This window comes from Apodemus sylvaticus, chromosome 1 (assembly GCF_947179515.1).
Source record: "Apodemus sylvaticus chromosome 1, mApoSyl1.1, whole genome shotgun sequence".
NCBI classification, from domain to species: domain Eukaryota; kingdom Metazoa; phylum Chordata; class Mammalia; order Rodentia; family Muridae; genus Apodemus; species Apodemus sylvaticus.
In genome coordinates, this window is record NC_067472.1 from 70,082,513 (window position 1) to 71,226,749 (window position 1,144,237).

Sequence of the window (1,144,237 nt, forward strand, 5' to 3'; positions counted from 1 at the left end):
CATCACTTGAGAAAATGTCTCCAGAGACTGGCCTGTGGGAAAGCCTGTGGTGTATTTTCTTGGTTGGTAATTGGTGTGGCAGGGGCCACCCCGTTTGTGGATGGTACCTGCTCTGGGCAAGTGATCCTGTGTTTTATAAGAAAGCAGGCTGAACAACCAGTGGGGAGCAATCCAGGAGGCAGAATTTCACTATGATTCTCACTTCAGTTCCTGCCACCAGGTTCGTGCCTTGACGTCCTCTGGCTTCCCTTGGATGACAAATTTATCAAGTGTAAAATAATATAACCCCCTGCTCCTGTGCAAGTTGCTTTTGGTTGTGATATTTATTACAGAAAAAAATTAATCAAAACATAAAATATTGATATTTTCCCCAAACAAATAAAAATTGCACCTAACAAAGATAATTGGTTATGTTATGTATATAGCTATCCTGGACCATGTAAGATCCGTAGGCTGTGGGTTGAGCATGTTGTAGATAAGTTCAACACTATGTCCATTCTATGTTCACATCTAGGTTGGAGAAATAGGAGATCCATTTTCTATGGATTTCCTGGGAAAACAAAGTTTCCCAAATAGTCAAGGCCTGACTGATTGGCACATCAGGTACAGCACTCCTCTCCTCTGTGTGATTTGACATTCCACAGGAAGCAGGTCTGAGTTCTACAGGAAGCTGCTGTGGCCTGGATGCTGAACATCTCTGAAGGAGTATGTGCTAGAGGCATGGTCTCCATACTGGTGTTCTCAGGAGGTCCTTTGGTCATTGAGGGACCGTGGTCCAGGAGACTTAAAAGCCCCTGCCTCTTCCTCTCTATTTCTTGAATCATGAGGTGAATACTTTTCTTCATCACACATTCTTGTCAAGGTACATCACTAGTCACAGAGGCTCAAAGCCATGGGCCACCTACTCTTGAAATGAACCTTCAGAACTTTGAGCTCAAATCATTCTACCATTTTTATAGGTTCAACAATGTGCTTCAGGCATATCACTATAAGGACAGAAACGTCAATAAAATAAAATTGAAATAAAATATTTCATTTTATGAAATAGGAAAATATTTCAAAGAAATATGAAAATGAAATAAGTTGAAAATGAAAATGAAATAAAATTACTTTTCAAGCCACAGCTTAGCAACGGTGAAATCCTGGCTACCAAGTCTTCACACTCAGGAAAAGGACACAGACTAGTCTTGCAAACTAGCTAGTGTGTGGTCTTTACATTTTTTTTTTTACTTCTTTTTATTAACTTTATTCTTACTGTTGTATGTGTGTAGCTGTGTGCATTTGTGTACATATTCACAGAGGGCAGAAGAGGGGGCTAGATCCCCTGACGCTGAAGCTACAAGCAGCCAAAGGCCACCTGCTGTGGCTGCTGAGAACCAAACTTGGGTCCTCTGGAGGAGCAGCTGGTGCTCTTAACCACGAACCCATCTCTCCAGCACCTTATTTTTATTTATTTATTCTGGAATTGTATTTGCCCTTGTTGCATGCATGTAGTGTATTTTGGATATTTTCACCCCTTTATCCCTCTCCTCCTCCTCCTACCCCTGATAACCCTCCCTTTTTCTAAACAAATCTTTCTTAACTTTCTTTCTTCTTTCATGTCTTTGGGATTTTTACTTGTTTGTTTGTTTGTTTGTTTGTTTGTTTGTTTGTCTACAATTCACTGGGTTTAACCAGGGTTGCTTGCATAGGCCTGGGTAAATGGAAACTACTTCCTGGAGCATGGATAACTTACCAGTGGCCACAAAACTGAAGACAATGATTCGTCCTCCTGCAGCAACCATTAACTACCAGTCACTTGTCGAGGCCGGGGAGCTCAGGGCTCCTCCATCATCCATGACTGGGTGTCGACGGGCCCATCTTGCTCAGGTCTTGATTTCCATTGTGAAATGGCCACATCACATCTTGGACTCAGGGGTTCGTTGTGTTCCTCCTCCATATCCTCAGTTCATGCATTGCTCTCTGCTCCTTTTCTTTACTGGCCTCTGAGCCTTGATGTGGGGTGAGGGGTTGATACAAATTCCTGCAAATTCTTGTAAGATGGCATATTCAATGGTCATTTGCTCTCAGTGCTTTAATGAGTTAATGCTTCTGTTATTCATCACCCACTACAAGTGGGATTTTCCCCAGACTAACAGCTAGAGCTGCACTGGCATGGGTATGACTAATATTTAGAAGACGCTTTGGCACAATTCCCATTTAATAACACAACAGTAGCATGTCTTTGCCCAGGTCTATGACCTCCCCAGCCATGGGCTTTAGGATGGTAATTCTGATGGCAGAGGGTGGGGCTGCAGAGAAGTGAACATTAATCTTAGCCCATCTGAATCCACCTTACTTCAGTTCCATCCCCAGCACATTATTATAGCCAGACGGGCCCTTGGGGGACACATAGCCACCTTTTAGACATGAAAGATGGCCAGAATATCAGTTTTCAACCAACATGACTACAGTGGGCCACCTTGAGTCTTTCATATCAATTTGGATTAAAAGAATTTTTGATAGTGGCAGACTTTTTTATTTCCACTGCTTATCAAGCAACTTGTAAGTAAACACCGAAGCTACCTTTCAGAGGAATGGCATCGAGGAAGTGTTATTTTTAATATTTTCATTTTTATTACATTTTTTCTCCCTCCCAGTTTTATGAGAATGATAAAACTTGATCAGATTGCTAACCTGATCAGACTTCCCACTGTAAACCTGAAGGAGATTTAAGTCTGATATTATGATTATTTGTACTTAGGCATTGGAAGCCAGTGGGGTGCACACAGGGAAGGAATCTGTCTGATCAATGCAGGATTCAAGGTTGTGCTGTAGCTTCTAATATGTCTGCTGATATCCAGTACTTCAGAGGCTAGGCTCAGGTCCATTCAAGGCCACTTGCAGTCTCCATGCTGATGTGCATCATACAAGTAGAGCAGGACCTTTCTGCTACCATATGTTGGTTCATCATTCATCTGAAATGGGAGCATCAATTCTATGGGCAGAATAGTTGCACCTGTTAAAAATTGACCAGGACCATATGAAAATGGGGGAAAAGTAACAGTGTTAGAGAGACAGCAGTGAGTAAGAGTGCCTGCTGTATAAACACGAGGACTTGAGATCAAAGCCTCAGCACCCACATGAAAAAACAGCTGTGCTGTGGGGAGTGAAGGCAGTAGGATGGGTGGGACTTGCTGGCTACCAGCTTAGTCATGGTTCAGTGAGACTCATACACCACACACATTACCCCTCCCACTCTTCCACAGACGGCAGTTGAACAGTCTTCTCCAAGAAGGCTTTCTTTCACTGACCACAGGCTTCCTAGTATTGGACCTGGCATTGAGTTGATGATCAGTTATGGGAGCATACAAGATAGTGATAGGCCTGGAGAGGGCACAACAATACTTCAGGCATGCCTTGGTAAGGAAAGAGAGAGTGAGAAAAGTCGGTTCAAGACAAGCTCTAGGAAACATCTTCTGGACTGCAGGGATGATGCTGTAGGCTGGGGTTGCAGATACAAGCTCAGGTTCTTCACACAAGAAGCTATGAGCTATTATGGTCTCAGATACATACCCAGCTCAATGCCCGGTGCTGGGACATCATGCTGCCAGCAGGTGCACTTGTCAAGAAAGGAGCCACACTCCCTTGGTTGAGTCTCACTGAAGAAAGAAAGGTTACCCAGAGGAAACATGGTGGAGGTGATCAGTCAGGATGCTTGAATGTCCTTCATAAAAGTGAGAAGACATTGTCTCCTCATGACCTTTAAATGAATGTAACCCCAGCTTAATTAGCCATAGGCTGCTGTCCATGGTGCTATAATGTTTGTTCAATTCCATCTTAAAACACAGTGATCAAGTGTATGTCCTTCTCTTCTCTTCCTTAGTGAATACAGAGTTTCTCCATGGTGGATCTTTATGGTTAAGCCATTCATGCTGGTGAGGTTTGTTTGTTTGTTTGTTTTTGTCAGCTTGACATTGTTATGATTATAAAAAGAGAAAGAGGTTAGAGAATATGGTATACAGTGGTGCGGGGGAAGGGGTGCCCAGCAGGCCCATGCCGAGGCATCCCTTCCCCTGAGGGACCAGACACACACCAGCATAGTATAGAATAGAGTTTATTCAGGGCATGGGATGGGAGTTAAGGGGGGTAGTGGAGGCAGAGAAAGGCAGAGAGAGGGAGAGAGTAGAGAAGCAGAGGCCAGCATGACCATGTGGAGAGAGGAGGGAGGGGAAGAGAGCCCAAGAGGGCAAGAGAGAAACTGAAAGTGAGAGAGGTGAGACAGGTAAGAGGAGCAAGAGGTAAGAGAGAGAGGAGGGGGTGAGTAGCCCCCTTTTTAGTAGGCCAGGCCTACTGAGCTATTGCAAGGTAATGGTGGAGAGGGACATACCTGGCTGTTGCCAGGTAGTTGTGGGGTGGAGCCTAGACAGAACCCTAACAGACACAAGCTAGGATCATCTAGGAAAAGTGGACCTCCATTGAGAAAATGCTTCCATCCAATTGGCAAGTCTGTGGGGCATTCTCTTAACTGGTGATTGATGTGGGAGGGTCCTGCCACTGTGCTTAGTGCCACTTCTGGGACAGTGGTCTTGGGTTGCACAAGAAAGTGGGATAAGCAAGCTGTTGGAGAGTAAGCCAGGATAAAGGCTTACCCAAGGTGTCTGCTTCAATTCCTGCCTCCAGGTTTCTACCTTGAGCTCCTTTCCTGACTCGCCTTCAGGATGGACTACAACTGAAGCTGGAATAACCCCCTTTGCTCCTCACATTGCTTTTAGTCATGATATTTATCACAGCAACAGAAAACAAACTAAAACACCATATAATTCACTAAAGAAATGAATATATTACACAAGGCAAATGTTTAAAGATTCATGTTCATTTTTCCAGAGTTACATTACTAGTTAATAAAACATTTGGCTGCTGGCTTTGTGCATTTCCCATGAGGATGTGCTAACCATTTTCTCCTGCTGCTGTCAACTCTGGTACTAGTTGGGGACAGGACAAACCTAAGAGTCAGCCTGCCAGTCTCTAGACCGGGGTGCAGACAGACATCAGTGGAAGCCAACAAGCTTCAGGGCTGGTTAAGATTTCAACTGTCCTGAGTACTCACCACTTCCTTCCCAGATGTTCTTTAAAGAGAAGCTCTTGTTGGCAGTGGTCTATGAATTCTGCCTGGAGGAAAAGGTAGAGGCTGCAGGTAGTAAAGGGCACAGTCCTGCGTCAGGCAGCTGAAATTGAGTTCCAGTTTTGCTGCCTTCTCGTTGTGAGATTTCACTGCCTGCCTTCTGACACAGTTTCTCCATCTTCAAAAGAGAATAATAATATCTCACTATTTTCAAGATTGTTGGGAGAATGGTGTGTATTTAAGATGAGAACACAGATTAGATAAATGTCAGCTATTTGAAAATTGAACTTCAAAGAAAAGCCAAACCATTTATAAAATCTCAGAGGCACACATGTGACCCAGACCCTAAGATTCAGGGCTGGGCAGCCGTGGAAAACCAATCTTGACTTAGAAAAATATAATTTCTCTTTTGAAATCTTTTTCATTTTTAAAATAAAACTTTATTGTGTGTGTGTGTGTGTGTATACATGTGCGTGTGCGTGTGCGTGTGTGTGTGTGTGTGTGTGTGTGTGTGTGTGTGTGTGTATGCATGTGCATGTGTGTGTGTGTGTACCTCATGTGCTCCTTCTGCCTGTTGGGCCAGAAGAGGGTATTGGATGCTCAGGAGCTGAAGTTATAGACTGTAGTTACCTGATATAGGTGCTGGGAACTAAAGTTAGTTTCTCTGGAAGAGCAGGAAGCATTCAACCGCTGAGCCACCTCTCCAGCCCATTTCAGAAGATTTAAAAATACTTCTTTGCCTTGCACAAAATGCTGGAACCATAATACTCAAAAGCATGGGCTCTGTCACTAGTTCTTAATGACCAAAACACAGACAGAAATGGTTGCCTCCTAATCCACAGACATGTGGTCAATGGAGAGCAGAGTCCAGAGATCCAGAGTTTCCATGTGCCTTTGGCCATAACTAGAGGTTCAACATGACTTCTTTTGGTTTTTCAGTTATACTGTCACGGTGAGAAACAGATTTAATCCTACAACTCTGATATATATGTAATAGCTCCTTTAAGGGAAATAATGAGAAAGGTTCCGAAGCTGAGTGAAGATAGAGTAGGCAATAGTCTGGTGATTGATTATTCATGTCTGCACAGGAGTAAACATGGGCACGAAGGTGCAATGCATTTGAATAGAGTTATGTCTCAAAAAAGTCTTTCTAGCTCTAAGATGTTTGGAATTTTAAGTTGCTTTAAGCCACTACAATGCCTGCTATAACCTTTAGTTGGGAACAATTATTTGAACACATTCAACATAGTTTTTAGGTTTTAGGCCAGGCCTCAATGCTTCTTTTTCTCTGCTTTATTATGGGATTTCGACTAAAATAATGAGCCTGTCCTCATCCTCATCTGGACTTCTGACAGCAACCCTAATGCTTTTAGGGACACTTAATTCTTCCTCTGCTGTCTTTCACTCATGTGTACCACTCTTAAGACTTTCTTCTTGATACTTAATTTCTTTATTACTCCTTCTCTACTAACCCCTACTGCCCAAAGATAGCTTCACCTTTAACACTTTCAATTTATTTATTTAGTTATTGTTGGTGTGTAATATATTACCCATGTTCCATCACTTTTCCACTTTATTTCTTGAAACGGGGTCATTCCATGAACCTAGAGCTCTCTGTTCTGGCTAGGCTGGCTGGGCAGCAAACTCCCATGATCTACTTGTCTTGGCCCCACAATGTTCAGATGGCTGGCTATGCCTGGCTCTGTGTGGATGCTGAGGATTTGAACTCAGGTCCTCTTGCTCGCTGAGGAATCTCTCATCCCTAGCTTCACCTTCTGATTTCTAGAAAAGGCAGAGATTAGTATGAGGATCCCTGCACTCTCTCAAGGGGGAACCAGCAGCCATTCTTAGCACCTTTTCCCTGTAATCGAGAAGGAGGAGGTGGCTTCTCCTCTTCCAGGCCATGCCTTTGCTGTGCTCTCAGGACTTTCTTCTTGTCTCCCGTTGTCCCTTTGTCCTTGCATCTCAGCATGATCTTACAAACACCAAGCAAAACTGAAGACTGACTTTGACCTTCTCCTCCTCCCCTTCTCCTCCACCCTCTAATCCCATCACCACCACCCACCACCCCTCACCCCTGCATCTGTGGAAGCTGCCTGGTTCTCCCTAGGTGTCTACGGAGAGATGGGCAGCCAAGAGAAGGTACCACGGAGGAGTGGCTGAGGGTGTCCATCATTCCTCAGAGCATCTGTGACTGTCCTTCGCGCTTCCCATCTGTGCTGAGGATCCTCCTGTTCTCTTCATTTTTCACTTGGCTTTGGGGATCGTCTCTATCAGTCTGTTTTATGAGTCTCTTCTTATGAATTTTCTTCCTTATTTAAAGCTGTTTTTCTCTTCCTTCCCCCACACTCTCTTTCTCCTTTCTCTCTCTCCTTCCTTGTTTTGGAATAGTTCTATGAATAGTCCAAGTTGGCTTCAAGGTCAGCCTCCTCCTTTCTCAGCCTCCTCAGTGTGGGGATTACAAGTATGTTACTGCGTGCCCAGCATCTACATAGTCTAGAATTTTATGGCTCTGGGGCTCAGAGGTTAAGAGCAGTTGCTGCTTTTACTGAGGACCTGAGTTTCTAGCACCTATATGGAGGCTCACAACTGTCCGTAATTCCCACTTCAGGAGATCCAACACCTCTTCTGACTTCTGTAGGCACTGTATACATGTGGTATAAACACGTATACACTGGAAAAAAACTCCCCTCTCCCCCCCAAAAAACATCCTTCAAAACTCACACATTAAAAAAATTAATTTTTTTTTACAAAAATAAACTGTATCAATCCTTCTCCTTTTTAGGTGATTTGCTAGATAGATAAAAATGGGCTCAAATTGCCTGTGCTATAAATATACTCATTTCATTTACTTCTTTAAGCTTTTTTTTTTCATTCGTCGGGAACTATTATGTCTTCCTGATAGTCAACTATTTTTTTAAATCACCATTGATCTCTTTCTTTGCCATATTAACATGTCTATATTAAATTATATTTTAAAGTTAATATTGCTATAGCTTTCCAAATGCTTGAAATGTGCCTGCTAGATCTTTTTATGTGCCTTTCGATTTTCTTTGGAGTTTTATTCCGTGCATATTTCTTCTTGGCAGCCTACTAGATGAAAAATACATTCATCCGATCCACTGGCTTTGAAAAAAGTGTGTACACTTATGTTTATTGTCGTGACTACGGTGCGCTTGCACGTCTCTCTCCTTCTTACTCTGGGGTCACTCTTAACTCTCCGCCCCTCTCCTCTTCTATATCCCAACAGGTCAGAGATCGGCAATTCTATTCTGATAACATTTGGTAACCTCTGTTAAACATCTTAGTCTTTGGGGGCCAAAGGACAAAAGCAGCGGTGTCTTGTGATGCGCATTTGGCAGCAGAGAGACAAATTTCCACAGCAGATTTTGCCTTGTATATTTTTGTTGTTAATCATATTAAAATTGTAACATGAAATGGCTCGGAATGGTGGTATACCCTTGTAATCTCAGCACTTGAGAGAATGAGGCTGGAGACATGCCACAGGTTCAAGGCCAGCTTGGGCTAGGCAATGAGAGACCATTTTACAAAAGAAATAATAACTAATCATACATAATTATAAAAACAGAACCAAGGACAAGAAGTTTATCATCTGAAATTGATTTGTTCTCTCCATGCCATTTCTGGCCACAATTCTTTGATTCCTGAGCCCATACTTGGCTTAATCAGTAAATGGCCTTTGCTAACAAGAGAAACTCTTGGAAACATTGTTGGTGGTAGCCTTAGTTTCAGTTTTGTGCTCTTGTGAAGACAGTCTGTTGTGCTGAGACAGTACGTTAATTTGTTTTTCCCCATCATGGATCCCATGAGGCATAAGCAACCGTGTCTTAAAATATATGAGAGAGAGCAATGAACCGAATATGGAAAAGAACATTTTATACACACCTGGGAGTTTCACAGAAAGCCACTATTCTACAGTTAACATACACTAACGAAAGAAGATCGCAAATTACAGATTTGACGTCTGTGTTTTCTTCTCTTTAACATGTAGGATTTATTTGGGTCAAGAAAAAACAGATAGGACACATCTATGCAATTGACCCTGATGATGCCAGGATATGGGTGACCACATTCTGCTCCCTCAGCTTGCAATGTGTAGCTACAGAAAAGTCACATGGTCCAGCTCTTCAACTCTGTCCGTTGAACGCAGAGGCAATCATATGTCAACAGTTGAGCAAGCCAACTCTCAGTAAAACTGCATTTATAGACACTGAAATTTTAATTTTATGTCATGAAATGATCTTCTTCATTTGAATTTCTTCAGCTGGCATGCAACATGAGAATAACCTTTAATTCATGGACCATACACGGAGCAGGCAAAATAACCTTAAGGTATCTCCTGATGAATATTTTTGTTTGTTTCCTCCATTCTGTTGGAAAGTACAGATTGTATTTATGTAGTGGTCTTGTTTAAATTTTAAAATCCTGTTTACTGAGGTAGACTTAATTTTTAAAGGACTAATTGTTTTACAAGTATGAATGCTTTGCCGGTATATATACATGTGAACCTCTTGTGTGTCTGGTGCCGATGGAGGTCAGAAGAGAGCAATGGTATTCGTTCTTCCAATGCTGGGAAATATCCTCTACAACAGCAATAAATACTCCTAACTGCTGAGCCATCTCTCCATCCTCTAAATTAAAGTTATAGAACACAAAACAAAGGTATTTATATTTATATTTCAATTCACTCTTACTGGATTGTTCTGTGTCTGCTCAACTATGAGGCATTTATATTCCCATCTCATGGGTCTGGCCTTTGTAAGAGTTGGTACAATCGACTAAACTTTCCTTGGTGAAGTTTTAGTAGGTCCAAGCATACAGCATTTCCTGACCACTTCTAGTTTTTATGTAAAAAGGTAATGTAGACATTGGGGGATGGGGGCAATGGACTTTGGGTCAGACAAAGGAGGCTTTAAATTTTTGTTCCCTTGTCCTCAGGCAAGTCACTAAGTTTTATGAACCATAGGTTTGTCATTTCTAAGGCTGAGTTGGCAACACTTATCCATTCCTATTGTGCATGGCTATCACAAAGCCACTGCTCATTGTAGACAGTACATGGGGTTTGCTATCACTCTGACTTCACACAGTACTGAGCGGTGCTTGGCAGTGATGTTATCTAGGTGCCTGGTACAAGAGCCCTGTTCTAAACCATGCCCCTGAACAGGTAGGAAGGCTCTAGGGGAGCTCACCCAGTCTTTCTCATGAGAGCATCTATAAGGTATGTGATGCACTTGACTTCCCACTGAATATCCAACCACTGAAAATCCCAACCCTTCTTATAAGGCCACAGACTCATGACTGGCCTGGTGGCTGCAGAGTAGGATGGGACAATTCATCAAAGACTCATTATTCAGGGATGTGGTGAGCCAGTCTCACTGTGGACGCACCATTAGGCTGTCAGAAAGGCATTGCGTTTGCTGTGTGGCTCAGCCCTCATGAAATCAGATCTCAAGAGTGAGCTCCCTCCCAACGGGTCGGAAAGTGGAAGCACCCATATTACTTGTTACCTGAAATTCTATGGCTCTTTCCTGGTATAAATCTCATTCCTATGTTCTTCTGGAGATAAAGGTACACATACTGTCTTATGTGCTAACAGACTCACATTTGGAGCCCAGCGATTGCAAGGCCCTGTAAGGAAGAGTAATTCCATCTTGTTAGGAAAATTTAGCACTGGTACAAGTTCTTTCTCATGACGTTTACATTTTGCTCATGTACAAAACACATTATCCAGGGCACTAGAGAAAAAAAATAAAGCAAGATGACAAAAAGAAAAGCCAAAATTTATTTCTAGAGAATTATGTAATCAACAACTCTTTAACAGTTTTTCTTTTGAGATTTCTTTCTTTTGTGTTAAATTGTTAAACAAGTCAAATAGGTTGGTTTTTTTTTTAATTTTTCTCCAGCTAAAATATGCAACTCACAATATACATTCTTTTCATTCTAGACTTTAAAAGTAAGAAATCAGATAAAACAATGTATACCAAAGAAAGAGACAGCTAAGTGTGTGGTTTTCAGGACTCCTGAAACTAAAACCTCTCATTAAAGTATTCATTCTACTGACTCCGGAATCCATCTTCCTCTGTGACCTGCCCGTAGGCTCCTTGTTGTAAAGTGGTCTCAGCCTGGGCAGATGAGTTTCAGTCAAAGGTCCAGGTTGCTTGGCTCAGCTGTTGACACTAATAGGTGCCCCAGGCAGCTCCCAGCCACTGGGGCGTGCAGGAGTGAGGGTCTGGGTGTGGGTGATGGATTGGGGGACCATTAAAGGCTTGGGGACAAGCACTTCCAGAGGGCATAGAATTGAACTTTCATGCATACATCCCCTTTTGTCTCCCAGCCTGAAATGGAGCTAAGGCTCTGCTAAAGAGCCCAGCAGTGGGACGCAGTAGTGTCTTCAAGTCCTTGCTGCCTACTTGGAAGCTAAGGCTGGTCCTGTCTTCTTGGATAAGGAGAGTGGGATCAGAAGCATGGAATAGAGGGGGAGGTGGCCTGGAAAATGCTTCAAGGGAAGGTATGCATGCCCTGTCAGTCACTAAGGTGAGAGCACAGAGGTGATACCCTATACACTCCATGCCAAGACAGACATCCTCATGCTGGCCAATGAGAGCAGCTTCCTGCAAGGCAGTGGGCGTAGCCTGGTGATGCTGCTTAGCATGCTGGGACTCAAGGGGTCCTCAGTATTTCAGCAAGCCCTAGAAAGCTCAGATCCGGTCCCCATAGATGACAGGTCTCCCAACAAGAAAACAGGTCTTCAGTTAAACTCAGCACATGCTGCTGTGGAGAGGGAAACAGAGCAGACCCACCCCAGCCAGGCTGCACATGCCTGTACCTGAGGTTAGGGAGAGGGAGCAGAGTGGGGAACACAGGTAGGTACAGTTAGTTGGTACGATGCAGCAGTGTGGTATTTGGGCTTGTGTATTTAAAATAATCGTTTTGGAGCCAAATAACTTCCATTCAGCTTGTGCTGTGGCTGCTCTTCATCTTTATCCTAACCATGGTGGAGGCGGGGAGCTCTTGTAGGGCAACAACCAACACATACCATTTTCTGCTGGACTGGCAAAGATAGATTCTTAGTTGGTCCTCCTTAGTTGGCTGAATCGCATTTTAATATGCTCTGTGGTACTCAATTTCTGCTATATTCTACAACTTGTCTATGATTTCCACCCACCTTGGTCCAGTCCTGATGCGAGGATGACCTTCTCAGAGTGTTATTTGAAGACATCATGGGTAGATGCTGTAATGAGTGAATTTTCCCTTGAGGATTCTGGTGCTCTATGGTGTGTGTGTGTGTGTGTGTGTGTGTGTGTGTGTGTGTGCATGCTTTGATGGTTTGTGTGCCAGGAGTCCTTTGTAATCCTCAATGAATGAGTCTCTGCACATTACCTAGTTTTTTAACTTGAGTTATCTACTTGGGGGAAAGTCTCCAGATTCCATCTTACTGAGAAGTTCTGCTACTAACTGTGTTGCTGGGTCCATAAGTGACAGATGACACCAACTTCAGGGGACATGCTTTAAGCAATGAAAGATTAGCCTGGCAGTAGTGGTGCATACCTTTAATCCCAGCACTTGGGAGGCAGAGGGAGGCAGATCTCTCTCTGTGAGTTTGAGATCAACCTGGCCACCCTAGTCTACAGAGTGAATTCCAGGTCACCCAGGATTACTCAGAATAACCTTCTAGAAAGAAAGAATGAAAGAAAGAAAGAAAGAAAGAAAGAAAGAAAGAAAGGGGGAGAAAGGAAGGAAGGAAGAAGGAAGAAGGAGGGAAGGAAGGAAGGAAGAGTGAAAGAACTGGGCAAGGTGCCTGTAATCCCAGCATTCAGGCAGCCTGGGCTTGCTCCTCTCTCTCTCTCTCTCTCTCTCTCTCTCTCTCTCTCTCTCTCTCTCTCTCTCTCTCTCTCTCTCCCACACACATGCGCGGGCACACACACACACACACACACACACACACACACACACACATTAATTCAGGATATTTTGGAAAGTGGTAGGCAAACCCCTTCAAAAAAGGATGGAAGGAAGGAAGGAAGACCCACGTCAGAAGTATATGGTCATTACAGATACACTCCATGTTTGTTCGATGTGTGAAATGAGAACTCATGTCTTGAAGTGAAGAGCTCACACTTTCACAAGTTCATTGAAGGAACATTGGGGTTCCTTGGGAATATCCTTTCAGAATAGGAATTCTTCCTCACTCAGTGACCAATCCATATCCAGGGAGACTAAGGCTCATGCTATTAGTATGCTCTTTGGCTTTTAAAACCTCAAGATTCTTATGACTCAGTTGGTAATGGTCAGAATTCTGAATAACCCACTGTGTGGGCATTTTGGATTGGCGTTTCCATCTGAAGTGTAGAACTTGTTTCTGTATTTGAAATGGTTCAGCTGTACTTAGCTGTCCTCAGATGAGGAGCTGGGTGTCCAGTGGGACTCCATCATTGCTTCTGACATCTTGTGCTGTGGGCTCACAGTTACCTTAATAATTTGGCATTTTCTGTAAGTTTCACCATTTCAAAGGCAGAAAAGAGAGGGAACGGGGCCAAGGGGAAGGGGGCAGGAGAAACTGGAGCATAAGTACCACGATGGGGTCTTTAGCGACATGCTCTTTGCCTTGCCAATAACACCCTGGTCTATCCACGTGCAGCTTTAGAGAGAAGGTCAAGCTCACCCAGCCTGCTTTATGTGGTTTCTGGTTTGCTTTCATAGTCTTCGCTCTAGGAAAGCAGGCCTTTGTGATGCTGGAGGTGGCTGCATCAGCACCTGTGAATGCCTCCCCTCCAAATATCCACCCGGACACATGGACTGTCTTCCAGAAAGGGTGGATTCTGTTTGGCTTTTGACACTATCACTTTCCAAATATCCTATATTACTCTCTCTCTCTGCCCCCCTCTCTGACACACACACACATACACACACACACACACACACACACACAGAGGGGGGGGGATCTGATGTAGCCCAGTCTTGCCTTAAGCTCACTATGTAGCTAAGGCTGGCCTTGAAACTTGATTTTTCTGTCTCTGACTCTTAAGTGCTAGAATTACATTCATTTGCAACCACACCCTACTGGAATATTTTTAATTTTTTTCTCATACAGAGCTTATCTGTTTGATATACCATTACTTATTAGTGCTATATAGCTTTGAATCGCCAAACCATCTTTAAGTACACCAAACTGACTTTTAGGCAAACAAAATTTTGAAAAAAGATTTTTTTCTTTTTCAATTTTAATAGAAAATCCAGCATCAGAGGGGAAAAAAAAACCCCACAACTATCCATGAATCAGCTACCACACAGCCATGACACCAGGATGGTCTCCAACTTTGTGGAAGCCCTGACACAAGCTACACTGTATTTCTTGTTGCTAGTTATTTTTTTCTTTCCAATTTTCTTGCAAAGATAGAGTAAAAAGTGGGATGCTTTTAGTGTGTTATTCTACTAATATAGATCCAAAAATCCAAAACTCTTTTTATTTATATTCTAGATAATTCATATTTTCCTGAATTTTAAAAATTGCATTACATTTAGAGAGAGTGTGTATAGGTTGACTGTAAGCTTGGTTACGTAACACCAAGGACACCCAGCTGCCAGGAGGGGGGTAACATGCAGGTCACCCTCCTCCTGGCAGCCACTAAGATACCACAACATACCAGGCAGGAACGCACCCAGCACCCAGGAGTCAGGGCTCCTGCTCCCCATTCCCTCTCCATCCAGAACACTGTAGTTCAGAGGACCGGACCCTGGCTCTCCCAGCAGGCAGATGTGACATAAGCCAAGGTAAGCCTGCCATGTTGGTGCAGGTGGGACTGGGCTCACTAGAGGGTGGGACTCATCTGGCTTAAGAGTTCACTCTCTGCTCTCTTCCAGGGAAAGTGTTCCTCCTCTCTGTGCTGGCATGGTATGTGTCCATGTCCAGTGTCCATGTCCCCAGAGAATGCCAGATGACACAAAGACTCATGACAGCCAGCTGGGACCTCCAGGAGCTCCAGAAAGCACAGAGGTCCAAATGATTTTGAGTTCCTTGCCAGTCACTGTGACTATAAACAGGCCTGGGAAGACTGGAGAGTTAAATTCGCAAGGAAGTTCTCAAGATTCTGCCTGAGAGCAGCCACAGTAAGGGAGGAGGCTGGAGTAGAGAGAAACCAAAAACAGGTGTGGTCACCATTCTGCCTCAGGTGAGCTTTCGTGAGGGAAGGCAGTGATGGTGATGGTGGTGGTGGTGGTGGTGATGGTGGGGGTAGTGGTCAAGAAAGGCAAAACCCAAAGCTGTCCAGGGATTCCTAGGTGACAGCCACTCTGTGGTCTGGGGACAGTGAGGTTCTGTAACAGGGGCACTAATAATGCTAGGCCCACAGTGACAGGGGAGGGAGCTGGTGTCCCCGGGGCCCTCTTTCTGTTTCTTTGCTGAAACAGCTCTTCCCAACCTCCCAGTTCTGGAAAGTTCTTCTTTCTATGCAGCCTAAGCCCAAGAGCCCCGGACTCCCCTCAGCATGCACTCTCAGGAGGGCAAAGGCAGTCACCTGTCCTCATCTGGGGTCGCTGCAACCCTACCCCGCCCCCTAGCTGCTCTGAAACAGGTGTGCCAGAGATGGGAGCCAATCACAGAAGGGCGCTCTGCAACCCAGCTTCCTCCCGCCTCTCACCCAGATGCAAGACATCCCTCTGGAAACTGGAGAGCCCCAGGCTTCTCTAGGCACCCATCACCCCTCTTCGAAGGCTCTTGGGGGCACTCTGTCAGAGATCCCGGAGCTGGATATATAGGCAGAGTCCTTGAAACAGCCTAAGAAGAGGGTCTATTCCCCCTGGTTGATGCACCCGCCTCAGCCAGTCCACACAGGTGCTCCGCCACTTCCCATGCAGCACCTGTGGGGCTCTCAAGAGGGATTGATTTAGGGTGTGAGCTCAACGTCAGAACAGAGCGCCTGGCCAGTCTCCAGCCTTCCTTCAAACTTCAGTCCCCTCCCGGCTGTAGATGAGGTGCCCCACCCTAAAGCCCCCAGCAGCCCCTGTCTGATGGCCAGGGGCAAAGCCGGGAGCGGTGTTAGGAATCTGAGGACTGTGGGCAATCGCGGTTGATGACCTTCGAAAAGAAAAGTCCTGGGCCAGACCATCAGGGAGAGTGCCAAAGCCTCCGGACAGGGCTCCCACGGCCATGGAGAAGCCAGAGAGGCAAGAGGTGGCGGCCTCAGGTGTAGGTGGGGATGGTGAGGTCTGCGGGTCCTGGGAAGCAGAGCCACCAGACTCCAGTGCAGATCCCTCTGGGCCGCTGGCTCCTGGCACAGCCGCCTCACTAGTCTCTCCTCTCCGTCTTCTCTTCCTTCGGAAGTTCCCATTGTCAAACATCTTCTCACAGTTTGGGTCCAGCGTCCAATAATTGCCTTTTCCTGCAGAGGACGGCAGTTAGTTCAGAATGCCCTGTATTGATTCCATTGGTCCCTACAAAGGGTCCTGAGTCTTCCTCCTCCCCCTCCCTTTCCTCCTCCCCCTCCTCTCCCCCGTTTCCTCCCCCTGCTCCCCCCTCCTCCTCCTCTTCCCCCCTCCTCCTCCTCTTCTTCCCAAGCCTTGAGGGTTCACTTTGTGTCGGGAATAGGCCTCCACAGTCAGAATGCAAGAATTTGGGTGCACCAGAAAGATACAGCCATGAACCCTTAAGGGAATACACAAGCACATCAAGTTGTAGGCTGGCGAGACTGCCCAAGAGAATCTGAATTATGTGGGCTCCGCCAGCGGAGCAGAGCTAACCACATCTGGCCTCTGTGTAGGGTCCAACGCTTTCCAGAGGTACATCACTCCTTACCCTGCCCAGATTTTTTTTAAAAAAAAAAAAAGGTAGGCTCTATTTCTTTCATTTTTACAGGAAGGTGTATCTAGGCCCAGAGATCTTAAACTCCCAAGGCCACTCACTCAGTTGACTAGCTTTCTAAGTAGGTTTCAAGCAGATGAACAGAGAGCCCTGAGTTCATAGGACTGGTAGCTAAGACCTGAGAACTCTACAGCCATCTAGGCAAAGGTCCTTGCCTAAAAAAACGTCTCTCCTCCCCATATCACCCACCCCACCAGAGCTGTCATTTGCATCAATGGGTTCCCTCAGGGTTGCTTCCACCCCAGCCGCCCCACCAGCTGTGTGAATCCAGGATACTGGACAGGGCACATGTGCTGTTTACCTGGGTCGTTCTCATCTCGGGGCACCTTCTTGAAGCAATCATTGAGCGATAGGTTGTGGCGGATGGAGTTCTGCCAGCCTGCCTTGCTGCGCTTGTAGAAGGGGAAGTTGCCGGCCACATACTGGTAGATCTGACTGAGCGTCAACCTGCGCAGTGGCGCGCTTTGGATGGCCATGGCGATGAGTGCTGAGTAGGAGTAGGGTGGCCTTACCAGCCTCAGCAGCTCCTGCTGTCCGGACAGGCTCAGCCACGCGAGATCGGCGCCCGCCAGACTGCTTGAAGCACTGAGGAGCGAACCCGGGACGGGGAGAGCCGCTGCAGCATAGGATGGAGCGGGAGCCGGTCCTGGTCCCGTCGCGTAGGGCGCCGGGCTGAGCGCAGCTGAGTTCAACCACAGGCGCCTACCAGAGCCCAGATCCGCTCGGCCATAGCTCGGAGGATGCGCGATGCCTCGGGTCAGGCCATGCGGGACCGAGCAGGAGCCCAGGCCGTCGCAGAACCCAGCCATGTTTAGCTCTCCTCCAGCCTGGGCCGGTGCAGGTGGCTCTGTGCAGAAGCTCATGGGCGCTCCATTCACTCAGCGAAGCTGCCCTCACTCTCCTGGCCTGTGTCCTTTAAATGCCATTGGGGAGGAGGGAGCCCTGGGTGAGATTATCCAAGGTGGTGAGTCTCCTCCCTTGTCACCTTGGAGGAGTGAAGTCCATGTCCCCGCCCTCGGGTCAGTTTTCAGCCCCGCCCTGGAACAGCCAGACAAGCAGTCCTGGAGCTCTCCCAGGGTACTTAGGTCTCTCTGGGTCATGGCCTGTAGTGGTCCTGAGGATGAGGACTCAACATTTTCTCAGATCCCAGCTCCTAAGGCTAGGCCAGGGAGCTCTGCCCTCTGCGTTGGCCCTTTTGCACATCTCAAACCCCAAAATGAGAGCAATTGTCTAGTGAGGTCCTTGGATGTTATCTCAAGAAAGAGGTGTTATCTCTTGTATTTCCCTAAACAGCACCCAGTGCCACCAGCCTTTCTGTTGAGATATTTCCAAGATGTGCTCAAAATTATAAAAATGTTCTTTGTGGGTTTAAAGAGCATTAGTAACCACCTTTTGAGAGGAGTTTCTGTTCACTAGCAAATGTGCTGGTGTTCCTCACAGTGCCAGCAAAGGGGTACCCACTCCCTTCCTTAACTGGTCACTGGTTTGCGACCTTTTCTCCACCTGCTGGAATCTTGCTGTAGAGGAGAAAGCATCTTCTAACAGCCCAAGCATCACAAGACGGAGTACTCTGCCTCAGCCATATGATCCCCGAGACAGTCCACTAGGAGAGTCACAACCGGACCGTGGGGTCGTATGAATCTGTCTTCAAGAATTCACCTGCCTTCTCCAGCTTCTCTGTTGTGAGGTGTCTGTCAGGAGCATGGGTGTTCCTTAAGGAGGTTTTGATGACCCAAGGTGTTAAATGGAGTAGACATTTGCTTCACACTGTGATGTGAGAGAGAAGTTTTATTTTATCTACAGTTAGCTATAATATTGGTAAAAAGCTTCCGTCATCCAGACAACATGTCACCGGCATAAGGACAGGTAAATAAACCAATGGAATGGAACGGAGAGCTGAGCTCACCCGTGTGTCTACAGCCAGCTGACTTTCCACAAAGAATCTAAGAGGGCACATCAGCAAAAAGGCCACGTTTCCAATACAGTGCTAGGAAAAACTCACACCTACTTGCAGAAGGAAGCTCGACTCTCATCTGTCCAAAGTTGACTTTAAAATGATAGACGGTTAAAACGTGGGCCCTGGAACAATGAAACTATTGATGAAAACACAAAATCCTCCAGAAAAGCCCACCCTTCTTAAAAAAAAAACCCACAATCCTTAAAACAGGAAACAAAAGCAAAGAAAGGCAAATAGGACTATGTTTAACTGAAAAGCTTCTGCACAACGCTGTCATGAGCTACTGAACAGGAGAGAGCGTTTGTGAGCTGTGTATCTGAAAGGGGGGGGGTGATAAACATCTAGAATAGACAAGGAACTCCAAACTCAATGGCAAGTGATAATAAATCAGTCCAAAACAGCCAATAAACTCAAATACCTAAATCCTTCCTTCAAAAGATAGCATACAAATAGATCAATGTCTGTCTACCAAAAGACATCCAACATTATCGGCCACCAGAGTGATGCAATCAAAACAACACAAAGAGATAGCAGCAAATGAAAGGAAGAATAGTTGTCATCAGAAAGGTAAAAGATAACCAGTGTGGTGAGGAAGTAGATAACAGTGAGCCCTTGAACACTCTTGGCAAAATATATATTAATGCAACTCCTGTGAAGAACAGTCTTGGGGATCCACAGACTTAAAAAAAAAAGTAGAACTGTCTATGGTCCAGCCATCTTCCCACTATGCATTTATAGGAAGCAAAGTCAGAGCACTGAAGAGTTGCCACCACACCCACAACAGCCAAGAATCAAAACCAGTGCAAGTGTCCAACCACAAATAAGATGTGGTGTGTATACACAATGGAACACTCCACAGGCGTAAAAGAAGGAACTCATGTCATTTATGACAACAAGGATGGACTGGAGGTCAAGTTAAATGAAATGAGCAGAGCACGGAAAGACAAGTACTGCATGATGTCACTTGTGTGTAGGATACAGAAGTCTTGGCCTCATAGAAATTGAGAGACACCTGGGGCTTAACAAGAGGCTGAGAGTCTAGCGCAGAAACTAAAGCACAGGGCGATGGGTTAAGAAGTTTTGGGTGCTAGGGTTCAGTACCCAAGGTGATCACGGATAGCGGTTGTGTACTGTCTACTTGCAGGAGTAGAAGAAGGGATTTGGGATGTTTTTATCATGAAGAAGAGGAATAGGAGGAGGGGGAAGAAGAAAGAAGAAAAGGAGGAGGAGCGATGAGTACTTGAGGAACTACATGGGTGTATCCCCGTATTTAAACATCCCATGATTCCTTGTAGTATATACAATTTTGGCTTTGTACGTTAGTTAAAAATAAAATTAAAATCATTCCCAGAGGGAACACACACAGTTCTGAGAGTCAATCTAATAGTGAATTTTAAAAGTGTGTTGAGTCGTCTCATGCAACGCAAATGGCTAAAGGACAGCCAGTCTCTTTGCAGGGTCTCATCTTTGCAGTTTCTTTCCATTGGGGCTTTAACTCTTGGAACACTGTGGGCTCTGGGACCTCCAAGATCAAGTGAACCTTCCTGTAATTTTCCTGCAAAAATCATTACAATTTGTGCTGTATTTCTATCCTCTTTCTCTGATGCCCAAGCCTGCTGCCTGTCTTCACAGTAATAGCTTTCTGAGCTTTCAGCAGGCTGGACCCCAAAATGACTTTCAGTGGATGGAGCACAGTTATTTTTGGGAAAATGTTTTAACACCTGAATCATCTTTGAGGAACCCTGATGAGAATTTTTTGAAGAGAAAAATATGTCTAAGAGGAAAACTAACAGGGCTGAGATCATGCCCTGCTGAGTCTCAGGGAAGGACATCCCTGGACCCTTTTCCAATCTCTGACCCTTTCGAAATGCTCATTACTTACCTTGTGGACACTACCTACCTACCAGACATCCCCCACCAAACAAGCCTACCTATAGGTGTGTCCTCACCTGCAGCTACACCCACACCTGTAGCTGCATCTACACCTGCATCTGCACCCACACCTGCATCTGCACCCACACCTGCAGATGCACTCACACCTGTAGCTGCACCACACCTGCAGATGTACTCACACCTGCAGATGCACCCATACCTGTTGCTGCACCTATTCTTGCAGCTGCACCCACACCTGCAGTTGCACCCACACCTGTTGCTGCCATTACCTCTGCTTTTACCAGCCGAGCTTCTCCTGTGGGCAGCAGTGCTGTGCAGCATAGAGACCCTGAGGTGTGGGTCCCACTTAGGCTTCTTCCCACTTAGGCTTCTCAGCCATTAGGGATTCAGTATGAGGAACTCAATCACTGGAGGCATCCTTGCGGAAGGGGTGTCTTGTTTTGTCTTTGTTTCCTGTTCACCATGAGGTGAAGAATCTCTTCCTCCCTCTTTGCTCTTACCACCATTATGTATGACATTGTGAGCCTGAGCTTGTGGAGTCAAACAAAGATGGGTTGAAGCCCCTGAAACTGTGAATCAAGATACAGCTTTCCTTTTCTAAGTTGTTCTCTTAGGTATTGAGGATACAAAAGTAATATGCCCAGCTAACCACTTGACTATTCATACATGTTAAACTCTAATCCAAATATCATATCATCTATTCCAAATATCATCCATCTATCTATCTATCTATCTATCTATCTATCTATCTATCTATCTATCTATCTATCTTTCTATCTATCTATCTATCTATCTATCTATCTATCTATCTATCTATCTATCTCTCGATCTACCTACCTATCTATCTTTTATCTATAACTAGGGACTGAGCTCAGGACCTCTCATGTGCTAGGCAGGCACTCTGGCCTTACCACATACATTCTTGATATAAAACTGAAGAATGATTTTGTCTCTGGTATGCTTTTTCTCAGTGCTCTTTTACTAGGGAAACATTGGCCAGGATTTAAGTATAGCTCATTTAGCTAATTTCAAGACTTGTTTTGTTTTTGTGTATTTTAACCTTTATTCTAAAAATAAAAAATTCCGAACATAAAATTAAAACTCAAAAATACTGCTAATTATTTTTTTGTTTTATTCTGTAGCAATCAGTGCCCATCAGAAACAAAACAAACAAAATGACCTTGTTCTATATATCCCCAACCTTACCATCACAGCTAGCAAATTAACAGCAATCCCTGAGTGTTACAGAAAGCAGCAAATATTTAAATTTCTCATATTATCCCTACATTAATTTTTAACCTTTGTGTTTTCAGATCAGAATCCAGTGTGTACATGACTTTGTATAAACTGCTCCAGATTTTGATCTGTGCCTTAAGTTCTAGATCAGTCCCTGCCTCCCACTCCCAGTATTTTATATACATGCATATAAATTCTGGGTTGAGTGCTGGAGTGAGTGTGGAGAGGGGCCCACATCTGAGCCTGCCTGGTGCTCCTTCTTCTCTTACTACTCCAGCATCCCACAAATGCTGGAAGTCAGGGCCAACAAAACTGATCTGAGAGGCGGCAGGAAAGCTGCTAATGTTTGTCACACAGAAAAGCACAGGCCGCAGCTTAAGAGTCTGGGAACCTAGTGTGAGAGGCTCCTTTCACAGTGGCCACAGCCACAGCACATTTTTTTTTTTAAGATTTTTTTTAAATTTAAATAGTTTTATTTTGGTAGTTTGACTGCACATATGTCTGTTCGAGAGGGTGTCGGATCTCCTGGAACGGGAGTTAAAGACAGTTCAGAGCTGCCATGTAGGTGCTGGGACTTGAACCCAGGACTTCTGGTAGAGCAGGCAGTGCTCTTGACTGCTGAGCCATCTCTCCAGCCAACACAGCACACGTCATAAACCATAAGGGGGAGGGATGTGTTTCAGACTGCTTTGGGGCTGGTTGCTATGTATCAACTTTTCTTAAATTAAGGAAAACTGTTGACTGATTTTCTGTAATTAAATCTTACTAATTTACATTGACAAGGGCACGAAGCTTGCATTTCATATCTCAGTTGTGGCGAGAAACTAGTGTTCTGGGGAAAATTAGGATGATGTAGGTTCAATTAAGGAGTCACGGTCAGTGGGTCTTTGGTGTACCTAACCTGTGGTCTTTTCATCTTTCTGACCAGCTCTGAAGCTCTGTTAAATGGTTTTAGCCATCATGCCGAGGAGGAACGAGGAGTGGTGAAGCTGGACCACAGTCCCTAACATGGAGCGTGGTCATGGAATTGAAGGGTGACAGCAGATGGGCCCCAAGATGGTGCATGCACTTGTTCCATTCCAGTCCACAGGAAGTCTTCTCTTATGAGCTGCTGCCGACTTGGTATTCGAGCGGCAGTCTCCATCTGAATCAGCCACCCCACTGGGAGTTACAACGTGGAAATTTTAATTCTGTCATTTCTTCAACATCCATTAACTGACAAGTATCTAAAAAAAATCAGCAAAGCAAATATGACAATTATCTCCACACTTTGTCATCAGCTGGAGTCTCTCGACTCGTCTGAACGACAACTCCTAAATGATAGTCACATGACTTTTTCCTTATTGAATAGTTTTATTATCATTTCTTTTGAGGCAGGAACTTTTTCAGCAGCCCAGGCTGGCTTCACACTTACTATATAGCCCAGGCCGGTTTTGAATTTGGCAATCTTCCTGCATCTACTTCTGAGCTCGGGGATGACAGCATGGAATCACCTGGCATTATTTTCCAAGCCTTTGATGACGATGACGATGATGACAATGATGGTGAATTGGACAGGGTTTCATTTTATGGTATTGGCTGTCCTGGAATTTTGCTATGGAGAAGATACTGGACTAGAACTAATAGAGATTCAATTGCATACCATACCCAATCAACTGACCAATTCTTAAGAGCAATGCACTCACAAAAGTCACTTAATTCATTGCTAATTTCATATTATTGGCTCTATCTCTCTCCTTTCATTATTACTGTTATTAGTTTTACATATGTAATGTTTCAATACATCATAATTAAATGATTCCTATATCATTCAAAAGCAGTCCTGTGTCCTCTCATGGGGGCTTTGCCAGCTGTGAGTACACCCTCAGTTTCTGGCACAAGCTATCCCAGCCTTACTGTACGCGTCCCTCACCCAGACTGCCTGATCAGCCAGGTTCTGGCTCTTTTTCCACTGAGGCATTAATACAGAACCAAACTATAGAGGTGGGTAGAGGGCTTGTCTTCCTTGGAAGAAGTAACAAATACCTTTAGACCTTTCCACAGGCAGAGCTGAGAAATTCATCTTAAAAAAAAAAGAGAACTCTGAAGTTAATATCTTTTGATTTAAATCAAATGCTTAGATTTTTTTAAAGCAACTTTTACTCTACAGTTGAAGCTAGATATATTGGCTACTAATAAGGCCATTATAATTCCCACTTGTTTTATTAGATAAGCAGATTAGTGTAGACAGGATGCTAAATGAGGCTTAGGGATCTGTAGACACACACACACACACACACACACACACAACTATACCCGAATAGCCATACATTGCTGAAACCACGCTCAGAGCTCGTAGCTTCTTTTGTGGGTGCATCTATTTCTCTGCATGACCAACCACAGCTCTGGCTCATGGTTAGGTTCACCTTATTTTTTTAAATTCTATTTATGCTCAAAGCCTTGAATTTGCTGAGAAGTTAGACTATGTGGTAATATATTCTGTATATCCATAAAGATAATTCACCTTTATAGATTTTCCTTTCCTGTAGATATTTACTAATTAGATATGAGGGAATTACTTAGATGTTTAGAGCTGTGATAAGCCTAGGAATCAGCAAAGGACACTGACAGGTAACAAAGGTCTTGTATCTTTGCAGGTGGCGAGCTGTCCTAAAGTCTGAGTAGACTGGAAATAGGCAACAGTGGGCAAAAGAGACAGTTCACTCAGTGGAATCTGGGTTGTGTTAACTACTGCCTATGTGATCTGGGATGAGTTAATTTGACCTCTCAGTTTCTTCCTCTTTAGATTGGCAAAATGAGTCAGCCCCCAGCCCTCAGCCTCATCCCTAGGATCAATGAAGCAATTTGTATGAATTTGATTCCTGGAGCTGGACAGGGGGCCATTGTTACAATGCAATTAAGCATGAGCTTTCAAAAGTTACACCGAATGAGAAACCAAGTCCTAGTACTGGAAAGAGTGAGGCTGTTTTCTTTACCCTCCAGGTCTAGTCCAGGGGGGCCCTTATTTCCTCCAGGGAGCCTCCTGCCTGTGATTGTGTGGTTGTGGCGCCATCTAGTGGTAAATAACAGTCTGCTTAAATAACTAGAAGCGGTGATTGGTCTAACTTTGTGCCTTCCTTATAAAAGGTGCATGCAGAATACATAGACATCAATAAAGATATCTTTGAATGAAATTTATCTTAAAGACATAACCTTCCTTCTCTGAACTTAGTTAATAAAAAGTAAAGAATCCCCACAAAACAAGCTTGTTCGTTAACATATCTTCAGTATTTTTTCTTAAAATTTGAATATTATTTTTTGTGACATGCATGTTGATATTTTTAACACAGTGTAGCACAGCAGTTAATCACAGGCCTCGATGTGGGCCAGTTCATACCAGCACTGTTGGGACAGCAGGTCCCATCCATGCTTCTTAGCAGGGTTGGTAGGGCTGGCAGTCACGGTGTCGTGCATTCCGCACTTCTGCTGATTCTACTTGGAGTTGCCCTGAGGACCCCAGAGACACTCCTGAAGGTAGGAGCTGTGGCTGTGTCCAGAGAGCAGGGGACATCTAGAAGTTCTGGCACTGGCACATTATTTTTTGTGCACCATTTAGGCATGTACCTTAGATATGTGCATCTCCAATCTCTCTAAACACACACACACACACACACACACACACACACACACACACACACACATTTGCTGGCATAACAGCTGTGTGTCACCTTCCCCAGGCAATAAGGGTTTTCTACAGCACTGGGAATGAAACACCAGGCCTTTCTCACTCAAGGCAAATGCTCTGCCACTGAGCCATCCCTTCACCCTTGAACCTTCCGGGGCTTTAGTGTTCCTTAGATAACATTTACCTCACCTTGTGTCGGAAGCATAAATGTGTTCTGGGAATCTTCTGTAACCTATTTTGCAAGGGTATGAAAGGTTTTCTTCTGTGAAAGACACTTCTTTGAGAAGTTTGTGTAAATACTACTCAATCTAGTTTTTGTAAAAGTGAAACATTCTAAAGATTTGTTTTTATGTGTCTGTGTGGGCCATGGGCATGCACAGGAGCTTGAGAAAGCCAGAGGCATCAGGTTTCCTAGAGATGGAGGTCCAGGTGGCTATAAGCTGCTGGATGTGATGCTGAGAGCCAAACCTTAGTCCTCTGCACAAGAAAGAAGTGCTCTTAAACACCGAGTCATCTCAATCACCCAAACAAACAAAAAATCGACTTTGCTCTTCTCACCAGAAGTCTGATGAAACTCTGCCCTTGTCTGCTTGTGTTTTTCTCTGCAGACACTGGTGTGGTCGGTCAGTCACGTGGATGAGATCTGGGAACAGGACCAGCATGCTACAAGGGTCCTGGGCATGCTGGCTCTAGCAGAGGCATGTAGCCTTAGCAGTGCCTAATGCCACCATCATCCTCTGCCTTCAGCTCTTACTATAATTTTCTAAGTTAATGTCTGTCAAACACTCCTGCTCATGACCCCTGAAGCAGTCTGTCTTCCTAATGGAACACCAACTGATGTGCTCTGGAACTAAGTAGGTGTGAGCTCTGGGTTAGTTCACTGATACTGTCTTGATGGACCTCAAGGTCAGACCCTAAATCATCACTAAGGACAGGAGAGCACAACACACATTTCCACATATGCTTGGAAAACCTGAACACCTGTTGTGGTGGCTGCTTCCAGTGAGGTTTCCCACAATCACTTCTTTAACTGGAGACCAGAGGAAGAGAAGCCACTGTATCCAGACCTTCTACCCTGGTCCCGTCCAACAGTGAGTCTAAGCATTCATTCTAGGCCTCTGAGTTGAGTGGTTAGCCACCTTGTTCTGTTATCTAACCAGAGGAAAGGTCTGTGGGGGGACATTTGGGTCACTTGAGTGTGTGTACCCTTCTCTCAGAGGATAGTGTGTAGTACAATGTATAATACCCAGATATCAAGTGTCCCTGAGTAAAGACTGAATTGACTTAATCTTTTTTTGTGGTTTAAGAGAGAACCTGTCTGGTTCTTCTGCACACATTATCAGGGATGTGGGGGAAATGGATTATCTGGCCTCAGGGAACCACAGGACAGCACCTCCCATGTACTTACCGGCCCAGATGGAGACTGTGGGGAGTCCTCAAAGCATCTGTCTATGATGGACAGACCCCTCTGCAAAGCCACGGGTAGCTTGATTGCCAAGTCACTTTAACTGATGGTCCCCTAGCCCTGGACACAATGCGAGTGCTTCTACCCAGAAACCTGAACTCTCACTTGGCTGGTGAATCCCTGCTATCAGGACTCTTCTTCTAAGCAATCCATCACTCCAGAGGAAAAAAAGGATCAAGACAAATCCATCAAGTCAATCAAATCAATCAAGTCAAAGCAAGATAGTTTTACATTTCTTCTAAGAACTTTCCTGGGGCCCAGAATCTGCCTGGAGGGAATCCTGACTTTATGTCCCAGGCACATTCTTCTGAGACCAAAGGTGATCTAATTTCTAATTGCAAAGGACTTTTGAGCTGCTGGGAACTAACAACCCAAATAGCTTTGAACCCTGGCTGCTTTACCTTCCAAAGAAGAGAGTGAGGTTCCTGTAATTTGACCCCAGCTTCTGAAAGGGCATTCAGGATGCAGCCTGGGTTCTCAGAGAGAAGGTCACTGGCTTAACCTTTGCTTACAGGGAGGTGGTTATGCCTTACTGGGCTCTTTACAAAACCAGGGCTTTCTGGGGCAAAGTCAACAGCCTTGTCATGCTTCCCATACACCGACGGATTAAAAAGCTGTCACAACCCGGACTGGATCCTCCCGGCTTAGATCTCTATCAGAGGCAAAACTGAACAGTTCACACATGGCCAGGTTTAGGGCACCATCCAGCTGTGTGCTGGGCAGCACAGCAGCCCTGCAGCTGAGCAGCTCCCACCGCTGTCTCTCTCTGTCACACAGGCACTATATCAGAAACATTTGTTTTAACATTTTTTATAGAGTTTATTCATAGCATGTTAAAAAGAGGAATGCATAAATCTCATATAATTCTTTTAAGTACAGGGTTCCTTTTTATTAAATACAATAATAGAACTTTAAGAACATGTTTTACAATAATTTTTCTGGTGACTAAATGTGGGTGGAATTGTTAGAAGATAATGCCACCAGAACCTCTTTTTTTTTTTTTTTTAATATTTAAAGACACAGCCAAGGCTATACTAATTACTTCAAAGACTAGTCATAGTGACTAGAATGATTAAAAATCCATCTATAATACTTCTTTATTAGTTCTCTTTGTTACATTTATCTTGAGGGGTGGGACATAGGTGTGGGGAGTTGTGTGTGAAGCTTAGAGGACAGCTTTCATGAATCAGTTCTCTCTTTCAACCGTATGAGACCCTGGGATGAAACTCAGATATTCGGACTCGGTGGCAACCTCTACCAGCTGAGTCTTCTCACCAGCCTAATATTTCTTGGTGTGATAGACTACTGCTGTCTTCTCATGTACTGAAGTTATTGGAGGGTAATTTAAGTGGAGTTGGTACACACTAACCCCCACTTGAAATTCTTAAATAAGAAGTTGATAACTTCCTGAACTTTGGTAATTTTTACCACCTTACTGTGAAACCCTTCTCTCCAGTAAGCCATCCTACTTTAATGTCTATGTAATTTGTTTGGTTGTTTACCTGCTGAATTTAAATATGGATGCCTGCCTGCTCTGTGGAGTAGTTTTCCATTGCAGATTGATTTACATACTGTTGATCTCCTTTTTTAGAGACTGTTCGTTTTTTTTTTTAAAGAATAAAAGATCTCACTTCGTTGATATGTTTCAGTTTTTCCCTGAAGGTTCAGAGAGGACGAGGAAGCGGTACCATCTATGTTAATGTATACATTAAAGATGAGTATTTGCGTCTAATTTTAGGCCCATCAACCTTGACAGCTCCTTTTTAATCACCAGGTTTTGAACAGATATGTAAAATGGGAATGAGAAGTAAAGGGCTTATGATCGAGAAGTCAGAGAGAGGGGCACGGGTTGTTAATTCCTTCACGATGCTGATTCCAGAAATCTACACTTGTCCCAAAAGTGGAAAATGGAAACCAGACCAAGCAAACCCAGTGAACAGCATGCATTTGTTAACTGTCCAGTCCGAGAAGCTGAGGACGTCTCCCACACAGAAATCCCTGGACTCGCCTGTTGATTCTGAGGAAATCGGGGGTCCCACCCTGAGTTTCTTATTCTCGTTAATAAAAGAATTCACGAATGGACCCAAACAGAAGTTTACACGGGTAAAAACAAAACAATCAAACAAGCAGCCACAATAGAGTAGGCATGCTGTCACTCTCAGCAGCTGCCGGAGGAGGAAAGGGGGGAGGGAAGGGAAAAGCCACTGTTTGAATTATCAGCATGGAGGTGCACCTCGTGGCTGCAGATAGCCACATTTTGGGGATGAGGGCTGGGTAAAGAAGTTCAAAAGTACTAGAAAAGCAAACTTGGACTCTGGTCAGCATGCGAAAGAGATAGAAAAAAGGAAAGAAAAATGATGCACATTTTTGAGTCTTCACACAGGGATGTTCTGGCAGACGCAGCTGAACCTGTGGTTGGCTAGGCTCCTAGAGGGTGGGCTGTGGGTGGGGTAGGTTGTGGGTGGGGTGGGCTGTGGGTGGGGTGGGGTCGTGGGAGTTCTGGGAAGGCATAGTATAGTATCTTATTAAAGGACTAATTATTCCATCCATTTCTTTGACATGGCTTGAGGTGAACATACCTTCTTAGGTGCTGACCCTGTTTAGCTGGAATGTTAGGTGTCTACCCAGGCCAGAGGTTCTATTCTCTTTACCAGGAGTTTATCTTTAATGGGCTTTCACTGCTACTCTAGCACTGTGACTCTGGTGTTTGCCCTCCTTTGGTGCTGGGGAACTGACGACTGATAAATAAATGGAGCCATTTAATATCTTCCTCTACAACTCTTGGCTGGTGAAACAGGCCTTCTCTTTGTTTATTTAAAGATTGCTACACATTTAAATAACGTGCATGTCTGCTGTTGCTCTCATTTGCAGGTCAAAGTCAGCCATGTGCTTTGGAGGACATCCTAAGTGGGAAATGAGAACTCAGTGGGACTCCGTCCCACGGTCATGGAGAACACTGAAGGGAAAACGGCAGCCTCTAGCCAGGTAAGCTGTATATTTTATCTTCTGGATTGAGCGGGACACTGGGTGGCTGGATGGTATCCAACAGCATCGTATTAAATCACAGCCTCCCTGAGCTCCTGACACTGAGGCTTGGGCACCACAATTCATCTGTCTTCCTAGCTAGTAAACCACGGTGTGATCAATTCCTCTGCAAAGGATGGCCATAAAAATTTTCAACGGTAACTGCAGAATTCTCATTTCATGAACCATCACGAGGAGGCGTCTGATGATCAATGTTTAAGCACAGGCAAGAATTAAAATACATAGCGTAGGATTGTCGCAGAGGTGGGGTCCAGGGCTGGAGGCCAGCAGACCGGCAGCAGGGGTGACTGGGTTGCTGATGGCCTTGGCCAGTTTAATCATGTGGTTTCCAAGAAGTGACTTTAGGCTTCACTGAGGGCTTCTTCCCCTCCCTTCTACCCATCCCACCCGGCTGGACTTTGTTCTGCGAAAACATCACACTTACACACACACCTGCGTGTTTCTCTGATGGAATTTTCTGGCAATCAGTCATGATCTCACCAGGCGGAAAGAATCATGCCCCTCCCCGCCCCCATCCAAGGGTCAGAGTAGTCCAGGCTTGAGGGGTCTTTAGGGGCAGCTGTCCAGGTAGACGCTGTAACAGCTCCTGGTTCGTAGGGAAAGCTGTTTTCTATGAAAATAGAAGACGGTTAGGCATGGAATAGCAGGAAGTCTGGAAGGCCCTTTAAGTTCTTGGGTGGTTGACAGACAAGAACCATAATGAGAATTAAGAGCTCGATATTGTACCGTTCCGGGGCTGGGGACACAAACTCCACACACACTCACTAGTTTTCCTTTATGTCTTGTGAGTGACATCTGTAACAGGAAGGCACAGAACAGCAGAAGCTGAGCGCTCTGACTTCTAAGGGAATCTTGGATACTGCCTCTTGCAGAACCTCATCCCACCTCCCCGAGGGAGTTTCATCAAGCCTGAACTGGGAGGGTGCGCATGCGTAATGAGTACCTGTTCACGCCCTTCTATTTGCAGGCATCTGCCTTCAGAGTTGCAACTTGTTGAAGGGTCATCCTGACAGCCTGGAGACTGCATACACACTTCTCACTGGTCACCCGGAACTCATGTCTTTTCTGTCTCTCTCCTTCTCTCTTTGCCTTAGATTGCTACATTTCTCACCATGTCTGTTACCGGACCCCTGGGAGTGACACTTTCTTTACAGGATATGATCCCATAGCTTATCTACCCTTTATTCAACCTGGAGCCCTCAGAAGCTTTGACATTGCATTCTATTATTTTTTAATGTTTATTACATTTTTTTCTGGCTTTCTGTGTGCATGCATGTGTGGTGTACCTTTGAGTGTGTGTGTGACTGGTATTCTTCTCTGAGTGTTCATGAGTGTATATGTATGTGGTGAATGTGTGTATGTGTATGTGCATGTGTGTATGTGTACGTGTGTGTGTGTGTGTGTGTGTGTGTGAGAGAGAGAGAGAGATGTGGCAAATGAGTGTGTGTGGTATATGTGCATACACTTGTGTATATGTGTTTGGGGGGCATTTATACAAATGGGCTCCAGAGAAGGACATCAGTTATTCTACTTTATGTTGCCCTGCCTTACCTTGGGGTGCGGTGGGTGGGTGGGATCTCTCATTAAACCTGGAGCTAGACTGGGCTGGCAACCAGCAAGCCCCACCCTTCTCCTGGCTTCATCTCTACCTATCCCAGCATGGGATAAATACAACAAAATAAAATATGAAATACCATTTTAATATTCTATTTGGTAAAACAATGCATGTATCTATTTGTAAACACCAGCTTAAAGATGTAAACACATATGCATATATTTGCATATTCATAAGCATATACATATGCATTGATTTATACATTTTGCATTTTGTATGACATTTTATTTTTAGTTGCATAGAGTATCTCAAACATCTGTCCCTTTTCACTAGGATTGGCTTACTACCTTCTGTTTGCTTATGACGAAAATCCAATTCATTTTCTTTTGAGGCTAAAATTGAAAGCAAATAAAAAATATTAAATTTCAACTGGTAAAATTGGCTCCTATCCACCATAGATTAAATATATACTTGATTTTTAATTCCTTACTTTACTTCTATGGCTTAACAAAGTATATTTCATTTAAAAATAAAACATCTGTGAAAGTTTATAACTGAGTTTCAGTGTTTCTAACTGAGCTGGATTTTCATATTCTGATTGTATTATCTTAGTGTTTTCCCTGTTGCTGTGAATAAAATGCTCAGATAAAAGGAACTTAATGGAGAAAGTTTCTTTTTCTGGCTTACCATTCCAGGTGCACGTCCACCATAAAAGAGAAGCTACAGTAGCAGGAACTTAGATGGCTGGTCACATGCCACCTGCAGTCTTGAGGCAGCGTGACCAATGCTTGCTCAGTTCAGCTTTCCCAGGATGCCCTGCTCAGGGAGCGGTCGTGCTCACAGGTGGGATGGCTCAGTGGGCAGATGTGCTGTCATGCAAGCCTGGTGCTGTGAGAGGAATCTGGAAGCCTGGCAAAGGCAGAAGAGGAGGAGAGCCTCTCCAAAGCCGTCCTCTAACGTGCTGGACCACACGCCACCCCACATCACCCATACAAGTTATAGAAATGATCTGCCCAAGTGAACTAAGATGATCAATGCAATCCCCAAAGGCCCTTCCAGAGGCCATCTCCCACAGGCCTCAGAGTCTGTCAAACTGACAGTCCACACTAACCATTACAACCGGCTCTTGCAGTTACTGCACCAGTAAGCAAATAGCTTCTGTGGAGGGACTCGAAGCCCCTCTCCCTTCCCTCAGAGCACACACGTCTCAGCAGCGCACATGCCTGTGTGTGTGTGTGTGTGTGTGTGTGTGTGTGTGTGTGTGAACAATCTAGTTCCTAGCACATTTTAGTATGATTTGCAGGCTGGTGGGACATTTGTCATTTACATAGCAAATTTATGGTTGTAAATGATCTTCTCTTGAATTTTGGTACCGAACACTTATTATATATAATTAAACATTTTCTAGGTCAGTTTATTTTGTATTGCAATTGTTTCATTATACTTAAAATATGAATTTGAAAATGTGATTGGAGGTAGAGGGTGGAGATTGAGCACCCCATAAAAGTGCTCATCTATCTAAAAATACCCTCCCACCCCCCCCCCCCACACACACACATACACACGACAGGTGGCTCTGAGGCCCATGGCATGAGGAAAGGTGGGAATAGGAAGTTGGTGAGTTGATCTCTTTGGCAGACCTCTCTTCCAACATATTTGCATTACAATTCAAAACAGTAACAAACTTAGAGTCATGAAGTAGCAATGAAATGATTTTATGGTTGGGGGGGGTCACCACAACTTTAGGAACCATATTAAAGGCTCTCAACATTAGGAAGGTTGAGAGCCACTACAGTGTAGGCTTCCGTATGAACAGGAGCAGCAATGTAGCCATAGCCCCCCTTTGTGTAATAAATAAAAAATAGGGAGAGAATAGTCACAGGAGACTGCTAACTCCTTTGTGAAGTGGCACGCAAAAGGCTGGTCGAAAAGAACTTATACCAAGACACACATCAGACCAAGAGAATTTATTAACATATACTTAAGAGAGCAGAATGAGATCCTGGAGAGAAGACTGCATAGCTGAGAGGAGGGCAAGGGGTGGGGGCGGGGCTTAACAGCAGCAAAGAGAAGGTTCTGGGTCTTACTGTGAGACTCCTGGGTGGACTCATATTAGACTAGACAGGAGACATCTTTATCTGGTTGAGTAATAAACTTTACAGTGTCAATTGCTTTTCATAAAACTGGCTATTTGTGTAAGTCGCCATGGGTCAACTGGGGTCGGGCTCTGGATGGTTAGATCTGATCACTGAAGTGTGAGGATTTAGCTTTTATTCTTGGCCTTTTGTCTGTAAGTTAATCTCATACATTTAAAATAATTGCTCCCTGGGTTGAGTCCCAGCAGGCACCAGCGTGTTAAAGCCCCAATCCTGAAGGCACTTTGGTGCCAGCAATCAGAGCAGCGCCGCTGATGGGAGCATCAGGTTAGCACAAGGGTCAGACTCAAGGGTGATTTATAATGAATCGGATACACACGTCAACTAAACAGCAGAAAGAAGGCTGTTTGCCAAAACACATAACAACATTTTAGACGGGCTTTAGGGGAAGAGAGTATGAGGGTACGTCATAATTCTCAATAGAGTAAGATAGGAAGCAGAATAAAACGGAGAAAAAAAATCTGCCCCGCAAAGAACAGCAAAGCAATCTTCCCTGAATGTATCCCTAGTCTGAGAATCTTCAGTTCAGTGCCGAACTCATAAAAGAAAACCGAGTTTTTATTATTTACACAGTTAAAATTTTATGTAAGAAAAAAAAATTCAAAGTCAAGTCAAAGGCAATAGGCACACCTGTAAGAAATGTCTGTGACCCAAAACTGCAAGATAAAAACCCAACTTCCTTTATCTCTGAAACCTCAGAAAGTAAAAGGAAAGACAAACACCTGATAGGAAAGACAAACAGCCGGCAGGAAAGCAAGTAGCAGGAAGGACTGGGGCTTTCCTGGCACAAAAAGCATACTAATTAATCTAAGAAAACCTTATGCATAATTAAAGAAATGCAAATAAATATAAAGGCAGACCATTTTCCTATTTTCCCTGATAGTTAAAAATTAAACAATACCCTAATAATCTATGAAATCCGAAATCGTTCCGGCTGGTTGTCAGAAACCAGGGCAGTTTTTGGAACGCTGCATTCTGTTATCTTAAGGGTTTAAAAAATCATGAGCTTGTTCCAGATAAATCCATCCATTCAAAAGAGATACAGAGGTGGCAGGGAAGGCGGCCCCCTGGTTAACATCGTAGGCTGCTGCTCTTCTAGGGAACTGGAGCTCATTTGAGTCCCAGCACCTTCCTGGCAGCTGGCAACCAGCTGTAACTCAGTTCCAGGAAAGCTGACTCCCTCTTCTGGCTTCTGTGGGCACTGCTGCATATACAGGGTACACAGATCTACATGCAGGCCAAACATCTACATACCAAAGAAAAATAAAAACAAAAATAAGTTTTAAAAGAGATGCACAGATTATCTGTCTATCATCTACCTAATGATGAAGACTAAACCCAAGACCTCACATAAGAGGTCTACGATTGAGTTATATTTTCAGAATCTACAAAAATGTCTTAAACAACTGTAGGAATATACTAGTAATTGTCTGAAAGATGCAGAGTATAGAGGCAGTAGAGGAAACCTGGTGAGGATTGTGTTCAGGCAGGTCTTTGCTTGGAGACACTGATAGATGATACTGTGGGTGAACTGGCGACACAGCCGCTCTCTACAGACTCACTGTCTGTCACAGTCATGTCAAAGTAGCTGAAGAGTGAGAACGGGAAGGTGTCCTAAAAAGGGGCTGCCTGGGAGTGACCTGAAATCTGAATAGGGACACTTTTCACTCCTGGCTTATCTTTGAAATGTACAAAGAGGAAAAGATCGAGGAGACCTGGAAGAAAAGATCGAGGAGACCTGGAAGAAACATACAGAAAGAAGCGATGGATGGATGGACGGACGGAGGGACGGAGGGAAGGAGGGAGGGAGGGATGAACAGAGGGAGGAACAGAGACATTAGCTTCTGGTTACCCAGGGAAGTCAGCCTGCATGATGAGATATGCAGTCTTTAAAAAAAAAAAGAAAGAAAAGAAAAAGGAAAAGAATCCAGAGTTTCTATAACAGGTCACCCACATGGCTTGGCACACAACAAGGAACTGACAAAGGATGGCAAAGAGAAAACTACAGTGTGGAGTGAGGAGGAAGGACACTAAACACTGACTTTTGTAAATGACCCAGATATTAGTGCGGAAGGAGTTCAGGCCATTGACATAAGCACGCTCCGGGATACAAAGGACGATGTAGGGTTGTGAATAACTGGTGGGGATCCGATGGGACAGATGGAACCGAAGGCAAGGGGGTGTCGACAAAGAGATCACTCTAGAGGCAAAATAATCTATAAAGTCAATGCTTATAGGATGGATTGAGAAGCAGAAATACACTTAATAAAGGTGAGAAGTTATACAAGCTATAATGATGATGATGATGATGATGATGATGATAATGATAATAATAATAATAATAATAATAATAATAATAATAATAATAAAAGGACCATTCGTGAAAATGTGAGAATCCTTTGTGGTCTTTGCAATGATATCAAGTAGATTATCATTGCAAAGAAGAAAGAGAATGGAGGGAAGCAGAGAATAAATGCTGGAATTTTCTAACACCGATGTCCTCCCTCCTTCCTTTCCTCCCTCCTTCCCTCCCTCCTTCTCTCCCTCCTTCTTTCACTCCCTCCCTCCTTCCTTCTATCCCTCCCTCCTTTCCTTCTTGTATTCCTCCTTCCCTCCCTTCTTTCCTTTCCTCCCTTCCTCCTTTCCTTCACTCCCTTCCCCTTCACTCCCCCTCTCTCTTCCTCACTGTCTGTCTTCCTTTGCTGCCAGGATCTCACTATGTAGTTTAGGCTGGTCTGGAACTTGCTATACATAATCTTCCCACCCCAGCCTCTGAAATGCTGCTGTCTTATGTGTAGCAGCACCCATGATAAAATCTTAAACTTATCAGTGAATGTCCAGAAGCACACATACTAAAAATGACACAGGTATGTGACTAGTGGATTTGAGAAAACTTAAGAGAAAGGGAAGACCTCAAACACACCCAGAGAATAAAAATGGGTGATACACAGCGAGCCAGCATACCACTGACAGGGCTGTTCACCACTTTCAACAGGAATAAAAGGTAACAGGATGGTGTTCTCAAAGCATCAAAAGAAAACATTCCAACACAAAATGCTACACTTGTGAAAATATTGTTAAGAGACAGAGAGAGAACAGAATCAAAGCATTTTCAAATGTGTGAAACACAAAGACCTTTTCATCCACAGAATTGCAATGAACAAATGTGAGAGGAATTTTCACAGAATGCTTGGAAACCCCACCCCAAAATTATAGGAGGGAACAGAGGACTGGGCATGTTGGTGCAAACCTGTTACCCCAACCTGTTACCCTAGGACTTAAGACAGTGAGCTGCAGGCCAGCCTGGCCTATATAGTGTTCTCAAACCACTAAAATAGAACACACATAAAGTATAAGAAATCGATAGTGCTTATATGTGCAGATTTCCGTTATGTGCACATTTTCCCTTTTCTTTGTTTCCACCAGGTTAGCATAGGTGACAGCTGTGCTTAAGCATTGTAAGAACTCCCAGACTTTTCTAAAGCAGTGTTAGCATTTTGTTATTAATATTCCATCATCATCCTCAACATATGTTATTGTTGTTTTAGTCTTGTCATCTAGTAGAGGATGAGTTGGTCTTGATGTACCTTTCCCTGAGGACTGACATCAGATCCTTCCCTCATGTCCTTCGGCCATTTGTACATCTTCTTGGGAGAACTTTGCTCAACTTCGTAGCTGGCTTATATGCCTTTTTTATTGAGTTGTCAGGGCATTCATTATGTGTTTTGCATACTTAATGTTCTCCTGGGGGAAGAATCAGCTAGATAATGGGGAGCTGTAATGCTATGTGGGTATTGTCTGTCTAAAAAGATATGCACTGCTTTGTGGTGTGTGTCCCTGTACAAAACAGCATAAAACCTGTAAAATTTTGAACTTGGTGGTTGCGATTTGCACAGTGATCATCTGGGATTCTGTCAGTATCCAAGCTCTTGTCTGTCAAGTACACCTACCCTACAAAGCCCCAGAACTCTTTTTACAGCGTCTTCTGCCTGGGAACAACCAGTAGGGGGCAGTAACAGCAGCCTAGAAAACCAGAAGAGACAGGACACAGGATTCTGTTTCTAGGAGAGTTGGCCTCCTTATGTCCCCACAGGGTTGTCTGGGCCACCAGCTTAGCAGTGACCTTCTAGTTCAGGTCCTAGCTCCATTGTGACCCTCCTTCAAGTTTTCAAATCCCAGTAATTCTCTTTATTTCCTCATGACCCCCAAACTCTATATCTTGGTTTTTGCTCTTTTTCTTTCTATAGTAGAAAGACAATAATTCCTAAAGTTAAAAATCTTCTGTTAAGTAACTAGAGTCAATCTCTCTCGACAACAGGCCTTCTGGATAGCAGGGTGGCTTCTGTTTTCATCTTAATCACCCATCTACTTCCCACAGTTTAGAAAAAGAGACAGTCGCCTTCCTCAGGCACCAATCCCAAGGCAGGATGCTGAGAATCAGCAGAGACGGTGTCTCATCAGAGTGTGTGACATCTCAGGATTCACCAAGGACTTCTGTCCAGAGGGCGGCTGAGGGCTGGTTTCTCAGCTGGGTGGTTAGATCAGCCGTCTCCCAGTTCATGGGCCATTTTGGTGCCTCTTCTGGGGTTCATCTAATCTCCGTTGCAGTTGGACTAAGGAATTAAATACTGAAGAATGGCTTCTGGCTCTGCCGGCATCATGTCACCTCATGTCCCTCTTTGCTTGACTATTGCAGCCATCCAGCCCTTGACTGGCCCTATATAAAGTTTTTTTGCTAAACTGAAGCTCCAATCACTCCAATTCCCTTTACAAGACTCCACGTGTTTTCATGTGTGCATGCGCACAGGCACGGTGCTCCACACACAGAGGCTAGAGGTAGACATCAGGTCTCTTCACTTTGTACCTTATTGAGACAACTCTCCATGAACCAAGAGTTCATTGCTTCAGCTGAACTGGCTTGCCACCCAAACCCTGGAGATTCACCTACTTTCAGCCCCTGTGCAGGAGTTGGACATGCACTACCATGCCCAGCTTTTTCCCATGGATGCCAGGATCCAAATTCAGCTCCTTATGACTGCACAGCAAGCACGCTACCCACTGCGTTATCTCCCTGGATCATCTCGAGACTTTTAACTGCTTCTCTAAATGCGAACTCAGCCACATCCACTGTGTCACCCTGGCGGGCACTAGTCACCTTGGTAATGTCCACAGCTGCTGCTTCTGTTCCTTGCAGGTTCTAGTTGTGACGGCAGAGTGCCAACTATTTAGAAACCCTTTGAGTCCTCTACCTGGAAAAGTCACTTTTCAGAGCACTCTCCCTTCAAGTCTCCTCCTATTCACATACATTCTTCAGGCTTCAGTTCGACAGTCAGTCTTCAACTGACATCCCTGACCACTGCCTCCAATACAGTCTTCTCTTTCTAGAATTCCTGTACCTTCTTCCATAAACTTTATTGCGACCTGTAACTTTGTTTTCATTTGTCTGGTTATTGGACACAGCTTTCTTGGGAACACTCTATACTCCCAGCTAAGTTGGAGAACAGATGTGCCCTGCTTTCTACATAATTTCCAAGTAGTATGGGCCAGTGGAGATACACCAAAGCAAAAAGGGAAGGAGAGACAGCCCTCAGGACTCAGAGACTCTGGCCCAGACTCAGTGGCCACGGGGCAGCTGCAGCACCAGCAGGGGGCGTGGTGTGGACTGAGTGAGTAATGTCTCCCATGGCTCGTGCATGTGAACATTTGGACCCCAGTGGTATGGGTTTGGGGAGGTTATGGGACCTTGAAGAAGTAGAGCCTTTCTGGGGGTGGGCTTTGAGGGTTTACAGTCTCAACTCACTTCTAGTTCTTTCTCTCTTCTTCCCACATATGGTGGATGTGAGGTCTCTCAGCTGCCCGCTGCTGTTGCCACGTCTTCTCTGTCATTATGGACACCTAAGCATGTGGAACCATAAGTCAAAACAAACTCTCTCTTAAGGTGCCTTTGGATGTGCTTTATATTGAGAAATATATTTATATTTATATTTATATATCTGTTGCTTTATATTACACAGCAACAGAAAAGTAACTAATTCAGGTGAGTCTCTAGGCCTCGTCTGGATAGCTGTATGTGCAGTTCATATACTCCGTCCCTTTTGGGGATCTTGTCTAGGCCTGTTGTTTCTGCTGCCTTTGCTTCACCAAGACTTCAGCTTTGAGCCGCAGCCTTGATAAGTCCTTCCCAATATTAGAGGCAATCAACTTATTTCTGATTACCTCTATCTGCCATGAATAATTATTACTGTTATTATTAGGTCTAAAACAAAACAAGTAAGCAGCCATCTTAGAAGGTCTCTCACATTATAGCACACACACACACACACACACACACACACACAGACCCTCAAGGTGCTGCTGACATTGAGTTAACAATGGAGTTTGCTATACGTTATTACTTTCAGAACCAGAGAGAGAAGGAGGAAGAGGAGCAGGAAGAGGGAGGGAGGGAAGAGAGAGAGAGAGAGAGAAAGAGGCCCTCTAGAGAGATTTAAAGTGTTGGAAGTTAACCATGAGAGCTCTGATCCCTCAAATGTCAGTGTCCACTAGGCACTTTCTCTATAGTTCCTCACATGATGTGCTTAACAATGGCTGATAGATGGGGACCCAACAGAGAGCAAGAACGTGATGGCTCTGGGGTGCTCTGAAAGTCAGAGGTTGAAATTAAAAGGCAAGCCCAGTCCTGAACCTGCTTTCTCTATCTTGCTGTTGGTCTTGAGGTACATTTGTCTATTCATTAACATCGTAGAAACGCAATGTGATGGTTGATGGTAAAGTGGACGTGATCTAAATCACCTAGGAGACACACCTCTGGGCATGCGTGTGAGGGAGTTCCCAGGTTAGATTTATTGTGTTGGAAGAGCTATCCTAAGTACAGGCAGGGCTATGCTATAGGCTGAGGTTCTAGATTGAATAAAAAGCAGGAAGCAAGCTAAGCTATAGGCAGCGTGCACTTCTCTCTGCTTCCTCATTGCTGATGCAACATGCCCAGCTGCCTCACACCCCCGATGCCACCTCCTCCCTGCAGAGATGGACGCCTGAAACTGGGAGCCAGAGTAAGCTCTTCCCTCCTTAAATTGCTTTAGTCAGGTGTTTCTGTCACTGATAATATATATATATATATATATATATATATATATATATATATATATATATATGTATATATACCCTTTACAAAAAAACAAGCATGGACCAACAAGACAGCTCAGTGGACAAAGGCCATTGCTGCCAAGGTTGATGACCTAAGTTTGATCTCTAGGACCTGTATATGGTAGGAGAGAACTGACCTCTATAATTGCTCTGTGACACATGCATGTACACACACACACACACACACACACACACATACACACACACACACACACACACACACACACACACACGCACACATCTCTATCTCTATATCTAATCTATACCTATCTATATCTATATCTTATCTATGTCTATATCATACCTATATCTACATCTATATCTATCTTATCTATACTTATCTATATCTATATCTATATCTATCATCTATAACTATCTATCTATCTATCTATCTATCTATCTATCTATCTACTATCTATCTATCTATGTAAAACACAACTGGATGACTCAGTAAAGTCATGTAACTACAGTCCACCACATGGGCTGCTCCCGATAGAAAACCAGCACCTGTGTGGTAGAAGCAAGAGTCCAGTTCTTTCCCAGGAAACCCTCCCACAGGACTCTCACATTTGGTGAGAAAGCAGCAGTTCGATTCTCCTGGCCCTCCTGGAGTGGTTTGAATAAGAATGGACCCCAAAGGCTTATACAGTCAAATGTTTTGCCACCAGGGAGTGGTGCTATTAGAATTACAAGGATTGGTAGATTTGGCCTTGTTGGAGGTGGTGTGTCATTGGGATGGGGTAACCTTCAATGTTTCAAAAGTCCATGCTAAGCCCAGAGTTTCTCTCTCTGCATATGGATCCGGATGTAGAATTCTCAGGTCCTTCTTCAGCACTATGCTTGTTGGATACCATCATGCTTCCTACCATGGTGATAGTGAACTAACCCTCTGAAACTGTGAGCAAGAGTCCAAGTAAGTGCTTTCTTTTGTAAGAGTTGCCTTGGTTGTGGTGTCTCTTCACAGCAATAGAACAGCAACTAAAACACCTCCTGAAGTAGAGTCCAATTATATAACATTAAAAATCCTTTTATGCCGGGCGATTGTGGCACATGCTTTTAATCCCAGCACTTGGGAGGCAGAGGCAGGCAGATTTCTGAGTTTGAGGCCAGCCTGGTCTACAGAGTGAGTCCCAGGACAGCCAGGACTACACAGAGAAACACTGTCTCAAAAAACAAAACAAAACCAAAAAAATCCTTTTAGGCCACGCAGTAGTGGTGCACTCCTTTGATCCCAGCACTTGGGAGGCAGAGGCAGGCAGATTTCTGAGTTCAAGGACAGCCTGGTCTACAGAGGAACTTCCAGGACAGCCAGGGTTACACAGAGAAATCCTGTCTCAGAATACATAAATAAATAAATAAATAAATAAATAAATAAATAAATAAATAAATAGAAAAGAAAAAAATCCTTTTAGATTTTGCATTTTATAATCTCCTTCAGGAAAGTTATTTGAAGTGAAGAGCAGGTGTCCCCTAAGCTCAGATCAAAAGGTGGAATCTTTATATTTGGAGAAGTACATCTAGTGTGAGCAATCAGGGAGATGCCCACAAACTCCAGCATCAGGGAAGGCAGAGGACCGGTCAGATTCAAACATGTTGTTAGGAAAACAGCCCTAGAGTCAGAGTGGCTGCAGAGATGATATAGCCAACCTGCCTTTGTCTCGACCTAAGCGCACACCTCTCAGCTCTTCTGCCAGGGGGCATCCCATCCTCATTTACATCAGGAGGCAATGGGTTAGAGATGCAGGGGCAGTGAGGCTCCTGGGTTCTGTTTCACAGGCTCACATCCTGTGTTCAGTGACTCAACCTCTTCTTTCTCCTCAACACTAAGGGCCTGCCATAGTTGTTCTTTTATGATGGGACTAACGTGTCATGTTAGACATTTGCACCATTTGGGAGAAGCTATTCTGTGCTTTTTCTCCCTGAAGCAACTATGAATTTCTTACCCTCCAGACCCAGAATTTGTTGAAGGCAGATATATAAGCAGAGCAGAGCTGGCAGATCTGAGGAAGGAAAAGGACAAGAAATCACTGTAACCCAAAATGTAGATGATAACTTCAGTAGAAAGAAGTTATACTATGAGCATTTCTATTTGCAGTGCAACTGTAGCATAGTTGTTATCTCCACCCTCCCCCTGACAAGGAAAAAAATATCTTTGGAAAAAAGACTGATCTAATATATTGCAGAAACTGAAGCCACTATTTTAAAACTCTCTCTCTCTCTCTTTTTTTTTTTTTTACTTAAAAACAATTGTCTTGTCTACTGTTACTCAGAGTGATTCTCGGAAAGAGATAAATAAATTAAATAGTTTGCTTCTTTATTTGTATTTTGATGACCAGTACTAATCTGGGTGGAGAATCAAAATGTCCAAAGCTCCTCTCATTAGCTTTTTGGTAGAGAAATAACCCTGATCACCATTGAGTGCGATGGGTTTTACTGGATGCATTTCCCCATTCACTCATTTTCAAGTCCTTGTCAGAACTGTGGAATACAGTCCTTCAGAGTGGACAAGAGCTAGACAATGAGCAAATAAGTTAGTTTGAAAGAAAGGGCTACTATGCTGTGGACGTTGAAGTTAAGCCTTTTTGCTTACCGTTTTCTCCACACTGTATAACTGGGAGGAAGCCCCAAGATGGATTGTCGTCTTGGGCATGTTTTGAAGGAATAAAGAGCCAAGGACATTACCTGCCAGAAATGTTTTTACACGAGGCAGAACATATTTGTGAAGCTTCCTTCCTGGCAGCAATCCCCCCTGCATCACTTTTGTAAGAGCTGTGACTCCTTCTATCTCCCTGCCTTTCCTAGTACCCTGGTTGATTACCAGAGCTGCGGGTGGTGATTGATTGTCCTCTGGGGATTGGCCATCCTAGTGAGAGACTGCAATGCCAGATGCAGGGATCTGCACGCAAGGGTGTCTCGTGCCCCTTGTGTCACACTACCTTGGACCCGAGCACAGAAGATAGATTCCAAGAGGAAGAATGAAGCTTAATTTTCAAGCCCACTGACTTTCTGGCCTCTTTATAAGATCTGCCAGTCTGCAGAAGATCTCCTTGACAGGCGAGGGAAATTCTGTGCACCTGGAGCCTGCTGTGTGGTATTGGTGTTGAGGTTCAGGGAAGGATCTCAATTGTCACCATGGGCAGTGTTTGTCACTGTCAGCTAGGGCCAGCTCTCAATACTGGTAAGATTTCAGCAAATACCAAAAATAGGAGGGGGGTGGTGGTGGTAGAATTGCAACTTCAAAGAATTTAAACTTTAGCAGGTGTGAGGGGAGGATGGTGAGTTAGTCACCAGCTGTGACCTATGACCTAATACTTGACAACTTAAGGCAAGCAACCTAAAGAAGCAAGGGTTTGATCTGTCTCACAGTTTAAAGGTCATAGAGGGAAAGCACAGTGGCACAAACTTGAGGTGGCTCAGCTGTGTCACACCCGCAGTCAGGAAACAGAGAGAGAAAGGAATGCCGGTGCCTAGCTCTATTTCTCCTTGGTTATTTTTTCTTTAGTCCAGGAACCTATGGGATGGTGTCCCCAAATTCAGGATGATCTGTCTCTCTGGAAACACCCTCACAGACTCAGCCATAGGTGTGTCTCCTAGGGGATTGCACGTCCAGTCAAGTGGATGGTGACAGCTAACTATCACACTTGCCTCCTTTGTCTTTAAGTCAGAAAGTTGTCAGAAGGCAACACAGAGCATTGCTCTTTTTGTTTCTTCAGCTAATGGGGTTTGGGATGTTGCCCACATCCCAATCCCCTCTGAGGAGATTCCGTGCCAATTGCATAGAGTGTGCAGGTGACTTGGGGCCACGAAAGCATTCCGAAAATGTAGTACTGCTCTCACACGATGATACCAGAGAGCACTAGACAAGCTTAGGACCCTTGCTGGATGAGAGTTGCCTTGGTGAAGAAGAGGAAATGAGTGGATTTGGAGAGACCTGGTTAGGTGCCATTCTAGCTCATGGAAATCTTAGTCACTTATGTAACTCAGTCCTTGATGACTTTCCAGACAAGATATTTTCTGCCAAAATTCTTCCAATAACGTGGTGCTGTGTTTTAGTCAAGTCTTCAACAGAGGAAGAGGTGTTTCTTTATGTACTTGATATACAGAGTTGGATTTCATCAGTTGGAGCAAGATGGGGCTGTTTCTTCAGGCAGTAAAATTCAATCTACCCATAGATGTTGTTCAATTTAATAAGACATTTAAAAATCATTGCTTTTAACCAAGCAGTGGTGGCACACACCTTTAATCCCAGCACTTCAGAGGCAGAGAAAAGCAGATCTCTGTGAGCTCAAGATCAGACTGGTCTACAGAGTGAGCTCCAGGACAGCCAAGGCCATGCAGAAAAAACAAAATGTTTGGAAAAATAAAACAAAAAATTGCTATCATAATTATTAAAAAGACAAGGTCTCTGTCTATAATACAGACTGGCTTTGAAATCACAGTCATGTAACCTCTGATACCTGAGGATTGGAATTACAGGTATGTGTGTGCCCATATGCCCTTTAATATGGTTTTGTTTATTTGTTCATTTATGGATGTGATACTAAAGAAGGAACGAGACAAGTGCTCTACTGAAAGCTATAATCCTAGCTTCCATGGGATAGTAAAATAAAATGACTTGATGAGGTGTTTTATATATATCAAACAAGCTTTCTTTCTACCCCTATTAAACATCTTATTGCCTATTACCTGGGAATATGACCATATTTGGAAATAGGGCTATTTATAGTAGATGTGATTAGTTGGGACAAATCCATATTGCAGTAATGTGGGCGCCTTATCTCTTTGTCTAAATGAACATGAAGATGAACTTGAAGAAAGCCTGTAGGCCAAGGGGAGAGGCCCAGCACAGTGACTTCCTTCAGAATGGGCCATCCCTGCTTGCATCCTGACCTTGGACTTCCAGGCTATACAACGGTAAGACCATGAGTCACCATTGTTTAGAGATTGACTTGTGGCTGCCTTGGCAGATTAGTACAGGAATAGGATTGGAAAGGCCAATTCAGGGCCGTAGCAAGAATTGGAATGTCATATTTAGTATGAACCAGAAGAAAGAAGTAGGATCATCGGGTAGAAAAGGGACCTGAGGGTGTTATATTTCTGAATGCCGCTACTATGGAGGGAAGGGAGACTGAAAAGGAGACAGTCCCATGGGTGGCGCAGGGGAGGAAGGTCCTGCATAGACAGCAAGACAGGAACCTTGTTATTGACGGACTTGAATATACAGGAGGCAAGGCAGCAAAGCCCACTCACTTGAGATAGGGTCTCACACTGAATCTATGACTATGCTGGTTGTCAGCAAACCCTGGCTACCCACCTGTCTCTACAACACCATCCCCAGCAAAAGCAAAGTCTCAGAGATGGGTTTTTGAGGCCTGAATCTCATCAATAAGAAGGAGTTGCTGGGGCTTCATTATAGAAATCTTGGTGTGTGTGTGTGTGTGTGTGTGTGTGTGTGTGTGAGTGAGTGGGGGGTGGGCACCCACCTGTATGCAAACTTCTGAGTCCATTATAAGTTTGGAGCAGGTCCTCCAGGCAAAGCAGGAAGTATCTATCCCACTGCTGAACAGCTTTAGACTTAAACCGAGGCTACCGCATGTGGATAAAAGCACTGAGTAGGGAGAACGTGGCAGCGGACGAGCGCAGTGTCTCCCTAGAATGTGTCCCTGAAGGGGAATTCTGGGAAGTGAGATTAGTGGGCGCAGCCCGTGTACGTTCTTAGGCTTCTTCACGTGTTGTCACAAATGACTCTCCCCGAGGATTGTGCCAATTCATTATGCCACACGGTCGCGCTGTGTAAGTGGATCTTTTCCTATTAGATTTTAAAATCTATTTGCGTTTCCTGCTCTGAACTGTCTTCAGTTTCCTGGGTTAAATCTTGCTTCATCAAGATGAATTAGTCTTAGCGTGCATGGCTTAATTTCCTTTATCGGAGTGGTACATGGCTCACTTCTTGTAATTTAAGCCATAACCACTTCAACATCACAGTCTCATGGCCGCCACCACTTGTTCCCTGAAGAGCCGAGACAGTCTGAGGCAGGTGGAGAGCCGAGCTCGGAGGCGATGGGGCCTGTGTCTCTTCCCTGGCTCTGGGTTATCCAATGGCTCAGTGTGACTAGGAGCCTGGGGCTAGGCTGGCTACACTGGGACCTGTGATATCTGTTGTAAGCAGAGAAGAAAAAAGGAGTAGAAACTGAGGCAGCCAAGAAAAAGAAGCCGGGTTAAAAGGTTGAAGCTTCCCTGATGGGTGTGTCTTCCCTGATGCTGTGCTTCTGTTCAAATAGTGCGCCCCCTCCAGGCCAACTGGAGCACGACCAGGTCATTCCAGGAGTCCATGCTCACACTTTAGCTGAGATTACCACCGGTCTTAGTCTGTACTGATATAACAAAATACCCAAGACAGGGTAAGTTATATAAATACCAGAAATATATTTCCTATAGCTCAGGAGGCTAGAAGTCCAATTTCAGGGCTGCAGACTGGATCCTGGATGAAGCCTGCTTTAGTGATGGTGGCTTGCTGGAAGGAGTAGGAAGGGTGGAGGAAAGGGCATGGCCAGTGCCCACGAGCCTCCTTACTAGGTTACTAATCTATCCAAGGGAATGGATGGCTCATGACTTATTCATATCTAAAGGCCTTACTTCTTAATACCTATGTGAATTTTATTGGGACTTATGCATTCAAACCACAGCACCAGTCTAAAGCCCTATCTTTCCTGTCACCTGTCCTGGACCATTTTCCTAAGAATGCAGCACGCAGCCTACATGCCCTGTGAATCCCAGCCTGGCCCACTGGGTCTGCCCATGTTTAGAAGGCTCTGATCCACATATTCGTGGTGGAGGATGCCGAGGCTTGGATGGAGAGATACACGCAGACCAGCCTCATCCAAGGGAGCGTGGGAACTTTTGGATTAACAAGCTGGCCTCCTTTGTTTTTTTTTTGTTTTTTTTTTTTTTATTATTCGATATAATTTATTTACATTTCAAATGATTTCCCCTTTTCTAGCCCCCCCACTCCCCGAAAGTCCCGCAAGCCCCCTTCTCTTCCCCTGTCCTCCCACCCACCCCTTCCCACTTCCCCGTTCTGGTTTTGCTGAATACTGTTTCACTGAGTCTTTCCAGAACCAGGGGCCACTCCTCCTTTCTTCTTGTACCTCATTTGATGTGTGGATTATGTTTTGGGTATTCCAGTTTTCTAGGTTAATATCCACTTATTAGTGAGTGCATACCATGATTCACCTTTTGAGTCTGGGTTACCTCACTTAGTATGATATTCTCTAGCTCCATCCATTTGCCTAAGAATTTCATGAATTCATTGTTTCTAATGGCTGAATAGTACTCCATTGTGTAGATATACCACATTTTTTGCATCCACTCTTCTGTTGAGGGATACCTGGGTTCTTTCCAGCATCTGGCAATTACAAATAGGGCTGCTATGAACATAGTAGAACATGTATCCTTATTACATGGTGGGGAGTCTTCTGGGTATATGCCCAGGAGTGGTATAGCAGGATCTTCTGGAAGTAAGGTGCCCAGTTTTCGGAGGAACCGCCAGACTGATTTCCAGAGTGGTTGTACCAATTTGCAACCCCACCAGCAGTGGAGGAGTGTTCCTCTTTCTCCACACCCTCTCCAACACCTGCTGTCTCCTGAATTTTTAATCTTAGCCATTCTGACTGGTGTAAGATGAAATCTTAGGGTTGTTTTGATTTGCATTTCCCTAATGACTAATGAAGTTGAGCATTTTTTAAGATGCTTCTCCACCATCCGAAGTTCTTCAGGTGAGAATTCTTTGTTTAACTCTGTACCCCATTTTTTAATAGGGTTGTTTGGTTTTCTGGAGTCTAACTTCTTGAGTTCTTTATATATATTGGATATTAGCCCTCTATCTGATGTAGGATTGGTGAAGATCTTTTCCCAATTTGTTGGTTGCCGATTTGTCCTCTTGATGGTGTCCTTTGCCTTACAGAAACTTTGTAATTTTATGAGGTCCCATTTGTCAATTCTTGCTCTTAGAGCATACGCTATTGGTGTTCTGTTCAGAAACTTTCTCCCTGTACCGATGTCCTCAAGGGTCTTCCCCAGTTTTTTTTCTATTAGCTTCAGAGTGTCTGGCTTTATGTGGAGGTCCTTGATCCATTTGGATTTGAGCTTAGTACAAGGAGACAAGGATGGATCAATTCGCATTCTTCTGCATGCTGACCTCCAGTTGAACCAGCACCATTTGTTGAAAAGGCTATCTTTTTTCCATTGGATGTTTTCAGCCTCTTTGTCGAGGATCAAGTGGCCATAGGTGTGTGGGTTCATTTCTGGATCTTCAATCCTGTTCCATTGATCCTCCTGTCTGTCACTGTACCAATACCATGCAGTTTTTAACACTATTGCTCTGTAGTATTGCTTGAGGTCAGGGATACTGATTCCCCCAGATTTCCTTTTGTTGCTGAGAATAGTTTTAGCTATCCTGGGTTTTTTGTTGTTCCAGATGAATTTGATAATTGCTCTTTCTAGCTCTGTGAAGAATTGAGTTGGGATTTTGATGGGTATTGCATTGAATCTGTATAGTGCTTTAGGCAAAATGGCCATTTTAACTATATTGATTCTGCCGATCCATGAGCATGGGAGGTTTTCCCATTTTTTGAGGTCTTCTTCCATTTCCTTCTTCAGAGTCTTGAAGTTCTTGTCATACAGATCTTTCACATGTTTGGTAAGAGTCACCCCAAGATACTTTATACTGTTTGTGGCTATTGTGAAGGGGGTCATTTCCCTAATTTCTTTCTCAGCCTGCTTATCCTTTGAGTATAGGAAGGCCACTGATTTGCTTGAGTTGACTTTATAACCTGCCACTTTGCTGAAGTTGTTTATCAGCTGTAGGAGCTCTCTAGTGGAGTTCTTTGGGTCACTTAGGTAGACGATCATGTCGTCTGCAAATAATGATAGTTTGACTTCTTCCTTTCCAATTTGTATCCCTTTGACCTCCTTATGTTGTCGAATTGCCCGAGCTAGTACCTCAAGTACAATATTGAAAAGATAAGGAGAAAGGGGGCAGCCTTGTCTGGTCCCTGATTTCAGTGGGATTGCTTCAAGTTTCTCTCCATTTAGTTTGATGCTGGCTACCGGTTTGCTGTATATTGCTTTTACTATGTTTAGGTATGGGCCTTGAATTCCTGTTCTCTCCAAGACTTTAAGCATGAAGGGATGCTGAATTTTGTCAAATGCTTTTTCAGCATCCAATGAAATGACCATGTGGTTTTGTTCTTTGAGTTTGTTTATGTAGTGGATTGTATTGATGGATTTCCGTATATTGAACCAACCCTGCATTCCTGGGATAAAGCCTACTTGATCATGGTGGATGATCGTTTTGATGTGTTCTTGGATTCGGTTGGCAAGAATTTTATTGAGTATTTTTGCATCGATGTTCATAAGGGAAATTGGTCTGAAGTTCTCTTTCTTTGTTGGATCTTTGTGTGGCTTTGGTATCAGCGTAATTGTGGCTTCGTAGAAGGAATTGGGTAGTGTTCCTTCTGTTTCTATTTTGTGGAATAGTTTGAAGAGTATTGGTGTTAACTCTTCTTTGAAGGTCTGGTAGAATTCTGCACTGAAGCCATCTGGTCCCGTGCTTTTTTTGGTTGGAAGACTTTCTATGACTCCTTCTATTTCTTTAGGCATTATGGGACTGTTTAGATGGTCTAGTTGGTCCTGATTTAATTTTGGTATTTGGTATCTGTCAAGGAAATTGTCCATTTCCTCCAGATTCTCCAGTTGTGTTGAGTATAGGCTCTTGTAGTAGGATCTGATGATTTTTTGGATTTCCTCAGTTTCCGTTGTTATATCTCCCTTTTCATTTCTAAGTTTGTTAATTTGGATACTTTCTCTGTGCCCTTTGGTCATTCTGGCTAAGGGTTTATCTATCTTGTTGATTTTCTCAAAGAACCAGCTCCTGGTATTGTTGATTTTTTGTATGGTTCTCTTTGTTTCTACTTGATTGATTTCGGCCCTGAGTTTGATGATTTCCTGCCTTCTACTCCTCCTGGGCGAAATAGCTTCTTTTTGTTCCAGGGCTTTCAGGTGTGTCATTAAGCTGGTAATGTATGCTCTCTCCATTTTCTTTTTGGAGGCACTCAGGGCTATGAGTTTTCCTCTTAGCACTGCTTTCAATGTGTCCCATAGATTTGGGTATGTTGTGTTTTCATTTTCATTGTGTTCTAAAAAGTCTTTAATTTCTTTCTTTATTTCTTCCTTGACCAAGGTATCATTGAGTAGAGTATTGTTCAGTTTCCACGTGTATGTGGGCTTTCTGTTGTTTCTGTTGCTATTGAAGACCACTTTTACTCCATAGTGATCAGATAGGAGGCATGGGATTAGTTCGATCTTCTTATATTTGTTGAGGTCTGTCTTGTGACCAATTATATGGTCGATTTTGGAGAAGGTACCATGAGGTGCTGAGAAAAAGGTATATTCTTTTGTTTTAGGATAGAATGTTCTATATATATCTGTTAAATCTAATTGGTCCAAAGCTTCAATTAGTTTCATTGTGTCCCTGTTTAGTTTCTGTTTTCCTGATCGGTCCATTGAGGAAAGTGCAGTGTTGAAGTCACCCACAATTATTGTGTTAGGTGCAATGTGTGCTTTTAGTTTTAATAAAGTTTCTTTTACAAAAGAGGGTGCCCTTACATTTGGGGCATAGATGTTCAGGATTGTCAGTTCTTCTTTTTGTATTTTTCCTTTGACCAGCAAGAAGTGTCCCTCAGGGTCTCTTTTGATGACTTTGGGTTGAAAGTCAATTTTATCTGATATTAAAATGGCTACTCCAGCTTGTTTCCTGAGACCATTTGCTTGTAAAATTGTCTTCCAGCCTTTTACTCTAAGGTAGTGTTTGTCTTTGACCCTGAGGTGTGTTTCCTGTAAGCAGCAAAATGTAGGGTCCTGTTTACGTATCCATTCAGTTAGTCTGTGTCTTTTTATTGGGGCATTAAGTCCATTGATGTTAAGAGATATTAAGGAATAGTGATTGTTACTTCCTATCATTTTTGACGTTATTTTTTAAATTTGAATGCTTAACTTCTTTTGGGTTTGATGAAAGGTTACTATCTTGCTTTTTCCAGGGTGAAGTTTCCCTCCTTGTATTGGTGTTGTCCTCCTATTATCCTTTTTAGGGCCGGGTTTGTGGATAGATATTGGGTAAACTTGGTTTTGTCATGAAATATCTTAGTTTCTCCATCTATGGTGATTGAGAGTTTTGCTGGATATAGTAGTTTTGGTTGGCATTTGTGTTCTCTTAGAGTCTGCATGAGATCTGCCCAGGACCTTCTAGCCTTCATAGTCTCAGGTGAAAAGTCTGCTGTGATTCTGATAGGTCTTCCTTTATATGTTACTTGGCCTTTTTCTCTTACTGCCTTTAGTATTCTTTCTTTGTTTAGAACATTTGGTGTTTTGATTATTATGTGACGGGAAGTATTTCTGTTCTGGTCCAGTCTGTTTGGAGTTCTGTAGGCTTCTTGTATATTCATGGGCATCTCTCTCTTTAGGTTAGGGAAGTTTTCTTCCATAATTTTATTGAAGATATTTGCTGGCCCTTTAAGTTGTAAATCTTCACTCTCCTCTATGCCTATAATCCTTAGGTTTGGTCTTCTCATTGTGTCCTGGATTTCCTGGATATTTTGGGTTACAAGCTTTTTGCATTTTGCATTTTCTTTAACTGTTGAGTCCATGGTTTCAATGGAATCTTCAGCATCTGAGATTCTTTCTTCTATCTCTTGTATTCTGTTGTTGATATTTGTATCTCTGTCCCCTGATTTCTTCCCAAGGCTTTCTATCTCCAAAGTTGTCTCCCTTTGAGTTTTCTTAGTTGTTTCTACTTCTGATTTTAGATCCTGGATGGTTTTGCTTAGCTCCTTCACTTGCATGTTTGTGTTTTCCTGTAATTCTTTAAGAGATTTTTGTGTTTTCTCTTTCATGAGCTCAGCCTGTTGACCAAAGTTCTCCTGTATTTCTTTAAGAGATTTTTGTGTTTCGTCTTTCATGACCTCAGCCTGTTGAGCAAAGTTCTCCTGTATTTCTTTAAGTGTTTTTTGCATTTCCTCCTTGTTGGCTTTTGTATTCTCCTGGATTTCTTTCAATGATTTTTGTGTTTCCCTTGCAAGGGCTTCTACCTTTTGATCCATTGTCTCCTGAATTTCTTTATGTATGACCTTCATGTGTTCCTGTACCAGCATCATGACCAGTGATTTTAAATCCAAATCTTGTTTTACTGGTGTGATGGGGTATCCAGGACATGTTGGTAGAGGAGAATTGGGTTCAGATGTTGCCATATTGCCTTGATTTCTGTTAGTGACGTTCCTGCGTTTGCCTTTTGCCATCTAGATCTCACTGGTGTTAGTTTATCTTGTCAGTGCTGGACTCACCAGTGCAAGCTGCCCCTTCCCAGTTGGCCTCTGGTGCACAGCTTACCTCCTGCACTGCTTGTAGACAGTGTGCTGCTGCCCAGGCTGTTCAGATCCCAAAGCAGGCACCCGAAGGCTCCCGCTGGGGCCCGCTGGATTCACTGGAGCACACTGACTTCTCCCAGCTGGCCGCCCGGAAGCCCAGCTAGCCACTTGCAGGCCTTGGAGATGTAATGCTGCCGCCCAGACTGATCTGGATCCGGAAGCGGAGAGAGTAGAGCTAAGGGCTTCTGCCTGAGGCCTTGCCCCAGATTGTGTCTGTGGAGCAGATGGAGCCCGTGTGCACTCCCAGGGAGTGCCGACGGTGTATGCTACTGTGACCTCCCCTGAGTTCCGCTCACTCCGCTGGGCAGCCGATCTGCCAACCGGGCTATCGCACACAAGGTTAGCCTGGCCGCCCAGTCCCTGAGTCCAGGCAAAAGCCTGGGAGGCCAAGGTCCGAGCAAAGTTCCCCTATGGCTTTGACTGTTAATTGGGTTTGCCAGGTGACTAGGATGGCGGGCGTGTGCGCCCGCGCTCCCTGAAAGCGCCGGGAGAGTCTGCTTTGCTAACAATCACCTGGGCGGGTTGACTCACAGATGGCCCACCAAGCCGCCCAGTTCTTGGGGTCAGTCCTGTGCCTTTTGGGGCCTGGACCCCCGCTTTGTTAGCCTTAGGCTATGCCTGTTACAGGTCTGCCCGCCTGAGCTCTCTGTCGTCCTGCAGGCAAAATGGCGGCAGCGCGCTCGCAGGCCTGGGCAAAAAACCTCCTGGTTGGGTTGGCACCCCGATGGCCCCCCGACCCGCCCAGGGCCTGGGTGCAGGCCAACGCCCGTCGGGCTCAGACCACCGCGGTGTTGGCCTCGGATTATGTTTGTGTACCTCAGTCTGTCCGATTCCTGGAGTACGGAACCAAGATGGATCCTCCTCTCCTGACTGGTGGGAGGCCGAGTTCTGAAGTGGCCTCCGTGCAGGAGAGGCGCCGCACAACTGCAGCTGCTTGCTGTCCGGCTGGTCAGCGAAGGTCAGTGGTCGTGGGCGCAGGGCCTAACTGGTCCCTGTGACGCCTTGGTTCCACTGCTGATGGCCCTTCAGCTGGAGCAGCCACTGCTGCCGCTGCTGCCGCCGCCGCCGCCGCCCCAGAATCGCTGGCCTCCTTTGTAACTCAACCACTTGCATTAGGCTTCCTTCGCAGCAGATCTAATTCATTGCCAAACAATGACAAATGCCACTGCCCTTGTGACTGTTGCCCTGAGGAGCTCAATCCTGCCAAAGAGCAATCACATCCACCAAGAACAATTAGTAGAGCAGACTTTTATACTTACCTTGATGCGTCTATTATTCTTTAGAAAGTACAGTTACTATGATGTAAATGCTACATTCTAATTAGTTTTTATGGGTGTAGTCATCCAATTAGCAGCGTTTCTACAGAGCCTGATGAGGCAAGCTCAGTTACGAGGAGGTGCGCATGCGCAGACAGGAGGCAAGGGATGATGGATGGTCCCACACATGTGGCGAATAAAACATTTGACAAGCAATCTTCTGTTTTTAATAACATGAAACATTGCGAGGAAAAAGGGACAGGGAAGGAAATAAATCTATTTTTATAGATCTGGGGAAGCAATGGAATCGTTATGAGAAGAACAAGTATGCCTCCAATGAGATTATAATTATAGGTGATTTCAATTATTCCAAATAATTGAAAATCTCTAAGGTATTCTGCACCGTAAGTCCCCTAAGAAACAGACACACAGAAGAGGTCTTGCCTGGTTTTTGGCCAAAGAGTATCCCAGAGCAAGATTCCATAGTCCTCTCTGCTTACCAAGATAGAATCTTATTAGAATTATCCAAGACACCAAGGTCAAACCAAGCTAGAGATTTATTACAAAGATGACAGAATATTTAATGCACAGCCAGAATCCTTCTCTGTTGCTAAGAAAGTGGCTTCCGTTGTGCGATGCCTGTTGGCTGACTTTAGATTCTGTGGAAGCCTTCCAGCTGCCTTCAGAGGTGCCCAAGAGCTTCCTGGAACCCTGCTTCTGTAAGTGGGGCCATCCTTTGAGTAGTACATTAATGGTGTGCCCTGTAAGATTGTCACACTAATATATCACTAAGGGAACAACTTGCTTTGGTGCTGGATGGCTTGATGAAGCAGGGAAGAGCCGATTACGCAGAAGTAGCCTGGCCCTGGCTCTGATGCCCTGTGCTGACCCCGGAGTGGAGGGAGGGAAACATTGTGGTCTCCATTATTTAAGGCACAAATAGAGCTCTTTACTCTCAAGGTTCCTTGTAGATCATTACAGAACACAAAGTATATTCTGATTGCCAGGTGATACAAGAACAAAGCTTATAAATTCTGTATCTAGAACAGTCCTTAAAAGTCAAGGTCTGGCTTGGGTAGTAGTGCACACCTGTAATCCTAGCAACCAGGAGGCTGAGCCCTGACACCCTTGAGTTCCAGGCCAGCACAGTTGGACTCTATCTTAAAAAAATAAGAAGAGTAATTAAACATATAAAATAAAATAAAAATCCAGGATCTTGGTAAAGCCATACTGAATATTTAGAAGCAATGTTTCCTTCCAGAGGTGCATGGCTCAACCAGGGGCAACAGTTGTTTCTCTTTGATTCCACATAAAAGCGTTAATCTTGGTAGCTCTTATACTCATTTTCAAAGGGGAGCTAGGTTGAGTGTGTGTGTGTGTGGTGTAGTGTGTATGTATGTGTGGTGTGTGTGTGGTGTGTGTGTGTGAGAGAGAGAGAAATGATGATGATGATGATGATGATGGTGGTGGTGGTGGTGATGATGATGATGATGATGATGTGTGCATCCACAGGAAGAATGGTGGACAGTGCTGGGTATTATTTCTCAGGTATCCACTTTTGTTTTAGGATGGGATCTCTCACTGACCTGGAACTCTCCAAGCAGGCCTGGTTTCTCCAGTGCTGGGATTGCAGGTAAACACTAGTGCTCCTTTTAAATATAGGTGCTGGGGACCATACTCAGGTCCTCATATGTGCACGGCAAACACACTTCACTAACTGGGCCTGTGCTCTTCCTGGGAGCTGTCAAATGAACCAACTTAGGGTGACTCAGAACTTTCTGCTTGCTCTGGGCTCCAGGCAGAGAGCCCCCTCAGTTCAGAAATGGTGACACATTACTTAGTATCATTAAACTAACTTGTAATGTTACCTTTTGACACCCATATTGGATGTTGCTATGTAGCTTTAATTTTAAAACTATTTCAGCTATATATATATATATATATAATGAAATATATTCAATAAATTGTCTTACACAATTTGAATCACCACAGGAGTGATTGATGACATCGCCATTAAACTGATCAATGTCATCTTACTAGAGTATTTTAAATTTTACAAAGAGTAGTCATTTCATTACGTAATTCCAATAGCTCTTTTCACACCAACTCATGGCATAAATTGGGTGTGTATCATATCATCCTTTTACGGAAAAGGACCTTGGCACGGGAGGGGCTGAGGGCTTTGTCCAAGCCTCTTAGGCCCAGGCCAGGAGAAGATACATAGTTGTGTGGTGATGAGTCACCTCTTTTCGCTACCATGGGCCTGCTATCCACCCCAGGAATCATTCCAGGATTCTCTAAATAATGGTTGAGGGACAAGATCCCAGGAAAACCAGCAGCAGCTTGTGAAGTGCTGTTATGTGTACAGGTGTTTAGCTGGAGTTATTTATTATAGTCACAACAGACTTTTTTGTTTGTTTGTTTTGGTTTTGGTTTTTTCGAGACAGCGTTCCTCTGTATAGCCCTGGCTGTCCTGGAACTTACTCTGTAGACCAGGCTGGCCTCGAACTCAGAAATTTACCTGCCTCTGCCTCTGCCTCCCAGAGTTCTGGGATTACAGGCGTGCGCCACCACCGCCCAGCTCACAACAGACATTTCTGAAGTCTGTTTTGAAAGGGAAGAGGGTACCTGGAAGCCACCTGAATAGTCATATGCTGCCGAACCCCTCAGCACTGTGGGACACGGGCTGACTTAAAGCCACACTCTTTCTAACTGTATAAGCTACCGCTCTGGGTCACCCCTTTAAAAGATTTATTTATTTTTATTTTATGCGTATAACTGTTTTATATGCATGTATATCTGTACACCACAGTCAAGCAGGGTCTGAGGAGCTCAGAAGTAAGAATTGGATCACCTGGAACTGGAGTTATAGATGGTTGTAAACCATCATCTGGGTGCTGGGAACTGAACATAGGTTCTTCAATAAGAACAGCCAGTGTTGAGTCTTCTCTCCAGCCCCTGGGCCAGCCCTTCAAGATAGATACCACGCCCCAATCTACAATCTCTTAAGTACTGAGGAAGCATATGCATTAGTCAAGTCCCATTTCTCCTATTAATATGGCGCTCTCAATCAGATCCCAGCTAAGAAATATATTGTTTGGCTTTCAAGCATAACTGACCACTGTGTCTGAAAGCAGGGATTCAGGAGGGACAATCAGGCACAAGGTCCAGCCTGCCAGATAGCTTCTCTGTCCAGTTGGGGACCACTTTATGGTGATATTACATAGTAATATTCTGGGGGTCAGGGGTAGGGAGGAATCTCACTATCATGGGTGGTAATTGCTATGCATGCTGGCACAAGCTGGCATGAGCTAGCACGGGCTGCATACTACCTGAGTGTGCCAGAGAATGAAGTTCCATGCAGGATCAAGCCCACAGAATCCAGGCAAGGGAGAATACCCATAATCTCTTAACATACCTCAAAGTACATCCGTGCAAGGGCTGTCTAGGTGTGAAAGATCCGAGCATTCTTTTCCTGTCAATGGCAGAAGACATAATGGCAGCAGCTTGTCAAGCTTCAGGAATTTGTAAGAACAAATGGTGATTACTTAACTAAACACAATTTGGGTTTGTGCTGGGAATTAATGACTTTGTGTCTTCTGTGTGCACTAGAAACCAGCACCTGCCCAGCTCTGAGGAGGTACAGACTGCTCTTGGCAAAGTAGACTGGGATTCTATGGCCACATCATATTGAAGTCACATCTGCAAAAACAGACCTGAGAACTCACCAAACATGCCAGCCTGAGGCAGGGTGCAACACCCTCACTTGGACTCCATAAAGAGGAGGGCACTCAACCCTCACTGACCGGACTGCCTACTGTGTGTTGTCAAAGAACCAGCAGTCAGACAACTCCCAGTTGTCCCCAGAGCTTCAGCTCAGCACGGTTGCCAATGCTAGAGGTAGCACACTTGAACTCCCGCCCATCTGCCCCCTGCTGCATTTGTTCATTGGGACCTCACCCTGTACCTTGCCTGTGTGCGCTATGCCTCAAGTCCACAGCTCTGTGCCTCTGCAGTTCAGTGAGACTCTAGGTCCCGAGGCTCAGCTCTGTGCCTCCAGCAGCTGTCCAGCTGGGTAGGTCAATATCTCATTCCACCCCCTGCAGTGACTCTCTTAACACTGACATCAACTCTCTGCCTCCAGTGCTGCTTCTGAAAACTCTGCAGCCCCTTTAACCCTTTGTAGCCAGCCATCCTGTAACGTACATAAATGCCTATGGATGTAATTGCTGTGTAACGTGTAATGTGTGAACTGAGAGTATTTGTAGTTAAGATTGTAATGAAAGAATCCATGCTTGCCGAAAGACAGATAGCAAAGGAAATTGGGACACTCGCAGCCAACGGAAGCCATATAACTTGTGAACTGATTGTTACTCAGTAAATTCTGACAGTGTAGAAAACCATGTGTGTTCCTGGCACCAGTGTAATCATGGGGTTAGGGACTGAACCCAGGGTGTTATGTGTTCTCTGCGTTGAATGCTCTACTACAGATACATCTCCAGCCTCATGACTTGTCTTCAATTCTCATTGCATCTAACATGAGACACGTCTCATTCGGTTGGAATACTATGGCCTTCCTAGTTATATTCCTTCCAAAATCCATGTGCTCACAGCTGCCAGTGAGATATTATTAAGATGCTGGGCCAATAGGATGTTATAGAGTCATGAAGGCAGAGCTCTAGTTCTAATGAGATCTAATGAGATCAACACCTTTATCAAAAGGCTTCATCCACAAGGAATGGGCCAAACAGCTGGAAGCAGCCATCAGCAGACTCCAGTGCTGACACCTTGGTCCTGGACTACCCTGTCTCTAGAGCTTTGAAGAAATAAATACTCCTTTTACATATTATCTTGTCTTAACATTTTGCTACAGAGGTACAGATGAACTAAAGTAATGGCTAACCAGTTGACAGAACATCATTTTATTTTTTTGAGAGGAAAATATTTACTTTCCCTGCTGAACTACCAGCAGCTACCATCCTTGTGTTGGGCATGCAAGCACGCCATGCAGTGCTGTCTCTCCGGACTCTCTTCATGACTGAAGAGACGACCAGCACGACCCTCAGAATGCCGTGAGAGGGTTTGCATCCCTGTTATGTCAAAAGGACTACATTTTATTTTTATTTATTTATTTATTTGTTCCATATGTATGTGGATGAAAGCAATCCAGCCCAAAATGTTTTTTCTCTGGGGAAGATTTCAAAAATATGAATCCAATTTCTTTCTTGTATTTAGAGTTGCTTGTATCTTCACTCTTTGTGAGTTTTAATATATTTTAAAAACAAAATTAGCATATTTCATAAAACCCACTAAATTGTCAGCTTTCGAGTATTTATAACATCCTCCTATTATCACGTAAATGTGTTTGGCATCTTCAGTGACATCCTTTTCAATCCTGATATTGAAAAATGAAGTTTTCTCTCTTTTGACCTTGATTAATTCATTTTATTAATCTTTTTAAAATCCAGCCCTTGGCTGTGTCGATGATCCCCGTTTGTATTTGATCTCCATTTCATTGATTTATGTCTTAATCTCCTTCTCACCCACTTCACGTGGGCTTAGCCTACTGTAGTTTGCCTAGCTCCTTAAGAAGACCGGCTCTGTGCCTGGCCTTTCATGCTTGCCTTCTCCATCTTGTGAATTTATAGTCTCAGCTTCCCCACTCAGTAGTTTCAGTGTCATCCTTCCTCTTCCAGTCTGTCTTGGTTTTAGTGTAAATAAGTCAAAATATATTGTTCATTACTCTGATAACTTTCCCATGTGTTTCTGGGGTCAGATTCTGAGGTCAGTTGGGTCAAAGTGTTAAGGTTTTCAGATCTTTAGGCTATGCCCTCAGCCACAAATAGGCTTGTATCCTCATGCTTGCTTTAGTGTCTGTCTGTCTATCTGTCTGTCTGTTCAGGGTGCTCTGGATACAACCCTGGGTCTTGAACATGCTGGGCAAGTGCTCTACCACTGAGTTCCATCCTTGACCCCTGTGTCACTTCATATGAGAACGCTAATATATAATTTGATCTTAAGACCTTATTTCATGCTATACCCATGAGGCCTGTGTCTCCCAATACAGTCAGTCACTTGGAGCGTGTCAATGTTGTTCGGTTTTTCTGTTTGACTGTTGTGTTTTCTGTGCTGCTCTAAGAAGCCTGACATCAGCAGGATTCTGTCCTCCTTACAAATAATTAGATCTTTATAGTTTAACAATCTCTGACTGTTTTTCTTCATCCTTACAGCCTAGTTCCTTTCTTATGTCTGTCTCAGAATTAATCATTCTGGGTGTGCTCTCGCAGGTATTGGGCGGGGAGCTACTACCATTGCACAAGTCTTCTCTTTCTAACGGTTTAACGGGGTTTAATTATAGATTACTGTTTTCTTTCATTATTTCATTTCCAACTGCCAGGATCCAGTGACATCTGTGTTGCTCCTCCTTATCTGTGTGCTAACCAGTCTTCTTGTAGGCATTTCTATTCATCCCTTTTTTTTCTTTATATCTCATTTTCCCTTTGGATTTTCTACTTGTATTTTCCTATATGACCCTGTTAAATTTTAGCCATTGTACCCTTAGGCATTATGTCTTTCTTTCTTTCTTTCTTTCTTTCTTTCTTTCTTTCTTTCTTTCTTTCTTTCTTTCTTTCTTTCTTTCTTTTTTTTCTTTTTTTTTTTCAGACAGGGTACACAGTGCAGTCCAGGAGGAACCAGAGCTTTCTGGCCTTCAACTTCTGGTAATCCCTGTGCCTCAGCCTCCCAAGTGTTGGGATTACCAGAGTAAGCCACCACACTTGACCACTACTAGTTATTTCTGTTATGACATTTCTCTTTTAATTGTTTTGGGATTTCTAAATGCAGCCATCTTAATTTAATAAATTTAATAAATAAAACAATGCATCCATTGTTTTACTTACTTAGTTCAATCATTGTTTTATTTATCCTTTAATTAGAAAACTGAATTTAGGGTTTTTTTTTTTGCTTGTTTTTCTGTTTGTTTGTTCCCAAATACTTTTTAAATTATATTTAATTTAGCTCAGGATCTTTCTTTTATCTTTTTAAAGATTAGTTTCATGTGTGTGTGTGTGTGTGTGTGTGTGTACACATGTGTGAATGCGGGTACCTTTGGAGGACAAGAGATGGCTTGGAGCTAACCTTATAGTGATTGTGAGCAACCTAGTGTGGGTTCTGGGAATGGAACTCTGGTCCTCTGAAAGAGCAGTAATTGCTCTAACGCTGAGCCATTTCTCCATCCTCTAGCACTTTTTCTTATATCTTTTCTGCTTTATGGTTATTTGGGGCAGGTAGAAGCTTGTAAGCTCTAACCTTGGGGCTGTGCTTATCTCATGGGGATTAAGTGAATGAAGATTCTCCACACTCCTCCCCTTCATGTACATGGATGGTGGCTTGGGATGACCTATCAAAGCATGTTCTTCTTATGCATGGTACAGACTTTCCTGTGGATGGGCTGAGGGTGTGTAGCTTCCTACTTTTGTTTAGCCTTACAGACCCCTGTATTTCTCCCTTCCTATCTTCAGCTCTTCTGGCCCCTTTGTATCTCATTGTCTTTCTCCAGGTTAGGCATGGTCTTCAGTTTTTTCCCTCTAGCCATGACCCTTGTCTACAAGGAGCCTTTGTCACCCTCCTCACAGTTGACTTCCTGTTTCCTATCCCTGTCCCTTTTGTTCCTTCCAGAGCCTTCCAGTGCGTCCTTCAAGGGAAGGTTGATGGGAGAGAGCTAAACAATAGGTCAGTGGGGACTTGACATTTAGTCTTCATGATAACACAGACTGTTCAGCATCCTTTGCCTGGGGATTAGTGAGTCTGTTTTCTCTTTCTGTTGTGTGGTGAAGTTTGTGTAGGGTACAAAGAGAATTGCCTTTAAGGTATTTATCCTCCTCCTCCCCCTCCTCTTCCTCCTCTTCCTCTTCCTCTTCCTCTTCCTCCTCCTCCTCCTCCCCCTCATTTCTGGGAACTTTCTTCCTTGTGGTTTTCCTCTACACACATTTCCAAGTCAGCTTTTGTCTGTTCACACAGCCAAAAAGGAGTTGAGTCTATAGATTGAGAAAAGATGCAAGAACAAAATCTGATTTGTGTGAAACTGAAGACACTTGACAGTAAGATCCAAAACATGTTTAATAAACCTTTATGAAGAAACCCCTTCTCAATTCCTAATAAAACCAGACTGTCAGACAGTGTCATAACTGCATGCTTAGTTAAAATTTCTATGGGATTTGAAGTTTTGAACAAAAGGTAAATCCTCTATGTTGTAATTTACCAAAATTTCAATAATATATTCAAAAACATTGTGTTCATTATGCTTTTCAGAGCTATATACAGTGATGAAAACAGAAAGGACTGAACAAGGCTGAGGCTGGATAATCCTCAGTCTTAACCTTGATGGGAACCACTCAGGGTTCCATGCTCATAAATAATTTCTTAACAGTGATTAGAAATGAGTTTATATGATAAAATTACATTTTGTAATGAGTCTCCCCATTATGCAGATAATAAAGACAACTGGGATAGACTCGGAGAAAATGCTGAAGTTTATTAAAGAAATAAATTATGAATCCAACTGATGTAAAATAATAAGTGTAAAGCATATTATTTATGTACTCAAGTAATTATTCTCCTATTTTCTTCTAATATCCCATTGTTATTAGAAATTTTATACCCTATTAATCTCCCCTGCCTTCTTCCCACAGTATAACATTTGATTTAAGCACACACATATTCCCCCACCCCTCCCATGCACAGGCATTTGCACACAAGCAAGACCCTCCCAAGGAGAGATACTGACATTGACAGAGCATGGGAGAACACTGGTGTTGACAGAGATAGACACATTTCTAAAAGTGTGATAGGCCATTTACTAGCTCTATGCTAAACATGTAAATTCGGAAATATGGCTCAGTGGTTAAAAGCATTGCCTGCTCTTACGGAGGATCTGGATTCAGGTCCCAACACTCACGTGGCAGCTCACAACAGGCTGTAACTTCAGTTCCAGTGAACCTGGGATGCATATATAGCTGCAGGCAAAGCACTCATACACATTAAATGAGTAAGTAAGTAAATAAATAAGTAAATAAATCTTTAAAAGGACTATACTATGTGATTTTTTTTAAAATGCATGAATTGGGAAAACTTAACTTGGAGGAAGTTCTTGTGCACATGAAATAGACAACTAGAAGTTGGTGTGACTTTTTTTTTTGTAGAAGTCTTTGAGCTTGGAAAAAATATAAAAGGATTTTGAACAACAGCTGGCAGCCTGCAGGTTTCTGCAGGTTTCTAGCCACAGAGAAGTCTTGACTAGACATGTCTTCCTCTTGGAACTTTGTAATCCCCCAAGAAATGCATGATTTCAATTAGTTTGATGCCACCCGAGGAAGAAGGTTTAACTTATTGATTGAGAGGTACAGTCAGTGAAGAACATTTATTCTGTACCCAGGAATGACCAGGGATAGGCTATAGGATCAGTGTGCCTGATGTTAAATCATACTTTCTCTTAAATGGAAATATGCAAACAAGGGGGCAGAAAGAATATGTGGAGCAGATGCCATATCTGTAATGTTTTAGAGTTTTAAAAAATATTTTACTTATGTTTGTGTGTCTGAGTATTTTCTGTGTTTATGTACATGTACCCCCTGCATTCAGCACTCAGAGAGGGTAAAAGAGAGTATTAATTTCCTGGGCATTTGGTTATAAGTGATTGTGAACCAGCACATGGCTGTTGGGAACTGAATCCAGGTCCTCTATAAGAAAGGCAGAAGCTCTTATCTGTTGACCTATGTCGTCAGTCTGTTTTATGTTTTTAAAAGCTCATTTTTTGGGTCGGGGAGACAGCTCAGTTGGTGAAGTAAATAAATAAGTGTTTACTATGTGAGCATGAGGACCTGAGACTGGCTTCTCAGCACTGGCATTGTGCCACTATAGCCCCAGCTTGGGTGGAGGACAAAGACAGGAGCGTCCTTGCTTTCAACATCCTAGCATGCAAAGTTCAGTTTTCTCAGTCTAGCTGAATCAGAGAGCTTGAGGTTCAATGAAACCCTGCCTTAAAATTGTCAGTGGGAGAACAATGAAGAAAGGCAACTGAAGTCATCCACATGCACATGTGTCCATGTAAATATGACACATATGTACACACTCACACATATGTGTCCATGTGCATATGACATATATGTATACATTCATATACATGTACACATACACATTTATGTGCATTCTCAAATGAAGCATCTGAACCTTTTGACATGCAGAATAGGGGTTCCTACCCATGTCTGATCACTTGGGACCTGCAATTAAAGCAGTTTACTAAGAACACTTAGCCAGTCTTTCAGAATAGTTTGTTTATGAGGTGTCCTGGACAGGATCATGCATTGATTGTTTGGTCCTCTAACTGGTGGCACTATTTGGGGGAGGTGATGGAAACTTTTGGAGGTAGGGTTCAGTTGGAGACAGCTGGATGATATAGCCTTTGAAAGGTATATTTGTTACTTTTCTGTTGGTGAGATGAAACACCATGACTAAAGCAATTTATAGAAGAAAGAGTTTATTTTGGCATATGGTCTCAGAGGGAGAGTCCATGACAGCGACAGCATGGCAGTAGGTGTCAGGCATAGCAGCAGGAGCAGGAAGTTCAGAGCCCACATCTCGAACAGGCAACATGAAGCAGACAGAGCAAGTACAAATGTCAGGGGTCTTTAAGCTCTAAAATCCCTGCTCCAGTGACACACTTGCTCCAACATGGTCCCATCTCCTGAACCTTCCCAAACAGTGCCACTAACTGGGAACCATTGTTCAAAAACCTGAGTCTGTGGGGTATATTCTCATTCAAACATCCACAAAGGGTGTCTTGTCAATGGCTCTTTTCAAGCACGCTTCTCCCCCTTTTTGCCCACTGTCTCCCTCTCTGTGACAGTCAGTCTCCTCTCAGGCCCGTGGCAGCAGAACCAGCCTGGCGCAAACTGAAACGTTCAGCTAACACACAACCAAATTGCTTCTCTCAGATATTTGCCACAAGGACGAAAGTCTGACAAACGCTTTCGGTCTCCCTCGCCCATCTCTCAGCTCACTCTTTTGACTTCAGTAGTTGCAAACCCACACAACATTGTCTATTTAAAATGTGCTTAGGAAGCCAGAAATGAAGTCTTACCACCACAGAAAGCTTTACTGACTCAGTCTAGATGCCCTATACTTCATAGACAGATTTGGGAAACAGATCAAGAGAAGAAATTAGGGAGTGAAGAAATGGAACCAGCGATTGATACCCAGCAGTGGACAAGACTCTTCATCTTTGCACAAATTCAGCAGTGCTGGTGAGAGTTCTCTCCATTTTCTGATGCAATTCAGATCTGGATGCTCCATCAAAGAAGCAAAGGTCCTTGAAATTCCTAGCCTCTGAGATGATGCCGGAGCATTTTTCAGTCAACAGAGACTGCGATTACCAAGGAAGGCTGAAATCACTGAAAGCATTTCTTTCCAAACTATTTTCTGGACCGAATTTCACCTCTGCACATAAATCTTGATCAGATCAATATGAGCCCGGTGCTCACACTTTCTGACACCTTCATCTAAATCAATTTTTTTTCTGCTATGGGGAAAATATCTATCTTTAAAACAGAAGTGAAGTGTATTTTCTTGAGTCAAAATAGTGCACATAGAAAGCCATATTATTTTTTTGTCATGTGTAATAGACACTTATTATTTTACCCAGAAGAGTCAGATTTGATTCCTCCCAAGGAAGGGTCAGTGATAATAAGAACTTTATGAATCTCAAATCCCTAGTCAGGTTTTGTCAAGTAAGGTCAATGCTTACAGATCTGCTCTGAAACCCACCTCTTGTGGGCATGTGTGTATAGACACACAGACACATGGACACACATAAAACAAACATGCATGTACACATGAACATATATGCACAGACACATGTGTGCACACACATACACATGCACCCATATCTGCATGTATACAAACATATGAATGCATGCACACACATGCATATACATGCACACACACAAATGTATACATGTAAATGCACACATATGCACATGTACACAGATTACATCCAGGAGAATTAAAAGATTTTTAGAGCATATGACAGATTCAGTAGTCCTCGTACATTTTTACACTGACTTTTAAACCTTTATTGGGCTCTAACTCCAGTACTTCAGATACAACATTCAGACAGGGAGAGTTATTTGATATTACTCTTTTTATGCAATCCTGGGAGCTGTGCACTCGAAGTTAACACCCAGTTTCTGGATTCATAGCTTACTGGTAGGAATATATTTCAGGCAGATATTTGATGCCTACCATAAGCATTGATTGATTGGAATCCACTTGCTGAATTTTGGGAAACGGCAGTGAGGGTCAGAAATGTTAGCTATATTGTGATGGAAGGGGTGATTAATATTTCTAAACATGTCCCTCTCCAATTCTTCATAATCATCTGATGTCTAAGTTTGTAAGTAGGTAAACCATATTTTCTCTGCTGGTCCAAGAGGGAAGCTGACCCTGGTGCAGAAACATAAGTCACCCAATGCATGTATGCTACCCACGTCACTAGACCTGGAGTTGCTGTTTGATACGCATCAAGTGTACATGTTTTCCATGGTAAAACTTTCAATTTATACACAGGTCATAAAATGACTCCCCCAGAATTCTCACTGGCTACTCAAGTTAAAAACAAATCATTGAAATTTTGGAGTTCTGGTAAAAATTCCTTCTAATCAAGAAAACTCATCTCCTGGGGTCTGGCCCTTGGCACTCTGGTATAAAAAAAAAAAAAAAGAGGCTGAACCAACTAGGGAAGCTAAGTGGGAAGGAGTATACCATGCTGTCCTTTTGTCTAGTAATAACCTCCTCTACAACTTAATGAGAACATGTGTGCTTAATTTCAATGAAATATGGCACTGGGTTGGTTTGTTTCTGTCTTTGATGGAACTCACTCTCCTCTTTGGCCTCCTTTCCACGTGATCGTAAGTCCACTGAGATAACACTAACTTTATAATTTTTGTGTTTGATGTAAACTTGGTTTCTGTCTCTGCACTCCTCAGCTTAGGACTTCAAACTTCCATTTGGCATGTGTGTGTGTGTGTGTGTGTGTGTGTGTGTGTGTGTGTGTGTGTGAGAGAGAGAGAGAGAGAGAGAGAGAGAGAGAGAGAGAGAGAGAGTTTTTATACTTCTAGAATTCATCATCTAGCAAAAGAGAGCTGAATTCCAAGTATAAATCTATCTTCTCAAGACCCAGAGACTTGCCTTTAGGTTCCCTAAGAACATTCTAAATTTCCAGTTTCAGACCACTAATGTGCCGCCCCTAGTTGTGCATGTTAACAGGGCCATCAGGACTCCATAGCCTGTGGATGGGCTATACCCTAGGCACTAGCCTCCTAGTTTTTTGATTTGTTTACCCTGAATATTAATAATAGTAGTTATTAGAAAAAGAGTCAACTCTCTAATATTTTAAGGTTTTTTTATTATTTGTGTGAAAAAAACGAAAACAGGTATAACCCTTAAATTTTTAGATGTTCTACATGTTTACATCTTGAAATCAAACACTTTTCACACAAGTATTCTTCTTGTATCTAATGGGATCTGTTGGGATCTGGTACTGTAGTGACTTGAGAGCTACCACCATCCATTTAGGGACTACGCAAAGTAAAACTAGATGGTGGCCCATACCTGCATTCCTAGCAGTTGCCAGGCTGAGATGGGAGAATTGGAAGTCGGTGGCCATCTTGGACTACTAGATAGTTCAAGGTCAATCTGAGCTATAGAGTCAGACCTCGCCTCGAGTAAATAAACATGCCGCTGACATTCTAGTGATACGGCCTGAAAGAAGCACAAAACCATTCTAGAATCATTACAAATGCCCTTTTTCTACAACAGAAACCTGTGTTCTCACTTCTGCAGACAGTTTTCTCCAAGGGTCATTTATTCTGTTATTGAGAGCACAAGTCAGCCTTTCTGTCTCCACCATTTGAAACAATTTTCAAATCATTGTGATTGTAAGACTCTATGCTGGTTGAGGCTATTTTATTTTTATTAGATATTTGCTTTATTTACATCTCAAATGTTATCCCCTTTCCACATTTCCCCTCCAAAAACCCCCTATCCCATCCTCCTTCCCCTTGCTCACTAACCCACCCACTCCTGCTTCCCTGTCCTGGCATTACTCTACCCTGGGGCAATGGGCCTTCACAGGTCTGAGGATCTCATTTCCCATTGATGTCTGACAAGGAAAGCTATCCTTTGCTACCCATGTGGCTGGAGCCATGGTTCCCTCCATGTTACTCTTTGGTTGTTGGTTAAGTCCCTGGAAGCTCTGGGGGTACTGGTTGGTTCATATTGTTGTTCCTCCTATGGGGCTGCAAACCCCTTCTAATACACAATAGATCCATACAGACTTAATGTAAAACACATTTTAATTAGTAACTCTTGAATTCATATAAACTTTCATCAAGGAACTATCTTTTAGTAAAATGGGTGAGTATTTCTGCAATTGTGCCTATGTGTGACTATTGATGGATATGCTAAGGTAAAAGGTAAAATGTGGTACAGTTCATTCAAAAACATAGTCATGTGCTAAGATAGCTTGTAAGCATGAGCAAGGAGGAGTTCCAGGGCCATATAATTGGACCAGTTTTTAGTTTTTAGAAGTTCCTTGGTTTTGTTTGTTTTGCTTGTGTGTGTGTGTGTGTGTGTGTGCGCGCGCGCGCGCACACACGCGCATGCACACACACATGTGGTATTGCTCACAGAGTCTCCCATATCAATCATCAATCAAGAAAATGCCTCATAGAAATGCCTTCATGCCAATCTGATGGAGACATTTTCTCAATTGAGGTTCCTTTTTTCCCAGATGACTCCAGCTCATGTCAATTCACAAAGAACTAACCAGTGGACATTTTTACTTCACCTTTTGAGAACTGTCTGTTTATTTCATTAGTTCATTTATAGACTAGGTCATTTGATTTCCTTGTATTTGGTTTTTAAGATTATCTATCTATCTATCTATCTATCTATCTATCTATCTATCTATCTATCTATCTATCTATGTCTGATGCATAGATAGCCACACTTTCTTTCTCTATTAGTCTTTTTTTTTCCTTTATCGTGCAGAAGGTTTTTGATTTCATGAAATTCTGTCAGCTGCCATTATTTCCTGAGCAGCTATGATCCTTGCCTGTGCCCATGTCTTGAAGTTTCCTGCTCTTTCCTCTCACTGCTCCAGAGTTTCAGATCCCCGTTCCCTCAGGAGTTGATTTTTGTACAGGGTGAAAATAGAGATGTCACTTCATCCTCTGCATGTGAACATCCGGTTTCCCACTTACTGCAGAAAGCTGCTTTGCTCCGATGCTCATTTTTTGGCATCTTTTGTCAAGAATCAGGCTGTTGTAGCTCCTGGGATTCACCTCTGGATCCTCTATTCTGTCCAGTTGATATCTGTGTCCATTTCCATGACTGCGCGGTATTTACTTTTTAAAAGGATCTTTCCCTTGTGATCGGCAGTCTCCATGGGACCCTTTCCAAATACTTATCTCACTCTCTTTACAAAGCAGGAGCAATGTGGGGTCTTCATGGTCACTGTCACCTCCCCTTCACTGCAGGTCATTTTACACCTGTTTATCGTTTCTCTTCCTCCACATTATCCCAGGTCTCTTCATATAGACTCCACCAAGTCCAGATGGGAAACATTTGGGAAAAACTGTGCCCAGCACTAGCATGGTCATGTTTGCACAGGCCACATGGAGATATTCTCTTGCCATCCCCAAACAATCTAGCACAACAGTGTGCACATATTTACATTGCATTAGCTGCTGTGAATCATCTAGAGATGGTTTGAAGTGTACAAGCGATGGTAAGTTGGTTACAATAGTATGCTACTTTATATATGAGATGGGCACATCCAAGGATTTTTAAGTCCTGAAACCAATCCACACAAGCCCAGACAGTAAGGGCAGTTTTTAATTCTGAGGTCCAAGTGGATCTCAATAGAAGGTTTGGGCCAGCATTTGTGCTTCCTTTCCTCTTTTTTTTTTTTTGCTTTCTTTTTTCTTCCTCTCCCTCCCTTCTGCCCTCCTCCTTTTGCCTTTCCCTTCCTTCTTCTCTCCTTCCCTTTTCTCCCCTCCTCTCTTCTTCCCTTCCTCCTTGTCTTCTTTGTTTCTTACAGCCTAGGATCATATGGATCATATGCACCTTGGGCAAGAACTCTACCTCTGAGTGCTACCATTGGACCTAATTTCTAAAAGCTTCTATTCTTAGCTCAAGGGTCACCTCACTGAGAACAACACTGACTATTCCTCCCAATTACAGCTCAGTGCTGACCTTCCACCACTCCAGACTCACCTTTTTTTTTCTACCTCTTCTATAAAAATAGCAGTTAGTATCTTAATACATTTCAATTTATTTGTATATTACAGTAACAGTTCATTTTAGGCTCTACAAATCCAGGAGACTTTGAATTTGGGGGGTTGCTGACATACCCTACAGTACTGAAAACTTAGACATTCAATAAATATTTGCTGATTGACCAAATAAACCGTGAATGGTGCTGCCCATCCTTTCGCTACTGAAAGCAGTGTTGACTTCCAATAAGCACATTAGGATTTTGAATTAGGCTTGAAGCACAATCAATGCAGGAGGCTTCACCCGAATTCCTAACTTGTCGTAAGAATAAAAGTTTAAAGAGAAACTCTGCCAATACTATTTTATGACTATTTTCTACAGGAATGGACAGAGACATAGCACAAGCTGCTGGCTTCTTTCCCAGCCCACAACTGAAAATGCTGAGGGAGGAAGAAGGCATCATACGGCTGTAGAGACAGCAGTTGAGATAACGAGTAGCTGCAGGTAGGCAAGTGTTTGTGTGGCTTGGCTTCAGGAGAAAATAGCAGCCTAGAACATACATTAGTGGGCCTTACTTTCTCTCTCTCTCTCTCTCTCTCTCTCTCTCTCTCTCTCTCTCTCTCTCTCTCTCACACACACACACACACACACACACAGAGGTCAGAGGTTGATGTTGGGCATCTTCCTCAATTGCTCACCATCTGTGATGGTTTGTATATGTTCAGCCCAGGGAGTGGCATTATTAGAAGGTGTGGCTCTGTTGGAGTAGGAGTGGCCCTGTTGGAGTAGGTGTGTGTGGGCTTTAAGACCTTCATCCTAGCTGCCTTGGAGCCAGTATTCTGCTAGCTGCCTTCAGATGAAGATGTAGAACTCTCAGTTCTTCCTGTATCATGCCTACCTCGATTCTGCCATGCTCACACCTTGATGATAATGGACTGAACCTCTGAATTTTAAGCCAGCTTCAACTGAATGTTGTCCTTATAAGAATTGCCTTGGTCATGGTTTCTATTTACAGAAGTAAAACCCTAAGACACCATCCTATATGTTGACGATAGCCAGCTTGTTTCAGAGATCCCCATCTTTGTCTCCTGAAGGCTGGAATAGGAAGCCATACCCATCCAGCATTTATGGGGTTCCTGGGGATGTGAACTTCAGTCCTCAGGCTTCTGTTGCAAGCTCTGAGCTGTCTTCTCACTTGCCCTGTTTCTTGGGGTTTCACCATACAGCTTTTGCTAGCTTTAAGCTTCTGACTGCTTAACTGCACAAGTTTCCCTTTGCAGTGCTGGCCTTGGCTGGGTAATGTCTGTGTGACAGGAGTGTGGAAACCCTCCTGTGACAGGCAGGGGCCATTCTAGAGGCCTCTTGAGGGTTGAGTGTTAATGAGAAAGAGAATGTTTCTCTAAGAAAAGTGGCAGCAGGTGAATGTTGCTTTGGGAAGTGAGTGCTCATGACCCATCCAATGGCCAGCAAATGGGGCTGACAGTCTGGGTCATGCCTCCATGGGTTCCCTTCCTGGAGAACCCTCCCCTTTTTTAGTCCACCTAGAAAAGGCAAGCTATGACCTTGGCCCCATTATTCTATAATAAAATTGACTTTCTAAGAAGGCAACATTTCCAGGGGAGGAAATTGTCTCCGTAAGAACCAGGGGATATAAACTAGCTGGCTGCTGATCAGAAAACAATACCCAATGTAAAAGGAATGGGGAGAGACAAGATATGGGGAAAGAAAGACAGCGCACAGTACCCTGGACCAATGAGAAGAAACAGGATAAATTGAGAAAGGGTGAGGGAGACAGAGTCTCAGAGAGGAAGCCCTGTGCTTCCTGCTGAATGCTTAAGCTTTAAAGCAAATGGCAGAGCAGAGGAACAAAGCAGAGAGTAGGCGCAGCCAAATTCACATCAGAAATTCAGATGGGGAAACTCCTCAAAGGCAGCAACAAGGGATAAAATGACGAAATGTGTAATAAGAAGCTGGGTCATAAAGGATGATGTGTGTGCACGGGTCAGAGCAGAGGGGGCACAAGAGCGTACACAGGCAAAGGTGGTGTGTGTTCCAAAACCAGAAAACACAGTGAACATGCCAGAGCAGAGGGACATGAAAGAACACATACAGGCAAAGGTAGTGTGTACTCCAAAACTAGAAAACGCATTTGAAAAGTTTAAAAAAAGAAGGAATTTTCAAGAAGCTAAAATATATATAAGTATATGATTATAAAATCTTATTAAGATCCTAACTATATGACTAAGAGAAAAAAAGCCCACCACCTGTAATTTAACTCAAAGACAAAGAAGGCCATTCACTCCTGAGGTAATCGTGCACTAAGAGCAGATTGGCAATTAGAACATGATTCACAGGTAGCAGAGCTCTGGGTCCATTGTGGAGGCTACGCCAGCCAGTGCAGACAGAAGGCTCAGAAATCTCCTTTCTCAAACATATCTGAAAACCCCAAAGGAGGATACACTCCACGAGGGGACTCAACAGTGACAACAACTAACTTGAGCAAAGGTGAATTACCAGGTAGACAAATCACTTGATACAAATTAGTAGAGTTCTACAAACCAAGAAGCACCAAGGAAATCTGGGACAGAGGAAGGGAGGACAAGGAGAGTACTGAAATCTTTCTGAAAAAAATGCAAGACCAAAACTCCAAAAACACTTCAGCTGAGTTGAGTTTTGATTTTAGAACAACTAATATACATACACAATTGCCTATTTGTTTTCAGAATCATCCACCCAAAATAATGTCTTCCTGCCTTTAATCCAAGTCTAATTTTTTAAAAAGTTCTTTTAAAAAATTAGTTCTTTGAGAATTTTGTAGTCTGTTTTGGTCATATTCATCCCTTCCCCCAACTCCTCCCAAATATACTCCCCTCCACCCACTCCAATTTATATCTCTTTCTTTTTTTCACTCATCAAGTCCTAGTCTAACCTTGTCAAGAAGCATCTCAGGAGTAGGTCAAGGGTTTGACACTTGCTGATGCTGTACCTGTGGCCTTCTCTTCCTGGGCTGCTTCACCATGTGCTAGTGTGAAGTAACTGAGGCTGAGAAGAATGGACAGGCTGTGCAGCCAGCCTCCTTGGCCTTACTTTTCTTTCTTTCTTTTGTTCTTTCTTTCTTTCTTTCTTTCTTTCTTTCTTTCTTTCTTTCTTTCTTTCTTTCTTTCTTTCTTTCTTTCTTTCTTTCTTTCTTTCTTTCTTTCTTTCTTTCTTTCTTCCTTCCTTCCTTCCTTCCTTCCTTCCTTCCTTCCTTCCTTCCTTCCTTTCTTTCTCTCTCTCTCTTTCTTTCTCTCTCTCTCTTTCTTTCTTCTCTCTCTCTCTTTCTCTCTCTCTCCCTTCCTTCCTTTCTATTTTTTTTTTAAACAGGGTCTCACTGTGTAGCTCTGGCTGTTCTGGGTGGAACTGACTATGTAGACCATGGTGTTAATCATATATGAACTAAGATTTCTAGGAATTTTTGAGTTTTCTCCCTGATTTCTTCAATGAACCACTGAAGAATCAGTCATTCAAGAATAAATTCTTCAGTCCCTGTGTATTGGTTTAGTTTCTGTACTTTCTCTTGCTATTGATTTTTAGTTTATTTCATTATGATCTAATAAGATAAAATAAATTATTTTTATTTGTATTTGTTAAGACTTGATTTACGGCCTACAATATGATCCATTTTAGAGGAAGTTCCAAAATCGGCAGAGAAGAATGTATATTTTATACCTGCTTATATTGAGAACATTAATGAAAATTCTGTAGATGTCTGTTGTTTGTATAATTTAATGTAGTGGTAGATACAGTTTAATGCCTAAATTTACTCTTTAATTATTTTACTATTATTGTACACATTACAGTGTATGTATACATGCGTGTATGTGTGTGTGTGTGCATGCACATGTGCACATGCACATATAGATGTGCACTTGCCCATGTTTCTCTTTTCAAAGCACATTTCACATTTTAGAGATAGGTACTGTCAACTCTTCTGCTGGTGTGTTAAAATACCTTGGCAAAAGCAACTCAAACAATAAAGGGTTTTTCTCAGCCCCATAGTTCATTGGTCTACCATCTTGGCAGGGAAATCAAGGTAGCAAGGGCTTGGAGCAGCTGGCTGCAGGATGCCCTTCACGTGGTTGTCCCAGCAAAACACCATCTAACCGACTTTCCAAAGAACCCTTAAGTTTCCACTTCAGATGCATGCCACCGCTCATGTGGGTCCCGGGGATCAAACTCAAGTCATCAGGCTTGGTAGCAACAAGTGCCTTTACTCACGGAGCCATCTTACTGGCCCAAAATGTCCTTTCAAAGGAAATCTTCAGGACTACACAAAGGAAAGACCAACTACTATAACAGCAATAATATCAAGCCAAACCAGCCGCAGAAACACACCAAGATGATTGAAGCCTAGCACAATTCCACCGATGAACAAGGAAAGGGAAGTGGTAATGCTAGCAAGGCTGGGAAGCTAAAACTGAATGAATTTTGCATTTAAGCTTCACTGTTTAGTTATGTAAAAATTCCGATAAATAGCATCTTGTCAAAATTTAAAGCTGACAGCTGACTATAAATTATATTTTATCTAGTAAATTCTGGACCTGCTTATTTTGTATTTTTGTAAATGACACATGGTGCCAATTATTTTTAGCAAAATCAGCACAGCAAAGATTGTGTAAGGACACATTGGATAGCTAGTCACAATCATGGGCATTCGTGTCAAGAGCATCACTGTGTGAGGGCATATTGGATTGTTAGTCAGATCCATAGACGTTCGTGTCAAGAGCATCATTGTATAAGGGCACATCCAGTTGTTAGTCACGAATTGTGGGTGTTTGTATCAAGAGTGTGAAATCTTAGCCTCCAATTTCAGAGCCTTGGATGGGCAGAGCATAGGGGAATATCCCTCCAGGGATCCAGCACTCAAATCAAGGTGCCCAGTACGGGGGCAACTCTAGCCCCTGGTTCCTGCAAAAGAATTTGCAGGCTGTTATCATTGTTTCTGGTGTCCAAATCCCCAACCTCATAATTCAAACACATTCTATGAAAGCACTCACGAATGGAAGAGATATAAACACAGGATTATTTAAAGCTCTTTAAATGGGTCCTGAACTACAGTCCTGTAAACATTTAATGCTGGGCACTGTTCAGTGGGCAGTAAAGAAGATGTCCTGGGAAGTGGGGCATTTTCTGACAGAATGAGCATCCCCTTACCCTGAAGAAAGGTTCTGTAAAATAAGTGCCTCTAAGTATGCAGCACACAGATCATGTACCTGGCCCCCTTCTTCTTATTTGACATTGTGTCCCTCAAAGTTCTGAAGTATTACAGTGCGAGATGAAGTTTTGGATTTCTGCAATCTCTCTCTCTCTCTCTCTCTCTCTCTCTCTCTCTCTCTCTCTCTCCTCCCTCTCTTCCTCCCTCCTTCCTTCCTTCCCCATCTTACTCTCCCTCCCTTTCTTCTATCATAAACATTCCTAAATATACTATATAAATTTTAATTTTTTAAAATTTACTTTTATTTTATGTTTATGTGTGTTTTCTCCATGTATGCATGTGAACTAACTGCATGTCTGATGCCTGTGGAGGGCAGAAGAGGTCAGTGGATACCCCGAAATTGAAATTATAGATGGTTGTAAGATGCTCTCATGTGGATGCTGGGAATCAAATTTGGGTCCTCTTGAAGAACAGTCAGTGCAAAACCACTGAGCAATCTCTCTAGGCTAGCTATATATACTTTAAGCATAAGCAACTAAAGTAGTTAAATAACAAATAGTCAACCAACTATAAGACTCTAAGATAGGAGCCTTCGAAATCCATCCAACATTCAAACTGATTTTAGTTTTTCTAAGTTGTAAATAACACCTCATTGTTTGTCTGTATGAATACAACTCTTCTTCATGTTCCCATCAATATTTGGAATTGCTACCTTGAGCTAAATTCCAAGGCAAAATTATTAAATCAAAGACTGTGAACAGGTTAGAATCTTGATGCATTGCCAAACTGATTCCAAAGGCAGTGACCCTTGTACACCATTACCCACCATGTGTGATCTGTGCACAGCACCTCTCTCAGCAGCAGAGTAAAATTAAAATGCCCTCTTATTTTAATGAGGCCATTCATTTTGTACCTGTTTTTTTATTGAAAAAGGAAGTAAAAACATTTTATGATAAAATTAAAGATTTACATGGAAAATATCTCAGATAAACACGTTAAAATTGGCAATTTTCATGGAAAATTAAAGAGAGTAAAGTGGTAGACATGTAAAACATTGTTAAATTAATTGAAATGTGGAATAGAAACATTTTATGATAGAATTGAAGATTTACGTGGAAAATATTTCTGATAAAATTGTAGAAAAATATAGAAAAACATGTTAGAATTGAAGATTATCATGGAAATTTTTTATAGATATAATGGTAGGCATAAAACTATTCCTAGGTTGGTTGAAGGTGGAATTATAAACATTTTCAGATAAAATTGAGGATTTACATGGAAAATATTTCTGGTAAATTTCAAGAAATATTTAGACAAAGACATTAAAATTGATTATTTCATGGAAAATTTTACATACAAAATGGTAGATATAAAATCTCTAACTTAATTGAATGTGGAATTAGAAACATTTGTGATAAAATCAAAGATTTACATTGAAAACATTTCTGATAAAATAGAGGAAGTATATAGAAAGACATTAAAATTGAAGATTATTATGAAAAACAATGCAGATAAAATAGTAGACATAAAAACATTACTAAATTAATTAAAAGGGGGAATTACAAACATTTTCTGATAAAATTTAAGAGTTACATAAGAAATATTTTGTTGGTCTATGTCTTTTTATTGGGGAGTTGAGACCATTGTTGTTAAGAGATATTAAGGAATAGTGATTGTTTCTTCCTGTTATTTTTGATGTTATTTCTATGTTTATGTGGGTATCTTCTTTTAGATTTGTTGGAAGAAGATTATGTTCTTGCTTTTTCTAGGGTGTAGTTTCCCTCCTTGTGTTGGCATTTTCCATCAATTATCCTTTGTAGGGCTGGATTTGTGGACAGATATTGTATAAATTTGGTTTTATCATGGAATATCTTGGTTTCTCCATCTATGCTGATTGAGAGTTTTGCTGGGTATAGTAGCCTGGGCTGGCATTTGTGTTCTCTTAGGGTTTGTATGAGGTCTGTCTGCCCAGGATCTTCAAACTTTCGTCTCCGATGAGAAGTCTGGTGTGATTCTGATAGGTCTGCCTTTATAAGTGACTTGCCCTTTTTCCCTTACTGCTTTTAATATTCTTTGTTTAGTGAATTTGGTGTTTTGATTATTATGTGCCGGAAGGACTTTCTGTTCTGGTCCAGTCTGTTTGGAGTTCTGAAGGCTTCTTGTATGTTCATGGGCATCTCTTTCTCTAGGTTAGGGAAGGTTTCTTCTACAGTTTTGTTGAAGATATTTACTGGGCCTTTAAGATGTAAATCCTTGCTCTTGCCTATACCTATAATCCTTAGGTTTGGTCTTCTCATTGCATCCTGGAGTTCCTGGATATTTTGGGTTACCAGCTTTATGCATTTTGCATTTTCTTTGACTGTTGAGTCAATGTTTTCTATGATATCTTCAGCACCTGAGGTTCTTTCTTCTATCTCTTGTATTCTGTTGTTGATGCTTGCATCTATGACTCCTGAATTCTTTCCAAGGTTTTCTATCTCTAGAGATGTCTCACTTTGTGATTTCTTTATTGTTTCTACTTCCACTTTTAGATCCTGGATGATTTTGTTCAGTTCCTCCACTTGATTGTTTGTGTTTTCCTGTAATTTTTAAAGGGATTTTTGTGTTTCTTCTTTAAGGGCTTCTGCCTGTTGACCCATGATCTCCTGTATTTCTTTAAGGGATTTTTGTTTCCTCTTTAAGGACGTTTACCTGTTGACCAATGTTCTCTTATATTTCTTTAAGGGAGTTATTTAAGTCTTTCTTGAAGCCCTCTATCAGCATCATGAGATACGATTTTAAATCCAATTCTTGCTTTTCCGGTGTGTTGGGGTATCTGGGACTTGCTGTGGTAGGAGAACTGGGTTCTGATGTTGCCATGTGGCCTTGGTTTCTGTTGGTAGGGTTCTTGTTCTTGCCTTTAGTTGGTATTGATATTGGTATTGGTATCTCTGGCTGGAGTTTGTTCCTCCTGTGGGCCTATGAGCCTGTGTTCTTACTCTTCTGAGCTCAAAAATGAAAGTAATGCTGGGAGATCTCTCTCTTCTGGTGGGCTATACACAGAAGGCTGTGGAATCTCCTGGCTCCCTGGTGCAAATGGTGGCAAGAGGACTTCTGTCCCAGCTGCTCCACTGATCGTATGCCCTATGTGATCCTAGGTGGTCCACTGCATAGAGAAGGTGAAGATCTCACCTCTGCACTCAGAAGTGAAAGAGATGCTGGGAGATCACTCTCTCCTGGTGGGCTATGCACAGAAGGCTATAGGGTTTCCTGACTCCCTGGTGCAAATGGCAGCGGGAAGACTCTTTGTACCTGTTCTTATTCATTGCCTGCCGGAGATGGTGATAAGGACTCACAGTTCTTCTTGAGGGAGTTACAGGAAGTCTCTGAAGTTCAGAACATTTCATCTGACATTCATCTGCTCTTCTCCCTGAAACCGCCTGTCAAGTCCCACCCCCCAGTTCCAAGTGAGAGGCCTGACTTAGGTTCCTTCTCAAGGCTGTCTTTGCTTCAAAGTTGTTAGAAGAAATGAGAACGGAGAAAAGTTACTGACTCCTATGGAAAAAGAGAAAACATTGGGGTAGGCTGGAGAGTTGTTTCAGAGGTCCAGAATACTTGCTACTCTTGCAGAAGACTCTAGGTTTAGTGCCTAACACCAACATGGTAGTTCACAACCAGTTGTAAACTCAGTTTCAGAGGATCTGATGTCTTCTTCTGGCCTCTACAGGTTCTAGGTAGGTATGTGATGCATATACATTTTCAGGCACTCATAAATACATATTAAAATCTAAAAAAAAGGACATAGTTCTCCACAGTAAAGCTACCTCGCCACATGAAGCTCACCCAAGAGCAGAAAAGCCCTGTTTGAGTGTAACCTCATATAGGCACAAGTAGAAAAAGCCTGCTTCTCTTTTTCAGTCCCATGGCCCTAGAGGAGAGCTTGCTTTTTTTCCCTAGACTTTGCCACAGTCTACCTGACCAAAGAAGGTGAGTGAAGTGTCTCATAACTGTGGGAGAACGTGGTGCTGGTCAGGCTAAATTTACTGATATAAATTCAATTCAGTTCCACCAAACAGAGATTCCATACACAATGATGATGTTCAAGGAGGTAAAAAGGCTTATTTCTGTGGTTGAATGGCTAATGTATGGAACAGAAGATGAGCCCTGTTCAAGTTTATTACAGGAGAAGAAGCAAAAGACTCGGGAAGTGAGTTTGTCATGTACACTGGGAAATTCTAGGGGATACACCTTTTGAATAAGAAGCATGAAGAAGATGGGCATTTTCAAAGAGATCTGTGATTTCTCTTCAGAAAGAGAGAAATCCCTTTGTATATATGGAGAGTTTGGCTCTTGGGTGGTAGGAGTGGATCCCATAGATTGCGACCAGAATAAATAGCAGACCTAAAGGTATTATGGGAGTTCTCTGGTCTGCACAGACCACTAGTGTCATCAATGGCTTGTGGTGTCTCTGAGAGTGAAGTAGGAGTACACCACAGTCTTACTTCCTCTTCTATAAAGCAGAAATGGCCTCAGTCAAGTGAAAATCTGGCCTAAATCACTCAAAGTCAGCTTCCTTCATAATCCCAAGACTTGAGCTAGAGGATACCCATAAACTTTGGATGAAGAGGAGACAAGGTCTCCTTGAGATGAGACCATAACCTGTGGATGAAGAGGATGCTGTGTCCTCTTTACATGGGACGCATAACTCTTAAATGAAGAGGATCTTGTATCTCATTCAGGAGATCCATAACTCTTGAGTAAAGAAGAGTTTGGGTCCTCTCAAGAGGGGACCAATCACTGTTGCCAAATAGTTACTGTGATCATCTTCATCCCAGACTCTTTAAAAGGATCTGCAGAATTCCACAAAGACAGTTGTACAGTGATGAGCTGGAAGTAGAGACATTCTGGGGCTTGCTAGAAAAGGGCAACATGCAATATGATGAAAATCCACTAGAGTAGGGCTATGGATGTCAGGTCCATCTAGCAGGCCAGAGGGTCTTCAAACAGTCCTGTATCTGTTTCTACAGATCAATAGGAATGCATCACCATCCAATAGGAATGGGCACACCCTACTGTGTCAGGATCCCCATGCCATGCCATGGTCTTTGGAGTCATCGATAGGCTCTGGGCAATCACAGGTCAATTTCTTAACTTCTTTATACCACAAGCTTCTCATCTGTAAGAGGATGTAGTCATCATGACCATCCCACAGGTGCTGTGAGGAACTGATGAAGTCAGATATGTATAACTGTCTGTTTAGCATAAACCACAACACACACACACACACACACACACACAGAGGGAGAGAGAGAGAGAGAGAGAGAGAGAGAGAGAGAGAGAGAGAGAGAGAGAGAGAGAGAGAGAGGGAGGAAACAAATCCTAGTAAGTTTATTCATAAATATTTTGGCGTGCATAACAATTAATGTTGTCAACTTGATAGAATCTAGAATCACCTGAGGGTTGGGTGCCTGGAGGTACCACAGGGAACACATTGGATAGCTAGTCACAATCATGGGCATTCATGTCAAGAGCATCATTGTGTGAGGGCATATTGGATTTTTAGTCAGATCCAATATGTGACTGTGTTACATGTGTTAACTGAAGGGAGAAGACCTGTCCATTTTGGGTGGGATCACTTCCAGGGCTGGGGTCTTGCACTGTTTAAATGGAGAAAGGGGACTGTGCAGTGGCAAGCATCCATTTCTCTCTGCTTCCCGATTGTAGACATTATATGGCCAGCTTCTCCAAGCTCCTGTCACCTTGAATCCCCGCTGTAATGATGGACTGCTGAGCTATGAGATGGAATAAACCCTTTCTCATTGAGTTTGTTTTATTCCAGAGAATTTTGTCACACTAACAAAAGAGTGACTAAGACAGTACCTATGTCTAAAAGATGACATATGTTTAACAAACCTTAAAAACTACATCCATAATAGCAAATATCTAGTTTGAATTTCTACATTGTTAACAATATTTTAATTAAAATATTTCCATTATATTTTATGAATATGTGCTTTAGCTGTGAACCATGTGTGTGCACCTTCAAAGGTCAGAAGAGGGTGTCTGATCTTCTGGGACAGGCGTTACAGACAGTCAGTCATGAGACACTAGTGTGGGTATTGGGAGCCAAACTTAGATGCTTTGGAAAAGCAGCGAGTGCTGTTAACTACTGAACCATCTTTCATGCCACATACTTAAAGTTTTGTTTAAATCAAGATTAATGGGAGCTGAAGAGATGGCTCAGTAGGTGAAGTACTTACTACACAGGCATGAGGACCAGAGTTTGGATCCCCAGTGGTCACATAAAAAGGTGACAAACACATGCAGTAACCCCATTGCCCAGGGCACAGTGGGAAGCCAGTCCTAGAGCTTCCCTGAGCAGCCAGCCTGGCTGAAAAAGCAAGCCCTAGCTTGCTGAGAGACTGAGAGAGAGAACTTTTCTCAAGAATAAGTTGGAGAACATTAAACAAAGATACCCAGTGGCAGCTTCTGGCCTATACACATGTATACATAGTACATGCACATACCATACATATGTGCACACACATATATTATATACATGTATGCACATACACATGTGTCATACACATATGTCAGTACACAACAATCAACAGATCAGTTCTCTTTTAATTCTCATTTATCTATTAATAATGTATTTGTCCATCTGTCTGTATCTATTTCTTTTTTAGTTTTTCTTGGGCAAATGCCCATTTCTCAGACTACAATGTTATACAATAAGTATATGATCAACTTCGAAAGAAACTGCCTAGAAATCTCCCAAATTGTCTGTACTATTTCATATTCCCACAAGCAATGTTCTGGAAGCTCCTGGCTGTCAGTCATTTATCTGAGGAGTGTGCCCTGGAGTGGCCTCCCCTGTGACCACATCAGCTGGGCATCATTTCAACTGCTTCTTTAGTGAAACATATGCTCAGAGCATTTTTATTTTATTTGAGCTGTATGTCCTTCATAGTTACACATAATGTATATGATAACACATATATGCCACGGGGTCCTCTCCTTGCCCTTGCCTCTAGTATCCAATGCATAGCTCCTCCATAGGATTCCTTGCTACTTTCTTGCACACATCTTTTGGATGTTAACATTTAAAACTTTTTACAGATGACAATTTATAGAATCTTTTCCCTTTGTAATTCTAAGGATATTTTTGTTCGCTTGTTTTTCTTTTCTTTTTGTCCAATTTTATATCCACCGATCAAGCCAGGCACATCTCCTCATTCATTCCTATTTCTCATCAACACTCTGCAGATTCTAACATACAGACTTGTACTTGTTTTTGTTTAATTTGACTGCTAAATCATTTGATACTGTGCTGGTTAGTTTCTTGTCAACATGACACAAGCTAAGGTCATTTGAGAGGAGGGAGCCACAGTTGAAAAAAATTCCTCCAGGAGATGAGGCTGCAGGCAAGCCTGAAGGGCATTTTCTTAATTAGTGATTGATGGGGAAGAGTCCAGCCTGTTGTGGGCAGGGCCATCGTGGGCTGGTGGTCCTGGGTTCTGTAAGAAAGCAGGCTGAGCAAGCCAGTAAGCAGCACTTTCCATGGCCTCTGCGTCAGCTCCTGCCTTCAGGTTCCTTTAATAGACTATGACTTGGGCTATGTAAGTCCAGTACACCCTTTCCATGGTGATGCTGCTTTTTTCTGTTACAGTATTTCATTACAAAAGGACCCTCTCTCTGATTCAGTCATGCTGGTTTCTCTTTACTGGAGATAAGTATTTTGTCTTTGAAACCTATTTAACTAGTGATTTATCGTAAAATCAGTTGGAAGAATACATTCTCACTGCACTGTTACTTATTTAATACACAGCTGGATTTACATGATGTCATGTGTTTCTAACTTCAGGGTTTGCTTCTATTGATTTTGGCCTAGCATTTCATCTGGCCTCAAAAACAACCCCAAACCACATGGGTTCAAAGGCGTCTTACTTCTTGGTTTCCATCATCTCCCATTAAGCGGTGGTTTTATTAGCTTTTACTTTATCATCCTCAAAGATTTTCTTTTTGTCATTACAATTTTTTCAGCTCCTTTTATAAATCTAATATGAAACACATCACTCTGAATCTCTCTTCAATCACAGATCCTGAGATTGCTTTATATAACTACTTAGGTGACTTTCCCACACTTGTGCATGGCTGTATAGTATTCCCTTTGTAGGTGCACTGTGATTTTTTTTGAAGGTCACCTGAGTCATCTCAGGTCTGTCTGTCATTATTACAAATCAGCCCATGATTGGTAACTTTAATGTATGTTGTCTCATACCCACAGACATAATTCTTCAAGGTAAACTCCCACAAAAGGGATTGCTGGCACAAAGGTAAATATGTATCTGATTTTATGTATATATAAAATCAGATATATATAGGATATATATATATATAGGATATATATGCTATCATATATATGATATGATATATATATATACATACACATACATACATATATACATACACACACACACACACACACACACACACATATATATATATATATATATATATATATATATATATATATATATATATATATGATATTGCCTAATGCCCTTGTTAACGGGCTTTCTACAACTTCACTCCTTTAGAACTTGTGGATAGACCTAGAATATTCCCCTAGACTGCTGTAGTTTTTTAGTACACAGAATAAAGCTCACTTGCTGATAGATTCCAGTCAGTATGTGAGTGTCCTAGAGCATGTGTGCTGCTTTAACAAAATACCCAAGGCTGGGTCGTTTATAAGTAGTAGATTTAGGTCTCATGGCTCTGGAGAATGGGGATGCTGAGTGCCATGGGGTTGCTGCTCCAAGACAAGGTCTTTTCTCCACACCTCCTCCAGAGGGAAGGAAGGCAGCCTTTCTGATAGGCCAGAGAATACAGACTCTCCCTTTGAGCCCTTTTACAAGGGTGTAAAGTCCTTCAAACACTGGAGAAAGGCCCAAGTCTTACCCCTGCTTCAGCTTGAGTTTTAGAAGAAATACCATTGTTTGACTACAGATAGCAGGCAGGTAAATCCCACCCTCCTCAAACATTCAAAGTATTTGCCTCTTTTTAAAACAAGCATTCTCACAATACCCCTTAAATATTTGATATTTTCAACCTCCGGACAACAAAACACAATAAGCTAGCTGCTGAGCAGACCAGGTGAGGGCACTTCATCCCTTCAGTGTGAATATGCAAGAAAAGCTCAATTACAAAAAAATTAATACTGCTGAAATTCAATGGTACTATTGCTAACTTTATATACAGTTCTCTCTTAATTATAGTTCAAAGTCAAATGCAAACACTGAATGCACTGAACACTGAAACCCCTGTGATGGTTAGTTTTGATTGTTGGTGACAGAGTCTGGAATCACCTAGAAAGAGAACGTCAATGAACGATTAATTGTCAAGGTCAGGTTCACTTGGGACAATGCCTTTGAAAAGCCTTCTTCTTCTTCTTCTTCCTCTTCCTCTTCTTCTTCTTCTTCTTCTTCTTCTTCTTCTTCTTCTTCTTCTTCTTCTTCTTCTTCTTCTTCTTCTTCTTCTTCTTCTTTTTCTTCTTCTTCAAGATGTATTTATTCTATACTGTGTGTTTGAGTGTTTACCTGCATGTTGGTGTGGGTACCACATGTACACTGCCAGAAGAGGGTGTCAGAGTCCCTGGAACAGAAATTACAGATAATTAGGAGCTGCAGGAAACTAAACTTAAAGTCTTCTGAAAGAGTAGTAAGTAAGCCCTTAACTGCTGAGTCATCTTTCCTCCATTGTGGGATTCTCTTAATTGGATTAGTTGAAATGGAAATAAGATCCTGGATATGGCTTGAACTATCTCATAGGAAGGGTCCTGGACAAAATAAAAAGGAAAAAAGCAAGCTAAACATATAGATATACTCTCTCTGCCTATTCTTGGCTATGAATATAACTAGTGGTTTCATGTTCCCACTGCTGTGATGTTCCAGCAAGGACTGGTAGTAACTTGGAATGGTGAGCTAACATAAAGCCTTCCTCCCCATTTTGCTTTAGTTGGAGTGTCAATCACAGCAACAGGGAAGCAGACTAAGACATCCTATAAACATTTGCTGAAGGATACCATGCCTTTTACTTTTCAACTATATCTGACATGTAATTATGGTTACATGCTAGTTAATTATTACTGTAATTACTTATCACTTTAGCTGCACATTGCCGTGTTAATAAAAATTAAGTGATAAGATGTGACATGCCAACTTGTTTTATTTTAAAAATTAATACACGAGTTAATTTCTTCAGATCTGTGTCATTTGAACTTAACAAGAGTTGTCTTTCTATTCTGTAAGATGCAATTTGCAATTTGTATTTTGTGGTGATTTTAAAAACACTGCTAACATTGAGATAAAGAGATATCTGAGAGATTAAAAGAACTTACTCTGGCAGGGGGTGTGTTGCATGCCTTTAATCCCAGCACTCTAGGTAGAGGCAGGCAGATCTGTGTGAGTTCAATGCCAGCCTGGTCTACCGAGCTAGCTCCAGGACAGTACAGTTCCCAGCACTCACACAGTGGTTCAAAACTGTCTGTAACTCCAGCTCCAGGGATTGCAATGCTCCCTTCTGGCTTCTGAGGACACTTCATGCACACAGTGCACATACATACATGCAGACAAACACTGATGCTCAAAATAAAACAGTATTATTAATGCATAATTTAGAATAGAATTGTGATATGTTGAAGGTTAGCTCTTCATTACTTCAGATGATGGTAGTGTTTCAAACTGTGCTTGTTAAAGATTAATTACCTAAGATGAGTTTTCACTGGAGAGAGAATCAGCACCAGTGAGAGGACCAGCACAGTTACAGGAAGATATGTAAGGGTAGGGGCCCTGGGACAACACTGTAAGGAGAGTGATTCGCTGTGATGTGACTGAATGCTGTGGAATCCCAAGGACCTCTTGCCAACCATCCCAAACTGGGAAGGGTCAAAGATGCATTACAGAGCATGGAGGGAAGCTGACACTACCCAGAAGTGTGCCGCCCCCCCCCCCCCGAAAAAAACTAGGAACAATACATTCTATTACTCTAAACAATAATTTGAGTGGCTGGTTTGATGGCTTAGTGGGTAGAGACACTCAGCAGTAATATTGATTATCAATTTTCTGGGTCCACATGGCAGAAGGAGAGAACCCAAGTCCACAGGCCATCTTCTGACATCCACGTGTGTCATGGCATGTATACATGTAGCACGGAAACAATTAGTAATGTACTAAAAGCCTGGATAAACAGGCTGACCCAGTTGAGGCTCTTTGTTGTGACAGCCCAAGGAAACAAACACATATGTAAAATACCCTATTTATTTAAATACTAACCCATGAAGCAAGTTATTTATGACGGGAAGTAAACCTGAGCTGGCGGAGTTATATGAGTTATATGACAGTGAGGGTTGACTTTGCTGTTCAGGCTGAGTGGGGGGCTACATCCATAAAATTTAATGAGCTTAATCAGCAGCTCGAATCTTAGATTATAGATACTTTACACAAGGGGAAGGAAATGTAATGTTTTATCTGAAATGTTATCCTGCAAAGGCATATTAATGAGTTTTAATTTTCCCTGTCTTCCGGGTATATCTTGCTAAGTAAGCTTCCTCCCAGCAAAGGAATGGAAGGGAGTTCGATAGTGACTAGGTATATTACTGCATATTTTGGCTGTATTCTCCAAGTCTTCAGAAAGTAGCCAATCCTTTTGCAAATGTTTTGTTTCTTTGTTTCTTTGTTTTAGACAAAACTGAGAAAACCTAAAGCATGTCATAAATCATTTGTTATTGAAAGTATATTTTATGATGATCCACTGTGATTTGTGGTGTATAACTGATAAGTTATCACTCACATTTTGGCATCTGTTTAGGATCAGTATCTACTCATAGGACTTCTCCTTGGTGCCCCTGAACATGAAGACTTGAGATGGTTTCTGTTACATTCTGGTTCCAAGCCACTCACACATGAAGCAATTGATAAAGTGGCCACAATCTCATCAGGAGACACTCTTCAAACAAAACCATGTCTTTCCCTTTAATAATTATTTGTATCAAATTTGAACCTGAGTTTTAGCATGCACAAATTTTTCGAAATTTAGGCACGAAAGCTGCTTGTGATTGTACATGGGGATAAAAGAGAATGCTGGAACCCACGGTTTCGGAGAATCAATAGCACCAGAACATTTCAATTTGAATATTCTTTCACTGTGAGGCGTGAAATGAGCAACCGTTTCCTATTCGTAAGAGCAAATTTGGATAAAAAGAGAAAAGCAACAGCAAGTCAGAACAGAGAGAAAAGTGAGATGGTTCTACACTTAGAGTCAAGCTATGGAAGGATTTCCAAACGAATGATGGTCTTCCAAGGCCACCCCAGTGTTTTGGTCCTTTGAGAGACATGTAGACGGAGAAGACATTTTTAATGCTACTTCCTGTAGTGCTTGAGGAGTTATTTTCTTTCCAAATATGAAAACAGTTTTATAAATTAGAAAGCAGCTTGAAAGGTACAAAGAAGGTAACTGTCTTTCAAAGTCCTTGCAGGAGCTTCGATGTGTCACTCGACCATTGTTCCTAGCTGTCCTGGCCAGCTGGCTTGGCCACACGCCCGTGTCCATTGTTTCAGGATTGACTAATTGAGCCCATTCTTACACAGTTATTGAGTTAGAAAATGTATTGCTTTCCCCAAATGGCCTTTATTTTAGTCATTGGACAGTTTTGCTTTTGTCTAGAATTCTCTCAGTTTGGAGTGGGTTTTCTGTTTTGTTTCAGATCCGTCCTCCATAATTCTAACCCTCCCAATAACAAGAAGGGTTTTCCTCTTTGTGATTGGGAATGGCAAGCCGTGAGACAATGTGGGCTGGGTTTCTTCAGCGGTGTTGGTGGGAGTGTGGGAGAACTCTGGATATCTGGATATCTGACTAGAGGTTCATACTAGCTGCTCAAACCATTATGTATGGTCAGCAGGAAGGGAACAGACCTGAGGTTAGAAACGTATCTAATGAGGGAAACACAATGCATGGAAAGGAACTCTAGTTAAAGGCAAGTGTACTGGGAGAAACAGTCAAATCCAAGTATTTGTAAATGAGAAATACCTGCCATATTTCAAAGGAAATTATAGCAAAAACCATCACAGTTCTTTTCCTTTGGGGCAGGGCTTTGCTATGTAGCCCAACCTGTCCTCAAACTCTCAGTCTTCCTTATTCTGGTCTCTGGAGTGCTGAGGTTATGGGGAATGCCACTGAACCTGTGTATTAGTCAGGGTTCCCTAGAGTCACAGAACTTATGGGCAGTCTCTATATAGTAAGGGAATTTGTTGATGACTTACAGTCTATAGTCTAACTCCCTAACAATGGTCAGCAGCAGCTATGGATGGAAGTCCAAGGATCTAGCTGTTGCTCAGTCCCACAAGGCAAGCAGGTGAAGAAGAGAGTCTTCCTTCTTCCAATGTCTTCATGTAGGTCTCCAGCAGAAGGTGTGGCCTAGATTAAAGGTGTGTGCCACCATACTAAGTTTGGAAATTGCTTTGTCCCAGATGACCTTGAACTCAAAGATCTCCCTGTCTTAATCTTCAGGGATTCACAGCCACTATGCCTCAAGATTTCCAAGCCAAGATCCAGGTCAGAAACTTGTATCTCCCAGCCTCCAGACTAGGATCACAGGTGAGCCTTCCAATTCTGGAATATAGTTCATTCTAGATATAGTCAAGTAGACAATCAGGAATAGCCACTACAACCTAGCTTAGACTTTTGAAGAGACCATCTGTGTTTTTGAAAAGTTCTAAAATCATCAATATAGACAAGGTGTTGCCAAGAAAGACAGAAACCTCAGTTGACCCCAGACTCCTTTAAAAAGTCACAGTTCAAGAGAGAGAGAGAGAGAGAGAGTATAACCTCTCATGGCTTCTCAAGGGAAAGGGTGTCTGGGGGATAAGGCCTGATGTTATACCCAGTCAAATTCTGACCATGTGTAAATGATGCCATTGGATACCCCAGGACTAAGGGAGTCTTAGGGCCCTATAGAGATGCTTAGCCAGGAAAACACTTTCTGTCTTTCTGTGGAAGCATGAGGAACTAAGTTCAGACTCCCAACACCCATGGAAAGGCTGGGAGTGGAGGTAAAGGCCTGTAATCTCAGTGCTGGGGCGTGGTGGGGCAGAGAAAAGAGTATGCTTAGACCCTACTGGCCAGACAGTGATAGGTAAATGGGTTCCCAACAGCTTCGGGGAGAATCTACCTCAGTGCTTCTTGGCCTTCCTGATGCTGCCACCCTTTAATTCAGTTCCTCATAGTGTAGAACCTCCAATCATAAAATTATTTTTGTTGTTACTTCACAACTAATTTTGCTGTTGTGAATTGTAATATAAATATGTGATATCCAGGATATCTGGTACATGGCCCCAGTGAAATGGTCATAGGGTTTTGACTCACAGCTTGAGAATGACTGCCCTATTTCAGAAAAGTGGAAAGTGAGCCTCTAGCTTCCACAGCACATGCACACACATGTTCATGTGTGTGCACAACTCTCTACCCCCCCCCCCCCCGCCCCCAGAGATCTCCACATGTTCTCAGAGAGCTGTGATTTCACTGAATGCTCCTAGTCAGAAGGTTGTTACAGTGTGTAGGGGAAGTTAACTACACATGAACGCTGGCCCTCTAGGCACATGTGGGATGATGGTCTTCAGCAGATTGCAAACACAGGCAGATGTTCTTGAAGCCAGAGAGCTCAAAAGTTCCTATGTTGATTAACAATAATGATCTCAAGCCAAGTATATGCTAAATTCTTCATATAACTGGGAAAATAAAGAAAGGGAAGAAATAAACTCCTTTTTGAGTTTATAATTAAAAATGTGCAAGTTTTAGAACATTTCAGGGCATATGCCAGTAGGACTAAAAAGTAGCAGACAAAGAAAAACTAACCAACACACAGAAGAAGAAAGAAAAGCAAACAGACACAAAGTGAGCAAGAGCAAAGCGAACTTACGGCCAAGGCGGAAGAGCGAGATCCTAGAACATTACCAGAGCTCCATGAGCCCTCGAGTGTTTCCGGAAGCTGGGTTTGGTAGGAGTGAGGACTCCTGAGTCCTGTGCTGGCTGCAAAGAGGAAATATCTTCAAGAGTGTTACAAGTACTTCAAATACTTCAAGAGTGTTGTAGCTCTGATTCTGAGGTCTGTCTGAGACCTTGTAACGTGCATCTCCAAGCTTTGGGATTTCACCTAAGAAAATTTGCTGCATGCTGCCTGAAGGCGCACAACCCCTAAACAACCACAACAGAGTTGCTAAAAATCTAGGATGGGAAAATATGTATGCCATTAAAGGGAGAGGTGGCTATATTGATCTAGAATAGTGTGGAAATCATTAAGTAGGGGAAGGGGCAACTTAATATTGACAAATAGTGTTACTCACGAGGAAAAAATTATAAAACATATTAATGTAAATGAAAGTATGTTAAAGAAATTCCTGATTATTTTGTTAAGCATTCCTCACTTTTTTTCCTCCCTTCTTCCTCTAATTATCTTTCTTTGTACATAATTTAGAAAAGCTTAATAAATGCTAGGATATAACATGATTGAGTATACTCGATAAAGTCTTAGAAGTAAAAAAAAAAAATCAAAGCTTCCTTCATCATTTGCCATTAAAAGAGAAATGACTAGAAAGATGACCTGTGTCAGCACCTCCTGGGTTTCTGTACAGTAGCCAGGAGTTAGGGCATCTGGGCTATGTTTATTTTTCCTAACCCTCCTTCAATAGACTTTTCAGATAAACAATATTATTATAATTGATTAAGAAACATAATTGTGTATGGGTACTTCAAAATCTGCTCAAGAAGGCTATAAATAAGGTTAAGAACTCCAAGCTGGCAGAGCTGGCTGGCCCAGGTTTTTAAGCTACTGTAGCTCATCCTTCTGTTTGTTCAACCTATAGTTCTTCAGTGTGTGTAACAGCTTGCAGTAGTTCTAGATGCCCAGAGTCTATGGAAACAGAGCTGACCTGGATTGGCAAAGTAGCTCACACAAGACAGTGGGGAAGACGGCAGTGTGTGTGTGTGTGTGTGTGTGTGTGTGTGTGTGTGTGTGTAGCCAGCATGCAACACTGGAGGAGCATCTTGCAAGGGCAGCCTGTGTGGAAGCCTCTGAGTAGGTTTCTCCAGTAACCTCACTGGGTGTTTGTGGCAAGAGGGAAGAAGACATCCCGGACTAAAGATGGAACAAAGCTTGAGAGGACCCAAAACTATATTAACTTGCTTGAATTTTATTTCAAGCAATTAAGGGGGATCTCAGAGAATATTGATCAAGAGTTTAACACAATCTAATTTACGCCTTGGACTGCTGCCTAGACCAGTGGCTGGAAGGAGGAAGGAAGGACAGCTGGGGATCCTCTAGTGTAGTGGGGTGGTGGCTGCAAGGGGCTTCGGCAGGAGAGTGGAGGGGCTTGATGGCCTCCAGGCTGAGTGTGGGAAAGGGAACAATGCAAGGAGGGAGCTGTCGACTCAGTGTGATGTGGGAAGCTCTTTGCTGTCTGCTCTGTGACATTAGATGAAGGGGGGTGGTGTGGTTTTCTGAGCTGAGCCCCATTATTTAGCTTTTTAAGATACCAGAAAAAAGCAAATAAGATGACAAAGATCAGGATGGCATGGATGGCTCTTTGAAAAAAGAATTTTCTTGATTTGTGTGTACGTTATCTGTGTGTAGATTCATATGTGTATGTTGAGTGTTCTCGTGTTCACATACACGGGCAAGTTGTTGTGAGCCAACTGATGTGGGTGCTAAGAACCAAACTCAGATCCTCTGCCTGAGCAGCAAGCACTCCTAACCACTGAGCCACCTCTCCAACCCATTTGAGGACTCTTAAAATGGGCCCCCATTTCTTCCTCTTCTTCTGCTCCCTCACTCCCTCATTGTAGATTTGGTTGAATGTTTGTATTATAGGTTTCCCAAATCACACTTGTAAGAAGCTAAGAGTCCCTATCCCCAGCTGATTCTGATGGGTAAATGAAGTTTCTGTTGGCCAATGGCTGGGCAGGAAGATAGAGGAGGGACTTTAGGAGTCACTGGCAAGGGGACTAAGGAAGGGAAAGAATCATGTGCCTAGGAAGCAGAAAGATCAGGCCTAAATAGTACAGGACGGAGAGACAACTAACACATAGGAGTAGGGAATCGTGGCCCAGGATGGCAATAATTCAGGAATATTGGAGGGAGAGTATGCTAGCAGCATGGAGGTTTGGGGGTAGCCTCACCACTGAGCTACTTAGAGCATATTAAACATGAGGCTGCATGTGTGTGCCTTTCATTGTAGAATCCACAACATGGTAGCAAGGAACTCACTGCCACAGGGTTAATCTACTACAACACTCCCTCCCTCTGCCTCTCCCTCCCTTCATCTATCTCTCCCCACCTGCCTCCCTCCATTCTTCTCTTCCTTCTATTTTTCTTTTGCTTTTCAGTTTCCTTTCATTGTTTTGGGATAGTCTCACACTGTAGCCCAGGCTGGCCTCAGACTCATAGTCTCCTTCTGAGAGCTGGGATAACAGGACCATGTCTCCAGGCTTGGATCTTACAATGAGTTTTACTTAATGGAAGAAGTCAGTCCAAGACAGCTAATAGTGTGGCTTAGATTATATAGGCTAGTGCATAAACGGGAAAAGACAGCAATAATAAAAAGGATCAGTGACTTAGTAAGGAGATGGAACAGGATGTGAATGAAAATGAGCCAGGTTTTTTGTTTTTGTTTTGGGGCTATTCCTGATTGTCAACTTGACTAGAGCAGGAATGAACTACAGTCCAGAATTGGAAGACTCACCTGTGATCCTGATCTGGAGGCTGGGAGATACGTGTTTCTGACCTGGATCTTGACTTGGAGATCTTGAAGCACAGTGGCTGTAAATCCCAGAAGATTAAGACCTCTGAGTTCAAGGTCATCTGGGACAAAGCAAGTCCCATATCCAGGCATGGTGGTACATACCTTTAATCTGGACCACACCTTCTGCTGGAGACCTACATAAGGATATTGGAAGAAGGAAGACTCTCTTCTTTGCCTACTTGCCTTGTGGGACTGAGCAACTGCTAGATCCTTGGACTTCCATTCACTACTGCTGCTGACCATTGTTGGGAGTTGGACTATAGACTGTGAGTCACCAACAAATTCCCCTACTATATAAAGACTACCCATAAGTTCTGTGACTCTAGAGAACCCTGACTAATACAGGGTTTTTGGTTGTTGTTAGTGGTGGTGGTGGTGGTGGTGGTGGTGTGTGTGTGTGTGTGTGTTGCTTTTTTGTTTTTGGCAGTGGTGCTGTTACATGGCCTTTGTCATGACATAATGTGCTTGTCCATAGAATTTTATAGCACAATGTATGAGCTTTTACAAATCACCCGTGAGGCAATCAGGAGCGCCTAGGACACAATGCAGAATGCATCCATAGCTCTTAACTCTTGGAAACACGTGACCAGGATCACTGAAGGGGCCTAGGAGAAGTGCTGACTCAGGAGGTTCTGAAATGAACAGTCATTCACATAGCTAGGAAGGAACTGGCCTAGGTACCTGTCAACAGATAAATGGGGAAAAATATATGCACGAGGGAATTTTATTCATTTGTAAAGAAAAAATGAAACCACAATATTTGAAGGGAAGTAGATGATATGCAGGTTCTAGTTTTTATTTTTTATGTGTATGGAAGAGGGGGCATATAGGTCATAAAACTAGAAAGCAAACCATGAAGAAGGAAACAGAGGGAAGAGGAGACTAGAATACACCTGTGATAAAAGGAGAAAGGGGTGTTAGGAACAAGGAAGAGATAAGCAGGAAGGAGCCAGGGGTCTGAGGTAGTAGTGATAGGAGAGGAGGCCCAGTAACAAGGCGCATATGAAACTCTCCAGCAAAAGCTGTCACTTTGTGTGGTATTAAAAAAAGCAAATAATATGCCTTTAAAGCCTAACTGAGGGCCAGGGAGGTGGTACAGGGACCAGGAGCACACATTGCTTTGGCAGAGGACCAGAGTTCACCACTTTGGGTGGCTCACAACTACTCGTAACTCCACTCCAATCATCCATCCTTGTCAGGACCCCGAAGGCATCTGCACCTAACATGTGAACCCCTGATCCTGCCCCATGCCTACTGTACTGGCTGGTTTTGTGTGTCAACTTGACACCGGCTGGAGTTATCACAGAGAAAGGAGTTTTAGTTGGGGAAGTGCCTCCATGAGATCCAACTGTGAGGCATTTTCTCAATTAGTGATCAAGTGGGAGGGCCCCTTGTGGGTGGTGCCATCCCTGGGCTGGTATTCTTGGGTTCTATAAGAGAGCAGGCTGAGCAAGCCAGGGGAAGCAAACCAGTAAGAAACATCCCTCCATGGTATCTCCATCAGCTCCTGCTTCCTGACCTGCTTGAGTTCCAGTTCTCACTTCCTTTGGTGATGAACAGCAATGCAGAACTGTAAGCTGAATAAAGCCTTTACTCCCCATCTTGCTTCTTGGTCATGATGTTTGTGCAGGAATAGAAACCCTGACTAAGACACCTGCCCATAATTAAAAATAAATATTAAAGAAAAAGACTGTCAAATGAAATTGTGGTGAAGCCTGCACTGGAGTCCAGACTGGAGCTTTCCTAGGAAGGCCGGATAGACAGACAGACAGCCTCTGCTGGAAGGAAGGACAGTCTTAGAGCGACTATCTATGGAGACCCAGGACTCCTGGCTTAATGCTTTGCACTCATTTGTCCTTCTCTGGTGCCACCTAACCAATGCCTCTTTTGTTGTTGCTTAATCTTCAAGTTTGGTTTGGGTCTTTTTTTCTGTCCTTCTGTTTCCCCCTAGGTTCTTCTATTCCCATCAAGTACATGTTCTCTTCATCTTTTGAGTGGTTAGAGCTTGTTTTTAATAGACCCTAGCATCTGGGTTTGCTGATTCCTTCATCTCCGGTCTTTCCTTCTTGCTTGCCATCCATTGAGATTTATTTTTAGTTTATGGATTGCCTTTCCTCTCGCCCTCGAATGTGTGTCGATGCTTGCTTAGATGCCAGTTGTTAAGAAGTTTGCATTATTGGAGGCTGTTTTGTTGTATTCCTTTTAAGTCTATTTGGGCATCATTTTAGGGTTGCTGTTAATTTGCATGGAGCTAATTTGATCTGTTTGCAGCTAGCTTTAAATAGCAGCATTTAGGAAGCAGAATAATTCTAAGAGTATACAAACTTAATAACTAAGATTGAAGCTAGCGGAATTAAACAGGAGAAGGACTAAGAGAAGGGGTAGAAAGCCATATACATTTGCAGCTGGAAAACTCAGCAGCCCTCTCTCAACACTCAATGGAATGAGTTAATCAATAGTAGAGTATGGGAAACTTGAAAACACTGTCAAACCAACTTAGCATAACTAATAATCATAGAGCATGGGACTCCACACTGGAAAGCAGGGAAGGCCAAAGAGCTTGTCCAGTCTTAAACATTAAAATAAAGGAAATGAGCATGAGTAATCAGTGGGGAGGAAATAATAAATACAAGGACAGAGATCAATAACAGGGAACATACGACACTTGCTTAGGAAGTTCAGTTAGGGTCTACTCTGAGCTTGGAAAAATGAGGCACAGAGTACCATTGCCAGAAGTGAGAGACATACCACGAGCCATTTTACTCCAAAAAAACTTAACTTAGGTAGAGTGGGAGGAGTCTTTAAAGATATGAAACTTTATCAGGAATCCTAGATGTCCAGGCCACACCTTGTAGCTCCACGGTGGCATCTACTCAGCATTAAAGAGTGGAAATCACAGTTACCCTCCTATCCAAACAAGAAAGGCCAGGGTGGTGACCATTTTTCCTCAGAAGTACACAAACATTCTGTCTGGTTACTTTTCTGTTGCTGTGATTAACATTGTTACCAAAAGCAACCCCAGGGAGAGAAGGGATTTCATCATCAAAGAAAGCCGGGGCAGGAGTTCAAGGCTGGAGCTTCAAGCAGAAACCACAGAAGAACGCTGCTTCCTGGCTTCCTCCTGGACTGCGCAGCAAGCCTTCTTATATATCTCAGGGCCTCCTGCCTAGGGAAGGCAACACCTACGGTGGACCAGACCTTTTACATCAATTAACAATCAATAGAATTCCCTACAAACATGCCCACAGGTCAGTCTGATGGAGGCAGCTCTTCAGTTGATGCTCCCTTTTCCCAGTCAAACTGACAACCCAGATTAGATTAGCCATCAGACATAATGAAAGTTCAAATTGAATGCAGCATCATACTAAAATAATAACACCTCATTTTAAAGATGGGTTTATCTTTAAATTTTAAAATGTGTATAATATTCAAGTTTTAATGAAACAATATTTAGCAGATTAAACACACACACACACACCATTTCAAAGGTGATGTGTGATTTAGAAAAAAGTGTGATTTTCTTCGTAGAACATCCTAAACTTAAATACACCCTGCTATAACTGATTAGATTAGCAAGTTCTGGGTCAGTGTACAAAAGCAACTGCATTTTCTTGTGTTAGCACTGTGTAATTAGAGTTTTAAGTTTTAAATAAAATCTCATTTACAATAATATAAATAGAATAAGAAATGCTCAAGGGTGAATATGACAAAATACAGAACACTCATATGGTGTTGGTCCCATTTCTATTGCTGTGAGAAAATACCTGACAAAAACAACTTAAGGGGTGGGGGTGGGGGGATTAGGTGGGGAAAAGCTTTGCTTTGGCTTTCAGTTCCAGAGACTCAGTCTGTTGTGGCCAGAAGGCCTTGCAACCTGCTGGGCAGGTGTGGCAGTAGGAACAGGAAGCTGGCAGAACACATTACATCTGTTTTCAGTAATCAATCGGAAAGAGAACAGAAAATGGGAAGTGCTATAAAACCTCAAAGACCATTTCCTCCAGCAAGGCTCTGCCTCCTAAAGACTCAGCAACCTTCCCAAGCAGCAGCACCAGCCAGGCAACTGTTCAAATACAAGGACCTGTGAGAGACATTTCATGTTTAAACTACACCTCACACCCGGAAACTCTCTCACGGCTCAAGGAAGGTAAATCAGGGCTGCGTGTGCACGAGGTGCCCCATGCTCATGGATAGGGACACTGTTCTTAATATCCCTTCAATTGAGCTGGACATAACAGTGCAATGTGTTACCAACTGAAACGTAAGAAGGATCTTAAGGCAAACTGAGCGAGTGGATGCCAAGAATATCCAAACAGGGATTATCCCAAAAGCTGTCGCCTGTTCTCCGGATTAAGTTCTACTAGCTGAGTCCTTGTCTGGCCTCAGTGGAAGAGGAAGTGCCTACCTAGCCTTGCAGAGACTTGAAGTGCCAGAGTGGGTGGATACACAAGGGGGCCACGCCCAATCAGAGGAGAAGGATAGGGGAAAGGGGGAGGACTGTGGGAGAGGCTGGGGCGGCAGTGAGATGAATATAAAGTAAATAAGTAAAATATAAAAAATTAAAGAATATCCAAAACAGACTTCATAAAATGAACAAATTTGAAAGACGTTCCATTTCTAATATCAATTGTTTTGAAACTACAGTGACTAAGTGTTGGTTCCGAGATCTGCGAGGACGTCATATAGGCAACAATTAGAGCTATAGGCATGTTGCCAAGGCAACAGCCACCATATACCCAGAATTCAATGGCCCACCTTTACCTGTAATTTACATCATTACCTGTATATAACTGGGTAGCATTTCTCCCCCCCCTCATTCTTTCCTTCTTTCTTCCCGCTCGCTACCCCGTTCCCATCTTAAATAAAGTCCCACGTGGAACTGTTTGGCCTGGTGTATCTCATTGTGGCCCACGTCTCCACTGCATCCCGCGTGGGGCGGGCAGACAGGTGACCTGTGCTGCGGTGTAGGCAGACGGACCTGCGTAGAAAAACCAACACTAAGATTGTATGGTATTGTGCAAATTTGGTTTTATCATGGAATATCTTGGTTTCTCCATCTATGATGATTGAGAGTTTGCTGGGTATAGTAGCCTGGGCTGCCATTTGTGTTCTCTTAGGGTCTGTATGAGGTCTGCCCAGGATCTCCCCAATAAAAAGACATAGACTAACAAAGTATTTCTCATGTAAATCTTCAATTTTAAAAGAAAATGTTTGCAATTCCCCTTTTAATTAATTTAGTAATTTCTTTTATGTCTACCATTTTATATGCATTATTTTTCATGAAAATCTTCAATTTTAATATGTTTTTCTATATACTTCCTCTATTTTACCAGAAATGTTTTCGATGTAAATCTTTAATTTTATCACAAATGTTTCTAATTCCACCTTCAATTAATTTGGAAAGAGTTTTTATATAACCATCCTTTATGTAAAATTTTCCATGAAATAGTCAAAAAAAAAAAAAGATTGTATGATATTGAGAGCATACCAGAGGACACACTAACCAGAGGCGCAGAAGAGAGAGCTTAAAAAAATAAAGACTTAATTTGCAAAGACAATCAATAGTGGAAAGTCTAACATCCTGAACACATGCTGTTAGAATATTTGCATAGTACTCAGAAGAGGGTGTTCTAGGCTTGAGTGCCTTAATATAAAATATTTTAAAGAATTTTTAACTTTTGCCTTGGCAATAAGTGCATAAGATACAAAAAAGAACCTACTCTTTAAAAAAGAAATCATTACTCTGGACTTCACTGAAATTGAAATGACTTGCTTTCCAAAGCACATTTTAAGAAGATAAAAGGGCAAGCTGTAGATTTGGAGGAAATCTTTACAAGTTGATAAAAAAAAATTCTAAACAAATATGCACAAACATTTGGACATTAGCAAAAAAGATATCTAATGGGCGGGTTAGAACAGGAAATGACCCCAACACCATTAGTTACTTGGGAATGCAAGCTATAGCCAGATGCAGTGAGAGCACAAATAGACAACTATTTGAAGTTGCCTAAATAGACAACTTCAGAGCCTGAAGACACAGAAGTGTTTGAGAGAGTGAGATGCACCTGGAAAGCAATGCTTTGCTCAAAGGGTATGAAGTAGTGCAAAGACTCTAGAAAAAAAAAGTTTGATTCTTTTAAAAATAAGCTAAGCCACCCTTAGGCTTGTGTTTAATGAGAAATGAAAACAAAAGATTCCCTAGGCTGTTGGTGGGAAAGCTGGGACAGAGTTCACCATCACAGAGCCAAAACTCAGTTGTCTGAAGATAACAAAACTGACCTGAAAATAAAGCCCCTAAACATTTTATTGCAAATCCATTCAAGAACGAATAATAAACATATCGCCTAGGAAATATTAGACTTCTTTGGACATTAATTCTAATATTAAATGGGTAGGAAGTGCCAACACACTTTAATGCGAGAGTCAGTATTTTGTGAAAAATGAAATTTACTTGTTTTCAAGTAAACTTACTTTATCAGGCTGATATGCAGAAGGTGACTTTAATAATGAGGATATATTTTAATTAGCCTATCAATTCTGCATGTAAATGAATGCATGAAAACACTTTGTTCTCCTGAGTAGCTTAAGCATCCCCTGTCTAATCTTATTTACATTCTTAATTTGCTTTGCAAATTTTTCATTACCCAGATAAAATTCAAGTGGTCACAAACTGAGACTAGGAATACCTGAATTAATGAGGCCTTCCCATATCTCTCTTCTGGACCATGTACTTCAAAGCTTCTTAAAGAGCATAGTTGGTTCAGTGTTCCCCTGGCTCCTGACAGGCTCTCCAGTTTTCACATGCTGTATCTCTTTGCCAGGTTACCAATGGCTTCTTCAGCAGAAAACATCATTTGACTGTTTTCTCTTGGGTTATTTTCCATCATGCCCATGTCTTTCTCGGCTGTCTCAATGACAGGAGCCTTTTGAATCTCCCCAACCTTAATTGCAGATCGCTAACCCACCCTGGAATGTTCTGGAAGTCTCCTCTACCCTTCAACGATTTCCTGTTTTGGATCTTCTATAATTCTGTCTTTATTGGCTTTACAATTTATCCTCTTGGAGGGCCCGAGAGCAGGATGTAAACTTAACACTAGTCCAATGGTTACATAAATAAAAATTGTAGGTTTTACCCACATTGAGAAAACCTCTTTGAGACAGAGGCCATAGAATGAAAATCACAGCCAATCAAAATTTAGTTCTGTGAGGTTGTGTCTCCTAAGAGCATGACTGCCTAAATATGAACTGAACAAGGACATCAAGAGATATACTAAAGCAAACAGGAGAAAGGCCAGGAGCCTACACCCTAGACCAAGAGCTACGGGCAACTAAGGATCGCTGAGAATGGGAGAAAGAGTCTTGCCCAGGGAAGAGCACATCAATTGGTTATCTCATACCAAATGATCAGCCCTGAAAATACACAAACAAGCAACACTATACAGTCTTAGCAGGTTATACTTATTAAGTATGTATATATACATACATATTGACCAAAATAAGCTATGAAGCAAGGAAAGCAATATGGGAGGTTTTGGAAAGATGAAAGAAGAAAATAGTATTGTGTAATTATATTCTGAATTTCAAAAAATAAAATAATTTTGTTTAAAGTTGCATCCAGTAACTAACAAATTCCTTCAACATTATTTTTGTCAGGTTAATAGAATATACCATGTAAAACACATCCTGAATTTCACAGAGTTTTTGTTGGGCATACTGAAAAACCACTGGAAGTATTTTGCTCACATTCTGGAACCTGGTTCCTTCCTTCTTTAAAATGACTCAGTGCCAACTCCCTGCCATCACTAACAGGCAGTGCAACACAGTTCCACAGTCAGTGTATTTTCTCTAGGCACAAGCTCCATATTCACTAAAGAGTCTACCATCACAGCCTGGTCTGTTGCTGATTGTACCCCGGTTCAGAGGCAGCCATTTTGTCCCCCACAGACCAACAAATCTCTGTTGCTTGATGTGATTTTTGTAGCATTCTTTGGCCCCTGGTAGCTGAGATATACTTTCACTGTGAAAAACAACCAAAGAAACAAACACAACAACAACCAAAAACCAACAACAAAAGAAACTTTTAGTTTTTACTTTACCCAGTGGAGCAAAACTAAACAAAACAAAACAAAACAAACAAACAAAAAAAGCAAAAACAAACATTGACTATAATGTTAAATGGTGAAAAGGCTAGGCAAACCTTTTGTGTCTTATTGGGTTTTGTTGTTGTAATAAACTCTATAACCAAAGGCAACTTAAGGAAAAAATTTGTTTGGCTTACAGGTTACAGTCTGTTGTTGACAGAAGCCAAGTCATAGACTCAAGGTAGGTACCTCTAATAGTAGACTGTTCCAGACTGTCTTGGAACAGGGATGAAGGTTTCCCAGTAGGTAGAGACATTGGAGGCTCCATGGTGCAGCAGAAGCAGCAAGCCTTTGAAGGGTAGGCAGGGTTTTGATGACTCAGGAAGGAAGTGGGACAACAGAGACTCAGCCATGAGATGTCTTCAGGGAAGGGGAGAGGACAGGGAGATGCAACTATAGGTAGGAAAGAGACTTTATTTCTGTAACCAGTCATGTAGAGAACCCCCAGACACAGGCTCAGAAGACCACAGTCCTCCCCAAGGCAGGGCTTCTCTATGTTATCGGTATGCCCAGCCTTCCCATCAGCAAAGGCTGATCTGAACATCCTCACTGGAGGTTCTCACACTGAAAAGGTGTGCACTGACTTTTGAGAGGAGACCTGTGGTAGCTGTACAACACTCTTAGAGTACTTGACAAAGCAATAGCTACAAAATGAAAGAGCTACACATCTTCACACATTTGGGGGCAGAACATACTGGCGCTTAGACATCAGATCTGGAGAAAGAATATAAAGATGCTTAGACTTCCAATCTAGGAGGAGAAAATAGAGGTAGATGTTCAGATGTAGAATCTAAGGAGAAACTGTACAGATGTTCAGCTGTCAGACCTGGGAAGGTTGTATATTTGTGGTATTTTTTCCTTATTCTTGGTTTTAATGAATGTATCTCAGGTTCTAGTTTAGGATGATTTTGATAGATAGTTTATGTCACCTTAAGACATCTGTGATCCTATCACTTAAGAGACTTGGGCAGAAGGACTGTATTTAAAACTAGCTTGGGCTACATAGCAAAAACCTATCTAAAACAGAAGAACCCCAAATTCAGTTTGCTTCTATGCCTATGCAATTATTAAGAATATTTCAGAGTCAAAACAAAGAGAAGTACAATGAACACTTGTTCCCAGCATCAATAATCTCTAATTTGACATAGTTTGCTTCAATATTTAGTTTTTAAAGCTCAATCTGGTATTTTTGCCATTTGTTTATTCTTTTATTTTACTTTTTATTTTTTAAAGATTTATTTATTTGTTTTATGTAAGTACACTGTTACTGTCTTCAGACACACCAGAAGATGGTGTCAGATTCCATTACAGATGGTTGTGAGCCACCATGTGGTTGCTGGGAATTGAACTCAGGATTTCTGGAAGAGCAGTCAGTACTCTTACCTGCTGAGCCATCTCTCCAGCCCTTGATTTTATTTTGTATTAGCATAGATCAGTTCTACTTCCTAAGTTTGTGAGTCCTCACATTAACAACTGTGAATAAAAAAAAAATCAAGCCATAGACAAATTGGTATCTGTGACCACTAATTTAAGGATTCTGGGTCCAGGGCTATAGCCCTAACAGCAAAGATTCCTAACCATCATCCTGAGCGATCAAAGCTCAGACAAGATACTAAAGCCTTGGTTTCTGCATACTATAAGCCCAGCCTGTCATCTCAACCATTCCCAGGATGGTGGGGAAGGTCAAGTGAGAGAATCCACAGGTAAAACACATAAGGTGGGGGCTGCAGAGATGGAGGGTCCTGAATTGCCACGATTTCTGTGCTATTGCTATGATGAATTTTAAGCTCCCTTTTTTCTGAGTGCTGCTCCCCTTTCTGCTCAGCATCCACCATCAGCATTTGAGAAGCAGAACATCCACCCCGCGGCTCTGTTGACTCCAAACTCTCCAATGAGGTCTGAATTATGACTCCTCCACTCACCGCATGGAAAATGTTCTCTCTCTGTGTTCTGCAGATCTATTGTAATGACCCCTCAAATTACAGCAGGAAGCAGGGTGTCGATTGTTAATATTTAGATCAGGTGTCTAGGACCTCAGTGGTGTGATCATTTGCTTTAAATTTTTTAAGATATGCAAATGTGGTGTGAAGGCGCTGCGGTGTCTCCCACCCCTGCTGTCAGCACCCTGTCTCGTCAGAATTTATTGTTTTTAAACATATGAAACATTTTACAGGGTGACTGTAAGTCATCGTAAACATGGCATGATTGATGCGCACATGGCCAGGATGCCTCAAGAATCATCTGTTGCCCAGAACATTCTGGTCCTCTTGCTATTCTTACAAAATGGCTTAACTTTGTCCAGGGTATAACAGGGCTCTGCATTTGAAACAGGACGTTTCATAGCATCCAGGCAAACATTCGGCATTAAGTGTGTGGGTTTCATGTTTGTGAATGTGATTACACACACACACCTGAGACAGTAAACAAAAGAAATTAAGTGTGATTTAGTTCAGGCAAGGTAATATAACAGAGAAGGTACAATTGCAGTTTTGAAGACAATCCAATACAACTAGAGATTGAAACTACTTCCGATCAGCTCCATATAGTTTCCAGCCCACAGTTAAATTTCTAATTATCTTTTAAAAGTCACTTTGTTTTTATATTACTTTTATGATTGCAGGAGAAATTGGGAAGCTAGGACAAAGAAATTCCACACCCCTCACCTCCAGGTCCTCCAGTGATTCATAACCTAGAGGGATGACATGTTTGGTGTCAAGATTAACAGTGATGATCAGCAGCTGAAATCTGTATTCTACTCTTAGGTCCTTCGAATTCACCTACATCCTTTTCCTGTTCCAAGAGCCTGTTATGAGTCCCACATTAGATTTGTGTTTTTCTATATGTTTCTGGGATGTGTTGGTTTCTCGGATTTGCTTTTGATGACCTTGACAGTGTCAAAGTCTCTACATCTTATTGATTTCCTTTGCCAACCTTTACACTCTTTACATTTTGTTGTTGCTGTTGCTTCTGTTGTTGTGTAACAGGCCCCCAGACCTTAGTAGATTCCCAGACTTCAGAACAACTGATTCCATAATGGAAGTACCATTCAGGCCGTAAAACACAGCATGTAAATAGCACTGCCTGTCAAAACAAAAACAAAGACCTAATCCATCAAAGTCCATAGTTCTGGGGGAGTTTGTAAATGTACTAACTTTCCTTTTTGGTTTCTACAGTTATTCTTCTGGCTAACCAGTCTTGTGAACTGAAGCATGTGTTTTTTTGTGCTTAAATGCTCACTCTGAGAAAGGCTGTGGCTACCCTGGAATCCTACTACCCAGTGTAGTGGCCAGCCAGCTAATAAAGACCTCTTGTTGGCTAAAACCCATGTCTGAGCAGTGTTCTTGGGTGGATAGCCCATAACATTTTCTTATTTTGTTTTGTTGAGACAGGATCTTGCTATATAGTTGGCTGGCCTGGAACACAAGGAACTTGGATCTGAACTTCCCAAGCTCTGAGACTACCAGTGTACACCATGCCTTCCCAGTCCTAAGCCCTTCTGAGAAAACTGGACGCCCCAGTGTCCTGAGACACTTTAGATGGCCTTTGCAGAGATGTGTATTCTGATATCACAGCGGTGGTGATTGGTTAGTAGTTCCATTTTTACAAATGTGCTTGTGTTGACTTATAGATTGGGGCATTTCTATACAAAATTGCTTTCTAGTGATTAGATATATTGAGATGTGTTTTATAACCCCAATTTTAATTTAACTTAAAATTAAAGTTCAATGCAGTTATAAACATAATCTGTTTAGACTGTATCAATCTGGTAGCTATTATGCAATAGGGGCACAATTAGCATCTCCCTCCCTGTATTCACGTTCCCCTTGGCCTGTAAAAACAAACCACCCAAAATCTATAGGAGAAGTTCTTAGATGGGTAAGAGTATAGAGCACACCTCATCTTCCTGTTTTGTTGCTTCCAGGTCACTAAGTCTCAGACCTCTAAGCCAATAGCAGAGCCTCTTGCCCTTGGATGGAGCTCTCGGGCCTTTACAGTCCAGTGACCTCCTTCTGTCTATTGTTTAAAATTATTTACTGAGCAGTTTCTCTGTTACAAGTTCTTTGTGAATGGGTCAAACACTTGTCTCTGTCTTCACGGATAAAGCTTGGCAAAGAGAGAGGCTCAGAGTAAATCAATCAGTAAAGATTTAGTATGAGATAACTGTTCTGTGAGCTGGGAGAGTCCCGTGATTTTTCTGTGATTCCATTTTCATCCCTGTGTTAGCGCACCACAACTGTTACAAATGCCTGACAGGCTCAAAGGAAGAAGAGGAAAAACTCATTTTCGCTCGTGGTTTTGGAGGTCACCGTGTGTCGTCTGCTCTGCTCTGCCTACAGCTCTGAGGCCTGTGGCTGGGGTGAACTATCTTGATATGAAAGAACATGAAGCTGAGGAAAATTTTGCCCCATCTCTTAGTGGAGAACAACATGAGAGAGTGAGAGGGTCAGTATCAAATGGCTCCCCCAAGGGCATGCACTAGTGAACCAACAGCATTCTGCTGGACCGTATGCAGAGTGCCCGACAAACTCCCAATAAAGACCAAGTCTTACCACATGGGACTTGGGGACATTCAAGATCAAAACTGTGTGTCTTCTCTGCTATTCCTCTGGTTCTCAGCTATTACCCACAAGTCATTCCACTCAACTCCCCACCACTGACTCATCTCAGCTTTTCTGGCCATGGCCAACCCCTTCAGACAGTTAGAAAGATCCATTTAACTCAGTTAACCTATCTCAGCTTTGGCTGCATCACGTATGTGGAGCAGGCTGTGCTGCCTGCTGTGGGAAGACATGAGGAGATACTGCAGAGGAAAGCAGTTGAGGTCAGGAATGGACTCTTTCCAAAGACAGAAAAAGACAAGGAAGTTGATAGAGATCCAGTGAGTTATAAGACAATTCATAGTGGCTTAAGATGTGCACATTGGGAATCCTTGAGCTGGCACAAAGCAGGAAAGATGTGAAAAATAGTAGAAGACACATGATTGGTCTGAGTGTCTTGCATCTTAAGATTAAGGCTATACAAGTGCATAAGATATCAGGGATTTTGAAATTCCATTTCGTTATGACTGAGGGATCAATTACTCAAGCTAAATCGACAGTCCTAAGCCTATATGCCTCCACCCCGCAAAGGTGCTCTGAAATGCTTGGAGCAAAGCTGAGAGCAACAGAAGGAAAATGAGGCAAATTCACAGCTGTGAGAAATCCGGGCACTCACTTCTAGTAATTGTCAAGCAAATGGGAAATTTGATCTTTATTTGAATATTGATGGAGCCATGTCAGCTTTCTTTCAGTGTAAAAATATCTTTTACCATTTGAATACTTTGTTTGTTTTTAGACTGGGCTTCCAGTAGCTCAGGCTGATATTGAACTCCCTATGTAGCAAAGGATGAACTGGAATTCCTGATCTTTCTGCCTCCACTTTCTGAGTGCTAGACGTTCTAAACCTGGGCCTCCACTCCCAGCCCAACCTATTGCTTTTTAGCCACTGTGAGTCTTTATCCTCATATTGGATTCCTTGTAGGCAGCACCTGCTTGAGTACATTATAAACCAAACTGGTAAATTTTAAAGAGGCAACATGAACAAAACCCTTGTCCTTTTAAGGTACACAGACTGTAAGTGCAAATAAGCCATATTTTAAGATACAAAATGTCTGAAAACATTTAAAGGGATTTGGTTAGTTACTAATAGGTTACCTGGATGTGATGGAATTAAATTAAAAATGTATCACATACGGCAGACTCCAAATGTTTGTCAACAGATAACTCATAGGCCAAGGAATAAATAAAAAGGAAATAAACTATTTTTAACAGAACAAAACCACGCTAATGTCTGAAAATACAACGCAGTGCAATTTTTGAGATGCAACAGAATGCAAAGCCTAAAGGGAAATGTATAGCTCTGGATTCCTATTTTGAAAAAAAGAGGAAAGATCAGAAATGTACAATTCTGAGCTTCTATCTTAGGAAAAAACTTAAAAGTCGGATAAGTCAGATCCAAAGTAAGGAGGAAGAAGTAAGAACTATCAGAGCAGACATGCGTGAAACACAAAGCAGGGCATCTCACATTAAAAAACAAATCAATGAAGCAAAAGCTGGATCTTGGAGGAGATCAATGCCATTGAAAAGCCTCCAGTCAGGCCAGGGTAGCTAACAAAATGAACCCAATCAGAAGCAACTGATAACAGGACTGAGATACATGACATGACAGTGAGCCACAGATACATCTGTGATAATCGGGGACGACTGTGAGCTGTTTGATGCCAGGAAATCCAACAACTTGGGTGAGACAGAGGTCTCCTGAAATATGGAAACTAACAAAGGTCACTCAAAAAGGAATCAAACGTGTGGTCTTAATTGTTCACTGGCCCTACACATGCACAGACCAAAACATAGAGAATAGTGTACTTAAGATATGTAGAATTCAGGGCAACTAAATAACACTTCAGTGGAAGCATTTCAAAGTCTAGGTTGAGGGAGTTAGTCAGCACCTGTAACCCCAGTGCTTTTGGGGACAGAATCAGGAGGATTGCTCTTAGTTTGAGGCCAGCCCGCTCTGCACAGTGAGTTCCAGGCCATTCAGGGATATGAAGGAAGTCTGTTTCAAAAAACGAAAAAAATCTGTGTATTAAATCCCGTCTCATTAAAACCAGCAATGGCCCCTTTCAAGTTCCCTGGCTCCCTCTATACTGTAGAGTCTATAGGGGCTCCAGAGCTGAAACTCTGACACTAGATTCTTCATGAATGAGAACATGAGGCTGTTGTCTTCCTGGTCTGGGTGACTTCATTCAGAATATTTGCTAGTTCTACTCATTGGCCAACAAATTTCATGTTTTCTTTACAGGTGAATAGTATTTCATTGTGTAAATATAGTACACCTTCATATTTGTCTGTCTGTTGATGAACATTTGGACTGTCTCTATTTCCTGGCTATTGTGAGGACAATGGTATCTCTGTAATAGGATATAGATGACTTTGGGATGCCTTAAGGGCAGGACAGCTACATGATGTGATACGGCTCTTCCTAGTTTTCTGAGGATTCTCCACAGTGATTTCCACAGTGGCTACATCAGTCTGTTCTCCCACCAGCAGCAAATGAGGAGTGAACCTCCACGTCTGCTTCGGCACTTCTTATTTGGTTTCTCTATTATTTTTATTATTTCTTTCACTTTTTGAGATTAGAACAGCAGTTCTCAACCTTTTTAATGCTGTGAACCTTTAGTACAGTCCCTCCTTTGTGGTGAGCTCCCAACCATAAAATTATTTTTACTTCTACTTCATAAATATTTTTCTGTGTTTTAAATACTAACATAAATATCTGTGTCTTCTGATGGTGTTAGGTGACCCCTGTGAAAGGGTCACTTGATCCCCAAAGGGTTTGAGACTCACAGGTGGAGAACCACTAGATTAGAATATAATTACATCATTCCCCCTTCCCTTTCCTCTCTTTAAACTTCAAACCATCCCACATACCCCTCCTTGCTCTTTTTCAAACTCATGGCCTCTTTTTCATTACTTGCTGTTTTATACATGTATGTGTACATAAGTATATTCCTAAATTCAACCTGCTCAGTCCGTATAGTGTTACTTGTATGTGTGCTTTCAGGGCTGACCCTTTGATATTGGATAACACATTGGTGTTGTCTTCCATGAGGATGACTCTTTCTCCCACTTTCCGCATTCCTTAGTTGCCTGTAGTTCTTTGTGTAGAGTTGAGGCCTCCTGAGCTTTCCCACTCACTTTGGCTTGCCTACTGTTATTGTCTTTGTTCAGCTAACGTTTAGGCAGACTTTGGTGAGATGTTATGAGTGTAGGTTTTGATATTACTAGGAGATGTGACCTCACAGCCAGCCCCTCCCCCAGGTGCTCTGCCCTTATGTTCTTTCTGGCCCCTTTTCTACAATGTTCCCTAAGCCTTAGGTCTGGGAGTGTTTTATAGATGTACCCATCAAAACTGGGCTCTACAACTCAAATTCTGATTGGTTATGGTTTCCTGTAGAGATCTTTGTTTGTTGCAAAGAGACATTTCCTTAATGAGGGATGAGGACTACACTAATCTCTGGTTATAAGGAACAAATATTTTGAATACAGTTAGGGATTATGCTGGTTTAGTAAAACAGTGGTAGTAGGTTCCTGCCCAAGACTCATGACTTCACTAGCACTAGATAGCTGGCTAGGTTTCCAGTTTCCCTCTTGTTGAGAGGATCTTAAGTCCAATTGGGCAACTGTTGGTTGGTACCAAGGTATGCATTCCACTGTACATCCTGAGGGTTATAGTACCATTCAGGTCACTGCTGTGGTTCAAAGAAGTCATAGCTGTGTAGGACTGTGGGTTGCTTCCCTCCTTGGGAAGTTTGCATGGCACCTCCTGGTTCTATGAAGTTAGTCCTCAGAGAGGCAGCTTTCAGGCCAGTTATAGCTCAGAGGCCTCTGAAGCACATGGTAATCTTCAGCATTATGAACTTACCTTTCCCATATGGGAACAATCAAGGATAATAGCAATGACTTGGAATGTTTTTAGAGTCTCTTGGCTAGCCCTGACCAACAACTCAAAAGAGAGCTTTTTGTGCTTGGTGTTGGGGTTTTCGTTTGATTGTGTTTGGCTTTTAGAGGAAACATTATCAGCTCAACTGAGAGATTTTTATTAAAAACATATTTATTTTACTTCTGATCACAGCCCCCCTCTCCTGCCGGTCTACCACTCCTGCTGTTCCCCCTTCCCTTCTTCTCAGAAAAGAGGAAGCCCCATGGGTACCAACCACCTGGCACATCAAATCACAGCAGAACTAAATGCATCCTCTCCCACTGCAGCCAGACAAGGCAGCCCAGCTAGGGGAAAGAGATCCAGTGACAGACAACAGAGTCAGAGACTTACCCGCCCCCCCATCCCACTCCAATTGTTAGAGGAAGATATTTATATGCAGATTTATGTGCTTTCTTGATGACAGCCATTTTGACTGTGGCAAGATGAAATCTCAAAGTTGTTTCAATTTTCATTTTCCTGATAGACAAGTATATTATAGCGTTTTCAAAAATATTTTTTAGCCATTTATATTTCTTCCTCTGAGCTCTCTATTTAGTTCCATGACCTATTTTCTTTTTAGTTGGATTATTTGTTTTCTTGGTGTTTAAAGTTTTGAGTTCTTTGTGTATTTTAGACACACACCCTCTGCAAGATGTATCACTGGCAAAGATTAGTCTCCTATCCTGTAGGTTGCCTCTTCATCAAATTAACACATTCCTTTGTTGTAGAGCCGGTTTTAAATGTTGAGGTTGATCTAGTTGATTAGTGCTTTTATTTTCTGCATGATGAAAGATCGGACTCAGAAAGTCTTAACTGAAACTGATAGCCTAAAGTGTATTTTTTATTTCTTCCTCCAGAATTTCAGGTCTAACATTGACATCTTTGATCCACCTAGATATTGCTCTTGTGCAGGGTAAGACATAAGGATGTAGTTTCAATATTCTACACATAGCTATCTGGCTTCTCCACTAGCATTTGTTGAAGATACTGTCTTTTCTACAATAAGTATTTTTGACCTATTAAAAATCAGAAGGCTATGGGACTGTAGGCATATATCTGAGTTCTGAATTCTATTCCATTGATCACATGTTTATTTTTGTGCCAGTACCATATTGATTTTTACCACTATGGCTTTGTAGTGTAACTATAACTTAACCTCAGGAATGGTGATGCCTCCCCGAGTTTTTATTCTTTGGGATTTGTTTTGGCTACCTGGGTTCTTTTGTGTTTAAATATGAATTTGAATATTTTTTTTCTATTTCTGAGCTGAGTTGAAATTTTGATCAAGACTATCAAATATGTAGACTGATTTTATTAGGATGGCCATTTTCTCCCTTACTGATTTATGTACATGGGAAATCTGTTTCAACTTGCACTTTTTGGTGTATTAAATTTTTCATTGTATAGGTTTTTCATCTTTTAGGCTGCATGGGATTCTCTCCATGGTTTCTCTCTCAATCCGTTGTTGGAAGAGCCTTAATTTAGGTATGTTAGTTTTGTAACTGATACTTTTCTGAAAGTGTTTATTAGTTCTTATTCTCCTGGTGGCATTTTTAGTATCTCTAGTATATAGATAACCTATGTTATCTTCAAATAGGGAAAATTGGACTTCTTCCTTTCCTATTTGTATCCCTTTTATTTCCTTCTCTTGTCTTGTGCTAGCTAGCAACCCAAACACTATACTGAATGGGAGGGGCAACATTGGACACTCTTTTATTGTTCTGCATCTTATGAGAAAGCTTCAGGAGCTTTTCTTCATTAATGGTGATGATGCCTATTGGTTTGTCATGCATAGTATTTATTTTGTTGATAGATGTTCCCTCCACCCTTAGTCTCTCCAGGGTCTTTATTATGAAGCATTGTTGGATTTTTGTCAAAGGCATTTTCTGCACTGATGATCCTTTGGATGCGTTATTAAATTTGGCTTGTAAGCATTCTCACAACTATTCAAAGTGTAGAAATGAGTGTCTGTGGAGAGCTCAGTCCTAAATAGGACATCATATTCTTTATCCTCAAGATGCTGGGAACATGGTGAAGATTGGGTGAAAGATTTTAAGAGTCAGAGGCTGATGGGGACAGAGGCAAAAAACGGCCTCTGTAGACATGGTAGAACCTTTGCACTCACAAACTCCAGCAGCTGCAGTTGCCTGCACAAGACCAAAGGAATCAACACTCCAGCATGGGTGGACAATAGCCCATGAGTACCTAGGCCTAGCTGAGGAGGAATTGACAGGTGATGGCTGCTAGGGGAAAGAAAGTCTGTTCTCTTTAGGGGCCTAGGTGCTGCTCCAACAGATGGTTCCACACTCATGTACCCATAGGCCACACTGGACTCAATTGTTTATAAGAAAATGAAAGAGGACATGAAATTAGAGGGGATGGTGGGACTCAGAAGGGATTTGAAAGGGCTGATGGGAGGTATGTACAAAATCCATTACAGTCATGTCTGAAACTTTCAAAGAATAAAGAAACATATTAAATTTAAAACATTACATCTGTATTTACAGTCAGTGATTTTCATCCAGGGGAGCTCTTCTTTGTAGGGACCATGGGAAGAGATCCCAGGGCGACAATGTCTTACTGATTCATGGGTAGGTGCTACCAGGTCAGTGGTGTCCTATTGATGTATGGGTAGGCACGATCAAATAGAGGTGAACTGTAAGAAGCAGAGCCTAGTGTGAAATTTGGATGATGCCACCTTCATAGACTGCCCTTGCTATTTTATGGAATACTGGAAGGAGTGTTGCTGTCAGCTGTTCTTATTGAGTTTGCTGAAACTCAACAGTGAAACAGTCTGGGTGTTTGGGCTTTTACTCTGCTTCTTACCCATTGCTCATTGTAGATCTATTTAAGTCTTTTATATCCCCTTGATTTAACTTTGGTAGATCCTCCATGTCTAGGAATCATCTGTTACTTCTAGATTTTCCACTTTTTTTTAATATGAGTTGTCAAAATATTTCCCACTGATTTTTGGATGTGAAAAGAGTCTTTGGCTGCGATATTAAAATTGACTGTGCAATTATGTCTGTCAGAGCTCTGGCTGGATGGATAGTGATCTGTTGGTACAGATACAGGAGATTGGTGTCCTTAGAAAGACCCACCAAGTAGGCTTCACCTCACTCCTGAAGTGCCACTGCATTAAGCTGTTGAAGTGTAGTTTAGCTGTTGAGTCCTGAGTAGTAAGCATCAGGCACTAGGACCATAGCTTATATTTCAGCCACTCCTTGAGTTTCTCCAGCAGCATCATGCCACCAAGCCATTAGCAGTGGGGCTTCTTTGTGCTACTGCTAGCAAGTGTATGCTTGTGGGCAGCCTCAGTGGACAGCTGATTGGGTAGCAGCGAGGTACTGGTGGCTATGCTGGCAGTTTAGTGTCAGCTACCAAGAGAAACAGCTGTCAAAACAAACCTGAAAGTTAATGATTTCCATACTTCTTTCTTAAGGCATGTTTTCTGATGACTTGCCCAAAGGCAAGGTTTATTCCAAAGCTTAGAACATGGTTGTCACAAAACCACAGAGATTCCTGCTCTTATGTAATTCCAATGATTTGCAGAGCCATGTTAAACATTTCAAGGAAAATGAACAGAAGAAGATTTGGGGAGGTTCCTGGAACCGGATGGCTCAGTTGAGGGAACAAGGATGTTTTCAGAGCCTTTTGGTGTGTCTATGGTGGGAGGCCCAGGAGACATGGCCGCTGCACCTCACTCAGAATGTGTGTTCCCCAGAAGGCTCTCAAACTGGGGAGATGCTTACTGTAACTGGACAAGATGTACCACTTGGTGTTCAGTCAGTTTGACACAACTGTCTAGTTATGCTCCAATCTCCCCCCACTTTAAGCAGTATTGAGTGGATTCAAATGTTTTTCATATTCTTTCTGTCTTTCTTTTCTAGGGCAGATTTGCTCATGAAAGCTGAGTAGGGATTCATTTAGTTTGGTTAGATCGGGCATGTGATGTGCAGGAGCTTTTGTGCATAAGCCAGTTTCAAACACAAAGTGAGTCCGTGCCCCAGTTTCTCAGTCTTGCATACACAGTAGAATCTATCTCAAAAAAAAAAAAATAATAAAGTGAAGAAAAGAAACTTGTATGTTGTTTCTCTATCTGTGAAAACATGATCAGAATATGAAACCAAAATATGTCGGAAGGTATGATACATTTTTTTTCTGAACTCTGTGAGGTTTATGTATAACTTATCATATGTGATTTTTTTATTTTACCATTTTAGGTGATAACTTAAACTGTTATAATATATAACTATTGATATGTTTTTGATCCTGTATTCTCTCTCTTTTTTTTTTCAAGAAGCTAGTATATTGCAACCTGCTGTGTGTTGTGTGGATGTCTACAAGAGAGGACCTCAAAGCTGAGATCACATAGGGATAACAGGGAGAGGGAGATGCTTGCTAGCCGAGTGTGTAGGTGCACGCCAGCCATTTGCATGTGTGAAATGTTACATGAAAGCCTTTTCATGTGTGTATTTACTACATGCAAACAAAATCAAGTTTAGAGGCAACCTATTCAGGACAATAAAGAAGCGACAAGTGTCCCAGCAGTGACTAGTGAGGCTGGGGCTAATGAGGGCCTCAAAGCAGAAGCACATAGAGGCCCCACCTCACCACTCATCAAGAGGAGGTGCTCCCATTCCGGAGGAATCAACACCAGGGATAAAAGCAAAGGAAGTACCTGTGCCACTTGTGCTTTGAGCCTGGGAAAGTGCCATGCACCTTGAGTGTCAGGGATGAAGTCCGACTGAGGGGTAGGGACCCTCCTCTGACCCAGGGCCATCCCTTGGATGGGTTAGGCAGCCTTTGCTTCTGATTCTCAGAATAGCTGTAATTTGAGAGAAGGGAAGGGGTTGGTAAGGGAGATGAGGGGAAGAAGAAACTGAGATGTCAGACAGCTGCTGAGAGAGATGTGTGTCCACAGTTCTGTGGGTCCCACATATAATCAAAGGCCTTTCTCTCCACAAACTCTGAGCCCAAGAGTCAGAGAGAATAAGGAAATAGAATTACCTTTGCAAATTTGCATTGTAAATGAGGGGGGGAAACAAAGCATCTCTTGAAAGAAAGGTTATCATCACATAAGAAGCTGTGTGAGGCTGAGGGCAGCAGTAGCAATACAGAGAGCCAGGTACAGTGCATTTTTAAGTCTATCTATCCTTACAGGGTGGAGGAGCAGTGGGAAACTTTCCAGTAACTGGATTCAAGTATGCAGTATGCAGTATACACTGTTATATGTGCACATGACAGCACGTATGTACGTACTTGTTTGCAATGCAGAGTCTATGCATGTTTTTTAAAGACCAAAGGGAAGGGCTGGAGTGACAGCTCAGTGGATAAAAAGCACTTAATGTACAGGCCTGATAACTTGAGTGTGGATCCCCAGATCACAAGATTCAAGAGTCATATAGAAAGTATGAATGAAGAGAACAAGGTGGTCAGAGTGTGGACTGCCTGGCAGAGGGGCTGTGCTTTTGTGTCTCAGCAGGAGAAGCAAGAGAAACAAGATGACTACAGTGACAGTACCAGGCAGCTCCAGTACAGGACTCCATAATAAACTGCACTAACAATGGTCTAGAATATTAGAATAGTATGAGTGGAGACATTAGTGTAGTATGTGTTATGTGCACACAAGGCACATAAGTGGTATGCAAGTAGTAGAGTATGTATCATCCACATATAGTATAATATAGGATAGATGTATGTAATGTGTATGTACATCACCGGGCAGAGTAGAACCCTATGGTATAGTCCACAGTAGGTGTGCACAGCATAGTGTGTAAAATATGCACATAATATAATATGGATAGATACATATATGGCATGCTGCATGTAGCAGATATACATAGCATGGTACATGGTAGATGTGTATATACCCACAACACAACATGTAGTAGATGCATACAGGATTATATGTAACACTGACATGTATATCCATATAACATTCCAACATGTATTAGATATACATAGTATGGTGCACAGTAGATGTGTATAAGATGGTATGTAGTGTGTATTTATAGCATATCATGTAGCAAATCATGTACAACTATAGGATAGTTGTAATATATGCATATATATAGCATAGCATGTGGCACATGTGACTATTATAGTACACAGCCTATTCACACAGCAGAGCATATACTATACATGATGCTGTATACAGACCATGGCCATAGTACAGTGTGTAGGTTATATACATAGTGTAATGCATTCTAGAAGCACAGAGTACAATATATAGCATGCAGTATAAAGAGCACAGCATGCATTATAAATAGCACAGTATGCAGTAGCACTGTTATATGTGCACATGACAGCACATATGTACGTACCGGTTTGCAATGCAGAGTCTATGCATGTTTTTAAAAAGACCAAAGGGAAGGGCTGGGGTGACAGCTCAGTGGATAAAAGCACTTAATGTACAGGGCGGACAACTTAAGTGTGGATCTCCAGAATCCATGTAAAAACTGGGCACAATAGCACAAGTGCCTGTGATCTCAGCACACCCCAACAGGGAGGTGGGAGGTAGAGATGGGACATTCTCCAGAAGCTGGTGGGCCAGGTAGTTTGGTCTCCTCCTTAGCTCACCTGTCAACCTGACATAGCCCAGAGTTATTGGAGGAAGTCTCAATAAATGAATTTCACTGATCAAATTGGCCTTTCGGCTTATCTGTGTAGGCATTATACTAAGTAACTCTAATTAAGGTAAGAGGGCCAAACCCACTGTGGGTAGTGCCATCCCTAGGCAAGCAGGCCTGAGCTGTGTATGAAAAGTAGCTGACAATTTTCTGAGGAACCACCAGACTGATTTTCAGACTGGTTGTACCAGTTTGCAATCCCACCAGCAGTGGAGCAGTGTTCCTCTTTCTCCACATCCTCGCCAACACCTGCTGTCTCCTGAGTTTTTGATCTTAGCCATTCTGACTGGTGTGAGGTGAAATCTCAGGGTTGTTTTGATTTGCATTTCTCTAATGACTAATGATGTTGAACATTTCTTAAGATGCTTCTCAGCCATCCGAAGTTCTTCAGGTGAAAATTCTTTGTTTAGCTCTATACCTCATTTTTAATAGGGTTATTTGGTTTTCTCGGGTCTAACTTCTTGAGTTTTTTATATATATTAGATATTAGATGTCTGTCAGATGTAGGGTTGGTGAAGATCCTGGGCATATACCCAGAGGATTCCCCGGCATGCAATAAGGACACATGCTACACTATGTTCATAGCCGCCTTATTTATAATAGCCAGAAGCTGGAAAGAACACGGATGTCCCTCAGTGGAGGAATGGATACAGAAAATGTGGCATATTTACACAATGGAATACTACTCAGCAATTAAAAACAATGAATTCATAAAATTCATAGGCAAATGGTTGGAACTGGAAAATATCATACTAAGTGAAGTAACTCATTCACAAAAGAACACACATGGAATACAGTCACTGATAAGTGGATATTAGCCCAGAAGCTCTGAATACCCAAGACACAATTCACATATCAAATAATTCCCAAGAAGAAGGAAGGAGAGGGCCCTGGTCCTGGAAAGGCTTGATGCAGCATTGTAGGGGATTGCCAGGGCAGAGGAGTGGGAGGGGGTTGATTGGGGAATTGGTGGAGGGAAGAGGGCTTATGGGACTTAGGGGGAGGGGGAAACTGGGAAAGGGAAAATCATTTGGAATGTAAACAAAGAATATAGAAGTAGCTGACAGATAGCAAACAGTACTCCATGGTCTCTGCTCTAGGTTTGTTACAGACCGTGGGTCTGCTTAGGGATATCCAGGGTCCTCTGGTCCAGGAAGGCACAGGTCCGGCTGAGATGACAGACAGAATAAACCACGCACACACAGAGGCGGTTTGAACTGAATGTATTTTGGAGCCATAAGGCCAGGATTTTTATACAGGAAGAGTTGGTATTACCATTTCAAAAGATGTAGCCAATGGGGCAGGCACAATTATTATAGCCATTTGGTACAAGGAAATGCAACATCAGTCAGGAACAAAGTTTCTCAAGTAACAGATACAGAAGATCAATTTACAGATGCCATCAAACTTCCTGATTAGAATACAGAGTCACTCATAGTTTACAGCAAACCTTCAAAGAGTTTGAAGTTTCTTATACCACCTGGGTCTTAACAAGTTTTTGTGAGAAATCCTTATCTAACATTTAGCCTTTTACCTTGTAAAACAAAAAAACTTCCTGACTAAATTAATGCTTTCAGTACCGGAGTGCCCGAGCCATCCTCATATACATACGCACAGCCATAAAAACCTGCATGTAGTTGGAAGGTAGTAATTATGTAAACAACTATGAGGCAAGGCACTGAAATTCTAAAACGGGGGTTGGCGGTCAGTGAGTCGACTTCAAAGACCGGATTATCAGCAAGGCCTTAGGAATCCCGGTGGAGAGAGAAAAGGAGGAAGTCAGGGCAAACTGCTACTTGGGAACTAAGGGCTCATTTTAAATAGCCAGAAAGTAAGAGAGTACAGTGATTGCCAGTGAGATTATCAGCTTCCACAGCTTCCAGAGAGTTCCGTTCTTCCCAGGAGGCATTTCTTTTCTGCCTCTGTCTGTAAAATATCATTTTTACAGACATCACTGGGCCACCGTGGCATAGGTTCCTGCTTTGAGTTTGTGCCTTGGCTTCTCTTGGTGTCAGACTGCAACTGTAAAGTGAAACAAACCCTATCCTCCTTAAGTTGACTCCATGGCATTTCTCACAGCAACAGGAACCAGAGCAACAGGATATAAACCAGAGCAACAGGATTGTATGACATGGGAGAAGCCCTGTTTCTAACAAGATGAAAAAGGGATAGACTTACACCCAAAGGTTATCTTCTCCCTTCCATGTGTGCCCTAGCACACACGTTCTTTTACATACACACACACACACACACACACACACACACACACACACACACACACACGAATGAGTGCATACACGTATTCACGCACACCAGAAAGGCAAAAAGAAAAAGAATTTAGAAGATGAAAGGGAAAGGAGAAATGACAGACAGCTCATGACAGATGACTAATGTTTCCAATTTGCAGGGAGAGGGCTCAGAAAGTCTGATCATGAACTCCACTGCACTGTTAAGTCAAGCGGAACGCCTTGGTGGCACACCACTCAATTATCCCAACTGCAATCGTCATGGTTGACCCTGTCAGTGACTTCTGAGACACTGGATGTTATTGTGGCTCTAAATATGGGTTCTGTACTTTCAGCCTCCACACAACCAGCTATCCACTCTAATTGTCCTCATTTCTGTTTCTCTAAGTCCCTACACTTTTATCATATTCTGATTTTGTAATATAAACTTTAAAGCTGCTGTAACATTTAGAGAGATTGAACCCCAACTGATTTTATACTTACATTTATTTTTCTGTAGTAGATCACTTATAGTTTGAGTTCATTTATCATGTTATTTTTTAAAAATGTGTAAAAAGAATTATCCTTTTTAAAATTAATTTTTTTAATTTTTGAGATTATAATTTACATCTTCTCCTTTCTCTTTCCTCCCTCCAAGTCCTCCTTCCATGCTCGCTTTCAAATTCATGGCCTCAGTTTACAGTATGTGTTGTTACATACATATACACATATATTCCTAAATATAACTTACTGAGTCTATACAACATTACTTGCATAACTGTCCTTTTTCTAGAGAGCCCTCCGATCTTTGTTTCCATGGTCTTGGCTCATATCCTGGCAGGTTGCAGAGTGGAACAGCCAACATTAGCACACACTCCATCTGTGCCCATACAGACCTCTGAAATGGAGAGCCCTAGCTTTTCTTCCTAGTTCAGCAGTTCCTATGAGGTGAATCTCAAGGCTCTGAGTCTTTCTCTGGTCTCTTCCATGAAGAGCACTGCTGAAGCAAGGCTCCGTGTGGTATAGTGTCAGGAGCAGTCTCGTTCTAATAGTATGTACAATTGTCTTCTTGCACTAAACCTACTGCAAAGTCCTTGGGGTCCAATGGAGAACATCTTAGGGTCACACGGCCTGCTATCTTCATTTATACCTGTCTTCATCCATACTCTGAGAGACTTCCTTATCCTTTGATTGGTCTGCAACAGCCCTTCACTCTGCAAGGCAGAAAGGTGGAAAAAATATAAGGACAAGCACCCGCAGCATCACTGCTGTTCCCATCATGACTCAGGAGCAACCAGGAGCCACCTCTGTCTTACTCTGCCTCTGAAGTAGTGTACAGACTCCGCCCTCCATTGTCTTCTTTTCTGCAGCTTCAACTCTAACTTTTTCCTCTGACAAAACTCACTTGCCAGCTCTTCTCTTGAGCTGAAGACATAGCTTGATCTTCCTCACCTCAAGTCCTGCCTCCCCAGTTATCCCAAACACCTTTGCCTCCTCCTCATCTCCTTCTACCTGTCCACCAGGGTGAAGGTAAAGTCACTCAAGCACTTTACCTTTCACTGAGCCTTCATACTCCTGTAGGAAAGCTTGCCTTTAGAGGTCTCTGGCTCTTCTTCCCAGAACCTTTCCCACTGTAGTTATGTGGTGTTAGAACATGGTCAAAAGAAAGACCCATGGTAAATAATACCTTGAGGAACTGTGAGAGAGACTCCAGGAAAAATGATAGAGGGCCTTTTATTTCAGGTGTATTTTGTTCCCTGGATTGTTCTTAGATATGATTTCATGCCTCCTGTGACTGATGATCATTTTTTACATTCCATTTATAAGATATGTTTATTATTTTTGTTGGATGTCAGAATGTAACTATAAACCCCAATCTGGTGGAAGGATACTCTGGGTGTTGTCCTCAGGGTGCCCTGAATGTGGATATGGCCTCTGCCCTGCTCCTGTGCTTTCCTAGATATAACCTATAGCACATGCCAGGCAACAGTGCTTCAATTACCTTGTCCCGAAAAAGTTCTATGTTAATACTTAGTATGTGCTTACTGCTTACTAGAGTTTATTTACATGTTTTTCAGATCTTGTTTTTCTGAACTCAAACAGCCATCCTTAGATCATTGCTTTCTTTGTTACATTCATATATAGAAGTATGCTGAAACTGAAGTCAGATTATCTACAGCGTTATATTGTAGTCTGCCCTGTTCTTTCAGGTCCTCAGATCCCAGGTCCAGCAGACAAATTCCGCATAGGTTGATGAAAGCTGACAACATGGTACATTTCTCTGTACCTAGTTAATGCTTTGCTTTGCCAACCTGATGGTTGTAAGACCCCACAAAAAAGAGGGTGCCCCAGTACCCCACACCCCGGAAGGCGACACCCAAATCACTCGCGAGAAACGGTCTCGATGCAATAGCATGAGGATTTCTTTATTTCCAGAATTCTAGGTTCCATAGCTGTGCACCACGCAGGGTTAGAGGACTATGGGCCCCAAGTGCCGAATTGAGACAGCTTTTGTAAGTGTACGACAGAGCCCGCGAATCACAAACCAATCATTTCTTAGCATGGAGAGGCCGCGAAATTCGAGCCAATTGATTTGTACCACTCCATAGTTTTTAGGCCAATCAGTTTAAATTATCGGAGCCTGCGCTCAGTGGACCAATTAGTTTCCTATAATGTCTACAGCTGCTCGAACTCCTGCTTAGGGGTAATGGCGTAAGTTTACAGAAGATAAGCTTAGCCCATTTCCAGTTACCCTATGGGGCCAGGATCACCTATTCAAGGCCTTTCTGCTAGGTCTAAACAAAGGGCAGGCTCTGGAATGTGACCTTTTACCTAGTTTCTAACAAAGCGAGATAGTATTTTAAACTCCTGATTTCTTGGGGTCATTAGAGTTAGGCTGTATTATTTTCCATCCTTTCAATGGTAGGAACTGCAAACTTCTCTTCCTTTAACTGTGACCTTCTGTATAGACATTGATGGAGAAAAGTCTTAGAGTGTGTTCCACTTGGTGAGATGAAGTCCATCAATGTATCCTACTGATATAAAGATTTTTATTTTTATTTTTTTAAATTCACTAAATGCGGTATCCTAAGACAACCTTCTACCCAGGTCCAAGGTGAAACCCTTCAGGGTGTTCTGGCAGCGGATTCCATGGTATTCTTCAGTTCTCACATTTCCAGAACCAGAGCTCCCTGTCAGATATTCCACGCCACAGATGTGGTCATTTTAGCACTTAGAGTAAGCCCTGGAGAGTTGCTCCCTCCACCCATCCAGCCTTCCATGGATATTCATGTTGGTAAGTGGGGGCCTTGGTTTATAAATAGACAGAACCAGTGGGTGGCCCTGGGTTAGAAGTAAACTCCTAAAAGAAACAGAAATGGGTTCTATTTGTGCATATAAATATTGATGTTATAGCTTGTGGTAAAGAGAGATCCAAATAGTTTAAACAAAAAGCAGGCTGTCTTGGTGGTTCCCATGTAAAGAACAGATGAAACGACCAGACCAAGTATGTAGCCAAAACTGTCTTCTCCTGACCTCTTGTGGTTTCTTCCCTTGTGCTGCTCCGAGAGTTGGAAGCATAGACTCAAGGAACACTTGGTATATTCTTGTAGCCACTAGTCACCAAGCTGCTCAGTCAGTCAACAGGCTCTCCAGTGCAGGATTGAGGATTAAAAGGAAAAAAGGCAATTAGACAATATTGTAGCATGACTCCAGTCAATTCTGAGACTGAAGGCAGGTTTAATTTTTTCCAGTCCACTTTTATACCATTTTAATTACATGCAATAGTAGTACAATGAGGAACAAGCAATAAACACAGATAGTCAAGGCAATAAGCAAAGTCCCGAGATTACAGTTGTTTCCAAGGGAGGGTCAGAATGACCAAAATACCTGAACCCATCTCCAAGCCCAAATTCTTGCCTGAAGCCTACTTCTTTTGTTCCACCCTAAGATTAAAATTCCAGCCTTAACATACTTCCTTATTATAGCCTAAAGTTAGATTCTTGCTTGAACTTACTTGCTTGTCCTTGGCCAATGTCATACTCCTGTCAGGTGGCATGGCACCCTAATAAGGCTCTCTACACACTAGATTCTCTCTGCCACTGTCTATATATAACTTCTCATGATATACCCTGAGTGACCAGACATGAGCTCAGCACTGAGCCTTCAGTTTGTTGGCATTTTAGGACTGGCCATGCCGGGGTCCCATGGTCACCTTGTGATGAAGCAGAAAGGAATCAGGTTGAGTGGGTGAGGGCCAGTTAGGAAAGTCATCAGTAGGAGATTGTGCTCAAAGCATATCAGGCCTCGGACGACGGAGAAATGTCACTTTGTGTTTAAGCCCATAGCTAGATAGTGTCTGCTGGACGCAGCACAGGTGCCATCTGGAGCTGCAGTAGAAGCTACTGATTAAGGTACATCTGTGAAATGCCCTCAGAGCTCCACCAGATGACACTTATTAGCATTTAGTGTGACTTTGGTTTTCTCCCATTCCAACCCAAGGAAAAACCTCCAGCTTCTTTCTTGAACACACCAAGAAGCAAAAAGTCTGTTAGTGCAGTCTGCCAATACAGACTGCAAATGGCTTCTCTTCCTTTCCAGAAGCTTGCCCACCCATGGGTCACATTGCTTGAGAGGTGCGTTTCCTTCCCTGGAACTGTCTCTCTGAAACTTTCACAGGTCTCAGGACCTGACAATTTCCTTCTCTGCAGCTGTGACATGGAAACTAGTGATCACTGTACTGGTGAGTCCAACCAGGGAAGGTCCTGCAAGGGCTCTGCCTATTCCTTCCAAATGGAACAATCTCTGTCTTTGTCTCTCTCTGTCTCTCTGTTTCTCTCTCTCTCCCTCCTTCCCTCCCTCCCTCTCCATAATTAGAAACTTGATTTTTTATATGTAGAAAATAATTACCTTATTTTTGAGAGTTTCATGTATGTCTATAATATACTATAATCATATTCACCCCACCATCCTCCTTGTGCTCCCTTTCCCACTTTTACCATTTCTCTGCTTAGTTTAACCAGGGTTGCTGGCATGGGCCTGGAGGCGAGGAATGCAAACAATATAACAGTGGCTACACCACTACAGAAAATGACACTTCCTCCCATGACAATCCTTAACTGCCTATGGCTTCTCAAGGGAGGGCCCGGGCCTCATGAACCAATCCCTGATACATGATATTGAAGGACCCACTCTTGTGTAAATCTTGTGTAACCAAGGCTGCTGCATATTTGTACAGGTGACAGCCATTGTCATGCCTTTCAAATGTGAAGAGCCTTCTCGTGACTCGATTTCAAATTGAATGACATAGTGTTGAACTTGAACTCTTTCTGGTATGCTTTTCTCTCTTTTTGAAAATGTATTATATTAGAATTAAAAATGTTTATCCTTAAGGGAACAGGGAGATTCCTCTGACTATTGGGGAAACACATGGTGTGTGGGATGATTTACAATCATACCTTCCTTCATTCAAAGGTTCTCTACTGAAGATACATCATTATGCAACATGGTCACACCTACCTGCCTGAGTCAATTGCCCACAGAAGTTGCCATCATCATTTGAGTACAATGTTCACTGTGGTCTTGAACCAGCTGATTACTCTCAGGGATCACAGTAGCCCCTAAGTCAAATGTCAGCATCTTCACTGGACAAGTGAGAACACTGTGCATGATGGAAGAAACATACCTTAACCCGCATCTGTTAGCCATGAAGGGGCCCAGAACCAGAACCCATATGCCCCTGAAAGATGATCTAAAGAGGAAGAGCTTCAGTTAGCATTTGGTTTTAACTCTTTTCTTTTTAACAGTTACCTGCACTCTTCAAAGTCTCAGCCTTTGGTTTTCATTAGCAGCGGTGTAGGTTCTTCATCTAGGGGCAAAAAGGCCCTGAGGAAAATCTTGTATGCATCTAACTCTGAAAGAAACACTGGGAAAATTACTCCAGCCTCTGATTCTGGCTTCAGTGTGGACCCATAGTGGAGCCAGGTCTAAGCCAATCTAGAGCTCATTTGACTGCAGATTTTGTTTTGCGGCACAGCAGAGAATTCCCTGAGCTTATAGAAACGTGGATCAAATCATCTCAATTTCCAACTCTTGTGGTTGAAAACCAACACACACACACACACACACACACACACACACACACATCACACATATGCTCATCTGCACAATACTCATACACTCACATACATCCATGTACACATGTGTGTGTGTATATATATATATATATATATATATATATATATATATACAGTGATATCTCCTTTTTAGCTACTGATCTTTCTTTCTTTCTTTCTTTCTTTCTTTCTTTCTTTCTTTTTTTTTGGTTATTTTGAGACAGGGTTTCTCTGTGTAGCCCTAGCTGTCCTGGAACTCACTCTGTAGACCAGGCTGGCCTCAAACGCAGAAATCTGCCTGCCTCTGTCTCCCAAGTGCTGGGATTACAGGCATGCGCCACCACCGCCCAGCTGCTATTGATATTTCTGAAAATATAACCAATACAGTGTGATTGATCTTCACTTACTGAAGTCCTCTTCAGTATGAGGACATGATGAAGCGAAAGCTTTGACCTGGTAAGAATTATTAATGAAGTATGGTGAGCAGGTACATTGGAAACACCTCTATTGACTTAGCAATGATGAAAAAGAAATGAATTGATGTTGGACCTATTAGTCTCTATTAAGAAAGACTCATGGAGCCTTACAAATACAGAGATGGATGCTCACAGCCAACCATTGGACTGGGATCATGGTACCCAATGGAGGAGTTAGAGAAAGGACTAAAGGAGCTGAAGGGATTTGCAACCTCATAGGAAGAACAACAATATCAACCAGCCAGACCCACCAGAATTCCCAGGGACTAAGCCACCAACCATGTGTACTAAGGGGTACACATGGCTCCAGCTACATTTGTAGTAGAGGACTGCCTTGTCAGGCATCAATGGGAGGAGAGGTCCTTGGTCCTATGAAGGCTCCATAGATGCCCCAGCATAGGGGAATCGAGGGCAGGGAGGTGGGGGTGGAGTGGGTGGAGGAACACCCTCATAGAAGCAGGGCGAGAGAGGATGGGATAGGTGGTTTTCTGGGATGAGGGTATATAAAAAATATACCCAATAAAAATAAAAAATAAAAGTCATATTTTAATCCATTTTAATTTAATTTAATTTAATCCATTTTAATCTTGTAATATCTCCCTCACGTAATTGTCACAGAGCAGCAACAGTGGTGCTTCTCTGGGAAACCGCTCTGCGGTGGCATCTCCCTTTTAATCTGGAATAATATTTTTTAAATTCCAAGGTATGTAAAGTGAGCCAACTCTATGTGGCTAAGGAGACTGAGCAGTGTGCATTTTGGGGCCTGTTGGAAAATTGGAAAATATTTCTTCTCTTAAAAAGCTGTGCTTTTAAAGTACATCTACATGGGAAATGACCCTGGCTCCCAGCATTCAGTTCTCTTAATAGATGGTCTATGACAGTTAATCATGCCTGTCAACTAGATGTCACCAGAATCAACAAGAAAGCAAGGAAGACATTTCTCTACATGTGGCTATGAGTATATTACCAGAGACATTTGCCAGAGGAGGGAAGATTCAACTGAGTGTGAGCAGTACCAACTAGGCTAGTGCTAGGGCCCAGATAGCTGGAAAGAACCCAGATGTCCCTCAACGGAGGAATGGATACAGAAAATTTACACAATGGAATACTACTCAGCTATTAAGAACAACGAATTCATGAAATTCTTAGGCAAATTGGGGGAAATGGAAAATATCATCCTAAGTGAGGCAACCCAGTCACAAAAGAACATACCTGGTATGCAATCACTGCTAAGTGGATATTAGCCCAGAAGCTTGGAATACCCGAGACACAATTCACATATCAAATGATATCCAAGAAGAAGGAAGAACAAAATAAAGATACTCTTGTCCTTCTTAGAAGGGGGAAAATATCCACAGAAGGAGATACAGAGACAAAATGTGGAGCAGAGTCTGAGAGAAAGACCATCCAGAGACTACCCCACCTAATGATCCATCCCACATACAGTAACAAAACCGAGACACTATTATCGATGCCCACAAATACTTTCTGTCCAGAGCTATCACCTGGGAGGCTCTGCCAGTGCATGACAAATACAGAGGGGGACACTCTTAGCCAGCCCTTGAACTGAGCTCAGGGTCCCCAATGGGAAAGCTAGAAAAAAGACCCAAGGAGCTGAAGGGGTTTGTAGCACCACAGGAGGAACAACGATATGAACCACCTAGTACTCCCAGAGCTCCCAGGGACAAAACCATCAGCTAGATAGTACACATGGTGTTACCCATGGCTCCAGACGCATATGCAGCAGAGGATGGCCTTGTTGGACATCACAGGGAGGAGAGGCTCTTGGTCCTGGAAAGGCTTGATGCAGCAGTGTAGAGAAATACCAGGACAGTGAAGCAGGAGGGGGTTGATTGGGGAGCTGGGGGAGGGGAGATAGTTTATGGGATTTTTTTGGGGGGGGGAACCAGGAAAGGGGAAAACATTTTAAATGTAAAGAACATATCTAATAAAAAATAATAATAAAAGAAGAAGCAAGCTGAGTATGAAGACATATCTCTCTGCTGCCTGACTGTGGGTACAATATGACCAGATACCTCAAGATCCTCTGCTGTACCTTCCCTGCTGTGATGTACTGTACTCTCCATGGGCCAAAACAAACCCTTCAGTGCACAAGTGGTTTCTGTCATGGAATCTTTTAAGAGCAACAGAAAAGTAAGAGCCAAGTATTCCTAGTCTCGTTCCATTAACATGTTGGCCCAGATAGTTCTTTGCTGCTTGAGGCTCTCTTGTGTGACTGGATGCTTGTGAGCAGCTATAGCCTCTGCCCCTAGACATCAATAGCATTCCTATTCCCAGGTTCTTATGACCAGAGATGTCTGCATTGCCCAATGCCCCACCTCAGGGAGGGAGCCTACACACAATTGGGAATCACTGGTACCATCAAGTACTCCTTCCCTCCAGGTGATCCTCAACTTTTGGCCAAGGAATAGTCCTAATATTGAGAGAGAAGTTTTTACTTCCAGAGCCTAAGGAAACATACAGTTGTGATTTTTAAAAAATGTTTGTTATAAAGGTTCTGAAAATGTTAAAAGGTTCTGAAAATTCTAATAATCTAGTGGCATCCAACACGGGGTATTTTGCACAGGGTAGAGCCTTTCTGCAAAGTTCTTCAGGCTCCTTCCACATTCTATGATTAAATAAACCATTCTCAATGCCAGACACATTCTTTTAGGAGAATATCTTCCAGTTCTGGGAATTGAACTTAGGACCTCACACATTAGAGGGGAGTACTCTACCACTTAACTATAGTGCCAGAGCATGGGAAGACTGCTTGCCAGGGGACTAGGATATTTCCCACTGTCCTCAGTGAAGTCATTCTCTTCCCAAGGAGGAAGGAAAAAAAAAACAAAGCTGCCTTTGTGTTTTCAGTCCAATTCTCTTCATACTCTCATAAAATTTTAACCTTGCAAAGTTTGCTTAGACCTGGCTCCAAAAGTTTCCACTGAAGGAGCAGGGAGAATTATAAATCTCAGAGACGTGCAGAAAGTCTGGGACCTGCTCACACATCCCTCATCTGTGTCCTGTGAGCCTCACTGTAGGCAGTGGGTAAAGGGCAGGTAAGTACCGACGCCTGGAGCTATCCCCAGCAGCTCTCAGACGGAATTTGCCACATGCAGATAGGATGCTAGATGCTTCATCAAACTAATAAGGCTAAGGAAGAAATGGCATCTGCTTCAAGATGAATCCAAATCCAGCATGCTTTCCTCTGAAAATTCACAAAGATTAGAAAACAAACCTTTGCTAGCACTTTTGAAGAAGATAAAACAAGAGCCTGTGAAGACAAAACAAAACTTGCTTGTTATAGCTAGTTGTGTGAAGACAAGATATATGATCATAAAACAAAACAACAAACAAACAATCACAATCAAATCTATAGAACCCTGGAGAATATGTTCCTAGAAACAGGCTAGGACAGGAACACTTTTAAGCTTAGCTCCTCTGATGGCCAATGAGCAAATGCTTCAAGATATGTGCCGTTTAATTAGTTACTTATATAGAAACACCCCCATTTTTTTCTGACCACAGATTCTCCAAAGCATCTTAGGAACCAGTTTTTCATCCCCATGTGGTCACTTGGAATTAATTTTGTTGTGCTGTGAAAAATTCCACTTTGCTTCTTGTATATATCACTTGTCCATCCACCTGTTTGCCCTTCAGCTCCATCCACCCATTTGGCCATTCACCCATCTCTCCATCCATCATTTCATTTGTCTATCCACTCATGCCTCTGTAATTCTATCATCCTAACCTCTACCCATCTATCACCACCTAGCCATCCATCATCTACCCAACATTCCATGTATCTATCCATCTACCCATTTATTACCAAGCATCTATCATTCCATCATTATGTCCATCCACCAATCATCTATTTATTCATTCACTCGTCCATCATCTCATTATTCCATCCATAACCCTTTCATCTATCCATTCACCTGTCTGTCATGTCATCCTCCATCTATCCATCTGCCCACTCATTAATCCATGTATTGACCAGGAATTAGCTGAGTGGCTTTGTTATGTTCTGGGATTTCTATGTCAGTTGCTATGAGAGGTTTTAAGATTAAGACATAAAATAAGCAATGTACTCAATATACTCTGCATACATCTTTGTTGATTTATCAGAATGTATCACATTAATATGTACAAATATTATGTATCAGATTCTGAAATGCTGCTCTGGATAGTCTCAGGACACTCAAACGTCTCAGAGGCACTCTGAGAACCCCACAGGTTGGGACTGCATGTTCTTTGTATAGGAAGTACTGGCTGTTCCACACTGACATTCATTGAAGACCAAGGGATGGATCAGATCAGGGTGCCGATTTGTGGATAAACCATCCAACAAATAAGTTTCTAGTGGTGCTAAGTTCCTAGTTAGTCAGTCACAGTGTCATGGGATATTTTAAGTTCTTCTGAGACAGATGGGCAGTACACAAACTTCTCTGATGAGTCCTTTAGTTTTCTATTGAGAACTGAGTTTGCTGAGCTCTTTGCTGATTGGCATGGCCCAGTAACCCCTTGATGCATGCAAATTTGGGATGAGCTGCTGGCACATGGACAGTGGTTACGATGGTACCCAGCAGATGGCTTGCTGGTTGCTAGAAATAGACAGTGTTCGGAGTTCTTGCTGCTCATCTGTGGTCTTGCCACACTGGATTCTGGAGGGCAGGAGCTGGCTCCTGGTCGCTAAATTTACTCTGCCTGTTCAGAGCTCTGATGGTGCTTCCCAGGTGCCATGCAGGGTGACATAGGGCTGTCAAGACCATGTTTTCTCCCAGGGCTTATAGATAACATTCCTTTAGAATTTGACACCAGGCTCTTTCACACAGGTGACTTCATTCTGTGAGAATAGAGGACAGATAATAGAGACAGTGGGGTGCCTCTCCAACAGAGTCTCTCCAAAATCCTGTTTTCTTAGCCCGATCCCTGATCTTTATTTCACCCCTTGACATCACCCCCTGTAAAAAGGGAAGTGTGCCTTCCATCCCCAATTCCAGAGCTTGTACTTGAATGTGGAGCCATCTGCCTCAAATCACCCTGAACCCATCAGACTCTTGGCTCACTGAACACTTCCTGTGAACATGGAATCATTTCCTATTAACTGTGTGCATTTTCCTATTGTGTGTGTCCATATGTGTATGGTGTATATGGGTGCATATGTGCGAAGCTGAGCAGGAATGAGTGTATGCAAAGGTCACAGGTCGGCCTTGGATGCAATTCCTTAGGCTCTATTCACTTTGGGTCTTGTCATAGGGCTTCTCACTGTCCTGGAACTTGCCATTTCAGTTAGGCTGGCCACTGAGTCCTGGGGAGCCTCCTGTCCCCATCACTCCTTTCCTGTGATCATAAACGCATGCTGGGAATCAAACTCAGATCCTCATGTTTGCCTAGCAAGTATTTTACAGAGTGAGCCATCTATCTAGGCCCCAATTCAATATATTTTCTGTTGGAAAGAAGTAGAAGGGAAGCTCAGGGTCTCATGTGGAGCTAAAAGTTAACGTTTCAGAACAATGATATCCCTACCCAGTGAGCTACCATTGCATCAGGATGCTCCAACCACTTCGCTTTGTTGAAGTTCTGTTCTAGGCACATTTTATCTATTAACCATGTGACTTAGCTCAAGGAAGGACTGGAAATCAGAGTCCTTGGGATTCCCACCCCACTTCAAGGAACATTTTAGGGCAGCTTCTCGAGAGTCTATTTTCTTTTGTGATTTTTATGTAACTGCCATTGGAAGTTTATCACAAGGGACTTAAAAATGTGTTCTCACTGTAAAATCTTGAGCCAGAAGCCATTTTTTTTAAAAGTGAATTTCTCACTTGGGTCAGTGTTTGATGATAGAAAATAAAATGGGCCTACACAAGTCTGTTTAGCTTCCTGCCATTGTATTGGCTCAACATTCTGTTTATCAAAAAAGCATCCTTGTCTTGTTCCAACTGCAATGAATTCTCCTGACAGAAAGGATGGAGAGGTTCGTTCCTCATCTTCTCTGGAAAGGGAGGAGAAGTTTTAAAGTTATGTTTTCATTTGGGAACCTAAACCATGTTGTTCTTATGAGAGATGTTTGAAAGCTGATCTGTAAATAAATGAAAACACAGCAAGTAATGAAGTTGTTTGGAGCCGCCAATGAGATCACTGAGCCTCAAGTCAGACATGCCTTTGAACATGGCAGCAGAAGGTATTTTAAGAACTAAATCAGCAGTAGCAACAGTTGATCTTGGCCACGTGGAAATACTTAGCAAGTCATTTCAGGGATAAATGTTATAATTGGGAAAATGCAAACAAATATATTTTATTGTCTGTTATATACAAAAGCAGGGTTACCCAAACCAAGATCACAAAGGTAGGTTTGCAAACAAACCTGCAGTCTTCAAAGAGAATCCAAGGATGTTATAAAATCTTGAACAGTGGTTTTTTTTTAAAAGTAGAAACAATGAGTATAATAAACAATACAAATGGTGAAAATAAAGTTTAACTCAAAGTTACTGGGCTTGTCATTTGAGGGTCATCTCAGAAATGACCTTCACAGTGACACTCACATAAAGGAGAAGATGGTGATGTTCTATAATGGCACTATGATTGATTCTGGCATGGAACAAATGTAAATAGACTTGCTGGTCAATGTACTTTTCTTAAATGATAAGAGAAGAACATATTTTATTCTGGTTAAAAGTCAAATGGCTGATTTGACTCAGAATGTTACTTGCAGTCAGTTGATCTCAAAGATGCTAATGACATAGCCATTATATGAATATGTGTTTGCAATGTTTATGATGATGGTGGCTATAAACACAAATTATGCTGCAAAGTGCTTGATGGTTAGATAATGACACAAAAATCTCTAACCACAAGTGTTTTAGTGACTGCAGGGCAGGCTGGCTATGGAGCAAATACATTGGATGCACCTAGGAAGCTAACATTTTTTTTTTCTTTTTTTAAAAAAATATTTTTATTTTCTTTTTTTTTTTCTCTCTTTTTTTTTTATCTTATTTTTTTTTATTTGATATAATTTATTTACATTTCAAATGATTTCCCCTTTTCTAGCCCCCCCCACTCCCCGAAAGTCCCGTAAGCCCCCTTCTCTTCCCCTGTCCTCCCTCCCACCCCTTCCCAGTTCCCCGTTCTGGTTTTGCCAAATACTGTTTCACTGAGTCTTTCCAGAACCAGGGACCACTCCTGCTTTCTTCTTGTATCTCATTTGATGTGTGGATTATGTTTTGGGTATTCCAGTTTTCTAGGTTAATAACCACTTATTAGTGAGTGCATACCATGATTCACCTTTTGAGTCTGGGTTACCTCACTTAGTATGATGTTCTCTAGCTCCATCCATTTGCCTAAGAATTTCATGAATTCATTGTTTCTAATGGCTGAATAGTACTCCATTGTGTAGATATACCACATTTTTTGTATCCACTCTTCTGTTGAGGGATACCTGGGTTCTTTCCAGCATCTGGCAATTATAAATAGGGCTGCTATGAACATAGTAGAGCATGTATCCTTATTACATGGTGGGGAATCCTCTGGGTATATGCCCAGGAGTGGTATAGCAGGATCTTCTGGAAGTGAGGTGCCCAGTTTTCGGAGGAACCGCCAGACTGCTTTCCAGAGTGGTTGTACCAATTTGCAACCCCACCAGCAGTGGAGGAGTGTTCCTCTTTCTCCGCACCCTCTCCAACACCTGCTGTCTCCTGAATTTTTAATCTTAGCCATTCTGACTGGTGTAAGATGAAATCTTAGGGTTGTTTTGATTTGCATTTCCCTAATGACTAATGAAGTTGAGCATTTTTTAAGATGCTTCTCCGCCATCCGAAGTTCTTCAGGTGAGAATTCTTTGTTTAACTCTGTACCCCATTTTTTAATAGGGTTGTTCGGTTTTCTGGAGTCTAACTTCTTGAGTTCTTTATATATATTGGATATTAGCCCTCTATCTGATGTAGGATTGGTGAAGATCTTTTCCCAATTTGTTGGTTGCCGATCTGTCCTCTTGATGGTGTCCTTTGCCTTACAGAAACTCTGTAACCTTATTAGGTCCCATTTGTCAATTCTTGCTCTTAGAGCATACGCTATTGGTGTTCTGTTCAGAAACTTTCTCCCTGTACCGATGTCCTCAAGGGTCTTCCCCAGTTTCTTTTCTATTAGCTTCAGAGTGTCTGGCTTTATGTGGAGGTCCTTGATCCATTTGGATTTGAGCTTAGTACAAGGAGACAAGGATGGATCAATTCGCATTCTTCTGCATGCTGACCTCCAGTTGAACCAGCACCATTTGTTGAAAAGGCTATCTTTTTTCCATTGGATGTTTTCAGCCTCTTTGTCGAGGATCAAGTGGCCATAGGTGTGTGGGTTCATTTCTGGATCTTCAATCCTGTTCCATTGATCCTCCTGCCTGTCACTGTACCAATACCATGCAGTTTTTAACACTATTGCTCTGTAGTATTGCTTGAGGTCAGGGATACTGATTCCCCCAGATTTTCTTTTGTTGCTGAGAATAGTTTTAGCTATCCTGGGTTTTTTGTTGTTCCAGATGAATTTGATAATTGCTCTTTCTAACTCTGTGAAGAATTGAGTTGGGATTTTGATGGGTATTGCATTGAATCTGTATAGTGCTTTAGGCAAAATGGCCATTTTAACTATATTGATTCTACCGATCCATGAGCATGGGAGGTTTTCCCATTTTTTGAGGTCTTCTTCCATTTCCTTCTTCAGAGTCTTGAAGTTCTTGCCATACAGATCTTTCGCATGTTTGGTAAGAGTCACCCCAAGATACTTTATACTGTTTGTGGCTATTGTGAAGGGGGTCATTTCCCTAATTTCTTTCTCAGCCTGCTTATCCTTTGAGTATAGGAAGGCCACTGATTTGCTTGAGTTGATTTTGTAACCTGCCACTTTGCTGAAGTTGTTTATCAGCTGTAGGAGCTCTCTAGTGGAGTTCTTTGGGTCACTTAGGTAGACGATCATGTCGTCTGCAAATAATGATAGTTTGACTTCCTCCTTTCCAATTTGTATCCCTTTGACCTCCTTATGTTGTCGAATTGCCCGAGCTAGTACCTCAAGTACAATATTGAAAAGATAAGGAGAAAGGGGGCAGCCTTGTCTGGTCCCTGATTTCAGTGGGATTGCTTCAAGTTTCTCTCCGTTTAGTTTGATGCTGGCTACCGGTTTGCTGTATATTGCTTTTACTATGTTTAGGTATGGGCCTTGAATTCCTGTTCTCTCCAAGACTTTAAGCATGAAAGGATGCTGAATTTTGTCAAATGCTTTTTCAGCATCCAATGAAATGACCATGTGGTTTTGTTCTTTGAGTTTGTTTATGTAGTGGATTGTATTGATGGATTTCCGTATATTGAACCAACCCTGCATTCCCGGGATAAAGCCTACTTGATCATGGTGGATGATCGTTTTGATGTGTTCTTGGATTCGGTTGGCAAGAATTTTATTGAGTATTTTTGCATCGATGTTCATAAGGGAAATTGGTCTGAAGTTCTCTTTCTTTGTTGGATCTTTGTGTGGCTTTGGTATCAGCGTAATTGTGGCTTCGTAGAAGGAATTGGGTAGTGTTCCTTCTGTTTCTATTTTGTGGAATAGTTTGAAGAGTATTGGTGTTAACTCTTCTTTGAAGGTCTGGTAGAATTCTGCACTGAAACCATCTGGTCCTGTGCTTTTTTTGGTTGGAAGACTTTCTATGACTCCTTCTATTTCTTTAGGCTTTATGGGACTGTTTAGATGGTCTAGTTGGTCCTGATTTAATTTTGGTATTTGGTATCTGTCAAGGAAATTGTCCATTTCCTCCAGATTCTCCAGTTGTGTTGAGTACAGGCTCTTGTAGTAGGATCTGATGATTTTTTGGATTTCCTCAGTTTCCGTTGTTATGTCTCCCTTTTCATTTCTAAGTTTGTTAATTTGGATACTTTCTCTGTGCCCTTTGGTCAGTCTGGCTAAGGGTTTATCTATCTTGTTGATTTTCTCAAAGAACCAGCTCCTAGTTTTGTTGATTTTTTGTATGGTTCTCTTTGTTTCTACTTGATTGATTTCGGCCCTGAGTTTGATGATTTCCTGCCTTCTACTCCTCCTGGGTGAAATAGCTTCTTTTTGTTCTAGGGCTTTCAGGTGTGTCATTAAGTTGGTAATGTATGCTCTCTCCATTTTCTTTTTGGAGGCACTCAGGGCTATGAGTTTTCCTCTTAGCACTGCTTTCATTGTGTCCCATAGATTTGGGTATGTTGTGTTTTCATTTTCATTGTGTTCTAAAAAGTCTTTAATTTCTTTCTTTATTTCTTCCTTGACCAAGGTGTCATTGAGTAGAGTATTGTTCAATTTCCACGTGTATGTGGGTTTTCTGTTGTTTCTGTTGCTATTGAAGACCACTTTTATTCCATAGTGATCAGATAGGAGGAATGGGATTAGTTCTATCTTTTTATATTTGTTGAGGTCTGTCTTGTGACCAATTATATGGTCGATTTTGGAGAAGGTACCATGAGGTGCTGAAAAAAAGGTATATTCTTTTGTTTTAGGATAGAATGTTCTATATATATCAGTTAAATCTAATTGGTCCAAAGCTTCAATTAGTTTCATTGTGTCCTTGTTTAGTTTCTGTTTTCCTGATCGGTCCATTGAGGAAAGTGCAGTGTTGAAGTCACCCACAATTATTGTGTTAGGTGCAATGTGTGCTTTGAGTTTTAATAAAGTTTCTTTTATGAAAGAGGGTGCCCTTGCATTTGGAGCATAGATGTTCAGGATTGAGAGTTCTTCTTGTTGTATTTTTCCTTTGACCAGCAAGAAGTGTCCCTCAGAGTCTCTTTTGATGACTTTGGGTTGAAAGTCAATTTTATCTGATATTAAAATGGCTACTCCAGCTTGTTTCCTGAGACCATTTGCTTGTAAAATTGTCTTCCAGCCTTTTACTCTAAGGTAGTGTTTGTCTTTGACCCTGAGGTGTGTTTCCTGTAAGCAGCAAAATGTAGGGTCCTGTTTACGTATCCAGTCAGTTAGTCTGTGTCTTTTTATTGGGGCATTGAGTCCATTGATGTTAAGAGATATTAAGGAATAGTGATTGTTACTTCCTATCATTTTTGACGTTATTTTTTAAATTTGATTGCTTAACTTCTTTTGGGTTTGATGAAAGGTTACTATCTTGCTTTTTTCAGGGTGGAGTTTCCCTCCTTGTATTGGTGTTGTCCTCCTATTATCCTTTTTAGGGCTGGGTTTGTGGATAGATATTGGGTGAACTTGGTTTTGTCGTGAAATATCTTAGTTTCTCCATCTATGGTGATTGAGAGTTTTGCTGGATATAGTAGTTTTGGTTGGCATTTGTGTTCTCTTAGAGTCTGCATGAGATCTGCCCAGGACCTTCTAGCCTTCATAGTCTCAGGTGAAAAGTCTGCTGTGATTCTGATAGGTCTTCCTTTATGTGTTACTTGGCCTTTTTCTCTTACTGCCTTTAGTATTCTTTCTTTGTTTAGAACATTTGGTGTTTTGATTATTATGTGACGGGAAGTATTTCTGTTCTGGTCCAGTCTGTTTGGAGTTCTGTAGGCTTCTTGTATATTCATGGGCATCTCTCTCTTTAGGTTAGGGAAGTTTTCTTCCATAATTTTATTGAAGATATTTGCTGGCCCTTTAAGTTGTAAATCTTCACTCTCATCTATGCCTATAATCCTTAGGTTTGGTCTTCTCATTGTGTCCTGGATTTCCTGGATATTTTGGGTTACAAGCTTTTTGCATTTTGCATTTTCTTTAACTGTTGAGTCCATGGTTTCTATGGAATCTTCAGCATCTGAGATTCTTTCTTCTATCTCTTGTATTCTGTTGTTGATATTTGCATCTCTGTCCCCTGATTTCTTCCCAAGGCTTTCTATCTCCAAAGTTGTCTCCCTTTGAGTTTTCTTAGTTGTTTCTACTTCTGATTTTAGATCCTGGATGGTTTTGCTTAGCTCCTTCCCTTGCATGTTTGTGTTTTCCTGTAATTCTTTAAGAGATTTTTGTGTTTCCTCTTTCATGAGCTCAGCCTGTTGACCAAAGTTCTCCTGTATTTCTTTAAGGGATTTTTGTGTTTCGTCTTTCATGACCTCAGCCTGTTGAGCAAAGTTCTCCTGTATTTCTTTAAGTGTTTTTTGCATTTCCTCCTTGTTGGCTTTTGTATTCTCCTGGATTTCTTTCAATGATTTTTGTGTTTCCCTTGCAAGGGCTTCTAACTTTTGATCCATTTTCTCCTGAATGTCCTTCATGTGTTCCTTTACCAGCATCATGACCAGTGATTTTAAATCCAAATCTTGTTTTACTGGTGTGATGGGGTATCCAGGACTTGCTGGTAGAGGAGAATTTGGTTCAGATGTTGCCATATTGCCTTGATTTCTGTTAGTGACGTTCCTGCGTTTGCCTTTTGCCATCTAGCTCTCACTGGTGTTACTTGGTCTTGTCAGTGCTGGACTCACCAGTGCAAGCTGCCCCTTCCCAGTTGGCCTCTGGTGCACAGCTTACACTCTGCACTGCCTATAAACAGGGTGCTGTTGTCCAGGCTGTTCAGATCCCGAAGCAGGCACCTGAAGGCTCCCGCTGGGGCCCGCAGGATTTATTGGAGCACACCGACTTCTCCCAGCTGGCCGCCCGGAAGCCCCCACTAGCCTCTTGAGGGACCTGGAGATGTGGCGGCCACCCAGGCTGATCTGAAGCGGAGAGAGTTGAGCTGGGGGCTTCTGCCTGAGGCCTTGCCCCAGATTGTGCCTGTGGACCAGGTGGAACCCGTGTGCACCCCCAGGGAGCTCCGAAGGTGAATGTTGCTGTGACCTCCCCTGTGCTCCGCTCACTCCGCTGGGCAGCCGATTTCCCCAACCGGGCTGGCGCACACTAGGTTAGCCTTGTCGCCCGGGCCCTGAGTCCAGGCAAACGCCTGGGAGGCCAAGGTCCGAGCAAAGTTCCCCTAGGGCTATGTCTGTTATTTGGGTCCGCCAGGTGACCCGGATGGCGGGCGTGCGCGTCCGCGCTCCCCGAAAGCACCGGGAGAGTCTGTTGTGCTAATAACCTCCTGGGCGGGTTGACACACAGATGGCCCACCAAGCCGCCCAGTTCTTGGGGTCAGTCCTGTGCCTTTTGGGGCCTAGACCCCCGTTTTGTTAGCCTCAGGCTAAGCTTGTTAGCAGTCTCTGCCCTCCCGAGCACTCTGGCTCCTGTAGGCAAAATGGCTGCGCGTGCACCGGCCGGGGCAAAAAAAAAAAAAAACTCCTGGCTGGGTTGGCGCCCCGATGGCCACTCGAACAGCCCAGGGCCTGGGTGCAGGCCAACGCCCGTCTGGCTCAGACCCCTGCGGTGTTGGGCCTAGGATTATGTTTGTGTACCTCAGTCTGACCGATCTCTGGAGCCCGGGATCAAGATGGCGGTGAGTCTCTCCTGACTGGCGGGCAGCCGAGTTCTGAAGTGGCTTCCGTGCAGCGAAAGGCTCCGCAGAACCGCAGTTGCTTGCCGCCCGGCTGGTCAGCGAAGGTCAGTGGTCGTGGGCGCAGGGCCTAACTGGACCCTGTGTCGCCTTGGTTCCACCGCTGATGGCCCTTCAGCTGGAGCAGCCACTGCTCGGAAGCTAACATTTTGACAGTCAATAGTTCAGCTTGGGCTCCTGAGAGACATCTGGGGAGGAAGGTATCTGTAGGAAGTTTATTAGGAAATGACCCCAAGAAGCCCTGGCAGAGGAATGGTACTAGGTGAGAAGGTCACAGAAAGTAGTGCCTGGCAGAGACTCACAGTGTGACTTTGGACCATAGATATACACAAGTCACATTTCAGTTATTTCTGTTAGTTTAATGAGAAAGGAAATTTTTACACTATTGGTTTTGAGTTGACAGTGAGGCATGCATTTTCTTGGGTGGTTCCCTTTTCTTTATGTGAAGAGGCAGGGCTCTTCAGCAGCCTCCCAACAAAGGGTCATAAATGCTTCCATGTAGGATTCAGAGCTGGCAGGCATGCTGAACCCACTGAATAATTGGTGTACCAAACACGCCTTGCCATGGAGACCTGTTTTCCATTCATTTTCTCTCAAATGGAACATTGCTTACATTCTAGGCATGAGGATCCCAGCTGAGGTGTATGCACACTTCCAGGCTCCCTTGCAGCTAGAAGTGCCAGGCCCTTTCATACCTCTTCCTGGCCCACTCTTTCAAGAGAGTCATATAGTGACAGGAGCTGACAAGAAGGAACAGTGAGGTCTATAACAAGGTTAGTGGGTTTCTAAGACCGAAAGTTAGGCACACATGTGGTACCTGGTTCCTGGGAAGACTTCAGCAGTCCAGATGGCTGAGCTCTAGTCCTCCTGAAAGTCGATTCAAGCTAAGATACTGTTGTGTGTGTGTGTGTGTGTGTGTGTGTGTGTGTGTGTGTGTGTTATCTCCTTCTGGAAGTATTCATAAACAATGCTGCAGTGAGCAGAGATGGTAAATTGACATGCATAATAAACTAGATGATGACTTTTATTTCTTTTAGCTAAATATACAAGTAATGAGAAGTGACCTTGAATGTGTGTCCTGCTCCATAGATATCAGCTGACATGGTAAAGAGGATCTCATCAGGGTTTTCTAATTTGTGGTTAGATTGTTGTTTTTCTTCAAGGAGGAAAAATAATAGGCAAATTTGGATAAGGGGAATGAATTCATTGTTCATCCAAACGATAAAGAATGTCTCCCAGATTTGGTTTATTTTAACAGATGTTGAACAGGCTTAATCAACAATCGCAAGGCAAAATGGAATATGTTTATTGCAGATGACAAGATTGTCGAAATGAAGATGAGCTTGGGAATTGGATGAAGACAATTGATCATGAGAACAATTAATCACTAGAGACTTTTGGCTCATTTACATGGGATAAGATTTAATGTATCTGAGGGAAACGGAGCACATCATCCATTCTCTTTTCCCACTAAGAAATCATCCTGATGACAATGAGAAGGGCTGGCTGGGTGCTCTCCTGTGTTTCTCAGAGTCCTCAGCACCCCGCCTTATCACAATGTGGTCATCGACCTAACCCCAACTCCACATCAGGCTCTGAGTTCCATAAGAGTCAGTGGCATCTCTCCAGATTTCTGGCTTAGCTCTTTCTTTGGGTATATAATGGGTTTGTATGCATTATAGATTGTACAAACATACAAAGCATGAGAGGCCCTTCAATCAGCCTCTTGCACAGATGTGTAAACACCCGTTTGAGAGGTTCACTATAGAGCTATCCACAGTGGGCACTGATAGGGTGCTGGGGTACTCCAGTCATCCTTCAGCAGTGGTACAGTGAGAACTCTGATGCCAGCCACACATCCTGAGATGGTGAACTCCAAGTCATGGAAGAGAAAGGACCTCCAGCCCCACCTAGAACCCCATAGATGGCCCCTTCAAGTTCAATCCTGGTTTTAGAAATCTATGGATTCTTTGCATCAGCCTCTTATCTGCTGAACAGCTAAGTAGGAGACACCATGGACTCTCACTGCTCTTCACACTATTTTCTGTTTGTCATTTTTGTTTTTGCCTTTGTTTTTGTTTTCAATTCATGGTCTTTCTGTGTAGCTCTGGCTATCCCAGAATCTGCTCTGTAGACCAGGCTGACCTTAAACTCAGAGATCCTGCCTCTGCCTCCCTAGTGCTGGGATTAAGGGAGTATGTCACCATGCCTTTAATTTAAAGTAATTTAAAGTAGTACTTTAATTTAATTTAAAGTAACTTAAAACACTTAAAAATACCTCATGGTATATTTTTAATATTTACTTATTTATTTTATGTATGTGAGTACACTGTGGCTCTCTTTGGATACACAAGAAGAGGGTATCGGATCCCATTACAGATGGTTGTGCACTACCATGTGGGAATTGAACTCAGGGCCTCTGGAAGAGCAGTTAGTACTCTTAACTAGCTCTCTCTAGCCCTACTTCATGGAATTTTTAAACTATTGTTTTCATGTGAAATTTCTGGGAGAAAACAAAAACAACTGAAAAAAATCAGAGATTTAATATGTTCCCTGTGGTAGGAGGAAGGAACTAGTATCCCTATAGGCAAAGGTAAAAACACCCCCCTGGAAACCAGATTCATGGAGATCATACACCTGTGATCTCAACCATGCAGGAGAGTGAGGTAGAAGGGATCATGAGTTTGAGACCAGCCTGGGCTACATAACAAGACCCTGTCTCAATAAACACAACCAAAAGGCTTTAAGAACAGTATAAAATCTACTTCAGAATCTAATAGCTCTTTGGAACACTTTTTATATATTTTTTCTTTTAATCAATAAAAGCCTGAAGAGCAGCATAAATATTTTTGAAAGAACAAGAACAATGTAAAGGTTTATTAATTTTTGTTGTATAACATTAAATTTTAGGGACTGAAAGATTGGCAATTAAATGCCCTTTTAATTCAAACTCTCACTAACAAAGGATGTCTTGCAAGAGTTTCAGTTTTGCACTTCACCAGAAATACATGGGTGACAAATAATGAAAACAGGAAGCAATGCCATTGAGCATCAGGCAAATGTCAATCAAAATTATGGTAAGGTCCAGGGCACATCGTAGAATGCTCAAGGAACCAGATGGTATGAAATGTTGGCAATCAAATAGGGACTGGCTAGCTGCTGGGAATGTAAATGAATATAACTACTTTGAAAAGTGATGTGGTGGTCTTTCATACAATCAAACATACATGTAGTATCATACCCAGAGAGTGCAATCTTATATATTTACCTAAAATAAATGAAGTGTGCAGAAGGCACACAAATGTTTGCAGTAGCTTTTCTTGTTGTCTTTGAAATTTAGGAAGAACTCACATGTCTCTGAGCTTGCACATGGACAGATTGTGCCACCTCTGTAAAATGAAATGCTGTTCAGTAATATAAAGACAAACTGACCCAAGTATACTACAGCATGGATCATTCTAACAGTCTAAACCTGCTTATCAAACCTTCTAGGCTCAGACATGTTGGCATCCAGTTTAATTCCAGCACTTGGGAAGCAGAAGAAGACAGGTATTTGAGGCCAGCCTGGTCTTCATAGAGAACTGCAGAAAATCCAGGGTTACACAGTGAGACCCTGTTTCAAATAATAGCAACAACAACAAAGCAAACTTTAGGAATACAAAACACAGGTCCCTCAGAGATAGGTTCATTAGTTACAGTTTTTGACTCCTGTGACCAAGTCCCAACAAGGAGACCTGTGATGCAGAGTCCATTTTGGCTTCATGTTTGAGGGTAAACATAGTCTCTGTGGGGAAGGTATGGTGTGGGGAGCAGCCCTCCACTGTGCTGACAGGAACACGAGGCTGCTTGCTCACATGGAGGTAGACCAGGAGCCCAGGACAAGACAGGAAGTAAGGTCAGGCTAGAAGCCTTGCTGTCCACCCCACAGCAATGAGATTTCTTTCAGGTAGACCCTACATTCTTATGATCCCATAGCCTCTGTGCTACACTAGCTGGGAGTCAAGTTTTCAGATACATGAGCCTATGGGGTATGTTTTATGTCCAAACCCTAACTGCAGGGAAGGGGTCTGACTAGCAAGCATGGAGGAATCAGGAAGGAAGCCCTCTGGTATCTTAAAGATGCATTCCTGTGTGAAATGCATAGCACCTTAACCTGAATGGATGCTATGCAGTGAAAATTATCTCTCAATAAACGTATGTGGGTGGGCAGAATGAGATGCAATGTGCAATCAGCTCCTGAGCACATCAGTAAGCACAGAAATAATCAGCGTTTTAAAAACCAGCAGCTATGATGGTATTATTGGGAGAGGTAGAGAAGATCAGGTGAACTAGAGGATTATTTGTTGCACTGTTCTAACTTTCTTGGGCATGATGAAGGTCTGAAGGGCAGTGAGAGAATGTGCTTTCTTTGAACACACTGACTGAGCAAGCAAAACATCATGGTGGTCCGAGCTACTTTTCCAAGATTCAAATTGTTTAGAGAAAAGGTAAAGTAAGTGTGTGCATTGCATGTGTGGAGAGAGAGCGTGTGTGCATGTGTTTGTGTGTGCACATGTGTGTGTATGTGTGTATGTATGTATGTATGTATGTATGTATATCTATGTGTGTGAGAGTATGTTTATGAGTGCATATGTATGTTTACACATGTGTGCATGTGTGAATGTGCATGTGTGTGTGAATGTGTATGCTGTGCATGTAAGAACATGGGTTTGTGCTTTTTTAAAGCTCATGTGCAAAGAGAGAGTAGGGAAACAGAAAGAGAGAGAGAGAGAGAGAGAGAGAGAGAGAGAGAGAGAACTTAGTGACTAAAAGCTAAATGCTCATACTATACTTTTGATCTTCTATAGATTTGAAATTTTTCAAATAAAAAAATTGGCAGAAAAATATGTTAATCCTTCTTTAACCAACAGTGGCCAGCAGCAAGGAGCCTTATCTTAATCAAATGATCATAGGTGGATGCAGAGATGTAGGAGAAAAGTAGACTTAACATCCAGAAGTTCACAAGATGCCAGGACAGGAAAGTGGGAGTGGGTGGGTTGGTGAGTGGGGGGGGGGAAGGAGGATGGGATAGGGGTTTTTGGAGAGGAAGCAAGGAAAGGAGATAACATTTGAAATATAAATAAAGCAAATATCTAATAGAAAAATACAAAGATTAATAAAGTGTCCATCCACACACAGCGCCTGACAGAGAGTAGAATTTGCTACAATTTTGCCAAACAAGTGGGTGTTTGCCTTAAAGAATCATGAATAAATAAATAATAGTATATAAATATAACAGAATATTATGCTGACTTTAAATATGTTTTGCTAAATATTTAATAACACAGGGAATGCCTATGCCATGCTGAATGAAAAATTCAGAATGCAAAGTCTGTATAGATGAAGTTATTCTTTTAAAACCATTTTTAAAGCATGGAGAGAGAAGCTGGAAGAAAATGAACTAAAAAATGTTAAAAGGGGCTCTCTCTTGTGACAGGATTTTTTTCCTTATTTGTTTTTGCCCTACTTTCCAATGCTCTACGCTGAATGTATACTTTTCTTTCATTTTCTCAGCATCTGAAGTAATGTACTTGAGTTTAGCCATGCAAAACACTGGGATGGAAACAAATGCACCTTGAAGACTGTCTTGTGGCAGGTCTGCCCAGAGGAGGTGTGACAGTGGGACTGAGGCCATAGAGACACCGGCAATCCAAATATTGATGGAAAACCTGACTCAGGCTTGCTGTTTATTATGATGAGACATCCAGATTTAAACTGAGTTGTTCTCTTCTCTCTGCTGGTAGCATGTTCTGGCTGTGTGCTGCTCACAATACAACATTGTGTTGTCTCTATAGAGTTTTCTTGACACCACTTTGGCTGTAGTCACACAGTCTCTATGTGTCCCATAGAGAGCCAACTCTGTGCTGTCAGGACAGCAGGCCTGTGAGGTGGCTTGCTCACATCTGGGTGGGATATGGAAACAGAGACTAGACAGGAGGCAGGGTCTGGCTAGCAATCTCAAGACCTAATCCACAGAGACTGACTTCCTTCATGTAGGATAGTCTCCTCTGAAGCATCTCTACCCTGGGACCTGAGACTGCCTCCAGACTGTATGGGTAATGCCCACACAGCTGTCAGAGTCTGGTTTCTAAGTTGTGTGGTTGGACGGGGATAAGCAGGAACCAGCAGGAAACAAGAAGCAGAAAGGTCAAGTGGAAAATGTGTGAAATCACAGAACTGTTGGTCAAAATCTTTCTGAATCCTAGTCTCTGCAGATCAAGCCTGGATGAGGACTGGAAACCTTGGGGTTATTAAGGTTTAATAACAGCCCCTTGCACAACTCTGTTTATTTCATTCTCTGGAGAGAAGGGAGGGATGTGTAGGGTCCAGGCTGGGACTACACTGAGAGGAGAGCGCTGCCCTGGAATTAGATTTTCAGGCTTCCAGTTGGGAAACAGAGACCCTGGGAGGGTGAAGAGAAAGCCACATACATCCAATATAGGGAAATCAAACTGTTGTGCGTATTTTCTTGGGGACATTCCTATGGACGAGGACTTGGTCCCTATAGTTGAAAAGCTACGAGGTCAGCTCATGTCCAGTTGAACTTAGAGGTCAAGCTCCTGCTCTGGGTCTAGAATCACCCAGAAGAGAGTTAGGACCATGTGGAGTAGATGCTGGGGAAGGCTGATATTCAGGGTTTTGTATTACTGAGGCAGCAGTGGGATGTGGTGTTCAAAGGTGGGCAGAGAAAGCAGCCCAACATGAATTTTTCAAGCAAATTGATTTGAGAATACTGCAAACCTTATGCACTTGCTGCGTTTCTCATTGCTATGATAAATACCCAACAAAAATAGTAGAAAGATGGAAGGAAGGAAGGAAGGAAGGAAGGAAGGAAGGAAGGAAGGAAGGAAGGAAAGAAGGGAGGAAGGAAGAGAGGGAGGAAGGGAGGAAGAAAGGGAGGGAGGAAGGGAGGAAGGAAGAGAGGGAGGAAGGGAGGGAGGAAGGGAGGGAGGAAGGGAAGAAGGAAGGAAGGAAGGGAGCAAGGAAGGGAGGAAGGAAGGAAGGGAGGAAGGGAGGGAGGAAGGAAGGGAGGGAGGAAGGAAGGGAGGGAGGAAGGAAGGGAGGAAGGAAGGGAGGAAGGAAGGGAGGGAGGAAGGGAGGGAGGAAGGAAGGGAGGGAGGAAGGAAGGGAGGAAGGAAGGGAGGAAGGAAGGGAGGAAGGAAGGGAGGAAGGAAGGGAGGGAGGAAGGGAGGGAGGAAGGGAGGGAGGGAGGGAGGGGGGAGGGAGAAAGGGAGGAAGGAAGGGAGGAAGGGAGGGAGGAAGGGAAGGAGGAAGGGAGGAAGGAAGGGAGAAAGGAAGGAAGGAAGGAAGGGAGGGAGGAAGGAAGGAAGGGAGGGAGGGAGGAAGGAAGGAAGGGAGGGAGGAAGGAAGGGAGGGAGGGAGGGAGGGAGGAAGGGAGGGAGGGAGCGAGGGAGGAAGGAAGGAAGGAAGGAAGGGGCAGGCTTACTTTAAACTCAAGGGTATAGTTCACCATGACAGAGAAACCATGGTGGTGTCTGCCTGTAAGTGGAGAACAAACTCACACTCAAGTTGCTTTCTTCTTTTTATTCACTCTAGAACCCAAACCTGTGGAGTGGCCCCTCCTCCATTTAGGATGGGGTTTCCTGCCTCAATTAACCAAATCTAGAATCTCCCTAACAGACATGTCAAGAGATTTTTGTCTTCTAGGTGATTCTAGATCCTGGCCAAGGGAAGAACTAATATTAACCATCATACTTTATTTTGCTTTTTGAACAAACAGTTCTGAATGGACATTTTTGAATAAAAATCAACTTTGTGACCAAGGACCACCTGAAGGCCTGTGGGAAACTCTTACCCATCTAAATGTTTGCTTGCCTCTCATCTTAACATTAATTTCACTGTACTATTCCGCTGCTCACAGTGCCCTGACCTGGACACGTGCCCTTGAATAATGCAGTCACATTGAGTAAATACTTTCATGTCTTCAGATTCAAGTATTAAGTGTAAAGAGCTCTACAAAACCATGTGGTTAATAAATGATAGTACAGCTTAATATCAGCACTTAGAAACCTGGGAGACTTTCATCTTCATATTCTAAATACTTAATGATTCTTTCCTCCCCTCCTTATTAAAGCCATTTAGAGAAATGAATCTTTTTCTTCAAGAAACTCCTAACATTCTCCTCATTAGTTGGAGGGAAAGAGATTCCAGTACATCTTTCTCTCTCCACTACTCCCTTGGCTCTGTGCTTACTTGAAGCAAGTAGAATTGAGTTTAGTGTAAAAGATCAAATTGTGTCACAGTGGCATAAGGCTGTGGCATCATCACAGGTCTCTACACTGAGGTTTTTCTGTGGTGAGACCAATGGTGGCATGATTTTATGTGTACATCCATACAAATGTATGTGGGTAAACTTTGGACACAGGAAGAGCTGACTCTTTCAGATGTCAGCCCAACTCCTTTCTGTGGTAAGAGGGGAAATTTGGGGTTCATAAATGGCTTTGTCAGGACCCCTTGCTCTTTGCTGTACCCAATGGTATTGGGAGAACAGGACTCATGAGTTTGGACAACTGCTTGCTTTCCGAAGCTTAACAGAGTACACCTGTACCAACACCTCTCCAGCCTTCTGATGGGCCTCATGAGAAACAGCTTCTACAAATGTCAAAGATCACCCAGCCTTCCCCTCTTCAGGTCTCACTGCTGAGGCAAGCTGAGGTAGAAAAGACCCAGGGGCAAGAAGCTTTAAGTGTTCCCAATCTCCTGGCTCCCATTTCTTATGGAAAGGGACAGCAGAGTAATTTTAGAGGCACCTATCCCTTGTTGCTTTTGAAATGGCTGGACCACCCATCGCTGGCCTCCTGCTGAACAACAAGGCCAGTCAGAAGCCCTTCCCAGGATCAGGAGCCCAGCCATAGGGTCTACAATCCAGCCCAATTTAATGAAACCGATTTCACTAAAGGACTCAGCAGTCAAGAGTCTTGGATTCTATCTCCTCAGTTCGCCCTCTGCAGTCAGTCCCCAAATCGGCAGTTGCAGCTTCCCCTCCACACATTCCCTGCCTGGGGACATAACTCCACCCTTAGCTCTGCTCTGGACATTTGTTTGAGGTAGACCCATAGTGGGACAGTCTATGGACACCTCTTGACTTAACTCTCTCCCAAAACAGCATTACCAGCTGGGAACCGACGGTCCAGACAGATGAGTCTGTGAGGGAGATTTCATATTCAAACCAGAATCCGGATGGAGACTCAAGGTGATCGACACTAGTTCTGCTCTGAGTGCCATGTTTGAAGGCAGGCAAGTGTTGAGACCATGCTTCTCGTTAACAAAATCTGACCAGTGACTTCACTGGCTGCCTGAGATGTAGTTGCTTTGATTTTTTTCCTTAGTTCTCTTCTGTGGCTTTTGCATCTTTAACAGTTCAAGTTCAAGAAACCTTAGGTTGCTTAAAGATACCCTGAGTCATAGCAGGTCTTTGGGGACATTGGTACATGAGGTAAAGCTGAATGGGACACAGAGGAACTGATGGAGCCTCTCACCCTGCACTGGAGCATCATGGAACTCCTACTTAATGCTAGCTGTGATTGTCCTTAAGCCAGGTGTGTGGTTAATCTTAACTGTCAACCTGATGGAAACAAATCTCCAGACAGGTCTGTGAGGAATGTTCTAGATTAGATTAACTGAGGTGGGCAGGCCCACCCTGAGTGTTGGAGGCAACAATGCCACGCGCCAGAATCCTGGCCTGAATTAGACAGAGAAAATGAGCAGAGTACCAGGTTCATCTCTCTCTGTGCATGTGACTGCCCTGCGACCAGCTGCCTCATGCTCCTGCTATGTGCCTTCCCTGCCGCAGACTCTCTCAAACTGTGAGCCCAAACAGACCCTACTTTCCTTAATTCACCTTTATCAGCAATTTTGTTACAGCAAGAAGAAAAGTAACTAAAAATAACTAATGCACTGGCCTTTTTTTTTTTCCCCAAATGGACAGGAAATAAATGTCCCATCAACTCAGTGAACCGGCCTGTGTGATGTAATGGACTGAAGTGAGAATCACCCATTTTCACAGGAAACTATCAGTGTCTCCATGGACACTGTCCATGTCAGAAATGGCCAACATAGGTCTCCCTCTGGTCATTCCTTCACCCTCTAGAGGACAGGGATGACGAGGCGCTATGGATGTTTATGGAAGGAGAAAAGTTATCTTTCATAGAATTTATGGGTCTCCTGTTAAGTGAAGGCAAAATAACTTGCTTATTTTAACCAATAAAAATCTAGTAGAAGCCATTTATTAACCAGCTGGTGGCACTGCTTTCTTTAAGAAAAGATGGGGTGAGATTATACTGGTCCTTTGTCAGGCACATAGAGAACAGACTTATAGTTTCTTCTCACCAATGTGCATAAAACCCACCAATATTTGGTGTGTGTAGCAGAGTCCTAAGAAGAAACAGAATTTTACACAGTCCTTAAGCATCGGATAGTAGGGAGTTACACACATTATGCAGTTCAAAATGTAAGTGTTTGGTGTTCTTTTTTTCTTGTAACTGAGCCCTTGGTTAAGGTCAGTGTGATCACCAACAAGACAGTTAATTGTGTGGCACTGCTCTGCATGGGTTGTGATGCCTTGAGCTGTTTGCACAGGCCAACCGTTCTCCTCTCCTGTGGACTGTTGGAGATGAGAGAGAGTGTGGAACTCAGCTTTCTTCTCTAAAATTATCCGGTAAGTTCCTGCCTGCCTCCCTCCCTCACTGCAGAAAAGGAAGTCTGCCTGCAAAGAAGGGATTCCTACGTCAGACCCGCAGAGTGCCCCGCGTTTTATTTCTGTAACACAGTCACGTGACCATATCCTTGCCAACATCCCAATTCCATTATGTCAAAAAGAATTGCCAATCAGGTGTGGGAATAATGTTGTCCTCCCACTGAAAGACACCCAAAATACCCACAACCTTGACCTCTCCATCTGGGTACACCACTTCTTTCTTCTCCAAGAGACTGAACCCTCTCGCCCGACACTCCGGCTGGCACCATCTGTACCTTCCTCATCTGGGACTGGATTAGAAGTCCACAGATATACTCAAAGCTAGTGCTTGTGCCCAGCAGACCCTCTGACTCCTGAGCACAGCAGAAAACACTGGGGGTGGGCACAAAACAACTTTCTAGTCTGTATTTCCTCTCCTCCTTTGGATCCATGCCTTCTTATTCTCCTGGGACAAGCAGATCTTTCTGTGTTCAGAGTTTTATTTACAAGGGAATGCAGATCTAATTAGCAGCGTGTTTAGGGTGATCTTTACTAATTTGAATCACCAAGCTCTCTTACTCCAGCAGCCCCAGAGAAGCTAAACCCTCCACACCCATGTGCACAGAGAATGGGGGGGTCATCTGCCAAGAGTTGTACAGCCAATTACAGGAAGATGAATCTGGCAGCCTTGGACATGGAGTTTCCAGCCCATGAAAATCATTATTTGAGAATGAAAAGTGCTCTTCTGATTTAATCAAATAAGAATGCAAAGTCTGCCCCGAGGATAGGGAGGCACAGCCAAGAGAAGTGGGTCTTGAACACTTTCCTATTGGATGATTACTCCGATATTCTCATGAGCTAACCTCATAGGAGCTTGTAATGATGACTAACTAAGCCTAATGCATGTAGCAAAAGCTGCCGCCAGGGCTTTATGACAAGGCCATCTGAGGGATCAGAGAATCCCAAATCCTATAGTATTCATGCAATGGGCCACCAGAGGAGAAAATGCTTCCAATATCCTTGAGTGGATCTTGGCCAATGGCCACCCAGGCTCATGAGTGTCAGTGGACTGGTACTGGAAGATATTAGTGTCTGGACTGTGGAGGGTGGGTCTTAGCTTCAAATCTTGAAGTAGCAGGTCAGGGACTATAGGGGACAGAGTAGTTGCTTTCAAATGCTCAAAGGGTGACTACATCGAAGAAGTAAGTCCAATTTACTGGATAGCCCTATTCCAATTACTCAAACTGCCCCTAATATGCCAAGAACTTTTAGGATACAGCTGGAGAATAATTTCGTTCAACCCTCCTATGTCCCTGCTGGATGACCTCCTCAGGCCTCCTGTCTCACCCACTCTTTCTTCATCTTATCCTGATCCTGTTAGAATGTGTAATGAGTTCCAGTGAACCTTGTCATCACTGGAATCAGTCTTCATTTTTAAGAAGAGCAGAGCCAGCGGCTACCAGCTAGAGACAAGGCAATTCCAGATAATATATTAGAACCGCAATAACATGGCTTCAGATAATACTTTCAAGAAACTTTGGAAAATAGGTTTCAATTCACATCTTTTAGGCAAGGGAAATTGCAATTTAGAGGCATGGAGTAAATTGTCTAAATGAATGTAAAATTTAAAACCACAGCCTGGGGCTCATATCTCTCCTCAACCCCCAGCTGCTCTGGTTTCCCATGTGCCCTGTTAGTAAGGAAAGATGTTAGTACCTGCCATGGAGAACCAAGGAGACAGGACAGGAAGAAACAAGAACTTCTCATTTAAAGCCCCTGCCCAGATCCCCAGTGCTATGAGTCACAGCTAAGGTTACTCTGCATTCATTCTTGGGCTGTCTTCCTAATCCCATGTCTCTGTCACATCCTGGAGATGCCCCTCCCCCACTCCACCCCAGGCAGTTGCAGATTTCCCCTCATTCTCATGGCCATCTGACCATCTCTCCAGTCTCTCCCCACACCTGATTCCGAGCTCCCCCATCAACTCTCCTCCCCATCACTTCTCCCTCCCAGTTTCCTCCCTCCATCTGCCTCTTCTAACTATTTTTCCCCCTTCTAAGTGAGATTTAAGCATCCTTGCTTGTGCCTTCCTTCTTGTTTAGCTTCTTTGGGTCTTTGGAGTGCAGCATGGGTATCTTGTATTTTGTGTCTAATATCCACTTACCAGTGAGTCTATACCAGGCATGTCCTTTTGGGTCTGGGTTACCTCACTCAGGATGATTTTCTCAAGTTCCATCCATTTGCCTACAAAGTTCATCATATCTTGGTTTTTATCACTGGATAGTATTGCATTGTGTAGCTATACCACATTTTATTTCTTTATTTTATTTTCTTCAGTTGAGAGGCATCTAGGTTGTTTCCAGTTTCTAGCTGTTGTGTTTTATAAAATGAAGAGGAGAGAAGGAATATGTTTGGTGGATGTGTAGTCAGATGTGGGGGGAAAGGGTACCTCTGTGGGCCCATGCTGAAGCACCCCTTCTCCCTGAGGGACCAGCCACAGGACTATAGTATATGATAGAGGTTATTTAGGACATAGGGAGGGGAGTTGAGGGAATATATATAGAGAGAAAGTAGAGGAGTACAGGCCAGCCATGAGCACATGGAGAGAGAGGGGGAGGGGAATGGGGAGAGAAGGGGAGCAGGAGCAAGAGAACAGAACAGGAGGGGAGGGGAGAGAGAGAGAGAGAGAGAGAGAGAGAGAGAGAGAGAGAGAGAGAGAGAGAGAAGAGGTGACAAGCAGCCCCTTTTATAGTGAGTGAGGCACACATGGCTGTTGCCAGGTAACTGTGGGGTGGAGTCTAGACAAAATGCCAACACTAGCTATTACCAATGAAGCTGCTATGAGCATAATTGAGCAAGTGTCTTTTAGGGGGATGGTGGAGCATCTTTTGGGTATATGCCCAGGAGAGGTATTAAACATGGAGAGGCCACCTCCTGTAGCCAGTCAAGAACCTCAGTGAATTGATAGGGACACTAACCCACTCACAATATTTTCAATCCAAAATATATCCTGTCTACAAGAAATGCAGAGACAGGGGATGGAGCAGACTGAGGGAATGGCCAACCAATAACTCACCCAACCTGAGACCCATCCCATTGGCAAGCACCAATCCCTGACACTATTAATAATACTCTGTTATGCTTGCAGACAGGAGTCTAGCATAGTTATTCTTTAAGTGTCTTCACCCAGCAGCTGGCTCAGACAGATACAGACACCCACAGACAAACAATGGATGGAATTTGGGGAATTCTTATAGAATTGTAGAGGTAAGGATTGAGGGTCCCAAAGAGGATAGGAACTCCACAGGAAGACCAACAGAGTCAACTAACCTGAATCCTTGGGGTTCTCAGGGACTGAACCACCAACCAAAGAGCATACACTGGCTGGACCTAGGCCTCCATACACATATGTAGCAGATGTGCAGCTTGGTCTTCATGTGGGTCCTAAACAACTGGAGTGGTGGCTATCCCAAAGCCTGTCTTTGGGCTATGTTCTTCTATCTGGCTTGCTTTGTCTGGCCTCAGTTGGAAAAGGATTTGTCTAGCCCCTCAGAAGACTTGGTATGCCAGGGTGGGGGGATAACCAGAGGGAGCCCACCCTCTCAGAGAAGGGGGTGGGGGAATAGATTTGAGAGGGGGTGGCCTGGAATGAGGAGCAGTGAGTGGGGGTAAAGTAAACAAAGAAAATCATCCCGTGCAAACAAAACAAAACAAATCAAAAAACAAACATTTTGAAATTCATCATTTTAATATACAGGTTTTAAATTTCAAAGAATTATGATAAAACTATTAAAATCTTGCTTTGCATTAAAATGAATAAATAAATACACACATAAATAAAGTCCCTACCCACTGAGGTCCAAGGGCATAGAATTTAATGTCATTTGCTTCTGCGGGGTCCACACGGCAGCCTGGGAAGCTCCTTCCTGGCATAGCAGCCAAACCTACAGGTGTCTAAGGCTTGAGACCATCAAAGGAATATCTTCTAAAGTATGTTCTAAATAGCTATAAAATTCTCCTTTAATCTGCATTGTAAATTCTACAAACACCCGGAGACCTCCCAAGAGTACCAGCGATGTGTGAACAGCTGCTGTGGTGATAACTGACTGGCCTTACACAGGTCTGCTGCAGCGCAGCCTGAACTGGAAGAACTTCTTTTGGCTTGCCGATGTCTGATTACGGAGAGTCTAAGAACAGGGCCAAATCTTAGGACCAACCTTGTGAAGACTGAGGTGGGATGCACACCTCTGCGGGCTCATGTCCAGAGTCCCGACCGTGGAGGAGTCAGAGCACGTGTGGATACAGTGAGGCCTGTGTGCCCAGGAAACAGTGTTGTTGCCTCCCTGTACCTCCATTCCTTGCCTTTTCTTGCCTCCCTCCCTCCCTTTCTTGCCTTCTTTTCTCTGTTTCTCCTTCCTTCTCTGTCTCCTTCCTTTCTCGACTCTCCTCAAGCCTCCCTCCCTTTCTCTCCAAAAATAAACTTATATTTCATCTTAATTTTTCTGTTTGGGGTATTTTGTAGTCCAGTAGCTGTTTATTGTTTATGCATTGTGATTTTGTTACAGCATTCACAGCCTCTCTCCCTTTCTGCCTCCCTCCCTCCATCTCTTATTCCCCCTCCCTCCTTCCCTCCCTTCCTCTACTCTCCCTCTCTCATTTCTTTCCTTTCTTCTTTTAATTAATTAATTAATTTATTTATTTCATGTATGTGGATACACTGTCGATGTCTTCAGACACATCAGAAGAGGGCAATGGATGCCCATTGTAGATGGTTGTGAGCAAGACAAACTCATGTTCCATCTTGCTTTTTCTGTTTGGGGCATTTTGTAGTTAAGTAGCTGTTTTTTATTTGTGCATTGTGATTATGTTAAAGTATTCACAGGCAACATACATCATAAGCTAAGATTCTTTTTCTTTTTATGCAATAATAGACCTTTTCCCTGGAGTTAGCATCGTTTCCTTTGTGACTCACCAGACTTCCTTGTGTGATTATCATTAATCTGAGCACAGACCCTACTTAGTGTCCTAATGTCTTCCCACACACATCAGGGATTCTCCCTCCAGTATCTTCCTAGGCTCTGCTCATCTAGCTGTCTTCTATCACCTGGTACTCCATGCTGCATTGCTCTTTTTTGATTCAGGCTTTACTTGGAGGCAGACAACATCTATCCTGAGAAAAAGGCCTAAGAATCACATCTCTCAGCCTATGCTTATGGGAAAATATCCTTCACTCTTATAGACTGTTGATGGGTTGGCTGTGTATAGACTTCCCTACAGGAAACCATTTTCTTTGGAACTATAAAGCTCTTCAACAGCTTTCAGATAACCATTGTGTTATTGAGAAGACTGAAGCCTGGTTCTAGATCTTCTGTTTGATCTTTGATTTCTCCCCTAGAAACTTGTAGCAATTTTTCCCTTAAAAGTTTTGAAATTTCATGACATTTGAATGGAGTTGATGATGCTATTTGCTGATTGGTTTCAACTATCAACTTCACACAGCCTATAATCACCTGGGGGAAATCTTAATAGGGAATTTTATAGATCAGGATGGAAGACTGGCTTGATTATGTTAAGACCTAGACTACTGTGGGCAGACTCATTCTCTATAATCACAGACAACTAAAAGCTAACTTCTTATAAGGAAGGTATTGAATAAATAAAAGAGGGGAAAAAAGAAGGAAGGAAGGAGGAATAGAGGAAGGGATAGAGGAGATGAAGGAAGAAGAAGAAAGGGAGAGAAGAGACAGCCTATAACAGTCTAGGAGGAGTCTTAATGGGAATTGACTAAGCATGTTGGTCTGTGGTTATATCTGTGGGAGATTATCTCAATTATGTTAATTGATATAGGAAGACCTAGCCCATTATGGGCAGTTCTATTCTCATTGAGCTTTGAACAACAAAGAACGAAGAAAGCTTGTAAACACGTAGGGGACATAGGTGCCTTCATTTCTCTCTGCCATCGACTCTAGATGCCACACAGCCAGCTATCTCAAGCTCTTGCCACTACGACTTTCCTGCATTAATGGATTGTAATCTGGAATTGTGGGTTAAAAACCAACTTTCCAATCCTTTAAGTTTTTGTTTTTTATTTTTGTTTTTAGTTTTTTTTAGTCAACATATTTCATCACAGTAACGTAAGTGAAACTAGAAGAGCTCATTTCGGACTACCGAGCTGCTCCTGCGTGAACCCTTTTGAACTAGCAATTTGTGTGCTTCCATTAATGGTGCTTTTCTTTCACTGTTTCATTGGTGATTTCTTCCTGTCCTTTTTCTATAAGGGGAACTACCTTAGTTCTCTTTGTTTATGCTTTCACTTTTTCTATGGTTTTGGTTTTCTTGAGTCCAGCCATAATCTAAACATATTACATGATTGTTGCTCCTAAAAGGTTTTTTTCTCTGTACCATCCAGTTCTTATTTCATGCTTTCATTATGCTGGTTTATCTATGTGAATGTTGCCAGTGGCTTCCTGCTCTGTGGCTTAGAAGATTGCTCTCATCTTTCCACACAGTTCTATTTACTTCATTTTTCCTCCTTCTACTAAGTGCCGTTATTTGTCTTCTGTGCTAGAGACTGTCTTCAGATGGCTCCTAATATTTTTTGCTCTAATTCTGTTGAGCAGGAGGCTCAGCAGAGCAGGGTGGGTGATTTAACACATGTATGGAAGCTGTTCTTACAAGCTATACTACTGAATGAACTGGTGACCATGTCGACTAGGGATTCTCTGGCATTGGTATGTTTGGACTTCACCAAATAGCTAAGGTAAGAATTTCCTGCTTCTTGACTGGTGGAGGTGAATTCCCAGCCTACTAGATACTGGGTGAAAGCACAGCATCCCAGACACCAGGTAACATACCCTTGCCCTAAAGTGCTCAGCCAAATGCCCCCTGTATTCATCCATGCCTGGTTCTTTGGTCTGAATCCATTATGCACCAAGAGTAGGTCTTGTATCACACAAGAAGCACAGGGAAGAGGTGGTCATCTAAAATGGGACAGGGATTCTGGGTCTGATTGTTTCTTAAATAGACTCCTAAAATTTCTCTTTATTTTGGTCCTCTCAGCTGAAGTTTTTTCTAGAAGCGTCTAATGCCATTAAATGCAAGGCATTTTTGAGGGCTGTGGGATATACACCTTACTAATATTATAGAGCTAAGTTTTCTAGAAACTGTTCCGTCACTGGACCCTTTTATATCTTTGCCAAGCTCAAAATGCTCTTGCTGCTTCTTCTCTCATTCTGTGTGTCATTCTCTTTATGAGTTTTGAGCTTCTTTTGAACACTTTTTCAGGGTGGTTTCTTGAACTTGTAAATATAAATATGATCCATCTTATTCCTTGAAGTGGGGGAAGATGGTTTTGTCAATCAGTGTCATCAGAATAGCACCCTCTGCCTCTAATATCTTGAGTTAATGTTTAAATCCACATGCTTTCATCCCATTTTACATGATTAAGTATTCTCTTATACCACCTTTAAACATGCGAGGGGGTCACTCATGCTTTCATTAGGAACCTTCTTAACTTTCAGGTTGTTGGTTCATGCAGTTTTGGTCTATTCAGGTTCTTCAGAAATTTTGTCTCTACCCATTCCTAATTAGTTCTTAAAGGATAAAACAAAACATAAGCAAAATACTATATTCATTTTGTCAGTACTAGTGTTTTCAAGTTATTATTAACATGCTGGAACTGTACTGGAAATTCAAGAATGCTCTGGGCACAGGAAACTGACACCCTGCTTCAGAGGAAATAAAATTATAGTGGTCACTCCCTAGACTGACACTTGAAATTGGCATGTCCTGTGTTCTCCTGGTTGGCTACATCTCCAATATATTTGCAGTCACTTTGAATTTTCTTATGAAGTTCTTCAGCGTGCCAATCTCATTAACATGTAAGGTAATTTGCACATGCTAAAGAGTTGTTTGGGATGCCATTATTGGGAGGGAGTAGATCTTGGCTCCGTCAAGTTGTGATGAAGCACTGCTGGCTTTTCTGTGACATCAGCAACACATTATACATAGCTTGGACATTCCTCTTCACAGGCTGGCCTTCCTTCTGAGTTCCAATGGTATATAGTAGGAGAAATGTCTCATATCCTTTATAAGGTTTGGCCACAGTTTTCAAATTTAAATGTTTTCTCAAATAGATGTGTCTGAAGTTGAAGACTGCAATGTTAAAACATTTATGTATTTCTATAAGCCAAGTATTAAACAAAGTTATTTTAAGGACACAAAATAAAAAGAAGTGTATCACCTATTAAATAAATCATTTACAATTGGTGTACTTTTGCACTGGGCTCAGAAGCTGGCTTGAAATGTGTGCCTAGCAACATAAAATGTTGCCTAGAGGATCATATGGAAACTTAGGACTAAGAATGAACTTGTCAAGGCTCTGGATATATTTGGCTATGAAGCTACTAAAAGATTTTTCTCAGCCCAGGATTAAATGAGCCTGCTGTCGTTCATGTTAGAATCAGGTGAAGACCTGATCCCTCAGGCTGGTGGCACTGAACTCTCTTCTCCCGAAAAAGAAGGATAGAATATTTGTGCCAAGGAGAAGGATCTCAGAAGCATTGTGAAGACAACATTGTTACCCCCCCTCTCAGATCACTTGTTGTGCTGGCTAGTCTTATGTCAAGGTGACACAAGAAGAGAAATTCAATTGAGAGAATGCTTACATAAAATCCAGCTCTATGATCTTAGTGATCCATAGGGGAGGGCCCAGCCCATTGTGAGAGGTGCCATTCCTGGGCTGGTGGTCTTGGCTTCTCTAAGACAGCAGGCTGAGCAATCCATGGGGAACAGGCCAGTAAGCAGCACCTGTCCGTGGCTTCTGCATCAGTCCCTGCCTCCAGCTTCCTGTCTTACTTGAGTCCTGGCTTCCTTTGATTATGAACCGTGATATGAAAGCATGAGGTGAATAAGTCATTGCCTCTTGTCTTAGTCAGGGTTTCTATTTCTGTACAAACATCATGACCAAGAAGCAAGTTGTGGAGGAAAGGGTTTATTGAGCTTACATTTCCACATTGCTGTTCATCACCCAAGGAAGGCAGGTCTGGAACTCAAGTAGGTCAGGAAGCAGGAGCGGATGCAGAGGCCATAGAGGGATGTTCCTTACTGGCTTGCTTTCTCTGCCTTTCTCAGCTTGCTTTCTTATAGAACTCTAGACTACCAGTCCAGGCAAGGCACCACCCACAAGGGGCCCTCCTCCCTTGATCACTAATTGAAAAAATGCCTTACAGCTGGATCTCATGGAGGCATTTCCTCACCTGAAGCTCCTTTCTCTGTGGTAACTCCAGCCTGTGTCAAGGTGAAACAGCTTGTACACCAGGAAACAGCTTGGAAAACCAGCCAGTACACCTCTCCAATTTGCTTTTGGTCATGGGATTTCATTGCAGCAATAGTAACCCCAAGACACTCATCCTCTCTAAAGAATTGAAAGTCTGTAACTAGACATACAAGGGATCAAGTTGGAAGGACTAATCTGGTCTACAAGACATCAAAGCAGGGAGTTGCCTTAATGTCTTCTTACTAATTCCTCCTGGCGTTTCATTGCTTTGTAGACTCTGAAAGCCTCAGAGGAAGCCTGTCCCCATAGGAAAGGCCATGGACATGGTACCTTAGGAGACTTTCACAGAGTAATCTTCTCTGTATGGCTGCATCCTCAGGTTGGCATCATAGCTGCTAACTAAAAGGTGGTTCAGACACACACAAGGCTCATATAGGAGGCTTGTCATATCAATCACTATGTTGGTAGGAGCAGGTTTTGGGAGACGTCAAGTGTCAGGTCAGCTAGGATTCCCCTCCCCCATCCCACCACTGGCAGTGTTCTCACTTAGTAGAAGCTCAGAAGTTGAGCTCGCTTCCTTGTGAGCAGCTGCAGTGGAACTGAGCACACAGTACCCTCTGCCTGTTATGTGAGGGGTGCTCATTCAGAAAGGAGAAAGAGTGCAATACTGAGGGAAAATGGTTGTGTATTCTTCATACAGAAAGCCTCCATGGACCTGAGCCCTCATCTAGGGGTCTTGGAGGCCCAGTTATGCTCAGAACTCTATCTCTGTGGCAAATCTTTTATCCATGAACTTCTGTTGGTTTGTTCTTGCGACCTGTCACCAAAGGAGTCTCAAGTTTTCCTCCCACCCACCCAACAAATGCCAAGGGCTGTTCTGGACTAGCTGTGTGTGTTCCCTGTGGTTCGTTCTCTAGGAGCAGAAAGGAGCATAGCTGTTCTATCCTTTGGGGCATCACTTGTTTCTCAAAGCTCATGCCAAGTGGTGTTTCGTTTAGAGTGGAGAAGGAAAAGAGTGAGTCTTCTGAATGAGACTCACAGAGAATATCTGTCTGAGAAACACTGACTAGTGTCCCCTCTGATGAGTAGTCAAGCTTCTGGGGAACTTCCTCTTGGTCCCCTTACAGGCTCCTTATTGAGCATGGTGACACTGAGATGCCATGCATCTTCGCTGTTGCTTCACAGCTTTTGTAGCTCACACACTATTTCTGTGTGTCTCCTACCTACGAAAGGTAGCTATACAAAGACTGGATGTCAAAGACTCCTTTGTCTTAGGTGCAGGGACACATAGTAAAAGAGGCATTCAGCAGATTCTCGCCCACTAATCAATGCCTGCATGTCTTTCTTCATCAAGGGTCTGGTTACCATGTCTTAAGTCACCAAGTATTCCTGATGCTCATTTATTTGGAAGATGAGGGCTAACTTCGTGACCACATTCAAGGAGGATTTTATTAATGGCTTCTCCAGCTTTTGTCCCTAAGACTGTCTTAGTTACAGTTTCCATTGCTAAGAAGAGATCCTATCACCATGGTAACTCTTATAAAGGACAACATTTAATTGGGGCTGGCTTACAGGTTCAGAAGTTCAGTCCATTATCACCATGGCAAGAAAGCATGACAGTGTGCAGGTAGACATGGTGCTGGAGAAGGAGCTGAGAGTTCTGGCATCTTGATTGGAAGACTGCCAGGAGAAGATGGCTCTCACTTGGCTAGGAGGAGGGTCTGAAAGCACACCCTTACAGTGACACACTTCTTCCAATAAAGCTACTCCTACTCCAATTCCAACAAGGCCACACCGCCTAATCGTGTTACTCCCTGGGCCAAGCATATTCAAACCACCACAAAGCCAATTCCCAACGGTGTGCTATATGCTGAGATTTCTGTGTATAAGCTTCTGCAAACTCGAGTGCCATCCTAAAATTAAATGTGGGGAAGGAAGCCTGCATGCATAACTCAAGCAGGAGAGTATAGATGGAAATAAACAGATGTCCCACACAGTCCCTCCACAGTGAAAATTCTAGAATACTTGCATTTTTTAAAATGTAGACAGTTTAATCTTACATTTGCCTCTTATTCTTTTGGCAGCAAACTAGTTTACTATAGAGAAGAGTAAAAAAGAGAATGGAGTAGATACTTTAAATGTATTTGTGAGATTTTAGCATATTTTCCCACCATCTGTGTGAGCCTGTTTCGCCAGGTAGGAAGCTGTTCTTTCATCTCATTAAGCCAAAAATATATTTTGAAGGTACTATCATGACCAAGAAGCAAGTTGGGGAGGAAAGGGTTTATTCCATGTATTAGAAGTATTTTCTTAGCAAATATACATGAGTGGGGGATATTCTAAAAGCAAATGATTTTCTGAGTCAGAAAGGTCTTATGCATACATGTATAAACTTCTACAATATGCATTATACAGTGTATTATATATTGTGTAACGTGTGTTCTAGAGAATTGCATATGGTTACACATTATATATTATACCCAACCATTACAAGGGCTATTAATTGACAATATAGTAACAAAAGAAACATCAGATTTAGGTGTTCAGAGAAATATAAGTAGTAAGAAGCCTTTAACTGTCCAGGGTTGATACAGTAATGAATTCCACTTGGGTCAGGAAGCATTAGGGTGCCATAAGAAGCTGAAAGAGAAAACATCCTGAAGGCTGTACTCAGCAAATAAAGCCAACTTTAAGTCAGTTGGGATTACAGATAACAATGAACTGTACCCACCTGACCCTCTGCTGATTTCATCGTGCAGTATTTGTGGAGTAGGCCCAGTCATTCAGCCCTGGTTATACAAGATTCAGTGTTCACATAAAGATCCTCTCTCTTGTTCAGTTTTATCATGGATCTTGTGTGGAATGCTGGTAGCTTGTCTCTATATCACAGGTAGAAACAGACAAGGTCACAGACTGTAGCTATCAATATATTAGATTGTCTGTAGCCATAGGATGATCAGTAGAGAGTCAAGTTACTTTGGATGACTCTGATAATGTCAGTGCCAGAAGTACTACTGCTGTGCTGAGAACAATCCTAAACGTTCTACAGTCATTGTTAAATGTCACTTTTATGCCCTGGACTGAGTGTTTTATGTGCATCAACTCATTTAGTCTATAAACCCTGCAGAATAACCATTACTATTCATAGTTATTGTTTGAACTGGGGAGATGGGTTAGTGGCTAAAGCACTTGTCAGCCAGGCAGCAATCATAAGGACTAGAGGTCAGATTCCCAGAACTTGCTTAGATGTTGGGTGGGTATGGTGGCTCTCATATACTTCTAGCACTTTCAAGAGAAAACAAAGGATCCCCAGAGGAAGCCAGAGGAGCTCTGGGTTCAAGTGAAAAGACCCTGCTTCAATTAATAAGGTGGAGTAATCAAGGAAGACCTCCAATATTAGCCTCATGCCTTCAAATGCACACACCACATACACAGGCACAAGAAAAAATAAGTTGTTTTTATATTTTGCAAAATAAATAATTCAGTCGTGGAGAGAGGATTTCCTCAAAGCTACAAAGTGGTAAATGATGAGCTACTGTTACTGGTGGGCGCAGAGCATCAGAACCGAGAAACTGTCAGACCGAATCTAAATGAAATTCAACATGTTACAAATTGATCTGATGCCCCCAAGCTCCTCCCACTTGATACATGCTGCATCTTCTGAAATAAAAACCATACAGGAACAGAAGGTGGTGCATTTAAATGCCCCAAATATTACTGAAAAAGAAAGAGAGAGAGAAGGAAAGAGAAGATTTTAAGAATTGTTAACAAGAGGATAAGAGCCATGGAATGCTGGCCTTTTGTCAGATCTATATAGAGTTTGAAATTTCTGGGATCTTGGACATATTTTCCATGGCAAGTTCATACATAATTCTCTTGAAACACAGTATGAGAACATTATCTACAAATCAGAAAATGAGACTGTGCTTATCTTGAGAGCCCATTGAATACTAATTAATAATTAGTTGTGTGTCCTGCCTTGTTTCTGTGGGGCTCAGTTAAATTACAGACGGCTTTCTACCTGTACCACGGAATTACAAAGATTAGTTTCAATATGGGTGGGTGTCTTAGTCAGGGTTTCTATTCTTGCAGAAACATGACCAAGAAGACAGGTCGGGAGGAAAGGGTTTATTCAGCTTACACTTCTACATTGCTGTTTATCATCCAAGGATGTCAGGACTGGAACTCAAGTAGGTCAGGAAGCAGGAACTGATGCAGAGGCCACGGGGTGGGGGTGGGGGTGGGGGAATGTTACTGGCTTGCTTCCCCGGACTTCCTCAGTTTGCTTTCTTATAGAACCCAAGACCCAAGAACCCAACCCAAGTCCAGGGATGGCACCACCCACAATGGGTCCTCCCCCCTTGATCACTAATTGAAAAAATGTCTTACAGCTGGATATCATGGAGGCATTCCCTCACCTGAAACTCCTTCCTCTGTGATAACTCCAGCTTGTGTCTAGTTCACACTCAAAACCTGCCAGTAGAGTGGGAAAGCTCTTTACTATCTTTACTCAAATGGGAGTGATTTTTTCTTTTGGATTATAACCACAAAGTAAAACAAGTTGAAGACTCTCATCCAATACCTGCCACCTGCCTCCCATCTCCTGGGGATGGTGCCTTCTTCTTGCTCTCTAGCAGGGATATTAAAGCAATGACACATGGCCTTGATTCCCGCTCTCTGCTCCAGACCGCTGGCAGGCAGGTCCTCTGCGCATACAGGAGATGGAGTGTGCTCTGGAGGCTTTTCACAGTCATTCTTGACCTGGGAATATATTAGTATTCCCTCCAATTCAGGAAAAGGATGACTTCTCCCACCTATGAAGAGGGCAGCTTAATTGTAATTTTGCCCACTGAAGGCTTTATGTAATGCTTCTAATGAAACAACACCCTGAGGCAGCTCTCTGAGCAAAGAAAAACACTATGGTTGAGACAGTACAGAATCTGAAAGGAGAGACCAGGCTATGGGAGGAAGAGCCAGCGTGTGACTTTGGTAGAAACAAAGAACCAGAAGGCTCTTTCAAAGGCAGTAGACCTGGGGGAACCCTCCTTTGCCAGCTGCAGAGTGCTCTGCTCAAAGCTGCTCAAGTTAAAAAGATAAAAACCCAGGGGTCACATTAAGAAATAGGCAAGAGATGAGACTTCTTGGATGCAGGGCTACAGGACTATAACCCATGTCTTCAGGGACTGCTATCTCCCTGTATTCCTGTTTTGCTTCCTATTTTCTAAACATTCCCCCATCTGTCATAGAAAAATGGATGCCTTTATCTTCACAGCTCTAACATATTGGAGGAAAAAAAAATCCTTCTTTCTGACAGGTTCAGAAAAAGCTTCACATCTTCATCCTTACACCCATGTCTATGAGGAAGACGTAGCAGGCTAATAAGTCACAGTAAGGTGACAGAAGTCCTTGGAGCCAGACTCTCCAGCATTTCTTCCCTGTTCAACACTGTAGGATTTCTCTGAAGCTTTTCTTATCCTGGATAGCTATGCTATCCTGACTGTCCACGTTGCCCAAACAGTCACTTCTAACCCCTACAAAACAGACCAGCAGGAGCTATTCACTGAACTTCCCCTGGCAAAGGCATCAACATCATGTCTTGCTTGACAAGAGACTCAAAGGTGGGCAGGGGAGTGAGGCTGCATCAGAGAAGATGGGGAGCTTCAGTAGCACTCTGGATGGAGAGCATCCGCGTGGAAGATTCAGGAGTGGACTGGCATGGGGTGATTGGAACGGCATTTAGCTTTCTCTGGGTTGGAAGTGGGGCAATGCTGCCAACTATTAACCATGTCCTTGTTTTGAGCCAATATCCACTGTGATTGTCTTTCCTTGTGCTGGTTGATTCGGTAATGAAGGTCTGTGTGGCTAGGTACAGCCTGTCACCTAATTCTACATTCGGCCTCCCAGTGAGCTTTAATTAATCTATGATTTCTACAGAATGTAGGGTTTTTCCCTTTGGGACTCAGCCATGCTGGCACCATATTAGGTTAGAATATTAGGTCTCCTTGGGGCAATTTATTTGAGATAATACTCACTTTGCATGTTTATCATCAACAACCATGATCTGCCTCCAGTTCCCCACCAATGTCATTTATAATTGTGTGAGACACCCATTTCTTTTAGTCATCGCTGATCCAAGCTGTCACTGATGCCCCAGTGTGTAATGCCTCTTATTTTATTTTTCCTTCCTCTGATCTTACTGTGATGTCACTTTGGCTTGCATTTTTACAGGAAACTGAGGCTGGGAAGATCTGCAAACCTGCCTATGGCTTGTTGAATGAATGCCATTTGAGCTTGGGTGTGCCTGACTGCAAAGTCAGTGCTTTGAACTGAAGAATTGTGAGGTTCCTGTGACACACATGCTAACTGTCGTAGCACACCCCATGAGAGCCTGGGACAGAACTCTTGCACTAGCTTGAGCTGCACATCTCACTCCAAGACTATAAAAGAGCCATAACCCATAATTCTTTTATATACCTGGAGGGTTTCCATCATGGTGGCAGGAAGCAAGACTCCAGCTAATGTCATTTCTTGGCAGTGACCATAATTCACTCTGATAATTACTGAACTGTTTGCCCAAGGATGTGCGAAGTTGCACTATGGACAGGAACACAGAGCTCCTGGCTCTCTATAAGCTGGCCTCTCTAGGAGCTCATAGCCATGCAGGTGCATAGGACACTGCTCTGTAACATCTGATTTTTGAGTTCAGGCTGAGTCCAGTCATTTTCCACTTGCTCTAGTGGTCGCTCCTCAGGGGATACATTTTGTTCTGGGTAATGCATTCTGGATCTCCTAGCACATCTTTGTCTTCCACAGTGCCCCCAGTCTTTTCCATTCTTTTTCTATTCTTTACTCTGTCTCTACTTTCCCTACCTGAAGCTAGCTTTTCCTCACGGCCCATGCAAATAAAAGTATGTTGAACCTTGCGGGAACACTGCCATTTTCCCAGAGTCCAACAGTCAGTAGAACAGGGGAGTTGGGAATGGGAGGAAGGGAGGGAGATAGGAGAGGGAAGAAGTCAGGAACTCCTCTGTCATTCCAAGTGTCCCCAGTCAGCCAGTCAGCCAGTCAGCCAGTCAGCCAGTCAGCCAGTCAGCCAGTCAGCCAGTCAGCCAGTCAGCCAGTCAGCCAGTCAGCCAGTCAGCCAGGGCTATACAGTGAGACCCTATCTAAAAACAAACGAACAAAACCTCCCACCAGCTTGACTACTCTGCAGACATAACAGGGAAGCAGGCATGGAGGGAAGGGAGTCTAAGTCACTGGGTGTCCTTCCTGCAGTGAATAACTGCAGTTGCTAAAACTGACTATAGGGTTATTTTATGTCTCACATGTATAAAGTCACCAAGACCAAAAGACACATATCTGTTAGAAACTCTCCAGTCCTCTGTACCACTCAGAGGGAAAGCATGAGTCTTACAAAACCCTTTAGAGACCCACTTACCCATCTGGTCTCTGTGTACCTTCTGTGCTCTGATCTCTCCTGGAGGCACCTTCCCTAGCAACTGTACTAAGATTGCTCTCTTGCTCCTATCCCACAATCCTCCATTTGTCAGCCCCGCTGCTTCTTTTTACCATCATCTAAGATGTTATTTACATCCACACAATTGAAAATAATCAAATACATGGATGCTAGCTGTATATATGTATTATTGCATGTTTGCAGTTGTATATTTCTACACACATATATGTACATGTTAAGTAACACCTACTAGTCTATTAAATTAGCTTCCATACCAATAAGGCTAGGTACATAAAAAAAAAAAAAACCAATTTACCAGAAAGATTCCTGGTAGGAATGATCCAGGAGTTTTGATTTATTTTCTCAACTTCTGCATTCCCAGTGTCTGGATCACTGTGTCTGAGTTTAGTACAAGCTCAGCAAATATTTTTGAGCAAATGAACTGATCTGTAAAAGAGAAACATCCTGATAAGATAAGTGATACCAGGTCTGGCTTGTGCTGGAGGAACTTGGAGTTAGAAGAGTTCTAGAAGCTGGGTGATGTGGTTAAACCAAGAAAGTGTGGCTGTGGGCTTCGAGGGCAGCCTGCGGGGTCACGGGTTCTTGGCTCTTCTGCCTCCCTTGTCAACTTTGTGTCTAACTCCTCCACACCAGTATCCTCTCTCACCAGACACATATGGCTCCTGCTGGTTTTGCTAACATTTGATCCATTAAAATTTTCCAGTAGAACATGAAACTCATTCCTGTTCAAGTGAGTCAGAGGGGAATAAATGACAAATTATTCATTTTGTGGGGTGTTTATATTCTAAAGGGCTTCCTGAGCCTCCAGCTGGCCAAGCACAATGCTGGCCTCTACCAACGCCCTTGGTGATGAAGGTGTGGAGGGTCACAGGTACCTTCTCATCTCCATCCCTTCGCGCCAGACTACTCCCTGGTGTATGCAGCTTCTAGAGTAAGGATCAGTGATCAAAAACAGCTAACAGTGGTAGGCTCACCCCCAAGGTTTAAGTGACATTTCTCAGCCACCTCTCTGGTAACTCAAAACATTATTTTGTCTGAAATACATTATTACAGAAATCTGGGCAAGAAGTGCCTATATTTTCTTCCGAAAGAGAACCTCCCTGTCTGCCCACGTGCAATCCCCTCTGATCCTTCAGTGGTGAACACTTTTTCATAGTTTACCCCCTCCCCAAGGCTTAAAGATTTTACATTCAGAAACGAGAAGGGAAATTTTCCAATTATGTTTTTGGTGTTTTCTTATTCCAATAAATCTATATAAATGCAAATAATAGAGAACTGGGAAGACTGCTTACAAGCTCAGCCTTTCTTTTCTCACATACAAGGAGTCTCATCCTCAGCGATAGTCTCATCCTCTGCTTCTTGCCATAAAGCTGTAAATACCAGCCATGAGGTTATCTCATTAGCTTTCCCATCAATAATTCTGGGAAGACACGAAACACCCAGTTCCCTGATACACTCCAGCCAGGCTTTCCACATTTTACTGGAAACGTTTCCCATGGTGACCATCAGGCCTCTGTGTGCTGTGGCGCCTATGACCATCACCCGGTCAGATCCCTGGCTGTGTCCAGATGTTCAGAGAGTAGAGCTGACACTGACCAAGGGCTTAGATTTCTAAAGCTGTCCCCTCAGACTCAGTGTCAGAAAACAAAGGGCAAAGGGTGGTCAGTCCTGGACACACCAAGACTTCTTTCTGCCATCTGTATCCACTGGCATGAAACCAGGGGACAGCAATTGTCTCCCTTAAAAATAAAAAGCTGTATCCACTTTGAAGGTGTTGATTATTGTTTCAGAAATCTTTTAAAAATCTCAATGGTTTTAGCCCTTTCAGATTCCCAGGAACCCAATAAAAATGACAAATAGGGAAGATAGTGCCAATGACACACTGAGTTCTCACATGCCCCAGGCTAATGTCTCCTTTCAACACCTTCAGGGAAGCTTCTGCCTCCATCCCAGGTATCCTGAGAACAGAAATGGTGGCTCAAGAGCTTGGCTGGAGTCATTCTTCACATAGCTGCTGGCTGGAGGAAGGCTGGGGGAGACCATGGACACCATTGTGGCTGAGTCTGAGAGAGCTCCAGAGTCATGGACAGTGAGGGGGCAGCTGGGTGACTGATCATGCATTTGTTAGCTCTGTGTTTCCTCTCACTATGCATTGCTCTTCCTTTTCCTGGGGATAATCACAGGTCATAACCATAGCAAGACCCTAAGATGTGCCTTTGACACTAGACAGCCCTCACTTCAACTGCCTGTGTATGTGTGTGTGTGTGTGTGTGTGTGTGTGTGTGTGTGTGTATGTATGTGTGTGTGTTGGGGGTGTTTGTGCATATGTATGTGTGTATGCATGTGCATGTGTATGTGTGTGATATATGTGTAGCAGATGTGGTGTATATGTGGGTGTGTTGGTTTGAATAAAAATGGTCCCAAAAGTCCACAGGGAGTGGTGCTATTAGAGGTATGACCTTGGAGTAGGTGTGACTTTTTTGGAGGAGGTATGTGACTACAGGGTGGGCTCAAGTCAGAAGAAGCACAAGTTAAATCTCTTCCTTCTACCTGTGGATCAAGATACAGAACTCTCAGCTCCTTCTGAACCATGTCTGCCTGCAGGCTGCCATGCTTCTCATCATAATGATAATGAACTAAACTTCCAAAACTGTAAGTCAGTCCCAATGAAATGTTTTTCTAAATGAATTGCTGAGGTCATGGCATCTCATCACAGCAATAAAAATAATGAAGACTGTGGGTATGTGTGTGATGTATATATGTTTGTGGTATGTATGTCTGTGTGTGTGGTATGTGTGAGATGTGCATATGTATGTGGTATGTGTGCAGTGTGTACATGCATATGGGGTCTGTGTGTGCATAAAATGTTTGATGTGTATGTGGTATATATGTTTGTGTATAAGGTCTGTCAGCCTATGTGTTAGTGTTTGTATCTATGTATGTATTTGGGAAGACAGAAATAAGGAGAGGGAGGTGACCTAAGACAGTGTGTAGATTTTTCTAAGAATGTTTCAAAATCTGGGCTAGAATGATGATAACTTACTGTTCTGGCAGAAAACCAGATGTTGCTTCTTAGAATCCACATCAGCTCACAAAGGTCTATAATTCCAGATCCAAGAGATCTGATGTTCTTTCTGGCCTCTGAAATCACCCTCAGTCATATACACATACCCACAGACAGACACAGACATTTATACATACACAAAAATAAATCTAACAAATGAATGTTTCAAGTTATCAGAGGCACCATCTGTCCTCTGAAATAATGTGTGATATGTAATAAACAAAACCACAGATCAGAAGGTGAAGATGTCCTTTTCCATCTAAGGAACCAGGAAGAGCACACCCAATGTCATAGCAGTATCTCCTCGGACTCAGTGTCTCCTCCCTGAGTCTGCCTTGGCATAGCCATTAGACAAAAGACCCTGTACGGCTGGCTTTATGGAGTGGACCAACCATGGTTGCCTGCCTCTAAATGGTACACATAGGTGAAAGTCCAGATTTTAAGCACTGGAGTGGGGAGGTCATTGAGTGATGCAAAGCCATGGGGGTGGGGCACAGATAGGCATGCGAAGCCAAAGTCATGATACCATCAGGTCTTTAAGAAGGACATGACTGCTGGAAGGAGGTAGGGAACACTTGGCTTCAGTGTACACAGCAGCACAGGAGACCTTCCACGATTGGATGTCTCCTCTGGGCTTCCTGGAAGTGTCTCCTTGAGGTTCCTAGAACCTTAAAGCCCCTTTAGCAGGTGTACACATTGCTAATTTACTTCATTCTGAACTATCTCCTGTGTATCTGGACAACAAGAGTAAAGTGAACACACACAAGCGACAAAGCCCCAAGATTTTGCAACAGGCAAGAGAAAGCACTAGAAGGCCTTGCAAAGCCAGGTGTTTCCAGGCAAATTCTTAGAACCTTCTTCATGTCTGGAGTCTGACTCGTCTAGAGTCTGCTTACCATGAGCTCCAAATCCTCAAGTCTGGTGACCAAGGACAGTGTCCTTCTTTGACTTTTAAGGACTTTTAAAGATACTGCCGCCAGCACCACCTAAATCCTACACTGTCCCCCCCCCCCTTTTTTTTAATAGTACCAATGTCAAGGGTGTCAATGTAAGAATGCTGGGCCTGACCTGGCAGGAAGAGGGGACTTGTACAGACGGTAGGGTACAAGCACCAGTAAGCCATCTGGTATCACCATTGTGATTGGCAGTGTTTCATGGTTTAAGATTTTAAAAGTCAAGACAAAACAAAATTTCCAAGGCAAAACAATCAGCCATAGTTAAGTATATTTGGAATTGGAAAACGGAGAGGGAGAAACAGACTCAGAGGGCGCTGGTGAGCCCTTGCTGCAGGTACCAACTAACTGCAGCACCGTTCGTCTTCTTGCTGGAATTTCATGAGACTCTTTTACAAACAGAAACAGCACAGCTGAGTCATTGGAGGAAATCACACTTTAAAGGAGGAATAGCATCTACCTGCCACTGCCCTTGGTGGTACAGCACAGGAAGATGGCAGGAGAAGAATCACAGTAAAAAACGCCCACGCAGTGTGACCAATGCAAGATCAAAGCCAGTGAATCCCTTCATAGTCAGGGAAGTTTCTAGCTAAGCACAGAAATCGTTTTTCACTCACAGACAGAAGTTTGAGACAGGTTTGCATTTTTCCCCCCAAAACTTAATTTACTCTGAGTCAGTTAGGAAAAGGGGGCTATCTGAGGATGAGGAGGGAAGGAACATCTCATGGTAAGATACAACCATTTTTAGCACATTGGTCACACTCTACATAGCTTGAGATTAATTCCCAGAGTCCTTTGCACACTTATTCATTGCTTTGCTCTTCGAAATGAAGTTTTTTTCACCCCTGAGCCGACTCCGTTGCGAAAGGACCTTTTCATCGACGTCTTCTCCAAAATTGGCTTTAGAAAAGCTAGCCCGTCGCTCCCCTCCAGCCTGGCTGGGCAGCTGCTCAGCAAGATGAGAAAGTAATCAGGCTTCCCAGGCACCTGGTGATTTAGATGAGGAGAGAGGGGGAGGATACAGCTTCTGGGTTAAAAGTTTATTTCTACAGCAATGATTTTCAAAAAATCTTAAGGCCATACACTCCCTCTGTCTCATCTTCTTAATGGGGAGAAACACCTCTGAAACACAATATCTACTTAGCGTAGGGTTGGTTACCACTGGCTTCTCCACGTTTTATTCCACTGATCAGCATTTACATTGTATATTCTGGACAGGTGATCATGTCGTTGTTATTTTACAAGAAATATTTCAAGTTTCTGATTAGTCCTGGGGATGCTAAAATTCACCTAGGGGTTAGGGATGTGGCTCAGTTGGTAGGGTACTGGCTAGGATACCTAAAGCCCTTGGTTCAACCCCCAGCAACACATGAACTGAATAGGTAGCACATACTAAAGAGCTCAGCCCTTGGAAGGTAGAGGCAGGAGAATAAGAAATGTAAGGTCATCTTCGGCAACATAGTGGTCTTTAGGCCAGCCTTGGCTGCGTGACACCATGTCTCAAAAGTTTCTCTTGCCCTAAGTATGCAAGGACATGCCATAAGGAGACTGCTGCTAAGCTAGTTTAAAAAATGAAATTAACTAAAAGAAATTCACCCAGGCAAAACCCACTCGGGGTGACCAGGGTTACAACTCTGGGTTTGTAAGAGACACTGAACTTCCTTCTGTGGCTGCCCACCAAGGTTTCCAGAAAGTGGTGTCATTCATTGTGAGACCCTGCCTGTGTCAGCTTTGGCTGTGATTCCTAGTTAGCATCATTGTTCAAAGCCTGGATAGCACATCACAGTACTGGAGCGCTAAGTGCTGAAAGAAATGGATCCCAACCCCCAGAGCTCAAACGGGGCCAAAGGAACCTGCAGTTCAGTCCCACACCGTGTAGATGACGAAGCCAAGCACCAGAGCCAAGGCCTCGCTCTGATCACAGCTGGTAAGTCCTAGAGGCAGCCTTGATCCAGGACTCCGGTGGGAGCTGCTGACACTTGCCAGGTTTCAAAAAACTCTCGCATGGTTTCAAAAGAAGTCTCATAACTGGCGTCATGCCAACCAAATCCTGTCCTTGACAAAGCAGAGACCTTGATAAATAAAACCCTCTCTGAGTGACGCACTCTCCATGACTCCTGATATTTTATTTTATCCTGCAAAGGAAAGAACTGTGTGAAGCTAACACTCCCGACTCCCAAGCTCTAGGTGAGGAGACCACATGCCTGCAGATGATGCTTTTCACCAGGGTCTGACTCTAGGCCCTGGTTTCTCAGCTCCAGTAGAATAAGAGGTTACGCATATAACTAAAAATGAAGAGACATGGCATGAAGCAAGACTTACACCTCTTGCCTTTGGTGTAGGAGACAAGTTTGCCTTGACTCATCCATTTGGGGGTTGGGATAAAGCTTATAAAGCACCAGATTCTCTGGAACTCTTTGCCCTGGCTGGGTGGGTGACTGCTCTTGCTCTCAGAGCACCCAAGCAAATCTTGCCAATGTCCCTGGGGGGGAAAGATGTGCATTCTGTGTGTCTCTCTGTCTCTCCGTTTCTCTTATTGTCTTTGTGTCTCTGTTACTGTCTGTGTCTGTCTGCCTCCGTCTCTCTCTCTCTCTCTCTCTCTCTCTCTCTCTCTGTGTGTGTGTGTGTGTGTGTTGTTTTCTGTTTGATCTGGGAATAGTCAAAGATGGTTTCATGGTTTCATAAATATTGGTTATGGTAAAAAATAAACAATTGCAAGGTCTGAGTTTGATTCTACTCTGTTTTCCCCTGTGTTAGCATGATAGACAACTGCTGCACATTTTCAATCTCTAGCCAGCATGACCTATGCAGCATTGCAGAAAGGAAGCAACTGACTTTCCAGAAACACTCATAAGGCCATCTCTATGAAACCAGAAAGGTGCCAGCCAGTTCCTGTTACAAGACCCTTAAGTCATCCCTAAAGAGAACTTGGTGTACTTGGCTCATCTGGAGGCAGCTGCGCCAACTCATCATGAGGATACCACTGTGCACCTGCCCAGCTAATGGGCTTCATGAATCTCTGAACAAAATGATGAAATCCTCTGTGATTAGACAGCACCATCGCTCACCCTGAACAGTCGGGTTGCCATGAACACCATTCATGGCATTACCTGCCAGTAACAGGAACAGCATTCTCATGAGCAAAGCTAGAAATAGGTGAACGCAGTGAAAGAAGAGACAGAGCCTTGTGGCTCAGGAGGTCTCCACATACTTCAGAAGAAAGAATTCTTAATTTAAAAACAGCAGCAGACAAGTGCCTCTTGTTTGAAAGTGTAGAGAGCAAACCTTTAGGGACAAACAATAGAAAGCAATCAGGAAGACACTTGAGAGAATATACCCATTTATGGATCATGAGTCAGACACTTGATCAATGTCGTGACTTAAAGGATCAATGAGAAAATTAGTGTTGAGCGCTCATAGGAGGGAAAGGCAGGAGAGAAGCTATTTTAAGTAAACAGGAAGTAGAAAATGACAGATGCAGAGATCAATGACAAGACTGATTATATAAATAAGTGGGACACAGTGCTTGAAGGAATTCCTGTGACCGCGCTTTATCTTAAAACTAGTCCTCAAATTGCAGTAATTACATTGGGACAGGTTAAAGTTTACTGAAGTAAAGTTAAAGGTTACAGTGTCAGCAATGGCCAAAGATAATTTTGTAAAGATCATGACATAAAAACAAGGACAGATGGCATAGAAGGAATATAAATACCCCCAAAGAAAGGCAATCATTTTTTCTGAATATCTTGAGCAGCTCTGGAAATATAGTTAGGACCTCCACCAACACTCTTGAATAAATACATGAGTAAATATTTTAGGCAATATTTTATTGGAATCTAATATGTTTCCTACATTCTTCATCTGGAAAAAGTCCACATTTTTGTAAAATTAAGAACTTTCTGCTTCTGAAAAAATGACCACTGTGCAGGGTTTTTTTTGTTTGTTTTTTGGGTTTTTTTGGTACAATTTTGATGTAAAAGATCTACTATGATAAAGAGTGGGTGTGTGGAATAAATAAATTGTCTCTGGTCAAAATATGAACATTTTATATTGAACCATCCATTTCCTTGTGTAGGATACAACCCTTAAATAATTTACGATAAATTAGTATATTCCAGAATTACCTACTGTCACATACAAATTTCAGTCTTACTTTCTTCTAAAGTCTGACTTTCCTCTAAAGATAAAGTAAATTACCTCTTCTGTTACACATTTCTCGAGATTCTTTTGCATTTGGGCCCTCCACCATCCTGATCATCTAGCTGACCATCAGAAATAGCAGTGCCCCCCTTACCTTGGAAGAGAGGACAGGATAACACCAAAGCATGTGCACCATGGACAGCGACAGAGCTAAGAGGAGGTTGAGTTTTAAAGAGCTGTAGAGAAGAAAAGACAGAACCTTGGATGGAGTCTCACACGGCAAATATAAGATTTAAGCACATACAAAAAATTCAACATTTCTCTTGGCAGAAATGTGCAGTACTTTACCCCATCATTTTGGATTTTCCAAGATCTGCGCAGATGGGTTTTTATTGCCAATCCCTCACGCTTGCTGTCTGAGCCTTCTTGGGTGGCCCTTTTATATCAGAAAAGTTCAGAAGTAAAAATGTCATTGAGATCCATCCTGTGTGACTGGTTGGCCTGGCTGTGGCCTTTTGTTCTTGTTAAGTAAGAAAAGGACACTAACGTGTAAGCTGTCACCGAGTTTTCGGGGGTTGACTTCCCTCAAAGCTTGTCATTAAAGATGCCCTTCAAAGGCTTAGCCCTCCATGCAGCTTCCCCGTGACACGCGTGGCCAGGGGCCTCAAAAGGAACTGAAAGTAATGTTCTTAGCTGGGAGTTTAAACACTTAGGAAGGATGACAGTATTCTTTGAATGTCAGAGACTAATACAAGTGAAATCACTGAAGGATCCAAAGGTGATCACAGAAATGATGCAGCATGATCAAGCCTCTGTATTCAATCTCCATCCTTCAGGACTACAACAGCCAAAGCAAACAAAATAAAACAAAACAAAACAAAAAACCCAAACAAACAAACAAACAAAACAAATAGCAATCTGTTGTCACTGGTCCCTGAGTCAAGGAATGATCCTGTGTCTGTCCCTTTCTAAAAACACTCTCCAAGTCCTGTGTCCAGAGTTTGCGTGTGCCTACATTCAGCAGTTCCTCTTCAGGGGACAGAGCCTACCTAGCACGGGGCCATGGTGTTAAGATGGTTTGGGGGTGTTGAGCAGGGACAGATATTGCTGAGGGCTACAATGGAGGAAAACACCAAAGGGGATGTTGCTGCTATTGCTGCTATTTCTGAAGTAGTGCCAATGCTTTTCTTCTTTCTTTCTTTCTTTCTTTCTTTCTTTCTTTCTTTCTTTCTTTCTTTCTTTCTTTCTTTCTTGCTTTCTTTCTTGCTTTCTTTCTTGCTTGCTTTCTTTCTTGCTTTCTTTCTTGCTTTTTTTTTGTTTTTGTTTTTGTTTTTTTGAGACAGGGTTTCTCTGTATAGCTCTGGCTGTCCTGGAACTCACTCTGTAGACCAGGCTGGCCTCGAACTCAGAAATCTGCCTGCCTCTGCCTCCCAGAGTGCTGGGATTACAGGCGTGTGACACCACCGCCCGGCTAATGCTTTTCAATACTATCAAAAAACATTGTTTTGTGATGACTCAGTTGCCAAAGTGCTTGCCGTGCAAGCATGAGGACCAAGGTTCAGATTCCTAGCAACCACACAAAAGACAGGTGCAGTGGTACACACTTGGGACTCCAGTGCTGGTGAACTGGTGACAAGCCGAACCCTGGAACTCACCGGCCAGCCAATCTAGTCAATGGACAATAAGAGACAATGTCTCAAACATAAGATAGAAAGTAACTGTGATACATCATCCTCTGACTTACACACATACACACACACACCTGAAGAAAATCCTCACCTTTTGGAGGGCAAAGATACCCTGGTATCTGGTACATGTCTACTTGTCACAACTACATTCCTTTCTCTTGGGAAATGTTTCTCTATATGACTTTCAGGCAACTGTCAATCATATTGTCCTAGTCTGCCTACCATGAGGACAAGGAGGTGACCCAGCTCCTGAGAGAACTCAGATCATAGGGCTAATGTCAAACTGGAATCCTGGGACAGGTATTCCAAACACTTTGTTGAGAGTTCTTTTGAGGACATCATGTCGACACTGGGAGACAAAGTAGGCACAAGGAATTGAAGGTTGCTCCTTAAGACCAGCTAATGTGCACACACACACACACACACACACACACACACAGAGAGAGAGAGAGAGAGAGAGAGAGAGAGAGAGAGAGACAGAGAGACAGAGAGACAGAGAGACAGAGAGACAGAGACAGAGACAGAGAGACAGGAGAGAATAAGGAAGAAAGAGGTCCTATCTAGAAGCAACATTGTTAACTGATGAGCAACAGACTACTAGATTTGGGAAGTGCTTGCTGATAGACTCAGCTATGCTTGGGACTTGGTGCTCTTTACATGTAGTAAAGGTAGTAGCAGAAGGAGGGCAGGAGAAGTGTGGTTGAGGATCATTTAAATGCCACATCACTTCCCTTCTTCTTGGACTTGGTAGGAGAGTAGATGTTTCTTCTAAAGAGGATCTAAACAGAGGTCTCCTGATTGACACGATCAGACATAGTGGAGTCTATAAACAAAGGCACAACTCAATGCCACAACCCGTGGACCTGTCTCTGAAATGGCTCAGCTCTTGCACACTTCCAGATGGTCCCTGACCATCAAAAGAGATGACAGATGACCCTTTTCTGGATCATCTGCCCAAGACAAAAGGAGAGAGCTGGAGCTACAGGAACATCAGAGATTCTAAACCAAAGCAACTCAGCTGACTGCAGTGTGCTAACCTCCCATGGTCCACTCTGGTAACACAAAATCCCTTCGTGAATGTTTTTGTACCTGATCTTAAATCTATACACATGACCAAAACACAAGTATGATAAATAAATAAATGTAAAGGGGAAAATTTATAAAAAAGAAACAACATTAAATGAATCTCCCAGACATTAGATTAAGAAGACAAGGGAGAAAGGTTGCAGTGCTGAGCCCACACAGACATGACAGAAATTCTAGAAAAGAAAGCAGAAGGAATGAGGAAGCAAAGTACCATAGATAAATATCCAAGAATATTTCCCCAATATTTACAGGTGAAAAGGTGCCATCATTGCCTAGCAGAATAAATAAAACAGCCCATCCCAATGTGTAACCCCTTAAATTTCAGCAGACTGGGTTCAATTAGCATCTAGATTATCTACAAAGACTCAATTCACAAATACTTTTGAACTTCTCAAAAATCACACAGAGAATTTAGGAGATAGTGAAACAATGCTTTTGAAATTCTGGAAGAACTTTGAAATGTTATTTCTAATTTAGAATTAAAATCCCCTCTGGAAAGAGACTCCTTATCAGGAATTCACTGATCATCTTGTAAAAACCCACACCAGAGTCTCTGCTCAGAGGACCCAGGCTCCAGCTGTGGCTACCACATAAGGGTTTTTATATACAAGAAAAATAAATGAATTAAATCTGTTTTAAAAAAAAAAGAATTAAAATCCAATGATTCACAAATAGCCAGAATTTATTCCTCTCCATTAACTCTAAGACTATGATAAATATTTTTGTGGGGCAGTAGACTGTGCCAGGAAACTTGGTAAGGTTGAGTGGGTTTAGAAATTCCAGTACCCACCTGAGGATGGTAGGTGTTTCACTTGGTCCTGACCAGATTCCTGGCCTAGAATACATGGCTGCGACTCCCCACATAAAGAACATGACCACTGGACTTGTATCACAGAACACAAAGTTCTCTATGCTATAAGGTACCTAAATGGTCCCTGAGGGTTTAGACAATAAGTTTCCCTCCCTGGACTTTCCTTCCTGCAAAAGGTATTTAATCTCTGGTCCACCCTGAGGAAGTTGTATGCATCTATTCTCTACAACGAACAACCAATAAGCAGTTTGGAACCAAGGACTGTCTCTCTCATTAAGAACCTCCATGGGTGGGAGGACAGGGGGAGAGAAGGGGACTTATGGGACTTTCAGGGAGTGGGGGGCTAGAAAAGGGGAAATCATTTGAAATGTAAATAAAAAATATATCGAATAAAAAAAAAAAACCTCCATGGGACCGGGAGGTTGGGGGGAGACTTCATCATACAGAGTCTTCTGCAGAAGGGCCCTCTATGCTCCTGGATATTCTCTCGCTTCCTGAGCTAAACTGGAGTTTCCCATGACCCTACCCTCACACCCACCCCTGGCCTCATTGCAGGCCCATGAGCCCCCTTCATTCCTGACTCCAAGAGGTTTTTCAGCAGGGACTGGATGCCCCGGAGCTCAGGAACCCCTGGCTCTTTGGCCTCAGCCTGTGGCATGTCTCCTCTGGGCTGAGGTTATCCTTGAGTGCATTCTCCCACCCCTTGAGCAGTGAGTGTATCAGCACTTCTGGCAAACCCATCACCCGATAGCTGCATGGGGTAAAATGCAGTCTAACATCTCCCATTTTGTCTCACTGAGCAGAGTTCACACACTCCTGCAGTGAGACTGAATGCAGACTCACGTGTATATACAATCATAAAACCCTTTCTCAGAAAGTTACTTCTGGGTATGTTCCACCAAAGGGCAATGAAGAAAAGATGAGGGAGCCAGCCACAAGAGGAACATGGAAGATGAAGGAAATTCACAGATGACAACTGAGAACAGTCCCCAGTTCTGCCACCAGACCTGCAGGACCACATGGGTATTGGGGTGGGATAGAAGGCTCTACAGGAGACTTCTGTGAGAAGATAAAAGCTGGAGAATGACTAAATGCCTTGTAAAGAGAGTTGAAGCATTGGAGAATTGGAGATTGAGTTAGTGATGAGTCCATAGACCACTAAGTGAGAAGAGAGGGGGTTACTCCAGGGAAAATGATGATAGTTTGAAGAAAAATAGTAAGCTAGCTACTTTCCAGAGCTGGAGGACATTGTACGGTGATTACAATGATTTGGTTACCAACGGGGGTTTTGAACCCAAAAGAAACTCAACTGTACAGAAAGTTATTTCTAGCATGAACACAAGTCTATAGTAAAGTGGATCGCCTAATCCCTATAAAAAGGGAACTCAAGATATAATCTTGAAAAAAAAATGAAAATTCAAACCACACTATGTTATTTAGAGATAAATACAAAGATAATCAGCTTAAAGTAGTTGAAAGTGATGGCTCCGTAGGAGGAAACTGAACAGGAATAGGTTTTATCATAAAGTGCTTCCTAGGATATTTGACTCCTTCAGAAGAATATACTGTTAGCTGTGATGAAAGTAAAGGTTTGCAATTTTACAATGTTATGGACTAGTTATATCTGAGGATGGCAGAGGTCATCTTTACTGCTGCATAGAAAAAAGATTTCCTGAGGTAATTGAAAAGAAAAAAATACCAGAAATTCACACCAAGGAATGAAAAGGGAGAGAAAAATAATAAAGGATGGATAGACAGAGGAGGAAGGGAGGGAGGGAAGAAGAGAGAGAAATCAGGATATAGGTGTGGAGAAATGAGGAGAAAGATAGGTTTGATGGGGACAGATGTGGGACAACAAAAGAAGTAATTGGAGATATATAGAGATAGAAACACAGGAATCAATTAAAAGAAATGAAGAAGAAAAAAGGTGGAGAGATGCAAAAAGAAGAGGGAAACAGAGCAAGGTTGGCAGGTCAGTTGATGGAGAGAGATGGAACATGATATTGTACAATTCTTAAGCTTAAATGCTTGAAACTCACTTTCCTTTGATATTACATTTATGTAAAGCAATTCTCTTCTTAATACAAATTAGACATTTTACATAAAAACATTTGACTAACACACAGAAGGCTCAGTACATAAGAATAACAGTCAACGTTTTGTACCGAGTGCTTGCTGAAGGAGGTTGAATGCAGCTTGGCTGATCTATGTGGCTCTGGTTACTATGCCTTCATAGCAACTGTGGGAAGGCATGGTTAACAGTCCCCTGTCTTCTGCAACTCAGTCTCAGAGATGTTAAACGACTTGCCCAAGGTCATCTAGTCAATGGAGGAGAGACCAGCACTCACTCCATTTTTGTAGAATTTCACAGGCTATCTGCTCATCCATGCATGGATGTTGACCATGGTTGGACTAGCCAGTACTTATGAAAGTCAAGCCACAACATACATTACCCAGCACACATGCACACTGAAGTTGGATTATCTCAGTATTTGAAATGAGATGTGTTCATTCCCAATGAAAATGTTCAGATGTCATCTTACCCCAATTCAATACAGTTGTCCGTTCTCTACATCTGCTGTCTGTATCACTTCTTGTTCCCCTACTTGCCTGGGTCACGCTGGTTCTGTAATTCTAGAATCTTCCCCCTACCTCTCCACATTCCTCTTCCTCCATCTTTTTCCTCAGAGATTACACAAGACATTGTCCAAGGCAATTCATGCTTCAACTTGGATAGTGCCATCTTGATTCTCTGCCATATATCATCTTGCATGACTTTGAAATGGTGTTCCCCCTTTCCCCTAAGCATCTTGCCTTATTCCAGAGATTTTCCTCCGAGGAACTCTCATACATTCAAGGATATTATTAGGTCCCTTATGGGTGTATTTATAATAATAATAAAGTTCTACTACTCGGAATAATAAAGCCTTACTTGGTATAACCAACCAGGCATCTCTTAACGTCAGTTGTCAGTTGAACTTGACTTTCAAGGGAATTTGAGATCAGCTTGTTCTCCACAGGCCATTGTGATAATTGGGGCCTAACATGCTTCCTTTGTCCTTCACAGAAGAACTTAGACAAATTGTTCTTAGATAGTCATCTGCGAACTGCCATTTTGGTCTAAAGGTAGATGATATTAACTTCCCATTCTCCCCCCTCCTTTCTTTCCCATCTTTCTCATTCCCTCTCTTCATTCTCTACCTTACCCTCTCTTGTTTGCTTCCTTCCTTTCTTCCTTCCTTCCTGCATAGCCAATCCACTTGCCTCTATCTCTCAAGCACTAGTATTGCAAGTATATAACACCATACCTGATAATATGTGATGCTGGAACAAAACATAGGATGCATACTAAGTACTCTTCTAATTGAGTCAAATCCCCAATTTAGGACAATGATAATGTAATAATAATAAAATAGTCAAGATGTAGCTGATGATTAGTCACATTTCTTAGCTCTTTGATGTGTCTGGTCAGTATTGGTTTGCTTCAGCATCTCTGTGGTAAGCAACTAAGAGAAAACAATCTGAGAGAGGAAGTTTCTTTTGACTCAAAGTCTCATAGGCCTTAGTTAGTGGCTGGATCCATTATTTCTGGGCCTGTTGAGAGGCAGAACATCATGGTAGGAGGCTGTGTTGGAATAGAGTTGTTCAACTCATAAGATCCAGGAAGCAGAGTCCATAGGTGGGCTTCCCAGACCTTGAATCTTTTGAAACTACCCACTAGTTATTGTATTTATGTCCATGTAAACCATGACCTGGTGAGAGAATCCAAGGTTATCATGAGACTTAGAGATGTCCCAAGATCCATGATCTCTCTCTCTCTCTCTCTCTCCTAAGAACAAAGCTCCTAGCCTGCGCATGTGCTTGTAACCAAATCAAGGTTGCTCATCCTAGACAGCTGTTACCTCAAGCCTTTGTGATATCTTTTCCTGCTGCCTGTCCCCATGACTATTGTTTATTCCCATTTGGACACTAGTGTGTAATGCTCATAGGGAAGAGGGCTGATGGGGGTGGGTCTGGCACATGTTTTGTTGGCAGATTCTTAGGCACATCCATTCCCTCCCTCCTGTCTGGTATACCCATGCACAGAGTACCTCCTACTTCTCAGCCATGGCATTAGCCATATGACTTGTTTCAGCCAATGGATCTTAGACATTAGGCAGTCTAGCAGGTAATTATTAAAAAACAATCTACCCTAATACTGGCTTCTCTCCAGCCAACGTGGTCTCCCTGCCCTCATGGCTATCCCCACAGGGCAGTCCACCCAACTTCCCACTAACATTCTCAGTCATTCTTCTTCTGCAGCTATTCTGCCTTGACTTGCTCGAAACCCTGAGCCCCATATAAAGAAAACTCCAGAGGCTTGTAATTTATCAGTCAGATTTATAACAGTAAATTCTCAACCCACAAAACGCCCACACAAAGAACTCAAAACTCAACTGATACTGATACAAGCTGCCCACTTAGATTGGACAAACTGCCCTTATATTATTCTATGCTCTTCTATGATATCTATAGCTACCTGTGGCTATTTCAGGCCATGTGGATCTGGTTCGTCTTCCTCTTTTATAGGTTCCATCTTGTCTCCTCATCTCCATCTCTTTCTCTGTCCCTCTGTCTCTCTCTACCCTTCTCTAAAACTCTCAGGCCACCTTCCTTTTCCACTGCCCAATCACAGGCTCTAGCCTTATCTTTCACTTGTCCTCACGTGCTTACAGATAGCAATCTATAAGGCAAAGACATGGGACATGCTTGTTCTTTGGTGTGTGAGAAGAAACAGCCCTTGTGGCATGTAGAATCCTGGAGGGAGAGTCAGTCATGGTACAAAGGTCTTCCAGCCAGTCTAGCTGACATATGCCACTAAACTGGCCAACTGGCTAGGACTTTGTGACCCAGAACTTTGAGGTGTTTTGGTATACAAACAAATAAGTGGATGGCTCTCCAGTCAACATTCACTTGAGGAGAAAGCTGCACAAGGCTTTACCTACAGCTCCTTCTTGAACTCAGCCTAAAATTCCTCCTGACATAGTGGCCATACTCTAAACCCAAAAGACAACCTTTGTGTGGTTACCAACACAACATCCCTAGAAAGAGGGAACCTTAACTGAGGAAGTGCTTCTGTCAGATTGTCCTGTGGATATGTCTGTGGGATATTTTCTTATTTGATTGATAGTTGATGCCGGAAAGCCCAGTCTACCATGGGTGGTGCCATCCTTAGTCAGGTGGTCCTGGGTTATGAAATAAAGACAGCTGATTTTGAGACTAGGAACAAGCCAGTATGCAGTGCACCTCTTAGGGCTATGTTTTAGTTCCCGCCTTAAGGTTCCCACTTGATTTCCTGCCCCAGCTTTCCTCAAACCCTCTCCTCCCCTCCCATTTGGTCAGTGACCAAAAGTAGCAGAAAGCAAAGCAGGACATCTGTCACTGTGATTCATCCATGAGTCTCTCTACAGTGGTAACTGAGCAGAGAATGATGAATTATACACAGGCCCAGACATAATAATATAATAAGCATGTTAAATGAGTCATTCGAGGTGTGGATCTAATAATTCTTCCTTTCCGCCCTTAAAGGTATTCCAGGTGCCTGGATCCCACAGTGGGATGTCTGGGACTGTCAGGAAGGGTGCCACGGACACCAAGACTATGGTCAACACCAAAAGTGAAAGTTAACTGTGTTTGAGACACTCCGCTTGCCATTTCTTCCCTGAAAAAGGTATTTTTGTGTTCATCTGCTGTGCTCTGGGCCCTGTGCTAGAAGCTGTGACTTGGAATTGATTATGACACCCTCAGTCCCGTCGTCCTGTCCTCAGGATATTCCCAGATCAGATTCAAAAGCAAGATTTGCTTTCTGATTCCAAGCTTATTAAAAACATGTTGCCACTGGACAGCTGTGGAGAGATGGCTGAGCTAGAGCTCCTAATATGCTCATGGCTTTGAGTTCTAGGCCAGGACTTTGAGCCCAGCACCTGAGCACCCCAGGACCCCAGAACGCTCCTACTGCCCAATTTCCTTTGAATGAGAAGTCTTTTATTCCTCAGTCTTGGCTGAGAATCACAAGTCCGAATTCAGCTGCAGAGTGCCCTGAGCTGTAAGATTTTCCTTTTAGCAGCTGTGTGTGGAAAGGACAGAAAGAATGTTGAACCCTGATTGCATATAAATGTCAATTGCTCATCCAAGAGGAGGGAGAGAAGGGGAGCGGAGTCAGAAGCACAGGTCCCTTGGGTCTCTGGATGATGGGTTCCAGAGTGTGGTGTGTCGGGCAGACAGAGAAGGTGCCATGTGCCAAGAATGCTGTCTATACAGAAAGCAAAGGTTAGTGCCAGCTCAGCCCTGGAACTCACCAGCCTGCACATTGAAAGAGCACTGCCCTGTCTGTCACAGCAGAATTGTCTGAAAGTCACAAGAGGCCTTTGCAGAAGTTTCTTCCCAATATTAAAGACAAAGCAGAGGAAAAGATCAAATGCTTTTTGACTTTTGCTTCTCATTGGTCGGGCCTGGAATGTTCAGACATGTCTGCCTCTCTCATCAGAAGTTTTAGGACATCAGTTTAGAAATACTGTGGATGGAAGCCACTGAGGTCGATAGCCTTTTTAATCCCAAGGACTTTGTGTCAAAGCACCAAGAAATCTCCTCCAGGACCAAGTTAGACTTTGAAAAATGTTTAAATTGTTCCTTGTTAAAAATTTAAAAACAAAACCCAGGAAAGGTTAACTGTTTTTCCAGTTTAAGGCTTGGATGCTTTTTGTTTGCTTGTTTGTTGTTTGGTTTGGTTTGGTTTGGTTTTGGTTTTAGGGTTTTTTCCCCTCAATGGATCTCAGTGGCTCTAATTACAATATACATCAGACTTCACATCTTTCTGTATATATGGAAAAATCAATTTTATCTTACTGCTCCTTAACTCATATAAATGTTATATTCTCCAAAAGTGTGATTAAAACACAGGATGTGTTTGGGTACACTTTGTGCTTTATGCAACAAGGCTTGGGGAAAGCTGAGATGGATTTATTGAAGTCAGTCATTGCACTGGCCCATGGCTGATCCTCAAGACGTTGCTGTGATCCTGAAGAGCTCTCAGTCAGCATCAGTGTTCTATGGAGACAGGACCCAGGAGAGAGTGAGGCATGTCATGGCAGAAATAAAAAGTGAAAACCACCCACTCTCACTGTGTGTTTTATATGATGGTTCTACATCCTCAGAAATATTGAAGTCTAGACATGGACAGCTTTCTCTCTCCCTCTCTCTCCCTCTCTCCCTCTCTCTCCCTCCCTCTCTCTCTCTCTCTCTCTCTGTGCCTCTCTCTCTGTCTCTCTCTCTGTCTCTCTGTGTGTGTGTCTCTGTGTGTGTCTGTCTCTCTGTCTCTCTGTGTATGTGTGTCTGTCTGTGTGCCTGTATCTATGTCTGTCTCTTTGTCTCTGTCTTGTCTCTCTCTGTCTCTTTGTCTCTGTCTTGTCTCTCTGTTTCTCGGTCTGTCTGTTTCTCTCTATATATCTGTGTGTGTGTGTGTGTCTGTGTCTCTCTGTCTCTGTCTCTCTGTCTCTCCGTCTCTCTGTCTTTGTCTCTCTGTGTATATGTGTGTATATGTATGTCTGTGTCTCTGTGTCTGTCTCTCTGTCTCTCTCTCTCTGTGTATGTATGTGCATATGTGTGTGTCTGTCTGTGTCTGAGTCTGTCTTTTGTATCTCTCTCTTTATCTCTGTCTTTCTCTGTCTCTTTGTCTCTCTGTCTTTCTCGGTCTCTCTGTCTCTCTTTCTCTCTCTCTCTCTGTGTATGTGTGTATGTGTGTGTGTGTAAGCCAGATTTCACCTCTGATGTCCTACCTCAGGAATTGTCCATCTTTTTATATACACAAATGTATTCTCTTTTCCTTTCCTTTTTTAAAAATTAATTTTCTTCTTTGTGTATGTTTTTTTTTTATTTTTAATTTTTTTTTCGAGACAGGGTTTCTCTGTGTAGCTCCGGTTGTGCAACTCACTATGTAGACCATGCTGGCCTCAAACACAGAAATCTACCTGCCTCTGCTTCCCAAGTGCTGGGATTAAAGGCATGCGCCACCACCACCTGGCCTTTGGGTATGTTTTTCCTTCCTGTGTGTCCCACTTGCATGCAGTTCCCATAGAGGCCAGAAGAGGTCGTCAGAGTCCATTGAATTAGCTTTACAGTGGTTGTAAGCCAATACTGAGTGCTGGGAACTGAATCCCACTTCTTTAGAAGATCAGCTGGTCCTTTTAAGTGCTGAGCCATCTCTCCAGCTCCAGCAGTGTTTATCTTATCTGTTGAAACAGGGTCTTTCATTAATCTGGAGCTCAAGGATTGGACCAAGATAACTGGCCGTGAGATCCAGATATCTACTGGTCTCTCCCTCTCAAATACTAGGATTGCAAATGTGTACCACCAAGTTTGAGCTTTCTAATATGGGTTCTTGGGGCCAAACTCAGGTTCTCATTCTTGGGCAGCAAGATTTGTACCAACCAAGCCATCTCTTCCACTCCATGGGCTGGCATTGATTGTGAAAGCTGCTTGTGTATTTTAAGCTTTTAAGCAGTGTTCCTGGCTGATTAGATGACAAACCAGCAATGACAAATATAAACCTTTCCAGAAATGCCGAAATGTCCCCTGGGAGAAGCAGGTATGAAATCCACACCCTGCCTTTCCCAGTCCAGAACCATATCTTGGACATAAGAGACCAATAGTCTAGACAGACATGTATTTTACAGGTGTGCCTTACTGCCTGACTACCTTCCTTCCTTCCTTCCTTCCTTCCTTCCTTCCTTCCTTCCTTCCTTCCTTCCTTCCTTCCTTCCTTCCTTCCTTCCTTCCTTCCTTCCTTCCCTCCCTCCCTTCTTCCTTCCTTCCCTCTCTCCCTCCGTCCTTCCTTCCCTCCTTCCTTCCTTTCTTCTTTCCTTCCTTCCCTCCTTTCCTCCTTCCTTTCCTTTCTTCCTTAATACAAGTTCTTGCTCTGTAGCCCTGGCTGACCTGGAGCCTGTTATATAGACTAAGCTTGAGCACAGAGAGATTTACCTTGAGTGTTGGGACTGCTTCTCTATCTTGATTATTCATAAAATGCAGTGGGATTTTTGTTCATCTTGACTCAGTCTCACTGATACTTGTTTATACTTACTTATTTGTGGAATATATTGTGAGATAATACAGAAAGCTGCATCACATGATAAATGGCTTATATGCTGATTAAATAATTAGTGATAAAATATGCTATTAGATGTTCTTAGAGGCATATCTTCTTAGTTAGAAGCTGCATATGCTCCTGTGTTTAACCCCTGGTACTCTGCATTACCTTCTAAGAAGGCATATGCTCTGTAAGGTGAGGTTTCAGTGTGAGACAGGATGTTTCACAGTGTCCTGTTTTGGGAGCCTCACTGAGCAATGAAGAAGACTCCTTAAACAGCTAGATAACAGCATCTGGATCTTTATGGATAAGCAAGTAGACTTTGAAAGGACTCACTGTGGGAAGAGAAGACCCTTGCTCTGCTAACGATGGGACACTCTCTTAAAAGGATTTTCTAGAATATTCTGGAATATTTTAGAATATTCTATAATAGCAGCTGGAAGTTCCATTTATGCATTGATTTGTCAACAAATCAGCAGGAGTCCACTGTATTCTGAGGACTGAGGCACCAAGCAGATCCTACAAAGGGTGAGATGCAGGAGATAAGGAATTCGGAGGTCAGGATGGCATGAATGGGGCAGTACCTACCAGAACTCTGCCTTCATAGTAAGGGGGGATCTGAGACCCAGGGTATTTGAAATCCCCACAAGAGCCTCCATCCTGCTACTTTTAGTGCCATTTGAGAGTTACAACAGGTTCCCATCTTACAGGGACAGTGTACCAGGGCAGGGTATCTGAGCGTCATCATTCTGCCATCACAGCAGAGGATGCACCTCATCAGAGTTGTAGGTTTTTAAAAAGTGGCCAGAAGCAGAGGAAATGGGTAGCTTAGTAAGTGGGCAGAGAGGGTCCTCAGTGTGCTGATCCATCTGAGAAGAGGGGCCCCAGGGCCAGGCTGCTGCGGCAGAGGTAGAGGCAGGCAGATGAGCACATTCACAGATTTGGCTGTGTGGGCGTGATGAGATGATTAGAAAGGGTTGACTTTTTCATCAGCTCACTGTGGTTACTCAAAAATATGCCATCTTCAAAATGCTGCCTCCACACCTGGCCTTTGTAACCCTCCCCATGTTATCTTTTCTCTCCTCCAGGTCCTCCAGGGACTCTTAACTGAATTGGGTCTCGTGACTGCCATTCTTCACACCCACCTATGCGCTGACCACCTCCTCAGTGGCCCATCTCTGTCTTGGCCACATCTTCATCTCTCGTGTCTGTTCTGACAACCTCAACACGCATCTCAGCTCTGACCACCTTCTTACCACCCCTACCTCAGTTCTGACTCCTCTTAACTCTCACCTCAGCCAGGACAACCTTTTAACCCCATCTTTGTCCAGATCACCTCCTCACTTCTCATTTCCTCTATGACTACCCCTTCACCCCTCATCTCTACCCTGACCATCTCCACACCCCTACCTCTGCTCTGACCACATCCTTAGCACCCACTGCTGTTCTCTCTACCCAAACCTCTATCTGCTCTGAGCACCTCCTCAACACCTACCATTTTCTGAGGCCCCTCTTCCTTGATCACTCAGCATAGGTATCCCCTGCTTCACTGGAAAACCTAGGTATTCCAGATTAGATGGCCATGCCCTAAGCAGATAGGGTTGTAGAGTAGAAAACACACCAGCCCCTACTACTTGGGGTTGGAGGCAGCTTGCTTGTGATCATACATTAACCAAGTCCTTCTTCTCCTATTCAATCTCTTTGTGACCTCTGTCATGTAGTCTAAATCCCCAATCTCTTACCTTTGTCACATATTTAAGCCTGCTTATTAAAATGTTCAAGAGTGGATACTGGCTGTGTCTGGAAGGGCTGCAGCCTCATCCTTTGGACTCCAGATGTGCTATGTTGCCCACCTGATGCCACAGTGGTAATAAATCTTGTACCTGAAGGACAATTGGGTTCAACAGTTTTTTTTAACTCTTCTTTCTCCATCCTCAAAACATCTACAATCATAATTATTCCTGAAAGAGCCTCTGTCTCTCCATCCAGCACAACTGTTAAGATTGCCCCTGAATTGGTTTTGGGTGAAGCCACATCGCTCCTTTACTGAACTTCCCTCCAGTATCATAATAGGAAAGTGATCAACCTCTTAGAAAAATGTCATGGCTACAGATCTTCTTCCCTGGGTCATACACTAACTGGGCCCAACCTACCCAGACGAAGAGTGGCTATTGTCACATAAGCTACACAGTAACTCAGCTTGCTTCTCTACCATACAAGACTTCCTTTCCTTGAAAACCCCGAAAGACTTTTTTTTCTCTAGGTGGTTAGCTGGGACCATTTCCAACTCCCAGCATGCTGCTGTTTGTGTTAACAAGCGTCTGGCCTACATGATGACTCAGATCAGAGCTAGTCTCCAGCCTCCCCTTCTCTTCCTCTCTTAGAAGGTTACAAGTGACTGATTCCTGCCTCTGGGAAACTGACATTGAATAAACATCTAAAGAGGTGCTTTGGGTACCAGGAGAGCATCTTGGGGGTGAACTTCTAGATGATCAGAGCATCCTGTGCCCAGCACGTAGATCCAGGAGGAACCATGTGCTTGATGGAAGGGCATCTCACTACAGATAGGGAAGTGGGGTGGGATGAGCACAACCAGCATGGACAAGGGAAGATGCTGAGCCCATGACTGGGGCTATGGTGGGGGCACAAGGGAAATCTAGTGGAGGTGAGAAAGGCAAAGCTTGAGCAATGGAAAGGGTTCTCCAGAAAGTTCCTGTCTACCTATCAGAGGAGCTGCAAGGTGACAGAAGCAAAGAGAACAACCTGTATAACATTGCCTCCTGAGCAGCTAAGTGCTCAAGGGTGTGAACCCAGAGGCACAGCTGGACCCCAGCACTCATGTCCAAGGTCACTCTCCAGGTGCCCAACCGGGACCCCAAACAGTTGTACACAAGAAAGGCAAGAGCTTACTGAGATCACTGCCAGCTCCTATGGCTCAGACCTATCTTCCTCCCTGCTTCCACCTGAGCCCCAGGGCCATCTTTTAAGCATGGTCACACACTGAGTAGGTGGTAGGGTAGAGAATAGTCCCTAGGAGGCCTCTAAGGTCCAACCAGCCCCTATAGCCTCACAGGCACAGCTGAAAGACTTTGAGGGAAACAAGCCTCAGGACTGCCAAGAGGGAAGCCAGGCACTGAGATCCACCCTTCCATGGAGGCAGCCTCCCTGCTGGTTTTAGTAACACCCGTGCATCCCATCTCCTGTCAGGGATGTGTCCTTGCCTTTGGCTCTCCCTTCACAATTTTCCCTTGTCCATATATTTTACTATCTAAATTTTATTAGGGCTGTGGTTATTTTCGAGCTATGTACCCATTTAGACGTTATAATCTTTTATTGGGGTTGTATTCATGGATAAATAAATCCCAGGCACTTGAAACTTTATCTACTGGAAGCTTTTGCTTTGGCCTCCAAAAAAAATCCTGATCTCCAGCTAAAATAATCATGTCATTATCCCTGAAAGATAGAGCTTTCCGAGTGTTTCAGACCCTGAGCAGGTGACAATAGATGCCTACATAACTCACACTCTTATTATGCTGTGGAATTGTTAAGTGCTTTTGTATTAGTTGATTTATACTACTGAAGCTATCATAAAACTTAAGTATATTTAGATTTCCTCTAAGAAGGAACACTTCTAGGGCTGGAGGGTTGGCTCTGCACCTAAGAGCACTTACTGCTCTTCCAGGGAGTGACCAAGCTCAGTTCCTGACACCAATCATGAGCAGCTCACAACCACCTGCAACTCCAGCTCCAAGGGATCAGATACCTTTCTCTGACCTTCACAGGCTTGTGCTCTCTCTCCCTCCCTCTCTCTCTCTCTCTCTCTCTCTCTCTCTCTCTCTCTCTCACACACACACACACACACACACACACACACACCCCACCACCACCACCACCACCACCACCACCACCACCACCACCACTACCACCACTAACGCTAACATTACTGATCAATTTCAAATATGAAACTGATGCTAAACATTGTTTGGTCATGGGATATGTTATATTGTGTATATATATGTGAGTATTCAGAAAGGCCAGAAGTGTCTTTCTCTATATCTCTTCCCACCCCTAGTTTTGAGACAGGGTCTCTCACTATACCCGAATCTCACTGATTTGGCTAGACTGACTGGCTGGTGAGCTTTGGGGATGTACTTGACTCTTCCTTACCACCAAGCACAACATTTGACCAGTAAGCATCTGAAATGCAGGATAGATGCTGGCCAGGAGGAAAAGTTTCAAACCTGCTAGGTTGTGGGTGCAGATGAGGAAGATTTGGGGATCAGGAATGCCATGCCAGGAAATCCCAATCAGCTGTATACAGAGCCAATGCTTGGGAGCATCCCACTCAGAACTGCAAGAACAGAGTGGAAGCCACAAGTTACTTGTGTCTATTCTTGTCCTTTCCTTTGGCTAGCTGAGGTTCTGTGGTGCCAGATCCACCCAGTTCTCTTCCAGGAGTGGACGGAGTTCTGTGACAGTTGTAGCCAGCTTTTGTCTTTCTGTTATGAGACCAAGAGGACCTAAAAAGATAACTCAGTGGACAGAGTGATTGTTGTACAAGCATGAGTACATAAGTTCAATCCCCAGCACTCATGTCTAAAGCTTTTAATGGCATCTCAGTTGCTGGCGGGTCCCCTTGCTAAGCAGCCCTATTGAATCAAGGGTGTTTGTTAAGTGATGATTCTAGCCTTGCCTGTTTCTCTGCTGCCTCCCACTTCATCTCAGAGGCATCTGGGCAACATGGTGTTTCCAAGGAACTGGCTGGGGTCCCTTGGCTCTCTAGGATAGTAATTATGGGTAGGTAAAGAGAGACTCTTCCAGACCTTCGCTACCCAATCCCTAGGAGCCAGGCTGGTGGATGAGGATAGTGGAAAGCTCTTCCAGGCTTCAGAAGCCAGAGACTGTAGGGACTATAGGCCCTTGAGCTGGATGCTTAGTGCGATGAGATGAGCTGCTAACACTTGGCAATTGCTCTGACTTTAAGCATCTAGGATTATTACCCTTCAGCAGCAGGTTCCAAGGAGGGTCCCACTATGGGCTGATGTTTTCTTGAGCGGAGATGCCCACTGTAGACCTAGCACTGGCCTATTCTATCCTTGTTCTGACAACCCCATTCTGCATTGTTTGCCCTGTACTTTGTGAGTAGGCCTCCTTCCCTTTGCTCTGGCTGTCTCAGCGAGAGCAGTGGCCTCTCCTCTCAGCTGCTTTCTATCCTGTGGTGATTTGAATGATTTGCTCCACACCCATAGACAGGATCGTGTGTTTAAATACTAGTCCCCAGCTCCCAGAACTATTTGGGAAGGATTAAAAAGTGTGGCTTTCGTGGAGAAGATGTGTCCCTGGGGGCAGACTTAAGATTGCAAAAGGCTCTATTCTCAGAATGTTCTTTCTTTCTCCAGTTCTTACTTGTGGATCAAGGTATCAACCGTCAGCTGCCATGCCTTTGCTCTTCTAGCCTGGACTCTAATCGCCTTGGAACTGTAAACCAATCAAATGCTTCTTTTTTAAAAAGTTGCCTTGGTCATGGTGCTTTGTCATAGAAATTTAGAAGTAACTAAGACATATCTCTTTCTCTGGAAGCAGCAGGAAGGCTGCCGGGGACTTGGGGGTATTGGCTGAGGCCCTTTCTGGACACAGAAACAATAAGATATACTTCCTGTTCTCTGGTTCTCCACTCTCCTATGCAAAGTTAATGAAGAGGTTCTTCAGGGACTGAGCAGGAATGAACAATCCATGGTTTTGTGCCCTTTCTTTCTATCTAGGAATTTTCTGCTGACAAACTGCCTTACCTCCTGGCCTCATGGTGGGCAGAGGGAGGGAAGAGGAGGGACTTAAAGAGCTCACCGGTAACTCCTTTTTCCCCTAGAAACTAGAAACTTGATTCTCTTCCTTATTTGAGCTGGTTTGTGTTTGTCAACTTGATACAAGCTAGACTCACCTGGAAAGAAGAAATGTCATTTGAGTAATATTCTCTCTTTCTCTCTCTCTCTCTCTCTCTCTCTCTCTCTCTCTCTCTCTCTCTCTCTCTCTCTCTCTCTCTCTCTCTCTCAGACTGGCCTGTAAGCAAGTCTGTAAGGCAGTTTCTCAATTGATATAGGAAACCTGGCTCTTTGTTGGAAGTGCCACCCCCTGACTGGTGGTCTCGAGTTCTGTAAGAAAGCCGACAAAGAAAGCCATTGGAGGCAAGGCAGTAAGCAGTATTTCTCATGCTTCAGTTTCTGCCTTGAGTTCCTGCCCTGACTTCTCTCAGTGATGGACTGTGCCATTACAGTTGTAAACTGAATAGGCCTTTCCTTTCCCAGATTTCCTTTGGTCATTGTGGTTTTTGAAGTATTAGAAAGCAAACCAGGACATTATCCAAGTTGCTAGACAAGCCTCGTATTTTTTCTCTTCTGAGATATAGTGTGTGTATGTGTGTGTGTGTGTGTCTGTGTGTGTGTGTCTGTGTGTGTGTGTGCATATGCCTGTGTTTGATAGGGTTCCCACAGTTGTCAGAAGAGAGAATCAGATCTCCTGGAACTGGAGTTACAGACAGCTGTGAGTCATCTGATATTAATACTAGACACCAAACCCCAGTACTCTGCAAGAGCAGAAAAGTGTTCCAAACCACTGAACATCTCTCCAGCCCTAACTGCCTCTTAGGAGACATTCATACTCCTCCTAGTAGGAATGACAAAGTAATAAAATGTAACACCAAAGGACCTTCCATTTGGGTTCTCTTCCTTGGACAATCTCAAGTGTCTATGCTAGCTATCCTGGACTAAACATTCATTGGCATCTATAATCTGATTGTAGAGCTCTGTGTCCAGAAAGAAGGGATGGGGTAACTTCATTCACTGAAGCCAGGGGAGCTTGGCTCAATTTTATAAACTGTCTTTCTATATAGCTGTGACACACTGACCAGGTGAAGGGGAAAAATATAATCTGGCTCTTCACTGTTGGAAATGATAGAGTGGGATCCTATCCAAGGTCAAGTTGACTTCAAAGAGTCAAAACGGAAAAGGACCCCAGTGGTCCAAGGAGATTTGATGGAGAACTCTTTATCCTAGCTTCTGTTAGCTCCCCATTCAGCACACATATTCTACAAACACTGCACAGTCCAGCAGAGGTCTCAGATCTCAGCAGGACCTGCTTGCCAGAGATTTGCTTGGAGGTCAGTCATGAGGCCTCTGTTTGCTTTTAAGCTTTCCTGGGAGGGACTTGAGTGAATTCTTTGCTCCAGCAAAGGTCTGTAAGCCCCTGTGTCAGACTTCTGCAGCCTTCTAGATTACAACAGGGCAAAGCTTGCAGGCAGCATCTTACTGAAAGTCATGGCTTTTTCCCAGGAAGGCTCAGCCAGTCTACAATAGGATTGAAGACTAGATCATGAAAGTCACCAAGCTGGACTTTGCCAGTGAAAGAAGCTAGAAACAGAGAAGTCCCATTGAGAGGGTGCCCACTGCCTACCTGCCCAGGAGCTCAACCTGGGTGCAACCACCCCTGCAAAGGACTCACATGTGTTCAGAAAGTGCCTTCCAGATCCCCAGACCCACTTCCTCCTCCCAACTTGTTCTAATTCCTGAAAGCTAATTGATGCTATGGTCTCATTCATGGTTGCCTCTGCTTCCTTACTGAAAATTTAGATTTCAAAGAGCTGCCTCAAAGACAGGTGTAATGGAGACCTTCTCATCCTGGCTACATGAATACAAGAAAGTTTCTGGAGAAGGGCATCAGAGACAGGGGCCTGGTTGCCTGCTCAAGACAAAATTCTGAGTTTTTTTTAACGTTTCAATTTTTTTCTTTAAAAGGACTTGTGTACAGGGGTTTAAATGCTGTATAGACAAAAAAAAACTAAAACTGTTCTAGAACCAACTTATTCATCATCATCTTTATCATCTTTATCTTCCTCTTCTCCCTCCTCTTCCTCATCCTCTTCATCCTCCTCCTCATTTTCCTCTTCCTTCTTTTTCTTGCTCGTTTCAGCCTTGACCACCCTCTTTTTCACTGCATCAGGTTTTCCTTTAGCTCTGTAGGCAGCAGTATCCTTCTCATACTTCTCCTTCACTTGGCAGCCTTCTTCTCCTAGGGCTGCTTGTCATCCACTGCAGTGTTGTTCCACATCTCTCCTAGTTTCTTTGCAACATCACCAATGGATAAGCCAAGATGCTCGTCTTTGAATTTGGGGCAGTGCTCAGAACAGAACAAGAAGAAGGCTGAAGGAGGCCTCTTGGGTGCATTGGGGTCCTTGAACTTCTTTTTGGTCTCCCCTTTGGGGGATGTAGATTTTCATTTCTCTTTCATGAAAATCCTTGTCAGCCTTTGCCATATCTTCAAATTTCCCCTTTTCTTTAGGAGACATGGTCTTCCACCTCACTGAGCACTTCTTGGAGAATTCTGAGAAGTTGACAGAAGCATCTGGGTGCTTCTTCTTGTGCTTCTACAGGCAGGTTTGCATGAAGAATGCATATGAGGACATTTTGCCTCTTTGCTTCTTAGGATCTCCTTTGCCCATGTTTAGTTGATTTTCCTCTGTGAAGCACAGAGTCCAGAGTTGCCCAGTGCCCGTCTGGCTCTAGCTTGCCCCAGCGCAGTCTCTATGGAGCTCAATGTATTGCCCAGGGCAGAATTCTTAGTCTGCCTTCTCTGTTCCCATACCACCTGTTCCAGGCTGCCTAGTGTGGCAGCCACCAATTGGGAAGACCAGTGTGTGCCCCAGTCCTGTCTTTGAATAGCACAGATAGCCTGCTCTGCAAGGCTTTGAGAATCAGAGCACCTGCAGGGAGATCAACCCCTTCCTTCATTCCTGTTCATAGGGACACTTTGGGATGAAGGCAGGGCCTTCAGGCTGGAGTGTGGCATCAGGGGAGGTGCTACCTCTAAGTGGTGGCAGAGTGAGAATAGAGAAACTGTAAGTGCCAGGCAACATGGTGACAGTTGCAAAGGCCACTCAGAAAGGTAGCGTTTGAGAGAGAGGCCATCATTTAGAGAAAGATGCCTATTAAAAATGAAGCTCCACTTCATGCAGAATAAGCAGCTTCCTTTGGCTTCTCTGCCAAACTTGTGGAAAATGCAGAATTTCTCCATGGCCACAGAATGAGCTGTCAATACTACTGGGAGAAAGTGAGGGTGCACTGGTATAAAGTCTCTAGTCCTTGACATTGAGCTCATATTGCTACAAGCATCTTTTTCTGAGCATCCCCCAGGGAGGATGTCCATGCTCAGCATTCTGCCACCAACACCTACAATGGCAGGGGCTGTCACCCGTACTCTACAGGCAAGCATCTGAGCTTCCACATAAGAGAAGTTTCTGGTGTGCAAAGCAAGGGCCAGGCTAATTTGGAAGCATTCTGTTGAAAGCTCTCAGAAGGAAAGGAGAAGCTGAAAGCCATGTCTGGGGCTGCAGATCCAGTGATCTTTTGAGCACAAACCCCGAATGTCTAAGAAGATGGTAGGGAAATTCCCAGAAAAGACAGTTGAACTGTCTTAGCTGAGGAATGAGAACTTATGTGGGCTCTGGGTTGAGTTGGAATCACCCCATCAGAAACATCAGGAAAGGAGCCAGCTGCAAAGTCCCCTCAGATCACAGCTACTTCAGGAACCCAAAAATAGCGAACAGTGAGCAGCACTGGCTAGCCTTGGCTAGTGCTTGCCTTGGGGATTGCTCAAGAGTGGGACTGTGAAAACACCTCCCTGTGACCCAGTTCCTCACCTCCAAAGTGGAACTAGTAAGAGATACCAGCGTTGCCTTTTAAGCTTACAGGGGGATTCACAGATGAGCAGCTTCTGCTGTTTCTATACCAGGGTCTTAAAAAAAATATCCAAGATCCAGGACTGGCAACATAATTTGCAAAGTCCAGTACAGAGAAGCATGAGGACTCTTGTTCAATAGTCATTATTACCAACTCCCAGACATGAATAATGGTTCATACCTGAAATCCCAGCACTGGGTAGGCAGAGGCAGGAAAAGCCAGTGGTAGATGAACAGAGGCAGGAGAATCCTGACAACCAAATCTATATAGTGAGGTTTTAGACTAGCCTGAGCTACATGTGTCTCAAAAAATGCAGACAGTAAAAGCAGAGATGTACATTCAAGTATAGATCCCTTTCAAGAACTGCTTGCCTTGGGACTTTATGCATCCCATGTCCCCAGAAACAGCCCTGCCAGGATCACCCAATAGCCAAGCCAGGCTTCATCCAGACACTAGACAGTTTCCTTGGGAACCTGAGCCTTTCTGTTTCTACAGCAATGACACTTCCCTGTGAGACTTGTAGTCTCATTCTAAAGAACACTAGGTCTGGCTTTTCGCAGGACCAGGTGACTAAGTCACACAGAAGATGTAGCTGGAAGTTATCCTATTCCTTGGTCTTTGGAAGGAGAAGGGATATGGGTAGGAGCCGGATGGCTCTGTGAGCAGGGTCAGCTAGACGGCCTAGAAGATCTCAGACACGGAGATCTAGGGGTGGAAAATCTTGTAGGTGCAGGAAGGGTAGCAAGTGATAGGAAGAGAGCCAGGTGGAACAAAGGAGCCTAGCTCCTTGCCATTTTGAGGTGACATGCTTTATTAAGAAATGACTGGCAAGAGAAAGCCACACTGCGGTAAATGTCAGCAGGAGCCCAGTGCCGATGCCTGTCATTGTCCGTGAAAAGGTTCCTCTCAGACAAGGCAGCCAGCACAGACAGAGTCCTGGCTTGAGTGATAGCCTGGCTGGCTCTGAGCTCCTGGCTGGGTGTCTGTGCAGGAACAGACTCCTGCCTAAGAATATTATATTGCTCCAAGCAAGAGCTTCCCCCAACTCCACACCATGCACCAAATCCACGACCTCTGCCTGGCTTCTCACCGTCTCCTGGCCCTACTCCCTAGGCTGCATTTGTCCGGACAGGGATTTGAGATGCTGATGAGTAAGAGCAAAATCCAGCTCTTCTTCTTTTCTGGAACAACGTTCCAGGTACCCAAGAATCAACAATGTCAGGGGCTTGTGAGCTCCAGCTCAGTCCTACTTCCCTGGCTCAGCTCTACGGTGGGTCAGTTGTCAGCACAGCAACACCAGAATGTGTCAGCTTGTGACCAATGGGATTTGCATTGAGCTCCTGTACTGTAATGGGCTTCATAGCCTATGGTGGCTGAGCCCTGCTATAATCCTGCTTTTTGACATTTCATGGTACCTGTGTGTGTGTGTGTGTGTGTGTGTGTGTGTGTGTGTTGAGTGTGAGGCAGAGGTCAAGGTCAGATGTTTCCCCTGTAGTTTCCCATCTTAACTTTTGAGCTAGGGTCTGTTATTGACATAGTTTTATGTCAACTTTATACAAGCTAAAGTCATTTGAGAGGAGGGAACCTCAATTTAAAAAAAAGAATAAACAAAACCACCTGTGTCTGTTAAGATTGAGCTGTGGGCAAGCCTATAAGGTATTTTCTTAGTGATTGACAAAGGAAGGCCCAGCCTGTTGTGGGTGGTGACACCCTTCAGCTGATGGTCCTGGGTTCTATAAGTAAGCAGGCTGACAAAGCTAAGAGGAGCAAGTCAGTGAGCAGCATTCCTCCATTGCCTCTGCATCAGCTCCTGCTTCTAGGTTCCTGCCCTGTCTGAGTCCTTGCCATGACATCCAATGATATATAAGCATAAGGCAAATAAACTTTTTCCTTCCCAACTTGTTTTTTGGTCATAGTGTTTCATCACAGCAATAGAAACTCTAGCTAAGACAGTCATTGAGTTCACTGCTCTGGCTAGCCTGGCTTACTGGTAAGTGCCTCAGATGTACGTGCCCCCCCCCTCAGGTACTACTGTAACAGGCAGGAGCTGCTATGTCTGACGTTTACCTGTACACTGAGAATCCAGATTCAGAGCCTCATACTTCCATTGTGAGCTTTTTACTCAGTGAATCGTTTCTCCAGCTCTCTCATAACCTCCTTTCTCTGAGCAGAAAGAGAAAAGCAAGTCAAGAGACATCTCAACAGTAGTGTTGCATACCTGTTTAAATCTAAAGACAAATAGACTCTATCACTCTGATTCTGAAGGAAATTAGAACCTTGTCGTTGGGTTCCAATTTCCACCTGCAACGTGCTGCCTAGAGATGTAAGACCCCCCCCCCCAAAAAAAAACAACTCTAGAATTTTCTGGAACTCACGGCCTACTATGTGTCCTCCTGCTTGAGCTACTTCTTCCATGCTGCTGGTCTCACCTGAGACCTCTAGCGTATCTCCATCCATAACAGCAGAGACATGCTATTGGGTTTGTGACAGGAACACCCCCAAATCTTCCCTGTCAATGATTATCAGTGTGGGAGTCTACTCCCAACATCTTCAGAACTGTGTGAAACCAGAACCATGGCTTGTCTAGCTGCATATTCCCAAACAGTGCTGGGTCCATGATAAAAGACACGGGAAACACTCCAAAGACTTGTTAAACTTTTCACTCACTCACTCACTCACTCACTCACTCACTCACTCACTCATTCTTAAATTTACTCCTCAGTCATGAATAATTCTTCACGACAAACACTAGCCCACTGTCCTAGTTTGTTGTAGTTTGGTGGCCATGATAAACACTACAACCAATGGCAGCCTGGGGAGGAAAAGGCTTATTTCTTCTTACAGTTTATAGTCTGGAAGTCAGGACAGAAACCTGGAGGCAGGAGCTGAAGTAGAGATCATGGAAGAACACTTCTTACTGGCTTGCTCCTCATGACCTACTTAGCTTCCTTTTTAAAACTACCCAGGACCACTTGTCCAGAGGTGGCACCACCCATGGTGGACTGGGCCCTCACCCTGTCAATCATTAATCTAGAAGAGGCTTCATTGATTTGTCTACAGGCCATTATGATGGAGGTATTTTCTCCATAAATTACCTCTTCCCAGATCACCTTAGCTTGTATCAAGTTGATAAAAGTTAGTGAGCACATCCACAAATACTTTTTTAACCAAGCATTTTATCTGACTAAACCATACTTCCACATTTAGGAAAATCAGAAATAGTACTCCTTTGAATGTGTGTTTCACAGAGGAACAAGGTTGCTGAGAACCAGGGCTGTGAACTTGGTAGGGACAAAACTGTCTGGTGCTATTAGACTGAAGTTGAGGCATGGCTGGAAGCCACCAGAGTGATTTTATTTTTTGATTTTTTTTTGATTTTTCAAATAACTGGACTCTGAGTACTATTCTCAATTGTGGGAGCAATCAGAGACGCCATGGAAGCAGGAGCAGAGTCCAAAGGTGATGATTTTGAAGGGAATGGGGCTTTCTAAACCAAATTGGTTGACAGCTATATTAAAAATCACATTGTCAGGGCTGGAGAGATGACTCAGTGGTTAAGAGCACTGACTGTTCTTCTAGAGGTTCTGAGTTCAATTCCCAGCAACCACATGGTGGCTCACAACAATCTGCAATGGGATCCAATGTCCTCTTTTGATGTGTTTGAAGGTAGTTACTATATATATATATATATATATATATATATATATATATATATATATATATGAAGTTAGTTATACTATATATACATATTATATAATATTATATAATTATATACAATATATGATAATTATATAATATATTATATATAATTATTTTTAAAAATTCATTAAAAAATCACATTTTCCTCTCTCTGTAATCGGATCTCATGAAATCTAGATGTTCATACATACAGTTCTTTAATAACATGATGCAAGCAGGCATGAAGGCACACACCTATAATTCCAACAGTTGGAAAGCAAAAATAGGAGAATAACCTCCTCATGAGTTTGAAGCTAGCTTATGCTACGTAATAAGTTCTAAGCAAACTCTGAGGCCCGAGACATTGACAACTTTTGATTTTCTCTAATGCAGAGGAAATCATACACACACACACACACACACACACACACACTGCAGAGTGGCACAGGGGTTTTCCCTCCTAATCTGGATTCTTGGGAGAAGGAGCCACTTCTGTGGGTGTGTCATGCAGATGTCCTGGGTCCAGCACAACTAAGCAAGAATATTCTGACTCACATCACTGTGACTCTTGACATTCTCAACTATATTTTCTGGTTGGAGAACTAACTTGTGATTTGGAGAGCTGCCGTAGTGTCCCTTCTAATAGTACTGCACAGTTCAAGGTCAGTTTTACTCTTTTAAAGCCTCTTCTATGCAGTTTGGCTTCCTGCAGTATTTCCTACCTGATGGTCTCAATCACAGTTGGCTTGCTGTCCACGAAGATCAGTTAGCTTCCAGTTCCTTGGTCCCTATATCATAGTCTATGTCGCTAATAGAATTTGCTTAAACTTACTATGTAGTATAGGCTGGCTTCAAACTCATGATGAAGCTATTCTCCTCCACAAAACAATGATGAACTCAAATGTAGCTTGTAATGGTTAATTTGTAGACTTGCCACAACCTATAATCACTTGGGAAAGAAATTTCAATGACAAATTATCCTCAACATCTTGGCCTTAATTGATGTGTGGAGAGCCAGCCCACTGTGGGCAGCTCCATCCCCTAAGTATGCATTTTGAACTGTGTAAGAGTAGAGAAATGGGGTTGGAAAAGCGAGTAAGCATGCATGCTTAGTAAGAGAAATGAAACTGGAGAGCTGCTCAGAAGGTTAGCAGGTACCATCATGAATCGTATTGGGCTTTCTGCTGCTGGAACTGATTCCCTGCCAAAGACTGCATGAAACACAGGTGATCAGGAAAACAGGCAGGGATGGGTTCATCGTCTCAGCAGACCCCATTGCTAGCAAAGGAAGCCCGCTGCTGCATTGTCTCTGAGAATTTCTTCTTCTGCATAAGGAGAGAGGTCTCTAACCCAGAGAGAACCTAGGCACAGGTTTACTTGCTCATCTAAAGAAAGAACTTTTCTTATTTCTACAAGGTTTTTGAAATTTCTTTCCTCCTTTCTACATCCCAAGGAGCTTCCAATCCATAGTTAGGTCTTGGCATTGTGTTGCTGAATCAGAATGAGTTGGGATAGGAACTTAGGAAGCTGTAGGAAGGGGATGTGGGGAATGTGTTTGCAGTCCAGAGCCTGTGAAAAAAATACACAGAGGAGGGGACTTTGAGGGAAGTTGCCCCACATTACACATGCTACTCTCAGACACAGAATGTTTGGATTAATTTGAGATTACTTGCTTGGGACTGAGCTGCCATTAGACCCTCTGAGATTTAGCTTTCTGAATTTTGGCTTCAACAGAGCCCCACTTCAAACCTCCAATGTCCTTGCCTCTCTGACCCTTCACTTCCAAGCTCCATCTGTCTTCACATCCTGCGGTCATTGTCTCCATCCTGGCCTCACTGTTTTCCCTGGCACTTGATTCAGATGCTCTTCCTGCTGCATGTGCACAACAACAGTCTTCTCACAACTGCCTCTGCTGCTGTGTCAGGCCTCCTCCGTCCACCTGCTCAACACCTGCCAGGGACCTTGCAGAAGCCCTCGTCTCATCTGACCATTTGATGGTTTAGGTCTGTGTAGGCACCTTATCACCCTGATTCATAAGGAAAAATTTCCATTTAGAGACACATTAAGGCACATACCTCTAATCCCAGAATTGGGCAGATAAAGATAAGAGGTTCGTAAGTTGAAGTCCAGCCTGGGCTACATAGGAAGAGCATGTAAGGGAAAAGAAAAGAGAGGAATAGAGAGGCTTGAGGTAAGGAGACAGGAAGGGGAGGGACGGAGGGAGGGAGGAAGAGAGAAGGGAGAGAGAGGGAGGAGAGAGAGAGACAGAGAGAGACAGAGACACAGACAGAGATTCTAACTCTGGCGACAAAGGCCTCCTTGGCACTCGAGTTTTGCAGCCCTTTCCCACTCTGCCTGCTTGCCAGGTATGATTGTGTAGATCCTTTCTAATCCTGAGTGAGAACTAAGCTTTTCTCTGTTGGAAAAGGGAGATTTCTTTTGTTCCCAAGACACCATGGAGTCTGAATTGCCTTCTTCCTATAGCTGTCTTCTTCCAGCATGTCCCCAAAGTGGACCTGTGTCCCCATTCCTCCATCTGTACTGTATCTAGATTACAGGACACATCCTATAGTGTATCCTGTAATGCAGGTACCAAGAGTCCCAGTCATGCATTGGAAACCCAGGCTTCCCTTCCTCCTTCATCTCTCAAGCTCTTTGGCATATCCACTAGAATATCTCTAAGAAACCTTAATCTAACATGTTCAAAACAGCTTTGGTCTTCTGCACACTTCCCTGTTTCCAACTGTCAATAAACCTCAAGTGGAAACCTAAAAGTTTCTATTCCCCAGCCCCATGAGTCACTAAGATCTGAGCATATAACTGCAGAAGACAACTCACTGTTCGTTCACTCAGCAGAAACTGGAGTTCAAGTCTTTTACCTCTGACCTTGACCCCAATGTGTCTGTAACTGGAATCCCTGCTTTCCTATGGGCCTTCTCCATCTACCTGTTTGAACCCCCAATGAACCACAAATTAGATGAGGCTCTTCCCCTCAGTGACCCTTACATCAGATCTCAGTTCATGGCTGCATCCCCAGTGTCCTGGTTGATCTAATCTCTGCTGTCTCTTTCTTTGTTCCCTCCTGCCTCTGAGCCCTCACACATGATGGGCCTTTTGCCAAAACATCTTCCCCTCTCTTGTTTGTTGCGGCAACCCCTTAGTATCCTATAGAAAAGCACAGACTCTAGTTTCCTGTAAGCTTCTTTTTTTTTTCCATTCAATATATTTTTTATTTACATTTCAAATGATTTCCCCTTTTCTGGCTTCCTACTCCCCAAAAGTCCCATAAGCCCTCTTCCCTCCCCCTATTCCCCCATCTACCCCTTCCCACTTCCCTGTTCTGGTATTGCCCTATACTGCTGCACTGAGTCTTTCCATAACCAGGGGCCACTCCTCTGTTCTTCTTGGACATCATTTGATGTGTGGATTCTGTTTTGGGTATTCCAATTTTCTAGGCTAATATCCACTTATTAGTGAGTGCATACCGTGATTGATCTTTTGAGACTGGGTTATCTCACTTAGTATGATGTTCTCCAGCTCCATCCATTTGTCTAAGAATTTCATGAATTTATTGTTTCTAATGGCTGAATAGTACTCCATTGTGTGAATATACCACATTTTTTGTATCCATTCTTCTGTTGAGGGATACCTGGGTTCTTTCCAGCTTCTGGCTATTATAAATAGGGCTGCTATGAACATAGTGGAGCACGTATCCTTATTACTTGCTGGGGAATCCTCTGGATATATGCCCAGGAGTGGTATAGCAGGGTCCTCTGGAAGTGTCATTCCCAGTTTTCTGAGGAACCTCCAGACTGATTTCCAGAGTGGTTGCACCATCTTGCAATCCCACCAGCATTGGAGGAGTGTTCTTCTTTCTCTACATCCTCACCAACACCTGCTGTCTCCTGAGTTTTTAACCTTAGCCATTCTGACTGGTGTGAGGTGAAATCTCATGGTTGTTTTGATTTGCATTTCCCTAATGATTAATGATGTTGAACATTTCTTAAGATGTTTCTCAGCCATCTGAATTTCTTCAGGTGAAAATTCTTTGTTTAGCTCTGTACCCCATTTTTTTACATAGTAAAGCAATATGTTTTTTCATTGATATAAATTATATCCAGCTGCCTCTACATACTTCTCATATCTATAATGGTAGAAATCAAATCTTTCCTATAGTCTCCAGTCTCCCCATAACTACCATATGGTTATTGTGTTCTTGTTAAACACATGTACATGAACACCATTTCAACTTCCCGAACTTGTGTGTCTTTATCAGGGCAGGACAGGATATAGTGACAGAACAATCCCATCGAGACAATAAAGCATACCCAGGCAACCATCCACTTGGCCTTCTTGGGTAAGAGGGCCTCTTGCCTGTTTTTGTTGTTCCTTCTTTCCTTTCTTTTATTCCAACTCTGGTTTTAGGGATGAGGGACATGGCTCAGTAAAGTTTTCACCTTGAAAGTGTGAAGATCTGAGTTAAGGTTCCCAGAACTTATATAAAAAGTCAGAAGCCATGGGATTTGAGAAAGAGCAGTCACAGGATGAACCACAAGGTCCATTGGGCTAGCAGAAGGGACTGAAGAGACCCTCATTTTGTCACTGCTGCCTGGAGTATTCAGAGCACTGTACCTTGAGGGTTCTGGATGTTGCAGGAGAATGATCAAACAGCTTATGTCTGAGCTCCAGGAAACCTGGTTAGCACCACACTGTGGATGGCCCTGACTTTTTTGAAGCTGACAGTTTGAATCTGTTGTCATGAATTCCTTCTTTCTCTGGATGTCTCTGCTCTAAAATCTATTACAATTAACTATGTCACAAGTTGCAGTTCTTTTCTGCTCCTATATGTTTCAGCTTTTATTTAATGTTGCCTCCTCATATTTTATAGCCACAATCACCATGCCAGACTGGACTTGCTAACATAGCTCATTGGAAGTGACTCTCATACCTGGATGATAAGTGGAGAACCTGACCATCTGTTGGCAGAGAAAGCCAGTATGATTTTCCTCATCGTTGTGTCTGCCCCTTGTACTTTGTGCTGCAGACGGCACCATCTGCTTCCAAAATCCACTAATATGCAGAGGAACTATGGGGTGATAACCTTCCTGGCCCAGATTCAGTTTCCATATCTCTGACCAACCCCTGTGCTCCCCATCCCATCTGCAAGTGACACTTGAGCTAAAAGGCTGGCAGCCCCCAAAGCTTGGCCAGGATGGCCGCAACTTCCTCCCACAGCAAGAACACATCCCTCATCCAACAAAAGCCACAGGTCCATGGAGAAGAGGGGTGGGAAAGGGACCCTGAACCCAACAAATATGAAGACATTTTTGTTGCCTGGGAAACGACTACCTTTGTGTCCTGGGATCAGCTCAGGCATACTCTAAGAGATTTCCTCTCTATGCTACTCACATTTGCCAGTGTGAAGCATTATCAGGAAAGCCTTGACATTAATAAAATGAGGATATGAATCTGCTAAATCTGATTAAGCCTTTTTAACGTTAACTGTGCCTTTCTGACATTCACAGCAACCCTGAAAGCGCTAAGCACAAGTTCAACGAATTTCATCAGTTAGCACAGGCCTCTCTTCCCCTGTGATTTGTGGGGTAGGGGGGTGGGGGCAGAATTAAACCATCTGGTGTATATTTAGGACCAGGATGAACTCTGTGAAGTGAAACATCTGGTCAGCAGCCAGGCCAAGAGAAAGCTTGGAGAGAATTAAGCTCCATCCGTTCATTTAGCCAAATCGCCTGCAAAGGACAGTTAAATGTGGGCGGGTCATTTGGAAGGAGAGTTTCCTTGCTGACATTCCTACAGTAGCTGATTCATCCTCCAACATAACAGGGTTTAGAACCAGGGATTGCCCTTTCCACTTAACCTACAGTCACAGTTACCACTGTCAGCATCCCATTTCACGTTTGATTCCAAATAGGTAATAAAAACTCTATTAGTGAGAACATACATTTTCAGTAGTTCATTCCCCAGATTGCTAAGTACTGATATGCCTGTCCAATTTAGAAATGCTGTCCTAGAAAACACAAGAATTGGATCTCAGTTATCTGCAAGTGTCTTGGACTCTAATAGGACAGGTTTTGCCTTGTGAAGGGCAGACTCAAAGGAAGCGGTGCGATGAGAGATGCTCGGTAGAAAAGCACTAACCACCGTAACTGGTCAGCTCCTTTGGGGATTTGTTCTTCACTGAAGAGGGGGCGGAAATCATGCAAGGGGACTTTCTAAGGGCTTTAGTATATAGAACAAGACATTTCAATGCTACTTACTACTATTTGGTGAGCGATGCTCTGTGAAGACCCTACTACAATGGGCAAAGTTCTTATTACACAAACATGAAGATCTGAGCTTGACTCCATAACATTGATACAAATGTCAATCATAGTGGCATATAGGAGGAGGAAGACAGGTGACTCCAGAGGTTGGGTGGCTAGCCAGCCTAGTGGAAATCATAAGATCCAGGTTCAGCAAGAGACCTTTGTGTCCTGGGAAATGTCCTTATGTCTCAAAAATAAGGTGGAAAACACTAGAAGAAAACACCCAACATTGACTTCTGGTTGTATGGCATACACACATGCATGCATGTGCTCACATGTACATACATGCACACATGCACACACATACACACAGACACAGACACACACATACACACACACTAACCACACACACAACAGACCCTACTATCCACCAAACATTGTGTAGAGTGTTAGAGTTACAAAGCAGTCTATGTTCTGGATTTGGGCTTCAAAGCTGGCTCAACATTCAGTGGTTTGACACAGTACAAAGTGACAACAGAGTGGTGGAAAGGTCACTCTTACACCACTCAGGGTAATTGCAGGTGTCACTAATAGTGTCATCCCAGTTTTTAACTGGAATATAGCCCTGGAGATTTTATCCACATAGTCTCCCATGCAGGCATAATAGACAATGATAACTGACATACCCAAGGACACACATGTGCCATTCTTGGGGTGGAATCTCAATGTTCTAATGAGAAAAAGAAACTTCCATAAATAAATACCTACTGAGATTCCAATAGCCAGATGGCTCGCCTCTGCTGAACCAAGACAGAAGTGGCTGTGATGGCCGATATCCATGAGAGCAAAATATCTGAATACAGAAGATTTATTGTGGTTACTCCAGGCAAACTCTGCTCTTCTGGTGCTGTGCTGATGACAATTGGGGTGGCTCTCATACCGTATGAGGCAGGGCTGCCGGGGTTATACCATTCAATGAACTTGCCTGGTTGGGAGGGAGTATTTGAACTGACTTCCAGCATTCCAGACTTAGATGTTCTATGTTCCTCAGACAGGAACTGGACCCACAGAGGAGCGAGAAGATGGATGCTTTGAGCAAATAAAACATATATGGTCTTGTGACGGAAGAAGCTTATGCTTTGTAGGGACCAGAAGGCCGTATCAGGCTAGAATGAAAAGCAACTAAATCCTGGAGATGACCCACATGGCCTTTGGAAAAGGCAACAGATCATTCATTGATAAACATGGGGTGCTTACCCTAGTTTAAGATAGCAAACAAAGATAGAAACACATTCTTCCCTCACAGAATTCAGGGTCCATGAGAAGAAAGACCCATCGGGCCAGCGTGAGTCACCAGGCAATAATGTTTATGAGTCCCTTTGTCAGCCCCCTTTTGCTGCAGTGAGGAACTCCCATGGACATATGGGTTGAAAATGAGTTGGAAATGTGAGACAGCTATCCTGGAGGTGAGGAGTGTAAAATGAGGCCTATGGGGCTAAAGTTCAGTGGAATGAAGGGTTAAGTTTTTCTGCAGACCAGAGGAGCCTGGATACCTGCTCTGTCCAGCTTACAGAGGTGCTGAAACCCTTAGACTCCCCCCACATCCCATTGTCACATCTCACCAGACACTGCTTTTATTGTCAACTCTCCTTTTCTGAATTTTGTCTCCAATTCCTTTTGATAGTGGATTCCTGGGTAATCAAGATGACCTGACTATCTCAGAGTATTTAAACCTGAAGATCTTTTTCTGTCACCTAGGGTAACTTCATTGGTTCCAAGGATTCTGATGTGGCATGTGTGTGTGTGTGTGTGTGTGTGTGTGTGTGTGTGTGTGTATTAAGCTTACAGAAATAAATGTCTGCTTTTGCTTTGGAATTTGTTGTCTTCTTGCCTTGCTTTCCTTGAAAGGTGTCATGAGAACTCTCTCCACGAGCCCTGGCTCCCTCCAGAGTGGCTAGGAAGAGATAAGAGAGACTGGATTGATGCTGATCTTAAGAGTCATGCTGCTGCTAGAGCCAGCTCTTAAGAGAGAAGAGACTGATTTGAATTCCAAAAGCCTTCATCTGGAAAAATCAAAGACTGAAATCTGAAAGATGAGGCCATAGAGTTAATCCACATAGAATAGATTAGAAAGAGGACTCAGGCTGTGCCTGTCCAGAAGGTGATACAGCTTTGCTGGATGGTCACAGTACAAAGACCAGAGGGGACCAGTATAAAGCAAAGAGTATGGATCCCCAAGGGTTCTACAGACCAGATCCAATGCCAAAGTCAAAACTAGAGATCAAGGGCAAGCAATGGAGCTGCAGGTCCCTGGAAGGCTGGGAAGCTGTCATCAGCTCACTCTCCCTGGGCTCCCAGGACTTCTAACTTTTCCAGACCCTTGTCCTCTAGCTTCTGGGTCTCTGTGTACTCCTGTAAAGCAAAAAGCATCTGAGAGGGTATTGCTTCTCTCAAGATGGGTGCAGATAAACCTGAAAAAGAACCAGAGGCTCAAAGTCTAGGAGTAAAATGAGAAACCAGGTCGCAGAAGCACAGGGTTATGTGCCTCTGCCATATCCAAGGACGCTGTGAAGGTCAAACACAATCCCAGCTGGGCCCCAGATCTGATACCAAGTGACACATAGGTCTTCCTTCTACCCTATATGGTGTCTACACTGCAGCCTAAAGGGTTTGAGACAAGGAGAAGAGAGACTTTCAGGACTGCCTAATCATAGCTCAGTTTGGACCACACTTAGGACAGGAAACAGCCAAGAGCATCTTCATTGGGATTTGGGTGCAAGGACTCTGGTGACTGGCTCACCATGTTTCAAACTGGAATAGTCCCCACTTGTTTTTTAATGGAATCGATCCTCTAACAATTCCAATTGTCTTGAATGATACCCTATATTCTAATTTTCTCTGACTGTCTTCTGAAGGTGTTGATTAATTTTTCCCTTATTGGTGAGCTGCCAAACTTTTAAAATGATGCTTCTTAAATACATATGTTTTATAACCTTACAGATATGAAATGATAATAAAGATTTATCTTCATCTGGGAATTATGTTGCTTCTTTCATTGTCTTATAAGAGCTCATCATAGCTCACCAAGAAGACAGCCAGTTATTTTGTCATATCCATTTTGAAGATGATGATGCTAGTCAAATTCCAATTCCTAGTAACCCTGGTGATGTCCTGTACCCTACAAATTACATAGCTTGGAACTCAAAATGTGTAGGGCTAACCTTACCAACTCCATTTCACAGGTAAGGAAGTGATGCTCCAAAAGGGCAAACATATTTCCAAGTTGCTACAGCTGCCAGGGAGACTTCAAAGAGAGAGTACCACAGCTCTTGGGCTCTCCCATTGTGTCGCAAGCCCTGTACTAACTAGAGGGCCTTTGCTGCTGAGTTTGGTCTCACCGAATTAGAGAGTACATAATAGTTTCTCTTATGTGGTTTTAGGGGTAAGTTTATTGTAGATTCATAAGTATGTGCTTAAGAGGAAGAAGAGGGAACCAAGCCATTCACATTAGACATGGAAGACATGGCTTAGATATAGAGGAATAAATAGTAAGGAAGTCCAGCATACCAGAAGATACATGCTTAGGTTTAGCCAACATCTGAAGGAAGAAGAGGAGAAAAAGGGAAAATTATACATTTCTCTGTACAAGTCACTGGAAGACAAGCAGACCCAACCAAGCCTCATGGAGACATTGGGAATTCTGGAAAGGAAAAGTACATGATCTCATTAAAGAACTAATTCTTTCTTCTAACTTCGGAATGCTTAAGCTCCTCAATGAGTCTCTTGGTTTGACTGGAGTGAGGAGTGGGTATCTAGGGTGGGAATGAAGATTCACATAATCACACACTGTCCTAGAAGACAGCCAAGATGGATTTACGTTGTTTGATGCTTCCAATTTACATCTTGTTAAAATATGATGTGAAAACGAAAAAAAAACCTTCAAAAACAAGCAGTTAAGTGAATCGAAGTTTGCAAGGAAAGAGATAAATGACTCAGGGAAAGATAGAGCAAAAACAAGATAACATAATATATATATTTAGGATCAGACTTTCTAATTTACTGCAATCTGTGATTCTCCAGATCTGACTACATTGGCTATAATTATTTCTGTCTAAATAATTCTGCAGACTTGCAGCATAACTCAGGATCACAAATAAGAATCAGCTCTGCTGTGCTCACAACACAGCAATGATTATGTTCGTGAGTCGGTAAAGCTCTTTACAGCTTGGTACAAAGTAATTATGGCTTTCTTCCCCCGTTGGTGTGAAGCATATTAACCTGTGGAAGTTACAAACCAGAAAGGATAAGAAAAGTCTATGATTCTGGTGGGAAATACTAACACTGGTCTGGAAATTCTGAGCTGAGTGAATTAGGAGGTGTTGGGAGGTCTCCCTGGTAGAGCTCCCAGGTCATTGATAAGGTCATAGCCTTCATGGAAAGATACTAAATCAGACATACTCATGATCAGTAGAGGTAGAAATACACACTTTATAGAGGACATGCACACCTGTGCCTTGGAAGCCCGCCCCAATTGATAACTGTGATTCTAGCCTTTTGCCTTCATGCTGCAAATTTCCTCTCTGTATAGATCATCATCATTTACTGATTAGAGATTGTGGAAGCAGTAGGGTTTGAGTGGAGTTGCAAGGAAGGGCCTAGCAGGTTTCTGCTGCATTGTGACTCTTTGTTTCATAAGCTAGATAATGACTTCAGGGTAGTTACCCTAAACTCCCTATTTTTTATTCATGTAAAATAATTTATATTTTCTTTTTATTTTCAAAAATAAAACTTGCAATCCTAGGTCCATCCAATAAGAGACAGAAAGAACAACTGCACAAGTTCAAAACAGGGATGAAACTGGCTAAGATACTAAACAGCAAAGTACTCCAGCCTCATGTGTGGAGAGTCTCCCTAGCCACCAGCCTCTTGGTATCACTATGGGACAAAGCAGAAGAAAGTCCCAAGAACAGGGGGCCTTTGAGCAGTGAGCTGGCCTCCCCTGAGGTTCATATCATGCCAAGCAGTGGAAAGTTGGGAAATCTGTGATTGATGCTACCTGTGAAAGGCTCCTAGGCTCTGTGAAGTCTTAGAGCTGCCTCTCTGAAGGCCTGTCAGGGAGGAGCTGCAGGGTGAGAATGCTGTGAGAACCACAGCTAAGACTGAGCAGGAAAGTAGACTCTGAAATGATAAAAGAAAAAGTGAGACAAAATTGCAACAGCAACAACAACAACAACCATAAGTCAAGGAGCCACATTTTGGATACCATATGAAACCAACAGAAGAAGGAATAGTATGCAGCCAGAAAAACTGCGTCTGAAACAAGCCTCCCTTGGATGTCTGGAAAACAACTTCTATGGTAAAAATCTTATGGAACAGAATAGTATCCTGAAAGATAAAGAAAGTACTCTATAAGCCATTGTAGAAAAATAGATTAAAACAGGTGAAAAAAATTAAGAATATAAAACCAGACACAAAATAGCAATGTAAATCAAAATTAGAAAGACCCAGAATAAGTTGATAGGACTTAATAAACACTTAACCAAAAAACTTAATATAACTTAAAAATGCAGATGAAATAAAAGAATGTAAGAGTAAATAAGCAAATTGTTTGAATAAAAATAGGTCTTAGATAAAAAAAGAATGAAGCCTATTAAACGTAATTCAGGACATTGAAAAAGGCACCACACAGGTAACCTTAAGGAAGAGAGGTACAGGGAAAGAAAAATACAAAATAAATATGACAGACTCCAACACAGGATACTCCTTTGAGAAGAGAAAAACATATGTAAGTTTACTGAAAAAAAGCACTCTTTACCCAAGAATAATGACATAGAACAAAAAAATAAATTTTGTTTCACTTAAGTTCCTACAGTTATTAAAAGAAACATATTTTAGCTATATAGGCAAGAAGAAAATGTGATTTAAAAATAAAATGAAATTAGATTATTATAAAATGATTTTTTCCAGCACTGTAGAAAATCAAATAACATCTTTCAGATATTTAGAGGAAAAACAGTCAGGGCCTGTGGCACCTGCCTGAAGTACCAGCACTCCAAATACAGAATTAAGAAGTTCAACACAGATTGGAGGTCAGCTTGGGCTGTGTTTCATGCTCCTGTCTCAGCCTTGTTCCTGTTCCTATGATAAAATGTCCTAATAAGGTTTAGTCAGCTCACAATTCCAGGTTACAGTTGATTGCTCTGGGAAGCCAAGGCAGTTAAAATGACAGGTCACATCACTCAAAGCAGGGAGTCATGAATCAGCACATGCCTTCTAGTGCTCAACTCTTTCTCTACTCTATGCAATCCAGGATCCCCTGCCTAGGGAATGACACCACCCACAGTGGTTTGGTCTTTCCCTTAATCAAGACAACCACCCCCAAGGCATGCCCACAAGCCAATCTGATGTAGACAGTCCCACATTGAGACTTTCTTTCCAGGCGATTCTCTTTCCAGGTGATTCTTAATTGTATCAAGTTAGCAATTAATGCTAACAATCACAGAGACTGCCTTAAAAAAAGGTAGAAGAAATAAAGAGGAAGGAAAATGAAAGAAGGAAGGAAGTAAGGAATGGATCTGAGGCAAGACTTTATAAAGCAACATGATCCATAAGTATAAAATGGACAAGTTACCCATGGAGAAGATGCCAGGAGTATTGCTCACAGATCTTTCTGAGAAGTTGGGCAGAAAACAACAACAACAACAACAACAACAACAACAACAAAACCCTAGATACTGAACATGGCCAGAGAGTTCTTCATGGGTATGAGCATTAACTATATTAACCTATAATATGAGAAATAAGAAAGAGCAGAGAGGGAGAGAGTCTCCATTATACACGAGCACCACTGAGAGTGTATGCAGAAGAAGGAACTGGAATGTAGTCAATAGTCCTTTTCCTAACTGGTGACAAGACCAGATATACTGTCATTAGAAATGAGATGGAAGTGGAACTAATGAGATGAAAGAGAGGATTCATGCTCTTATTTCATCATCTCTGGTACCTGAGAACCAAGATCTTAATGTAAAAGGAAGGCTGTTCAGGAGTACTATAACACTAGTCATAGGCCTGGAGCCAAGACTCTGGGAATAACAGCAAGAGCTTCTACATTATTCTATGTGTATTTGAAGAAAGTGAAGAAACATACACATATGCATAAATATACACATTCATATACATATGCACACATATGCATAAATATGTATACATCAAGCCATGTACTCATATACATTCATATACAGGTATACACATCTACCCATAAACATACAAGCATACACATACAAATAGAGTCTTGCATATAGGTAGGTAGACAGATAGATAGATAGATAGATAGATAGATAGATAGATAGATAGACACAACACATTTCAACTCTGCCCACTATAGCTATAAAAACCTACTAGTAAAAATAAAACTACGATTATGGTCTCAAAATAGCATTTTCTAGTAAAGAAACCAGGGTTTAAAATAGACTAAATTCCATGACTAGACCAAATATGTGGAATATTACATAGCCCAGAATAGCAGAAAGCTGGTGGGGCTACTTTCTGTAGCCAAACACAGAACAACTAAAATAAGCTTCAATAAGAATGAGAATTACGGGCTGGAGAGATGGCTCAGAGGTTAAGAGCACTGACTGCTCTTCCAGAGGTCCTGAGTTCAATTCCCAGCAACCACATGGTGGCTCACAACCATCTGCAATGGGATCTGATGCCCTCTTCTGGTGTGTCTGAAGACAACTACAGTGTACTCATATACATAAGATAAATAAATGAATCTTTAAAAAAATAAGAATTACAATGGGAGTTGAGATGGCTCAGCAGTTAAGAGTGCTGGCTTCTCTTGCATAAAACTTGTATTCAGCTCACAGCATCCAGGTTTGGGCATCTCCTAATCATCTGTCACCCCAACTCCAGGAGATCCAACATCTCTTTCTGAACTCCATGATCAATCCACACACATGTGCCTACACACACACGTGGTTCAAACTCTAAAACTGATGTTAAACCTATTACTTCATAATGAGTTTTTAAACTATGACTTGCCACTGAACATGACAGAAACATTTTGTTATCCTAGAAAGTAAGAAACAGAGAGAGATGAATCAAACAGTTCTTTGTTTCTTGTAAGAGCCATACCAGAAAATAAGTACTTATCATGTAAGGAAAGTATGGCTTCCTTTCCCAAGGACTCCATGCAAATGAAGTGACTGTATCAGGACTCACCATCCTGTAGCCCCTGGATTATTGATTGGATCTGGGTATAAAAACCATGATGGCTGCTGGAATTTGAGAAGGGTGTAAATCAGATCTTCTGCAGTCCTGATAAAAGCACACAGCCAGCAACCTTGGCAACGGGTCCAGACTGAGTCAGATTCAGCTGCCAAGTTCTGGGGATGCAGAAAAATAGGCACAGGCCAAGCTGCCATCACCACCATCATCAGTATTCTAATTACCACCATCATCACAATATCAGCAGCAGTAGCAATATCACACAAGGTCCATCCTATGGGATGACATAACTCAAATGCCCTAAGTTCTTCTGTGTGCAAGTTATAAGGAAAAGAAAGGGACATCATATGACCTTCCTACAGTGTACAGAGTCTAACGATGAAGACACTGTTGGAGTTGGTAAGAAACTTTGTAAAGAACTCCATGCTTTCCCAGGAGTCAGAGAAGAAAAGGGATATAAAAAAATGACATCAAAGAAATGCTGAGAGAGAGAGAGACAGAGACAGAGACAGAGACAAACAGAGAGACAGAGGTGGAGGTGGAGATAGAGACAGAGATGGAGACAGAAAGAGACAGAGAGATGGAAGGACAAAGGGAGAGAGACAGAGACAGAGGGAGGGAGGGAAGAAGGGAGAGAAGAGAGGGAGGACGGGAGGAAAATGTCAGTTATACAAAACGTAAAACATAATTAGAATCAAACTTCTGTCTCTAGATAGGCATGTGGCACACACTTCAAGACTCCCAGGACAGGGCTCATAAAAGTCGGGCCTCTGGGAGTGACTTTTAGAGCAAGGAGGTTTGTGACAGGAATGGGGAAGATGGAGATGCTCAGAAGGATCTGGCCACTTCCTGTTCTTGACTGAGCTGATGCTTGGAAGATGATGAACTTTAAAATGATTCCTTAAGCTCATCATCAGACGGATGGGTAGATGGCAAAAGAATGCTTGGCGCAGGCTAACGGGCCCGAGTGAAAGCCACACACCTCCCACCCTGCTTAGCTGCTCCATGCGGGCAGGTTTCTCAGCTCTGCTGAGCCTTCCTTTTTCCATCATCAAGATGGAGTCCAATTTGCCGTGTTGTGGTTTAAAAAAAATACTTCCTATCTCCATATTTTTTGTCAAGATGGAATAAAATGTGATAGCGTCAGTAAGTCTCTCCAAGCTTCGCTGACGAGCCGGAAACTAGACCTGGGAATGATCTTTGAATGTGAATTGGGTTCTTCGCTTTACTTTGCAAAAGGAGGTCTGGGTGCTCCCATTGGTGAGCATCACCCCTAATGGTGATTCTAGAAGAGAAATGAGAATGACTCTTGCCATCCAGGTGTGGTGGCCCACATCTTTAATCCCAGAACTCTGGAGACAGAGGCAGGTGGAGCTGTGAAAGTTGTAGGCAGGCCTGGTCTATCTAAGCAAGTTCTGGGCCATCTGGGGTTACATAGTAAGACTCTGTGTCAAAATCAAAACCACAACCAATAAATGACAGTCGTCATTCTCAGTGATTATAGCAACTGAGAAGGTAGGCATGGGCACACAGTAAAATATTGTGACTTTATAGAGAACTAGCTGTGGTCATCACCCTCTGGCACCTGAGAAATGTGGTCTGCCCACACGTCTGCAGTAGAAAAACTCACTGCAATACAATGGATTGCTCTAGACTGTGCAACTCAAAATAGAGTGGTTAGGAACAAAAGCAAACATGATGGGAAAACCTTGTTGAGTGACCCTTGTTGTGTTCGGGTAGCAGTGTGAGGTCAGGTGTGCATCTGAAAGCACAAGAAGCAGCATTTACCATGGAGAAGAGAGACCCAGAAGTTCAGGAGGAGAGCTGAAAGCAGAAGTCAGTCCCAGGCGGGACTGCCCAGCAATTCACACAAAAGAGACCCTGGGAAAAGAAATGCTGCAGGAATTTGCAGCCCCAATAAGACCATATAGAAAATACACAACTCAGTTATTATAATCATAAGCTATGTGCCTAGAATGGGCAGAGATAGCACTGTACTGACTTATTCCCCAGCTATGAGACCCTTTGCTACTTGCAGTTTCTCCCAGCCAAGTGGTTCTGTTCCATCTTGGCTTCCTCCTCCTCGCCCATCCTCTCTTCTTCCTTTTCTCCTCCTCTTTCTCTTCAAAAACTCTTGTCCCACCATTCCCTTCCACTGCCCAATCATAGGCTCTAGCCTTTATTGACAAGTTAGAATGGGGAGAAGGTTTGCTGTGAGATCACCTGAATACTTGATCAAGGCAACCCCTCTTGAGGAAGCAGAATTAACATCAGAATACAAACATCATCAGCACAACCCACAACAAGCAATGATGGGAAAGACTAGCTCAGCACGATGTGCCTGCTGGCTGCATTGACAGTCCAAGTCTCCCAGCCCCAAGCATGCACTGATGGCCCTATGGCCTCACACATACCCCGCCTCTAGTCCTACATCTCCCTGGAGCTTGCTTTGGTCTTCAGAAGGGTGTACTCCCATTGAATTCCCTTAGCAAGGAAGAGCTGGGTCCACAGAATGTTGGGTCCCTTTATGGTCTTTTTCATGGGCACTCTGTCTCTTAATTTTTCAACAGGCTTCTGTGTGGGCATGGAAAATCTCCATCTAACTGACTGTAACCCCCCCCCCTTTAGACTAGGATGCAAGTATTACAAGGGCTAAAAGTTAATTTTAGGGCTACACTAATTGAGGTTCAAATTCTGTCTCTAGCTCTTGGCTAGTTAGAGGGCCTTGCATTAATTCCTAAGTTGTTTTGTCAGTTCCCTTTCTGTTGAGAAACAATTCTGCCGCCTACCACACAGTTGTGGTAGGAAGAAGGTATTAGCACACTAGACTCATGGTGAGGGCTCTTAGTGGTTGCTATTATTTATCTATTTTTCTAATATAGTGAAGTCCAAATTAGAGGTCACAACCTCCCACATTTCTCAAGTATTTACCAAAGTATCACTAGGAAAGCTTTATCCCTGTGTACTAACCCTAAGAGAAAAAATGCTTTCAGTCTAATACTTCCTGTGCAATATTCACATTGACTCCAGAGCAGCCATTCTCAACCTGTGGGTTATGACCCCTTGGGGGTTGAATGACCCTTGCACAGAGGTCACCTAAGACCACCAGAAATATTAGATGTTGATATTACAATTTATAACAGTAACAATTATAGTTATGAAGTAGCAAAGGGAATGATTTTATGGTTGGAGGTCACCACAACACTAGGAACTGTATTAAAGGGTCATAGCGTTAGGCACGTTGAGAACTACTACTTTAAAGCTTCTAGTTCAATGCTTTCTGGGAGGAAATATTTATGTCTTAAATCTGAGATAAATAGTTGAGAGATATGAACAGCTTGAATCTGAACTGTCCTCAGGTTTGTGTTTTCAACACATGATCCTCAGCTTTTGCTTCAGCTCAGGAAGCTGTGAAACCCTGAGAAGTTAGGGTCTACCAGGAGGAAGTGGATCACTGGAAATGAGCATCTGAACAGGATCTCTGCTTCACAGTCCGTCCTGTTGTCAACAGCTTCCTCCATATTCTCCTAAAGCCTTGAACTGAGCTGCCTTAGCGCGCTTCCCTGAGGGGGTGGACTAAATCCCTCCATAGCTGTGAGTCAAAATACATTTTTTCCTCTCTAAAGTTGTCCCTGACAGGTATCGTGGTCAGTGACATGACTAATTCTTCAAATATGCTAACAGGTAAAAAGTTATTTAAAAGAACCCGAGCATAAATTGAGTCTTTAAAAATATATAAAATGCAGATTAGCATAAATAATGTTAGAGAAAGATAACTAAAAATAACATTGAGTTGTCGTTTACTATCTACTATTGTATGGGGTGGTATGACTCATATACTTTGTTAGAAAGCTTGCTGATGAATAATAGGTCCTTGTATATTTCTGGTAGGCCACAACCAAGATTCATTAGAAAAACAATCATGACTAAAGCAGTCAATTCTAAAAGGCTACCTTGAAGGCAAACCTCTGCCACTATACAAACACATGTGCCCATGTCATAAACAATGCCCTCTTTGGTAACAACAGACTAATGGAGTCGATCCCAGTGCTATTAAACACAGCTAGTTGAGTAGATTGTGTAAGCCTGTGCAGAAGCCTCCTTAGCCAATGTATTAGGGACTGACACAAAAAAAGCATATCCTAGGCAGCACCAAGATGGGCATTCCCCTGTACCCCAAGATAAATATAAACCTACACAATATAATAATACCTCTGTACTTCAAACCAGAAGAGTGGATTTGATAGGCTAATCTAGACAAATCTGGGCCAGGGCCAACTAGGATTTCCTGGTCTTTCTTAGAAAACATGAGCATGTACAACATGAGAAAACAGGTAGTGACCAGCAAGATTCAGCCCTTCAAGGGTGGCACCATTCCCTAGACAGGGGATCCCGAACTTAGTACAAACAGCAAGCATGCATCTATTTATCCCTCAGCTCTTGACTGTAGATGTGATGTGACCAGTTGTCTCAAGATCTTACTTCTTTGACAGACTATCATCTGGAGCTGCACAGTGAAATAAACACCCTTCATACCAAGTTGTCTTTTTGTCAGGATATTTTATCAAAGACAATAACTTTATCTGTCCAACAGGACCTGGTGGGCAAAATGGCACTTAAACACAATGCTGGCTGTATTCATTGCAGGCTGCATGCCCACAACCATCATATCTGCACAGGAATATCCATAGTAACTCACTTTTAAAAATCTCATCTTTGAATACTGAAAGGGTGATGAGGTGAGGCCACATCAGTATCCATAACCTATTCAATGCCCAGATAATACTTTTTAAATATCATTCTTCCTAAAATGGGGTTACAGGTTTCTTTTTTAAAAAGATGAGCAGTAAACTTGGAACATCATGTTCCATCATGAAGCACAAAAATCCGAGGACAAATAGGACTCCGTCAAAGTGATTCAGAAGACCCCTGGAGTCCACCCACTTTAAGCTTAATGTCAGATAAGAGTCACTTCTAGGACAAACAAAGGCTCAGAAGCCCATGGTGACTAAAAGGAGTTGGGAATAAGAAAAGCATCCCAGTGTTGGGGTGGATTCACGCCACCTCCTCCCTCTGAGAACTGGGGACTATGCCGCTTGTGAGCAACAGCAGCTCTCTTTAGTCATCTAGGTTTTTCAGAAATACCAAGTAATTAGTGTGGAGATGGGGATCGATTTATAGAATCAACTCTATAATTCTCAATGAATTCACAGACACAAGCAAGGAAAGATACACGATGCTAAAACAAAAGTGATACATTGGGACTATTGGAAGGCTAACTTCTCATAAGGGGAGCCAGGCTTTATAAGGAGGGGCATGATGTCACCTCTTAATCAAGTGACCAGACTTAACATTAACGAGGAGAGGGACTCAGTGCCTTGGGTTTACACAGGGCCACCGCACTGTGAAGTGTCTCTGCTGGAAATGTTAAGTCAGAGTCTACCCAGTTGTAGACTTAGCTACTAATTTAAAGTATACTTAGAGATGAAGGCATGTATCAGACAATGTGACAGGAAATATTCATATAAATCTAGAACATTATAGAACTTGCTGGTTTTCCAAGCAGATTAGCAGTGCAAACATGAGGCACCCACTGGAAAGTCCAGGCATTCAGGGAGACTGTGGCTTCTTTTCATCCTCTTAGTAATTATGCAATAATGGTGGGTGTTGAGTCAGCCACAGTCTCTAATGTTGAGGTTCCTTGTGCCTGGGTGAACAACTGCTCAGGTCAAGTCAGTACAGGGACCACAAGGCAGCAAGCCCACCATCTTGCCTGTCCCCATGTCTATCATCTGGCCATGTCTTCAACTTATCAGCTGGCTGTGTCCCTGATCCAGTATCCATCCCTCTTACAATCTGTCCTATCTGTCCATGTTCTTGTCCCTGCCCCATCAATCTAACCCTGCCCCCTCCCTACCATCTGTTCCTATATCATTTTATTATCTGTCCCATTCCATCATCTGTCCGTGAGTCCATCTTATCATCCATCCCTGTCCCATTCATCACCTGTGAGTGCTCCTCAGTACTCCCTTGCAGAAACAGGGAAGGAAACAGGGAAGAAGGTGAGTTTGGCCTTCCAAGATCTCTCCATCATTCTGTTTCAACTTTTGCTTCCCTGAAACACATGAAGGGAAGATGCAGAGGGAGCACCTCTGACTACCAAGTGCCTCCTCCCACATCCCATTAAGAGAACAAAGACTACTCTAGTGGCCACAATTTAAATATTCATCTCTAAATGGACTTTTTGTGTTTGTTATGGCAAAGCATTTCAAAGGACTGACATTATACATTTTCAGCATGTTAAAAATTCAAACCATACAAAAGCATTCACTGAAAGAAATCTTCAGGCACAGTTACAAGGTGCTAGAGGACGCCATTGTTCATGGTTTCTCTGAATGCTTTTTCATAGTGTCTGTGTCCATGCTGGAAGAAAAAAACACACCCAGGCTTATCTATTCCTCATGCAAATGGTAGCACAACCTACAGCTTAAAATCCCTGACTTTGGTTTAAAATTTTCTCCTTTTTTTCTCTGTATGTGGCATGTATATGTGTGAATGTATGTTTATAGGTGCATTTATGTATGGGTGCATGTGTGCACACATGTGGGTGGCATACATGTGTGCTATGTATATGTATGTATTTGAAAGTGCATGTGTATGTTTATATGTGTGTGTAGGTTTACATGTATATGTGCCAGAGGTAAATATAGGGAATCCTTCTGAATTATTCTCCACCTTACACACTGAAGCAAGCTCTCTCACTTGAAAACAGTGGTTCATCAAGACTAACTTGATCCAGGAACCCCCATCTCCATCTCTCAACTGTGAGGGTTGGTATTACAGGCAGGCTATCAGATCTACCCAGAATTTGCAGTTACATAGGTTTTTGAACTCTAGTCACTAATTGTATGACAAGTGCTTTACCCACTGAGCATTTTCCCAGCCCATAAAACCCACTTTCTACTGGGAACTATCACAAACCTTTGGTTAGAGACCAAAGGATACATAACATAAAAACGTGCTTCAAGAATTTAATAAAGCATCCATGTAAACCCATCCACACTCAGAGATAGAACTTGAACAGCAGCTAGAAACCCTTGCCTCAGGATGACAACTATTGAAAGGTTAATCTTTTGTGGTGACTACTTTCTTATTTGTTCTTATAACTATATGGCACAAGAATAAATCTCTAACATTGCAATTTACCCTGGTCAGTGTTTGAACCCATTTACACACAGACAAGTGTGATATCTAGTTATATGACTTCATCTCCCCCTCATTCACTCAGGTTATTGCTTATGGTTAAAATTTGTTTGTTTAATTTGGTGCATAGGTGCATTGGTTGTCAGACTACATAAAAATCATTTATCCCTTTGGGCCCTTTAGACTTTCTCTGGGTCTTGGTTTTTACAGAAAGTGTCACCATGAGCATTTGGTTAGTCACATTGTGTATGTGCTCATGGCCCTGGGGGAATCTTCACATGGGTGTTGTGGGCTCATTGACAGCCATGAAGCTGAGATGCTTCCTTGGTGCCTCTACCAGGTCACCTTGCCTCTGGCAGTGTCCAAGAGACCCTGTTGCCTCCCGTTCTTGTCAGCATTTGGTATTATTCATTTCAGCTCTTCTGCTGATTATTAGTGTTGCTAATTTAAATTTCCATGATTAAAACTTTCACATATGTCATTGGTCACTATACCTTCCAGTCTTGTAAATTGCCAGGTCACATTTGGGTTTTAGCTGTTGTCTGCAGAAATGTCTGCTTTTTTGTATCGATTTATGAAAGTTTTAAAAAATATTTTAAGTGTTCCTCTTTGTTAGTCTTACAAGCTGCAGATAGTTTATTACCATTTCATTTAATGTATTGTATTTTAAATGTGTTGTGTCTGGACATACAGGGCAACATCTGTTTTTGAAAGAACTCATATCACTATTCTATAAATTAAAAACAAACTTTTCGTGATGTATTAGAAATTGATTTAAAGTGAACAACTTAGCATCATTTAGTGTATTCACAGTATTTCATGGACAATCTCCTCTGATTTGAGAGCACTCATTCACACTCATTGGCCTTCAGTAATTGACTTTCTCCCCTTAGTTTAATGTTTTGAAGCATTATCCATAGTGCAGTGTGCATGCAAACTTCATGTCTCTCAACAGTGGACTGATATCCCAGTATACAGAGATACTATGTTCACACACTCTGGTCAATAGACACTTCACCCAATGACCAAACAGCTGAAATTGGCATGATTGATAGATAGGCTGACATGACAGTTTGTGTTCTAAATGAGCTACCATCTGAAGAGAAAACTCACAGGTGAGATGCATTCTGAAATCTGCTCCTTCTTGTCAGCTGCCATCTGCTGTCTTTCAGGGCAATGGCACACAATGGCAACTGGGGAAGGCACAGACCAAATTGTGCCTCTCCAAATTCATATATTGAAATCCTAATGGTAATGCCTTATTATGTGATGATATTGGAGATGGAATCTTTATGGAGTAGTTGAGACAAAACAAGGTCTTATGGTCAGTCCTTAATTCACAAGGACTCACATGTTTATAAAGGAGATTAAGATAGAGATAACACATGACCATGTGAGGTCTTGGGACAGAAGATGGCCATATGGAAACCAAGAGGAGAGACAAAGAAGAAACCTAACTTAGGCATACCTTCATCTTAGACTTTGAGTCTCCAGAAGAGTGAGCTAACCATTTTATATATATATAATTTTCTATATTCTTTGTTTACATTCCAAATGATTTCCCCTTTCCCAGTTCCCCCCTCCCCATATGTCCCATAAGCCTTCTTTTCTCTACCCATTCTCCAATCACCTCCCTCCTTTTTCTCTGTCCTGGTAATCCCCTACAATGCTAGATCAAGCCTTTCCAGGATCAGGACCCTCTCCTGGCTTCTTCATGGGAGTCATTTGTTATGCTAATTGTGCCTTGGGTATTCAGGGCTTCTGGGCTAATTAATATCCACTTATCAGAGATTGCATTCCTTGTGTATTCTTTTGTGATTGGGTTACCTCACTTAGGATGATATTTTCTAGTTCCAACCATTTGCCTAAAAATTTCATGAATTCGTTGTTTTTAATTGCTGAGTAATATTCCATTGTGTAAATATACCACATTTTCTGTATCCATTCCTCCACTGAAGGACATCTGGGTTCTTTCCAGCTTCTAGCTATTATAAATAATGCTGCTATGAACATAATGGAGCATGTGTCCTTATTGCATGCTGGAGAATTCTTTGGGAATATGCTCAGGAGAGGTATAGCAGGGTCCTCTGGAAGTGTCATGTCCAGTTTTCTGAGGAACTGCCAGACTGATTTCCAGACTGGTTGTACCCTCTTGCAATCCCACCAGCAGTGGAGCAGTGTTTCTCCACATCCTCGCCAACACCCACTGTCTCCCGAGTTTTTAACCTTAGCCATTCTGACTGGTGTGAGGTGAAATCTCATGGTTGTTTTGATTTGCATTTCCCTAATGACTAATGATGTTGAGCGTTTCTTAAGGTGCTTCTCAGACATCCAAATTTCCTCAGGTGAAAATTCTTTGTTTAGATGTGTACCCCATTTTTAATAGGGTTATTTGGTTCCCTGGGGTCTAACTTCTTGAGTTCGTTGTATATATTGGATATTCGCCCTCTATCCATTTTTTTAAAGATGTATTTATTTATTTTGAGTACATCGCTGTCTTTAGACATACCAGAAGAGGGCATCAGATTCCATTACAGATAGATGTGAACCCCAGTATGGTTGCTGAGAATTGAACACGGGACCTATGGAAAAGCAGTCAGTGATCTTAACCACTGAGCCATCTCTCCAGCCTGAGCTAATCGGTGGGCTGCGGGCATGCATTGCTAGTTAAAAATATGTACCGCTCTTGCAGAGTATCCTAGACATGTTTCAAGACTTGCATTCTTTAATTAGCAGGAGAAGCTTCTGGTGAAGAAGCATAAAAATGGTGCCTTGTCATTTGCCCCTGTTTATCAAAGATGGGTGACTGAGGGGAGTCCTTGCCTTTTACGTTCTTCCTGAGTTTCCACTTCTTTTAATTTCTGTAAGCCCAGGAAACCAGGCTATCCCATCTAATGTTGTGTATACTTGATCATAGAGTCAACATTTACTGTCCTTTCAGACTTTTTTTTTTCATTTTCGGGGTTTTCATAATCATGGGAGTTCAAATACCCTCAATATTCTTGACTTAAATGGCTTGGCTTTTATTTCCTTTGTCTGACACATATATAATTTGTTCTGTAAGTTTCATCGTCTCTGGTTTTTGTTGTGTGCTGGCATTTCGTGCTGTCATCAGTCCGTGCTTCTCAGGAGACAGTTTTCTTCTGCTATATCTTTGATATGCTTTCATATCTACTCAGGCTTCTCCCAGAGGGCACCAACTTTCCCATTTGTATCTCTCTTGTCTGCATTCCATGTATAGCATATGCCCAATAATCTTTTAACTCATTTCCATTTATTTCTTTGCTTTTCTCTTTTGTGTCTCCCATTGCAATTTTAATAACATTGATCTGCTTAGTGATTTAAATCTGACATTTATCCATTCAATGGCTTGATTTTTTTCCCTAGCCTCTTTCCTCAGTGTTCTAGCTTGCATTGCCTAATCTTATATACTTTTGTGTGCTTATTTCAGCATAAAAATACTGTCTTGTGAGTAGTTCAGTTAGAAACCATGTTTGTTAATCCACCGTGAGGACCAGAGTTTGTATCTTCTAAACCCACATAAAGTATAGGCAAGAAGAAGGGTCACTTACAATCTCAGAACTCAGGAGGTAGACATAGGAGATCCCTGCAACAATCTGGCTGGCTCAGAGCACCCAAATCAGTCAACTCCTGGGTCTCAATAAATGAAGTGTAGAGCTATGAAGACACCAAACATCAACTGCAGACCCCCCATGTGCATGTGCACCTGCACACATGTGAACATGCATACATGTATGCATTCCACACATATATACAAAGACACAGACCAGACACACACCAAAAGAGACACAAAGAAATACTACCTTTTCTTCATCTGGTACTATACATTGTCTACAAATATTTGCTGTGTTAGGACTCAGTTCTTTGGTAATGTGTTTTACCCCATACTTCATATAATATATTTCCTTTATCATTTTATTTTGCAGGTTTACTATTGAGTCCTATTCAGATTCCTTTCTCATTGTACCTTATCTTGAATATGGTCCTTTTAAAGCTAGGCATTGCCCAAAATACAGCACAGTGGGTGGGCCAGCAGTGTTGAGCTAGGGACTGAATGCTGTGAGAGCTAGGCAATCATCCCTATAGATGTGTCTCTGCTTTGGGCAGGCAGGAGGTATGCCTTGCTCACAAAGAGACCCAGCACGTAAAGGTCCTTCTGGTATGAACTTGATGTTCAGATCTTGTCTTCTGACTGTGATCACCAGCTGCCAGGCTCATCCTCACCAACTACCTCTCTTCCACCCTGGCACTCACTCAATAGACTTATTGCAAAGATGCTGTGTATGCATAGGCCTCAGGCACCTTAAAGGACATGCTGCAATGTCATGACACACTCAAGGACAGTCTACCAAAGCCTATTATTTCATAGAATATTCTTGCTGCATCATTTGACACCGAAGAACTGGGTTCACTACCTAGCATCTGCAGAGTCCATGCCCTCTTGGCATCCACACTGTACTCTCCCACTGCTAAACTAGCAAGCACACAGGTGTGCATCTTTCCTAAGTATGCATTCTGGCAAAGAGGAAGCCCTGTCTTCGGAAAAACCTACTTTTTCTTCAGTAAGCCAAGGCAACTCATGCTGAAACCTGGCTGGGGGTTCTTAATTAGCAGGTAAGGGCTTCATGTGCAGAAGCATAAAAATGGCACCTGGACATTTGCCTCTGTTTCTCAAGGATACGTGGCTGAGCAGGAGTCCCAGTAGTTTATGCTCTTCCTGAGTTTCCACTTCTTTTAATTTCTTTAAGCCCAGGAAACCAGGTCATCTCATCTACCCATGCAGTCACTGGAATCACCAGAGACCTGATGAGAGCCAGCTCTAGTGATGACATGTGTGTTTTTTAACCTCCCCAATGGTAATTGGGGAACTTCCTTGACACATAGCATAATGACTGGAAATGATGGGTGTGGTAAATGATTGCATTTCAGAGTCATCATCAGGAGTGCTTAGCATCAAGATCTGCTTCCAACTGATAGCCAACAGGGTGTCAGGAAGTCAGTGAGAGTTAGATGCTGGGTCAGACTAGCAAACTGCAGTGAAATTGATGCAGTGTGAAATCAAAATACAGCTACCAACAAGAATTAAAAAGTATGACTCCAGTAAGCAAAAAGGATGGTGGAGAAACATATCAAGTCAGAGTTCAGAGCTCAGAAACCACATTCACAGACAGAAATAGAATAAACAAAAGCCGTGGCTGTCTTGTGCAGCTATGAGTTTCTTATCCCAATGCAAAACAGTTTCACAAGAGTTAAGGGATGATTACAGAAGGCTATACAAGAGATCAAATAACTACAAGAAATATGAAGACTTGTCTATCTTCCACAGGAATGAGCTTTAGGCTCTGAATCCAAAGGAGACCATCTTCCGATCCATGGCATTGGCCTTGGTCATGCAACTTGCTTTGACTAATATGGTGCCAATCGATAGAACATGAACAAAGGCTTTGTTTGTGCTAGTGCAGTTGGCTTGACCTTTTTCACTGTGATTGCTAACTATCCTCCATGTATCTGGGGGAATATAATGTGAGGAAAAAAAGATCAGAAGCCAGTCCATTAACAGGAACTATGATCAGCCCAACCTGAATTATGGGACCACCCATTGCAGTCCCATCTTGATGGGTGGAACACCCCAGTATTTATTTCCAAGGATTTTCATGAGCAAATGCAAATACAACTAAAGATTCTGATATCCAGTCAAATGTGCTCTCAATTTTGCAAAGGTCTTCATAAACATTCAAACCCTTAATTTTTACAAAAGTTTAGATTCTTTAGTGAGTTCTATCCTCATTTATTGTCTTTAGGATTTTCTTTTTTATTAAATATATTATTTATTTACATTTCAAATGTTGTCCCCTTTCCTGTTCCCCCACCCCATGAAAAGCCCCAAACTAATCCTCCCTTTTCCTGTTTACCAATCCATCCATTCCTGCGTCCCTGTCCTGACATTCTCCTATACTGGGGCATCTAGCCTTCTCAGGACCAAGAGCCTCTCCTCCCCTTGATGTCCAAGAAGGCCATCCTCTGCTGCATATGCATCTGGAGCCATGGGTCCCTTCCTGTGTACTCTTTGGTTGATGGTTTAGTCCCTGGGAGCTCTGGGAGTACTGGGTAGCTCATATTGTTGTTCCTCCTATGGCACTGCAAACCCCTTCAGCTCCTTGGGCCCTTTCTCTAGCTCCTCCACTGGGGACCCTATGTTCAGTTCAATGGTTAGCTGAGAGTGTCCCCCTCTGTATTTGTCATGCACTGACATAGCTTCCAGGTGACAGCTATATCAGGCTCCGGTCAGCAAGAACTTGTTGGCATCAACAATAGTGTCTGGGTTTTTTAAATGTATATGGGATGGATCCCCAGGTGGGACAGTCTCTAGATGGTCTTTCCCTCAGTCTCTGCTCCACACTTTGTCTCTGTACCTCCTCCTGTGGGTATGTTGTTCCCCCTTCTAAGAAGGCCTAGACTATCCATACTTTGTTCTTCCTACTTCTTGAGCTTCATTTGGTCTGTGAATTGTATCTTGGGTATTCCAAGCTTCTGGGCTAATATCCACTTATCAGTGAGTGCATACCATGTGTGTTCTTTTGGGATAGGGTTACTTCACTCAGGATGATATTTTCTAGTACCATCCATTTGCCTAAGAATTTCATGAATTCATGGTTTTTAATAGCTGAATAGTATTCCATTATATAAATGTACCACATTTTCTGTATCCATTCCTCTGTTGAGGGACATCTGGGTTCTTTCCAGCTTCTGGCTATAATAACTAAGGCTGCTATGAACACAGTGGAGCATGTGTCCTTATTACATGCTGGAGAATCCTCTGGTTATATGGCTAGGAGTGATAAAGCAGGGTTCTCCGGTAGTATTATGCTCAATTTTCTGAGGAACTACCAAACTGATTTTTCATAGTGGTTGTACCAGCTTGCAATCCCACCAGCAGTGGAAGAGTGTTCTTCTTTCTCCACATCCTCGCCAGCATCTGCTGTCTCCTGAGTTTTTGATCTTAGCCATTCTGACTGGTGTGAGGTGAAATCTCAGGGTTGTTTTGATTTGCATTTCCCTGATGATTAACGATGTTGAACATTTCTTTAGGTGCTTCTCAGCCATTTGATATTCCTCAGGTGAAAATTCTTTGTTTAGCTCTGCACCCCATTTTTTAATAGGGTTATTTGGTTTTCTGGAGTCTAACTTCTTAAGTTCTTTGTTTATATTAGATATCATCCCTCTGTCAGATGTAGGGTTGGTAATGATCTTTTCCCAAATTGTTGGTTACTGTTTTGTCCTATTGACAGTGTCCTTTGCCTTACAGAAACTTTGTAATTTTATGAGGTTTTATTTGTCAATTCTTTTATTTTTTTTGTTTTGTTTTTTGTTTTTTGGATTTTGGTTTTTTCAAGACGGGGTTTCTCTGTATAGCCCTGGCTGTCCTGGAACTCACTCTGTAGACCAGGATGGCCTCAAACCCAGAAATCGGCCTGCCTCTGCCTCCCAGAGTGCTGGGATTACAAGCGTGCGCCACCACCGCCCAGCTATTATTTGTCAATTCTTGATCTTAGAGTATAAGCTATTGGTGTTCTGTTCAGAAAAATTTCCCCTGTGCCCATGTGCCCCACTTTCTTTTCGATTAGTTTCAGTGTGTCTGGTTTTATGTGGATGTCCTTGATCTATTTGGACTTGAGCTTTGTACAAGGAGATAAGAATGGGTCGATTTGCATTCTTCTGCATGCTAACTGCCAGTTGAACCAGCACCATTTGTTGAAAAGGTTATCTTTTTTTTCCCCACTGGATGGTTTTAGCTCCATTGTCAAAGATCAAGTGACCATAGGTGTGTGGGTTCACTTCTGGGTCTTCAATTCTATTCCATTTATCTATCTGCCTGTCACTATACAAATACTATGCAGTTTTTAGCACTATTGCTCTGTAGTACTGCTTGAGGTCTGGGATACTGATTCCCTCAGTTCTTTTATTGTTGAGAATAGTTTTTGCTATTGTGGGTTTTTTGTTATTCCAGATGAATTTGAGAATTGCTCTTTCTAACTGTATGAAGAATTGAGTTAGAATTTTGATGGTGATTGCATCGAATCTGTATATTGTTTTTGGCAAGATGGCCAATTTTACTATATTAATCCTGCCAATCCACGAGAATGGGAGATCTTTCCATCTTCTGAGGTTGTCTTCGATTTCTTTCTTCAGAGACTTGAAGTTCTTGTCATACAGATCTTTCACTTGTTTGGTTAGAGTCACACCAAGATACTTTATATTGTTTGTGACTATTGTGAAGGTGTCATATCCCTAATTTCTTTCTCAGCCTGTTTATCCTTTAAGTATAGGAAGGCTACTGATTTGTTTGAGTTAATTTTATATCCGGCCTCTTTGTTGAAGTTGTAGGAGTTCTCTGGTGGAGTTTTTTGGATTGCTTAAGTATACTATCATATCATCTGCAAATAGTGTTGATTAGACTTCTTCCTTTCTAATTTGTATCTCGTTGACCTCCTTTTATTGTCTAATTGCTCTAGCTAGAACATAAAGTACTATATTGAATAGATATGGAGATAGAGGGCAGCCCTGTCTAGTCCCTGATTTTAGTGTGATTGCTTCAAGTTTCTCTCCATTTAGTTTGATGTTGGCTACTGGTTTGCTGTATATTGCTTTTACTATGTTTAGGTATGGGCCTTGAATTCCTGTTCTTTCCACGACTTTTAACATGAAAGGATGCTGAATTTTGTCAAATGTATTTTTTAGCATCTAAGAAAATGACCATGTATTTTTTTTTTCTTTGAGTTTGTTTATGTAGTGAATTACATTGATGGAGTTCTGTATTTTTAACCATCCCTGCATCCCTGAGATGAAGTCTACTTGATTTTGGTGAATGTTCATTTTGATGTGGTCTTGGATTCAGTTGGCAAGAATTTTATTGAGTATTTTTGCATCGATATTCATAAGGGAAACTGATCTGAAGTTCTCTTTCTTTATTGGATCTTTGTATGGTTTGGGTATGAGCATAATTGTGGCTTCATGGAACGAGTTGGGTAGTGTTCCGTCTATTACTATTTTGTGGAATAGTTTGAAGAGTATTGGTCTTAGATCTTCTTTGAAGGTCTGATATAATTCTGCACTAAAACCATCTGGTCCTGTGCTGTTTTGGGTTAGAAGACTTTCAATGACTGCTTCTATTTCTTTAGGGGTTATGGGACTATTTAGATGGTCTATCTGATCCTGATTTAACTTTGGTATTTGGTATCTGTCTAGAAAATTGTCCATTTCATCCAGATTTTCCACTTGTGTTGAGTATTGACTTTTGTAGTAGGACATGATGATTTTTTGAATTTCCTCAGTTTCTGTTATATCTCCCTTTTCATTTCTGATTTTGTCAATTTGGATACTGTTTCTGTGCTCTCTGATTAGTCTGGCTAAGGGTTTATCTGTCTTGTTGATTTTTCTCAAAGAACAAACAGCTCCTGGTTTTGTTGATTCTTTGTATAGTTCCGTTTGTTTCTACTTCGTTTATTTCAGCCCTGAGTTTATTTCCTGTTGCCTACTCCTCTTGAGTATATTTGCTTCTTTCTGTTTTAGAGCTTTCCAGTGTACTGTTAAGCTGCTAGTGTATGCTCTCTCCAGTTTCTTTTTGGAGGCACTCAGAGCTATGAGTTTTCCTCTTAGCACTGCTTTCACTGTGTCCCATAAGTCTGGATGTGTTGTTCCTTCATTTTCATTAAATTCTAAAAAGTCTTTGGTTTCCTTTCTTATTTCTTCTTTGACCAATGTATCATTGAGTAGAGTCTTGTTCAGCCTCCATGTGTGTGTGTGAGCTTTCTGTTGTTTTTATTGCTATTGAAGCCTTAATCCATAGTGATCTGATAGGAGGCATGGGATTATTTCAATCTTCTTATATCTGTTGAGGTCTGTTTGTGAACAATTATATGGCCAATTGGTATATTCTTTTGATTTAGGATGAAATGTTCTATAGATATCTATTAAATCCATCTGGTCCATAACTTTTATTAGTTTCACTGTGTCTCTCTTTAGTCCGTGTATCCCTGATCTGTCCATTGATGAGAGTGAAGTCACCCACAATTATTGCATGAGGTGCAATGTGTTCTTTGAGTTTTAGTAAAGTTTCTTTCATAAATGTGGGTGCCCTTGAATTTGGAGTGTTGATGTTCAGAATTGAGAGTTCTTCCTGGTAGATTTTTCCTTTGATGAGTATGAAGTGTCCTTTCCTGTCTTTTGACTTTTGGTTGAAATTCAATTTTATCTGATATTAGAATAGCTATTCCAAGGACGACAGAGAGCTCTGGCGGGCAGACCTGTAACAGGCATAGCCTGAGGCTAACAAAGCGGGGGTCTAGGCCCCAAAAGGCACAGGACTGACCCCAAGGACTGGGCGGCTTGGTGGGCCATCTGTGAGTCAACCTGCCCAGGGGATTGTTAGCACAGCAGACTCTCCTGGCGCTTTCAGGGAGCGCGGGCGCACACGCCCGCCATCCTAGTCACCTGGCGGACCCAATTAACAGTCATAGCCCTAGGGGAACTTTGCTTGGACCTTGGCCTCCCAGGCTTTTGCCTGGACTCAGGGACTGGGCGGCCAGGCTAACCTTGTGTGCGACAGCCCGGTTGGCGGATCGGCTGTCCAGCGGAGTGAGCGGAACACAGGGGAGATCACAGCAGCATACACCATCGGCACTCCCTGGGGGTGCACATGGGCTCCATCTGGTCCACAGACACAATCTGGGGCAAGGCCTCAGGCTGAAGCCCTCAGCTCTACTCCCTCCGCTTCCGGATCCAGATCAGCCTGGGCGGCAGCACCACATCTCCAAGTCCTGCAAGTGGCTAGCTGGGCTTCCGGGAGGCCAGCTGGGAGAAGTCAGTGTGCTCCAGTGAATCCAGCGGGCCCCAGCGGGAGCCTTCGGGTGCCTGCTTTGGGATCTGAACAGCCTGGGCAGCAGCACACTGTCTACAAGCAGTGCAGGAGGTAAGCTGTGCACCAGAGGCCAACTGGGAAGGGGCAACTTGCACTGGTGAGTCCAGCACTGACAAGACAAACAAACACCAGTGAGAACTAGATGGCAAAAGGCAAACGCAGGAACGTCACTAACAGAAATCAAGGCAATATGGCAACATCTGAACCCAATTCTCCTCTACCAACATGTCCTGGATAGCCCATCACACCAGTAAAACAAGATTTGGATTTAAAATCACTGGTCATGATGCTGGTACAGGAACACAGGAGAAAATGGATCAAAAGTTAGAATCCCTTGCAAGGGAAACACAAAAATCATTGAAAGAAATCCAGGAGAATACAAAAGCCAACAAGGAGGAAATGCAAAAAACACTTAAAGAAATACAGGAGAACTTTGGTCAACAGGCTGAGGTCATGAAAGACGAAACACAAAAATCTCTTAAAGAAATACAGGAGAACTTTGGTCAACAGGCTGAGGTCATGAAAAAGGAAACACAAAAATCTCTTAAAGAATTACAGGAAAACACAAACATGCAAGTGAAGGAGCTAAGCAAAACCATCCAGGATCTAAAATCAGAAGTAGAAACAACTAAGAAAACTCAAAGGGAGACAACTTTGGAGATAGAAAGCATTGGGAAGAAATCGGGGGACAGAGATGCAAATATCAACAACAGAATACAAGAGATAGAAGAAAGAATCTCAGATGCTGAAGATTCCATAGAAACCATGGACTCAACAGTTAAAGAAAATGCAAAATACAAAAAGCTTGTAACCCAAAATATCCAGGAAATCCAGGACACAATGAGAAGACCAAACCTAAGGATTATAGGCATAGATGAGAGTGAAGATTTACAATTTAAAGGGCCAGCAAATATCTTCAATAAAATTATGGAAGAAAACTTCCCTAACCTAAAGAGAGAGATGCCCATGAATATACAAGAAGCCTACAGAACTCCAAACAGACTGGACCAGAACAGAAATACTTCCCGTCACATAATAATCAAAACACCAAATGTTCTAAACAAAGAAAGAATACTAAAGGCAGTAAGAGAAAAAGGCCAAGTAACATATAAAGAAAGACCTATCAGAATCACAGCAGACTTTTCACCTGAGACTATGAAGGCTAGAAGGTCCTGGGCAGATCTCATGCAGACTCTAAGAGAACACAAATGCCAACCAAAACTACTATATCCAGCAAAACTCTCAATCACCATAGATGGAGAAACTAAGATATTTCATGACAAAACCAAGTTTACCCAATATCTATCCACAAACCTGGCCCTAAAAAGGATAATAGGAGGACAACACCAATACAAGGAGGGAAACTTCACCCTGGAAAAAGCAAGATAGTAACCTTTCATCAAACCCAAAAGAAGTTAAGCATTCAAATTTAAAAAATAACGTCAAAAATGATAGGAAGTAACAATCACTATTCCTTAATATCTCTTAACATCAATGGACTTAATGCCCCAATAAAAAGACACAGACTAACTGACTGGATACGTAAACAGGACCCTACATTTTGCTGCTTACAGGAAACACACCTCAGGGTCAAAGACAAACACTACCTTAGAGTAAAAGGCTGGAAGACAATTTTACAAGCAAACGGTCTCAGGAAACAAGCTGGAGTAGCCATTTTAATATCAGATAAAATTGACTTTCAACCCAAAGTCACCAAAAGGGACCCTGAGGGACACTTCTTGCTGGTCAAAGGAAAAATACAAAAAGAAGAACTGTCAATCCTGAACATCTATGCCCCAAATGCAAGGGCACCCTCTTTTGTAAAAGAAACTTTATTAAAACTAAAAGCACACATTGCACCTAACACAATAATTGTGGGTGACTTCAACACTGCACTTTCCTCAATGGACCGATCAGGAAAACAGAAACTAAACAGGGACACAATGAAACTAATTGAAGCTTTGGACCAATTAGATTTAACAGATATATATATATAGAGAGCATTCTATCCTAAAACAAAAGAATATACCTTTTTCTCAGCACCTCATGGTACCTTCTCCAAAATCGACCATATAATTGGTCACAAGACAGACCTCAACAAATATAAGAAGATAGAACTAATCCCATGCCTCCTATCTGATCACTATGGAGTAAAAGTGGTCTTCAATAGCAACAGAAACAACAGAAAACCCACATACACGTGGAAACTGAACAATACTCTACTCAATGATACCTTGGTCAAGGAAGAAATAAAGAAAGAAATTAAAGACTTTTTAGAACATAATGAAAATGAAAACACAACATACCCAAATCTATGGGACACAATGAAAGCAGTGCTAAGAGGAAAACTCATAGCCCTGAGTGCCTCCAAAAAGAAAATGGAGAGAGCATACATTACCAGCTTAATGACACACCTGAAAGCCCTAGAACAAAAAGAAGCCATTTCGCCCAGGAGGAGTAGAAGGCAGGAAATCATCAAACTCAGGGCCGAAATCAATCAAGTAGAAACAAAGAGAACCATACAAAAAATCAACAAAACCAGGAGCTGGTTCTTTGAGAAAATCAACAAGATAGATAAACTCTTAGCCAGACTGACCAAAGGGCACAGAGAAAGTATCCAAATTAACAAACTTAGAAATGAAAAGGGAGATATAACAACGGAAACTGAGGAAATCCAAAAAATCATCAGATCCTACTACAAGAGCCTGTACTCAACACAACTGGAGAATCTGGAGGAAATGGACAATTTCCTTGACAGATACCAAATACCAAAATTAAATCAGGACCAACTAGACCATCTAAACAGTCCCATAATGCCTAAAGAAATAGAAGGAGTCCTAGAAAGTCTTCCAACCAAAAAAAGCACAGGACCAGATGGCTTCAGTGCAGAATTCTATCAGACCTTCAAAGAAGAGTTAACACCAATACTCTTCAAACTATTCCACAAAATAGAAACAGAAGGAACACTACCCAATTCCTTCTACGAAGCCACAATTACGCTGATACCAAAGCCACACAAAGATCCAACAAAGAAAGAGAACTTCAGACCAATTTCCCTTATGAACATCGATGCAAAAATACTCAATAAAATTCTTTCCAACTGAATCCAAGAACACATCAAAACGATCATCCACCATGATCAAGTAGGCTTTATCCCGGGAATGCAGGGTTGGTTCAATATACGGAAATCTATCAATACAATCCACTACATAAACAAACTCAAAGAACAAAACCACATGGTCATTTCATTGGATGCTGAAAAAGCATTTGACAAAATTCAGCATCCCTTCATGCTTAAAGTCTTGGAGAGAACAGGAATTCAAGGCCAATACCTAAACATAGTAAAAGCAATATACAGCAAACCGGTAGCCATCATCAAACTAAATGGAGAGAAACTTGAACCAATCCCACTGAAATCAGGGACCAGACAAGGCTGCCCCCTTTCTCCTTATCTTTTCAATATTGTACTTGAGGTACTAGCTCGGGCAATTCGACAACATAAGGAGGTCAAAGGGATACAAATTGGAAAGGAAGAAGTCAAACTATCATTATTTGCAGACGACATGATCGTCTACCTAAGTGACCCAAAGAACTCCACTAGAGAGCTCCTACAGCTGATAAACAACTTCAGCAAAGTGGCAGGTTATAAAATCAACTCCAGCAAATCAGTGGCCTTCCTATACTCAAAGGATAAGCAGGCTGAGAAAGAAATTAGGGAAATGACCCCCTTCACAATAGCCACAAACAGTATAAAGTATCTTGGGGTGACTCTTACCAAACATGTGAAAGATCTATATGACAAGAACTTCAAGACTCTGAAGAAGGAAATGGAAGAAGACCTCAAAAAATGGGAAAACCTCCCATGCTCATGGATCGGTAGAATCAATATAGTTAAAATGGCCATTTTGCCTAAAGCACTATACAGATTCAATGCAATACCCATCAAAATCCCAACTCAATTCTTCACAGAGTTAGAAAGAGCAATTATCAAATTCATCTGGAACAACAAAAAACCCAGGATAGCTAAAACTATTCTCAGCAACAAAAGAAAATCTGGGGGAATCAGTATCCCTGACCTCAAGCAATACTACAGAGCAATAGTGTTAAAAACTGCATGGTATTGGTACAGTGACAGGCAGGAGGATCAATGGAACAGGATTGAAGATCCAGAAATGAACCCACACACCTATGGCCACTTGATCCTCGACAAAGAGGCTGAAAACATCCAATGGAAAAAAGATAGCCTTTTCAACAAATGGTGCTGGTTCAACTGGAGGTCAGCATGCAGAAGAATGCGAATTGATCCATCCTTGTCTCCTTGTACTAAGCTCAAATCCAAATGGATCAAGGACCTCCACATAAAGCCAGACACTCTGAAGCTAATAGAAAAGAAACTGGGGAAGACCCTTGAGGACATCGGTACAGGGAGAAAGTTTCTGAACAGAACACCAATAGCGTATGCTCTAAGAGCAAGAATTGACAAATGGGACCTCATAAAATTACAAAGTTTCTGTAAGGCAAAGGACACCATCAAGAGGACAAATCGGCAACCAACAAATTGGGAAAAGATCTTCACCAATCCTACATCAGATAGAGGGCTAATATCCAATATATATAAAGAACTCAAGAAGTTAGACTCCAGAAAACCAAACAACCCTATTAAAAAATGGGGTACAGAGTTAAACAAAGAATTCTCACCTGAAGAACTTCGGATGGCGGAGAAGCATCTTAAAAAATGCTCAACTTCATTAGTCATTAGGGAAATGCAAATCAAAACAACCCTGAGATTTCATCTTACACCAGTCAGAATGGCTAAGATTAAAAATTCAGGAGACAGCAGGTGTTGGAGAGGGTGTGGAGAAAGAGGAACACTCCTCCACTGCTGGTGGGGTTGCAAATTGGTACAACCACTCTGGAAATCAGTCTGGTGGTTCCTCCGAAAACTGGGCACCTCACTTCCAGAAGATCCTGCTATACCACTCCTGGGCATATACCCAGAAGACTCCCTACCATGTAATAAGGATACATGTTCTACTATGTTCATAGCAGCCCTATTTATAATTGCCAGATGCTGGAAAGAACCCAGGTATCCCTCAACAGAAGAGTGGATGCAAAAAATGTGGTATATCTACACAATGGAGTACTATTCAGCCATTAGAAACAATGAATTCATGAAATTCTTAGGCAAATGGATGGAGCTAGAGAATATCATACTAAGTGAGGTGACCCAGACTCAAAAGGTGAATCATGATATGCACTCACTATTTAGTGGATATTAACCTAGAAAACTTGAATACCCAAAACATAATCCACACATCAAATGAGGTACAAGAATAAAGGAGGAGTGGCCCCTGGTTCTGGAAAGACTCAGTGAAACAGTACTCAGCAAAACCAGAACGGGGAAGTGGGAAGGGGTGGGTGGGAGGACAGGGGAAGAGAAGGGGGCTTACGGGACTTTCGGGGAGTGGGGGGGCTAGAAAAGGGGAAGTCATTTGAAGTGTAAATAAATTATATCGAATAAAAAAAAAAGAAAAAAAAGAATAGCTATTCCAGGTTGTTTCCTGAGACCATTTGCTTGGAAAATTGTTTTCCAGCCTTTTACTTTAAGGTAGTGTCTGTCTTTGTCCCTCAGGTGTGTTTCCTGTATGCAGCAAAATGATGAGTCCTTTTTATGTATCCAGTCTGCTAGTCTATGTCTTTTTATTAGGGAATTGAGTCCATTGATGTTAAGAGATATTAAGGAATAGTGATTGTTGCTTCGTGGTGTTTTTCAATGTTTATATATATATATGTTTACCATGTGCCCACAGGATATAGGCAGAAGCCTGGTGAGGCTGCCAGATACCCTAGAACTAGAGGCCCTGAAGAACTGAAACTGGTTCTGAGATGCTACATGAGTTCTGGGAGTTGAACCTAGGAAGAGCCCTTGGGAAGAGCAGCCAGTGCTCTTAATGACTGAGCAATCTCTTCAGCCTGCTTATTTTAAATGAGCACTTCACTCCTCAGTCCAGACAAGTTCACACCTCACTGTAGAGAGTTCTGTCACTGCAGAGTATGGCTATACTCTTTTTTGTTTTGCTTTCTTGTTTTAAAGGCTCCTTTTAGGAGCGTTTCTCTTCTGTGGCCTTTCCCGACTCAGAGTAGGATGGCCCTGGCTCAGGCCCATGGCCCCATGTTCAAGTGTGCTCATCCATCCTGCTCAGAGATCAGATGTGTTGTGCTGCCAGCTGTAAGCCCTTAGAGGGAGGGGAAGGAACTTCTTGATCTTTTCCTTATTTGTGTGTGTGTGTGTGTGTTAGAGATTTGATTTGTTGTTGATTACATTTTGTTTTCCTTTTTACAAAACTTCACAAATATTTACTCTATCTGTGTGTGTGTGTGTGGTTTGTGTGTTTTTGTGGGTGTTTGTGTGTTCATAATCATTCACACTATGGTGTACCTATGATGGAGGTCGGAGGACAACTTGCAGAGTCGGTTCTCATCTTCTACCATGTGAGTCTCATGGATCAAACTCAGATAGTCAGGCTTGTTGGCGGTTGTCATCCATCACTAGCAGATTCATCTCACCTGCCTGCACTGCTTTGTTTTAGGAGACAGGGTCTTTTTGTGTCCCAGGCTACCCTGGCATGCATTAGAGAGCTGATGATGATCCTGAGCTCCTGACTCTCCTGCAGCATCTCCCAAATGCTGGGGTGACAGCTATGCACTTATCCTCTGCATCTCCAGCGATCACCAAAATCTCACAACACAGTACTGGCATGGATTGGGGGATTTCTGATAGGCATGAGCTTCATGTCTTCACATCCTTTCAGACGTTAGTCTGCTAGCATATAGACACCGCACTTCACGTGCAAACTCAGCTCTCCCATGCCACTCGCCAGTTGATTCTCCTGATCCCACAAACAGAGGACTTGGGTGGCCAGTCCCTCCACATAAATCTCTCTGTGAAGTCCTCCCTTTCTTACCTCTTGTCCCATCTCTCCACTCACTGGTTTGTTATGGGGTCCACCTAGATCCAACACAACTTAAGCACCAACCAGGTCACTTCAGATGACAAAATGTATGGTAATCAAGGTGCTACTGATTAATGGGGACTGAAGAATAGATTTTGGAGCTGAATTGCAAAAGTGTGTGTGCGCGCACACGCGCGCACACACACACACACACACACCCCCCAAGCCAGAACATTACAGAGCTCTTAAGGTTAAAGACCACAAATGTCTGTGCCAAATTACAGTTTTTTCCCACCAATCAGGATGTAGGGATAGAAGACTTCCTTGGGAATATGTCTTTGTGGCACACTCATCCTATCACCATTGGTTGAGTTATTCAACTATGGGGAGACAATTTGCCTAGCACTCATTTCTCAACTTACCAACCAGATGGCAGTTACTCAGGGAGGTCTTGGAAGGTTAAACTTTATTGGCCCCATACTCAAAATGGAAGTTCTATTCAAAATGGCTTCAGTTTGGATCCTTTATACAGTTTTTCATCATAGACCATTGTTCCTTCTTAGAGACCCTAGGATTTACGTCCTTCTCTGTCAACTTGTCCTGCAAGCTGGCAGTCATGTGTCAGTCACAGTTGTCAACATTTTACCATGTAACTCCTTTGCCAGTCCTTACATCTGCACACCTTGCCTGGCCACTGTGCCCCAGGGCCACTTCATCTGGTGGCACAGCAGAGATCCCCACCTTCATTCTTATTCATGTCTCATCCTTTCCACTCATCTCAAGCCACATAACTTTGTTAATTACCTTATGGTCACTGACACCTCTCTCCATAACAGTAATCATCTATGGGAAGCTTTGGCTTGTCTCCATGGGCTCCCAAGCTACTGAGGCCTTTATTCTGATGTTGATACTGTAGCAAATCAGGCAAGAGCCATCCATTCTGCTGCTTCCAGTGTATCCTACACCTTGCAGCACAGTGTAGATTAGGCCAAACTGCTCAAACATACTTAGCTGGTTTTACTTTTCTTTTTTTTCTGTTTTTTTTTATTTATTCAATATATTTTTATTTACATTTCAAATGATTTCCCCTTTTCTGGCTTCCCACTCCCTAAAAGTCCCATAAGCCCTCTTCCCTCCCCCTATTCCCCCATCCACCCCTTCCCACTTCCCTGTTCTGGTATTCTCCTATACTGCTTGCTGCACTGAGTCTTTCCAGAACCAGGGACTACTCCTCTAAGTGAGGCAACCCAGTCTCAAAAGATCAATCATGGTCTGCACTCACTGATAAGTGGATATTAGCCTAGAAACGTGGAATACCCAAGACATAATCCACATATTAAATGATGTCCAAGAGGAATGGTTTTACTTTTCTCTCGCAGGCAGATACCTGACCTGTCAGTGAGCTGGCATATCAGCCCTAAGCTGGGTAATAGAGTTAACAGGAAGAATATAAATGCCTGCTTCAGAGGCAACAGTGTGACCCAAATCACTTTCCTGGCCTAAGAGGATGCTGGTGTTTAGTGGTACCCAAAGAAAGTGCGATAGTCTTTACTGTCAGTTTGATGGGTTTTAGAGTCAGTAGACCCAGAGGTGTGTCTATGAGAATATTTCCAAAGAAGTTTAACTGGGTGGGGGGAGGTAACATGAGAGTGGGTGTCATCAACCATGTGTCAGAGTCCTGGACTGAATCAAAAATAGAAAGCAACTGGAGCTTGAGCATTCTTCTCTATGTGTTTTGACGTAGGTTGCAGGAATATAACGTGGTTACAATGTGACCAGCTGCCTCACGCTCTTGCTAGGATGCCTTCTCCACCACAGTGGACTATACTGTCAAACCATGAGCCAAAATGAGCTCTTCCTCCTTTTAAGCTGCTTTGAAAGATGTTTGCTCCTAGTGACATCATGAGCAACTAATATCAGAATGCCTCTCAGCTCTGCCTTAACTTTTTTTGAAAGATTTGGGTTTTTTTTTTTTACATGTCTATGTGAGTGCCTATGTGTATGTATATGCACTTGGTGTTCTCTGAGGTCAGATGAGGACATTGGATACCCTAGAACTGGAATTCCACGTGGTTGTGAGCTACACAATATAGTTGCTTGAAACCAAACCCAGGTCCTCTGTAAGCATAAAAAAATGTTTTTAAATGCTGAGACATCCCTCCAAGCTGATCTGCCCTAATGTTTGTTCTTCCTCACCCACAGAATCATTGTAGGACAACCCCTGACACCTCTACTCTTCCTGACAATTCCTTCTGCCTCAGTTGTCATAAAATTATATCCCAGGAGAATTGAGATAAGTCTCTTTCCATCATTGCAGATATTTGCACTGGTTCTTGAGAAGCAAACATTAGAAAGGCTGGGGTCTTTGTCATGTCCAACTACACCCTTACTGCTAACAGTAGCTCTGACCTCATGGGGTGCATGCAGGGGTGATATAAGGATATCCCTTCCCAATTCCATCCATACTAGCAAGCAAACAAAGGACCTCATCTCTGGAAACTTTCATATTTATTCAGGTTCAGGAGGCATTGCAGGAGTGATAGCTCGGGTCTGACCAAACTGGCTCCCTATATGGACCATGATAGCCCAGGCCTACAGGAGAGCAACTGTGATTCTTGAAATTTTCACTGTAAGGCCTCAGATTCTGGACTTCACAGTTTGCAATAACTGGTAGTCTGGAGGCTACGACCTCTTCCATCAGGCAATATTAATTTTCAAGAGGCAAAGATCACTGTAGTCGAAAAGGACAAAATCCAGGGATGGTTCTCTCATAGGAGGTATCACATCTTGTGATGGTAAAATCACTCTCAGGGTCTCAAAACAACTCCCAGCGCCCTCAGGTTCAGAGAAAGAGGCAGAGACAGACACAGACTGGACCTAAATTGCATGAGCTGGTTATGGGCTCTTATGAGGGAGTCATGTCTAACCTGATCCAAAGATAGAGTCCAAGAATAAATTTAGCCGAGCACCTTCCTTCATAGCATCCTGAAAAACAATTAAATGCAAGAACTAGAATGAGTAGCAAGGGGACATTGCTGTCAGTAGGGCAGGGTGTATAGAGAGCTGATTCAGGTCCTTGAGTTTTAAGTAGGTTGAGTGTGGTAGTGACAGTGCATATGAAATAGTTATTTTGACTCTTTGGTGGCCCCTTCACAGACTTTTCCTTGTGCCAGGTTCCTGTGAAGTAAAGGAACATTGAAAGAGAAATATATAAGGAAAATATATAAGTGAAAACAGCTTGGAAAATGTATGAGGGAAGGGATACTGGACCAAGGGTTTTATCCTTACCTGAAGCAGACATCACTCATCTGAGGAGGAGCCAAGCTGATGCTGCCTGGGTTGAGGAAAAGACTGGCAGGACAAAAACCAACCAAACAAGCTAAAACCAGGATTCAAACTATACCCAATGGTCCTCACCCACTGTGTCATGCAGAAAGAGGGTCTCAAGAAGATGTTGGGAGTTAGAGGTGCAGGCAGGTGTGAGGACAATGAAGCGGGCCTGAAAGAGAGCAGCCTGGGAGTGATTTGGGTGCAGGAAAGAAGTGAATGATCTGCAAGAGTAAAGCGGGGACTGGTATCCAATAGAGACACGAGACTCCCCAGGAACAAGGACCTTGACACAAACACCAGCCACAGGTCCTTCATAGACAAGCCACAGGGTCCTCCAAAGACCAGCCACAGTGTTCTCCATAGACCAACCAGAGGGTCCTCCAAAAACAGGTCACAGGGCCCTCCAAAGGGTAGTGCACTCCAGTACAGAGAAGGGATCCAGCACTGTTCTGTGATATGGAGTATGTGGTATCACGTATGGATCAAAACCCTTATAACTGTGCACTAGACGTAGACACAAGAGACATTCCTTAAAGAATCCTTCTTTCTGCTCTGTGTTCTCCTGTGAGTTGAAAGCTGCTCTAGGAAGTCTAGACTCTGAAGAAGACTAGACAATAAAAGCATCCTTAATGTTGGTGAGGATGTGGAGAAAGAAGAACACTCCTCCACTGCTGGTGGGGTTGCAAATTGGTGCAACCACTCTGGAAATCAGTCTGGCGGTTCCTCAGAAAACTGGACACGTCACTTCTGAAAGATCCTGCTATACCACTCCTGGGCATATACCCAGAGGATTCCCCAGCATATAATAAGGATATATGCGCCACTATGTTCATAGCGCCCTATTTATAATTGCCAGAAGCTGGAAAGAACCCAGGTATCCCTCAACAGAAGAATGGATGCAAAAAATGTGGTATATATCTACAATGGAGTACTGTTCCGCCATTAGAAACAATGAATTCATGAAATTCTTAGGCAAATGGATGGAGCTGGAGAACATCATACTAAGTGAGGTAACCCAGTATCAAAAGATCAATCATGGTATGCACTCACTAATAAGTGGATATTAGCCTGGAAAACTGGAATACCCAAAACATAATCCACACATCAAATGAGGTACAAGAAGAACGGAGGAGTGGCCCCTGGTTCTGGAAAGACTCAGTGTAGCAGTATAAGGCAAAACCAGAATGGGGAAGTGGGAAGGGGTGGATAGGAGAACAGAGAGGGAAGGAAGAGGGCTTATGGGACTTTCGGGAAGTGGGGGGCCAGAAAAGGGGAAATCATTTCAAATGTAAATAAAAAATATATTGAAAAAAAAGCATCCTTAAAAGAACTATGAGAGTGTCTGGAGAGATGGTTCAACAGTTAATAGCACTGGTTGCTCTTCCAGACGACCTGGGTTCAATTCTCAGCACCCAGATGGTGGTTCACAACCATGTGTAACTTCAGTTTTGGGGGATCTGGTGTCCTCTTCTGGCCTCAGTAGACACTGGTACGCATATGGTGCATAGAAATTACATGCAGGTAAAACATCTAGAGGCATAGAAGTTTTAAAAATGCTTTGGAAGAACCAAGAGCAGCCACCTGATTTCTCACATGGCTCTGACAAGGCTGCACGAGAACATAGGGGTGCCCCTAAGTTGTCAGTGCACTTCCCAGATTAGCTTATAATTCACCTCAGTCTTGTATTTAGATGGATGTGCTCAACTGAGGGAATTTAGTTTTAGATTCTAGCATCCTCTCAGTGAGATTTGGCATTGTGTTTTCCAGTTTGATGTCACCGTGTTTACCCAACATCAGTGTCTTATGGCTGGATACACAGCAGGGGGGGGCTCACAAAACAACAACAGCAGTCTCTCATCTGCCAAAGGATGTGGACTCCCCGACAACGCAGGTGGACATCTTCTTGTCTGGTGTCTTGTAGGAACTACACCTTGTTACTGCACTTTTCATCTGGAATCATAAACTATACTAAATAGGGCCAATGAGATAGCTCAGCAGGTAAGAGGCTCTTCCTGTGTGTCTTAGATGATTAAGATTATTATTGCTGTGATAAGCACCATGACCAAAAGCAACTTGGGGAGGAATGGTTTAATTTGCTTACTCTTCCCTATCACAGTTCATCAAATGCAACCAGAGCAAGAACTCAAACTGGGGAGGAACCTGCAGGCAGGAGCTGATGCAGAAACTGCTTATTAGCTTGCTCCTCGTGGCTTGCTCAGTTTGATTTCTTATACACCTACCCAGGCAGGAATGGCTCCACCCACAGTGGGTTGGGCCCTCCCACATCAATCACTAATTAAGAAAATGTCCCACAGACTTTCCCACAGGGTAATCTGATAGGGACAATTTCTTAATTGATGGTCTCTGTTGTTATATGTCTGTAGCTTGTGTCAAGTTGACATAAAGCTAGCCCACACTTGCTCGTTTAGAGTTACACCAAGAGAGTTTATATTATTTGTGGCTATTGTGAAGGGTGTTGTGGCTCTAAATTTCTCTCTCATTGATTCATTGTTTGGATAAAGGAGGGCCCTGATACTTTGTAGTTAATTTTGTATCCAGACACTTTTCTGAATGTATTTATCATCTATAGGGATTCTCTGCTAGAATTTTTTGGGATCACTTATGTATACTGTCATATCATCTGTGAATAGTGATACTTTGACTTCTTCTTTTCCAGTTTGTATCCCTTCATCTCCTTTAGTTGTCTTATTGCTCTAGCTAGAACTTGAAGTACTATGTTGAATAGATATGGCGAGAGTAGGCAGCCTTGTCTTGTTCCTGATTTTAGTGGAACTGCTTTAAGTTTCTTTGGATTTAATTTGATGTTGGTTGTTATCTTGCTGTATAGTGCCTTTATTATGTTTAGGTACGCACCTTGTATTCATGATCTCTCCAAGACTTTTAGCTTGAAGGGGTGTTAGAGTTTGTCAAAGGCCAAATATTAGGAGGAAGAGTCTTGTGGAAGACTGAGGGATAAGATTGAGGGAGCTAGAGAGGTTAAGGACACCACAAGAAGACTTACTTGTGGGACTCAACTAACCTGGGCCCATGGGGGCTCACAGAGACTGAACCACCAACAAAAGAGCATGGAGGGGCTGGACCTGGGCCCCCTACATATTTGCAGCTTGGTCTTCATGTGGGTCCCCTAACAAATGGAGCACAGGCTGTTTCTGACTCTGTTACCTGACTTTGGATCCCCTTCTCCTAGCTGGACTGCCTTGTCGTGCCTCAATGAGAGAGGATGCACCTAGTCTTGCTGCAACTTGATGTGTCAAGACTGTGCTAGGTGGGTTGGTACACGTAGGGGAACTTCTCCTTCTCTGGGAGGAAGGAAAGAGGAAATGGAGAGAGGGGTTTGTGAAGGTGAGACTGGGAGGAGAAAAGGGAGGGGGTTTCAACTGGGATGTAAAGGGAAGAAAGAAAGAAGAAGAAAGAAAGAAAGAAAGAAAGAAAGAAAGAAAGAAAGAAAGAAAGAAAGAAAGAAAGAAAGAAAGAAAGAAGGAAGGAAGGAAGGAAGGAAGGAAGGAAGGAAGGAAGGAAGGAAGGAAAGGAAAGAAAGAAAGAAAGAAAGAAAGAAAGAAAGAAAGAAAGAAAGAAAGAAAGAAAGAAAGAAAGAGAGGGAGGAAGGAAGGAAGGAAGGAAGGAAGAAAGAAAGAAGGAAAGAAAGAAAGAAAGAAAGAAAGAAGGAAAGAAAGAAAGAAAGAAAGAAAGGGCTAGCTTGCATATCATGCAAAGCTAATGACCTCAGTGAGTTCCATGCCCAAAATCCTCATGCAAAGCCAGATGCATTGGCACACACATAATCCCAACACTCCTATGATTAAATAAGAGGTGGAGACAAAGAATAGCTTAGATGTTCACAAGCTAGGCACCTTGGAGTACAGTGCAGAGCAGAAATAAGAAATAGCCTGGTTGTGACAAGGTGAGAGGATAGAATCTACTTCCTAGAGTTGTTCTCTGACCTGACCTCCACTCGTGCATGCACACACCTTCTCTCTCTCTCTCTCTCTCTCTCTCTCTCTCTCTCTCTCTCTCTCTCTCACACACACACACACACACACACACACACACACCATATACGCACATGGATAATAATGAAGACAGACAAACAACATCTAGCATCATTTCCAAAGTTCTGTATCCCACTCACAAATTCACAGACGACCAAGTACAACCCTTATCTGAAAATAAAACTCCTATCTTGCGTGGTTAGCAATTTTCTGCCAGTGATTATACTAAGCTGGTGCTGGGGGGCGCATTTCTAGGAATGATTAACAGAGTGGAGAAGACCCTTCTCCAGAGTGGGTTCCAGTCCCAGCTCAGATGTAAAGAAACACCAGGAAAAAGGAGCGTACTCAATTGTCTGCCCTTGCTTCTTGATGTTCTGTTTATCTGTTGCTGCTGCCACAGGCATCTTTTCCCAACATCAGACTCCTTGACCTTCTGGTAGGAAGTGTCCAAGAATATCCCAGGCCTTCAGCACTGGATTAGGATGGCTAAGAAATCCAGCCTCGAGAAAGAAATTAGGGAAATGACCCCCTTCACAATAGCCTCAAACAGTATAAAGTATCTTGGGGTGACTCTTACCAAACATGTGAAAGATCTGTATGACAAGAACTTCAAGACTCTGAAGAAGGAAATGGAAGAAGACCTCAAAAAATGGGAAAACCTCCCATGCTCATGGATCGGTAGAATCAATATAGTTAAAATGGCCATTTTGCCTAAAGCACTATACAGATTCAATGCAATACCCATCAAAATCCCAACTCAATTCTTCACAGAGTTAGAAAGAGCAATTATCAAATTCATCTGGAACAACAAAAAACCCAGGATAGCTAAAACTATTCTCAGCAACAAAAGAAAATCTGGGGGAATCAGTATCCCTGACCTCAAGCAATACTACAGAGCAATAGTGTTTAAAACTGCATGGTATTGGTACAGTGACAGACAGGAGGATCAATGGAACAGGATTGAAGATCCAGAAATGAACCCACACACTTATGGCCACTTGATCCTCGACAAAGAGGCTGAAAACATCCAATGGAAAAAAGATAGCCTTTTCAACAAATGGTGCTGGTTCAACTGGAGGTCAGCATGCAGAAGAATGCGAATTGATCCATCCTTGTCTCCTTGTACTAAGCTCAAATCCAAATGGATCAAGGACCTCCACATAAAGCCAGACACTCTGAAGCTAATAGAAAAGAAACTGGGGAAGACCCTTGAGGACATCGGTACAGGGAGAAAGTTTCTGAACAGAACACCAATAGCGTATGCTCTAAGAGCAAGAATTGACAAATGGGACCTCATAAGGTTACAGAGTTTCTGTAAGGCAAAGGACACCATCAAGAGGACAGATCGGCAACCAACAAATTGGGAAAAGATCTTCACCAATCCTACATCAGATAGAGGGCTAATATCCAATATATATAAAGAACTCAAGAAGTTAGACTCCAGAAAACTGAACAACCCTATTAAAAAATGGGGTACAGAGTTAAACAAAGAATTCTCACCTGAAGAACTTCGGATGGCGGAGAAGCATCTTAAAAAATGCTCAACTTCATTAGTCATTAGGGAAATGCAAATCAAAACAACCCTAAGATTTCATCTTACACCAGTCAGAATGGCTAAGATTAAAAATTCAGGAGACAGCAGGTGTTGGAGAGGGTGCGGAGAAAGAGGAACACTCCTCCACTGCTGGTGGGGTTGCAAATTGGTACAACCACTCTGGAAAGCAGTCTGGCGGTTCCTCCGAAAACTGGGCACCTCACTTCCAGAAGATCCTGCTATACCACTCCTGGGCATATACCCAGAGGATTCCCCACCATGTAATAAGGATACATGCTCTACTATGTTCATAGCAGCCCTATTTATAATTGCCAGATGCTGGAAAGAACCCAGGTATCCCTCAACAGAAGAGTGGATACAAAAAATGTGGTATATCTACACAATGGAGTACTATTCAGCCATTAGAAACAATGAATTCATGAAATTCTTAGGCAAATGGATGGAGCTAGAGAACATCATACTAAGTGAGGTAACCCAGACTCAAAAGGTGAATCATGGTATGCACTCACTAATAAGTGGTTATTAACCTAGAAAGCTGGAATACCCAAAACATAATCCACACATCAAATGAGATACAAGAAGAAAGCAGGAGTGGTCCCTGGTTCTGGAAAGACTCAGTGAAACAGTATTTGGCAAAACCAGAACGGGGAACTGGGAAGGGGTGGGAGGGAGGACAGGGGAAGAGAAGGGGGCTTACGGGACTTTCGGGGAGTGGGGGGGGGGCTAGAAAAGGGGAAATCATTTGAAATGTAAATAAATTATATCGAATAAAAAAAAAAGAAAATAAAAAAAAATTACAAAGTTTCTGTAAGGCAAAGGACACCATCAAGAGGACAAATCGGCAACCAACAAATTGGGAAAGGATCTTCACCAATCCTACATCAGATAGAGGGCTAATATCCAATATATATAAAGAACTCAAGAAGTTAGACTCCAGAAAACCAAACAACCCTATTAAAAAATGGGGTACAGAGTTAAACAAAGAATTCTCACCTGAAGAACTTCGGATGGCGGAGAAGCATCTTAAAAAATGCTCAACTCCATTAGTCATTAGGGAAATGCAAATCAAAACAACCCTAAGATTTCATCTTACACCAGTCAGAATGGCTAAGATTAAAAATTCAGGAGACAGCAGGTGTTGGAGAGGGTGTGGAGAAAGAGGAACACTCCTCCACTGCTGGTGGGGTTGCAAATTGGTACAACCACTCTGGAAAGCAGTCTGGCGGTTCCTCCGAAAACTGGGCACCTCACTTCCAGAAGATCCTGCTATACCACTCCTGGGCATATACCCAGAAGACTCCCCACCATGTAATAAGGATACATGTTCTACTATGTTCATAGCAGCCCTATTTATAATTGCCAGATGCTGGAAAGAACCCAGGTATCCCTCAACAGAAGAGTGGATGCAAAAAATGTGGTATATCTACACAATGGAGTACTATTCAGCCATTAGAAACAACGAATTCATGAAATTCTTAGGCAAATGGATGGAGCTAGAGAATATCATACTCAGTGAGGTAACCCAGACTCAAAAGGTGAATCATGGTATGCACTCACTAATAAGTGGATATTAACCTAGTAAACTGGAATACCCAAAACATAATCCACACATCAAATGAGGTACAAGAAGAAAGGAGGAGTGGCCCCTGGTTCTGGAAAGACTCAGTGAAACAGTATTCAGCAAAACCAGAACGGGGAAGTGGGAAGGGGTGGATGGGAGGACAGGGGAAGAGAAGGGGGCTTACGGGACTTTCGGGGAGTGGGGGGGCTAGAAAAGGGGAAATCATTTGAAATGTAAATAAATTATATCGAATAAAAAAAATTAAAAAAAAATAGAAAAAAAAAAAAGAAATCCAGCCTCATGTTGAGCTGCTGCTACAAGGCCCTCTGCCTATCTAGCATATATAGACAGCCATTGTTGTATGATGTAGCCTGTATCCTGTAAGCCAATCTGATAAACCCCTTTTATTACATATATTTGTTTTATCCTGTCCACTCCTCTAGAACACTGTGACTAATGCACAGCTCATCCTTCTGATCCACCCTCAGTCTCTGCCTTCTGGCTCAGCAGATGCCCTCAGTGCTGAGTCTAGCAACAACATGGAAGTACAGGCTCTGGAGGCCTGGGTTCCAGCTGTCACTCTCCTTCCCCTGTGCGCATGTCTGTTTGCCCTCTCTGGGCCTCCTTCATGATTCTGGGTCAAGGATGCATCTGTGCACCCAGCTGGGAAATAGCAACCCCAAGCCTAGGTTTTCCAATGATAATGGTGTTACACTGTGTTCCTCTACCTGAGACACACCAGTGAGGAGGAGGCTGCTGTTATTTTCTCTCTTTCAAAAGTTAGGGGAAAAAAAGAGTTGCTTCATTTTTTTTCCCTGTGAAATGTTGAAAATCACAAGGGAAAAATTAAAACCTGGGAAGCAAAATCCCATTGCAATTCACCTAGAGGTGTATTTTGAACTACTCTGTACAGTTACTTATTACCTACAACTAGCAGGGGGTGGGGAGAAGCCAGCATCTCCAGGTGAGAGAGAGGGACCTTTCAGAACAGAAGCAGTGCAGGCTTCCTTGGGATTCCCAGAGGCAATCCTCGTTTTGGACTAACTCTGAGTTTGCAGAGGCTGTAAGGAGGTCGGGGCTCGGGGAAGGATGAATTGCAGCCTTACAGGTGGGACACACCTGGGTGATGCACAGGTGGGATGCTCGTGAGACTTCTAGAAATAGAAAAAAGGAATGTCACCTCCATGCTCCATCTGATCTGACTGGGAGGACGAGAACGTGGCCTGGAATTTAAATGATGGTCGCTCTAACACTCTGCAGCAAACATCATGTGAATGTGCAGGATGCCAGGACCTGAGGATCAGACATGGTTCCACCCACAAGGAATCCATGCCTAATGGCCAGATGCGGTGGACCATGTGACAGAAAAGGTGGGAATATTACTGTAATTTATTACATGAAGAGGTTAGCGAGAAATGCATATGGTCATCTGTAAGGGAGCCAGGAAACAGATGCTAAAATCACATATCCGTTTCTGATACAAAATTTGAGTAGCCAGAGACTAGAAATACACTTGCTAAAATTAAGAGAATCCATTAGAAACATCTAACAAGCATCACACTTGGTAATAGATCATTTGACATACCCATTAAAGTCAGATTGGCCAGCTGCCAAAAGGAGGCAGGAATTGGCACCATAGGCACATGTTTCTTTGTAGACTGGCTTTGGAATCTTTGTGTCTACCTCCTGAACATGAGCTGGCCTTGACATTAGAATGCAGAGAAAGTAATATGCCACTCCAAACCAATGTCACTGAAGACGCCACAGTCTCTGTTGTTGCCAGCTGAAGCACGGTGTGAACAGTAGCCCAGACAGGCTACTGGAGGCCAGGCCACACAGCACAGACCGCACTGAGGCTGGTACCTAGCATAGCGCATGTGCTGGGGGCCCCTTCAGACATTTTGCCTCAATCAGACTGCAGATGGCTGCAACTATTTGAGGGACACTCTTGAGGGAAGCTGTGCAGCTCAGATGAAGCCTTGCCCTCATTTCTGATCTACAGAAGGGTGAATGGACACAGACACCTACTGTTCTGTGTTTTGGGTATTTGTTAGGTATTATGATGGTTAGCTTTAAATGTCAACTCGACACAATCTAGATTCTAGGTCCTAGAACAGTGTGGGGAAAAATCTGTATGATGAATTGTCTACATAGGGTTGGTCTGTGGGGCACTGTTTTAATTAATTGATGTGGAAAGTCCCAGCCCACTGTGAGTGGCACCATTCCCTATGTAAGAGTTTAAAAACTGTGTGAATGTGAAGAAATCAGGCTAAGCACACCCAAGCAGGTAAACTTGCATGCATTTATTTCTCTCTGCTCTGGGTTGGGTGTGCTTCAAACTTCAGCCATTATGACTTCCCTACTAATGTGGATTGAACCTGAAACTGTGGGGTAAAATAAATCACAACAGAAATTAGACTTATATATATATATAAGTCTATACATACATACATACACACACACACACACACACACACACACACACACACACACACATATATATATATATATATATGATGGCTATGGCTATTTCTGGTTGTCAATTTGACTATATCTGGAATGAATTACAATCCAGAATTGGAAGGCTCACCTGTGATCCAGATCTTGAGGCTGGGAGATAGAAGTTTCTGACCTGGATCTTGGCATGGAGATCTTGAAGCATAGTGGCTATGAATCCCAGGAGTCTAAGGCAAAGAGACCTCTGAGTTCAAGGTAATCCTGGGACAAAACAACTCCCATATCCAGGTGTGGTGATAGACACCTTTAATCTGGGCCACACCTTCTGCTGGAGACCTACACGCAGACACTGGAAGAAGGAAGATTCCTTCTTCATCATCAGCTTGCATTTATTTGCCAGCACATCTGTTGGAATCTACTTGCCTTGTGGTACTGAGCAACTACTAGATCCTTGGACTTCCCATTCACAGTTGACCATTGTTGGGGAGTTGGACTACAGACTGTAAGTCATCAACAAATTCATTTACAATATGGAGACTATCCATAAGTTCTGTGACTCTAGAGAACCATGACTAATACATAAACACACAGATCTCTCTCTCTCTCTCTCTCTCTCTCTCTCTCTCTGTGTGTGTGTGTGTGTGTGTGTGTGTGTGTGTGTGTGTGTGTAAGGCTTGTTGGAAATGTCACTCAAACTATACTCAAACTACACTCAAACTGAAGGAGTGTGGCTCCTTCAGAGGAACCCAGCAGTAGGAGCTGGTGTGCAGCCAACCTTGCTCTTGCACTTTCAGATGCTGTCTTCTCTCCAAGTGACATGAACTGTGCTCATCTTCCCAAACCTCACCCTTTTATAATAAACCTATCCTATTGGACTGCTGCCTGATTTAATGACCTCAGTTTAGCTCGATGACCTTTATAGCGCCTGTCTCCAAATAAGGTCACTTTCTGAAGCACAGGGCATCGGGACATATGAATGTTAGAGCTTGCCATCCCAGTGCACCAACAGATGACTCATGGCTCACACGTTTGGCAACAGGGATAATTGCAGTTATTGATCTTTGCTCTGAAGGCAATATAATATAACAAGGCAAGAAAAGAAGCTGATGCTTGATGTTGGGAAGGCAACAACACTAAGCATATCATTACTGGGAGATCTCCTTATTGTCTACGAGGAACTCGAGAACTTAAGGGAAGCACTACTGTAACTCCTTTTAATATAATTCCTTATAGCAGAGACTAAGAGAACAGTCAACCAATAACCAGCCCAACTTGAGACCCATCCCATGGGGAAGCACCAATCCCTAACACTAATAATGCTCTGTTGTGCTTGAAGACAGGCATCTAGCATGACTACTCTCTGAGAGGCTCCACCCAACAGCTGTCAGATACTCAGCTGAACAGTAGATGGAGCTTGAGGATTCTTATGGGATAGGGTGGTTCCTGGAGGGGGGAACCAGGAAAGGGTTATAACATTTGAAATGTAAATAAAGAAAACATCCAAAAAACAACAAAATAAAAAGAGTAGGAGGAAGGATCGCAGCCCCGAAGGGAATATGAACTCCACAGGAAGACCAACAGAATCAACTCACTTGGACCCTTGGAGATCTCAGAGACTGATCCCACCAACCAAAGAACATACATGGGCTGGACCTAGGCACCCCCCCCCCCCGCACATATGCAGCAAATGTGCAGCTTGGTGGTTATGTGGGTTCTGAACAACTTGAGTGGTGTGTGTGTGTGTGGAGGGAATGGCTATCCCAAAAGCTGTTGTCTGTATGTGAGATATTTTCTAGCTGGGCTGCCTTGTTTGGCTTCAGTGGGAGAGGATGAGTCTAGCCTCACAGAGATTTGACATGCCAGGGTGGGGGGGGGAGGTATCCAGGAGGGCCTTACCCTCTCAGAGGAGAAGGGGATGGGGAGGGGGAAAGGATTGTGGGAGGGGTTACTGGAAAGGGGCAGTGAGTAGGATGAAAGTGAGTAAGTAAAATAAAAAATTAATTAATTTAAAAAAGGTAATTCCTTAGGATTCTGCATGTATTAATATGCTTTTCAAAGATCCTTTTATTATGTCATAAATAACACATAATTTTCAAAGTTACAATCACAAGAGGCATATATCAGTGTTCATATCAACTTTATTAACAACACAATGCTATGTATTTAAACTTTAACATGAGAATAATAGTTGAGTGTGGTGCTATATGTTTATCCTGCCAGTGTGTCAGGAGTTCAAGGGCAGTCCTGGCTATAGAGCAAGTTTGAAGTCAACCTGGGATGCACAAAATCCTGTCTGAGAAAAAAAAAGAAAGAAAAGAAAAAATAGAAATGGCACAAATAGCAATCAGCTGCAGAATGACTGATGAGCGTGGTGGGCCCAGTGCTGATGACATTTCTCCATGGATGCAAGGTGAGTACGGAGATTCGTATATAAATATGTATTCATCAGGGACAGGAGCTCATCAGACTAACGCTTAAAATGGAGATGGGTACATTCATCTTGTTGCATATAAATTACACTTGAGGGAATAGCTTTCCACGATTTATTTTTATTGTTTTTGATTGTGTGTGTGTGTTGGGGGGATGGGTACGTGAGTGCAGATATCTGCAGAAACCACGAGAGTATTGGGTTGGAACTGGAATTACATGTAAGCCTCTTGGTGTGGGTGCTAGGAACTGAACTCTGGTCCTTTGAAAAAGTAGTATGTACCTTTAACCACTGAGCTGTCCTTCCAGTCCTAGAAGTAGAATTTTGAAGTTTTGAATTTTATTAAAAGGATGAACCTCTTACATAAAAAGGAAGACATTGACATGGCCAAAGAAACATTAAAAGAACATTGTTACAAACTTACTGTGAAAATACTTTAGTTAACATAACAGAAGGAAGCAAGAGTCATAAGTGACACAGATCAAAAAGTTCAAATGTTAGATTATGAATACTATTTCACACGATTGTATAGCAAAGGACACCCTGAGGGTGGGGGATGGGTTTGCGTTGTAGAGCACTCACCGAAGATTCAACACCCTAGTCAGGAACAAAATAGGCAGCAATAGTCCAAACTTCACAATCTATCTGTGGAACAGAAACACCATTCTCTGGTTGAAGTGGGAGAAGAAAATCCCTGGAACTCTCGGAGTTTAGAATGCTCCCAACCTAAGCAGGCAGGGATGATGACTTCACGCAGATGTCCAGGCTGCTGGGAAGGCAGAGGGATGGGCAGAAAAGCCCTTGAGCACAACCAACACTGCAGCCACAGCAGGAAGGATGGGCGAGGAACGTCTTTACCTTTACCCTGATCACTCTACAACTCGAGCTTAGCAGGAAATGCAATGTAATTCTGTCCTGTCCACTCCTAGCTCCATCTCCCCTAAGGGACGGGAAGAAGGAGCCCAAGGGTGAGCTATGCTCACTGTCCTCAGGTCCTTGGACAGAAGGATCTCAGAAGCCCTCTTCTCCCTAGATAGCTACCGAGGATTGAAAAGAGCTGCCACTTGTGCACTGAAGCATCAAGGCTTGCTGTGTTAATTAGAAATTAAAACTGAGAATACCCTAGAATGTTGGCGTTAAAAAAAAAAAGACAGAGCTAAAATCATGATGTGTTAACTAACATAAGAAAACTGGCTTAAGAAAAGGTAGCTGGATTGTTTGCTATATTGAAAAAAGTTTTGACATTAAGACTGCTCAAAAGAGGTACTAGCTCGGGCAATTCGACAACATAAGGAGGTCAAAGGGATACAAATTGGAAAGGAGGAAGTCAAACTATCATTATTTGCAGACGACATGATAGTCTACCTAAGTGACCCAAAAAACTCCACTAGAGAGCTCCTACAGCTGATAAACAATTTCAGCAAAGTGGCAGGTTATAAAATCAACTCAAGCAAATCAGTGGCCTTCCTATACTCAAAGGATAAGCAGGCTGAGAAAGAAATTAGGGAAATGACCCCCTTCACAATAGCCACAAACAGTATAAAGTATCTTGGGGTGACTCTTACCAAACATGTGAAAGATCTGTATGACAAGAACTTCAAGACTCTGAAGAAGGAAATGGAAGAAGACCTCAAAAAATGGGAAAACCTCCCATGCTCGTGGATCGGTAGAATCAATATAGTTAAAATGGCCATTTTACCAAAAGCAATATACAGATTCAATGCAATATCCATCAAAATCCCAACTCAATTCTTCACAGAGTTAGAAAGAGCAATTATCAAATTCATCTGGAACAACAAAAAACCCAGGATAGCTAAAACTATTCTCAGCAACAAAAGAAAATCTGGGGGAATCAGTATCCCTGACCTCAAGCAATACTACAGAGCAATAGTGTTAAAAACTGCATGGTATTGGTACAGTGACAGGCAGGAGGATCCATGGAACAGGATTGAAGATCCAGAAATGAACCCACACACCTATGGCCACTTGATCCTCGACAAAGAGGCTGAAAACATCCAATGGAAAAAAGATAGCCTTTTCAACAAATGGTGCTGGTTCAACTGGAGGGCAGCCTGCAGAAGAATGCGAATTGATCCATCCTTGTCTCCTTGTACTAAGCTCAAATCCAAATGGATCAAGGACCTCCACATAAAGCCAGACACTCTGAAGCTAATAGAAAAGAAACTGGGGAAGACCCTTGAGGACATCGGTACAGGGAGAAAGTTTCTGAACAGAACACCAATAGCGTATGCTCTAAGAGCAAGAATTGACAATTGGGACCTCATAAGGTTACAGAGTTTCTGTAAGGCAAAGGACACCATCAAGAGGACAGATCGGCAACCAACAAATTGGGAAAAGATCTTCACCAATCCTACATCAGATAGAGGGCTAATATCCAATATATATAAAGAACTCAAGAAGTTAGACTCCAGAAAACCAAACAACCCTATTAAAAAATGGGGTACAGAGTTAAACAAAGAATTCTCACCTGAAGAACTTCGGATGGCGGAGAAGCATCTTAAAAAATGCTCAACTCCATTAGTCATTAGGGAAATGCAAATCAAAACAACCCTAAGATTTCATCTTACACCAGTCAGAATGGCTAAGATTAAAAATTCAGGAGACAGCAGGTGTTGGAGAGGGTGTGGTGAAAGAGGAACACTCCTCCACTGCTGGTGGGGTTGCAAATTGGTACAACCACTCTGGAAATCAGTTTGGCGGTTCCTCCGAAAACTGGGCACCTCACTTCCAGAAGATCCTGCTATACCACTCCTGGGCATATACCCAGAGGATTCCCCACCATGTAATAAGGATACATGCTCTACTATGTTCATAGCAGCCCTATTTATAATTGCCAGATGCTGGAAAGAACCCAGGTATCCCTCAACGGAAGAGTGGATGCAAAAAATGTGGTATATCTACACAATGGAGTACTATTCAGCCATTAGAAACAATGAATTCATGAAATTCTTAGGCAAATGGATGGAGCTAGAGAACATCATACTAAGTGAGGTAACCCAGACTCAAAAGGTGAATCATGGTATGCACTCACTAATAAGTGGTTATTAACCTAGAAAACTGGAATACCCAAAACATAATCCACACATCAAATGAGATACAAGAAGAAAGGAGGAGTGGTCCCTGGTTCTGGAAAGACTCAGTGAAACAGTATTCGGCAAAACCAGAACGGGGAAGTGGGAAGGGGTGGGAGGGAGGACAGGGGAAGAGAAGGGGGCTTATGGGACTTTCGGAGAGTGGGGGGGGGCTAGAAAAGGGGAAATCACTTGAAATGTAAATAAATTATATCGAATAAAAAAAATTAAAAAAAAAAGACTGCTCAAAAGAATATCAGGGGCTCTTGGGGGCCACACTTCTGCACATACCCTGAAATGCTACCCCAAGGAAGTGCTCAGATTGGCCAGAAAGGCTTAATCATAGGTGCTAATCTCAAGACACACACATGTGCAAAAAAAAAAAAAAAAAAAAAAAAAAAAAAAAAAAAAAAAAGAAAGAAAGAAAGAAAAAGAAAGAAAAAGAAAAAGAAAAAAAGAAAAAGAAAAAAAGGAAAGAAACACTCCAAATTTCTGGCTTGACAGCAGACATTGGATTCTCAGAGCTATTCTGCTGAGGTCCGTCGCTTTGGTTTAAGTACAGAAAGGAAATCAGGCCTTCTACATACACATGGGTCAGTGGAGAAAAGGCAAGTTTTTCTTACCTCACTTTCAGATAGCTATAGACATTCTCCTTCTACATCTTATCAAATGTCAGAGGCCACGGGTCACTAAAATTTTATTCACTGTGGAGGGGCTGGAGAGATGTCCCAGCAGTTAAAAGCACTGACTGCGCTTTCAGAGGATCTCCGTTAGTTCCCAGCACCCATACTGACCAGCTCATAACTTGAGATCTAAGGGACCTAGTACCCTCTTCTATCCTGAAGGCACTGCACACATACACACATACTCAAACACAGATACACACATACACTTAATTCAAAATGAAAAATAAATCTTAAAGTAGAAAAATAAAAGTACTTCAAGCTATATATAGATATAGATATAGATATAGATATAGATATAGATATAGATATAGATATAGATATAGATATAGATATACACATATACATATACTTCTGATGCATGGTTAACAAATCTCAGTAGGTCATAGATTGCTAAAATGTATTCATGATGGAATCAAAAGCCCCACCCCACCAAGGATCTTGTACCCAACTTGGGCTCTAATTCTCTAAAGTCATCTTGGACTTCGATATGTTGCCACATGGTATCTTACAGTGGTTATCAAGAAAATGTTAGGTCTCTAAGTTATGCAGAGCTTGCATCTGTTGCCACATTTCCTCATGCATGATTAGAAAATTCTCTTTGTTAAGTTCTCAACCATTCTCGAGAGGAAGGCACCTACGTACTGGGAGCTGTCAGGCTCAGGGCGGCTGCTACAAGTGGCCCAAAATTCCAATTTTCACTTGAAAGCTTGAATTTTATCACCGGCAAAAATAGACTGTCAGTTGCTCTCCTTGAAGTGACAGGCTTGCATCGTTCATTTTTGAGAAAATGTCTAGCAAATACCCAAGTCTGAAGAGCCGCGGTGTGTCTGTCAGTCACTCTTTGAAATAAAAATGGTGTTCCAAGGAAGGAGAAGTTCATTCAGCTCAAAACAGAAGCAACCGCATGCAAGTGCTTCTAGGGAGAGAGCATAGAATGTGTGGGTGGCAGAAACACTTGACGCACACTAGCCCTGTCTCCGGGTAGCAGAGCATTAAAAGACAGGCATACTAGGGCCAAGGCTCTGGCTTCATGCATACATGTGTATATGTGTGTGTGTGTGTGTGTGTGTGTGTGTGTGTGTGTGTTCCTGTGTATAAAGGTGCATGCTTGTGTGGAAACCAGAGGTAAATCATGTGTGTGTGACATTCCTCAGATATTGTTCACCTTGTTTCTTGATAGTTTATCACTGTCCTAGAACTCATCAAATAGTCTGGGCTGGCTAGCCAAAGAGCCCCATAGATACACCTGTCACCCCCCTCAGCACTGGGATTACAGATACTCAACATCACACCCCAGCCTTTTTTATATCTGTTCTGGGGATAGACGCCAAGGTTGACAAGCATGTTAGCCCCAGTGCTAACACCCCAGTCTTCTGAAACTGGCTTTCAGCATCAGATTGAACTAACTAGGATTGTCTTCTCTCCTCAGAGACCCTCATCCTCAGAGGCACAGGGGCCCAAGTCATATAGAAGGTAGTTGTGTCCCTGGGTATTGGATCTATGCTCTGGATTCCCCAGATGATACCAAGAGCTAAGGAATGCCCTCAGAGGGCAAGGAGAGCACAGCAGATGAGGTCGGATGCCAGAGGTATGGGCACTACTGAAGATGCCGAGAAGGACTCAGGCAGTGGGGAGGGCTGAGGCTCTGGGAGTCAGTAGTCTCAATGTGTGACTGCAGGGGCTAGAAAGGAGCTATGCAGCGTGTCTCAGCAAAGCTAAGTCCAGACAGACCAGTCCCTGAGAATGAGGTTGGCATCAGGGTGGGCAAAGGGATGTGTCACTGGAAATTTGAGGGAGCCATTGATAATTCTCAGCTACAAGTTGCATGGCAGGAAAATTGATCTGGCAGCTCAGTTGTGTAGAGAGATATAAAAGGACTAGAAATACAAGCAAAGGAAATAAATGGGAAAATTAATTTATTTGGAAGAAAAGAATAAATTCTCATAGCAAAGAAGACTCTTGAAGTTATCTCAATGACATTGTGTGTCTCGGGGACATGATCCTAGTACGTGTCCTCTCTGAGACCAGTGAGGGCTATCACATAAAGAGCCACTAATCCGAAAGGATTCGCTCGCTCATTCAGCCAACTTATTTCTGTGAAGCACCTGCCATGTTCTAAGTAGGTGGGGTGTGTGTGTGTGTGTGTGTGTGTGTGTGTGTGTGAAATGTATGCATGATTGAGTTCACGAGACCAGAGAAAACATCAAGAGTCCTACTCTGTCACTCCCCATTTTATTCCCTTGAGACAGGGTCTCTCCATGAACCTGGAACTAGGTTTACTGCCAGCAAGCAAGGCTATCCTCCTGTCTCAGTATCTCACCACTCAGAAGTTACAGAAACACACAGGATCATGCCAGCTTTTTATGGGAGGGGAATAGTCTGGAGATTTGGGCTCAGATCTACGTGTTTATGTGGCAAGCACTGTTACCCATGTATCCATCTCCTGACTCCACCCCAGGTGATATCTCAGACAAATCTTAATTGTCACATGAAAGTGACCTGAGAAAATGCTAGCTGCTGAACAGGAGACCGAAGCGTGTAGTCATGAGCTCTGAGAAGCTTCAGTGGGTGTGACATTTCGTCTTGGAACAGAGAGTCACCTCTGCGGAGTTATTTCACCAAGAAGCTCCTGCCGGAAGTGTAGGATCCACAGCTTATGATTCAGCCTGAGCAAGTGCAGAAAGGACAACTGGCAGCAGGCACTGACTCGGGGTGGGGGTGGGGACATTGCAATGTGGGGAAAGACAGTGGAGTCTGGCCATGTAGCTTCAGGGAGCCCTTGGCCTTACAGCAGAGCCCTTGGTCACTGGAGCTGATTCTAGGCACTGGGGGTGGGGGTGAGGGAGGGTTGTCACAGTGAATTTCTGAAGTGCATGGAGCATCTTAGCCTTTGAGCACGAAACAGTACCCAAGACAGCCCCTGTGGAAAAAAAGGACAGCCAGACTGAGCCTGAAGCCCCAGCCACCAAGGCAGAGAGAAAGAGAGACACCAACCACCCCAAGTGGCTCTGAGGAAGAAAGCACAGGGCAGACACATGACTGTTTGGCCACATGCAAGCCCTCTGCCCATGGAAGCATCTAGTCACTCATGGACACCCCACTTGACTCCCAAGCTATGCACAGGGCACCTAGCTTAGGTAAAGACTAATGAGAACAATTCCTATTTTTTGAACAGAGATTGATCTGCATATCTGACTCCTCCTCTAAACTGCTATATTGCCCCCAGGGGAAGGTGATGCTTAAGACAGAGGGTTGCCAGAGCTTTAGGGGTCACTGGGAAAGACAGTGGAGTCTGCTGATGCAAATTCAAGAGAGCCCTTGGCCTTACAGCTGAGCCCTTGGCCACTGGAGCTGATTCTAGGAGCCCGGAGTGGGTGTGGGTGTCGGGGTGTCACGGTGAATCTCTAAAGTACATGGAGCCTCTTAGCTTTTGAGCACGAAATAGTTTTAAGGCCTCTCTATGAAGGTGTGATCCTGCATTGAGATGGCCTGCTGCCTTCGCATGTCTCCTAAACAATTGATTTGGAAATCCAGGGCCAAGTCACTAATGTTAAACAGTGCTTCTCCATGTCACCCCCAGGTCAAAGCTGTCGTGACTCTGCATTCAGAGTTGTTTTACAAATCGACAGATCTGGGAAACATCTCAGACAAAAGTGGGGCTTCTGCTCAGAAGGTGTGAGGCTTGTCAAAACTAAGTCCCCTAAGAGCCCAGGGGACAACTTTGGAAAGACTAGAATGCACACAGGGTTAGACTGTGTCTAGATCTTAGAATGTTTAAGTCTGGAGAGTTCTGTGTTTCTCTACATCTAAGGAGGACACAGCCAAATGGGAAACCTACAGAGGGGCCAGAGAGGAGAGGGGGGAGGAGAGCCTGGCTAGAATTGGGGGTACCCATGTGAAAGATTTTGTCATACCAAACCAGAAGAGGGGCATGGCACGTTCTCTTTGCAGCTCCCCCAAACAGAGGAGGAACCCAGAGAACCAGAAAATCCCCTCACTGAGATCCCCCTTCCTAGGTGAATCTAGATTGTGTCATGTGGAGAAGTAAAACTAACCATCACACACCTAAAATATTTACACGGAGGACAGTTCTTCACTTCAAGTTCTAGAAAATGAGCTGTGGTGAGGGTACAGGAACCACCTGACTCTGAGGGAGTGTGTGATGGTTGGAGGTGATTCATGGGGCACGATTAGCACACCTATGTCACATCATGTGTCAGTGTCAGTCATAAGTACTGATGAGGAGAAAGTCAGGATCCACACCCAGGGAGCTGCAGCTATGGGGGTGGGGAAATATGTAGGAAGGCGCCTCAGAAGAGCTGATGTCTGAGGATAAATATCAAGGATAACTTGCCATTAATTAAAGAATTGGTTGCAGGAATTGGGAATACTGTCCTGGGGCCAGAAGCTAATGGAAGCCCGGTGATTTGAAACAATCTCAACATAGCTGGAGGGATAGCCTTGGGAGAAGATGCTGGACTGGGCACAGTGATATGGGTCTTTAATCCCAGCACTTGGGATGCAGAGGCAGGTGGATTAGTTAGTTCAAGGCTAACCTGGTCTATGAAGTGAGACTCTGACTCTAGAAAAGCAGAAGGGAGAAGGGGAGTGGGTGGGGAGGGAGATAGGAGGGAAGATATATATTGGGTAACCATTCTGTGGCAGAGGAGTAAAATCATGGGAGGTCTGTCCTATGGCCAGCAGGAATTCAGAAAGGTTGAGGGTCATTGAAGTATATCAATCAGACTTATATTTCAGAAATGTTCTGATTGCTCAGGGAGAGACATTGGAGGGCAGGGGTAGAGGTAAGGGACCTGTGAGAAGCCACAAAGATCAGCTGGGAGGCAGATAAAGGCTGCTGCATTGAGGACCAAGACCTGAGGGTTACTGTGTCAGAAGAGCCTAAGTAGATGGAGGAAAGGGGGTGTTGAAAACAAGGCCCCGTTTCCTGTCGGAGGCAAATGGCTGCTGGTGTGTTGCTCTCTAGAATAAAGGACAGAGATGATCAGGATGGGCAAGGTCAAATCAGGAGAGAAAGAGTAGTAGGCGGGTGGGACCACCATGCTATGGGCAGGAAGCAGAGGCTATACCACCAAGGTAGCAGAAGGCAGGGCAGTTAAAGCTATGGTGATGGTGTAGGAGGGAGTAAGAAGGTATCTGGGGCTGCTAGAAGATGGGGATGGGATGACAGCTGCACTTCAGTGCCTAGAGACACCAACTGTAACCCTCACCCTGACCACTATTGCACTTCCGATTCCCTCTTTCTGTGTCCTGATGTGACAATGAGATATGATCAGCAGTTCTCTTCTCTAGCTATCTGCCACCATGCTTCCCACCACTACTGACTTCACCCTTTAGAACCACAATAACCTTTCTTCTTTATGTTGCTTCTGGTCATGGTGTTTCATCACAGCAGCGGTACCTAAGAATCCAGGTCAGGACAAAACCCACCCGAGCTAACCATGGAGCAGGATGACCTTGAGAACCTGAATCCTGCAGCCCCTACTCCACAGCTGTATCCATTAGCTGAAGGTCATGATGGGCGTTACTCTGCCCATCATGTAACTGTAACATTATGTGGGATGAAGTTTGTCATGCTGCAGTCAAGGACTGGTGTATCAGAGTACACAATGCATGTCAACTGCTTCTCCCATTTCTGCAGAGGTTTCTGAAAACATTTGCCTGTCTCCTCCATTGACAAAGAAAAATTTAAACCTATAAATTCAAAGGAAAGAGCTAAGAGAGCTGAGGTGGGGACTATCCTTCTTTATAAGACATAACTGTGTACCTCTTATGACTTGTTTTGATCTCCAGTCTGCCTAACAGTGAAGCCTATGTCCACACTAATGGGAGAGAAAGCGCTTCAATGAATAGCACTTCACTGGTACACAAAACACAAATGGAATGGGCCTTTAGGTTAGTGAATCCTTGCTTGGGTATTTGTTTTAATTAGTTCAAATACTAGCTACCTGAATCAGAGAAAAAAAAAACCACTCTTGTTTGTGAGGAAGAAGAGGAGGAAAAGGGGGAGGAGAGGGAGAGAGGAAGAGGAAAAAGAGGAAGAAGATGATAAGGAGGAGGAAGAGTTTTGTCTACTAGCTAACAACTGAAGAGGACATTCTATTTTTATCCCAGAATCTTTAAGCCATTCTAGTTTGACAGGAATTATTTTATCATCAACAGATTTCTCGCTGATTTATGAACCATTTTAACCTCTTTGTGCTGTACTGAGAATGTTTTCTGGTAAGGAGTTGGAAGAGATCATGCAAAGCAGTTTGGTTTGTGGCAGCTTTCCCTGGAAAGTTCCTTGGAGGACACAGCTCTCCACCAAACTTCCCCAGAACCATCCCTTCGCTCTGTGGATGGCAGCAGATTTAGGACATTTGTAAGTCATCTTTATAATACAATAAACAGAATGAGGGCCGTGAGTGCATCCATGCCTACTGACCTATGAAAGTGAGAGAGATGCCGAAAGGAAGACAGACGAATAACATTTTCTTCATGGAAGTGTGTTTTCTTAAGTAGTTTGTATTCTGGCATGGGTCAAACAACCCCAAATTATTAGCTGTTGTACTTTTCTTAACCCAAATTCACCTCTGACATTCCACAGAGGGCAGAGCTGCACTGATTAGAAACTGCCAGAAAGCAAAGTGTCAGTGTATCAACTGCAGATTGTACTGTGACAGGGACTTGTAATCCTTTCCAGAGAGTTCTAAAACTCAAGGAAAGGGTTTTACTCCCTGATAGCACTTTCCTTGCACAGTGAGGTGAGTAGAAACCTTTTCTTTCATGCGTAAATGTCACCACTCCATGTGAGCCTAGAGGGCTTATAATGAAAATCATTTAGCCAAAACCCAGCCCCTTCTCCCCACAGAGTTAAAGATCTCCATTCAAAGTCTCAAGCAATGATTAAATACCTTCTGTACACCATACCTCTGATCTTCTCTTTTCAGGACAAAGTTAAACCAGTTGAGGATATGTAGATCCAACAATGTGTCTGCAGCTTTTCTGTGTTTGATCTACATGCAGACAGACCCTAGCGAATGGAAACAAATTTTTCATTTAAAAGAGTCCTTAACATTCCTGAGCAGCATAAAGAGGAACACGATGCAATCTAAGTCTCAGATTATCAAAATGTACAAAGAATTGTGCTCATGCAATATTCAAAGAAAAAGTAGGCATTCTCTCATAATAGTATCATGCATTTTGTTGCAAGGGGTACATGGAAACTGTAGATCTTGATCCATTTCCCTGTGAACCTAAAACTGCTCAAAGAGAGAGAGAGAGAGAGAGAGAGAGAGAGAGAGAGAGAGAGAGAGAGAGAGAGAGAGAGAAGCCCTGTTGTCTTGTATACAATGTGTAAACAATCTGGACAATGGAAGATTTTAAGTCCATCATATCATGGCCCTTGAAACAACTCTTCTCATCAGTGGCAAGAAGGCAAGGCTGTCTGGGAAAGATAGGACGTGTCAGGGTCACCTCTGCCTATCAGACTGAAAACAAGGGTGGCAGAATGTAGCTCGGAAGGGCAAGGGTAGGAATGCTCTGTGTCACAGAACTGGGGCAGTTCTGAACCCTAACACAACAAAACATTAGATAATTCAAGAATTTTCTCTACAGAACACAACCTGAGCAAAGAAACTGCCAACCCATCTGACGTTACAGCCAGTGACCTGGAGGTCTGTTCTTCCACATTTACCTATAACTATTGGATGTTGAGTGCAGGGGCTTAGCCCTGGGCAGGCAAAGGGACAGGAGCCTAGCCAGTCTGTGGATGTGGATGGCACTCCAATCACAGTAATGGCAGTGACTGTCACCAGGACTCAGAGATGATTTGGGGCAATTATTTCCTGTGCTGAAGGTTGGGAAGACTTTATAGAGATGAGGTCTGATTTCATCTTTGAAAGGAGCCGAGAGCCCAGAAACATCATGGAAAAGGATAGGTGGCTGCAATCCTACACATATGACATTTATAGTTGTGTATGTTTATGTCAAATCATACACAATAAATAAGTATATATGCATATAAGTAATATCTATTACTTAGAAATATTCATGGGTCAGACAAAAGTTTAAAACAGTCTTAGAATGTTTGGGTCAGCTATTCAGACCACAAAGTGATGAGATTACAAATGCCCGATAATAAAAATTCAACCAGGAAATTAAAATGTTTCCACACCACAGATAACATCTGAGACAAGGGAAACCCAGATGCCAATTACAGAATGATTGTGTGGAAACTTGAAACATGAAGCCCATTCAGTCCAACTCACACTCCTGTCTGTTCATAATTAGTAAATAAAACATCTCAGCAATATGCATGAGTTAGGAATATGTTTACTCATCACTAAAAAAACGTAGGAAGTTTGGAGGGTGGTGAGTGAGCACCCTGGGGAGGCCATGGTAACTAAATGATGATACAATACTTGAACTAGAAAGTCTGAAAAACAAGAGCTCAAAACCTTGATGAATCCAATCAAGTAATGTCTCCACTAAGAACACTCAAAGCCAGGTGAGGGGGTACACACTTATATTCCCAGTTTTCATGAGGTTAAGGCAGAGGAACTCTGTGAGTTCAAGGCCAGCCAGAGTTAACAGTTCAAGACTTTGCCTTGAGTCAAAAACAAACAAAAGAGAACAATAGAGGCAGAGCAGCAACAAAACAACACAGCCAGTGGAACAGAACTTTCTAGAAAACCTAAGCAAGAAAGAGGATGGACAATGGAGCCCTATCCCAGGCTGATCAAGAACAAACACCGGGAGACAGTCATTTTAATGAATGGTGTAAAGGATTCCATTATGAGACTTTAAAGTGTGAATGAAATCAGTGGTTCTTCAGGAAAATATGCACACATCAAAATCATCTCAGAAAGAAGTGGGAGGTTTCAGTAAGTCAAAATAATTATTGCATCTACCAAGCCTCAAGCCCAAATGATCCAGGGGGATAATTTAAATTTGTAAAGAGTCTATTTCCAAAGTTCAACAGGAAAGCCTGACTGTTCCAAACAGGCTCCATGAGTTCTGCCTACACCCCAAGTTTCTGTTTAATTTTAACTATTCGTGATCAGAGGAGAACCATATCCCTACTTATTTTTTCCAGAGTAATAGAATTGCTATATTCATCACTACAGAGGGAGTCTTGCTCCTGTTGAATATCCTTAAATAATTACCACTCTTTAGGACACAAGGCCTGCTGGCAGGGCCTGGGGGAGGAGTGGGATCTCAGAAAGGACTGGTGGGCAGTCCTGCCTAAGAGCTCACCCAGGACTGTAGCTCCGTTCCCTGGTGACTTCTTCTCAGAGTCCTTGGCAGAACTCCCTTCATGCCTGGCTGCTGGCCGCAGGTCTTTACCATGTAAGCTTCCCACAGAATGTCGCCTGAGTCCCTTCATGACACGTGGCAGGTGTCTTCTCTCCAGATGAAGAAACTGAAAGAGAAGCCAGGGGTAGTGGCAGTGGTTTGATGACCTAGGCAGAGCAGCACACACACACACACACACACACACACACACACACACACACACACCATTCATTAAAGGGCAATCACTTATCCCATTCAAGGGGCAATAAAAAAGAGCCTACCTGTTAAAGGAAGGTCTAGCAAAGATTCCTGGATATATTTTAATCTATTTTAATTCTTCTTTGAAAATTTCATACATGTATAAAATGTATTAATCATTCCCCATTCCAGCTCCTTCACCATGCCCCTCCCAACTTCTTTATATCCTAATTATTTTACCACTCCCTCCCCACAGTCCAATTAGTGCCGCCCGTGTGTGCATGCGTGCAGAGCCATCCACTAGAGCACAGGCAGCTACCATTCCTAAAGAACACCAAGGCTGACTTTCCCTCTCCCAGCAACCCTCAACGGCAAGTAGCCTCTTCTTGGGGATGGGGCATTTGATGTCTGTTCCCTACCCCTGCTGGAAGTATGACTGGTTTGATTAGTGCCAGCAGCCACACCCTCTGTGAGTTCCTGAGTCCAGTAGCCTTGTCATGGCTAAGGGACATCCTTCGATAGCAGTCCTCCCTAACCTAAGTATTCATTCTGCCCCCCTTTCACACAATGAAGTGTGATATAGAGGTCCCATTTGTGGGTCCCATTTGTGGCTGAGCATGCCATCGCCACTTAGTCTTTGCATTTTGATCAAATGTGAGTCTTTGTATTAACCATTGTCCACTGTAAAAATAAATCTGATGAGGACAGGATGATGACGAAGACAATGATGAATTCATGGATCTAGTTACGAGCCTCCACTAGCCTGTCAATCTGCCAGTTGACGGAAAATTACCTACCTTTTTCCCACATGCAAAACATATTCACATTCACCCTGCTCCTCCATCTGTTCCTTACAGCATCAGTAAATGATCCAGGCTGTTTTCCTACAAGTTGGGTCCCCAGGGAAGGAGGCTCCTTGGATATAAAGTTCAGCTCTTCTCAAATCCCCTTTCTCTCGACAAATAGACCTATGTGCCGACACATGCACAACGTAATAGGAGGAGCAGACCTAAAACGATTCCTATCATACTCTTACTCAAAAGAAACAGTTTCCATGTTCAATTCATCCAGGCAAGCTGTGGCTTTCTTGTGTGGTACTTGGTGTGATAATATGCAGTCTGCTTCCTGACTGGTGGTGGAACTTGGAGGACTTCAAAGCCTCTCTCCCTTTTCCTATTGTTTCTGTCCTCTTCAGTTCATGCTAGTGATATTTAGCATGCATTTCTTTTTAAATGTTTGTGGGTCTTCTACAGTCTTGTTGGAGATTGGGTTCATTAGATTAAAGTCACAGTCACCATGCTTTAAAGGATATTTGGGTTTCTGCTAGAGAGACGCCTCCCTTAAGTTTCTTGGGAGTCCTGTTATTATATTCTCTCTCTCTCTCTCTCTCTCTCTCTCTCTCTCTCTCTCTCTCTCTCTCTCTCTCTCTCTCAGCATTATTCTGTCTTTTTCATAGATAATCAAAGGACTGACTCTGCTCCAATAGGCATGTCCTCCCCTGCCCATCCTCTAAGGCTTCAATCAGGCAGCTTTATTGGCACGACCCTCTGAAAGCTAGTGTAGTGTGGACTCTGAACTAACCAACGATGCTCTCACTGACAGATGCTAGCCAGGTCTCAGCACTGTGTGTTCTTCCCTGGAGAACTGGTCTATTAATATGGTCTGAGGACACAGCTTGTTGCCTTCCCAAGAGCTCTGTGTTCATGCTGAGCAGAGAGTGCACTTAATGATCCAGCGAGAGTCTCAGGAGGCTGTGCAGGAAGGGAGATCAGAGACTAGTGAACCCTGGGACGTCTCTCTGCCTCTGTGTGGCTCAGTGTGAATCAGGTGCAGTATCCCTGAGCTGTTGAGGAGTGCTTTTCTGTCTATATGGGGTGGCTTTCACTGCAGCTTCTGAGGCTCTCCTGGAGGCCTATCTCCAGAAGGCTTGCCACGTGGATAGAGATGGAGCAGATGGGCTCTACAGAATTCCTGCGAAATCATTGGAAGATACAGCTCTGACAGTGGTAGGGTTCACAGACACTGGTTGTCACTGACCAGAATAGCTATCCTCTTAAATGCCAGGACTAGACCCTCCATGACTATTCAGCCTGCTGTGGCCTAGCAAGGCTCTCTCAGTAAACACAGTCCAGGGTGGACAAAGGAGAAGGACTAGAGGTTGGACCACAACTTGGTTTATGAAATGAAAGGCCTTGGATCATGAAGGCCAGAGTGTGGCCATGGTTGTGGGCAGCATGTATAAAAGAAGAGATTGCTTGCTAAAACCCACATTGTCTGTCTAGTCAGGGCAAATCTCAACATAGACACACTTTCTGAGAGCCTTGATATCTTACTATGAGAAATTCGGCTGGAGGAGGACTTAGATCATTCCAAAGTTGTTAGACTCATGTAAGAGCCATATGTTAAGGTTTGATTGAGATAGTCTTACCGTGTAGTCACAGGTGCCCTTGGACTCACTATATATGCCTTAAACATAGTATCTTCCTGCCTCAGCCTCACAAATATTGGGATAATATGCATGCACCTCCATGTCTGACTGGTTTGGGGCTGATAACTTTTTTTTAGGGTGATATTGCTTGCATCTGGAATCAACAAAGAAGAAAGCTTCTTCTCTGAGGGTATTTCCAGGAAGGATTGATCAAGGGGAGAAGACCCTCTCTCAGAAGCAGGATTACCTATCACCTTCACTTCATGCTGGTAAGTGTGTGTCTTTCCCAGTGCCATTTTTCACAGCCATCAGAACACAGCCCCCTCAGGTTTCCTGTGTGGACTGAAGACCAGCAGCTCTCCACAAATCCTTCAAGCCTTCAGTATCAGACTAAAATGCTGAGGCATTGAGCTGCATGGATACCTGAGTAGCTATTGGGTTGCTGGCTTGTCTATGAGCAAATGACCATGGCTGGACTTCTTGGCCCCATTGTGTAAGCCAATTTAAAAAAAAACAACCTCTTTTTGTAGTATCTATTTATTCTACCTCTTTTGTCTTTCTGAAGTGTCCTAACAACAGTCTTACTGTTGTTGTTGCTGATGACAATGGTCTCTGCTGATTTTTTTCCCCATCATAATTTAGTGTAACAGATTATCCATTCAAACCACTTGATGGCTAGTTTTCTGCTGTTGTTCAGAGAATGAACATCTCCTCTGTGATCTTCACTCACACAGAGTGAGGGGAGGTGTGTGTGGAGAGTAGGTTGCTGCACATTTCAGAGGCATTCTCTAAGTTCTGTTGGCCACTCCCCAGGCCATTTTGTGAGACATCTCTGGAGGAGCAGTGCTTGGGGCTGTGGTTTACATCACCATGCATCCATATCAAGTTGCTTATGATTTTGAATAGCCATTGAGGACCTCTCTGTCTTATGTAAAACATGAGCTCCATTGAGGGTGTGTCAGTAGGGTAGTCTCAGCGAGCACTTAGTGAGCTCAGACTAAGACTCAGTCATGGCTAAGAAGGTCCCGTGACTCTCTAGGGCTTCAATAGTTTGGTGTTTCACTCCTGTGCAGGGAAGCTGTCTGGATACCCTTGGGGAACTCACTGACACGTTCAGAGCTCTCCAAGTAAGTGGGTAATCATAGAATTTCAGAGCTCTTAGACATCCGTGTCGCATCTCAGCTAATAGCAGCCCTACCCCTGACATCTTGCAAAGACAGGCTCTTCCCTTGCATCCAAGCCTTTCCCTGAAGAGAGCATACCCACCCACACAAGACTGAAGGCAACCAGTCACTTCCAATTACACTGCCCCATCACCTAACAGTCTTTGTCAGGTGGGGAGAAGAGCAGTGGTGGCAAGGCTGGTCTACAGAGAAAATTGTTTCTTTTGTGTGACTGTGACCTGGAGAATAAGGAGCCATTCCCAGGAAGACACATAATGATGGGTTAGCAAGCGCTGTCAGAGCTTAGCCACAGCTGCCAATGCCCTTGAGGGAGGCTGCCATTCTTCCGTCAACCTCCTAGCAGCTTCTATCTACGAGAAAGCTGTTCTCCTGCTTGAGGACCCTCCCTCCTGACAATGGTGAGGGCCAGCCTGAGCTAGGGACTCTGCCTCAAAATGAAAAGGAAAAGGGAGATATGAGGAAAGAAGAGGGGAGGAAGAGGAGCAAGAGCGGGAGGAGGAAGGGGTGAAGGAGGAGGAGGAAAAAGAGGAGGAGGAGGAAAATATGACAGACAGGAAGGAAGAAACCAAACTTATTAGCATATCCAAAGTCAAATATTTGCATGTACTAGGTAAGTGACAAAGCTAGAATTCTGATGAGTTCCAGGTCCCAGAGATGAAGCCATGGCCACTGTGCCACAGGGAAGGACTTCTCTGCTTACTGTCCTCCTAGAGAAAGAAGCATATGTTGAACAAATGAGCAAGGGCAGGTCCAGCCACGTGATAGATGTTGAGGGGACTTAGTGAGACTGTATATGCTCTGTGCACTATGAGAAGCCTGCCATCAGCTTGCAAAAGCCACATGGCACTCAGCTTTCCAGGACTTGCACCTTCCCATAAAGTGAGAAGGGAATATGTTGTTCCTCTTACATTCCCATGACAGTTATGAGAATCCGAGATAATTGATGTGTTAAGTATTTTGGAAAGTATAGGGATACATGATAAAAATAAATATTCTATTTTAGACTCAATAATAACTTGCCAGCATTATGACGTTCTTGGCTCACTGCTAAGTGCCTGCAGGAAGCTGAGGAGATTGATTTAAGGTTTGGTTAGGATTTTTTTTTTTACCTTTCATTTTCCCCATACCCTGCATTCAAGACTGCATCTCTTCTACCACCAAAGAAATCTGTCAGCAGGAACAAGCGTGGGATGGCGAGAATTAGCCTTTCCAGAGAGAAGCAGGCCTGGGCCCTTGGTGGGCACTGGGCTGGGGCTTGCCTTCCTCCTCTGCTTCTTCTCCAACTCTGCACAGCAGACAGCAGGCTACACAGGAGATGTGAATTAGGTGAGGGCTGTGAACTAGGTGTTCCCTTTTCTCCTTCACTCTCTCCCTTTCCCTCCCTTCTCTCTTCTTTCCTTTTTGTCTAACCCCCACCTTCTCCGCTTCCTTACATTTCTGCCAATCCTAGTTTCTCCTCAGTGGACTGGTTTGTGATAATGGGTTCTCAAAGATACTTGTCATAAGATACACCAGCACTCTCTTTAGAAAACTAGTGATCTTGTTGCTACAGGTACCTACCTGCACTGGAGCGACTTCCAAGTCTCTGTTACCCCTTCTATACCTGCCCGAACTGGGGACCAGATCATGTGTGGGTCAGTTCTTACAACATGATTGACTGCACAGTGCTTTTATGAAAACTACTTCCTCTCATTCCCCAAATACTTTAGGGCGGACATGGGTGGTGGGGGTGGAAGCTGTGGTTATGATGATGATGGTCTCAGTGTTGGTGATGGTGATAGTTGTAGTCAGGATGGTGGAGATGATGGTGGAGGTGGTGAGGGTGATGATGGTAGTGATTGTGAATACAGCAATGGTGGTAGTGATGAGGATGGTAGTAGTGGTGACCGTGGTGAGGATGGTGAGGATAATTGTGCTTGGGGTAGAGGTGGTAATACTGATGACAAAGGGAAGGTTGATGATGGGGGTAGTGACAGTGTTGGAGGTTAGGGTGAGGATAGAGGTGACAGTGGTAATGTAATGATAGTAATGATGGTGGTGATAATGGTGATGACTGTAGAGGTGGCGGTGGTGATGATGGTGATGGTGGAGTTAGTGGTGGTGATGAAGATGGGGGTGGTGGTAACAGTGGTAATGTTGTGGACAGACAGCAACATTTTTTCCTTCTTCTAATTGCTTCTTCCTGAACAACCCACCCATCCTTCTCCTCTCAAAGGGCAACTAGAGCTGAAGTACCTGCCATCCACCACCACAACCATAACAATGACTATCTAGCCCTGGGTTGTAGGTAGATATGGATACCTTATCCCAGCAGGCCAAAGTAGATCTATCCAGAGTCCCTACAGACAGTAGGAGGCTATCTCTGCTGACCCTCCTAGCTTTACTCAGAGCACATGCAGCTGATAATATTGATCTTTCTTAATACAAATGTTAGAGGATGTTCTCAGTATATCAGTCACGTTCCCTGACCCACCTATGGCTTCATCACAGTGGAGGGGCTAAAAGTACCCTATCTGGTATTCAAGCCATCTTTGAGGCTGCAAAGTTTTGCCTAAGCTGGTGTGATGGAAAGTTAACAAGCAGGGACAGACTTTAACCACTGGGACAAGAGTCTAGATGTCTCAGGCTTACTGCATGTAATCAGTAAGATGTGCTTAGGACTAGAGGATAAAGATAAGGACATTATTGGTCATGGAAAATGAAGGTGACCTTAGGTGTGGACAGTTGGGACACCTGAACTGTGTATGCTAAAGCTATAGTGTATTGAGACAGATTCTTCCTGCATTAAAGTTGCCCCTACCCATCTGAAAGAACCATGTAGGCTCCCTCTACAATCACATGGCCCTGGGAGGTGACACCATTTCTCCAGCAGAAGTAGAAGAATTTGTGGACAGTCTCAAGTGTGTTGCCACCAAGTAGAGGGGAAGGAGAAGGGAACTTCTGGCTGACAGGAAGGTATTAGGAAAGCAAGCGAAGTGGGAGATACCAAGCCCCTTCTTTCCTTCTTATGCCTTGATATCCAGCTCCCTCCCTGTACGGGCACCACTGTGGTAACTGCTAAGCTCTCTGGCTGGGCTCTCCCAAGACTTATTCTGTGGGCTTTCATCTGTGCAGCCTGGAGCCTGAGACCTGAGCTCAGGTCTAGAATAGGAAGCCCATGGCAGGGTGGAAGGACAGGTGGAGACCCAAGTTAACCATTCAGAACCGAAAAGTGTTGTCCAGGAAGCAGATGGAATGCCAGTCTAGCTTCTGCAGAGAGTCTCTGCTGTGTCATGGGAATTCTAAAAAGGCTGTTCCTTGCCTTCTCCTCAATTCATGAGGTTTCTGGAAGTCTGTTGGCTTTGAGTCCTTTTTAAGAATCTAAATGTTTATTTTTTTGAATTCTCTTTTCTCAAAGACACGCCTCTTATCAGATTAGTTAAGGACAGACAAGCTGCTATCAGATGAAGTAAAGTCCTCCAGAGGCCTTTGCCCCTCCTCTAGCCAAGGTGGGGCAGCCTTATTGACCTACTAGAAGAAAGCTGCCTACAGGTGGCCAGAACTTTCCAAACCCACATGCAATGTGCTCATTTATAGGCAACTTGTAAAAGGACTGATATTCTACTTATTGGTAGGCTCAGTACTAGGGGCAATTAGTAGCCACATGATGTGGCAATGCACTGCAGCGGGGAACCTAGGATCAATGATTTTCTTTGGCACAGTGCTTGCTGTGCCAGGGTGAGGTCATGAGTTCCATCCCCCAGAACCCAAGGGAAAAACAAAAAGCTAAGTGTGGTGGACAGACCTGTAACTCCAGCATTGGGGAGGTGCAGACAAGCAGCTTCTCGGGGTTTGTTGACTAGGGCATCTAACTGAAACCACAAGCTTGAGGTTCAGTGAAAGACCATGTCTCAAAGAAATAAGATAGAAAGCAATAGACAAGGGCAACAAACCAACAAACAGGTCTTTCTTGAATATACGCACACACCCGAATGCACACACAGAAATTGCTGCAGCCTGTGGGATTGCTTCACTGTCCCTGTAATGAGAAGGAAGATGGCAGCCTGGCATCCAACCTGTTGATGGTTGCTTCAGAGTGAGTCGTGCAGAACACACGTAGAAACCCTGAGAACCTTAAGGGAAACAAAAGACCTGCCTATTCAACCATCCATTTCTAAGCCATCAGGAGTTCCAAAGATGCCTTCAAACAGAAAGCTGGCTGTGTGAGCTTGGTAAATTGCATGGCCATTCTGTGCCCTGAGGATGCAAATACTGTGATGAATGAAGAAAACTGAAGTTGAGATCACTGCCTCAATCCTAAGAGTCTTTCCTTAGAGAAAATTCTGGAATCAGTTTTCCACCTTTTTTTTTTTTAACACCATGAGCCTCGTCTAGCTGCGGACTGATTACATCTCCTTTCACCTCTGATGACAGGAAACAGTGGAAAGTGGACATGCCTGAGAAAGGGCCTTTGCCTGAATCAGGGATTTTAAATTCAGTCTCTGTTGCCACATGTTCTACTCTGAGCTGTGGAGACCAAGGCCTGGATTCAGGGCTCTCTGATCATTTCTGTGCAGATCTGCCACAGCCAAGATGTTCCAGGCACTTGGAGGCCACGCTGGACCACCAGACTTTGCATTCTCCTCTCCCCATCGCTCCCTCAAGGGAGTCTGAATCCAAGGCTACAAAAGCTGTGATCGCAACTCTTTCTGCAGACCGGACTCCTGGGCTGCCAAATGAGCACTTTGCAAGCCATCAAACCCAAAGACACTGGGCAGTCTTTACTCCAGTGCTAAAATAATAAGATGGTCCTATTGAAAACCACTCATTTCACTAACGTTTCTGAAAATCAGTGGGTGGGGAAGGGGGGTGTCTGCCGTAGCTTTGCCATTATAATTGCTTTGCTTTTATGAAGTTTGCTTTTCATGTGAAAAAGCCTTCACCAGTCAGTGAAAGCCTGCAGATGTTGTCTGTATACCCTGCCGAGAAACCAAAAATATGCAGGTGCTTAAAAATAACCCTGCCTTTTGCAGGTAGCTCCTTATTCACTATTAAGTGTCCTCCTCTCCAACAAGAGTGTGCATAATGCTAAATTAACTGTTAACAAGTATTTTTAAATAGCTTAATTTATGCTAATTCAAAAATATTCCGTTCCCAAACTGATTATTTTTGCTTCCCAAATTTCCCCACCTTTCCTTTAGCGGCCAGAGTCTGGGTGCTGTGAGCCAGCAGCTTCCTGGGTGGCTTTCTGGATTCTGGTGGTTTCTGTGAATGTTTTCCATTAGGACCACTGCATATCTGCTCCCTTTGGAAGCCAAGGGTGACAATGAATTTGTGCATTTCTATTGGGCTGTGGAAACACACTGTTGGAGCTGCTGTGGACAGAAGGACTGCTGTCAGGGTGGTGGAGGCAAGGTTTGCAATAATGGTCAGGGCATCTCTGGATATTTGCAGGAGACTTCTCTTTTTTGCTCCACACAACCCATGCCCAGCAGGAACATCTCCAATCCTAATGGCAGGGATGAAACCCCAAAGCCAACTTGCACCTCTCAGGGTTTTTGAGCTTCTTTTGAGGTGTGGCTGCTGAGCTCATCTAGTGGTAGTGGTGATGCCGAAGAGCTCATGGTCCAGCCTTCCATTTCCTTGTTATCAGCAGGACAGGAGACTGAACAAGGCCAGGCCTAGCAAGGTCCCTGGAACTATTTGATAAGAGCAGAGACTTTGCAGGTAAGAGAGGAATCAGTGATGGCTTTTCATCTGTGTTTCCAAAGATGCCGAACCTAAGAACCATGGTAAGGAAACTTGTTTGTGGACATGGTTAGACTTTCTCAGAGAAGTTGTTGAATATCACATCAATTTTCCTGAGGGAAAAAGTATTTGCAGCCTTCAGGCGTGATGCTCTGTGGTGGGACAGATGCATCACTCTCCCAGAATCCTTTGACATGAGATGTCTGCTATGTGAAGCACTAGCTTTCTTGCTATAGTGTGGCTTTTCTTCAAATGAAGATAGTCTTGTACATAGCCTCAGTGTCAACATTGAAGCCAAGAATTCAATGTTGATTATGTTGGCTTGGCTCCTTTTCATTTCCCTGTGACCAAATACCTAACAAGAAGCAAGAGGAGATAGAAGAAAAAGAGGGAAGAAAATGAGAAAGAATTGGGGGAGGAAAGAAAGAAGGGAGAGAGGAGGAATGAGGAATAAAGAGTAGAGAGGAAGGAGAGATGAAAGGAGAGTGGAAAGGAAAGGGGAGGGGAGAGAGAATGAGAGGGGGAGGGGAGTATAAGGAAGGAGTGGGGGAGAGAAGAGAGAGAAGATAAGCAAGGGGGAGGTGAAGAAAGGAGAGAAAGGAGAAGGATAGAGAGGAAGAGTGGAGGGAGAAAAATAGGGAAAAGGAGAGAGAAGAGAGAGGGAAGAGAAGTGAAAGGACAAAGAAAAGATGGAAATGGGGAGAAGGGAGGGAAAGGCAAGAGGAAGGGAGGGAGGGAGAGAGGGAAGGAGGGAGGGAGAAGCCAACACAGACAGACAAACCAACAGACAGGCAGACAGAGAGGGACAGAGAAACATACAGAGAGACACACACAAACAGACATACACAGAGATAGAGACAGAGAAACAGAGACCCAGAGAGAGACACACACAGAGACAAAGAGAGGAAGAGACAGAGAGACAGACACACAGAGACAGGAAGACACAGAGAGACACACACACATACACACTGAGGCAGAGAGAAAGGCAGACAGAGAGAAACAAGAAATTGCTCATACCTCTGTGAGTTTAAACTTGCGATGGGCAACTGACTACAAAATCAGGCCAAGGATGATTGGTTTTAGGGCTGGAATTCTCTTTTTCTCCAGAAAACTGTTTTCCTCTTAAGGCCTTAGACTAATTCGCTGAGACCCACACACACTATCCGGGGACTCCCCTTTAGTAAAGTCAGGCAATTACGGCTGTTCAGACCTACAGACGCCTTCCTGGAAACACCCACACTAATGGTGAGAAAGGGATAAGACTCCCTCCTAGGAGCATAGTGAAGCATGTCTGCAATCTCAGCACCCAGGAGGCTGAGGCAGGAGGTTTGTCTTGAGTTCCCAGGCCCTGTATCAACAAACAAGTCAAAACAACAACAACAAAAAAACCAAACTCAATGAAACCCAAGCAAACAAGAAAGACTATATCACACCTTTAATGTCCAGGATTTAAAAAAGAAATTTAGTTAATTTGTCAAAATGAGCTTCATCCAGAGCCACTTTCACCCCCTTTCAGGACTTAAAGCAAGTAGTGGGGTTGGCAGATTGTGTAGGGGAGACATCACCAGAGTTGGCCAAGTTTAGGACACAGGGTAAAGGATTAGCGAGTCCCAGCTCTTCTGAGCACCCCCAACAAGACAGGAGGTGTTTAAATAGTTCTAAAAGTCCTGTTGAGAAGACAGAAGGAAAGTTACCAAACAGACTAAAAAGGAAACTAAAGCAATTAAATATAGAACTAAAAAGAAAAGGCTTGAAAGGCATTAAACCCACAAAGGCTTCCATGAACACGACCCGTGAAGCCCAGAGCCAGAGAGGAATCCAGAGCAGAGGATAATACAATCTGTAAAGAATTAAAGAGATCAAATCTTTACATGAAAGAATAATCTTAAAATTGATTTTTAAATAATTTCTTTAGATACTAGGAGGCAATCTTCAGGCACCAAGGGTGGTTTTTAAATAGGGGGAAAAGATTTTTCCATTTATAGGATAAAGCTTATATACTACCCACTTTGAATAAAGATGTGGGGAAACTACATATTAAATTGGGTAGTTAAAAGCAAAGGTGGATTTTTAATAGGCCAGAGAGCATTCCAAAGGGCCAAGGAAATAAAACCAAAAGTTAAGTAACTCTGTGAGAGCTAAATTTGGCCTTGAACTTCCTAACGATCAAAGAAAGGAAAAAAAAAAAAAAAAAAAACAACACAAAACACAAGAGAGTACCCCGATCTAGGTTTAAAGTTGGCATTCACAATGATGCACCCCAGAGGGTGGAAACTGAATCTTAAGCAGACAAAAAAAGGCTTCTTAATAGAAAAGCATAGATAATCATAAATTATACAAACAATATACGTGATGGCTATTAACTGTCACCGCGACAGGATCTTGAGCTGCCTAAGAGACAACATTCTGGGCACGGCTATAAGGTGTTTTCTAGACTGGGTGGATAGAAATGGGAGGGTCCACTCTGAGTGTGGACAGCCATGACCGAGTGACCGAGATGGGAACAGTGAACACCAGCATTATCTCTGCGCCTTTGGACTGCAGATGTAATGTAACAGCTGTTTCATTCTCTGCCACACCTGCTGTACTATGACTGACTGAACTTTCAAGTGGTGAACTAAAATATACCCTTTGTTCTTAAATACCTCATGTCAGGTGTTTGGTCACAGTGAGAAAGTAACTAACAGCACATTTGAAGGAACCTTTTACCATGGGAAATGGTTAGGAGAAAAATAAGGTATTGAAAAGGTTCTTCAAAAAGTGACTACTTTATCTCAGCACTAGTGACACAGAGGCAGGTGAATCTGAGTTTGAGGCCTGCCTGGTTTACAGAGTGAGTTCCAGGACAGTCAAGACTGTGACGTAGAGAAACCCTGTCTCTAAACAAACAAACAAACAAACAAAAAAAAAAAAAAACCAAGCAAAAAGGTGACTATGAAGATGTTGGGAACCCTGTTCCAGAAGACAGTACCTGTGGGTCTCCATTCCATCTCAGTGCTGAGGTGCCATGACATCACTGAGGCAGGGGGAGGAGCGGGAAGGCTAGGTTACATCCCGTTGTCCCCACCATGGGGTGCTTGGCCTGTGTTGTGCTGCAGTGGGTCCTGCCACCAGACAAAGGACCTGCCGCTGTGTCCACAGGCAAATCTTCCAAGCAGCCTCTTTCTGTAAGTTTGGGAGCCAGGAAACCAGGAGCATAGCAGGAAATTTCTTCTTGATTAGGGCTTTGGTCTACAAGGGGAGCCCTGTGGTTTGCGTTTGGAATGTTCCAGATATGCCAACATATTAAAGGCTTTGTCTATAGCCTTTGGTACCTTGGGGATGTGGTAACTGAGTTGGGCTCAATTGAGATGTACTCCAATTGCTAGAAGGATTTGGCTTTTCTTTTCCTGTTCTTTTCGTGTGTGTGTGTGTGTGTGTGTGTGTGTGTATGTGTGTGTATGTGTGTGCGTGTGTGTGTGTGTGTGTGTGCGCGTGCGTATGTGCTAGGTCTAGCCCATGTATGTTCTCTGGTTGGTGGTTCAGTCTCTGGAGAGTTTTCAAAGGAAACACTGGGCTCTGGACCTCCCCTTTCTCTTCCTCCTTGGCATCCAGCTGTGAGGTAAAGGGGCCTCCTTCCTTCACTCCCGCCACAATGTATAGGCCCAAGTTGTCACAGCTAATTGATTGTAGCCTGAAATCTCAACTGCAGGCCTAAGCAGACCTTCCTCGAAGTTAGGTTCACTTACTTCAGGCATTCTCACAGGAACAGAAGGCTGACACAGGGAGAAAACTGCGAAACTGCACAGGGTTGAGATACCCCCTTGTCGTGAATATATCAGTATATTAAGAAAGTTCTGTGACAAAGTGGCTGTTTCTCTTCCCTCTTCCCTCCCTTGCTTCTGCTCCTTCCTCCCCTCCCTTCATTCCTTGGTAACCTTGCTATGTTCTCCAAGTGTTTCCCAGCAGGTGTGTGTGTGTGTGTGTGTGTGTGGCCCTGGAAGGTGTTGTGGTATGAATGAGCATGCCCCTATAGGCTCAGGTATTTGAACACTTGGCTTCTAGTTGGTGGCACTATTTGGGAGGGCTTAGGAGGTGTTTGTCACTGGAGGCAGGCTTTGAGAGCTCAAAGCCTTGTGATGCTTTCAGTTTACGGTCTCTGCTTCATGCCTGAGATTGAAGGTGAGAGCTCTCAGCTTCTAGTTCTAGCTGCCATGTCTGCCACTTGCAAGAGAACCTAAGGAGTTTTCTGATGGTGGAGAGCAACTGAATAGAAAGGGAAGGGCAAGATCACGGCAAGACCAGGGCAAGACCCCATGCACCCAACTACACTTCCCACTTAGGAAAAATTACCTCATATAAACTGCTTCAATCATCATGTTTTGACACAGTAACAGAAAAGTAACTAATATAAAGGTATGTGTGCATGGGTGTGGTGTGTGTGTGAACATGTATGTGGTATCTATGTGTATGTCTATGTGTGTGTGGTACATATGTGTGTGCATGTGTGTAGTGCATATATGTATGTGTGCATGTGTGTGTGCATATGTGAGTGTGCATGTTGTGGTACGTGTGTGTGTGTGTGTGCATGCATGTGTGCATATGTGAGTGTGTATATGTGTGGTGCATGTGTGTGGAGCATGTATATGTGTATGCGAATGAGTCTCATAGTTGTTGGTGGCTACATGCATGGATAGTGCAATGACATCACCATTCTCCCACTCTCAAATGACCCACAGCCAGTAGTTGGACTCTTGACATTCTCTCATTTCGGTGTGCCAAAGTCATTTGTTTCTGGACTGTGGATCTGACATACAGGCTAGAGGATGAACATTTATCTTGGTGACAAAAAAGCAGGTTCATAGAGAAAAGCTTCCACCTTGACAAGTCTACTGAGGCCTGGATGTTTACCAGTGCACACTCGTGCTTTTGTGAGTGTGCGTGTGCACATGTGTGCACATACATACATGGAAGTGTACTGCTCATGAGCTTGTGGGGAGCTCAAAAGGCTTCAAGTATCCTGCCCTGTCATTTTCTTCCTTATTTGATTTGAGTTGAACCTAGACCTGGACAGCAGTCAACTGTCCCCAGTGGTCCTCTTGTCTCTGCCCTCCATGGTACCTGAGTTACAGGGACACACAGCTGAACACATATTTTTTAAAGTGGGTGCTGGAGATTCATGTGTGTGTGGCAAGAGCTCTTACCAGTACACTGAGGCATCTCTACAATCCCCCAAACAGTTATATTAAACTTTGAAGTTGTTATGAGTTGTAATGCGACAGCTACAACACATGGCAAAGATGCCCCTGGGGCACCTTGGCTTCTGTAGAGGGCTCCTCCAGGCTGGTGAGGGCAGACACATGAGAACTTTCTTGTGGACTGGGCATGTCTTCAAAGGAGGGAGATGAGAGCTCTTCACAGGAGGACCCATTGTCATCTAGTATCTAGTGTGGTAAGTCCTAGCGAAGGCTCGCTAGCATCCAGGCTTCTCGAGCCAAATCACACACCTCAGGACAAAGTCCTCTCTCAAATTAGCAGCAATGAAGGCAGGAGAGAAAGAGGCCTCAGCAATGCCCAGGCAGAGAAGAGGCCCCACTGAGAAGCAGCTGGGAGAACCCAGGTCCTGCGTGGGACTAAAGTGCAGGAGTGTGTGGCTCTGATGTGGCCTGTGAGGACATGTTCACACTCAAGTGGATGTGGGTATTTTCTACCTGCGCTCCCAATCAAGAGCAATGAAGTGGGATGATTCAGAATTATAAGTATCAGCATATATATTTAGAAGGTACTTTGGCAGCATGGACATTTAGCAAAATAACAATAGCAGGTTTTATGCTCCGGCCTGTGACCTCCCAGCCATAGCTTTTGGACCAGGAACTATTTATGCTTATCCTCCATAGGCCTGGGCTGCTCTTAACCTTGGTCAGAGAAGCTTCGTTTCTGCAGTGGACAGCAGCCACTTTGGAGACATATAACTGATCAAATTGCTAAGAATAAAAGGCGGAGAGCTCAGCTATAAGCTAATCTACATTAACTTCCCAGCCTCCAAAGGAAGGCTCAGGGAAAACCACAGAGGGAGAAGCACAAGTAGGAGGATGCAGGCTGGTGCTCTGAAACGCTATCTTCCAGGGCTGACATAGCTATGCGGTCATGAGTTCACAGCAGCTGTGGTTTTCCCGCACAAGTTCAAGCAACTTAAAATCCAGGCATGGATGGTTAAGATGAGCTTCAGGAGCCACCCCGTACTGAGGAGCTATTGGCAGTGGACCACCACACACACACACACACACACACACACACACACACACACACACACACATATACATATACATATATATATATATATATATATATATTAGAGGGGGGGGATGTGGCCACTGCTAGGTTTCCTATGCTCCAATGAATGGCCTCAAACTCACGCACACGTCAGTAGACTTAGTTTGTTATTTAAAAAAAAAAAAAGAGGAAAAAAAATGTGAAGTTGAGCTTGGACCTGTGGGGAGGGAATACATAAAGGAGTTGGGTGGGGGACATGAGGGGTCGATATGGCTATGTTTCACTGTGTACAGGCATGAAATGCTTAAAAAGAAAAAAAGAGTTGGTGAAGATCTTTTCCCAATTTGTTGGTTGCCGATTTGTCCTTTTGATGGTGTCCTTTGCCTTACAGAAACTTTGTAATTTTATGAGGTCCCATTTGTCAATTCTTGATCTTAGAGCATATGCTATTGGTGGTCTGTTCAGAAACTTTCCCCCTGTACTGATGTCCTCAAGGGTCTTCCCCAGTTTCTTTTCTATTAGCTTCAGAGTGTCTGGCTTTATGTGGAGGTCCTTGATCCGTTTGGAGTTGAGCTTAGTACAAGGAGATAAGGATGGATCAATTCCCATTCTTCTGCATGCTGACCTCCAGTTGAACCAGCACCATTTGTTGAAAAGACTATCTTTTTTTCCATTGGATGTTTTCAGCCCCTTTGTCGAGGATCAAGTGGCCATAAGTGTGTGGGTTCATTTCTGGATCTTCAATCCTATTCCATTGATCCACCTGTCACTGTATCAATACCATGCAGTTTTTAACATTATTGCTCTGTAGTATGGCTTGAGGTCAGGGATAATGATTCCCCCAGAATTTCTTTTTTTGTTGAGAATAGTTTTAGCTATTCTGGGTTTTTTGTTATTCCAGATTAATTTGAGAATTGTTCTTTCTAACTCTATGAAGAATTGAGTTGGGATTTTGATGTGTATCACGTTGAATCTGTATATTGCTTTTGGCAAAATGGCCATTTTAACTATATTAATCCTGCCAATCCATGAGCATGGGAGGTTTTTCCATTTTTTTGAGGTCTTCTTCCATTTCCTTCTTCATAGTCTTGAAGTTCTTGTCATACAGATCTTTCACATGTTTGGTAAGAGTCACCCCAAGGTACTTTATACTGTTTGAGGCTATTGTGAAGGGGGTCATTTCCCTAATTTCTTTCTCAGCCTGCTTATCCTTTGAGTATAGGAAGGCTACTGATTTGCTTGAGTTGATTTTATAACCTGCCACTTTGCTGAAGTTGTTTATCAGCTGTAGGAGGTCTCTAGTGGAGTTTTTTTGGGTCACTTAGGTAGACTATCATATCATCTGCAAATAATGATAGTTGGACTTCTTCCTTTCCAATTTGTATCCCTTTGACCTCCTTATGTTGTCTAATTGCCCGAGCTAGTACCACAAGTACAATATTGAAAAGATAAGGAGAAAGGGGGCAGCTCTGTCTAGTCCCTGATTTTAGTGGGATTGCTTCAAGTTTCTCTCCATTTAGTTTGATGCTGTATATTGCTTTTACTATGTTTAGGTATGGGCCTTGAATTGTTCCTGTTCTTTCCAAGACTTTAAAAAAAAAAGAAAGAAAAAACTTTTCAAACATTAAAGAATATGTCTAGGGTCTGAGGAGACGGTGCAATTAGAGAAGTATTTGCCACAGACTTGAACTTAGCCCTAGAACCCATATTAAGAAAAGCTGGGGGCAGTGATGTGCACTTGTAATTCCAGTTATGGGGAGGTAGGGACAGGTGGATCACAGAGGCTTGCTGACTGCCAGTGTAGCTTAATTCTTACCTGGTTACTGCATAGCTTTTCAGGGGAGTTGTCTAGCTCTAGGGTTGAGGTTCATGAGAGACCCTTCCTCAAAACACAAGGCGAAGAGCAACTGAGCAAGGAACATGGAAGTTAGTTCTGACCCCTATGTTCATGCACAGACATGTGCACCCATGCACACAAGTGCATGAGTACACACATGCATGCATGTATGCACTTGCACGCACAGGCACACATGGTTATGTCTGAGGAAGATGGATAGGAACATATATAAGTATGTGTTTTTTCTTAAGAGAGTAGCATCTATATTTTGTGTTGAATGGTTAAAAGAGGCCAGGCCCCAGGAGTTCTTTTTAAATAACATTTATTTTTTCATTTGTCAGTGATTAACTTTGAACTCTCCTAGAACAAACAGTATCATGATCAGAGTGAATAAAAAAATATAGATGATCAAATAAAATACAAGGTTATACAAAGTTAGTTTTTTAAACAAAAGAATCATTGTCCACCAACATTTTCAGGACTTTGGAAATCTGGAAAACAATTTTGTGGGATTTAGAAAACAAATCATTTCCAGCAGTTAAACATGAAGAGGACACATTGGAGATCATTTTCAGAGTCCTGCTGGAGTAAGCTAGGGTGACAGACATTCACTGGAGCTCTGAGAACCACCGTATATACAAATATTCTATACACACAGAGAAGCCACCCAATTAAAACCACCTCTGGTGGTATATGGGCTCATATTTTAAAAAGAGTGAAAATTCACCTTCCTATGCTCATATTAATTTTCCATTTGATCCAGTATCCATAACGGTGTCTCTACTCCATATATTAATATCTCTTTAGTAACCGAGAGATATCCCTATTTTAAATTATGCCAAAGAAATCAAGATCTTCTCTGAAGGGGTACACTTAGCTGCTTGATGTCGGCTGAAGTGGCACTCCACCCTACGAGTCACACTGCAGATACAGCAAGGACAGGGTTGAGCAGTCAGCCCTTGGGGATGAGCTGGAATCTGGGCTGAAGAGGAGCCTTACAAGGTTACTGCATAGCTTCTCACAGGAGTAGGGGTAGGGAGCTGGACTCATCCCTCCCGCTTGGCTAACTCACATCGGACAAGCTCTCTGCAAATGAATATAAATTGCTTGGCACAAAAGGAAAGAGTTTCGGGGCAAGACTGAGGCTATCTGGAAGGCTGACACGCTCTGAGCCCCCAACTTCACAATAAACCAATGCAGACTATGTATGACCTGGCTCCATTCCCATTGTGCTCTGAGACACTTCAGGCCTCTGGTCCCATGGCTAGGATGGACCCCTTTCCAAGAAAAGCCAATCACACTAAGGTGAAGCATCCCAGGGCCCGGAGGAGGTAATCGGCAGGCAGATGTAGAAGAGAAGCAGGAGGATAACCTTCTCCCAGGATTCACTGCACGATCCCAGAGTCCACCGAGGTCTGCTTTCGGGTCGTCTTCGGAGGGGGAGGAGGTGGTGTTTTGCTGGGCAGTGGAGGTGGCTGTTGCTAGGAGACAGGAGTATGAAGAAACCATCACATTACTGGTGTCCTCACTGAGAAGCACCTGTTCCTTTGCTGGAATCTTACTCGTCATAACAGTGGGATGTCTGTCTGAATACTTAGGATAAGAACTGCCCCCCTCCTTGTGACCTGGCTCCACCCTGCCTGGCTTGGAGCCAGCCTGTCAGCCACTCAACCCTGGGCTGCCCTGCAACCATGTGGCTTTCTGGCATCTGAATCTATGTGCATGGTGAGTGCTCCCCTGAGAAACATCACTGTTTGTGGTTTAAGATCCAGGTGTCATCGCCCTAGCAATGGATCTGTGTCCAAAGGACAGGCTCTCTAGGGTATAATGGGAGATTCTCCCTTGCCTTCTGAACTGACAACTCATGTCGGTCAGCAAGATTTCTCTGGAAAGTAACATTCTATAACTTGTGGGTCACACATGGCTCTCACCGACGCTGGGAAGCAGCCCAAACATGGACCAACAGCAGCTGTGGCTATAACTGTGGGTGAAGGAGACTCTATTAACAGAAGGAAGAGACTAGCGGGATTGGTCCATAGGCAGCAAAGTGCCTTGGGTTCTGGGTATTGCTTCATTGAAAATGCCTCCTCCCTTGCAGACTCATGTGTTTGAACACCTTGACCCTAGCCAGTGCACTGCTATGGGAGGATTCTTAGCAGGCATCATGAAGATTAGAAAAATAACTAATGGAATATATCCTCCAAAACAGGAAACAAACACATGGCTGTGAAGCCTCCGAAAGCCATGGAGCTCTGCCTGCTGGGTGTGAATGACTCAGGGGGCCATTGCCCTACTGCTCTAGGGACCCTTGTGACCACCACAGACACTGAAAAGAGATGCCCAGGCACCTAAGGACAAGCTGAATGAGAAGATGCAAAAACTGGTGGAGTGGGTACGGGGGGTGGAGGGGGGTGGGCAGTCACCACAGGTGGAGTGGGTACAGGGGGAGGGCAGTCACCACAGGTGGAGTGGGTAGGGGAGGGAGGGGGGCAGTCACCACAGGCAGAGATCTCAAGGAATGTTCAAGAGCCAACATGTGATGGAAGGGCCAGAGTCACAGTCTCTCAGCAAGAGTCTGGGGGTGGGGTGGGGCTGAACGTGAGTGAATTCTCAAAGGCAGAATCATGACATAGGGGCCTCTCACTCACTGCTCTGGTGTTCTCTTGGTTCACAGGCAGGTAAATAGACATTGCCCTAGTGCTAAAATATAGAAGGAGGTCATTGGTAACACTAGCCATTTTACAGGGGAAAGTAGTGGTCTCGGGAGTTGGCTCAGTTTTGAAGTTCTTGTCCTGCAAGCATAAGGACTTTAATGTAGATCCCCAGACCCACGTAAAAACCTGGGCACAACAGCACATGCCTCTCATCCCTGCCTGAGAGACCGGAGGATTCCTGGGTGTTGCTGGCCAGCTACTCTAGCCCACTCAGCAAAATCCAGGTTTACTGGAGATCTTTCTCAAATAAAAGTAAAATGGAGAGCTATCAAGAAAAGATACCAGATGTTAAATCTCCGGCTCCCATGTGCAGATACACAAGTGTTCATATGTACCTCTATACACACACACACACACACACACACACACCAAGAAAAAGTGAAGAGTACATTTGTTAGTCTCTTTTAAGGTTGGTGTGAACTGTGAAAAGTAACACTGATTTGACGGCGTGAGAGCATCCATTGTAGGTGTGTCTATAGGTGAAATCTATGGTGACAGTGACCTGCAACAGAGGGTACCTGCAGGCAGGACCAACACAGTCTGAAGAAAACACAGTGTTAGATGCCAGAGGCATCCTTAATACCAAGCAGGAGGATGTTGGGTTTATCACCATTAAGTAAAATGATGGCTCACATGGCTGGTCATATGAGCCATTCTGAGATGAACAGTTTAAAACGGTAACAACTAGAGATAGAGTCACTGACAAGCCTGAGGCGGATCGATGAGAGTGACGGGAGGCTATCGATCACCTCCCACAGCAGATGAACGATCATTATCCAAAAACGGCTCTCAGGGCCTGTGCAGAGGGACGCACCTGAGAAGATGCCTTAACTAATTACTACACACTAACCACTGGCCTGTCATCCAAACTTGAGCTCAGGCTGCAAATTAAACCAGAAACAAATTGCAAAGAGAGTTGGGTAATTAATCTAATTGAATTTGCACCCGCTTTATAAACCGAGGCGCAGCCGAGGGCATGTCGGTCCTTCACTTAATCACAAGCGGCACTTACAACTTAGGATGCTGGATCTGTCACCCCTGCATGGATTCGTGACAGAAACGGGCTTGATCATACTTCCAAAGTTCAGAGTTTTCAGATTATAGGAGGACCTGGGGGATATTTCTGCTTTTCAAATAAAATATGGATATAATAAACTAAATGGGCTTCTACACCTTAAGGAAGCAGAAGTCCCCCTGCCCCAGGCTCTCTGGGTTTCCTTTTGTACTGGAGAAGTCAAGTTTACATTCTAGTAGCTGCCTGAGCCCTCTAGCCTAATAGAACACCCCCTTCTCCAGGGACAGCTCCCCACAGATATCTCTAGGGAGACCTTTTCCTACATAAATGATACTTTGACTTTAAAAGAGCCACCTGTCCCTTGCATGTCAGTGAAAAAGCCCTATAGTGAGTTTAGTTTTCTTTAAAGAACAATCAGACACACAGTTAACACACAATCTCTTCCCTCACTACTTTCTTTTTGCATGTGCACAGCTTGTCTGCATGCAAATACATGCTATTGTGAATGTTTGTGTGTGAGCATGTGTGTGGCATCCAGAGGTCAACATTAGACACCCTCCTCAGTCCCTCTCATCTTTTACTAAACCTTAGCTCACCAATTTGGCCAGCATGGCTGGCCAGTGAGCTTCAGGGACCTTCATGACCTCCTGCCAGCATGCCTGGCACTTCTACATGGGTACTGGCGGACTGGACTCAGTCCTAGTCCTTGCATGCCAAGCATTTCATACTGAGCATCACCCCAGCCCTCCCTTAATGTTCTCACAGGGAAGAAAAGAGGTTTGTGGAGCACCTAGTAAAATGTCTCCCCAAGAAAGCAAAAGAAAAGGCATGACAAATTTATTTTTATTATGACTGAAGAAAAAAACAAAACAAAACAAACAAACAAACAAACAAAAGACCAATCCCTGTGTCTTGTGGTAGCCACCAACAAATCTCACACCATCAGGGCTCTCGGGGGCTCTGGTGGCCATGTCATTACATCATGGACTTTGAGCATCAAAAAGCATGGCCAGCTGTATAGACATGGACTTGTGTGCTTTACTCTTTAGCCCGAGGTGATTTAACTTCATAAGGGTATGAATAGATGTGTTGTGGGAATGGGGACTTTGGAGTGGACATTACTGCTGTGACTGCATAAACGACACTTGTGCCTCCTTCCTGAGCTTGCCTTCCCTATTCACTTTTAAGCATCACAGGAGGATGGGCCAGGGCCACAGCCTCCAAGCAAGGCATGACAGCTGTGAGGCAGCTGTGAGGACCCAGTGCAGTGTGGCATTCAGGACCCTCTCTACCATTTGCATTAGCAGGCAGGCCTGAGGCTGCTCAGCAGGGAACACATTAGATGTGATTAATGACTTTACAACAGTGTCTGGTGGGGACCAGCCTGGGGACCAGTGCTAAAGAGGGGTTCATGTTGGCTTTGCCCAGAGAAACTACAGGGACAAAATGGGGGCAAACAAAGGAGGCTTCCCCCATGAGGCTCAACAACACATCTCTTCAGCACAGTTTTAGAACCAAGGCTGCTGGGAGTATCAACAGCTCAAATAACAAGACATCCATCAAGACAACTTGGGAGAAAAGGCAGCACTGTTGGGGAGGTGGGGTTGCCTGCAGCTAGGGCTAAGATGCAGAATCACGGAGCATGCACACCTCAGTCCTCTCTCCTCACCTCTCCACTCATGGGCCCAAAATAACACGCCCTCCTACCCCCAGGACTTGGAAGGCTGCAGGGCAGAAACTAAAGTCCCATGGTTTTAGATCCCACTTACCCGTTGTGGGGGAGGAGGAGGTGGAGATGTGGGTGAGACCATCAAATCTTGGTTTTCCATCAGATTTCCATAATCTGCCATGTTGCCTTTGAGGGGCAGAGGGGGCGGCACCTCGGCCACATCCATCCCCATCATGCCGTTCGGCTCCAGACCTGGAAAATGGTGAAATGGTTACAAAGGGATCAAAAAGTCTCCCACTCCACAGAAACACTTGTCAAAAGAACATAGTACAAGGCAAAGAGGAGTAGAGATTACAAACACTGGGATTCTTTCCTGGTGGAAGGTTCTAGAAAGGAAACAGAGTACCAGAACTTGAAGCAATGCATCAACTCACTGTGTAAATAGTAAATACTACTGTCCGTGAGCCTTCTTCTCCTTGGTGGCATCCATATAGTTGGTGTGACAAGGGCTGTGGACAACTGCCAGTTAGAAAGTCTGGCAGGCTTTATGGTAAGTCTGTCGCAGTTGCTACTGAGAGAGCTCACTGGGTAAAGTCTGGTGATGGGGCACCCAGCCAGCTCACCAGGGCAAGCCCATGATTGTAGGATAGGAAGGGGCTGGCAGCTGCCTTCCAGAACCAAAGGGATATGCCAGGGGTTGTTAAAGCAGACAGAACTGGCTGTTTATAAACAGAGGGGAGGTCACAAAGGTCAGCTAACTTCATCAGCTTTTGCTGATGCTCTTGGAAAAAATATTTTATTTTAAACCAAAGAGAGAAAAATGGACACATTTACTGATGGGTATGGTTTTGGAGTTTTTAAAGTAGTTAGTTGTCTGGTAATAGGGAAATGGCAGGGTAGTCCAGTGGTGGGTGTAGAAGCCTTGGTGTAGAGCTGGGAGAGCAGTGGTCCTCAGGAGTGGCACTTGGGTACCGTGTCATCGCGGTAAAGCAGATGTGATATAATACTTGTCAGTTAATCCTCCTGCCGTGTGTGAGCCCGTGGTGGTTACAGGCTGATAGTGCGGTGCCATCTCTCATCCCTGGTAGACATTTCTATGCAGTAAGTAATGACTCTCTCACTGTTCCTCGCACTAGGCACAGAGCTCCAAGGCCGCTGAACACATTGGTACCCTGTGGCTCTCAGGACTCCTTTCGGAGGCAGGTGCTCTGCTCCTGGGTTGGGTCCTGTACTTTGTATTTGCTGAGCTCTGGCACTGAGGATGGGTTTCTGCATGAGATGTTTGAAGTCCAGATTTCCCACCTCAACTGAAGTGACTTATTCAGATGGCACATGCCCCCCTAACTTGCAGTCTGCTCCTGGGGAAAGGGTCCTGGACAAAGGGCCACAGCCGGGAGGACATGACAGAGTAACACCTTGCCTTCCACTTACTGGGCTGAATGCTGAAGCTGAGCTTGGCTCTCGGTGTGACTGGAGGGGGCGTCTGCTGGGAGGACGGTGACGCTGGAGACACAGAGAAGCGCCTTTCATTTCCAATGACATTGATCACCTGGCTCTTAGGTCTTTGGGGTCGCAGAGGACTTATCTATGTTGCAGGACAGAAAGAACAAAGTTGAGGTCTCTATGGGCTAGTTGTGTCATCTACAAATTCCTGTGCTGAAGCCTGGTACCCCACATGCCCATCTGGGTGTAGGGGATTTGCAAAGACTGAAGCTAAGAAGATGGAAGCATGGATCCAACAAGACCTGATAAACTAAGGAAGTTTGATCAGCATGCACACAGGGAGAATGTTATAGGGAGACAAAAAGCAGAGGTGGGGTACCACAAGTCAAAGGACACCAAAGATAGCTAATCAATCAAGACGCCAGGGGAAGTGTGGAGCTCAATCTCTCACCACCTTAGCAGTGGGTAACCCCATCTACACTGTGATCTTGGACTTGTAGCTTCTAGAAGTGGTAGGGACAACTTTCCGTTGTCTGAGTTGCTCACGGAGAGTACAGTGCCTTGTTCTGGCAGCCTGCCCCCACTAACACAGAACTTCACAGGAATCTTCAACCCAGTATTTGGGAGTAGCCTAGCCTGGAACTTGCTATGTACCTAAGGATGACCTTGAACTCCTGATCTTCATTATCTCCATATCCTGAATGCTGGAGTTACAAGCGTGCACCACCACATGGGGTTTCTGAGTTGTTGGGGCCCCAACCCAAGGCCTCATGCATGCTAGGCAAGCACTCTACCCATGGAGCTATGGCCCTAGTCCTTTGACCACAATGTGAAAGGGGAGGGGTGCAGCTGTGAGCTATCTGTGTAGCCAGTGAGAGCAGCCAAGGGTGCTCCCAAAGGATCAAGAATGAAATCTGGAGCCTCTGCAGTGCAGGTGTCCCTTTCCCCTTTCTTTAGTTTCTTCTCTGAGCTGTTACTTCCAACAGAAATTCCTTTTCTCTCCTCTTCCTGCTCCCTTTGGACTTTGGGGTGCACTTGACTTTTTTCCACCCAAGCCCTTTCCCCTGTTTGTAACATCAGTAAATTTAATTTGTATATTTCTTACAGCTTGCTCTCTGATCTTACACATAAGGGAACAACTGCAATTACAAAATATTCTGAGGTAAGAATATTGAGAAACGTTATTAACTTGGCGGAAGAGCAGAAGAGGCTGTCTCCCAGAGGGCCCGGCCTTGGCGTTTCACCTTAATCCTGGGGCAGAGTGTGTGGACTGAGGTAGATTTGCAGGGGTGGCAATGGCAAGAACCAGGGAGTCATTTTATCTACCATAGAAGAGACCCACAGAGCCAGCTCAGACTGGAAGCCAGAAGCAGAAGCAGAAGCAAGGCCTTGGGCAAGGAAGAGGCCCTCTGATACATGGGCAGCACACAGCCTCAGCGTACAGAGCAACAGCATTCTGTGCAGGTGATGTGGGTGGGTGCCATGCCCAAGTACTAGCCTTTCTCTGGGGAAATGGAGAGTCCCCAGAGCCTTGCTGGGTGGGGTCAGGACTGGCTCCAAGCCTGGCTCTCTCAGGAAGATGTGCACAGACAGGAGCTGGTGAAAGAGACTGAGACTGTCAGGAGCTTCTCTCACTTCCAAGCTCCTAACACCAAAGCTTCAGGAAGATTTCCTGGGGAAATGCAAATGAAAGCCTGGAGGTCCATCTTGGAGAGGCTCAGCTAAAGGTCAGGAAATTGTTACTGATGCAAATCAGGAAGGAAGCTGAGCCCAGCCCAAATGGAAGGAGGGAAACCTTGCAGAAGCTGGAGAGACCAGTTTACCTCTATTGAGGGCTGGGAACATTAGCAGCATCAGAGTCCTGGGAACACTAGGGGGTGCTAGAGTCATCATGGACCATGCAGTTGCTTTCCAGTATGACTCCTGCCCAGGGGACCACACCAACACCTGTGCCTGGAGGAGGCCTCGGCTTGCATAGATGCATTATGGTCACACCGCACCTGACCAGTGGATAGGACTCTGCTGTAGCAGCCCTGGTCATTCTGAACCCCAGGCATCTACTGATGGCAAAGTCAAGGCTCTGATCTTGTGTAGTTCCTGAGACCTGAGAGGCCCCCATCTGGTGTTGCACCTGGCCCTGCCATCAGCAGGTGCTGTCTCAGAGACATGGTCATCATTGGGAAGGACAGAAGCTGTCCTGTGGTGACGCAGTTCTGTCCTTGGATCTGTCCTTGGACAGTTCCACTGTGGTCCTTTCTGATACTTGGCTCTATGTTTCTTAGGCTCAGTTTCAATATCTTAAAAACAGAGCTTAAATAAAAATGTCTGAAGGACTGCAAATTGCCTGATTCTGAGTAAATATGTCAAAGAAGGAAGCTGAGCCAGCTAGTTAGGATGCTGTGTGCCCTGAGGAGAGAGAGATCTTGGCTTGTGAGGGTGTCTGGAAGGCTGGCTTTCTGAAACAGTGGGCAGAAAACGCAGAGTGGTTAATCCTTCCATGTATAGCCTGAGGTCCAGAACCCAAGCATTTAATGCCAGCCTTGACCAGTGCTTCCTGGGACCGTTGCCCTTGGCCACCGGCGTCTGCACAGAGCCACCAGAGCCCAGCTCCAGTGAGAGCGCACGTCTACAAGCATGAGCTGCAACGGGCTTCTTGAGCCGTGCCATGACTCGGGACACCTACATTTTCCTTCTACCTTGAGCGGAGCAGGCAGCGGGATATATGACAGCTGTTGGTGCTGTGCCCTTCTCTCCGACATGTTTTAGCATGGCTTATAAAGAAGCGTGCCTCTGATGGAGGGAGGCATTTGTATGGGTGGGTCTGGGAAGAGGGGGAGGGGACTGTGATCAAGATGTAAAGTGAATTTAAAAAAAAAAAAGCGTACTTCTATCAGAATTTTGGCGAAACTGCCCCTAATCACAGCCAAAATAAAGCTGCTGTCCAAGACGTAATGTCTGGCCACTAACCATAGTACTATCTATGTGTAGGGGAAGTGGCTCTGAGATTATGCCACTCTGGACACTGATATAAAACTGTCTGTCTGTCATCTGTATGTCTGTCTATCTGAAACATCTACCATTTCTACATGCAGACCCTAAACACTGTGATGTGTCTGTCTGTCATCTGTCTGTCTGTCTATCTGTCTGAAACATCTACCTCATTTCTACATGCAGACCCTAAGCACTGTAGTGTGCTTCTAGGATGCCTGGGCTCCAGACTAGTTGTGTGATGAAAGCATGCTTACATTTACTTTATTAATTTGCATATGCATGCATGCCTGTGTTTGTGTGTATCCACATATCATGGCATATGTGTGGAGATCACAGGGCAACTTGTGGGAGTCAATTCTCCTCTACCATGCAGATGCAAGGGATCAAACTTAGAGCATCAAAAATGGAGTCACCTCACCAGTCAGAAGTTGAGCAGATTATAAAGCTCAGGCAGTGACTGAGACTTAAGGATGCTAGTCAGGAAGGGGCAGAGAAGACATTTGCTATCCACGAGTGAGTACGGCTTGTGAAAGCAGTTTGCTTCTGTTCTCTGAGGTGCTAGGACATGAGGGCACCAAGTCCAACAGAGCTATAAGGAGCCTAGACACATGAGGTCCCTGCAGGGGACTGACCTATCCGGCCCCTCTGAAAGAGGATAAAGGCCAAGACAGCATGCACCCTGAGAGAAAAGACAGCGCAGCTCTGTCTCTGACTGTTGTTGGGTTATTTGAGGTCAGAGATGAGAAGACCTTGGGCTTTTAAGTTGCTATATTTTGCAAAAATTCAATAAAATCCAACTGACAGCCCTCTTGGTTAGACGCAGAGCCTAGGTGGGTCCCAGGCACCCCTGCAGAGCTCCTCCGATCTCCAGTTAAATTACCGTTTCAGAAAGGATCACAGCCTCAGACTGCTGCAGGGAGCTGTCAGCGGGCTTGAATTCCTTATCAAATATCTCTTGGTGTTTGCTGTTCCTTTTCTCCTTCTTCTTGTCCTTCTTCTCTTTATCTGGATCGTCCTTGTCTAGCTTGTCCTGGGACCTGGAGTGCATCTTCTTCGGTAGCAGAGGCTCTAGAGCAAATCTAAAAGAAATAGTTATCTAAATCCATGTCTTAACAGGACAGCTACTGCTCTTTACCTAAGCAGAGATATGAAAGTCAGGCACCATGCACCAGGCTATCTGGTAACCACGGACTTCTATAAGGAGAGGAATGACTCAAAGAGAGAGAGGCAGCAGGGGTTCTTTGGATGTCTGGTGACCCATCAGGAATGATGTCTGTATCCTAACAAAGCACCAGGCTGGAGAGGTGGCTCCTTTGGTTAAATGCTTGCTATATAAACACAGGGGCCTGAGCCTGAACCTCAGAACTGACATGGAAAGGCCAAATGTGGCAGCATGTGCTTGCTTCTTCTAGGTTTTCTGGCCAGCAAAGTTAGCTAAATTAGTGAGCTAACAGCCAACAAGAGACCTTGTCTAAAAAAACCATCAAGGTAGCTAGACCCATAGCAGTAACACTTGCCTCATGTATACATACTGTACTTGGACATAAGCACACAATCAGGATGCATGCGTGGACAAACCAACACCCATGAATGCACATGTGATATCTACTGAAGATAAAGACCACAGCTTGCTAGAATTGTGTCATATACACATGTCACTTCTCCTAGTCTAACAGAGTTGTGTGATGGGATTCGTTGACAAGGTGTACATGCAATTTAAACTGTAATGGTGTTGAATCTGAGCATTGATTACCAATGGCCATTAACATCACCGAGGGAGAAAATCAGCTCTGATGTGCCCCTGAAGGGAAGGCCCTATAGTCACCTAAAGGTTAGCTGGCCCCAAATCAAACCTGAATTACACCAGACCTCTAGATTCAACTGCCAATATGCTGATAATAGGGAGGACAGACACATCAGACAGCATCCACACTGTACGGCACAAAATCAATACGATCCACTCAGTGCAGACACGGAAAGGTAAACAATCTGGATTTTTCAACAAATTACAAGGACCATGACAGTTTTTACAAAGTGGATTGCGAGACTTAAGGAGATAATTCCAGCCAAGGGTAAGGTGAGGACTTCATTCAGTTTAGCTTCAAACAAACTTTAAAAGATGTGCAGTAGTGCCAGGGAGATGGTGTGGTGTATACACCTCTCATGCAGCTTTGAGGACCTGAGATCTTTGATCTGCTCAAATCCACAGCACCAAAGTGGGGATGATTGTGATACTGCCCTTCTGTAATCCTAGCACCCCAATAGGGAGATGGGATCAGCTAGGCTGCTACACATAGTGGTGAACATCAAAAAAGAAACCCTGTCTCAAACAAGGCAGAAGGTGAACACAAACAGGGGAGGTGCTCCTCTGACTGCTACATGCCTGCAATGGCATGTGCATGCCCATATTCATGCATGTAAACACATACAGACACACACATGTATACACATGTATATATACATATACACACTAAAGATAAAAATAATAAAATAAAAACATGCATATAAAATGAGAATTTGATACCAATGTCATAGTGATTAGAAATTCATACCATTATCTTATTGATGTTATCTTATGTGGTGTTAAGGTATATAGCTATGTTTTCTAAAGGGGAGTTCTCATCATTTAGAAACTCACATGGAGGTATCAACAGGTAACAAGATATGCTTAAGACTTGTTACAGAGTAGAGAAGAAGTGGGGACTGGGGAATACAGGTGGAAGTCAAATGGGAAGGTAGCTCATAATGTGAAGGTTGGCTGCTGGGAAATGACATCCCATGATACTATTTAGTTCACAGCCGGCACCCCTATAATAAAAGTATTAAAAATGTCAGATGACGTACACATCAACTCTTGTCTTTGATCATGAAGGTTTGGCAGTCTGAATGAGAACTAGCCCTCACAGGCTCATATATTTAAATACTTGGTCCCCAGTAGGTGGTGCTGTTTGCAGAAGCTATGGAATCTTTTGGAGGGAGCATGCCACTGGGGCAGGCTTTGGTGGTTCAAAGCCTTGATCCACTTACTAGTCTCTGCTCTGTCTGTCTCTGTTTCTCCCTCTTCTTCCACCTCCCCTCTGCTTCGTGAGTGCAATGTGATTGGCCTCTTGCTGCTGCTCTCATGCCTTTCCTGCCTGTTGTCATGCCTTCCTGTCCATGATGACCTCTATCCTTCCAGAACTGTGAGCTAACCTAATCCTACCTTCCTTTACTTTTTTGTCAGGGTATTTTATCATAGCAAGAGAAAAGTAACTAAAGGCATTCTGATCTATCCATCCATCTGCCTGTCTATCTATCTATCTATCTATCTATCTATCTATCTATCTATCTATCTATCTACTATAATCAATATTTATATACCATCTATTTATATAATATACTTAAATATTTGTATATATTTATTTATATATTTGTATCAAATCAACATCATAACTCATGAAGCATTACATCTAAAATATTAGAAGCAACAGTAAAAAAAAATGTCATCACTTTAGTCCATGTTTTTCTGAACTTGAGACAATTTAGATAGACAAAAGGTAAATGTATGGTCCCCTTTGGACCCTAAGAGAAGAACTCTGCAGTCTGGGTGAATATTCAAGGAATTCAAGAGAGACAGGTATATTTCTTTGCCATAGGAGGGAATCACTGTAGTCAGGGTGGACTTTATTCTGCACGTAACCTGTGTCATTTGAGATTAAGCCTCATTTTATCGGTATTAGTCAGACAGCAAGGCATGGCAACCCAAGAATGAACACAACTCTGGGCTCTAATAGAGATACTTTCCAGTTAAAGGTTGAACAAACGCCTCCTGGGTGAGCTGACTGTAATACACCACTCCATCTAAAACCTCTCCATCAATTTCCACCTAACCCCTGCATTCTCAGGAATATAGAACCCTTTTCCTAACTAGCCTGGGGATTCTCTTGAAGGAAAGATGCATTAAATTTCTTTAGCTATCTTGTTCTAAGTGACAGGCACAGATGATTTAAACACCTGGAAATGGAGAATTTCCATATGTGGTTGGCCTAAATACCAGACGCTGATAAAAATTACTGTGAAGGAAAGAACATGGGTAGACTTTGCAGTTCTCTAATTGCTGGCAAGAACAAGCACTTAGAACTAAGGGGTCCCTGATATTCTCTGGTAGACTGTGTCTGTATACAAGGACCAGGAGCCTTCAGGTTTGATAGTGACGAACTATCAGTGTCAACAGAAAGGGCTAGGAGAAGCACACCGCTGTGCAAAACTAAAGGCTTACAGGTTCTTCTCTGATGTGTAAACTGTATGTGAAATTTTCTTCTTTTTGCAGAAGAAGAAATTCTACATGGTTTGTCACTTAAAAACAACCGGAAAATACAAGTATCTGGGTTGGTATTTGCAACTGTCTGAGCTGATGTGCAAACCACACTGAGGGCTCATAAATTAGCTTGTAAACTAGCAGGCTCATGCCCGCTTTTAGTTTTTATGTGGGGCTCTCCAAGATGGCCTTGGAGGGCATTATGTGTGTTAGAATGGGTAAACTCAGTGCCAAAAAGTATAGTGGCTATTTCTGGGGGTCTGCAGGAGGAAGGGGTACAAGATTTAATGGTGTGAGGTTCAGTTTGTATGACAAAAGAGTTCTGGGAGGGTTATAGCAGTGTGAATGTATGAATACTTATATACTTAACGGTGCTTTTCTTTATTTTTTTTTTATCATGTATTTATCTGGTGTGTGTGTGTGTATGTGTGTGTGTGTGTGTGTAGATGACAACTTGCTAGAATTAGTTCTCTCTTTGCACAAATGGGTCTCTGGGATCAGACTTCGCAGCAAGTACCTTGACCTGCTAAGACACCTGCCTACTCTTAAAGGGGTTTTAATGGTGCAACTAACTATAATTTAAAAATTGGGGGAAAAGAGTGTGATTTTTATTCTGTAGGGTAGCTAAATAAAGTAGAAGAAATGAAGTTTTCCTCAAAAGTATTTAACGTAAACAGAATTTCTCTTTAAAAAGTAATAAATCTGGGATTGGAGAGATGGCTCAGCAGTGAAGAGTGTGCACTCTTCTTGCAGAGGACCTGGGTGTGTATTGTTTTGGGGGTGGGGATCAATTCCAACACTCCCATGGTGCCTTAGCCATTGGCTAACTCTAGTTTCAGGGGATCTGATACCCTCTTCTGGCCTCTCTGGGTACCAGGCATGCATGTGGTGGAGATATATATGTATATACATATATATACATATGTATATAAACACTTGTATATATAAAATATAAACTAATCTTTTCAAAAAGTAACAATAAATGGTTTAAAAGAAATAAACAATTCTGTGCTCTCTCTTACACACACACACACACACACACACACACACAGGAGTTACCCAGTTATATAAGCCTGGCTCTGGCAGTTAACATGATGGGGATCATAGAGGAATTGAGACATTGAGACACACTGAGAATTAAATGCTCACCAGAGTTTTAAGGTTTGGCAGACACCTTTCTGGCAATGCTACTCAGAGCAAGGAGTTTCACAGTAACCACATAATCGGGTTCCAACGTGTCTTGGGACTCTTAGTTTTCAAAATAGCATGTCCAGGGGTGCTGAGCAGTTCCAGGGTACAGGTGGCACCCCATGAGGTGCCCAGCCTTCCCTACCTGGATTCCCAGCTGCTGAACCCACTCACCCATCAGAGCCTGGCCTGGAAGGGGTGCTGTCAGAGGAGAAGGAAGAGACGGAAGCCACTGACAGGGGCCGGGAGGATGACGGCATGGTGAAGGACCGCACCATGGACCGTGGGCGGCTGCCTCTCCTGTCATCCAAGCCTGAGGGCTGAGAGAAGAAGACAATATGTTAAGGCCCAGGCCACTGTGGTCAGATCCCTGTGCTGAAGGAGCCTCAGCAATGTGGGCTCAAGACCGCATGGGACTTTATAAACCATTTCTTTTCTTGTTCCGAGCTGAGGGGGAGAATGACATTTCAGCATCCTCTAAGACCCTAATCGACTGATAAGAATACCAGAAAGAACCTTCTTGGCCTTTTTATTTTAAATATAAATTTCCTTCCCCAGACAAACAACCTATGCTTTAGTGCTGTTACTTACCAGGAAGTTTAATGCACAGTGTGTCTAGAATGTGACTAAAAATGTGTAAGATGTTTGTAATGACCTTTGTCCAGCTGCACATTAACACCTGAGTCAGATGCTGTATTAGCTCATAGCCCTCACTACAGAGGCCGCCTCCCCCTACACTAGAGTTGGATCTTCTTGGTTGAGCGAGGGTGATGGGAGAAAGGCCTGGGCCAGGCTGTGGGTCTCTCCTTTCCACAGAGGCCCAGTGACACATTCCAAGAACATAGTCACTAGAGGGAATTTTCTAGTCTCTCCATGATAATTTGCTGTACATTACCAATATACAAACAAATAAACAAACGAGCAAAAAACCCAATGCGCATTGGATAAAGCATGTGTCTACATCTAATTATCCAGGAAATACTAGTGTACCTGAGCCCGAAGCCAGATGTTGGCACATCTGGACCACAGCTGCTTCATAAACCCTTTCCTTGGGCTGACAGAAATCACATGTCTGATTGTTACTCCCCTTGTGTTGCATCAGGCTCCCCACCGCACCCTAGGATGCTGCTGGCATGTCATACTGCTAATCACCTACAGGACAGCTGGTTTGTATTATAGTCATAGCCCGTGGAGGTAGCAAGGTATTGATTAAAAATGATGCAGAAAGGAGCAAGGCTGTCTGCTAATAAAACTTTATTTGCAAAACAGGCAAGTGAGTCCTGGTACCGTGGAGGCCACTGGCTCAAACATTTGGGGTTTACCAGCTCAGAGTCTTGAACTTAGCACAAATGATGGTGCCAGAGGGTATCTCCATGGATGTTCACTATAATTAATCAGCCATGAGGAGGAAGTTATCAGGGGTAGGGTGACTAGTAGATCCTCCCCATGTGCCAAATGTTTTCTACAGGACATCTGGAGACTTAGTATCTACACCACACATTCTTCCCATTCTTTCTGAAGTACTGCTGGTATGTACAATGATACCTTGATTTGTAAGGTTTCCCCTCTACCTTGAGCTAGTCCCAGGGATGTGGCTATTTGTCCTTGATATTCCCATTGACTCAGGGTAGAGTTCTACCTAGGTCCATTCTGACTGCTCATCACCACCCAAGCCCCATCCTACCCACCTGAGATGCCAGTAACTCTCTGGTATCTCTCAGGGCAATGGGCCTTCAGCCTTTAACTCACTTTATGTTTTAAATGAGACCTGGTCATGCCTTTGGCCTTCTTGGATGCATACTGTTTTTCGCCATTCTTCTACAGGGCTAGAGGTGAAGGATGAGTTGCAGATGGCGATTGCATCTCCAAAGAACCTATCTAGCTGGGGAGAGACTGTCTTCCTGACACTACTGCAAGCAGCTCAAGCTTGACTCTGTCACTGTCCTTTAGGCATACTGGTTGGGGAAGAAAGGAAGACAAAAAAAAAAATCAGGCTCTGCTGACTTCTGTAACTTGGGGGAATGTTGCTGTGTGTTTTATCACCACCTGGGCAGGGGAAGGAGAAGCCAAGGAGACAGTGCCAAGCCAAGAGCTGGGAAGAAACTTGACCTATTTGGTACGTGGGTAGAGTCGTCTTGGCACTCTAAGGCCCATTCCTGAGAATATCCAGTTTGTGGGTTTCTATGCCTGTGGTTCAGTGACCTTCCCAGAAGATATGGGTGCACATGTACAGAAGGAGACCACTGGGGGCCATAGGATACAAAGGTCAGACCAAGTCGCCCTCAGACTTCAAGAGGATCATCCACCTACTGTTAACCAGCAAGGGCTGGTACCTAACCAATGTGCACATGCACTGGGATAAACAAGAGAAGGTCATGGGAAGGATCTGGCTAACAAGGGACAGGAGTCCTTTTGGAGATTTGTATTTACAGGGACTCAAAAAGGAGAGCTGTGGGCTCTTCTGGACCATTAGTTTTATTTCTTTACTGAGTAGAGGCTGAGAAATCTAGAACTAAGAGGACATTCATTTGTTCCATCTGAACCAACTAGAATCTCATGCAAGACCAACAGGTAGCTCAAGGCCACACTAACAGGAGTGCCTTGCTATCTGCCTGTTCTAGCCTGAGGGCCAAAAAGATTAGGAGTAGAGTGCACCAACTGTGTGATCATGTGTAAAACAAGGAACCACTGTGAACTTCTTTTAAGACATGCAGAGATCAGTTTTCCCACTATGGGCTCTTTGTGAGGCTTCACAATGACTGCATATGAGGGTTATAAGGTTTGGTATAATGCTAGTGGCAGCTACCTTTGTCCTTGTCTTGCTGCCATGGTATCTGGACAGAAAATTTATTTTGGTTTTCAAAGTTAGAATGACTCTCAGGCCCCACCCTGTAGCAACAAATTTTGCATCTTTTCTTCCTGGCTGAAGTATGCTTTTCAACCATGACCATGAATGTTGACTATACAATGAGTCATGGTCAGGTGACTGGATGGAGGTGAGTTCATGAGGAATGGAGAAAGGCAAGTGTATTTTGTCCTTCAGCTGTGGACTGGAAACTCAGGCAGTATGTTGCCCTGAAGGCAGCCAGATTTGAAGCCATGAGAAGCAGTGCAGGTGCAGGGGCCTGGTCTAAGTCTCCCTCCAGGTAAAGAGGCCCAGGCTGGGCTGGAGATGCCATCAGAGCCAGTGGGGTAGATAGATGACTGGATGCTGCAGCTGATGGGTATAGCACTGAAGTACTGGGCTGTGGGATAGAGGACATGCCACCAGGACCTACTAGGGGCCACCAGAAGAGACAGGCTTGGAGCTCCAACCAGCACAAGGTCAGAATGGTGGTGTGGTTCAGGTGAGGAGAGGGGTGGAAAAAAGAGCAGAGCTAAGAAAGTCTCTCTGTCCCTCATCTGACTTTAGGAAGAGGATAGGAGGGACAGGAAACAGATTAAAAAGGTTTCCTATATGTGGAGGAGAAAGCAGATGCCCTCGCATGCTGTGGGAAACAAAGGCAGAGGCCAGTGCTTGGTGGTGTTTCCATTCTGGTGTTCTCTGGGAGTCTGCTCATTGTACATCCAGGAAGCAGTGTCTCCTTGGATCTCCAGAATCAACAATATAGGTGGCACAGAGGAGCCAGCTGGAGAGTCCCTTGTATTACACAGCCAGGGGTGTCTAGTGCTTCCCTTACTGGAGTCTAGGCTGACTTAGAAACATTGACAAAATGGTTTATGTCCTTTCTGTGATTTTTAATTGTTATTATTATTTTAAAACCTATCCCTTTGGAAAGAGGATGATATGATATTGCTTTTTCAAAGTATTCTGAGATGCTTGTAGGTTTCCAAAGTAGGTAAGACAAGACAGGTGCCTTCCAGTCTGCCTTTATGACCACATCCCTCACAGAGTGACAAACTGCAGCCTGAACCACTGCCTACCTAGAAAGGATGGCTACAGAGCCTCATTCTGGACCCCAGGATGGAGTAGGACTCATAAAGGTTGCTCCCTGCATCATAGTACCCATGGGTACAAATGTTCCCTGAATTCTGTCTCCAGATAATGCTCAGAAAGCCCTACTGGGTGGGATGTCTGGTTGTCCCCAAGCATGATGTATGGAAAAGATGATACAGAAATTGCTTGCCTTTAGCTAATGATGGGTACCAAGGTACAAGAGAAACATGTCTGAAAAGACACCCTTCATCTTTACATGTTCCCTGTGTCCCCCCACCCCATCCCTACACAGCACTGCCACCTTCCTGTCCTCACTTTCTATTTTGACCTGTCCCCTAAAGCAAGGTTTCTCAGTCATATTTCAGAGGAGGGATGTAAAAATAGACAGGCAAGAGCAATAGGTTTCTTTAATTGTGGAAGAGTCAATAAATAGTTGATAAAAATAGGAAGCAGTGAACTTAGTTAAAAACTTGGAGCCTGCACAAGAACTTAATTCTTAGAAAGCTTCAAAACAGCATGGAATTTCCCAAGAGCTGCCTTCTGACACACCCACAAACCTTTTGCCACTCAACCCTGATGGTGAAAAGCTGCAGGCACCAAGCTATCAATAGCACTGCTGGAGGACTCTGCCTTGCAGAAGGGTACTCTAAAGCAGCAGGTGGGGGGGGGGGGGCATCCTGTATCCTATACAGACCAGAGTCCAGAATCATTTCCTTCTGTCAGGCTCACATCCTGCTGGGTCTGTGACAAAGCACTGACTGATGGGACTGGAGATGCTGGGTCCACCATGAGCATGCTCAGTTGGGGCTTGTCTATAAGAGTACATCTGTAGTGCTTTTTGCATTGATGAGAATCAAAGATGCCCATCTGTCATGCTTCTGACCCCAGGCCCAGTCCAGGAATTTTTCAGGAACACATCACCAGAGCCATTTAGTCCCATGTTGTGAGCACAGCCTACTGCCCCTGAGTGGTTCTTCTTGCCTTTCCAACATCAGCCTTTGGTGCTCTTCTGTTAACTGTATGCCTTTGCCTGCATTGGCCTCTGGCCTGCCACTCAAATCCCTGCTTGCCTCCCAGCCTGGATCATTTCTACCATTTCTACCTTCTTTAGTGGCTAAGCTTTTATTTAGCAACAAATTAGATCATCAGTAACCCACCTCTTCTTCCTTCTGGGCCATGGTGTGTGTGTGTGTGTGTGTGTGTGTGTGTGTGTATTCTGATGAGTAAACATGCATGTGGAAGTCAAAAGACAACCTCAGGTATATTTCTCTTGGGTGCTATCTACATTGTATTATGAGACAGGATCTCCCACCTTGCCTAGATCTCTCTGAAAAGGCAGCACTTTGCTGGCCAGTGAGTTCCAGGGATCTGCCTACCAAACATTGGGATTACATGTGTGTGCCATCATGCCTGGTTTTATTTTATTTTACATGACATTATAGGGATTGAACTTTGGTCCTCATGCTTTCAAGAAAAACCCACTACTAATAAAGCCATCCTCTCCCTGAGCCCACTGGTCACAGTTCTCAGGTTTCAACATTGAGCTAGGCACTGACTCTCTCATCATGAGTATCCACTGCCCCAGTGTTACACAGCTCTCTATATATGGCATGTCTAGGGACATGACCTCTGTAACCCAACTGAGGCCTAAGGACCTCTGTGAAATTTCTCCATGACCTTGAGTGACTAGAAGTTAGCCATATTCCCTGGTAGGTTGACCAACAGGGAGAAGGGCCATGGCTAGGTAATAAAGGTGGCAAACTTCTAAGACTGGTTTATTCTTCATCCACTTTACCTGAGACAAAAGCCTAGTAGTTTAAAACAAAGGACTTTCTCTACCATCAACAGCAACTCTGTCCCCCATAGGGCGACTCAACAAGTTCAAGGCCTGATCAGGACACAACAGTTGTGGAGCAATCGGCCATTCTGTCCTTTCTTCAAATTGACCAACCCTAAACTAAAGAAAGAATACTCCAGAGAGAGATGTAAAAAAATTCCAGCTCTCAAGAAGAAATTAGGTTTCTGGATGCCTGAGTTCCCTGTCTGCTTCACAGAGGGTCTTTCTCTCTGTGTGTCTGCTGTATGTGTGTATCCTCATGCACAATAAAGGCCTTTCTTCAACTGTGAATACCTGTTTGAGGTATTCCAAGATTTCTCCACTGCTACCTGTCAAACCCTAGATCCCCTCATTCCTTTTAATTCTTTATCTCTATCAAGAGCCCTGGACTGTATTAAGCTACATAGCATCCTACTCAGAGAAGATAAATGAGGTACTTGAAAATTAACAAATCTCATAAAGTGAGCTTGCTAAGGAGGCTGGGCCCCCTAAAAGCCCATTTCCTAGCAGGCAACACAGAGGCCTCAGCCCCTCCACTCCAATCGGACACTCTTCTGTGGACTGCCCACTTACCATGGTCCTGACACCATATTGCTTTTCCACTTTTTCCTTCAGCTGCTTGAAGCAGGCTTCCATGCGCTCGTGAAATGGCCTCAGTGCCTCTGTCACTTTGTCTCCGTGAATCCTGATCCCTTCCGCCAAAAATGGAATCTGAAAAACACAGGGTGATGTTCCTGATTTGGGAGGGGAACAGGTTTAGCCAGGAGCAGTACACAGCAGGGGGGCAGCAAGGCAGGCAAGCTGGTTGCACCTGCTTTTGTTCCTAAATCAAAGTGACTGATTAAACTCATCAGCAGGCAGGCTACCCACCACCCCCAGAGATGGAAATGTTTAAACAAGAATCACTTGGGGCTCGAGGGGATGGAGCGCCCCATGTGTAATGTTACTTGTAGGAGTGGGAGGTGTCTTGTTACCCAATCAGTCCCAGAACAGACTCAATACCAGTGTTTTCTCAATGGAGTTTGGGGACAGTTGTGCTTCGAATGTGTTCACATATATCTTGTTCTGGTAACAAAAGGTCATGCCAGGGCTCATTATCAGCTGAGGATATATTTATAGGCAATGGAGTAGCCTACCCAAAACATGACAATCCAGTTATAGGCCATCTATAGTCCTGATGGATATTCTTATGTAGAAAGGAAAACTAAATTTGTTCTCCCTTAAAACCAAAAATAATCACTTCTCTGACGACACCACTGTCACAAGATATCCATGCCAACACTTCACTTCCAACAGTAGAAGTGATGCTGACCTTTAAAACCATCACATGAGACATTTTCATTTTCTCAGTGGCAGAGACCCTGGGAGTGATTGTGGCTAGGGGGGTGACTACGGAAACAGGCTCCATTCTGTCCCTGGCCTCTGCTTCTCCCCTAGGACACAGACTAGAAGTTAGTCAGTCTTCAATGCAATCAAGCTAAGAGGCTTCCTCTTAATAATTTATAATTAAATAAAAATACTGATTAAAAACATATTTTCCTAATAGGATAGAATACCAATCTGAACCAGCATATTTATTAGGGAGAGGAATAATAAGTACACAATTGAATTTCATGTGAACAAACTCAAGGAATCTTAGCTAGATGAATCCACTCATGAGCTGTATCTGCTTCCATTTATAGCACACAGCTGCTTCTTCTCTTGTACTCCAGGAAAGGAGGGGCACACAAACACCCCCGTATTCAAAATACCCAGCCTGCTCAGGAGGCAGGGACACAAAAGTTAGTTTTGCTGACAGTTGGGCTGAAACCCAAGGCACAGGCTACTTGTTATCCATTTCTGTCCTGTTATCACATAAGACCTGTGTGCAGGTGAGTTTCTTCTAAACAGACAAGGCGTTTTCATATCTCACATGAATTCCTCATGCGGATGGCGGCTTCTCCAGGGCTTTCTCCCATGCACTCAGGACCAGCCTAAGAAATGTTCACTGTTAGTGTTTTATTGCTTTCTGTGTTCTGACTGGGAGCAGGAGGGTTGAAGGGGGCGATGACAAGGGTCCACTGGGACAACTTTGGGTGGCATGGTAAATATGTCTGTGGAAGACGGGAGGCAAACACGTGTGGGAAGGCTGTCTCCAGGTGACACCAAAGTCATTCTTAATGTTAAAAGCTGTTCTGATTTAAAATGACTGTTTCAAATGTGCAAAATTCAATCCAATCACCCTGGGCTTTGTGGTGGCGGTGGTGGTAAGGGTTGGAGTGATAAGGTTATTCTTTGTACCAAAGAGGCTACTTGGTGGATGAGAGTGAGAACTGAGATCCTTGTTTGCACTGCGACTGCTGGAACCCGGGGTTTGGCAGGTGTCGCACAAGGTGAGATAATTTGCCACTCACTCTCAGTCGTCCCTGACACTGAGCAGATAAAGCCTTCTCATAGAATAGGACTTGGCCTCTGCTTTTACGACTATTTGGATCTGAGCTGCAGCTGTGGTTCTAAATGGAAGGAAATAAAATGCTATTCTGAGGAGCTTAGTTCAATGTATGAGGTGCATAATATACAAAGAAAGACCAGAGACCTAGGGCCTGAATGATCTTTGGAGGCCTTTTTGTTCCATATGTTCAAAATATCTTTGGCAGGCAGAATCCTAGCCCTATTCAGGATTGCCACAATTGCGACAGGACCCGGAAACTGTGCCCCACAGCTTGAGTCACTATGGGTACACTTCGGAACCTGTTATTTCTAAAGAGCCCCAGACTCTGGAAAGAAAGAGGTTTTCCCAGCCACACCTCCAGTTGTTCTAAGTGAACCTTCAGCATCATGCTGTGTGGGCCCTGCACAGGCCCAAGCCTTGCCAGCAGCAGGGAACATTTGACAGCTTTGTTCATTCTCAGAGGGCACCAGACCCTGTAGGAAGGCCAGTGCCTGTTGTCAGCTGGGGATGATGAGTGAAATTGCTCTCTCATCTCTGGACATTTAAAAGAAAATAAGTACAGCACATATCAGTTTAATAGGAGAAGGCGTAGGCTCATCTTTGGACACTCTGCAGGGATGTTTGAGGAAAGATAGAGCTGAGCCTTTGGGGAAGTAGCTTTGACTGGGTATCAAAGTCTGCAGGCTCCAGCAGCCTGCATCATGCCTATCTTCCCAGCTGTTGAGGGTCAGGCCATCACTAGTCAGAATCATGAAGAGGAGCTAAGGAGTAGGCCAGGGCCTGCCAGCCAATCTCACAGGAACTATAGGTACTGGAGACATGCCTGTCTATGGCCATATACCTGTGATGTAACTTAGGAAGCAGGCCCTGGGACTCCTCCCAAGAGGAACCCTGGATAGACTTTCTGAAAAAAAAAAAAAAACTGAATAAACTAAGGAGCAAAATGAGAACAAGGCTAGCTGTAAAGCTCTCATTTTTTTAATGAACATACAACTCAATTACTGATACGAAGCTATCAAAACACTTGCAAATGAGAGCAAAATCACAGGTAATGGTCTGAATATGTATTTTTTTCCCTTTGCTCTTTGATTTAATGAAGTTGCTAGAAAACAGACTTTCTTTCAACTTTCCCATGAGCTGTTTTAAAATTCATCTTTTAATATAGTTATTAGGGGCGATGACATGGTGCTGGCATAAAGTCTCTCTCTGGGGAACAAATTATTTTCCTCTCTATGACTTGAAACTCGTAAAATCCAATTTGCTGTAAAAGCTTACAGGGGGAAAAATCAATAGAACTTCTGCAGACCAAACTAGTTTTTGTGTTACAGCATTCTGGGGTATTTTGAGTTCTATGCCCCCTTCATTTCTAGGGACTCAAATGGAATCATCCAAAATTTAAACTCTTTCCCACTTTTTCCTTTCTTTTTTTTCTTTTTTATAAAAGTCCCAGGGAAACTGGAGATGTGACTTACATTCTGTGTGAAGCCACCATACTGGACAATATTGTCTCTCCCTTTTTGTTCAGAGGGATCTTATGTCACAAAACAATTGCAGGGTAATCAGATTTCAAGAGATTTGTGGCAAAAATCAGAATATCTTTTGTTCATGTAATTCTCTTAAAATGTAAATATAATAAAGCTGCACATGCATGAAAGTGGCCATGATATGAAAAACGAGAACCTAAATAACAACAAGTCTTGGTGAAGATTCAGACACTGGAATCTTGGATTCTAATCTTGGTGTATAAGATGATTCAATCACTGGAGATAAGTTTGGTAACAGCTAAAAACCCCAGACCTAGAATTTTATACAATACAGAAAGAAGATCCAGCAATCAGCATATGCAGAGGACAGGAAGCAAGGGGATGACAGGCATCTGTGAACTTGTGTTCATTTCACTGTTAGTCAGACCAGCCTCAAAGTGACATAATCCAAATCCTCCCAACGGATGTATGGATAAATTGTAGCATTGCCACACAGCAGAATATTCTTTGGCCTCACAAAAAGATATTCTAACAAAAGCTACAACATGGATGAACCTTAAAGCCATATGTCGAGTGAAATAAGACATTCCAAAGAACCAATCATATACAGTTCTACTCATGAGAATTGCTTCAGAGTCATTAGGTTCAGCCAGACTGAAAGCAGAAGAGCAGATGCTGGAACCTGAGGGAAGACAGGACTTGAGGGGCACAATTAGAATTGGGGTGCATGTGTGTATGTGTGTGCATGCACATGTGTGTTTGTGTGTGTGTGTGTGTGCATGTATGTGTGCATGTGTCAGAGTTGTGAAAATCTAGTCATCTAGATGCAAATTTAGAAGACTTCCAACTTGGCTATAAGCAGTAACTCAGTCCCACACTAGTGGTCTCATTGGCTAATGTGCTGATAACAGAGATGTCACCAGTAAGAGATTCTTTTAGGAGTCAGTACAGAATGTAGGAAAAGTCTCGTAGCAAGAGCATCTCTGCTGAGCCTAGATATCCTTAGGCCCACTCAAGAGTCTAGGGCCAGGCTTAGCCGTGCATGCAGCATAGGCCCCTGCTCAACCCTTTCACACGTTGGCTACAGATTGGGCATATTCCTAACTGAAGTACAGGATGGCCTACTCCCAGCTTTTGCAGTCTGGCTAATGGGGAATATCCTGATGTCAGCACATCCTTGCTGCCTATGTGAGGAAACCTCTAGCAAGTTGCTCCAGTGGTAGAACAATTATAGATGGTGTAAGTACAGAACACCCAGCTTAGGGGTTCTGGGAAGCACAGACACCAGAGGAACACAAGGGGCCCTCTGCAGCTCCCTACTCTTGAAGTAGATAGCCAAGAAGGGCTCAGCCTAGAAGCAAGAATGGAACCAATACAACATTCAGAACCACAGCTGGGCAAACACAAACAAGGACACTCATCCTTTGGATCTGGAGCTCCCTCCACACAGCAGAAGTGGTGGGCAGGCTGCAGCTACCCTGTGGATCTCTCTCTCTCTCTCTCTCTCTCTCTCTCTCTCTCTCTCTCTCTCTCTCTCTCTCTCTGTCTCTCTCTCTCTCCCCCCTTCCTCCGCCACCCCCCCCCACCATAGAGGCTGAGGCATGAGCTTTTGTAGCCTGAGTCTACCTCATATGACATTAATTCCAGCTAGACAAAGGTTTCCCAACAGATCTTGTTCATTTGCAATACAGAATTTTGTGGGTGTGTGACTTTATCCTTGTGAGTGTGTTGACCCAGAAGCTACTATGCTGGTAGGAATGTATGTGGATGGGCCCTGGATACCCATCTTCCTTTCCCAGACATACAAACCTGCCAGGCTATCAGGTCCTTAAGCTTCTCGATCTGACCATGGGCCTCAGGATGTTCCTGCAGGTATCTGTCTGTGAAGAAAGCCTGTGGAGACAGGGAGAACTTTTTAGCATGTATGATTGTCCATCATAGCACTGTGTGTAGGAGCCTTGGGAAGAGAACCACACACAACCCAGCCCCACAGCCCTCCTATGGCACTCCTTGGAGGCCTATGGTTGGACCCTCCCCAGAGCTTGAGGTCAAATACAGCATGTGAAGCCCACAGGTTTCCAGGAATCTAGAAAGGCCACAGAGGACCTAGGGGGCTTAGTCCCTACTGAGCAGCAGTGGCTATGGCCCTCCCAGCTGTACCAATGCCTGGAAGTTTGTTCACCTTTGTAGCTGAATTCTTCTGTTCTATTGATTCTAGCCAGACAAAGATTTGTCTGGAAGGCACAGACATTGGGAAGGCACTAACTTGTCTTACAGGATCACTGGCAGCTCACCAGGAGAGCCCTTTTGGTCTCAGGTTTAGATTTGTGTCAACAAGCTTCTTTTGTGTAGGGCCAACAGACACATGATTTTGGTCTTGAGCCACACAGACATAGTGGCTCAAAATACTAATGCTACATTAGGAAAACTGTCCTGGATAAGACATAAATAAATGCATACAGCCCTAGCATTTGCAAAAATAGGCAGTACACTATGGTGAGCAGAACTGGCTTAGCCTGTACCATATGATCTTCAATTTCTACCCATCCCCACAGAGCTACTATTAAGGGAGGCCAGAGACTCTCTACTGCACCTATGCTCTCTCGGGTAAACATCTGGACTCCTGCTTGTCTCCAGAATGGAATATGTAGACCCTTAATAACCCCAGAGTGCTGGAAAGTGAAGGTGACTCTCCAGCATAACTTCTGGGTCCCAGGAATGGAATTTGTGAATGCTTAGGCTGTCCCAGGTGTGTCACGTGCCTTCTCATAATTGGCAAAGCCACCCATGACAGCGGGATCCACAATGCCATTCAGGAGCATGGACAGGGGGTTGATAGGCAGGCCCGGGTCGTCCAGGTGCTGCTGGACCATGCTGCTGATCTTGTCATTGGTCAGCTGCATCGTCTCAATGGCGTTTTCCAGTGGACTGATCTCGACCTGTAAGGAAAAGAACATGGTGGGCATCGCCCTGCTACTGTAGAGTGCCCAGGTAAGGCAGCCTCCCTGGCTTCCTGTACGCTTTCCTTCTAACACATGGTTTCACTAAAAATACAGGTATTTGGGCTTATGAAATTTTAGCCATTTTGTGCATGTTAATGCAGATTTGAAGACTCTCTGCCAGATTGTAGCCTGGCTACCCTAATGGTCTCATGGTCTAATGGATAACTGCCTTCCTTCTACCTTGGTTGCTTTGGGAAACAGAATAGAGGTCTCAGATCCTGAAGACTCTGGGAGCAAAGGAGTTGGGGGCTCCATCTTGACTGTGGTGGGGTGGAGAAATCTGGTAGAGCAGTGACATGTGTTCATAGAAGGGCCCAGAGTTCTCATTGGCATAGGCAAAAAAGATCGGTGGACATACAGAAGGGAAAAGTCAATTTGGCAAGCCTAGCCAAGTCCTTAAGCCAAATCACCAGGTGTTTCAGGGACTCACTCTTAATTGAATGGCAGGAGCCATCGCCTGATGTGGGATCCAGCCCAGTGAAGGCACACGAACAAAAGCATATTTTAATTAGATTTTTTTTTTTCTTGAGACAGAATATCATGTAGCCCAGGTTGGTTTCAGATTCAACATACAGCTCAAGGTAACACTGGGGGCTTGGGATCCTCCCGTGTGCTAGGATTATAGGTGTGCACTGCCACACTCAGTTTATGTTGCAGATAAAAGCCAACATGTACACAAGACAAGCATTCTGCCAAGTGTGGCTACCACATCCCATCCTTTCAGGGGATTGTTTTATGTGGCAACTGTCATATATCTGATGTTTCAGTCCTGGCAATAATCCTATGGTGGAGCTCTGTGTTTCATTAGTGAAGTCATCTTGTAACTCCCCACAAATGTGAGTTTCATGTAAATAAAACTGCCCCATGGTGTTAGAGATGGCTTAATGGTTAAGAGAACAGGCTGCTCTTCCAGAAGACTTGGGTTTGAGTCTGGGTATCCCCATGGTGGCTCACAAACCATTCGTGTAACTCCTAACTCACAACGCCCTCTCTTCTGGCTTCAGCAGGCATTGCATATACATGGTGTACCTTGGCTATAGATGACAGTAAAATACCCTTTCATAAACAAAGCCAAACAACAAAATAACACTGTTCCATAGCAAGACAAAGCTTGGTTAATACAATGGGAATTGTGTCTTTAAAAATATGTCCCAGGAGGAATCCATTCTTACTTGAAAGGGTAAATTCTATTTGTTATTTATCATGAGATGACAACCAAAGTGCCAGGCAGAGTCTTGGTGCAAAGTTCACGGAGCAGCACAGCTCTGGCTGAGATTGCTAATGTGTGAGAAGAAATGGGTTTCCTGTTAGCTAGCCCTGAGGGTGGCCACACAGCTTTGGAAAGAAGATGCTGATGGAGACAGGGAGCCATTGATGCTCTGAGGTTCACACAGGGTGGTGACATGTGCTGAAGGGTTTGTAGCATGCAACAGGCCATAGCAATCACAACATTCTTGAGGACACGGGGGGGGGGGGGGCGGGGGGAGGTGTCAAATGCAATAGGAGAGGGAGACAGGTATCTCCTTCTAGGTTGTATTCTTACCATGAAGACAGATTTGACTTCAAACCACCTTAAAATTCCTGGCAGTTTATAGGCCGTAGTATAGATGGTTCTCTCGATCCACATATTCTGTAAGAAAAGCCCATGCAATACACGTCAGGAGGGTAGCACCAGTAGGAGGGGGCTCTGTTCTGCTGGATATCTGTGTGCCCCATCATGTGGGTCCTCTAGCAGGACAAGATTGTCCTGTGATTACAAAGGACAGGTGTGTGCTAGGGGAACCTCAAGAGTCAAGTTCTTCTTGACAGCTATAGTACACTATCAAAGTACCCCATTTCTTACCTAGCAAGCAGGCCTCTTTGCTGTTTGGCAAGGAAATGTAGTGGGTGGTCAGGGGTTGCACAAATACCTCAGAATGGGAGGGGTTCCCTCTTAAGTGAGTGTGTTTGGGGGAGGGATCCAAGTGCATTTTACACTAGCCTTACCTAAGATTCAAATTAGCCTTCCCTAGAGTTCAAAAGAAACTCAAAGACACACATGCATCAAGGACAAGGTTTCCTGAAACTGACCTCTTGTGCTTCAATAAAATCGCTACAATTACATTTAGTGGCCTTTATTCAAGGCTTCTCTCCCAGTGTTATGCCTTTTCCCCATGTATATTTTGTTTGTTTGTTTTGAAACAGGTCTCATGGAGTCCCCACTGGCCCAAACTTGGAAGTTAGCTGAGGATGAACCTGGACTTGTGATCCTTAGTGCTGGGATTACAGATGTACACCACAATATTCACTTAGCTTTTGCAGCACTGGGTCTCAGACCTAGCTCTTCCTGCATTCTAGGTAAGTATCCTACCATCAAGATACAACCTCAGCCCTACCTATATTCTAAATAAAAGTCGTTTCCAAACTGTAGTCTTCATAATGCTGCTGTACCTAATGTCCTGCAGGAAATGCTTTCAACCCAATGAGACTCATTCTGTCTGGCTCTTTAATGGCTGGTCCCTCAGCTCTAGCAGACAGGCAAATAACCCTCCAGACTGCCGCCTTCGCAGACCTAGCTAGTCATGGGATGACAACTATAGAAAGCTGGCCTGGCTTTGAGAATATCTGAGGTACCAGGCAAAGCAAGGAGACCACAGGAGCTTTCTGGTCACAGGCAGATCTTTATTTCCCAGCCCAGGTTCTTCTGCTTGTGTTCCTGGGGACTTACCAGAGAAAAAGGTAGCCTTTCAGAGTCTATCCACTGCCTGCTCCGTGGCCATACACTTGTGAATATCCTATACTGATGCCTAGTTCCTTACTCAGGCCCCCACCTTGGCGTCTCCTCCTAAAGTTTCATCCCCTCCTAAAGTTTCATACCCCCCCACCCCCCCCACCCCTGGCCAGGCTTGTAGATGCTGAGCACAGCTCTTGGCTTCATCGAGAAGCTTTCCTAGCCTTGCCCTTGGGGTCAGAAGCCCTATAGAAGGGGCCAGGGTCAAGCTTGTCACTACAGAAGAACACTTTGCTCTAGTCTGGAAGCCTGAACCTTTGTCAGGCTACGGAGGGCTAAATCCAGTGGCTTCTGAATGTTCCATCTAAGTGTGAAGACCCAAATGGGGCCATCAGAGGATTTTGGGGCCATCTAGAAGCAGCACAAGATCTGAGGCTTAGCGCAGCTCAAAATGTCAGGTGTCTCAGTTATTCTTAGCTCTGCTGCCGGCTCGCTGAGCACCCTTCAGCAGTCTGCTTGGCCTCCATGTGTCTATTCCGTACATAAGAATATCCATACTGCAAGATGAGGTACGGGTAATGGGGGGAAGTCAATAAATCCCCGGGCGCCTGACATTGCAAAAAGAATGACATGATTATTGTGAGAAAAATACTCAGAAAACTGTTAATCTACTCTTAGTGTGTGTGCCCAGGTTGTCTGTGCCTAGGCTCTGACCCTAGTCAGTGCTCTAAGGGCCAGTCATCAAAGGCCTGGGATGTTGGTACTGGCCAAGGAACACAACCTTTGTCTCGAAACCATGAGTCAACTCACTCCAAAGTCCTGCCATCACACAAGGACACTTGTCTCTGGGCCAGAGGGGATGTCATTAAGGTGACTCCCAGCAGGTGTTGCGGAAACTCAGAGTCCTTCTTGCCAAAGTAACCCTGACAGCAAGCTTCAAACTATGCTTTGGGTCAGGTGTGGGTGTTAATTCGCCTTTGGCCTCCTATACCCCAAAGGCCTCTAGACAAGAAATGAGGCTATGGCTGGTCTTTGCTGTTACTAAGGGGCTAAAGTCTCCTTGGAATATGGGTCTGAAGAGGGATTCTACAAGGAGGAGTGACAGTCAGGAGTCTTAGCATCTCAAACTACTGGTTTGTCTGATGCCTTTATAATGGACTCCATTACATCAGCTCATTTCTACAGATTCTGTGTGTGTGTGTGTGTGTGTGTGTGGTGTGTGGTATGTGTGTGGTGTGTGGTGTGTGTGTGTGGTGTGGTATGGTGTGTGTATGTGTGTGTGTGGTGTGGTGTGGTGTGTGGTGTGTGTGTGTGTGGTGTAGTGTGGTGTGTGGTGTGTGTGTGTGTGTGTGTATGTGTGTGTGTTACTATTTCCAGAGTCAATGTGGTGGCTGAAAACTAAAGAAATACCTGGCAGTGTCTAGAATTCTGACTGGTTGTCATGACCAGGGAGATGATACTGGGTTCAGGTTGGAGAAGCATGTTGTGGCCCCACAGATCACCCAGTCCAGAATGGCAGCGAGAATCCTGCTGCAGTGTGATGAGTTACAGGGAGGTCTAGTGCTGGCCTCACCTGACTGCCATTGTCACCAAGGCCAAATTAGCCTCTGAAGTTCTGAGCACTGAGATGAGTGTTAGAGGATTAGATTAGGGGTTGTCCCCTCATGATTGCACAGAGCCTAATAAATAAATCCTAGTTTGAGTCTCATTCATTTGAAGCTAGGTGGGGTTAAGACTAATTATTATTATTTTACATTCAGTAGAAGGATATACCCAACACCCTAATGCCATTGGTCCATTATTTCATGTCTCAGCTATCTCAGTGATAAGCTCTGTGAGATGTTACTAGCTTTTCTGGAATGTAATGCTTAGGATGTCTGCCTGAAGTCTACAGAAACATTCAACACCGTCCATGGTGGCCTGTGGTGATGTGTTCTGCTCTTCTATGGCTGGAAGAATAGGTGAGGATCTGGGCCATTGTCATGGTAGTTATAGATGGTGGTGTTGTTTTTGAATTACCGCAAATTCATTGTCTGGGTTTTTCTCCCCTTTCCGGATGGGCCGTGAATATTCGAATCGCTGTACCTCATTCACCCTGTAAAAACTATAGAGACAGAAAAAGCATTAGACTTTTAACCTGAAAGCAGCCGAATTGATGTTAGACTGGGGGGGGGGGGGTCCTTTCCAGAACACAGTACTGCATCTCTGGAAGTGTCCCCAAATTTGACCCCAAGCCTTGGCTCCTCCCTCAGCAGCTCCTGGAGGGACACTGCAGGTAGAAAACCTGACTGGAGCCTTTGCCTCCTCTCTGTCTCGACAAGCCCTCAGGGGAGAAGAGATGCTGAATAAGGTGGACTGGCCACAGGCTTGGCAAGGTGAAGTGAAGGGGAGAAAAGGCTTGTAGATTCCATGTGCATTGTTTTTAAAAAACAATAATGTGTGGGTTTAGTGATATAAATATATATGTGAATTAGTGATATATGTAATATATAATAAATAATAAAACTACATACTCACCATATGCTTGTATGTATGTATGTATGTATGTATGTATGTATGTATGTATGTATATAGAGATGTTTTGAGATAGTTTCATTATGCAGCCCTGGACGGCTTGTACCTTGCTATATAGACAAGGCTGGCTTTGAACACACAAAGATCCACCTGCCTCTGCCCCAGTTAGCTTATCTAGAGAAACTGACAATATGGATCTTTTAAAAAAGAAAGGTGTCATGCACTCTAGTTTCAGATTTTTGAGATACAGATTTAGCTGAGTGGTACACAGGACCACAAACAACCTGTTGTTTATCTGTCTGCCTTAGTGGGTAGGGGGTAGCCCATGCTTGTGAAGGGTGTGTGTGTGTGTGTGTGTGTGAGAGAGAGAGAGAGAGAGAGAGAGAGAGAGAGAGAGAGAGCGAGCTAATTCTCTCCCCATGAGAGAATATACACAGAGCCAGCCACGTGAGGGGCCCTGGGATTCTCTCTTTGCCTGCTGCTACTTTCTGTGAACACACTAGAAAGGCAGGCCTAGTCTGTTTCCATGACTTCCAAGGCAGCCGTGCTGAAAGGCTAAAGGGTCCACGGAACTCCAGGATGTGGAACAAATACACCAGAGGAGGAGCAGGCCTCAAAGAGGCTGCAGTTCCCAGAAGCACAGAGATCAAAGAGATGACTCACCACAGCGAAGGGCCTGCAGGGAGCTGACTCCACAGCGCCCCCTCAGAGTCCGCTGCAGCTCAGCAAGGGTGTGTGGGCTCAGTCCCACTGGGATATGTGCAGTTTAGATGCCCCTGCATGGCCGGGTCTGTGTGGTCATTAGTGGGGGGTGCATGTAGGTCAAAGGACAGCCCTTGGCATGGTCTTTCAGGCACCTTCCACTCTCTGTTTGAGACAAGGTCTCTCAATAGCTTGGAACTTTGCCAAGTAGCTCTGCTTGTTGACCAATGAGTTCACAGGGATTCTGCAGTCTTAGCTTTCTGCTTTGCCATTGCTGGTTAAAGCATAAAGCATTCTACCTGGTGGCTTCTGTTTGTTTTTGTTTGTTTGTTTGTTTGTTTGTTTTTAATATGGGTACTAGGGGTAAAACTGAGGCCCAAATGCTTGCTAAGAAAGTGCTTTACCAAAGGAATTATCCCTCTAATCCCAGGGCAAAAGAGTTTTGTTTTGTACCTTAATGAGGAGCAAATACTCCAATCTCTGCTTCCATATCATAAAAGGCAATGGGTCTTTATCTCCACAGGATAGGGGTAGGGCTGGGTTTGAACACTGCTGGGCATTCTATCCTGATCTGTGGTCTCTAAGGAGACCCAAGGCCTACTTCCTTCTGGTTTTCATCTTTGCAGACCCCGGGAAAGGAACCCTGAGCACCACTCTAATAACTTTCTTTCGCTTTTGTGGGTGCCAGAAATCATTAGATTTCCTTGTGGATGGAAGAGGAGAGAAGAAACATTTAGCATATTCGTCAAAGGTTAAAGTCTACACTTAAAAAGGTAGACTTATTAGCAAGAGACCCATCAGTACCTTGCAACCTCTTATTGGTAAGAATATTAGCATGGTTACCTTACAATCTGTTCAGACACTGGCCGGTGAAATTTAGGAGGCAAATCTAGCTTGGGCTTCACAGTGAAGCACTGGATGTCTGAGGAAAGAGGGTTAAGGACCAGTTGGCAGCATACATGTCAACCAAGAGAAGCCCTGCTCCCTGCATGCACCAGCACACCCATGTCCCCATGAATGGCCCTCCTGCTGCCTTAAAGGATACACTGGCCAGGAGAAGTCTTAATGTCATCACCGGGTGGAGACGTCGTCTTCATTTTCTCAGCATTTGGAAACTGAGTTAACAGCCGAGCTTCAAAATCTTCCCGACGCTCATATTCTTTTCCACGGTAAATAAAGACTTTCCCCTGCAGACAGTGACCTTTGTTAAATAATGCCACAGGTGGGGAACTGAGCAAAGCTCACGCAGAGTGCTGGTCTTCAAATGTGGTTGACAGTCTTGTTTGTTTGTTGTTTGGTTTGGACAGTTTCGTTTCTTTTTAAGCCACTGAATTTAAGAACAACCAGCAACTATACTCTCTAATCAAGAGCACCAAAAATCATATAGCTGAACACTCACTGTGAGCTTTATTCTTATCAAGAAGGACCCATTACAGACCTGTGAAGGTGGTCAGCAAGATGGCGTAGTAGGGAAAGGTACTTTTTTGTAAGCCAAGCCGGGCAAGCCTAGTTCAGTCCCTGGGACCCACATGATGCAAGAAGAAGTGACTCTCACAAGTTGTCTTCCGGCCTCCATATGCACACCATGGCACATGAACACACACACACACACTTGCCACTATAGGGCTTGTTCATCCTCCTTCTCCTCCATATATATATATATATATATTGGAGACAGAGTCTCTATTATGTAGCTCTGTCTGTCCCGGAACTCACTGTGTAAACCAGGCTGACCTCTTGCCTTTGCCTCCTGAATGCTGGGGTTAAAGGCGTGTGCCAACACACCTATTAGCCTCTACTTTCATTTTGAAGGAAGTAATAGGATTCTAACTAGGGGAGCCTTTCATGCTCCACTATAGATAACCACCTACCTATCTCTCTCAATAACATCCCAGAAGTTTCTATCCCGTTGTCTGTCTTGCTTTTATTTTGTTAATTCATTGCTCTTTGTCAAAACAAAAACAAAAACAAAACAAAACAAAACAGCATCAACTCTGGTCATATAGTTGGAATGTATTCTCTTGTGAAAATCCATATGTATGTGTAAAATTAATTCATTTCTTTAAGTTTCTCTCCTGCGAATTGAGTCCTGTGTTACTTGGCTACCAGACACAGGAAAGAGTTGGCATGAGAACCCAGTGGCCAATGGCAGCTGCCTCCTCCTTGTAGCCCTAATTAAGTAAATCATCATGCCTCTGCCAAAAAGAATACAGCTCTGCGTGGGACTAAGAGGAGGTCCTTAGAGCCTGACCTGGGTATCACATGGAGATCAGCAGAAATGGAGGAAAGGGACCCTGGCCAAATAGGAAGACCCTGAGCTCCAGGCCTCCTTGAAGCCTGGAAGTGAGTGGAAGGTAGGACTTCCTTCTGGCAGCATGAGCTCTGTAGGATCCTTACTCACAACGACAAGGTGTACACAGCTCTTAGGACTGGCTTTGTCGATTCCAATCTAGATTTCACTGGAAGCTGTTAGCACAGGCCAGACCAGGGAGCTCTACTATGTGCATAGGTGAATAGGCACTCCCCTAACACCAGCCTTATCCTCTCTGTGGGTTTGAGCAGTCACACCACATACATTTGGAAGGAAGGGTCCTGAGATATATTAACAGATCTCTTCAAGGACCAGAGAGTTCTGTGTGCCAGCTCAGTCACAAACAGGTGTCAGTGGCTACAATGTGACACCACTGCTGTCATTTGAAGACTATCTCCTCTTAAACTGCCTAGTCCTTTCCTGTGTCTCTGCTATCTACTGGGAGGCCTGTCTGCATCAGCTAGTGAGGCTAGGTGAAGCCCTGCCTTATCAGTAGCTGCCCATGGACAGATAGGGTTGGTGGTAGCGAGAAGGAGGAAGATAGAGTGAGAGGAGCAAGAGAGGGGCTGAGGTAACAGCATTTGCCACACATTCTTAGATCTGTGTTGACTCAGCCATGAGTAAAAACTTGTCTAATCAGCACGTTCTCACAGAGATAAGGGGAGACACCTGCCCTTGCTGTGGCTTGAAGGACCCCACCACCCTTCTATCCTTTAAACACTGAAATACAGTCATCAGTGTAATGGCTGTTGGGTAGTTGTGCATGTTGGGAATGGACTAGCTCTGCTAAGGTCTCTAAATTTTCTTCTCCTACCATACCCGACCTCATCAGACACAGAATTGTCTTGTCTTGGGCTTCCAAGCCTCTAGATCTAGGAGCAATCCATTTTTGTTGTTTATGAATCACCCAGTCTGAAGTGTTTTTTGTAACAATCCAAACCAACCCGAAAGATCCCCTTTTCAAGTCCTGATGTTTTCTGCAGTTTAACAAATGACTAAGGAAGTAACAGTTTAAGGATTAGATTTTTCTCCCCCGCTTTGTGCTTAGGTATGGCTTGAAGCATCATTACGGAAGGAAAAAAATGCCCTATTTTTTTCTGGAAGAAAAATGTCAAGCAGAAAGCAAAGTAATATGTAGTCTTAATTAGAAATATAAATACAGAGTCTGGGCCTCCTGTGAGGCTCTAGGAAGCCAAACATTTCAGGAATGCAGCGAGATTTACTAGAGAGCAGACCACTCAGAAAGTAGCATGCATTTATTAAGCTTTACCCTCGAAGAAGGCACAATAATAAAAACACATAAAGGCTTTAATAGAAAAACAGTATAGATGAAAAACACTAATAATATTTTCCAGAAATGTCCATTACTTTGGATTCTGCGGTAGTCCATCCAAACATGAAAATGGGGGAAATGTGCATAGAGTCAGAGATATTTATTCCTTGTGAGAATGATAAATATTAATAAGAATGCAAAAAAGCAATGAGCTCAATTTATGGAGAGAAACAGCGCCAAGGGAACGGGCAGAGCGCTCAGCGTCTGCTCTCTCGGCAGCTTGGATTCCGCCCACTTTTTGGTAACTGGTAATGTCATTGTCAGACTGACCCCTGCCAGGTGATCTGTGAAGCGTAATGGATATATTGCTACAGAGTTATTCAGGTGTGTCGGGAAAGTCAGCTCAATATTAATCAAGCACTTTAAACTCTTTAGTCTTACTTTATATTTTGTCCTTTGATGGTGGAAGTGACCCAGGACGGTCCCTGGGGCCTGTAGTAGCCAGGGCTTCAGACTGTATTGCACTGTGCCTCCCGGGGGCACTCCATCTCATGCTCAGTCAGGCTGCTGCCTTGCTGTTGGGACTTGATAGCTATAGCCATGGTTGGTGGCCCTGTATCACGCCTGGGGACCGGATCCTAACCCGCCATGAGCATGAGTGTGTCAAGCCCAAGGATGAGTTCTCTTTTCCTTGAGACACAAAAATGTGGGGTACACACAAAGGCACTAAAGTTTTAATAAAAATGTGCACGCATCCCTCAGAGTGTTTATGGAGCTGTGAGGAGCCATGAGTATTGGTAACATCCTGTACTTTGTTTGAGACAGGGTCCCGTTGTTGTTTACTACTATATACACACCAGATTAGCTGCCCTATGAGCGTGCACAGGGTCTCCTGTACCCACATCCTATCTTTTGGTAGGAGTGCTGGCTTTGTGGATATGTGCCATTGAGTCTGGCTTTAAATAGGTTCTGGGGATTTGAACTCAGGTCCTTGCACTTGCAGCAAGTGCTTGGCCTACTGAGCCATCTCTCCAGTTTGCTATGTATATTTCGACACAACTAAACACACATACAAATCTCTGAGAAAAGTTCTTTCAGGGAAAAAAAAATCACTCAAAATCTCTATATGTAACCAGAGTCCTAATGTAATTAGATATTTTTGGTCCCTCTCTTGTGCCCCAGAGTCAACATCTGACTTTGCTCTGTAAATCACAAAGACCAGAGGGGTCTCTCTGTTGAGCAAGTGATGCTGGTTTAGAACAAGAAGAATCAAACTTACCCGAAGGAATGAAGGGAATCCTTGTCCATAGTAGCCAACAGCAAAATAGTCTGGCTTCGGTCTTATCACCTTGACGATGTTCTCATAAAATTGAGCCTGCTTTTTCTGGAATGAAAAATGAAAACTCATCTCAGGGTCCCATAGAGCATTGGAGCACCCACCCTTCTGGATTCTTCTTGGGGGCCTGATGCCTATACTTGGCTGAATTTCAATTTTGACATTATTTTTCATGCTGCTCAGCAAGGTAGACCTAAACAAGCCACACTTGGTCGCTGGTTGTCTTTTGAGTGTATTTTCAATAATCCATGGAAATGATTTCCCCATGCCTTCAATGTTTTTTTTTTTTTTTTTTTTTGGGATACAGAGCAGATACTGGGAGAATTTGAAGGACAGGATTATTCTGTCCTAAATTATAGGCAAATACTCTGTCATAAACGTGGCCTGCTGTGCACAAAAAAAAAAAATTGTCTGAGAAGGCAGCAAGTAAAAACTTAGAGGATGTCATGGCTAGAAGGGTTCTGGCCACAACCTGTCCACCTCCTCTTGAGCACTTTAAGCTAGCTGAAGCTCTGGCTGCCAAGACTCATGGCCTTAGCATGTAAGCACCTGATGTGCATCACTAATGCCAGGTTTAAGTCCTTGGCCTACTTGAGAATAAAGAATGAATTTTCACAGGCTGGCGACAGCCAGCAGATAAAGGACAGCCATTTCCCAAGACAATAAAAGAAGGGACAGGTCAAAGCCAAGAGAACATGTGAAGTGGATCTCAACATGAAAACTGAATGGGAAATCTAAGTCAGATCCCAAACCCAAACCTAGGCAAGGACTGACCAGCAGTTCACTGAGCTGCTCATAGTCAAACATCTCCGTTTCGTACTGCTCCGCAAGCTCCTTGCCCAGGGCGATGGCCTCCTCCCACATCTGTGAGAGACACAGAGAGAAAGAAAGAGATCCGAGCATGAGTCATGCATCAAGCCAAAGAGGAAAATCATTATTTACAACGGAACATCCAAAATGCTCGAGATGAACGCACACGCTGGGGAATCATGCAGGAAATATACAAGTATTTTCTAGAGGCTCCAGCTTTTGGCTCCGGACTTGCAGCCCTGACTAAACTGCTCACACCGAGGCTCATCCATCACACCACCTCTTCCCCCAGCAGGCACAGTAGTCTGCTGGTCCAGCATTACTTCTCCTCACTCTCCTGCTGCCAGTAATGGCCGCCAAGGACCATCTGTCAGGGCAGCCTTGGAGCCAGGGACAAGACACCACAGGGTGAAGACGCAGAGCTGGGAACATCTACGATGTGGCTACTTCCCAAATGTTCTCACTGCATAGCCATCAGGTTCCAGGGTGCACACTGCCAGAGACGCCAACTCAAAGCTTTGGAATGCTGGCTTTTTCTTGCTTTTTTGCAGATGCAAGTTCTGCCAGTTTTTGAAAAGGGGATTTTCCTATGGCGAGTATGCTTCTTCTGGTGAAGATGCTTCTCCGAGTAGCTTACTTTTAAAAACACGGATAAACTTTTACTTATTTTATTTTACTTATTGATTTTGTACACACATACACACACACACACACACACGCACGCACACACGCGCATGTACACGCACACGTGCACGCACACGCACGCACGCACGCGATTGCCAGTGTCCTCTGAGGTGAGAGGCGATGGAGTTATAGGCTGTGGTCATGTGTCCAGTGTGGTGCTGGGAACCAAACTTGGGATCCTGCAAGAACAGAACACACTCTTGGATGAGCCCTCACTCCAGCTTCATCATCATCATCATCATCATCATCATCATCATCATCATCATTAGCAGCAGCAACAACAACAACAACAACAACAGCATTTTTTAGCGAGGCTAAACTTTTGAACAAAGTAGTTTGATGCTAGGCCTGGCTCCCCCTTGGGAAAGATGGGTTGCCAGAGAATCATGGGTCTTTTGACGGTATAAGCTCCCCTAAGATCCCAGTTGCTGCCCACTCTCCTTCTTTGGGCTTCAGTGACCCAGAACTTTCTTCAATAATATTAAAACTGGAATATGGTTGTCTTCTCTCCTCAGACTGTATTCCCCCAAGAGCAAGGGCCAGCTGTCACTTATATGAAACCTGAGGACATTGCTACTTGTTCCTCAAGGCTCAGTACACAGAACTGAAGGTTGACAAGGAAACTAAAGTTCAGAAAGAGTTCTTAACAAACTGGAATCAGAGCCTCCTATCTCTCTGTATTTCCACAGTGCTATCATTCCCAGGAGATCACAGCACCAATCGTCAAGGGAGTTACTCACTCCTGCCTGCTATTAGCTGCAAAAAGATGAGGACTCCTGTCCCTAGAGATGTTGCAGTTGCGGCTGCCATCACATGTGCATCTGTAGATGGCAGAGAGGAGAGAGGCTGTGTCTATGCTCAGTTTTGACCTGTGAACGTCTGAATGATTAGCAGCCTATCACTCGCTGAGACAAGCACCCGGAGACTCCCATTAGCCTGGTACCAGAAGGCCCAGATGGGCTTCCAGAATGGAATAGTCTGTCTCAGACTAGAAGAACTCCTGCCTAGGCCTTCAGACCCTCAGTGGGAGTGAATCTGAGACAGATGACCTTCACAAGGGGCCACTAGGGCAGACCGGGCAAGGTCCAAACCTGAGGTGGCCACCAGACTGGCACCATAGGGCCCATACAGGGAACTACTCTGAGATGACCCCTGCCTGACACCATAATGCATGAGCAGAGCAGAGCAGAGCACCCCTGAGACTACTTCTGACATGACCTAGGTACTCAGAGACCCCAGGAGCCACTACGACGAGCAAGTAGGTAGTGGAGGAATGGAAGAGGAAGAGCAGCAGAAGGAGGCGGGCACAATGAAGAGACCTGGAACTGGAGACTCAAGGGTAGTGAGGAACGGCCTGATGTGAGTAGCCAGTGATGCCGCCTGGGGCTGTGTGTGTGTGTGTGTGTGTATGTGTGTGTGTGGCTTGTAGTTCCACTGGGGGCCATGTCTGAGTTCATGGCCATGCAGTAGCAGGGGTCTGTAACCAAAGGCCAAGCAGATGTCCTTGGTCTAGATTACCACCTCGGGACATGTTGATGTCTGAGGGCTATGTAGCACTGGCCCCAGCCCCCTCACCTAGGTATCCTGGGAAATCTGTCCCTACCACTGATATCTCATGTGGCATGAATGAAGAAGAGACACCCTCCTCCCTCTTGACCCTCACTGTCTATGGCAGGTGGGAAAATAGGCCCTGGGGTAATGATGGGAGCTGGTGAAAGGGCCCTAGCCCTCACCAGCTGCACATCCACACCTTGCCTGGGCAGCACAGTAGAGCTGACCCTTGGAGGGGAGGAGTTGTGCTGGTTCCAAGGGCTTGAGTGTGGGAGGGCTGGCCCCAGCACTTGTCTGCCTTGTGGTGACATGGGCAAGGAAGAGAGGAAGAGATGACCCCCAGGTGGGAGAGTTGGCCCAGATGGGGTCATGAGAGCAGACCCTGAACCTCATTTGGGCAGCACCGTAGAACTGACCTTGATGGTGGGGGCACTGGTGACCTTCTACAAGGGTGTGAGGATGAGAGAGATGGCCCCTCGACTTGTCTGTCTTGGGACAGAGTAGATAAGGGAGACGCACCCGCCTTCACTCTTGCCCCTTGCCACCTACCATGTGGGACAGCTGACCCTGGGGTCATGAGATCAGGAGACCTGTCCCTGTCTCTCACCTGCTGCAACATTCGGGAGAGCAGGCCCTGTGCCTTGCCTGGTACAGAAGAGCTGACCCTGGATGTGGGGGTTGCAGGTGAGCCATCCCAGAGGGCATGCGCACAGGAGAGCCTGCTCTGTCTCTTGTTTTCAGGTCGGTGACACCTTCGTCCCCTTTCTCATCCTGTACCATTTATGACAGGCAGGAGAGCTGCCCTCAGGGTCATGAGAATGGGAGAACTGGTCATGTCCCTCACCAGATACAAATGCTCAGCAGAGCAGGCCCTGTACCTCACCTGGGCAGCAGGGTAGAGCTGACTCTGGTTGCAGGAGGTTGCTGGTGAGCTGACCCTAAGGGCATGAGAGCAGGAGAGCCAGTGTCACCAGCTCAGATAACTCTTGGGCCCAGATCCGGGGCTTTGAATTGGCCCATCCCAACGTCTACCCTAATAGTGAACTGGCATAAAACATGGAGGGGCAAGTCCTACAGATCCAAAACTACAGAATCTCCAGGACACAGGCAACCACAGGACATCTGAGAAGAGCCCCAGGGAGCTTCCAGTACTGATACAGTAGCAGAAGCCAGAGGCCTCAGACGGCCAACAAGTCATGGCAACAAACACTTGCAAGCAAAGAAGTGTGGACAAAAGGGTGTACTGTGGGACACTCTGTGGCATACTACAGCTTCCACAATAAGCTTTTTTCCCCTCTGTTGGAGGGAAGGTTTCAAGGAGGGTGGGTAGGAGGGGAAGGAGGGACAAATGGGATTGGGGCCATGATGTGAAATTCACTAAGAACCAATAACATTTTTTTTTTTTAAAGATGAAGACTTGCTGGGGCAATGTCTCCCTGACAAGGGTTTTAGGTTAGTGTTTCTCAAACAGACCCTTTTGGGGATCCCATATTATATATTATATCATAATTCATGACAGTAGCAAAATTAGTTATGAAGTAGCAATAAAATAGCATTGTGGTGGTAGTGGTGGTGAGGTTTGTCAGCACAACATGAGAATTACAGGGTTGCAGCATCAGGAAGGATGAGAAGCACGGACATAGACAATCACAATGGAAGTGAAATCAACATATATCTGACCAACAGGATATGCAGCCACCCGTGCTTCCCAGGTGGCTCTCTGCCACCACCTGGCAGGGAGTGCCATGTCTGGGCTGCAGACAGGGGAGCTGGGGCCAGAGGGGGAAGGAGCTTGCCCCAGCTGACAGGGCAGAGACACAGTAGATTTGCATTTTTACTCTTGAAGGTCATATGCCAGCACTTCCAGGGCTGTCAGTTGGCACACCCTTGGCACAGAGCTTTCTGCCTGCTAGGATGGCCCTGCCACAGGGGTTGATTATCATTGATTCCCTAAACTAACTGAAGGGCACCCCTATAATTATCCCCACCAGAGACAGTCTCTTCATACCTGCTACTTTATAAACTATTCCACTTTCCCCATTGTGGGTATTTTGAGACAGGGTCTCATATAGTACCAAGCTAGTCTCTAGTTCACTATATTGAAGAGGATGATTTTGAACTCCTTCAAAATCTTCTGCCTCCACTTCTCAAGTTCTGGGATGTTGGGAGTGTGCCGTTATGTCCAACACCACTCTGCATTCTTGATGAGGAAAAAAAAAAGTGACTCTGAATTAATGATTGCATTTTTAATACTCTGAAGAGCAAAGTAAAAGCAAGTTCCTTGTGGGCTTCAGACATAGGAAGACTGGCCTGAAGAGAAGTCTAGAAGGAGACAGGGACCCTGGGTCAAGGGGTCACTTTACATCTTCTCTTTGGTCTGATGTTCTCTCACATTCTCTGTGTATCCACATCTGCCTCTCTAGTACACCTTTCATGTCCTCTTCCAGAGCCTGAGCTTGCATTCCCAGAACACTCTCCCTTGTAATGTTTCTTTTAGGCACCAGTGACCTATGCCTCCCTTAGTATATTTCCACTTCAAAGGCAACATTCCTTCTCCTTGTAGGTCTCCTTTAGCGGATTGTCCTTTAGTTTCTGTAAGCTAACATACCTTCTCTTAGCTGCTCATTCCCGAGCAAAAGCTTAATCTGTCTTGATCCTAAATGACAGATGAGGCACTTTAGATACGTAGCCAAGTAATTGTTTTTAAAAGAAATATAGGTCTCGAGTAAATATCTTTTCTTGCTCACCCTGAGGTCTCACGGTTGTGTTTTCTATCAGATTTTCTATAAATACATAAGCCATACCCCCCATGCCCCTCCACTTCTGTTAAAGGATTCCACACTGGGCAGATTTTCATCTATTTTTAATTGGACCAGGGCTCTACAGGGAGTGTGGGCAGTTCATACTTCCAACAGGAATGCTGAGGAAAATATTTCAGCACCACGGAGGAAGCAGATTCAATATGATCTAGATTTAGATTGTCTCAGCGAAAGAATCGCTTTGACCTTTGGTGACTGAACCCGGGCTCAGTTCCATTCTTACAAGAGCTACAGGCTTAGCAGGCTGGAACAGCCCCAAATGAAAATGCCTGGATTCGCAGACAACTTTATTTCGATCCGAGGTCTTTAATCCAGTTTTTAGCATCTGGGGAATTGTTGGCTATCATCTGCGGGGGCACGTTTGGCCTCTGTCCTCTTGCCCACAGGATAGGTTCTTCCCCTTTCCTGAGAAGGTAATCTTTACTGTCTTCCTGGTTTTGGGAGCTCCCCGTTTCTTCAAGCTCTGCACACAGAAAACTTTCTTTTCTAATAAAACACCTTTCTCAGTGGCAGTCGAGAAGGCTAGGGAGATGGATCCTCGGGAAAAGTGGGTGGAAGCCACAGAACCAGGCAACCTGTGTTTGATTCCCAGAACACACACAGAAAGCAGAAAATGTTACAAATGGGATGTGGGCAACAGCTCAGTAGCCAAGTGTTACTGGGTGTACAAGCAGGAAGAGCTGAGTTCAAATCCCCAGCTGTCAAGCAGAAAAAAGAAAAGCCTGCCATAGGAAGATAAATGGGGTTTGCTGACTGCTTATCTAGCTCTAAGTTCCATGGGAGATCTTCTCTCATGGGAGAAAAGCAAGAGCAAAACATCATACATGTGCGAGGACACACACACACACACACACACACACACGCTGGCAGAGAATATGCCAGGCACTGATTTCTCACTGGCAGACATGACATGGATTACAGGGATGGAGACACTCCAGGGTGGCATGGCAGCAGCAGATGAAGAGGGAGATGTCATTAGAGGTGAAAGGTCATTCATCCTCAGCATGGCTGACTCACCAGGACTCCCATGGGCAACTCTGGTTTAGTGCACATACTGGCTGTGAACAGCTCCCTAGCAAAGGTATTTTATATGAAGCCTGACTTTCGGCCATTTTTCTACTGCTCATCCATTTTCCCTGGCAGTTATTGGGAAGAGTCACACTCAATTACCTCCTGAATTTCCAGAGTCCCACACAGCTTTCTGGTGTTTAATGGATGAGGATCAATGTTATGGAAGAGGGCACATCTATGCTTGAGGTCCCTCTGCACCAGAGGGACCAAGTAGCCCTGGACCGGCAGGAGGCCTTCACACTCAGTGAACATCCTTCTGGTCCCCAAATCTGAACAAGGGACCACTTACACCTGTGAGGTAGGTCTTCCTATGTCCACCTGTGTGACATGCTCAAGGGAAGCTTCCTTATTTAGCCATTCTTTGAGAACTCTGACACTGGCCATGAATCCCTTGAGGTCAACTCTGCCTATGTTTGTGTACATCAGGGTGCAGAGCAGACCATAGTACACAGTAGGTTTGTTAGTGGGGAAATTTCTCTATCATCCTACAGACGAAATTATGACAGTATTGCCCCTGGCTCAAATGCTCTGACAAAAGTTAATTCCTTCTAATAGTGTCAAATCCCAAACAACCTAAGAGACCTGAATTCCCACAGATTCCATCTGATGAGATAGACTCTGGCTCACCCCGTGAGTTTGCAAAGCCTGAAAATGAACTTATGACAGGGTTCCATAAGGCCTACCCACAGCCTTCTAAAAGGGAATGTCGCAGGATGTGAAAATGTCACCCAACTTAGAAACAAAACCCAACCATCTCACACATACACACAAAAAGGAAACACACTTCCAAACTCCTATTTGCAGCTCACAGATGATGTAGACTCTGTGTGTTTTGGTTTTTTTACGCCCAAGTTTGGCACAAGGCAAAGTGTGAACTTCATCAATGGGATCTTATTCAAAAGAAGGAAAAATCCAATTAAAAATAGTTGCAGCGCTCCACATATTGACTTGGCCATGAATTATACATCGTCTTTGTTAATGGCCGGCAGGGTCTGGGCTTGAGAGATTGAGAGCCGTAGACACCTGGATAGGACAGGCATCCATACTGTAAATTCTCCCAATGGCGTGGCTGCTATTTTCAACTCTCATCCTTCACAGAGAAGCCTGGTAATTTTCAGTGAAGTACTTGGATTAAGGGCTTTATTGAAAATTACTAGGCCTCAGCCAAACACAATAAGACAGACAATTTGGAGCAGCTTCAGAAAAGAATGCTCGCTTCCCAGAGAAAGCCGAAGAGAGGCTTTTGCAGGGAGAGGCCCAGGTGGGGGTAAAAACGGAATGGGAAGGGAGTCAGCAGTAATTGTTGGGCTGTGGAAGGAAGAAATGTTGGAGAATGAAAACGAAAGTGAATGGAAATGACATTTTGTGGAGAGAAAGGAAAAGATTAAGATGCCAACCTTTAGGCTGAAAGTCATTCAAAACGTTAAGGAAGGGAAGAAAAGCAAAAATAGAAGAAAGCTTTTGTACAGGAGAAACACAGAAAATGAAGAGGTCACACTTTACAGGTAAATGCGCCCAATACAAAGGGCAAAAACTCCTGTTGGCCTTGCTGGTGTCAGGGTACAAGGTAGAGATGGAGGCTTTCTTAGAATTCCATTCCAGCCTCAGTCCAGGCCCTTCCTGGCACACAGGATGCAGCTGTGGCCCTGAGAATGGGACCTTCCTCTCAGCACGCCAGCAACACTGTTACAAGTCACGCTGCCTGGAATGCTGTTGGCCTGACTTTCCCCAGTTTACCTACCACCCAAAGTCCCAACAGTGCAGCAACTCAAGGGTTTATTTCACCATGTCCATATAGTAAGCAACAAGTGAAGATTCCCTTAAGAGCAAGGGAAACCAGACCAAAGGTGCCGAGCTGTCTCCAGAGCTCTGCCCAAAACAAGGTTTGTTGAGACTGCGGTTTCATTTCTATCTTATCACACTTTTAAAAATAATTTAAATGTTTTCCTATGGCTTGTATCTACTCACAGATACATACAAGTGAATAAATGTAATAAAAAATTAAAAGTGCATTTCTAAGTGCAAGATCAAACTTGCTTGAGGTTTAAGTGGTTATATGCATGCCTGCACACACACTCAAGACATGGGCCTGGTCATGAGTGCTGTTGGCAAATCTCATCTGTGTCAGGGCTATCTGTTTGTTTGCTCACCCACTCAAAAAACTGCTGGCCCGATTCAGACTGAAGGTAGCTGCTTTTATCAGACAAACTGGACCCTGTATAGTAATGGCCAGCCCTTCTCTTGCAAGGACCCATCTTTGCCCCATTAGCAACCTCTACTGTGAGTGAATGCGGTGCTGGGAGCAACACTGGAATCAAGATAGTACAAGACTCAGGACCAAGTATGCTAACAGCATGTGTGGCTAGGATATTCTTGGGGGGACTGATGGGGCTTCTGATGAGGTGTTACATGTGGGGAAGAAGAGTGATGCTTTTGAGGGTTCAGAGGCAGGATCAAGAAGCAAGATGATACAGTTGTCTGAGGAACTTCATGGAGTAGCTAAGTGATGGCAGCATCTTTGAGCCCAAGGTGTTTGCTGCTCCACCAATGGCCAGAGGGGCGGGCCCTTGGTTGCAACCCCCCCCAAAACAAACAAACAAACAAACAAACAAATAAAAACAACTGACTGTGTTGACACTCTCATGTACTGGGGTGTGGATCAGGGGAACAAGGACAACTGTCCTCTTTGCTCAGTTTTTCAGTAAATCTAAAGTACTCTAAAAACACACAAGTTTAGGGGTAGTGACATGGCTCTGTAGCTGGAGATCTTTGCCTTCTCTTATGGACAGGAGTTTGATCTTGGAACCCACATGGTAGTAGGACAAAACTCTTCCTACAAGTTGCCCTCTGACCTCCACAAGTTGATGGTCTATACACCAGACTGATCTGTGGGCATGTCTGTGAGGGATTGCTTTCATTGACGTGAGAGGCCCCATCTTAAACATGCCAGGCCAGATAAAAGTTCATGGAGGAAAGAAAGCTTTGCTCTTCTGTTACACTGATCTTCATTCTCATTGGTGAACTCAGCTACCCCCTTGCTCCTGCTGCTGATTCCTTCCGTGATATTAGAATCCGCCTTTCTGGGTTGCCTGTGTGGATTGAAGATGGGTGTTTCTTCAGGTGTTCAGCCTTGTTTGCGGAGCTGGGCTCTCAGTCTGTCTGGTATGAGAATGCCATTGCTGAAGCCATATATCCTGAAGCCAATCTACCGAGGCCCCAACTAGTAGTATACATTCACTCTATTGGTTCTGTTTGTCTAGAGCAGTGGTTCTCAACCTGTGGGCTGTGACCCCTCTGGGGGCCGTATACCAGATATTTACATTACAATCAATAACAGTAGCAAAATTTCAGTTATGAAGTAGCAATGGAATACTTTTATGGTTGGGGTCAGCACATCATGAAAGGGTTACAGCATTTGGACTGTTGAGAAGCACTAGTGTAGAGGGCCCTGACTAATACAGTCCCCCACTGGCTCATGTAGCCTTCAGCTGTTGGCACTGCTTTGGAAAGCTGATGAATCTTCTTTTTTGTTTTGTTTTTTTTTTTGTTTGTTTGTTTGTTTTTCAATTTTCATCATTTTATTTGGTGTTACTTCTTTTTTTTTTTTAATTGGATATTTTATTTATTTCAAATGTTATCTCCTTTCCCGGTTTCCCTTCTGCAAAACCCCTATCTCATCCTGTCCCCAACCCCCCGCCTCTATGAGGGTGCTCCCCCACCCACCTACCCACTCCCACCTCACTGCTCTAGCATCAAGCATCACTGCTCTAGCATCACTGGGGCATTGAGCCTTCACAGGATCAAGGGGCTCCCCTCCCACTGATGCCAGATAAGGCCTCTTCAGTTCCTCCAGTCCTTCCCCTAACTCCTCCATTGGGGTCCCTGTGTCAGTCTGATGGTTGGCTGTGAGCATCCGCATCTGCATTGGTCAGGATCTAGTAGAGCCTCTCGGGAAATAGCTGTATGAGGCTCCTGCCAAATTGATGAATCTTTATAGTGCTTGAGAAAGTTAATCACTGTGGTGAGCCTTGAGGCTTGATAGCTCAGCCCCACTTCCTGTCTTCCCTCTGCTTCCTGACTATGGGTGTAGTAGATGTAGAATGACCAGCCACCTTATGCTGCTGCTGTGCCTTTCCTGCCGTGTTGGACTGGCTCCCTTCCCTTGTTGCTGATTTCTCAGGCTACTATTCAGAGGAGGGAGCAAAATAACTAGACCAGTGTTCCAAGGCAGAATCAAGTAGAACATTGGTTCTCTGATTACTATGTAGTCTGACTTGTAGCACAGACTTATTTCCTAAATGAAACTGAGTCAAAATCTTGAATATCGTGTCAAATTGTCTGCATCTACTGAGATACATCCCCACCCTGTGACCACATAGGACACTGGGACCCATTGTGCAACACATTTCCTATGCAGATCTGCCTTCCAGGATCACTCAAATGGAAGAATGATAATCAGTCACAGAGAAGCCAGGATGAACACCACAGTCAAGTTCTGCTAGATAGCCGTTCCTTTATCTCAACTGTGAGGAGCCACACCATTAGATGTGTGGTACTTTTCTTAGAACATATGCACCACTTTGGAGAAGTGAAGATGAACAGTTCTAGGATGGGCAAGATGGCTCAGTGGGTGAAGTGCTTGCTGAGCAAACATGAAGACTTGTGGTTGGACCCCTGACACCTTCATAAAAATGTTAGGTGTAGTACTGTGCATCTATAACTCCAGTACTGGACAGGCAGAGACAGGGAGAGACCAGGGGCCAATCAGTGAGCTTCAGGTCATAGAGACACCCCATCTCAAAGTGGACAGTAATAGAGGATAATACTGGGGACTTCTACATGGGTCCAGATGAGTACATGTGTGTGTGTGTGTGTGTGTGTGTGTGTGTGTGCGCACGCGTGTGCACACACACACACACACACTCAGAGAGAGAGAGAGAGAGAGAGAGAGAGAGAGAGAGAAAGAAAGAGAGAGAGAGAGAGAGAGAGAGAGAGATTGATTAACTGCTTTATGTGCTGAGAACAAAATTATCTAGAACTCACCCTGATCAAGTGCTGTGGTGCATGATGGCAGTAGGTTCCCCTCATGCTGTCCTGTCCTCCTAGTCACTTGCCTAGCCCCGGAGGGTCTGTCTGGCCATGTGGTTTGCCTCAGTAGAAGACAAGAACAGAAGCAGTTCAGGGAAGCTGCTCTTTCCTATTTGTTCCTGGGCTGCATCTACCTGAGCAGATGCTCAGCTTTCCTGGGCCTTGTTCAGGGAGATGGCCACTAGTCTGAGCAGAAGTGGACCAAAAGTGTTGTTTGGAACTCTGGAGAGAGTTCCAGGTCAAAACTCCAGAATATGCTGGCACATCCCAGGCTGTATAAAAGATAATGGCTTCTTAGAACACATCCTGCTTGCTGATATGAAGACGAACCCTTTGCTGCCAGCTCATTCCACAGGCACTGTTTGCCCTATGCTCTGGAGTTCTCTCCAGCACCTGGGATGTAGACTCGTGTAGATGGTTCCTTTGTAACATTCTGGTGGAAATGTCATTGGCACTCTGAAATGGCTTTCCAATCTTCTTGTTTTATCAATACAACTAGAATGGCAGCTGGGAACACAGCCCTCTCAAGCTCACTCTGACTCAAGGTCAGCCAATGGATCACGTCACCATGGTCTTCTTTCTTTTTCCACAACATAGGGACATCTGAGGACAGGCCTTCTACTGGCTTTCCTTTTTTGGTCTATACTATTTTGTCACATGGATTCTCTCTCTCTCTCCCTCTCCCTCTCCCCCACCTCTCTCTCTCTTAAGGCAGGCTTTCCAAACTCAGTACTCTTGACACTGACATTCTGGGCTGGATGCTCTCTGGGCTGGGGACACCCTATGCATTATGGGAAACTCAGCTCCGCGTGCTCAGACTCAGCCATGAGATTTCTAGTGATACTGGTTCTCACTCATGATAGCTAGATGTCCTTGCAGATTAAAGTTGGATACATTCTAAACTGACTGCATTCATTTTTGCCTCTTCATGTGATTCTTTTTTAAGCTGAACTATTGTATGGGAAAAGTCAATAGGTTATCTTTCATTAAAAACAAAACAAAATGAAACAAACAAACAAACAAACAAACAAAACCCCTCAATGTCTTCTGTCTTGTTCGTACTGAAAACGAGCCACTCTCATGGCAGGAAGTGCTGATAAATGCTGAGCATTCATTTAATTGGCCATCTAACGAGCCCCACTCAGAGAGCATGCAGCAAGCTGCAGGCTCTGTTCTGAGCATTAGGCATGCTGGGAGAAGAACAGGTGAAGCCTCTGTTTCTAGTGCTCACAGCCTCTTGGGCAAGTTACTACTAAAGCATGTATGTAAACTTCTTGTAGCAAATTAAGACTCCAAAGAAAGTGTATGGCTCAGGGGAGAGGAAGAGGTGACATTAGGCTGAGATGGAGAAGAAAGAGCTGGGGGGTGGGAAGCCTAGATAGTTTTTAGGCAGAACAAGACTGGTTTATTCTAGACTCCAACAAGCATGGCAGAAACAGAGTAAGGTAGAGGGGAAAGAGAGGGAGACACAGCCAGAGAAAGTGCAGGGTCTAAGACCCTTCGGAGCTGTGCTGCTCATGGAGCGCCTGAGTCTGGCTGCCCACGGAGACCACACATGCTTCTCAGGCTTGGTGGACTCTTGCTTTCCTTAGGTTTCTGGCCTGGAATAGGCTTCACAGCACCCTGTTATCGGTCCCCAGCATACTACAAAGCTACAGAAGCAAAGGTGAAAGCCTCACTTCTTAACATCCTGCTAGTGTACTACAGGGTCAAGAAGAATCTACCTTCTAAGTGGCCTGGGTAGAGAGTTTGGACTTCTCCCCAAGTTAAGAATGACAGGTGGCATAGGCCTGTCATCCTAGCTGCCAAGAATGCTGAGGAAGAAGGATCACAAGTTCAAAGTCAGCCTGGGAAACTGCTTGTTGTTTTGAAATGATCAGGTAAACAGAAGGAATAGGAAGCAAAGCACTTGCTTAGCATGTGTGAGGCTTAGGTTCAATTCTCAGCAACACACACATACACAATGCAGAAAAGAAGACATAGAATGACTTCAGATACAGAGAGATTCCTGAGCTTGTGTTCCCAGAGGAGTCTACTAAATGGTCACTTTTAATAGAGTCTGGTTCCTTGAATAACACCCAAGGGGGAAGGTCATTCTGTACAACACAGGCTGCTGTGGGTAGAAATGCATTTCCAGAAAGACACGTGCAGTCTTAGGCCTTGGTATTTGTGAGTGAGAGCTTCGTGTGGAAATAGGCATTTTAGACATAGTTCAGTTCTATGGAGCAGGGTGGGGCGCCCTGACTGGCCAGTGCCTGGTGTCCTCATAGGAGACGGAATATAGACACAGACATACAGTAAGCACAGGGAAGACCCAGACAACTGGGTGATGGATTCTCAAAGAAGCAAGTACCAATGACTGGCCACCATGCCTGCCATAAACCACGTGCATAGAACATGTGATCCTGGAAGGCCTGCAGAGAGATCATGGGCTCCACTACACTTCATCCCAGACTAAGAGCTCCAGCATTGAAAGGTAATGTGTCCATTTTTGAAAGACTTCTGGACCAACAGCCACAGGAAGAAATAAGACACCAGCTCCTTTTGGGATTCTGCTGGGGTGACACAGAATAGCTTTGACATGACTAAAAAATTCAATGGAACACCAGAAGGAGCTTGGAAATCACCTTGGTTTTATGGATTTCTTAAGCCAGAGTGGCTAGATTTTATAGTTACTACACATCTAATCACAAGGACAGTAACGAAATATAAGAGGGTTGATTAAAATGATGGCAGTTTTCCCTTAGTAAAAGTCAACTGAGTATATCATTTTGCTTAAGCCAATTAATCTACAAACTGCCAAGGTAAAACAAAGCCTGTCTCAACACAGGGTTAATTTTTCAGTGACAACAGGAAAATGGTAGATGCCAAAGTCATATACCAGCTCCAAGCACACAGACATGCCCAAGTCACTCTTCCAGACCTGGTTCCTCAAGTAAGAGCTATCAAAACAGTCAGATGTCTTCAGGCCCTGCTATCCATAGAGTGCCTAAAAGAGCTATTGATTTTTAGAAAAAAACTAAAAAGGTTTCTTATAAGTACAAGCTGGAGGAACATACATAAAATACTTCTGTACGCAATATGTAATACATGTCTGGTTCTGCAGATACCATGGGTGAAGAATTGTGCTTTTAGTGCTACGGGGAAATGCATGAGAGAGACCAAGGGACAGTGTGTATCTTACCTTGCCTTTGTCAAAGTAGTGGATGATTTCTTGGTAGAGCTGCTCTTTCAGCTGTCCCTGTGTTGTCGCCTGGAACCCGTCCCGCTGAGTGAGGTGAGCTGCACACACGTCCTCTGACCACTGTGGAAAAAACAAGGAATAAATAATACCGAGGCAGGGGCATGTCCAATAAGTTTGCAAATAGCTTCCTGGCAGCTAGGGTATACTATAAGCAAGTGATTGTTAACCGTTCTCAGTGGGTAATGAGAGCTCTCTCTCCTTGGTCAGAAGTCACTCAAAACCTTAACTGACAATGTATATGGATCACAGGTCATTCAGAGGGGAACTTCATAGTCTATCCTTATGGAAGAAGAGGTATCTCTGCACTGGCAGCTGTAGGCCCACTGCCCAGTACAGGTTCTGTCAGTATTTGTGGAAATGCTGGCCAATTTTGGTGTGAACTGAAGAGGTAGCAGAGTAGAAGCTAAGGACATTTGACAGGCAAAGCATGTGAAACTCCTCAGTATTAACTTAACAAACCATTGTTGGTATAGGCTTCAGTAACAATGAATTGATGTTTCTTGTGGTCTTTCCATGTGCCTATGGGTCAAGATGTGTCAGGAGATTCACCCACGGGAGCTCTGAGCCACCCATCACACAAATGCATCATGGGATATAATATCCCTGAAAAAGATCCCATAGGCTTCTAATAGTGTGAGGTGTGATTTTTGCGTGGGGTGGCCTGGGAGGTTCAGGGTACAGCAGGAATGAGCCCAGGTGGACCTGTGAGGTGTAATGACCCTCTGTTACAGCAGGACAGGGAGAGTCTTACAAAGAAGCAATTGACTTCCAGGCCATTATTTCCCAAACAAAAGCAGGTGAGAGCATGAGATATCCCAATGAACTCTGTGAGACAGTTAAACCACAGGACCAGCTATTATAACAAGGACATTTGTTAGGGACATGACAGACAAAGGGATCAGGGCAAGGAGTGGGGGACTTTGTGGTCTAGGACATAGAACAAAGGGCCAAATGGACTGGTGTGGAGAAGTGGGGAGTTAGGTTCCACTGAAGGTAGTGACATGCCATCGGATGCTTGCTCCCAGGCACACATCCTTGGGCTACCTCAACCTGAACTCTGTCAGCCTGAAGACTCCCTATTCCCAGGCCTGTTGGGTTGGAGCATAGACTTTTATATGGTCCACAAGATGCTCAAATTAAAGATGGCCTTGCAGATCCCATCTGCAGGCAAAACTGAGAAGCTCCACAGCCTGAGTCTGGGTAACACAATTGGCAGTTGTGCAAGCAGACTTGTTGATGCAAATGTCGTACTTGGGTGACTGACATGCAAGGACCAAAAGGTTAAGGCTTATTGCACTGTTTCAGATCATAAAAGGTCCATACTGAACCTGGATAGGGAAGTTCCCTGCACTTCCCATGGCAAGTCTACAGACGAATAAATTCACTGCTAAAATTAAACACTCATGCTATTAATCAGTCTTATTTTTGATGAAAAATAGTAAAAAAGAAGATGGCATTTAAGAACCTTTTTAGTTCATAGATATATGAATACATACAAAACCATTTTGTTTACTGAGTTGATTGACCAGCACGAATTCATATTGATAATAATATCAAACATATTTAGGAAAAAATCACAAAATGTAACAGTAAAAGAAATATGGAGGCAGATTATGTTTCATTTACCATTTAATTGGAAAATTTGGAGCCCAGTGGAAGAGATAATACAATTGAGCCTATTGATCTAGGCTGTGTAACAGACTATCACAGTCTGTGACAAACCCATCTGTCCTCAATATATCCAAAGATTAAGCAAATGGTATGCTTACACACACACACACACACACACACACACACACACTTTACACTCATAAGTTTATGTTCTGAGAGTGTGAGCAGTGTGCCAAGTCGTTTTAATTTCCCTGGTGTGAATAACAAGATCTTCACATTTTACAAAAATACCCTGTTCCTGACATTTGGATTTCTAATAAATACAGACATCGGACTTTACAAAGGAAATTGCTGCTTCCAGGGGCATGTCCTGAAATTTCTATCTTCAAAGATGATACTCCTTGGGAAAGCTTCAGGTGTCTGAAGACAGGAGGGGTTCTTAGGCATCCAACTTCCAGGATTGTGGACGGGGAGCAAATGTAAGCCAGCTCGTTGCCTTCTGTCTGCCAGGACCCTGCTTATTTCAGGCAAAGGCAAATACTGCAGAGCTGTGCGTGCGTGCGTGCGTGTGTGCGTGTGTGTGTGTGTGTGTGTGTGTGTGTGTACTGAGATAGAAGGAGTTTGTCTGGGGTTTAACTCTGGAACACCATCTTCTTTGACTCCTGTGATTCAACACACATCTAACACACATTTTAATGTAATTTTTTTTTTCTTGTGGGCTTATCTCTCACTCTACTTTTGCTGTTTGGGATGTTATCCTAGATTTGGAAACAAGAGTCATTGACTAAACACTCTAATGGTTCTTGTTTATGTCATGCAGAATTTTCTGATTTTTTTTTTTAAAACAAGGGTGCCATGAGAAACATAATCAAAGATTGGCTAAGATTCTAAAATATAAAACTTGAAGTTGCACAGAAGTTTCTCCATCTCTTCACCTGTCTATCCATATCCACGACCTATTCATGCATCTTCACAGCCTTCATTCATCTATCCATCCATCCATCCACCCATCTATCCATCCATCCATCCATCCATCCATCCATCCATCCATCCATCCATCCACCCATCCATCCATCCATCCATCCATCCATCCATCCATCCATCCATCCCCACTAATCATCCATCATCCAACATCCACCCATCCATGCCTCTATCCCTCTCTCTGCCCTCGCTCTCCTTCCTACATCCGTCTATTTACTCACTAATCTACCCATCCATCTGCCCACCCACTGGTTTAGTTATTTTTAAGGATCTACTTTGTTGTGGACTTGAACAGCGGAGAGAACACAACCCATCAGCACAAGCAGAAGGCCAACATCTTTGAGTAAGCTGGGGAGTAAAGGAATCATTCGGAGTTGAAAGTTCTCATGCTGTTGTTCATTAGCAACATGCTTTAGAGACTCAGCCACTCAACACTGAAACTCTCAGCATGGCCTGCTCTGCAGAAAAGTCTGGATCTGCTTCCTCCCTCTTCGAGGAGGAGGAGGAGGAGGAGGACTTATCCTTCCTCTCGACTGCTCTACCAGGGTCATTCCTAATTATCCATGCTCTCTATCCATACTCAGGCCTGTTGGCATGAGTGAGGCACTGCACACCCTCTGACTCACAGCCGCTTCACAGTCCACCAAAGGCTTGCAAACTTGACACCTTGTTAGATCTGCATTCAGCTAGGCTGAGTCTGCAACCAGAGCACGTGGATATTTTTGCTTCTATCACTGACTGCAGCTAATATCCATAAAATCATAGGCCAGTGGTTTACTAAAATTTGTCATGGAAAAGTAAAATCTGAAATAAACTCAGAATTTATAAGAAGAGCCACATAGATGTGTACGGTGATTTTTATTACCTTTAGAAGCTTCGCGTGCAGAAGCAAGGTGTAGGCTGCCTCTGTGTAGTTGTCACACTCTTTGTGCAGGTCGCAGAGTTTATACAAGTACCTGGTGATGAAATAGGACTACATTCTTAAGGGCTCACAAGGTAATTTGTGTTGAGGACTGTAGGTGCTAAATTTGGCATTCAACAGTAACTCACGGCTATACTTGCTTTTTACTATGTTCATAATTTATAATACCTTGAAAACTGTTGGTGTAGAAATCACAAAAAGAACTGATAAAAATAAATGTAATAATAATAATATATATGCATACATATATAAATAAAAGTACATGTTGGCATACATATATCCAAATATATAATTTTAAGTCATCTTTGTAGGAAAAAATCTAGATAATATATAAAGGTAAGAATTTCATTGTAGGGTTCCTTATTTCTTTCATCTTTTCCAGTTACATTCCTCAAACATTTGAAATGAGATTAGACAATCTAGATTGTGCATTTCTCTCGAGTCAAAATGCATATACACAGAAATCCATAAAGATCTAAATCCACAAGCCAAAAAAAAAAAAAAAAAGCAGCGATGACAGCAGACTTGATCAAAAGGAAGTCTGTGCTGTAGGAAGAAAGGGATGCTCTTTACTCTACAACCAGACGCATTTTGGATCAAAGAGGCTGGTTGTTTCCTAAGTTTATTATATTCATATGGCATGTTTTAAAAGAAAAAGTAAAAAAAGAAGAAGAAATCCAAAACCGTGCAAGTACTCTCTTATGTAGCTATCACACAGTTAAACTTTCAGTCACACAGGTGACAAGCCAACTTCATTCATTAAAGTGGTTTGTCACCTTGCTAATTAGGGGCCACATAACCTGAAAAGTGACTGAGAAATATAGTGCGTCACTCTAATCAAGTGCTTTGATCATCCAAAATGCTGAGGCTCAAACCTAGGTCTTTCCTAAGCTAGGTAAGTGCTCCACCAGTGGGCTATGTCACTGGTGTATCTTGAAAGCAAATAAAGTCCAGCAGGGCACACAAAACAGTTTTTCATTTTTGTGAGAGAAAGACATAGGCATGTGAGAATAGGTTACTAGTTAGATAAGAATGGACTGCAAGATTATACTGTCTACATCTGGAAAATTTATCACCATATTTCTCATTTGATCACATGAGTTACTAAGGGGCCAATATGTACAGAGAGGGTGCTGGCCAGCTTGGCACATACATATGTTATAGACATGTAACATGATTATAATTCATACACAGGGTACTGGTCAGCTCAGCACATTACATATCTTATATACATCCCACAGTGATTGCAAGGCACACACAGGGTGCAGAGTTAGTTTGGCCCATACATACCTTATATATATCACACAGTGATTATAATGCATACACAGGGTGCTGGCCAGTGTGGCACACACAGAGGATATAAGCCAATAAGGTACACACCCAATTTATATACATCTCAGAGATCACAACGCACACACAGACATACACATACCTTATATACATTTCTTCTCTTTCAATTTCTTTGTAGAAATTCTGAAAAATTAAACCATTGCATTGTTTTTTTTTTAAAAAAAGAACCTGACTCCATTGTACAACACAATACAAAGAACAACAAAGCAAAAGTAAAAATTGAAACAACTCATCATTGCAAATCCATAGTTCATTTATGGTTGGCACATTCAGTGGACCTAGTGTTTGTAGAGTAGATCTCTCAATTCATCTGAGCTCTGAGTATTTAACACTAGTCCTGACTTTTGCTTTTGTAAGGATCACATCTCAATTTACACACTTAAGGACTAAACCTGTATCAGTCATTTGAAAGTCATCCATCGTCAGCAAGAACAAGGTTCTGACTAAAAACAGTCTCTCAATCACTTTAGCCAGTCTCATTTGAATAAGCAGTCCACTATTGGGAGGAAGGCTAGGCATCATCAATATGACTTCAGCATGCTGGGACCAGCCTGTGTGAGAGGTGGAGAAGCATGGGGACATTCTTGTCCTCACATGTCCCAAACCACTGACCATGAGTATTTACAGGCAAAGACACATTAGTTACATAACATTGCCACACTGAGTATTGCACAAGGGGCCATTGTCACTGCTGTGGAAGCAGAACCCCATCTCCATGGACCAATAATGTTTTCTGCAGAGAATCCATTGTGTTAGCGAGAGACTCTCTAAACTACAATATAAGAAAAATGGATGTTCATTTAAAAAAAGAAGGAAGAAAGGAAGGAGAGAAGAAAATCTGAAAGAAGGAAACCTCTTGTGCAAAAACTCTGGTGGAGAAAAGTTAGTTTGTGATTTCCAGTAAGTGGGCTATTTCTACACATAACTTCAAAATATCATCTGACTCAACATTTTTACCAAAATCCCACTTCTGGTGAGCATGGCTGTACACAAAAGTATGTACAGTATGGCAGCACGGGGAGGCTGAGGCAGAAGGATCATGAGTTTGGGCCAGCATGGGCTATATAGAGACTCTGAAACCAGTCTGAGTGACACCATGAGACCCTGCTTCACTGTTTCCTCCTAGTGACATTTCTTCTTCCTGTAGACTACTATCTATACCTTAGGTCATGCATAGGACACTACAGAGGCACAGGAGTCTACTCACAAGGGTCTGTAGGATGGAAGCATGGGAGTTACTTCATTTTCTATATCAGTTTTTTTTGTTTTTGTTTTTCTTGAGAACTTCATACTTCCATACAATGAAACAGGATCATATCCAATGACCCCCTTGAACTCTCCCCAGAATGTTCCTCTCTTAACTTCATGTCTTCTTATCATTTTTGGAGATAACCCATTAAATCTAATTAATGCTATCACATATGCATGGGAGAAGGGCCATCTGCTGGAGGACAGGAATTCAACTAGGATCCACATACTCATTCTTTTTCTTTTAAACCTTTTTTTTTTTTTTTTAATTTTTAAGAATGATTCTCCCTCCAGCAAGAGTTACCATCTGCCAATAACTCCTTGTAAGGGATGGGGTCTAGAGAGCACCTCATCATGAAATTTAGCATCTCAGAATGATGTTTAAACTCTACCATGCCGCAGGGAACTGGCTAACATCAGCACTGTAAAGGCATACACCCAGTGACTCTTCAATCTCAGAGATCAAAAAGGCCAGTCTCTCTGAAAGAAAGACTATCTGGAGAGCAAGCAGGGTTCTGTATTGAAGAACCCATTTTACCCCCAGCTGCACCTGACATTTGAACGAGCTCTGGTTCCTATGAGGCCAGCAGTAACGAGGGCATTTCCAGCTACAGTTGGAGACTTGACAGAAGATTCAACGCAAGGAAAGCCCTTCCTTTCCACCTCTCACTATGATGTCCCAGGAGCCTCTCTTGTGCCCATGGTTTTAATTCCAGCTCACATCCTCAAACTCTTTACTGACTGAACTATCACCTCAGTCCTACAGTTATTTGAAATGCCTGGGCCAATATCTGTGAAACCCCTGTCGTGTCCATGTCTGGCTCCGTGGCTTCTCTGCCCCTCAAAGTGTGCTCTGCTTTGAGGATGGCTATTTTATGCCGAGCGGACGGTGATGTCCAGCCAGGGTTTCTGCTATCCTGGATTTCAGCTCCAGCAGCTGTGACTGTGTGCATCTTCTTGCCTGCACAGCTGAAGGAGAACTTGTAGTCTAAGACGCTGGATGTTAGGAGAACTGTTTGTCTTTTTAGTTTATTCACTTTTTTCCCTTGCTGTTAAAGGAGAGATTGATTTCAAAACTCTTTCCACAACTGACAGACATCATAGGTTCCCATGTTTATGGAAGGGAAAACTTGCTACCAGAATGTTTGTCATCAGCCTGAACAGCTTGTCCAGACAGCAGACAGGGGCTGTGCTGTACCAGAACTTTTAGGAGATGTTTCTCATGGCAGCCAGACACTACATTGATGCTAAGAGAAGAAGAGAGTAAAATGACCATTTCTGTTCGTTTTTCTTATTCAAATATCTCAGATTTTTCTTCCTTCATTTGTTTTTTTTTATTATCTATTTATATGAATCTATATATGCCTGTGGCCATATATGATTGCCCGTAGAGGCCAGAAGAGGGCACTGATTCCCCTAGTGCTGGAGTTACAGGAAGATCAGAGATGTCTGATATGGGTGCTGAGAACTGAACTCAGATCCTTTGCAAGAGCAATACTCACTTTTAACCATTAAATATTTCTCCAGCTCCTTCTGATTTTTCTTAATGTATGCATGATTGTATGAGTATGGGGTATGTGTGAGTGTGTGGTCTGTATGAGTGTGTGTGAGCGTGTATACATGACTACATGTGTGAATGCGTGGTGTGTGTGAGTTAGTGTGAATAAATGTGTGAGTTAGTGTGAATAAATGTATGGTGTGTGTGAATTATTGTGTATAAATGTGTGGTGTGTATAAGTTAGTGTGTATGAGTGTGTGGTGTGTATGTGAGAATGTGTTTGTCTGTGATTTTGTGTGTGTGTGTGTGTGTGTGTGTGCACCCATGAATGTGTTCAGAGGCCAGAGGAGAATGTCAGGTTTGCTGTTCTCTATCCCATTGAGACAGTACCTCTCACTGAACCTGTAACTATGTTGATGGTCAGTAAGCTCCAGAGATCCTCCTGTCTCTGTCCCTCACAGAGCTACAGTTATAGGCACATATGCCACTCTGCCTGAGTTTTTGTTGATACTAGGATACAAACTCAGGGTCTGATGCTTACTCAGCAAGTGACATTTCTCACTGGGCCATCTCTCCAACCACTTTGGTAACTCTATAAAGAATGAATGCTATATCACATTCCTCCCAACACAAAAGTCCATTCTGATGACTTCAAAGTACTTGCAAGTCACCAAATGGCAGATATGGAAGTGACAGCCAAGTACTTACATGCTACTCAATGACTGGGTCATGGCCTGAAATCACAAGGCCGGTGACTGGGAAGAATAGCGAAGGAAGTTAGGCATGGTAGGAATAGAATTGCCTTGCATTTCTGGCTAGAGACAGTGATGGGAAGCAGAGGATAGCCCTTCCTGGCCAGGAGTCAGCCATTATGGTTCCTTATGGGAGCAATAGTGCATGAAAATGCAGAGAGCCCTGAAGCCAGATTGAGAAGTATATTCACATAGAGAGGCTTGAGGTTGGCTAGTCCAGCCACTCCTTGAACTTAAGCTTGTGTGTCATCAAGCTTCCTAAAAGTGCACTGGTCCTCCTGCTCTTCCTGGATTCACCTTAAGAAGGAAGTGCACCAGGAATGGTGTCCACAGACCTAACAGCATCATAGTCACAGTAGGATTATGTAGGGTCAAGTATATTTCATCTCACCACCCTTCATCTGTGCTGTCCTGCACTAGTGTCCTGTGGTGCTCTCACAAATGACCATAAATTGGGTGGCTTCAAACAACACAAAGACATCCTCATAGTCATAAAGTTCTAAAGTCAAGGTATCTGTTCGGGCCTCATGCATTCTCTGTGAAGCCTCTAGGGGAGACTCCTTCCTTGACCCTTCTAGCTTCTAGAGATTCCTGGAGTTCTGTGGATGCTATATTCTTCACTCTAATTGTTGTCCCTTTTCACCTGGCTTCTCTTCTATGTCTATGTCTGCTTTCCTTTTTGGGGGTGGTGCATTGAGACAAAGGTCTTATGCAGCCCACACTGGTCTCAAATATGCTATATAGCTGAGGCTGGCCTTGAAGTCTCATGATCTTCATGCCTCCATTCTCTAAGTACACTGCCACACCCAGCTTCTTCTTTTCCCTTGTATAAGAACTCTTCTGAAGAGACTTAACTCTCATCCACTTAGGTATCCCAGGTTGATTTCATCTCAAGCTTGAGTGTTTATGTGTGTGCACTCACATGTATGTGTGTAAACATGCATGTGTGAGTATAAGTAAAAGGATGAGCTAAGCTGTCAGTCATTCCTCTGCTTGTTTTCTGTTTTGTTGTTGTTGTTGTTGTTTTTGGAGATTGAGTCTCTCATTGACCTGGAGCTTCCCATGTGGGAGATGCCTGCTGCTCACTGAGACCCAGGAATACAACTTTCCCACTATCTTTGCTTCACCAGTGCTGGGATTATGAGCCATCACGCTTGGGTTATTTTTATGTATGTTTTACAGGATTGAACTCAGGTCTTCAGGTTAGTAAGGCAAGCACTTTACCAACTGAGCTATCTGGGTCTCCTCCGAAGAGATGCCTTTTTCCAAAAAGGGCCATATTCTCAGGACGAAGGATAAATATATCTTTTGGATGCTACCATTCAGGACAGTCACTATAGTACATGACTCTGATTTAATAGAGGTAGAGTCTTTGTATCTGGAATTCACAAGGTGCAACCTTGGTTATAAGACTTGCTACCCTCAGCTGCAGTAGAAACATTGTGAAACATTTAGAAGGGAGCCAAGCTCTCGCCTGGCTGAGAGCAGATATGCAAGTTAATTCTTTGTCCTTCCTTTCCAGCACCAGAGAGGATCTCCTCCCCCCCCCATGCCCCCTCCCTGGGCAGGGGATGATGCTGGGCTGCAGAGTGTTGGAGTGTTATAAGGCCAGCTGTCCTCTGGGCTCCTGAATGCCCTGGCTCCATTTGCATGCAGCATGCTGTGAAGATAGAAGGTTTAATTAAGTTTTCACTCACCAGCACGTTGACTGTGCAGCTCATACGATTGTCTTTGTTTTCGTCATGCATGATGGTCCTGTAGTCCAGGAGCCTCTCCATCAACCGCACCACGAGCTTCACAAAAGTTTCTCCTGTCTTGGCGAGGTATTTATGCTTCCTGCAGTGCTCCAGGAGGCTGAAAAAATAATTACATACACCTTGTTAATCACACTCCAAGAAAGAAACTTGAGGCATGGTTTAAAATATTTCCCATTATTAACACATTTTAATTATTTCTGGGCTACAAAGTTCATTGTAGTCTAATTACAAGTCTCTCCGTCTCTCTCCTGACATAAATCCCACCGTGAATCAACACTTACATTTTATCAAATAACACTTTGTACTGCTCGTCTCCTCTGCCTCCTTCCACTTCATGATCCAGTTTAGTGATGATCTCATTTTCAAACTATAATTAAACAGAGGAAGTGTAAATAATTAGCATGGCAGATACTCCATTTGATGATGTGTGTCTCAGTCACATTGACATCTTTGGGGTCACTGTTGGGTGGCTACCCTCTGCCTTTGAAACATGATTTCATTTCAGAGATGCTGTCCCAGGCATCCAATGACTCAGCCTCAGAGAGAATCTTTGCTTCCTTTCCCGATTAATGGAGCCAGAATGCATGTATTCCAGTAGCAGGAATAAGGGCTACAGAAGAAAAGTCAAGCCAATTGTAGGAGACAGAATCAAAACATAATGGAAAGAGGTACCCAACTTTATCCCCTCAGACAAGCAATAGGTGGAATAGCGTGTCGATTCCTGGGAAGGAGTAGGTGGCATTTCATTTTCTAGGTTAGTCTTCTGGGCAATCCAAAAACATCCACGGGACCACTTCACTGTTACTCCGTGATAGATCTCCACTTCAAACAAGATTATTGGAAGCAAAGCAGAAGAGTCCAGAAGCAGAGATTAGCAGTCACCTTTAGATGGTCCATCGCCAGGCTCATCCTATATACTCCCTAGAGCTGGACATTGTGAGCATTAGAGTTAATTGATTATATCTAAAAAAAAAAAAAAAAAAAAAAAAAAAAAAAAAAAAAAAAAACCCTCTAAATTCCAGGGAGTGAAAAATTCCCAGCATGTTTCTAGGGATGACTGGACTGGAAATAAACACGTTCATAATAACAAGCATGTCTCCCTATTTCCTTCCCTGATAGCCAGATGACACCCAGGTCAAAGAGAATCCTGAGGCTACCAAACCTGAGGTGTTGGTAGGCAGGAGGGGCTAGGAGGGCATGGGTTCTTATAAAGATGGAGACATCTCCATTGGAAGTGAGTGAGAGGGAAATGGGCAACTGAACTCAAAGTCTCAACTACTTGTGAATCATGAATGCTTGTCATCCCCACAATCTTTGATGTCCCAGTCTGTTTTCCCCTGAAAGATGAGAGTGCCTTGAAATGCTATCTAGGGGCTAATTGCAAGAAAATCTCCCTTGTGTTAGAGTCCAAAGTGAATGGCCCCACTTGAAGGAGTCCTTTCTGTAAAGAAGGGAGTCTTTGTGAGCTAGTAGCAAAAGGTGGTCATTTCACAGAGAACATATTTTCCTTGAGACACCATGTTGAAAAAGGAAAAAAGCCAAGTCAATATCTTCCTTCAATGGAACCATCTCTGTTTCTAAAAGCCTTGAACTTCTTAAGCCTGACCATCAAAAAGTAGTATTTATCTGGGAGGAGAGTATGAGAGGGTCGAAAAGACTGAGAAGATCATAAAGGCCAAGGTTGCTGGGAGGCTGCCAAGTCCTTAGTGCTGAGCAAGAAGCACCCCCCCCACCCTAATTTATGTTTGTGCAGCCGGATGAAAGTGAGGCTCTGCGTACTGCATCATAATAGGGACAGGAGAGCCTGTGCCAGCTCAGAGGCTCTTCCATGGGCACTGCTTTCTGCTTCTTCAAAACCTAGCATTAGCTGCCACTGCCACAGTAGCACTTCCCATGCCCCATGTCAGTGTCCTGTGTCTGGTGTTGTGGCTCAACCATGTCACCATTGGCTGGACAAGTCCCAGAGAGCCAGTTGTTTCGGTACCAACCAGCCCATTCTTTGCTGACATCCTGCGCTCTGTCTACTTGAGGATCAAAAACTTGCATCCCTAGGTATAGATCACTAGTAAAGGGCTTGCCTGACGTACAAGAAACCATCCTCAGCACTCTATAAAATCTGATATAGTGACACCTATCTGTAATCCCAAAACTTGGGAGGTAGAGGCAGGAAGATCAGAAGTTCTTCCTCAGTTATATACTGACTTGAGATACTACTTTCATACACATGACAGTCACCAAACAAATTTGTCATACAACAACTTAATTCAGACATCACACTCAAATGTGTGTGTAAGAGGAGAGCATAACTGGGAAGGTATAGAGAGTCAGAGAAGCAAGACTTCTAACACTGGCAACCATACACAGAAACATTTTATGAAAATAACAGGCTTCCGTGTGTAAACTTAGCTGTCACAAAAAGGAGATGAGCACGCCCAGGCTCCTTCAATATGCTGCCTATGGAACTTGACTAAGGAATTTAATGTTTTCCAAAGAGTGGCTGAATCGTAGGCACATCACAGCAGTTGCTTCTCCACTTACCAACCTCCGGGCTGAGGTTGAACATTTGTACAAACACCTGGCGACTCTGTTGTGTATCAGCGAGGTCTACACCAGCAGGGCTCTTCAGCTAGCCTTTCGTTTCTGTGCCTTCATTCATTCTTTTTCAACGTAACATACGAGGATCAATATGTTAGTGTACTGTGACTTGTTATCATAATCAGAATCAAATGGTCCCATCCTAATAAACTGGGGGCAGTTCATTTGCTGATAGAGCAGGGCTGGTTTTTTTTTAAAGGCTGTGTGTACTGTGTTCCTTGTCAGCCTGCAGTGGTAACAGGCAGCAGGGCTCTGTGTCTAGGATGAAATTAGAGTGTGTTTATTGTGCTGCTCAAATGGTGGTGGAGGCTCGCTGACGGAATAAGCAGAATCATTACATTTTCTTCTTTTTTTCTGAATCACAAATATTGCTACAAAAACATCCACAGGGTATCCAACTTAAAATATGGAATAGAGCATCTCAAGTCTCTGATATCAGCATACCCCTGAGAATATTAAATGTAAGAGATCATCAAGTGAAGGCATTCGGAAGGGTTCTTTTCAACTGGCTGTGATGGACTGTCCTTATCGGCATTGATGCTGTGAATTCAATTAACTAAGAAAAACGCTACTGCTTCACAGCCTTACTGGCCAAGTTAGCTATGGGCTACTGAATACTATTTCAGAAACTACAAAGTGGGCATCTCAGCCAGGGAAAATCTTAAAGCCTATGATAATTCATTTGAAATCTATAATTTTGGGTTAGGTTTACTGCTATTAAAAATCATGGGTGTATGTCGTGCCTCTACTCACTGAGCCATCTTACCAGCCTTCCTGCTGGGAAGATGTAATGTAATGTATCCAGGATTGTTTATCACAGAGATCTGAATGTAAATAATATAAACAAAGGCTAAGAGCTTTTCACAATCTGGTTGAAATTTGTGAACCTATGAGTGTAGCCTGTTGCATCTAGTAGCAAAAGAGTTTCCTGGTGAATATTTCTCTTTGCCCAAAGTGCTTGACTTTCTCCTACTGTTCTCATGAGAAAAAGTTCAGAAGACACAACAAGGTAGGAACTTGGTGCTTGGCGACTCCCTGGTTTCAGAGAGCACCAAGGAATCACCTCTTTTTGTCTCCTCTGCCTCCACATGGAGCTGACTGGGCTGCTGGAGCCCTATAACCTTACTCACGGGATTTACCAGAGGCCTTTAGAAACAGGAAGATGGTTGGCTGAGTCTATATGGAAAATATGTCCATGAAGAAGCCTCAGCAGACAGACACAAGCCAGTACTTTATTAAAAGCCTCTGTCTCCCTGCTCTCCTGATGAGATTCTTCAATCTGTCACTTGGCCTTTAATCCCCGTGCTCAGACACACTAATATTTTTATGTAGATTACATTTATCTTCCCTAACCACTTCGTAAACTTAATTATATACTTAATTAATCTCTAGAATTTCATCCCATATTAAAAAAAAATCATATTCCTCCTGTCTATCAAGTAGGCAGCTCCCTGACCTTGAAGCTTCTGTGACCTGTTCAAGAGTTGAGAGATCCCAACACTGTGCCCTCAGAGCAGGGAGGCTCAGCTGCTGACTGTCTGAGATACCTTGTAGACCCTCACAACTCAGCCTGAAGAGGATAATCTGGCTGAGCACAATCACAGTGAACTCTGAGAAAATGGCCTCAGAGAGAGTCAAGTTTGATTTAGATGAAGGAGAAAGACTATGGGAGGTTCAGTATGTCTTTGCTGGAAGGTTAATCACAACTTTTGGAGTCAAAGGTATTGGCTGTCAAGATCTTACAGACCACCTTTGGGAATGAATTCAATGAAATCAAATCTATTCCCCATGCCATGGTTACTCTGGAAGCATTGAAAGCAATATGATTATGTTTTCTTTTGAAATAAAGAACACAAATAAACAAGTCAACAAATACAACTGCCAAATGAATTGGAGAATAAACAAGATAAAATTTCCACCAGACTTACATTCATATTAGACTACAAATTGTATTGGCTTTTTTTTTTTTAAAAACCAAGTGGCAGACGCTTCCAATATTGTTCCACCAAGTTGAATCATTTGGGTTGTTCAACTGTTTGTTTAAGGTAAGCGGCAGGGGTGGCAGGGGGAGATTATTCAAACTTAAACTCAGGATGACACCAAGATGATTCACATATATTGTTACTATTAAAAGGAAGTGTCTGGAGGTTGCGGAGCGGTTTACTGAGTCTCACAAAGATGACATGAAACAACCCCATGATTGAGAACATGATTTCACCTTTTCCACTGCATTTTTTTTTAAAATCAGTAGTATGCAGCCTGCAAGGCCATTTGGTTACACTTCTCAGCTGTGAGCTCTGCATGTCCAAAACCATAACAAATGGAATTCTTCAAATATATGTCAGGACAGAAGTTAAAGTATGGAGTTATTTTTTCCTTTCATTTTTATGTTTTGGAAGTTAAGTGCAGTGTGAGCATGCGATCGTGATGGCTGTGCCTCTCTCTGGAAGGCTCTCAGTCAGAAAGCGGAAAAGTCAGGTTAATGCTGAGAGATGGTTCATCCTCTCTTTACTGAGGCCAGTGTGTGGAGGTGGGTGACAATGGAGCAAGAAGACCTGGAGGTCTCCTCACGTCTCCCGTACTACTGTAGGATAAGGTGGAAGGAGGATTCAGGCAGACCATGAAAACCAGGGTGAGTTGAGGTAATGTGTACAGAGCCATAATGGGGCAGTCATGCACGTGGTCAGAGTTTGACTTTGGTCAAGGACAATCCCTGGCTTCAGGCAGGAATCTGCCATTAGGACATAATAGGGAAGTAGGTTAAAGCAGGAACTTTTATCCTTGGGTGGAGCACTAAGAGTGTACTGGACTATGGTCAAGGTTAACTTCTCCCAGATAGCCAGGATCCAGCTCCACCTAGGGTGGAGTGCTGGAAGGTTAAGTTCCTTGTTTCTCTAGGTCTAGGAATTCCTGAATTAAGCAGGTGACCCACCCAGCTGCCAGAGCAGTCAAGATGAAGACCTCCAAGAGAAGCTAGACAACTTCCACCGGAACTCAGCCCTGAGTCTGGGGGGAAGGGTTTGCCCAAACTGTTAAAAGGTCGGGCGCCATTAAAGTTTCCGGCTTTGATCAGTGAAATATTGTCTTAGCCCTCATTCCTTTCGTCCCTCTCCCATTCGTCCCTTAGCTTCTGTTCCAGCATACCAGTCCGTAATAGTAGCTGGCAGCTATGGAATTCAACAGTAAAGTGCTATAATGGTGGGGAACAGGGACTTCCTGGAGGGGAAACCCACAGAACAGGGGGTAGGAGAGAATGACTTAGGTGGATGGGTGAGACACCAGATCATGAGAGGGTCTTAGAAAGGACTGAGAAGATCAAAAAGCCACGGTTTTTGTAACAGTCAGAGACAAAACAGGGGCAGAAGAAAAGAAATGGATTTCTGTTGAGGGGAGACTCTTGTAGAGAGGTGTGATGGTTCCTATATGAGTGACCCTATTAGGAGGTGTGACCTTGTTGGAGTAGGAGTGTCACTGTGGGTATGGGCTTAAGACCCTCACCCTAGTTGCCTGCAAGTCAGTCTTCTACTAGCAGCCTTCAGATGAAGATGTAGAACTCTCATCTCCTCCTGTACCATATCTGCCTGGATGCTGCCATGTTTCTGCCTTGATGACAATGGACTGAACCTCTGAGCCTGTAAGCCAGCCCCAATTAAATGTTGTCTTTTATAAAACTTGCATTGGTCATGGTGTCTGTTCACATCAGTGAAACCCTAACTAAGACAAGAGGGCAAAGAAAGTCCCTCTGTCAATGGCAGCTGCTACAGGGTCAGGAGGGATCAACCCAGGGACATATGGAAGCCTCTCAGCTGAGACTCTCACATGTGGTCTTGTCTCTGCTACTTGGAGCATCCACAACCAAGGAGGAAAAGGACGAGCTCCTAAGACAGTGTGAGGCAGGGGTAGTGGAGATTTGGGGAGGGGAGAGAGAAATCTGCCCACCATGATGTCTTCCCCCTAAAGAAGGAAGGGCTCCTGGCCCAGAAGAACATACACATCTATAGCCAGGAAGGATTTCTGAAAGGCTGCCTCTTATTTCATATACTTCTGCCTTGTCCCAGACCCTTCATGTTGGATCACAGATCCACCTGTTTGCGCCCAGTCCCTGTACAACTTAGCTAGTAGGCGACGTTTACTACCATCAGAGACCCTGAGACCACATACCTTCCTGTTATTATTTCACCTTTCCTAGACTGTTTTTTGAGCCAGTGTCTCATGTATTTGATAGGCAGCTGAGAATGACCTTGAAATTTTGATCCTTCTGCCTTTACCTCCAAAAGATTATACATGTACCACCAAGCTATGTTTATTCAGTGATTGGGAATCAAATCCATGGCTTTGTGCATGCCAGGTAAAGACTCTACCAACTGAGCCACATCCCTGGGCCCTGTAGACTTTCATGGTTCTGGTGAGATCTGTCCAGAACTGAAGAAATCAAGATGACTCAATTCAAGAAAGGATGTCATAGGCTCCAGGAGGCTGTGGTTATTGAATGGGTAACTCTATACTATCATACCATACCACCACAGGAGGCCAGCCAATGGAAGGACCTTGGAGAGGCTGGACAGGGTAAGTGCACAGTAGTTTCTGAAGTTTTCTGCACTCTCAGGAACTGCATTGAAAAGAACATGCTAATAAAACATTACCATTGTGGCTGGGGGGTGCAAGGGTAACAACTCCAGGCAACTCTGGGAAAACCAATTTGCAGCACGTGTTTCTAAAACACCAGTCATGGTTAGATACCACTTAATTTTGAGTAAAATGGAGGTTTCCCCATGAACCCAAGAGGTTACCTCCAAACTCCAATTACAAGTGATCAAAATAACCTGGCCATAATGCATATTTTGGGAACATCAACATAGCAACTTCTCTGCTGTGGAAGCACAATCTTTGGAAGATGCTGTGTCCTGTGACCAAAGCACGAAAGCTGCCGAAAAACAAAAAGCCCTAATGCCTTCCCCTCACTCCATTAGGTTTGTGCATCTGCTATAAAAGTGGAGGCAATTTAAGCCCTCACTGATGTGACTAATCAGGTTAGATAATTGCATTTGTGGCGGATTAGTTAAACGGCAGCCAACCGTCCCCATCCCAGCAGCTCCTGGATGGAGAGGCAGGCTGAGCCAGCTGTGTCCTGGTGGCTAAGCATGCGCCCAGCCAGGATGTAGCTGTAGAGGTTGCCAATAAGGAATAGAGATCGTGGCTTCTGATTTAAGAGAACAAACTGACAAGGACTTGCCAGAGTGAAAGCAGGAAAGGGCTAGAAGGGCAGAGGAAGTCAACGGATAAGTGCTGTGGTCCAGGAGAGCCTTGGTGTGGCAGAGCAGGGAGAAGGATGGAGGTTGGAGGAGTTGAGAAAGGGCAAGGTGAGGCTTCTCAAATGACTGTGCTCAGGAGGCAGAGAAGGCAAGCAAAAGCCACTGTAACTACCTTATACAAGAAAACCAAGTGGACAGGATACCAGCAGAAAAATGGGTGATGGGAAGGTTTGGACAGTACATCGTCCTGGGAAGCAGAAGTAGTTGATTTTTTTTTTCCAACCCCCTGAGACAGACTGCCACCAAAGAGACCTGCTATAGCTGGCTTCTCTATTGTCCCATGTGACAGAAGCTTGGTCTCCAGGAAACCTTTAGTGCAGGAGGTGTCTAGGCTGAGTAGACCAATAGGTGCACTTCTGAGGGAGAGCGCGTGGTCTCAGCTCTCCCTGGTCCTGAGATGAGCTGTTTTACTGCACTACTTCTCCAGTCCTGCTGTGATGGGCTGCCTTACCAAAGACCCCACACAGGGACAGCTGGTATCCAGTGAAACTCAAAGAGGGAGCCAAAACAAACCCTTTCTCTTTATAAATAGATTATCTGGGGTATTTGTTCTGGTGAGGAGGGAATGCTGGTAATCACAAGATTGCTTCTACAAGCTTTACGGTTTTTGGTTTTTTGTCTTTTGATTTGCTTCACTTAGAGAGTTGTCAATGCATGCAACCCAGTGTGTCTCCACACAAATGGAAAACAGCCAGTGAGATTTAAGCAAAGTGCTGGATGAAACCATGCTTAGTCCAACATCAGCTCTTTTGTGGATCTGCTTGTTCATAGCTGTGCTTTTATTTGCCTATATCCAAGTAAGGTGTGCTTTAAGTCAGTGAAATGCTTATAGAACATGAGCTGGGATCTGGGGAGCCTCGCTTCTTTGTTGGGTGACTCAGGAATTTTAGCTCTGTGCAAAAACAAAGGACAGAGTCTGAATGCCCAAAAGGAGTGTTTACACTGGTGCTTGCTTCTACGGTTCTCAGTGACTTTATATCATTTTCCATCAAACCCGGGGGAGATCAGAACATTTGAAGCACTTCTTTAGAATGTTACTGTAAGATATTTAGAAACCTCTATAATACAGCAACCGGGTACAAAGACACACAGGAGAGAGGGGAATTGCAGAACCACCCCCGTTCATCTTCATTTCACCTACCCTTGACCTTTACTTTGACCCAAAAACTACGTATAAAAATGAGAAATGATATAAATGGTTTTCAAGGCATATGATTTTAGTTTTCTGGGCTTGTGACATTTATCTATATAAATACCTTTTCTCCATTTATCTGAGTTTTTAAATTTAATAGCAGTTTTCACAAGTCTTTCTTTGTGCTTGATTCATATGAAATTCAAAAGTGTGATGAATTTTATGCCTGGGAAAAAAGTATATTAGATTATAATTTATAGTTTCAGCAAGCCTGGAGTGACACTGGAACCAGGCTTTTGAGGCAGCAGCAGTGGAGGCAGGTCAAAGCTTATAGTAATAATATCAAACAATTTGGCAATAATGTCAAATGGTACAAAAGCATTTTGATTCTAAAATTGCATTTCTGAGTATGTATACTGAGGAAACATTCAATACGAATTCAAGCTATGTGAATGAGCAGGCACACAGTACACTTATTGGTTGGTAGTGGAAACTAAGCAGCCTAGGGCAAAAAAAAAGGAGTCAATGTGCTTCCTGAAGTGTTATATCCCCGTTAAAATAAGATTTAAAATTACATGCACACACAATATGTGTGTGCATGTGCTTGTGCTTGTGTGTATGTGTGTGTGTGTGTGTGTGTGTGTGTGTGCGCGTGAGTGCAGAGCCCATCTGCAGAAGCCAAAGGATGATGAGTGTCCTATTCTCAGTCTCCACCTTATTCCCCAAGACAGAATATCACACTGAATGCGAAACTCACCTTTTTGGCTAGGTTGGCCAGCTGGCAAGCCAACCCACACACTTTTATGGTCCTATGACCTATATGCCCTATGACTATGCCCCAGCACTGGTATGCATGCCTATGCTAGGCTTTTTTTTTTTTTTAACATGGATGCTGGTGATTCAAATTTGGATCTTCATGTTTGCACAGCAGATACTTTAAACCCATCAAGCTCCCTTTCCAGCCTCAAGGGACTTTAATCTAGGATTTGATGTAAAGTCCCTATAAAAACCAGAAGGAGACAGCTAGAAACCAGCCATCCCCTTCCCAACAAGGAAGATAGAAGACAACAAAGGAGATAGATTCTTCACTAAGGATGGTCACAGCATTTACTCTGAGCTGTGGAGAACTGTTTTGTGTGTGTGTCACCGTTAGCTCTGGAATCATCCGTGTCTTCCCATTTTTTTTTTGTTTGTTTCGTCTGTCCCACTGGTCTTCACACTCTTTACACATTACCCCCTTACCATTTGGAAGCTCCGGGTGGAGTGGAATTCACACTGCATCATGTCGAAGAAGATGGGAAGAGTGGCTTTTCGAAGTTCTGTCTCGGGAATCAATGTCATTTCCAATATTGGGCCAACCATTTCTGGGATGAATTTTATCTTGTGTTGACCTTTCAATCAAGAAATGCAACATCTATTATTTTAAAAAGAAGGGGTGGAATTTTCAAAAGGGGTTTGAGCACGCAGAACACAGCAACACAGGCCCTGGGAGTTTGGATGGAGTTTCTATGGTTGTGAACGCAATCTTCCTTATAAGGATTTTGAGTGCTTTAATTCATGTGGAGACTGAGGGATGAGGAGACGGTTGGTTCAGTAGATAGTACATTCGCCATGTAAGGATGTGGACTGGAGCTCAGAACCCCAGCATCCATGTAAAAGCTGGGCAGGCGTGGCAGTGCTGAGGAGCCGCAGTGCATGAGAGGCAGAGACTGGGGCAGTCTGAGAGCTAGGCTAGCCTACACAGTAAGCTCTGAACTCAGTGAGAGACCCCGCCTCAGGAAATAAAGTAGAGGGTATGAAGAGATGACACTTAAAGTGAACCTCTCATCTCCACACACATATGCACATTACACCAATATACACCCATAAGGGAGAAAATGTGGATAGAATTCAAGAGTTCAATCATGAGCAAGCAATGAGACACTATCCTCTACGTGAATTTCTGGTCAGCAAGATGACACAGTAGGTAAAGGTATCTGCCACCAAGCTCCAAGTATGACCCTGGAACCCACATAAAGGTAGGAAGAGAAAACAAACCCTATAGGGCTATCCTCTTCTGTCCACACACATGCCATGGCATGTGCCCCCTCCCCAAATCATACATGTGCATACAGTAATAATAAAAAGCAATATTTAAAAACTTGCCACCTGTGGGCATGACTCCTTCAGTGTACTTCTTGATACTATGTACTATTATATTTATTGTTGTTCTTTTAGAGAGGCTGTTTGGATACTTATTTTGAGAAGAGATCTCCTTATATATTGACTAGATAAGGTGGTTTCACAAGAAGTCAGTTGTAGCACATGAATGAAAGACATGATCATCTGCTACTCAGACAGAGCAGGGGATTGGGGATGGGATAGCCCCATCTGACATGCATGGGAGCTGAGACAGGGAGAGTGCAGGTCTCATAAGTTCCCTGTCTCTAAGGTGGCATGGAGAGGTTTGGTCTATTTGACACCTCTGTGATTTTTGAATGCCTGTAGTCAAAGCACACAGAGCACCCACTGGATCATGGGACTGCAGAAAGAGCAGGGTCTACTACCTTGGGCTGCTGTGTGATAGGCATGCATTTATATAAAGAACAGCTTTGTTGGGCTCAGGAGGTAATGGGCCTGCCTTGCAAGCCTGGAGACCTGGGTTTGATCCTCTGATAATAAAAAGCAAAGATGAGGTGGGACACATTGGTACTCCCTGCACTGGGGAGGTGGTTTCCTAGGCCTCAGCGGCTAGCCGAGCCTACCAAGCCTATTTGGTGAGACTGTCCCATCTCTGAATTCACGATACTTGGGGAATGGCATAGGTGAGTGTATCTGGGGCTTGATGAGAGCCATGGAAGGTAAGGGGAGAGAGCAGTGGCAAGACCTAGCTCATGTGCTGATGTGCAGAAGTGAGGCTTCCATGAACCTTTCTACACAGAGGCAGGCAGGCAGGCTGTGATGGGTAATCTCTGTTGTCATCTAACAACATGTAGAATCAACTACAAACTCAAGCAGCTGGGCATACCGGTGATGGATTTTTCTTGATTGGATTATTGGAGGTAGGAAGATCCAGCCTATATCTGGGCTACACCTAAGAGTGGCAGCCTGTATGCAAAGGGAGGAAGCTTTTGCTTTTGCCTGCCTGCCTTCACTCTTGCTGGCAAGTTCATCTCTGCTGGTATTAGAATCTGCTTCTCTGGGATTCCAACGTAGACTGAAAACCAGTAGGTCTCTAGGTCTTCCCTGGGATACCAGCACACCTTATGGGACTGTTTAGACACCTAGTTTCATAGAATGAACAATTATGGGATTCTTGGCCTTTATGTCATGAGATAGCTATTGTGGGACTACCTGGACCACAGCCTGTAAGCCATTCTAACACACACACACACACACACACACACACACACTTGCTGACTGATACACCAGACTCCTGAGAGGACATGCTGAGGCAGGGGTGGTGCTCCTGGGCGGCAGTCTTTCATTCTTCATTGCAGAATGCTCACTTTCTCTTCAAGCCACCATATTCTAACTAGCACTGCCTCTTCAGCAGGGTGCATGAGAAATGATACACCTGAGTGAATTATTTGTGACATTTTCTTATTAACACTAGCAGCTGATCTGGAGTTAATTAATCTTATTAATACTTGGACACAATCAGGAAACACAATACAGAATCTGGTTTTCTTTATAGCCCAACAAATGCAGATTTCTGTCAAGAGAGTCATTACGTGAATGTGTCTATTATAAATAACTATGCATAAGGAAGTGGAGCGTTCTCATAAGCCAAAAGATGTTTTTAATGGAGTGGACACAGGTACAGAAATGTAATCTCTGATAAGGAACCTGAATTTAATTAGAATCCGAATTTTCAACTTTTGCTAAATGGTATCTTGTCTGAAGCGACAATGGTGTGATTCTGCCCATTTGCCTTAACACTTCTGAGAGGCGTGCAAGCGCTGCAAAGTGGTCCCCTGAAAATGCCATTATATTCAATTTCTCAGGTGACATTTTCCTTGTATTATGCCTAAAAGATGTCAGAGCCAATGCTTCAGAAAGCAGGAGATCGTGACAGCAAGTTGTTCATCAACTGTAATTTCAGTGTCATAAAGTTCTGTCTGTCACTCGTGGCTTTGATTGTTCCAAGCTGGGAGAAACACACAAAGCAGAGCAAACAGCTGCCCGGGCGGCCATTGGAGAACTAAGCTACAAGAAAATAAGAGCTGCGTCTCCAGGGGCCGCCACCCTTTCCTTTGGTACAGAAAACCCATCTGGCTGGAGTAGCCCGAGACCTTTGTGTTGTGATATCCCTGGGGCGGAACTGTCACAAGTCCACAGTCCCTGAGCTCGTAAGTTGGGCAGGGCTGTCGGATGCTCGTATTAATTTAATTATTTTTGGACATCCATATTTTGGGTTTCCCCCTGACACACGTCTGGCTGACGTCTAACGATGGACCTGGCTGTGGGTCAATGAGGGTCAAGGAGATGCCCGCAGTTTTCTTTTCCTTTGGAGAGAAAGGAAGAACAAGATGACAGTGGTGGTTTGAATGAAAAATGTTCCCATAGGTCGGGTTTTTGAACACTTGGTCCTGAGTCAGCGGCTGTGTTTGGGAAGGTTATGGAACCTTCAGGGGGTGTGGCCTTGGTGGAGGAAGTACGTCACTGGGGGTGGGCTTTTGAGAGTTTCTAGTCTTGCTCCACCTCCAGTTTTCTTTCTCTGCTTCCAGGGTGTAGATGGGAACATAATCCCTCAGCTTCCTGCTCAGCAGCCCGCCGCCCTGCCTCCTCTTCCATTTTGCTCTCTCTCTGTCTCTGTCTCTGTCTCTGTCTCTGTCTCTCTCTCTCTCTCTCTCTCTCTCTCTCTCTCTCTCTGGAACCTTAAGGTGAAATAGATCCTTTCTTCTGTAAGTTGCCTTTTTTTAGTTATTGTGCTCTATCATATCAACAGAAAAGTAATTGAGTCTCAAACAATCATGGCACAAAGCAAAGAGTTTATCTTAGGTCCCCTAGTTGTATTCTCTACCCCTTCTAAGACTGCCTATTCTAGTGACAGCACTCAGTCACTATGATGTTCAGGAATCCAACCATCGAACAGGGTCTTACTGTAGGAAAATTGTGCATACACAAGGACCACAGAACAGAGAACCTCCCATCACCTCCAGCTAGGGTCGATGGTGCAGTATCTGGGTTTAACAAAAAGCAGTCAGTTAGCACATTCCCAAAAATACAGTGAAGGGGACCCTCACACAGAAAACTGGGCATGACACTTCCTGAGGACCCTGCTATACCACTCCTGGGCATATACCCAGAGGAGTCTTCAGCATGCAATAATGACACATGCTCCACTATGTTCATAGCAGCCCTATTTGTAGCAGCCAGAAGCTGGAAAGAACCCAGGTGTCCCTCAATGGAGGAATGAATACAAAAAATGTGGTATATTTACAGAATGGAGTACTATTCAGCCATTAGAAACAATGAATTCATGAAATTCTTAGACAAATGGATGGAGCTGGAGAACATCATACTAAGTGAGGTACCACAGTCTCAAAAGATCAATCATGGTATGCACTAACTGATAAGTGGATGTTAGCCTAGAAACTTTGAGTACCCAAGACATAATCCACATATTAAATGATGTCCAAAAAGAATGGAGGAGTGGCCCCTGGTTCTGGAAAGACTCAGTGCAACAGTATAGGGGAATACGAGAACAGGGAAGTGGGAAGGGGTAGATGGAGGAACAGGGGGAGGGAAGAGGGCTTATGGGACTTGCGGGGAGTGGGGACCCAGAAAAGGAGAAATCATTTGAAATGTAAATAAAAAATATATCAATAAAGAAAAAAATTTAAAAAAAGAATATAAATGAAAAAAATTAGCCCAAGCCAAACAAGGCCAAAGAAAGGTTTCACTGTGAGCATTTTTGTTTCAGCCAGAGTAAATCAAAGAGCATGGAGCTGGATGTAATAAACAAGGGTAGATGATGGAACCAGGAGAGAGGGAGCCGAGGTGGCCCTGTAGGCTGCCTCCAAGCTGTGCTCATAAATAACTGGAGAGTTCGGTAAATGAATACCCGTTTTCCACTTCTCTTTTGAAAGAGTACGCTTTTGATTTTCTCTTTGACCTGCTGGGATCTGCAAAGAAAAGGGTTTGTTGCCCTGTCCCACCCAGCAGGCCTGGGTCTGCATTTGTAACCACACTGAGCAAGGAGACTGGGATCTGTGCCCTGGGGTTGCTGGGCACCTCTGTGTGAGACACCCCTCCCTCCCTGAAGACCGCAAACAGCACCGGTGGAGTGACAGGTGACTAATTCTAAGGTGAGGAACACATCTGATCCGACTTCTATTTTTATTTTCTTGGCAGAACTGGATACATGTGCCTGCCAACATATTCCCAAACCTGAGCCCACTGGAAAAAAAAAAAAAAGAAAACAGGAAAAGAGGTTGTGTATATCCTGGGAAATCATGACGGGCTGCTGTGAGTTTGGAGAGCAGCAGCCTGCAGCCACTGGCAGGCAGACCTGAACCCTGAAGACCTACAGTAGGAAGGGTCCAGCATGGCCAAGATCATGGCTTCCGTTTGATCTCCTGCCTGTTCTCATGCCAAAATTGATGTTCAGGGCTGAGAAGCAGGCTTTGAAACACTCGGGTGTTAGTTGTGTGTTCACATTAGTGAGGGGGCAGGGTTCCCCTCAGTTACCTTCCTTCTCCGTATCCTGACTGGAAAGTCTCTATTGCAGGTGCTCATCTTACTTAGAGAACAATGACAGGCACGTCAGGAGAGTTCACCACTCTGGGATGGAACAGTAGAGTCTGAGCACACACCAGAGACTGCGGGCTCCCGAGGAGGCACTGTGGAGAGCCTCACTCTTCCTGAAGCCCATCTCTCCTCCCTTCCTGGGGGGTCCTGGCAAATGGCATGGAAAGAGATGGGACCAGGTTCAAGGTCAACCCTTGGAGCTTTAGAGATGTCACTGACTATACTTAAACATGACATGAAATTTGGTTGCTAGAGGAGGAAGAGACACCTTCAGGGATACAGCAACGGGCAAGGTGCATACACGTCTATACATAACAACCCTCCCTCACGCTTCAGGAAGAGCCTTAATAAAACTCACTGGGTAACCCTGAAAAGAAGAAAGGGCATGAAAGTTGGGGCGGAAGGAGGCAGAAGTGGGTTAGCAGAAGTAAGAGGGAACAAGGGGAGGTGAATAGTTCAGAAATCAAATACATGTATAAAACAACAAACCCAAATGATAAAATTATTATATAATTAAAATAGCATGATAAAATTAAAAAAAGAAGTATAAAGATCAGGGTCAGCATAAAAAATATAAACCATGGTCATTGCAAAAACAAAACAAAACAAAAACAAAAACAAAAACAAAAAACAAAGCCAAAAACCAAAAACAAAACAAAAACCAACCCAAAACCAAAAAAATTAAAACACAAATATTGGAAAGGCAAGGAGACTCATTAATCCATCAGTTAGGATAATCTCTGGATTATCTCTGGATAGTACCTGGGGCCACAGATCAGTTCTTTCAGTTCCAAGCAGTGACCCTGCCACTCTGTAGTGGCCGCAGTGAGAGGCTGGGGATGCCAGGGACAGCGGCCACTGTGTATCAGGGGAGAAGCAGGCATCTCATCACACACTGATGCTGCAGTGCCCTGCTTGGTGAGTTCGCATCGCTTTTTCTTTCTTTTTTTTTTTTTTTGGAGTACTGCAGCAGACTGAGTCCAGGGCCTCATGCACGGAAGCCTATGCCCAGAGGAGCCAGTGGGTCAGTGCAGCCTGGCAAGTGGAACGGAACTAATGTCATCTCCTTTGTGCATGCTGGGTCTCGAGAGGAACTGGAGACCCTTTCATTCAGTAGAGAACCATGGTGTCTCTGTAAGCTGTCCATGTTGAGGTCATTTAGCTGCTTATTACTCTCTTTCTCATAGGTAATACATTGTTTCCTGTCTGGCATTAGTCTGGCCATCAGGCTATCTAGGTCAAGTGACAAATGTGTCTTTTAGCATGTGATTTTGACAAGTGAGACAAAAAACTTAGTTAAGATTATCCATGGATGCCCCCTTCCTTGTTCCAACAGACTCAGACTCTAACTACTGACCTCATCCTCGGAACCTGACATAGATTAGGCGTTTGGATTGGAAGTCTTCTGACAAATTCTGCCTAACCTCCATAATATATAAACTGGACTGCTGAGTGAGGGAAACAGAGAAGGAACTTGTCACATGACAAGAGGTTTTAGAGGCAGGGCAGTGGAGGAAGAAAACTCAGTGTGACTTAGCAAACTACCGACTCCAACCCTGGCTTCCTATGAAAAGCCAGAGTTGGCAGAAGTCAGGAAGGGCAGGAGTATTCCTCTGGGGTCCATGTTACAGAGATCAGCAGACTGGAATGCCCAAGAACCAGGACTTACCGAGGTCCTCTATATACAGTATGAAATCCTATAGTGTCCCTCAAGGGTCCTCAGTCTGCTCTAATTATAACACCTAAGATGCATGGGACGGTGCCGGTTCTGCTTGCACTGGGTGGCTACAGCACACACATTTTCCCTGACAGCTCTGCACTTCCACCAGGGAACTCTACCCTGCAGCTCTATGCCCAGGAGCAGAGCTGGGGCCTCAAGTGAAATGTTTATGCTCTCAGTATTGCCTATGGAGTAACGTCACCTATAGAATAATAGCACCTATAGAATAATAGCACCTATGGAGCAATAACACCTATAGAGTGATATCATATATAGAGTAGTATCACCCATAGAGCACTAGACTGATCCCTGTGCATGGTCCAGTGACCAACTCTTCCACGGTCCAGCACACTTGATACAAAGATAGCAATAGGACCTAGTATCACAACCAGGCTCCCAATAGGAACATTAAAGACAGAAGTTCTAGATGCTTACTAATTTCTTTAAGAACTTATCTATGTGGAAAAATGTGTCTTGTTGGTTTTAAAAAAAATGATTTCATCACAATTATTTTTTTATTTTTTATTTTTTTGTTTTATGCCCACAGGTATTTTGCCTGTATGTGTATCTGTGTACCACATGCATATAGTGTCTGAAGAGGACAGGAGAGGGTGCTGGGTTCCAAGGATTGGAATTTCAGATAGTTGTAGACCATCTTGTGGGTGTTGGGAATCAAAGTAAGGTCCTTTGGAAGATTAGCCAATGTTCCTAACCATTGAGCTAACTCTCCAGGTCCCATTTATTCCTGTGTGTGTGTGTGTGTGTGTGTGACCAGAGACAGAGGAAAGCTTAGCAGGGGTTGATTCTCTCTTTCAACCATGTGAATCTCAGGATCAAGCTCAGGTCATCAGGCTTGGTGGCAAGTTCCCTTAGCTACAGAGTCATCCTGCTGGCTCTTGGTTAAGATTTTAATAGTGAGTTTTTAAATAGAGGATTTCTTACTGCTAATGATGAAACATAGTGGAAACATTGTGTAAATGAATTGATTCCTGAATAAAGTTGTATTTGTTTGTTAATCATCATTAAACAGAGTTCTAAGGGCTTTGATCATGGCAGCACACAATGTTACCGCCACCTGGTGGTAGGGTAAGCAACTGCAGGTTTTGGGTGGGTGAATAAACCTGTTAGAAGATAGATTCTGCTCAACTGAACACATGATGGATGGCAAATGTCAATCTGGTAAATGACTGGGAGCAGATACAGATGGAAGTGGAGCAGTACTTAGGAGCAATGGCAGTCCAAGCTATTTGCCAGCCTGATGCCAGAGGGCACTTTCTAGATTTCCTTATTTGCCGTTGCTTTTTTCTTCTAATCTGTTTTCCTTACTGAAAAAGGAACTGTGGAAGGAGCAGGGATTGATATCCTGGTAACAGAAACAATTGAGGTCTTTGAGATATACCAAAGTGGCTGAGGAGATGTCTCAGTTGTTGAAGTACCTGCCATGTAACCAGGAGCACTGAGTTCAAAGCCAGAACCCATATAAAACAAAGGAGAGTGGGGTCTCATACTTGTCACCGCTGGGGAGGCAGAGACAAGTGAATCCCTAGGGCCTGATGAGCCAGCCAGCTAGTCAACTTGGCAAGTTACAGATTAATGGGATCCTGCTCTAAAAATCATTGGGAAGACCCTAACACACACACACACACACACACACACACACACACACAGACACACACACACACACACACACACAGATACACACAGACACACAGACAGACACACACACACCAGACCAACACTGAAAAATGGGGCTGATGTCACAGCACAGAGAGAACTCAAGGTGCTCACCCAGCCCCCAAGATGATATCTAGCTACTCACCCAGGTTGTACCACATATCTCTGATTTCAAAGCCAATTTGCCTCCTCATGTCTCCATATCTAGAAAGAAGGAGAAAAGCAATGTCAGTTTATAGAGCGTCTGGAACTCAAACTCTGGGCTTCCATCATGGACTTAGATGAAGGCTGTGTCAGAGTTTCAACTGCATCTGCCACCAGCAGGAATTCCAGGAGAGTTCCAGGTGGGAAGGGGACTCAACCCAGATGCCAGAGCATCCCGGGGGAGCATGAAGAAGCTGTGAAGAACAGCCAGTCTTGTGGCCCTGGGCCTCAGGGAGTCTGTCTTCCATGCACGCTGCTGTTGGTGCATACAGGCACCCAAGAGCATTCTACTGCAGAGCAGGGGTTTCCCCCAGGAAAATAAAACCCTAGAGTTGAGGAAGGCAGCTTCCAAATTTTCCCCATTCTTCTATATCATTTTAAATGTAAGCAAAAGCTTAATACCCAAATATGTCAACAAACATTCTACCAGTTTTTGTTTATCTGGGAAAATAAATGCTAATTTTCCTCCCGGTGGGCGAAGAGAGGAGGTGCGCGTTTCATGAGTAAACAGAATTTGATGCTTCAGAAGATAAACCTTTATTAGCTTGTGAGCAATTTAACTTTTTCTTTTAGCGCCTAAGGAAAAAGCTGATTATATTAAAAATAATAATTTGCGAAATTATCATCCAGCATCGCAGCCGAGCAGCTGCGCCATCAAGCTTCTCCTGTCTTCCTCGTGGCAGCCGAGGCGCCAAGGAAAGCCGATCACAGATGATGGTGTCCTGGCTCTTCAGGCAAGCAGCCCTGGCTGCTAAATCAACAACCCCCAGCTGGCTGCCACCTTATTAAAGTCTCTTGCACCTAAGCACCTGTCTGTCACTCACAGCAGGAAGGTTACAGCGGCATGTTCATCTCAACCAGAGAAAATAGATAATCCAAGCTACATGCATGCTTTCTCTATGTGGGATCTGGCATGAACATATACATAGGCATATATACATATGTGTGTACATGTGTTCCTTTCCATACATATGTATGTGTGTTTATATATATATATGTGTGTGTGTGTGTGTGTATGCAAGTATATACAAACTCTTCTTCATATTATATACAGATATAAAGAAAATAGAAAGGGGGATACAAGGAGGGGATGAGGTCTAAAGGGAGGGAAAATGAGAGTGGATAATGGAAGATGTAACCTAAAATAGAAAGGGGACTGAACTGGGGGTAAGAAAGGAATGAAAGGAGGGTCTTATGTGTATATAATGTCATGAGGAGACCCATTACTTTGTATGCTAACATATATGTGTGTATGTATACATGTATGTATGAATATATACATGCATGGATATGTTGAATGCCATGGAGTGTAGAACATCCAGGTGTAGGTGGAGAAACAGAACCGGGAAGTCAGCTAGCTACTTCCTCTCAGGACAAGCTGGGACTTACAGACCCTGCCCAGCAAGCCAGTGAAAGCTGACTCAGGTAGTCTCCGTAAATCAGGGGATCTCGGCCAGCTGCAGATTCGCTGCCAAGGCCACAGGGATGGGAGGCATGTTCCAGGCAGTGAAGACATGACAGCAGCTCACAGGTATGAGGTCATGAATAACATGGAGGGGACACTCTTCCAGGATTGACTCCCCCTTCGAATTGCTTAAGGGTTCCGAGACCTGAACAAATTAAGATGTGCATTATTTTGAGATTTCTCAGCAGCCAAAGCCACCTGGACCTGGGCAAGATGGAGTTGGCAGCATGGAAACCTGGTAACTTGGCATCTTCTGGCATTTATCGGGGGAGAGGAATCAGAGTCAGACCTAGCTCTGACATTGAGGCTAATGGACGAGTCACTTTCACCTACAAGGCCACAGGCAAGACTGGGAGACACCACATTGTGGCAGGAGGCTGCAGAATACAAACACGCTCAGTTCTCTGTCCCCTATGATGTGTGTTCATACCCCCAATCCACCAATGAAGCCAGTGGCATCAAAAACACAGTATCATTAACTCTGGCTTTGAACATCTTGCATCCAAGCTACAGGAAGGATCCCTCCTTAAAACACAGGAATACCTAACAGTTGGCTTCATGAATGTCTCTGTTCCTTTGCCCTTGACTCAAGGTCTTTGCTCTTTCTCTCAGGTCTTCTACTGATTACAGTTCTAATAGTGTAAAGGAAGCCATGGGACTCATTTTGCCAGCAGCAGGTTTAACATTTGAAACTCTGGGCAGTGACCTGCCTTTCTCCAGCTGCTATGGAAATTAGGAGTGCTCTTGCTTCTGGCCAGCACCGTGCCTCTCCCTTGCTGAAGGAGGGTGAGGACCATGGGTTTCCACTCTCACTTCTACTTTTTCAGTTCAGGTGATGATTGGACACGACAGTACTTGAGAACCAGGGCATTGGCAGTGATCAGAGGGGGTGATTCTTGTGAGAGCCAGGTCTACAGCACTAGGAGACGAAAATACTGTTTAACAGCTGAATAAGCTAGGTGCCTGGAAACCAAGACAAGAAGGAGGGAGAGACAAGGTGGAGGGAAGGGTTGGAGTTCCCTGGCGGCAGCTTGGCTTGATCCTTCCTTTGCATTTAATAGGAAGGCAGATCTGATGAATCTGTACAAGCTTCCTAGTAATTCCCAAGCAGAGTAGCAGCTGTCACCAGACCTCAGGAGGGTTTGCAGAGAACACTTCTACCTTCTTCCCTTAAAAGAAAAATATGAGGATAATTGAGAGTGTCTGGCTGAAGCTCATTTCCCGGAGACAGACCTCAGAGCCAGGGGCAGTCCTAGAGATCACAGTTGAGTGGCTCTCTCACAACACAGAGTCAGGGATCTGGCCCAGGCCTGGAGGGGAAAAGCTGGATGACTTGACTTAGGTTACAGGGCCAAGAGAAGAGAGTTCAGGTCCTTAGATCACCAGCCCACATTGTTCCCTGCACTGCGCCCACTCCTGGGACGACTGTTGTATCTTCTTCCAAAATGCTTCCGTCTCATATCATAGTCACCCTTGCAACGAGGAACCCAGAACTCACAGTGCTAAGTAGATGGGCCCAGCTCTGCTGTCATAAGGACCCATAACTGGACTGACCTCATCCTGTGTGTCCACCCACCAAGTGAACATAGGAAAGGACTTCGAAGGGAGCCTTTTCCGAGTCTGGGAAGTCCTATGCGCCTACATTCAGTCCCAATGGCGGTACTTGAATTCCTGCATCTTTAACCTAAGATGAGGAAATGGCATCTACCATTCAGCCTCATAAGGGATAAGGGCCAAACAGAACCCAAATTTAAGCACAGCTGGGTGACTACTTGACCCTATTTCTTTCACAGTATAGGGAAACAAATCTTGATGCTTACCTTGAGGCTGTTCTGAATGTTGAGAGCAAGGTAGCATCCACTCTATCTCAGCCAGCACTCTAAGGAGGAGGTGCTTAATTTAAAGGGCTTGCCTTAAACACAGCATCTTACTCATGATGGCAAGGGCCATTAGACTGATTCATTTAGCCATCACTAATAGAGAACTCCAACAAGACCCACAGGACTCAGGAGACAGACATCATGACAGGTGAGATAGACTTCAATCCCATAATCATACAGAGTATCTGCATATTATATACATTTGATGCCTGTCTATGTGACCTCACTTGGAAATGGGATCTGTACAATGTAACCTAGTTGTGATGAAGCCACACTGGAGTGGAGTGAGGCCTAAATGCAAGGAGTGATGTCTCCATAAGGAGGGCATATCAAGAGTCACAGATATACAGGAAGACTTAAAAAGAACCTAATCTAGAGAAAAGCAGAGAATGGGAAACACAGGTTAGGGCATGCTGAGGTCTGGGATGGCTACTGAAAGTTCACAGAACAGCCCCAGCAGAGAGATCTACACTATCACCATCCTGACTTCAAACTCATGGTGTCCATAACTACCAGACAAGAGATTGTAACTTCCTTTGTGCCCACTGTTAAGGCAGGTAAACTAAGTGAGTATAATCCGTTTATTTAATATGGTCCATGAAACAATGAGAATCTACAATTTGGAAAATGCTTTCCCATGGATAGAATAAAATAAGAATACTAAGATTGAGATTGGAGGGGGCTCTGGCATGTTGATGTGCCCATGTAAGTCTAAACCAGACAAGGAAACAGGCTGAAGAGGCAGAGCAAACCTAGAATGAAGTGCCACAGGGCAAGGAGAGAGAGCTGTGATTTGCACACTCGTGTCCCCAAAGGTCCATGTCTTGCAATTTTGGTCTCTAAGGTAATAGGACAGAGAGATGATAGACATTAAGAGATCTAGTACATGTGGTTCTATCTGAGAATACTACTCTCAGGAATGGGTAAATGTCTTTCAAAAGATTGGGTTGGTTCTTTCAAGATTGGGTTAGGCCTTGAGGGAGTGAGTCAGCTCTCTTGGGAATGAGACAGATCACAGAGGACAGAGTTAGGTCTCCAAGAATAGATTAGTGATGGGGAGAGTACATACTTATAAAGCAAGTCTGCCTGTTTCTCTCTCTCATGAACACTTCCTCTCTGTACTCCTTGCTTTCCCTCCATGCTTCACTATCATGTTGTTATACAGCAAAAGACTCTCAGCAGAAGCTGAGAAAATGCTAGCCTCATGACCTTGAAATCTCTTGCCTCCAAGATGATAAGTCAATGACAGCCTCTTTAAAAACCACTCAAACTCTGGGTTTTACAAACAACTCAAACTCTGGGTTCATAGCCATGACCCAGGCCAAGAAACAGTGTTGAAGGACTTGGGGAGAGCAACCCAGCGCACTAAATGCTGATTTAGGGCCTAGTGACTTGGTCAGAGTGCCAAAGGGTGCACAGTAAGGCAAGAAAAAAGAAAGAAAAGATAATCAAGAAACAAGCGGGAAGCTCTCTCTTTAGGTTAGGGAAGTTTTCTTCCATAATTTTATTGAAGATATTTGCTGGCCCTTTAAGTTGTAAATCTTCACTCTCATCTATGCCTATAATCCTTAGGTTTGGTCTTCTCATTGTGTCCTGGATTTCCTGGATATTTTGGGTTACAAGCTTTTTGCATTTTGCATTTTCTTTAACTGTTGAGTCCATGGTTTCTATGGAATCTTCAGCATCTGAGATTCTTTCTTCTATCTCTTGTATTTTGTTGTTGATATTTGCATCTCTGTCCCCTGATTTCTTCCCAAGGCTTTCTATCTCCAAAGTTGTCTCCCTTTGAGTTTTCTTAGTTGTTTCTACTTCTGATTTTAGATCCTGGATGGTTTTGCTTAGCTCCTTCACTTGCTTGTTTGTGCTTTCCTGTAATTCTTTAAGAGATTTTTGTGTTTCCTCTTTCATGACCTCAGCCTGTTGACCAAAGTTCTCCTGTATTTCTTTAAGAGATTTTTGTGTTTCCTCTTTCATGACCTCAGCCTGGAAACCAATCCTACATCAGATAGAGGGCTAATATCCAATATATATAAAGAACTCAAGAAGTTAGACTCCAGAAAACCAAACAACCCTATTAAAAAATGGGGTACAGAGTTAAACAAAGAATTCTCACCTGAAGAACTTCGGATGGCGGAGAAGCATCTTAAAAAATGCTCAACTTCATTAGTCATTAGGGAAATGCAAATCAAAACAACCCTAAGATTTCATCTTACACCAGTCAGAATGGCTAAGATTAAAAATTCAGGAGACAGCAGGTGTTGGAGAGGGTGTGGAGAAAGAGGAACACTCCTCCACTGCTGGTGGGGTTGCAAATTGGTACAACCACTCTGGAAATCAGTCTGGCGGTTCCTCCGAAAACTGGGCACCTCACTTCCAGAAGATCCTGCTATACCACTCCTGGGCATATACCCAGAAGACTCCCCACCATGTAATAAGGATACATGTTCTACTATGTTCATAGCAGCCCTATTTATAATTGCCAGATGCTGGAAAGAACCCAGGTATCCCTCAAAAGAAGAGTGGATGCAAAAAATGTGGTATATCTACACAATGGAGTACTATTCAGCCATTAGAAACAATGAATTCATGAAATTCTTAGGCAAATGGATGGAGCTAGAGAATATCATACTAAGTGAGGTGACCCAGACTCAAAAGGTGAATCATGGTATGCACTCACTAATAAGTGGATATTAACCTAGAAAACTGGAAGACCCAAAACATAATCCACACATCAAATGAGGTACAAGAAGAAAGGAGGAGTGGCCCCTGGTTCTGGAAAGACTCAGTGAAACAGTATTCAGCAAAACCAGAACGGGGAAGTGGGAAGGGGTGGGTGGGAGGACAGGGGAAGAGAAGGGGGCTTATGGGACTTTCAGGGAGTGGGGGGGCTAGAAAAGGGAAATCATTTGAAATGTAAATAAATTATATCGAATTAAAAAAAAAGAAGAAGAAGAAGAAAGGAGGAATGGCCCCTTGTTCTGGAAAGACTCAGTGAAGCAGTATTTGGCAAAACCAAAACGGGGAAGTGGGAAGGGGTGGGTGGGAGGACAGGGGGAGAGAAGGGGGCTTACGGGACTTTCGGGGAGTGGGGGGCTAGAAAAGGGGAAATCATTTGAAATGTAAATAAAAATATAAAAAAAAAGAAAAAAAAAGAAACAAGCTCATGGGTAGGATGAAGCATTTGTCTTAATGGGAAACAAAACAAAACAAAACAAAACAACAGCAACAACAACAAACAAATACAATAGGTAGAAGGGGATGAGGCCATTGGGAATGAACTCTGTTAGAAACAGGGCTGATGTGAGAACTCTGCCTACATTAAAGCTTTATTATGCTCCCTAGAGCAATGCCTCACCAATATATCTAATTAGCTTTGCCAACATGAAGGTGGCACAGGGCTACTGCTTATGAAGTTTGCCTCCCTAGGTCCCTTTCTAATCCTTAAAGTGAATTTACTTGGAACGATTTGAATCTTTTGGAAAAAACATAATTAGCATGAGGATTGAATTGATCGTGCTCCTCAATACAGAATCCTGCTTTCTGATTAGGTCACATTGTAAAACGGGACTTGTCACATCTCATTTATTTCTTCTTAGCTTCCTTCAAAGTCCCAGTTTGGAATCTCAGAAGCCAGTGTCTGATGAAATGGGAGTATGTTTGCTTATGTGATGTTTTTGGTCCAGCTGCAAAACATGTCCCCTTAGAAGGTTATAGAGTCCACAGGGGAAAAAGCAATGGGCTAGTAAAAGAGCTGGCCCTGCTCATTCAACATCTCCTCTCTCTGTGGTGATGCCACTCAAAGAGGGAATCTCTTGCAAATACTTTGAAAAACTCTATGCTTAGCAGTACACACCTTTAATCCCAGTACTTTGGGAGCCAGAGGGAGGCTGGATCTCAGTGCCTTTGAGGATAGCCTGGGCCATGTAGAGAGATCTGTTCCCCCAATCCCTCCACCCGAACAAAACCAAAGCCAACCAAACAAAACCATGCAAAGGCAATTACGGATCTTTTCTCTCCCAGAACGAAGTTGGGTCCTGAGCATGGTGCTCCCTTGTGGTCATGTGAGAGAGTAATGCTGTCCAAATGGCTATGAATTTAGAGTTAAATCTTCTGCATTTTATGCATATTTCCTGAACACCAATGATGGAAAACACTTGGGGAGCGTGGATGATAGTCCAAAGCAGCGTTCTCCAGATGTCTGTGCGGCTACTTGAGGCAGATGGCAGCATTTTCTTATTAGGAACCTTGAGTTCTTGAGGTTCTTAACTTTTTATTTTACAGACAAATCTTTTTTATTTGGGGGTTGATATGCTCAGTTCTTGGCAATGGTGTAGCTTGTTTTGTGTGTGTGTGTGTGTGTGTGCGTGTATGCGTATGTATGTGTGGCACCCAAGTACTTAGGACATGAGCAATCAGGTGTTCTGATTCCAGAAATTTCTACTTTTCTAAGCCATGGTGAGGCAGACCAGGCAGGAAAAGAGAAGACAGACGTTGTCCATTCAGATGTGCCCTACAGAGGCTGACAGGCCACACGTGGACAGGCCTGAAGGTATGAGTGGGCAGACCTGACTCTACCTCAGACCCAAGGTTTTCTCTTAGATGTAGTTAGCCCTATGCATCATGCCCCAAGTGTATAAGAGTAGCTATTACCTCAGACCACTGGGATTAACTCCATACCATCTCCTTTCAGGAGAAGTCCTCTGAGCCTTGCCAACCCCTGCCACTCCTTTATGCTTCCAAGTCGTGCAGCTCTTTGCTAAAAGATTGGGATGTGCCCTGTGGAGTACAATGCCAGTCAAATGGGCAGGCATCTCAACTGCCAACTCCCCCTTGTCTGAAGTCCACACTTCTGGTAACCTCCACTCCCTAGGCTGTGCCTTGCAGGCCAACTGCTTCCAAAGCTCTGGCGGTAACCTGCTCTTCTCCTGATTCCATCCACTGCTTCAGCTTAGCTTTCTCCTAGACAATGAATGGCTTCACCTTGGGATCCACTTCTCCTTCTCCAGCAACAGGACCACACTTGCCTGAGCACAGAAGAGGCCTTGTCTTGTTCTATTAGACAATCCAAAAGGATCTAGGCATTCAATGTACCCAGTAAATTAAGAGTTTGGGAAGGGTACCCTGAGATACTTATTAAGCCATTTACTATTTAAGAATAATGTTTACAAATACACTATGAAATGTCTAGGGTCTATAAAGAGGCACAACTATCATGAATGCTGGTGACAAGCTGCATGAAGCTGATGTCTCTTAGGCTTTAGGTCATGTTGGGTTTATCATAGACAGGGGCCCTTGATGGCCAGTCCCTACCACATGGAGTCTGTGGCCTAGGGAGACCCAAATATAGCACAGAGTTTACAGAGTTTGCAATATGGTCAGGCTTTTCACCTGAGAAATCCTTAAGAAAACACAGAAGAACAGCTCAAGTCTCTTGTTACTGTGTCTAAGAGAGACACGAAAGCCTGATCCAGAGTCCCCATGGGCTCCGGAAAGGGAGACACCAATGACTGTGTTTAATTTCCTTTGGCTCTGTAGCCTTTGAAACTATAGAGAAAGAAGGGAAGCAAAGATTTTCTCTGGAGAACAGGGTCCTTCATGATTAAAGCAATCGCTGATGTTGCTCTAGCTTGGACTATAGGCATAGGAGCAAGAGGAAACCCCAGCACAGAGCTACCACCCAGTCTCCACAGCACTTAGCATCAAAGCCTCCAGAAGCTGCACCTAATTTAAAAGCATCTTTTCTCCTGTAGGCATCCATCACTAAGGGCAGGAAGTATAGGTGCTTCCAAGTAACTGTCAGCCACCCCCCCAGGTCTGGATTCCCTGAGTCTCACTGCAGTATGCATAGCCCACACTGACGGCTGAACAGAGCACGTGTAACAAATGGTGAGAGTGTGTACTTCAAGAAGCTGAGGTGGCCTAGGGGAGCCACAATGAGAGCTGTTAGGGTGCTCTGTTTTTAAAGTAATGGTTTCTACCACATGGGGAGCAACAACAGGACTTCCTCCCTTCTCACAAGCCCTGTGAATGCTCGAAGGGAGAAACTTTGTGTAGTGTCAGTCTCTAGTACGTGTAGCCGGCAGAAGTCTCTCCTTGGCACAGGGGGGCATGGTAAGCAATTAAAGTCCAAGAAGGTTCCAAAGTGGGGCAGTGTGCCAGTAGTCACAGGTGGGGCTGCTTTGCCCTCGCTGCGCTTGGTCTGGCAGGTACATCTGTCACTTCTAAACAATAGTCACTGTCTACATTCATGGCTCTTGGGGACAGCCAAAGAGGATCTGGTCAGGTGCAAGAGGACTTGCAGATAGGCTGTCTCTGAAAGTCAAGTTCTCCTTGGACAGAGTTGTCCGGGCTGGAATCTGCCAGCAAGAGATAGATAAGGCGGCTCAGGATGAGCCCGCTGTGCTTTCTTTGTCCTACTCATATGGATGGATGGTATCCATATGGCGTCCATGGCTCAACATGGACTAGAGGACGTACTGAATGAAGAAGAGTCTTGCTTTTTAATGATTATATGTGAAATATGCACATGCACATGTAAACATATGCACACATATAAGCACATGCATGCATATACATGTACACATGTATGCACAGTATTTAGAAGGATGCTGTCATGTGAACTAAGCTCAGTATTATATGCACAAACACATCTTACACTCCAGGGATCAAGTGCTTTCAATTTCCCAGTTAGGGAGATAGAAACTGCTGGGCTATGAGAGGCCGCTGCCATATTCCAAGACTCCCTCTGCCTCCTCTAACCTCAGCAACTCAGAGGGACCAGGCTAAGCCTTGACGGTCAGAATGCTACAGAGGCATTATAAATATGACAATCCAGCAATATGGGCACCATTTCAGAATCTCCTGAGGAGTCTCTATTGAAAGGGCACCTGAAGCAGTTTGACATTAGTGGAGCTTAGGCAGAGGTGAGGAGCAAAGACCTCAGAATACCTGAGCAACCATTGTTTTCCCCTCTGATCAGAGATCAGAGGGATTGGACCTCACATTCCATGTGCTTTGAGGAAAGGTTTCTTGTTTGCTGCTATGTGATAAGCCCGAAAGCATCTGGGGACTGTCCTGTTTTTCTTTCTCATCACACCATAGGAATTCTAGGGATTTGAACTCTGATATGTGTAGGCTTGAGCAGCAAGCACTTGACCCACTGAGCCATCTTCTCTGCCCATGGTCTTCTTTCTTGCCCTGGGAACAGGACCATTCAGGATATGGCGCCATAGAGCTGCCCAAGAATCTTGGCCTTCATGAAGCTTCTTTGCTGACACACAAGCTGATCCAGTTCACTCAGACCTCCTACCCAGAGGAAGACAGAGGACTTCTGTGCCAAGAGGGAAACCATGGCTAGCTCTGGTTCACCAGCCAGGACAGTCCTAGCAGTGCCCATGAGGTTGGCAGGACCTCTCTTTTCATAGAAGCAGAACTGGAAAACTAAGCAATAAAGTAAGTCATAGTGCAGTGACATGAGAAGAGTGCTCAGCAGAAGTCATTATCTCCAGCAACTCAAACGCTGCTCAGCGCTAACCATCTCCAATCACGCTGACTTTGAACCTGCCAGGACGAATCCTGCAATTTTAGATCTTGATTCATGGGTTACAAAGGCAACACCGGATTTGTGATTTGAAACCACCCTTTCATTACACCGTGATTACATCTCAATTTGTACCCAGTTGGCTTAGAGGAGACGTGGAAATTAGGGTAATAAGCAGAAGGCTCCTGCCCGCAGTGGCAGGGCTGGGGAGGACTTACTTGTTAAGGATTTTGGCTCTCTTAGCACTTGAAAAATTCTCCAGTTGCAGGGACTCTTGAGTGAGGAAAGCCACGGCTAGGTGAAAGTAGTTGTTCCAAAGCTGAAAACAAAAAGACAGGAGATGCTGAACTGTGGAACAGCTTAACGTCAGGTCTCAGAAGAGTTTTGGGCCATTATCATCCTGAAAAGCTTAAAAATCCACAGCACTGCAAGGTATCCCTCATGGTGTGATTGATGGGCGAGCATGAGGCTCCATTCATAAGGGCAACTCCGCTGACTTCTGCCTGGGCTTCAGTTGCTTCTTGGGGTTGTTAGCAGTATCTACTGGTAGGCTTCGTGGAAGGGATGAAGGATTATTACCCACAGAAGTGCTGGCTAAAGGTATGGTGGTGCTGACCAGGTAATGAGCACTCCACAGTTTCAGCTCTAACCAGCAGCAAGAGATGGAGCCCCTCTCTGAGGAACAGTATACACTTGCATAATTTACGACTTTTTACAATACCAAAATTATGCATACACCAGACAATTAGGGAAAACATGTAAAAGGATCAAACCTTCATTCCAAGGATTTATGGGCTATATGTGGTTTGAAGGATGATCTTTAGAAGACATTGTAGATGCTTTTTTTTCTCCTCATTTACATACCAGGGATGATATTCAAATGTAATAGCTACAAAGAGTCACAGAAGGATAAGACATTCACATTACCAACTCTGAGTTTAATGACCTGTAAAAGGTGGGAATTTAAGAGTATCCTCAGAATAAGAGTGTGTGTGTGTCCCTTTTTATCTGGTTTTTCCTAGGAAATGGCATTGTCTACAGGGCTTCTGACCACCACAGAACTAACAAAGGATGCAACGGCCACCAATATTAGGATGCTCACAGCTACAATAGGATTGAAACTGAGCAGATGTCCCTGACCTCGGGAGAGCTTCATTACTGGCCACAAAACACATTTTTCTTTGGCATTTTCTGCAATCAAAAGGGGTGGCTCCACTACATGAGATACCAGTTGCTCTTTTTCATTTACTTTTGAAAGGAGCATTTCCCTCGTGTGTCCTTCTTGATCCTGCAGCAAACACAGGACAACGCTACACATGTTCTGCATGTTCTGAGTATTCTGAGGATCACAGAACCACGGCTGGCTGGAAAAGTGGACTGGGAGGGAAGGAGAGAGGACAGGTAAACACAGACTGGAACCGATACCGACATACAGCTGGTACCTGTTTTAGCTTTCTTTTTATTTTCTGACACAAGGCTTCTTATAGACTAGGATGACTTTGCCTGGTCATGTAGCTAAGGTGAACTGTAATTCCTAACACTTCTGTTTAACCTCCAAAGTGCTGGGATTATAGGTAGGTAGGTATGTACCACCACGCCTGCCTACCAAGAGCCCTGCTTTTTTGTTTTTTTTTTTGAGGCAGGGTTTCTCTGTGTAGCCCTGGCTGTCCTGGAACTTACTCTGTAGGTCAGGCTGGCCTCTAACTCAGAAATCCACCTGCCTTTGCCTCCCAAGTGCTGTTGGGATTAAAGGCATGTGCCACCACTGCCCGGCCCTAGAACTTTTAAAAGTCATAATACAATAACCACAAATCTAATCCAATCCAATCCTTTCCTTCTTCCCCCCTCCTCCCTCCCTCCTTCCTTCCCTCCCTCCCTTCTTCCACCCCCCCTCTGTATTTCTTTCTTTTTGTGTTTGAATCCAGGGCTTATGCGTGATAGGCAAGCATACCCTTGCTAAGCCAGATACCAGCTTCTTTTAATTTTAGTTTTAAGAAAGGAGCTTGCTGAATTACCTGTGCTAGCCTTCAACTTGCTATGCAGCCAAGGTAGGACCAGAACTCAAAATCCTTCTTCTGCCCCAGCTTTCTGAAGTGGCACAATAGGCATGTCCCATCATGAGAGACAGTGTTTCTTTTGACATTTGTTTTCTCATGACAGGTTATGACTTTGCAGTTCAGACCAGCCTAAAACCTGGGATCCTTCCATTTTAGCTGCCTGAGAACTGGGGTTACAGGTGTGCACCACCACACCAGGCTGAAAGCTTTTCTAATGATGACATCACCGACTCCTCATTCCTTCTATTTACTTATGGGGCCAGGACTGAACTTTATTGTGGTTTGGGCCACACACAGCACTTGTGCCTGGGCCTAGCTCTGAAATCTGGAGAGCACAGAGCCTTCAAGGTGTTCAGTCTCAGGGTGAGAACTCAGGCAGCAGTCATAATAGTTCATGAGTAGCAGGGCACATTGAGAATGCCTTCAGTGGGAAGATGGGTCCCTCCTAGCAATAGCCACATTCAGGACAGACAGGAATCCAGCCAGCCAGCCAGCCACATGGCAGACTGGAGTTCAGTGAAAGCTAGAGCAAGAAGACAAGCATGGGGTGGAAGAAAGACAGGCTACAAACTACTCCCTCAGAGGCCGTCACATTTCCGAGTTCACCAGTCCAACAAGTCCAGTTAACAGCCAAGCAACATGATTTTCAACAGAGACACTCAACTGGCGGATTTTAAAGTATGTGTGCAAGAAGTAAGGCACAAACACAGCAAGGGCGATTCTTTGCAGATCATTCACTGGGAGGGAGGTGTGGGTTCTACCACCTGGCTATAGAGCTGAAGCAAGGAAGTCCCTGTGGTAGCAACACACGTAAGAAACTCTATACACATGTAGGTTTGTAATCTGGCCATTGGTAGTACATCGAGTCACCAGAGACAGAGGAAGCCAGTCATGAACTCAAAGTAAAGGTAGACCCTGATCCTAACACTAGCTATAGAAATCTAAGGTAGATTAAATAACTGAAAAGTTAAAGAAAAAAAAAAAGGAATCATTAAGCTGCACTCTATAGGTAATTGCTGATATTAACTTCATTGTAGATCATCTACCACACTAAGGCAATTAGGGATTTGCTATGCAAAACCTAAGACCATATGATCACATGAGAAATGTCAGGTTTGACTATAGGAAAAGTTAAATATTTTTTAAATAATAAAAATAAAATCATGAATAGGATATAATAAGAGTCCCAACTAATTAAAAACACCAAGAGCCAATGAAAGCAACAGAAATGCCCAAGCAGTACATAGCAAAACTGTCCCCAGCTGATAAATAACTGGTCATTCAAAAATGTAGTGGCCAGAAAAGGGTTCATATAAACAAGAGTCCTCAATTCTCAGGAAAGCCAGCACAAAGCTGCTTTGTTCAAAAGAGGCTAGTGAGGATGTCCTGGATAGCTCAGTGGGTCATAAGACAAAACACAAGACAGAAGCGTGAGAAGGGCATTTGTAATTTGGAAGGGAGGTTGTCAAGGGTGGGAGGGAGCTTGGGGAAGAGGGGGCTGGTGGGTGAAACTGAAGAGAATGTAATTCAGACATATATGAAAATCTCAAAGGAGAAAATTGAAAATGTTTATAAACACACACACACACACATTTATGTGGCTGGTGGGGGTGCTGCTGCTGGGGCATTTTTAGGAAGGCATTGTGACACTGTCCATCAAGCTTAAACGCTCAGACTGTTTTGTTTGCAATCAGCCTTTTCTAGGGGGTGCACGCACTGACATCCATGGAAACTCATGGAAGCCTGGCTCAGGGCTGTGAGAAGCAGAAGGCGCTGGGCTATCTTGCAGGGGCAGCAGATACGTTCATGCTGTGGAGTATGACAGGCCTGTAAAACACTCGGCATGAACCACCACGTGTTAAAAGGAAGATGAATTCACGCACGGGCCGGCATAAATGCGTCTGGTGTCAGGAAGAGTGCAGAGCGCTTAGTTACAAGTGACTCCTGCAGAGAGAGGATGGGAGTTGCACAGAGAAGAGGAAACATTTCCCAACCACTCATTTATGGCATGCGACTCTGTTTATGACACATGAAAACAAGTGCAGAAAAACAATAAAAAGTTAAATACAACAACAAAAAAATATTCTAAAAGTAAGATTGCTACGGATGGGGATGTGGCTCCATTGGTAGAAGGCCTAAATAGCAAGCACAAGGATTCAGGGGACCCCTCCACACATACTTAGGCAAGGCATATACAGAAGCGGTATTTATGATACAGGAGGACTCACTGTGGACAATAGAGAGGGAACAAAGCCAGGAGAGAATATAATGGGAAGAGAGTTTCAGAAGCAATTAGCTCAGTGAAGCACACCCGATTCTCCCTTACTGAACCCTTCATCCTGTCTTAGGATGATCTGAGAGGAGGCTGGCAGCCAGGCATAGTGGCACTCGGTGGCTTGCTTGCTGCTCCCTGCCAGGAGAGTCGCTCCTTGCCACTCTGATTCAGTACTTTCTCTTGGAAACGACACTATCTCCTAACTTGCTAAATGGAGCAAATACACTAGAAGCATCATTTCTCACTCCTTGGGTTCCATCTCTACACCTCCGATCAGAGGCCGATTAGGATCCCAGGATTAGAGATACAGGTGACTGATGTCAGGCAGTCATTTGTTTTAACAAGATTCTCCCACAAAGGTGCTGTCTCCTTCTCCTTTTACCTGCAGCTCAAAGTTGGCTTGATCCAGAAATTTCTTGTTCAGCATATCTGCATACTGATTAATCGCCCGCAGGAAGACTCTGAAAGACCAAGAGAAAATGGCATAATTACACACTTAGGCTTTGGCACCTTTGCAGGTTTGGCATTTCAATTAGGTAGGATTCCAGACTGTGGAGAAGACAAAGTCTCTAAGTCCTGCATGAAGTTGGGAGGTTTTGCCAGTGAAAAGCACTCAGCGTTATATGCAGATGTTCTCCAAATTAATCAAGAAAATTAGCACATGCAGAATGAAAGAAACAGACCAAAATAACAGCCCCTAAAAGTAACATTTAAAAATGTACCACAAAAATACCCTGCTTTCCAAAAAGAAGGAAGAAAAGGTATAAATACAAATCCTTTCCCGAAGTTACAATGTCTTCGTGCGTCATAATCAAGTCCTTTAGTTGGATCCGAAGGCACTCTGGGTGTGTAAGCTATTAGGCTCAGCGTGGTTTGGTACAATGTTACTGTACTTGGATGTACTGCCATTATTGGTACCATCTGTCCTTTATCTAATTTCAATCACTGTTCACTTAATAAAAGAAAATTAAAAAGGCTTTGGTAGATAAGAAAGTGAACTGGCAAGAATTTTAGAGGAATTGTGATTCGTTGATTCACTAATATGTATAATCGTTGTATGTGTGTGTGTGTGTGTGTGTGAGAGAGAGAGAGAGAGTAAAGTGGACATGGGGAGGCCAGATGAGGACATCAGATATCTGATCTATCACTCTCTGCCTTAGTCCCTTCAAACAGGGAGTACATCTTTGATTGAGCCTGGGGCTAGGATAGCAGCCAGCAATGCCTAGTCATCCCCTGCAGCCTCTGACCACTGAGTCCTTGGATAACAGGTGTGCACGGCCACCCCAAGTTTTGCACATGGGTGAAAGAGATTTGAACTCAGGTGTAAACACGTGTACAGCAAGGCTGGGTCCCACTGAGCCACCTCCTCAGCCCTGACAATGTGCAATTTTAGCATTTCTCAACACCCTGACTTCTACTTTTCCATGATGAAGTGTGCAATTTGGGCTGTCAGGGAGGACTCTGGAGGACTGTCTTTCCCCAGCTTGTTCACTCAGTAGACTTGCTTTATAACCCTTGAATGTGTTGACAACAGTAAAGCATAGTCCAGCTACTTCTTTGTAAATGGCATTCTCCCTTCCCACAAAGCAAAGATGCAGGAGGAATTAGCATCAGGTCACAGATAATAAACTTAATTACCTCTCCTCATTTAGACAGCAGGAAGCAGCTACAATGTGAGGGAAATCTGGGTTACTTGAGATGCCTGTTCTCTGACAGCACTATCTCTTTAAACTAAGTGTGCTTACAGAAGCTCCCTAGGTCCAACCACCCCAGAGTCACTAAAGACTAGTGATGTTAGGAGTGAGGGGAGGAAGAAAAGGACTCTCCACCTGGGGCTTTAAGAGGCCTCTGGCAGAGCCGTTCCCACAGCACTTGAGGCCACTTACTTTTGTCACTCTATAAATCCAGTGCAGCAGGCATCAGAAAGCCAAGCAACAGGGATATAGAACCCACATAGTTGTGCCACATGGTGGAGTTTGCTATCTCAGTCACAGGAGAAACAGACAGATATCTGTATTCTTCCCTGGAGACAAGAAGATATAACCAGATAGGAAGAATGGGTGTTTTTAAGTGTCTTTTAATGGAGGACCTTGGGGGTCACTGTCCTGTCCATTAGGCAAGACTGGGCAGCAATATCCATTGGCTAGATTTAGCAAATCTAGGATGCCCAGTTACATTTGATATATAGCTCTGGGTGCTGAACTCTGTAATTGACTTATCACTGCTTCTTTAAAGCTGAATGCAGGGTGTTTGGACATCCTGACAGATTACCAAATGGAGCACAACAGGGACATGCCTTGTGTCTGGAGGAAACATGGCAACCCTGGCTAGGCTCTAGTCTAGGATTGGGCCTGTCGTGTCAGGGTTACCCCTCAGGTATACAGAACAGATCAAAAGAACATGATCTTCTATAGCTGAGTCTTGAGCTTTGGAGGCGACATGCTGCAGGAACGGACACCAGAGATCTGCCTCAAGCCTCAAGGGAACACAGCTTCCTTCTCAGAGGAAAGGGCTTGCAAGAATTCCAAAGACACCAAGCTTATGTAGCCACAATAAACTTTTCATGTCTACTTTTTCCCCTTCATCTTTTGTGGACATTCCTGAGAGTACCCTGCTGCCCTTAAGAGCTGAAAGTTGCAGTCCCCAGCCCTTGATGGCAATAATGACGGGTTTATCTCAACATGGATTATTATTACAGGGTAATTATTTTGCCTCTAGATAACACACAAACAGATGCAATATGCTACTTCTAATTAAGCTCTGGAACATTTTCAGCTAGTTAAATAAACATATTTCTCAAAATGCCCTTCCACCCCTTTAAAGAAAAAGAAACCATGTCAGACTGAAACAATATGAAAGCTGAACAAAAACTTTTTTTAATGAACTGTCAGCTGAGAAAGAGCAGTGCTGAGAGATAGATTCTATAATTTAGAATCCCTATAAATTTTTTAAAAAGCCAGGACAAAACTCCAAATAACACAGAATGCAAGACCCATGAAGAAAACTAGGGGAACCACTACAGCCAAAGTTGTAAACAAGAACAAATGGAACATGGGCTCAGGGCGGGAGAGGAGGGCGACTTACACAGGCCCATCAGGGACACGTGGAAATAATATCTCACAGCCATGGGATGAAAAAGCTGCAAAGCCCAAGTCTTCCTGAAATAAATCAATTAGCTAACTAGGCAAAAGGAAACATAAGCAGTGGCTATTTTGTCAGAATGACCTATTAGGCACTGTAATCCTACGCTGTTTATCATAAGTCTCAAACTAGGGAGCATAAATGAAGAAAATCAGATTAGAAGCTTTTGCACAGCACTTGCTTTTGGTCATAGAGGTCTGTGAAGAGGATCCTAAGTCATGTGAATAGATCGATTCTGATTCTTGATGCCTTATCAAACTATATAGAATAAACGCTTTCCTCCCAGTGGGCCCTACATAGCAAGATCTCAGTTGGTTTTGAAAAGAAGTGACCATAGGAAAGGCAGATAGGTGGGTATATAGATAGGCTCATCTTTACACACTGGTGAGTCTGTCTCTGCTCCACACTGTTGGAGTGGGCTTAGGGGAAAGAAAAAAGAAAAAAGGAAAAGAAACATTCCTCTCTCTAACAATGGATACATGGTAGGAATGCAAATACACGGTTTTTATCTTCTTGTGGTGGTTGGTTAGGTGATTGGTAGACAAATAGAAAGGTGGAAAGGTGTATGAATGGGTGGATAAATGGGTGAATGAGTAGGTGGCTGTGTGAGTGAATGGTAAATGAGTAGGTGATGGATAGTGAGGGCATGGATGGATAAATGAGTGGATCAGCAGTGGGGTGGATGGATGGATGGATGGATGGATGGATGGATGGATGGATGAATGGATGGATGGATGGAAGGGCGGGCAGGCAGATAAGTAGGTGAGTGGATGATGGGTAGGTAAGTAGTAATTGAGTAGGTAGGTGGGTGGATGGAAAAATGGTGGGTGGATAGGTTGGTAGATGGCAAATAAAGGAGTAAGGTGGCCCAGAGAGCAAACTAACTCCCATCAGAGGCTCAGGTATTTGGGGGTTTTCTATCTGTCTTTGGAGCCCCTGGTTTCTAAGTGGACTCTCTGTGGCAGGGTTTAAGTATGTTCAGGTTTTTTTACCCAGGTTTCTGATATGGTTTGTCAGTAGCATTGCTCTTTTTCCTCTTCTTGGTCTACAGAGTTCATTCCATTACTCTCCTTATCTCTCATTCTTGATGGAAAGAACCTTGCCTTTTTACATCAAGAACCTCCAAGGCATCTATCCCAGCAGACTCCCTTGTTGATGTGTACATTCTGAAAGACTCTGTTCCACGAAAACCACATGTTTACAAGGACGGTAGTAGATACCTTTAAGCCAAGGTGAACATTGGGAAGTCTTACCAACCAAAGCAAAATACTCTTTCCCTCAGTTTGCTCTAGGACACCTCAGGAGAGGCCAGGTACAATTTTAGATTATCAGAAAAGCTTGCCAGGAAGAAAAGAAGGTTCAAAGTGGTGGTGGGAGGGAGGGAGAGCAGGTATTCTATTCATGCAGAAGAGTTAAAGGCTCAGTAGATGAATACCATCAATCATTAGGCAAATGGATCAAGCTCTGTCTTGTTCAGAGCCTGAGATATCAGGTGGCAACCTCCAAACACCTAGCTAATGATATAAAAGTTCAAATGTGTTCATGGATGCTCTCCCAAATGGTTCCAATGATTAAGAAAAGGGTAAGCCTGCATTTAACAGAGCCTTTTCAGTCATTTTTAATCTATGGAAGGATTTATTTATAATCTAAAACTTTAGAAGATAAAAACCCTGCAAAGAGATAAATAATACAGAGAGAATCAGAGGCAAATCACGTCAACCTAAAAAGATTAAAAAAAAAAAAAAAAGTCATCAGGTTGAGAGCCTGCAAGTTTTATTTCCAAAAGCCCCGTGGAAAGAAAGTAATCTCTGGGTACATGACAACCTAGTTATGTGTCCATGAAGTCAGGGTAGCATACTCAAACTTATCATAACATAATCTGTACGCATTGCATGTGCATGTACATAGTATGTGTGTGGAGGTCTGAAGAGGTAGGGTGTCTGTCCTCAAGTGCTTTCAACCTTTTCTTTGAGAGAGAGACTCTCATTGACTGAAATTTCACCATGTATGCTAGGCTAGCTGGCCCATGAGCGACCAGGTATCTGCCTGTCTCTACTTCTGGGATTACACACATGGGTGCTACACACAGTGCTTCTTGTATGGGTTTTGGGAACCCATATGCAGGTGGATACACTTATGACAGAGGGATATATTGACGGAGCCACCTCCCTAAAATTTTTTGTTTAAATTGTAGCAATGGAAAAAAAGATAATTCATCCCCAAGCTAATGTAATTCAACTAATAAAACAACACAGGATGTTTCTCTGACAACCTTTTCTATAAGAGTCAGTGGCTTTCAAGTAGATTCAATGCTCAACTCAAGTCTGTCAGTCTCAACTAAGTTTAATTGTAGATGACACATTTACACATTTGTCTAGTTAAAGTCTTAATCTAATTGTATCTATATATCTGTCAATCAATGGCTTCCTCTGCATATAAACATTTGGTTATGCACCAAGCACTTCAACATCACAAAGGCATGATAAGGATGTAAGGTGACAGATACATTAATAAGGATGATTTAACCACTTCACAAGATGTACATGTGCCACCAGAACATACTACATCTTGTGAATATGTAAAACAACTGCCAATTACAATTAAGTTATAAAGAAACTATGACATCAACAGAAGAAGCAATTCAAGCCTCTGAGCAGTTCATGAGAACACTGAGCTGAGGTATTACCGAGTTCTTTGAAACCTGTCAATCTACATGACTTACCTAGTTCAAGATTTTGAAAAAGAAGAAGAGACATCACTACATGTCCCATAGTCATCAAATGCTGTCATCTTTATGCATTCTATGATGGATGGTTAAACCTAGTTTCCAACTTGGTTGTCTCTGGAATCTACTGAGACTCAATTTTGGGTTGGTCTGTAAAGGTTAAAGGTTAAAGAAGAGTTAACTGAAGGTGAAGACTAACCCCAGACTGGGTGGCACCTTCCAGAGGCAGCCCATATACAAAGGGGTCTTAGGACAAAATGATGCTTCTGCCATCCTTTACTGACTTAGGAGGCCAGCTTCTAAAGTGTTCTGATATGGACTGAAGACCAGCAGTTCTCTAGGCATTCTCCAGGCCTTCAGCATCAGACTGGGACCACAGAGGCCTTTAGCCTCATGGACTAAATAACTACAGGATTCTCAACTTCTCCAGTGGGTAGAAGATAGCCAATGTTGAATTAACCAGGCCATATTATCTAAGTCAACCTAATAAATCCCCTTTGTAATATATTCACTCCTTTGGTTCTGTTCTTCTAGAGAACCCCGAGGAATAGGAAACACTACAAAATCTTAAGTTGCATTTGTTAAAAGGAAGTTGTGCCCATGATTTTTTTCTATGCTCTGCATGTTTTGGTAGATATACCTAAGAGAAGGGTGTGGTAGTTTGAATAAGTTTGGCCCCATAGAGTCATATGTCCCTTAGATTCAACGCTCAGCCATAGGAAATGGCACTATTAGGCAGTGTGGCCTAATTAGAGTAGGTGTAGTCTTATTAGAGTATATGGCCTTGTTGGAGGAAGTGCAACAATGTATAGGCAGGCTTTGAGGTCTCCTATGGCCAAGCTCCACCCAGTATGGAAAGAGAGCCTCCTCCTAATTGCCTGTGGTGGATAGTCCCCTCCTGGTTGCCTTCTGATCAAGACTGTGGAATTCTCAGCTCCTTCTCTAGAACTATGTCTGCTTGCAGGTTGCCATGCTTCCCTCCATGATGATAATGAACTAAACCTCTGAAACTGAAGCTAGCCCCAATTAAATGTTGTCCTTTATAAGAGTTGCCTTGGTCATGGTGTCTCTTCACAGCAGGTAAACCCTAACTAAGACAAGGTTTGCTGAGTTCTGAGCTTCTGAGTAACATGAAGTTTATGGGGAGCTTTCCAATGCTCTGGGCTTTTTGCCCCAGTGCCTATCATGACCTTGGACCAAAATTGTCAGGGCCGGGAGATGCTTCTGCTTCTGCATCTGGGTGGCAGGAGACCACCCAGAAAGGCTGCCTGCTGGGATATGGCAGGTGACATATAGAGTCCTAAAAGTAACACAGCCCAACTCAGCTAAGGAGGGTAGTTAACAAGTGGAAAGTCATCCAAAGCCAGTTTAAGTCCTTCAAGGACAGGCTCTAAAATGACTGTGTTTTACATCCCCAATGTCTCCATCTTCTGTTACCCAGTGGTGCTGCTGCTAAAGCTCAAGATGAGATGCCTCATCACTAAGGAGGCAAAAATATGGAGAACTGTGCAAAGCCTCCAGGGAAATGCAAAGCCAGTTCCCAAACTGTGAAGCTGAGGGTTTTTCCTAATTTCTTCCCTAAACTCACTTTAACTTACATAATTAGATTGCACGGTTCAATATGAGGGCATTTAAACAGTTCTGGCACCAAAACAAGTTGCTTTGGGGGAAGGGGGAACTGCATCTTTTACTAAAATGTTTTGCCCAAAGTGGGTAGAAAAAAAAAGAAAGAAAGAAAGAAACAAATTAGAAGTGACAGATCCCATCCCAGCAGGACAATGAGTCAAGTACAGGAGCTGGAAATGCGCCTTCAAAGGATTTCTGCAGAATTCAGGAATGCTGGGAAAAAAGAGGCAAGCTAAGGAGAAGTAGCAAGGGAGAGGCAAGGCAAGCCACTCCAATTAAATGAGAAGGGGGTGGGTAATGAATGCTTTATTTCAGCAAATCGGTTTGGCTGTCCAGTCCCCAGCTTGGCAGAACAGCTTTCCTATCAAATTAGAGAGCAATGAGGGTCAGTGGCTTCCTGTTGTGTAACCTCTACTAGGAAATGGAAAAATCATATGCACATGAGGTGACTTCTAAGGGGGAACCCCAGGGCTGGACATGTGAGAACTGCAGAGAAACCAAAAGCCTGTCGATCCAACATTGCCTCAGCAACACTGTAGGAAGACCAATGTCACTAGAGAGTCAGTTCAATAGAGATTATGATTGACCATGAGGTGGGGTTGAATAAAGTTTGGTCGTGGACAATGGAGTTAAAATAGATTCCAAGGACTCTAACCCAGGGAAGGGTCACATGTAGCTGGGAGCTCCCAAATCTCGAGACTTCATCATCTGCACAGGTCTTGCTACAGTTTCCCAAGATTTTCTCATTTCTTTTTCAAATCAATAAAGACTTAAACATCCATCAGGCTCTTAACTAAAATCCTAATTTCCTTCTGGATTTTTGTTTTGTTTTGTTTTGTTTTCCTGCTGGCCAGTGCTGGCAGAAGGTAGAGCTTGAGTTGCAGACAGGAATACAGAGAATGTTCTAGAAGGGCCTGCCCAGGATCTAGGTTGTGTGGTCCTGACCACAAGGTCTCCAGCTGAGATGGCTGGGCATTCATCCTCTAATTCTTGCTAAAGAAGCAGGGCAGGATTCACGCCCTACCCCACTTCCACTTAACCAGTCTTCCCACTCAAAGAATGCTTAGGGCTGAAGGGGCTGCTCCAGGTGGCTGCATCCTGCCTGGAGACCTCATGTTTCCTCTCAACTGCTAATCCCTCTTCTTCCTGCTGCTCTGCTGTTCCAGTTAACCTCTCTGTTATAGGAACTGCTGTTGTTCCTTCATACAAACCACACTATGTAATGAGTTCAAGAATTATGGGGTATAGATTATCCAATACTTTACACACAAGCAAACCAAGGCCCTGTCTGGATTGAGTTCCTGTGACCTCACACTGCTTTCCTCAGGAACCAGAACAGGGTAGCCAGCATGGCCCAAGTCAATTCCTGCCCTTTTTCTCCTTTCACATTATAGTAAGGATAGCTTCCATCAGAAACCTAAGCAGACAGCACAACGTGAGCACAGGCTCTCATAATTATACTCTGACGATGGCTGTTTCATCTACTCCTCTATGCCTTAACTCTCTCACATTATTTTTTACATTTTAGGGCAGTTTTAGGTCCTCAGCAAAAAATGGATAAAAAGTGATACCTCTCTCCTAGACATGCCCAGCCTCCTCCAGTAATCTCCTTAGCTGAGTGGGATACATTTTCAACCATCTACGAACCTTCATCAACGTCTGAATACCAGTTATTGTCCGAAGTCTGTGGTTTACATTCCTGTTGACTCCTCATGGTGTATGGTCTGTAGTTCACAAATATATGGCAGATATTCTCTATTACAGAATAATAAAAGGTGTGCTTACTGCACCACGATATTCTGTGAACCACCTAACCGATTTCTCCCCTTTCATCCCTGGCAGTGACCAGTCTCATCACAGGTCAAGGGTGCAGTCCATCATGGTGGGGAAGTCAGCGCAACAGGAGTCTGAGGCAGCTGGTTCCATCACATCCATAGTCAGCAATCAAAAGTGATGAATGCATGCTGCTGAGCTTTTCCTTTCTACTTAAACAGTCCAGGACTTCAGCCAGGGGATGGTGATACCCACAGTGGACAGATCTTCCCACCTTAATGCAGTACAGATAACAAGATGATCCACACCCACTTCTAGGCATGCCCAGAAGTGCAAGTTCCAAGTGATACTAGATTCTATCAATTTGACAATTAACACTAATCACTAGTCTGGGTGTATGTGTGTGTTCACTCTTTTAAAAACAATCCAATATAAATAACATAAGTTTGATCATCCTAGCAATTTTAAGGCATACATTTCATCAGTGCTGGACACACAAACATCTAAGCCATCCTCACCGTCTATCTGCAGAGTTTCTTACAGGCGAGAAGCTTTGGCCCTAAAATGGTGACTCCCCACTGTCTCCCTGTCTCTCATAACAGCCTTTGCACTGTCTATGACTCGGATAACTCTCAGTTCCAAACATGAGTGGAATCATAAAGCATTTATCTTCCAATGAGTGATTTGCTTCACAAGCAAAATGCCCTCAAGGTTTATCTTTGTGGCTGTGGGTGTCACAATTCCTTCTTCTTAAAGCCGAATAATACCTTATTGTTAAAGTCACAGGGTTTGTTCACTGACCTGCCAGTTGGACATGAGTTGTTTTCAGCTTTTTGGCTAGTATAAGTATAGTCATGCAGCTCAGTGTATAAATATCTGATTTTGATGCCTTTGGGTGTCCACGTGGAAATGCACTAGCGTCAGTAGTGATGATAGCATTACAGGCTTTTAAGGAACCACGGATGCAATTTTACATGGTGGGTGTACCGTTTTATGTCTCTAGCAAGAGTACATAAGGGTTCTAAATTCTCTAAGTCCTCATCAAGGCATGCTATTTTCTCTTTTGGAATTCTGATAGTAGCTATCTTAAGGTACCACCTGTGAAGTGGCATAAAGTCTCATTAGAACACAGCCATACCTACTCATTAGGAGATGATACATGGCTGTATGCCCACTACGAAGAGAAGCTATACAGTGGGTGTGGGTGGGGTGGGATGGAAAGATGCTTGTCAAGGAATGCATAATAATTCAGATCGAAGGAATAGATTTCAAGAGATCTCTGTACAGCAGGTGCCTATGGATAAATGTGCTCTTGAAACACTGTGAAGAACATGGCTGTTAAATGCCTGGCCACAAAAATGGCACCAGTGTGGGTTAACTCATGTTAATCAGCTATATAGCCATTGCAGACCCCATAGACATTCCAAAACAACAGTGCTACACAGGATAAAAACAAGGATTATTACTCATCAAATACATAAAAGTTTTAATAAGGCCACAAGCTACCTCTCTCTCTCCAACCTCCTTCTCCTCACTGTCCTGTGCCTCCTATCCCTGCCCAGATGACACATGGCAACTTCACAGTAAGTGTTGGATTAGTGGGAGACAGAGCAGTGTGGCAAAGGTGATCCAGCAAACCCTGGGAAGGGGGACAGTCTCTAATTATGGTAGAGGCAGGGAATAGAGCACATGGCTAGACTCTAAGAATCATTCATGGTAAGGAAGAAAAGGGTCCTAGTTGCCCCACAGAGTCTGTCTACCAACATCCCAGTGCATGCCTCACTCCATTCTCGGACTGCTTCTGGGGTCCCTCTCACCTCTCAACTGGAATGGTTCAAGGATGGAGATGTTAGATGATGGGAGGTGGGAGATGATCTGGCCGGAGGCAGAGAAAAAAGCGGGGTGGGGGGGGCAGTCATCTTTCAGACGTAGGTATAAGCATACAGATCTCGATAGGGTGTGTATCAGCCTCGCCCACACTGGAGTCTTTTCTGATTTCCAGTTATACAAGAAGGATGGGAGGATCGCAACAGAGAGCTAGGAATTTCTGCTCAGAGATGAAATGTGTTAGGAATAAACGGCAATGTTGACAGCACAACACTGCAGATGTAATTAATACTCCCAAACTGTACACCTGTAAATGGGAGAAAGGTGAATTTTATATTTATATAAATATATATATATATATGTATATATATATATATATTTCATATATATATATGAAAGACATGAGAGGGAAAGGGAAAAGGAAACAGCATTTTCTAGAAACTGCAGCAGTGGGAGTCATGATTTTCCTCCACCATCATTGTGACTTAGTTCCATGCTTTAGAAAACAACAATAACAAAAAAAAAAAACCCAACAAACTAAACTAAAGCAAACCAACAAGCCTGGGAATACAAATGTGTGCCTTATACTCTGCAAGCCCCCAGGCTGTTTGGTTCCAGGAGTTTGAGGGGCATTGATAAATAGGCATAAACAAAGACAAAACCCAGAAACCTAACAAGGATAACAACCACAAACCCAGAGCCTTGGGCCCTAGGGTGCCTGTCACATAGCTTGGGAGAAGGGTCAGCCACGTGCCTAGAGAAGCCTTCTCACCAAGCAAGCAGCAGGGGATCCTGTACAGAATAAAGTCTAGTACAGATGAATGCACCTTGTGAGGACCTTCCCCCGCCCCAGGGTGAGCTGTAAAGTCCAAGGCAGAAATCCTTGAGAGAAGCTAGAGAACAAAGAAAGCATGTTTCACGTCAGCTTATGCTTGGATGGACCAGCTCTGGCTAGTACTTGTCCTGGTACATCTGCAAGACTTGCTTAAAGGCACTTTAATCATTTAGCAAACTAATGTAACTTGCTCCAGGCTTCACTGCCAAGGGCTAAAAACTGGGACAAGATTCTTTGGCCACTCCAGGGGCCTAGGTGCCTGAGAGTGTTCTGTGAGCAGCTACCTGGCACTTGGCATTTTCTATATTTCCCTCATTCGCACTGAAGTGTGTCTAATTCTACTCACTGCCAGTTTAGATTCCTATGAACAGGTTCCCTGCTGGGTCTCTGTGTGAGAGGAACAGGAAGGATATAGGAGGTAGGAGAGAAAGCGGGGGTGGGGTGGGGGAGACTTTCACACTCCATAGTACGATAAAGACATATCTGTACTCCATATTGCAGAAAGGAATTGAAGGCTATGTTATTAATAGCTTAGCGCTTATATTCCAAATTCTCCCCATCCTACCCCAGCTCAGATGGCTTGGAGGAGGACGAGGTCAACATCAGCCTACCCTAACTAGCTTCCAGCATCCAAGAACGGCCAGATTTCAGATATTTAGAGAATGAGGGAATGGTGATAACCAGAAGCCTAGACACCTCAGGTCTTTGCAAAGTGGCTGACCACCTATATGACTTCTCTTGTTAGCCTAACAAAAAATGTTCGACAAAGCAACTTGAAGATGGAAGGGTTGACTTGGGCTTACACGTTGAGGATAAGATACAGTCTGTCAGAGCGTGGAGGTCACAGAGACAAGAGTTTGAGGTGGATGGTCACATTACACCCAGAGTCAGAGAGAGACAGAGACAGAGACACACACACACACACACACACAGAGAGAGAGAGAGAGAGAGAGAGAGAGAGAGAGAGAGAGAGAGAGAGAGAGAGATATGCAGGTGCTCAGCTCTCTTTCTTCTTTTTCTCCAGTCCAGGATTCCCAAACATGAAATGGTGCCCAGTATATTTAAGGTAAATCTTCCAACCTCAATGAACTCAATCTGGAAACACTCTCAAAGACACAACCAAAGGTCTGTTTCCATGGTGATTTTTTTTTCCAATCCAGTCTAGTTGACGATGGAGAGTAGCCATCTTGTCACCTGACTCTGGAGTGACTGACCTTTGCTCTTTACTCTTTTCCCATGCAGTCGGCTGCAGAAGAGGAGTTGTTCACAGTTCATCGGGTGTTAACTCACTGCCTCCCCAGAGCCCTAGCCCTTGGAAAACAGTGCCTGTGAAGATCCTCTTCCTGGACACTCACTGGCCTTTGAGTATGAACCCTGGTGTGTGAGCTGTCATTTGTAGCCTGTGCAGCCCTGGTCAAGTTCATTAGCATCTTTGAACTCCAGTTTCCTTGTTGAGGTCTGGGGCACAGGGGAAAAGGCTTCTAAGGAAGCTGCGTGGAAGAACTGCTTAATGGCTAGTAGAGCCAGCTGGGACTGTGGTCGGGACACAAGGGGTGAAGGCCTCTGTAACCTTCTTTGTCAAGACATCTGTGAAAGAGTTCAGTGAGCAAAGGAGAATTAAGGTTAATGTTCATGGGGTCTCAGTCTGTTGTAATGCCCCCTCCATGAGCCCACAGAAGCTGGAACCCTGGTGTGTAGTAAAATCCCCTTCATCACCATACAGAAGCTGGAGCCCATGAGGTGTGTGTGTAGTAAAGTCCCCTCCATCATCCTATAGAAGCTGGAGCCCTTGGTCTGTAGTAAATCCTCTACTATCATCCTACAGCAGCTGGAGCCCTCAGGCTTTATTTTGAGAGTAACCAGAAGAAACTTTGAAGCCAGAGTGATTGCACGGACTCTGGAATTGACATCAGGATGTTTCCTTTAACCACTTCTTCACCTTAGTTTTGGAGAATTCGGGTCTCTCACTGAACCCAGAGCTTACTATGTCAGGTAGTATGGCTCATGACTGGGCTCCTGGGATCCACGTGTCTCTGAGTCCATGCTTGGCTTTTTTGTAGGTGCTGGGGATTCAAACTCAAGTCCTCACGTTTGTGCAGCAGACAGTTCTCTCACTGAGCCATCTCCCCAGCTCCCAACATCTGCTAATTAGTGGTTTTAATTGTGTCTCCCCTTTCAATTAGATCATCACAGGCATATTGGGATGCATCATCTATGGTTCTACCTATACTCAGGGATGGTGAGTGGGAACTGCCCCAGGGCAAGGTTCCTTATGGTCATGCTGGAACTCTGCTGACCATGGTAGACTTGCTCATTTTATTTTATTTTTCCTGGTCACATGGAGCAACAGAGCGCAAAGCCAAATGTGTTGTACAGGTCCTGCTGGAATTGTCTTTCAGCCTTGAACTTGTACAGAGAGAGGTTCTCCTTTGGTGGCCCCAATGCTTGACATGAGTGTGAGAGATAGTGGAGGAGAGGCCAGGAAGACAAAGCACTAAATACTAATGTGTATCAGGCTCGAGAGAAGGGACTGGCCCTTCCAGAAGCCATCCTCTGAGTGACATGTCTTATTACCAAGCATAACCTTAGTCTGAGCCTGTGAGGTCATCTCATTCCAAGTTCATTTGCTGGCAGGACTTGGTATAGCAGCCTAGACCAGGAGAGCTCAGGCACTGAATTATAATTTTCTTCCCTTTGCAGTCCAGAAAAAAGAAAAGAAAAAGCACTAAAAAAGTTGCTTGTATTTACATAATTGCTCAGAGTCCCAAGAGGAAGGCCAGGCTTTCTTCTTTCAGAGCTTAGTATAAGCTCACACACTAAGTAGTTGGGTTCAGGGACCCTGTGCCATGTGCCATGTTACATCCCAAAGCTGACAGAAAGCTAGATAGAATCATGTCTCTGAGGTCCCCATACTACAGCCCACCATCTTATGTAAACAAAATTTTACTAGCATAGAATAAACCCATGCAGAACTGAAAATGTGGCCTATCATTTGAGACAGAGTCTTATCTGAGCTTAGGCTGGTTTGAAACTTTCTATGTAGCAGAAGATGACCTTGAACCTGAGTGCTGGGATTAGAGGTACATACTGAAGTGTGTCTCTAGTTAGAGGCTTTATGCATGTTCAACAACTGAACTACAACATTTTAACAAATTCATTTAATAAGTCCAAGGAGAGAAGACATAGCTATTGACCCCAAGCCTGAGATAAGCTTCTGATACTTACCCAAGTAACCTCATGAATCCATCTCTACTACAGATGAAAATCTGCTATTATTTTATTATTAAGACCCCCTGAACCTGCTTCTTCTATCCCAGAACAGTCTCCTCTATCCTTGCAACAGAGCTACCAAGTGACCTTGACCTTTTGACTCACAAATGCCCAATCCAAAGATTTGGAAAATGTATCCAAGTCTTGCTTAGGGCTAAAAGTAATGTCAGTGTGACAGTAAGATGAACAGCCCAAGTGGCAACCCCAAGTGTCTTCATGAACCAGTGAGGTATAAATGTCCTGACCATAGTCCTCTAGCTTCCTTGTCTATCAAATGTGTCCCAGGTAGCAACAAAAAGTGAGATACAAGTATATACAGTACCTAACACAATGCACCATGCACACACCCCAAGCTCTAAGTGTGAGGAAGTGGGTGAATTTCTTGCTCCCAAACAATTCAACAGAAAGAGCTAGTTTAGAGCCATGTCATATACAGTCAGTTGGCCAATGACCTTCAACTAGAAACGTACATTCTAAAATGAGTGGCCTGGGCAAGCGCTTTGGTTTTGTTTCCTTGAATAAAAGCTGAAATCCAAGCATGATGCTAGAATTTATTTTATAAAGTTTGAACTTTCACATGATCATAACTGATTATAAAAACAGTCATCCTTATTGATATCTGTGTTACGTAAAATATATGGACAGTCACAGATGTTTTGGGAATTCTCCACTTCTGTGGGAATAGGCTAGGAGGATCTACAGAGCTCAGTATCTAGAGATGGTACCCAAAGCCTCATCATATACTCTAGTATCAAGCCATGGATCTGGAGGACTCAGCTGGCCTGATGACGACCATTGCATCTGGCATAATTTCTCACCTCCCTGGAATGCTTTTCTTTATAAGGCACAATGGAAGAGCAGCTATCATGATAGAAGGGACTTTGGGACACTGCATAAGAACAAACATATGTGGCTGACTTTGGTCAGAGACCATCCTTCATGTCTGGTAGCTAAGTAATGAGGACCTAGCTCAGTAGCACCAGTTCTGGAGATGGGCAGCTCAAGGCTAGGGAGATGGCTTGGCAAGTGAAGTGTTTGTTGTGCAGTGTAAGGGCTAGAGTTCAGATCTCAGCACCTTTTCAAAAGCTGGGTGGGTTGGGTAGACTATCTGAAATCTCAGTATGGAGAGGCAGAGATGGCATCTCAGGAGCAACCTAATTAGTGAGATGAGCTAAACTGGGAATTGAACAAGAGACCCTGCCTTAATATATAAGGCCAAGAGTGATCAAGGAAGACACCCAACATAAACCTCAAGCATCCAGATGCACATATACACATGTGCACCTACATACTCAAACATGCATACACAGAGAGAGAGGGGAAGGGAGGGAAAAAGGGAGGGAAGGAGGGAGAGAGAGAGGGAAAGAGCCTTAATATATAAGGCCAAGAGTGATCAAGGAAGACACCCAACATAAACCTCAAGCACCCAGATGCACATATACACATGTGTACCTACATATTCAAACATGCATACACAGAGAAAGAGGGGAAGGGAGGGAAAGAGGGAGGGAAGAAGGGAGAGAGAGAGGGAAAGAGGGGGGAGGGAAGAGAGAGAGAGAGAGAGAGAGAGAGAGAGAGAGAGAAAGAGAGAGAGAGCTCACAGTATTTTAGCAGATACTACCTATCTGACTTGGCTCTTTGTTAATATGACAACATATAACTGAGAGAAACTAAAAGGAATATTTATTATGGGCCCCAACACAAAAGCATACTGGCAAGACAGGCACAACATGGTAGAAGAGAAAAGCTGTTCATCCCACAGCAGCCAGGAAGCAGAGAGAAATCTGGGAAAGGACCAAGTGCAAGATGGACCCTTCAAAGGCACCTCCAACGTGCCCTACTTTCTTCACACAGGCTACACCTCCTCATAGCTCAGAGCTGTAAATGCATCAAAGAGTTAGTTCCTGGATGAAGCCAGTGGCAGTACTTGTCAATTAGTGTCACAACTTGAGCATCAAATCTACTTTGCACAAGCCTTTTTTGGTGGACACATTTTACCCAAACTTTGGCAATGACCAGTTTTAGGTCCAACAATGAGGCCTCTCCCACATTGACATTACTTGGGTCTGCACAATGGGCTTAGAATGCTGCCCGAGATGACCCTGACCTGCCTTGGAAACTGAGTGGGACCACTCAGAGGCAGTGCCCTCATTCTGTCCTATAGGAAATCCACCTTCCAGGTGTCTCTGAGTTCTGATATTGGCAAACTACTTTAATGACTGGCTGATTACTGTGAAGATGGGACAGGGAGGTGACAGTGAAGCTCATTCGTGTTCCTCAGGAGACATGGCTGGCGCTTGGTTGTCAACTGAATTTGCAGTGGCTGATTTCTGCTCAGCCTATCTCTCTGTCATTTGAAGCTCAGGGGTGGAAGGCACCTCAGACAGATTTTCTTTCCACAAGGGGCTCCCATGAGACAGTCGTTTCTTCATCCCGAGACAACTGACAGCTGTCAGCTAAGCTATGGAGAGTGCACAGCTCCTACCTCTCAAGATCAATGGCTCGAGAAAACAGCCTCTGCTCACACCTCACCCTGAAGTGACTGCACCCAATTCTGAGGCTCGGTGGCTTAGTGCACGGCTGGCGTTGGCACCATCCACCAGTAGGACAAATGCTGGACACATGCTTAGTTGCTGAGATAGACCTGGGACAGGGGCAGGCTCTGTTCTGGAGTAGAGGAAACAGTGCTGCCGGCCATCCTGCCATGCCACCTGCTAAGCCCAGAGTTCACACACTCTCCCATTAACTCTTTCATTATCAGCGGAAGGAGGAAAGCAAAGGACCACTACCCGTTTGCGCAACTCAGCTAGTAAGTAGCAAAAGCTAGCCCTGCCTCCGATCTCCCACATCTGTACTTCATGAATCACTGCACACAGTTATGAAAGGGGTGCTGACCTCCTGGCCCTGCCCCCTTCCCAGGGACTCAGACTCAATCGGTTGCCTGATGGCATCACACCAGTGCCTTGTGGAGAACTCGGGCACTTAAACAACATAGCCGCAAAACCATAATTAATCAGTTAATTAATTACAGACAGGGTTTCTTGTATCCTTGGTTATCCTCAAACTCGTGAAGTCAATGGTGACCTTAAGCTTCTGATCTTCCTGCCTGCACTCCTGGAGTGCTAGGATTACAGGTGTACCCACTACTCCTGGTTTATATGGCCCTGGGGATAGAATGTGAGGGCTTCTTGCATGCTGGGCAAGCACTCTACCGACATTTCCAGCAACCCCCCTTCTCCATGCAGTATAATTTAAATGCCTTGCGTTTGCTTCAATACACTTAGCTGGAAGGAAATTTGAGCATTTTGATCAAGTACCGGAAGTACCCGTGGGAGGGACAGCCCACACAGTCCCAGGTGGCTAGATGGAAGCCATGGAAGAGAGAAAGATGCTGAGACAATGACATCTTTAAACTCACTTGGCAGAGAGACCGTGGGAAGACAGCATCCCCAGTCACTCCGGTATAAATGCGTGTGTCTCCCAAATTCGGGGAGTGAGATCTATATAGCATTAGGAAGTGTGGTGTTGGGAGGTGATCAGAAGATTGAGGGCTGAGTACCCAGGACTGGGATTGGGGGCCTGGTAAAAGTGCCTAAGAAACCTTTCTCTTAACCCTTGCTGTACTAAAAACTTGTCAAGGTGTTACCTATGAATGAGGAAGCCAGTATCAACAGAGGGGAATCTACCTCAACTTGACTTTGGATTTTCCAGTGTTTAGATATATGAGAAATGAACTTCTGTCAGTTTTAACCCTCCAGCCTTTGGAGTTTTGTTACAGCAGTCCAAATAGGTCAGGGCTGATTTTCCTAGGCACTGTGAGCATGCAACCATGAGAGCTGAGTCGGCCAATCCCAACCTGTGCTGCCTAGGCTATGGGGCTCAAGGACAGCTCCAGCTGCTTCTATCCTTTGTTCTGAATCCCAAGATCAGCAAGCAAGAGGAGGATGGCAGTATCAGAGTTGGAAGGTTTAGGTGAAGAAGGATGACTTTCAACTCATGAGAAATGATTGTGAAGGTCATCAAATCAACAGACTATTCAACAGGGTCCCTGGAATTGAATGTAAGGTGACTGCATGGCGTCTGCAGCACCCAGAGCTGGAAATACAGTCTGGACCAACTACAGGGTAGGGAACTCATGTATACTCTAAGGGTGATAGCTTTGTGCTCATCACATCTTGCCCCAGAAAGTGACTGGTCAGAGGACCAAAGAGAAGGAAGTACTGAGCCGGGTTGGAAGGTTCCCTTTGAAGGGACAAGTTACACCTGTTGTATCTTCTTGGATTAAGTCATTCCATTGCCAGAATGGTGAACAGGATCAAAACTGTACAGTCACAAAGAATGTAATGGCACTTTCACATCTGGGCAAAGGGAACCTCAACAAAAATGCTAGGACAAGCCAGAAAAGTAAGCTGAAGCCACAGTAGGCACAGTATTCCTGGTCTGTGCCAAAGTACTATGGGCCACTTAGCATGGAGTCCTCTGCTCCTCCAGGGTGAGAAACCAGGCAGCAGAGAAAAGAAAACCATCACGGCTTCTGCACAGTGAGAACGGCTGCATCGAAAGAAAATATTTAGAGAATATGCTAATAATTTCTACAATCAAATTCATGCAAATAAGACCTAATGTAATAGTATAGTGTGTTATACTGTATTGTTTTTTTTTTTTTTTAAATAAGCTTAATGCTTCTAGACTAAAATGGCCTGGGAACTAGGATGCACATATTTTGGGGATATTTGTATTCTGCTTGCTGCATTAAATGAGAAGTTACTGGGGATTAAAACTCCACTATGAGTCCCAAGTACCAATATGGAGGCTCCCACAGCCACATGTGTGCCTTCCTTCCTATCACTACATCTATTGCTATCCTTCTGTGGTTCGTGCCTGATCTTCTGGAAGGCCCTAGCTTCTTTCCTGTTTCTGTGATAAAATGCCCTGACCAAAGCAACTTATGGGAGATAGGGTTTATTTGGTTCACAGTTCTAGGTTACAGTCCTTCATTGTGAGGAAGCCAAGGTAGCAGAGACGTGGGAGTTAGTCATACAACATTCCTTGTCAAGAATAGAGGGCAACAAATTAATGCATGCTGGCGTGTGCACAACCCACTCTTAAGGATACAGTCCAGAACCAAAATCTAGGGAATGATGGCATGGACTTTCAAGCTCCATTTGCTGCTATCCATTAAGACAACTGAGACAGCCTCCCATAGACACACTCATAGGCCAACCTAATCCAGACAGTTCCTCATGGAGGCTCCCTTCCCCACAGTGTGTCAGGGTGACAAAACTAACCATTATGACTGGCTTTCACATGGGAGTCATTTCTGGAACTCCACAGTAGATTTATACCAGATCATAGCCTGAGAATAACGTGTTTGTTATCCAGATGCATTTTCTCTATTGAAGAGTTCAGTCCCTAGATCAACAGACTTGCTCTATGAAGAAGCAGAGCATAAAGAGATTAAGTCTCCCAGGCCATATGGTCTCTGTTGCCACTACTCAGCTACTGTGCAAAAGTGGCCGCAGTGAACACATAGATGAGGGGACAGCGTGCCAAACCAGCTTTATTCATGAACACAGAAGCTTTAATTTCATCTAATTTTCTGGTGCTGTAAAATATTCTTATTTTGACTCCCCATCCCCACCAACTTTTAGATACACAGTAGTGAAGGAATTTGGCTAACTTACCTGCTCTCAGTTCAACAGTTTGTTTGTAATCTATTTTAATATGGAAGAATGTAGTATATGTAGTAGGTGTGTGTAGGTACCTGTGGAGGCCATAAGAGGACATTGGTACCCTAGAACAAGAGTCCCATGTGGTTACCTGACCGGGTACTGGAAATCAAACCTCGGTCCTCTGAAAGAGCAGCAAATGCTCTTAACCACTGAGCCATATCTCCAGCCACTTATTCTTAATGAGAAGTCATGTGTGTGCCAGCCTCTGTTGGCCTCTTATTCTCTTCATCATCTTATTCATCCTTCAGAAAGGAGATCAGACATCTGGTGTGTACTAGAATCTGTGTTGGTCAGGAAAGAATGAAAGGCTAACTTCAGGGAAAGGAGGGGGGAAGCAAACTACAAAAAATGAGGCAATAGGAGGGGCCACTCAGGACACACCGGAACTGCACTGCATTACAATGTCCTGCATTCGGCCTCAGGGACCCCAGAAGTCAGGGAGGTCAGAGTCAGGTGAAGAATGGGAGGAATGTTGGAACTTGGAAATCAAACTGATCTGCCTGTAAATGAATCCTTGTGAATGGATGCAGGGAACAGAAGAGAGGTAGCTAGAAGAGGAGGGAAAGGGGCACAACATAGAGCCTGTGAGGACACAAACATTTCTTCTGGATAGAGCGAGGAAGTATTTTTTGGAAGAGAATGAGAGAGAGAGAGAAAGAGAGAGAGAGAGAGAGACAGAGACAGAGACACAGACACAGAGAGAGGTACAGAGACAGACAGAGAGACAGACAGGAGACAGAGGCAGAGAAAGACACAGAAAGAATAGGTGGAAGGAAGGGAGATAGAGATAGAGATATGGGTGAGGGGCATGCGCAGTGAGAGGCACAGACCAAGAACCAGAGTAATGTGGGGTCATGGGGTCAGGAGAGAGGGTGGGGAATAAAGGCAGAGTCTAGGACTGGTGACATGATTACTGGTTCTTATTGACTGGGCATTCCTGGCTTGATTAGAACAGATGTTAATAGTGGAATGGGGTAGTTGGAGATCTTGTACAAAGGGAAGGAAGCAGAAACCTGGACTAAAGCAGCTCTGGAAAGTCTTCTCTGAAGAGGAAATGCAGGTTCTGGGCCATGCTCTGAGGGGAGGTCAAGACTACATCTGAAAGATGGGTTTGTATGAATTTTAAAGACAGTGGAAGGGAAGGGGCAATCTACAGGAGGTGGCACCAGCAGAATCAGAGCCCAGGATGGTAGTTCTGGTAGACTGGACCTGGGGCTGGCCTGCTTTAGTACACAGTAGATATTTATGGAACAAATAAACACCCAAATGAATGATGTCTTGGCTAGGTTTTAAACTCGGAATTGTTCCCTTCCCATTGCCCTTGTTCCCATGGCCTCTTCCTCTCTGGCTTACAACCCCCACTTCGCTTACCCAGCTCTGACCTCATTCCCAGTTGGTTAACTATCCCAGTCTACACTGTCTGATTTGATGCTATCAAACCTGACATGTTGCTAGCCATGTGGCTGTGCATGAGGGAGCCCCGGGCGCCTATTCCACTTACACAACAGCTCTTCCCTGACATCAGCTCCTGTGTACTGGCTAGACTGTGCTTCCCAGCCTGCCCCTGCAAAGGCTCACTTTAACCTTTAAACCATAGCACATCTGCCTCTGCTCTCCCTGCAGTTGCATGTCCTTTCTCTCCTTCTGACCCTCTCTCCATTGCCTACTATCTTCCTCTGTCTCTCTACCCAACTCAAGTGTCAACCTGACATCTTCTGAAGACAGGAGGAGGTCATACAGAAAACCAGCATCCTCAAAGCTCTGCCCCTTACATGGCTTCTAGAAAGAAGAAAGTCGGGGAGTAGGAGGAATGGGATGATTACTATTTACTGTCAACATGACTGACAGGTAATATCGAGGTCTTTGATGAGATGCACCGCTGGGTGTGTCTGTGGTCCTTCCTCAGAGAAGAGTATCTGAGGAAACGAGACCTTCCCTGAATGCTGACATCATGGGGTGTTGGCCTGAAGAAAAGGAAAAGGGAGAAAGGAATGCTGAGTACCAGCAATGCCAATCTCTGCTTCCTGGTCTGTCAAGGTATGAGCAAGGAGCCCCAGGCTCCCACCACCACAGGCTCCTCACCTTGAAAGAATCCCAGAATACACTGGGCCTTCCATCTAGGCTTCAGGGAGCCGGAGGAAGTGATTAAAGCTCTCGTGGTTATTGGAGAAGTTGGGGTGCTGGAAGTCCAGGGCCAACTATATTTGATTGATCTCCAGCTGCTCTCTTGAGATGTTTGTGAATCTCCTTGGCATGTGATTTAACATTTCTGAGACTATGGTGGCAAACCCTTTGGAACATACAGATCACCAGAGTCCACCAGCCCTAAGGCTAAGAAGGCCTCAGGTGTGAATAAGCCTTTATCTCAGATTTCTCTGCTTCTTTTGGGAAAAGACACTCGTGATATTTCTGTCAATATATCTGAAAACTCATCTAGATTTTTTTTATTAAATTTTTCTGTTGCTATAAAAAGTCATGAAACTATTAACATATTAGAGCATGGAATCTGGGGTAACCTAAATCTGTGTTCCTGGGATGGGAGTGCTCACATTCATCCCAGGACAAATCATCTTTTTTTTTTTAAAGATGAGTGTTGTTTTCTTTTCCTGACAGATCATACATACCCTCAAACCAGAAGTCAGAACAAACATGCTCCTGCTTAGGATGAGAAATTGACTAACGCAGGGTGAGTGAGGCACTGTGAGCATGGCCTAGTATTAAGAAAATCCTCAGGGCTGAAGTCACAGTGCAGACAAACATGTGGAAACGTGCTCTGTCTTGTTCACTCTTGTTACATGACAAGCCCTGTCGACAAATCTCACTCACTGTAAAATGTAACTCATATGGCGTCATCTCACGGGTTGGCTTAAGATCAAACTTGATCCAGAACAAGGGGGCATGGCTAGCATCTGAGTCCATCAAGCTGTGAGTGAGCAACACCAAGGTCAGCCAAGAGCAGGCACTGAACAAAGACCAGCCCATCTGCTGCCAAGCCCCTGGTAGATGCAATTAGCAAAGCGAAGCTGCTGGGACCCAGCCTTCTGCTCGACTCTGCTCTAGACACGGAGTCCAAAACCCAAGACCTGACTATGATGTTGGGGCAGCAGGCAGTGGTTTCTTGTTCTCTTTTCAAAAGTCTTGCTTTTATTATTATTTTTTTAAATTGTGTGTATTTGTGTGTGGTGGGTGGGTGGATATGTGCACGAGTGTAGGTGTCCGTGGAAGCCAGAAGAGGGGGAGTAATCCCCCCCCCAGCTTGAGTTACAGGGGGTTTATGTGCTGTCCAATGTGGAGGCTGGGAACCACACCGTGTCTACGGTAAGAGCAGCTAGTGTCCTTAACCACTGCACTATCATTTCAGCCTTGAGGATTTCCTTGTTCTGATGAACATCATATTACCAATATAATAGGCACATCTTTCTCATTACTGGGCCTTTTTACCACACAAATAAAGCCACAGTGACTGTGAACATTGACTCAGCTATTAAGAGGAGGTAACTAGGTGATCAGGGCTAATCACCATGTGCCTTCTTAAGGCGAAGAGACTTATTACTCACAAACACATGGGAATGTGCTCTAGGAAGGGCCCTTCCTGCCGAACACAGGCACGTTAAGCTTCTTAATTGAAAATATAATCTGTATTGTGGAGATTAAAATATATTGGATTCATTTTGGCTCTATTCTTCCCCATTGTCCCACATACATTTTCTTTATGCTACACAATCAAATTAGTTCCCCTGCTACGGAAATTATTTCCACACAATAAATCAATTTTATAGTGAAGCTATGACTGAATGTCCTATTTAAAGGAAAAGCAACCCGGGGAATGGAGGCAATTTTCTAACTGATGTGATCAGTACACTACCTCCTGCCTTTGGCGATCTTAGTAGCTCTTTTCTTCCCCAGTGCCGTTCTTGAAGAAGGCTTTAGTTTTATGCAACAGAGAAGACAGGTAGGTGGCTGCCTGCTTGTCAGAGTGCCAGAACAAGCCTCTGAGCAATCCCACTTAGACTGGCTTCACAATGTCAGCCCCCGGTCTAGGGAAGACCCTATCCCTAGCCCTCTGCAGAAGTATTCCCAGGCCCCTATGTGAGATAGATGCTTCACACCTGAGATGCTTTACTTACCTGCAAGACAATAGTCCTAGATGTTATATGACCGATCTGTATGTCTGTGAAATCATCTGTCTGAACCTCCACCCATGTAGGAGGCACTCTCCATGAAGAGAGAGGTTTGGTCAGTCTTGTTAGTATTGAAATCAGGGCCTGACACTCATGTCCATGAATAGTGAAAATGCCTTATAAAATGCTGTGATATTACCGCAGCCAAGAGAGCATCATTTTTGCCACAGAGACAAAACTATTCATCAGAGGTTGCCTTAGGGGCTGGACCTATGAACTGGAAGGATGAGTGCCACCCACTAACTCTTCCATTTTTTCCATGCACTGGCAATTGCCTTGTCTGCTTCTTCTAGATGTCACCTGGTTCTTGTACCTGACAATTCCTCAGCTCCTACCATTGTCATCTCTAGCTCCCTGTCCTATGTTCCCATAGAACTATGTGCCTCTACTTCAGAGGACCCAGGTCGCATTGCTATTTCACCATTATTGTTTGCTTGTTTGAACAATGTCCAGGGTGTCCCCTCCCCAAAGACTCTCAGCTATGTGAGAGGCTCCATATCTACTTTTGTGGGTGTTTGCTTAACTGGTACTTAGCCTGCGTCCTGGCCCTTAGGAGGCATTCCACACCTATCTGAGCTGGGAAAGATGGAATGAAGGTGGTAATGAGATAAAGCAGCTCATTAATCACCTTCCATGTGTGGTGATGGGCATACACCCGTGAGTGTGGGCATGTGCCACTGTGCATGTGTGGAGGTCAGAGAACAACTGTGGGTGTCAGTCTTCCCCTATCCTATCTGAGATAGGGTCTCCTGGGGATTCTTCAGTCTCAACTTTCACCAGTCCCACCATAGATGCACTGGGATTACATGCAAGCTCCCACACCCACTATTACCCAGAATCATAAGTCCTCGTGCTTGCACTGAGCCATCTGACTAGCTTAACATTTGTCATGATGCTATAGATGTCAATGCTGCTAATGCTGTAGAACCTGCAAGTCAGAGTTCACTGCATCCTTAGCACTTGTCTACTTTGAGAAGAAGAGAAGGGGAGTGGCTAATGAGCATAGGATAGCCCTAAGAAAGGCTGCTCTCAGCATTAATGATTCTACTTCCCTTCAATGCAAGGATTTATGACTCTTAGCCATGACTTCCCTATCCTTGAATATAGAGGAATCAGAGCCTCTGGGTGCAAATTTTACTAGTATTGGCTGATTTTGTCTAGATGCAAGATGGTAGCTATTGTTTAAACATCTGGAGGGGGTCAGGTTTTGCTAAGAACTTAGGTGTTCTCAGTAATGTACAGGGCAGTTGCCTCTAGCAGCCTGTGAATGGCATTCCCAGAACACACAAGAGTATATAAGCTTGAAAGACATAATGTGCTAATAATCCAACTGAGCTGGTTTTAACACATAGGCTAAACGGATGTGCAAGAAACTGCTACAGATTTGCATTAGGGAATCAGCTGTTCTATATGACTAGTGAGTTAATGTGAATTTGAATCCTGAGCTTTTTGCTTCAAATGCAGTATATTCTCCTGAGTCACAGTGAGCTCTGTGATTAGGAGCAGACTCTGCATGAGGCTTAAGACACCTACATTCCAGGCTGGAGGTATGAGGTTCATATGTGGCAAACACATGAAAATTATAAAAAGCTGTATGTCTGTAACAAGCCAATTCTGCACAGTACTAACACTTAGCAAAATCATTGTCACAATGTTTCAGGAAAAGGTTGTCTTGGAGCATGCCCTTGTCTCTTGATCCAAACTCTGATGCATGGAAATGACCCCCAAGAATGGATTGGCTTTAACTTGGACTTTCTGAATATGACAAAACCTGCCATTCCACCCATGCCCACAGGCTTAAACAAAAATACACACTTAATGAGGTCATGGTATTAATACTGAAATGCCTAAAATACATGGTGTGAGCCTAGGAAAAAAACTGTCAGCAAAGTCTCAAAATAACTTTACTAAGGTCTGTCAAGTTTTGGGAAATAATCCAAGAAAATGATACAAGAATGTATACAGTCGAGTCAGATCATTCTAACTTGCACAAGCCCAGGGGACGAGGTTTGGGGTGAAACAGTTCATTGTTTGGAAGGAGTCTAAGTTCCATGTTGACATTATTCTTGGTCTTGGGGAAATTAGGGTTTCTATTGCTATGAAGAAACATCATGACCAAAATGCAAGTTGGGGAGGAAAGGGTTTATTTGGCTTACACTTCCATATCACTGATCATCATCAAAGGAAGTCAGGACAAGAACTCTAGCAGGACAGGTACCTGGAGGCAGGAGCTGATGCAGAGGTCATGGAGGGGTGCTTGCTTACTGGCTTGTCTGCATGGCTTGTTCAGCCTACTTATAGAATGCACAACCGCCAGCCCAGGGATGGCTCCACCCACAATGGCCTAAGAAAATGCCCTACAGCTGGATCTTATGGGGGCATCTGCTCAACTGAAGTTCTCTTCTTTCAGAAACCTCTGGTTTGTGTGTCACGGTGACATTAAGACCAGCAAGCACATCTGTGAAGGGCAATTATTTATTAACAAGTCTGGCCACATGCAGGATATAAGTATTCTGGGACCTGTGGGGCCAGGGCTTGAGCTGTGAGAGGCCTGCTGGTGTTCTCAGACCCCTATCTGTGGATTGACCCATCTGTTTGATGATATGTAGCTCTGCAGTCAGGCCTCACATTAACCCCACTTTTGTTCTGAGTACAACCATATAACTTTCCAAAGTCACTCAGGCTGTCCACAAAAAGATGCCACAAATATAAAATCTCAAGCAGGATGCCTTTAAACAGAACAATGGAAGAAAAACCAAACAAGTAAAGCTGCTTTTTTAATGCTCTGTTTAAAGGAGCTTGGAGGAGAAGTCAGGCGATGCAGTACCCCTTTCCAACTCTCTCCACATGGTTCTTGCCTTCTAGAGCAAACTCTCACACCAGTACCATAGAGCTTTACAACTGCATGAAAAGCCTATCAGCCTCCTTACTGACAGAAGTTAAGTGGCAGGGGCTGGGGGAGAGAATTTGGTTAGTGGTGCACAGGTGGAACCATGGAGTAGTAAGTTAGAGAGCTGACGCACAGTTTGAGGGCAGGAGCTAATCATGGTTTCTGTTAGAAATTTTAGAAATGCTTATCACTTACAATAAGATATGCAATGGAGTATCTATTCTTATTTTTGCTGTAGTAACCACTTTGTTTAAGGGTTATCAAAACATTGGGTGCGGATCTTATACACACTGCTAGTGTTAGAAACTACATCATCACCCCTTTATGTTGATCAGTTGCTGTGAATGCTTGGTACCTTGTGACAAGAGCCAAGAACTTTATCTCCTAGGTAAAGGCATAGCATACGGACTGGAGACACGTTTTCTGAGCGCACACATCTCTCACAGTGTGTTTGTTCACAATGCTGGTGAGCTCTGGCCATCGAACACCTAGCCCCTTGCTAGTCCTAGGAGGGCTCTAGGGCAGAGTGCACCTGGATGCAAACAGAAAAGCTCCTTTTCCACAGCCACTTTTGGGCAATCTAGGAGAGACTCTGAATACCGGCCTCCCTTGAATGGATGTCCTGGCAATGGAAACAAGTCTGGCATCGAATCATGGAGATTTTGTCATGCTGCAAGTGTTGTTTTTCTAACAGAGAAAAGCCTGATCTGCAGACTTATGCATGGCTCCAAGTCTGACCGTCCTTACAAAATAAAACACACTGTTGAAATTTAGCAGCACCTGGAAGGAATTTGGAGGTGGACACCAAAATCTAGGGCACTGTGGCATTGAAAAGAAGAAGCAGAGCCCTGAAGTAGGATATCATGTGTGTGGCTCTGTGACGTTCTCTGCCACCTTCTGACTGTAGAGTCCCTGCCAGCAAGAAGGACCTTACCAGGTGCAGTGGACTGACCTTCAATTTCCCAGCCATCGGAACTATATGCCAAACAAACCTCAGACTCCCTACCTTGTAATGTCAGTTACACCTGGGAACAGGTAACACCACCATACACTCCATGTCCCTTGCAGGCAACAAGCACATGGAACAGAACAGCACTGGAGCAAGCATGCGTACAAGGGGACTGAGCTGCTATAGACCTCCTCCTAGCCACAAGGTTCTCATCTCTCTCAGAAATCAGCAAGCACAGCTAGTCTGCAGCTCAGCCAGAACCCACCTCAGGAACTGCTCTCCCCGTTATCCATTTTCCCCTTTCACTTATGGTGGAGAAAGAATAGTCCATCACCTTCATCCCCACAATCCTGCCCAATGCTAAATATTCCCACTCCAAAAGAAAGCATTCACATGGCTGCCCTTTCTTGTTTTTAGGATTCACTAAAAATAGATACCATTAGGGTAACTTGGTTCTCTGGGGGACTGTCATGTCATGAGCAAACTTATCAGCCCAAGTATGAAAACAGGTGCACACAGGCCTTCGGAGTTAAGAGAAACATTTCATTTCAATATTCATAGGAAGGAAAAGTCCCTTTCTCTGAAGGGTACAGAGCTCCCAAAACCACCACATAAAAATCTACTTCATATAAAACCACAGAAGAGAACAAGTCAGTGATTAGATTGGAGAAGGCTAGTTGAAAAACATCACACACAGTCCTGTATTAAACACAAATAGTGTAGATGTAGTGAGTACGTGAGAGCCAGCCAAGGGCATTGGGGTGACTACAGTGCTGGATTGAGGCTTCTGTCTTGCAGGAACTTAGGCAGACAACCCTAAGCTTATTTCAAAGGGAACCAGAAAGGAAAGTATGGGAAAGGAGCCTTGTAGGTATCTTCTGGGGGCAATGGAATATGGCAAGGTTAGACCATGGTGTGTGGTGATAGAGATTGCTGCCTATTCCTCAAGACTCCTCCCTTCCAGGCTAGGAAGATGGCTCAGTTGGTAACGTGCTTGACATATGTGTGAGGAACTGGGTTTAATTCCCAGAACATATGTGAAAAAGCATGGCATGGTAGATACTTGCAATGCTAGCATGGGGGAAGTAGAGCCAGGGAGATCTAGGCTAGCTAGCCAGCAAGCCTAGCTCAAACCGCAAGTTTCAGGACAGTGAGAGAGGATCTCAAAAGCAAGGTAAATGCATCTTAGGAATTATAACTATGGACAACCTCTTAACTACATGCAAGCATACACACAGGTGCACGAGTACTGTCCTTCCCATGCTCACAGGTGCACAAGCACTGCCCTTCCATACACACAGGTGCATGAGCACTGACCCTCCCCATGCTCACAGGGGCATGAGCACTGACCCTCTCCATGCACACAGATGCATGAGCCCTGACCTCCCCATACACACTGGTGCATGAGCCCTGACCCTCCCCATGCCACACAGGTGCATGAGCCCTGGTCTCCCCAGACACACAGGTGCATGAGCCCTGACCTCCCCAGACACACAGGCGCATGAGCACTGACCTCCCCAGACACATAGGCACATGAGCACTGACCTCCCCAGACACACAGGTGCATGAGCCCTGACCTCCCCATACACACAGGTGCATGAGCACTGCCCCTCCCCATACAAACAGGTGCATGAGCACTGACCCTCCCCATGCCACACAGGTGCATGAGCACTGACCCCCCCCATACACACAGGTGCATGAGCACTGCCCCTCCCGATGCACACAGGTGCATGAGCACTGACCCTCCCATACACACAGGTGCATGAGCACTGCCCCTCCCCATGCACACAGGTGCATGAGCACTGCCCCTCCCCATGCACACAGGTGCATGAGCACTGACTCGCCCATACACACAGGTGCATGAGCACTGCCCCTCCCCATGCACACAGGTGAACAAGCACTGCCACATCCCACCAAAAGTTCTTCTCTTCTAAAGATGGAGAAGGGTATGGTAAGCAAGTCTACAAAAATAACAGAAAGCAAGATATCAGCTTATTGATTCAAGGAACAACGATTTCACTTGACAAAATCCTTGGTAATAACAGATACAGAATTGGAAATAACAGTGATTTTCATGTCATTCTTATACACAATGTCCCAAAACCCAGTGCTAGGAGGCAGCGAGTAGACCCACGGTAGCGATCTCATGCACACCTTCTATTCTGCCAGTGGGAACCAGGGCCTGCCTTTGGGCTGCAAAGCTACTGAACATATACTGTCCTGTTGGGTGACAGGGAATGGAATATAGCTGCACTGCCTCAGTGCTGAGCTCCAGGGGCCAGGACTGCATGCCCATACTGTCACATGGGAAAGGGAGAAGGGGGACTAGGGAGTGAGGACTGTGGTGCTGGGATCTGGACTCTGATCCTCATGATGGAATAGCAACTCTTCTTAACCCTTTAGCTACCTCTTCAGCCCTCAGAACAGCAGGTATTTTAATGAGAATAAATGACACCTCGTGACCATTGGAGTGGCTAATGTGTATGGAGTGGCTGTAGAAAACATTGGGAATAGGAACACTGACAAAGTCACAGAGAAATTGGGAACCTTGTGCTGCCCAGGCTGTGAAACTGCAGCTGCTGTGGAAAACACAAGAATGGGTTCTTAAAAACTCAAAAATAGAACTGCTGTGTGATTGAGAGTCTCCACTTCCGGTTTTATTATACATGAGAAATTACCAGAAGCGACATCTAAGAGTTCCATACAGTCACGCTCAGAGCAGGGCTGCTCACAAAACCCAAAAGATAGGGGCAACCGTAGGCCTATGCAGTGGATGCACGGGGAACCACAGCGTGACAACACACACAGTGGAATATTATTCAGCCTTCAAAAGCAGGAAGGGCTGGCACAAAGTACAACACAGATGGACCGTGAGGTCGTTATAGCAAGTCAAACGAGCTGGGAACAGTGTGATTCCACAAATGTGTGGGATAGAAGGATCAAACAAGAAGGAAGAAGAAAGGTGGAAAGGGACAGGGTCAAGTGTTCAAGCATGAGTTGAAAGGCTCTGGCACACCCCACCCCACCCCCCCACACACAGAAGTTATTCAACAATTGAACACCATTAAACTACGTTTGGCATTATTAAGATGGTAAAAATTGTTTTGCATATTTTATTACAACAAATTATTAAAAAGAAATTAGCTAGCCTGTCTGCGGTACACGAGCACCATAAATGGCACCCATTCTGTCAGCAGTACTAGCATGCGGGCCAGTAAGTCCGTTTTTACTGGGCATCCTCGCGCCTCTCCCCAGTAAAGAAGAGAGCAGGTGATGGCCTCTTTTTTCACTGTACACCGGGGGAGCCTCCGCCACTCTACACATCAGGGGCACTGAGCAAAGGTGCAATAAGACAGGCTGAGCTCCAGAGGGAGGCTGAAGAACCAGGGGGTTGGGGGCTGTAAAGGGCGAGTGTGAGTTCGAAGGACAAGGCTTAAAGAGTGCTGTCTTAGCCACTGTTCTATTGCTGTGAAGAGACATCATGGACAAGGCAACTCTTATGAAAGTAAGCTTTTAACTGGCGGCTTCCTACAGTTTCAGACTTAGTCCATTACAATCACAGTGCGGAGAAGGGAGGCGTGCATGGCGCTGGAACAGGATCTGAGAGCTCAAAGGAAATCCATGCGCTCAGAGAGACACTGGGTCTGACATGGGCTTTGGAACCGTCGAGCCCCTCCCTTCTTCCGATCCTTGTCAAATAGTGCTACTCCCTAATATGTGACCTATAGGGGCCATTTTTTTTTTACCCCAAATCACCACAGCATCATTTACAGCATCAGTAACATGAAGCCTAAACTCCTAAGGTGGGCCTCCTTTCTCCCCACAGAGCAGAAGGCACAACTTAGTTTTCTGGACAGAGGGGCACCTTTCTGAGTTCAAATCCCATTGTTGCCTCAGCAGCTATTGTAAATAGCAAGTAGTATCCAGAAACGATGACTAGGTGAGTTTATAGGTCTCACAACCATCTGCAAGGGTGGATGGAACCTTCCTTTTCAAACAGCCCTGGAACAGTTACACTGAAAACATAAAAACAGTCTCAGGTTCCTTGTGGACCACTGGACTGGAACTTGAATTCTGATAAGACCCCTAGGGACCAGAGCACAGGATGAGATCTGAGTAACATGGGGTAGTGAGCTTCACAGCCCTTTCTTACGGACTACCACATTCAAATATCTTTGCATTCCAAGGACAAAAGTTATTGATACAGGACATGGCCCAAGCCAGACTGGAGGTCAAACCTGCCAGTACCAGGTGCATTTAGAACCCATTTCCCTGCTGTGGGTTTGGATGGTTTAACTTTTCCCACTCCGTTTCCCTCAATGCCATCTAATAAGACATAACAAAAGATAAATCAGCCTCCTAGTTTGGGACATTAAGAGATTGTAGCAATGTGTTCTAGCAGGCCACTGGAGTTTATTTCCTAGTATTTCATGACAACTGGGGCATTAAATGGTCTTAAATCACTGGGCTGTCCCTCGCCTGCTCTGTGGCCACTCCTGTGGCTTTGGAAATCCAATACGAGAAATTATTCTTCATGGCAGAACCACATAGCTGCAAGCAAAGCAATTTAGAGAGTACTTCCACGAGGTCGGTTTCTACATCCGCTGCCTCTGTTACAAATTACTCCCTCGCTTTGACAACGCTCACGAAATATGCGGTTTAAGTAATACAAATGGGTTATCAAATTTTCATGATGTAAATAGTCAAAAAGTTGTTTCCTATCAATACATCCATAATCAGGCAGCAATGAAGCCCGACTATTTACCCTGTGCCTGGTTATTCTAGCTACTTTGGTACGTATCTACAGAGGGAGAATTTTACACTCACTGCTTCTTCTCCAGAGTAATCTGCTTAATGCTGGGCAGGCTGCCTCACACCCTCCTTATATTAGGAAGGGAAAATGGTATGCTGTGGGATACAACAGGCAACTGGCTCCCATCCAGGGAAAACCCCAAGTTTAATTACAATTGTCACTAGGGTCTTAATAAAAAATGTGCATGATGTGGTATTTCCATAACCTTAGGGGATTTACCTGGCTAGAAGAGGATTTTTTTTTTTAATGTTCTGACTCATCTCTTTGATTAAAATCATTTTTTACTGATATGAAAGTCATTGGATATGGCCAGAGAGACTCAGTCATGGCTGTGCACCTGGGGGGAAAGGGAGACAATTTTAAATTGAGAGTGGGCTCAGCATCCCAGGTTACTGCCACCCATGGGGAGGAAGGAGAAGGAGGAGGCAGTGGCTAACTGCCCAGCACACAAAGCATGAAAGCTTGACCTGGTACCTTCATACTCAGGAGGGCTACAGGAGAGGGAGAGACTACAAGGTTGTCTTACTGACAGAGGACGGCAAGTACCTCGCTGCATGTCCATAGCATACAGTCAGTAGAAGGGACTAAGACATTCCACATGAGTTTCTGCTACTCCTCACTGCAGCACCACTGAAACAGAACAAGCTGGTCCCCAGAATGTGCGCTGGAAATCTGTTCAACTATAGTCTCAAAAGGTGCCAGACTGACACATAAGAGACATTTACCAAGATGGCCCAAGTTCTACCCCACCCTTGACAGACTCTTTCTTCCAAGTTGGGGTCAACTCCAAGGAAACTAGGAGACAGAAGAAGCAGGGCCCTACAGAGAAGAGGCACTCCCTGAAGAAAAGACCCAGGTAGCAAGAGACAAATGTGCCCTGGGAGTCACAGCACAAGGGCCAGGAGCTCTGCTGAGGACAGGACTCACCCCCACCTAGAAGGCTGCCAGCAGAAGCAAGGCCCTTTAGGGGAGGACATTCCATGAGGGTAGCACAGGTGCTGGCCATCTGCTTCTGTGTCAGGACAGGGAGGTTCCTGATAAGCTACCTACCTCCTTGCATTTCAGAAAGGTGCACATATAACCTGCTGACAGTAATGTTTCCTTCTGAGTGGGGGCACTATTGGACAGGCTGGTGGGTAGAATATGAGCATTTTCTTTAGGGGCATGGTGTCCAGTTTTAGGGATCAGACTGAAAACACAATCTCAAGCTGACAGGGAAGAGAGGCTGGCACTTTGGAGAAAGTACAGGTGCTGAAGATAATAGCAAAACAAGAGAGCACAGTGTCTCCTGTTACAAGGCTGCAGCAAAGCAGAGACAAAACTGGCCAAATGTGAGAGCCAAAGGATTTTCATCTGGTCTTCATAGCATGGCAAAGGGGTCAATGCAGAAGACTTACATATCCAAGCAAATTGATGAACAGCTTGGAAAAGACAGAATCTCACCAATCTGATTAGCACAGCTCGAGAGAAACTGCGGAAGTTCTCTGTGCCCACTTTTGAAGTAATATACTGAAGATATCAAATTAGCATTACCAAAAGGAAAACATCGCCTTATAAATGAATCTTCTTTTAATCCTAAAACAATTCCCCAGCTAGTCTCGGTGCTTGTGTTTTCAATTATGGTTAATCTAACGGCAACACTTTGCACATAATACATGTAAATATTTTTCTTAATTCTCATCCAGAGAGAGATTTTCTCTTAAGAAAGCCAGACTTTCAGATTTCCATTTTCACAACCCTGTCACTTCATCTGGGGTTTAGTCTCATAACAGCTGAATATCTATCATGTAGCATAAAGTTAAAAGCCCCCCAAGCACATATCCAGGTTTCCCATAATACAATCAGTACAAACAAAACACATTTCCCTAAGAAGTTCCTAGGACCACACTAAAGTCTGAAAGCTGATTGAATGTTGGCCTGGGGACAAACTTCTGTGTGACAAAACAAAGTTATCATCATCGTGAGAAGAAAGATACTTCTGGGAAGTGGTTCTCTAGGTGCCACCAACAGCTCCTCAGAGGAAAAAAAGACAAGTCCCACTTTGACAGATAGGTCTTTTTAAAAAAAGATTTTTTGAATACTGTGCGCGCGCGCTCGCACACTCATGCAAAAGAGTGGGTGCAAGCCCCTACAGAGGCCATTCAATCCCTGAATTTGGGTCTTCTGTACAAGCAGCATGCACTGTTAACTGCTAAGCACTCTTTCTAGCCCTTCCACAGGCATTTTAGAACTGGCGGCAAGATGGACATTAAGTCTTGGGTCATACACCACAAAACACCAAAAGCCTATCTGGACAACATCAGTGCATCAGGAAGTGTGTGCCTAAGAAGTGGTATGTTTTTTATTGAAAATATATTTTTCATACAGCATACTTTGATCATGTTTTCCCTATTTTTTCTCCCAGATCCCCCCCCACCTCCCACCGATCCAACTCCACCTCTCTCTCTCTCCTCTCTCTCTATCTAACAAACAGGCAAATAAAAAACAAACAAACCCAGAATAAAACAAAGCAAGCAGAGAAAAAGAAAAAGAAAACAAAGAGAAAAAACCCACAAAAATCACATACATATGTGTGCACAGGAGTGAACAAATACCCAAAGCATTCTGAGACAAAATGTCTCTAAAGATACTGTTGAGCTTGGTTTTGTGTTGGGAACCTACTGTCAGGATTAGGGCCTCCTCAAGTGTGGTTTATATATCCAGGGAGACTCCACTGGAGAAAACTAATTTTTAATCTGCAAGTGTCATCAGTTAGAGAATAGCTTCTGGGTTAGGGATGGGATCTCTTGTCCACTTCCTTTCTTTGCACAGGGACCCCATCTGGCTTGACCCTGCACGTGCTGCCACAGTCTCTGGATTCATCTATGCGCCTGTGGAATTTGATAGAGACCTCCCACCCAGGATGGAGTATTCCAAATTCTCTCACTCTCTGAACATTGCCCAGATGTGGGTCTCTGTATCATTTCTGGTCTCCTGTAGGAGGAAGCCTCTCTGATGCTGGCTGAGCAAGTCACTGATCTGATTCCTGGCCTGTGTGGACATAGACACAGTATTTCTGATTACTTACTATGACTGTTCTCCCAACAAAGACCTAAGAGAAGCAACTTAAAGGAGAACTTATTTTGAGACACAGTTGAGAAGACTCAAATCCATCCTGGTGGGAAAGGCATGACAGAATATGCATGTGCTTGTGACACAGTACCAGGAACGAATCAGGGAACTTGGGCCTGAGCAAAGGACTACAAATCTTTAGGCCAATCCTCTAGTGACTTGTTTCCTAAAACTAGTTTTACCTTCTAAAGGTTCCATACCCTTCCAAGATAACACTGCCTGCTAGGCAGGGTCCAAATATTTAAACATGAGCTTATGAGAACACTTCACACTTAAACCATATTATCTAAGGTTGTCATGTCCATCTTCCAATTCAAAATCAAATATCTGGAGCTGGAGACGTAGTTGGTAGAATGCTTGCTTAGCATGCATGAATCACTAGGTTTGATCCCCAATACTACAGACTGGGTGTGGTCATGCATACCTATAATTCCAGTACTCAAGAGATAGAGGCAGGAGGGTCAGAAGGCATCCGCTGCTATACATGGAGACCCCATGTGACAATAATAACAACACATGGTGTGTGTGTATGTGTGTATATCTATGTGTGTCTGTGTGTATGTGCACATACATACTAACTACATAAAACTATCAGCCTTCAACTACCCTGTTTACATAGTGAGCACAATCCTAAATCCAAACAACTTGGTCTACCCAGGACAACAAAGTCAAAGTCCTTAAAGAAGAAACCAATAAGTTTCAACATTGATACAGAAGTATCAAAGCTGATCACACTTGAGATTGCCTTGCATAGTTTTCTGTTTATAAACAAACTGTCAGTCAAGCACACTTCTGTTCTTGAGGATGCTTTTGACAACTTGGATATGATCTCTGTTTGCCGTATCTACTTGAGGACACAGCTTGTCTGTCATACTGTTCCTAGAATCCCATCCCATTGTCCCTTGAGGCCCAGCATGGTTTGCTGGCAGTCATGTGCAGGAGGAATCTTTTTAAATGATTTAGAGGAGAATGAGTTGTCCCTGATTTAACCCAAGCCCTGTGGTACATTAGTAACACACTGACCCCAGACCACCTCAGAGCCTCGGGAGACCGAGATTCTAGTGTATCTATTCACCAGAGCACAAATACCAACCAAGGTCAAAAGATTTCACCCAAACCTACTTTCAGCTATTCTCCATGATCCTATGTTGATGTTGGAATACAATTGGAAACAATGTACCCATTGGAGGATGGAAAGTGGAAGAATTATCTTTCTCAAATTGGGTTGTAAGTAGAATCTCAGCAATACTCACATGGAATTGACTGACTCCACACTTTAAAAGTTATTAGGTAGAAGCAAGTTCAAACAGGTCTGTGTTTATCAAAACCCAACAAAGACAAAATGCATAAGAGGTATATTATACCTGCTTGCTCAGCTACCTTCTGCCCTTAGCCACATAGTGTAAACAAACAAACAAACAGCAGCAAAAACAACAACAAAAACTCTTGGAAAAGACTTTAAAATATATTGAAAGTCATGAGCATATAAGAAACTCCAGGAACGGGGCTGACATTTTTTGATTTGGTATGGCTAGTGAAGATAGAAAAATATAGCAGAATTTTGCATGTCACACAGGGAGAAATTACTGGCCACTAAACTCATCTGTAGTGACAGAGAGCTGAATAACTGGTGGCCTTGGGAAGTCCTCCTAGAAGAGCGTATCTGTCAGTGCTGGCAGAGGTTTCTCTCTATCTCTGCCTCTGCTTTCTACTACCCTGCAGCCCAGGATGAGCCCTTGTGAGTGACAGAAATGGAACCCTAGTGTTTCCTACAGCTACATACAGGCCATCCCCACAACTAAGGGCCTTTCTGTTTTCAAAGGCAGTTTTGTCCTTTATTCTGGGGTGAGGAGCTTGAAACCCTCAGTGGATGCCAAGAACACTGAGAAACCTGAACTTGATACCATGTTTTCCCCATGAACTCAACACGATTAAGTTTAATTTGAACGTTAGGTACAACTCGAGCTCAACAATAACTTCTAATAAAATAGAACAACTGTAACAACTGGTTACAGAAACAGTTATTTGAAACTATAAATTGTTTCTGGAATTTTCCACTTACTACCTTTGGCCCATGGTTGACCATAGGTCACAGAATGTAGCTACGTAACATCAGAAGTCTTGAGCTTAACCCAAAGCAGTAAAACAAACAAAAGAGAAATGGTTGGAGTAACTACTGTGTTCTCATCCTAGCAGCTGAGAACCCTCTTAGGAATAAACCAGAGGAGCTGCTCGGCCAACTATCCCCAGTGGGCCAGAATGGATTCTTTCAGCGGACCAAACTCTACTGTGCTCTGCACACAGCCACATGCACACATCCTCATATGTCTTAAAACATTAAAGCCATATGCATTTTCTCTCTCACACTCCAGTACACATTTACAAATACATTTGAGTCAGTGCTGAACCCAGGTGATGTTTATTAACTGTAAGTAACAAGACTAAGTCTAGATTCTGATAAGGAATGTCTCCTTGACTTCAGTACAGTCAAGCTTCTCTGGAGACTTGGTCTTTCTCAGGTCTCCATCTGGTCCCTAACTGTCCACCTCACATAGAGAGAATTCTTTCCTTGTGTCTGTTCAATCTTCCTATCCTCATCTTGACCATCTGTGCCCCTTTCAATAAGAATCAGTGATTTTAGTTTGCAGGAATTACCTAACCCTTGCCATCTCATTAGTAATTTATCATCCTTCACACCTCCCTACCCAACCTTGCCTGCTCATTGGCCACAAATCTCCACCGTTCATAGGAGAACCTGATCTCACCCTTCTTGCAAACATTTCAACAAGGAGAACCCAATCTCACCCTTCTTGCAAACATTTCAACACCTGTGGCAGTTGAAATCATCCTATATTTTGGTGAGAATTTTAATACCACAAAGATATTCCAAGGAGTGACAAGCTCAGAGCCTATTGCAGTTTCTCTCAAAGTCCCATGCCTACCTATTTATCGTAGAGACATCCATACCGCAAATTGTTCTGAAGAGGCTCACTTGGAAATGGTTCTTTTTCTACCAGTTTTAAGAATGCACACTCTCATGCACACACCTGTGCACAGGCACAAGCCCCTGCCTATACACATACTTCAGACTCAAGTTAGAAAAACCTGTATCAATGGAGGGAATTGTGCACCCTAAACTGAAAACACTAACCACGAAGCTGTCAACTGAAGTAATACATTCAGAAAACTAAGTTGTCCCAAATGTTCTTTCAGTGTTTGGTTTCCAATACCCAATCCCTGAGCTCTTTCTTAAACTCCAGATCCATCACCAAAGAATGATGGATTCCTTTAGAGAAAAGTATCTTTTCTGTACTCAAATTGCATTTAAGTACAGATAGGAGGCCCAGCATTTACCTGGAGGTAAGTAAACAAACGTAACTGAGAGGTATAAGCTAGCCCCAGACCGCATCCAGCAGCTCCTCTCTTAGAGCCCTATAAGCAGCTCTTGTTTTTTAGCTCAGTACATGGCATGGAGAGGCAGACACCTTGCAATTCAAATGTATGATATCACAGTATTGCCAAATGATGGCCAGATCCCTGTAGCCACCTATGATTCAAATTCCACAAGGGTAGTCTAAATAGTCCATGACCATGCAGTCTCCAAAAGTTCTTACTCTACACTGATAAAGACAGCAAAGTGAAGTTGGTTTGCAGACAGCCTGTATTTGTCCATGAACAGAACCACCCCTAGTCTATGTTCATTAAAGTTAGTTTTGGCCTCATTTGTTATATCAAGTAAACATTTGGGATCCTTCTGCTAGGGTGGACACATATGGCTAGATGGCTAGCAGCTCAAACAATACAAGCAAAGTTTACTATTTTGAATTCCCGAAAAACAGAGGCGGTATGGAAAGCAGGTGTGGAGAAGGCTAATCATCAGCACTGGTATACAGTCTGTACTTTGGACTTTGCACCCAAGAAGCACTGTAAGTGGGGTCTGATGCCAGCTCAGAAGTAGACTCTAGTCTCCCACTCACATGAGACAAAGCCTCAAAGTCCCAGTCCTTCCCTTTGTAGGCTTTGGTGGCTTTCATGAAGATCAAGTGGCACAGATGTCAACCCCACTTCCTGGGAGTGCTATGACTTGGACCTCTTTCAAACAGCTTTCAGAACTGAAAAGCCTGAAAGGTCAGGAGACCAGGTAGCTGTGATGGATCAAAGAGAGAGGACGTGCCTAGTCCTCATATCCCCTGGCCTTGCCTGCTACACAGCAGCAGTGGGACCTCATCTAATTACTTGGGGAGGGGATGGGGGACACAGGAGACAGATGATGACAACTCATCATGTTGTTGGGCTCTAGGGGTTAGGATTTCATCTCCTCTTCCTCCTCCTCCTCCTCCTCCTCCTCCTCTTCCCCCTCCTCCTCTTCCTCCTTCTCCTCCTCTTCTTCCTCCTCCTCCTCTTCTTCTTTGAGTGGTACATCATCCCACAGTTGATGGACTACTTGCACACACCTCCCCAACCACCCCAGGATCTTAAGAGTTACATTATAGAATCAAACTTTTTGCTACACTAGGTGCCTTCCACAACCCAAATATAGGAACGTTCAGCAAAATGTGATCAACTGCTTTTTAATAGGGATGATCCCCTAACTGTGGGCCCTGGACTTTATAAGGCCAGACAAGTTTGCTAGCTGTTTCTTTGGAAATGAATCACAGAGAATTTTTACATATCTTCATAGGAAGCTCAACAAGACCCAGACAGAGCATCAGCAGCCTCCGGGCTCCGCAGGAGTGGACAGCAATCTAAGTTGGGAGAGGATTTACAGCCCAGTTGGGACAAGAGGAATGCCCGGGAAAATGATTTCCCGTTGACAATGGTCAAAGCAATAGCTTGGCTGGCTCAAGGAGATCTGAAGGATAGCCCAGTAAATTTAGAAAGAAAAGAAAGCTCACTAATAACTGAACCATGAGAGGTAATTTAAGGAAAAGATTTCATTTCAGTTAATGAATGATTTATGGAAAATGCAAACAAATGCAGCGCTCTGCTGTAGCTACAGTTGCATTTCAAAACAGGGGACTCACCATCTCATTAATCACAGATTCAAACTGATCCCCCCACCCGCCAAAGGGACTTGACTGCAAAGCATTTCAATGGTTAACCTGAAAATCAGGTCACTCATAACCAAAGAGGTGTTTGTTCATTGTTTGGGAGTTTAGGAGCCAAGGTCACAGAATACACTAGAAGAAGGTATGCATGAGCAAACTCTCAAATTATAGTGCTCATAACCAAGAACTGAGCTGATCTTCATAATAGTTTTTAAATTCACGTTGATTCATGCTTAATGGATTATTTTCCCTACAGATGGGTTATTACACATGGTGGGAATAATTGCTTTTCCAGTATAATGTTTGGTGGGATTAATTAAGTCCTGTTTGTTTCCTCTCAAGATAATACAAGCAAAACCTGGAAGTGAGTAATATTCCAAGGAGGAAGCAGAGGAGAAGGCATTGCTGGAGGCAGCAGAAGGTGGGATTGCCTGCTTTGGCTCCAGCCTGCCTGCGTCATGCACAGTAGTCGGAGGGATGCTATGGCTCAGTTCTTGAGAAGCCTCCCTTCTCCTCCTCTCTCACTGAATGGATTTCTGCTGCAAGGGCTTCTCAAGTTAATGCCAGGAGGACTTGGTTTATGCTTGCAGTGTTCTGAAATGCTCACACAGAGCTTGCAGAGAAACAAAATTTATTACTGTCCCATGGGCAAAGGGACATAGGGTGACTGGGAGAAGCTCTGGGTGCCTGAGGTGTTACCACTGGTTGGTTAATTCTGAAGACTTGATGAGAACTTCCATATTCCTTCCCCAGTGTCACTATCAAAGCCCTAAGCTGTTTCTCCTTTCCCTTTGACCGCAGCTCAACCTTAACATCTCTTACCACACATCTCACCTCTGGAGCTAGAGTTCCTTACTCTGCTGACCCATCCACTGTCTCCCAGCCAGCAGCCAGATCTTCTGATGCTGCTTTCTCTGAGTTACAGGTGTCCTTCCAGTTCCCCACTGCTCAGAGGGGATGCAAACCAGCCAAACCCCCAATTGAATTCCTGACTCAAGGTCACACGGTGCAGTCAAGGATATCTGGTCTGGTTTTTGTTGTAGAGACAACCACACGGACCCACTCCTAGCCACTGATGAGCTCATCAGAGCACACAGAAGCTGTTCTCCTTCCTCATGCTCTAGAGACTCAGTTCTACAAGCTCTTCCATCATCCAGAAGAGCCTCCCTTTCTCCAGGCATGTCACCCAAGGATCTCCGCTGCTGGCCTTCAAGCTTTGCCCTAGAACTAGTTAGATACAGAGTTAGCCTTTCTCTGGGCCAGGCATTTAAAAATGTAGCACTAAATTGGGCAAAGGAGTCAGTGCCTTTCCCAGAGGCTCTGGACTTAGACTATGTCCCTCATCATTCAAGATGGAGTCTTCACATCTGGCCAAGCATCTTGACCTTGACTTAACAAGAGAACAACAGATATGACTGGGAATAATCTGTCTTGCAAATCAGACCAGTGTCTGTATCCACTCACTGGGCAGTGGCAAGCAAGACAGAGGCCTAGGCCTGAGGACCCCCCGGAAGAGCAGGGGTAGCTTCATTCTGCATGGAAGAACTGGCCTCACATACCATAGTCAGCTGTTCTTTGTTCTGCCCTGGTGCATAATGGTGACACGTCCTTCATGTGTATGTGCTTCTACTACCATATGATGGTGTAAACCAAGGCAAATGTAGTTTCTAAAAGGGAAGAGGTCAAGAGAATCATGAAGAAAATACAACACCTACTCCTTTATCACATTAAGAAAAGAAGATCCCAAAGAAATTAAGAAACTGTCCCCAAAGCATGTATTTGGCTGTAAGAAAGTCACCACCTGTTCCCCTAAAAAAGTCCCGGTGTTATATCACCCAGTTTTATTTAAAATCCTAATGATCAGCATCCAAGGGAAGAGATGTAAATATTTATCACAATTCTGACTTTAGCTTCTTCATGTTGTCAACACTTTAGTTACACATCTAACAGTTTTTTTTCCCCTAAGAACAGAAGGAGCTATGTGTACTACGGAGATCCAGTCCTGTACTAAGCATGAAGTGGGAATCCTGGCCCTGAGCTAGCAGGTAACTGCGGCCTGTGCTCTAGGCCTTCTCTTCCTAGACCCGAGCCCTTCCCATTGTGGGTCTTTTTCTTCCAGTCCCCACAACCCATCATCCCTCTGAGAGCAGACTGAAGAAGACACGCTGTATCACAACAAGGTAGAGGGGCATGGCATAGCATGTTTCCGTCAAGGGCCCATGTCTACGTAAAGGACAAGCCATTGTCATTATGTTCCCAGAGAAAGACTAGGAACCCATCCAGGTTGGGTATAGCAAGAGAAGATGGTAGTGCCACATGGAACCTGGGGTGGCCTTTTAGTGTCCAGTGATAGCTGTTTTCCTTCACAGGTCCAAAGAGGTTTAGGGAGGGACATAGCCAACTTCAGTGAACTCAAGGTGAAGATAGGCACTGGCTTCTTATCTACTGGTCTCCTATGCAGCGAAGGGTCAGTAATTCCTGTTTGTCACAAGCTTCATGAAAAGTTTAAGAGCCTCCAAAAGAGAATTCTGTATCATCAAAGGCCTGGTACTTAGGCTGTCATTGTCTTCATGCCATGCACTCAAGGAATCTGTCTCCTGTTCCCAGCCCACACATCCCTCTCCAATATTCTTGGACCTCACAGACCCCTCTCTGTCTTGCTGGGGTTGGGGGCAGCAGGTCTGGTAGCTTTCCAGCATTGTTATTGGAGGCTTACACATTACAAATTGAACCTGTCAAGAGGGGGGCTTCTCATCTCTGTTTTTAATATCCTTAACAACTCAAAGGCAGAAAACTGGTGGCCAGGAGACAGGGCATGAAATCTGTCTGCCGATATCAACTCTCAGCAGGTCAAGTGTCACTTCACATCACTAGCAGCTCTGCCTGGAGAAAGGGGAAACTTAAAGCCCGTGGCTTCAGGAAAGCTGCATGAATGACTTTATTTCGTTGTAAATAAATGTGATCAATAGCACTGCCAACAAGATGGCTTGCTGCACCTTTAATCAATCAACAGGAATGCAAAGTTTACAATGATGCACACAGCCACACTCCCAAGAACAAGCAGGTCAGAGAACTATAGCACACCTGCGATTCACTAGCCACCAACTATCCTTTCTTCTCAGCCTGCCTCTAATGCTTTAGGACTGTGCTTGATGCTGTCCTGGGGCATGTTGCCCTAAAGGCCCCATGGCAAACACCAGGGTTCCATTTCCATGTTAAAAACACATAAAAGGCCATGTTCATTGTTCCATAGTGCTGTGCCTAGTGAAGTTGACAGGAGAGCTTTGTAGCAGCAGCAGCCAGTGGACTCAGTGCCCTGCCTAAGACGCCAACATCTTGGGCCTAGGCAAAATGCTAAGCTCTCTTTCCTGGCCTTTGCCTAATGGGGTGGATAGTATCCACCTCCTGCTGAAGAGTATACACAGAATTCTCCAGCAACCATTCCACAGAGGATTGTAACAGTACTCAAACAACAAAGCAGTGAGTGGAATGGTCATACTGAGAAGCAGACATAATAAAAACTGTCCCACATCTGAGTGGTCTAAAAGAAGTGCTATCACCAGCACCCGTGACGCAGCTTAACCCACAGCGAGCTCTCTCTATGCTCTTCATTTTTGTTTGTTCTGTTTTGTTTTGAACCAGAATCTCATGTAGTCCAGGCTGGCCCCTAACTCACTACTACATAGCTGAAGATACTTTGAGTTTCTGATGCTCTGCCCCTACATCTGTCTTCTGAGCAAAACAGCTGGCATCTTCAGCAGATCAGCTATGCCTTTGTGCAGGAGATTCTCAGTTGTGCTTGCTCATTCCTGGTTTTCAGAGAGAGAAGGATGGGAGGAGGGTCATGTGAGATTCCAGCTGTTCCTCTGAGCCACTAGCACACAATTCTGCCCTAATTATATATGACCTCAGGGTGTTACGACATGTTAAAGTATATGGAACAAAGTTAACCAAGGAGTAACTCCATCCAACCTCTGTGGGGAAGCCATCATGCATGCTAGGAGGTGAGATGCTGTGGTCCTGCTGCCTAGGGTTCAGCCATACTCTGTAAATAGCCACTTATCCATGCTCGGAGTGAGCCTCATAAATTTTCTGGTCCCCCAGGATAAATTCTGGAAAACTGTGAACTTTAGTGGAGTTGTACTTCAGTTTGTTAGGGGTACATTAGAAAGAAGAGCTAAGCACTTTTTTCTTTTCTTTCTTGGGGAGACAGAGGTAGGTAGACTCTAGATGATGAGGATGGTCCTCCAGATTTAATCTTTAAAATTTTATTTATTTATTTTATTTATGTTCCTATCACAGTTTAAGCATTTTTTTTTAAAAGTTCCCCAAGGGAAAGGATTCTCAAAACAGCCTACCTTCCTAGCACTGGGATCACAGGGATACATTGCCAGGGCAAGTTTTAAGCTAAGGACTGAACCTAGAACTTTGTGCATGTGAGGCAAGCATTGTACCAACTGAGCTACATACTCACCCCTCCTAAAGATGCTTTGGATGCATAGATTGTCCAAGCCTGTGAGGTTTTTTTGTCAAACCAGGGCTTTTGACTCCAAAGTAATGCCTAACTTGGCACTGCCCTGTAGGTTGGGTACACTTTTTGCAATAGTTGGAGAAATCTTTTCATTTCTCTAGGACTTCCTCTGGCACACTGAGCTTGCCTGAGTGATATTAATAGGCCACTTTTTCATGTAACCTTGTCTGTCATCAGAAAGGCTGTCTATCCATGAGCAAAGGTACTACTACTCTGAGCCGAACACATCTACCATCTCAAGAGTACAGCTTACTCCCAACAATGAGAATCTAACCAGAGGAGAAGCAAACACAGAGGAGTGTGGGTCAGTGCTACATGCTGGAAGACTTGAACTGTCCCTGCCTCCATGGTTACCATGGAGAACACAATGGCTCAGAAATGGAGGACACAACGGCTCAGGAATGGAGGACACAAGAGCTCAGGACTGTAGACCAGGCTTTACCGACAGACACAGGCTTCTGACCTATGGGGAATTTAGACTTGCCTCCAAGATTTCTATATTTCCAACTGAGAAGCCGGTGTGACAACCTTGAGGCTGAAGACTGGGTGTCACATTCTCTCTCTTCCATGAAGAAGAAAGGGGTCACCAAGAAGGAAGGCTATAAAGTTGGTGAGCACCAACTGCCAACATTTAAGTCCCTAATTCTGACTGTTCCCTAATGATCATACAGCAGGTGCCCTTGCCTATACCTATGTCTAGCAATTCCACATTGAGCCCATGTGCTTCAGAGGAGAGAGGGCAGATGATGTCTTCTCCATCTCACCCTGTAAGAGACCAAGGGGGAACTTCCCTCACCTGGGCACTGAACAGTGTTAAGCATTGCAAAAGCATTGTTTAAATGTTTAAAAATCTATTAAAATCACTGCTAGTATTAATGACAAGCCTTTTGTTATTATCGTTGGTTTTTTTTTAAGTTTATTGTAAATACTTTATGACAACCATTTTCCTGGAAAAAAGCCAAGATATGGGGATGGAACAAACCAACACTCCCTAATTAGCAACCTTGGATTCTTGAGCCACTGGATGTTTAAGTTGCCTTAAGCAACAGCACTGGCAGCCACATAGTCAGCCAGTCTACTCTCAATGCCCATACCAGGCTTCTTAAATGCGCCATGATGCCTCCAGAAAACTATGCAAAAGACTGCAGCCGTCTGCCTTGGCTCCTGTACTCGGAGCCTGAGCCAGGACTGTTTGAACAGTTTGTACCAGGCTTTGTGCAATCAATCACAGCCTGGATGGATCATTTCCACCTTGGTCAGAGTAGAAGTACATCTCCTGGTGGAAAGATAGTAATTCTTGTGGCAAGGCTGTGACTGGTCCACGGCACAAGCCTTAATAACTGTGATTGGTCCAAAATAAATAGCTGTGATTGGTCAAATAGGGATTGGTCCAAATATTCTTGTTTGGTCTTTATTAGCAGACCCTCAGCTCACTCAGAGTTGACTGAGGGACACTTCCCTATGCTGCCCACTCTGATACAGCAATATCAGGTTCAGTGAAGACTTCTCTTGAATTACCTTTCTTTATCTCCTTCCACACTGAGCTGAAAACAGGATGAAGATAGTGGCAGAAGCACCTTCAGCCACATTGGCAATGGAGTTAGCTGGCAGATGAACCAACCAGTGTCCTGGGCAAGGGCAACTGTACCTGGCTGCAGCCTCCTCCATCAGATTCAATGAAAGCCTACCACAGGAAGTTACAGGCACTCTGCTGCCTGCTCAACTGCTGAACACATGACTGCCTCAGGTGACCCTGCATGTGCCTTTTCAGGTGGCAGCTAAATCCTACCAGCCCCACTGAGGTGTCTCTCTAAAGGGGTGGTTTGATGGTATGGGTGCCACTTGTACCAGATATCACTGGCCCAGAGCAGTGTACCCCAGCAGTTTAACAGCTGAGCAGTTCAACAAATAGGACATGGCCCAGTCTGATGTCAGCATCCCTGCAACCTATACTGCTTCTGATCCCCTGTCCTAGGCTTCCAAACAGCCTAGCTTATATTTCCTAGAACCTAAGCTCCCTACTTTAAAAGCTGTGCAACTCTTGAACAGCTAAAGTGCTCCCCTGTCTTGGGGGCAGCTTCAGTGGCTGGTGCTCAGGTTCTGGTTCCTGAACTCTGGGACCTACCTCAGTGCATGGAGCCTGCGACCGCTGCTTGACAACAGAGGAAGCAGTGAGGCAGAGGTTAGAAAGCAGCCCTCACATATGCAGAGCTAGGCCCTGCCAACCGGGAGCAAATAAAGGCCTAGAGCCATACTTCATGGGTTCCTGCCCTGGAAGCCATGCCCTACGTGGAGAGAATGCCTATCCTGAGTGATCATGGTTAAGCTGATGCTAGTTTTCTTGGAGCATGCTTACCTGAAAAAGGCAGGTACCCTGCACTGTTCAGGCAGCAGTTGCAGAGTTGGAGATCATCACAGGAGGGCGGGGAGCAGATAAAAGCCTATATGGTTTGAATATGCTTGGCCCATGGGAAGTGGCACTATGAAGAGATGTGGCCTTGTTGGAATAGGTGTGGCTTTGTTAGAGGAAGATGTCACTGTGTGGGCAGGCTTTGAGGTCTCCTAGTGCTCAAGGTCTGCCCAGTACAGGAAGGAGGCCCCTCCTGGCTGCCTGCTGAAGACATGCTCCTCCTGGCTGCCTTCAGATCATGATGTGGAACTCTTACCCCTTTCATTACCATGTTTACCTGGATGCTGCTATGATTCTCACCATGGCGATAATGGACTGAACCTCTGAAACTGTAAGACAGCCCCAATGAAATATTTTCCTTTATCAGAGTTACCTTGGTCATGTTGTCCCTTCACAGTAATGAAACCCTAGCTAAGACAGGGCCAAAGAAGGAAATCACTAGAAGGGTTCTAGAGCTCTATGAAGTCTTCAGAGGCAAGAATCTAAGACCTGAGAGTCCAGATATCCTAAGTCTATGCAGAAACTGAAACTCTAGAGCAGCAGTTATCAACTTTCCTAATGCCGAGACAGTTTGTCATGTTGTGGTGACCTCCAACCATAAAATTATTTCATTATGACTTCATAAGTGTAACTTTGCTACTGTTATGAATTATGATGTAAATATCTGATATGCAGGAATCAGATAAATGACCCTGGATGGGGGGTCTCCGACCACAGGTTTGGAAGAACTCTGCTGGAGGGTGCTGGTTTCCACTGTTCTCCCTGTCTACAGCCCTCCTCACTGCTGTCAGACACAGAGAGGTGAAGGTTCTTCAGGATCAGTGTTTTCTTGCCTACCCATGATTTTTATCAAAACAGAACTAAAGAGGCCTCAGCTAGTGGACCTAAGCCATCCTGACACAGAAGCCCTGGGGGTCTGGCATGCTAAAGGGAAAACAGTGAGGGAAGGGAAGAGCCAGGTATAGCCCGAATCACCAAAAAAACCTCTCTAACTGCAAGTGCTGGGGTCGCAGATCTCTACCTTGACATGGAGTCCTGGGTATTGATGCTAGAGAAATGAAAACTTTTCTTCTCTCATAGAAACTATCCACAAATACTCATAACACCAATATCTATAAAGAATGACCTTCAGTTGTCATAAACATCATTATTCCACATTAAGGACTATTACTCAATAACACCAAAAAGAGATTGAGTTGTTATATCCACCTTAGATGGATTTCAGATGAAGTATGAGAGGTGGGAAAAAAAAGTGCCAGTCTTGAAAGGTGACCAACTGTGCAATCCCATCTACTTTCTAGTGTAATAATGAAAAAATTACAGCCCTGGGGATGAGACGGTGGTTGTTAGAAATGCAGCAAGGTGAGGAGGGAGGAGGGAGGAGGGAGGAGGGGGATGGGATATGGTCCTGAACACAAAATGAGAACTCTATTCCTTGGTGGGGATTCCAGTTATGAAAGATGTTAGCTCTGGAGGGGACTGAGCAAAGAGCTTATGGAGTCATCTATGTTATTTCTTACAGTTGTATGGAACTGTACAACTAGCTCTAAAAACATAACAAATTCTTTTTCTACCCAAAACACCTGTCACGTCTTTGAGAATTACAGAAAATGCTGTTTTATCTCAGATAGATATACAAAACATAAAACCACAGGAAACTAGAAAGAAGGGTAGGTTTGATGCAAAGTAAGGCAGCGGCCTCATCTTTTTAATGAATCCATTGCTTTAAATAGGATCTCAATCATCTATTTGGCAATCAAGACATGACGATAAGCCATGAGTCCTCATAAAATCAGACCTACAGAACAGAGCAACTATGAACCAAGTGTATATTACTGAGAGAGTGAGAGACCAAGCAGAGAAGTTTAGTGTTTGATTAGTGAAAATAACCAAATGAGAATTCTACAACTACAATGAATGAGCTTACTAGCAGATCACAGAACAGGAAAAAGAAAGTTGAAACTCAAGTATATATCCCATAGATAAACACAAAGACAGAAAAAGAATGTTAAATAATAGTAAAGAAAAGGAAAGGCTAGGGAGAAGACATAAAACACATACTATGTATGTATGAGGACTTGAGTTTGAACCCCCAGAACTTTTGTAAAGTATGTCTGTAACCCAAGAACTCTAAGGGAGGATGAGAGAGAAACAGGAGAATCCTTCTAAGCTCATGGGTCTAGTATACACAGTGATAAACGAGAGACGGTTTCAAACAAATTGGAAGGTGAAGACAAAGGTTGTTGTCTGACCTTCATATACACGTCATGGTACTTAGAACGGCATGAGATAGGATGTCAAGGTATACAGGAGTCTCAGAAGAAGAAAACATTTAGTGATATAAAGCAATAACAGAGAAACTAAGGGTTCTTCCAAGTCTGAACAGTAGTAGCATAGGAACAAACACACGAATGGTCATTACAGCAAGCTATGAAAAACCAGCTCATTTATAAAAGTATATGTTGGCATGCTACTGAAAACTTTAATGTACTTAGATATTTCTGGTGAAAAGCTTAACTGGATAATTACCCCGCAGAATGGCAAATCAACTTGTCCCATTCAGCCAATCTATTGCAAAGAACCTACCATAAAAAAACACACTGGAAACCCGTGACAAGATCAATACACACAGCTATTAGATCAAGTCTAATAGACTTTACATAGACTTTGACTAGAAAAGTCAGAGAGAAAATACTAGAAGCCTGAATGGGACACAGCAAGCATATCCAACTGCCACCAGAAGAGAGGAAAGGCCAAAGTGAAAGAGCAGAGTGTGGTTGCAGACCCAACTCCAGAGAGCTCATTCACATGACAGAGGAAACAGAGAAGCACTGCCAATAGGTGGCTCCTGAGGGCTCACTGGCCAGCCAGTCCAGCCCAAGCAGTGAGTTTCCTGGTCACGGAGACACCTTGTCTTAAACATAATAAGGTGGAGCAGATGTAATGCTCTGACCTCTGAATGTGTACACATGGATACATTCATCCACACACTCATGTACATGCAGCCCAGCTCTACCGGGCCCCCAAGCACCAATAACATTCAGTCATCTAACCAGAATAAAAATGGAGTTGAGAGTATGTGCACTACTTACATTAAAATTCAGCAATGATGTATACATAAAGAGCAAACTAAAAACAATGCTTTCCTGTGAGGGGAAAAAAAAAAAAGGAGGCAGAGATGAAAGTCTGCAAACACCTGTTTACTGACTCTGACCCTCATAACAAAAATGCTGAAGACAGAATCATTAAAAACCAAAAGCAATATGAAATCATTCTAAATGTCAATGTGATGACTTTCACTCACAGAGGAATTGTCTTGTGTGTCTGAATAGCATGGGTCTGCTGGCAGGATACAACTTACAAAACAGATATGGCAAAAGATGATTTGCCTGTCATCTAGAAATGGTCCTATAAGTCTGCACCTAAGACATGTCTATTTTATACAATTTCATGTACTCTTCTCTATAAAAAACATTGTGTATAACACACATAATCTATAGCATATCCCAGGGACTGTGTGACACATACCACATATAAGACTCAACTCTGAGAAGCATACCATATGTAAATTCTAGTGGCCATGAAAAACATACTGTATGTAATATCCTGAAGATTGTGAGAAGCATAAACACCACAAAACTGCATATAAGAAACACAAGGTAAGACCCTGACAACTGTGAGACCCACATTACATATTGTTCCCTCGTGCAATGCTTGTAGCCTGTTTAGACTCTAAGTAGACCTAAGTAGAGAGAGTCTTCATACACTGATATTTTTTTTGGGGGGGGGGACACCAGCACAGTGTGGTGTGAAAACTCTTTTGTTTATGAACTATAACTGAAATATTTGTGAATGGAAAGAGCAACATCTGAATGTTCTTCAAAACCGTGATGAGAAAGGAAGATGGGAGAACAACTCCAAGCAGCTTAGTCCCTCTCAAGAGGAGCTAAGGTGAACAGAAGGTTCTAGAAGGAGGTCTTATCCCACTCTACCATTCTACATGCATGAGCGCTCCCTTAGTACAATGTCAGCAGAAACACAAAAATCCCCCCAAGTACCATGATAAGTTTTTGAGAGAAAATATGGATTCTAAATCTGAACTCAAACCAAGAATCTTCCCAGATCACAAATAAAGACAGAATTTAAAATCATATGCTCCTGCTATTTTCAAGCAGAATGTAATGATGGCAGATGGGCAGTGAGGGCCACACCAAGGCTCTTTACCTCCTTTACCCGAGGAGGGCATAAGATACAGGCTAGAAGTCATCTGTGAGAGCGTGGGGAAGGTGGGTGTATGGCACTGGGCATAGTGGGGGGACCCAGTCTCATAGGAGGCCTGCACACAGCACAACTCCATGAGCTAGTAAGAGGGAAACACATGCCTTAGTTTCTGAAAGATGGTTCAGAATAGCAAGGAGGCCAGCCTAGGCTCACGAGAGGTTCCTGGTCTGATCAGCTCATTGATCAGATCAGTGTACTCAGGCCAGTTCACAGAGCTAGGATGCTGGTCTTTTGGGTATAAAGCCTTCACAGTCACTCAAGAGCATCCCTAGTTCCCAATGCCCTTCTTTCTTGTTCCCAGCAACATTATCAAGACCCTCAGTGTCTGGTGGACAGTTGGACTTCAAGTGCTTACTCTAGTATGAAGAGGCCAATGCCTACAGCTTCCATCTTACATATCCAGCTATCTGCTAAGGGGACAGGGCCACTGTAGTGGAAACAAGAGCTCCACTTGTGAGTCTGTGTGGGGGAAAACATGGGGTGAAACCGTAATGTTCTATGGGAAGCCAGAAGCTGTGGTCCTTGGATTCCATCTTCTGCATTATCCATAGTAAGAGTGAACACTTGATGAGACTACGAACAGGACACATTGCTGATGAAACACAGTGCTCTAAACTGAGCTGTGCTCATATGATGCTTGAACAGAAATCCAGGCAGAATTTGAAATGAAATGCTTTCCACAGATTCCTCAAAATTATATCTTCTTTGGTTTAAAAAAAAGATGAGGTTTACTTATTAAGGAAAAGCCCAGAAGGCATTTAAATACCATAAAGCCAGAGCAATGTGGTCCTAACTTGGGAGTAAGAGGTTAGTTGCAACCCCCAGATTTCCTCTAATGTTGTTTCAAAAAATTGAATTTAGAGAGGTAAGGTAGTAACATGGGGATTTTTAAAAGTCAATGTGATATACCTAGCACCAAATATTAAATTCCAGGAAAAACTAAAAATTAAAATTTACCAAAATAAAATGAAATAGGAAAAGCCCAAACTGGATGGTAAATGTGAGGAGGCAGGATGACAACATGGTGACAGCATGCAGAAAAAGATGTAGATGTGTGTAAAATGTTATACATAAAACATCAGACACGTTTTTCAGAAAGCCTTATCAGTGAGATTGCAAAGAGTGACACACACCCACACATACATACACACATATACACAGATACACACAGATAAATCCACATATGCATACACATATACATATAAACATATACACATACACACACATATAAGCCCCCACACATATACACATATACTTCCACATATCTACACATATATACATATACACATACATACATGTACATCCACACATCCACACACATCTACACATATACTATACATACACACACAAACAATAAGATACACCCATGGAAATGCAAAGGTTAACATGGACATCATATCTATTGGTAAGTTGCTTAAGAACAAGGTTCAAAGCTAGAGTGAAGGCTCAGTGATTAAGAGGACTAGGTGCTCTTGCAGAGGACCCAGGTTCAGTTCCCAGTATTCACGTGGTGTCTGACAACCATCCATAACTTCAGTTCCAGGGGGTCCAATATCCACCTCTTACCTCTGCAGACATCAGACACATGTGGTGCACAGATACAACACAGCACTCACATCTATACAAAATAAAAATAAATCTTTTTTGAAGGAAAAAAAGATTAAAATCCAATAAATACAGAGGTCCAAAGCAGGAGTTACAAGGAAAATGAGTAAGAATTGTCTTATCCTGCAAACAATGGAAGAAATACTAATTTAATCAAAATAAGAGAACTTTTATCATTGCATTAAATGAACTTTTCTTGCTTAAGATAATACTGGATTCTGGCATGGGTACAGTAAGTGGGTAAAGTCCTTTTGGAAAGGAATCTGACAGTGTGTATCGAGCCCTAGTAATCCCACTTCTGGGAATGAATCCTAGGAAACAATCCAAAATATAGAAAAAGTACGCACGGATGCGCTCACTACAACGTTATCTGCACCAGATGCAACTTGAGAGCAATTAAATGCACACGCAGAGAGGATGGGCTGGCAAATGGTCCAACCCTTGGACTGACTCCTGGGTAGCTGAGGGTGGGGTGCAGGGAGCAGGAATCCAAGATTCCGTAGAGAGGATGACAAATGATTGGTGCAGGGGAAGTGAAAAGTACAGTGTGCTGACGTTACCCTGTGGTGGTTAGAAAGTAAAACCCACAGGGACATCGAAGTACAGGAAACTACAAGAGCTGCCTGCAGCCCTGAAGGACCCCACACACTGTCCTCACCTGGACCCACTGAAAGCAAACAGCCTCTAGTGTCCCTCTACTTCATGAGGGGTCTTCTAGAATTTTCTCTGACCTTCCTTGTGAGCAACCAGATCAAGACTGCAAAGCAGAGCTAGCCCCATTTAGCAGCTCTGTGGGACACTAAATCACCACCGTGGCAGAGGCAGACAAGATGCCATCAGTCCCATATAACTACAGAGCAGGGTCCTGGCAGCCCAACCCAGGGAGGAAAGTGAAGGTTCCCTAAAGCTGAGGAACCGAATGTAGGCTGTGCTGCGGGAGACACTGGCAGCTGGTCTTTAGGCCTCTTTGTGGAGTTAAGCAAAGGATATCAAGTCCCAACTTAGACCCAGAAACACATACATTGTCAACAGGTCCCCAAGAATATTCTGCCTATCTGACCTGTGCTAAATCCTTGGGACAAAGAACCCCTAGCAAGAAGGCTCTAGAAGCAGTACATTTGCTTGTTCTTATAGGCTGGAGGAGAAAAGACTGAAAGAGTTGGACATGCCCATGAGTTACCCTATTTGTTGTCCCTGGGCAGTACCCCTCCATCACAGACTTAGCTTCTCTTTCCTAAAATCATATCTGCTGCTAAGAAGTGAGGGCTGGCTGTAGCCAGAACAGACCTAGCTCTCAGGAAGAAGCGGTAAAGAGACTGGGGTGGACTGATTGCTAGTGTCTACTGAAGAAGCAAAGAAATAAGTGAGCATGAGAGAGAGCAATAGAAAAGAGGGAGGGAAGGAATGAATGAAGAACAGGAAGAGCAGGGAGGAAAACAATGGCTTCCTCCTAGGACCTCCTTGTGGGCTCACAGCACTTTCAAAGAAATCCTTGCAGCAGGATTCTGGCCACAGTTCCTTCCAAGATGAGCTGTCTGCCAGCATCAATACTCTAAAGACTATTCTGCTCCATTGGGCCAGGTTCTGATGACTTGCAAAACTTTGAAGCAACTTGCCCTGTATCAGGCTCACAGTAAGGATTTTTTGTGAAGGAGTAAGCCAACCAACCTGGGCCTGTGGCCTCTTCCATAAAGAAGAGCAGCAGGACAATGGCCCAGGCAGTTGCCCAAAGGGCCATGGATGAACTGCAGGCACAGAAACCCTGCCAGGGATCCTCAGACCCTCTGTGTAGAAGGACAGGATGTTCCTGGTAAGTCTTGTAACTACTAAAGCAATGGAGTCTTCCTTGCTTCACTGTGGTCCAAGCTGAAATCTGGTGAGGTTTAATAGGTGTGAGAAAGCCTAGAATTGATTAAGCTAATACGGGGTTAACTCATTTTCACAGAGAAAGACATCTCAACTTTTCTGGGGCAGGAGTATGAGTAAAAGAGACTGACTTCTGTCAGAGTGGGTGAGGTTTAATTTGTTGCAAAAGAAGAGGGTGGATCAGTTCACCCATAAACCTTGACCAAAGCTCCCCTCTGGGAATCCGGGAGGAGTTTCAGTACTAGAATATAGGAGAGAGAAGAAGTGTCTATGGTTTATCTACCACAAGTTCTTCAGTGGCAGGGTTGAACACCTACTGAGTGTCAGGCTCCTCCTATTTTCAGAGTAACAAGATAAGCCATGCCTGCCTTGGTGAGCAGAAAGATGGCCAAAGCTGTCCTCCTCATCCCTCATGATGCTATGTGAGACCACGGCAGCAGGAAGAATTAGGGATGCCAATCAGCCAACAGTATGAGGGGCATTTTTTTCCTGGATTACATATGTGTTTCCAGAGAGGAATTATGGAAGCAGGAGTCAGAGTGAGTGAGAGAAAGACTTTACATATCTTTCTGGTCTTGAAGATTGAAGAGGCCATGAGCCAAAACAACAAAATAAAACAAAATACCCCAACAAAACAACAACAACAACAAACCAGACAGCTTGTGGATACCGGAGACACAACAGAAGAGATTCTCCCAACAGCCTTCTGGAACAAATGCCACTCAAGAAAATCGAACTTTGCTCATGAGGCCCTTTTGGACTTTCACTAATCAGACTGTAGAGAATACATGTGTGCAATTCCAAGTAAGTCACTAAGATCGGATCCTCTGTGATATGAGACTGGCCCACTAGCTCCCTTTTACAGGAAATGTCATTTCCCAGTCAATATGGAAACCATACGTTGTGAGCTGGTGACTCAGCTCTCCTGAGACATCATCCCATTACTCCTCACTCCTCTCCAGGATCTCATCGTGCTAAGTCCTACACTCTCTCCTGTTCTGGGCTAACAACTGATTATCTAGCAGAGCTGGCCCATATCTCTGGTTGCTTGCATGTTCTGTTCCTTTCAGATATGGGAACTGTCCTATCTACTTGCATCTATAAACCACACCCATGAAGCTAGCATGCAGTCAAGTGGTAGAGGATTTTTCTAGCAAGCCCAGGACCCTGGGGTTGATCATTAATATCACACAGACACACAGACACAGACATACACAGACAGACAGACAGACAGACAGACAGACACACACACACACACACACAGACACACACACACACACAGACACAGACACACAGACACACACACACACTTACTTCTTCTGAAGCCCAGATCCTAGAACAACTCCTACACCTTTTCTGAACCTTTTGGGAAGCCTCCAATTTCCAGGCATCCCTTCCTGGAACAGTGTATCAGGCTTGGGTACTTACATAGCTTTCCTGAAACAGAACTTCTTCCAGGAAGTTAGAGGCAAAGGAGGAAGGGATATGGAGGAGCGATAAGAAGGGTAGGGTGTGGGAGTGGGCATGGTGGCTTACTCAAGGAACAGCCAACCACCATGAGAATTGTAATGCATTCTTTAAACCAGTCCCAAAGTCACAGACCTGCAACTGGGGTAGGTCCAGGGGAATCTCATGAGGCTGAGTCAGCACATCTTTCTCTAAACAAATATCTTTGCTATTCCAATGTGTTCTAGGAGCACCCTGTCAGGTATGCAGCCCAGCTCATGACACGTAGGAGAGCTCTCATGTTTTATGCTGACCTATGACAACCACAGGTTCTCAGGGATACTTCCTCAGCGATACCTGTGCAGGAGTGGGTCATGGGATGGAAAGGAGCTCAGAAAGTAATGGATGGAAAAGTTCTGCCAGGATATCCTACGCCTGCTCAGTACCTGTAGCCATAGGTAGCACAGCCTCCTGGCCAACAGGGAGAATTTCTTCCTCGGCACTCTGGAATAAGTTTTTATATGTTCCTCTAGGAAAATTAAAAAACAAAAAAATCCATTTATAAATTCCCACTGCAAAGAGTATCTTCATGTTGGGGCTTTCTAATGATACTGCGTGGGAATGCATACTAAACTCAGGATCATTTTCTTAACAAGCCACAAAACTACTCAAGACCATGACAATTTGCTATGCCATGGCTCAACAAGCTAATCCCTCTTTCTCCCTAACTTCTTACCAATTACAACTTTGGCAGCGCATTTTAGGGCTGCCGAGCTTTGTGGATTTGCTTCTTGGAGGACATTAAATAAATCCACTTTTCAATTTAAAAATAAAATTACATCAGGGGCAAAGCCCTGGAGCCTTTATTTCTAGCCACACTGAAAATATAGAGGACCAAGCCCCCTTTCCCCAAATCAAATAAAGAGCCAAGGCAGTTATTGAGAACAAATACTTGCTAAATGGAAATATATTAAATGTGGCCTTACTGTAAATTCCAAAGGAGTAGCTGGCTAAACTAAACAGTGTTGGCCATTGCTAACTTAAGAAGGAAACATGGACCCGGGCTGAGACATTGCCTTTGCACTTTGTAGAAATGGAAGAGCTGAAAATGTTCTCTCTCTCTCTCTCTCTCTCTCTCTCTCTCTCTCTCTCTCTCTCTCTTTCTCTGTGTGTGTGTGTGTGTGTACCTCTATGTGGAGGCCAGAGGACAACTTGAGTTGTCATCCTCAAAAATGCAGTCTATCATCTGCAAGTGAGGGGTTGCCATTGGCCTATCCAGCAAACAGGCTTAACTGGCTGGCTGCAAGTTCCAAGGTTCCATCTGAATTCAGAACAACTAGTACTTCAATTATGAGCTTACACTGGGCATTTTTACATCGGTTCTGGGGATGGAACCTACTTTATCAACTGAGCTATCTCTCCAGCCTGTGAAATACTCTTGATTAACTCCCCACTTTAGAGTAACATAATAGAAGGGAGATAGGAGAGGGAGAGCCCTCTCTACAGTTCTAGAGCAGCTCTGGGCAGATGGTAGACATATTAGAAGGGCAGTGCTGCACATCCCCAGTGCACACCTGGTCCTACCTGCACACAATCCTCAAGCAGTCACAGACAGAAGATCTACCTGATTTCACTGCTGCTAAACTTGTCTAGAGGAAACTGAGCGCCTACGAGAGCAACTAACTGATCTCCCACTTCAACCCCAGCAGCTCAGGGAGGGGTGAATTCCCATAATTCTCTGTTCAGTTTTCCAAGAGTCCAGCGTTGTCTCAATGCAAGGTGACGAGGACAGAGGAGCTGGCTGCATGAAACATGAAGTGGTTTTGTCTGACTTGAAAAGAAACCCTTACAGGAAAATAAAAGATATTCACTACCAGCACACTTTACTCAAAGAACAAAAGAACAAAGGCTCCTCTCTTTTAAAAAAAAGTATATGAAACAAATTTCCAAAACCACAGAAATTTTCTTGAAAAAAAAAAGTGTGTGGTATTTGATTCAATGTTAAGGTCAGAAATGTTAATGTAAGAAAGTGTTAAGGTCACTTTCTTACAACTCTGCTATAAGGAGATATTGGGGGAGAGCCACTGCTGTGGGCGAATGAGAAATGAGGAAGAGAAGCAAATATTGCCTTTGCGTGCGATAATCCTTTATAAATTGCTGGGCACGTCCATTGTTCCTGAACCATGAGCAGGAGGAGGGCTGCAGCACCTTCTCACCACTGCAGTCTGGCAGGGGATGGTCGGGAAGTCCAGGCTGGGAGCCTGCCTGCTATGCCCCATGCAAAGTGCATTGAGCAAGGTGATGGGCACACAGGGATGGGCAGCAGTGAGCACCAACAGATTTCTCTGAATCTCAGCTATATATGCACGCCCAGACATTTGTTTGGCAGGCAGGCAGGAGTGTGTACGGCAGTGCAGAGCAGGAGACACGATGCTTGCCTATATGATTACATGGCCTGATGACCTCAGGTCTTGACCTTTCCTCCTCCTGACACAAAATTATGGCAAAGAAATTATAAAGGAGTAGGGGCGGGGTGTGAACATTGAGTGGGGATTTTTAAAAAGAGGGAGCATGTGCTCTGGAGCCAGGCAAACACAGCTCCAGTCTCACTGATTAGCCAGAGATCTTGCTGTGCTCAGAAAAGATTATCAAGGTCAGCACCATCACCCCTGAAATAAAGACCATACAACCTGGTCTCGGTGCCTACTGGGAGGATTTTAAATAAATAGTGCAAGGTGTGAGGTCCAGACTAAAAGCTCAATAAATGCTAAATGCTTTGTTATGAATTTCATGATCTTTGATGACAGCTTATGTAAAAGTCACATAGAAGTCTAATCATGTTCTCAATACCACAAATGTGATTTATTATGAAAAAAAACTTGCATTTAGATTCATACCTGTACATGGAAAATTACCAATCGCAAAGCAGGAAGAGAGTCAAGTCACCATGTATTTCCTGGGAACCTGGCACATTCAGGGCACCTCTATCAGCTACAGCGGGGCACAGTAACTCCAAGAAACTATGTGAACTAGCGAGTCTTCAGGCTGCTCAATGCCTGATCACTATCATTGATCCTATTTGCCATTTAGGAAATACTCCACATGGTAAACAATGCTCAGAGCATCCTGGACTTTGCCAAAATCAGCGGTTACACTGGGACCAGAAAGAGCCCATCCTGTGGAAGAACAACAAAATATTTTGACCCCTCTACCCAGTCTCCTCTCCCGCTAAGCAGGAAAGTACTTTGCCTTGTCAGCGGGCACTCAGGATCAGTGCCCTGGGATTAGGGAAGGCTAGAAACCTGTGTAGTTACGTTGGCCTTCTCCTTGAGTTTCTGAATTTAGTTACCCAGTGCTCCTTCACCCTTGCTTAATTCCCTCAGACCAGGCAGGAGATGTCGGGTGGAAACAGACAGCTGTACTTCCAGTCCACTGAATTCAACCCTTGTTTGCTGCCTTGACAATATTTTCCTAAAACTTTAAAAATATTTCCAGATTTATTCCTATTGTTATGTGTATACATATGTGTCTGTCTGGGGATGCATCAAGATAAACAAAGATGCTCTCAGAGGCTAGAGGAATCAGATCCATTGCCTGGTGCTGAATCATAGATGGCTGCAAGCCACCCCAAGTGAATGCTGGGAACACAGGTCTTTTGCAACAGCAGCTCTTACTGCTGACCCATTTCTCTAACTGCATTTTCTTGGACCTGAGAGGAAAAAAACAAACACTTTGCTCTTATTTCCTGAGGCCCTAGAAGCATGGCTATCACCTTTCAAGGGTTCTTGAGTAACTGCAGACCCAGCAGCTGGAGAACTACAGAGGCTTACTCAGTTAAACATATGATGATTTACTTAGGTAAGGCAAACCCACGCCATTGAGGAGTACTGACATGCAAACTTGTTCACACTCAGCACTGACCAATGAGGTGCTGTCCTGGTGTCATTTCTGTTACAGTGACAAAACAATCTGGAAAAAAGCCACTTAGAGGAAGAAGGGTTTATTTGATTTACAATGCCAAGTTACAGTTGATCGTTGGGGCTAAATCATGGCAGAAACTTGTACCTACACACACACACACACACACACACACACACACACACACACACACACACACACACACACACACGAGCAGAGAGAAATGAACACATGCATGCTCATTTGTTTGTGCTGAGCTCAATTTCTCTATTACACAGTGCAGATCCACCTGCCTAAGGAATGGGATTGCCCACAGTGGGCTGGTTCCCACATCAATTAACCTTAATCGAGATAAACACACAAGGTAAGTACACAGGCCAATCCATGCACAGAACCCCTCAAGACTCTCTCCCAGGTGATTATAGGTTGTGTCTAGTTGGCAATTAAAGTTAAGACTCATAAATAATAATTTTATTTTAATGGGCACTTTCTTTTAATCTATATGATAATGAAACCATAGGGTTCAGCTAACTAGCCCCGAGTGACAAGAATATGAAACTCTACAGGTGAAACAAAGCATGCAGGCATTATATATGCATAGGTTCCTATCTAATGGATACAATTAAGTCTCTTATCATAAATTAGTTATTTACAAAAATATTGTGTAAGACACAAATAAGGAACTGGTAAAAGTCAGCACAGGGTACAAAGTCCTTTGTCAGTTGATTTCAGTTCTCATTTGACTTCTAAGGAATAAAAGTTGGCTTGTTGCGGGTACCCAGTTCCAGGAAGGCACTGTGAACTGTGCACCAGGACAACTGCACTAATAACCCAGCAAGGAGTGAGGGTCATAATAAAGTCTGCCTGATGTGTATGTGTCACTATTATTTACAATGCTGGGGATTGAATATAGTCTCATGCATACTAGGGAAGACTCTACCACTCAGCTATGTCCTAAGCTCTGTATACATCATAGTTTTTAAAGCACAACCATCTTAGCAACTTTCTGCTTAACAACTGGGACTAAATAGGATTGTATTGGATGATATAATTGCACAATATTGTAATTGCAGAAAGTGCATTAAAGGCTAATGCTCCAAAGCTATCCAGGACTGTGATCTTCTTCTGAAAAGGAAATTAAGTGTGTGCCTAGTGAGTTGGCCCCCACCACCCAGATGCAACTAAGACCAAAGTCTCTTAGTCACAGCTGCTACAGCTGGCACTATCAGTGTATGAACAAGATCAGTACAGTGCACCTACTCTACTGGATTCCCTACACTGTGTACACTAGCCTGCTGCTTGCTAGCTCCAGGGATGTATACCTTATGTCTCTGAAGAACTAGCAAGGTGAAGTCAGCTGCAGGGAGTGGTCTGTAAGATTCACCATTATGTGAGTCCTACATTCCCTCTCTGTACTCTGCAGTAAGAAAGTGGAAATGCAATGGCCTCCACTGAGGAGTGATCAAGTTTCACTTTGCTGCCTCTAAGACTTTTCAGCCCAGATAAAGAAGGTCTGAGAAGACATGTCTACCATCTACCTCTAAATAAAATGGACCAGGGACTGAGAGTTTCCAGTCACCTACTTCAAGTACACCATAGCTATGTCATAGGATGTCCATGAGCCACCACACATCCGGACTCACTTCTAAGTCATTTGTGAGGACTAGAAGAATCGAATTCAAGAAAAGAAACAGGAGTCTGTGGCAGTGGAGGGGCAGCAGGGCAGCTGGTCTGGAAAGACACCTGAACATTATGAAACTGGCTTTGAGGGTAGAAAAACTACCAACAGGATGTTTAAAGGAGCCCTACTCTTTAAAAGAGACATACCAAGAGAAGCAAGAGGGGCTTCGGACACAAGTCACCTCTTTGGGGAACTCTGGTTCCTGCATTCCCTCTCAGCCCCAGGACCAGGCTGCCATGCCACCTGCAGAGGAGGAGCCTAAGAGGGCTATTTTGAGAGACCGGTGGGGTTTGATGGTTAATAGGGTTTGTTGAAGCTTAAAAGACAAAAATCCATCTAGAAATGTTCACAGGAGGGTGATTTAGTAGCAGTTATTTAAAGTGATATATCTCTTTAGACTCCTGAACTCATCAGTCTCTCCCAGACTTTATGTAACACAACATGCATCTCAGGGCCACACACATGGAGCCATCCTCAGTGAGGGACACGTGGTAAATGCCCTAGGTAGAGTTAACATGGGTACTATACACATGTAGATAGATCCAATCCAACCCACTACTTCCTTGACCCCTCACTGCTATTGTCCAAACTTTAGTCTTGAGAAATATAAGGCATATAAAGATATCCCTACATCCATGTACAAGTTGACTCTGTCTCCCCAAGTGTCTCAGTAAATAAACTCTCTTCCATCTGTTGCTGCAGCCATCCCAACTTCCATCCAATCCACCTTGACATGGCCTTTTACTTCCTCCATCAGTGTATTCTCAATTGCAGTCCACTGATCCACCACCAAAGAAATAAGAAATACAGAAAAACCACCATAATATCCCAGATCCCTAAGAATACCCTTTCTATGAACTTAAGCACCATAAAAACACAGAGGGCTGCCCAAGGCCAATGCACACACATGCTAACAGCATGGGGATGGACACGGTTGACATCAGCAGTGACCTCTACAGTGGCCACTTCCTTAGGCCACTTCTCTATTAACGGGCCCATCTTCTTTTAGGAGCTCAACATTGTCTTCTCTCTGCTGGTTTTCCTCCTGCTTTGGCTCCCCCTCCTAGTTCCCCATGCTCTGTGGACCTTTACATCTGTTCAGCCACATGGACTTCCGTCTACCTCTACTCCCTGTCTTTAGCTACATTGTTTTTTCTCCTGGGCATCTTGGTGGCATCAGGGCATTGTTAATGGCGCCCTAAATGGTAATGTCTAACTTGGGTGCTCAGGCCTACTTGAGCTAACTGAGCTCTTCTACTAGTTATCCCCCAACAGTCTACAGCAGACCATGCATTCCTGATTGAAAAGCCAAGGATGAACACAATCCTGCTTGTAGCCCTCCACAGCACACTTTACACTCATTTCTCAGTCCTTATTTCTCTTCATAATTAGTATAAACATAGTATAATTCCTCTCAGTAGGAGGGGGAGAGTGGGTGAGGGGAGACACTGAGCATGATGGGAAAGAGTGCTTGTGAACACTCCCACTCAGTTATTTTGCTTTCCCAGCACATCAAAAGAGTTGCCAATCACCCTTGGCTAACCTTGACAACAGGATGCCTTTTCACCTGTACCATTTTTACTCCTTATAGCCAGGTCTTAGCTCCATTTGGTGCTACCTGGAAAATACTTCAAATGCCCCACTTTTTCCTCTCTAGAATAACCACTTCATTCCGAGACAAAATCATCTATGGTCTGGATTATTCCAGAGGATCCCAGTCAGCTTTCCAGGCTGAATCCCTGTCCATGCTCCTTGCTGTGATGCCCAGTCTCTAGGGAGCCTAACTTTGATACCACTTTCGTGTTCTAAAGCCTGGATTTCAAAATGAATCCAGGAACTACCTATACTGAGACGACCCTTCTCTGCCCTGGGTGGCTACCTCCAGCCCCTGCACCCATCAGTCACTGTCTCCTGTAGACATATGTGCAGATATGTTTTCTTTAGGCCGGGAGACCAGCCCAAATCCATCCTGTAGGCAGAACACCAGTGAGACATAGGGCAATCCTGTTCACTATGGTTTTTGGGCAGGTTTCAATACACTTCCCAATACTAGGAAGGTGCAATAGACTGTGACTTATAAGCAAACTACATTTAATTTTAAAAGCAGCTCATAAAGGGTGAACATTATATTCCCTGAACCTGTCTAATGCCATAGGTTTAATATCAAAGATAAAGACACTTACCCACTTTTCCATTTGCTCCCTGTACTCTTCCTCCAAATCACCTGCAGGCTGGTAGCTGATTCAAACCTCTTCCTCCCAGTGATGACTAACTTTAGTGATTCAGTAAAGATCAGTCTGAAGAAGTAAAGCAGATCCCTGATCCCTTAGTCCCAGGAACGCTAGGGAGAGTCGCTAGGAGCCAGCTGCAGGGTGGCAAGGACTGTGCTTGGGGGCTTTTAGAGGAAGAGTCAAAACTGCCACCCACCACTGCTGGTAGCCTGGTCTTCTTCTTTAGGGCAAAGGGGATTCCGATCAAAGGTATAAAGGCCAAAGGACCTTATGTAAGGCAAACCAAAAGGAAAAGGTACTTACAGTTCAGCCCCCACTGAAGGAACCTTCGCCTACAAAACACTCTATCATCTTTTGAAGCCCCACGGCCCTCTCCAACGCATCAGAAGCGTGGCGTTGAAGGTGAGAATGTTACCAAATGCTTTTTTGTGAACACAGAGAATCAGGGGTCCAGGGAGGCTATGAGCTTCATGATGGAGAAGTGAAGGGCTCTCTGACTGACCTTTACCTGTACACTCCAGTGAGCAGCTGCTGTAGCCATCAAGGTAACCATTTCTGTGTAGGTACAGAAGTCATGGCAACAGCAGCCACGAGTTAGACAAACTAGGAGCACAAGTCCCTTTCCTGTGAAAAACACTGAGGCAAGTGGGCCAGACACAGAGAGGCCTCCTTCCCCTCGTGGGGACGGTGAGTATTTATTTATCCATGCAAACAAGAACTACAAGCACTAGCCAGCTGTCCCCAAGTGCCTGTGCGTCCCCAGCATGGAGCTGGTTTCCCTGGATGTACAGTACGGGCAGAGCTTGCAGCCACACTGCTCATAAACAGGAAGGGAAGAAGAGCCTGCAGTGTGGGCTTTTGTTTTGGACCATTAGAATCCACTGAACTGAAAAGATCAAGCTGTCAGAGTTCATTTTCTTCCTAAATCAACTAAACTGTAGAATAACACAAAATATTTCACTTTACAACATAATTTGTATCTTCAATTTACTCGCAGCTCTGGGAATTTGACAGGTACAATATTAAGTAAAAACCCTTCTTTGATGCCTTATTGGAAAGGTTAACCATGAAGCAACCAGCTCTAGCAGCCAGCAGCTCCCTGCAGCTCCCAGGCCTGCAGCAGCGGTGATGATCTGAGCCAGGTTTACAGACTGAGATCTGCAAGAAGGTGCCTCAGGTAAACTTGGGACAACTTTCAGCTAAGGAAATTCATTTATTACTAGATTGTCAGGGGCGTAAGAAGGAGTCCTTGCTCCTTGCATACTGGTATCTACAATAATTTCTTTGTGGACCCAAACATAAGAGAGCACGCATACGTCGTTCCTGTAGAAGATCTGCCACAGAGGGTTTCATGGACTTATCAGTTGACTTCTTGATCTTTCCCATGAGGAATGCCACTGGGTTGGCAGAATGCTTGTTGAGTTCAAGCCTCAGCACAGTGTGAAGAGTTGTGCTGCTCCATGTCAATAAACCCAGCACTTGGAAGGTAGAGGAGGGAGGCTCGGAAGTTCAAGGTCATCCTCAGCCACATGAGAAGGATTTCTACTGACACTCATTACTTTAGATTGGCAGTCATATAAGCACTGTTGAGTGCCTACTGTGTGGTAGATAAGGCACCCCTCAGCCTCAGAGACTGTTGGAGAGATTTAAAATATCTAGATACAGTATTCCCACAGTCATGCTGAGAGTTTCATATAAAGCCCAGTGAATACCATGTAAAAGAGGCCCATGTGGAGCAAGACGTTGCCTTCCTTGTTCACACTTTGATCCTCTGAAGGAATTGTAGGGGGCATGGTTACAATTCCTTCACAGATTTGGGATGTATCCTACATTTAAATTTTGAGAACTTGAGGACAAGGATCAGGTTGGATTGAAGATGGAGATGACATATTATTCAGCCTTATTTTTAACCTTGTGACCAGCAGGCAGACAACTATGGACTTTTACACTTAGTACTTAAGTCAAACTCAATGTAAGAACAGTGTGTCTTGGAGACACTGCATTGGAGAAATGTGAAGCCTCACTATCTGGACAGCTACCAGAGGTGACTCTAGTCAGTGTCTTTCTGCAAGTCTTCAAGACAAAATTTAAATGTCAACCAACAGAAACATTATGATGAGAGAAAGCACTGCAGTTACTGAGCTGAGAAAAGTATCTGTAGCCCATACATACATACATACACACACACACACACACACACACACACACACACACGCTTCTACAAGGTTCTTTGCGCGTATGTGTGTGTGTGTGTGTGTGTGAGAGAGAGAGAGAGAGAGAGAGAGAGAGAGTGAGAAAGAGAGAGAGAGAGAATATAAAGAACTGTTAGCACAGAAGGAAGGAAGAAAAAGAGGGAAAGAGAGACAGACAGAGACAGAGACAAACAGAGAAAAGGGAGGACAGGAATAAAGGTTCTGCAGAGTGATAATACTATCACCAAAACTAAGCATCATCTATAACACTACCTCAATCGCACAATAGTGACTCCTGTTTCCAGTCCTCAGTAAAGACCCATCTATGCCTTTCACTACTTCAGTGGATCTTCCTAAGGAGCACTGAAGGCAGGAGGAGTCTTAGCCCACCATTCTCAGCCTAGGAGCAAGACTGGCTCTAGCCTGCTCTGCTGTATACATTTCTGGTAACCAGTTTAGCCTGCAACATCTCAGAGCTTCATTTGAAGCCAGAGTGCAGCCATCCTTAGAGCCTGTAGCTCTGACATGCTACAGTGCTGAGACAATTCCACAATTCCACAGACTATGTTTGGGAACAATGGGCAATTGCATAAGACAATAAGCTTCCCAATCAATCCCAGCCAACCACATATAACTACCTCAATGAAGAGAGCTGTACTGGCTAGTTTTGTGTGTCAATTTGACACAGGCTGGAGTTATCACAGAGAAAGGAGTTTCAGTTGGGGAAGTGCCTCCATGAGATCCAGCTGTGGGGCATTTTCTCAATTAGTGATCAAGGGGGGAGGGCCCCTTGTGGGTGGTGCCATCCCTGGGCTGGTATTCTTGGGTTCTATAAGAGAGCAGGCTGAGCAAGCTAGGGGAAGCAAGCCAGTAAGAAACATCCCTCCATGGCCTCTGCATCAGCTCCTGCTTCCTGACCTGCTTGAGTTCCAGTCCTGACTTCCTTTAGTAATGAACTGCAAAGTGGAAGTATAAGTTCAATAGACCCTTTCCTCCCCAACTTGCTTCTTGGACATGATGTTTGTGCAGGAATAGAAACCCTGACTAAGACAAGAGCCAACATCACTGGCTGACTTAATTACAAATCAAATACGTTCGCAAATTTAATATACTTAAATGTCATATGAAATGAGTGTGTTTATGGGAAAAAAGAGTTTCTTTCTTCATAATGCACCTTTGATGAATGAAAGAAGTATTTTTCCATTTCCATGGAAGCGTTCATGTTTCTAATGATCAATAGCTGTGGCCAATTTCTTGGATATAGAGGAACAAAGACATATTACTTTACATTCAGAAATATGGCCAAGGTAATAGCTGCTGTGGTGGCCACCTGTCAGAAGCCATCTAGGAAAAACTATGGCAAGCAAGTGAGTTTTCTGGACATGGTCCACTTCAAAATAATAAGACACAAGGCAGATGATTTGTCTCTTGACAAAACAATGTTAACTTAGGTTTTGCATGGCTGTGACGGGTACGCTCTGAGATGCAGGGTCCTCAGAGACTTTATCCCAGGATTCCTTCTCACTGTAGATGTGCCTTTCCTGCCACTATTACATAGCCTATTGACTCCTGGGCATTAGCTCACCATACTGGGCAGAATCAATATGAAGATGTACTTTCATGGAATAATACAGTTTCAATGAATTGATGGTTTCATAATTCTGGATAATAATATTTTAGAATTCCTAAACCGAAACAAGTAATCTCAAAACCTTTATAGAATAAAAGCCACAAATAGAGCTCTGTAAACCTTCATGTGCCATGGGATAATTGCACTAGGAAAAGAAAACAGGCTTAGAGCAACTTACAATAGATGAAAACAACCCTTTCAGGTTAGCAATGAGGCCACTATCTGGTAACTAAAGGTCATAAACTGGAAATGGGCAATTTATTGTAGGTGCAAGGACAGAAAGTAAGTGATGAACTAGATTTTCTATATAAGACTTCAAAATAATAAGACACAAGGCAGATGATTTGTCTCTTGTCAAAACAATGTTAACTTATGACATAAAGATTATTGCTTTAAACTTAAAATGAACTTAAAGAGCTAGAAAGCAGATAATGACTGTTTAGTCAAGTACTAGTCTCAATGGAAAGACATGTAAACAATTCTGCTGTAATTCCTTAAGTTTTATTGACCTGTGACATGAACTACTGTCTTAAGCTTACTATGAACTTATAGAATGTAAACATGCTTTAAAAACCATCTGATCGATTATGCCAGGAAAGTATAAAATTTAAGAACAACAATAAAGTGGTGCTGTAGCTCTGTTCTGCTTCATCCAGTTATGTCTGTGGACCTGACTTTCTTCCTTTTCTTTTCTTTTTCTGCTTTTTCTTTTCTCTTTGGCTCACAAAGACTTAAGGAACGCCTGAGCATCTAACAAGGTCAGGGAGAAGCCTGAGTCAAAGTGTGAAGATCCCGAGTGACTAAGTTTCTTTTCTAATTTCACTGATCAGCAGGAGTTCATTGCCAGAAGCAATCAGCTGTTGGTCCCTGAATGGTAACAGAGAGTTAAAGCTCAGAGGTCATCAGCTTCTGGTCAGCGTATCTGTCCCACCTCACTACCTGACTATTGTTCCAATTCTTAATAAAGAAGTTACAGCCTAGGGTAAATTTACCAGACTCATCAAAGCTGACCAGGGGAGGAGTGTGGACTGGCATGGTGCTGGAGTTTTTCCTGTTTGTTGCTGTGACAGAGCACTGGGCCAAAAGCAACTAAGGGGAGGAAAGGGTTTATTTCAGCTCACACAGCTGAATAGCACTCTATCTTTGAGGGAAGTCAAGGCAGGAACTAGAGGCACGATCTGAAAGAGAAACCAAGGAAGAACACTGCTTGCCAGAGCTTACTCTGGTTCATGTTGAGCCATCTTTCTTACGCAGTCCAGCCCCAGTTGCATAGAGATGGTTCCACCCAGAGTGGCTGTCTCCTACATTAAACCTCAGTCAAGTTCTTCATTTTTTTTTATTTAAATAATCTTTATTGAAGAAATGTATACAGTATACTTTGGTCATATTTTCCCTTCCCACAATTTCTCCTAGATCCTTTTCATCTAAGCTGTGTTTCTCTTGCCAGAATAGAACACCATGAACAAGACTACTTATAAAAGCCATTATTTATTCTATGAGGTGTGTCAGGAATATCCCCGAGTTACAATCAGTAGATGCCAGAAACCCTCTATCCCTAAATACAGCAGCCAAAGTATATATGGACACGCCCCCCTGTCCTCTAGGGGAAAAAAAAATCTCTATTTACCTAGCCACCGAAAGGATACCTGAGGCATTGCCAGGTCACCCAACAAGTTTGTTGCTTTGGTTCCCTTCAAGTATTTTGTTGGTTTGTTTTGTTCATCTGCTTCAGAGGGCGTTCCATTATAGAATCCACACTGTGTCTCATCCACTCCATAATCCAAACTGAACTGACCTGAAACTTTTTTCTTCCTCCTTCTGCTATAATCAATGTTTCCTCACCTGGTCTTCCTTCATTCTCACCCAGTGGAGGCCTTTAAACTGTATAGATTTTTCTATGTCCAAAGACTGTAATGAATGAGAATTTAAGACAGGTCTAACCTGGGAGGTTGGGGTGGTGGTTGAGGTGGTAGTATGGTAACAGATGACTGTGAAGAAGTATTTTCCCTTCAGTTTGTTTGGCTCCTAGAGAGGCTCCACACACTGGACAGAGGACACTTGGATTCTGCCCTTATGAAGTACAGTGCATCCTCCACTGCCGAGGGCCAAGGGGACAGAGATAAAGTCACCGGCAGTTCACAACATGGTGCAGAGGTGTGCACAGCATTCTCAGCATTCTCCAGCAGATGCTGCCTTTTCAAACTCCCTCTGAAGTGAGTGTCCCTAAGTAAGAGTCCCGAGAGCCCTTCATCACTGGGAGCTCTTGAAGAACGGTTTGATTTCTCATCTCGGAATTAAATAAAGAGGCAATTCGAATCAACCTCACTGGTAGAAAATATCTATGCTACGTGCAATAAATTAGTTATAAACAACCAGGTAAAATCAGAAAATGGCTTGTTTCAATTACGCAAAGAGCAAAATAATTAAAAATAGTCAAAAGAGCATAATAAGGAGGAAGAGAACTTCCAGAGGTAGAGCGAGTGGCTTGGCAGTTCCCACAACTTGGCAAAGCTGGCTTTGCTATACTGTCCATACCACACACAGGTCCAAAAGCTTTTGAGGGAGAGGAGTTCATGCCCTTGTCCTCTACTTCCACAAGCTTCTGAGGATAAAGGAAAAGGGATATGAAGTCTGCGGGATTGCTGGTGCATTCTGAACATAGCCATCTGAGCCTCATTCCTGGGCCCAAAGCTACCTGTCTGAAAACCCCAGCACACCAAGATGGCCAATCTCAAAGGAACAAACACCCTGTGACTTTACTAGGCAAATGAGCTAGAAAACTAGGGACTCCTAGAGGACAGCTTGTAGTCTCAGATGGGGCACATTTCAGAGCCCAGACCATTAGAAAGAACCTAGGTTCAGACTCAGAGTATGAGCCAAGGTCAAAGGAGGCACACTGACCTCAGGGAACCTTCCTTCCAGAGTGTTTGCAACTGAGTTTCATTGTATGCTGCCATGGTGCACACACAAGTGACAAAAGGAAAAAGTAATTCATAAGTGAGCTTTAAACTACTGTTAAGCTACCAGGAACACAAAGGGTGGAAACCTGGTCAATAAGAGAAAGAAAGAAGAGAGGAAGAAAGAAAGAAAGAAAGAAAAGAAAGAAAGAAAGAAAGAAAGAAAGAAAGAAAGAAAGAAAGAAAGAAAGAAGGAAGGAAGGAAGGAAGTGAGGAAGGAAAGAAAGAAAGAAAGAAAGAAAGAAAGAAAGAAAGAAAGAAAGAAAGAAAGAAAGAAAGAAAGAAAGAAAGGAAGGAAGGAAGGAAGGAAGGAAGAAAGAAAGAATAACAAGATAACTGGACCATGAAATTCAAAGAAAGAAGAAAGAAGTCAAGTCAGAAGCCCAGGGTTGCTGGATCCTGGAATGCTGCATAGTCAGGCTCTTGATATGTACAACATTTGCCAGCTGGGTCCACCAGACTCTCCCATCTCCCTCAGGCTGGGCTCCATTGAGCAGGTACCTCTATCGCCACCCCCCACCTTCCTAAGCCCTCAGCACAGTAAGACTAACTAACAAACAGAGTTCCTCTACAGCAAGGAAACCAGTAGGGAGCTACCTCACAGCTGGCTCTACAAATGTCCTTCCTGAGCACTGACATGTACTCTAGAAAAATCCAGTATTGCTAAAGTGGAACCCCTTCCTAAGGCTTAGGGCACATGCCTGACTAACACTGGCAGAAATATCAACAATGCCATGCTATCTGGATGCCAACACAGCTGGTGGATTTTACCCAGGAGCTGGAAAATATGTGATATTTAAAACAAGAGAAATTGCTACATGGAAAAGCAGGCATGGGCATCTTAACTCACGAGATGTGGTTTTGTATTGTGCACATTCAGTTGCTAAAGACCTAAGTGCTATATTCACACACGGAGAATACACCATGGAAAAATGCTGTCTGCATCAGTAGAGAAAGATGGAGGATGACGAGGGGTTAGAAGAGGAGGAAGAAGAGGAGGAGGAGGAGGCCAAATAAAATGGCTGGGCTGTAGTCATCCAGGGATAAGGAGAGGGGTGTGCTATCTTTAGGAGCAGTCTGCGAACATATCCTGATCAATCACCAAGAGGCCATGATGGAAAAAAAACATGATAGAGCTGGAGAGACCGATCAGATGCTAAGAAAACTGGTTGTTCTTCCAGAGAACCAGGTTCAATTCCCAACTCCCACATGGCAGCTCACAACTGTCTGTAAATCTGACAACCTCATACAGACAAATGAGCAGGCAAAGTGCCAATGCATATAAAATAAAAATAAATAATAAAAAAATAAAGCCAGGTGGTGGTTGTACATGCCTTTAGTCCCAGCAATTGGGAAGCAGAGGCAGGCAGTTCTCTGTGAGTTCAAGGCCAGCCTTGTCTATAGAATGAGTTCCAGGAAAGCCAGAGCTACATACACAGAGAATTCCTATCTTGAAAAACAAACAAACAAACAAACAAACAAACAAACAAACTAAATGTCATACTCCACAACTCACACATATACATGAAATAAACAACATATTCTTACAAACTGTAAATAGAGGTGAAATTCTAGAGTATGAAATTACAAATGCCAAGATTACATAGTTCCCGATACAAGGGAGCTAATAATCTATTTTGCTACCTGACCTCTGGTGCTCAAATGTTCAACCACTAAACAGAAAGGAATGAAGCAGGCCAGCAAAATCCACACAGGGGGGGAGGGGCAGGGAGATAGTTCAGTCAATAAAGAGTTTGCCTTACTAGCTTAAAGTCCTGAGTTCTAATTCTCACAACTCAAAAAAGAAGAGGCAGATGTGATAGCACGTAACTGTGATCCCAGCCCTGGGGAGACAGGGACAGGCAGATGTCTGCAGTTTGCTGATCTAAGGGTTGAGTTTCAGGCCAGTAAGAGATCCTGTCTCAAAGATCGATGGGAATGGCACATGAGAAAGGACACTTAGGGTGTCCCTTGGTCTCTACAGGCATCTGTATACACATAGACAAGCATACACAACCAAAAAAGTTTCACTACATTTGTTAATCTCGCTTCCCAACAACTCTAGTCATAGCCAAGTCTTATTAGGGCCCCTGCACTGACTGGTAAGAGGTGTCTATTTGTTTCTGTGGGAGGCATCATTAGTTCTCAGCAGCTGTTTTCCCTCTGCCACTTTCCTGCTCAACATCTCACAGGGAAAGACCCTCATGATGAATAACAACGACTGTTTCCTTGTCCACCATCCTTTGAGATTTTGGCAATCACTGGGCCTTCCTCCAGGCCTTACTTTCCAGTGCACTTCCATTGCTGACTACTAGAAAGTTCCAAGCCTACTCAATAATTTTATATCCATGGATTTTTCAAAAGCACTCTTTCCAAGTGTGCATGATATGTACCATGATTTATAATCAGTCTCCTCTATGGGCTAAGCCCCAACTCAGCCCATAAGAAACCAGCCAGACTCAAACACAAGATGCATACTCACATGAAGGCATACTTGAAACCATTGAGAATTACAGCTGTCAACAGTGATGGTTTTGAACAGGACAGACTGTTGAGTTTGCTTAGTTTCCTTCTGAGAGAGGAGGGCCTGCTCCTAGCAAGGCCCATGGGGGAATTTCAGCAGGAGTGGTTAAAGATTCAAAAATTCTGTCACCATGTGCCAACCACTGGCAAATGCAGAAACAGTTCTGTACCTTCTGTGTAGTCGGTACGAACAGGAAACTGGATTCTACAAAGCTGTAAAGCCATCCCATTACTTCCCTTTTCCTCACCAGATGCACGAAGTAGAAATGTGTCTCACAAGCCAAATGTGAGCAGACCATAGCATTTCTCTGAGGTGAGGGAGAATTAAGTCCCTCAGGCAGACCTCTTACCAGGATCCATGCATGGCAAATCCTAGTGTGTGTAATGGGTACACAAACCCAGTGCCCCTGGGGTGAACGAGTCCAAGCCCACGACCAGAGGAGACATGGCAAGTGCTCACATTTCCAGCAGCAGCTAACACAGCCATGACTTCATGATAGAGTGTGCAGCTGTGGGGTGTGCCACAAACACTAAAAGCAACAATAAAGAAAAGACAGCCATGTGAGAGCTAGGATAGCCAAAAAGCTTAGCTGCTGAATGGAAAGGCACCAAGGGGCTTCCAAGGAAACAGCACCCATGAAGCTTGGGGTAGACTAGGAAGCACTCTGGAAGCCAGCACACAGATACAATCTGATTGCATCTGAGCTGTGATTATCTTAAATGTCATCTTGCCACCTGGCACTATCATACTCAAGCTCAGGGCCATAACGTCAGGCCATTGCTAGCCTGTTACTGTCGTAACATGGCAACCATGCAGTGGCTGTCCTTGGGCTCTTCGTGCAGTCCCAACATTCTTGATTTGCAAGCTTGCTGCACCACATCAAATGGGTGCTGTCTTTAATTCTATTTTACGAGCCCTGAACATCAAGGAGCAGTTTGTTCACAGAAGAAGTCAAACGAGCACAGGGATATTTAAGAGACCAGAGAGGCTGATTTGGTCGATTTCTAAGCTGTGGGTGGTAAAACTGCATGTCCAGCTGTGCCATTAAAACTTAAATACAGACTCAGGAAGCTTCTTGGAATCACAGTTGAGTGTACTGTACAGAGGGAAGGAAGGCTGGAGTAAGCTACAAGGAGAGTGACATGAGAAAAGCTGGCAATGGGGGACATAATCACCACAGACAGACAGACAAACAGACCCACCCACCCACATACATACATATATGCACACACAACAAAGGCAGTCAGGAAATCATATAGAAAACATGTGTGACCTTTAACCTGGTCTGTCAATGGGATGGGAGTGACTGACCTCTTCCTCTCAGGTCATCTTCCTCAAAGCAGAAGTTTTGAGCATACCAAGTCAAAACTGAAGATGTCTTCATGTTGAAGTTGACAATACAGTGGACACTCGATGCTGTCTACCCTTCCCACTGTAGCCCATCACATGGCTGGGCCAACAGGGAACATCCAGTGAGTAGGAGGAGGTTGATATTGTTTAGTCAGTCCACAGCTCTGGGGACCACAGATCATAAGATACTTCCTTGCTGTACAAAAAGCAGCATGGTCCCAAAGAGTTTCGGTGTCTCTAGATTTGCAGTGCGGTGTGGATGGAACTGCTGGCCACAGTGACTCATTTAGTCCTGGGGCAGCTGAGGCTCCCTCCAAGGGAGGTTTGGAAGGAGGGGGTGTTTGATGGAGTAGCAAGAAGAAGTAATACAAGGATGACTTGAAAACTAAAAAGAACCTGTTGATCTTTAAAGCATCACAAAAATAAATATGTGAGTATATTTTATGCTCTCTCCAACAGATTGGTGAACCCTGGAAGGGAGACTCAACTACAGGGCACCAATTATATCTGAGCTTTGTTAGAGAAGTCACCACTCAGGGTATGGAATGCACAACCTGAGCACTGACTGACTGGCACATGGATGCCCTTCTGGAGAGAGCAGAAGCCAAGTCCACCCTTGGGATCATGACAAGGAGTCCACACCTACTATTCCTACCCAACAACAGTGTTCAGGGGTCTATTTTAAACATTGTTGCTTCACTATCCCTAAGTCAGTACAATGCTTTGTGTACATGGTTCTAAGATAGTGGGGATTTATTTCAGATACTGATATTGATTCGTTTTGTTCTGTTGGATGAAAAATAGACCCATTAAAAGCACTGTGTACTGTTCCAGAAGAATTTGGAATTTCCAATCACAAAAATCAATCCTAAGGGCAAAAAAGGAATAGTAGACTGTTGGGTTGGATTTGACTTCCACATTAGGGTGGGGATGTCAAGAGCCAGGCAGAGGGCTAGGTGGCATGGTAGGTGAAAGGATGGAAGCAGAGAATAAGACCACTGTTTTAACCAGTCAGGGGTGACTGCAACAGCCCTCAGCCTGATGGCCAGGACTCACCTCCTCATCCTGCCCCACCAAGAGAGACCTTGGTCATAGCATTCCCTCAGTGGAACCTTGTCAGAGGTCAGCTGAAAATCCAGCCATAGGAGGAACACAAGGCCCCAGCACTGTCTCTACTGTTATAAGAGGAGCAGAACTCAGGAAAGGTCCTTGCTGACACAGATTACTCCCCAGGTGGTCAAAAGGGCAAAGCCACCTAGGCAGGTGTGGTACTCTTAAAACCTGTTGTTCTAGTGATTAGAAGCTGGGGACAGGAGGATCAGGAGTACAAGGCTAGATTTAAGTACATTGTCAGTTTTGAGGGCAGTCTGAAATACATGGGACTCTAATGAAAACACACCCAAACCAAAAAAAAAAAAAAAAATGTCAAAGCCACAACTAATATTGCAAGTAGAAACACAGACCTATCAGAAGGGCTAAAGTACACCCAGGCCCCATTTATAGCCAAACTGACTTCACAAACAACCTTAATCCACTGCCACCATTGAATCCTTCTTGTCTCAGGTTATATCAGTAGCAGCTAAGGGCAGCCCAGGTTCTTCTGCTCCAGGACATACAGCCTGACCTAGTGGCAGAGTCACATGCTGGCATAAGGACACTTCCATGGTCTATATGCCCACAGTTCCATATAACCATGGGCACCATAGAAGGCATAAAGTACCTCAGCAGACACTTGAGAACCCAGCCATAGCACTGCTGCCACCAGATGCAATGGAGGCAGGATGCAGGATGCAGGATGCAGGATGCAGGATGCAGGATGCAGGATGCAGGCTAAACTTACTTGTTCTGCATCGTGTTCATTATCACCCAGTCGAAGGGGTAGACGTTCTTTCCAATGAGGTTCTTAAACATGATGAATGTCTCCATCAGAAAATCCTGCAATGAGACAACACAGCAGTGAGGCAGCCCACCAGGAGCAGGGTGAGCCCTCTCCCTGATGATAAGATTATAAAAGATCTCATTATTTTTAGCTGAAGGAAAACATTCTAGAAGCAAATGAAGATGTATTTCTTTGGTGCTATATAGTGCTACTGTCTGTTTACCTGGGCACCTCCTGCTTGAGATAGCTTTTTCAAGGATAGATGTTGAAATTGTCCCTGGGAATATCTCTATGGCAGTTAAAAAAAGATCCCCAAGGGTTATAAATATACATTTGTGCCTCTTATGCTTACAGGAAAGCATGGATTTTATAAACCTATCAGGTAGGCTGTGGTATTCTCTCATGTTTATCCTAAATCTATTTTTCACTATATCAAAACTCCCAGAGATTGGTATATTGTGATCCCTACCCTTTCTTTCTGTAGTTTAGAGTTTGCCTTGACCCTCTGCATACACACAGCATGCGGCTGACCACGTGAGTAAGGAGAATTTTTGCCTAATCACTCCATAGTTAAGCCATTCAGGGATGCCGCTGGAATCTCATGATCTTCATGTGGAGCGCTCCGATCAACACAGGGCAGCAGGATTCAAGGGGTTGCCTGCTGTTTTATGCCAGTTACACAGAGGCAAGGAAGCCTCTGGACTAGGCAAGCTGGTAAGCTTGGACCAACTCCCTGGCTGGAATTAAAAGTAATTCCTATTTGTGAGGACAAGTTAGTTTTGCTCTGTGCTGATAACCTGAGCCCTGGCAAGTTCTTCTAGGAAGCCCCCACGTCTGCTCAGGACCCAGGTTGAGAAGAAGAAAGGCAACAGGGAATTGGTTTAGAAAAAACTAGAGTTGGCCAAAATAAGTGGACCATTCTCATAGTGGAACCTATTGAATCATAATGAAGTGTTAGGTAAGAAGGGCCACAGAATTTAAGCAGCCAAGAAAGCAATTCCATAGTGGGAAATGCTCAAAAAGCATCACTTGCAAAGAAACCCAGGTTAAGCTTGAAGACAATCATCAGATGATAGGCAAGGTTCACATTCTTTTGGGACCTACTCTAGGTTCATGGTCCTGAAGAAACACTCTGACCAAAAGCAATGTAGGGGAGGAATGGATTTATCTCAATACAACTCAATTATTTGACTTAACTTCCTATTTCATCAAGAGTTCGGAACATCTTCGGATGGCTAGGTTGCATGCTTTGCGAGCTGCATCTCTGCTTGCGTGGAATTGCTAGATTTCCTGTCCATACCTCATGTAAGCCTAATAACTGAGAGGCAGGGATGGGTTTACATGCTTAGTAGAGAAGCCATCTTTTCCCAGTGTCTTTCCTTTCCTTTCTATGATTCACAGGCCAGCACTTAATTAGTATTGCTCAGTTGCTATATGATGGAACTTGGCTAATCAAACAGAATGCAGTCTGCAGTGGGAGCTGACCTCCTGTGAGGCTTACTTGTAGGGCTGATTAACTCAGTCGTCAGGGTGGTCCAGCAGAGTTGATGAAGCTTACAAAGAGCTCCACCAAAGCCTTGAGTTCCGGAGTAATGAAAGAGAGCTTCATCATTCACCCTACATCCAATCCTCTTGCAATTTGCATTTGAATATTCACAGGGTGTCCAATGGAGTGGTCAGCTCTAACAAAAGCTGCAGGTGTGTTCTGGAGGCAAACAACAGCGTCTATCTCTAACCCCATTAATTTGATGAAAAAGTCACCTTCAGCTGCAGGGCCCACACAATAAGGGCAGATACTGCTCTCAGGATCCAAATTTGGTTCCAGTTCCCTGCACCTATGTTGGCCAGCTCTCAACTGCCTGTGTGAGCTCACAACTTTTGCTCCAAAAGATTCAATGCCCTCGTAGGGCTTCTGTGGACCATTCTGACATGCTCTAACACACACACACACACACACACACACACACACACACACACATGCACGCACGCACACGCACACCCCAATTTCACAGATTCACAGATGGAAAAAAGACACCAAAGTGGAAAGAAGCAAACAGAGTTACACTAAAGCTCAGTGTGGTGGTCCTTGACTACAATTCCAGCACTCAGCAGACTCAGGAGAATCACAGTGAGTTTAAGGCTAAGCTAGGCTACAAGCAAACTATACAGAGCAATCTGGATAAGACTCTGAGTCTGGGGGTGGTACAAATATAGGGGATACAGAACTCATTATAAGTGACAGCTGTGTGTGACTCCATAATGAACTCAGAATAAAGTTCACCCAAAACATAACAGCTCTGAAAACAAAGAGGCAACAAAGGATGCAAGGCTGCTAGCATGGCCCAAGAGTTCCTGGCTGGTATATTCCTCAGTGGCACTTGAGTGCCTCCCACAGGAAACTCCTGCCTAGCATAGGATCAGAAACCCCTCCTTTCACCTGCAACCCCTTTCCCTCCACCATCACCCACTTTGCCAGAGAAGCTGCTTCACCCCACGCCCCTGAGCTCAGATAAGGGACCCCTGAAAAGACTAACTATGAGGCATTCGAGTTTGTTCTGATTTCCATGACCTTCCACAATGCTGATAAATAAAAAAAAAAATCACCCGGAAAGAAATCTGCATCCTTAGCCTGATAGTCCAGTGTAGCTTTCCTGAGGCTGCATTACCAAGGGAGTGGACCAGAAACAGCAGGGGCAGGTGTGTGGGGCCGGGCCTCCTCTTCCCACCTAGGATGCTTGCTCCCTGGAAACTAGGCAACACTTCTGCTGATGGTGTCCCATGGACAGCAATACCTTGAAGACCTTGAGAGTCTCAACAGCAGAATGTGTCTGAAGCAGGCACATCCATGCCGCTGGCATTTTTGCTTCCTCTATACCCACTAGCATTCTTCCTCGCCACTTTCTATATCCAATGCACCAGTCTGGTACATTCCAGAACAGGAACAGACAAGATAAGGTGCTATGAAGGGGAGAGGCCTAATTCCATCTATGGAGACCCTGACAGGTGTCAGAAAGAGGCTCCTACAAGGTAATTACCAGATCAGCAAGGGGGTGGGGAAGAATTCTGGGATACATGGTCTTGTCTGACAGCAGATCAGGCCTGGAGCAGTCCACAAGGATTACCCAAGAACCAGGTAGCACGGGAGAAGTTTGGCAGTACTGAGTCAGTATGTACCATTCTCTCTCCTAGTCTTTAACACACCCCTCCACTCAGCACTGCCGCCACCTGCTCTGTCCCTCACATCTCTGATATTCATCCAATACATATTTGCCATGGTGTAATGGCACAAATTTCCCAGGAACCTTGGACCTTAGGTTCCTGAGTGTCAGTACTCTTGCTATCTACATAATGAGTCTTATACATGAGTTTATCTTAAGGAGGTATCAGGGTGGGGCTGGTCTCCAGACAGACTAGAAGATGAGAGGCTAGAACTTCCAACCCTACATATTCCAACTAGGGGGAAATTATGCCAAAAGAACTCACAGACAAGACTGGAGGGGACTGGGCTACTGATAATCTTCTGGGGAGAATGCAAATGGTCTGAATGTCCACCCCTGCCCACTCTGTCCTGTGTAGCTCTTTCCATTGCTTTTCCTAGAGTTGTATCCTTTATAATAAACAGGACAGAATATGCAAGCTTCTCCCAGGGGGCTGTGAGCTAGATGGGCAAATTATGGACCTCAAGGCCAGGGTTAAAGGAACTCTTTAATAGCTGCTTGGTCAAAAGTATGGGGGCCTGGAATTACAGCTGGATCTGGGTGAGCCCTATCATCTGTGGAATCCATGACTACATCCAGGTTGACAGTAGAGTTGAAGGGCAGGACTTTCAGCTGGTGTCAGAGAACTGGCTCATGGGGGTCTCAGTGCGATGAATAAGTATAGGCTCTTCCAGAGTGGCCCAGTGGAGGTTTGTGACACATGGTAAAAAACAGTGTCTGGGAGCAGGGAGGCTTTGGGGCAAGCTTCCTGCTTCTACTCCTGATGCTGAGACTTAGACCCAGGGCAACACCCAGCACTAGGCAGAAGCAAGACAGGTTCTCTGCAGTGCTCTCTGTCTTGAGGAAGCAGCTTGTGTGTCCTGGGAGGGAGGCTTGAGTGTCACCAGTCTGGTCTTCTCTCCTAGATCAGTCTTTCCCCTGGTTGAGATTCTCTAGCTACCCTGGGGACAAAGGACCATTTGGAAGGTGACAGCAGTAGCCCTGTGGAGTTATTGGAGTGATAATGACTGTGAATCTATGTGAGAGTGATTAACCCAGTGGCAGCAATTGGGGGAGGTGGAAGTGGGGGGAGCTGGGGGGGGGTTGGGTAGGGTGGAGCTGAATCTGAGAATCCAGAGCTGTGCTTGTTAGAAGCAAGCAAGACTTGGGAAAATGGTTTTGGGCCATTTTCATATTGGAATACTAATTAACTTCCAATTATTTCACAGGAAATGATCTTTTCATTTTCGTGGTAATTGGGAGAGTAGAAAAATAAAATACTCTCCGCATACAGGGAGTGGGTAGGAACATATTTTCATGAAGGTTTTGATGAACTAACAACAATAAAAAAAACCTTGCCGTGGGAATTTGAGACATACAAATAACAAATGGCATTTTATAATAGAAATCAAATTGTATGCAAATAATTGATTTCTCTGGATGCCTGTGTCTAAGAGGAAAAAGAAAACCAATCCCCTTGGGAAATTCGGCCCACAACATGGAGCTGATTACTTGATTCTCTGTTCTGAGGAAGGAGAAGGTATATTCCAAGCCAACAAGGCACTGCCATCCTGTAGCACCTTGAGTGAGAAATGCCCCCCATCATCTTAGTTATTTGATGGTCTGACCTCTGGCTGGTAGCACTGCTTGGTGGGTTTGGGTGGTACAGCCTTGTTGGAGGAAGTGTGTCATTAGGGACTGCTCGGGCCCACTTCCAGTTTCCTCTGGTTCATGCTTGCTGTTAAAGATGTGATTTCTCTGTTCCCTGTTGCCATACCTACCAGTGACTGCCACGCCTCCCCTGCACCAGGAAAGACTCCTGTCCCTCTGAAACTATAAGCCAGAGTAAAGTCTCCCTCCCTTAAGTCAACTTTGTTCATGGTGTTTTATAACAGTGTCAGAAAAGTAACTCAGACACATCCTTGGAAGTCATGTTGTCTAGCTGTGTTTCATCCCATGCTGTAGCTAAATTCATGAGACATGTTAATACCATGTGTACTGTTTGAGAACATATGTGTTCTGATAATGTACCAATTGTTATGGTGGGATTCCTTTTTCAGTATAAGTAGTTATTCTTATCCTGAAAACTATCATTCATCCAAGAATATCATCTGTGTAGTCAGTCACTCAATGTAATACTATTATTTTCACTGACTAAAGCAAGCCATAGACAGACACTGAAGATTTAATGATGAAATTAAATATTATGAATATTCAATCAAATTTCACTATGCTATGGTTTCAAACTAATCTTAGGACATTGTGTGGTATTAATTTATTTGGCTATGATGCAGAAGAATGCGAATTGATCCATCCTTGTCTCCTTGTACTAAGCTCAAATCCAAATGGATCAAGGACCTCCACATAAAGCCAGACACTCTGAAGCTAATAGAAAAGAAAGTGGGGAAGACCCTTGAGAACATTGGTACAGGGAGAAAATTTCTGAACAGAACACCAATAGCTTATGCTCTAAGATCAAGAATTGACAAATGGGACCTCATAAAATTACAAAGTTTCTGTAAGGCAAAGGACACCATCAAAAGGACAAATCGGCAACCAACAAATTGGGAAAAGATCTTCACCAATCCTACATCAGATAGAGGGCTAATATCCAATATATATAAAGAACTCAAGAAGTTAGACTCCAGAAAACCAAACAACCCTATTAAAAAATGGGGTACAGAGTTAAACAAAGAATTCTCACCTGAAGAACTTCGGATGGCGGAGAAGCATCTTAAAAAATGCTCAACTTCATTAGTCATTAGGGAAATGCAAATCAAAACAACCCTGAGATTTCACCTTACACCAGTCAGAATGGCTAAGATTAAAAATTCAGGAGACAGCAGGTGTTGGCAAGGGTGTGGAGAAAGAGGAACACTCCTCCACTGCTGGTGGGGTTGGAAATTGGTACAACCACTCTGGAAATCAGTCTGGCGGTTCCTCCGAAAACTGGGCACCTCACTTTCAGAAGACCCTGCTATACCACTCCTGGGCATATACCCAGAAGATTTCCCAGCTTGTAATAAGGATACATGTTCCACTATGTTCATAGCAGCCCTATTTATAATTGCCAGAAGCTGGAAAGAACCCAGGTATCCCTCAACAGAAGAGTGGATGCAAAAAATGTGGTATATCTACACAATGGAGTACTATTCAGCCATTAGAAACAATGAATTCATGAAATTCTTAGGCAAATGGATGGAGCTAGAAAACATCATACTAAGTGAGGTAACCCAGACTCAAAAGGTGACTCATGGTATGCACTCACTAATAAGTGGATATTAACCTAGAAAACTGGAATACCCCAAACATAATCCATACATCAAATGAGGTACAAGAAGAAAGGAGGAGTGGCCCCTTGTTCTGGAAAGATTCAGTGAAGCAGTATAGGGCAAAACCAGAACGGGGAAGTGGGAAGGGGTGGGTGGGAGGACAGGGGGAGAGAAGGGGGCTTATGGGACTTTCGGGGAGTGGGGGGCTAGAAAAGGGGAAATCATTTGAAATGTAAATAAAAATATATCGAATAAAAAATTAAAAAAAAATTTATTTGGCTATGTCCCTACTGTAAACTTCTTGATATTCAAAGAAAACAAAAACACTTGGACAAATAAAATTGAACATTGTATACCCTTTTTTTTCTTTCTTTGAATATATTCTTTATTTACATTTTTTATTGGATATTTTCTTCATTTACATTTCAAATGTTATCTCCTCTCCTGGTCCCCACCTCAAAACCCTCTATCCCATCCCTCCTGTGGTAATAACCTGTGCTTTTTATTTTCTTTTCTATATTCTTTGTTTACATTCCAAATGATTCCCCTTTCCTAGTTCCCCCTCCCCATAAATACCATAAGCCCCCTTCCCTCCGCCCCATTCCCCAATCACCCCCTCCCATTTCTCTGTCTTGGTACTCCCCTACAATGCTGGATCAAGCCTTTCCAGGACCAGGGCCTTCTCCTTCCTTCTTGGGACTCATTTGACATGTTAATTGTGTCTTGAGTATTCAAAGCTTCTGGGCTAATATCCACTTATCAGTGACTGCATTCTATGTGTGTTCTTTTGAGGGTGTTTCCCCACCCACCTGGGTACTCCTGCCTCCCTATCCTAGTACTCCCTTACACTGGGGGCATTAAGCCTTCATAGGACCAAGGACCTCTCCTCCCATTGATGCCTAACAAGGCCTTCCTCTGCCAAATATGTGGCTGAAGGAAGCCATGGGTCCCTCCATGTGTACTCTTTGGTTGGTAGTTCAGTTCCTGGGAGCTCTGGGGGGTTGGGGTGGGGGTCTGGTTGGTTGATATTGCTGTTCTTCCTATGGGGTTGAAAACCCCTTCAGCTCCTTCAGTCCTTTCTCTAACTCCTCTGTTGGGGACCATGTGCTCAGTCCAACAGTTGGCTGTGAGCATCTGCCTTTGTATTTGTCAGGATCTGGCAGAGGCTCTCAGGAGACATCCATATCAGAGCTGAGCAATAAGAGTTAAAGACTGGATAGCAAACTCATGGTTCTGAGTTAGTTAAAAGTGTATTTTAAAGATATTTCAAATTGGTGATAGATGAGAATAGTTAAGGGGCTACAGTTAAATGTACTCTAGATAGATAGATTGTCTTCAAAACCATCAGAAGCCCAAAATTCTTTTTTTAGCTATGTTCCCCATTTTTTAATAGGATTAATGGTCCTCTGGAGTCTAACTTCTTAAGTTCTTTGTATATACTGGATATTAGCCCTCTATTGGATATGGAATTGGTAAAGATCTTTTCCCAATCTGTTGGTTGCCATTTTGTCCTATTGACAGTATTCTTTGCCTTACAGAAGGTTTGCAATTTTATGAGGTCCCATTTGTCAATTCTTGATATTAGAGCATAAGCTACTGGTGTTCTGTTCAAGAACTTTTTCCCTGTGCTCATATGTTCGAGGCTTTCCCCCCACTTTCTCTTTTATTAGTTTCAGTGTATCTGATTTTATGTGGATGTCCTTGATCCAATTGGACTTGAGCTTTGTACAAGGAGATAAGAGTGGATTGATTTGCATTCTTCTTTATGCTGACCACCAGTTGAACCAGCACCACTTGTTGAAAATGCTATCTTTTTTCCACTGGATAGTTTTAGCTCCTTTGTTAAAGATCAAGTGGCCATAGGTATGTGGGTTCATTTCTGGGTTTTCAATTCTATTCCATTGATCTACCTGCTTGTCTCTGTACCAATATCATAGAGTTTTTATCACTATTGCTGTAATATAGCTTGATGTCAGGAATAGTGATTCCGAGAGAAGTTCTTTTATTGGTGAGAGTAGTTTTCGAGACCCTGGATATTTTGTTATTCCAAATGAATTTGCAAATTGCTCTTTCTAAGTCTATGAAGAATTGATTTGGAATTTTGATTGGGATTGCATTGGATCTGTAGATTACTTTCAGCAAATGGCCATTTTTACTATATTAATCCTGCCAATCCATGAGCATAAGAGATCTTTTTATCTTCTGAGATCTTCTTTGTTCTTCAGAGACTTGAAATTCTCATCCTACAGATTTTTTTACTTGCTTGGTTAGAATCATACCAGGGTATTATATATTACTTGTGACTATTGTAAAGGGTGTTGTTTCTCTTTTTTCATTCTCTGCATGTTTATCCTTTGAGAAGAGGAAGGCTACTGATTTGATTTTTATACCCTTTTACTTATGGAAAACTGCTATGATTTCAATGTATAGATTTATTTTGTTCTTAGAAATGATCTGTCTATATTTATCCATAATTTATCTATGGAACCTATATTCTTCTCTATAATTATATCTATCAAATCAACCTAGCTAGCTGTCAATGTCCATCATCTATTATTATCAATAAATATATCTATCATCTATTATCTATCAAGTAATCATCTATCATTTACCAATCTATCTTCTATCAATCCATCATTTATCTACCTATAAGGAAATTTGTTATAATTTTGAGGTATAAATTCATTTTGCCCTTAAGGATTCATTTACCTATCATCTACATATGTATGAGCTGTCAGTGTATCTATCTATTGTCTGTTTATCTATTGCATATCCACCTTCCTACTATAGCCACACATAAGAAAACCTGGTCTTTCATGTAGCTCTTTGAAAAAAATCATAAAAAAAAATCCATTGTTTCCCTCCTTTAGTAAGGTTGAGGCCAACTGCAATAGGCCTTGCTCTGGAAATACTATTCAAGCTAGCTGTGCCACACAGGAACCTACGAGCATTCAATAGGATCAATGGGTCCTTAAAAGTGGAATCCAAAAATTCACATTAGCTTCTCACTAGAAAGCCTGCCAGCAGGTTTGGTGCAGCTTTGCAAAGGATGTTCGCCATATGGCAGTGTAATTTCAGGCCATTAGGGAGGTAGCTCCTAAGCAATAAATTTCCTTATTACACTCCCCAATTAAGTTGCATCATAGTTTGTGTGAGGAGAACTAAGGAGTTATTAGGAGATATGCTGATGAGGGTCTATGATTAGCACTAATTAATAGCAGAAGATAGCTTCAGGTCCAGGAGGGTAGCTCCCAAGCTACTGTTATAGAAAGTCAACCAAGAAATGACAGGAGCTAATGACTGTGGGCACATGATTGTTAGTGACCCAGTAGCAAGGGAAAGGCTGCTGTGACCAGAACAGATGGGATTTCTCTAGGCTCAGACCTAAGTTGTTCTCTAGGTCAGGCTAGTCCAAAGCATCCACATAGAGCCGTGAGTAGTTTCTGATACCAAATAGAGAGTTTCTTATGCAGAAATCTATTTTGAATGGAAATACAGATGTCACCGCCTACTTCCACTGTTGGCCTTGTGACAGGATGGAAAAGACACTCACCACGACATCTGTCCTCATTTTCCCAAAGGTCTTTATCAGGTGTGCATAATGGTAGTCTTCCATCTGCCGTAAAATGGCTGTCATGCAAGCCACAAAGTTCCCCTGTAGGTGGATTGGAAGGTAGAATTAGATAGAGAAGGGGTAATCTTCATGGAAATAACTGACATTAACTATGGAGCTAGCTCATCAACCATCAGGGAAAGGCCTGGTATCTAGGCAGAAGTCCCAATTCTGCTACATGGTGCTCAAGGCCAACCAGAAAGGGCCTGGATTACTTCTGACCTCAGAAATTGTTTGTTTGTTTTAAGGGACACAGTACATTGTTTTCTTCTCTAGCTATATTAAATACATCTTGACAAAAGGTTTTCCAAAAAAAGAAAAAAAAAGGAAAAAAAGAAACCAAGCTTTAAATGTTTTTTCTTTAATTAAGTTCACAAAAATTAACGACAAGAATGAAATCCCAATCACTTATGTAACATTCTTAGAATTCAGTTGTCTTTATTATCAGGCAGATGTGTGCACAGCCCCACTTCTTGGGCTGTGGCAAAAAGAGAGGCATTTTATTTCTCAAAATCTGCCCATGTCTTCCTTGGCCAGTTCAGAGGCAATCACTATAGACCAATCCCCACTGTGAGTTCTGCTTCTTAGGAAGAGCTGGGGGAGAAAGGCAATCTCAGTGCAATGTCCAGTGGGAAGGATGGGAATTCTTCATATGGAGCTGGGTAGAAAGGAAACAGAGGAAGAAAACAAACCAACAAGATGATGGAGAGGGTAAGGAAACAAAACAACTGGCCAAGGAGTTGGGACAGTGTGCAGGGCTAAGCAGTCTTGTTGCTAGAAATACAATTTTTTACTGGCAGACTGGGGAGCTAACATCATAGAGCCTTTTTTGCTTTTAAATATGTACCCGTAAGTTAACAACATTTGAAGCCACATGCAACATAGACAAACTTCCATTACATTGTATGAGTCTAGTAGAATAATAAGAGGGACATAGTTTGAGACACATTTCTATTTTTCCTTTAGTAAATGAGCTCCCAAATTTCTTTTCAGTAATTCCACTTTTTCCAACAATATATTTGAATGCCTAAATGTCTTTTATATTAATTTGGAACATGCACTCCTCAGTGAATATTAGACTCCAATACATTTTCTATCTGTAATATACACACAGGCTTCCAAATGAGTCCTCGAAGGACACATTTTGCAAATTGAACAAATACAATAATGATGATATGGTGTCTTCCATTTGCCCAGAAATGTAAATTATTTGTGAATAATGATAATTGTTGAGATTTAGATTCCAAGTTGGTGGTGTTCTGGGAAAGAGCAGAATAATGCTTGTTTTGCATGGGAAGGATATTTATTTATGAATGAGAACTTTTGAAAGACATAACTATTTGGCACCCGAGTGGGCTCCAGGGAAGCTGCCTGTGCACTTCATCTTCTCCCTGGGAGACGATGCCATGTCTTGTCAGGTGGCCCACTGGCCAAGCTCTGAAGCCCGGCTTTCATTCACTCACTGGGTGGCTTGTTGATTGTTCCATTTCTTAGGCGGTGGATGTGAGATTCAGAAACTGGACCCTCAAAGGAGTGGGTGGTAAAGCCAGGTATGAAGCCAGCCCTCCAGGGTGGGAATGCACATACTTGGTTGCTGACAACCAACTTGAGTTAAAGATTCACCAAGTTCCATTCTTGTAGTTACCAGAAAAAGCAGGTAGAGGAGAGGGAAGGACTTCTATAATAACATGTCTCAAATTCTGCTTGGATGCAGCTGTCTGGAACCTGTTATCTATTCCTTGAGAAGAGGGGCTTTCTGGGAAAAAAAATGGATGCAGATGCACCTAGCCCATGCTTAGAAGAATGGAGCCATTGAGTCAGTGATTTAGATTCAGAAGTGTGACATTAACATGCCCCTCCTCCCATGAAAGGTCAAGCTGCTAGAAGAAAGGAAAGAAAGACCACTGCAGGGGCTTGGGAAGATCCAAGACTCTGTTCAAATCCACATCCATAAGAAGAGGCAGCATGCCTGGGTCAGGCCAGTGGGCAGAGGAGATGACACAGACTCATTCACCAAAGACTGATTGCCAGGTAATGCTGAAGGTCCACACTAAGCAAAGAAAATGGTGGGGAGAGAGGCCAAAACCCAAGAATACAGTGGTATCCTTAAAGTGAGTGTCAGAAAGATGTAAATGGCCAGCCTGGAGTCTTCTATCTGAATGAGAACATCTTCAGGAATGCAGCCAAACAGCCCCTTATTTAATGACACTGGGGGCTCATTAAAGCAGATCATGCAGGGGCAGAGAGAGGGCCACCACCACCATGGGTTAGAGTGTTGTCTGGCAGCCTGTGTGCCCCCTTTACTTAACCTAAGGAAATGGGCCAAAAGCAATTTGTACCACTCAACCACTCCTTTCTTAAAAGAAGCAAGTTTCACGAGCTCAGCACTACTGTAAGTTGGATGGGACAACACTAGCTCAGGGGAAACCTATGTGGTACAATTTACAGACGTATCCACTCTTTCTTCCATGCCCTTGGGGAAATGGAGCCCCACCCTTGGGATACTAATACATGTACTGGGCAAGTATTGCTCACACCAGGGAGCTGCAAATTCCACCAGGACCCAGTGTAACCTAGGATATGTATTTGTCTGCAAGAATGGATGAAGTGGTTTTTGTGAAAATAATATTTGAAATCCGCTGTATTCCAGGCACAAAACTAGAAAGAACTTTTGGGGGAGAAAGACTTCTAATTCAACAGCCTCAAGAAAATTATACCACTTTTTGGTTTGATTATTTTAAATGCATTTTAGGAGTCATCTGAGACTTTTATTTTTAAACAGTGGGTAGGCTGGCAGTAAGCCATTGCACAGACCTGCTCCTTGGAACTTAAGTTTGGGGAGTGGGTTGCAGCTCTAGCCACAGGCTAAAAATAATTAAGGAAATAAAAAGAAGAGATATTCCTATGACTTCAAAGCAATGCAGGGTAAGGGCAGAGAAGTCAACTGTACTTAAAAACCAGGACATCAACTGCCTCATAAACAAAAAAAATGTGAACCTCATTAGTAATCAAGAAGAAAATGATTCAGCATTATCTGCTGCCAGAAGCGCAAGGCAGGATTTAAGTGCTGAGTGGTAGTGGTGGAGAGGACGAGGGCTCTTACACACGGCCCGTGTGAGCGTAAATTGCTATAACCTTTTTAAAAAGCAATTTGGCGAGAGGTTTGAAAAGTCTTGGAAAGAAAATACTCATCTTCTCAGTAATTCTCCTTCTAACAACCCACCTGAAAAGGTAATTCATGAGAGGAAATTTTACGTCCAACAGTGTCCATTGCATTTCTGAAAAATATCTAAGCATTCAAAGCAAGAAATTGGGTAAGTTATATATTTTGTAGGGTTGAAAGATAAATGCAGAATGCCACTTCCATTTTGAATCTCAGGTAAACAACAAGAGAAACACTGCAAGCACTGTCTTGGAAGTATTCCGAGGGCCTCAGAGAGGCCAGGAGGAACAGTGTTCACCTACAGTCCATGTGCAGTGAACTGTCTTGTGGGTGTCTGTTAATTCAAGCTGTCAAATCTCAGTGTCAGGCAGAACTATTGTACAATCCCTAGATATCAACTTCAGAACCATGAAGTGCTTTAGTAATGCAAGGAAAAGAGTTGAGGATCAAAAATAGAGCTATTTTGTAAGCACAAATTCACAATAAAAGGAATCTGTAGGACAAGATGAAAGAAAGAAAGAACAAAAGAAGAAAGAAAACAAAAGAAGAAAGAAAGAAAGAAAGAAAGAAAGAAAGAAAGAAAGAAAGAAAGAAAGAAAGAAAGGCCTAGAAGAAAAGGATTCCAGGCTATCTGGAAGGAATGACATGGCAAGCACATGTTATTTTTATAAGCAGCATGTATTAGGTCTCTCAAAGGTGGTCTTGAAAGATGGAGATGTCACCCATGAGGAAGGAAAGATGTCTTCTGTGAGGAGGAGCAACCTCTCTTCTGAGTACTCTATTTCCTACCTTCTTATCTTCACATCTCTCAAGAAAGACAGAGTAACATCTCTGCGAAGACAGAGCAACACCTTACATCACTTCCTGACCCTGTGATCTGCCACTCCACATACACCTTACAACTCCTTGAACTGGCTTCAGTGGCCAGTTTTAAACCCCTCTGTGACCTGGATGGTGCATGGAGGGGTGGGCCACACAGACAGGATGGAGAAGTGGGCACAGGAAGACAGAAGGCAGGAGAACCATGGGCCAGGTAAGTCCGAGAGCAAGTCAAAACCAAAGACAGGGGAACTAAAGATAGGTAGGAGGGAAGACAGGCAGAACCAAGAACCTGTAGACAGGAGCCTAGTAGAGCAGCAGGGGATAGTGTGCACCAGGTAAATTCAACATAAGATGCTGCTGCAGTGTAGAACAGTGTGGGGGTGGGGTGGCATGGAGGTGGTAGAAAGAAGGTACTGCAGAAACAAAGCCAGTCTTGCCACAGTGGCTCTGTCAGCTGTGTCCATGAAAAGATTAAAGTTTGGGAACAAGTACATGGATTAGAAGAAAAACCCCGAATCAAATTTGTCCCTGATTTGGGGGAGCTGGGAAGGTAGAAGACAAATAGTTGCAGCCGCAGGACTGGTGAACAGTTTGGTGATTCTGTCAGCTGGGTGTGAGCTGACTCATCTGTCCTAAAGCTCACACTTCACACGTGCGGAGCCTCTGCTATCTGGGATGTGTGGCAGACAAGCGGAAACATGAACACTTGGCTCAGTTCCAAAAGCTCCATGAGGTGTCGGAGTAGCTCCAGCTCCCGGAAGCTCCTGGAAAGCAGTGAACGCACATCCGGAATTCATGGCAGGTGCACGGAGGGTCAACGCTGAGGGGCAAAGACAGGCTAGTGCAGGTGACCTGACATCCAGGCTACTTGATGACACCTAGCAGGGGTCTTGGAAAACAATGAAATGCATTCTCCAAGACAGTGACTTGAGAAATGAAATCCCATTTAGATACTTACATCTCATTGGATACCGAGAACGGCCACGTGTCAAACAAAGTAAAAAAAAAAAAAAAAAAAAAAGGCAGCAATCAGCAGTGGCATTCTAAACACCTGTTGTGAGGCAACTCTGGGAAAGAATGGCAGGCCAGGTGGGAGGATGGATGAACCAGGGGACTCATGAGGACTGACATTTTGAGGAAGAGTCAAACAGAAGAATCAATAAGCAAGCAGCAATGTGAGAACAGAATGCAGGAAAGGGATGCATGTGCCTGGGAGTCATGCTCTCCTTTGAGAAGTGAAAGGCAATGCAAAATAAGTCCATATGGGTAAGGTCTGGGTACTGATGCACTAAGGAAATATGGTACACAAAGGTTTTCTGGGTCTGAGATGAAAAGCCAGAAGTGACATACTTCTATGCCCTGGTTTCTACCAAGAAATTACAAAGTAAGAGATGAGAAAGTTAAGAATACAAAGAAAATCTCAAGATGTCAAAGCCTCCCTAGAGTCTTTATGGCAATGATGGTTGACAAAAGACACATGGGGGGAAATACACAGAAAACATTCAAAGCCGGGTCTGTCTCTGGTTCCTCTCACAATGCTGACAGTAAGGAGCATGTCCCAAAAGCAGAACCCAGCCAGGTGTGGTAGCACACGCCTTGACTCCCAGCACTTGAGAAGCAAAGACAGATTATCCAGGTTGGACTGGTTCACAGGTGAGTTCCAGAACAGCGAGGGCTACGTAGAGAATGTCCCTGTCTCAAAGAATATCAACAACTCGGAGTCACAGGGACCAAGGTATTGAGGTACAATGAAGGACAAGAGAATTCTGGAAACTGGAAAGAGAACAAGCAGTGGTGGCCAGCAGATATGGAGGCAGGAAGATGGTGAAGATCTAGCAACAAGCCCACTGACTTCTCCACATTCCAACAAAATGCAGAAACCGGGGGTACCAGGAACTCAGAAACTAAGGCATGAGTTAGAAGGCCCCATGAAAGGAAATCTTGTCAGAAGAAGAAGGAAGGGGGCATGCGTGTGCACATACAGGCACAAAAATGGGAGGGATAAATTCAATAACATGATGTCTTTATTCAACATATGCTTAATTTTTGCTCATTTAATTTCCAAAATATCATAATTTCCTTATTTTATGAGGAACCAAAGGGAAGACTATAAAAAGGCACAAAATAAAACTGAACGCAGCATGGCTGATAAACTACATTAATGCCATCTATTAGGGGTTTTAAACTACTAGCAACAAAATTAAATATTAAATTTAAATAGTGTGCTTGGTTGAATTCATAAAGTATTGGTATCTCATTTCATTCCAGACACACCAAGGAAGGAAATCTAATTTTAAAAACAAAATCAATTTCAATTTTACAGAGGCCATAATTATGGAAAGATGTTTAAAGGACACATGCCAAAGGGGAATATTTGGCTATAAACTTACCTATAACAATTATTTGCTACTTATTGAATGTAATAATTTAAACCCCTGCTCACATTTGTTATAGATAATAAAGGATTAAAAAGTACAAAAATTATATGTTGTAGAGTGTGGTGATTTGAGTGAGAAATGTCCCTCACACGCTCATGTATTTGAGCATGTAGTCCCCAGCAAGTAGTGCCACTAGGGACAGTTATGGAACTAGTAGGAAGTGGAGTGTCCCAAGAGGATGCATGTAACTAGGGGTGGGCTTTGAGTTTATGACCTCACCCCACTTCCAGTTTATCCCCTCTGCTTCCTTCGTGTAGACCGAGATGATCTCTCATGGCGTCTCCCTCTGGCACTGTAAGCCCAAACAGTCTCTTTCTTCCATAATTTGCTTTTGTTCACAGTGTTTTATCACAGCAATAAAAAGCAAGTGATACACAGCGCAATGAAGATTATATACTATGTATGCAACTTCTTAATAAAGTTCATTTGATGTCAACACTAGAAAGATAGTAAAGCAGAGATTTTATATCTTATTTTTATAAACTCAATAAATCAGGCAATATTAGAGCCTTAGAGAGCTCAGGATTTCCCAAGTCTTATGACATGATAGACAGAATCAGTGAACAGGAAGTAACAGAAATGAGAGGAACAGAGCCTCAGCCACCCTGCTAGCTAATTGGGGAGTCAATGTCCACATAGTTCTACAACTGATTTCTGTCTATAAAGGACTCGATTGCCATCATGGGTATACAGTAAATTGGAAACAGGCAAAACATATGCATAGATCATAAAAATATTGTCTTTGGTTTTACTCACATTGGCTGAATAATACAGGAAGAGAAGGATATCACATACTAAGTTAAAAAAAAATTAAGGGCCAGCAGGACTGATCAGAAGGCAAAGGCACAAGGTGCAAAGCTTGACTACCTGAGTGTGACTCACAGGGCGTGGGAAAGGACTGATGACCATAAGTCATCCTCTCACTCATTCAAACACACATGTGCGTACACACACACACACACACACACACACACACACACACACACACAGAGAGAGAGAGAGAGAGAGAGAGAGAGAGAGAGAGAGAGAGAGTCAAATAAATAGTATTTCTTTAAAAATGCATAAATGGCCTTCCAGTCAATGTCAGTGCAGGAGCTGATCCTGTGACACAGCTCTCCATACCCAAATTCCAACCAGAGAGACCTGGTCTTCCAAGAGTGTGGATATGCCTGTAAGCACTGGTAACACCACCACTTCTCCTCTGAGGGACCTGCCCAGAGACCTCAGGACCCAGGAACTGAGGAACAGCCTAGGACAGGATCCGTCCAGTTTCTGTCTGGGCCCAGAGCCCACAGCACTCCAAAGACAAATACCATCAGGAAAGAGCTGGTCTCCCAGGAGTCCCTACATACCTGTGAGCACAGTTAAGACCACCACTCTGTTCAAATTCCTCACCCTAAAAGAACCTGCCCAGAGCCAACAGGACACTGGAACCAAGGAACAGCTGGGGACAGAATCTTTCCAGTTTCTGTCTGTACCCTAGGGCTGACCCTGGAAAATCTGGATGAAATGTACAATTCTCTAGACAGATACCAAACACCTAAGTTAAATAAAGATCACATAAACCATCTGAACAGTCCCATAACTCCTAAAGAAATAGAAGCACTCATTAAGAGTCTCCCAACCAAAAAAAGTCCAGGGTTTAGTGCAGAATTCTATCAGACCTCTAAAGAAGACCTAATACTAATGCTCTTCAAACTATTCCACAAAATAGAAATAGAAGGAACACTACCCAATTCATTCTATGAAGCCATAGTTACACTGTGTATTCTCCCTTGGAGATGGAACAGTTTCTGTTTAATCAGGAACCTGTCACAATTTCCTTTCATAAAGGACTTCATAAGAGAATTTTTTCTACTTCTATCACGTTTAATGTTTCAAATGGTTTCTAAAAACTGGTTGAGTGCATATTACTTTTAGTTTCAGAAAATATCATGTATATTTAAGAGGCATTTAACTATTATAAGTTATTTTGATGACTTAAAAATGTCAATACTGAGTTGTATATTTTAAAATAAATTTTATTAGCTTAATAAAATGCATAAATCAATAGCTAGATATGATTGGTTCAAACCTTTAATCACAGCACGTGGGATGCTGAAGCAAAAGGACTATGAGCTGAACACCATCCTGGGCTATGGGTCAGCATGGGGGACTGATCAAAACCAGAAGGAAAAATGAAGGAGTCACCAGGAGTTTTGTTAAGAATGTTCTCACTGTCACACATGGACACACTCAGAGAAGGGAACATAACCAGACAAGGCAATTCTTTTTAGATAAAAACCAAAGCAACCTCCACTTCCCTGTTGTTGTTGTTGTTGTTGTTGTTGTTGTTGTTGTTGTTTTACTTTTGTTTTTGTACCATGATCCAAATAGGGTAAGAATACACACTGGCATGGAAAGTTCACTTAGTTTTTATCTTAACTCAAGTGGTAACTCAGATTCAACCCTGGTGGAAGTTTAACCTCTCAACTGGATGTGATCAGTTGAATAAGAGTAAAAGCAATTAAGCAAAGGGGAAAGGATCGGCTACTTAGAGTCATCAAGTTCCAAGAATGTAGAGCAGCCTTTCTATAAGGCTAGCATTTTTTACTGGGTGGGAAAGAGAAAAGATTTGTGTAAAAGTTTCATCAAAGGTTGGGGAGATTTGTGGGATTGGTCCTTAGTAGTGGGTAGATGTTTTGAAGTTTGATATTTTACATAATAGAATGCAGATGTCATAGGGCAATGCTTATGGAATTCTTATTAATACATCATTATGCAGACACAGATGCAAGTGACTCTGTGTGCAAATATTATACAGCAGATCAGTCAATAGCTTGTCTGACCGAAGCCATGTAATATAGCATGTAATATAGACCAAAACAAAACAAAACAAAAAACCTCTCAGTATTTATTTTAAAAATCTCCAGTGTGGTGGACTGTGACTGCGGGGATCCAAGAACAATGTGTGTGGGCAGCAAGTATTTAAAAGATAACATAAAAAGCAGACACACACTATAGGCTCCACATTCCCATCTGCCACCTCACTCTTTGCTGAGCTCCAAGGAACTCCAGCTCTCTGAGATCCTGAGGCCAGAACTTTGCTGTGTTGTGTGGTAAGCAAAGGGAAGAGGGAAGACTGCAGGACAAGTTCATGACAGCAGAGCAGACGCAAGTGCAATTCTGAATAATCACTCAGTTACTGTGCAGTGTAGACAGCACTGAGACCCTAGAGGAAGCAGGCCAAGCAGTACAAAGGGCTGCTGCCTAAGACAGTCACACACTAAGCCTCAGTGACACTCCAAATGCCTGTCTCCCTATACCTATCCAACTGTGGCACATCTGTACAATGAAACACAAGTCAGCAGTAAAAAGAAAGAAAGAAAACTAATGACAACAAACAGGTGAACTGAAAACACTATGCTCAGTCACAGGTGGCAGACTTGAAGGCTGACGGTCTGTGTGTCTTTCTTCAGAAGGGAACGGGAGGAGACAGACAAACACAGTAAGGGAGATTTTTAGAGGGGGGTGAGAAATATGGTATATCGGGTATTTAGTCACTGAAGTATACATATTATTTGAAGTTTAGAAATTACATTGGTAGACTGTATATAAGGGACTGGGAGAGAAGTAGAGAAAAAAGGAGGGGGAGGAAGAGACATTGATCTCCAATTCTCTATGAGCTATGGCAATATTCATTCCTTGAACCTATATCCATACACAGAAACAGACTAGTCTTAATCAATACCTTATATATTAGAGCTCCAGTGGACGGTTGCTCTCCATTGACAGTCTTAACTTGAGGCTTGTTTTACACACATTTCTCCAGTTTCTCTGCTAATTTACCTTTTTTTGTAAAAGAAGAAAGGAAAGGGAAGAGAAGGGAGGGGAGGGGAGGGGAGGGAAAGGGAAAGGCAGGGAATAGAAGGGAAAGGAAGGGAAGGAAAAGGAAGGGAAGCAAAAGGAAGACAGACAGATGGGCAGACAGGAAGGGAGAGGAAGGAAAGACAGACAGACAGACAAAGAAACAAACACAAAAAGAAGGAAGGAGGAACCACAGTAGTATGTCTAACTCCAATTAAAAAAAATAGTTTTTTTTGCATCTGCATGTACTCATTGTGTAGGTGCAACTATATGTGTCGTGCACGCACGCGCGCGCGCGTGTGTATGTGTGTGTGTGTGTGTGTCTGTGTGTCTGTGTGTCTGTGGAGGCTAGAGGTTGACATCTGATATCTCACTAGATGTCTAAACATCTATCCATCTATCTATCTATCTATCTATCTATCTATCTATCTATCTATCTATCTATCTTATATTTATTTATATTGAGGCTAGATGTCTGTTTATCTATCTTTCATCTATCTTCTAAATATTTATTTATATTGGTGGAGGATCTCTATATTATCTGTCTGTCTATTTATCTATCTCCTATATATTTATTTACTTATATTGAGACTGAATCTCTCCTTGAAGCAGAGCTTCCAAGTTCTAATGTAGCTAGCTTGCTACAGAGATCTTGGCTTCACTCTCCTGTGCTGGGATTACAGCCAGGTACTCATGAACCCACTAAGTTTCTACTTGGGTCCTGGAGATTTTAACCCAGGTTCTCCTGAGTTAACCCCTAAGCCTTTTCTCCAACCACCCCAAGCCAATATCATCTTGTAAACAAACTCCAGAACCACATATTTTAGTTTGAAACAAGATCCATTTGGATTCAAATTGAACTTCCAACAAATTGTTACACGAATTGAGGAGGCTTACAGAACAGGTCTTTCATTTAAGCACACAAACCATACTGTCCCAGACATTTTTATACCATTGGAGAGAGTATTTCATGGATGCTATTGTAGATATCTTTAAAAGATCTTGCTATTTTCATATGTAAAGAGTAAAGTGAGGTTTTGTTTGTTTGTTTGTTTTGTTTTTTAATAAGTTTTTATTCTTTCTATATATCTGGGAAAACTACTCTGGCATATTGTATATTGGCATATTTTATGATGTGACTTAATGGAATTCACTTGTGACTTTAAAGGTTTTTGTTTTTGCTCTGGAGCGAGTTTCTAGATGCATCAAGGTGTTGACTGTAAACACTTTGTGTTGTCCTTCCTCATCTCAGTCTGTTTCTAGCCTTGTTCCAGGCCTGCACCTGTCAGGACAACTTCAAGCTCACAGAAGCAGGGGCTTGTGTTCCCAGTGATTCTATTTGCTTATAATTTCTAAGATTTATTTTATTTGTGATTGTGTACAAATGTGTGTCGTGTGTGAGTATGTGTCTGTTATGGCTAGAGAAGGGTGCTGGAGCCTCCTGTGCTGGAGTCACAGACAGTCTTGAGGCCCATGATGTGGGTGCTGGGAACTGAACTCAGGTCCTCTGAAAGAGTGCTGTGTATTCCTAATCACAGAGCCATCTTCCCAGCACCTCAGTGATATTAATGGTCATGCCTCTCGGGCTAATTTTTAACTACTACTCTGAATAGTAGTTTAGGGAAGAACTAATTTATCATGTTAAGCAAGTATTTATCAACTAGGGACCAGCCATAATTAAACACCACAAGCCAAGCAAGTAGGGCCATGGATATTACTATAAAATAAGAGTAACTAATTAACAATCAAAGTGTGCATCAAGACATACAGTCATTCCAGAACAATGGTGCACACCTGGATCTCTGGCATTCCAGAAGTTGAGGAAGGAAAATGTCTAGTTCAAGGCCATGCCTTGGCTACACAGCTAGACCATGTCTCAAAAACCAGATGAAACACTGTGTAAAGATGCTTCTGAGTTCCCACTAAGAAAGTAAAGATAAAACCAAAAAGACAGGATTGTATAAAGTCAAAAACCTAGGAGATGGGAATTCATTTAACCACATTCTGCCTGCAGTGTCCAGGCCCTGCCATGAAAACCTCATACTCTTCTCAGAAGGGTCAGATGTGGGTGGGGGTAGAAGGGGTCGGAGTGTGGGGTGTGGGGTAGGAAGCTTACTGGCAGCTGAATCTAAGCATCACTTTAACTTGTCAGGGCTGCCATGAATCAGTATCATAAGAGAGGACCATCTGGTACCTGCAGTCGGTCACACCATGTGCTTGCTGAGTAAAGTCTCTAGATGGCTCATGTTCTATTTTATGTAGAAAGCGCTTTCAGATGTCAAGATATGGAGGAAAATTCTCCAGGGTATATATGTTAGCCACAGCCTTACTATCTGTATAGCTCCTTCATTTTGATTAAATAAGGACAGTTCTTAAAATGAAAGAAATTTGGTTCCTATAACCACTTTGACTTATTTTTCTAGCGTCTTGCCCTCCTCACCCATGTGGGTAAATCAGAGCATTCCAGCTCCAAGCACCTACTACAAACTACCCATCAACTGCAATGGCAAAGAACCTCTTCCACTCCTGTGAAACCTGTAAAAGGGGACCCTGACTCTGGTGCATGGTCCTGCATCCTCCTCAGAGGACCGGCACTGCTGTCTGTCTGTCTGTGGTACTAATAACGTCTAATAAATCTCCTAAAAGACAACGAGCTTCAGTGACATCCTTGAAGCCTCTTGGTATCAGTCAAAATACACAGTCATGGCAGTAGTGGTCCATAATCACTATTCATATTTCCAATTTCCACCTTATTAGTTCTTAACAAGAAGATATCAGAAGAACACATGGCACTCATCAAACTTCATAGCAGCTCCTGCTAACTGTCACATGACCAGGGTTGATCATGATGCTGACCATCATAATTTTAATTATAAAATAAAAACAATGCTTTATTGAAATTATTCTCCCTGAACAAAATCCCTGTATTTTATAAATATTTTTAGTTATAAAAGCTAGACACTTAGAGCATTTCTCCCACACATAAAACGATGAAATTCTCATAATAATAAGAATGCAAAACATTGATATCCCCTCCCAGGAATCCCAGACTTCAACTACCAGTTACACAGACAGATGTAAACTAGAAGTCACTTTGGACCAGATGCTCGGTGGAGTTTTTTTTTAAATTATTATTATTCCTTATTAATTGTGTTCAGACAAGACCTTAACTGCACGCAGTAGAAGGTAAACCCCAAAGCGTCCCAATAATGACTAATTTTAATTACTTTCCAGAATCTCTACTCGTTTGCAAAACTGACTATGTTTTTCACAAGCTAATTATCTAGCTACATAGTTAAGAGTTTGCAAAATGGAATATTTACCGTCCCTGTCTACCAAGAAGCTACACGATAATGGGATGAAACCCACTTGCATTGCATTTCAATGGGCTGCTTCAGTGTCCAGAAGAAGCAAAACCCAGACATCTAGAGTGATCAGAGAGAAACACAGTTATTAGGTGGTAATTCTTTAAAGAGATTACATATCCTAAACACTGCCCAGGGAGAATCTTTGTTATTTAGGTGAAATGATTATTGTAAGTCAAAAGAAAATAGGGCCTGGGAGATAGCTTAGTTGGTAAAGTGCTTGCTGAGGGCCCGAGTTTAATCCTTTTAACCCACCTTAAAAAAAAACAAAAAAACAAAACAAAACAAAACAAAACAAGACCCACAAACCAGGCATGATGGCACATTGACAGGAGGATCTTTGTGTCTTGCTGGTCAGCCAGACTTGCCAAACTGATGAATATCAGGGAAAGAGAAAAGACCCTGTCTCAAAACTTGGATTTAGAATGCCTGAAGACACCCAAGATTAACTAACCTTTATATGAAACCATGAGCACACACACACACACACACACACACACACACATACACATGTGCACCCCCACCCCACAGTCCAGGTTGTGTTAATTTGGACCCAGATATATGAAGTTCCCCAGGAGTTGTTCCAGCCCTCTCTGTTGCCTCCCCAACTCAACCTCCTTCTGGTCATTATTCCAATTGTCCTTACCACCTGCACTCTTTAGGATCCTGCTATCTATGTCTCTGTAGCAGGCTGATGATGCCCAAGATACAATCAGGCTAACCTCTCCACTGCCTGCAGAACTAGGTGCTAAAACCTCTTTTGCAAAAACTTTACCTATTGCCTTCCCACTCAAAGTGGGAGATATGTCTGGTCCCAGCAACTTGACTATCTCCCCACCCCTAATCTGATCTCCATGCAGGGGTCACTCCCATGCAAGTTATACAACTTGTTATCTAGTACACCACCTTACAAGGATGTTTCCGTTTCCAGGACAGGCACCTGTCTTTTGTTTACAGACTGCACAAGAGGGCCCAGAACACAGTCATTGCTAAGGAGAACATTCTCCATGCCTAGGGAATATGCCCTGTTCTCACTATTCTAAATGTACCTACAGAAAGGAAGAAGGCCTGGTGTGCATCTCTAGAATGGAATGACTCATAGCAAGGAACAAGCCTGTCAACGAGTGGAAGGAATACAGCTTCATGTCTAGGCCCTTTAGAGGTCTTAAGCCTGTAGCTGAATGGAATGGTCTAAGTCCTGCACTGAAAGACTTTTCACCATGAATTTAAGATAGACATTCTCAGCCACTACTTTACTGAATACACGTTCTCAAAATATCTCCCAGAAGGGAGTATGAGGAAGATGTTTAAATATTAGAAAACCATTTTGAATTTGCCCTACCCTGTCTCTAAAACACCTCTGTCCCCTGACGTAAACTTCCACTCTGCCCTGAGCAACACTACCTGAAAACATGGAAACATAATATTTGTGAGTGATTAATCAGCAGGAACAATGCAATATACCACACAACAAACTACTAAACCAAGTAAATTTTAACTAAGATAAGGCAGATCCAAACACTGAAGACAGAAACACTCCTGGAAGGTATCATACAAGGCACAGATACAGTGAATTAAATACCATGCTTAAAGCCCAAAAGTATTAATCTTGTCAAAATGTCCACACAAACCAAAGTAAACTGCAGGCTCAGTACAAGCCCATGAAGTCACAGAAATTAAAAAAAAAAAACAAAACAAAAACAAAAAAATAGCCTCAGAAAAAGAAAAACAAACAGCAATGAAAAACCAAGCATTTGTAGGAAACCACAAAGGATCTTGAACTGCCAATAAAATCTTCAACAAAAAGAGCAAAATTAAAAGCAACATACTACCCAATTTCAAAATATGAAGTAAAGCTACAGTAATCAAAACAGCATGGCACAGGCACAAAATCAGGCACATTTCCCAAGGAATAGACTCTGGAAGAGAATTCAAGTGACCTTTTCTGTTTGTTTTTGAGATTGTAATCTAATTATATTTCTCTCTTCTGTTTCCTCCCTCTAAACTCTCCCATATAGCTCCACACATTCCTTCAAATGTACAGCCTCTTTTTTTCATGAATTGTTATTGTATCCATATATGTATTTTTATTTACATTTATATTCCTAAATGCAATGAGTCCATGTTACTTGTACGTATGCTGTCAAGGTTGACTAGTTGGCCCTGAACAAACAACTGCTGTACTCTCCCACTCCTAGCTTTCCTCAGTTGCCTGTAGTTCCTTATATAGGGTTGAGACCTGTGGGCTTTTCACCATCCCGTTCAGCAAGCAACTTTTGACCAAGATGGCTAAAAGGCAAAGGTGCTGTCTATTTAACAATGATGTTGAGGGAATAGGAGACTCATAGGTAGAGAAATTAAATTAGTCAACTCAAAGTATATTAAAAACCCTAGCTGGCTGTATGGCACATGTGTGACATATGATCAAAAGAACTCAAAGGAGAAGCAGGAGGATCACTGTAAGTACTGGGTCACTCCAGGCTACATAGAGATAGAGTCCCTGCCTCAAAAATCCAAATTTTTTTCATTTGTATATGTGTGTATATGTGTATATGGAATATGACATATGTATTATGTATAATAATTATGTATAATATATACACATAAAATGTGTGCCTGTGTGTGTGTGTGTGTGTGTGTGCATGCACGTGTGCATATATACTATACTGAAAGATTATACAGAATGGCTATGGGCAGTGAATCCAAGTAAAAACAAACAAATAGAATTGCATTAAACTAACAGGCTGCACAGCAAAATGAACCGTTTCCATAATGAAACCATTTGTTAAGCAAGAAATGTTTGGAGGCATCATTTGGATGTTACTATCCAAAATGTGTAAGAAACTCAAAAGCAAAAATAACAAACAAAACAAAACACCCCTCCTGAACGGATTATATATTGGTAAAGGGTGTGAGCAGACATTTAAGCAGACATGTAGGGGTATGAAAAGATGTTCTGCTCACCAATAAATGAGACAATGCAAATCAAAGCAGAGAAAGACGGGTTTGGTTGGATTATTGGTTCAAGGAGAGAAGAGAAGGAACTCAGGCTAAAGGGAGGAGAGAGAAACCTGGCACACCAGTGGGGAGAATACAAATTAGTACAGCCATTATGGATAACTGTGTATTCTTAAAAAATGAAGCCCATGGGACAAAGAGTTCACTATTAGGTGCTTACTAAAAGGAGACAAGATTAACATATGCCTGGCTGACTCACCTGGGACCTCTCAGAATACCTGTTGCTGCCTTCAGTTTTGTTTTCGAAGTACTAGGACTGCCATGCCACCAGGCCTGGCTTTACCCATGACCTAGAGACCCTTACTCACTGTTCACGCACTGAGCCCTTACTTCAACCCTCCACCTTATTTTTTGAAACAGGGTCTTTCACTGAACTTGGAACCTATTGAGCAGCTAACATGGCTGGAAGATAAGCTCCAAGGATTCACCTGTTTCTCTAAGCTCCTCCCATTGGCTGCTATAGCCTACTATTATGTGGATGCTGGGATACAAAGCTGGGCCTTCAGACTCATTAGGCAGGCATGTTGCTCATTGATTGCAAGTTTGTATAGCTTTGCACAGATTAAAAATGTCTGGTCAGTCTCACTGCAGTCAAGTCTAGCCCAACAGGTTGGAAAGTTCTCCAGTGCTCCAGAAGCAGAAATAGTGGGTTGTTTTGATACTGACTATGCAATGTTTGGGCCATCATCCAGTGTGGCCAGATGTTGCTGAGAGAGGCTACTAGAAACTGCTTCAAAACAAAGGCAAGAAGACTGTAATGGCTAAACTTAATCTTCACTGTTATCTTGGGTTTGGAAACACTTAGAAGCAACACATCAGGCGTAACTGTGAGGATGTCTCTAGAGAGGTTTAATGGAAGACAAAAGACCAACCCTAAATGTAGGTAGCACCTTCTTACAGGCTGGGGTCCCAGACTGAATAAAAAGAAGACAAAGAACGGAGTGAGCACCAGAGTTTGTTTATCTCTGATTCCTGACTGCGAATACAATGTGAAAAACTGCACAGGCTCCTGCACTGACTTCCCTGCCAGTATGAACTATAACCTTAACCCATGAGCCAACATAACCCCTGTCTTTCTGAAGGTATTTTCATCTTGGGGTAAAAAGAAACACAGTGAGAGGGATAGAGCTTTAGACCAGCTGTCTTCCATCTTGCCAGTATCTTCTGCCAGGCCAGAGAGAGCTTGGGACACAGAGAGGCTTTGTAATAGAGACACAGGGTACAGTAGTATACAGATACATTGTGTGGAGATGGTGTGGCCAAACAATGCCAGACCTAGTCACTACAATCCCCATCGATGCCAGTGTCACAGGAGCCCCCAGAGGTAGCGCACCTAGATTTTTATTTTTTGCTCTATGGTGAATCAGAAGAGAAGACATGCAGGACAGATGCTCTGGAGCAAGCATGCCAAAAACCAAGTGAGGATTGGCTGGAGTGGGTACCATATACAAATATGCCCTCCAGAATAAGACCCAATGCTGCAGGGTAGGCTAAATGAACCACATGTGGACTTTACCTTAAACTGGGCTCTCAGCACCATTCCCACATGCATTTATACCCAGCATGTTCCTTGGCACTCACTGCAGGCTAAGTCCTGTGCTGAGGTATGGAAATGCACAACATGGTTCTCGCTTCTGCATCTAATGAGAAATGTCCTTTAAAGGTGTGGTGGGGGCATAATGGGGAGAGCTGTGAGCTATGAGGGCGCATGATGAGTACCTCTCAAGGTGTGGAAGGGGAGAAGGTCAGTCTCACAGAAGTGCTGTTGTAGAATCACAATGCCAAGAGCCTGATAGCTGGTACTCAGCAGTGCTGAAAGAGGTCAGGATGCACTGTGTAGAAAGTGACACAACAGCAGAGAAGGGGTCCTTGGCTCTGAGTGTCCAAAGACATGAAACCATACTAAGCAGGACTGGGTTGGGAAAAGCACTATTCTATTTTATTTTCTGACCTCCATGTCTGAATTCCACAGCATTCAGTGTGAGGGGAAAGAGCAACACCAAGCAAACTTCAGCATCTTGGGATGAGCACAGGCTACACAGTAACGGCAGCGATCTTAGAGGTAAGCACAAGGTCTTCACCTGGCAGTTAGCATAGAACAGGATAGATAGAAAGGATGTGATCAGCTTTTCCTAAGTTGTACTTCCAACAGTTGGAACTCAAAAGACTTTTACAAATTATCTCTAAGCAACCCTTAACCCCTTGTACAGTTTGATGGTTCGCGCAGCCTGATGCTCAGCAGGACTTAGAACCCCTTTTCGTGTCTGAGAGAACTTTGACTGATGACAAGAGGGTACCCTAAATACAGGCCCCAACCATTAGGCTGTGTCTCCAGCAAGCTTCCTGCGGCCTGTCCCTCCCTGGCAGGATGCACAGTGCGCAGTCACCTCACTCTTCTGGCATCTGGTCTCCCTCGCCTCGGTGACCACATAGCCACAGATCAGGAGCTAAAACAAACCATTCTCTCCTTGAGTTGCCTTGGTCTGGTATTTTGTCGCTGAAAAGCAATTGGTACCTATGGATGTCACCCAGTTTGATATGATGATCATGGGACATTTGAGAACTGCAATCTTAGTCAGGAAGACTGGGCAATGGGGACACACCAAGACGTGTAGGGTTCTTCTTGGTGCTTAAAGGAGGGTAGCAAGCTTTTGGGAAAAATGTCAGATCTTTCGGGTGAGGGGCCGTGCAAAGACAAAGTTCCTGTACCTGCTTTTGTTGGGGAGCCTTGCGGACACCCTCCTCTGCCAGCAGCCTTGATGGGCAAGCGGGGCAAGCTCCGGCTCCTACTTAACAAACTGAACTGCTCATTTTCTTTCTTTACTAGTAAAGTGCACGATTACGAAAAGCTATCAGAACACAGTGATTGCAATTACACTGGACCCACAAAACAAGCTCCCAATCCTGCTCCCTTTCGCATGGATAATTTTCTATATTTTAGACCTGTAGGGAATATAATGTTCTAAACTTCCTAGCTCAGATTTCAAGTATAAAAAGTGTTAATTTGGTAGAAAATGTGATGTTTGGGACATACAAAAACTTTGCTAAGAAAGAGTCAAAGCAGGTTGTAACCGTACCCATGGGAGGCAGAGGAAGGAGAATCAGGATTTAACACCAGCCTTGACTACAAAATAAGTTCAGACCCAACCTGGCTTATATTAGACCACATATTAAGGAAAACAACAGACAACATAAAGAATGTAAAGGTACAACAGGGATTCCTACCTGATATCCATTTATAGTTCTATGGATAAGCACAGTGTCATTTTCCTTCTCTTCTAAGAACTCAATAACGTATTCCTACTCTCGATTCCTGCTGCACATTGCTCCTGGCATTGCTCCTGCAGTTATGTATATTTAAACACCCATATTTCTAAACAGCCTTTCATTACCTTAAGTGACATGGCTTCAAGTCACCCCTGGATATAATTAAAGCAGCATCTTTTTCTTGCTAAGAAATAGCTCAGTGGAAAACCCTCTTTATACACAAACAAAAAGTAAATAAACAGACTTTTAAAGAGCCATGCCCAGGTTAGCCCCAAACACAGCTACAAACACAAGTCCAAGATACGATGAGTATCTAACTTAAATTGGTTATTTGTATTGTTATTAGTATTGGACTGAATACTAGAAATCAGCCTGCAAGGAAACACCGCAAACAGTGCCAGGTCAGCCCACTGTCACTGAGCAGAGAGGCTCCGCAACACATGGTCATCCTTTCAGCTGGATGACAAGACTCACATTGCCAGAGAAGACAGCCTGGGTCACTTCTACTTAACGAGAAGTGAGAACAGTGAAGAGAGCAGCCAGTGTCATTTAAAATGCTGGATGTTTACAGACTCATTTGTTGAGAAGTGCCTCACGTACCCGGGCTGGCTTAGAGTTTGCTACACAGCCAAAGCTGGCTTTGAATGTCTCATCCTCATGCCTTAAACTCTCAATGTTGGGATTATGGGTATGTACCATAACACTCTGGGGGTTTTCTCGGTTGTTTGTTTGTTTGTTTGTTTGTTTTGTTTTAAAGGCACTTCTGAAAGAAGAAGGCAGGTACAAAAGCTCATGCCTCTAATAGAAGCCCTTGGGAGGAAGAGCTAGGAGATTACCACAAGTTCAAGAAACACAGAGTAAGATCCAGGTCAGCCTCAGGATGGAGTGGGCCCTGACTCAATAAATAAAAAAATCAAGCAAACAGAAGCCATGTTCTTTCACAGGTAAGCATCACTGTGGAAGCAGACAATGCTCATGGGGCTCAGACCCAATGCTACCCTCTTCCCATTGGATATCCTTGCCCACGAAGGGTAGGAGTCTTCTACTTGATGAAGAGAGATTAAAAATACATCACAAGATTGGAATTACTAAGCTCAAGAAAAACTCAAGTCAAGCATTACCCTATTATTAAGTTAAAAGATAATTTTAATGATACTAATTGATTTTTAACTTTCTAAACAATAAGCACACACAATTTACCACTTAATTTGCTTTTGTATACATTTCTGAACTACTTTCTTTCCACATATCCTTGAAAGATGCTAATGTGTGTGGCTCTAAATTTTACAGATCATTAAATTATATAATCAAAAATTTTTACAAACGTGAGATTCTCAGCAGTGACTTCTAAGCTGTGACCAGTGTACCTCAGAATGCTGACAGGAGGGAGAAGGGAGGGGAGGCGCATGGGAGCCAGCACTGTCACTTTTCATCTTTTCTATGAGACTATGTCCTATCATCATTTCTTTTGCTGTGAAAAACACGATGACAAAAATTGACACGGGGAGGAAAGGGTTTATTTGGCCTTACAATCCTGAGTGGCCATCTATCATTTCGGGGAAGTTAAGGCAGGATCTCAAGCAGCTTGTCCTATCACGTCTACAGGGAAGAGCAAACATTTCTCTAATCATTTGTTTTCCCATAGTCTCCTCATCTTACACTGTTCAGAACCTCCAGCCTAGGGAATGGTACTGCCAACAATGGGCTGAATCTTCCCACATCAATTAATCATCAAGATAATTGTCTTAGTTTGGGGTTTATTGCTGTGAAGAGATGCCATGACCAAGGTAACTCTTATAAAAGAAAACATGCCATTGGGGCGGCATTACAGTTTCAGAGGTTTAGTTGCTTATCGCTGTGGGAAGCATGGTAGCATCCAGGCAGACATGGTGCTGGGATGGAGCTGAGAGGTCTACATCTTGATCCAAAGGCAACAGAGGAGTCTGTTCCACAGTGGGCAGAGCTTGAGCATAGGAGACCGCAAAGCCTGCCACCACTGTGAGTCGCTTCCTCTACCAAGGCCACACCTACTCTACCAAGGCCACACTTACTCTAACAAGGCCAGACATTTTAATAGTGCCCCTCCCCATGGGCCAAACATTCAAACACAAAAGACTGTGAGGGCCATGCCTTTTCAAACCACCACAATAATAACCCACAAGCATTGTACTCATGTTAGCCTAGTATAGTCAATTCTTCACTAAGACTCTCCTATACGATTCTAGATTGTCTCAAGTTGAGAGTCAAAACCAACCATCAAAGCCTACAAAATTCTTCTGAGAGCAGCAGAATTGTATTGCGTGTGGTAGTAGACACCTGTAATCCCCGTACCATAAAGGTAGAAGTAGGGCACAATGAGTTGGAGGTTAGCTTGGGTTATATGCCAGACCTTGTTTCAAAGACAGGCTAGGGCTTGAGGGAAGATGGAGGCAGGGGAGGAGAAAGACTTAGGAGGAGAGATAATACTGAGGGAAGGAGGAGAAAGTATATATAACAAAACTATAAAATTAATCTCTCAAGGAAATATTTGTTTATGATGAGAGGTTGACATCATTAGTAGCATCCTCTAAAAGCCCAGATACAATAAAGAAGCCGACACTTGAGGAGATGTTTAGATCTCAGAAAGCACGTAAAGCAGTACTGCAGCTTCTCCAGACTTCTCAGATGGTAAATAGTGATGGCCTGTGGGGTGGCCTTCAGAAAGAGGAAAGGACAACAGGAAGAGGGTGACCAGGGGGTCAATTGTATGATTACCTTTTATGCCTGTGTTCATGTCAAAGTGCACATGTAGGTAGGTGTAGTGGTGCATGAGAGTGCATAGTTCAAAGGTCAACCTTAGATGGCATTCGTCAGGTATCCTCCAACTTCTTTTGTGAAATGGGATCTTTTAATGTCATGAAATTTGCCAAGTCAGCTAGGCTGGCTGGCCAGGGAACTCTGAGGAGCGCCCTAGCTTTACCTTTCCAGTGATGGATTTTAGGTATATACAGCCACACCTGGCCTTAAAAAAAACCCACAACAACAACAACAACAACAACAACAACACCGTAAGGGAGGAGGTTCTGGAGACACAAGTCAGGCAGAACTTTACAGACTGGGCTACCCCCAACCCCTAACTCCTCTTTTCTTTATTAATTACAGAGTCGCAGGGATTTCATTACTAAGTCACTAAGATGCGTATGCGGACTGCAGAGAGCACAGCACCAGGGTGGAGGCCGGGTACCAGCCTGGTGGAGTCAGTTTTCTCCCGCCACCTTTCATTGGGTACTGGGGATCAAAAAAGACTACAAGCCTAAGTCAGCAGGCCCTTTAGCTCCGAGCCTTATTCTCCCTGTCCTGTCCACTCAAATATTTTACTAGAAAATTCTCTCAATCAAAGAAAGCCAGTACGACTCAAAGTTTTTATAGCTCATGAAAATGGTTTCCATGAGGTGATATTTTCTCAAATCAATGTCACCGGTGTTTAAGGAGACTATTTTTTAAATATGAATTGGATCTTTTGAGCATGCAAAGACTGCCAGTGTGTTAGCATTTCATGTCTAAAGCATTACTTGGCTTTATTTCCACAGGGTTCTCAGAACAGAGAAGAAACTGTTGAATGAACTCAAACTTTAATAACCAGGGAACACTTTAAAGCTATGCCTTTGCCGTCTGAGGTTTGGGGAGGAAGAAGAGGCATATCCAGGCACTCAGAGTTTGGTAGCACATCCCAGCACTGTCTCCCCACCCCCGCCAACACACACACACACACACACACAGTAGGTTTCTTGTCACACTGGTTTCCAGCAGAACAGTATATTATCAGTCCGTGAGAATTAGAACCACACACAGAAGCACTAATGACATAAAGCCCTGTGTGAAGCAGCTTAAAGCACTTATGCTGGACAGTTTTAAAGAGGCAACGGGCAGAAAACCAATTAAAAAGCCGGTTTTCATCTGCTAAACAGCCCTTCAAGGATAGCTGGGAAGGAAGGTGTTGTTCGCAAGTGGCTCCTTGGCATTGAAGTTGGCTGACCCCGCTGAGATGCCCTGAGATGCCTGACATATCAGGAGGCATTTGGGAAGCCCCTGTTCTTAACTGGCCATGCCCTCTCTTCCTCATCTTCTCTGCTAGAAGACAGATTCAGTGAAGACAGGGGGCAAGCTGTAGATGATAGACCTCACCAGCAGCACTTCGAATATGGGGACATGTGGACAAGTGACTCCTATTTCCATCCTGCACAGCCTACACCCGAGGGACGGCTGGTGTCCACCTGTCATCGAAGGAATGCCAATCAGAGGTATGGTTTGACAGATAGCTGGATCCAAGATCGGCTGTTCATGCCAACACTGAGGTTGAAAGTACTGCATACAGTTAGCTACCACCAGCCCACTGCGCTCCTGGTGACCCGAGCCCCTTCTTAACAAATAAAGGTATTCCTCCTTGAAAATTCTGCTCACGATGCCTGATTGCAGCCATTTCTAGAAGAGCTCTTTCATCTGACAACTCAAGTCTTCCATGAACACTTCTGTCTGAAGACAGTTAGGAACATGGGGTTCTGAGGCCAGTCCCTTGCAGCCGTGAGAAAGAACATTTAAGAAATTAATGAGCCAGAAGCCATCACCAGTTGAAGCCTTCTTTAGCATACAACCCAGTCTGAGTATGCACAGTGCATTTGCAGCCTAGACAGAAGGAATGGGACTGTGGAGTGTCACCAGGAGGGAAGGGCTTGAACTCAGACACACTCACAGAGTGCAAGGTCATGGCTGCTAACTGAGACCCCTAATGGCTTCAAGTCAATCAACACAATGCTTACAAACAGAACAAATAAAAACACTAGCGATGTAAGTAGGTATTTAAGATTTTTTTTTTTGTCTTTCTGATTTATAAATGCCATTTCCCCTTTAGGTTTGCAACACACAGTGTAAATTAAATTTTTCAGCTTCCCCCATCCACTCTCTCAAGCAGGCAGATTAAAGAGCCGCTTTTAAAATGCTTTTGACTCAGCTGCACTGGTAGTGAGAGTCTATCACCCCAGGAAATAAACCCAGAGGACTTTGTCGGGGAGGGAGATCTGGATTCATTCAACCCTACTTACGCCTAGCAGTATAATGCTATCTCACAATCATATCTTTAAAGAGTTTAAAAATGAAGAGTACACTTTTAGCTGATAGAACTTATAATTGAAAACAGATGCTTGGAAGATAAAGTGATAGTGTGAGGACACGCTCCTGTCACAACGCAGGACCTCAGGCATGGGCCTCAGCTGAGAAACAGAGCAGCATTCTGCACAGGAAGTCAAGATTTGCTTCCATGAGGAGGCCGCTCATGACCACCTGTAACTCCAGATCATGGGATCTGTCGCCCTCTTCTGGCCTCCAGTGGTACCTGCACTCACACTCACAAACCTATTTGGACACAAATAGGTAGACATAATTTAAAACAAAATAAATCTTTAAGTAAGGTAGAGAGGAAGGGTGACAAGAGGAGTCAAGGGATGCCTCCAGACAACAATGAGATGCTTCACACTCTAACTCTAGCACTTGGGGGCAAGCAAAGGCAAGAGGATGTGAGGCTTGACGCTCAGCCTGGGTATGTCAAACATGGTCTCAGCACCCGCAGCACAGAAACAGGGTGCTGCGAGAGCCGGTGAACAGAGAGACAAAGGGAAGAAAGACTTGGGATCATAAACAAGGCTCACAGAGTGAAGGGGGAAAACACAAGGGTGAAGATACTCTACTAACCAGGGCTTGGGAGCTGCGCACCAGTCTGACACTGAGAGGTTAACAACGCTAGGGGCATGACTCAATCCAAGTACCCACTAATCTGTGTGATTCTCAGGGCATCTCAGCAGGTTCATCCAACCTCAGGGCCAAGGAGCCACCTGCGAACACTTTCTTCCCCAGCTATCCTTGAAGGGCTGTTTAGCAGATGAAAACCGGCTTTCTAATTGGTTTTCTGCCCGTTGCCTCTTTGAAACTGTCCAGCATAAGTGCTTTAAGTTGCTTCACACGGGGCTTTATGTCATTAGTGGTTCTGTGTGTGGTTCTAATCCTCACGGACTGATAATATACTGCTCTGCTGGAAGCCAGTGTGACAAGAAACCTACTGTGTGATTCTCTTTCTTCACAGTTGTTCCTGTTTTAAGTTATTGAGCTAGTTCTCGCTGTACAGCCCTGAATAGTCTGATATTTTGGATATATATCTATATCTATATCTATATCTATCTATATATATATATATATATATATATATATATATCCTCATCAGGCCTTGAACTCACTGCAATCCTCCTGGCTCAGCTTCCCAAGTGCTAAGATTACAAGCATGCTCCATTTTTAGAGAGAACACAGGAGACAACCAGTCATGATATCAACCAGGAAACTTTGATGAGTCTCAAAAAGAAGTAATCAATTGTGGTAGAATGTATTCTAAGTGAACATGGGGGGGGGAATATTTTAAGCCAATCAATAGAGAGCCCAATAAAACTGAACTCTACAAAACCAAGCAGACAAGACCAGAGGGTAGAATCCCAAACCCTATGGCCCACATTTCCTTGAACCAAATGCTTATGTTTATGGGATTGTCTCCTCTCAATTTATGAAATGGTGTTGGCTTCACCTATCTTTGCTTTTTGTTGGGTTCTTTAAACCAAGGTGCAAGAAGGAGGAGACACCAATGACAATGCTCAATGGAACGTGATTGTTTCTTTTCTTTACTGATGATGTCAGTGACAAACATGTTCTTCTCTCTGGCCACCACTGAGAAGGAAGAAGTCCCAAAAAGGCCATGGAGTATGAGAGCGCTGACGCCTATGTGTAGCAGCTGGTGACTGGGAGAAGGGGCCCCTGTCAGGGAGAAGAAGAGTTAAGGGGAGAATAAAAATAGAAGGAACAACTGGATATGAGGAGGCACTAAAGGGAGACTGGGAGAGCACAGGGTTGGGGTTGGGGTTGAGCTTAGGCATTGCATTCTAGACTGTAGCGGGTAACACGGAAAGAACAGGAAGAGAGTGTGAACAGGAAAGCATGGAAACAGAAGAGGATGCAGCCTGGTTCTGGGCAGAAGTAGAGGAAGCAGTGGAATTTATCTCCACCTCTACTGCAAGGATGGCAGAGGGGAGCCGCAGAAACAGGTGTGCTCTTGGGGTGCCCAGGAAGGGGGACAGTAACAGGGAGTGAGTGTATCCATAAGATCAAATTTCATAGATGGTCCTGTGCTAAGCATCACTTAGATGGTATTCCACAACGAATAAAAGTAATAAGACAAAACGGCCCTGAGTCAGCCTGAAGAATGGGGTCCAGTGCCCGGAGTCCATATGGTGGGGGAAGAGAACTAAGTCCTGAAATATGTCCTTTGGCGATCAAAAATAATAAATACAAATATAAATAAAATAAAGGCACCACAGTCCTATTCTGAGAGAATCTGTCCCCTGCAATGTGACCTAAGCAGGCAGAACTGCTGTGCAAACTTCTGCACCTCTGGCGATCTGCCCTTGCCTTGCAGCAGGGTGAAGAGGCTGGGTTTTGGCCCAATGATATCAATGTCTGTCAGAGCTGGCAGACTCCACACTGCACTGGAATATTGTGACTACCTCAAAAAGAAAGTACAAACAGCTTCCTATATAGACTACAATTTTTCTAAATTGGTGATTTGACTTAAGGCTTCAAAACTTCTTGTACCTTGAAAAGTCCTAGGAAAAGTCAGTACCTTTGAAAGCAAAGAGGAAAGGCACTTTTGATTATATCCTGTTCCAGGGTCAGTCGGCTCAGGTGCTTTATAATGGTTCTTCTATAGAAACTCAACATCTGTTCAGGAACTTTCCCCCAATAGCTTATGCTCTAAGATCAAGAATTGACAAATGGGACCTCATAAAATTACAAAGTTTCTGTAAAGCAAAGGACACCATCAAAAGGACAAATCAGCAACCAACAAATTGGGAAAAGATCTTCACCAACCCTAGGGCTAATATCCAATATATACAAAGAACTCAAGAAGTTAGACCCCAGAAAACCAAATAACCCTATTAAAAAATGGGGTACAGAGTTAAACAAAGAATTCTCACCTGAAGAACTTCGGATGGTGGAGAAACATCTTAAAAAATGCTCAACTTCACTGGTCATCAGGGAAATGCAAATCAAAACAACCCTGAGATTTTACCTTACACCAGTCAGAATGGCTAAGGTTAAAAACTCAGGAGACAGCAGATGTTGGCGAGGATGTGGAGAAAGAGGAACACTCCTCCACTGCTGGTGGAGTTGCAAATTAGTACAACCACTCTGGAAATCAGTCTGGCAGTTCCTCAGAAAACTGGGCATGTCACTTCCGAAAGATCCTGCTATACCACTCCTGGGCATATACCCAGAGGATTCCCCAGCATATAATAAGGATATATGCTCCACTATGTTCATAGCAGCCCTATTTATAATAGCCAGAAGCTGGAAAGAACCCAGGTATCCCTCAACAGAAGAATGGATGCAAAAAAGGTGGCATATATACACAATGGAGTACTATTCAGCCATTAGAAACAATGAATTCATGAAATTCTTAGGCAAATGGATGGAGCTGGAGAACATCATACTAAGTGAGGTAACCCAGTCTCAAAAGATCATTCATGGTATGCACTCACTAATAAGTGGATATTAGCCTGGAAAACTGGAATACCCAAAACATAATCCACACATCAAATGAGGTACAAGAAGAACGGAGGAGTGGCCCCTGGTTCTGGAAAGACTCAGTGTAGCACTATAAGACAAAACCAGAACAGGGAAGTGGGAAGGGATGGGTGGGAGAACAGAGGGAGGGAAGGGGGCTTATGTGATTTTCGGGGAGTAGGGGACCAGAAAAGGGGAAATCATTTGAAATGTAAATAAAAAATATATCAAATAAAATTAAAAAAAAAAAGAAAGAAAAGAAACTCAACATCTGCCCTCATGTGGGAAGGGTGCTTCTTTGGTTCAGTCTCTGGGTGATGGGTAGGAGCCTTAGCACACAGCCTTCTGGGAAGTTCCCAGTCTTCTCTTCTAGTACCACAAGTTCCCTCTGAAGACCTTCCTAGGCAGGTCTTCCTTCCTGGAGCTGGCAAAATTTCTAGAAACATGCAGGAATCTCTCTCTTCATCCAGTGAGTGTGTACAGCATGCACACCGAGGCTGTGCTCAAGAGTGTGTTTATGTCTCCTCCCACTGAATCACAAGCTTCACTTCTGCGCGATGCCGGCAGGCAAGCTCCCTTATGGCTGTGTCCTACCTGGAGCAGTTCAGCATCTTTGGAAATCATGAAACCTTCCCAAATGACTCTTCTCTCTCTCTCTCTCTCTCTCTCTCTCTCTCTCTCTCTCTCTCTCTCTCTCTCTCTCTCTCTCTTTCTCTTCTTTCTTTCTTTCTTTCTTTCTTTCTTTTTCTTTTCTTTTTTTAAAGATATATTTATTTATTTGAGTACACTGTAGCTGTCTTCAGACACACCAGAAGAGGATATCAGATCCCACTGTAGATGGTTATGAGCCACCATGTGGTTGCTGGGAATTGAACTGATGGACCTCTGGAAGAGCAGAGATCTGCTGAAGCATCTCTCCAGCCCCCAAACAGGACTCTCAACACTCACAGGCTTTGCTTTCCCTGTGGTCTCTAATAAAACCAAGATACAGCAGACGGTATAGCTTCTAGCAAACAATTTCAATTCATAAATTTCACAGCCAGCCCCTCCTTTCACCCTGGAGTGTCAAGGATTCTATCGCTCCAAATCCCAGTGAATAAACCCAGCTAGGGAAGCGAAGATGTATTTCCTGGGGGAGTGACAACCCCATCAGTTCATTTTAGGCAGAAGCAGTGACCAGATGGCAGAGGCAGACTTGACCAGAGGGACACTCTGATACTCAGTGCCAATCAAAGAGGCCTTTGGGTCAAAGGTGCAGCGGGAAAGAAGAAAGGAGGCAACCTGACTCGTACTGGGCATTTTGATGTTTTCTACTATCCGCTTCTGGGTTCCATGTCTATTTGTCTCTGATACAGAGACGGGAGGGTATGGCTATTCTGGAATCCATCTCCCATCCGGGTGCAAACAAGCTCATTCCTCTTCTTCCTTTCACCTTCATTTAAATTATCAGGGAATTTGAACATTTGGGGAACCAAGTGTTAAGTGTTACGTCTTTAAGTGGGATTCAGGGACAAAAAGTAGCCATCGTTCACAAGGCATTATCTAGGGCATCTTGTTGGTGTCAAGGACTGAAAAACAAGGCAGACTTATGTATGAGTCTTATCTGTGACTTACGTGAGAGTGCTTATCTGCTCATAGAGGCTCAGGACACGCAGGGCTAGAGGCCAGCTCTGGATTCTGTTGTAAATCATCATGGTTATGTGCACTGGGTCTCTGCAGGACCTGGATGCTGTTTGCTTGTGGCACACACAGCACACTGTTCTGCACTCGGGAGTACAGCCAGTGTGGACAATGGGCAGGGATGTATATGGCTCTGTTTGCCCTGCATCGACAGGAATGCCCAGTCAGGTGTCACAGGGTAGGGGGAGAAAGATAAGCCTCCTAGCAGGAGTGCCTTCTAGAACTTTGCAAGTTGTCCTCCAGGGATCCACATGTCATGGCAGCCTGCTTATGCTGACATGGCTGGGGTGTCTTACGCAGGCTTCAGTAAGACACACTCAGGGGGCCTTGTGGAAGAGACAAAGAGGAAATGGGAAAAGTGAGGAAGCCTTCTTAGATGTGGTGCAGCAGTGGTCAGCGTGCCCCCAAGAAATTTGAAAATGGGGGACAGAATAAGATGACAGAGTGTGGATAAGGGCTTGCAATTGTGATTGCAAACCTGGAAGTTAAAAATCTCTATCCATCAACAAATAAAAAACAAAAACAAAAAACCCAAAAAAACCACAAAAACAACAACAAAAACCCGGCAGCACCATCCCTAGGCAGACAGGCTTTGACTATATAAACTTATAAGCAATGTTCTCATGTTTTCTACTTCAGTTCCTGCCCTGCATATGCTCAATGACAAGTTGTGACCCAAAAGCATAAGGTGAGATAAACCCTCTCCTCTCCTCTCCTCTCCTCTCCTAAGTTGCTTTTGATCATGGTTTCTCACAGCAGCAGAATAGTAAACTAGAATAGAATGCATGTCCTTTTGGGTGAGGAGGAGCAGGGTCCCAGGCTAGACCTCACATTACCACCATTCTAGTGCCATCACACAGAAACTGTATGCATACAATGAAAAACATAACACCATAAAATGCTGGATCAGGACAAGTGAAGGGTAGGTAGTCTAAAAGGAATCTAGCTGGTCAATTCTTAGCCTGTTATTCCTGCATAGACCAGACTCCTGAGCCTCTGAAGGGCTGAGACTGTCCTAGTCTGGGGAAATCATTAACCTTGAGGAGAGCCTAGCCCTGAGGTTTCATACTGGAATTACTAGGAGCTGGTGGATGAAAGACCCCACCAACATGGCTCTTACTGCAAGCACCAAACAATGTCCAGATGTCCGTTACTGAAGAAATGATAAATCCTTCATGATCCATCCCACAATTGGCATTTCATTTGCTAAAGAGAATGAACAATCTGTAGCTGTACTATCAACAAGCATAGGCCCACATGTGGTCACTGAAAAAATGTCAGCTCACAGAAAGGGTAAAAATACCACAAAATAATTTACTCATAACTATGTATACTACAAATAAAAGGAAGTCAAGACATAGTGAACTGCAGGTCTGGAGAGACACAGAGCAGACACACAGCAGACACACAGCAGAAAGATGGAGAGGGGCACAGTTGAGAGAGCAGAGTAGTACCCAGGGACCCAGACGTGCCACTTGGGACTGTCTCAATAATTCCCAAGCCATAAATACATTCTCTATGCTCATTTTCTTGTGTGTGTGGTCTACTTTGATTAACAAATAAGAAAATTAGAAATGATGCATATGAACAGGAATCATCAGTTGGAATAAGGAACAAGTCTCTATACAAGGAAAGCTCATGACCCCTCCCCCACACGATGAGCATAATTGTCAAAAAAGCAGCTGTCCCCAAAGCCTGTTCTCCAGAACACCAACCATGCTGTGTGTGCCAGCCCATGTCCCATCACTGTGAGAAAACACTGGTGAGAGCTAGGTGTGGTAGCACACACCTACAATCCTCACACTTGGGAGGCAGAGGCAGAGGCAGAGGCAGGAGCATCAGGAGCTGGAGGCCAGGCTGGGCTCCAGAAGTTCACATAACCAGCAGAAAGAAAGGTGCTGGAAGACCTGGAATTACAACACTGTGTGTGAACCTGAAAGGTGGGGTGAGGTGGGTGGTGAGGGTGGGGTCGGAGCAGGGGACAGAAGTGGTTTGATGCTCTATATCTACTTGCTATGATATGCTTACTCATTAAAAGAGTAGGCATTAATGGATGGAGCTGGAGAACATCATACTAAGTGAGGTAACCCAGTCTCAAAAGATCAATCATGGTATGCACTCACTAATAAGGGGATATTAGCCTAGAAAACTGGAATACCCAAAACATAATCCACACATCAAATGAGGTACAAGAACGGAGGAGTGGACCCTTGTTCTGGAAAGACACAGTGTAGCAGTATAGGGCAAAACCAGAACAGGGAAGTGGGAAGAGGTGGATGGGAGAACAGGGGGAGAGAAGGGGGCTTATGTGACTTTCGGGGAGTGGGGAGCCAGAAAAGGGGAAGTCATTTGAAATGTAAATAAATATATCGAATAAAAAAAAAAGAAAAAAAAAAGAAAAAAAAAGAGTAGGCATTACTGCTCAATATTTTAATTAGGGAGGAATTTTCTTTTCATGTGAAAAGAAGCGAATTTAAGAAGTAGGGGACCGTCACTGTGAGAGGCAGAAAGTCAGCATGTAAGGAAAAGGAATACTGCACATCCTTTGTGGCTAGGCAAAGGGAATGGGGATGAAATACTGCCCACCAAACAAGCCAACTCAGTCCTTAAGAAAAGGCCTCTGTGGTAGAAGAGCAGAAGTGTGAATTTGGCAAATTCATCCTTCACTGGAGAACAGTCTGATGATGGATGTAGAACGTTCCCAAAGAAGACAACTGCTTCTCAGCTGCTAGGAGCTGAGGAAGGGCAGAGGAGACTGGAAACATGGCTGGTGCTGCTGAGGGAAGGAGTGAGGAACCAGAGGGAGAAGCCTGGTCCTCCAGAGTAACCAGCTGCTTGCAGGACCAAAGGCTGCTCCGCTTTCTTTCTTTCTTTCTTTCTTTCTTTCTTTCTTTCTTTCTTTCTTTCTTTCTTTCTTTCTTTCTTTCTTTCTTTCTTTCTTTCTCTCTCTCTCTCTCTCTCTCTCTCTCTCTCTCTCTCTCTCTCTCTCTCTCTCTCTTTCTTTCTTTCTTTCTTTTTTTTTGAATTGTTCAAATTTATTGTTATAGAGAAAAAAATGGGCACATTACAAGAATATAAACCTGTGGCAAAGGGCAAATGACAGAAGTCTTTATTATGAGATAAACAGAAGAAAGGTATAGAGAATCCCCTCCAGACCTTCTCAGGGACTGATGATTCTCTAAACAATGCACAGAAATAGTAATTTAAAAATCTATCACATAAAGCTAAGGTTTACTGCAGAGAGCAGTCACACAGAAAAACTGATGGGAAGGAAGAACAAAACTCCAGTTCGTGGGCTCAAGAGCAGGTTCCCATGTTGTTCTGAGATATGTTATACCAGAGCATACCAAGATATTGCTCATATATAAATATCAAGCATTTATATTGCAATTTGGTCACACAAATTCGTAGCTCCCACAGGTCTGATCTCAGCTGTTTACATTTTTTTTCTCCAGCAAAGTAAAAGCATGCATTGACAAAACCATATCTTGTCAGAATAAACTTTCACTGTCAGACCAGTCTGCATTACCAAGGACCTGGGCACACAAAATAATTGGCCATCCAGAATTGCTAAACTGTTTTTTTTTTCTTTCTCCATTTACTTGGGTAGAAAAACTTATAAAAATATGACTGAAGTGAAAATCCAGATTTAAAGAAATTAGTTAAAACAGCAAGTTACTACATCTTCTAATATCGAGGGCGTGTCTACCAGTACTCTGGTGGTGCACGCCTTTAATCCCAGCACTTGGGAGGCAGAGGCAGGTGGATTTCTGAGTTAGAGGCCATCCTGGTCTACAGAGTGAGTTCCGGGACAGGGCTACACAGAGAAACCCTGTCTCAAAAAAACCAAATCAAAAACAAAAAGCTGCTCCACTTTCAAAATCAGTAGGAATTCTATCTCAGGACTGTATGGTAACCCAAGCACTTGGAGTGCAGACTACTATGTGAAAAACAGAGGCAACTGCATTGTCGCAGGGTAGATTGGTATCAGTTTGTTTCTAAAAACATTTTTTTTTTAAAAAAAAGATTGAGGGTGACATGATTCTTGAAGTAATTTAACCCTTTACATTACTCCTGAAGGACGCCTCATGGACAGCTCATGGACAGAATGGGTAGGCCAGAACTGAAGACTTTCACTTCCTCAGGATATTTCTTTCAGAGTCTTTGAAAAAATAAACAGAAACACAAATTTGTACAAGTGCTTGCACTAGCTAGTTTTAAAAACTAAGTGGGATTAAACTGGCTTCAGAAACCATAATGACAGAAACTAGTTTTGAGCAGTATGGAAATACAGATGCTTTTCAATGCTTACAGTGTGGTTATCACAAATGAGCATAAACTGGAATATATTTCATACATGTAGACTGGCAGCTCCCAGTTTAGCCATAGAGTGCAGAGTGTGGTATCCGTGGCTTCCCTGGGGAGTCAGGGGCTGACTGAAAATGGGACTTGTTACAAGAAAAGACTGTGTTAGATATGTTTATACCTTGGGCAATGTTCAAAATTCAAATTTGAGTTCTACGTTCTACTAAATTGGGTATGACTTTCCCAACATGGGGAGAGCAAGGGCTCATTAGGCTAAGCATCACAATAGGTGAACAGGTACCAGTGCCTCTACCAGGTACACCCCTTTTAGGTGGAAATAAAATTGGGTTAGTCAAAGTGAACTTAATTGTACTTACGGATTCAAATGGCAGAAGTGACACTGTATGGAGCAAGAGCCCCTGGACAGTGTGTCAGGACAGACAGCTCATTTGGTACAGACACGAATAGGTTTCCCATACAGAGAACAGAAGACAGGGTGAGAAAAGGGTGGAGTGGGGGTCTGCAGGCCCTTGGTCTCAGCAAGTACTCAAGGGAGGGTGCAGGTTCTCATCCATGGACATATGGATAGCAGGAAGGCCCACCCCAGGGACAGATGGACAGCGAGAAGGCCCACCCCAGGGACAGATGGACAGCGGGAAGGCCCACCCCAGGGACAGATGGACAGCGGGAAGGCCCACCCCAGGGGCAGATGGACAGCGGGAAGGCCCACCCCAGTGACAGATGGACAGCGGGAAGGCCCACCCCAGGGAAAGATGGGCAGCGGGAAGGCCCACCCCAGGGGCAGATGGACAGCGGGAAGGCCTACCCCAGGGAAAGATGGGCAGCGGGAAGGCCCACCCCAGGGGCAGATGGACAGCGGGAAGGCCCACCCCAGGGGCAGATGGGCAGCGGGAAGGCCCACCTCAGTGACAGATGGACAGCGGGAAGGCCCACCCCAGGGACAGATGGACAGCGGGAAGGCCCACCCCAGGGGCAGATGGACAGCGGGAAGGCCCACCCCAGAGGCAGATGGACAGCGGGAAGGCCCACCCCAGGGACAGATGGACAGCGGGAAGGCCCACCCCAGGGACAGATGGACAGCGGGAAGGCCCACCCCAGGGGCAGATGGACAGCGGGAAGGCCCACCCCAGGGACAGATGGACAGCGGGAAGGCCCACCCCAGGGGCAGATGGACAGCTGGAAGGCCCACCCCAGGGACAGATGGACAGCGGGAAGGCCCACCCCAGGGGCAGATGGACAGCGGGAAGGCCCACCCCAGGGACAGATGGACAGCGGGAAGGCCCACCCCAGGGGCAGATGGACAGCGGGAAGGCCCACCCCAGGGACAGATGGACAGCGGGAAGGCCCACCCCAGGGGCAGATGGACAGCGGGAAGGCCCACCCCAGGGACAGATGGGCAGCGGGAAGGCCCACCCCAGGGAAAGATGGACAGCGGGAAGGCCCAGCCCAGGGACAGATGGGCAGCGGGAAGGCCCACCCCAGGGACAGATGGGCAGCGGGAAGGCCCACCCCAGGGACAGATGGACAGCGCGAAGGCCCACCCCAGGGACAGATGGACAGCGGGAAGGCCCAGCCCAGGGACAGATGGGCAGCGGGAAGGCCCACCCCAGGGACAGATGGGCAGCGGGAAGGCCCACCCCAGGGACAGATGGACAGCGGAAAGGCCCACCCCAGGGGCAGATGGACAGCGGGAAGGCCCACCCCAGGGGCAGATGGGCAGCGGGAAGGCCCACCCCAGGGACAGATGGACAGCGGGAAGGCCCACCCCAGGGGCAGATGGACAGCGGAAAGGCCCACCCCAGGGGCAGATGGACAGCGGGAAGGCCCACCCCAGGGACAGATGGACAGCGGGAAGGCCCACCCCAGGGACAGATGGACAGTGGGAAGGCCCACCCAACTACCTTTCCTCTTCACCAAATAAGCCCATTCCTGATGGCATGGTTTTAAAAGAAAATTATGGAACCAGGATTTTTCTTATTTCGCCAATTATCTAATCCATAATTTCTACTACAGAAAAATCAATGCCCTCAAAATCAAATACGATAAAGGCTGTTAAATGTCAGAGGCAAAACTGACGAGAATTAAAAGCATAGAGACTGTCTTGGGAGAACCCAGAGCTCAGAGGGAGAGAGTTAGTCCAGAACCCCCAATTCTCACACTTGGTGACACTGTCTGTCAACTCAGAAAACAGGGTGCCTAGCAGGACTATCAAGGTCAGTTCTGCCAGGAAGGAGAATTCTCTCCGGATGCCTGAGTGCATCAACCCGAAGCCCTAGAACTTTCACTTGGGAAGCACTCAGGTGAATGCCAGGTAAATAGATACACAAAACATAGAAACACCATCTACCTAGCAAGATACACTGGCTCTCCTGCCCTCCCCACAGTCTAGAGCCTTCCCAGCCCAACTGGGGCCTTAAAGGTTAGACATCTGTCCATTGCCGTGCTTTTGGAGGTCTGCCTTTCCAGCTAATCCTTGCACATCAGCAATACTCTAATGCACACTTACTACAAAGAGGATACATCTCCTGTGAAGAGTCCTAGATAAAATAAAACAAAGAAAGGCCCGGCAGGATGGGTCAGCGCCCGGGTACAAGCACCTGCCGCCATGCCTGACAATCTGAGTTCAATCACCAGATTCCATTTGGTGGAAGGAGAGACCCAGCTCCCATAAGTTGTCCTTTGACCTCCATATACAGGCGGTGGCTCTTGCAGGTCCCCTCCTCCATAAGTGTAATAAAAGCAAACAATGGATTTAAAGAAAATAAGACAAAATGGATGAGAGAATATTCTTAAGTCATTAGGTCACTTGTCACATATTCCAAGAACAGTATCCTAAAGCTTTAATTGTAGTAGTGTAAAAAAAAAAATTACTAAGGCCTAGATAGGGAATTTGTATTAGGCAGGAAACTTCTAGAGGCTATAGGATCTTGGAAGGTAGGGAGAAGATCAGAAAGGGAGAGAGGAAAAGAGGGGAAGAGAGAAGAAGAGGAGGGGAAGACGAACTTTCAAAGCCACATTACTGTAAGGTCGACTAGCCAAAGAACCAGTCAGGAAACAACTGACAGTTTGGCCTGGCCTCAGTACACACCACAACCATGGTGGATGGCAACCTGGAAGCAGTTTAGATGCAGAGGAAAGGTCAGACAGGAGAATTGAAAATCCATGAACCAGAAGCTACAGGAGAAAGACACGACCCTGCCCCCGACTCCCTGCAGACAGACAGACCCTGGCTGTCTGGGAGCTAGCTCCTGCCTTTCACAGAGAAGGCCCTTCTGACTCCATCACCATCAAATCGCAAGCAGTACCACATTTCCACAAGAAATTCTCAGCCGCCATTCCCTTTACAGCCCCTTAACGTCTCATGTCACGTCCTCGGCTCTCCAAGGCTTCAGTGGGAGTCATTTGCAGAGCCAAGCAGGGGCCGTTCTTTCCAAGCTGAGCACTGGGGCCACCTTCCGTGGCACAAATGATGCCTACAGCTGGAGCTGATGGCAGCTGAGTGAGGTCTTTACAGTAGTTTCCATAGGTAATGGGGCAATAACCGCCAAATTTAAGACGACATAAAAAATTTCATTCTCTCAGCAAGGAAACCAAGAACCCGAGAGAAGAAACCTTTTTCTTTTCCATTTTTTTTTTTTTTTCTGATTTGGAAAAAAAAAAAAAAAGACAGACAGAGAGACTGGCAGTGAATCATAATGGTGCAGACTGGTGATAAGGAGAGATTTATAACTGATTATAGGGACACCACATTGAGGATGGGGTTTCCCTAGCCAGGACTCAGCATCCTTGGAGGGTCAGACTTACAGGGACTGCAGACTGTGGCAGGCCTGCTAAGGTGTCAAGGAGGCTCTTAGCTGAATTTGCCAGTCCAAAGGGCCTAGACATCTGGGGTTGGGGGGTAGGAAGGGTGGGAGAGGTAGGGGGGAGTGGGGGGTTGGGGGTGCCCCTGGGAGGCAGCATGCACATACCTCTGAACTGTCCCTAAGCATCCTTGGGACACTTGAGTTCTTCCTATATATTCAACGGCTCCCTTGTGGGAAACCATTAATTTTACACCATTTTTGATGGAGCTTTTGTTGATGCCAGTCATTTTTTTGTTGTTATTACTGCTGTTGTTTCTCACTTTTATATGCCTTATCTGCTTTCCCAATACATCTTCTTAAGGTTTGAGGGAGGCAAAGGGATTTGGTGATCTTCCTGCCCTTTAAGCACACATCCCCCAGGTAGTGCCATGACACCCTGGCTTAGCATTTGATTCTGACAGTTAAGGAAAGATGGACCTTCAACCTCAAGCACGTGTCATGGAAACCACCAGGCAAGGACAAGTGCGTATTCCACACTGTCCAACACCTGCCCTTAAGTTACTCCACCCAGCCCAATCCTCTGTTCAGCCTTCATTCCTGAAAAAGATTGCCCACTGTACAACCCCAGAGTTTGCTCTCTTTCAGGAAAATCCAATTTAGGTCCCAAGTGACCCTTACTTTTCACTCTAAAACACCTAAAGCAAGCTCAGTCTCTAGCTTGTATGAGTGAAGCATTCAGAATCATCCTGGAAATCTCTCTCTAGGACCATGACACCACCACTCAAAGCGACCACTCATGGGCTGAAGGAAAGGACAATGGGGAAAGGGTGGTCCTGAGAATCCAAATGGATTTCAGACAAGATAAATGGCACCTGGGTTAGACACGCATGGGAAAGTTCAGTATAGGGAAGTCCTCAAGGTCAGGTAAACAGAAAGATGTCACAGAAGACAGCCTGTGCTGGCAACCCATTGGTACTTACAGAGCTTGTGGAGAGTGAACTGATTTTAATGAATGGTGATGTTAAATAAAATTAATGATAGCAACTCAGAAATGCCACCACATGAATTAAGTTTATCTTATATCCCTAGGGGACACTACAAAGCACCAATAAATGACAGGGTGTGGACAAATTCCAAAGTGGGGTGGAAACACTCAGAGATGCCTGGGGAATTTCACAGAGCACCATGTCACATTTGGGGCATGTTTTAAACATAAATGATGGAGGGTTGGGCAGATTTCTCAGTGGGTAAAAGGCACTTGCCACATAACTGCAAGGATCTGAATTTTAATCTACAGAGCCCATGTTAAATATAGGCACTGCGACCTATAACTCCAATCTTTGATGGGGAAGATAGAAAAGAGAGAGAGAGAAGCATCCACAGAAGTCCAGGTGGCTGCTATCCTAGTAGGCATAGCAATAAAAAACCAGGAGAACCTGTCTTAAACAAGGCAGAAGGTCAAAACAGACACACCCAAGGCTCTGATCTCTACAACCCAATTGTGGCTTAGGCACATCTATACACACACACACACACACACACACACACACATATACACACACACACACACACACACATACACATACACACACACACATCACACAAAATGATGCAGGGATAGGGTATCTCAGATTCTTGGAATAAAAATCTATAGAATTAAACATAACCTTAAAATGTACATTTGATTGATTATTAATTCTTACTCTAGTGAAAAAATACGAAGCTTATGCTTAAGAATTTTTCATATGGCTACAAGAAACAATTATAGAAACTTAACTATTTATCTCAATTGTTTGGAAACTATCAAAACAAAAAAATCCATATATCATATCCGTCGTCATAACAGCTCTTATATTAAAAGCCTACAGCAAAGACGGTACATTTGGCTGTGTGAAACATTTAAATAAATCAGCTGAAGATGAAAAGCCAATGTTGAGAGTGTTGTCTAGAGTTCTGGAGGAGCAGACAGCTTCAGCATACACACCTTAAAGAAGATGGCTGTGCTCCGTCCCAGAGAGGCACTCTGCAGAAAACTCTGGTTCTCACTGAAAAAGGCACCAGGGACTGGAGAGATGGCTCTGTAGGTAAGAGATCTTACTTCTCACGAAGGCCTGAAGCAGGTGCCACATTCCTTGCAGCTGGAGTTACAGGTGGTTATAAACCTCCTAGTGTAGGTGCTGGGACCCAAACCTGGGTCCTCTGCAAGAGCATCAAGCACTCTTAACCATGACCATAGCTCCAGCCCCACAAATTATCTTTCATTGGAATTCAAACACAATTCACTCTTTAACACACTATTCTTTTGAGACAGAATCTTCTTATGTAGCCCTGGCTATCCTGGAGCTCGCTATGTAAACCAGGGTGGCTCAGAACTCTCAGAGATCATCCACCTGTCTCCTGAGTTTTGTGATTGAAACCCCGCCCCCATTTTTTTGTTTTGTTTTTAAAAGGTGTTTTCTATACCTGTTCTGCTTCATCAGCAGAGACCGGTTTTCATAACAAAATGTTATGGCCCATAAAGTCTTAAGATATTTTAATTAACTTTTTAAAGGAAAGTTTGCAACATCTTTTTTTAAACAAAGGATTCTTTTGAGCAACGCTTCGATAATGTTCACATTCATCTCAAAATATATGAGAAACATCCAATTATTAGGTATGCTCAAGAATGCACGATGCCCTGTTTCCTGGATGGGGGGAGGCACAGTATTTTTAAGTCTTCTCAAAGTGCAGAGTTCATCTGGTCGATCTGAACACCAAACATAGACAGCTCTACCCACGCTTTGACAGTCTACAAAGCAAATTGCTTTATCTAATATTGCTGTAGACAGTTCTGAACCCTTCCTGCTCCTGGGAGGGGTGTTTCTGAAAGATTCTTGACTTCATCTTGTGCATTGACCCACCTGCACCTGCCCTTGCTTCTCCAATGGGCAGGTAACTCTTAACCTAGTTTTCCAACTAAGGAGAATAAAAGTGCGGATGTCATCGATTCCCAGAAGTATGGTGTGCAAAGGCACAGTAGCCTCTGTATAAGAAAGCACAAGGAAGACTGCGAGGTAAGGTCCAGACCTTGAGTATAATGGAGTGGAGGAGTAATGCCTCCCAAACTTGCCTGAGAAGAGCACCTTAGATCCCCAACCTGTCATTTATCTAAAAGGCAGCACCATGTCCTTTAGATACCACACACTAACAAGCTCCAGCTTTGCAAAACATTGGAAAGAGGCACGGACAAGGAATCTTCCTTGTGTTAAGCAACTTGTTCTTGAGTCTCTGGGCCCTATTAACAGTTCCTGGCTCAGGATACTGCTGGAGACAAGGCTCTCTCCAGACGTCTGGAGGAGGAAGAGCACTTCCTCTAGAAGTCATGTGTTTTATCAGGTGTGCCTAGCATTTCACACAGGAAAACCATGTTTCCATTACAAAGCTCATAAAACTATACAACATCTCATTATCACCATTCTCATCCCCATATCACCATCATCCCACCATCCCCACCATCCCCATCCCCATCATTATTTTTAGAAATCTCACAACATTTAAAGCACATTTTCAATTTTGTGTGGAGTAGTATCCGTGGCTAAAAGCTGATACTCAGCACTCAAGTTAGACACATCTGGTCAACCTCTGACACTTACTCTATCAGATGAAGCACCGAGCCAACACAGCACAGCAAAGTTCAGCCCTAATCTGCTCACCCACTGTTCTTATTAGCTGTACTCAACAATATCAAACTGAATCTAAGTAATTTGCCTACAGCAAAGGCAGGGGGCATGGAAGGCACAAGCTTGAACCCTGGAGCTTAACTAAAAGCAAGTGGTGCCTCGCTCTTCTCTCCATGCAGGAGTTAGCAGAAGAGAAAGTTCCAGAACCCAAAACTCTTCATTAACACCCAGAGACCAAAAAAGAAAAGAGGCAGTATCATGAACTTGCAAGTGAGGAGGTTGCTTTTTCACTATATTCACAGTGTGAATGAGTCAGAAGTCTAATTTTAAGGGATTTGGAAGCGTCACCAACAATTTCATGTGATAATATTTACTCCACTGAGAAGAAGAAAAGGTGTCACTGAAATTAATTACTTTGTTTTTATACTTGAGTGCAGGGAACAAAATAAATCTCAATAAATTTATCTTTTACTAGAACTTCAGAGCCTAACACCATAGCCCAAGATATCTAATAAAGAGGTGGGGTTTTAGTCTCCTTTTGCTCGTCATTTCTGTCTCATCATGTAAGCAGATAATCTATATGCAATTGAGTGGAGAGGACTGAGCTCAGTACTGCCCAGGTTTCTTCATTAACAAACAAGAAAAGATGAAGGGAGCCCCCAGTGGTCACTGAGGACAATGTCCATTTCAGTCCCAAACTGGACTCCTGCCTTGTATTTACAAACTGCTTAACTTTACGGAATCATTTTCAGGTAGTCAATACAGTCTAAAACAAAATCCTGGGATTCACAATGAAAACACACTCAGAATGAATCTGGATTTCCTGCTATCTTTACACTGAGCAAAAGCTGTACACACACACACACAGACAGACACACACAGACACACATACACATACACAAACACACACAGACACACACACACACAGACACACATACACACACACTCCTATAGACATGAATATATCATACCCTGTAAAGCACAGTGACTTTCAAATACTGAGCCAATGGGTGCCAAGAAGAAAAGGCCTCCATCACCAAGGAGGAGATGCCAAGATCTCATGACTCTTCCTCACTTTAAGATCTTCGCAACCTTGGAGGACCCCATTGATGTTTCCTTGCAGCAAGGGGCTGTGACAGCTGCAACACAGGGGTTCAGAATCATGTTCCAACTATGTGCACTGCACTTGGAATTACCAACACAAGCTATTTACAAATGAAGAATTGTAGGCAGCATTTACACCTTCCCATGCTATTCTTTAAATCCTGGGAGTAAAATTGCACATAAAATACATCCATAGAAATGTTTGAGTGTTACTTTAGCTTAAAGGCACAGTGGAACTAGCAGAAGGGCGCCAAGAAGTAAGGTCTAAAGACACATGCTCCTTGGAGTGTAGCATGCCCACAGTATGTTACACTCCATAACTGAATGAATGAACTGTTCATACTGAATGAAGAGATCCTTGGCCTGCAGTACAGTGCATTAGATGAACAACCTGCTCAGCTAATCCCCACGAATCTGCAGTATGAAAGAAAAACATATTAGTAGTAAAACTGCAACTGAAAATCTGTATGTGGACTTAGAGGTCACCAAGTATAAACAGATATTTACAAAGACATTCATACTGTTCCAATGTGGACTTGGGCACTTAAAAACGAAAGCCATGTCTTCCCACTCTCAGAATCCGCACTCCCCAGTAAACATAACATTCAAAGTCAGGTAATCAATGCCTAGACCCAAATTAGCAAAATAATTTATTATACCGAGTATAAAAATGTCAAGGGTGGGTAATTAGAATTATATGCACAGCAAGCTACTGGGGGAAGAGGAACAGGAGAAACAGGAGGAGGAGGAGGAGCAGGAGGAGCAGGAGGAGCAGGAGGAGCAGGAGGAGCAGGAGGAGGAGGAATAGGAGGAGAAGCAGGAAGAAGGGGAGGGGAAGGAGGAGAAAGTGCTGTCCAAATTAGCTGGGGCTCAGGAATGAAAGCAGGCAGGGATTTTGTATTATCAGTAAAGGCCACAGTAATATAACTTTATTACTCATGGCATAAAAATATTTGAAGAAGAGCTCTGTGGTATATACAGCACATGTATGTTGTGATAGATCATTTTAATAACTGTCATTTGATGAAGACAATGTGTGATAATGTCACTGAAATCACATGGTTGAAGCAGAGTGCTACCCAATACAAAAGCATCCTGCTCTGTCTCTGTTTCCATGCCTGGTCTCTCTTGGAAGTTCCAATGACAGTTGAGAGGAGGATGTTTAGCTAAGGAAGTGAAAGAAAACTTGGCCAGAGGCTTACCAGCTTGCAGCAGGGAGCTCAGCAGAGCCAAAGGACCTGACTGGGGTCAGAGTGTGTCCCTTCAGGCTGCCCCCAGAGCATTACAATTAGCTCAAGACAAAGGCTTCTTGTATCAGTTAGGACACACAAGAACCATGAAGGGGATTACAGTGGATAGAGACAATCCTCACTCATGCAGGAATGCTCAGCCCAAGCCAAGACACACTAACTTACTATACACACACACACACACACACACATATATTCTACAGCAATGTCAAGGGCAGATAAAAATAAGAAACAGAGCAAAGCAGTAAGCAGTCTGGCAGCGTGCAGGACCCGTATGTGAGTCTAGGTTCCAGCGAGTCCTAGCCGTGTGACCTTGGAGAAACTGCTTTTTTTTTTTTTTTTTCTGATTAACATCTGTGGAAAGTTAGTCCCAATATATTTCCCAGCCTTCCCATGAAGACAAAAGCAGACACTACACAAAGTGCCGGAGCACAACACTCTTGCATGCACATCACAAGAGTGGAGCATCACATGCATCTAGTGTGAAGAGCCTCAGCTACAGGAGACTTTCACTGTTTTCTCTCCTTCCTCCTACCCCGTCCTGCATGCCTAGGAAGGCTAGGGACATACAAGGACAAACCAGGAAACTCCTATGCCAGATGTAGCAAGACAAGTGCCACCCTGCCCTACTCTGACTTCAGGCCTCTCTGCAATGCCCAGAGCTGCCACCCAGCCTCTGTCCAAGGACAGACTTCAGACAGAAGAGCAGAGGACAGTGTTACACAGAGTGGACTGGAAGACATGCCCTGAAATTTGAGAGCAATTTTTATCCCTTTCTGACCCAGTTCTGGTTAAAGGTGTCATCTTTGGCCTGGGCAGATGAGCTGCTTTACAAAGGCTGAGCTGCGGCAGCTCAGAGAGGTAGCAGCAAACACTGAGAATGGCTCTGGAGCCCGCTACCTCTGTAGCAAAAGGCTTACTCCTTGGATTAGACATGGATGCTGAGAAACGGGGTTGCTACCATAGCCCGGGCTGAACAGAGTGAAGCCAGCCAACTGGCTAAAGCAGGCTTGCTTCCTCGGTGAGTTCTGGAGTGGGAGAAAAAGGGTGGCCAACCTAGAAAAGGAAGGCTGGGATTGTTGTTGTTGTTGTTGTTGTTTTGAGGCAGGGTCTCACTCTGGGGGCCCTGCATGCCTTGAACTCCCGCCTCAGCCTCCAGAGAGCCAGGATTACAGTCATGATCCACTGTGCCCAGCTGCTTGTGGGTTTGATGAGAGCCTAGCACGTGTGTGTCTGGGAGAGTGCCAGGAGGACGTGCCCACTCCATCCTTCCTCGCCGAGCACAGCTGCTGCAGTTGTTAAAGGGAGACTAGAACCACCAGCATCCTCTTTAAAAGGGAAAACATCTCATTTCCTTAAGTTCTATTTGTAGTGTTTGGTTTAGAAAACCTGGGATTTTCACCGGTCCTCTAGATGCTCAGTTTCTCCCAATCTAATCTGATTAGCGGCCTATAAACCATCTCCGGTCTCTCATCTTGGAAGGGAAATAACTAGGGAGAGGAGCATCAGAGGGTGGACAAGCAGCTCTCCTCCAAGAGGGTAAGATCCAGTGACCAGGACAGTAGGCAATTATGGGTAGGGAACTTGGCACAGATGGAGATGAAGCAAGATACAAGTCCAGGAGGCAGAAGGTAGATGGCAAATGGAATGTCTGAAGAGGGTGTCTCCCTGGTCTCCTGGGCTAAGGGGAGGCCTGGCTGTGGTACATTTTGAGCATCGTGTTGGTCTTGTTCTTGAAGAGAAAGCAGAGTTTGCATGTGTTACTGCTCCCACAAGAGGAGCTCATCAACGCAAGCTCCCTCTCCTGCACTGTGGGTTGACCATGTCTGCAGCTGCTGCCTCTGAACTGGAGGAGGGAAACTGCTCACCACAGACAGTCCCACCTCGAGTCACTTGAGAACATTAAAGTAGGAGGTGGGAAAACCGTTCCCAAGTGTGCTGTGTCACAGGGGCATCTGAGAGTCAGGAGGGCCAGGCTTCTGCAGCAGCTTCCCTCGGAACGTTCTCACCTGCAGCCAAGTGAGCAGGGAGTCTGCAGAACCATTCATTGCCTTTTCCCTTGGGTTTGGGCTTCAGTGATGAAAGCTCATCTCTGACAATAAGCCCCTTCATTTAGAGAGAAGTATTAAAAGGCACAGTGAGGATGCAGTGACAACACAGACAGACAAAATGCAAGGAGATGACCAGACACCTAGTTCCAATGGATGTATAAGGAGGCCCGAAGGCTGTGTGTAATTAACCTCCAACAGTAGCTGCTAGCTTCATACCAAACACCACAAACATCTTCCTTGGATTCCCTGTGAAGGAGTCCAGTGATGCATACTCTCTTTTAATGTATGTATGTATGCATACATGAATGTATGTATTGAAAAAAAATGTATGGGCAGTATGCCTGCATGTAAGTCTTGAACACTGTATGCATGCAGTGCACTCAGAGGCCAGAAGAGGGCATCATTGTCTCTGGGCCTGGAGTTACAGACAATGTGAGGCTTGAGAGAGATGGGAATCAAAGACTGGTCCTTTGTTGAGAGCAGCCAACGCTCTTAACCACTGAGCATCTCTCCAGCAAATTAGTGGTATACACTTTCGTTCTGCATGATGTTCCTGAAAGTCTTCTGGCCTCAGAAGGTAATAATTTGATGGTGGCTGTTTCTAGATAATCCTCCATACTTTGGTAAGACCAAGAAATTTTTACCCATTTGTATCTTAGTAGATATGTAGGTTACTTTCAGTTTGGAATTTAAAACTGCTCAGAAAATTCTGGAACACACACACACACTGGAGTTTACCATATTATTGGTTTTGTTTTGTTTTTGAGACAGGGTCTTTGGTAGTGCAGGCTTGCTTCCAACTTGCTATATAACCAAGGATGACCTTGAACCTGTAATCTTTCTGTATCCACCTCTTGAGGACTGAGTTTGCATGTTTATACCACAGGTCTGCCTTCAGCAGGCTGAAGTTGGAACCCAGGGCTGTGCACGGAAGACTAGTACTCTAATAACCCAGCTACATCTTCTGACCAATTCACTGGTTTGGAATTTCAGGATATGCATAGTTCCAGGAAGTCAAAGGAGCAGACTCTGTGTGGGTTAGGCAGCATGAATTTCTGTGTAGTTTTATTCTCTGGCTGCCTCTGCCTGTGGGAAATCTCTTTAAAATGGCTATTTTCTCCTTTGCAAGACTACCTTTTGTAGCGAAATTCTGAAGCAAAATCTAAGAAACCAATTTATACCTAATTGATTCCTAAAATGAGTCTACTTTCTTTTTTCTGGGGAAGCTGAACATAAGGACTCATTATAAACTCTTAATATATACATCTGTTCTGTCCACGCAGAAACAATGATGCAAAGAGCATCTGTGGGCAGCAAGAAGGCCAGAACTCCTCCCCCCACATACACACAGCCGCTGACACGAGGCTTGCTTGAAGGTTCTGAGCATGCTGGTGCTCACAGACTAGCCATCCCTAGTCAAGTGAGACACTCTCATCAATATCTCAATTAGTGATGGCAGACTTAGTGATGCAATAGGTAAATGCATTCATACGTTTTTATAACAGCAGGAGGTACAGCAATGGCTTGTTTATTACTGCCACAGAATTCATGAGAAAAGCAACTTAATGAGGAAGGATTGTTTGGGTGTGGCCTAGAGGTACTAGTTCATCATGGTGGGAAAGGTAGGGTGGCATGCTGCTCCTAGGTAGTAGGAGCAACATGGCAGTACATGTTCTCAGCTGGGACTTCTGGTATGGGATGAGATGTGGAATCCAACTAGAAACCTCAAGGACTAACCCTATACCCTGACCCTTGCAACCTACTGCCTCCAGATAAGTTCCACTTTCCAAAGCTCCCACAATTTCTTTAAACATCATCCTCAGCTGGGGCCTATGTGAGCCTGTGCAGAGGCATCTTACACCCAGAGCAGGGTAACAGTAGACCTAGCAACAGCTGAAGTTACTGAGCAGCTAAAGAACTCAGAGCAAGCGTGGCTCAGCTAGAACATCGTCTAACCTGCCGGCCATCACATGCCATCCTTTCCTCCTCTAGGCAGGGGATCGTCACTGACACTATCCCTAGAGACATCTAACCAGCTCATAGTGCCGCTTGTGGCTGAGCTCTGACCTCCTCTGCATACCATACTGTTTATCTGATTTATACCCATGGACCCCAAACCCAAACTTTCCATTGTCAATGGTGCCATTGCCACATTGCCTGGCACATTTGCAGTGACATAGTTAAGAAATAGGAAAGGGGGGGGGGGGTTAACCTTAAGGATTTTCAATAAGGTAAGACTTACAGAAAGTTTTCTGGACAGAATTCCCAAAGATGTAAGAGCACATCTGGGGAAAGGGGGCAGCGGGAGGCACGTCAGGCATGAACCGTTGTCCTCTGCTGTTCAATCCTACAGGTCCACCCTACACAGCTCCTCTGGCTTCTATCTGGGTAGCAGAGTCTATTCACACATGTGGACTGTCCTAGTAAGAGGTACTATTGCTGTGATGAACTGCCATGAGCAAAGGCAACTTGGAGAGGAAAGGGTTTATTTCACTCACAGTTCCAAATCACTGCTCAGCCTGGAAAGCTGTGAGGGCACCAACCTATGCAGGACAGGAGCCTGGAGGCAGGAGCTGATACAGACAGAGGCCAGAGAGGGCGCTCCTTACTGGCTTGCTCCTCATGGCTTACTCAACCTGCTTTCTTACAGAACCCAGGACCACCAGCCCAGGGATGGCACCACCCACGATGGCCTGGGCCCTCCCCCATCAATTGCTAATTAAGAAAATGTCTTTCAGCTGGATCTTATGGGGGCATTTTCTCAATTGAGATTCCTTCCTTTCAGGTAACTCCCATTCATACCAAGTTGACATAAAAGCAGCCAGCACACAGGCCCTTTCCCCAGCCGGATCCCAGCAGCCTCCTGGGCCACAGACATAAATGGGCTATCAATCAGAATTGGGAGAATATGGGTCCTAAGGGGCATTAGAATGAGAGGGATAGAGTCTAGATTCCCCAGGCTTGGCATTCCCTCTGTAACCACCAGGCCAAGCCAGATATCAGGAAGGGCCCTGAGCCTGCAGCTGGATGGGTGCTCACAACATCAGATACTCCAGTGGAGCTGGGGTAAGCACCCATCTGTAAGCTCAGAGTCCTCCCTGATATGTGGCTGGGCCTGATGGTACATCTAGAGAAATCTTTTATCTAGGAGCATGGGCGTGTATCCCAAGGGCTACTGAGAGACATGAAAAGGGAAGATATTTTAGAATGTCCTCCTTCTGGAACATGTGGGCAAATCACCTTACATAGACAATACAGTAGCTTACAGAAAGACCTTTGAAAGAGCTGAAACTGTATATAAAACAGAGAGCTGGGCTCTATCAGCCCACTGTATGAGGATAGAGCAATGGAGTGGCCTGGGATACTAAGATGGGATACAGGGATAATTGGACACATAGGAACAAACCAGTCCAGCAAGGTATGCCTGGAGGTGTGGGGGTGATTAAGAGCATTTCTCCTCTGAATTCCCAATTCACTGGTCAAAGCTTACCACCATGTTAACAGTTGGGGCTACTTTCCAGTATGTCCTAGGTAGGGCTGAGAGACTTGTAGCCAGGAATACTAGTCCCAATGTCAGGGAAAACCCTGAAGCTGCAGTAGAGAGCTCACAACACTCTGGTAGAGTTTGGGATATGTACTGGGAATTGTCCTCTGTTCATGCTAAAGAAATCTCTTTCCCGAGTGTACTTAACTCCGATCAAAACGAACACAATCTCCCATTGCCTCTCTAGGAGGGGGATGAGGGGCAGAGGGACTAGGAGGTCCGGATGAGTGACGTGTCCACAAATTATCTGGATGCAACAGAGCTGATAGGCAGGCAGGCAGGCAGGCAGGCGCTCTCTACTTTGTCCCTAGGCCAATAAATAGGTCTGTGTTTCAGCCCTTATTTGAGGGACAGACTCCTGGCTGATTACATACATAAAAATGCAAACGAGAAAATCCTCATCCCCAGTCTCTCCAAAGACACATCTGCAGGTGAGGGGGCAGACGCCTTGCCCTGATGTCCACTCCCATTTAGGATATTAACTACCCAGCAGGGGTAGTTTGGTTGACACCACAGAAAGCCATCAAGCAGGGTTCCCTATAGACAGCCCCACTCCCGAAGAAGAGATCAAGAGGGTCCCCGCGCCCGCCTGGGTGGCTCCTGGGTAGACTCAACAAGTTCCAGGGACCTCGCAGCGCCGCCTGCAGCTCAGAAACCCTAGGATGTGGCTGAGGAGCTCCGCGCACAGGCAGCAGCCAGCGGTTGCTTCCAGCACCTCCTCCTTCTCCTCCTCCTCCTCTTGCCCACGATCAGGCTCTGGCTAGAGGGGCTCCTTCACGCGCCCGGCCCCCGCCCCACGCACGCGGCCTGGCCCGCCCCCGCCCCACCCCCGCCCCACGGGCCCCGGGGCTCCGCCCGCCTTAGTGGTAGGCGAGCGCACAGGCGACTGGCGCGCAGCTCCGGGTGCCCTCTCTACAGTCCTCTGGCCGCTCGGCTCCATAGAGTAGCCGGGACCTGGATCCTCGGCCAGGACTCTCCTCCCGCTCCCTTCCCGTCTCCGCCCCCTCCTCCCGGCACCGGCTCCCGGATCTCGCTGAAGACAATTGCAGTAAATGAGGACATCTGAGGAGCACAGAGCCGGGTGGCTGTGGCTGGCTCCGCCGCGCCGCGATCGGGCGAGCGCGCGGGCGTCCCCGGAGCCGGCCGAGCCACTGCCTCCCCGTGCGCGTCGCTGAGCAGGAGCCGAAGGGACTCGAGCTGCGGCGCGGGGGCCGGGCGGGCCGGGCGGGCCGGGCCCGTAGCAGTGGAGGGGGCGGGCGGCGGGCACGCAGCTGGCCAAGTCCCCGGAGCCGAGCCTCCTTCAGCGCGAGCCCGGCGATCCTTGCCGTGGATGCTCTGCCCCGAGTGCTCCGTGCCTTGCCAGGGTCCGCTGCAAGACATGCCCGAGCCAGGCGCTGCACCGACCTCCACTTATCAGTAAGCAGCCAAAGGTAAGAGGAACCCAGCATGTCCTCCTCCTGCACCCCAAGCCCTCTGTACTTGACCGCTGGCAGATGGGCGCAGACCCTGGCTCTTGCGCACGCACTAGCCCCTAAACTGGCTTCGCCTGCGTCCAGGACAGCGGGTGTTGCCCAGTGTAGACCCGGTGGCGGGCAGCGACAGGGATGGGGGGCGAGGTTACGCAACTGCATCTGGCAGGACCTAGTCGCCCAGGGGCATCTGGCAACTTTGGCTATAGTCTTGGAGGAGCGGGAATGTGATGTCTATTCTAGACAAACGCCACAGCCTTGTGAGCACAGGACATCCTTGGCCAGGCAGAACTGGGCGGGAGGGGGGGGGGGGCTCTGGGGACGACCATCTCCCTGGAACGTTCGAGGTTTTGAAAGTATTATCCAAACTAAAGCGAACTGCCAAGTACAGTACAGCTGATTAACTTCAGGGACATGGGGGGGTGGGGTGGGGAATAAGTCTGAGCAAGGGGCCCTGCTGCCTTGCCATTGAGCAAAGACCGAAGCAGGAGAGAAGGCAAAAATGCCCACGTGAAATGCTGGTCTCCTCTCTTGGTTATTGGTATAGGCACCTTCTTTGAGCTGGGGTCTGCACCCGCTGAGCTTCTGGGTGCACATGCCTGACCTGCACAAGCGTGGGAAACCAACCAATGCTGCAGATCCTAGGGAGCTAGCGAGGGCATGGAAGAGGAGCGAACCCGGGCCAGCCCCAAGCAGGGGCAGAGACTAGAGCCCAAAGTCAAGAGCAAGACTCTGCATCTTGCTTGTTCATGCTCAGAGTTCCGGGCTGGCATCTCTGCTGCTTGAAAAAGAAAGAGTCTCTCCCTGTGACCTCAACATTCTACTACCCTGAAAATATGCCACAAGGAGATGGAGCCAGTGATAAAGCGATGCCAGAAGTGGGGGAGGAGAGGCACCCCTGGAGTAAATAAGGAAGGAAAATGGGTGCCTTTTACTCTCTGCAGATCAGGGCTCGGGTCTCTTCCCCTCTCTTGGTGCAGGCCTGGGGCTGGGGGACTGGCTGCCCTGCTGGACTCAGGAGCTAGATAGAAGAGGCAGGAGAAGCAGTTTAATTTGACCTTGTCTGCTTGGGTGCTGAAATTCTGCCTAAGCATCCCGAGGTGAAACTGGCAAGAGTGGGAAGGAACTTTGGGCAAGCCCAGCCTTGGCTGAGAACCTACAGGATCATTTCAGAGCGCCAAGGCAAGGGGTAGTGCAGGGTTGAGGTCAGTAGCTTGAAGGTTTTTCCTCTTAGAAAATGACTGGGAGGGGGGGACTTTTTCACAGCCCGATCAGGGCTTGATCAAGGTTACAGGGCTAGGGACCTGATTAAAAAATACCATTCAGATCATAAAAGCTGCATCACCCCACACACAAGTAGTTCATTAATAAGGATACTGCCTTAGGAAGCTGACGGTAAAGGCTGAACAGACAGTAATCATTGCACTCCGCAGAGGCGGAACAGGCTGGGTTTTACTATTCATGGCGTGCTATTTCTTACACTCACATCCTGTTGAATGTTACTTTTCAAAGTTCATATTTATCTTTGCAATTTTTTTTTTGCAAGCACGATTAGGAAACGTGCACAAAACAGCTCAAAGAGGAAAAAAAATGGAAGTCTTGCCGTCTGCCTCCTTCCCAGATATTAATTTACTGTCCGCATTTACTGTCTAGAGAGAGGGTACTGCGCTCCAGGATGGGTTTATCAGCGTTGAATTTGGTAGGGAAGAAGCCTAGTATAGCCTAGCAGGACTTGGCATCAATTATGTGAGCTATGGAGTTTTGTTTTCTTCATTAAATTCTTTTTCTTAAAAAAGGTGGTGCTTCAATTTAATTTTTATTAATCTGATGCAAAGACCTCTCTTTAAAGACAGGATGTCCTTGAGAAGCAAAGCATGTCTTAAAATGACAACAGTTGCTGTGACTTTCTATTTTATTATCGTGATTAAGACACTGGGGCTTTGAAATAAATCAGGTCCATTATTCCATTGAGAAACATAACTAGTGGTTAAGAAGCAGGCTAATAAGGCAAGCGCTAGAATGCTCCACATGAGCCTTCAGGAGGCTCAATGAAAATCCAGTCATCCTGTTACCTCAGTTTACCATAGAGAGAGTGCCTCTGCTGTCAGTTATTGTGCCCCATGAAGAGGCAAAATGACTTTTACTTTCCTTTTATAGATAAAAATTTAAGAACTACATAAATAACAGAAAGGCCTATGCAAGACAGGCACACATCTCCAAGGACCAAAGCCATCCACAGGGGAGTTCACAGAAAATACAGAAACCAGGCTATCCCGTGAGAGGCTAGGTACTTATCCATATTTGTATCCTCCAGTTTGCTCCACTGCATGGCTGCCTCACTGAGAGAGACAGCTATTGGACTCCCTTGTAGAAGGAGAGTACTTGTGTTGATCGGGCTACTTCTCAGGGAATAAGGTTCAGAAATGATTGGAGGCATAGGGCCATGAGGCAGTTCTCAGGACAGGTCTTGCTGCAGAAGGGCAGTAATGGAGTCGCCAAAGGCCTTAATTCTAACATTCTAGCCCAACCCACCAGACACCCAAGCTGATGCACAGCAGAGAAGCTGTTAACAAATCATCTGGGGCATCATACCAGTTATACAGAATGGAGGTATCTCACATCCTCCAGGGAATGAAAGGCCATAGGACTCCCAGACACAAGAAGGACTGTTTTCCACAGCTCCTTTGGAAACTCAACAGCTGCGTTCATGGCCCTGAACCCTTTGTAACTCCAGAGAACTGCGTTCTCCAACCCAAAATTAGCTGACATAATTTATGATGTGGAATCTTCATATTTGATTTTAATATTTCATGGCATTATGGAGTGGCTTCAATATTTTAAAGCAAAATTTAATATGATTGGTATGACATGACAACACACCTATCTCCATGAAGTGCCAAGATGTCTGGAGAAGCCTTTATCCAAAGTTAAATTAATCTATCTTTATGTTAATACAGTTAAATATCATGACCTTTAATCAGTTCACTTAAAGTATTTATCTTATGCCTTGTGGACAGAATACAAATTTGAATGACTTACAGATTTGTATGGCTCTAGCAAATTCACATAAACAAGTTGTTTGAATGATGTTGAATACTAGGGCATAGAGGGTGTAGGTTTGAACCTCTCAACCATGTCTGGGGATGTAACTGTTTCAGTCCCTGAAGGTAGAAGGCAGGGAGGTATCTCCAGGCAACCATGATCCTAGCCTCAGATTAAGAAACAGCAGAACTTCAGAGACATCTCCTTGTGGTCCTCAGTCACCTGGATCCTAAGTCATCAGTATGAGGAACAAGATATAAACAACATAAGGAAAACAACATAAAGATATTCAGCTTGAACTGGAGACTCAGTTCCAGCTAGGAATGGGAGAAAAATGAACTTGAATATAGAGAAAGTAGAATTAGGAGACAAAGAGTTGTGTTTCCAAATCACTCTGTAAACCTCTTGAAGATTATTCCGCTTCAAAGGGATTTGGGAAGAATTCTCTCTGCAGTAATCATTTGGATATTGCTTTTGCAGAGTATGGAGCTAATAGTTTAAAGCACTGCATATTCATAGATCTATCCAGTGGCCACATCATCCTGGGATTAGGAGGACTGAGAGAGAAACAACGAGAGAGAAACTCATCCACAGAGTGGGCATTCACAGAAATTCCACAATTTTAACCATTGAAGAAACAACAAAAGACAGTGATATTAACAGTAAGTCAGAAGGCTCCTTAAAGTTTACATTGGAATTACTATGGAAAATTCCAGTTCGATCTTTGACAATCTAGCCTAGGGCAAAAAATGAAAGCAGCAAACTTCGGACTAGGAGGGGTGGGAGAGAAAGCCTAGAAATGCGGAACACATCACAAACAGCTTTGCAAATGAAGGTTGATTTCTCTCCACTTCAGTAACCCCAAGAAGCAACAGGGCAGGCTGATGCTGTGGCCTTTCTATCAGCTGCAGAGTAAAGGAAACTCTTTGAGGACTAGCAGACCCATTGCGACTTCTGTGTTTCTAGTCTATGTCATCAAGTAACAGGGTTTCCATATACATTGTTCTTGGGGACTGTCCTAAAATGCTCAACTGTCCCTTTTTAAAATCTCTTCCACCCGTTTTCAGCAGTTAGATTTTAGACAGCTCACAGAATCGGCAGTTTGCTTCCTGAGATCTGCTTATTTTTCTAATGTTTTTAGCAATTTTGGAAATTGGCTGGAACTATAAAGACCAGACTCTTAGAAAGGGGTGGACATAGGCAAGGTAGATAGAAAAGCAGATGGCAGACAGGACCAAGGAGGAGGAGATTTTCAAGGCTGGAGCAAAGGTGTACAAGGAAATTGGGTCCAGCAAACAGAGAAAAGGTAACCAGGATGTGGCAAACATGTCTCCATTCGCTTGAGAAAATTAGGGTGGGAGGCTGCAGCGTGACACCTTGACTGCTGACTTCAAGGGTCAGGGTGTGAGAGGATGCTGGGCCCAGCATGTAGACACCTAGGGCTCTAGCCAAGTGATGTTGCACGGAGAAGAAGAGACATCAAGAATGTCAGGCAAGAATGAGAAGTGACATTTGGCAAAGGTTTGGGTTTCAGCATCACAGGTTGAAGCCATTTTGAGAAAGAACCAGAAGGGCAAGGTGGGCCTCATGGGATGCTTGCAACAAGAGTGTATGTTATGAGAAGATGAAGTGTTGATATAGAGACAGAAGCCAGAGAAAAGGAACCAGAGCCCAGCTGAGAAGGTAAGATAGGTGAGAATTGACTAGGGCAAATGGTGGCTGGTAGCACTGAGGCTGGATAAAGAGGCAGGCGGCTATGACAGAAATCTTCAACAGTGGAATCCTTGCGACATGGCACCTGGTGGAGGACAGATTGGCATTCGACCCAGGGGGGGCGAGTGGTTCTAACAGAAACATAAGGTTGGGAGCCAGCACGGGGAAACATGATAATTACCTAGAATATGAGTCTGAGTCTGAGCTGGAGATACTACTTGAAAGGAGAAGAAGGGTTGTTTGTTTGCTTGTTTGTTTGTTTTAAGTCAGTTCTTCTAACCAAAAGCATCAAGAATGCTTTCAAAGAGGGAAGAAAGGAGGGGATGGACTTGGTGACTCACTACTCAAAAGAGATCCTCCTTAAAGGAAGAAACACTGTACTTACTATCAAGTAACAGGTGCTCAATGAATATTTAATGAGGCCATTAACAGTAATCCTAGTCAGTAACTTTGCTGGAAATCCAGGGAATCCTGGCTGGAAGCAACTCTTCTAGCCTTTTTTTTTTTTTTTTTTTTTTTTTTAAATCACACAACATCATGATAAAAAGGTGATAAAAGGAAAGACAATTGGTCCTATGCCTTGTTTAGAAAAGAAAGAAACAGAGAGCTAAGGGGCTGGGTTTCCTCAGCCCAGGTCACAATCAGGAGAGTCTTTGTTAAAATATTCACTTGGGTAGAGACTGAGTTTTTAAAGGAAGAATGCCTTTGAACTGACTAACCTTGAGAAACAAACCAGGGGAAGAGAGAGCACAACTCCCTGCCTTTATGTAGAAGAAAGCTCCCACACCCAAGAGCTGACTTTTCAAGTCCATGGGACTTTTTATTAGCGTTCTACCAACTTGGAGAGTTCACCTGGCCAGGCTGAGATACCCAGTATCTATCTGCCTCTGTACCTGGAACCTCACATTTCAGTTTGACATTGTGACACCAACTTCCTTGTTCTCTGTCCCAGACCCATGGATTTATCACTGTGGTTTTAAAAGTCTGTAGAAGGTACTCCAGATAGATTCCCTTCCTCTCTCCCCTATCTTCTGCAACACAAATGGCTACATTCCACTGATGATGGACTGGAGATTCCCACAGCTAGAACCCTATATCCAGGATTCAGTGCCCAAAGAGATGCTGGCATGCTGGGGATGAAAGCATGGAGAGTTGGAAACTTCGAGGCTACCAGCTTCTTACTTTAAGCCCTTGCTTCCATTTCACTTCAGGAAGTCAGGGTTAAGACTTCTCCCAGCCAGCTGTCATATGTGGCTGTTTGAATAGTGGTTGTTGGTTCTATGACTTCACTACAATAATTTGTGCCTTCATTTAACTCATTTTAGTTCTGGTATTTGCATGCCCCCTCACATGTATTACATTAACTCTCCTCTGAGTGCATCTCCACTTACTGTGTCTATTAGAATCACTGATGTGGCAAATTTATCCAGGGTTATGCAGAGTGATGACATCGCCAGTCTGTGCAAATATGACCCAGTCTTACTTAGCAGGGTTGACACCTCATGTGGTGTGATCAAGTGCTAACACAGACACACACATTAAATAATAAATAAAAAATTAAAAAAAGAAGTAGAAGAAATGAAGGCACTGGGGAAGAAAAATAACAAAAGGCCCAAGCTAGTGGCATATCTTCATAACTGCACTATCAGAATGATCTGAGAAAGCCAAGAACTGTGGTGCCCTGAGAATTTTCAGGCAAGTGGATCTCTGTTAGGTTCAAGACCAGCCTAGTCAATCAAAACAAATTCCAGGACAGCCAAAGCTATATAATGAGTTCTTGCCTCAAAAACAAAAAAGCAAAACAAAATCCAACTTATATATAATGGTCAGAAGAGTTTAAAAATACATAATATCTCCCAGTCTCCACCCTCTAGACATTTATTTACCAGGCTAGGTGGGAGGTGAATATATGGTCTCATATTTCTTTTCTAACACTTCCCTCCTAACCTACAGTGTGCCATTGCCGAGAGCAAGCCCAGGCTTCAGCCCTCAAGGAAAAGACATACTTTTATCCTTCTGTGGGGGAGGACAGTCTTCATCAGGTTTTTCTCCCATGCCAAGCCAGACAACTTCCTTTAAAGACACACACACACACATCCACCTCATCAATACTCAGGTCTCTTTCAAAGTTTCAAGAAAGGCAACAGGGAAGGATCAGGGTCCCTGAAGGACTTGGTGAGATCTGTATTTCTCCTGCGTTCCTGCATCTGCAGGGAGACCTCCCTCACAGACTCCTGCTACCATCAGTCCTGCTCACTCCTGCCATGTGCTCAGGGGCCACACAATCTTCCTCTATTGTTCTCTCTCTTCTTGCCATGATCTTTGTAAAATACCATGGAGGTCTGAAATGAAGGCAAACTCAGAACCATCACTTTGGTCTGTCCATTAGATGGACACTTGAGCTGTCTGTATGTGGAGAGCTGTATACCCCAGTTGCCTGCCTGGCCTTGGTTCTATTCTGGAATCAAGTGTCAAATTCCATTCTGGGTGGAGAAAGGATTGAAGCAACTCTAATCAGCTGACAAAAACCTGACAGTGGGCCTCAAGGCTACCCATGCCTCCCTCAAATGCAAAGCAAACAAGATATATATCATAGTTCAACCACCCATCATTAAGGAGTGCTCCTTCCTGTCAGTATGTCCCTGTCTCTGTCCACCAGTGTGTCTTTCCACCCCTTACTCTTTGTCCTTCTTTATAGCCTGCCATCCCCACATTCATCTTAGTATATAATAGCAAAGGGAAATGATAGAGTCCTAAGGACCCACGGTACTTAGTGAGTAAAAACATACATCCATGGGTCACATTCAGGGTATGGAATATGAATGTGATTTTATTGAGACCTTGATGTGTCTCTGGGTACCAAGGTCTACTGTTGCATTTTGGGCCCTACAATGTTGCTCCCCCTCAAAGGCCAGCAGTATCTCCTCTATAGCTGGTTAATGCACAGGATTATGAAAGATGCTATGCTCTGAAATTTGTATTTGAGTTGGAGCCATTGAGATGTGGGAATTAAATTCTTAATTTATTTGGTAACTACTACATCATAGTAATCATTGGGGGAAAATATACTGTTAGCAAGTCAAATGTCTGCAAGCAATATGTCATCAAGTCCCTGTTCTGCATCACAATTATACACAAAACTTGCCCCATTAGTAGGTCATCTCCTTATTCTTGTGAGTATGCACGCCATCTCTTTCTCTTGCATCAGTGGGGGCGGATGGATGTTGCATAACTCCAGGTAGTGGTTTCTTCAAACTTAATGAAAACCTGTTCTTTCTCTTATTCTTGCCCAACCTTTATTATACAGCCAAGATTCCCCTGGGAATGCAGACAGAATCCTTGGAAATCACTAATATTGCACACTCATCCTACAGCTCCTTGACTAGATCATAGAGAGGGCCTCTGCTCCAGAGATGATGTATATGTATATTCAAATCAATCAGCAAGTACTGAAGGATGGCAGGGCACAGGGCAGGGACATCAGACATCCTTTACTGGGGCTTTGCCCAGAAACTTAAGTTTAGGAGAAAGCACACTAGGCTGCTTCCTGCATGCTCTCAAGTGCAATTGCCCACAAACCCATGAACACTCTCAGCAACTAGCCCCTAGTACCACCACACTGCTAAGGATTATGTCTCACTGTTTTACAAGTACCAAGCACCCTGCAGGGTACCTGGTTACCTTGGGCATGCGGATAGCTGAGATTGCCAGAAGGAAGACACGATCTGTGCCATCTAAAAGCAGTGAACCTTGAGTGGTAGATGTGGCACAGCCCTGGAATGTGAGCAAAGGGAAGGAAAGGTGTGCAGTAAGGAGGACCACAGTGCGTTCTCAGGATGGTGTAGGAATGTTAGAATTTCAGTGTTGGGGATTCTTGACAAGATGTAAGAGGAACAGGGTAGGAAATAGTAAAGAAGGCTTTAAAGAAAACAAGACTTGCTGCTCGACTGGACTTTGCTGAGAGAGAGGCAGGTTTCCTTAGAGCCCCCAAGGGCAGAGATGGGAAGCTAAAATGGAAGGTAGGCTTTGGGAAAGGCTCAAAGACTAAGATGAGGAGGGGAACTGTATGGAAAGGAAGTCAACTGGAGAAGCAATAACAAAGAAACATAGATATCAGTAGGAGGTAATTTTTCGATAGGCAGCATTGAGTTGAGGCGATCATACTGTTAGCAGTAGAGATTGCCGGAAGATGGTACAGCAATCCAAGTGGGAGGTGGGGCTTTGGACCTCTGCAAGCTAGGTGCAGAGGCTGCCTCTGAGACCCGTTGTCTTAGTGCAAGTGCAGCTGAAGCAAGCATGGCAGGTGAATTTCTAGGTTGAAGATGGAGCACACTTAACCTCCTGTCAAGAAGCACTACAGGGCCTGCCCAGGGCTGCAGAGACACTGCTAAGGTTGATGCGCACAAGGACAACATACCTTCAATGTGGAAGACAGAGTGTGAGAGGAATGCCTACAGTCTCATGTTGGAAAGTAGCGCCTGGACTTTAATGTGAATAAAAAAGATGAAGTTAATGGTCACTGCTGGTCAAGAAAGGAAATGAAGATCTGGCTAACCTGTATAGACTAGAAGAAATAGTTACACCAGGATTCATGGCAGATGAGATTTGTTTTAATGAAAAAAGAAACAAAAACAAACAAACAAAAAAAACAACCTATAACAACTATTGAGGTGGCACAGTCTAAAAGGTATTCTCTACTTCCAATTTCTCTATTCTTTCTTCCCAACTGCCAGACACTCTACTTTCCTTTTCTATTTGTTTGTTTGTTTGTTTGTTTGAGAGAGGATTTCTCTTTGCAACCTAAGCTATCTGAGAATGCAAGAGATCTGCCTGCCTCTGACTCCCCAGGGACACCATGCCCAGCTTGCACCCATATTCTTAACACTGAAACTTTGTCCTTTGCAGACCTGCAATGTATACCTGTCAGTCAGTCTGGTCAGAGTAGTCCTTTAGTTTTCCATATTCCAAGCAATTAGCTGTGTATACTTTCCCTGCCTAACTTAAAATGTGTGTGTGTGTGTGTGTGTGTGTGTGTGTGTGTGTGTGTGTGTATGCACATACATGTGTGTTTCTAGGATCAGCTATACTATAAGTAAAAGCAAACATCCAAATGTGTGCATGTTAATGCAAGAGGTCATCCTCAGGCCCAACCACTTTGTTTTCTGAGATGTGGTTTCTAACGGGCCTGGAGCTCATCTATTAGGATAGGCAGTCCCTGTGCCCACTTGTCTCCACTTCCCCAGTGCTGGGATTAGAAACCCACACACCACTTCTGGGTTTTTACATTTGTTGTAAGGATCAAACTCAGGCCCTTGAAAGCACTTCACCAGCTGAGCCATCTTCCCAGCCCTTAAGTCTTGTTTAAACTGACAAAACAATCTCCAGGGCAGTGAGTAATTCCTGAGGTCACCCTTCAGTGCCATCAGCTTCAGAGGAAGGAAGAAGGCTCCCCTGCTTTATATTGTGAATTCTGCCAGATTAAAGCAACCCCTATCATTTGTAGCCTATAAGCCAGAAGGCCTTCAGAATTCAAATCAGGATATCTCTCCACATTAGACCTTGGTCAACAAAGACTATGAGGGCTGGCTAGGTCTCACATATACTACTAGCTCTGTATAGCCAATGGGCCATCCACACACAATCCTGGGGCAGGACATTTTCTCTGCATTCAGCAATCAGCTTATAAATAGAAGCCGATTATAAGAAGCACTCATGGCTCTTTCTTCTTGGCTTAGCTGCCACTGCTGTGAACCCAGACCTATTCAACACCCTGTCCAAACCAAGGAGAATACAGACGTGGAGAGGTGGAGATCCTTTTGAGGCTAAGAGAGAGAGGCCTGTGTGGACTTCAGAAAGACAGATTGTATCTCCAATTCTAAATGACTTCTCTTGTATGCAATGGTTACTTCTGCAAGGAAGTCCTGCCCTGCATGTCCCTGTGTGCTATCCTGAGGTGATAGTGAAATGGAGTGGGGAATCTTCTGCTCACAGGAGGCACTTTGAAGCAAAGGAAGGAAAAGTCTGTATTCCGGTTTAAAGTTCAGATAAATCATGAGTGGAAACATGTTAAATGAGTTAAAATTTAACCAGTAATCACTGGGTAGAGCACATGTGTGTAGACACAGAACATGGAAGATATGAGTTGTGATGCCCTTGCACCTGTGGGTTGTATTTTAGGTGTGGCAGTACTTGTCTGTAAATCAAGCCCTGTTTAAGGTGAGGTAGGCAGATCTTGGTCTGGCTGGCCAGCCAATCCAGACTCAGTGAGAAACACTGTCTAGGAAAAAGTAAGAGAGAAGAAAAACTTAGAAAACATCTGAACATCAACCTTTGCCCTCCACACAGGCCCATGGGATGATACCACACACACACACACACACACACACACACACACACACACACACACCATCTTCAAAAAAGTTTGGATTCAATACAATTAAAGGCAATGGACTCTCCAAGTCCATCCCAGTACACATGTACATATTTTTATAAGAAGAAACCCATAAGATCTAAGAACGAGAGGCCACCTCTTTACTGTTGCACTAGCTTTTACAATCCAGCCTCTGAGGAGCTCCAGGAGGCTATCTGATGAGCTCTTCACTACCTGGAACCGACACAGGGAAAGGAGGCTACCTGCTGTAGCAGTGAACCTTGCCCATGAGCAGCATTCAGAACAACCACCTGACATCTCAACTTCTCTCTGACTGGCATGCCCATGGGGGAGGTGTGGAGATAGGAAGAAGGGTTCCTTTTCCAAAGCTTATTGAACTTGGGTTGCAGAGTCAGAACCTGGTCTACCTAACTCTTAGGCCACTTTATTGACAAGCTGGCTGTTGCAAATGCAGTGGGAGCAGAGTGGGGTGGGGTGGGGTGTTGTCTGTTGATCAACATAATACCCCATTTGGAGAAGGCAGGGTTCCCAGCTGATTTTTCACAAACATCACACAATTCTGCTGATACCTTAATACTAACTCAGATTCTGTTTGGATCATGGGTAAGCAAAGCATTCTTCAGTAGAATGCCAGTGAAGAGGAAAGCTTCTTCTAAAGAGTGGGGGAAGTGGAGAAGTGGAGAAGCTGTTCTTCATCATGTCTCTCAATCTCCCTAACGCTGTGACTCTTTAATACAGTTCCTCATGTAGCGATGAGCCCTAAACATAAAATTATTTTCGTGGCCACTTCATAACTCTGATTTTGCTACTGTGATGAATAATATTTTCTCATAGTCTTAGGTGGCCCCTGTGACCTCAAAAGAGGTTGTGACCCACAGGTTGAAAACCACTGTTCTCACCAAAGCCAAGTGTTTATGCCTAGATGAAGCACAGAACTCATGACTTTCTGCCCACTCACTATGAACAGAACAGTGTCTAAGCATGCCAGCAAGGGTCCATACGGTTGGTGATGACATTTCACAAGGCTTTTACTTGGTGAGCTATGTATTCCAATGACACAGATAAGAGCAGATCAGAGCCCCACTTCAGACAGGTTTTATTCTGCTCAAAGTCTGCCTTCTATCAAAAGCAAAAACAAACCCTACACCCCAATGCTAAACAAGAAAGCCATCAGTGCATAATGGCCCAAGTTACCTTTCAACCTTCTATTCAATAAGAGAGGCAGCAAATGTATTTAGCTGGTGTATGGCTTGCCTTATATGCCCAACACACTGGAATCAATTCCCAGCATCACATGAACTAGGCAAAATGGCTTATACCTATAATCCCAGCACCAGAGAAAGGATTCAAGGTTACCCTAAGATACATATGGCAAATTCAAAGCCAGCTTAGGAAGGGAGGGAGGGAGGGAAGGAGGGACAGAGAGACACACAGAGAGAAAGACAGAGTGGGGAGGCGAGAGAGAACCAAAAGAACAGAAGCTGGATGTGTCTTCCCTGATTTCCTCCCACCAGCCAGGTTGCTGTCCCTGACATAGGCTCCTTATTTACCGTGCACCCTGGAAAGGCATCTGAATGTACTTAGAGTCATCCCTTTTCACTCAAAGCTGTGGCCTCTGAAGAGGGAACGACGACGGTCTGGGAACAAAGCCTCTCCGTGTGTTACATTAAACCAGCCCATGCTGGCCAGCATCTATACAGCGATCTCTGCCTCAAGGGAAGAGAGGTTCAGGACTGTAAACCGGGTTTCCACATTAAAGCTTTCCCTGCACAGAGTGAGAGAGATCCTACCTCCCTTCCCCACTGGGAAGATCCATGTTGAAGAACAGCTTCCCCCTTTTCTCCACTCCTAGGAGCCTAATGCACAGGCGTTCCCAAAGCATATGGAATAAAATGTTGACCCAATTAATCTTGAACTGCAGCCAGCATCTCTGGCTCCAAGGTGCCTCAACTGCAGGAGAGCCACTGGGAAGCCAGCACTGTCCTGTAGTTCCTCTCTACGCTCATGGGATGGCTTGCTGGCGTTTAGGTTATGCACAGTGATGGAAGACCCCAAGGCAGGTTAATTTCCACGCAGTCCCACCTGTCAGAGGACCAGTCAAGGCACACATACCATATTACAGGGACACCTATGAATCCTGGGAAGTATGAGACATTTGGTGATGGCAGAATAGAAGCAAGTCTTTCCCATCAGCTGATGAAACCCCAGACTTCCTGGAGACTCTAATCCCAGAGTTCAGGGCAAATCAATTTGATTATAAATTCAAACCGGTGGCAATATTCTTCTTCACAGTAATAAATACTGGCATGGTCTGTTAATTCTCTCAAGCTGTGTGAGCATGTGTGTACATACAAGTATTTATGTGGTGGGTATACACTTGGACATACAAGTATACACACACAGTATTTATTATAATTATTATTATAAATTCAGCTCTCTATCAGCGTAATCAAAGAAGACCTTTGGGGACTGCTGGTGCCCTAACTTGATCCTTTCCGGGAGTTTCTCTGAGAGGGTTTACGCTTACAAAGGCCTGCTGACAGAATGCTTAAGTAGAACAGTATGGTGTCAGCATTGTGTCCTTCTCCACTATCAACTTCAAATCACCATGGGAAAGACACTCTCCCTAAAGGCAATGTTTTAGTATAATAGCAACCACTTTGCTTTGTTTCTACCCAGCAAAACTTGAGAGGCCATTTTCTTTCCCTTAACATTAGTTCCTGTTTTGCGGAGATATTAAACCGTCCTTATAATTATTATTTTAATGGTCACAGTGAGTGAGCATACACCATCATTTACTTGACTGTTTACCTATTGTTAGGATGTTCATAACTTCCCTTTCTTACTCCTTCTAATTGAACTGAACATTTTTTTAAAAATCTATGCTATTAATTTAAAACAGTACAGAGATGGATGACACAGCATTGCTAATCTAAAGCTACAGGGTTTATATATTTACAACTCATATTTGATTATGAAATTTAATTTGGGAGAGTAATTAAGACATTTGTATTCTACACAGCTCCCCAGCATCTAGATCTACCCGTGCCAGGCAGGCCAAACCATGGCCTGCCACTTACCATAGCATTTCCCCATGAAATCCAATATAAATGATGGACTTCTACTGCTCTCCAGATAAGAGATTCCCCCAAAGGAGCAAAACCTCTACCTCTGTGGGGTAACTTACCCAATGAAGCCACTTTATAAACACTATTCAAGTCTCACAGTCAAACTTCAGAGCAACCCTTAGTTTGTATACCACTGACAGGCATGCTCCAGGACCTCTGAAGGTCTTCCATGGCCCACACCTAATACAGAATACTGGAATAGCAGGAGAGCGACTGATCCATGTTTCAGATGTCCTATGTTTTATTATTGTTATTGTTGTTGTTGTTGTTGTTGTTGTTATTAAGAAAAGGCCTTAGTATCACCAGCTAGCCGGGAACTTGTTAAATAGACCCGGCTGGTCTTAAACTTGCAGTGATCCTCCTGCCCCTGGCTCCTGCATGCTGGAGTTACAGGGACATGCTGCTGTGCCTGGCTGAGCTGATACTTTTTGAAGTCCATGGTTCCAAATGACAGATATTTCTGCTTAGGGTAGTTCTTAGGTGACTATTATTCAAAGGGACTCAGGGTGCTGTATCCTTCAGAATCTCAACATATAGTCCCAGCTTAGCAAGGGAGCATTGCCAGCAGGCAGGGGTATCCTGAGGGTCAAATGAGAAGATGGGAGGGAAAGGCACAGGCACAGGCCAGCATTTGTTAGCACAAAGAATTGTACGCATGTGGTCTAGACTCTGGAGAGGTGCTCAGCAGTTAAGCGTAGGTACTGATGTTGCGGATGACCCAAGCTTGAGTCTCAGCCTGTATGACAGGCAGCTCCCAAAGTCCTCTTAACTCCTGTCCCAGGGGGTTCCAATGCCTCTAACCTTTTTGTCTACCTTTTTTGTACACATACATGTAAACCAAAGAGACAATATAAATTAAATCTTCAAACCTGCCCAGCAGGCACAAGGCTCTAGGGTCAACCCCCAGGACTGTCCTTTAAAAGAAAAGGACTTAATAGTTAACAATGGTTTTCACTACTAAGGGAATTGTGTTTTACATACTTAGCAACTCTGTAAAGCAGGAAGAGCCAAGAATTTTGTTTTTTACTATTTTGCTTTTACTACCAGCAATTAATTCCTCTGATTTGTTTTATGAGTCTGATGGTCGGGTCTAGTACTCAGCAAACCAGTGGAGTGATGTAAGAAAATTATTTCAGTTCAGTTCCTGGCAAATCTTGATGATGAATAGTGAGGCAGGACAAACCTACTCAGACACACATTTTTCAGGACTGGCAGGGAAAAGGCTGAAAAATTACTAGTAAATTGCTTTTTTGTAAAAATGCTCTCTCTTTCAAATTTCCCCTAGTCTGAAGGTCTCCTTCAGAATGATGGCACAATACATTCTGACACACCTAGATGGCAACAGAGCCAAAGAACAGACGCAGAAAACAATGAGGGTTAGGATTTAACTTTCTTATTAAGGCCCCAGTTTCCAATGCTCTTGCCCACATCAACTTCTTTTGAGTATGTGCCTTTTACCCATTGGGATAAGTGTCCCTGAGAGATAGCTATTATCTCTGCAGGCAGGCTTGCCCTGCCCCACCCTCTAGGCATAATCCCCTCCTCCAATATATGAGCTTTGAAATTAATGTTATCATGTCTCTGGTCCATTCTATTCCTAGTCCTCCTCTCTAAAACTGTCCAGAAGGCTGAGTTTCAGATTACAGAGGCCCGCAGATATCCCCAGCACCTTCTTGAAAACCTTGATTCTGAGGACATAACTCTGGTACAGTGTTATAGAAGCCTTGGAAATTCATGGTTGGAAAGACTAATGCAGGGTTGTCGTGGTGGCGAAGCTCACATGGTAACATTGCTAGTTGTCACACCAGGAGGAAGACATGTTTCTCTTCTGTTCGGGAGAAGCCAGGGCTGCTGCTGGCTGAGGCTGCTGAGAGTTCCGGCATTAGCAAGGCATCTTCCTGATGGAACCCTAAAGCAGCCACTGAGTAACCCTGGTCTATAGAATCAGAGGCTGCAGAGATGATTTTAGGGAATCTCCAGACATAGCTACCCATTAGTTTTTAGCATTATTATGAAGAACTGGTCATTGGATTTTCCCCTGAGTCTTCTGTGCTGTAAACATCTGTGTGGTCTTGTAAGGTAGCAAAGATCAGTGTAGCAGAGGTGTAACCCACTCCAGAAAAGGGATAAGTCATGTAATACCCCTAAGGCATGGGCGTGGGTTCTCTCTCTACCTCTCCCTACTCAAGCCAGTATGCCTACTAGCCTGGAGCACTGCCTAAGGATTAATGTCAGGAGAGGAACTGGACCTTGATGTTGGATATGTAGGTCTCTTGGAAACAGTGTAAACTCAGAGTTTGGTGGGACAGGATCTCCCTGGGCTTTTTCACGTGCTGTGTGAGCTTGAACAGGTGGCACACCATACCTATGTGCCATGGGAATGTTGACACTGGAAGGAGAATTAAAAAATCCATTGCAGGCTAGGGCTGGTGGTGCACACCTTTAATCCCAGCACTGGGGAGGCAGAGGCAGGCAGATCTCTGAGTTCAAGGCCAGCCTGGTGTGTGTGTGTGTGTGTGTGTGTGTGTGTGTGTGATGTAAAAGGATCTTTAAAAAAAAATCCATCACATATTCCTGTCCTCATCTGCATTTGCCATTCTGCAAATATCTCCACTGCGCATCCCAAGAGTCTCCTCCGGGTCTCTGGGCTAGGTTCTTGCCTACACCACCACCACCATCACCATCACTACCTGGGCAGCGCCTCTGTGTCATCCAGAGCTTGAGTTCTGTTGATCCAGAGCTGGATAACCAGTTTTTACAGACCTTGGCTCATCTCTGTGACTTTGCCTCCCTGAATACTTGGGCTCTAACACCAGAACCTCCCATATACCCAAATCCATCAAGTGGACAACTTTATCCTCAACTGTCAGGAGTCTGACTGGCAAAAGCTACTTCACAAACAGCATGTTCAGCTCTGTCTTCTGTTTGCTTTTGCTTTGCCAAACCCAGAACTGAACCCATGCCTTCATATATACTATGAAAACGCTCTATCACAATGCTTTATTTTGAAACAAAGGTCCTTAAGCTGTCCTGGCTGCCCTTGAACTCACTTGGTAACCAACTGAGTCTTGAACTTGTGATCTTCCTGCCTCAGCTTCCTACATAGCTGGAATCAGAAGTTTGCACTGCCAGGACCAACTTCCCTGTATCCTCTTGCTTCAAGTGCAGCTCCCAAGAAAGTTCTTCCGTGTGCATTAAGCAGCTGCGAATCTGCTTATCTAATAAAGGGAAGGCACTTACCCTCCTGGTATTCCCCAGAGAATCATTGGCCACCTGCATCTCTTTAGCTGCATTTAATAGCTCAGCCCAAGATGAATCTTCATGATTAACAAAAAGCCTCCTGATTTTATTTTCTTTCAGCTTTTAAATGCTAGAACAAATACCATTGTTGTCCTTTTTTTTTCTTCCAGGGGTTGTGATCAAAACACAAAATTTGATTCTAGAATGAATAATTTATTTTAAAGTAATTTCCAAATATCATTCTCCATGAAATCATAGAAAAGCTATGGTATTGCTGTTTTTGTAGACTCACGGAAACCCACGGTATGTTCATGACTGATGTTTCTGGAAGCCATACCCCCCACTATGACTTATCGCCAGAGATATCCCTGTGCAGGAGTATGGTTGGCTCCCCATAGAGTCCATGTTGACTGACCCTAGCTCCTGCCTGCAAGGCCATCATCCCTCTTTGTATGTCTGTATGCTTAGGACTTAGAATATTCATTAAGTCTTTAAAACTGTTAAACTGTTGGATTCCAGTAATAGATTAATCAATCACGTTATCCTCCAAAAAAAAAAAGTAGTAAAATCTTAACCTAAATAAGTTGCATTTGGTAAACCATCTGCCTACGGAGCAGAGACACACACATGTGAAAAGATAATTTGCAAATCTAACACGGCAGAGTCGTTGGGCTGCTTGATGAATATAGTAAAACAGGTTTGTCTAATGGGGAAACAAGCATTACTATCAAACGAAAACCGAGTGTATCCCACATGGAAAAAGTAAGCAGGCTTTAATAATGGAGAAGCATCTCATGCTGTGCCTGCCAGCAACTCCCCGCCTGCCTGATTTTCCTTAACATAAAGGCCGACCTCACCTGTTTAAAAATAATTAGGAAGCCGGGCAGCTGTGATTTGGCTGGAAGTCCATTCGGCCTTGTTTGCATGTGTGCTTCTGACCCACTGATGCCTCTGTTGCTGTCTCTGCATGCAGGCACCATGGTCAGCAAGGACTCCGGCAGATGCATACTCACGACACCAGAGCAGGAAGTGGAGCCCGCCGCCTGCCTGGCCCTGGAGATGAGATACGCCCTGGACCCTAACCGGCAGATCAAAAAGCGAAACAAAGCTCTGCAGGTGCGCTTTAAGGATATCTGCGAGGCCCAGAATGAGCAGAGAGACACACAGTTGTCCTCAGGACCTCTGGGGGAGAAACGAGAGGCCAAGGCTGTGTCCTGCAGGGTGGCATATCGTAAGTATATGACAGTGCCTGCACGCCGATCCATTCCCAATGTCACCAAGAGCACCGGCGTGCAGACCTCACCAGACCTTCGCAAGTGTTACCAGACATTCCCGCTGGACCGCAAGAAAGGCAGTCTAAAAGGCCTGCCAGCTGCAGATGCCTTCAAAAGCCAGAACAATGGGTTTCTAGCAGATTCAAAAGAGAAGAGTGAAGCAGGGCCCATGGAGGACCCTCGGCCTTGCAGTGCAGGAAGGATTCACAAGACCACAGCATTGGTTTTCCATTCCAACGAGCACGTGAATGCACTGGAGCAGCCTTCGGGGGTCAACTGTGCGGAGCTCTGCAAGACTCCAGATGTGCTTGGCTACCCCGAGGCTCTTTTGCAGAACTCTCCCGCTCCCTCTGAGGAGCCTGGCCACCGGTTGCAGGGGAGACCGAAGCTTGACAGGGGCACTCTGGACTCGGAGGAACCCACTCCACTCACCCATGGAAGGGTGTTTAAAACAGAGGTTGCCACTGTGTATCCGCCTGCCATCAGTACCAGGGCCCCTGAGCCCAGCTTGTCAAACTCTGCTGCTGCCAGCCAATGGTCTCTCTGCCCTGCAGATGAAGAGCAGAGGCGAGCCGCCCATCTCAATGGGCTGCAGGCATCCACAGGCTCTGCGGTGGCCTGCTCAACCCCAGTGCAGTGCCTGTCCCCAGAATGTAGCGAACAGCAGCCCCTGCAGAACCAGCCTAGCCCCACAGCTGGGGTAGGGGATGAAGAACGCCAACAAATTGTGCCTCACACGGAGGTGGTAGACCTCAAAGCCCAGCTGCAGGTGATGGAGAACTTAATCAGCTCTAGCCAGGAGACCATCAAAGTGCTGCTGGGAGTTATTCAGGAGCTGGAGAAAGGGGAAGCCCATCGGGAAGGGTATGTATGTCCCCTGTGTCTTCCTCCCTGCGGGCTCACCACTTGCAGGCCCGCCATCAGCAGCCCCGATGTCCTGTCCCTAAGGAATCTAATGCCAGTGGTCAGGGCTGCAGTCTAAAGAGCTAGGGAGTTACAAGGGTCACAGGTGTGTCAAAGGCCAGGCTTCCTGGCACACTCGCCCCTGACATTCATTTGTTGGTTATTATTTACCCAGCTGGCCTTGGGTTTCAATCTCTCCCTGTCTATTCAGGGAGTTGATGGGTCTCCCTTGTGATCTTTTCAGATTGATATTTCTAGTCTTGATGAATTGTAATGTTCATGCTGGTTTAAAATATATAAATAAGAGGGCACTTGCCTCTTAGGAGTCCCATTATAGAAGAGAGCATTAGAACAAATCAGACAGCATTGGGAAAAGGAAATGCTAGCGACTGATAAATGATGTCACTGGGATGGGCATGCTAGACCATAGAAGGTCTCATGTAATAGACAGTCTTTGGTTTTCATTTTTTCTGGGAGCACACAGAGGCAGAGCCCCTCTGTAGATAAGCTCTATCTGTAGGTGATTAGGAGGCAGACACCCACACCCATGAGTTGTTCTGGGTGTCCATTTGGATTACAACACAGACCCAAAGGTGACAAGGGCTTGTTGGACTTGACCAGTTGCTGATTGCCTAAGCTAGAAAACCACATCTCTCCCAGCTCTTACTGTAGGCAAGGCCAACAGAGCTGGTTCTGTGCATCTTCAAACAGTGCGCATAGTGCACCAACCTTTTCTGTTTGGCCAAGCCTTCTCTTTTACAGCCCTTTGGAACATCTGACCTACCCTATGTTCTGGAGGCTGGATGGGAGGCTGTGTTTTCTTGTCTATGTAGCTGATCCCCATTATTCTATGGGTGAAGTGAGCTATGAGTGGTGTGACAAACGGAAACCAAGTAATACATTGTCACTGCAGCAGAAGTCACTGGGCTCAGAGGATTGTTGTGGTTGAATTAGACAGCATTTGCTTAATGCAAGCAGGGGAGAAGAAACAGCCTCTGTCTTCCAGGGCAGGGGGTAAAGCCAATGCATTGGTTTCAATAGCAAGACACAGAGGTCAACAGGAACCAATCCTGGACTTTGATAAAGCTTGTAATAACTGCAGCCGGACAGTAACATAAAAGGATGTCACCAACACCAGGTGGAAGATGCTGAACTGGATAATGTCTGCCAGTCTCTAGTGTTGGTTTCATTAATTAATGGCTTTGCATAGGAGGAAGAGGGTCTGAGGAACACTTAGGGCCCCATATATGAATTCAGTGTTATAAATGCAATGCCATGTGCTGAGCATGAAGGCTGCTACTCAACACTGCTCTGGAAACCCTGGGGATTCTATATTGAGAGGAGTGGCTGATAACCACCTGTACCTAATGAAACTCAAGTTAATTACAGTTAGTTACACTTGGTCATTCATTACCCTAGTTACATTGACCAGGATTTAAGAGCTTGGTAGTGTCAGTCAGAAGACAGAGAAAAAAAGTCTCCTATCACAGAAAGCCTTCCACTCCTGTATCCCAAAGCTTGCACAGAGCCATCTTATGACTTGATACCTTAAATCCTTAAACCAAGAACTGTGGTTCCGTCCCACACCTTTAAAACCTCTACTTTATCCATACATCCATACAGTACAAGCTCAGGTTCTCAATGCAGGTCCACAGTGTGGTAGCTTTTCATATCAGGTTTTAGAACACTCATTCTTATTCACCTCAGAGAGCTGATTGGTAAACGTAACAGGGAATCAAAAATCAAGAAGTTTCAAAATCCAAGGTTATTTTGATGGTGGCTATTCCCACTCCAGAACCAAAATCATTAATTTAACTAATACTCAAATTTTCCTCTTCCCTTGTCCATGTGGGAATATCACAGAGGGAAGCAGCCTCTAGGGGACAAAGCAGAAGCTGTCAGATGGAGGTTACAAGGCATCTCCAGAGGTTGAAGGGCCATCCATAGCCAGTTCCACACTGCGACACCTATAACAGCTCTGGGGAAGGGCAGTATCTGCCCATTTCCCTGGTGTAAACATCGCCTTGCCAGGCAATTGCATCAGCTCCCAAATCCTGAAAGTAAACATGCCTATTCCTCTGATCCCCCAAGCCAACCCCTGAATGATGCTCCTGTGGTCCTGAGGGAAGGAGAAAAAGTTCTCAGGATTTCAGGATTTATGTACCTCATGGAGGCTAGGAATGCTTGTGTTGGTTGGATCCCAAATTAAACCAACAGGAAGTATATTCTACTCTATGCTGATTAGCTTTTAATGCATGAAAAGATTATATTTTATTTCTTTTCCTCTGTGCGTATTTGGGGCACAAAGGACAGCCTGCGGCAATCGCTTCTCCCCTCTACATAGCTCAAGGAGACGGAACTCACTGTTGGTGGCAGGTGCCTTTACCCACCAAACCATCTTGCCATTCATATATGTATCATTACATAGTCACTTTCTGTGAAATGACAAATAATTAAAGAACCCATTAAGCTAAAATACCCAAAGTTGTCCCTAGGAAATAATCTCAAACCAATGGCTCATTGATTGTGAAAGATGCTTATAAAGTAGTGAGCTAGTGTCAAGGCTCCTACTTGCCTATCATGCCCAGTAAAGCATAAAGTGGTTCTGGTTAAGAAGTCACTGGTATTAAGAAGGATCTCCTAATGGAGGTACGCCCACTGGAGCCATGACTGCATCTATATGACATATCTTACATCCATATTCCCATAAAGTTTTCTGGGACAGAAATGAGCCATTGAGAGTCATGGGCCTTCTCTTATGATGTCTGGACAGTGCAAGAGGAAAGCAATGATCTTTGAGCTTGACCAGCAGTCTTTATATATAGTGGACTGTACTTAATGTATAATATCTTTGATGGGGTTTTTCATTATCTAGTGGCTCTTTCTCTATGGAGTCGTGTGTGCATCACCAGACAGTTGCCTTGAGTCTCTCCCAAGCTGTTCTTCCTATGAGACCCTCCCATTTATCTCATTTGCTTGTTCATATGCCTGAAAGGCTTGAGCAGAGAAAGGTCTCTTCATAGGCAACTCAGCTTCAATTGGGTCTTCATCAAGTAGGAGTTACAGAGGCTTAAGTAAGGTTTGTGAGAAGCCCCTGCCTATAAGAGTGCACAGTAGGGGAAGAGAAGGGGGCTTGCGGGACTTTCGGGGAGTGGGGGGGCTAGAAAAGGGGAAATTATTTGAAATGTAAATAAATTATATCGAATAATAAAAAAAATCAAAAAAAAAAAAAGAGTGCACAGTAGGGACAGGATAAAAGGATAGGACCTACAGACAGCATTTGAAAGGATGCCTTCTGTAAGGAAATGGTTGTGCAAAGATTTCCTCACAATCATGCTTTTTAGTTCCCCCATAAAACATTTGGGCAATTCACGCAAATCACTCTGCTTTATGCAGCCCAGGCGGCATTTGCTCACCCGGCTGGCATGAATGCCAAGAATTACCCTGCCTATTTCAGTGTTCTCAGTATTATTCTGGTCTCTTCTCAGGAAGTGCTAGGTCACACAGGCTACCTGCATGACTGATGCTTTTGTTAAAGGTTGAGAACAGGGCAAGCGGGATATGGAATTAAAAACCCAACCAGTTCTTGAAACAGTGGAAATTCCCTGTAGCCACTCTGGGCTTCCTGAGTTATACAGTCAGTGACTAGCACCCTGAAGGGCCTCACTGCCCAGGGAATGGCAGCACCAGCAGCACCCTGTGGGGAGACAGCTCTTCCTGCCTCTAAGCTAACCCATCCGGGACACTCTAAAGCATTGGTTTGAGCCTTCCTAATGTTTCGGCCCTTAATACAGTTCCTCACATTGTGGTGATCACCAACCATAAAACTGTTTTCATTGCTACCTTATTACTATAATTTTGCTTGCTGTTATGAATTCTAATGTAAATATCTGGTATGCAGAATATTTAACATGCAACCCCAGTGAAAGGGTCATTTAACACCCTCCCCCAAGGGGTCACGACCGACAGGTTGAGGACCACTTGATCCAAAAAATTAATATATTCACTCCTCACAGCCCAACAATGCCTTCCAAGTCAGAGAGGACCAGAAACCCATGGGAGAAACTATATTCAAAGATGCTGAATCTACTGCAAGGCCAAGACCAGCCATTCCCCAGACTGCAGCTTCTTCACTGACAGATTTCTCCAAGCATCTCTCTTCAGGCTTAGGAAGTGAGGGGCACCTAAGGCATGCCAGGTCTTGAAACACAGATAATAATAGAAATAATAAGTAGAAATAATAATAGAAAAGCAGACATGAAGCACAGAACCTCTATGTCTATACTGAGTCAGAAAACATGTGAGACCACAATTTAAAAGAAGGCTTAAGTTAAGGTGTCTGACAGCTTGAGGAAAGATTATAAGTTCTAATTCCTAGGCAGGGGAACAGATCCCAGTCAGTGGAGTATCCTTCAGCCATGTGTCAGGTGACTTCTTGGTGGTCTGAGACCCAGTTCTTCCTATTTGGGTCACATGCTGGTTTAACTAACTATTTAAAAATTAAACATACACACAATCATACATAAATCCACTCAAGGGAATGCCTCCAAGTTCAAGGCCTTGGTGAGGGCAGCATTACCATGCTTTCAAGACTTGGGAGATTAAATATAGAGTTAACACACCTCGTACAGTGAGTGACCTGTATTAATGTTTCCTCAAATTTATTTATTCTGTTAACTTAAAAAACAAATGGAAGTAGCAATCATATAAGAAAGAGTCTTGTGCAGACAAATGGGTGAGAGGTGGGCACTCCCAGCCTAGGGCCTGTGTCACTGGAGGACTTCAGAATCCCTCCCCATGGAACAAGGCCAGAAATTGTTGGGAGGTTCGGGGGCAGATTATGAGCTTTGGGATCCATACCCAGATGATTCTCATTCTGTCTTTATCCTAAGAGCAGCCACGAGCAATCCAAATATGTACAGTCATGGTTATATTGCGACAAACATTTACACAGAGAGAGTTAGACCCGGAGACCACAGGGTTGAGGATTAGATGGATAGGTGTTGGGACGACATCAGCTCAGTTGGCATGCGAAAATTTGGATACAGACAAGTTTGTGTGTGATTACCATACAGGAGACGTGTAGTGCATTCACATACTCAGAGGGCTTCTACTAAGCGTACCCTCAGTGCTGGATGCCAGGTTAGGCAGTGAGCAGACTGAATTCAGCCCAGCCTCTGAGGAGTACATTATTGGCTACATTCAATTTGTTTACAATATGCTTTACTTTCCTCCAGCATGTATGACCCTCACCTGATCCTTGACTTAGAAATTGTGTGTGTGTGTGTGTGTGTAACACAAAATTGTAAATTATATGGCAGCATCCTTGTAGCTGTAAGAAAAGTGTCCCACCTTTATGGGAATAAAAGGCTATTTTTTTTCATTAATATGTTTATGCCAGATGGACAGAACTGGATACAGGCTTTTTCTCATGACCTCTATTGACAGAACACTCATAACCAGGCATTGCAGAACCCGTGAGAAGATGAGAAACCTCCCAGAATTGTCTCTGATTACCCAGGCCCAAAGGGAATAAATGCTGTGTCACAATAACAGAAAAAAATGGAAGGGGGCCAGTTTACTTGTTCGAGTTACAGAACAAGAGGATGGCAGGGGATTAGTATACCCTATGGGATCTATACACCCTGGTGGCAGCAGTGGCAGAGACCTGATGGATCATAAGGCTTTTCCATTGAATCTAAGTTCCTGACTCCCAGGTCCTCCTGGAGTTCAGGCAAAGCCGGGTCCAGTCAGGTGATCCCATCCTACCTACTGCCTCTTAGATGAAGAGGTGTTACTGCCAGAACAAACCCACACTACATTAAGATCAAGGTCTTGAACCTGTTTAGCTGGGAAAGGTCCCAAACAGAGAGGCAAGAAGGTGAAGGAGACCGTGTTTGTGACCATGATCCTAAGAGCTACTCTTGTGGATTCTGCAAGTCTGAACAGTGTCCTCCTCAGCTCTGGCAAGATGTTCCATAGGCAAGAGAAGCGACAAACCAGAGGCAGAAAGTTCCTTAATTCTGCCAAATGTTCTCCTGTCTCTTTGCGTACTCTATTTGCAGGGGATGGAAATGTCAGTACTTCTTTTTCTAATGTTCTTGATGAATCTGTCGTGGTGGCTCTCTGTAAAGTTATTGTAACCCAAAACATTTTAAAGCAGTATAGCCAGCCGAGAGAGGTTGATATCCGTTGCCCTTACCCCACCCACTCAGGAAATAGGCTTCAGCAAGACAGCAAGGCAGGATGAGCACGGCTCTGCAGTCAGCAGGTCCTGAGCAGATACCCACACACTGGCATGGCCTCCTCTTGCTAATCAGCACAGCAGAGTCTCCAACTTGCTGGACCTCTGACTCTGCCCCTGTAACCTAGACCTGTAAATGCCTTGCAGGCTGCATACCTGCCTGCCCAGGGGACTTGGAAGACAGGTGTGATCGTACACACCTATAATCTCAGCACTTTGGAGGCTGACAGGGAAGGATAGTGAATCAGGTCCCTTCTATGCTACAAAGGAAGGGTTTCTAAATCCCCATACCCAGAGGTTGTGTACCTGCAGCCACTGCTTTCCTGAAAAGTTAAGTTTCTCTGTCAAATAACTGCAGGAGTAACCCACCAGGTCAGGGTGTGTAGGCTAGAACATGTAGAGTGTCTCCTCTGGCTTTGATCCATGGGCTAGATTATTCTGGAGGATGAAGAGAGCCTGAAGATTACAGATTCAAGGCACTGTGCTCTAAGCTTTGCTTCTGGGAGAATCGCTGCACTCATTCAGAGTCACCGAGAGTTGAGATGAGTCAGGGAACTTGGACTTGTTTCCAGATCGTCCAGCTTTGGCTTTCTGACATACATTTTTCTGTCTGGAAGAAGGCTCCTTTCTGCCCTAAGAACATGTTCTGCAGAAACATCTAGAAGTACTACAACTTCAGCAGCCATCTTAAAATACTCATAAAAAGTTACTGAGGGAAGGCCCTGCGTACTGATCTGCAGACACAGAGAATAATCCATCCTTCCCTTCCCTCCTCCTGCCACTTCCCCAGTGCCTTTGCTCTCCCAGGCTGCTGCAGGTGAGGGTGACATTCTCTCAGAAGAATTTAGAAAAAGTTATTGTCTTCTATTACAGTACAAAGCTTTTATTGATTTGTGATGAAGTAGTCACATTCCCACATTCAAGTGTATTTCTTAGTTTTGCGACTTTTGAGGTGAAAGTGTCTGTGGGGGCCTCCCCAGTATGCACTTTCATCTAACTCACAGGGTCACAGGAGCCACCTTTAACACTCACATTTAGATAGCTTTGTAAATACTAGTTTGAAGTTCTTGGAAGTGATAAGTTCTTCCCTTCTTAATATAAAAAAATACAGCTAAATATATTTGTAAGTGTATAAAACACATTTGTCATTCTTGCTCTGGGCTTCGTGTAGGTATCATATATACCTGAAAATGGAATTTAAATAATCTTCCTGAGCAGAATGCCAAAATAGCTTTCAAATATCTCCCCAGCCTTTCAAGTTGGCCAGTGAATAGAAACCTCACCACTGAGCCACTAGGCAGTTCTGAAATCCCGTTTGCAGATAAAATGAGCAATTCAAGGCATGACATGAACATTTATGAAATTTATGGATTTGTGTTCCAGAATTCAGATTTAAAAAAAAAAAAAGGAAGAAATGTGAGTTCTGGTTTTCAAATACTTTTTCAAACCTCATGCAATTTCTGCCAAGCAATGCAAAAATGCTCTCCACTCTGCTTTCCACACTGGGTCTGAGGCAACGTCCCATGGGAGGGAGGGCGCCCAGGTGGAGGCCCTCTGAGCTTGGCACACCAGACACAGCTACGTGGAGCAACCTACAATACACACAGTATTTCTGAGCCTTCTCCGAGCAATCTGAGGTAAATGATCTCCAGCAGAGAGATGAGGCTTGGGTGTGCTTCAAAGGTTCTCCAAGGTCAGAGAGAGGGAGTGTCTGAGGTCACAGGTAGGTTGTAGAGACTTTACAGTTCCCTGAAACTGGGGACACAGGAGGTCTGCACATGGAAGAAGGAAAGCAGGCATTTCTCAGGCTACTGCAGCTCTAGGTCATGCTATGATTGGAGGGGCTGCAGAAACTCTGCTCTTGTCTCCCTCTGCCCCTGGCTCACACAAAATGAAATTCAATCTCTGGGGAAAGGACACTTCCAGAGCCAGATGCAGCACAGACCACCATCTCCCATACAGCATATATTCTTAAGGATTCATCTTGACCAAGAGCAATTCCCTTGGTGTGATCACTGCAGAAAAATCAAGATCATTTATCTCTTAAGTCCGGGGACCTGGGAAACAGCACAAAGCTGCCACTGCCTGAGGAAAAGAGCTCATCAGATGAGGGCTCATGGAGTTCCTACCCACCAGCCAGGCTCGCACATCCTCAAACTGATTCAAATTAGAGCAATGTGTGAACAATAAATCAAAACAAACTTTTCAGTGCAATAGAAAAAACAACAACAAACAGAAGCAGGTTGAACAATAAGACAGAAGGCTCTAATACAATATAAAGTAAACACTGAATGTTTTCCAAAGCCCAGAGGGCTCATTGTGGAGCTTGGCTGGCCTGGAACATTTTCTATAGACCAAGCAGACAGAGCCACCTCCCTTTGCCTCTCAAGTGCTATCATTAAAGCTGTGTGCACCTTCATTTTGGCTGGAGGAAAATCTTTTAGATCAACATCTCGTGAGTTATACAATATATTGTATTCCCAGATGAGTCTCAAAATGGGCAGTAAGGATTTTCTACAAATCATCTTACCAAAATATAAAAATTTGTTAAAAAGTCTTGTTTTTTAATATATATATATTAAAAACATAATGCCTTGCCTACATATCTGTGTTCAAGAGGAATGCCGTACATATCATGGCAAGAAAAGCATGTCAGATCCCTTGGAACTGGACTTACAGATGGTCGTGAGCTGCCATGTAGCTGCTGAGAATCGAACTCAGGTCCATGCAAATGCATTGAGTATTCTTAATCACTGAGCCATCTCTCCGGCCTCAGATAGTTAGATTTTAATCTTCAGCAAGGAGAGTTCAGGTACATTTGTTTCTCAAACAAATGCAAGATCAGCTTTGAAAGAGCACCCAAGCTTCAAGGAGCAAAAAGCCTCAGTTAAAACTGTTAACTAAGCTAATCTAAATACATCAAAAGAATCTATAAATAAAAGATAAAAGCCCTTGTGGGTATTTATCATCAAGAACTGCAAATGCACAGTCACATTTTCAAACTGAAACCTCTACTATTACAACATGCTTGACTGACAGGGCTCAAGTGGAGAGAAATGGCAGCCAGAAGGGAAAGTCCTTAGTACCATAAACTCACATCCTAATTTTTATTCCCTTTGTGTAGCTGGTACCACCAAAAAAAAATTCATTTTCATTAATTTTCAATAAACTATAGCTTAAGCATTAGCTCTCCTTTTGGAACACAAATTAATCAAGCCTGCCTCTGCTCAGCCCTAAAAAGCCATCTTTCTTATTATTAATAGATATTTCTAGTGCCTTCTGGGGCAAGTGGCTTGTTTGTATCATTATTGTCATTATTTCACAACTGGGTATCTCCTCAATTGCATAAGTACATTAAAGAAAATGCAAGCCACGTACATTTATAAGTTCGAAGTCCACAAAGAACCTGGTCAGAATGAGAGGGTCACCACATTTGGGGAGATGGTAAGCTAGTAACAGTTTGTTTGCCCACACTGTCTACAGAAAACCATGGAGTTCATGACAGTGATTCTCATGGAAGGGGTGCTTTTACCCAGATTGCTTATGTGCTAAATGACTGACCTTTCCCAGGCGTGTGAGGAGGGCAGCTTAGGGTGCAAGTGCTGAGCCATTTATCTTCGTAACTGGGTGTGAGGAGCAAAAAATGATTGACCTTGTTCCCCACTTGACTAGAAAGCTTTGAAAGGAGATAATGCTAACAGCCCTTAGACAGGCATCCCTTTCCCAGCTGGAACATCACCAAATTGGTCAGTCTATTACCCTTTCCTGGAGCGGAAGGGTATTTTGTGCCTAGACCCCAAAAGAATATATATACACATTCTCCATTTGTTCATTCATCCAGTCGTGTTCAAAACATACCTCTTGGTCATCCACCATACTACTGACATATGCTACGCACAGCAAGTTGACCAGATCCTTGCCTCCATTCTGGAGCAATCAGATAAGACAAACTGGCATGGAGGGAATCTTCCATGAGGAATGGTGTGGTAAAGTTAAACATGGGGGAAGGAAGCAGATGTTAGCTTTTTATTAGGAAAAGGATGGACAGAGTCTATATCCAAGTTCTTCTGGACAGAGGAGGGCACGTGCTAGACATTGCTTGGACAAAGAAAGGATGGAAGCCACCAGGTTGATACTGAATGTTTGGAGGCCCTGGCAGAGAAAGCTAGTGGGGGGCAGACAAGAGGCCAGCAAAGGGCTCCACCAAGCAGCTCCAGGGTGGTCCTCCAGAGCGCTGCGAAGGCACCAGACAGGCAACAGATAGATACCAACTGTCACCCCACTTCCAAATCATCAAGGGGGGAGGAGGAGAATGAGTACCTCAAATTGTTTCACCAATAGTGGAGATGACTCAGATGTTTCTAGTCTCAGTGTTCACTCTTTAACAACCTACTTTGATTAGAGACCGAGGCCCAGCAGGGACCACACTGAGGTAAAGACTGACTCAGCTGAGAGGCAGCTACTGGGGAACAGAACTCAATCGGACCATTAACTAAGAAGGCCTACCCTACTCTAGATTAATCAATAGGTGTCTGTGGAGTTGCTCATGAAAACCAATATTCTTTTTAAGAAGCTTAAAACAATGGGCAAAGTGCTCATTGTACAAGCATGAAGACATGAGTTCAAATTCCCAGCAGACACAGCTGGCACTGGCGTGCATGTGTAACACCAGTGCTGAAGTTAAGAGAAAGAGGAAATCCCTCCCTAGCCAGCCATTGAGCTACAGATTCAGTGAGGGACCCTGTCTCAAAATATAAGGTTGGTAGTGGTGGAAGAAGACACCTTGGGTGTTAACTCTATTTGCCACACATGGACATATATACCACCCCAAGTGCTATACACACACACACACACACACCCCACAAGCTTTAATAAGATGCTCCCTAAATCTTGGCATATAATAGCTTACATCTATGTAGGCTTCAATGCTTACAACAGATGTAGATGTTTCTGTGGATATATTGGGAAAGTCTAAATTCACTTTAGCAACGGAAGAGCTGATATATAAACTAGGTACACTTCCAGTACGTGATCTGGCAAATTCCTAGTGAGGTTTCAAATGCAGAAACATGCTGGGTCTGCTTCTGGGGAAGCTTCAGGACTCGTAAGGTTCCCATACAACATCCAACTCTGACTACTTTTGAAATTTAATTTCTTGCCAGTAGCAGAGTATGGTGTGCCTCTAATTAATGTCACTTTGAGACTGTTATGTGGAAAAGCCCATTAAGATGCTGACACAAACGATGGCTTAGCTATCAAGAAGGGACAGCTGGGCAGGAATGCAAAAGAAAAAGAAAAAAAAATTGGCACCAGGTGAAAAGAAAAAAGAGAGATCAAAATTAAGAGGATAAATTAGATAAGAACATAAATTATCACAGAGAACAGAGATGGTATTGCATCTTTGCAAGAAATGCCATCTCTTGCTGAGGGTCATACCCACAGGACTAGGACACAGCCTTTGTGTTGATTCAGTGTGACAGTTCCAACACTCTGTGTAACTAGTGTTTTGAAAAGACACACATGGAGGGTCACTACCAAAGTTAGCATCATGCCAAATGCTTTTGGTCAGTACTAGAAATGTGACCTTGTTGAAAATTAATACACCATTTAAAAGACAGTGAATAAGCTACAAGGCCACTTGCTGTGTCTTGGACTGTAGAATTTTAGAAGGACCCACAGCATACAGGCAATGAAAGATCTGCCCGAGTGCTGTAGCCAAACCAGGCTTAAATCAAAACCTGATGTAGCCACCAAGGCAGGTGAGCCAGGGAGTTTTAGGCTGGGAACTTAAGATCTCTGCTTTCTCTACATTTCCTTTCTCTTTTATTCTGATCTGCTTGTTTTTATTTTACATGTATGGGTGTTTTGTCTGCCTGTATGCAAGTGCTCTATGTAAAGTTCCTGGTGCCTGTGGAGGTCCAATAGGGTGTTGGATCCCCAGGGATTGGAGCTGGATGGTTGTAAGATACAGTATGGGTGCTAGAAACGGAACCTGGGTCCTCTCCAAAAACATTAAGTGTTCATAATGTCTGAACTATTTCTTCAGCTCTCCTCTTCCTCCCGGTTCTCTTTCTTATCCCTACCTTTTTCCTACTCACCCTGCCTACACCCCCACCTCTACTTCTCTGAACAGTTGAACTACATCTCCCATTCCTTTTGAACGCCCAGACTTTGGTAGAACCTCCCCTGACCCTCCCCCCACCCCCCCACCCATCAACGATCTTCTCCTGCCCTGGTAGCTGGAGTTCTAATCATTCTACCGTGTTTGACCAGAATAATCCCTCACAATGCATTAGAGGTTGTTGTCACATGTGCAAGGCCATGTGTTTGATTCTCAGTACTATGAAAGCAAAAAGGTCTTACAGGGCAAAGTGCGTAAGCAGTAGGCATCATTGTGACTACTGGAACAACAGAACTCAGTCAAAAGACAACTTCTGTTGACACCTGAAAGCCAGCTTCCCCTTCCCAGACATTTTTCTAGAAGATCTTAGAACACTGCTCCTCACAAAAGCACAGGTGACCTCATGCTGGACGTCCCCTCTGCGCCTCCTCCCTCCTGCCCATCTTCTATGTACTCCTCCTCTTTCCTGTCCTCTTCTATTCCTCTCTGTCCCTCCTTTCTTCCCTCTTCTTCTTCTTCTTCCCTTTTCTTCCTCCTCCTTCTCTCCACCCCTTTGTTCTTCAACCCCCCCTTTTCCATCTTCTCTGCCCCTCCTTCACATTTTTATCCAGACTCCTCTCCTCCACCCCCACCTCAGTTTTTATTCCTTCTGATCTTCTACCCAAACAAACAGTGCTTGGCTTTTGCTTTATCTTGTTTTTACTCAAGAACTATGTGTCCTGTCTGTTTCCGATCCTTCAGGCTGTCAGAGAGAGCAAGCAGTTTGGGTGGGGATTAAAGGGAGCTCCCGGCACCCTTCCCTGATACCCCTTCCACCTTCGCACCACCTAGTTTTCTCTGCTAACTTTCTGAGATGCAGGGAGTCTCTCCCTCCCATCCCCTGGCCTACGGTATCTCTGGAGCCCAGGACAGCACCTTGGTGTATCTCAGCTGAGGTTGGCAATCATCCTTCTTCCTTCAGCATCACCATGGGGTGCTATAAAAACCACTGCAGCAGCTCAGCTGTGTCTTCCTTCTTTGTTTCTTTCATAATGTAGCTCCAGTAAAAGGAAACACTGGAGAACCCCACACAGGAACTGTTACCAATGCCTTTCCACTAATATACACGTGTACATATGAAAGGGGATACACTTGTAGAAAAACACACATTTATATTTTACTAACAACAACTGAAAAACTGGAGCAAATTACTATCAAAGCATTCAGTGCTGGCTGGCCACTACGGTGAGATGTCCAGCTGATTCTCTGGACAGGGACACCCTGAGATGCTGGCTGTACTCTATAAACCACACTCACTGTGCTGTTTTAATTGATGTAAAATCTTGATGAGAAATAAGGTTTCATATCAGGGCAGAAATGGCCACATAACTGGTCTCCACCAGATGTCCCCTATGGACTGAGCTTGTCTAAATTCTGTTTACCTAGAACACTAAGGCCTTGTCCAGATGCCACTGAACTCAATCATGTCTAGTTACCCGGACCTTTCCAAAAAGACCATTCTAACACAAAGACATATCTAAAGAGCATCATCAAGGATAAAGGAGTTCTGGGTGGCTGGTTGGGATTCTGAGTTAGACTGGTATGCTTGAGCCAGGGGAGAAAGGTACACAGGTCTGGGAGTGTGGACCAGCCATCAAAGTGCAAGCACGGGGGGGGGGGGGGGGGGGGGGGGGTGTCAGTCACCTGAAGCCATGCGAAAAGCAGGGTGAATCTGCATGCTCTTAGAATCCCAGTAATCGTGACATGGAAAGTTAGAACAGACAGATCCCTGGGAGCTCACAAATGGCCTAGCCTACTTGTTCCAGGCAAACAAGAGATCCTGTTCTAAACAAACAGAGAAAGGTGCCTGAGGCTTGGAACTCAGAGATATTCAGGATGCAGGCATGCTTACTTCTGCCCAGATAACATGCACACACTCATGAATGGAGATGGCAAATCAGTGGACAGATGGGCTTTAGACTGTTACCTAAAGGACTGCCCTCCAGCCTGGCTGCTGTCCTTGGTGCTAGCGCTTATTTTCTCAAGTCTAATAACATTTATTGTTAAGACTAAAAGCTTACAGGGCACTACAGTGCGACAGTTACCCTATCTTTACATAGAACAAATATGTTTGCCACTGGAGTCCAGAGGGTTCAACTTGTGTGACTAGAACTATTCAGAATCTACCCTTGCGTTTCCTTACGGCACTCACTTATGACTATATAAGCCAGAGTCATTATCTGAACAATACAATGGGACCAGGTATTGAATCGAGAATGAACTTACAACCCAGCATGAAGTGTGAATTCCTGAATTCAGTCAGTAAGAAAACATTACGAGGTCAGCACCTTCTCAGACTCCCTGGTTTGTTTTTAGGCACCTTCAGTGCTTACATCTGTGAACTTCTGATTCACCAGAGATCTGTGACTTATTGCCCCTGACTTACTGCTCTTGCTGTAGTAGTCTGAGGTTTGCACTGCTCTTCTGGGTTACAACAGTTGACAGAGTGACAAATCTTCCACCTCCTGATTTTATAGAAAGGGTTCCAAGGGGAGAGGGGAAAAGCAAGGACAGTACTGATTGGCACTTGGTGTTGCTGCCCTCAAGTGAGTCAGTCTGTTATGTCTGTATTTGCAGAACAGACCCAATTCACATATTCCCAGTTATTAATGAGACCTTAATATGATCAGTGAAGCCAAATCCTAGAGCTTGGAAGGCCCAAGATCAATTAGTACTGAGCACAATTAGTAGAGAGTACTGTGCTGAGAACACTCCCGGAGAATACTCCTTTGATGGATAAAGTTTCAGTAGGGAAAATGATTGACAAGAGCTGATGGCAGGAACCCTGGGGTAAGTTAGCCACACAGCAAAGGTCAGCATTTTACATTTTACCACAAGCTAATCCCTCTCTGACTTGTTTGATTCTTTTAAATGACAACCACAGAAAGGATATTAAAGAAACTGTTGGAAACATTCAGAAGGGTTTCTCCAAGAGAGGTCCTGGTAGGTAATGAAGTCCTGAATGTAAGTCTCACATAGGAAAAGCTGATGGAAAATACCACTAGAAAAATAAAAAACAGAAATGTGACTGGCCACTATTGGAAGACCATCCAACCCTCCCTGGGGAACTCTACCTCTCCTGAGCACTTCACAATCACCAACCATCATCACAAACAGCTTCTGAATAGCGACAGCCATGCCTGATTCAGTAGGTTCTTGCTAACTGGTTGGGATGGAAGTGTGTGCTTTTTACAAGCCATTAGAATAGTCAGCTTAGGAGACCTTAGGAAAGGACAGTTTCTTGCTAAAGCCTCCCACCATCCTGGCAGAGGGTCCTCTTGTGACTCTCTGGTGCCTGAAGCCTTTGTCTTGTCATTTTTGGATTCACTGACTATCCCAAGCTGCCCATTACATGTAGTGAAAAACACAGGTCCGTGGATAGAAGCAAGGCAACACAGAGCATCAGAAGCCTGGGGTGTAAGAATAATGAGATCCTGTTCCTGGAGTGTGGCTGGATTCTGTTCCATAAAATGAGAAGAGAATAATTAATTGGAAGACTCCAGGCACTGATACAAGTGAGACTCTTAAGGCTTGGAGGTGACTGGGCAAAGATGAGGAATGACCCTGATGGGGTATGGTAGAGGTTGTAGTGAGGTCTATAGCAGGAAGGTTCTAGGAGCTTGAAGAATACCAGTGATAGTCCCCAGAGAGTGGTTGGGGACCACAGGAGCCTTCTTTAAGAACCTAGAGTTTGGATGTAACTAGCACAAAAATGTGACTATCACTGGTAGGTATACTACTACTTGTCTGTTGCTCATACCCATTAGGATAGCAGCACTTCTGAGAAACCCAGCCTAGCAGATTGACAGGACAACAGAATGGGCAGACATTGTTAGGATGTCACAGCATAGATGTGGGCTCAAGTCCAGCTTCTCACTGTATGGGGGCTATGGTCAAGAACAAGGCGAGGGCCAAGGTCATGTGAGGAACTGAAAAGAGAGGGACTCTGCATACTGAAGAGGTTGGAGAGGGGCTCTGTGTCTACCCAAGAGGATGGAAGGATCTATGTGCCTACCCAAGGATCTCTGGCTAGGATGGAACAAGGAGACAGGAGTATCCTTGGGGTTTGCCACTTGGGAGAAAGAGCTAAGTACAAGAAACTGTCATCCATTAGGAAGAGCTGAGGGAGCACATGAGGCCCAGGTGGGAAGGCCAGATAAGGGTGTCCAAAGGTGCCTAGTATAGCAGACTGATAACCTGGAACATAGATTGTGAATCTAACTCTCTTTCAGTGAAACTCATCACAGGAAATGTTTGGTAACACTTTGGAGCAAAATATGGTCACTTGATTAACAAATAAACTACACCAAACTCAAATAAACTAACTGAACTCAAAGTCATGCCTGTATTTACAGAGCCCACAGAGACAGTGTCAGCACGGGAGCGGCCAATGCTTCTGTCAAATGTTTACAGAGCACAAAATATAAATGAGGAAACAAATGTTATTTTCAATTTGAAACTCACAATGCATACACACACAGTGTACACAGCAAAAAAAAAAAAAAAAAGGTGACACAAACAGAGGGAGTTGGTGTTGACACAGCCACTGTACACATGGTTACCTTGCTGGGAGATGCTATCTATGCAAATCTGCCCCAGAGAAACCATTCCAGATGGCAACGCATCCCTCACCATCAACCAGAGTCAGCTGTTCATGTTTGACCCCTGGTGCAAATGAAGAATTTAGAATAAAGAATACACATGTCTTATAATGAGTAGAAAATCCAAGTAAGGTAGTTGGGAGAGAGCATAAAGCACCACACAAATTGATTTGGGAGGTGGAATGGTTCAAGATATGTATGCTAGGTAGCCCTGACCTGGTTAAGAAAGTGAAAAGCCTCCCAGCAAAGCAACGCAAGTTTCAATGCAATACTACAAAAAACACAATTAACTACTTTATTATGAGAGAATCAGAATGCACCCTGCCTCTCACACACATATCCCTACCCCTCAAAAACCTGCTTGGTCTCCACAGTGAGCTGAGATCTGCCATGTTCTGTCTTTAGAGAGTCATTACTTGCAGACAACACAACCAGGGAGTGCATCAGAAATCTTGACAATGGGAGAGATATAGTCAAAGACAACAGCAGCTGTTTTCTCTACAGATCCACAGAGGCAATAGCCTAGGATTGATATTCCAAAAGGCAAACCCAAGGAAATTATATGCATATTAATTTATGTATTAGAACACAATATTTATGGTCAGAATAAACCCTTTGGAGACATATATAATTTAATCAAATTACATATAGTATTCTTTGGATACTTCCTCAAGCATTGAACAATGTAACCTGGGCATGCTAGACAAATGTAGGATGGGGATAGGATTTGACTCAGAGGCCATGCATGTCAACTCCTGCTCTAGGAGGACAGGAAGGAGGTTATAAAACCAGGCAGTTGTCAATGTTTAAATCCATGGTTTTCTCTTGAAGATTTCTTTAAATGCAGTAAACATAAAGTTTCTTTGAAACATTCCGCTCCTCATGCTTATAACGCAATCAGATTACACACTTCATCCAAGAGCGTATGTTCACATTCTAAATTTAATTTCAGTGACATCTTGGCTGTAGACGTGTACTGGCTGGTACCATAAAGGCAGACACAGAAGCAGAGTGGTAAACACATAGGCAGGCGTCAGTTCCTATGATCACAAGCATCTCATATTGGGATGGCGTCTGAATCGAAGCTTCTGTTCTGTGAGGCCAGCAACCGACCCCCCCCCCCCCCAGCCACCGATTGTAACGCTCTCCTGTTCTTATCTTGTAGGCTTTCATATCGGACGGGGCAAGACACAGCTAATTGTGACACGTGCAGGAACAGTGCATGTATTATCTATAGGTATGTTAACATTCTCTTCCCACTTTGTTATTCTGAGTGACAAATGCTGTTTACCCACAATTGCAATTGCAAGAATCATTGGGGGCCATGCTGGGAAGATTTCATCAGACAAAAAAAAAACAAAAAAACCTTCTTTGACCATAATCCATAATTCTAGGCTATGTCTAAACAGCCATCCTTCTGCCCAACCCCCAACCCTCAACCCCAGGTATACAACCCCAGGATGAAAGAGAGAGTGAACACGTTTATCTTGTAAATGCACCTTTGTGGTCTCAGGAACAAGTATCATTTTGATGGCTTGCTCCCTTGGAATCTATAGTCTTGAGCACAGAACTGCGCTCTGGCAAAACAATAAAACATAAGCCCTTCGGATGGTATAGATCAAAGGCCTGAGTCCACACTGGTTGGGAATGGTCCAGTTCTGTCACACAGCATGTTCGGGTATTTTCAGGGAACTTACAAGGTCCATGGTCCTGAGACACGATCCCCTCTCAGGAAACTACAACTGTTTGCCATGTGGTTTTAGCTATAATTTAAATGTTGTAATAATTGACCCCAACCAGAATAGATCAGAATTCTTTCAATAGGCAAAAGTTACATTTAGGCCTTTGACAGTAATTTAAGATTTTAAGGCATGGTCAAAACTTTGAGAAATTCTATCTTTTGGTTTGTTTTCTAATTGGGGGTGGGGTTTGAAATTTTTACAAACCGTGGCCACAGTGACAGGTGTTATGATTTAGTTCATTTTAAACATGAAAACTGAAGTCAAGGGCCAAGAGGGATCTCATGCCTGGGCTGGTGTGAACTGTGTTGCAGTGGTGAGTGTAGATATCTAGGAGATTAACTGATGTCATTTCTAATAGTGTAGCCCTTATGGTGGCAATTCTGGTTTCCTGAGGGCACCTAGAAGGTAGGGTTATTCATACCCATGTGTGTGATCACGCACATTCCCATCAGCAGCATCTCCATAGCAGTGTGATCTCCCACATTTCCACCAAGAGCATAGTGGTTATGGTTAAACACATCCTTTTCCTATATCCTGGTCAACATTTACCAATAGTGTTGAATTTATGAACTGAGGCAACATCTCATTGTGGTTTTGATTTGTATCTCCTGATGGTTAGCATTTTTTCTTATACCCAATGGTTATCTGTGCATTTTCTTTTCAGAAAAAATGTTTCAGAAGGATGTAAAATTATCAAAAGACAGTTAGTAGTAACTTAGTAGTTAAATATGCCTAAAAATCTAGAGGGAATCCTCCTTGCTCCCCTGGTTTTTTTGTTTGTTTGTTTGTTTGTTTGTTTGTTTTTAAAGGAACAAAACGTCACTAGCACTGCATCAAAAGGGCAAACCTGGTCAGTGTAGGAAGGCTTCAGGCCACTTGGGCTCATACCCATCAGTTTCGTGCTGACAAGCAACCTAGATACCCAAGGTGAACATCCCAGATAGGGCCTGGGTTCTTTAAAAGTGGAGCTGGGTCTCATGGAAAATTTGTCAGGGAGCTAGCAGAAGAAACCACAGCTAGACTCTGAATGACCCCAATGATTCTGACTCCCACAGGATGATGAGGAGAATCTGAAGGGATACATTGCTCACAGCTAGGTGAGCATGGCGGGCCTCTGATGGGTAGGAAGACACCAGGGGCGCTGCCAATGTCCTGTAATGCACAGAAAAGCCCACGAGAATAAAATCACAGGGTCCAAAGCATCAATAGAGGTGGGGTTGAGAAAGCCACCATGTTGAAAACATCCTACACTGGGGTTTTGTAAGAAACATAAGTTAAAGGCACGAGCAACAGGGAAGGAGCCAGGAAGCCCCCAGCAACCCCAGCCAGGGCATGAAGTTCTTGCTTGTTCTTGGTTGCTGTCCTCGTTAAGGTAAAAAACATCCAGGCACCACACAAAGGCTTTCCTATCTAGAACTCCTAGTTCCAACTCAGAGGGAGCATCTTTCTGATGAGCGCGCTGAGTAGGAAGTTGACACCACATCCACAGTGTGGATAAGAGCTTTGAATCAACAGTGAGGGGCTTTAGCCAGGACATCCCATTTTTAACTAAAGACATGAATACAATTAGAGCCTGCAAGTATATTAGGCAATTCCTCCCTGGGCTTTAGCACACTTCCAGGGCCAGAGTTCATCCAGTCGCCTAATGTGAGAAGTCTGAAATGGAAAAGATTTCTAGAGAAAGTTCATGGGGTGAGCATGTTCAGACTAAAACTACTTAACATTTTGTGGGTGACTGAGAAAAGAATTTATTAGGACACTGTCCAAGGTAACTGAAAATAATTTAAATAAATTTAGCTCTAAATCCAGAGTTAACTTATATAAAAAGTGGTATTAAAGGTGATTTTCATGAGTTGGAGAAGGATAAGAATTTGTCTTTGGGGGCAATTAGCCTAGAGTATTGAATTGGCTCAACCAGCATTCTGCAGGAATTCAAATACATTAACCAAAGGTTTCTCATGCAAAAAAAAAAAAAAAAAAAAAAAAAAAACCACCAGTATCAAGACATTAGAAGAAGATGCCAGTATCTGAGGAACACACATATAGGAGAAAGACAGATGATCCCCCATCTCCCACTGCGTAAAGCAGTAGGTTCTAGTCTATTCCCAGAGACCTTTGCATTAACAACAGGATTTGGTGGGGTGCATTTTCACAAACAGGATAGAGAAGAGGCTTTTTATTGCCTCACAGGCAGACTCCATCAGACCCTGAACCAGTGCCAAAGCATTAGCAGAGGATGGGGTGGGAGGAAAAGTGGAGTTTCCCCTCTCTCTTCCAGAAAAGTAGTTGAAAATTATTCCATTCAGAGCATTATGAAACAAAAACACATTTCAACTCCAAAGATGTGTTGCACACAGAAGCTACTTTGGCTTAGTAAGCAAGTTGTAGAACATTCTGCATGTTAACTCCACGCCAGCTAGAGCTTCCTCCATTCCTTAAATCCTTCTTTCAATGAGTCTTGTAGTGCGTGCTCAATAAGATGTCCTACCCAGTAGAACTCACAAAGCTCATCCAACTCTCACCTTGATGTTCCTGTCATTCTTTGTTTGGTTGGGTTTTGAGACAGGGTCTCACTTTATAGCCCTGGCTGTCCTAGAACTCGTGATGTACCAGGCTGACCTTGAATTAACAGGGATCCACAGGCTTCTGCTCCCTAAGTGCTGCAATTAAGGGTGTATGCCACTACACCCAGCTCCTGTTATCCTTTCCTAGAGATAAAACACAACAGTTACTCTCACAATGTCTGAAATGCCATGAGAGTTTCTTGAGGTTCATAGGAAGAGACGCTAAAGACAAGAAAAATGTAGCCAATTTTGTTAACTGAAAACCCTCTGGGGGAAAACTACAGCAACTCTTATCTACCTGGCATAAGTATGTCATTTCAATTTAAAATATAAACATTGAAATCTCACACCTATATGATTTAAGGTATGGTCAGTCTTTTGCCGTAAGGCCTGAGCATTTCCTCTAAGTGTAGATATCTCCAAAATGAGTTTCAGGTTATCTTCTTGGAGACATGGCTGATTTTCTGTATTGCACACGGAGCCATGCCACAGGACTAAACCAGACTACAGAGCAGCCTGGCTGTCCGCAGGAGCTGCCCCTACTCTTTTTGTGCATTTTATGTGACAGTTCCCCTCTTTCCAAAGACAAGAATAACTTCCTGGATTTTTGCAATATTCAAAGCACATCATATCAATGATGAATATAAAGGGCATAAACAAGTCCAAGAACAAATAACATATTTTTTTTTGGCAAGCAGATAGTTTCAGAGCAAAGAAAGGTCTGAATCAAAAAGAAAGAGAAGGAAGCCTGTTCGTCCATTCCATAGCAGTGGCCTTGGGTAGGTATTGGCAACATCACCCAAGGAAGAAAAATGATGGTTAGCGAGGTACAGCAGCTCAGGGTCCCATCTGAATACCAAAACCTGATACACATGGGAGATAGAAATGACTGTCTCTATGACAACAGTCCGAGCAAAGGGGAAAAGCTTAACTCAAGGTCAGAGTCTTTGCAATCTCTGATTTTTGCACCAAAGAGAAGGGACCGTATTCTTGAATTGAGGACCTATGTCCCTCTAGGTCATGATTTCAGCCTCCCCCTACTAGGAGCATGTCTGAGATTGGGAAAGATTAAAGCAGGTTCCAAATTGGGAGATTTTTAAAATGCCACATGTCTGTGGTTATCTCAGCAGCTGAAGTACACAGGGGGCCATGAAAGCTGCCAATGTCCCCAAATTGCAATTTGTCATACCTGCTTGTTGGCAGACAGAGAGCCCTATAGGACAATGAACTTGACCCCATCTGTCTGAAAACCCAGCTGCCTTCTCCACAAAGCAGAAAAACCCCTGTGCTTCTAGTAGCAGTTGGCTTAGGGAGGCAGGAAGGGCATTGTGTTCAAGACCAAGCTACCTACTTTTGGATCAGATCTGGCCTTGTAATACACGTGTGCCTTTGTCATGAATAGAAAGTACATACTTCACTATGAAATAAGATTTTGCCATGGAAATATACAGGACTTGAGAAAAATACCAAAAGGACAAAAGGTCTTGAAGCATTTTCAGGAAATAAAGGCTTCAGGGGAAAGTAGCACCAGGCAAAGATTGGAAGCATTGCTATGTCAAAGCCAGCCTCTCAGATCAGCATGGCCTGGGGTTCAGGGCTTGTGGTCCCTTTCCTGTGGGCTGGTATTCATTCGCCTTTTAAGTCCTGCAGAATTACGAAGGATCCCTTCCGACTCTGAAATCCAAGAAGCTGGCTATTTACAAATACAAAACAAGAGCCTGGGGACTCAGACAGGGCCTGTGTGTGTGTGAGGGGGGGTGGGGGGGGATATGTGGACATGTAAAGCACCCCTCCCCATCAGAAATCCTGTCCCCACATTGGCAAGTGCATGTGCAGTGCCGCCTACAAGGCTGCTCCCGTTGCTCTCTAGCTCACTGCAACGCCAAGCACCAGAAGGTTCCATCTCTTCACACTTGACATGATCACATTTTCCCCTAAGATGACACCCCTTTGATTGTGATCTGGACCAATTGAGATATTCAAATGAAGGGGAGGTTCTGCATGAAGAAAGATTAAAAGAGGTGAGAGTTGGACGTTCCTTTAAGTAAAACTTTTCTGCCGTATCATCCCTACTTCCTGTCAAAATATGCTTTAATTAGTTTAGAAATGTTTTAAGGATAAATGGCAAAGGCTTTGTCTGCAGCCTATCCCCGCAATGCTGCTGTCAGACTAATCTGATGTCACCTCCAGTGATTCACCTTGTGCTCAGACGGTTTCAAAGGGAACAATGAAAGAGACCATAAGCAAATCCACCCCTTCCCTCTTTTACTGAACTGGTTAATTCATAAAATAATAGTGCAATAACAGAGCAAGGGAAGGGGGTGAATTCTAATGTGTATCTTTTAATGAAAATAACAGTGACCCAGGCTTGATTCAAAGGCTTTGGGGGATACCACCGAGATGTAAGAGATAGTGATAACGTTGACAGAGATTAAGTAAGGAGTACTGTTTCCAGACAGGAAGTTCTTGAGCAGGATTAGGACAGACTTCAGGAAGAACTGCCTACTCCTACTTTATTTTTATAGTATCAAGGCCACCACCATAAAAGTGGCCTGAAGTGACACCAGTAATTACTCACTGTGGCAGTAAGTGGGTGGGGTACCAGGAGGAAGGAAAAGCCCCAGTCTGCCCAGCCCACACCAGGGGTGGGGAGAACTTGTAAGTTGTCCTGTAAGGTGTCACAGTCTCATCATCTGACACAGAGCAGGTATGGGAGAGACAGGATGCCTTGGAGGGATGCCAGACAATGGGGACTAGGGGTGCGAAGGTGGCTTAGCTATGTTTTCTAGCGCTCCCTCTGCTGGAGAGTTAGAAACTGGCAGGTACCAGAGCATCTCTAATAAAGATGGCTCCACGGGAGCAACTGAGGCCTTTGCAGTACATGGGTCTCAAGCAGGAAACGTCTTAAGGATACATGTTCTTACCCCAAATGATGGCCAGATTTTAGGAAAGATGAAGGGAACACATTCAAATGATTAGACAGAGAAAGGGATACAAAGAGACCATGACTGCCCTTTCTTATATCATTCCTGATTAATTTACCACACACCATTGAGCACACAAAATATATGGTTGGAAAGCCCTGGGGATACATGCGGAAGGAGGATTCTTCAGTGGTGCCCAGTGTTGTGCAGAAAGGAGCTGGTCAGGGTGAGGAAGCAGAGCACAGCATAGCTAATGAAGTCTTATAGTAGAGAGGTAAATGCATTTGTATGCGGAGCCAATGCCAGTCTGAGGCTATCTCCAGAGCCACATGGAGCTGCCCATGTCACCCGACGATTATCTCTTAGTGGAAATACCCTTTCCAGTACCACTTCAATTACTCCTTTTGTGCATATTGAGTTCTTTAGCAGTCTGAGCCGAGATGGGGGAAAATGTGTCTTCCATCTAGCGTACATAGCTGTATTCTAATGCTCACTGTTTAAGTGGGGACAGGGGACTGGGCTGGGACAGAACGGAACCCTTAGACAATACCTCACACGATGTTATTCCAGCATAAAGGAACTATTTTTTAATAAAATAAATTAAGTCAGGGGAAAAGAATAGCTTTGACAGGCCTCAAAATGCTTCTTGAAAATTCCCAAAGTTAATAATCCAATTTCTCTCAGTATTCTTTTAGAATCTAAAAATACACTATCTCTTTCCCCCCAGAATATAAGAATTTTTCAATCCTTCAGAAACAGCGTGCCTCCCTTCTGTAGACACTGTGAAGCCAACAATGACACTCAGAGTCAAAGTTGCCCATGTCCCCACATCTTGTTGGCAAAGCAATGATTTGTATTTTATTCAGGACAGAAGACCCCAAAGCAGCCACGGCCCTGGCCTTTGGTTAAGGGGAAAAAGTTAGAGAACCTTTTTCTGAAGTCCAAATTAGCATCAAGGAAAGAAGTCTGTCAATTTCATAAGAAAACAAATACCCTGCAGTTTTAGGTGAATATGGGGATTTTCTAGAGCTTAAATACAGGTTCAGATTTGCCCCAAATTCCTGAGTTGGGCCACAAAAGAGTCTCTGGGAAGATTTCAGTGATTGCTGAGTACAGGGGTCCCCAGGCCCTCCCAACAGCCTCTTCCTTTGGCCAGGGCCAAAGGAACAGAGCCTGCCAGGGACTCAGAAGCAGGCTATTCACTCCCAGAAGTATCCAGGAAGCAGTCTCTGTCTAGACACAGGAGCAAAGAAGCATCCAAAATGACAAGGGCAGGTGAGGAGCGGATTATGATCATAACCAATTCCTGCGACCTGGGGGATGGGGCACACCAGAATAGATTTCAAATAGGAGGAAAGTCCTGCATTCTCTGGAATGCACTGCAATTGCACCCCAAAGAGAGAAAGCTGTGCTTGTCACTGAGGCTAGAATGGCAATATGTAACTGGCTACATTTAATAAAGGGTTGACCACCTTCTAATTACAAGTCATGATCTTGGCATGTTCTATGAGACTTGCTAAACTCATATGACAATCTCATAGTCAGCTGGCCACATTCCTGCCTGCCTGGGGGAAGTGATAACAGGCAGAGCTTATCAAAATGTCTAAAGTTTACTTCTGCTGCGCTGGGTCAGGGCAGGGCTCCCTCAGGGCTGTGTGCCTGGCCTGGCCTGGCCTTTCACTTGGGCACTCCCATGAGACCTGGTGTGGAAGGTAAGGTGGACAGGCTGGGGCCTCAGCAAGGCAAATCCCAAAGGTCAGGGAAAAGTTAAAGGGTATATTCTGAAAGATCACTCTTTAACCAGCTTTAGATACAATGCATTTTATACTCATAATGCCTTTGTCATAGCAAATATCTTTATAGTCTCAGTAACTGAATATTACTGGATAGGCAACTATGTCTGGTGTTTTTAAATCTTATAGAACTGCTATAAACAGATATAAAATACATGAAATAGTGCTGATGGATAGCAGATTTATATCTAAAAATTAAAAAGCTAGTAATTATAAATCATTATTACTTGATTGGAGTGAGATCCATATCCTCATATAGGTCAAGATATATTTTATAGAGATGGAAGATAAAAATATAGCCATATACTATGTATAATTATATAATATACAATAAACAGAATTCTACAAATTGAACACACATTAAATGTAAAACAACACAGGCTGGGTTGTGCAGCTCTGTGAGTTTGGAAGGGAGGAGATTCCATTCAGTTCAGTTTATTGTGACTCAGTAAATAAAGAGGGTGTGCTCTGAGAGGCCAGCACCGGCTGCCTACCACAGTGAAAGATGGAGTCAATGTGGCGTGTGTGTACCTCAGTGGATTCTCAGATAGACATGGAGAGCACTTGGCCAGACCGTGGCATGCCAGGGTGTTGTGTATGACCTGTGAGTAGGTAGACTTCACTCTTCTAGAAAACTCATGGAAGGAAAGGAAGACAAGCCACCATGCAGGATGTGGTGAAGGCGTTTACCATGTTGGCCTTGGACACTTTGGAGGTGGCAAGAACAAGACCCAGCTATTTCAAGGCCAAGGGGAAAATGACAAGGTTCTGCAATGGGCTGGTAGAATATGTGGATACTGGGGAGGGGAACAGTGTAAGAGCCACTGGATTAGCCGTCGGGGAGGAAGGAAAAATCTGTGTGTATCTAGGAATATAGACAAGGTGTAGAGTGCCCCTTAGATGCTCTATGGGGAAATGTTGAGAGGAAAACGATGGCTACTTTGGATTTTATATCTTCTGCTTGGAGAAGATGTAGATAAACAGAGTAGAGAGAAAGACAAGTAGTTGCCTAGATTCCTCTAGCACACAAGAGAGCACAGCCTGGGACAGTCCCTACTACCAGCTTTCTCTGGACAATGCTTGTGTTTTCCCATACAGAACATGTCCATACAGTAGTTGCCTGTACCTCACTAGGAGCTATACTCCTATACATTACTTATCATATCCAAAGACTCAGGGTAAGAGCTCCCCACGCTCCCAGTGCATTGGCTCTTGGGAATTGTCCACTGAGTGGAAGACTCTCAATCACCACTTCACAGCCAAGGGAATTCAGGTCCCCAAGGTGAAATGATGTATCCACAGTGGCACAGCAAGATGTGTAGAGTCACAGCACCAGGGACTCTGTGATCTAACTCAAAGAGAATTAAAAGCAGAGGGTAGGGATCTGAGCCTCACTGGGCCACAGGGCATTGACAAAGAGGAGGAATGAAATATTTGGAGTCTTCTACTTCAGAAAACAAGCAAGAGCTTCAGAAAACAAGCAAGAGGGACCACACTTACCTGCTTTTAGATCTTTCGTGCTTTAAAATGAGAAGCAGAGAAACGCATCACCTGAGGCATTCATTTAAGCTGAGATATAGGCATCAATTGGCAGAACCTAAGTTTTGCAAGAGGTTCAAATGAGAGAAAAGAGGCACCAAAATATTTTTCTGCTGCCTCCCTTAAAGTGGCCAGGAGAAGCATTAATAAGAAACTTAGTATCTTTCACAGGAAGGAAACCGAAGCTTGGATGTGGGCTGAGAGAACTGTCTGAGATTTAGATGAGGGCAATTTTACTTCTTTAGAAATATACACACTATGCTGAAGAGACGGCTCAGATGATAAAATGTTTACCTTGCAAGCATGGGAACAAAACTGAGCCTAATCTGAGAACACACAAAAATCACAGGCATCCTGCAAAGACTTAAAATCCCAGTGCTGAGAACATAAGTAAATTCTTGGAGCTAGCAGGCCAGCCAGCCTGACTTACTTGGAAAGTTCCACACCAGCAAGAGATTGTTTAAAAAATAAAACAACAACAACAACAACAACAAAACCAAATGCACCAAATAACAACAACAACAAAAGTCATATGGCACATGAGAAATAGTATGTTAATCTCAAGTTTCTACATACACATGCAGACATGTACAGGAACATGTGTATGTATGCATCAACACATGCACATATACTAGAAATATACACAACAATAATTTGTATAAACTCTCATAACTAAAACTTATCTTTAAGACAAAATGATTAAAGAAATGGAATGACTTTGCATCCTTTAATCATGAATTCCCGGGAGCCAAAGAAGAGTGTAGCCAAGGCTTTGCAACACTTGCAAACAGGGCTTCTGCCCACTGGGCATCCCTCCTGGGAGGCATAGTTTTAGATTTCTAGAAAGAGAATGGAGGTGCGAGCAAGGAAAGGAAAGCTTCAGAGGAGTTCAGTAATGCCCTGCACAATAGCTATTGACACAGTGTCCCTGGATCTTTCTCTTCCACTCAGTGCAAGGTACATCCTATTATCTGATGCCAGGGCCCACTTATCCAAAAAACACTGGCCGGTTCCCAGTCCAAATGCTAAATGCTCCAAACTAAATGCAAAGCAAAGAAGTAACTCAAAGATAGAAGGTGAGGATCTGTAGTCAAGTTGCAGAAATTGTGTGTAACTGGAATAGTGGGGAGTTGAATGTGGTATTCCATGTCATGAGCCAGAGAAAATACCCCAGGTGAGCAAAGGGATGGCGACAGGAAGCAGGCAAGGAAAACAGATGATGATCACTGTTCATAGAAGCAGATGAGGGGTCATCATCCCAGAGTTAAGATAAAGACCAAAGCCTGGGCTACTGGCCATCTGCCAGGCAGGCCTCCCTAAACTCTACATGGTCAACTGGCAGTCCTCAGAGATGGAGGACTGGAGACGGAACAGCTGTACAGCTCTGCAGTATCCAGGACCTCAGTTCCTAGTGCAGGCCATTTGGCCATGAAGATCAAAGAAACCTTTCTTCTATGTGAGGCAGAGATAACCAGATTCTTCTTAACCTTGTAATGCTGCACTGTGCACTCAGCCATCTACTTCCGACCCCAAATAACCCAGAGAGCACTTGGACAGGAAGAAACTGCGAACAGACAGCAATGGGCAAAAAAATTACACATTTTTGCTACTGAACAGCCAGAGTTCACCTATTCACAGTGCCGCATGCATATCATCCCCAGACAGATACACTGGAACCTGGATGACACAGAGCAGGCAGTGAGGAGATGCAGGGCTCACAGTCCCTGTGTCATTAAACCCCACAGCAGGGTTGTCCCAGCAGGAACTCCCAGGCTTGGTGGCCATCTTCTACCATGCCTCTGTATCCAGGATAAGCACAAACAGGACTGTGCTCAACAGATAAAGTCGAGTCATTTCGTTAACAAGAACTCAGATTAGATTACTCTGTGATTACATGGTTCCGCGGTGTGATAAATTGGTTAATGACAGGATTCCCAATGTAGTTGCTTAATGGGAATTCGATAATTACAGGTGCCCAGGATTAGATGGTAGTCTAGCAAGTGCTAGCCATATGCTCTGTTGTAACAACTGGAAAGCTACCTGGGATGGCCAAAATGGCCTTGACATGGAGGAAGTGTTTCAGTATTATCTTAGCTAAATGTCACAGCTCACAGATTCCTGAAAGGCTCTTGTTGCTGAAGCTTCCAGACTGAGAATTCTCTAATGCTTTTTTTTTAATCAGCACCAGACTCAATTATGAAATCTGCAGTCAACACATAACAGTAAGAACAAAGTAATATTGGAACGATTCACTAACAGTGAAATAGTCTTTTACAGACTTGTATGTCTGAGAATGTGTTCTTTCTAGAATTTGATAAAACAGCAATTATCATTCCTTGAACTGGAGTCAATGTAAGCTCACTGATGATGCTAGAATTAACTCAGCCCTGCTCCCCAGACTCCTGCACCAAGACACGATCTCCTGCTTTCTCAGGGACCACAGCCCAGACAGGCTGGGATGTCACAGGTTCAGAATGTCCTAAGGTTTGCACATTGCACAGCTGTCCATAGGAAGGGCCTTGCCTCCATTGCCACACATTCTAGATAGGTGACACCTGAGCTTCAATTCTACTTCATGGAACTAAAATCTGTCTCAATGAAGATTTCATCAGATTCCTGAAAGTTGTCTTCTGACTTCCACACATGTTGTGCCATCCACACACATGCATGTGTACATGTGTGCATGCACATGTACACAAAGATACACACACTGTTCTTAAACACAGATGAAGAAAATAAGGCTTCTTACAGAAAAAACAAGAAGAGCATTAACTTTTCTTGAAATTAAAAAAAAAAACAAAAAAACAAAAAAACAACCTCAGTGACATTACTGCCTTTTACAATAAAAAAATGGTGCATGGAATTTAGAAATCAGAGTAGTCCACTTAATAGAGCTTGAATTTATTTTTGAGAATCCAGATTAATACGGCTTTGCTGTTTTGTGTTTCTAAAATGTCAGAATTTGGCTGGGATTAATGGTTCTCTAAATGGATAGGATTTTGTGCTTATAGATGGTTCACGGCTAGTCCCTCCGGCTACAGAATGTTATGAACATTCACTTAAGTCTACTGACGTTTAGTCTGGGGTCTGGACAAAGTGACAGGACAGAGTGGAAGACTCCAGAGCCCTACTTCAAACCACATGATCTAAAAAGCAGGTGATGGGAAGAGAAGCTCTCCAGTACCACACCATCACAGAAAAACAGTAGGCTAGGAGCCCATTCTAGCAGACCATCATCTTTCCCAAAGACAAAAATAACAACTCCAGTACACTGACAGCATTCCTCCCTGCATCTTCCTAAGTATCAGTGTATATTTTGAAACACATCTCCAATCTTATCTTTCTAACACAAGCATCCTTGCACACTTCTGCTCCCAGGGTATAATTACAATCTTGTATTGTTTTCACCAAACGTTATCTATGCTGCTTCCTAGGAAGCTGTGTTTGATAATAACAAAAACCTTTCAGTAGTGCTGAAGTGATAAACACAGGAGTCCTCCCCAGGGTCCTCTCCTAGCTGTAGTCCATAAGAATGTTTCAGACAAGAACAACTTTGCAAGAAGGCACGCCAAAGTCAGGCATTCGTGGTAGTGTCTGCCGACAGGCTTCTCTAACTGGAGGTGGTTGCATGGGAACACACAGCTTGATGCACTGCCAGCGTGTGTGTTATGTGTGTGCAAGTCACACACGGTTATGACTTCTGCCTCTTCCCTTGTTTGCCGGCTAGCTAATTTGCATGATGTCTATGTTGACAATTCAGGATGAGTAGCATGTTCAATCTGACTTTCACATTTTCTGTGGCAACAGATACATAATGGACTTAGATTTAAATTCTTTGTGTGAGGTGTATGTATATGATCTTGTGGTCATGTGCACACATCTGTGTATGTGGCAGCCAGAAGTCGAGTCATGCCTCTATAGCTCTTAATTTTATTTTAAATTTCATTTTTATTCATAACTTGATAATTCTGAATAATGCATTTTATCATATTCATCCCCCTACTCTAACTCCTCCCACGTCTACTTTCTCAACTCACACCCCCCCCCCACAACACATCAAGACCAATTGGTGCTGCCCATTTATTCTTGGATGTGTGGACTACCTCCCAAGGCTCAGGGGTCACTGAGAGTGTGGCCTCATGAAGAGTATTAAGAGCCAGAGGCAGTGAATACAAAGAAACATCTTCTGTGCTCAATAGGGCAGCTGCACATATGAACTCACAGCCATTTAGACAATATGTACAATCCTTGTGTAAACTTAAGCCACATAAAATCCCAGCATGAGCAAGAGATGTGGGTACAAAATCCTTCCCCTAACTGATGAGATATAGGCAAATGTCAGCTGCCAGGAGAGGGAGAATCAGCCCCTATTTAATCAGCATCTTCCTTTGTGAGGCAGGGCTTCCTCTCTGAACCTAGACTTCATTGCTTGACAGGCTGGCTGGCCAATGAGGTCCCGGGAACTGCCTGGACTCTGCCCAGCACCCAGCACTGGAGTTATAGACATACACCAGTACACATGGCACTCAAGCGAGAGTTGACAGTGGACCTCACATCTTCATGCTTGCAGGGCAAGCCCTTTCTTCACCGAGGCTCGCCTGAGAAAGTAGCCTACTTTTCCAAAGAAAAATGAGTCAGTCTGGAATAGATCACAGTGCTTGATAGTAAAAATATTATGGCTACCTGTTTATTATTAAACAGTGCAGTTACAGTATAAATCAACTCTGAATGAACACAGCCCTGATAGGAAGTCACAGTATCTCTTTGGGCAACGCGCTAATGCTGTGTTCTATCTTTCTAGTGTGGAGCTGGATTTCAAGCAACAAGAAGACAAACTGCAGCCTGTGCTGAGAAAACTGCACCCTGTCGAGGAAACTCAGGTCATCCCTTCGCCTTACACTCAGGAGACTCACTCCTCCACGCCCAAGCAAAAATCCAAAACTGAGTCCAAAAAGCATGGAAGGTGGAAACTCTGGTTTCTTTAAGACTCGTGGGCTCGGGAAGACCCGGACCGTCTTTTAAACCCACTGGGATTTAAGTGAGTCCTTTTCCAAATCGGACAGGATCAAGGGAACTGCGGTGCCAACGCGTGCTCCCTGCTTCTCGCCCTGCGTACCAAAAAGGCCTTCGCACCAACAGATAATCAGCAGCAAGGGAGTGACTGTCACCCCTTGCCAGCTGTCCTTTGCAGTTCACTGGTATGGGGTATAAAGTCTGACATAAAACTTACATAGTCAAAGATAAGGAAAAACTCTAACCCCAGACAGCACCCTCTTACCTAAGAATGAGTATCGAGATTGCCAATGTTCCATACGGCAGGCTTTGTAGACAGTGGAACTTCTCATTATTTTTGGCTCTTTATTATTATTATTTTTAAAATGAGAAGAGAAAGCAAGCCTTGTGCTGGCAAAGGACTTCATTTTTACCTTTCATTATGAAATAAGCAGGGGCGAGTGCAGTTTTCAGCACATTCAAATCCGGAGAAAGCACAATTTTTTTCAAGTGGTCGGAGACCATGAATAATCTCGAAAAATGTGACTCTATGTATATCTGCCTTTGTGTGCTGTAGCGCTAAGCCAAGTGACCACATCTCAGTGTCAAATTGACACCACAGATTTAGAACCCTCTTCATCTCCAGATGGACGACATGTTTACTGTTCATTTTCCAAATGGCCAACAGCCAGGAACCACTCCCACCCCAACCCCAAGTCATGATATGCCTTCAATCATTGCAAGCTGGCAGGGTCAGAGCTCCTGGACACTAAGCTTTCTTAGATCTTGTTTTTATTCTTTGGGTACCCAAAGGCCAAATGATGAATCTGGCAAGAATTGGAAAACAGACAGAGATACACAATGGGTAATATAGTTACCTATAAATCACGGGTGCCTGGGCTGCTGCGGCAGAAAGCATTGGTTCTTTCTTTCTTTTTTTCCCCCCCTTTTTTTGTAGCTCAATCCCCAGAGATGCTCTTTATCCCTGAGTGAGCGCAGCCAGGTATTTTATACAGTTCTTTATGCTTTGTCACTACTATGTGAGATCTGACCATCACAGACAGAGACAGTGTGTTTCCCTTAGCTGCTACCAATGGCCAGACTTACCATTACCTACATTTAACCTATCAGTAAATTGTATTAAATGGCATACTTAGGGGAAAGCTGTGAATCAAAAGGTTTGAGGCATTTTTTAAAAATCTGCCGTATAATCAAGAGTTCTCTCTTGATAACACATGACAACATAAACCTCCACACCCTTGTTTTTTGCTCATCTCTTTGCACCTTTACAAGTATCTTTTTTATAGAAACCAAAATCCTCCTGTGCACTAGTGACATCGCTCAGTGTTCTGCTTCTCATGTAGGAAGTAGGGGTCTTCTTTTGGTTTTTATTCCTTTTTGTATAACTAACTTAATGTTTCGAATAGTTTGTGAGTATACCAGAAAAATCTAGTCTTCAGTGTCAGTCCAGCACGTCCAGCTGGAGCTGATGCTGATGGCAGCCTGGCAGATCACACTGCAATCCTGGTGCAGCTCAGTTTTGGGGGAGGGTCATGACCTTCTTTTAATGGGTAGGAGCTAAGGTATACCACATGCTTTTCCTCTGGACTGAAGAGTTTCATTTAGTTGTAAACATTTGAGTTATACAACAAGCTTTAAAAGAAAAAAAAAAGCTAAAAGAATATTTTGTATGAATACTCTTTGGGGACTACTCAAACTACACTAGAGGTATGCTTAATTTAAAATCCAAGGGCATGTGTATGCGTGCATGCACGCACAAGACACACACATGCAAAACACACTTGTACACACACACACACACACACACATGCACAAAAACACATGCCTATATGGAAGTATTCTACAAGAATACAAATCGGAAGAAGAGCAGTAAACAGGTCTGTTGTTGGAGAAGAGCCCTGACCAAGGTGATCCTGTACCTTGAAGGAAGTGCAATTGTTTCATGCATACTAAACTTTAAACACATGTTTCATGTTTTTATACTGTTTTTTAACTGATGTTATAAAATGTTCACAACCAGTTTTCTCTTCCTGTGTCTGAAGAATCCCATGTTGTCAATGAGTGAAAGGAAGGGGTCGGCAGACTTCTGTCCAGTGCTGGACATCTGTCTAGATGCGAGCATATGTGACTACCTGTGATGGCAATGTTTCCAACCAGTCTAGGCCCCCAAATAAAAGGATTGAACATGTGAGAGCCAGAAATGAAACTCTGAAGATAAACCAACTTCTCCTCAAAAGAAAAAGCATCTCCCAAAACTGAAAACAAAGTATATTGTCAAGCTCATTTCATAGCTGAATCACAATTTGCCAATGACAGAGGATGACCCTTCTCCTGGGAAGATTGAACTCAAAAGTTTCATACAAAACTAAGTAAAAAGTTCAGTGTCCCCTCCTATGTAGATGTACACATGGCATTATGTATAGAGAGTAAATTATTATACTTGTCATTAAATCTTTATTAATTTTTAAATAAAAAAACAAAGGTAATGTTTTGTGTGACTACCCAATTTCTTTCTCTGCCTCTTTATGTTGGGGGGTGGGTGGAATCTAAGAAAATAATAATGGATAGATACTTGGCTAGAAGGCACTCTGGTAGGATTCAAAAAGATGAGACTATCATGTGTACTCAGTGGTCTCTCTATGCCCACCCCTGACCCAGATTAAAGTTTGGCTGTTGCTTGGCCTAGAAGTAAGCAAGGAGAATCAACCTAGGGCCATGAACCTCAGCACATCATCTGGTAGCCGCTTGCTAGTGTGTACCTCCCCACAGACTGGTGGGCTGATTTTATAGGCTGTTTTTATCTGACACAGTTACTACCAGTGGAGGTACCTTCATGGGTGTCGTGTTAGCTCAAGACCAGAGCTACAGCTTCCCTCACCCACATCTCTTACCTTAAAAAAAAGAAGAAGAAGAAGAAGAAGAAGAAGAAGAAGAAGAAGAAGAAGAAGAAGAAGAAGAAGAAGAAGAAGAAGAAGAAAAATAAATGACCTTTCATACCTTTGGCCTCAGATAAGTATGAAGCCAATTCATGTATCAGAAGACAAATAGCTATATAACACAAATAACAAAAATGACATCCAGTTTTGAGAATTAATGTAAACTAATCAAGCCATAATGGGTAGCATGCGTTATGGAAGGTCACAGGACATGGGAAAGCTACTCATTAGTTTTTTACACCTTAGTAATTTTAATATAACGTACTTGCACAATCTGGTAAGAGTATGCAAGAATTTTACCTAGACAATGACACAATTTTTATTTCCTTTGCTATAAGCAAAGGAGTGAGCAACCTTGGTGGGGCTTAAAAACAAAACCCCAGGACCTAGCAATACAAAAACAGCAAGCAGGATCACCCCGACAGCACCAAATATACATGAACTTGTAAAGTCATTACTCGCACTATGCATACAGTAGAATGAATTTCTGAAGGCCACCAATTTAGTGGTCCAGCCAGAGTGACGCTTGGATTCAAAAGTCAAGTTTCTTCCATTTGAAATATCTATAATGCCTTGTTTCTAGAAATGAAGATTTGATTTTCTTACAGTAAGAAATTTTAAAAGCACATTGATACTTTAACTTCAAGAAAACACCAATTTCAACACCAAAGCTCATGGAGAGGAATGTAACATAAGAGTGATAAAACTATGTTGAGACTTAGTGAAATGGCATTCCTCTCCGAGGTAACATTTATAAGTAGTACCTTCCTCTCCTGCGGAAGCATCACAGGCTTCATAGATAACCTCGGATGCTGCCCGTGAATCCCTTGCCAAGACAGCCACTCCCCTGTCAAACACTGCACTTATCCATGCCCTACAAGTACTGAACTCTGCCCATGGCAGAGTCGGGTGAGGCATCGACTCTCAAGGTCACAGATGTTCAGATGTTCAGAACAGGACAATCCAGACAGCCTTTCCCCATCCATGTGCACTCTCCAGGGAACTCTTTCCTTAGGCGAGGCTCACATCTCTGCCTGAGTTGGTAATTTTCAGTCTTCTCGTGTGTACCCAGGCCAAGGAAAACTCTTTAGACATTGTCCTCACCCAATTACGTTTTTAAAGGACTCATTATCAGAATGGAAGTCTAATCATTTGAAAGAAGCAACCGACTAATGTAGCAGGAATGAATCATTGTTCTCTGGCTTATCCCAGGGAAGATGTATGTAGGTAGCTCCAGGTCACACCAAACCACTCATCTGGCCATCTCTGCACAGAATCACTGTCCCTGCATAATATCACACATCATGGGTAGGAATGCTCTAATTCTGGGAGTCTAGACAGGCTTCCAAGAGGAAGAGACAAATACAGTGAATGTAAAGTCAGACACAGTGTAAAACTGAATATGCCACTCAAGAGTCTCTCATGGTGAGTTCTACCCCTGCCAACTGTTTCATGTGGCAGTGGCCAGAGATGAGTAAGGGCAGTCCATTCTTCATACCAGCTTTCTTGATACTTAAGGGTTTGTCTTAAAGATCTTCTAAGTGGAACAGAGATTAAAAAGTCACTTTAATATAATGGTAAGGTGATAGCATAGCCTGGTCTCAGGATTTATACATTCTCCATTCTACAGCTGCCAAGTGGAGAAACCTTGTTTATATTTTATTAGTTAACTTACAGATTGATCTTAATGATGGCATTTAGGATCAAGAAATATTTTCTCGTGTATGAAATGCATTCCCGTGGTCACTTCAAATACAATTTACTTAAATAAATGGCACATGACGGAGTGCAAAGCAGCACTTATATAACAGCATTGCAGATGTGGATGAAAGAGGCCGCATACTGTCTGTGGCAGCTGGACCACTTCTGTGTGAGCTTGCCTGCTCCTAACTCAGTACAAACCAGGCAGAGACCGAATACCTAAGAAATCCACACCCAGAGGAAAGAGCAAACCCATTCCCAGTGCTAATTTTGACGATGTCACAGAATAAGTTTTTTAATAAAACATATCTACTCAGAATGTTTTGTGAAATAATTTCCATTTTAAAAAATTCATTTTGAGCAATCACTTATACCTTTCCAGCTGAATCATAGTCATACAATTTCCGCTACAGTTATGCAAAATGAGTAGCCCAAGAAGATGAGAACTTCTGGGGCACAATAGAATGGTACCGCTTGCGCACAACAGGTCTGTTAACCATTTTTTGCTGATTCCACCCTAGACGACCCACTGATGAGGCTTTTGTCCCCCTTGTCAGGGATGCTTTTGTGAAGATCCCCGCTAATCTAAATTCACAGAGCAACAGGGTAGCATTAAGTTAATGCATGCATCCACAGCTGATGCACACTGCAACGCCAAGGTGACACATACTGAGAAGTGCTGTGGTCTCACTGCTCTGCAAACAGCAGAGAGGGGACATGGGGATGGCAGATGACTGACAGACACATTTGTCAACAATTCACATCTTAAATGGCCGCTATATCTCAACACTGTCATCGCTTATTAAATAATTACAGCTCATTCACATTTCCGTTTGTGATTTCTTCCATGACAGCTTGGTTTTATAGAGCAAATTAAAAAAAAAAAAGTCTTTGATTCTTTTTTGTAAATATCTCAGATGTTCAGAACTGGGAGAAGTTGACTTAAGATCTCAATCCCCCCTTTGACTTCTGGAGACTTCTACTAAAGTCAGGAATATGGGAAATGGGCCTGAATATGAGAATTTCCCACACTTACCCACTCCCAGATAGTGTCTTGCACCTCGGATATCTACTTCATGTGGATGTGGTACAAGTGGGAAGGCCTAGTGGAGGCCCTTACTTCACCTTAAGAACATTAAAGAGTTCATTTCAAGGGGACTGCTATGTGGTCCTTAGAACACAAGGGCTTCTCCAAGCTTGTACACTAACCCATCACAAAACTCAGCATCAACCCAACATCTGGATTTTTGCCTGCAGAAGACTGTAGCATTTGTCTTATGGAAATGAAGCAAGGTAGGGATAGAAGAGGGCTTATTTTGCAAGGCTGCTGCCTACATGTAGGGCAGAAACCAGACAGGCGCTTTTCATACACTGATACTAGCTGACATGGGCCACAGCAATCAGCACTCCACCTTGGTCTCACAGCAGAGGTTAAGACAAGCTGGCACTAGAACCAGGAACCGCAAACATACAGGATTCCAATGTTCTGTACTTCTTTAGGCAGTGGGAGTGGGATGGAAGGAGCCACAAACAAGAATCTTCCAAGACATTTTAGCAAGTGCCCAGCTCAAGCAGCCAATAACAACTTGCTGTGGTTGTCATTAGGACTCAGGGAAAACCTTCCAAAGAGTCCTGAACCCCATACTCTAAGAGACACTCACCACATCTTCCATTTATCAAGCTTTGTGTACTCTACACAATCACCCACATCCCAAATGACATGTGTGAACTTGTATAAGCATCCTCTCTGCCCTCCTCACCCAGGTTTAGCTGGTAGTCAGAGTCCATGCACCAAGAGATTACAGCTCTAAGATAAAGAGTCACTCACTGCAAGAATGAAGCTCAGTTAGTGTCCAACTAGCCAGAAGGAGAAATGGCTATATATCCTTAACTAAAGGTAGGACCATGTTCTCTAAACAGAAGCAGAACTGTTGTTCCCTTAACCAGACAAAACAGTACTGTATCCCTATCCAGAAACAGAAAAAAGGCTCCCTCTCAAACGAGATGCTGACCCTCCACCTTAGACAGAAGCAAGGCTACTTTATCAGGCACCTTGGATTTAGCCTACCCGCCAGTCGGACCCTATCTAGATGTTGAAGCTTCAGCAAGACCTGAAAACCCCTGAGCACTGCAATGTCAGCAGCAGCCTTCAATCTAACTTATTCCAAGAAGGGCTACAGCGCAGAACAGCATGATGCTTGCTTTGGCTGCAAGCCACACTCCATCCATCCTACTGGGAAGCACTTTCCTAATTCCCATACAAGTGTATACAAAGTGCACCAGAGCCTGACTGCAGGGGAGCCCCCAGGTGCACTGGAGCCTACCCCCAATCTTGTTTATGGGGTTTAGTCTTCACTGACTGGTAACACACATTGATGTTTCCAGTTCCTGAGAAAGTCACAGTAAGAGAACATCAAGAATGCAATGCTGGAAAAGTCAACTAAAATGACAACCAGTTCACATGGAAGCCTGTTATTTTCTAATTCATACTGATGATAGCCCAAACTTAAATGATATATCCCTAGTCAAGGCAAATCTAAGCATGGCATGGGCTGCAAGTCAGAGACAAGTGCACAATTGCATTAGACATAAATACACCCAGTCTGCCTTCTGGGCTATGGTCCCCCTTCTGAGCTACCAGCTACTTCACCCACATGATGCCCCAATTGTGAAGCCTGTAGACGGGGACACAGGGCCCAGGCTAGGGTAGTTGTGCAAGGAACACCAGCTTCTCATCATTTGGTCTCTCCCTGGACATGTGAAAGGATCACAGGCCAACGAAGACCAATGTGCCCTTCCTGCTGACATGGTAGAGGACTACAAAAGCTTCAGTTTCTTCAATTAAGGAAGCTTTTTTTGTTGTTGCTGTTTTGCCTTCTCCTGAGAGGCTATCAGGCAAGGATAGCTAAATTGATGTGCACTTGATATTATAAAGTGGTAAAGAGGATGTACATGTGGGTCACAGGCCAAATGTAACCAAATGAAACCATTTGGGGGATGGAGACAACTTTCACACACCAGTCACCATGACACAGAGTTAAACTGACAGCGACCATTGAAATCTGATAGAATGTTCTTAAAATAAATCATTTTCCACAAATCATGACCTACTCTGAGAGAAACAACTACAATACATTTAGTAGACAATAAAATTGCTAAAGTAGGTTACCTCAATTACTTTTTAAGATGCTTCATAAGATGTTATCAAAAGTATTTTCAACATAAATACAAAGAAAGAAACCACCAGAAGAGTGAAGTCTTAGGAGAAAACACATATTTTTGACAAAAAGTGGGACAAGAATCCCAACACCAAGTGTTTCTGTTTCTGACACAATGGATAGTTTCCTCTTCCTGACAGACTATTACTCAATCACATGCTACCTTTAAAAAAGAAAGTTCATGTCCCAGTGGACAGGAGAGGAGTGATGTGATTGGTGTGTGTGGGGCACAGCCTTCTTGGGAAAACACAAGCAAGTCTTAGGCACTTACAATGAGTTCGGAATCCCGCCCCATGGAGATGACCGTCCTGTTCACAGTCCTGAGAAGTTTCTCCATGATGATCTGCACATGCCTCTGCGTCGGTCCCTGGAGGGAAAATACACCAATAAAAGCCAAGAGCATAGACCATCATGGCCCCCCAAGCCCAAGCACATGTCACCAAACCCAGCTGCTCTATATAGAGTCAATCAATTATAAGCCTTAACGAGATGAAAAATGGTCTTTGTCAAAGGCAAATGCCTTCCTGAAGAAAACTCGAGGCCTTTTATTAATTATAGCCCATTAATGATAATTTGTTACATAATCGTAGCAAATTAATTTAAGCAAACCTTAAAACTAAGAGCAAATCCATTTATACAATATAATGTTTATGATCCCTGGTGAGACCGCCAATTAGTCTTCCAGAGACGCTTGGCCATCTGTAAATGGAAGGCAGGCAGATAACAACGCGGACTGCTCTGCGTGTCACATCCCGATAACTTAACTGCCGCACAAAACAGAATGTTTTAGTACCAGGGCAGCAAATTATCTAAAATTCACAGTGCAATGGGGAGAATTTATTTCCTTGTTTAATGTGAAATGGGATTGCGGATTCTCCTCCGTGCATATGGCTTGAGTAGGCAGGCACCTAAGCAATCTCTGCATAGTCAAAAGCTCTTCCTTGAGGTTGCCCTACAACTTCTTTGCCCTGGCTTTTCTCTGAAAAATGTAAAGGGCCTGGCATGGGAGCACTGAGGCTGGGTCTGAGGAAGACACCCAAACCTTGGGCCAGGGCCATGCCACTGAGGAAGCTGCCTCATTGTCCAGCAAAAGTTGTATCTGATCCTTTGAGCACAAGCCACACAGAATGGGATAGTCGATCATCATTGTCAACTCTCCTGGATTAAGGACTACCTAGGGCATTAGTAAGGTAAAGCTTTGATTGGCTTTCCACAGAGGATTAGCTGAGAGGGTAAGACACACCCTGAGTACAGGTGGCAGTAGCTCATGAGATGGAGTCCTGGACTGAATAAAAAGGGGGAAAGGAGAAAGCCACATGAACACTAACACCCACCCATCGCCCTTTTCTGCTTCTAGATTTCCGCAAATGGAAGCAAGCACCCTCCTGTAGCTACAGATAGACCTTGGCCCAGCTCTCCTGTTACCACTCCCCCAACTCAGTGTTCTGGATCCTCTGAACTTGAGCCAAATGACTCTTATCAGGTCTTTAGTGAAAGCAAGAAAAAAGGGAAGTAACTCCTGCAGGCAAGTGCTTACAAGGAAGGTGTCCAGGCCATGCAGGAAAGAGTTCAGAACAAGCCCTGTTTACATAAAATCCAGACTAGGACTGAGGGAACCGAAGGTACACTGGGGAGCCTTAGGCACACTGGAGCCCACCCCCAATCTTGCTCATGGGTTCAGTCTCTGCTTACTAGTAACATACAAAAGTGTTACTGTCCTGATGCTAGACATACCAGAATAATCAATGACATTACCTAAGTGTATATTTTACATGTGCACAAACACACACTGTTGATGGGAGAGAGTGGGAGAAGCATTCATATACCTGCCTGAATCAGATTCAGAGTAGAGAAATAAAAATGCCACTGGAATAAAAACAAGATTTAGAAACACAAGAGAGAATTGCAAAGCTCAAGAAGCACTAGACGATTCTACCTGTGGGGAACAGAGCAGAGCTGGCTTCGTTCATGTATTACTTAATAAATGCAAGCACTATAAAAAAGAAGGGTAACCACCCTGCCGAGCCTTCGCCTGACCTGATGGATGAGAACTTTGGCCATGGGAAACATCTTAATAAGAAAACATAGGAAAACAAAGACTTGATTTCAATTCAGAAGGGTGACTACTACAATGTAAAAATGGCACAGACATAAATAAAAAGAACTCAAGGGTAAAAGTCTACAGAGAGAAAGGCTAAAAGTGAAGGGCATTGCTTTTTCAACAAGGAAGTTCTATTTGTCGCATGTGTCCAAGGCTTAGCGGATGTCGGGTGAGGCTGTCCACAGTATGATCTCCATGACTCACCACATCCTTCCGGTATAGCACCTCCAGGATGTTGCTGAGCAGCTGGCAGCACGCCTCCAGATCCTCCTGCCTCTCCAGGTGGTACTTGAGCTGGTCCGTCATCATGGGGAGCAGGATCTCTCTGCAGTCTGGATAGAACAGGATTGTCAGTCAGTGGGAAATACCGTGGAATCCCTCAGGTCTGTAAGAAAGCTGTGAGCCCTCTTAAGTGTCTGATTCACAAGGTGTGGAATGGAAAGGAATGCCCACATGGGCAAATGGATTGATGACTAGGAAGCCATTCCCACTGCTGTCAATCATTCACAGACGGGTACCTGCATGCATTTGCAGGTCTCTGTGTAAACACAAGTCACAAACGTATTTGTCACATATAAATACATATCCCCCACAGCTGCACATGTGATAGGTTATCAACTAGCATCTCTTACTTTCAACAGTTTTGCAACATTAAAAGGAGTACACCCCCCCCCCAAAAAAACCCTATACTATCTGCATAGTTCCAGTCTTTTCATAAAGTAAACAGGCGATATACTCTTCTTAAGTGAAAGAGCTCAGCCCTGGGCTGAGACAATAGTGCCCAGCCTTTCCTTCTTAGACAAACTCTCTGGAGTAGGCTGAGGAGGCAGGGTGAGAAAACAGAAACCAAGAGCAGAGAAACAGGAATGTGAACAAAACCTTGGGAGTTGAGGACAGGGTCATTGTGGTTTAATTAGGAAGACAGCAAGAATTAAACATCAACAGCAGAACAGCATGTGCTCAGGTTAAAGAAGAAATGAAATTCCTAGCTGTCTCTTCCAGTTTGGAAATCCAGCTGAATCCTGGCAGCATCCACTTTCCAAAATGGCCTGCCTGTTTACAGTCCCTAGTTCTGACACCAGTGCAGCCATGTTTGCCTCCTTTGAGATGCAAAGCAGGTGAGCACAGCGGAGCTCTGCAACAGGAAATAGATGGAGCTGGGTTTCACGATTGTACATTTTAGGATTTACGACATTAATGAAACATAAAAGCATGTTTTGCATTAATGTTCCCCGGGTTTTTTTTTTTTTTAATGGAAAGAAAAGGAAATCTCACACAACAATGAGCCAGCTCCTCCACAGATTCAGAAACATACTCTGAACTCAAAGGCACATCCTGAACTTTCCCAAGGACAACAGTTTGGTGAGAGACAGGAGGAAGTCTCTTCCTGCACAAGGCAGGAACAATCAGAAATAAATAACACAAGTCCCTCTGCCCTATGGTCTCCCAGGGAGACACACGTAGATAGCTTAACCAGGGCATTCTCAAATTCCACTTGTATCTTCTCCCTAGAGAGAGACTAGGAGGAATTCCATGTTCCAGATGAAGTGTGGCCCAGCGCGTGTATACATGATGATTAATCATCACCATCAACTTGACAGGATTTAGAACAACCTCAACAACACACCTCTGGATCGTCTTGGAGGGTTTCTCCAGAGAGTTTTAACTGAGGATGGCAGACTGACTCTGATTACAGGAGGTGCTGTAGAATGAGGTTTGGTCCAGGCGTGAATAAGAAAGCATTTGAAAAGCAGCTTGGCCAGGATTCCCTGCCTTTTGCTTCCTGTTCTGTTCAAATGTGATGTGGTAATGAGTGACAACCAGAGCTGCTCCTGCCACCATGGCTCTGTCCCATAGGCCAAAAGAAACCCTTAATCTCATAGGTTCACTCTTGACAGATATTTGGTCATGGAGATAAACAAACAAACAAACAAGCAAGCAAACAAAAACCTGAGTAATTCGACATGAATACTTGGCTTCTCTGTTGATACCTAATTGTAATAATCAACCTCTGGGCAGATGTAATGCATAAGGCAGGCCAGCACCGCTGGACATGACTCCAGGTGCTGTCTGGAATCCTGCAGTAAGCCAGGGGCAGATGGCTTTCTTGGCAGGTACAGAGCAAGGGTGCTGTCTGAGCTGGGAAGCTGGCCCTTTGTGTCTGGGTCTCCAGTGTCTGGAAGACTTCATCCTAATCCCCCACTGTCTCACCTATCCCTGCCAATGACCCTATGGAATAACTTAAGTGTTCTGCTGATAGGACCATGCCGTTTGAGCTTAAGAGACATACTCCAATATGCCAAGGTATGCTGCCACTCAGGATGTAAGAACTTCCCAAAGATAGACTATCCAAGGGAAACAGTACAAGAAAATGACCCCTAGAACAGGCTATCAACAACCCACCCCAGATGCCTTTCCTATACAGCTTCAATGTTCACAAGTTACAACCACTTGTAACTACATTTAAACTACATCTGCTGCCTTGAGACATATGTAACACCTAATGCACAGCAACCCTCCAGACCAGTACCTAAGAATCCTCCTTTGCAGAACAATGCCCAAGCCCTGCCATTCATGATGGGTCCTCCCAGAGAGCACCAATTCAATACCTTCAGCTGAGCCCTATTTAAGTTCTGTTGGGAATATATGACTTCTGTGTACCCAACTCAACATAGAACAAGCCCTGACCTATGCCTGTCCATCTAGTTACTATCCATGTGACTGCCACCATTTTGGGGGTCAGATGAATTTCCAAGGTATATTAGGAAAAAAAAAAAAGGCAGATGTTCTCAATCAGTAGGTTTTGCCCCTTTAGGAGTCAAATGGCCCTTTCACAGGCATCACCTAAGATCATCAAAAAACCCAGTTAATTACATTATGACACATAACAATAATAAAACTACAGTTATTGAAGTAGCATTGAAAAATAATATTGTGGTTGGGGGTTACTACCACAGGAGGAGCTGCATTAAAGGGCCATAGCTTTAAGCACTGTGCTAAGATGTAATGAGTAGAAAGTCTTGTGAACTGGTCAGCACTGGCTGGAGAATAGATCTGTCTCTGAATGGTTCAGTGAGAGCTGACTGTTAGGCTCTGGAACAAGATGTCCCGGCCTAAGTCTTGGCCTTACAGCCCAGGTTATCTGTTTTGCTGGAAAAGCAGCAGTGGACTATCCTGTTCTCAGAGCTAATGGACTGTGCTGCTTCCATTTGTCAGTATTACCTCAGGATGAAGTAGGTAATTTTGCACTCTCATCTCAGGCAAGGAGATACTGCCCACCATGTTACGTTCCCTCATGGGAGGATCCACCACTAGGTCTTATCAACTTCAGTAGTCTGTTTTGTGCTGTCTCGTGGTGAGAAGCAATGCCACTGACAGTTTGTCATGTTTAAAACTATTTTAAGCTGGACTTGAATCGTCACATCTGTAATCCCAACACACAGGAGGCTAAGACAAGAGGACAGTTGTGAGTTCAAGTCTGCCAGGGCTACTTAATGAGATCCATAATGGCCTGGATTACACTGGGTGAGCAAATGAAACAAAAATATCCTAGAGCAGAACAATTTCCTTCACTCACCTCCCCAAGAAGATAAAAAGTCATTGGCTATGCTTTCTGACAGGTGAGTGTCAAGCTCTGCTGGAGAAATGGGGAAGAGAAGACTGTAATTGTGAAGACAGAGGGAGATGGTGTCTCAGGAAGGACTTGACACAAATCACTCTCTGCTGAGGCTCTAGGAAAGGGGCCCAGGCCCAGTACCACCACCATCACAAAATTACTTCTGCATTCAACTCCACATCTGAACAGAGATAGACAGATCCACCAGACAGATGGGAGGTTTGTCAGACATCCCTGAAGGCCAGAGGCCATACTGTTTAGACCAGGGATCTGGGGCAGGCTTCCAAGAATATACTGCAGCTTACAGCATTGTCCAACACTGTGCTGTCAGAAACCTACTTGTGCAGCCTCAATGGAAGAAACCCAATGTCCCCAGTATTGGTTGGGGACATATGCCAGAGCCATAGGCAAAGTAGTCATGCTTTATACCTCCAGGTCAACATTTTCAGAGCACCAAAAATACTGACTACGTAGACTATGCTTCTTTGCACTGGACAGTAAACTCTTGAGAAGAGAGTTTCCTGTTCAATAAAAGAAATAATCTCAGCATATAAACTAAGGCCTTTCTGTGTGTGCACACACACACACACACACACACACACACACACGAACATATGCATGTATGACTTTCTCTCCCTTAGAGATGAATTAGTTACTATGGACCACCATACACATTCATTTTACCTGAGAACCACAGCAATTCACACCTGCTAAGTGGTGAGGAAGACCTTGACATCCATATTAGCCCATCCAAACATTGGCAGACAGCTGAAGGACAAACACCCTCAATAAGAATGCTTCCATCTTACAGGGCATTCTAGTTTTCTGGATGGTTTCCAAGCCTGTCTGAACAATAGCAAACAGCTGAACAAGAGGGCATGTTTGTGTTAACTTGCTTTACTTTGCAAGTGCATGCAGATGGTAGGAAGACTAAAGAGCAGGCAGATCTACTGTCCACTACTGTACCTAGGCCTTAATGAATACTAGCTGTTTAAATTATAATTTTTATAATTTGTATTATTGTGTGTGCAATTTAGATTATAAAAGGCCAGGCTCTTTGAATGAATATACACAAGGAAAATTAATGCCTTACAGTGGCCTTAGATTGGATCTACCCACACAGTAGCTATTCTGCTACCTACTCCCAAAGCACAGAATAACATAAGTATTATAAAAACTCCTTTATTATTTTGAGGCAATGTGTGTCAACATAGCCTAGGCTAGACTCCAACTCATAATCCTATCTCAGTAACACAAATATTAGAGTTATAATTACATACCACACCACATTCATCAAACAAACCTTTATGTTTAATGGGTGATTTCCTGGCCTGTATTTCAATCTACAGAAGTCAAATGTTCTTAAATGTTAAATCATAGTAGGGCATGAAAAGCATATGTTACATCATGGCTGGAAGAACACACCTACAGGAGATTTTACAAACTCTGGTGGCCGTGACAGAAGTCTCCTATTCCACACAATGGGTGTTCCAACTGGGTGTGTGCAATATCCTTTCACAAGCACAGAATATCATATCCATCAAAACAATACAAGAAAATAAATAGCCTGAATCCATTCCCAGAACATTAAAAAAAAAAGCTTATATTAAAGGAAAAACACATTTATTTTACAAGTTTCAAATCAACCATTGATACATAGCCTCTGGAACACACTGGAATGCCTGCCCATAAGACTGATAGACTCTGATTCATGCTGTGAAATTCTTAAAAAGGCTTTTGATGAGTTCATCAAAAGAGAAATATGAAATCATAATGTATACATGTACATAGAACATTTAAAATAGGACAGTTATTTTGGGAAGGGGGGGAGAATTAGGAGGAGGTGAAAGGGGACAAGAGGGTAATAGGAAAGTTAATACCAGCCAAAACACGTGACATGCTTGAGAAACATAGCACTACAAAATCTTGTACAACAAACTTAATTCTAATAAAATTAAAAATAAAAACAAGAACTGCTTCTATAGCATGTAAGAGGTCATTTCTTCAATCATAGCACAGAAAATGAAACAAAACAACACAGAAAACAAAAAAATTAAGGCTGGAATGCAGCCAGGTTAGTAGAATGCCTGTCTAGCAATCCAGGAAGCCCTGAGTTCAATCCCCAGCACCATAAAGAATCAGAAATGGTGGTGCAAGCTTGCCATCCTGCATTTGTGACAAAAGGGTGGAAGGTCCGAAGGTCAAGATCATCTGTTCCATGTTGAATTCTTGGCTAGTCTGGGCTATGTGAGCTATTGTTTTGAAACAGGTAGAATAGTGCTACCAACTGTGAAGGAAGGAGACTGGGGGCATTGCTGCTAATAGAATAGCACTGGAAATAAAGAATATGAAAGTTACTCTACTCTGAATAAACTAAGAAGTAAAAAACTGAAGTATGTACTTTGAATCATATGCAAATGTATCTGAATAAAAATATTTTACAATTTGAAGACTAAATGAAAATGATAAACAGCAATTATAAAGTCCAGCAGCCTCTCTGTGGATCTGGGGCACATCACCTAAATGTTCCAAGCATCCCATTTTCCTCTCTCAACAATGGAACTGTACTTGTTCACCTCCTGGTTTACCCTGAGAACTAAGGATACCAGGCCTAAACTTAGCAGACAGTGAGCAGGAGTAAAAGTGCCCAGCTCTTAGAAAGGACACAAGCGGTCAATACACTGTCTCCTCAAGAAAATGTGTGCTAAGACCTCACAGCTGCAGAGTCCAGTATGGTGGTCACTGGACATGAAGCTGAATTGGTGCATCCAAAGGGTAGAATTTATAACTGGATTTAATTTGCTTGTTATTTGAGACTCTCCTCTCTGAATACCCACATTCCCTCCCTCTCCCACATCACCCACAAAAACTCTCCTTCCATATCATCCGTCCTTTTATGATGAGACTGGCCCCATAGGCTTGTATGTTTGGATGTATGATTCTTGGGTCATGGAACATTTGGGAAAGCTTAGGAAGTTTGGCCTTGACGGAGGAGGTGTGGCCCTGGGGAGTGGGCAATGAGGTTTTAAAAGTCTGTACCAAGACAGCAACTCCCTCTCCCCCTCTCCCCCCACTCCCTCCTCCTCCTCCTACTACTACTACTACTCCTCTCTCTCTCTCTCTCTCTCTCTCTCTCTCTCTCTCTCTCTCTCTCTCTGCCTGTAGGTCAGGATGCAAGCTCTCAGCCCCTCCAGAACTGCCATCATGCTTCCTGCCATGATAATCATGGACTGACCCTCTGAAACCATGAGCAAGCCTCCAATTAAATGTTTTACTTTATAAGACTTGCCTTGTTCGTGGTGATTATTCATAGCAACAGAACAAATGACTAAATTAGCACTTCCCACATGTGTATAGGTACAGGGCATCACTGAACCAAAGAAAACGTGCCACTGACCACCCCCTTCAAAGAATGTCACGCTCTAGCAGCTAACAATTTTTAATAGACCGTCCGTAAGAGGTGGGGTCTGGAGAGCAACTCCCCCATCAATAGGAGAACTTTGACTGCCTATTAATACAACAATAACAACCTATGTAAGGTGCACCCCTAGTACAATAGTGGTGGCTCTGTTATGCAGTAATTAACTGCATTCTGATTAGATTTGAGGACTGTTCAGCAGGAGGGAATTTCATGCCTAGCACTGTAATTCTGGTCAAAAGCCCTTGGCTGTGTAGGTAACAGGCCCTAGGGCAGACTATTCTATTACTATTTTGCTAAATGGTCATCTTGTCAAACTGCCTTCTAAATATGTAAGCTTACAACCATAGAGCTGGATTTAATTTTAATAAATGAATTGCAAGTTCAGATGTCTAAAAGTGGTGTTTAATCTAGTTACTGCAAACAACCGTTAAGAAAAATAAATCGTATTATGCATTGAAGAATAAAGATCCAGGGTCTCAGATAGAGTAAGAATTTAGCATTTAAATTGTGCTATAAGTCACAACACAATGAACTTCTCAGACTCGGCATGGATAAAAGAATATAAAGCATGGCATTAGTGAGTTTTAGATAGAATTCAGACTGCAATGACATTTTGGATAAAATATATGACTGACTTACATTGCTTCAAACTACATTTGCGGAGGACTAGGGAATTTAAAATGATATCCCAGGCTCATCGGCTACTTTTGGAGGAAGCACAAGCTGAGGATATAAGAAAGCAGATGAGGAGGAGCCCCGAAAATTCACCACTTGAAGGAATGCAGACTCAGGTTAATGAATGAAGCGGACCCAAGGCCACAGCTTCCAGACCACCCACCCTGTCACAGGGGGCACTCTTCACACCTGTCAGTCTCCACTGGAGGAATAGCAGCAAAAAGCATAGCTGCCATGTTTTATTCTGCCATTTTCAGATGCCAAGGGAGGCAACTCAGCCCAGGACCCATGGACCCACATTCTATACAAATAGACATGAGGATGACACTGGCTTCCATAGACTACCTACTCCACATTCTGTGATGATCACAGACTCCAATCATTCAACATCTGCTCATCTGCAGCTGTGAGGGCCAAAGCCAAGATGATTAATGCTCTGGTAATGGGCACAGAGTAAAAATTATTAATCTTTATAAAAGGTATTCAACAGGCATCATCGGCTTATAAATGTCCAAGCAGAATATCCGTCTATAACCCCATTATAGCTCTACATTAAAATAAGACACAAAAATGAGAATGAATTTGTCCATTTAAAGCATTCATTTTTATGAACACTGAGTAATGTGCTTCTTAATTTTTAGTTCGGTCACATTAAACAAATGATGCATAAAGTGCATTTAATAACCTTGTGTGTGCTGCACAGAACCGAAAGCCAGAATAACACTTTTAATGAGAATTAAACAGTAAGAGCCATATTAATGGGGAATGCTTGCTATTCATCTTTTATAGACAATCATCTTGTTTCCCTACCATTTAGGAACCTTGTGCCTGTGTTTCAATATGCTCTAGTGATTTTCTCCATCTACATGAGTCTTTAAGCAGCAGTGGCTCGAAGACTGTATCTGTACTAGAAGGGGTCGTAGAAGCCATCTACTGATCTCCAGACTGTCCATATGTGGGCATCTGGAACATGGTGACAGATACAGCCAGCAACTCTACTGCTAGGGAAAAACTGAGCTGGCATAAGCCTCTACACTCCCAAGTCAGAGAACTTGGTGATAAAAGACCCATGTCTGTGCACATCCATGTGGGCATATGTAAATGTCAAGTAGTAAGCCATCTCCCCAAAAATAATTTTTAAGTAAGAAATTATGAAGCTTGCAGTGCCAGGAGAAGAAATGACCAGCAAGCCACACTTTTGGAATGTTGTTTGCAGATCTGCAGGACTGAGCATACACAGATATCTAATCCAACATTTCCATTCCTGACAGCTGGGCAGCACCTCGTAAAGTATTCTGGTCAGAACAGTGCCACTTGCCTGTGTGCTAAAAGGATCAGAAATATGGCAATCTGTGATGCAGCCTTGAGGTATCTAATGTCATGGAATTTTAATTGAGAGGATGACAGAGCAAGTAAGAGGCTTTGGAAATTGGAAAGATGAGCAGAGAGGCATGAAGACTGTCAAACAATGGGGAGCAAAACTCAGTGGGTAATGACAATTGCTACATACCCTGATGACCTGAATCCAATCGGCAAGGCTCACAAGGTTGAAAGAGGGAACCATACTTACAAGTAATCCACTAAAAGCTTACAATCACTCTGTGGCCTGCATGAGTATATACACAGAGAAGGATAAATAAACGTAAAGTATATATTTTAAAACTTGGCCAAATGTATGACTCCTATGTATGGGCATGAGACCTTGCATAGAAGCAGAAATGTTTATGAAGAGCACTGGGCAGTAGACCCTCTTGACTAGAGAAGTACAACAAGAGAGTTGAAGTTCTAGTAGAACTGCTGTAAGTATGATATCTCCTCAGGTAATGGGAAAGAAAAAACAATGGAAAGGCTACAAAATGAGCCCCAGGTAAATACACAAAACAGCATACACTAAAATAGAACAGAAGGAAAGGATGTGTGGAAAATCTGGTCCTATGAGCAGTCTACAGTCTAAATGAGAGAAGCAGCACAAAGAGAGGAGACCTGTTGATTTGACAAGGAAGTCTACAATTCTGATCCCCTGTGGAAAGAGTCTCAACACATAACAGAAGAAAAGAGATGCAGCATCCCTGGTCTGGAGGCAGTGGGTGTGGCGGTGCATGCTGCTAACTGATCTAGTAGATGGCCAGATGCAGCACCTAGTCAGAGTGGTTCGGAACACATGCCGCTCTTGGTGGCTTTGTCAAATAGAGATAAGGGTTCAAAATATGGATAAAATCAGTTCACCCTGGAGGAAGGTTTGTACCCTTAGGGATGGATTTATGTAATGGCTGGTACAAGTAAGAGTTACGACACAACATCCTGGCAGGTGCAGACTTCCCACTGTCCCGGACAACATCTGATATAACAAGAGCTGAACTTTCAGGCCTACAAAGAATCAAGGGATGTAGGGATGAGAAGTTGGTTTTCCAGGTACCTAGTGATAGCATGATTAGGTATGAGACAAACAGGGACACCGCTTCTTAGGCTACACTTCCCACATCTACACACAAAAACAGAAGCAGGAGCCTGCCAGAGGTGGGCTCAAACTAGAGAGTCCAAAGAGGCTAATATGTACAATATCAACCATAAAGACCTGATCGTTCTACCCATCTGTTCACAAACTACAACCCCCACTACTGACACCCCGTAGAAAGAGAAGAGAAATACTATTAAAACCCTGTGGACGTATAAGAACACCACTATATGATTTATTCATGCTGAATTTACAGGTGTGCTTATTTATCCATTTATTTGTATTTTTTTCCTTCAGTCATATAGCATTGAAGTAAATTCAGCTTTCGGAGAGAATTACTCATGCAGTGGGCATGAAACAGTTTAAGGAGTGTGTAAATGATGGATCTGAAACAAGCCAGAGCCTTAATCAGCACCATGGTGCTGGACAGCTCCCTGCCTGGGCCTCTGCTTACATACAGGGCTTCTTACTTAACTCGACACCCTCATCTGTAAATTGAGTTAATTAGTCTTTTCCAACTCTACATTTTTGTGTTTATGACTCTGAATTCTCTCAGAGGAATCAAACTTGCTAACCAGAAGTCCTGATCTCTTGGTAGGTGATCTATAAATTATGGTGGCCTTCAAATGGGTATAATTAAGACACTCCTATATTCAATACGCTATTTCTAAGAGCGTGGACTGCTGTAACAAGGGGCCTCTGGACAAACACATATAATGAAAGACACACAAAGAGACCTACAGAGCGAGGGAAGGAAAAGGTATCGGTTGACAGATAAAGATTGAAAGTTTCCTTGAGGCATGGGGAGAGGTGGGGGGGGGGGGAGCTTGAAAGAGAAAGGGATGTTTTTATTCCAGCATTATTTAAAAGAGTTAGTCTTCAGGGTTCGCAGCTGGCAACATTCATTAGAAGTCATCAGCACAGCTATCTAATTAAAGTATTCCAGAATGCCTTATGAGTGGGACATTAAGTGACTGTGGCAAAATTAGCCCCAACCCCAATTTTTCCTTCTGTGTACATCTATCAAGTTAACAAAACTACTTGAGAATAGCTCCAAGTTCACGATTTGTGTTTTCACAGTAGAAAAACTCAAGAAATACTGTTTTGAGTTGTTGATGGAAAGCATTAAAATGATATATTTTATTTCATTCTGAATACACAGTTTCTCGTGTGTACGGCCTAAAGCAGAAGAAATTGATGAACGGGGCAGATTTTAGAGCTAGATGTTTTCTACTTAGGGTCTGGCTACTGTGAAGAGAACTCTGACTTCAGTATTTCCCAATCTCAAAGTCCCGGTAAGTATGTAGGCATGGCCCAGGGCCTTCGAAAAGACTGCTATAACTAATGCTTCTGCCATTAGCACAGAGTTTTACTCTGTTTGATCACTGAGAGAATTATTCACCTTGAAAAGAAGAATGAAACACATCATTTAAACTCACTCGCCCTGCATTTTAAAGAGGTCACCTATTATTCAAAACTGAGGATACATGAGTTTCCACGGGGCAGGGGAGCACTGTTGGACAAGGAGTCTGCCCTTAGTTTGATTTCTGTAGCTGTGATAAAAGACTCTGTCAACATGGAACTTGGGAAGAATGGGGTTTATTTAGATTACACTTGCAGGCCACAGACCATCACTGAGGGCTTTGGAGCAGGAACTCAATGTAGAATTGCTTGCTATTCGACCCAGCATTACCTGAGACCAGGGTACCCAGCTAGGATAGGGTCTATCTGCTAAAGGGAAGGAAGGAGTATAAGATGCCAGAGTTTCAGAGAATGGCTCCCTTCCCTCTCCTGCTTACAGCAAGAGTCTAGTCACCAGGAAAGCAATAGCCATGAACAAAGCAAAGCCCTGACAAGGAATAACAGGTATACAACCACTGGGGCATTAGAACTCTATCAAGACCAAGACTCGCTACTGCACTTGAAAACAAATATGGTCATTTGTGACTCATCCAATCTCAACCTCCCCTCTAAAGCCAAACAAGCACAGATACAAGAAAAAGTTTGTATCAAGCTATAAAATGAAACCTGTCAATCACCTAGGTCCCTGCCAGGATAGGAAAATGGAAAAGCTATGTTTGGGAAAACAAGAAAACTGTTCCATGTTAATCAGAACAAGCTTTCCCATCATCTAGGATGCAAAAGGCAAGCATGTGTAGACAAGGAAAAAGTTCCAAAAAGAACCTCCATTTTCTCAAGCCTCCCGGCAAGCATAGGAAATACTCTTGACTAGGCTACACAGCAATGCTAGCCCAGGTGGATTCACTTTATCCCAATTCCCATACCATCAACATAAAAAAGTTGGGTGGGCATAAATCCGACACTCAGTGTTCCAACGTCTGATTTAATTACACTAGAACTTCTCATTTCTGTAATAGGATTTAAGCTTTAATTTTTTCCAGCTTTTGTCAGATATGTGGGCAACAACATAATCACAAGGGAACAAAGCCACAAATGCACAAATTATGAGACGTCGACCTTTCCCTCTCTTTGTATCTTGCTTTGAAAATCTGCCCGCTCCACACTGCAGATGATATTCAAGAGTCGTCATTCTGTGCAGCACATAATCTGTTTAGCCAGCTTTCAAGTAGGCAAGTCACATCAGAGACCAGGCTCGGAAGCCATTACCGCCCATTCATTGACTCCCATGCACAGCATGCTAATGAGCCCAAGGCCCTTCACCTCAGCATAGGAGCAAAAACAGGACATCCAAGGCAGATGGTGGGGGATGGTTGGGGCATGCCAATGTAAGAACTAGACCTAGAATACAACCTCAGTCTGGAACAATGCCATTCGCTGAGTAATTGCTACCTATGCAGACATTGTATAGTCTGGGATTAGATGCCAAGTCTGACCGTGAGTTCACTATTGTTGAAGCTGGGTAATGGGGATATAAATACATATTCCAGCCTTCTTTCTATGCTTTAATATTGTGGTAATTTCCTTTTTTCCCCCCACATGAAAGCATACCGAATCCAGAGGTAGGTCTATCCTCCCACATGGGGCTTGACACCATGAAATCTTAAGCCAGAAGCGAGTACAACAGAGAAGGCTGGCTTCCAATGAGCCAATTTCATATACCACAACCTCCTGTGACAACCTACCTCTTATTGCCCAACAAACCCCCACAAGGTATATCTTCCCTTTCCCTGTCTGCAAATGGGAGAAGTGGTGAGAGAAACAGCTGGCATGTCACTATCCTGGGCCCACAGGAACTTAGATGTGAGTGTGACAGTTCACTATGACAAAGTGTGGCTGCTGTAGCTATCTATGTACTGTCAAGTTACCACTCACACACATGCTGACCATAGGACCGGGCCAGATTGTAATGGCTGAAACACAGCCACTCTGATTATCCATACAAACATGTTTCTTGCCCCCAAACACCCCAGACAAGACAGTGCTCATACATCTTCCACATGATAGCTTAGCTTAAGCTGGCACCGAGTACAATTCTTGACTGGCAACAAGTACCAGCACAACCCCATGAGAGTGTAAATCTGAAAGTATGGCCACCTTTCTGAGGAACCTGGAACACATCTTCACGACTGCTTGAAGCTGCTTTCCTGGAGAACAACCCTAATTAGTGCCCAACTCGAGTCATTTTCTTGTTCTCAGCTTGGCTCAGAACTGGAGGTGCTTTAGGCTGAAGCCCAGCCTTTGCCCTGGGGCTCCCACAGTGACCTCAAGGATTCTATCAGTGCAGAGCACACCCAAGGCACTTCGCAAAGGTGTGGCACATTCCATAGAGCAGGCAGCAAAGCCAACTTCTACAAAGTTCTACAAATGAGGTCCCAAGACAGAGAAGGAAGCGTGAAAGCTGCAGCTGCCATATCTCAAGCGAAAATGGCTTGACTTTAAATATTTATACAAATGTGGCACGGACTACTTTATAAAAGTAATGGCATCTTTGTGAGAATAGACCGGCCTGAAGATTTCAGCTGTTCATCTTTTGCAGACAAGGACAGGAGACAGCAGTTGACTGCTTGGAAGAACAGAGCCTGCAAATGAGGAAAATGGTGTCTTGCTGTGCTATCCCAACCCAGAAGGATTCTTACCACCAACACCCATAAATAGGGGAATTTTCATCTTGGTCAAAGCATTCTAAAAGGCTTGAGGGCAGGCACTCAGTGGTCAGAACACATTTAGGAAGCTGATTATAACAGACAGAAGATGCTGATTGGCTGCTAGATGAGGAGCTCCAGACTGATTTTGTCTTGGCCTATAATCATTTTGGATTTAAATACTTCACACATGTCACTTATTAGTCTGGGTACAACATGCTATAGAGATGGAAACTCAAGGCAGGGCTTAGGGAGATGGCTCATTTTGTAAACTGTTTGCCTTGCCAGCAATGAGGACCCAGCACCCACATAAAGAGCTGGGCATGCCCACACATGCCTACCAATCCCAGAACTGGGAAGACAATGGCAGAAAGGTATGTGGGAGCCAATGAAAAAAATGTGTCGAAAGAAACAAGTTTCATATTAGGTGAGAGACGGTCTCAAAAGCTAAGGAAGAGAGGGATTTAGGAAGACATCTGATGTTGGCCTTTGCACTCATATATACAAACGCATGTGCACACATAGAGACACACACACACGAACACACACTGGCTTCTGTACTCGCATGTATACACACACACACACACACACAGAGAGAGAGAGAGAGAGAGAGATACAGTCAAAAGTATGGCACTATATTTAAAACAATGGATAATTTTAAAGGTTAGTATTAACTCATTTTGAACTCAAATCATTTATTTATATTGCTTGGTTCAAAGAATACCACAACAGTGTATGAAAATGAGACTAAGAAAACAAGAGTGGAAATACACAGTGCAGCTACATGGGAAGAGGTAGTCAACAGACAGCCAGGTTTAGTTGAACACTGGGCACAAGCGGCAGAATCCCTTCAGGCTTCCCAGTAGCTGAAGAGAGAACATTTCAAGAGGCAGGAGGATTTCCCTACAAACATATCCCAGGAGAAATTCTGCGTTAAATATACGTAACTATATATTGCATGTTTAAGGTACTTATTCAACAGGAGCCACAAGTTTGGGGGGGAAAAAACTCATAAGATATGTAACAAAGGTTTTCCTTACACCAACACCCGGTGAAGGTTGAGAACATTTCACTGGTACTTTACAGCTGAGGCTCACTGACTGCATGGAAACCAGGAGCTGTGGGAAGTAGGATGGAGGCATTCGCATCAGTGAAAACCCAGAGGTAACAGATAAGGCCAGAAGGGTTTGAGGGAAGGGTTCTTAGACATGGCTGCTTGATGGCTGGGGCTGAGGAGCCAGCTTAGTCAGCAAAAGAGCTTGCTAGAAAAGCAAACTCCAAACCCCAAGGTAAAAACCTCCACATATTAGCAAGGTGTTTAATCCCAATACTGAGAAGGTTGGGAAAGGTAGATGCCTAGGGCCTGCCAACCAGCCAATCTAGACAAGTCGGTAAATTCTAGGCCAGCAAGAGAACCTGACTGAGAAGACAACGTAGACAGTACCATGAGAAACAGTACCTGAGGTTGGCCTCTGACCTCCACACACATGCATATATATAAATATAAAGAAAACATAAATACACACACACACACACACACACACACACCACAAAGACATGATAGTCTTATGGTAACTATCACAAAAGACTCTGACAGAGGCTATTGCAAACATACATCCATTAGCAAATCTACAGCAAGGTATTTCACACTTTTCTTGAGTCCAGGCAACAGCTTTGGGCAGAATTTAATTGAAACCCACTACAGAGGCCCCAGAATTTCTGGGGATGGTTTGGAAAGGGCCATGATGGTCTCCATACTGTGGTCTGACAGGGATTTCTCCTTAACTTTTTAATATAATTCAGCTTAGGGTAACAGCTTAGAGCCTGTTTATTGTGAAATCACTTTAGGGTCTAAAAAACTTAATACTTTCTGGAGATATGTTCTCGCTACATAGCCCAAGCTAGTCTATAGTATACAACAATCCTGTATCGGTTGGCTAAGTAGTATATTCTTTTCTTTCATATGCATATCTAATTTGAAAGTTCCTGTGAGTAACCCTAAGAGTATTCTTAAACTGTAATATCAGAATTAATATAAAGAGAATTTTAAATCTGTGTGTCTCTCTTCTGCCATTTTTGAATGTGGTTCTTTTAGATATGTGTGTTTGTTGATTTTGTATCAACTTTATATAATTTTGTTGTGGTCGTTAGTTTTCAAAGTCTCTCATATGGCCTACCATGGACTAAAACTCACTATGTAGCAAAGAATCACCTTGAACTCATGACCCTGCTTCCTCTACCTGCCAAGTGAGAATTCACAGCAGTATACAATTACATCTGGCAAAATAATTTAATTATTCAATGTTGCTTATAACTTTTTTTTATTTCAGCTAGGTTCCTGAGCTTGGAGACTATAAATATGGGAAGTAAGTAAAGAGAAACATAGAAAATATCCTTTATAGTCATCAAGTTTCTCTGGGAACAGCCTCAACAGAAAATGTTCTAAGACAGCCAACAAAAACGTCAAACTTCAATCATGGAATAGGTGACCTTAACTAGTTCCATGATATCTTTATTAATATAACACAGACTTAACTCCATAAACAAGTATGTTTGTAGTCTGTGTTGCTCTGTCTTACCAAACTATTGATTAAGTTAAAACTGAAGTTGTCTTCTGGACTGTTAGCCACAAGTTTGATGGGATTTCATGGCTGTGTGGGGCATGCTGACCTCTGCTGAATGTTTATGGTCATAAATATGCCAAGGACACTGCTTCCAGCCTGCAGCCCAGCATGTGAAGGGTGATGACTGCAGGCTGTGAGTTCTAGGCCAGCCTCTCTCAGAAACCAAAAGGTACAGCAATAGGTGTGATCAAAGAAGAAATACTCAGAGGAGACTGTAACAGTGACTGGCTTCCTGTGTACTGAGAGTAGAAGTGTCAGGTTGAGTTTTTCTTTGGGGAAGAAATCATTGTGAGAAAGTATATGAGATTTCCCAGTTTTCTTAAGAAAAACCATGAAAAATTGCACAAGATTAATAAATTAAGAAAAATAGAGGAAATTACTCTAAATGCAAATTAAAATGTATTTGTCTTCATAGGTTCTATTGAAAAAGGCTACATGTGTGAGTGCAATGGTTGATTTCTATTGTCAACCTGGCAGTTTACAATCACCTGGGAAGGGAGTCTGGGTGTAGGGGTATTTGGCAGTTCTCAACTGTGGGTCTCCACCCCTTTGGGGGAAGGTCAAACAACTGATTCACAGGGGTTACATATCAGTTATCTTGAGTATCAGGTATTTACATTACAATTCATAGCTGTACCAAAATTATAGCTATGAAGTAGCAACAAAAATAATCTCTTGGTTTGGGGAGGCTCACCATGACATGAGGAACTGCATTAAGGGGTTGCAACATTAGGAAGGTTGAGAACAACTGTGCTATCTAAATTGAGTTAGCCTAAGGGTGGGCCTCTGAGAAACTGTTTTGATTACATTAATTGATGTGGGAAGATCCATTTTAATTGTGGGCAGTATCTAGCCTAAGAGCAGAGACAATGAACTGAGCTGCCTCAGCCTGTGTAAATTCCTCTTTTCTTCTGACTATGGATGCACTGTGGTCCCCTGCTCAAACACAGGTGGCCCAACTTCTCAATCATTTCAGACTGGAACCTGGACCTGTGAGCTAAATAAGCCTTTCCTCCCTTACACTGCTTTTGTCAGAGTATTTTATCACAGCAACAGGAAAGAAACTGAGATAATAGGTTCATAAGCAAATATGAAAATCAATTCAAGATAACTTCCTGTCAAACTTCTTGCTACAAAGAAAGAAAGACTATGAAGAGTAGAAAATTCTAGTTCACATATGTAACTGTTTATAAAAGGACACAAACAATAAGATTTTTGGTTTTTTTTTTTTTTTTTTTTTTTTTGGTTTTTGGAGACAGGGTTTCTCTGTGTAGCCCTGGCTGTCCTGGAACTCACTCTGTAGACCAGGCTGGCCTTGAACTCAGAAATTCGCCTGCCTCTGCCTCCCAAGTGCTGGGATTAAAGGTATGTGCTGCCACTGCCTGGCAAAATTTTTTTTAAATGTAAATTTTTAATTGAGAAAGGGACTAATTTTTTTTAAATCTGCACATTTTAAGAAATAGCATAATATGTAAATTTAAGAAAGGAAACAGCTTTTATGATAGAAAGAAATGAATAAAGTTACAATGATAAATGCAAAGATATGTTTTGGTTTAAAGATATTTAAAAAGAAGATTGTATTGAATTTGAAAAAAAAATTAGTGAAAAAAGTAATCCTGCTGCAAAATTAGACTGGCTGGGTTGCTCTAGATAGGAAAGTAGAGAATAATGACAGGGAGGAAATATAAATATAATCAAACTGTACAATGTCTACAGAAGGCTGAAGGCGATGCACATGGCTTTACTCAAAGCACTCAGGCGGCAGAGACAAGTAGATCTCCGTGAGTTCCAAGCTAGCCTGATCTACCCAAGGAACCCTGAGATAGCTAGAGGTACACGGAGAGTCCCTGCCTCAAAAAAGATAGAAGAAAATGAAGAGAAATAGGAAAATAAGTCTTAGTAAGTTTGTGACAATTGAAACATATGGGAGGTAATTTTTGTGGGATCAGGATAGCTGTAATTTTAAAACATGTATAGTATATTTTAAAATCCAAACATTGAGAAACTGATATTTTTTTAAAAAAAAATTTCATTTCTGAGTATTTAAACCAACAAGTTTTCTTAACATAGATTTGCTCAAAGACTGTTTTATCAAGATGATTCCTGTATTTTCTGGAGTCTTCCTTACACTAGATTATTTAAGAGAAAATATGGAATCTTAAGAGCATTTGTAAGCTGCTGTTGCTATTGCTACTGCTGCTGTGGTGTTCTGTGTGCATGGTTGGTTGGTTGATCTGCGTGCATGTCTAGTTGGTTGATCCGTGTGCATGGCTGGTTGGTTGCTCTGCGTGCATGTCTAGTTGGTAGATCTGTGTACATGACTGATTGGTTGATCTGTGTGCGTGGCTGATTGGTTGATCCGTGTGCATGGCTGGTTGGTTGCTCTGTGTGCATGGCTGGTTGGTGGATCTGTGTACATGACTGATTGGTTGCTCTATGTACATGGATGGTTGGTTGATCCATGTGCATGGCTCTGTGTGCATGACTGGCTAGTTGGTCGGGTTCTTTGTTTTGAGAGAATGTATCACACTCAATGTTTTCCAGAATGGCCTAGAACTTGTGGCAATTCTACCTCAGTCTTCAGAGTGCTAGGTTTACAGGTATGAACAAGAATGGAGGGTTATTAAGTATTTATTTGTTTTAGAGACTTTTGGATGATTATTTTAGAGCTGGATAAATAAATGACTATTATTTTCCCATGATGCTTGGTATTTATTTTTAATGAAAATGTTCTAAAGATCATATAAAATTTATAAAAGCCTGAAGGTCCTATTGTGAAGCTGTCAGTCATGACTGTTATCTTAAAACGATATGTGCAATAAAAATAAAATAAACCATGTCAATTGCTAAACTCTCATCAAAGTTTAAACTATGAATATTATGTCTTTTTTTTTCCCAGCCATAGTTTTGATTCTTGTCTGAAACATTTAGAATCAGACCCTGGTGGGGAAGGGGTGGGAGGACCTATTATACAACTTTCTGGCAACAATTAGCTGTGTAGTTCACAAACTGGTTTGTCTTTGACTATCTTTGACAAAAGTTAATATAACCTGAAGGATAGATGATGTTTCCTAAACTCACCATTCGTTTTGCTCTGGTGGGCTTCGCTTTATATTTGCTACCAACCCTGCACCTGTTGTGTGTCACGATTCTACACAAATCAATTCTTCTCTTAAGAGGATAATCCAGCTCAATCTTTAGCAACCTGCAGGACAGGCAGGCTGAACTTAACCATGAATTCCAAGGAAGATACTACTCCTCTCAAGTCTCCTATTGCTCCTGTGTGACTGAGGTGGGTGTGACCTGATTCTCTATGACCAGTCACTTCTTCTTTGATGTAGTTCAGATGAGTAACTAAGATGTCCACCCCAGCAGAGACAGATAATTAAATTCTAAATATAATGATCAACAATTAACAATGTTTTCAGAAAACAGGAGGAGGAAGAAAAGGAGGAGGAAGAGGAGGCGAAGCATTTTAGAATCGGAATGGAAGCTGTTGAGTCAATTCAAACAAAAATAAATAAATAAAATAGAACCAGAAGGTAAGGAAGGAGGTGTTTATATACAAGACTGCTTCATCATGACTATAATGAAAAATTCAGCCATAGCCAGAATCCTGCACTGAGACCACCAAAACCTTCACACAGTGGTACTTCTACAGACATTTTTTCACAGCTGTCAATCATCTGCAATGAAGCCACTTGTCACCACTCACTGTAGCTAAGGGCAACCATGCTTTCAAATACCTCCTGTGGTTCTCCTAGTGTTTGTCTCTAAACATTCCCCTTGTCACAAACACTTGAACACAAACCCCACTTACAATAGGGTATACAGTCCTACTGTGGCACTCTGAAACTCCCTAATGAATTTCATAATCTGGAGAGGGAGGAGGGGAGAGAGAGAGGGGGGGGTGGAGAGAGAGAGAGACTCAGCTGGCAATAAGTATTCATTCAGTGAAGATACTGCTGATGGCAGTGCTGGTGACTGGGGATCGAGGCTGTGTGAGTGGGGTGTTACAAGTCTAGGAATACAGGGGTGGTATGGGGAGTAGAGAAGGAGACCTAGAAGGGTGAGGGGCATGAGGCATTTGGCTTTGGGGTGTGAGGGTTAGTGTTGCTGACTAGGCAGGGTCTGGAATCACCTGGGCGGCAAGCCTTCAGGCATACCTGTGAGGGAATTGGGATGATTATGTTAAATAATGTGGGAGACCAACACTAAAAGTGGGCATCACCACCCTCTGGACTTGGGCCCTAGAATACACGAAGAACAGAAAATGTGCCCTGCACTAGGACCCATCTGTCTTTGCTTCCTGCCTGTGGCAGGCAATGTGACTAGTGGCTTCTTTCTTCCCCAAGACAGAACTGTGCTATTGACCTACACATTAAAATGATCCCTTTCTTATCTAAGATGTTTTTGTTAGGTATTTTATTTCAGCATCAAAAAAAAAAAAATCAAAGGAGTGCTGGTTGCCTGTATCTGTGAGAGGGATGGAGGAATGTGGGTGGAGTATGTGGGAGTGTGGGGATATTGAGAGATATTGGCACATTTCACTAATAATGTACCTAACAAGACTCAAATATAAATCAGGGCAGAAATGTATTTGTTCTGACTTCAGTTGTAGTCAACAAGAGAATGCCTATTTGTAATGTCCCCAACGGTCACCTTCTTAGCAACTGTCTGTGGTGCATGACTTCCTGTAGCTTCTGAAGACACCTAGGAAATCACACCATTCACGTTCTTGAGTAAAAGCCTGAATTATCAGAGTCAGATCTAAGAGCTCCATCTAGATCACATGATTCTAGTCCTAGGCAATAAGGACTTTCATAAATGGTATAAAGGGACTTTGCCCCAGGAAGATGTGTGAAGAAAGGTGCTTCAGCAGTCACTACATTTGATCTCATCCTTTTCTAGGGGAGGGGGTGGAACACTTCCACTCAGATGAAGGACCAAGCCGGACACATACACACATGTGCCAATGCATTCTCAGAGTGAGATCAAAACAGACAAGTGTGCAAACGCACAGTTCAGCAGCAGACTTGCAGGACTGATGGAGACAGCACTTCCATCAAAACAGCCCAGGGGAGAGAAGAAATGGCTCTGTGCCTGAGGACAGAAGGAAAAGAATAGAGCCACCAACCGTCTGGCCACAAGTGGAAGAGAATAAATCTGTGTTACAGAGACAGGCTGTCACCCACGAGACCTCAAGTTGGCCCCAATAAGTGAGGGAGGTTAGAGATTATGCAAAGGTTTTGAGCTTTCAATAAAATTGCTTGGCAGGTGTAAAATATTAATTCAATCTGTCCAAATAAAAAATGATTAATCAAAAGGGAGGGGAAGCTAATGAAGAGGAATAGAAGGTTCTTTGGGATGCAAGAGACTTTACGTTCCTCATGATTTGGAACGAGATTGGAGGAAGTCCTGTTAAAAACCAGGAGTTAGAATAAGACAGAGCCATTACTTCTAAATTTAAAGAAAACTGGATATTTTCCCCCTCGCAATCACCGCTAGGACGTAAGTGATTGCCTCCCCAGGACAGACAATGGCACATTTTAAGAGCTACAATGTATGCTGATTATACAGGGCACTGATGTGCTCCCCAATTACAAACCCACTCTTCCCCCTCCACTCTCAATGGCCCATTACCTATACAGTAGGATAGTTGCCATTCTCTTTAGAGGGCCGAAGTCTGCCTAGAACAAGCAGACTGTTTTAATTGGGAGACACCTCTCCTCCTTAGGGCAACTGAGTGAACAACCGACCGATTTCCTACTTCCCAGGGATCCACTCACCATGGTGTGTGAAGAGGTCACTGTGAACAATCTCAATCAGGCAGTAGAGCTTCTGGACAGTCAGCAAGCCCGCAGGAACATTCAGGATGAATTCCGTGAACATTTTGCTATAAAGAGAAAGGCAAGTGACACTGTTCAGAAGCATAGCGGGCCGGAGTAACCTATGCTGTCCCAAGATGGTGCAGAATCACTAGGATAGGAAATGGCCCTGAAATGTCAAAACCAGGATTGATAGAAGCCTTGAGAAAATCGAGGCCAAAAGACCACCCTGGGAGTCTGTGTTTTAAAATACTGATTTATACTTTACAATAGATTAAGTGGGTAAAATTCAAATTACATGTTTTGATAAGTGTTGGTAAGAATGTGAGGATATTAGATCCTTCAAGCGATATAGGTTGGAAAAGAAAGGGGTTTGGTGACTTGATAATTTGTTAAAAATGTAAAAGCATGTTACAATGTGTTCTATATTATATAATGTATAATATATACACATAGATAAAACATGTACAAGACTTAAAGTAGCATTTTTATAGTACTCAAAAAAGGGGAAACTACCCAAATGTCTTAGCATATTCTATAATGGTGAAAACTGGACACAATCAGCTAGGGCATGTTCTCTGTAATGAAAAAGACTACATTAACCTTGAACCTGTGGCATTGGGCAGCTAAGTTACCAAAGACAAGCAAAATTAGGCTAACATCTAGCCAGTGCTCTAGCATCACAGAATCTGACTGGTGCATGGACAACACTTTGTACCGGGAGAACACCTAGCAGATGCCTGTTGTAGTTGAAATGCATGATGGGCCAGCATGGGATGGCATCAAAGTCACTCCTAATTACAATACGGAAAACATCATGCCAGAGAAACAAGATATCTTAAGTGCAAGAAGCAGGTTATAAAAAATAATGCTGATCTGAAAAGTGGGGGGGGGGGGGGCGGTGCTAAAAGCGAGAGTGTGTATGTGTGAGTGTGTGACAGAGTGCTTGTCTGAGGGTGTGTATGAGGTGTGTGTGTGTGTGTGTGTGTGTGTGTGTGAGAGTGTATATGAGTATGAGTGTATGTGAGTATATATGAGTATGTGTGCAAGAGGGCTAAGTTTGGAACCCTGGGACCCACAATGCAGAGGGTGGACACTTGACTATAATCCCAACCCTGGAAAGAGAAAAAAAAAGGTGTGGGGGGATCTAGAGTAAGCCAGCTAGCAGGACTAGCCTTGTTGGTGAACTCTGGATTTGGTTGAGAGTCCCTGCCTCAATGAAACAAGATAAATCCAAAAGAGAGCAAAATTCTCATCAGTATTGACCTTATACACATAACACACACACCCCACATGCATGTGTGTGCCTGCCCACCTGCCCACACATACAATGACAATAGGTGTTCTAATATTCATAAGAGCATGTATAGCACATATAAACACATGGAAAGGTAAAATTGAAAAATAAATTGATTTTCTAAATATGAGTGTGTGTGTATGTGTGTGTGTGTGTGTGAGAAAGAGAGAGAGAGAGAGAGAGAGACAGAGAGACAGAGAGACAGAGAGACAGAGAGACAGAGAGAGCAGAGAGTGAAGACACGTGGCCCAGGGGAAATAGGTCTTCCTAAGAGCTCCAAGCTCAGGATACATCTGCCAATCACAAACAGGAGTGGTATCCCTCCAAGGGCTATCGAGGACAAGACTGGCCATGGCTCTGGCTCACACCAGACAAGCGTATCCATATCGACTCACTATCTCCAAGCCTATGCTTCTCAAGGATCCATTTGAATCCCTTGAAGGTGAATGAAAACCAGATATTAGGCTGTCGGGTCTAGTTAAGAAGATTCAGGAAGAGCTCAGGGTTTGGCATCTAACAAGTACAAGGGTCATGTGTGGGGCTGGTCCAGGGACAAACCTTAAAAACAACACTCCAAGAAAAGGACTTTGCAGAAACACAGCTGGACAGATCAACATCCTGGATCATATAGGATTCCCTTTGATCATTTGGAGCCTGCTAAGCTAGAACCCTAATGTCAATGCCCTGGAAGCAGAAAATAAGTATGTCCTTGTTGGACACTAAATCTCAAGCAAATCAGAGACAGTGCTGTCCAGGAGCCCCTTGCCCTTCAATTTCAAGACATTAATGGCTTAGGTGGATATAAAGTGAAGGAAAAATGACCCCTCAGGGACAAATGTCCTCTTAGATATTTGGAGGGTCTGGTTAGTACAAATGGTGCTACTTCCTACACATAGTTCATTGTGTCAAACATAAAGCAGGTGTACTGGACTACTGGGCTCACATGCAGTATCAAAGGCTAAACACACCTTCAAAGCACTTGCTAGAAAGCCATGGGATCTGTGCATTACACAGCAAAAAGCACTGGAACGGGACACATATCGAGAAGGGAAAATCTGGTCCCTAGACTAATACTCCACTCTGAATGCCCTATGACCACTCCCTCAGAAGGCTTGTCATTGTCTTTATCATTGTTGTAGTCATCCTCATCGGCATCATCATAGATGCCACCTTCTGACCATGATGCCTGTGGCTCAGAGCCCTTCTTTAGGAGGGCTCAGAGAGGGAAATGGTCCTGCCCCTTAATACTGTGTGAACTACCAGGAGAAAAGGCCCCATATAATTTTTGTAGGTGCTGAGAATTCAAACTAAGCCAGCAACCACATATTGAAACCCAAACACTAAAGTATATAAAATGGAAAATTTGGCTGTGTTGGTTAGTATTAACTGTCAATATGACAAGAGCCAGAATCACCTGGGAAACAGGTCTCTGAGCATGCCTACAAAGGGTTGTCCTGCTGACATTAATTGAGGTGGTGAGACTGGTCTTACCTGTGGGTGAAACAACTCCCTGGGCAGAGCTCCCTCCCAGACTGTATCATGTGGAGAAAGTGACCTGAGCGTTAGTATGTATTCCTTGCAATCTGTGTTTTGACTGTGGATGCAACATGACCTTTAGCTCCTGGAGCCTTGACTTCCTCACCATGAAGAGCTATAACTAGAACCGTAAGCCAACAATAAACACTTTCTTCCTCATGTTGTTTTCGTTAGGCTATTTAATCATAGCCATAGACAAAGAAACTGAGATAACATTGGGTCACAGTCCCACTGTACTGTAAACCATTTTCCAACAACAACATAGTGGCTGTTGACAGGTAAAGCCTTCTCAACAGAAAGAGAATCCACAGCACTGATTCCACACAATCGAGGACATTGACCTCTGCAGGTCTGAAGCAGCCTACAGAATCCTCCAGACTCAATGCTCTGACAACCAGCTGCATAGCAAATGTTTGTGTCCAGGAAGTTTACCTGAGCTCCTTGGGATCAAACACCAACTTCACGTCATTGACAATCGTTGGCAAGTACTTCAGTGCTGCTCCCTGCAAACCAGAAAAGAGGGCTGTTGAGTGGAATTCAGGTAGGCAAATATTAACATAATCTTGTAATTCTGATAAAGGTCTATAGGAAATCCAAGATGAGAATGTTTGCTTCCTGATGAGGCTTAACCACACTGACAAATGAACAAAACAAAATCCCATTCCCCTAAAATGGGCATTTCTTTTGTATCCACATGCTAAAAAAAAAAAAAAAGGGATTACAGAAAAGAAAATGGAAAGATTGTAAGAGTCACAAAACAGGGAGTTTGCCAGAACAGTAGTACCCATGTAGTCTAAACACCATGGCTACCTGAACAAAGGCAACACCAAGAACACAGGTGACTCAGTAATGCACAGGAGAAGGAATGGTCCCCCTTAGGGAAGAGAGTACCAATTGGTGATCCAAGACCAAGTGATCGCACTTTAAACAAACATGCAGGTAACATGATAGGGCCAAAGGGGAGGGAAAGTAGCACTGATGGATGCCAATAAGCAAAACTTGTAAAACTAAGTGCCCACTGCAAGCTGAGCAGAAATGTTTGTCTCTAACTGAAACAAAATGAATACAGTCCCCTACAAAAGTACCTTCTGACCAAATCCTCTGTGGGTTTCCACAGAAGCAGTTCTGTTATATTCCAAAGACATCTTCCTGCTGTCTGTGTCCTTTAGTGAAAGAACATTCTCATCTTACTCAGTCATTTCTGGCCTTTACCTCTGTGCCTTCCATCTTCTTAAACTATAGGCGGTGCCTCCATCTGGGTCCTCCCATCCAAACATGGAGGGCTGAAGAAGTCTGGCCACCTTAAAAGTTTTGGGTACACATAGGCCCAAAATTTGATTCAAAATCAAGCATGCATTATGCCTGGAAACAGTGTATGCTTCCAGCAGTGTCTGCCCATGTTACATCTCCGGACTTCACTACAGCCCTGGCTCTGTACACACACTATACCCACTGTGCACTGGGGCATGTTATCACACCACATATGGGTAAGGATCCCTGCACAAGGATCCCTGCACAAGGATCAGATTCCAAACTATTACATGTTAAGGAACCAAGGTAGTTTTGCTATAATAACATTTTCTGCCTTTTCAGAATGCACTGGCTTAATTTACAGGAAGGAAGACTTGTGATATTTTCCTGCCATCACTCCTCAGCAAGCTTCTCATTAGCATATCTTGGGGCTGTATTGACATATAAAAACAAGGACATACCTATCATTAATATGCATATTTGCATTCCTATTTGATAAGTGGGAAAATTCTATGTATGCCTGTTAATTGTTTTCAAATAAATTTCTAATGATATATCCTCAGTACCTCATTTGGTTACTTGTTTCAACTTCCTGGATACCTGGGGTCACTTCAAAGTTCCTCAGAAGAACTGGGCTGATAGCACAAAGAGGTGAAGAAGCTCTGTTCTAGAAAGCCCAGAAACTCACAGCTCAAGTGCAAGGACAGGGTCTATTACCTGCCATTCACCATGTAAGACCTGCCCACTCAAGTAATTTATTTAAATTTTTAAATTAGTATACACATTATTAAATTTCAGTACAGAGCTTTTATGAATTATCCTCCCCATTTCCCTTCCATGCCCTGACTGACCCTCACTCTGCTTGCCCTGGGACCGATTTCCTCTCTTCCTGACTCCTGTGTCCAATCACTTCACTCCCCTCTTTAGCGATCTCCTCTGTGGTCAACAGTATATGTCCACACTCACTCATATATATATATATATATATATATATATATATATATATATATATATATATATATATTACATAGAACATATATGTGTATATATACATTGTAAGCTGGTATCCCCACAGAGAGACAACATGCAATATTTGTCTCTTTGGTTCTGGGTCCCCTCAGTTAATATATTTTTCAGATACATCCATTTCCCTGCAACATTCATGATTTTATTTTTCTCTGTTACTGAATAAAATCCAACTGGGTACATAAACCACAATTTCATTATCCAGTCATCTGTTGTATTCCTTGTTTTGTGAGAAATTAAGCAAACAAAACACTGCCAATCAACAAAACTGCCAGTCAACAAATGGGATAATAAAATGAAAAGGATGGTTTTTCAAATGAAGAAAAATGAATGTCCAATACATATTTTTAAAAGTGATCAACATCTCTAGCCATCAGAGAAGTGAAAATTAAGACTACTTGGAGTTCCCTCTTACCCAGTCAGATGGTTACCACCGAGAACAGAGACAACAGCGACTCTGGTGAGGATGCAGGGGAACAGGAACCTTTTTGATACAGATAGGAGTGTAAAATAGCACAGCTATTATGAAAAGTGGTATAAAGTTTTCTGCACAAGTTCAAAGCAGAAGTGGGCCGGAATGATGACCTAGTGGAGTAATGGCACTTGTCCTCAAGCCTGATGACCTGAGTCCAACCCCTAGCAATATACACAGGTACTGGAAAAAATGGTGGGAATCAGTGTGCCACCCCCGACTCCGCCCCAGGACCAGAATCAGTGTTACCAGCCTCAGTCACTTTCAAAGTAACTCCCTGAATATATATGGTCCAAGGGATTTATACCAAAGGCATCACCAAATGAATACAATCCAGGTTCACATGTGATACACCGGTTAACTTCAAATGTTAAATGAAAACTTAGGGACTATGAAACGTTTAAAGGAAAATTGCTTGTGACTTTGGACCAAGCTAAAATTTCTCACACACAATAATAAACTGCGCAGTCTATAAAACCAACCATTCAAAACAAAGCCACATCTCTGAATGGCGCAGTTTGGATAACAAGGTAGGAGTCACACACAGAGAGAAGATGGCTGGGAACCCCTCACCCCACCCCCCCACCCCCCCCCACCCCCCACCCCCCACCCCCCCCCCCCGTCTGGAGGAGATTTGCATACAATCCAGCATGTTCAGAGAGTCAGAAACTCAATAAGAAAACTCAGCACTTTAGAAAATGGAGGGGGGGGCAAAAGAGTGGGAGAGACCCTTCTCCAAGGAAAGATGTGTAAATAAACAGTGTTTGCAGAGATGCTTAGCACAGCCAGACATGGCGGTACACACCTGTAATCCCAGAACTTGGAAGATGAAGGTAGGAGGATCAGGAGTTCAAGGACATTTGCAAGATCAAGGTCAGCTGGGAGAAAGGGAAGGAAGGAAGAAAGGAAGGAAGGAAGGAAGGAAGGAAGGAAGGAAGGAAGGAAGGAAGGAAGGAAGGAAGGAAGGAAGGAAGGAAGGAAGACAGGGAGGGAGAGAAGAACGGAGGGAGAAAGGAAGGAGAAGAAAAGAGAGGAAAAGTAAGGGAAGGAGAAGGGAGTGGAGGGGGTGAAGGAGGTGAAAGAAGATCTGAGACCATTACTATCAGGGGAATGTAAAGCAAAGCCCCAGAGAGGCGCCACTTCATCTCAGAGAATTGCTAAAAGGAATCCACAGTCTTCAGTGATGTTCCACATGCCAGTGCTGCAAGTTGAGATGCAAAACGTAGGAAACAAAGCTAGGAACAGTCTTGATAGCTTGTTGCAGTGAGACAGGAAGAATCCACAAGACCCACTGAGTGCAACCCTGTGTGTTAGAATAACAGAAACCCTGTATGCAATAATTTACAGCAGCCTTATTTATTGGTGATCAAAAAAAAAAAAAAAAAAAAAAAAAGGAGTAGCCAAAAAGTGCCTCAAGCGATGAATCTAGACAATGAAGCACTATGCAGCACTGAAAATAAGAATCCCAGTGCAGATGGATCCCAGCTGCACTGGGTTAAGTAAGACAGGAGACCCAGAAGCCCAGAGAGTATAACTATATTTTGGGAGGCTTCAGCAGCCAGATGCAAGTCACATGACAGGAGTCTTTACCTCCCAATGAGAGCATCCTGACCCAATTGATACACTAAATGGACTCAATGGTCTAACAACCTCTGGAGGGAGCCCCAGATGTCACAGATGGAAAGGGGAGGAGTGACGCCCAGAGCTGACTGCATGGAGCTCCACTGGCTGAGACTAGAGCAGTCCTCTAGCTACAAAGCTGGTCTGAAGCTGCCACATTCAGTGAATTCATGAATTTTACAAGAACTAATGAGATAAAGTGCCTGCCTTGCAAGCGTGAGGACCTGGAGATCAGATCCTTGGCATGCAGGTAAAACGCCAGGTATGGCAGAGGGCCTACAATCCCAGCAATGATGAGACTGAGTGGTGGAGACAGCTAGACCCCTAGAACATGGCTGGCTACCTAGCCTAGAATACCTGGGAAAGTTCCAGACCAACTAGAGATCTTGTCTAAAGACATGACACCTGAAGAGTGACCTCCACACACATTCCGTGCACATGTGTACACACACAATCATGAGAACACACAGCACTGGTAAGCAACTTGTCCCCTAACTCTTCCCTGTAGATTTTGGGTGCCCAGTGTTATTTGCAGGTATTGGCACTGCCTTTCAACACTGAGGAGATCAAGGGGTTCCAATTAGTAACCCCGTGTTTCTACCGGGGGAAAAAAAAGGCGCTAAATAAAATTCATTTCTTTGTGGTTTCGCATGTTCTGCTTCAGGTCCCGCAGACTCAGTCTGGAAAACTAGAAAGTATTTATGGTGACATTTAATAATGAGTGTCTGCAAAGGCTGACTGCATGGTCTTTTAGAGTGTCTCGTTTAGTCTGCAGACACCAAGAACGGAAGGTGTGGATGGGCTCTTTTATACCAAAGCAAAGAATCATTGCCTGCAGCAACTTCATAAACACACACTTCACAAGGATGCAGCAGACAGCCACAGAGCAGACAGGGCTTGGAGGGCTATCTACTGCTGGTGGCCTTGAGCCGTTCAGCTCAGTGTTCAGCAGGACAGTCAGAATGTCAAGTCAGAGACAAGAGTTCTGTCAGGCTTCCCCACGACGACCAGGGAGGTACACAGAAGTCCGTGCCTGCTGAGCAGGGCACTAGAGGCCAGTAACATCACAAAGCACATTAACCCCAGAATGCAGCTTATCAGACCAATTATTACAGACCTTCTGCCTAGAAGAAATAAGGGTTAAGGAGAAGAAAGAGGTGACAAATCTAAAGTGCTGTGACATAAGGTGTCTTCTGTGACCATTCTCAGGATGTAAGTTACCCCTTCTTGCTCTACTCTTCCCTTAGCACCCTATGGTGTACCCTATTCCCTATGCCCTCTTCTATATGGGGTCCCTCCAACTGTGGGCCTTGTATCTCACCTCCCTTCTAACCCTGGCATACACTAGCCCTTTCTCCTGAGGTTCACACCCGTCCTAAAGTTGTCCTACAAGCACACTAGCTGAGCTTCAGAGACCTGATTACTCCACAGCCCTGGCTGTGCGATATCAACTAGGACATCAACCCAAGCATCCTGCTTCCTCACTGCCTGGTGGCATTTAGTCTAGGCTCTGCAAGCTACCTGATATAAAAACTTGCCACTGACGCTGCCACCTGCTCCTTACTACAGATACCCCCATCCAATGACTCAGTCTTTTAGCTAGCCTCCTATCTCTGCTCTGACACCCTCTAGCTCATTTTTCATTAGGGAAGGATGGACACACACATACACCACACACAAACCACACACACACACACACCACACACCTCAGTTAATCTGCCTAGCCTCCACCCCTACCTAAGATCCTACTCTCCGGGACACAGAAATACTAGATTACGTACCCAGAGACATCCTTACAGGCAGGAATCCAAAGGTGTCTTGCTCATGTGCTCATAGAAAAGAATGTCTTCTGTTCTTTCAAAGCAATGCCAACCACCAGGACTCCCAAAAGAATGAAAGCCTATGTTCACTGGGTTCTGCCTCTCTACTTCCAGCCATGCCTATCACTATACTTAGCTAAGATATGTTCCCATAGTGCAGAGTTCTATTTCCCTCTTTCCCAGTCCTGACTCACCCCTGGGCCAGTGTGAATCACCTCACAAAGGACCACAACTTGCTTATCCCCATTTTTAATAAATCCAGGGGTTTGTCCAAAGCACCTAGTGCTTGCCAACAACTCGGCCTAAGCTTGGCAGAAGGCAATCAGTATCCTCTATAGCATGGGATCAGTGCTCTGAAGTGAGGTCTGGGTCAAACAGAAGGGCTGCTGCTTCAAGAGAAAGCCAAGACACAGCGCACAGGAGGGAAAAGGCATGGATATGACACTGTGGACAGATGACACTAGGCACAGTCTTACCTAAAGAGACACCCAAAGACAACTGGGTGAATGCTCACATGTACACTGATAATGACTGAGTAGACAGGAGAGTCAGCGCATGGTGACTGAGAGCAGAGATACAGGACTGGCATTTAGAAACAAGGATGGAATTCACCATCTGCAATGTGAACAACCTATTATGTAGTAAAGTTTAGGCTAACAGGATCTGTCTCCAGGGTGCCCTGGAAGAAAAAGGGCCATGAACAGATAAGCTTGTCCCAGGATGCCAAAGGATACCAGTCCACAACAGACTCTGGCAAGGCCTACATCCACAGGAGTCACAGGACAGCATGCAGATGCAGCAAATGGTAATTCACACCGGACAGCAGAGCTCTCCACCCTGTGTCTCAACTCAGTGGATTCTTAGAACCTAGTCACCCAATCAGAGTTCTCAAAGAGCAACAAAAGGTTCATCTGGATTTGTTTTCGGTTTTTATTATTTTAAGCTAATCAGTGAAGAAAGGCCTGCTCAGAATGTGACAGTCTCTCCTCAACACGGTGGCCTGAGCACGGACAGCTCCTGCTTCCTGGACATTGCACAATGGGAGACCACTCACTCATTTTCTGGGGGTGTGGAATTGGGGGAGTGAGATGGTGGATAGGCCTCTGGGATGCTCCCAAGAGACAGAGCTGAGTGGAGCGAGGGTGGGGGGTGGGGATGGAGGTAGTGTCTCTCTCAACCCATCCCATGAGCTGGGTACCATGGGCTATCTACTGCATGAGCTTCTTTATCAGAGAAAAGAAGGGCCTCTGCAGGAATTCAGCAAGCCCGCTGATTGTGGTTCTGTCTGCTCCTCGCCTACTCATTAAGTCAGAGGGGAACTTACAAGTGAATGCTTAGTCTTTAAATGCCATTATTGCTTTTCATTTTATTGGAATACAGCTAAGGAAGCATCACAGCAGATCTGAGCCAGGCCTTGAGGGTCCTCTGCCTGGATGGAGCTTTTATCTGTCCATCTTGATGGACCAGTCCAATTCTGAATACACTTGAGACTATGGGCACACATCCACTGACCAAGCAATATTCTGAGAATAGAAGACACACTTGAGGCACCACACACAAACATGCTCATTGAGGATCCCCATTGGACATGAGTTTGATGCCCAAAACTCATATTAAAAACAAAAACAAAAAAATAACCTGGGCAGCAGGTGTGGTACTTCTAATCTCATTACTAGAGACACGAAGACAGATTCCTGGGGATCAATTAGCTAATTAGCCTAGCTCCAGGCCAGTGAGAGATCCTGTCTCAAGCAAAAACCAAACTGTTTAGTACCTGATGGAAGAAAGCCAGAGGCTGACTTCTGGCCATCACACATATGTGCACATATACTTATCTGGACAGGTGTGTACACACACACACACACACACACACACACACACAGAGAGAGAGAGAGAGAGAGAGAGAGTACATTGTAACACAGACCCACGACTCCACTACTGAGGATGAATGAAAGACAGCTAGAGATCCGCAGTGCCAGACACAGAAGCACAGCTGCAGGAAAAGCTACTTCTGTTTCTCTGAGGAGACAGGCAGGCGGCCGAGTAGCCTCCCTAAAATCAGGTTCATCTCTTAATATCTGAGTAATTAGGAATTGGGAGTATTCTGCAATCAAAACCCTGAAGAAGGTGAATGGGGTCAAACGGCTGCAAATGGAAAGGGAAGACACAGAAATCAAACTTTCAGAGGCAAACCAGGAAGCCCATAAAAAGGACCACTGAAGGATCAGAGAAGTATTTAAAAGTTCTCTTATCAGTAAAATAGTTCAGGTTAAAAAAAATGAAATAAATTTTGAAGTTCACATAATTTCATTGCCATGCTTCTCATGAGAATGCTAACTTAATACAAACTGTATAACAAAACCCAAAAAAGCAAAAGAAAATACATTTTCTAGCCAGCATCAGTTTAATGCTGTGAGTGTCTCTCTGCCTAAAAATATTACTACTGATGACAATTAATAGATACTATTTTAGGGTAAAGTTCAGGCTACATTATTCAGCATAATTATTTTAATTAAATCCATTAGCATATCTTTATATAAGATTACAAGAGCTATCGGTGATACAAAATAAGTTTTTCTTGAATAATGTATGAAGCAATTATTAATTTACATATTTCTGGAGAAAAACACATATTAAAATGATTCCATTTGTAGATTTTTTGAGCCTATATATATATATATAAGTCAACAGTCTCCTCTCAGACTTCAGAGTTCCGGTTCCGGAAGACCTCAGAAATATCTGAAGAGCTTGGTAAAGGAAAGTATAAAGAACAGTCCAGCCACAGAGTGGCCTTGGGTGGAGGTCTTGATGAAACAGGCCAGGTGGCTAGACACAATGAGTTGATGGAGAGTGGACAGGAGACTGCACGAGGAGTGTGGGGTCCTGAACAGAATCCACCCAAATGGACAGCTGAAGCCAATCCTATTAGACCACCCACAGCTTGAGTTTCTCACCTCTTTCCTTGGTTTTCAAGCTTCCCTGCCACAGTCCCATCCTTTCTGATAGCATCCGTCATCTCTCCTCTGATGCTTGGGTGCACTCAAACTCTGTTACTTATCCTAAGTGCATCTATTAGCAAGTACCAACACTTAATAAATATCAAACTTATTCCATGCTCCCACACTTAAAACTCAAGGGTTATACCACTTTAGAGAATACTGACCATTGGGAGAAAGACTCTTTACTGAGAAGAAATGCAGCATTTTGGAATACTGTCCACTAAAAGCTTTAACTAGACCCCGAATACATGTGCATACACACACACACACACACACACACACACACACACACACACATACATGTGCACACACAAACACATACATACACGTGCACACACATGCACACACATACACACACATACACATGCACACACAAACACACACACAGATACATACTCGCGCACACACAAACATACATACACACTCATACATATACACAGACACACAAACATACACACACACACTCCTAGAACTTCCTGATTTGTATGGCTGTGTTACAAAGAGTCCCCACAGCATGCATAGAAGTCTGCAAGATTTGAGTCAGCTTGGTAAGTTCAGAGCCAGCAGACAACAGAGTTGGTCAGCTCAGGCCACAAGAATTTCTTTCACTGTATCTATCTGCCCCTGGAGAAGTGAACATGCCCCTCCCAGCTCTCTCTCTCTCTCTGACACAGATCTCTAACACTATCAGACAGAAAGTTGGATCATACACAGGGTCTTTGTCCCCATGCCAGACATGAGGCAAAGCAGAAGAGAATGAACCAAGGGTAGAGTATAGAGAAGCCACCAGGACGCCATGATTCCAGGCAAAGCCACAGTGGCCTGGAAGAGCAGCCACAGATGGCAGGTACAGGAGAAAAGACCCATGACAAGAGCAAGACAAAGAGAGGAAGACCAATAGCCAATCACCTCAGGGATGAAAAACATCCCTGCGCTCTCCTTTACCTCTGATGATCCTCTTGTCAGGAATCAAGGCATGCTGAACAGAGGAATTAGGCTGATTTAGCAGAAACAAACCTGAATTGCATTATTGCATTACTGAACTTTCCATCTCTCTCTCTCTTTCCCCCTCTCTCCCTCCTACTTATGCCAGCTCAGTCATGTTAGGGAGAGTAATCCTGTGAGAGGACCTGCTGATTGGTGCAAATTGGTTACCTGTCTAGACAGCTTCCAGGAGGCAAAGCTCAACTTCTAAATGATGGGGATGATCTACAACATACTTGAAATTCAGAAGCAGAAAGATGGGGACAGTAGCTGAGGGGTCTGAACCTCAGTGAATCAGTTTTGAAAACAGTGAGCAGTGAGTGAATACAACACCTTACTTACACCTGGCTTTCCTCAGAGCCATGACAGCCTGGGGAAAATGGAACCTTTGAGGACCATACCAGAGAACACAGCATGTGCCAGAGGGCAGGTGGGACCAATGCAAGAAGGCAGTGGAGCCCCCCAGGCTGTTCTTGCAAGGCAAGGCAGGCTTCCCATTGCTACCCTGTCTGCTGCCTTGCTGATGCCAGGTTCTGTGCCCCAAAAAGGGTACAGAGAAAATTCAAGGTGCTCACATAGCTCGACTGTACTAGACAGGGTAAATAATGGACCTGAGGACAAAGGAAATAAACACAGACCCAGCCAACCCACTACCACCAGCCCCAGCCAAAACCCAGCCTATCTGAACTACTGAACTAGAAACTCAGTTCATCCCTTCTCAGCCTCACCCTAATTATACAATGAGTCCTAACACCAGTTCTGTGTTTGAATGCCCCCTTCCAAATTTAAGTTCAAGTTCATTCACCACTGTGACAGTACTGAGAGACATTTAAGAGGTAATTAAGCCATAAAGGTTCCAGGTTCTGTCATATAAACAGGAGGCCTACCACTCTGAATACCCTCTGGGCTTCCACAGTTTGATAACATGCAGTGGATTAAGCCTTCTGCTTGAACTGTGCATAATATAGACCTGCTTATCACATGTGGCTCAAGTCTCAAGAATTCTGTTAGCAGACAAAGAAGCCAAAGATCCTGATGATGGAATGATCCAGAAATAGAATCTTTACATAGAACAATCATATTTGTGTATGAGGAAACCCTAAATCCAGTGGTAAATGGGGTATTTGTATCAGAAAATGAAGAAGTAAGCAGTAACACATACAGACTCCTGTGTTTGTAAAAATAACTGAGGTAATTAACAAATGTTCTGCAGCTCTGCATTTGAAACTGGGCTTTTAGCAAGAGTTCTCTATACAACAGTAGAAGTTCATGGTGGAGCACCCACCCCCATCTCCACCCCACCCCACCACACACACACACACACACACACACACACACACACACACACACACATGCTCACATTCTTCCTGACTAGAAATCAAATGGTAAAGAAGAGAGCAGAGTTCACATCCCCTCTCAAGCACAGACTTTCCATTAGGTCCTGGATCCTAAAGGCTCCAGCACTTTCCAATATCACAATCCCTGATAATAAAGTTTTAACACACAGTGTGTGAGGGAGAGTCAGTACTCAACTATAATGGATGTAATTTTTTTTTATTTTAATTAAAAGGGGAAATTTTGAGATTAATCTGCCACTCAATGAAGCAACTTGGGAGAGGACACTATATTATATATATATATATATATATATATATATATATATATAAAGGACATCATTCTTGACAAGCAGGGGGAATACTATGTGACCTGACATGGCCAAAACTAGGCATATATGGCAAAGAATGTAAAACAGCTATTAAGATTCTGTATAGGAGCGATCCTGGAAGCTGTGTTCACAGCAGAAGCCATCCAAGTCTCCATCAAGGATGTAAGCATGAACAGAGTGTGGCTCATTTGCATACAGGAACACCATTCAGCCTTTCACAAGGAGTTGCTAGGTGCTTCCATAGGAACAAATCCTGAAGTGTGTGAAGGGAAAAAAAAAGAAAAGAAGAAAAAGAAAACCATTGGAAAGGACATGTGCTTCCTGGTGCCATTAATATAGAATATACACAGTAGGAAACAGATGAGTTGTTGGGTGTTGGGGTAACAAAGAAGAGGGGATCAATGGCCATCAGTATAGAGTTTCCTCTTGAATGACAATAGTGGAACAGTAACATGGGCACACAATGTGAACATTCCCATTGCAATGGATCTGCTCATGTTAAGATGTCTATAACAAGGCTAGAGGCAGCAGTTAAGAACAATTACTGCTCTTCTAGAGGACATGAATTCAGTTCCAGACTACTGCTTCTAACTCCAGCTCTAGGGGATCCAATGCCATCCTCTGCTTTCCATAGACACCTTCACTCAAACATGTGCATGCAAGTGTACACACAATTAGATAATAAAAATAAATCTTTTGAAAGATGGTTGTAACTCATAAACCTTACGTCACATGCATTTCAGTACAGTTAAAACACACACACACACAAATTGGAGGAGAATGAGAACATTCTGCCCCCAAATCCTGACTCACTGACTCCAAGCCACAACCTGCACCTTGACGGATTGTGACTGATACACACACAATGGTCTCCAACAGTGACAGACATACATTTCAGACACAGCTGTGTGGCTGAAAAGATCTTAGAAATGGATCTGAAGTTGTTGATCTTGTTAATGCGTTCCAATATTGCTGCCTGGCATCCCAGATCCCCTATGTCTCCTGAGCATCCACTGCTAATGCCATCACTAATTAATAAGTGTCCATGACACCAGGATGGAGAGCCAACCCATGCCCCAAACATTAGTCACTATGCTAAACTTCCCCTGTCTCAAACCACCCTCCCCTTCATAGGCTAACATGTTTCCATGATCCTTTTCAAATAAGCTGTAATTTATGTCCCAAACAGTTTGCATCAGAAGCTATAAATAATAATGAATTAGTAACTTAAAAAAAAAAACATATTAGTGGCAAAGTTTCAGTAGATAAATCATTTACAGCACAAACATGAGGATCAGAGGTTAGATCCCTAGAACTTACAATAAAACAAACAAACAAACAAACCAGGCAGGTATGGTAGTCATTTGTAATCCTAGCACTTCAGAAACAGAGACAAGGGACTCCCTGAAACAAATTAGAAGGCTGGACTATCAGGATTTGGTGGGGGAGAAGGAAAGGGGAAGGAATGGGTGGGGAGGAAAGGGGAGGGGAGGGGAGGGGGAGGAGAGGGAAGGGGAAGAGAGAAGTTTCCTGAGCCCTCTCCTTGTCATGTGACACCTATTTCTAGAGCCTTCTGGTGTTCTGTGCTGCGTCCCATGCCACAAATGCACTAGCCACATTGGATTAGAATCCATCTACCCTATGACTCACGTCATCTTAGTCATGTTTCTAAAGACCTCTTCCTCCAAAAACAGATCATCAGAATTCCAAAAGAGGTTCCCCTGGAGCACAGTCAGAAGGTAACACAGAGGTCCATCTTCTGCGCTGACTAGTTTTATGTCAATTTCACACAAAGGAAACTCATCTGAGAGGAAGGAATCTCAATTAAGAAAATACCTCCAGAAGATCAAGCTGCAGGCAAGCATGAGGGACATTTCTTAATTAGTGATTGATAGGGGAGGGCACAGCCTGTTGTGACAGGTGTCAAACCTGGGCTAGTCATCCTGGGTTCTATAAGAAAGCAGTCTGAGCAAGCCCTCCGTGATGAGCAAGCCAGTTAGCAGCACCCCTCTATGGGCACTGCATCAGCTCCTTCCTAGGGTCCTGCCCTGTGTGAGTTCCTGCCCTCGCTGTTTTTGATGGTCATCTCTTACATGGAACTGTGAGCAAAACAAACCCTCTCTGTCCGAAGTTGGGTTTGGTCATGTGGTTTTATCAGAGCAACAATAACCCTAAGTAACACATCTTCCATCTTTTCCGATACATTTTGCCTATAAGTATGAATGGCTTGGTAAGCTTGTGGTTCTGAATTGCTACAGCACAGCACTAGATGGTCCCTTGAATCAAAGGAAGCCCAGCATGAGGAGTGCTCAAAATCTTTCAGTCAATATCTTCCTTCCCTAGTATCTTCTCCAAGCATCCCATCCCCAGTCAGAGAGCACACAGCTTCCATCAAGGACCCACAACAGTGGTCACAGGTTTGTTGCAACCTAGCCCTAGTCTGAGAGTCTTGTGTTACAAATCCTGAAGGCAGAGACACTGCTCTTCAATCAGGACTAGTGCTAACAGCAGCCCCACAGGGTGATCCACGCCCACTGGGGAAATAAGACATTCAAATTAACAGCTCACTGTGGAAAAAGGAACCATATGGCATGAGAGAGGAAAGGAGGTGACCAGAGGTAGACAGGTACAAAGTAGGAATGGTAGACAGGCAAGATAGAGCAAAACAATCAATAGAAACAAATTTGGGAGCTACAGAGATGGCTGAGTGGATACAAGTACTCACTGCTTTTGCAAAAGATCAAAGTTCAGTTATAGCACCCATGTCAGGTGGTTAGTAACCAGCTAGAGCCCCAGTTCCAGCAGATCTGACACCTCTGACCTCCATGGGCACCTGAATTCAACCACACATACACCTACACCAGTGCTCATGCAACACACACACACACACACTTAAATATTATAAAAAACAAATTTGATTTGAAAAATCTCATAATGAAACCTAGTAGTGTGTATCAAATAGTACTCCTGGTAGTGTGTACCAGGAGGAGGAGGAAAATGAGGAGGAAGGGGAGGAGAAGGAGGAGGGGGGAGGAGGAAGAGGAAGAGGCACTTTTCTTCCCCAGGAAGGTAGAAGTCAGCAAAAGGATCTATAGTTTCTAGGGTGGAGCAGGAGCCAGGGAGATCCAGTAAACTGTGGAGGGACTTGTGTGTTAGAGAAGTTAGGATTTGGGCCTCAAGGGTGGGGGAGGGTGGGGGTGGTCTCTAACCTTTGATGGTTCTCCACAGGGGTGGAGTCAGGGAAGGGCTTTTGTACTACACCTAGCAGTGCTAGGAATACTACTCCTAGTAGTACTACTCCTAGTAGTAGAGGAGGCCCAGGGACAGAGGTAGGCTGTTGTGCATCAAAGGTTGTCTGTCCATGAGCGTCTGAGAGAGTATGTAAGGTTGGAGTCATCAGCGTCCTGCCCCTAACAGCACTCAGCCATCCACCCAGCGTGGGGAGGCTCTGTGGGCTCTGATGACACCGCAACACCCAGCAGCTGTGTCCGTGGTGCCCACAGCAGCGCCCCACACCCATGCAGTCCATCCTTTCATTGTCCTGGCTATCTCCTATACCTCCTACTGTGCCTAATACATGCTCAGCAAGTGTGTGCCACAGGTCAAGTCAGGGATATCTCCTCCTAACAGCCTGGGAACTGTCAGTTCAGGCCTCTACTAGTAATAGAGAAGATACTGCCCAAGAGGAATGAAGCTGGTTCCTCATCTCCTAAAGGGATATACAAAAGCCCTTCCCTGCTCCATTCTGTGGAGAACCATCAAAGGTTAGAGACCCTCTCCCCCTGAGGCCCAAGTCCTAACTTCTCTCTCTAACACACAAGTCCCTCCACAGCTCACTGGCTCTCCCTGGTTCCTGCTCCACTCGAGAAGCTATAGATCCTTTGGCTGACCTCCACCTTCCTGGGGAAAAAAGTGCCTCCTCCTCCTCCTCCTCCTCCTCTTTCTCCTTCTCCTCTTCCCCTTCACCACAGCTATCCTGTTCCTGACCTTAGACACATGGAGACAATTGTTCACCAAGGCTATTCTCCTCCCAGAGGGCCTTTCTAAATGCAGGCCTTTTCCTCTAACCTTTGGGACAAGTGTCATCTGCAGGTGACTGGATTCTAAGTCTCTTTCAGGCCAGGTCCCCCTGGCATGCAGAACAATTAAGCATGAGAAACATGGAAAACCACATGTGTATTTACTTGTGTGTTCATTTATGAATTGCATGTGGGGGTGGTATGAACATATGCATGCACAAAGCGAGTTGCATACCCAGGAACCCATGTGTAGAGGCTAAAAGGAGAGACTGGGTGTTCTCTTCAAGCAGACTCTTTATCTCATTTCTTCAGTCAGGGTCTCTCACTGAGGCCAGAGCTTACATTGCAGTTAGTCTGGCTGGCCAGCAAGCTCCTAGGATCTGGCTGCCTCTGCCTCTGCCTCTGCCTCTGCCCCTGCCCCTGCCCCTGCCCCTGCCCCTGTCCCTGCCCCTGCCCCTGCCCCTGCCCCTGCCCCTGCCCCTGCCCCTGCCCCTAGTGTTGGAGTTATGAGAGCACACCAACATGCCAGGGTTCTGGGGATCTGAACCCAGGTTCTTATGCTTTATGCAACCAACACTTTCACCCCCTGAGCCCACATATATGAATTTAAGCTCATGGTTCTGGGTAACAGTAAAAGAGAAATATATATATGTATTTTCAAGCTGCCATTCATCTATATACTTCAAACAAATGATAAGTTACCCAGAAATCACTATAATCATTGTTATTTTCAGAGCAATAATAGAAGTGAGAGATTAAGTTGAACTCGAGCAAGATGGCATAGAAAGACATAAGCAAGAACAGGCTGAAAAAGCGCATTGAGGTTTCTGCTGGGACATGACCGTCAGTCAGTTTAATAGCATTTAATAACTTGTGATGGGCATGTCCAAAGCAGGCGTGGGAACAGCATCTTAGCTCTGCAATCTGGAAAAAAAACAAAAAAGGTATTTTGCTCTGAAAAAAAACAAAAAAACAAAACTGTGCCTGTTTCTTCCACAATTGACTGAAGGAAAGAGAAAAATGTCATCAGAGACAACAGTGAACAGGGAAATAATAATACAAAAGACAAAAGGCCCGGCAACCAACTGCTGAAAGGTTCAGTATCCAATGTCGTCACTGTGATCCTGAAAAGACGATGATGTAGAAGATGAGACACTGGTTGACAGTTAACTGGGTATCAAGTTAAATCAAATAGGAAATAAGTGTTCCAACTCCACCATTAATTGGCAACATGGGCAGAGAAAACCTGCTAGCTTTCACTCCGCATTAGGAAAGGACTGTTTACAGCAAAACAGAGAAGACTTAAACATTCAAAACAAAAGCAAAGGGCAAGAAAATAATTTCATTTATTGGAAAATGAAGTGAAATGGACATCAGAGAAGATGAAGTGCCCCAGCTCTGGGTCACGAAGACATAGACATTGACAAATATAACCCTGCACAGGAACGCAGTCATGAAAGCCTGGGTGAGAGTTGGGACATTCCACGTGTGCCCTTGGAATCACAGCAGTCTTAACCTAGTCAATGACAACTAAGACACAAGCTATTAGTTATTGCTGCAGGTGGCCCTTGAAGATGACATTCCTAACTCCGGGAGACCACGTGCCTTTCCTCCGAATGTCCTCACCAAAACTTGTCTCAAACCATCCATACCTCAAAGAACACGTGAGCAAAATGAGGGGGACAGGAAGCAAGGCTGCAAACAAGCCCATAGACTGAATGGCTTACGTGGGTGTCTTCATGGTGGAGAATCCTTCAACTAGTTACTGGAATGGTTAGCATCTGGGAATTCTCCTAGACCCCCTGTAATAGATTCTCAAAGCTTCAGGAGCCTGTCTCAGTTTACCCAAAGCAGCTCCACATGAATTTATTTGGCTCAGCCAACTCAGTTTCTATGTTATAATATTGTTGAGCTTGATGCTCTAACTGCAGCAGAACTCAGCATCCACTTAAGAAGCCAATGTTCCGGCTTTTAAATAACAAAAAGCCATGTACCAAATGATTTCGCTAACTGCTGTATATATAGTTTGGGGTGTTTTGTTTTGTTTTGAGACAGGTTCTCATTAAGGCAGCACTGGCTGGCCTGAAAGTTGATACATAGACAAAGCTAGCCTGGAACTTCAAGATATCCATCTGTGTCTGCCTCTGAAGTGCTGGTACTAACCATGTGTCTTACCTACAGGCTCATGTTTTAGAAACAGTCCAAATAAAAAGCATAGAGGCAAAATGACACAAAGTTTATTAAGACAGTTACTCTGGGTAGAAGCTGCTGAGGGTGTATTTCTTTTTTTTTTTTTTTAATTAGATATTTTCTTTATTTACATTTCAAATGTTATCCCTTTTCCTCTTTTCCCTCTGAAAACTCCCTATCACATTCCCCCTCCCCCTGTTCTCTAACCCACTCACTCCTGCTTTCCTGTCCTGGTATTTCTCTACACTGGGGCACCTAGCCTTCACAGGACCAATGGTCTCTCCTCTTATTGATGTCCAACAAGACCATCTGCTACATTTGTGGCTAGAGCCATGGATCCCTCCATGTGCACTCTTTGGCTGGTGGTTTAGTCCCTAGGAGCTCTGGGGTTACTGACTGGTTCATATTGTTGTTTGTCCTGTGGGTCTACAAACCCCTTCAGCTCCTTGGTACCTTTCTCTAGCTCCTCCATTGAGGGTCCTGTGTTCATTCCAATGGTTGGCTGAGAGCATCCACCTCTGTATTTGTCAGGCACTGGCAGAGCCTCTCAGGAGACAGGTATATCAGGGTCTTGTTGGCATCCACAATAGTGTCTGGATGTAATTGTACATGAGATGGATCTCCAGGTGGGGCAGTCTCTGGATGGTCTTTTCTTCAGTCTCTGCTCCATTTTTTTTGGTTTTTTGGATTTGTTTCTTTTTTATTCGATAAATTTTTCACTTACATTTCAAATTATTTCTCCTTTTAAAGACCCCCACTCCACAAAAGTCCCATCAGCCCCCTTCCCTCCCCCTGTTTTCCCACCCAACCCTTCCCACTTCCCTGTTCTGGTTTTGCCCTATACTGCTTCACTGAGTCTTTCCAGAACAAGGGGCCACTCCTCCATTCTTCTTGTACCTCATTTGATGTGTGGATTATGTTTCCAGTTTTCTAGGTTAACACCCACTTATTAGTGAGTGCACACCATGATTCATCTTTTGAGTCTGGGTTACCTCACTTAGTATGATGTTCTCCAGCTCCATCCATTTGCCTAAGAATTTCATAAATTCATTGTTTCTAATGGCTGAATAGTACTCCATTGTGTAGATATACCACATTTTTTGCATCCACTCTTCTGTTGAGGGATATCTGGGTTCTTTCCAGCTTCTGGCAATTATAAATACGGCTGCTATGAACATAGTAGAACATGTATCCTTATTACATGCTGGGGAATCTTCTGGGTATATGCCCAGGACTGGTATAGCAGGATCTTCTGGAAGTAAGGTACCCAGTTTTTGGAGGAACTGCCAGACTGAATTCCAGAGTGGTTGTACCAATTTGCAACCCCACCAGCAGTGGAGGAGTGTTCCTCTTTCTCCACATCCTCGCCAACATCTGCTGTCTCCTGAATTTTTAATCTTAGCCATTCTGACTGGAGTAAGGTGAAATCTCAGGGTTGTTTTGATTTGCATTTCCCTAATGACTAATGAAGTTGAGCATTTTTTAAGATGCTTCTCCGCCATCCAAAGTTCTTCAGGTGAAAATGCTTTGTTTAACTCTGTACCCCATTTTTAATAGGGTTATTCGGTTTTCTGGAGTCTAACTTCTTGAGTTCTTTATATATATTGGATATTAGCCCTCTATCTGATGTAGGGTTGGTAAAGATCTTTTCCCAATTTGTTGGTTGCCGATTTGCCCTTTTGATAGTGTCCTTTGCCTTATAGAAACTTGGTAATTTTGTGAGGTCCCATTTGTCAATTCTTGATCTTAGAGCATAAGGTATTGGTGTTCTGTTCAGGAACTTTCCCCCTGTACTGATGTCCTCAAGGGTCTTCCATAGTTTCTTTTCTATTAGCTTCAGAGTATCTGGCTTTATGTGGAGGTCCTTGATCCATTTGGAGTTGAGCTTAGTACAAGGAGACAAGGATGGATCAATTCCCATTCTTCTGCATGCTGACCTCCAGTTGAACCAGCACCATTTGTTGAAAAGACTATCTTTTTTCCATTGGATGTTTTCCGCCCCTTTGTCGAGGATCAAGTGGCCATAGGTGTGTGGGTTCATTTCTGGATCTTCAATCCTGTTCCATTGATCCGCCTGCCTATTACTGTACCAATACCATGCAGTTTTTAACACTATTGCTCGGTAGTATTGCTTGAGGTCAGGGATACTGATACCCCCAGAATTTCTTTTATTGTTGAGAATAGTTTTAGCTATCCTGGGTTTTTTGTTATTCCAGATGAATTTGAGGATTGCTCGTTCTAACTCTGTGAAGAATTGAGTTGGGATTTTGATGGGTATTGCATTGAATCTGCATATTGCTTTTGGCAAAATGGCCATTATAACTATATTAATCCTGCTGATCCATGAGCATGGGGTTTTTTTCCATTTTTTGAGGTCTTCTTCCATTTCCTTCTTCAGAGTCTTGAAGTTCTTGTCATACAGATCTTTCACATGTTTGGTAAGAGTCACCCCCAAGGTACTTTATACTGTTTGTGGCTATTGTAAAGGGTGTCATTTCCCTAATTTCTTTCTCAGCCTGCTTATCCTTTGAGTATAGGATGGCTACTGATTTGCTTGAGTTGATTTTATAACCTGCCACTTTGCTGAAGTTGTTTATCAGCTGTAGGAGTTCTCTAGTAGAGTTTTTTGGGTCACTTAGGTAGACTATCATATCATCTGCAAATAATGATAGTTTGACTTCTTCCTTTCCAGAGGTCCTGAGTTCAATTCCCAGCAACCACATAGTGGCTCACAACCATCTGTAATGAGATCTGGCGCCCTTTTCTGGTGTGTCTCAAGACAGCTACAGTGTGCTCATATAAATAAAATAAATACATCTTGAGGGTATATTTCTTAACAACAAACATCTTTCTGACCCAGCTAAATAAGAATATGCTTTGTCTCTGTGCATGAGGTAGCCGTGGAGACTTGAGAATTTCACAATAGTAACTGATGTACATCTACTATATGAATACCAATGAGAGCCAACTGTCTACACATGAGAGACTCCTAAGTTACCGTAACTCCCATGCAGGTAACATGAAGCTAACATTCACATCACACAGAAGGTATGTCCTTCTGCAGGTGCTGCACACTCTATCTCACATTTTTTTCTTCCATTGAAAATAATTTGTTTTCAAATGATACATTCTGAATATGGTTTCCTCACTCTCCACTTGTCCCAGTCCCTCTCCATCTCCCCTTCTATCCAGATCCACACCCTTTCTATATCTCATTAGAAAACAAACAGGCTTCTAAGGGATAATAATATAATGTAATAAAACAAAACAAACAAACAAACACAGAAGAACCCAAGAAAAGGCACAGGACACAGAGACCCATTCATTTCCACACTCAAAAGGCCATAAACGCACAGAACCAGAAGCCATAACACACATGCAAAAGACCTGTAGAAGAGAGAAAGAGAGATATAAAAAAAAAGGTAAAGACAATACTGAAAAAGATGAAAGAAAGAAAGAAGAAAGAAAGAAAGAAAGAAAGAGAGAGAGAAAGAATGAAAGAAAGAGAGAGAGAGAAAGAAAGAAAGAAAGAAAGAAAGAAAGAAAGAAAGAAAGAAAGAAAGAAAGAAAGAAAGAAAGAAAGAAAGAAAGAAAGGCCAACATCATGAGACAAGGAAAGTCCAAGGGTGCCACTGAGATTGCTTACTGTTGACCTCTACTGCTGGCCACAAGGCCTATCTTTAAGAATAGTCTGTTTCAAAAACAAAACAAAACAAAAACAAACAAATAAAAAAGAGTAGTCTGTTTCTGCAGCACAACTCCCCTGGAGAAAACTAAATTAGCATTTCCAAGTGGCTATCAATTGGAGATTGCTTCTGGATTACAAATGGGGGCTTGTGTCTGCTTCACCTCTTAGACCCCATCTGGTGCAAAGCTCTACAGGCTTCATGCAGGAGTTCACATCCACATCAGTCCTCTTGTGTTCAGAAGAGAAGAAGGCCTTGCTTCTGTAGTGTCCACATCCCCTCTTACTCTAACATTCTTTCTGCCCCCTCTTCCTCAGGCTTCCCTGAGCCTAGGAAGGATTTGAGGGAGACACCCCTTTTAGGACTCAATATTCCAAAGTCTCTCACTCTCTTGACAATGTCTGGCTCTGGGTTTCTGTATTTGTTTCCATATCATAGAATCACCTTAAAGTCTGAATTTTTAGACACAGGTAATTTCATTATAACCAACATCAATCTGGTCATCATTTTTACACCAATTTAGAGTACTTAAGGCCTGGCAATTTTTAAGAACAATGGGAATGTCTAACCAAAGTCACCAATACCTATTTTTATAGAATTAGGAGTGGTTGTTTTGAAAATTTATCACTTAGTTACATATTCATGATCTTTCATGAGCTGTATAACATAGCCAATTATTCTATTTTTAATGTGACCTTTAAAAGGCTTATTTAAAATGACATCTAACAATTGTGTTCATGCCAGCAGGAAAATGCCAAGTATACATTACATTTCCTTGCTCCCTTTTTATTGATTCTTCCAGGTGACTTCTGAAATTATGCCAAACCAACGTGGAGGGTTCAGGCAAATGTGTTTCAGTATTTTATTGCTGTTTCAAAATAATATAGAGAAAAATGTTCAAAGGTCTGCAAGAAAGCCACTGACACTCTGGACACTAACTGGAGTAAATATGGGGGTTCTATTAAAATGGAAGTTACTTTAATTATGAAGAACAGTTGGGGTCCCCCTTTGACACCAAGGGGCTCACCCAGACCTGGTTCTTAATATCTGAAGAGTTATCTCCTTTAGCTATCCCCATCCAGGCCTGGGGTTTTCCAGTCAGGGAAGAGAAAGCATCCTATCAATACATCTCCTCTTGCCTCACCAAGTCCCCAAACATGGGGACTCTAGTAATGCTCTACTTCCCCAGCATCTCCCAAATCATCCGACCTTTAGCGGATTCTGAGAAATACCTGTTGAATTCATGGGTGTGTTAGCAAACCCAAAAAGGCTTTCTCAACAATTTAAAAAAGAAAGAAAGAAAGAAAGAAAGAAAGAAAGAAAGAAAGAAAGAAAGAAAGAAAGAAAGAAAGAAAGAAAGAAAGAAAGAAAGAAAGAAAGAAAGAAAGAAATCTTGAAGAGAGGATTAGGGACTGGAAAGGAGGCCAGAGGAGAGAGAATTCTGAACTCCAGCATCCCAAAAATCCTCCATGAATTGTTGGTACCAGAGCATGCACACCTGGGGTGGAGGTGACAGAATGAACACGCAATGCTATAGATGACTAATGCTTTAAAGTTTAGCTCTTCTCGCTGGTAAGAGACTAAACCTCTCCTGTTTTAAGATGGAATGGCAGTGCCAATAAGCAGAATGGGCTTGGATCATCTTCCTACAATTGAAGATGCAGTAAACTGTCTTTAGTCTGACTTAAACATAAAGTCACCTTTGTACACTTCCATCTTACTCTTGCCCAATAAAAGAACTTCATGTTCACAATACTGCCTGGCACATGCAGGGTGTCACAGAGATATCGAATAACAAGACTTTTTTGTCAGATGATAATTGGTTTCTTGAGACATATCAGTAACTCATGAAAACTTACTGGCTATGGGCCAAAAGATTCAGAAAGCGACACAATAAAGAACAAAAGGTAAGAATTCTAACCCACCAACTCTTCAACACTGTAAACTCCAAGTGTCCTCAGTGTTGCAGAGGCCAGTTGAGAGGAAGGAGCAAAACCCCTGCTTTAAGAAGGCAGAGGCCAGGCTTGGTGGTGCTCACCTTTAGTCCAAGTGCTTACACCAGGAAGCCAGAGGCAGGTGAATTCCAGGAAAGCCTGGTCTACATACCAAGATACAGGCCAGTCAGGGCTACGGAGTAAGGCCCTATCAAGGAAGAGAAAAAGAAAGAAGGCAGGGAGGCAGGGAGGGAGACAGACAGACAGATGGACAGGGAGACAGACAGATGGACAGACTGACAGACAGATGAGAAGGAGGAAGAAGGAGGAGAGAAGGAAAAAAAACCTAACAAGGGATGAAAGGCAGAGAGCCTTTTATTATAGTGAAGCAAACGAGCCAGAACCAGGAAAACAAGCTCTCTTCTCTTCTGCCAGACCAGGCTAAGGTGGTCTTAAAACACTCAGCAGTTGCCAGGATTCAGTAGCATCTCTGCTACCAGCCCAGCTCTTCTGGAGTTACATGTCTCTTTGATCAGCCATCTTTCACAGTGAAGACTGCATCCTGCATCCAATCCCCATCCTTTCCTCACCTTTTCTGGATTCTGTGTGAGCCCCACCCAGAGACAGAACATTGTAACGAGAGACAATGTCTCTGCGAAGAACACAGGGTGATGTCTACGTTCTGGTCACAGAACATGCAGTTTCTCCCTGGAACTCATGGGAAGGAATGGTAAATTGGTCTTCTGCTCACTTACCTGCTTGTCTTTTCCCTGGCACCTGACACAGAAAACAGCAAATGCTAGAAACAGAGGGGCTATCCACTTGGTATTTTTCCATGTAGGCTACCAGGCCAGTGTCCTGACACCTTGAGGAGAGCCCCAGCATGGTTTCATTCATCTAGGGGAAAGGTCTTCCAGATGATCCAACCAGACTTAACTCCTAGTTCAGTTTGATAAAAGTGTCTTTGGATCAAATGTCATTATTTTTATGACCAGAGATATTTAAAAAATGTGAAACCTACAGTCCTTGGGACCTCAAATCCAGGGAGGAATGCACATGTATTTCACTGTGGCTTTATATATTACTGTCTTAATTGCAACAAGTACCAATTGCTCACCAACAATGGATTAATTAAATATAAGTCATGAGATACCCACAATTATGGACAGAGATTATTGGTGAAGGATTTAAGGATAAAGGATTTTAAGTAGCATTATTTAATTATCAAATTACAGAACAATATAAAAATAATGGGATCCGGAAGGATTGAGTCACATTAATTCTGAAAAATAATTTTCAGAAGTAATATAGTCAAAGATGGAAAATTACAGATATTTCCGATGGAAAAGCTCGCTGCTGTATTTATGATCAGTGTCAGTAGCGCAGTACTGTGGTCAGAACCGTGCCTAGCGTGCTGACCCTGGGTTAACACACAGCACAGCTCCTGGCTATGATTTGTTTTCTCTCCAGAGCCATAATCTACTAAAGCGACAGAAAGATTACTCATCTCTAAAGCCTTGAACAGTGTCTTAAAGGTTTAAAGTAACTTTTAATGGATTTTTCTTTTTCTTCTCTCTATCATAGGAATTTGTTTGGGAGATTAAGAAATCACCTTAGGAAAAAAACATTAAACAGAGCTCACTAATCATCTTCCATTTAGCCTTTTATATGAGTAAATAGGGAAATCATTTCTAATCACATCCATTATACGGAATTCAAATTATTGCACTCTGTTTTATTATCTAGCAACAGGAAGTGTACATCCTCACTATGAAGTTGAGTTAGTGAGTTTCTTACATGATTAACTCATATTTTAATAGTCTGGAGGGTTTCGGATCAAAGCGAGCAGGTCAGATGCAAACAATACTGAGAGCTGGATAAGAGGAGGACTCAGAATCAGAGCGCACTGTGACTGTCCTGGCAGGGATGCAGGTCCTCCAGGGAGACATGTGTGCCCCTCCCTTTAGCTGTCAGAATATTGAAATAATGGACCTGAGGAATTTCCCCGGGAATCTCACACTGGGAAAAAAGAAAAGAGTGAAGCCCTGGTACCAATCAAAGGGGGAACTTGTCTGCAGGAATGCAATCTCACACAATCTGACACCTTGCCAGACCGCCTGACAGCAGGGACTGTGAAATGAGCAGGACCACAGTTTGACCACGACTGCTTAGTTATGCATACCTCTTGCTCTCTATTTAAACCTAAACCTCATTGTCAGGGACCCAAAACTGCACTTGAAGAAAGTCCCTGGGCCTCTCTGCTCCTCTTCCCAACGTGGCCGCATTGAATAAATCTCCATTTCCTGCTTTTCACTCTGGTTTGTCCCTCTAATTAGTCCACTGAAGATGAGTGTCTGAGTCTAGCTTGCTAGGGCTAACAACCCCAGTACCACTATCACCAAGGCTCCCAGGATGAGGTATGCAAAGATCCAGCCAGGAAGCAACCAGGAATGTGACATGCCACATTAACATTTAACATCACGGATACCGTGGCAGGTATAATTCCAGAATAATTTTCTGGCCTCGTGTCTCTTTGTTCATGGCTAATAATACATGCCCACCATCATCCAAACTGCTCGATGGCCAGGAGCTGTGACATACCTACGAATGAAATTTAAAGAACAGCCCCAACACTTCTGCTCTGTAAGGACTCTGGGAATGGGGGACTTGGCATGAAAGGTGGTATGCCAGGACCAATATGAAGAAACAAAGTTATTCTATGCTGGGTAGGGAAAGCTAACTGAGAGGTAAGCAGGTCAACTGAGGGAGATGAGGGGATCGCTTTCTAGGGCAACCTCAGACTAGCAAAGCACAGCGCTGCGCAGTGTGCTGGGGTGGGGGATGGGATGATAAAAGAAGGAAAGGCTACAAGGAGTAGCTCAAGGAGGGAGATGGAGGATGGAAGCCAAGGGGAAGGTTCTGGCTCTTCCCACTCTTGCCAGACAATCTCTTATCGCTTCTCCCAGGGAAGCAGCTTCTTGCCCAATGCATAGGCCCTGCTAGCTTGGAAGACCCTTTGCTGAAGACAGGGTATTTCACTCAGGGTGAGAGTCCCAACTCCTCCTCTTCCTAAGAAGCAGCAGTACGAGGCTAAGCGCAATGGACTCTTCACCAAAACGGTGAAGGCTGTGCCATGTACCCACATTTCCAAAGTGTTTCCAATGCTGCAAACAGCATTGCTGCTATTTTTAAATGTAAACCATCTCTCCATGAAGTGGATTTTAAAAAGAGTTTCATAAGAGCCCACAGGTCAGTTAGTCCAAGGCGGGGTAGGATAGCTCAGAGATTGCCTAGGATTCTAGGCCAGGACACAGATCCCCACCCAACACTATCCCCATTCCTTACTCTATCTTGGCTACTTTTGCCTTTTTAGTACCAGAGGGTGTCTGAAGAAGAGATAGAAAAGGACAGGGAAGATACAAACAACACACAGCAAGCAACCTCTGGGTTGGGTGTCATAGAGCAACACATCACTTTCTCAGCCCTAGGGACCGTGAAAGCATTAAGCACCATAGATATCAACAGCAAGAAGTCTCAAGCCCAGAGAGAAGCACACATGCATGGGGCCTCCGAATCATCAGCAAGGACTGCTGTATGTGAGACAGCAAAACTGGCCAGCAGCAGGTCCTCTACCAAGAGAGGAACATTCATTTGCCACTGTTTGCCTGATAATATCATTTCCTAGCCTAATAAGAAAAGACATGGGTTTTAATCCACAGGGTTGAACTCTCTGAAATAGTATTTACTTTGCCAAAATATAGCACTGCGAGTTTGGGAATGTTTCAAATCCACATGACATATTTAATTCATAGAGAAAGCGAAATCTCATTTAACTACCTTGGAGGGTCAGAAAAGGTGGCCTGTGAGATCACACCAGGCTGGGAAGGGGTTATAGAAACAATCGCAAGCTAATGAGTACATACTGGAAGGGCAGAGGTCAGCGAGGCAAGCTGCAGCCTGGTTCCCCTGACCCTCCCTGCTAAAGAACAAAAGACCAAAGGTGTCATTTTTTAAAATACTAAATTATTGAAAAGGAAAGTCCAAACTCAAGTATGGAATAAATGGCACTGATTTTTGAACAGTCTAACAGTCAACCCAGGCTGGTTGGGACCAGACTCGGGGTAAGCTGTGACACAGAAACTGAAACTCATATTTAGGGTCTCCTTCCAACTCACAGAGCACTTTCAAGCCGTGAGTAGTAACGTCCTAAGTCTGATGTGCCGGAAATGACCCTTACATGGGATCACTCCCCCAACCCTAACAGCTCCAGCTAACGCAACTGCAGTAAATCAGGAATACTAGCTTTTAAATACTTACTGTATCAGAAGAGCCAAACAGTCAGACCCTGGTGCCCATGGTGGTGGTAGTGGTGGTGAGGGGGGAGTGGGGGGGGCGGCTTTAGTGAAAATATAAAGAATAATAGATTTCAAAGAAAAATGCAATTTCATGTAAGCTTTCAAAGGAAATGGACACCTCAGCATGATATTGGCAAGATCTCAGGCTTTCTGGGCTGGAGGGACCTGAGCTCATCACTTCTAAAATCCTTGTTGGCCATCTGGTGGAGTAAGAGTCAAGAGGGACTCAGACCCCCCGCAGTGTGAAAAGATCTCTTCCCTTTAGGAGGTGTAAGCATGCCAAGAGCAATTTAATCTGCTTAAGATATGCATTTGACTGGCAGAGCCCTGTGTTCTGAAGCTGGGAGAGGTGAATGGCAGCCCAGCCACTACATTAATTATCCCAAATTATGAATAAGTGGAGTGTAAATGAGACTGCTGTACTGAACTTAACATAGCTTTTAAAAAAAAATGAGGAAAGAAAAGATGTTAAATATTACACAACCTGGAATGCTAATTCTGGGAGCTACGATTTTTTTACAATACAAAAAGAGTAACACACTTTCAAAAATCCATTTCTGATTATAGACTCCACAAATTAAAAGAGAAAAATCTGTCTCTATGGGACTGGAGAGATGACGCAACTGTTAAGAATGCTCTTGAAGAGGGCCAAAGTTCAGTTCCCAGCACCTACATGGCAGCTCACAACCACCTACAGCTCTAGTTCCAGGGGATCTGATGTCTTCTTCTGGCCTCCACAGGCACCAGGCATATATGTGGTACAGTAAAGTAGACAGAAAGAAACACACACACACGCACACACACACACACACACACACACACACACACACACACACTTAAAAGATCTGTCTCTATGCATGCTTATGAGAAATTAGTTCCCGGTGAAAGATAAGGATGGTACTGTGTCCCTTTGCAGGGTTTTCCTTGATGCTCAAAGATGACCCTAGAGGTGACTACTTTGTTCTAAAGATAGTCCCAAGGAATGAGTGAAACCATCGGAACTTCGGGACAAAGGTGAAACATTCCTGGTGTTTTATAGACAGATACAAGAAGATTCAGTGGTATACAAAGCTTAAGTCCACAGGAACCAAAACTGCCAGCACAGATGAAACTCAGAGGTTCTAATTCTGAGAGGATAAAGAACGTATACTGCCTCGCTCACAACAAACACAGCAGACACTCGGGTACCAGGAATGGCGATGTCCTTTACTAAGGTGGGGTGGGGGTTCGCAGCATACGCATTCCTGAAAACTGATTGAACTGTCCACTTCAGTATGGATTTTATTTTACTGCCTATAAATTACACCTCAATTTATGATTCATCTCTTTCTTGGATTGAGAGGTAAAGGGTTACATGTAGTAAAAAGAATCAAAGGAAAGGTTGTCAGATTGTGGAATCTGAGAGCAGTTTTGTGCAGCTCATAATATGCTATCCTTAAGAGAAGCCATAAGTAGAAGGCTGACATGGGATCTCAGTCAAACTCCCACCCAAAAAAAGCACAGTGAACCAAGTAACCTCAACACAAACCTTAAAACTCATTACTGTTCACAGGGCTCTGTCTAATACGCTATGGTCGCCAAACACAGCTTCCCTCACTCTGTCAATGACGTCCCAGGGAGGAAAGGACTTGCCCGGCATCAGTTCTTATTGCAGCCTAGCAGAGAATAAGCATCAGGAAAGGCCTCAGTGAGCAAGCGCCAAGGGCCAACTCAGGAGCCGTGTGTCCAGGGAATAAAGGACACCCATGATGTCCTGATGCTGAGGTGAGGCCAGGATACGACATCTCCACATGCTGTGTCCTCCACTCCACAAAACCAACACACTGGAAAATGACCCACGTGCTTTACCAACACATTTGGTATGCGGAAGATGCTGAGGGAGCTTTATCTGCTTTCTAGCTGGTAGAGGAAACTTGAATTGGGAACAGATGCCAGTCCACGACCCCCACCCCCACCCCAAAAGAGGCTCTCAAAATGGGATATCAGTGCTCTGTGGGGGATTGAGAAGCCAAGCACCCTACAAGGAGCCTCCCAGTGAAAGTCACAAACCGCTGCAAGGGGACAGGCAAGGTTTCGGGGAAAACACTTTCTCAATTAAAGGCATATTTTATTTAAATATTTAAATGAAGAAAGTTATCCCAAGATAAAAATAAAAGAACTAATAATGAAGTCTATAAGATAACATTTTCAAAACTCATGTAATTTTCATACTGAGAGACCCCCATTTTCATCCTCCTGGGAAATCTTAACCTTTTCTAAAAGTGTGATTAAAAAATAAACTTCTATGTCAGTTTTCATTATGTCAGCTGGGGCACTCACATGCCACCACTAGACTACCAGAACACAGCCAAGACCCTACACCCCACAAACAAGGCATCCATATCATCTTTCTCTCTCCTTCTCCCCCACCCCCCATCCTCCTGCCCAACTGTCCCCTGAAATAGTTGGCCCAGCCCTCTCTGATTCTCAGCCTCAAAATCTCAGAGCCAATTTTATGAGCTGTAACCAAGGCCTTGATGGGGGTTTCAGGGCCATTTGCACTCTGGGCCTCTGTCTGGCCTACAGTCTATCATCCTGACAGCTAATGATGCAATGGTGTACCACCTCACCTGTCACCTGCCCTGGGGGGTGGGGGGTCAAATGCCTGCCTTCCTGTTCTGAAGACAGAACATCTTTCACTGTCTGTTACTTAAGGCTTCTGGCTAGTAATGAGGCCAAAGTTGGCACAAAATGAGCACTTAATATACTATAAAGGAAAGGAATGCAGAGCATATTATGTCTGCCCATATACTAAAGTAGCCCTACATTAAAATGCTGGCTGTTACACCAGAAGCTAGGGAGGGGGCAACATCAGAAGCAGAGTAGAGGATGTACTTTAAGAATGATCATCAAGTCAGCCAAACATGCAGACAGTGATATTATTATGGCTTCCCTTCTTTCCTTACAAAATTACTTACCATTTTAGGTTATATGTATGGGTACTTATGCCTGTGTGTGTATGTGTGTGTGTGTGTGTGTGTGTGTGTGTGTATGTACCCCTCATGTGGACCTGGTGCCCATGGAGGCCAGAAGAGGGCTTCAAACCTCCCTGGAACTAGAGTTATAGACAACTGTGAGCAGCCATATAGGTGCTGGGAACCAAGCCAGGGTTTTCTGCATGAGCAGCAAGTCTTCTTAACCGCTGAGCCACCTCTCCAGCTGCTCAGTGTCGACAGACAGGAGGTCTGTAGACTGAAACGTAACTCCAGCCAGGCACAAGAGTGGAAGGAAAGCTCTGGAGGCATTCATACATCCTGCTTCCAAAAGGAAACATGTAGAGGAGATACCACCATGAAGGCAAAAGGCCAAGCCCTGGGGTAAGATGAGGGTGAGGTGTGCAAATGAATGCTGGGGTAACAGAGCACGTTCATCAGAAGGAGGAAGGAGAAAGAGGGGAAAGACCCTGGAGGAGCTGAATATTGAACGCTGTGGAGATGCAGCCCACACACTGCAGGAGAGAGTCTGCCTTCGACCTTGATGTCCAGGGTTCCCTCAAACAGTGAGCCCTGCTGTCCAGGTCTTTGCACTCTCTTAGGTTGCGTGTTTTCAGAGGAATTTGCTGTCCAGGTACTTCTCCGTTCATCAGCCATTCCTTAGACATGAATTTGACCAAACTTTAGAGTTACTCAGTGGTAAGAAGGTATTACCTGCTCACAAGGCAAGGTCCCCCCGACACAGTATGAGAAGGAGAAGTCAGCAAGCGCCATGTGTCTGCACTGGGCTCACATAAGCCTTGTTCATCAATGATCGCACCCAAGGGGCCAGCACCGGCCTCTGCCTCACACGCCTGCTTGTGTATTTCATAGGACGTTGTTACTTCCCTGTCCCCGAGATGCAATCAAGGAAAGAACAACGGAAGTCTCATCTGAAAATCAACCCTGTCATCTGTGCTAGGGTCAAGAGTACATGACACATCACATGATGACACTGTGATGGTTTGAATATGCTCAGCCCAGGGAGTGGCACTATTAGAAGGTGCAGCCCTGTTAGAGTAGCTGTGTCACTGTGGGTGTGGGTTTTAAGACCCTCGTCCTAGCTGCCTGGAAGCCAATATTCTGCTAGTAGCTGAGAGACATAGAACTCTCAGCTCCTCCCGCACCATGCTTGCCTGGATGCTGCCACGTTCCTGCCTTTGATCATAGTGGACTGAACCTCTGAACCTGTAAGCCAGCCCCAATTAAATATTATCGTTATAAGAGGTGCCTTGGTCATGGTGTCTGTTCACAGCAGTAAAACCCTAACAGACACTGAAGTTTAAAGCCAAAGCCCCCCATGCGCTGCCCACAGGACATCTAGAGCTAGCTCAGACGAGAAAGTGGTGGGTACCAACAGACTGGCTACATCTGAGGGAGAAACCTCAGTGAGTTAATCAGAGAAGTGGAGCTGTGGTTTGTTCTTGTGCCTCCAGTAAGAGACAAGGCCAAAGATGGAAGCAGGAAGCAGGAGAGACAAAGCAAGCCATGAAAACTAGCAGAGACCTGCCAAAGGAGTGGATGAGAAGGGAGGAACTGAAATACAGTCCTTCTCCACTTTAATTCAAAATTAATTATTTAAAAGAAAAGCAATAAAAGGAACTGGTGCTCACTGACTTTCTCAGATACACTCTGCTTTGGATTGTAAATGTCCCCCAAGGGTCCAGGTGGTTAAAAGCTTGCTCCCCAGCGTGCTGCTACAAGGAGGTAGGGGAGCCCTTGAAGAGGTGTAAACTAGCAGAGAATTGCAAAGCATTGTGGGATCCCCGCCTGTGGCAAGAAAGTGACTCACTAGAGACATGTGACTTCTCAAGACTGTGACACTGGTCCAAAGGGACAGACCCAACCCATTGTATCTGGGGGTTTCTGAAAACAGGAGCCAGCATAAATCTTTGCTCTTTAGAAGTTGTTTTGCATTTTTCTGCAGGTGTATTGTTTGCATTTGTCTTTGTCACAGTGATCAAAGCTAACACAGAGTACCTCTGCCTCTGACTGTCAGAGGTAACCATGGAAAATATTTTATGCAAAATGAGTATTTCACAGAATTCTCAATTTTTCTCTTTCAAAAGTTGATCATACTCTTGCTGCTCTGTAATCAGATGACAGGGAATGCTGCGCTTCCTTGGTCAATGGACAGAAGAGGGTTAAGAGAAAAAAGGAAAACTACATACAGCTGGGAGAGAGTTCGGTCAGTTTTGTGTTTGTGGATGCGAATTTCATCTCATTAAAAAAGGATAAAGGAAACTAAGACTGAGTGACCTGCTCTTGGAATGTCAGCACAGGGGACTTACATATGGGTGGATCCCTGGGGCTCTCTGGCCAGCCCGTCTAACCTACTTGATACATCCCATACAATGGAGAAACCCTGTGTCAAAAATGAAGTGGCATCTGAGAAATGACACACGGGATTTTCTTCTGGCCTCTGCATAAACATCCTTACACACACACACACACAGACACACACACAGAAGAGAGAGGGGGGGGGGGTCTCTAACAATGAATGGATGAATTTAAAGGATACAAAGGTTTTAAAAGGTCCGCTTTGTTTTAATGATACATCTTTCTTTTACAGCCCCACCTCCTCTGTGTCTGCCTCTTTCCTAATACAATGCACCATACTGAGAGTCTTGGTCTTCCCAAGGGAAAAATAATTCTTCTTGAATCATTAAGGTGTTATGTCCACAACGTACAGAGATTCATATTGCTGACCTTCTCATCAGAAGGATGGCTGAGGATTCTGAGTAAATCCGGCATAATAATTTAAAATCGGATTGGAGTATAATCTCATGGGAAAAGCAACACAGCGAAGAACAGGAAATTAGGGTCTGGCCTTCCCATCTGGGACCCAGGTATGCACGAGTAAATGCCGCAAAGCCTTCAGGATATGACTTATCACTCCCTAACTCACCAACCTAACTCCTCAAGTAGTGCAGAAATCCAACTGGACCTAATGTGCAGTCTCATCAACACACACACCATGAGAACTTATAAACCATAATACTCCAAAGCATCTTACCAGTTTATAAATATCCACTCTGACAGAGTCAACGAGTTTTTCAAAGCTCACGTATGAGGTGTCTTTCCCTCACCGCCTTACACTATTCCAACTCAATGTAATTCTTCCTGGGCAAGTTTAAGCATCCCAATCCTCTTGGTCCTGGACATGTACTAATCAGCATGCTGGGTGAGCACCAGGCCTCAGTGACAGCTTTAATGTCCCATTGCATCAACTCAGCCAGAACAGGCCAGAAGAGCTGCAGAGCTCACCCTCTCACCACAGAGTCACAGGTTTACAATGGCTTCATCTGCATCTGCTTGTCCCCAAGCCCTCCTCCAGCTGCCCTAACTCTCACTCTCCACTCCCTCCAGGATGTCTCCATGTTCCTTTCAGCTTCACAGCCTCTTCTTTCCCAGGACCTCTTTCCCCTACATCCCCTCCTTACACAAAAGTGTTCTAGAGCCCCGGGGACATGAGTACGCACATCTGCATATGTACTTGTGCATGGGTGTGCGGAACCCAGAGGACAACCCATCATATGTTGGGTACCATTAACATATATACATTAGCATACATACACTGATTGATTATTTGGTCAATTGATTGATTGATTGGTTGATTGATTGACTGATAATTAATTGACTAATTGAAGCAGGGTCTTTCATTGCCCTGAAACTCATCAAGCAGGCAAGGCTGGATGGCCAGTGAAGTCCGAGGATCCTTCTGCATGATAGCTGTACACCATCACACACCAGTTTTTCACATGGGTTCTGGGAAGCAAGCCAGGCCCTCAGGTTGACAAGGCACGGACTTCACATCCTGCACCATCTCCCCAACCCAGAAAGACATGCTTATAAGAATGGGCAGTCTCTTAAAGAGGCAGTCAATGTATGACCACGGGAATCATTAAATACTGAGAAGAATGGAATGTTCTGCCCATTGGTAGACATTTCTCACTCCAGTGGAGACACAATCACTGCACCGAAAGGATGTTAACTTTTAAGCAGAGGATGCTGGGCTCCCAGCTACTGGAAGCAACCCAATCAGGCATTCTGAAGCGAATATAAGCTCAGTCTGAGCAGTGAGGCAATGGCAGCACTACAGCGATGCTTGAAGAGTTGAGTAGAGGCAGGCCCCTGGGGTTTTTCTCCTTCTAAAACGTTCTATCAGATAGTCTGGACTTTTTAATTTCTCCTCTAAACTTGAGAAGCATGGTGTCAATAATCACACTCTAACTAACTCTAAAGTGAAGATTGGAACCAGAGTGAATCTAGAACTGGCATGTCCTTGGTATCTCATATTCTGATCTATATACAGAAAGGGATTTTTCTCCTTTTATTTAGATCTTATTTAAGATGTTTGCAATGTGCAACCAAAATATGCCCCACACACTAGAAATGTAAAATACAGATGCAATTGATCGGTACCCACAGGGACTACATTGTTGAATGTGCTTCCCTAAGAGTGAGGCGCATCAGCTCCCTATGGCTGGAAACTTCAGTTCTACTCGCCAGGCTGTACACACCTTAGCATCTCCCTGAAAGTCCCCAAGAGATGGGTGTATATGAAAATGCCAGGCAAGAGTCACTGGCTATGAGAACAGAGCTGTTTCCATCTAAGGACCTGTTCTTACAAGAAACACACAATTCACATAACTGGTTTCTTCTTCCTTTGCATTATTGCACAGTCACTATAGTGGTACTGAGGGCTCCTGAGAGATAACATGCATCAGAAAGCTTTGGCCACTGAGAGGCTGCACAAATAGAAGGGATTAGGATTACTTCACACTGCACAAGCCATCAGAGCAAAAAAGCAGAAGATAAACTCCCCTAAACCATATGGGAGTTGAAATCTGGTACTTCCCCAGCTTATTATATAACCAGGCATCCAATGATGTCCAGCAACACTGCAACAGAAACAAATAGCCAGCAACTGACAACACACACTAAAGGGATACCAGGCAAGGGACAGGCATAAGATGTGAGCCCAAAGGTTTAAGATAGGGAGAAAGAAAATAAGGGGGGGGGGGGGGAGACAGAGGAAAAAAGAGAAGGAGAGGGAGAGAGACAGGAAGAAATTATTCCTTAAAGATAGTATTGAGTTGGAACTAGAGAAACAGTTCAGCAGTTAAGAGTACTTGCTGCCTTTGCAGAAGACCCAACCATAGTGGTCAGCACCCATGTGGTGCAGATCAGAAACTCCAGCTCCCAGAGATCCAATGCCCTCTTTCTGCCTCCCCGGGCATTGAACTCACGTGTGCACAAAACAGGTACAGATACAAAAATAAAAATAACAATTAAAGCCTCAACAACAACAAAAGACTGTATTATAATACAGATGGCAAATGAGTCAATACAAAGACAGAGAGGCGGGTGTATGCGCAGAACATGTTGCCGTGAGAAAGTATGGGGTCCCCGTGATAGAGTGGGACAGCCAGGACAATGCAGTAGCTCATAAGCAAAGTCTCAGGGGCCAATGACCCAAGATGTCCAGAATTTATACAGCCTTTAATTGTGTCCATAGTTGTCTTCATCTAATTTGGTGGATGACAATGCCATGACCCCCTTATCTCTTCCCATCTTCCACCATAAATCCACCATGGACTCCACATTAGACTAAGTACCATAATCTCAATCTCACACTCCATCACCAGCCTTGCATCTCACATGGACAACACCAACCCGGGAAACACACATATAAAATCTAAGAGATTCTTCTGGTAATTAAGATAAAGATGGTTCCTGGACATGGGCTAGCAATGCTGCTAAGTGTCTACAACAGACGAATCAAGCATCATCATCTGCAAATGTCATTAGGACCGGGGTGGGAGTCCTGTTTTATTTCACCCTCTGGTCCCTCTCTTGGCCTCTGTACCCTCTTTTGCAGGCATCACTAGGATGACCCTTGGAAAAGTCAGTGGTGACCAGACCAGAGCAGGATACACCATGCTAGCCTGATCTTCATCATCTGACTTTCCCAGGTATCTGATCCTTCCCTATTAATTCAAGCTAGCTGCAATCTCCGAACTATTTGTTTGTTATTGGAGGGTAGGCGGTTAACACAGGGTCTCACTATGTACCCCAAACTAGGCTTAAATGTAGCTTGGACTTGGTCTTCTTATTTCCTTTTTATGGTTGGTGGGTTTTCTTTTTTTCTTTTTTCTTTTTCTTTTTCTTTTTTTTTTTCCTGGTACCAGGGGTTAAAGAGGGACCTCACACACAACTAGGAAACAATCCAAACCCTAAACTACGTTCCATGCCCCTTTGCTATTTTGTTCTAAAACAAGGTCTTGCTATGTTTCCCCATCTGTCCTCACACCTGAAAATTTCCTGCCTCAGCCTCTGAGTGTACCAGCAGCACACCAGACAAACAGACAAATGTCTCACTTTTGAAGGCCACGATACCCCCAATTTCCCACTCCACACTTTCTTTTTACTCTGCCTTTAAACTTTTCAGAATCCTCTAAAATGTTTCCATCCCCTGAGACATGCTGTCTTTCCAAACCTTACATTTTCCACTGTTTTGTGCTGTCTTACTTTTTTCTTTAAATAATTTACTTATTTGTATTATATATATATATATATACAAATATACACATATATAGAGAGAGATGTTTTGCCTGAAAGTATGTCTATGTAAGGGTGTCAGACCCTGAAACAAAAGCTACAGACAGTTGTAAGCTGCCATATGGGTGCTATGAATTGAATGGGGGACCTCTGAAAGAGCAGCCTGTGCTCTTAACCACTGAGCCATCTCTCTAACCCATATTTTATAAGTCATAAAGTGAGAACACGTATTCATTTGGATAGAATCATTCACTGTGGTTTATGCCTGTCTTGCTCTCATGTACCCATGAGAACAGACTGAAATGTATTATTCCTGGCCTGGCCTAGCACAGTGCCAGGCACAAAGTGCAAATCTCTTGCCCACTGAGACTCCTCTTTACATACCCCACCCCCGAAATAAACATTTCAAATAACTGAACAAAGAAAACATTGTTGCTAGGCAGAAGTAAGTTTGCCTATCAGGACCAATGCTACTTGTAGACACTGAAGGAATTCTGACGTGACAGAGGAAGAACAAGAGAGTTAAATGGCATGGTTGGCAGGAAATAGGATGCAAGCCAGAGGAAACATGTGGGAAGAACACCAGAGAGTCCTGAAGACCAAGATGGAAAGAGTAGGAACTCACGGGCCCCTGAGCAGAAACCCCTGCACCAAAGGAGACTATTTCCAGTAAGCCCCTGCAAAAGGCAGAGTAGGAGGAATGGTTAAATTGGCCAGACTTCAACTCAAATGCTTGCCTCTAAGACAAGGAGCGCCATGGTGATCAGCACAGAAATCAGTCACGGGTTAAAGGAAAAGATGACTCTCTCCCACTCCGTACTAATAAAACCGCTCACTGTAAGGTTAAGATTCTAAAAGCAAAGCCCTTACATTCAACAATAGGAAAATTAATTTGATGAGAAATGACTGGATTGAGCAAATGAACGCATGTCCGCTCAGGCACATGCCCCAAAACTGGCACACAGTGATTACAGCTATAATTATGGCTATGTTCACCAGGAAAGGTGGCTGGCTTTTAACAACAAAGCAAGAAAACACAGATGATCGATACTGTCCTTTAACAATTCTCTCACTCAGGCTGGAAGGAGAGCCATGCAAAGGCCGCATGCTTAAGGAGAGTGGGCGGGCAGGACCTTGGTGATACTGCTGCACATCTGCAAACTGGCTGCTGCAGCAGTCTCCTGCATGTAGCACTGACAAGACAAATAAAAAAAAAAAAAAAAGAAGTGCACCTGGCCAGGGGGTCCAGACTAACCTTGCTCCTGCTTTGTGGCCCTATAGAGACAATAAGAAATTTTATAGTGAATCAACTAAGCAGGAAGCCCCTGGGCTGAATTCTCATTGTTTCTGGACTTTGGAAACCACTGAAGAAGTATAGAACAAAGACTACACTAATGAACTTGGGAGCATTCTAAATTAAGGGCTTCTTGTCAGGAAGACATAACATATTGCCTCCACTGCCTTCTTCTCTGCTGTTGATTCTTAACTGACTCATGCTATAGCTTTACCAGCAAGGGCTTCCCCAAGCACATACAAGGGGCCTTGTCAGATGAAAGCTGTGAAGCTGAGGGCAGCCAGTGGAAAGGCTGTACCAGCTCAGATCCCTGTGTTCCCCTTACTAGTACACACAGCCACTGGAATGCAGCATTGGCCTGAATTCTTCCAATTTAAACAGCAGGCAAGGTCCAGAGACATCAGGGTCACATCCTGATCACCAGGAAAACTGGACCAGAACCTCCTCTGACTAAGAACTGGAATCTGAAGGCTCACAAGCCCTTTAGCCAACTGAGTCACACCAATCTGAGAAGGTTCTGGCCCACAGGTAATGTGTCAGGCTAACTGCCGATACCTTAACCCAAGGACATAGTCTCTCCAGTGTTTTCCACTGTCTTGAGTACGACTCATACCCGTGTAGACTTCTGCTGTGGGATGACGTGATTTGATCAAAGGTTACATGCAAGCCCAAAGTAGTTTTGAGTAGGATCTGATACTGTCTTTCTCAGATAAAATGAAGTTGGCAGAGAGTGGGGTTTCAGTAGTGTGGGCACTGGTTCCATATAACTGATGAGGAGAAAGGACACAAGATGCAGACACACAGACAGAACCTGCATGAAAGGCACAGACTAGAGCCAGATGGATATGTCTATGGGCCGAGGGTGGCTGAGGACTACCAGATCCTGTCCCAGACTACACAGAAGGAATCAGTCTGCTGGTGCCAGGATGCCAGGCTTCCAATCCACAGGCCTATGAGAGAATGAATCTATGCTGTTTCAAGGCACTACATACGAAGAAGTTTCTTTGTGCAATCCCAGAAAATTAATACAACCTCTATGTTAACTAGGTCTTTTGCCTTCTGGACTCTGGCATCTTGTCAGAGGTACTCTCTAGAAGGCCTGGCCTGTGGCTGATTCTCAACCAAGTGTAGCCATTCCTGTCACGGCTGGCTGCTCCTGGTCTGTAGCTTCAGCTGTTCCTATATTCTCCTTCCATAAGTCTTTTCCTTATGCAGTGACATGACCTGGAAAGTTCTCATGTGGAACATCACATCCTGTACCTGAGATATAGGAGAAACTAGCAAGTAAGGCTCACACCATGGCCACGGCCGCCCGCACTTCCCACTGCCTGTACTGCCCACCACCTGTATTGCCCACTGCAGACCTCTCAGCAAAGGGAGTGAAAGAAAGACAATATTGTTTGCTTTGGGCAAGACTTTCAGACTTAAAATGTGACTTTCTTGGGCGGTTTTCTGGTCTACAATGGCCCGGTCCCTCACTGGCTACTGTCCTCACCACCACAATCTCCTTCTTCCCTAACACAGCCAATAACCAGAGTAGGTGCTGAGAGACTGAGTAGCCCCCTCTGCACTTCATGCCACTAGGAATTAAGTAGAAGTATAGACAGGACTAGATAGATGCACAGGAAACCAAGTTACAACCATCTTATTTAGCAGCACCAGGCATAGAAAGCACAGACGCCTCACGTGACAGATAAGTCTTGAAAGTGCAAATGGCAGTCACAGAAGAACCATGGGAGGTTCAGAAACTGAAACACTTGGGGTAGACCAGATGGAACAAGGATTCTGCCAAGACTAGAGATAGCCAGCTATGGAAGGTTCATAAAGAGCTGCTTATTAGATAGATAGATAGATAGATAGATAGATAGATAGATAGATAGATAGATAGATAGATAGGTAGATAGATAGATAGATAGATAAATTTTAGAAAATGGGAAACCACCTCTGTGTTTTGAAAGAGGAAGTGGATTGAATGAGCAACAGTACAACCAACACCAGATGACAATGTGCTAGTGAAACACAGCAGCGGGTCAGGTCAGACTGCAGTGGGTTTTGACCTTCCTAATGCTGCATCCCATTAGTATAGTTGCCCATGTTGTGGTGGCCTCCAACCATAAAATTATTTTCGTTGCTATGTCTTAATTCTAATTTTGCTACTGTTGTAAACTGTAATATAAATATCTGTGTTTTCTCATGGTCTCAGGGAACCCCTGTGAAAGGGTATTTCAAACTCCAAGGGAGTTGTGGCCCATAGGTTGAGCATCCCTGGCATAAAGAGATGATCTGGCCATTAAGTGTGCATACTGATTTTGCAGAGGATTCAAGATCAGTTCCTAGCACTCAAATCGCATTGTTCATTCTACTGCCTGTAACTCTAGCTCCAAGGGGATCCTATGCTTCAACCCGCTCCACAAATGTGTGTATAGGCAGGTGCACATGTATATACAAAAGAGATAAGGGGAGAAAATGAGAGAGAGAGAGAGAGAGAGAGAGAGAGAGAGAGAGAGAGAGAGATTAATGGTTCTATTGCAAATCCATGTCAAAGATATATACGTTGTAATAGTCTATGTGCAATATATGTGTATATATATGTATATGTATATCATATATGTTACATGCTGTCAGCCCTGACTCTTTAATCAAGCACTGACTAAAAACGGATGTGAAGAAATGTGTCTGAACCAAAACATACAGATTTTTTTTCTCACCATTCCCTATTCAGGACCACTATTTACATGACATTTACACTGAATTAGGTATCATAAGCTATACAGAGAAGACTTGATGTATTGAGGTCGTAAGATGAGAATTTGGCAAAAGAAATCTTTCCTCTTAAAAAAAATTAAGCTAATAATAAAATGTAATAGACCATAGAGGATGGACAAAGGTTATTTGCAAATGCTTGTTCGTGTTTGCAAGGGATTTGAGCATCTCAGGTCTCCAATTATCTGGGTTGAGTCCTGGAAGCAGTGTCCCACATGCACAGAGGGAGGACACTGAACAAACACGTGACTCATCAGATCTGTGTCCATGTGGGAGCACTCTTAATACAGAGAAAAATCACAACAGAAGCTCAGAGAGCTGAGGTGATAAGCAAATCTTCTGTTTTCTGAACTTGAACCCAGGGAGACAAATAAAGGAACCCTGGAGTGCGTCGTGAACGGGCACCACTGTCACCAGGCACGGAGCACCATGTCGGTCAAAGCTCCACACAGCTCGAGTTCTCATTGGTGCAAACTGTCATATCTGACTGTTAGTTGTCATCACTCCTCACATATTCAGACCATTTGTCTAGGGAAACTTCAAGATTTGCAAGAAGCAGTGCAGACCCGAGATGCCAGTTTACCCATGCCAAAGAATTTGACGTAAAACATAAGGCAAAGAAGAAAGAATATTATTTTTAGGTACATTAGAATCATGCCTCTTGGAGGGAAAACCCCACCCATCAGCTCAAATACAACTGATTACACAATGACAGCATCCCAACACAGCTCCTTTTGGGACAGCCAGATGGAAATCGCACTGGGAGAGGGTGAGAAAGGGGACAGATGGGAAGATTTCTTCCTAAGGGCAATCCATGGAGGAGATAAACCTTCAAATGTCTGTGCATCACCCTCAGTTCAGGAGCCTCGGATTCATTTGGTCTTGACTCCAGTCTCGGCCACATGCCTAAGTGTCAGGGGCCCGGGCCTCCGAGAGACAGTGGTGAAAGCACAGAAAACAATGATGACAAATTCATTCTATGCTTCACAGGAAAGATGGGAAAGAACCCCAAAGAACAGTAAAAAGCACTGCTTGCAAATGTGAGCTGAAATCCATTAGCCCTTGCTGAAAACACAGGGCTTCCCAGCGAGCAATTTTACCACTGAACAACATTAGTCTAGAATACACTAAAGGAGACTAGAAGGGAATAGAAACCGCCTGAGTGCATGGTGTGGAACAGGGGCTGACATTTTTCACGAGCCATTTTCAGTTTCATCTATACAGCAAAGACACTACAAATGAATGCACACAGAGAAGTAAACAAACACACATGCAATCTGCACAGTCACACAGCCCAAACAGGCATGCTTACTCACACGCATTCACACTGAGACACACAATGCTTACACCCCACACAGATGCACAGGGCTACATATACATCGATGTATTACAAAAAGACACATACACACACATGCAGGCACATGCACCATGAGAACGTCGTACACATGAACTGCATCCCACCAGCCCCAGCAAACTAAAGCACATAGCAGTGGCAGCCCTTTGGGAAACAATATTTAATCCTAGAAACTGCCCCAGTAAGATAAACCTAAAATACCTCAAATCTTATTTCCATTTCAACATGGCAAAAACAGGAAGAGTAAAAATAGTATGTGAGCCAAGACCCAAGTCCAAGGGCCCTTGATTTGGCCACACAAAAGAGCAAATGTGGTGAGATCATATAATACCAAATTAACAGTAAGGGAAGAAGAAACTCCTCTTGCAACGTACAGATGGAAGGCCTGCAGCAAGCATGAACGTCACTGAATTTATCCGTGTCTTACAATAAAACACCCACCGGAGGGAAAGCATTGCAGGCTCCACTGACAAATGGCTTGACTACCGGGGAGGCAGGCAGACACCAGTCAAGCCCAATCAAACTTAATAATATAAGAATATATTTAGCCAACTAAAATTACTTCTGGTCTTGAAACTTCCTGGGACTGCTGTTTTATCTATTCTTGCACAATGTGCGTCTGTTTCTCTCAAATGCCACTACGCTCCTCAGTAAAAAATGTACCGGCACAAAGCTAATTTTAACCTGAAAGGTTAAGGCAGCCTTAGGCAATATCACACTGTGAAACAACTAACCTAAAACTTTTAATGTAGGTAGGACACAGCTTTCTTTGCAGATCATCAATTTGGGGGAAAATTCGAGTCAAAATTGGACTGAGAGATCACAAGACTTGGCCAGGAATCATTCTGGGGAGGTCACAGCCTTGGTCAGTTGTCAGTGGGTCAAGGACCCATTTCTGAGCACGAACATCCTCATTCTAGAGAGCACGGGAAGGCTTTACAGCTGGGAGATGGCGTGTCCGAAACATTTTAACACAATGATAACAAGGAACTCATTTGAAATTATCCGCTTCAAAAAAAAAAAAAAAAAAAAAAAAAAAAAAACAGAAAAGAAGAAAAGCTGCAGCTTCTGTGTGGAGTGTGAAGCTACATGGACTCACTTAGACTTGTTTTTGTTCCAAGCTGAATTTTAGCAGGCAGCGAACTCCAAATTGTACAGCCTGCTTGGTCATAAATCAGCCCATAAAAGTCCACAGAAAGGAGATGCCCTAGGGTGCAGGAACCTGGCTGCTCCTCAGGGCCTCTCCATAGCCTGTCTCCGGGACAACTCCATAGCAATAAAAGTCCTAGAGGTGTCCCCAGCCTTCTTCCCAAGGACAGCAGAATAAGAAGAGGTGATCATAAATGACTGAGGAGGGGATGGGGAAATGGCTCAACCACTAAAGCACTTGCATTATACGCATGAAACACTGAATTCAAGACTGCAAAACTCATTTTATAAAACAAAACAAGGGGCCAGCAAGATGACTCAACCATTAAAGGCATTTGCATGAATGGCATAAGAAAAGTTTGTGCAAGCATCCATATACTCCAGGCACAGAGGTGCACATATACTCTCAAAGACAAACAGGCACAGAGAGACAGATCCCTGCTGGAGCTGCCCAGCCATGCTAGCCGAATTTTCAAGCTCCAGGTTCAGTTGGAGCCCCTGTCTCAAAAACAAATGGTGGCCTGGATAGGATGGCTCATGCCTTAAATCCCAGCACTTGAGAGGCAGAGGTAAGTCTCCATGAGGTCAAGGACAGTGTGGTCTACAGACTGAGTTCCAGGTCAGTCAGTGAGGAATGCCCACCAAGATCAAACCCTATCCTCAATATGTGTGCGTGCACACACACACAAACACACACACACACACAAATACACACACACACACACACACACATACACACAAAAACACACAAAAGAAATGAGTGAAGAGAAGAGGAGGAACATGGAAGTTGCTCCCCCTTCATCTTACTAAGTTGCTCCCCCTTCAACCTGACATCTTACTAAGGTTCCATCTACCTCAGGCTCCCTACAGAGTCTCAGATTCAGGATGTCCTGACAAGCTGTGCATTAAACTGACTTCAAGAAATTCCCTCTATTTTTATAAAGTATATTCAGAACTTCTCTGTGATCGAGCAAAGAGATAAGCCATAGTTAAGCCAGCTAGGGAGAGGAGAGGTGAGAACTCGCTGCACATGGGCCACGTTGACACGACTAAGGGTCTCTCAGCCAAGGCAGGAGCTGCCTAAGCCTGGCTGAGCATGGGAGCACCTACCTTCACCCTGACTGTGAGCTCTGACATGCTGCTCATCATGTCGTTGATGGAGCGGAACAGCTGCAACAAGGACTCCACGAAGTCAGCCTCCCCCTTGTTTTCATACAGCCTGCAAGAAACACACAACATTGTAGGGACCTGAGGAGAAGATCCTGAGGTGCACCCTGCATCCACAGTACCAAAGAGAGTTAATGGGGGACCTGCGGGAGCATGAGGTACCATCTTTGGCATCCATCAAAAGGGGTGTGTTGTTTGACCCAGGATTGTGCTGGAGCCATGCATCAGGCTAGATTTAGTTACAACACATAATGCTGGGGACTTAACACAGTTCATAAACCTGTCTAGACCAGAGATACACAAAAGGAAGTCTGGAAAGAAGGAGACAGAAGGAAGAAAAGAAAGGGCATGATGGACCGATTCGGCATTAATCCCACCCCAAAGAAACCATAATTCTCACTTGACATGCTTTGTGCCAGTTTTCAATTATCTGTTATTTATTTGATTTTGTGGTACTATGACTGGAGCCCTGGCCTCATGCATTCCTGGCAAGTGCTCTATATCTTCTGCCAGGATTCTTAACTCCTAATGTTATATAAGTAACATAAGGAGAATTAATTGTCTAAATGTGACCAACTAGTATAGCAATTTGAAAAATGATATTCTATTGGTAAATTCACAATTATGTTCAGAAACGGTACTACCCTAGTGTGATCATTTAAGAGGCAATGGGGACCAGAAAACTTTCAAGAGCTTTGGCTATTCCTTAAATGGACAATAGGAATGTTGTACACTGTTTACGGAGATGCTGATATATGCTGCTCATCATAAATAAGTCCCACATATAAATTATTTATTAGCAGTTACTGCAAGTTGCATTTACATTTTAAAATGTAGCAACTCAGATGTTTTATTAATGTAAACTAGTTTCCTGCCTAATTAAAAATATACCACACCTGAAACTTGTACACAATGGAAAATTTCATAAACTCGGTGATAATTAATTACCCCAGAGGTAATCTTACATTTAAATGAGTTCCATTCTAAAGCATGGAATTCTGTATAAAGTGGGAAATTGCAACCCAGCGCACCTGTTTTGTAAATAAAGGTTTCCGAATAGAGGTTTGCTTAAATGACGTACTGAACAATTAAAATTATAGAGTCATGAACTTCTGCTTGCAGGTGGTGGGGGAACAACGGCAGGCACAAATCCCTGGGAGGGGTCATGATATTACAGAACTAACCCAAGGAGACTTAATTGTCTAAATGTAACAGGATCTTATAACCATTTGAAAATGACATTATCATGGTAAATTCAAAATCATTTTCAGGCACTACACCAGTGCATTCATTTTAAGAGTCCATGGAAATAAGGAAATTATCAAGAGCTTCAGCTGCACTCTATCTAAATGGACAATGAAGATCTTGTATGATGCTTCCATGAATGCTGATAAATGCTGCTTATTATAAATAAGTTACAACTTTCTGTCTCCCCAGGACATTTGTCAGTTCCTGTATCTGCATGGCGGATGAGACTAAACACACAAATGAAAACTTCTAGGGAGCCAAGTGGAACTGGCACTCAGTCTCCAAAAGAAATGGCTTGGGTTTCAAAAATCAAGGAAAGGGATCTCCAATAGCACAGCAGATAACAGCCGATAAAACAAATCAGAGCAAGCCACAGCAGATTCTGGGTGAGAACTTTGGAGAGCCTTGGAAAATGAAGTGTTGACCACAGCTCATTGGCCTACAAGGCACCCGACTCACCATTGGCTCTCAGGAAACCAAGGTGCTCAGACTGACAAGGAATACAAGATAAGCTCTAGTTAGCTTTAAAAGTCAGAATAGAATCATCTGGAAAGAACACTTTAATGAGAAATTATCGAGACCAGGCTAGCCTGTGGGCATTTCTACAAAGAACTCTCTGGATGTTAATGCAGGGGAAAAGCTATCCCATCATGGGTGGCACCAGTCCTTAGTCAGGGACTCTTGAACAGTATTAGAAATGACAAAGTTAGTTGACAGCAGGCAGGGTACAATTATTATCTCTTTGCTTGTGAATGTGGCTGTTCCTGCCTTGACTTCCCAGAAATGGTAAGACTGTGACATAGAAATGAATGACAAATAAACTTTTTCTCCCCACAATTGCCTTTTGTTGAGGTATTTTTACCACAGAAACAGAAATGGCAAAGCTTAGAGTACTGTCATGGCCAACAAGACCAAGAGGCTCAATCAAGTAGATGAAATAAGCCATCTCAGGAAGATGATCAGACAGTCTGGGGCTTCCACAATTTTGCATAGGCATAGTCCAGCCTTCAGCAGAACTCACTAATCTCAGCCAAAAATGGTTCCCATGGCCAAACCAAAGAGAAAAAGGAAAGTAATGACTGAGAACACAAGAGATGTCTTGTAGTCAATTGATGGGAACATCAAAATTAGAGGGAAAATGGGGGCTGGGGAAATGACTCAGTGGTCAAGAACACTACAAAGTCTTGTGGAGGATCCTAGCTTGGTGCCCAGTACCTACACAGCAGCTCTCGACAGGCTCCAGGAGATACAACACTTTCTCTTGCTCACTGTGGGTACCATATGCATGTGTTTACATATATAGAGACATACAAGCATACCCCAAAATAAAACTAAAATATATCTCTTTAATTAGAGAAAACAAAAAAGATGGAATGTCGGAAAATAAAAAGGTAGAAAACACTGAAAGTCAGGGTAGAAGATTGTAGTGTACAAGTGGTTCTTTAAAATGCAAGTTCTCAAATTTAAAAATACCATAGCTAACACTGAGAAGCCACTGCAGGGGCTGACTAGAGAGCAGGCACGGTAGGAACAAGAGTGGTGAAATGGAACACAGCCTAGTGAAAAGCCACTAGGAAGATAAAGAGAGGAGGAAAATACAGAGACTAGGGTGGAAGACAGAGGCACAGTGAGGGGATCTACAATCAACAGAAAGGGAAGGGCCTTGAAGGAAGGAGGGCAGGAGAAAGGGGAATCAACCCCCAACACCCAGTGCAAAGTAAACACAAAGGAAAGTGATCCTGTGCAGTCACAATACAACTGCAAATCAGCACAGAGACCAGGCAGCCAGGGGGAGACTCGTATTGCTCCATCTTCAAGGATGTGAGTGTGAGTCTGAAAGCAGACTCACCAGAAATGATGCAAACCAGAAGAAAAGAGAAGAAACAGCTAGAGGAAGAAAGCTGTCAATCTGGAGGGCTGTGCCGAATGAAAGTACCTTTCAAACACAGACATGAAATAAATCATTTTCATATACACAAAGCCTGTAGCTGATTTCTTCTGAAAGAAATTCTACGGTGAACTCTTTTGACAGAAGGAAAACGACCCCTGAGGGAAACCTGAAGTTTAAAGAGAGATGAAAAGCAAGCCCATGCCTAGAGCACGCCCAGTGAATACCGATTATACAAAACAGCAATGTGCGGCAGAGCTCAAAATACATGTAGACTTAACGTGCAGGGCGACATCAGTGCCAAGGACAGAAAGAATGGCGTCCCCATCCTCGGCCGTGCTGGAGGTAGCTAGCATTTTCCAGGGAGTAGTAATGGTAAATTAAATTATTCTTTAAAGTTAGCAGGCATGTTTCCATCTGGGATAATTATCAAAAAGGGAGTAAAAGATGTCTGACCTGTTAAGACAGCAGAAAGTAAGATGGGAACCAGAAAACATTAAGTGGTATTGAATAAGGCAGGGCAGAAAGGGAAGAAACTGGGAACATGATGCTCAAAAGGAGAAAAATGCATTGAAAGAAATAATAAAAACCAAACAAATGAAAAAAGTTGTTATAATCAATATGAATTCATTTTGTGCTAAGCCACAAAAACAAACAAACAAACAAACAAACAAAAAAAAAAAAACAAGCATATAGGGCTGCGGAGGTGTTCAGTGTGGTTCTACTGAGGACCTACCAGAGGACCTACCTGAATTTTGATCCCAGCACCCTGCCCAGGTAACTAACTGCCTAGAATTCCAGCCCCAGGGGATCTATTGTCCTTTTCTGCCATCCATGAACTTTAAGTCCCATGCACACACACCCCATAGAGACACACAAGCATGCACAGGACATTTAAAGTATTTTAAAAAATAAATAAGGCCTGGAAGCTCTAAGGAGGAGAACCGATGCACGCATGTCTAAGATTGTCACACATCTGCACAGCAGTTACAACAACACCATGCAGGCCCTCTGCCCAGCATCTGCCCCCTCAGCCTGGGACTAATGCCAATCTTGCTATGAATCAGCATGTCCAACAATTGCGATACAAGTTCCTAATACCATGCCATGCTTTATTCTGGAAAATCACTCCCTTGCCTCAAACTCTGAATACATCCACAGTCTGCTGTGGTATGCAGGCTTCCACCTCAAAGTGCAGCACGTACCATAGAACTGCTATTCCCTAAGAAGAACCATTACACATTGGGGAAACCGTGTCAAACAGTAGAGTAGGGAGATAAGAACAGAAATAGAGAAATGATATCTAGGGAGGGAGAGACAGAATCATGACAGACAGACAGACAGACAGACAGACAGACAGAATTACAATAGCACACTGATTTGAATGAGAATGTTGCTCCTGGGCGTTGATGACTGAAAGCCTGGTCCCCAGTTGGTGGTGCTGTTTGGGTAGGTTTAGGAGGTGTGACCAGGAATAGGAAGGATGTCCCTGGGGATGAGCTTTGAGGGGCAAGCCATTCCCACTTCTCTCACTCTGCCTCCTGCTTGCAGATCCATCAGATCTGTCAGATCCGTCTTGGCCACCATACCTGCTGTCTGGTCCCTCTGCTCCATACTCTGGAATCTGGCTTTCTGGAACCTCAAGTCCAAATGAACCCTTTCTTCTGTAAGTTAGCTTGGTAATGCTGTTCCATCACAGCAACAATAAAATAATTAATACATGTAGACACACAGACAGACGTGAGAGACAGATGAGAGGTTAATGCATGAGAAATAGATAACTGATACAGAGAAATGGTAAACAGATAGATATGAAGATGACTGACTGATGAGGACAGATAGAAATATATACATAGAGATGATAGATGGATAGAGAACTATATATAATAGACCTACATAGACATACAGAAAAAATATACATACAGATGAATATATAGATATTCTAGTTTCTTTTCCATTGCTATAAGAAAACACTGACCAAAAGCAACTTATCTGACTCATACCTCAGGTCATAATCTATACTGAGGGAAGCCCAGATAGGAACTCATACACTCAAGACCTCTGCTTACTGGCTCATTCTCTGCCGTATGCTCAGCTACCTTTCTTATACAGTCCAGAACCACTTGGGGGCGGGGGGAGTAAGGGGATGAGGGGGGAAGGGGTACTACCACAGTGGCAAGGACTTCCAAGATCATTGGCTCTCTACCTTCCCAATGCAGTGATCCCTTAACACAGTTCCTCATGCTGCGATGACCTCCTGTCATAAAAGTATTTCCACTGCTACTTCGTATCTGTATTTTGCTACTGTTATAAACCAAAATGTAAAAATTAGCTATTCAGATGGTCTTAGGTAGCTTCTGTGAAAGGGTTGTTCTACAATCCACAAAGGTCATGACCCAAAGGTTGAGAGCCACTGTCCTAGACCAACTGACAGGAAAATACCTGATAGACATGGCCAAAGGACCATCTGATGGGCGCAAAAATTCTTCAACTGAGGTTCCTTGTCAGGTAACAATAGTTGTTGAGTCAGGTTGATAGTAGACTTGGATGGATAAATACATGGATGGATAAAGAGGGAGACAGGTAGGAAGAAGACAGAGAGTCAATCAAAAGACAAGTAGATAAGATAGGCGATAGATATGAAAAACAGATGTTTGACAGTAGATCATACATACATACATACATACATACATACATGGATAGATGGGTGTCAGATTTTTTTTTTCCTTATTTAAGTTGCAGTATGAGGTGGCCATAAAGAGGCCTGGAATACAATCCCTTTGTGAACAGTGAACTCTAGCAGAGCCTATATGGAGCCTGTGGTACTCTCCATTCCCATAACATAGCTTTAACAGACTCATGAGTCTTTACACAAATCAAGATTCCCACTTATTGGTAAAGGCACCCTATTGACTTTATAATAACCCAATGTATTGGAGGGATCCCTTCACTAAGCAAGGCAGAACTCCATGAACCCGTCAACAATCTTTGAGGTGAAACTCCTATGAAGGCTCTTCTGTCGGTGTGCTGGTTTGGTGGGGATGACTCCATAACGGTAACCTTTTTTCCTTAATAGCCAGCAACAGTTCATGGCAGAATTAACTTAGCCATGGTGGGCTGACCCTACTATCAAAGGGAATAACTTCAAAAACAGCTCCTGCATCAATGATGCCTACTGTATTTGAAAGATGCTTGAACTTATGGTCATATCTGGTTTTTTTGGTAGCAAATCTCTCTTGGTTCTATGTATCTAAAAACATTTTTTTGATTGCATGCGAGATATAAAATTCTCATGACAAAGATGCCATGATTTTTCTTAATTTGCAAATTATTATTATGTTAATTTTTGCTTTAATTTTTTTGTTTTGTCTTTAGCTTCAGTCCATCTTTTTTCTGATACTAAAATTATCTAGTTATTCAAGGTAGCATGGAAATTTATTTCACTGAGTTCTAGCTGAAATGAAAACATCCAAGTATTCACCCCTACTTTCATTTAGATGAAAAAAAACAACAACAATAAAAGTAGAAGAGGTTTATTTTGAAAGTTCTATGAACTGCTGGGGCTGAATAATTTGGTCACGGAATTCATAAAACTACGAATCTTAAAGTTCCATTATCTAAGGAGGTGACCTTAACTTGTTCTATTCTGCCATAAAAAAAATTTCACTCAACTATCTTTTTATAAACTAATAAATTTACATCACCATCTTACTGTCATATAAATTTTTGACAAAATAAAAATAGAGATACCTGCTGGTATTAGCTTACTAACTTGGCTTGGCTTCCATGGTTTGGCCAGGTTGTAATTATCTCTGCTAGATATCAAAATCAAATCATAACTTTGACCTAAAAATAAATATGTAAATGTAAACATATGTAATATCTATTGCTTCCTGCACATTAAATACACATACTTATCTTTTAGGGTTTGTCTTTGACAAGGAAATAACTAAAAATAAAGACTATATATAAATATACATGTGTGTGTATGTGCGTGTGCACGTGTGCACGTGTGTGTGTGTGTGTGTGTGTGTGTGTGTGTGTGTGTAAAACATCTCCAAATTCTACACTATGTACTCAAAGAATAAATTAAATGAGTGATAAATGGGATGTTTAAAAATAAATTTGCCACATAAACTAAAGTATACAAGTAGTATTCAATAAGCACAGGAACTGCATGATTCTGATTTAAATTAAAATAATGAGTTAAATATAAAATTAATGTCTTTGCCGGGCGGTGGTGGCTCACGCCTGTAATCCCAGCACTCTGGGAGGCAGAGGCAGGCGGATCTCTGAGTTCAAGGCCAGCCTGGTCTACAGAGTGAGTTCCAGGACAGCCAGGGCTACACAGAGAAACCCTGTCTCGGAAAAAAAAAAAAAAAAAAAAAAAACAAATCCAAAAAACCATAAATAAATAAATAAATAAATAAATAAATAAATAAATAAATAAATAGAAATGAAACGAAAAGAAAAGAAAAGAAAAGAAAAGAAAAGAAAAAAAATTAAGGTCTTTGTGGCTTTTTTCAAATCTGTATAACAGTATATAACTTGTTCTATTAAAATATACACTTTCATATGTTGTCAGTATATGGAAAAAAATCAAGATGGATTTCTTCTCCGGTCTTGACTAAAAAAATGATTACGTAAAAATTTCTAATTTGAGCTGGAATTCTATATGGAAAGAATAAAACAGGAAAGTAAAGCATGTTTTGATAAGGAAAACTTGTAACACATAAAATTCATCCTTTCTTTGTAGAAAAGAGTAGTTATCTAAAGGTAGAGAGCCTTAGAGCTTTATTTTAAAGTGTCCATTTAAGGAAGAAAGCAAAATCAAACTGGAACTGGGAAGTAGGAAGGGAAGAGACAGACAGAATTGGCGATGAGAAAGAGACATTTATGGAAAAGAAGAGCAAGAAAGGAATTTTTTTTTCAGATATTACAAAATGAAGTTTTTGTCCAGTAGTAGAATGGCAGGCATTATTCCAAAGTGAAGAGGAAGAGGAGAAAGAGGAGGAGGAAGAGGAGGAGGAGGAGGAGGAGGAGGAGGAGGAGGAGGAGGAGGAGGAGGAGGAGGAGGAAGAGGAGGAGGAGGAGGAAGAGGAGGAGGAGGAGGAGGAGGAATAAGAAGTGGAGGGGAGGAGGAGGAAATGGAAGAGGAGGAGGAAAAGGATGAGGAAAAGAAAAAGGAGTAGGAGGTGAAAGAGGAGGAGGAAAAGGAATAAGAAAGAAAGGAACCAAGTAAAACCTTAAGTGTGTTGCAGTCTGCGAGCTGGAGATTTGGAAAAGACACATCTGAGAAAAGTAAACCTATGTGTGCGTGGTCGTGTTTATAAAGCATTCACAGCATTCTCTCAGCACTAACCTATGCACTGGAGGAAGTCTGAGTCCCACTCTATTTTACACAGATCAAAATTCTAAATGTGTAACTGTTCCTAGTAATATTTTTGTATTTTCTCAAGACAATTTTTCTGCCATTTGTATTAGTTTCTTTTTCTTTTTTTCATTGCAAGTGGTTAAAACTTAGTGATTGTTTTCTTTGTGGCATCTGTTTGTTTGGTTGTTTTTTTAATTGCCTGCATATATGTATGAGAACCATGTAGGGTGCTAATAGAGGCCAGAAGAAGCCATTGGATCCCCCTGAATTGGACTTGGAGATAGCGGTGAGCTGCAGGGTAGGAAATGGACTTAGGTCCTCATCAAGAAGAGGAAGTGCTGCTATCCTCTGAGCCATCTCTACAGCTGGACATCTGTTTGTTTTAAAGTCCTTTAAGTACCACATTTAAAGTGATTAAATCTGACTTGTAACTCCAGTTACATGAATAAGAACTATTTTTAAAATGATGTTTGATTATTGATGAAACATATTAAGGATTGCAACAATTTTTAAAACGCTAATGATCTGTGCCATTTTCAAATTCTATATGCAAATAGAATTTCCATCTTTGTTCTTTCATTTCCAAATATCCCATGCCTTATATTTACTGCATCTTTCTGCTTTGCTTATTTGTTGAAAGCTCACTGCTTGAAAAGATAACCATTTCCAGAGAACAGAACAGAGGAAAGGAACCTGTCCACAGACTCCAGCAGAGCTCTGCAGAGACCTGGTCCTACTAAGCCTCCTCATGGCTCCCTATGGCAGAAAGGGTATGACACTGACTCCCAGCCACCAATCATTTCTGCCCCTAACATGGGACCAAAACACCTACCCAGAGAGCAATGTTTCTACAATTTACAACCAGAGCCTGACTACAGGGCTGCTTGATCAATAAGTATTGAGAAGTATAACCTTCATTTAAAAGAAGAATACAAAAGTCGTCAGAATCAAAATACAATTATTTCTGTGCAGACCCTATTCCCCAAAGGTACCATAAACTGGAGGCTGTGGAGAGAATGTCCTCAGCGTGAATGTGCCACAGAAACTAAAACAAGAGAACCTGAACAGCACTGGGGTGCACGGATGGGTACCAAGGCTTGATATTTTTAGAAATATATGTCCAGCAACCTTGGACTATTCACTACAGCCAAAGATGATGATTCAAAAATATCTGATGTAATCTTCCTCTCTTGGTCCTTAGAAACATCCCCTTACCTCTTCTTCTTTAAAGACGGTCATAGTTCAACATGACCCATGTTCAAATTACAATCCTCTGCTGTTCTCACAATGCTATGGACAGGGAAGTATCATTTGCTTTAGAAAATCTGTTTGTTTGCTTGCTTGTTTTTTTTGTTTGTTTGTTTTAGGTTGAGAAATGGAACCTAAAACATCACATTATATATAAACAAATGGAATATCCAATTTAAAGAACTGTGATATTGGTAAATAAAGAGAGACACATGTTAAAAGACATGCCTTAAGCTGGGCACTGAGACTCATGCCTGTGACCTTAGTTCTCAGGAAGCTGAGGAAAGGAGATCACCATGAGTTCAAGACCAACCTAAATCACATTATGAATTTCAACACAAGTCTGGGCAAGGTGGCAAGAAAATCTTAAATATAAAACACCAATAGCTGGAAAACAAAAGAATGAAGAATGAAACATACACACTAAGCAAGACATTAGAAAAAACTTTCAAGTTGAATAAGGACCAAATCTATATAACAGACAATAGTTATAAACCTGTAGGCTAACAACAATTGTTTCAAACCTGTAAAGCACAGTGAATGGACTTTTAATAGACCTGAAATCCTACAAAGAATCTCTCAAGGGTGACATTTTAATAACGAGTTGCTCTCTTAGCAAACAGTACGCTCAGGCTAATCAATGGTTAGCAGTGTACAGTGACTCTTTGAAGCATTTCTCTATAGTGAAGGATCATAGAGGAAGTCTCTAGAACTTTCCATCCTGGTTTTATCCAATATGCCAGGAAGAGTCACTCATTTGGCCTACTTTAAAGTATAAGAAGGGATGGATAAAAGAAGCCCAGAAACTTATCAATAAATAAATTGATGAGTGAGTTCTCCTTATTCCTTGTTCTACTTTCAAATGAGAATTCATTAACGACACATGGTGACAGGCTCTTTGTATATGATCTACATTCTCTTGTGTGACCCAAGGACCAAGAGCATAAAGACAGATCAGCATAACTTAGTCATGATCAATAACTAATTACTCACAAAGCTAACACCAGATGACAAGCAGAAACTCCAGCACACTAAAGAGAGTCACAGAACCAAGCAATGGCCAGGCAGAGGCCAGCATTCAGCAGGTCTGCTGCAGGATGTGTCTGCTGCAGGATGTGTCTGCTTTGGGCTTTCTACTTAATGTGGTCCACCCACACAGAAGGCAGGAAAACAACAGCAGAGGAGCCTCTGGCTGCCTGGAGCCTTTCCCTGGGTTCACCATGAACCGAATTTGTTTGAGCCAGAGCTGCTATTCTCATTCCAAAACAAAAAAAGAGCTTCCTAAGTAGAACAAAGAGTATGGAAAGGGACTGTACCACAGAAAGGCAAGCACAGAGAACACTAAGCATCAATATCCCTATCTCCCAAGTTTCATCTCTTTGTTCTTCAGAAGAATAATTACTTGCAATTATCCCCGAATTTAACACAGCAACTTTATTATACTTGAAAACACAGCAGACCATTTTGAAAGGAGAAAAAGAATAGACCTCAAAAGTTTGTTCCAACTGAAAAAAAGGAGAGAGAAGCAGGTGTCAATCCTAATTGTGAACACAACTATTCCTCCCCCAAGTCAATGAACACACTGTAGGTAAAAAAAATAGGAACTCCACTTTGCTTTTCTCCCCACCTCTGAAAATATCCTTCTTAGAGCCTCTGTTGTTCAAACATTCCAGACCTTTGGAAGGGAAACCAGGCTGTTGCTGCATCTTCGAGTAACCCATTCAAAACAGGAATGGGCTCAGACTCCAATCAAGCCCTTGAAGTCAAAGATAAATGTCATGGAAGGACAAGACATAGGACATCCTGGGCGGGGAAATGACGCTTCTGGCAGAAGCATCTCTAGCTGGAAGGGCATGAGTGTTTTCAAGCCCTGGAATCCACAAGATACTAAAACACCTCATGGTTTTCAGCCCCCAGGATAAAGAAGAGGTATTTCTCAAATCTAAACAATATAGCTACAAGTACACTTTACATTGTTCTTCCAGCCCTCAAAGATCCTGGTAGGCAGCTAAAACCCACTAATGCAGAGGGTTTGACAAGGACATGAAAACTGTGATACAGACAGGATGTAAGTTACTACATATTTATGGGAGGAGAATAGAACAAAGAGAGATGGAAGGAGAAAAGGAAAAAGACAATAGAGAGCAGGACACCAAGTCATTATGACCCCCATGTGTCAATAAGGAAGGCCATGACTCTAGACAAAGTCCTTGGCAGTGTAGGATTCTACTGCCTCTTATAGATAACTGGTACTTGATTTCTCTTCTGCACAATCTTAGCTCTTAGAAAATGCATGCTATTCTAGCAAAGAAAGTTAGTTTGATTAAGGCTGGTTCTTACTGAGACCTAACTGGGAGATATGCAGGCTGAAGACCCAGCCCAGGAAAGAGGGCATTGCTGAGCTGGAGAGATGGCTCAGTGGTTAAGAGCACTGACTGCTCTTCTGAAGGTTGTTGAGTTCAAATCCCAGCAACCACATGGTGGCTCACAACAACCTGTAATGAGATCTAAGGCCCTCTTCTGGGGTGTCTGAAGACAGATACAGTGAGAGAGCGAGGCTGGGGCAAAAAGAAAAAGTGTCTGAAGACAGCTACAGTGTACTTACATATAACAAACAAACAAACAAACAAACAAATAAATAAATAAATAAATAAATAAGAGCGGGGGGGGGGGGGCAATGGGGTACATCCTACGTCATGCTCAGGTTAGATTTTAGTTGTAGCATATGATTCAAGAAGAGACTAAGACAAACTACTGGACTATGCTAGTACTATGGACAGAGACCAGCAACAAGTGAGGGCTTCAAGGAAAGTTCAGGCCCCAGCAGCACGGATACACAACATGGTGGAGTCATGGAGGAGTTGGAGTCCATAGGGTGGAGGACAGAGCCTCTTCTGATACCTTTTGAAGATGGAAGGAGTTCACAAGAGCCAGAAGACAGGCTCTCTGAATCCCAGAGGGGCAAGAAACAGGATGTGGAGGTACCCCTTTGGTGTAGACTCACTTCCCACGTAAGATGTCTATGTGGGTCTCATGGACTCATCAGTAGGACATGTGTTAGTACCTATGAGAAGAGAGCTGAGCAGAAGTTGTGTTCTAAGGTCACATTCTTACAGGCAGCTCTGTGCTTCCTAGTAGTCTATCTATTGCTCGTGTAGTATCCCAATGACTGAAAAGACTGAAAAGGTGCTGATAACAAGAGTCTCTAATGAAAAAGAAAGCTCCACAGAGCCTTCATGAAGATGATTTAGAACCTGAGATGAGGTAGGGAAATACCAAACATTCAAAGCACCAGATACTCTGGTTTGAAAGCATGAGGGTGAGAGTGGAGACTCTGTCAAATACAGACTTATTGAAGCAACATTAATATTGTTGAAAGTACCAAGAAACTCTGCATCAACTCGGTTCCCACCTATCTCCCTTAAACCTAGGACTGGCAGGTGACATCATTCTGTCCATGAGATGAGAAAGCTGAAGGTTCTGGCTAAGAGAACCTGGTACAGCTACATACACTATCACCTGATGTCACTACTCAAAATTATCAGTGTCCTGCTAGGAAAGGCAGAGCCACTTTTGAGGTCATAAGAAAAAGAATCTTTAAAGATAACAGGGTAGAAAGATCCTCGATGCTAAGAACATGAGGACAGCATGGAACAAGGGAACGGGAGCCAATGTCTTCTCCAGACTACACGTTATATATATGGTGGGTGTGTAAAGTGAGTCTCTCCTGCTAAAGCCACCTAAGTAGATTTTTAATGTTGACAAGAAACCAAACATATTCCCTAATCACCGAAAGACTGATCAAACTGAGGAAATCTGAGACACGATGGTTCTAAGACCTTATGCCTGTAACTCAGAATGTCCTATGGGTACACCCAGCTGCCCTCATTGCACTAAAAGACCACAGTCATTTCTTTTTTCTTTTTCTTTTTTTTTTTAGATTTTTTTTGTTTGGTTTTTTGTTTGTTTGTTTGTTTGTTTGTTTGTTTGTTTTTTCCCCGAGACAGGGTTTCTCTATATAGCCCTGGCTGTCCTGGAGCTCACTCTGTAGACCAGGCTGTTCTCGAATTCAGAAATCCGCCTGCCTCTGCCTCCCAGAGTGCTAGGATTACAGGCGTGCGCCACCACCGCCCAGCTACCACAGTCATTTCTAATGCAGCACTGTTGTGGAAGAGACTCAACATTTGCTATGACAACCCAAATCCACAGGCTGTTCTTGTGAATCTCTGAGGAGTAAGACAATCCTCTCTGTAGCTACGGATGACATTCATCAAATCCCTGACTCGACAGCACATGGATCACACATAGGACAAGATTAAAAATTTTTGGTAAACCATGATAACAGCCACATCACCTTACTATTAGGAGCTTCCTTTCTAGCTCACCTTCCTACTTTACTATAATGAGAGAATTTAAAGAAACAAGAAAAATAGAGGCCGGAGAGATGGCTCAGTTGGGAAGAGCACTTGCTGCCAATGCTGACGACCAGAGTTTGATCCCTGGAAAACTTCATGGTGGAAGGAGAGAACCTACTCTTACAAGCTGTCCACTGACCTCTACATGTGAGGCATGACAGACATATGCAGAGAGAAGAGGGCAGTAATGGGAGAAAAATAATTAAAATGAAGATTCCAGGGGCCACAGGGTTCTCTGTCACATAACTGGTGTGACTGAAATCAAACCAGACAATATACAGCAGAGCACAGGCAAGTTTACCTTGTCTTCATTCTTACCTAACAGTGAGAAAGCCACTGCCAGTTTAAGCACCCTAAAAAGACAGAATCCGTACACATGAAGTGCCATGCCAATCCCCAACAAGTGATAAGAGCATGCCTTTGAGATGCCAATCAAGGGCAAAGCCTCACGCCTCCGACCCTGAGTCTTCCTATGACTGCTGGCTTAGTCATGGGAACACAAGGGTGAACAGAGCACACTCAGCCCCATGCACAGGAAGGGCTGGCCTGTCCCTGGTAGATATACTATTTCTGTCCACCACTGGTCTCCACAATCAGTAATATGCTGCTGCATTGTTCCTTAAGTTTTCTCCCCCTTTCCTCTGGGCATTTATGAACATAACCACTTCAGGCAGGAGAAGCTGAAGCTTAGAGAAAACAGGTGTAGACAGGGGTCCAATAAACTTGAGGCCAAGTTTTCAATGATAGCAGGCTGTGTGCCCTCCTCTCTGCAAAGCAGCATGCTCTGTGATTGGTAGATTCACAAAGCCCATCTCTGTGCATAGGAACCTACCAGAAAAACATCAATCAACCTAGAACAGCTACCAAGTGCACACACCATTCACTGTAAGTCACAAAAAAAAAAAAAAAAAAAAAAAAAAAGGCACCCTCCCAAAAGAAGCAGAGTCCACTCCATACCCTACACCGAAACTGTCCACCTGCGCATCCCTCCTGGTAGTGTGAGATGCTGGGGAGATCGCAACATGGCTTCATTTTATCAGCACAACCACGGAGGTTGTAAGTATCAATTTATAAAGAAAAAACAACATTCTCTGAAATAATCGATTCATAGATGCCCCAACTTGCTTTTACGAACAAAATTAACTCAAAGGGTGGTGAGCTGCCATGAACCGCTCACTAGGCAGAGTTCCCAAGGGTGCTCTAGTGCCTGGAGAGACACAGCATTCTGAGGAAAGGAGAAAAGTGGCCAGGGCCTGCAGTGCTCCCACGTGAGGCAGTACGACTTGATTTGGCTTTTCCTCCCCATTGCCTGTCTCATTTCTGTTTGCTCTTGTGGGGCTTTTTGCTCTATGAAGATATACTGAAAAGTTCTGCCAAGCCCTTGGTGGATGCCCAGCGCTGCGTGAGAAGCATGGCAAACGCTTTCAGCAGATAATGTTTGCCTCACAGGCACACTTCTGAGCCTCTGGGATAGCGCAAGCTCTGCAGGGACAGCTGCGGAAGCTGCCGGGGTCAGCACGGACAGACGCACATCTTGCCCTTTATCTATGAGTATTTGGTCATAACGGACGGCAAGGAGAAGAAGGAAGAGGAGCCATGAACAGAGAGGAGAACCAAGGGGAGAGAGAAAAGGGAGGGGGCGTGGGGAGGCAGGTGAGGATTTCTTAGGGCCTTCACTGAACACTTACTGGTTGAACAGTACCCGGGAGCGCACTATGAACTTGAAGATGTACTCCAAAGCTTTGATGGCTTTGTACAGCTGCTCGTTGATTCCCGGCTTTTCCGCGCTGGCTACATAGGTCCGTAACACCTTGGTCAGCTTCCTGGTCCCGAGGGAAACATATGTCAATCAAGGGTTCAGAAATCCCAACTAGACATTTAATTGAGATGGAAGTTTACAGCATTACTTTTATTCTGGTTTCCACATACGAATACATACATATTCATAAAGGTTTTCTAATCAGGGAAAGCACCTGATAAAATTCCTTCCTGGCAATGTAGGAATTTTACAGGGGTGGGATGAAAGAGTCCCTCACTCAGGACCATCAGCCACCTGTTCAGATTAGCTAAATTGCTGCAACTAAAGGCCTTACACTGAATTTTTAGATGGCAATGCAAATAAACAGTGCTAAGTTTTAAATGAATTTTTTAAGGATCTCTACTATTAAGAGGTTAAAAAAATAAAAATAATAACATTTTTAGAATAGATATTACATTACTTGGTAATGGCATTCACCCTGACACATTCAATTTTTAAAACATAAATAATAACTGTATTTCTCATATTCATATTTATAAACTGGGATCATAAAACAAATCAGTAACATGAAAAAGGTTACACAAACCACAGCACATACAAATTCATCAGAATTATTTTTCAAATTATCCATCCCATGACAAACATAACTATGGAAAGTAAATACAAACGAATTGTCCACTCTGACGCTAAGTCGCAGCTTCTTATGTTTTGGGGGTTTGGGGGATGGGGTTGTTTGTTTTTGTTTTTTATTATAGTCTCCTGCTGTAGTTCTGGCCACCTTGGTACTATTTATTATTCAGAGGTTCTCAACCTGTGAGTTGAGACTCATTAAGGGTCCTGCATATCAGATATTTACATTATGCCTCATCACAGTAGCAAAACTGCAGTTATGAAGTAGCAACAAGATAATGTTATGATTGAGGATCAACACAGCATGAGGAACTGTATTAAAGGGTCACAGCATTAGGAAGGTTGAGAACCACTGATGGACCAGACTGACTTTCTGACTCAAGAGTAGTAAGATGACTTGTGCCACCCCACCCAGTCACGCACACCTTTTTATAAAATTCTTGACACAGGGAAAAGCCTCAGATTTTCCTATTTTGCTTCATTACATATAACCAGAGAGTCCAAATGGTTACAGATTCATTCAGACCTTCAGGGTATGTGAGAAGGTTGATGTAATACAAACAAACAAAATTTGAGAAATGTAATTTTTAAAAAGTAATCAACTTCATTAATAAACAAAATACATTTAAATTCAAATAAGACAGGGATGAGAAAGCAGCTTAGCAGGAAGATGCCTGCAGCAGGAGGCAGGTCCTGTATCCAACCTCAGCAAGCAGAAAACAAAGTCAATAATACAATTATATAAACAAATAACAAGTGAAATGTTTGCCTAGTGAAGACAAGAGGAGGGGATACAGGGGAATAAAACTCATTGGAGGGAAAACAATGACCTCAATCAGGAAAATATTCCTATCCTTTGTCATCAGGAACTCCACTGTATGGAATCTCATACAGCAGCAACTACACATGCATTCAGTAACGTCTCCCTCAGCTTCGTCTGCAGCAATAAAATACATAAGCAATATGGTACCCATCCCCTGAGTTGTGTAAGCAATTTAATTATGAGAGGAAAACACTGCTCGGCTATTAAGTATGCAAAGGGAGAGGCTAGACAGGAGGCTCCATCAGCACTAACAAGGATTGGTGGGGTTGTTGTTCAGTGCAGTTCAGTCGTGAGACAAGGTCTCATGTAACCCAGGCTGACATTCGCTATGAAGCTGAAGATGACCTTGCACCTCTGATCCTCTGGCCTTCACCTCAAGGCTGCTAGAATTACAAATGTTTGCTATCAGGCCTTGTTTTATGTGCTGGGAATCGACCTGGAGCTTCTGTGCCCTGTACCTATGAGGCGAGAACATGGACACACCTTCCCACTCTATGCAAAAAGGTATTTGTAAGTTGCTGGAGGAAAGTCAAAGCAATACAATAATTTCATAAACTACATGTGCATCTCTCTGGTCTAGCAAACTCAGTCCTGAGCATTTACCTGAAAGAAATGAACACTGGGTCTATAAAACACAAGAATTTTCAGCCTAATGCAGAACACCAGGAATCTAGCAGCCCCCTCCCCTGCCCCCAGAACATCTATCGATAATGACAGAACAGATCATGGGAGCTAATTATGAATAAGAGATTTTTTTAAAAGGGCCCAATTCAAACAATGACACATAAAGCAATATGGAAAATCTCAAAAGCATTATGCTGAAGGGAAAAGGCCAGGTGCACAGGAGTACATGGTGTTCAAGAGACGACAAAGCAGAGCTGTGATACAGAAATGGGAACATGGCTGCTCCCTGGGAGCGACACTGACTCTGAGGGCAAGAGAAGTCGTCCTTGGGTGGGGGATAGCAATATGGTACAGACATCTTGTCTCTGGCACTAGTTACAAGGATGGAAAAACTGCCTGAATTCATAAAATGAATCTTCCTACACTATTGTAGCAATGAACAAAAATCTTTAAAATTTTATTCTCTTTAAAGCATTACTTAATTTCATGTATGCGCATAGAGGTGCCCACAGAAGTGTCAAATCCAGGGGAACAGGAGTTATAGGTGGTTATGAGCCAACATGTGGTTTGGGGAAGCAAATTCAGGTTCTCTGCAAGAGCACTAAGTATGTGCAGTCATTTCTCCAGGCCCACTTCTGAATTTTTAAGCAAGCAAAAATAACATGGTGTATGGTTTAGGGTACAGGGTCAGTGGGTATGAGGAAAATGCTTGTCACGCAAGAATGAGATCTAAGGTCAATCTCCAGGACCCACTACAAAAGCCAGGCATAGAAGTAGAATATGCTTGCGATACCAGCACTGGCGAGGCAGAAACAGAGGATGATGATTTAGTGATTTGTTTTATGAGCCCAGTTTATAAACATGAACTAATCAAGCCAGTGAGAATTCCTGCTTCAAAAAACAAGATGGGGAGAAAGAAGAAAGAGGACCTCTGACATCAGCACTTGACCTATGTATGCATGTGCACACACATACATGGACACATGTACCTATGCAATTCAAACACACACACACACACACACACACACTCAGAGAGAGAGAGAGAGAGAGAGAGAGAGAGAGAGAGAGAGAGAGAGAGAGAGACCTTTTTGACTTTTTAATTTTCTTTAATTTTTATTTGATATGTATGGTTCTTTTGCCTACATGTATGTGTATGCACAATGTGTGTCTGGTGCTATTAGAGTTCAGAAAAAGGCATCAGATTGTCTGATGAGTTTCAGACTGTCGAGAGCTGCCATGTGGGTGCTACATATCAAAACTGATTCTCTGAAAGCACATCTAGTGCTCTTCCTCCACGAGACATCCTCCAGGCCCCTAAGTACAATGCTAATTAGACAAAAAAATAAAAAGTTTGTAAGTGATCAAATAAATAAGAAGGCGTTTCTGACCCTGAACAGGTTAAAGCACTTCAGAAAAGAAGCCGGAGCCACAGTGAAGGCAGCCTGTGTGACAGAATAAAGTGTGTGAGGTAGCCTGTGTGATAGTATAAACTGTGTGTTCTGAAGGTTGTCCTGCAGGATCCACTTGCCATGGAGTGTGGCACTGTGATTCATTCACTGGGAAGTGCCCCAAAGCAAAGGCCACTCCTTGAAGCTTCTAATACCTGGCACAAGGCTGTCATACTACACAGCTCCTGTTATTTTTTCAAAATTCACAATAGCTTATCTTTTCACCTCTATTCACATCACCACTCAACAATAACAACAACAACAAAAGAAAAAAATCCATAGCACACACTTGGGAATGAGAATCCTTCTAACTCATTAATCAAAGAAAGGATTGAAATAATAATTATGATCTACCAAGAGAATGGCCCAAACCCAGAAAATAAATCTGCATGGCCATTGCAGGACTGGACGAAGATCAAAACCTCTGACGGAAGCCAAAATGGTGCAGAGCAAATGAAGCCTCAGTTATACTGATGGTGAAACTCACGGCAGCCATATGAGATCCAGTGCATGAGACAGAAAAGAGCCACTGCATGAAGGTTACAAGAAAAGCCGTCCTCATATGAGCACCTCCTTCTCTTCTCAATGGGATCAGTACTAGTCACAGCCATGGCGTCCCAGCCTCAGTGAACAGACAGTGCAGGGAGCCACCTTTGAAAGGCCTTCAAGCCCAGCACTAGGGAGGCAGAAGCAGGTGAACCTCTGTAACTTCGAGGCCACTTGATCTACACAGTGAGTTCCAGGACAAGGATACATGAGACCTGCTGAGGTCTTCAGGGAGCAGGATGGATGGAGGTTTTTAACAATAGTGCTGAATTTCAACTGACCAACAGAACATTATGAGCACCCAGAATGGAAGGAGATACTATGCAGGGGCAACTGTCATTGGGTGCTACAAATCATAAATCAAAGCTTACTCTTTGGGTGTTTCAAAGTTTGAATACTCAGATTTGTTGCTGAGGAACCAAAGTTTGCATAGAATCAAAATTTTACTGTTTTAGGGGCTGAAGAGTGGGTTCAGAGGAACCAAGTTTGATTCCCACACCAATTTAGGGCAGCTTACAACTGCCTGTCACTCCAGTTCCAAGAGAACTGGTGCCCTCTTCTGGACTACACAAGCATGCACCCTCACATGTATACCCACAGCCATACAGACATATGCACACATAATTTTTTTTTCTTTTTTAAAAATTTTTTTCTTTTTTTTTCTTTTTATGTTTTTTTGGCTTTTTTGTGTGTTTTGTTTTGGTTTGGTTTGGTTTGGTTTTTGGTTTTTTGGGGGGGGTTTTGGGGTTTTTTTGTTTTGTTTTTTGTTTTTTTGTTTTTTGTTTTTTTGAGACAGGGTATCTCTGTGTAAACTTGGCTGTCCTGGAACTCACTCTGTAGACCAGGCTGGCCTCGAACTCAGGAATCCGCCTGCCTCTGCCTCCCAGAGTGCTGGGATTACAGGTGTGTGCCACCACTGCCCAGCTAATTTATGTTTTTTTAAAACTCATAAGAAAAGAATTTTTACTGTTTTATGTGTAATGACAAGTATGTGAGTTCCATTTTTTTATAATTTACCAACGACTAGGCTTCTTATTTTTTTATTAACTCTTGTAGCTGATATAGAAAACAATAGATTGACAGCTTATCAGATGGGGTACAGATAACTATTTCCAAAACACAAATCTTTTCAGCAAACAGCACAGACAGGACAGGAGGATACTGATTCTTGCCTCTGTTTCATCTGAGCTTAAAGATAAAATGATGCTTCAACTTCTCCCATCAATTAATTTCACAAAACCTAAATACACACACACACACACACACACACACACACACACACACACACACACACGCAACCACTTTTTCCTAAGTGGGGTGTCATATAAATCAGGCACTCATCATACTCATGTAGCCTGTGAGTTTGCATTTCTGATCCTCCTGACTCCTCCCTCAGAGAGTGACCCATTACACCCAGGCCCTAAGATGCTAGAACTCAAACTAAGAGCTTCAGGCATACTGTGCAAGCACTCACTCTACTGAGCTAAATCCCAGGGACTCCAGCTCCTCTATTTTATTTTCTACCAGGGATGAGCAAGGATAGGCACACACTGGGCAGTAGTTACTACAGGTAGAACACAGCAAGCAGTGCTATTGTTTCCTGAGTTAAAGTATGAAACCTACTCTCAAAACAGATGATTAGTCCTGCTTGAAAGGAAAAAATTGAAATCAGCTACATATGGAGACCCTGCTACATGCTTAGACATCTGGCCATATCCGCAATCCCTGAATAGCCATGCTTGGTTACGAGTGCAAGAAGGCACAGCAATGTGTTTCTTTCCCAGAGAGTCTATAAGGAAATGTCCAATATTCACACCCAGAGGGCATCTCCACTGAGCCAACAGAGAACTTTGAGTTAACATTAACAGAAGACTAATAAAAGGCTCTACACAACTTGCTCTGCAAGTTTAAGTCGCTTCTGCAGCTCCTACCCCTGCCATGGACTGTAGCCACCACCTGTCATAAGCATGCAGAATGGGGCGGGAAGGGATCTGCAGCACAGCACAGCACTGGCTTGTACCACCCACTGGCTTTATGAGCTGGCATCCCTGGACCTTGAGTTCACAGCTACACAGTCAGAAAAAGCAGGCTTTTACAAAGTCTCCTCAGAACCACAGATGGGGCCCTGGACTCATTTAACAGACCCTAACTTCTAAGTGTGGAGTTCTTAAAGAAATAGCATGATTTTTTTTTTAATTTTTCAATGCAATTACACAATACAAAATTTGAATACATGTCATTAAATCCCAGCGTAAGAAAGTAAGCGGAACCGAGTAAATGAGCCCCAACAACTGATTAGTCCTTGCTGTCTAAGCATCAGGGTTTATTCTGAGCTCTAATAACTCATTAGAATTTTCAAACAAGTCTACAATCGGCTTCTTTTTTTTATAGACAAAAAGACTGAAGGCCAGAGAGGTTAAACAAATTGCCTAAGATCACACAATTCATAAAGGACAGAGCTGTCACTTAAGCCCGTGTACCATACATCCAGAATTGTGTTACCAAACAGCAGGTAACCTGTCTTGCTGGCCCAAGCCCCACAAGTTCGCTGTATGTTCAGAGAGGGCTGGAGACAAGGGTCCTAGATGGTCAGAAGAAAAAAAATCTAAGTAGCTTTATAGCTGAAATTTGTGTAAGAAAAGGGAAGACATTTTAAGGATCAAGGAGTCTAGCTAGGGAATACAAAACTGCATATAATGTACACTAAAAAAAAACCCCAATAACCTCAAAACAGAAACACATCCATTTATTCATTCATCAGCTGAATACGCCTTGTTGGCGTATTAGGAAGCATGCATCCATACATCAGCTTCATGGAACATAAGCAGAAATTCTCAAAGATAAATGGAAGGTCCGGAGGAGAACGTGGATTTGTTCCAAAATGTAAGGCTAATTCATCATACATCTCTTTCAAAAAGATTTTCAGGTCTGTTAGGATGGAAAAAATAACACAAAGTACGCCGGTAAAGCCGGAGTTTTGAGTGGAGAAATGTAGGGTCATAGGCCAAAGTCTCAGCGGAAAATGATTGCAAACATCAGAGAAGAAAGCAGTGGCTCGAAATAACACAAGAGAACTCACGTGTAGGCTAATGTTGCACTGAAGTGTTTCTTAATGTAAGTCTCCAAAACAGGATTAAAATGCTGAAATTTCCTATCCGCGATTAGTCCAATGATAAAGACCTATCAACATAACCAAAACATTCTCATGAGTGGGACAAGAAAAACCATTCTGGAATCTTCCTCTGAGGTGTGAGGAAAAGAGCTGGAAAGGGTCCCAGCTGAGGCCATCCCCAGATTTATATCTGCCTACCCAAAAGAGGGTATTAACATAACTATAGTTTCACATTCAAAGTATATTTGCACTCCCCCAGGCTTCCTTTTTGATTGACTCTGCAACCAAAGGCTTTCAAGGTGACTGGGATGGGTCCCTTCCCCCTTCAAAGGCTGCAGCATGAAAGAACGCCTCACCCTCTGAGAGGATGAAAGGGAGGCCCCTTACCAGAGCATCAAATACCAAGGTATCAAACGTCTCACTCTCGGAGTTCTCCATCATGATGTTGAAGAGGGCATCCAAGGTGTCCTGCAGGAACTGCAAAGACACAAGAGGTCACTGAACCATCCCTGTATCCTACCTCTCCCAGCCTAGGACAGCCATGGTCTCTGACAAGACTCAGCTTACCCACTACCTTTCCCCAGTCCAGGAATAGTGGTACACACCTGTAATCCCAGCACTGGGGAGGTTTGGGCAGGACAACTGTCTATGCTATAAAGGGAATCTTGGCGGACCCAGCTAAGTTACAGAGTGAGACTCTATCTCAATAAATGTATGAATGAAGTAATTAAACTAGTAATTTCCAAGATTTTATTCAGGTAACAGGTGATTGAAGCAAAATTCCACATGACTGAATTCCACATAAAAGGAGGTCACCCTGGGCCAACCAGAAGAAGGCTGGAGCTGGGAGATGTCCTATATCACCCACTCCACTCAGAAACCCTTCTCAAGTCTCTTCCATATTTCCATAAGGACATATCAGACTCATTCTTACCAACCAGGCGTAAGAGGCTCTGGGTAATGAGCAGAAGTCACAGAGCATCGCTCAGCTGAGAAAGGAAAAGACCTTCTACCAGCTGAGCTATAAAGATGAAACTACAAGCTAGTGTATGCCTGCAGCTGAGGAACAGAGCAGTGTGCTGGAGAATATGGACGCAGCACCACGCACTGGTACACTGTTCCTACAGTCTCCTGAAACTCAACCAAAGAAAGGAATCAGATAGGAAAGTAAAACATCACTCATTTAATTACGAAAAAATTAGACTTCAAAGATAGGTCACACAAATCCCACACTCTAAAGGAGGTGTAAGATGGACTGGATTTTACTGAATTAGTGAGATCCCTGGTGATAGGGATGTCCAAGGATGACTGGGACAGCCTACAATACAATACTAGTCACAAAAGAACAAAGTAAAAATGCCTCGCAGTCAGGAAGGACACACAGCTGAAATCACACAGGTGCCCACACCATAGGCACTGGAAAGGCCCTCACCAAACAGAAAGGTGACAGCCCAGCATGGGAGAAGGTGAAGGAAAGTGGAGTCCTTTGTGTATCCACTGCTGGGAGAAATATAAAATAGGACAGAGGCTCTTAAGAGCAACTTGAAAATTCCTCAAAAGCTTAAATCTATATTAACCCTCTAACTCAATGGTAGCATTCCTAGATATACATCCCAAAGGAAAACTTAATGCTCACACAAAACCTGCCAAAAAGACGCAGCACTGTCTACCATTGAAAAAATGAGTAAATGAAACAAAGGCCCATCCACTGAAAGATGGCTGAGCAAAGTGAGTTCTGTCTATCCCTATCTATCCTCCCACGGGACCATCACTCAGCCACAGGAAGACAGGACAGTCCTAGAAAAGCTACAGCATGGATACTCTGCCCACTAACTGACCCAGAAGCTACACTGTACAAACCCATTATATCAAATGTCCCAAAGAGGCAAATACAGAAAAGAAACTAGACCATGGGTGCCAGAGACTCTGGGACGTGACTGATGATAGGTTTGAACTTCTCTTGTGAGTAGAGAAACTGTTCTTAGATAGTACTGGGGATTGCACCACACTCTATAAATATATTAAAGCTATTGAACCGAACAGAGTAAAAGGGGGAAATTTATGGTATATAAGTTATATCTCGAAAACAGGGGGAAAATGATTTTGAAGAGTAAGTGGATAAAGTAGCCACAGGCAGACTAACAAAGGGGTGGCTGCATCAGAGGTTGGGCCCAGGTTTTGAGATGTTCAGCCTACAGAGAGCACCCAGAGGCCCTCGTAGACAATACAAGGGATCTTAAATGCCTTTTGAAGAATAAGGACACACGCCACATGAACCTCTTCCCAAACTAGTGCCAGCTCCAATACCCACCTGTACTTCATGCTTTAAAAAAAGAACTGGCAGGAGAGCTGGGGCTCAGAGAGATGAGAATCCACACAGTGTAACCAACCTCTACTACACAGAGAAAACAGGAAAACTAGCAAGAGATAAACTACTGTTTCAATCAAGAACTCAGAGCCTGGACAAGACAAGATCTTTATCCACTCTGATGTTTTGAGTCTGTACAACCTTGTTACATTCCCCACAGTTTTCAGATTGTAAATCTTTGCAAAGGTCAAAACTTCATGCCATCTGCTAACAGCCTAGTGTCCCTGCCAGCAGGCGCTCTGAGTAGCAAGCTCGTCACAGTTCATACAAACTCCCTGGCATAGGCCTACCAATGGCATTAAAACAGATGACAGGGTCAGCAGCCCAGAGTCAGAACTGGAGAAAGTAGAGCCTCCCTCTGGACACAGTACCTGATAGTCAGAGACAAGCATTCGGAAGGGATCCCTACATATGGCCAAAGGCCTGCTGCTCAGACACCCCTCCCCTCACTCTCTGAGCTACCAAGTGAAGTACCAGGCAGCCATCATCATTCTCCATCTTCATGTGAATTGATTTCTCCCACTACATGGACAAATTCCTTTCTCAATCCATCAAGCACTGCTGTCCCTCCTCTACCAGCTATGAAAACACACAAGGGCGTCATGGAATAAATGGAATATACCCCACCATCTATCAATGTCTCTAAATAAAGAAGAAAGGGCCCTATAAAACCATACCGCTTGAGTCCTACTAACCATCAAGACTGTATGGCTTAAGACAACTCAGTTCATCTCCCCAGGAACAAGCATAAATGGAATATGGTGGGAGAGAAGAAACCAGGTAAGGCTAGATTAGGTTGACCCAACCCAGTCAGGAGAACCAGTAATACCAGAAGAAGGGAGAGATAGGAAAAACACTTCCATGGGCGAACATTCAGATACAATAATATATTAGCTATGGAGAATGGAGAAGAGGAGAAGATAATTCTAGACTTTTTTTTTCCTGATGTGACATCAAGTCAATAGAAGTACCATGAATGCATGACACTGGTTCAAAACGAAAGACAATATTTCATTAAATGCACCTCTTTAAAGTCCTTTCATTTATCCACCCAGTTTCCATCTGAACTGGGGATTTAGAATCCAAGGAAGTCTAAAAAGCAATTAATGTTGTCCAAGCCATTGGTACAAGAGCAGGACTGAAGAGATGATTAAAATTTTAAGATTAGCGAGAGCATGTTTGAGCGGTTACACAACGGATGCAGGAAAGTAGTGCAACCAAATTAATTCACGCCGAAGTTAAGCACATTGCTAGTTAATTAAGGCCATTTTAAGTAATTAATTTTCCAGAGATAAGACAGTCCCCTACTGCATGCTCCTCTCACAGAGGGTGAAGAGCTGAAGAGCCAATGCAGACCAAGCAGCGGAGAAATGATGTATGAAACATCACAGGCCACTGGCCAGCTTAGCGTTCCCTGGCCCAGAGGGATCAGCCTGAGGATGATGACATTTCCATTTGCGCAAGGGGATGTCATTCAAGCTTCTTACACGGAACATGGGAGAAGTAGGGGAGCGGGAAGAGGAGGCAGTATGTTAGAAGCACAAACTATCAGAGAACATAAGGGACAGAACCTGATGCTTACGGTTCAGATCACTGCTCTGACTGAAGGGCCCCCCGCCCGCCCCCCAGTCAGAACACTGAATGGAACTGGTCTGAACAAGGAACCATACCTACACAGCAGAGAGTGCCTGCGGGGTGCTCAGCTACAAATCACACAACTCTATCATACTCTTTCACCAAGGTTTGGGGACCACTGGGAACAAGGGGCTAAAAAGATGTTAAGAGCCAGAGATCAAAAAGTTTCAGATCGAAAGTATCTTCTGGATGGGACAGCTAGCTGTGATCACGAATACACAGCAACTGTGGTTGTCTGCACAAGACCTGTAAAAGATCAAGCCAGATGAACCCCCTCTACTCAGTGAAGCATTAGAAACAGTTAATTGCTTCACAGTGAGAGTCTATTTTCTTGAAAGTTGCAGCTCCCGACGCTCTGGCAAATGGGAATTTATGGGCTTCACAAGTTGGAATCTATGGGTTCTTAAACTGTTTTTCAAAAAGGACATGAAGTTGGAGAGGAGAATATGAGGTAGGGGAAGAGCCTGAGAGGAGTTGAGAGGAGGAGGGGAAAGGGAGGAGGGGTGAATATAGTCAAAATGTATTGTATGAAATTCTCAAATAAAGAAAATATTAAAAACAAAAACATGCGGAAGCAAACCATACTAGTGGTACCTAACGTTTCTCCAGAGTCAAAATGTGAGGCTAGGACATGAGCTCACACACACAGGTAGAAAAGGATCTGACCCTTGGAGCTTATAACAGTATACCACTCCCAGAGCTGGCTGTCCTGGTCACTTCTGAGTCACGTGAAGAATCAGAGTCAGCAGCAAGGATGGTGACAATGACCACGGTAAGAATGAAACAGGCCAGTATAAACAGGACACCCTCATGGGTTAAAAACAGACCACTGTGTACCAGGAAACACTAAGAACCTAGAGAAGAAGGCAGTGATTGGCATGGCTGAAGGAGGCCATCGAGCACCATCAACATAGCACTGAGGACTCATCAAAAGAGAAAACAGCACCCAGAGCAGATGGGTTCAAAGTTCACCCTTCCAAGTCAAGCAGCTTATCGCCTCCAAAGAGAGGTCAGCAGCACTGAGCACATACAGACTTAAGTCATTGTTAAGCAATTATAACCAGAATCTTGCCCTCCCCCAGTCAGTATTTATATTACAGACACAAAACACAAGACTCGGCCTGCCTTACCTTTACCACTTCACCACCATCCACCTTCATCAACTGCCTCAAGTTCTGCTGCAGGAGGTTGGTGTTGGATCTCCACTTCAACAGCCCCAGAAGGTCCACTGCAAACAGAACAGCAGAATCAGCTCTCCCTTAACAACAAAGACTTTGTCTTGAATTCATGTAGTATGTGAGGTTCTCTGCTAAAACTTCTCAGAAAACGCAACCCCATTTCAAAAGATTCACTTGCTAAATACTTCATTACTAAGTGCTAACATACGTAATAGCAGTATTGTTGAATTCACTATTTCCAGTCACATTTAGCATGAAATGATTTCCATGTAGGAGCTTTCAGCATGCATTTAGGAACCAAATGGGGCAGAGAGTGAGCGCCACCCGTTGGAGGCAGCTGCTAAACCCTGCAACGCTTACTAGACGCTACCCACACAGAAGACCTGCCAAGCCCTTATCCCCCAAATGGCTCTTCCTGCTCAAGAACAAATGTCTATTATTTTAATAATATAAAACAAATTTAAGTCCTACAACTACAAAGTGGATAATCTGTGGAACCACAAAGACTGTGAAGAATTGAGAATCTTCTTTGAGCAGCTGCCTGCTGCCCTCTCTGTACTGTTTGTGGGTCTTAGCAGAAAAGTCCAGGATTGAATGTACTAGCTTTCAAAGATCCAAAGGAAGGGGGATATATCTGTAGTGTGTGTTTGTGTGTGTGTGTGTGTGTACAGGTGCAGGCACAAGTATATGCATAGAGGCCCGGCCTCCAGTATTTATTCCTCCATAACCATTGTAAAACAGGGTCCCCACTGAATCTGGAGTTTGGGCACTGAGCTCCAGGAATGCACTGTCTGTACACATCCACTCCCAAGTGCTAGGGACACAGATACACGACACTGCTGCTTGCTTCTATGTGGGTGCTAAGGACCCACACTCATATCCTCATGCTTACAGAGCAGACAATCTACAAACAGAGACATCTTCCCAGGCCTCGAGGGGTTTTGGATGGTTTCTCTATTTCTTTTTCTTTTAAAGCTTGAAGGATTTTGCTTAAGACATTAAGATGTTCTTTAAGGTAGGAAGACAGAATCCCAGCCCTGTCTAAGAAAGCCCACGTGCCTATACTTTCTCCCTTACAATTATAGTTCTATGCCATTACTTACAAAAATGCAACTGGCAAACTGCCTCTAATCTACTGCTTGTGAGTAGTGGGAGCATGGGCTTCAGAAGAGACTACAAGCACCAAAATAAACAAATAAACAAATAAATAAAGCCAAGCCTCCCATTAACACTAAAAGCAAGCCTATAATTTTGGATCTAGGTAAGAATTCGGTAAACAGACATGCATTCTGATTTCAGAGTCAGACCACACAAAAGCCACCTACACCCCATACAGATTTTCATGTGTTTCTCATCACCTTGGGCATCACTGATGACTAGAAGAGTAAATCAGAGGGGGGCGGCACTCAGCACCCACATACATACAGTGTGGATTATATAAAGCCAGCTGAGTCACACAGTAACTACAGAACACTGGGCAGGGAGTTTCCCTTGTCTCCTTGTCTGAACAGCGAGTACAATGCTGCATAATTTGCAGGGCAGCTAAAAGAATCCAACAATACAACACATAGGCAAGCTTATCCCAACAGCAGACATAAAAGGCCAACTAGCAGCCATCCTTCAAATATGAAAGGAGCTAGAAATTTGGGGCCGAAGTTGACGTGTTGTGATTCTAATAGAAAGTAAAGTAACAAGAAAGGGACCATCTTGACCTGACACCTCTGATCAAGCTGTATCTCCATCTCTCAAGTGATCAATGTTGTTTTAATGGAGACCAATGCATCAGCTAAGCCCCCTTCATTCCGAGTTGGTGTCATGTATCATATGACTGGGCTGAGCCTGGTCTCTATACTTCAACTTCCAATTTTTAGTTATTTACTTATTCTTGGGAGGGTGTTATTTTGTTGTTATTCGTTTGGGATTTTTCTTTTCCTTTTTTAGGTGGGGGTTGTTGTTTTGGTGGGTTTTTTTTTTGTTTTTGTTTTGTTTTGTTTTGTTTTGTTTTGTTTTGTTTTGTTTTGTTTTGTTGGGTCAGGGCTCCTTAGATGGATCAGGCTAACCTGGAGCTCATTGCAGAACCCAGATCATATTTGAACTTGTAAATTCTCCTGCCTCAGTAACCACACCCCATCCCACCCAACAAAAACTGGGATTATAATGTTTGTACTGCCCATCTGGGCTCCGTACTGCAAATATGAGAAAAAAGTTCAAATAAGAAAAAATTAATAAATCACCTCATTGGGGAGTGCTTAAGGAAACAGCTTGTCCCTCCCCCACAGAGCTACCCAGTCAGGAAAGGCCTCCATCCCAGGGACTCAGCACAGCTGGATTCATAATTAGTCTCTGTTTCATGATTCCTTTCCCTCTCATTATACAGTACCTAATTGAGATGAGGGATCACATCTTACAGTTCTTTTCCTATCCCCTATGGCAGCCCACACAGTGCTGAGGACAGAGATCTTTAATACAAACCTTGATGAATAATTCAGCCCCTGCTTTTTTCCCTAAGTAATGGAACTTTGCGAGAACAAATTATAGTTTCAGGAAAATGATTCCCTCAGAGGAGAATTTGGGACTCCACACTCAGGTGCCAACTAGGGCACCCACATCTTATATACTCCTGGCATGGCACAATCCCAAAAAGGGGTATCAATGCTGGCATGAAATGAAAGCTAGATTCTTCCTTCTGTTCAGTGAGCAGCATCATTTGGAATTTCCTTGTTGCTTGGCAACAGCTGCTGCAGAGACCAGGGCTCTCTCCCTGGGTACCAGGGAGGGAATCACCCTGCAGATGGTGAGATTCAAGGAGCTGTAAGGTGAAAACGGAATCCACTCACCACCCTGGGAGGTTCCCCCCTCCTCCCCCACTCAGATTCTCAGATGTGTAGTTTTAAAAGGATACTGCGGATGAGATTTGTTTTGATTGGAAATTATGATCAAAATTCAGACAACTAGCAATGCATCGGGAACACTGACCCACATATAAGACAGTGGCTTCCTCCAAAGAGAGAAATGACACAGAGCAGGCAGACCTCAGCACCTGCTGAAACCATACTTGGGGCCAATGGCACCATCCTTAGCCTGCATTGAATGAGGCACAAACATTAGCTCATGTACCCCAGTTTGGGTACACGCTGAAAAACTCTTTCCTAGTACTGGGACAGTCTTTGCACAGTCTAGCCGATAGCTGGAGCCCACACAGCTGACTCATTTCCCTGAGACCAAGCTCCTGCACAATCCTCCCTTCCCCCACCACTTGCACAAATCCAGTCTCTTTGGGAGGTGCAGGGATGGAGAGGGGAGTCATTTGCTGGTGAAGATTACCACAGGCAGCAAAGCAAGGACCTTCAGAAATGATTCAAACCCACGATGACTTGGCAACCAACTGGTCCCAAAGTATCGGTGTTCACATCGACTCAAACAACCCAGATGTATTTGCATGACTTACAGCCTCTCCCACTCCAGAGGCCAATGGTGGGAAAGCTTCCCCGGGTAAAGCTGCGAATCAGAGATGGAAGCAGCAAGTGGAGGAAGGTTGAAAGACATCTGACACAAGAGCTGGCACACCTAAGCCCTCAGAACAGCAACGTTTCTCCCTTCCAGAGTCCCATCATCCAAAGGACGACGGGTTTCTTCGTGCTAGGTTAATCCGGTACAAGCCCAAAAGATGCCTGCTCCTCAGCAAATCTCAAACTCCAGCCATGACTGACAGGCAACACAGAGATGTGATTCCTGATAATGACGGACATTAATAATCACAATTCATATCAGGCAGTTAAGAGGGAAAAAAATTGGATTTTCAAGCTCCATTTCAAGAGAGCATAAAGTCTCCGCACAGCTGTGATACGGCCACATTAGGAGGATGCAGTTTTTAAATGAAGGATTTGTGCAGAGAGCCTCTGCCTCCTCCAGACACAGTCACGGCCACGGTACTGGTGTGCTCTGAATAAGAAGTATCTCCACCGGACTGCCATGATTCTAAGGACGCTGCAAGCAGTGGGAAATGAACTCAGCCAGCCCAGGGCCATGAGGCATCAGCTGATGAGTGACCTGCCACATTAGGCTGCGCTTAGTGTGCGAGAACCAGAAAGGAAGTCTTATCTCGAAATGCAAGCAAGGGGCCTAAAAATGTCAGGCCAACCAACTTCTCCAAAGAAAGGTAACTGGGAATTATCTCAAGGAGAATTAAGACAGAGGAAGACACATAGAAGGGAGTACCTCACATCTGACCATGTATGTTCCAGAGTCAGAAAGCTCTGGAAGCAGGCATAGTTCACATGTGTATCAGCAGGAAAGGCTGGGTTAAAAGCATCTTTATTCAAGGTCATTCCCAGGGTTAAGTTAAACCCAAGGTTCAACTCCATTTCTCTGATGTGATTTCAAATCTTGTATACTTTCCTTGATGCCTTGTTTCCTTCTTTTGGCTGTAAAGCATCTTAAAGAGGAAGTGCAGAGCTGACAAGATGGCTGAGTGGTTATGGTGCTTGCCAATGAGCTTGAAGAACTGAGTTCAGTCCCCACTATTCACACAGAGAGCGGAAGGAAGCCACTGTGTCCTCGGACTGCCCCCACACACACCGCAAATAAACACATTTAAAAATAAAAATAAGTCCATTCATTGTTTAATCTCCCTGCTAAGTTAATCCTCGGACAAAAATAGAAGTGTGATTTTTTTAAACTCTGACGGATGCCACTTCCTCTTCCCAACCACATCGACATTTATGTGGGTCCTTATCAAAGGACAGAGTGAATGACGTCTGTGCACCCACAAGACACTCCTCCACTCCACGAGCAGCCAAAAGGGATGTGTTTGAGAGGGAGGAATTCTAGAACTCACCATTCTGGGTCAGTTTTGTAGAACACACCAGCGTGGAGATCTGGAAAGAGTCTTTGCTGATGGTACAACTTCCAAGACTCTGCATTCCTTTGCCTGTGGCTGAGTGGCCCTTTTCTTCCAACTCCCCCTTGGTACTAGGGAGGCTCAAGTATGTGGCTGCATCTTCCAGCTTTTTGGCTTCAGCCTGTGGGTTTGATTGTACATTGTGTCAAACAATACTCACTGAGGTCACACTACAGGTTTCACATGCTTCATTATTCCGACTTCTTTCAATCCCCTTCTATGCTGTGTTCTGCAATGTACTTTAACAATCTTCCCTCTTCCTGTGGATTAATTCCCATCCTCAGCCTTCATATACAGCATGGAATGTGTTATTGCCTGTCCCCTTCTGTTGTTAGGAACAGCAAAAGGGCTGGTCATCATAACTGTTCATTTCCATAATAAAATGTAGCTCTATGCTACAGAGCAGCTCTGTCCTCCAGTGAGAAATGTCAATTGTGATGTTCTTCTTGATCACAGGCTTGACTGAAGTGAGAAGTTCTGGGAGTTGGGTAAAGCATACATCTAAGTGTGTCCATGACAGAAAATAAACTACAAGGGAAAAGTTACCTCCCGAAACTAAGTACACATGAAGAATGGGGAACCTGACAGGCTAAGACAAAGTCTCCTCCCACAGTATTATTTTCTGTTTCCTGGCCACCTGGATATGAGCTCCCCATCATACCCTTCCCACCAGGAAGGGCTGAAAGCACCTAAACACCCTGCCTCCCTTTATTGTTTTGCTCAGGTATTTTGTCACAGCCATGAAAAGCTCAGCTCGGGTGAGGGCTTTATGAGGACTTCACGAGGGCCTGATCCAATCAGGGCTCCCAGGGTCCCCAGGATGATGTGCGCACCTTGTAAACAATAAGGTCATGTTCCCCATCTCTCAGAGTGGTCCCATCATATCTCATCAGCTTCACAAAGGCCAGTGCAAAGATCTTCTCAGATTTATCCTTGGCTGCAAAGAAAACCAATCATCACCCTCAACTACAGTTGGGATAAAGTGGCGTTAGTACATGCTACAAAGACACCTTTGTGAAGACAATCGCCAACATGCACAGGTGAAGCCAATGGAGGAGTGAACCCCACAATCACCAACAGGAGGATTCCCATCAGAAACTGTTGGCAAACTAGTTCAATGTGTCAGGGAAGAAGAGACTGTGGATGCTGAGAGCTGATTCCAGAATAAAGCCAGGAAGGTTTGCAGAAGAAAGTGAAGGAAAGCTCACAATGCTACAATTTCAAAGTAAGTAGGAAGAACCAAAGTGAACGTGGCATGGCTTGAACAGCAACAGAGAGACTGGGATGTGAACAGGAGAATAAGCCTAGGACATGGCAAAGGGCCAGTATAGGGAGGAAACCTGCCTAGCAGTACAGAAACCACAGGGTCCTCGTGCACACCACCTACTTCTGGGGGCAAGAAGACCCCCATGAGAAGTTCTAGGGCCTTTAGGAAGAAAATGCAACAGCCAGGCCTATATCCTGGGCTCATGCTCTCCCTTCCTTCAGGCTTCTGCACAGCATCTAAAACAATCAGTTGCTCGCTCACATATGTTATCAGAATGATAGGTTTTCTTCATGGTCCTCAACACTAGCAGATATGTGGGGGTGGGGAATTTGTTATGTCACTGCTAGTGTCTGTCTACTGAGCCCTGAAATCTAAGGGTTACTGAGTATGTATGTGTGTCCGTGTGGGGTTGTACATGAGTAGGTATGTATACATATACTATATATATATATGCATGTATATGTATGTTTCTGTGTGTCTATAAGTGAACATATGTGTGTGTATATATATATATTATATATATATATGTATCTGTAAATCTATGTGTGTATCTGTATGTCCATGTGTTTATGCTTATGTATGTATATGCATGTATACACAAGTATATGTGCATATATGTGTATACATGCATGAATATGTATATTTTCGGGTGCATTGTGTATATGTACACATCTGTAGATGTGTCTATGTATGTATACATGTATGTATCAGTGTATATGTATAGTTATATATCTATGTGTATGTGTGTATATGTGAATATGTGTGTATACATGTGAATGTGTATATGTCTGTATGTATGCCATTTTCCAACACATGAAATAAAGCCTGAAAAACAAGTACTAGCACTAGTTAGGGAGAGGACCAACAAATAGGTAAGCTCTTTTACATCACAAAGGAAGCAAAACCTGGAGACTTGCACAGGAATAAAGGATCAGAGGCCCTGTGGGAGGGTGGTCAGAGAAGGTAGATCTGAGAAGGTAGATGGACCACATACCAGGAAGAAAAGGTGCAACACCAATGTCCAGGAGCAATGAGGACCCAGCTGGGGATGGAAGGGCAATGTGGCTGGCAAGTCATGAGTGGGAGCCATATAACAGCAAGGACAGGTAAAGCAGGGTCGCAAACAAGAAGCAAGACTCAAGAGATGATTTCCACAAGCTGCCAAGAGTGTCAAGAGTGAGTATTCAAAACTCTGTCAGAAAGGGAAGGACAGAAGTGAGACATGGAAGGAGCACACACCCATCCTCCTCCAGATGAGGAGCTCAAAACTGTCACTCCGTGACCTCACTGCCCAAGAAGTCATATCTCATGCATTTTGATAGTTGCACTGCCTTATATACCATAGGAGCTCAGTAGATACTTGCTAATTAAAAGACAGTCAATCAAACAAAAACATAAGAGACATAAAAACAGAACAGATATGTCTTATGAATCTAAAGCACAGCTCTATGAAGAGCAGCAGAACATGTAAGAGACATCAGTATCAAGTGATAAGGACCCATTCCTGCTAAGCTTGAGCCCGTAGAGGAGCAGCAATTTCTGGACATGCATTCAATGGCAATAATCAGCCAACAGCATCTACTGAGCCTACCACTGAGTGGCACTAAAAAGGGATGTCATTCATTACCACAGCATCTTCAGCACTCAAGGAATGGTCGCTGTCCAGCACATGTTTGCTAAGAGCCACCACAAAAGCAAATGGATTATTCTAACACAAACTCACAAGAGTCCTGTAAACTATATAGTAGCAACATACATGTTCTTGAAGAATAGCCAGAGCTGCCCCACCCTGATAAGCCTGCTCCAATCTAGAAAGACTCAGCTTCTGGCTAGACATATGTGTAACACATAAACAGATATGCCTACATGGACAACAAGTTGCCAGTAGGGCATGTCCTTATATGTCAACGCCAAGCTACTGCAACATAGATCATGACAGGGGGCATCCCATTGCTTCTTCTCCAGGCCTTGCTCTAAGGTGCGAAGCAGCTTGTGTGTGGCTAGTGAACAGCAAAGGTAGACAGTGTGTACTGAATTCTTTCTTTCTCAGACCCAGGGTATGTGTACTCATACCCAGCTGTGGCAGCCCCTACAGCTTCCCTCAGTAGCTGGCAAACAAGATCTCATGAGCATCACTTTTACAATGCGCAACATGTCTCCAGAGCCACGTAAGCTGTGGCCTTGGAGACTTCATTAATTATGCAAATGTGTCTTGGCATGTCGGGTGATAGCATCTTGTCTGTAATGAGTACTTAAAACTGACGAGAAAAACAAGGATTTGGAAAATTAGAATGCTAGAGATCTTCCTCTGACCCAGTGTAATTCATTAATTAAGGGGAATGAATTTGTTAAGAAAGTGGCTCCAGAGTAATTTTGACACAGTCCTCTATAGAGTCTAGATCTCTTACCTCTGTGCTTCCTCCTCAGAACCTGGAGGCCCCACAGCCTCTTACCAGCCTTGGGATGATGTGTGTCTGGAAGCCAAGCCTGCTCTACAGATGGTCTCTCCACACCTTTCTAAGAGTACCTAAGCTTATCCTGTCCCTTCAGAGTGCTGGCCTACATCTTGACCACACCTGGGCTATTGCACCTGAGCAAGTCACACCTGTGCCCAAAAAAAGCCCTTTCACAAGAACCCATCTGTCTACACACCATTTCTATCAGCTCACATTTTATTCCTGACTAGCATTCCTCAGGTGGTCCTGCATACTAACCCCATGCCACCACTTAGCCCAGAGTCTACAATAGGGGATTCTCCATGTCCTTGTTGTATAGACAGGCAATAACAAAGACCAGGAGATGGAAGTCATTCCCCAGAGGCACTGTAGTATAACACTGAGACACGACGGGCTAGACCCTAAACTGTTTTAGAGGCCATGAACTCAAAAGCCTCTATCCAGAGTTCCTCACATATAACACAAGAATTCAGGCCAGGAACACTGACTGAGCAAGGGCTTCTGGGTATGTCTGATCCATACAACATGTTGAATCTCCCATACCAGCCTCAAGAATGGAGGCTCACAGTCAGTGAGTGTGCCCATCACCCCAGGGTTTTAGCAATCCAGCGCACTATGTGCATTGACCAGATTCTGTCCCTCTGCCTTCTGGCCCAAACATGGCCTAGCCCTAAGACAAACACAATGGGGAAACCCCACCTCTTCACTCACTTACATCTCACATTTAAACTGACTTCTGGTGACCCTCTAACTCAACTCCTGACCTTTTCTCACTGCTAGGATGGGATTGTGAGAGGTGGATGCATGCTCTCCTTCTATCCCATACTGATCCACCACATGGGCTCCTGGCTGTTCTAGAGACTTTGTTTAACCGCTTTCTGGACTTGAACATCTTGTAAGCTGATGTTCACATATGGCTCTCCAGCTCTGCAGAACTTATGTCCTCTCCCTTCCAACTCCCCCAAAGGCTCAGGCTTCTCTCACCAATAAGCCTTGGCATAATTCGGCCCAGCAGACCACTGTTGGGTAGCTTCATCCTCCGCCACATACCCCTGACCACAGGGAGGGCCTGAGTCCCCAGAAACTATCAAATGGAGACAGAGGAGAACTTCATTACAGTAACAGAGTCATTTCAGGAGGCAGCAGTGTGCGGAAGATGGGCTAACGGATAGCATTTCTGTCCTAGGCAAAGATCAGATGGACGTACGTATGCTTAGGAATCTGCAACAGAGTCTAGAACTAATTGCCTCCCTGTGTGGTCCCCATGTGGTCGTCTGAGGCACGCTATATATTACATAGCTCACCTGTCTCACAGATCCCATCTAGCTATAAGTATAGCAAATGAATTTTCGTGATATCTGTTCCATGATGTTCTCCGGGGGCAAGTGACCCAACTCAGCGTCACATATTTCAGTCATTGGAGGACAGGAAGTAATTGTATCATCCTTCCATGATAGTTTAGTGTTTAGCATGGAGCTGCATCCTTCGCAGACTCTAAATTTGATCTGTGTGATGGAACCAGCTTCAGTAATCAGAGGTCAAATCTTTCAGAAAAGGAGAAAATGTGAAGTCATGTTCCTTCCTCTAGGCTTGGTGTGAAGGGCAAGGTTGTACTAATGCCTACGAGAGTTCCCGCTAAGCTCCAGCAATCACCAACAAATACAAAGAGGGTTCAAGTTCTCCATTCTAAGACAAAGAACACTAAGAGGCAATTTTCCAAATGGTTTGTTGTGTTTTAGTGACTTTCCTGATGGACTGGCATGGGGTGGGTCAAAGAAGAAATGGGGCTGAAACCATAGCTCACGGTTAAGCACTCCTGCTGAGGAGCTGAGCTCAGTCCACAGCATCTAGACAGGGCAGCTTACAACAGTGTGCAAGTCCCACTCCAGGGGATCTGACATCTGTGGCTGAATTCACATCCAAACCAACACTCAACACATACAGACAAGTAAAAATAAAATCTTTAAAGATGAGAAAGAGAGGCATGAGAAAGAGGAACAAGAAACAGGTGCGCCACCCATCCCAAAGGTAAGCAGAAAATGAATTTTCGTGATGTCTGTTCCATGATGTTCTCCGGGGGCAAGTTCAGGTAAAAGAAATGGTCCAGGAGCCATGACATCACTGTAAATGACAGCCATGTCCTAAAGCAATTCAGAGCAGATGCTACCTGCTAAGCTTTTTCCTTGAAAACAAACACCGATAAAGTGGCCCATTACTCACAGTCCTGCGAGGATCTATGGCGGAAGGTAAATCGAAGGTGACTCCGGTTCACATCCTCAATGGGGATGGCCACCTTGAAGAATCAGATGGGGATGTGTGAGTACCTATCCCAACATTTTCCAGCAGGAAGTGCTTAATTCAGCCTAGTTATCAGCAGCAGGATAAACACTCAGGCACCAGAGAAATGAAAACACTGTCTATCTTATCCATATATGATTTCTGCCAAAGGCAAAATGTCTTTTGAAAATTTAAACAAGATAATATTGTGAAGGACACCAAGCCAACTCTGCGAGACAGCCAGATATTTTTTGTGTTAACACTCAGATGCACACTGCTCAGATTCTATTTTTGAAAGTCGTTGTCTTCATTGTAGCCACCACATAAAGGTATCTACATCCCATCAGCAGCTGCGGCAAGGAAGCTTTCCTGTTACATGACGGCCAACGAACAAGGCCTCGTGTGTGTGTGTGTGTGTGTGTGTGTGTGTGTGTGTGTGTGGCCTGTAAGCAAAGGCTGCCCCTCATGTTCATGCCAGCATCTATATTCCAGGGGCCAGGCTTTATTTTATGCAATTCAGGTTCTTAGGATAGGTGCTGGGGTGGTGGTAGGGGTTACACATGACCGTGGGGTATCACGGTACTGTGATCTACACCAGGAAAGCATTGTGACAATGTCACAGAAAGCAGACCCAGTTCTCGACAATAACCCCTCCACACTGATAGCTCCTTCCTATGTGGTAGAGGCAGCAGACCACACCCACACCAGACTCAGGGAGAGAAAAACCATAGCTATCTTGAAGATGTGACAAGATCTTCATCTTCATCCAAGTCCTTTTTTTACATTTGAGAGAGATAAGGGTAAATGTACTAGAGGAATTACTAGGGTAGGTCCTTGCCAAACTTGAGCAACTTTGTTTTCTGTGGTGTGAAGGAGGATGTCACAATCAGCCCCCAGGGATGAAATGACCATAGAAATTCAATACCTTAAAGGTCTCAAACCAGCGAGGCTGCTTCACTTGGTAATAAATCACCGATTTGTACTCAGAGATCGCCTCATCACCGGCACCCGGGAAAATCACGTGCTTTAGAAGGCATAGTAAAGAAAGAGTTCGTGTTAGAAAAGCTGAGCTGGCTCAGCGGCTAAAGGCTCTTGGTACCAAGCCTGACAACCAGAGTTCAATCCCAGTACCTGCACAGTAGAAGCAGAGAACTGACTCCTGTATGTGTAGGCATGTGTACACACAGACACACACACACACACACACACACACACAAAATAAGTAATTTTTTGATTATTTCGTTTTTAAAAGTGTTAGCATCAGGTACTGCATACATATTCCCTGCCCCTACACATTCCTGTTGTACCACCCACTGAAGGAGGAGAGGTGGTCACCCAGACTGCCAATGAACCACTGCATTTGGTCCCCAGAATGAAGAGACAGGTCTGCCTGTGCCAGTGGGCAGGCTATACAATAGCCTCAGACCATGGAGGTACAGACAGTTATGAAGCATGGGGCAAACCTTGACTGCTACTTCCCCTGTCTCCTCCCCAACCCACTTCAAATTACTCAGCAGGCCTAAAAGCAAAAGTTGCCCACCAAACAGGAGGTAGCAAGATTCATTCCTCTAGCCATGAGGATTGCCTGGCAAACTTCAACCAGATTCATACCACTAATGCCCAAGAGGCCCAGGCAGTATACATCAAGGCTTCTAGAGAAATAAGTGACATAAGACAAGGCCAGACATAGAGAGACGAGGTGAGCCATGGTGCGCACAGCCAAGCCCAAGGACCTGCCCAGCAATTGCTGTCTAGTCCAGTGGTAATTAGAGGGACACCCGCTGTGCACATCAGAGGGAACCACAGCCCCTGGGCCACTCTGGAGGATTCTGCTGGCTGTTTTGTCATGAAGAGGAGTATTGGCCACACTGGGCATGTGAGAGATAAGACAGATGATGCTAGAAGTCCACCTCATTCTCCGACCCTGAGCACATAGTGTTATTCCTCAGATGCCATGTTCTCATCTCTCAGATATTGAACGTAATGGTCTCTGACCTGCCTCTGTGGGATTACAGTAAGAAACAAGGTCCCTTTGTAAGTCTGAGCAAGAGATGTGCTCAAAAATCTACAGGGAACCGCTGAGACAGGCTAGTGGCCTGAATCCTCAGGACACAATGGCAAACAGGGAAAAAAGGAAGCAGGCACCAATACACATCCCAGCATACAAGATAACACAGTCAATCAAAACCACCTCAGTCCCTGCAGCAGAGTCGAGGTGGACGTTTACAGAGTTGAACTTGAGCTCTACAGACAAGACTCAGCATAAAGAGATACCTCCAATCGCTTCCCGTCTTCATCATAGACAGACACCGTCACCTCCACGTTCTTCGCGGTTGTTTTACTGCCTTTATCAAAATCCCCTTGAACTAATGTCACATAGATATCATTTCGAACATCACCTGGGGGAAAATTATATCTTTAATAGCAATCCATCATTCATAGCGTAACTGTGAATTTATCCAAATTGTTAGAAGCACTTATAAATACTGCATTAGATGGTTCTGAAATATTTCCTACAAAACAGTCTGGGCTTCTAAGGCATGGCAAAACCTATTTGTATCAACTTGATCTCTGCGCCTCTGTGAGGTATTCAGAATGGCCCTAATGCCACTGACAGAGCTATATGAACCTAGACCCTTTGTAGCATCCCGTGATCAACAGAGACACTTGTAAGCCTCCCGTGGACTATGTGCCCTCAGTACTGTGTCCTCAGCAGCCAGCACACACATGCAAAAGAGAAGTAGCATTTCTTTCTGCTAGTTCTCCTTTGAACTGTCTGAATTCAAGCCTTGAACTGAAAGCCTACTGAGAGTGAGAACCAAGACCCGGGGCAGGGGCAGGTCACAGAGAAGTGTCTATGTGTTTCTTCTCTTCTAGCAGGTAGCTGTCCTGTCGGGATCAAGTGGGAAGAACAAAAGAGAACTGCAAGGGGCAAGGGTAGGTTCTTGTTTTCTTTTGATTTTATTTAGGGTCTCACTTGTAGCCCAGGGAGACCCCCAATTTACAGGAATCTTGCCGCAGCCTTCCAAGTGCTGGGATATCAAGAGTAAATCTCCATCACATAAATCTCATACATTTTAGTATAAAGCGGACCTTTAATTGTGATGAGGGCAGATTAGAACAACTGTGTCTCCTTTCTGTTAAGAATGTGAGAGCTGGAAAAGCTGCAAGCCTCCTTTGCTTCATGATAGAAAGGAAGCATTATTGCTGACCTGCTAACTAGGTCTCGGGCTGCCTGGCCCCACCCTCGCCCCATCCAGCTCTGCACAGAAAAGCAGAGAGCATCAGATCCCAGTTGTGCTTAAGGGGGAGGACTTTTCTTAAGGGAAAAAGCCTTTTCTTGCTTTGTTGTTGTTGTTGTTTATTGTCCTTTTAAAAAAAACTGCTCTATTTTGGCTTTTAATGGATCCAACTATTAAATTAAAGTTGCATTTAAAAGTCATTATTGTAATGGTCCCAGTGGGTTGCTCCGACAGCCATGATAGCTGCTGGAGAGGGAAGCATGGCTACCATGGCAGATCCTCCCCACAAAGAGGTTAAAAAGATTCAAACATGAGGCTGGGGCTGCGGGAAGCAAGACGTCACACCTAAGACCTACCACTTATCAGCTATGGGGCCTCAGGGGAGTCCCTTCACACCACTCAACAGCTTCATTGGTTTGTTGCACCTCAATTGTATGTTTCTTAGCCTGAAAATTCTATCAAAACACAAAACCCATAATCTTTTCTTGTATGCTTATGTGCACACAGCTGTATGTACAGCTGTGAAGGCCAGAGGACAACCCCAAGTGTAATACAACCATCCACCTTGGACTTCAGGACAGTCTCTCGCCAGCCTAGACCTCACCAATTCAATAGGCTGGCTAGCCTAGAAGCTTCAGGGAATCTGCCTCTCTCCAAATCCACTCCATGTAAGCACGTGTCACCATGCCCATCACTTTTTACCTGGGTTCTGGGCATTTAAAACTCGGGGTCCTTGCAAGTATTTTACCTACTGAGCTATATCACTCTAGCTCTCAAAATCATATTATTTTATTTTATTTGAAGGCTATATATGTTTGCTAAAATCCTCAGCAAGTAGAGAAGTAGCTTGGGCTATCAGGTCTCAAGGGGATGAAGAACCACAGCCTCACACCTATGTCCATCATTCCCGCAGAGAAATGATTCTGTACAATCATAGGAGGATAAAAGATACTTGCAGTAGATAAACCTGGCAGAATGGTTCACAGACTTTCAGCAAACGCTAGGCAGACATACTGAGAGGCTCCTAGAGAAGGATTCAAGCTGGAGTGAGTTACCCTTGGTCGCTTAATAATAAAGAAGACGTTAGGGGCTAGAAGATATTGGCAGTTTATCTCTTACTGTTTACTGTAATGCTAAGATCTAGAGTCTGCATGCAGACCCTGTGACCCTGCACCCGACTTAATTCTGATTTGTGAATAAAGATGTTGACAGCCAATAGCAGGGCAGAAGAGACATAGATGGGATTTAGGTTTTGAAGACTTGGAAGAGAGTGGGACCATGAGGAAAGAAAACGTGCAGGAGAGGAGGAAGGAGAGCTTGGGTTAAGGGTCAAGAGAGCATGGCCCTGAGGGCTACCCAGTTGAAGTTAAGAGAAGCTCAGATGGAACATAGTAAATACAAAGTAATAACTCGGGGTTATTAATAGGAAAATAGATCCTAACAGCATGGAGGGTAGACAGCTGTCCAGCTATTATGCTGCTTCAGGCTTATTAAGCCCGCCATGATGAACTAGACTCTAAATGGTGAGCTAAAAGAAACTCTTTCTCCCTTAAATTGTTTTTGTCAGAGTATTTTGTCATAGTTACAGAGAGGGGCAAAAAAAATCCTAAGACATCTATAAATGTGAGGGTATCCTAAAGGACCAATCAAACGCACCACTACCCTCTCCCACGCAGGTACATCTCGGGTTCAAATATAAACGGTAAGTTCACAAATCATCCATCACACTTCCATGAACAAGACAGACATGCCATACCTATACAGGGAGCAACAATGTTATCCAGGCTAGCACACTTCAGTTACCTGTCATGTCAGCAGACGGAGTAGCCAATAACCCATACCAGTCCTAAAAGGTGAATAGAATGGAAAGCAACTTCCTACGGTTACAGGAAATAAGAAAAGCAATGCCTGGGGCGGCAGGGGCCCTAGGGAGTTAAACTCCTTTTCCCACAGCATGCAGCATTAGGGACCTACAACCGAGGCCATTTCTGTTGACCATGGTGAGGCTTGACCCCATCAATGCCTATTACCCACATGACTTTGGGCTGTAGTTTAATTTTGATTGGAATTAGTCAACACCAGTCTTGAAGTACCCAAGCTCCTTCTGTGGACCAACCCAGACTACACAAATAAAAATTAGCTGCAAACCAAAGTATACATTAAGGATAAACATGAACATGCATCCCAAGGGCAGATATCAATAACAATATCAGATTATTGATATGGATTTTTTAGAAACTGGAAAGTGTTGTTAAATAGAAAAGAAAAATGTTCTTGTATTAGTTCAAGCAGCTTAAAATACATGGCTGAGCCAGAGCTCCATCAGTGGGGTAATGAACACCCCTGAGCAGGTCCCAAGGAAAGCATCATCCTTCTGACTGGATTGCCACTGGCCTGGGTATCTGACCCTTCTTTCCTTCTTTCCTTCCTTCCTTTGTTCCTTCCTGCCTTCCTTCTTTTCTTCTTTCTTTCTTTTCTTCCTTCCTTCTTTCTTTCCTTCCTTCCTTCCTTCCTTCCTTCCTTCCTTCCTTCCTTCCTTCCTTCCTTTGATCAAATACCTAAGTCTATGCTTGTCCAAGCCTCTCCACGTGTGAGCTTTGTAGTATCCTACAAGAAGCCCAGAGACCAAAGTGTATATCCCACTACTGTGTGGTCTCAGCCCTTGAGCACTAAAGCTATTCTTAACAACCCCTGGCATGCCAACGTACATGTCATGTGGTCTCCACTCCCTCTACAAGAGCTTTTGCACATTCCTATCCATACGTCATCACTGTTCATGGCTAGTGACCTCTGCGTGGAGCTCAAAGGCCATGAGAGAGGCTAACCTTACCTGGCATGATAATCTCTGGAAATCCTGTCTTGCGGGCCACAGCTGTGGTCCTGTCCACCAGGTGAGGAAACTCCTTCCGAATCTGATGGATGTCTCCAGGAAGTAATTTCAAGGTTACCCACAAACCTGGAAAAACAAAGTCATGTTTACCTCAAGTGTGTGGCTAAAGACAATCTCAATGGCTGAAAAACTTTCAACCTACGGAGCAGCATCATAAACAGAAATATTCAGGAAAATGTCCAGACAATAGGTACACAGTCAGTCCAGGTACAAACTTTTGCCTGTGAAATCGAACAGTAAGTTTGTGAGATGGAAGGGAAGTGGACCCTATATGTGGCAAGGACAAACAGTTCTTTGGCATTATCTCAATTTAGGAGAAATCAGAGGTGATATTTATGGTAGAGGCTGAGAAAGGCAGGAAGAAATGTAGAGACTCACACCCACCATGGAGGTCTGCATCTGGAGACCAGTGAGGACCATGATGCTCTGAGGAGATCCCAGGCTCAAGAGCAAGCCAGGGATCTGACATGAAAATAACCCAGCAGCTGCAGGTGGAAGTTAAAGGAAAATACTGAGTCAGGAGAGGCTGCAAGCCAGCACTTGAGCCTAAGACCTTGGAGGGGCTTGGAAAGGCCAACCTGGGGTCAAAAACAGAGAACTCTGGGAAGACAAAAGGCAGGAAGGAAGGTGGCCCTCAGAGCACCTGCTTTGGGCATCCTTAGATGTCTCAGCACCATTCTCCACACGAAAGCCTGCTCCAGGTGACATTCCAAGGAGCACACTGTTGGCAAGAGAAAGTCCCACAGCATGTGTGGAGGGTTCTCTCCACTTGCAACTCATGCTGAGGAGGAGCTGGAGAGATGACAGACAGGAAATGAATGGGTCATTCACATGGTCAAAGTGTGAAACCCAAGTGGGAAGGGGAGTGTGGGTGGAGCTGAGCAGCAAGGTGTCCCTTTGGCCCTCAGGCAGAAAGAGAAGTGCAGATGTTGGTGAGGAAAGAATGAAGTTCAGCAGATGCCAAGGAGCAGGTACTATACAGGGCGGAGAAGCAGACCGAGCCACAGACACGGAACTGCCCGCACAACTTGTTTACGGTGGTGCCATTTCTACAAGTTTCCTTTTTCCTTTTTCTCTATGATAGAAAATTCCAGATCATGACAGAGTCCCAAGGAGAGAAAGGTGCCCAGGAGAGGGGATCGCAATGAATGACATCAGAGGATGGCACCGAGAAAAGGGCACATGTATCATGCCTCATGAAATGCACTGCATATGTGCACAAAGAACTGTAAAGGACTTGCATTGTGTTCCCTAGCCCATTCTCCCAGGGACTGTCTGTATCTCCTCACATCCAGGCTACAGGCTTCCTTTTTCTAGCTCACACTAAAGGACAATAGTCAGCACTGGGCAATGCAGAAAGTTAACAGACCCTCAAGGGGCTGGTTACTTTACCTTGTCCCTTTCTCCCCTGCTTCTACCATACAGTCCAGCAAACTAAACCTAGTAACCTTAAGTACCATCAGAGAGGCTGCCTTTCATATATCCTCACAAACAGCCTGCTCAAATATCTGGGTGGATAAGTAGAGTATAGGTTACACAATGCAATTTGTTACAATTGAAATACAGAGATTAAATAGTCCTGATTACACAGTGTTCAAAGCACATTCCTCACAGGGGAAAACGAGGCCAGTTCTCAAAGAATAAGTATGTTTAGAATTGACATGTGTTGGAACACACAATGTGTATTCATCACTTCTCAAACAACAGAGGCGAATATGGGCGTTAGGATCTGCTGCCAATACACATATCCAGAACTCAGAGGCAGGAACCAGAATCATGCGGATTAAAGAGAAAAGACTCAGTGACGCTATGCTTACTATGCATGCACAAGACTCAGTCAAGAAAAGGCTCAGTCAACCAAAAGAAAAGAGGATGTTCATGATTTTGTTTTTGTTTTCTTTGTGACAAGAAAACTTGATGGAATCAGCCCAAGCCTAGAGCAAGCTGAGAGGAGGCACATGGGGAGGTGAGTGTGGAGAAATCCACTGGCTCTTGCAAAGATTATCATCTCCTTGTCATCCATTCTGGGTCCTCTGGCTAAGACCGGGAAGATGAGCAGGCATCAGGAGGGACCTGGATTATTCTGATAGAAACAGGAGCCCACAAGAAGAGCCCAGAACACCCAGGAGTGTCTGCCCTGTCCAAGCCTCCCTCAACTCACCTACGAATGACCTAGTTTCTAAGTGTGAGTGCTGGAGGAAAGGTCAAGGTCTAGCTTAACCTGACTCAGTGATGCTGTTGGCTCAGTAATGCTGCTGACTCAATATGCAAAGGGTTTCTTTGCATTATCAGTATGCAACGACTCAGCATGTTCATTCAGAAAGACACTTGCAGCCCCCTTGAAAATCCCATGGACATTTTTGTCTCTCGTTCTCAACTGGGATCTGAATCCTCTCTCTACTCTTTGGTAGTCCAAGATACCAGTTGTTATCAACCCCATCCAGGTACCAGCCAGAACCTATGCCATTGCTGTGTAGCTCACAGATTCTGGCTGTGACCCGTGAGCCTGGCAGTTTTGATGTGGGCCTAACACTATTACCATTTATCCTATGTGACTCTGCGATAAACACAGCATAGTGAGGAAGCTACAAAAGGAACTGGAAGTCTGCTGGGGTCGGGATTGCTGAGCCAGAAATAAGGGAGCGGCCAGGCCTTGTAGTAGCTTCTTCCTCTGAGGAGACACCCTGTGGTTTAAAAATGCAGGGCAAACTGGAAGACCTGTAATCTATAAGGGGTGAGGCCTTGGTTCAGTTTAAACTTGCTCTATGTACAAAGGCTATCATCCATAAACATTCTAGATGGAGTTGGCCAGAAAGTGGGGTAAAGCCAAGCTCCCTTTTCCAGAACATTCTTCAGACTCAATAAACACTGCTTGGGACAACAGAGATGGTTCAGTTTGGAAGACTGGGGCAGAGGGCAGCTAGCTGTTCCATTGAGCTCCTCTGAGTACAGTCTGGTGTATCAGATCAAGGACCAACCTGGTGATGGATTTTCCCAAATGTGAAAAGCAGAGTTAGAGTCCCCAATCTCTGAAGGTGACTTACTTTCTCCTCCATGTAAGAGGTGGGGCTTGATGAGCAGTTGGGTTTTGGCAGGTCTCCTGGCCAGTGCAATGCCAACTGTCACCAGTGAAAGCTGATTGATTCATTAGCTCTGCCAGCAGAAGGTCAGCTGCTTGGATGCGTCAGTGTGATATTAAAAATGATCAAAGCAGGAAGGGGAGCAGAGGGTGGGAAGAAGGAGGGAGGAGGCTACTTGGATGACAGAAACAAAAAGGAGTCACTTCCCCAGCAGGGACAGAGGGGCAATTACAGAACACCAGCAGTGCTATCTCAGGAAAAGAGCACTCCCTAGAGGGGAGCAAAATCAGATGAGGTAAGGCCATGGCTTTTGGGCAGGGGTCACATTCACGGCTTCTGATGCTGCTACTGTGGGATCTGGGTTTGGCTTTGGTTTGAATCGTCGACTTCCTTGCTTTCATCGACTTCCTTGCTTATTTGTTTAGACTTGTAGCTGGGTAGCCTAAGATGACCTTGAATTTCTGATCTTTCTAGCCTCTCCCAACAGCTAGGGTTACAGGCATCAAAGCCTATTTCCTGTGGTGCTGGGGACAGAACTCAGAGCTTCCTGCATTCCAAGCAGGCACTCTACCAACCAAGCTATGTCCTCCGCCTTCCAGTACTTTGTACTTTGTTAGGTGTGACAAAGGAAAGGGATCACAAGGAGCACTGGATAAGAGCAGGAGTAGAAGGAAAACGCTGATTCCTGTGCTACAGGCTCCTTCACTCTCTGTTCTTCAGAGAGCCCCAGCCATATCCCACTCCCGCCCTCTTCTGCACTTATCTGGGGGGCTGGTTCCCAGAACCTTACAAAGGTTATCAGTCAGACAGCCTGTGGAGCTGTCCATCTAGTAGGAAGAAGCATCACCCAGTCCCACAAGTTCCAACTGGAACACCCCAGCCCAGATTCCCCACACACCCACAGAGAGAAGCAACACAGATACACACCTTGTCCCTTGTGGTTGACTTCTTTGGCTGCAATGACTTTGTTTATGACAGTTTGAAGGAAGTCATTCTCCCCTGCCACCCTGGGTGAGAAACGGGATGACATGTTCAGCGGCTTGTGTCGAATGGCGTCGTCCAACGCGAGCCTGGAGGGCATGGGGCAACCAAGACCACAGGAGACAAAGGGGCACAGAGACCCGTGGGTGACAGTAACAGGGGGAACACAAAAGAGCATCGCCACCAAGTGTGAGAGAGTCGTCATGAGTCAACGAAAGACAAAGGGCAGGATAGGTGACAAGAGAGACAGGGAAAGCATCGATCAGGAAAATGGTGAACCATAGGAGAGAGGTCCGGCCGAGGAGGGCGCCCCACTCCCAGGGACCGTGTGCACAGGGCTCCTCTCCATTGCTAATGGACAGTCCGAAGGGGCTGCTCTGAAACTAAAGTGGCTGAGAGGCCTTGCATTCAATACTGGCGGCCGTTTGTGCCACTCAGCTAATGCTGAGCTAGTCAAGGACAAGGAGGAATGAAGAAAAAAACAAAAACATCATCCCTTATCATCCCTCCTAAATACCCATCAAGCCTAATGACTTAAGAAACCCTGCCTTTGGCTCCTCAATGTGTTCACAAAAGGGTCTCCAATGGCCACATTGGAAGGTAGCTCAGTCCTTGGAGAACACAACTAATGACTACCATGTCTGGATGCTGAACCCTGGACATCACTCAAAATAGAGGCTACCAACATTCTTAGGCCCATGAGCCCATGCGCGTGACAGTAGCCAGCACGGGCAACATGCATCAGGAGAAATACTATGTGGTGCCACCAAGCACAATGGGAAAAGGGTTCAAAAACATACATCAGAATGCTTAAAATCAATTCTAGGAACAAGGACTATGTCATCCATCACTTGAGCCAAGCAACTCAAAGGAACTGAGCGCTGTTCTAATTTATTTCACTAAGTTAAAAAGAGATGAACGAGAGAGCGAGAGAGAATACACACTGTTTCCCTCCCTAAAACTAACCCTGTGAGGTGATAAATCCATTTTAATGGAGCAAAAAACATTCTCATTAGCATGACATTTCCCAGAGATCAGTTTCCAGGCTTATTTTGCTATTAGAATCATGCTACTTTTTTCTTCTATCCCTGCAGATATTAATCTGTGTAGCCAACATCCTTTGCAAGAACAAGACTCACAGATAACACAACAGGTGAGAGTGCACTAATACTGCTTAAAGTGGATTTCCGCTGCCACATGGAAAAGCCTAGGGGCAACCCAGAGATCTCCTAGGCCAGGTGAAACCCAGGAGTCAAAACCTGATACATCATTTCACTGACTTTTCCAATACCCAAAGCTAATGTTTTGTTTGGTGTTTCATTTTTGATGTCCTTGTTGTTGTTGTTGTTGTTGTTGTTATTGTTGTTTTGTTGTGTTTACCTTTAGAGGGAACAAATGAGCAATAAGGAAATTCACTTAGTAGGATCGTTGGGCATTCCTACATCCTGTGGTCTTGATGAAATTGAAGTCTTAGGAAAAATAGGAAGCCCTGCCATTTCAAAGGGAAGAAAAAAAGGAACTGAGTATTATAATGTGACAGAAGTGTGTTTTGTTTATTTCTACTTTGTCAGCCCGTGTTCCAGGATGGGAATCTTTCCTGTGTGTGCTAAAGATGTTTCCGGGTTCTACAGAATGCAGTGATCTGTGCTCGCAACAAGCGGGCTATCCAGGATAACTGTAAAAGTGACCTGCATGCCTTCTGCACTGGTCCACTGTTCATTGTCAACCTGACTCTAGGATCGCTTGAGAGCTAGAACTCTGGGTATGCACAGGGGGCCTTCACTTGACAGCTTTAACTGAGGGGAGAAACTGGCCTGTTGCGGTGGCACCATTCCCTGGCTGAGATCCTGGACTGTACAAAATGGAGAGAGTGAGGTGAGCACAGGATACATTCCAATGATGGACTGTAACCTTGAACTGTGAGTCAAAAAGAAAAAAAAAAACAACAAACAAGCAAACAATCTGCCTTTCCCATTTCATTGCATGAGTCTGGATATTTTATCACAGCAAGAGGAAAGGAAACCAAGACACTACCCACTAAGGCAACAACCAACCCTGCATGGCCCTAAACACTTGAAACAGACAGATGTGATTGAAGAGCTGCGTTTTAATTCTACTCAGCTGTAATTAATATAAAGAGCCACATGGGGCTAGTGGTTAGCAGAGACCAGACAGAAAAGTAAATGGAAAACATTTAAGCCACAAGAGACCTCTGCCTCCAATAGCCTGTGGTGAAACATGTGGTACTGGAGCCCAACTTTAGTCTGTAAGATGCTGAGTTAAATTAAAGTTGCTCCTCGCAACAAGATCTTCTATAGAGCAGTACAGGGAAGAGTACTCTTTTAATACACACAAAAGCCTTGCTGCTACCATCCTAAACAAGTGGCTCTCAAGTCTGCAGAGAGTAGGGTGATCCCTCATGAAGCATGCATGAGGCAGGAGAAGCCCATATCATACCTCCCTTACTCCCAACAACAGGCCTCCTCAGACATCCATTATGACAGGCCTGGCACATCCCTCAGCCAGCACCTCACAAGCAATGTTCGCCTACCCAAGTGAAATTCACCTTGTTTTGAATAAAAACAAAATGGAAAAGAAAAGAGCACAGAAGAAACTGCAGAGTCCTGGAGCAGGTCACTCTAACCGCAACTGTTCATTCTCCTGTGAGGTCAGGCCCCTGGAGGAGGCTGTCTCCCACAATCAACCTCAAGTACCCAGTTCTCCTGCCTCCTCCTGGAAACAGGAGTGGCCCGGTCAAGAACCGCCCTCGTGTCAATCACCTTACCCACAGGTTCTAGCTTCAAATCAGAGAATAATCTCATAAATGGGCCCAAAGTGCTTTGCCCATGTTCCCTTGACCTCTCTAAAGACCTCAGGTCAGAAGCAGACAAAGCCTTTTTAAAAAAGAAAAAGAAAGAAAGAAAAGAAAAGGGGGGAGGAAAAGCCAAAATCCCCTCATCTGAGCAGAAAAACCAAGACAGAAAAATCAGCAGCCTGATTACAAGCTTTAAGGTGTTATTTCTCGCTTTACAAAAGAATTCATCATTACTTTGTTTGGTTTCTATTTTAAAAAGCAGCAATCTCTTGTGATGATTCTGAAAGTATTGTATTTTGAAAATGTGAATTGCTACGAGAACAAATCGATTATGTAAAGAAACATGCTCAGTGCGGAATTGTAATCTTTCTACTGATAAGGTAATTCTGGGAACACAAGGAACATCGGGACCATACACAAACCTTATTTCATTGTCCTCTCAGTTTCTGATTCCATGTGCCACAGCAGTGACTACATAGATTCCTCATTATTGTAAAATAAATGAATCCTGACTGGACTAAATGAATAACCTTACCAGTAAAGCATCAACTGTGGGGCTTTCATGTTGTAGCTGGTTAAGGACAGGATTATCTCATACTTACGCCTGGAAGGGGATGAAGTGCTGTTTATCTTCATCATCGACTTTCCCGTTTATTATGTCTGTCACGTCCATCACTGGGGAAAGAAAGAACAGAAAGGATTGTTTTGGCTTGAATGCCACCACTATAGAAAAGTCAAAAAACCAAAGAAAGAGCAGGCCGTGCTCTGCCATGAACCATACAGAAGAATCTTCTCACATGTAAGTCCGTTATTCCAAGACGCTTGACAGGTTAAGTCATCTGAACATGCTGGCCCCAGTGGGCAATGGAACTCAAATAGACAATTCCACTGAATAATGTCCTCTGCCTGGTTCCCCGAGGGTCACTCTAGAGATCTGCTGTCCAACACAAAGTCTTGTAAGAAGGAGCTATTCTGCATCAATGGGCACTTAAGTGTGTGTGTGTGAAGGGGTTCAAGGGTGACAAGAAATGGCTTTTAGATTCATTTCACTCATTTGACCTTATTTTAAACAGCACCTGCAGCAAGGGGCTACCTAGTCATAATAACATAGCACTCTGTGATAGTTAAGACTGACTCAACAGATCTGAAGTCACCTAGGAGACAAGCCTCCACACACACCAGTAAGAGTTTAACTAAATTCATTCAGCTTTGGGGCATGTCTGTGAGGGACCATCTAGATAAGGCTGGTCATCCCGGGCTGAGGTCCTGAACTGAATAAGAGGAGGAGTGAGTTGAGCACAAGCATTCATCCCACGCTGCCTCACGGTCTTTGCACCTGGCCTTCTCAGTGCCATCTTCATGCCATCCCCAGCATGGTGGCCTGTGTTCTCAAGCTAGGAGCCAAAAGAAGCACCTGCTTCCTTAAGTTGCTTCTGTTTCTAGTATTTTTCCATAGCGATGAGAAAAGTAACTCAGACACAGTTTAGTAATGACACAATCACAAAATGGAACAGTTGGCTAAGAGCTGGTACCTGTGTCAGTGGGATGACCCTCTGAGGTTGACCCTCAGTTACCTGCTGGACATTGAGGAAACTGAGGCACAGAGACAAGAACAAACAGACATCCCAAAGCCACGGGTCTAACAGCATCTCACCACCTTGGCTCCCTGCACTGTAATACCTTGTCTTTACCGGGCTGGCCCAGGCGCACCAGCATCCACACTATCTGCATTAAATGAGTCTAGCTCCAGTGGCATCCCGGGCTTTACTCAGAACAACTGTCTCTCTTCCTAACCACTCTGTGACTTTGCCTATGCCAAGCACGGCTTAAGAACCTTAAAGGGAACTGGAAAGGTTCTCTACCATATCCTTTTTCACCCACACATCTGGCTAAAAGAGTACCACAGGTCTTACCTAGTGACTAGTTTCCCTTACTGAAATGAGAGGTAAGGTTCATTTCTACACAGCCATGCTCAGTTCTGTGGTATGAGTGTGAAGAGTCCCCCTCAGGCCCATGTACTTGATGCTTGATCCCCAGCTGGTGGCACTATCTTAGAAGACTGTGAAACTGTTCAGAAATGGAGTCCTGCTGAAGTAAGTGGGTCAACGGGAGCAAGCCTTGGGGTTTTGTACACCACTCCCTCTTCCTATCTGCCCCCTTGCTTTCTGACAATGGAAACAGTGTCACCAGCTGCCTCAGATTCCTACTTACTTGATGTTTCCCCACAGAGGCAGGCTGTACCCTTAAAACTGGAAGTCAAAATAAACCTTTCCTTATTTACATCACCAGATAGGATATTTGTGACAATAAGAAAATTAACTATGATGCCCAGAAAGCACAAAGGTCCTTAGAATGAGAAAGGCCACACCCCATCTCCTGCTTATTATGGAAGAGCCCAGGAGGCTACTGGGGAAACAATCATACAAGGTTCACTAAACAGGACAGGACTGGGGGTCTAAGAACCAACACACGTGTCCTCAGATGCAAGTAAGCACACCCAGATGGCTAGCGCTGCTGAAAAACAGGATTGACAAAGATCAGGTCTTCACCTGACAGGGGACTCACGGCAGGGATCCAGCACAAGGTCACATGCATGTATGCCCAAGCCCACTACCAGCTCAGAAATAAGGCGTTTCAACAGCAGCCCATTCCAACAGCACGCCCAGGACAGTTAAGCTGAACTCATCCGACCATAATCACATGGGTGGCTTTTCTCTGTCACAGATCTCATCTCGTCAACTCATTGTAGCATTTCCAGATTATCTGCCGCCCTTGGTAAGTGTCCAACTCTTGCCCCAGAATACACAACTAGGCTTATCGAGAATTTGCAGGAACACACACAGCAAAGAAGCGAGGCAGGGGCTAAGACCATACACACATGTGGAAGACAGCCTTTGTCCAGCTTATTAACTAATGACCACACCTCCAGGCCCACCCATCCTTAGCCTCATGAGAAAGTATCAAAGGCACAAGAGTTTCCTGGGAGCTCATCCATGCCTAACTCTGTGGCCAGGAAGAACTCCCTGTGGTCTGGATGGGCTAAGACACTTTCTCAGTCTTATTTGTGTGGCTACGATTAAATACCCTGACAAAAAGCACAAAGAGGAGAAAGGGTTTACTTGACTTACAATTCCAGGTTACAGTCCATGGTAGCCTAGAAGTCTGAGTGAAACTATCTCGACTGTACAGTGCAGTGACAAAACCAAAAAGGACTGCAGGCCTGATGACTTGCCTGCTTGCTTCTGTTACAGTGAGCCCCTGTCTAAGGCATGGTGTTGCCCACAGTGGACTGAGGGTTCCCTTATCAATTAAAAACCAAAACTCTCCCTGCTAGATATGCCCACAGTTCTCTGTCGCAGGTCTCATCTCAGGCTAATTTCTTCTTGATAATTCTTCCAAGGTAATTCTAGGTAGTATCAAGTTGGCAATGAAAGCTATCCATCACAGACACCCATTACCAAAACAGGAAATGAAACTGCCAGTCCCAAGCCTCTGCATCCTGCCGGCATGGGGTCTCCACCAGGGAGGAAGGTTGTACTGTGATGGACAAGGAAAGAAGCCATTATTCAAAATGTCCAGTCTGGTTGCAATCAACAGAATCATGTGTAAGGGTGAGGGTATGACAGACCCAGGGACAATGACACAGCAGGGGGCAGGAATACAAAGAGGAGGACAGAAAGGGAGGAACAGGAATATAGCATGAAGGAAGCAGGAGACAAGGTAGAGAAGCAGGCTTCAAGGCAGTGGGAGAAAGAAGGACCTGAAGCTATGGCCATTGGTGACATGACACATCCACGCAAGCCACTCACATCATTGAACACAAAATAGGAGACATTGAGGCCCACACGAACTCTCTCATTCAGCAACCTCAACAGAGCGACTTCCCTATATGCAGTCAGATTGGGTGCTTAGATTCAGGAGTACACACCACACTCTGAGCCCCAACATAAGGACTGCTAATGTGAGTGCACAGCTGTAGATTGTAGCCCCAAAGCCCTAATTCCTGAACAATACCTTGCAAACTGAAGTGTCCATATAAAGTGTTTTTGTATGTAAAGACTGAACACACACAATATGAGCACACCAATACCACCCTACAAACAGTGACACTGGTAAAAGAAAAAAGCCAGTGAACAAACAAAATGGCTTCACACTGGTTAGTGGTTTGTTGCTATTGTCTTATGTATTTCTGTCAAACATGACTTTGAACCAGGGCTGCACAGAGAGTAATGGCACACTACCTAGGACTGATTTCCCTGGCCAGGTATTCCCATAAAAGCAGGGAGAAGTTAGAAAAAAAGGCACACCAAAAATAAAGTTGATATGCTACCCTGACTGTGTCAAATTATGGATGATTTATTTAATTATCTTTCTTTTTTCATAAAATTTACATGACTTTCCCACCACTGCCAATCACTTTCGCATTATCAAACGTTCTAACAGAAAGGATCATGACATATTATTTTCAATAAAAGACTAAAACCCAGCTTAAAGATGCATGCATGCCTTTCTCATTTTAAAGTTCTAGCTCTATTGACACAGACAACCAGAGATTGTTCTGGAAAAAAGCCTCAAAATTAAATCTTTGAATGTGGACATAGGATCTGTATATGAATGGGCAGAATCCCATTACCAAAAAGTCGGTCTTCCTTCTCAAGTATGAAGAGGGGGTTCCCTAACAAGAATGGGAACCTGTGGCTGGGAGGTGTTCTGTGGGAGTCCCAAGTCTGGGCCCGGAAGGGAGAACATGGCCAGAGTATGCTGAATACCAAGAGTAAGGAAGGGGGCCTAGTAGATTGGAGCATTGCCATATGCCAATAAAAAATGTAAGAAACCTGAGCCCATGGAGGCTCACAGGGACTAAACCACCCACCAAAAGTCCCACCAGGGCTGGACCTAGGACCCTGACACATTAATAGCAGAGGTGCAGCTTAGTCTTCGAGAGAATACACTAACAGTTGGAGTGGGGGCTGCCTCAGACTCTGTTGCCGGCCACTGCATCCCCTTCCCCTAGCTGGACTGCCTGGTTAGGCCTCAGTGGCAGAGAAGACACTAATTCCTGCTGTGACTTGATATCCCAGGAAGGGGGCTTTACCCAAAGTATGGGGAGGATGAGGGGGTCCCCTTCTGGAAGGAGAAGGTAAGGGGGTAAGAAGAGGAGGGATTTGAGAGGGTGGGACTGGGAAGGGGAGGGAGGCTGCAACTGGGATGTAAAGTGAATGATTAATTAATTAATTAATTAATTAAAGAATCTACACAGTAAAAGCACAGCATAAAATATTCACCCTCGGTCTCAGGGCAAAAAGTAGAAAGAAATATAAGTAGATGTTCCAGATTATCAAGTCAGAAAGCTGGTCCTCAGGTGACTGCAGAGGCAGAGTGTGATGCTGGGAAGTAAGGAGCCTGCACTGGACCTGAGGCAGCAGGGAATTGCTGTAAAGGCAGCAGAGGTCCCTCTCCGATGCCATGATAATGGACATTTGCACATCAGGACTAGGAATGGTGCAATTGCCTAAGACTACAGGCCTCCCAGGGTCTGCAGCAATTCATGTGAGAACTGCAGAGCACTAGAGTGTGCATCTTCCCACCAGCCAATCAAACAGCAGAAAGAAAGAGGCTCATCTCTCGAGAATTCAGGCAGCAACAGGCCAGAGAGGCTAGAGTTTCTCTCCCTGCGGGTCACTGGTTTCCAGCAGTCCTGAGCCTGCAGAGTAACAGGGAAAGGAGACAGGACAAAAGGGACAAAGGTCTGTCCAAATGAGTAGCCAAAGATGTAATTGAGCATCAGGGTGACCAGCAGGCCTCAGGAGAGGGGACAGCAATGGCCTCACAGTCAGAGATCTAAGAGGTAGGGACAGACAGTGGTCCAGATGTCCTCCCACTTCACACATAACACCTCCAAAGTCAGAGAACTATCAGATCTGCTGTCCCTAATCCAGCATATAGCTTAGCTCCTGAGAGGTCAGGAAACAGGCAGGCTGCGACCCAACACCACACACCACCAAGCGAATAAAATGCATGAAAAGACCACCGCAGCATCAGCAAGCACCACGACCACTGATCTGCCCACACTTCATCACATAGGACTTCCCAGAACATCCCAACCAAACCAGGAAAAGCTGGGCGAAATCCCCATTTTAATCTGCAGTGGGAGAGACTGTCCGCCTCCAGCTAAATCTCATCTTTGCTTTCACAAATCTAACAATGCTGTCTCGAGGAACTTATCAGCAGGATCTCTGGTGTGATCTAATAACCAGAGAACCTGCAGTATCCATGCCTGAAGAATGAACTTACATTATCAGGTCACAGATCTCTCTGATGGCTTTGGGAAAGAATAAAACACCCAAGACCCCCAAAAAAAAGTTCTACTCCACAAAACCAACACAAATATCTTGGCTGGACATGCAAATGATGTGATAGGTTTGGGAAAAGAGGAGTAAGTTATACTGTGTGTTCAAGTCTTAGGGATGGAAATGCCAAGTTTACCCAGGGTACCTGTCAGAGCAAGTCACCGTCAACACCTCACCATGGACAACAATGACACAATGACAGCCCACTGGAGAGCTTCATGGTTCAACAGGATTCTCCAGGTTTATGACGGTGATAGTGGACACATACCAACCATTATTATAAATTTGCCAAAAGCCACAGAATGGGGCCAGGAGGATGACTCAATAGGTTAAGCTGCCTGACACATAAGCATAAGGACCTGACTGTGACCCCAGCCCCCAAGCAGAAGTCTAGATGGTGCTGTGTGACTGTAACACGGCCCTGGGGTTGAGGAGAAGACAAGAAGATCCCTAGGACTCAACTGACAGAGCAGTGAGTGTCAGGTTCAGTGGGGGATTTTATCTCAAAAAGGTGTCAGACAAACAAGTGGGTGAGGAAGACCCCTACCTTTGACCTCTGACTTAGACACACACAGAGAGAGAGAGAGAGAGACAGAATACACAATGCCAACAGCAAATGATCCTGTAAACCATGGACTCTAGGAGAGGTCACAGTTTTTGTTGAAGGCCTGTCATAAAGGTGACATTCACTGCTGATACAGAGGAGGAATATGCTGGCAGCAGAGTGAAATGTATGGGAACTGTTTCTTCTCAGCCCATTTCTTCCAGAGCCTATAATTTGTCTAAAAATAAAAGAGTATTTAATTGACTAAAACCTAAGTGCTGAGTTTCCTGGTAGCCAAAAAAATAAAAACAAAAACAAAATAACCAAACCAAACAAAACAAAACAAAAAAACATATCATTGATCACTGATCATACAAGAAATAACAGCTAGGTATCAAGAGTCAAAATTGTCCTCATATACTACACTGTCAGCTTGAAACAGCCTAGAATCAACTGAAAATGGTGTTTCAGTAGAGTGTTTCCTTTCTCAGGTTGCTCTGAGGATATGCCTATGTGGGTATCTGGATTCATAATTGAAGTAGGAGAGCCCAGTCCACTCTGGGTGTTACCATTCCCTGGGCAGCTGGTCCTGAGCCACATAAGGAAGGCAGCTGAGCATAGCCATGAGCCAGCGAGAGGGCAAGCCAGTCAGCAAGTCCTCTAGGGTTCCTGTCATGAGTTCCTGCCTTGACTTCCCACAATGAAGGATCGTGACCTGGAAGTGTAAGCCAAATAAACTCTCTCCTCTCTAAGTTGCTTTTGCTCATAGTGTTTTATCACAGCAACGGGATAAAACTAGAACAACATGATGCTAATGATCAGAGAGTAAGTATCAGAGAAGTTTGGTGAAAGAATTGCCCTGCGATAAAGAAAGAAAACTGCTTCTCAGCATTATGAAGAAAGTGACTGACATTGAAAGATGTCACCTAGTGAGGACACTTATTGTTCCTTGACACAGATGACCAGATCTTGCTTTCTTGCACAGCCGCCAACACCAAGTAGAGATGCGGACATTAACAAGCCCATGCACTAGCTGTATTGTGTCCTCTCCTCATTTAGCCCCTCGTCTTGGAGCCAGGCTGTGCCTGTCCACTACTAAGAGTCCAGCAAGCCCCCAAGGGCTGGCTTCTCCACAGTGTGGGAAAGATATTCACTGTCTCTCCCAGTAAAAACTGGATCTGTTTTCAAACTAGGTGAGCCTGAAGCCTCATATCTGCAGCAGGTGGGCTCCAAACTATATGAAAAAGAACTAATAAATTGTTTTCCCATATGTAGTTAAGTGCATAAATCAAAGTGGCCCACTGTCAAAGTGAATGATATGAAACTCTCAAGGAAAAACAGGGACGGGGATTTTTACCAGCCACGCCGAAAGGTCGCCGGAGCCCCGAAGTCAGCTTCCTCGTGTTGCTGTCCCTTAGCTCCATGCGACCGACTCGGACAATCTGGCAGACGAAACTAATTTTCTCCCTTTTCAGGTCTTTGCTCCCCAGATCCTAGAAATATTAATTTCCATAAATCATTGTGGAGAACCATGACTCAACACATGTTCAACTGAAAGGGACATAAAAATGGACCAAAAGACTGTTCTCAGACAGCTAAGAGTATTTTAAAGATACTCACATAACAGGAAGGAATAAAGTAGCAGCAACCACTTAGCTAAGAGAATTGGACATGAGCTAAAGAGACAGGGAGGAATTTATCTCCTAGCAATACCAAGCTCAGAGACTTCCACAAAGGGCTCAGGGATTCCTGGATTAGCCAGTGTCCCAGGTGGCAGTCCCACTACCCCGTACGTCCCATTCAGTACTAAAAAGTCCCCAACATTTCTTGAGCCATCAAAGCAGGACTCAATGACATTCAACGTGCACAATCATGGGTGCGCTCACCGTAAACACAGCTCGTAAGTTATGTAACCGATCAATGTCTTTCGGTAATCCTGAACTTGACCAGCGGACCAGGTAGTTCTCACTTGAAAAAAGAAAAAAATAGGATCGTATTAATCTTCCATACATAGACGGGTACCCAATGTATCCCAGAAGACTTCATAATTAACAACATGAATGTCCACTATGCATCTGACAATGCGTTTATAAACACCTAGGCCACAGATAGGCTCTTTGCCGAGCAGGTAATGTATGAACAATCTGTTCACTTTCTACACCATGGGTTAACCGAGTAACAGAAGTATTTGCAAATGACATTTCAATGTTTATAATGTGAAAAGCCTCTCTGTCTGTGTAGAATGACGACAATACAGAGCTTGTATTGAATTGGGAACAATGTATATTTAATTCAAAGCCTTCGAAAAAGCCAAGTAAGCCGTAAAATACAAATTGTATGTCCATCAAAAAGAAAGAAAGCACTTATCATAAGTGAGAGTGAAAATCACCTATGTGCTCTGTTTCCTGCAAACCCTGCATTTTTAAATTCTGATAGCTCAAGTGAAAATATAGGACTGTTAATATATAGATACGCACACACGTCACACAGTTTAATCACAATTTTTCTAAACCGGGATAAAGAGGAAGTTATATTGAAGACCCACGGATTTCCAATGGTTTTGTTCAACAGATGTTTATTATGACTCTTCATATGTCAAGAGGAAATACTTGACATACAAAACTAGTCACTCAGTTTAGAAAGGTAGCAAAAAGGCAAAAGTCACAAAGCCACAAATGGCATTCCTACATCAAAAGTTTGCAAAAAGTAACGGTGAGGCTTGTGGGCTGAGTGTTTGCTTTCTGTGGCTGGGATGAACGCCATGACAGGAAGAACCATGGGGAACAAAGAGTTCATCTCACCATACAGCCTACAGTCCTGTCTGAAGAGAAGTCGGGGCAGGAACTCAGAGCAAGAACTCAGAGGCAGGCACTGAAGCAGAGGCCAGGGAGGAATACTGCATACTAGCTTGCTCTCCTGGCCTTGACTAGTTTGTTTTTTTATGTAACCCAGGACCACCTTCCCACACAGTAGGCTGGCCCCTCCCATAGCAGTCATTAATCAAGAAAAGACCCCCACAGACTTGCCTAAAATAGGACATGGTAGAAGGATTTTTCTCAATTAAAGATCCCTCTTCCCAGGTGACTCCAGCTTGTTTCAAGTTGACAAAAACAAAACAGAACAAAACAAAACAAAACAAACAAACAAAAAACCCAGCACATTTTACTTCAGCTCAGAACAGCTCCCACAAGCAGGACTTTCCCATGCTGGACCACACCTTCAGACTGTGGTTCAGAATAAACCCTCCCTGAGGAAGATGCTTCTAGTCAGGTATTTTGATCCCAGCAATGAGAAAAGCAGCTGATAAAAAGCCTGCAAAGGGGAAGGAAGCCACCTACCTGATGAATTTGGACTCCATAGGGTCATAAAGAGACATGAGGACTTCGGCATCTTCTCCTATTTTACAAACCACGTTTTTGAGGTTAACAAACAAGGCCAGAGATGGGGTGGCTGCGAACTTGGCTTGTCTGTTGATATCCATATTCTGCCTCTGAGACTGAACAGAAAGGCAGAAAGTCAATGGGAGCCCCTGGACTCGAGCCAAGGCTCTCTGGAACCCCCTGTAGACTAGGGAAAAGGCACTACCAACTGCCACCTCTCAGCCATGCTGCTCATACAGTCACTCTGTGTCCCCACTGCGCACTCTCAGACCACACAGTGTCCATCCAGCCGTAGCTAATGATTAGTGTTTGAAGAACATGGGCCTTCCGAGGGTCTATCAACAACTGGAACGATGGCTACTGAACTGGTGGCTAGCTTTCATTTGGGGTTCTGAATGAATGATGCCTCCAAGGACTCTGTGTCTCACTCTGTACTGTGTCCACAGTCCCTGGAATATAGCAGATGCCTGGCCAATATGTGCTAAATTAATAGGTTATGCTTACTTTACCCCACTCCTCCTTGTCTGAAACGCACTGGACACTTGCTTTTTGAGGGTTCTTTTTAATACCGATTCTGGACTTCCTTAACATTTTTCTAATACTCAACACAGTTGCTGAGAAACACAAGCCCCCACCCTAAACCCCCTCACACCTCCTAACCCTACACACACCACTCTTGCCCGATGTCCGCCTGCTGTGAAAAGTGACAAAGTGCACCCCAAGGAATCGAACTCACTTTCTCCTCTTGCAGCCTCTCCTCCACTTGTTTAGAAGCAACTTCGTGCGCTCGGAAGAGACTGATGGTGCTAGTAAGTTCTGGATCCAAAATGTTCCCATCTTCATCCCTCACCACCAGGTCCAAATCAAGAATTCTAGAATACCAAGAATCCAGAACATAGAGAGCATGAACCAAGGGAGGGAGTGCACTAGCACAGTGTCAGGCCCAGCCACAGAGCAGATGGAAATGCCTCAGAAATTGGGAACTGTCCACAGATATCAAGGAACGTCATTCTGTGGCATAGCTTTCTGTAATTCAAAATATGTCACATTGGGAGAAAGAAAATGACTTGGTGTTACCTGCATTTCAATAAAGCCTTCCCTTCCCATGGATCTTCAAAGTCCAAGTGAAGTGTGCATGACTAACAACTGTGGAAGGTATGAGCCATTAGAGCTCACTCTGCACCTTGCCCCATGCATACCACCCATGGGTACATGATGGCAGAAAGCCTCCCAGGGATCACTGTCTGTAACATCTTTCACTAACAGGGCAAAGCCTCTCAAATCTGACTAACTCATCCCAGCCCTGACCCTGCTTTAAGACTCAATACCAATACCGTGGGTCAGCATTTCACAAATGATGTCAGTGATGTATGGGCGGAGTCAGCTCTGTTGTGGGTGGGGTCAATGTTGTGTGGGTGGGGTCAATGTTGTAAGGGTGGGGTCAATGTTGCATGGTGGGGTCAGCACTGTATGAGCTTGGTCAATGGTTTGTAGGTGGTATGAGTGAGCTCCTGGAGGCCCAGCCCAAAGGCCCGACAAGCTATACCTGATGAGGCCACCTGATACAAGGAATAGATGTATCAGGCCCTTTGCCAGCCTACCATGCGTATCATGTGATGTCATTGTTACCTCAGTCCAGACAGAAAAATCTGGTCACACCCACTTCACAAAACGGAAAATTGAACCTCAGTGAGATCAGTTATATAGTTGGGACCAAACATAAAAAGAAGATGGGGTGGCAATGTTCTCACCACAACCTCATCACCATATCAGGAAGCCTGGCAATCAGAGCAACCAGTCTATATGGGTCTCTGCAATCAATACACAGTTGGCTCCGATGTGGAGTGCTGGCTTCACCATAGCAAGACTAGTCCCTGGAAATGGCAAAGGGTCTAAAGAATGGGATGGCCAACTCCTTGTGAAATCAGAGTGTGTGCAAGTGTGTGTGTGTGTGTAGAACTGTGTCTGTCTGTGTGTGTGTGTGTGCATCTGTATGTATCTGTGTGTCTGTGTGTATGTGTGTCTGTGTGTGTGTGTGCATCTGTATGTATCTGTGTGTCTATGTGTGTCTGTCTGTGTGTGTGTGTATGTATACATGCTGGTTTATCTGGGTGTAGGTGTGTACATGTATGTCTGTGTGTTTTACACAGCCATGTGTTTTACACAGTCCATGACCTAAATTTACCATATTTCCCACAGTTCCCTAGACACTCCCCAACCCCACCCAACTCAGGTAAAAGGTAAAAGCAAGACTATTAATGTAATAATGATGAGAGCAACAAACTGCTCCCTGAGAGATGGGACCATCCCAAAAGCAAGCACTCTATGCTTTTATTTAGTATAATTGCTCTTCTTATTTCCTCTCTGAAGGGGGAAATGGGAGGATAAGCAGGGAGCATGGGGCAGTAGAGGAATCCTGGCCTGCAGTCCTCAGGCAAACTTGTCTTAATAAGGTTGTATTTCCTATCAAAGCAGTAAATTACATTTGGAAACACTTTCTGTCTTAACAAGATTGTCCCGTGGTGTAACGTACTTAGGTTGCTTCCTGCAGCCAGATTCAGCAGGTGGTCTCTGAACCTCTCTTTGAAAACAGGCTTCTCTAATACAAAATGAAATCAGAGTTCCAAAGGTTTGCTTTTGTAAGCACACAGTCATGTAATAAGCAGTATGTAATGCCCTATAGCTGGAATCTCTGGCCTTGGAGGCACTCAATCAATCAATTAATCAATAAATAAATAATCACCTATTCTCTTGGCATTTTAGCCCATTGATGCCACTATATGAGGTAGCCTGTTAATCACAGCAACCAGTCTACATTTGGTCTCTGCAACCAATACACAGCTGGTCCTGTTCAGGTGTTTGGTCGCACCATAACAAGATTAAGGACTAGTCTCAGGGGATGGACGCCAGCCCTGGAAATCAGAGTACGTGTCAGTACTCATGCTCATACAACCCGGAAATCAGTATGGGTCAGAAGCTTTTGAAAGCAGGTAGCCTTATAATGAGTTTCATGAAAGCTGTATCTGATATCCTATATCTGGAGTCTTTGGCCTTGAAGGTAAAAATAAAAGTCACACATAATGTGATGTTAGGAATCTTTCATACACTAAGAGGAGGAATTATCAGAAAACAACATTATGCAATAATTGAGTTATTCACAAAGGTCCTATGGCTTGTCTAAGATCTAGCTGAATGGCAGGAGGCAAGCCCTGTTCTCACCTCCACATCCTCAGGTGTAAATATGGGAAGAGACTATACCTTAAGTTTTCCACTGCCTGAACAGCCGTCTGACTGAGCTCTTAACCTAGCACCAGAGAGTAGAACTCAGAACCCAAGGAGTAGGTCCCCAGATTCAGTATACTGAATCTGAGGACCTCCCCAGGTGATTCTGAGGTTACAAGACTTGAGGGAAATGCAGGACGAGGTCATTGTTAAGGCTTCTGGCAGCTTTAACATATGAATAAACAAATGGGTACCAGGTGGGAGAGGCCATGACCTCATCCTGACTACTGATATGGCAGAGGTAAGACCAAGACAGTCACACTCTTAGCAGCTAATATTAGAGCATGCTATTTTCAGGAGTGCGCCATCTCCAGACACTCAAGTAAACCAGGGTACCCATAAATGGAAACAAAAAGACAATGTACAGTTCATCTCAATTGCAACTTAAAAGAGTTGTGCTTCTGTTAGATCAAGCGCGTCAGCTCTAGGGACAAGTTTCATGGTGACTTCTAACATCTAGTCTGACAGTCCAAGGGAGTCACAGGAAATAATCTAGTGTCAAACACTATGAGTAGAAAGTAGAAATGCATTGAATATCATAACTGGGGCGGGATAAAACAGCAAAGATGAGGGGTTACCCCAACCCAGCTTCACAACTCCACCATTTACACAGCAAAGACTGCAGGGTTCAACGGTGACTGGAGAAACCAGATTAGAATGTAAGACACTTCATTATTTTGATATTAGAAATTTGGCATTATGATCAAATGTAATTGAAACATCCTCCAGGCCTAGGGTTGTGCTATTACAGTGGAAAATTTAAGCATGAAATCATCGTTTAAACAAACAAACCTGTTTCCATAATCGATTTTGGCTGTGACCTTCTTCTTCAGCTCCTTGAGCTCATCCTGGGGCAGAGTTCCAGAAAGAATCTGCGACCGCCACTCAATAAGGTCATAGATCATGTGTCGAACACTTCGAAACATCTCCCTATTATCTTGCTATATGGGAGAGAAAGGAAAACTGTAAGGGTTCTGATGTTAAAAAAAAGAAAAAGAAAAAGAAAAAAAAAAAAAACCAAAAAACAGCACAGTGGTGATTATATCAAATGGATAGTTCTTCAAATTAAAGTAGAATATTCATTGCTTCCCGGGATTCATTGACTGTCAAATGAAGAGCAGCTTTACATCAAATAGAGCACATTATATCGGATTTGGTTCCTACGAAACACTGAAAGAAGAAGTAGTACACATCCTCAACCTTGAATGCAGCAAGAACTGAACCTTCAGCCTCAGTCTGGCCTGGAACTCACAGCAGCATCCTGGACATGGCCAATGCTTGAAGATGTGTCCATGCAGCCAGATAGCTGTGGACGCTTTCTAACAGAGAACTATAAACTCACTTAAAAACATTTGGAGATTCTCTCTTCCAACTTCATTGCTCCATCATGGAACCTGAAGTTCATAGTTAGCAAAGACTCACATGTCACCATGTCAAATGATGGGCATGCCTGGAAGGCCTGTCGTACTCCCTCCCCACAACAGTTCTGCCCATTGCTCACCTGAAGATGCCTGGGTCCCAAGACCATGCTGCCAGCTGCATATAAGCCATCATGCACCAGCCTTCCCTGGTACACTGTGACCCTCACAACAAACAGCGACAGAAAATGTCTATCCATGGACACTCTTTTTGCTTCTACATCAAAAGTAAACTGCAAGATAAGATCACAAAGTGACCCTTCTTGCCTTTTGTGTATTAGGTTTGTGGTCCAAGAACCCCCACAGGTTTGCATTTGTTGGCATAGCTCATCAAGACTAAGGTTGTCTACAATCTTCTGCTTCTGAACGTCCATGGAGGAGTTAATTAGTAATATTTTAAGCACCGTGATTGTTCAAAAATTAAAATGTGGAATTGCTGGGCTATGTTATCTGAGCCACTCCTTCACTAGCTCCTATTTGAAAACCTTTTGAAACTCCTCTTTCTAAAAGTTTTTAGAACAGCCCTACTACCTACCCAACACAGCATTCTGACAAGTTATATTATACTGTGTATGTGTGTGTGTGTGTGTGTGTGTGTGTGTGTGTATGAGAGAGAGAGAAGGGGGTGATTATAGCAGAGGCTAGCAGAGGACCTCTGATGCCCTAGAATTGGAGATATGAATGACTGGACAGAAGTACTAAGAATCAAACTCTGGTCCACTAGAAAAGGCCAGCATGTACTGAGGCACCTCTCCAAGCTGTTTTACTTCACCCCAGTTTTACTTCCTGCCTTTCTTTTTCCTTCTTCCCTTGGTTTTATCTGTTGCTGTTGTTTGGAGACAGAGTATCATGTAAACTAGGCTATCCTCATCCTTAAACTATTTTTTTTCATTACTCAACAAGTATTTTTTCGAGACCTGACAATGTGCCAAGAACTACAGTTGTGCAGGATATTTGATTCCATTGTGAACCTCGAGACTGTGAACTGGATACACCTTGTTGTGGTGCAGCTCAGCCCTAGCACACTCCTTTAACCCCAGAGATAAAGTCAAGCCTAGGTCAAGAGACAGAGCAAGCAACCAGCTGACAGGGAATGCGCCTAAGTAAACAGAAAGGAGGGTCTTTGTGTTAGAAGGAATTAAGGGCATGGAGAAAGAGGATAAGCCTTTTCCTTCTGGGACATTTGCAGAGTAGGAAGGTCAGTGGGGCCCTTTCTCTGCCTCTCTCAGCTAGCAGGCTTTTACCACAGTGTCTGGCTCCTGAGTCTTCACCAGTAAATCGAATGGTTGGCAATTTGTTGTTTTAAAACAACAGTGCAGAGAGTAGCTAGAACACAGCAGAAACTTCAGCCATAAATGCTTACTCTCCCCGCCTTGGATTTCCAAGTGCACATACACAGCCATGCCAAGCTCCTCATTTTGATTTCTCAAATTAAAGCTAAAAGAGGTCCAAACTAAAAATTTATTGCAAAACATGTTTTTTTTTCATCTTATCCACCTTGCTGTTCTCTCTAACCACATATAAAAGACATACCTGTTTTGCAGATAGGTTTACAACAACAGGAGATTGCATCTAAAAGAAAACATCTCAAGATTGAGATGCACCTTTGACGCGCCATTGTACAGCTCTAACAGCATAAGCCATCAGAGGTGAATTTGCCATTTGGAGAAGGAACCGGATGACGATGGCTAAGGATGCTGAGCAGCAGGGAGACTGACAGTGTCCACTCAGTGGCCGGTCCGCGGCAACTCCTGTTTGTTGTGTTATCATATTTTTGTTTAAAAATTGCTAAGTTGAACATGAAATACCGACTATGAAATTGCTCAGATTTACACAAAACATTCATGGCTAACTTCACGCTTTTAGGTTTGTGAGTACGTTTGATGAACAATTACCGCAAGTGCTTATTACTGTGCATTTATAGGAAACCACTGTATAATCAAAAACAAGCCTGCCCAGCGAACAGCTGTGGAGACTTTAGGAAGTTTTCTATGTTCCTGAGAAATTAACGCACTGACTTCCTCCCAGAGCCCTTGCTCGGTGATAATAACATTAGCATATGAGAAATCAACACGCTGACTAGAAATACAGGCTTAACAAAAGGTAATCTTCTGCAAATATGGATTTATGTGCAAAGAAATGCCCCGAGGGAAAACGAAATGGAAGATGTCAGAGCTCCGACATCTTTGCATTAATAAGAACTGGACAACTGCGCCCAGAGCCAGAATGTGAAACGTTTCCTGCCTACCTCCAACACAATACATCAAGACTATCCCACTCCTCAACCCGCAAGACCCATCACTGATGCAAATGAAAGAAATAATTACTGTTAACCATCTACCAAGAAAACTCGGTGATTTCTGTGCAAAAATAGATTTTCATGTGTATGATCAAAATATACATTCAGAGGTGACATCTACACAAACTGCCTGGTCCTGTCCTTTCAAAGGACCAGCAGCAAACACATTCCCTTTACCCAACACAAAGCAAGAGGGATCCAAGGCCAACTTCCACTTTAGTTCAGTTTATTCAATACATTGAGCAAGCTCATCTCAACATAACAAAGGTCAAAGGCCACAGGGCCCCCAACAGTAGCCAAAACAGTGATCATATTGCTTGCTCTGTCCTTGAGAAACAAGACTCTACTCAGAGGCTCTCCTCTCCAGGTTCCCGGGGAGGGAAAAAGATATTTTGGTACAAAGGCCAGAACCACCATTCTGTATCTTTTAAGCTTTAACTGAGCATCCCATTTTCTTACCACATAAAGTTGCCTCCAGATGGTAGACCACTCCCGAAGCGTTGTGGTGACTTCCTGTATGAGGGGGAGGTCCCCAGGGATAACGGTTTCATGTTGCCTGGGATGAAAGAGTAAGAAAAAAGCTGATTCTGTGACTTTATTGTGAGCTGCACCTGACTAGGTCCCTACAGGGGCTATAGGGCTCAATGGTTAAGCAAATGGAGAAAATACACAAATATAATGATGCTTGCATGCATGTGAATATGCCTGCAAATGACAGGCTCTTTATACAGAGCATGGAGATGTCTACACATTATCCTACCTGGAAGCCATGCACCTCATGTGGCAGGGTAAGATGAAGAAGAGAAAGACCAGCCACTGAAAGTCTTCAGAATGTGAAGAGGGGGGCGGGGGGGGGGGAAGGAAAGTGTATTCAGAATATTTGTATACCCACCTATCTCAGACTGCCATAAAAAACACCCAGTCGGTGTGTGCCATTTAAAATGCACAGGTTTAAGTAAAAGTTATTGCCACATTTCTAACAGGTATAAAACTCATTACTTAATGACACAGGGACCAATTATCCTTGCTGAAGTGTGACTGTTACAGCTCTCTGGTGTTCATGAGCAGTCTATCCAGTCCCACCCATGACTACCCGCTGACCTTTCCCTTCTACCCCAAAAGATTTAGCCTTTGACTTGGCTTTGATTCTATATCGGCATATGCATGCCTTTGTGAGCTTTATTTCTCCAGATTTGAGAATCACATCATTTGTATTGGGCAGAGGTCAGGTAGGCACAAACAACAATGCCTTTCTTTATTAGCTGTGGACAAGACCATCAGATGGAAGAAAGAGTCCCACCCGAGCATCAGATAAGTGTGAGGGAGTCCCAGTGCCAGGAAGGGGGATGATCAGGGTGGTACTACCCTAACAACACCTGCTCATCCACTGTGCAAGCACAGGATGGAGGGAAAGAGCCCTGGCTATGTGCATCAGGAACTGCGGAAGGGACACATGCTGGAGAAAGGACACAGCATTAAGCAGAGAGAATGAATCCAAGAGCCGTACTGTCCAGCATGGTGACTGGTGTCACTAACATCACACCATGAACTTAAACATGGCCAGAAGCGCAGACTCTAAGTGTTCTGAGTATGACTGAAGGCAGCCTCTCCTAAGAACCCTGTGTCAACTAGCTCAACCTGCCACCCTACAATGTATGTGTACAATAGACACCATAAATACATAGCAGTTTTACTTATTAATTCGAAATAATTCTATAAAAGAGTGAATGGGGAGAGCAGTCATGAAAGCAGCAACTGTGAGTCTGGCTTTCTAAGGAGAAGGAAGGGGCTGGGGGTAGGGTGGAGCTAAGGTGACATGTGGCCCAGGAAGCCACGACATGAACTCCTGGCCATCCTGCCTCTACCTCCACTCACAGGCATGTAACACCACTGCTGACTGTTGATTCCTGAGTCATTAACCACAGGTCCAAAGAAAGATCAAGGTTAGAAGCCCAGATGCTACCAATACCTATAGGGCAAGACCAGTTACAGATGTGAGAGAAATGGACCAGTCACAGGGAAGAGGTCCCAAAGAAAGGTCCGAGCCTTGAAAGTAGTCTGAGGAGGCAGGTAAGAAAGGGTCTAAGGGCCTCAGTGCCCACAGGGAGCTTCACAGAAAATAGTGGCCAATAGTAGCCATTGCTGCAGGCAATTCTGTGTCAGCAGAGAGGAGGGGAGAAAATGGGAATTGCTTTGTTATGACAAAATATAAAAAGCACATTATCATGGCCACAGGCATAAAACTAGAAGGAAGAAAGTAATGGGGAGAAGAGCTCTGAAAGGAGAGGCCAGTCATGGAAGAGAGAGGACACAAAGAGGAAAATCATGGAAGAAAGAATGTATGTGGGGGGAGGGGTGATGGGGGATAAGCGTGTAATGGGGGAGATACAGTATGAGTGAATACAATATGATAGTAAACCAGGAAATAGACAGGAGGAATGAGGCAATGGCATGGCCAATCCAGCCGTGGACAAGAGGAAGGACCATCAGAAAAGAGGGCAGATATCTGCAGCATCAGGACTGAAGAGGCAGTGGTCACCTGTCAGGCCCTTGGGCAGAAGAACCTCACAGCAGGGGACAGCTGGGTCAGAGCCAGGAAAGGCAGGTGTGGCGCAAAGGCTGAGAGCAGAAAGCATCTTCAGGACACCTGTGCATTGCTGACCTCCACTCACTTACTGCTCATCACCCCAAAAGCTGACCCCAGAAGACAAACAGGACCTGCCTGCCTGCTGCCTGGATCCAGGTAACTCCACATTCCCATAATAGTGCACTGCTGAATAAATGTTGTGGAAACACACACCCTTTCATCTGTTTCAAAATGCTTTTGAAAAATGACTACTCCTATACAAGCTGACTTATATAAGGATTGTGACCCTGGCAGATAGAAGCACATTAAATGGGAACTTCAATTATTCCCTAACAAGGCAAAACTTTCTCAACTTACTTTTGTCTTCCTTTCGAGAATTCTGCATACAAAACATTTTATCTGTCTGAACAAATTCCATCTTGCAGGTCAGCACCATCCATGCCTCTAAATTATTCTCGTCCCTCTAATTATGCGCCGGGGAAGTGCAGGAACCCAAGCCGTGCTTTTCATATGTTAAAAGTACAGTGCTCGGAAAGGCAATTTTGTAATCAGCCAAAGAGATGTCATTATGCAGTAATCATATGATTAGTAATTTTATAATTTACATATTTAACGGAGTGTGAAGATGAGGCAGAGACCAAAAAAGAAGACATTTGAATGCTGTCTTCCCCCAGTTCACACCTGGCACGGGTTCCTGGTCTATGAATGTCCTTTTAAGGACCTTACACATTAGTCTGATGACCTCAGGGAGTTATAAATCTCAATTAGATGACATATGAATCCGCACAGGTCCCAACCTAACAACTGTTCATTCCCCCTCCTCTCTGTATCATACCCTGCTAGATTTCATGGGTGGGGGGAAGGTTGAAGGAAAGGGGGCTCAGCTAAGGACCTAGGGTGGTCATTCTCAAATGAGGTAGCTCATAGACATCAACACCTCTCCAAATTGACCTCATCTTCAAAGAGATGACCACAGCTAAGGTGCTAGCCTTAAACTCTTTAGTGGGCCAAAGCAATGACCAACATGACTGAGTTGCAAGTACCTTTATTGTCCTATACCATCATCGTCAAACACAGCTATCATGTTTTATGAATTATTTTTACTATCTTTAACTATGTATTTATATGTGCATCTGTATGGGGCTATGTGTGCATGAGTCTAAGTGCACTTTCTGGAGTTCCAGGTAGTTGTGAGTTGTATCAGACATAGGTGCTAGAAACCAAACTCAAGCCCTCTGCAGAAACAGCAGATTCTCTTAACAAATGAGCTACCTCTGCAGCCCCACTAATACTATCTTAATCCCCTCGGCTTACCCTACCACATATTTGGCAGCAGTGCCACATGAAATCATCTAATTCTTGATTCAAATATCAAAATGAGACTTACCCTTTTCCTTCAACAATGGCTTCTTTAAGATGAATATATGAAGCAGGAAATATGCCCTTTGAGGGAAAGAAAAAGCATTTTTATTATCCATGCAAATACTGAGTGCAAATCAAACAATAGCCCCAAAGGAGGAGGGGATAGGGGGTTGGATCACCATTAATTTTGCAAGTGTAAGCATCACATACAACACAACGAAGAAAACACAAGGCACAAAAGAGAATCTCCCAATCAGCTTGTATTTCAGATTGTGCAGATGTCTTAGCAGAAAACAGAAACAACGTGTTTGCAAAGCAACAATTTCATAAAGGCCCAAGAAAATGTTCTCCTCCACAGGTCGCCCCTCCTCTCCACTGCTAACCTTGACCTTGGCACATGCAACAAGTCTGATGGCAGAAACCAATAGTATAGACAGATTTCCCTTTACAAAATGACAAGACTGCTACCAGAAGTTGGTTTAAACCACTGATTGTCACACTTGCCCACTGACCATTGAGGGATAGCCCTGGGGCCTTCCGCATGAGTTTCCATATGAAGTAGATTAATGGTAAAAGGCTGAAGGTGAGTGAAATTCAACCCATCTGTAGAAGTGCTGAGGAAACGTGCTACCCTATGCTTCTACCATCCTCTGACTCTCCGGTGTGCAGTATAAACACATGTGTATGTATAGACAAGTGGCTTAGCAGAGTCCTGCTTAAAAGAGCAAGTCTCTGGAGATGAACTTTGACTTCAAACATTGTCTGAAGTTTTTCAAGACCTTGTTCATGGGATCCAGAGCAGTGCAAACCAGTGACTCTCAGAGGCTTAGACCACACAAGCCAGAGAGGACTGGTACACATATGAGAAAGGCAGTTAGTGCCCTAGTGATTCAAGATAACCTATTGGGGAAAAGGAGCATCTGACTGAACACAGCTGCCAAGAAGGGTCTACACTGAATATCCAGAAAGCAAACTGGCAATCATGCTTAGAAGAAAATAGGGCTCAAAGAGGGCTGAAAGGGGCTAGCAGATACTGCTGATCTCTGTCCTGTCCTGTTGGAGATTGGTTCTAATGCTTTGAGTTAATCTAATCCTCAAAACTGGGAATCTGTGTGTCTATACGCTGAAGGTTCTTGTCCCCAGTTGGTTTTTTATCAATCAATAAAGAGCCAACTGACAATGGCTGGGCAGGCAGACTGGTGTGGGACATGGGAATTTGCACAGGTGAAGAAACAGGAGAAAGGAAGGAGAGGGAGATCACCGTGTCGGAGAAGAAACAAGACCAGACCTAAAGGCCCACTTGTGAGAATCAGGATAAGTGGCCATAGGCCACTTCCCCAATTGGACCTGGGGTAGCAGAGATGAAATCTAGATTTTAAAAGATATTAACTCAGGAGTACTATAGGGGAGTGTTTGCAAGCAGCGGAAAGAATTAGAAATGCCTATCCAAAAACACATCAAAATGACCATTCACCATGATCAAGTAGGCTTCATCCCAGGGATGCAGGGATGGTTCATTATACAGAAATCCATCAACATAATCCACTATATAAACAAACTCACAGAAAAAAAAAAAACACATGATCATTTCATTAGATGCTGAAAAAGTATTTGACAAAATTCAGCATCCCTTCATATTAAAAGTCTTAGAAAGTCGGGCAGTGGTGGCGCACGCCTGTAATCCCAGCACTGGGAGGCAGAGGCAGGTGGATTTCTGAGTTCGAGGCCAACATGGTCTACAGAGTGAGTTCCAGGACAGCCAGAGCTATACAGAGAAACCCTGTCTCGAAAATACCAAATCCAAAAAACAAAAAAAAAAAAAAAAAAAAAAAAGTCTTAGAAAGATCAGGAAATCAAGACCCATACCTAAACATAGTAAAAGCAATATACATCAAACCAGTAGCCAACATCAAGCTAAATGGAAAGAAATTGAAGCAATCCCACTAAAATTAGGGACTAGACAAAGCTGCTGCCTACCCTCTCCTATCTATTCAATATAGTACTTGAAGTTCTACCTAGAGCAATAAGACAACAAAAGGAGGTCAAAAGGATACAAATTGAAAAGGAAGAAGTCAAAATATCACTATTTGCAGATGGTATGATCATATACTTAAGTGACCCCTAAAATTCCACCAGAGAACTAAAGCTGATAAACAACTTCAGCAAAGTGGCTGGATATAAAATTAACTCAAATCAGTAGTCTTTCTCTAGTCAAAGGATGAACAAACAGGCTTACAAAGAAGTTAGGGAAATGGCACCCTTCACAATAGTCAAAAATAACATTACATAATTTGGTATGACTCTAACCAAGCAAGTGAAAGATCTGTGTAATAAGAATTTCAAGTCTCTGAAGAAAGAAATCAAAGAAGACCTCAGATGATGGAAAGATCTCCCATGCTCATGGATTGGCAGGATTAATAAAGTAAAAATGGCCATATTGCCAAAAGCAATCTACAGATTCAATGCAATCCCCATCAAAATTCCAAATCAATTCTTCATAGAGTTAGAAAGAGCAATTTGCAAATTCATTTTGAATAATGAAAAACCTAGTATAGCAAAAACTATTGTCAACAATAAAAGAACTGGCAAAATCACCATCCCTGACCTCAAGTTGCATTACAGAGTAATAGTGGCAAAAACTGTATGGTATTAGTACAGAGACAGACAGGAAGATCAATGGAATAGAATTGAAGACCCAGAAATGAACCCACACACCTATGGTCACCTGATATTTGACAAAAGAGCTAAAACCATCCAGTGGGGGGGGGGGGGGGGGTGAGAAAAGACAGCATTTTTAACGAATGGTACTGGTTCAATTGGCACTCACTGATAAGTGGATATTAGATCAAAAGCTCTGAAGACCCAAAATACAATTCATGGACCACATGAAGCTCAAGAAGAAGGAAGACCAAAGTATGGGTGCTTCGGTCCCTCTTAGAAAGGGGAATAAAATATTCACAGGAGCAAATAAGGAAACAAAGTGTAGAGCAGAGACTGAAGGAAATGTCATCCAAAGACTGTCCCACTGGGGATTCACCCCATATACAGTCACCAAACCTCGACACTATTGTGGATGCCAAGAAATGCTTACTGATAGGAGCCTGATATAGCTGTTTCCTAAGAGGCCCTGCCAGAGCCTTACAAATACATAGGCAGATGCTCACAGCTAACTACTGGACTGAGTTCTGGGTACCCAATGGAGGAGTTAGAGAAAGGACTGAAGGACCTGAAAAAGTTTGCAACCCCATAGGAAGAACAACAATGTCAACCAATCAGACTCCCCAGAGCTCCCAGGGACTAATCCACCAACCAAGGAGTACACATGGCTCCAGCTACATATGTAGCAGAGGGAGTACACATGGCTCCAGCTACATATGTAGCAGAGAATAGCCTTGTCAGGCAAATGGGAGGAGAAGTCCTTGGTCCTATGAAGGCTCGAAAGATGCCCCAGTGTAGGGGAATCGAGGGCAGGGAAGCAGGAGTGGGAGAGTGGAGGAACACCCTTATAGAAGCAGGGGGAGGGGGAGAAGATAAGGGGTTGGGGGTGAGGGAAAGGTGATAACATTTAAAATATAAATAAATAAAATATCCAATTAAGCTAGTCAAGGCATATTAAAATTAACTGACATGTCTCTCTTTCTCTCTCTCTCTCTCTCTCTCTCTCTCTCTGTGTGTGTGTGTGTGTGCGTGTGTATGTGTGTGTGTGTGTGTGTGTGTGTGTGTCTGTGTATGTGTGTGTGTCTGTGTGTGTGTGTGTCTGTGTGTGTGTGTGTGTGTGTGTGTATGTGTGTGTGTGTGTGTGTGTGTAAGTGTATCTTTCATTGGAGAATCCAGATAGCTCTTGGGTGGATGTAACCTGTCTGGAGCAGAGTACCTAACTAACTACTGCAACATTGTCCACCAGCCAAGTGAACAGATTTCACACATAGAAATACTATTGCATCAAGAAAAGGAGTTAGGTTGAGCAATCAAGAGGTCCATGTCATTCAGTCTAGGACCCAGATGCCAAGACACCCAGAGAGGCATGGAGGTGTACGTGCATCATGTGTTTTCTCTGTAATGTGAATAGGTGTGTGTTTAGAAGGTGGTGAGACAATACACAAACTGCCCCAGCCCTGTCAAATCCACAGAAAGAAACCCCTCAGCCTTAGCACTCAACATAATGAAGATCAAGGAGAAATTACAACTGGATGAGACTGGACATGCCTAGAGATTAGATTGAAATGAGCCACTGCACAGCCCAACTACACTTCTGAGAATATCTAGACAAAGGGTGCTCATGCAGGGCTCTTAGCCAAGACTCCTAAGGGCCTTGTTGCTTCTCTGCATCTGCTTGGGGGCACTTCACAGAACTGCAACCAAACTATAGCCTCTGCAAGGCTTTAATGTCCTGTTCGGCCAATGGGGATGTCAGGTAAAAAATAACCACACCCTTTTTCAGCATTACGGTATCATGAGGTAGAAGGCCTAGGTCTCCTGAAGCCAGGAAGAAAATTCTGATGTTGAAAAGCACTAGAGCAGTGGTTCTCAATCCATGAGTCACAACCCCCTTGGGGTAGCATATCCAATGTTTATATTAGAAAGCATAACAGTATCAATATTATAGTTATGAAGTAGCAGTAAAAATAATTGTATGGTTGGGGCTGCCACAACACGAGGAACTGTTTTAAGGGGTCACAGCATTAGGAAGGTTGGGAACCGCTGCACTGGAAGAGTGGAAGAGCCCAAGGTGGGGATGGGGTTGCCAGACCACATATGAGCATCAAGGAAAAATGAGAGCCTTCCTGGGCATGTGCTCCTCACAGTAGTGTGGCATTGTGCTGTGTAAGAAAGGAGTCAGCACACAAATCCCAACGGGGAGGTGGGTGCCTGTGTATGCACATGTATGTGGGCATGCGTGTGGCAGGTGTTCGTCCTCAGGAGCCATCCACCTTGCTTTTTGAGACAAGCCTGGCTGGCCAGTGAGCTCTCGATAACCTCCATTTTCTGCCTTCACAGTGCTACATTTACAAGCATGTGTAATTTTACATTTACAAGCATGTGTGATTTTAAGGCTTTTAACTTTGGTGCTAGAGAAAGATCTTGGGTCCTCAGGGTAAGCACTTTACCACTGAGAAACCCTAATGCTCCTAATGTCGTGCCTCCTGAAACCTTCAGCTGTGGTTCCCCCAATCTGCACACTTCCCGGGTGATATCCATAAAGGAGACTTTACAGCTTCATGAAACTCTAGGGCGGCTGGCGAAGGCCAGTCTAGGCCTCCTTTGGGATTCCAAAGCCCTATTCCAGACTGGAGATCACAACAGAGTCCAATTGGATACAGTGGTAATGAGAGGACAATTCTGGGCAGGAAAACGAGCCGTCTGTCAACCGCAATCAGATATTAAAATGTCCAAGTTAACATGGACAGACTAACCACAGCTTAGTATGGGCATTACTGCAATACCATAGTGCTACAGAGTGAGAGAGGAGAGTCATAATTAGGGTCTGTGAAGCTAAGAATATCGAAGCCACACACCCTTGCGGATGGGAGCGCCCTTCACAATATCTGAAGAGGTATGGTATGGTTTTGATTCGGATATTCATAGAATCACACATGCAAATCACCCTAGAAAATCAGGCTCTTTCAACTTGACTAAGCTAGTCTGAAAACTGTCATAAGGGAAGAGGGAAATGGCCATGTGTGAGCTTTGCAAACTTGCTAATTTATCAAGGATAACATGAAATTGAAAACTGTTGGCGGCATCTTACTCTTCTGAAGGGATTACAGTCAGTTCATGGCTACACACCATGGTTCAACAAGATGCAAATTTCTATCAGGACAAAAATCAATTCTCCCTTCCATGAGCCGAGATCAACAATTCACTCCTGGAACTAACCACCTAGCTGAAATATCTTTTGTGATGACAGGTTCTTACTAGGTAGACTAGGCTAGCCTAAAACTGAGATTATAGATAAGTAGTAACATTCCCAGCAGAAGCTGTGATTTCTGTGGACATTTTTATTCAGAAGAATCCAATTCAAGGTCTTTTTTTATCAGCCCATATATATGTTAAATTTCAAGAAAGAGATAAGTAACATTCTTAGATGTAAATAAGATGGAATTGATTTCCTCACATGGTTTGATTTATGAAGAGAGATGTTTAATGGAAAAGACTTACCTTTTTAGACTTTTTCCTTAAGGTGTAGCCTCTGTACCACCCTAAACAAACACAGAGTTGAAATGGTTAGCACAGGAGACATAGCATACTCCAAGCAAAACCTTCCAGGTTTGCAGAAGTTACTGCCCTACAGATCAGGGAAAGGCAAGCAGCCTAATGCCATAGAAGAATCCCCGGAGGCACCGCTCACTCCCTGCAAATGTTGACCACCCCCACTTCATCTCTGCCTGCCTCATTGGTCTCCCATCAACAATCACAAGTTAAGCCCTAAAAGATGCCTTGTTCCCAGCAGGATCCATGTGCATGCCCTCCAACCCCCCATCTGCTAATCTGGCTCAAGATCTCTCCAGGCACAACTTCCAGAGTCTGGAATCATCAAAGGCTGCCCAACAGAAAACCTATTGAGAGCCCACTTCCTTCCACTGTAAGGCTCTGCCCTGGGGCAGCCAGAGTCTCACAAAGTACTTCTGTGGCAAGGACAGCTCCCAAGGAAGTATCAAGGCCAAGAACTCATAGACCCCTTTCCCCTTAGGGGTTGGCCTGACTCCAACTTCCTATCCCTTCCATGCTTCAAGAGAAAGAAAGTGTGCAATGGAAGGAGAGATACTTGAACTGCTCATTCCCATCAAGTGTTGAATGGGTGAGTCCTACCCAGCATATGGGACACCATCAGCACTGCCTTTCATCAAGGATACTGCAAAACTCATCCCTAAGGATGCCAAGAGGTCCATGGTCATGAACCGATCGCCCTACCATCCCACCAGGCCAAGAAATCAGATATTTTCTTACAAAGAGTATAAGACTGATTCTGGCTGCCTTGTTTCTAGAAAGTAACTTGCAAGGTCAAAGATATCCCATAACTCTTTGTTTTTGTTGTTGTTTGTTACATGGGACCCTGCAGAGCATCAGGTAGTATTTGAAGGTAAGCTGGGTAAATTATGAGAGATTCAACATTATGGGGTCTTAGCACCAGGCCCCAGAGACTAAAGAAATCCACAAGAGCAAGCTATGATACAAAAGAAAAAGAAGAGAAGGGGAGGGAGGGAACAGGAGGCGAGGGGAGGGGGGAGAGGAGAGAAAGAGGAAAAAAGGAAAGAAAGAAGGAAAGGAAGGAAGGAAGGACAGACAGACAGACAGCACATGGCAACATTGGGTCCCTCAGCCCTCCCAGAAAGTAATCATGGAGAAAGTTGCTATAAACAGCTGCGGATGTGAACAATAGCCTCAAGTGACAATTAGAAAGATATATTCGCAAAGGGGAAGGGGAACTCCAGGAATCTTGGACGGGCCACATGAATCTGTTCTGCTCTGTCCTTTTAACATAAGGACCTATACACTGAGTAGGAATACAGGCTGTTCTAAATGTCAAATGTCCAAATATCAAATATTCCGATAGCCACTGTCAGATCAGAGGTTTCAGCTATACTAACCTGGAATCGGTGCCCACAGTTATAGCATTATAAGCTCCAGGCAAATGGGGCCGTAATCTAATGAGTTATGCAAAGCCTGTACCACTCAGTCTAAAAGGACCGTCCTTTACACTGCTACAATGTCCTTCCCACACATTCAGCATTAGTATGCCCCTTTTTCTCTGAAAGTGACAAAGGACTGATGTCCTAGAATATCAAAGAAAGACTGCAGGGGGGAAAAGTCGGCACAGAGGATATTAAAAAGGATCAAACTATACAAATGATTCATCAAAGAAACCCAACAACCCACACATGTGAGGAGAACCCAAACTTATTACTAATCAATGAACCTCCTACCTATCAACAACCTCCTACCACTGTTCCAAAATAAAAGTGGTGGAAATCAGAGCAATCAGAACATGGCAGCCTGGGCTCAGAACCCTATACCTAATGCCGGCATACCATCCTAGGGAAACAGCCTGAAGAGGTATCCCTGTACAGCAGAATTGACACAAGCCCTCCTGGCGGCAGGATCCTGGGGGCCCAGACCTGAGACCACCTGAGCTTCCTTTACTGTCTGTAGAACACAAGGCAATGTTCAGGGCCAAGACTAAAGGGACTCAGATAAAAGAGCAAAACAAGATAAAGAGGAGGCAGTGAGACAGGAAAGCTGTAACACACCCACCTAAGGTAAAAACATGCGAATACACACAGGGCAAGGACCCAGGCACAAAAAAGGGTTTGGTGATGGTAGTGGTGGTGGTGGTGTCTGGTTTGTTTTGTTTGAGGGAGAGAGGTATTTTTATTGCTTGGAGGGACTGAGTTACAGCAGTCAGAAGAGAAATCTTTGACCTAGCATAGCTAGCTGGCAGGGTTTTTTTTGTAATGGCATTTCTAAAGCTAAGTGCTTTCCGGCATGTTCTGCATGAATTATTGCTTCATCAAGTGGGGCCCATTCACTTGTCGCCAGAACCTTCCTACGCACACCAATTACAGACACAGTCTCTGCTCGTGACCCACATGCAAGGGAATTTAGTGTGAAGAGGAGGGTGTCACCATGGGTATGAAGGGATGTGACCAAATGGCTATGAAAGGAAGGGACAAGGCTGGCCAAAGAGATGCTCAGCTGGCAGATAACACACTTAGGAACAACTCCAGGCAGGGTTTGCTGGGGCCCTTCATGTAATCAGCCCTTCCATACCGAAAAGAGACATCCACTGGAAAGACAGACAGACATAGCAGAAATACAGCCCTGAAGGGGTTTGCAGTACCACAGGAGAAACAATATGAACCAACCAGTACCCCCAGAGCTCCCAGGGACTTAACCACCAACCAGAGTACACATGGACGGACCCATGCTCCAGAGAAGCAGAGGATGGCCTGGCCAGACATCAATGAGAGGAGAGGCCCTTGGACCTGTGAAGGCTCATTTCCCCAGTGTAGGGGAATGCCAGGAAGGAAGGAAGGAAGGAAGGAAGGAAGGAAGGAAGGAAGGAAGGAAGGAAGGAAGGAAGGAAGGAAGGAAGGTAGCCCTGAGCTCAGGGAGGCCACAGGCCAGCATAGAAAGCTGGCCAATCATTTTGGAAGAATGTATAGCATTATCACTTAAATATCTGAATTAGGTTTAGTGAGTTGTAATAGTCACTAACTATGAAAGATAATTTCCTAACCTTTGTTCGATGTCTCAACCTTCTCCTGAAACAGCATCCAGCCCTAAGGAAACTGTCACAGCACCAGAGTCCCCTCCTAAGAGCTGGGACTTATGTGCACATTTGACTGGTTAGCCCTCGACACTAGAAATGACTGAGAGGCCAGAGCCTGCACTGAGTGCATGAAGGTCTGCCCACCTCCACAGTGCTGTGACCTGAAGGTAGGTACCTTCCCTGGCTGTCCAACCTTTTAACAGTGCTGTTGTCTACAGCATTCATGCTAAGAGCATTCAAGTTTCTACAATTAAAAAAGACAGGGAGAGAAAAAAAAATCTCATAATGGTTTAACTACATTTAGGATTTTCTGTAGGGCCACATTGGGAGCTGTCCTCACCTGCATCTGGCCTACGGGCTGCAATTAGACACCCTCCACCTCAACAAGCCTCAGAGAGCAATTAACCATAACTTGAAGGTAAATGTGGTCTTTGAACTGCATGTAATAAAGACTGATCATCTTAAAAGCACAGGCACAGGGAAGTAGTATCTTTATTTAATGATAAAGTCACCCAGATTCTGGAAGATGCAGTTGATGTATTTCTCCGACTAGAGTCTACCAAGAGTCTGAGATGCATTTCATGTTAAAGAGTCTTTTGTAAAGACAGTGGTGGTTTAATCTGAACCAAGACTGGCCTGCAAATTAATCCTGGCTGAAGACTGGAAGCAGAAGCCACTAGCAGATCATTGTGAGGTAGGAGAACAAGGCCCACTGATGTGACTGAGGATGGCAGGGCTGAGAGAGGACAGTCTCCTCCACACAGCCAGGCATCAGCCCCAGGAAACCATTAACTATTCAGGAAAGACATGGAGGCTCAGAGTGGAGGACCCAGGGATTCCACATTCAAGTAGCTAGGGGCAATTAAAAAAATAAAAGAAACCTATCAGCATTTCCCTTCAGATCAGAAAAAGTGTCTGAGATGAGATGCCTGATCCTTCACCTCGACTTAATTTCTCTCTCTGTTTCCTCGAAGCCACTGGCAATCTGTACTGAGAGCAGATAAGGAAATCCAACTGTCAGCTGTCAGAACTGAAAACAAGCAGACGGCGCCCATCACAGCCAGCCACTCATTTGCTCTGGGGCTCCTTTTTGCCAAGCTCCAGCTGCTTCCAGGCATATGACTCCCCCATCCCCCACACAGTTGGAAGAGTAAATGGTGCAAATGGAATAGAGTTCTGAGTCTTCCTGCATCCGATGAAGAAATAAGGGGCGAGACATGGATTTTTTTTAATAGGGTTCTGCTTCTCAGCCATGTCTCTGAGGGCCACGGGAGCCAGTCCTAGCTTGCCCGGGTGGCAGGAGCTGAGCATAGCTCACTCCTGTGCAAAGTGGAGTGTGAAGACCTCTCTGGAAGTTCAATTTGTTGGTTACTATGAGCTGTCTACAATTTCCTCTCTCACTTGGAAGACTTTCGCTGAACCTGATCTAAAAAGCAATTTGGTTATTTAAATCAGGTCCCTGGACTCAAACACTGCTTATGGAATCATCTTCTCAGGCAGAAAAGGAAGCCAGCAGACACAGAAACACCAACCTTAAGGAAACTAAGGGGAGCGATGCCTAAAAAGAGAGAAGAAACAAAGCAAGCCTGTCACTGCTGCTGCTGCCCCTACACACGGTAACAATCACAGCAGACCATCCACAGTGGCTCACAGGATGTGCAAGACACTAACCATGAAAGCTCTTGCAAAAACCAAGAGCATCAGAAAAGCCACAATTGCTTCCCTGAACCATATCCCATATAACTAGTGATCTGTTCACCCTAAAGAAAATGGGGGTCACAGACAAAGGAAAAGGTCAGTATGGCTGTTTCAGTTTCCCCTGAGACAAGCTGTTAACAAATCAAAGTGAAAACTTTGAAAAAAAGCAAAGACTACTCAAAACACTCATCACACACAGCAGATCAACTGAATTCACAAAATCTGTTTCTCACCAAGTCAGTTTCAGTCAAAATTTACACACAACCCGGCGGTAGTGACACACACCTTTAATCCTAGCACTTGGAAACCAGAAGCAGTTGGATCTCTGCACAGAGAAACTCTGTTTCAAAAAATAAAACACACCAACGAAACAAACAAAAAAGATTTACATATATGTGCAAAATAACGAGCCAGTGAGAAGCATTTAGGGGTTAAAAATATGATGTCTAGTTTTAAGTTGACCTTAATAAAGCCTCACTGAATTTAACAAATATGTGCCCCAGCAACCTTTGCCTGGAAGAGCATCTATCTGTGGGAAAAGTGTCCTGGGAATGTAGCACCATGACAGGAAAATGCTTTGCCAAAGAAGTCCCTGAAGTATCCCAACTCCCCAGAGCAGAACCATCAAGTGACACTTACCTTCATAGGTTTCTAGGATGTGCACGGTGTCTCCTATTTGGAGGGACAATTCATCTGCTCCCCGAGCATCGTAGTTATAAAAAGCTGTTGAAGAAGAGATGAGAGAATGCATTAGCAGGAGTAGAAATGATTATTTTCAACATTATGATATATTCAGTCCTGATAAACTCACATGGGCAGCCTTTACTTCCACACACAAAAGGGAAAGGGCGCATCTCAGACATGGGCGAATCCATGTGTGAATTCATTACTATGCTTAATTCCAAGCCACACAACTTTTCTTTATTGTAGGAAGAGAATGTGATTTCTTTTAAGTATGCAATTTTAGGCTTTGGTTATATTCACAGTACTGTGCAACTATTACCCCTAGTTTCCAAAAAGTTTCCCCAACACCACAAAGAAACCCAGTACCCACCCAGCAGTAGCCTCAAGCTTCTTTTTCTGTTGTGTGATAAAACACTGATGAAAGCAATGTGTATAGGAAAGTGTTTATTGTAGCTACACATTGCAGCCCATCACTGACAGAAGCCAAAGCAGAGGCTCAAGCTCAGAACCTGGAAGTAGCAATTGAATCAGGAGGCCTCGGAAAAGCACTGTTCATTGGCTTGCTCCCAGCCTTAAGTCCAGCCACCTTTCTTATACAGGCAACCTGCCTAGGGACAGTACTGCCAACAGAGAGCTAGGCCCTCCCACCTCCACAGCAATACTCCACAGACATGCCCTCAAGCCATTTGGATAAAGGCAGTTCCTCAACTGAGTTTCCCCTTTCCAGGTGTGTGAAGGTGACTGCTAAGGCCAACTATGACAGGCATGTTTAGCCCTATCTGGCCCGCTGTGAGTTTAGTTGACACTGAAGTCCTTTACTGAATTGGGAAGTGACATGCTTTTTCCTACAAAGAGCAATGCTTGGCTTCTGAGTTCTTTCTAAAATGTCACAGCAAGGGCACTTGCTCAGGCTCACAAAACATCTCAAGCACCAAAACACACACATACCTGGAAAATTCCATTTTCTCAAGTATTTTCCCCAAATTCATAAAATGTAAGTGTCCCCAACTGGCAAAGTAGGTTGTTACCAGTTATTAAGTTTATTTAGCATTTTATAGTAACTCTTTAACAGGAGATAACGGCAGCAGGTAAAGGCAGCCCAGAGCAGATGCTGAGCCTCCCCAGTTCAGCACAGCCATATTCTTAAGCCTTTAGGAACCATAAATGCTTTTATATCAGTGCCGTTAAGAGCATCCCTTCTAACATGCCTACTCAGTTAGAGCCGGAAAAGAAAAAAAAAAAAAGTCAGACATACTAAAAATGAAATAAAATGAACACATTGAGTGTAAATACATCTGGGCATGTGTGAACATGCAAAATGTATACATATAATTTTTCTTAGTGTTTCCCCACAAAGAACCCTACCTATTCAGAAGCAGTGAAAAGAAGGCCGAGAATCTCAGACACACATTCCAAAACCGTAAAACAGACCCACAATCTTATCTGTGAAAGATAGCACGGCTCTATGATTGGCACAGAGCCCCAAATCACCAGATAGTCATGACCACAGCACCGGTCCCAATCCTGCACTCAAGTTAATACCGACGACCGAATAACTCAAAAGTTACAGTAAATTAAAGCATTCCAAGACATAAGAATATCTGACAAAGGAACATGGTAGATAGATACAACAGTGATCCTCTGAAGAAATTACCATCCATCTGAATTCCCAGAACTCTGTGCGCATGCTCCCGACAAGACCAAAGAGGATTTTTAGATGGAGATGTTAATTCTGGATCACATAATTGGCTCCAAGTAATCACAAAGACCCTTGTGACAAGGATGCAGGATGAACAGCCCAGAATGGAGGTGACAAGGTCTAAATGGCCCTATATGCTGGGCTCATGGAGTACGTGCTCCCCACAGCCTTTGTGGGCCACAGCCCTATGTGAGTCTGAACTGTGAGACTTCAGATCTCCAGAACTGGGGACAGCGATCAATATGTGTTGCTTTAAAGTTCCAAATCTGTGGATCCCCACCAATTTTTATCAGCAAAGGGAGACCCGGCAGAGGAAAGAATGTGAGATCCAAGTCAGAGGGTTTGTCTTGCAAGCATAAGGAAGGACCTGACTTCAATCTCCAGAACCTGCAGTTTAAACACACACACACACACAAACACACACACAGCTGAGTAACCTGTGCTTGTAATCCCAACAATGGAGAGGTAGAAACGATGTTAAGATCACTGGGGCTTGCAGGTCAACCAATTTAGCCTACTTGGCAAATTCCAGGCCACTTCAAGGCCTGTCACAAAAACAAGGCACATGGTAGCTAAGGGATGACTAGCAAAGTTGTCTTTGAGTCTCTATATGGACATGGACACATACATGTGTGCATGCACATACACACACAAAAATGCACAAAATGATTGAAAAGTGGTATTTTGTAACACATTCACTCCTGAAGGCAGCTGGAACTGGTCTCCGCTGAGGAACAGGAATCCAGGCAAGTGCATGCCTGTAGCTTCAATTCTCAAATTATATGAGATAAGCAAGCATAAGAGAGCAAAGTTGTTTTTAAATAAGCCCTAAAAGTATTCAGTTTAAGGCTACTCCTTCTTATGACCAATCTTTCAACATTATCCACTTCGGAAGGAGCACAGGCCATTTCGTAAAAGGATATGGGCAGCAATCAACATCTGGGCTTAACCTCAGGTCACTTGACACAGCAAAGAGATGGAAGCCAGAAGATTTCCTTCATTTTTACGATCCACTAAAGCCCAGGCATTCCTTACCTGGAAAACATGCTTATCCCTTCTCACTCAGATCTAGGCAACTACTTCTGGGTTGTGGGCATATCCATCTCTAAGCCCATTTACCTTTAGTTGTTTAAGCCCATTTACCTTTTATTGTTGTTGTTGGTGGTGGTGGTGGTGGTAATGGTGTGTGTGTGTGTGTGTGTGTGTGTGTGTGTGGTATATGTGTATGTGCACATGTGAGGGAGCACTTACCCATGCGGATGCATGTGGAGGCCCAAGGTTAACTTTAGAATGTCACCCTCTATTTTTTTGAGACAGGTCTCTCAATGAAACTGGAAATTTCCTTCAGTGCTAGAGAGGCTGGTGGCTGAGTCCCTGAGATCCACTTCTGTCTACCCTATGGCATTAGCATTACAAGCTTGCACCACCATGCATAGCTTTTTACTTGGATGCTAGGGACCCGAATTCAGGACTTTTTGTTTGTAGCACAAGCTCTATACTCAATGAGCCATTTCCCTAGGCCCCTTTCACCTTTTTCATTGGCCCAGCTATGGGTGACATCACCAAGTACCAATGCATAGGGACATAAACTTTTCTATCCGCGAGTGGAGTCCAGTGTAGGAGTATGACATGGCCTCTATGATAACGGAGATGTGTGCAGAGAGCTCTCCCCCTGCATGGTGTGTTTTCTTATAATTATTTATTTCTTAAGATCTGGCAGCAGCCCAGAATAAATATGGATCTTCTTCCCAAAATATGAAATTAGCACTCTGGCCTGCCTCTCAAATAGCTTAAGTTTATTGGAGATAAGGAAAGCAAAGCCATAACCTCTGCTCAAGTTCCTGGTCATCTTGAAAACAGCTGTGAGTTATATCAGGAGGAATGGTGACTCAGACGCCCAAGAGGAAGAGGGGAATCTTCCAGGCACCAATATTGTCGGTAAGACTGAGTGTGGAGGTCCTAGAGTTGATGCTGCTGGTGATAATGACATAATATTGAGCCACCACAAGTACTGCCACTGCTGGTGATGGCAACGGTGATGAGGAGGATGAGGATGGCAATGGTGATGGTGATGGCGTTGACTGACAGGTACTTTGCATAGTCCATGAACCAAGCATTGAGCTTCAGTTTCTTGTAATCAGACTAATTTACCTCTTTTTAAAACTGCCTAATACCACAAGTATAGAATGTTTTCCTTTTCTCTCAATCTGGATTTATACCAGAAAACCACAAAACCCAGCTTTGAACATGACAAACAGATTGTACCAACACTGTGCCTTCCTAGGGGCCACCCAAGTCCAAAAGACCCCGCTTGTGAATTCTTGATTCCTAAGACAATCTCATTAACAAAAGGCAGTTTTGACAAGCTCCGAGTGGCAGAGGCTGAAGGCAGCCCTCCAGCTCCATGCCTTCCCTTACAGACTGTCTCCCACCCAAACTGCCTGGCCAACCCCCCAGAGCCTCCGTGAGAGGCATGAACTCTCTTCTCTCCCCCAGCACTGCTGACAGCGCTGCACTCTGCCCTCATCTGGCCTTTCCTCTGAGAGCGGCTCCCCAGCTCAGCATGCCCCCCAAGCCCTGTGGAATGCACACTGCCATCTGATTGCACCCCACTCGCTCTTCTCCAGCACCACCATAGCTCCCTCACAGTGAGCTGTTCCTGCTGCTGAGAAAAGTTTCCTCTCTGTGCTTCACAGCCCCACTTGTCTGCAAGGCCCGCCCCTAACTCCACATCCTTGTTCACATCCTCCATGAATCCCATCTTGTTCCCTTTAATCAAAGGTTCTGTGCACACCTAGAATAAACCACTTATTACTGAGCCTTCTATCAACTGAGTAGTCGCATGACCTTCCTGAAATGTCTTCCCCTGTACCTCTCCAAACCATGACTCCTTAGACCAGTGGTTCCCAGCCTCCCTAATGCTTTAACCCTTTAATACAGTTCCTCATGTTGTGGTGACCCCCAACCATAACATTATTTTCACTGCTACTTCATAACTGTAATTCTGCTAATGTTATAAATTATAATATAAATATATGTGCTTTCTGATGACCTTAGATGACCCCTGTGAAAAGATCATCCCTCACTCTCCCAAAGGGGTTGTGACCCACAGGCTACAAACCACTGTGTTAGATGAAGGAAACCTATATTTCCCTTTGAAGGTACTCAGCAAAAATCCTGATTTGAGCCAGCTCATAAAGTATCCCCTTTTGGGTGGTTTGCGGTAAGAGGAAAGAAAACCTTGACGGTTCCTTCCTCTTCAGGATGCTTTTGACCAGATCTGGAAGCTAGAGCTTTGTCCAGTCAATTACAATTCTGTTTTGGGTCTTAGGATATAGGCTCTATCCACCCACACAGTACAGAGAACTTCCTCACAGCAGGTAAGGTGAAGGTTACCAATTGGCTCAGAGTTCTGTGTGGGTCCCACACACCCTTCCTTGAAACATGATATTACGATTTTAGGCAGCAGCTTAAGATAATTAAATTCTTTCTTCATGCCAATCTGTGAAAATTAGTTGCTCTGTTTGTGATCTCAGTCCCTTTATCTTGCCTTCAATGGGAAAAATGTTCAAGGGTACTCATGATCTCAGGGCTTGAGAAACCACCATGGGAGGATGGAGACCAGGCTCCCTCCCTTCTGTGCCCATCTGCCACAGCCAGGAGCCTGCCCTCAAGTCGGGAGAGCACAGTGTGCCAGCAGTCTCCTCTCAGCTTTTTCCAAGCCCAGATCCACTCCTAGCTAGCCCACTCTGAAGTAACCTTGAGCCTGGAAAGAGCTGGGTCCCCAGGAAGCAGTGAGTTAGTTAGTAAGAAGCCTGGCCTCTAAGGGGTAACCTTTCCCACGCTGGGTCATTCAGAAAATACGGAATAGAAAAAAAAAAAAAAAAAAGGACACACTAAGACATATCCTTTGAATTTGACCTTAAAGGGCAGGGACTGAGAAGGAAGAAAGTTAACTCTATAGTCATGGAGGATTCAGCAAGCAACACTAGAGATTATGCCTGTGGGAACCCCTGCCATCACCACAAAGAAAGGGACACACACATCAGTTCCCCAGGGGGCTGCAGGCTGGAATTCCTAAACTGTCCCTTTAAAAGGAGACCCTGCTACATTTTCCCCCAAGTCAAGCAGCTGGCAGAGTCCACAGGGCAAATGTCTCAGGCAGGGCTGGATCACCCAGTCATTTCTTCCCCAGGGATTCCTCCCCTTGACTTTGAGGCCCTCAAAGACCTCACTGTGCCGTCCTGGGACAAATTTCTAATGCTCCTGGCACACAGCAGATCCTCTAACACCGGGTGGGAGGATGGATGGAATGGTGCCGCAAGAAGGAAGGAGAACGTCGGGAAGATTCTGAGAGCCAGGAAGAAATGATAGTGTTCAAAGTGCTGAATCTATGATGTTTTAAAGATAAAACTAAAAACTGGGCCAGTGAGCTGCCTCAGTCAGTAAAGGCACTCTCTGCATGAGCTTGAAAACCTAAGTCCAACCCCCAGAAGAGAGAACTGACTGTTCAAAGTGGTCCTGTGACCGCAGAATATGTACCATACACTCATATGCCCACACTAATAACAAATTCTTAAAGAACAAAAAGAATGAAATGCAGATACATATCTGCAAGAGGAAAAAAAGCAGCCACACTCGGGAAACTTTAAGATGCTGCAGAAAGGAATGAAGAGACACGAAAAAACAGAAAGGTCTCCACAGTAAGACACTCGTGGTCTTGGAGAGAAAGATTTCAAACTGTCAGCATGACAGTGACATCCAAAGCAATCTAAAGCTCAGCATAATTCCACTGAAAACTCACAAACAGAAGCCTCCATCACTCAGACTCTAGAAAGGCTAAGAGAATGTAGAAAGAGAAGAACAAAGCTGGGGCCTCCCATTTTCCTGACTTCAAAGCCACAGCAACAGTGTGGTTCAGGCACAGACACCAACATGCAGATGAAAGGACAAGGAGAAAGCCCTGCGCACAGGACAAACAATTTCAATAAGGCTTCAAGACCATCTTCTAGGGGGAGGTCAGATTTCAACAGATGGTGCCAGGAACAACTGGATACCTAAGTAAAAATCAAACAACCCACAAAGCTGGATCCCAAGCATCACAAAAATTAACAAGATAGAAATGATTTAGGAGTCAAAACTGCAAAATTCTTATGGCGAGACATGACATTAAACCTGGAAGACGTCTTGGATACACTACCAAACCCAGTCAACAAAAGACAAAATAAAGAGGTTGGATGTCATCAAAGTGAAAAAGAATACATGAGAAGATATTATTCATAGAACCCACAGAAAGACAGAAAACATTTGCAATTCTAATAATATGTAGTGTCTTGACTTATGGAAGTATTTTTGGGGCCAGTAAGATGGCTCAGTTTATAAAGATGCTTGCTGCCAAACCTGAAGACCTAAGTTTGATCCTCAGGATGCACAGAGAAGGAGAGAATCCTGCCTACAAACTGTCCTCTGAACTCTACATATACAACACAGCATGTGCACATGAATATATGTACACAGACACACACACACACTGTGACACACACTATACCATGGCACATGTATACTTCCCCCACAAATTAAATAAATGTTTAAAAAACTTCCTACAAAGTCAACACCAGAGGCTGTTTTAAAATTAGCAAAAGACTTGAAGAGAAATTCCTCCAGTGAATGCAGGTCAACAGTCTCACCATCACCACTCTCTCCTCATGAAGTCATTCAAAAGCACAAGAAGCTCTTGCCTCACAGGCACAGGATTGCCATTACCCTCCGACTAAAAGCAATGTCTCAGTGAATGTGAAAAAATCTCAACCTTTCATGGTTGGCATTGACAAGAACCACAAAACGGTTCAGCTGCCACAGAAAACTGAACGGCCATGACCTAGCAGTGTGCACAGGTGACTGTAACAAAGACCCAAACCCAAAGAGTATACACCAAATAGGAACGCACCAATGTGCAAATAACCAGGTGAAATGCAAACAGACCACTCTTGTTTATGGGCACACTATTTACAACAATCTAAAGAAACCTGTCCATCAACAGAAGTTAAAGCCTATCTGATATATCCAGTGGACTTCTGCTCGGCCGTACGGGAAAGAACATTTTAGCTTATTTTGCAATGTGGACGATTACACTCAGTGAAAAGAAACATTCTCAAACAGCAAGTGTTAGGAGAAGGCGAGTCGGCGTTGGATGACACTTTTACTGAGGAAGGTGAGGAGAGCTCTGGAGATGGATGCCCCTCAACCAGTGAGTATATGCTTAACAAGTCAGAATTGGATGCTTTTGATTGATTCAAATGGCAAATTTTACGTAATGGATTTTTCTTTTAAATCACAATTTAAACAAAAATAAAGATGCAGTGAGGAGAGTACAGAGCACTATGAGAGAAACCTTGACAGATGAAGTCTTAACAGACTGGCGGTGGACCACTAAGCCAGAATTACAAAGCATCCCCAGGCCCCCTGTGCAAACTCCAGTGGCTTGGGCAGCCTCCATACCCAGGTTAGGGCACCAGATTCAAAGAGAAAAAGGACACAGAAAACTAGCGGAGAGGTGACCGACACCAAAGCACACCCCAGTTACATTTCTCTGCACAGGCCTCTCATGGAATGCTCCAGACTCTCCGAGGAAGAAAGCTACTTTCAAAGTCACCATGCTCCTCCTGCAGGGTTCACTACTCTTTCAGCTCCTATCTTTCTTTCTTAGGAATACAGAGGTTGTTTCCCTGCCAACAAAATCCCCTGTGGCCATAGTTCATGAACTGTTTGGATATTAGAATCTAGAAACTCATCTAAATAATTTTAAAAAACAGAGCAGGGCATGGCAGGATAAAGGCGCTGTCATTTGTTATTCAATATTTCTTTCTGCCTTTTAAATGGAAACAGGTGGACGGGTGGTAGAGATAAGGGTATGAGAGGGAAAATATGAAAGCGTCTTTGCTCCAATTCTAATTGAACTGACAGACACAATTCAAAGACATTTTAATATCTTTCTTCAGAATAAAATATCACTGTCTGCCTTATCCATGACTATCTTATTACTATCTGGTCTCAAAGGTCACAGTGCCAAAATGCACAGGTCCAAGGGAAGCACAGTGGGCGCTGGGGAATGGCAGCTTTATTGCTTTTCCGTGGTAGGAAAGGTAAAATCCTAGGCTTCTACTTTTCCAGGTTTCATGAAGTCAGTCCTAGAATAGAAAATTCCCATCCTCACATCAATGGACTTTTGCAAGCCCACCCACAAAGAAGAAAGAACTCTGAAGGATGGGGGGGGGGGGGGAACTGCCTCAGCTGAGAACCTGAGTTCAATCCCCTAGACCCCATGTTTTAAAAAAAAAATAAAAGCCAAACTTGCCAAAATCCCTAAGCACTAGGGAGTCAAAGACAGGAGGTTCCCTGCGGCTTAATGGCATTCAGTGTAGCCTACCTACAGGGTGAGCTCCAGGCCACTAAGAGATCCTATCATTAGAGGGGAGAGAGAGAGAGAGAGAGAGAGAGAGAGAGAGAGAGAGAGAGAGAGAGAGAGAGAGAACGAACGAACCCAGGGAATGATGAGCTGCACTCTGACTTCACATACATGCCACACGTGCAAAGATACACACACACACACACACACACACACAAAGAGAGGCCCCTAGGCCAGGGACAGAGAGGAGGGGGCAGAACTTGGCTGAGGGCAAATGTATCTACTGTTACACTGAATTTTGTCAGTTGCAAAGAGATGGAAAGCCTAGAGGGAGGCGACCTAATCTCTTGAATCACCTCTTCAAGACAGAACATTAGGAGAGCACAGGCTTTTGAACTGTCCAGGTGCCTGCTCCTCGGACATGAGCACAGCAAACCAGCAGCCACTGAGGATGAGACCCATGGACTCCAACACTAGAGTCCCCAGGGAAGAGTTCTAGTGGAGAACAGGGAAGCCAGGACCTCCTTCCATGCATGGCACCTCCTCCCTTTCAAATAGTCCTCCGCTGAGCTGGCTCCTGCAGACCAGGACTTTCAGGGGATGCTACCACCTGCTTCCCATCTTGTCAAAGGAGCACCAGGATTACAGATACATTCTACCATGTCTGGCTTTACATAGGTTCTAGAGATTCAAACTCAGGTCATGGTCCTCATGGTCCACTGAGCCACCTCCCTTGCACACATATGCACGTATGAATGAATATATCCAAATGCATATCTCAGATAATCAGATCCATGATTCTATGCACAATGCACACCAAAGTAAGATAAGTTCTGAGAAGCTCCTGTGGTGAGGTGGGAGGCAGAGGTAGGGGAAGACCAGGAAGCCTGTGGGACAGGGAACACGTGCATTCAGCAGCAAACCAGAAGAGAGCCACCTTTCAGACAAAGGCGGGAAGCAAAGACTGACAGTCAAGGCCATCCTCTGACCTCCAATATGAGCCCCTCAAGGGAACAATCTACTATGAGGTATGACCTTTGTCAATTCTTGATAGTCACATACATGGAAGCACAAGTCTATCTTCATGTCTGACCTACTTACTTGACCTTTCGAGATACACATGTTCATTTTCATTACATAAAATAAGTCACCATGAGTTTACCCATTTCCCTGCTGAAGGGCATCTAAGGTACCTGCTGTGGAGCTTTTACAAATGAGACTATAATTCCATCTTTAACCTTTTTGAGAACCTGCTTTCAACCAATAGGAATTCAGCCTTAGTCAGGGGAGTGATCTTTTAGGAGAAGCTGCGTACATAAAAGCATCTAGGAACAGCACTAAGTCCCTCGAAGCCTGAGGTTGCCCCCACCCTTCCTGTAAATCAGAGAGGAACAGCAATGGCGACAGACAGTCTCTGGACAGAACTCTCTCATTATCAGAGATGAATTTTGATTCTCTATAGTTTGTTGAAATTCCTCCTGTGTAGTGTTACATTACTTAGCTTTGATAAAAAAATAAAATTGAAGATTAAAAAACAATCAAACCCTCTTTGAGATAAACAATAAAGTGGGGCACACAGGGGTGTTAATGAAGGAGCTGCACAGAGGCTGCTGGGACAGCCCTCCCTGCAGCTCACCTCTGCACAGAGCTCGACCAGTTTCCAGTCATTCTTCTTTCAGTAAGACAGCTTGTCAACATGCCAAGCCCTTCGCCTCCTCCTTCCAGGATGGGCAATCTCCTCAGAGAGCAGGCTCCCTCCACACTATTTTCCCACTGTGCACTCAATGAGCAAGACAGGAGGCACGCGTGCCCTCTACCTGAGAAACAAAGGCCCCCTCCATACCACCTCCCTGAAGCAAATCCTCCCCTCCACTGCCTTCCGGTAAGGTTCCGCTTCAAGGCAAGCAGGCCCATCACCCTAGCTGAGACCATCACTGGACCTGAAGGACCCACACGAACTCAACCACGAGTCCCAGCTCTGCACGTTTGGTGTAGTTTCTCACTCTATGAAACAGAGTGACAGGAGCCACCACAGCACCTGCGGGTGAGGATGAGATAGATGTTGCCTAGGAGGTTGTACCAGTCTGTGCCACCCCAAACCTGTACTCACTTAATAATACCTTCAAAACAGGGGTGTTGGGAAGGGAGCTCAGTAGGGTAAGTGCTTGCTATGCAAGCATAAGAACCTGAGTTTGGATTCCAGGCACTTACATAAAAGCCAGGCATTGTAGAACACATCTATAAACCTGAAACTGGGTGGAGATTGGCTCAGGGTCCAGTGAGAGACCGTCTCAAAACCTAAGGTAGGAAGTGATCCAGGAAAATGTCAAATGTCAACTTCTGCACCCTATCAGTATATGTATGGGCACATATACCCACCCACACAGAATATAATACAGAGAGACAGACAGACAGACAGACAGACAGACAGAGGAGCTGTCTCCCCATAGCACAAAAGCAGGTCAATGTGAGGCTCCAGACATCTCCATCTTCCACCCTCCACCCTCCATCCTCCTCCTGGTCCCTGCCCTATCCCAGAACCTCTCTTCCCTGTCACTATGGCCCAAATGAGGGAGTTCATGTCTAAGCGATGCTTATAGGACTATAAGATGCAGAGCCTCCTTGCATAAAGGTCACTCCTGGAGCCTAGAGGTCAGAACCAGCACAAACCTCACTCTTCAGGGTTAATCCCAGGATTTCCTAAGCATTGGCTGAGGCAAGGGCTGCCCTGCAGGGGGTAGGGGGAAGAGGGGACACTGCTGGGATATATTTGCATACTCGGATGCTAATGGCCCAGCAGCCTACACACTGCCCTCTTGTTCCCAGGCAGAATCAACACTGGGCACTGGCAGCTGGGGCTTGTCCCAGATGCTCTACTGAGGAGAAGAGGGACAGCCTGCACTTCAGAGGGACCCAAGCCAGCATAGCCTGAGGGAGAAAGCCCAGGGCCTGGTTTGGAGGGACCCAGCACCTGTCTTTTCTGTCTGTTGTACAAGAAATAAGGCCTGGGTGGAACTAACACCTGCCTCCAGCACTGTGGAGTGAGGAGACAGTGCACAACCCTGGCTCCCGGAGGACACAAGACAAATCTTGCCTGAGTTAAACACTTGATAAATTTGTCTTTCCTGGACAGTGGCCAAAAACACAGAGAAGACAGTGTGCAGTAATTGAGAGTCGTGTTTGTGGTGGGCTGCCTGGACACAGAGGGCAAAGAAACACTCAAAAGCATTATGTACCGGGGACTCTAAGGGGCGAGCACAGACAACTGAACAACTGAGACCTGGGGAGAGCCACAACCCACCTACAGCACACTGCCTAAACAGACACTGGGAACCTGGTGCCTGGTGGCATAAGGCTGTTACCTCAGTGTTGAGAAGTCAAAACCAGAGGGATCTTGGGTTCAAGACCAGCCTGAAAAATAAACAAGACCCTGCCTACAAAGAGTGGACGGACACATTAAGTCCCAGGTGCTAGGCCTGCCAAGGACATCCCTTAGACCAACAAAGCACGGGCCTTTGTCTTCAGCAGACTGGTAAACCCCCTCTTAGCCAAATCCCCTGTTCTGGAGCATGGACTGCCGGCATTCCACAAAACATCCTGCCATCCCAGGATGGTGCTTATTTCTGGGAGCAGAACCCAACATGAGATGCCAGCGCAGTCTCTTATTTGACAATTGTAAATTCAAAACAGGATGACTATAATTAAAGTTATAATACAAACATTTGAAGAAGCCTTTACAGATAGACTGCACACTGTAAAGAGGCTGCCAGGGAAGCTACTTGGACAGTTCTTCCAAAGATTAAGCACAGAATCGCCATAGAACTGAGTATGACAGACTATACCTGTCATCCTGGCTCTCAAAAGGCTGAGGCAGGAGAATTGCTAGCATAGTCTACCCAAGTATCAGACCACCCTGGGTAACCTACTGAGCTGTGTCCAAAGCCCAAGAAAAGAATTACCAAGTGATTTCACTGATGAGGGCCTAACAATATGAATGGGAAGACCACCCACAAACTTGAAAGACTGTGAAAAGCAAGGACTGTTAAAAAGGGAAAGCCTACATATATGTTACTACAAGGAGAGAAGTTCAAAATGTGACTATAAGGCCTTAAATTAAGTGTGGGACCTTTGGGATCCCACTGTGATGCTAAGTCTAGATGGTCAACTAGAGGGAAGCTAAAATTACCTAGCAGATAGGCAAGCCTGTGAAAACTTATCTAGATTACGTTAACTGAAGAAAGAAAACCCATCCACTGTGGGAGGTCCTGGAATTAAAAAAGAGAAGACAAAATTAAGCACCAGTATCTATCTCCCTTTCCGTCTTTCCTTTCAGACAATAGATGTATCCTGCCTCACACCCCTGCCACCAGGTATTCCCCACCATGATGGACTGTATTCCCTCACACTGTGAGCCAAAGTAAACCCTGCCTTCCCAAAGTTGCTCTTTTTGACTATTTTGTTCCAACTTCAAGACAAGTAATGAACATGGAAGGCCCACAAGCAGGCATAGGCCTCAGGCCCTGATTCCCCAGAAGGCCTCAATTTCCAGGACGTTGCAGCTGGCAAGGGCAGAGCTGCTATGAGCCCTACAAGCAATGTTATATTTTAATAGTCGTTTCAATTGACTATAAAAATACAGCCTCACATAATAAAATTGCTTTTTCACTGTGGTAGAAATACTTAGCAAGAGATGAGAAATACTTAGCGAGAGGCTATAAAACCCTATTCGCTTGCTTATGGAGTAGCTGCTGAATAAGAGGAAAGCCGGAACAGATAAGCTGGGGCAGGCAGACGAGAGCAAGACAGCAAAACGTACAACGTAGCGTGTCTACCATGACACTCGGCAGACAGGAGCGCTCAGCATTGTTTTCAATGCTCTGAACAGAAAAATGAGCATCTTCCCACTCCTGTTCCATCTGTAACTTGTAAAGCTCCATCGGTCTGGACATGAGAAGACACATCCCCTGTGACTTCACATGGTCCTTCTTCACAGAGCTCCTAGTCATACCAGGGCTGAGCATTGACAGCAGCCAAGGCACCAACGTCCAGGCAAGCTCTCCTCCACAAAATGTGTCACAGAAAATTTCCCAACCACAAAGAGGGCAACAGCACACTAATGAATGACAGAGATTGAGGAGGCATTTGGTAGAACAGACAAGGGAGTCTAGCAGCATCACCACATCCGTGGTCTACCAACACTAGCAGCACCACCAACATTGCCACTGTCACCAGCAATCATGTGAGATCAGCACCTGCACCACATCATCACTGTCACTATCATCACACCATTTCTTCATGGTCAGCCCACGATCACCAATCACCATGTCAAATCAACATCATGACCACAACACCATCAATCACAATGTATCCCCACAATGACCCCCCTCACCACCACCAAATCCCCACTGGCACCATCAATATATGACTATCACTGCCACCACCAGTCATGACCATTAACAATGTCACATCAGTACCATCCCCACCTCACTGCCACTGCACTGCCACAACCATTGCCCCCATATCAGTAAAGTCACACAGGCAGAATCACCAAGCACATCATGAACACTGCCCCATCAATCAGTACATCAGCAACTCTGCCACCACCACTGTTATCAACATCAGTATCCTAACTACCAGCAGCCACCACCATAATCAACCATGCCACCACTGACAATGTTATCACCATCAATTCTATTATCAAACTACCACTATAACCACCACTGCTACCACCATTGTCAATACCATCATGGCACCTACACAACCACGAAAGCCATCACCATCATCAACACCACATCACCCACATCAGCACCAGTGCCTCCACCACAGTCAACATCAGTGTCAACATCAATATCACCCTCATCTCCACTAATGTCACATACAAGCAACTTCAATATGACTACCTACCACCATCACTGTCACCATGGAAATAAGCATAAGCTCTACTCTGACCAAGTAGGACCAGACACTCAGCAAACTACTCCTTGTGCTGCTCATGGAGTCCAGCCAAGCCTATATACCAGGTGCAATGTGCTCTTATTTCTGAACAAAGACTCTGAGGCCAAGAACAGGTGGATGGTGTGCTGCATCCTAGCCTGGAGGCCCTACTCATCCTGCTGTGGGAACACCTTCCTGCACATATCAAGCGAAAAGTACTACCCCTCAGCATCTACCGCTCAGGCTTCTGCAGTCAGATCCCTCTGCTTCAAAGGGGCCATGACACTGCACTGTATACACACCTCACTCGAAAAGCCCTTGAGACAGGATGAAATGACAAATCCCAAATACAGAGGGCACCCAGAGGTGGGGGGCAGGGGGTGTACTATATTCCCTCTAGGCAAATTCACCTTCCAGTAAACACAGCACAGGCTATTATCACACAGTCAGTTCAACACAACTCTCAGTAATCCTCACTAGGCCTCAGATCCATACAGCAGGGCATTCAGAGATCAACACTATGGAAGCCAACTCCCAAAGCCAACTCTCACAGCCTGGGCTGGGAAGGAGATAAGACCAAGATTAAGCAGGAATCGGATCTCCAACTACCATGGACGCAAGCAGAGCAAACCATGGTAAGAATCCATGGGACAGCTGCACTAGTGACCTCTGCAGGCACCCTGAATTTAACTGACCCAAGTTTACCGCTACAGAAACTCACAAGAGAGGGGGTTACACTCAGCACCACCATTTTAGGCACAAAAACCTAAGACATGGAGAAAGCATAAGACCTACACTCACTGAGCCAGAAGGTGGGAAAAGCTAAGTGCTTGAATATACCCCTAAGCAACAAGCATCATAGCTGACAACAGCCCAGCTATAATGGTTAGTGTTGACTGTTAACAAGATCATGAATTACTTAGGAGACAAGTCTCTGGGCATGTTTGTTGGGGAGTTTCTAGACTGGGGCTAATTGAGGTGAGAAAACACACCCTAAAAGTGTGGGCAGCACCATTCCACAGCTGGGGATAGATGAATTAAAAGGGGGGGAGGGGGCTGAGTACTACCATTTGTCCCTCTCTGCTTCCTGACTGTAGATACAATGTCTCCAGTCACCTCTTGCTGCCATATCCACCCCCTAACCACAATGTAACTCAGAATGTGAGCCAAAATTAACCTTCTTTCCTTAAGTTGTTTTGTCCAGTATCCTGTCATACCTAGAATATTAACCAAGACACTTGCACACTCTGGGGAATCTCAGACTCCTTGTGCAGGTCAAAGTAGGTTTCTGGCTAGCCACTGGTCTCTTGGTTTTTACAGAAAAGCTCTCATAAAACCAGCCAGATGTCAAAACAAAAGTCGCACCAAATCCCATCTAACATCACACAAGGGCTGTCACGAGCACACCTTGTCACAAAGTCCCTTTTGGATGAAATATTCTCAGTAATCTTTTCCCCTCCGGGATCCTTTCGGCATCAGTCAAACTCTAGCCACATCCCTGTCTAACATAGATTGATGGCTACAGCACAGAAAGGACATTCAATACCCCATGCTCTGGTCACACAGAGATCCATCTGTGGCCCAGCTCTTTGTTCCTCTGAAATACAAGCAGTGAGCTATTGATGCTGGGGGGGGGGGGGGGACACATAATCCTATCATAGGAGCATGGTGGGGTGGGGTGGGGGGTCACAGCACACAATTCTATCACAGGAGCATCCCTTAACCAGCCACTCAAGTCTACATGTTCAGCCAGTAGGTTGCTCGCTGTACAAAGGTTCAAGACTGAAAGAGCAGGTGTGAAGTAAAACTATGGTTTCCAAGCACTAGCCTTATAAAGAGGGGGCCAACATTGTTTACATCACCCCAAGGAAGGAATCCCCACAGCACGTTTGCCCTATCATGTTCTGACAGTTCCACTGAACGCTGCCTACTGTGGACCTCTGTGGACTCCAGGCCTACATGGAGCCTAGACACAAGCAGATGTCCTGGTGATAACAGTGGATTCTCCAAACTAAGCTGAGATTGAGCAAGGGGCTTTCCTGAGGCCACAGTGCAGGAGCTGGCTCTTCACAGCGTCTTCTCTGGTAATTCTGCATCAGATGCCCAGCTGACCCTTTGGCTCCCTGCTCTTGAGGACACTTTTCAATATGTTCCATGGTTACTAGAACTTAACAGTAAATCCAAAATGAATAACTTTCCTGAGGTCCCACAGGCTGAAAGAAGCAATGTGAACAATACCCTATAGCTTCAAAGTGCCCCAAGCACTTCTACAGTGACATGCACAGGTGTTACAGAGTCAATTAAACTCAGCTGGGCTACAACCCTGTGCCTGCAACTATCAGAGGAAAGTAATTGGGTGTTAAACTCCTTGCATAGGCCAGGGGCCCAAGGCCAAAGCCTAAAGCCCATCCGTCTGGACAACCCTTTCTGCAAATGGAGTTCTATTTAGTTATAGGATAAAAGGGAGTTGAGTGGCTGCCCAGCCGTGGCTTTGAAAACAGGCAACAGAGCCTCCTGGAAGGGAACAACTGGGAAGGGCTTGGCCAGTGTCCAGGTAAGAGTAGGCTGGGGTGCCTCACAGGAGTGGCTCCACCCATCCCCACTTCAGGATCTGCCCACGGCCAGAGAAGAACACAAGGTTTTAGGTGGATACACCCAACCTACCAAGGGTGAGTCCTGTCTCCACCTCTACTAAGGCTTGACATCTCCCTGCCACTCCCAAAGGTTAATCCCAGTCATGAGAGAATTTATAAAAAGGCAGGGCCTATGTCAGAGAACAGGCTCAGCATACCAAGTAGGCTGTTATGAAGATGTCCGTATATAACATGCCGCAATATATACATGAATATAAACAATGGAAAAAAATGTTCTCTAGCTCTGGCTAGCCTCAAACTCTACCTGTAGATCAGAGTGGCCTCAAACTCACAGAGCTCTGCTTACCTCTGTTTTGCGAGGGCTAGGATTGAAAGTGTGAGCTACCATACCTGGCAAGATACACACATATATACTTTGAACTCAAAAAAGCATGTTAAGGGACATCTATTTATGAACAGCGGGCCTATAGATTTTCAAGTAAAATGTTTTACCATTGATCTATACCTCAATGGTAATATGTTTTATATATATATATATATATATATACACACACATATATATTGATATATATTTAATTGATATTAAAAAAGGAGAGAATTTACTCAAGTTGTCCTCTGACCTCCACTTACTTGCATACTATAGAACATCTCTGTCTCTCTCTCTCTCTCTCTCTCTCTCTCTCTCTCTCACACACACACACACACACACACACACACACACACACACATACAGAAATAAATAAATGCAACAAAAGTAAAAAAATTTAAACACACTGAGTTCCATGTGTTTCCCTGAAGGGGCTTCTACTTTAGGATCATAGGATCTGCTGTCATTCAAGCCAGAGTCTACTGCCCCTTTTCCAACAGGACCCCAACATGTTATCTGTTTCATGCCTGTATCGTGTGCTGTGTACTGGAAAGCAGAAACTCAGCACATCTGGAGATGGCAGGTGCCCAGAGAACCCCAGAAGGAAGGCACAAGCCTCAGAGACTAGAATGAATGAACTTTCAGGGTGACTGAGTGACTGCCAAAGCCACCCACCTCCTGCTGTTTGCAAGTCTCTCCCACTTTAGTGTGAGTCCCCCAATCGAATAAGGTGGCTGACAGGAGTAGGTCACAGAAGGACTGACTGATTTCTGACTACACTTATCTACTCCTGCCCTTAACTTACTTGCAAGTTTTAGCAAGGCCTGCCATGATCTGTGGAGAGAGGCCCATGTGGCAAAGATCACAGGTAACCTCTGTCCACAGCCTCCAAAGAAGAGAGTTCTGTGATCCAGAACCCTTGGGACTCAGAAGCCCATCCTGCTGCAGTGAATGGGTACTGCTCTGAGCCTGGCACCTTCAGCATAGCCTATGAGACACCTGCCCCAGGGAAGCCACACCAGGCCAGCTGCCTCTAAAGCCAAGATAAGAACAGACTCTGGCCACAGAGCTTCAGTGCACACCATAACATAGCACCTGATAAGGCTTCCAGAACTAGCTGGGATTAAGGCCCATGTTCCCACATCACTCACCAGTGCTCCCCTGTCCCTGCATCTCCCTGTAGCCACAAACAGATACACAGATGGAACCTACTGGGACCAAGCCACCAAGCCTCTGAGAAACACCCACAGACTATCCTAACCACAGATCCTCTCACCCAGATTCTTTCCCCAGTGCTCTCTCCTCCTGCAGGGTCTTCCTAGGTGTCCACACTTGACCCCCCTCTTCTCTCCTGTTGAGGGTCCTAGCTCCATGTTCCTTAGCCGTATCTCTTCTTCCAACTCCTCTTGCCCAAGTCATATCCACAGAACTGTCACCATCTACCTGTGGACTCCCAACTCCTTAAACTGTTCCAGAGCCCTACAACTTCCTGGTCCAGATCTGCCAGCAACGACCTCCCTCTCACCCACATGGCAAGGCCTGTGCCTGGGCTGGGATATCAGGGTCATCTCTCCCCACGACTGAGCACCTCAGTCATCACGTGCTGCTCTTCTTCTTCAACTAATTATGCCCAGCCCATTGCTGGCCATTCTGCTGCAGCCAAAGCTTCCTCTCAGACCCTCCTCTTTATCTGCCTCCCACTGGGTCTTTCCTGTGATAGTGGATCCTGGTTGTCAACCTGACTGGATGTTGAACCCATTAAGAGACAGCATGCAGGGCACAGCAATGAGGGATTTAATCAGGTTATCTGAAGTGTGAAAGACCCACCCTAAATGTGAGCAGCACTTCCTGGGGCAGCCCAGATAAAAGGTGGCTCAAGGGGAAAGCTTCCCTTTCTGCCTGCTTGCCCTCCCATCTAGCTTGTGAGTTCTTCTAAGCTGCTGCTGCTGCTTTCCTCTCTGACATCAAAACCCAGCTTCTTCAGGCTTCCATTGTGAACAGTGGCTCTCCAAGAATCCTCCAGGCCTTCAGTAAGAGATAGGAACTGATGAGTCAGCTATCAATTCTCAGGTCCCCCCACCTCCCAGTGTTAAGACTGCTACTGTGGTACTACTCAGCCCCCACCACAGAAGCTGATCTTAAAAACCCCTTTTTAATATAGATTCCTTCTATCAACTCTTCTTATAGAAAATCCTAACACATCACAAAGTGTTATTCTGTGGCCCCAAGCCCTTCCACAACTGCCCACTGCGGAGAGCAGACAGTGTGGGTCCAAGAACGCGTAAAAAGGCCCAGCTCTGCTCCGTGTCACTGACTCTTTTCACTGTAACAGAGCTAGGTCTCTGCACACTCTCACACCTTAGGCCTTTCAGAGAGACTGAGGCCAGATGGCCCGGGCTTCTCCATATCATGAACTCACATCTACTCTTTAAAGCACCTCTTTAAAACTCTTTAAAACTGCTGCTGCTTCCAGGACCATGCCCTGGGAATTATCGCTCCCCTCCCACCTCAGAGCTGTTTCCCACTTGGTAAGTAGTTACTGAATGTGAAACGTTCCCCACAGATGCCCGTCCCCTACAGATGCCTGCCCCCCACAGATGCCTGCCCCCCACAGATGCCCGGCCCCCACAGATGCCCGGCCCCCACAGATGCCCGTATGTGAACCTGGCCCCAGTTAGTGACGCTGTTCCTGGAGCTCCCGGGCCATTTGGGACTGTGGCAGAGGTGGGTCACTGAGGGTAACCTTGGGGGCTTCTGCCTCCAGCCCAAAATCTCTGCCTGCCAATCCCTCCAAAGTGTGAGGAGCTGTCTCACACCACACCACTATGCCCAGAGCCATCCTGGTCTCTCCCACTGTGATGACAGTATCTGTCCCCTGAAACTAGGAGCCAAAACACCTCTCCTCCCTTAATCATTGCCTGTCAAGTACTTTCTCACAGTGAGGATAAAGGTAATTAAAAGCGTGGATTTAGCAAAAACCCACTAAATAATCACAGGCATGCACAACATTTAAGAGATGCTTGCAGACTCCAGAACACGCAGACACCATGTCGCTCGGGTCACAATTATACTATCCTCACTTCACAGAGGAACAAACTAAGCCAAGCAGAAGTGACCCCACCTCATACACATGCCAGATCTGGGGTGTGACCCTGAGCGGTCTGGCCCCTGATCAAAACTCTTGACCGCAGGAAAATCAGCCCTCCAAAGAAAGCACAGCAGCAGGTTCAAGGACATTCTAGACCTTTCACTGGTTTGTTTTTAGTGATCATCTTTAAATGAGCAAGAAAAGGAAATCATTATTTTTTAAATGGTAATTAAGATCACAGAGCCTGAGAAAGCCAAAGCAATCTATATTAATGGCACGAAACGTGCCGCCTTTGTAAGTGCTCTCTAGAAGCCCCTTGTAAACAAGTGTCCAGTCAGCACTCAGAGGCTGTCCCTACCTCCCCTGAGAAGCTTCCCAAAAGGGTGGATTGTGGTTTAATGAAATGTCATAATGTGGATTTTATTTACATTAAAAGTAAGCCCCTTCAAGACATCTCGCTTTGCCCAGGCCCCAGGTTCCCAGAAGTTGCTCCCGGAGGCTGGTCCATCCCATGAAGGCAGCTTCCTGCAGATCAGAATAAGCAGGAGCTCAGTCCATCCACTTCTTTCCCAATGCTGATGTATCTTTAGGAGCTAAACCTGCCATCCCAGCACAGGACCTACCTGGATCTGAACCCACGGTCCCTCTGAACCCACAGTCTGCTCCTACCCAGCCTGAAGGTAAACTCCAGTCTGCTGGAGACCAGCTCCTCCTCACTCACATCTCAAGACTCAGCTAAAAAGGAGCAGTTAGCAGAGTGACAGCACACCACACTCCCAGCCCAAGCCTCCTCTGGTACTTGGAACCCTCTAGACAAAGCAGCCTCAAAGACATGTACTGAATTACCACAACATTGCTACACATGGGATTCACTCTCTTAGCCATCACCCCTGTAATGGTGACCCAAGAAGAGAACATTTCTGAAAGGGCAATCGCGATTTTTCTCAGAAGGGGAGAATCCGGTCACGACCTGATCGAGGCTGCAGGGGAATTCTGTAGTTGTTGGGCTACTGTATTCATTTGCTTTTATTTTTGTGCTTTGGAAGGTGCGCCAAGCAGGGCTGCAGAGGTGGTTAGGCAGGTAAGAGCTCACTGCCCTTCCAGAGGACTGAGCTCAGTCATAAAGCTCACGGTCACCTCTCACTCCAGCTCCAGGGGATCTGAGACTGTGTCCTCCTCTGCCCTCCACAGACTGCATTCACATATACGTGCACACATACACAATGAAAAGTAAAATATTAACTTTCCTTTACAGGATGAGTCAAGCATTTGGGGAGATGGCTCAGTCAGTAAAGTGCAGCACAAGCCTGTGGATTTAAAGTCTGTATCCCCACTAATGCAAAAAGGCGTGTGTGGCACTGCACACCTACAACCTCAGCGCTGTGGGGTCAGAGACAGGAGGGTTCAGTGAGGTTCAGTGAGAGACACCTCAAAAACCCGAAGTGTCTTACTCTTACTTAACTCTGACCTCCAACCACAAAGTATGCTAGATCTAGGTATACACACTCAATTTATACACACCTACATAACTCCCACACAAAGACACACAGTATCAGAGTTGATGCTAGCATCTCCGGTTGAGAAATATCAATCTCCAAATAGAGCCCTTCTTGCATTCTTTGGGGGAATCCCTCCTAAATTAGAGCATCCGCCATGCTTTAGATGGGTTCTCCAAAGTTCCCATGCTAGAAAAGTAATCTCCTCACCGATGGGCTAATGGGAGAGGAAGGCAGAGCTACAGAAGATAACGATAGGTCAGGTCATGAGGTGGGGCCCAAGGCTTAGAGGAAGAGGCACCTGAGCACACACACATACACTGTCTCTTCACTGAGGCATTACCAGCCCCATACACACACAGTCCTTTATTAATGGACTTCACAACCTCCAGACCTGGAAGTAGTATCCTTTTTTTTTTTTTTTTACCAACTATCTAGATTGTGCTGTTCCCAGATAAAAATATAATGCAAGAGTATTAATTACCTTGATGGCATTGAGACAAAGGAACTGATGGAACAAATTAAAAAGGGGAAATATTAACCTTGCCTCGTTGATTCAGAGGGTGCAGTCCAGAGCTGCTCAGCCCCAGCACTGGAACAGAGCATCCCCGGGTCTGGAGTACATGGCAGAGGACAGCTGATCACATCCCAGCAGACAAGGAGGCAGAGAGCAAACAGGAACCAGGGAGCTGGCAGAACCTTCAAAGGCTCTGCACTGGTGATCTACATCTGCCAGCTAGAACCTACCTGCTAAAAGGCCTCAGAAAAATCATTTTACCAGCTGGGCACCAAAGCCCACAAACCATGAGCCTCTTGGGGATATTTCAGACTCAAATCCTAACAGCAGATTCAAACGCTGTGTCTTTTCAGAACCACAGAAGAGTGAAGCAAGAGTAACCAAAGTCATTTCCTCTACCCCCAGATATTGATACAACAAGGAGTCCCCTAAGCGTCCCTGGGACTGCAATGCTCTGGCTGAGTTCATAGAGACGATGAATCCACCAAACCAAAAGTCTATAGTGCCATTCACACAGATAACAACAGGCAGATCATCCTGGACCAGCAGGTCCCTGAACCACTGTGATGGAAAAAATGTAACTGCATAGTTCATAATTACTTTGTCTGTATATCCATCTGTTGGACTTCTCGTATCTGTGCATTTATGGTTACGCCTAATCACCCTCAGGAGGATTAACTTGATGAGTGGACGAGCAATATAACAGAGGCACTGTAATTCCATAGACACTTGTGATTTCCCTGATAAGATAGTTAGCCCTTGCTGCTTGCTAAGCCAACCCCATTTCCCGTCAATACTAGTCAAATTTTCCCTGATAAACTAATTACACACAGCCTGCCAGCAACAGAGGGAGGCACTCTGATTTATTTGGGCTGAAGAGTTTGTTCCCTAGCATAGACATATTGGAGATGAATATTGAGTGTTGAGTGACCCAGATTCTCTCTGTGATCTCACTGGGATTCGAAAGAATAAGCAGGACAGTGGTGTGTGCCTCTCCTCCCTCCAGAACTGCTACATTCTCAGTCAATTCCCGTCAAGGTACGCCAAAACTCTGAAACAAGGCTAGTCATCAAGAGTGGCCTCACATACCCAGAGTCAGTTGGCATCCCGGCAACCATGAGTATTTAATTCAGAGCAAACTTCCTGTTTTAAGGCAGGCAGGGGGAGGCGGGGGAAGGCCACATTTAGAAGCAAACGCCTTGGCTGAGTACAGCTTTCGAAACCTCAAAGGGCATTTGGGAGGAAGAATAAGTTGGAACTCCGGCTTTCGTGGTGTCCTTAAGCGGAAGATTTGGACACAGGCAAAAATCAGCATACCAGGAGAACACGGTCCGTGTGATGCTGTCATAGGCCCAGGGTTAAACACAGTGAGTGACTGGACCACAGCAGCAGCTAAGAAACAGGGGTGGATTCCCTCTGTGTGCTCCATCTCTGTGGACACCGTGGGCTAGTGCTGAGGGCTTCTACAACCGTGTGTGTGTGTGTGTGTGTGTGTGTGTGTGTGTGTGTGTGTGTGTGAGAGAGAGAGAGGGGGGAGGGGTAAGAGGGGCATGGCTGGGGGTTAAATTGCCCAGTCTTGTGTCCCTCAAGTGTGTCAGGAAGGCCTGTGAACATTACACACACAGGCTCACACCATGTCCACAAGGGCCCCTATCATTCTGCTTAGAGAAGAAGAAGCAGAGGAGCCTAGAACACACATTCCTTGCCCAAAGAGCAGTCAGTCTCCTTTCCTCCGTCCCAATGTATCCTGTCAGATTTGGGACACACCTGCCTCCCATTCAGGGGCCCACCTCCTAGCAGTTGGCCACAGAATTGGAAGTGTAGTCAGAGACCTACAGCTGCTGTTGTTGCTCTCCCCAGCCAGCCAAGCCCTGAATGCCAGGGATGCAGTCTCAGATCCCATGCAGAGTGGAGGTTCTGCACCTACGAAGAGTGACTAACAGACCTCCTTCAGCTGGATGTATGGGAACCAGGCCAGAGAAACCTTACTGCCAAAAGCAACTCACTACTCTACTCTGGACGTTGTCCATGGTAGAGGGACTCCGATCATAGGTTCACAGGTTGGAAGACACAGCCCTCTACTACCTGACAAGACAAGAGGACCTGCCTATCCCCTCTAGTCACTTTCACATCCTGGGGAACAAAGGCCCGAACTAAAAAAAAAAAAAAAAAAAAAAGTCACATGCAGAACTGAGAGCATAGAGCTGGAGATACAGGATCTAAAACCCTGGGAACTAGGTTCTTGGTTTGAGCCCAGCACCTTTTTTTGCCAAGATATTAGCCCCCAGACAGCACAGACAACTCTGTCTCAGAGTTTAGATCTACTCTTTGACAAAACTTATCTTGGCCCAGATTCTTGTGGTCAAAGTGAGAGACCTCAGGCCAGGCAAGGGCCTCAGAAGTAAGCTCAGAATCCCCACAGCCTAATTCCTGGTTCCAAAGAGGCAGAGAAGGGGCTCACCCTTCTTCAAATAAGCATGTGAGTGTGAGCAGAGAAGAGGACAGCTAGGGAGACCACCCAGGGAGGGCTGCACCTCTGCCTTAGGGCTCAGGAAAGAAAGGGAGAGGTGTGTACCTGGCCACACCCAGACCTACATGCAGAAGAACTGAATTGCAGTCCAAACTAGTACTTACACAGAGAAGATCAAGGCAGGACTAGGTGAGGTAGCTGAGGGCATACGTGACCCAGTGTCCAAAGGCAGAGGAATAAATGTGAAGTCTATTCAGCCATAGAAAAGAAGTCCTGACACATTACACAAGATAGATAACCTCAAACACATGCCAGGCTAAAGCAACCAGACAACCAAGGCTTGCATGCATTTGAAAGATTCAGAGTACAGGGCTACGGAGCTGACTCAGTGCTTAAGAGCTTGCACCACAAACAAGAAGACCAGAGTTCAGATCTCTAGAACCCACATAATTGAAGGGCCTATTGGCCTGCCTGCAATTCCAGCCTGTGAGGAAAGACACAGGGATCCCAGAGCAAGCTGACTAGAGACACTGACCATATCAGTGAGTTCTGGGTTTGGTTCAAAGTCCTTGCCTAGATGAATGAGGTAGAAAAACAAGCAAGGAAGATTCACCTTCCCACACAGGCTCATGGGTTTTGACACATGTGTAGACACAATTAACAGCAACACAACACTGAAATGCAGTAAATGCCACTGGACTGTTTCCTCACAACCGGATAGCTGGACTTTAGGCGAAACCCCAATGCATTTATTTTGAAAATGCAAAGGACTCACAGCCTTAGACGATCGAGCCCCTTCCAGGCTGCCTGCCTGGTCCACTGCACTTGTCCCCTGTCTGACTCCCATTTATTCTCTCTCCCAGCCTCCACTGCCCAAGTCTGGGCAGCCCCACCACAGTCTCCTGCTCTCGGTACCTACCTTTGCTCTCCTCATGTCTTCATCATCCTCCCAAGGTCACCAGGGACCCTGTGGGGAAGCAGTCCTAAGCAGCCCCTCCCTCACAGGAGCCCTCTGGTCACTTCCTGAGGCAAGAACACCTGGCATGTTCAACCTTGTCACAGTCGGTCTGCAAGATCCATTTTCCTTCTAGACCATAGCAGGGAGAGTCCAATAAATCTTAATGTCTCCTGTGTTGGTATTTAATCCTCATGACACTAGCACATGGTAGCAATGGCTATCTAGTCTACAGTCTACAGATGGAGGGTGCAGTAAATATCAGAAATTATCCAACCAGCAGAGCGCTGCCAGGACTCATCAGCCCACCTGCAGTCTTGGAGCCCTTGAGATACCAGGCCATTCCAGTGACCACACAGTCCATAATGGGACCTGGCAATAGAAGGCAGAGTCAATTCCTATGCAAATCAGCTTCCGAGAAATTCTACCTGCATCTGAGCGATCTATAGCTGGAAAGTGGTGCCTGCTACCAAACAAGATTCGTCTTATGTTTGAATGTACTTCTTACAATCCCTCTGGACCAAGAAGTTGTCCTCACACGGTACACATAAATGCCTCCAGAGATTAAACACTAACACTCAGCACTGATTAAATACTTACCCACAATATCTGTCTAGACTCAATAGATCAACCCCTAGGCTAGGGCAACACTGCCTATGCAGCAATTGAACAAAAAGATGCTTATACATGGAAAGCAGGAAGCAGCCCTCCTCACTTTCTGGTAAACTGGGATCTGGAGATTAATAATGCTGAGCAGGTTTACAAGTCCAGATGCATGAGGCCTCTGCAAGCAGTGCCCACCACCAGCTCTGGACACAGCAATCGATTATACTGAAGCCCAGGGCATGACCCCGGAAAAATAGGTGCCGTCAGCCAGCCCTCTGGCCTCTGAACACTCTAGGCCCTTTCTCTAGTTTGGGTTTTATTCTGCATCGTGTGTGTGTGTGTGTGTGTGTGTGTGTGTGTGTGTGTGTGTGTGTGTGTGTATGCTCACACATACAAACATGCACATAAAAGCCAGAGGACAAGCTTAGATGTTGTTTCTTGGCTGCTACCTACCTTTCCTTTGAAACAGGGCCCCTCGCTAGCCTGAGGCTCATCAGATAAGACTGGTTGGCCGCCAGAGAGCTCCAGATCCACCACCTCTGCCTTTCTAGAACTGGGGTCATAAACTCGTACCAACACGCCAATTTGATTTTAATCGTGAGTTCTACAGTTTCAAATCTGGTCCTCAGGCTTGTACACAACAATCACTTTGACAATTGCACTATCTGTCCAGTCCCTTCAATGGGCAGTTTGCTAATTTGATTGTTTTCAGCTTTTCTGGCTTGACCTCTCTATCGGATCTCCAACAAGGCTGACTCCGTTACATCCTGGCGCATGTGCCTTTCCTGAGAACACTCACCTCAGAACTAAAACTGACTGGTCCCAAGTCCATCTCTGCCACAGACGGCCAGTGCTCTGGGGGAGATACTAAGCCTTGTCTTTGCCATCTGGCAACTCTAATTCAGCATTCGTTGAAGGAACATGTGAAGGACTGAATAAAGAAACTCAGACAAGGCCTAGAGCAATAGCTCAGTGCTTAAGAGCACTCACTCTCTTGTAGAGAACTGGGTTTCATTTCCAAGCACCCATGGTGACTCACAACTGTCTTTAACTCCAGTTCCAAAAGATCCAATGCCCTCCTCTAACCTCTGCAGGGAACAGACATGAAAATCTGTGCATGGACATACATGCAGGCAAAATATCCATAAACATAAAATAGTAAAACCATTAAATCTAGGTGGTGGAGAGATAGCTCAGTGGATAAGAGGAATTACTGCTCTTGAAGAAGACAGAGGTTCTGTTCCCAACATCCACATGGTAGCACACAACGCTCTTTACATACACTCTGGCACATACGGATACACATAAAATTAAATAGATAAATGTTTTAATTAAATAAATAAGTCTAAAAGAGAAAATAAAGAAAAAAACACAGAATATGCTTTGTAAATGAGAGACAGCTCATCCAGCCCTCTACCCGACAGTTGCCTGCCCCTTGGAGAGACAGTGGCAAGTTATCACCCATTCACCTAGAATTCTCATCAAATCCACGGTGAAGAACACTGGAGGCTGGCCCTGGAGTCTGCTTACATTATCACGTACCCAGCACAGAGGTGGCGACAGCAATGCTCCAACCCCTCTCTTCTAAAAACATGATTCAAATAGACAGTGTTCTTGTTTCCTTCCCATTGCTGTGATGAAGCACTCTGACCAAAAGCAGCTAAAGGCAGGGAAAGAATTTGGCTTACATTTCCAGGTCATAGCCCACCACTGAGGGAAGTCAGAGCAGGAACTCAAGCAGAAACTTCAGGCAGAAAGCAATGAGGAACTCTCCTGGCTGGCTTGCTCTGAAGCCCATGCCTTAGCTTTCCGTACAGCCCAAGACTGCCTGGCTAAAGAGGGTGCCCTACATCTTGGGTTGGGCCCTTCTACATTAATTAATAATAAAGGCAATCCCCCCACAGACATGCCAATCTGGTATTGGCAATTCTTCGATTGAGACACACACACACCCTCGGGTAAGCTTGGCCTATGTCAAGTTGAGTGTAACTCCTCGCTGCCTGTTTACTCTTCAGTTGGAGACAGGTGCTAAGGTGATGTGAAATGAGATGAGATGAAGAAGTGTACAAGTCCAACTGTATTTGGCCCCAAAAGCAGAGCCCACCACCAGCCCAGAACACAGCAACCATTATAAAAGGCTAGAGCACGGCCTGAGGAAATCCCATCAGATACCACTCCTCTCCGGAGTCTCTGCATCCCTCCTCTGACTCTGACTTTATCCTGCATCTGATGAATGTCTTCACTGGGTACCTTGGCTACCTTTCTATTGCTGGGACAAAACACCATGACTAAGGCATAAGAGAAAGCATTTCATTATGACTCACAGATGCAAAAATGTGAGAGAGTCCATGAGCAGTGAGGCAGGGAGCATGGCACGGAGCAGGGAGACACAGCCCTAGAGAACATGGATCTTAAGATATAACCACAAGGCAGAGAGAGCTAATTGGAAATAGCTAGAGCTTTAAAAACCTCAAAGCCCAGCCCCAGTGACACACCTCTTCCAGGAAGGCCACATTTCCTAGTCCTTCCCAATAGTTCCATCAAATGGGAACCAAGTATCAATATATAAGGTGAGAGTCTTCCTTCAAAAAGGCCAAGTTTTTCTTAGTCCTGATGGCACCTCTGCACCAGCTCTCTGCAGCTCCATAACCAAGTACCATAAACACAGGCATTTTTTTATTCAATATATTTTTTGTTTACATTTCAATTGATTTCCCCTTTTCTAGCCCCCCACTCCCCGAAAGTCCCATCAGCCCCCTTCCCTCCCCCTGTTTTCCCACCCAACCCATCCCACTTCCCTGTTCTGGTTTTGCCCTATACTGCTACACTGAGTCTTTCCAGAACCAGGGGCCACTCCTCCGTTCTTCTTGTACCTCATTTGATGTGTGGATTATGTTTTGGGTATTCCAGTTTTCTAGGTTAATATCCACTTATTAGTGAGTGCGTACCATGACTCATCTTTTGAGTCTGGGTTACCTCACTTAGTATGATGTTCTCCAGCTCCATCCATTTGCCTAAGAATTTCATGAATTCATTATTTCCAATGGCTGAATAGTACTCCATTGTATATATATATATACCACATTTTTTGCATCCACTCTTCTGTTGAGGGATAACTGGGTTCTTTCCAGCTTCTGGCAATTATAAATTGGGCTGCTATGAACATAGTGGAACATGTATCCTTATTACATGCTGGGGAATCTTCTGGGTATATGTCCAGGAGTGGTATAGCAGGATCTTCTGGAAGTGAGGGGCCCAGTTTTCTGAGGAACCGCCAGATTGATTTCCAGAGTGGTTGTACCAATTTGCAACCCCACCAGCAGTGGACGAGTGTTCCTCTTTCTCCACATCCTCGCCAACACCTGCTGTCTCCTGAATTTTTAATCTTAGCCATTCTGACTAGTGTAAGGTGAAAACTCAAGGTTGTTTTGATTTGGATTTCCCTAATGACTAATGAAGTTGAGCATTTTTTAAGATGCTTCTCAGCCATCGAAGTTCTTCAGGTGAAAATTCTTTGTTTAACTCTGTACTCCGTTTTTTAATAGGGTTATTTGGTTTTCTGGAGTCTAACTTCTTGAGTTCTTTATATATATTGGATATTAGCCCTCTATCTGATGTAGGGTTGGTGAAGATCTTTTCCCAATTTGTTGGTTGTCAATTTGTCCTTTTGATGGTGTCCTTTGCCTTACAGAAACTTTGTAATTTTATGAGGTCCCATTTGTCAATTCTTGATCTTAGAGCATACGCTATTGGTGATCTGTTCAGAAACTTTCCCCCTGTACCAATGTCCTCAAGGGTCTTCCCCAGTTTCTTTTCTATTAGCTTCAGAGTGTCTGGCTTTATGTGGAGGTCCTTGATCCATTTGGAGCTGAGCTTAGTACAAGGAGACAAGGATGGATCAATTCGCATTCTTCTGCATGCTGACCTCCAGTTGAACCAGCACCATTTGTTGAAAAGGCTATCTTTTTTCCATTGGATGTTTTCAGCCCCTTTGTCGAGGATCAAGTGGCCATAGGTGTGTGGGTTCATTTCTGGATCTTCAATCCTGTTCCATTGATCCACCTGCCTGTCACTGTACCAATACCACGCAGTTTTTAACACTATTGCTCTATAGTATTGCTTCAGGTCAGGGATACTGATTCCTCCAGAATTTCTTTTGTTGTTGAGAATATTTTTAGCTATCCTGGGTTTTTTGTTATTCCAGATGAATTTGAGAATTGCTCTTTCTAACTCTGTGAAGAATTGAGTTGGGATTTTGATGGGTATTGCATTGAATCTGTATATTGCTTTTGGCAAAATGGCCATTTTAACTATATTAATCCTGCCGATCCATGAGCATGGGAGGTTTTTCCATTTTTTGAGGTCTTCTTCCATTTCCTTCTTCAGAGTCTTAAAGTTCTTGTCATACGGATCTTTTACATGTTTGGTAAGAGTCACCTCAAAGTACTTTATACTGTTTGTGGCTATTGTGAAGGGTGGCATTTCCCTAATATCTTTCTCAGCCTGCTTATCCTTTGAGTATAAGAAGGCCACTGATTTGCTTGAGTTGATTTTATAACCTGCCACTTTGCTGAAGTTGTTTATCAGCTGTAGGAGTTCTCTAGTGGAGTTTTTTGGGTCACTTAGGTAGACTATCATATCATCTGCAAATAATGATAGTTTGACTTCTTCCTTTCCAATTTGTATCCCTTTGACCTCCTTATGTTGTCTAATTGCCCGAGCTAGTACCTCAAGTACAATATTGAAAAGATAAGGAGAAAGGGGGCAGCCCTGTCTAGTCCCTGATTTTAGTGGGATTGCTTCAAGTTTCTCTCCATTTAGTTTGATGCTGGCTACCAGTTTGCTGTATATTGCTGTAACGATGTTTAGGTATGGGCCTTGAATTCCTGTTCTTTCCAAGACTTTAAGCATGAAAGGATGCTGAATTTTGTCAAATGCTTTTTCAGCATCCAATGAAATGACCATGTGTTTTTTTTCTTTGAGTTTGTTTATGCAGTGCATTGCATTGATGGATTTCTATATATTGAACCAACCCTGCATTCCTGGTATAAAGCCTACTTGATCATGGTGGACGATTGTTTTGATGTGTTCTTGGATTCGGTCGGCAAGAATTTTATTGAGTATTTTTGCATCGATGTTCATAAGGGAAATTGGTCTGAAGTTCTCTTTCTTTGTTGGATCTTTGTAGCACAGGCATTTATAAGAGAAATGTTTTTTTACACGGCTTTGGAGCAGGGGTCAGCATAGCTGTGCTCCCAAGTCTTAATAAGAATCTCTTCTTTTAGTTTTCCAGTTCCTGGTAGTTCTGGATGCTCCCTTCTGTCATCCTTTCTGGGCTTTGACAGCAAAACTCTGCTTTCTCTCTGGCCACCTATCACAGCTTGTCCCTCACACTAGGACACAGGACGACTGGCTGAAATACCCACCTACTCCAGGATAACTCCATGCTAACTCACAATAATGATCCTATACCAAACCAGGTTATTTTCTGGGATACTCAGGACTGTAACCCTTTTGAAGGGATTGAGGGTCACAGCTAAATCTGTAATATACACAGCCTTGCATCATATAATAGTTATGAAACGATCCAGCCATTGGACCTAGGAGTTAAGTAGCTATGTTTTCTTTTTCCTCAAGTTGAAATGCAAATATATGCAAATGATTATAAGAAAATGGCTTTTAAGGTTCAATCTTTTTCCTTTTGTCTACTTTTCCTAGAAATCTCAATTCAGACTAAAGCACCTAAGTAGTTTTAGAATGAGAAAAAAAAATCACATAATTTAGTTGAAAATCTGATGATTCTACTTAATAGTTCTCTAGTATTCTTGGGGCTCTCTGGAGGGAGGGGGTTGTTAGTTTTTCTTTCTTTTTAACAGAAGAAAATGTAGGTGGCTCTGTCATGTCCCCCGAACAACTCCCAGGTTTCTTTATTCATGGGTGGCATTCCATGTGCAGATGGTTAGCAGGTGACAAGCAGAGTTGATATATGCTAACTAAGCTCCTGTCAATCGTCTCACAGTAGAGAAGGCAGCGGCTGTCCACCTCTGCTTATGCACATGCTAATGGAGGCATGCAGAGCTAACCTGGCCAAGACCAAGTCCGACAGCCAGGGCTTCAAATTTAGCCAAGAGTCACCACGGATTCAGCTTGTAGACCTGTCTTACTGTTTCAAGGCCCAACCTCCCCTGGTCCCAGCTATCACTCTGGAACCTATATCACACCGAACCTATAGTTCACCACACCATGAGATGAGCCCATCAAGGGCATTTCCCTGCCCCATTCCATTCAACCACATGATCCTACACCCCTGGCCACCTTGAGATGCCACCTACAGTGGCCTCATTCCTTCAGATTCCAAATCATCACCAGCAATGTCCTGGCTTGCAGGAGTCCTCCACCACCCTTGCATGCTCTCCAGAGCAAAGGCTAGCAGAGCTCAGTAAATAAGAATGCTTGCTATGCAATCATGAGGGCCTGAGTGCCAGCACCTACCTATGTAAAAAGCCAGGCATGGCTATATGCACCTGTAACCCCTGTACTATATGTGGCAGAGACTGGGCTTGCTTCTAGCCTAGCTCCAATTTCAGTGAGAGTCCCTGTCTCAAGGAGTAAAGCAGAGAATGCTAGAGTAAGACACCTGACATTCTCCTATGGTATCTATGTGCATACAATTGTACACACAGGTGCACATACACGACACACACATACTCACACACATACACAAAAATAAAATAAAATAAAATAAAATATAATATAATATAATATAATATAATATAATATAATATAATATAAAATAAAATGTTAAATAAAATTACCAGGGTCATCCATCCCAGTCATAGGCTCTCTGTGGCTGCCCAGATGGCATGGCGTGCTGACCAGGCTCAGGCATGGACAGCCAGCTGTCTGTGGCCACCCAGCATTCCTTTGTTTCTCCTTTACTTTTCACAGGCTGAGAATCCTCAGCTCACTCAGTATTGCAGAGATGGGAAAATTTCACCTCACAGTCAACTGTCACATGGCCTGGACAATCTGGGTTATTTCCTAACTTCCTTCCCTTCCTCTCAAGAAAAGAGTTCAAGGCCCCCAAGATAGCTCAGCAGGTAGAGTCACCAGCATCCAAGCCTGGTGACCAGAGTTTGACTCCCAGAACCCACATGGTAGAGAGAACACTAAATGCAAGTTGTCCTTTGACCTCCACATGTATAATGTAGCAAGCACATATACCTCATATGCATATAAAATAATAAAGTGTAATAATAATTTTTCAAGAAGAACAGCAGATACTCTCAACCTCTCACATGTTGCAGGAAAACCCTCTAATGCTGTGACTTCAACTAAGGGCCAGATACACTCTGGCCTAATGCTCCCTGTGCAGGGTACCCACTCTCCTACACACGCATGCACAGCAGGTCCCACCATCAACAGGCATGTGTGCTGTGACCCAGAGCATGCCAGAAGGAAGGGATTACCAAGCTGAGCTCTCTCCATGTTGACTTTTTCCCCTGTACACACACACACACACATACACACGATCAAATTTTAAAATCAAGGTTCAGTTAAGAAAACCAGCTCAGGAAGAGATAAGCAACAGTAACTAATAACAGAACAGTTGCAGCAATAGACAATACTCAATTATTTAAAGCATGAATCATCTCTGGAATTTTCCACTTGCCATTTTCAGACTTCAGTTGATCAAAGGTAAACAAATATCAGGTAAGAGAGGAGACAGCAATTTTGCAAATTTGAGTGTTTAGAAATGTACCCAGAATGCCCTGTCCTGGGTGGAAGGAAACAGCAAGAAGTAGGCCTGGGCCCTGCCATGGAGTCCACCCAATTCTAACTTCTAGCGTGTGTGTGTGTGTGTGTGTGTGCAAACAACAGCATTTTGGAACAAGCCTGTGGCAAATTAGTCCTACTGGCTCACATGCAGGCTGTATGAAACCAGAAATGTTAATAAAAACAGGAAACAAGTCTCAACTCTGCTATTCCCCAGTAGTGGGAGGAGCGGATAGTGACACACTTCCAATCCAAGATGAATCTCTATGAGGTTAGTGATAAAAAAGCACAGTGAAAAGTGTGCGTGTGTGTGTGTGTGTGTGTGTGTGTGTGTGTGTGTGTGTGTGTGTGTGAGTGTGTGTGTGTGTATGTGAGTGTGTGTGTTATACATTTACACATGGAAGTCAGAGGAGGACAGCAGATATCTGCCTGTATTGCTCTCCACTTTTTTGCTTTAATCTGAGGAAGGGTTTCTCACTGAACAGACAGGCTAGGGAGCACCAAGCCGCAGAGAACTGTCTATCTCTACCTGACCTCTCCGTCAATGCCACATTTACAGGCAGCTTTTATGTAGGTGCTTAGGATTTGAACTCACATCCTCTTGTAAGTTATAACAAGCACTCTTGTCTACTGAGCCATCTCCCCAGTCTCCCAGTAAAAATGTTATAAACTGGTAAAAACATAAAATAAAATGTCAACAGATGTAAAAGCAAATCACAAAGCCGCTGGCCGTACTCCTAAGCCAGCGGCCGACTTTGCAAATGGAACTGTGCTGCTCAAGCACACCAGGCCTGGGGGCTGCACCCTGTGAGGCAAGATCGCTCAACCTCTGTCCTTAAGAAACACATTCACACCTTGAATCCTTCATTTCCAGGGACTGTGATTTCTCATTCTGAAGGCTCATTCCATGCTAATCCCACCTTGACATTCCTGCCTATAAATCACAGAAATCAAAGGGAGACGCCATGCAGACAAATGTCCAAGAGCCCTTGACCACATCTGGTCCCCAGAGGCAAATGCCAGTCAGACAAAAACTTCAAATGGAGACTTTGCATTTAGTTCATCTGGAACAACAGGTCTGAAAAGGTGGAGACCCTGAAGAACTGGGTTTCCTAACTTTTTAAAACCTTTCACCCAACCAGCCCAGACCCGAGCGCTGCAAGGGTCTCTTACCTAGCCTACGGCTCTAAACAGAGGTTTCCAGAGACAGCCCAGTTCAGCTCTACCTCCCAGCCCTCCATGTCCATAGCCAGATGAATGACAAGCTGCCTGCTGCCTGAAAGCGCCTGCGATCCTCCTGCTTTTCCAACTGCTTCTTCTTACGTGTGGCGTGGTGTAGTGGCCTGTTCTGGCTGCTATTTCAGTCAGTAACACAAATGCATCCATTCTGGAAGCTAGAAGTCCAGGATGAAAGCATCAGCATGTTTGATATGTGGCAAAGGCCTACGTCTGGTTCTCAGACATCCTCTCTGTGCTAAGTCCTCACATGGAAGAAGAAAGACAACTCTTAAGGAGGCCTCCAATAGGGGAACTGTCTTAGTTTGATTACTGTGATGAGACACCGTGACCAAGACAACTTTAAAAACAACATTTAATTGGGGCTGGCTAATAGGTTCAGAGATAGAGTCCATTTTATTGTCAAGATAGGAACATGGCAGCATCCAGGCAGGCATGGTGCAGCAGGAGCTGAGAGGTCTACATCTTCATCTGAAAGCCGCTAGGAGAAGACTGGCTCCAGACAGCCAGGATGACGCATTTCCTCCAACAAGACCACATCTACTCCAAGGGTATTCATCCTAATAGTGACACTCCCTGGGCCAAAAATATTCAAACTGCCACAGGCACTATGGTTGTCAGTGGACAAAACTCTAGAATCATCTGAGAGAGAGACAGGTCTCTGGGCTTGCTTGTGGGGGTTATCTTGATTGCCTTTACAGGTACAGGAAGACCTGCCCACTGTGGGTGGCAGCATTACCTGGGCTGAGTCCATTAGAAGGAGACAGGAAGCTGAGAAGCAGCAGCACTCATCTCTCTCTGCTTCCTGATTGCAGATATGAGGCAACCAGCTGCTTTAAGCTCCTGATGCCTTGACTTCTCCACCATGACAGACTGGACCCTTGAACTGAGGGCTAAACAACCCTTTCTCCCATAAACTGCTTTTGTCAGAGTATTTTATCACAGCAATAAAAAAGAAACTAAGACAGGCCCTGCACCCTCAACACCTCACAGGCAAAGGGTTTGGGGCCACCAAGATAGCAATATACTCTAAATGCTGATTACAGACAGCTCAATGGGGACTCCTGAGATTTGAGGTTTAATGCCTTTACACTTTCTATATTGTTTACATTCTTTTCATAACTAGGAAAATATAGTATTAGAAAATAATGGGAATTGTTCTAAAAAAGATTCTGAGTGCCAGAGAGATGATTCAGTGGGTAATGTGACCATCACACAAGCATGAGGCCTGAGTTGAGAGCCCCAATAACAAACAATATAAAGAAAAAGCCAGATGTGGTGTTAAACATCTATAACCGCAGCACTGGGGAATAGAGAGAGACAGGCAGACCTAAAGTTCTCGCTGGCCAGCCAACCTTGCAAATCAGTGTGAGCTCTAGGTTCAGTAAAAGGCTCTGTCTCAAAAAACATAATGGAGAGTGATGAAGGAAGACTCTGGTATCAGTCTCTACTCGCACCCATATGTGCACACATGCGCATACAGACACACAATGCACACAGACCCTAAGGTCATAAGCAGGTGTGAGCAATGTGAGGCCCACAGGCTAAAGAGTGCCCAGAAGCTATGACTAGTCTTCATTTTCTCACCGCTGAGATTAAAGTGTCTAGGTGCACAGCAGTTACTAATCAGAAGTTCACAATATTGTGAGCCTCCTTCACCTCCATCGACTTCTGAAATATTTTCATCCCTGTAAAGGAAAGGGATGGTTAAGTAATCATTTCCTCCATCCCTGGGAACCCACTAATCTGTTTGTCTATGGCTTTGCCTGTTGTTAATAACACACACCAGTCAGGAGGTGGTGGCGCAAGCCTTTAATCCCAGCACTTGGGAGGCAGAGGCAGGCGGATTTCTGAGTTCGAGGCCAGCCTGGTCTACAGAGTGAGTTCCAGGACAGCCAGGGCTACACAGAGAAATCCTGTCTCCGGGGGGGAAAAAACAAACAAACAAACAAACAAAAACAAAAAAAAATAACTCATACCAGCAGAGTCCTGCAATGTACATCCTTCTGTGACCAGCTATGGTCTCGCAGCATTAATGTTTGCAAAGTTCATTCACACTGGACCATAAGTTGGGTGCCTCGCTCCTTTTGATGACTCAGTAATATTTCATTGTTTTATCCACTCATCAAAGGTGGACACTTATTCGTGTTCCCTTCTGAGTATTGGGAGCAGAACCACTGTCAACAGTTTCATGTATCTTTTAAGCTGCTATTATTTCTATAGGAAACATACTCATGGTTTGGGGGGGCGGGGATTAGTTCCTACAGAACTTCTATATTTTTTAAGTAACTGGCAAACTGTTTTTATAGGTATAACATTTTCTGACAGTATCATCTGTCAGTGACTATATTAGTGCCCCAAGCACCCTGGATTGTGTCTCTTGGTATGCAAAGTCTAGCACGCTTATCAAATGAACTGGACAAGGAAAGCAGCCCATCTCAGTTGGAACAGAGGCTGCTGCTAACTGTCCCTTGTAGCCGTTTAATGTTTGGCATTACAAGACGCTTTGGCATCGATTCTCTCCTTTGACACCTGTCTTTTCATCACATTTGGGGCAGGAAAAGCCAGAGGCAGAACTTCCACTGACAGATCATCTGAGACCACAGACACGTTTGAGCCACACTGTGGAGCCGGAGCAGGACTCAGCTGGCATCCGCTTCTGCGTTCATTCACCTTCCTTCTAGTCATTACTGGATGGAGAAGTCTTTTATCTTCAAAAGAGACTTGAAAAATAGCCTTGTATCAAGCAATAGTGGGAGAAATTCTAAGACCATCAAGCAATAGTGGGAGAAATTCTAAGACCATAAAAATCCCAAAAATGCAAGTGATGGTCCCAATTTACCAAGAGAACATCTGAGCTATAAAAATATGGCTCACTGTACCCACCCCATATGTCCACTCATTCAAACAGCTGAGACACAGGAGAGGGAAGGGAGCTTTGAGGTCACTGCCCCAGACATCTACTAGGCCAATCTGTGGGTCCCAACACAAGCCTGGAAGCAGCAACACAAGTCATGTAAAACACACACACACACACACACACACACACACCTCCAGTCTCAGGGCTGTTGAGATAAAAAGCTGTCCCTTCAACTATACACATGGACCACATCACATGTTGGGAACAAAGGAAAGGATCTACACAGCCCTGGCTGTGGAGCAGGGGACACTGGGATTGAAGGAGAAGTGAATTGTGGTACTGCAGAGAGCAACATAGGAAGGCCTCGCTTCACAAGCTGGGTGGGAAGACAGGGGTGAGCCTAGAAAACCAAGCCAGGTAGAAACAAAGAGCATGTCTGGACAGCCAAAGAAGCCGGAGAAAACGCACTGTGGCTTATCAGACCACAGGACATTAAGCTCCTCAGAGCCAGGGGTCTAGCAGACCACTGAGTCTGTGGGTAAAAACATCAGAAGTCACCTTGAGGCTCACAGGCCAAGTTTCCTCCTTCCTGTGAGTCCCTGAAACTGCTCCAACCCCAGGTCCTCCATCCCTGTAGCCTCACCAGGTTAGTCCTCAAGGCAGCACCCCACCAAGAACGATGCAAGGGTTCTCAGTGGCCCGAAATGAGGGCTAAACAACCCAACATGCACTCTCGCTGTTGAGAAATGGGCAGCCAAACACACAAGACAGAAAGGACTTGAAATAAATTGTACTAAGTTAATAGAAGTGAGGCAATTTGGAAGAAAAATAATCACATTTTCCTCCTGCTAAATCATTATTTGCCTCTGGTAAAGTCAATTATGTTAAAGAAAATAAGTTATTATTTTAGAAAAATAAAAAAAGAGGCTTAGAAAGTTCTTTTATTTCTACAAATAAAACTCTGAGCATTCCCTGGCATGGTGGTTGGTACACACCTTTAATCCTAGTCAGTACTCAGGAGGTAGAAGCAAACAGATCTCTGTGAGTTCAAGGCCAACCTGGTCTACACAGTGGGTTCCAGGACAACCAGAGCTGCACAATGAGATCCTGTCTCAAAAAACAAACTCTGAGCATGACTGTGTGGGACACTGGAGATTGACTGGCTTGAGAACACGTACAGGAAATACAGGCCTGGCTGGTTGGTCCCCAGCTCATCATCAGAGATCTAACAGCCAGAAAACTCAGACAGGTGGCATAGCTCAAGCAACGTTACCAAGACCTGACTTTGTTCCCCACTACCCACACGATAGAAAGAATGAACCTACTGCCACAAGTTGTCCTCTGACCTCCACATAACGCACAGTGGCACACACACACATGCATACATAAAATAAATGTAATTTAAAGACAAAAGTTTAGGGACTGGAGAGATGGGTCAGCAATTAAGAACACATAATGCTCTTCCAGAAGATTTGGGATCATTGGATGGGGCAAGGCAGGAAAGCCAGCAGCCGTGGATGAAACTTCATCTTGTGGACACATCAGGACAGCTGCCCATATAAACTCACGGGGGTTATGGCAGCATATACAAGACATGGACATATCTGTGGAACATTTTCTTGACAACTCATTTGATGAAGGGAGGGCCTAGCCCACTGTGGGCTGCGCCTAAACAGGTTGTCCTGAGCTATAAAGAAAGACAAATGAGCAAGCCAATAAGCTGCACTCCTTCACCATCTCTGCTTCAGTCCCTGGCTCCAGGTTCCTGCCCTGAATTCCTGCCCTGACTTCCCTCAGTGATGAACTTTGACTGAAGTGTAAGATGAAATAAACCTTTCCCTCCTCGAGTTGCTTTTGGTCTTGGTGTTGATCTCAATGACAGAAGAAATAACTAGAACATAGTGCAAGGTTGGTGGCACAGAGAAGACACTTCCTGACAGTGAGAGCAGCAGGAGCAGCAGGAGTAGCAGGAGCAGAAGGAGCAACAGCAGCAGGAGTAGCAGGAGCAGCAGGAGCAGCAGCAGGAGCAGCAGCAGGAGCAGCAGCAGGAGCAGCAGCAGGAGCAGCAGGAGCAATAGGAGCAGCAGGAGTAGCAGGAGCAGAAGGAACAACAGCAGCAGGAGTAGCAGGAGCAGAAGGAGCAGCAGGAGCAGCAGGAACAGCAGGAGCAATAGGAACAGCAGCAAACATGTCAGAGCTCGGCTATCTTCCCCCAGAAACACTTAGCAATGACTAAGACATCTGGGGGAATTTCCCACCCAGAGACAGAAAGTAATACTGGATTCCTGGGTAAATACTGTAGAGTATTCTTAAGGCTCGGGAAAGCTCTTGAGACAAAGACTGACCCAGCCCAGGAAGTGAGAAGTGTCCAGGCTGAGTACCCTGCTTGGTATGAGTTAGCTCCTGGTGATCCCAGAGTGTTTCCCTGAGGTAGAAAGTTCCATCATCCATGCGAAGCACAGGCGGTGTACAACCTGAGAAACAAGGAGGCTGAGGGGACACCCTTAAAGGGTGGGGTACAGAAGCCAGGCTATAGGGTCTGCCAGCAGAAGTTTCTTCCATGTTCCATCTTTCAGGCAGCATAAGCTCCCTGTGTGGACAGTGCAGGAAGAGCTGGGTCCATCCTCCTCAGATGTAGACAGCTGGCTCCCGGCCTGAGCTGTGAAGACTGTGTCCCAGCAGCAGAGGTCCATCCCCAGCACTGCCTGTGGGGATTCCGGTAAAGGAAATGAAGCTCCAAGAGCCCAGGGAGACACACCTGCTGCCTCCCATCCTGCCTGTCCCCTCCTCATTCTGTCCTCCCCCTCAGGGTCTGGGGACTCAGAATCATTCGCAATAGGTCTTCAGCCTTCCCTCACATCTGTCCCCACAGCCTGGCTCAGAGCAAGAGGATAATCAGGGCAGACATGACAGCCCTACAAGCTGGAAGCTGAGCAGAATCAGGCACAAAGTTGCCAAAGCAAGGACGACAGGACATGGGGCCACCATGAAAACAGGTAACACCCATAGTTTATTACTGATCACCCAGAAATCCCCAAAGCCCCAGAAGCCAATAAGAATTCACTCAGTGGCAGAACCCCAACCTGAGTAGAGAGCAGAGTCCCTGCATCAGACATGTCCACACCCCAGTGCCACTGTATCTACAGACTCAACAAGATTCCTGGGTGTCACCCAGAACTGTGCAGGGTGAGGTCTGGAACATACATGAGCCACTTACTTGTACCTGTCTGTCCACATCACTGCATCCAATTTTCTGCCACAACATTGGCTTTGATGGATTCAGATAGGGGACTGTGCCAGAATATGGGACCCAGAAGGATACCTCTGAACCACCAGTACCAAAGAGAGCTGAGATACAAAGAGAAAGTGAGGGAGGAGGTGGGATGGGGAAGGGAGGGAAGGAGGGAGGGAGGGAGGGAGGGAGGGAGGGAGGACTGGAGTGAGGCAGGGAGGGAGGAAAGAAAAAAGAAGGAAGGGAAAAGGGAAGGAAGGAAAAAAGAAAGGGGGACAGGAAGGAGGAGGAGAAGGGAGAGAGGGGAAAAGGTCAGGGAGAAAGGAAGCAGTGAAGGGAGAAGAAACTGAACAGAAAGGAAGGGAAAAGAAGAGGAGACAGGGGAGAGGAAGAGGAGAAACAGAACAGAAAAGTATAGTGAGGAGAGGGGAAGGGGGAAGTGTGAAGACAGAAGATGGAGATGAAGGTGAGGAGGAAGGGGAGGAGGAGAGGAAGAAGAGGAGGGAGGGGAGGAGGGGAGGAAGAAGGTAAGTAGGAGGAAAGAAGAGAAAAGAAAGAAGAGGGAAGGAAGATAGGGAGGAGTATGAGGAGGAAGGAGAGAAGGGAGAGAAGGAAGGGAGGAGGGAGAGGAAAAGGGGTAGGAGATGGGAAGGGAGGAGGGAGGTAGCTACTGAAAGAACAGTTTTCTTTCAATCAGCACAGTTCTCCCCATACTAGAGTGTTCTGTGCCCCACCTCCAGCATGACCACCTAACACTATTAAGAGGTTCTCCTGGGGGACCTTGACAACCTTTTCTGATACACACTCCACAAATATAAGAGTTACTTCAGAATACAGATTCCAGGAAGTAACAAGACAATAGCCAGCACTTAGAAAAACAGGCAATTCTCCCACAAAGGTTTCACTGAGACTAAAAGAAGTCTACACGTGCTCTCTCCAGGGGCACACTCGGAAGCTGCAGGAGCAATACAGAAAAGATGCTTGGCAAGTTTGCTTCATGGACTCAGCACCTTGGGATCATCTTGAAGCCCACAGACACCAAACATGGCCTCAGTTCTCAGCTGCATCTCTTCCCATCTCTGGGGAAAGTAAACAATGGCTTACCATTGAGTTTCAAAAATAAAACGGTAAAAAGCACATACAAACTGATCATGGTCAGTGATGCTAAAGGGCCCATTCCAATCCACACTCATAGAAACTAAGTGTCAACAGGAGCGGGTGGACGGGACTACCAACTTCTGGGCTCACACTTCGGCTGTGGTCTGGCAGAGAGCTGTGAGCCGCCTGTGTGACACCAAGGTAAAGCAAACTTTAATTGTATGAAGCTAGCAGAATGAACTGTCCAGCCAGAAGCAGGCAGACAGATCCTTGTGAGTATAAGGACCAGCCTAGTCTATGTATAAAGTTCCAGGCTAGCTAGGGTTACATAGTGACAGCCTAGATCAAACAAAAAAAAAAAGAGAAAAAAAAAAGAAAAAGAAAAAGAAAGAAAGGAACAAAAAGACAACATAATAGCAGAATCTTTGAGGGAGCAGCCAGCAAGCAGTCAGATGCAGAAAGGAAATCATGACTGTTACATTTCTCTACATGCTTATCTAATGTGAACCTGTTAAACAAATCATTTGGGATGGCACAAGAATTGTGTCAAGGTAATGGCAAATCACAGCTTTAAACAGCACCTGGTAAAGGCGGAGGGACACTTTCGAGAGACACATTCAAGCTATACCCTATACTTTTATGGTCCCCTGGCAAACCAGAAAGAACTAGAGCCATTCACCCCAACTCAGTAATACCTTCTAGAGCTCACCCAGCTTCGCCTCTCACTCCCATGAGAGAAGCTGTCAAAGCTACAAAACAATGACTAAACAAAACAAACAAGAAGTACCCCAGTGTCCCCAGCACTCAGAGAGAGGAAGCCTGAGGATCAGGAGTTCCAGGTCATCTTCAGCTACTTAGAGACTTTGAGGCTAGCCTAGGCTGCACAATGAGGTCAGCAAACATAAACCTTGTCTCAAAAGGCAACTACCAAAAAATGAATAACTCCACAACAAGGTTCTCTGTGCCTCCAAAATTGAGAGTGTTTAATTGTCATCCACCACACGCTAAGCACCAAAGGTATCCACAAGAAAATGTAACTTGCTGTCCTGTCTGGGAGAAGCCACTTGCCTGCTGAAGGCGGAGGGTGCTAGTGTGGATGTTCCCAGATTCCCTCTTGTGTGTGCAGCTGTGGTGACTTACTTGGTGGGCCCAGAGTCAGTATGGCTTCAAAATTATCACAAAATTGAAGGCATTTATTTGTCCCAAGGCCAGTCCCTTCCCTGCCCCTTTAGCTCTCCTGTAACTCAGTGGTACCAGATCACTGAGAGCCTTGTGAGGCTGCCTAGGGGAGAGAAGCCAGGCTCCCACTGCAGTATGTAGGGCAGTCCCTGGAATCAGGCAGTCAGCAGCCCAAGCACAGTAGCAAAGGTGCAGTCCCAGCACCAAAGGCCATCCCTGTCACTGCTGCAGAGCTGGGATTCAGGAAGCACAGTGCAGCTGTCTCCTGTCACAAAAACACACCTTCTGAGAACCGGGAAATGAATCTGAGCAGGGTGTGTGTGCACCTAGGCCCAGTGAGGCTTAAGAAAAACAACAGCACCGAATACAGTTCATATTCAGGTCTAAAACCGCAGGAGCGCACTGTTCTGGCACGTTCCAGGCTGACCCAAGGACATTTCATCTGCCACATCCCTCCAGGAACCTTACCGGGAAGAACAAAACAAAGCCCAAGGGCTATGAAGACAAAGGAAGCTCAGCTGAGTCTTGAGGTACACTGCTGAGGGCTGGGTTGTGAGCCCCTATGTCTGAAGGCTGGAGTTACAACTTCACTTTAAAACCTATTATGCTCTTTTCTGTTGCTGTGATAAAACATGACCAAGAAGACCTATAGAAGGAAGAGTCTATTTGAGCTTGTAGTTCCAGAGAGACAAAAGTCGATCCCCAAAATGGCATGGCAGCAAACAGACACGGCAGTTGGGAGAGCAAGCTGAAAGCTAGCGTCTTCAATCCCAAACAAAAAGCAGAGAGAGAACAAACTAGAAGAAGGAAGAAGCCTCTGCTCTCAAAGCCTACCTCATATACTTCATCCAGCATGGCCACACATCCTGAGCTTCCCCAAGGAGCAGCACTATGGGGGACACTCTCACTCAAAGCACCACAGAGCCTGAGGATGGAACTAGGGGTGAAGGGGGAGGCAAGGCAATTCATCAGGTGGCTAGGATAAAACAAGGTTCGCAGGAAAAGCCCCCAATTCAATAGGTCTAGGATCATTCATTAAAAGGAGGAGAGGTTAGGACACACACACCAGAGTAAGATGGGGTGAAGATGACAGTCTGCAAGTCAAGCAGACGGCTTTGTCATAACAACCCCACTAAACTAATATAAGTCCTGGGTCCATCAGTCTTCATAAGAGCCCCAAGATCTGCCCGCCATGCCAGCAAGAGCCAATCCATAGCAGTGGTTTTGGTCCCTGTAACTCTATACTTCCAAACTGCCTGACAGAGCATTAGCTCCTGTGAACCCCACATCAACTAGCATTCTCCCCACTTTTGGGAGAGGTGCAAAGGAGGCTGGGAAAAGGCTCAGAGGCTTGCCACAGTCACCTGTGACATCTCCATCTTAAAGATGTCAAGGTCTCATTAGGAAGCTGTGTACAGGGGGCTGCAGCTGACAGTGCTTGCCGGCAACCTGTCAGGGCTAAACGCCGACTCTGATGAGCACCTCCTCTCTTTGCTGGTTTCTCAAGCCTACATATGCCTAGGAAGAAGGAACCTCACTTGAGGAACTGCGTCCATCAGGCGGTCCTGTGGGCACATCTACGGGGTACTTTCTTGATTTCTGGTTGATGTGAGAGGGCCCAGATCTCTGTGGGCAGTGCTGTCCCTAGGTAGTGGGCCTAGGCTGTCTAAGAAAAATAGCTGAGCAAGCCAGCTACTCTGCTCTGCTCCTGCCTCAGTTTCCTTGGATGATGGGCTATAACCTGTAAGCCAACTTAACCCTTTCCTCCCCAAGTTGCTTTTGGGCACAGCAACAGAAAGCAAACTAGTGCAGCAGGTCTCCCAAGAGCTTCTCAGCACACTGAAACAATTGCAGAAGTGATCAATTGTGTGGATCCATGAGGCATCCATAGCTTGGTGACACACTGACTGCTGATCCTACAAGGCTGGCCACGCATACTGTGCCACACCCTCCCTGCTGTCCCTTCAGACTAACAACTACCCTTTCATGAAAACACGAACAATTCTCTCTTTCCTGTTGGTAAATAAAATATTACCTTTATACCGTCTCGACATTTATTTTATTTTAGTTGGGGTAGGGGAACACATGTATCATGGTATACACAGAAGTCAAAGTGCAACTTGCAGGAGTTGGTTCTTTCCTTCCTCCATGGGAGTCCAGGGCATCAAACTCAGATCCTCAAACAGAAAGTACCTTTAGTCACTAGGGCCCCACCCTGAATAACTTCTCAAGTCAGTGGCCCTGCTCCTGCTGTCCCTCACTGGAGCACCTCCACCATCATCAGCCAGCTGCATGCTGGCCTCCACACATACATGACACACAGACATCGGAGAATGGCTACCCTGGGGAGACACAAACTCCAGCCATACTGAAACACTGATGCTCCAGTCAGCCTGGGTAAAGGGGACAGCGACAACAGCAAAGACAGGAAGGATAGAAAGGAAGTGACACATGGCTGGTAAAGGTAGTCTGTGCAGCCAATGTGGTAAAGTTTCTTTTAAAAGCTAAATAGCCAGGACTGCAGAGGAGGCTCACAGTAAAATGCTTGCACCAAAGCATGGGGACCTGGATGTGGGCTGTGGTACCCACACGAAGGCCAGGCACAGTGGTGTGCACCCGTAAGTACAGCAATGAAGGGAGGGGACGGGAACAGAGGGATTCCTGATTCCTATAGCTCGGCAGCCAGTCTGCCTAGTTAAATGGTGAATTCCAGTTCTAGTCAGAGACCCTGCCTCAAAACACAAGCTGGAGAGTGAAAGGAAAAGGCACCTGACATTGACCTCTGGCACCACCCTTCTCTCTCAAAATGGGAAGAAAAGGAATAGGCACATTGTCCATCTACCACAGGACTCAGCAACTGCATTCCTGGGTATCTCCCTTCCCACCCCAACACAAACACACACACACATACACACATACACACATACACACATACACACACATACACAGAGAGAGGGGGGGAGAGGGAGGGAGAGAGACGGGGAGAGGGAAAGAGAGAGAAAGAGAGGGAGAGGGAGAGGGAGAGGGAGAGGGAGAGGGAGGGAGGGAGGAAGGGAGAGAGAGAGAGAGAGAGAGAGAGAGAGAGAGAGAGAGAGAGAGAGAGAGAGAGAGAGAGAGAGAGAGAGCAGCAACAGCCAAAACATTCAGTAGGAGGGAGGGAACTAGACGACAGACACAACAACCTGGTGGACCAAAGACTGAGAAGCTACTGAGTACAGAAGGCCAGTGGGAGCTGCCTATTATAGGAGTCCATTTGAAGTGCATAAGTCTAGCCACAGAACAAACTAACAATTGCCAGGTCTTGGGAAGCGTGCTATGGAAGTAGCAGTGGCTGCTAACGGACAGCATGAGGAACCTGGGGACACTGAAGCTTGACTGTACCAACATCGGGACCCTGCCTCAGTGACTGTACAACCAGTCTGGTGGGAAGCAAACTGACAAAGTGAGTAAAAGATCCCTTTGTGTTACTATTTTTTTTTTATGACTGCATGTGGCCATATTGCTTGAAAAATACCAACTTTAATGAAGGGGGGTAAAGAGAAAGAGAGAAAGAAAAGGAGAGAGGGCAGAAGGGGAGGGGGAAGGAAGATGGGAGGGAGGAAGGAGGGAGGGAGGGAGGATGGGGGAGCTCAAGTACTACTGAAAAAACTGCTGGGTTTCCTTATATCCGCCCAGAGAACTCAGCTCTACTCTGTTCCCTGCCTTCACTGCCTGCAGCCACAGAAGTGACCCAGAACCAGCCTGAAACTGATTCCCACACCCTAACACAATCTTGTTCAGACAGGTAATTTTCTAGAGTGATGGTAAAACAATACATTTAAAACATTTGAGTTTCAAAGTAAAGCCGGATTTGGAGAAATATAATCCGTGCCCTAGTTCCGTTTGTTTTTTTTTTTTTTCCTGCAGCTCCAGTGAATGAAATGTGTGTGTTCCTACTTATGATCCAATCTAATGTTTTATCCCTAAGCAGAAGCCTGGGTAATGAAAGAGGCCTCTACCTCCCCGCTCTCCCCTGCCCTCCTAGGGGTCTCTGAATGTTCCAATCTTTGAAGCAAAGACCAAGCCAACATGAACACACCCCATGTTTCAAACTGACCAAACAGGATTTTAAGAATCACTTGCCTGGGCCACAGAGTTAGGCCATCCTGAGCAATGTAGTAAGATTCTCTCTTAAAAAATAAAATAAAAAATAAAATCACCTTTGCAGAAAATCAATTTCCCAGGAACTATGGGGGTTCCATCTAAGTAAGAAGTCACTCATCACTACACCACCCCGTCCCCCTTCTCTCCCTCCTTCGCCTTTGGCATTTTGACTTTTTTCAAGATAGTCTCACTATGTACCTCTGACTGTCCAAGAACTCACTATGTAGCCCAGGCTGAGCAGAAACTCACAGAGATTGCCTGCCTCTGCCTCCCAAATGCTGGGATTAAAGGCGTGTGCTACCACTCCCAACTTCCTCATTACAATTCTTAAAGCTGTACCTTTTAAAATAATGAATAAAAGTGAAGGCCCTCAAGAGACGGTGAAAGGCGCTAAGAGTTGTGACCAGAGTTTGATCCCCGGAACCCACACAGTGGAAGGGAAGAAGCAACTCCTGCAAGCTGTCCCATGGCATGCACATCTGCACCATGCATGGTACCTGTGTGCATGTATGCACACACAAATAAATATAAGAATGTTTTCCTAAAAGTAAAACAACAGCAAGAGCCAAGGATAATATAAGGTGTCTACCTTCCCAATGCCCTATTCCTCCTGGGGATCTTTACCTGAAAGAGGAGGGTAAGGACTACTGGGCTCACTGTCTTCCCTGCACCTAACAGAGCTCACGGACAGGAAACTCCTGATCCAAGTCGCTGTCCACATCATAGGCTGTCTTTCTACTACTGCTGTAACAAACTATCCCAGTTAGATCGCCTAAAGCTTACCCAAGTGCATGGGTCCACACTTCTGCAGCCAGAGGCTGAGGAGCTGTGGGTTTCAAAACAGAAGCCGGGTCAGCAGGGTTCCCAACAGGGGGCTGCAGGAGGAATCTCCTTCCAAGCTCATTTGGGGTGTTTACAGAATCATACAGTTTTATGAGACCGCACTGCCTGATAGTCCTTAGCTTTCTGGGGCCTTGGTCTAGTCCCTGCAAGGGAACCCCTATGTCTCCTGGCAGCTGTTCATCAAGTTCTTCTGTGGCATGGAACCTAGCTTCCCATTCAGCTCCCTTTCCCACTCCCTCTGCCAATAACAGCCAGCCAAGCTCCCAGAGCCCATGTGACCCCTATCCCAAACTTATGCTCAATCACATTGCAAAGCCTCTCTTCCGTATTAGCATATCACAACTCACAGGATAGAGATCAGGCTGTGCGTAGGGTATGGCCCACCTTCCACAACTGTGAGCACACTGTCTCCAGGTATGCCTCTAGCCCATGCTGAAGCTGTCAAACAGGATCCATCAAAACGTATTAATTCTAGAACACAGGACCCTGTCATGTCTGGGATGATGAAAAAAAAAATCATCTAGCCAAGCCGTTGGTGTGAGAGCTAAATCAAAGTTTACACCTGCGTGAAGAAGCCAATGCCCTACACACAGCCCACCAAAGCAAACCCAAGAGAGGTGGGGAAACCCAGCTGACAACCTTCACAAGCAGCAGCCCCACAAAATGAAACATGGGGACCCCCACTTCCTGCCCTGGCAAGAGCCACACATCAGCCCTTCACTCTCATGCCGATTATCTGGAATAAATAAATAAATAAATAAATAAGTGCAGCATCTCATTTATAGACAATGCTTTTAAGAGTCCCCAAGCCCATCTGAACAATGAGCTGTGATTCATGTTTCCAAAAAACGATGGCGTTTGATCATTTTCCTTCTCCCTTGTGATTCATTCACGGGCCAAGTGGCTGGAGTGGAAGCAGGGTCCACCCACCAGAGCCTCGGGAGAGAAACACAGGCCTGTTGTTAAGGCTACCAAAGAGAAGGCTGAGGTTAGTGTGGGGGGAATCTGTTGTAACTTTCCCTTAGAGATAGACAGTCAATCAGCCTGCACACAAGAACGTACATCCTCCCCAGTGAGCATCTGCCCTGTGAGCCGCTAGGATCCTCCCAGGTCAAATGCAGAGAGCTGGGGTGCTCCATGACTCCACCCTCGACTTCCCCTCACTCGGACACATGGAGATGCGAATGGTCAAGGTGCCTTCTGATGCCTGTTACATCCAAGCTCGGCTGTCTTATTCCAGCCTGGTAAAGAGAGACGCACATCCACTTTCTCCTACATCAGACAGCCTTTCACACTTTTGCTAGAATTTCCTGGCAAAACCATCCATCACCTGGACCGACGGTTCTCAACCTGTGAGCATGGCCCCAGGCTGGATGGAGGGGGTGTGTGCCACATATCAGATAGCCTGCATATCAGATATTTACATTATGATTCATAACAAGAACAAAATCATAGTTGTGATGTAACCACAAAATAATTTTATGTTGGGGAGGGGGTTTGTCACCACAACATAAGGAACTGGATTAAAGGGTCACAGCATTAGGAAGGTTGAGAATCAATTTACTAGTTCTCCTTTGAGAACTTTCTGAAACAGTTTTGAGATGAATGCATTAGGAAACGACTTGATGTTAGAAGTCACATCCTAGAGTGCTTTCGGGAGGCTATGTGGCCTGAGACAACCACAGCCTCTCTCGGGCTGCTTGCTTCCCGCCTCTGGAGGGAGACCCTCCTGACCCTACACAGGAATGCTCCCTCATCTTCTCCAGGTAAAGCCACACTACAGAACTGCAAAAGGCTCACTGAAGGCAACATCCAGGCCTCTAGGGGAACTAGACACTACAGCAAAATGTAATGACACCACCACCCTACCCCACACCCCAGCACTGGATCTCTCTCTCTCTCCAATGAAGCCCCTATACCCAACAAAGGAATTCACAGGGCTTCCAATGCTAAGCTAAACCTGCAGGTTTTCTTGGCCTTTTGCTTAGAAAATAATGACTTTTTTCTTTTTGAGATAAGATTCCATGTAGCCCAGGCTAGCCTCAAACTTACTATGCTGCAGAGAATGAGCTTCAACTTCTGCTCCTCTTGCCTCAACCTCCCAAGTTCCTATTTTCCCAGTATGCACCATACTACCACCTTGCACTACAAACTGGTTTGGGACTAAACCACCACCACCACCACCAGCAGCAGCAGCAGCAGCAGCCCCCAAACCATCTTCTTTCCTATCTACAACACTCTTTCCCAAGGCTGCTGAGGTCTCCAGGCTGACTATTCCTTTCTCTCAAATGTCAACAGTCTTCCAGCTTAAAGGGAGTAGGGGAAGAAGACTCACCAGGTGTGAGGGCAGGGGGCATGTCTTTAAACCTAGCACTCAAGAGCTAGAGACAAGTAGACTTCTGTATGAAGCCAGACCAACCAGGGCTACATAGTGAAACTCTGTCTCAAAAAGATAACAAAAATCAAAGAAATAGACTCTCCTACCCACTAACCACAAGCCCTGGTGGCAGCTGCCCCAGAACAGGGATGAATGTGAACCCACAATTGCCAGGGTTCAAACCCAGAGCGTTCCTATTACCATGCTGCAAGGTTAAGTACAAGCAGCAACATTCTCCACTACCCGAGAGTCCTCTGCTGGTCCCTCCTTCCTCACTGCGCCCTGACCATCTTCTGACCCGTTTCTGCTTGCTCCTGCTCCTCTTCTAGCTGTTCTTTGAACAGTCCTGGGCAACCCTGGGGAGAAAACCCCCATTGCTCCCACACCCTGAAGTCATCCTAAGTAGGATCCTCCCTGCAAATTAGATAGATGGGTCTCTAAGAGCCTAGCTCTGCCATGAGCCTCAGAAAGGTCCGCCAAGTACAGGTGGAGCTCAGTCCCAGAGTTCACAAAGCAGGGAAAGTCCTGTGTGGGGGCCTAGAGTGGAGGTAGGGGCCCTAGGCTTCCCCAGCCCTGTCCCCATGGCCACCATTGCCTACTTGTTACAGAAATAAGTAACAGGAGTTCAAAGGAGGGACTCAGCCTTGTAGACTGCAGTCTCCGGGAAGCTTCCAAAGACAGCGGGCTAGGACATGAACTAGGCCTGCAAGACGGTGCTGAAGGCAAGCCTAGAACAGACAGCTGCTGAGAAAGTGCCCCTAGGCAGCCCTTAGGGTGGAAGGCAGCAAGTTCCCCTAAATGCTTGCTTGCAAATCAGAGAGAGCCTCTGCTCAGGTAAGACTGGGCGTCAGAGGATCCTTAGGGAAAGAGAGAAGGAGCCTAGAAACAGAACAGTCAGATCTGGAATGCCAGCGAGCCCTGAGGCCCAGACAGACCTGATTTTTGATGTAGGCTAGCTGCGGGGGAGACAAGGTCTGCAGGGCTCTGGGATTGTCTGGCCACTGAGGCAAGCCGGGCTCCTTGGAATGTGTCTTGAATGAAATTGTAAACTTGCAACCCGACTCCCTCCGCCCGCTAGAGAAGCGACAAAGGCAAAACCAGGTCCCCGCCCTCGAGGTCCGTTTCCAGGGCCCCGGGGACACAGGAGCGCCTGAGTGTCCCCTACCATCCAGGGCGGGAAAGGCGGCACCGACCCAGCCCGGGAGGCGCAGCCACTCCTCACGCGAGAAAAGGAGGCTTCACAGATCCGAGCGCTGCACAATGAAAAGTGTCCACCCGGAGTCCCGGATGCCAAACAGAAGTTTCCCGAAGAAGCCAAAACGCACACAAACAATGACCCCGGGAGCCCCGCGCACACAGGACTACGACATGCGCGGGAATGAGGAGCACGGTGGCCCCCGGAGGGTCCCCGGGTTCCCCCACGCGGGCTCCAGCCCCGGGCGGGCCGGGCTCGGCACCGCGCGGCAACAGGCTGGGCGCCGCGGCGGGGAAGTTGCGCGCGGGGCGGGCGCGGGGCGGCGCGCTGCTCACCCACGCCGTACTTCTCCTCTCGCTTGGTGGGGACCCAGCGCGTCATGGTGGCGCTGGCCGCAGCCCACTGGAGCCGCCGCTGCCGCCGCCGCTGCTCGGGCAGGAAACTCTGCGCCTAGGCCGCCATCTTCCATTCCTTCCCCGCCGCGACAGGATGGGGAGGAAAAAGTTTGCGGCGGAGGCGGTGTCATGTGGGACGGGGCGGGCGGAGCGTCGCGGGCCGGATGGGAAAGGCCGGGAGCGCCGGCGAGAGGCGGGACGGCGGCCGGCTGCAGCCCGCCCCGGCGCGCGTACCCTAGCCCGGCCCGCCGCGTCCCTCGAGGGACCCAGGCCGCTGCCCCGAGCCCACGGACTCCCTGCACGCTGCTACACGCCTCGTGCGGCTCACATCCTCTACTCTTCACTGAACACCGTGCACCTCGCACCTACTAATCTGCACTGTACACTCATTACCCTGCACCCTCTTCTTTGCTCCGCACTCTTCAGGTACCCCGCACTCTACTTTGAACACCAAGCATCTGAGCATCCGGCATCCTGAATCTGCACCCTGCATGGTGCAGAGGCTCTGTCTTTGCGCATGAGTGTATACACACACACATCCTTACAGCCCACCCCACCCCCTACCCCCCACCCCCGGCCTGTACCTAAGACACAAATAGTCAGACACCACACATGTACTCACTGGTGTGAAGTGCGGAAACCCCCATTCTGTCATGGTGTAGAGCGCTGGAGCAGAGCTAGGAGTTCTTCATGGTTCCTTTCATTCATTCAGCAAACACAAAGTGGGCACCCATTTTGCCAGGGTTCTGAGCGCACTGAGCTTGCCTGGTACCTGGTGGGAGCAGTGACACACAGTCAGCACCCGTAAGAGAAGCTTAGGAAAAGACTCTGCAGCCCCTGGGTGCTTCTAACAGGCCAGCTCCCTTTGGGTGTTGAGGGCCTGGAGCTGCACAAAGAGGCTTGCAGCAACTTTGAGGCGTTCAGTAGGAGTTGGGCCTGCAGAAGTGGGGAAAGAGAGGAAGTGGGAAGAGAAAGAAGCCAGTCCAAGCTTAGAGCAGGCAGCTCAGCCTCCTAGCAACTCTAATCTGAAGGAGGCTGGTCTCAGACTCACCCAGTGCCAGCCACCCACGAGTGCACTACTTCCGATGTCTTCAAGGCCTGCACCGAGACACACCCTGAGTTTTCATTAGAATCCAAGAAAAGGTTAAAAGTAAGGGGAGGGGTGGGATGGGACCTCGGGTCCACAGCAATCCATTAGAAGAGGCAAATGAGATTGCATAGTCTACTGTGTGCCCTCTGTCCCTTGCATCCTAGAAACAATGACAAATGCACAGGCCCGGGAGCCTTCAAGGACTAAAGGGATGAAAGTTTAAAGGAATGAAGGCAATATTGTGTAAGATTGCAGGTCAGAGCCTGCGAGGGGCCAACTCATCTAGAATTGGAAAGGTCAGGTGGCCATGGCCACAACCTGCTGTAGAGAGAGCCACCCTGGCCTGGAGCAGGTATGTCAACCCATCCAGAAAGTAGCTTAAATAGCCAGGAGCTCCTGGGTGGAGAAGGTGAGACAGAACCTCCCCTGTTCAAGAAAATGTAGAACTAAGATTTCTAGCAACTCAGCCACCGATTCATTGAAAGTCACAGGCACCTTTCACTGATAAGGAACTTCAGTCCCACAAAAGGAAGCAGCCTAGGCCCACCTCCCACGTGGTCTCCAGCCTTCGCTGAAAGCAGGCAATCAGAAACCTCAAGGGTCCAGGCCTTGAGGGTGTGGCCCAGGGACTCAGACAGCTCCAAGAGAAGCCACTGAAGGTGCTAACCAGAAGTGGGGTGCTCAGAGCTTAGTGTCAAGTGCCTGGCCCACTCTAGGTCAAAAGAATTACCCTGAGAAAACTGTCTTAAGCCTGGACTTCAAGGAGAAGCAGAAATGAGCAAGGGGAAGTAGGAGATTAACTGGATATGCAAGGGGCCTAGGGTGGGCAGGGGTGCTGATTTTTAAGGAAGGGAGAGACCAGTAGGTTTATTCAGAGAACTGACCCACAGAGAAGCTCCTAGATGGAAGGGCTTTCTAGGTCTCCCTGGGATTTTGGAAATCTATGAAGAAAACCAGAAAGATGGATTTTTTATATTATCTTCCATGCCTCATTTCAATTCTGTTTTTGAGGCTTCACATGAGGAAAGATGGCTTGTGTAGAGAACAACTAGGCACCTGAGATTCAACAGTCCTTGAAAACATGCCCTGCTGTGGCCAGCTGTGCAGTCACCCTGGCGCTGCTTCTGCCCGATCCTCCTGTTGCTAAACCTTAAGGTCCTGACGGCCCCACACGTGGTCCAGGACTGCTGATACCAATGTCATGGGACATCCTGAGGCCCTCAAGAGAGTGTGAAGCTATATAAATCAACAACAGACCTAAAGCTGGCTGCCTCCTGTCTCTCGCTCCCTCCATGTTCATTGTTCAATAACCTCATGGTACACATCTTCACTCTGATAAAAAAAAAAATAATGACTGGTACAGGAGGCTAGGGAAATGGATCAGTGGCTGAAAGGCCTGATATGCAAGTTTGGAATTCCCAGCAGCTCTAAAAATAAACCGAACATGGCACCACATACCTGTAACCCAAGATGGGAGGCCAGAAACAGGAGCTCATTGGCCAAGCAGATTAGTCCAACCCATGAGCTCCAGGAATAATGAGAGGCCTAGCCAGCCATTGATGCAAACTTCTACCTGGACATGTGCACACCTACACATACATTTATGTGTGCAGGAGTACACACCTATACATAAACATACACTACATGTATCAGGACTTAATCTGGATTTTGATTTCTTGTAAGAATGCTATACTAAAATAGGCTTACAAATCAGAGTTTCAACTTTCTGTTACATTTTTATTTTATTATGAAGGGGGGGAAATCTACCACGGCATACACGTGGAGGTCAGAAGACAACTTGCTGTAATCAGTTCTCTCCTACCTACCAGATAATATTCTCGGGTCAAGGGTTTGACAGCAAGCAGACTTGCCACATTTCACTACAGACTTACACTCATTTCTCTGGCCTGTAAGTCTTAAAACTTCAGGTGGACCACGGCCATATATTGAAGACAATACGGCTGAGGACTTGTCCGTATGCCCATATTCCTTGAAGCTCAGAGATCGGTCATCACCCATGGGCAGGCATAGGCACATCTTGTGGCTCAAAATATCCCTATCTCCTTGTCCTGTGTGACCACACTGGTTCAGTGTTCGCTGGTTTCCTGAGCCTTGGGATTGTAGCAGTGGCATTTTGAACTCCTGACTCATAGCCACAGATCTCCTGCCAGGCCTCACACCTCTGCCAACTGGCTGCAAGGTCCAGAGCTCCTGAAATCAGTAAGAAATCTCATCCTCAGCTAATGTAACCACAGGGTAGCGAGCCAGGGCTGCAGTATATCTGGAAACCCATAGCCCAGCAGCACAGCAGCACAGCCGAACCATCAGCAGGAGCACAGACTAGCAAACTCCCACTGAAACAGAGGGATGGCAGAATCAGTGATCATCACAACAATATTAGTTTTAAATCTCACTGTGTAGCCTTGGTCAACTTACAACTCAAAATCCTCCTGTCTCAGCCTCCTGAATGCTAGGATTATAAGTGTGAGTACCACTCTGGATTAATTTCATGTGTGAGAGACAGGTTCATGTAGCCAGAGCTGCCCCTCAAATTCACCCTCAAATACAACCAAATGAAGATGGCCTTGGACTCCTGATCCTGCTGCTTCCATCTAAGTTCTAGGATTCTAGACTTTTAATTTGGAATGCCTTTACTATGCAAATCCAGGAGATAAAGTCAGCAAAGTTATGTTCTGGTAGAGATACCAAAAAGCCCCATAAATCAACAGGGCTATTCTGGGAGAAAAACAGATGAAAAGGGTCAAGGAAATGAGGAGTCTATTCACAGATAGAGACCTAAGCATAGCTTGTTTGACAGCTGAAAGGGGAGGGACTGGGTATTGCAGCAGAGGCACCTGGATGTAGGACCACTGACCCAGTGGTAGGTACGAACATCACATCAGACGTGCACTGTGGTACAGTGTCATGAATAAGTGTGACTGTGGACCAAACTTCCAGTTTACAGAAATAGAAGAGACTGGGAAATAATTAAAATAAACATAGAGGGCTGGGGAGATGGGCTCAATAGATATAAGTACTTATTCTGCAAGCATGGGGGTCTGAGTATAAATCAAAATGTTGTTGCTGCTGCTGCTGCTGCTGCTGCTGCTGCTGCTGCTGCTGCTGCAGTTGCTGCTGTTGTTTTAAAGCCACTCATGACCACACCGGCCTGTAACCCTAACACGGGGGAGGCAGGCAGATGCAGATAGCTCCCTGACCAGTCATCCAATGCTAAAACAAAAAGCTTCTGGTTGAATAAGAAACACTGTCTCAAAAACATGACACATAATGTCCTGATCTGGCCTCCATGTGCAAAATGAGGCAAAATTATTTATACTTGGTGAAGGGTCTGGGAGTGCTGCATTTCTCCGCTTTATTTTGTATGTTTGAAACTTTTTCTGAAGTGAGATGGAGGTGCTGGGAAGAGAGGCATGGGACTCAAGGCCACTTGAAGAAGCAGTGACAGGGAGTGGCTGCAGGTCAGCTTGCTAACCCAGCCATGCTGGCTGCCGAGGCTTTACCTCCTCAGCCAGCAGGTGCCCCGCTTAGTGATCTCCATAAAGGTGAGTAAGGCTTCCCCTAGGCATTAAACTTTTATGCCACACGGAACAGATATACTATTAAGTAGAGGATGCTGCAGACGGGCTGCTGGTGTGCCTGGGGGCCTGGGTGACTCTAGATGCAGACCAAGCTGTACTTCCCAGGACTCAGGAAATGAGCTCTGACTGGGGCCGGGGACAGATACAAAAGACTGCCAGAAACTGATGGAGCTTGGATCTAGGTTGCCAGGCCATGTCAGGGACCTCAGTGTCCTTTGAAATGCTACATTCATTCACTGAATGGGTCAGCCAGAGCTGTCACCAAGACCTTGGTAGCTGTCCGACTCTCACAGCGTTACCTGACCACTCTGCTTTCTGCAAATTTCATGGAGTAATACGAGCAGAAATTCACACAGCAAGGACCCAGATGAAGCAGCAGTTTGTCAGCACTGATATAACTGGTTCAGAAGTTTGGGCTTTAGAAACAAGTATAGTGCACTCTCTTGCTTCCCCACTCTCTTGATGGAGGCAGGCTCTGAACAACAGAACAAGACAGGGGCCTCTGGAGAGCCTCAAGATCAGAGTGGAGGCAAGTTTGAAATTTCAGAGAAGCCTAGTGGACTGGTTTTCTCACTGCTGTGATAAAAAGTCTTAACAAACGCAACTTAAGGGGGCTGGAGCAATAGCTCAGTGGTGAGCAGCAGTGACTGTTCTTCCAATGGTCCTGAGTTCAATTCCCAGCAACAGCATGGTGCCCCACAACCATCCTGTAATGGGATCCAATGCCCTCGTCTAATGTGTGTGAGGACATCAACCATGTACTCACATACATAAAATAAATAAAATCTTTTTTTTTTAAAGGCAACTTAAGGAAGGAAAGGTCTGTTTCTGCTCACAATTCCAGGGTATATACCATCGTGGTGGGGAAGACATTAGCTGGCACTTCCCATCACATTGCACCTCCAGTCAGGAAGCAGAATGGGGTGAAAACTGGTGCTGTGAGAGGGCCTAGACCACTGTGGGTGGGAAGAAGCAGGCTGAGCAAGCCTGTGTAGCAAGCCAGTAAGCAGCACCCCACTGTGACCACTGCATCAGCTTCTGCCTCCTGGTACTTGCCCTGTTTGAGTTCCTGCCCCGACTCCCTTTGATGATAGACTGTGATGTGGAAGTATTAAGCTGAGCAAACTTTCCTCCCAGCTTGCTTTTGGTCAGGGGGGCTCAGCACAGCCATAATAACCCTAAGTAGGACAAGTGCTGCTGGAATGGCACTAGCCCCATTTAGAATGGGTTTTCCAATCTCAACTAGCCTAATCGAGATAATTTCTCAGACTCACCCCAAGATTTGTCTCTTAAGTGATGCAAGATCCTGTCAAGTTGACTGTGTTCACCATCATTCCATGTCTGCTGGGGTTGGTAGGTAAGATTCCGAGGGGAGAGGAGAGAGAAGGAGGGAGGGGGAGAGGGAGAGAAGGGAAAGGGGAGGGGGAGGGGGAGGGGAGGGGGAGGGAAAGGGAGGGAGGGAGAGGGAGAGGGGAGAGGGAGAGGAGGGGAAGGTGAGGGGAAGGGGAGGGGGAGGGGAGAAGGGAAGGGAGAAGGGGAGGGGAGGGGGAGGGGAAGGGAGAGAGAGAGAGAGGGAGAGAAGAGGGGGGACACTCTGCTGGAATTGTTCTCAGAGATGGTTCAGTAATGGAACTTTCCTGCAATCAACATGGAAAACTCTTCTCAAGTGAAGGATGTCAAGCTGTCATCCAAAGGAGGGCTCCCACCTTTGCAGAAAGGCCAGGTCAGCAGTAAGCCATAGGTTGCTCTGATTGGTAATAAAGCTAAGAAACAATGTCAAGGCACTGAAGCTGAGCCCAGGGGACTTAAGTGTACCCTATAACAAAGTCCGGGTATTATTAAAGGATGCATGATGTCTGTGGTAGTTTAAATATGTTTGACCGGTGGGAAATGGAGTTATTAGGAGGAGGAGTTTTCTTAGAGAAAGCGCGTCACTATGTGGGCAGGGCTTTGAGGTCATATTATATACTTAAGTCTGGCCAATGTGATTTGAGTCTTCTCTTTCCCCAGCACGTGTTTGCTTGCACACTGCCATGCTTCCTGCCATAATGATAATAGACTAAGCCTCTGAGATTGTCTGCTAGCCCCAGTTAGATATTGTCCTTTACTAGAACTGCCTTTCTGTTGGTGTCTCCTCACAGCAACAAACCCCTTACTAATACAATGTCTAATACCCAAAAATATAAAGTTCATAATGTCAGTTATCTGTTTTTCAAAAAAGTTATCCACCGTGTAAAGAGACAGGAAAACATGTCCCTGAGCCAGGGGAAGAACAGATCAGAAACAAATGCAGATATTAAAGAGGTCTGAGATTTGTCAGACAGAAAAGACCTAAAAACCACATTATACATAAGCTCTATGGAACCCCAAAAAGAAACTGTTGCACAGTACAGCCAGTAATAGAATCTGTAGATGTTCACATCTGTGGCAGCAGATGAGGGTCAGAGGTCACTTTCAACTTCTAGTCGCTGAATCTTGGAGCCTAGCCAAGTCTATAGACTCAGGGTGTGAGTGGTAAGCTCTGCTCAGAGGATTATCTTCTCCAGTGGGCAGGAAACAGTTCAGCTAGCCTATGTGGGAGGAGACAATAGCCCACTGTTTTAAGTGATAGTCCTCTGAGGCAGCAACTGACATCATGGGGAGTTCTGACTCAGCCTCTTTTGAAGAGATTACCCCAGCTGGGTGTGTTGACTGTTTATATCCCTTCATAGATAATAAGGAAAGTCACAAGACTCTCACCTAAGTATCCAGCACCTGCTCTGCCCTAATCACACGTGGCCTTGGCAGGGACTACAGTATATAGTCTAGGCAAGACTGTATGCGTGTGGGGGTGGGGGTGGTCTCCATCTGTGTAGCAATGGGAAAGCCATCATCCCTGCTGGGGAAAGGCTTTCTGGTGAAGCCTTTTGGTTGAGGAACACCACACCCCTGTAAGTAACTCAATAAACTCATTGGTTCCTTGGAGTGAACTTTGGTGGAATTGTGCCTCTGTTCTGGGGTGGGGGCAGACATTACTTCTCCCAGGGAAGGAATTTAAGTAACACCCACACATTTAGGAAAACCTTAAGAAAGGGTGTTGAATGGCATACTTGCCCGTGCCCACTTTGTTTGTGGCAGTGTGTAGCACATACTCCACTTCTGTGCCAAACCTTTAGCTCTATGTGTACACTTAACTGGGTCTTCTAGAAAAACCTGTGGAAAGTGAAGGAATTCAAGGAATGATAAGGAGAATTGCAAATGCCTGGGTGTATAGTATTTAGACCAGATAGCACCACAGTACAAAGTCACCAAGGGAGCAACAAGCTTGGAGATTCTTGGATCAAAGAATCAAAGCTGGCGAACTGAGAAGGACTGGCTATAGGGAGAGGAACTGTTGACATGGTAAGCAGCAGTCAACAGCTCAACTACCATACCATAACATCTCGTGTGCATGTGCGTGTGACCTTCATTGGCCCTACTTTACATAATCTCACCTAAAAGAAGACCAGACCTTACATTACTGTGTTGTTAGACATTGCCACTCACTGATGTATGTGTTAAATATATACTGAGTCCCAATAGTAGTTCTTGAGACTACCATTTCACAAGGAAATTAAATATATATCACAGGATGTAAGAATGTAGATAGATAGATAGATAGATAGATAGAGAGATAGAGAGATAGAGAGATAGATTACAGGATGTATTTCTCTATTGTTTGTCATTGGGCCCAGTGAATGGGGCTTGGGCAGGAGGACCTTACCCCCTCCTACTATTTGGGCTTCCCTCAGATGGCTCTCTTCTTCAGCACTGTAAGTGCTCATTTTCAGCTTCAGTTGTGAGGGAAGGTGGAGAAGCAGTAGTCAGAATCTCTCACCATGGCAGGCCTGATGTTGTTGCTAAGTTCCTACATTGGAAGGTCCCATTGAAAGCAAAGGTGGTTTGTAGCTATTGTGAAGGGGGTCATTCTAATATATACAAAGAACTCAAGAAAGTAGAACCCAGAGATCCAAATAACCCCATTAAAAAGTGGGGTACGGAACTAAACAAAGAATTTTCACATGAAGAACTTCGGAGAGCTGAGAAACACCTTAAGAAATGTTCAACATCATTAATCATTAGGGAAATGCAAATCAAAACAACCCTGAGATTTCACCTCACACCAGTCAGAATGGCTAAGGTCAAAAACTCAGGAGACAGCAGGTGTTGGCGAGGATGTGGAGAAAGAGGAACACTCCTCCACTGCTGGTGGGATTGCAAGATGGTGCAACCACTTTGGAAATCAGTCTGGCGGTTCCTCAGAAAACTGGGCATGTCACTTCCTGAGGACCCTGTTATACCACTACTGAGCATATATCCAGAGGATTCTTCAGCATGCAATAAGGACACATGCTCCACTATGTTCATAGCAGCCCTATTTGTAATAGCCAGAAGCTGGAAAGAACCTAGATGTCCTTCAACGGAGGAATGGATACAAAAAATGTGGTATATTTACACAATGGAGTACTATTCAGCCATTAGAAACAATGAATTCATGAAATTCTTAGACAAATGGATGGAGCTGGAGAACATCATACTAAGTGAGGTAACCCAGTCTCAAAAGATCAATCATGGTATGCACTCACTGATAAGTGGATATTAGCCTAGAAACTTTGAATACCCAGGACATAATCCACACATTAAATGATGTCCAAAAAGAATGGAGGAGTGGGCCCTGGTTCTGGAAAGACTCAGTGCAAGAGTATAGGGGAATTCCAGAACAGGGAAGTGGGAAGGGGTAGATGGAAGAATAGGGGGACGGAAGAGGGCTTATGGGACTTGTGGGGAGTGGGGACCCAGAAAAGAGGAAATCATTTGCAATGTAAATAAAAAAAAATAAATAAATAAAAATAAAAATGAAAAAAAAAAAGAAAGAAAGCAAAGGTGGAAGAACACCAGTGTTTTGATGTTTGCAGTCTTTTGAAGCTTGGCCAGCTTCCATACATACTGGCATTAAATGATATTACAGGTCTTTTTTTTTTTTTTTTTTTTTTTTTTTTTTTACCGAAGGCAGTCAGTCACTTCTTAATGAAGCATTAATGTCTTTAATGAGCTGCTCTATTTCAAGATGACCCTGTGAGCACCAAGAAAGCTCATTGCTATTGGATTTTTATTTTGAGGTGCAAAGGATGGGCCCCAGGCATGATATATGCTAGGCAAGTGCCTGCCACTAAGCTCACCCAAGCCTCGGATGAGTTATTGTTTCTAGGCCTTCTTAGTAGTTAGACTGGGAAAATATCTTTTCTATATTGACATTAACCTTCTTATTCAAGTGCCAAGTGGCAGAATGCAAAGGTGTCTTCTCCAGCTCATTGTTGTTATTCCTGTGCTTCATTGTATATTCATTTATTTATTTTTGATACTGATTGTTCTTATGCATAAAAACCTGGAAGACAAAAGAATTTAATACACTGTACGTAAAATGGCTAGTTCTGATCACCAGCTTGGAGGGATTTAGAATTAGCCCAGAGACAGACCTCTGGAGATGTCTGCGAGGACATTTGTAAGGAGGATTTATACCACTAAGGAGGCACTCCCTCAAAATGGGCAGCACTTTCCAATGGAAAGTCTAGAAAGAAACAAAGAGGTCCAAGAAAAGAGCAAAGCTACCTGGCTGGCTTTGCCTCTCCTTCCTGAGTGACTATGTCTGTTACTGCTGCTGCCACCAGAAATGCCACCCTCTGTTGCCTTCATTCTCTCTTGAATCTCTCCAGAAGAGTTGATGGCAATAGTGTTCTTGTAGGTTCATAATGATGCATTTGCATGTTTGAAAGCCAGTTTTGCTGGGTATAAAAATCCACAGCTTAGTATTTCTTCCCTTGCTGGTCAAGGGTGTCTTTCTGTGTTAACACATATTTTCATACTAATTTTCCTTCACAAACAAACTTTCTTGTAAGACTATTGGAGTGTTTTAAAGATATAAAATCTCAGGAGTATGGTTATTAAATAATTTTTCATATCCACAAGTATAAAAATATTTCTGGCTTTCTATATTCTTTTCCTTGAAATCAAGTGCATTCTATCTTCACCTAGTAGGAAACATGACAGGTAATACTCTTTTAGGACCAATGAACTGCCATTCCCTTATAAGTTTTTTTCTAGTTGTTCAAAGCTTTATTTTTGTGTTTTTTTACTCAGTGATTTCACCAGCCAATGCTTTGCTGCTGGTCATCAGAGGCAGTAGTCCCTAATGGGCAACACACCCTCTCAATAAATATTTGAATATCTTTCTTGTTTATTCCAGGGATATTTTTCTTGAATTATGTTTTTAATATTTGTTTTCTTTCTTAGATTTAATGGTCTCCTTTGGGGATTCTTGTTATCTGTATGTTTAATTTTTTTTTTGCCCATTTTCAAAATTTCTTTTCTTTCTCAAACAATTCTTAATACTTCTTCCTTTATTACTTTCAATTTAAAACCAATTTCTTCTTTGGATGTGTCACTCCTTTCTGGGCTATCTCTTGTTTTACTCATTCTTGAATTGCTTGTTCCTGCTTAGCCTAAGATGTGGGATAAATGTCTCTGTGTTTTCTAATTCTCTTATGTGCTCTGCCATCTTATCCTAAACTCTACTAAAAGCTGTTCAAACCTTGAGTTGTATCATTTTAACTAATTTTTACACCTTTTTAGTTCTAAACTGACTTGTGGTCACACTTGCTGTCCTCCAGGATTCATGAGATTGTTTACTATGTTCTTTTTTCTTTATTTTTGATACTGGCAGGACATGGGAGACAAAGAATTTAAAATACTACCATGATATCACTAGTCCTGGTCATCAGTTTGGTAGGATTTAGAATTAACCCAGAGACAGACTTCTGGAGATGTCTATAAGGACATTTCTAAAGTAGATTTACAATACAACTTCTTTTTCTTGTAGTTCATAGTTTTTTGTGTAGAATTTGGTGTTTATACTTGCTTGTTATTTGCTGAGTATACTGTTTTAGTGAAGTTTGTGATCCCCAATCTTTGCAGTTAGTGACCAGAAAACAATGTTCCACTACCAAAGCTTCCTCTCGACTTTTCTGTTAATATGCTTTTTTTAAATTTTATTTTATTTTTGAGACAGGGACTTGCTATATATGTAGCTCAGTTCAGCCACAAACCTCTAATCTATCTACCTCTACTTTTGGAGATTCTGAAGTTACACTGAGTTTGTTTTTATATGTTATTAAGACACACAGTAACATGCTTACTGAAGCTTAAAGATCCACTCCCATCCCTCATTTACATTGGGATGTCTTTGACTTCTCTGTTTTTCTACTATTTCTATCAATTCTCATTCTGTCTCCTAATGTTTCTCTTCTGCTCAGCCCCTGGGTCAACAGAACACTCAAGAAGGGCAGTTATGAGAGTTTCTGGATGAGTGTGTCTAGCTCCTCTGACCCTCTTTCCATGGGCCCCTTGCACAATCTGCTTTCTGGAAGAGGCAAAACCTTCTCTACTGTATGTGCTACTCTTGGAATTTCACAAGCCCCAAGGCTGAGAAGATTTCTCAGTCCGTGAGATTCTTCCAATGCAAGCATTAAGAACTGAGTTTGGATCTCCAGCATCCAAATAAAGAGTTGGGCTTTCATGTCTATAATCTTGGTGCTGGAAAGGCCAGAATAGGCAGATCCCTGGAGCTTGGTGGGTAAGTTCTAGGTTCAGTGAAAACCCTTGTCTCAAAAGTGTGCTGGAGAGTGACTGAGGAAGACATAACACATACATACATATATGTACACATACACACACACTGGAAGAGACAGAGACAAGAGAGAGAGAGAGAGAGAGAGAGAGAGAGAGAGAGAGAGCTTGAAACTTACTCTGCACTTGTTTACTGAAACGGTCTAGTCCTTCCATAGTTGCACTGATGTAATAAGCAGCTGGTGCCAGAAGTGCTGTCACTGTCGTTTGCCATTACAGAGGGTCGAGGAGCAATGAATATATCTTAGATGCTCAAGCAGAAGCTGACAGTGCTTGGCAACTGTGCTTTCTCTGAAAATTAATAGTTTATAACACGGTTGAGTGGATATCTAGATAAATAGCAGGTTGACTGTCTCTGTAATTACATTATGAGCTGAAAGGAGTGATCAGTGTTTGTTTTGGGATCACACATCAATTTGAAAAAAATTGACTTGATTATAATTTAGGTCTAATTAATCATTTTTTAGTTTTCATTAATATTAATAATAAATATTTAATTCTAAGATAGTAAATGAGCAAAAAGGGAAAACTTTTAAATCTTAGACAGGTCTGTTAATCTCAGCATTAAAATAGAAGTGAACTAAAAGATGATTTTAAACCTCATTCTAGATCGTTTATAGTCTGATTTATGTTTAAAAATTAATCTTTAAAAAGAATCAAAAAGTCACATTTTGTGGCAGTTGGATAAAATCAGGTCATGAATCACATCTGTTCACAATGAAGGAAAACACTGGAAAGAAACACACATTTGTGGACAGATATATGTCTTGTTCTTGGGGTTAGGGTTTGTGTGTGTGTGTGTGTGTGTGTGTGTGTGTGTGTGTTTTGGCTGAAGGCAGTAGAATCCTGAACTGGGATTGTGGGGAGACTTCACATGAAACAATTAGCCATATTAGAGCCATTTGGCTTATTGTAAATGGTGCCCCAAATGGTCAGATGACTCACCATCCCTGTGAATTTTCCTGCACTGGCCAAAATTCCCAATGCCCAGCAGCTCTTTGCTTTGAGCAGTAGTGTCCACACCCCTACCCCTCAGCTTTAGCATTAAAGCAAATCATATATACCTAGGTATATATGGGTACAATTTGAAAGTGGCAGTAAATGCCTAAGGGACAAGCTTGAACCAATGGGGAACAGCCTGGAATAATGGTTGAGGTTCTGGGAGGTTCATGCAAGAGATGAAAGCTGGCTATGTGTGATGTGGACAGAGAGCTAGGCAGGGAGACACCAAGAGAGCTTGTGAGTGAGAGAGACAAGAAAAGCAGCACTTACAGAGCCCAGTGGATGATGGGAAAGAAGGAGAAAGGAGATGAGCAGATAGGTGAAGCTTTCACATGCTAGGCATGCCCTCTTCTACTGAGCCCAAACTCCAACTCTACTTATTTCTTTTCTTGAGAGGTGGGGTGGGAGCAGGAGGTGGGGTAGACACATACAGGGTCTCATGTAATCCATACCTTCAAACTCACTTTGGAGCCCAGTACCACTTTGAACTTCTGATCCTTATGCTTTACAAATCTGGGAATGCAGACACGTGCTACCACATTCATTTATGTGGTACAGAGGGTTCAACCCAGGCCTTCAGACATACTAGGCAAGCACTCTATCTGTTGAGCTACATCTTGGCCCTACTCCCCATTTTTCCTTTGAGAAAAGGTCTCTAAATTATCCAGACTAGCCTTGGACTCATTCTTAGCACAGGAAGGCCTTCTATTTCAGATCCTTCTAACCCCATGTACCCAAGTAAGTACAGTGAAAGACCCAGGAGTCAGGGCCCAGCAACAAATCTTACCTCTCAGAGTTCTAATGGGTATAACGGCAAAAGCTCCTGAACCTGAAAAGAAAAGCCTTCACCCTGTTTGTTATGCTCTGCCCTTAAAGAATATTCATTGGACCAGCTACTGCCAATGCTGTAGGGGTGTTAAGTGCTTGTTTGATGGTACTGGGGTTTGATCCCAGGGTCTCGTGTATGCTAGCCAAACACTCTAGCACTGAGCCACAGTCCTAACAGCCCAAGTGTTAACACTGATTGATCACTGGCCACTCTTACCCAATTGAGGTCCACAAACCCTCCCTTGTATTGGTGCCTTCTCTTGAGGGTCTAAATAGAAGACCTATACTTTGGGCTTCAAATTGGTTTTCTGAGTGAAATATAATTCTGACATATAATTATAAAAACATGACTGATCAAAATCCAAATCCTGATGAAAGGCACCCAAGACAGTGATGGATGAGTGAATAGTAAAGCTATTTCTCATGGTATGGTGGTGAGCAGGCAGTTGCCAGGCTTGGAAGTGAAGGTAGAAGTAACCCTTTCTCTGAAGCTGGAATCTGATGGTCAGATTCTGCTGACTGTCCCTGCTGTTCTGCTGTCCCCATCCCTGGTATAATGATGGCTTTGGCTCCAATGCAGAACTGGGAGAAACCACCCCGGACTGGGCAGTATAGCATCACTTCCATTTTTACTTAGGTTTTGGGAGCTAGATTTTTCCTTTTCCTTTGAGAAAAGATCTCTTAAGTTATCCAGAGTAGCCTCAGACTGGTTCTTAGCGCAGGAAAGCCTTTTACTTGCCATCCTCCTGCCCCCATCCCAAAAGGTGCAATGAAGGCCCTGGTGTCTCATCATTCCTGTAGGTGCTTTAATTCTCAGAATATGCTTGGGGACACGTGCTTTTGGAGGAGAGTTCCCTCCTTCAGGCCTGATTCCTCTCTGTTTGGGTCAGTTGGAAATTACTCCCCAGGCTAGTGACATGGCTCAGTAAGTAATAGTGCTTGCTATTACATGACAACCTGAGTTCACTTCTGGAATCCATAGTTGGATGCAAAGAAAGTCTACTCTAAACAGTTGTCCTCTGATAGCATGTGCTCCACGGCATGTACATACATATACTCACATACAAATCACACATACTACCCATATACAATGATGCTTAAGTAAATAAATGAGCAAATAAGTAAATTAAAATAGCTTAGGACTGCACTGCTAAGCACCATTCCATCCATAGTGGGTAAGAGGGTGAAGAGAAAGGAGAAAGGAGAAAGAAAAAAAAAAAGAAAGAAAGCCAATGAGATAGTTTGACATGTAAGAGGATAAAAGCAGAGGCAGTAACAGGCAATATAAAAGAACAATACACATAAGACGTAAGAGGAGAGGGACCAGAGAAAAGTCCAGAGCCAATGTGAGGAGCTCATAGGTTGAAGGAACAAGACAACCTGTGACTGGTGAGGCTACACATGATCAGCAGGATGAAGACAGGGGTCAGAGAGTCCTGAGGGCTGTGATTGATGGGTGGGGTCATGTTTAGATGTGGTGATAAATGGTTTCTAATAGCCTCCAATATCTGGCTGAAGAGTAGACTGACTGAGAACAAGGAGCAGCAGGAACTAGGGCAGGAGGTCCCCACAGGCTTGGGATCACCAGAGATATAAATCCTGAGAGCTAAATGAGACAGAACCCAGCAATGGGCTGCAAGAGAGAACAGGATAAAGAGATTGTTGGAAGATTCCTGAAATTGAGGTTTGCAAAGCAGGTGGGTCATCATGACGTTGCAGAGAAGCAAGAGGCAAAGGTATCACAGCTGTGGTGGTGAGATCAGGGAATAAGAAGTAGTAACTGTCATGTTTCCTTCAAGGTCATTCTTGGGCACTTGAAGGAGCCTTGTCAACAACAGAAGATGAATCAGGAGGAAGGGATGAGGGTACCTGGAGCCTAGAGGCAGAACGAGAACCCTAGAAAAATAGACAGAAAGGAAGAAAGGAAGGCTGAATACTCATCACTTAGAGTCAGAACCAGGAAAGAGCCAGCTCAGCGACTGAGCGAGAGCATTCCATCATCAAAGGGAGCACAGAGGTCAGGGCCTGGAAGCTAAGAAGGGGTTTTGGTTACTCAGTGTGTCTTCCCCTTGGTACAGGTGACTGGGAAGGTGAGTGTGTGCTTAGGAGGGTCCATCAAAGCAGATGTGTGGGACTCTGGTGCAACTTTGGTAAGAGGGCCCTTTCTGGGTCTGTGTATTAGTCAGGGTTCTCTAGAATCACAGAACTTATGGGTAGTCTCTATAGTGGGAGAACACTACACGTAAGATGTAAGAGGAGAGGGACCAGAGAAAAGTCCAGACTTATAGTCTGTAGTCCAACTTCCCAGCAATGGTCAGCAGCAGCTGTGAATGGTGCACTGGCTGGTTTTGAGTGTCAACTTGACACAGGCTGAAGTTATCACAGAGAAAGGAGTTTCAATTGGGGAAGTGCCTCCATGAGATCCAACTGTGAGGCATTTTCTCAATTAGTGGTCAAGGGGGAGGGCCCCTTGTGGGTGGTACCATCTCTGGGCTGTATTCTTGGGTTCTATAAGAGAGCAGACTGAGCAAGCCAGGGGAAGCAAGCCAGTAAGAAACATTTGCATCAGCTCCTGCTTCCTGACCTGCTTGAGTTCCAGTCCTGACTTCCTTTAGTGATGAACTGCAACGTGGAAGTGTAAGCTCAATAAACCCTTTCCTTCCCAACTTGCTTCTTGGTCATGCTGTTTGTGCAGGAATAAAAACCCCGACTAAGACAAATTGGTACCAGTTAGTGGGGTATTCCTGTGACAACCTGACCATGTTTTGGGGAGGATTGTGGAAGGATTTTGGAACTTTGAGCTAGAAAAGCTGTGGAAAGTTCTGTAGGAGCTTGGAAGACAATGTTATGAACAGTGCAGAAGATGGAGGCCTGGCTTGTAAAATTTCAGAGGGAAGATTAAAGACTCTTAAAGTGGCCATGTTTTGATTGTGAAGATTCTGTGGTTTTGGTTAGCTGGGTCTGAAGAATTAGCTGTGAGTAACAAGATACCAGAACCACTAAAGCAAACCTTTGTTTTACTGGGACTATTGATGCTGGTTAGCTAGAGCTAAGAAATTCTCGGTGATTAAGATGAGACCAGCATCACTGAGATGAAATCTTCTGGGAAGTGTTTTCTGGGAGCACAAAGAGTGTATTCAAGAGATAGCCACAGTTGTATTTTGTGCTGTGGCTGGACTTGGTACTGTGTAAGAGTCGCCCAGATGGTACTGGTTTTGAAGGCATGAAGGGGTCATGAAGAGCAGCTGAGGCTCTTGGCAGTGAGAGGCCACGGAAGGCCACTGGTGAAGGTGCAGCCTCAGTTGCAATTGATGGCCCAGGACTTGAAGGGGTCATGCATAGGAGCAGAGGCTTGTCACCATGAAGAGAGCCTATGAGAGGCTATTGGTGAAGCCTAATTACAGTGGAAAATAGCGGCGTTTTGGAGATGCCAGTACCATATGATGACCACCAAGAACAGCAGCAGCAGTGGAGTACAGGCAGCTGGAGCCTAGAAGACAAGCTGAGTGCTACAAAGGGCAGAGCTGGAGAAGTGACACAAGCCCTTGGAGAAGCCTGGAATATCGTGAGTTGGATCCATTGATCCATTGAACCATTGGAGTTTTGAGTTTTGCTTTTGGTTGTGACTGTGCCCTGATATGTTTCCCTCTTGAAGGAAGAAAGTATTTTAGTGGAGCCCACAGTTGAGAGACTTTGAATTTTTAAAAGACTTTGAATTTTAAAGATATTGGACATTTTAAAGTGATTGAACTTTTAATATGCAAAGACTGTGGGACTTTTAAAGTAATTTAGATCTTGGGGACGAATAAGAAAGTAAGGGTTGAGGGTTAATAGTGATGTGTTTGTGTGTCAAGTTGACAAGGGGTCAATTGTACTGGCTGGTTTTGAGTGTCAACTTGACACAGGCTGGAGTTATCACAGAGAAAGGAGTTTCAGTTGGGGATGTGCCTCCATGAGATCCAACTGTGAGGCATTTTCTCAATTAGTGGTCAAGGGGGAGGGCCCCTTGTGGGTGGTACCATCTCTGGGCTGTATTCTTGGGTTCTATAAGAGAGCAGGTTGAACTCCTGGGCATATACCCAGAGGATTCCCCACCATGTAATAAGGATACATGCTCTACTATGTTCATAGCAGCCCTATTTATAATTGCCAGATGCTGGAAAGAACCCAGGTATCCCTCAACAGAAGAGTGGATACAAAAAATGTGGTATATCTACACAATGGAGTACTATTCAGCCATTAGAAACAATGAATTCATGAAATTCTTAGGCAAATGGATGGAGCTAGAGAACATCATACTAAGTGAGGTAACCCAGACTCAAAAGGTGAATCATGGTATGCACTCACTAATAAGTGGTTATTAACCTAGAAAACTGGAATACCCAAAACATAATCCACACATCAAATGAGATACAAGAAGAAAGCAGGAGTGGTCCCTGGTTCTGGAAAGACTCAGTGAAACAGTATTTGGCAAAACCAGAACGGGGAACTGGGAAGGGGTGGGAGGGAGGACAGGGGAAGAGAAGGGGGCTTACGGGACTTTCGGGGAGTGGGGGGGGGCTAGAAAAGGGGAAATCATTTGAAATGTAAATAAATTATATCAAATAAAAAAAAAAGACAAAAAAAAAAAAAAAAAAAAAAAAGAGAGCAGGTTGAGCAAGCCAGGGGAAGCAAGCCAGTAAGAAACATCCCTTCATGGCCTCTGCATCAGCTCCTGCTTCCTGACCTGCTTGAGTTCCAGTCCTGACTTCCTTTAGTGATGAACAGCAGTGTGGAAGCGGAGGCTGAATAAACCCTTTCCTCCCCAACTTGCTTCTTGGTCATGATGTTTGTGCAGGAATAAAAACCCTGACTAAGACAAATGGAAATCCAAAAATCTAGCAGTTGCTCAGTTCCACAAGGCAAGCAGGTGAAGAAGAGAGTCTTCCTTCTCCCCATGTCCTTATGTAGGTCTCCTGTAGAAGGTGTGGCCCACATTAAAGGTGTTTTCTACCATGCCTGGATCTGGGACTTGCTTTGTCCCAGATGACCTTGAGCTCAGAGATCTCCCTGTCTTAATCTTCTGGGATTCATAGCCACTATGCCTCAGGATCTCCATGCCAAGATCCAAGTCAGAAACTTGTATCTCCCAGCCTCCAGATTAGGACAGCAGGTGAGCCTTCCACGTCTGGATTGTAGTTCATTTCAGATATAGTCAAGTTGACAACCAGGAATAGTCACTGCAGTCAGGAAGGCTGGGGTGAGGTCAGAGGCTCCTAGAGAGCTGTTCCTGGCCTGGTGTATTCTCATGCTATTCGGGACTAATGAGGCAGGAATGAGGCAGACCCTGCAGCTCTCCAGGCTGAGAGATGACAGGCCAGGGAACACGGGAGTCCGAGAACTGCATGGTCTCAGAGCTCCCTGTCCTGTCCGTGGTAATGGTGCCACATCAGGCACTGCCCTCACTGATCTGCTAACCACAACCCTCAAACCCTCCACCAGGATCAGGTTGGATACTGTGTGAAGTTCTTGCTGGAGAGATTAGTATATGGTAACCATACCTGAGTCCCAGTGTGGCCATGCACATCTCTAACTAAACGGGACATTCCTAGGGATGACTCCAAGGCAAGGGTGTCTAGGGGAAGAAGACAACCTGTGAGCAGGGCTCTGCTCCCTGGGAATATTATGAGCTCCTTATTTATCTCCATGATGGCTTTCTGCATACATTTGCTGTCAACAACTTTGGCTTCATTGAGCATAGGGTTCTTCTTCTTCTTTTTTTTTTTTCAAACATTTCTGCTTTGTTCCCACCTACTTCTTGATCTCTGATTTTTAGTTTGTTTCTCAACTTTATTCTGTTGTGACTCATGCTACTCTGTAGCTGGGACTGCTTTCTTCTTAGTTACATGTGTAGATCTTTTAAGCTGTGAGACCGCATGACTCACTATTGTCCCAAGGGACTTAGAATTAGGATATACTTCCTCTTAGAACACCATGCCATCATCCAGCATTTATGAAGTGCCTTCTTCGGGCCCTAAAGACAAAGAGGAGGGTGGGCAAAATTTGGCATCAACAGGTCAAGGTTCCACTCTCTAGTTTCCTAGAAGGCAGATGTTTGGCAAGCGGAGGCACAATGTTTCTCACAGTACCCAGTGCATGCTGAGGCTGTGTACCGCACAACCCAGGGGCATCCATCTTCAGAAGAATCTTCTGGAACACTATCTCCTGTCTGTGCTGTACACAGCAACCAGGCACCCAAGTGCAGGGTATCTGACTCACAGGCCTGATTCCTCCACTAGAAGAGACAACTGATGATCACACACAGGTCTGGAGGGAGGGGGCTCAGTAGGGGTTATGTGTATAGCCTTCCAGATCTGACACTAGGCACATGTATGTGTCAGTCTGACTGGATGCTGAAGAACATAGGAGTGGGCTTTGTCCTTGCTCAGTTTATATCATGCATTGAGAGATAAGGCAGACCCATTAAAAATAGTGACTGAGTAGATGCTAGCCTTGATGGAGACACAATGAACACTCTAATCACCACCCTCAAGTTCCCCATCAACACTTTAGCCATGCCTTAGGTATTCTGGTTGCCAATGGAGCCTGTACTGTCACTGGTGTGGCAGATAAGCAATGTAGGCAATCTCACTGATGACGCTTGACTGTTGGCCCATGAGATCCTCAGATTGGTCTCTATGGGACAACCTAGAAGTGTTCTATGCTGGATCCTCACACGTGAGTCACATTGTTCATGGGCTTCTACCCCATGATCAAAGTCTGTCTTCCTGGCTGTGATAGTTGTTCCACACCACTCAGGCAACCTGCATGGATCATCACACCTCCATCTGAGGTAAGACAAACAACCTATCTGTCCTGCTACCGCTTCTATCACCCCCTTTATTGAGGTGTCAGGAATGCTTGAAGCTCAGCACGTGTTGATTTACAATTGTGTCATCCCATCTCCTTGAGTTTGTCTTCCTCCTGACATCACCCAGGTCCTTGAGCTAGTCTCCTGACTTTCACACACACTAATTTCCTTCATAGGAACATGACAATAATGAAGTCTATTATTTGATCATTGGAGGGTTGAACAAGATGACCCATTTAAAAACGTTTAGTACAGGGCTTGACCCACAGGAAGTGTTGAGCCAGTGTGACTCAGGATTGTGCTTGTCATTAGGGAGGCCATTTAGTCACATGTATGTATTGTGTTGGATGAAGATGAAACGAGAGGGTAGGGGAACCATGGAAACAAACTGGAACCTGGGGAGTGCTCTGATATTCTCAAGCATGATGCAAACAGCAGGTAGGTGTTCAGGTGGGACAGCCTGGCCTTAGCAACTTCTGAGGTTCCCTATTCCTTCTGCCTGCTTGCCCTCGGGCACTCCAAATCAGTCTTTGTATTGAACATTTCCCATGCTGAGTTCCTGGGTCATCTCTCTCCGTGACATATTTTGGAGCGCCTTAGACATCTTTTATCACCACAGCTGACATCCCAACGCCACAGTCATATGCTACAGAATAATTATAGGATAGTGGATTGCAGGTCCAATAAGGGGGAGAAGGAGAGGGAGACAAGTCTGTGGCCGCCATGCAGAGTCGCACTGGTCAGAGCTCTGCTCTCATTAATGCCTCTGTAAATCATGCCATTCCTCCAGGATGTTAAATATTTTCATATTCATCTCCATTTTTCAAGTAGAAAGTGTCCAACTTGTCAAGCCAATTCTTTACAAATGACCTGTCGGCATCAGACTGAGTGTCTACCTACAAGGAGCCAGAGATGTTTAATGCCTCCAGGAAACATTGCATTTTGAGTCCTAATTGTTACAGGAAGGTGCCCTGAGCCCTGGGCCCTGGGCCTGGACTGGGTCAGTGTCAGGTACCATTCCCTCCAGAGGACCCTTTCAGCTGGAGGGAAGCACCTAGACAAGTAGTTACCTGGTGACCAGGATACCAGGGAACACTCAGCTCACTCACTGGGGGACTAAAGAAATCTTTTGAATAGCATAGGCTTATGTTTTAAACAGTTCACAGAAAAGCACCATTTCACAGAACTGTTTAAAACAAATAGCAGCAAAGGCTGGAGAGATGGCTCAGCTGCTAAGAGCACTGGCTGCTCTTTCAGAGGACCCAGGGTTGTATTTCCAGCACCAATACTGCAACTCATAAATATCTGTAATCCTAGCTATAGGGTATCTTATGCCCTCTTCTGGCCTGTAGCATCACTAGGCTTGTGAGTGTTGCACAGACATATACACTGGCAAAACACCCGTATGTTTAAAATAGAAATATACATGCAAAATTAAAAAAATAGTAGTAAATGTGGAAAACTTACCACTTGGGCTTTTTAAAATACGGATTTTATTTTTATATGTGTGTGTGTGTGTGAATACAAATGTGTGTAGGTGTTTGTGGGTGCTCGCAGAGACTAGTAGAAGGTGTTAGATGCCCTGGAAAGGGAGTTACAGATGGTTTTGAGCAGCATGATATGAGTAGATTTCTCATCCTGAGCAAGGGCAGTAAGCATTCTTAACTAGTAAGTATTTTTCCAGCCTCTCATTTGCCATTTTTAAGCATTTAGTTCTGTAATGTCATTACTGAGGATGGTTGGATACTTTGGCTCCATCTGGATACAAACTGTGGCTGGGAAGTGGGATTAACCATGCACACCTGTAATTCCAACACTTGAGAGGTTGGAGCAGGGGGATTGCTGCAAGTTCAAAGCAAGCCTGGGCTGGAGAGTGAGTTGAAGGCATGTTTGACTCATATGACAAGAAAGGATTTCTGAGTCTTTGTTGGTGGCACTGAGATCAGAGGCTTGGGCTGAGCTTCCAAATCCAGAGGCTTATAGCTCCAAGCCTTGAGAACCAGAGGCCTATGGCTCCAAGTCTTAGAACTAGGGGCTTATAGGGCCAAGCTTTCAAAGCCAGCAAGTTCGTGTTCTTGTGCCCAAGGCAGAGGCTTATTACTCTAAGCTGTGACCATCAAGAGTTGCAGCCCCTTACCTGGGATCTTCAACTCTCTAACCCTTGTCAACTCTCCCAGACTCCTCCAGAGTTAGAGTGTTTGCCTTAGCACACACCTTTGCCTCTTTGCAGTCTCTTGTTTCCTGTCATCCTAGCTGTGTTGCTATCTCTCGCCTTTCCAATGTGTCTGCTGCTCTTTATAGTTTCTGGCCATGTCTACACCCTGGTCACATTTGGAAAGTCTTTAACTGCTGCCTACTGTGAGAGCTTGACTTTGAGTATGGGCTTCTTGGCTGGCCAACAACTACTGCAGCAGCTCAGAGCTTCAAATCCAAGAGCCTTTTGCTCTTGGAATCCCTTCATTCTGGATGCAGCATCTACAGCTTCCACAGCTAGGGAAGGGAACCCCAGGATGTTTTGTTTGGCTTTTTGTTTGTTTGTTTTCTACCTTTTGTGAAATGGGATCAGCCCACTCTATCCAAGAACAGGTAAAAGATCCTCTGGGAGATGCCTTTATTGGTGCCTAATATTGCAACATAGGAGGAAAATGCTCAGAAGGAGCCTACCATGCTAATCTGACAAGACTAAAGAACAGCCTGCTTTTAGAGCTGGAATGGGGCATGCCAAACCTGCCAGGAGATTGTAAATACACCAATCACACCATGGCTTCTCCATCAATCACAAGCCTTACACTTTGACTGTACCAATCCCAAGATTTGTCTGAGTTGCTAGAAAGGTGTCTACCTCCTATCCTAAGAGAAAACAGCTGCAGGGTGAGCAGGACCGACTACAATTCACTGAGGCTTTTCTTGCCAGGAGGAAAGTCTTCCAACGTTTGTGCCCATCGCCTGCAGTAGTTGTGATGGGAGCAAAGCCTCCTGAAGTAGGAGCTTGTGATTTCAGCCACACCTTCATGTTCTATACAGCTAGAGTGTTGGTAATTTCCTCAGGATGTCCACAAGGTGTTCAAAGCAGCGGGGGTGCCTGATGACAGTTCAGCTGGCTATCAAAGATTTGGTTGACAGCACCTTTCTTGCAGCACTGGACTCATGGAGAGAATGGAATAGCTACTAATCAATGATTCAAGCCAACAGGCCTCCAGCAGCTTAACTTAATTGAAGGAAAAGTGAACCTTAAAGGGTACTTACAAGGAAAACCTTACATTGATGTAATTAATAGTTTGTAACAAGGACTTCTCTGAGGGAGAATTGGGTCCCTCCGATCTGTCTCAGTGAACTATAGTCACATGGTTGGGCAGGCTCCAGACTTTGCCTTATTCTAAGCTGTGTCTATGTCCACTAAGCACCATTTCTCCTTCCCAACATCCTGGCAGCCATCATCCTATTGTCTGGCCATAGATCTGGGAAGTGTAGTTCTTTATACAAGCTGTGTGATGATTAGCATTGATTGCCAACTTACAGAATCTAGAACCAGTTAGGAGACAAATGTCTGGGTGTGTCTGTGAGGTAGTTCTTAAATCAGTAGCTCTCAACCTTTGGGGGTTGCATATCAGATATCCTTTATATCAGATATTTACATCATGACTCATAGCACTAGCAAAATTACAGCTATGAAGTAGCAACAAAACAACTTTTTGGTTGGGGGTTGTGATGGTTTGTATATGCCTGGCCCAGGGGGTGGCACTATTAGAAGGTATGGCTCTGTTGGAGTAGGTGTGGCCTTGTTGGAGTAGGTGTGTCACTGTGGATGTGGGCTTTAAGACCCTCATCCTAGCTGCCTGGAAGTCAGTATTCTGTTAGCAGCCTTCAGATGAAGATGTAGAACTTTCAACTGCACCATGCCTGCCAGGATGACACCATGTTCCTACCTTGATGATAATAGATTGAACCTCTGAACCTGTAAGCCACCCCCAGTTAAGTGTTGTTCTTACAAGAGTTGCCTGGGTCACTGTGTCTCTTCACAGCAGTAAAACCCTAACTAAGACACAGGTCAATGTGAAGAACTGTATTAGAGGGATGCAGCATTAGGAAGTTTGAGAACCACTGTTCTATATTATTTGAGATGAGAAAACCAACTCTGAATGTGGGGCAACACTGTTCCATGAGCTGGGTCCTGAACTGACCAAAAGATGGAGTCCCAACATTCATAACTGTCTGCTTCCTGACTGTGGATCCAAATGTGACCAGCCACCTCATTTTCCTGCTGCCATGCCTTCCCAGTCGTGAAGGACTATACTCCTAAACCATGAGCCAAAAGAAACTATTCCTTGCTCAATTTACTTTTGCTGGGTGTTTTGTCAGAGCAACTGGAATGTAGCTAATACAAAGGATATGATATGTAGTTTATCTTATTGTGACTGGCTTATATCAGGTAGCATAATGTTCTTGAGGTTCATACCCAATGGGGCACACACCAACATTTCCTTCCTTAAGTCCAACTCATGCTCTCTCATGTGATACTACATTTGACTTGTCTGTTTGCCAAGGGACACTGTGCTATTGTCCCCTCTTTGGTGCTGGGCACAGTTCTGCTATGAACATAGGTGTTGAAGATAAATTTTTAAAAGGGGGAATTTTAATTAAGCAGGGTTTCCAGGGCAGGGTCAGAGAAAGCAGGGACTATCCTAGAAAGCATGTGCAGAATCCCCCGACACTGTGGGCTCGAGGATGGCAGTGGGGACTCTCTATTGCTTGGCTCTTAGCCACGTGACACAGAGGAAATGAAGAAAGACAGGACTGTAGCTTTAGCTCGGAATGCGAGTTTGTGATAGACAGGCCCCAAGCCCCTCAGGATAAGAAAGGCAAGGGCTGTCAATAGATGCTGCACCTCTCAGGAGCTGTGATCCAATGAAACATACATTGGTAAAGTGTGTAAGTTCCCACTCATTTGTCAGAGGCAGAAAGAGAGAGGCATGCTGCCTGCTGGGCTGCTTACAAAGGTTGTCTGAATCTAACTCAGGACTCTGTTTTATATATATATATTCACAGTCTTATGAACTCCTAAGAATTTGGATCAAGATTAGCTTTAATGCCTCAGTAATTCAGAGGAGTTACTTAACCTCCCCGGGTCTCAGAGGCCTTATCGGTTAGTGAGTGATAAAATCACATTGGAGAGCCCTTCAAGCTCTGAAAAGTCTGCTTTTATAAATTCTGTTCAAGTTTGTGTTAACTATGCCATCATTGTCCACTTTTGCCCTCTGGGTGACTAATTCCACAAATCACTGGTTTTGGACAAATGTCTTAACTTCTCTCTGGGTCTCGGTGTGAATAGCCATTGGTAGAAAGGCGTTTAGGAAAGCATCTTCCCAGTTTCTCCTGCTTGTCATCACACCTGTGCATGGGGGATCCCCAGACTGTCATCACACCTGTGCATGGGGGTGGGATCTCTAGCTTGTCATCACACCTGTGCATGGGGGATCCCCAGACTGTCATCACACCTGTGCATGGGGGATCCCTAGACTGTCATCACATCTGTGCATGGGGGTGGGATCTCTAGCTTGTCATCACACCTGTGCATGGGGGATCCCCAGACTGTCATCACACCTGTGCATGGGGGATCCCTAGACTTTTCATCACACCTGTGCATGGGGGGTGGGATCTCTAACTTGTCATCACACCTGTGCATGATGATCCCCAGATTGTCATCACACCTGTGCATGGGGGTGGGATCTCTAACTTGTCATCACACCTGTGAATGGAGGAATGTGCATGAGAAAGTCTTCAGAGAGTGACACTGCTGCTGCGTCGTCCAAGTGTTGCCGGACATGAACTTTATCCACCAGACAACACATCTTTCCACACCCTTAGAACTTTCCCAAGTGTTTTTTTCTTCATGTTTAAGGTCTTCCCCAGGCCCTGCCTTAGTTTCTTTCCAGTTGCTGTGATATTTGGCAAAAGTAGCTTAAAGGGGGGGGGAGGGTTCAGCTCACAGTTCAAGGTATAGCCTGTCATTGTGGGGCACGTCAGTTAGTCACATGGCATCTGAGGCAGAGAGGCATATGCATGCTGCCCACCTCCCTTTATTCACTGCCACAGGCCATGTTCACAGTCATGGAATGGTGCCACCAAAGGAGAACAAGTTTTCCCACCTCAGTGTAGTCAATATAACTTCTCACAAGTGTGGCCAGAGGCAATATTCTATCAAGTTGACAACAGTAACCGTCAGAGGCCTTGATGCTCTCCCTGATGCTTAATGTGCAGGATGATGTCTCCCTGACTACTGGTCCATGAACTGGTCAAATCAGTAACAGATATATGAGAGTCCCTTTGCCCCTGCGGCTTCCTTCCACATATTGGTCCAGCCATAGCAGGCTCCTTACTGTCTTTGAGATACATCCCTACTTTCTAGCTTGCTTCTCTTTCCTTTGGGAAAAGAGAAACTCTCTTGTGGCTATGAGAAGCCTCTTCTCTCCACCCCCCCAAGAAAGAGAGATTTATTGGGCAACCTAGGAGATTTGGACATCACACTTTCCATGTGTGTCTGTGAGGATGGTTGTAGAGACAATAAAAGCCCTCCCTAAATGTGGGCAGCATTAATAGGGTGGAGGCCCAGATGGAGTGAGGTGGCAAGGAGGAGGAAGCTCTCCACACAGGCATTCTTCCTGATGATGTTCTCTGATGCTCTTCACTCCAGGCCCAGAAGCAGGACTCTCACCTCTGAAACCCGGAATTCAAATTAAAGCTTCTTTCAAGTAGCTTGGTCACAGTGAAGTAAAACCAAATAAAACCTGGTGTACTTAATGCCCCTACAGGCTAGCTGAGCAGATCCCCTCTGGTCTATCAGGAAGGACTTGTCTTCTCTTCAAGAGACCTACTCAGGATCTGGTAGCACATTCCTCCCAGTGAATCAGTGGGTGAGGGTTTGCACATGTGCCTGTGTTCTTTAGGAACGTGGCTTTGGTCTCCACAGATTTTTTAAGCATCTATCATCAACCAGAAATAAATGCTAAGTGCTACTAGATTGTAAAATCAATGTAAAAAGTGAATTAGGAATAATGAAGAAAATAGAGGGATTATTTATCTAGTGTCAGTGAAAAGGAGCTCTAAGAATTATGGGAGAGAAAACAATAAAGGAATTTGTAAGAGCTAGCCTAGCAAAAATATGTTTTGAATTACTGTGTATTCAAAAGAAACCAATAAACAAAACCCAAGAGAGGGTCAGAGGGAGGGCTCAGAGGGTAAAGGGGGCTTGCTGCCAAACAGGACAGCCTAGTCCAGGCTCAGATCTACCTTACTGAAGGAGAGGACCGACTCCCAAAAGTTGCCCTTTGACCTTCACACATGTGCTACATCATGCATCCTTCCAAATGCACAATAAATAAGTATAATAAAAAATATTTCAGGTTAATCTAAAAAGTCACAGAAAAGAATCACGTTCTTATTGACACTGTGCCTTAGGACTATTTCTCCTTTAACAAAGCTTTTTAAGATGACTGGCTTAAAACAGTACCAATGTATTCCCTGATTGTCCTAGAAGATAGAAGTCCAAAAATGGTTCTTAGGCCAAAATCTAGGTTCCAGAGTGCTACATTCTTTCTAGAGGGTTCCAGGGAGAGCCAGCTTTTCTGCTTTCAGCAGTTCCCCAGCTCTGGAAGCTGCTAACATGCAGGCCTCTTGGCTCCTCCCTCCGTGCCTTGAGCCAGCAATGGTTCTGTGAGTCTTCACACATCCAGCTCTGTGGTGGTGACTCTTCCTCTCTGTTCTTGCATACACAAGGACCCATTACTATTTCCCCAGAGCATCTGTAACAGGTGCTCAAAATGAGTCCACTCTCACAGCTCTGGAGGCCAGACTTGGGAGCCCGGGAGCTGGAAGGCTGGCTGTGAAGGAAAACCTGCTCCTTACCTATTTCCTAGCTTCCGGTGGCTCCTGCATTTCTAGCAGTGTGTGACTGGTGGCAGTGTAACTCAATTCCATCACCTTGTCCTTCAGTTTGAATCTCCACGTCCCTGTTTCCTTATCAGAACAGCAGTCACTATATTAGGACCTACCATAACCCAAATTACATTGTTTTAATTTAACCAATTACATCTGCAGAGACCCCATTTCTTTTTTTTTTTAAATTAAATTAAATTTTTTTTATTTAATCACTTTACATCCTACTCAGTGCCCCTTCCCACAATCCTTTCCCCTTTCCCCCCTTCTCTACTGAGTGGATTCCCCCCCTTGTATACTCCTACTCTGGCACTTCAAGTCTCTGTGAGGCTAGGCGCTTCCTGTCCAATTAAGGACAGACAAGGCTGCCCAGCTAGAAGACCATACCCCATGTACAGGCAACAGCTTTTGGGATAGCTCCCATTCCAATTATTTGGACCCACATGAAGACAAAGCTGCACATCTGCTACATATGTGTGGTGAGGCTAGGTCCAGCCAGTGTATGATGTTTGGTTGGTGGTTCAGTCTCTGAGAGCCCCATGAGTCCAGGTTAGTTGACTCGGTTGGTCTTCTTATGGCGTTCCTATCCCCCTCAGGGCCTGCAATCCTTCTTCCTCTTCTTCCATAAGAGTCCTCAAGCTCCATCCACTATTTGGATTTGGGTGTCTGTATCTGTCAGCTGTTGGGTGGTTCCTCTTAGAGGACAACTTGCTCCTGTCTGCAAGCATAACAGAATATCACCAACAGTGTTAGGGATACTTGCCCATGGGATGGGTCTCAAGGTGGGCCAGTTATTGCTTGGCCACTCCCTTAGTCTCCGTTCCGTCCCCCCTGTACCTGCATTTCTTGTAGAAAGGATAAATTTTGTGTCAGATTTTTGAGTGTGAGTTAATATCTCTATTGCTCCACTGGGCTTCCTGCCTGCTACCAGAGGTGGCCTCTTCAGGTTCCATATCCCCACTGTAGTGAGTTACAGCTAAGATCAGTGATTCTTGGGTGCCTCCCTTATCCTCGGTAGAGGTCCTATTTCTACATAGGGTCACAATCTGAGGCTCTAGGGCTCATTCACTTTTGGAAGACACCATTCAATGAGACACACTTGTGATTACATTGGACCCACTTGTGAACCCCCCCCACACACACAAATACATACCATTTTTAAAGAAAAGGTCTGTTATGTAGCCCATGATAGCTATAAACTCTGTAACACCTGTCTTCATCTCTTGAATGTTAGATTACAGGTATACACACCATATCCAGCCACTGCTAAGTTTATTGAGTTAGCTGAGTAGCAGCCTTCATTTGATCTGTATCCTTTGTGTCTCCTGTTACATAAGGTTCTCCTGGATCTGGGAATTGGGATGTGGGTGTTTGGTAGAGAGAGAGTATTATTCTTGCCTACACAGACATAAAAGACTTCAGAAATATTCTAGACTCTATTCCTTCATTCTGGGCCATAGAAGTGCCCACAGAAGAATTTGAGAAGGATTCTGAAGGCCCACGTGGCCTTCTTGGCCCATATACCTAGGTTCTGCATCAACTTCCCACCAATATCTAAGACAATGCCTCAGGGAAGAGCCCAAGAATGTGTGTGCAGAACCAACATTTTCTGCCTAAAGCTTCAGGGAATCTTTTAAGTCCACATAAAAAAACATCTGACAGTTTGAAGTCTACTGCTTTCTCATGCCCAGCTGTCTTCTTACTTGGACATGAACCCTGATATCCCCAGTCCTCACAGTAGAATCATTTGGAAAGCTTTTAAAGATTCTGGTTCATGTGATCCAGGGAGAATCCAGTTATTGGCATTTTCTAAACTCCCTCATGCTGATACTTAAATGCGGATAGGGCTCCAAGCACATCATTGAGGCTTCTGGATTCTGACTTTAGTCAAGACACTGGCTACTGTCTCAGTCTTGAGCACATTATACTGACGGGTTTTGAGCACAGGAACAATTCAAGGTGACTTAAGACATCCACATTTTCCTTCTGCATGAGAAACAGGCTGTATCAATGGGCTAGAAACACACTAATCAGCAATCCAGTTAGCAAGAATAGGCACCAATGTAGTAAAGGGAAAATCATGCAAGGTGCTGGCAGAGTCGAGGGCTCAGTCCAGGGATGTGTGCTAATGGATGTTTTTAAGAAAAGAGTGGAGAGTGCTCTGCTTTCTCCTGAGTACTGGGTACACTGTGCTTGTAGAGATAAGAATTGTACATTGCACAAGTGGAGGTGGAAGGACATGAGTGTGGGTTTGTGTGTTAAGCTGGAGGCACTTATTGGAAACCTGGGGAAGATAGCAAGTGAGAAGTGACCTCACTCCATAGGAGTTCAGAGAGCTAGGGAGCAGAACTGTGCATGAGATGTCCTCTGTAAATATGTAACATGGTAGGGCAATGTGAAGTCACCTGGGCAGTCATGCAGGTGGAGTCCCCTGGGACACATCTCATGGCCAAGATGGAGGAGAGAACTTAGTGAGAGATGAGGGATCAGTCAATGATATTGAACAAAGGAAGAAGCAGAGACTTCTAGAACCGTACTAGCAGGGAGGATTTCATAAAGAAAATAATGACCAGCTGCCCACTCCATAGATCATCAACATTAGGACAGAGACCAGGGCACCGTGGAGATCAGTGATGACTGGTTAGGGCTAGACTATGGTGGGAAAGGGATCAGCTGGAATCGGAGAGCAAAGAAGAGAGCGGTTAGTATAATGAAACCCTATAGCACGTCACCTAGACTGGCAGAAGGGGTTCCTGCAGATATGACTAATACTGGGGTCCTGTGGAGGGGATGCTATCTTGGGACACTGAGTGGCTCCCATTCTAAGAGTCATGTCAAAAGAAGCAAGAAAGTCCTAGTCAGAGTATGATTGGTGGTGACCCACTGTTAGCTTTTGATGGATCCATGAGCCAATGGGTATGGAGATGGAGATGTTAACAAATTGAGGAGCTTGTGAAAGCTAGAAGCAGCCAGGGATGAATGCTTTCACTGGGCCTCAAGAAGGAACCCTGGTGACACTGTGACTTTGCTCTCATCAGTCCTACCTTGAACTTCTGATCTCCAGACCTAAAGATAATGAATGTTGTTTTTTTTTTCTAGCAGTTAAAGGAAACTAACTTAGGAAAATGAACCCATCTGTCTAAAAGATGTGGCAGATGCAGTCAAGAACTAAAGAAGTCATGTACTTAGGGAGGGAAGACATGTGGGGTCTGTTCTCAGACAGGGTTGAGCTTAATTTATGTATCAAGGAGCTAAGTAGCATGTGAGCACTGATGGGGGAAGGCTATGGAGTTGGTCAAGGAAAGACCAGAAGGTTCTTTGGACAATTCTGGTTCTCTTTATGAGAAAAGAAAGGCAGTTCCTACTGGCTATTTCTCAGAGTGCTAAAAGGCTCTATGCTTGCTAATGGAGGAGAAAAGTAATCACCAGTCATAGCAAGCTGTGAATCCTGTGAGTTACAACAATGACTGGCCGGTAAGGCATACCCACTGCTACAACAGTGGCATAGACATAACAGGAGAAACCAACTGCCTTCTTGTTGTATTTAAGCCCTGATTACAAGATGAAACCCATATATAGTACCATTATTGAACCAAGAACCTGAATAGACAGGTCATAGGCCCCAGGGGAAAAAACCTATTTCTATTATTCCACTAAGCAGACATAGTATTAAACTGACTTCTAATGACTTATTTTTATATCCCCAGATGAATGCATATCTCGACCCTTGCATGAAAGCTTCTATTTGCAGTAGATGGTGATTAACACAGAGACCCATGACTGGCTATGATGCAGGCAATAAGAGGATGCTAAATACTCAGCCCCAAAGGGAACATATACGGGTACCTTTCTTCCCTTATGCCTCAGGGATCATTTTAGAAAAGGCCATGGGAAAATTGCAAGAGCTGGAGGTAGTGGACAAATATAAAACAACAACAACAAAGCAACAACACCCCAACCATCCAATCAACTAACCAACCAACCAACCAACCAAACCTCTCAAAAAACAACCAACCAAACAACAACAATAACAACAAAACCATTGTCTTCTAGACATCGTAGGGCAGTTGGACATCTTACTTACAGCAGATATGACATCATGCACAGGATTTTTCCAAGTCCAATCCAGACCAAATCCCAGCATGGAGATGAGACTTCGGCACAAAATCCCATCCCTAACAATGGAGCTATTGCCTATTGTTAGATGCTAGAATAAGGAATGATAGTTTCCTCCAAGAGTGGAGCCCCTAATAAACTGGCCACACTTCAGTTGGATATCATGAATCCAAGAATATTTGGACAGTACATGTTGCCTTTATGGATTGAATTTAAAAAAAAGACAAAAAATTATGGATGTAGGGAAGTGGAACATGTAGGTGGGTCTGGGAGAAGTTGGGGTGAATATGATGAAAACACATTGTATAAATCTCTTGAAGAACTAATACAATGAAAAAGGAGGGTGGGTTCTCCACTGAAATGGAGAAGGGAGAGACAGAGAAGAGAGAGTTATTACGTGCTCATTTAGAGAGGAGACTTAAGTAATTCTACTTTTTATAGTTTTTTCCAAAAATAAACAATTAAAGAACCACACAATTTTTTTTTTTTAGGTAAAAATGTCCTTCAAGAGATCCGTATCTATCACCCTGCACAAAACTCAAGTCCAAGTGGGTCAAAGACCTCAACGTAAAACTGGATACACTAAACCTAAGAGAACGGAAAGTGGGGAATAGCTTTGAACTTATGGGTACAGGAGACAACTTCCTGAACAGAACATGAATGGCTCAGACTCTAAGATCAATAATTAATAAATGGAACCTCATGAAACTGAAAATCTTCTGTAAGTCAAAGGACACTGTCAATAGTACAAAACTGCAGCCTACAGATTGGGAAAAGATTTTCATCAACCCTACATCTGACAGAGGGCTAATATCCAAAATTTATAAAGAAATCAAGAAGTTAGATATTAAACAACCCAGATAACTCAATTAAAAAATGGGATACAGAACAAAACACAGAATTCTCAACAGAGGAATCTTGAATGGCCAAGAAACACTTAAAGCTTTTTCAACAAATGGTGCTGGTTCAACTGGAGGTCAACATGCAGAAGTATGCAAATCAATCCATTCTTATCTCCTTGTACTAAGCTCAACTCCAAATGGATCAAGGACCTCCACATAAAACCAGACACACTGAAACTAATAGAAAAGAAACTGGGGAAGTCCCTTAAGGACATGGGCACAGGGGGAAAGTTCCTGAACAGAACACCAATAGCTTATGCTGTAAGATCAAGAATTGACAAATGGGAACTCATAAAATTACAAAGTTTCTGTAAGGCAAAGGACACTGTCAAAAGGACAAAAAGGCACCCAACAAATTGGGAAAAGATCTTCACCAACCCTACATCAGATAGAGGGCTAATATCCAATATATACAAAGAACTCAAGAAGTTAGACTTCAGAGAGCCAAATAACCCTATTAAAAATGGGGTACAGAGCTAAACAAAGAATTTTCACCTGAAGAATTTTAAATGGATGAGAAGAACCTTAAGAGATGTTCAACATCATTAGTCATTAGGGAAATGCAAATCAAAACAACCCTGAGATTTCATCTCACACCAGTCAGAATGGCTAATATTAAAAACTCAGGAGACAGAAGGTGTTGGTGAGGATGTGGAGAAAGAGGAACATTCCTCCATTGCTGGTGGGATTGTAAGCTGGTACAACCACTCTGGAAATCAATCTGGTGGTCCCTCAGAAAACTGGGCAAGACACTTTCAGTGGACCCTGCTATACCACTCCTGGGCATATACCCAGAGGATTCCCCAGCATGCAATAAGGACACATGGTCCACTATATTCATAGCAGCCTTATTTATAATATTAAGCCAGAAGCTGGAAAAAACCCAGATGTCCTTCAATGGAGGAATGAATAGAGAAAATGTGGTATATTTATACAATGGAATACTACTCAACAATTAAAAACAATGAATTCATGAAATTCTTAGGCAAATGGTTGGAACTGGAAAATATCTTAAGTGAGGTAACTAATTCACAAAAGAACACACATGGAATGCAGTCACTGATTAGTGGATATTAGCTCAGAAGCTCTGAATACCCAAGACACAATTCACATATCAAATCATTCCCAAGAAGGAAGGAGAGGGCCCTGGTCCTGGAAAGGCTTGATGCAGCAATGTAGGGGATTACCAGGACAAAGAAATGGGAGGGGGTTGACTGGGAAAGGGCAGAGGGAAGAGGGCTTATGGGACTTATGGGGAGGGAGGAACCAGGAAAGGGGAAATCATTTGGAATGTAAACAAAGAATATATATATATATATATATATATATATATATATATATATATATATATTCAAAGAATATATATATATATAAAGACAGGCATCTTGAGTACTCCAGTAACTTCAGCCCCAAGGTGTCAGATGCCATTTTCTGTCTTAAACAAGCCTCCAATAGCTTCCACATGTATGTGTATACCAACACACACACACACACACACACACACAGACACGAATACATACACCAAAAAACTTTAAAAGCTATATTGAACCAACTACATGATTCAGCATACAAAAGCAGCATCTGCTAGGCCTGAAGCCCTGAGTTCATTCCATAGAACCCATAGGGTGGAGGACAGGAAGCAACTCCCACAAGCTGTCTTCTGATCTGAACATGGATACTATGACATTCAAGTACATATATGCACACACAAGCATAATACATAAATGTGAAAATACTGGGAACAGCTCCAATGACAGGTAAAATGTATCAATTGAAGAAATTATGTTGTATCCAGGATGTATTACTCTGCAGACATTATGAGCTAGGCTTTAGAAGACCAAGTAATTAAATATGAAAATGTATTATCTTGTTAAGTAGAGGTGGTAACAAAACAAACATGAGCGAAGTGAAACCAATTTTACAGAAGAGCTATGTGTAAATATATGCATTTAAAATGACTAAAGAAAAATACCAAAGTGTAAATAATAATTATCTAGCAGTGGGGAAATTACAGATATTTTAATTTAGTCTTCTTGTTTGTATTTTCACATTAAATAGAAATTGTTTTTTTTTCAAATAAGGACCCATTAATATATGTGAAAATATGAAAGGAAAATGTCACAAATAGAAGATTTAGAAATTAACACACACCACTCAGCATCTAAGTGCCCAGTATACTATTTAATTATCCTAGTGATTCTGTGAAGGAACCATCCTGTCATGAGCCACTAAGGAGGGAATTGACCCCAACATGACCTTGCACAATGACAAATGAAGCAATGATGATTTAGAATTAAATCCTACTTCTCTTATTCTGTTGTATCCCCTCTACCCACGTGCCCACTGTGTTCTAGCAAATCCCCAGGAGCCACAGGTATAGAAGGCACTGGAGCCTTGCCTTGGGAGCCCACCTTGCAGCAAAAGGAGGATCATCTTTGCTGGAAACCGAGGGTCAATGATGGGAAGCACTGATTGAGAACCGTTCTTTGCCAAGATGACATTGGAGTCATGACAAAGATGCTGTACTGGAAATACACAATACACACACATACACAAACATATGCACACACAGACATGCATACATGCACACAGAAACACATACACACAAGCACAAGCACACAAACACTTAGAGACTCTCTGAGATGAAGCTATCCTGCTCTAGGACAGTGGGGAAGATATTCTGTTTCAAAGGTAGCAGTGGTCTCTAGGGGTGAACTATACCTTTAAAAGGTTCAGTTCCTGGTGCCTGTGAGTGTGGCTTTTTTGGAACTGGATCTTTGTAGATATAGTCAAGTTGAGGTCTCACTGAGTCAGGAACATTTATCAACTAACTGATATCCTTTAAGAAAAGGGAGAGATGGACATAGAAGCAGAGATGGAGAAGAGAAGTCTATGCAAGTGGACGCAGAGACTGGAGGGAGGTTGCCACAAGCCCAGGAACACTAAGGAATTCTAGAAACAATCAAAAGGGAGACAGGATATGGGAGACCTGTAATAGCTTCTTTCTTGAAGGTTCCAAGAGGGAACCAACTATGCTAACTGACCCTTGGTTTTCAGAATTTTAGCCTTCAAAACCACAACAAATAACTTTTTACTGTTTTAAACCACCCAGCTTGTGAAACATTTAGGAGAGCCTTGGGAAATTACCAGTGCCAAAAGGAAAAGAGAGTTGCGTTTATGAATCAACATGAGCCCAGGAGCTAGCTTCTGTGAGAAACAATGGCCCTCGCTCCATAATATGAGTTCTGGAGACACAGACTAGCTATCGTGAAGCAGTTCATTTACAATCCTGCAAAGTTGGACTTCAGCCTAGAGGAAAAGCAGAAGTGGCCAGTATATGGATTTGGTACAAAATAGTGGTTTTTATATTTCTGACTGCATTTCTCTATCCCTAAATTGCTCATTGGCTGAGTTCTTCAGGGAGGTACAACCTTCCCTGGTGTCTAGCATTCTTCCCTCCCTAGACTCCCCTCTTATTGTTTCCGGACACGTAATCTAATGTTTCCCCTGGGACTTGAGATCCCTCTTTTTCTCATACATGGGCTCAGTCACGTAGTAGACTGCCTGAATATTTTTTACTCTAAGAAGAACTGAGAGTATGTATACAAGCAGACGCCAGCTGACAGCTAGGGAAGACAGGTGTTCAATGCCACCTGCTCACCTGATACTCTGATGAACTTTACATGAACATTGTACCGAGGATGGGTAATAATAATTTATTTCTTACACTTCTAAGCAAGGTGCCTATTGGTGTGGGTGGAAGCTATTATTGATGTAAATGGTATGGTTTGGTCTTCTTGCCTATTGGTTATCTCAGGGAAACTTCATCCAAGTCTGGAGGAGATCCAGGAACACTAATTTAAGACTTCCCACAAGAGTTGCCTGCTTGCCAAGTAGGATTGGCCTTACCCAGTGGGGATGGAAAGAACAGAGGAGGGAGTCAATGTGCCCTTTGCGGCTGCTCTTATCAGGGAGGCTCTTGATTCTGGCATTCTGGCAACTTGGGCACACAATGTCTGAGCTGACACTTCTAGTGGGCAGGGAAGTACAGCTGAGTCACTGCTGGCACATGTGCCCAGAGGCTTTTAAAAAAGTGACAGTCTGCAGTTACATATCCAGTATGTCAGCCAGAGCTACACACTTCTAATTACAGTTTTCAATTAACCCGTGACAGAACCCACTATTTTTTGACATTCTGGTTGTGAGCTTAGCCTTTAGTGCCTTAGAACTTTAGCAGTTCAGGACTCATGCCTTTGTATGTGCGCGATGCCCCAGGGGCTTTGAAGTCAAATAATAACCAGCAAGAATGAGATGCAGGAGAATGTTGGTCCAGCACATCCCCTGGCCTGCTCCTTATGCTTAGCCATCTCCCAGGCCCTGCTGCTGGCAGTCACTTGTTTCTTCTGTATATCTCATTTTTGCTCTTTCAAATTTAAATATTTTGTGTGCACTTATGTGTATACACATGGTTATGTGTCTGTGCATGTGCACATGCAGATGTTGAGGCCAGAGGACAACCTCAGCTGTCATTTCTTAGGTGACATTTACTTATTTTAAAATATATGATATTTTCCATAATTCTCTGAGAATTTCATACACATAGATAATGTATTTTTTAAAATCAGATTCACACCCCTTCCTCTCCTCAACTCTTCTCCCCGACCCCCAAATCCCTTTCTCAACTTTGTGGTGTTTTCTTTTTCTTTAGTAGCCCATTGTGTCTAATATTGTGCTTCCCATACGCCCACGAGTATTGTGCCACCCACTAGACTGTATCAAACTTCTTTTTGAGGTAGACCTATGCAAAAAGGACATTAGTGTGACCAAGAAAGTTAGGCTAGCTGCAGAGTGAGCCCCAGGAATCTACCTGTGTCTCATATGCCACCACGTCTGAATTTTTTTTTGTTTTTGTTTTTTGTTTGTTTGTTTTTCAGACAGGCTTTCTATCTGTAGCCTCGGCTAGCCTAAAACTTGATCTGTAGACCAGGTTGACTTCGAATTCATAGAGATCCACCCACCTCTGTCTCCCAAAAGCTTGGATCAAAGCTGTCAGCAATGTCCGGCCATACCTAGATTCTTTACCAAGGCTCTGAGTAATCCACCTCAGGCTACTATGCTTTCAAGGCAAGGACTTTGCCCATTAAGCTATGTCACCTAGCAATTTAAAATTAGAACTGCTCATTAAAGTACAATAAACCACTTTATCTCTTCATATTCACATGCCACTAATGGTCGTAAGTCTGGACCGTGGGCATTATCATCACTGCAGAAAGCTCTCTGGACAGTGGTTAGAAAGCATTCAGTGGTTCTTGGGGGCTGTGACTCTCTTTTCAGAGAAAGGAAAGGATATAGTCATACAAAAAGTCTGGAGCAGATTTCACTGTATCCATTGGTCCAGGGCTTAACAACCCTCCACGTTCCTATAATCACAAAAAGCTACTGAGCAACTTCCTTAAATTCAAGCGTTGCCTGTGTTCCATTTGAGAAGCTGGTGGAAATTCATCTTGGGGGTGTGGTATGTTTCCTTTCGGGATCAGCAAACGGGTAAGTCTTCCTGTGCCTGTGCTGCCTGTCCTTTTCTTTCATGTTAAATCTTGTTAGAAAATATAGACAAAGTAGTTTCAGATAAGTTTAGTAGGTTAAAAGAGATTTTCCCACCCTTAAAACAATAATCCTTGTAATTCTAGTCCTGACCAGGTTTAACCTGGAAGCTGTTCCCTTCTGCTTCACAGCCTATTGTGATATTTATGTTTTCTTTTCTTTCTTTCTTTCTTTCTTTTTTTTTTTGTGTTCCTTTTTTTCTTTGAGACAAGGTTTCTCTGTTTAGCCTTGGCTATCTTGGACTCACTCTGTAGACCAGGTTGACTTGTGTTTTCTTTACTGATGCTCTTCTATCCACAATTTCAGTGGATAGCCTAGCTTGTTTCTTGATGGATGTGGAGAGCATGATTCTGCATCTTATACACCTGGGGTTTTATAAAGCTTGTGTGCAGTGAGGAAGGCTTCACATTACAGATGTGAGCAGATGCTCAGGTCCAGATCTTAGATACTATGCAACCTTATGCCATCAAAGGCTAATCCTCCATGACCCAGATGCTTCAGGGGACTCTAGATCCCAGCATATCCAGTTAACAGTACCTGTGCTGGCTACCTTTATGTCAACATGACAGGATAGAGTCATTTGAGAGATGAGAACCTCAATTGGGAAAATGCTTCCATACAATCAGGTTATAGGCAAACCTGAAGGTTATTATCTTAATTAGTGATCAATAGTGGAGGGCCTATCCCATTATGAGTGGGGGTCACCCATGATTTAGGGCTCTATTAAGAAAGCAGGCTGAGAAATCCATGCCAGCAAGCCAGTAAACAGCACCTCTCCATGGCCTCTGCATCAGCTCTTGCCTCCAGATTCCTACCTTGTTTGAGTTCCTGTCCTGACTTCCTGCAGTGATGGACTACAATGATGTACAAGTATAACCTAATAAACCCTTTCCTCTCCAAGTTACTTTTGGTCACAGTGTTTCATCCTAGCAGTAGTAACCTTAACTTAGACAGTAAGTGCCTCAGAGTCCAACCTCATGTCTCTTGGGAATGGGAAGCCATCCTTAAGGTTCTGCCCTGGTACACAGGGAAGTGGAGAGGAGGGCGAGGTAGGTGAATGGATACCACAGCTGGTGTTTATAGATCAGCATTTGTCTTTCTCACAAAGATGTTTCCAAACAGGAAACAGGTTCTGCAGTGACTTCACTGCAGGCTATCCCTCAGGAGAGGGAAAGCCAGAACCAGAGCTCATGTAGCTTCAAATCCTTTCAACATTCCTTTCAGTCTCTAGGAGAAACATTAGTGCTGTGACCAAAACACCCGGGCCACGTAAATGAAGAAGGCATTGGGGTGGCACACAACTTGAGAGGCACCTGATTGAGGTTACTTGGCCCCAGGTTAGTGAGAAAAACATCATTTCTCGGTCAATTTTCTCATTGTTACAAGGAAATATCTGAAATATGCAGCTTGAGATAGGGAGGGGTTATCTTGGCTTTCAGGGTAAGGCTATTGTCTATCTTTGTGCGGAAGTCAAGCAGGTGGGAGCTCTAGGCAGCTGATCACGTTGTATCTAGTTGTTATTCAGGGTTCTCTAGAGGAACAGACCTCCTTTTTTTTTTTTTTTTCAGGAGCAATCTTAAGTTTTTATTATTTTATTGAAAATATATTTTTCTCTCATATAACATACCCTGACCACAGTTTTTTCTCTCTTCTCTCCGCCAAGCCCTCCCATCTTCCCTCTTGTTGCGATCCAAGTTTTTTTTTTTTTAAACACTGTTTCCAACATTATTTTCTAAGGAAATAAGGCATGTGAACCATTTTTTGAGAACCCTGTATCTGGGAATGGCTCCTGCCTTCTCTTTCCTCAGACACATCTCCCACTCAAGTCCTGCCTGTACAAGCATCCCTCTCTGATGATCTACACACTCTTTTTTTTTTTTTTTTTTAATGGTCTAAGTCTATTTTATTTTTTATTTTTTTTTGTTTTGGCTTTTTTTTTATTTGATATAATTTATTTACATTTCAAATGATTTCCCCTTTTCTAGCCCCCCCCCCACTCCCCGAAAGTCCCGTAAGCCCCCTTCTCTTCCCCTGTCCTCCCTCCCACCCCTTCCCAGTTCCCCGTTCTGGTTTTGCCAAATACTGTTTCACTGAGTCTTTCCAGAACCAGGGACCACTCCTGCTTTCTTCTTGTATCTCATTTGAGGAACAGACCTCCTTATAGAACAAATTGTGCATGATTGTGTAGTCCAGTTAGTCCAACCATGGCTGTTTATCAATGGAAGATTCAAGAATCCAGCAAAGAGGGCTAGAGAGATGGCTCAGCTGTTAAAGAGCATCGACTGCTCTTCTAGAGGTCCTGAGTTCAATTCCCAGAAACCACATGGTGGCTCACAACCATTTGTAATGAAATCTGATGCCTTCTTCTGGTGTGTCTGAAAACAGTACACACACACACACACACACACACATCTTTTTTTTTAAATCCAGCAAAGAAATTTCTAGTATTAAGTGTAGCTGGCTCCTGAATAGGAATCCCCATGGAAATGTTCTTTGTTCCATGAAGTTGGTTGTGTGGAGCTTGTACTTACTTAACTGACATTCTTAGGAGCAACAACAGGACAAGGAGCTGGAGATGCTAGCTATCCTGCTTCGATGGCTACAGGTAGAACACATGTACTGAATTACCACACTGAGCTCAGGTTACATACAATTACAAAGAAAAACAAATCTTGTCAAGAATAAGCAAGCAGTAACAGGTGTTTACTCATTGTTTATTAATTCCTATTCTATTTGCAAGACTTCAAAAAACTATTATAAATCATTTGTTAGATGGAATTGTTTTTACCCTGGGCTGAAATGACATACATTTCATGTACTTGTTCCTGGCTGATAGCATGGCTAACTCTAGAGAAACCACTTCATGCTCTTCTGCGAATCTGCACGTGAAGATTGCTTGGTGATTCCTTGCTTGGTGGTGAGTTCTCAAATAGGCAGGAACAGTAGATAGGGGAGCCCTGTTCTTCCATGGGCAAAGGGAAGATCTTGAAGCATATAAGGTCATTGTGAAAGCATCTGCCACATACAAAGGAGCAGGAGAACAACTATTATTTTAAGTTATGATCTAGTTAGAGTAGAGCCTAGCTCTATGGCCAAGGTGTTCGTAATTATATTTTGTGTCTGAGTTGTATTTCTGGGAGCATGGGGATGGAAAGAAGAATGATCAAACTTCTACAAGCAAGCGTATTCTCCAGGGCTACTTTCTGAGTGTAATATACAAAATGTGTTGACACAGTTCTGATAGATTTCTTTTGCTATTTGTGAACACCTACTATCCAAGTTTGCTTCAGTTGTATATGTTTCTAAGCTGTTCTACTTTATAAATATGTGTGTGTGTGTGTATGAATATTTTTTATACATTTTTAGGGCTGCAGTTATTTCTCATAAAATATCTGATAGTGAAATTTCTGTCTGTGCAATTCAAATAAAGTAAAGGTCAACAATCTAAGTGACCTATCATCTTCCTGTACCCTGTAACTACACTGTGCAGGCTCCCCAAACATTTGTATTCAGATCACAAACAGAGGTCTGTGGCTGTCAGGTATTTTAAGGGATTGAATAAGAGGAGGGAGGAGTGTAGAGGGGTCCCAGGTGAGGTACAAGAATGGTCCAACATACTGAGATTAAGAACTGCATCTTTCTGTTCTTCCATTTGTTACTTGTTTTATGAGAAAGAATCTCCCCATGTAGCCCAGGCTGGCCTTGAACTCACAATCAAGATTCCAAAGTTCTGGCACTCCAGATACATGCTGCTGTGTCTGGCTCACACTGTGTTTCTTTCCAGTCCAATCTCCCCATTATTATTGTTATTATTGGTATGGAAGCAGACGTTTTAAAAATGTTCTCACTCAGGACTTAGTTCATTAGGGACAGGGATAGTAGGTGGAGAAACCTGAGGGCAGTACTGGGGTTTGGGGTAGACTCTATATAGGGCTGTGGGTAGAGCTGACCTGTGCAGAGGTAGGTCTAGGTGAGAGCTATGTGGCACCCTCTACAGCACTGGCTAAGTCAGTCCCAGAAGTGGGCACTTCACTTTCTTGAAGGGTCAGTGGTTCTCAGGATGTGACTAGGAAGGGTGGACATCCTGGGGCCTGAAACCTGGCTTTAGCAATCTTTACACAGCTAGTCTTAGAAGGGTCTCTTCACTCCCTCTCCCCATGACTTTTATTGAAAAACCATCAACCTAGGGGTACACATGGTTCCAGCCAAAAATGTTGCAGAGGAATGCCTTGTTGGGGGCATCAGTGGGAGGAGTGGTCTTTGGTCAGGTAAAGGCTCAATAGAGGCCCCAACAAAGGGAAACAGACTGGGGGGGTGGGGTTGGGAGGAGGTGGGAGTATGTTGGCTAGAGGGGCATATACATGGAGGCAGGGGGTAAGGAGGAGGGGTTGGGAATCTTTGGGGAAGGGGGCTTTTAGGAGGGGGAAATTGGAAAAGGTTTTACCATTGGCAATGTAAATGAAAAAGATACTCAATAAAAAAAAAAAGAAATTAGATTCTTTTCTCATAAACTATGTTTTCCTTTCCTCTACTTCTTCTAGTTCCTTCCCCCTTCCCCTCCCCTCTGGATCTACTCTCCTTTGTCTCTAATTGGAAAAAAGCAGGCTTCGAAGATATAACAACCAAATATGACAAAATATAATATAATAAGATGAAGGAAACCCCATCATGCCATGGCATCCCAACAGGAGGAAAAGAGTTCCAAGAGTGAGCCCAAGAGTCGGAGGCTCATTCATTTTCACACCCAGGAGTCCCATAAAAAGACTATGCTAAAAGTTATAATATAAATGCACAGGGCCTGTACAAACCCATGGTGGCCCCTGCTTGCTGTTTTAGTCCCTGAGTTATAAGCCTCGCTTAGCTGCTTCAGAGGGCCTTCTTCTCCTAGTCACCTCTATGCCTTCTGGCTCTTACATTCTCTACCTCCTCTTCTGCAGAGTTCCCAGAGCTCTGATCTGCCGCAGGAGGAAGGAAGCTTCTCTGAGGATGACTGATAAGATACTGATCTATGAGTATAGCAGAATATCATTAGGAGACATTTAATTTATCCTTTAATTTAATGAAATTAAATTAAATAGACAAGAGTGTTTGGTTTTACCTTAGGCCTCTGGACTGTTTACTTTGGACTATTAGGTCTCTGGTTCTTGGTTACCCAAGCAGAGTATGGGTTTTAGAAGAGTCACGCTTCTTAAGGAAGGAGGGAGGAGAGGGAAGAGGGACTTTAGGGAGGAGAATGGAATGCCGTCTGGCTACATGAGGCAGGCTCAGTTGGTGCCCAGTATGTGGTCACATTCTGCTTTGAAAGGGTATGTTCTATCCTAGCAGTCCAAGCTCTGTCTCCCTTTTTCCTCTAGTCACACCTCCTCCTCTTCATCCTCCTTGTCCTCCTCCTCCTCTCTTGGAAGCTCCCATGGTCTGGCTGTGGTGGTTTCTCTGGTCTGTGGGCAAAATAGACACCTCTTTGATAATGAACACTTGAGTTTCCTCAACCACCCCTGGATTCTTTCACTTGTTCATCTACCCACAGGCCATCTAAGTTTCTCTGCTGCCATCCCAAAGCATGAATCTTGAGAAAGACAGATAGCGGATAGCTTTCCCACATGACTCCTTCCCCAGGTGCATGCTTGGGGAGATGTCAGGCATAATTCCTACTGCAAGAGGATGGTGGTCTGCCAGGGTCTGAGACACATCAGGACCAAGAAACAGTGCCACGAGGGAGTCGACTCCAAAAAAGGAAGCTCTGTAGCGGTGTTCAAAGTGGTCTAAACTGATCTCCTCCTAGAGTAGTGGATCTCAACCTATGGGTCATGGCCTCTTTGGGGACAAATGGCACTTCTACAGCGGTCACCTAAGATCATCCTATAGATAGATCATATATTTACATTACAGTTCATAACAATAGTGAGATTACTGTTATGAAGTAGCAATGAAAATAATTTTATGTTTGAGAGTCACCATGGCATGAGGAACTGTATCAAAGGGTCACAACATTTGGAAGGTTGAGAACTGCTGGTCTAGAGTAACTATCGTAGTCATTTTCTCTTGCTGTAAAGAAACACCATGACCAAAGCAAATTTAATTGGGAGCTTTCTTGTAGTTAGAAAAGGTTAGTTCATTATCATCATGGTGGGGAGTCTAGCAGCAGCAGGCAGATGTGGTGCTGGAGAAGTAGCTTTATATCCTATCTACAGGTAGCAGGCAGAGAGAGAAAGGGAAACTGGGCCAGCTGTTTGCTTTTGAAATCTCAAAGTCCACTCCCAATGACACACCTCCTCCAACAAGGCCATATCTTCTCCATCACGGCCACACCTCCTAATCCCTCCCTGAAAGCTCACCAACTGGGCTCTAAGCATGCAAACATATGAGTCTTTGGGAGTTGTTCTCATTCAAACCAAAACAGGAACATGAGAGCTTTGGCAGTTTTAATCAATTTTGTATGATCTTTCAAGGCCAAATTTGCAATCACCTCACTTTTCTGCTTAGAGACCATCAATGGCTCCCTATTAATCTGCATAATGAAGTACCCGCATGCTGTCACTGTGTTCAGGTGCACTCAAATGAGACCTCCACACCTCCATTCTTTCATCTTTCAACTTAATGGTGGTTTCACTGTTTTGTTTTTGTTTTTGTTTTTGAATATTGATTCTCCCCCCTATACACCTATACACACCTCTTTTTAAAACATGGCACCAGGGTGGTCCCTGAGGATGACGGCTCCCCTTCCCAGTCTCTGATGTTAGTAGGAGGCGTAATGATGTGGTCACACAGTGAAGATGAGGGGACCAACAGAATCATGGGGAAGAAAACCCCTGCTCCCTGTGGAGGATCATAGGACAGTGTGCAGGCTGGGCAGACCTGAAAGATGTTGGGATTCAGGCTCTGGTAGCACTTACCTGGTATCTTAACAAAGCAAGTTTAACGGCTTTTTATTTAGTTATTCCAATAAATCAAAGGAAATCTGCACTGGAGGTTGGGGGTAGCTGTGTGCCAAAGCTTTTCTAATGCAACTGTATTTTATAAAAAATTTTATCATATCTTTGGGACTTTGGATGATTAATGTTTCAATAAGCTTTTTAAAAGGGGGTTTTGTCCCCAAGACAGCAATGCTTTATATGCCGTTAAACAAAACCTATTACGCTTTAAAGATTTCTCTTTAAAAACGGAACCCTGCAGGAGTACAGGAAAGTACTCAGGTTTCCCAAGGCTTGCCCTTTGGATGATGTAATATATGACCATGATAACATGATAGGCACTCATAGCTCTGTGTGTTTCTGCCTGTGAAAAGTCCTAAGGAGGGCTTTGAAGAGTTCTCTCTGCACAGACACTCACACATGCAATGACTGCTGGCTACTGTATTTAAAAAAAGATTTATTGTGATTTTATAATGTGTGTGTGTGTGTGTGTGTTTGTGTGTGCTCTGAGTACATGTGAGCACAGGTACCCTTGGGGTCATAAAACATATTGAATCCCTAGAGCTAGACTACACAGGTAATTGTGAGCTGCTTCGAGTGGATGCTGGGGATGGAACAAAATCTTTTGCAAGAGCACTATGTGGTCTTAAGTGCTGAGACAACTCTCCAGCCAAACTACTGTACTCAAAATACTTCTTTACTCATTTCTTCACAATCTCATACATGTAATTTGATTATATTCACTCCGTTTTCCCTTTTATTCCCCTCCTACTCTCTCTGGGGTCCTTTGTCCCCAAATATTCCCTTCCTACTTTCATGTCTTTAAAAAAAAATCACTGATTTTAATTAGGGGTGTTTTGCATGGGTGTGGAATTTTTACTGTGTTATAGGCAACTTCCCAGTGGCTCCACCCCAGAAGAAAAAATGATTCGCCCTCTTGACAATGGCTACTGTATACCATCAGATCAATTTGCATAATGGGGCATTCCATAAGAAGCCACCACTCCAGTCATGGAGTCCCTCTGCTGGTGACCACAGTATTTGGTATTGGGCCAAGCATGTAAGACTTTCTGCCCAGAGCCCTCCTGTACCTTCCTTTCACTCTCCTGTTAGAGTCTCCATCCCTGTGCCTCTCACCAGAGCTAGCTAGATCTCAGACTCATTCATGGTGTATGCTCCAGCTGCATTTGAATGAGATGAAATAACACCTTCTGCTAAAAGAGCCATATATAAATTACTTATTGATTTCCAAATTACTTGGCTGTGTAGTATGGGTGGTAGCACTGAATAATTAACAGGGAGAGTGGAGTCAGGTGTTCCCTCTTGTTTACCACCAACTCTGCTGGGCACCTACAGTCAGAGGTGGGAGGCTATCATGAGGAAAGGGGTGGTACATCAGTCTGCTAAGCTGGCCGACCCTCCCTTGAAGCTCAGACCCACAGTGCTCCAGGAATGGGACCACCTACCAAACATGGTGACACTAGGACCCTTCCCCAGGAAGAAACAAAGTAGCAGTTCTGGGGAATCCTCTGGGTATATGCTCAGGAGTGGTATAGCAGGGTCCTCCGGTAGTATTATGCAAGTTTTCTGAAGAACCGCCAGACTGATTTCCAGAGTGGTTGTACCAGCTTGCAACCCCACCAGCAGTGGAGGAGTGTTCCTCTTTCTCCACATCCTTGCCAGCACCTGTTTTCTCCTGAGTTTTTGATCTTAGCCATTCTGACTGGTGTGAGGTGAAATTAGCAGCCCTAATAGCCAGAAGCTGGAAAGAACCCAGATGTTCCTCAATGGAGGAATGGATAGAGAAAATGTGGTATATTTACATTATGGAATACTACTCAGCTGTTAAAAACAATGAGCTCATGAAATTCTTAGGCAAGTGGGTGGAACTGGAGAATGTCATCCTGAGGGAGGTGACCCAATCACAAAAGAACACACATGGTATGCACTCAATGATAAGCAGATATTAGCCCAGAAGATTGGAATACCAGGAAACAATTCACATATCAAATGATGCCCAAGAAGAAGGAAGGAGAGGCCTCTGGTTCTAGAAAAGCTCAGTGCAGCAGTGTAGGTGAATACCAGGACAGGGAAGCAGGAAGGGGTGGATTGGGGAACAGGGGGAAGGAAGAGGGCTTATGGGACTTTCGGGGGAGGGGGAATCCTGGAAAGGGAAAACCATTTGAAATGTAAATAAAGAATATATCAAATAAAAACAAACAAACAAAAATAAAAACAAAGTAGCAGTTCTAACCCAGCTATAGATGGTGGTGGTGACCATAAATTAGGGAACAACTAAGAAACTTTATGGTTCTGTTTCTCCTTCTGTCCCTTCCCCATCTGCCTTCCTACCTCCCTTCCTTACCTCTCCCTTCTCTTCCTTCCTTGCTTGCTTCCTTTTAGTGTTGAGGCTTAAACTTGGGGCCTGAAGCATGCTGGGTAATAATCACTGAGACACACTATGATTTACTGATGTTACAAAATAGCAAATGCTTGCTTTCAGGTGCCCAGTTTTTCTACATTGCATCTGGACATTGTCATCAACAGCGTTACCAAAAGAGAATTCACAAACTAATCTTATGAGATCTTAACGAAATTTACTACCTGTTCTGAGTCACACTCACAGCTATTGTTAGTTGCCTTGTCCAAGGGACAACCTGCTGGTTCCTTTCAGCACACTTTCAAGATTCTCTGACCCTGTGAAAGCTGACTTTGCCATCCCTGCCTTCACACAAAGTGAAGTGAAAAGGCCCAGACTATTGTTTGTATTAATATGATGACATTTCTTATGTTAGTGTAAATTCTTTATAAATATCATTTTACATAGCAACTTAGTAATTGAAATGTGATTGTTTCCACATCTTTTTTCCCCATTGCTAGACATTTAAGCCACAGATTATCCAGTTTCGGCAATAATAAGCACGTGAAAGCAAGTGAACTGCTTAATAATCAATCTACTAAGAACACATGCGTCAGTGCAGTGGCATGAACCTGGAATCCCAGCCCTCTGGAAGTGGAGGAAAAGTCGGGAGTTCAAGGTGATCCGTACCTACATAGTGAGTAAAAGGCCAGCTTGGGCTACATGAGAGCCTGTAACAACAATGCTGATGACAATGACGAAAGACCAAATAGAAGAGATAAACAAATAGTTCTAGGCAAGAGAAACATTCCCTACTCAGCCTCCAGGGGGAGCACTCACCAGGTCTTAGTGGTCTGCAAGTTGTTGATTACCTCCTACTGTGTGCCTTGTACCACAGGGAGAATTATCACATGCTAACCCACCCATCCATCCATCCATCCATCCATCTATCCATCCATCCATCCACCCATCCATCCATCCATCTATGTTCCTATTTGTTCCTGTTTCTCCCTGAGCACATTCTCACTTAGAGCTACTTGTGCCAAGGCGAGGTTCACCAAGAAGTAGTGGGTGGAGGAGTAGAGGTGGGGATGGGGGAACTCGAGAAGACTTGCTTAGGTTGTGAGGTTAGCTGAAGCCTAAAGTGAGACTACATCACTGTTGCACAGGTAGAGAAGCTGTGGGCTGCAGGATCTGACATGGTAGAGTGCTTGGTCTCCCCACGCCCCGTCAGAAAGCCAAAGGAGCTGTGTATCTTGAGGGGGGGTGTCTATCTATATGGGTCCAGGGAGGCTCCAAGGTGTCAGGGGTCAGTGCAGAACGGAGGGTCCCAGGTTCCTGGTACCCATTCAGCAGCAAGGCTGCGCGAGATGTGGGCGGTCAGGACTCTGCCTCCCAGCCCTTCTCTAAGCACTGGGTGGATGGGAGCTGCAGTGAGCAGGCCTGGGGAGGGCCTGATGCATGCTGTTGTCACTCCAAGGTGTAATTAAAGAGATGTATGCTAATTTTTAACTTGGTTAAGGGATATTAACTTAGACAAATGAACCTCTCCTTTCCCAATAATTAGATATCCAAACAAACACACACTTTCTCCCCAATTAAATGAATGGAAAATTTAAGCTGTGGAGCCCAATTTCAATATGCCCTATTTGTTATGAGTTTCCACTTCGCTGCTTTCTTTAACTCCACAAAAGCAAACTACCCTATCAAGAAGCACAATAAAATCATAACAGTGAAAATATCATTTTGATTTTGGGAGGGCATAAAATAAATGCTCATTTACAGTTGGGGGGAAAGACACTTGTGTTTAGTGAAAATGTCATGCTGCTTCCAAGAGAATATAGCTTAAGGGGCTTAGGGGACCATAGTATCCAGGTGGTACATTTCAATATTATATTTAATTTAAAGGTGTGATGCCTATCCCTTAGGTATAGAAAGGATGGAGTCTATTAAGCAAAGCTGATATTTCAAAATTAAATTACAGAATTAGAGGAGAAAGGAAGAACAATTAATGTAGTATGCATTTTTTTGCTTGTGTGTGTTATAGTGTGTGTGTCTGTGTCTGTGTGTGTGTGTGTGTGTGTGCGCGCGCGCGTGTGTTGTATGAGCATATAAGGGGCGAGAACTTATGTCAGCACATGTGGAGGCCAAAGGAGGGCACTGACTGGGTATCCTGCTCTGGCACTCTCCATTTTATTTCTTTAATTCTTTCCCTCACTGAGCCCAGAGCTAGGCTATAGGGCAGCAAGTCCTAGCCACCCTTCTATCTTACTCCCACAGAGCAGGGATTATAGGTGAGTGAGCAGTCATGTCTGGGTTTTATGTGGCCACTGAGATTTGAACTCAGGTCCTCAGGCTTGCACATCAAGCATTCATATCCTCCTATCTATCTCCCAGCTTCAGATTACACACTTCAGTAAAATGTCTTTTATATTCTTGTCAATGGCTATAGCGTGGCTGTGCCCATGATTGAGTAGACTAATGTGACCCAGACTGGAAACATCCAGGTGCTTGTCAATCTGCAAACCATAGGACTTGGGAGATTTCTAGAGTGTTTCAGTATAGAAAGGCTGTGCATGCTGTAGGCCACCCCTCTCTTCCCAGAACACACTGTGGCATGCCTGGGGACATGGTGTGCCACAGAACACAACTGTACACCCAAAGTGACACATGAGACTTTTAAAGAATTAGACACAATGGGCAGTGTGCTCCCAGTATGTTAAAGACTTTATGTAACCCTATACGATAATACAATAAAAGGGAAAGATGGGAATATTTTGAAAGTTACTACATATAATTATGGGAAAATGTATGTGAAGAAGGCTGCTATTTGCTTACTAACAGCCTATAAAAATAAACCCATTTTATATATAGTAATACATTGTTGAATTAATACATTTTACAAACCAAAGATGAAAAAAAGAAGTATTAGATGTACATAGGAAGAGCTGTGGCACTGTCACCTGTGGGAGTGGGAGGTGCACCTGAAGCTGGCTGTGACCCTTGTGGTGACAGGCAGAGTCTATGCAAAGGGAAATCCCACATTTCTCCCTCTGTGGTCTGGAGCAGCAGCAGCAACTAGTATCAAATGCAAATGCCAGCTTCCAATCCAGATGGATGGAATACACCTCATGCGAGCATGTCCCAGGAGTTAAGTCTGGGTATGGCAAGTCTGGAGGAAAAGAGCAATGACTTGGTATCATAGAGAAGGCCTGGATGCCTGGGGTTACCAAAGAGTAGGAATTGCCTCCAGACAAGTGGAATAAGAGGTGGGAGCAGAATGTCAAAGAAGGCCCTATGAGTTCCCAGCCCTTGGCAGAGTGACTTCTAAGGGCTCTTCAGGGGTGGATGTGAAAGACCAAGCCTTTTTCTAGGCAGGGAGAAGACTTGCAGCATACCGAAAAGTAACACAGAAGAGTCAAGGTTGGATTATCTGAGGTAACTGATGGCCACAGCTGACTTGGGGCTTCCTCAGAAGCCCAAGAGTGTGGGAACTAGGCAGTTTGTCATGACCAACAGCAATGACAAATCTTGTCCAGGTACAAGAGGGCACTATCATGATCAATGTCTAGGTGCATCATTTTCCACTTCTCTAAAAGAATCCATCTCTGATGGATAGGAAGAAGACAGAAACATCTCAGGTTCTCGTCAGGAGACCAAAATGCACCGTTCCCTCTCCATTGGAAGGTGCACCTTGTCCGTGACCAGGTACAAGCCTCTCTTGTTTAAGCAGGGTTAGATGCTGGCATCAGCACAATAATTCAATCAATGCAGCCTCCAAAGTCTCATATCTGGTAGGATTCCTGCACCCTCTCCTTGCCAGGAACATTGTCCATCAGGATTGTATTGTGCCCTTCTGAGACTCACTCAAGGCCTGACAGTGGCCAAGGGAATCAATGTCACAGTAAAAGTACTGTACTGTCAATGTCATCATATTTGTCCTTCAAGATTACTGGTAATGATGTCCTCAACATAGCTCACTGGGATGAGCCTTGGCTTTGCTGGTCATACCAGCATGCTTTCTTCATCTAGTCTCTGCTCTTACTGTGTAGCATGGATTAGATATTATCATGTGTTTTCATTCCTTTCCAAGCAGTAATCACAAATCACAAATCACACAGGCAAGACACACGTAATTCACAGGTATTTGTTAGACCAGTAACATTTCTGGATGCAGAACCAAGATTCACCTACCAACAAAGGCTTCTAAGAGATCCCAACCCTCACTCAGGTATTCTCAAGACTTCTTGTCTTCGACACCTCCAGGTCAGGGTTGAGGTGGACCTTGTTCTGGCCCAAACAGCCACTCTTCACTTTCTCACACCTTCTGATATGGTTCAGTACTGGTTTCCCATCTTGGAGACTTTCTGTTAGCCATGATGAAGGCACCCCCCTATCTCCCTTGGCCTACATTCCTCCAAGGAGCCTCCAGTCTCATTACTGTTCACACATAGGAATTCTTACTGGGGAACTTTTGGTGTTTGTTTCTATTGACTTATTCCAGAGTTTTATCTCTTCTTATTGCATATTTGATATTCATCTCAGAAGTACCCCCTCATTGGTCCTTGATCACAGTCCACTAAGGTTCACCAGGGCGAGGACAAGTGCCTATAATGTCATTTAAACAGATGTGCTAGGCTTTACTTAGACCAGCCGAATCTGTATTGCCTGAAAGATAAAGAACAATTACTATATTATATAAAGTTGAAAAAAAATCATAATGTATACTGATCATGAGACTCAAAGGTAGGGACCATAAATAAAGTTTAAGTGAGATACAGCCAATCTCCTTTCTTTAAGTATTGTTGAATACTTTCAAGCTGCATTGAATGGTAAACAGATATACACCTGTGACCTTCCAAGGCTGATTTTTAATCACTTGGCTCTCTCTAGAAAAAGCTTACTCTAGATACCTGAGAACTGCAACACCTGGGTTCCCAGTTGTGTCAGAGGCTTTTCTGGAAGGAACCTGGGGATGGATGTTGCGCTGTGTTCCACAGACAATGGAGCAAAGGAATCTATGTGAAGGTAGGCCTGAGCAGGACTGTGAGCATTTAATCTCACAGGCAGAAGCAGTGTGTTACTATGTGCCCTTGGCCAGCAGCTCTTCAGATGACCTAAATATTTGTGAGCCATGTGAGTGTTTAAGATCTTGATGTGTATCAAGATGAGGCGAGATCAAAAAAGTTAAAGATGGTGGCTGCCTTCCTTATAGATACAAGTCAAGGTGCACTTCAAAGGCAAAAGAAGGTCGTGGTTTCTGATGCAGCTGGCTCAGTGGTAGCATTGCTGGCACTTGTGCTACCCCGTGTGACATTTATTGTAGTTTTGAGGAGGGTAGACTGGGAGCGAGTAACTTGAGGTTAGCCTCTCTCCACATTCCAATTTCAAAGCATATGGTTGCGCCTGCACATCAGGAACTACCTGACCATGAAATTAGCTAAATCCAGGGTCTGGAAGGACCTTACATCATATTCAACGGTGCTTCGCAAACTTTAATATGCACACAAGCCACTCAGAGAGTGTGCTTCACAGTGGCTTCTGAATCTATAGGTCTCCAGTGATTCTGAGATTGTACAATTCTAAGGATTACCTGGGGGCTGCTGAGGCTCTTGGTCCAAGGGCCACACATGGAACACCGATGCTTTTTCTTGAAGCTGCTTTCTGGAAGTGTAGTTTCTAGGCCAGCAGCTCTGGGAATTACGTACGAGTAATACAAATGCTCAGGTCGGGTCACCAACCAGGCATCAGACTCCTGCAGGCACAGCCCTACAGCCTGAGCCCAACCACCCAGCAGGTCATATGGATAAAAGGTTAAGTTTGAAAAACTGTGTCTGTTCATTCTTGTGCCCTCTTTTCCGGCTCCAGCCTCCTCCTGGTCTGTTTAGAGTCACCTGGGCTTCCTGCCATTCCTTGAGAGAATCATTAACCATCTTTTCATATCTAAATCCCTGAGCCTTCTCACCCAGAGCCTGTAAGGTGGGCAGACACTCCTGGGATCAACAGCTTCATTGCAAGCCAAATCCCTGCAATCTGGAACCCAGGCTTAGGGAATTTTCCATTTGAGGCTCATTTTGAAAATGACTGTTTGCTTCCTCTGTTTATAGTGTCTTAGTAGGCAGGACCTGTTCCTCCCCTGCGAGCGAGTCACATGGGGGTATGCTTTAGGCCAGTTTTGGCCACACTAGAATGCCAGCCTAGTCCAGGCAGTCACCCACCAATGCCCCAAAGACATTTTCTCAGTGATGCCATTCTAGGTCTGCTCTCCCAACCTTGTGATCATCTATCGATGAGACAATAAAAGAGATGCAATCTTTGAGAGAAGCATCAATTATCTGTTTTGCATAGTAGAAAATTATTGTGGAGATAAAAGGTGTTAGTTTCCCAGGAGCCTAGGCAAATCCATCTGCTGTGGAGCCAGAAGTTAACCCACATCCTATTGAAGAGTCTGTATTTGTTCTGTCTCATCCTGTTATGAGAATATTAAATTTTTATTTGTGTAATAGGTTCTAATTTGCAGAGCAGCCCTTGCATGGCAGGTATAGCGCTTGGATTACCGGAGCCCTTATTTTGACTTTTGGCTCTTAAATAAATGAAGCTTTAAAAATGTCTGGAGTCATGTTGCAAGAGAATGTAGTTAGATTTCACAGTGACTATAATTGTGATTACAATCAGATGGCTGTAACGATACAAAAGACACATTATCTTTATAATTTATAATCCTCCTGGACCAAGCTCAGCATCTTAAAAATGCAACATTTCAGCACCATCTGGGAGATTTGCCCAACAAAATTATGTATAAACAAAGTTCTTTATTGACTCACTGAGATCCAAGTGGAATCAATTATACATTACTGTTGTCTTTGTCGGCATTGCAGAGTGTAATACGGCTAAAGACCCACATTCCATAAATCATCGAAGCGTAATTTCCCCGGGGGCTGAGTTTTGCGTGGAAACAAAGCCTTGTCAGTGTTTTCTACTTAAATTTCTTTGGTGATATTTGGTGTGGGAGCTGGTGCATTTCCCTGGGGCTCCCAGAGAGTCAGGCTGGCTGAGTTTGGTATAAAGAGTTGTCCCAGAAGTGGCAGACCTGGAGCATGTGATAGAGTGGGGACAGGGATCTAGGAGAGGGGATGCAGATAAACCCAGAGTCTCTCAAGTCTATTACTTTTGCTCACACTGAACCCTCAACATCGAAATGCTGAGCCATCGCTATTTTGTAGCTGAAGTGAAAGATTGTGGTGAGCTGTCTCAAAATCTCAAAATGAAGGAAAAATGACTCTCTTTCAGAAATGTGGTCCCCAAATCCCAAACCACGAGGAACCTGAATGTACTATATCATTCCATGGCTGGTCATTTCAGAGCTTGTGGTGGGATTGACAGCACCTCTGCCAGGAATGTACCTATAGCATCAAAAAGGGAGGAGGGCAGGGAGGGTTGCTGGACCTGTGCTGCAGCAAACTGAGAGTCACAAGGACACAGAGTGGGTCTGTCCCACTCAGCACTTTGTCTAAAGCTGAGTATTGCCTGACTTTTCATAGTCAGATGTAAAAAAACAAACAACAACAAAAAAAGAGGAAGAAGCAAAGAAAGAAAAGGAAAAAGAAGAAAGAATATATAAATCTGGCATCAACAGACTAAAAAAATTTTATTCAAGTGCATATTGGAGAACAAATGAGTTTAGTATGGAGGTTTTAGAAGTCTGGGTGACTCAGAGGAAGTCTCAGCACTGTTGTGTCCAATATGTGAAGCATTACCTCTTGTTTAGTAGGATCTTGGGCAGGGGAGAGGTCCTGTCCAAGGGGAGAGGTTCTGACCCCCTCATTCACTCAATAGAAAATGTCCATGTGCTCAGTGTTGGAAGGGCCTCATGTGGTCACCAGGCTGCGTTGTTTCACAGTGGCCATGTCTACTTGGGAAGAAATCCCTGCACTGTGCTGAGCCTGCGACTGATCTGACTCCAGACAGAGTCAGGAGCCTGTTGCTCTGAGACTACCTGCCACTCATTCCATGGCCTGTCAACTTGCTCATGTGTAAATCCCAATTCAGTCAGGAGTCTGCTTGCTTGGTGACCTTTGCTTGTTCTCTTTAACCTGTTCATTCTGCCAGCATTGCCCAGAACCTAGTAGGAACCTGTGCTGTGCCCACCTCCCAGTTACTTTTCTCGTTCTTTCTTCTTCATTCACAGCCAGGATGTAGACAGAGAGATGCCTATCCGCGGCTCCCTTTCTTTCAGTGTGGGACTCACCTATTGGATGGGAATACACACTTCCAGGAATTTCTAGAAATTCCCTCACAGACATACCCAGAGGTTTGTTTCCAGCATGATTCTGGAGTCTGTCTGGTTGGCGATCTAGATTAAGCATTACAGCTCACCATAGACCAATTGCTATCCATAGCAGACAGATGCTGATGAGCAATAGTCATTGTGTCCGGTTCATGATGCCTCATTATGCCAAGGGTCAGAGAGGCTCTCCATGATATGACTCAGGAACTGGAAAGATGAAGGGAGTGAGCAGATCATGGAGGGGGAGGGGAGAAGACCAAGCACTCTTAGGCTGGGAAATGAAACTCCAGAAGTGAAAGTCAGAGATTGAGCGGGTCTGTAGGGGACAAGAAGGATCATGGAAGCAGAGCCTGGGGAGATGAGGGGGAACACATCTGATGCCTCATAGACCTTGGGAAGAGCCTGTCTTATCATGGGACATTTGGTGAATTAATTTCAAGTAGGATGGGGACATTGAATGGGGTGAGGGGCAATTAGGAAGTAGTGTCATTATCACCATTGAGAGAGGGGAGAGAGGGAGAAGGAGAGGGAGAGGGAAAGGGATGGGTTTAGTGGTTTGGGGAGGAGGCAGTTTAGACTAAGGAGAAGGTTCTAGGCACATGCATCAACATTTAACTGAGACAACTCCAATGCAGATTTGGCTTTTAAGCATGAAAAGCATGAATAGTTGAGCTTCCAACTTACCAACAAAGATCAATTCCTTCTTAAGTATGGCTCACCTGCAGTGATTTTTAGATGGTTCAGACTGGTCAGATCTGCTTTGGGCTATAAGATACAATTCTATCCTTCCATCTGCAGAGCACTCCTTCCCTTTTTAAGGGCAGAGTCTGAGTATCCTTATGTATACATATGCTCTGTATGTATATTCATATGCTATCTATGTGTACATATGCTCTGTAGGCCAAGGCCTGTGTAGGTAAGATCCTGTTTATCCAGGGCAGTTATCCACAAAGTTGTCTATTCTTCCTTCAATCCCATAGCTACCTCTGTTAGCTTTGGATAGGTAGGCAGGGGTGACATTTTCTTCAGGGGTGTTTCAAAGCCACTGGTATTCTACCTAGAGAGGCAGCTGCCTGGTCTGAAGTCACTGTGCTTGGACAAGGAGAGAGCTTTCTCTTTCTGGGAGGGGTAATTAGCATGCATGGTGCCAACTCACCATACATTAGAGATGACAGCCAGGAGGAAGTAGCATCTCCTTGTAGCTCAGAGGAAAGCTGCTGTTTGTAAGAAATGCCCAGAGAAGAGGCTCTTTCTGGTCCCAGTGTGGGTCATAGTTTAAAGGAGCTTCAAAGCATCTCATACATATGCCAGGCCTTTCCCATGGTGTTGCAGATAGAAGTTCTTAAGCATGCTAGGCAAGGGCTGTACCACAGTCTTCACATCTAGCCCCATTGGCAGTGTTTTATAAAACCCCTTTAATATACAGAATTGTTCCCTGGCTCACAGAGAGGACTCCATGAGTGTTTGCTATTGCTTTCATTATATGTTTTTTATTAAAAATAACTAACATCATTGAGACTGATGGAAGATGCCCAGTAGATATTTACTGAATATTTGCACATTAGGCAAATGAGAATTACACCCACTGGTATGAATTGTGGCTTAATAATTTACTTTGGAGCAAGGACATCCTTTAGCTAGAGATTTTTCTCTTGGTAAAAAATCTTTAGTTAGGGATTTTTCTCTCTACATTCTTGCAAAGGGCTTAATCTCCTTCTAGCTTGTCAAATAAGACAGTTATAGGAAATTGTGGATCCTTGATTCTCAGCCCTATGAATAAATGAGGCTGGCTGCTGAAGAACATTCCTCTCCTTCTCTCTCTTTCTCCTCCCTCACCCCAATCCTTTGGAGGATTATATATAATGAAGCCATTCTCCAATGGAGAGAGACTCTGAAGGCTGAGAAAGGGCTCACCAAGGATCTGCATTCCAGGAACCTCCCTGCCAAATGGTTACCTGGCACCAGACCCTTGACTTTGATAAGGTGTCTCTGTGAGGAGCCCTTCCTGGGAAGAACAACTTGTTCCTGCAATGTCCCATTCGAAATATTCCCCAAGAACTGCTCGTTTCCCATGTGCGTTCACAGAGCCAGTTCCCCAGTGCTTTCAGTGTTAAAATTCCTGTCTTAAAAAAAATGGTTGCGTTTCCTTTTACTAAGCGCTGAAAATGGTGTGAACTGGGTTTCCCTAGTGGCGAGGTACTCAGGACTCTCAGAGGTGTGTTTGGTGAACAGCTGCATTCACACAGCGCCAGGAATTCTGGAGTCTGACAGCTTGTATACCAACAGAAACCATTGCCTTCAGTTGCCAACTGAATGATTTGACCATTTTTTTTCCAGGATTAGTGTTTCTGCTGGCTCCATTTTACAGATGAAAAATAAAGGCTGTCATGGATTTACTCATTTATGTAAGATTCCACTCTGAAAGGTGGTATTGATCAGAGCTCTGAGAGCCATGCTTCCTTTCTTTTCCTATATGATGTTTTTGTTATCATTTTGTTTTCCATTCATTCATTCATTCATTCACTGTATTAGTATTTTTTTTCTGTTGCTGTGATAAGATACCATGACCAAAGTTGATTTAAGGAAGATAGGAGTTTATTTTGGCTTTCAGTTCCATGGGGATAAGAGTCCCATCACAGCAGGAAGGGAGGCATGTCTGTGTCCGCCAGATGTGACAGCAGGAAGGGAGGCATGTCTGTGTCCGCCAGATGTGGCAACAGAAGCAGGAAACTGAGAGATCACATCTCAACCATATACATGAAGTAGAAAAAAATGAACTGGAAGTAAAGTGAGCTATGACTTTTCAAAACTCACCCCCACATGATGTGCTTTCTCCAGGAAGGCCACACCTCCTCAACCTTCCCAAACAGATCACGATTTAGGACCAAGTGTTCAAATATGTGAGGCCATGATTTCTCATCTAAATCCCCACATTCAGTCACCTTTCAAGACTGTCTCACTGAATAATAGAGAATAGCCTGCAACTCCCCAGTCCTCCACTCAGCTTTCTGATTATCGGGGTCATGAATATGTGTCACCACATACAGCTTAGTAAGAACAAAACAAAGCAAAACAAAACCAACTTTCTTTTAGTTTTTTGTTTTGTTTTGTTTTTTTGTTTTCTTGACAGCCTGTAGTTGTGTTTCTAAGATGGTGTAGAATTCCTGAACAAAACAAACAAACAAACAAAAAGAAATCCTTTCACTTCAGTCTTCCGAAGAACCTGGCTTTTCCTGTACTTAACTCCTTCCTACTGGTAGCTGCCGAGAGATACCAGAGCAAGGTGATATGTTTAATAACTAACCAGACTATGAAAAATTAAGTTGGTCTGCTTCAAACAGTTGCAGAAACTATGCCCAAGAGTATTGTTTCTGAGACCCTTAAGCTCAATAAATATCTACACAAACACAACCTCCTGCTAGAAACTTAAAAGCTCCTGAGAAGGCCATTTCTAACTTAATAAGTTGGAATCATTTTTATCGTATTAAGAATGTATATTCTGAGAGACAGATTGGAGAACTAGTGTATCTCACACAATTCAGCCCCAGCAGCTCACGGAATTCTTACTTTCTTTCAGGGGAGGTGGATTGGAAGGAGGACTACACCGACAGACCCTCTACACCCTCATAAGAGTCCTTCTGCATGAAAATTGCTGCCCTGTTTACATAAAGAGACCCATCTGTGCACCCATGCTCAAGTGGTCAGTGAGGAGCAGAACTTGGAGCGAGTCTCCAATGGGGACCTCTCCATGCCTGTCAGGGCTCCTGAAGCCTCCTCATGCCATTGGCACTAAGACTTAAGGGGCCCAGGAAAGCAACTGTAGAACATGGGGAAGGGGGGATAGATAAGTTTCTCTGCAGAGACAAGTGGCCTATGAGGATTCCTGGAGAGAGCACTGGTTTTCAGTGGACTCTGTGTGGGATGGGAGTCTTATAGAGAAAAGAGCAGAGGCTAAGAGACAGGAACCAGAGAGCGCAGAATACTGCAGGGAGGGCATTCAGACCAGAGGCCACCAGGTGACTACTTGAGGGTGGGAGCAAAGACTTCTGAGTGGGAACAAGAGCAGCTCAGGTCTGCATCCTGGCTCTGATCAGTTCCAATCAGCATGGTGACCAGGTGATAAGAACCATGTCAGGAGCGCAGAGGGTGACTCAGGCAGGCACTGGGACCCAAGTTCAATCAGAAGAACAGACTGGGGGAGATGGAGAATCCTTAACCTTTCCTCATTGATGAGCTGCAGGCTAGCGAGAGACCTTAAGACAAGGAGGCATTTCTGAGGATGATACCCAAGGTTGTTCTCCAGTCTCTACAGAGTCCATTCATGTGTGTTGTATGACAGCATGCACAGTACAAAGTGCTCATGTTGTGTGTTCAAAACCTAGCCTGCAGTGAAGTTATGTAATGCAATATGGGTGAATGCTGCCAGACTTACCTCAGATTCAGGACACATTTGAGTCTGAATTATTTTTTTGATAAGAATGTGCTCTCTTTTTTTAAAAACAAACAAACAAACAAACAAACAAACCAGTTTTATTATTCTTCATGGTGCAGATCCTTGGAGCTGCAGAATATAAACTCTTGGACAAGGGGTGACAGCTGTGAAGGCTCAGCCAAGAGTAGTCACATGGGTTACACATTTGATGCTTGTGTTGACAATCAGACCATCTTTCTTAAGCTAAAGAAATATTTGATTTGGCAGTGATTATACAATGTTTTTTTATCTGCTTTTGGAGTATCAGTAAAAACCTGGGGCAAGAAGAAGATGAGAGAGTGAGTGAGAGAGCAAGTGAGGAGTATGTGGGGTGAACCTGGAGAGTGAATGAGGAGAGAGGGGGGGGAGGGGGAGGGAGATGGAGAGGGAGAGGGAGGGCAAGGGGAGAAGGAAAGAGAAAGAGAGAGAGAGGGAGAGAAGGAGAGGGAGAGGGAGGGGAGGGGGAGAAGGAGAGAGAGGGGGAGAGGGAGAGAGGGAGGGAGAGGGAAAGAAGGAGAGAAAGAGGGAGAGGGAGAGGGGAGAGGGAGGGGGAGGGGGAGGAGAGAGAGAGAGAGAGAGAGAGAGAGAGAGAGAGAGAGAGAGAGAGAGAACAAACATGAGAAGAGCATGTGAAGAGTGAGTGGAGAGAGAATGTGAGGTGTGTATGGAGAGTATGTGTGTGAGTGAAAGGAGAGTGCATGTGGTGTGTGTGTGTGTGTGAGATGTGTGTGTGAGATGTGTATGAAGAGTGTGTGCAAGAGTGAAAGGGGAACACACAGAGGTGTGTATGAGTGTGGGAGATCAAGAAAAGCAGAGTTCGCGCAGCCTCAAGCTGTGAGCAAATGCATGAGAAAGAGCAGAGAGTGAGAGAGAAGAGAAACTTTAAGCTTTGAAAAACTGCATGTCAGCTTGTACCCCCCCAAAAAGAAATATATGGACATTTTGCACAATATTTTACTGCCAACATGCCTATATCTGTATATTTAAAGAGTTGTTATAAACAGCATATTGTTGAGTCGTCCTATAAATTCAGATTGATAGTCTCTGTCTTTTAATTAGACTGTCTAGTTAATTTATATCTAATGTATTCATTGACATAGTTGAATTTAAGTCTTCAGCTTCTATATTTTTATTTTTGTACTTTTACTATTCTGTTTGTGTGTGTGAGTGTGTGTGTGTGTTTTGAGTAGCACTTATTTTATCTTTTTATTGAATTTCTGGTGATTTGTATCTAAAATGTTATTTTTTTGGTTGCTCTAGGGGTATCATACACAGTCCCAATTTATCTATTTTTTTATACTCATATATTTTACTTTTGTTTGTGTTACAAGTCATGAAAATGTTTCAATTTTATTTTAAGTTATAAGTGTTCTTTTAATAAGGTAAGATTAGGAAAAGGGTTGTTATTATTGTTATTAAATAGATTAGGAAAATGTTGTTGTTATTTTCAGTGCTTGGGTTTGAACCCATATTTTTACACATTCTATATATGAGTGTGTAGAGAGCTATCCCTGTATTCTTATTCTCAAGAGTCTTTTATATTTATGTACAAGTTAACACTTCTAACAACTTACATTCCTGTCAATTGATCTGAATTTCTGCCTAGTTTTATTTTTCTTTAGTCTGGAAAGCTTCCTTTAATATTTCTTGTTTCGTGTGCTTTTGACAAGTTTCTCCTTTTCTTGCTTATCTGAGAAAGTCTTTATTTCAGAAGGTCGCTCCTCTGGACACACAGTTCTAGCTTGGATTTTCCCCCCTTTCAACACATTTGGCTTCTTTCACTTCTGATAAGAACGTGAATTGTTCATACAGAGTATTGTTCATACAAAGAATTGTTCATACAGACTTCTTCCGTCTGCGTAGGTCTCTCTTTCCTATGTCCTTGGCTGCCTCCCTGGAGACAACCATTATCAATTTCTAATGTGTTCTTCTAGCAAAATTCTATGCATATGTAAGGATTACAATATATTTGGGCTAGAGCTGTGGTTCAGTTGGTCTGAGTCACAGGATGTCTGAAGGTCAACCATCTTAGCCTACTTGGCAAGGTCCAAGAGAGTGAGGGACCCTGTCTAAAACAAAACAAAACAAAACAAAACAAAACAAAACAAAACAAAACAAAACAAAACAAACACAAAGCAACCATCAATATCATTCCCCTAAAGAATGACAATCAGTTGCCTTCTGGTCTCCACACAGATGGACACATGCATGCACATACCTCTCTTCACATATGCATATATCACATAAAACTGGGCATAGCACCACCATAATCCTAACGTGAGAGGTGGGAACAGGTAGATCAGGAGACAAGTGCAGAGCAGAGACTAAAGGAAAGGCCACCCAGAGACTATCCCACCTGGGGATTCATCCCAGATACAGTCACCAAACTCTGACTCTATTGTGGATGCTAAGAAATGCTTGCTGAAAGGAGCCTGATATTGCAGTCTCCTGAGAGGCCTTGCCAGAGTCTTATAAATACAGAGTCGGATGCTTGCAGCCAACCATTGCACTGAATGTGGGAGTTAGAGAAAGGACTGATGGAGCTGAAGGGTTTTGCAACCTCATAGGAAGAACAACAATATCAACCAACCAGACCCCCCAGAGCTCCCAGGGACTAAGCCACCAACGAAGGAGTACACATGGCTATGGCTGCATATGTAGCAGAGGATGGCCTTGTCAGGTATCAATGGGTGGAAACATCTTTGGTCCTATGAAGGTTCTATAGATGCCCCGTGTAGGAGAATTGAGGGCAGGGATGTGGGAGTGGGTGGGTAGGTAGAGGAACACCCTCATAGAAGCAGGGGGAGGGAGGATGGGATAAAAAAACAAGAAGTTCAAAGTTATCCTTGGCTGAGTATGAGACCATCTTTGGATGCATGACAAAATTCAGTGTGTGATACCCGAGAGCTTGTCAAAACAAAAAACCACAAATACACTATACCCTCATATCACACTCCCTGTTTATGGTCTGACTCTTTTCACCTAAGAAGAAGCTGATTTGGAGAATAGCCCATATTAGTCACCCTACCTCATTTGAAATAGCTTGGTGATAATCAGTGGTGTGGATGTCACCATTTATTCTGCCCATTCAGAGCCCCCATCCTCAGTGAATCTCAGCTCATTTGCTCTTTGGCAGCATTTTTCTCATTATCTCTTTCCCTGGAAGTTCAGGCCCCTGCCATGCTCTGAGGGAGAAGGTGACTCCTGCTTAGACAGAATGGTGTTCTACGGTGGGGCTGCTTCTTTCCAAAGAGGAGGAAATTTCCTGTAAGTGCAAAATAGCATTCACCAAGACAGAGAGAGATCTAGACCAACTCTTAAGAATCAGAGGCAGTGGCTCTTAGAGGCTAGCTTAATGATGGGGTGAAATAGGTTCACTTGGCTGAGGACACTGTTTCTGACAGGGCCTTCTGCTTCTGTCTCCCTACGGCAAGTACGCCTTGCTTGTCAAGCAGACCTGCGGGCTTGGACAAAAACTCTTTCGTAAGCCACATATTTAACTGTTTTGTCAAAGCTTGTGCAAATGGGGATAAGAGCTATGGCAACATCAGATTTTTCAGTTTGTGCTACTGCCAGCCAGGTTAAGATCCAATTAGGTCTAAAAAAGACCATGATAAAATGTGAGCACTTTGGTGGCAGGGAGATGGCTCAGCTAGTCAAGTGCTTACCCTGCAGGCACAAAGACCTGAGCTTGATTCCAGAATCTATGCAAACAGCCAGGTACGATGCAGTACAGTTGTAATCCTAGTGCTGGGGGAAACAGGAGGCCCTGAGCCTGCTTAGCTTAGCAACTTTGGAGAGTTCCAGGTTAGGGAAAGATCCTGGCTTAAAAAACAAATCAATACAAATAAAACCAACATACACACCCAAACACAAAGCCTGCACAAGCTCTTGACATGTACACATAGACTTGGGCATCTTCTCTCTCCCTCTCCCTCACCCCCATCCTGATCCCACTGCCACAAGAGCCTTAGACTGATATTTGACATTGAGGAAAGACACTAATGTCAAAACCAGAGAGCCAAATCCTTTATCCTCTGTGAGATGCGACAGGGCAAGAGAGGTTAATCATGCCTCATAATGAATACCATGCTTATGGCTTCACCAAGGAAAAGCTTTGCTTTCCTGAGTTCAAAGTCATTGGCTCAAAGCATTTTCAGTCTTCAAAGTTGAGTGCTTCATAACGGTGGATGAACACTTGCCTTGTGTGTGGGCTGAGGCATCATGTTATGTTGGGCTCCTATAATTTACATGGCAGAGGCTTCTGGAAGGTAAAAAAATTTCCTCACTTTGATTAAGCAAGATGGGTCATTAGGTCTCTATTATGCTTTCCACAGTTGGCTGTGGTGGAATGAAGAACCATTGTGTTTATGGCCTGAGAACTCTTTCCGCTAAATGGAAATGATATGAGTTCAATGACACAATTACCCTCCTTGGTTCTGGGAGCAAGTATGGAATCTGTCCCTAATGTGTTTTAATTGTTCATGCAACTCTATGGAATTGTTAAGAGCCTGGAGTAGCGGTACACATCTCTCCCCGAGCAGATGAGCCCTCCTACGACTTCCCTGGCTATTTGATGACTATCTGAGGGGCACTTTGAACAGACCATTCTGAATTCTTTGTCTTTCTGAAAACTGGAAAACTCTCTGCCTTAGAATGGAGTGACAGTATCTTTAGATGTTAAGGAAACTGCTGGAAATGAGCATGTATTGTGTATTTACCATATCCTGGGCTGTGCTCTGGGCCGGAGAACAGGAACCAAAGTTTCTATTTGCTGCTGTTCACTTCAAAAATTTATTTTAAGTGTGTGTGTGTCCATGAGCATGGGGTGCATGAGTAAAGGTATTTTGAAGACCAGAAGAGGGCGTTGTATCCCCTGGAACCAGAGTTACAGAAGGTTATGAGCTGCCTGATAAAGGTGCTGGAAACTGAACCTCAGTCCTCTGCAAGGGCAGCAAGCACTCTTTTTTTTTTTTAACGATTTATTTATTAATTATATGTAAATGCACTGTAGCTGTCTTCAGACATTGCAGAAGAGGGCGTCAGATCTCATTTCAGATGATTGTGAGCCACCATGTGGATGCTGGGATTTGAACTCAGGACCTTGGGAAGAGCAGTCAGTGCTCTTAACCGCTGAGGCATCTCTCCAGCCCTGTAGCAAGCACTCTTAACTGCTGAGTCATCTTTCCAGCCTCAACTTGGCACTGTTATCAGTGGTTTATATCAATGTCCCACTCAATCCTCACAAACCCCTATGAAGTTATGTTTATAGTTATTTCTCTTGTTTCTCTGCTCAAGTTCTCGACAATAATAGCTCAGTCAGGAAGGGGTCCTAATGATGAAGGAGGCACGGTGGTGGGGGAAGGGGTATGCTCTCAGCTGTGGCAGCAGGAGTGTGGGTCTGCCTGTTCACACTGGAGCAGATCAGGAAGCGAAGAAAGGGAAACACAGGCAGTCACTTGGCTCTCTCCTTCCCACTTTGATTCATTCCTTGACTCCAGCCCATGGGATGGTGTCACCTGTCACCTACTTTCCAGGGACACTTTACCACTCACTTAATCCTGTATGGAAAAGCCCTGAAAGACACTTTTAACGGTATATTTTATCAATGTCCTAGGGTGTGTGTGTGTGTGTGTGTGCATATGGAGGTCAGAAGTTGACACATATTATCTTCCTCCTTTGTCCCCTACCTGGTTTTCTGAGTGTGGATCTGTCATTGTACCCAGAGCTCATTGATCTGGGTAGGTTGTCTGACCAGCAAGCCCCAGGGGTCTCCTTCCTTCTAGCTCCCCAGTGCTGGGATTACAGTTAGTGCTATCATGCAGGACTATTTACATAGGTGTTGGGATCTGAACATGGGTCCTCATGCTTGCATGAAAAGCTTTTTCCTAAATGAGCCACCTGTCTGTCTAGTCCCCTTAGGTGTTTCTTGATCCAATAAAGTTGACAATTGATATTAACCATCACAGGCAGGTAATATCATTAGGCTTTATTATTCAGTCAGGAAAGGCAGTGATGTAGATCCCCAAGACAGGCAAATAGTGGGAAAGGCAGAGAACCCATTAAGATTATCTTTGAGCTTATGATCTCAACCACTGTGATGACCCCTTCCCAGATGGAAAAAGAGAGATTGAATAAAGCTACAGCAAGTGTTTGAGTGGGCAAGTCCAGGCACATGAGCCTGGGGTGTGCTGCAGTAACCCAAGCACAGAGCCTGGAAACATTCACTCAATCAGTGCTATTAAGTTCTACACTCATCCACTGAAATGAAAGACCAAGGAGCCCTACGAGCTGTATGCTATGGGGTTAGGAAAGAGAATGGTTTTGTTAAGGACAAGAAGACTGCTGGGAAGCTAGAAGTTGAGGAGATCCTGTGGGATGCACCCAACCAGGATTTCCAGGGGAAGGGAGCTGGCAGTTTTTACATGAGAAATTAAACCAGCTGCTTAGATGCCATAGATCTTGGCTTCTTTTATGGAAATCGTATGCAAAATGAAAAAGTTAAATTTAATGACCTTCAAGGTCACTTTCATCTTTGAAAATCTTGGATTTTCTTGACTTATGCCTTATAGGCACTGATTAATGAACCTGACAGTACACCCAAGAACCTAATGAGAAATTTATTTTATTGTATCTTAACTATCCTCACCTTAGAAACTCAGTTGCCAGCTCTTATTTGATGAAACAAAAGAGAGGGCTCTGGACACTTTGCTGTCCATTGGTCCCTTCCCACAATCCTAATGCATTTGTTTTTATGCATCCTCAAAAACTCCCTTTGTGTTATAGAGTTGTCTGCCTGGTCAAACAACTTAATGTCTTCATTTGCCCATTAAATATACAACATGTCAGACCCTCTGCATACAAAATTAATTGATAGACATTCAAATATACCAAGTCCTCTCAATTAGTTTATAATAAATCTCTGTGTGGCAGCTATTAGATCTCAGGTATGTGTTAATAGCAGGGGTTCTGCAGCAAACATTTAACCCCACCTCCTGGTAGGATGGATTTTATATTCTAGTGTACTGTATTATTGCTGGAGGCCCAGAACTGGATACTTTTCAGACTTAACCTTTTGGAGCCGTGTGACCCTGAGCAAGATGCTGATCCTCTCTGGACATCACTTTCCACATATGCCAATGGAAGGTATTTATAACACAATCTCAAATGATTTTGTAGGAAGAACAAATAATTCAGAAAATTATTTGGTATCTCATAAGGGCTGGTTTTTAAGTCAGTGAAACCCATAATAATCTAACTAGTAAATGTGCTAAAGATGTTAATATGTATCTTTCAAAAGAAGACATACCAGTACATAGATGTACAATATGTTCAACATTACTGTCCATCAGCTCACTCTGCTACTATGACAAATTACCTGAGATACACAAGTTATAAAGAGTAAAGGTTTGCTTCTGCTTACAGTTTCACAGGCTTTAACCCATGGTTACTTGCTCCTATTGTCTTGGGCACAGACAGAAATGAAGGGAATATGTGACAGAGGAGGGAGTTCACCTCATGGTGGTTGGGAAGGAGGGGGGAGGGAGAGGGAGAGGGAGAGGGAGGGAAGGAGGGAGGGAGAGAGAGGGGGGAGGAAAAAGCTGAGGTTCCAATGTTTCCTTCAAAGGCACAACTCAAGACCATTCTTCTAATAATCCCAGTTTCTAAGCATTCTATCCTCTCCACAAAGTGTCACACTGGTGACTAAGCTTTTAAGCAAGTATTTTGAGACAACCATCTTTAAATTGTAGTTATTATCACCAGGGAAATAAAGGTACAAATTGTTAAGAGATAGAAGCTTAGCCAGGTTAGGAAAGTTCTTACCCAAAAGACTGAAGGGAATAGGAACTGGAGGGGGTGTACAGAAATGGGAATGTTTACACATCACAGATGGGAACATAAAATCATTCCAGAAGATGGTACTGACATTCTTCAGAAAACTCAGATGACAGGTTGGTTTAATGGGTGCAGAGATGGCTTGTTGGGTAAAAGGGCTTGATATGGGGCTGTGCACAGCAGGTAACACAAACACCCACCACTGACAAATGAGACATCTACTTCACCCCCATCTCCAAGGCTCAGGGATCATTGCAGGAGACAGGTGGAAAGATTGTAAGAGTCAGAGGTGGGGAAGGGCTAGAGATAGTGTCTTTTAGACTTGACAGGATCACTGTGCTCATGAGTTACAGTAACTGTATTTGCCTGAGAAAGACCTGAACATAACTGATTCAGTCAATACTCCAGCATGGAGGGAGAAGTAGCTTATCACCCCAGAAACTAAGGAAAGTTGAAGTTTTGGGGGGGAGGGAATTGAGTTTTTTAAGGGTGTCTCCTGGGAAGGTTAGTCATGCTCCAATGGTTGGCCTCTACCCAGGAATAGATGGGCTATATAAATTGGCCTCCATGGGTTAAAAAAGAGTATATGAAGTCGTGAGGGGTTGAGGAGGTGGGAGTGGACCTGGGAAGAGTTAGGAAAAGTGACTATGATCAAAATACATTCTATGAAATTCTCAAAGAATTAAAAAGCATTGTATTCAGGGAAGGATGCTTGCTGTGTAACAATGAGCATACCCACACATTCACACAGACAGACAAAATAAATGAAAAACTAATTCCTCTGACTGAGCAACTCCACTGCTGGATGGAGAGCCAAAGGAAAGTATATTAGCATGCTATTTTCCAAGATTATTGAGAGATTAGTGGAGACCATCTAAATATCTACCAGTGGATGAAAGTTTGAAGCCATCCCAAGATACATAGAAAGGCCCTACTTCACAATCACAAACTGATTGGGCCTGCTGGTCAGTCAACATTGGAACCACAACTGGGGGGAGTGAGGATAATTATAGGAAAGGCAGAAAGAAGAAGCAAGAGACAGATATGGGAGGACTGCTGGTCAATACCATGCCAGTGAGCAAGTGTATTTTCTCAGTGTCTTTTAAAGGCAAGCCACACAAAGCATAACCACTTTCAGGAAGATGAACAATGACCACAAATCCTTACATAGCAAGTTTATGGTACATAGTATCTATGATTTTTTTCTTTTTTTTAATTCGATATATTCTTTATTTACATTTCAAATGATTTCCCCTTATCTGGCTCCCCACTCCCCGAAAGTCCCATAAGCCCTCTTCCCTCCCCCTGTTCCCCCATCTACCCCTTCCCACTTCCCTGTTCTGGTATTCCCCTATACTGCTGCACTCTATGTTTGACTAAGGCCATTTTCTTCAGGCTAGGACAGTCTCTCAAGGACATAGGTATAAGCAGAGGAAGCTGTCAGGTTATAACACACATCTTAATTAAAAACAAAGACAGATGTCGTCAGACTTATTCATGATTAATCACAAGCAAGAAGTCAGTCAAAGTTAACTCTGGAAGTTCTTCCCACAACAAACAAACATAAACATCACAGTTTGAGATAGTGTATATAGTAATTACCTTGTTTGACTATTACTCAATATGTAGCTAAGGCTACAGAGTAAGGCCCTGTCTTAAAAACAACATCAATAACAACAAAACTACAGCATGGGCTGGAGAGATAGATCAATGACTAAGAACATTTGTTCCTCTTGCAGAGAAACTGGGTTCAGCTCCCAACCCTCACATGGTGGCTCATAACCATCTGTAACTCCAGATCCAGGGGGTCTGATATTTTCTGATTCCTATAGGCACAAGACATGCATGTGGTACACACACACACACATGCAGGCAAAACATTCACACACATAAAATAAATGAACTGCAACAAAAACAATCAAAAACTCATCCCTCCAAAATAATCACAAAAGATTTTTTGGAACAGGATGTTTCTAGGTATCCTATGTAGACTAATCTGGCCTGGAGCACATAGACAGCTACCTGTCTCTACCTCCTAACTTCTGTGATTAAAGACATGCACCACTATGCCTGTCAATAATCTTTTAATAATATATATTAATTGGGCATATTAATGGAACTCAATGTGATGCCTCACAACCGTATACACTGTACATGGATTATATTCAACCTACCTTTCTCCATTTTTCCCTAATAGTCTTCCCAATTTCTTTTTTTTTTTTATGGTGAACTACTTTTTTATTGTTTTTTTTATTGGATATATTTTTATTTACATTTCAAATGATTTCCCCTTTTCTGGACCCCCACTCCCCGAAATCACATAAGCCCCCTTCCCTCCCCCTGTTCTCCCAACCACCCCTTCCCAATTCCCTGTTCTGGTTTTGCCTCATACTGCTACACTGAGTCTTCCCAGAACAAGGGGCCACTCCTTTGTTCTTCTTGTACCTCATTTGATGTGTGGATTATGTTTTGGGTATTCCAGTTTTCCAGGCTAATATCCACTTATTAGTGAGTGCATACCATGATTGATCTTTTGAGACTGGGTTACCTCACTTAGTATGATGTTTTCCAGCTCCATCCATTTGCCTAAGAATTTCATGAATTCATTGTTTCTAATAGCTGAATAGTACTCCATTGTGTATATATACCACATTTTTTTGCATCTATTCTTCTGTTGAGGAATACCTGGGTTCTTTCCAACTTCTGGTTATTATAAATAGGGCTGTTATGAACATCATGGAACATATATCCTTATTACATGGTGGGGAATCCTCTGGGTATATGCCCAGGAGTGGTATAGCAGGATCTTTCGGGAAGTGATGTGCCCAGTTTTCTGAGGAAGCGCCAGACTGATTTCCAGAGTAGTTGTACCAATTTGCAACCCCACCAGCAGTGGAGGAGTGTTCATCTTTCTCCACATCCTCGCCAATACCTGCTGTCTCCTGAGGTTTGTGTGTGTGTGTGTGTGTGTGTGTGTGTGTGTGTGTGTTTCTGGTTGCTTCTTTTTTTTTTTAATTTTTTTTATTCAATATAATTTATTTGCATTTCAAATGATTTGCCCTTTTCTAGCCCCCCACTCCCTGAAAGTCCCATAAGCCCCCTTCTCTCCCCCTGTCCTCCCACCCACCCCTTCCCACTTCCCTGTTCTGGTTTTGCCAAATACTGCTTCACTGAGTCTTTCCAGAACAAGGGGCCACTCCTCCTTTCTTCTTGTACCTCATTTGATGTGTGGATTATATTTTGGGTATTCCAATTTTCTAGGTTAATATCCACTTATTAGTGAGTGCATACCATGAGTCACCTTTTGAGTCTGGGTCACCTCACTTAGTATGATGTTCTCTAGCTCCATCCATTTGCCTAAGAATTTCATGAATTCATTGTTTCTAATGGCTGAATAGTACTCCATTGTATAGATATACCACATTTTTTTGCATCCACTCATTTGTTGAGGGATACCTGGGTTCTTTCCAGCATCTGGCAATTATAAATAGGGCTGCTATGAACATAGTAGAGCATGTATCCTTATTACATGGTGGGGAATCCTCTGGTATATGCCCTGGAGTGGTATAGCAGGATCTTCTGGAAGCGAGGTGCCCAGTTTTCGGAGGAACCGCCAGACTGATTTCCAGAGTGGTTGTACCAATTTGCAACCCCACCAGCAGTGGAGGAGTGTTCCTCTTTCTCCACATCCTCGCCAATACCTGCTGTCTCCTGAATTTTTAATCTTAGCCATTCTGACTGGTGTAAGGTGAAACCTCAGGGTTGTTTTGATTTGCATTTCCCTAATGACTAATGAGGTTGAGCATTTTTTAAGATGCTTCTCAACCATCCGAAGTTCTTCAGGTGAGAATTCTTTGTTTAACTCTGTACCCCATTTTTTAATAGGGTTGTTTGGTTTTCTGGAGTCTAACTTCTTGAGTTCTTTATATATATTGGATATTAGTCCTCTATCTGATGTAGGATTGATGAAGATCTTTTCCCAATTTGTTGGTTGCCAATTTGTCCTTTTGATGGTGTCCTTTGCCGTACAGAAACTTGTAATTTTATGAGGTCCCATTTGTCAATTTTTGATCTTAGAGCATATGCTATTGGTGTTCTGTTCAGAAACTTTCTCCCTGTACCGATGTCCTCAAGGGTCTTCCCCAGTTTCTTTTCTATTAGCTTCAGAGTGTCTGGATTTATGTGGAAGTCCTTGATCCATTTCGAGTTGAGCTTAGTACAAGAAGACAAGGATGGATCAATTTCCATTCTTCTGAATGCTGACCTCCAGTTGAACCAGCACCATTTGTTGAAAAGGCTATCCTTTTTCCATTGGATGTTTTCGGCCCCTTTGTCGAGGATCAAGTGGCCATAGGTATGTGGGTTCATTTCTGGATCCTCAATCCTGTTCCATTGATCTGCCTGCCTGTCACTGTACCAATACCACGCAGTTTTTAACACTATTGCTCTGTAGTATTACTTGAGGTCAGGGATACTGATACCCCCAGAATTTCTTTTGTTGCTGAGAATAGTTTTAGCTATCCTGGGTTTTTTGTTATTCCAGATGAATTTGATAGTTGCTCTTTCTAACTCTGTGAAGAATTGAGTTGGGATTTTGATGGGTATTGCATTGAATCTGTATATTACTTTTGGCAAAATGGCCATTTTAACTATATTGATTCTGCCGATCCATGAGCATGGGAGGTTTCCCCATTTTTTGAGGTCTTCTTCCATTTCCTTCTTCAGGGTCTTGAAGTTCTTGTCATACAGATCTTTCACATGTTTGGTAAGAGTCACCCCAAGATACTTTATACTGTTTGTGGCTATTGTGAAGGGGGTCATTTCCCTAATTTCTTTCTCAGCCTGCTTATCCTTTGAGTATAAGAAGGCCACTGATTTGCTTGAGTTGATTTTATAACCTGCCACTTTGCTGAAGTTGTTTATCAGCTGTAGGAGTTCTCTAGTGGAGTTTTTTGGGTCACTTAGGTAGACTATCATGTCATCTGCAAATAATGATAGTTTGACTTCTTCCTTTCCAATTTGTATCCCTTTGACCTCCTTATGTTGTCGAATTGCCCAAGCTAGTACCTCAAGTACAATATTGAAAAGATAAGGGGAAAGGGGGCAGCCTTGTCTGGTCCCTGATTTTAGTGGGATTGCTTCAAGTTTCTCTCCATTTAGTTTGATGCTGGCTACCGGTTTGCTGTATATTGCTTTTACTATGTTTAGGTATGGGCCTTGAATTCCTGTTCTTTCCAAGACTTTAAGGATGAAAGGATGCTGAATTTTGTCAAATGTTTTTTCAGCATCCAATGAAATGACCATGTGGTTCTTTTCTTTGAGTTTGTTTATGTAGTGGATTGCATTGATGGATTTCTGTATATTGAACCAACCCTGCATTCCTGGGATAAAGCCTACTTGATCATGGTGGATGATCGTTTTGATGTGTTCTTGGATTTGGTTGGCAAGGATTTTATTGAGTAGTTTTGCATCGATGTTCATAAAGGAAATTGGCCTGAAGTTCTCTTTCTTTGTTGGATCTTTGTATGGTTTTGGTATCAGCGTAATTGTGGCTTCGTAGAAGGAATTGGGTAGTGTTCCTTCTGTTTCTATTTTGTGGAATAGTTTGAAGAGTATTGGTGTTAAGTCTTCTTTGAAGGTCTGATAGAATTCTGCACTGAAACCATCTGATCCTGTGCTTATTTTGGTTGGAAGACTTTCTATGACTCCTTCTATTTCTTTAGGGGTTATGGGACTGTTTAGATGATCTATTTGGTCCTGATTTAATTTTGGTATTTGGTATCTGTCAAGGAAATTGTCCATTTCCTCCAGATTCTCCAGTTGTGTTGAGTATAGGCTCTTGTAGTAGCATCTGATAATTTTTTGATTTCCTCAGTTTCTGTTGTTATATCCCCCTTTTCATTTCTAAGTTTGTTAATTTGGATACTTTCTCTGTGCCCTTTGGTCAGTCTGGCTAAGGGTTTATCTATCTTGTTGATTTTCTCAAAGAACCAGCTCCTGGATTCGTTGATTCTTTGTACAGTTCTCTTTGTTTCCAATTGATTGATTTCAGCCCTGAGTTTGATGATTTCCTGTCTTCTACTCCTCCTGGGTGAATTGGCTTCTTTTTGTTCCAGGACTTTCAGGTGTGTCGTTAAGCTGCTAGTGTATGCTCTCTCCATTTTCTTTTTGGAGGCACTCAGGGCTATGAGTTTTCCTCTTAGCACTGCTTTCATTGTGTCCCAAAGATTTGGGTATGTTGTGCCTTCATTTTCATTAAATTCTAAAAAGTCTCTGATTTCTTTCCTTATTTCTTCTTTGGCCAAGGTTTCATTGAGTAGAGTATTGTTCAGCCTCCATGTGTATGTGGGCTTTCTGTTGTTTTTGTTGCTATTGAAAACCATTCTTACTCCATAGTGATTTGATAAGAGGCATGGGATAAGTTCGATCTTCTTATATTTGTTGAGGTCTGTCTTGTGACCAATTATATGGTCGATTTTCGAGAAGGAACCATGAGGTGCTGAGAAAAAGGTATATTCTTTTGCTTTAGGGTGAAATGTTCTATAAATATCAGTCAAATCCAATTGGTCCAAAGCTTCAATTAGTTTTACTGTGTCCCTGTTTAGTTTCTGTTTTCCTGATCGGTCCATTGAGGAGAGTGGAGTGTTGAAGTCCCCCATAATTATTGTGTTAGGTGCCATGTGTGCTTTGAGCTTTAGTAAAGTTTCTTTTACGAATGAGGGTGTCCTTGCATTTGGCGCATAGAGGTTCAGAATTGAAAGTTCTTCTTGGTGGATTTTTCCTTTGACCAGCAAGAAGTGTCCCTCAGAGTCTCTTTTGATGACTTTAGGTTGAAAATCAATTTTATCTGATATTAGAATGGCTACTCCTTCTCGTTTCCTGTGACCATTGGCTTGTAAGATTGTCTTCCAGCCTTTTACTCTAAGGTAGTTTTTATCTTTGACCCTGAGGTGTGTCTCCTGTATGCAGCAAATTGTAGGGTCCTGTTTCCTTATCCAGTCTGTTAGTCTATGTCTTTTTATTGGGGAATTGAGACCATTAATGTTAAGAGATGTTAAGGAATAGTGATTATTACTTCCTGTCATTTTTGATGTTCTTTTTATATTTGAGTCGTTATCTTCTTTTGGGTTTGATGAAGGAAGGTAACTATCTTGCTTTTTCCAGGGTGTAGTTTCCCTCCTTGTATTGGAGTTTTCCTCCTATTATTCTTTGAAGAGCTGGGTTTGTGGAAAGATATTGTGTAAATTTGGTTTTGTCATGGAATATCTTGGTTTCTCCATCTATGGTGAATGAGAGTTTTGCTGGGTATAGTAGTCTTGGCTGACATTTGTGTTCTCTTAGAGTCTGCATGAGATCTGCCCAGGATCTTCTAGCTTTCATGGTCTCTGGTGAGAAGTCTGGTGTGATTCTGATAGGTCTTCCTTTATATGTTACTTGGCCTTTTTCTCTTACTGCCTTTAATATTCTTTCTTTGTTTAGTGCCTTTGGGGTTTTGATTATTATGTGATGGGAGGTATTTCTGCTCAGGTCCAGTCTGTTTGGAGTTCTGTAGGCTTCTTGTATATTCATAGCCATCTCTCTCTTTAAGTTAGGAAAGTTTTCTTCCATAATTTTGTTGAAGATATTTGCTGGCCCTTTCTGTTGTAAATCTTCACTCTCATCTATACCTATAATCCTTAGGTTTGGTCTTCTCATTGTATCCTGAATTTCCTGGATGTTCTGGGATACAAGCTTTTTGCATTTTGCATTTTCTTTGACAGTTGATTCAATGGTTTCTATGGTATCTTTAGCATCTGAGATTCTTTCTTCCATCTCTTGTATTCTGTTGTTTATATTTGCATCTATGGCCCCTGATTTCTTCTCAAGGTTTTCTATCTCCAAAGTTGTCTCCCTTTGTGATTTCTTAGTTGTTTCTACTTCTGTTTTTAGATCCAGGATGGTTTTGCTCAGTTCCACCATTTGTTTGTTTGTATTTTCCTGTAATTCTTTAAGAGATTTTTGTGTTTCCTCTTTCATGACTTCTGCCTGTTGACTCAAGTTCTCCTGCATTTCTTTAAGTTTTTTTTGCCTTTCTTCTTTATTGGCTTCTATCTCTTGGGCCTTATTCTCCTGCATTTCTTTAAGAGATTTTTGTTTCCATTATACGGGTTTCTAGCTTATTCATGTTCCCCTGTATTTCTTTAAGAGATTCATTCATGTCCTTTTTGTGTTCTTCTAGCAGCATCATGAACAGTGATTTTAAATCCAAATTTTGTTTCTCTGGTGTGTTGGCATAACCAGGACTTGCTGGTGTTGGAGAGTTTGGTTCAGATGCTGCCATATAGCCTAGATTTCTGTTAGTAGTGTTCCTGCGTTTGCCCTTTGCCATCTTGTTCTCTGGAGCTAGTCGGTCTTGTCTCTGGCTGGTGTTTCAGCCTCCTAAGAGGCTCTAGGGCTATTTCTGCAACACTGGATGTCAGGGATTCCCCTGTTACAGATTGCTGATGTGCTGTCCTCCTCTTGGGTGCTTTTGCAGCCCTAATGTGTTTTGCCCCAGATTGTGTCTGTGAACCAGATGGTGCCTGTTTGCTCCTTCAGGGAGTGCTGAGGGTGTATGCTGCGGGTACCTTTTCTGTGTGCTGATCACTCTGCTGGCCAGCGGAACTCCCAATCGGGTTGGTGCACACAAGGCTAGCCTTGCTACTCAGGCCCTGAGTCTAGGCAAAAGCCTGGCAGGCCAATGTCCGAGCAAAGTTCCCCTCAGCTATGAGTGTTAATTGGGTCTGTCAGGTGGCCAGGATGGCGGAGTGCGCATGCTCCCTGAGAGTGCCTGGAGAGTCTGCTGGGCTACCAACCTCCTGGCCGGGTCGGCACACAGATGGCCCACTGAGCAGCCCAGGGCCTGTCCAGGACCTGACCGTCTTAGACCCCAGCTATATCCGCCTCAGGCTAGCCTGTTAGCTGGTTTTGCCCGCTAGGACTCTCTGGCTTCCTGTAGGCAAAATGGCGGCAGTGCTCGTGTGAGCACGCGCCGGCCTGGGCTAACAACCTCCTGGCCGGGTCGGCACACAGATGGCCCACCGAGCAGCCCAAGGCCTGGGGGCATTCCAGGGCCTGACTGTCTGAGACCCCTGCTATGTCCGCCTCGGGCTATGCCTGTTAGCCGGTTTGGTTTTGCCTGCTAAGACTCTCTGACTTCCTGTAGGCAAAATGGCGGGGGTGTGCACGCTGGCCCGGGCAAACAACCTCCTGGCCGGGTTTGCACACCGGTGGCGCCCCCCACCCCCCCACCAGCTCAGTGCCTGGGTGCAGGCCAATGCCTGCCGGGCTTAGACCCCTGCGATGTTGGTCTCAGGTTGTATTTGCGTACCTCAGTCTGTCTGATTTCTCTGGCATCCGAGAACCAATATGGAGGCCTTGTAACTGACTGGCGGGAGGCAGAGTTCTGATGTGGCTTCTGTGTGGTGAAAGGCACCGTAAATCCGCCGCTGCTTGCAGCCCAGCTGGCCAGCGATGGCCAGTGGTCGTGGGCGCAGGGTCTGCTGGACCCTGTCAGCTTGGTTCTACTGCTGATGGCCCTTCCTCTCGAACAGCGGCTGCTGCTGTTGCTGCTGCTGCCACCGCTCCCCTCTGGTTGCTTCTTAAAGGGTCTCCTGAGTTTTTAATCTTAGCCATTCTGACTGGTGTGAGGTGAAATCTCAGGGTTGTTTTGATTTGCATTTCCCTGATGACTAATGATGTTGAACATTTCCTTAGGTGCTTCTCAACCATTTGATATTCCTCAGGTGGAAATTCTTTATTTAGCTCTGTACCCCATTTTTTAATAGGGTTATTTGGTTTTCTGGGGTCTAACTTCTTGAGTTCTTTGTATATATTAGATATTAACCCTCTGTCAGATGTAGTATTGGTGAAGATCCTTTCCCAATTTGTTGGTTGCCGATTTGTCCTTTGGATGGTGTCCTTTGCCTTACATAAACTTTGTAATTTTATGAGGTCCCATTTGTTAGTTCTTGATCTTAGAGCATATGCTATTGATGTTCTGTTCAGGAACTTTCTGCCTGTACCAATGTTCTCAAGGGTCTTCCCCAGTTTCTTTTCTATTAGCTTCAGAGTGTCTGGCTTTATGTGGATGTACTTGATCCATTTGGAGCTGAGCTTAGTACAAGGAGACAAAGATGGATCAATTCATATGCTTCTGCATGCTGACCTCCAGTTGAACCAGCACCATTTGTTGAAAAGGCTATCTTTTTTCCATTGGATGTTTTCGGCCCCTTTGTCGAGGATCAAGTGGCCATAGGTGTGTGGGTTCATTTCTGGATCTTCAATCCTGTTCCACTGATCTGCCTGCCTGCCACTGTACCAATACCATGCAGTTTTTAACGCTATAGCTCTGTAGTATTGCTTGAGGTCACGGATACTGATTCCCCCAGAATTTCTTTTGTTGTTGAGAATAGTTTTAGCTATCCTTGGTTTTTTGTTATTCCAGATGAATTTAATAATTGCTCTTTATAACTCTATGAAGAATTGTGTTGGGATTTGGATGGGTATTGCATTGAATCTGTATATTGCTTTTGGCAAAATGGCCATTTTAACTATATTGATTCTACCGATCTATGAGCATGGGAGGTTTTTCCATTTTTTGAGGTCTTCTTCCATTTCCTTCTTCAGAGTCTTGAAGTTCTTGTCATACAGATCTTTCACATGTTTCATAAGAGTCACCCCAAGATACTTTATATTGTTTGTGGGTATTGTGAAGGGTGTCATTTCCATAATTTCTTTCTCAGCCTGCTTATCCTTTGAGTATAGGAAGGCTACTGATTTGCTTGAGTTGATTTTATAACCTGCCACTTTGCTGAAGTTGTTTATCAGCTGTAAGAGGTCTCTAGTGGAGTTTTTTGGGTCACTTAGGTAGACTATCATATTATCTGCCAATAATGATAATTTGACTTCTTTCTTTCCCATTTGTATCCCTTTGACCTCCTTATGTTGTCTAATTGCCTGAGCTAGTACTTCAAGTACAATATTTAAAGATAAGGAGAAAGGGGGAAGCCCTGTCTAGTCCATGATTTTAGTGGGATTGCTTCAAGTTTCTCTCCATTTAGTTTGATGCTGGCTACCGGTTTGCTGTATATTGCTTTTACTATGTTTAGTTATAGGCCTTGAGTTCCTGTTCTTTCCAAGGTCTTCCTAATTTCTATTAATCTCTATTGTATTATCAGATTATGTTTAACTTCTGCATATGAGTTATGTATAGAGGCATGTGACTGTAATTATGACACTGAAGATGCTGGGCAGGATGACAACCTAGTAAGACTGTCTTAAAAACACAACACAAAACAAAACATTTTACATATGAGGAATATTATTGTATAGTGTGTGTCTTCCTCTGTCTGGCTTATATCTTTCTTCCAGATTCATCTATTTCATTGAAAAACAATAGAATTTCATTCTTCTTTATGAGTAACCTGGTCTTAAAGATAATAGGAAAGATTTAAAAGGCATGCAGGCCTTTCTATAGGCAATAAGATGGTAATAAAAGCAATAAAGACAAGAAGGGAACGAAGACCAGGAGGGCCATGGAGACCCAAAGGCCATGAAGACCTGAAGGAAATGGAAATTATGAAAACAATAGGGCTCTGGCAGAAATTGAGACTTGATATATCAGAGACTTGAAGGCAACATAGACTACTTGGGGTGGAGATTCTGTTGTGAGGAATTTAACCATAAGAGGTCTGGCCTTTGCCTTCAAACTCTAGGCAGTCAACTCTAAGCCTTTGAAACATGCATGCTTTCATTCAGTGTCCAGCTTTTTTATGTCAACCAGAAACTGAAATGTTGGGTTTCCTCTGATTGACATAAAAAACTTTGGGTCATGTGGCATCATTTCACCTTTGAAAGGGCTGGAAACCAAGTAGCTTCTTGGATTTGATAGTTCAAGTTGTATTCCCAAGCTGAAACTCCAGTAAAGGCTCTAGACAGGAAGACTTGCTGTCATAGGGTTTCTATTGCTGTGAAGAGACACCATGACCACAGCAACTCTTATAAGGAAAACATTTAATTGGGTCTTGTTTACAGTTTAGAGATTTAGTCCACTGTCATGGCAGGAAACATGGTGGCATGCAGACATGGTGCTGGAGAAGGAGCTGAGACTTCTACATCTGGATTGGCAGGCAGCAGGAAGACACAGCGACACTGGGCCTGGTGTGAGCATTTAGAACCTCAAAGCCCAAACCCCAGTGATACACTTCCTCTAACAAGGTCACACTTACTTCAACAAACCCATTCTCTAAAGAGCCTATGGGGGACATTTTCATTCAAACTATTACACTTGCACGGACAACTGTTTTTAGTAATACTTTCCACACATTATCTTAACTACTAGAGCCAGGAAAACAATACTGTCCCTCACTCCCAAAGCAAGAGGTGAGAAGAACTCCACATTTTCTCTTTTCTCTGATTTCCTGCAACAGCCTCTTCCAGTGGCTGAATTTAAAATATATCCTTCCCTGTAACCCAGAGTTTAGCAGCATCTATGAGTTCTGTGAGATCTGTGACTCTTCAAGAGGCTTAGCAAAGGCAAAGGTGTTTTTGGGGTATCCCCCCCAAATGTTTTGCTGGTGTCAGACACGAGGGCAGTCTTATAGTTTGTGTTCCCTCTAGCTTTACAGTTGGCTGTTCTTCATGGGGTCGTTAAAACCATAAGTGGAAAACTAGAAAATAAACTTAAGGTACCTTAAAATTAACAAGTCTTCTTTTCATCACTGGATCCCAATACCTGACAAAAACCATTATAAGCTAGAACAAATGTATCCCGGCTGAGACCCCAGCTCATGAGATGGTGCTGCATACACTCAAGGTAGGTCTTCCCTATCCATGTGGAGATGTAATCTCAATTAGGGTTTAAGCTTATGTAATATAATCAAGTGACAATCAAAATCAAAATGAGTCATGACAAGAAACATGTACTATTCAGGCTAGGTTTAGGTTTTGTGTCTTTCTCCTAAGGATTTTCTGTAGTGTGTATTCTCAGGGAACAGTGAAAAGGAGAAGACGATCTCTTATTGAACTATGGAGAACTTCCAGAGCAAACATAGCTGTCTGTGCATGGCTACCAAGGACAGAAGGAATGGCTCTCCACAGAAGAGTTTCTTGTCTTTATTATAGGTCACATTTTGCCCCATAGGAGATTGGCTCCTAAATCTGTTTTGTTTCAAGTTCTAGTGGCAGCCATTGGAGAAACCAGTTCCCATAGTGAGGTTCAGTGCTTCTTTTGGGTACACGGGGGTGGGAGGTGCTGTGGCCTTTGTGAGGTTTTTGATGCATACCTGGCTCCTAGAATGACAAGGCTGATGGCCAAGACAAGTACTTGCCTGAAAACAGTGATTGGGTAGGCAGCACAGAACACCAGAGTTGGTGGCAGTGCTGAGACTTTCCTTGAGTGAGCATCCAAGGCCCTAGGGAAAGAAAGCCTTGTGAATTCACTCCACTGCAATATTTTTTCCACCTAACTGTATGCATTAATATGTTATTAATATATATCTAATGATGGCATATATTATTTAATGGCTATATAGCTTATCATTAAAGATGAATTATGTATTCATGCCATATTCCCAGACATTTAAATTGTTTCCAATTTTTAGTACTTAATCAGCGTTGTGATGAACATTATTATGCATGCATTTTGGGGACCATATTTCCTTGGGGTCTGTTTCTAGAAGTAGAAGAACTAAGTCAGGGAGGAAAATTGTGCCTTTAAAATTAAATGAGGTGTGTGTGTGTGTGTGTGTGTGTGTGTGTGTGTGTGTCAGAAAGAGAGAGAGAATCCTAGGCTCTGAATTTCTTGAATATCTGATGAAATCACTGCTCCTGAGATGCAGACAAGCAACAGAGTTCCATGGAGAAATTGCTGAGGTATCTCAACTGGCCAGGAACATCATATCTCAAGGAGAAGTCACTGACTAACAAGGCAGATGTTCAACTTCCATAAGCATCAGGGGGGCTACTACTAGCAATATGGGCAGGTGGGGTGAGGCCCATAGATGTTGATGAGCTTGTTGGAGGAAGTGCATTTGAATGGTCTTTCCACTGGGAGATGAATTCAAATATATAAGAAAACACGCAGGGCTGGAGAGATACCTCAGTTCATTCCTAGCATGCATGGAGATGCATGGTGACACATGCTTGTCATCCCAGGGCTTGGGAGGTAGAGGCAGAGGATCACATATTTAAGACCATTCACTGGTGTCTAGAAAGTTTGAGGTCAACCTAGACTATATTAGAACTTCTTGGAAAACAAAACCAAAGAAACCCACACAAATACAAGACCCAAGAATGGGGCAAATAAAAATTAGCTTGAAGATGCCAGAGAGATTTAACAGACACTGCCAGGTATGCAGACAGCCTGAAGCTAACATCGCTTGGGTCTCAGCCTGTCAGGCTTTGCCTGCATGCAGGGCCTGGGCAGCTCTGCAGGCCACCTGTGTGCCAACACTGTCAGGAGTCGTTTGCCCTACAGAGTGATCAGCAATTGGAAAAGGTCCTGCAGCATCCGCCATCTTCACTCCCTAATGGAGCAGACAGGCAGCACAAGGTTCACAGAGACAACACAAGTATAGCATTTCTTGGGGCAAGACACACCAGGGCTCCAAGGGCACTCAAGAGGAGGGCAGCACATCAGCAATTTGTGCTAGGGGAAATCCAGTCATCCAGTGGTGCGGAAATAGCCTTACAGACTCAAGGAGGTTTAAACACCAGCCAGTGACAATAAGAACAACTAAGCCAGAGATAACAAGATGGCAAAAGGCAAATGTAGGGACATTACTAACAGAAATCAAGGCAATATGGCAGCAGCCGAACCCATTTCTCCAACAATAGCAAGTCCTGGATACCCCATAAACCAGAAAAACAAGATTTGGATTTAAAATCACTGGTCATGATGCTGTCAGAGGAACACAAAAAGGACATAAATAAATCTCTTAAAGAAATACAGGGAAACATGAAAAAGTTAGAAGCCCTTACAATGGAAACACAAAAATCACTTAAATTCAGGAGAATATGGGTCAACAGATAGAAGCCAATAGAGAGGAAATACAAAAATCACTTAAAGAAATGCAGGAGAAATTGAGTCAACAGTCAGAAGTCATGAAAGAGGAAACACGAAAATCTCTTAAAGAATTACAGGAAAACACAAACAAGCAAGTGAAGGAACTGAGCAAAACCATCCAGGATCTAAAATCAGAAGTAGAAACAACTAAGAAATCACAAAGGAAGACAACTTTGGAAATAGAAAACCTTGGGAAGAAATCAGGGGCCATAGATGCAAATATCAACAACAGAATACAAGAGATAGAAGAAAGAATCTCAGATGCCGAAGATACCATAGAAACCATGGACTCAACAGTCAAAGAAAATGCAAAGTGCAAAAAGCTTGTAACCAAAAACATCCAGGAAATCCAGGACACAATGAGAAGACCAAACCTAAGGATTATAGGTATAGATGAGAGTGAAGATTTGCAACTTAAAGGGCCAGCAAATTTATGGAAGAAAACTTCCCTATCCTAAAGAGAGAGATGCCTATGAATATACAAGAAGCCTACAGAACTCCAAACAGACTGGACCAGAATAGAAATACCTCCCATCACATAATAATCAAAACTCAAAATGTACTAAACAAAGAAAGAATATTAAAGGCAGTAAGAGAAAAAGGCCAAGTAACATATAAAGGAAGACCTATCAGAATTACACCAGACTTTTCACCAGAGACCATGCAAGCTAGAAGATCCTGGGCAGATCTCCTGCAGACTCTGAGAGAACACAAATGTCAGCCAAGACTACTATACCCAGCAAAACTCTCAATCATCATAGATAGAAAAACTAAGATATTCCATGACAAAACCAAATTTACACAATATCTTTCCACAAAACTAGTCCTACAAAGGATAATAGGTGGAAAACTCCAATACAAGGAGGGAAACTACACCCTGGAAAAAGTAAGAGAGTAACCTTCTTTCATCAAACCCAAAAGAAGATAACCACTCAAATATAAAAATAACATCAAAAAGGACAGGAAGTAATAATCACTATTCCTTAATATCTCTTAACATCAATGGACTCAATTCCCTAATAAAAAGACATAGACTAACAGACTGGATACGTAAACAGGACCCTACATTTTGCTGCATACAGGAAACATACCTCAGTGTCAAATACAAACATGACCTTAGAGTAAAAGGCTGGAAGACAATTTTACAAGCAAATGGTGTCAGGAAACAACCTGGAGTAGCCATTCTAGTATCAGATAAAACTGACTTTCAACCTAAAGTCATCAAAAGAGACACAAAAGGACACTTCTTTCTGGTCAAAGGAAAAATCCACCAAGAACTCTCAATCCTGAATATCTATGCTCCAAATGCAAGGGCACCTTCATTCGTAAAAGTATCTTTACTAAAGCTCAAAACACACAATGCACCTAACACAATAATTGTGGGTGACTTCAACACTCCACTATCCTCAATGGACCAGGAAAACAGAAACTAAACAGGGACACAGTGAAACTAATTGAAGCTTTGAACCAATTGGATTTAACATATATATATATATATATATATATATATGCAGAACATTTCATCCTAAAGCAAAAGAATGTACCTTTGTCTCAGCACCTCATGGTACCTTCTCCAAAATCAACCATATAATTGGTCACAAGAGAGACCTCAACAAATATAAGAAGCTCAAACTAATCCCATGCCTCCTATCAGATCACTATGGAGTAAGAGTGGTCTTCAATAGCAAAAAAATAAAAAAATAAAAAAAAATAAAAAAAACAGAAATCCCACTTACACATGGAGGCTGAACAATACCCTACTCAATGATACCTTGGCCAAAGAAGAAATAAAGAAAGAAATCAAAGACTTTTTAGAATTTAATGAAAATTAAGGCACAACATACCCAAGTCTATGGAACGCAATGAAAGCAGTGCTAAGAGGAAAACTTATAGCCCCAAGTACCTCCAAAAAGAAATTGGAGAGAGCATACACTAGCAGATTAATCGCACATCTGAAAACTCTGGAACAAAAAGAAGCTAATTCACCCAGTAGGAGTAGAAGACAGGAAATCATCAAACTCAGGGCTGAAACCAATCAAGTGGAAACAAAGAGAACCATACAAAGAATCAACAAAACCAGGAGCTGGTTCATTGAGAAAATCAACAAGATAGATAAACCCTTAACCAAACTAACCAAAGGGTACATAAACAGTATCCAAACTAACAAAATTAGAAATGAATAGGGAGATATAACAACAGAAACTGAGGAAATTCATAAAATCATCAAATCCTACTACAAAAGCCTATACTCAACAAAACTGGAGAATCTGAAGGAAATGGGCAATTTCCTAGACAGATACCAAATACCAAAATTAAATCAGGATCAAATAGATCATCTAAACATTACCATAACCCCTAAAGAAATAGAAGGTGTCATAGAAAGTCTTTCAACCAAAAAAAAAAAAAAGCACAGGACCAGATGGTTTTAGTGCAGAATTATATCAGATCTTCAAAGAAGACCTAACACCAATACTCTTCAAACTATTGCACAAAATAGAAGCAGAAGGAACACTACCCAACTCATTCGATGAAGCCACAATTATGCTGATAACAAAACCACACAAAGATCCAACTAAGAAAGAGTACTTCAGACCAATTTCCCTTATGAACATTGATGCAAAAATACTCAATAAAATTCTTTCCAACCAAATCCAAGAACACATCAAAAAGATCATTCACCATGATCAAGTAGGCTTCATCCTAGGGATGCAGGGATGGTTCAATATACAGAAATCCATCAATGCAATCCACTATGTAAACAAACTCAAAGAAAAAACCACATGGTCATTTCATTACATGCTGAAAAGTCATTTGACAAAATTCAGCATCATTTCATGCTAAAAGTCTTGGAAAGAACAGAAATTCAAGGTCTTACTAAACATAGTAAAAGCAATATACAGCAAACCGGTAGCCAACATCAAACTAAATGGAGAGAAATTTGAAGCAATCCCACTAAAATCAGGGACTAGACAAGGCTGCCTCCTTTCTCCATATCTTTTCAATATAGTACTTGAGGTGCTAGCTAGAGCAATTAGACAACATAAGGAGGTCAAAGGAATACAAATTGGAAAGGAAGAAGTCAAACTCTAACTATTTGCAGATGACGTGATAGTATGTATACTTAAGTGACCCAAAAAACTCCACCAGAGAACTCCTACAGCTGATAACAACTTCAGCAAAGTGGTTATAAAATCAACTCAAGCAAATCAATAGCCCTCCTATACTCAAAGAATAAGCAGGCTGAGAAAGAAATTAGGAAAATGACACCCTTTGCCATAGCCACAAACAATATAAAGTATCTTGGTGTGACTCTAACCAAACAAGTGAAAGATCTGTATGACAAGAATTTCAGGTTTCTGAAGAAGGAAATTGAAGAAGACCTCAAAAAATGGAAAAATCTTCTATGCTCGTGAATTGGCAGGATTAATACAGTTAAAATGGCCATCTTGCCAAAAGCAGTATACAGATTCAACACAATCTCCATCAAAATCCCAACTCAGTTCTTCATAGAGTTAGAAAGAGCAATTCTAAAAATCCAGGATAGCTAAAACTATTCTCAACAGTAGAAGAACTTCTGGGGGAATCAGTATCCCGACCTCAAGCAATACTACAGAGCAATAGTGTTAAAAACTGCATGGTATTGGTACAGTGACAGGCAGGTGGATCAATGGAATAGGACTGAAGACCCAGAAATGAACCCACACACCTATGGTCACTTGATCTTTGACAAAGGAGCTGAAAACATCCAGTGGAAAAAGGTAGCTTTTTCAACAAATGGTGCTGGTTCAACTGGTGGTCAGCATGCAGAAGAATGCGAATTGATCCATTCTTATCTCTTTGTACTAAATTCAACTCCAAGTGGATCAAGGACCTTCATATAAAGCCAGACACACTAAAACTAATAGAAAAGAAACTGGGGAAGACCCTTGAGGACATGGGCACAGGGGGAAAGTTCCTGAACAGAACACTAATAGCTTATGCTCTAAGATCAAGAATTGACAAATGGGACCTCATAAAATTACAAAGCTTCTGTAAGGCAAAGGACACTGTCAAAAGGACAAAACGGCAACCAACAAACTATGAAAAGATCTTTACCAACCCTACATCCAACAGACAGCTAATATCCAATATGTACAAAGAACTCAAGAAGTTAGACTCCAGAGAGCCAAATAACCCTATTAAAAATGGGGTACAGAGCTAAACAAAGAATTTTCACCTGAAAAAAAATTTTGAATGACTGAGAAGCACCTTAAGAAATGTTCAACGTCATTAGTCATTAGGGAAATGCAAATCAAAATAACCCTGGGATTTCACCTCACACCAGTCTGAATGGCTAAGATTAAAAACTCAGGAGACAGCAGGTGTTGGTGAGGATGTGGAGAAAGAGGAACACTTCTCCACTGCTGGTGGAATTGCAAGCTGGTACAACCATTCTGGAAATCAGTCTGGCCGTTCCTCAGAAAACTGGGCAAGACACTTCTGGTGGACCCTGCTATACTACTCCTGGCCATATACCCAGAGGATTCCCCAGCATGTAATAAGGATACATGCTCCGCTATGTTCATAGCAGCCCTATTTATAATAGCCAGAAGCTGGAAAGAACCCAGATGTCCCTCAAAGTAGGAATGGATACAAAAAATTTGGTGTATATACACAATGGAGTACTATTCAACCATTAGAAACAATGAATTCATGAAATTCTTAGGCAAATGGGTGGAGCTAGAAGACATCATCCTAAGTGAGGTAACCCAGTCTCATAAGAACACTCATGGTATGCACTCACTGATAAGTGTATATTAACCTAGAAGCTTGTAATACCCAAGACACAATTAACATATCAAATGATATCCAAGAAGAAGGAAGGAGTGGCCCCTGGTTCTGGAAAGGCTCAGTGCAGCAGTGTAGGGGAATATCAGAACATGGAAGTGGGGGAACAGGGGGAGGAAAGAGGGCTTATGGGACTTTCGGGGAGGGAGGGATCCAGGAAAGGGGAAATCATTTGAAATGTAAATAAGAAATATATCAAATAAAAAATTAATTTAAAAAAATTAACTTGAGATAAATCTATGACCAAGATCTTTTTTTTAAAAAACTTTAAAAAAAAAGATTTATTTATTTCATTTATATGAGTGCACTGTAGATGTTTTCACACACACCAGAAGAGGACATCAGACCCCATTGCAGATGGTTGTGAGCCACCATCTGGTTTCTGGGAATTGAACTCAGGACCCGTAGAAGAGCAGTCAGTGCTCTTAACCGCTGAGTCATCTCTCCAGCCCCTACCCAGTTCATTTTTATCTTTTTTTTATTTTATGTGTATATATATTTGCCTGTATGTGTGTATGTGCAACACATGTGTGTCTGGATTCTTCAGAGTTCAGAAGACGACATTAGATCACCTGATGTTACAGACACTTGTAAATCACCATGGGTCCTGGACCCTGAACTTAGGTTCCCTGCAATAACAGCAGTAACCATCTCTCCAGCCCCAACCCTAAGTTTGCAGTGGAAACTTGGCAATCTCTAAAACCTCTCAAGGCATTAGCCTAAGGATGATGGGTGACCTTTGTTCATCAGAGCATCTTCTGGAACTGCTCTTCCCCATGATAGCATGCTGAGAGAGACATCATATCCACGGTGCATTTATTAAGAAGAAGTTAATAGCCAGCATACCACATTGCATTGTTATAGGGCCAACCAAAGCAATTTTGAAAATGGATGTTTTAATGAGCATATGCAGTCTTCTGTCTGGTAAGCACATCTGAAATGAAGACCGGAGACCCAGTTATTACCTCTCAGCCACATGGGAATCCACTGGCTGGGGTGCTGACGCCTTTGACTTGGCAGCTTTCCTTCCTTTGACAGTGAGTGGGGTCTTGAGAGTAGTCTGTCTCTTCATTAGGGCGTGTGCTCTGGGCATTGACAAACTTGTCACTGGTGATGGACAGGGTATGGTAGCATGCGAGCCAGCAGTTTGATGGTTGGGGCTTATGTACAGATCTACATTACATTTTTTACTATTGGGCTGAAAGATTTCAATAGCATTCAATGTGACAAAAAAATATCAGCTATGAGAAGTGGAAAATCCTGCTTGTTTTATATTGCTGCTACAAAAGCGAATGGCCATCTGAATGACTAGACTCCCAAGCTGGGTATTTACCATCTACTTCTCACTGGGCTTAATGGGGGTATGGGAAGGCTCTAAGGAGTTGAACTGATCCAGGAAAGGCTATGGCACATTGCCAGGTCAACAGGAGAAAGGAGGCAACAGAGGGAATATATTTACATATATTCACATGCAATAATAATTAGTGAAAAAAGAGGTCATGAATTTGAAGGAGAGTAGGGAGGGGTATACGGGAGGGCCTAGGAAAAGGAAAGGGAAGGGAGCTACCACCCTTTACTACCACCACCACCACCACTACCACCACCACCACCACCATTATCACCACCACCAGTGGGAATCTTTCTTGGAATTAGTTTGTCTGCTCTTTGGATGGGATTTTTGCACAGTGGGTTTCAGAGGCTTGATATGTTTGTGGGAGGAAGGGAGGGCTTGGGAGGCTGGTGTGAGCTCTCTGACCCACTGTGTGTTTTTGGGCCTTGCTGAGCAGCTGCTCAGGGGCAGAGCTTCCCCCACCCCACGTGGTGTCTATCAGAGGTGTCAAATCTGCTTGGGATGGATAAGTGGGGATTTAAGACCTGAACCTCTGTCAGCTTTCCTCCATGATCTTTGACCTGGACTGTGCTCTAAGTACTCAAGCATGGACTGACCTATCCACCTTGTTTGAAGGCCCTGCCCTTAGGGTCACAGACCACTATGTCTGGATAGCTCTCTGAGCTCTGCATAAAATGGAGGACTCCCTTTACTTTGGGACTTTCTCTTCTCCATGTGACCTAAATTGGATTGGGTTTCTGAGCACAAATGCCTGACCCTGTTTTGAGGATGACCCCACTCAGAGCTTCCTGCAAATGCTACATGATTCAGCAGTAAGTTCTGCTCTTTCTTCTACCTGTATGCTAATTTGATGCTATGTTGTGACCAATCAGTCTTTCGTGCAAACCAAGGAGTCCTTATATACCTTATCCTTGGAACAATAAAATAAAATGGCTCTCTGAAGCTGACTCCCGGAAGTTCTCTCCATCATATTCATAGTCTTCTGAACCCATGACCCACAAGGTAAAGGGAAACCTACACACCCTACCCCATGCAGATTTAGGTCCTAGGTTGACTGACTTCTGCTTCTCACTTGGCCCAGGAGGAACAACATCCTGGGTTTTGGGTTTTTTTTTTTTTACCTGTGATCACTTATTCTCAGGTACAGTCAAAGCCCAAGGGAGCCTTCTTAGGTCCTTTGAGCTCACATGGCCACTGGTTGCTTCTCTTCCTTCATTTTTCTAGAACAAGTTACTCACTCATGCCTTTGTCACTTAGTCTAGATTTCTGTTATTTTCTGAGGTCTTCAGCAGGATCCTCTGTCTCTGAGGCATGCTAACAAAGCTTGTTGATAAGACTGTCCTCTACTCCCAGACATCCTTCGGGACCTTCTGATCTAGTAGTCACACATGAACACAATGGCAGCCTTTGATGATGTTCTTAAAGAAAGTGCAATCTGTCTCATTCTCCTCAGTATGTGGGTTAGATCAGTACCTAGTGAGAATGAAAACTTTTGAAAAGATGCTACATCAGGCTTTAAATGAAAATTCCTAGGAGGAATCCGAAGAGACTGATTGGCTGATTAGAATTTCAGCTCTGAAGACAGGTTGGAATGTTGCAGGTCTAGAGGCTAAGTACTTCATATTGGGCCCCCTGGAACAACCATTCCATGCCCACTTCTGCGTCAGAACTAAGATCTTGTGACAATAGATAAAAGCCTTTTGTTTGGAATCTATTAACTTAGCAGACCACTAGTGTGCTGTCTAGTTTTAAGTCAGCTCCACAAAGCTAAAGTTATTTGAGAGGAGGGACCCTTATCAAGAAAGTGCCTACATGAGATCAGGCTGTAGGCAAGCTTTGCAGGACTTTTTTTTTTTTTAATTAATGTTTGATTGGAGGGCAGGGTAGCACAGCCCCTGGTTGATGGTGCTATCCCTGAGCTGGTGGTCCTGGGTTCTATAAGAAAGCCGGCAAAGCAAGGCAGAAGAGCAAGCCAGTAAGCAGCCCCCCTCCATGGCTTCTGCATTTGTTCCTGTCTCCAGGTTCCTGTGATGTTTGAGTTCCTGCCCTGACTTTTTCTAAGGATAAACAGCAATAAGAGAGTACAAGCCAAACAACCCCATTTCTCCCCAATTTGCTTTTGGTCATGGTGTTTCATCATAGCAATAGTGACCCTAACCACAACAGCTGGCTTCTGCCAACCCCTCCAAAACAAAGAATTTCATCAGATAACATCTTAGGCTTACAGAAAAGTCAAATCTCTCTGTGCCTGCCTCTCTAATGTCCCCACCAATATATTTCAAACTTGATTTGATATATTACTTTCTTTGTTATGTAAAAGTATAAAAACCCCAGGAAACTCCTGCTACATTGGAAGTAATCTAAATCCATGTTCCTGGATGATGGCTATTCAAAATGACTCCATAATAAACCATCTCTTGTCCCCTTTAAGATGAGAGCTTTATTTATTTATTTATTTATTTATTTATTTATTTATTTATTTTGACACTGGCCAAAAAGAAATAAGAAGGAGGACATGACTGTTCAACCTAGGTACGGTGGAGGAGAAGATTACTGTACCTATGAGGAGAGCAGAGGCAAACATGCCTGGGAGGGTCCAGAGTAACCATGACTCTGATCTGAGCCATGAAAGGAGAGAGGGGAAGCGAGGGCCAGGAAACCAAAAGGCCAAAGGGGAAAATTGGTAAAAGGGGTAAAAGGGCAGGCTTAGTCAAAATGGTTGGATTACATACGAAAGAGCAACTGGGGGAAAGTGGTCAAGTCCCTGGGCTGCAGAGGTCAAGGTAGAGTAGAATATGCCAGGAGGGGTGATGCTGTTACAGGTGGGGACTAAGCCATGCTGGAAGAACCTGGTGGCCAGGGTCAGTTAGACATTTGTCCTGTGTTTGAAACCTAACAGCTTGGGTGTTGACACTGGCAAGTAGCACAAGCTTACTCTCTTTCAGAGTGACACAAGAGCTTCTCACCTAAAGGGGAGGCTGCAAAGGGGGTGTCCTGCCAAGGGGGTGTCCTATAAGGGGGGCTCCTGGGAGAGCTGAGCTGGTGTCTGCTTGGCAACATGTTTGCCAGCTTGTGCTTGGAATGTCCTCTCTCAGTAGATTCCAGAAGCTTTAGTATTAGCTCCTCTCTGGGGATAATGGGGGAGTGCATATACTGTCAAATATAGAGTAGTTGAGTGGGAGGGGGGAGGGAGAGAGGGAGAGAGAGGAAGAGAGGAAAAAAAGAAAGGAGAGAGGTGGAAAGGAAGGACAGGAGGGGAATGGAATGGGGAAGTAAGGGAAGTGGAGGGAAAAGAATAGGAGAGGAGAGGAGAAGAGAGGAGAGAGGAGGAGAGGAGAGAGAAGAGAAAGGAAGGGTCATCTGGTCTAGGGCTTTTGGCTCCTGAGATTGTCTTTGGTGGTATGACTATGATTAAGACTTTTAGACCACTCCACATGACAACGATTTAGTGTGCCACCATGTAGCATTGAACCATGTAACACGGGCTTTATGGAGGGCAGTTAGAAGCACAGAGTTGGCAACTGTGTGGCTCTGGCTGTAATCACAGCTTTGCCTGGCATCCTCAGGAAAGCATCTTCCCTCGCTTTCCTTTTCTGTGAAGTGAGAGTAAACAGGCCCCATTTCAGAGATTTGTGTGAGCACTGGATGGGATCCTCTTCCCTGCTGAAGTCTCAGAGGGAAGTCTCCATGTGTATCCCCCACTGAATGAAAGGAATTATGCTTCTTTGAATGGCACAGGATCAGTACATATTCCTTGGAGTTTCCACAGATGAAGAAAGATTTGTCTGTATCCAACCCATTTAACCACTCTACCACTGCTGTGGGCTCCACCCATTTATTAATATTAGTTTATAACACAATATGATTTGTTATTTAATTTGTTTGCTTGCTCAAACTTTTATAGTGTGGCCCCTAGTTGATTTTTCAGTTGGCTGCTATTCCATTATTTTTTAAAGTCCTTCTTTGCTTTTAGTACTAGAAAGTTTTCCTGGCTCCCCTATGTATCCCTTGACCCCTCCTAGAAGCAGTTACTTCTAAAGGATCCTAGACAAGGGCTCTCTCTGTGCTCACCATTGCTTATGTATTAGTCATTTTAGACCTGTTCAGATGATAGAACAACAATTATTTGTATGTCTATGAATCCATGTATGCCCATAAATCCAGAAATGTTCATACAAATATGCATATCTATCCACAGCTGTCCCAAGCTTAGGGAGAGAGTGTTATAGTTAGGTATATGCTATTTTAGTTTTGGTATAAATTGACTTTATCAAATTGAGGTCATTCCATTCTGTAATTTGCTAAGACTTAAAAAACAAAACTTATGGATGTGAAGCTTTGTCAAGTGTCTTTGTGCAAGTTGATACGATCATATATTTCTTCTTTAGTATCCTGATTCTATGGATGGCATTGGTTGATTTTTATTTACTCATTGTGCTGAGGATTTTGAACTTAAATTCTTGTATTGGTCTGCAGCTTCTCTTCCCTGTAATATAACTATATTATCTTGTTATTAACATAATGCTGACCACACAGTATGTTTTAGGAAGTGATTTCACTGCCTCTTTTTGGAGGATAGTGTTGGAAACTGTCTATTTCTCCCCTTTGTTCTTTTGTGAAACTATCTGTTGCTGTTTTTTTATTATATATTTTTATTTTCTATATTCTTTGTTTACATTCCAAATGATTTCCCCTTTCCCAGTTCCCCCCTCTCCATATGTCCCATAAACCTTCTTCTCTCCACCCATTCTCCAATCACCTCTCTCCTTTTTCTCTGTCCTGATACTCCCCTCCAATGCTAGATCAAGACTTTCCAGGATCAGGACCCTAGCCTTACTTCTTCATGGGAGTCATTTGTTATGCTAATTGTGCCTTGGGTATTCAGAGTTTCTGGGCTAATTAATATTCACTTCTCAGTGATTGCATTCCATGTGTATTCTTTTGTGATTGGGTTACCTCACTTAGGATGATATTTTCCAGATCTAGCCATTTGCCTAAAAATTTCGTGAATTCATTGTTTTTAATTGCTGAGTAGTATTCCATTGTGTAAATATACAACATTTTCTGTATCCATTCCTCCATTGAGGGACATCTGGGTTCTTTACAGCTTCTGGCTATTATAAATAAGGCTGCTATGAACATAATGGAGCATGTATCTTTATTGCATGCCAGGGAATCCTTTGAGTATATGCTCAGGAGAGGTATAGCAGGGTCCTCTGAAAGTGTTATGTCCAGTTTTCTGAGGAACCGCCAGACTGATTTCCAAAGTGGTTGTACCATCTTACAACCCCACCAGCTGTGGAGGAGTGTTCCTCTTTCTCCACATCCTCATCAACACCTGCTGTCTCCTGACTTTTTAACCTTAGCCATTCTGACAGGTGTGAGGTGAAATCTCAGGGTTGCTTTGATTTTCATTTCCCTAATGACTAATGATGTTGAACATTTCTTAAGGTGCTTCTCGGCCATCCGAATTTCTTCAGGTGAAAATTCTTTGTTTAGATCTGTACCCCATTTTTAAATAGGGTTATTTGGTTCCCTGGGGTCAAACTTTTTGAGTTCTTTGTATATATTGGATATTAGCCCTCTATCAAATGTAGGTTTGGTAAAAATCTTTTCCCAATTTGTTGGTTGCCGTTTTGTTCTTTTGACAGTGTCCTTTGCCTTAAAGAAACTTTGTAATTTTGTGAGGTCCCATTTGTCAATTCTTGATCTTAGAGCATAAGCTATTGGTGTTCTGTTCAGGAACTTTTCCCCTGTGCCCATGTCCTCAAGGGTTTCCCCCAGTTTCTTTTCTATTTCCCCAGTGTATTGCTTGAGGTCCGGGATATTGATTTCCCCAGAAGTTCTTTTACTGTTGAGAATAGTTTTAGCTATCCTGGGTGTTTTGTTATTCCAGATGAATTTGAGAATTGCTTTTTCTAACTCTGTGAAGAATTGAGTTGGAATTTTGATAGGGATTGTGTTGAATCTGTAGATTGCTTTTGGCAAGATGGCCATTTTCACTATATTAATCCTGCCAATCCACGAGCATGGAAGATTTTTCCATTTTCTGAGGTCTTCTTCGATTTCCTTCTTCAGAGACCTGAAGTTCTTGTCATACAGATCTTTCACTTGTTTGGTTAGAGTCACACCAAGATACTTTATATTGTTTGTGGCTATGGTGAAGGGTGTCATTTCCCTAACTTCTTTCTCAGCCTGTTTATTCTTTGAATATAGGAAGACAACTGATTTGCTTGAGTTGATTTTATAACCAGCCACCTTGTTGAAGTTGTTTATCAGCTGTAGGAGTTCTCTGGTGGAGGTTTTCGGGTCACTTAAGTATACTATCATGTCATCTGCAAATAGTGATAATTTGACTTCTTCCTTTTCAATTTGTATCCTCTTGACCTCCTTATGTTGACTAATTGCTCTAGCTAGCACCTCAAGTACTATATTGAAAAGATATGGAGAGAGAGGACAGCCTTGTCTAGTCCCTGATTTTAGTCGGATTGCTTCAAGTTTCTCTCTATTAGTTTGATGTTGGCTACCAGTTTGCTGGATATTGCTTTAACTATGTTTAGGTATGGGCCTTGAATTCCTGTTCTTTCCAATACTTTTAGCATGAAAGGATGCTGAATTTTGTCAAATGCTTTTTCAGCATCTAATGAAATGATCATATGTTTTTTTTTCTTTAAGTTTGTTTATGTAGTGGATTGCATTGATGGATTTCCTTATATTGAACCATCTCTGCATCCCTGGGATGAAGCCTACTTGATCATGGTGGATGATCGTTTTGATGTGTTCTCGGATTTGGTTGGCAAGAATTTTATTAAGTATTTTTGCATCGATATTCATAAGGGAAATTGGCCTGAAGTTCTCTTTTTTTGTTGGATCTTTGTGTGGTCTTGTTATCAGCATAATTGTGGCTTCATAGAACGAGTTGGGTAGTGTTCCTTCTGTTTCTATTTTGTGGAATAGTTTGAAGAGTATCAGTGTTACTTCTATGAAGGTCTGATAGAATTCTGCACTGAAGCCACCTGGTCCCGTGCTTTTGTTTTGTTTTTTTTTGTTTGTTTGTTTGTTTTGTTTGGGAGACTTTTTATTACCCTTTTATTTCTTTAGGGGTTATGGGACTATTTAGATGATCTAATTGATCCTGATTTAATTTTGGTGTCTGATATCTTTCTAGAAAACTGTCCATTTCCTCCAGATTCTCCAGTTTGTGTTTAGTATAGGCTTTTGTAGTAGGATCTAATGTAATGATTTTTTGAATTTCCTTACTTTCTGTTGTTATATCTCCCTTTTCATATGTAATTTTGTTAATCTGGATACTGTCTATGTGCCCTTTGGTTAGTCTGGCTAAGGATTTATCTATCTTGTTGATTTTCTCAAAGATCCAGCTCCTGGTTTTATTGATTCTTTGTATGGTTCTCTTTGTTTCTACTTGATTGATTTCAGCCCTAAGTTTGATGATTTCCTGCCTTCTACTCCTCCTGGGTGAATTAGCTTCTTTTTGTTCCAGGGCTTTCAGGTGTGTCATTAAGCTGTTAGTGTATGCTCTCTCATTTTTTTTTTTTGGAGGCACTCAGGGCTATGAGTTTTCCTCTTAGCACTGCTTTCATTGTGTCCCATAGATTTGGGTATGTTGTGTCTTCATTTTCATTAAATTCTAAAAAGTCTTTGATTTCTTTCTTTATTTCTTCCTTGACCAAGGTATCATTGAGTAGAATATTGTTCAGTTTCCACCTGTATATGGGCTTTCTGTTGTTTTTGTTGCTATTGAAGACCACCTTTACTCCATAGTGATCTGATAGGAGGCATGGGATTATTTCGATATTTTATATTTTTGAGGTCTATCTTGTGACCAATTATATGATCGATTTTGGAGAAGGTACCGTGAGGTGCTGAAAAAAAGGTATGTTCTTTTGCTTTAGGATAAATGTTTTATATATAAATATATATATATATATACACATATCTGTTAAATCTAATTGGTCTGAAGCTTCAATTAGTTTCATTGTGTCCCTGTTCATTTTCTGTTTTCCTAATTGGTCCATTGAGGAAAGTGCAGTGTTGAAGTCACCCACAATTATTGTGTTAGGTGCATTGTGTGCTTTGAGCTTTAGTAAAGTTTCTTTTATGAATGAGGGTGCCCTTGCATTTAGAGCATAGATGTTCAGGATTGAGAGTTCTCCTTGGCGTATTTTTCCTTTGACCAGCAAGAAGTGTCCCTCAGAGTCTCTTTTGATGACTTTGGGTTGAAAGTCAATTTTATCTGATATTAGTATGGCTACTCCAGCTTGTTTCCTGAGACCATTTGCTTGTAAAATTGTCTTCCAGCCTTTTACTCTAAGGTAGTGTTTATCTTTGACACTGAGGTGTTTCCTTTATGCAGCAAAATGTAGGGTCCTGTTTACGTATCCAGTCTGTTATTCTATGTGTTTTTATTGGGGCATTGAGCCCATTGATGTTAAGAGATATTAAAGAGTAGTGATTATTACTTCCTGCCATTTTTGATGTTATTTAAAAAATTTTATTGGCTATCTTCTTTTGAGTTTGAGAAAAGAAGGTTACTATCTTGCTTTTTGCAGGGCTGGGTTTGTGGAAAGGTATTGGGTAAACTTGGTTTTGTCATGGAATATCTTAGTTTCTCCATCAATGGTGATTGAGAGTTTTGTTGGGTATAGTAGTTTTGGCTGGCATTTGTGTTCTCTTAGAGTCTGCATGAGATCTGCCCAGGATCTTCTAGCTTTCATGGTCTCTGGTGAGAAGTCTGGTGTGATTCTGATAGGTCTTCCTTTATAAGTTACATGGCCTTTTTCTCTTACTGCCTTTAATATTCTTTCTTTGTTTAGTACATTTGGGGTTTTGATTATGATGTGATGGGAGATATTTCTGGTCCAGTCTGTTTGGAGTTCCGTAGGCTTCTTGTATATTCATGGGCATCTCTCTCTTTAGGTTAGGGAAGTTTTTTTCCATAATTCTATTGAAGACATTTGCTGGCCCTTTAAGTTGTAAATCTTCACTCTCATCTATACCTATAATCCTTAGGTTTGGTCTTCTCATTGTGTCCTGGATTTTCTGGATGTTTTCAGTTACAAGCTTTTTGTATTTTGCATTTTCTTTGACTGTTGAGTCAATGGTTTCTATGTTATCTTCAGCATCTGAGATTCTTTCTTCTATCTCTTGTATTCTGTTGTTGATATTTGCATCTATGGCCCCTGATTTCTTCCCAAGGTTTTCTATCTCCAAAGTTGTCTCCCTTTGAGATTTCTTAGTTGTTTCTACTTCTGATTTTAGATCCTGGATGGTTTTGCTTAGCTCCTTCACTTGCTTGTTTGGTTTTCCTGTAATTCTTTAAGAGATTTTTGTGTTTCCTCTTTCATGATTTCAGCCTGTTGACCAAAGTTCTCCTGTATTTCTTTAAGTGATTTTTGTGTTTCCTCCTTATTGGCTTCTGAATTCTCCTGAATTTCTTTCAATGATTTTTGTGTTTCCCTTGTAAGAGCTTCTAACTTTTGATCCATTTTCTCCTGAATTTCTTTAAGAGATTTATTTATGTCCTTCCTGTGTTCCTGTAACAGCATCATGACCAGTGATTTTAAATCCAAATCTTATTTTTCTGGTGTGTTGGGGTATCCAGGACATGCTGCTAATGGAGAATTGTGTTCAGATACTGCCATATTGCCTTGATTTCTGTTAGTAACGTTCCTGTGTTTGCCTTTTGCCATCTAGTTCTCACTGGTGTTAGTTGGTCTTGTTGTCAATGCTGTACTCACCAGTGCAGGCTGCCTCTTCCCAGCTGGTCTCCGGGTGCACAGCTGACCTCCTGTTCTGCCTGGATGCTGTGGCCCAGGCTGTTGTGGTCCAGGCTGTTCCAGATCTAGAGGTGGAGACTGGAAGGCTTCTGCCAGAGGCCTCAGGACTGGATCCTCTGCTCTGCAGGGCCGTATTCACCAGAGCATGCTGCCTCTTCCCAGCCAACCTCCCGGTGCACAGCTGGCCTCTTGCACAGCCTGGAGATGGGGTGCCATGGCCCAGGCTGTTCCTGATCCTGAAGCGGAGACCTGAAGGCTCCTGCCCGAGGCCTCAGGACTGGATCCTCGGCTCTGTAGGGCTGGACTCCCCAGAGCATGCTGCTTCCTCCCAGCCAGCTCCAGGTGCATAGCTGGCCTCTTGTACTTCCTTCAGATGGGGTTCCGTGGCCCAGGCTGTTCCGGGTCCTGAAGCAGAGACCTGAAGCCTCCCTCCAGAGGCCTCAGGACTGGATCCTATGCTCTGTAGGGCCGGACTCACCCTGTTGCTGTTTTATTTAGACAACTTTTGCTCATGTATTTTGATCTTCTGTTGTCAAGTAATATTTAAGTTATCATCCATTGGTGTTAGTCACAATGTTAGACTATCACTGGTTAAAAATGAGGAGGATGACCTGTCTGGCATCTTTAAGCCTGGCACATCCTGATGTATAAAGGTGCCAGCTGAGGTCTAGGGGAGTAGGTAGGAAGGGAAAATAATTTAGTTTGTAGTTGTTGTTTTGGGTAGAGGCAACTGACTGTGCTTGGGCTCTACATTTGTAAGGAATAAGAACCAGAACCCTGGGTCACTGGGAAGGTGCTGTTTTGGAGGCCAAGCTGTTGGCTGATGCAGAGGACGTCAATTCCATCACACTGAATATCACCCCTTACATTGCTTAGTGTCTAGTTTGACAGGTGGTACCTTTGACAGCTGGCATTTCCAGCAAAAGCAGCAGCCCCATGTTGAGATCATAAGCTCTAGTACACAGTGGCATCAGTGGGTCATGGGCTAAGACATTGGCTCTCCTCAGAGCCTCTGGGCAGCTGAGGCCACAAATGGCCCTCCACCTGGGAACTGGATCACTTTACAACTAGTTCCATCCAGAGAGTCAGGAATATACTTGGGACTGGTATGATGTGAAGTTAGGGGACAGATGTGGATGTCTGTGACTCTCCAGGCCCCTAAAACAGTGACTCAGGGGCTTTTAGGGCTCCATGAATGTGGCAGGAGGTCCCAGCATGGAGACAGTCCATCATACCTACTTCCCTACTTCCTCTTCCATAATTCTTCTCCAGAGACATCCAGAAGGAATAGAGTATCTCAGGCTATTGGGTCAGGAAGTTGGTCTGCCTGGGACAGGGATGTGATGCCTTGTTCTGTAGAATCTATCTTTGGACTGGGAAGCTTCTGTCTATCACATTGTAATTTAGGTATTAGCCAGTACATAACTTTGTCACCTGGCAGGTGACACCTTCAGTGCTCACTGTGACTGTTGTTTGTTACCTCCCCCTCCTATATTTGTTGCTTCAACCTAGATACTCACAATACTGTTGGGGCCTCTGTCAGTCTTAACACGCTCTCAGAAATAACTTCAGAAAACGAGGCCAAATATCATATATATTGACCAGAGGCATTCAGTTCAAGTTAGTGGTCTAACAAACGTGGGATGGCAGCATTGGGCCTGCCCTTTTCCTGTAGAACACAGCTGCTCTGTCTAGTACATGCCAGGGAAGTTTTGCTTCTGTTGTTACCGAAGGGACATTCTGACAGCTCCAATTTAAAGTCTGTTCACAGTGGTGTTGTAAATGTTGGCAACCCTTCCGCCCTAACAGCGTGGGCTCCAAGGAAGCAATTACACCACCTATGGTATAGTTTATTAACCTCAAAAATAGAATACGTGAACTGTAGATGCGAGACATTTATTTGGCACTTCCTTGAGTTCTCAGTACTACAGTAGCACAGCTAAACACCTGTTTCAACCTGCAGCCACCCTCTGACCTGGTGGATGCCTGAAACGGTCTAGGGAGAGAATTCCAGGCTTGAGACTGACTGGGAAAATTGGTTTCCTGGGATAACGGGGTTTGCATAGAGCCCCATAGTGATTAGTTACCACTCCATCCTGGCCATGGGTTGTTTTCCTGCAAGGAGTAGCTCAGGTTCCTGGACCACAGGGTCTGCAAGCACTTTTGTGTCTGTAGCACCCATGTTACCTGACTTCCAGGTACATAGTACAGAAAGATAAAGATTCTGTGTAGCTCTTCTCCCCAGGCCCCATGATCCCTAGAACTTTCAATTTACCTCAGAGCCATAAATAGCCACACCTCTTCTTCATAGGACTGAAAGCCATTTTACTTTGGAAGCTGAGTGGGAACTTGGGTTTTAGAAAGTTGAGTCTTTTGCATCGTTTTTCCGTTCTGTTTGTATAAGGGAATGGGTTTTGTGGGTACACGGCCCTCTCCTAAATGCTTTTTTCCAATGAGCTGCCTTTGTGTGCCTGAGTGCTGGCCTTACATGTTTGAAGAGATGACACTGAAACCCATGGGTGACTGCATGGGATTTTAAAAGTAACCCACCATCCTGATTGTTGGGGGTAGGGTTCAGAGTGAGCCTAGCTGTACCCATCAGCACCAAGCTCTGTCTTGCTCGGGCCTCCAGGTTTAGAAATTTACTATACTGACTTCATGTAGGACTCATGCTATGGTAACCAGCAGTCACATGTATGTTCCAAGGAACTGGAAATGTGAAATATATTCTCTATCTGAAAGACATACTAGGATTAAATAAAATGTAAAAATATGCTTTTAAATTTTCCTATGTTGATTACATGTCTTATAGATAATGCTTTGAATATATTGAGCAAAAGGAAACATATTATAATTAATGTTATCTGTTTCTACTTGTCTTAATGTGGCTGCCAGGTAACCCATAATTATGTACGTGACTTCTGTTGTCTCTGTCAGACAGGCTTGATCTCTATCAGGGTTTCTCAACCTGTTTGCTGGGGACTGTTTTCAAACCCCGGGTTATACTGCTGTTGGAAGAATTAGACTCTTATTAAAGACCTCTGGGGATATCTGGATGCATGAAGAATATAGCTGGCTATTAGCATGAACTTCATCTTCCTGACAACTGGGAGGAATCCTAATAGCAAATGGCTCGATCATGAGTTTGGATGAGCCACACACATTCTGATTATTGAAGGCAACAGGTGGTGGCTTTGCTTTATGGAAATAAAAAATTCAGTCAGCAGTGTTGGTTGGAATCACAGTTTTGAAATATATATTTAGTATCTGGGTAAAATTGGACAAATTTCAAATAGGCAGAAGCCTAAGTTAGAGCAGATAATAAAATTCAGATCATAAAGCTATTAATGGAGAAATAAGAAAGTGCTAAGGAAGTCACGAGTGTAATTTATAAACTTGACAAATCTACTGTGTAATGCACATTGTATCCACAAAGACCCATTGGTGGCTTTATCATGGGGGCACCGGTTCTCTCACAGCATCTGCCCCAGATGTTTCCAGACCATTTCTATGAGAGCCCTAAGGGTTTCCAGATTTTGCAACTAGCAATAAAACTTGATTCCATTAGAATATCAGACAAATAAGGGATACTTTTCAGTAATGTAGGCCCTGTGTAATATTTGTATCTTGTGTTAAAGTGTCATAGTTGTTCATTTGAACCCACTTCTTGCATAGCAAAGGAGGAAGCTCAGAGTCTTGCCCTGGAGAGTCCTCTGGATGATCTGGGTAATTCCAGGGTATCTATGAATGTCAGAGTCAGGGAGAGAGGCTGGAATCAGGCACCTCAGAGCCAAAGGAACCAGGTGCCTTCTATGTAATAGTAAAGTCAGGCCACACATGCTCTTGAGGCTACCATAGGAAACACAGACTTTAAAGCCCCTGAGACCCATTTTTGACTTCCACAATACAGAACCATGGCATTACATCTGTGTTTTAAGTTACTCTTAACTTAAAGAGTCATAAGAGCAACAGTAAGCTCCTGCTGTGATATGGAGGTTTGAATATGCTTGGTCCAGGGAGTGGCACTATTTGGAGGCATGGACTTGTTGGAGTAGCTATGGCCTTGTTGGAGGAAGTATGTCACTGTGGGCATGGATTTTAAGACCCTCATCCTAGATACCTGGAAGACAGTCTTCTCCTAGCTGCCTTTGGAACAAGAAGTGGAACTCTCAGCTCCTCCCACATCTGTCAGAAGGATACCATTCTCCCTGCCTTGATGATAATGGACTGAACATCAGAACCTGTAAGCCAGTCCCAATTAAATTTCTCCTTTATAAGAGCTTTTGGTCATAGTGTCTCTTTATAGCAATGAAAATCTTAAGACAGAAGTTGGTTCCAGGGACTAGTGTATTACAGTGATAGGCCTGACCATGTTTTTGTTTGGAGGAATGTGGACTTGGGGACTTTGCATTTGGGAAGAAGCAGGGCTTAATGGACAATCCTAGTAGGAATATGGAAGACAATAGTGCTGAGGATGATTTGAACTGTGGGGGCTAGACTTAAGGAGTTTCAGAGAAGAATGTTAGTATGTGACATAGAGACTGTTTTGTGATATTTTGGTGAAGAATGTGACTGCCTTTTGCCATTGTCCAAAGAGTCTGCCTAAGGCTAAGGTGAAGAGATTTAGATTGATTGCTTTGACAAAGGAAGTTTCCAAACAGCCTGGTATATATTCTGTTGTGTGGTTTCTAAAGTTCACCTTTACAAAGAAGAGTGCTTTAATGAAAAGGAGCAAGCTGAGACAGAAAAACAAACAAACAAAATGTGTGGCTCAAGTATTAAAGGGGCACCAAGAAGTGGAATGGAGCTAAGTCCTGTGTTCAAGAAGATGAGCAGATTAGGGAAGTGGTGACCTCAGGGCAAACCCAGCTAAATTTATTGTTTATGGTTTTGCAGATGAAAAAGAAATAGTTGTATTTAGGTGTTATTATTACCTGGTTATTGTTTTCATTTGGACATCTACTCTGGAATAAACTGTAATCCAAAAATGGGGGACACACCTGTGATCCAGCTTCTGAGTCTGGAAAACACAGGCTTCTGATCCAAATCTTGAGGCATAGTGGCCGTGAAAAGTTTAGGTCCAGGCATGGTAGTGCATGCCTTTAATCCCAGGAGACAGAGGCAAGCAGTTCTCTGAGATTAAGGTTAGCCTGTTGTAGAGCAAGTTTCAGATAAAGAAAAGCTCAAGTCCAGGAATGGTGGTACACATCTTTAATACCAGCATTCAGGAGGCAGAGCCATGCAGATCTTGAGTTCAAAGTCAATCTACAGAGCAAGTTCCAGGACAGCCAAGCTTAGGCAGTGAGGGAGCTGGAAAACAGAAATCTAGTAACAGAATAAGGGGGGAAGAGCACATTCCAGCCCCAGCAAGCAGCAGATCTCCGTAGCTTCAGCCATGTGGCTCTGGCTTTAGAGTCAAGGATGGAAGGAGCTACTGGGATAATTGATGCTGGTTAGCTGGAGCTAAGAAATTAGCAGTTATAAAGAAGAGACCAGCATCAGTGAGGTGAAATCCTCTGGGAAGTGTTTCTGAAAGGACAAAGAAGTAAGCCTGTGTTCCAGAGATAATCAGGGTTGTGCCTTGTGCTGCAACTGGACTTAGTAATGTATAAGAATCACTCAGGTGGTCCTGGTTTTGAAGGCATGAAGGGGTCATGAAGACTAGCTGAGGCTTGGCACTGTGAGAGGTCAGGGAAGGCCATTGGTGAAGGTGCAGCCTCAGTTGCAATTGATGGACCAGGACTGAGGGGTCATGCAAAGAAGTTGAGGCTTGGTGCCATGAAGAGAGCCTATGAGAGGCTATTTATTGGTGTAGCCTAGTTTCAGCAGAAGTCCTCAGTGTATTGGAGGCACCAGTAACATGGGGTGGCCACCAAGAATAGCAGCAGTAGTGGAGTGGAGTCAACCAGAGCCTAGAGTGCTATAGAGGGCAGAGCTGGAGAAGTTACACAAGCCCTTTGGCAGAGCCCAGAATTTCATGTGTGAATTCCAAACATTGGAACAAGAAGCTGTGAAGCTGAAGTTGACTTGGAGACTCTAAGATGTTAAAGGTGCCAGAACTTTGGGATACCTGCTAGCTGCTAACAGGGAGTGAAACCAGTCCAGGAGAAAGAAGTTTGTTACAATCAACAAAGGTGAAAAATGAGTTGGAAATCTGAAGACTGTGGAGATGCAGTTTGGAGTTTGCCCAGCTGGTTTCCTGTTTTGCTTTGTGGATTACTGTTAAGTGACTGGATGAATATGAGAAGAGACTTTGAACTTTGTACTTTAAACATTGTTGAGATGTAGACTATGGGGACTTTTGAAATTGGACAAAATGTATTTTGCATTATGCAATGTTTAGTTATGGCCTCCATAGACTCATATGTTTGAACAAACCTATGGGGGCTAGGGAGTGGAATATGGTGGTTTGAATCTGCTTGGTCCAGGGAATGGCGTGATTTGGAGGTGTGGCCTTGTTAGAGGAAGTGTTTTACTGTGGGCATGGGCTTTAACACCCACATCCTAGATGCCTAGAAGCCACTTTTCTCCTAGCTGCCTTTGGAACAAGAAGTAGAACTCTCAGCTCCTCCAGCTCCACATCTGCCTGGACCATACCATGCTTCCTGCCTTGATGATAATATACCGAACCTCAGAACCTGTAAGCCAGCCCCAAATAAATACTGTCCTTTTTAAGAGTTCTTAGTCATTGTGTCTCTTCACAGCGATGAAAACCCTAAGACACATCAGAGAACACATTTCCACTGGGTCCTCTGATGTCAAGGGGAAACATAAATGTGGATGATAGCTTCATTTGCTTTCGGTTGACTTTAAAAAACACAAATTTGGGTTGGAAAAATGGCTTAGATGGCAAAGTGCTTGTCATACCAGTGTGGTGTCCTGAATTTAGCTCCCCAGAATCCACATAAAGCTGGACCCAGTAGTAGTAGAAAGGAAGTGCCCATAATAGTAGCAAGCATCTAGCATCCCAGCACTCCTACATCAAGAAGGGAGGTGGAGGCATGGTATCTCTGCAGGACTTGTGGAACAGCTAGCCTGGCATCCGTGAACATCAAGAAACCTTGCTTCAAACCAATTCTAGGGAGCAGTTAGGGGAAAGGGGAAAAGACAGAGCCCAAGGACTTCCTGAGCAAGATAGATACTCCCTGAACTCTTGTAAGTTTTTTCCTGTGGGATTTGGGGGTACAATGCCTGAGTAGCTGCAGTCCATGTGGAGGGGAGGCAGCGCTTGTGGACAGATGGTAGAGGACTTTTTCTTCTCTCCATGTACCCACTGGCCTTGATTATGGAAAGGGTATTTTTGTTTTCCCTCCCAGGCACTCATGGGGAAGTCCAGGTAGACTTCTCAAATCACATGTACAAAGAACAAAGGTCCAAATCTTCAGGTGTGAGTTTTCCATTTTAGAAAGGTTAACAGTCATGCTGAAGGACCATGAAAGACAGGGGAGCTTTGTGATACAGCCTCCTTGCTCTGTCCGTTCATGACAGTTTCTACTTCTGCGGAACCCCAAGGGGTCTGTGCTTCTGGCTAATTGTCTGCAGCTCTGAGCCTTCCTTTGGTTTCTATGCTCAAGGCACTGAGCCCAAGAAGCCTGAAGGGGGAAATTAATTGCATTATAAAGTGGAAAGGTAGCTATTTGAAGTCCTTCAAAGGTAGCTCCTTTGTGTCTAATTCCCCTTCACCTTTCTCCTTGACCCCAAAGCAATAGCAACTCACTCAGTTTTGATTAACTTCTGAGCTTTTCTTTACACCCACAGGCAGTTTGTCAAGGCATTCCTATGATACAAATCTGTACAGGACACTCTGTGTGTGTGTATGTGTGTGTGTATATATGTGTGTGTGTATGTGTGTGTCCTGGAATGTTTTATGCTGACTTGACACAAGCTAGAATCATCATAGAGGAGGAGGGAGCCTAAGATGAAAAAATGCCTCCATAAGTTCAGGCTTTAGACAAGCCTGTAGGGCATTTTCTTAATTAGTGATTGATGTGGGATGACCCAGCTCATTGTGGGTGGTGCCATTCCTGGGCTTGTATTCCAGGGTTCTAGAAGAAAGCAGGCTGACCAAGTCATGTGTAGCAATCCAGTAAGAAGTACCCCTCTTATGGCTTCTGCATCAATTCCTGATTTCAGGTCCTTGCCCTGTTTGAGTTCCTGTCCTGACTTCTTTCAGTGATGGACTGTGTTGTGGAAGTGTAAGCCAAAGTAACTCTTCCTTTGCTAACTTTCTTTTGGTAATGGTGTTTCATCACAGAGATAGAGATCCTAACTAAGATACATGCCGATGAGTCCAATGCTTATAGGGTGCATATGGAGGTGAGAGGTTGATTTCAGTCTCTTTTTTCAACTGCTTTCCACGTTTGTTTTGAGTCAGGGTCTCTTTCTGAATACAGAACTCACAGATTCAGGTAAACTCTCTGACCAATGTGCCCTAAGGGTCTTCCTGTCTCCTTTTTCCAGTGCTGGGATTATACAATTGACTTTTGAAGTGGGTGCTAGGTATTGAATTCTGGTCCTCATGCTTGCACAGCAAGCTCTTTATTAACTAAACCATCTGCCTAGATCCATATCCGAACTAAAAAGTATTGATATGTCATGAAGCACAGTGTTTGTAAAACAGTGTGATGGTTTGAATGAGATGTTCCCCATGTCCCCCACAGTCTTGGGCCTTTGAATACTTGGTCCCCAGTAAATGCTACTATTTTGCCGGACTTAGGAGATGTGGTCTGTAGGATGTAATTTTTATAAACAATCCACGCTAACTACGGCCACTCTCTGGCAACGGTGGTCTCCCTAACCCCATTGCTATCCCCAAGCTGCAGTCTGCCCAGTTTCCCAAGGCTCACTTCCCGCCAAACTGCTCACATCCCTAGTCTGCCATGACTGGCTCTAAAACCTGAGCCCCACATAAAGAAAACTCTGGAGGCTTATAATTTACCAGTCAGATTTATAATAATAAGACCTCAATCCCCAAAATGCCCATACAAAGAGCTCAAAACTCAATTGATATTGATATAAGCTGACCACCTAGATTGGACAAATTGCCCTATATTACTCTATTGTCGTTCTGTAATATCCATATCTACCCATGACTTTTTTAAGTCATGTGGATCAGATTCATCTTCTTCTCCTATATGTTCCATCTTCTCTCCTCATCTCAGTCTCCCTCTCTGATTCTCTCTCTGTCTCCTCTTCCCTCTCTAAAACTTTCAGCCTGCCTTCTTTTTCCACTGTCCAATCATAGGCAGTGGAAATCACAGGTCTTATCTTTCACATGCCCTCACCTACCTACAGACAGCAATCTAGAGTGGTCTGGAGGACATCTGTCACTGAGGTTGGACTTTGAGAGTTCAAAGCATCGTATTATCCCCAGAGTAGTCTTTTGACTTTGGGCTTGCAATTGAGGGTATGAGCTGTCTGCTCACTACTTCAGATACTGTGAGTACCTTCTGCTGTACTTCCTACAACGATGGTGATGGATTCTTATCCCTCTGGAATCATAAGCCCCAAATAAATTCTTCTTTATTTGCCTTGTTGCCTTCTTCTTGATGTTGTATGCCAGCAGCAGAAAAGTGACTGCTACTCAAAGGGAGAGTCTGCTTTATCTTTGTTTAATGGCATCTTCCTGTTGCAGGATATTGATCACACTGTTAACGCCAAGATTGTGTTGTTTACTGGAGAAATCTGTTTCTAGTTGTGGTGTGGCTCAGCCTTAGTACATACCTTTAATTCCTCTGGCTAGAAAACAGACATGTTCTTAGTACACACCTTTAATCCCAAACAATGAGGATAAAGTTAGTTTGTAGAAGGAAGCAACAATATTTGAAAGTGATGTCTCATTGGCAGAAAAAAGGGATGGATCAGAGAAAGATTTGACAGATTAGGATATACCCAATTCTCAAGATTTCGGGTTGGGGGTAAGGGGTGGGGAGGCTTCTTAAGAGCAGAGAGAGAAAAGGAGGGAGGGCAGATTTACCAAGACAGTTGTATAGAGGCAGGTTGCAGAGATAGATAGATAGATAGATAGATAGATAGATAGATAGATAGATAGATAGAACAAGCTAGACATGGGTGAAGACAGAACAAGCCAGAGAAGGAGAAGGAGCTAGAAGATTAGAACATATTGCCAAAGTTAGTACAAGGCCAAGTAGAGCAATTCAGTCAGAGGCTGAGAGAGAAGCTAGAATGAATCAGTCAGCTTGGAGAGAAGTTTGAGCCAGAACAGCTGAATTAAACCAGCTAGCTAGAGCTCAGAAGGAACAAGAAAGGGTGAGTTTATTCAGCAGTAAGTCTCAGAGACTGCAAACATTATAGGCTTATGTAAGATTATACGGAGGCTAGAAACTTCCAGGGCTAGGCCTAGGTTAGCAGACTGAGGCATTAAGCATTAAGTTAACAATTACTTCAGGCAAGTAAAAGTTACTTTTACCCTTTACATTTCACTCTCTTATTATGAATATAATGGATTAAGAAGATTCAACAGCAAAGTGCAGCAGTGCACAGGACTACTGCATTATCTGCAATACCTACCTCCTAAGAAAGTGTTAATTACTATACCTATGTTCTCAAAGCCAAAATGAGTCACAGGACAAATATGGTGGCCAAACTCACAAGCTCCTGCAGAGCAGGTACTTGCTTGTGGCACTGAGGTTTCTGAATTCTTCTAGTAAGAAAAGAAGGGCTCACTCAGGTGTGAGAAATAGAATCTCCCACCAAGCCAATAAATCTCACAAACCATAGATATAAACTATTTATGGTCAGGTAATGTCATTTTCTAAAACAGGATTTTGAATAATATTTCAGAAAACAGCAGTTGCTTCATTGGCAGTCAAAGCATGCCACCCTGGAGTATTTGCAAACATATTTATAAGCATAAATGCCAGAGAAATTTGCATATTATACTTTTTAATTGGTCTTGTGATTCCACAAGGAATGTTACCCCTCCCCTCTCTAGACAAGAAAACTTTCCTAAGACGCCTTTAGAGGCTGCCGTGCAAAAGAGAGGAGTGTGCACTTGAATCAGAGATATCAAGGCCTTCCGAGCATCTTTTTATCTTCTAATCCTCTGACATCAAAGGCCACAGACCAGGACTGGCTGTGTGACTTGTGCAGTCGAAGGCAACATGGCCACTTCTTGATATGGACAGAAATGAAGATACGAACAGACTATTTTATACGAATATTTTTTGTTCTTCCACACCCCACCACATCTCAGCCATATTGTCTCTTGGAAATACAGGTTGACTCAATGGATGTTGAAATGACAAGTCCATTTACAACCAGATCCCTTCCTGTGACCTGGAGGTCTACCCCACTGGGTGAGGTCAGCAGTCCCATCCCACATTGGAGCCGCACGGAGTTTTATTTATTCCAGTCTGCTCCCCCTTTCTCTCTGATGCTTACTCATATCTCTATAGTGACTGACTTTGCATTTACATATGGACAGTAACTCCCATGTATTAGTAACTATTTTGCATGTCTGGATTTTTACATACATTTGATCCTTGTAACAACTTTGTGTAGAAATTAGGACAGTTTATTCTGACAGACAAGAGCAGGCATGTTCAGAATGGCTATAGACCAGGACAATTGGTTCTGAATCTCCTCACCCAACCAAGTGCCTGAGACTCTGTAAGGTAGGTGATTTTCCAGTTATACAAGGCACTGGATTGGGTTCAAATGAAGACTCGTTGAACTCTTAAGATAAATTTTGTATATATGTATGTACACGTGTATATGAGTGCAGGTGCCTACCACAGGCAGAGGTGTTGATAATGTGGGTGCTGGGAACCAAACTCAGTTTCTCTGCAAGAGGACTATAAACTGTTAACCACTGAACCATCACTCCAGCTCCTGGGATCTCTCTTTCTAAAATATGGGGCATGGGTGAGGTTTTTCCACTGAGTCCTCCTGATGGAGGTGTCTTTTGAGATCGAGCAATTGAGACAAGCCCTTCTTCAGGGTATTGGACTTGATGTCAGTTCTGTAACAGCTGGTGGAGTATGTTCTCTTTGCAATCACCTAAAAGAGTGCCGTGGGCTTTTTTCCTGAAGTGTTATACCCAGGAGAGTGTTGGGTGTAGGTTTTATGCCTATGTACACTCTTATATATAGGGTCTATCTGATGTATAAAAAGGAAGCTGGGGTTGTGGAGAAGAGAAAGCAAGGAGATGGAGGAGGGAAGGTGCCAATGTGTGCTTAGCATCACAATAGGGGCAGCATCAGAGGCACATGGGTCTCATTTATTTTTCTGATAAATAACTGTTACTCATGTCAATGTGCAGCGGTATCAGGCTCCCTTCATGCACTGGCTGCTTTTGCAAAGAATCCATTAGTCTCGCATGAATCTTCAATTATCCCTCTACTCAGCGAGGAAGCGAAGCTCTTCCAGTTGATGGAAAATCTTTTTACTCTCCTAACCATTTAACCAGACCAAGAACACTAATAACTTTTCCTAAGTCTCATGAAATGGGGGTTGAGGGCTGCACCCTGTGGATTATCATATGTAGCCAGTAGGTAGATGACTGAATATAGACTTCTATCTCTGTCCATTCACTCATTCACAAAATATCCATAAAGTGCCTACTATGTGGCAGGAATTGGCACAAATCCTGGATCCTTTTGCCCATTGTCAAGGGATCTATCTGCCTTGTGCAAGAGAACAAACATATTTAGGACCATTTCAAACCAGCCTTAAAAGGAAGAATATTACCAGTAGTAACACCCTATGAATCTCCCCATACAAATAGCTTAATTATTAAAGAACTTCTGTGTGTGTGTGTGTGTGTGTGTGTGTGTGTATGTGTAAGAGAGAGAAAGAGGGGGGAATGTAGAAGATTGGAGCATTCATGCAAAAGACTGAACACCATATGAGCTTCAAGACCAGGCTAGGAGTTACTTCCACCACCAACCAGCTGGATACAAAGAGAATGTGTGGGTTTGTGTAAGTAAAAAAAAAAAAAAAAAAATCAAGGGACTTGAATTATGACTCAAAAAGAAGTCCATTTTCTCCTTGTCCCTATCTTGTCACCTGGCTTCAGGGAGTTCCAAGGCCCCTTTGAAGAACTCCCATAGTATACAAAGGATCACATTGTTTATGGATTTCTTCCTTGACATAAAATTCCTGGAAAGTACACAGTGAAACAGGAAACTCTGTATGTCTAGATCACAGTCATGTTCTAGTGAAAAGCCTTGAGTGTTTTAAGAAATGTCATCTAGAAAAGAAAAATAATCTTCAGGCATTTGAATGAAAAGGATCAAGTCATTGCCAGGAAAGAAGTTATGAAACTTTTCAACAGCAACAAATCACAGTAAAAGGTAAGTGAATGCATATTTAAGGTACTCACGGGAGGAAAATATGAGCCAAGGGTTTCATTTCTAGCCAAGTTTTCCTTAGAGGAAAAAGGCACAGGTGAACTGTCATGAATATGCAGAAACTATGGACTGTGGTTAGGCAGAACCTTGTGTAGTAAAACAGCTGGGGCCATGCTTAGTGGAGTATGTATTTAATACATAAATCCCTGGGTTTGATTCCTAGCACTGCACAAACTAGGTGTGGTGGTACACATCAATGATCCTAGCTAGCACTTGGGAGGTGGAGGCAGGAGAATTGAAAACTCAAGGTCATCTTTGGCTACCTAGGAAGTTTGAGGCCATCCTGAGCTACAGATGTCCTTGTTACAAAATGAAAACAAAATGAAGGCAAAGCAAAATAAAATGACAGGCATTGGCAGAAGGACTGATGTTGAGGCTAAGTAGGTAAGTGATGGTCATAGAAAAAACATAATGTATAAGGGAAGTTACTGTGATAACAGTTGTCCAGCTGTCAAAAGTGGAAGGTGTTTGATGAGGAAAGGAATGAGATCATTTGTTGGTTATTGACATTGTCTGGGAATAAAATACTTATTCTAAATAGTCCATAGTTTCTACATACCCATGACAGCTTACCTTTATCCTCTAAGGAAAACTTGGTCAGAAATGAAACCCTTAGTTTATATTTTTCTCCTGTGAGTACCTTAAATATGCACTTATTTACCTTTTACTGTGATTTAAAGCTAAGAAGAATGGGAGTATAAAGAAGAAAAGTTGCAAATTATATGTGTGTGTATGTTTGTGTGTGTGTGTGTTAAAGATTTAATTATATGAGTACACTGTAGCTGTCTCCAGACACACCAGAAGAGGGCATCAGATCCCATTACAGATGGTTGTGAGCCACCATGTGTTTGCTGGGCATTGAACTCAAGACCCCTGGAAGGGCAGTCAATGCTCTAAAGTGCTGAGCCATCTTTCCAGACCTGCAAATTATATTTTATGATCAGAGATCAGGAGATAAAAGCCATGGAAGGACAGATCAAGATATTACTTAAAAGTTTCATAAAAGTATAAAACCTTAGCAGAGAAATTCAAGCCTTCCCAAACTCTAAAACACAGAATGGAAAATAGGAAGTTAGCTGAAATGTGGAAAGACTTTTGTTTATGCTTTGGTATGCACATGTATCTGTGCCTGGGCATCTCTGTATGCAATGTAATATACATTCCATTATGTTCCAGAAGAGAAACAAAATATATTGAATAGCTGGACACGATAACACATGCTTTGCTTTAATCCCAACCCTGAGGAGCCTAAGGCAAAAATATTGAGTTCAAAGCCAGTTCGGATTACAAGCCTGAAAAATGTATAGATAAACATAAGATTTCACAATTGAAAGAAACATTTTCATTTTGTTTTATTATTTTTTATTAAAAGAGAATTCAAATTTGTGTTCTATATTACAGATATGCAGAGGGAAGCCTTGTAAAATAAAATTTAAAACGATGAAATGCAAGACAGCTTGGCATCCGGTAGGATAGAATTCAGACCAGAAAGCATCATAGGCGACAAAGAAGATAATTTACAATGTCAGGGCCTGCCTTTCACAATGCAGCCACTCACCATGATTAATGTGTAGTCATTGGTAGCACACGTCAGTTTTCATACTGCAGAATCAATAAGAGATTCAAGGAGAAGCCATCGAATGCATTAATATTAGTCTTAATCCACCTCTGTCAATTCAAGGATTTGCACACAGAGAAAAATTCAGTAGGAATACAGCAGACCTAATCAACACAACCAGAAAGGTAAATCTTATATATTAAAATCTAGATAATAGATATTTGTTTATTTTTAATTTTATTTACTTACATTTTTAGAGATAGCATCTCATTATATATCCCTGGGAGGCTTAGGACTCACTATGTAGATTAGGCTAGCCTTGAATTCAGAGATTGATTGCCTCTGCATCCCAAAGGTATGTACCACTAGGCCCAGTTATTTTTAATCTTTAATTATGTGCATGCATGTGTGTCTGTATGTGATTGTGTGCATGTGAGTGTGGGTGCCTGGGAAGGATATTAAGAGGGTGTCAGAGACCTTGAGACGGAGATTACAGGCAGATGTGAACTGCCGACACTAGTGCTGGGAACCAACATTGGGTCCTCTACAAGGGCAACAATGTTCAATCATTGATTAATCTTTCCAGCCCTATTACACAGTTTCTTAAAGTTCACATGGTGCTGTGGTTTGGATATGCTATGTCCTCCTATGGGTTGGCCCCTAGCTACTGCCGATGTGTTGGTAGATTGTGGAAACTTTAGAAGGTGAACCTTGCTGGCTATTAGGGATGGATCTTTGGGGTTGAATCTCTGGCCCTTTCCTGTTTGCCTGTCTCTGCTTACCATTTATAGTGGTGTGGACAGCTTTTCCATACAATTCTTTCTGTACCATGACGGTCTGTCAGATTACATAAGAAAAAGTATTTAAACCCTCTGAAACCATGAACTAAATTAAACCTTCCCCTTTTCACATTGCCCATGCCAGATGCTTCTGTTATTATTATAATAAAATTGACTAACATATATGGGATAGTAAAGAAGTTCTGTGCTTTAGTCCACAAAAGAGATCTCAATGAATTTTGAAAGAAAGAATAATATAGAATTTTCTGCCCCTAGAAGCTCAATAGAAGAACTTTCATATTAAAGCATGCAAACAAATCATAAGGCTTCCATATCTGGCTTAGTGCAAAATTAATACTTGCCTGCACAGGCTGGCCATTGGAACAGAACAGAAAAGTCTGGGAAGAGATCAACTGCACAAGCATATTTAGTATCTACTCGCTTAAGATTGGATCTCAAATCAGTATGGGATCATCAGTGTGTTCATTATGGCAGGGAGCTTGGTAGCAAGTAGAAAGACAGAATGCTGGAACAGCAGCTGAAAACATACTTCTGGAGACACAACCATGAGGGAGAGAGGGGGGAGGGAGGGCAAGAGGGAGGGAGAGAAGGAGAGAGGGGGAGAGAGAGAGAGAACTGGGAATGACGTTGGCTTTTGAAACCTCCTCCAGCAAAGTCAAACCTCCTAATCCTTCTCAAACAGTTCAATCAACTTGAGACCAAGTATTCATAGTTTCTACGAGTCTATGGGGAATGGGGTATCACTCATTCATATTGCCACAAGCTGGAACCTGTTCACTATTTGGTTAGAACTCCTTGCTGTTTTGGAATGCATGGGTTAGACAACATCTACCTCCCCATTCCCCCAATTTTAACTAGTTCTGTAGTCTCAGAATGCAAACAGAATTTGAAAGTAACTTGTTGCACATTAAAAAACTTTGGGTCAGTTGAGACTGGAGTTAGGTAAAACCCTTAATCCAATATGACAAATGACATTTTAACAAGAGGACTGATGATATAGCTTATATGGTACAGCACGTGTCTAACATGTGCTAAATAAATAAATCAGATGTGATGACACATGCCTATAGTGCAGTACTTGGGAATAAAGGCAAGAGTATCAGGAGTTCAAGATCATCCTCAGGTACATAATGAGTTCAAGGCCAGCCTGGGCTATATGAGATGCTGCCTTCCGCCCCAAAAGTGACATACAAAGAGAAGGCCAGGTGATGATGATGTGTCTACTAGTACACCAAGGACTGCTAGCAACATGAAAAGTTGGAACATACTCTTCTAGAAACTTGAGAGAGTGATAAAGACAGAGACAGAGAGACACAGAGGCAGAGAATTCCTGTTCATAGCTCAATCTTACTCTTCTCAAATCAGGGATGAAGAAAGATTCCCTGGATCTAGATGTCAACAGCTTCTGGAACAGTACTGTGCAGCTGGCAGCCTGGGAGCTGGGGGTTGAGGCTGTGCCTACTTTCATCTTACTTCTTCCCTGCCTCTGGCCTCCTAATTGGAGCTGCCCAGTGTGGCCCCTTGCCTCCCAATATTACAAGATATATATATATATATATATATATATATATATATATATATATATATTCTTTATTTACATTTCAAATGTTATCCCCTTTTCTAGCTTTCCCTCACCCCAAACCCCCATCACAATCCCTCTCCCCCTACTTCTATGAGGGTATTTTCCCACCCATCCACCCACCCCTGCTTCTCTGCCCTCACATTCCCCTACACTGGGGCATTAGACCTTCATAGGACCAAGGGACTCTCCTCCCATTGATGCCTTGCAAGGCCATCCTCTGTTACATATGCAACTGGAGCCATGGGTCCTTCCATGTATACTCCTTGGTTGGTGGTTTAGTCCCTGGGAGCTCTGGAGGGGAGGTCTGGTTGGTTGATATTGTTGTTCTTATGGGGTTACAAACCCTTTCAGTTCCTTCAGTCCTTTCTCTAATTCTTCCATTGAAGACCCCAAGCTCAGTCCAGTGATTGGCTGTCAGAATCCACCTCTACATTTGTCAGGCAAGGTGTCTTAGTTAAGGTTTCCACTGCCATGAAGAGATACCATGACCAGGGCAACTCTTATAAAGGACATTTAATTGGGGTTAGCTTATAGGTTCAGAGGTTCAGTCCATTATCATCAAGGCAGGAAGCATGGCAGTATCCAGGTAGACATGGAGCTGGAGGAGTTGAGAGTTCTATATCTTCATCTGAAGGGAACCAGGAGAAGACTGGTGAAGCCCACCCCTGCAGTGACACACTTCCCAACAAGGCCACACTTTCTAATAGTGTCACTCTCTGTGGGCCCAACATTTTAACATGGAGGCCAAACCTATTCAAACCACCACACAAAGCATGTGCAATGTGGCAAGTTCAAACCATGATGCACTCACTCTCAGCAGCCTGCACAATGGGTTGTAAAGACTTAGTGGGAGAAGACCATAAAATATTTCACTAATTATGTACTTCTAAAATATTGATTACATGTCAATTCAATAATACTTTAGATATATTAGGTTCAATAAAAGGTATTATTAACATATTATTATTATTGTTAGCATTCTTTTTACTTTAAAAAATAAGACTCTGAGAACATTTTAAATTATACACGTGGTGCACGTTGTGGCTTATATTTTATTTTCTTTCATTGGCAGTTTGCAGACAAAGTCAGAGGCAGGAGAAGCTGCTGTGAGGAGCCACTAAGGTGGCTTCCTGGACCCTGGGTAGGAGGGAAGGAGGAGAGTGCTTTTGTTTTTGTTTTTGTTTTTGTTTTTGTTTTTGAGGGACAAAGAAGAGAGATCTTGTGTAAGACCTACTGTGTGCCAGAGAAATACCTAGAGGGGAATATCCTGTGAGCAAGTAGAGCTTCTGGGGTGAGAGCTGTGGAGTTGGATATACAGAATGATTGCCAGCATGTCCAAGAACATGTGTCCCACGATAATTAACACAGAATAGTGAATTAGCTTAAAATATGATAAGATTTTCTCTAGAGTAAGCTTTGTCAAAGATAATGCCACATTGCATTATCCAGTTGTCCAGGAGGTAGGATGAGTTTTGTAGAGAGACTGGGCTGGTAAAGAGCAGGGGTCAATCTTGTTGATGAGAATACTTACAAGGAGCCAGTTAGTATTGGAAAGGGAGGATGGCTTCTACATTGGAAAGGAAGCTAGTCTGTGGAAATGGTCAGGTCTGTGGAACCGCTAGTAGATTTCAATTTCAATTTCAACTGCTGGTAGATAATTTTGGAGTTATCAGTGTGTGTTTCTGATCACTGACACTACTTATTGGAGAGACAAATGCCACCTCCACCCCCAGCTATCAGACAAAGTCTCACTATGTAACTTAGGCAGACCCAGGGTTCATAATCCCACTTCAGACTCCCCAGTGCTAGATTTATAGAAAGGATTCACCCTCACATCTTAAAAACATTTTGAACCACAAAAAAACCCCTCAGTGTCCAAAGAAATTCTGAGGAGATTACTTATATAACAACTAAATAACAATAAGTATTTATCATTATATAATTACCTGTAATGGTGTCTCACCAATCTTAGCAACAGGAATCTGAAGGGCTCATATTTGTACCATGACACACAGTGCTAAATCTGGGAACTGGAAAATTATGGACCCAAAATGTCACAGATGCTAATAGATTGTCTCATTATGTAACAAACCAAATAGCTCACGAGGAAGTGCAGTGATAATGATGAAGGCAAAGCCATAAAGATTTCTAATTAAAATGGAATAATAACAGCAGCTGAAGTCACAGCCACACAGGGCCATGCTAATGGTTCAGGAATAACAGATCCTTGCAAATTCCTGTGCTTAGCAGCCTAGGAAGTACTGTTAAATGGAAGCCAAGCAAGGAGCTGGTAACTCTGGCTTAAAAATGCCTTTCTTGGGAAACTCAGTCTTATAAAGAGGGAGGACAGGAATTCAGGAATCGCATGTCATCTGCCTGTTAGGAAAGAAAGTGTGTGAGCTTCCTTTTCTTTTCTTTTCTTTTCTTTTCTTTTCTTTTCTTTTCTTTTCTTTTCTTTTCTTTCCTTTCCTTTCCTTTCCTTTCCTTTCCTTTCCTTTCCTTTCCCTTTCTTTCTTTCTTTCTTTCTTTCTTTCTTTCTTTCTTTCTTTCTTTCTTTCTTTCTTTCTTTCTTTCTTTCTTTCTTTCTTTCTTTTTTTTTTTTTGGTTTTGAATCAGGGTTTCTCTGTGTAGCCTTTGCTGTCCTGGAACTCACTCTGTAGACCAGGCTTGCCTTGAACTCAGAAATCCTCCTGCCTCTGCCTCCCAAGTGCTGGGATTAAATGTATGCACCACCACTGCCTGGTGAGTGTGAGCTTTCGATCTCCAATTCTCCTTCTACCTCTTTGTGCTCTCCTTTCTCTGGTCTACAGTTTCCTGCAACTTATATAAGAACAGCATACATAGATGGTGTGAGGATAGTATTATTTAGGTAGGCGGTAACATGAGTGACATTCTCAAACACTTACATTATTGGGAGCCCTAAGACCTTTTGTGAATTGAGTTACATCTGCCATGATGCACTACATTAAAACTGAGGTGCTTAGAATATTGACTCATTTAGAATAACGGTAACAGACCAGTGCATATTAACATAACACATTAGTCAAAATAAGCTCTGTTTTCCAAGAGAAGGTAGCAAGAAGACCAACATCGCCGAGCCAGTCTGAGAAATCTGTGTCTGGTTTAGCAGAAGAGCTTGGTTCTCATATCTGCTACTTCCTGCAGTAGGCTGTAATATTTGGCTGAAGAAAATGGAGCAAGTTTGGCCTCAGTATCTGGGGGAAAGATTACCACCCCAATATTGGTCACTGGTCTTTGATACTTTGTTAAGAGAGACAGTACCAGCATCCCCAAAGTTAGTAACAATGTGGGATATGAAATGCCAATGATCTTTCATCCTTCCTTATATTCAAATATGTTTTTCTATCTTGGGATCTTTTTACCCATGGAAGATTCCTCTAAGACCTTCCTAATCAAAATGGCTCTCACGAATGTTGACATACTTCATTAAAAATTATTAAGTGAGTATTTATCTTCAGCACTGACTATATCAGAGGGTATTTCACTCTGAGTGGAAGGGTGTCTAGCCTGTGGCAGCATATGCATATTTCCCAAAATCTAAATTTAGTCTCAAAGTTTCAATTTTATCTTTAGCAACAGATAATCTCAGTTTTCCTCGAAGTGGCAGGCTCACCTGGTCCTCTCCTGAAAAAGTGCAAGTCTAAGAAACTAGTTTGTCAGTGATTCTTGTACATAGGAAGTGTGTTCCCTGGGAATGTGACTAGTTCAGGGCACAACTCAATTGCTTAGGATCTTTTATTCAAGACAGCTATTGGATTTCAGTGTACAGCATAAGTATTTTATGTGTGGTTCCTAACATTGTCATAAGGGTTATTAAAACACATTGTGCTAATTTGAACTGATTCATCAAGAACGTTTTCCTTTCTTTCTTTGAGTGCAGCAGCAAAGAGCAGGATGATCAGTTCAGGTGGACACATAGCCACTGGCTCAGAGGGTTTGGGGGTCAGAGGGGAACCCTGAAGAAAAAGAAGGCGAGGAAAAAGAGAAAGTCACCATGGGTTAGGAGTCAAGAAAACATGGTCTTGAGGACTGGCCAACTGGAGTTAAGACTAGCCCAGATGAAACATAGCAAGTAATAACTCAGGATTATTGATAGGAAATAGATTTTAATAGCCTGGAGGATGGATGTCTGCCCAGCTGTAGTGCTAGTTAAGACTTATTGTAAATACAAAGTTTGTGTGTCTTTTACCTGGGAACTAAATAGCCAAAGGTGGGGTAGAAACCTTGGCTTGGGAGTAAAATTTTCTACGACAAAATACTAATGTTTTTCACCTTTAATACAAACAACAGTGTCCAGAGCATTGAAGAAAATTCTTTGGTGGAGCCTTGTATGTTGTTTAGTTTTTGGATCTTCAGAATGATAATTCAGGGGGAGGAGTACTTGATATTGAACCAAAGCCTTGAGCATCCCAAGCAAGCTCTCTACCCACTGAGCTATGTTTCCAGCTTTTCTGTCTTTGGGACTCTCATTATCCTGGGGGCTCTAGATGTCTTACTTTCTAAACTTCTGAAGCAATAAAAACCTCTTTCCATACGTTAGTGTATATAAACTCACCTTCTTTCTAAGATCTGTTTATAAGCCCACATCAACACTTCAGAGCTAACCTTGTCATCTGCAGAGATGTTTCTCAATGAGGTCAGCCATCATGCTTGGACCCAGCCAAAGCTGACAGCTGGTGCTCATCTTTCCTGCTGTGAATGAGGGCCCTTCACGAAGCTTAATTTGTGCCTTATCTTTTGAAGTTCTTTTTTTTTTTTTCTTGGTAGGTAGTTTTGCTGTTCTGAATGATCCAAAAGAAAACCATGGTCTCTATCACAGAGAAACCATGTTGATGAAACAAAGCTCTGATCCGGCCTGGCTTGTTACTGTTGGCTGTGTTTCACATTACAAGTGAAAAATGCATTAACCAAGAAGTATTGGAGCAGAAACACATGTAAGGCAAGCTTATGTGCTGATCAGTTGATGAAAATGGATCATTGAAGGTGCACAGGAACCCCACTCCGGCTGGCTTGCACTGCTCCAACTAACTAAGCTGCGTGTTAACAAGTGAAAGCAAGTATCAGTCAAGGGGTCTTTAAATAAACACAGAAAGCAAGGTCACAAGCAGCTCAATTGAATTGTCTTGACCTTGAGCTCACCAGAACCTGACTTTCTATTTTCCCTGGGGACAGTGATTCAGTATTCACACAGTCAGGGTTCAGTGTTCCTACAGAACATGGTTATCATAAGTAATAAAAGCGGCTATCTAACATAACATGCCTCTCCTTGGCCATCTTTTCATTAGGAAGGATATGCCACCCTGTGCTTCAGGAACAACATGCCCTGAATCTTAGTGTCTCAGAGTGAAAATGATTTCTTTACTTTTAAATTCTTTAAAAACGTGTGTGTGTGTGTGTGTGTGTGTGTATGTGTACATAACTGTAAACACCCAGAGAGGCCAGAGAAGGGCACTGAGTGTCTTCTACCACTCCCCACCTTATTCTTTTGAGGCAGGGTCTCTCCCAGAAACAAGAGCTCATAGTTTTTTGTTTTGTTTTATTTTTTGCTAGGCTGGCAACCAGCAAGTTCTAGCAATCCTCCTGTCTCTGCTCCCAGAGTTAAGATTACAGATGTGCACAAGACCATACTGAGCTTGTTATATGGGAGCTGGGATTCGAACTCAGGTCCTCATGCTTGTACAGCAAGCGCTCTCAACCTCTGAGCCATTAACACTACATTCAGAATAATTCCGTTCATTTATAGTTCCTTTTTCATGTTGGTTGTTACTTCTAGGCCCTTATTCATGCTTCTTTTCCTTTGTGATGTTGGCTGGCTCAGATCCCAGTGCTTGAAGCACAACTGGTCACAGTAGCAGTGGAAGGATGCATCTCACGAGCATTTAAAGTGTTCTTCTGCAGAACACACTGTTTGTGGTGTTGTTTGGCTAAAGTCCCAGAGCCACGCTAAATTTCTGGTAGGAAGCTAAGAGCACTCTTGCCTGAAGCCAGGGGGAAAGCAGGTGATATCAGGCAAACAGTGTGAAGGATAGTGACATTTTTTATGTGGCATTTGACAGAGGTTTCCATCAGTTGAGGATGTATTTTTGTGTTGTCAGGGATCAACTAAGCAGGGTGCTGAAATGTCAAAGACAATGTTAAAATAACTGTTGCAATGGGAAATCAATGGAGAATTAAAACACTGGCATCTGCATAGAGATGTGTGTGTGTGTGTGTGTGTGTGTGTGTGTGTGTGTGTGTGTTCACTATATGGCTCTGGCTTGCCTGATATTCACTGCATAGGTTAGGCTGGTCTCAAACTCGCAGCAATCCTCTAGCTTGAGGCTCTGAGTGCTGGGATTACAGGCATGCATTGCCTTTTCCAGCTTGGCCATTGGGCATTGGGAATTTTAGAGAACAAAAGAAGGGTGAATGAGGCCTTAGTGTTGCCTAGACAGAGAGAAATCAGAGAATGCACGTGCTGTTAGGCCAGCTTCCAGTCATTCAAGTAGGGTGCTTTCTCAAGTATGTTTCAGAGCAAGTAGTAGACTCAGCCTTACAGATCTACTCAGGTGCAGTAAGGAGCTAAGGTCACCTTAGGGATGCATGCCTGAGCTAGAACCTGTCAGTCATTTCCAGTCATTATGGCTAAGATTCAAGTTAAGTTAAAGGTGGCTCAGGAAAGCCTGGACAGTTTGTTCATAACTCTTTTCTCATCACCAGTAAGAAAAAAGAAATGCAGCTAATTAAACCAGAGCCTACAATCCACTATGAGACTCATCTTCATTTCAAGGTTAAAATGCAAAAAATGCTAAAACCCAAATATAGAGGATGATGGAGAAAGCTCTAAACTTCTATGCAAAATGTGATATAAATCATTGTAATTTATGTTCATAGCTAGCTTTCTTTTAGTAATTTTGTCATCTCCAAGTACAATTATTTTATCTATAAGCAGTCAGTTTTTTGGCAAACTTTTTGGTATGTTCTTGTTTCAGTTTTTCATTCTGATAAAATTACAAGTTCATCATTAATTATAAAATCTGAATTAGTAAGCCCCATATACTATTCACTCACCCACCCCAAGGGTAACACCTTGTCTAACTTTAGTACAATGTCACTACACTACATTACACTACGCTACACTACAGGGTGCTGACATTGGCGTGATGTACAGAGCGTGTCTGTGTTGTATGTGTCTGTGCAGGTCTGTGTAACTTACCACCTCCAGCCAATATACAAAGTATCACTATATTTTATGTGACACTATAGTACATGTGACACGTAGGATTTCAGAGTTCCAATTGATGATTCATATAAGCCTTGACTATTGGCATCTTAAAATTGGTAGTCACGTGCTTGGTTCCCTGGACCCCAGGAAGTACTTTGGATCATTTTGAGCAAGTAGGATTAGTGAAAATAGGGATTTTCTGACTGGAAACCCATAAGATATTGCTAAAAACATCTTTAGATGTCTGTTAATTTGAGATGGAGATGAATGAGTCAGAGGAGAGTGTGTCGGTTTGACTGAGAATGGCCCCCATAGGCTCATAGATTTGAACAATTTGTTTTTCAATTGGTGGAACTGTGTGGGAAAGACTAGAAGGTGTGGCCCAGTTGGAGGAAGTATGTCCTTTGGGGGGTATGTTTAAGGTTTCAAAATCCTGTACCAAGCCTAGTGTTTTTCTTTGCCTTCTGCCTATGGATCAGGATATAAAGCTCTCAGCTACTGCTCTAGTACCAGGCCTATCTGCTTCCTACCATGACAATAATGGACTAATCCCCTGAAACTATAAGAAAGCCTCCAGTTAAATAATTTATTTTATAACAGCTGCTTTGGTCAATGCTGTCTCTTCATAGCAATAGCACAGAAAGTCTAGGAAAGAAAAAATAAGGGGCACATACGATGGCTCATCTTAAACTCTATTTTTGGGGTCTCAGAGGAAAGAGGACATGAGTTTGATGACATGAATGTAATTTTAAAATGACTGTTACTTTCCAGTCTCACTGAGTAACATGAAGATTGTAAAATAGTGTCCAGGCCTGTACTTCACTTTCAGTGCAGTGACCGTGTAGGGACTGCTCACTGTCTAAGAGACACTGCAATGAACCCTTTCCCGTGCTGCTTTGCTTGTTTGGAATACTGACTTCATACGGTGGGGTCCCATTACAGTTTGAATGTGAAATGCTCCTCACAGGCTGATGTGTTGGAAAACTTGGTCCTCAGCTAGAGGCGAACTGTGGGAAGATTGTTAAACCTTTGGGAGAGCCTTGCTGGAGGCTCTGTAGCCCACGAATACTTCCTATCTAACTATAGGTACAATGCAACCAGCTGGTCTTCTGCTCTGCTGTCGTGGTTTGCTCACCATGATGGAATGGTCCCCTTGAACTGAAAGCCATAATTACCCTTCTTCCCTTAAGTTTCTTCTTGCTAGGTATTGTATTACAGCTATGCCCCCATCTTTCTTAGTTATTGTTTCTATTGTTGTGATAAACACTATGACCAAAAGCTACTTGGAGAGGAAAGGATTTATTTCATCTTACAGCTTGTATTTTATCATGCAGGGGTATCTGGAGACAGATGGAGAAATGCTGCTTACTGGCTTATTCCCTGTAACTTGCTCATCCTGCCTCCTTATATACACCAGGACCATCTATCTAGGCTTGGCTCCATCCACAATGGAACAGACCCTCTTTACTCATCACTAATTAACAAAATGTCCTCCTGAATGGAGGTATTATTTTCAGTTGTGGTTTCCTCTTCTCAGATAACTCTAGCTTGTGTCAAGTTGGCAAAACAAAACAAAGTCCAAATATAAACAGGATACCATCTCATAGTTGAGTAAAGGTTTGGCAAGCTGTAGACTATGTGACTCTCTCCTTGTCATTTTGACCATCAAGTGGCTAAGCCAGTTCCTACCTCAGCTCCTTTGATTCCTAGGTCTGTATTCTTTGCCCTGGGTGATTTCTTGACCGTGTTTTCTCATCATATCTGGGGGCAGAAACGGTGAGAACTTTGCACATCCTCTTCCCTGGTCTGCCAGGTGTCAATTCTCAGTGTGACAGTGTGTCAATGTGTCTGAGCATACCTGTCATTTTCACCTGGTGTTTTGACATCAGTTGATTTGATTTCCATCTCAGAGTGTCTTCTTTAGGACTGGGCACACATACTTTTGAAGACTTCTGGACTTCCCCAGGGTGGCTAGCTGTCGGGTGCCTGAGTGCCAATGGCCCATGGAGTGTGCCTAGGTCTTCCCAGGAAGTGAATGGAAGCAGACATTGCACAGGGCAAATAAATGAAGCTACCAGCAGGGGGCACTCTAACCTTTATGTGGTTTGTACCTGAAGCACAAATGGCCCCATCACCTTCCCCACAGAGGAAGGTAGTTTTGTTGAGATTTACAGTCTCCTTTGGCTCAGACACCACTGCTTTGTGAGGATAAATCTCTGTGGTTTCTACATGCTATGGAATCCGTATGCGCTCTGCTGGCATATTGCAGCTGAAAAAAAAAATGAGCCTCTTAAAGGCTTTCCCCCTTGTATCTTACAGTGATGGATGGCTATGGCTGAAGCTGTCTTTTCCCAGAGCACAAATGCATTCAGTTGTTCTCTTTAGAACCCACCGTTCAATTGATTCCGACACTAAAATATAATAAGTGGTGTCAGGGAAAGGTTGGTGGGTGGCTTGGAATTGTGAGCCAAACCCTCTGCCTCTTGGCCCTTGCTGAGTTTAGTTAAATGCAGTGTTCAGGTGCCAGTCAGTAGCTCAGTCAAGTCAAAGGGGAGCTAGGGCTTGGAAGTGGGGAGTGAAAGATTGTATTATGTAATGGAAACTACTTTTATCTTTAGCTGCCCAAATGTAACTGGCTTGAAATTCCTCTGACTGAGATTGTGATGTTGGAAAATACAAGGTGATGTGGGCCTCTCAGAAGGGATAGCCCAGCCCAGTCTGGGCCAGTGTGTTTGCAGTTTGCTCAATGATTTTCATATGCTGCTTGGACAGCATCTTTTGTAATAAATCCCGGGGTGGAGGCAGGGCATGGATAGCTGAAGCTGGGCAGTAGTGTATCTCGGTTCTATCCAAGCCAGGCTACCAGGCAGTGCTCCATCACTGATGTGGGTTGACATATGGTGTGTTTGGTGTTCTTACCAAACTGACTACCAAGGTCCAGCTATCAAAGTACTGAAGTCCAGCAATCAAAATCCTCCTTGGTTCACCTAATTAACGTGTCCAATCAAAATTAAACACCTTAGTATTCTAACACAGAGTTTTCCCTTGTCCCTTTATAAACTGCCATTTTCCAATGGACCATGTCTGTCTCTATCCAGAGGCAGTCCTTTGTCTCACTTTGGGACAAATACCCCATCCCTCTCTTCCTTCCTCCTTTCCTCCCCTCTCCTTTATTCCCTCCCTTCTCCCTCTTGCTCTATCTCCTGTTTTTGTTCCTTATCCCTGTACTCTATCCCCCTGGGGCAAATAAATATCCATCTTACTGAGAACTTGGTCTTGAGTTTCCTGAGCTGATACTTTTCCTTTCAAAGGACATGGGCATTTAATTATTTGTGGGCTTACCAAAACAGTCCCAGTTTATTCGGTACATACATTTTGAAGAGGGATAGATCTTAATGCTGAGAAAAGTAACCATGAATGGTGATGTTGTCCATGAAAAACTGGTCCTGGCCACCAATGGAGGCAGTGCAGCTGTCCAACGGCTGTCAGTCCTTGCAGATATCTATTCTGTTACTTACAAGAAAAACAGTTCACGTCTGGAGACTTGTCATCCTGGTCCTCTAATATGAAACATCTCAATAACATCTTTGGTTCTTTTCCTGTGCTGTCAGAGCCTATGTTCTAGGCAAAGAAGCACAGCCCCCACACTACATTAGAGAAGTTGGTTCCTTTAGGAGAAAAGTTTCTTCCTTGGTGCCAATGTGTGCCTGTGTATATACATATATGTACATTTTGTTGCTATATTTTTCCAACCCAATTACCCAGTAAAAGAAATCTCAACTCAATCAGTAACAATACATGCTATAAGCCTAGATTGGGCAGATTTCCCACTACACTACTCTATTCCCATCTATATTATCCCATATAACCTGCGGTTTCTCTAGGTCATGAGCTTCTCTCCAGTCTCTCCATCAGTCCTCCGTAGCTTCTCCCCCTTCCCATCGATCCCGTGATTGCACACACACACACACACACACACACACACACACACACACACACACACTTGTCATCTACACTTTGCTTTCATAAAGTTTTGCTTGCACCTTCTTTAAGTAAGTGACATATATTGTCTCTTCCCCCAGTTAACAGTCATCAGTTGACACACCTCCTATAACTAAAGGAAGCCAAAGAAACCCCATATTCCCATGTGCTTGTGAGCATAATTACCTGCTGGTACCATATCACATTTCAAAAGACCAAAACTAAACCCCAGCTGTGCTGGTTGGTTTCTTGTCAACTTTGCACAGGTTGAAGTCATCTAGGAAAAGGGACCGTTAAGAAAGCACTCTGGGAGGCAGAGGCAGGTGGATCTCTGAGTTTGAGGCCAGCCTGATCTACAGAGTGAGTTCCAGGACAGCCAGGGTTACACAGAGAAACCCTGTCTGGGGGGGGAGGGGAGGGGGGGGGAAGAAAGTTAAGAAAGCCTCTTCATTAGGTTGGCCTATAGGCAAGTCTAGTGGGGACATTTCCTTGAGTAATAATCAATGAAGGAGGGCTCACTCGCTGTGGGCAGTGCCACCCTCAGGAAGGTCGTCCTCGTAGGAATCAAAAAGGTAGTAAATTTATTTATTCTGTGCGTGTGTGCACACACACACACAAACAACCTTTAGGAGTCAACAATCACCTTTCTCCATGTGTGAAGCATGGGTCTTCAGGCTTGGGTGGCAAGTACCTTTATCCACTGAGGCATGGCACCAACCCCTAGATATGTGTTTAAATAACTATAGGGATGTTCAGGTAAATGTGTAGTTCCCTAGGATGGTGTCTTAGTCAGGGTTTCTATTCCTGCACAAACATCATGACCAAGAAGCAAGTTGGGGAGGAAAGGATTTATTGAGCTTACACTTCCACGTTGCAGTTCATCACAAAAGAAGTCAGGACTGGAACTCAAGCAGGTCAGGAAGCAGGAGCTCATGCAGAGGCCATGGAGGGATGTTTCTTACTGGCTTGCTTCCCCTGGCTTGCTCAGCCTGTTCTCTTATAGAACCCAAGACTACCAGCCCAAAGGTGGAACCACCCACAAGGGGCCCTCACCACTTGATCACTAATTGAGAAAATGCCCCACAGCTGGATCTCATGGAGGCACTTCCCCAACTGAAACTCCTTTCTCTGTGATAACTCCAGCCTGTGTCAAGTTGACACACGAAACTAGCCAGTACAGATGTTATGAAGCCTTAATGGTCTAACCTCAACCATGTGTGAGTAAACTCCCTACCTAGGCGAGGAGGACCCTTTCTCCCACAGGCCCAACAACATGCCAATGTGCAATTCTCCAAAGTTTACTCTGGGAAGCAATAAGTTTACTTACAGGACGCAGATGAGGGTACAAGTTGGTGCCTTTAAAGCAAACACACTGAAATGTCTGCACACACACCCCCCACACACAGGATGACCCCCAGGCCTGTGGAGAACATCTGCTCCCCTAATCCTACCCAACCTCTTTGTTCTAACCCCTCCCAGAGACCCCGAGGCCTCGTGCAATTAGGGCAGAGTTCATACAGCTGCTGGAGGGATAGGAGGGTGAGGGTCCCACCATGTTCACAGCAGTCTCCTTCTAAGAAAGGCTGTCCACAGTCAATCAGCCCAGCTGTGCAGAGCCCCGGCCATAGTGCCCAGCCGGACTCTTGAAGATGGTGGCAGCTTAGCCCTGAGGTCAGCCCTGGACAGCACCTGCCTGCCTTGATGCAGCCTAATGACTGTTGTTTTGTTGGCTGAAAGTCTTCCCACCCTGAGAGTCCAGCATACACTTGTAAGGGAAACAAGAAAATGGTTCTTCTTGAGATATTTAAAGTCTGTGGCAATTAGAGTTAAGCATGGACATTTGAACAGACAGATCTGACCTTGACATTAACAATACAATTTAAATTTTCATTTTATTACTGCCTCCACCACCATCATCACCACTACCATCACCATCACCACTACCACTACCATCATCACCACTATTACCACCACCACCATCACCATCATCATCACCACCACCATCCTCACCATCACTACAACCGCTATTTTAGACTAGTTCCTATGTATTTATAGTCCAGGCTGGCCTCAAGCTCATGGAAATTCTGCAGTCTCAGCCACCTGAAGGCTGGAGTTACTAGTGTGTGGAACCTTGCCTGATTTATAATCTTTTTTTATTCAATATATATTTTTTATTTATATTTCAAATGATTTCCCCTTTTCTGGCTCCCCACTCCCTGAAAGTCCCATAAGCCCTCTTCCCTCCCCCTATTCCCCCATTCACCCCTTCTCCCTTCCCTGTTCTGGTATTCCCCTATACTGCTGCACTGAGTTTTTTCAGAACCAGGGGCCACTCCTCCGTTCCTCTTGGACACATCATTTAATATGTGGATTATGTCTTATGTATTCCACGTTTCTAGGCTAATATCCACTTATCAGTGAGTGCATACCATGATTGAGGTTTTGATACTGGGTTGTCTCACTTAGTATGATGTTCTCCAGCTCCATCCATTTGTCTAAGAATTTCATGAGTGCACACACAAAATTAATTAATTAATTAAACAAAAACAAACAAAAAAAAACCCCAAAAAAGGTAGTAAATGTGAGCCCCGGGAACAAGCAGCATCCCTTCATGGTGTCTCTGTTTCAGTTCCTGCCTCTGGGTTCCTGGCCTGCCTGATATCCTTTTTCGATTTCCCTTAATGATGGATCATGATCCGGATGTATAAGCCAAATAAACCCTTGATTTCCCAAGCTGCTTTTGGTCTTGGTCCTTCTCACAGCAATAGAAAGTAAACAGGATACCTGTCGGCCTGCTGAACAGTTACACGGTCTAACCAGCAGCTGTTTTAATGAGCTCTTAGGTATCCAAAGCTGAGATTAACATCAATAGCACCTTTTACTTAGGTCCCTTCTAGTACTCCAGGGCAGCTTCTTGCTAAATTGTGTTGTCTATAGAAAGCCCCAAGTAGTGGATTATATAAATGGATTAACAGCGATTTATTAAAATCCCACTTTGAGAGGCTCAACCCATAGACAAATGTATTCAAGACAGATACTCTTAATGGGGGCTCTCTCCATAGAATAGATGGCACATCTCCCCGCCCCCACACACATACTCCATTCTGTTTCCAGGAGCTTTCTCTACAGCAAATCCAGCAGAGCGGTGGGGACAATATCATGCAGGCACTGTGTTGACAGCAGGAATTATGAAAGCGTGTTTCATGCCCTCAGGAGTCCGCACTGGCTTTAGTGAAGCCCCACTCAGATCTGTGATCTCTTGGTGTGTTGTTTAAGGAATGATTGTCATTCCTTTAAGAGAACTCACAGAGACCTAGATCAAGGTGGTCCTGCATTCATGAAAACCAGTTGGGGTTCCTTGTTGAGGAGGGAGTATATTGAGCATAAAAGAGCAGCTCTGGGGAAGCTGGTTCTGTGCCTGTGAGTCTCCATTTCAAGATGTTAGCCGCTGAGCTAATTTCTCCGCCATTCTGATCTTTTGTCAAGAACACCAGGAACACGTCAGACACAGGCAACTTTGATGGACTTTTCAAACCTGCATGCCCGTCCTTTAATACTATATTACAACCAACCATCCCATGCAGACATACTTTTCATTTAGGAAGTGTCAACCATAGAAACCACAGAGGAAAAGAAATCTAAAGGCTGCTGATTGGGAACCTATAGCCTCAGGCATCCCAATAGTCAGTCCAGGACAGGGAAAGATTGACAGGCAAGTCCCTCTGGGTTCCTGGTGGGGAAGTTCCATTAATGTCATACATTTGTGGTCATTTGCTGTCACAATGAGCTTTCAAGAAATTCAAAGAAATGACTGACAAAGTTCAGCTAAAGGGGTTGTTAAGCTCGATATATTTCAAAGAGGCTTCGCTATAATTATAACTTGTGTAGTGGTTTAATGTTTACGGTAATGTATGTGATTCAGAGGCATCTCTGTCTCCATCTCCCTTGCACCCGGGCTATATGTATGCATTGCCAGCATGCTCTCATACAGTTGCAAAGCACTTTACCAACTGAGCTGTCTTGGTGCAGAGGACATTCTTATGGCCCCTGATCCTGTGATCCTTTGTGTGGTGAGAATGACAGAGGAGATAATCGGAAGTCCATAGCACTCAGGAACTTCCAGTCTGTGTGAGACCCTGTGTACCACTGACTATTAAATGACTTGAGTCTTAAGTCCTTTAAATGGTCCAGCACATGTCATCGCTTCTCACAAATGCCTTCCACCTCGAGCAAGATTAAATGAGTTATTTAATCTACTTCAAATTCAGTTTTGTTTTTCCCATTAAAGAAAGCAGTGGTAGGAAGAGTTGGATTTTAATTCTTACCTTCATTTAGCATAAAGGCCAAGGACAAGAGGGTCACTCTGTACTGTTGAACCTGGTGCTGCAGTATAGATTACTAAATGTCTCCATACACCCCATATGCTCTAAACGAACTTCAATCTGTCAGTGCTACTGAGACTTATGAAGACAGAGAGATCAAATCTCTGGCTAAGGGAGATGATGGTTGTTTTAGTTACTTTTCTGCTGCTGTGGTTAAACACTATGTGTAAAAGCAACTTGATGAAGAAAGGGTTTATCTGGCTTAAACTTCTACCTCACTGTTCATAAAAGCCATGGAAGGGTACTGCTTACTGGCTTGCTCTTTCTTTCTTGCTCAGACTGTTTTCTTATAGAATCCAGAACCTCCAGTCCAGGACTGATAATACCCACAGTAGGCTGGCTTTCCCTATCAATCATTATTAAGAAAATGTCCTGGGGAACTGGGAAGGGGTGGGAGGGAGGACAGGGGAAGAGAAGGGGGCTTACGGGACTTTCGGGGAGTGGGGGAAGCTAGAAAAGGGGAAATCATTTGAAATGTAAATAAATTATATCGAATAAAAAAAAAGAGAGAAAAAAAAAAAGAAAGAAAATGTCCTACAGGCCTGCCTACAGCCAGGTATTACATAAGCATACCAACTGAAGTTTTCTCCTCACAGGCGATTATAGCTTATGTCAAGTTGACACAAAACTGCCCTGCATAATGATCTAAACATGATGATGGCAGCAGCTCAAGATTCTTCGGGACCATCTCCTATGCCAACATCCCCTATGTTTCCCCCTCTAACCTTGAAGTTATTGGGACATTGGAGGATGGAATCTGTGGAGATAGTCGCTGAAGAGATGACTTGAATAGCACTTTCTATTTATAAAAACAATCTGGATTCCATTATCAGCACCCAATTGGAGCCTTACAACCTTCAGTAACTTCTGTGTCTGGGGATCCAGCACCTTCTGCTGGTCTCTGTAGACACGAGACATGTGCTCAGTGCACATACACACAATAAAAACACTCATACACAGAAATGAAAATAAGTAATCTTTAGAAAAACTATAATGGTAGAAAAGAGATACGAGAATAGAAAGCAGGAGAGGACGAGCCTCCCAGGTGTGCCTTCTTCTAGGTGATCCCAGCTCCTGTCAAGTTGAGAGGCAACGCTAACCTTCACTGTGGTCTTGTACCTTAAATTGGGATTCAACAAGACAGTCACTTTGTTGGTGCTAAGTGTAAGCAGAGAATCTGGTGGACGGAAGCTCAGTGATGGGAGGACCAGCTGAGTCACACCCAGGCTCTACTCTGAGTGCTGATTGTCCTCTGGGTATAGCAGGCCCTATTCTATAGGTACTGTTCTCCTCAACGGGAGTGTCTGGCTTTTCTTCAGAAGCCCATTCTACCCCCTACTTCTGTATGACCAATAGGAGTGCTAGAATCACAGAGGGGGTACCACTGCACCTCATTCTACACGAGCTCTAGGAGTTTATGAACTACAGTTGCACTCTATGGGGAACAAGGCAGAGAACAGAGGTTAGTTGCTGGAGGCCCAGTAGGTGCTCACAATTATCAGTCTTTGAGAACCAATAACTGATTCCTCCTGCACTCTCTTCATTCTGTTTGTTACCAGTTTTGTCAACACTGAGCTGCTCAGATTCCAAACAGAATTGAACAAATGGGAATCCTTTGCCCAAGGTGAAAATAAATGTACTTTTTATGGAATGCAACCCTGTCAGCTAGCTTTGACACATTCAATCAACCACCAAATAACCCATAGAGATTTCAGACTCATAAATAGACTTCTGTGCTTTTACTTGATAGACTCTTGTCTTTTTTGCTTTATGTGTTCTTTGCCCTGAAGAATACAAAATATCTGAAAATTGGTCATGTATATGGTAAACCCTTCAGTCAGGTAAGGGATATTCCCATGACAGATGTAGGGACTTACAAAGCAATCCTCAGAAGCAGAAGAGGGACTGATTGGCTGAGGGCATTTGAAAACATAAATACGATTCATTTGTTAGAATGTTTTAAAAGGTTATTTAGCAGGAGTTGTGAGGAAAAGCACATAATTGGTAGTTGCAACAAGCTTAAAAGACACAATTATTTTTAATAACATATCCATACCCCAAACTCCTATTTAACAAATAAACAGAAGTCATAATTGCTCTTGCTAGAATTTGTCATAACAGTTTCATAAAGTACACAATTAACCTTCATGACAGCCTGTGATGTAAGGTTTATTTTATTTTACAAAAGAGGAATGCATCGTAGAGAGGGCGTATGCCTTGCTTTAAGTCATTTGACTGGTTAGCAGTGGAATCAACTGCATTGTATGACTCCTAAGACCTTTCTTGTCATGTCCATAATTATTTTCTAGAAGGGTCATCATTAAATATAATAGAAGAGAATTTCCCCGTTTTAAAAAAAATTAACATTATTTTAAAGTGTGATGGGAGCAGGCGCATGCTTGCTCCTTGTACATGGGAATGTCAGAGAACCTTCTGAGAAGATATATCTCTTCTGCTGCTGTTGTGTATGGCGGGCTAGCTCTGTGAGCTTATGGGGATTTCGTCTCTGACTCCCACCTCACTGTGGGAGTGCTAGGATTCCCAGAGGCATTATATCATGTCTGGCTTTACATGGGTTCTGGGTTTCTGAAATCAAGCCTTCACATTTCCGTAGCATTGTTTACCCACTGAGCCATATTCCCAGGCCTGATTTCTTTATTTTTATCGCATGGTGATAGTGGCTCAGACAATTGGCTTGGCAAAACTTTAAGATCTGGTAATGTATACCATTCTTTCTCACCTTGCATCATTAATTTTATCCCAGTATTCTGTTGTTCAAAGACTGAGAAAACCCAGTGAGAACCCAGGTCAGAAGAAGGCCTGTATCCCCAACCCCCACCCTCTTTTATCTACCAACATCCCTATCTAATTGGGAAAAAAACACGTCCCAAAGTGTGCTTAGTCTTATTTTTTTCTTTTCTATAATGAGTTGTCACGATTCCTTAAAATAGAAGATAAATGTCTCCTAATTGATTGTGTGGATAATGGAGTGTGTAATAAGGGACCATCAGGGACTCAGGACATGAATAAGCAGTTTGATTCCCCAAGAAGAGAAGCAGTACTGTGTACATCTCCTTTTGCCCACAGCTCCCACTACAGACTTACTTAGCTGGTAAGAAAGGCCTTTCCCAGGTAACTATTGCCTTAGTTTCTTTATCAGCGCCTATCATAAGACACAGTGACAAAAACAACTTCAGTGAGAAAGGGCTATTTCAGCTCCTGGGTCAAAGGTATAGGCCTTCACGGTGGTGAAGTCAAGGCAGCAGGAGCTTGAAGCACCTGGTCACATGGCCAACCAAGAACCAGAGTGACAAATGCAGGCTGCTTGCTGCCCAGCTCTCTTTCTCCAAGTATACAGTCCTTGATCCCAACCTAGGGAAGGTTGCTGCCCTCTTTCAGGAAGGCTCCTTAGACCTCATTAGCACAATCAAGGTAATCCCTACAAGAATGCCTAGGGACCAAATAACCCTTCCCAGGAGTGTCTCCTAACCTAGTCTCCTAGCAGATTTCAGACCCTGTCAAGCTGACAGTCAACACTGGTCACCCCAAATGGTCTTGTACCCTAAATAGAGATTCAGTATGAGGCTGCTTTGTTGGTGCTAAGTATTAGCAGAAAGTCTGGCCAGAACTAGCCAGCGGTGGGAGGGCAGCTGAACCACACACAGAAGCTCTTTAAGTACTTGTTGACTTCTAAGCATAGCAGGTGTACTCTCTAAGCACTGCTCTCCTCAAAGGAAGTACCTTCCTTCTCTTCCCTAGGCCACATCTCTTCATTGGCTTTATTCTTCAGCTCCTGATGCTACTGTCTTCAGGGTGTGCTGATGCTATGTCTTTCTTGCTCCTCCCCCGTTTCAGATCCCAGCACACATTCATTCCTTCACCACTCAGACCAGGTCTATTACCTGCAGGTGTGAGTGAAATGCTCTTCCTTCTTTTCCATTTTCCTCTTGAGTCTTTATGCTCCCTAGACCTTGTTGTATTGCAGTCTTTTCCTAAGGAGAGACAATGCACACATGCACAAATGCACACATGCATCCCAGATAGGGATTCTATGGCAGACCAAAGTATGGACAACACTTAAATCCAATTTGGCGAGCCAATGAGTTTTATTAGAGCTATTTAGAGGACTGTGGGTGCAAGGCTACTTACAGGAACAGAAATGGGTCAAAGACAACTGCATCACTAAAGCCCACCCCAACACTGGTTTCAGCTCACAAAAGCTGGGATCCTGGAACATGAGCACACTACACTACAACAGGCTGGAGATTGTCCTAAGTGAGGTCTGAACCTCTACCAGGAAGTTCATCAGGTCTTTGCTTCTTTCAGGTTGCTCAGCTGGTTTAGAGTCTTCTTTGCAGCTTACCTCATCTGAGAATGACTCTCAGCGGTTTACTGTGGGGATGGAGGAGCCCTGTGAATCTGGTCCATTTTAGGGACTTCCTGAAGCTATTTTAAGTTGTTTACTTCCTAACTTCCTCTTCCCTTCAGGATGGAGGGACATGTGCACACACACACACACACACACACACACACACACACACACACACACACCCTGTTGTTTCACTTCCCTTTTACAGTCTACATGTCAAGAGGTTTCCCTTCAAGATGGAAGGCTTTAGCCCTTGGAGGGAATTGCTAAATAACAGTCCTGCATGACACTGCTCCCCTGTTCCTTCTGGGCTCAGAATGGATATAACACTTGAACTTATTTGCTCCATGGCATCTCCAAAGCCCTAATGTTTTAGTACAAAGTTACTAGACACCATCGTGTCCAGTCGACTATAGTTGTCTACCTTCATGGGGTTCTCAAGCTTGTGTTGTTTCAGTTTGACTTTGAAACCTAAAGGCATGCATCTTCACTGTTTGAAACATCACATTGGGAAAATATGAAATTAAATTGTGGATACATATACATGCACATGTACATATACATATACATCATCTATATCTACATATATATCATATACATATATATCATATACATACACATATACATACACATATACATACACATATACATATATATGACTGTCTGAATGAGAAATGTTTCTGTAGGCTCATGTGTTTGAATATGAGGACCCCGGTCAGTGACTCTATTTGGGGATGTGATGAAACCTTTAGAACATACATCCTTGCTGCAGGAAGTACACTGAAGAGACTGGGTCTTGAGAGTACAAAGCACTGTCCCACTTCCGGTTCACTCTCTCTGTGTCCTAATGTGCAGAATGTGCTCGGCCAACTGCCTGCTATGGCCAACTACTATTGTGATTCCTCTGCTATCATGGTCTCTAGAACCATAAGCCAAAGTGAACTTTCTTCCTTAAGTTGCTTCTAGTTGTGATATTTCATCCCAGCAACAGGAAAGAGATTAATGCCTCACTTTATACTCTGGGCAACATTTTTGTTAATATATACCTCTACACCTTTATACATGTTTTATACATAATTCTATAATGCTTAACAGTTTACTCTTTAAGGCTTAGCTTTTTTATGTAGTTGCAGACACAGATATATCTACTTAGCTCTTTTATTTGATAGATTTCACTGTATTAAATAATTATTGGAAAATCAATATTGGAATAGAATGACCTATTGTATGTATTTATGAATGCACTCAACAAATATGTATGGAGCTCCCTTGACAGGCCAGGTACTGCTCCTGGTGCCAAAGAAGAAGCACAATAAACAAAGTTCTTGTTTTTATGGAGATGACATTCTGGAAGGAAAGCACAAACTGTAAATAGATGTTAAGTTCATGGTTTGTCAGGCAGGTGGCAGTGATGGGGAGAGGAAGGGGCACATCGGGATTGCTACTATCTACATATGAGCCTGAAGGATAGCTGTAGTGGGGCTGTGCTACAGAAATCAAAGAGATAAGAGAAAAACTCAGGACCACTGATCCCAGACAGAGTAGTGGTGTGCTGGCAGAAGACAACAACCAGCTCTCTCCTCAAACTTTCTGATTCCTGTAAACATGACCACCATGGCTCATTTCTAGTTCATCCCCATCACCAAATGCACAGCATGGGAGAGATGTTTGTCATTTCTGTGGGACAGGTGGATTTGGAGTATACCACCATGGATGGACCTAGAGGGATTGAGCTCAATGTGGTCCAGGGAAAGGCAGGAAGACAACATGGATGGAATGGGCTGAACAAGAGAGAGAGGAACAGCTGAATTTTAAAAGGCTACCTAGGGCTAAGTGAAATAAGACAGCTTCAAAAAGCCAACTGCTAGGTGGTTCTATTTGTGTAGGCCGTGAGATTTCTAGAGAGATAAGTGGGATGCTTGCTTGATACTGAGGAGGTGGCAGAAGGGAGAGAAGTTTTGTGAGTATAGAGTTTAAGATTTCCTTTTATTACACTTTATTTGTTTAGTCTAGTTGTGTGTGTACACATGGTACTGTGTGTGTGTATGTGTGTGTGTGTCAGAGGGGAGGTTGCTTTCTTCATGTATGTAGCAGGGACTGAACTTAAGTGTTGCTAGATTTGTCAGCAAATACCTGCTATTTCTCCAGCCCAAGTTTCAGATGTGAAAGATGAAAAACCACTCTTGCGATCTGTTCGTCAACACTATGAATATCCTTGACACTACTGAACTGTGCACTTAGCGTTGATTATGACAGTGAATTTTGTATAACACATTAAAAAGTATAATAGTGCACATTTAAAACAAAAGCAGCCCAGAGCCAGAACACATAGGTCCTACAAGCCAGTGTAAGAATCTGTTTTTTCCCTTTGTGTGAGATTAAAATGTTTGAGGTAAAAAGGAACTTGATCTAATTTACATTTTTCAGGTGATAAGAAGAGATCTTAGCATATCAATCTATTTTTTCTTACTGTAATGAGATGCCAAAATCAGCTCCACATTGGATGGCTTATGTACAGGTGTGTGATCACGTGTCATACAGGAAGCCAAACTGAGATGATGTGTGTGGTCAAATCTGTGAGGTTCTACAAGAACTGCATGGAATCTCTTCTGAGGGGACATCCCTAATGACCTAAAGGCCACTCACTAAGCCCTACCCCTTAAAATGCACCACCTCTCAACATGATCAGATGAGGATCAGGCTCATAGCACTGAGTTCTTGAGGGGTCAAACTCAAACCGTATCAAGAGGGAAGGAAAGAGGGAAAGGGAAGGCTGCTGTAATAACCCAGGAGGGATGTCTGTTGCTTGACCCTAGGTGTCAGTAATGGAGATGCTGAATTGTGTATGGGTTGTGCATGAAGATGAGTCAGGAGACCTGAGAGACTCAGCTGACTGACAGGATGTAGGGTGAGAACCAAAGAGGAGAGATAGGTAATTTCATAGTTTTTGGCTCAGCAATAGACATGATGCTATGGAGGACCTACAGGAAGAACAGATTCAACGAAGGACACCCATTCAGGTTTGGGAGTGCTTTGTCCGGGGTGTCCATCAGATAGGCAGGTGGAGCAGGAGAATAAGAATTCTTGGCAGATGCCTCCACCAGAGCTTTAGAGGTGGATGCCATCAGTCTGTGCTGAATATTACATATGTACAGACAAGGTGCAGATTCTTATGCTACTTGCACTCCACACAACTCTGAAGCCAAATTGAGTGATTAACTAAATACAAACAGAATTACAATAGCAATAAAGTTCTAATCACAATGGTATTGTGACAGATGATGGCGTTTTGCAGAAACCAGACCCTGATGTTAGGTTTCCCAGGAGAAAGGTGCATTTTCACATTTTTCATTTGCTTTTTTTCTAGTTCCTATTTCAGCTAATTTCCTTTGAGCCCAATGGACCTTGCTCTCCCCTGGCTCCACTCCATCTCTCCTCCTTCCAGACTGGAAAACACAGCACATTTAAAGGCGGCTGTAGACAGAAGCTTCATGCCATCATTGACTCTGCTTATGAGAGTCTACCTGGTCTTACGTTTCTAGACTCTTCTTCTCAGCCATGCTCCATGCTGTCACCATGTTATTCTTCCTGGATCACAGCTGGGATTACATCATTGCTCTGCTTCATTTTAAAGGCATCTAGCTGGCTCACTTTCAGCTACACAATGTTGAATGTCTTAGCTGTCATTCACAGAGTCACCATCTGTCATTCTGTGTTGTACATAGGATGTGCTTCCTATCCGGCCCGTTCATGTTCTAGAATCATGGATTCCCTACCACAGACCCCAGCCCACACCCAAGGGTCCTGTCCCTGGGGTTATTTCAGTTCTGAGGAAGCCCGTCAGCTGTGTGTTCTGTCGTCTCCATCCTTGTTTCTCCACTGCACATCTATAAGTGCGAGGCCTCTGATGCCACATCCTCTTTGTATCCTCCGGAGCTTCTCTGAACTCTCCATGGCTTTAGTCCCATTCCGAGCATCCTTGGGCCCAAGCTATAGGTTTGGTTTGATTCTTCTTTATCTTAGTCCCCATGAGGTCCTATAGACAAGAGGAATATCATGGATCCTTTTCAACAGTGCAGCATTCACCTCTCTGCCTGGAACTGGGTTTGGTGCTCTTATGTATTATGTAATTAACCATGAACCAAGGTCTGAAGGAGACACTTTCAAAAATTCTTATGTTGTTTTAAGTGAAGGAGATCCTGGGTCAAGGTCAAGTACTGGACGAGAAGGAGAGAGCTGACATGAAGCATTAAATGGCCAGTTACTTTCCAGAAACCTCTCCTGAGGCTGGCATGCATAGGGATTGCTTAGCAACCTGGGACTCTGCTTGGCTTGGGCTATGCGCACTCTCCTTTACACTCAGTTCACCTTGAAGCCTAGTCCTTCCATCTGCATCCAGCTGAACACGTATCCTGTTCCAAACAGTGCAGCTGCCACTGACAACCCTTCTGAGTCCTCATTCATTCATTCATGAAGGAAAGTTGAGTTGTACTAGGCCAAAGCGGTGCTTCATGAAAACTAAAACTCACTTTCAAAACAGCACAAAGTATGTGCCTTCTAACAAGAGGGCCAACTTTCCCTACCATGCTTTGCTGGCATGGCAGACTGTGGTGGGATGAAGGCTCTCGAAAAAGATGGGACATGGCCACCAGAGAGCTGCTTCTAGAATGCTCATAGCTCATCTCGCCACCTGTATCTTTGCCCACTTGCATACATCACTGCTCCAACCCACACAGTCCGTAGAACAGGAAGCTATTCAGAAGTAATTTCTTTGCTTCTTGATAGAGCATCTTCATTCTGAAAGAATCAATAGCCTGAAAATGAATTTTAAAAGGACTTCTTTGCAAGTCAGTGTTGTTTGGGAGAAGTGGGAGGAATCTCGTATCTAACCCAGAGATAAATACATACAGTCTGAGGCTCTCATGGTATTTCACCCTCCCAGACGACAAGTTATCAAACACTTAAATATTTAAAGCCTCAAATTAACTTCAAGATAACAGTAAAATGCACCAATGTCCTTTACGCTGATAAGAAGTGCAATGAATGGCTTTAAATTAATGCCCGTGCACATGCTCAGAATCCATTAAGGAAACACAGTAATTTGTATGCCTGGCTAAGCCTGGGCCAGCTCATTCTGCAGTCGAGGAGGGCTGGAGCTGTTAAACTGCACAGAAGAGGAAGCAGCAGTGTGGCTTCTAAACAGCAACAGGAGCAGGCAGGCCACAGCCTGGGTCTGCCCAGCGCAGCTGCACTGGAACCAGCTGCCCCTTTCAATCCTCCCTGTGGTGACTAATCCTTAACACTGGCACTCGGCTTTGTGCTTTGCCAGGGTGGCCACATGCTACATCTGATCTTGTTCTCATCCCAGTTGCTGGGACATAGGCAGGGGGTGGATGACCAAGTGTAGTATTACAAGTCAGGAAACTGAGGCATACAAAGGTTAATCGGCTGACCCACACTTCTGAGCTAATTTTTCAGTCTGTCCTGTCAGCCCCTGTGGATTTTGGGAGATCAACTTGACATGGCCTTTTAAGAGTAAAATATGCGTGACCTTGACTAAGCAGTTGTAGTTCTTAGTATTTGTTTTATACACACTGGCGTGGAGAGTTCTTCCAGGAAATACAAGGAAGGCGAACATGTCAAGCAACAGCTTAATAGATACAGTATTTATGTAATAACTCACAAACACATATTTCCACATGCAGAGATAGGTTCTGGTCAACGGCTCAGCAAGAAGATACAGCGGCAACAGCTTCTTGGAAGAGAAATGACTTTATTGGTTAGCATAGCAGTGTGGTGGGCATTCTTGTTTCTTAGCTCGATTAAAAGCTGCCGCATCAGTTACAAAAGGCTCAGAGCAGCTGTTTTCTATGCTTTTCCCTCTATGTTCTAGAAGTGACCTTGAATGAAGTCCATACCTGGGTTTGGGCATCTCCAGAGCATTTTATAAAACAGATGAAATCACTCACAGCAGGACCCCAGACAGCACTAAAGGCATTCTGAATTTCTACTGTCAGGGAGAAACATTCTACACTAGCCTCATCACCTACCACATGTGTGGGACATATTTATTTCTGTACACACACACACACACACACACACACACTCCCCACCCTGAGCTTGTAGATTAAAAGTGGCCAGGTGATGTCATTGTTAATTGTCCAGAAGGCTTGTCAAAGTGTATAAAAGACATCATCAACACTCTGATATAATGCCAAGAACCCCTCTCCCTTTCTTGAGCTCTTGTGAAGAATCTAGCTGCACTGCCCACTGGGAAGGGCTCTTTGACTCTGCTTGAGAAATTAGAGTACAGATGTGTCCCAGATGTGAGCCTCCTCATAGGGTACAGGACATCTGAAAACTCTGTGAACTCAGCGGACCACATTCTCTCAGCTTCTCAGCCTGTCTAGAACACAGGCTACTTTTGCACAGTTCCCTGGAAAAATAGCTGGACTTTATCAGACTGCAGAACTGTCTTAGCAATGATGAAAACAGAGATTACTTGCCAAATGGTCACATGAGTAGTTGGTCTGGAAGTACCTAGCACCTAACAGCCCTGCATGTGTTTGGTACTGGCCTTGCAGGATAAGCCACAATCTTCTTAAGAGGTTTTAGATCTGGGACTCACAGGTTTGGAAATATATATATTAATATATCTATATATCTATACATCTATACATATATATCTATATATCTATACATATATCTATATATATCTATATATATCATCACATATAGCATCATGCTATGTAGTCCAGGCTGGCCTCAAAGTCATGATTCTCCAGACTTGGTTTCTGAGCTCTGTATTCACAGACTAGCTCTACCACGCCCAGATCATTTGTAAAGCTTCTAACAGAGTTCTTGTGTGTCAGGAGGGAATTTGTAGCACCATCAACTTCATTTGCTCTGATCTCCTATGCTGCAGGTGTCTGGTTTAGACATCCTTGTTAATAAGTTTGCATCTCTTACTTTTATGCTTCCTTTCAAAATCTTTCTAGTTTAAATTAATCTATTGGAATCCATAGAAAGGTTTTTGTTTTTTACACTTTCACCAAAACCTCTGTTGTCAGTGACCAAGTTGGGTATCACTTCTTCGCATCATGGTGAACAATCTTTTCGTGATGGGAATTCTATTGAGACCCCTAGTACCTTAAAAACACAGCCATATTCATGTCTGTATTGTTCCTCAGAGTCACCTAGGGGAATTTTCAGTGACAATGGACTATCCATGCTTCCCAACTCCCAAGACTCATAGTGAGGTTTGTCTCATCTCTGAACTAGACACCTTTTCTAGGGCACTGCACAGTACCCCGCAGGTAAGGGCAGAGGTGACTGTAATCCCTGAGGGTATGGAGGCTTTCACATGTAGGGAAGCCTGGGCTTTGGACCATGACATACAGAAGCCCAACAACACAGCAACACTGTGGCGATGACAGGTGCTGCAGAGAACAGGGTGACATCCGGTCAACATCCTCCCTCATGACCCATTTTCCTACTACAGAGTAACAAAGGAAGGAAGCTCTTTCTGCCTGGGTAGAGGAAATGGGGTTTTCTATGGGGTGAAGACTGAGATCTACACTGTTGGGGATGTTTCAAATGTAAATTGGAGCATGCCCTTAACTGCTTGTAAGGTTTCCTCTCTGTGTGTCTCTCTGGTTTTCATTAGAGTTATTGTGCTTGCTTTTTCTCCCCATGTGTGTCTTCCATCAGTCATGGAAACACTGCTACCATCTTGTCTTAATCTTCTGCTCTGTCCCACTCTTTTCCTCTCCTCCTTCTAGACCATGGATTTGCATAGGTATTAGACACATTGTCCCGCATGTTTAATCTCTTCTTCTCTTTTGGATGTCAAACCCAGGAACCTAGGCCTGATGCTTTTATGTTCTGTCAGTAACTCCCAGTCCCTATTGTATATTATCCAACTTTGAAACATGTTCTCTCCCATTGTTTTTCATTCCTATGCCTCAGTTTGACTACTTTCTATTAAATAGAATCATTGAAGATGAGAGGCCTTTAATCTGTATGTTAAACTAGCTGCTGGTAACTCTAGCTAATGAGCTCCTAATTCAAACATTATCTTTTTCTATTGGAGAACATCCATTTAGTTAATATTTTTGTAGTTTATGATCTATGTTAAAAATCATCTTTATTATCCTATCCAATATCCATCTTTTCTATCATCATAAATGTGTTGAAAATAGTTATTTTATAAAGCTTATCTGCTAATCTTAGCATCTGGATCCATGGCACACTGGCTCTGTGGTCCCTCCCTCCCTCACTCTTTCTGGGCTTTGGGGCACATGGTTCTTTCTTTTGTGTGGCTCGTGATTTTCAGATTTTTCCCCCTTCTAGATAGGACTTAATCCTTTCCTTTGGTGAAAACAGAAGAGCAGCAGATGCTCTGTCATACCCAGGGCCAGAGCTTGGTTAATAGCCGGCTAACTTTTTGTTTGTTTGTTTGTTTTCTTTTTTGAGATGATGTTGCTCTGTGTAACAGCTCTGGCTGTCCTAGAAGGCACTCTGTAGATCAGGCTGGCCTCGAACCCATAGGAATTAAAGGTGTGGGCCACCACGCCCAATAACAGCTGGTTAGTAAAGCTGATCAGTAAAAAATTGATCATTGATTAACCTTGGACTCTCTAGGAGGTTTTGTTCTCTTGTTGCCTTAAAGAATATTTTGTTTTTTACTTATATGTATGTTTGTGCGTGGGCTCGTGTCCATGAATCCAGTATCTGTGGAGGCCAGAAGAGGGCATCAGATTCCACAGAGATAAAGTTAGAGGTGGCTGTGAGCCACCCAGGGTGGGCACTCAGAACCTGGGTTCTCTGTAAGAGCAGCAAACTCTTGAACATGGAGCTACTTCTCCAGTTCCTCATTTTGTATTAAAAAGAGATACAATATTTTCTACAAGATGTATTTAATTGAAATTTCAAAATTCAAATTCTTGTATCATGTGCTTTCCAGAAGTCTCTGTTGATGTTTTCACTACAGCTAAAACCAAGAAGTAGTCATCTGTGTTTTTGAGGACTCCCAAGTGTCTGACACCACTGCCTTGGTTGTTTTGCAGTGACCCTCAGTGCAGCCTCCCACTATGCTTTATACAGATTTTTTTTTCACTCTCCTTTCCAAATCCAGATTCAAGCTGATCTCCTAGGGGACCATCATCCAGTTTCCCTCTCCAGTCTATCCTTTGTGAGACCCTGTCAGCTCTCAGGCTTGGTATCTTTCTACTGCTTCCAAACAGGTGCTGTCAGAGTCCTGAGAATGGACCTGTGGACCACCAAGTACTGGGACTATAACTGATGGAGATTCTCAGTTGCTGGCCTCTAGCACCTGTCATTGTGACACCTATCACTGCCCTTGTGCCAAGGTCACTCCTTTACAGGGGCTGCCCCTAGCCAGTAAAGGAGGAGCTCAAGGATGTAAAGCAAACTCAGAAGACCCCTCCCACCTGACTGCAGTTAAGGGCTTCATTGATGGTTTAGGCTGAACTTCTTTCTGCTCTAAAGCTGAGCTTCTTCTCAGCCAGCCTTCAGAGGCAGCTGATGAGTATCCCTCCCCCAGCTTCTCCTTCCTCATGTTCCCTTACAATAAGATTATTGCAAGTGTGATGCCATCTTTTCTGTTTCTTGGAAGACCTGGATTCATATAGTTTATTTCTGCATTTTATCATCTGGGTATCTATCCCAGGTGGGACAGACACCAGTGAACTCAGCTCATTTGGAAGCATATGTCTCAATATTTTGAATGATTAATTTGTCCTCCCACCAATATTTCTCCACTTTTTAAACTTATCTTCAAGCTGGGATTAATAATGTTAGTTTACCCAGAAGGCCAAGCAATTAAGAGTCAAATTTCCCCTTTGCTTTCAAATTTGAGGTACAGGTATAAGATAAGACTTATAATAGGACCTAAAAAATCAAGTTTCTTGTCGTTTTCTTGAAATAAACCTTACCAGGGCACTGGCCTGTGCATTTTGGAGAAAATCTCAGAGATAGACATAGGTTGGTTAAACTACGATGATTTTTTTTTTTTAAGGTGGGTCATTATGTAGCCCAGTGTAGTGCATAGTTTTTTGTTTGTTTGCTTGTTTTTGTTTTTTTTTTTAACTACCTTGCTTTAAGCTCTGTGTGGACCATGCTACCAGCCCTGCCCAGGTTCCCTCAGATCTACAGATGAAAGACATAGTATATTTTCAACCTGCCTTCTTAGCTCAGTTGCTGGGTACTTCTAATCTCCTGCAGCTATCAGGCCCTTCCCAGTACTCTTAGCTTAGCACCTCTCAATCTGCCCTCAACTTCAGTCATTTAGTTACCTTTAGTTCCATCTCAACACCCTAACCTCCTGCTCCTTCTGAGGTCTCACATGGCTGGTCATCTTTTCTCTGAACCATGGTGAAAACTCCTTTCCTCCCCTGAGTCTCCTCCCCTCCTCCTGTGGGGCTCCAGAAGTCCCACATCTTTCCTTCTGCCCAACAATTGTCCCTCCCCCCCCCCCCGTATCTTTACTGATAGATCAAGAACCATTTAAGGAACAGGACCTTAGTATCAAAACCATCCCCTATAGCCCAATGTGGCCTTGAACTCATGATCCTCCTGCCTCATCCTGTTGAGTACTCCATATAGGTGTGTATCCTATGATCTATTGATGATTGAGTTAGTTTCTCTCTCAAACGGGTTTTTTGTCATAAGGAGCCAGTGGCTAATTGTTCATAAGGCAGTCCCTACACTATAAGTAAGTGTGTTTGTGGACTTGAGGGAAGCCACAAATCTTCGAAGAGACCTGCCAGTAACAGAGAGAGAAAGGTAGGTTGCAAGAGCCAAGTATTTGAGCCAGGCATCTTGGCTGAGACTGTCTTTAGCTAGTTGAAGGGATGGGCAGAGCCCAGAAAATGTGACTAAGGCTATACAAATGTGCTTCTCTGTTGGAGCAAGGAGCAATTTGGGTGGCTTTTGCCTTGAGGATAGATCTATGTTACTTAAAGTTCTAAGATGTTAGATAAAGTGTCTCACCTCTTAATTCTTCTTCTAATTATGGCACCCTTGCTCTTTCATTATTCTCAGTCTTCTAAGCCTTCAGAGTCACAGTAACCTTGACTTTTATAAGAATAATGCAGTTGCCCTTTGCAGAGAACTCTTATCTGAGGTAAGCACATAAGTGGGACCTGACTTGCAGGAAAGGCGGAAGTTGCCTGTGTGCTGTGACCCTAGGAAGCTCTGTTAACACCTTAATGGCCCTAGAGCTGAATTCCTGGGAGAAGCCATGAATAACACTTCCCTTGGACCTCCTTCAAGCAGCAAGAGCTTCCAAAGTTGAGCAGTGCTACAGCTTTAAGGAGCTCGAGGGCCCAGAGAGCATGAGGCATCAGGACACTGGGAACTTCCTATCCCATTTTACGAGCAAGCTCCTTACTTTTACTTGGGACTTTCTAGAATCCCACCTTGAGTGGGGACAGACCTTCCAGGATGCTAAAGCCCATGCAGAGAAGGAAGCATTTCAGGAGAAATGACAGTCCAGTGCTAGGCACTGTGGGACTCCTAGAAGTGGGCAACGTTTATGTAGATTTTCCTGGAGCGACATGAACAAATGTCTACTCACCCCAGATAAGGCAATGCAGTGAGACTTTTGCTATCTTTTAAAACCCGCTTATGGTATGTGATGTTTTTGTTTCAATCCCAGGTGTGGGACATGGGCCTGCTTTCATACTGTCCACAGCAGTCAACTGTGATTTGTTTTATGGTCTCCAGAGGCTGATTCTGCTGGCTGACGATAGTTTAAGCTTGGAATTCTGGGGACTCTTTAGAGGGTGTCAGAGCCCTAAGAGGCTGTAGAGATTGCTGCTGCTCCTGCTGCCCCTGCTGTCCCTGTTATTGCCTCTGCTGCTGCTGCTGCTGCTGCTGCTGCTGCTGACCTGTTGCTTTTCTGTTTTCTGGATTGCTAGTTGCTAGTTGCTGGTTGCTGGTTGGAGATACCTTGATGACAAAGATTGAACTTGCCTCAAGAAACTCGATGTCCCTAATCAGCAGGATATAGTCTAAAGAGATCTTTGCCCCCTTTCCCCTTTAATCTTTCTTGCCTACCTAGCATTGGGGGTTTGGAAAGAATTGGCCATGGAGAAGGGTGGTAGATATAAGAACCCAATGAAGCAGCCAGAGAGTACAACTTACAGGGTGCTGAGAGCTGACCAATGGAAAGATTCCACTCAAGCCTAGTGTAATGAAGCAGTGAGTTTGTTGAGGTGACATAGCAGAGGGCATGAGGGGTTCCTTATGGGAGCAGGGCTGGCTCAAAGGCAGTTTTATCAACCCCAAAGCCCATCTAGCATGGATAATCCTTGGAGCTTTCTGCATAACCTGCAGGCAGCATGGCTGGCCAGTCTCCTCCCCAGCAATTCTTACTGCTTAGGTAATGTCTCGGTGGGGGTCTGGCAGATCTTGGTTCCTAAGCCTGGGAGATGGAGAGAACTTCTCTCCTTCTACCAGGAGGGCATGTTTTAGTTCCGCAGGAACTGGAGGTGATAGAAGAGATGCTGCAGCACTCGAGGTTTAATTGCTGTCCAATGCTGAGGGTCACTTTTCAGATAGTGGGGTCAAGGGTTATTACAGCTTTGTAACCTTTCCCACTCACACCCATTTCCCCAGCTTAACTCTACACACAGAGCATACAGGACCTGGCCCATTCTGTGTATTCCACTGCTCAAGACCCACAGAATTCTAAGAAGTCTTTTAACATGCCACAGACCCTTTACCCTCACTGGCATCCTGGACTGAATGTCAGTAGCACAGCCCCAGAATCTGAGTCCCTGCCTTTAGAGGGCTCCCAAGCCCATCCATTTCTGTTTTGTTTCCTTGGTCCCAAGGGACTGGGGCAAGCGAAAGACATGTGAGTCCAGCAGAGGTGCTGACGTGATTGGAATGCTCTCCTGGCTTCTGCAATTCTTCCCAGACATTTTTTTTGCCCGAAGCTATCACTATGATTGCTTTGTTGTCCTTTGAACCCAGGTCTGTCAACATGGGACAATGGTGAATGTGTGTAGATCTGAGCAGAGTAAGCACCATGCAGAACTGACTCCTACTCAACTTCATCTTGCCTCACATTGCATTGCAAAATCTCCTAGAAGATGAGAGGACCAGAAGGGCCCTGGCCTATCTCTGTACTTGATGCATTTCCTTTGCTTTTCTTCCCACACCTCTTCTCCACACTTCATCCCTGCATCTCAGGTCCCAACCCTGTCAACTCCATCCTCATGTGAAGGTCCCATGATCCTCCTGGCTCCTCTTTCTATAAGAGAAGGTAAATAGTCAATAGACCCAGCTATGGTGATTTTTGCAACCAGGCCAAGAAGAACTCCAGAAGATGGTGACAGTTTGGCTTGAGGGATAAACCTGTGCAATGTGTGGTGAAATACACATAGCATAAAATTGACCACTTTAACTGTGGTAAAGTTAACAGTTCTGTGACATTTACTACATTCCTGATGCTTTACAATCTTCAGCTCTAGTTGTGCAAGGCTTGCTTCTAGTCCCAAGCAACCCCTACTCTACATTGTGTCTATGAACTTGCCTTGGAAATTTTATGCATGCAGATTCATTGGCATTTTGTTTCTTATACCCTGAATATTGTCAAGGTCAGTTGTGTTGTAACCAGTCTCAGCACTACATTTTTTTTTTAAAAGGCCAGATGCAACCCTAACATGGCAACACATCATGGTGCATGCCTCTCTCTGTTGACAAAGTTCCAGAAGTTTTCACCATCCGGCTTTTGTGAATAATGTTACTGTGAATATTCAGGGTCAGCTTTTGTTTGGATGCTGTTTTCGGTTCTTTCAGGCAGGTGCCTAAGAGTGGGCTTACTTGTTTAGGTAGTAAGCAAGAAATTTGGATTTATTGAGGAGCTGTTATGTAGCTTTTCCCAGCAGCTACACCTTGTTACATTAACTAGCAGCATTGGAGAGCCTAATCTGTACATCTCAGCAACCCTTGTTACTCCTCCTCCTCCTCCTCTTCCCCTTCTTCCTCTTCCTCCTTCCCCTCCTCCTCCTGTTCTTATTCTTCTAGCATCATTGCTATCACAATGATACCCACAGTCAGCTAGTACACAGTTCACAGCTGTAGTCTCAGGGATGTATCTGGAAGCCAAAGAACCCAGGCAGGAAATAGCTTGCCACTGGAAAGGCCACCTGCTGCCCTGTCAGGTTTTCTGAACTTCTGTGGGTGGCTCTAAGAAAGGTCACTGTGTTAAACCTTCTGTTGTGACAAAATGGTTGACAGCTGGTGATATGGCTCAGTAGGTAAAGGTCTCTAAATCTGTTGACCTGAATTTAATCCCTGGGGATACACACAGAAAAAAAAAAAGATAACTGACCCCTATAAGTTTCCTTCTGCCCTACATATAAGCACTGTAGCACCTCCTCAATAAAACATATGCCAAAAACAAAAAAAGAATTTAAAAAATACTTGACAGAAAACTGGAAGCAAGGAAGGATTTATTTTGCTCATGGTTTTGATCCATCATGACTGTTGTTTCTGAGCCTATAGTAATGTAGAAAGCCACAATAGTGGTATCAGGTGTCAAATCTATTATTTTCACGGTGGACAGGAAATACAGACATGGAAGATAAGCCACGATCAGGGCAAGATGTAGCTCAAGGACATTGTCCCAGTGACCTACTTCCTTCAGTGAGTTCTTACATACTATGTTTTAGTACATCCCAATAACATGACTATACTATGAACCCACCAAGAGATTAATTTCAACCATTAGGTCAGCACTCCCTGGATCCAATCTTCCTCAGAGCCTATCAGCTGACAACCATGTCCCAATATATTAGTAGGCATGAGACACTGCATATTGGAAATTCAATAGTTCACCCTCTTCACCCTCTGTCACAGGACTGTTGGAACAAACTGTCATGATCATGGTAGGGCTGCTCTCTGCAGGAGTCTAAGATCCTGAGTTTCTCTTACATCTTGTGTACACCTCTTACATCTCTTATACCTGCTCCACATGGAATCTTTTTTTCAAATGATTTATTTATTTTATGTACGTGAACACAGTGTTGATGTCTTCAGACACACCAGAAGAGAGTTATCTCATTACAGATGGTTCTTAGCCCCCATGTGGTTTTTGGGAATTGACCTCAGGACCTGTAGAAGAACAGTGAGTTTTCTTAACCACTGTGCCATCTCTCCAGCCCTCCACATAAAATCTTTTAAAGTTTTGTTTGTTTTTTAAATGGGGGTTCATGAACTCCTGATCCTCCTGCCCACTTCCCAAGTGCTGGGGTTACAGGCAAGCAGCTATAACACTTGGCTCCACAGAGAATCTGGGGAATATCTTCCTGGCCTGTAATGTGCATGCATACTAGTGCAAACTCACACACATGCCACAGATACTCCTGCTTTCCCTTTCTCTTCCATTTCCCATTGTGACTTCCTACTCACTGTGACTCTAGCTTCCTGGGTATCTTTGAACATCTTCAAACTCTGTGCATGAGAGTCAGCTTTCATGTTAGATCATGAAATCAACATACACATTAAATTTTTTGCATGTGTTTTATTGAGGAGGTGCTACAGTGCTTGTATTTATCTATGTATATATGGGCTTCAAGTGGTGCTTTCATGTTAGATCATCTGAAAGTAGCTTGGATATTGATAATTATTACAGAAACCTAGGGCATGGCACAGCACTTTGGGTGTCTTCCTTATCCTTCACTGGGAGGCAACCATAACTGGAAAACCTCTTAGCAAATGTTGTCATATTCCTGTCCCTGCGGCTCAGCTGGGCCACAAACCCCAAGTCACATTGGTTCAGAAGATTACTTGAAAGCAATATGAGCCAATAACTGTCAGCATAAAATAGGAATTCAAATTCATCTGGAAGGTGTGGGGGTCACGGATGGAAGGAAAGCTGAAGGGTGATGCTTCTGGCAGTTGTGTATGGGACAAAGGGGTAGCCTATAATATGTACCACCATAAGATAGACCATGCCAGGAGGCTAGGCAGAAGAATGGGGGCTGAAGTTTATAATCCCATCATCACCGTGTCCATCGTTGAGTAATAAGTTCCCAAGGACAAATGTAGGTTCCATAGTTGGAGAACAGTCAAATGTAGTAGCTGCCTCCGGACTCCAGGTTAGTTGGGAATTCTTTACCAGGCTGATTTCTGTGTGAGTGCTAGAGACTTTCAAGAAGAAGGGTCCTTGTGACTTGTGCTTCTTCTTTGAACAGGAGTTTTCAGAGACACACATACCTATGTTAAAGACTCAAGGCCAATTGACTAGTTAGAAGTTTGTGGAGAGTTGGAATGGTACAGATCCAGAGTCAAATTATCTTGGGCTTTCTGTAGTCCCCTTAATAGACATTTATGGCTAACCTCTGTGCCAGAACTAACATCCCTGTGACTTTCAGGAAAGCCATTGTGGAATGTATTAGTTTAGTAGATCTTGAGCTTCCAACCCATCCCAGAGTTAAGAATGTCATCAGACAGCATCTCACTGTAACCTGCCTACGTGCTGTTGCCACCAATGTTGTGGAAAAGTACCTTGAGTGTTGACATTCTTCTCCTCTTTGTCTGTAAAAACATCATGAAACTATTTTCACTCTTGAACATGCTATTCATAGTATTTGGCTTGATCTGTATCTGCATTCCAGGGCTTTGCTCTCTCCTGTTTGGTTTAAGAGCAAACCATTACTTATTCCCTTTGAGGTGAGCAGTGTTTGTGGTGATACCCTTAAGTGTGCTCTGTAGTTGCACCTTGCATCAACATCTCATAGCAAAGTTAGAGTGCAGTGTCTTACCCACCCCATGGACTCAGTAATCTCTGATAATTGGGGGAAGGGCTGGAGAGATGGCTCTGGAGGTTAAGAGACTTTGCTCCTCTTGCAGAGGGCCTGAATTTAGTTTAAACTCCAGGGAATCCTGATGCTGTCTTTTGGCCTCTGCAGGTATACATCCATACATATATTCACATAAACAAAAATCAATTCTTAAGATAACCATAGAGACTGGAGAGACGGTTCCATGATTAAGAGTACTTGTTATTTGTGCAGAGACGTGGGTTTGGTTCCCAGCACCAATACAGCAGCTGACAACCATCTGTAATTTCAGTTCCAAGAGATCTGATCACCTTTTCTGGCCTCCATGGGCACCAGGCATGCACATGGTACAAAGACATTTCAGGGAGGAAAAACACTCAGATACATCAAATATAAGTAAATCTTAAAAGGGAGATTTCAGTACATTTCCTTGGTGATTATTAGCATGGGCCTGGCCTTGGCATGCCCTTTGAGCATTTCAACCAATAGGTCAGGAAAAGGATCAAATCAAGCATTCCAGTGATCCCCAAGTTTGTCTTTGGGGTACCTATGTAAGCTCTATGTTTAAACAGAAGAAGAAAGGAGGAGGAGAACAGGAAGCACAGAGCCAAGCAGCCCTGTCCAGGTGTGAACTGGTTGACTGTTGTCCCCATCCTGGTTCTATAGAATAGTCTGGGAATGTTAGCATTGGCATCATTGCCTGAAGGATTATTCTGGTTCCTTTGAGAAGAAGGTGCAGCCTCACCATGGTGGAGAATTATTGTCAGTTGGGGAGTAATGTGACCTAGTTAGCTCTGTGAGACTTTTGTAGCTCCTAGGCTCCAAGGTGCAGGTTTTGGACAGAAACTCTGAGCCTTCAGCCTTTCAGGAGTTGGAGCTGCCTTAGCCAGGGCTGCCCTTTGTTCATGGACACTATTGGATGGTCATCACTCCCATTCAGAATCTAGCAGAAGTCTGACCAAAGTAAGGAGACAGACTCAACATGAAGCCAGGTCCTCTGCTGTGGCCTTGTGGACCCTGCTAAGGAGTAATGCCATTTTGAAGAAGCAGCCTCTGATGCCTAGTAAAGTAGGTTTTATGCAACAGCTTCTCCTTGCTTGGAGGTGGCTGCCAGGGTGCCAAATGCCCATGTGACCTCGCGGGGGATAGGGACAACTCTCTGGAGTCTATTCTTACAAGAACACTAACACCATCATGGGGGCTGTCCTGGTGATTTCATCCATACCAGTTATTGGCTTACCAAAGGCCCAGTCTCTAAATACATGCCACAGTCAGATATAGAATACTGTAGTTTTTATTTAATGTCCCAAGATTAGCTCACTAAATTGAAGTGCTGAGGACTTTGACTGTTGGTCAAGTCCACAGCCTGGCTCATGGGTTGGTGTAATGAATTCAGAACTGTAATTTGAGACTTTCTGGCAAGAGGGAAGCCAGTTCCATTTTTGGAGAGAACTGAAAGGCATATTTCTTTTAACATTGTGTTGAGCCCTTGGGCGTTCAAACTTACACATTTTATCTGATTGAGATACCACTCAAGAAAGAGCCCATTAGTAACACCAGGGCATTGCTGGCCTCTCATATGTGATGTGTTTTTCTGTTTGTATTGAACATTAAAGTTTTAGTAATTTCAAATATATAGTGTAGGTTTTTATTTTTCCCTGAATTTTAAAACCAAAGCTAATATGAGTACTTTCTATGAAACTTATAAAATAACTTGAAATATCTTATGAAGAATTGTAAATCATCACAAATATAAAATGTCATTACTCATATTTCTTCACATTTCTTTTTTTTTCCTAGTGCTAGGGATTAAACATGGGGCCTTGAGCATGTCCTTGTTCCTTCTTAGTGTGCTTAGGATAAGCACTTTTAATCCCAGCCCTCAGGAGGCAGAGGCAGGCAGATCTCCAAGTTCCAGGCATATATACATGAATTACTGAACATGAACATGGACAGGAACTTCAAGGGTGTCTTGTCTCAGCCTCTGATGTCCAACTGGGTATCCTTGTTTTGTTTCTGTTGCTGAGATAAAAATACTCTGACAAAAGCAAATTAAAGGAGAAAGGGTTTATTTGCCTCATAATTCCAGATAACAGTCCATTGTTGCAGGGAAGTTAAGACAGCAGAAGCTTGACATGTTAGGCCACAGTCAAGCAGAAAACAAGGAATCAATGATGCATGCTAGTGCTGTTCTCAGTTTCTCCATTCCAGGATCCTTGTCTAGGGAATGGTGCTATCCACAGTGAGCAGGTCTTTCTACTTCAATTAATATAACCATAACATAATCAATACCTAATCTAGACAGTTCTTCATTGAGATTGCCCTCCAAGGTGAGTCTAGATTGTGTCAAGTTGATAACTAAAAGTAACCATCACACTGAGTAAACTGAGTTTAGCCTTAGTTACCTCAGCCAGGAGCACATAGCTCTATACTGTATCTTGTTTTATAAACTTCCATTTCTTAACATCATTGTGATATGGTTGGCAAATACTGATCATTTTCAAGGAAACAAATGTCTTACTTCTGAAAAGCATTTGTCCACTCAGCTTCCAATCTTCTGTATCCCTCCCTCGAACCTTGGACCTGATGTTACAAACTTTTTTTCTTATGCAGAAAAGAAACAAGAAATGACTGAGAGAGGGGTTCTCCCACTCACCAGATCTCTTTGTCACTTCCATATTATGAGTTGAGTCCAGGAAATTCTTATACTCCAAGGCTTTCATGGTTCAGCTTGAGGTTTGAAAGCATCAGAGTTGTATAGATGTTGTGAGCCCAGCAGACTTTCTAGTGCCCTGGCCCTGTATCCACCTGTGTGAGTGAGCATCTTATCTAATGACAGTATGTTTGTCAAAACTAAGTAACTGGCATTGGCATAGGGTTAATAAAGCAATACATATGGTTAGATAGCTGCAGACTTTCCATTAATGTTCCTTTTTGGTTTTGGGATTGAATTTAGGACCCCCTTAGCATATAACTCCTAAGGTACTTATTCTACAGTCTGAGGAATGGCCCCAGTTTCTATTGTGGTCCCTAATATCCTTGCTTACAGAATATTGCCAATCGTGATGTAGGGTGCTTGCTCATAATTAGACTGGAGATATGGATTTAGTGGCAAAATACTACAGTGACTTTTTACTCTTCATGTCCTTTGAGGGCCACATGATGACAGCATGAGTCATTACAGTTGATGTTAGCCTTGGTGCTCAGGGACAGGGAAATTTTCACAATACACTGAATATTCGCCCCCCCCCCCATATGTAGCTTGTTGAAAAATCTTATTTAAAGAGGTGCATGGATTATATATAAAACTGAGGCACAGGGGCTGGGGAAATGGCTCAGCTGGGAAATAGCTTGTCATAAAGTACAAAGACCTGAGTTTTATCCCCAGAACCCAAACACAAAAAAAAAAATAGAAAGCCAGGAGAGATGGCCCATGCTTGTAATACCATCACTAGGAGGATAGAAAAAAGACAGATTCCTGAGGCTTGCTAGACATATGGCCTAACCTACTTGCTGAGTTTCAGGCCAGTGAGAGGCTGGCAGAAGACACACAAGTTGTCCTATGGCTTCAACACACACACACACACACACACACACACACACACACACACACACACACACACACCACAAAAACTCACTTTACTTTGTTGGTGCTTCTTGCTAACTAGAAAGAAGTCATCTCCACAGATTGTCAGCTATTAGCTACATTAGAAGCCTAGGTCTCTGCCTCATTGCCATGGATAGTGGGTGTGGAACCCAGTAACTCTGGGAAACTCTCAGAAATGCAAATTGGCAGGTTCTAGCCAACAGTAGCTTGGACCTTACCTTATGCAGCTGGAAACAGCAGTCTAAATTATGACCAGCCTTCCAGGGGCTTCTGAGACAGCTTTTGGGAAATATTCACTGTTATCTTGGGAGTGTGGTCCAGCACTGAGAGTTCTCAGTTTCCTCGATCATTTTCCTGTGCAGTGGACACTAAGAATTTGCGCTCCTTAGCCATAGGCAGTGTTCCAAACTTGCGGTTGAAGCATCATCTGAATAATGCTGCCTTCTATTGTTTATGTCAGATTTTTTTCATCTCCATAATCAGTATCATAAAAGAAAAGAACTGTAATTTCCCAGTTAACTTGTATTCAATGTGAAAAACTCCTAGCTCAAGTCAGACCAAAGGGAAGGAGTCTTTCAGAGGGTAATAGCCTTGCCCTCAAATTTTTTTCTCCCTAAGTTAGTTATCTCCAGGGTATTTTTCTCCTACACAGGGATACTTCCACACATCTAGCCTAGTAAGTAAAATGAGGCAGTCATTGTGATTTAGGCCATTTTGTTCCTAGTGTGAGTGTTTGCACAGGTTGACCTGGCTCAGAATTACCCCTACCTCTTACTCCCACCATCACTATGTCTGCCCCCCCAGCCCTACCCCCAACTCACCCCCACCTATTCCTCTTCTTCCTCCTCTGCTTCTTCCTCCTTTTTTTGAGTCAGTCTGTGTCTGTGTCTCTGTCTCTCTGTCTCTGTCTCTGTCTCTCTCTTTCTTTGAAAGCCCATCCTCAAGGAAAATTCCTTCTCACCAGTGTGCTCCCGAGTTACTCAGCAGATCCGAAATTCTGAGAAGGAATTCTATAAGGAGATGGTGAGCCAAGGTCATGTGGGAAGCAGATTTTGTGTTTGCACTTTTGGTGATCCTTGTGGAAATCTTAGGCAAACCTTGTTAGGCTTTGTTCGGCATGTTTGAAGGGCATTGGGCGGCCCTTCCTTCATAAGAGCAGCTTATACGGCCTGGAATTGAATCTGCATGACTCTGATTACTCCTTCAAAAGAATGGGTTCTGAGCCTTGTCTTTGCCCTTGAGTGGAGACATGACATCTGCCCAAAGTTCATACAACTATTGTACAGCAGCAGGTGTTCTGATAAAGAACAAAGACCTACCACTACCGGTTCCCTGGACCTGCTAATCTCCTGGGCAGGAAAGCACCTCTAAGAGGGCCATTTGTTCAATACATTTTAACAAATAAGATAAAACCTACCTAAACATGGAGGTGGGCACAATGGTCTCTCTGACTATTGTCCCTCAAGTGTCCCCTACACAGTGATCTTTCTGTCTACCATCCACTGCTGCCCCTTGAGTGTGTTTTCCCCGGCATTGGGTCCTTTGACTATTGTCTGCTCTCATCTCTCAATACTATGCCCTACATAGTGCTTGCTCTGTTTCTCCCTTCCCCTAGAGTATGTTCCTCTGTGTTGCTCCTTGTCACCCTTGAGAACTAATTGCCTGTTAATCTGTGATAAAGTCTGTCTTCCCTTCTATACTATGCTCTGTGTGTATCCCTCTGAGATCATCTCAGGGAACTCACAAGGATTAGAGAGCTGAGGGTACACACCATTAGATCCTGGTAACACCCTCAGCCTTTGCCCTGGTGACAATGGGGTCTGAGCGATCTGGAGCATTCTTTGTAGGAAGATATAACCTGGGCATTGTAGAATCTTAGGCAGCCTCCTTTGCCCTGCTACCAGGTGCCAGTTGTGATAGTAACATTGTTCAACATCCCTGGGAATAGAGACAGCCAAGTCATCTCCAGGCCTATACATCACCTATCTCAGATGATATAGGTCAGCTCTGCCAGTGAATGTCTACTCAGCTGTCCTGGGGAGATTAGGGTTTTCAGGATTCTGGGTTGGCTCTTAGGCCTCCCTGCTCTTTGTCAATATGACATCTGGGCCAGAACCCATCTCCACATCTAAGGCTATTCCTTGTGAGCATTTCTGGAGGTCCTGGGAATAGAAGTGGGTAACTTACAGAGTGGTGATAGAGTAGTTGGAACTGTACCCTGAGATAACCCAACATCACTGCTAAAGGGATAGCAGTCCTGCTTTTCTCATGGGCTCTGTATCCCCTCTATCCCTGCTTCTGCCCTGCAACAGCACTGGCTCCTGCTTTCCAAATTCAATCACTCTTGACACCCCTGACTGTTCATTCACTCTGTTATCTGGCTTCAGCAGCTCCTTCTTGGTGTTTTTTAGGGCTGACAGCCCCTGGATAGATACTGTGCCTTACTGAGTCACTAGACCTTGAGTACCTCTGGGGAGAGTAGCCTTAAGGCAGTAGACAAGGCCCAGGAATGATCTTGGATCCTCTTGCTCATACCTCTCCCCTTAAGGCAATACTGGTGCTTTGACACTTGGAATGTGGGGAGGGGACATTAGCACATGGAGCAGGGGTTTAGGGAGTCACCTGATTAATGTGAGGCAGGTACCTAAAATCATGAACTCCTCACTTAGTCCCACAAGATCAGCAAAGACAGGACAGAAGTTGCCTTTGCCTTCATTTTGTGTCTTCCTTTACTTGGGTCACCTGTCCATTTCCTCGCAGGCGTGTTAATTCTCAAAGGATGTCCCTCTAACTCCATCCCCTTTCAAACCTGAAGACACAAAAATAAGCCATTGTCCTAAGCCAGCAGGCATCTTGGACTCTAAGAACAGCAGAACCTAGGAGGAAGGACATCCTACCCCACTGACCTCAGGAAGGCAATTATCTATCATGTCAAGGCCACACCCTGAAGAAGTGAGCACCTCCTGAGAACTAGGCTTGTCCCCTGAAATAAGGACAGCAAGAAGGACTTCTTAGGATCCCCTAGAGCGACTGCCTCTGAGAGGATGTGAAGAACTGTGCCTTGAGCAGGCCTGTTTACTTACACATAACTCATATCTTGTCTACCCCAAGCTACCCTTACTTAAGTACTCATGACAGTACTTTGGGAATGGACTTGGGGTCACTGGACCCCTCTACCTGTTCTTCCCAGCATGGCCACATCTGATAAGCCTCCTCTGTCTGCCTTTCAACACCACTTAGTCCTTGCTGTTCATGGATACATTAGTGACAGGTGGATGAGCCCAGTTTGGGGGCTTCTGGAGTCTAAGCTTTTATTTTTCTTTCTAAAATCTCTAATAACACATGCATGTATCTTCATTTCTGTTGTACTAAAGTCCTGGAAATGAGCTGAGAGCAAGCGGGCTTTCTCAAGGCTGCTTATCTTATTCACACATGTGCTTCCCACACTCGTCCTGAGGCCTACATTTTGCCCCCTTCATATAAATATCTGTGTGGCGTCTTTGAAGAGGGTTTCTTTTTGCTCAGCTTAGCAGGTTAATAGAATCAAATCTTCAAGGCTCACACTATCCTGCAGGCCTATCCTGCTTCCATTCGAGTCTTTACCTTGCAGGCTACTTTGATTCTATTAGTCATCCTGCTGCTGGCCTCTACCAGTGAATTTAGTGTAGAGAGCAGGTATCTGTCATTGGCCTGCTGATAGGATTTCATTGATGCCTTTGAAGGGTGATCCTAGTTTTTCTTTTGGAGATTTCACACCTAGAAGGAAAAAAAGCAGTTGTCAGTGGGCATTCTCAGCCTTGACACAGGCTGGGAGGTTCCCAGACCTCCATTCTCATAGGAATAATCCAGGCAGATTGTGGGTTCTGCTTTCTCAATAGGATTTCCTCCCAGAAGACCAATGAACCCTTTATAGTTTACATCTGAAGCCTGGAGCCTGGCAGCCCCATGGAACCAGATGTCTGTGAAGATGGTCAAACAGGTGTCTACAAGAGGTTGGCTGCAGTGATTCGTTAGAGTGGCTGGCAGAGCCATCCCAGTACACTGTGAAAAGAGTGTGAGGCAAAGAAAAGGGCTTTCTTCCAAGATCTCTCTGCATTCTTTCCTCTCGGGAAGATTGTGAGTTGGGGCATTTCCAAGATGGATATGGATTTTGAGTCTGTTTTGTCTGAATGGAGATGAGAGCCTCAGCTGAAGATAGATGAATCAATCAATAGGGTTGGGGCTGGCTACTCCATCACCAAGGTGATACCTAGGTAAGGGAGAGGCTTCCCTTGTCCCAGCTCAGGATGGGGACAAATAGACTTTCTCAGAGGCCAATTCTTGCTAGTGGCATTTTCTTCCTAGAACAATAATTATTGGTGGTGAGGCTGCCTCCAGGATCAGTAGGACCTGTGTTGTGATTGTCCCACAGGATTCAGTGAATCCTCAGAGCGAATGTGGGATATGTGGAGTATGGAGAGTGAGCCTAACACAGAAACAACTAGAGAATGTGACGAAGAAGGTATGCAGAGATGGCGGCTTGTGAAATCCCATGAGATTGAGTAGGAATGAGTTTGGGTTGAGTTTGGGGATGCTCAAGGTTTTGTTTAGAAAGAGGGCTTTCTGGCCTTTGAGAGTGTGGCTTCAGGATGATGTTAGAGCTTCCAAATGCTACTGCATTCTTAAATCCCCTGATGATGAAAGAATAGGAAACTGTCTCTATTAGCTCATGTTTCTACCACATGCAAGGAATCTGTAGGTAGAAGCCATTGAGGGAAGAAAGCAGTTGGCTTATTGGGCAGATCATTTCCTTCTGTCATCTGCTGGCTGCCACCAGCCTGTTGTATTAGGCTGAGAACCACTGGGCATACTGGGGAGCCTTGGTTTCTACTCTGGCCAAAGCCTGCTCTTGGTTGGATTGAGTTCTTGTCAGGAGCCATCTAGGATAGCGTAGGCTATCATGTGGCCTTCCTGGAGGTGGCCCACAAATTTGCATGGTCTGTCATGGGTGAGTTCAATGGCAAGGATCAGAAACTTCACCTCAGGATTGCTTCTTGCATCCGATATGGCTTTCCTATTATTATTAAATTAATATAATAAAACCTGGGCATTATCCAATCCTATTAATCAGATGTCCTGCAGATCAACATACAGAAACATTTTCATGAATTAATGCTGTGCAGATGAATTAATGATTCTATAGAATATCTAATTTGATTCAAATAATTTTAGAAAGAAAGTTTTAAGAGATTGTTTTGCTAGAAGGATGTAATAAAGTTAGAATCAAGAATAGAATGTGTCTTTTACTCATAGAGTAAGCAAAAGCTTCATAATAAAAATAAAATGAGCTCTCATAATCACATTTAAAAGAGAAATATGCTTGGGACAAATTTGTGTTCAAGGAAAAACATTTAGGTCCAAGGATAAAGCCATAGGTGTGCACTAAGTAAAAACTATTGCTTTGAACTTATAATGAGCATTTAGACTGAAACACTGCTTTGACCTTAATATCAACATCCTTCTGTATCTCCCAATTTATGTAACATTTTACCTCTGAGATAATTTTCTAAAGAACTTTTTGTTTAAGAAAGTATTTAAAAGGCCAGAGAAAAGAAATAAAGTTGTTAGTTGGATAGTTTGGTTATTGGGGCTCTGTGCCACCCACCCATACATCTATCTAAATGTATATGTTGTATGTATGTAGGTGTGTAAGTATATGTATGTAAACATGCATGAATACTTGTGGGGTTGATTGAGACAGATTGTCAGGCCTAGCCAGCATGCAAGTGTATGAATGTATATGTGTCTGTTTTTATTTGCCTGTATAAAGCATCTTAGTTCTTTTTCTTTCTCTCCTTTCCGGTTCACAAAGAGTTTACCAGCCTATCCAGAGAGGCTTCTGTCTGCCTGGGCAGAGCAGGGAGCAATAGCAATAATTTTTTCTTCTTTTTTTAGAAGTTATCAGCAAGCATTCAATATAGTTAGAGAGCTAGAAGGCCAGAGACCATCAGTCTTTAAAGCTACCTCTGTGTCCAATCCTGTATGCCACTTCAAACTATTCCAGGCTGGGTTGGCTCCTGACAAGTTCTCTTCCCTGGGTGCTGGGTCCTGAACAATCTAAGTTCACCCGCTGTTATGCTTCCATAAACACCAATCTTCCTGGTGGGGAACAGTACATTGGAAAGCTGTGTTGCAGAGGAAAGCACCCAGGAGGCCCAAGCAGCCAGTTTTAATAGAGATTCTGATGGATCTATGAGATGATTGAAACCACCTCCTAGGATCCTGGCAGTGTTTGGTTTGATTGGGCTTGAAATGCTAACGATCATGATACTAGCTATTTAACAAACTATGGCTAAATAGCTCTCATAGCAGTTGATGAGCTAGACACTTTACAAAGGTCTGTGTACACAGTTCTTGACATTTTCCTGATGTGAGTACATTTAATTGGCCAAGCTTTCATCAGGCCCCTCTGAGCCTTTTCTTGGACCTGGCTTTGTCTTGACTATTCTCTTGTCTACAACTTTCCAGTCTTAACAAGAATCTCTCTACCCTTGATATCTGATCAAATTCCTCCTCTCCCAGCTTTGAAGTCCGAGTCCTTGGCCTTTAACAAGAATCTTGTTCAGCCCATTGAGTAAGAAGTGCTGACCCTTGATGCTTGTCCTTGTAATTTTGATTGGCCAACCCCTTACCTTACCTCTTGGTCATAAATCCGCCTTGACCTCATTTGGTTTGAAGTTGAGCTCCCTTGCTCACTCTCTTCCCTGTTACAATACAATTCAATCTATTGCCTGTCTTAAAGACGTCATCCTTTGATTTTTTTTTTTTTACCACGTGTCTAAATCTCCTTTCCTTTAATAACACTACTCTCCAAGGAGAATAAGACAGTATCGTCCCCTCTACTCTAATGAAACGGAGAATCCATCGTCCAGCAAATTATAATACCGAGAATAGATCCAGGAGCCTGGATTCTGATTGGCTGTCTCTCTGAGGGTTGTCTTCTGCCCACATCTCTTCTGCCAGAAGCTTTAATGTCCTTCTTTGGATTTACTCCTGCTGACAGGAGAATCCACCACAGCTGGATGGAGGTAGAGAAAGGGCTTTGAGGATTCATATTTGTGTCAGCTTGACTGCATTCAGAATCACCTAGGGGACATACCACTGGGTGTGCCTACTGCAAACATTCCCCAGAAAAATTTAAGTGAGGAGATAAGACCCACCCTAAATGTGGGCAGTACTGTCTTAGCAGATTCAGATCTCTGAGACTGACTTAAAAAGGAAAGGAAGGCATCCAGCTGAGCAGCAGCATCTGTCTCTCAAAGCTTTCTGACTGACTATGACACTTGTGACCAGCTGCCTCAAACTCCCACTGTCACATCTTTGTCACCTTGATGGACCACGTCCTTGAACTGGTGAGTCAAGTTGCTTCTTCTCAGGTACTTTGTCTCAGCAGTGAGAAAATGAACTGCTATAGGGACCAGTCATTTGGTGGCAGGGAGGAAGGGAGAAGAGCAGAAGGGTGCCTCTTAGCTCCTTGTCCTCCTGGAGTTTTCTTGAGCATCAGGGAAGCTGTGGCTTTTCTTCACCCCAACCAGCCTGCACTTAGCAGAAGTAGAGAGTGCACCTCCAGCAGGCTATGTGGCTGTGAGCATGTTGTTTAATTCCTGTATGTGCCACTTTCTCCTTGTGTTCAATGCAGGAAGCAGCCAGCTATAAGACTCATGATCCCCATTGCAAATGATATGAGCTTAATATGCACCACCACTTTGGATTTCAGAAATGGGGTGGGATAGACAGGGGTAGGGGAGAGCCTTATCCCTGGCAGAGTAGAAATCAAAGATATACCTCCTCTTTTCATGGTCCTTTCCTGTTTATACATATCAGCTCACAGAAGGATTTCAGCAAATCCACCTAATACTACAGAGTGATGGCTACAGTTGGCCATTCTGGGATGTAAGGCCAGCTGCAAGGAGCTAGACCCCAGCAGGGAGCTTGGTTCTTACAACTGTTCTTCTGTTTAGCATAACCATGTGGCCTGTGATGCAGTGATGGAAGACACTTGAATAATCACAGTACAAAGTAGGTGATGGGGGAGGTGTCATGACAATTTTGGAGTATTAGTTTCTTTGAGAAACAGAAATATAAGAACATGTTTTCCTTTTAAAACCAGGTATGGGGTATGGAAATGCTTCAGATTGTCCACAGCAGCCGACTATGATTTGTCTCATGCTCTAGCAGGGGCATGATTTTGCCAGCTTCAGATAGTTTCTGTCATTGTGTGATGTTTGGAATTCTGGGGATTTTTCAGAGAGTATATAAATGCTAGGGCCCTGAGAGGTAGGTTGTGGGTTGTTGGTTGGCTGTTGTTGGTTGTTGTTGGTCTGGGTTTGTCAAATAGTCATAGACAAAGAAGAAAAAGCAAGAAAAAGTAGTTAGATATCCTGACAGTAAGAATCAAACTTGCCCCAAGGAACTTAATGTCTCTTAGTCAGTAGGAAGTAGTCTAATGATAACATTGCCCCCTTTATTCAGGGATCTATTTTCTTTCCTCTCTATCCTCTTTTCTTCTTCTATCTAGTGTTAGGGGTTTAAACAAGTGGAAGAAAGAAGAACTCACAAAGGAGCAAAAGCCAGCCACCGAGAAGGTAGGAGGTAAAAGGAGGCAGACACGCCCTTGAATGTGTTTGACTGACTCTCCGGCCAGTGCCTGGCCACACATTCCATAGACATTGACAGGCAAATCAAGGTTCCTCTACTTGCTCTTCATATGCTTTCCCCCTCATTGTTGCCAGCAGTTAGGAGTCCCTGTCACTCTGTAGGCACACATTTCCCTTTAGAAAGTGGTGTATTCCTTGAAAGAGAGGCATTATCTCTATCTTTAGATCCTTAGTGATTAGCATCTAAATGCTTAATGAACAGCTGTTGATTAATGTGTGATTAAGTTCCCAGAATTAAAACCCCCAACCAGGAATGGTTGGAACATAGTTGGAATTCCAGCCTTTCAGGTGACTGAAGGGTGTGGTATGGTGTGAGAGAAGGAGGCAGTTTAACTTGTTCTGCCTTCCAACCTGAGATAGTAGCCTAGCACCTGACGTGTGTGTGTGTCTGTGTGTGTGTGTCTGTGTGTGTGTGTCTGTGTGTGTGTGTGTCTGTGTGTGTGTGTGTCTGTGCATGTGTGCGTGTTTATTTGAGACAGGGTTTCTTATTGACTAGGCTCACGAACTCGGCTCTATTACATGGACCTTGAGCCCCAGGACTTGCTTGTTTTCTGCCTCCTCAGTACTGGTATTTAAAACATGTACCATCAAGTAGCTGCTGGCAACTGAACTTTGGTCCTCAAGCTTGCAAAACAAACACTTTACTCACTGAGCAATCCCTCAGCTCAGAAGCCAGACTTCCTAGAAAGCTGTTTTTTATACATACCTAAAGATCTATCTGAGCGCTCAGGGAATAATATTCTTGGTTTGTTTATTTACTTATTATTTGGTGTGTGTGTGTGTGTGTGTGTGTTTATGGGGGTGTCACAGTGCACATCTGGAGGCTAGAGGACAACTTGCAGGAGTTACTTCTTTCCTACCATACAGGTTCTGGAGATAAAACTCAACTTATAAGATTTTGCAACAAATATATTTACTTGTTAAACTATTTTGCTGGACTAGGAATGCTTTTTGTGATACTTTGAATGGATCTTATTATCTGAACACATAGACTTGAATGTAGACATTTACTCCATCGGGAGTGTTGAGGGGTGACAGTGTTGGACTTATGTGAGTCTGTCTCCTGGCTATTCTTTTTTTTTTTTTTTTTTTTTTTTTTTTTTTTTTTGGTTTTTTGGATTTGGGTTTTTCGAGACAGGGTTTCTCTGTGTAGCCCTGGCTGTCCTGGAACTCACTCTGTAGACCAGGCTGGCCTCGAACTCAGAAATCCGCCTGCCTCTGCCTCTCAGAGTGTTGGGATTACAGGCGTGAGCCACCACCACCCGGCTCTCCTGGCTATTCTTATGCCCAGTTCACCCTTGGGTAGTATGAGGGCTATCTTGGGGTTGGAGTGTGGATACTCTTTTCAAGGTACCTGCTGACCACTGTCATACCCTAATGTTGTTCATCTCATCTGAACCCTAGGCTGATCTCCCAGATATTTTCTGAGCAATAACAGAAGCTATCTTAAAAAGATTCCTTAAAATGATTTTAATGAACCGTAATGCATATTCATTATAGAAAAGAAGGGCAGTAATTGGTTTAGGGATCCCACACAAATGGCTCATCATGAATATGCATGAGTAGGTTCTCACCACAGGGCTTTCCTAGTATGAGTGCATTACATAATACAAAATTTACAATTTTTATTAATGTAAACATTTTAGTCATTTTAATATAATAATACTATGCATGTGTATGTATATGTGGTATGATGTTCTTGTGTATGTTTGTGTGTGCATGCACGTGCATGTAGAGGCCAAAGGTTGATGTCAGGAATTGTTCTTGATTACTCTGCACTTTATATATTGAAGCAGGATCTTTTTCTTGACCCCAGAGCTTGCTGCCTCATGTAGTCTAGCTTACCCTAGAGATCCTATGTATCTGCCAGCAGAGTGCCGTGTGAGTTGCTGAGTCTGCCCAGAATTTACATGAATGCTGGGGTTCTGAACTTGGGTCCTCCTCCTTCTCGAAGGACAAGCACTTTACTTGGTGAGCCATCTCCCACTTCTTTTTTACTTTACAGACAACATTTTATCAGCCTTTCTCAGCACCGTATTGGTCATGTTGCAGCTCATCTTTAGCTAGGGAATGTGAGGGCTGTTTTGTTCTGAGTACTTTCACATCCTCTTTGTCTCCTTGAAAATCTTCTACTCGAGCCTTCTAATCAGCATCAGTTCCAAGCCACTTGATTTCAGAATGCTCACTTATTTTTTATATGCTAATTCCAGAGGGCTGTTGGCATCTCTGAGTGATTTCAGATTCATTTGTGAATCTTTAGAAAGTCTCTGATTCCATCCATGGGCATTATGAACATCCCCTTTTTCTCTAGCTCTCTCTACACAGTCTTTTTTTTTTTTTTAATATTTAGCATATCCTTCAATTGTTGGAAATTCAGGAGGTGCAATTTGCTCTTGATAAGCCTCACTTTACAATAATCTCCTGTCACAGTCCTGGGCAGGAGAGAGGTTGCTCTTCCCGGCTCTAGGAGGATAGAGTACTGCTGAAATCAAAGAGCCTGGAAGATCTCCACAGTTTTTTGTTTTGTTTTTTCCTTCTTTCCTTGAGCCTTGTACTTCCCTCTTGCTCCACCTAAAGTGTGTCTATTAACTGGGCATTCTTTAGTTCCCTTGCGGTTTGGCCTGCAGAGTTTCACAAGTACAATGGACTTTATATAAAGGAAAAAGGGATGTTACCGATGTTGTACCTCCTCCCACTTCTGGGATATTTAAGTTTTACCCTTGTCTGGCTTACGTAGGTCCACGTGATCCTCTCATCTTGTTGACAGGAGCCCAGGGAAGGATCCCATTGGTCCTTCCCTCCTGATGGGTTCTGGCCATCCTAATTCTTTATTTTGTCCTTAGATTCCTTAAGATAGTGGGTTTCCTTTGACTGTAAAATGTACCCCACAGGCTCATTTATTTGAACCCTTTATCCCTGGCTGATGGTATCATTTTGAGACATTGTGAAACTTTTGGTAGGTGGAGGCTGGTTGGATAAAGTGGGTCACTGCAAGGTGAACTTTAGGATTTTATAGCCTGTCCCCACTTCCTGGTTCAGTAGAGGAGGAGTCTCAGCTATACACTGCTGGCTACTGTGCCTTCCCTCCCACAATGGATTTATGCACACTCAAGCAGTGAGACAAAACAAATCCTTTTACCTTTATGTTGCTTCTTGTCACATACTGTGCCACAGTAGGGACTTAAGTAACTAATATGTCCCTTCTTTAGGTGAACGTCTGTCCCCTACAATGCAAGAGTTCCAGAAACATGTAAACTTTACTGTAAACTCTTAGAGATTCTTCCAAAGCTAGAATATGAAATGTAGCTCAGTCTGAGTACTTGTTTAACATGAAGGAGAGGAGGAGGAAGGGAAGGGGAAGGAAAAGGAAGAGAAGGAGAAAGGACAGGGAGAGGGATAGGAAAAGGGAGTTTCCTACATCTGCCTTTATCTACTGATCCCAACAGAAGGAAAGGGAATACTTTCTGAAACAAATATTAGATTAGATTGGTTATAAATTAAACAGATTATTAGTGCCCAGGATTGTCTTGAAAACTCATTTGGTTATATTGTCTCTCTTAGGGTTTCCATTGTTGTGAAGAGATACCATAACCAAGGCAACTCTTCTAAAGGCAAACATTTAATTGTGGTTATCTTACAGTTTCAGAGGTCTTCTGTTATCATCATAGCAGGAAGCATGGCAACATGTAGGCAGACATAATACTGGAGAAGGAACCGAGAGTTCTGCTTCTTGATCCAAAGTCAACCTGGAGAGACTATCTTCCAGGCAGCTAGGAGGATGGTCTCAAAGCCCACTCCCACAGTGACACACTTCCTCCAAAGAGGCCACAGCTACTCCAACAAAGCCATACCTCCTAATAGTGTCACTCCCTATGGGCCAAGCATATTCAAACCACCATGTAGTCTTTTAGCATAAAGTTCTTTTCAACTTGCAAATTCTGTTAGTTTTAAACTAAGGCATAATGTGTATTAAGCCTTGGAAATCCTCATTATGAAGACTCAGGTGTCTTTTAAGAATGTACCTGGCTGTGTGTCCCTGAAGCCTTCTCTGGAGGTCTTTCAGGAGCAGCTGGAAGGTGAGAAAGCAGAGAAAGCAAAGGGAGTGAAGCTTTTAACCCCAGGGGGAGACTTCTAGTATTGAGAAAGATGAGGGAAATACCAGGCTGATGGATGGCTGTGCTGTGCCATCCAAAACATCTTCCAATGCCCCAGAGTCAGGGCAACTGCTTGATAGTATGGGGCAGGAGTCTCAGTGTGCAAGTCACATGGGACTTACATTAGAGTAAAGCATGGGTGGGCATTAGGGAGCCTGGCCAAGGTGCTCTGACCATCTTTGCTGCTCAAATGTTTCCCGTCCTCTCTGTGACCTAACTTCTCCTCACCCCAGTGTAAGTGGCTCTGTGTAGTGACAGGACTCAGTCAATGTCTGTCCTGATTAGTATCCTGGAACTAATTGACTTAGTCTCTTGGTCCCTCATTACAAAGCTTCTTTGAGAGAATTTAACTCCTCTTGAATCAAATCTCCATCCTTTATCCAATCATCTGTGATCATCTGCCTCCATATGACTCAATGGCCACTCCTAGGGAGAGGCCAGCTACCCTCAACTTGCTTAGGAAAACAGTGCAAAAACACCACCACCACCAACAACAACAGCAACAACAACAAAGCAGACATGGCTGTTCATGCCTATATGATGTTAGAAATTGAGACAGAAAGATTGCCATGAGTTCCAGGCCAGCCTGGGCTATGTACAGAATTTGAAGGCAGCCTGTGCTACATAGCAAGTTCCAGGCCTGGCCTGTGTATCAAATTCTGGGGTGGTTTGGGCTATAGATTGATACTGCATCAAAAAAAAAAATCCAAAAAAAATGTAGAACACCAAACAAAGAGAAAAACAGTACAAATAAAACCTGATGCTGCCTTTGTGCATAATGAATATTTACATAAGAATGTATTCTTCACCATAGGAAATAACTTACTCTAAGTTTTTCTTAAGCGATGCAAAACCTTTCGTGTATTTCAAGGATGACCCAGACTACAATATCCTTGACTTAAAGTAAATTACACGGGAGGATGTCTGCTGGATTTGGTGAGACGGCCTTGAAGTTCACAATTAAGCCTGTCTTGTCTACAAGCTTACAAGACGGTCAGGCAGTCATAGTTTCTGCAAATGATAGCTGCTTCTTAGAAGGTTGCTATGTTGTTCTCATTCAATGCATGTGTATGTTCTTGCAACTCTTGAAAGAAACGAGATGGAGGAGCAACAGCAAGATAAAGGAAGCCAGTGTGTACACACTGGAGAGAGACCTACTACTCTTAGCCTGGTGACTTTTTACAATGACTTGACTGATAGAACAACCAAAGGACAAGGTAAGAGGAAATAAACCTGAGTGGGAGCCTATACGTCAGATTCAAGATCACAGTCTGGGAAATGCTCCGTGAACACAAAGGACTGAGATACAAGACATAAACATGTCCTTGTGTCCACCCAGAGGGAGACAGATAGAGAAGAATACAAAGGTGTCTCAGTCAGGATTTCTGTTGCCGCGATGAAATACCACTTCCAAAAAGCAAGCTGGGGAGGAAAGGGTTAATCAGTTTATACTTCCAGATCATAGTGCACCATTAGAAGAAGTCAGGATAGGAACTCAAGCAGGGCTAGAGTCTGGAGGCAGGAGCTGATGCGGAGGCCAAGGAGGGGTGCTGCTTACTGGCTTGCTTCCCATGGTTTGCTCAGCCTGCCTTCTTACAGGACTCAGGACACCAGCCCAGGGGTGGCGCTACCTGCCATGAGGTGGGCCCTCCCACATTGATCACTAATTGAGATCAGTTGGATCTCATGGAGGCATTTCCTCAACCGAGGTTCCTTCCTCTCTGATGACTCTAAATCATCCAGTACACAACATGATGTGGTAACTGTGGGAATCTATTGAGAGTAACGTGCATAGTTGACCTTGTGGGGCTTAGTTTGTTCCTTTGCCTTGAGTAAACATACTCATCTTTTTTATCTCTTCCTGATATTATCTTTCTCTTGTTGGTAGACATAAGGATAGAAATGGTGTTTGAAACTGCAAAGATGGTTAATGACTACATATAAAGTATGTTTTGTGTACGTTTCATGACAACCACAATGCAACAGCCTAGAATTGACTAGAGAGATGGGTTAGGAGATAAAGGCACTGACTGTCATGCCTGAATAGCTGAGTCTGATCCACGTATTGGATGGAGTTGCCCTCTGACCTCCACACATGCACAATAGATGAATATGCACTTTTTATTTTATTTTATTTTATTTTTGGATTTGGTTTTTTCGAGACAGGGTTTCTCTGTATAGCCCTGGCTCTCCTGGAACTGTGTAGACCATGCTGGCCTCAAACTCAGAAATCAGCCTGCCTCTGCCTCCCAGAGTGCTGGGATTACAGGCGTGTGCCACCGCTGCCTGGTGAACATGCACTCTTATGTACCACATGTACAACAATATTCTAGAGACAAATGGAAATTAAGAGACTGAAGGTAGCTGTGATGATTAGTCTTGACTGTCAACTCATCCTGACTCAGAGTCCCTTAGGAGACAAGCTTTTGGTGATGTCTGAGGATGTTTGCAGGAAGGTTTAGCTGAAGAGAGGAGACCATCTCTGCTGGTGGCTGACAATACATATTCCCTATTTCAAACTAGCTAAAGTCTTCAGAAGTCTCCCACCCAGTCTCTGGGTTGCTCACCTGGTCTGGGCCTGCATTTCTCAATTCATTCCAGCTCTCCAGTACCTGGTTGTTTTCTTCACTTCAAAACAGGGTTGCAGCCCGATTTGAATTTTAACTGCAAGGTGAGGTACAGTCAGACCTGTGGTTGAAGTACAGGTAGACCTGGATCTGGGAAACTGAAGCCAGGGCAGAGAAAGCACTGTTGAAACCAGAGAAAGGAATGCTTTGTGAGCCATGGACAGGGAGGAGAAATTGAATCTGAGGCCCACTTCCCCTTGGTGACTAAGCTGGCAGGGGAAAACACCATCAGAACTACCAGGCTGAGAACCTGGGGAAAACACAGGAGGGGAGCCAGTGTTTACTTGGTATGATGGCCTTGTCCTAAGCCGTGTGACTGCATGCAGTAAGTGAGAAAGGAACTTTCCAGGTGGCCTTATCTTCTGGATGCTCAGAAATTATGCTGCAGGGCACTGTAGGTTTCCCAGTTGGGTATGAGATCACCACAAACACAGCAGAGAAATGGAATCTGCTAGAGAGAGTGGTGAACTCTGCTGAACTTTATCCCATCAGTTAATCAGAAGCCTGTTGTCTCACAAGGGAGAATCCTCGTGATTGTTTAGGTACAAAGTATCCCCGCAAATGCCCATGTATTGACAATTTGGTTCCCAGTGCAAATAGTGTTGGGAAAGTGGCACTCCCAAAGTGCTGGGGGACTACATGTGAAGGTCAAGGATGGGTCATTCACCGGTGGTGGGGTAGAGGCAGGGCATAATGAGGAGGTGGAATGAGGTTCAGCCAAGTACTCTGGAAAATGCTCAACAGCTTCAGTTGACCTCAGAAGCATACTTCAATAATATAAGGAGTAGGGGACCAGGGTCCTGAAGCCAGTGATTAAAGCAAGCAAGGAGAGCAATAGAGAGTCTCTTCAAGAGCTGCTAGTCAACTATCTACAAGCTCTCCTAACAAGCTTTTGAAGTATGACATAGACCTGTGCTCTGTGATCTATCAAACCTCATCTCCCAAAGCCTTGCAACAAAGACAATCAATACCTGCACAGAGCAGGTGGCAAATTGGTTTGAAGAGTTCGGCTGCTGCCACATTCACCTTCACATATACACTCACACATATACACATATACACAGCAGCCACAGTGACTAGATGCTGTAAATACCATTCATTTCCCAACATGACCAAGACTGTCTAAACCCTGTGATTCATTTGCTTAGGGAAACACCCTTTGAAGTACCTGTGTTCTTCATACCCTATTAAAATGTACTCTTCATCATGCTTGACAATGCAAAAAAAAGAAAGAAAGAAAAAAAGAAAGAAATGGATAGGAGGTAAGGATAAAGTAGAGGATGGGAGGGGGAATCTAATGTGGAAATTGTAACAAGACACTAGAAAACATCCATGAATATACCTGCTAGAGTAAGAACTAACTAACATTCAGAAAACCCAGATTGGGTAAATGAGTTTGGGAAAATGGCATTGGGGCCAACCAAGAGTATGGGCAGAGAAGTAAACATCTGGACAGGAGAGTTATTGGCAAGTCCCAGATGCAGGTGAGCCTTCTTTGAATTATTTGGGTAAGCCCTCCCTCCACCCCCTGCTATGAGGAGGGGCCATTCCATCTTCTTCTTGGTTAATGACTTCTCTTTTGGATTCTTCATATTTTAGTTCACATGTATATTGGGTTTTTTTTATTATTGTTGTTTTTGAGACAGGGTCTCTATATAGCCTTGGCTATCCTGAAACTCACTGTGTAGCTGGCCTTGAACTCGAAGAGTTCTACCAGCCTCTGCCTCTAGAGCTGGGATTAAAGGTATGTACCACCATACCTGGCTACTTTTATTATAACATTTTCAAAATAATTTGTTTATATTGCTTCTCTCTATCCCCTCCCCCCACAGCTCTTCTCCTTGTCCTCTTATGGTTCCATATCACATGTTCTATTTCCCCTTCCTCAATACCTTTTCCCCTCTCATGGTCTCCTTTCTAGTTTCATGACATATTCCATATTCATACCCCTGCACACTCACAATTATACACACATATTAAAATTAGAAGTGAGGATCTACATAAGAGAGATAGATATATGGCATTTGTCCTTCTGAGTCTGAGGTACTCACTAGATATAAGGATTTCTAGATCTGTGCTCTTTTGTGTAATTTTAAAATGTCCATTCTTTTTTACATCTGGGTGAAATTCTGTTGTGTGTATGAACCACACTTTGTTATCCATGTGTCATTTTCAAACTCTTGCCATTGTCAATAGAACAACAACAAACGTGATGTACAAGGACTTTTGTAGTAGGATATAGAGTCTTTGGGGCTATCTACTCAACAACGGTATAATTGGGCCATCTGATAGTTCTACTTTTAGTTTTGTAAGAAACCTCCATAGTGATTTCCATAGTGACTGAATCAATTTAATTCCTATCAGCAGTGAATAAGGCTTCCACTTCCCACAAATCTTCATCATTTGTTGCTTTTTTTTTTTAAATGATAGCAGTCCTGACTGGGGTGAAATGATATCCCTAGACAGTTTTGATTGGCATTTCCCTGACGGGAAAGCATGTGGGATAGGTTTAAAGATATTAATCATTTGTGTTCGTTTTTTTAAGAATAGAATGGTCTATTAAGGCTTTGTTTTGGCCAGTAGCTAGTGTTGGTTCATGGGAGTACCAGGAAGTCAAAATTCTGTTCACTTCAATTGCCATATTGATATGTGAGGAAGGCTCACTGAGCCACAGCTTTCCCTGTAACTATCATCTTGAAAAAATATCAGGGTTATCCACCTTGACACTAAAACTGTGAGTCCTCTGAGAGGTCAAGGAGGTCACTCACAACTATAAGACTTGCTGGCACAAGCCGTGGGCTGACTGATAGGTAGGGGGGCATATAGAAAGCCATTTTACCCCCACAGCAACCAGGAAAAGTGGACACACATTGGCCAAAGAGCCTGGCTTCATCTAACAGGTGTCTACGAGCCCACACTTCAGGTCAGATATTCTGACCTGTTACATGAGATGGAGTCAGTACTTAAGGATCACAGTGGCCGTGAACCAGTAAAACTTTATTTATGAAAATGGGGAGGCTATGCTAAGAATCCCCTAGGAATTTTGCTGATAAGTATTGTATTTCAGATACATGTTTATATCAACTCATTAAAAAATTCATTTAACTGCATAAGAAAACACAGCTGAGAGAGATGATAGTTGTGTTTGTGTGGAGGTGATTGGGACAAGTGGCATGTCCACTCTCAGGCCACAGCACCAGGTCTCTTTCCTTTGTTCCTCTAACCAGGCTTGTAACCAGAGAGCCTCCTGTGTGCGCTGGTGGAAGAAGGCATGGCCGTGTCATGGAAGGGAGAGGGAGGTGGTAGCCAACAAAGTGTTCTTGTTGAGTAAAATTACTCTAGGATATAAACAGGAAATTGAGTTTGATATTTCCGGAAAATGTCAGCTGCAACCCTCGCTCCTCCTGTTTGTTAAGATCTACTCTCTAAAATCAAAGGCAATTTCTAAAATCATGGCTTTTCTTTTTTAAGATCCATTAGAGACATTGGATGGAAAATAGGAAAACACCATGCGTTGTCTTCAAATAACTCTCCTCCCAGTGGATCTGAAGGAGAGAAATATGATTTCCTCCTTAACTGCGGGTTGCTTTGGTTTTCAGCAACATTAGAAGTGGCTTTGAATATTTAATCAGAGCAGTTGGCACAGCATTGAACACCCAGTGGGTGCTAAATAAATGATTCTCGATTGTTTGCAGAAGTGAGAGCAAGTGAGGGGTGGAGATGAGCGTGCCAATATTGTTCGTATTCCTGTGGTTCTTCCCCCACCCTGCCCCTGCCCCATGTTTGCCACTTTCCAAACATCAAATTATCATGATTTTCCAAACACTCCACAAGAAGTCAGAGAAAGTTTGTTTTCACAATAGAGAAAGTGGTATATAAAACTATTATCTCCTTTTGCTGCTGACTTTTGTTGGGAAGACATAAACAGATGTTTAGTCACCCCACATGATGACAGAACCAAGAAATGACTCCACCCACTGGTTCTATCTTGGAATTGTTACTAATTTGGATTAGTAACAGCAGTATAAATGAGGAGTTACTTACAGGAATGTGGGTCACTCAATGGTAACCACATTATGAAAAGCCCACCCAGTATGGTCAGTGACTACAGCCCCCCCCCCCCCACCCAAACTCCCAGCACATCCTGTAGGCAGTTCTACCAGAGGGTCTACTCTCCTTGTCCAGCAGTTGCTTACTGGTTATATATCCTCATGGACCAGCCTATGAGTCTCATGACTTTCTGAGTTTCTGGAGTCTTAAGAGCCTCAGGAATACCTCCAGAGCAGGTATTTCAGTTAGATGTTGTAATACCTATATAACATCTTTTATTTCCTATAGCTACTGAACAATGCCTTAGTTTCTTTTCCTGTTTCTGTGATGAAATATGCTTCTGACAAAAGCTTTTTCATGTAGAAAGGGGTTGTTCTGAGTCATATCTCAAGGGTCTAGAGCCCATCATGGTGGGGAGTCGAAGCAGCAGGATCCTGAAGTTGCTAGGCCTCATCAAATTCACACCGAGGAAGCAGCGATCAATGCACGTTGCTGCTCAGCTCTCTTCCCCAATTATACTGTCCAGGATCTGAGCTATAGAATGGCACCACCCAGAGTGGATAAATCTTTCCATCCATCTCAATGAGTACAATCAAGATAACCCCCAACAGGCATGCCCAGAGCCAGTCTCCCAGATGATTCTAAATTCTTCCATGTGTACAATTAATACTAACCGTCACATACTTACATCTAATGACTGAAAAACTCTTCCTTTTCCACTTCATTGAGATAATCACTCAGCTCAAGTATGTAGTAACCAATGGACTTACCAAGTAAACTCATATTCCCTTTCTCTTATGTTAAAGAGTCCAGGGTTTTTGAGGCCGACTTTTCTTAGGAAAATATAAACATATGTTTAGTTACCCCATGTGATGATAGAGCAAAGCAACTATTCCACCCAAATCTAGCTTGGAATCATTTATTTAATGGACATAGCCCTCTCAATCCATCTCTTCCATTCTAGCATGCATCAAGCAGGAGCTGACAGAAGGGTATGTGGGTTTGCAGTGGTCCTCTATGGCTCGCACACATCTGTTTTTGTTGAAGGATGCTCCAGCAGTCAGCCCCTGTGCCAGGGGAAACTTCAATCCCTTCCTGATGAGTAAAGTATCCGCAGATAAAGTGTTACTCCAAAAGGAAGACTTGGTTATGAATTCAGAAACCCACACTCATATGTTTTTATTGTAGCCTAATGCCTTTTAGATCAGCACAGGCCTTGCAGGAAATCAGCTCTGAAGCTGCATAATTAGAACGTCTTTCACAGTCATAACGTAATCCCACCAGAGATTAAGAATTCACAAGCATGAATTTCTGGCATCAGGTACCCACAGTTCCCCTTCTTTTTGAATAATTCATCATTTAAATACTTCAATGCATATTCTAGGCAACCCTGTATATCAAATCCAGGATAAGGAGAACAAGAGCCTCATTCCCCATCTGTCTCAACTGTAAACATGTTTGGGGCTTGTTGATGTGATTTTGGTGTCATGAGATAGCAATGGCCACCAAGGGCAGTTTCAGTCATTTTAGGAACTAGTTTAGAAAAATGTGATTGAATCTTCTATCGGACATTAGCAAAACAGAGGTCTAACTTTCATAGTGCATGACTTGTTTGCTTTAAGGAAAAGAAGAGGAAGGGCTGGGGAGGACCTCAGTTCAAATCCCCAGAACCTATGGTAAGTCAGGTATGGTAGTGCATATCTGCAATGCCAGCACTCCTGGGGTGAGACAGGAAATGGAGAGAGGAGAAGACTCAGAAGGTTGAGGGCCAGCTAGTCTGGAAAATGTGACACCCAACAAGAGACCTAGTCTCAAACAAAGACAAAGTCAAACTCTGCTACCTGAGACCTCCGTACATATGAACACACACACACACACACACACTCACACAGAGTGAGTGAGAGAGAGAGAGACAGATAGACAGACAGACAGATAGAGATAGAGAGAGAGAGACAGAGAGAGAATCCCAGAAGTTGTTTCCTATGATAAGTAGCACAAACAGTTGCATCTTGACATCTTGGGTCTTGTCATCCCTTTTGTGAATGTTGAGGACAAGGTGTTTGAGGCAGGCTTATGAGAAGTATCCTACCCTTGACTTTTATCCATGGAATGCTAACCCTGAACTTCAACTGCAGTCCAGTTACCCTTCTAGGTTCCATGCTATGCCCTTTGAGGGTTCCTGAGGGTCCTAACACAAAAGCACAAATTCTCTTAGGAGACCTCTTAGTGTTCAGAGTAATTCTTGTCAAGGGTTGTTCTACTGCTGAGCACTGAACTCCTGTGGAAGTGGGATGTGCCTTGCCTTTCACCTCTGCTTCTCTGGTGCCTGATATAGATCTGTGTTGTATCCATTAGTACATATATGGGTTTTCAAAGATGAATACAAACTCTGTTGGTTGAAAGTCAGAGAACCCAAAGCCAAATGGTATTACCTAAGAGGGTAAGAATCACATCCCAGAGCCCCTCATTGTACTCATAGGCAGAGGTTTCACAGTGATCTGGATGTACCTGTCTCTAGCTACAGCTTCTCAGGGACAGCTGCCATTTGTACTAGCAGTGCCTAAAGTGTTCATGTTACTCCCAGTCACCCCTACCCATGAAGCTCCAGGACCTTGGCCGTCCAGAATAGACCTGGATTGATCTCATGTGGATCAAGTGCCTGTTTCAGGCCTCTCACAAGAACCCACTATTAAAGTTCTCCAGGATTTGTCTCAGTCCACTTGAACTGCCATGAAAAATCAGAGTTGGTGACTTAAGTGATGTGTGAGAATTTCTCAGTGTTGGATATCTGAGATAAGGGAAACAACACAATGAGTGTTTCAAAGACAACTGCTATAGCCCTTGACCTCACGTGATCTTTGCCACTCTGTTATAAGGCATGAAGGGGGGATCCCCACTTCTGTTCTCATAAGCTCTCTAATCTTATCAGGAGAGCACCATTCTCTTGATATTATTTAACCCTAATTATCTCCCTCAGGCCTCATCTCCAAGGAAGATAAAATTAAGGGTTAGAGCTAGAACATGAGTTGGGTGAGAGTGGGCATATCAACATTTAGAGAAGGATGTTGTCATCCAGTGAGGTCAGAGACAGACCAGCCTTCATGGAGCCTATGAGTCAGATTGGGGTTAAAGGTAGGGGAAGGCTCCCAGTAAGGGGAGCTCTGAGAAATCTCGAAAGCATTCATGTCCTTGATTACTGTGCGCCACTGTGTGGGTATGACACTGCCTGATACTGATGCTTGTTTGCACACATGGCACACAAGTGTAGGAACCTGAGTTCAGATCCCCAGGTATTGTAAGACCAGGTATTGTAGTGCACATCTATAATATTCTGGTGCTCCTGTTGTAAGATGGGAGAGGGACACAGCAGAATCCCAAGCAGATTTGATCCCAGTCATCTTTCTGTCCTTTGGAAGAGAATGTACCTGGTAATTTCTTTTTCTGTTTGGTATAGAAATTAAAAATTGTATCAGAATAACAGTCTGCTGGGGTGGGGGGATCTCTAGTTCTATTTCCCAGGTGAGGAAATCAAATGGTTATTGGCCTTAGTTTGTGTCACCACTACAAGCCAAGAGTCTTGGAACTATAATGGGTTCTTGCTTTTCTTCTTAAAAAGTATGTTATGTGCACATGTGTGTGTGTATGTATGTGTGTGTGTGGGGGGGGGGGGGGAGGTACCTGTAGATGCATTATACGGAATGTGTGTGGAAGCCAGGCCTTAGCCTATGGGGTGTTCCTTCATTGCTGTCCATCTCACAGGTCCGGAACTGCTTAAGCAGGCGAACCTAGTCACCAAGTCCCTGGGATCTCCGTATTTCTACCTCTCCAATTCTGGCATTACAAACTCAAGCCATTATGCCCGGTTTTTCTTATTTGAATTCTTGGAATCTAATTCAGGTCGTTCTGCTGGTGAGACTGACTGAGCCGTCTCCCCAGCTCCAGTTTCTGTTTCTTTAGCAGCTGTCCTTCTCAAGTATGGACATGTTTGGCCACCTCTTGGTTTCAGTCTTTGCCCTCTGGGGATGATGGCAGCTATCTCTGGAGTCCCCAGAGCCAGCCTCTGCCCTGAGCACTTGGTTTGTGCCTTCACAGCAGCCATGGGAGAAGAAAGGCATTGCCACTGCTGCAATAGAGAAGGCATGGGACATGAGGGGACAGAAAGAAGGGATGACTTACTCTGGAGTATGACTGAAGCCTTTCAATAGCTGAGAGTCAGAGATTCTTCTTCAGTTAACAAAATTTGCTATGAAGTTGTCTACATAGGGACAACACATTTTTCTTTCTTTCCTTATAGATAGTTCAAATTAGAATGTTAAAATGGTCTAAATGTATACAACCAGGCATGACCTTTCTCCTTTCCTAGATATAAACCTATAATTTGTCAAGGAATAACTTTTTAGAAATATTTAATTATTTTAGTTTATGTGTATAGGTGTTTTGTCTGCACATATGGATATGCACCATGTGAGTGCTATTCTCATGGAGACCAGAAAGAAGGGCTTTGGAGCCCTTGGGTCTGGAGTTAACAATGGTTGTGATTTGCCATGTGGATGGTGGAAATTGAACTTGGGTCCTCTAGAAGAGCAACCAGTGCTTTTAACCAGGAGCCATCTCTCCAGGTCTAATTTCCTAGGAATCTCATAACAAATCTCTCTATCAGAATGTAATCCTGTCTTGTCAATCAAAAAACAGGGAGAGGGGGTGTCTTAGCAACCTTAGAACTTAGAAACTTGAGACTTTCCAAAATAATACATATGGTCATTCCCAAGACATCTGTTATGGCTCTCTATTGAAAAGCTCACATCAACACTTTGGTGGGCATTGTCCTCCCACAAGTTCTTCTCTATTAACCTGGTGCTTCAGTCCATCTTATAATCTCTCCTTGACAAACTCCAGCTCTAACCCACATTCATTCAACACGAAATTCTTTGTGGTAGAAGTCAAGAATCCTGGATCTACCTAAGTAGAGGTCTCTGAGAAGAACTGGGGGAACCCAGTCTCTGGCCTCCACTCTAGTGCTGTTTAATAATGTCTGTTCTACTAGGTAAATGTGGAAACTGAACCAAGGAAAGTTTTGCAGTTCATCTGAGGTCGTAGGGCCAATGCTATGATGCTCACAGGGAGCTAATGTATTTAAAGACAGAAGATGCCTGTACCTTGTGTGGAACAATGTTCCAAAGTCAAATGAAAGGCTGTGAGCCAGCCTTTTTGTCAGAGACATACTCAGGAGGAAGTTCTCTTTCTTGGAGAGACCCTGTCTCAAGTGGGTAGACTTACTCTTTGCTGATGTATGTCTGCAATGGTCCAAATTGATCCATTCCTAAGTCTAAGACTGTCAGTACAGCCAAGGGGGCTGCTGACAAAACTGATGCTGGAACAGAGGAGCCTTGGTCTAACCCATGTGCTTGTTAGAGCATCCATGCAAACTTGTTTCCCAACTGTCATTGCATGTTCCAGACCTTTGACCTCTCATCTGACATCCCTGCTTTCTGGTCTTCCATTCTGATTTCACACATTGAGAGGTTGGATCTAACATCAAGCTCCTGTTCAGTCATCCTGGAAGCCTTTCACTTGGCTACATTACAACCATGTTCTGTGACTAGCCACTATTATACTCAGTGGAGAGGGAGGAGTCACTCACAGTCCCAGTGAGCTCATGAGCTTTGGTGATGCCTGTGACAGCTGGGTTTCTATAACAACCTGCCAACCCTAAGTAAACTTCCCTTGCCTGGTTTTGGGACTTCTGGACAGGTAGTTCTGGTAGCTTCTATGTGGCTCAGTGTCATTCAGTATGTTGTGATTCTAGAAGAAAAGTCGTGATTGTTCTCAGACCTGCAGGACCTGCTGGGCAGGACAGAAGCATTGGTTCAAATGAAGACGTTGGGGAGGCACAGGGTTAGACCTTCAGAACCCAAACCAGGTATGCAGATTGCTTTCTTTGTTGAGGTCTTATATAAATTTTAATTATTTTATTATTCAAATTTCTTCCCTGGCTGCCTTTATTCCAGGGCTTCTAAACCCACGATCCCTGGGGAGTTATAGTGTGAATGAAGTCTGCCACAAGCCAGGGTTTGTGCTCTCATGGACATCTTCTGGAAAACCAGAGTCAAAGATGAACACAGGAGACCCCATCCTGTGTCCTGGGGCTGGGATTTAGTCTGTGGTCTACTGTTTTCACACTCAGGTGTGAACATTGGCCAAAATGACCTTGAGTTACTTCCTTCTGGGCTCCAATTCTCGGTTCCAACATTCAAGTCTTGCCCTTAATAACAGGAGTCTAAAACCCCATCAACCAGGTCCTAGCCAATAATTATGACTTGCAGGGCCCCTGTGTACAGCAGGGAGGAGCAAGGGATTAGCTGACATTGAATTCTGCTTCTGGGAAAGTCACCAAGGCCTTCCTTGGCTTGCGATGCAAGTGAGTTAAAGGTTTCAGAGTCATCGAAGCAAAAGTCCCATGCAAGACAAGTCCTGTGTCTTGGCATTGGCTTTGCCTTACACAGGCCCTTGACTAATGGCTCTCAAGCCCAGAGGAACAGAAACAGCCCCAACATAGGAAATGAAAATAACAAGGAATACTCCTCGGGTCTGTACTCTAAGCAATCTGACATTCAGAATCTAATAATTTTTTGCATAAAGTAAACCTTCATAAGCATGGCACTATTAGGTCCTGCTGTGGAGAGAGAACTGTACCGAATAATTTGAGCAGAAAATGTGCAACTGTCTCTTAAACAGGGTGTGTACCACAGCTTTGGCATATGCAGTTCTTTCCTGTCTGGTTGTACAGCTCACCTGATCCTCATAGCCTGGGGAGGGGCTAGTAGGAAGGACTTTTCTCTCTCAGTGTTTTTCCTGGGGAAACTGAGGCTCAGGGTGTGAGAGGACTTCCCTGGTTGACTCTTGGATGGGAACCCTTACCTGAGCCACTGTCCTTCCAGGCACAACATGTCTTATCTCCATGCCCATCCGAAGCTGTCACTTCTGTGAGCCTCTTTTTCCCTGAATGCGTTCTTATCTCTTGCAGGGCTGAGGCCACTCTTTGTGCCGGTAGGCAGCAGTCGTACTTGTTCCTTTCAGGCCCCTGGCAAGCAAAAGCAGACATTCTAAAGAGCAGCAATTATCGCTCCTGGTTCCTTTGTGCTGAACTCTGTAAATAATTTATTTGGATTTGAGGGTCTGGAGATGGAAACACGTATCTAACCTTTTGGTAACCAGGCGAATACAGAGTCTGAAACTTAAAGGCAAGGTGAAAACAAGCGAGAATGAAATGTGTCTCTTTGAAATCAGAGAAGACAACAAGACCTCAGAGCCCAGGCGGGAGGCTGGAGTTGGCCAGGCTGCAGCTGGAAGGAAGTTTTCTCATGACATTTAAAGGTCACCCAAGGGGTTTCCACAACCATATTGTGAGCCCCTATAGCTAAGATTTTTGGAGCAACTGTCTGAAGTTGGAAGACACAGACCTGCCCTGGGGCTGGTCCCAAACTCCTCCTGCTGTACTCAATACCTGCATCAAACAAAGAAAATTGTGTTTGCCAGCCTGGCTTACTGAAGTCACAAGATTCCCAGTATTGCACAGTGCTCCGGAATGCCTGCAAAACCTCCCGAGGAGGGGAAGACTGTGCACCCCACCTTTCAGATAACTGCGTTTAGTACCAGCCTGAAAAACCATGTGATGGTCACGGACTTGGTGAAGAGGGACTGGCTTCCTTCCCAGAGAAAAGCCAAAGTTTGTTTCATCCACATGTGTCCCGGCCTGAAGGTGACTGAGCAGCCAGTGAGCGGATATGAGGTACAGCTGGGGCACGTCAAGGTTGGGAGGGCAGGTGCGCACTGAGCTTGGAGATATACCATGTACTGATGGTGGTGTTTGTGGCTACCCCACTGGTCAGGTGTCTACTGTGGTCTAACAAATTTATTTGTAACTTTTAAAATAGTTTTTAAAACATCCTTTAGTTTATTTCAGCTTTTGCAATATGTTGGAGGGAATAACATACCAGATGAATGTAATGATGTAAAATTGACAACAAAAATCTGCTCAGTGATTTTTAGAGTTGGGTTGCTGGTATCCATGCCTGGGAACTGCAGGGCACTCTGTGATCCCAGTACTCTTAGCCCTGTAAGTTTGCACTTAGTTGTCTCTAGGAAGAAATGCCTGTTTGTCTGCCTGTGTGCTTAGCAGGAGAGTTCATGACTGTCTTGATCGGGATGAGATAGCAAGATTACAGAACGGTCTTTTGTTTTTTAAACATGAGCTTTAGTTTTCAAGTCCATACAATTTTCTGGGAAATGGGAAGGACTTTGCAGTTTGAAAATGTCAACTGGAGGTAAACACATCACCTTGCAAAATATGTGTATTCAACTCTGGGTAGCTGTAATCTTTTCAGAAAGTAGACACACATGAAATCTGATCAGCTCTTCACTGTACCTGGAATAAATTATGAATGACACTGTAATTGACTCCCAGAGAGCTCACTTACCCATCTCTATGGTTGACTGTAGCACACACATTGCTAATGCTTTACAATAAGGTGAGTGTTTGAATGTTGATGCTGTTATTAGGAAAGCCCTCCCCTAACTTCTGGCAAATATTTGAGACCTTTAGTCACCCACACTTGGCAGCAGGGAAGCCAGTCTGACTGGGAGGAACAGGTTTTGCAGGGTTCAAGGCTGGCTTCTCTCAATTCCAACTCTGGGAAAGTGAATTTCCATGTTAGCAACAGATGTAAAGGCCACAGGAAAAATGGTGTTAATTAAATTCAGTAATAGTCCTTATTCATTAATTCATTGCCCAATCAGACAGAGCAAAAGGTGTACAATTATAAAATAATTGCAAGAAACAAGAGATGTTATTATTCACAAGTAATTAATCAGATGGGGACAGAATTTTATCACTGCAGAATTTCATTGCAGGTATTTCCCAGTTCCCCAGAGAGGGAAAAACTGTTGAAATATTTCATCATGCATTTTACAGTAGTGCTCATGGCTGTTTCAAACGTTTCCTAGTGAATACCTTGTCTCGCCCTTCATTGTTTATAAATAACACTTCCATTCTCCTTAATTATTATAGTTACCCTGAAAGTAACATCAAAAGGTGTTCAGCAGGAGATTGTGCAAAAACATCATATATGCTGATTGCCATAGCTATGTGTCTGTGGCTGAATTGTTTATTACTATTGATAGCCAACAGTCTAGCCACATGTTTTAAATAAACCCCAGGCCACTCCCCAGCTAATAGTCCAACCAGGTGGTTGGTTAATGTTTACTGAATCTGTAGAGACATGGTCCATACTGGGCCTGCTTCCTGGGCTCAAGGCAGGCCAAGTTTGAAAACAACAAATGGGATACTGGTCTCCTGACCTGAATTTTAAGCTGTGCTTAAGTTCAGAGCTGGGAGACCTGGGTAGAGGTGGTGGAAGTGTACACAGGAGGCCCACAAGCCAGGCATCTTTTCTGATCTGGCAGACACATCACATCTGTCTGCTGCCCAGACTTGCAGCTTATTCTGCGTATGATCTTTTCATCAGATTTTATATGTTTACTTTCTAAAGAGATAGCTGCTTGTGGCTGGTAGGCTGGTACCCTTATCAGAATACAGATATCTTTTTTTGGGGGGGGGGTCCTGTGTTTATCTCAGTCTGATACTTTTCCATTATCAAAGTTCAGTAGTAAACATTTCAGAATTTAAAATAGTCCAAAGCCATTGAGCCATTACAGTTATTCACACCGGGGCTTGTCAGTACTGTTTAGGTAGAAGGGGGTAGGGAGAAACAAACCTTGATGCTCTATTTCTCAAGCCTAACATACCCAAGAGACCAATTAAAGTCCAGCCTGCCATTGGACTCAGCCCAGTAACTTCACTCCCTGTATCAGCTCAGGGCCTTCCTGTTAACCTGGGCTTTGACCCTGAAGTAACTGATTGGGTAGAAAATGAGCAAGGTTGCTGGGATGAACTCACAATCCAGAGGGGGACTCAATTAAAGAAATGGGTTTGTTTTTTCAATACAAGTGAATTTGGGAGGTTTTTTTTTTTGGAAAGCTTACTGGTGTCAAGTTCTTGGGAGGAACTGTGAATCTGCTGAGCAGGGGCTGTCTATAGATGTGGAGTTCTCTAAAGCTATCGTCTTAATCCTGCACTTCACTAATGCTTAGGGAAATCACCCTCCACCTGGGACAGCAGTGATTGGTGTAACTCCTGCCCAGGCACAGTCTAGGTATATCTAGCCCTTTCCTTAAACTTCCTTCAGTAGGAGCCACGAGCAGGATCTGTACTGAGAAGCTGCCTGGTGAGGAAGCAGAAGAGAGTGAGAACATTAAAGATCCCGGGGCCTGATGTTTGCAAAGCCTAGATCCCTCTTGACTCCAAAAGTACCCCCAAACGAATGGGAACTTGATGTGTTAAGGGAGCTCTTTCTCTGAGTGAGCGTCCTGTAGCATTTAAAAATTAACCAAGCCTTATCTGGACATGGATGGTCCTGTCTGAAAACTATGTTTGCTGTTCACATGGTGAGCGTGCATTCCTAAGATTCCCCATGAATAAGGCTCTGATGACTTCCCCAGCCACAGGAGGGGAAGCCATAGTGTTGTATGATGGGTATGCATCTCCCAGGGTGAGTGTGTTTAAGCATCTCTGTTCCACAAAGTTCAGAGAATGATCTACAATAGCTATACACTTGGTTTTCAATGTACACATTGAAACATGCTAAGTATACAGCAAGCCAAAGTAAAAGAGTAAATGGCATCAGCAGATAGGGAAATTTGATACATAGGTAGTAAAGCATCATTAACTTTGGTGCTCAGAGCATCCAGCAGAAATGGAGGTGTGAAGCCCCTTTAAGGCAGTCAGTGAGTGTTCCCTATAGAGGTTGTGCTGGGCAAAGCAGGGTGACCCCATCCGGTGACTCATCCAAGTAAAAGAACAAGTCACAACAGAAAGGTTACAACCAAATCAAGGTTTACAAACACCCAGCAGAAGCCAACTGGGGATGCTCTGGTGAAACAGTCAGCTGGAATTTCCAACACAGAGGGTCCCATGCAGAGTGCAGGACCTCTCAGGTGAGGCTTCCAAGTCAAAAAGAATGATCAGGAGTAGATATAGATAATGGTATGGAATTGGGTGCTCATAGCATCTGGCATAGACTGACGAGGGAGGCTGAGGCAGTCAGAGGCAGTCTGTTGAGCTTTCTCTCCATGGTTGGATGTGCAGCTTCTTCCTGTGGCAGACGGTTTCATATTATGAGATAAGCCACAGTACACTCTACTGTAAATACCTCTCCTTCTCCATGTTTTCAAGGGTGTACCAATTTTGTTCATGGGCTGTTTTTGCTCCCTGTCACAGAACTGGGGGTGGGTGACTCATCCCCAGACAGGACCTCAGAGAACCCTTTGAGACAAACATGCTTTGGTCTAAAATGGGATTGAGAATGCATACTTCAGAGCCAAACTGGGTGATCTCAAACAAAACATGACAATTTGCCATTATAATATGTGTTAAAAAGATTGCTCAGGCCTGTCTGGTAATAGGTGCATGATGGAACTTATAAGTTAGGCCTCACTATCTGTCTTCTGATAGAGGACAGTTTTAAATACTCTTTTTATAAAAGGTGTTATATGTGGAGCACACTATTTCCCTGAGTCTCTTTTGCCATCTGCATCTCTATTTTCTAGTTGTTGTTGTTGTTGTTGTTGTTGTTGTTGTTGTTGTTAATAATAGACTTTTGCCAGAAATGCTTGGTTTTGGATACCTAGAAGGATCATGATGAAGTCTGAACATCTCTCTATACATGTGGCCCAGCTAAGACCACTGTGACTCAGTGGGCCTGGAGCACTATCAAAGCATAACGAACACACAATTTCTAGGTGGATTCTTACATCTCCCATTTCTCTCTGGCTCATGGGTTCTCTGTCTTCCCAAGTACACGAGGCAAACACTGACAGTGGGTTCAAGGCTGTTGTGGGTGGTGTTCAGCTACCTCTCTGATATTTTTCTCATTTATTTCTCCTGATTGATATGTCTCCTGGATTTGAATTGTATTTCCTTTCTTTTTCACATATCAGTTTTTCAGTTGGATCTTACCTATTGTGACTTTTGGATTGTTGAATGCTTGATTTTGTTCTATTCCAGTAAAGAGTGCTGAGTGTGTCCTAGTAGAAGATAACAGTGTTTATGGACAGCTTGGCCCTGCTGGGGTTTAGTGGTAAGATCTGTGAGAGGTCTGAAGGAGGCTCTGGTGAAGAGTGGTGGTTCTCAAATACCATGGCTATGCTCCTTGGTAATGTTTGATGACAATTTTGGTGATGGCAGCTTGGAGGAAGATGCCACTGATTCTAATGGGTGGAGGTCATAGATGATGCCAGCATCTCTGAATACATATGAAGTTGTGTGTGTATGTTTGAGTACATACAAGTCAATGTGTATGGAAAACAGAGGCCAACTTTGGATGTTGCCATTCACCTTGCTTTTATGAAGCAGGGTTTCTCTCTCTCTCTCTCTCTCTCTCTCTCTCTCTCTCTCTCTCTCTCTCTCACCATTTCAAACCCCAAGAACAAACTTACCTATCTCAGTATCTTGAAATCTGAAACTTTAAAAGCATGCCACCACTCCAACTTTTATATATAGGTTCTGGGGATCTAGCTTTGGTACTCAGAACATGCACTTTACTGAGTTCTTTCCCAAGCCTAAATGATGTTAATTTCTTACAGTATTCAGCTTAGTTTCCTTTCTTCCAATGGAGATCACACCAACCTAAAATAAGGGAGAAGTCCTATTCTAGGACATACTTAGTTCCAGTTAAGAAACAGTCTTTCTGAGGAGTCTGACTTCCCAGATGTGATGAGACCTGGTGAGAATATGAATTCTTTCTACCTATTTGAGGTCTGTAAATGACCTGACCTGCCTCTTTCTGGAATTTCTTTTCTCTTGCTATTGGATGGTTTTCTCTCAAGCAGATGTAGGTCAGAAACCTTGAGGGATCCCCTGTGGTCAGCTGACATGCTTTTTTCTTATAGTCCCCACTCTTTGTGAATTCTGCCAATGACCTGAGTCATTGCCACCTGAGTCCTGCCTATGTCTCCTGTGCTAAGTGAGAACTCAGGCTCTCCTGAGTCTCCACTCCTAGCAGTGCAATCTGAAAGTCATCACATGTAGGGAAAACTGGGAAGTTCTTCTTTCTCATTTTCCGTCTATCATGGACCACAGGCCTGTGTTGCTGAATATATAATGGGGAAAAAACCCTATAGTATCACAGCTTTTACCTGTTTTTTGTTTTTTTGTTTTTTTGCTTTGGATTTGGTGTTACACAAGGGCTGAGAAAGTCTGCTCTCTCTTTCCTACCTCTCTCTGTCTCTGTCTTTGTCTCTGTCTGTCTCTCTGTCTCTGACTCTGTCTCTGTGTGTATATGTATGTATGTATGTATGCATGCAGGCATGCATACATGTTCATGCCACATGGGAATGAGTACATGTGTGCAGGTGCTTGTGAAGGCCACAGTAGCCTTCATTCCTCTGTAGCCATCTGTTTTTCTTTTGGACACATTTTACTAACCTGGGACTTACCCAGTAGGCTAGGGAGGATGGCTAGTGAGTCTCAGGGTTCCACTTATTTCTATCTTCCCATTGTTGGAATTATAACCACATATTACAATGTCCAGCTTAAAAAAAAAAAAAAAACAAGTTCTAGGGATCCAACTCAGCTCCTCACATTTTCAAGGTAAGCACTTCACCAGCTAAACCCTTTCCCCAGTGCCTCTCCTATGGGCTGCGATGAAGGCTTTCAATTAACTGGATTCTGTCTTGAGGTCCTAAGAAATAAAAGCACTCAAACATTAAGTGCTCAGGCTTCATGTTGACTTGATTCATGGAATGAAGAGGTCACAAAAGACGGAGAGGTAGAGAAACAAAAGCTTTCTTCTCGTGACTATCAAAAGGCGCATGGCAATATCACTTGACATCTAGCCCAGCTGACAAAATAGCTTTGACTTTGAGCCAGATCAAAGTCTTCTGAATCCTGGTTTGCTTCCTCAAGCCCTGGCCTCAGAGCAGGTTTTGCTGGAGTAGCGTGCTGGTGAGTCCTGCTGTCACGGAGGCCCAAGCACTCCAGGTCAAGCAGGCTAAGGAAAGGCAAGTGGATGACACTGAGACTCAAGATGATCATTCTGTTTTCTCTTCTCTCCTCCACTGTCCATGGCTAGTTTCGAAATCCATGGACTGTTGAATTTGTCTATGTGTGGTGCTGGGAATTAAGCCTAGAACTGCTGAGCTTCACCTCCAGTCCTGGGAAGTCTATGCTTTAAACATGAAGCCGTGGCCTGAAGTTCTAGACCCATCTTATTGCCACAGGAGCCAGTAGAAAGCAACAAAAGCACCAGTGTAAACCACTCACTCCACTGGGAGTGTGCAAAGAGTGGGGGAGGTGTATCAGAGTTGACCAGGCCAGGATCACTATGTGTGTGTGTGAGAGAGAGAGAGAGGACCTCAGTGGAGGCAGAAATGGAACAAAGGAGACTGGTGTGGCTGACCCCTGAAAAGCCTCATTCATCCTCACCACAGCTGTGTGAGACACATGAGCCCCATTTTTTTTTCCAAAGAGAAAGCTCTGAGAGGCTCAAAGAGTTGATGCAAGTGTCACAGGGACACAGCTAGTGATGATAGGAACACTCTGGCCTCATGATGTCCTACTCTGAGGTCTGTGTTTCTCATGTGGTGCTCAGGAGGAGAAAGAAAGAGGCAAGGTTCCCTTCCTGACAACAACTGCCGGAGATGTGATCTAGGATTCCTCATAGTCACAGGGAAAGCCATTCAGGTCTGATAGTAGAGGCCAGGTCAAGGTCTCCCACTGCTCTCCTGCCCCAGACATCATTCTTTGCCTCCTTCTGTTTGCCTGGAACTTTCATCCTTCTAATTTTGCTGCCCCAGTTTCTACTCCTGCAGAGAGCACAGGAAGTGAAGGGAAAACACTCAGGCTGGCTTGCTGTAAAATATCTACCAACCAGCAGAAAATATTAGATAATTTTAACATAGCTTTTTAGAATTTTGTTTTCCAAGTAGGTGATAGTATTTAAAAGGTATAATGTTTATGATGTGTGAAAAGAAAGCCAAATTCTGTCATATGTTGATTCTACTGTAAGCAACCCATCTAGAATTCTAGACATCTCTCACAGGTTTAGCATAGAGTTCAGCAAATTATTTCTAATAGTGAATGTAGTAATTTTGTGGCAGGCTAGATTTGATTTGTGAATTGAAATTGCTAATCCTTACTTTAGGTGCTGTATAGAAAGATCTTAATAACTTTAATGCTATCTATCTATCTATCTATCTATCAACCTATATTATATATTTAAATTTATCATAATAATATGTATATACACATGTATATGTACACACACACACACACACACACACATATATATATATACATGTATAAATATATATACGTTCTATGTTAAAATATAAACACCAGGGTTGATAAGATGGCTCAACAGATAAAGGCTGTTGCTGGCAACCTGATTATCTGAGTTTGATCCCTGGAGCCCACCATGATGGAAGGAGAGAACTGACTCCTGGAAATTGTTCTCTGACCTCCACATGTGTTTTGTGGCATGTACACACCCCACCCATACAACAAATACACAAATAAAGATAAAATTTTATAACCAATACCAATAACTCACATATACATATCTTCTGGTAGTTGGATCACAAAGCCATAATTACAATTGTGGGAAAGCTGGACAAGTTCAATATGGAGACATACAGCTTAAATTCCATGTGGAACACTGTAAGATTCCAGGTACTTAATATTATTGATTTTGGCTTATGGGGCTTTATTCCTTACATAATAAAGATGTCTTTTGCAAATGCTAATGAAGGAGGCTAGAGAGATGGCTCAGTAGCTAAGAGCATTTGCTGCTCTTGCAAAGGATGTAGGTTCAGTTTCTAGCACTCTCATGGCAGTTCACAACCATCAGTACCTGCAATTCTGGGGATCTGATGCCCACTCTCCTTGCCTTCTTGGGCACTGCACACATCTGATGCACACATTTACATGTCATACATGTAGGTGAACATTTACAATTTACACACATAAAATAAAAATAACTTAACGTCATTTAAAAAGGAGAATACTAGTGGGGAGAGCACACATTCTAAAGTCTATTCATATGAAACAAAATAAATACAAAAGTACAGAATTCTTACAACACAAAGCTTGAAATTGTGTCAGCATCTCTAGCGTAAATAAATTTATATATGACTTTTTGTGTGGCTGTAAGGTAAAACAATAAAATAGATAACCAGAAGCCACTATGAGCCAGGAACTGTTGGGTACACAGTTGTAAAGTCTGGCTTTTATGCCTGCTTATCCTCTGGTGGGGCAGCTGGTCAACATCTATACAAAAGTGTGGGTGTAGAAAACCCAATGAGGCTGTTCATAGATGTGGTCATTTGGCCATGTGCCTCTTGTAAGTCTGGGAGGATTTTAAGGTTCAGTGAGAAGAATGAAGCATGGGCTAAAACTGGGTAAGAAGATGATGTTTCTGGCAAAAAGACCTAACAACTTCCAAATAGTTATTCAGGTCAGGGGAAACTAAATAGAGCCCAGCAGTCTCTCTCAGTTGAGGAGACTGAAATTACAGCTAGAATTTGAGGTCACAACTCCTGAGAAACAGGAAACAACACAGAAATAGCTCCAAGACATTGCTTCAGGTCTCCTGGAGTCTGGCTGAAACCCCGCTTGTGCTTTGCTGGGTTGTAGAGTGACTGACCAGGAAAAGAACAGTTCCTGGTGGAGTGAGCTGTGAGAGGAATGGTTCCCCACACTCTCGAAGGGCCATTGTCCACTCAAGTCTTCAACCATCTGGAAGGCAGAGACCTTATTGAGTTGGGAGCAATTTAGTAGAACCTCTAAAGGTCATCCCTTTGAAATGTGTCTAAAGGAGTCTTCAGACTCAAGCCACAGACTCATTTCACTACAATTATAAAAACAACCTGAAAGAACCAAATTACTCCTAAAGTAGTTTAACTGGCTAGCAAAACAAAGTTCAATGTTCTTTACAAGACTACAAAAAAAAAAAAAAAAAGCAATGGATAATGTAACCTTTATAATATCTAGCACCCAGTCAGAGATTATAAGACATTCAAAAAATCCAAAAGTCTGACTCATGAGTAAGATAAATGCTGGTTAATAGAGGCATTCATTGAAATGATGGAACTAGCAAACCTGGACTCTTACAAAAGCTATCATCAATCTTTTAAGTGTATTGTTTCCCCTTTAAAGTTCTTAGATTTAAAGGGAACCATCATGTTGGAGAGATAAATGGGTGAACTATGAAAAAAAAAAGCTATGCAGAATGTGATTATGGAAGGAACAAAAGGAAATAGACTAGAAACTTTCCTGGGTGTGATCAGCTGCAGACTTGATACTACAGAAGGCAGGATCATTGAGCTTCTCCCAAACTCAGGATGAGAGAGAAAATGTAGAGAGATCAAGAGAAAGATGAATGAATGAGAGACTATGCATAGGAGTCAGAGCAGAGTCTTAGTGATGAGTCTGACAATGGTAAGAGGCTAGTCCATGCATCATGAGAGCCTCAGAAAGAGGGAAGAAGGAGGACAGGGAAAGAAAGATGTAAGGTGCCAGGCAGTGGTGGCACACACCTTTAATCCCAGCACTCGGGAGGCAGAGGCAGGCGGATTTCTGAGTTCCAGGCCGGCCTGATCTACAGAGTGAGTTCCAGGACAGCCAAGGTTATATAGAGAAACCCTGTCTCGAAAAACCAAAAATCCAAAAAACCAAAAAACCAAGGGAAAATAAAAGGTGTAAGGAGAGACTGGCATCAACATGTACAATTAATAGAATGTGTAACGAACTGCCTGCCAAGCACATATATTCCCCAATGGCAGTACATAGGATGATCAGCCAGGGTGTCCCAATCCAGGGAAAGTGGCTTATTTTCCTGTGGTCATCCTACACTGATGACAGAAACATCCAGTGTTCTTTCTTGGGGCCAGGATTACATCATCACAGTGCCTCACAGCAGACATCTTGAGCTTAGATTGGCTCTTAGAAGACAGAAAAACACACTTGTTTTGGATTGCTGTGTAGCAGGTCATGTCTGACAATTGTGCAGACTACCAGTCCTAGTGTGTGTTAGATGGGTCCTCTACACAGAGAAGACCTCACCATTCTGAACAGGTGTCAGCCTCTCATTAGATGCTTAGGGATCATGTCCAAGGCTACTGGTAAGTGAAGAAATTTAGTTTCTGGTTACAGGATCAGTTTCCATTTCCTTGTGGGTAACAGCCAAAGATCAACTACGAGATGCCATCTGTAGGGCCTTGTCCTGTAGCTCTAGCCAGAGAGATCAGTTTGTCCTTTGAGAATTATTTATTTATGTTTACTTATGTTTATGTGTCTGAGTTAGAATATGTTCTCCACATGCATGCAGGAGCCCTCAACGGCCAAAAGAAGGCATCAGATTCCCTAGAACTAGAGTTACAGGCAGGTGGGAGTCACCTTGTGGGTACTGGGAACCCAACCTGGGTCACCAGGATAGAGATGTTTCTAGTCCCTTGTTTGCCCTTTCTAGGCCATCTAGAAAATCTTTCTGTATTGAATCTCTTTTGACTTATTTACATTTCACCTGTTAAGTCAGGCCCGCCTGACATAGTCTCCATTTTGACTGATTCAATGACAACAAATCAGTGACCTCAGTATCACCAGTGACACCATTTTCTAATGTAACACAGCTCAGTCATAGGAGTTGGAGCCTGCTCTGTCCATAGTTACTGCTGACCACTCAAGGAAAGGTAAGTATGCAAGGTATTCATTCATTCGCACAGAGGGTAGGAATCTTATTGGCTGTCTGAGTTCTTTGCTTCCCAACTAAGTCTCAATTTCTTGTATAAATGGAGAAAATAAAGGAGATTTTGGGATAGGGTGGAGTCTATTTGAAAGCCTCATCAGGAAGGGCGTTCATGTTTTGCTCTATGGAACCTTGTACTTAGTCCTGACACCAATCAGCCTTGAATAGAGATACTTTAGGAATCTGCCATAAATAAATGATGAACAAAAGCTCATTAAATGCATCTTGGGTGCAAACGGGAAGCCAGGAAAAGTGACAGTTACTGTACAGAGGATTCTTCTCGGACTCAATGCTAACAGTTGACTCCCTTGCACACTCAGGCTTTTCAGTGATGAGCAGACAGGCAGCAGGATGATGGACAGTTAAGTACCAACTCTAGTTTGCCCAAGTGAAGCTATGAAGCAAAAGTTGCCTGTTTGATTATCCTTTTTGTTAATAGGATTCTGAAATAGTAAAATAATCTCAAGTCCAATTCACGTCCTCTCTCTGTCTCAAGAAGACAACACAAAAATTGAATAGCTTCAGCAAAACCCACAATTTGAAAATGACAATGTGTCTAAGAAGCAAACAGAGCTGAAGAAAAAATGGACAGGATAGTTTTTCAAAGCAGAGAGCAAATAGCTTGCTACTTTGTATGGAAGGCAAGAAGCTGTTCTGTGATTAAGCAGCCTGCAGCCAAGAGTAAGGGACAGAGTGGACATCTGCACAGGGGCCCAGATGCATCTAACTCACCCATGTGCTTACAGGAAGTTAGTAAAAAGTTGTGATGTTAGCTGCAGATATGTTCATTTTTTTCACTGATTCATCCTAGGTGCCTGCCACCAGCCTCTCTATACTCTATTCTGCCCATTGGCATCTTAGTACCCTGCTCTGTCCTCTGCCTGGCATTGCTCTCCAGTTCCTGAGTTACTCAGCCTGTTGAGTGGCAATGAGCCAGGTCAGGCATGCAGAAGGGTTGCATTTTGGTTGAAGGGTATACAGAAAGGGTTCCATGGGTTTATGGGAGAGACATGTTCCCTGGGCTCTGGCAGACTTGGCTGGCTTTCTCATGTATACCACTCTGCTAGGGATTCAGGAGTACAAATAGCAAGGCTTTCCTGAGCACTCTCAGAATAATGGCTGCTTGTATTGGACTGTGTAATTTTTTGACACTGTTGCAAAATGATATGAATTACAACATTAACTCTTGTGTGGAATCAGCAAAATGACAATTGTGTCCCAGCTCATCTATGGGCACATATGCTTCATTCTTCCAAGAATAATGGGCTTGCTGCAAGAACCAACTCAAATGTCTTATTCCTGTCTTTGAATATGGTCATGTTCTGCCAATGTTCAGTGCCCCTGGCTTGCTTGGAAGTACGCAAGGACTGCGGAGGTGGCTTGGGGTTTCCCAGCTTTCCATCCTTCTCTACTGTTAGTTCAGCATGTGTGGCTGCTCAGCCCAGGGAAGTAGCGGAAGCATGTTAGTCAGACTTTCTGTCCCTGTTACATACTGTAGAATAGAGGCTAGAAGGTTGGCGATATGGGGGATTAGCTAGTGGGTACAGAACTTCCTTTTGGGGGGAAGAAAACATTCTGGAAACCAATAGTGGCTACATCAGTTACTTTTCTATTAGAAAGTAACTGAAAGCTGGGCGGTGGTGGCGCACGCCTGTAATCCCAGCACTCTGGGAGGCAGAGGCAGGCAGATTTCTGAGTTTGAGGCCAGCCTGGTCTACAGAGTGAGTTCCAGGACAGCCAGGGCTACACAGAGAAACCCTGTCTCGAAGAAAAAAAAAAACCAAATTCAAAAAACCCAAACCCCTCCCCCAAAAGAAAGTAACTTAGAGAAGAAAGTTTATTTCAGCTTACAGTTCTAGAAGGACAGAATGGTGGGGGAAGTGGTCTTGATGGCAGAAATAAGAGGGGGAGAGGGGAGGGAGGGGAGAGGGAGGAGGGGAGGGATGGGAGAGGGAGGAGGAAAGAGAGAGGTAGAGAAAGAGGGGGAAGAGGAGGGAAAGGGAGAGGGAGAGGGAGAGGGAGAGGGAGAGGGAGAGGGAGAGGGAGAGGGAGAGGGAGAGGGAGAGGGAGAGGGAGAGGGAGAGGGAGAGGGAGAGGGAGAGGGAGAGGGAGAGGGAGAGGGAGAGAGGGGTAGTTTGAAGCCATAAGCACTTAATACCCCCACCCCAACACACACACCTACCTGTAATATACTTCCTCCAGCAAGGCTCCTCCTCTTAAAGGTTCTGCATACTTCCTCAATAGCTCCACCATCAAGTGCAAGCATTCAAATATAAGAGCCTATGGAGGGCATTTCTTATTCAAATCGGTAGCAATGGTAATGGCTAAATGCCATCATGGGGAATCTTAATAACTTTTAAAAATGGTTGCAAAAGGAGCTGAGGAGATGATTTAGTTGGTGGAGTGCTTGGTTGTGTTAGCTTGGCAACCTGAGTTCAGATCTCCAGGACCCATATAAAACCTCTTTATGTGCTATGGTGAAGGGCCACAAACAGGTAGATCCCTGAAGCTCACTGGCCTGCCAGAGTAGCCAAACTGGTGAGCTCAAGGTTCAGTGAAAGCCTGTCTCAAAGCTGACCTCTGACCTCCATGGGCATATGCTCACATGTATACCAGCACATACATGAAAAAGTGCATGTGTGTGTGCACACACTTGCACACACACACACACACACACACACACACACACACACACAATTGCAATGGTGAATTTTATGCTATGCATATTTTACCACCATAAGAAATCATTTGAGATGGCAGCATTAAGCCAGTGTAGAGCCTCTGTGTATATGCCATTGGGTAAACGCACAGATCCCACACACACTTGCAAAGATGGCTTTCCACTCACTTGTGCTTAAGATACATGAACTCTAAACATACATCTTAATCCTCCGTTGTAGGTTTTTCCAGTGGGTGGTAAGATACCCAAGAGCAACCTACTGACTGGGTTTATTTCTTATTAGACATGCTGGTTGAATTCAACCCTGAGCTAAATTGAAGCTTATTCAGGATACGATTAAAAAAAAAAAAAAGCTCATCCTTATTAAAAATAAAAATTTGCATACCTCAATATTCATGAATTTTAAATAGAGCATAGTTCATTTTGTTTGGGCAGATGCAGACAGTGATGAAACCAGCACCCAATTGTGATCTGAGACATTTCTGCCAACCTGAAGTTTCCTGCCTTGTGCTCTCAGAGTCCCCCCCCCCCCATGACCCAGGTCCCTGTCAACCTCCCATGCTTTCCAGAAATGACCAACAGTAGAAGTCTATCAGTCTATAGTGATTTGTGCCATGACAAGTGTTACTTTTGTGTGTGTTTGTTTGTGTGTGTGGCATGAATATATATGTGTTATGTGTGTGCACATGTATGTAGGGGACATACGTTTGTGTATAAGCAGAGATTAATGATCTCATGTCCAGTCATTTTTAACTGTATATTTTATTTCAATTGTGTGTGTGTGTGTGTGTGTACCTATATGTGGCACAGCACATATGTGAATACCAGAGGGCAACTTTCACTGGTCAGTTCTTGCTTTCTATCTTGTGGGTTCTGGAGCTTGAACTCAGTTCTTCAAGTACCTTCAGCTGCTGAGCCATTGTGCAGGCTCTCTACCTGAGAGATATTGTGGTCTCTCACCTAACATGAAACTCCTTGATTCAGCCAGACTGGTCTAATAACAAGCCCCAAGACCCTCCTGTACCCATCACCCCGGCCCTGGGCTCACACATGCACAATGCTGCTGCATACAGAGTTTGATCTGAGTCCTGAGGACACAGAAACACATCCTTATACTTGTGTGGCAGGTGCCTTACCCAGTGAGCCACCTCCTGAACCTCAGTGGCGTTCATTTTTTTCATCGCCGTGACAAAATGCACAGCAGAAAGGATGCAAGAAAGAGAAGATTTGTTTAGTTCAGGTTTCAGAAGTCTTGCTTGATCATGGAAAGGGTGTGGCAGAGCAGAGACTCACATCAGGACACTGAGAAAGCAAAGCAAAGTGAGGAGCAGAAGCCAGAGGTAGGAAATAGCCCTTGAGGACACATTCCCTGTGACCCACTTCCTCCAGTAAGTTCCCCACTACCTGACAATCTACTAATATTTTATATTCAACACTAGATTAAACTGTTTAGTAGGTCAGAACCCTCATGATTTAATCATCCCTGGAAATGCTATCATAGACCTGCCCAGAAGGGTGCTTTACAAATCTCCCAGGAGCTTCTCCATCTAGTCAAGTTGACAGTCAAGATGAACCATCACTCCAAGTTTCCAGGGCAACGTCTTATCATCATCATCAAATCAATCCTTCTCTCTTGAGACAGCAGAAGGCTGCATGTTTGGGTCCTGATATAGGCAAGTTTGCCTTTTAACCTGGCTTGAATTAATTCTGAAACTGGTTATCTGCTTTTGTTTTCTCCATTATCTGTTGCTTCAGAGAGCTCACCATTGCATTGTGGCTTCATACATGATAGATTTTTAGCATGATGCCTTCAAGTAATGCTGCTGTGGACTGCAGTACAGTTACATGTAGAAGGAGCTCAAGATAAAGTTGGGTGCACAGTAGGAACTCAAGAATACTTCACTATAGACCACACTATTGCTAACATTGTTACAAACAACAATATTAAGAATGACTAGTCCTTGCTGTGAAGATGGAATTGTGGTATATGTACCCTTTCTTCTAGGGTTGCCATGGAAATATAATATCTCAGAAGCATTTAGCACTGCTCAGTTCTTGGTAAGCCCTCTGGAACACAGCTGTGATCATTTTCTTGTGAGAAAGCCATTAAGGACCAAATTGTGCCTCCTCCAATAAGTAGAGGGTATCTCTCTCCCTAATTCTCAAAAAGCTTGAAAGTCAGGTATGAAAGAGCTCTCTTTAGATTGCTTTCTATAAATCTGGATTTTACACAAACAAAAATAAACAAACACCACTCAAGCCTTTGCTTAAAATGTCAATCTCTGCCGCTCAGGCCAGAGGAGGAGTTCCATACGGGCAGATGAGTGAAGGGCTTAGAATTGCCCTTATCCTCTGTGATTTAGATTTTTGTCTTTGTTGCTTTGGGTGCAGAAAAGCAGTAACAGCTGAATTTTACTAGTCATAGACTGGAGAGGGCTATTGAACTCTCAGAACTTTCTGGGGTATTCCAAAGTCAAAGTGACTGTGCTGCACTTGATTCTCAAGTAGTTCCCACCGCAAGGCTGGGGTGGTGGAAGCAGTCACTGGGGAAAGTAGGAAGTGGTACTAGATGATTACTGGGAGAAAAATTTCCTCTTTGTACAAGGAACAGATTCTGTCCCTAGAGCCATAGCCATCGCTTCCTGAGAAGCAAGGAGAAAGGAGAAGAATGATAGCAAACATGACAGAACATGCAGGAAGGAATACTTCAGAAACCAGGGAACATCACCTGAATACAGATGTTTAGTTAAACCTGATCTTGTAGCTGGGTTCATTCACATGCCCGGATGTTGGAATGATTCTACCCAACATGCCTGGTACTTGTACAGAATTTTTCTAGTCAATGGTTTTGTTCTTGGCTGCTGTCATTTCTACCTGCTAACAGACTAGAGCTATCTTCCCTGGTGGGAAAATAGAAGAACTGTGATTTTTGCAGACCACTTTTCATTAAGCAGCTGGAGAAGAGACTGAGACTTTAATGTACCTCCAAGAGGACTGGTGATGGAGATTACACACACACACACACACACCATTTGATGCCTTCTCAAGGTGGAGCCCTGCCAGCTTCCACCTTTGCAAAGGAGAATGAGGGAAATGCAAAGAGAGGCTGAACTTTACCATCTTCCTTCAGATCCTAACAAGGGAACAATCCCCCATTTGCAATCAGATAAGGGGAATTATCTCGGTAATAAAAGTCAATTGAGAATCTAAATGAAAAAATCTAATGCTTTTCATGCTGATTTATTTTAGATTAGGAAAAGCTAAAGTAGAAGTAAACATGAAGAGACGGAGCATGGAGACGGAGTCATGGTGGAGAGAGAAAGCACATATTTGAGCTATTATAGGTGCTGGGGTTGCATTAACCAGAAAATACACTGTCTGACATTAATTGCTGTTGCAAAAAGACTTGAAAAGATTGAAAACAACTATGTATCACCGGTAAAGATCAATCATGCATCTGAGACCCCTTGCTAAATGGTGGTCCAAGATGACCCAGCTACCTCACCCCACATACTGCCTGCCCCCTAGTGGAACTTCTTATATTCCCAGGAAATGATATTTTAGTGCCAGAAAGAGATGCTCTTCATCTCTAGCAACATCCATCATTATCCTAAAGATAAGATCCAGCCCCAAACCTACCTCCTCCGTCTTAGGTATTTTGGACTACAAGTAGACTTGGGATATTCTTTTCTTTGTTCTGATGACTAATCACCAGTGGCAACTTGACTGGATTTAGACTCACTGTATACATAGACCATATGTTTATAGATGGGTGTTTCCAGAGGGTTTAAGAGAATAGAGTACAGCCACCTAGAATGTGGATGATACCATCGCATGGGCTGGAGATCCTGGTAAATTAATTAAAAAGGGAAACAGAGGACCAGTGATTCTGCTTTGTGCCCTGGTCTGCCCACCACCTGACCACGCTTGCCCTTAGGGGTTGGAGATGAGGTAGTGTGAAATAAATGACTCAGACTCTGAGAACAGGTGAGAACGCTGCAGCAAGCCCGTCTGTGAATTCTTAGAGCATCCTTTATATCCAGGTGAGCATGTCTTACAAGTGGCATTTCCCGACCGGCTGGCATTATCTGTGTCACCAATATTTAGGCTCTCAGGCAGTCTTCAATTAGGTCCTCATGCAAGAGTTGCCTCCATGGCTACGCACACCCTACATTTGTGTGGCGGCAGCCACTGCTCCGTCGGTGAGGCCTACTGTTCTTCCTACACGGTATCGTCCTTGTCTGTTTTGTGATGTGTTTGACCACCTCACGTTCCTGCTGCTCTGTCTTCCTCACCACAATGGACTGTATCTCCTTGAACTATAAGCCAAGATAAGCCTTTCTTCATCTAAGTTGACTTTCTCAGCACTGTGTCACAGCAATGAGAAAAATGACCAAGACACATACTTGTCTGGAGAGCAACTGAGGTGCTAAGATGTAGGCAACTGGGTTATATTTAGACTGGGGATTCCCAACCATTTTTTTTTTCTATCCTCTTCTCTGGGTGTGAGTTTCAGTGTCCAATTTGTTGGCTTGATGTTTTGCAAAACTGAGGAATTGCCACTGAGTCTATTAGGCAAAGCCACAGAAAGGAGAATTGGGGTCCTAGAATGCAAGGATGTAGTGAGTGAATGAATTAGGCTGCGGTTTGGTGCTTAGTAGGTCTGAGATCATCCACTCTGGGAAGATCTGTTTGGACACCATCTATAGGAAGCACAGAAAATTACTTAGAATCTGAGAAATCAAAGGAATTGTAATTTTGCATGGTTTTATCATTGCTTAGAATAACATTTTCAAGAACTAGAACTTCTAATTGAGCAGCAGAAATAATGGACATATGATAGTGTTTCCTGCTGTATTCATGGTGGATCACAGACATTTCTACATGTTCACTTGCCATTCATTTGTTCATTTGTTTACTCACTCACTTGTTCTACTTGTATTTGGGGGGGGGGCATACTAAGGACCTGGGCTGTTGTAGATTTTGCAGTAAAGATATAAACAAAGAACTGACTGACTAGCAGTTACTTTTCATGGGGGAGGAAATGGAACACACACTGATAAATAAATTGTACACCTTACACAGTTAAAACAGAGCTCAGGAATGTTTTCTGTAATAAAAGCAGCCATCAGGGGCTGCTCACAGGTGATGACTACCATGACAAAGCTCAGATCTTATCTCTGTGCAAGCCGACATTTATTTTAAAAACTTCAAGTTTGCTAAGAACTATCCTTTAACAAGACATATTCAGATTAGCTGAGCATGTGAGGCTGCTTGTGATATGCTGTAATATAGAGATGAGCTGAAAGTAGCCAGGATCACAGGCACTGTCATAACTGTAACAGATGCCTGAGTTCCATTGTACGCACGTGCTGTGACCTACAAAGCTGTTCTCTGATGTTGGCTAATTCAGATACTTCTGACATTTTGATGTTATGAACTACTCTACTCGGGAAAAGCTCATGAAAACAAATGGCCTTTACTAGATTTTTAATCTATTGAAAAAAATAAAACCCAAGAGTTGGAAGCCGAGGAGGCACAGAACTGGAATTACTTCATGGAAATGTCAGAGTTGCTGGAGTAGAGGGAGGAGGCTGCTGGGATGGGAGTAAGAAGCCACTGCAGAGGTTTTCATTAAGGCTGTGGGAAACATGGATATGGGATGCTGAGATGCTCAGGAAGGGTAGCCAATAGAAGCAGCTGGTAGTAGCCATCCAATAGAGTTGACAGCATTGGCCACTGAAGAGAAGAACAAGAGGAATTCTGGGATGTGGGCTGGTAGCTCAGTGAGGATTGACAAACTGAGAAGTGAGTGGGGAACATTTGCTGGCTCCTTCGGGTGGGTTTGTGGGGAGCAGAAGGTCAAAGAGGAGGATATCTGAGAGGAGGGAAGTATTATTCAATTTAAGAGGCAGAGGCAGATGTAAATATTGAAGAAGGCGTGGCTGGACATCCTGATGGGCAAGGTCTGTCTGTAAGTCAGGTTAGTAGAGTCTGGAGTGTTGTGCATTATGCTCCTGGGATAGAGGGTTCTGTCTTTATTTATTTCCACACTCATTTATTTTATCCCCAACCTCAACCAATTCTTGTTGAGGTCTATAATGTGTTCAGTCCTATATTCGACGCAAGGGATCTGTTGGTTAGCAGGAGATAATGTATTTAATTCTCTCATGGACAACAGTTGAGAAATGGTCAGGTATAACTCCATGTGATCCAGTGTATTTACAAAGAAAAAGAAAGAAAGAAAGGCATGTGTTCTGAAGGAAATGAATGGTCTGTGGGGATGTACAAACCATGATCCTTACCTGGTTTTGGTAATGTCAGGAGATACTCATGAGGACAGGTTACATGAATTGAGATACATAGGAAAGCCTAGAAAGCATGTTAAACCCACAAGTACATGAAAAGACCCGGTGGTGGGTATAAATGTGGATAGTCAGGGGATGAAGATCACAGAGTGTGACCTAGGGATCTACTGAGAGGATCAGGAGCAGATACACGGGACCCTCTTGATACTGTTTTTATCACAGTGAAAGACTTGTTCTTCTGTACAAATGGGTGACTATGACCAACCTGTAGAAAGAAGGGCCAAAGCTAAGACTTTTCAGAACGTTGTGGGTGGGTTGAGCTCTGGGGTAAGGCTCACTACAGCAGTTCCAGACACATCTACCATTGGGAATCCTTGGATTCCCATTTACCAGAGCTACTTTGGAGAAGTAGAGAATTTATTAAGAGACCTAGTCACTTAATAACTCATCTGGGACATCTGGGATCCCACAGACAGATAAGCTATCCTTAATCCAAACTCCCATACTTAAGTGTTGGTTAATTTACAGTGGCCCAGAGGCTTTTGATTGAAAACGCATCAAAGTAAATAAATAAAGGTGGTCATACCTGTGATGTCACATGACACCTATGATATCACACCCCAGCTGCAGTGACTTGTTAGACGTGGGAGGTACACTCAAAAGTATGTATTTATACAGTCTCCTTAAAAGAGCCTCAGAAGAGAGAAGCAGCTCTAAGTTCTGGGCAGGTCCCTGATTCATTCCTCTACCTCCCAGGAGCATCCAGATCCACCCGGCTGTTTGGGTTGTGGATGCTATTGAACTTAGCATTAAATTGTTTTTCAGAACAATACTCAGGGCAATTTTTTCTCCTGCATTTCCTGTGACATGTCTACACTGAGTCTGAGAGTAGACCAGAGAGAAATTTAGTGGATATATAAGTATTGTCAGATAGAGTCTGCTCGCCAAATACTAACATATCGTGATGATGGTGATAGTGATGATGGTAATGATGGTAGTGGTAGCAATGTTTATGGCCATAATGGTGATGATGGTGGTGGTGGTCATAGTAGTAAATGCTGATCGTGGTGATAGTGATTGCTGGTGATGATGATGATGATGATGACAATGGCGGTAATGATGATGGTGGTGATGAGGATATTTGGAGCATACTGGCTGAAAACTGGAGATTGGTGTTTTGTTGGCCCCTGGTCCAAGTCCTGTCTCTCTAACATCCTAGTTGCATGACCTCAGTCTATTCTTTTACTGATGCTTTGACTATTCTATCCATCACTGTTGGGCAGCACCAACACCTTTCTAACAATTCTGAGAATCAGTGACTGAGGTGGGTAAGGGTTAAGTCCAGTGACTATGATATGTCATGGTTGTCAGCTTTTCTATGACCAACAGCCATGTTGGTGGCTGCCAAAGAGACTGAGTAGGGAGTGGAAAGGTACGGTGGTTGCTTCTCTGGAGTTTAGTCCAACCCAATTATCTCTGTCCCTGCAGTGTCTGACTAGTTCAGACTACTGCTTAGGTCAGAAGCAGCTTTTGGCTGCGTCTTCTCCTGCTGCAGCCCCACGTGGGTAAAATCCAAAGGCTAAAAGTGAAAAAAGTCCCAATAAGAAGTAAGCAAAAATAAGCTGAAGTCAGACTTGTACTGAGCTGTTCTGAGGTTCAAATCAGGAGCCAGACTTGAGCTCCATGAGTAAGCAGCCTCTCAACTCATGACTGCTCACAACAGGGCTGTCAGAGAGGAGACAAGGCCATAGCATAGGCCAAGGGATGGCGGGGAGACATGGACAGACCTGTGCAGTAATCTGTATGAGATAATCTGGAGCAGGTGTGTCCAATCTACAGCCCGAATTATGCAACCAGTGCTAGCTATAAATAAAAACTGTAAACTTACATAAAGCATGAGATTTATGTGTCTGGGTACATGTTCACTTATGTTTGTGTCTGTGTGCATGCTCATGTAAGCACATATGGACCTATCTCTTGAAGTCTCACTGTCACCATAACCAGGGTCCACAATGTTAGCCACAGTGACTGTTTTCACAAGGGGTCAGTGTCAGGTCTCCCTAAATCACTTTCTACTGGACCTGGAGCTTGCTGATTTGACTGGAATAGCTGACTAGCAAGCCCTGGGAATCTTGTTTCTATCTCCCCAGCACAGAGATTATAGGTATGTGCCTCCTTGCTTGCCTTTTATGGGCGTGCTAGGATCTGAATTCAGGCCTTCTTGCTTAGTGTCTCAGTTCACACAGGAGCCATGTCCCAGTCCAGTATGAGAATTTTAGGGTGTGTGTGTGTGTGTGTGTGTGCGTGTGTGTGTTTGTGTTTGTGTTTTGGGTAACTTGATGCATGGTTCCTGATAGTGGAGTTTATAGAGGACTACACCCTGTTGCAATGTCAAATAAAGTTGGACCTATCTCTTGAAGTCTCACTGTCACCATAACCAGGGTCCACAATGTTAGCCACAGCGACTGTTTTCACAAAGACTAGCAAGGTTTCAACCCTTTCCTCCTGGAGGAAAAAATCAGTGTGATAATACACTTATAGATAACAGAACCCTTTTGTGGACATTAATCTTATTTTCATTGGACTTTAAAAGCTAATTCTTGGAATTTAATTGCTCAGTTAATCGATTTACCAATATGTATCGAATGTTCAGGTTTAGTATCCACCCAGTGCTGGGAGGTGGTTATTTGATCTACTAAAAATATCCACCCAGAATCAATGTTGGCTGATTTCACACACCCCCTTCATTCCTTTCTCCCTCCCCCTCTCCCTTCCTTCCCTCTGGGCACTTTGAAGTCATCAGAACGACGCTTTATTTCATTGTCAGTACTAAGCTGAGAGATAATGGAGATGTATTCATTCCATATTCTAGTTCTCTCTTGCAGGTAAGGACAGGTCCCAGAGATGCTTCTAGTTTTTAAAAGAATGTATTCTCACACTCAGTCTCTCTCTCTCTCTGTCCCCCCCCCCTCTCTCTCTCTGTCTCTCTCTATCCCTCTCCCTCCATTTCCCTCTTCCTTTCTCCCTCCCTCTTTCCTCTCCCTCTTCTCTCTCTCCATCCCCTCTGTGTGTGTATGTGCAATGTGTACATGTGTCTCGTGTGTGTGTGTGTGTGTGTGTGTGTGTGTGTGTGTGTACACAGGCATGCATGTGCCACAGTGCATGTGTGAAGGGCAGAGGACAGCTTCAGATATCAGTCTTCACCTCCCACCTTGCTTGGGCCAGGATCTTTTTTTGGTCACTGTTGTGTATGCTAAGCTAGCTGGCCTGAGCATTCTTGGAATTCTCCTGTCTCTTCCTCCAATCTTTCCAGAGAAGCACAGAAGATGAAAGATGCTCTCAACCATGCTCATGAACATGTAGTCCAAGGATCTGACTCAGGGTGTCAGGCTGTAAAGCACATGATTTATCCACCGAGCCATCTCCCTAGCCCTGGTGTGCATTAATATTCAGGCAAGAAAAAAATAGAATGGGAAAAGTTTCTATTGTTTTCTAGATAGACAGCTGGCTCTTCTCATCTCCCAATGATGACTTTGCCTGGGAAAGAAATGAAACTTTTTCAAGAGCAGGTAAAGACTGAGCCTCTCAGATCCCCACCCCCTCCTCCCTTCCTCTGCCTTAGTAATCATGAAATGTATCTGGAACCCACTTTCCATCCAAAGTGCTAAGAAGCTAAGAGGCTGACTGGGATGTCTAGCTTTCAGGCTTTTAGGCCACAATCTTTGAAAAGCCAACAAAACAGGGTCACTGGTCACCCCAAGTGCCATCCCTGGATCCCATGGTGAGCATGGGCCACCACAACTGTGTGTATAGAGTCGGTCAGGACAGAGTCAGATTCTACCAGGACTGAGGAACAGAGACAATGGGCAACATTTTCAGAATGTCGTGGGTGCAGCTCAAATATAGAAATGATAGCTGTGTGTCCATAAATCATTTTTATGAGGCTTAAACTCATAGTCACTACATTGTAAAAACAGGAGGTGAGACGGTTACAGTTCATAACATTTATGAAGTTTGTTAATGTAAATTATGTGAAGAGAATTCACCCCCCACCTCCTTCCTGGTAGAAATCATATGGATTTAGGTCAAATGTTTTGATGGCCCTGAATAATAAGACTATTGGGATAATAAAATATTCAATTCAGAGACTCAAGCAAAAACAAATTCTAAAAGAATGTTTTAATGCTGCAAATTATGGTCTTGAATCCCCATTTTAATATTAATTCATAAGCTTGCCACATGAATAGCTATAGATGTAAAGTAGGAATGTGTTTGTGTAAATGTGTATGCATCTGTAATATATGTGTGCTCTTTATATACCATATCTGTCTGTCTCTCTTTCTGTCCCCATATATACCATTTCTTTCTACTATTTGCTACTGCCTGACTATACAAAAGATATCAGGCACCTGAATTTCTTTCTTAACCAGCATAGTCAACCCAAGCAAAAAAGGTTATTAGAAGGAAGCCTTCATACTTAATCCTCTCTGGAAGCCCCCAGAGCATCATTTACAGGTTATTCTTTAATAATGGCAGATATTTAGTTTGGGACCATAGAAAAATGTAGCCAAGAAGCTGCCCAGGGTGAGAACGGGACTCTGTTGATGTATGATTCTGCCCGGACAACAAATGCCAGCCCAGGAAGCAGAGCTGGCCAGCAGTAACTCTGGGGAGTTTGGAAACATTGAGACGAGTAATGCATTGTTCCCTGGACAGCCATGGTGTCCGTGAGAGCAATCACACTGGGCAGCTCAAGTGTGCACGTGCGGTACTACATCTCAGAAATGGGTCAGCTCAGGAGGAGCTAATTAGGCTTTCCATAGAGGATGCCGCTCCAGAGAAGCCAAGTCTGTGCTGGCTTCAGAGAGGGGTTTGATGACTGTAGAAAATGTGCCCAGGACATTCTGGGTGCGTCAGTAGAAGTGGGAAACTCAGTTGGAGATACTGGCTGTGCAGCCTGAGAAATTCGCCTTAGAGATCGCTGCTTAGACATGACCATGATCTTGGCATATACCACAGAATGTAATTTAGAGATGGTTTAATTACTTTTTGTTTCTGTGATAAAACACCATGTGACCAAAAGTGACTTCAGAAAAAAATCATTTGTTTTGGTATATAGTTCAAGAGGGTTAGAGTTCGTAATGGTGGGGGAGGCATAGGCAGCCAGAGCAGGAGGCTGGGGAATTACATCTTTAACCATGATGTTGTTCACTCTCATGAGGCAGGGAAAGTGAATTGTAAGTGGGATGGGCTATGAACTCCCAAAGCCCACCCCCAGCAATGTACTCCTAAAGGGTCCATAACCTCCTCAACAGCGCCACCTACTGGGACCAGGAGTTCAAATACATGAGCCTACGGGGAGATCTCTCATTCTAACTACCATGGTCGGTGTGAAGCAAAGTTGGCTTTAATGAAAAAATGACAGTAGCCACCAAAGAGTGAGTGTGTATTTCTCTAGAAACAATCATCCTTAGGTGTCTTTATACTAGTAATATATCTGATTTAGATAGTGATATATCTAAATCACAACAATGTTACAGGATATAATTTATAATCAGGTTCAATGTTTAAAAGTTAAGTAGCATTTAAGTCAAAATAATGAGCTGGTTTGTGTATTTCTCATCTCTTAATAATTTCCATTGTGATGGAGGCTGTAAGCAGGGGTTATGCAGTGAATTGCTTAAGAGTATACGCAGGAGAGGAGCATGGATGAGACTTAGCTCAAAGGTCACATATGTTGAATTTGTGGGATTGGAATACTTCATGCAAAAACCAATGTGACATCTGCTCTAGATATCCAGGAAATAGGAACAGCTTGATGTGGTGTTTAAGACAGGGTTAAAAATTTAAAAATAAAAAAATTAAAAATTGTTTATGTATCTTTTAAAAATTTATCTGTTCATGTGTGGAGACGCATGCTTGTGATGTGTGTGAGTAAAGGTCAGAGGACAGCTGTCAGAGCTGGTTCTGTCCTTCTGCAACATGGATTCTGGAGGCCAAACTCCTACTGTCAGGCATGGTGGCCAGGGTCCATACTTGGTGCACCATCGTGTTGGTCTGGATTACTTTCTTGCACAGGCTGATGGGATGTAACACCAGGAAGGCAGCAGGATTCCTGCAGGAAGAAATGGGAGTTGGGAAGTGTGTATGGCTGCGAACACAATGCAGCCTGCATGTATAGCTGGGAAGAGACCAGTCTTCTCTGCTGTGTTTTTTTGCTTGAGACTTCTCTCATGCCAATGGACTTAGCTGTCAACTGGATTTCACCTTAAGAAAGCACCTGCCATTTCCTCATTTCTTGGGTTCCTGAGGCAGGAGGGGGTGGGGATAAGATTTTTAGTGTGTGTGAGGCTGCTCTAATGCACAGCATTGAGAGGGTAGCTCCTGCTATAAATGTTTGATGAGAGGTATGGAGCCATTGATAGCAAAGGCCTGATGTTCATGCAGGAAGACTCCAGTGAATATAGCTTGGGCTCTTTATCTCTGTGTCCCCATTGGCACCAGGTAACCATTCAGTCATTTGAAATTCCATCCTGTGAGGACGGATAGTTGAAGCCATATGGTTAAATTGCCTTCTTGGCAAGGCCTTGAGAATCTGTTGGCCTGAGTAAAAATTCAGTTTCCTATGATTAATAGGATCTGAATACAAAGGGAGAAAAAATGTGGGAAAGATGACTGTTTCTACCCGAACTAACATCTGCTTTTCAAATCAGGAGATGGTGGAAAGCCCCTTCCTAAGTCCAACTCTGTAAGTTCTAGAAAAGCCTCTTTACCACTCACTCATTGCTCTGTGACCTGTATGCAGGCAAGACTGCAGGTGTTAGGAAGGAGCTGCTGGGGTGCCTAGCTGGCTCACACCTGAGAAATAGGTTAGCAGCAATGTAAGCAAGGGGACAGATGAAGGTCACTAGAACTTCCCATCATTGATTCTGGTGGCTTAGGAAGGAAAGGGTTGGGTGGCGGCATGAATTTTCTCTCTCCCGATCAATTAGGGCTGGCCTTTACAGCTGGCAGTTTTTAAAGGGTGGGTCTGTGATGGATGAGAGGGATCAAGTCTTTATAGTTCACTTACACAAGGAGAATAACCGATTCTTTGTCGAGCTTTCAGAAGAGCAGAGCTTCGCCATCTTTCTAACGATGGTTTTAACTTCGGGGTATGAGTGGAACAGTAATCCACACTGCATACAAACCCTTGCTTCTGCTTTGAGGTGTACTGTCCCATTTCTCTATAACTAGAATGCCGCCAGCAGCAGCTCTTTCCCAGAGAACACTACCAGCGAGCTCAGCTTCTTTCTCTATGAGCAGAAACAGAAGGCCCAGGAGTAAACCTGTTGGCCTTCCCTAACCCTTGTCTATCATGGGGTCCTTCTTGCTATAGTTGGGTGTGATGCTTGTTTATTTTATACAGAAGCCATTTTGTTCACCTGTCTACTCATGGAGGACTCTCTGACCACTAGGAGAACTCATACATTGAATAGCTTACAAGAACATCTTCAATCAACACAACTTCCTTGGATAAAACTTGTATCATTTCCTGGAGGACAAAACAGGAACTCCTGGGCATAGGACATTGCTCTCCACCCTAACCCCTCATTTGTGCTTCTAAATTATTCTCCAGTTTCTAATGACCTTTGACTTTCCACCACTGTCTCTCTGTGTACACAGGGGCTCCTCTGCCTCACAGCTCCTGGCTTCTCCAGGGAGTTTTGTCCCTTCCCAGTATCTCCTGGTTCACAGTGTCTATTGATAGACCTGTCTTCAATCTTACGGGAATTGAGGACCAGGGACCTCCCTGTCCTCCTTGCTATATCCTCAAGTTGGACTGATGTGTCAAAGTCATTCAGTAGATTGATGGCAGGATTGATACGAAGCAGCAACTTGTAGACCTTTCAGTGGGAAGGGGTCTTACTGACACGCCCTCGCAAATTTCAGGGATGAGCAGGGTGGGAACAGGATCATGGAGGGGGGAGTTCAGAGTCTGGCAAGGAAAATGTGTGCTTTGGAATTTCACCAGGACTATTTTGCATGCTTATTAAGAGGCACCTGACCATCACTGGATCCCTTTGTTAACAGAGGCAGGGGCTGCTTCAGGCCTGCTGGGCACTTCCTCTATGCAGTGTCCACCTTGGACTGTGCAGTAGATTGGGGGAAGTGCTCCTGCTTTTCTGGCTACTTCAAAAAAATATTTGCTGCTATTTCTCCAAAAGAGGCCTAAGGAGACACATGTGAGCTTATGGACCTATTAGGTAGGTCGTTTACTGGAAAGGACACATCCCTGACTCCCAGGACTGTGTAACAGCCCTATCCGTTCTGCTATGAGGAATGATGAGACCTGTGTCTCTTCCTGAATTCTACCTGCCAGTTGTCTGGGCCTTGCCCTTCTTCTGTTTTGCCACATCCCCCTATAAGTAGCGTGATGAGCAGTTCCCTCTGCTCTGGGAGAGTTTCTCCTGAGGAATATCGAATGGCTGAGAAGCACCTAAAGAAATGTTCAACATCCTTAGTCATCAGGGAAATGCAAATCAAAACAACCCTGAGATTTCACCTCACACCAGTCAGAATGGCTAAGATCAAAAAGTCTGGAGAAAACAGGTGCTGGCGAGGATGTGGCGAAAGAGGAACACTCCTCCACTGCTGGTGGGGTAGCAAACTGGTACTACCACTCTAGAAGTCAGTCTGGCGGTACCTCAAAAAACTGGAAATGATACTTCCAGAGGACCCTGCTATACTACTCCTGGACATATACCCAGAGGATTCCCTAGCATGTAATAAGGATACATGCTCCACTATGTTCATAGCAGCCCTATTTATAATAGCCAGAAGCTAGAAAGAACCCAGATGTCCCTCAACGGAGGAATGGATACAGAAAATGTGGTATATATACACAATGGAGTACTATTCAGCCATTAGAAACAATGAATTCATGAAATTCTTAGACAAATGGATGGAACTGGAGAATATCATCCTAAGTGAGGTAACCCAGTCTCCAAAGAACATTCATGGTATGCACTCACTGATAAATGGATATTAATCTAGAAGCTTGGAATACCCAAGACACAATGTACATATCAAATGGTGCCCAAGAAGAAGAGAGGAGTGGCCCCCAGTCCTGGAAAAGCTCAGTGCAGCAGTATAGGGGAATACCAGGACAGGGAAGTGGGAAGGGGTGGATTGGGGAACAGGGGGAGGGAAGAGGGCTTATGGGAAGGGGGAATCCAGGAAAGGGAAAATCACTTGAAATGCAAATAAAGAATATATCGGGGGTGGGGGGTGGGGAAGATGTTCCATGACAGAAGAATGGATACAGAAAATGTGGTTCATTTACACAATGGAATACTACTCAGCTATTAAGAATGATGACATCCTGAGTTTTGAAGGCAAATGGATGGAACTAGAAAATATCATCCTGAGTCAGCTAATTGAGACCCAAAAGAACAAGCATGGTATGTTCTCACTAATAAATGGATGCTAAAAAGTACAGAGTACCCAAGATACAGTCCACAGAACTTGAAAAGTTCAACAAGCTGAAGTGCCCAAGTGAGGACACCTCCCACTTGGGAGGGAAAACAAAGCAATCACAAATGGGGAGGTAGGGAGGGAGGGACCTGGGAGGGAATGTGGACAGGGGAGAGGGAGGTGAAGGGGTGGGGAGAGGGGAACATGATCTGGTATTGGCTGAGGGAAAAGGACTGAAACCCTGAAGGCCAGCAGAAACAGGCAACCTCAGGGGATAGGAGGTTGGGGGGACCCTCCAGAATACACCAGAGACCTGGGAGGTGACAGACCCTCAGGACTCAAAGGGAGGGACCTTAGATGAAATGACTGACAGTAGAGAGAGGAAACTTATAGAGCTCACCTCCAGCAGGAAGACAGGGCATCAAATGAGGGAGGGGGGGGCCATTCCACAGTCACAACTCTGACCCATAATTCTCTGAAAGAATTACAGGCATGAAAATGGAGAGAAGCCTGAGGAAAAGAAAGTCCAGCGACAGACCCAAAAGTGGGATCCATCTCAAGGGGAGGTTACAAGCAGCTGAAAGAGTCAGATGCAGATATTTGCAACCAACCAATGGACAGAAGCAGCTGACCCCTGTTGTTGGATTAGGGAAGGCTGAAAGAAGCTGAGGAGAAGGGTGACTCTGTAGGAAGCAGTTTCATTTAATCAGGACCCCTGAAATCTCTCAAACACTGGACCACCAAACAGGCAACATATAGCTGGTGATGATATGAGGCCCTCAACACACCTACAGTAGAGGATTGCCAGATCTGTGTTCACTCAGAGATGATGCACCTAACCCTCAAGAGGATGGAGGCCCTAGGGAGTTTAGAGGTCAGGTAGGGTGAGGGTGGGGACATCTATGTGGAGACAGGAGCGTGGGGAGGAGGTATGGAATGTAGAACAGTCAGAGGGTGGACTGGGGTGGGAGTGGGGGGGATAAAATATGGAGCGTGAAAAATAAAACAACAACAACAACAACAAAAACAAAAATAACACCTTTGGGGGGAAATCACCTTTCTGTCTCCATCCTCTCTCCAGTGCAGACCCAAGTCCCTCTCCCTGTGCAGGTGAATGATGTCAAGTGGCAAATGCTGAGGGAGATGGGTTCTGTGGGGAGCTCCGAGGCTGGCTAAGAGAGAGCTTGTGAACTGAAGGATGATAGGAGGTTGTGTTCCTTTTTAGCCTCCAAACTGATGCCCTAGTGGTTTTTTACCTGTCCATTCGTAGACTGTATTTCCCTGTTTGAGCAAGAGACAGGGAAGAAATAACTTCATGTCAAAGGTGCCATGCTTCTTTAAGAAAGCCTTGGTCTTATGTCATATGCCTTCCTTGGGCATTTGAGGAAACGGTATGATTATAAAACCTTCTGGAACATTCTTCCGGCTGGTATTTGACACATTGCCTCTGATTTCTGTATAGAGAGAAATGCTCCCGAGTCGTATTTTAAGATTCTACTGTGCAGTTTCTGTTTTCTGAAAACTACCTTGACCATTTGGGGTGAGTGTGGATCACAGAGGGCTGACTTTCCCTAAAGCGGTATCTGTTATTTTTAAATGAATTCTCTCAAAGCCCTTATGAGAAGCCAGTGTATAAAACAGATGGAAGCAGAGAGGCTCGGGCTAAAGGGGTCAGAAAGCATCGCTCCAGGCAGGCTCTCTCGCCTGAAGAGCATGGCAGTCCAATGGCATGATTTGCACACTGCATGTTACAGTACTGCAAGGAATGAATGGGCTGTTTGAATAAGAATTGCTTTTTTTCTTTGTATGTGGAGATCTCCCATAGGAGCCCCCATGGTAGCCTAGAGCCCCCATGGGCCTTAGAGGTAATCACCACAGGCAGCCCATTTGACTAAGTCATATCACCACTTCCTTGTGGATCTGTATGCCACTTCCTAAAACCCAGTTCACTTTATTGTGTATTTTCCTGAATGTACATGGAACCTGTAATGGCTCAGGATTATGGAGGAAGGGTTGAGGAGAGCTTCAACCCCATTTACCTTAGGTATTGGATACAGCAGGAACTGGATTCCTCCCCGCTCCAAATCTGGCATTATAAAGTCAGCTCCCCCACCATCAAGTCTAGTAAGAATGTATTACCCTGACAGTTATCCGGCTTCACTCCTTGTTTGACCTTTCATGATCCACCCCCCTATGGCCTGGGAGTATGCAGATGAAGCATCTTCCAAACACCCCTCTCCTAGCCAATGGTACACAGCCACACAAACCTTGTCCTAGAGACCCTGGCTACTTCCCCAGGGACATAAATACCCACTTGTCCCCCACCCAATAAAGCTGTTCCCAAATGTGTTGTTGTGTCAGTCGCTCTCATAACTGACCAAGAGTCAAGTCTGTCTAAGCTTCCCTCCCACCAGTCCAGTCCAGTGCACAACAGGCCTAGCTATCTAGACAGAGAAGCAGACACGGGCCAGCAAATGTGGTCATCTCAATGCCTCAATCCAGAGCTCTATATAATACTTCTCTCTTTGTGGGTGGAAAGCTGCCTTGAAGGTGGGATGGAGGCATGCCTTGTGGAGATGGTGGAGATGCACTCTGGCTTTTAGCTGCAGGATGGGCAGAGCCGTCATCTATGATAACCGTGCTTTTAAATTTTTCTTCCTTTTCTGGTCTCTGATAGCTTGGCATTAATGATACACAGCTTACAGTTTCTTCTACATCCCTCTTACCCACATTGGCATGAGTCCAGCTCCCCACTCAACTCTGAATGTGGCTTTCCGTGATTCCTCTTATGTGCTTAAGTCTGATTTGTTCTTTTTTATGAGATTTAGGAGGTAATCTGTGAACGTGATTAAAGAGCAAGATGGGTTTCCTGGGGTATGTTTTGGGGAGGGGAGTAGTGTTTGAAGATGGGCAGCATGGGGGGCCACCATGCATGCAAATGGGTTTTAGGCTGTGGACTTTGAATACCAGTTAGAGTTTAGGTCAAAGGATAATGTCCTTGCTTTTAGAGATATGAAGACCTTAGCCACTGGTGGTTGAGAGACTTGTTTGTAGCTTTTCAGTGTTTTTCCCAGATGATCCTGTGTCATCGTAATTACTGGCTTTTACATTGATTGAGGTCAGTTTCTCCACCTGACAAAACTGCTCGTGGGTGTTTCCTTCTATTGTCTTCTTTTCTGGAGCATTGAGTTTGTATTGTCCTTTGAGGACTAAGAGGTTAGAGGAAGTGAGGGAGGGAGTGAAGGAGGGAGGGAGGGAAGGAGGGAGGAGGGAGGAAGGGAGATGGAGTGTTGAAGAAGGGCTGGAGGGGAAGGACAGCTTGCTAGATGAACTGTGGCAGGGCAGTTGTTTTAACATATGAGGATTATAGGAAGGATAAAGCTGGAGGATTGTAGCAAGCACCAGAGACAGACCAGGCTTGGTGTGGCCTTGGATATCTTGTCCAAGGACCCGTCAAAGAGACATGAGCCCAAACTCTGTTCATTTTCTTTCTGTTCTCCGCCCTCCACTGTTCTCCGCAATCCTGCCTCCCACCCTCCCCAGCTCCAGGATCACTCTGCTCCATATCAGAACTTAGCTCAGGCCATTGCATCAGAGACGCCCATGCCCATGCCTCCTTCCTCCTTTGCTCCCATCCCTAATCCCTCAGCTCATTAAGTGGCCACATCATCATGACTCCCTCCTGTCCTCTTCACCAGCAGCATTGGAATTTGGTACCTGGCAGGACTTGGGTTGTGCTATAGCGTTGGCTCCTTTGGGAACACGGAGTGGCAGGCTGTGTTCCATTGGTGCCATTGCACCACAGGGTGAAAATCTCTTCTACCTTCTTGTTAAAAATGAAGCAATAGCCCTGCAGGCCAGGGACAATGAGAATTAAATGAGGTCACCCTGGTAATAGGGCCTTGGATATGGTGCAAATGTAGGCAGAGGATGGTTGTATTATCTATATCTTGAAAGGCAAAAAAAAAAAAAAAATGTGTTCAATGTCACGTGTTCCAATTTAGGATAAGGAGCTCTCTAAGGAATGCTTGAAAGATAAAGAGAAGATGCAGTTTGGGGAAATGGCTTAGTGGCTTTCAAAGTGAGGACCTGAGTTCGGATTTTCAGAACCCACATAGTGCTGGAGGTATCAGTAGATGTCTGTGAGCCCAGTGTTCCAATGATGAGATGGGAGGCAGAGATAGGACAATCCCTGGAAACTTATGGGCCAGCTAGCCTGGAGTATGCAGTAGCAGATAATAAATAAATAGCATTTTCTAAATCTCAAATAAAGTGGAAGGCTATAGCCAACACCTAAGGGAGTCCTCTGGTCTGCACACATGCACTGACATGTACATTTCTATACTTATAAACACGAGGGGTGGATATCATCACACACACACACACACACACACACACACACACGGGAAGAGGAGAGGGAGAGGGAGTGAAGAAGGAAAGATTAGAGCATATAAAAGTCTAGCTTGTCTGGGAAGTTCATGGGTGACTCTCGGGACTGGAGACCTCCAGCATGTTTAACTTTCCCAGCCGCCGGCATTTATCAAGCCCTGCTCCACTTGGCCCAGTCCCTGGACAGTGCTTTATAGGGCTGCTGGCTCCTGTCTCTGCTGAATACTAAGTGTGGTTATGGACTTACTAATGGAGAGGGTGGTTGTAGCCACACAGAATACAAAGTCTGGGCCGCCATAGTACTTGCAAGCCCATCTCAGCACAAACCTCCGGTGAGCCTCTTTCCCCCATTAAATTTAACTCAAAATTTAAATGGGCAGAATTTTAAATCATTTTGAAAACTTTTCCCTTTCAAGTCTCTGAATAAAAAGTTGATCTCTTTAGATGTCCACATCTGTCAGACAGCTGGAAGGTCCGTCCCCTTGCTCTTGCTTTTCACACCTGCCATTTGTCTCTGCACAGGCATTTTCTTGATAATTGAGATGTATGTGGATGAGGCAGGGGCCTCACTCAAGGGTGCCAAAGGGGCAGTTCCCAGACAGCTGCCTTTCCTTCATTAGGATGTGTCGATCAGACACTGTTCATGAGAAATCCTTGCCAGGGGACATCTGCCTGTGTCATCCTATTAACTGGGTTAAGCTGGCCTTCTTGTTCTCTCACCAAAAGAAGACAGCTAGTTCCTAAGAAGCCACTGTCATAAAAGTTTTCACCCTTTACAATTAAAGCAGGAAGAGGTCAATGATGGGAGATTAATGCGGTAGTAGTCAGCCTTCATCACTCATGAGCAGTTAGGGCCCTAAATGCTACTTTTGAAGGCTGTTCTGCCTTCCAGTCCTGAGGAGAATGTAATTGTATAGAACACTGGCAGTGTTTGGAATTTTAATTTGTCCATTGGCAGTGTCACAAGAAGTTTATTTAAGACCCCAGATAGTGTGTGTGTATGTGTGTGTGTGTGTGTGTGTGTGTGTTTGTGTGTGTGTGTGTGTAGCCCATGCCCATGTGTACACTTGTTTATGGAGGCCTAAGGTTAACATTAGGTGTCATTCACAGGAGCTATCCATCTTATGGTTGTGAGACAGAGTCTCTCATTGGCCTAGAGCTTGCTAATTAGGCTTGGCTGCCTAGCCAGCGAGTCCTAGGGATCCTCTTGTCTATCCTTTGCCACTGCTAAGATGTCAAGTGTGTGCTCTGGCATTTTTAAACCTGGGTTATGAGGACTGAATTCAGGTCCCCATGATTGCCTGGCAACTACTTTACCAGCCTATCTATCTCTCTAGCTCAAGATCTCAGATGCTTACAGAAGGGTAAGTTGTCTTTGAGGCCTGTGTGGGCCGCAGGGCAGAGCAAATGACTGCTCCACAGCTGGGGATAGACACAGAGGAGCATGGGGTTTAGAAGAAACATACATAACTCAGAGCCCAGCTGCCCTGTGATGACATGGGTGACTAGATGACCTCTTCCCAACAGGAGTCAAGAATGAGTGGTAGGGTATACAGATGAACCTGGTCTCTAAGAAGCTTTAGGAGCATGTGGACATCATGACTGCAGAGATACCCAAGACATGGGGCCAGCTGCCACCAGAATTGTCCATTAAGCAAAGAAGATTGAAATTACTCATTGAACTTCTCCAACTGGTAAAAGGCTGAGCCAACAGGAAGTATCTTCTTGCTTGAGGCTGGCACCCAGTGAGGTTACCTCCATACCCTGGTCTCTACTTATCTTCCAAATAAAGATCCTACAAGGTAATGATTAACACAGTATCCAGTCTCCTAATTCCACCCACTTACCTATCTACACATCCATCCATCCACCCACATGCCTATCCACTTATCCACACACCCATCCAACATCTAATGGATACCAAAGTTGTATAGGGGCTTGAAATTACATAAGTAAACAAGACACACACTTTGGCATTTTGAATTTCCTACAGAAAATGGGCATCTGGAGGTCTCAGGAATATCAAGGGCAAAGTGATCTTCATAGAAATCTTCTCATCAGCTTTGGCCAATAAGACATTCTTGAGCTATAGGGCAGATGAGTGGGCCCATCCAGGAATGAAAACCATGACCCCTCCCTGCCAGATGAAGGAGTTTCCACGAGTCACACGGAGTGACCCATCTTCATAGTAGGAACAGACTTATACCCTATAGACGGGATGTCATTCCATGTATTTCCCCAAGACAGACATTCTGTTTATGAGAAAGAGAATGAGCAGGACTTGTATTCAGCATCTTGCTAAGCGAATCGGTTACATTCACTCCTAACACGAAATGGGTGGTGTCCAGCAAAGAAACGAAAGCACATGCCCTTCCCTATTAACCTCCTACTCTCTACCTCGAAGTGACAAGAGGTCAAAGTGAACAAGGAGGGATTTGCTTTTCCCCCTAACAGTTGATATCTCTGGAGATCAACTTTAAAACAAGCAGTCAGTCAATCAATCAAGCAAGCAACCAAACAAATAAAATCAAATCACTCTGGAGCAAATTCTGTGCTGGAATCATGAATAGCAGAGATAAGAAGCTGCCCTCTTCCGGGGCAGTCAGCCAGTGCCGTTGCATTGGTGTCCCATCAAAATGGAGCATAGCAAGGGTCTTCCAGTAGCCCATTAGGCATGGTACAGTGGGACTACATCTTAGGAATTTAAATTGCTTCCATTCCCATTATTATTATTTTTTTTTAATTTGCACTCGTATATGGCCCTGCCAAGCTTCCGAGCCTTCATTATCTGTAGCAGAGTGGCCTTTATCACAGCACCCAGGCAGCTGTGAGATGGAACTGCACTTGCAGACAGCCAGACAGCCAGAAGAATTGAGAAGTTTTGACAGCCCCAAGGACAGCTACCCTTTCACTTACAAATCAAGGTCACTTGCTCCCAGTAAAGCTTTTTTTTTTTTTTTTTTTTTTTTTTTTAAGTTGCCAGCACCTGTCTGCCCAGGAAGCCTGCAGCAATTGCACCAATATAGCTCATGTTATTGATCCCTATGATGCAGGACTTCTCCAGGCCTACTGCAGCACTTTCAGTAGATCAGCACAATAGTTCAGAGATCAATCATTATTTCTCCCTACTGGTCCATTTTAATTGTGAAATCAAAGGCACAGTAATCGCTTCTTAAGTTGGAAGAACATGTGTGAAACCAAAGGAAGATCTGTCCTTTGGTTTCACAGTAAAGAGCCTTTCACACCCAAATACGCTGAGGCTCAGGGTTTCCTGGACCAACTCCAAGTGTCCAGCACCCTAGAGCTTAATGAAGGCTGGTAGTCAGCAATTGTCCATAGGATGATCTATTTTCCTCCCTTCTTGTCAGGAAAACTGGGGGTCCAGGAGGCAAATGGACCCACCAGACAGTAGACACACAAGGTATAAAGGAACAGTCTGCTTTCAGGATTTGCCTCCTATGAAGGATGGGTGGTGCTGCTGAAGTTGAGGCCATCTCCCATGAAACTTTGGCCTCAATGAACAGAGGTCTCTGAGCCATTCCCCATCTTGGCAAGAGACTTAGCATTCTTAAGGTCAGCCAATTAAGTTTCTCCTGAGCATTTGGAACCAGGGAGATATGAGAAGGGGCTTTTCTCATTCTCCTACAACTAGTTTCACAAAGAATGTACAGAGGGATACCAGTTAAACAGGGTGCTGAACTCTAGTTATATCTATTAAAATATACTTGATAATGAGGCTAGTTGGTTCCTTTATTGGGTCCCCAGTGTACTGATGGGCACATTTCCTTAAGCTCTGCAAGCCAGTGAAGTGGCCTTTGCATGGGAAGTGTGTGCAGGAGAGTATCAAGGGAACATGTTGGAAAGGGCAGCTCTGGTTTCACAACTTCTGGGTCATTTGCTAAGCAATGGTTTTTGCTAGGCCAGCCTTTGGGCTATGGGAAGAAATGGCTACACATCTTCTTAAGGAGCATCTAGCAGTGAAGCTTGTGGAGAATTTTGGGGTCAGAACCCCTCAGATCCTCACACAGGCATTCTCCTATTGAGATTCATCAAGAATGAGCAGCCCTAAGTTGGAGGGTAAGGTCAAAGGTCTTTGGCAGTTTCTGCGTGCTCAGTACCCAATCACCATTTCCCATAAGTATGCAAGATTCGTGCTGGGGATTCCTTGACCCATGGCGTACAGCCCTGCCGGGAACCTATCTGGATGCCTGTTCTCTGTCATGGAAGCTGAAGAAATCTTTAGTCAAATATTTCTGCTAGATCTTTCCTCTTCTTGCTGTTTATTTGGAGCAGGTCCACAAGGTGACCCCTGGAAGTCCATTTTCTGGGCCCTTGACCCTGGAATGATTAGCTTAAGGAGAATAAGCATAGAGATCAAGCCATTTGGCTCCATCTTCTCATCCTGCCTGTCTTCTTGGCAGTAAAGCCATCCTAACTGAGCTGTGTGGTTCCCTGGAGCCCACTTAGCTCCTGCCAGGTGCCAAATCTGTTTTCAGTCTTCTTAGCAATTCTATGAGCTCTGCAAATCCCACCGGTATAGGTTAGCCAGAGGCAGGTTCTGATGAGGCCTCTTAATAGAAAACAAGACAAAAAGAGACCAGGTTGTATTATCTTGTAATCATCCTCCAGGGCTGGCACTTGCCAGTGTGCAGGGAAAACACCTAGTGAAATTTCAGATTATTTCTTTTGAGTTTATTGGTCAAGTTCCCCATCTCTTTGTGTAATGGGGATAGACCCCCTCTCAGGAATGACGATGGAGTGATTCATTCAAAAGACATTTAATAATTATCCACTATGTACTAGATTCCATTCTGGAGTTGGGGATATAGCTTTGAATCAAAGACCCAGTCTCACAAAGCTGTTGTTCTATTTAGGGTAGGGGTTGGGTAGAGAACTATGGATATAAATTGTGAGAGGAGGTAGGCTCTACAAAGAGAAAAGTAAAATGATATGCATGGGTAGAATCTGGCCTCTCACTTCCCTAAGTGGTCAGGGAAGCCCTCTTGGATATAGGACTATCTTGAGACCCCAGTGACAAAGCAGAAATTTAAGAAGGGCATATGGGGTCAGATCCACACAGAAGGATCAGTGATAGCTTAGAGGCTAGTCTAAAGTTGGTGAACAAGGGTGGAGTGGGCACAGCAACATGGGGTTGGGAGAGCCAAGGCCATGGATTCAGGAAAGATCCGAGCAGAAGTGGGGCATGATGTCTGCAGTGACATCCACTGTAAGTTTTTTCAGCAGATCTCCAGGCTACTGACAGACAAGTGTAGCCCTAGCTTTGAGGTATGATGCTTCCATGACTTCCTTGGAGAAAAGTTACATAGAACATTTGGAAATCAAATTATATTGTTAATACTGCTTGTCAAGCCTTTACCCACTGGGGCTTAAATTGTGGAATGAGGAATATGTGTGAAATATGAACTTGCACATGTAAATGAAATAATTTCACATCTAGTAGATATCTGAAGGGTCATTAGAGTTTCTTTGCATGGTAGGAGTGTCCTCCTCCTCCTCCTCTTCCTCCTCCTCCTCTTTCCTCTTCTTCCTTTTGCTCCTCCTCCTCCCCCTCCTTTTTTCTTTACTACTACAACATGTTGGTGCTGGCAGAAATGGGGCTTTTGACTGTAATGGAAACATTGTAGCCAACCCCAATTAAATCTCTCCCTGCTATTTATTCAGGCTTCCAGGAAATAGTGACTGCAGAAGGGTGGGCAGGGTCAGCGAGGGGCGAAGTCCCTGGGAAGGATTGAGGAGAGCAAGTTTTCTCGCCCTCAGCATTGCTGGTTTGGGGATCAGAGCTTTGTGGTGGTAGCTGTCCTAGGAGTGACATGTTAGTCACATGGTTGATTTCTGTCCCCTAGAACCACTAGTGCTTCCATTCTTCAGTTAGGAAAGACAATGGTCCCTTGACTCCTGCAGATGACACTGCAGAGGACATACTGCTGGCTGAAAACTACCACCATGTGGCAACAAACTTCCTGGGTTAAGGGAGAGGAACTAACCACTGGGCAAGAGGTTTGAAGAGTGGAAAACTGGGGCTGGTCTCCTTTTTGATAAGTTTGCATCAGCTGAGCTACCGTAGTGGAGAAGCCTGGGGTTTATTTCAGGAATTTTCATTTATCCACATAGCTGGGGTTCATAATGTCTCAGTCTAGGGCAGAGTTAGAAGAGATTCAAGATGAAGGGATGGGAACCAGGAGGAGAGAGAGCCAGGAATACCTCCTTCAATACAAATGATGGAGGCAGGATCTAGGTGGAGATGAGGGAGGAGAACTCCAGCCAACCTTTGGGAAGGATAGGCTAGGAGGATGAGAGCTAACCTGGGGATGAGATAGTAATGGGATGGAGCAGCATGGTAGAAAGTGTAGAGAATACCATTTCTTCAGTAATGAAGAAAGGAGAGAAAGCAAAACTCAATAGCCTCCTTCCCCACCCCGATGTGTGAATGTATATGTGTTGTCAACTTGACACATCTTGGAACAGGGAATCTCAACAGAGGAATTGCCTCTATCAGACTGACCTGTGGCCATGTCTGTGGAAGCATTTTCTTGCTAATTTATGTAGGAGGGCTCAGCCCACTGTGGGTGGTATCATTCCTGAGCAGGTAGGCCTGGATTGCATAACAAAGGTGTCTGGCTGAATATGAGTCTGGGAGCAAGCCAATAGGCGATGTTCCTCCATGGTTACTGCTTTAAGAATCTGCCTTGACTTCCTGACTTGGTTTCCCTCGATAATGAAATACAAAGTATACACTTCTTGTCGTCCATAGTAGTGTCAGGGTTTGTTGACTGTTTATAGGATGAATCCCCAGGTAGGGCAGTCTCTGGTGGCCTTTACTTCAGTCTCTGCTCCACACATTGTCTCCCTTATTGCTCCTGTGACTATTTTGTTCCCTTTCTTGGAGGAAACGAAGCACACTCACTTAAGTCCTCCTTCTTCTTGAGCTTGGTGAATTGTAACTTATTTATTTTGAGCTTTTGGGCTAACATCTGCTTATTAGTGAGTGCATACCATGTGTGTTCTTTTGTGATTGGGTTGCCTCGTTCAGGATGACACTTTCTAGTTCCATCTATTTGCCTAAGATTTTCATGAATTTATTGGGTTTTTTTTTTCTTCCATTTTTCGAGATAGGGTTTCTCTATGTAGCCCTGGCTGTCCTGGAACTCACTCTGTAGACTAGGCTGGCCTCGAACTCAGAAACCCGCCTGCCTCTGCCTCCCAAGTGCTAGGATTAAAAGTGTGCGTTACCACCACCCAGCTGAATTCATTGTTTTTAATAGCTGAATAGTACTCCATTGTGTATATATACCATAGTTTCTGTATCCATTCCTCTGTTGAGGGACATCTGGGTTCTTTCCATCTTCTGGCTATCATAAATAAGGCAGCTCGGGCCGGCGCGCACCGCCGCCATTTTGCCTACGGGAAGCCAGAGAGACTAGCAGACAAAACCAAACCAGCTAACAGGCATAGCCCAAGGCGGACAAAGCAGGGGTCTCAGACGGTCAGGCCCTGGACTGCCCCCAGGCCCTGGGCTGCTCGGTGGGCCATCTGTGTGCCGACCCGGCCAGGAGGTTGTTTATCCGGGCCAGTTTGCGCACCACCGCCATTTTGCCTACGGGAAGCCAGAGAGACCTAGCAGGCAAAACCAAACCAGCTAACAGGCATAGCCCGAGGCGGACATAGCAGGGGTCTCAGACAGTCAGGCCCTGGACTGCCCCCAGGCCCTGGGCTGCTCGTTGGGCCATCTGTGTGCTGACCCAGCCAGGAGGTTGTTAGCCCAGCAGACTCTCCCAGCACTCTCAGGGAACTCGCGCACGCCACCATCCTAGCCACCTGACACACCCAATTAACACCCACAGCTGAGGGGAACTTCGCGCCGACATTGGCCTGCCAGGCTTTTGCCTAGACTCAGGGCCTGAGCAGCTAGGCTAGCCTTGTGTACACCAACCCGGTTGGGAGTTCAGCTGGCCAGATCAGCCTGGGCGGCAGCACAACATCTCCAAGTCCTGCAAGTGGCTAGCTGGGTTTCCGGGCGGCCAGCTGGGAGAAGTCAGTGTGCTCCAGTGAATCCAGCGGGCCCCAGCGGGAGCCTTCGGGTGCCTGCTTTGGGATCTGAACAGCCTGGGCAGCAGCACCCTGTCTACAAGCAGTGCAGGAGGTAAGCTGTGCACCAGAGGCCAACTGGGAAGGGGCAGCTTGCACTGGTGAGTCCAGCACTGACAAGACAAACTAACACCAGTGAGAACTAGATGGCAAAAGGCAAACGCAGGAACGTCACTAACAGAAATCAAGGCAATATGGCAACATCTGAACCCAATTCTCCTCTACCAACATGTCCTGGATACCCCATCACACCAGTAAAACAAGATTTGGATTTAAAATCACTGGTCATGATGCTGGTACAGGAACACATGAAGGACATACTTAAAGAAATTCAGGAGAAAATGGATCAAAAGTTAGAAGCCCTTGCAAGGGAAACACAAAAATCTTTGAAAGAAATCCAGGAGAATACAAAAGCCAACAAGGAGGAAATGCAAAAAACACTTAAAGAAATACAGGAGAACTTTGGTCAACAGGCTGAGGTCATGAAAGACGAAACACAAAAATCTCTTAAAGAAATACAGGAGAACTTTGGTCAACAGGCTGAGGTCATGAAAGAGGAAACACAAAAATCTCTTAAAGAATTACAGGAAAACACAAACATGCAAGTGAAGGAGCTAAGCAAAACCATCCAGGATCTAAAATCAGAAGTAGAAACAACTAAGAAAACTCAAAGGGAGACAACTTTGGAGATAGAAAGCCTTGGGAAGAAATCAGGGGACAGAGATGCAAATATCAACAACAGAATACAAGAGATAGAAGAAAGAATCTCAGATGCTGAAGATTCCATAGAAACCATGGACTCAACAGTTAAAGAAAATACAAAATGCAAAAAGCTTGTAACCCAAAATATCCAGGAAATCCAGGACACAATGAGAAGACCAAACCTAAGGATTATAGGCATAGATGAGAGTGAAGATTTACAACTTAAAGGGCCAGCAAATATCTTCAATAAAATTATGGAAGAAAACTTCCCTAACCTAAAGAGAGAGATGCCCATGAATATACAAGAAGCCTACAGAACTCCAAACAGACTGGACCAGAACAGAAATACTTCCCGTCACATAATAATCAAAACACCAAATGTTCTAAACAAAGAAAGAATACTAAAGGCAGTAAGAGGAAAAGGCCAAGTAACATATAAAGGAAGACCTATCAGAATCACAGCAGACTTTTCACCGGAGACTATGAAGGCTAGAAGGTCCTGGGCAGATCTCATGCAGACTCTAAGAGAACACAAATGCCAACCAAAACTACTATATCCAGCAAAACTCTCAATCACCATAGATGGAGAAACTAAGATATTTCATGACAAAACCAAGTTTACCCAATATCTATCCACAAACCCGGCCCTAAAAAGGATAATAGGAGGACAACACCAATACAAGGAGGGAAACTTCACCCTGGAAAAAGCAAGATAGTAACCTTTCCTCAAACCCAAAAGAAGTTAAGCAATCAAATTTAAAAAATAACGTCAAAAATGATAGGAAGTAACAATCACTATTCCTTAATATCTCTTAACATCAATGGACTCAATGCCCCAATAAAAAGACACAGACTAACTGAATGGATACGTAAACAGGACCCTACATTTTGCTGCTTACAGGAAACACACCTCAGGGTCAAAGACAAACACTACCTTAGAGTAAAAGGCTGGAAGACAATTTTACAAGCAAATGGTCTCAGGAAACAAGCTGGAGTAGCCATTTTAATATCAGATAAAATTGACTTTCAACCCAAAGTCATCAAAAGAGACCCTGAGGGACACTTCTTGCTGGTCAAAGGAAAAATACAAAAAGATGAACTGTCAATCCTGAACATCTATGCCCCAAATGCAAGGGCACCCTCTTTCATAAAAGAAACTTTATTAAAACTAAAAGCACACATTGCACCTAACACAATAATTGTGGGTGACTTCAACACTGCACTTTCCTCAATGGACCGATCAGGAAAACAGAAACTAAACAGGGACACAATGAAACTAATTGAAGCTTTGGACCAATTAGATTTAACAGATATATATAGAACATTCCATCCTAAAACAAAAGAATATACCTTTTTCTCAGCACCTCATGGTACCTTCTCCAAAATCGACCATATAATTGGTCACAAGACAGACCTCAACAAATATAAGAAGATAGAACTAATCCCATGCCTCCTATCAGATCACTATGGAGTAAAAGTGGTCTTCAATAGCAACAGAAACAACAGAAAGCCCACATACACGTGGAAACTGAACAATACTCTACTCAATGATACCTTGGTCAAGGAAGAAATAAAGAAAGAAATTAAAGACTTTTTAGAACACAATGAAAATGAAAACACAACATACCCAAATCTATGGGACACAATGAAAGCAGTGCTAAGAGGAAAACTCATAGCCCTGAGTGCCTCCAAAAAGAAAATGGAGAGAGCATACATTACCAGCTTAATGACACACCTGAAAGCCCTAGAACAAAAAGAAGCTATTTCGCCCAGGAGGAGTAGAAGGCAGGAAATCATCAAACTCAGGGCCGAAATCAATCAAGTAGAAACAAAGAGAACCATACCAAAAATCAACAAAACCAGGAGCTGGTTCTTTGAGAAAATCAACAAGATAGATAAACCCTTAGCCAGACTGACCAAAGGGCACAGAGAAAGTATCCAAATTAACAAACTTAGAAATGAAAAGGGAGATATAACAACGGAAACTGAGGAAATCCAAAAAATCATCAGATCCTACTACAAGAGCCTGTACTCAACACAACTGGAGAATCTGGAGGAAATGGACAATTTCCTTGACAGATACCAAATACCAAAATTAAATCAGGACCAACTAGACCATCTAAACAGTCCCATAATGCCTAAAGAAATAGAAGGAGTCATAGAAAGTCTTCCAACCAAAAAAAGCACAGGACCAGATGGCTTCAGTGCAGAATTCTACCAGACCTTCAAAGAAGAGTTAACACCAATACTCTTCAAACTATTCCACAAAATAGAAACAGAAGGAACACTACCCAATTCCTTCTACGAAGCCACAATTACGCTGATACCAAAGCCACACAAAGATCCAACAAAGAAAGAGAACTTCAGACCAATTTCCCTTATGAACATCGATGCAAAAATACTCAATAAAATTCTTGCCAACCGAATCCAAGAACACATCAAAACGATCATCCACCATGATCAAGTAGGCTTTATCCCGGGAATGCAGGGTTGGTTCAATATACGGAAATCCACCAATGCAATCCACTACATAAACAAACTCAAAGAACAAAATGAAATGACACATGGTCATTTCATTGGATGCTGAAAAAGCATTTGACAAAATTCAGCATCCCTTCATGCTTAAAGTCTTGGAAAGAACAGGAATTCAAGGCCCATACCTAAACATAGTAAAAGCAATATACAGCAAACCGGTAGCCAGCATCAAACTAAATGGAGAGAAACTTGAAGCAATCCTACTGAAATCAGGGACCAGACAAGGCTGCCCCCTTTCTCCTTATCTTTTCAATATTGTACTTGAGGTACTAGCTCGGGCAATTCGACAACATAAGGAGGTCAAAGGGATACACATTGGAAAGGAAGAAGTCAAACTATCATTATTTGCAGACGACATGATCGTCTACCTAAGTGACCCAAAGAACTCCACTAGAGAGCTCCTACAGCTGATAAACAACTTCAGCAAAGTGGCAGGTTATAAAATCAACTCCAGCAAATCAGTGGCCTTCCTATACTCAAAGGATAAGCAGGCTGAGAAAGAAATTAGGGAAATGACCCCCTTCACAATAGCCTCAAACAGTATAAAGTATCTTGGGGTGACTCTTACCAAACATGTGAAAGATCTGTATGACAAGAACTTCAAGACTCTGAAGAAGGAAATGGAAGAAGACCTCAAAAAATGGGAAAACCTCCCATGCTCATGGATCGGTAGAATCAATATAGTTAAAATGGCCATTCTGCCTAAAGCACTATACAGATTCAATGCAATACCCATCAAAATCCCAACTCAATTCTTCACAGAGTTAGAAAGAGCAATTATAAAATTCATCTGGAACAACAAAAAGCCCAGGATAGCTAAAATTATTCTCAGCAACAAAAGAAAATCTGGGGGAATCAGTATCCCTGACCTCAAGCAATACTACAGAGCAATAGTGTTAAAAACTGCATGGTATTGGTACAGTGACAGACAGGAGGATCAATGGAACAGGATTGAAGATCCAGAAATGAACCCACACACCTATGGCCACTTGATCCTCGACAAAGAGGCTGAAAACATCCGATGGAAAAAAGATAGCCTTTTCAACAAATGGTGCTGGTTCAACTGGAGGTCAGCATGCAGAAGAATGCGAATTGATCCATCCTTGTCTCCTTGTACTAAGCTCAAATCCAAATGGATCAAGGACCTCCACATAAAGCCAGACACTCTGAAGCTAATAGAAAAGAAACTGGGGAAGACCCTTGAGGACATCGGTACAGGGAGAAAGTTTCTGAACAGAACACCAATAGCGTATGCTCTAAGAGCAAGAATTGACAAATGGGACCTCATAAAATTACAAAGTTTCTGTAAGGCAAAGGACACCATCAAGAGGACAAATCGACAACCAACAAATTGGGAAAAGATCTTCACCAATCCTACATCAGATAGAGGGCTAATATCCAATATATATAAAGAACTCAAGAAGTTAGACTCCAGAAAACCAAACAACCCTATTAAAAAATGGGGTACAGAGTTAAACAAAGAATTCTCACCTGAAGAACTTCGGATGGCGGAGAAGCATCTTAAAAAATGCTCAACTTCATTAGTCATTAGGGAAATGCAAATCAAAACAACCCTAAGATTTCATCTTACACCAGTCAGAATGGCTAAGATTAAAAATTCAGGAGACAGCAGGTGTTGGAGAGGGTTTGGAGAAAGAGGAACACTCCTCCACTGCTGGTGGGGTTGCAAATTGGTACAACCACTCTGGAAATCAGTCTGGCGGTTCCTTCGAAAACTGGGCACCTCACTTCCAGAAGATCCTGCTATACCACTCCTGGGCATATACCCAGAAGACTCCCCACCATGTAATAAGGATACATGTTCTACTATGTTCATAGCAGCCCTATTTATAATTGCCAGATGCTGGAAAGAACCCAGGTATCCCTCAACAGAAGAGTGGATGCAAAAAATGTGGTATATCTACACAATGGAGTACTATTCAGCCATTAGAAGCAATGAATTCATGAAATTCTTAGGCAAATGGATGGAGCTAGAGAATATCATACTAAGTGAGGTAACCCAGACTCAAAAGGTGAATCATGGTATGCACTCACTAATAAGTGGATATTAACCTAGAAAGCTGGAATACCCAAAACATAATCCACACATCAAATGAGGTAGAAGAAGAAAGGAGGAGTGGCCCCCGGTTCTGGAAAGACTCAGTGAAACAGTATTCAGCAAAACCAGAACGGGGAAGTGGGAAGGGGTTGATGGGAGGACAGGGGAAGAGAAGGGGGCTTACGAGATTTTCGGGGAGTGGGGGGGCTAGAAAAGGGGAAATCATTTGAAATGTAAATAAATTATATCGAATAAAAAAAAAGAAAAAAAGAAAAAAAAAGAAAAAAAAACAAAAAAAAAACAAAAAAAATAAGCCTTGAAACAGAAATAGAAAAAAAAAATAAATAAATAAGGCAGCTATGAACATAGTGGAGCATGTGTCCTTATTACATGTAGGAGCATCTTCTGGGTATATGCCCAGGAGTGGTATAGCTGGGTCCGCTGATAGTACTATGTCTAATCGTCTAAGGAATCACCAAACTGATTTCCAAAGTGGTTTTACCAGCTTGTAATCCCACCAACAATGGAGAAGTATTCTTTTTCCCCCACATCCTCTCCAACAACTGCTGTCCCCTAAGTTTTTCATCTTAGCCATTCTGACTAGTATAAGGTGGAATCTCATTGTTGTTTTGATTTGCATTTCCCTGATAACTAAGGATGCTGAACATTTCTTTAGGTGCTTTAGAGCCATTTGCGTTTCCTCAGTTGAGAATTCCTTGTTTAGCTCTGTACCCCATTTTTAAATAGAGTTATTTGACTCTCTGGAGATTAATTCCTTGAGTTCTTTGTATACATTGAATATTATCCCTCCATCAGATGTAGGATTGGTAAAGATCTTTTCCCAATTTGTTGGTTGCCATTTTGTCCTATTGACTGTGTCAATAAGTATATTTGGTATATTGAAGTGTATACCAAAAGGAGCGTGCCATGGTTGTCTCTGGAGGGGCCCTGCCAGAGCCTTACAAATACAGAGGCAGATGCTAACAACTAACTATTGGACTGGGCATGGGGTTTCCAATGGAGGAGCTGGAGGATGGTCTAGAGGAGCTGAAAGGGGTTTACAGCCCCATGGGAAGAACAATGATTTTGGCCACCCAGACACCCCAAGACTCCCAGGGACTGAACCATCAACCAAGGGGCATACATGGTTCCAGCCAAAAATGTGGCAGAGGAAGGCCTTATTGGGCTTCAGTGGGAGGAATGGTCCTTGGTCAGGTAAAGGCTCAAGAGAAGCCTGAACAAAGGGAAACCGAGGGGTTGGGGAGGAGGGAGTGTGCTGGGTGGAGAGGCATATAGGTGGAGGCAGGGGGAAGGAGGAAGGGGAGGGGTTGGGGGTCTTAGGAGAGGGGGGATATCGGGAACGGTTTTATCATTGGCAATGTAAATATAGATGATATTCAACAAAAATAAATTAGAAAAAAAAAACAAAGTATAAGATAAAATAAACCCTTTCCTCCCTCAACTTACTTTTTTGGTCATGGTGTTTATCACAGCAAAAGACACAGAAAGTAAACTAGAATAATGCAGATGGGTCAAAGCTAAGGCAAGGAAATTCTATCTAGAGCTTCCATATTTGTGTACATTAATCACATAGCGGTATTTGTTTGTTTTAAAACTCTGACCCAGGCTAGCCTGGAACTCATTATGTAGCTTAGACAATCCTCCTGCCTCTGACTCCACAGGTGCTATGTCAGGCATGAGCCATCACACCTAATGAGATTTTTACTAATATCAAAAATAAGTGGAACAGCTTTAGAAAAAAAAAAACAAAACTCTGTAAGATTGTTGAGCTAAAATGAATAAATTAGGGAGTCTTATTTATAACAGATGCCACTGAAAATAAATATACCATATGTCATAATTATCACAACAAACAATGTTTATCAGTTGTCCATGCACAAGCACAGATGGAGACAATATATGGAAAATATGGGTAATGGGCAGGCTGCATTCACTCTGCAAATGTTGATTAAGCACATGCCGGATGCTACTCACATGCCACCAGCAATGACAGGAATATAATCTGTGTAGTCCTTGACCCAAAGGGTGCCAGAATTCTAATTAAAGACAACCAACTCTGAGTTTTGTCCAAAAGGTGCCTTACGATCGATAAGAAAACCATTAAGAAGTCATTCTGTTGGGCACAAATGAAGAGGAGATGCAACTGGAAAATGCACTGAGAAATCTTTAATCTCATTAAAATGTAAATTAATTCCCAATTAATATATTGAAAGAGAGGGGCTGGAAGATGATTTATTCCACAATGTCCTTGCTGTGTAAGCACAGAAACCTGAGTTTGAATCCCAGTACCCATCTAAGAAGCTGTGTATAATGGTGTATAACTAGAATCCTAGAGCTGGGATGGCAGAGGAAGGAGGATCTAGGGAGCAGCTGATCATTCCGCTGAGTCAGCAGGTTTCAGGTTCAGCGAGTGATCCTGCCTCAAAAAAGGAAGGTGAAACATCATAGACACCGCTGCCTGACAACTTCTGGTCTCTACACATGCACGTACCCACCTCTCCTCCCCTCCCCCTCCCCTGTCCTTCCCCTTTCCCTGTCCCTTCCCCTTCTCCTTCCTCTCCCTCCTTCTCTTTCTCTTTCTTCCTGAGCTGAGTATTACTACTGGTTGTCTAAACTGGTACATATCCACTGCTAAGAAAATAAAAAATAAAAAAAAAAAACTCAGTAGAGGGAGGAAAAACATATTTGTTACTATGTTAAATCTATTCTACAAAGAGCCTGAAGCGACCTAAAATATGAGAGTAATGAAAAGATTACATAAATTCTGGTAATTTATTCCATCAGCTACTATATTTCATTTTTAATGGAAATTATGAGGTTGCAAAAGAATCACAAAGCCATGAAAAATTGCAAGGCAATGACTGACTGTGTGTGGAATAAAAACCAGGGTGAGATACAGATACTTTACATTCATCAAGTTCATTAGGAAGACAGATCCTATCTATCTTCAATATACTGAAATTTAGAAGAGGGATTTCTTTTCTCTTTCTTTTTTGTTTTGCTTCTGTAAGTTTTTTTTTGATAGTCTCTCCTTTCATTATTTTTTCCCTTTTCTTTTGGTTTACTCTTCTCTCATACATTACACACATATTGCAACCCCCTTCTCTCTTCACTCTTCCCAGACCCTACTCTTCCTCCAGATCCACTCATCCTACATTTCTCTTTAGAAAAGAGCAGACCTTCCAGTGCTATCAACTGAATATGCATAACAAAATGCAGCAAGACTAAGCACAAACCCTCATAACTAAGCTGGATGAGGCAACCTAGGATGAGAAAAAGGGGTCCCAAGAGCAGGCAAAAGAGTCAGAGACACTGTCGGGAGTCACACAAACACCCCAAGCTAAACAACCCCAGCATATATGCAGAGGACCTAGTGCAGACCCACGCCGGCTCTGTGACTATCTCTTCAGCTTCTATGAACCCCGATAAACACAGATTAGTTGATTCTGTGGGGTGAGTTCTCCTGGTGTCCTTGATCCCTTTGGTTCCTACAATTTTGTTCACCATTTTCTGTAGGGTTCCCCAGACCCAGAAAGATGAATATAATATGTACTCACTTATAAGAGGGTCTGTGATGCCTTACTCAGGCATCAGTTCTATTCATTTCCCTCTAAGTTTCATGTTGTCATTTTTTTTCTAACAGCAGAGTAATAACTCCATTGTGCAAATGCACCATATTTTCTTCAGTTCTTCATTCTTCAGTTGAGGGACATCTAGGTTATTTCCAGTTTCTGGGGATATTATGAATAAAGTCACTATGAACATAGCTAAGCAAGTGTCCTTGTGGTAAGATGGTATGTCCTTTGGGTATGTGCCCAGGAGTGATATAGCTGGGTCTTGAGGTAGATTGATTCCTAGTTGTCTGAGGAACCAGCATATTGATTTCCATAGTGGTTGCACAAGGTTTCATTCCCACAGGCAATGGAGCAATGTTCCCCTTGCTCCATATCCTCACCAGCATGAGTTGTCTCTTGTAAGATGGACTCTCAGAGTCATTTTGATTTGCATTTCCCTAATGGCTCAGGACGTTAACATTTCTTTAAAATGTTTCTTGTCCATTTGAGATTCCTCTGTTGTAAATTCTCTGTTTAGAACTGTATCCCATTTTTAAATTGGATTATTTGGTTTATTGATGCCTAGTTTCTTGTTCTTTATATATTTTTGATATCAGCCCTTTGTCAGATGAGGAACTGGTGACAATCTTTTCCCATCCTGTAGGCTGCTGTTTTGTTCTATTGACAGTGTCCATTCTCTTACAGAAGTTTTTCAGTTTCATGAGATCCCATTTATTAATTGTCGATCTTTGTGCCTGCACTACTGGTGTTCTGTTCAGGAAGTTCTCCTCTGTGCCAACTCATTCAAGGCTATTCCCTACTTTCTCTTCTATCAGGTTCAGTGTATTGATTTTATGTTGAAGTAAGTCCTTGATCCAACTGGACTTGAGTTTTGTGCAAGGTGATAAATTCTTCTACATGCGGATATCCAGTTACACCAGCACCATTTATTGATGATGCTCTTTTTTTTTCATTGATTATTTCTGGACGCTATCCAAAATTGGGTGTCCATAGACATGTAGATTTGTATCTGGGTCTTCAATTCAATTCACATGATTAACTTGTCTGTTTTGATGCCACTATCATGAGGTTTTTATTACTATAGTTCTGTAGTACAGCTTGAAATCAGGGATTTTGGAAGTTCAGGATTGTTTTAGCTATCCTGTATTTTTTGTTTTTCCATATGAAGTTGAATATTTTTCTTTCAAGGACTGTAAAGAATGTGTTGACATTTGATAGGGAGTGTAATGAGTCTGTAGAATGCTATTGGTAGCAGGTCCATTTCTATTATTTTAATTCTATGATCCATGACCATAGGAGATCTTTCCATCTTCTGATGTCTTCTTTACTTTCTTTCTACAAAGACTTGAATTTTTTTTTTTTTTTATCATAGAAGTCTTTCATTTGCTTGGTTAGGGTTACTGTAAGGTATTTTCTATTTTTGTGGCTAGTTTCCCAGATTTCTTTCTCAGTGATTTGTCATTTGTTTTTGTCATTTGTATATAGGAGGCTACAGATTTTTTTTTTTTAGTTAATCTTGTAGCCAGCTACATTGCTGAAGATGTTATCAGCTATAGGACTTCCTTGGTAGAAGTTTTGGGGTTGCTTATATATCCTATCAGATCATCTACAAAAAAAAAATGATACTTTGACTTCTTTTCCAATTTGTATTCCCTTTATTTTCTTCAGTTGTCTTATTGCTCAATACACATAGAGAGAGTGGACGGCCTTATCTTGTTCCTGATTTTAGTGGAATTGCTTTGAATTTTTCTTCATTTAATTTGGTGTTGGCTATAAGCTTGTTGTAAATTGCCTTTATTGTGTTTAGATATGTCCCTTGTAGCTCTAATCTCTCTAAGACTTTTATCATGAAGGAGTGCTGAGTTTTGTCAAAGGCTTTTCCAACATCTAGTGAGATGACTGTGTGTTTTATTTTTTCTTTCTGTTTGCTTATATGGTGGATTTCATTGACAGGTTTACGTATGTTGAACCATCCCTCCATCTTGATGAAGGGATGAAGTCTACTTGATCATGGTGGATGATCATTTTGATATATTTTTGGATTTGGTTTGCCAGTGTTCTCTTGAGTCTTATTGCATCAATGTTCATAAGGTGAATTGGTCTGTAATTCTTTTTCTTTGCTGAATATTTCTGTGTTGCGTATTATAGTAACTGTGACCTAAAATGAATTTGTAATTTTCCTTCGTTTCTATTTTGTAAAATAATTTAAGGCATATTGGGGTTAGCTCATCTTCAAAAGTCTGGTAAAATTCTGCATAAAAACTATGTGGCCCTAAATCAAAACAACCCTGAGATTTCACCTCACACCAATCAGAACGGCTAAGGTTAAAAACTCAGGAGACAGCAGGTGTTGGTGAGGATGTGGAGAAAGGAACATTCCTCCACTGCTGGTGGGGTTGTAAGATGGTACAACCACTTTGGAAATCAGTCTGGCAGTTCCTCAGAAAACTGGACATGACACTTCTGGAGGACCCTGCTATACCTCTCCTGGGCATATACCCAAAGGATTCCCCGGCATGCAATAAAGACACATGTTCCATTATGTTTATAGCAGCCTTATTTATAATAGCCAGAAGCTGGAAAGAACCCAGATGTCCCTCAATGGAGGAATGGATACAGAAAATGTAGTATATTTACACAATGGAATACTACTCAGCAATTAAAAACAATGAATTCACAAAATTTTTAGACAAATGGTTGGATCTGGAAAATATCATCCTAAGTGAGGCAACCCAATCACAAAAGAATACATATGGAATGCAATCTCTGATAAGTAGATATTAATTAACCCAGAAGCTCTGAATACCCAAGGCACAATTAGCATAACAAATGACTCCCATGAAGAAGTAAGGCGAGAGTCCTGATTCTGGAAAGGCTTGAACTAGCATTGGAGGGGAGTATCAGGACAGAGAAAAAGGAGAGAGGTGATTGGAGAATGGGTGGAGAGAAGAAGGTTCATGGGACATATGGGAAGGGGGAAACTGGGAAAGGGGAAATCATTTGGAATGTAAACAAAGAATATAGAAAATAAAAATATATAATTAAAAAAAAAAACTATGTGGCCCTAAGAAATTTTTAGTTGAGAGACTTTTAATGACTGCTTCTATTTCCTTAGTGGTTATATTTACTCTGGTTATCTGATCTTGATTTAACTTTGATAAGTGGTACCTGTTGAGAAAATTTTCCATTTATTTTAGATTTTCCAATTTTGGAAGTACCTCTGCCTCTTAATTTGCATAAGGATCTTGTCTATCTTGTTGATTTTCTCAAAAAACAGACTGTTTCATTGAATCTGTGCATTGTTCTTTTTGTTTCTACTTTATTAATTTCAGCCCTGAGTTTGATTATTTCCTGCCATCTACTTCTCTTGGGTGTACTTGTTTTTTTTTGTTGTTGTTGTTGTTTTGTTTGTTTGTTTGTTTTTGTTGTTCTAGGGCTTTCAGGTATGCTGTTAAGTAGCTAGCATGGATCTTTCTACGTTTTTAATGTAGACACTTAGTGGTATGATTTTTTTCATACCGCTTTTATTGTGTCAAAAAAAAATTAGATTTGTCATTTTCTTTGACCAGTATATCTATTTCTTCTGTCTTATTTCTTCTATTGTATATTCTGTTCTGTCAGTGAAGCTTGCCTCTGTAGTTCCTGTTCACATCCCTAGATTTTTCACTTCCAGAGTTCCCTCAATTTGTTTTCTTTATTTCTTCTATTCCTGTTTTCAGGACTTAAACAGTTTAATTTGTTTCCTTCAACTGTTTATTATTTCTTGTCTTTCTTTAAGGGATTTATTAATTTCTTTTTCAAGGGTCTCCATCATCTTCAAGAAGTTGGTCTTAAGGTCTTTTTCTCCTCACAATATTCAGAGCTTGCTGTAGTAGGATTGCTGGTGGTGGATGGGCACTGAGAGTAAGGCTGGTTTGCTGGTGGGCAGCCTACCTGGAGTTCTGGTGGTCTGAGTAGTTTCTGGTTGGGCAGGGGGCTTCTGTTGGAGTTGAGGTCCAGGATATGGTGATGAGGAGGGAAGAGGTGGTTGGGGGTAGGGTGGGCAGTCACTGGGAAAGTAGGGTGGTTTACAGGCAGCTGGCCCATCTGGAGTGCTGGTGGCCAGTGTGGCCTTTGGTCAAGCAGTGGGGCTTCACTTCTGTTAGCCTCTAGGCTTAACCTAGCAACAGCTTGCTTGCATCACTGCTTGCCAGGTAAGGGCCAGGAGCCAAGCATATAAGAAGGTCTCTCTGTGTCTCTCCCTTTCTACCTCTCTCCCTCCCTCCCTCCCTCTCTCTCTCTCTCTCTCTCTCTCTCTCTCTCTCTCTCTCCCTCCCTCCCTCTCTCTCTCTCTCTCCCCCCTCTCTCTCTTTCTCTCTCCCTCTCCTGTCTCCCTCTCCTGTCTCCCTCTCCTCTCCCTCTCCTCTCTCCTCTCTCTCTCTCTCTCTCTCTCTCTCTCTCTCTCTCTCTCTCTCTCGCCCTCTCCCTCTCCCCCTCCTCTCTCCCTCTCCCTCTCCCTCTCCCTCTCCCTCTCCCTCTCCCTCTCCCTCTCCCTCTCCCTCTTTCTCTCCCTCTCCCTCTCCCTCTCCCTTCCCCTCTCTCTTCCATTGTCTCTTCCTTACAAGATCTGGTCCACCTCTTGCTCTTTTCCTCTCTCCTCTCTTTCTGTCTTTCACCTTCCTCCTCCTTTCTCTGCTTCTACCCCCTTTCTAGGTCTCCCTCCCTTCCCACCAATAAACCTTCTTTATATTAGACCTTTCCTATGGCTAATTCCTGCTGGGGGTTGGGGGTGGGGGAGAGGGGACCAACACCTTGGCCTGGCTGGCTGAAGTGTTCCCTCCCACCTCATTATACAGCATTAAAAAAAAAAACAAAAAAACCCCACAACATCTATACGTCTTAAAACCAAGAAAACTGGAATAAAATAAATAAAGAGATTAATTTTTAGCTTTTTTTTGTTCCAGCTTCTTCCTCTAAATGATCTTGGATCCACTAACTTTCCTTTCTTCTCTTCTACTCTGCAACAAGAATAATCCTTGGCATTGTCACCTCTTCCTTTTTCCTCCATCTTCCTCCCCCTTCTCTTCCCCCTCCATCTCATTCCCCTCCACTTCCTCCTCTTCCTTCTCCTTCTGGCTTCTGAGAGGGAAAATAGAAGTTTAGACTCTTAAGGGAGAAGGAAACATGCCAAAGAAATAACAGTCACAATATATAAATAAACTTGTTGAATTAAGATGAATTTCCCTGTTTTTTAAGTGGCCCGTGTTCTGTTGACTAGGATGGTGTGGTAGGAACTCTCATGAGTGACACTTAACACAGAGTTTCACACAGCTGAGTTAAAGCAATCTAGACAGTGTGGAGCTCATGCAATAACAGAAGAGCAAGCCCAGGTGTGGTGATTCAAAGCATCAAAAGGACCCACAGTGGGGAAGATAGTCTTGAAATCTTGGATATTTATCCAGGATTCCATTGTGCATGTTTTGCTTGTCTTAGCTAAAGAACTACTGGCAGTTGATAGCTGCTGGGGAGGGAGGCTCATTTTGCTTGAGAGCAAAGTTTGCCCGCACTCAGGTGACTGGCCTCCCTCAGGTTCATCAGACAGCACTAATTAATTGTACTCAGTGAGTTATAAAAAAAAAAGAGAGAGAGAGAGAAGAGGATATTAAAGTAGTAGGAGGTATCATGGGGTGGGGGCTCGGGGGAGAGTGGGAAGGAGATATAGAGTGGATATGATCATGATATATACATGAGTGAAATTGTCAAAAAAGAATAAATACTCCAAAAAGTTAGACTTTGGAAGATATGATGAATATCTTTTATAATTATGGAGTGGAGAAAATGTAAAACAAGCATAAATAGAAAAGTTATAGAGTTGAATAACTTTAAGATGAAATTAAATTAAAGGTTCTTGCTCATCAAATATACTATGTAAGAAAAGGAAATCAGACCAGGGAAATGGTGCAGCTTTGGGTTAAAGGCGCTTGCCACTGGGCTTGAGAACCTGAGTTTGGTGCCCAGAGCCCATGTGGTAGAAGAAGAGAATCCAGTTGCTAATTTCTTTCCATATGTGAGCTGTAGCATGTACCCCTTCCTACATAAAATAAATAAATGTAATAGAAAGTTTTTAAAACAGTAAGAATTGGACAATTTATTTTACTAGCTATTATATTTCATTTATCTATTTTATTTCATTATATATTTCATATATATTTATGATATATACTTGAATAATATATCAAATATAGTTATATATAATTGAATACGTAAAATATATGCATAGACAATACAAATGAATTATAGACAATGTACATAATATATAAGGAGTTTCTAAATCAGCATGAAAAAGAATGCAGTTTTTATTTATTTGTTTATTGGAAGGTTTTGTTTTTGGTTTTGTTTTGTTTGGTTTTATTTATTTATTTATTTATTTATTTGAGACAAGTTCTCACACCGTAGCTAAGTCTGGCCTGGAGCACACTAAACACCTGAGGCTGGCCTTGAACTCCTCTCTTAGTCCTGGGATTAGTGAAGTAAGCTACCATACCCTGTTACAGGGGACTTTTTATAAAGGCTAAAGACTCGAGCAGGTCCTTCATCAGGGTGGACAAACCATGAGCAAGAAGCAAAGGAAAGCATCCTCAAGATTATTCATTATCAGGCAGGCACAGCACGGACCACACATATAGACACAGCATTTAGACACATTCAAGTGTAGCTACTTGTGTGGAGCAGGTCAGCTCATGTGGAGTACTGAACTGAACACGTAAGGCTCTGTCATCAGGTGATCAAACTCCTCCACATAATCCCAGCAGGAGCAGTACTACTGTCCTGAGACAGGTGTGACAATGCCTAAAGCAGCATGTGGTGGGAATGATTTAAAAGGAACCCTCCGCCTGGGCCTGGTGGTGGTGGCAGCAGCTTTAATCCCAGCACTTGGGAGGCAAAGGCAGACAGATTTCTGAGTTCAAGGCCAGGCTTGTCTGATGAGTAAGTTCCAGAGCAGCCAGGGCTACACAGAGAAATGCTATCTTGGGGGTAGGTGGTGGGGGAGTGGGGGTGGGGGAAAGGAACCTGCCAACTCTCTGGTGGGGCTGGGCAGCACTCCTGCACTCCTGCCACCACTGACAATTCTCCCCAGCTAGCCCCCTACATCTTGGCTAAAAAATCACAATACCCAGTAACCTGATAGAATTAAAACTCTTAAAGTTTGTAGTTGACTAATCAGATTTATGTATCAATAAACTCACAGTTTATAAGATGTCAATACAATAATTTCAGAGCCAATTGATAATGACAAAAGCTTTATCCCAATTAATCTAACCTTGTGATATCATCATGCCAGCCTCGGTTCTCCTCCCTTCTCTCCAAAGACACTCCCAGTCTCCCTGCCTCTTTGCTCCGCCTCCCTTTTTCCTGTCTAATCACAGACCTCTTGTTGCCCTAATGTGATTGGACAGGGAAAATCCTGTAACAACAGCAGGACTCAGAATAGGCATGAATGGGAAAGTCCAGGAGGGGAACACATATGGCTGGTTAGGAACTGGGGACTGCTGCACACTCTGGAGGGCTGCAGAATGCACCTTCCCTCATGACTGTCTCCAAGTGAGGCTGGGCTTCTGAGGGAAATGGGGTTGTTTAGCTTGGCAGTGAGCCTAAAGCAGACAGGCAAGAAGGTGGCTCAGTCACTTCCTATTCATCAGTGTAGTGACTCCCCAGATGTGTTCCCTTTGTAAAAACTGCCAGGATATACACTTGAGACCCACTCCCTCTTTGGATGTGTAAGTCCTGTAACAATAACAAGGAGTCAGGGTTCTTTGACATATGGGAGTAAACACGATGGGTAGCACTCAGTAAATCAAGATTTTATTTTAAATAGGGAGGGAGAGGCTTAGTCAGCTCACATTCAAGAACACAGAGGATCAGGCAAGTGAAAATAAAAGTACTCCACAATATGGCTGGGTGGGAGGAAGAATTTCTTGGGAACAGAAGCAATTCTAATTCTAACATAACAATGGTTTCTGGAGGTGGCTGGGGCGTCTCTGTCCCAAACTCTTCAAGTGAGAAGAGTCAGTGGCCAGTGTCAATAATTCAGAGTTTCCACATCAATGTCAGGGGCAAAGCCAGAAAGAAATTGCCTATTTCATTGATCTGCATTTTGTCACACCTCTGCAATTGGGACATATCCCATGGTGCATAGCCCTTCACAATTAATGATAGTGTCTTTCATTCTTGGGTCTAAATAATAATAATAATAATAATAATAATAATAATAATAAATACATCAATCTAACATTGTGAGATTGAAAGGCACCTTCAAATTGATGAAATATGGTAATAGGATTACATCTAGCTGTAAGATTCCCTTCCAAGCACCACAGCGAGGGAGGCTTAGTCCCTTGGGAAAGCACTCTCTGTCCTTATGGAACGCTGTTCTACAAGAGGGTCAGAGGGCCCTCATCCATTATGGGCACTCAATAAATATTAAGCATCAAGCTATGGCCCACAGCCAGCTGTGAATAAAAATTGGCATATGTTAACATTTATTGCTCGTGGATTCTGTGAGTGATGATCTCAACTCTCAACTCTCTCTCTCTCTCTCTCTCTCTCTCTCTCTCACACACACACACACACACACACACACACACACACATCTGTGTTCAAAATGGCAAAGCCCACAGCAGATGGCTTTTGCAATAGAGATGATTTGTGTGACAGAGAAGTAAATCAATCTGCTAAGTCTTATCTGAGGGAGGTGACCAGAAAAAAGAAGAACATAGGTTCTGATATCAAAATGTCTTGTTCTAGTAAGGACCATGGAAGTCATCCTAGCAAATGAGGCACAGAGTTAGGGAATGCTTTGCCTACATTTATTTGAGGAGTTTCTCTTTCCCTTCTTCCCTCTCCTCCACATCCCCTGTATACCTAAAGACTGAATCGATTGAATATAGACAGCTGCTGTGAAACTGGCTCTGGGTTGGAGTGGTCTAACCTCAACATGGTTCATTTAGGGGTCTGAGTCAGTAATTTCAAGCAGGAATCCATAGCATCTCCTCACAGGTGATTTAGGCCCATGGAAATGTCTTACTGTGAGATGCTCAGTTTTGCCAGTTTGTAAATAGAACCACCTTCTTCTTACTGGTACCTTGGGGGAAAGGGTTGTAAGACAATCACTGGTCTTACATTGTAGTCCTGGATATTAAATCAGAGAATAGATTTCATTAGTTGGTTACTAATTATTTGGGGGAAACTGAAGAGAAAGCAGGAAGAAAATGAGCCCAGTATTCACACAGGAGCTTGCCGCATCTAATTAGGCGCAGTGTCTTTTATTTTCTGTTTCTTTGGGTTATAAGAGAGAGGGAGATGTTTCTTAGGGAAGTAATTGAAGAATTTGGTTTCTGAGAGTCATTTAGTACAGGTGCAAATCAGGAGGGTTAGTCTTTTATTAACATCACTTTCAAGTCAGATTAAATAGGTCTGGATAGAAAGGAGAGGTATGTGGAGTAGAAGAGAGGTCATACATCAGTTTCCAGGTCCTGTGTCCACTGGGGCCCTGAGGGTCACAGGATCCAGGAAGAAAGACCTGCTATTATTTGTCTTTCTGCCTGAAATTCAGTTAGCAGGAGACAGGCAAAGAGCGAGGATCAAAAGGTTTGGCTCCTGAAGTGGCCTGAATCACCTTGAGCTCAGCTTTAATCCTGAATAGCTATTAATTAAGGAGATGAATTGTTAAGATCAGAAAAATGAGGCATGCTTAGCCCTGCATCTGACCTCCAGAGTAAAGCTGGACAAAAGGTCACTATTTCCCCCACTGAGAATGTTCCTGAATCTGCCAGGCACTCCTGTTATAAGATTCTCTTTCCCCATATGGATGGTACAAATCATCCTGAAACTTAAATCACAGGTATCTCCCATAGGAAAAGATGCTCATTGGATGCCAGGCTTTCTAGAAGATTAGGGGTACGGAATGAGGGGTAGGTACTTGAATGACCGATGGAAGTAGTACTTCTCTACCTCTTGCCCACATGGTCATCAAACTCTTCAGGTGAACCTCCAAAACCATGCCTCCGGGATGGTGAGAGAACATGCTTAGCTGCTGCTTCATGAAAAGAGGCCACTGCAGAAATGGACCATGGTTGGCAGTACTAGGCTATTGGGTTCAAATGGCATTGGTTTGGCTGCAGGGCTGGCCAGTAGATTTGGGTGCTTGGGTTTGCCATCCCTAGAACAGAGAAAAACACTTAAAACTGGAAAAATCTGCCTGCTCAGGCAGGAGCAGCAGATACTGCAGATCTTCAGCCTTCCCCTCAGCAGTGAAAAATGCATAGCATATTGCTGGCGGAAGGTCAACCCAGTATCCAGACAATCTTAGGGAATGTTCTTCTGATCAATAGGACCAACCAATTAGAAGTTTCCTGCCATGGATGTGAAAGTCTTGCATACCAATAAGAATAGTGGGCTGATGGGAAGGCCCTGGTACATGGCCAATTAGACCCTAGTGGAAATTTCTTGGGGATCCTACGAGCTAAGCAGTGAGGCACCATGGGACATCGGCAGAGCCCAATCTTGAGCTGTTTAGGTTTTTCTTTGTCCCTCTATTCCCATAATGCCTTTGTTCCTGTTTAATGGCAATTATTACATCAATCTGGGCACAGATTTTTTTTTCTTTCCCAGTGGTGTAGAGATCACAGTTCTGACTAGACTCTTGTTCTCTGCCATGCTTTCTATATCAGAGGATCTGAAGAGACATTTGCCGAACACCTGCAAGAAAACTTAAGGGAATAAAATACGGGGATTCGATTAGGAAATACGTGGCAATTAAACAGAATCTTAAATTGTATATTTTGTAACCTTGCTTCAAAGGTATCATGGTATAAAATCTTATTGAGTTATAACTTGGATCAAGGCACCATGTGCCAGTGTTCTGAATTGCTATCCCATTTAAGCTGTGCTCTCTGGTTTGTGGTACCTAGGACCTCAGATCTTTAGCAATATTTGGAACTGTAGAGATGTTGTCCAGTGTGTTGAACCCTTTGGTTTCAGTGTTGAGTGTTCATCCAATGACCCTGGGCTGGGTGGTATAGCTTGCTTTAGTCAAAGGGATGCTGGCCAGTGAGCAATAAGGGAGAAGCTGAGAGGGGGGCACCTCACTTCTAGTTTCCAGGAAGTTTTGTGTCTCCCTGGGATTGAGCTTGAGCTCATTGCCTGCTGGGCAAGAGCCCCTGGAGAGAAACCCATTGCACCTGCTTGGGCTTTAGACACTCCAGGAAGACCATTCTGGATCACATGGATTCAGCCAAACCAAAAACTAAAGTGGCATCCAGTGAGTACACAAAGCCACAAGGAATGAACCCGTTGTCCTCTCTGGACATGTCGTTTCACAGCACTTTGTTAGACAGGTCGGGAGGAGACATAGCTGAGTCTGGTAGTCAGCATCAAACCAGAGTATTTCAGTGGCTGCCCTTCCCAGCTAAGGTCAGATACTGTCAAATATGCAGATGTAGTAGGTAGAACCAAAGATCTGAGCCATTGGCAGACCTCTTAACAGTGGTTCTCAACCTGTGAGTCGTGACCCCTGTGACAAACTTCTACCTAAAAATAGATACATTATAATTTATAACAGTAGAAAAATTATAGTTATAATGTAGCAGTGAAAATAATTTTGTATTTGAGGATCACCACAGCATGAGGAACATCAGGAAGATTGAGAACCACTGTTTTAGAAGGAAGAGGCCCTTTGGGTCAGCATACAGTGATTCTCTTAATCAGTACCAATCCTCAAGTCTGCTGGATTTTTCTTGCGACTGTCAAAAGAACAAAACGTCAACCAACAGATTGGAAAAGGATCTCCACCAACCCTAAATCTGACAGAGGGCTAATATCTAATATATACAGAGAACTCAAGAAGGTAGAACCTAGAGAACCAAATAACCCCATTAAAAAGTAGGGTACCGAGCTAAACGAAGATTTTTCACATGAAGAACTTCAGAGGGCTGAGAAACATCTTAAGAAATGTTCAACATCATTAATCATTAGGGAAATGCAAATCAAAACAACCCTGAGATTTCACCTCACACCAGTCAGAATGGCTAAGGTCAAAAACTCAGGAGACAGCAGGTGTTGGTGAGGATGCGGAGAAAGAGGAACACTCCTCCACTGCTGGTGGGATTGCAAGATGGTGCAACCACTTTGGAAATCAGTCTGGAGGTTCCTCAGAAAACTGGGCATGGCACTTCTGGAGGACCCTGCTATACCACTCCTGGGCATATACCCAGAGGATTCCCCAGCATGTAATAAGGACACATGCTCCACTATGTTCATAGCAGCCCTATTTGTAGTAGCCAGAAGCTGGAAACAACCCAGGTGTCCCTCAATGGAGGAATGGATACAAAAACTGTGGTATATTTACACAATGGAGTACTATTCAGCCATTAGGAGCTGGAGAACATCATACTAAGTGAGGTAACCCAGTCTCAAAAGGTCAGTCATGGTATGCACTCACTGATAAGTGGATATTAACCTAGAAACTTGGAATACCCAAGAAATAATCCATATATTAAATGATGTCCAAAGAGAACAGAGGAGTGGCCCCTGGTTCTAGAAAGACTCAATGCAACAGTATAGGGGAATACCAGAACAGGGAAGTGGGAAGGAGTAGATGGAGGAATGGGGAGGGAAGAGGGCTTATGGGACTTGAGGGGAGTGGGGACCCATAAAAGGGGAAATCATTTGATATGTAAATAAAGAATACATTGAATAAAAAAAAAAGAAAATTTGATAAATGCCCCAGCATGGGGAAATCGAGGGGCAGTAGGTGGGGGTGGAGGGGCATCTTCTTGGAGGCAGGGGGAGGGAGGATAGGTTGGGTGTTTTCTGGGAAGGAGGGAGATCAGGAAAGAGTATAACATTTGAAATGTAAATGAAGAATATATTCAATAAAAAAAAAAGAAAGTTTGAGCTTAGTGTATAAAATTGTGCTGGAGATTAGCCCTGGCCTATGGATTGCACTAAGGACAGGCCGCTCATCTAGCTTACCAATGTCCTCCTCAGTCTATCCTAGCTAGAGCAGGAGATATAAGGTTTGTGGGCTTTCTTATGCTTTTCTCTTGAATCCTCCGGATAGGGTCTTGATCTTGTGTATCCTTTGAAGGTGCTAACTATATTTTAAAAGTGCTTTTGATGTGCTAACTATATTTTAAAAGTGTTTTACCTTGATTCCTGTCTTACCCTGGTGACCTTGGGTAACTTGTTCAATGTTGGTGGCTTTCTCGGAACGACGAGGATGGAATTTCAGCCTTGCCTCCTTGGAAGTGGACAACATGAATCCAGGGGCTTTATGGAGTGACCTCACCCCACACTGTTATGTTACCTTTGCTTTGTAGCCTCTGTAGCCTCTGACTCTGCTTTGTGACCAGTGTCATGGATGTTTTCTGGCATTCTGCTGCAGCGCTGGGATCCCCATCCTCACTCAAGGAGGTTAAAAGGCTCCCTTCATGAGGAAGGAAGGAAGGAGCCTGACATCAATTTCCACTGGTGTCTACCTCCTCTGAGAGAGACAGGCAGTCTGCCTATATCTCTCAAGCGAGCAGTGGGGACTGGGCCATCATAGCCAGCCACCTCCTGGGTTACTTCCTGTTCTCTTCAGGCAGGAAACATTGAAGCTTTGCCTCCTGTGGTCCCTGAAGCTCTTATCCAAAGGGAGGAGTTCCCTGGTGTCTTGTAGTAAACACTTGGTGCTCACTTGTTTTGGCTTCAGTCTATCCTGATGAAGAAGCCACTGGCTGCCACTTTAAAGCCAGATCTAGCAATAACTCATGCAACTGCATTAGCTTAGAGGAAGAAGAGTTTAACTTTAAAAGTTTCTTTATACAGTTTTTGTTTTGTCTTAAATTTTGATTGGTAACTGCAAACTTTTGTGATACTGGATTAAAATGGTCATCAGTAACTTTGGTCCTTGGATCGTCCTCCAGTTTGTGACAAACGATGAAACTGAATTCTAGAGACAGGTCTAATGACCACTGATACCTTACACACAGATACTTAGAGCTCTTGCTTTCATTTCAAGGTGCAAATGAATGGACTTTGAATAATAATAATCAATGGTGTGTAAAATCCCGCATTTGGTATGCAGCCTGACTTCCAGCCCTGGAATCCAAGGCTGCCTCCATTTTTGTATGTGACACGCATTGCAGCTGCAAGGGCACACTTTTCTCCCATAAATGGCTCAGTTAACATTTCTAACATGCTGCAAGTGGAAAATGTTAATTGACTGATAATTATTAATAGCACTTTATACAGCAGATTTTTTTTTAAAGAAATGTGCAAATGCTGGAGCCCTTCATAGAACAACCTTCAGAAAAAAATTGCTAGGAATATTTAATAATCTTCATCCCAGACATTGAGGCTTCGGAAGTTATACTTGAGCAATGAAGAGAATACTTAAACGCCACACCAGTGAGAAAGCATCAGGGTCTGACTGTCCATGTTTCCACATAACACTCACCCATCTCCCTTTTGTCTGTCATTCTCAAGAACACTGAACTCCATTGGGTGACTGGCAAAATCATCCATAGCGAGGAATGGTGTGTGGGCCAGGTAACTTAAGTGGAAGGCTCCAGAGACAAAGTCATTCTCACAGGCTAGTGGTACATAGTACATGGTGCTGTCCTAGCAGAACATTCTAATATCTGAACATGTGTTATGCCTTCATGGTTCAATATGGAAGACATTACACACACACACACACACACACACACACACACACACACGAAACTCTGTACATTTGGAATGTGACTATTACAACGGAAGAAGGGCAAGTGCAGCATGGTGGTGTGTGGTCTCCATACTGGATAGAGCAGCTCCAGAACATTTAGGAGTCCTTTGTATAATTAGTCTGGATTGTAAGACACTGCTTAGTCCTTGGCAACAAGAGTGAACTCATTGTCAGGTGCCAGGGATTCAATTCTAGAACAAACCCCAACATGTGGCTATATATGGGAGGTAGGGGTGGACTAAATCTGACTGAAGCCATTTTCAATGAAACCCCCCCTCCTCTCTCTCTCTCTGAAATGTTTAAGAGCAAAGACCATGGCGTTGTAGAAACTATAGACAATGATATATGTAGAAAGGGTGTGAAGAAGCTAAGAGTCCTCACATAGTGCAAGTGGAGATGTTAACTGGTGCTGCTGCTCTGGGAAAATGACATGGAAATTCCTGAAGGGTGAAACAGTCACCGTGAAACCCAGAACTTCTCCTCAAGAGAAATGAAAACGGAAGTCCACATAAGATGGGAATCTGAGGATAGAGGGATGGAAGGATGGAGGGAAACAGGAGTGGCTGTCAATGGGTATGTGATGTCTTTTGGAGTTGTGACATCATTCAAAACAAAGTTAAAAACTCTGTGGGTGCATTAGCACACCTTTCCACTAGGCAAATTATACTATATGTGAATTATACATCCATCAAATAGCTATACTAAAATAGAATATGAGCAAATATAAAACAGAGACAAAAAATCTGGTGAAAACAGAACATAGGGTTCCCCTGGACTTCTGGTTGTAAAAAATTGAGGGCAATGATTTCAGGGTCTTAGGGAGCTCCTCATGGCTCTCTAGCTGTGTGTCTGCATTTCATTTGTTAACTCTGGGTGAGTGAAGATTTGATTAGAAGCTCTGGACTGAAATAATGACTAGAGGAGACAATTAATTTCCATTCTAAAAAGTTTCTCAGCCTTTCGTTTATCATGTGGGGAGAATTCCAATGAAAGTCACTCTTCATTCATTTATTCATGCAGTATTTGGTGAGTACTAGGTGTCAGGAGCTCTTTCTGGCCCTGGAAGACAGAAGGGAGAAGCAGGACAGAAGATGTACTGGCCTCCCAAGGGCCTCCATGTCTGAGGGAATCCTGAAACAGAATTGTGAAGAAAACAAGGGACATATTCCAGATGTTTTATTGTATATTTCAGAATAGGATTATGTGTAAACTGTAGCCAGGAAAGAGACAGAATGCAGGATTCTGCCAGCTGTCTCTGATGCTACCGACAGTGACAGGTGATGTCAGTATGTAGAGTGTGTATGGTGGAAGGCTGGCAGGAGTGGAAGACTGTCAATGAGACCTCAACTAAGGCAGGACAGGGAAGGGCAGGAAGGTAGAGTCGAGGACTAATACTCCCAACTCCCTCCCTTCTGTAACCTTTCTGGGTATTTTTTTGTTTTTCTTTTTGTTTTTGTTTTTGTTTGTTTTGTTTTGTTTTTTACAAAATCTTAATCATTAGATTTTGCCAATAAAGACTCCAGAGCCAGCTGCTGGGGTGAAAGGCTGCTAGCTCAAAGAGGCACAGAAAACACTCAGCTGACCTTCCTCCGCAGCCAATGTCCCAAAAGAGAAAAGAAGCTCTTCTTCAGGCTGTCTCAAAACCCCTCAAACTCAGTGTCCCTCCTTTCTGCTTCCTGTGATCTCTATCTGTCCCCCTAACTATTTACTCTTTATGTTTTTTCCCCCTATGTTCATTCCCTGTCAACTGGTTGCTTGCTTTGCCTCTTGACCTATGGTTGACTTTATTTAATCCTGTTTACAATAAACAGGATTTTTCTTGGATTAGAGGTGTGTGCTAGGGCGGAGCCACACCACAACTAAAACAGGTTTTTACAGTAAATAACACAATCTTGAGGGTTTACAGTGTGATCAAATATTTTGCAAAATCTGGGATTCCCTTTGAGCATCCAGATACTGTGGAAGTTCTAGGCAAGTGAGCCTAGGAAAATGGTCCCTTGTGAGTCAGCATGTCTGGGCTATGTGTGTGTGTGTGTGTGTGTGTGTGTGTGTGAAGGCTGGAGAGGATTTGGAAAGGTGGAAGGGAAGGAAGGAGAGACAGGTAGAGTATGAGAAATTTGGGCACCAGATAGAAAGAACAGAGGTTCCTGGGAATGCTCAACATATAAACACTATGATGGGAAGGGTTTGCAGGTCGGAACTTGAATGTGCATGTTCTGCTGTGGAACTGTTAGAACCAGGATACAAAGTCATGCATGCTTTCTCCACACTGCACCCCTCAGTTCACTAGGGACTAGGCGTGAACCAGTCCCTTTGCTCGAGCCAAGCCATGTGGGCTGCTCCGGCAATGCTGGGTAGCCTGCTGCTTGACACTAGCCCCTTCTTCTGTTCAATCACATGCTGCCTTCTGTAGGTATACTTATCCAATTGCTCTTCACCCTAGTCCATTCCAGGCCACCACCCACATGGACTTCCATTGTCACACACAGGAGCTCTCTGCCTCTGGTGTGGTGGTGTTGGCTCCTTCTAGTAAAATGAAAAATTGTGAGCTGGTTTGTATGTGCATGTGAACATGTTCATATGCTTGTGCGAGTACATGCAAGCATGTTTGTGTGCATGTGTGTATGTGTGTGTGTGTGTGTGTGTGTGTGTGTGTGTGTGAGAGAGAGAGAGAGAGAGAGAGAGAGAGAGAGAGACTTTTTTTTGCAGTCACCTACCATGAACAACCAGGTTCCCCACAAATAAGTCCTAGGTAAGATACAAGAGCTGACATCACTAAGCACTTATCATGGCCGAGGTATAGGACTACATGTGATAGACATGCTATCTCCTCATGACCCTATTTTCAGCATGAAGAAATAAGGCCATCAAAGATTAAACCTTTTGTCCAAGGCCACACACAACTTGAAAGTGTTGAAGACAGAAAATGTTATACCAGTAATTTTCTGGGGTTTTGGTTAGGGTTTCTACACAATTGTGTGTGTGTCTCTCTCTCTCTCTCTCTCTCTCTCTCTCTCTCTCTCTGTGTGTGTGTGTGTGTATCTATTTTTCATGTGCACATTTATATATACATGTATATGTATATGTGTATGTATATATGTACTGAATATGTCTATTGTTATGCATGCATGTGTGCATGTCTATAGGTACACTCATGTGGAGTCCCAAGGAGGACACTGGATATACTGCCCTATTCCTCTCTGCCTTAGGCCCTTGAAGTAAGGGCTCTCACTGAACCTGGTAGGCTGGCAGCTAGAAAGCCCCAGAAATCCTGTCTCTGTCCCAACCAGTGCTGGGATTATTAAGGTGTGCAGTCTTTCCATATGGGTGCTGGGAATTTGAACTTGGGGCTTTAATGCTGAGCCACTTCATTAGAGGTTTTGTTCATGTGGTCTGTATTTGTCCACCTTACTGAACAAGAAATTAAAACCAAGAACAACTAAAATACTAACTTCTAGGTGGTGGTGGTGCTTGCCTTTAATCCCAACTCTCAGGAGGCAGAGGCAGAGGCAGAGGCAGAGGCAGAGGCAGAGGCAGAGGCAGAGGCAGAGGCAGAGGCAGAGGCAGAGGCAGATCTCTGTGACTTCCAAGCTAGTCTAGCCTACAGAGCTAGTTCCAGGACAGCCAAGGCTATGCAAAAACAAACAAACAAAAAATTATAACCAAAAAACCTAACTTTACTTAAAGTATATAGTTCTTACTATTTATAATAAGTGAAGATAAACATATTTATGAAGACACAAAAACATTTTAATTAAAAATTCCTGTATTTGTTAAGACAAAGATTGTAAGAAGCCTGGCATTGTTTTGTGTTTTAGCAAACTCTTTAAATGCCTGGGAAATCGTGCAGATTCTCATAGTGGCTTCTGGTTTGTTGTTGTTGTTTAGGTTTGTATGTAGTGTATGTACATGTTCATGAATATGTGTATGTATGCATGTATCTTCCTCCATTTCTCTCTTCCTTATTGTATTTTTTTGAGACCAAGTCACTGACTAAATCTGGGCCTTCATTGGTTTGCCTAAGCTGGCTGGCCTGTGAACTGTATCATGCAGCACTGGGGTTACAGGTGCATGCCACCATACCCAGAGATTTCGTGTCCAATGTGGGCTCTGGGGGTCTGAACTCAGGTAGTCCTGCTTGTACCACAGGCACTTTATCGACTGACACATTTCCCCAGTTCCTCCTTTGTGCTTTCTGCCTGCATTTGTTACAATCTGTTGTCTAGATTGAATTCGATGAAGAGAACCAGATGTTATTTGAGGTTGTTGCTGGAGAGGGGGACATAGTGTAAGAGTTTTGTCAGATAGTCATGGAAGTTCTTATTTTGAACTATACCCAAACTTGGCAAGAGGTATTCTCTTTTTGTAGTGTGTGTGAGTTAAAATAAGCCCAAGGTAGAATTTACCACCTTTAGAAATTTTAAGTGTACAGTAGATGCGAAGGACATGTGTGGTTTTGAGAAATTATCATGACCAGCCATCTCTGGAACTATTTCTACCTTATAAAACTAATATTTTCTCCATTAAACACCCCACTATTGCCCTCTGTAACCCCTGATCTCCATTCTACTTCCTGTCTCTAAGCTGCCTCCAAGTGCAATCCCATAGTCTTTGCCATTTGGCGACTGGCTTATTTGACTTCTTATTACATGATGAATGGCACTAAATGACTGTGAAACCACCGTGATGAATCTTTCTCACTTTTCTACCTTAAAACACACCAGTAGATCGAGCACTCTGGATGAGTTCTTTTATCCAAGTATGATTTTATAATGTCCTGCGTTGGTGATTCAGAACACATATGGTTACATGAATCTTCAACTTATTGGCACATTTTATTTTACAAAACAAAACTGAATTCACTGATATAAGTAAACTTATCTCCAAAAGCCTCTAATTATTGAGAATCTGTCAGGCTCAAGGTGGCATACCCAAGCTTTCAAAATTTGAAGTTGACTTGAAAGTTCAAATATGGGTGTTGACAACTAGGACTTTTCAGCTGTTTCCTTGAAAATGACAGGCTCACTTTGTTTTTGAAAAAGAGAAATCTGAGAAATCATGGTTTGTCAGCTATTCTTTCAAGTTAAAACAATGTTTTAGCAATGTTTCCTGGAAATAGTGGAAGGTCAGGTTTGTGCCTACAACCACTGGCAGCTGTGCAGATGCTGTTCATAAAGACATAGATGTATCGTAGCCAGTAGAGCATTCCATTTTGTCACATGGGACAGTAATGGGATAGACACTCAAGGGCACCTGTGTTATACAATTAGGGATTTTCCTTCACTTCATCAGGAATGTTGGTGAACGGTGTTTAGACATTTAGGTTTGTAGCACTGAGGAATAAAATGGCCACTATGGAATTTGGTCATTCAGCCTTGTATCATGATCAAGGACATCTGCTTTTCCCACTATTACTATACACCACTCAGTGCAAATAACATCTTCGTGATATTAAGCAAGTAACATCATGTGGAATTTAAAGATAATGGGTGCTGTAAGTTTCCCATAGTATACAATGTATCCCATAATATCAGTGGGTATGAAACTTAATGTTCAGTAGCACAATGTTGGGAAGTCCAGTCTTCATGAATGAATTAGTATGATTATGGTGGGAGTGGGTTGGTTACTGTAGAAATCCATGGGAACAGTGAGACACTGCAAATGTTGCTGGTGTCTGTTATAGGCTTATTCTGAAAGTATGTAGGATGCTGGTCTGTTGGGGGAACATTTAAAGCAATCAGTTAGCCACAATATGTCACAACCAATGTGTAGCAAACCCAGCAGCAGTGGGAACCATGCTAAAGGTCTGTAATTGTTCTCTTGCATAATCGTTTACAAACAGAATCATTTATTTTACCGATACTAACCTACCAGGGTGATATTATTCATCTTACTAATATCATTTTGTGTTTTGGATGACAAAACAATTTTCTTTTTTCAGAATCTTAATAGAGTAACATACTAGGACTCTGCTTTCTTGGCAGCTGTGTCATGTCCTGTGGGTGAGTGCTTGAATTCTGAGGTACAGCGGGACATTACTCATATGCTGATCTCTCTTGTCATTGCAAAGGCAGTAGTTTTAGTCCCAGTGATGATCACCCTTTAAGTTTACAGGTACAGTTTCGAAATTCACTGCTCATTCTTCAGCTTGAGAAAGCCTTTCCATTTCTTAAGCTGTATTAAAATTCATCCCATTCATTGATTGATCGGTTATTTCCGTTTTTCTTTTGTTATTGTTTTTGTTGTTACTTTGAGATATTTAATATGTATCCTTCTGGAGTTCTATTTTATGGGAAGCCACCTTTAGAGGATACTGAATGTTCCTCCTCTCTTGGCCTTATGGGTTTCTTTATCTTATGCACTGGTGATTCCTCAAGTTTGGGTGGGTATGAGAGAAAGCAATGCTACTCCTTGTGGCAAGCCTAGTAGACCTACTCTCTAAGTGCAGATGGCCTTAGGGACCTGTAGGAAACCTTGGAAGCTACCCATAGTATTTTTAATGAGAATAGTTCTCATGGACCCATATGTTTGAATACTCAGTTCCATGCTGGTAGAACTGTTTGGGAAGGATTAGTAGGTGTGGCTTTGATGGAGAAAGTGAATTATTGAGGGTAGGCTTTGAGGTTTTAAAATCCCACAGCATTTCCATTTAGTTTCCCATCTACCTTGTGCTTGTGGAAAAGATGTGAACTTTCAGCTACTGGTCTAACACCAGGCTTGCTTGTTGGATGCCATGTTCCCTGACATGACGGCCATGGACTCTAGCCCTTGGAACTGTGGACTCCCTATAAACTTGTTCTTCTATAAGTTGCCTTGATCATGGTTTCTCTTCACAATAATAGAAAAATAACTAAAACGCCATCCTTCTCCTGAGGACAGAAGCTTCATCCATCTCTTACCTTCTCCTTTATGTTCTTTCTGGAACAGAATTCAGCTTCTTCTTACCCAAGGCCTGGCAGATAGCCAAGGTACACATATATTCTTCCATGTCCTCCATAGCTGGCCCAAAAGTTAACAGTATCTCATTCTGTAGCTTACCAGGCTTTGGGCCATAGCATCACATAAGCCAAGTTTTTTTCAAGTGTGTGCCTTGGGCTTGCACAGTATTTGGGAGAAGAGAGCATCAGAGTCTGAGAACCATGTTCTGGCTTCTCCCAACTTTGAGCTTGTCATGCTAAAGTGTACACCTCTTGTAGAGTGTTGACTTCAATTGTCTACTTGATTGGACTGGGCATGACTAGGAGATTAGCCATCAATACCATTGGGTATTTCTAGAGCAGGTTAACTTGGAGTGGAAGCCCTACCCTGAGGATGGACTCTATTAATGTATGGACAGCAGATGGATGGAATAAGAGAGAGGAAGGAGAAACTTAGAATCAGTTCTCTCTCTCTCTCCCTCTCTCTCTCCTCTGTCTCTGTCTCTCTTTCCTCCCTTCTGGCTACCATGATGACCTGTTCTCCTCTACTCCCCTCTCACCACCTTTGGAGCCATGAACTAAATTAATCTTTTCCATTTCTAAATTTATATCAGGCCTTCAGTAACAGCAATGTGAAAGCCAGCACAGAGGATGTATATAGCTGTTCACAGATATGACTTTTGGTCCACGTTCTGGATGTCTTTAAAGTAATATGAAGCCATTTCCATAATAAAGTATTTTTGCTATCCTCGTAATAAGGTTAAAAATAATCACTAAGGGGCTGTGGAAGCAGCTGGGTTGGTAGTATTTGCCTAGGAGGCACAGAGTACAGGCTCCTATCCCAGTACCACATAAACCAGGGGTGGTGTCACATGCCTGCCATCTCAGCACTGGGGATGTGGTAGCAGGAGGATCAGAAGTTCAAAGTCACCTTTAGCTACATAATGACTTTGAGTCTAGCCTAGGATATAGAAGACTCTAAGAAAAAGCCATTAAGTCATAAATTATCAAAGACATAAAGCCACCTTTAGTTGAAAATCAATTTCTACTAATGTGTACAAGTAGAGTTTGTTGTATTGGCTGTTTTATGAGCTCTCCCAATGTGCTACCAGTTCAAGAGGGTGTACTGGAGTGAAATCCTTAAGACTTATGCAGAAATTCTGTGACCAAACCCAAAGATTGATTAATAGAAAACAACGCACACCACTAGTGACCCATTATGAAAATATGCCTGATCCACCTAAGTAAGCTCTCAGCTCTCATTAATGAGCATCTGCTCAGGTGCAGAGATCCCTGGTTGGTGGAACTCATGGGAAAGTGCAGATAACCTGCTGCCTCGGTAAGATCCCCTGACCCTTGGGATGTTAATAAATGCTTACAGGGATAAATAAACCCTGCTCTCATGATCTTTGCAGGGCTCTAGAGGGGAAGATCCTCTCCCTCATATGCATTCTGGGTTTTGTGCAGTAGCTCTCACCTTCTGTGGCAGGCTGACAAGCAGCCTGAAGGAGGACCCCTGATGCGGTAATTTGCATTCTCCTTTGAAAAACAGAACATACATGGGCTCATAGTTTTGTCTTTTATTTAAAGATTAAGCCTGAGACAGGAAACAAGGAAGGAAGTGATCCAAACAACAGAAGCAAATGGATGAGCACATGCACTGGAAGCCCGGTCCTTTTTTTTGGTTTCTGAGGAGTGAACAGCTCTTAGCTGCAGTCCAGGGAGGTTGGAGGCCCAATATTTTTCCCTTGGTCCAGTTTCATAGAGGTACTCAAGATCAGCTGGATAGCAGGACAGGCTTAGGTAAACCACAAGATGGTCACATGGCTTCTTCAAACCCTTGTTCCTGGTTAGAGGCCAGCCTTGACCTGGGAGTGGTCCCACCATAGTGTGTGGACATACAGGTCTTCGGAGGGTCCAAGTAAGACGAGCACTAGACCTGTATCTTCCCCACCTGATGAGGTCTTTCTCTGAACCAATTACTGCTGGCCAGCATGGCCATTTGACTTACTGTAATCTCTTTTTTTTTTTTTTTTCTTCTGAGTTAATTCTGATTCTTCTCTTTCTTTTAAATTTTTTTTATTCGATATAATTTATTTACATTTCAAATGATTTTCCCTTTTCTAGCCCCCCCCAACTCCCCGAAAGTCCTGTAAGCCCCCTTCTCTTCCCCTGTCCTCCCTCCCACCCCTTCCCAGTTCCCCGTTCTGGTTTTGCCAAATACTGTTTCACTGAGTCTTTCCAGAACCAGGGACCACTCCTGCTTTCTTCTTGTATCTCATTTGATGTGTGGATTATGTTTTGGGTATTCCAGTTTTCTAGGTTAATAACCACTTATTAGTGAGTGCATACCATGATTCACCTTTTGAGTCTGGGTTACCTCACTTAGTATGATGTTCTCTAGCTCCATCCATTTGCCTAAGAATTTCATGAATTCATTGTTTCTAATGGCTGAATAGTACTCCATTGTGTAGATATACCACATTTTTTGTATCCACTCTTCTGTTGAGGGATACCTGGGTTCTTTCCAGCATCTGGCAATTATAAATAGGGCTGTTATGAACATAGTAGAGCATGTATCCTTATTACATGGTGGGGAATCCTCTGGGTATATGCCCAGGAGTGGTATAGCAGGATCTTCTGGAAGTGAGGTGCCCAGTTTTCGGAGGAACTGCCAGACTGCTTTCCAGAGTGGTTGTACCAATTTGCAACCCCACCAGCAGTGGAGGAGTGTTCCTCTTTCTCTGCACCCTCTCCAACACCTGCTGTCTCCTGAATTTTTAATCTTAGCCATTCTGACTGGTGTAAGATGAAATCTTAGGGTTGTTTTGATTTGCATTTCCCTAATGACTAATGAAGTTGAGCATTTTTTAAGATGCTTCTCCGCCATCCGAAGTTCTTCAGGTGAGAATTCTTTGTTTAACTCTGTACCCCATTTTTTAATAGGGTTGTTCGGTTTTCTGGAGTCTAACTTCTTGAGTTCTTTATATATATTGGATATTAGCCCTCTATCTGATGTAGGATTGGTGAAGATCTTTTCCCAATTTGTTGGTTGCCGATCTGTCCTCTTGATGGTGTCCTTTGCCTTACAGAAACTCTGTAACCTTATGAGGTCCCATTTGTCAATTCTTGCTCTTAGAGCATACGCTATTGGTGTTCTGTTCAGAAACTTTCTCCCTGTACCGATGTCCTCAAGGGTCTTCCCCAGTTTCTTTTCTATTAGCTTCAGAGTGTCTGGCTTTATGTGGAGGTCCTTGATCCATTTGGATTTGAGCTTAGTACAAGGAGACAAGGATGGATCAATTCGCATTCTTCTGCATGCTGACCTCCAGTTGAACCAGCACCATTTGTTGAAAAGGCTATCTTTTTTCCATTGGATGTTTTCAGCCTCTTTGTCGAGGATCAAGTGGCCATAGGTGTGTGGGTTCATTTCTGGATCTTCAATCCTGTTCCATTGATCCTCCTGCCTGTCACTGTACCAATACCATGCAGTTTTTAACACTATTGCTCTGTAGTATTGCTTGAGGTCAGGGATACTGATTCCCCCAGATTTTCTTTTGTTGCTGAGAATAGTTTTAGCTATCCTGGGTTTTTTGTTGTTCCAGATGAATTTGATAATTGCTCTTTCTAACTCTGTGAAGAATTGAGTTGGGATTTTGATGGGTATTGCATTGAATCTGTATAGTGCTTTAGGCAAAATGGCCATTTTAACTATATTGATTCTACCGATCCATGAGCATGGGAGGTTTTCCCATTTTTTGAGGTCTTCTTCCATTTCCTTCTTCAGAGTCTTGAAGTTCTTGTCATACAGATCTTTCGCATGTTTGGTAAGAGTCACCCCAAGATACTTTATACTGTTTGTGGCTATTGTGAAGGGGGTCATTTCCCTAATTTCTTTCTCAGCCTGCTTATCCTTTGAGTATAGGAAGGCCACTGATTTGCTTGAGTTGATTTTGTAACCTGCCACTTTGCTGAAGTTGTTTATCAGCTGTAGGAGCTCTCTAGTGGAGTTCTTTGGGTCACTTAGGTAGACGATCATGTCGTCTGCAAATAATGATAGTTTGACTTCCTCCTTTCCAATTTGTATCCCTTTGACCTCCTTATGTTGTCGAATTGCCCGAGCTAGTACCTCAAGTACAATATTGAAAAGATAAGGAGAAAGGGGGCAGCCTTGTCTGGTCCCTGATTTCAGTGGGATTGCTTCAAGTTTCTCTCCGTTTAGTTTGATGCTGGCTACCGGTTTGCTGTATATTGCTTTTACTATGTTTAGGTATGGGCCTTGAATTCCTGTTCTCTCCAAGACTTTAAGCATGAAAGGATGCTGAATTTTGTCAAATGCTTTTTCAGCATCCAATGAAATGACCATGTGGTTTTGTTCTTTGAGTTTGTTTATGTAGTGGATTGTATTGATGGATTTCCGTATATTGAACCAACCCTGCATTCCCGGGATAAAGCCTACTTGATCATGGTGGATGATCGTTTTGATGTGTTCTTGGATTCGGTTGGCAAGAATTTTATTGAGTATTTTTGCATCGATGTTCATAAGGGAAATTGGTCTGAAGTTCTCTTTCTTTGTTGGATCTTTGTGTGGCTTTGGTATCAGCGTAATTGTGGCTTCGTAGAAGGAATTGGGTAGTGTTCCTTCTGTTTCTATTTTGTGGAATAGTTTGAAGAGTATTGGTGTTAACTCTTCTTTGAAGGTCTGGTAGAATTCTGCACTGAAACCATCTGGTCCTGTGCTTTTTTTGGTTGGAAGACTTTCTATGACTCCTTCTATTTCTTTAGGCTTTATGGGACTGTTCAGATGGTCTAGTTGGTCCTGATTTAATTTTGGTATTTGGTATCTGTCAAGGAAATTGTCCATTTCCTCCAGATTCTCCAGTTGTGTTGAGTACAGGCTCTTGTAGTAGGATCTGATGATTTTTTGGATTTCCTCAGTTTCCGTTGTTATGTCTCCCTTTTCATTTCTAAGTTTGTTAATTTGGATACTTTCTCTGTGCCCTTTAGTCAGTCTGGCTAAGGGTTTATCTATCTTGTTGATTTTCTCAAAGAACCAGCTCCTGGTTTTGTTGATTTTTTGTATGGTTCTCTTTGTTTCTACTTGATTGATTTCGGCCCTGAGTTTGATGATTTCCTGCCTTCTACTCCTCCTGGGTGAAATAGCTTCTTTTTGTTCTAGGGCTTTCAGGTGTGTCATTAAGTTGGTAATGTATGCTCTCTCCATTTTCTTTTTGGAGGCACTCAGGGCTATGAGTTTTCCTCTTAGCACTGCTTTCATTGTGTCCCATAGATTTGGGTATGTTGTGTTTTCATTTTCATTGTGTTCTAAAAAGTCTTTAATTTCTTTCTTTATTTCTTCCTTGACCAAGGTATCATTGAGTAGAGTATTGTTCAATTTCCACGTGTATGTGGGTTTTCTGTTGTTTCTGTTGCTATTGAAGACCACTTTTATTCCATAGTGATCAGATAGGAGGCATGGGATTAGTTCTATCTTCTTATATTTGTTGAGGTCTGTCTTGTGACCAATTATATGGTCGATTTTGGAGAAGGTACCATGAGGTGCTGAAAAAAAGGTATATTCTTTTGTTTTAGGATAGAATGTTCTATATATATCAGTTAAATCTAATTGGTCCAAAGCTTCAATTAGTTTCATTGTGTCCTTGTTTAGTTTCTGTTTTCCTGATCGGTCCATTGAGGAAAGTGCAGTGTTGAAGTCACCCACAATTATTGTGTTAGGTGCAATGTGTGCTTTGAGTTTTAATAAAGTTTCTTTTATGAAAGAGGGTGCCCTTGCATTTGGAGCATAGATGTTCAGGATTGAGAGTTCTTCTTGTTGTATTTTTCCTTTGACCAGCAAGAAGTGTCCCTCAGAGTCTCTTTTGATGACTTTGGGTTGAAAGTCAATTTTATCTGATATTAAAATGGCTACTCCAGCTTGTTTCCTGAGACCATTTGCTTGTAAAATTGTCTTCCAGCCTTTTACTCTAAGGTAGTGTTTGTCTTTGACCCTGAGGTGTGTTTCCTGTAAGCAGCAAAATGTAGGGTCCTGTTTACGTATCCAGTCAGTTAGTCTGTGTCTTTTTATTGGGGCATTGAGTCCATTGCTGTTAAGAGATATTAAGGAATAGTGATTGTTACTTCCTATCATTTTTGACGTTTTTTTTAAATTTGATTGCTTAACTTCTTTTGGGTTTGATGAAAGGTTACTATCTTGCTTTTTTCAGGGTGAAGTTTCCCTCCTTGTATTGGTGTTGTCCTCCTATTATCCTTTTTAGGGCTGGGTTTGTGGATAGATATTGGGTGAACTTGGTTTTGTCGTGAAATATCTTAGTTTCTCCATCTATGGTGATTGAGAGTTTTGCTGGATATAGTAGTTTTGGTTGGCATTTGTGTTCTCTTAGAGTCTGCATGAGATCTGCCCAGGACCTTCTAGCCTTCATAGTCTCAGGTGAAAAGTCTGCTGTGATTCTGATAGGTCTTCCTTTATATGTTACTTGGCCTTTTTCTCTTACTGCCTTTAATATTCTTTCTTTGTTTAGAACATTTGGTGTTTTGATTATTATGTGACGGGAAGTATTTCTGTTCTGGTCCAGTCTGTTTGTAGTTCTGTAGGCTTCTTGTATATTCATGGGCATCTCTCTCTTTAGGTTAGGGAAGTTTTCTTCCATAATTTTATTGAAGATGTTTGCTGGCCCTTTAAGTTGTAAATCTTCACTCTCATCTATGCCTATAATCCTTAGGTTTGGTCTTCTCATTGTGTCCTGGATTTCCTGGATATTTTGGGTTACAAGCTTTTTGCATTTTGCATTTTCTTTAACTGTTGAGTCCATGGTTTCTATGGAATCTTCAGCATCTGAGATTCTTTCTTCTATTTCTTGTATTCTGTTGTTGATATTTGCATCTCTGTCCCCTGATTTCTTCCCAAGGCTTTCTATCTCCAAAGTTGTCTCCTTTTGAGTTTTCTTAGTTGTTTCTACTTCTGTTTTTAGATCCTGGATGGTTTTGCTTAGCTCCTTCACTTGCTTGTTTGTGCTTTCCTGTAATTCTTTAAGAGATTTTTGTGTTTTTTCTTTCATGACCTCAGCCTGTTGACCAAAGTTCTCCTGTATTTCTTTAAGAGATTTTTGTGTTTCGTCTTTCATGACCTCAGCCTGTTGACCAAAGTTCTCCTGTATTTCTTTAAGTGTTTTTTGCATTTCCTCCTTGTTGGCTTTTGTATTCTCCTGGATTTCTTTCAATGATTTTTGTGTTTCCCTTGCAAGGGCTTCTAACTTTTGATCCATTTTCTCCTGAATGTCCTTCATGTGTTCCTGTACCAGCATCATGACCAGTGATTTTAAATCCAAATCTTGTTTTACTGGTGTGATGGGGTATCCAGGAATTGCTGGTAGAGGAGAATTTGGTTCAGATGTTGCCATATTGCCTTGATTTCTGTTAGTGACGTTCCTGCGTTTGCCTTTTGCCATCTAGCTCTCACTGGTGTTACTTGGTCTTGTCAGTGCTGGACTCACCAGTGCAAGCTGCCCCTTCCCCGTTGGCCTCTGGTGCACAGCTTACACTCTGCACTGCCTGTAGACAGGGTGCTGTTGTCCAGGCTGTTCAGATCCCGAAGCAGGCACCTGAAGGCTCCCGCTGGGGCCCGCAGGATTTATTGGAGCACACCGACTTCTCCCAGCTGGCCGCCCGGAAGCCCCCACTAGCCTCTTGAGGGACCTGGAGATGTGGCGGCCACCCAGGCTGATCTGAAGCGGAGAGAGTTGACCTGAGGGCTTCTGCCTGAGGCCTTGCCCCAGATTGTGTCTGTGGGCCAGATGGAACCCGTGTGCACCCCCAGGGAGCTCCGAAGGTGTATGTTGCTGTGACCTCCCCTGTGTTCCGCTCACTCCGCTGGGCAGCCGATTTCCCCAACCGGGCTGGCGCACACTAGGTTAGCCTTGTCGCCCGGGCCCTGAGTCCAGGCAAACGCCTGGGAGGCCAAGGTCCGAGCAAAGTTCCCCTAGGGCTATGACTGTTATTTGGGTCCGCCAGGTGACCCGGATGGCGGGCGTGTGCGTCCGCGCTCCCCGAAAGCACCGGGAGAGTCTGTTGTGCTAATAATCTCCTGGGCGGGTTGACACACAGATGGCCCACCAAGCCGCCCAGTTCTTGGGGTCAGTCCTGTGCCTTTTGGGGCCTAGACCCCCGTTTTGTTAGCCTCAGGCTACGCTTGTTAGCAGTCTCTGCCCTCCCGAGCACTCTGGCTCCTGTAGGCAAAATGGCGGCGCGTGCGCCGGCCGGGGCAAAAAAAAAAAACTCCTGGCTGGGTTGGCGCCCAGATGGCCACTCGAACAGCCCAGGGCCTGGGTGCAGGCCAACGCCCGTCTGGCTCAGACCCCTGCGGTGTTGGGCCTAGGATTATGTTTGTGTACCTCAGTCTGACCGATCTCTGGAGCCCGGGATCAAGATGGAGGTGAGTCTCTCCTGACTGGCGGGAAGCCGAGTTCTGAAGTGGCTTCCGTGCAGCGAAAGGCTCCGCAGAACCGCAGCTGCTTGCCGCCCGGCTGGTCAGCGAAGGTCAGTGGTCGTGGGCGCAGGGCCTAACTGGACCCTGTGTCGACTTGGTTCCACCGCTGATGGCCCTTCAGCTGGAGCAGCCACTGCTACAGCTGCCGCCGCCGCCGCCGCCGCCCTCCTTCTCCCTTACTGTAATCTCTTAGCATCATACTCTTTCCCTTGTCATCTTACCTGCTGCTGAACACAGCCTCTGTGCCACATAGCAAATGTCTCCCTCATTTCCCAAGGTCTGTGTTGACTGAACTACAGCCATGTAGGGACCTTGAGACCATTCCCCTCTCCTTGCTGATGGTATCTGTGAACTTACACCTTGCATAGACAAGCAAGAGAGCTACATGACCCTCAGAAGGCTCAGTGCAAGGCAGGGCCACTGCACACCATGTGTCAGTCTTGTGACCATTCATCTCTGCTGCACTCACAACAGCTTGTGTTGTAAAGATGGCTGCTCATGGTTAAGGGAGGAATTTATAGGTAGAGCAGTTAGCACCCCTGTTGTACTCAAAGCCCAGGAGAAGGTGATAAGGACTTCAGTACACACCTCTGATCAGACATGGCTCTTTGGAACTGAGTAGAGACTTGAGAGGACCCTCTTCCAGGATTGAGGTTCTGCACCCCCCTTGGAAGGCCAGCTGTACTCTGGAGAGTGGAGTGTGGCTTGAGAGAGGATGCTGTTTGAATCTCATGGCTTTGCATACTGAAAGGGACTTGCTGGCATTTCGTCCCAGTAAGCATGCAATTGAGATGGTTATAGAAGAACGAGAGGCCAAGCTATGGATCATGACAACATCATTTTCTGCCCTGCTCCCAGGGGTGAGTAAGAGGCATATCATGCTATGCGGTGCCATGCTAAGGTGCCTCACAGCCCCAGCATGTGCCCTCTGAGCTTTGTGACCTAATCCTCCCCAGGAAGGTGGCTTACTGGTTCTCTTGAATCCAGGCAGAAGGCAGAGCACAGTGAGCCTCCTACATGGAATTTAATTCACCGGCCCCCACATTCCACACAGATCCATAGCAATCTTTTCATTAAGACCAAAAGAGCCCTGGAGAGCAAATGCAACGCTGGTGGGCAAACATGCCAAAATGACACAGAACTGGAAAACTGGTCATTTGACATCAGGTGCCACCTAGATGCTTTGGGAGATTAAGTTAAGGAAAACACAGCCCAATTTTGTCCCTAATGACTCTTAATTAAGGCAAGAAATTACATTTAAACTGTGGTGAAGAACATACACAAACATACCCTGACAAACATATGCACAGATCTTTATACACACATATGCCTGGGTAAATAAGTACATGTACACCCATGCATACACATGCAATTTTACTTGTATGCAGTGGCATGTATGTACACATATACCCTCATATACAAAAACATATCTCTGTATATATGTAATATATATGGCTGAAAAAATATACACATGGATGCAAATATACATATCTGATGAAAACACAATGTACATCTGTGCATACATGATATGCAAGTTTATATGACTGCAAATGCACATATATACATACAAGTATACAAATACCTCACATACATGTACACATTTGTATACACACATATGACTGAGAAAACACATAATACTCCTATGCACAATGCATGTGAAAGTGAATACACATATGTACCTATATCTCCTCCACACATATGTACACATTCTATAGATGTACTTGCATATACCTGAGGAAACACACATATTCACAAAATGTACATGTATACTGACAGGCACACATATCTAGGTGCACACATACATTTGTGCATGTACATTCTATATACATGCATATACATATTCATACACATACCTGGAGAAACACACATGCACACACCAACACCTTCATATTCACACATACACAAACATACTCTGCCTAATGAGACAAACATATACATACACAATACATATATATACACACACACTCAGAATTGTAATGCATGGTGTGTTATAAATCCTCTAGTCTGAGCAGAGAGGAAGCCAGGTGTGGTTTTCCTCATTTGAACTTTGGAGCCTGAAGAGGAACAGAAATTGTCTAGGGTTGGTAGTGGCTCATCTCTCTTGTCTCCTGACTCTGGCTCATAGCTGAACTCAGACACATTCCAAGACCCTTGTTGTGTGTGCAGCAAATGCTCCGTCTGTTTGCTTATGAGCACCTTTGCTTCTGCTCAGAGCAATCTGAGACAGAGGTCTGTCTGCCTGGCCTTCAGACGAGAGAAGGCTAGCATCTCCCGGGGCAGCAGAAACTCATCCACCTGTGCTTCTCATGACCTGTGAGCTGGATGCTCTAGACAGAGTTGGCCATGAGGAAAGTCACTCCCTGTTTGCATGTGTTCACATGCATACGAATTCAGAGGCCCCTCACTGGAGACTGCTCACACCACTGAGCCCCACCTGTCTTAATCCAAATAACTCGCCCATGGTGGCCAGAAGTGAAATTCTTATAGGGAAAGATAGATATTTGTGTCTTAGAATTTAAAAATTCGGGCTGATTTAAATTCCCCTTCCTCCTCCTGACATCTCCCATGGATCACAAAGTTTGTGTTCCAGCAATGACAACAAACACGGAGCCTCCTACATGGAAAAAGACAAGCTATATACTTCCCTGCTATGTGGTATTTCCTCTTTCTCCCTCTAATGAAATAGTTAGTATTTGTTACATAAGGAGAGGGAAGAGCACTTTAATTAATATTAACAACTGGAAGGGGATTAGTGTCCAAATCCCCCATTACCAGTTAGTCTAATCCACCTAATTGTCTGTGCAGCTACTGAAGAAGCACTTGGAAGCTAGCTGCAAAGCTTAGGGACCAGCAGAGGGAGGGACTCCATGCTTACATCTCAGAGGAGTGCCTGCGGCACCCTTCTTGTTTGTGTCTGGGAAGGTCTACCTTTCCATCCATTCACAGCTCCACAAGCATTTCCAGTCCCGCGGAGCACCAATGGATCTAGCATGGTTGTCTTTGAAGAGCTTGAAGAGATTGACTTCCTGTACAGGCGACCCCTTCCCCAAGAAACAGCCTGGATGGGGGAGATAATAATCAGGATTGAGCTGAAGCTAAGGATCCCCTGTAGAAGAAATGTCTTCAAGTTACTGGGCTAGAGAGGTGGCTCTATTGGCAAAATGCTTGCTGTACCAGTAGAATACCCGAGTTCAGGTTCCAGATCCCACATGACAACACCAGGTATGGTAACCCACACTTGTAATCCAAGCATTGGGTAAGTGGGGGCAAGTGAGTCCCTGGTACTCTTGGTGACAATTAGTGTTGTTCTAGATTCAGTGAGAGACCTTGTCTAAAGTTGGACAATATTCCTGAGGATGGTGCTTGAGGCTGTTGTCTGGCCACACCCATGTTCACACAATGCATGTACATCACACGCTCGTACCCTTTCTTCAGATACACACAGCAACAACAGTGATGATGATGATGGTGGTGGTGGTGATGATGATGATGATGATGATGATGATGATGATGATGATAGTACTAAAAAGACATGCCCTGAGTTTCTAAGTCATTGTCAGCAGAATGCCAATAAAAAGTTAGCCAGCATGGATGTATGACAGTTAGCTTGGGAGACCAGAGTCAAGATGACTGAAAGATACTAGGGACCAGCAAATAAATAGGAAAGAGAGAGGAAATAAAGGGAGGGATGGAGAAAAAAGCTTGGAGGAAATGAAGGAAGGTGTGAGGGACAGAACCAGAGGAGGGAGGGCAGGTTTGACTACTCCAGTTTTTACCTCCTCCCTCCCATCCTAATGCCAAGGCCAGGGTCACATCCCAGTAAGTGCAACAATTTCACTCCATTTTGAGAGCCCATTTAGATCCCCCTAGACATGCCACTGTCAAATAAGCACATCTGTGCACTGATTCACACTCCTCTCGGAGAGCCCAGCTCACACGCCAAGCACAAGTGGAACAGTATGCTCAGAGTGACTTAATTACCCGGCCCAGAGAATGTTTGAGATACCGGAAAAGAGCAGCCAGAGGGTGCGTGGGTCAGCACACCAGCGTGATGGATGTTTAAAGGATAACGTGTTGATGGTGTGACTGGTGTGTTCCAGTGAATTTGGTGTTCAAAGATATTAGTTCTCATGTGGCTAGACTATTGGATGCACACACACACACACACACACACACACACACACACAGGAGGAGGGAGGCAGGGAGAGGGAGAGAGGAGGGGAGGGGATATCATATCAGGGACATTTGGTTTTTTCTCTCCCTCTTCCAAGAAGAGTACAGCAGATGTAATTATGGACCTGTTTGCCACACACAGACACAAGAACTGAAGGCTCCCTTCGCAAGTGCTATCATTTGGTACTAGAGCTGCTGAGAAGCAGTGGGTGTGATGTGAACTTAGCATGGTGTGGATGGGAGCAGCTCTGCCACTGACTGCTGACTGTGGACCAGGACCACAAGGATGTACTGAGAGATCTTGGGAGGGGACAGGTCAGGACTGTTTACAAGAAGGGAGACTGTGTTATATCACCTGCCTGCATTAGTCACTCTATATGTAGCTGGTACATAACATCTCACAAAGAAGACTTAAGGAAGAGATGGATGGTTCATTCTGGCTTGCTGTTTGACAGTATGGTCCATTTTTGGTGGGGAAATTTTGGTGGCAGAGACACGAGGCTGCTGGTGACATTATCCACAATCAGGAAGCAGAGAGGTTAACACTGATGCTCTGCTTAGTTCCTTTTTTATTCAGGACCCACACACGTGGGCGGGTGCCATCCACACTTAGCGTGAGTCTTTCCTCATAGGTATGCCCTGTGAGGGCCCTTCATTTTTGTTAATATGCTTACTATAGCAGTGTGTGTGTGTGTGTGTGTGTGTGTGTGTGTGTGTGTGTGTGTGTGTGTGTAGGAGATGCCATGGAAACAGAGTACCTGGGCACCCATGAGGCATCTGATTAGGTCCCTTGTGATACTTTAGACAGAAGAGTAGACATGGCCAGGTAGATTCTTGGCTGAGAGAGTTGTAACTCGGTGCCCGTTAGTGCTTACTGAATTCATTTCTGGCACAGACAAAGAATTGAATATTTGGGGAAGATAGAAAGACAAATCTATGGAAAGGGGAAAATAATAACTTTATCCCTTTAGGATGGGAAGGGCTTCTAAGACTAAGAGTCTTCTAAACTGATGGCTGGTTTGAGTATTTAATAGGGCCTCTGGACCCACACCTTTTCCTATTGTCCCTGTTTATAGCCCTGCCCCCTTGCCTTCTGCTGTTTCTCCTTACAATGTCATTTGAGAACAAGAAGCCTTCATCTCAGGAGCAGACTTCTTATTTATCTTGTCTGCCTAGATCTCTTTAACTTTCCTTCAAGAGTGCAATTATTGTCTGGAGTCAGTTCAATGGGGAGAGGAGGGGTGCCCCATTTCCCAGTGTTCCTCAGGTTGTTTCAATGCTGGTAGCAATGAGTTGGATAACACTGGTCAGAACTGATCAGACCTGGTGGGGATCATTGGGAACGGCCTGTGTGCCAGGTGGCAGTGTCCCAGGTGAAAACTAAAGAGGAGCTTTCTAGGGTCCAGTGAAGCCCCTACTCAACTCACAGACATTGGGCATTTTGCAGATAAGCTTGTCCACAGCAGTTCTACAAGCTCCTCCTCCACAGCCCATCCTGCCCCAGCAGTTCTACAAGCTCCTCCTCCACAGCCCATCCTGCCCCAGCTCACATGGTCTTGTCTCCCAGGAACTCTGTCAGCTGCTCTTGCTTCCTTATAGCTTAAAATCTTCCCAGCATATGTTTGTCTTTACAAAATGCAAATCTGATCAGGTTGGGTAGCTGTGGCCTTCCTTATCCTTAGAAAAAGTTGCCACAGCATCTGGGGTACCCTCCCAGTCTCTTCCCCAGTTCTTTCCTCTCTTAGCTTTCTCTTCAGCCTCTGTGTCCTCTCTCCTTCTCTCTCCCTCCCTCTCCCTGTATCTCTCTCTCTCTCATCTCTCTCTCTCTCTCTCTCTCTCTCTCTCTCTCTCTCTCTCTCTCGTTTCTCTGTATAGCCCTAGCTGTCGCAGAACTAGTTCTTTAGGCCAGACTGACCTCAAACTCAGAGATCCACCTGCCTTTGCCTCCCAAGTGCTAGGATTAGAAACATGCACCCCTGCCCACAGCCGAGTCTACTCTCTTATTCAGGCACACTGCATGGCCTCTCATCTCCAGGTTCATGAACATACTATTCTTTATGCCCTCAAAGTGCCATTCATTTTCATTGCAGCATAATATTTCACTTTATGGATGTACCATTATTTTGATTAACAGAGTTATATACTTTCTCATATAATTTCATATGTGCACTATATTTTGGGATAGTAATAGGTGAATGGGTAGGGGTAGATTCCTAAAAATGAATTCCTAAAAACACATATTTATCTGTGATATATATGTGTTTGACCTTATAACAAATACTCAAACTGTTTTTCAGAGTGACACGTGCCACTTTATACCTCCAACCGCAGCGTCTGAAAGCTTGGCTCTCTTATGATCATCTATACGCGATACTGTCAGCATTTTTCTTTCGGGTCATTTCAGTCAGTGACTAAGGGCACTCCCCTGTGGGAGTCCTGGGATTAGAGGCATGCACCCCTGCCCACAGCGGAGGGCAGGAAAAAATAGTATGTTCATGAACCTGGAGATGAGAGGCCATGCAGTGTGCCTGAATAAGAGAGTAGACTCAGCTGTGGGCAGGGTGAATGACCCTCTCATTTATAAGTCACCCATCACTAGTTAGCATCACCTAGTTAGGTCCTTGGCTCATTTCTTTTTTTTATTTTTTATGGTATCTTCTGCATCTGAGATTCTCTTTTCTTTTTTTTTATTTTTATTTTCTATATTCTTTGTTTACCTTCTTAATATCCAGTTCATTGCCATCTCATTGAGATACAGGAAACTTTGTACAGTGTGAACACGTCCTTTGCCTGTGCTGCTGTATAAGGCAAACATCTTGGTCTGGTCTGGCGCCTGCTCTTCCTTTTCTAACTGGTCTTTTAAGGTACAGAAAACGGTCATTTAATTCAATTAATCTTTCCTTTTGTGGTTAGAGGTTTTAGCATTCTGATGAACAATATCTCCGCCTCCCATGAGGTCTGAAGATTTTTCCCTAGATTGTATTTTTCTAAGTTTTATAGTTAGTAACTTTTCTAGTCAGGGATATAATCTATTTCAAGTTAATTTTTGTATGTGGTATGAGGTGAGTGTTGCATTTATTTGCCCCATTCCCATGCTTAACAGACAGTTTACTGTGTATAAAGAGTAAGAGGCACCACATTTAGAAATCATGAGAGCTGCGTATTTGGAGGTCTCTGGGTGCTGTGTTGGTCTGGAGCCTCCCAGATGCTTCCCAACCTGCAGCCCTGACCTTCCACTTCTATATATGTAGTTTTAGGGATAACCTTTATAATTTTATTTAAACAGTGTGCCTCACATTTACTAATATAGATATCTATATAATACATAAGGTACAAGATGGGGGGACATGGGGGTCCCAGGAAAATTGAAGCTTTATCAGTTGAATCCACACCAGTTCTGGAGGCAGAGGCCAGGTCTTCTCCTTCCCCAGGCTGACTATACTTCAGGTACCCACTTTTACTCTGGTGGAGAGCCTCTGGAGGTGCCTGCAAAGCACCTTCTGAGCAGCACACCCTTTCAGCAATTTGAACACTGAAACCACAAAGCCTGTACGTTAAATAATTTAGATCTTCTTTCCTTATGCTCTCAACAGCAGGGGAGACAAAAGATGGGACTGTCCAAAGGGGTGGCAGTCATCCAAAGGTTACACAAACACATTCTGGGTCTCTGGGGAAGAACCCAATCTATTAAGCTCTGTGGAGCAGAGGCCATCTTCATGGGTATCAATTAGAGATTCCTGCTCCCCCCTACCCCTTCTGCAATGTGGTGTGATAGTCTAAGGATCTGCTTGAGTTTCCAAAGTATCCGCATTCTTGCAACTGAGACTAATAACTGTGAGAACAGGTAGGCTCACAAAGCTCCACCTTTCCACTGTCAAGAACAAGGCCAGAGATTCTGGGCACCTTAACGAGGCTTTCAGTGCGCCCTCTTCAATGGTGCCAGCATTCCTTGCATTATCTGGGTCTCTGAAAAATTTAGCTTTGGGTTAAAGGACATCTCACTCATCTTGCATAGCTATGATCAAAATGCCCAAGAGAACAACATGAAAGGAAGAGGGGTGTATATTTTAGCTTACAATTGCAAAGGATTTGGTTCATAGTCCCTTGGCACCATGAACCTAAACAGAATATTATGGTGATGGGTGGGAGTATGTGGGGTGGGAAAGGTATCTTTGTTTCCTTGCATTCAAAAGCTGAGAGAGTAAGAGGAAGGGACTAAAGACTATATACTCTCTAGGACCTGCACTTGGTGACCAACTTCTACTTTCTTCCCATGTCCTAGGCTTTCCAGAGCCTCCAGGATCAGCATCACCAGTTTGGGAGTAGAACTGGCCTCTGACTCCAGTTCTGGTGTAAGCTTGAATTTCATAGGGGGGAAATTCAGTCATCTTGGATCCTGTTATCTGTGATGTACCTTAGGGATGGGACAGAATTCTAACATCATTTAATATGAAACCCATTTGTATTTATTATTTTGTGTGTGGACTATTCAAGTGTACATGTGTATATGCAGGTGAACATGTGTACACGTTTACACTTGTGTGTGGAAGCTAGAGGTTGATGTTAGGTGCCTTTCTCATTCCCTTTGGACCTTATTTTTAGACAGTCTTTCCAGATAGAAACTGAAGATCACTGATTTAGCTAGACTGGCTGGCCAGCTGGTTCCAGGGATCTTTCTGTTTCCATGTTCCTTGCTCTGGAATTCAATAGCCTGAACTGTTTGTTTTGTACTTCTCTTATACATTTTATCTTGACTGAAGTTTCCCCCTTTACTCATCTCTGCCACACCCCAATTGCCCCTCTTCCCCAGACCCACTCCACTTTGCTACCCTTCAAAAACAGAGCAGGCTAACTAAACACGGCATAAGTTACATTAAGACGATGCACAAACTCATATCAAGACAGCTGGACAAGGCAACCCAGTAGGAAGAAAAGGGTCCCATGAGCAAGCAAAAGAGTCAGAGACACCCCATTTCCACTTGTGGGAGTTCCACAAAACCACCAAACTGCACAACCATATGGTATATGCAGAGGACCTAGTGCTGGCTCCCTGAGTCTGTGAGGCTGCTTCAGTCTCTGAATCCCTTTGAGTAAGCTTTGCTTAGTTGATTCTGTGGGCTGTGTTCTCCTGGTGTCTTCGATGCCTCTGGCTCCTATAGTCCTTCTTCTTCCTCTTCTATGAAATTTCTCTGCCTCTGCCTAGTGTTTGCCTGTGGATCTCTGCATCTGTTCCCATCAGTTTGCTGGATGTTACCTCCCTGATGGCAATTGGGCTAAAGTGCCTGGCTTTTTGATGTAGGTTCTAAAGATCCAAACTCAGGTCTCCATGCTTGTGTGACAAGCACTTTACCTAGTGAGCTGTCTCCTCAGCCTTCAAACCTATCTTTCAAGTGAAATTTTATGAACTTATGTGGTGGTTTGAATAGGTATGGCCCATATGTTTTGTGGAATGTGTTTGAATGCTTGGCCCATAGGAAATGACACTATTAGGAGGTGTGTCTTTGTTGGGTTAGGCATGGCCTTGTTGGAGGAAGTGTGTCGCTGTTAGGGTGGGATTTTAGATCTGTGCCCAAGATGCACCCATTGTGGCATGCAGTTCCTTTTGCTGCCTGCAGATCAAGATGTAGAATTCTCAGCTCTTTCTCCAGTACCACATCTGCTTGGACACGGCCATGATTCCCACCATAATGATGGACTAAACCTCTGAAACCATAAGCCAGCCCCAAATAAATGTTTTCCTTTTTGAGAGTTGCCTTGGTCACAGTGTCTTTTCACAACAATAAAACCCAAACTAAGACAGCCCGTGAGGGAAAATGTCCATTCAAACAATCAAAGTACACACATAGGATGTGCATCTTCTCTGTGTGCTCAAAGCTTCAGCCAAGCATGGCAGTTGAAATCATCCTTTAAAAAAATCACTCCTGAAAACAAGCACTTTATATTTCAACTGCTTCTTCCAAGCTCTCTCACCTTTGTCTGGGACACCAGGCCTCCTCACAGGCCAGTGTCCTGCTCCCAAAGCACTTAGAATGTGTTTTTATGAACCCGTTCACACCTCTTGTCCTCCACCTTCATCTCTGCAAGACCACCCCTGTTTCATGAGGGAAATGGTCCAGATACCTACTCTTCCTGTAAGACTCTCACACACCTCAGGAACCTCTGCTTTCTGCATCTGCCAAGAACCCTCTGGCCATATGGAACTCAAACAGAGAAAACTTTTCCCAGAGTCTTTGCTCTGCTGGCCGGGTTGTCTAGGATGCTCTTGTTCTGAGGCACCTGGAACTCTGTCCTCAGTGTCATCCAGCTGCACAAAAGTATTGGTAAAGTTCAGAAATGTTTGCAAAAGCTGAGAAGGTGGCTCACTCTCTAAAGGGCTGGCAGGCTGCCTAAGCCAAGGGTGTGTATTTGATCCTCCAGGAACTGTGAAAGCCCTAGCGCATGCCTGTAATCCCAGTGCCACAGAGGCAGAGAGAGCAGGCTCCTGTGGTATCCTCATTACTTCTGCTATTGCCCAGTCTCCTTTATGCTGGGGCTTTAAAAGTCCCTGGAGTCTCTGATCTTTCACATTTGACACCTCTCTGAACTTCTGGGGACTGAGGGACCCAATTAAGAAAGCATTCTGTAGGTGTGTTTTGAGAAGTATCCTGAAGTGTAACGCCTTCAGGGAGGAAAAGAATGAAGATAGCCACTTGGAGGTGCTGGCCAGCAACTACTGAGGAGCCCTCTGGTCTGTTACTGCATAAGTGGGATGGAGCAACCCCCAGGTGCCTGACAAAGTTACCTCATGATGCTTCAGAGTAAGGTGACATTTCTTTCACACCATAGACTTGGGGCTCCACAGCCCCAGCCCCACAGATACTCTTGTACTTAGTGAAGGCCAAGATGGCATGGGCTACAGCTGCAAGGAGCATCGGCATGGAAACTCTTGGGGCTTAAGCCTTAAGACAGCTTCCATGCACGTGTGTGTGTGTGTGTGTGTGTGTGTGTGTGTGTGTACGTACATACACTCATTCACCCATTCATGTGTGTGTGGAGGCTAGGGGTAGGTAGATGTTCACATGTCTTCCTCTATTTTTTCAGACAGTCTCTCACTGAACCATTTTAGTCAAACTGCCTGGCCAGCAAGCCTCTCATATTCTCCTGCCCCTCACTGTTGGGGCTGTAGACATGCAGCTGCATCTTGCTCTTTGTGGGTGCTGGGGATTTGAACTAAGATCCCCATGCTTACACAGCGAGCACTTTACCCACTGAGCCCTCTTCCCGCCCCATCTGCATGGTTTTCCTCACCGCTTACTCTGGGATGGATGTTTCTATGAGGTAAATATCCTGGCATAGCCACTCCTAGAATAAAGAAGACTAGATATTAAAAAATGCAGCAGAGATCTTTAAAGCTGTAGAACCAGGACATGAAACTACTTAAACTGAATTAGCATTCAAATAATTTTTTTTTGTACCAGGAAAAAAATGCCCTGATTCAGATAACAACTTGTTTTTGTGCATAGAGATCAGCAGCTCTGCAGGTTGGGGCAGAAGTGTCTTAAGCTTTAGAAGACAACAGAATCACTAGGTTCTGGATCCACTCAGGGATATCTGATATGTAGGTCTGAGCAAGTGAGGGGTCACTTGAGAATTTACATTTCTGTCTAGCTCCTGGGTCATGCTGTGGCACCTGGGGACGTCATCTGCAGACCCTCAAGGGTCAGACAATAACTTAGGGCACAAGGTTCAAGTGCCTCAGCCTGGCACTACAAGGGTGCTGTTTTAACCATGGCTTGCCCTTCCTGACTGGCCTGTGTTTGATCAATTGCCTACATTAGTACGATGGGGTGCCCTTTGATTTTTTTCCACATCCTGACCCACCATTTCTTTCCCTCCTCTCTTTTTGCTGCCTTCTCTTTTCTGCACCTGCCTCATCCTCCCAACTCCCCTTACAATTTTATTCCAAGAACAAATCTTACCTTCAAGTATACAAGAATTATCCAGATCCCTGCCATCATCATTCTTGCCTGAGTAAGAATGGGTGCTGGGATTTCTGTTACACGTGCTGTTAAATACCATAGAAGAGGGACATTGTGCCAGCACCCATGATGGATGTCTGTCCTATACAAGAACATCCAGGCTGGCTTTGCTGGCTATTTTCCGTGTGCTATTGGGTGTGTCTACATCCTGCACATGTCTGCTTTTTTTTTTTAATCTGGTTCCCAACCAAGATGGCGATGCTCCCTGGGTGGGCGGGGCAGCTCAGAAGATCAGCCCACTGGCTGTTGCTTGCTTCTTCCTTTTGGAGAGGAGTACTGATTTACATGGATCTCTGACTACCACTTCAGTGAGACTTTTGGGACCAGAAAACTGGGTAGCATGGACTACTTGTCCTGAGAAAGTGTCCTCGGTGGCCCTTCAGCACTGGGTGGGCTGGCAGAGTTGAACAGAGAAACTCCAGCCAGCCATGGTGAACTGAGTCGCATAGCTAGCTTTTGGAAGGTGGCCCTCACCATCCCAGGCTCTGTCAGAGCATGACTCCATCCGAATGATAAGAGACGCTGCCTGCCACGCGGAGCAGGAAGTGCTGGGACGATTCTTTGAACAGAGATGATAACAATTGCCCTCATAAATATGAAACAGAATGCAATTTAAGAATATAAATCCAGAACTCTTAAACCTGAAATATTATATTGGATAAGGATCTTTTAGACAACTGAGACTCTGTTCCCAATAGAAAATCCCAGGTAGAAGTGATGATGTTTGAGGATGGGAGGCTTTTGAGCCCTGCATTAGAATTCATAATCATTTTTCTTTTTGGAATGTTTTTGAGATAAAAGAAAATTACCTTGAGATTGGGTGGAGCACTTGTGAAGCTTTTCTCAAGCTGCAGGCTTTGGCTATGTGTACACAGATGCATACACACGGTGTTCTGAATTTCATTTTAGGTCTTCCTAATGTTAACCTTCCTTCTAGGCTCCGCCCAATAGTTACCTGGCAACAGTCAGGTAGTCCTTGCTTGCTATAAAGGGATTGTTTGGCCCCTCCTCACTCTCTCTGACTCTCTTCTCCACTGACCCCTTTCTCTTCTCTCTCCTTCCCTCCCTGTCTCCACATGTTCCTGGCCAGCCTCTCCTCTCCCTCTCCCTCTCCCTCTCCCTCTCCCTCTTCCTCTCCTTCCCCCTTTCCTTTCCCTTCCTCCTCCTCTTCCCCCTCTCCCTCTCCCTCTTCTCCCTCTCCCTCTTCCCTCTCCCTCCCCCTTTCCCTTTCCCTCCCCCCTCCTCCTCCCCCTCTCCCTCTTCTCCCTCTCCCTCCCCCTTTCTCTTCCCCTCCCCCTCCTCCTCTCCCTCTCCCTTCCTCTCCTCTTCCCCTTTCCTCTCCTTCCCCCTTCCTCCTCCGCTTTCCTCTCCTCCTCTCCCTTTCCCTCCCCCTCCCCCTCTCCCTTTCCCTCCCCCTCCTCTTCCCCCTTCCTCTCCTCCTCCCCTTTCCCTCCCCCTTCCCCTTCCTCTCCTCCTACCCCTCTCCCTCCCCCCTTCCCCTCCCTTTCCCCCTCCTCCTGTCCCTCCTCTTTCCTCTTCCCCTCCTCCTCCTCCCTCTCCTCCCTTCTCAACTTCCCTTCCCATAGCCTAAATAAACTCTATTCTGTACTATACTGGTCCACATACTGCACTCTCCCAAATGTATTCTAGTCTTTTTATGACGCATACCACCTACCTCTCAATCACAGGTATTATCTGGAGGTAGTTTTGTTCACCCGGGAGGGTTCTACTGCTTCCCAGTGACAGGCGCATCGCAGAACAAAAAGTAAAAGAACTTTCACAGCTGTGACTTAGCCTCCGGTGCCAATCATGCCAACCAAGGCTCAGACTATCATTGAGAATGACGCTGAACCATTTGGGGAAGTAGTCTCTTGTTCTGTGAGTTTGGTATACCACCCATGTCTTCTTAGCCTGGAGTGGTATACATTCTCCTGTTGTAAGAAATCTATTTGTTTTAAGGTTTCCAGCTGAATCCTGAACATGATTGGAGTCAGAAAGGAAGACTGCTTATGTTTCTAGATTCCATCATTTTTATCATATTTCAAAAACTGTAAAGAAGTCTAAACACAAGAAGAAAATGAAGGGATGGACATGGAAAGGGGGGCCTATTCTGACAGTTTCCATAGTTACATCATTACCTGAAGATCATCGCCTCTCTTGTAACCTCAGTATTTAAAATGGGACCTGGAGGCACCAGTTCCCACTTGCTGTTTTCCAAGATCAGGGCAGATGCTCCAAGCAGATGTAGTTGTGTGTATCCACATGGCTTGGTCTACATGCTTTGGCGCAGGTTTCATGAGTGGTCTTAGATTTCATATGGACTGTGAGGAAGTCTGAAGGAAACCAAGGGAGTGGAGGAAAGAAGGCCATTGGACACTTCAGTTAAGTCACGTGGGTTCAGAGGAGAGGCCTGAGAGAGCAGGAGAAATAGTCGTGTTCTCTCTAGATGCACTTACCACAGGTCACACTCAAGTGTTCTTAGTTTCAGAGCAGAGTCTGATGCTGTGGCTTCAGAGGTTTTGTTAAAGTGTCACTGGAGGCCATCGGAGCAGTCTACAGGCTTAGTCTAGGAACTGCTCCTGGTTGCGGCCCTGCAGAATGCTCAGGTAAAGGACCTGCTTCAGATACTAGGTACATACTGTTTCTACCACAGATGGGATGCTGCTGCCTGTCTCCTTCTGTGCCCTCCATGCTGCAAGCAGAGGGGCACTACCTAGTTGTCAACTTCAGAACTGTATCACCCTCTATGACCTGGATGTTGCCTCTATGAAGCATCAAGGAAGCCTTTATGTTTCCTTCTACAGCTTGCTCTGAGTCAGTCCCCAGGGTGCATATGATGCCCTTGCCTCTGTGGCTGCATCCAGCACTAACGTGGGCTGGGAAGTATATTTTTTAAAATTTGTTGATATCTTACCCTAAGTGTGGGAAACTTCTTCAAATCATGAAGATGTGTTTGACATATTTTACGTAGGCACTCATGATACCTGTGTACTGGGTCCATATTTGACACCAGTTAATGAGAGTTACAATCCCTAATGAGAGTCTACTGGATAGCTTGTGTCTGTGGGGAAGATGACCAGCCTATGAGAAGGCAAAGGCAGAGCTCTGCCCTAAAAAAGGAGAAGTCAGACAGCGTGGATCACCCTGTGGGTGAGTCTTGCAGAAGGCTTAGGCCCTAAGAACACAGTCTCCATGTGTGGGTTGAGACCCCTTGTTGGGGTAGGTCAGAAGACCCTTTCACAGGGGTAGCCCATTAGATACACTATATATCAGATATTTACATTATGATTCGTAACTGTAGCAAAATTGCAGTTAGAAAGACGCAATGAAAATAATTGTATGGTTGGGGTCATCACAACTTGAACAACTGTATCAAAGGGTTAGAATATTAGGAAGGTTGAAAACCACTAGCTTAGAGGTCAGCAGGGATCCTTAGTTTATCCAAGAGCAAGAGCATAGTCAGTGGTGTATAAGCCACGCCCCTGGAAATCCACCTAGATGCCCTGGCCTGGTCCCCCACCTAGAGGATGTATTTCTAGAATAGAGGTCCTGCTGCTGGTCCTCCTCTTCCCAACACACATGTGCTGGTCAAGTGAACTCTGCAGTTGGGATTCCTGCTCTCTCCTTACTTCTCCTTCCAGGGCCTCTGAGTTCTTCAGAAGAAAGACCCTGCACACAAATTTCTGCTTGTCTCTCACTGTAAAGAGAATCGCTGTGAGATGTCTGCATAGCCCAGGCCTTGGCTAAGCAAGCAATAGGAGACACAGTGTGTTTCCCTCACTTTCCACTCTGCACAGCAGTGAGTCTAAATGGGTTGTGGTTGAGACAAGCTGTGCCTGTACTCTCTGGTTAGACACCTGTAGTTTTGCCTTGTAAAGTAAATTCGAGCCTCCTGTTACAAATGTAAATGCCAATCCTAATGCTGGAAAGGCAGACTAAGAACATGGAGAATACTGGCAATGTCACTAACAGCTAGTCAGAGGGCAGAGAGGGACATGTGTAGAGGTCAGAGGGGGGATGGGACTCTGTTCAGGAAAACCTGGGCACATGCACAGACACAGGCTCACTGGATCCTCCTATACTCCATGCACGCACAATTGAACATGTGGGAGCATGCACATTCACACCCATTCACTGATCATTCTCTGATGCACCGTGCATACACAGTGCACACACATTCCCACCTTTCTTATTTATGAGGAGCACGGGGCACACCTCTTGTCCTAGTGGAATTCCCAGACTCCTATCATGGTCAGATAAACCAATCCAAATTAACTTGTGGAAAAATAGATTTAATGGGTAAGATACAAACCTCATAGGACCCAAGGATGAGTTGATATCCAAGTCAGTAGAGAGCCAACCAGGGCTTCTCAGGACCATGGCAGGAGGAACCTGTGTCCTCTTTCCCCAGGAGGTTTGTCTCTACTGTGCCCACGTCTCTCATGCCAGCTTTCACACTGACAATGAAATTGACTCTTTCAAAAGATTTGCCCTCAGCAAATCCCCCCACAGAGCAGGAAGAACAGGTTGATGGAGTAGCGTGTCCACAGCTTCACTGTGGGCCAAGGTCATTCCCAGGTAGCATCATGATGATGCTGGCATCATCAAAAGGCTGGCATCATGGGCTTGTGTCCCATTCATTTTATAGGAGAGATTGACAGTCTACATAATGGAGGTGACAATCCCCACAATATGGGGTCACTCCAAGGATGAACACTGATAACAGTGCCCAGCTCTTGTCATTTCACCAACATCTATTTAGAGGTGAGATGATTTGCAATATAATGTAAAGACATAGTGGCACCCATTTCAGAGACTGCTCTTGAGAAATCTTTTTTTTTTCTTTTCCTTTTTGTCTTGTCTTTAGCCAGGAATAATATGCACATGAAACTCTTAAAGGTTTCAAAGGATCTTTGCAACGAGCATAGGCGATGAAATTTGCTCAGTGTAAAACTGTATCAAGAAATACAGATTTGCAAAAACCCATCCAGAATAAAATCTCACTGAAACACCTGTCTGCAAGCTGTTGATAAGTCTGACTTAGTGGCTGCTGGGTCCACTGAGAAAGGATCTGAGGTGTGCTGTTTTGACTGGGACAGGTGGTTCTCACTGCCTCTGTGTAGAAAAGAGCTGGCATTCTTAACTGCAATGCGTTATCTATATGAAGCAATGCACCTATCCTATGTGTACAGTTTCATGAATCTTCAATGGCAATACCTCTGTTACTATGACACAGACATTCTTGAACCACCCTCCTTTGTGTGTGTGTGTGTTTTTCTGTCTCTCTCTCTCTCTCTCTCTCTCTCTTCTCTCTCTCTCTCTCTCTCTCTCTCTCTCTCTCTCTCTCTCTCTCTGTGTGTGTGTGTGTGTGTGTACACATTTGTGTGTATTTGTATGTTTCTCTGTCTGTCTCTGTCTCTCTATTTCTTCACTGCACCCACCCCCAACATAGCCTTTCCTTTCCATTGAAGTGTTTTGTGTCCTGTATCACCAGGATTAAGGATATTGGATTCTCTTCATTGAGCGCCACGACTTAGAGATGTTTGTTTTATTGTAGCTCATTGTACTGGTCACCTATCTCATTGCTGTAACAACATAAAGGAAAAAAAAAACAATTAAGAAAAGAAAGGTCTACTTTGGCTCACAGTTTGAGCGCACAACTGGTCACCGTGTATCTGCAGTAATACATAGTAATATATAGTCATACATAGTTCCATAGAGCTGGTGTTCAGCTGACTCTCATTTTAATTTAGTCCAGGCCCTCAGTTGCTGTCATGGTGCTGATCATGGTTAGTATAAGTCTCCCTACCCTGATTAACCCAATCTAGAAACAGCCTCACAGATGTGCCCAAAGGATCATTTCTAGGGAAAATTCTAGATCTTGTCTTGTTGACCATATTGAACATCAAATTGACTATGCTCCTTGCCAAGTGTTATTTACTTGTGTGAAACTAATGGTTTATTGATAAGTTCTATTGTTGCTGAACATCTAAATGCTTTGAAGTTCGGGGTTATTCTTAGTGGATCTACTATGGAATTCTCCTGCAGATAATCAAGAGTGAATTGCTGGGACAGGGGGTGCACAGTTTGATAAACAGTTGAGGGTAGCACACCAGCTCACCAGCTCACCAGCTTACCATTGAATGTCTGCATCTCTGTCAGCACTTGGCTTTTTCCTAGCACTTTCATATTAGCCATTCTGATGGTCTGTGGTGGCTTCTCCTGGGGTTTTAATTATCCTTTCCCTCATGATTAACAAGGATCAGCACGTTCCCATTAGGATATTCCCTTTTGAGAGAACTGTGCTCAGCTTCATTTAAAAATAGATTGTTTGAGTCAGATATGTGCTGCATGATAGTCTCAGTGCCCAGAGGGTGGAAATAGGAGGATCAAAAGTTCAAAACCAACCTTGGATACACAACAAATTTGAGGCTAGCCTGGGCTACAAGCATTTTCTTTTTAAAATGATATTAATCTTCTTCTTACTAACACCCATAGATGTTAACCCATATATTCACATTACAAATTCTTTGTTGAAAGTATCCACTGTAAACACCTTTATAGTATGGATTGTATTTTCATATTCTCAATGATGTATTTTTATTGGCAGTTCCTAATTTGTAAAGGTAAAATCTGCTAATTTTTTGCTGATAAAATATGAAGGAAAAATAAGCTAAAGGGAAAGAAGGAAGGACAGAAGAAATAAAATTTTTGCTGCTTAATGCATGTTCATGTTGTAGACGGCATCTTACGCTCATTCTTGGCTTGAGCTCAGAGAGAACACTTTCCCTGTCTCACTGTCTAGAATGGAATCTATTATGGATACCACAATTATACTCCCTGCAATAAAACCACTTCACACATCACTTTTAAAATCTGTCATTCCCTTGTACTTACTAATATATTTAATTTGTTTTCAATTTTTAAAGATTTATTTTATTTTCATTTATGTGTGAATGTGTGTGTCTGTGTATGGGTATGTACCCATAGTGCAGGAGCACATAGAGTCCAGAAGAGGGCGCTGGATCTCCTGGACCGGAGTTACAGGTGCTTGTGAGCTGCTTAAGGTGGGTTCTGAGAACTAAACTTGAGTCCTCTGCAAGAACAGCAAACACTCCTAACCACTGAGCCGTCTTCCCAGCCCCTGCTGATTTCTATTTTAAGGACTCTTCGTGCACTAATGTCATCTGCCTTTTATCTAACAAGAGAATGTTTAATACATTTCTGCCAGTTTTTAGTTTCTATTTTAGTTTGCCTTACAGTATATATTTTCTTACTTTAAAAAACACTCATACTTTTATATAATCTAACTTCTATTTTTTAAAATATCTTCTGAATATGGAGTCTTGCTTTGAGTTATTTTCTTATGAAGAGTATAAAAACATACCCCTGGTTCTTCTATTATGATTCTTTTTCTATTAGATATTTTCTTTATTTACATTTCTGTTTTCCCCTCTGAAAACCCCCTATCCCATTTCCCTTCCCCTTGCTCACCAACTCTTCTACTCCTGCTTCTCTGTCCTGGCATTCTCTTACACTACAGCACCAAGCCTTCACAGGACCAAGGGCCTCTCCTCCCATTGATGACCAACAAGGCCATTCTCTTCTACATATGTGGCTAGAGCCATGGGTCCCTCCATGTGTTCTCTTTGGTTGGTGGTTTAGTCCCTGGGAGCTCTAGGGATACTGGTTGGTTCATATTGTTTTTCCTCTTATGGGTTTGCAAAGCCCTTCAGTTCCTATGGTCCTTTCTCTAGCTCCTCCATTGGGGACCCTGTGCCCAGTCCAATGGTTGTCTGAGAGCATCCACCTCTGTATTTGTTGGGCACTGCAGAGCCTCTCAGGATACAGCTATATCAGGTTCCTGTCAGCAAGCACGTGTTGGCATCCTCAATAGTGTCTGGGTTTGGTGACTATATGTGGGATGGATCCACAGGTGGGGCAGTCTCTGGATGGCCTTTCCTTCAGTCTCTGCTCTACACTTTGTCTCTGTATCTCCTCCCATGGGTATTTTGCTCCCCCTTATAAGATGGACCTAAGTATCCACACTTTGGTCTTCCTTCTTCTTGAATTTCATGTGGTTTGTGAATTGTATCTTGGGTATTCTGAGCTTCTGTGCTAATATCCACCTATCAATGAGTGCATACTATGTGTGTCCTTTTGTGACTGGGTTACCTCACTCAGGATGGTATTTTCTAGTTCTATACATTTGCCTAAGAATTTCATGAATTTGTTGTTTTTAATAGCTGAGTAGTACTCCATTGTGTAAATGTACCACAGTTTCTGTATCCATTCCTCTGTTGAGGGACATCTGGGTTCTTTCCAGCTTCTGGCTATTATAAATAAGGCTTCTATGAACATAGTGGAGCATGTGACCTTTTTACATGTTGGAGCATCTTCTAGGTATATGCCCAGGAATGGTATAGCTAGGTCCATATAGTACTATGTCCAATTTTCTGAGGAACCACAAAACTGATTTCCAGAGTGGTTATACAGCTTGCAATCCCACCACCAGTAGAGGAATGTTCCTCTTTCTTCACATCTTTGCCAGTATCTGCTGTCACCTGAGTTTTTGATCTTAGCCATTCTGACTGGTGTGAGGTAGAATCTCAGGTTTGTTTTGTGTACAGAGCCATATTGGGGCAGTCTTGCACTTGGTCAGAGTTTGACTTTGGTCAAGGTTAACTTCTCCCAGATAGCCAGGATCCTTCTCCACCCAGGGTGGAGTGCTCGAAGTAAAGGTTAAGTTCATTGTTCTTCCAGGTCTAGGAATTCCTGAATTAAACAGGTGACCCACCCAGCTGCTGGAGCAGTCAAGACGAGGACCTCCAAGAGAAGCTAGACAACTTCCACCGGAACTCAGCCTGGAGTCTGGGGGGAAGGGTTTGCCCAAACTGTTAAAAGGTCTGGCGCCATTAAAGTTTCCGGCTTTGATCAGTGAATATTGTCTTAGCCGTACTTCTTTTCGCCCCTCTTCCCTATTTATTCCTCAGCTTCTGTTCCAGAAACCCACTTCGTAATAGCTGCAGGCAGCTATGGAACCCTACAGTTTTGATTTGCATTTCCCTGATAACTAAGGATGTTGAACATTTCTTTAGGTGCCTCATAGCCATTCGAGTTTCCTCAGTTGAGAATTCTCTGTTTACCTCTGTACCCCATTTTTAATAGGGTTATTTTGTTCTCTTGAGTCTAACTTCTTAAGTTCTTTGTATATATTGGACATTAGCCCTCTATCAGATATAGGGTTGCTGAAGATCTTTTCCCAACCTGTTGGTTGCCATTTTGTCCTATTGACAGTGTCTTTTGCCTTACAGAAGCTTGCAGTTTTATGAGGTCCCATTTGTCAATTCTTGATCTTAGAGCATAAGCTAGCTATTGGTGTTCTGCTCAGCAAAATTTCCACTGTGCCCATGTGCTCAAGGCTCTACCCCACTTTATTTTGTTGGTTTTTTGTTTTGTTTTTGTTTTTTTCCAAGACAGGGTTTCTCTGTGTAGGCCTGGATGTCCTGGAACTCACTCTGTAGACCAGGCTGCCCTCAAACTCAGAAATCCATTTGCCTCTGCCTCCCAAGTGCTGGATTAAAGGCATGCAGCACCACTGCCTGGTTTCTTCCCCACTTTCTCCTTTATTAGTTTCAGTGTATCTGGTTTTATGTGGAGATCCGTGGTCCACTTGGACTTGAGCTTTGTACAAGGAGATAAGAATGGGTTGGTTTGCATTCTTCTATATGCTGACTGACTGCCAGTTGAACCAGCACCATTTGATGAAAATGCTGTCTTTTTTCCACTGGATGGTTTTAGCTCCTTTGTCAAAGATCAAGTGACCATAGGTGTGGGGTTCAATTCTGGGTCTTCAATTCTATTTCATTGACCTACCTGCCTGTCTCTGTACCAATACCATAGTTTTTATCTATTGTGTTGATTCTTAATGTTTAAGTTTCGGTTTGTTAGCGCTTAATTTGGAGCAAGAAAAAGGATACAGTCTGAAGTCACTCTTAGGAGCAGGCAGAGAACTTCTGTTCTTTGGGTTCAGGGTAGGGCAAGGTGCTCTCTGTCTCCCCCTACAGGCTGCACATTTGCATGACAGCTGTAAAAGGCTTGACTAAGGAGGCCTGGTATGTGCAGGTCCCTTAAAATGAATGTGTTATTTCTGAAACCGGGGCTACAGAAATTCCGTAGGGCGAAGATGCCAGGTGCGGACATCCCTGAGAGGTCTGCTGGCTTGCCAGTCGGCCCGCATCACCAGCAGGGATTTGTTTCCAGGGGCCCAGCTGAAGGCGCTGGCTTTCTTCTGGAAGTACTCATATCTGCAGGCACCATTCCCATTGTGTGGTTTGTGTCTGGTGACTAGAGGCCCGAGGTTACTGGCTTGCTTCACTGAAGTCCTAGGTTCCCTGGACATTCCATAGTGAGTTGCTCCAGAGTTGCAGAGTGTCAACCCAGGTAGGGTTTTCCCAACCCAGGTAGGGTCTTCCCAGGTCCCTCTTCCCAACTCACTCTGGCTAAGGGTAGCACTTCTGCTTTGAAGCTGGGAAGAGAAATGGATGCCTTATTTCAGTAATGTGAAAGGAATGCTAATGAGGAGAGGTGAGAACCTTCTCATTCATTATTCATACCTCATGCCTTCTGCGGCAGCCTCCTCCCAGGCTTGGGACATCCCAGCAGCTTCCTGGAGGCAGCACCACAGGTGGCTGTGGGTCCCTAGCACATGCAGTCTCTGCTGCAGGACTGGCCTGGCTGCTTAGGTTCCAAACTGCATCATCCTAGGTGAGTGGAACCCTTGTCTCAGAGACTGCCTTCCCTGGCCCTGGGGAGTCTCACCTCTGTCTCGGTTTGGAAGTAGATCATGAAGGCCCTTGGTGGGCAAGAAGGCAGAATTTTTACCTTCGAAAAGCAACCACTTACAATTCTTCAGGAAGGACTTTGCAGGGACTGCCCTGTGCTGACTGTGCCCAACTCTGGCTGCTGCTTCTAATGGCCCCTTATTTCTGCCTGTGACTTCTCCAGGAGGAGCGGGTGCCAAACCCAACATTTATTCTCTTGGCAATCTTCTGCTGGTGAGTGCATGTATTTTTAATAGAAATGGATAAAGCTGTGGGCCAAGGACTGGGCTATGCAGAAGGAAGGAATCAAAATGCATTGGAGGCCACCCCATTGCGGAGGGCAGCGCTGAGAAAATGTGTTCTGGAAAAGATTCTATTAGGACTCAAATAGTTTCACTTATTTTTTTTTTCTCTCTTTTAAATGAGATCATATTAATTTGAAAGACTCAGAGAGAGCCTGGAAGTATGACAAGGAGGTTAATGTAGCACTGGGAGGGAAAAATCAAGGGTACTCACAGGCCTCTGCAGAGGCCCCAGCCAGGGAACTGTAGTACAGGATTTGCTTCTCCTAGGAACCCTGGCTTCTTTCTTGTCTAACCTCTTTTCAGCAAAATAGCTTCAGTGAGTCTGTAAGACACAGCACCCTCGAGAGTGATTTGCAAGAGCTCAAAAAACCCTTCGTGGGATTTCCCTGAGATAAATCTCGTGAATATTGGTGCGCCATTCCCGTTTTTCAGAAATTCACTAAGAACCTTAGATAGTCTCTAAATTTTCCTAATTAAGTTTTAAAGTCACTTCTTTTATTGCTTAAAAACCATTGAGCGCTATATCATGTTACCACGAAATAAAACTGCACTGACTGGGTAATAATATATTAACTTCTTGGGGTCCATTTAAATGCAGTCACATCCCCGAGACTTAAAGAAGCTGTCCCAGGAAGTTAAAGGCAAGCAAGACTGTACCCAAGGTTCCCTGCGTGCTGTGCTGTAGAGAGTTGGGTATCTCTCTGCTGATCGGCAGCAGCTGTAATGATGTGCAGCCCTATGGAGTTCCTGGTACTGCAGGCATAAAGTGTGCTGGGCAGGAGAATTAAAAAGAATGATAACTCGGCATCAGCTGGGTCTACTCTAAAGTGGGAGAGCGTGGTTCGCATGGAGTGAAGCAGGAGAGAATCATGAGCACTCCTGGTGAGTTCCTGGCTTTATTTAATTTTTAAAGAGTTTTTTTTTTTTTTTTTTTTTTTTTTTTTTTAAGATACACACAGTTGCCTGTGGTTCTAAAGATTATAATAAATCATTGACTAAAGCCATGCCTGCAATGTGCTGGGTCCCCAGCTAAAAAGAACTATCATGTTTTTTTCCTCCCTGTTTTCTATTGTATCTTAGTTTTAAAGAAAGCTTGGAGGTGATCTCCCTGTAGTGTTGAGGACAGAACACAGGGCCCTGCAGATGCGTAGTGGCTGTGTCTCCAGCTCCACACCTAACTTTCTCTCTGCCTCAGAGTGGCCTCAGGAGTTGTAGGGTTTGTTCTAAATTGATTTCCTCATGCTAAGGGTTGGCTTTAATGAGGATGAGGGCTAGAACCACTTTCAGCGTGGTTTTGGTTGGCAGAACTCTTACAGCACTCATTAGGATCTGTCTGCGGAGCTGCCCAGCAGGTTGTTCTGTGAGATAAGTTGTCACACCTCTGAGAACTTCTCTTTCATTTTCTCAAGACACGCCCTTCTGTTTGCTCATGCTGTTCCCTGCCTATTAAGCTTTATTTCCACGCTGTTTTGACCAGATGCATTCGTGGTTTGTATCCTCATTGTTCTGGGACATTTGTTAAGCTCACACCATACCTAGGTGTCCTCCTGTAAGACTTGGGCATCAGCTTGGCACAGGCTTGGAACTCAGCACAAAGCCCAGCATGGGCTTGGGGTGAGCTGTGCAAGGTAGGTCATGAGGAACGGTCTCTTGCTTCCCACAGGGATAGCTGTTTGGGAGGTTTGAGTTGTGACAGAGAAAGCTAGATCCTGTGGGGTCCCAGTAGGAGATGCCATTTGGTCTCTCTGACTTTAAGTCCCAGGAAGCCACAAACCTGTACCTGTTCCACACAACTGTCTCTTGGCAATCTCTTTCCCCAATAACCATGCTTAGAATTAGAGGAGGTGTCCTTGGTCCCCTCTGGCTTACAGCTGCAAGGCTTGTGTGTGTGTGTGTGTGCATGAGAGTATGTGAGTATGTGTGAGAGTGTATATATATGTGTGTGTGAGTGTATATTTGTATGAATGTGTGTGTGTGGGAATGTATATGTGTGTGTATGAGTGTATGTGTATGAGTGTGTGTGTATGAGTGTATGTATATGAGTGTGTGTGTGTGTGTGTGTGTGTGTGTGTGAGAGAGAGAGAGAGAGAGAGAGAGAGAGAGAGAGAGAGAGTGTGTGTGTGTGGGGGGGGTTCATATGTGGGTACAGGTGAGCCTGAGTCCTCAGGCCTAATTCCTCAGAAGCCATCTACCTTGCTTTTGTAGATAGAATCTCTCACTAATACCTAGGGCTCAACAATACAGTTAGATCAGTTCAAGGCTCTAGCTGTCTCTACCTCCCCAGCTTCCAGACTGTAAGCAAGAAACACCATTCCTGACTTTGTACAATGAGTGCTGAGGCTCAAATCCTGGTCTTCTTTCTTGTGTATCGAGTACTTGTTGACTGAGCCATCTCTCCTGCTGCCAGGCCTTCTTTACTCCCTTCTTTCAAAGCCCTGTGTGAGTGAAATACCATCACCCTGCCTTGCATCCATTCTTACTCATGCCCCAGGCAATTCCCACCCGCCTCCTCATCGAGGCTCCGCCCAGCAGCTCAGTCAACTTCCTCAGCTTAACTCTTCATCCCTATGCACTTTCTCTTCTCTTGCCCAGGTAGATGGACTTGTCTCCCGTGTGAAATAAGCCACGAAAAGAACAGCTGAGTCCCTTGCTTCCCAAACTCTCAGTTCCCAAACACCCCTGTCCTCATCTGTTTCTTTTCCTTCTGCTCTTTGAAGGTAGAATTCTAAGAACCTCACAGGCCCGGTATACATGCCTTTTAAATGTGGGCCCAGCCTGTGAGTGTGGAGCGGGTGCTATTTGTTGTGATGGTAAGAAAACTCATTCCTCAGACTGAGTTTAATCAGAAGGTACTTTATCTGGTAGACCCGGTCTAGTCAGGTGACCCCTGGGAAGGGCTAGAGACCTTTAGAAGTGAGGGATTCTGTGAGCTGTCAGTGAAGATGGAAACTCAACATGGTGGGGACTTGAGAGGTGCCACTAGACACAGGCAACAACACTGACCCAAAGTAAAAACAAACAAACAAAAAAGCCAGGGGACCCCCCCCATCTTATATCCAGAAGGAATTGATTGCTTCCTATTAACTCTCTAAATGAGCCTCTAAGCTTTAGTGTCTAGGGGGACTTCAAATGAAAATGAAAGGCATCTCAATTGACAGCTTGATTCCAGTTCTGCAAAACCTTGAGGTTGAGTCTGCTCTTAAATACAGAGTCATCATCAGCTACTATGGATTTAGATTAAGGCGAAGGTTGGCTGTGGTATAGTAGCCAAGAATAGTGCAGGCTACAAGTATGCCTTCTCTTGCTAGAGAGATCGCTTGCTGTGTGAATTTTGACACACAAACTCAAGCCCACTCTAGAGTCTTACTTGTAAACGTATCATGAATCAACACAAAGGGGTCTTGATTTTAATATTTTAGATGGGTGCCTCAGGGAAGCTGAGGGGAGCAAAGGATACTGAGCAGGCATGCTGTTCAGGAGTGAGGAGGAGGTTGCTATGGTTTCAATCATCCACTGTCTCCAGGCTCCTGAAGGCAACCTCTTTTCCTTCTGTCAAAGGCAAGCGCTGGGAGAGCGTGTGGTTCTGGAGGCATGGAAACCGCTGACATTGAGTGAAAGGTAAGGGTTGGTGCAAGTATATGGAACCCATGTGCCCTGCCCACTTACCTGTGAACTCTTTTCTTGGGGGGAAATCCATGGAATATGGGGAGACATCTGGAGCATACACTCTGATTTCCAGCTCTATCACCTGACAGTCGAGGTATAGAGACATTTGTTAAGCTTGGTGAATTTAACATGGATATCAGATATCATGATTTCTATCAGTCCTTATTCTGGTTTACTACAGACATGTGACTTTTAAAAAGTCACCTGGGGGACCACAGCTCAGTGAGCCTGTGACACAAAGTAAATGGTACCTCTCTCTGCTCTGCCCAGACAAGATTGTGGCTCCTGAAGGTTAGGCTATCAGCTCCTTTAAGGTTTCCAAGGTTGATTCTTGGCATGCTCGGAAGCTGGCATCCTGGAGAGCTCTGTCCCTATGCCTGCTTCATGGTGGATCACCCCTGCTGACTTTTAAGGATAACCTTAAGGAGTGAGGTCAAGGTTATCCACCCAAGAGTGACTTTTTTGTGTTCACCCAAAGTCTGGTGAGCAGCTGCCTTTTAGGATACCAAGCTCGGCCAGGCAGTGGTGGCTCACGCCTGTATTCCCAGCACTCTAGGAGGCAGAGGCAGGCCGATTTCTGAGTTCGAGGCCAGCCTGGTCTACAGAGAGGGTTCCAGGACAGCCAGGGCTACCTGAGAAACCCTGTCTTGAAAAAACAAAAACAAAAACAAAAAAACACACACACAAAAACAAAATTAAAAAAAAAAAAGGATACCAAGCTCACTGACACCAAATGCCCACCCAGGAAAGAACACCACTTTGAATGGCACTTTTCCAAATGTTTTTAGTGCCTATAGCCCCTGGAGATCATAGTTTAGATGCTCTGCTATGGGATGGCCCATTGAACAAATGGCTGTCTATGAAATGGTTCTTAAACGTAGCAAGTTTGAAACTTTTGTAGCAAGTTTGAAACTTTTGTAATGGCTGGAGACATTTTGGGTTCTCACTACTGGAGGCCTGGGGAGATGCAGAGGCCACTGGTATCTAGTGGATGGAGCTTAGGGATGGTGTTAAACTTATCATCTCCATCTCAGATGCTCAGAGAATACACTGGAACCAAATGTTCATGGGACTGAGTTTGGGAGACCTGTCACCTGTTTTGTCCCTGGGAAGTGTCAATTAAAGGATAAATTGTGTTTTCCTTCATCCTCAGTGGTCAACCTCTCTGATCTAAGGACCAAATAACCAAAGCCAGATGCAGGCTGCCCTGAGCTCTGCTCCGGCTGTGTGCAGCCCACGGGTTGCTCAGTAGCATCCCAGCTGATGTGGACTGGGCTTCATGCCATGGACTGGCCAACATGTTTCCACATGGATAATCTCATGTACTCCCTATGGCAGCATCTAAGGAGGCAACTGCAATTGTGATGGGGAAAGGGAAATGGCTTCCTTCTGCCCTTCTGGGTTCTTTGGCTGGGTTACAAATTGAATTGGCAAAAGACAGATGAACAAGAGAAAACCAGGTTTTAATTACCTGCGTGAACATGGGAGTCAGAGGACCGAAGCGTCTCGTGCGTGTGTGGATCTCAGAACTTCTGGGGAGTGCTGGGATGATGGAGCCTAGCTGTGAGGAGGGGGAAGGAAGGCGCACGGTGAAGGAAACCCATCTTGCTCTGCAGGTAAATTCTCCCAACATCTGCTGGTCACATTTATCCCAAAACAGTCCCTCCCTGTGTCCGGACCTTTATTACTGCAAAGCCCTTAGGTTTTCTTTATAGATGAAAATTTCTTTTACAAAAAAAATCAGCTTTTCAGAGCTATGCCTGAGCTTGTGCCTTCGCAGAATAACTAGTTTGAGATTTACTGTGGTCTATTTTGGGGTGGTATATTCTGGTCCCCTACAGCTGTATTTTGAGGGGGTATGTCCTGAGCTCCAATACCTGTCACTCTCTTACAGCTAGAAAAACAGCTTCAGGTGGTCAGACTTTTCCTACTCCAATGTACATCTGGCCTTATACATGGTTATTTATATCTGCAGGTGAGACCTAGTAAAGCCACAGCCCCAGAAGCTGGAGCCTTGAGTCTTTCTGTCACATGTCAGCAAGCACCCTGTCTCTAGCTTGTGATGTTTGCATTTCCTATGTCACAAACTCTCCACTGTGTCCAGTGTCCAGATACCAACTCACTGCTCTTGAACTCAGAGGTGGGAAGCTATATACATGTCTTTTAAGGCGATGTGAGCTAGCCACAGAGCGCCACTACAAAAGGGCCTGGTAGAGTGACACACACATCCTCGTGCCCCCAATGCCTAGGCATCTCAGTTCCTGTAGACAGGGTAGATGTAGCCTTGCATTGACCAGAGGACTGATGAGTATCAGTGAGTCACTAAAAGAGAGGTATTTCTAAAAGCTGGGCTTTTGGGCTCTGCAGGCTTCACTCTGTGCTGTCCCCCACCTCAGTAGGCTATGGGCACCCAGTGGTTGCCATAGCAGTATTGATGTGTGTTATAAAGACAAGGATATGTTTTATAGACTGTGGTATGGTGAGGTGAGAGGGGTGCCCTGGTAGGCCTATGCTGAGGCGTCCCTTCCCCTGAGGTGCCAGCCATAAGCCAGGTATAGTATAGAATAGAGTTTATTTGGGAACATGGGAAGAGGAGGTGAGAAGAGAGAGAGAGAGAGAGAGAGAGAGGAGGAAGAAGAAGAAGAAGAAGAACAACAACAACAACAAAAAGAACAAGAACAAGAACAAAACAAGAAGAACAAGAAGAGGAAGAAGAGGAAGAAGAAGAGGAGAGGAGAGGAGAGGAGAGGAGAGGAAAGAAGAGGTGAGGCTGTCTAGGAACATATGGAGAGAGAGAGGAAAGGGAAGGGGGTAGAGGTAGAAAGGGGTTATAGAGAGCAAAGGGAGTCGGGGGTGGGGGCAGAGAGAGCAAGAAGGGGCCAAACAGTCGCTTTTATAGCAACCGAGGCTTACCTGGCAACAGCTATTGGACAGAGCTTAGAAGGAATACCAATAAGTATCCTCTCTAACACTGCAGACAATGTCCATGGAAACTGACTGTGGCTTCAGAAATCCAAAAGTTCTGTCCCAGAAAAAGGACACTGAATGCTTTATACACATGACTTTGTGCCATTGAAGGCAAAGTAATCTCCACACTGGAAAGGATAGGTAATGCTGTCTTGGAAAGCACAGCAGCCCTGAGCAGAAGTAGACACTTCTCTCTGGTGTATCTGAGACTATCTCAGGCTTTATGCACACAGCAGCTTTTTCTGATTGCCTTGGTAGCTAGGAGGCCCCATTCCTCACAGACCCTCAAGTCTTCACGGAGGAGTATGCTTGGCCCAGGAACCGGCACCATTAGAAGGTGTGGCCTTGTTGGAGGAAGTGTGTCACTGTGGAGGTGGGCTTTGAGACCTTCTTCCTAGTTGCCTGGAAGACAGACTCCTCTGCTTTTGGGTGAAGATGCTGAACTCTCAGCTCCTCCAGTACCATGCCTGCCTGGATGCTGCCTTGCTTCCTGCCTTTATGATAACGAACTGAACCTCCTATCCCGTAAGCCAGCCCCAATTAAATGTCCTTTATAAGAGTTGCCTTAGTCATGGTGTCTTTTCACAGCAATGGAAACCCTAACTAAGACATACATGGTAATAGTTATGTGTGGGATGCTGACCTTGAGCAGGGGTCCAGCTTGAGGGCTTTACTCCCATGCTGGCTACGAGTGGGAATGGGGCTGGCCAGACAAATCCCAGTGGATCTAGGAAGCTGTCAGATGCTGGTGTGAGCTGGCACACAGAGGAGGGATGTTTGGCTATCTCATCAGGGTTCTTCTAGATTGTGCCAACAAAGCCCCAGGGATCAATACTAGACAGCAGCTGCTGAGCCTATAGCTTCCTCTGAGCAGCCTAGCCTGCTGGGGCAGAGGGGACAGAAGTAATCAACACCTCTCCTAAAGGGTGGCCTGGCTAGCTATTCAGCTGTCAAGCATGGGGCTTAGAGTAGGGGCTGTGTCAGGGCTGTGTCAGGGCATAGCACTTCCTGTTTGGTGATGAGTAGAACTTACTGGTCATAGCTTTCACCTTCCGGGTTTAGCTCCCAGTAATGGGGGTTCTTCCTTAACTTTCTAATTTGCACCTCAGCTCTCTGCACAGAATAGCTCTATCAGCAGGTGTTGATGGGTGCTTAGCAGACCACCTGGGGTTGTGGGGAGGAGGGCAGAGCTGGCTGGCTTCAGCACCCACATATCTCTGCCTCCTGCTCTCCTCCCCTGGCCTCCCTTCCTGCCTTGGCTCTGTATGGACCCTGAGTGCTGTTTCTCTGAGAGCCTCTTGTTTAAACACCCGCTGTGCTTCCAAGAAGTGGCATCCTTGGTCACATTTAAGCCTCGCTAGAGGTGAGCCTCACTAGGCTGCTGACCCTTCGTACTCCTTTGGTACACAAAGCAAAAAATCCCTTCCTCATCGTCATCCGGGCTACCAATATTCCACAGTTCCACAACCCGACTCTGGGAGCGAATTTTAATGAATTCTCCCGAAACTTGTACAGCAGTGATAAAATGTAATTGAGTGCGGTTTCCCTCCCACACCAGCCTCTAAGCTGCAGAACCCGGGCCAGCTCGCTGGGAGGCAATTTCATCACCATGGAGTTACCGCGTCCTAAGGTATGTGAGCCTTGTGCAGGCCCGAATGAAATGCGAGGTGAATTTTCATCAGTACATTACAAGAAGAGACGGGCAACAATGCCATTAAGATTAATTAGAGGGTGAGGGCCCTCATCTGGGAGCTGGGACAGTCCTAGTACATCTTTCACAGGTTTCACAAACCAGATTATTTTTCCCTGCTGTTCTGGTAGATTCTTCTCTTTTTTTCCCACTCCATTCTTGACTTTATCGGAAAGGCTGAGAAGGGATTTCTAGTCCACAGGGAACACATTTTTGCCAAAGGCTAGGGTAAAAGTCCTTGACAGCAAGTGGGGACTGCATATTGCTTTTGTCTGGAATTTCCCGTAGGGCTTCCGTTTATCCCAGGTGGCTTGAGGGAATGTCTGAGACCCTTATGTACGGTTCTTAGGAAACCAAACTGCCTGGTGTGTGAGACCTCTAGAGTAAGAATGTCTCCTATATGTTTAAATGTTTTGGAGAAGAAAGAGAAACCGAATTTTATGTGGCGTATGAAAATTGTATCAGATGTAGAGTAATAAAATTGAGAGGAATTTAGCCATGGGCCACCCAATTATGCGTTTCCCAGATTCATATCCACTTATTTATATATTGCTCATGAGCCACACCCACTTATTTGCATACTACCCACCTACTCGCATATCACTCACCAGTAATAGTCACAATTTACATACCACCCTAAGGCCACACCCATTCCTTCACCTATCAAGCCTACCTATTCACATACTGCTCACAGGCCACACCCACCTATTTACATATTGTTCTGTCCCCTCTCTTGCCACCTTGGAAAAGTTGAATCTTCGCTACAGACATAATATGACCTACAATGCCAGTGGTATTTATTCTCTGACCTTTTGAGGCAATATTTATAACTGACCCAATTGGGGGGTGACTTTGGTCCCTTCTTCAGTCCTTTCTACTCAATGCAAAGCTATGTTTTTTAGTGCTGGATAGTGAATTAGGACCCTCTGGTCTGGGATCTGCACCCTCCTCCAGGGGCATTGATGGCCACTGGGAGTCAGGTGGAATCAGAGAGCAAGGTTTGCTGTGGGGGAGGGTCTCATGGCTGTGTCTCTCCAGCCATGTGCTCAGTGTGGTGGCAGCTTATCGGTTACTGTTTGTCACTGTGCTTTGAACATTCAGCGCAGTGAAAAATCATTTGCCAATGAGGTAAAGTGGAAAATTCATTTCGGTTTCCCCCTGTTGGAAGTGAAATGCTGAAATCACTAGTGTGTCTTCATCTTTAGTGGAATCTTCCCTTTGTAAAAATCAGGGGAGGCTCACTCATTTTATTTTAAAAGTAACATTCTCTGGACAGTGGGGGCCATACAACAAAAAGGGAAATATACTCTTTGTTATGTGGTTTTGCTCTAGGAACAAACTGAAGATGGTCAGGGAAACCACGGGGTGACTCCACTGAGATACTGTACCGACTGCGAGGAGCAAATAGTATACATTGAAAACCTGCATCTCCACACAGCACAGCCTTCCCAGCTGGCAGGCACCGGGGAAAATAAGAAAAGGACTCAGATTTTAATTAAAACAGTTTTTTTTTTTTTCAGAGCTGGGATGGAACTCAGGACCTTGCATATTCTAGGCAAATGCTACTCTACCACTGAGCCATATCCCCAGGCAGAACCAGGTCTCTAAAAGGCCAAATGCTGTGCAGTTCTCCAAGGTGTCTAACTTTACATTACCCATTATAAATAATGAGATGTGGCTTGTTCCTGAGGGTCTGATTCTAGTAGAATTCCCTCCAGGCTTCATGAGTTTGACTAATGTTAGCAAATGCTTAGAAATACATTCCTGACTCGATTACTGAGAGAAACAGCTCTGGGTAAAGTCGTGTAAAATGTCCTGAGTTGGCCTGCTGGAGTGGACTTCCCCAAAACTTACTTTCTCAGTGTGATAGTATTGGTCCACAGAGCCTAGAAGGACACATTGGGGTGTGAGGTGGGACCTCAAGGATGGGTCTTTGCCTTTCTCACTGATGAGCCCCTATGTATAAATAGCTATACTTACCTCCATGGGAGCAGACCACTGTGAGACAAGGCACCCTCCCCCATCTTTTCTCTAGCAGCATGACTCTCTGCTCCTTTCATCCTATATCAGAAGTTGAAGCATCAGTGTCCCTACCCGTACCATGCCCTGGGATGCCCCAGCCTCAAACCATGAGTGCAAGTTAGCTTCTGTTCTTTATGAATTTCTTAGACTTGGAAATTATATGACAACAAAAGAAAGAGCATCAAATCCCCTAAGGACAAGGAGAGTCTCTTAGTTGATTGTTTTTCAGTTTTTTGTTTTGTTTTGTTTTGTAGTTTTTGTTTGCTGTTGATGGTGTTTTTGTGTATGTATATATGCATGTATGCCCATGTGTGTGCATGTATGTGTATGCCTGTATGAATATATTTATGCATGTGTGGAGGCCAGAGGTTAATATTAGATCTTTTCCTCAATCTATTCTCCACCTAGTTTTTTAAAAACAAAAAACAAAGCAGCAGGGTCTCTCTCTGACCCTGGCTCTTGCTCCTTTGGCTAGACTTGTTGGTCAGTGAGCCACCAGACGCAGCTGTCTCCATCTCCTCGTGATAGTGCCACAGCATACATCACCCTGCCTGGGTTTTGCATGAATCCTGGGCATCTGAACTCAGGACCCCATGCTTCCATAGAAAGTGCTTTTCCTGCAAGGCATCTCTCCAGCCCATGGTCTGGTTTTTAAGCTACCAGAGCTGTTTAGACACAGCAGAGATGCTCCAAGGTCCCTAGTTTCCTTGTAGATCATTTTACCAACACAAAGAACCAGTAGCAGCAATGGTGAGAGGCCTTGTCTGGCCCTGGGGCGGCAGGCAGGAGAGGATTAAGGTTAGGGAGGGTAAGAATAGCTGCTGAAGTGGCTGTTCCAGCTGCTTTCAGAGCTGTGTTCAGTGGTAACTTGAACGGCACAGTAAGAGGTATGGAGTAAGCCCTTGACCTTCGGATGTCTGAGAAATGGTGAATGGAGAAAGGTGAATACCATCTACAGAAAGGAAATCAAGTGTTTCTAAAAGTGAGACACTTTCCCAACCAAACTATTGGCTGCTGAAGGATTCCAGAACAGAGAGAATCATTGTCCTTGGCTGTCCACTGAGCTCTAGCAGGTATCCATGATGATACAGACGGCCTTGGTAGGTTACGAAACAAACCGTGGAGACATGAGCATGAAAGAGACTTGTGGGGAAGGGGACTGGGAGAGTAGAGGCGGAGAGAAGCCAAAATGCACTTTAGACCTGTCTGAAAGTGTTAAGGAAGAAAATTTGACTTAAAAAAAGGAAGCTGCACATGGTACCTGAGGGGGCAAACCTCCAGTGGGTCCTATGAGGAGGCAGACTCTAATAGGGACTGAGGAAATAGGGGAAATGTCCTCTGCGGTTATCTTAAAAATTCCAGAGAGCAGCTAGTCAGGAGTGTTCCTTCCCAAGAGAGCAATGGGAGGGCGGACACTGACCTGTGGGCACACCGTGGTTACAAACGCCTTTTATAACATGTAATCCTCTGAGCCAAACTGCTCCCATCATCATTTGTGCCTAATTCTGAGAGTCAATCATGTTAAGGCCTGTGGACTATTGACATTCTCTACTAGAGGGACTCGGTGGGGACAGTGGAGAGTCACTATTCCCTTTCCAGCATGTGACCACTCTTCTCATCATTTATATGCAATACTATCCTACATGCACGTGGCCTCATGGGCTCTGTGACGGGTCAGAGAACAGACTGCAGAAGACCAGGGGAAGAGCTCCAGCTATGCAATCATGGGAAGCCATCAGCCATGCTGGGTGCAGACCTTCCAATAGGGCTGCTCTGGGGTCACCCCACTCTTCTCAACAACTCCTCACTCATGCTCTGCAGGAAAGCCCAACATACTCATTGATCGCCAGGGAGAATTGTGGTGAACTCAACTTTGTCTTGTTCTTAAAATCTTGGGGTGAGGCAAACAGTCATATCTTCCCCAGGGAGCAACTTTTATTTTCAACAATAGCCCATCCAGTGTATCAGGGAACCCTGGCCAATTCAGCCAGTGTAGGGTTTTTTTTTTTTTTTTTTAACCTTTCTCTATAAAAAGAGTTTGAGTTTTCTAGCTCAAAGGGGTGAACTTCAGTGATGTGGAAAAGCCAAGTTCCATTTCTTTTGTTTTTCTTTCAAGATTTATTCATTTGTTATATGTCAGTACACTGTAGGGATTGGATTTCATCTTGAAGACAGTGGGAGGCACAGGAGGATTTTTTAAGTAAGAAAGAGGGGGCTGATAAGGTTCAGACACTCCAGAAGAGGGCCTCAGATCTCATGATGAATGGTCGTGAGCCACCATGTAGTTGCTGGGATTTGAACTCAGGACCTCACAAGAGTAGTCAGTGCTCTTAACTGCTGAGCCATCTCTCCAGCCCCAAGTTCCATTTCCTTAATAATTCACATAATGAGGGCAGGACCCTTTAGAGTCTCTAGTGACATATTGTCCGAATATTGTCCCGGTAGCCTGATTCGATTCACACATCCCCCCCCCCCCCCATTACTGCCAGAGGTAAATTGAGGTATGTCCTGGGGACATGAGGTATATGAGCAGCCCTCCTCACTGGTTGTCCATCTTGTGGGAAGAAGAGAGATCAGGTGAGTTCCAGTCAGTGGGCATGTGTCATAGAAGTGATAGATGATGCTGAGGGCGGTGGAGCCAGACTCTCATCCCTCGTTCAGATAGAGTAAGCCTTTCACCAATGTATCAAATACCAGAGAAATCAATTCAAGGATTCATACTGGTTCAGAGTTGACTGGGATTGCCAGTTATTATAGGGGAAAGGCCTGGTGGCAGGCATGTCTATGGCAGGGTGCTGACGGTCACCCCTCACGTCTTGGTGGAATAGAAAGCAGAGGAAAGAATGCCAGCATTTACGTAGCTTTCTCCTTTCCCCCTTTAATTCAGTGCAGGACCCCAGTCAATGGAAGGTGCCACTTGCATTCAGGATCGGTCTTCCCTCCTCAATCTTCTCGGAAAGCATCTTTAAATTTATATCCAGTGTTGTGTCCCCTAGATGATTCTGCATCCCTGGGACTTCACAGTGAAGACTGACTCTCTTGTAAGGAAAAGGCTCAGGAAATGTATGCTGGGATATATGGAGGCTCTTGAGGGACCAGTAGCCATTCCTGGCTGGGCTCGGAAAGGAAGGGGAGAAAGCATATAGAAGAACTGGAGAGGGGGACGTGGCATGCAGCCAGGCTGTCGGGTTTCACAGCTCTTTGGTGGAAAAGTCTCAGGGGATGCACCTGCCCAAGGAGGCAGGGATAAGATCACAGGGTGTGTTATATGACATGCTTTAGGGATTGGATTTCATCTTAAAGACAGTGGGAGGCACAGGAAGATGTTTAAATAGAAAGAGGGGGCTGATATGGTTCATGTTTCTCATTTAAAAGATGATCTCCCATTGAGACTATCGGTTGCTTTCATGTTTCTCCTATGGCTAAGGCAGGTAACACAAACATGAGGTGACAGCAGCCAGGTCTGGGATATTTGTAGTTAAGATGAATGAAGATGGAGCAGTGACAAGAAGGCGACAAGCAGAGGTAGATGCTACTGGGATGAGGAGGGACGGATTTCTGATGGCAGCATGAATATGAGGAGGGATACCAGACACCTGGGGACAGCTGAGACAGGCTGTTAGTCTTGGGCTGATGAGGGATAGGGAGAGAAGAAAGACTCTGGTTCTTTGTGTCTTCACTTAGGGACTTGCTATCCTCAGGCTGTCCTTGGATTCATGACTCTTTGCCTCAGCTTCCTGAGGACTGGGATGAGCCATCTTACCCCACAACTGTGATTTTTGTTTGTTTTCTTGGACTGGGGATTGAACTAGAATCTGTGTGTACTAGGCAAGATGCTACTACTGAGCTATAGCCCTACTCCCTTCCATTTATCTAAAACAACAACAACAACAGCAACAACAACAACAACAACCTATGTATGTATGTATCTTAGGAGGTTTGGGGGTAATTCTTAGGAGTGGGTTCTCTCCTTCCACCATTTTGGTCCTGGGGGTTGAATTCAGGTCCTCAGGAGTCACAGCAAGCACCTTTATCCACAGAGCCATCTCACCAGCCCCCCTCCCATAGTTCTGCCTCAACACTAGGAGGACTGGGAAGGAGGTGCCTTATATAGACAATTTGGAAACTGGAGAGGGTGGGGACAGAAAGAGGTGTCCTGAGTAGTAAGAAGGAACGGACTGCAATTCCAAGTGTTAGCCTGGCTGAATCTCAACACACTGAGCACCAAAAGCCAAACCTTATAGAATGTGATAGATAGGTCATCTTAACAGCAGGTTAAGCAATGCCTGGTATTGCTAAGAGCTGCACACACAATGGGACCTTGGGAAGCATAAACTTGAGTTCTGGATGAAGTTTCCTCAGGGGAAGCTATAACTCAGAAAAGGATCAGTTCATATTTTGGTAACATCACGCTGGGTGGGATGCCTGCACGATATACCCATATGTCTTAAATGTCACATGATTTCATTCCACTTTGTGCTGGTGATCCATAGGACCTCCTGTTTGCCAGGCAAGCTTTCACCACTAGCACCCCCTTTTACTTTTTATTATGAGCCAGGACCTTGCTGAGCTGCCCAGGGTAGCCTTGAATTGACTTTGTAGTCCAGGAAGGCTTTGAAGTTACCATCTACCTGACTCAGCCTCCTGAGTTGCTGGTATTATAGGTATCCATCTCTAAGCCCAGCTGAATTTCAAGTGTCATAACAATTTCATCACCTGAAATGATCATTTGAACATATTTCCTAGAAGTAGTCTTTATTTCAGTGTAGAGCCCTCATAGAGGCCCCCCGGATGTAACTCTGCCTCTTGGGCTCAGAGTCACGATTCTTCGTTGGGTTATTTGGGGTTATAGTGGGGTGCACATAGATGCTCATGGGCATTTACCAACCTGGCTCCTCCTTTCCAGACCTCAAAGGAATAGACTGAGTTGCCATTAGCGACTGAGAATCCTGGCTCCATCTCCCTGGAACGGACTTGAAGAATATCCCACCCTTAAAGGGTTATATCTTCCCTCTCCCAGAAGCCTGATCCTCCAGCTAACAATTGGCTGCTGGCGCGTTGTAGATGTGCTCTGTCGGAGTTCCACAGACTGGCTCATAAATTGAATTTCATTTTTAGAACTGGGATGAAATGAGGAAATAATTTCACATTCTATACATTTATTGAAATTATATCAAAATAAGCAATGAAGGAAAATTTCTCTTGGTAATATAATTTCAAGGATCATTTCTTGAGTTTGCAGCTAGGAAAGCATCCACAAATGTCCAGGTTTGATAACCACGGGGAGAAACTGTCTGGGCTTTATTTTGAACTTGAAGGGAATAGACAGCATCACACAATAGCTCCCTTTGTAAGATCTCAGCTCACTGCTACACCTGCCTTGCCCACCCCACCTTTTAAATTGGTGTGTGTGTGTGTGTGTTGGTGTATATGTATGTATATGAGCATGTGCATATGTATGTGTATGTGCCATTGTACACATGCAGAGGTCAGAGGACAACTTGCATGAGTTGCTTTGCTCATTCTGTCATGTAAATCCTGGGGCTTGGGGGCTCGAACTCAGGTCCTAAGTCTTGACAGCAAGTGCTTTTACCCACTGGCTAGCTATTCTGCAGCTCCCTATTAGATTTATTTTAAGCAACCTATGAAAAGATTGGTCAATCAGCTCCCCTAGTTCCCTACTTCTTCCTATTTCCTCCCTCCCTCCCTCTCTTTTTATATTGTTTTTTGCTTTTCTGAGAGTATCATTCTGTGGCCCAGGTTGGCCTCGAACTTATGAAAATTCTATCCCCTAAGCCTCCTGAATGGTGGAATTACCAGTGTGTGTTACTGTGCCTGGCTTCCCAGTTCATTTTCTATTCTGGATTTAGTGCTCAGATGCCACTACACTTAATATTTTATTTACCATTCCTACTCCTTCTATACTCTCTTTCCCTGCAAACCCACCAATTCATTTTGTAAAGAGGCAGTTAACCCAAAGTCAAATTATGATTTAGTGAGTGATGAAATGCCCAGAATTCCAGTGGGACCAAATTCCCTAGCTGTTCCGGCCTTCCTTGTTTAATTGCCTGGTTCTACGTTGAAATTCTCCTCATAATATACACATCTCAGGAGAAGCAGCAACTTTGGGTGTTTTTCGTTCAGATTGCCTTCCATGAGGTCATGAGATGTCTAGGGGAAGATTTTGAGCATTTTAAACATTCTCATGGGAGGCAAGCGCCTCCTGATTATTTGCCATTCTTCTGTCTCTTTCCCTCCCAGTATTATGCTGGTTTGACTGTACCACACAGTCTGTGGAATAGCTAACACAGCTATCATCAGCTAGAGAAGTCATTTGAAGTAAAAGTGTCTTTGGCTTTCATGCATGTTTTCTGAGACAAAAGGGAATGCAGACGTTATTTTTAGCTTAAAATGTATTGTGTTGTCTCTGCTGCATTGCTGGGGAAAATTGGTAGTGGGGAATGCACTGGAAGAGGAATCCATCATTATGCTGACAAAATTAACAGAAATGATAGATCACTAACTTTCTCCATGATCACTGCATGTCTTGAATCCCACTTAATGGATTTCTGTTGTGTCTAATGAGTCACTGCAATGTGCGTGATACATATACAAATGTGTATACATGCCCACATGTGCACACCCCATAGCAACCACCAAAATCAAGAGTAAATATGTACAGTGATCTCTGACCCATTATGTCCTTCCCAGGCCCATTATTACCCCCCAAGGTTACCCTGACTTTGTTTTGTTTTTTCTATGACACTAAATTACCTTTGCTTCTTGAACTTGTTGGAACCAAAATAATGTGCTCTGGCATCTGAATTAACTTGTTTTACAAAATGTCCAGGATTTAACCTTGCCTTAGTGTAATTTCCACGGTTTAGTGTTCTTGTTCATGAGGTATAATATTCTGCTGTATGAGTCTATATCTGTATCTAATTCTTATCTATCTATCTATCTATCTATCTATCTATCTATCTATCTATCTATCATCTATCTTCCATCATCCATCCAGTTATGTATCTTCTTCCTTCCTTCCTTCCTTCCTTCCTTCCTTCCTTCCTTCCTTCCTTCCTTCCTCCCTCCCTCCCTCCCTCCCTCCCTCCCTCCCTCCCTCCCTCCCTCCCTCCCTCCCTTCTTTCTTTCTTTCTTTCTTTCTTTCTTTCTTTCTTTCTTTCTTTCTTTCTTTCTTTCTTTCTTTCTTTCTTTCTTTCTTTCTTTCTCTTTCTCCCTCCTTCCCTCCCTCCCTTCATTTTGTTCTCCCCCCACCCCCACCCCCGTTATTTATTTGTTCTACTGTTGGTCGGCACATTTGGCTTGTTTCCACACTTTAGATGTGATGAACAAAGCTGCCACAAGCATTCCCTAGTACATCATTGTACTGGCTGTTTTTGTGCGTCAACATGACACAGGCTGGATTTATCACAGAGAAAGGAGCTTCAGTTGAGGAAGTGCCTCCATGAGATCCAACTGTGAAGCATTTTCTCAATTAGTGATCAAGGGAGGAGGGCCTCTTGTGGGTGGTACCATCCCTGGACTGGTATTCTTGGGTTCTATAAGAGAGCAGGTTGAGCAAGCCAGGGGAAGCAAGCCAGTAAGAAACATCCCTCCATGGCTTCTGCATCAGCTCCTACTTCCTGACCTGCTTGAGTTCCAGTCCTGACTTCCTTTTGTGATGAACAGCAATGCAGAACTGTAAGCCGAATAAACCCTTTCCTCTCCAACTTGCTTCTTGGTCATGTTTGTGCAGGAATAGAAACCCTGACTAAGACATGTGAGTCCACTCCTCTTGGATATATACCTGGAGGCAGGATGGCTGATCCTAGGCTAAGTATGGAAGCTGTTGCTGTATGAATACTTTCCCAAAGTGGCTGACTTACATCTACCTTCTCAGTTGCAGCAACGGAGCTGGAGTTGCCCTCATTCTCTCTAAAACTGGATACTGTTCAAAACTTTAATCTGAGCTCTTCTGCTCTGTTTCTTTGCTCTAGTTGCACAGGTGACTGGCAATGCTCAACATCTGTTACTTCGCTTGCTAGATATCTCTCTGAAACCTTTAGTTAGGCTTTAAAACTGCGTGTTCTACCTTTTTGTTTATTTATCTGAAGGCATTCTTAAGAAATTCATGGCTAGAGATATATGTATTATGGATACCCTTTCTCCATCTAAGGCTAGAATTTTCCTTTCTTAATGGTGTCTTTTGATGAATATAGTTGTGATTTTTCTGAAGTCCTATTTATCTTTTAAAGCCCATACCTTTTTATGTATTCTTTAAAAGAAATCTATACCTGAACCCAAGTGATGACAATATTACCCCCTCCCTTTTATTTTCCTCCAGAAGTATTAGCATCTGGCCTTTCTTCTATGGGCCTATCAGATTCTGTAATCGATATGTGTTGATGGTGTGAGGCAGGGTCAAGGTTTATCACATATCCCGGGCAGATGTCCATTTGACCCTCAAAAACTGATTGAAAATATCTCCTTCTACTCACTGCACTACAATGCTATGCTATGCTAAGTGATTAATTATTTTCTGTTATTTAATTATCACAATAACCTGAAAATATAGGCATTAGGGCTAGCAAGATTTGGCTAAAGGCATTTGCTGCCAAGTCCGATGACTTAAGTTCGATCCTTGGGACACACAGGTGGAAAAGGAGAACTGACTGACTCCTAAAAATTGTCCTCTGATTTCCACATTTGCACCTTGGCATCTGTGTGTCTTCTGAAAATAAATGAATAAATTAACATATACATTAATTTAATTAAGATATAGATACTGAGTTTATCCTCATCATACATACAAGGAAACAGGGGCTTACAGAGACTGAGTAATGTATTCTGGTGGTATAGTAGGAGCTTCAAGTCTTCTTTCTTCATCCCTGGTCTCTGCTGAGACACACTGCTTCCATGCTTATTGTCAAGCTGTGAGTTGTGTGACAAGCAGAGATGAAAAGGCTAATGGGCAGCATCTTTAGACTGCAGGGCAATGGTCTGGTTTTGCATTTTCAAGGAGTATCTTACCAGCTAGGGTTTCCAGATTTGGCTCACTCTAGCATCAGATCAAATTAGATACACATACACATACATAGATAGATGATAGATAGATAGATAGATAGATAGATAGATAGATAGATAGATAGATTCCTAAATACAACCTGTGCAGTTCATGGCTACATTATACTATCAATTTGGTCCAGCATGCATTTCTGAGTCAGCTAGCCTGTACAAGATAGCCCTAGAGGAAAATCAGGTGAATAAAGCCTAGAACATTGCTTTAAAAACTTACATTTCTGCATAAAAGAACATAAATACCATCATCCATGGTGCCACAAGCAGTGGACAGAGTCCACATGCAGGGGGTGTGTGTGACAGTTACTTGTTACAAAAGCGTTTGTTATTCTTTAGGCCCCTATGCACACTTTGCAAACACTCTCTCTAACCTTGGCATGGTTTTTTGAAGTAGATTTATTTATTCCTCTTTTGCAAGGGATAATGGCATACTCTGCATTTTACATCTGGTATGTAAAGAGCAAAGACTTAGGCTCCAAACTGTCTGATTCTAAGGCTGACTCATCTTCTATTTCTCAACCTGATGCCCTGAGGAGAAAGCACAGAGGAAAGGCATATTATTCTGGTTAGAGGACAGTGATAGCATTGGTTCTTGGTTTAATTAAACTGTTTAAACATTTAAGACCAGTGTAGGCTCACATGTAAGTTTAAGAACTGCTACACAAGTGAGTGCATACCATGTGTGTTATTTTGTGATTTGATTACCTCACTCAGAATAATATTTTCCAGTTCCATCCATTTATCTAAGAATTTCATGAATTCATTGTTTTCAATGGCTGAATAATACTCCATTATTTATATATACCGCATTTTTCTGTATCCATTCTTCTGTTGAAGGACATTTGTGTTCTTTCCAGCTTCTGGCTATTATAAATAGGCTTGCTATGAACATAGTGGAGCATGTGTCCTTATTATATGCTGGAGAATCATTTGGGTTTATGGCCAGGAGTGGTATAGCAGGGTCCTTTGGTAGTATTATGCCCAGTTTTCTGAGGAACCACCAAACTGATTTCCAGAGTGGTTGTACCAGCTTGCAACCCCACCAGCAGTGGAGGAGTGTTCCTCTTTCTCCACAACCTCTCCAGCACCTGCTGTCTCCTTAGTTTTTTATCTTTGCCATTCTGACCTCTGGTGTGAGGTGAAATCTCAGGGTTGTTTTGATTTGCATTTCCCTGATGACTAAGGATGTTGAACATTTCTTTAGGTGCTTCTCAACCATTTCATATTCCTCAAGTGAAAATTCTTTGTTTAGCTCTGTACCCCATTTTTTAATAGGGTTATTTGGTTATCTGGAGTCTAACTTCTTGAGTTTTTTGTATATATTGGATATTAGCCCTCTGTCGGAGGGCTGGTAAAGATCTTTTCCCAATTTGTTGGTTGCTTGTTTTGTCCTATTGACAGTATCCTTTGCCTTACAGAAACTTTGTAATTTTATGAGGTTTCATTTGTCAGTTCTTGATCTTAGAGCATAGAAATACCCACAGAAGGAGATGCAGGGACAAAGGATGGAGCAGAGTCTGAGGGAAAGACCATCCAGAGGCTACCCCACCCAGGGATCCATCCCATATACAGTTACAAAACCCAGACACTATTATCAATGCCCACAAGTGCTTGCTGACTGGAGCTGATATAGCTGTCACCTGGGAGGCTCTGCTAGTGCATGAGAAATACAGAGGGGGACACTTTCAGCCAACCATTGAACTGAGTACAGGGCCCCCAATGGAGGAGATAGAGAAAGAACCTAAGGAGCTGAAGGGGTTTGCAGCACCACAGGAGGAACAAGAATATGAGTCTCCCAGTACTCCCAGAGCTCCCAGGGACTAAACCAGCAACCAAAGAGTACACATGGAATTACCCATGGCTCCAGACACATAGGCAGCAGAGGACGGGGAGGAGAGGACCTTGGTCCTGGAAAAACTTGATGCTGTAGTATAGAGGAATACCAGGACAGGGAAGCAGGGGAGGGTTGATTGGGGAAGGGGAGATGGCTTATGGGATTTTTGGGGGTGGAGAAAACCAGGAAAGAGGACAACATTTGAAATGTAAACAAAGAATATATCTAATAAAAAAAGAACAAAAAGAATATATCTAATAAAAATAATGTTAAAAAAGAACTGCTACACAAGATCCTGTGTATTGTTTATCTACCATACCCTTTCCACAATCATACTATCTTACAATGACTCATAATAGTTTCAAATCCTGCATATAGCCATGGATACAGTCAGGGCAGGATATTCACATTACAGGGAGCATGCTTTTCTGTTGAACTTATAAACTCATGCAGTGCAGACCCACTCCTGTTGTTCTTGTGTCCCTAACCCCAGACGAACACCTATCTGTTCTCCGTGTTAAGAATGTTTGAAGGGAGAAATCATAGAGCCCATAGCCTCTGGGAGTAGCTTTATCACCCAGCATTTTCTTAAGGAATTCATCTGGATTGTGGTATAGTTTACTTCTTGTTTATTGTAGAGTGGGCTCCAGAATTGGATGCATCACAGTTCGTTTGCCCATTGTGGGATATCTGGGTAGCTTCAAGCTTTCTGCCCTTGCAAATTCAGCTGCTGTAAAGACTCAGACACAGGTAGTTTGCGCACTCATATTTCTGTGAGAGAAGTGTCTAGGAGTATAATATCCAGCACACATACATACATACATTGTATGTTTTGTTAGATTTAGACTGAAGAATTATATTCTTTTAGCCAGGCACTGGTGGCACATGCCTTTAATCCCAGCACTTGGGAGGCAGAGGCAGGAGGATTTCAGTTACAGGAGTTCAAAGCCAGCCTGGTCTACAGAGTGAGTTCCAGGACAGCCAGGGCTACACAGAGAAACCCTGTCTCGAAAAAACAAAACAAAACAAAACAAAACAAAAAAGAAATCATATTCTTTTGAACAACTGAAAATTCTACTGAATTTCAGGGGGCCTTGAGTTTTTTGCAATATATCAAAATAGAATTAGTTTTTGTATGCTTATTTTTGTCTTACCGCATTACCGAATTAGCTCATTAGTTTCAAAAAATATTTTTTGAGTCCATGGAAAGTCATGTCATCCTAAGGTAGGATCTCTCCTTCCTCTCCCTCTCCTTCTCCCTCCCTTTCTGTGCTGGGGATCAAAACAAGAACCCATGTGCATGCATCCTATCACTGGGTCACATCTTTAGCCCTATTCATTGTTCAAGAAACAAGCATTTTGTTTTCTTACCCCACTACATTGGTGAGAAATTCCCATATTTTTTTGGATAAGAATAGTAGAAAGAAGACGCCCTTTATTACTGATCAGGGAATGTTCGGTTTTTCATTATGCATAGTGTTACTTTGTTTAAAGAATTCTGTTGATTTTTCTGATAATAGTGTCTTCACAAAGGAGCATTCAATTTGTGAAATAGTTTTTTCTCCATTGATTGGATAATGAGATTATTTCTAGCCTCAACTATAGTAGGTTACACTGAGCTTTTAATATGGGCATATAGTCTGTGCTTCTGTTATGAATCCAACTTTGTAACAAATGTCTTTTAACATATTACTGAATTCCATTTGCTAACAATTCCTGGAGAGTCTTTATTCTGTACTCATTAGAGATTGGGTCGTAGCATTCTGTCTTATGCATCTTTTTGGTTTGGGTATTTCAGGGTAATGATAGTAGATTAATAAAATGGGAGAGATGTGTTCTAATGTTTTGACAAAATTATTTAGAATTGGTTTAAAAATTTTAAAAGTGTTTGGTAGAAATTTTCAATATTATAATGGAGATATTTGTTTAAAAGAATAAATTATGAACTTTAAAATTCCTTGGATGCCTATAAGGGTAGTCAACTATGTATTTGACATTAAATGAGTTTTGGTAATTTGTTTCTCAAAAGAGAGTACTCTTTTGTCTCAGTTTGTCAAGGTTTTCTGTGTAGTTTATGATATTCTCTAGTTGTCTTTTGGGCATTTTGGGGATCTGTAGATATGCTTCATGTTAGCATTCTAATTGTTAATTGTCTTTTTAACATCCATTGGGCCTGTGAGTATACTACCTTGTTACTGATTTTGACACTGATTCTTTTTCTTCTCTATTTTTTCAGTTTGTCAAGTTTGTTGTTATTCAAAATACCAGCTCTTCAAAATACCAACAGTTTTTTTTTTTTAATCAAATGAGTTTCTTGTAGGCGGCAAACTGTTGGGTTACTTTCTGTAATACATTCTGCCAAATTCTGAGTTTTAATTTATGCATTTAGACCATTTATATTAAGTATAATTACTGATCTATCATGGTTGAAGGCACGTATCTTTTCTATTCCCTCTGTTTTTAATTTGTTTTATTTTAGTGATTTATTTTATTTTAAGATATGTATATGTTTGTGTGTCTGTGGTATGTGTGTGTGTGTGTGTGTGTGTGAGAGAGAGAGAGAGAGAGAGAGAGAGAGAGAGAGAGAGAGAGAGAGAGAGAGAGAGAGAGAGAGTATACACATTTGAGTATATGTGCTGAAGAGGTCAGAAGTATAAGGTTACAAGTATGGGGTTACAAGTGGTTTTGAGACATCTGATGTGTGTTAGGAACAACAGCCGGGTCCTTAAAATTGCTGCAAGTGCTCCTAACCACTGAATCATCTTCACCAACCTTATTTTTAAATTTTCATTCTAGTCAGTTACTTTAACATGTCAAAATAATACCACTGTACCATAAGTGTTTTTGAATGACTTTATATAGCTTTTTTGAATGATTATTCTAGGTGTCAGTATATACATATTAGTAACATCGTCTTATATCCTCTCTTGTTTAGAGTATTCTGCTTAAATACTTCCATATACATTTAAACCACATCGAGTAGCTCTGTTACTGTTTTTTTTAATCAAGCATAATCCATAGAAGTCAAGAGGAGAAAGAGGTATTGTCTTCAGTCAGGCTGACACTGCAGCCAGCTGGGTTTTCCCCTCAGTTCTCGTGTGTTGAGTTCTTGCTGTCACTTTCCCTTCCAACACTTTGGTCCCCTCTTTGTGTCTGAGGGTCACAAATTCTTTTAGTTTAATTTCTTTCTCTCATAAGAATATTTTGATGTCGTTTCAATTTCTGAATGATATTTTTACATGTCTGAGAGTCTGGATTTGACAATTTTTTTCTTTTGAAAACTCATGTTACCTTTTGGTTACCAGGACTTTTGGTCAGAAATGTTCCTCATTGGTGAGATACATATTCGCCTTTAAGATTTTTCTTGTCCAGTCCCTGATTTTAGTGGGATTGCTTTAAGTTTCTCTCCATTTTGTATGACATTGGCTACTGGTTTGCTGTATATTGCTTTTACTATGTTTAGGTATGGGCCTTGAACTCCTGTTCTTTCCAAGACTTTTAACATGAAAGGATGCTGAATTTTGTCAAATGCTTTTTCAGCATCTAATGAAATGACCATAAGTTTTTTTTTCCTTTGAGTTTGTTTATGTAGTGGATTACATTGATGGATTTCTGTATATTGAAGCATCCCAGCATCCCTGGGATGAAGCCTACTTGATCATGGTGAATGATTGTTTTGATGTGTTCTTGGATTCGATTGGCAAGAATTTTAGTGAGTATTTTTGCATCTATATTCATAAGGGAAATTGGTCTAAAATTCTCTTTCTTTCTTGGATCTTTGTGTGGTTTTGTATCAGCCAAATTGTGGCTTCATAGAAGGAGTTGGGTAGTATTCCTTCTGTTTCTATGTTGTGGAAGTTTGAAGAGTATTGGTGTTAGGTCTTCTTTGAAGGTCTGATAGAATTCTGCACTAAAACCACCTGGTCCTGTGCTTTTTTTGGTTGGGAGGCTGTCAATGACCACTTCTATTTCTTTACTGGTTATGGGACCATTTAGATGGTCTATCTGATCCTGATTTAACTTTGGTTAAAACTTTTGGTCAGGTCTGCCAGCCCGCCGGGCTCTGGAAGCTGTGGAAGGAGAGAAGCCCCGCAGCCATATTTGCTGTCTGCAGGGACACAGAGGGATCACTAGGTACCTTAACACCCTGAGTCTTAGATTTCTGGTGGTGCAAACCGCCAGGGGTCTGCCTGCATTCAGGAACTGAGCACCTAGGCAGCTTTTGTCTGCCAGCCCGCCGGGCTCGGGAAGCTGTGGAAGGAGAGACTGCAACACCCTGAGTCTGAGATTTCTGGTGGTGCAAACCGCCAGGGGTCTGCCTGAACTCAGGAACTGAGCAGCTAGGCGGCTTTTGTCTGCCAGCCCGCCAAGCTCGGGAAGCTGTGGAAGGAGAGAAGCCCCGCAGCCATATTTGCTGTCTGCAGGGACACAGAGGGATCACTAGGTACTGTAACACCCTGAGCCTTAGATTTCTGGTGGTGCAAACTGCCAGAGGTCTGCCTGCACTCAGGAACTGAGCACATAGGCGGCTTTTGTCTGCCAGCCTGCCGGGCTCGGGAAGCTGTGGAAGGAGAGAAGCCCAGCAGCCATATTTGCTGTCTGCAGGGACACAAAAGGATCACTAGGTACTGTAACACCCTGAGTCTTAGATTTCTGGTGGTGCAAACCGCCAGGGGTCTGCCTGCACTCAGGAACTGAGCACATAGGTGGTTCATCTGCAAGCCAGTCCATCATAGGACCTGCGTCCTATGTGAGAATCAACAGAGGGAGTGACTCCCACCACAACTTCTTCCCTCCATAATAGAGCAGACAGAGAACACCTGGTTGACCTTGGCAAGCTAAGTATAGCATTGCTTGAGGCAAGATTGAGAAGGGCTCCAAAGGCACAAAAGAGGAAGACAGAATATCAATAATCTGTACCAGAAGAAACCCAGTCATCCAGTGTTGCAGAAATAACCTTAAAGATCCACAGTAGGTTGAAGCTCCAGCCAGTGACAATAAGACCATCTAACTCCTGGGAGAACCAGATGGCTAAAGGCAAACGTAGGAACGTTACTAACAGAAACCAAGGCATTATGGCAGCATCTGAACCCAATTCTCCAACATTAGCAAGTCCTGGACACCCCAACACACCAGAAAAACAAGATTTGGATTTAAAAATCACTGGTCATGATACTAGTACAGGAACACATGAAGGACATACTTATAGAAATTCAGGAGAAAATGGATCAAAAATTAGAAGCCCTTACAAGGGAAACACAAAAATCATTGAAAGAAATTCAGGAGAATACAAAAGCCAATAAGGAGGAAACGCAAAAATCACTTAAAGAAATACAGGAGAACCTTGATCAACAGGCAGAAGTCATGAAAGAAGAAACACAAAAATCGCTCAAAGAATTAGAGGAAAACACAAACAAGCAAATGACAGAACTGAGCAAAAATTTTCAGGATCTAAAAACAGAAGTAGAAACAACTAAGAAAGCACAAAGGGAGACAACTTTGGAGATAGAAAACCTTGGGCAGAAATCAGGGACCATAGATGCAAATATCAACAACAGAATACAAGAGATAGAAGAAAGAATCTCAGATGCCAAAGATACCATAGAAACCATGGACTCAACAGTTAAAGAAAATGCAAAATGCAAAAAGCTTGTAACCCAAAATATCCAGGACATCCAGGACACAATGAGAAAGCCAAATCTAAGGATCATAGGTATTGATGAGAGTGAAGATTTACAACTTAAAGGGCCAGCAAATATCTTCAACAAAATTATGGAAGAAAACTTCCCTAACCTAAAGAGAGAGATGCCCATGAATATACAAGAAGCCTACAGAACTCCAAACAGACTGGACCAGAACAGAAATACCTCCCGTCACATAATAATCAAAACCCCAAATGTACTAAACAAAGAAAGAATGCTTAGGGCAGTAAGAGAAAAAGGGCAAGTAACATATAAAGGAAGACCTATCAGAATTACACCAGATTTCTCACCAGAGACCATGAAAGCTAGAAGATCCTGGGCGGAGCTCATGCAGACTCTAAGAGAACACAAATGCCAGCTGAGACTACTATACCCAGCGAAACTCTCAATTACTATAGATGGAGAAACCAAGACATTCCACGACAAAACTAAATTTACACAATATCTTTCTACAAACCCAGCCTGACAGAGGGCTAATATCTAATATATACAAAGAACTCAAGAAAGTAGAACCCAGAGATCCAAATAACCCCATTAAAAAGTGGGGTACGGAGCTAAACAAAGAATTTTCACATGAAGAACTTCAGAGAGCTGAGAAACACCTTAAGAAATGTTCAACATCTTTAATTATTAGGGAAATGCAAATCAAAACAACCCTGAGATTTCACCTCACACCAGTCAGAATGGCTAAGGTCAAAAATTCAGGAGACAGCAGGTGTTGGCGAGGATGTGGAGAAAGAGGAGCACTCCTCCACTGCTGGTGGGATTGCAAGATGGTGCAACCACTCTGGAAATCAGTCTGGCGGTTCCTCAGAAAACTGGGCATGTCACTTCCTGAGGACCCTGTTATACCACTACTGGGCATATATCCAGAGGATTCTTCAGCATGCAATCAGGACACATGCTCCACTATGTTCATAGCAGCCCTATTTGTAATAGCCAGAAGCTGGAAAGAACCTAGATGTCCTTCAACGGAGGAATGGATACAAAAAATGTGGTATATTTATACAATGGAGTACTATTCAGCCATTAGAAACAATGAATTCATGAAATTCTGAGACAAATGGATGGAGCTGGAGAAGATCATACTAAGTGAGGTAACCCAGTCTCAAAAGATCAATCATGGTATGCACTCACTGATAAGTGGATATTAGCCTAGAAACTTTGAATACCCAGGACATAATCCACAAATTAAATGATGTCCAAAAAGAATGGAGGAGTGGGCCCTGGTTCTGGAAAGACTCAGTGCAAGAGTATAGGGGAATTCCAGAACAGGGAAGTGGGAAGGGGTAGATGGAAGAATAGGGGGACGGAAGAGGGTTTATGGGACTTGCGGGGAGTGGGGACCCAGAAAAGGGGAAATCATTTGCAATGTAATATAAAATAAATAAATAAATAAATAAATAAATAAATAAATAAATAAACTTTTGGTCAGAAATGTTCCTCATAGGTGAAATATATCTTCACCTATTGCCTTTAAGATTTTTCTTTTTTGCTTTTACCTTTCAGAAGTTTAACTATGATACATTTGTGTGTGTGTGTCTGTGTGAGTGTGTGTGTATGTATGTGTGTGTGTGCATGTGTCTGTTTGCTTTATTATAATTGGATCCCCCCACCCAATTTTTTATTGTATGTTTATGTCTCATGTTGTCCTTTCCATCATGGCTATACTCTCAAAGCACAAGCCAAAACAAACCTTTCTTCCCTGAAAGTGCTTCTTGTTGGGTCACAGGAACAAGGCAGATATCTAGGGTAAACTTGGAACAGAGAAATTCTGCTCACCAGTCAGATCCTGTTGATTCCAAAACTCCCATGAAGGTCCCATAAAGAAACCTCTAACCTAAAGAAATCTTCACCTCAACCTTCTTCAGTCTTCCACCCTGGAGGGGAGGGAAAGGGGGCATCCTGTGTTGAGTGTTACACTGTGATATTGGCTCATCCTCATACCTTAACCTTAGGATATTCAAAAAATGGATTTGCCAATGAGAGAGATGGAGAGAAGTCAATATTCCAATAAAGTGAGCGCTTTATTTAAGTGTTGTGCTAGCCCTTGTTTCCAAGCTTCACAGCCATCTAGAGATCTCCGGCAATAGTTAGAGTTGAGCCTGAAATAGCTGTAGCATAATTGGTCAGAATAAGCAAATAATTGTAAAAATTTCTTTACCATGACTCTTAAAAGTGAAGCTTCATGTTTTCATGTCCCCAGGACACTTTCTTTAACATAACACAAAGTGTAATAAGAATTAACTATGGTTACAGAGAATTATTAATTAAGAAGGGTAAGGTAACGTGATACCAGTCGTGGCCTTTTCATTTGGTGCACTGAAGTGCAAGGAAAGGAGAGGTTTAATGGTTTGTTTTGTACTGTGGTATTCCCCCCAACCCCGACTCATGTTCATGAGGATATCAATGTCCAGAATGCTCAAATCCCTAAGAGAAACAGGTGAAGCATTTGCCTGTACCCTGAACACATTGTACTTGATACACCATGTGGTGTCCAAGGTCTGTGACTACTTAATACAGTGCATTCTTTGGGGGAACAATGACAGGAAAGACTGTACATGGTTAGCACAGTTCTTTTTTGTTTTAACTTTTTTATTCGATATATTTTTTATTTACATTTCAAATGATTTCCCCTTTCCTGGCTCCCCACTCCCCGAAAGTCCCATAAGCCCTCTTCCCTCCCCCTGTTCCACCATCCACCCCTTCCCATTTCCCTGTTCTGGTATTGCCCTATACTGCTGCACTGAGCCTTTTCAGAACCAGGGGCCACTCCTCCATTCTTCTTGGACATCATTTGATATGTGGATTATGTCTTGGGTATTCCAAGTTTCTAGGTTAATATCTGCTTATCAGTGAGTGCATACCATGATGGATCTTTTGAGACTGTGTTACCTCACTTAGTATAATGTTCTCCAGCTCCATCCATTTGTCTACGAATTTCATGAATTCATTGTTTCTAATGGCTGAATAGTCCTCCATTGTGTATATATAACCACATTTTTTTTGGTATCCATTCCTCCATTGAGAGACATCTGGATTCTTTCCAGCTTCTGGCTATTATAAACAGGCCTGCTATGAACATAGTGGAGCATGTATCTTTTTTACATTCTGGAGAAATCCTCTGGGTATATGCCCAGGAGTGGTATTGCTGGGTCCTCCGGAAGTGACGTGCCCAGTTTTCTGAGGAACTGCCAGACTGATTTTCAGAGTGGTTGTACCAGCTTGTAATCCCACCAGCAGTGGAGGAGTGCTCCTCTTTCTCTGCATCCTCGCCAACACCTACTGTCTCCTGAGATTTTAATCTTAGCCATTCTGACTGGTGTGAGGTGAAATCTCAGGGTTGTTTTGATTTGCATTTCCCTAATGACTAATGATGTTGAACATTTTTTAAGATGCTTCTCAGCCATCTGAAGTTCTTCAAGTGAAAATTCTTTGTTTAGCTCTGTACCCCATTTTTTAATAGGGTTATTTGGTTTTCTGGGGTCTAGCTTCTTGAGTTCTTTGTATATATTAGATATTAACCCTCTGCCGGCTGTAGTGTTGGTGAAGATCCTTTCCCAACTTGTTGGTTGCTGATTTGTCCTTTTGATGGTGTCCTTTGCCTTACAGAAACTTTGTAATTTTATGAGGTCCCATTTGTCAGTTCTTGATCTTAGAGCATAAGCTATTGGTGTTCTGTTCAGTAACTTTCCCCCTGTACTGATGTCCTCAAGGATCTTCCCCAGTTTCTTTTCTATTAGCTTCAGTGTGTCTGGCTTTATGTGGAGGTCCTTGATCCACTTGGAGTTGAGCTTAGTCCTAGGAGATAAGAACGGATCAATTCCCATTCTTCTGCATGCTGACCTCCAATTGAACCAGCACCATTTGTTGAAAAGGCTATCTTTTTTCCACTGGATGTTTTCATCTCCTTTGTTGAAGATCAAGTGGCCATAGGTGTGTGGGTTCATTTCTGGATCTTCAGTCCTATTCCATTGATCAGCCTGCCTGTCACTGTACCAATACCATGCAGTTTTTAACACTATTGCTCTGTAGTATTGCTTGAGGTCCGGGATATTGATTTCCCCAGAAGTTCTTTTACTGTTGAAAATAGTTTTAGCTATCCTGGGTTTTTGTTATTCCAGATGAATTTGAGAATTGCTCTTTCTAACTCCATGAAGAACTGAGTTGAGATTTTGATGGGGATTGCGTTGAATCTGTAGATTGCTTTTGGCAAAATGGCCATATTAGCCGCCAATAACTATATTAGCCCTGCCAATCCATGAGCATGGCAGATTTTTCCATTTTCTGAGGTCTTTCATTTCCTTCTTCAGAGACTTGAAGTTCTTGTCATATAGATCTTTCACTTGTTTGGTCAGAGTCACCCCAAGATACTTTATATTGTTTGTGGCTATGGTGAAGAGTATCATTTCCCTAATTTCTTTCTCAGCCTGCTTATCATTTGAGTATAGGAAGGCCACTGATTTGCTTGAGTTGATTTTATAACCAGCCACTCTACTGAAGTTGTTTATCAGCTGTAGGAGTTCTCTGGTGGAGTTTTTTGGGTCACTTAAGTATACTATCATATCATCTGCAAATAGTGATAGTTTGACTTCTTCCTTTCCAATTTGTATCCCTTTGACCTCCTCATGTCTAATTGCTCTAGCTAGTACCTCAAGTGCAATATTGAAAAGATATGGAGAGAGGGAACAGCCTTGCCTAGTCCCTGATTTTAGTGAGATTGCTTCAAGTTTCTCTCCATTTAGTTTGATGTTGGCTACTGACTTGCTGTATATTGCTTTTACTATGTTTAGGTATGGGCCTTGAATTCCTGTTCTTTTCAAGACTTTTAGCATGAAAGGATGCTGAATTTTTGTCAAATGCTTTTTCAGCATCCAATAAAATGATCATGTGATTTTTTTCTTTGCGTTTGTTAGCACAGTTCTTTTTCACATATTCATATTCTAAGATCTCTTGGGTCCAAGCATTGGCTTTCACAGCAGGAGGACCAACTGAATTCAGTTTTACCTCTTCCAGGAGTTGTACAGCACAGATATCTGCCATCAGCAGAATTGAGAGACAAGGGACACAGAGCTAAAGTGTTAGGGGTCTCTGTCACAGGATGGAGCCTTCCAAGCAAGATGTCCCTTATTTTCTTGTAAGGATAGTACACATGGATCAGTATTTATTTCTTCTAGAAATGATGGTCATTTTTAAAACAATGTGCCCACACCAGGTATAGGAAATCTATCTTAGGAGTTGGCTTTAGCATCTTTTATTCAACATCTGTGCTGACCAAGAAGGAAAAAAAAATCACCAGATGTACATTGGCCCCCACCTCACTGGGGGTGCCTGGTGGAGATCAATAGGCCAGGCAGGATCACCATGCCACTGGGATGGGATGGGTTTCAGAGTTACTCTCTCAGATGTGAATTATACAATGATTCACTCACCTCACTTAGGAAAAATCAATGCTGTCCTGGCTTTATAGTTTTCTTCTGCCTGACACCATTATTCTTTATTCTACTATGGATAATCTTTCTGAGAGTTCCACTGACTAAGCAGGGACTCTGGGTGTTTCACATTCTATTGTGTGTTTTAGCAAACGTAAAATAACTCCCTTACATGAGCTTCCTGGTTGGAGAATGTGTCCTGGGGTGCCTGTTTCTCGTGTGTTGATGTGTTTTCAAGTGTTGACTCCCATCAGGACCACTTTGAGTAGGGAGGTCAGCAAAGTATCAGAGGTAAGAAAGCCACCTCCCATTGCAGCATGGACTAGCCATCACTCAAAGTTCCAGCTGATAGTTTTCCCAAGACACACATACACACACACCCACGTACCATTTCAAACTGCAAAGATATGTTACATAAGTAACATAATTTCTGGGCCCCTCCAGGGCTAGAAATATTTAATTGAGCTTAAAGACTTCTTGACATTTGCTATGGATTTATTGAAAATATTTTTAAAATCGAAGAGTTCTCAAAATTTTCAGATTAAGAGGTTTTATTTTAATACTTAGTTTCAGAGTTATTTATTTTATGTATCTGAGTGTTTTACTTATATGTATGTATATGTGTGTCTCACACATGTTCCTGGTGCCTGTGGAGGTCAGAACTGGGTACTGGATCCCCTGAAACTGGAATTACAGATGGAGCTAAGCCATAACGCAGGTGTTGGTGACAGAATTCAGGTCCTCTGAGAGATCACCAAGGGCTCTTATTCGCCAAGCAATCTCCCCAGCCCCAAGAGAATTTAAAAACCAGATGTGAAAACCCCAGACTTTTGTTGAATTGAGCTGAGTCAGCTGAGTTGAGAGGCACCACCTGAGTGGTGAGTACTGAGTCCTTCAAGGAAGGTCAAGTTGATACCAGTTTTCAGAATGTCCTTTCTACTTTTATTTGAGAAAGGATTTTCCTGAAAGTAATGGCATTGCTAATGAAAATTGATTTTTCTTTCCAACAGTTTATTTTCCAGGGAACAAACAAAAGGAAGTGGTAAGCATATGTGTTAATGGAGATAGCAGGGGTGTGCAGAAGATGAATCTGACCACCAGGGGAAAACATATTAACTTTCAGTATGAGTCTTTGTTCTGGTCTCAAGGGTTTCTAGTTTCTGTAAGGTCAGAGTGTGATAGCAAAGTGGACCCAGCATTCCCACGAATTTGTCCCATGATACCCCTGCCCACAGCTGCATAGCCCTCTTCAATTGGAATTACAAGAAAATTTCAATAACTTACTTCTTCTTTCTAAATAGCAACCGTTGAGCACCTAATGACATCCCACATTTGCAGGTGCTTAAGACACGCCAGCTCTGATGTTAAGTGCTTTATCTGACAGGACTCACTGCATTCTCTCCATAACTGTCTGAGGCAGGTATGACAATCATCTGGCTTTTCAGACGAGTGATCAGAGCTGGAGAGATGCGTGGCTATCCGTCACCAGCCAGAGCTGGCAGGTCTGAAGAGTTACAGACCAGCCCTGCTGAAGGCTGAGCAGTGTAGCGTGTGAGGGGCTTGACTTGCTTATATCCACTTGGTGAAGCCACACACTATACATCATAGTGTAAATTAATATACGTGTACATTTTTATTGCTTGTGCGGTTGTTGATACAAATCATGTCTACGCAATTTATGGGAGGTGTAAAAAAGTGTTCAAGGGCAATTAGAGACAAATTGGTTATTTAGTTTCTTCTCTGGGGCTCTCAGTATAACCAGTAGCACACATTGCCAGATTGAGGGCAAGTAGGGGACTGAGAGGAGAAGAGGGTGGGGAAACTGCAGTCAGATATAAAATAATAATATTAACAACAACAACAATAATAATAATGTTTTGAAATTTTTAAATAAATTTATATGAACACCAAGAATTTGAAAAAAAGTTTCACTTTATAAACAAATAAAACACCAGTGGCCATATATAGCTAAGGACCTTAAGACTTGTGTGGAATCATGTTTTGTAAGTGACAGTCCCAAGGAATGTGCATTTTAAAGATTTATTTGAATTTTATGTCTATTGGTGTTTTGTCTACTTGCACATGTATGCATCATGTGGGTTCCTGGTACCTTTCGAGTTCAGAAGAGAGGAGTGGATTCTCTGGAACTGGAGTGCTTGCGTGAAGGTACACATATGTGGTATGCATGTGTATATTGTGCTTATGTGGGGCATTTGAATATATGTACACACTTGTGCTATGTGCTGTGCATATATGTGGTATGTGGTAGTTACTCCTGGATGTCAAAATTGACTACATCTGGAATGAGGACAATCCAGAAGTGGAGGGCCCACCTACAATCTAGATCTTAAGGCTTCAAGACATAGGATTCTGACCTGGATCTTGACATGGAGATTTTGAGGCATAGTAGCCATAAAAAGTTTAGGCTTAGGCAAGGTAGTACACACCTTTAACCCAAGGAGACTGAAGCAAGCAGATCTCAGAGTTCAAGGCCAGCCTGGGACAGAGAAAATTACAAATCCAGAGGTGGTGGTACACACCTTTAATCTGGGCCACACCTTCTGTTGGAATCCTACATAAAAACATTGGGAAAAGGAAGACTTGCTCTTTGCCTGCTTGTACTTATTTGACAGCACATCTGTTGGAACCTACTTCTTCAGGATTCCAGCTTATACAGAAGAGTAGTTGAAACACCCAGCCTCGTGGGACTGAGCAACTACTAGATTTTTGGATTTCCCATTCGCATCTGCCCATTGTTGGGTTAGTTGGACTACAGACTGTAAGTCATCACAATACATTCCCTTAATATGTAGGAGACATTCCATAAGTTCTGGTACTATGCTTGTGTTGTGTTGTATTTGAGTGTGTGTTCATGGCGTTTGTGCATATGTGTTTGTGCTTGTATGTGTAAACTTCTATGTTAGCATGCTGTGGTCATGGAGGGTGTGGGAAAAACAAATTGTCTTTCCTTTGCATACTGAAGTGAGGTTCACCTAACATTATTTTAAGCAGTTTGTCCTGTGGTGTTGTATGCCTTCTGCTTCTCTCTAGATCCAGAAGATTCTCATTATCCCCAAGGAAAGCTTTGCACCCATAAGCAGTCAGTCATTCCCTAGCCACCAGTCCCTGAAAATGATGAGCCCGCTTCTCTTCTCCAGGGATTCACCTAGTCTGGGTGCCCTGGATAAGGGGGAGTTATCATCTTATTACTTACTGAGTTTGGTACCAGTCTCATCTCCAGCATCCTGTTTTTGAGGTTCAGCTACAGTGTAGCAGGTATAAGTAGTGCATCCCTTTTTATTCTCAAATGGAATCCCCTTGTACATAGGCACGACACTTTGTTTAAGGATCCTCGCTCACAGACTGTAAGTTGGTTCCACTCTTGGCCTGTGTAGACACAGGCAAGAGTGCTTTTTGAGCATCTCTGAGAATCTGGCAACTGTTTAACTCTTTAAGCAGCTGCCAAGTGGCCACCACATTTACTCCTCCTAATGTTCCATCTGCGATGCACAGGGTTTCCGTTTTCCTACAACCTACCAACACTTGATACATTAGGGAAGAGCCCAACAGAAGGCAGTGGTATCTCCTTTTGTTTGTTTGCTTTTTTTGGATTTGCTTTTTTTTATTTTTTTTTCCCCCAGACAAGGTTTCTCTGTAGCCCTGGCTGTCCTGGAGCTCACTCTGTAGACCAGGGTGGCTTCGAACTCAGAAATCCGCCTGCCTCTGCCTCCCAGAGTGCTGGAATTACAGGCATGCACCACCACAGCCCGGCTGTTTGTTTGCTTTTATACTCTGGTATCCCAGGTTGGCCTCCTTGAACACATGGTGATCCCTCTGTCTCCATCTCCCCAGTACTCAGATTATATACTTATGTCACCAGGCCCAGTTGCACTGTGGTTTTCATTTATGGCGTAGATCTTTGTCAGTAAACGTGGACTGAAGCTCCTTTGCTGTATCTAATAGAATGGCTTGCTAACTATTTTGTTGTTGAGTCGGGAGAGATCTTTACATACAATGGATACAAACCCTTATCAGAGACAGGATTTGTGACAGTGCCAACCTGTGTGTTGTCCTTTTTTCTCTTGGTGTCTTCAGATGGACCAGCTTCATTCAGCCATGTTCCTTGCTGTTTGCAGGTCTCTAATTGTTAAGCATCTCTGAGCATCCCTTCATGCTTTAGTATCACACTGCAGGGCCTTGTTCACTTTTCTAAGGCATCATTCAGAGAGAGTCCTGAGGGTTAGTTTCATGCTTCAGATCTTATCATTTTATTGCAGTTGATTGCTCACATGCAGTATCATTTGCTATATGAAGGTGACTCATTACTTCATAGTCCAATTATTAATCTTGTATAACCCCTTGAAGCACCAGTATCATCTAGTATTATTTGTATGTTCTTCTGTGCTGAGGTGGGCTCAAGGCAGAGCCTCAGCTAGCAGGCGTTCAAGGCCTGGCCATCACCATAAACAAAGGAGCCCCAGAACAAACACTTCTATCACTCCAAGTTCTTTTTTTTTTTGTATCTTTAGTGTTGTACTTTTAACCATTTAAAATGCAACACTGAAAGCAGGGCAGTGGTGGCACACGCCTTTAATCCCAGCACTCCGGGAGGCAGAGGCAGGGCGGATTTCTGAGTTTAAGGCCAGCCTAATCTACAGAGTGAGTTCCAGGGCAGCCAGGGCTACACAGAGAAACCCTGTCTCAAACAAACAAACAAACAAACAAACAAACAAACAAATAGACTGTAACGCCGAGTGTGGCTTTAAATGGACAACAAGGGGCTGGAGAAATTGCTCAGTGGTTTAGAGGACTAGCTGATCTGCCAGAGGGTCCAGGTTCAAATCCTATTTTAATTTGATATCAAGCACCGTAACTCCATATCCAGGGAGTCTGACTCCATATTCTGAGCTTTGCAGGCACCAGACATAGACATGGTGCACAGACACACATGCAGGCAAAGCACTCATACACATAAAATGAAAATTAAAAATAAATAAATGTAGACTACAGCCTGATCTTATTCCTAAATTACTTTCTATGCTGCTCTGCTCTCTGACTTGAGATCTCTCTTTCATAAACTAAGTCTGTTTTTTTTAAAATGCTCCCTTTTTGATTTCTCTGATCTGTCTACCTCTTCCTGTGCGTGTTTTACCTAATACTACTATGAAGTCAACTTTGGTTGTAGCCATCTCAGGGTTGTTTAGAACAACACTGACTCTCCCAATGTGATCTCTTTCCCACTTATATTCACAAATCAGATTATCAATTTATGGACCAAATATAGAGTTATATAAATTGATCTGGGAAGACTGAATTCGCAGCAGTTCCCTTTGCATTCAGGAATGTGTCACACCTCCCCTGTTTGGTTTTTCTTTCATTTCCTCTGGCATGATTTTACCACACTTTAAATATAGGTCGTGCATATTTCATTTCAGATGTGTTTCCAGATAGGCTGGCTTTTTGTTGCTAGTGTTAATTTGTTTTCTCTGGTATTTCCTTGTTGAATGCTGCTATTCCTCACAGTTATTGTCCCTCGTAGATTGGTTTGACTCTGGGTCAATGAGTCCCACTTTCTTTTTAAATTTTTATTTATTTTTTAATGTATGTGTATGTGTGTGTATACCCACATATATGTGGGTGCCTGTAGAGACCAGAGCAGGGCATTAGATCTTCTGGATTTGGAGTTATAGGCACTTGAAGATTCCTGAGTTGGGAATTGAACTCAGGTCCTGTGAAAGAGCTGCAAGCTCCCTTAGCAGCTGAGCATCTCTCTAGCCAGCCTCGCATTCTCTGATCTCACTGTGCTGCCAGGTCTTGTGGTCTTACTGCCCTGCTTCTTCCCTGTGTTTGGCTTCTCATGATTTACTACACTGAGTCTTTGAGTTCCCCCCCAAATCCATAAGTCATATAACACACTTACAAGTACTTGCTGGAAAAATTAAATCATAGACTTTTAGAATATGTTGCTTTTAGAAATATTGTCTATTTCATAGAAATCACCAGAAAAAAAGCCATCATATTTATTTTGCTTTATTTTCAATTTTTTCTCAGAGTTTAATGTTTTTGGCCATTTTGTGGTTATCCTAGTTATGATGGATTGGTTGCTACATTATTTAGCCTGTGTGAGTAGAAGAGAAAAAAACAAAACCCAAGATGTGTGTATTTATTGATGTCCCCTTGAATTTTAAATAAGGCCACTAGCTGGAGGTAACTGCTTTGAATGAAACCTTTGTCTTGCTGTAATGCTGAAGAGGCTCCCATGAGCAATTAAGAATCCTTACATAGTACACACACACACACACACACACACACACACACACCTACTTACACGAATATCTCTCAACTGCAGAACAGACCTGGCAGGGGTATGCTATTCTATTCATGACAGATCTGTTTTCCCTGCTAAATGTACTTTTCCTAACTAAAATAGAATTTCTGAGAACTCCAATGTGAAAAGCCCTTCCCAAGTGCTCCCAAAAGCCATCAGGGCAGACGGTTCCGTTGTACTATCCTTCTCAGTGTCTGGACTATGGGAGTCTCTTCCAGCCTCGTGCTCCCTGGAACCCTGAAGGTTTAATCAACTTCAAAGCTACTTTAGCTCCAGGCTCAGTTTCCTGTAGCCAAGAGTCTCTTGCCCATCAGCAAGACCAGTTTCTGGCGGTGGCTCAGCTGGCACGGTGCCTCCCACCATCATGTTAAATGTTTCATAATGCTTTGGCTTTGGGGCTTCCCCACACAGTTAGCAGATGGCTTTGCTTTTGGTGACTCTGAAGGGAAACTCCTTCAAGTCTAGAATGAGCAGAGGCCAAACGCAAGGCTCCTAGCATGGACTTCCAGATATAGCTACTTGGGCTAAAAATCCCACCCCTTTCCTTGGAAGCCAGAGGGGGAGCTGGGTCCATTTCTTTGCTTCTCTGAGCCACAGCTTCCAGAAATGTCAAATAGTTAAAAAAGGAACCGAGGACCTAGGACCACAGGTGTCAAGCACACACTTCTCAGAGATACCACGGCAAACTGCCACAGCAGCGAGGAGGCTGAGACAGACGCAGACAAACTCACACCTGGAACCCGCCAGAAGCCCATGATCGAGGTGGGTGAAGGCAAGGTTGTTTCATTCCAAAGTCCAGGAATCTGCCTCAGACTTCCTCCAGCTTCTGGTGACTTCTAATTGATCTTTGGGGTCCCTTGTCTTATAGAAACAACACCTCATCTCTGCTCATATCTTTTTGTTTTGGAGGCAGTCTTAGGTAGCCCAGGCTGGCCTCAAACTCAATGACTTTTTTTTGGCTTTTTCGAGACAGGGTTTCTCTGTGTAGCCCTGGCTGTCCTGGAACTCGCTCTGTAGACCAGGCTGGCCTCGAACTCAGAAATCCGCCTGTCTCTCTCTGCCTCCCAAATGCTGGGATTAAAGGCGTGCGCCACCACCAAGAATGACTTTTAATAAGCCAAATTTTCTGATCACCCTTCCTCTCTCTTCTGAGTGCTGAGATTATGGGTGTGTGCCACCACACCTGGATTATTGTGGGCGTGTGCCACCATGCCTGAATTATACACTGCTGGGGATCAAACTGTTAGGCAACAAGTCTACCAACCGAGCTACATCTCCCACCGCTTCTGCCTACACCTCCGTTTGACATTTTCCATGTGTGTGTCTCTGCCTCCAGTTTTCCACTTACACACTAGTCAGATTTGATTAGGACCCTGCCCTAAGACCTCATTTTAACTTGAGTTAAATTTTAACTCATTTAAAGGTCTTCTCCCCACATGAGGTCACAATCTGACATGCTGGGCCTAGTATTTGAACACAGGGATTTTGAGGGAACATGGTTCAACCCACAGCAACATTCAATAAACGTGATCAATGGTGATTTTTTTCCCCCAGTAACACGCCAAAGCCTGGGGAATCAAGTCCAGATGAAAGAGTCCAATCTGTGCTGGGGGGAATCAAAGAACTGTAAGACAAGAAGGAGTTTGCATCTGTTAAGCCAAGCCATAGGGAAACTTGAAAGCAGTGGGAATGTCTGAGGCTCTAAATCTTGCAGGAGAACATCCTGTGAAGCTAGGATCAGAGGCCTCTGAGCTCTCGAGTACATGTGCACCACAGGGCTGACACCTGAGGAGGTTCTTTACTCTGGTTACTGCCACCAGAAGCCCCATCTGTGGAAGATAGTCTGTTTTCATGGGCCAGGTAGCTCTGAGTTACCAGAGTTGGGGCTGAGGGGTTTTCCGGGTTGCTAAGCAACAACATTCTCTTTCCCTGGGATGTGCTCCTCTCCCCCAAACATCTCTCCTTAGGTAAAAGCTACCTTGGGACCTTTGATGACAGTTTACAACTTCTTTTCCACATGTGCTATCAGCTATAGGAAGTCCTCCTGTTGGACGGACTGACACTTTGTCAGGCCTTGGCTGTTTTCCTCATTAAATTGTGTTAGTGTATCTGGGAGAGTTGACTCGAGGTCCTCAGAAGAAGTGGCCCTTGCAGATCTGTGTGCTGCACAGCCTCAAGTGTGATATCAAGCCATCCTCCTTTTTAACTTTCAAATTCCACATGCAAGTGATAAAAAAGCAATTACCTGTTATCTGAGTGGGGAGGGAAGATAAGCGTGACCTTGCATTCAGGCCTCTGGAGTTTTACCTTCCTGTGTTTGTTTAATCTCAGGTGTGCCTGTGGTTCTAGACCTGGCCAAGGGGATGGTAGGATTGCCTAATTCATCCCTCAGAGGCCATACGTTTTGGGAGAAACACAAAGACCTTGAACAACCACCCCAGAGCCTCTGAGCCTCTGAGTCTCTGAGCAAGCCTGGCCTGTCCTCTAACCCATGGGACTTTCAGGGGCCTTGGAGTGGGTGACTTATTTATTTATTTATTTATTTATTTATTTATTTTTAAATCAGAGTTAGACAGGGTTGTGAACACTCTTTTTTGGTGAACACACAGCTGAGTCTTCACTCCCTGCTCTGAGGTGTTGGTCTCCAGTTGTGAGAACAGGCTGAGAGCCCTTTGTTTCTGTGAGGCCCTATAGCTTGGTGGAGCTGTGCATGCATTTAGAGACACTAGGTCTGGCTTTGATTCCTTTTTCTGAGTCTGAGCTTCCACTTCTAGATTTAATTGAGTTTAAACCTCAATTTGTTTGTTTTACTTTCTTTTTGAGACTATGAAGCAAGAACTGGGCTGGGACTCGATCTGTAGACCAGGCTAGCCTAACCCTGCCTCTGCTTCTCCAGTGCTGGGATTGGAGGTTTACACTTGATCTTTTCAGTTGGTTTTTCCAGTGTTTCGCTATTTGTTTGTTTTGACATGGTCTCCTATAGTACATTCTGACTTCCATGGTTGCTATGTAGCCAAGGATAGCCTTGAACTCCACTCCTACTCCCCTTGGCTCTAGCTCTAAGCTGTACTTTGTAGACCCCAATTCCTGGCTCCTTTTCTTTAAAATTGGGTCCTACAGAAGTAAGGACTAAGGAGAGGATAGTGCAGGCCAGCTCCTTCACAATGCTTACACACTCAGGGAAGAAGGGCACCCTAACCCTTCCCTAGGTCTAGAGCAGCATTGAGAGCAGCATTGAGAGCGGGGCTGTTGCACATTGCCCATTGACTCCCCTGTTTAGAAAATAGCTATGATTTCTCCATATTGGCTTCCAACTGGATAATCCAAGAGGAAGAAAACCAAACATTTGTTTTCAGATTTTGTGGCTTTTTAACGTATATGCTATGTGGGCCATACCTTTATTCCTACTGTCAGGAATTTTAAACTTTTGGAACCATAAGGCCATGTAAACTTTCTCTTCTATGGGTTGCCTTAGCATAGTGTTTTATCACAGCAATAGAAAAGTAACTAAGACATCATCCATGCCTAGGTGTAACATTCTGTTGTTGTGCTTGCTTTGGGGTCACCCACACTTCTGTAAGTGACCCCTTAGTTCTCTATAACTAAGTCCAGTAAACTAATTGGTTCACTAAATTGGACTTGGGTGATCATTTTCTAGCCCAGTGATTCTCAACCATTTTAAGGTTACATCCCTTTAATAACAATTCCTTCCCCATGTGGTAACCCCCCAACCATAAAATTAACTTCGTTGCTATTTCACAACTGTAATTTTGCTACTGTTGTGAATCATAATGAAGATATCTGATATGCAGGATATCTAATATGGGAACCTCCTGAAAGGGTCATTTGACCCCAAAAGGGTTTCTACCCACAGCTTGAGAACCATCACTTTAGTCTTTCATCAGTGACCTATCCATGATCACATCTCCCCAGGAAGAAAAGGCAACACAGGCAACATCAGCCTCACACTGGCAAGGCCTAGCCATCCCTTTGGAAGGTAAAGGGAAGGGGCGAGACAGCAAGTTCATGCCTCTCACAGTGGGTTCCTGTGTGCTGCCTTCATTTCTCTATGAAGCTTCTGCTGCAAACTTGTGCCAGTGCCCACAGGGTCTGCGTCTCATAGGAAAGATGCCATCTGAACACTCTGGATTGAGTCCCTCACTGGAGACCCAGAGCTTGTCACTCAGCCCAGCTCAGCAAACATTTAATTAGCTCTTATCCCTATTGGCAGCAGCTGCTGCTTAGCCTCTGCGGTGTGGCAGGCACTTGTGCTAAGAACTTTCCAGGCAGTAATCAACTCCAGAAAAGGAGTGGGAGTCATTTTCCCATTTACAGAAGAAGAGAGGCACTGACAGGGTCAGGATGCTGAAGTCAGAGCTGGTAGCAAGCCTTCCAGTGTTCAACACATTCCTGTAGCCTTACCTCCACCAGCCCAGGATGAGTGAATGATTCTTGCCGAAGGGAGCTTCAGAGTACCCAGAGAGGCAACTGTGTAGCCACTGCAGTGTGATGGGGCAGGGGAATAGACACATGGAAGGACTGGATTATTTGGTGTTGGGACAAAGGCTCCTTGGAAGCATCTGAACTGATCATTTAATGATAGGCTAGGGGTTCCCTGAGTTGACTTAGAAAAGCTGTCACTTTGGCCTTTTGTGTGCAGAGCTAAAGTCTGTATAGCCCAGCTAGGAGGAGATTAAATACATTATGTACGAAGGTAAGTGTAAACCCCAGGCTTCCACAGTCCGGAGTTAGGGGAGGTTAATCTCTGCCAGAAGCACTTGCTTTATGCTCATTCATAGGAAGCTGAATCCAGACTTCACTTACTGGGAGTAGATCTGAGGTAACTCTTCTTTAAGCAGGCCCAGGAAAGTACCTATGCTAAGTCAAGAGAGAGAGAGAGAGAGAGAGAGAGAGAGAGAGAGAGAGAGAGAGAGAGAGAGAGAGAGAGAGAATGAGAGAGAGAATGAGAGAGAGAAAATGAGAGAGAAAGAATGAGAGAGAGAAAATGAGAGAGAGAATGAGAACAGTTTGCTGTGATGCTTCAAATAGGAATGGCCACCATGCTTGGCCCATAGGGAGTGGCACTATGAGGAGGTGTGGCCTTGTCTGTGCCACTGTATGTTAGAAGTATGTGATCTGCTTTTTCATTTTGATTTTTACAATTAAGAGATTGTGCAAATCTCAGAAGAGACTTTGAACTTTTGGACTTTTAAACATTGCTGAGACTGTGATAGACTATGGGGACTTTCAATTGGACTGAATGCATTTCTGCATTAGGGTATGGCATTAGGCACAAGGAATAGAATGTGCTGGTTTGACTAGGAATGACCTATAGTGAGTTTGTGTGTGTGTGTGTGTAGGTGTGGCCTTGTTGGAGTAGGGTGTTCCTGGAGGAAGTGTATCACTGTTGGGACAGGCTTTGAGGTCTCAGTCCTTCTGCTGCCTGCAAATCAAGATGTAGAACTCCCAGCTACCTTTCTACCACCTTGTCTGCCTGCATGCCACCAAGTTCCCACCATGATGATAATGGTGGGATCTTTAAGAGTTGCCATGGTCATTGTATCACTTCATAGCAATAGAAACTAAGACAGTTGCTTTTAGTAAGATTTCTAGAGCCAAAAAGTGATGGAGAAAGGGATAATTATACAGTTGGAATTGCTACCACTGGGAGGGCAGTCTCAGACCCCAGCCTCTTTGCCCTCAGATAAAATTATGTTTATGATGAAGATATAGACTGAGCATTGAAGACTCCCTGCAAGGCTGTTTTAGTTAGGCTTCTATTTCTGTGCTAAATACCATGAACAAAAACAATGTGGGGGAAGGGAAGGGTTTATTAGCCTTACAGGTTACAACCCATCATCAGGAGAAGCCAAGGTAGAAACTGAAGGCAAGAACCTGGAGGCAGGAACTGAAGCAGAGACCATGAAGGAATGCTGATTGATGGCTTTATCCTGCGGTTTGCTCAGTTTGTTTTCTTATATACTCTCCACCACCTGCCCAGAAATGGCGCTACTCACAGTGGATCAGGCCCCTCCGTATCAATCGTCAGTCAAGAAAATACATTACACGCTTGTCTACAGGCCAAAAGAATGAGGGCATCTCCTCAATTGAGATTCCTACTTCTCAGATTATTCTAGTTTGTGTCAAGTTGACAAGCATAGTAAGCAACACAAAGGTAGTAATAGAGTAAACTCACCATACAGATATTAAGCCATGGGTCAAGGTAGGGAATGAGGGGATAGAGATAAAAGGGAGCCAGACATGGTCCACCACACTTGGGAAGGTTTGGCAGCCCATTCTTCCTCCATAACCAAGTTCTAGAGGACCCAGTAGTTTGATGCCCTGGGTTGGGTGGCCTGAATTTGTATGTCACTCCCAGTTGCAGAGCAATAGCCAGGAAAAGAAAAGTTGTTGCCAATCCAGGGAAGACAAACAGATGTTTGATAACTCCATCTTATATTGGGCTATTTATACTTTTGTTAATACTTTGAATGACCCTGTCAATTAAATATCCCAACTATCTCTCCTTTATTAGAATTCCCTGTATGTGGCGGCCTTTTCATTTTCTTATGATGACTCCTTGTGAACAGAAGATATAATAGTTGTTTCCCCTTTTTTTTTCTATTTTATTGCTGTTGCTTTCTGAGCCTTCTATGGGACAGTTTCACTAACTCTTAATTCACAAAGAAGTTATGCCATGTTGTATTCTAAAAGCTGTTCATCTATGATTTATCCCAAATTAATATCTGAAAGTGTGAAAGAAGCTGGTTAAGGTGAGTCTGTCTGCTGTGACCACTCTATGCCTATAAGGAAATTTACTTGGTGGAGAGGGGTCAGTCCTATTTAAGAATTGTGGGATTGTCTTTGTAAATCTTTTATTTTCATATCTGTGCCAGGGTTCCTACATTGAGAACTATTGACATTCTGGGCCAAGTAATTCCATGTTACACCTAGCTGCCCCTTTGTATCATAAGATAGAGGCATCCTTGGCCTTAGTCAATATTGCCTCCCTCCTCGGTAACAAAGGAAAATAATGATGGAGAGAGAGAGAGAGAGAGAGAGAGAGAGAGAGAGAGAGATTTTAACGTGAGAATTTATAAACAGATTGTGAGATATTTGACTGCCAAATAGTGAAAATGAATAAACTTGAGGTACAAACATGAGCATGGGTAACAAAAGCAAACCAAAATAATGACATTTGAAGTCAATAAAATAAAAAAAAATTACAAGAAACACTAAAGATTAGTTCTTCAAAAGAAATCAACAGGACTTTATCAAGAAAAAGATTTTAAACCATACTAAGAGCCACTGTCAGGGAAGAGAAAGGTAGTACCACTCCAGAGCCTACAGATGCTGCCTATTTTTAGAGTTGCTTGAGGACCACACCTCCTTTGAGAAAGGCCTGTTTTTTAATTAAATCACTTTTCCTATTGCCTTTCCCCAGATTCATTTTTAGGAGGTTTAAAAATTAATTTTGATGCTAAACTTTTGTCCGTTACACGCCTTTCAATATTGTTTTTCTAATCTATGACTTAGCTTCTCTCTACACGGTCTTGCTTAGCGACAATCAAGTAATGAGCAACTATTAAAATAGTTGGATTTACTCAACTCTTATTTAATGATATTTTCATTGAGAACTTTCTAAAGACACCCTTTCCTATCCAGGGTGACAAAAAAGTATTAACTATTCTATATATTTTAAAATATGTTTTTTAATTTTGAGACAGGCTTTCATGTAGCTAAGGATGATATAAAACTTGCCACGTAGCCAAGGATGGCCTTGAACTTCTGATTTTCCTACTCTACCTCCTTAGTGTTGAGGTGTGAGATGTGTACCACTGATTCTGGCTTTAAAAACAAGGTGTTTGCTTTTACATGTTTTTGGGTTAGCTGTAGTTGATTGGTGGGTTTGGTAAACAATAAGTATATTTGGGTTTTCCAAATAATAATGGGTTGCTCGGTCATCATTTCCTACTATTAATTTTGTTTTTATTGCCAATATCTACTAATATGCTATGCCCACTTATTATTTTCTGCATTTCCATATATCTGAAGTTGTCTTTTATGTTCTTTTGCTGTTGTTCTTTTCTACCAGTTTGGTTTTGTTTTTTTTTCTCTAGTAATATATTGCCTTTCCCATAACTTCTAGAGAACTTAGCATTTGGTAGGACAAATCCATGGTTGTTTCTCATCCATCTTTCTGCAAAGGCAGCCTTATTTATGACCTTGACTAGCCATGAATGACATGCCCCCTATACCACACACCCACCCTCCCACACACATGGAGATTACAGTCATCAGACTGCAGATAATGCCACAGGACCCTGGGAATCAGCTGCATTGATGTGGTAAGGCTCTCCCAATAGAATGTTAGGGAAGGACCTGGCATCCAAGTACCTGGTTAAGTCAGAATTGCTGGGCAGGTAAGGGAACCTGGAAAAGCTTGTGAGGCTCATTTAGCTCTCTGGGATGGTCCGAAGTGGAACTGGTAGTGAATGCTAGCCCGTCATGGCTTTACTAACCTCTGAGCAGAGCAGTGTGGCCTTGGAACCTTGTTGGCTTCCTGTGCTAGAGGCAGTCTTTGGGTTATGAAGTTTTCTCCTTCCTTCAGTAGTAGCTTCATTTAATCATGCTAGGCATGTCCCAAGCCCCACCTAGCTCTGCTGCAATTCCCACGGCCCCACCTACCTTCCTCCTTGTCCCAGCCTCCCACCCAGGCCTCCTGAGCATCCCAAGCATCTTGAGCTACTTTCCTTGCTCTTTGTTTCCATGCACTCTCCTTATTTGATTTTTTTGAGATTTTATGATTTTACCATTTTATCCTTTTAAATCAGTCCTAGTCTGGAAAGTGTTTCAGGGATCCTTTATCTGAATATCTAGAGGTGCTAAATCAATCTCTCTTTCTCCCCCACTCTGTTCATTCTCCTCCCTCTCCTCTTAATCCTTCTCCCCTCTCCCACCTCATACCTCTCTCTCTCTTCCTCCTACCTTCCTCCTTCCCCTCCCTCCTCCCTCTCCCCCTATTCTGTGCTTTTTCACATCCCTGATCCCTACTGAACCTGTAGCCAGTGGCTTCTCTGGCCCCTCTCTTTCAGTCTCAGAGAAAAAGGAAAGGCTACACCTGGAGCAGGCAGAGAGCTGCAATTACTGAAGCTAATGCTTTGTCTCTCACTAAAGTTCAAGTTCATTAGTGAAACTCCCTTTGTCTTGTCCTCCTGCTTTCTGATGAACTGGTACTTATTTTGCAATCAAGAGTAAGAAAGTGGAATGTAATAATAACTAGCTTCATTAAGGTTTTCGAGAATGCTAGACTTGACATAACCTTCAGGAGGGCAGAGATATTTTTGCCTGCTTGTGTCCATTACTGTGGCCTCAGTTCCCAGGCCAGGGTCTTGACCATAGTGAATGCTGCACTAATACTTGCTGCAGAGGTAAAGAAATGAAAATCATTTGATGCTTCCATAAGTAGGCAGTATGCTAAGTGTCTCTTCTCTGTCTCTTCTTTTAGTACTCATGACAATCTAGTAAAATAGGAACCACAATGTTTTCTTTGTAGATAGGGAAACTTCTGTACAAGGAAATAAGGTGACTTGTCTAGGTTGAAAAGTTCAGAAGCTGCCCAGTTAGATGCAAGCCCACATCTGTGGTATTCCCTCAGCCTCATTCATGATAACAACTCCATGTTTGACTTTCCATGGATAAGAGACACTGCCTTATGAGAGTCTTGGAACCACTGCTGTCATTTCTCCTCCCAGGAATATGGGGTGTGTGTGTGTGTGTGAAGGTGTGTAAAAAGGCCATTAAGCTCATGAAAAGATGTTCAACGTTGTTAGCCATCAAAGCAACGCAATGACAAGGGGCTACTAGTTCACACACACTTGGGAAGCTATAAGGAAAAATATGACAGACAATAACAAGTGTTAGCAAGGATGGAAAAACAACAACAAAACGAAAACCAAAAACATAGCCTGCCTATGCTGTCACTTTTGACCCAAGATGATGCAGATACTTTGGAAAATAATTGGTTTGGCAATTCTTCAAAGGGCAAATATGGAATTATCATATACCTTGGCATTTCCATGCACAGGGACAGACATCTGCATGAACACCTGTACACAAATGTTTATGGTAGACCAGGTCAGCCTAAATGCTCATCAGCAGTCTTTCCATTTAACAGAGAATTACTCTGCTATGGAAATGAATAAAGTCCCAGTGCGTGCACAACACACAAGAGCTATATAAATGATATAGTAAGTGAAAGAAGCCAAAGAACACCATACCTCCTGTCATTCCATCAAAGGAGTGCCCAGGATAGGCTAACCAGAGAGCAAAAGCAGATTAGTGTCTAATGGGGACTAGGTGACAAGAACATAGGTAGTAACTGCTCATGGGTCTGGGACTTCTTTGGGAAGTGATAGAGGTTTCCTGAAGTCACTGAGCCATTCATGCCTGTCCTGTTCAAGATGCAATTTTTATGGAAAATAAGTTATACCACATAAACCTGTTGTTTACAGTTCATCATTTGGGGAGTATGGAGAATGTATAGCTCAATTCAGCAGGAAGGGGCGTGGTTAGAGAAAAACCAGAATGGCAAGGATCCAGGTCTTCTGGTCTATTTTTATTTCTAGAGTTTGTTTCGATTGCTGTGATACAATACCCTGAACAAAAACAACTTAGAGAAGGAAAGGGTTTGTTTGACTTACAATTCCAGGTTACAGTCAATCATTTTGGGAAAGTCAGGGTAGGAACTCCAAGCAGCAGCTAGTCGTGTCATATCTACAGTCGAGCACAGAGAATGAAGCCACCAAGCTGCCTGATTGCTGCTGTTTTTATCCAGCTTTCTACTGTCCTATAGAGCTCAAGTCCTCCTGCCTAGAGAATGGGGTCACCCACAATGGGCTAGATTTACATCAATTCAAAACCAAGACAATCCTCCACCGAAATGCCCACAGGCCAACTTTGTCTAGATAATTTCTCATTAAGACTTCCCAGGTGCTTTTGGGTTGTGTCATATTGACCTTTAAAGCTAGTGAGCACAACTTCATAAGGCTTGACTGAGGCTGATTCTGCTGCTTCCTGGCTGAGGCTTCTCGGGGAAGCTCTGCTCATCTCTGGTCCACTATTTCCTTCTTTGCCTTGAGGTAGGAGTGGCTATGAAGATGTTTTTTGGAGCTCTGAATTTTTATATGCTTCTTACCTCTAGTGTCAGTTTCTATGATTCTTGGCCCATTGTGAGGTTTGTCCTAAGCAGAAGGGGAGGATATAGTACAGGGAATACTGAGAGCTTGCAGCTGCATTCAGCTGAGATGAAAAGCCCCAGAACTCTAGGGGAAAGCCTTCCAGGTGAGAGCAACCTCATTCTAATTGGTCAGCATAGCTGATAAGCTGTTAGTGAGTCCTGTAGAGGCTACTTCACCTTCTAAGCAGGGAGCCAGCTAATGGCAGGAGTGTGGGCAGGCCTCTGCAAGCCTGGGCTTTTCCTCTGGTGTTGTGCTCTCAGATCTAGCCCAGTGATGGTGCCTCTCCTCACTCCCTACCCCAGCCACCTGATGTGCTGTGTGCAACTAATGGCTCTTCTAATGAGAGATTTACCACTTGGGGCTTTCAGACGCTGTGCTAGCCTCATTTGTCCAGTTCTTGGCGGAGTTTGTAATCATCTCTGTAGGCTCCAGGAACCAGGCTTGCAGTTGCGGCCAATTCAGCTCAGCAGACTGTCGACAAGAAGTCAGCAGTCCCATACACAAGTGTCACATTGCTCCTCCATGACATCCTATGAGAATAGTTTTTGCATCTTGTTTCTCTAATGAACCTGAGTTGACAAGTTCTTCTGATGTTACTGGAGTGCATGCTTGGCAGCTGGGTTTAGGTCACCTTGGGTCATCTTGTGAAGAGGTTTCAAAAATGTCCTATTTTTCTGTCCTGGTGTTAGGACATCCTCTAGCCTTAAACTAGAATCTAATCACCCTTGTTCATCCTTTAGAAAGCTGCATGCCTATGCCTAATGACATGGACAAATGGGATCCTATTACAGGCTGGATGTCTCCCAGGCTGAAGCTAGAGAGGGGACTCCCTTTTCTTTCTCACTATTATCCCCAGTTTTTTTGTTTTTTTGTTTTTGTTTTATTTTTGTTTTTGCACCCACCTTGTTAATGGCTTTCCCTGAAATCAAATGGCTGAATGATTTCAGTATGGTATAATGATGATCAGCAAGCCTGATGGAGAAGAAGGTATACATAAGAAGCCCGATGCACACTAGGCCAGTTTCCTCTCTATAAAAGGACAAAGCTCAAGTGGAGACTGCCACTCTCTTCCATACACCTTAGCTTATGTGTCCTCAACACATGTCCCAGCCATGGCAGGATAGGACTCCAAGAGAGAAAGAACAGGACATTACTCTGCAGCCCAAGCAGAGATGAGGCATAGAGCCCTCGAGATGTCAACCTGTTTATGCTGCACCTGAGTAGGTTGAAATCTAGTGTCCTTACTGCCTACTGGGCCTCTTCCCAGATGGCCATGCGGTACCCTTGTGGGCCCAGTGGAACAAAGACAAGATTCTCATCTTCTCTCTTCTTTAATTAAGTGTTCCTACTATACAGATTCTGGCTCTCTGCTTAGGTCTCTAAGGAATGACAGGAAGTTTGGTCCACATACCTGACCCTGGGTTGCCTGAGTAAGGTTACCCACTAGCTCTGTAGCCTATTCATGAGAAGAGAATGCTCCCCTTCCCTTTCATCCCTAAGTCTACTTTGAATGCATGTGGGCCACACAACACTGAATACCTGTGTTCAGTTGTAGCTGTCCATCACTACCTATCATGGTCTCAGACCAAGATCCCACTCCCCATTTCCTCCTCACTCCATACAGGCAATAGCATAGGAGAAAAAGGTAACCATCAACAAAATGGAGGCTTTCATATGGCTGCTAAAATGATCTATGTACCTGCCTCTTTCCCACACATGCTTTTTCAAGAAGACACTGCAAGGCTGGGGAGATTGGAAAACCTGCGTTCCACACCCCAAGAATCCAATATGAAAAAACACTGGGTACAGTTGTGCATGATGTAACCCTAATGCTGGGGAGGTAAAGGCAGGGGTTTCCCTTGGACTGGCTAGCCAATCCAGCCTAGTTGGTGAGTTACAGGCCAGTGGCAATGTCAGTAACCAAGATTGGCTATGGTCTGAGGAGTAGCACTTAAGAATTGCCCCCTGGTCTCCATGTATCAAAGAGCTGATGGGTACCACTGACTGAAAGGCAAAGGGGAACCTTCAAGAAAGGATGAGAATCCAGAACTCAGATATTTGCGCATCCACTGTATAGGGCATTATTCACAGTAGCTAAAATGCAGAGGCACCCCAAGTGCCAGCTAACGGATAAAGAGATAGGCAGAATGACATCTGTCTGTCTGATGAATGCTACTTAGCTTTTATAAGGACAGGGACTTCCAACATGTATAACCCTGAGTATGTTATATAATGTGAAATATGCCAGTCACAAATGATGCTTGTATGTTGAACTCAGATGCTGTTCCTGCTGCTGGGGAACTCCTAAAGACAGGAGGCCGGAGGAACAACAGCAAGGAGTTGAAAGCAAGGATGATTTCTGTTCTGTAAGATGAGAAGTTTTGCGAGCTGGATGGTGTAACAATATGACTGTTCTTAGTGCCACCAAATCACATGCCTAAAAGTGACAGAAACGGAAAATGTTACATTATTTATGTTTACAACATTTTAAAGTCACCTGTAAGAGTCAAGATCTCCATGTCACATCTCCCCTGCCCCCATTTAGGCCATGGACTCTTCAGACACAGGGACTTCTGAGTGCTATGTGCCTGTGTTCTCCTGGTACTTTGAGACTTCAGTGAATATGTACTGCACTAAGGCTTGATGGTAGTGGTGCTTATGCTGTACATACAAGCACCAAGAATGTGGGATTTGTACATGCCTACCATGTTGAGTGACCTTCACAGTTGAGGATACTACCCTTATGCTGTCCCCCTAGAAGAGGCTTGCCCCTGCCACGTAGCAGCAGAGTAACTGCATCATGTTTCCGAGGGCCTCTGCGTGCCTCATACTTGGGGTGTGAGGTGGGAGGTGTGGGGGAATGTCTCACTCAATTAGATTCTCTGGGACTGAAAAAATCCACAGGCTTTAAGAATATCTCTATTTTACTCCATAATTGACAAATTATGTGGACAGTATGTAGCCAACATCTGCTTCAGAGTCAACCCACAGTCTAGTTCAGCCATTGTGAACTGATGGTGGCATACCTTGGGGGTCAGCCAGTGGCATTCACTTTGCCTAACTGCTAACAAAGTCACCGCTCATCTGGATAATGGCCACGTTATTGATGCCCCATCCCGGAACATGAAGCTGTCAGCATCCCAAATGATCTGTGTCATTGAAGGTCCTGAATTATGCAGCTGGCCGTATATCCCCTTTGGTCTTGATTGCTGTATCTCATGCTTGAGTAGTGATTCATGTGTGCCAGGGCCATCTCAGCCCAGGGGCTTTAGTTCAGTCACTTCTCCAGTGTGGCTTCCATCACAGCTAAAACAGCACATCACTGTGCTTTGGACCACAGTCATCTCCCTTACCTGTAGCTTCACTCACTGTGCTTAGTTTCCTGTAACCAACCAAATGGGAAATTATAAAAGCAAACAAGACACCTGCTAGAAGTTGTATGACCAGACAGAGCCCTGCAGTCCAAGGTTGCCACCATCTTGGTGCCTGCAGCTAAGCCAGGGGACCGCCTGACCTACAGGGAGTCCGGTGGTTAGACGGAGCCCTGTGGTCCGAGGTTGCCACCATCTAGGCTCCAGCAGCTCAGCCAGGTACTCAGAGGGCACCAGAGTGAAGGATTGCCCAGGAAACAGCCTGACAGGGTTCCTTCTGCACGAGGGAGCTGGGCAGCTCTACAGCTGCCTGGGCACATATCCTGAGGGGGAGCGTCTGACCTGCAGGGAGTCCCATGGTTAGACGGAGCCCTGTGGTCCTAGGTCACTAACATCAAACTAAATGGAGAGAAACTTGAAGCAATCCCACTAAAATCAGGGACTAGACAAGGCTGCCCTCTCTCTCCATATCTTTTCTTTTTTTTTAATTTATTTTCTATATTCTTTGTTTACATTCTAAAAGCTTTTCCCATTCCCCCCCACCCCCCAATATGTCCCATAAGTCCTCTTCTCTCCATCCATTCTCCTATCTTTCCCCCTCCCTTTTCTCTGTCCTGGTACCCCCCCCCCCCCTATATTGTTGGATCAAGCCTTTCCAGGATTAGGGCCCTCTTCTTCCTTCTTCATGGGAATCGTTTGATATGCTAATTGCCATATCTTTTCAATATAGTACTTGAGGTACTAGCTAGAGCAATTAGACAACATAAGGAGGTCAAAGGGGTACAAATTAGAAAGGAAGATGTCAAACTATCACTATTTGCAGATGATATGATAGTATACTTAATTGACCCAAAAAACTCCACCAGAGAATTCCTACAGCTGATAAACAACTTCAGCAAAGTGGCTGGTTATAAAATCAACTCAAGCAAATCAGTAGCCTTCCTATACCCAAAGGATAAGCAGGCTGAGAAAGAAATTAGGGAAATAACACCCTTCACAATAGCCACAAACAATATAAAGTAACTCTAACCAAACAAGTGAAAAGATCTGTATGAGAAGAACTTCAGGTCTCTGAAGAAAGAAATGGAAGACCTCAGAAAATGGAAAAATCTGCCATGCTCGTGGATTGGCAGGATTAATATAGTAAAAATGTCCATCTTGCCAAAAGCAACCTACAGATTCAATGCAATCCCCATCAAAATCCCAACTCAGTTCTTCATAGAGTTAGAGCAATTCTCAAATTCATCTGGAATAACAAAAAACCCATGATAGCTAAAACTATTCTCAACAGTAAAAGAACCTCCAGGGGAATCAGTATCCTGGACCTCAAGCAGTACTACAGAGCAATAGTGTTAAAAACTGCATGGTATTGGTACAGTGACAGGCAGGTAGATTAATGGAATAGGATTGAAGACCCAGAAATGAACCCACATACCTATGGTCACTTGATCTTTGACAAGGGAGCTGAAACCATCCAGTGGAAAAAAGATAGCCTTTTCAACAAATGGTGCTGGCTCAACTGGAGGTCAGCATGCAAAAGAATGGGAACTGATCCATTCTTATCTCCTAGTACTAAACTCAATTCCAAGTGGATCAAGGACCTCCATATAAAATCAGACACACTGAAATTAATAGAAAAGAAACTGGGGAAGACCCTTGAGGACATTGGCACAGGGGAAAAGTTCCTGAACAGAACACCAATAGCTTATGCCCTAAGATCAAGAATTGACAAGTGGGACCTCATAAAGTTACAAAGTTTCTGTAAGGCAAAGGACACTGTCACGTGGACAAAACGGCAACCAACAAATTGGGAAAGGATCTTCACCAACCCTACATCCGACAGAGGGCTAATATTCAATATATACAAAGAACTCAAGAAGTTAGGTTCCAAAGAGCCAAATAACCCTATTAAAAAATGGAATACAGAGCTAAACAAAGAATTTTCACCTGAAGAATGGTTGGCTGAAAAGCACCTTAAAAAATGTTCAGCATCACTAGTCTTTAGGGAAATGCAAATCAAAACAACCCTGAGATTTCACCTTACACCAGTCAGAATGGCTAAAATTAAAAACTCAGGAGACAGCAGGTGTTGGCGAGGATGTGGAGAAAGAGGAACACTCCTCCACTGCTAGTGGGAATGCAAGTTGGTATAACCACTCTGGAAATCAGTCTGGCGGCTCCTCAGAAAACTAGGCAAAGGACCCTGAAATACCACTCCTCGGTATTCCCTGGCATGCAAATAAGGACACATGCTCCACTATGTTCATAGCAGCCCTCTTCATAATAGCCAGAAGCTGGAAAGAACCCAGATGTCCCTCAATGGAGGAATGGATACAGAAAATGTGGTATATTGATACAATGGAATACTACTCAGCAATTAACTAGCTGCCAGTCCAGCTGAAAAAAAAAAAACAAACAACAACAACAACAACAAAAAAAACAAAACACAAGATCTAGGTTGAGCTAGAGATCCCGTCTCAAAGGAATAAGGTAGAGTAATAGAGAACACCTGATACCCTCCTCTGACCTAACAACACACACAGTCTTGTGTAGCAATGGGCACATACAACACATACATACATACACACACACACACACACACACACAGAAAAAGTTTTATTATAACATATTACTGCAAATGCTCCTGCTTTATTGTTGGTTACTGTTGTCAATCTAGTATTCTGCCTGATTTTTAAATTGCACTTTGTCCTAGGTTTCCTAGTATAGGAAAAGCATAATATGGAGATAGTTGATACCATCTGCAATTCTAGGCCTCTAGTTGAGTCTCGAACTACAGTTATTCACTAGATAACGGGGAATAACTGTAGAAGTCACATATAAGTCACAAGACAATGTTCTTCATATTTTAGAGTCAAAAATAGTTTGATTGTATAAAAGCCAACCATAATATATATTACAGAAGAAGAAATGTCATATTGCTGAAGTTGAGCTACATTAGTTTTGAAAATTATCAATAAGCAGATTAAATTGTTTAATGTTGTAATGATATCTGGGTATATTTAGTCCTAAGAAATTAAAAAAAATTTAATTCTTTTAAAAATTATATATATCTGGGTAGGTCTGTATATGTGTGAGTGAAGGTATCCAGAGACTCCAGATGAGGATGTTGGATACCCTGGATCTAAAGTTACCAATAGTTGTGGTCCTTCTGGTATGGGTGCTGGGATCCAGCTTATGTCTTCTGCAAGAGCAGTTCATACTCTTAACCTCTAAGACATCTTTACAGTTCTTCTGAGGAACTTTTATACCAACTCACTTGCTGTTTGGTAAGGAACCAATATAGTCAAAGCAAGTGAAATACAAGAAAGTAGGGACAGGATGGAAAGAAATCTTCAGATCCAGGTGGTACTTAAAGGGTTTTTGTTGTTTGGGGTGGGGGGCGTTGTTTAGTTTTTTTTTTCTTCTCATGTCTAACTGTTCCCTACAGGAAGCTTTTAAACAATT

At 43.7% G+C, this 1,144,237-nt stretch overlaps 4 protein-coding genes, 1 non-coding gene and 1 pseudogene across 5 annotated transcripts; 2 read left to right on the forward strand and 4 right to left on the reverse strand.

The window, feature by feature from the left end:
* Positions 1 to 16,063: 16,063 nt before the first annotated feature.
* On the reverse strand, positions 16,064 to 17,791 carry Foxi2 (forkhead box I2). Its single transcript, XM_052174449.1, has 2 exons — positions 17,284 to 17,791; positions 16,064 to 16,503 (listed from the first exon to the last, which is right to left on the reverse strand). The coding sequence occupies exons 1-2, from the start codon at positions 17,789 to 17,791 to the stop codon at positions 16,064 to 16,066; spliced, it is 948 nt and encodes a 315-aa protein (XP_052030409.1).
* Positions 17,792 to 172,043: 154,252 nt separating this feature from the next.
* On the reverse strand, positions 172,044 to 179,619 carry Nps (neuropeptide S). The gene is made up of 3 exons (XM_052174354.1): positions 179,488 to 179,619; positions 175,531 to 175,635; positions 172,044 to 172,223 (listed from the first exon to the last, which is right to left on the reverse strand). The coding sequence occupies exons 1-3, from the start codon at positions 179,617 to 179,619 to the stop codon at positions 172,044 to 172,046; spliced, it is 417 nt and encodes a 138-aa protein (XP_052030314.1).
* A 16,315-nt stretch (positions 179,620 to 195,934) lies between these two features.
* Positions 195,935 to 196,585, reverse strand: LOC127679008 (high mobility group protein B1-like; annotated as a pseudogene).
* A 90,849-nt stretch (positions 196,586 to 287,434) lies between these two features.
* On the reverse strand, positions 287,435 to 797,606 carry Dock1 (dedicator of cytokinesis 1). Its single transcript, XM_052196505.1, has 52 exons — positions 797,444 to 797,606; positions 743,994 to 744,077; positions 738,545 to 738,585; positions 732,411 to 732,466; positions 728,896 to 728,992; positions 725,512 to 725,660; positions 722,174 to 722,309; positions 721,396 to 721,553; positions 719,944 to 720,025; positions 719,415 to 719,550; positions 711,766 to 711,838; positions 708,295 to 708,374; positions 704,228 to 704,353; positions 700,430 to 700,554; positions 699,081 to 699,179; positions 698,099 to 698,171; positions 692,989 to 693,092; positions 692,093 to 692,276; positions 687,208 to 687,305; positions 682,462 to 682,551; positions 682,042 to 682,142; positions 674,821 to 674,955; positions 658,903 to 659,011; positions 614,068 to 614,138; positions 610,764 to 610,870; positions 588,324 to 588,451; positions 586,290 to 586,385; positions 474,394 to 474,495; positions 464,333 to 464,427; positions 386,332 to 386,410; positions 381,836 to 381,936; positions 370,674 to 370,732; positions 361,642 to 361,790; positions 351,642 to 351,727; positions 351,301 to 351,457; positions 346,188 to 346,228; positions 344,699 to 344,789; positions 341,182 to 341,301; positions 326,749 to 326,838; positions 325,918 to 326,022; positions 322,100 to 322,241; positions 321,898 to 321,976; positions 319,858 to 319,942; positions 316,672 to 316,758; positions 314,889 to 315,065; positions 313,936 to 314,019; positions 308,785 to 308,922; positions 302,612 to 302,757; positions 297,833 to 298,031; positions 293,950 to 294,103; positions 292,619 to 292,770; positions 287,435 to 288,601 (listed from the first exon to the last, which is right to left on the reverse strand). Exons 1-52 carry the CDS (start codon positions 797,487 to 797,489, stop codon positions 288,506 to 288,508), a joined length of 5,598 nt encoding a protein of 1,865 aa, XP_052052465.1. The 5' UTR covers positions 797,490 to 797,606; the 3' UTR covers positions 287,435 to 288,505.
* LOC127676563 (small nucleolar RNA SNORA17) lies at positions 328,244 to 328,371 on the forward strand. Its single transcript, XR_007976032.1, has one exon. It is a non-coding gene; the product is annotated as a small nucleolar RNA SNORA17 (small nucleolar RNA).
* Insyn2a (inhibitory synaptic factor 2A) lies at positions 525,673 to 580,580 on the forward strand. The gene is made up of 4 exons (XM_052196515.1): positions 525,673 to 525,853; positions 544,380 to 545,544; positions 563,754 to 563,825; positions 577,952 to 580,580. The coding sequence occupies exons 2-4, from the start codon at positions 544,385 to 544,387 to the stop codon at positions 578,133 to 578,135; spliced, it is 1,416 nt and encodes a 471-aa protein (XP_052052475.1). The 5' UTR covers positions 525,673 to 525,853; positions 544,380 to 544,384; the 3' UTR covers positions 578,136 to 580,580.
* Positions 797,607 to 1,144,237: the final 346,631 nt, after the last annotated feature.

What these genes read in the sequence shown, in the direction of transcription:
- Foxi2 (XM_052174449.1), bottom strand. Translation starts at nt 17,791, where the DNA reads ATGGCTGGGTTCTGCGACGGCCTGGGCTCCTGCTCGGTCCCGCATGGC. An exon ending in CCGAGATGAGAACGACCCAG is followed by an intron (nt 16,504 to 17,283) that starts GTAAACAGCACA and finishes CGTCCTCTGCAG; the next exon opens with GAAAAGGCAATTATTGGACG.
- Nps (XM_052174354.1), bottom strand. Translation starts at nt 179,619, where the DNA reads ATGCCACAGGCTGAGGCCAAAGAGCCAGGGGTTCCTGAGCTCCGGGGC. An exon ending in GGCCAGGGGTGGGTGTGAGG is followed by an intron (nt 175,636 to 179,487) that starts GTAGGGTCATGG and finishes ACTCCATCCAAG; the next exon opens with GTTCTGTCTTTTCTTCTCTA. An exon ending in ATCCTGTCCTCTCTTCCAAG is followed by an intron (nt 172,224 to 175,530) that starts GTAAGGGGGGCA and finishes CTAAATCACCAG; the next exon opens with GTGCCTGGGAAGCCTGATTA.
- Insyn2a (XM_052196515.1), top strand. Translation starts at nt 544,385, where the DNA reads ATGGTCAGCAAGGACTCCGGCAGATGCATACTCACGACACCAGAGCAG. An exon ending in GGGGAAGCCCATCGGGAAGG is followed by an intron (nt 545,545 to 563,753) that starts GTATGTATGTCC and finishes CTTATCTTGTAG; the next exon opens with GCTTTCATATCGGACGGGGC. An exon ending in AGTGCATGTATTATCTATAG is followed by an intron (nt 563,826 to 577,951) that starts GTATGTTAACAT and finishes CTATCTTTCTAG; the next exon opens with TGTGGAGCTGGATTTCAAGC.
- Dock1 (XM_052196505.1), bottom strand. Translation starts at nt 797,489, where the DNA reads ATGACGCGCTGGGTCCCCACCAAGCGAGAGGAGAAGTACGGCGTGG. An exon ending in TAAGGAAAAAGTCTAAAAAG is followed by an intron (nt 732,467 to 738,544) that starts GTAAGTCTTTTC and finishes TTTCCCTCAAAG; the next exon opens with GGCATATTTCCTGCTTCATA. An exon ending in CACTTCATCCCCTTCCAGGC is followed by an intron (nt 708,375 to 711,765) that starts GTAAGTATGAGA and finishes TTTCTCACCCAG; the next exon opens with GGTGGCAGGGGAGAATGACT.